The sequence below is a fragment of the Saccopteryx leptura genome, chromosome 3, assembly GCF_036850995.1.
Source record: "Saccopteryx leptura isolate mSacLep1 chromosome 3, mSacLep1_pri_phased_curated, whole genome shotgun sequence".
NCBI classification, from domain to species: Eukaryota; Metazoa; Chordata; class Mammalia; order Chiroptera; family Emballonuridae; genus Saccopteryx; species Saccopteryx leptura.
This window is the reverse complement of record NC_089505.1, coordinates 156,054,039-157,207,471: the sequence shown is the minus strand read 5'-3', so window position 1 is coordinate 157,207,471 and position 1,153,433 is coordinate 156,054,039. Positions and strand designations below refer to the sequence as shown.

At 36.9% G+C, this 1,153,433-nt stretch overlaps 1 protein-coding gene, 2 non-coding genes and 1 pseudogene across 13 annotated transcripts; 2 read left to right on the top strand and 2 right to left on the bottom strand.

Annotated features, from left to right (window-relative positions):
- Positions 1 to 181,694: 181,694 nt before the first annotated feature.
- On the top strand, positions 181,695 to 182,276 carry LOC136397719 (mitotic spindle assembly checkpoint protein MAD2A pseudogene; annotated as a pseudogene).
- A 3,945-nt stretch (positions 182,277 to 186,221) lies between these two features.
- Positions 186,222 to 186,297, bottom strand: TRNAG-GCC (transfer RNA glycine (anticodon GCC)). The gene has a single exon. It is a non-coding gene; the product is annotated as a tRNA-Gly (tRNA).
- A 1,367-nt stretch (positions 186,298 to 187,664) lies between these two features.
- Positions 187,665 to 187,740, top strand: TRNAG-GCC (transfer RNA glycine (anticodon GCC)). The gene has a single exon. It is a non-coding gene; the product is annotated as a tRNA-Gly (tRNA).
- A 278,043-nt stretch (positions 187,741 to 465,783) lies between these two features.
- Positions 465,784 to 1,021,178, bottom strand: ADGRL2 (adhesion G protein-coupled receptor L2). 11 transcript variants are annotated; one of them, XM_066376638.1, is made up of 25 exons: positions 1,021,122 to 1,021,178; positions 876,283 to 876,388; positions 698,376 to 698,417; positions 627,497 to 627,669; positions 557,229 to 557,442; positions 523,818 to 523,927; positions 516,408 to 517,208; positions 509,794 to 510,087; positions 509,149 to 509,252; positions 508,099 to 508,284; positions 507,204 to 507,242; positions 504,188 to 504,371; positions 493,052 to 493,177; positions 492,601 to 492,806; positions 490,775 to 490,948; positions 489,641 to 489,850; positions 488,294 to 488,514; positions 486,915 to 486,981; positions 478,335 to 478,426; positions 476,323 to 476,491; positions 473,506 to 473,634; positions 472,873 to 472,969; positions 471,093 to 471,221; positions 469,836 to 469,922; positions 465,784 to 467,809 (listed from the first exon to the last, which is right to left on the bottom strand). In XM_066376638.1, the coding sequence occupies exons 4-25, from the start codon at positions 627,567 to 627,569 to the stop codon at positions 467,052 to 467,054; spliced, it is 4,470 nt and encodes a 1,489-aa protein (XP_066232735.1). In that variant the 5' UTR covers positions 627,570 to 627,669; positions 698,376 to 698,417; positions 876,283 to 876,388; positions 1,021,122 to 1,021,178; the 3' UTR covers positions 465,784 to 467,051. The 11 variants fall into 11 exon arrangements, with proteins under 11 accessions (XP_066232735.1, XP_066232736.1, XP_066232738.1 ...); XM_066376644.1 differs by lacking the exons at positions 469,836 to 469,922; positions 698,376 to 698,417; positions 876,283 to 876,388; positions 1,021,122 to 1,021,178 and adding exons at positions 468,497 to 468,549; positions 661,837 to 662,619 and having other exon boundaries at positions 467,755 to 467,809; XM_066376639.1 differs by lacking the exons at positions 469,836 to 469,922; positions 698,376 to 698,417; positions 876,283 to 876,388; positions 1,021,122 to 1,021,178 and adding an exon at positions 661,837 to 662,619.
- Between the last annotated feature and the right edge of the window lie 132,255 nt (positions 1,021,179 to 1,153,433).

The following is a 1,153,433-nucleotide window of genomic DNA, read 5'->3' as shown; positions in this document are numbered from 1 at the left end:
CTCTTTCTCTAAAGTGAATAAATAAAAATCTAAAAGCAAGTCCTAGCGGGTAGTCACATCTTAACCTGGTATCTTCCTGACAAAGGTCAACCTTTACCTTAACTGAGCTTGCCTATTGTCGTTTTTGCATCTAGGATAGCATACCTTTATAATGTCCTTTGTAATTTCCACTTTCCAAACCCCTCAGGGCACGATCACTGTACCTGAGCACAGACCACAGAATCCCTCATTGTTATTGTTCTTGTGTTCATTGTTCACAGTTGGCTATCCTATACCCACCAACGTAAAAGAAGTATGAGGTGTCTATCCATTTTATCTTCTCTCCAATCTCAGAGATTTCCTTGCTTTGTTTTCTCTCACCTCCCAAATCTATTCCCAGTGTATTTCATGTGATACCCTTACATCTTCTCCTTTGATTCTGTTGTATAAAAATAAATGGTGAAACTGCCATTTCCCAAAGCATTTTTCTCAATCCATGAAGATTTTGCTTCCTGGCAATTGATATCAGCTTGACTCAAATAAACTCATAAAAATTACCTACAGGTTTGGACGTTTCCTTTTCTTTTTCTTTTCTTTTTTTTCTTTTTTTGTCTTAATTTTGTATTTATTTTTACCTTTCTGTGCATATAAATACCTAAACATTTTAAAATACAATTTAAAACACTCTTGGATGATGCAGAAGATGATGGGTTTGTTGAAGAACATGGGACTGGTGTTAGAATGTAAGGGTTTGATTCTGCTGCTGGAATCAGTTTCTTTTTTTAATTAATTTTAATTTATTATGTTAACATAAATTTAAGTGTCCCACTGAATACAACACCCTCCTCACTTCTCCCATGTCCCTATCTATACCCCCTTTGCGTCCCTCTCCCCAACTTTCACCCCCCTTCCCTCTGGGACCTGCCTTCCTGCTATCTGTATCTCTCTGTTATGTATATATAATTTCACTAATCCCTTCACCTTCTCTGATCCCATCCCCTTTCCCCCCTTCCCTCTGACAGCTGTCCCTTGGTCCCTGTGACCCAACCTCTACTTCTAATTTTTTCCTCAGTTCATTTTGTTCCTTAGATTACACATATAAGTGAAGTCATATGATATTTGTCTCTCTCTGCCTGGCTTATTTCACTTAGCATTATAGTCTCCAGGTCTGTCCATGATGTCACAAAAGGTAAGATTTCCTTCTTTTTCACTGCTGTGTAGTATTCCATTGTGTATATGTACCACTGCTTTTTAATCCACTCGTCCACTGACGAACACTTGGGCTGTTTCCAGATCTTGGCTATTGTAAACAATGCTGCAATAAACATGGGGGTTATTATCTTCTTTTGAATCAGTGATTTGTTATTCTTAGGATATATTCCTACTAGTAGGAAAGCTAGGTCAAAAAGGCAGGTTCATTTTAATTTTTTGAGGAAATGCCATACTGTTTTCCACAGTAGCTGCACAAGTCTACATTCCCACCAGCAGTGCAGGAGGGTTCCCTTTTCTCCACACCCACGCCCGCACTTACTATGTGTTGATTTGTTAATGAGCGCCATTCTGACAGGTGTGAGGTGGTATCTCATTGTGGTTTTAATTTGCATTTCTTGGATGATTAATGATCTTGAACATTTTTTCATCTGCTTATTGGCCATCTGTATGTCCTCTTTGGAGAAGTGTCTGTTCAGTTTTATTGCACATTTTTAAATTGGATTGTTTACCTTCCTGGTGTTGAGTTTCACAAATTCTTTATAAATTTTGGTTATTAACCCATTATCAGACATATTGTTGAATATGTTCTCCCACTGTGTGGGTTGTCTTTTTATTTTGTTCATATTGTCTTTAGCTGTGCAAAAGCTTTTTAGTTTCATATAGTCCCATTTGTTCATCCTGTCCTTTATTTCCTTGTTGTTGAGATAAATCAGCAAAAATATTGCTACAAGAGATATTGGAAAGTTTACTGCCTATGTTTTCTTCCAATATGTTTATGGTTTCATTGCTTACATTTAAGTCTTTTATGCATTTTGAGTTTATTTTTGTGAATGGTGTAAGTTGGTGGTCTAGTTTCAATTTTCCCAGCACCATGTATTAAAGAGACTGTCTTTATTCCATTGTATGCTCTTACCTTTTTTGTCAAATATCAGTTGTCCATAAAGGTGCAGGTTTATTTCTGGGTTCTCTGTTCTGTTCCATTGATTTGTATGCCTGTTTTTATGCCAGTACCAAGCTGTTTTGAGTACAGTGACCTTGTAGTATAACTTGATATCAGGAAGTGTGATACTTTCCATATTATTCTTCATTTTCAAGATTAATGAGGCTATTTGTGTTCTTTTTTGGTTCCATATAAAATTTTGGAATATTTTTTCCATGTCTTTGAAGTTTTTCATTTGTATTTTAATAGGAATTACATTGAATTTACAGATTGCTTTGGGTAATATAGACATTTTAATGATGTTTATTCTTCATTTCCATGAACACAGTATATGCCTCCACTTGTTTGTATCTTCCTTGATTTCTTTTATCAATGTTTTATAATTTTCCAAGTACAAGTTTGTCACCTCCTTGGTTAAATTTACTCCTAGGTACTTAATTTTTTTGTTGTTGCAATAGTGAAGAGGATTACTTTCTTAATTTCTCTTTCAGACAGTTTATTGTTGGTATATAAAATGCCATTGATTTCTGAATATTAATTTTATACCCTGACAATTTGCTAAATTGATTTATCAGGTCTAGTAGGTTTTTGACTGAGATTTTAGGGTTTTCTATGTACAGTATCATGTCATCAGCAAATAATGACAGTTTTACTTCTTCTTTTCCAATTTGGATGCCTTTTATTTCTTATTCTTGTCTGATTGCTGTGGCTAGGATTTCCAGAACTATGTTGAATAAAAGTGGTGAAAGGGGGCACTCCTGCCTGTTCCTGATCTTAAGGGGATTGCTTTTAATTTTTGCCCATTGAGTATGATGTTGGCTGTGGGTTTGTTATAGATGGCCTTTATCATGTTCAGTTATGTTCCCTATTCACTTTGCTGAGAGTTTGATCACAAATGGTGCTAAATTTTATCAAGTGCTTTATCTGCATCTATTGATATTATCATGTGATTTTTATTCTTCCTTTTGTTTTTGTGATGAATCACATTTATTGATTTGTGAATATTGTACCAGCCTTGCCTCCCCAGAATAAATCCCACTTGATCATGATGTATGATTTTTTTCATATATTGCTGGAACTGGTTTGCTAATATTTTGTTGAGAATTTTAGCATCTATGTTCATCAGGGATATTGGCCTATAGTTTTCATTCTTTCTAGTGTCTTTACCTGGATTTGGAATGAGTATTATGCTCACCTCATAAAAAGAGTTTGGAAGTCTTTTCTCCTCTTGAATTTTATGAAATAGCTTGAGAAGCATAGGTGTTGGTTATTCTTTGAATATTCGTTAAAATTCACCTGTGAAGCCATCCAGTCCAGAACTATTGTTTGCTGGGAGTTTTTTTTATAACTGTTTCAATTTTGTTTGTTGTAATCTTTCTGCTTAGGTTTTCTGAGTCTTCCAGATTGAGTTTTGGAAGATTATATGTTTCTAGGAATTTATTATTTTGCCTGCGTTGTCCAATTTTTTGGCATATATATCTTCATAGTATTTTCTTACAATCCTTTGAATTTCTGCTGTGTCAGTTGCTACTTCTCCACTTTCATTTCTATTTTTATTTATTTGAGACCTCTCTCTTTTTTTCTTGATGAGTCTGGTTAAAGGTTCCTCCATTTTGTTTACCTTTTCAAAGAACCAGCTCTTGGTTTCATTGATCTTCTGTGTTGTTTTTTGGCCTCTATGTCATTTATTTCCACTCTCGTTTTTATTATTTCCTACCTTCTACTTCCTCCGGACATTATTTGTTTTTCTTTTTCTAGTTCTTTTAGATGCAAGTTTAAATTGTTTATGTGAGCTTTTTCTTGCTTCTTAAAGTATGCTTGTAATGCTTTGAACTTCCCTCTCAGAACTGCTTTGGCTGTGTTTCATAAATTTTGAGTTGTTGTATGTTCATTTTCATTTGTTTCAAGGAAATTTTTTATTTCCTCCTTGATCTTGTTGTTAACCCATTCATTATTTAATAGCATGCTATTTAGCCTCCAAGTGTTTGAATGTTTTTCATTTTTTTAATTGTAGTTGATTTCTAGTTTTATGCCATTGTGATCAGAGAAGATGCTTGATATGATTTAAATCTTAAATTTATTGAGACTCATTTTGTGTCCTAACATGTGGTCTATCCTAGAGAGTTTATCATAAGCACTTGAAAAGAATGCATATTCTGCTGCTTTGGGGTGAAAGGTTCTGAAGATATCTGTTAATCTAGTTAACACACAGTTGATCTAGTGTGTCATTTAAGGCCTCTGGTTCCTTGTTAATTTTCTGTCCGGAGGATCTATCCATTGATGTTAGTGGGGTATTAAAATCTCCCACTATTAGAGTATTGCTGTTGTTCTTGCCCTTTATGTCCATCAAAATCTGCTTTATATATTTAGATCCTCCTATATTAGGTGCATAGATATTTACAATAATTATAACCTCCTGCTACATTGCTCCTTTTATCATTATGTAGTTACCCTCTTTATTCCTTACTATATAGCCTTTGTTTTACAGTCTATTTTTTCAGATATAGGTATTGCTACCCTAGCTTTTTTTTTTTCATTTTCATTTGCATGAAATACTTTTTTCCATTCCTCCACTTTTAGTCTATGTGTATCTTTTGTTCTGAAATGGGTCTCTTGTAGACAGCATATGTACTGGTCCTGTTTTCTGAGCTACACAGCTATGCTATGTCTTTTGATTGGAGCATTTAATCCATTTACATTTAAGGTTATTATTGGGATATAGTTGTTTATTGCCATTTTATTTTTTAAATGTACAATCCTATTTTTCTAGATGTGTTCTTCTTTGCTCTTTTTACAGCAGGCCCCTTAACATTTCTTGCAGTACTGGTTTGGTTATAATGAATTACTTGAGGGGTTTTTTTCTGTCTTTTTTTTTTTTTTTTTTGGTCTGGGAAGTTTTTTATTTCTCCTTCAATTTTAAACAATAGCCTCCTGAATAAAGAAGACTTTGTTGTAAGCTCTTGCTTTACATCAATTTGAATACTTCTTGCCAATCCCTTCTGGCCTCCAGTGTTTCTGTTGAGAAGTCAGATATCATCCTTATGGGAGCTTCCCTATAGGTAATTAACTGCTTTTCTCTTGCAGCTTTTAGTATTATTTCTTTGTCTCTTAACTTTGAAACCTTAGTTATGATGTGTCTTGGTGTAGGCCTCCTTGGGTTCCTCTTTAAGGGGACTCTCTGTGTTTCTTGAACTTGTGTGACTTTTCCTTCATCAGTTAGGGAAGTTTTCAGCTATGATTTTTTCAAACAGGTTCTCTATCCCTTGTTTGTTTTCTTCTCCTTCAGGAACCCCTATGATGTGATGTTGTTTCTCTTCATGTTGTCACAGAGCTCTCTTAGAGTTTCCTCAGACTTTTTAAGCCTCTTCTTTTTTGCTGCTCTTTGTGCTTTCATTTATCTTCTCCTCTAAATTGCTGATTTGATCCTCTGCTTCATCCAGCCACTGTTAATTCCTTCTAGTGAAGTCTTCATTTCTAATCTTGTATTTGTCATTTCTAACTGGTTCTTTTTTATGATTTCAATGTCCTTTTGGATGCTTGCTATCTATTTAGGTGCTCATTGTGTCCATCCATTGTTGCTCTAAGATCATTGAGCATCCTAAAAATTATTGTTTTAATCTCTGCATCTGGTAGTTTGGTTATGTCCATCTCATTCAGTTATTTTGGGGGGGATTTCTCTTGTTGATTCATTTAGTTCTCATTTCTTTGTCTACCCATTTTGTCTGTGTATAGCTCCTCCTTTGGGCATTCTGCTTGTGTAGCTAGCTCAGTCTAGGGTTGGTGCTGTCTGCCACCAGCTAGCAGTTGTGTTGTTTCTAGGTCTTTTTAGGTTGGCATCAGCTGTAGTTTGTAATCTGCTTTGGGTTACTTGTCTGCAGCCACTGCTCTTTTTGCTGTTTGTGTCTGCATATTCTGTGCCTGGGTATTGTGGGAGGGACCAACCTGTGTATAAGGATCAGCTTTTTCTTGCTTAAGTTGACAGCAGCTCCATAAAAGCTCCAGTCTCCATAAGATTTGCCTCCACTTTTTAGCTGCTCCACTTTTTCTTGCAGTTGTCTGGTCTTCCTACAGAGTCTTCTGCAGAAAGACCATAGTGTGGCCCAAGACTGGCTTCACCCAACCAATCTCTCTACAGGTTGCAAGCTTGTTGGTTTAGGGCAGCTGAGGTTGGGAATACAATGTTAGTGGTACCTACCACTTCAGGGGTCTCTTCAGTAGTACCTCAGTACAATGATTGTGGCTCCTACTCCAGAGCCTAATTCCTCAGCCACTGCTGGGTACTCAAATGTTATTTCTCCCCAAGGTGAACAACAGGTTCAAATCCAGTGGGGCTGACAGACCCTCTATGGAATTTCTTACACTTGATGAGAGCTTGGTCTCAGGGAGGAAGACTGAGAGATTCCTCTACTAGGTCTGACTGTGCCTCCCAGAAAATGACTATGCCCCTGAACCAGATCCAACAATAGGCTCACAGGGACCCACACATTGAATATCCATGCTCCAGGCCTCTCTCCTTTCCCCCTTTAGAGTCTATCCCAGCAGGGTTATATAACCAGCACCCAGGGCAGCTGACTATGTAGCTCCACCCTATCCAATGCACATGAGCTGCTGTGTAGGTGCTGATCACAGAGCGCAGAACTTACCTGAGCTGGGCCAGGTGTGAGGAGCCCTTCATTAGGATACCACTCTGGCAAGGGTTGTTAGGTCTTGCACTAATGCTTTCTGCAGCTGGCCACTGCTTGTGCCAGCCCTGTGCCTCCCTGGCAGAAAACTGGTGCAGACCAATGGGAGACACTACCCATGACTTGCCCTCAGCAACCTTCTTGGAGCTACAAGCAATCCAGAGTTTGTGGCTGCTTCTTCTGGGCCTACGTGCACATGGAAATACCAGCTGCATACCTAGGCTGGCATTTACCCACACTAGGCCTGGTGGAAAGTCTGTTTAAAAGACCAAGGCTCCCTGAGTCCTTCCTTCTGCAGTCTCTGTCTGCTGTCTGCTTGTTGGTCTCTAGAGTCTAGAGCCTGCAGCAATTCAGGGATTAGGAAGGGTGGTGGCTGTGGCTCTACCCTTCAGCCCCAGGTTTCAGTCTGTCCAGAGTTTTTTCACAGATCTCAGTAGGATGTGGCCACAGGAGTCCAGTGGTGTGGTCTGCTTGCACTCATTTTCAACTGAGTCTCCTGTGAGGTGGAAGCACTAGTCATAGACTCAGGAGAGTGTGAGGGTGTAACTCTGGCATTAGCACCAGAAAAGTAAGTCACTGATGTGTTCCCTGCTTCCTGGCCTCTCAAAACAACCCTTTGCCCTGACTGGAACAGGGGAAAACTCCCAGGTGTGGAGCAGTTGCTTTTCCTCAGGCTGATGCTACTCCAAAAAGATGCTCCGCCCAAGAAGAATGGTAACTGCATTACTGGAGAATGACCAAGCACAGGGGTTAGGGTGGCCATCCCCCATGCTGTCTCTCCCTGGGCCTCCAACTTTACACTCTCCTCATGCAACTCCAGTCCTGTCAGCTCCCCCCCCCCCAGAGCCCCAGGTAAATGTCTGTGAACAATATTTTTTGCACAGACCCTTTAAGATGGAGTCTGAGTCTCAGAAAGCTGTCTCTTTCTCACAGACAGAAACCTGGCTTTTTTCACTACCAAATCTCTCTGGGCACCTATTCTAGGCTCTGGGGCTCTAAGATGGGGCTCCGGGCCTGGGGTTGAGTACCCACACCTCTTAGGGTGACCATCCCACAGTGAGAGTCCATCTGGACCCTCTGCTGCCCCTCACTCCTAGGAGCAGGGCAGCCCTTTCCGCATCTCCGCCCTTCCTGCCAGTCTCAGTGTGGCTTCTTCTGTGATCCTTGGTTATAGAGTCCTCTTTGTTTAGTCCATAGTTGTTTTTTCAAATTGATTGTTCTTAAATTAATTTGTAATCCAATTTGGTCCTGAGAAGTGGCAGTTGGAATGTCCGCCTACTCAGTCACCATCTCATACCCAGGTTTGGACGTTTCTTACATTGACAAATCTCATTAAAAAAATAAATCTAGCATGATCAGGTGGTGGTGCAGTGGATAGAGCATCTGACTGGGATGCTGAGGACCCAGGTTCGAGACCCAGAGGTCACCAGCTTGAGTGCGGGCTCATCTGGTTTGAGCAAAGCTCACCAGCTTGGACCCAAGGTCGCTGGCTTGAGCAAGGGGTTACTCGGTCTGCTGAAGGCCCATGGTCAAGGCACATATGAGAAAACAATCAATGAACAACTAAGGTGTCACAACGAAAAACTGATGATTGATGCTTCTCATCTCTCTCTGTTCCTGTCTCTCTGTCCCTATCTATCCCTCTCTCTGACTCTCTCTCTGTCTCTGTAAAAAAATATAATAATAAAAAATATAAAAGTAAAATAAATAAATCTAAAATGACAGAAAATACCATGAAATTAACATCAAGAACTATAGAATTCAGAAAACATTACTTCAAAGATCAAGGCAACCATTTTGATAGGTAACATTTTTTTCCACAATACTACCTGGTTTTCACAAGAACCAATTTTTTTTAATTCTTTTACTTTTTTTTGTAATTGGTTGATTTTAGAGAGATAGTGTGAGAGAAGAAGGAAGAGGGAGAGGAAGGGAGAGAGAGAGAGAGAGAGAAGTATTCATTTATTATTTCATTCAGTTATGTACATTGGCCACTTTCTGTATGTGCCTTGACTGGGGATCAAACCCACAACTTTAATGTTTCAGGATGATGCTCTTACCAGTTGAGCTAACCGGCCAGAGCCAAGAATCAATTTTCAAAAGACACTAAAGCTCTTTGATTATAGCACATCTAGATTGATGTTCTATATTTACGTCTTTGAGATAACTCACAATAATACCTTTTTAAGTATTTCCCAGAACATTTTGGACAACTTCCAGAAATTTTATTTCCACTTAAAGTGATCAGAGTAAATCAGCTTTTATGAAAATATCCAAAATGTAAATGAATTAACATGTACACTCTCATGTTTTGCATTCTATGGTAACAGTATGATCATCATAAAAAGGAATCAGATGAAAAATCCTCAGTGGAACAAAGTGTCTCCTAAGTCTTCAGTATTCTTATGGATTAAGATGCACAATGAATTCAGCACCAAAGACTACTGAGAAACATGAAGTAACAAGCCAGCTTGATAAAACAACAACGAGTTTAGATTCCACCAAGGACATCAGATATTACAACTGTTAGATGCAGATAAAGAAACATGAGATATATGTCTAAAGAGAAAGAAAAAAAATTATAGAAACAATTAAATTTTTAGGAATGAAATATATAATCAAAATTATAAATTAAAATGTACCATCGATAAAGTTTTAGAAAGACTGGAGACACAGTGGGAAAAGAAAATTTAAAATATATAATTTACCTCAGCTGTATAAAAAATAGGAGAAATAAAATTAAAATAATAATAAAAATAGAAAGCACTGATGACAATGAGGGAATTTGAAATTTTTGCTACTGTGTTTGCTGCTGTTTGGTTTATAAACTGATATTGTTATTTTGGAAAACAATCTGGTGGTAATTAAATTAAGCATGCATATATATTAAAGCACATTAATTTAACATCTGTGTATGCACCCAAAAGACACTCACACATAGGAACACAATCAGGCATGATCATGTTTTTGTATAAAGAGGGGTTAGGAATAATACTTTGCTCTTTTGTAGATCTTTTTCCTTCTTATCTTCTTTTTTACATTATTTTTCCCTCTTTGTTCCATCCTCCTTATCTTACCTCCTTCCTTCTCTCCTTTTCCTCTCTTCAAGTCTCCCTCCCTTTAGTCTTACATTCTCTACTTTCCTTTCATTAGATCACACAGAACTGGGTCATTCTCTTTGATCACTTGCTTAGCTTTCAGCATTAGAGTATTTGTTTTATCTGCCTCCCTCCCTCAATAGATTGTAAATTTCTTGAAAACAGATTAAAACACACCATCTTTGTGTAGACATTGTCTAAGTCTAGTGTCTGTTACCTAGAGCAGTGGTCCCCAATCCCCGGGCCGCGGACCGGTACAGGTCCGTGGGCCATTTGGTACCGGTCTGCAGAGAAAGAATAAATAACTTACATTATTTCTGTTTTATTTATATTTAAGTCTGAACGATGTTTTATTTTTAAAAAATGACCAGATTCCCTCTGTTACATCCATCTAAGACTCACTCTTGCTGCTTGTCTCGGTCACGTGATACATTTATCTGCCCCACCCTAAAAGCCAGTCCGTGAAAATATTTTCTGACATTAAACTGGTCCGTGGCCCAAAAAAGGTTGGGGACCACTGACCTAGAGAGTACCAAATGAACAAATTTACAATGTACAAACACTTGAAGTTTCTTTGTATATGTTTAAATTAGTTGTTTGTTTGTTTTAAGAGAGGGAGACAGGAAGGGAGAGAGGAAGGGAGACAGGGAGGAGCATAAACTTCACATCATTGTGCATTGATTGCTTCTTGCACATGCCTTGACCAGGGATAGGACCTCAGACCCAAGCTGAGCCAGCAACCACTTGCTCAAGGTGGTGACCTTGGGGCCAAGCCAATGACCTTGGGTTTCAAGCCAGAAACCTTTGGACTCAAGCTGGTGACCTTAGAATTGTGTCCATGATCCCACACTCTAGCCAGCCACCCCATGCAGAAGTTGGCAAATCCACACTCAAGCCCACACTCAAGCTGGCAACCTTGGGGGTTTCAAACTGGCAACCTCAGCGTTCCAGGTCAACACTCAGTTCATTGCACCACCACTAGTCAGGCTAAATTCTCTTTGAATATGTGACATAGCCATACATTTATCTATGTGATTTAAAATAATTAGAAATTTTTATTTGTGAAAGGTTTTATTTTAAATATGTGATATTTGGGTTCTAAAGTCAGCCAAGGACAACTAGAAGCTACCCTTAACCTCAGACTCTGATTAAATAGTATAAACACTATTGACTTTATGAAGCGTTAATGTCGTACTTTTAAAATATGAAACACATATTTGTAAGCTGTTATAAGAATCTTGGCCTCCTTTACTAATATTGTCCTTTCTACTTAAGAAATAGAAATTCATTGTAGATGGTGGCAACATACATATGAAGAGAGCTATTCTTTTTTTACATATAGCTCAAAAAAAGTGATAGTTAAACTTTAGAATAAAAGTTATTTAAATTGAAATATCTTTTGCTTCAAATTCATCCCCTCCAAATAAAAGAAAAATCATTTAAAAATTTTATATGTTTTGGCAGTATCTAATTTCAAAGGAAAATAAATATAAAATAGTTTTCAAATCTGTAACACTGAATTAAAATAGAACAAGGCATAAAGTATATAATTATAGTCTACATATGGAAGGCTACATATGAAACCTCCTTAGATTCTTAACTAATAAGGACATTTAAAATGCACCATATTTTACAATGGTTCCTCAGCTGTAATACGGAGAACGTAATGCCTACCTCGCTCATAATTATATAATAAGAACTGAAAAAAAATATTTAAATAATTAGCACAATGTTTGGCATAGAGGTAGCCACTGATAAATAGCACATCATATTTCTCTGTCCTTCCTACTAGACAAGTAATAAATTGAGGGCATGGAATATCAGTTATTTATATTATATTTTTACAGCATTAGCATGTAGTTCCTAAGCATACAGTGTTCAATAAAATTTTGGTGATTAAATATTTTTAAATTGATATTCTGATAAATGTTATCAAAAAGCAAAAGTATCTAAAATGTCATTCGACCTTAAATGATATTCCTTTTAAATTAAATTTATTAGTATTCTAAGCGGAAGAAAAAATAGATAACATCTGAAATAATGCATTTGGATATCTTATATGCTCTCATGCAATCATTGCTATTTTGAAACCTTGAGAACTTATCACAGTGAAAAAAACAAGATTCTTCAAAATTACACTCTATTTGCTGAAAGATCTTGATTAGGTTCTTCTATTTCTCTGGGTCTCCATTTTATCCCCTTGTAATATGCATATTCCCCAGAGTACGGGGTTGATTAAATGAGATAATGTGTATAAAGTATACTAGTCCTGTACTTAACACAAAACATTTGCTCCATTCATGTTAGTAAACTCCAACTACTCTTACCACCTCCCTACTTGTCTTATAATTTGAAACCAATCCATCAGCACAAAATATAAAAACTACTTGTAATAGGATACTGGGCCTGTATATGAGAAAGTGGACAGGAAAATATCTCAATTGAGTTGAATGAATCTTTATGAAAGTAATCAGAAAATGAGTGGATATATCTTAATGACCCTCATATTTACATTTCTACCACTTAGTGATCCTGATAATATATCCAACTATTTGCCAACGCTATTTGGAGAACCCACTGGCATAGCAATTACACATAATCCATGGCCTAAACTTCAAAACCTAGTCTTTCCCCAGTGTGCTTTGTCTTCAAAGGGTAAAAACTAGTATTTTAAAATCATTATTAATCCCTACTGCCCAGTTATCCTCTCTACTGCCACCACCTTATATGACTGTTGACTTTCCCTTCTAGGTATCTCCCAAATCTGTTTACTTCTCTTCCTCTCCATCACCATGATCTTTGTTCAAGCTATTGTCATATTACACACTTGGACAAATACAATAGTTTCTATACTTTTCTGTTCATGGCCACACTGATCCCTTGACTGATTTATTCTCCAAAATTGGAGTGATCTCAAAAAAAAAAAAAAGACAACAAGAAGGAGCCCTGAAAACAAAATGAAACAAACAAAACAAAACACTGTGTGGATCTTTGTTGAAAAAACACTTAAGCTATATCCATCAGCATGGCGCACGAACCCTTGCATTTTCTACATAGGCGCTGCTTAGCTTTCTAGTAACATTTTCTACCACTTCCTGGCATCTTCCCCTCACTCTGCCCTCTACTCACACTCACATCTCCAATGGTATCATACACCCTCTTTCCTGATGGACTTGGAACATTATTTTCCCTGCCTGGAATTTTCTTCTTATTTTTCCCACATGTACCATCCACCTGATTAAATCTTACTCAGTCTTCAGGGTTTAGCCTTAACCTTATATCCCCAGAAAAGCCTCCTCTGACCTACCAGACTAGATCAGTTCTCAGCTCTGTCTTTTTCAGTTTCTCTATTTTTCTTTAGTACGCCTTATCACAATTTATATTTACATATTTGTGCACCATTTGATTAATTTTTCCTTTCCATTCCTGACCACAAGCTCTTTAAGTCTATTTGGCTCACTGCTATATTCTTGTTAGGCTCACTACAGCTAGCATATCCAAGATATTAAATAGTTACTAAATAAAATAATGGATACATGGATGAATATAACTAAGCTGGGTCCATCGCTATTTCTCATTCATCCATTCCCCATCCCTTCCTCCCAGTCCCACAAAACATGGGTGATTGTTGCTTGTTTGATATTTGTTTTTCAGAGAAGAGGAATGAGACAGAACATTGCAGAAATGAGCATATGGTGTACAATATAACCTTTGGCTAAAGTGCAATCTATAAGCATTTTCTCTGCTTTTTTATTTTACATTTGTTACTTTTTTGGGGTACTAATTGTCTGAAAATACCAAAGGGATGGTTCTCAAATCACAGGCAGAACATGAACCTTATCCTTCATTCAAGAAAAAGACAGAGATCTGCTTCCTATCATCTCAAAGTCAAGGAAGAGTCCGTCTAAGCATATATAAAATACACACACATACACACACACACACACACACACACACACACACACACACACACATGAATCTAAGATTACCGTATTTTTTGCTCCATAAGACACACTTTTCTCCCCCAAAAGTGGAGGGAAAATGCCCATGTGTTTTATAGAGTGAAAAATATGGTTTTTTATTAAATATTTTAACACAGCATTTGGTTCAGAATTTTTTTTTTCCTTCTTAAAACCTAAGCTGTGTCTTATGGTCAGGTGCGTCTTACGGAGTGAAAAATACGGTAGTTTATAAGGAGCTAGGAAGGCAGTATGTCTGTTTAGAGTTGAAATGGCAATGTTGAAATAGGTTTCTTCTCAGGAGCTGATTCTGAAATATTAAGAGCAACTTCATTTTTTTTTCTTTAAAAATTAAATTAAAGATAGTGACATTGATGAATAAGAGTACATAGGTTTCAGGTAAACATTTCTATAGCATATGAATGGTTGATTATATTTTATGCCCATAATACAAAGTCAAATATTTTTCTGTCACTATATATTTGTCCATCTTTACTCACGTCCCCTCCACCCACTCTTCCTGGTAACCACTTCACTCTTATCTATGTTCATGACTCTCAGTTTTATAACCCACCTATTTGTGAAATCATATAGTTCTTTGGTTTTGGGGGGGTTTGGGTTTTTTTTGTTGTTGTTGTTGTTTACTTATTTCACTCAGTATAATGTTCTCAAGATTGGCTTCTTAAGAAATCTATGCTGACAAGAATTCTGACACCACAGCTGAGCTAGAGCCAAGAGTGCTATGATCAATTAGTGATGTCAGTCAAGCTTTGAATGGGTACTAGAAGAATGCAAGCTAGGCATTTGTATTCACTCTTCAGAGACCAGAAAGTGGATAGGAAGATGGGGTGGGGATGAATTAGCATTCCATTCATTCCCATTATAGGATTAAAAAACACATTTCTTTGAAATAGGAGCTCAGTATCTCTTCCCTACCCAAGTCAGACATGCTATTCATCATTTCTGGGTAATAATTTGTAAATTGGCCTGAGAACTGTAGATATAGAAACGCTAAGTGGTTTCAACCAAGGTATTTATGAGAGCTCTTGATAGGGTTAGAAGAATTTTTATTCCAGTGTCTTATTTTAATCAATATAGTCTCATTCTAAATTCACAGCCTGTGATGTAAAAATACCTGAACACGTTTAATGAGATCAATTAAATATTTAGCTTGACATTGTCAACAGGAAATGGAACATCTGCATGGAAATAAGCACTACTACCTTGACTATTCTAAGTAATGCACTGCTCTGCAGATGAATTTTCTGGTCACACTTGTGTCACAGCAAATGTCTCTGGAGGTAATGTCAGGCCTGGCTACACTTACGGGAAGGTGAAGAGTGAATATATCTAGTTGACATTATTTAATTATTTTTCTTATTGTGAAATCCAAGCTCAGAGCTTCTTATCAGTGTTTGTTGAAATATACATTAAAGGCTTTACTGAAATCTATCTACTGCCAACATCAATTGTCAGTATGACCTGAAGTACGTAATGAATATCTCTAGATTCTCTGTGTCATCCCTGAAATCACACATATATTGTTTATAAGCACATTTTCTCCCATCTGCTGTTGTGTTGTCCTCTTACCTTGACTTTAAAATTCATAAGTTGATTAGACTTGTGTGGGTGGAGTAATATCTGCAGTGCCAAACCACCTACATGTTGTAATATATCACCCATATCTCTGGAGGATCAAACTCACTAATTACTTCTTCAGAAATATACAAGAGGTCACTTGCCTACTGCCTTTCATCATTATTTACGCACCAACAAGAGCATTAAAATGGCAGAAATACAAGGAGAAAATGAGGCAAGATATTTATAAAACCTGGAAGTCAACCTCATTGGTAAGAGCCCAAATCACAGTTGAAATGTATGTTGTAAATGTTGTAGGAAGCAATTTGGAAAACAAGACTATCAGAAAGAAGAGACCAATAAGGAGGAGGTGTGGTTTCTACCACCTCTTAAAAGCATATATAGATGTTGAGGGGAATACGGGGGACGGGGGATGCATTCGGAGCAACACTAGAATCAATGTAAACACAATAAGTTAAAATCAATTATAAAAAAGCATACAGAATTTGTTCTGGCTGGGTTCCTCAGTTGGTTGGAGTGTTGTCCCAACATATTGAAGTTGCAGATTCCATCCCTGGTTGGGGTATATGCAAGAATCAACCACTGAAAATGCATAAATGAGTGGGACAGCAGATCCAAGTTTCTCTCTGTCACTCTCCTTTCTCAATAAATAAAAAAAAAATTTAAGCATATAGAATTGAATTAATTAATATATATACATACATTAGATTTTTTCTTGTAAACTTTGCAGAAGTCTTACCTCTTTGAAATGTTTTAAACTGATTATTTGTATACTTTACACAAAGATTCTAAAAAAACTTTTAAATATAATCTGATAACCTGTGTTTCAAAGCTGGAAACCCTGCTTTGAATTGAAATGGGGAACAAAACTGAAGATGCCATCCTTGGTTTTCAGGTCCAAAGATCTGTCAGACAACGCAACCACCAGGCTCAAACAGTCCTTCTGCCCACCTGGTTTCAATCCCCTTGTAGTGGTTTCAGCATCTCTCTCCACACTGCCAGGCAAAACTCACTACAGAGCCCAGAATTAGCCCCTCACCAGTTGGCTTAAATGTGGGAAGATGAGGGAGAATAGTGATGGAATTGGAGATGGAATTGAGATTTATGCTATATTGAGGGATCAAGATATTAAAAATAGAAAGGGATTACAAATGATTTTGCTCCTGAAAAAGAAATCAGGCTATTTCTTATTTTAGGTCAGAAAATTAAGGCACACAGATGAATTTTTTAATATCAGTAAGTCATGACTGTGCACTTTCCCTCTTGTTCTCATATGGGAGAATTGACATGTATCCAGCTTGTATGTATGTTATGTGTAAGCATGATGTCAGGTACTTTCAAAAAGCATAACACTATATCCAGTCATTAGGAGATGAAAAAGATAGCCAGTATTTTTTGCCATTAGTTCTGGACCTGTATATGATCTCACTAGCTTCTTCAGGTCCTTACCATAACTGCCTTAAGATCTTTAAGATCAGATATATTGTGCATTAAACTGGGCTATCTCTTTGGCATATTGAATTTCCTATCATTCTCATTAACCCCATGATCACCATCATAGTAACTAATAAGTAAATACCTATTAGGTACTAGGAGACATAGAAGGCCACAGCCATCTGGTAGCTTAAAATTATCATAAAACAAATCTAGCAGAGAACATGGAGGAACCTGATGAACTTTCTAGTCTAATTTAATCATTTTAGATTCGACATTAGCAAAGAACCTCTTTACTCTCAAGAGAACACTAACTGGCAAATACATGGTCATTATTCCTTAATGTATTCATTGGTTGTCTTCCAGTGGTTTAATTTTTTTTCTTTCACACTAACTCTCCACTTTAGATAAACAAGATCATATATGAAAGAAAAAGAAGCTACTATAAAAAGAAGAATAAGAGGGTACTTTTAAGATACCTATGAATCTGAAGGGAAAGTTTATGTATTATTGATAATTTCAAAGATCTGGATAAAAACAGCATAAATAATATTCATTTTTACCATACTTTTCAGGTTCTCAAAGAATTATGACATAAAATATTTCTTTAGAAAAAAGTAGAGTACAGTATTAGTATCTCTAATATATAGATGGGTTTTATAAATAGATTTAGATAAATTGATAATATTCATATGACTAAATAATTGAACCTAGCTATTCTTAGTCAATTGTCTCTTACTTTATACATCTAAGAATGTTTTAATTTTTTTCTGTCACATAAATTTAGACAGTAATGTTATTTTTTTAATTATGAATTTATATATTAATGATATAAAATTTAATGATTTCACTGTTGAAATTATAATCTTCCTTATTAGATTATCATTATCTATATCACAGCCTAACTTCAACAGCAAGTACATCAGCATGACTTCCATGGTAGAGTTTTGGTGAAAAGAGCACAGAATGTAGGAATTACTTTGGAAACAAGCTAACATGAGCTTATAGGGGAAGGAAATCTTAATTTTCTAAGCACTAGGAGTTTAGAGTACTTTGAAAAGTTTTAGGTGGTTTTCACAAAGCAAATTTCCTGTCTTATACTTTCCCAGCAAAAACTGACAGAAAGGCTACAAATGGAAAGAAGGTATGCCATTAGTCCACAGTAATTTCCCTTGTACAGATTAATACAGGTGGACACAGAAATAGTTATCAAACTGCCTTCCTGTGGGGCTATCCGTGTGAGTCTGTGCAGATTCCCTCCATCAGTAACTGGGTGAAAACCTTAGGGGCACTACAGAACAAAGAAAGCAGATTTAAAGAACAGACTCTCCCACCCTAAAGACCAACATAAGAAAGCCACCTTTCCCAGGTCTCCCTCATTTTTTCCTTCTTATTTCTTTTAAACAACACAAGCCCTGCTTAAGGGTGCATATTGTAAACCATACGGATTGCTAAGCTTTCAGCCTCTGGCTTCATAGCTTTGTCATCCAGAATGCTAGTATATCTATAATTCACTAATATGACAAGAACAAGATATGTTCCCTCTGGCATCCTTCCTTGGGGCAGGGGGGAGGATCTGAAATCTGAACTTTATTAGTAAAAATTGCCATGAAAATAAATCCATTTGATGACCCATCACCCCCTTCCCTCAAGGCAGCACAATCATCTTGGTGTTGCAATGCGTTGTCTGTTCTAAAAGGTATAAAAAGCAAGACACAAATGTTCAGTATGTGGGTCATCACATAATCTTGAGAGGCAACTCACAGCTCAAGTGTTGAGATAATACTTTCATGCTACTATTTGGAACAATAACCCACCAGGACTGAGCCTCATATCTCTGCCTACATCTGTTTTCCTGTCTGCAAAATTTTAAAAAAAGAAGGTATTTATTTACTAATAGCTCCCTGGTAACATTGTTATAATATCTGCATCCTGTTTAGTCATGCTATATCTGAACTATTGGGCTCATTGTCTTTAACTTGTTCTTATAAATTATCTGGCATTTGAAGAATATCCACTCACAGAAAACAAAAATAAGACCTTTTTCTTTTAAGCCAAATAAAAGAAGTAAATCTCTATGGACCTAAGATTTGTGTTGTTATTTTTCTGCTTCAAGAATCTACAATAAAATATTAAAAATGCTTAGTAGAGATTTTAGCTGATAGGAAGACCTAAAGCAAAATCTTCATTCTAACACAAAAAACATTTCTTAGGGACAGAGGAAAGGAATTGTGAAATAGGGCTTTTTCACTGGAGCAATATTCAATGAATAATCCTTCTTCACTCAATTATTTATGCTTTGCATAACAAATCTGTGCATAATTATTTGGGAGAGATAAATAATGGCAGGTTTTTAGATGCCCTCAGGTAGGACCTACATTTTTTTATGATGCATTTTATAGGATACTGTCAATTGTTAGGATACTTACAAGTCAATTTTTCAAGCAATGCAAGAACCTCTTCCACAACAGTATTGCCAATAACTGTCTAGTATCTGCCTTTAAATATTAAAAACTTACTAAACACTAAGGTAAGTGGTAAGTTAAGCATGTTCAAAGATGAAAAAAAAAAACCCACAAATGCATATATCTTGCCCTCAAGATTCTCACAGTCTAGTCTAGATAAAAAGAGATACATGTAACCAATTATAGAAACAGTGCTAAGAAAAAGGTAAACGGTAATAATTCTGAGTGGTTGGATAGTAGAAGGATCACAGAAAATTTAATAAAAATATGAGATCTTACAAATGAGATTGTCACCAGATGGAGAAGGGGTTAAAAGACATTCTAAGCAAACAAACAAACAAATAAAGCAAAAAATAGTATATTGGGAAACATAAAAATTATAAAAATATTAAATTCATGTAGAAATATTTGTTTCTTCTACAGCTACATTGTTTAATATGGTGGCCATTGTTAACATGGCTGTTAAATGCATGAAGCTAGTTCCAATTGAAATATACTTCAAGTGTAAAATACATACTAGATTTAAAAATATTTTTAACTATAAAATTATTAACATATTGCTCCATTAAATTTAGCCTAAAATTTTAGTAGTTTTTATTTTTAAGTGAGAAGTGGGGAGGCAGAGAAACAGACTCCTGCATGTGCCCCAACCAGGATCCACTCAGCAAGCCCTCTTTGGGGGGGTGCTCTGCCCATCTGGAGCTGTGGCTTCATTACTTGGCAATCGAGCCACCTTTAGTGCCCAGGGCCAACTCACTTCAACTGAGCCATGGCTGTGGGAGGATAAAAGAGTGATAGATGGGATGAGGGGGAGGGTGAAGAAGAAGCAGATAGTCACTTCTCTTGGGTGCCCTGACTGGGAATCAAACCTAGGACGTCCACATGCCAGGCAGATACTCCACCAACTGAGCCAACAGGCCAGAACAAAAATTTTAGTAGTTTTAAACACTAATAATTATCTCAAGTTTAGGTTGGTCAGGAATTTGAGAATAAGTCTTGCTCAGGAAGTATCATGAGTTTTCAATAATGATGTCTGTCGGGGCTGCAGACATTAGAAGGCCTGAGGGTTCACTCCCCAGTGTATCACTCACATTTCTGTTAGCAGGAGACCTCAATTACTTATAGGATGTTGCTGGTCAGAGACCTTAATCTCTTCCCACATCAACCATCACCATAAAAAAGAGTCTTCATTATACGGCAACTGGCTTCCCACAGAGTGAGTGATTGGAGAGACTTAGTGCCCAAAATGAAACAATATCAGCTCTACCTTACTCTATCCATTAGAAACTGTTCTTTTTTTTCTTTTTTTTTTTTTCCTGTGTGTGTGTGTGTGTGTGTGTGTGTGTGTGTGTGTGTCTTTCTGAAGCTGGAAACGGAGAGGCAGTCAGACTGACTCCCGCATGCACCCGACCGGGATCCACCCGGCACGCCCACCAGGGGGCGATGTTCTGCCCACCAGGGGGCGATGCTCTGTTGCAAGCAGAGTCACTCTAGCGCCTGAGGCAAAGGCCATGGAGCCATCTCCAGCTCCCGGGCCATCTTTGCTCCAATGGAGCCCTGGCTGCGGGAGGGAAAGAGAGAGACAGAGAGGAAGGAGGGAGGGAGGGGGGGAGAAGCAGATGGGCGCTTCCCCTGTGTGCCCTGGCCGGGAATCGAACCCGGGACTTCCACACACCAGTTCCACGCTCTACCACTGAGCCAACCGGCCAGGGCCAGAAACTGTTCTTAAGTCAAGTTTATACTCAAAGGAAAAAAGGAATTGCTCTACCTCTTGAAGGGAAGAGATGTTTAAATATAGTCCACCCTTTGGCTTCAAGTTCTTTATGTTCTTGTCCAGCATGTAAAATATGTGTACACTTTCCCAAATCCCTCCAAAGTCTCATCCTATCACAGCATTGGCATGAAGTTCAGGTATAGATGCATATGGAGCTATGTGGGTATAGTTCTTTATGTACAGTTTCTGAGGTATAGTTCCTCTTTCTCAGTAGATCTGCGAACCAAAAAGACAAGTTACATGTCCTCCACACACATAACACACAATGGTGAGATAGGCATAATTTAATTCTTACAGATATTTCTGTTTCCAATAGGGGAAGAGAACTTAATAGTCAACAACATTTCTGCAATTAAACCAGGGAAATCTTGGATATCTCTTGAGTGAGTCCCATTCCTTCCAAGGAATCATCGCCCATGGCTTTCAGCCCCACTCTGCGCTCATCTGCCCTCTGACTTACCCTTTCTTTTCTAAGAAAGAAGCCTGTGTTTGCAGCTGTAATTTTTTCAGCCTTCTTCCTGCTCGTAGAATTCTGATGGTTAAAAGGTTACTTTTTATTTTGTATTATCTTATACTTTTCTGTCTAAGCTGGCACTGTTTCTGTGACTAGAATCATCTTTAAATTTTTGTGGATCGCCTGTGATTCATATTAAAGTTCATTATACTAGACAGCAGTTGCACCGACAGTTCCCTTCAGAATGAGACCTGTTCTGTATGGAGTTTCTCCTGAGATGGCTGAGGGACAAGACCTTAGACCTCCTGTTGGAGAGGCTCTGGGAGGTTTACCTTTAAATCTTTTAGAGGAACTTTTGTGTGATTGAACTGTACTGCACTCTGAGGTGATACTTATGGTCTTTCTGAAGTCTTCACAGATTTTGCATCCCATCTGCAACTTCATCTTTGAACATGTTTTCTTGACAATACCATGAATTTGCTATTTGCTCACAAAACATCTCATGTTAACATCAATCACTGAGTTTGCTAGAAATTTTTAAAACACCAGGTTCTTGTTCTTCCCCGTTCCACAGTCCATCCTTTAGTTTATTTCTCTCCCCTCTCATTTCACTATAAGAAGCAATAAGAACCCAGTTGGCATCTTCGCCACTTTGCTGGAAATCTCCTTCACTAGCTTATGTAGTTCATTGATCACATTTTCTACATTTCAACTTATTATAGGCAACAATGTTGCTAAACTTTTTGATACCACATAATAAGACTTTCCTCAATTTTCTCTGAGATTTCATTCACAGCTCCTCAAAAGGCTATCATGTTTCTAAAAACAGGTTTTAATTTTCAGTAACACTCCCCTTAAAGATCTTACAGCTCTCACCCACTGCCTAGTTCCAAAGGCACTCCTACATTTTTGGATTTTGTTAAAATTGCACTCACTGATGAGTACCCAAATCTGTGTTAGTTTAAAACTGTTACATAACAAATTACTTCAAAATGTTAATCTTAAAACAATGAATATTTATTATCTGACAGTTTCTGCGGGCCAGGAGTTTGGAAGTGGATCTGCTGGCTTGCTCCGACTTCAGGGTCTCTCAGGAGCATGCAGTAAAGATGTCAGGTGGGATTGCTGTCACCTGATGTTTGACAGTGGCGGGACAACCTGCTCTATGATGAATCATTTCTATGGCATCTAGCAGAATGCCTCAGTTCCTCTCCGGCTTGTGGCAAAACATCTCAACTCCTCTCTACATAAATAAGGCTCTGTGCAAGCCTACCTGAGTGCTCTCAGTACATGGCAGCTGGCTTCCCTAAGAATGAATGATCCAAGAGAAAGCAGGAAAAGAAGCCACAAGGCCTATTATAACCTAGCCTAAAAAGTGGCATATCATTCACTATATTCTACTGGCCACACCAACCAACCCAGACATAGTGTGGAAAGAAATCACACAAGGATATTCAAGAGCCCTTAATCTTGGCAGAGATCAGTAAGGGTCATCATCAAGCTGGCTACCATGTAATTTTCTAATCATTAATTTTTATATTGATTATATGATTTTTACCATTTGAATCATTTATTTATATAACAAACTGTATTTTAACTAAAAATATAGACACATATAAGTAGATTGTATAAATATAAAAAGTTACATCTATATACCAATATATATAAAGTATATAAATAACAGATCCTTAAATATTTAAACTGTTTATTTTTACTTTATCTTAATGTGGCTACTAAATAATTCAGTTATGTATCTGCCTTATATTATATTTCTATGGGACAACCAGAATACATTATAGAAACAAAAATAAGATTGAAGGAAAAAAGCAGAACGCAAATTATGAAACATCCTGAATCCTCTCTTGAAGCATTTTGATCCTTTTCTCTAAGCAATAAAGAAAACTGGAAGCTTTGAGCAGGGAAGTGACATTAGCTGAGATGTGTTTCACGGTGATTCCATAGAACAGCAGGGTGTTAGACGGATTAGCACAGAGGAGTCACTGAAAAGAAATCTAAGAGACGGTGAGTGAATTACACAAGGCTTGAGCCCAGAAGAAAAACTAGGATTGAGAGAATAAAAAAATTGGGAGATGCCTCCTTACAAGTCATAGCTGAAGGCTTGCAAAGGATGAGTCCACTAAAAAGAACAAGGCTGGGTTCTTTTTTTCCTTTCTTTTTTTTCTTTGTGTGTGTGTGTGTGTGTGTGTGTGTGTGTGTGTGTGACAGGGACGGGGGGGGGGGTGGGCAGATAGGGACAGACAGAGAGGAAGGGAAAGAGGTGAGAAGAATCATTTTTTTATTGCGGCACCTTAGTTGTTCATTGATCACTTTCTCATATGTGCCTTGACGGCGGGGGGGGGGGGGGAGGTGGAGGGGAGATACAGCAGATTGAGTGACCCCTTGCTCAAACCAGTGACCTTGGGCTCAAGCTGGTGAGCCTTGCTCAAACCAGATGAGCCCGCACTCAAACTGGCAACTTGGGATCTTGAACCTGGGTCCTCCACATCCCAGTCTGACGCTCTATCCACTGCACCACCACCTGGTCAGGCAGGGCTGGGTTCTTAAAGGAAATTTTCACTTAGAAAGACTAACAGAAGGAAGAACATCCAAAGGAGGAGGGATATGGGAGGATCGCGAATGGACTTCCCTGTACCCTTAGAATTGTAATTGTGGATTCTAGATTTAGTGTATGGTACTCATAGAGGCTCTAGGGAACAGAGCAGCACCCCACATCAACAGTTACAAAGGACAGTCGTTTTTCTTTCTCCATCCTGTAAACATTGCTTTTAAAACAGTACTGCTTTGTTATTCGCAGGTGGTAAACTCCTCCAGATCTAACAACTGGCACAGCTCTGATTAAGATACACGTCTTCATCTTTTGCCAGCTCCTCTCCTCTATCACACTTGTGGGAAGGAGGCAGTGGTGGATAAGCAGTTTTGGTGTCATCCTGAGCTCTGGTCTAAATGTTTATGATGTGCTGCTATAGAAGAGGAAGTGAAAAGAACAGCTGGCTTTATTCATTTGAGATTGAAAAGGCTTTTAATGAAAAGTTTAAATTGCTCTTCCATCTTTGAAAAAATGCTTTGTCAGTAGCCCTACAAATGGTGAACTCAGTAGCATTTTGCATTATGTAAAATATAATTCCTAACTTTTAGGAAACATTTTCAAGTAACTTTTCTCCTTGTACCAAACCTGTTTCCTGAATTTTTATATCAGCTCCATGGTTAGATAAACCACCATTATCCAAAAGGCAAAAAGATTTTATAAGAAGTGATGTTAACATTATTAATCACAATTGCTAATACAAAAAATGTTAGTACTACAAGAAACCCAGAACATTACAAAAAAAAAAAAAAAAAAAAAGAGGAGGGAGGAATCTGTAATGCACATGGAATTTTCTGTCTTCCAATTTGCTACTAAGTAAAAATTAACACATTATATGCTATGATTAAGGTTAAGCTTATAAATAGAACCTAAAGACAAAAGAAAGTTTCTATTTTGTTGTATTTTTTTCCTTATCCTCTCTGGTAATTTGAAAAGTATGGTTGCCAAGATTGTTTTTTCACTACCCACTAGAAATTGGAACAAGATCAACAATTCTCATAAGACCTAAACTGTGTTATTCACTGCATTGTTAAGAACCTGTTCTGTTTATTACACTTGATGGTAGGTAAATATTTATTTTTTCCATCAATGTATAAAGTTTTTTATTAAGTAATTTTTATAAGTAATTACATCCTGAAAATAAAGAAATTACAAAAGCAGTTGTCATCACAATTCCAAGAGTGATTAAGTATAAAAAAAGTTTTAATTCATTCTTTATTCTGTATATGCAGCAAGATAAGGGGAACATCTTTTAAAGACATGCCAGAATGTTTCTTTCTCTAACAGGTAGTATTGCATATTGTATTTGTTAAATGGATAAATCAAAATAAATAAATAGAAGGGAAGGGAAGAAACCTTGTACAACTAGAAATAAGCATATAATTTTTGTCTCGCTTTCCTGCTTGCATCTTCTCATACATTCAACCAATATTTGTTAAACAACTACTTTATCCTAGGCATGTTTATAGATGCTGGGAAAGACAAAATTAATTATAAAACAATTTCCTCTTTCAATGTGACTATATATTCCATCAGGGGAAAGAAACATTTATATAACTAACAAAGTCATTTACACAAAGTGATCAGTACTATAATAACTTACATCTCTGTAGCTTATACATACTATATATGCTGTAAATCATTTTCAAAGGTTTTATTTCATTTAATACTAATAACAAATGTGTTTAGTAGGTAAGTTATTATCCTTGACACCATTAATTAATAAAGCAGGAAGCTGAGACATAGGGGAAGTGCTCAACACCACATCTTTTAAGAAGAACAGAAGACAGGAAGTGAAGTTCAGTGAATTTTTTTCCTAAAAAGGACAATGGATTTTGCAAGAAAAAGGAATTTTTTTTTTAGTGAAAATGATGTTTTTATAGAAAAACTGACATGAAAGCAAATCCTCATGGGCCAATACCATGTAACTCAGGAGGAAAGAGCATTTCAGAGTAAACATTCCTTGTGTAGACCTGTTCCCACAAGTAGAAGGTTCTAGGATCAGCAGTTCTGGAGTTGTGGGCAATGATGCTGGAAGGTAGATTTTAGCTTGTATGGGAGAGACTTGAGCTATTATCTTCAATACATTGGCCTTTGTCCCAAAAGGTAAAGGAAGCCATTTAGGAGATACTTTATTCTTTAAGCAAAAGAGTGAAACAATATAGGCTTTGTGTTTTAGGGAGACAGTGTGGGTGCAAGTATACAGAACAAGTAGAGGCAGGAGAGCAGTTACTGACAGCACAGTGGTCCATGGGAAGAAAAGAAAAACGTGAAGAAAGGTCTGCATGGAATTCAAAAACATGCTAGGATTAAAAAAGAAAGAAAATGAAGGAAAAGCAAGCTGCGGTCGGGTAGCTCAGTTGGTTAGAGCGTCATCCCTACATGCCAAGATTGCAGGTTCAAACCCAGGTCAGGGCACATACAAGAATCAACCACTGAATGCATAAATAAGTGGAACAACAAAATGATGTTTCTCTCTGTCCTTCCCTTTTATTCTAAAATCTATCAATAATTTAAAAAACAAAAAGAAAAAAAGCTGGTAAAACCCTGAAGAATCTTACTCATTCTCTACTGCCAAGAGGTCCAGTATCCAGAAAAATGTGAAAGAGGCAATTAGGCTATTGTGCTGCAAATACTTACGTAAGAAGTTTAATGAGAGAAACCTTATATATCCAATGCTTGATGAGTCTGCCAGAAACCATGAGTGTGCCTGGCAAAAGGTAAAATCTAAAGATGTAACCAAATATTTCTTAACCTGTAAAGAAAACCCACAGCTGATTTCACTTTGTATAAGGGTGTATAATAAGCTATAATTACTACTACATCCCACAGGGATTTTTTGCATTCAGAACAGGTTGTTAAAGATGGTTTTGCTTCAGGTGGAGGTGGCAGATCTTGTCATCACTTTGCAGCTCTTCAAATCTGTCAGTGTTCTTTGTTACATAGACAACCTTTGTGTTCTTCAGCTAATAACACAGCAATGAAGGGCAAGGTCCCAAGGCCAGTGTTCTTCCCTCAGGGAAGGCACTGGCAGCTTAGCAGGCTATCAAACACTTGTTGGGACTCATTTCTGCTAAATAGCACTCTTACCCAAAGGCAATGAAAATACTTAGGTTTTTCTTAATAATACTGCACATTTTTGTAGCACTTTCTAATCATTAATTAGTTAATCGAAACACCATCCCTGTGAGATAGGTAAGGATAATTACCCTCATTTTACAGATGAGAAAACAAACACTAAAAGGTTAAATGACTTTGACAAGGTTATTTTTGGAGCTGGGGAGGCAAAGCCAAAAGGCAGACAACTTTTAGACCTGAAAAAATTAAAATTCTCTTTTCTTCAGTCAAGCAAATATAATTCTAATATATTTGAGCAAGTCAGATGATGTCATTGTTTTCCTTTTGATCTAGATGACTTGGGGCCTTAAACCTAGTCCATTGAATCATTATTTAGTGATGAGTAGTGACTAATAGGGCAATATATGTTGCTGTTGGCTGCTACCAAGGCTAAACTAACTACAAATGGTGAAAAACAATGTAAGAAGATTTTTTTTAAAAGGTATCATAAGTATCATAGAGAGTAACTTGGACACCGAGTTCAAGTGAAAGAAAATTATAAATTTTAATGGCCCCATATAAAAGAAATAACTTTCAGGATTTAGAAGTTCAATCAAAGCACCTATCAAAACATTAAGAACAAATCAGTGTGTTTTAAACTATGTGATCTCATTAACACTGTCAGCCAACAATGAAAAAAATTAATAAACCTACTCTAGAAATATTTGCATCAATATTAGCCAAAAATGACTAAAAAATTGGTGGATTCCATACATTTCAAAATAATTAACAGGTCAGGGACTAATTCAAGGCTAAGTATTAATTTAAAATTTAACATCTATAGCAATGACTTTCAACCTTTTTCATCTCATGGCTCACATATACCAATTACTAAAACTCTGCAGCAGAGCAAAATATATATTTTTTGCCTAGCTGACCAAAAAAGATGGGTTAATTTTGACTTATTCACACTGAAAAGCTATTGTATTATTGGCTATTGTCCTTTTTTATTTTGACACTCTAAGGGTAAAGAGGTCAGTGCCCCAACTAAATAGTTAGGTATTGCATGTTTTAAAAATTCTTGTAGGACACCAGTGTGTCCACCATGGCACACAGACAAAAAATTGTTGAATTATAGTATAGATATTTAAAATAAACAAGTTTACCAAAATCATGGGTTTTTCACACTACTATCTATATATAAAATAATGAATCTATAAAAAAGCAAACTGAACTCAGATGTTCTTTCATTCATCCTGCTATTTCCAAAATTCCATGAGTTTATTGCACTATTGAAATGATTTTAGCAGCATTTTTTTATTTGTGGTATGTCAATAAAAGAATATTCAGCCTAAGAAAAAGTTTAATAAGAGTTTATTTGAGACAAACTAATGACAATTACCAAGAAGCAAAATCTTAATCAGTTGAGAAAATGCTCTGGAAAAATGGCAGTTTTGCAGCTTATTTTATATATTAGAATCAAAGAAGGCCCTGGCCAGTTATCTCAGTCAGTTAAGAGCATTGACACAAAACAACAAAGTTGTGGGTTTGATCCCCAGGCAAGGCACACACGGGAAGCAACCAAATATTGCATGATTGAGTGGACCAACAAATGCTTCCTTTCCCCTGTGCCTCTCTTGCCCTTCCACTCTCTATCTTTCTAAAAATCAATAAAAATTAAGCCCTGGCTGGATAGCTTGGTTGATTGCAGTGTCACCCCAGAGCTCAGAGGTTGCCGGGTCAGGGCACAGACCAAAGCAGTGAAATGTTCCTGTCTCTCTCTCTCCCTGCCTCTATCAAAAATTAATGAAATAAATAAATAATTAAATATCAAGGGGAAAAAATAAAAAAAGAATCAAAGGAGGAGACATAAAGAGGATTACATAAATCCCATTGGTAGTAGATTAAGGTGGCAGGAGAGAGCAAAGAGAGGAAATCTCTGGGATTGGATGAAAAGTAAAATGGAAAAATGCATACTTCTTTGGCATTGGTGAGTACAGAACAGTTCACATTTATACATATAGACGTGGTATGTGGGCAGTGAGATAGCAATAAGGGGTTCCTTGGTCTTCTGCTCTGGTGGGAGGTTGTGCCCAGTGGGGTCTGGAAAAGAACAGTACTCTGACATTTCAGTGGAATGTTATCTTAGATGCAAAAAGACAACAGGCTCACTTAAGGTAAATAATGACCTTTGTCAAAGTAGCTACAGGCCTAGGATGTGACTACTCAACTTGACTCACTTTCATTTAGAAATTTTTATATTCAGACCATTTTATGTGGTTACTTTTGGTATCTGAATTTGTAAGGCCACCATGCAGGCCTTTTCTGAGCTTGTCAGGCCCTTTTTTCATCCACAGTCAATTGTCATATAAATTGTAAAGATGTAATTTCTTATCAACATTACTAGATATTCACTGGCTGCCTACTTGCAGGTTGGATTCTATGGGACAAACGTTTCAAAACTCCAAGTCTCCATGTTCACATAGACCCCAAGGATGCTATATGCCCAAGAATCATGAAGATTATTATTATTTGGCTAGTGTAGGTAGCAATTGTGATATTAGGTTTTTGGTTTTTGGTTTTCTTTTTTAATAATAGGATTAAAACTAATGCATATTCTAAGAATAAGCAACCTCCTGGGCAATCCTAGAAAGAAAATAAAACAAGGAAGAATTCACTATAAACAGCATAAGAGCACATCTGAAACCAATCTTCCTTATCCTTCGTTTCATTTGCATAGCATGACTTTTTCTTTAAATTATACTTTTTTCCCTATGAAAGGGGACATTTTAAACAGAAATGTAATAGAGAAAATTTCAATAGTCTTTTCAAGAAATAAGCTTACCTGAGTCCAAAGCATTAAAGAGCAACTTAAAATTTTAATGCCTTTTCATAGAATGACAGTAGAGTATACCCATTGTAACTTCAATTACAAGATTTCCTCACATCTCCTCAGACCATTTCTCCTTTTCCTCAAAGTTTCTCTGTATTGTTTGCAAATATATCTTCTTACTCTCCCACCAAAACCCTCCTCTCAACACCCTTCCTCCCTGACCTCCCTCCCTCCCCAGCCCCACCCAGGTCCACTTCATTCCCACTCTCTCTTTGTGGCTTTGGACTACCTCCAGCTTTATTTAGCCCTCCTTATACCTTTTTTATTTCTACATCATAATTCAAACTTTTTTTTACTTTTCTCACATGAATTCATCCATCTGCTCAGCTAAACATGAAATCTCCTGGTAGATGCTATTTCCTTAAAGTATTCATGAAAAAGAGAATATAAATATTTACCATTTGATATTTCCTTTGTTATAAATCAAAAGAATATAGAAAAAAGAATAAAGGACATATGACAAACTAATGGAAAATAGGAGAGACAAATGTTAACTCAGATACATGTAAAACTAACAAAGGTGAAATGACTGATAAAGGTCTCATGGACAAAGAAATTTAAAAGCAGCCTTACAGGTCTGCAGATTTGCCTCTGTGAGATCAAAATGGGAAAGGACATCGATCAGATATCCTAGCAGCCAACATGCCTCCTTCAGTGGGACATTGCTTTCCCAGCAGGGGACCTTTCTCCTGTCCTGTATTACCTTCTCAGAATCAGTGCTCACAATCAATCTCTATTGAGCAGGGGCAACTTCAGACTATGGAATGAATCTTTGAAAACCTACCAAAGAGAATCTCCAAAGAGGGACTTACTGCAGCAAAGTGACCCTGACAATGGGAAAAAAAGGTCTCAGGCCTCCCACAGGATGGTAACCCACCACCAAAACATCTGGAGTGATTTTTTTCATTTCTTCTGCTGGCCACTGAGGGCATCAAATCTGTAATGCTAGTGGTAACAATGATTTTTAAAAAAATAAAAAGACATGAGCAAATCAGGAGTAATAAAGAAATAAAGAAGGAAGTGCTAGCTGAGATTTTGCAAGTGAGATATAGCTAATGCTGTGGAATCAGCAAGATGGTCCATTACTGTCTTCTGCTGGTGAGGACAGAGGTGATGTTGAAGCTAGAGGTTGCACGTAATCATTGAACCTAAGCACACTGAAAAGAAAATCCAGCTGTCTTTAGGAAGGTCTCATCTTATTCTTCTAAATCAAAGAGAGAAGTGTGGGCTGATCATTGATAATGAAGCCACTGGCAAACTGAAGTTTGTTGAATATGGAGTTTATCATGAGGAATCTCGAGTGGGGCTGGGGGAAAGACAAGACTGAGCTCACTTCTGAAGGTCTACAGGGGTATGTGTCATGAATGAATGAAGGCGATAGGACCAGTGGGAAAGGGCAAATCACATATACATACATACAGCTGAAAACCACATCAGAAACAGACACTAATTCCTTGAGAAAAGGAACTATATTGAATATGTTTCCATGAAACTGCCAAACCCTAACAAATAATTCAGACTCTAGGGAATCTTAAATGTATTTAAAAAATATTATTAAACCTTGCCATTCACACACAAAAGAAATGTAGTAAGAAAGAGGGAAGTAAGTTAAATACATGTTAAATTAGGTCCGGTACCTCTCAAAATTTAGTGAATCTGAAATTCACCATGAGAGTGGGCAGTTCACACAGATTTCTTGGCTCCATTCCCAAGGAACTGATTTTAGTAGGTCTGGGTCAGGGCCTAAAATTTTTCCATTCCTATTACCGCCCAGGTGATGGAGATGCTTCCGATTTATGGACCACACCTTGAATAATCCAGACTTAAAATATGCAACCATATCACAGACATTTTGATTTTCTGTAAATTCAGGGTCATCACAAGCAGTCAGACACCAGAGGCTTTAATTTCAGAGTGGTTTATTGAGACACCCAACATTAATCTCTCAATCTCTATGCACCTTGGTTTTCCTTTATGTGGCATTAAGATAGCTATCCTTAATTTTCTAGTGCAGTTTGATAATTAGGTGCTTTCTTAATGGTGGGTGAGGTCCCTAATTACACAATTAAGGTTTTAAAACCTTTTGAAATCCTAATGTGGAAAGTGCTTTCACACAAGTGTCCTCATTATTATTTTTAAAACCCCTGTAATATCAAACAAATCCAGCAGAAGCAATTCTGCCATCTATAGCCAATTCACACTTGCCCTAGATAGTAATTATAGAAAACCTAGGACTTTTCTGTTTGTAAAGGCTGAAGCTTTGGAGGAAATAAGCAGTTTCCAAATGTCAAGCACTCAAGAGAGCCTCCTCTTCTGCTAAGAGGTTGCTGCAGCTGTGTCTAAGGTCACAAGAGTTTCTGATATTATAAAAGAGATTCACTCTGACCAGGCTGGCATTGACCTGTCGCACCAAGAGTCATTTGTTCCTCTGGCCTTTTCTGCAAGGAGAACATTTTGACCATATTTCTGCCAGGTGGCTTATTTTTTTAATTTTCTAGTCTGATCCCATTTTCAGACAGTTAACTATGGAAAAGCAAGTGGATAAAGACATTCCTTATTTTCTCCTCAATTGTTTCAAATAAGTGCAATGGAATCTTATGATTTCTAGAAAATATTTTCTTTGCCAAATGCATCATATGGGCTTGAAAAAAATACGCATGCTGAAATGACCGTGAAAACACTAAATTCAGTAGGACTGGTAACAAAAGAATTAATTCATCTATATGTCTCCCTCTTTACTTACCTCATTTCTCCTTCTTTCTTTACCTTCCCTTTCTACTCTCCTTGTCCTTCTCTTTACGCTTTCTTTCCGTCTATCTTCCTCCTAATAAGGGACATTACATGATTCCAGTTAAAACTCATCATCATCATCATAAATTGATTCAACATCATTAAGTACAATCATGTGGCATTATCATCATCATTATCTCAGGCTGCTGGAGATGCCGAAGCATGTTCCTCCCCTCCTCTCTTTCTTTCCCACAGCTTCCAAGATAAGAGGACCTTTATTCTCCTTGTCAACCTCCCTGGTTCTGAATACAAAAGAAAAAAGTTACTTTCTCTTCCCTTCTCCTTTTCCCCCAATACCTGCGTAATTTCTGTTGGTTCTTCACTTTAGTTGTTTTACTAGCAATTATTTGCAGCTCCTCAACTGAAAATAAATTGGCAAGGAAAGCTGGCATTGGACAGTATTTTAGATTTCACTCAGTGGTGTAAAGATGTGTAAATGACTTCCTGTGAAGTACCAATGAACTAGATTGTCCTATTAACTATTTAAGTGAGCATGCAAGATTATTACTTCAAAGCTTCATCTACTGCAATTATGTCTAATATGCCTTCACTGAGAAGATTCTGAATGTGATGTCGAAGGGTCATTTCCAAGTTAAAAGCATGCTTCTCTTTCCATAGTAAAATAAGATATCAACATAGTCACAGCTCACTGAAGGAGAGGGTGTGTGCATAGTTATCTCAGGGTTACAGATCAAGTTAAGAGATTTTCTCTTAGATAAATAACTTAATGTTGCTTCAAACATTATTTTATTTCCTAATTGGTAGTGCATACTTCTTTGCTGGATAAATGGAATAGACTAGGTATGGCATCATTCTTAATTAATTGGTGTGCTCGCTACTTAAGAGGGCACACACCACTTGTGTTATTAAACCGTGTCGTGTCAGATTTAAATGGATGTCATTACAGAGGTTCCTCAGGGATCAATCCTCGGGCCATTGTTATTTATGATCTTTATAAATGAGCTGACCAGGCAGTGCTCTGAGTGTGTGTATCTTCACGCTGACGATACGGTCCTCGGTGGATGCTCAGTCACTGAAGGAACTTGGAAGCCGTCCTGTTCAGGCATTCCTCAGAAGGAAATTAAATTGTTTTCAAGTAGGCAAAGGAGCACTCTGGCCTTTTCTGTAGAAATTCTCCCAAACTCTGTGCATGTTAAAGTAAAAGTTAAGTAATTCTATGGTCAGATGATTTGATATAAAGGGCTATTATTTGTTATTATGGACAAATATATTTAAATCATGTCAAATAAATCATATTCAGAGAAACAATTTAGAATATTTTGGTTCGAAAAATTGAGCTGTTTCTGCTATGGGATGAATGGGGAGGAAGGCACCTGACTGCTCTTAGTGTAGATATTCCCTCTTCCTGAGGGTGCTCCTAGTTCCCATCCCCTACATGCCCACCCCACCCTGGCTGTACTAGGAACTTCCTGGATATTCTCATTTGCACCTGTGTGCATTTTGCAGTCTTCTCACCAGATTTGCAGGTTTTTTGAGGGCAGGACCATGTCCTAGCTATCTCAGAGTCTAGCTCAGTGCAGAGCAAAACCTAGATACTAAGAAAATGTTAATGGAATAAGCGTGTCAGCCTAGGTTTTTGTGGGGATATAAAAGAGAAATTCTCCAGGTATTATGAAGAGAAAAGAGCTTAATATACAAAGTGGGTATAACATGGATGTGAGACGTGAATTTCTAGAGGAAATTCTGCGCCTGGAGGAGTGTAGAGACAGTCACTCGGGACTTCCTCCTGAAGCCCTGCAGTGGTGGGTGCAGATGCCGGAGCTCACGTAAAAAGTTGCAGAAGCTAAAACAACTGTGGGAAAAGCAAGGTCTTGTAAGGGAGTCTGAGAGGCTGCCATATCTGGCCACCTTTACAAAAGGAGTAAGTTTCCGAACTATTGTAGTTGGAGAAGCCACCACATCTGATAGACACAATCTTCTGAGAATAAAGTTCTCTCCTTCTCTCTACCTTTTCATTTTCAAACATTAACTTGTGACAATACAGGGAAGGGGATTAGGAGTCGTATAAAAACCGGGCTTTCCCACCGTAGGGCAGAGGAGATATTAAGAGCAGAAAAAGAGACAGAGAGGGAGTGGTGCAAAGCTGACAGGCAGCAATCCAGTGAGATACAAAAACGAAGTGCAGGCATCCCAGTGCAAAGGACTGCCTGCTTACCAACATTACCCTAGGTAGAGGAAGACTCTCAGAGACTGTTTAGATATAAGTTACATCAACAAAGGAGAGAAAGTACTTGCCAACTACTCAGCATTATCTTTCACGTTAGTCTGTGAGATAATAGGATATGGGCAAAAGAATAAAAAAGAGATATCTCTGTCAAAAAATACAAAAATTTTCTATTCTGATAGGATAGAAAAACTAACACAGGAAACAGAATTAAGGTTATTTTATTTAAAAATGATGGAATATACCGGGTCAAAAATTATTTATATTTTATGATTTAACAACTAAGTGTCATGGAAATAGTGTCAGTTGCCTCTCTTTTGGGGTCTCCTAGACACTGCTGTCATTGAATCTGCTGGAAATAGTCTTGCCTGTCCTGGTTTGGCAGACAGTGATTACACTGTGACAGGTTCAGAGCCATCCCACATGGGCCCGCTTCTAATCACTTCATTTACATCACAATCTGTCTTTACGCAATGAAAACCCACAAATAATTGTACCATAAGCAAACAGTTCTTGATTGTTATAATGAAGCACAATGTGAGCAAAACTATTGCAATTTTATATGTCAGCTAAATGTGCCATAATTTCTTTCTGGAACTAAAAATGGCAAGAATGGACTAGATGCTATGACTTCAGTAAGACAAAACCCAAAAAGTAGAATGAAAAGGATGAATTTCTCCTCTCTTTTTTTCACATGTCAAAATATCTTTTTTCTCCCTAAAGATTAGTGTTGAATATAATGTTACAGCCAAGTTCTCAACAAAGTTCTGCCTGGAAGAAATTAAAAAATGAAGAATAGTTTGCCATCATTTGTGCCTAAAGAAAATCTCTTTTTTAGGTAGAAATTCTGATAATATGACCAAAGTTACAGTTCATTCATTTACTTAATGAATAGAAGCACTTAGTTTGTATATGGCACTATGTTAAGCCCTATGCTGAATTCAAGAGATGAATAAACTTAATCCATAATACACTTAAAATCTGGTGAAGGACATAAAATAAACTCACAAGTAACTCCAATATAAATGTGAAAGATAAGTGTTAAAATATTTAAATTCACTTTTATGCATGTAGTAAGATCAGAGGAACTTTCTTGGACATGTCATTGAGAATAAAGGTCTCTCCTTCTCTCTTCCTTTTCATTTTCAAACTGTAACTTGTGAACATACAGGAAAGGGGATTATGAGACATGTAAGCTGGGCTTTTTCACTGTAGGGCAAAGGAAATATTATGAACAGAATTGTAGAATGGGTATGATTTAAATTCTCTCCAACTGGGCTTCTCATTCCTCCACCAAACTGATTTTATCAAGGTCATTCATGACCTTTAAGTTGATCAGATATTGTCTTAACCAACACATCAGCACCAGTAAGCACAATTATCTATTACTTCTGACATTTTCTTCACTTGACTTTCAAGACTTGGCAGCCTTGGTTTTCTCTGGTCTCCCTGGTTGCTCATCTTTGTCAATTTAGATGGTTCTTACTGCAGTCTAGTCACACTGGTCTCTTTGCTGTCCTTTGGATATGCAAAGTCACACTCTCACCTGAAGACTTTACTCTGGATGTTCCTCCACTTGGATCCTTCGTCCAGGTAATAGTATGGCTTACTCTTTGACTTACTCCAAATCTTTCCTCAGCTATTATAAGTGTGTTGAATGGTGGCCCCAAAAGACATATGTCTACACCCTAATCCTTAGAACCTATCAATGTACACTCATTGGAAAAAGGTTCTTTGTAGATGTAATTAAGTTAGGGAACTTGAGATAAGGACACCCTGGGTTATCTGGTTGTTCCAATATTAAATGTCCGTATAAGATACACACAGCGGAGAGATACAGAGAGGGAAGGAAAACAAACAGAGGAGAAAAACATATGAAGATGGAGACAGAAGTCACGCAGTCACAAGCCAAAGGCAGTTAGAAGCAAGAGAATTTAAAAGAGACAAATCAGGATTTTCTCCCAAACACTATAGGAATACAGCCTTGATTTTGAACTTCTAGCCATGAGAAGTTGAATAAATCATAAAAGAATAAATTCTTGTTGTAAGTCACACCATTTGTGGTGATTTGTCATAGAAGCTTTAGGAAAGTAATAATAGATGTCAAGTTTTCAATAAACCTTACCTTGATCACCATTTTAAAAATGTCTTCTCATCTCCACAATGCCCCTGGTATTTCTAGTTTTGTTATCCTGCTCCATTTTTATAGCACATAACACTTTTTAAAATACTATAAGTTTATTTTTTCCAATATATATTGTTTATTATCTATCTCTCACTAGAAAATAGAATCCACAATGGCAAGGATTTCTGTACATTTTGTTTACTGATATATCCCAAATGCCTAAAATAGTGGTTGGCATGTTAGGTACACAATACATATTTGTTAATAATGGCACAGTCACAAATTGAGGAAAGCACAGGGGATGTTAAAAGAACAATTAGATCTACAATCTTTTGTTTGCCAAAGGACTCTCATAGTATAAAACTGGAAAATAAAAGTGGAAGAAATGTGATTACAGAAGACAATGAATTTAAACTTCAGTTGTGAACCAACAGAGCTTTATTTTATGTAGGGACATTGAGTGGCCAGAGCCATGCTTTGTTATACATACTTGATGATTCTATTCTTTTTGAGAGAGTCACTGAATAATGTACATTTCCTGGCCTTTCATGGCTTCATCACTCAGTTTTCCCAATGGAAGAGATAGAACCTACTCCATGGTGAGGTTGATAAAGGAATAAACTAGACTAGCTCAGTCTACACTCTTCCTCATTCTTCTCTCTTAAGGGACTGCCCACAGGATGTCATGTGCTTTGCTTTCCCACATCATTAATTTTAAGAGGGCCTGGCACCTGTGTGAAGAAGCCTGCAGTGTTCAAAGCTGCTTGTGAAAGTATAACTGATCTGAGAGTCATAGAACAGCAATGGAATCTAATAAGAGGTCATGCTTTCTACTCTGTTGCACCATAATATTACTAGATGAAATCATCCAAATGAGCAAAGATCATTTCTCCACTGACATTAGATAATATAAGGTGAATTTTCCCCAATCTGTGATTTTCATAATCCATCTCTATTTAACATAGGTTATAAAATCAAAAGCTGTCCATGAAGACAAAAGATGTATTCTGAAGGTAGAAATGGAGTGTCACTTCTAAAAATGCAATTAGGAATATTTTAGAAACTTTGGTTAGGGCCATCAGGATATACTGATTTCTCTTCAGACAAATTGAAACCTACTGGAGTTTTTGTGAGAGAATAGAAGGAGACACTTCAACCCCAAGTCTAAGCTCTATATTTTAATACCTTTTTTGATTTGGCCAATTTTTTTTTCATTTTTTTTATTATTATTAATTTTAATGGGGTGACATTGATAAATCAAGGTGCATATGTTCAGGGAAAACAGCTCCAGGTTATTTTGACATTTGATTATGCTGCATTCCCATCACCCAAAGTCCAATTGTCTTCTGTCACCTTCTAATTGGTTTTCTTTTTGCCCCTCCCCTTCCCCAAACCCCTCCAACTCCCCCCTAACCACCACACTCTTGTTCATGTCTCTGAGTCTCATTTTTATGTCCCACCTATGTATGGAATCATATATTGAATAGTTCTTAGTTTTTTCTGATTTACTTATTTTGCTCAGTATAATGTGTCTCTTGACCTCAATGTCCCCATGTAAAATTTTGGGGGTTTTTTGTTGTTGTTTTTTTGCTTATAAGATTGTTCTGAGTGTTAAATAACTTGTGTTGCTGAGAGCCTCTACACTTCCATGAGAAGGCATTTTTGATAGAGTAACACTCCTGGATTCTCCTTTACTTACTCATTCACAGGCAGGAAAGAAGAATGACTTAGTTTGGTGGGATGTTTGAGAGAAAGAAGTGACTGTGCTCTGCTCAATCATTTCCTGTTTCTCTTTTGGAAGTACCCACTTATAGGATATACTGATTTCCAGCTACTCTCTGCAGGCCCCAGTGGGCATACGCCTGCAGCCGTCCAGCCACACCAGGACTGGGAAATAAGTTTGTCTAATTAGGAGATGAAGTAATAGCAAACCCATTGTGGCCATACATATGCTCCATGTCCTCAACTCAGCTTTCAGCAATGATAAAACTCTTAATTTTCCTTCCATCTTATGATTTTTGTTTTTCTTATAAGGTTCCAAACATAGGTAGGGAAGAGGTATATTATTAATGGCTCCCCTAAAAACCCTAACATCCTCTACAAATGTAAATTAATGCAGTTATTATGCACTATCTTTGAGGTGTGCTTATAAATAAATCACAGTGTATTTATTTTGCTTACTCTCTCTACCAGAAGCACAGAAATATATTTATCTTAGAGATCAAATTTTCTACACCAATAACAAATCAGAAAAAAAGCAGGAAGGAAATGAGATTAAATACTCAGTAAATGATAAAGATTTGTTCTGCTTTGTAATTATGCCATGTTTCACTGTACATTTCCTTAAAATTAGACAACTTCTTTCTCATCCATTAAATGGCTCTACTGGTTTTGATTTTGTGTGTGTGTGTGTGTGTGTGTGTGTGAATGTGTGTTTATTTTTTCATCAAAGGAATTGCTGTTTCTTATCTTTAGAAAAAAAATTTATCAAAGAGAAGTTTGTTCTTCCATCACGTCCCTGCACCCTTTGGCTCATTCCACTCCCCAGTTGAGATCATCATTATCCCATATGCAGGGAAAAGGAAGAAATTGGCCTTTTGTTTTCTTCTTCAGTCTTAAATGGCTAGCAGACATTGTTTCTTGAACTTAATCACTAAATAGTATAATATCCTCCAAGCATGGATTATATGGTTATTTAAAAAAAAAAAAAACAACTGTAGTTGTTTTAATATGGTTATTATAGCCATACATTTCCTTTTTATAAGTTTTTTATATAGCACTATTACTTGTGATCTTAAGGATATTGTTATAATTTGTTTTATATGTTAAGTATCATAGAGGTCTTGCTAGCACAGCTCTAGTTACAGGTCTGCAAGCATCTCATTTGATTTCAGCATATTCTCTGACTTAAACCATTTCTTGTTACCATGGACTCTGTACACAGCTTTTGCTCACAGATTTAAGACATTTGCCATTGAAAATTGTATCCCTTTTTCTTCAAACGCAAATAATCTCCAATCTCCTGTAAATGCTGCCTCTGAGAAACTGCTCATAATCTACACACTCTTTCTACACATGCAACGCTCTATAGGCTCCTATTAGCCTAATAATGACCACTCCTTTCATTCCTGTGTGCGAGCACAATGTTTTTTCCTAACCCATCCCTTCTTTCTGTTTCTCTAACTTTTCAAGCTGTACCATTAGTGCTTGTTCTATTTTAAGTTGTTTTTTTTTAATCACAGATTTTAGGTGCCATTATTACTCATATACCTTTAACCTATATTTTCTGCATGCCTTAACTTACATGAAGAAAAATTGTTCTTCTGAGAAGGCCATTCTAGAGTTGTCATGACTTTTTATTAGAAAGACTATTTCTGAGAAAGCCGTTGCTATTATTCAGGCAAAAACAATTTGCTTCTTATGCTGTAGATTATAGCATTGATGAAAACATCTGACAATGTACAAAAATAACTGGGAGCCCTGGTCAGTTTGCTAAGATGGTTAGAGTGTAATCTTGATACATCAAGGTTATGGGTTCCATCCTAAGGCCACATACAAGAATCAACCAATAAATATATAATATATAAATAGGTGGAACAACAAATCAATGTTTCTATCTATCTTCTATCTATCTATCATCTATCTATCTATCTATCTATCTATCTATCTATCTATCTATCCCTCTTCCTCTCTCTCTAGATTATTTTTAAAGGATAAATGGGAAATGGACTCCATGCTTACAGTTTATATTTTGTATTCTTAGGAATTACTCCATGCTCATTAGGAATATATATATATATCATATATATATATGATATGTTTTGAAAGTTTTTTAGTTTGAGCTACTATATAGAAACATAATTTTACATGTTAAACATTCACCAATAAGTGTACATAAATTACAGATGCCATCTAATCACCTGATTATATGTTATTTAAAATTTAAAACTCAATATCTATAGCTAGAGAATAAAAAGAAGAAATAAAATTACATTGTAAGTGTCATGGTCACGTAAAGTCTCAAATAAACCATCTGGATTTTTTAATGACATAAAAAAAGGGACCAAAAGAAAACTTTCATTTGGGTTAGGATATAGGAACTTGCAAGATACAATCTTTCCCACACTAACAATGATCCCGTTAAACTCCAAAGCAGAGATTTTTAAACCAGTATGAGAGCTGAGGAAACAAAAATAAACTAAATTCTAAAAAGTGATGAATTTTCTAGAAAAGAAACACAGCTGCTTTTAATGTTGTTAGAGTGGCAGAGAAATTGGGAAGGGTAAACCAGTCAAATTTTTAACAAATTTCGTAGTGACCACCTGTAGGCATATATGATGGATCAGAATCACTAAAAGCCATAGAACAAGTCAGATTCTATTTGACAACCCTTCCCATGATGCTTCTCCAAACACACAGATGTCACTTGCCAAAGGCTGAGGTAGGGCAGGAGTTCTGAGAGAGCCTCCGGCTTGGTTTGTAGGGCCTAGTAAGTTTAAGGTAGTGGCAAGGCTGAGTAGGAGAGCAGAGGGAAATACCTCTGGGGTACACTTAGAGCCTTCATCTAGTGAAGTCCCTGGTTGCAAAAGACTGTGAAAGATCCAGAGAAATGAATAATATTCCTCTAAAGACACTCTAAGCTTTGCTTCAGTGCGAGGCAGAGGTCTTCCAAAAGTTAGACCAGAGTAAGCAGAATGAAGAGAGTAACTTCTGAGGCAAAGAAAGTTCAGAGTATTAATTGTAGTGAACAGATAATTCACCAGTGACTTATCTGATCTTTCAGGAAGATCCTAGAATGTAATAAAATCTCTGGAGTCTTTCAAACACTTGAAGCTATGGGTGATCTGCAATTAACCAAAGCTGCAACAAAACCCTAACCCAGCTCAATTACCTGATTAGATTGACACCACTGGACACTCCAGCTCCTGATAGAAGAAATCATGACTTTTTCTAGTAAACACGTATTATTTTCTTTAGTTTCCAGTAATCATTCACTCACAATGTACAAGATAAATTTAAAAATTATGAGATGTGAAGAATCAAAAAATGCCACTGAAAATTAAGAGATAAAATAGAAATGGACCCAGAAATGACATAGATGTTGAAATTATGAGACAATAATTTTAAATTTTATGTTTTTGTATTTAAATATGTTAAAGAACCTTAGGGGAAAAGGTAGAAAACATGCATGAGCATGGAGAAAGAGACAACATAAAACAATAAAATAGAACTATGAAAAACATTATTAGAAATGAACAGTATGGTCAGTAGGCTAAACATACGACTGGAAATAGCACTATAAATAATCAGTGAACTTGAATACAGATCAGACAAATTATTACACTAGAATACAATTATATATATACAAATGAAAACCAGAACTATAAGGTCTTTGGGACAATATTAAATGGTCTAATATATAAATAATTGTAATCTAAGATGGGAAGAGAGACAAAATGAAGCAGAATATTTGACTAAGAAAGAGAGCATTTTTAAAAAAATTGATTAAAGACATGAATCCTAGGATCAAAAATGCAAAGTGAAAACCAAACAAGATCAATTTAAAGGAAAACTACTCTTATGCACTTTATTATCAAAATTCTGCAAATCAAAGAGAAAGAAACAAAAATTCAGCCAAAGAAGAAATACAGATAGATTACATACTGAGAAACAAAAATAGTGATGGTTGACTTTGCATCAGAAACCATGAGGCCAGAAGAAAGTTCAGCAACATAATAAAAGGTCAAAAGAAAAAAAAAATCATACTAAAATTATATATCAAGAAAAAAATCATCAATTATGAAGATGAAAAAGAGATGTTTTAAATATTTAAAAAGAAGTTGAGAAGATTCATTCCCAGCAAAACTGCCCTAATGGAGCTTAAAGAAGTTTTTAGGCTAAAGGAAATTAATACCAGAGGAATGAACTGATCACCAAGAAAAACTAAAAGCAACAGAAAGAGTGAATATATGGGCAATATAAAGGCTTCATTTAAAAGAGTTTTGGCCAGTTCTAGTAAAAACAACAGAGTGTACATAAGTAAACCTATGAAAGTAGAGAGAAAATAGGGGATGGGAGAAGAAAATATAGGGAATAAAGTTCTTTTGGTTTTGTTTTATTTTGGTATTTTAGGTCTTATGTTTTTTTTTAGATATAAAGTACTTATCTTGTTTGTGAAATACTAAAATATTATTCCAAAGTATTCTGTGATAAGGTACAGTGCATATTTAAATCTTCAGAGAAATACTAAAAATAACACTGATAGGGATAGTAAGCAAATCAAATAGGCAAAAAGTAGAATACTAAATAATATTTGATTTGCTGAAATAAAGGCAGAAAATGAATAACAACAACAAAGAACAGATAAGAGCAATATAGAATAAGTATTGATAGTTTTAACTGAAATCCATTGTCAATAATTAAAATAAATGAAAATAGAATGAACACTCCCATTAAATGGCAGAGACTGTTAGACTGGATTTTCAAAAAAGCAACCAGCCTTGGCCAGTTGGCTCAGTGGATAGCATATCAGCCAGGCATGCTGATGTCTCAGGTTCAATCTCTAGTCAGAGCACACAGGAGAAGTGACCATTTGCTTCTCTCCAACTCCCTCTCCCCCTTCTCTTTCTCTTACCCTCTTGCAACCAGTGGCTAGATTGGTTCAAGTGTCAACCTGGGGAGCTGAGGATAGCTTGGTTGGTCTGAGCATCGGCCCCAGACAGGGGTTGCTGGGTGGATCCTGATTAGGGTGTTAGCAGGAGTCTATCTATCTCCCCTCCTCTCACCTAAAAAATAAAATAAAATAAGGAGAAAAAGAAACAAAAAAGCAACCTGTATACTGTTTATAAGAGATAGATTTTAAATATAAAGACAAAAATTAGTTAAAAATACAAAGCATGAGAAAAGATACACTTTTCAAGCACTAAGCATAAAAAAGCTGGTGTGACTATATTTATATCAAAATAAAACTTATAAATTAAGCAACTACTGTAGACAAAATAGTGTGCCCCCCCCACACACACACACACAGACACGAGATGTCATAGTTCCTGAACCTATGGATGTGCTACTTTATATGGCAAAATGGATTTTGCAGATGTGACTAAGGATCTTAAGATGGGAAGAATTTCATGAATTATCTAGATGCTCTCAATATAATTAACAAGGGATTTTAAGTGAAAGAAGAGGGTTAAAGTCACACAAAAGTTGCTATGACAAAGAAAACAGTAAGAAAAGAGAGAGATTGAAAAATGCTGTGGGACTAGATTTTAAATAGGGAATGAGGCTTAAGAGGAATGCACGTCAAAGAATAAGGGTGGCCTATAGAAACTAGAAAAAAACAAGAAAAGAGATTGTCCTCTAGAGTGTTGAGAAAAATGCAGCCTTGAAAACTCATTTTAATACTTCTGACCCCACCCTAGAACTGAAAAACAATAAAGTTATATTGTTTGAAGCTTGAAGTGATTTGTTATAGCAACTAGAGAAACTAATACAAAATTTAGCAAAGTACCATAATAGAAGATCAATATACAAAAAATGAATTCTACTTCCATATCATTACAATGAACAATTAGGAAATACTTTTTTGAACTATTGAGAAGAACATATATAATATCATATAGAAATAAATCTAATAAAATATGTATATAGCTAAAAACTAAAAAACATTGCAATGTTAGAACCATAGATTTCACAAGAATAATTGTTAGGCAAAGATTTATTAGCAAAACCACAAAAATAGTAACCATAAGATTTTAATGTTTTTATTTATTTTATTTTTATCAATTTTTATTTTTAGTAACCAAAAATTTAACAATTTTTTTGAGACAGGCAGGGAGAGAGAGAGAGAAACATTGAGCTGCTGTTGGTCAAATAAGTTTGTAAATATGATATATATGTTTGCTCGCTTATAGTTTGCATTGAGTGTGGGGGACAGGCTGTAAGCAGGCAGGGTTGTTATAGCCTAAGGCTTAGTTTTAAGACTAAGCTTTTTCCCACACCCTTAACTGTTGCATGATGTGGGGTGGTGCAGTCTAATAAGGAATCCCATAATGCCTCAGATAAGTGACTTGTATCAGAGACTTCCTTGTTTGTATATTGGATTAAAGGTTTTCATTTCTACACTATAAAATGGGGCTGAGGAGCCCATGCAGAAGAAGAGCAGAGAAAGGCCACATGGAGGAGAGGAGAAGCAACCAAGATGGTGGAGTGCTAAAGGAGAAGCCAGTTTTTGCAGAGTTTGTACAGAGAAAAGAAGATGGGGAACAGAGGTGAATAAAGCTGGTGAGGTAGAAACCTTTGATTCTAGGAAACTCGGATAAGTCAGTGGCTTTGGGAGCCCTGAATGGAAATGAAAGTGTTTTCCCACTGTGTGTATTTCTTGCTCACCTAGTGCAAGCTAGGATTAATGGTAATGGCCCACCAGTTCTTGGCTCCATTGTTTCATTACCGTCTGTCTGAATCAAATGCGAACCTGCACAGGCCAGGCGGCTGTGATGGTGGCCACGGCTACTGGCTTTACAGCTGCTCCCCTATGTGCCTTGAATTGAACCAGCCACCTCCAGGTTCCAGGACATTGCTCCAACTGAACCATCAGCCAAAGCTTAATTGTTTCTGTTTATTGATTGATTTACAGAGGGACAGAGAGAAGAAGAGAGAGGGGAGGGAAAAGAGAAGCACTTATTTGTTGTTCCATTCAGATGTACATTCATTGTTTGCTTCCTGTGTGTGCTTTGACCCAGATTGAACCTACAACATTGTAGTTTCCATAGGATGCTCTTAACCAACTGAGCTAACCAGCCAGGGCCAAAAATTTTAAATTTAAAAAATTTGTAGGGCAGGTGGAAACTCAGGCAGGGTTTCTTATTTTCAGTCTTGAGTCAGAATTTCTTCTTTGGGAAACCTATTTTCCTCTTAAAGGTTTCAACTGACTTAATGAGGCCCATCCACATTAACAAGGGTAATATCTTTTTCCCTTTTTTTTTTCTTTTTCCGAAGCTGGAAACAGGGAGGCAGTCAGACAGACTCCCGCATGTGCCTGATCGGGATCCACCCAGCATGCCCACCAGGGGGCGATGCTCTGCCCCTCTGGGGCACCGCTCTGTTGCATCCAGAGCCATTCTAGTGCCTTAGGCAGAGACCACAGAGCCATCCTCAGCGCCTGGGCCATCTTTGCTCCAATGGAGCCTCGGCTGCAGGAGGGGAAGAGAGAGACAGAGAGGAAGGAGAGGGGGAGGGTGGAGAAGCAGATGGGCACCTCTCCTGTGTGCCCTGGCCGGGAATCGAACCGGGACTCTTGCACACCAGGCCGACGCTCTACCGCTGAGACAACCGGCCAGGGTGAGGGTAATATCTTTTTGTAAAGTAAATTGATTATAGACGTTGATCACATCTACAAAATACCACACATACACAAGTGTGTATTTGTATTCATGAACACAAACACCTAGATAAGTGTTTGATTAGCAATAGCTAACTGGTTACTATAATCAACTTGATACATAAAATTAACCACTACAGACACCAATAAAAAAATGAATAATCAAGCCACAGCTTAAGAAAAAAAAATTCATATTACATTTTTCTGAGAATCTTTTTTTTTTTTTTAATTTTAGCCTGACCAGGTGGTGGTACAATGAATAGAGCATTGGACTGGGACATGGAGGACCCAGGTTTGAAACCCTGATGTCACTAGCTTGAGTGCGGGCTCATCTGGTATGAGCAAGGCTCAGCAGCTTGAGCCCCAGGTCATTGGCTTGAGCAAGGGGTCATTCTGTGTGCTGTGGGCCCCCGGTCAAGGCACATATGAGAAAGCAATTAATGAATAACTAAGGTGCCTCAACAAAGAAATTTTTTTAGAACTTTATTCTTTTTAGAGAGGAAAGAGAGAGAGAGAGAGAAAGGGAGGAGGAGCAGGAATCATCAACTCCCATATGTGCCTTGATCAGGCAAGCCCAGAGTTTCAAACTGGTGACTTCAGCATTTCAGGTCCATACTTTATCCACTGCTCCACCACAGGTCAGGCAAAAAAGAATCTTATTAATAAAGAATTTTAAAGTCAACAAAAAAGAGAAACAACTCAATAAAAATAAGCTAAACACTAAAATAGATAATTCAAAAAGGAAATCTATAAATTAACAAATGAAATGGTGCTCTACATTATTTATTATAAGGGAAATACAAATTAAAATCATAAAAAGAAACCACTGGGTACCCATTAGAAAATCAAAGATCAAAAAAGCTGATAATAACAAGAGTTGGTGAGAATGTGGAGCAATTGGAACTTTCTTGCATGGCTGATGGAAATGAAGAATGATAAAAGCACTTTAAAAAACTGTTTCTTATTAAAATATGTATGCAGCTTATCTGTCAACTATCAATATTACTTTAGGTTTATGCCCACAAGAAATGAAACAAAATGTTTAAAAACCTTGTACAAGACTGTCCATTGCAGCTTTATTCACAATAGTCACTAGCTAGAAAACCCAAATGACCATTTATAGAAGAATGGACAAAAATCTGGATAATAATTAGGCTAATATTTGGCAATATGTAATATTATTTAATAACAAAAAACAATTCCTATTGGTACACATAGCAAGCAACATGGTTGAATATCAAAACCATGTTGAGTGAAAGAAACCAGACATAGAAAAAAACATACTGAATGATTAAAATTTATATGAAGTTCAGGAATAGGCAGATATAATCTACAGTAATATAAACTAAAATGTGATTACCTTGAAGGAATGAACTGTCTAGATGAGGCGTGAGAGACCTTTCTAGGGTAAAAAAAAAATTCTGTTTCTTGTTTGGGAGCCAGTTACAATTGTCAAATATACAATTGTCAAAATGCATCAACTTGACCTTTAAGATCTTTATATTTTAATGTTTGTTCATAGCCCTCAATGAAAAAAAAAAAGGAAGAAAAAAAGCATAACAGCTTCTTGAAAAGACTATTTTACTGCTTTATAAAAGCAGTTTCCAAAGTCTTAGATTAGAAAGAAAAAGAGAATGTGAAAAAGATGATGGCTTTTCCCCCAGAGAAAACAGCAGGCTACTTGACATCATCCTTTTACCTCTAAAGACAGAGGACAGAATAAAAAAATCATGGAAGAGTTTTGCTCTGAGACAAAACAGAGCAAGTCTAATCAATTGGTGCTGATTATAGATGAAGTAACAGAAGCTTGACATGCAAAGGGAGTCTCATGAATTTTTGCTTAAACATCTTTATGGATCTATATTTTAAAGGAGAGTTAATTGAAAATAAAGGTATTTGGGTTTGGGGTTTTTATAGGTATAAAAACTTACCTTAAATGCATAGTTAAGTCAGACACAAGCAAGACAAAAATGCATAGTTAAGTTAGACACAAGCAAGACAAAGCTTGCTAAACACACACAGATACCAGGGGAATGGTAGCAATGCTACCCGTAAGCATTAAGCACACAGCTCAAAATTATGGTAGTAGCCACACAAATACTGAGTGCTACATTGCCTAGATTACTATACACCACATGTAGAATTTTAAGAATTTATAATATTAATGTTTCACACTAAAAACTTCTTCCTTTGAAAGAATTTATGTAATACTATAATGATATCTCATATACACATGTGTAAATACAATATATATGCATATATATTTATATACATGTGTATACATACATATATGATTAATAATATGACATCTGGCATTTTGAGAAATTGAAATTGCTGGAATGTTCTACATCATTTTTCAAGGATGTCAGTAGCAAATTTTCTGACAGAGGTTGAAGAAAGAGTAATGATGTAGATGTTTATTTTGGAAGATATTTTTTAGGGAGAGGGTTTTAAGCAAAGATATATTACTTGAATCCTAGAACTGGAAGGAATTAGGGGTCATCTGGTTCATCTTCCATGCCCAAACTAGAACTCTACTACATTGACTGATGACCAACCTGTCTCTGCTTGAATTCTTTCAGCCACAGGGAAGTTTCTACTTTGGAAGTCGGCCTAATCATATTTATCTCTTGAGAAAAATGAATGTAAATACTGACTGTATTCTTTATGATTTTATGAGCTCTAGAGCTGAAAGATCTCATAGAGTCAAAACTAGAGTTGCAAATAAAGTTGGGGGAAGAACTGAGAGAGGAAAAAAGGACAGGAAGCTAAGTTACCAAAAAAGAGAATGACAGAAACAGAGATAAGAAGCCACATAGTCCTTGCTGGGGCTGTCTTGCTTCCTGATTATTTCTCTTCGTTTCCTCATCCAAGCACTTTCTAATTTTTTATGCTTATGTTTAAGTATTTCAAAATATGTGCCATTTGAGATGACAGCCTTCTGGAAACTATAAACTGATTTAAACAAATGAACAAAATTCTTTGAAATGGTGATTACACCTTATCACCCAAGCACCAATCTTGGGAGTCTCTTTTCAACATTCAAAAAGATATTTGGGTTCTGAGGACATAGAGCTTCATCAAGAGGTTGGGGAGTAGGACTTTGACAGCCTGACAGGATGAGACCCACTGAGAGGTGCGACTCATTTTTGTCAATTAAAGTATTCCTGTTCAAATAGGATTTTTTAAGTTAATAGTAACAAATATTCTCATTTAAGCAACCAGTGATTTGATAATGTTATTTTGTTTTGACAAAATCATATGAAGAAGAAAAGAAAAAAAAAATAAAGGTTGTAACAATAGGAGTTGATAATGAATGAGTATAATAATCACAAATGTGAAAAACAATCAGTCTTTATCTTTGTCCAAAAAAGTAAGTTAAAAAAAAAAAAAGTAAGTTTATTTTCCTTACTACAACTTATGGTAAATTTACTGTTTTATTATACAAACATTGTACATTAGTTTAAAAGATGGCTATTTTTTTATTTTCTTTGTTACTCATTCTTGGGTATTTGGGGGTATTTCTTATTATGCTTCTACTCTCTATACACTTACTTCCTTCCACAGTATGTTTATATCTTCATAATGGTAGACCTTTTTTTATGTTTCAACTCTAGGAAAAGAATTTTATCTCAAAAGTTACCTATTGCTGACTTAGAAATTTAATTCTAGCTTATCTATGAATATTATTAAATTATGTAAAATAGATGACCAACCTTCAGATACTTACCATAAAGTTGTATTATAATTTTTTATAAGAAAAGAAACTTAGCAATTATATATTTTTAAAAGTTTGTTAGTTCTTATAGAGTGCCAAAAAATAGAAAAGTACAGAAGTAAGATATCTGAATTCTGTTGAATCTATTCCAGCGTAGCTACATATTAACATGATTTAGAAAATAGGATTATTTATTATATTCTCACATTTAAAAGAAATCTTAATTTAAAAAAAGAAGGAAGATAAGTAAACAATTCAGTTCTTAAAAGTTCTGAAATGCCTTCTATTTTAATACCTTTTTAACTTAAGTATATGTCCCTTCTAAAAAACAAAAAAAACCCCAACATTTTCATAAAATTTTTGTGGTACTGGTACATAAATTGGCACAAGATTTTGGTAAGAAATTTGGTAATATATACTACTAGGTTAAATATATATAAAATAACAATATCTTATCTTAAAATATACCCTGAGATGACAGCTGAACAAATGCACATATACATTTATGTGTGCATGTTTGTATCAATGTTCACTGAAATAAATTTTATTTTATTATAGAAAAATTTAAAACAACTTATATATCATTCATAAGTAATCAATTAACAAAATATAGTAGATCTAATCAATGGGATGTTGTTCAACAATTAAAATGAAAATAGCATATAAAGTTCTGTGAATATATGAGGGTGCACATACACACATTCTATGTGCACAAAAATAGATGTAAAAATTAAGGTTTATAGAGATGTTAATAGTAGTCTTTAAAAATGTTCATTTATTAATTACCACAAGAATGTATAATTTTATAGTAGAAAAACTTTATAGCATTCTTATTTTTAAATAAATAAAGACTGATTTGGATGCAGTACAGCAAAATCATGACAACCTGTGTGCCTTGAACATGAAGAAATTCTATCTAAGCTAACTTATGTGAGCAGGTCACACTGTCATAATAATGATTCTGATGAAGTTAATTTCATTGAGTGTGCCGCTCTGCTTATCTGGAGTGTCTTTAAGCCACCTTCATACAAACATTTAATGTACACTTAGAATGCCTAGAATATACAATTGGGTAGAGAAGCGTATATACCTGGGTAATGATGAGGAAATAAGAATTTATTTGATCTGCTGAAAACATGTAGTAAAGCAAGAAGAATTGTAGTAATTTATTTCCTATGTACATAAGAAGTCATTATAAATTGAATTTTGAATCATATTATATTTTCTTTATTTAAACAAATAAGAATATATACTACTGTAGATAATTTTTAACTATTGATTCCATTTTAAAGTTATTAGCTAATAAACTACATTTTGCTATCCATTAAGTTATTCAAAACTAGATTTGAGGGAGAGTATATGTAATATTTTGAAAGAAATATTAAGACAGGCTGTCAGTCTGACATATTGCACAATGAGTGAGACTATTTGAAAGTAAGACTAAATAGAAAAAGCCAGAATTTACTTGAAATTATATGAGTAAAAATTTTATGAGAAGTTTGCCATATAGATATGGGATCCGTCAACATACCAAAAAGCAATTTAATTTTAATTTTATTTTTGTAGCTTAGTAGCTTAAAACAACCTTTATTTTCTCACAATTCTGTAGGTCAGGAATTCAGGCAGAGCTCCTCTGGGTGGTTCCACATGGTATTAGCTAGGGTCACTCAGGAAGTTACAGTCAGTTAGTGGTTGGGGATAAAATATCATAGATGGCTTTTCTACATGTCTGTTGCCTTGGAATGGATGAAAAACTAAGATGGATCTCTCTTTATCTCTCTCTCTCTCTCTCTCTCTCTCTCTCTCTCTCCATGTGGTCCTTTCTATGTGGCTTGCTTGGGCTTTTATGTATGTCTATTAATCCCACATAGCCAGCAGATCTGATGGTTTATGAAGTCTCTGTGGCAAATAGGAATATAGTATTGAGCCTTTGTAATGCCCGCTATAGGTGGATCACAGTTCAAAAACCTTGAATTTTGGAGAAAAGTTATGCTCTACACATTCTTATTTTCTTTGAAAAACCGCTTGGCCAATATTTCTTACTAAGACCCAATAGAAACTCAACACTTGGCCATGGCACACAAAGTTACAGTGCAGTCTGAGTTTCCCATTACAGACTCAGTGCTGTCTCACCCAACCAGCTATTTGAGCAAGCACCCCACCGCAAGTAGAAGTGTTAGATATGAGACTAAGCTTGAGCAAATCTCAAAAGCAAAATAAAATTACATGAACAAGTGGCTCAGATTTTCGCAGACCCTTTATACTACACTGCTTTTTCTCTTTCAACTCATCCCTATGACTTCATGGGGGGTTTCCTATAACCACTGAAAAAAGGAAAAAAAAATCGGCCTGGTTACAGATGGTTCTGCATGATATGCTGGCACTGCCTTAAGGTGAATGTCTACAGCACTATGGTCCCACTCAAGGGTAACTTTCAAAAAGAGTGAGAAAAGTAAATCCACCAGTCAGCAGAAGTTCAAGTAATATACCTACTTGTTAATTTTGCTTGAATGGAGATATGGCAGGAGATATAAATATATACTGACTCAGGTATAAATATATACTGACTCATGAGTAATGGCTGAGTGGCCCGGAAGTTGGAAAAAACACAACTGGAAAATTAATGGCAAGAAAGTCTGAATGATAGATATGAGCATAGATTTCTCTGACTGATCACAGAGTATTAAGATATTTATGTCTCTTACAAATGCTCACCAAAAAGCAACTTTAGCAGAAAAATTTATTAATACTCAGGTAAATAAAATTACCTGTGTATCAATCATATATCTTCCCCATCTACCTAATAGTATTATGGTGTCAAGAATGGAAGCTACTTCATGGCTCAGAAATATGAGCTGTAAGCTACTTCATGGCTCAGAAATATGAGCTCTTACTTATCAAGGCCAATCTGGATATAGCCACTGCCAAGTATCTACCTGGTGAACAGCAGAGACCAACACTAAGATCCCCCATATGGCAGCATTCCCCACACAATAGAGATCCCCAAGCTATTTACTCAGTGTCAGGCCAGTTACATGTGACCATTTCCATGAAAGAACAGGCAGAATTTTGTTCTCATTGGAACACTTGTCTGGATATAGACTTGCCTTCCCTGCCTGCAATGCTTTTGCCAAAGCCACCACTGTGTACTCACAGAATGCTTCATTCACCATCCGGGAATTCACCCAGCATTCCTCCTCAACAAGGAACTCATTCATCGCAATTGAAGTGTGGCAAGAAACGACTCAAGTCCTTGAAATTCAATGGCCTTGCCATGCATCTTATCACTTGAAGTGATTAACCAGACAGAATGGTGAAATGACTGTTTTTATTATTATTGACTTTGAGGGAGAGGGAGAGAGCTAGAGAGAGAGAGAGAGAGAGAGAGAGAGAGAGAGACATGAAGAAAGAGAAAGAGAAAAGAGAGATGAGAAGTATCAACTCATAGTAGCTTCACTTTAGTTGTTCATTGATTGCTTCTCATATGTGTGCAAGGCAGGGGTGGGTGGGTGGGCTTGAGCTTAGCCAGTGACCCCTTGCTCAAGCCATTGACCTTAAGCTCAAGCCAGCAACTTGGGCTTCAAGTCAGTGACATTTGGGCTCAAGCCAGTGAACTTGAAATCATGTTGATGATCATGTGCTCAAGCCAGGGGTTTCATACCAGGGTCCTCAGCATTCCAGGTCTCTTCTCTGAGCCTACACTGATCAGGCTGAAATTGCTTCCTGAATAATTAGTTACCACACCAAATGGATGACAACATCATAAGAGCTAGGGCAATGTTCTGTAGGATGTGGTCTATACTCTGAATTAATAACCATATTATTGGCTTCTTTTATACCTAAGATCCACAGGTCTGGAAATAAAAGAATACAAATGGACGTACTATGTACTATTAATCTTATTAATTCATTACTAAATTCTGTACTTCTCAATCTTGAAACTCTCAGCATGTTTGGTTTAGAAGTCTTAGTTCTCAAGAGTAATATACTTCTAGAGCACACACAATGGTTTCATCTAAATGGAAACTTTAGGCTCCTCATGTTAGTGAACCAAAGGCTAAAGGCTGTTGGTATACTGACTGTAGAGATTAGTTCTATTAATAGGAAATACTGTTGCTTTCACATAATGACAGAAAGAAAGGAAGATATTTGAACACAGATTATCTTCAATACCTCTATATGTTCCAATGTCCTATGATAAAAGTTAATGTAACTCCTGGTCGGGTAGCTCAGTTGGTTGAAGCAGTCAGGGCACATACAAGAATCTACTAATGAATGCATCAATAAATGAAACAACAAATCAATGTTTCCCTCTTTCTCTTTCTTTCTCTCCCTTCCTCTTTCTCTCTAAGATTAATAAATAAAAATTTTTTAAGTTAATGTAAAAATAAACAAAAATAAAGTTAATGTAAAACTTTAACAACAAGTAGGATACAGGTAAGAATACTAATGTCACAGATTCTTCAGGATTGAAATTTTGAGTCACTCAAAAAGCAAAGAACCGTTATCAATTGAAATGCCTGCTAAGGTCAAAGAAAATATGGTGTGAAATCAGAAAGGTTATAAATACCATAAACAAGGCTTTTAAGTGTTGTGATTATTTTCTATTTATTTTGATATAAATATTTTTGAAAATATAGTAACCTCTTCTTTTGTATTCTTTTGTCTCTTTTCTATTCATTCCCTTTTTATCCATAGTTTACAGATAGACTTTTTAACTATAAAATAAATTCCTTGGTCTGAAGTAATGTCGGCTAAGACACCATGATGATGAATAAGGTAAAAGATAATAGTGATAGCAACAGGATATGGGCAGCAAAGGCAAATCCATGTCCACAATGTTTTTATTCAAGTTACATGAAAGTGCTCTGTTTATGATGAAAGAGAACTAATTAAACAGCTTCCATCAGACAAAAAACTCTCCTAGGTTTGGGAGTACATAGAGGGTGCAGTGTTGGCCTTTGATAATGGCCAAGTTAGTCTCTAAACAGGGATAGTAACCCCATCAGCAGTAATAACAGAAAGTCTATGTTTTGACCCTATTCCTGTCAACAGGATCACTTTATACAAGAACCTCTTGTGCACAACCCAGGGAGAATGAGTTCTTGCCTCAGAAATTAGGATTATGGAAGTAGTTTAGCTACTTACTACTAGAAATATTGTCAGAATTGAGAGAAAAAGAGAAAGAAAGAAAGAAGAAAGAAAGAAAGAAAGAAAGAAAGAAAGAAAGAAAGAAAGAAAGAAAGAAAGAAAGAAAGAAAGAAAGAAGAAAAAGAAAGAAACAGAAAGAGGAACAACAATGGCTTCTCTCTTCTTTTTGCCTTCTGCTCTGCCACATCTGTCTCTTAATAATATGATCAAAGAATCATGGGAAATATAATTTGAAAACTCTCAGCCCCAGCATCACATAGTAGTATCAAAGGATATGTAAAAGTGGATGATTGGAAAATAATTTGCATGCCAACCATTATATACTGCTGTGAAACCCCCACAGAAATGCAGAAATACAAAGAAACTGAGATGTGGCATAGGAATCAAGAGACATTATCACTGCAATTATCACTGGAACCTTTATGACTTTAAAAATTATATCACTGAAAATTACCAGATATTTCTACTTGGTCTTTATTTTCATCATCACTATTTTCTACCCACTCAGTCATATCATCTTTTGTTTTTCAAAATTAATATTCAAATATTTAATAATAAATTTAAAAACAAATTTTATCTTCTCCCCAAAATATTACCTTAAAGAATGGGAATATATGAGCATGTAGAGAATACACTTCAGATAAGAGAGAAAAAAAGTTACCAGTTAGAATGTGACTCCATTTAAACCTGAGATTACAGAAAATTTCCAGAATGAAGAGTGAGCACATTTCAGCCCAGAAAAATATGTTCCTTTTTCTAATTTCCTGTCCACCTAAATGATACTGGATCTGTAGTCCTCTGAGATACAGCTTGATTCAAGTTTTATTGTTTCACACATATTACAGCTGTGGTTCTGACAGATGTAATAGAACAGTATTCCACTGACAACCAAATAATTCTTGTGAATGAATACTGATTAAATAAATGTGCACTGCTGGTTATCACACAATGGGTCATTTTGCCCTATTAAGTACACTACATGAAATTCAAGCTTATCAAGAATGATAGCAATATTTTGTGTTTGGACCAATGTAGCAAATTTCTAGACAGTCTTGAGTCTTCAGCTGGCTGTCACTGTCTCTGTGAGACTGGTAAGTCATTTAAACTTTAAGTGTTTTGATTCTCCATCTGTAAAATGGGATAATTAAACAGACTTTAAGAAGATCAAAAAAAAAAAAAAAAGAAGATCAGATGAAAGAGATGTTGCAAATATAAAATAATCTACTCATTGGGAAGACAAGATTATCTACTTATGAAAGTGAGAGGTAGTAGAAAAAGTATCGTCAAAGAGATATTTAACAAGAGTCTTATAAATATAGGGAGCTAATTTGACCAACTTAGTAATATAGGTATGCATTTTATTCTCTATATTATCTCTTCTGCAAGACAGAAAATACTATCTTTGTAATTTTTTAATGATGGTAGTGTCTCAAACAAGCAATTCACTGTAATTTGTAATCCAAATTTACAAAGCTCAGTATTTTCAAAGACCTAAAATGCCCTCCACAAACAAAAATAAATTAATCTATTTTGTTGTTTGCAGATAAACTATAGATAAAAAATATATGTAATTTATTAGGTTAAACACATTTAGTTTCTGAACTTGAAGCATGGCAGAAATTTTTAACTCAAGACTTAGACTCTTATTGCCTTTGGTAAACAATAGCAATTATATCAAAATCATCAATTTGAAGCAAATTCATTCTATTTAAATTTCTTTAAGCCATTCTATGCATGTAAGTTCTAACCGTTAGTTTTTTCAAATTGTACCTCAAAACGGGGTACTGATTTTAGGACTAATTAGAACAAATTTTAAATATAAAAGATACTAAAGGAGAGAAAGATGAAGAGAGAGAGAGGGAGAGAGAGAGAAGCTTGAGCTTTTATTTGTACTTCAAACCCCTGAAGCCATCTCTAAAGACTGTGCATATCTTCCAGGAGTTCTAACTTCTAAGTAAAATGTTTATGTATAAACACTACATTTTTATAGTCATTAGTTCCTTTCCACAGACTAACCATAATAAGGTTTGTATGTAATTAACAGTGACATAATTTTTAAACAGTTCCAACCTTAAAGCCACAAAGAAAATGAACTTTGAAAAACCAGGTGTGAAAAGTAGGCATCCGGGGCTGGTTTTCTGGGGCAGCAATTGGCTTCTTGCTCCAGTGAAGGGAAGTATATGATTAATGAAATCTTCACTGTTTAAAACAAAGTGATTACCTAGATAATTGCCTTGAGTCTCTAACTCAAAGGGGTAAATTTACCAATAGTTTTCCTTTACAATGTCAAGAAAAACTCTATTATCAAATGTATGTAGACACAATTAAAAAATGTTATAGAACAATGCAAATGAGAATAATAAATTAAACAAACTTAAACTAAATTCTCTCCTGGATATCTTCTAAATATTAGAAGGATGTAGATACATCCATGTGGCATTCTGGGCTTTACTGGCCGTCATGAAAGAACTTGATATATGACCTTTCCCTGTGGCCAGGGAGAAAGTTGGGGAATATTCAAAACCACCAAATTCAGGAGATATAGCTAACTGCAGAATGAGCTGAGTGAATAATGACATATAAACTCAGTGTTGTGAAAAGGAGTCAAAATCAGGGACTTAAGACAGAGAAAATTCTTGCTAAGTTATGAGACAGCCCAAGATGATTGACTTTAAAAAACAAAAAAGGACAGAGTTGGCTGGATATACATGAGCAAGGTCTAACAATCTGGAAAAGAAATGGCAAGGGCCCAGCATGTTCTATATTGTCTGTTTGCTAGGGACCAGAATTAAAATGAGAAATAGGGCCAGAGTATGGATATATAAAGTGAAAGTGAAAGTTTGATGATCATATTGATACCTTATATGTTTTCTTATTTAGGTCTTAAAATAGCCAGACAGTAGTATCCTTATAAAATGAAATATTAGCTAGAAAGAGGCAGAACCTGCATTAAAACCCTAATCTTTCTGACTTCACAGACTATGACCTTTATAAATACATTTTGTTTTATAGATTAGAAAATTGAAATTATGTGATCTTCCCAAGTTCACATAAGTATTAAATACCCATAAAAACATTAATCCTAAATACTAATGAAAATTAGCAAACTAATTACAGAACACACATGCTGTTGGAATTAAAAACCCTAATAAAATACTATATTTTACTTCAGCTATGAAAGGATTGGTAAAGGAAGAGACTTCAGGCAAAAAGAGGTTTAGACATGAAGCAGAAAAAGAAAGATAGGTATATCCACCCCTTAGAAAGATATTTAAATTTTCTTCTTAATCAAGAAAAAAATAAGACTAAGATTCATCTGACCCTCTCTATCTACAAGTCAAAGGAGCGATAATTCAAGATATATAGAAGGGCTGGCAATTCTTGGCAGGAGCTGCCTGTGAGAACTATCAATATTCCAGGTAGGAGGTCTGGAGCCACATCCCAAAGGTTGATTTTTATCAGCCATTGATATGCATGGACAAATGGACAAATGGACAAATGGGAGTGGAAGTCAGACAACACAGCCAGAAATGGAAAGTCTGGAAAATAGCCAACCCATGAATAAAAACAGAATTACTAATCTCAAATAAGCCTAGGGAATATGTGAAAGTTGGCAAATGAGACAGTATGCTAGGAGTACTAAACATATGAAATGGCCTTTTCCTCCTGGACAGCCTGTAGGCTATGCCATCACCATGGGCCAAAAACATTGAATTACTCTATTGGATCTTACAAGATCTTATAAGAAATTTATACAAATTAGCAAATATATTCTGATTACCTGCAATCTAATTGTTATACATTCAGCAATGAACAAGACAAAGGCCTGGACCTCAGATAGCTTATAAATATAAGCTAAAAATTAAATAAATAAAATAATGTTGAATAGTGGTTAATGGTAAGAAGCAAAATTGAAAATGATGGGATGGGAAGGTTAGGACATTGGAGATCCTGAAGATAGTGAACATTTCAGGGAGAATTTCCTTGAGGTAGGAACATTTTTAGCATAGACAGTAATGAATTTAAGAAACAAGCCAGGCAAAAATCAAGGGAAAAAGAAAAAAAAAAGGCAAAAAGCAATGAAAAGTAAACAAATTTTGCATTTGAGCAAAATCAAGAAGAGCAGTCTGGCTAGATAAGAATGAGCAAGGGCAATAAGGTCAAAGAGAAACACGGGGTTCAGATCATGGAAGGTCATGTAGGTAAGGAGTTTGGTCCAAGTTTGAGAAAGAAAATGACATCCTCGTTTGACATCCCCACAAGGTTTAATAGTCACAACAGAAAGACTAGTTAGCTGGGTAGACCAAGTGCAGAAGAATGGAGTTTGGACAAGAGTGGTAATATTGGAAATGGTGATCTGTGGAGGCAGTATGTATTTTGAAGGTAAGTGGAAAAGAATTTGCTCTTTAGTACCTGAGGAAAAGAGAGGAGTCAAGAACAGCTTTCTATGTGTTTTGGTCTGAGCAACTGAGTAAGTAGAAGTACCACTTATTAAATGGGGAAGGTTGGGAAAGGAGCCAATGTCAGATAGTAGAAAAGAAGGACAGTGATGGGCACATTTGATTAAGAGCTCAATATTGAAGTGCTCATTTTGATATGACCATTAGATAGTCAAGCAGGGATGTTAGTGGCAGTTGTAGATATGCTTTGGAGTTCAGAGGAATATTCCAGGCAGAAAAATAGGAAAAAAAAAGTATAGAGAAAGATTTACCAATGTAGACATGATATTTAGTCTTGGGATTGAAGAAAACTTGGGTAAATATTTAGAAAGAAAGCGCTGTTACTAGAAAAAAACTGAGTCCTGAAAAGGTTCGCTAGATACTTCATCATGGTCACCTAACTAGGAAGAGAAGGTTCCAGGATTGGAACCAAGACATCTCCAAATTTATGTTCTTATTCTATTCTTTTCCAAATCTTTTAACATATCAGTGCTGATTTAATAATTGTCATAGCAGCCTTGTGAAAAAAAATGATATCCAACATGTGAGAAAATACACACAACTAGTAAATTATAAAATACTTATATACTGTAGCATGAAAAGTTAAAGAACTTAGTATTTAAAACCACGAACTCAGAAGATAAACATTAGATTCTGGTTCCTCTACTTGCTGCATGAACTTAAACAAAGGCAAGTTAACAAAATCTTCCATACCTCTCTCTCTCTCTCTCTCTCTCTCTCTCTTTTTAATGTTTTACCTCTTTCTCTCTCTCTCTCTCTTTTTTTTTTTTTTTTTAGAATAGAGAGAATAATAGTGCCTCCCTATGAGGTTATTGTCATGATTAACTGTGGTTTTATTTGTAACTTTGAAGAGTTCCTGGCACATAGCAAGAGTTATAATGGTGCAGCCAGGCTTATTATCTAGGTCAGCAGCAGCAGAGGGGAAGTGTTAAGAATGAGTGCTCTACTACCAGATTGCCCGGCAGAAGCTGATTCTTCATTTACAGACTATGGACATTATGCAACTTAACATACTTGGATCTCAGTTTCATTATTTATATACTGGGCATAAGTAAAATACATACCTTATGATATTACTGTGATGATCCAAGACTTTAATACGCCTATAGCATTTGCACAACAAATGGCATATAATAAGTGCTCAAAGAATATAAATTTTAATATCTACTCTAGATCCATTTCAATATCCAATATGCCCAAACTGATTTCTGGGCATTAGACAATAACTATTATTAAAATAACATAACTAGCACACTTAAAAGAGCTCAAATTTTACAAAATCCACACTTTGGATGCTTCTATGAATCAAAGCTATAAATATTTAGAGGCTTGCTTGACAGTAATCACCATCAATGCTTTCATTGTAAGACAATAAATACCAGAAATTTTCATGAGAGGTATTGAGAATAAGACAGATGCTTTTGTTCATAAATCGGGTAGTGACCTCAATCATTAATAAACAAATGAGGGCTAGAGTGGCAAAAGAATGTGAAGAGTAATTTAGTATGGAATCCGCTAAATTTAGTCAACATAAATAATCAAAACAAAGAATTTATTCTTAATCCCGCCATGCTAATGGTTTCTGTTCAGATGAAAATGATTAAATCAAATTTGGTTTTAATTTGTTGAGGCTACATGCAGTTTTCCCCAATGTGATAAATTACTGTGAGAGCAAGTCAAATAACATGAAATTTACTATGAGCCTACTATTGCATGAAAATAGAATGAAACACAGAACAATCCAAGAGTTATTCAACAGATAGTTCACTGAATTCAAGAAGAGGAAAGAATTATGAAAACCTCACATACCTTTACCACTGCTGGTGACCTGTTGTTAAAGAATGCATTATTTTTAAATCAAGGCTGACCTATATCAAAATTTTTCATGCTATGTCCTACTGGGGACTTCTTGGGACAAATTATGGTTTGTGAATTGAACATTTTTTCAACTTACAAATTATCAAAGACTCAGGATGCTTCAGCAGTGAGACATGCCAGAACTGGTTTATCCCAACTTTCTCACTTTATAAACTAGGAAAGTGAGGCTTCGAAAGGTTTAATGACCTCCCCCAGTCACACTTGGGACAGAGCCAAAGTCAGATGCATTTGTGTTGTGTTCTGTTAGTTTAAATGTGAAAGAGGAATGAAAACAAGGTGGACAGAGTAAACAACTGCTAAACTCTCAACCTGCAGTTGATTTAATATCCATGAAACACAATTTTCTAAAACTCTTCTTTCTCCTATTGAGTAGGTATGAACTAACTCTTTAGCTACCCAACAGCTCTGTCCTAACTTTTATTCCCCTACTGTTTTAAAAGTTGCACTAGAATAGAGTGATTTGAATTTGTGAACTTTGAATATTTTTGAATGAATTATTTCAATAAGTTTGGCTGCTTTTCTCCTTTCAGGCTTTTAAAGAAATTAGTGAGCAATATCTGTACCTCTCTATCAGAGAAAAAGAAAAGAAAGAAAGAAAAAAGTGCTTGTGAGGGTGTGGAGAAAAGGAAACCCTCCTGCACTGCTGGTGGGAATGCAGACTGGTGCAGCCACTGTGGAAAACAGTATGGAGATTCCTCAAAAAAATTAAAAATGGAACTTCCTTTTGACCCAGCCATCCTACTTTTAGAAATATATCCTAAGAATCCAAAAACACTGATTCAAAAGAAGATATGCATCCCCATGTTTATTGCAGCATTGTTTACAATAGCCAAGATCTGGAAACAGCCCAAGTGTCCGTTAGTGGATGAGTGGATTAAAAAGCAGTGGTACATATATACAACGGAATACTACATAGCCATGAAAAAGAAGTAAATATTACCTTTTGTGACAGCATGGATAGACCTGGAGATTGTTATGCTAAGTGAAATAAGCCAAGCAGAGAAAGAAAAATATCATATGATCTCACAAATAAGTGGAATCTAATGGACAAAGTGAACTGAGGAACAAAATAGAGGCAGAGGCGAGGTCACAGGGGACAGAGAGACAGCTGTCAGAGAGAAAGGAGATGAGGGGATGGGATCAAAGAAGGTAAAGGGCAGGCCTATATGAACAAACAAGAGAGAGCCGAAGTAAGCCACTTAACTTCACACCTTAAGGAACTAGAAAAAGAAGAACAAAGACAACCCAAAACCAGCCGAAGAAAGGAGATAATAAAAATCAGAGCAGAAATAAATGAAATAGAGAACAGAAAAACTATAGAAAAAATCAATAAAACAAGGAGCTGGTTCTTTGAAAAGATCAACAAAATTGACAAACCCTTGGCAAGACTCACTAAGGAAAAAAGACGCAGGACTCAAATAAATAAAATCCAAAATGAAAGAGGAGAAATCACCACAGACATCATAGATATACAAAGAATTATTGTAGAATACTATGAAAAACTATATGCCACCAAATACAACAATCTAGAAGAAATGGATAAATTCCTAGAACAATACAACCTTCCTAAACTGAGTCATGAAGAAGCAGAAAGCCTAAACAGACCAATCAGCAGGGAGGAAATAGAAAAAACTATTAAAAACCTCCCCAAAAATAAAAGTCCAGGCCCAGACGGTTATACTAGTGAATTCTATCAAACATTCAAAGAAGACTTGGTTCCTATTCTACTCAAAGTCTTCCAAAAAATTGAAGAAGAAGCAATACTTCCAAACACATTTTATGAGGCCAACATAACCCTCATACCAAAACCAGGCAAGGATGGCACAAAGAAAGAAAACTACAGACCAATATCTCTAATGAATACAGATGCTAAAATACTAAACAAAATACTGGCAAATCGAATACAACAACATATAAAAAAAATAATACATCATGATCAAGTGGGATTCATCCCAGAATCTCAAGGATGGTTCAACATACGTAAAACGGTTAACGTAATACACCATATCAACAAAACAAAGAACAAAAACCACATGATCTTATCAATAGACGCAGAAAAGGCTTTCGATAAAATACAACACAATTTTATGTTTAAGACTCTCAACAAAATGGGTATAGAAGGAAAATATCTCAACATGATAAAGGCCATATATGATAAACCATCAGCCAACATCATATTAAATGGCGTAAAACTGAGGACTTTCCACCTTAAATCAGGAACAAGACAGGGTTGTCCACTCTCTCCACTCTTATTTAACGTGGTGCTAGAAGTTCTGGCCAGAGCAATCAGACAAGACAAAGAAATAAAAGGCATCCACATCGGAAAAGAAGAAGTAAAGGTATCACTTTTTGCTGATGATATGATCCTATACATCGAAAACCCAAAGGACTCCACAAAAAGATTACTCGAAACAATAAACCAATACAGTAAGGTCGCAGGATACAAAATCAACATACAAAAGTCCATAGCCTTTCTATATGCCAACAATGAAATATTAGAAAACGAACTCAAAAAAATAATCCCCTTCACGATTGCAACAAAAAAAATAAAATACCTAGGAATAAACATAACAAAGAATGTAAAGGACCTATATAATGAAAACTACAAGGCATTGCTAAGAGAAATAGAAAAAGACACAATGAGATGGAAAAATATTCCTTGTTCTTGGATAGGAAGAATAAATATAATTAAAATGGCCATATTACCCAAAGTAATATATAAATTTAATGCAATTCCCATCAAAATTCCTATGACATTTTTTAAAGAAATGGAACAAAAAATCATAAGATTTATATGGAACTATAAAAAACCCCGAATAGCTAAAGCAATCCTAAGGAAAAAGAATGAAGCTGGGGGCATTACAATACCTGACTTTAAACTATATTATAGAGCCACAATAATCAAAACTGTATGGTATTGGCAGAAAAATAGACACTCAGACCAATGGAACAGAATAGAAAGCCCAGAAATAAAACCACATATATATGGTCAAATAATCTTTGATAAGGGGGCCAACAACACAAAATGGAGAAAAGAAAGCCTCTTCAACAAATGGTGTTGGGAAAACTGGAAAGCCACATGCAAAAGAATGAAACTCGACTACAGCCTGTCCCCGTGTACTAAAATTAATTCAAAATGGATCAAAGACCTAAATATAAGATCTGAAACAATAAAGTACATAGAAGAAGACATAGGTACTCAACTCATGGACCTGGGTTTTAAAGAACATTTTATGAACTTGACTCCAATGGCAAGAGAAGTGAAGGCAAAGATAAATGAATGGGACTACATCAGAATAAAAAGTTTTTGCTCAGCAAGAGAAACTGATATCAAAATAAACAGAAAGCCAACTAAATGGGAACTGATATTTTCAAACAATAGCTCAGATAAGGGCCTAATATCCAAAATTTACAAAGAACTCATAAAACTCAACAACAAACAAACAAACAATCCAATAAAAAAATGGGAAGAAGACATGAACAGACACTTCTCCCAGGAAGAAATACAAATGGCCAACAGATATATGAAAAGATGCTCAGCTTCATTAGTTATTAGAGAAATGCAAATCAAAACTACAATGAGATACCACCTCACCCCTGTTAGATTAGCTATTATCAACAAGACGGACAATAGCAAATGTTGGAGAGGCTGTGGAGAAAAAGGAACCCTCATACACTGTTGGTGGGACTGTAAAGTAGTACAACCATTATGGAGGAAAGTATGGTGGTTCCTCAAAAAACTGCAAATAGAACTACCTTATGACCCAGCAATCCCTCTACTGGGTATATACCCCAAAACCTCAGAATCATTGATACGTAAAGACACATGTAGCCCCATGTTCATTGCAGCACTGTTCACAGTGGCCAAGACATGGAAACAACCAAAAAGCCCTTCAATAGAAGACTGGATAAAGAAGATGTGGCACATATACACTATGGAATACTACTCAGCCATAAGAAATGATGACATCAGATCATTTACAGCAAAATGGTGGGATCTTGATAACATTATACGGAGTGAAATAAGTAAATCAGAAAAAAACAAGAACTACATGATTCCATACATTGGTGGAACATAAAAACGAGACTAAGAGACATGGACAAGAGAGTGGTGGTTACCAGGGGTGGGGGGAGGGAGGACGCAGGAGGGAGGGAGGGAGAGTTAGGGGGAGGGGGAGGGGCACAGAGAAAACTAGACAGAGGATGACGGAGGACAATCTGACTCTGGGTGAGGGGTATGCAACATAATTTAATGACAAAATAACCTAGACATGTTTTCTTTGAATATATGTACCCTGAATTATTAATGTCATCCCATTAACATCAATAAAAATTTATTAAAAAAAAAAAAAAAAAAAAAAAAGAAGGTAAAGGGATTAGTGAAACTATATAAACATAACACAGAGATTTAGATAACAGGACAGCAAATCCTAGAGGGAAGTGGGGAGAGAGTTAAAAGGAGGGGGGCAAAAGGGGTATAAAAAGGGACACGGGAGTGAGGAGTGAGGGAGTTATACTCAGTGGGAGACTTGAATCCATGTAAACACAATAAATTAAAAATTAATAAAAATTTTAAAAAAAGAAAAAGAGTGGGAGTATAATTGAAAATTGTATGTAAAGCAAGTGGAAGCACCTGTAAATGAAACAGAAGGAAAGGCCACAGAGGGTAATGAAGGGTCACAGCAGAAAGGAGTAAGATAATCAGAGTGACTTAGAAATTTTCACCTGGTGTGGAAACAGTACATGGTAATTTAACCTGTCATGAGGATGCAGACCTACCGGCAAAGAGTAATTAAAGAATTCCTCTCCAAAGAAAACTATTTTTATTTTATTTTTATGTTTTCTAATTGATTTTAATTTATTGTGTTTACATAGATTCTAGTGTTGCCCCAACTGCATCCCCCTCCCTCGTATTTCCCTCAACATCTCCCTTGCCCCACCATAGCGCCCTCCCCCTTCCCTTCAGGTTTAACCCATCCTATCATCCCCCCTTCCCTCTGACCTCTTTTCCTCTGGTCCCTTTGATCCCTCCTCTGTCGCAAATCCGTTCCTCAGTTCACCTTTTTCATTGGATTCCTCAAATAAGTGAGGTCATATGATATATTTCTTTCTCTGCCTGGCTTATTTCACTTAATATAATAGTTTCCAAGTCCATCCATGTTTTCGCAAAAGGTAAGATTTCCTTCTTTTTCATGGCCCCATAGTATTCTATTGTATATATGTATATATGCTTTTTAATCCACTCGTCCACTGACGGACACTTGAGCTGTTTTCAGATTTTTGCTATTGTGAGCAATGCTGCCATAAACATGGGGTGCACTTCTCCTTTTGAAAGAGTGCTATGGTATTCTTGGGGTATATTCTTAAAAGTGGGATAGCTGGGTCAAAAGGCAGTTCGGTTTTTTGTTTTTTTTTTCATTTGTTTTTTTTTTTCTGAAGCTGGAAACAGGGAGAGACAGTCAGACAGTCTCCCGCATGCGCCCGACCAGGATCCACCCGGCATGCCCACCAGGGGCGACGCTCTGCCCACCAGGGGGCGATGCTCTGCCCATCCTGGGCGTCGCCATGTTGCGACCAGAGCCACTCTAGTGCCTGAGGCAGAGGCCACAGAGCCATCCCCAGCGCCCCGGCCATCTTTGCTCCAATGGAGCCTTGGCTGCGGGAGGGGAAGAGAGAGACAGAGAGGAAAGCGAGGCGGAGGGGTGAAGAAGCAAATGGGCGCTTCTCCTGTGTGCCCTGGCCGGGAATCGAACCCGGGTCCTCCGCACGCTAGGCCGACGCTCTACCGCTGAGCCAACTGGCCAGGGCTTCGGTTTTTACTTTTTAAGGAATCTTCATACTGTTTTCCACAGAGGTTGCACAAGCTGCATTCCCACCAGCAGTACAAGAGGGTTTCCTTTTCTCCACATCCTCACCAGCACTTATTCTGGGTTCTTTTGTTGATGAGTGCCATTCTGACTGGTGTGAGATAATATCTCATTGTAGTTTTAATTTGCATTTCTCTAATGATTACTGATGTTGGGCAATTTTTATATGCCTACTGGCAATCTGTATGTCCTCTTTGGAGAAGTGTTTATTCATTTCTTTTGCCCATTTTTTTTATTGGATTGTTTATCTTCCTGGCGTTGAGTTTTACAAGTTTTTTATAAATTTTTGTTATTAACCCCTTGTCAGACGTATGGTCGAATATGTTCTCCCATTGTGTAGTTTGTCTTTTTATTCTGTTCTTATTGTCTTTAGCTGTGCAAAAGCTTTTTAGTTTGATACAGTCCCATTTGTTTATCCTGTTTTTTATTTCATTTGCCCGTGGAGATAAATCAGCAAATAAATATTGCTGCAAGAGATAACAGAGAGCTTACTGCCTATGTTTTCTTCTAAGATGTTTATAGTTTCATGTCTTACATTTAAGTCTTTTATCCATTTTGAGTTTATTTTTGTGAATGGTGTAAGTTGGTAGTCTAGTTTTATTTTTTTTTTTTGCATGTATTTTTCCAATTTTCCCAACACCATTTATTGAAGAGGCTGTCTTTACTCCATTGTATGCTCTTACCTCCTTTGTCAAATATCAGTTCTCCATAAAGGTGTGGGTTTATTTCTGGGTTCTCTGTTTTGTTTCATTGATCTGTATACCTGTTATTATGCCAGTACCAAGCTGTTTTGAGTACAATGACCTAGTGGTATAACCTGATATCAGGAAGTGTGATACCTCCCACTTTATTCTTCCTTTTCAAGATTGCTAAGGCTATTTGTGTCCTTTATATAGACATTTTAATGATGTTTATTCTTCCTAACCGTGAACATGGTATATGCTTCCATTTGTTTGTCTCTTCCTTGATTTTCTTTAACAATGTTTTATAATTTTCTGAGTACAAGTCTTTAACCTCCTTGGTTAAATTTACTCCTAGATATGTTATTTTTTTGTTGTTACAGTAGTAAAGGGGATTGTTTCCTTAATTTCGCTTTCTGACGAAATTGTTGGTGTATAAAAATGCCTCTGATTCCTGAGTATTAATTTTATATCCTGCCACCTTGCTGAATTCATTTATCAGGTCCAATAGTTTTTTGAATGAGACTTTAGGGTTTTCTATATACAATATCATATCATCTGCAAATAATGATACTTTTACTTCTTCTTTTCCAATTTGGATGCCTTTTATTTCTTCTTCTTATCTGATTGCTGTGGCTAGGACTTCCAGAACTATGTTGAATAAGAGTAGTGAAAGCGGGCACCCCTGCCTTGTTTCTGATCTTAAGAGGATTGCTTTTAATTTTTGCCCATTGAGTATGATATTGGCTGTGGGTTTGTCATAGATGGCTTTTATCATGTTGAGGTATGTTCCCTGTATTCCCACTTTGCTGAGAGTTTTGATCATAAATAGGTGCTGGATTTTATCAAATGCTTTTTCTGCATCTATGAAATTATCATATGGTTTTTCTTCTTCCTTTTGTTTATATGACGAATCATATTGATTGATTTGCAAATATTGTACCAGCCTTGCCTCCCCAGAATAAATTCCACTTGATCATGGTGTATGATTTCTTTCAGATATTGCTGGATCCAGTTGGCTACTATTTTGTTGAGGATTTTAGCATCTAGATTCATCAGAGATATTGGCCTATAATTTTTTTATCTGTGTTGTCTTTGCATGGTTTTGGAATCAGAATTATGCTTGCCTCATAAAAGGAGCTTGGAAGTCTTCCTTCCTCTTGAATTTTTTGAAATAGCTTGAGAAGGGTAGTAGTTAGTTCTTCTTTGAATATTTGGTAGAATTCACTTGTGAAGCCATCCGGCCCAGGGCTTTTGTTTGTTGGGAATTTTTTGATAACTGTTTCTATCTCATTTGTTGTAATCAGTCTGTTTAGGTTTTCTGATACTTTCAGATAAATTTTTAAAAAATTATATATTTCAAGGAATTTGTCCATTTTATCTAGGTTGTCTAATTTTTTGGCATACAGTTCTTTATAGTATTTTCTTACAATCTTTTGTATTTCTATCGTGTTGGTTATTATTTCTCCACTCTCATTTCTAATTTTATTTATTGAGTCTTCTCTCTCTTTTTTATTTTTTTGGTGAGTGTAGTTAAAGGTTCATCAATCTTGTTTACCTTTTCAAAGAACCAGCTCCTGGTTTCATTGATTCTCTGTATTGTTTCTCTATCCTCTATGTCATTTATTTCCACTCTGATCTTTATTATTTTCTTTCTTCTACGACCTCTGGGCTTTAAGGTATGTCTGTATGCTATGAACTTCCCTCTCAGTACTGCTTTTATTGAGCCCATAAGTTTTGAGTTGTATGCTCATTATCATTTGTTTCTAGGAATATTTTATTTCTTCTTTGATCTCATTGCTAATTCATTATTTAATAACATGCTATTTAGTTTCCATGTGTTTGAGTATTTTTTAGTTTTGCTGTTGTGGTTGATTTCTAGTTCCATGTCATTGTGATCAGAGAAAATGCTTGGTATGATTTCAATCTTCTTAAATTTTTTAAAAATTATTTTTATTTATTTAATCATTTTAGAGAAGAGAGAGAGAGAGAGAGAGAAGAGAAGAGGAGCAGGAAGCATCAACTTCCATATGTGCCTTGACCAGGCAAGTCCAGGGTTTTGAACCAGCAACCTCAGCATTCCAGGTCAATGTTTTATCCACTGTGCCACCACAAGTCAGGCTTCTTAAATTTTTTGAGACCACTTTTAAGCCTTAATTTTGGTCTATCCTAAAGAATGTACCATGAGCACTTGAAAAGAATGTATATTCTGCTGATTTAGGGTGAAAGGTTCTAAAGATATCTATTAAATCTAGTTGATCTCATGTGTCCTTTAAATCTGCTGTTTCTTTGTTAATTTTCTTTCTTGAGAATCTATCTAGTGATGTTAGTGGGGTATTTAAATCCCCTAATTTTATAGTATTGTGGTTAATCTCACCCTTTATATCCATCAAAGTCTGTATTATATAGTTAGGTGCTCCTATATTAGGTGCATAGATATTTGTAATGGTTATATCTTCCTGTTGGATTGCTCCCTTTATCATTATGTAGTGACCTTCTTTATCTCTTACTATAGCTTTTGTTTTAAAGTCCATTTTGTCTGATATAAGTATTGTTACCCCACCTTTTTTTTCATTTCCATTTGCATAAAATATTTTTTTTTCCATCCTTTTACCTTCAGTTTATGTGCATCTTTTGTTTTAAGGTGTGTCTCTTGTAGACAGCATATGTATGGGTCCTGTTTTTTTATCCATGCAGCTACCCTATGACTTTTGATTGAATCATTTTTCCATTTACATATAATGTTATTATTGATATGTAGTTGTTTATTGCCATTTTATTTTTTAAAGCTGTATTCCTCTTTTGCTATATTCTTTTCCCCCTTTGATCTGTTTACAACAGACCCCTTAACATTTCTTGCAGCATTGGTTTGCTTGTAATTCCTTGAGTTTGTTTTTTTTGTTGTTGTTGTTGTTTATTTGTTTTTGTCTGGGAAGCTTTTTATTTCTCCTTCGATTTTAAATGATAGCCTTGCTGGATAAAGTAGTCTTGGTTGTAGGCTCTTGTTCTGCATTACTTTGAATATTTCTTGCCATTCCCTTCTGGCCTCAAGTGTTTTTGTTGAGAAGTTGGATGGCTCCTTTGTAGGTGATAGCCTTTTTTTTTCTAGCAGCTTTTAATATCTTCTCTTTATCTCTTCGCTTTGGTGTTTTAATTATGATGTGTCTTGGTGTAGATTTCTTTGGGTTTCTCCTTAATAAAATTCTCTTTGCTTCTTGAACTTGTGTGACTTTATCCTGCATCAATTTAAAGAAGTTTTCAGTTATTATTTGATTGTACAAAGTCTCTATACCTTGTTCTTTCTCTTCTTCTTCAGGAACCCGTATAATGCAGATGTTAACTCTCTTCATGTTGTCACAGAGCTCTCTATGAGTTTCCTCAGATCTTTTGAGTCTCTTTTCTTTTTTTTACTCTGCTTCCATGCCTTCATTTATTTTGTCCTCTAACTTACTGATTTGATCCTCAGCTACATCAATCCTGCTTTTAATTCCTTTAATTGTGGTCTTCATTTCTGATATTATATTTGTCATTTCTGACTGATTCTTTTTTATTATTTCAATGTCTTTTTTTTATACTTGCTATCTCTTTATTTAGGTGTTCATTATGTCCATCTATTATTGTTCTTAGATCTTTGAGCATCGTAACAACTATTATTTTAAACTCTGCATCCAGTGATTTGGTTATATCTGACTCATTCAAGTCCTTTTCTAGGGAATTCTCTTGATTCATTTTGGCTGCATTTCTCTGCCTTCCCATTTTGTCTGTGTATAAGAAGAGTGTGGCCACTGGAATCCAATGGGTGTGGCCTCTGTGTTCCATACATGTGGTCTGTCTGCAGGCCCATCACCCCCTCTGTCACTGCCTTGGGCATTCGGGTATCAGAAAACTATTTTTATAAGAGCAAGTCAGTGGGTGCATTCCCCACACCACCACTAACTGCCATTGAATTTGTGGCTTTGCATTTCACCTGAAGTGACTAATTAAATCACTCACACTTGAAGCAGAACAGAGACTTGTAATCTTTACTCTGTGCCATGCTAATCAAGCCAGCAACTGTGCAAGGGACAGCGAGACCTGAATGTCTGTATTGACAGCACTAAGTGGAGCAGAAAGAGACATATTCAGTCTCTTAAGCTACTCTGGTGCCGAGTGCTGGTTATGTTGGTCTAAAAAGAAAAACAATATAGGAGACTTGCCTAATACAGGACTTTAATAGTGACAAGAGAAGATTATTTGCTTACCTGCACCATGCCACCTGTTTTTTCTTAGCTCTTACTCAAAGTATAAACTAGGAAGAATGAGGAAAGAGCTAAGAGGAAAAGAAAAGTCCAGATTGTTAGTCTAGCACCTTGGCTGGCTTAAATATTGTTCAAGTGCATACCACTAGTAATACTGTCAAAGGCAACAGCAGAACATGGGTCCTATCTCTCAGTCCACGGTTCTTTCAACTATGGCAGAGACCCTAATCCTTACACTGGACATCTAGGGTTAGGTCATAAATAGGTCTTTCTTAAACTCGCCCAGCAACTCCACAACTCTCAAGTTCACAATGAGAATTACCCAGACATACATTTGTAAAAATTTGGTGTTCTTATCAGGGAACAGGCATCTTTGTCAACAGCAGATGCACAGTTCTCTTCATTGAATATAGTTCAGTTCCCCAGGTAGTCTTCATTATTCAAGCCTGTCCAGAATTGACTGTCCTTCACATTCATTCTGATTAGTAACCTATCTTTATATTATTTAATTCTGTGTGATATAAACATATTCCTTCCTTCCTTCCTTCCTTCCTTCCTTCCTTTCTTCATTTTCTTCCTTTCTTTTATTTCTACCATTATATACAAGGATCCATAATAAATACTATTTTAGTTCAAGCTGCTATAATAAATTATCAGTCTGGGTGGCTTATAAATAGCAAGCATTTTTTTCTCGCAGTCCTGGAGGCTGGAAACTCCAAGATCAAGGCATCAATAGAGATCTGGTCTCTGGTAAGGGCCCACTTCCTGGTTCAGAGATAGCTGTGTCTTTATATGCCATAAAGGGAAAGAAGACTCTCTCGTGTTTCTTTTTTAGGATACTAATCCCATTCATCAGGCTCATAATATAATCACTTTCTTACCTCCAAATGCCATCACATTGGGAATTAGGCTTCACTGTATGAACTCTGGGAAGAAACAAACATTTACTCCATTCTACTCCTTTTTGTTTGGGTTTAGGATCAAAAGGCACCAAGCCAAAGTTTCCATATATCAAGAACGAGTATTCACATTAATTGATGTCAATCTATTGAAATTTCATTTCTATAAATAAATCTTCAGATGACTTAGTCTATATTCTACCAAGTACTTTCTAAATGCATTGTCAAATTAACTTGATATGTAGAAGTTTCTGGCAAATTTTACATTTTATAGAATGCAAACCACAACAATCTTGAATTTAAAATTTCTGAATGACCTATTAAAAAGTCAGTCCAAAAACAGAGGATTTGCAATGAGTTTACAGTATTCTGCTTCCACATTAGAACATGATAAAAAAACAAACACATTATTGGGACATCTTTTACTCTGACACTTCAGATAAACTTTTCTGTAAAGTAGGCTTTACATTGTTATAATCAGTGTCACAACTACACAAAATAAAGGAGCAATATTATTTAAGGGTTAGCTATCGATAGCTCAGATGCCTTACTTTCTGACAAATTAGAGGAAATAATACAATATCAAGGTGTTGAACTGTGACTTTGAGTCAAGGTTAGAGCTACCATTAAGATAGAGATTGAGACTCCACTTTTAATGGATCTTAATTTGAAGAAGCAGATTCAGGGCAAATCCTTCTAGTGCTTCTCCAGGGTTGTATTTAGGTAATAGTGTTTAATAGCACTCAAGGGGTGGGGCTTGAAAGGTGGATGAGGTGCTAAATATGCAAATATTATAAACACAATCATTCTAAATTGCAAATCTAAAAGATGCCATATCTTTGCACCCCACTTATCGTCTTTTAGTGGCTCCCATTGCTCTCTAGATCAATATGAAACTCCTGAGCCCAAAGTGTGGTCCTTGTTTCTTCTCTGTTTAATCCCTCACTAGTTCTCTCTCCTCTAATCTGGAGCTACCCTGTTCTTAGCCACACTGCACCTTTCCTCCTGGTCATAGATGGAGCTTCTGGCTGGCTAGACTTTGCTGCAGCCTCACTTTGGTGTTCCTTCTTTCCTGAGCCCACTAAAATCACATTTCCAATTCTATTTTAGCCAATATTCTAGCTGTGTCTTAGGTTCTATCAAACAGATGTTCTATAAAATGAAAAAAAGAAGAAAAACAGAGGACAATAATTTATTCAAAAATAAATTCAAAAATGTATTCAGATATTCAAAAACAGTTTCAAATATTACTTTAAAAACTATTTTTAATAAGTACTTGATATCTGAAAGAAACATTAGCTTTAAAAAAAACAACAACCCTATAATTCTAAACATAATTCTGAACTATATCAACTCCTTTAATGAAAGAAAATGTTAAAGTTACTGTGTCATCATTTTATTCATTCTTTCAAGTAGATATTTGTTGGTTTTCTTCTATGGGCTTAATGAAAGCACTATAATTGATGTATACATTAGTGACCAGAGATAGGATAAGTTATACTGCAATATTAAAGAGTCTGCAAATCTCAGTGACTTATAAAACAAAGCTTTATTTCACATTCATGCTAAAATTCCACCATAACTGACAGCTCTGCTCTCTAACTCTTTGCTCTGGGATCCAGGCTGATAATATAGACTATAAACATTCCCATTAACTGAGTCAGAAAGCAAACTGTGTTCAGAAGCATTTCTCTTCTAAAAATGGTATATCTCTCTTTCGTTCACAACTGATTTGTCAGGACTAGTTATATGCCCAATGCAATCAGTGAGGAGCCAGAATGTACTCAGAGGAAAAGAAAACCTAAAATATTTAACAAATATCACCAATGTCCACTGCAATCTAAACTTTGAGATTACCAAATATTTGGTTCATCCTCCTTGCTGCTTGAAAATATGTTCACTCCAATGGAGAAGACTCCAAATTCCATACAGTCATGGTATCAAGCTCTGGACTACACATGGTAGTTTCTACATTGAGGTTATGTGAATAGTTTTCACATTAAATCTACATGGGTTCTCTTTACAACAGAGAAAATGAAACAGACAAGTTATCTACTTCTTCCACAACCAATATGAAAGATATTCAGAAAGGAGAAGAATGAAAGGCACACAATAGACCTTGCTCAACCCTGAAGTAGGTCTTAATTAGAACTAAATTATGGGAAAGATTCCTTAGCCCAGGGCTTTCTGTGGCCCTTAGATCTGATCTTTGTCAGTCATACTTTCTGGTTATTGATGAACAGGCCACCCCTGTGGTCTGAGCGGTTTCTCTAGTCCCCTTCCTGCCTGCAGTCACAAAATCTGTTCATCCAGATTCTGATTTCTTTCTAACTGGTGTCTTTTTGTTGTTGTTGTTCAGTAGCTCCATGTGCAAACAACTACATTAAAAATTTCCCTCAAGACACCTACCTCATTCTCTCTATGGTCTCAATAATAGAACCATACTCTTAATTTCATGTCTTAAGCCAATTTTTTTTTTCAAACGGAAAAGATATATTAGGTACACCTTAATCCATTTAGAAGTTTTAACAATAGATGTGGCAACCATGTCCTTGATTTTATCTTTGATTTTAGATTGAGTCTGAGTCATAATAAGTCTTTGTAGCTTAAAACATTTCTCAATTTTAGCTTTTGTTGCTTGAGGTTTAGAAAGAGTTGCCTCTTCTAATTTCTGGACTCTCTCTATACTCTTATTTCTACTTGCAAACTGACCAATTATTATCTAAGTTAGTCTTTTCCTCTTATTGTCTTATAAAATGCCACTAAAAGCAGTCAATCTATCTTACTAATATCCAATTTCTTTCCTTAAAGCTACAAATGCATTAGGTATATTTTCTTCCTTCCTTGTTACCCCAGGCAATATCCTAGCAAAGTCCCATCACCACATGTTAGTCAAATAAGTTTGTAAATATGATATATACTGTATGTTTGCTCACTTATAGTTAGCATTGCGTATAGGAGACAAGCTGTAGGCAGGCAAGGTCTTTATAACCTAAGGCTTGGTTTTAAGACTTAAGCCTTTCTCACCCTTTTCATACTAAGATCTTTTCAACATCTTTCTAATACTAAGATCTTCTCAAAACTAAGCTTTTCCCCACACTCTTGACTGTTGCATGATGTGGGGTGGTGCACTCTTATGAGGAATCCCAGTTATGCCTCAGAAAAGTGGCTTTATATCAGAGACTTCTTTATTTGTATATTGTCTTAAAGGCTTTAATTTCTACACTATAAAATGAGACAGACCAGGGACACTCTCGCTCAGATAACTGCCATCAGAATTGCAGAGGAGAGGCAGCCAAGATGGTGGAGTGCTGAAGAAGAAGCTAGTTTGTGCAGAGAGAAGGAGATGGGGAACAGAGATGAATAAGACTGGTGAGGTAGAAACCTTTGATTCTAGGAATACTCATATGAGTCACGGGCTTTGGGAGCCCTGAATGGAAACGAAAGTGTTTTCCTACTGTGTGTATTTCTTGCCCACCGAGTGCAAGCTAGGATTAAAGGTAATGGCCCACCAGTTCTTGGCTTTGTTGTTTCATTACCGTCTGTCCGAATCAAATGCTAACCTGCACAGGCCAGGCGGCTGTGATGGTGGCCGTGGCTACTGGCTTTACACCACATCAGGTAGATTGCTTTTCTTTTGGCATCCAGTATAAGTTTCCTTGATACCTGAAAACTGCCTCCCCTGTCAAACTAATTTCATGTATTATAATTGTTTTTATTTGTTTCAGTAGCTCCCCCACTCCTTATACTGATTTTTGAAGAATTAGAATGTCCTAGTTTAAAATGAGTAACAAATGACCCTAAAATCTTAATAACTGATAACAAAAGCTTTCATGTTCTTTATTGGGGGGGAATATCTTTAGAGATTGAACACCTGGAACCAATCTAGCACTTTCTCTTTATGTTTTGCTACTGCCTTTGCAAAAAAACACACGTGATTTTTTCCTGGGGTCGTTTCTAAAGTCTCCCTCTTAAGTCTTAAACTCATACACTACAAACTGTCATGAAAATGACCTATATATGATGTCAATCTAATTATGATCCCTAAATTTATATCTTTCAACTCTTCTCAATCATATTGAGGATAAAAATCCTTTTTTTGAAAGCATATAAATTATTTTATGATATAACTACTATGTTTCTAGCTCACTTCTGGCCATTTATAAACAGGTACCTATGTTCCAGTCCTACAAAAATTCTGACCATGTTTGCCTCTAGCTTTAAGCCTTTTCACTTATTTTTTCTCTCTTGTTAAATTCTATACATTTTTAAAGACTCAGATAAATATAGAAAAATCATTCCAAACCCCTTTTCAAGTTAAGTTACTTAAATTTTCTTCTTCATTAGTATACTGTGAATACTTTATTAAATTGCTCATTGCATTATATAATTTGGCTTATATCTGTTCCCTAGAGTTGAACTATTAGCTATTTTAATCAGTAACTATCTTCCTCATTTATCTCAATTTCTGAAACAGTGGCAGACATATGATAAATGTTCATTATTCATTAATTCATTCAGTGCACATTTATGGAGTATCTACTCTGTCACTGGGCACTATGTTAGACTCAGAAAAAGAGAATAATTTAAATAATTTTTTCTTCTTAAGTTCAAGATCCTTTGCTACTGAGTACAATTGATGTCATTTTTTTTTATTGCTATGAAACTCTCCTAATCCTCAAAGACATGGATAAAAACATCTGATTTTGGGGTAGGGGGTCAGATTTATACAAGCTGGTTTGTTGCTTCATAAGTTTATGCTGTCAAATCTTGACCTTGATGTGTACACAAACCAAAGGTAACTTGATTGTATCACACAGGGTTTTGTAGTATGTTTTCCTAAATCCAATGTAAGTTACAGCCAGGAATTTTAATTCTTCCTTTAGCTCTTCCTTCCTGACACTATTTTCTTTTATTAATGAAAAGTTAATTTAAGAAATTTAAAGGTACTTATTTATATATTTAAAAGTTAAGGCCCTGGCCGGTTGGCTCAGTGGTAGAGCGTCGGCCTGGCATGCGGAAGTCCCGGGTTTGATTCCCGGTCAGGGCACACAGGAGAAGCACCCATCTGCTTCTCCGCCCCTCCCCCTCTCCTTCCTCTCTGTCTCTCTCTTTTTCTCCTGCAGCCAAGGCTTCATTGGAGCAAAGATGGCCCAGGCGCTGGGGATGGCACCATGGCCTCTGCCTCAGGTGCTAGAGTGGCTCTGGTTGCAACAGAGCAACGCCCCGGATGGACAGAGCATCGCCCCCTGGTGGGCATGCCAGGTGGATCCCAGTCGGGCGCATGCGGGAGTCTGTCTGACTGCCTCCCTGTATCCAGCTTCAGAAAAATACAAAAAAAATAAAATAATTTTAAAAAAAGCTAAAAAACCTTATTTATAATGATTATACAGATTTAGGTTTTGAACAACAAGAGTCAAGATTGTAAAGTTTGAAGCCTATTTACCCTTGTGTTAGTACATAGATATTTTCATTTCTATGGATTATTCCAATACTTATTATTTTTCAACTTTCTTCATATGGCACAATCTACTTAATTCAATATTTTATCTTACCCACAGGGGTATATTTTATGTTCATAATGTTTTTAAATTATTAATTCCTTTTTATAATAATCTTTCATAGCCTGAAAGGGTTTATATTGCCTTGTGTTCACCACATTATTTTTTCTTTTTACAATTTTTTAATTTTGGAATTATTAAATACTATAAAAAGAAAGAAGGATAATTATGAATAAAAAAGGGTTTTTTAAAATGTTTTGTCTGTTGATGGTAATGAGGCAAATGGTAGAAAGCAATGTGTACATCAGCATGTCCATAACTCAGAGCACAGATGCTGGTGTCAACCTCACTCTCAGGTAATTTTGACAGAACATGAGATATGTGGAGGCTATGTGCCACAATGAATAGAGAACAAAATTTGGAGTCAGGAACACCTGAAAATAAATTGAGATTCTGGCAAATACCAGCTTTAAGCCATTACCCTTTACAAACCACTGACTCTTCAGCCTGAGTTCCTTGTCTCTAAAATTGTGGGAATAATCCTGAAACTGGCAGGATTGCTACAAGATTAGAGATGAAGTAGGTGACATGCAGTAGACACTTGCAAGCTACCAGTATGTATTTTTCTATTGTCTTTTAACAATGGTTAGTCTCTTTAAATTTTATAGTTTTATTCTAGCTATCATTTGAGAGTTTTCCTCTGTTTTTTCATAAATGATTACTTCTTTACCATAGTTATGAATAATATTATTATAAGGAACACACCAATGTGATCAGTGAAGATTAATTTTTAATAGAAAAAAAAGAAAAATGTAATATGCCAAGCATTTGGAGAACTTTAGCTGAACAGTCAGAGTCTCCATGCTTAACAAGCTGGACTGGAAAGGGTGGTGTCCTCCTGCCACTCACTGTACCTTCAACTGAAGTCTTGGATAATCACAGCATTTTGGAGAATATGAATCATGGAATAACAGATGGTAGTAACTTGACAATTTAGCAGAGAGTGTAAGGAGTGCTGGCAGCTGATCAGTGCACACCTAGACTTGGAATACAAACAATATACAAGTAAAAGTGACAAACTTGTACACATTGCTTTTAATTTATGCCACAAAACAGATTTTTTAATGAACAATAAAAACGCAATAGAATAAACTCTTGATTAACTGCAAATACAGAGCAGGAAATATGTGGATAATTAAAAAATAAATAAACAACAATAAAAGTTGCTATATGATGTTGAAAAACAGACACACTCTAAAATAGCATTATACTTCCTCAGATTCTTACATATTCTCATGTCAGACTTGAAATATGAGACAGTCATATTACTTGTTGCTCAGATTCTATATGCATATGAGGAAAAGAGTTTAAGACTATCATTTACAGAATTTTATTTCCATTTTTATCCTTCTCCAACTCTGGTTTTTTTGTCTACCAATTCATGGTTTTATATATTTTTAATATATATTTTCTCTGTGAAATGAATTACTGATTTCAAGGTTAGTTGCAATAATTACCAATAACTGGGGCCCTTAAGACCCTGAAAGCCTTAAAAGCACTTGTCAGAAGAGAGGGCTGTGCTCCTCACTCTGCCATTAAGTTGTGTGACCTCAAGAAATTTATTTAACCTCTTTAGACTTCTTTTTTATCATTAGTAAAATAAAAACTTCAAGACCTTTTGTGTAGTATAAAGATTTTTTTTTATTATAGTTCAAAGATTTTTGGTTCTATAACTTATTTAAGTATTACAAGAGAGGTAATAATGGAAGGTACTAATAATGATTTCTAATACTTAATTAGCAGTTACCATATCCAAGATCTTGTTCAATGCACTTTACATTACTAAGCAATTTAATCATCACAGAAAAACCTCTGTGTATTTCCCACTAGCCCTGCTTTGTAGGTGAAGGAATTGAAGCACTGGCACATTGAGAAACTTAAGACACTCAACGAATAAGAGACAGAGCCAGTGCAAACCATGTATCTCTCTACAGAGGCCATCTCTTTAGACCTATGTTTCCCAAAGAACAGGACAAAAGCCATAGAATGCCTTCCCCAGGCCTTGAATGCCTGAGAAAAACACAGTTGTGAAGAGATAGGGAGCCATCCATGGATGTTAAATAGCAGATATATTTTGACCCAATCTGTACCTGAGGAAACTGTCTGGAAAGAGTATGACCAATGGAAAAATATAGAAAAGAAGAGGCATCAAAGCAGTTGGAGGTGAAGTCATCTTGGTGACTCGGATTAGCAAAAGCTAGGACGTTCAAATAAAATAGAGAAAGAAGAAATGAACATGAAGGGTTAAACTTGCCCGACATTGAAAACTATGCATACTTTGTTCTTCTGGTCTGAGGAGAAAATGTCAGACACCTAACAAAGCAAAATAGTAGGAGGACTATTCACTTTCATAACACATAAAAACAAGCTCTATAAGCATTGACGTCTCTAAAAGTGGGTTATAGGTAATCCAAATAGAGGCCAAGGACACAGAATAAAGGTGCTGAGTAAGCCTTCTCTATGAATTTTCTATGTTTCCTAACCTTTAGAACTTTAGAAGTTTAAAATTCTAATGTTTCAAAAATAGAAATTTTATTATAACATTCCCACATTTAAGAGAATTCTGGATGTGTCTATCCCTTTCAAGATACTAGTCATATCTTAAATTTTGACATAACTCTTAAATTTACTGAAAAACCAAAAAGCTCTATGTAAAAATCCACAGAACAAGATTTTGATCTGCCTTTTGTTTAAGTAAAAAAAAAAAATCCATAAAACCCCAATCTTTCTTTTTATAAAGTTTGCTTGCATTTTCACACTTTTGTTTGAGTAACATGGTACCCATGGAAAGGTCAGGGTTTTTTTGTTTTGTTTTAGTTTTTGTTCTTTTTCTTCAGTGTATGGAGACTGGTGGGAAAATCAAACCTATGAATGGGAAATAACACAGTGTATGCCACTTTTTATTCATTCAACTAATATTATCACATATTGAACATCTGCTATGTGTACACTGCTATGTTGGGAAGAATAACTTGCATTATGACATGTGACATTATCTCTGCCTTTTCTGAGAATTAGAGAAAAACAGACAAAACCAAAATGCCAAGAGCACTTTAGAAATGCCTTATGTGTAGTATGAATAATATTTTAGAGAAAGAAAAGATCATTTCTGCCTAGAGCAAACTGCTTAACATACTCTTAGCATTCTGTGCTCTCTCACACATTTGTGTGTTTTATAGACTTACTGTTTTTTTTTGTATGGAAAAATCCCCAATCACCAATTACTTTTGTTTTACCTGGTAGATTTCTCCATCAGTACTATGTTTAAGAGTAACTCTTCCAGAGGGGTACCAGGCTGGATTAGATAAGCGCTATCATAGTTTCTTATTATAGTATATATTACAGTATAGAACTATTACATACCATATTAAATATTATGTATTTTATAATATAGCATATTTCTGTTTCAGTAGAGACAAGTCATGAATTTGTTTCCTCAGCACTGTGCACAGTCTGGAACATGTTAAGCATTAAAATAAGTTTGTAGAATGAATAGAAAATCTGTTTTTATTGGTTCTTCAAGAATGGATAGGACTTCTATAAGCAAAGATGACAAGGAGAGGACTCCAGAGAGGGGAGTGTGTGTAAAAACATAAGACAAATTAGAGGAACAAAAAAAAAGAAAACAAAATTTCTATAAAAGGGAAAAGGTAAAGGGCAGTAAAAGATTTGATTTAAAGGAAGGTAAATAAAGGCCTTAAAAGACTTTAAATTCAACATGAGATGTTTGACCTCCAACATCTCTTTAACTATTTTTCCCATGCATCTTCAGTCTCTGCCACATTCCACTTAATGATAGTTTAAGATAAATCACAGGAGTTTCTAAAACATACAAAGCATTTAATAGGTGTAAAAAAGAGCAAGAGAAAACTTTTAAGAATGGCCATTTGGGAAAGGGAGAAGAGGAAGACAAATCAGCAGAGGATGACAGAGGAGGAGAAGTCAGGATTAACTGAATCGTGAAATTGCAATGAAGTACAAACTAAAGAGTTTTTTTTAAAAAAGGAAAAGTGGCAAATGTACCATACTAGTAAAAGTGATGAGGAGGATGTGACCTGAGGAAAGGTTACTAAATATGGTAACTCAGAAATGTATTACTAGTTAAATATGAGACAAGTCAGTAGAACAGGAAAAGCATGAGACAGATGAGATGAACCTCAGGAAAGGGCAGGGAAAAGAAATCAGACAGAGATGTAACCCACTGGGAAATTGTCTCTACATGCCAACAAAGTGAATTTGCTGGTGTGTGCTGTATATTACGGAGGAAATTTTATAATGTACTGGGCCCATGTATTTGTTCATGAGCATATATTCTATGTGTTGTCAGGAGTTTAACATTTTGGATATGAAAAACATTCAATTAACGATCTCTTTGTTCTTTGTCTTTCATAAGAAAAAATGAGAAAAGCTGTCATAGTCACATTAATTCATTGTACAAACACATCATTTGCCATGAAAAAATAGGAAGGAAGGAAGAAAGGAAGGAAGGAAGGAAGGGAGGGAGGAAGGAAAGAAGGAAGGAAGGAAGGAAGAGCCAATGAGAAAAAAAAGAAAGAGAGAGAGAGAAACTGGTTTATTTGTTTCAGGTCATTCTATTTTTTCAAAGAGCCAGGAGCCCAAATCAATTTACAGTTAACCTTTCAATTTTCCTACAGTCTGGAAGAAGAAATGCTGTTTTGGCATGCATCTGATAGCTGATTCTGGACGCTCTCCAGACAGTCTCAATACAAACCCACTGTCTGCACACATAATCAGTTTACTACTTGATTTGATATGAAAAACCCACAAAGTAAAACTACCACTTTGGGGACCCCCTGATTGACTTCAGTAGGAAGCTTTAAGCTATAAAACAGTGCTTCGACTTTAACACTTGGATACTCACCCTGTGTGCACTGGTTTATTTCCTCCCCAAGCAACCATATCCATATTCACATTTTCTAGATAATTACTTCAGATACCCGATTCACTTTGTGTTTGGAGACGCTGATTAGAATCATGATTTTAGACTTAGAAAGAAATGCATAGAACATATGTCTCCTCAACCTCTTCATCAACAGATAAAAACCCAAGGCTCCAAAAACAAACTCAAGGTTAAAAGCTAGTGAATCTCTCAGAAAGTAGTGTTCATGTGTTCTGACATCAGTTCCAGGGCTCTGTCCCAATCACATTTTTCAGTGTGTGTTGGAAATTACCAGCCTTCTTACCACTTATCTATATTTCTAATCTTGATTTTGCCTTTAATTATCTTTTTTTCATCCATGAGCACATTACTATACTTATAGGCCTCAGTTTAGTCATATGTAAAATGAGGGACTTGAATTAGGTATCTACTGTCTGGTCTAGCAAAAAGTTACATCATTCCATGGCTATCATGAAACCAACAATCTTATTCATAGGTCTTTTGGTTTCATGTAACAGAAACCCAATTAAACAAGTGTAATTTAAAAAGTAGATTTATTATAGGGACTCTCACAGATCCCAAGATTAAGAAATACAGGGGACTTCCCCAGAAGTTGTGACTATAACAACTTTATAATTCATTTCTTCTATGTCTCTGAGGGACCTCTGCATTATTCTTGCTCATCTTTGAATATTAGATTTATTTCCCTTTAGTTCAGTTCTCACTACTTCACCAGACACAGAACAGGGCTGGCCAAAGTGGCAGCCTTCCTACTTAGCTCAAATACTACCATAGCCTAACTAGCATCTCTGAATCCCAATTCTAAGTGTTCTTCCTCTCAATCAGATCTGGTTGTTCCAGCTCAGGTCAGATGTCTACACAGCTCTATAAATTAGGGGCAGTATAGCAAGGCCAGAATCCAATTTATCTTGAGAGAAGGACAATTTGATCCAGGCAGTGTCCTCAAAGCAATGCTATATATTAAAAGCTACCAGAATCATTTGCTACTTGATTGTCATAAGGATGACAAATCAAGGATGCTATTAGCAAAAAGCACAGTACCAATCAGGTGTTCCCAAACTGAGGCCATTTATCCTGCCCCCCCGCTGCACTTCCGGAAGGGGCACCTCTTTCATTGGTGGTCAGTGAGAGGAGCACTATATGTGGTGGCCCTCCAATGGTCTGAGAGATAGTGAACTGGCCCCCTGTGTAAAAAGGATGGGGACCCCTGGATGAATGTTTGACCAAAATCTACACTAATAATATAGGTAGATATTTTCCCTACTTAGCTATTTCAGTTTGTCTTAAGGAATATTTATCCAGATCTTTCTGCAGACCCAAATGAAAAAGAAAAATAAATTCATGCTAATAATTTAGAATAAAAATTAAATGTAGAGCCGAAAAGAAAAGAAACAACAAAAGCTCTCTAGTGAGAGGAGTAAACCCATAGCAACTACAGCTAAAGGAATCACACAAGGAAAGTTATTTCCAGATAGAAGGAAGAAGTGTACTTATTCCTTTGGGAGGGACTTGGTTTAAAGGGATTAAGGTAAATATTTAGAAGAATAAAAAGAATCAACTAAGACAAGACAGCAAAGAATTCAACATGATTTCTCTTTGAACCAGAGCTGGTTTGTTATTATAATGAAACAAGCCCCCCACTGACACCTTTTCCGTGACTTCTTTCCAATCCTACTGAGATTTCCACCCTTCAAAAGAAAGGAAGTGGATTATTAGATTCTTAGCAGGGGGTACAGAAAAATCTATGTTGCTCTAGGTCAACACAGCAGTGGCGGATTAAGATGTGATTGAATGGATTGGCGATCATGGACCCCACACTCAGAGAGAACCTCCAAATTCTGTCAGGATCCTCAACAAGGAAGTTTTCCCTGGAGAATTCTGCTCTGTTGCTCTCATTTCTTCTTTAACTTTTTCTTTCATTCACCTCCTTGAATTTCACTGGTCAGTTTATCTAATCTGCACCAGCTGTGCTTCTTCAAATATCATATTTTGAAATGTTGTTAAGATGGGGAGAGAGGTATACTTTATTGCATTTGAATAAAACACGGAATCTTCTTCACCATGTTGGGGTGTCCCTATTTTTATAATTGTACATCTAGAGTGGTCTGAATTAATCTGCTTAAATTAGTTTGAATCAGGCTGTGTGCCAAAGAGCTTTTCTTATGTCAATTTAATCTTCTATTTCTTAAGACAAGAGGATAGCATGTATTTTTCTTCTGTTGCTATACACTAGAGACTTCTCAAATATTACTTTATAAGTAAAGACAACAGCAAAATTTTTTATATCTTTAATTAAAAAAATAAAAAGCTATCTTCAAGCTGATCTATATTCATGTGTGTATGTATCATATACCAGTGGTCCCCAACCCCCAGGCCATGGACTGGTACTGGTCCGTGGGCCATTTGGTACTGGTCCACAGAGAAAGAATAAATAACTTACATTATTTTCATTTTATTTATATTTAAGTCTGAATGATGTTTTAATTTTTTAAAATGACCAGATTCCCTCTGTTACATCCATCTAAGACTCACTCTTGATGCTTGTCTCAGTCACGTGATACATTTATCTGTCCCACCCTAAAGGCCGGTCCGTGAAAATATTTTCTGACAGCAATGGAATAGGCGGACATATCAACTTCCACCTCCCAGAACCAAAGTGGATTACAACCTAATTTTAAGAACCATCATCTGGAAAAACCAACTGTGGACTAAACTAAGAGGACTCTTCAATCAAGGAACACTGAAGAAGCCACACTGAGACTGGTAGGAAAAGCAGAAACGCGGAGAGGGTGACCCAGCTCCCCGGAGCAAACAGCAGCCAAGAGATACTCATGTGGCGGGAAGTGAGTTTATCAGAGAGGGGCGGGTCCTGAGTCCCAGGAACAGAGCGCCAGCTTGCAGCCCCAGAGCCTAGAAGAGGTGTATGGACAGTATTTAGCTGGAAACAAGTCAAGACACTGTTTGTGAGAGACTGATTTCTCAGACCCAGGATTCTTCCTAAAGGGACCGTGCAGAAAACCTCTCTCACAACCACTCACCCGGGGCTCCAGGGGAATGGGGAGAGAGGAGAGGACTGGAGTAGCAGGAAAAGACTGTAATCTAGGAGGCACAGGGAGAAACACTAAGAGACAGCCATCCTAACCTCTGGGATGAGTCACTCCCCAAATCTGAAGTAAATATTTCCCCTGGAAACAGCAATATCAGCAAAGGGAAGCAGGACACCAGCCAAACAAGCTCTCCCATGGCACTCAGAGCAGAGTCGCTTAGAAGGAGGGAGCTTCCAGGACTACAGTAGTGAGTCTTAGGGTCTGAGCTGCAGCGCCCCCACCCACATGACTGAGGGCTTGCCCAAGGAAGGGCAGTGGCAGGACACAGAAGTGCGGTTCCGTCAGCAAGGGCAGAAGCCGGCTGGCCACCACTGGGCCCAGGTGTGAGCTCAGTCTTGCCCAGCTGGGGAGGAGGGGATGCATGAAGGTGTCAAGCCCAGCTGTGGGCTGCTTGCAATCCAGCCTGCAGTGGAAGGGCAGGAGCCCCGGAAGGGGTGGAAACCTGCCCTTGAACAAGGGCACAGGAGCGCAGCCTTGCCCCACCAGCGGAACATCAGGCTTGTGGCCTGATGTGAGAGCTAGCTCCTCCCACGGGGGTGGAGTGAAAGCCCAGAACAGGTGGAGCCCCATGACTGAGTGGGGGCATGCAGCTCCACCCAGCCCATAAAGCTAAGACTTTCAGCTGTCCCATGAGCGGGATCCTCCTGCAGAGGTGGGGCAAAAGCCTGGAATCAGGCGAAGATCCACAGCTGAGCAAAGGTGCTCACACCTGCCCTCAGGGCCGAGAATAACCCCACCTGTGGGGGCGGGGCAAAGACCGAGGCCACCGAGGCTTGTACACCCAAGCACATGATCACAACCACTCCTGTGAAGGAGAGGCAGAAACCACAGCAACAGCCCTAGTGGGTTGGCATGGATAATGCCCATACCTGAATGCCCTAGGCAGCAGCAGCAGAGGAGGTGGCAGGCCTGCAGACAGACCACATCTAGGGAACACAGAGGCCACACCCAGTGGACTCCAGTGGCCAAAACCTTCTTTTACACAAACAAAATAAGAAGGCAGAGAAATACAACACAAATGAATCAAGAGAAATCCCCAGAAAAGGACCTGAATGAGTCAAATATAACCAAATTACCAGATGTAGAGTTTAAAATAACAATCGTTAGGATGCTTAAAGATCTTAGAACAACAATAGATGGTCATTACGAACACCTAAGTCAAGAGATAGCAAATATAAAAAATGACATTGAAATAATAAAAAAGAATCAGTCAGAAATGACAAATACAATATCAGAAATGAAGAACCAAGTGGAAGGAATTAAAAGCAGGATGGATAAGGCTGAAATTCGAATCATTGAGTTAGAGGACAAGATAAATGAAGGCACTGAAGCAGAGAAGAAAAAAGAAAAGAGACTCAAAAATTCTGAGGAAACTCTAAGAGAGCTCTGTGACAACATGAAGAGAAATAACATCTGCATCATAGGGGTTCCTGAAGAAGACAAGAAAGAACAAGGGATAGAGACTTTGTTCAATCATATCATAGCTGAAAACTTCCCTAAATTAAGGCAGGAAAACATCTCACAAATTCAAGAAGCACAGAGAACTCCATTAAGGAGAAACCCAAAGAAATTTACACCAAGACACATCATAATTAAAATACCAAAGCTAAGAGATAAAGAGCAAATATTAAAAGCTGCTAGAGAAAAAAAAGGCTATCACCTACAAAGTAGCCTCCATAACGATGACTTCCGACTTCTCAACAGAAACACTTGAGACCAGAAGGGAATGGCAAGAAATATTCAAAGTAATGCAGAACAAGAGCCTACAACCAAGACTACTTTATCCAGCAAGGCTATCGTTTAAAATTGAAGGAGAAATAAAAAGCTTTACAGACAAAAAAAAAAAAACCTCAAGGAATTTACTATAACCAAACCAATGCTACAAAAAAATGCTAAGGGATCTGTTGTAAACAGATCAAAGGGGAAAAAGAATATAGTAAAAGAGGAATAGAGTTTTGAAGAATAAAATGGCAATAAACAACTGCATATCAATAATAACCTTAAATGTAAATGGAAAAAATGATCCAATCAAAAGACATAGGGTAGCTGCAGGGATAAGAAAACAGTACCCATACATATGCTGTCTACAAGAGACACACCTTAACACAAAAGATGCACATAGACTGAAGTTAAAAGGATGGAAAAAAATATTTCACGCAAATGGAAATGAAAAAAAGCTGGGGTAGCAATACTTATATCAGACAAAATGGACTTTAAAAGAAAGACTGTAGTAAGAGATAAAGAAGGTCTCTACATAATGATAAAGGGAGCAATCCAACAGGAAGATATAACCATTATAAATATCTACACACCTAATATAGGAGCACCTAAATATATAAAGCAGACTTTGATGGATTTAAAAAGTGAGATCAACAGTGTCCATCAGTGGATGAGTGGATTAAAAAGCTTTGGTATATATATATACTATGGAATACTACTCAGCCATAAGAAATGATGATATCAGATCATTTACAACAACATGGATGGACCTTGATAACATTATACTGAGTGAAATAAGTAAATCAGAAAAAACTAAGAACTATATGATTCCATACATAGGTGGGACATAAAAATAAGACTCAGAGACATGGACAAGAGTGTGGGGGTTACGGGGTGGGGGGAAAGAGAGGGAAGGGGTTGGGGGAGGGGAGGGGAGGGGCACAAAGAAAACCAGTTTGAAGGTGACTGAAGACAATTGGTCTTTGGGTGATGGAATGCAGCATAATCAAATGTCAAAATAACCTGGAGATGTTTTCTCTGAACATATGTACCCTGATTTATCAATGACACTCCATTAAAAGTAATTTTTAAAAAATAAAATAAAATAAAAATGGAAAAAAATATTTTGTGACATTAAACCAGTTCGTGGCCCAAAAGAGGTTGGGGACCACTGTCATATACAATATATGCTATTACTGTACCTATGCTATACCAAAATTTACATCAGTTTATGCTATGTCAGAGACAAAGGCAAATGACCTCAAATTCATAGATGTTTAATAAAACATCCATATACATAGCTATTAAGCCTAATCCAGTGTTAGAATTCAGCCAGTTTGCACTGATTTGGCAGAACCAATACCTAATTTTTGTTGAGTTTGGCAAACAAGTTGTTAAAATGGCACTTGTTATCACAGTTCTCACTAAGGTGGGTGCCCGGGCAGATGCCCAATGTGGAAATTACAAATTTACATTCCTTACTCTTTTTTTTAATTAATTTTAATAGGGTTGCATTGATAAATCAGGGTACATATGTTCAGAGAAAACATCTCCAGATTACTATGACATTTGATTATGTTGCATACCCCTCACCCAAAGTCAAATTGTCTTCTGTCACCTTCTATCACATTTTCTTTGTGCCTCTCCTCTCCCCCTAACCCTCCCACTCCTCCCTCCCCCCCTCATTACCATCACATTCTTGTCCATGTCTCTGAGTCTCATTTTTATGTTCCATCTATGTATGAAATCATATAGTTCTTAGTTTTTTCTGATTTACTTATTTCACTCAATATAATGTTATCAAGTTCCATCCATGTTGTTGTAAATGATCCGATGTCATCATTTCTTTTTTTTTTTTTTTTGGTATTCTTTTTTTTTTAATAAATAATTTTTTATTAATTTTAATGGGGTGACATCAATAAATCAGGGTACATATATTCAAAGAAAACATGTCCAGGTTATCTTGTCACTCAATTCTGTTGCATATCCATCACCCAAAGTCAGATTGTCCTCCATCACCTTCTATCTAGTTTTCTTTGTGTCCCTCCCCCTCCCCCTCCCCCATCCCTCCTTCCCTCCCCTCACCCCCCCCCATAACCACCACACTCTTGTCCATGTCTCTTAGTCTCATTTTTATGTATGGAATCCTGAAGTTCTTGTTTTTTTTTCTGATTTACTTGTTTCCCTCTGTATAATGTTATCAAGATCCCACCACTTTGTTGTAAGTGATCAGATGTCATCATTTCTTATGGCTGAGTAGTATTCCATAGTATATATGTACCAAAGCTTTTTAATTCACTCATCCACTGACGGACACTTGGGCTGTTTCCAGATCTTTGTTATTGTGAACAATGTTGCCATAAACATGGGGGTGCATTTCTTCTTTTGAAACAGTGCTATGGTGTTCTTGGGGTATATTCCTAAAAGTGGGATAGCTGGGTCAAAAGGCTGTTTGATTTTTAATTTTTTGAGGAATTCCATACTGTTTTCCACAGTGGCTGCACCAGTTTGCATTCCCACCAGCAGTGCAGGAGGGTTCCCTTTTCTCCACATCCTAGCCAGCACTTATTCTGTGTTGTTTTGTTGATGAGCGCCATTCTGACTGGTGTGAGGTGATATCTCATTGTGGTTTTAATTTGCATTTCTCTAATGATTAGTGATATTGAACATTTTTTCATATGCCTATTGGCCATCTGTATGTTCTCTTTGGAGAAGTGTCTATTCATTTCTTTTGCCCATTTTGATTGGATTATTTGTCTTCCTGGTGTTGAGTTTCACAAGTTCTTTATAAATTTTGGTTATTAACCTCTTATCAGATGTATTGTTGAATATGTTCTCCAATTGTATAGTTTGTCTTTTTATTCTGTTCTTATTGTCTTTAGCTGAGCAAAAGCTTTTTAGTTTGATGTAGTCCCATTTGTTTATCATGTCTTTTATTTCACTTGCCCGTGGAGATAATTGATGTAGTCCCATTTGTTTATCATGTCTTTTATTTCACTTGCCCGTGGAGATAAATCGGCAAATATATTGCTGTGATGTTGGAGAGCTTACTGCCTATATTTTCTTCTAAGATGCTTATGGTTTCACGGCTTACATTTAAATCTTTTATCCATTTTGAGTTTATTTTTGTGAATGGTATAAGTTGGTGGTCTAGTTTCATTTTTCTGCAGGTAGATTTCCAATTTTCCCAATACCATTTATTAAAGAGGCTGTCTTTACTCCATTGTATGCTCTTATCTTCCTTGCTCTTTTTTAACGTTCATCTGCCCAACAGAGTATTCTAAGTGCCTGCAGTAATGTTCATTCCATTTATAGGGGGAAAAATTGCAAGTGAGGATGCTAATCAAGAAGCAATATGTAAATATATTAAATAACAGTTCTATTGTTTTTTTCAGGTATTATTTAATATTTTTTCATTAGTATTTTTAAACTCTTATAATCTAGTTTTTGTGCCTCTTTTATTGTTCTTATTTAAGTATCAAGTGCATAAAATAATAAACTACCTTTAGATATATCATTTTTATACTCAAAAGAGTCATTAGGGCAGAGAATTGGTTGTTAAATTATTTGAATCCCATCACTGGCCTAATCAAAACACAACTTCTCAAGTAAGCTTCTAAAGACTTTCTCCCTAATTTAGAAGGCTTTATCTTCCTTTTTTATACCTTATTACTTACCATCTGTAGATAAAAGGATATATGTTTTTGAGTGGGCACTTTTATTGTGAATGGCATTTTTAAATAGGCAAAAGAACCTTCTTAAACACTTTCCCCTAAAGAATACCAGTACAAATAGAACTTTGGTTTGTCACTTCAGTGATCATACTTCCTTCCCATGAATTGCCATTAACCATTTTCAGTGTTTCCATGCCATAACTAGTATGTACAAATGAACCCATTTTTGTTTGTGACAGAGAGAGAGAGACAGAGAGAGAAACATATAGGGACAGACAGACAGGAAGGGAGAGAGATGAGAAGCATCAACTCTTCCTTGAGGCATCCTAGTTGTTCGTTGACTGCTTTCTCAAATGTGCCTTGAAGAGAGGGCTCCAGCAGAGTGAGTGATCCTTTGCTCAAGCCAGTGACTTTGGGCTTCAAGCCAGTGACTTTTGGGCTAAAGCCAGCAACCCCTTGCTCAAGCTGGTGAGCCCACGCTCAAGCCAGCAACCTTGGGGTTTCAACCTGGGTCCTCTGCATCCCAGTCCAAAGCTCTATCCTTTGTGCCACCACCTAATTAGGCTGAACCCACTGTTGATAGCATGTTTTATGTATGCAAGAATTTGGGTGTACTTACAAAAATGTAAATACTTCCAAAACTCTTAGAATTATTTTCTGTGACTTTAGATAACCAGAGCAAAGAACCCAGCTCTACTGAAAATATAGTTGTTGCCTTTTTCTGCTTTTCTGAATTATTAAGACCATGTTTTCAAACTAGCATTAACAAAACCTAAGTAATATTTCTGAATGTCAGCTACAAAAATTTTTTTCAATAAAAACTGATTGTATCCAACCTGTTCGATTTCTCCCTAGCTTAATTAGCTGCAACCAGTAGGGCAACTCCAGAATCTCTCCATCTTCTGAGAACGGCAATCTGGTCTACATAGATCTAGTTAAGGATTAGATCTCTAGACTTCCCTCTCACTGAGATTGATTTATGTCATTCTACACGGCAGAACTTTCTTACTTCTAACACTAAAAGCAAGAATTAGAAATTTTAGAGCAGTGGATTTCATACTATTCCTTGCATCTCCACATTCCAATTTTGGAAGTGGGAGAATATAAAAGGTTCTGAGTTTTAATAAAGAATTACAGAGAAACAAAATAAAAATAAAATTGATAGCAGAACAGCAGAATGAATAAAAGTTTGAAAAGACATATCTAATTATAATTCAACTAATACATGACTACCTGAAAAGTAGCAACTTGCAAATCATCATCAAGTCAAGATGTACTGAAGAGGAAGCACCCTTCCCCACTAGAGCAGGAGTGTTGTGTACATATACAGAATAGGAGATTTCCAGAGTTGTTGAAAACTCTGTGGCCCCCATACCTCATATGAAAACATGGAATTAGGGTCTTCTATGTTCTAGGAACATGGGGATTTTGCTTAAAGATATCAAATTTTGGTATCCCTTAACAATTTAACACTTTATTAGTCAATAGCCAAACTTCTTTTGGAATAAAAGTGTATGAGATTGTAAGTAAAATGTCTAAATACCTGACTGCCTATTTTATTTTTTCATGTAGTTGGGAACATAACAGATAACTGTGGTCTAACACAAGCTCAAGCATATAAAGGAGGAAAATATTGCTAATATCATTCCTCTACCCATTGATAGGATGAAGAAAACAAGAAAGTGGAGTTCTAAATGTTTGTTGTACTTCTTTTAAAGTCTCTCCTTTCTCTCCATATTTCTTCCCTCCCCTTTGCCAAGCATGATGAATATAGAAGTAAAACAGTATGATTGTTTATGTACTGATTGTGTATATCTACCTAACTTGTCCACATGAAAGTTTGTTGGAATGGCTTTGTCTTTACATGGAGCATAGTATCCAATTTGTGTAGCTTTGCTTTTGTTTCATTTTTACTTTTAAATGCTAAATGCCATATATGTCAGGAAGTGTCTTTGCCTCAGGCTGCGGAATTGGACTACTTTTGAATATTCTAGATTTCTGTTGCTGACCAGAGATAAAATTTTCACTTCTTACACATCCTTTAAAATTAACCCTCAGTAAAGCCTCCTGAAATGTAATCAATTATCAAAAGTCGTAATACAGTCAGTGAAGGCTTCTGAAGTTCTACCAATGTCTAAACTGATGTGGATGATCTAGATCAGTGCTGTTTCCTTGAAGTATATTGATTTTGGTCTAAAGCCTTAAAAATGGAGAAAGACAAACATTTACAAATCTACCTGGAGAAAAATAATTCCTAGGAACTAAAGGAACAAAATTATTAACCAGTGATGAACTGTTCTTAAAGAAATAATTACTCATTGCATTATACAGTTATTTTACATAATATTCCAATATTCTCTGGTGTAGTTAACTTTTGCTTTTATATATCACTGTGAGAGTTGAGAAATATTCTCAGGGATTTTATCAATTAATGATCAATAACAAATAAAGATCATTCTTTAGTTATGGAGTTGTGAAATTAAAACTACAGAATTAAACCAGTGATAAATTAGAATTCTATGCAGAAAAAAATTATTTCACATGTAACTTTTCAGAAAGTAATTCATTACTTCTGCTTTAAATAGACTAGATCTTTTCGATAATGTTTGGACCATGCTATTTGAAAAGTTGCTACAGAAACAAAATTAAGTTCTCTCTCTCTCTCTCATTTACCATGTAATAGGTGTTTACTATTTGTAAGACATTGCATTTAACAGTTAATAAACTATCTAGTTTAATTGTAGTTTATTTCTCACATTACCTCTTTAGCTAATTATTGTTATCCTCACATTAAAAATTAGAAAATCAATACATAAACAGATAGGATCACAATCTTCTAGCATATGGAAAAATTGATATAAAAATACATGCCTGTCTGGCTCAAAAAATGCTTTCTTAACTATAGAACATCTTTTCTCAAGAGTGACAAAGGCAAATCCCTTACCTTTGCCAGCAGAAATGTAAAAAAAGTCTTAAAGGCTAATGACTTATGCTTTAAATTTATGTAGGGAGGAGAGCCTATATTTCTTTTCTTTTCCTTAAAGGGGGTTTGGGGGCATGACATGAAACTGACAACCAAAGAAGTAAATATTGATAATATCCCAGGGTAGTTGAATGGGCTTCTAATTTTTTATTACTATTCAGGAAGTGTCACTCAAACTAGATTCCTTTATTGCAGCGGTGCTGTGGATCACTGTCATAAATTTTCTGTTTGTACAATTTTTCCTCTCATATTGTCAAGTAGCTCATGGTTTTATTAGTGGTTTGCCTGTAATTAGATTCCAGGTACAGAATCACACTCATCTTTCTAGTCAGGAAATCAGAATGACTATCACTTGTCTTCTGCTATTCCAGTGAATTCAGTTTGGGATACAAGATACGTTAGTGGTAATTTCATTTGTGGGTTGCACAATACCCAGTAACAATGGACTTTGCCCTTCTCTTGTTTCCATAACCTTTTCTCATTTGAGATTTTGCTTCATTTGAATTCTTATGTTTTTAAATGAGCATCTCATGTTTTGGGGACTAAACAAATTAAAATTTTAAAGTAAAATAATACATGTGTTACCATTTTATCTGAGTCTTAAATATTCTCAAGTCATTTCAACATGTTCCTTATATTTTTTTATAATTCCTGGTATTGGGAGAAAGGTTTAATTTTAAATAAAGAATTCTTCTTTTATATAAGCAAAATCCCCAGAACCACGTACTAATGTAGTTTTCTGAAATACACCCTGGTTAATGACATTTGTTTATTTTCATTTGTGGCTCAACTGGCTGATCATACACTGTAAAGTGCAGTTCTCAGTGATTCCTGCTTACTTTCTTCATTATACCCAAATGAAACTTTCAAATGATATGACTTCAGTTTAGATAATTTTGAAAAAAAATCTGTCAATGAATCTGATATTGTTACATTTGTGAACACCTTGTCTCCAGGGACCGTCAAACACAAGAGAAAAGAGCCTGGATAAACATTTTATGAAAAGGTCAATAACACCAACATAACTTACTAAATCACAAAGTGACCACCTTTGACCTATGTAAGAAAGTACGGAACTTCCTTTTTTTTAATTTTGTTCAGAAACTCACAATTCATGACACATGTGCACTTCAAAACAAATTAAGGTAAAAATACGCTCAGATATTAATAAAAATCTTCCATTTTCTTTTGATTCATTAAAAGAGGTTTTAGGAGAAAACTAATAATGTTCCACAGGGAAGAGAAGGCCATTAATGTCAAGGAATATATATTAGTAATAATCCTACTTTATTGACAATGTATTTTTCTGCTAAAAACAGGAATACATAAAATACATAAACTGTCATTAAATAAACATATAAAATTCATAAAACCTGAAAAAGAATTGTCAATATAATGATAATATTAAGAATTAAAATAATTTAGTATTTTTCAGCAACCAAAATATAGGAGATGAGCTCTCAAATAATGTTAAATAAATAAAGTAGGATTGTAATTGAATGCAGCCCTAATTAGACTATTCTCATTTTGATCTTCATTTAAACATCTTCTAATTCCCACAGAGAAATGTAGATTAGACAATGGTGTAAGGCTGTAATCAAGCAGATAAGTTCTGGGTGTTTAGTATTTCATAGTGGAATAAATATCAAGATGGATTCTTGCAGGTGAACATAAGAACTGCGAACTAATAACAGTGCAGGACTGGTCTAGATTTGTTCTGGGTGCACACTGACCACTTTACTTAAAAGTAGAATAGTCCCAAAAGATCTGGATTTTCAGTACCTGACCTGGAATTTAGGTAACAATATTGAAAAATTCCTGGTTAGAGTCCCAGGGTTCCATACTAAAGCATCACAGTGTTGTACATTTGGACAGTGATATTGACTTCAGTAGGCCTAGAGGTCAAGCACAGTGTTAAATCCAAGTACATTTTTCTGAATTAAAGAACTGCTCTGATCTGAACCAAAACATACATACTAATTACCAAATATTTATTGAGCAACTTTAGTACAATGCACACTTTCTGACTATAGGGGGAAAAAAGACGTATAGGTGTATTTTAAGTTTATAAAAATAAACCATGAAAGATAAGTAGGTTTATCACTGTGAGTACATGGAACACAGAATTTATTTTTATATTACTATTTATTAATTATTGTATTATTTTTCATAAAACAACTGTAAACCTACTTTTGTTCCACCCTACTATGGGCAAGAAGAGATGAAAACTGATGTCTATATTACTAAAAATGGTATCATTTCTATTTAGAATTGACTCAGTAGCCTCTAAAAAAAAAAATTAAAGTTTTCATTTTTTCATTAAGTGGACTTAAATTAAGACAAATGATTAGCTGGATTCTAAACTGTCTAAAATTTAAGAACATATTTAAATCATCTAGGCCTGTCTAAATGTTTTGATACAAGGAACTATTTCAATATTTCACTGTTATATGTAACCTTTCTAAATACCCATATTCTATTTGTAAATTTCACATGTTAATCACTGAAAGAATATTTGTTGCTAAATATGAAAAAGTATCATGAGGTATTAGATGTAAGATATTATAAAATTTTAAAATGAACCTGAAAGGATATTTCTAAATTACAAAAGTATTACATAAAAAGGATATTAATAAACCAATTTATAAAAAATATAACAACCAAGAAAGTACATAATAAAATTCCTATCTACTAATTTAAGTAGTGGCTGTAAAAACTTGATTAAGTTAAAATGAGTTGCTAAAATGGACCCTAATCCAATCTGACTGGTGTCCTTACACGAAGTAGAAATTCGGATAGAAAGAAGATTAGGGAAATATGCATACAGTGAGAAAGCAGCCATCTCTAAGCCAAGAGCTGAGAGGACTCAGAAGAAAGCAAACATGGTGATATTATCTTAGACTCCCAGGCTCCAGAATTGTGAGAAAGTAAATTTCTGTTGTTTATGGTACCTAGTCTCTGGAACTTTGTTATGGCAATCCAAGTAGACTAAGGGCAGATGCTTATGAGATGACAGATCCGATTTGAAATTGATGTTCCTAAAGTCAAATATTCATCACAGAGGTTTTAGCAAATTAAAGACCTAAAGTACTTCTGCAATCAGAAAGACCAGCAAACTGAGAATTACCAGAGACCTGGAACACAACAATCTCTTTACATCTAATCCTGGAAAACTGTGAAATATCACCTAATTTATATATTTTATAAGTAGTTTATAGCCTAATAATATCATATGCAGAATGCAAATTTTTACAGTAACAGTAATAGTAAGGTTTTGTTAATAACAAAATGTTACATTTACTAAAACTGTATAAAACATTAATTAATTTGTACTTACCTAAAAGCATGACCTCAATATATAAAGCAAACTGACATGAATGAAAGATATCAAAATATACAATTATAAAAGGAGATTTTAATATACCTCTCTTCTTTTTTTTTTTTTTTTCCATTTTTCTGAAGCTGGAAACAGGGAGAGACAGTCAGACAGACTCCCGCATGCGCCCGACCGGGATCCACCCGGCACGCCCACCAGGGGCGGTGCTCTGCCCCCCAGGGGGCGATGCTCTGCCCATCCTGGGCGTCGCCATATTGCGACCAGAGCCACTCTAGCGCCTGGGGCAGAGGCCAAGGAGCCATCCCCCAGCGCCCGGGCCATCTTTGCTCCAATGGAGCCTTGGCTGCGGGAGGGGAAGAGAGAGACAGAGAGGAAAGCGCGGCGGAGGGGTGGAGAAGCAAATGGGCGCTTCTCCTATGTGCCCTGGCCGGGAATCGAACCCGGGTCCTCCGCACGCTAGGCCGACGCTCTACCGCTGAGCCAACCGGCCAGGGCTATACCTCTCTTAATACTTGATAAGACAAGCAAACAAAAATCAGTGAGGAAATGGAAATCTGCACAACATGATTCACAAATGATATACTTTTGTATATGGAACATTGCATCTTACAACTGCAGAGTGTTTTCAAAATTGACCATATGCCGAAACATAAGCATATTGAACAAATTTCAAAGGGTTGAAATTATACATCATTTGTTTTTGGAATGCAATAGTATTAACCTAGAAATCAAAAACAAAATGTTAACTAGAGTATTCCTAATAATTTGAAATTAAAGCACTCCACTTCTAAATAATTCACAGTTAAAGAAGAAATTTCGACAAAAATTAGAACTGTTTTTAACTATATAAAAATCAAAACTAATTTAAACATTAAACATATTAAAAAAGAAAAAGGTTGATTTAAAAGTTATATATGTATACATCTTAAGAAGTTAGGAGAAAAAACAGTTACTTAATCCCAAAGAAGTTTTCTAAAATAAGGAGATAAAGAGAAAAAGTGGAAATTAATCAAATAGAAAAAATTATTTTCAAGAGAAAACTAAGTCAAATTATACCCTTTAAAAAGACAAATAGATAGAAAATTCCTAGCAAAAAAGGAACTAAAATATAAATAAACATAAATAACATTTATTAGGAATAAAAAGAAACATCAATATAGATTTTACAGAGATTAAAAGGGTAATAAGCTATTATAATGACTATAAGCTAACATACATAAAAATTTGGATGAAAAGAGATTACTATAAAAACATAACTTACCAAAACTGATAATAAAAAATAAGAATCTGGGTAGTCTTATATGTGTTAAAGATTTTAAACTTGGAATTAAAAACTTTGCTTCATTATTCATGAGATAAGGAGAAATTAAAACCAAAATTATCACTAATCCTACCCACCAGAACTGCTAAAATTAAAAAGATAGAAAATAACCTTTGCTTTGCTATGAAGCTACTGGAACTTCCAAATGCTACTGGCTGTATAAATCTGTGCAGCCACATTGCCACATGAAAAAGAAGGATCAATCTCACACCTAAGATTCAACAAAAGATGTATGACCCAAAGCAGTTCATACTGTGATTCCATTTATGCTATGTTCAAATTAGACAAAACTAATCTACGTCACTTTTAGTTCAGAAGAGGAGGAATGCTGGTTAGGAGGGCATTTGTAAGGGACTTTTAGGATTCATGCAATGTTCAGTTTAGTAATCTGATTAGAAAGTAAATGAATATGTTCACTTTTATCAAGCTAATTTCTTATGTTGTGTAATTCAGTAAAATGTCCATAAAAATGATAACATTAGATATGATAGTTATTTCATGTATGTTGAGCTTCCTTACAAAATTCTCTGGTCTCTTTATTATACAACAGACAAGTTATAATTATCTGGAGGGAATTGGTCATTGTGAATTAATAAATAAATGAAGCAGAGAAACAGTTAGAACAACAACCAAATAACAGTTCCACATCTTATCTGAAGAAAGGTCATTTATTCCATTTTATTCCAGAATCAGAAATATATATATATTTGCTCCAGAAACAGGAGAGAAAAATCAAAACTAAGGCAAATATGGAAGAAATCACACACCACTGTAGTATAAAAATTGTGCAGAGTTCACATTCCTCTAAAATACCCAAAGAATAGAATTTGTGAATATAAAAGAATTAATGGAGGCATTTTTGTTCTTGCTAATTAACAAGAAAGTGTTAATACTGCATTTAACACTTAGATTTTAACTACTGAACAGATGAATATAAATGGGGAACGACTGGGCCCACATTGTAAAAAGGCTTCAGGAAACCTGTACACACAATAATTTATAGCACTGTCACTTTCTTCATCTAAGCAATTTAACCACCACCACTTTCAGCCAGTTCCAAGCTCTGTTCTCATTTTTCTATCTAGACTGGAAGTAAGTCTTGATTAGTCTAGTCTAATAATGAGTAGTAGCTACATCTTCCTTGTTAGTAAATAGGCATAGAAAAATTGTCCTACCTCATTTTTACCAAGGAGAGTACTTTATAGAAAGGTAGCTCTGAAAGAGAGATTAACTCCCCCTACCCCACCTCTGACTCCAAACATTACATTGTTGTGTCCCAAGGTGTCACAAACAATTTTCCCTATGCAGGGAGATAATCTATATTTCTGAGAAGAAAGAATAATATTATTGTTGAAATATAATATTAATCTGCCATTGAGCCATCCTACCATCATTTACTGCAAATAATAAATCTAATTATTAAACCCAACAAGTCTCAAAGTGTGGTCCCCAGACCAGCAGCGCCCACATCACTTGGGAACTTGTCAGAAATGTAAATTCTCAGCATTCAACCCAAACCTACTGAATCAAAAACCCTAGGCAAGTAATTTTTTAAAATATTTATTTATTTATTGATGAGAGAGAAAGAGAGAGAAACATCAATTTGTTGTTTCACTTATTCATGAATATATTGGTTGACTCTTGTATATGCTCTAACAGGGGATCAAATCCAAACCTTGGCATATAGGGACGACATTCTAACCAGCTGAACTATCTGGCCAGGGTTGGGCAAATAATCTTGATGGCTCCTTAAATTTTAAGGACCAGTAGTTTAAGTCATCTTGAGTTAGATTTTCTGTTATTTGATACAACGCCTGCTAGGAAGTAAGTTATAAGTAAATGGTGACTATTAGAAAAGCGGAATAAAGAAAAATTGTTAGAACAAAGGTTAAGATAGAGTTAGGACCTGATGGATTTTCTCATATGTAGACTATATCTCATATATAAACAAAAAACCAAGATTATTTTTCAAAGTCTCTTCTCCATACCATGAGAAATTCTGAGTCTGATGGCAGATTTATAAGTTCAAGATCTCGGTATCATCCTTATTGATTAGTTATATTAGTTAAGATTCATCATGTTTGTTGCAGTCCTACAATATGCATAAATGAAGACACAAACTACTTTTAGGTCCTCTTCTATAACCTCTTAGAAATTACTGACAGACAATGAGCATAACTGAAGAAATAGGATTACTTTTACCTTTCCAAAATTACAAAACTCTCTAACCCTAAACCTTGATATTTGCTGAAGAACTGCTAAAGGTAGTAAAAGAGCAGACAGGTATGGGAAATAGCAAATGAGAAAGCCTGCAGAGCATAATTATCCTTCAGCAAGGAGTGCATCCAAGGAGCCAAAGCAATAATCTTATTTGTAAATTGTTTTTCTGTTCAGAACAGAGGAAATGGAACACCCAGACCAGTAAGAAAATGTTATATGGTAACATGGTATGTTAGGAATTCCACAAGGAAGCACACAACATATTTGCCATGGTAGGAAAGATTGCAGACAGATTAGAGGAGAGAAACTTGGGATTTTGCTGCCTCATATAGCTATTGACCTTTATTGGCTCTAGAAAAAATAAATCTCTCACATGCCCAACATGGCATCCTGGGTTTCTCTGTATACCAAAGTGAACTCCTACCAGCCCAGAGAACTGCTGTCTTCCTTTTCTCACACAAATTTTCTGCAAAAAGCAAGGCTAGGAAGAACTCCACTAATTTAAACAACAAAACTAAACCACTACAGGATCTTCCTTAAAATACTAGAAAGCAATAAATAAAAATTAGAAACAATAATCAGAAGAACCCCAAGACAATTACAGTGTCAAACAATGTGTTAAATTAATAGAATAGCCTAAGTGTACAAAGCAAATCCATAGGGCTTAATGAAAATACATGATGGATGCAGAGAAATAGGATCAGAGAGAGCTCAGGAAACAAGTTCAGTAAAAAAAACAATTGTTGACACTTTGTAATCACAATGCCAGGAAAACATGCTACTAAAAAAAAAAAAAAAACAAGTAAAAGAAGGTCAAGATTGAGAAAAATGCACAATATATAGAAAACATGAATTTAAAAAGCTGTAGCAATAATTGGAATAAAAAATATTCAAATATATAATATAAGAATATTTACTAGAAATAAGAATAATCTACAGAATAAATAGTATATAGACTTATACACTGTCCTGGAAAACATGGATAGAGTGATCAACACTGAAATAGACATTTAAAGTTGTTATTCTTTTAAAAAACAAAACAAAAAGTGTGCTTCAAGTGAAAAAAATGGTCATGAGCAGAGTGAAAATTCAAAAATATTAACAGAGAAACTATGGGAAAATGATTAATTGGGACATTGAATTCATTCAACTGCAAGAATAAGACCAAATATCTTATAAAATTATGGTTATAAAGTCAAAGAAAAGTCACAAACCACAAAAATAAAGCAAAAATATAGTAACAAATAATTAGAAACAAAAGGAAGAAAAAAGAAAAAACGAATTATAAGTACTTTATTTCTTCTTGTTTTTTTTTTACAGGGACAGAGAGAGAGTCAGAGAGAGAAGGATAGATAGGGACAGACAGACAGGAAAGGAGAGATGACAAGCATCAATCATCAGTTTTTCGTGGCAACACCTTAGTTGTTCATTGACTACTTTCTCATATGTGCCTTGACTGTGGGGCTATAGCAGACTGAGTAAACCCTTGCTCCGGCCAGTGACCTTGGGTCCAAGCTGGTGAGCTTTACTCAAACCAGATGAGCCCCATGCTCAAGCTGGCAACCTCGGGGTCTCGAACCTGGGTCCTCCGCATACCAGTCCCACACTCTATGCACTGCGCCACCGCCTGATCAGGCTATTTCTTCATTTTTAATAGCAAAAGATTCAAATATATGTTAAAAAGCTAATTATGTGGCCTTGTTCCGTTAGCTCAGTCGGAGCATCATCCTGACACAGCAAGGTTGCAGGTTCGATCCCTGGTCAGGGCACACACGGGAGCAACTACACCAAAGAGCACACAACTGAGTTGAACAACAAATAAATGCCTCCCTTCTCTCTCTCTTCCTCTCTTCATCTTTCTAGAAATTAATCAATCAATTTTAAAAAAGAAATTAAGCCCTGACCACATAGCTCAGTTGGTTGGAGCGTCATCCTGAAGCACAGAGGTTGCCAGTTTGATCCCTGGTCAGGGCACATACAGGAACAGATTGATGTTTCTGTCTCTCTGTCTCTTTCTCTCTGCTTTGTTTTTAAAAGAAAAAAAAAAGGAAAGAAAAACAAATAAAATGTAATTGAAATACAATTGTATTTAAATATGCAAAGGTACAAAATAGACAAAGTAAGAAAAATATTATATTCATTTATAATTTCAAAATGGAAATAAAGAGAAGACTTTGAGAAATTATAAGAATTTGTGACTGCACAAAACAGTGATTCAATAGTTATTGCCTAAAGACACAGAGTAGTAAGTGTATAAAATTATGTAAAAATAAAATCACCTAAAAGAGCTGACAATAATGGTGCAACTTAACAACTTATCAAAAAAATTGTACACAGAAGACAAAGCCTAGAGGGGAAAGCTACTATATAATAATACAAAAAAGTCATAAAAAGTGAAAGCATTGCATAAAGCACTAGGAAGGAACTAAACCCAAACAAATCTGTCATTTCAAGAAATACAGATAGGCTAAGCATACCCATGAAAAGAAAAGCAGTCTCAGGTTGACCAAAGTTTATAAAAGGTACAAACCCAAAACCAAGGGTCTCAAAAAAGATTGAAAATCACGTAATAGGAACAGAAAAGGCAAATGAAAACAAAAAGAAGACAGGATTAGCAAAATTAATGCCAGACCAGGTTACATTCAGGGCAAAAAGAAAAAGAGCCAATGTAATCAGAAAACTAAAAACTATTTAAGAATAATAATAGTTGGGGGGGAAATACTATTAAATTATCAGTTTATAAATAATATAACAGAATACCTAGGAGATCAAAGACATTTGATGATAAAACTGGTTCACATAGGAAAATAATTCATTAGAATGACAGGATTAAAATTAGTATCTAAATATATATTACTATATCATATATTAATATATATGTCTATTATATATTAGTGTATGAAATAATACATAATATAGCCAATTGATGAGAAACCTCACTTACAATAACAACACTAAAACTAAATATTTAGGAGTAAACTTAACAGGAAATGAAAGATACAAAAGTAGACTTGAACAAATGGAAAAAGTTCCTCATTATTGGAAAAGAATTATTCCTCAAATTTATTTTCCAAAAATATTATAAATTTAAAATGACCTTAAATATATTAGCAGACATTTATTTTGCACTTTGGGACGATGCTCCAACCAACTGAGCTATCTGGCCAGGGCTAGACATTTATTTTGAGATAGTTTATTCTAATGTTCACTAGAGGAAAAATATGCAAGTAAAACTAGTAAAAATAAACCCTAACATAGAAAAATCCTGCTGTTACTGCATTCTCACTAGATAAAGCTAAAATGAGAAAACAGGCAACACCAAAAATTAGGCAGCTATAATTCATATCCATTAGATAAAAGAATGGCAGTTCCTTATACAACTAAACACTCACCTACCCCATTCCCCCAAATTTTACTTCTAGGTATTTAACCAAAATAAATGGAAACATATGTCCCCCAAATAGTTATACAGTGTTCATAACATCTTAACTCATAGTAGCCGAACCTGAAACAGTCCATGGGTCCACGAGTAAAAATAAAAAAATAAAAAAAATAAAGAAAGGGTGGTATATTATACCAAGGAATACTACTCAGCAATTAAAATAACTGATTTACTCATACATGCAACATGGATGACTATGAAAACATATTCCTCAGCAAAAGAAACTATACATAAAAGTTTATCTGGTATATAATTCTATTTATATGAAATCCTAGAACAAGCAAAGTTAGTTTGTGGTTGGAAGAGAATCAAAAGAGTTATTGCCTCTGGGGCAGGAGTATGAGTGTCGATTTACTGGGAAAAAGAATGAGAGAACATTACCAGATCGCAGGTGTATGGATGGTGTATAGATGCTACATTTAAAATTTGTGCATTTTATTATCATAAAAATTTCCTTCAATAAAAAGAGAGTTCTAACAAATATTTAACTCTAATGTTTTGAATGCTGAAGTATTTGGGAGGGTGATAGTGATTTCTGCAATTTACTTTTAAATGCAAAAAAGAAAAGGATGGACTGATAGATAAATAGAGGGATAGATAGATAGATAAGTATGTAATAAAGTAAGTTTAGTAGAAAATTAATGTTAGAATATGTGCAGTGGTACATCGGTGTTTACTATAAAATTATTTCAATTTTTCTGGACATTTGAAAAAAGAATTATAAGAAAAATGGGGGGGGTAGAGGGAGAAAAAAAGAGAAGTAAAGGGGCAGTAGCCCTACCAGAAATTAAAACATATTATATGCTTTTAAAATTTAACAAGTAACATGTTATTGTTACAAGACTACATATGCCAGTGGAATAGAACAGAATGTATAGAAATTGACTCAAGTACAGATAAAACTTTTATGTAGAATAAAGGTGACCTTTCAAATCACAGAAACGATGGACATTTTAATAAATTGGGTTGATACAACTAGATATTCATGTAGATAACAGATAAAATTGGATCCATACCACCATATATCATAATAAATTTCAAGTGGTAAGGTATGTATTATATATTAGTCCAGGTGGTCCAGAGAAACAGAAGCAACAGGTGATGATAGATAGATGATAGATAGATAGATAGATAGATAGATAGATAGATAGATAGATAGATAATAGATAGATATAGATAGAGATATAGAGATATAGAGATAGATATAAATATAGATATAGATAGATACAGATACACACACAACACACAAATTTATTTTAAGGAGTTGATAGGGTGAGCTGGAAGGCTGGAATCTCAGAAGAATTACAGTTTGAGGCCAAAGGCAGTTTGCTGACAGAATTCTTTCTTGTTTGAGAGAAGTCAGTAATTGTTCTATGAAGGCCCTCAAATAGTTGGACAAGGACCACCACATTATGGAGAGCAAGCTGCTTTACTCCAAGTCCATTGATTTAAATGTTAATCTTATCAAAAAACCTTCACAGAAACATCTGGAATTATGTTTTACTAACTATCTGGGCATCATGGCCCACCCAACTTAACACATAAAATTCACCATTGCAATATGTAAATGATCAAAAATTGAAATCACATAAGTACTTGAAGAAAACATAATTAACAATTTTCAAAATATAGATGCAATTCAAGTACAATACTAATACTTTTTACTATTAAAACATTTTTATGGCAAAAAGAAATTAAAAGTAAATTCAAAAGGTAAATAAGAAGGAAAGACCATTTTCAACATATATAGCAAAAAAACTGATAACCTTTCTGATATATAGACATTCCTAAAAACTGAGAAGAAAAAGCCAAATTCAAACAAAAAGAGTAAAAGGAATAAACAAAAAGTTCATAAGAAAAAGTATGAAAATTGCCCTTACATATATAAAACATATTCAAGCATAATGAGAGAAACTAAAAGATACAAAATGAGAGAAATTGTAAAGATACAGATTCTCAGACATTTGATTGATAATAATGGAGGAGGAGAAAAAAAAGGAAAAAAGAAGAAGGTAAGTAAATAGGTAGATAAGAAGAGTGATGTTATCTAGGAACCAAAGTTCTGGCTGAGAGAAAAAAGTATGAGAAAAGGATGGGAAGAACCTGGAGGTCTCTGTCAGAACACATGATTTTTATTTTGTTTTTGTTTTTGTTTGTTTGTTTTCTGGCTCTGCTCAAATAAATGGTCTAGAAATAGAATCTCAGTAATAATGAACAAAAAGGCACAAGATCTTGATGTGTAAATACCATTTGAAGAAATAATTGATCACAAATGTGGTCAAGAAATAGAATAACTTTTTATGCCTGAAAGCAAGGAATTGTCCAAAAACCATTAAAATATTTAAGAGTTTTTCACTGACTAAATTTGGGGAGATTTGAGCATATACTAATAAAATAATTTAAATAAATTATAACATTGATTTTTTTTTAATCCATGAATCCCTCCCTCTGGAAAAAAAAATGCAGAGGAGAGAAAAGGAGAAAAGGAAGGCTTCTTTTTAAAGTAGAATTCCAGCTAAAATCGAAGGAAAAACAGAAAACCACTATTTTGCAAATGACAATGTAAAAATAAATTTAGGCACAGATATTTAATGGATGCTAAAACTATTAGAGAAAGTTGGCAAGAACATAAATTCCAAAGTCTTAAAGTTTGGAGAAAAAAGTTATCAATAGATTATGTATTTATTAAAGAGTATTATATAACTTCATAGTGAAAAAGTCTGAACCAACACTATTCTTAACTAAGTCATCAACATTACAGAGAAAAGGCAAAATCACCTCATGTGATTATACGTCCGATGAAAGCCCTCAGGATGGAGGACCCAGTGGTCTCCCTCTATGGAGTACACCCATGCCTGTTCCCATTTCCTTTCCTCAGGTGCCTCTTTCTTTCTCCTAAGCTTAAAAGGCACATTTTTGGCCTCTGTATCTTGTTTTCTGAGCCCATTGCTTCTACAGCTCACATCTTTTACCTCTGTTACATTCTAAATAAACTTTCTCTTATAGTTTGAGTCGTGGCTCTAAATTTTTTCTTGGCCAAAACTCAAGTACCAAGGTTGCTGACCCAAAGTCTGGGCTGATGGTCAAACGCTTGGAGCCATTTTGTTACCAACACTACCACATTTGCCACTGTCCTAAAATGTTCTGCTTTACTCTATACATTACCCAAACAACAAAGCAAAACAAATAAAAAGCTCAAAGAAAATCAGGACCTCTTACCTTAAAGCAGGAAGGCTCATAATTACAATAAAAACTCAGCCAGGTTCATCTGACATAAAATGAGGAGCCGGTGAGGTACAAGGGACCCCTGCTGTTACCTAGAAAGGTCTTGGGTCTACAAGGGGGTCCTGGGTGGGCTTTCTTAAAATTCTCTGTCACTATGCCATGATAAGACAATCCAAGTCATGTTAAGAATAGCTGAATGCCTGACCAGGCGGTGGCGCAGTGGATAGAGCGTCGGACTGGGATGCAGAAGGACCCGGTTTCGAGACCCCGAGGTCTCCAGCTTGCGTGTGGGCTCATCTGGTTTGAGCAAAACAGCTCACCAGCTTGGACCCAAGGTCGCTGGCCCAAACAAGGGGTTGCTTGGTCTGCAGAAGGCCCATGGTCAGGGCACATATGAGAAGCAATCCATGAACAACTAAGGTGTCGCAACAAAAAACTGATGATTGATGCTTCTCATCTCTCTGCATTCCTGTCTCTCTGTCCCTGTCTATCTCTCCCTCTGACTCTCTCTGTCCCTATAAAAAAAAAAAAAAAGAATAGCTGAGTCATAGCACCATAATGGTAGTGAAATCAAGATTAGGTGTGAGACCAGTGGAATCAGATTGGACTTTGGTTCTTGAGCTCTGACTAAGAAAGAACCCAAAGCCAAGGCACAAACTGTAAGAGAAAGTTTATTTAGAAAGTCACAGAGATAGAAGTGAGCCATAGAAGAAATAGGCTCAGGAAACAAGTTACAGAGGCAAAAGAAGTGCCCTTGGAGTGTAGGAGAAAGAGAGAGGCAAGAGAATCGTGCCGGGGGGAAGGGGTGGAGAAAGGTGCAAGCTTTCCATAGAGAGAGCTGTCTGTCTGTCTGTCTGTCTATCTGTCTATCTATCTATCTATCTATCTATCTATCTATCTATCTATCTATCTATCTATCATCTCTCTGTCCCCCTTTCTCCTCCTCCATCATAATCATTTAATGCAAAGCACTTAGAAGGACACGGTATCTCATATTTAGTATCATTTTGAAAAACCTTGACTATAAATTTACCTATGAGGAAACAATCAGACAAACCCATACTATGTAATATTCTACCAAACAATTTTCCTGAACTATTAAAAAATGTCAATATCATATAATTTTAAAAAGTGGGGAAGCTATTGTAGATTAAAGAAGACTAAAGAGAAATAAAAGCAATGTATGACCCTTGATGAATTCTCAGGGGGGAAAAACAGCTATTAAAGACATTATAAAGACACTAGAAAATTAGAATGTGGATTGTATATTAGACAATTGTAGAGTATCAATGTTATATCCCTTGACAGTGAAAATATCATTATGGTTATGCAATAGAATGTCTTTAATCTTGGAAATAAATGTTGAGGTATTTCATAGTGACACATCAAAGATATATATTTGCAAAGATACACATATGTAAAGATATATATATATAACGATTAATGTGGCAAATCGGTGAATTTAAATGATGGTTATGTGGCTGTACATTGTATTTTTCCTTCATTCTTTTAAAGGCAAGTACAGATTAGAATAGCTTCAAAATTGCCTCAAGCTGGACTGAAGGGCCAGACCTCCATGTCCTTATAACCATATTAGTAGTCATCTAATGGGGGCAGCCTTGGAAAAGCACGGGCCTGAGCAGGCCACTCTCTGGCTGAGGCAATCTTGAAAGGATATTCTTGAAGGGTTTCTGTCTACACTGTATAGCACCCCCAGCAGCTGGGCCAGTAAGTGTCCTTGTATGGGCACCTGGGCAGCACATCACATTGTCCACTATGGATACTTCAAGAAACTTCAGAAGGTATTGCTAAAAGGGACATTATTTTTCCAGACAAAGAAAAATATGGGTAGGCAGATCCTCTGCACCCATGTGACCCTTGATAACACACCACATACTCTCCTAGTATTGTTATTGCTGCCAAGGATTTGTTTTTGAAGCTATCCATTTAAATCAACTTGTGTTTAGGTGACTAAAAAAAACAGCTCCTGTCACCCTGAAATTATGTGCCTGGTTTAGCTGAAAGAAATATGGTAATACATAATCTTAACTGAAACATAGTATAGCAATTTTCCTCTGAGAAGGTCAGGGTTAATCTTCAATGCCCTTACTCATATAAGAAAACATCTTTAACTACTATCAGCATATTTCATTAAGTTCACATTGCCCTTCAAGGTGCAAAAGGGCTTTCATCTTTAAGAAGGCAACAACTAATTAGAAATAAAGTTTCAAGAAAGGCACAGATTAAGCTGCAGCCGTTGCAAGGAAAGCATTTTAAAAGCACTAGAAACCACTTAGGAGTACAAAATAGAAACTGGAAACTGGGCTCTCTCACATGAGACCTTTCAAAGGTGCAATGGCCTTTTTGTTACAGTTCTAAGGTTCGTAAAGGGTGTGGGGTGGGGGCATTTTTCCTGGTGGCTCATAAAAATGGGATTAATAAATTTCAGTTTGTATATGATAGTCACAATTGCAAATGTTCAATCATTTTGTTCCCATAGCCTAAACTATTACTTCAACCTGGTAACTCCAAGTTTGGGATTCAGAACACAATGATTAAACAATATTTGTAAACTGAAAATGAATTAACTTATCATTACAGGTAATATATTGGAAACTGCAAAACTATAGAAAATGCACAAAGATCCAGTGTCAGATCATGTGTCCAGCATTTGTCTTCACTTACAAAAACAGCATAATGCCTAACACGTAATGGTTACAAACTATGTATTCATTGTATAAAGTTCAATGTCTCCCCCCTATTTCAGCCAGTATAAAAATAAGTTTACTAATTAAAATTCTCTGCCTGTTCTGAGCAATTTTAATCGTTGAATTTAATAAAGAGGACTTTGAATTAATAAAGAGGACCTATAGTTAACTATAGTTAACTATTAATGTTTTGTTCTTTCTAAGTTCCACAAAATAAAAATTTGCCTAGTTTTTTGGAAAATATTGCCCACCTTTGTTTAACAAAAAGTGATTTTTAAAAATCCACAAGCACATTGAATGTCTACTTTATATCTCAGCCAAGTGAATTTGTGTGTCATATTCTGGTCGTGTGACCCATTTCAAAGGTGCAGTATCTACAATTTTTTTCTTTGTTGTTGTTGTTTTGTTGTGTTTTTTTTTCCCCTGAAAACCCTATGGGAGGAGGGGAAGTGTTCTGGGAAATGTTATTTTTTAGCCTGATATCTAATATATATAAGACCATCCTTAGAAGTTGTCATATTGAAACAATTTTCCCAGTTTACCTTAAAGCAGCTGTTGATTAAATACATGTGTCTGCATGGGGGTAGACGGAGGGTCTAGTCAATAGATTGAACAGCTCCTGGACATACGTACATACCTTTAAACACGTTGCAAAAACTATAGGAAGGTTAATGTTTGTGAGATAGTTATAGTTTTAACCATACATTCTTGAAATACTGAGGTTGACAAAATAGCCATAGAGAAATTTGAGTTATATTTATTTACTTTCTAAATTTATTTGGTACAGCCTTGACAGGATAGGAAAAATGAATTGTTTGAATTTGAATACAAAAGTCTGTTTTCTAATGATTAAGTCTCTTCTTTTCTTCCTCACCCCCCTTAAAATGTTTCCCAATATAGCACTTGTTCTTGTACATTTGATTTTATTTTGAAATATATATTTTTTGTAGTTTCTGTTTTGTTTAGGTTTTTTTTTCTCCTTGAGATACTTATTTTGAATCTGTGTGTCAGGAAACAGAACTGTTATCTCTAAATGTGAAGCATATGCAAGAAACTCAGCCGATGTTGAATTTCAATGCACTGGTGGTTCTAATGTCATAAAACTTTGTCAAATGTTAACAGAATTACTAGATAGAATTCTTCAGGAAGCATGCAAATGACAGCCTTTTTTATCATCATTTGGTAATAACCCAACATCTCTGATCTGTCAAGGTACTGAAGCATAATGGAAAACCCCTAAGGAAAAATCATGAGATGTTTAGGCCAGTACAATAAAGGATGCATTTCCAGTTTTTGAGTATTTCTCAACTTTCTAATTGTGTTTTTTCAAGCTAATACATGGAAAATATAAAGAGTAATGAACAATAAAAACATTCATTTGGTATTTGAAAGTTTTCATTAAAGTGATTTTATGTTTACTTGCTTACTTGACAGTTCTCTCACATGGAGCAGATGGATGGCTATGAGGGGAGGTGGGGACAGGGTGAAAAAGGGTGTAGGAGTTGGCTAAAAAGATTTATACATGACACATGGATAGAAACAGCAGGGTGGCAACAGCCAGGGATGGGGTGGTGGAGATGGGGAAGGGGGCAAAGGGGCAGAGAATGGGAACAGAAGGAGATTTTGTTTGGGGTGGAGGGTACACAATGCAATGTGTAGATGGTACTGTATTGAGTTATACACTTGAAACCTATATGGTTTGGCCAACAATGTCACCCTAATAAATTAAAAATATATAATTTTTAAAAATAAAATCATATAGCCTTTATTTTATCTAAATAGAAGCCCTATAAATATAATTTAATAGTTCAACTACAGCATTAAATACATATGTTAAAAGTTTTTCCATTTTCTGTCAACACCATGATATTTCCTTAAAGACAAGTATGTAATGTACATAACATATGACAGTTTTGCTTACCTTAAGGTAGTCTGATTTACTTAAATAACAATGCAATAATGTAGAAATCAATATTTGGGGGTAATGGATGCCTAAAATTCTTATCACAATTTATAGGGTTCAAAGGGCCATTATTTTTCATTAACTAAAACTAGACTTCTTGACTATTTGAATATTCAAGTGGCTGGAAAGGTAGAGCCATGAATAGAGATTTGGAAGCCATAATGACTTAAAGAGAATCCTAGGACTATTTTTATTCCAGCCCCATTGGGCTCAGTAACAAATGGTTTCATGGCTGCTGATCCTGATCTAAACCATTTCTTACACTATTGTGAGGCAGGATCTGGAGCACAGAAGAGCTGCCTTCAACAAGCAGAGTATAAAATTTAAAAGCCAGTTACAATGCCTACTCCAGAAACTGCTGCAAGCAAAGGGCTGCACCGTCCCAGTCTTATACCATTGGAAAAATGTTGTAGAGCATTTTTTTCTCAGGCACATTCACCAAGTGCTGTAAGCTCTGAAAAAATAAGGTTCATTTAAGTTCTGATCACTTCTGTTGTTGGCATTCAGTGCACCTAGCCCAATGCTTGAAACAATTAATAGATACTCAAAGAATCAGTGTTACCAGCTGTTTGGGTCTCTTCTTCCTCTGATAGTCACACCAATTTTTTGAAACCAACCAGAGAACCATAGTAAATGTCCTCAGGTACATAAACCATTGTGTGTGTGTGTGTGTGTGTGTGTGTGTGTGTGTGTGTGTGTGTGTGTAATAACTACTATGAATGGGACACAGCAGTGATAAATAGCTGAAGCAAAAATATGAATTAGCACCTCCTGATAGTGCTGTATGATATAGCTATTAAAGTTTTACAGCTTGAAATCAAAGCACAAATAACAATGTTTAGAAAGTCAAAATTTTTTCTATATTTGCATGTATTACTGGAATTATGCAAGATTTTAAAACTGCTTTACTAGTTAATAAGGATTTAGGTTTTAATCTTAGTACTAATTGAAAAACTTAGAAAATTATTGCAACCAAAATAATGATTAGATTTTAAAAGAGCTTAAGCTGAAAATCCAACCACATGTTGAAATTCTGATATTTAAATCAAATAGAATAAAAACATGTAAAGAAAATGAAAATATATGTTTGTAATATAGTTTGATAAATCACAATACAAATATAATTTGATAATTATTTGGAGCATTGAATGAAATTTATAATTATTGGAATTATGTTCCTTATATCCACCAATAAGAAGACATTTTTCTTTGTCCTCATTTCCCAACTCATATCTTAAATGACAATGCTTCCTACTTTTCTATTTGTATTAATTCTACCATCCTATATTGTACCTCTATAGAAGTGGGGGTTTTTTGCTCTCTTCTCATCTTAATCAGGTAATTTTATTTACTCTTGTAGCTCTCTTAATTTGCCCATATTCCTAAATAATTTCAAACTAATCTCATTCAAGATCTCTTTTCTGAGAATTAGGCTTATATATTTACTTAGACATCCCTACCTTGATGTTCTACAGGTTTTAAACTCCCCATGTCAAAGCTGATCACATCAGCTCCTGCTTAAATCCCTAAATCACAATACCTTTCCTATATTTCTCATCTCATTATCTACTAAGTTACTTCAAATAGTGCAAAGTCAACATGAGCCACTTTTTCTTCCTCACTGTTAATACACAACTCAATCCTCAAGTTCTATCAATATTACCTTCTAAAGTTTTCCCTAATTTAGCCACCTCTGATTCAGGCCATCATTGTCTCTGGTGTGGCTGATTGCCACACTCTTAGCTAGTTTCTCTGCATCTGATTTTACCTCTGCCCTTGACCCTGCCTTTATTCATCCTTTACCTTACATCCAAAAGATCCTTACAAAGGGTAAATCTGATCACTGTAGCCCACAGAATTCTCCAGTGACTCCCCAGTGCCCTAAGTTTTATTAACTTAGATGCACAATCTGACATTTAAACATTTCATCATCTTTCCCATTTCCTTTCACTTCATTGAATTAATTTAGACAATACTGAACTGCTGACATAAGTCCATTACTCTCTCTTATTGACAGAATTATGCTCCCGTCCAATTCCTATGTTGAAGCCCTAACTTCTGATGTGACTATAGATAGGTCTTTTAGTAAGATAGTTAAGGTAAAATGAAGTCCTAAGGGTTGGGTCCTTATTCAATAGGACTGATGTTTTTTATAAGAAAAAGAAGCAACATGAAGAGTGCACACAAACAGAGTTAAGGTCAAGTGAGGACACACTATGAAGGTGACCATCTGCAAACTAAAGAGAGGAGCCCTATAGAAATCAACCATGATAATACCTTGAGCTTGAACTTTCAGCCTCCAGAACTGTGAAAAATAAATCCCTTTTTTTTGGTTTGTTTGTTTATAAATAATTTTTTATTAATGTTAATGGGGTGACATCAATAAATCAGGGTACATATATTCAAGAAAACATGTCCAGGTTATGTTGTCATTCAATTATGTTGCATACCCATCACCCAAAGTCAGATTGTCCTCCGTCACCTTCTATCTAGTTTTCTTTGTGCCCCTCCCCTTCCCCTCTCCATCCTTCCCTCCTGTGCCCCCCCTCCCCCCTCGGTAACCACCACACTCTTGTCCATGTCTCTTAGTCTCGTTTTTATGTCCCACCAATGTATGGAATCATGTAGTTCTTGGTTTTGTCTGATTTACTTATTTCACTCCATATAATCTTATCAAGATCCCACCATTTTATTGTAAATGATCCGATGTCATCATTTCTTATGGCTGAGTAGTATTCTATAGTGTATATGTGCCACATCTTCTTTATCCGGTCTTCTATTGAAGGGATTTTTGGTTGTTCCCATGTCCTGGCCACTGTGAACAATGCTGCAATGAGCATGGGGCAACACATTTTATGAGGCCAACATAACCCTCATACTGAAACCTGGCAAGGATGGCACAAAAAAAGAAAACTACAGACCAATATCTCTAATGAATACAGATGCTAAAATACTAAACAAAATACTGGCAAATCGAATACAACAACATATTGAAAAAAATAATACATCATGATCAAGTGGGATTCATCCCAAATCTCAAGGATGGTACAATATATGTAAAACGATTAATGTAATATACCATATCAACAAAACAAAGAACAAAAATCACATGATCTTATCAATAGACACAGAAAAAGCATTCGATAAAATTCAACACAACTTTATGTTTAAGACACTCAACAAAATGGGTATAGAGGAAAATATCTCAACAAGATAAAGGCGATATATGATAAACCATCAGCCAACATCATATTAAATGGCATAAAACTGAGGTCTTTCCACCTTAAATCAGGAACAAGACAGGGTTGTCCACTCTCTCCACTCTTATTTAACGTGGCGCTAGAAGTTCTGGCCAGAGCAATCAGACAAGATAAAGAAATAAAAGAATAAAAGGCATCCATATCGGAAAAGAAGAAGTAAAGGTATCACTTTTTGCAGATGATATGATCCTATACATCGAAAACCCCAAAGACTCCACAAAAAGATTACTAGAAACAATAAACCAATACAGTAAGGTTGCAGGATACAAAATTAACATACAAAAGTCCATAGCCTTTCTATATGCCAACAATGAAATATTAGAAAACGAACTCAAAAAAATAATCCCCTTCATGATTGCAACAAAAAAAATAAAATACCTAGGAATAAACATAACAAAGAATGTAAAGGACTTATATAATGAAAACTACAAAACATTGTTAAGGGAAATCCCTGTTGTTTAAGCCACTTAGTGTGTGGTAGTATTATGGCTGCCATAGCAAACTAATATACCCCTCTTCCATTCTAAGCTTAGGAATATCTTACTCACCCTTTTCTTCATCCTTCCTGCACTTTCCCAATGGATAGTCTAATCACTGCTGGTCTTTTCTGTCTTAGTGAAACTATTAATACATCTGACAGGCTTGACCCCTCCCGTAGGCAATACTGGATTAGTTGCTCCTCATAGGTGACAGACATTGTAGTCCATTAGTGTATTCAAATGGTTTAGACTTAAAATTCCACCAAAATGCCAAATATTTGCAAGCTGGGAATAAATTTTATACATTCTTTTATTACCAGGGCCTAAGACAGGCACACAAGTTACATTTGTTAAACAAATGAATAAATAGTGCCTAGTACATATGTGTTCAATAACTGACAAATAAAAGAAAAACAAGTTATGTCAAAAGCTTTCACTGAAATTGAGGAAAGCTTCAAGTGACTCTAACCAAAGAGCTAAGAGTAACTGCAAAAGTTCAGTATAAAAGCAAGTCAAGGGAAAAGCTAGCACTCTAGTTTGATATCTAGACATATGGGTAGCACAGGATACATAAACAATAACAAGAAAGATGGCAGAGAACAGATCAGATAGCATATTTGGAATAGATTGAGACATAAGAAACTGTTCTACATCAGATAGCTTTGTGCATTTGTACAAGAGTACAAATTTCATCTCCTTCATTTCTTTTTACTCCACATACACCTTTAGGAAAAATGGTTATAAAATAAACCTTTTAAGATTTCATGAGATAGTTCGTGTTTGGTCCTTCTAATGGTTCTATTATGTCTCTTCAAAGGGGCACTTTTCTAGCAGAGTAAACTTGAAAGAACAGAACATTTATTTCAAAGTAATTTCCTTCCCCAGTTATTTTCTGTATTCCCTTGGTGGTGTTTTTCGACAGTTTTCCTTGAATAAGAGCTTATTTGGTCACAAACCAGTTCCTCTTGCTGCTTGAACCTGTAGTCAAGTCTCAGACCTTTGTGTATGACCCTGATCTGCTACGATGGAAATGATTACAATCACACAAGTGCATATTTTATTGCAAATGAGTTCAAATGTTTATAAAAAAATTAAAGCACACTCTTAAAAAATGTATTTAAAAATACATCTTGTTTCTCCCTCATAATGCATTCAAAGAAAGTAAACAGGTTCCTATATAGAACTTTTCATTTACAGGGAAATGTTAAAAAAAGAGAGATAATAGTAGCAATGCTGATGATTCTTTATAAAAATATAATATTATAATGTTTTCAACAGGCTGGTTTACAACAACCTTGGAAAGAAAGGAGGGTTAATTTTAATATTCTTATTTTACAGCTAAGAAAAAAGTCTCAGAAAAGATAATTCGCTTAAAATCATTGTGTTTTCAATCTGGCAGCAGTTCCTTTGTTTTACAAATAAGAGATCTGAGGTAGATGACTTTACCAAGATCAACATATAGTAAGTGGTGATCCTCTCCCCTAACTGTTGTGTAGATAAAGCTGTGTGGGCAGCTAGGCTCTTCTGATACTTGAGTTCCACATCAAGTATGCCAAGAATAAAACCAGTTTCAGAAAAAGTGTGTTTATTAACGGTATTTTTTTTTTTTACCACAATTTGTAAGAGTTGAGAATAATCAAGTGAGCCCAACTAGTTCTGGGTGTTAGTAATAAAGCCTCCCTGGAAAGTTCATACAGCAACTAACAGAAATAATTTAGAGAAGATTAAATCCTTCCAGGAACTTTTGAGGTCTACTTGGGGTTACCCTACCTGGTTATCAACACAGTGTTTCCCGCTTCTCAGGCTCCTGGGCTGTCTTTGTCCAGGAGAACATGTATACAGGTAGGTTTTTCCAGTTTTCTCCCGCTTTGTATCTTCCCCTCAGAACACATCACACTCTTACTGGAGATTGAAAAATAAAAAAAGCTTGTAGACAAAGAAAACAAACTCCTTATTTTAAAAAGGTCATGGATTCATTGTGTTAGAAGGCCCTTTACATGCAAAAAAATTAGTGAGCATCATGTAATACATTTATGTAATCACAAAAGGATTTTAAACTATGCCAGTAGTAGCCTGAGAGAAATAATTTGATTTTTTAAAAATGTGTATGTATTTTCCATACAGGGAGCTATATAACAAGTTTTTTTCTGTTTTAACTGAATTCCAAACCTGTTTCTTTTTAGCCCCTTCATTTCCTCTGATCTCTGTCAAACCCTGACCACAACTCAGAACGTACCTCTCATCTTAGCAGTCCTCCCCACCACCAGGCAGTTTTCCACCCAGAGCACAAGAGCAATCATCGCAGCCCCTTTCTGGTACCGCTCTCACTATTTAGATTCCTCCGTGAGGTTTAAAAATCATTTCCCTTTCTAACCAACCACTTCTGCCAAACCAGCTTGGATCTCATCAGGTAAGGAATAATTGCCATTTTGTTCTCTAAACACACACTTCACCCATCACTCATCAGAGTCCACCTGCGTGTAGATGTGGCTTTGGGGGAGGAAATGGGCATTTCCATACTTCCGGCTCCACAGCAATACTATCTTCCTGAAATGACAACACAGGTGCTTTTGCTTTTCACTGCGAGATTCCGGATCCTCTACCACCGTTCCCCAGAGCCAGCCTCAGCTTTTGAATCTCCTTCCCCCATTCAACCTTCCTACCTCATCCTCCCTCTCCCTATTTCCTTTCTTCTTTCAAACAGTGCTGCCAGTGTTTGTGCACTGAATGGTGTTTTAACGTTGCAGTCCCAGGTGTCTCAAGCTAAAATTCCTGGGGCAGAGAACATTTATAGTTTAGCACATGTTTTCATAGTCAATGGGAAAAAATTCTTCCCCTACTCCTAATGGACCTTCCTCCATAATATGCTTCATGACACCCCTGGATGTGTGGGGAGACTGACGTTGCCAGAATATTTCTTTTTTACGGCTTTTGTTGCTTTGACAGCTTTGATTTTATGGCAACTTTAATCATGTGTGTCCTATTCCTTCACCTCTGGCATTTTGCAAATATTCCATTTTTCTATCGCTGGAACCATAACTGCCTTCAACAAACTGTGATTCATCAAACTGCTTCCCCCATGTCCTTCTAGGCTATCCGCAGGGGAAACCCCAGAGGAAACTGCATCAAGCAAACAAGGCGATGTTAAATGCTCATGAGTGAGGAAAATCTATTAATTAAAAAGGGGAGGTAAAAGGGGAGGGAAAGAAAGAAAAATTACGTGTATAAGTTAATGCAGCCCCAAGACACCACTGGCAATAACTTAGGCGCTGACACTTGAAACAGGCTTTATGAGTCTGTTTACTCTATTCACGACTATTCATGAAAAAAAATGTGCTATCAAGTATAACAACACCATGTACATGTGCTATCTTAAAGATACAGTGAGTCAATAAATCATACCTGAGCTTTAACAGTATTCTATTTCCTTTTCTTGTATATTCATGGAATAATGGAAGTGGAGATGAAAAAGAGCTGGAGATGGGAAAGATCAAATAGGGTATCCTTTCAGTCTTGCTCTGACAGAGGCTCAGTCTAGAGCAATATATATTAGGTTTTGTCATCTGGAAATTAGTGCATTCTCTGTCATAGCTTTCAACCACATTTCTTAGCAGTTTAGTTCTGAATAGCGGAGCTCTCAGACTCCAACTGTTTTCCCTTAAAACCAAAAGTAAAACTTAACTTTGCTAATTTTCTGGTCCTCTTTCTCATTCTAACTCTCTGCATACCACATAAAAGTTTCTTCTGTTATGAACACTTACACTATTTTAATGTTTCTTGGATAATTCCCTAGTTGCTAGTTATCCTTTAAGATAAAACCAGTGGCTGGTTCTCCTTCTTTCCTAAGGAAATATATTGCCTTTTTATGCTGGCCCTATGAAATATATATTGCCCCCCAAGCCAACAGTACTATTTGCACTGTCTCCCCAAGAGGAAGAGATTAGGACAATGTCCAGTACTTTGCAAAAGGAAATGCCTCTCCCCTGCCACCTTGTCTCTAGCACTCTCAAAACTGGGGAAGGATCTGCCTGTGAGCTCCTGCAGCTTTCTCTCGTCACCGTAGCAGCCATTTCTGCCAATTTAACATCTATATTTCTGATTAATTTGTCCCATGTTGCACTTAAATCTCACTTAGCTGTAAACCCTATTTCTGTTCCAAGACAGAATGGTCCATTTCCATAATTCTTCTTTTCTTGCATATATTGGCATTGTTGTCAAATTTTATTAAAGTTCTGTTTACTGAATTTTATAGATCATCAAAGATTTTTTTCCATTGTGAGTGAAGTTAATATTAGTTTACTAGCTACGTCCCCAAATTGATCAAGTTATGACCATTTTAAAACACTGTGATGCTTTGTTTACTAAAGTTAAGCCAGTTTTCAAGTTGTTGGCTTTGAGACCACCCCCCTAAAAAAGAAAATATATATGAACTACAAATTATTTTATAGAATTCATTATCATCATGAATGACTAAGAAATGTTTTAGAATTTAGAATTTGTGACATTAGTGCAAAAATATATAGATTATAAAGTTCAATAGCTTATTCATGTTTATACTCCCAGGTCTGGCATAAAGTAGATAGTCAATAAATATAGAATTAAATGTATATTTTTACATATTATTTGTTTAGATCCAAATAATTTTAAGCATGCTAATTTTGCTATACAAAACACCTAGTTTAACTTTGCAAAAGTGAAATCAAAAGTAAGAAAAGGCCTGTGTAGAGGTCCAGAAATTGTGCTGTGCGATTTACATGTACCAAGTCTAAACCTTGCAAGATCCCTGCAAGTCAAAGGAGTTGTCTAAGAGACAAGAAGGTAAGTTGTCTAAGATTTTAAAAAAGGGTTAAGGGACAGAGGCAGAATTGGAATACACATGGATCTCTCCAACATCAGGAAGGGTATACAGAATATAGATTGAAAGAAGAAAAAACTGAAACTGGAAGTCAAATGTGGGAGCTCTGTCAGTAGTCCAGGCATGCACGATGATACAGAAGCATGAAACATCATGGTAATACAGGAAGCATGAGAAATTGAAGATAGGTATGAAGAGGAGCTGCAGAAAACACTGTAGGAGTAGTACCTAGAAACCCACTCATAAAAACCTTGCTTTTTGTTTGCTGCCAAAAATGGGTTCAAGTTTATCCTATTCTATTGGGAAATTGAATCATTGTAGAGTTTTCAGCCAAAATATTCTGGGGCTCCCATTGGCTTGTAGCATCAAGAAATGATTTAAAGAGAATTCAAACAGATAAGGAAACCTGCAAAGAGGGAGTTTTCAGGGAGAGCAGAAATAATAAGCAATACTAATTTGTAAAGTAATAAGTAACTCATTTGTGGAGGAGAAATAAGAAAAGGGAGACTAGCTCACTGGTAACTGAGTATACAGTGTGCCTTCCATTGAAGTAGAAATGTAGAATCCAAAAACTAATACAGAAGAAAATATGTATATATGGGGCTCGGGACACTGAGGAAAAGAGAAGCATGAGCTAAATGAGATTGTTTGAAAATTAAGTTCAAATTGGTACACCTTGAAGTTGATGGATATATCAAGTCTAGTAGAATATTGATGGTTGTAAGATCATGAGATTGTATAGAATTGCTCAAAAATATATAAAAGTTGTGTACCCATCTGTGAAAATTTTCTAAAATATACATAGAACCTACCCCAGATAATGCAATTCAGTAGTTCTGAGGTGAATTTAAGATTAATAAAAATGGACCAACCAGCCAACCAATGAAAACACTGACCAGGTTAACAAAACACATCTGTAGGACCTCTGCTAGATGGAGAGAGCCTCAAAATATCTAGATTACCACTGTTTGATTATTTTTATAGAAAGTGTGCTATAAACTATGGGTCACATCATACTGGTTACTCATAAAATCAATTTAGTACATTGCAAAAAATGATTTGATAAATTTTAGAAAAATAGAAAATATCAGAGCTAATTGCACATAGAAGAATAAATAGTGTTTTTAATATTCTTATATCTGTTTTACATGTATGTGTTGTATAGATATATGCAAAATGTGTGTGTGTGTGCATGTACTGGTTTATAATATACAATTAAATTTTCTTCCACAGTCAAAAAATGTTAAAGTCATTGCTGTAGATGACCAAAGAAATTGAGACAAAAATCTTAGAATTTATTTTTTAATATCAAAGTGGTCAAATACTATGAAGAAACTGAGCCAGATATTAAGAGACCTGATTCTATTTCTAGCCTAAATACCTATACATTGTTGGTTACTGTGCAAGTCAAGATCTCTAAATGACTTTATTACTTCTAAACAAAGACTATAGTAGCACTTGTACACTATCTCAACAGTAATTTAATAAGACCATTTATGTCAAGGACTTGAAATCTGAGAAAATAGACTTTAAAAATTTACACGAATTTGTGTAACTCTTGAAAAAACATGACAGTTATTTGAAACCTTTTCTTCAACACATGAATTTTATTGCATAGCTCCCTTCTTCCTGTTAAGTAACAAGATTAAATTGTGTTTTATCACAATAAACTACATATATAAGAAATTTTTCTTCCAAAGGAATTCTATGAGGTAGGCAGGATAAGTTGTTATATTTACATTTTTAAAGTGAGGAAATCAGTCAGAGAGATTAAATGATTTACCCAAGGTAACCACAACATGACACCTCTCAAATATTAACATATTTCTGATAAAACTATGATGGCTTAGTTTATATTCAATATGCACATTAATTAATTTGTATAAAGCTGATGATCTCATGGTATTTTATCTCCATCACCCACTGAAGCCAATAATGTAGATGCATATTCAAAATAACCCTATTTTGCTATGAAAATCTTTTTCTTTCATGTTTCTGTTCAACTCTTGCAAGAAATCGATGGTTGCTTATTCATAATTCCCCCGTTCTTCATTGCTAATAGAACCCCAACTTTAGCTATACATCAAGAAAAACAGTTCTCAGAATTCTCAGTTCAAGAACAAGTCTGAATAATTTAACTCTATCAAAGTTAAACCATTCTCCTATGAATGATTGACTTACAGATGGGCATATGATCCATTCTGGCCAATGAGACCTAAGAAGTGGTCTCCTGAGCCTAAGGGGAGGGCTTAAAGAAAACCACAAAGAAGGTACTGCCATTTTATTCCTTTGGATGTTGACATATCTGGATGTGTCTGCTAGAACTGCAGCAGCCCTTCTGCAATCAGAAGGGAAACTGGTTTGAGGACCGGACTATTTCCAAAGTTGTGGAAATACTAAAGTGAAAAGAAGTTTAATTTTGTATCAAACTGCTGAGTTGCTAAACTACTCAACATTGGGGCCATCCATATCAGAACTATTTATACTTGCAACAATTAACTTTCTCAAAAATTAAGCATTTAAGTTATGCTTTATACTTCCAGTCAAACATATCTCAACCAATAAAAATCTCTATTACATTTGGTCTGTAGTTCAAATGTTTGAGACTATATATCTTCTTTCCACTTAACTGTTTTTTGTTTTACCACTTTATCAATAATTTAAAAAAATCTTAATTCTACTTGTTTTATTAATTAATCTATTTTATGCCTATTGTGTTTTTTTAATTGAGGAATTATTTTTAAGCTTTTAAAATATATTTGAAGAATTTAGTGTTTTTACAAACCATTCAGAAACACATTGGTTAAATAATGACATCAAATATATTTAAAATTCACATATTAATAATCTCTCTCAAGTCTTTAATTTTGAAAATATTTAGTTGACTCATTTCAAACTTTTTGACCTACTAGACACCATATGTGTATGTAACACGATAAATGTGTTAATAAGGGTATAACAACTTATCCAATGGACATGAGGGAGACATGAATGATCTTGGGTAGCATCTAATATCTTTCTAAAATTTTACTCTAAATTTATTATTTGCAAATTTTTCTGGGTAGACTATCCATAGCTTTCATTGGTCAAGAGAATTAAGAATTACTATTTATGATAAAGAAATAAAAAACCTATTCCTTTATTATTTTTTTTAATTAAATTTATTATGGTGACATTGCTTAATTAAATTACATAGGTTTCAGGTGTACCATTCTACAAGACCTCATTTATATCCTGCATTACACATTCACTACCCCAAGTCAAGTCTCTGTCTATCACCATTTATCCCTCTTTACCTTCTATGCAGCCTCCTTTCCTTCCCATAATTGCCAAGCTGATGTCTGTGTCTATGAGCTCTTTTGTTCCATTGCTTAATTCCTTCACCTTTTTTATCCAGCCTCCAACTGCTTTTCCTTCTGACAGCTGTCAGTCTTTACTATTCTTGAATCAGATTGACACAACCCAACACTTTTCATCAAATAAAGAATGATTTGCTCTCTAATATGTCACTTCATATAAACATAGTTCATGTCATTGTTTATATACAAGGTTATACCACTTGGTGGAGGTTTAAAAATACTAGCAGTATTAGATGTTTTTCTAGAAAGTGAGACATAAATTAGGCAACTGGATTTTTAGTTCTGCACCATTTCATCCGCAGCAAGATAGAGTGGTTTTATTTTCTGTCCAATACTCAATAAAATAAGCTTATGAAAAATGTGAGAAAAAACCTTAAGAATGGTACAGTATTCATGAGGTTACACCATTAAACTTTGGGAGACTAAACCTAACATATTTATCATAGTGTCTACCATTCATGGTCTATCTCTGAAAACTCCACCCCAACTTCTACTCCACCCATTCTTAGGTGCTAACTATAAGGGCAATAATCTTTTCTCTAGAATTAAAACTTTCATTTCTCTGTGCTTTTGAATGTACCATTTCCCTCTTCCAGTTTTCTCTCCTCTCACATTCACTTGTTGCCTGGCATATGTCCCATTACTCAATACCTGTTCCAGAGTCACCTCTTCTGAAAATAACCTACTAAAAAGAGTAAGATACTCCCTCCTCTTTTCTCTCAAAGGGTCCCAGGCACTCATTCAACAAAAATTTATTCAATGTCCACAACTACTTATTTAATGCATCTAAGCACTGAGTTTATAACAGTAATCAAAACAACACTCTGTTCTCATGGAGAGGGGTAAATATCTAACAAGTAAAGAAGCATATATATATATATATATGCTTTATACTTCCAGTCAAACATATCTCAACCAATAAAAATCTCCATTACATTTGGTCTGTAGTTCAAATGTTTGAGACTATATATCTTCTATATATATATATTATTCTATAGATATAATATATATAATATATATATATTCTATAGATGGGCAAGAGAGGAGAGGGATGCAGTTAGAAATCATCTCAAACATCAAGAGTTAGTTGACTATATATATATTATATATATATATAATAACTTTTCTGAAGAAAAAACATCAGAGAAAGCAATCACTGTTAGGGGTAGAAGACAACTAATACAGATGGAGTGAGGATAAAAGTCCTCTATTACAGTGTAATATTTGAACAAAACTCAAATTGAATAAGGGACATTATACTATTTGGGGAAGAATATACAAGGAAGATAAAACAGTAAATGTACAAGCTTAGAAGTAGGAAATTATTTAGAATGTTTAAAGAAAAGATGAAGAACAGAGGGAGTGGAGAAAAGATGAGAAAAAATGAAGATGGGATCAGAAAAGTAGTCTGGTGCCAACTCAGGTTCTTGTAAACTTTGGGAAGGACTTGTGGCTTTTATTTTAGTAAAACAAAAGCATTGGGAAATTATGAGCAAAATGTGACTTAACTTTATTTCTATTTCTAAAAGCTCATGCTAGCTGCTGTCAGTAGAGTATAGAGGATTGTCAGTGAGAAAACAGGGAGATATAGAAAAGACTATCATGCTACAGTGGTCCAAGTAAAAACTGGTGGTAATAGCTTGTCTTTGGATGACTACAGAGACAGGAAAGCGAAAACTACAAACACAACAACTCTTTTGGGGAAGTTTTATATACAAGAGAGCAGCAAAATGTTTAATATACTGGAGAGGGCAATAAGGTCAATAGATAATTATTACTAGGATATATTTTAGCATATGTTATGCTGATGAAAAAATAGGTGAGAGACCGTGGGATCCAGGATGCAGAAAGATAAGGCAGTTTTTGTGGACCAGGGATAGATAGTTTCACTACTCTAGTGGACATGAGTGCAGAGTACCTAGGTGCAGACATAAGTGGGGTAGTACAACGTGTACAATCTCTCTGGCATTCTATAGATGGGCAAGAGAGGAGAGGGATGCAGTTAGAAATCATCTCAAACATCAAGAGTTAGTTGACTGAACAGTGACATATTGGCTAAAGGATGCTAAGGGGCCTTTTAATATTTGGGGTTTTAAATGTAAAGTGAGATCAGTCAGCATTAACATGTGTAAGAGTGAATAAAAATCACTTTTATAATAATGGACCATAGAATAAATTAATTAAGGGGAAGTGAGTAAACAAGTGGTAGCAATGGACAGTGAAAACAATTAGACAAAGAATTTAAAGGATTTTTGAAGCTAGAGAACTTGAAAAGTGTCCTGGAGAAAAAGGTGCTGATTAAGGAATGGGACATCTAAAATTGGGACTTTGGTGGTAGCCCAATTTGATGTGGCCATGGGAGTGGATAGCTGCGGTGGTATAGAAGACAAGATCATAAGTATTCTACTAGTGTTCTAATCCTCTTAGAAGGGAAAACATACCGTGGGACAGTGTTAGGCAATTCACAAAATATTTGGGAAGGACAAAGATTCATTGGAGGTTATCCAACTAGACAATATCCAAATTAAATGAAAAATTTGCTAATAAGACACAGTTTTCCATTGTTGCTCAACACTCCAGATCCCAAGGTCCAACTGTTGGAGTCATACAACACATCAATCTTCCAGTCACTCTAACCAGAAAAATGAATTCTGCATAGTGTTTCTTCTTCCTGAAATATGTTTACTAATAAAAATCTTGCGCAGAAGTGCCTAATGGGAGAAATATAGATTAAAATCTTGAACTTAGTTGTAAAGAAAGTTTTAAATCTTGGAGATTGAGATCTCATAAGGGGAGAAAATTCTTAAACATATGAAGAACATTCAGGAGATACTGGGCAATCAACACTATAACCAATATAAACTACACGTACTTATATATTTACTGTTATATCACCAGCACATTTTGCAATACATAAAAATAAGTTTGCATTCAATTTTGTTGAATAAATGAATAAATAAGTTAATGGATAACTAGTTCTTATGAACAGCAATTTGTTATTTTTGTTTTGACACTTGGTCCCCACCTTAAATTGTACAAATACCTATATATAAACTAAACCAGACAATAGAGCATTACATTGGGGTATTTTAGAACATTAAAATGCTACTTTCAGTCTCTGGGATTGTTATATACATTAAGACCCTTGGGTGACCTGGGTCTTATTCTGAGCTCCCATTCATTTCAACACAAATGTCTTAAGAAGGTGCTAGATCTTGGGTAATTTTTGAGGTATAGAACAGTGAACATTCACTCATTAAACAGATATTTATTATGCCATTATTATGATTAGATATTTTTTTAAGTATTGGGATTATAGCAATGAACAAGAGATAAGTCTTTGCTGATGGAAATTGCAATTCTAGAATAAAGCCATGTTTTCAAAATTGCAATTATCTTTAGTGATTACAAAATTAAAACATGTATATGGTATGACAGAAAACATAAGAAAATAAAATCACCAATAATAACACAAATGCAACTCTTGTGCCTTTTGATACACATTCCTGAAGTTTTTCTAAATATATACAAACATAAATATTTTATTACAAAAACAGAATGTTACCTTAACATTTTCTATCTTGCTTTTATTCACTTGACATTATTAACATTTTCCTGTATCATTTTTACAGTTTTTATAACATTTTCAAATGTGTGTGTGTGTGTGTGTGTGTGTATATATATATATATATATATATTATTTTGTTAAATGAGAGTACCATAACCATAACTTTTGTTAACCATTTAGACAGTTTTCAATTTTTTACTATTATAAACAATGCTGCAGTGAACATCTTTGTAGTCCATATTTGCACATTTATCTGATTGGTTTTTTTAAGAATAATTTCATAAATGTGAAATTTCTAGGTCAAAGAGTAACCAAATTTTAAAATTGTTCATATATATGCCAAACTCCCCTCCAGAAAATATTTATAATTTACCATTTTCATTCTCAACTGCAGAGAGTATGAGAGAGTCTATTTCCAACACCCTAGCAGATTCTACTTTTTTGATTATTAATCAACTTCTGATGGTTCAGACAGTGATTCTCACAGTAGAGAGAGAGGTAGGTGGATGGCTGTCAGCAGATGATAAGTCAACAGATTTTTTTTGATATGTAACATTTATCCGCAAGGATTACCCAGTGCCCAGTGGGATCCCTACCTGTTTCATGCTGATAGGAATGCTTAAAAAACTTCTGAAGGAAGAAGGAAAATAGGAGAGGAAATGTGTCTGTAAAACCCACCCATGTCATTATTACTAATCCATCTTTTCATTAATAAACAATATTAATTGAAATGAAAACTATGTTTAAATAATGTTGTACTGACAAGTACAATTTAGCTTTACAGATATGTTGGTCTCTGGTACACAGAACCATCAAAGCAAATGGAAAATATAGCTTAGATTATACGTTATGCATTAAGATCCAAATAAACTGACTATGGTTATAGCTAATAAATGGTAGATTCTGAACTTGAAATCAACTTTACCTGACTTCAAAGCCCATAGCTTATGCCAAACTGTTACGTGAGATGTGGCCAATCACCACTTAACACAAAGGTTAAGAGGCAGTGCCACTGAGACAATCCCAGAAGTCACTTGCTTCTAATTCTTAATTAGTTCTCTCTCTCAATTCAGAAAACTAATACCTAAGATCCACAGAAATTTTGAGACCCAAGCTGAACCTGTGTGAACAGAGAAAACCACACAGGGTACACCTCCCTTTACTGTTATTATCAGGGCAGGCAGCACCCCATCTCTCTTTGCCCAACCTAAACCCATTAACCTTTAAATTTCCCTATCCCAGAAGTGCTGCTCATAACTAGAGCAAAGGATAGAAAGCTCTTATCCTCAATCACAAGTGATACCTCTGCATCCTATAAATCCACCGAGTAGGTGCCAGTTATGATTTGTACCCAGGCTACTAGTCAATATCTGCCTTACTGCCTGGCTTGAACTTGTACGTACTGAATAACCCTGCCTCGTTTGACTCCAAAATCTGTTTATGCTTTCCACTTTGGCCTCTGCCATTCCCATTCATCTCCCCAAGACCATACTCTCTATAGCTGGATAATCTGGTCCACTACTGGTACTCTAACTTTGACTTTATTTTAGCAGAACTAGATCTGTCTATCTTCCTTAGAAAATGGAAGTTCACTGAACTTCCTCAGGGTTCATACTGAGCTTTTTCTCAATGAGAGTATGGTATTAAATGCATTTCTATAAATTTTCTCCTTTCGCCTTCATAACAATTCTAAGGAATAAAGTGAGAAAACGAAGGCACAGGCAGATTAAGTAATTTGTCCAGTTTTTACATAACGGATGTAATATTTGAATCCAGATTTCCTAAATCTAAACCAATGTTTTTAAACCTTATAATACTGAGACAAGACCACTAAGACCAGGTCTAAACAACTTTTGAAACAGAGCGGTCCCTCTCCATATCTAGATTTAGACCTTTTCAGCTGAACAGCTGAAAAAAAAGTTCCTATGTCCTGCCCCTGTGGGTCCCCTGCCCACAGTACTGGGTCAAAATACCCATGGAGCAGACATGCAATCACCACCTTGCACATAATCTATAATGTCAGATATGAAGCATAATTAACAAATAGACACCAATGTTTAATAATAGATGGAGTAGTTAACTGACCTATGCTAAACTTAAAATGCACTGAGAATTTATAAAGTGTACAAAGTATCTTCCTGCCTGTCTTACACCCCACATGGTCCCCTCAGCAAGATATGCCATCCCAACATGAGTCTCATGCAAAGGTATCCCAATTAGTAAGAGACCTTAGGCATCTCAACATGTAAAATAGCATTCAAAAGGATTGTGATTATATAACATGCCATATTTTTTCCCAAAAAAATGAGAAAAAGAAAAATTTTGCTTTATAGTTCTCATATAATTGCCCTCATAGATTAATCAGGAAAGAGAATGATGCTATCACCAATCTCTAACCTTTTGATCTACTCCCTACCAGGACTTACTTCATTTTCTCAAAACCACAAAAAGAATAAAACAAGGTGATCAAGGCTGAAGTCAACCTCTGCAGTTTTCCCTGACTTGACACACTTTTCATTGCTAAGCTGACTCATATAAGATTTCCATTTAATAAATTACAGGATTACTGTTGCTGATTGTTACGGAATTTTTTAACAAAATGCCCCTTTGTTTAGGTTAAATGGTATTTTTCTTAAATACGTTGCAATAATTATGTTAACTGATTACAATTAGAAGTCTAGTTTGTACTAGTTGTACATACTAGGATAGTATGGCCACTATTAACAGCAAACACGTCTTAAAATTGATATAGCTGGTTTACAACAAAGAAAGAGTTTCTGAAACAATCCTTATGCTATGCAGAATATTACTGGAAATTCTGTTAGGCTTTCAATAGACACTGTGCTGCATTATGAATACCAATACTATTGGTATTTATAATGTCATGAATTATGGTATTCAAGTTTGCACAAATTGTATAATCTCTAATTTGCACAAATTGTATAATCACTCAAACCACTGCAGGGGTTACTTAGAAAGCAAATGTGACAGCATTTATTATATTGATTCATGTCTATAAACAAAGAACTTGCATCTTTTCTCTACAGCATTTTCTTAAATGTCATTCAGTATTAACCAGAGAAACAGAATAATAACATTTTCAGAATTAGGATTAGCTTTTAGGTTGTTGCTAGGTATTGTATCACGCAAACAAAGTAGGCTTTAGTCTTTGTCTAAAGGTACAGAGGTGAGGTGGACTTTACCAATGCTCATGCTAATCTTAGCCTAGGAAATGTACTATATCATACTTCTTTACTCTCTCATCAAAGAATGGTCACTTGCTTACTTGTTTTTGTTTGATTGAGTAATATTTTCTATAAGTCTGAATTAGTGGAAAGTGCTATACTTCCAGCACGATAGAATTATTTAAACATGAATAGATGTTGGGAATTAGTGAATCTACATGTGTTGAACTAAGGCTCCGTGAGGCCAAATGTGACTGATTCTACCTTTCTTTCACTATATATGTGATTTTCTTAATCTTACTAGGAGCCTATTAACAATGTCATCCAAGAAAAAAATAGAGCAATAAATCATGAACATTGTCAATTATTGTTCACTGACTTATGGTGCTTGAACATAGATACCTTAGATTAAAAAGTTCTTTTATCACTGTCATATGTTGGATGTTTTATATGACAAAAGAGAAAATATATTTTGTGCTATTTTCCCACAATTCTTTACATCAATATAGCTACCCAGGTTAAAGTATTTGTCCAATCAGAATTGGAATAGGTATACTTCATTTTGTTTTATATTTTAATCCCAAAATTAGACTGTAGGGTTTTTTTAATTTAATTTATTAGGGTGATATTGGATAACATAACTATACAAGTTTCACATGCCCAATTCTACAATACATCTCTGTTTACTTTAGTGTGTGTTCACAATAAACCCTAATCCTAACCTACCCCAATTCAAGTCTTCCTCTATCACCAAGAAATGGGTGTATTTTAAATAGCCCAAACATATATTATGGCACATGTAAATTTTTCTTCTTCTTTGATTCTACATTTGTGGTCATTATTGAAAGCTGCCAGGTGTTTCATCAAGAAGATTTTAGAATTCTCTCATGACCATGTTATAGTATAGCTTCGATCCATAATAACCAATCTTAGTGGTGTTTTCCATTCCCATATTCAGTCAGAACACTGCTTCTTTGTTATCTTGAAGAAATTCAATATCAAAGAAAGTTTTTCTCTTCCTTTCTTAATTTACTCCATTTACCTGCACTATAAAGATTATGCCTTCCCACTTTCTATGATAATTTAATCCCACAGGCCTCCTCCTAGTTTCTTCAATTAACCTTTTCACATTGGCTCTTATGCTTTCGTCTTCAAAAAGTCTCAGGTAACTATTGTTTTAAATAAATTTCTACCAATTAAGTTTTGTTAATTTAGCAATAATTCTAGTAATTCAAAATGACATTTTCTGACTGATCTTAGCCTATTCTTTTCTGGAGATTCTTTTCTGCTTTGATTTCACCAATGATAAACAATCTTAAGGGTTCATTTTTCTTTTAAATAATTTTCTCTTTGATTGAATTTATCTCATATTTCCCAGTTTGTTTCTTCAGACTCTGCCTTCAGCTCTTTATTCTTCAGTCTTTCTTCTGAGTTTTTCAATGTTTTAAATTACTATTTTCAACTATCCTTTCTATATGAATAATTCCTGTGTTATTCATGGAAGGCCAACCCCTAAATTTTTGGATTGCTCATCAATGATCCAACATTTAAGGCAGAGAAAACCTCAGGTACAAAAGTGTTGAAGCAGGAGTTTTCCTAGTGTGTTGGAGGAACTAATGATGTCAATGTGGTTAAGGAAAAGCACAGTGAGAAGGTGAGAGTCATAGCAGACAAAATCAGAAGGGGAATGAGAAGCATAAAGTACTATTTGAAGCTTTAGAACACAGGAATATTAAGGTTTTTTATTGTCATTTACACAGGTTGTTCTGACTGTGTTACTGAAAATAGTTTGAAATGAGGTAAGAAACCATTTATATGGCCTCTGCAACATATCAGATGGAAGATGTTTGTGGCTTTGGCCAGAAAGATAGTAGTGGGATGGTAAAAAGTGGTCAGATTTTAGGTTTATTTTGAAATTAGAGTCAATATATTAGATGTGGGTTGTGAGAGAAAAAAAATAAGTTAAGGATTATTCAGAACTGTAGCCTAAGCAACTGGAAAATAGAATTACAATTAAATGATATGAGAACTATTACGAGAGGAGAAGGTGCAAGAGGAAGATCAGAAATGCGTTTGGGGATGTATTAAGTGTGAAGTGCCAGTTGCCTTTTCAAGTTGAAATATAAAGTACACAATTCAGTCTAGAGTTAAAAGGGACACCCAGACTAAAATTATACACTGGGTAGTTATCAGTGACAGATAGCAATGGGAGCCACAAGAATAGATAAGATAACCTAAGAATTGAGCATAGTTTAATCAAAGAGATTGAGAGAGAGAGAGAGAACATAACCAAGGACTGATCCCTGGCATGCTCAAAGATTTACAGTAGACACTAATAACAAACATAGCAGATGGGGAAGGATCAGTGAGAGAAGTTGAAGAAAAAGGAATGAAATGTGGTGTCTTGAAAGTTGAAAGTCAAATGAATAGAGCATTCCAAGAAAGAGGAAATATTCAACGTCTCTAAGTGATCAGCCGCATCAAAGGGTCAACTTTGTCAATAGGTTAGTTAAAAAGAGATCCAGGAATTATGAGTTAGATTCAGTAGCTTAAAGGTCTTTGGTGAACCTGAAAAAGATAAGTTTCAGTGAAGTCAAGGGAGCAAAATCTTGGTATCAAGGAACAATGGAAAAATAACTAGAGAGAATTAATATAATTTTTCAAGGAGTTTTGCTAAAACAATTAATAAAATGGGGTAGTAGGTAAAGAGTTAAGTAAATAAAAAGAAGTTAAAATTTTTATGAGGAATAAAATATTTTTATGCTAATGGAAAGATCCAGTAGAGAAAAAATGATAAAACAAGAAAGCCATAATGTTTAATTCCAATCGAATCCTAGAGCACATTCTTTTCCTTTGAATTACACTTTCTGCTGTGCCACCTATTAATTTATTCAGTCATTACAAATCCAAATCTGAAGCATAGTTTTTTATGACTTTTCTACCACTGATTTTACTGGGAACCCCATTTGTTTGCCAAGAAATTTGGAAACCATGTGACTATTTTCTTAGATCATTATCTCCACCCCTTACCCTACATGGAGACTGGGTTTACCATGATAGTGTCACTTCTCCAGAAACTTATGCAAGTGGAGAATGTTCACTTTGATCAATTTGACCCCTTGATGGTCACTTTGTCATTATAAGTTAAATTCTCTTTTTCCTCCTGTTGTTTTGCCACACTTACTCCCAGGGCTACCCTGCTGATTGGCTCCATAATGAAGGTTTCCAATCTCAGCTGAACTTCAGCTTCAGTAAGAAATTATTTAATTTATTCTTATTTATGAATTTATATTCCATAGTCTGCTGTAGATGCTCAATTCTCTCAGTTTCCTATTTTCATGCCTCCCTCTCATTCTAAGATTATTTGGTTCACTCATTATACCTTGACTGAGGCCCTGTTATGTGTTTAATTCTCTGCTTGGCACTAGTTATACAAAGGTCCTTGACTGCAAGGATTTCATAGTCTCTCAAAAGGAAAAAAAACAGGATTAAAGGAATAAATCAAAGAGAAATGATGAAGCAGAGAAGGATATAAATAGAATCAGACAAAAACAGCCTTTAATACAATTTGATACATGGTTGTTTTTTAAGATTTTATTTATTGATTTTAGAGAGGGGAGAGAAAGAAAGAAAGGTTGGGTTGAGGGGAGGAGCAGGAAACAACAACTCACAGTTGCTTCTCATAAGTGCCTTGACCTGACACTTGACTAGGCAAGCCCAGGGTTTCAAACCAGTGACCTCAGCATTCCAGGTCAATGTTTTCTTCACTGTGCCACCACAGGTGAGTCCCAATTTGATACATGTTTTAACAGAGGTATTAAACAAACTAAGAAAACACAGAAGAATAATGCTGCAAGAGAGTGTCAGAAAAAGTATGACAGGAGAAGTGGTATTTGATTTGGAAATTAAAGAATAACCAGAAAATTTAGAAGTGTCATAAGAAGAGATTGGACAAAAAGGTAATGCAGAGGGACTATCTAGATCAGTGGTAGTCAACCTGGTCCCTACCGCCCACTAGTGGGCGTTCCAGCTTTCATGGTGGGTGGTAGCGGAGCAACCAAAGTATAAATAAAAAGATAGATTTAACTATAGTAAGTTGTTTTATAAAGATTTATTCCGCCAAACAGCGAAAATCCAACATAAAGTACTTGGTAAGTAATCATTATTATATGCTTTAACTTGCTGTAACTCTGCTTTATAAATTTTATAAAGTAAAGTTATTTTTCTACTTTATAAACCACCATTACTATGGAACCGGTGGGCATTTAGAAAATTTTACTACTAACTGAGATACAAAAATAGGCAGTAGGTATAAAAAGGTTGACTACCCCTGATCTAGAGCACAACAGTGAAGCATGAGATCATGGTTTCTCATGGAATAACTACTGAATTCAATGTTTCTGGAGTGTAAGTACAAGCTGAAGAGTTTAGACAACTTCCTTTGTGTGTGTGTGTGTGTGTGTGTGTGTGTGTGTGTGTGTGTGTGTGTGTGTAGCAGAGACAGAGAGAGTTAGAGAGAGGGACAGATAGGGACAGACAGACAGGAAGGGAGAGATGAGAAACATCAATTCTTTGTTGGGTTCCTTAGTTGCTCATTTATTGGTTTCTCATATGTGCCTTGACCATGGGGCTACAGCAGTCTGAGTGACCCCTTGCTCGAGCCAGAGACCTTGGGCTCAAGCTGGTGAGCCTTGCTCAAACCCAATGAGCCCACACTCAAGCTGGTGAGCTCAGGGTCTCAAACCTGGGTCCTCCATGTCCCAGTCTGACACTCTATCCACTGTGCCACCGCCTGGTCAGGCTGGACAACTTCTTTAGAGCTTGAAAATCATGAAAATTTTTTTGCAAGAAAATAGCTGGAAACATGGATATGTCTGTTTAAGAAATATTACTGGTCAGAGTAATGGCGGGGTAGGAAGCGATACCGATAAATCTCCCCCAAACCTCAACAAGATCTTCAACCAGAAACAGAAAAACCTATCCTTGGAGCCTCCAGATGTTTCGCAATACACCCAAAGGTATGATCGAGTGAAAAATTGGCTAAATATATAACCAAACCCCGAAGGAAATAGGGAGTAAGAAATGCTCCGCCTTCCTCACTAACCTAAACAGGGCGATTTTCACTGGAAACTGAGAATATAGAAACTAAGGCAGGCAAAGGGGGTGAATAGATCCAGGCCATGGCACAAACAGCCGAACCAGGCTGTGGCATGGAGATCCAAGCCAAGGAAAAACTGTTCCTGTGACAACCTGGGCAATACAGCTAACACTCGCGCCAAACCCAGACAAAGAAAGACAAGCGGGGCAGCCATTTTACCTGATCCCCTGGTGGGCGCATAGTGGGCGAGAGATTCCTTCCAAAGCCCCCGGAGGGTGCACCCGTGTTACTCCACAGAGAGGCAGAGTCAGAGGCCTTTGTGTAGGCTGAAAGCCTCCGGGCTGCCCCAGCACCCGGGGAGAGCCGCACACGGGGAGGAAGCGAGAGCTAATTCCAACACTGGAACTTTTCAGTGCGGGCGGGAGGTTTCACTCAGAGGGCGAGACTCCGGCCTCACATCCTGGTCTGCGTGCATGGAGAGTGGGAAGGAGACTCCTCCCAGCACCTCCGGAGTGGGAGCCCGTGTTGTCCCACGGAGGGGCAGAGTCGGGGGCCTTTGTGTGGGCCAAGGGTGGAGTCACGGGCTGCCCCAGCGCCTTGAAAAAGCGGCACATGGGGACAGAGCGAGAGCCAATTCCAACACTGGAACTTTTCAGTGCGGGTGGGGGGTTTCACTCAGAGGGCGAGACTTCCGGTCTAACATCCTGGTCTGCGCGCGCAGACCCGCCCGTGTTACCGGACAGAGTGACAGAGCCAGAGGTCTGTGAGTAGGCGGAAGCCCCGGCTGATTATGCTAGCGGCTCTGACTGACTGAGCCTTACCCAGAGCCCTGTGCTGAGTGGGAATAGAGTGGGGAGTTGCCAGCTCTTTGAGCCTCTTACTATCCAGGCAGAGGCAGCAGCAACCCCATAGCTGGATCCTCAGGCTGCTGGTTGAGGAAGGAAAGACTAGGAGAGAGGCTCCTGGAACACGGACTCTCTCACTGTTGGAGCCTATAAATGCTAATGAGCCTCAACTGCCAACGAGACTGAAGCACAATACATGACATCGCCATAGAGACTTATCAACTGCAAACCTCTACCTGAGCGTGCCAACGGGGCAGAACCCGGGGTACAGAGTCGCCGACCAGGAAGAGGGAGAGAAAAGAAAAAGCAATAAGATAACCTCTCAAAATCAGAATAATCGCAGACTTTATAACGTATCCCATTTTATTATATTTGTTCGTTTGTTTCTCTTATCTTCATCCTTGATTTTTTTTTCTTTTTTTTTTTTCCTCCTCCAATTTGGCCAATTAACTCCCTACCGGTCTTACTCTCTCCTCTCCTTGAACTACACTACCCATAAGTGTTACATCTCCCATTATCTTTTCTTTCCTCTTCCTTTCTCTCTATGAGGGTTGCACTCCAAAACCCTTAACTCTCTCTCTCTCTCTCTCTCTCTCCTCTTTTTTCTTTTTTCTTCTTTTAGTGGTTCCCTTTTTTTTTCTCTCTCTCTCTCTCTTTCTTTTCTCCCTCTATATTAGTTTCTCCCTTTCTCCTTTACGTCTCCTCTCATTCAAACCTCAATAACAAACAAATTATTTTATCTGGGACTCAAACTTATGTTTGTGACATTTTGGGGGGTTTTTACTTCACCTTTTTAACTCACTAGCAGTGCTCCCATCCCTGGCTCTCCATTTTATCAAGCTCTTGTTCCACTAAATACAATAGTAATTTTTTAATTTGTCCCCCCATTTTTCTGTTTCCCTCTTACTCCTCTCATCATAACTCTTAGTCAACAAACACCTAAACACAAATCATTTTATTCTTGATCCAAATTTTTTCATTATTTGCTTTTTGTGGGTCCATACCCTCCCTTTTTTTTATTTATTTTTTATTTTTTATTTTTTTTTATTATTTTTTTTTCTTGCCCCTTTATTACTTTTCCCCAATTCAGGCCCTCCATTACAGGTATTGTTTGTTCTATTAAATACAATATAATTCACAGTTCACCACAAGATTTTCTCAAGAAAGAGGGGAGAGGAGAGGAGAGAAAAAAAGGAGGGGGGGAATAATTTCCTTTTTTTAAATTTTTATTTTATTTATTTTTCTTTATTTCATTATTAATTTTTTTAAAAAAAAACCTTTTTTCAACTTTTTATTCTTTTAACTTTTTATTTTTTATTAAATCTCATCAATACTATCAACAAAACCACCCTCAGATGCCATTAAGGAAGAGAAAATCGAATATCATGGATACAAAAGAAAGAGAGGTAACAGATAGAAGAGGAAAAATCTATGGAGAAAAAATTTAATATATTGAAAACCTTGGAGTTAAATGACAGAGAATTCAAGATAGAAATCCTAAAAATACTCAGAGATATACAAGAAAACACAGAAAGGCAATTTAGGGAGCTCAGAAAACAACTCAATGAACACAAAGAATATATGTCCAAGGAAATTGAAACTATAAAAACAAATCAAACAGAGATGAAAAACTCAATTCACGAGCTGGAAAACGAGGTAACAAGCTTGGCTAATAGAACAGGCCAGATAGAAGAGAGGATTAGTGAAATAGAAGACAAGCAACTTGAAGCACAACAGAGAGAGGAAGAAAGAGACTCAAAAATTAAAAAAAATGAGATAGCCCTACAAGAATTATCTGACTCCATCAGAAAGAATAACATAAGAATAATAGGTATATCAGAGGGAGAAGAGAGAGAAAATGGAATGGAGAACATACTCAAACAAATAATAGATGAGAACTTCCCAAACCTGTGGAAAGAACTAAAGCCTCAAATTCATGAAGCAAACAGAACTCTGAGTTTTCTTAACCCCAACAAACCTACTCCACGGCACATCATAATGAAATTGGCACAAACCAATGGCAAAGAAAAAATTCTCAAGGCAGCCAGGGAAAAGAAGAATACAACATATAAAGGAAGGCCCATTAGATTATCATCGATTTCTCAGCAGAAACTCTACAAGCTAGAAGAGAGTGGACCCCAATATTTAAAGTCCTGAAAGAGAGGAACTTTCAGCCATGAATACTATACCCATCAAAGCTATCCTTCAAATATGAAGGAGAAATAAAAACATTCACAGATACAGAAAAGATGAGGGAATTTATCATCAGAAAACCCCCACTCCAGGAATTACTAAAGGGGGTTCTCCAATCAGATACAAAGAACAAAAAAAAATAAAGCCACAAGTAAAAGCTCCAAGAAGAACATAATAAAACCAAATTTAAACTGTGACAACAACAAAAAGAAAGGGGGGAGAGGATGGAGATTAACAGTAGCAAAGGACGATGGAGTGCAAAAGTACTCACAAAATAGTGTGCTACAGTGATCAGGGTAGGAACCCTTTTCATTACCTAAAGGTAAACACCATTGAAAAAACCACCACAGAAGCACATGAGATAAAAAAGATAGCAACAGTGGAAAGATGTATGGAATACAACCAAATAAAAACAAAAGATAGAAAAACAAAAGAGAAGGATCAAACAAGACACAAAACTAACAGAAAGCAAGATATAAATTGGCAATAGGGAACTCACAAGTGTCAATAATTACACTAAATGTAAACGGATTAAACTCACCAATAAAAAGACACAGGGTATCAGAATGGATTAAAAAAGAAAATCCAACTGTATGCTGCCTACAGGAAACTCATCTAAGTAACAAGGATAAAAACAAACTCAAAGTGAAAGGCTGGAAAACAATACTCCAAGCAAATAACATCCAAAAACAAACAGGCGTAGCAATACTCATATCTGATAATGCTGACTACAAGACAACAAAAGTACTCAGAGACAAAAATGGCCATTTCATAATGGCTAAGGGGACACTGAATCAAGAAGACATAACAATTCTTAATATATATGCACCAAACCAAGGAGCACCAAAATATATAACACAGCTACTTATTGACCTTAAAACAAAAACTGACAAAAATACAATCATACTTGGAGACCTCAATACACCGCTGACGGCTCTAGATCGGTCATCCAAACAGAGAATCAACAAAGATATAGTGGCCTTAAACAAAACACTAGAGCACCTGGATATGATAGACATCTACAGGACATTTCATCCCAAAGTGACTGAGTATACATTTTTCTCCAGTGCACATGGATCATTCTCAAGAATTGACCATATGTTGGGCCACAAAAACAAAATCAGCAAATTCAGAAAAATTGAAGTTGTACCAAGCATATTTTCTGATCATAAAGCCTTGAAACTAGAATTCAACTGCAAAAAGGAGGAAAAAAATTCCACAAAAATGTGGAAACTAAACAACAAACTTTTAAAAAATGAATGGGTCAAAGAAGAAATAAGTGCAGAGATCAAAAGATATATACAGACTAATGAAAATGACAATACGACATATCAGAATCTATGGGATGCAGCAAAAGCAGTGATAAGAGGGAAGTTCATATCACTTCAGGCATATATGAACAAACAAGAGAGAGCCCAAGTGAACCACTTAACTTCACACCTTAAGGAACTAGAAAAAGAAGAATAAAGACAACCCAAAACCAGCCGAAGAAAGGAGATAATAAAAATCAGAGCAGAAATAAATGAAATAGAGAACAGTAAAACTATAGAAAAAATTAATAGAACAAAGAGCTGGTTCTTTGAACAGATCAATAAAATTGACAAACCCTTGGCAAGACTTACCAAGGAAAAAAGAGAAAGAACTCATATAAACAAAATCCAAAATGAAAGAGGAGAAATCACCACGGACACCGTACATATACAAAGAATTATTGTAGAATACTATGAAAAACTTTATGCCACTAAATTCAACAATCTAGAAGAAATGGATAAATTCCTAGAACAATACAACCTTCCTAGACTGAGTCAAGAAGAAGCAGAAAGCCTAAACAAACCTATTAGTAGAGAAGAAATAGAAAAAAACCATTAAAAACCTCCCCAAAAATAAAAGTCCAGGCCCTGACGGCTATACCAGTGAATTTTATCAAACATTCAAAGAAGACTTGGTTCCTTTTCTACTCAAAGTCTTCCAAAAAATTGAAGAAGAAGCAATACTTCCAAACACATTTTATGAGGCCAACATAACCCTCATACCAAAACCAGGCAAGGATGGCACAAAAAAAGAAAACTACAGACCAATATCTCTAACGAATACAGATGCTAAAATACTAAATGAAATACTAGCAAATCAAATACAACAACATATTAAAAAAATAATACATCATGATCAAGTGGGATTCATCCCAGAATCTCAAGGATGGTTCAACATACGTAAAACAGTTAATGTAATACACCATATCAACAAAACAAAGAACAAAAACCACATGATCTTATCAATAGATGCAGAAAAGGCTTTCGATAAAATACAACACAATTTTATGTTTAAGACTCTCAACAAAATGGGTATAGAAGGAAAATATCTCAACATGATAAAGGCCATATATGATAAACCATCAGCTAACATCATATTAAATGGCACTAAACTGAAGGCTTTCCCCCTTAAATCAGGAACAAGACAGGGTTGTCTACTCTCTCCACTCTTATTTAATGTGGTACTAGAGGTTCTAGCCAGAGCAATCAGACAAGACAAAGAAATAAAAGGCATCCATATCGGAAAAGAAGAAGTAAAGGTATCACTTTTTGCAGATGATATGATCCTATACATCGAAAACCCCAAAGAATCCACAAAAAGACTACTAGAAACAATAAGCCAATACAGTAAGGTCGCAGGATACAAAATTAACATACAGAAGTCAATAGCCTTTCTATATGCCAACAATGAAACAACTGAGAAGGAACTCAAAAGAATAATCCCCTTCACGATTGCAACAAAAAAAATAAAATACTTAGGAATAAACATAACAAAGAATGTAAAGGACTTATATAATGAAAACTATAAACCATTGTTAAGGGAAATCAAAAAAGATATAATGAGATGGAAGAATATACCTTGTTCTTGGCTAGGAAGAATAAATATAATCAAGATGGCTATATTACCCAAAGCAATATACAAATTTAATGCAATTCCCATCAAAATTCCAATGACATTTTTTAAAGAAATAGAGCAAAAAATCATCAGATTTATATGGAACTATAAAAAACCCCGAATAGCCAAAGCAATCCTAAGGAAAAAGAATGAAGCTGGGGGCATTACAATACCTGACTTCAAACTATATTATAGGGCCACGACAATCAAAACAGCATGGTATTGGCAGAAAAATAGACACTCAGACCAATGGAACAGAATAGAAAGTCCAGAAATAAAACCACATATATATAGTCAAATAATTTTTGATAAAGGGGCCAACAACACACAATGGAGAAAAGAAAGCCTCTTCAATAAATGGTGCTAGGAAAACTGGAAAGCCACATGCAAAAGAATGAAACTGGACTACAGTTTGTTCCCCTGTACTAAAATTAATTCAAAATGGATCAAAGATCTAAACATAAGACCTGAAACAATAAAGTACATAGAAGAAGACATAGGTACTAAACTCATGGACCTGGGTTTTAAAGAGCATTTTATGAATTTGACTCCAAAGGCAAGAGAAGTGAAGGCAAAAATTAATGAATGGGACTACATCAGACTAAGAAGTTTTGCTCAGCAAGAGAAACTGATAACAAAATAAACAGAAAGCCAACTAAATGGGAAATGATATTTTCAAACAACAGCTCAGATAAGGGCCTAATATCCAAAATATACAAAGAACTCATAAAACTCAACAACAAACAAACAAACAATCCAATAAAAAATGGGAAGAGGACATGAACAGACACTTCTCCCAGGAGGAAGTACAAATGGCCAACAGATATATGAAAAGATGCTCATCTTCGTTAGTTATTAGAGAAATGCAAATCAAAACGGCAATGAGATACCACCTCACACCTGTTAGATTAGCTATTATTAACAAGACAGGTAATAGCAAATGTTGGAGAGGCTGTGGAGAAAAAGGAACCCTCATCCACTGTTGGTGGGAATGTAAAGTAGTACAACCATTATGGAAGAAAGTATGGTGGTTCCTCAAAAAACTGAAAATAGAACTACCTTATGACCCAGCAATCCCTCTACTAGGTATATACCCCAAAAACTCAGAAACATTGATACGTAAAGACACATGCAGCGCCATGTTCATTGCAGCATTGTTCACAGTGGCCAGCACATGGAAACAACCAAAAAGCCTGTCAATAGACGACTGCATAAAGAAGATGTGGCACATATACACTATGGAATACTACTCAGCCATAAGAAATGATGACATCGGATCATTTACAGCAAAATGGTGGGATCTTGATAACATTATACGAAGTGAAATAAGTAAATCAGAAAAAAACAGGAACTGCATTATTCCATACGTAGGTGGGACATAAAAGTGAAACTAAGAGACATTGATAAGAGTGTGGTGGTTACAGGGGGGAGGGGGGAAAGGGAGAGAGAAAGGGGGAGGGGGAGGGGCACAAAGAAAACTAGATAGAAGGTGACAGAGGACAATCTGACTTTGGGTGATGGGTATGCAACATAATTGAACGACAAGATAACCTGGACTTGTTGATCTTTGAATATATGTAACCTGATTTATTGATGTCGCCCCATTAAAAAAATAAAATTATAATAATAATAAAAAAAGAAATATTACTGGGAGTTTCATGGAACACAGACTGAAGAAGGGGAGAGATGTAATAGAGTTAAATGAAAATTATTTAGTAAATAAATGATAAAGGTATCGAGAGTCATATTGTCAGGGGGAAAAAAGAGAGGGAGTGGGCTTGCTGAATTTTTATGAAAATAAAATTGAAAGGATTTTATTAAAATATAATTGATGGATTGGATTTAGGGAGCCATAAAGGAAGAGAAGTTAAGCTTGACTTTGATACTTTTACCTGGGTAATTGTATGTTTATTAGCACATCATTTAAGATAATACACGAGAAGCTTTGAAATAGGGTTGGGGGGTGGGAAAGGAACAAACAGGCTGGGTTTGAGATGCCAGAAAAAAATCTGGATATATGTATGTGTCCAGTAAATATTTGGAAATTCAGAACTGGAGCTTTTGAGAGATATAGGGGATGGAGATATTTATTTAAATGCCATCAGGCACAAGTAAAAGCTGGAAGAGTGAACTAAATCCTCTAAGAGAGTGCCAAGTAAGAAAAAGAAAATAGCATAAAAAAGATATACATTTTGAAGTCTGTTAGGGTTGTATCCTGAGTATAGTCTCTTTACCATCTATACTTGCTATCTATTTCCTCAATCTTATTAACCAATAGAATCTGACACTGCTGAACTCCTAAACTTCAGTCTTAAAAAGTCCTAGACTCCTGCTTCTCTCTCCTGGTTTTCCTCTCCTTTTTTCCTTTTAAAAACTTATATTTTCAAAAAATGCCAGATGATTTCTTCAAGTTACTTTTCTAGAATAGCTAGAAAAGAGAATTTCTTTTAACACTGTTAATTTGAAGATTCCATGCTTTTAGTCCATTATCATCCATTTTATTTTACTTTAATGAATGTAAGTACTTTATTCTGGAAAGTTAGCTCTGGCATGTGGTGGGGATTGAAGAGTTTACATTTTAGCAAATGGTCCATCTGCATTCCAGCACACTTAACCCTCCCTGTTGTCTCACGTCTTAAATGTCCAATACATTGTGCAACATTTTTATTACACATTTCAGAATCAATTCATCCATGTCATAAGGTATATAACCACAAAATGACTCATTTTTTTTAAGGAAGACATACAAAAGTTACACCCTTGAATAAAATACACAATGGTTGCACCCAAATAGCATAGCTTGAGTTCAACAATAAATTGTGAGTAGAAGCAAAGAGAAAGCACTGCGATCTTGAATTGGGATATTTTTAGACTTTCATTTGAGCATATTTAGGTGAAAAACCATTCTTATTAATGGATTAGAAAGTTAATTGATCTGTAATATGCCTGAGAGTGGCCAGAGAAAATGGGAAATAAGGGTACTCATTCTGTGCTCCACTCATATATTCAAGCTCTCTCTATATACTTACAGCACCAGCACTTAATATACAGATAACTCATTTTCAAAATTGGAAGGTTATAGGGTTATAATTTTTATAATTTCGCCTCACTAATACTTGATGTATTACATCTAAAGCATGCAGTAAAACACATTCCAGGGATTTCTGCACCTCACAAACTTTACAGAAATTTCTTGGCCAGTGACTAAAATTCTGCCTTATTTGAAATTGAATATAATTCAACTACTGAATGAGGTAAGCAATCAAATTTTTCTTAAGTGAATGCACTTTCAAGGACTTTAAACACTTCACATCTTTTAATAATTTCAAAAATATTTTTTATATATGAAATTGGGTTCTGGGTTGTTATCCTCAAACGAAATAGATTTGTATCACTAGTATATTTGCAATTTATACCTCTCTCTCTCCATCTTTCTCTCTCTTTCTTTACCACCTTACCTGGGTCATAAATATACTGAACCACTCTACTTACAATATAGTCTTCTAGGTACCTATCTACCTTTCTTCTATGAAAAAAAAATGGCACCTAGATTCTTATTTTGTTTCATCTTCTGTATGTGGTTTTTAATTCCTAGCAGTAAAATTTTTCAAAAACACCTTGCAAGTTAGTGAAACAAAATTATTTTAGAAAAAAATTGTTCTTCCTTTCTTGTAAGTAATTAAACACGGTCACACTTAAGAACCAAATTTTACTGCTAGCATTGTGGTATTGCAAACATACCGACGAAGTGCGGGGAGAACTAATGCTGTGCTGACTACTGTAGAACACAGACTCTGTGTCGAGGTGACAGCTTCTGTACTATTTTCAGGACCAGTACGATCAGTATTATGTGATCTGAATGAAATTCCTTCCTGCCTGGATCCTGACTTCCCTTCTAGAAGATACTGTTTCTCTGCCCACACTAAACGACAACATTCTTTTCCTTTACCAACAGCTGTGTATCTTTCAATTCTTGTGTTGAATGTCACAGGCTTCTTCCTGCCTCTGCCTGGTGAATGTGGAGGAGAATGTAATTCTCTTAGCCATGTATAAGGGCTCAAATGACAAATGAATTTTTCTACCCCTGCTGCTCTCTAAACTTTGGGAAGTATCAAGTGAACCATTAGCCATTTCATGATATTCAACTTAGGCGACCATGCTGGGAATCATCGCCATTTAATGCCTTTTTAAATGTATGGTTATGGGTTATATTGTATCTGGTTTTATTACATTTTTTTACCATATTTTCATTTTATTGTGCCATTAATAATTTATTTTCTTTATTTTTATTATCACATTAAAATGTGTTATATTTCCATTATTGTTTTCTTATTTCTTTTCATAATGGTTGTAAAATTAGTAAAATTTTTGACACTGTCTTGGGAGGTCTTGGGAGGTCAGCATGCTCCCCAAAGTGCTCTGTGCAAACACATCAGCATGCATACATTGTTCAGGTCCTGTCTGGGCATTGCTTGTACATATGACAGTGGACAGTGGCTTACTCAATTAATTCATTATTTTTTAACCTATAAATTATACATAATATATACATCTTGCAATCAGATAATGGTGTTTAGAAAATGAAACCATTCTTTCTGGCAACATGAAAAGTCCATCATTTCTAGGAAACATAAATATGTGTGGAAATGAAATATTTCCAAGATATTATTTAATGACATCCAAATAAGGTTAAAACATGTAATATTGTAGTTGACAATAATATTAACAATGCAGCTGAATCTATTTTTAATATTATAAGTTAAGGATCCGAGGAAAAGAGAAGTTTAACTTTTGTAAACAGGCAAATACCATATTAATTCAAAATAGGAATGAATAGAAGCTATCCTGAGTCCTGGTTGTAAATTATTTGAGATTAGTCCTTCTAAATTTAAGAGGCATTACACTGTTTTTTAAAAAAAGGCCTTGATTAACAATAGATCTTTTACTTTTCTATTTCTGTTTTTAAATAGTCCTAAATGATTGTGTTTTCTTTTTGTAGAAAATTGCTCATACTTACAGCAAATGTTTAATTGTTGGCAATGTTCATGAAGGTAGAGACCATATTGAACTCACTGTTGTAGCTCTAGTTCCCAGAACATCAGAGATTCTCAATAAATATTTGCTGAACAAATAAATGAATAGGATATAGATGTGTGTATATCATATCTTATATATGCTATGTTAATTCAATATATAACTGATTAACACCAATATCAGATTACATATGCAGTACTATACTTTTTAAAAAAATAGCATTTGGATAACCTTTGTGGAAGGTTTCCTAAGTTTGTTATATTGATGTTATTTGGCATCACACAAGCAAGGAGGTACAGTTCTTTATACACTAGACTGTCAAATTCTGCTTTAGCTGAATATCAGGCCCCAAAATGGTCCAGGTGACAAATCTATTTATTAACACATTGTTACTCATAACATTATTTTAAAAAATTGTTTTATTTAAGAAAGAACCTCGAGAACAATAAACTCCAGTTATTTATCTCAAAAAACAATTCTGTTTTCACATTTATCTTTCCTAGAGAATACATATAGATCACAGAAATTTTTTTTAAGTAAGAATATTAGTTTTTGCTTTTTGATAGTCCATGTCAGTGTAAGTCAGATATCTTTCTGATCCATGCCTAGTGCCATATTGGCTACAAATTGAGAAACTACCAACACTAATTAGCAAATAAAATACACATCTAATAGGACTCCTACAAGATATGCTATAGTATAACACAGCACTTTAAATTTTAACAGAGCAGCCAAAGATAAAAGAAAATAGTATGTCAGTCTCATAATTGATCATTATGTCACCTACCTTTCCTTATACAAAAACCATGCTTGTAAAGTATTTGCTAAAGGCCATTTCATTTTCCTCATATATGAACACCAGATCTAATTATAGAGAAAATATAATTTCTAATAAAAATCTTTTCTTCGTATGTTTTATGTTCTTTAAGCCATTTTTACTTAGGTGTTGATTTCAGATCTTTGGAATTTTAAGTAGTAAAAAAAATTAAAACAATGGCAATTTTATTTAGATCTTACTAAAATAACCTATACTTTCCTCTAATGTTTGGTTTAGTGATATAAATATATAGTTAAACAAGTAGACACAGAATGTGACACTTCACTGTAGTTCTATCCTAAAGATACATACTTGAGAGCATCTTATTTGTAAGGTCCATTGACAATCAGCCACTATTTCCAAACAAGAGATCTTGAAAGAAAACCATTTTATATAAAATTCCAAAATATACATTATATTGTTAGCCAGATTCCAGTTTATATATTAAGACATTAAAAATGTATTTACAGATTAGAAACTCAGGCACCTAATGATTAGACCAGTGAAACCTGGAAACCAAAGCATTCTCTACTGAGATATATATTATTTAAATGTGCTTTGATTTTCTTATAAATTTGAAACTTTCTAGACGTAAGACAGGTGCTCATATTAATATAGAGAAATAAGATCAAAAGTCATAGACTCCAAGTGAACAGGCAGTGTATCCCTCCATGCATCCTACCTGTAGACAGTACATTCAAATGGGTAATTAGAGAAGAGCTTAAAAGGGAGATATTTATAAGGATCTTGGGGTAGTCACAGTGGGGAGCTACCCGTAGGCCTGATGGCATGTAGACAGATGTGTTAACCTGAAGGAGGTGACAGAACTCAAAGGAGAGGACCACCTAACCTTGTGATGGCGAACCTTTTTATAAAACCCACCCACTTTTGCAGTGCTGGTCAACCTGGTCCCTCCCGCCCACTAATGCGTGTTCCAGCTTTCATGGTAGGCCAATCGCAGTGCCATTTGGTTGCTCTGCTACCACCCACAGAAGGGAACTTAAAAGAGAATCCATGATAGAACCAAGAAAACAAAGAAAATGTACAATATCCAAGGAAAAGCAATAGTGAATCAACTAAGTGGACTAGAAAAATAACTAAGTTATCACACTGTCAACAGGAAGAAGAAATAGGTGAAGGAAATGGAATTAACAATTATAGCACAACTATAATGTTACATAATTTTTTTGTTGTTGTTTTTTTGGCGATATCTTTTAATTCTTATAACCTGCCAGTGAGAAAGTTATGATTATAACAATTTTTAAAAATATAGAAACTGCACCTCATAAGAAAACCTGCTCACCTATCACCATTATAAGTGCGTCTGTGTATTAGCACTTAGTCTCTACCAAACAGTCTAACCACCAAAGCAAAGGGATCTAAAACTCCTTTTAGGATAATCCTGGTTTGGTAATGAATCATGGCCTCATGACTTTTCTTCTGGCCAAGGAGGAATGGATGGAAACTTATGTCTCCTTTCCGTAACTTCTACAGCTCCTTTTCTCACCAGGATCTCTGGAGACGAGTATAAGATTGTGCTGCTCTGTCTGCCAAGTCACCTTCTACTAGATCTCTTTCTCCCCTTCAAATGGAGCCAGGGAAATGAAGTGAGGCATATAGTCTTACATTGCATATGAAATCCATTAGGTAAATCTACTTGGACCTAAAAAATAATAACTCTACTTTTCTTTTAACTTAAAGTTGGCTGTTACAATTTCACACTCATTCAAAGCTATTTCCAGCAAGTTTATATTGTAACCATGGTAGCATATATTTGTCTTACCAAATCCCTTTTATTGACAAAATTAATTTCATGTCCTTTTGCTTTGGTTTCACAGTTTTCTTTAAAGTCCCCCCCCCCCCAATAACCGTACCACACTCTTAAGATTTAATAACAGCTAACAATTAGGTGCATGCCTGGACTAAGGATCAGGACATGGTTTATCACAGAATCTTTTCAATAAATCTTTGAGGTAGGTACTGTCATTAGCCCCATTTCAGAACTAAGTAACTGAGATTGAGATTAAGCAGTCTGCCATTGTTCCCACAGAAGGAAGTGTTAAAGATAAATGTTTAGCTCAAGAATTCTGGTCCTATCACTTGCATGTTGCTTCACTGTTTTCAAACTCTGTTCTTCACTCCCGCTCCCTTGTCTCCCAAACAACCAACAGGAACATGTTAAAAATTGCATTCTGCTCTCTTTCTCGGGTAGTCACAATTTTTTTTTTTTCATTTTTCTGAAGCTGGAAACAGGGAGGCAGTCAGACAGACTCCCGCATGCACCTGACCGGGATCCACCCGGCATACCCACCAGGGGGCGATGCTCTGCCCCTCTGGGGCATCGCTCTGTTTCATCCAGAGCCACTCTAGCGCCTGGGGCAGAGGCCAAGGAGCCTTCCCCAGCGGGACAGAAAGGAAGGAGAGAGGGAGGGGTGGAGAAGCAGATGGGTGCCTCTCCTGTGTGCCCTGGCCGGGAATCGAACCTGGGACTCCTGCACGCCAGGCTGATGCTCTACCGCTGAGCCAACCGGCCAGGGCCACATATTTTTATTCTTCTTAATTGAGTTATTTATTACTTTCTGTCCTCCCCCTTTCTGGTTAGAGATAGAACTTTTTTTCCACCCAACTTTAGACAATATTAAAGCATCTTCCAACACAACCAAATTGTCAACAACTTCCCAACAATGCCAGTTAGGCAATGGACATTATCAGGCCACCAACTTGTGTTTAAATTAGTCACTGTAGCAAAACCACATTCAACAAAACTGTCCATGCAGAAAAATAGCTGATAAACACTACTTCGTGGAGTACTTTACCACTTTTGGTCTGGTAATTGCCAATCAGGGAAATAATGAATAACAAAATGTATGAACTTTAATGATTACCTTAGTAACATGAGATTAAAACCAAACATATTTGAATTCTAGAAGTAATAAAGAGACTTGCTTCAATATGGAAAATAAATTAAAACTTCTTTACTAGTAATTTAAAAATCCTGTGCAGAATCTGAGTTCTAACAGCTAAATAATTTTATTTTAATTTTCTGCATAAGTTTTCAATATATTGAATTGGCAAGATATTATTTTGGATTTGTAGTGTGAAATAAAACTCATTCTTTATACAAAGAATAAACTTTAATCAATTATATATTTTCCATTTTATTCAATGACCTGATGCCATCTTTCTTACAGCTTCATGATTCTGCACTCCTAGAAATTTTGGTCCTTATCAGCAAAAAACTGAACCAAGTGCAATTTAAGGTCATAATCACTTGTGAAAGTTTTACCATTCAGTTTTGCAAACTTCAAAGTAAATGGTAATCAGATGAGCCAAGTCTGGGCTATATGGGGGATGTGACATTACTTCCTAACCAAGCTCCACTAATTTCCCACAAGTTACTAAAGATGTGTGAGGCTTTGCATTATCATGGTGGAACACAATTTCTTGATGATTTGCCAATTCTGGCCATTTTTCTTTGATTACTTTGATTGTCTCATCCAGTTTCATAGTTGTTGACAGTAAACATCTGAATTGATTGTCTGGTTTCTTGGAAGCAGCTCAAAGTACACAACACCTTTGTATAATAGTCCCACCAAATTGACAGCATGACCTTATTTGATGCAATTCAGCTTTGGATGTGGATTGTGCTGGTTCATCACACTTGGACCATGATCGTTTTTGAATGAAGTTATTGTGGATGACCCATTTTTCATCACCAGTGATGATTTTTTCAAAAAAGGGTCAGTTTTATTGCATTTGAGATACATCTCGCAAATATTGATTCATTGTGTTAAGTGAATCTCTTTCAATTCATGCGGAACCCAAATATCAAGATTCTAAGCGAGTCCAAGACATTTCAAGTGATTTTCAATTGTTATCTGTGATACATTTAACCTCTCTGCAATCTCTCGAACAGTTATATGATGATTCTCTTCAATTATGGCATTGATTTGGTCATCATCAACTTCAGTTCAACCAGAACTTTGGTCATCTTTGAGTGAAAAATCTCCAGGACGAAATTTTTTAATCCAATTCTGATACATGTGTTCCGTTATGCAATCAACACCATAAACCTCACATATCTTCTTGTGAGCCTCAGCAGCTTTCTCTCCTTTACGGATATAAAAATATAGAATATGCCAAAAATGTTCATTTCTGCACTCCATGTTAAAATTGATCCTAAATTAACAGCTACAAACAAAATTATGCACAAATTGCTTCTAAAGTAACCTAAATGTGACTGATATAAAATGTCAAAAGAAAAAAACCATAACACTGACAGAAGTCCTTCAAAACAATTACAACGCTCTCTATGTGTGATAACTGAAAATACTTTCTTGCTAATACTAATGTTTGACCAAACTCAAACATTAATAGTGACAGACCAAACTTAAATGTAAGAAAAGATGGCACCAGAAATATTAGACAAAAGAAGGTGAAAGATGTTCAGCATTCTCTAGGTAAGACACTTTAGCACATAAAGCTTCTATATTTTCTTTATATCCATGATAATATAACAAGAAGGATTTTTCTCTCTATGACATTGATTAGAATTATTGTTTTTGATCCCATAGTTTTGTTTCTGCACTATGCTCTCTTTTCTCAAAGATAATATAAAATTATTGTTTTTTCTCATTTCTTATGTCTTAGCATATGTAATTGGCATAGGTACTCACAGGACTGTGGGATAGCTGGAGTCACTGTGAAGCTGGAGACATACATTTTGCAGCCAGCCTGACACTGATTTAAAATGCATTTCAGACTGATGAAAGCTGGGGGATTCACAGTCTCTGAGACTGAAGTTCTCTGGTTCTCCACTGAACAAAGAGCACCCAGGGACCTGAGTGCCCCATAAACTTGCTTCAGCTGTGAGGTGGCATTCACCATAAAGAGGCATATTGGAGAGATACAGCTGAAAGAACTGGATTATGGGAAAGCCAGACTTCACTTAGATATGAAAAGAGTAGTTGGTTTGTTCCTGTTGTTCTAATATAGTAGGCAGTTAGACAGACATGAGCAGAGTAGGAACAATAAGCCAGGTATGGAAAATCACCATGGCAGACAGCCTAGCAATGGACAATTGTAAGGTGGGACCTCACCCCCTGGGCGAAACCTTTCCTCCCTTTACACATCTCTGGTCTTGAGGTTTGAATCTTCCCCTGACTTTTCCTTCCCCTGGCATGTCACTAGTCATGTGACAGACCCCCTTAGAGTAGGAACAAGGGGAACAGAGAATAGCTTCATGTAACTCTCTTGCATGACCACTCCCTTAAGCATTAAACCCTCAGCTGTGTTTCGGCTCCAGGCCAGAAAAGCAGGAAGGGGGAGGAGTTGCCATGGCTAGCATCAGGACCAGCTGCACTGTGCTGACTAATGACCCCCACCCTGGCACTGACCAATCAGTAGAGATCATAGCCCTGAGGAGAAAACACCAGGAAAGCTGATGAATAATTCTATTGAGATCCTGCCCTAAGACTTCCAGATAACCCTCTCGCTCTCCCTTCCTTTTCCTCACAATGTGCAGACCCACACAGACTTTTCTTCCTCCTTTCTTCCCTCAAGGTGCATTCCTTTGTTTTCTTCCTCCTAAGCTACAAAAGCCTTTCTTTTGCTTCTATAACTTGTTTTCTGAACCAGTGCACTCCACCTGGCTCACTTCCTCCATGGCTAGATTCTTCTACCTCTGTGACTTTCTAAATAAACTTTTTGCTTGTATCTGAATCTTTGCTCTGAAGTCTATCTTAACCAGAATTTAAGATCCAAAGTTTAACATTCTGGTGCTATGCATTATTAACACTTAGACGAGCTATATTAGAACAGTTTGTCTTTCATTCAAAAATAATTTTACAATTTTTTCTTATGTTTTTTTAATGCCTAGATTTATCTAAAATATGAGGTTTCCTATAAATTTAAATTTGTTTTTATTTAGAACTTTTCACTAACTTGCCACACAAAATTAGGCAAGTTATTGTGTCTCTCTATGACACAGTTAACATATCTACTTTTAATTTCTTTTAGAAATTTTATTTAGAAAATTAACTTTAACAAGGTGACTGATCAATAAGACTACAAAGGTTTCAAGTGAACATTTTTATGGCATTTGAACTGTTGATTATGCTGTATACCCATTACCCAAAGTCAAATCATTTTCCATCACCTTATATTTGTCCCTCTATACACTCTTACCCCTCCCTGCTCTCCTCTCCCCATTCACTCAAGTCCTCTTCCCTCTCTCTCATGATCTCTTCCCCCTGGAAACCACTTCACTTTTATCTGCATCCATAATTCTCAGTTTTATACCCCATGTATGTGTGAAATCATATAGTTCTTAGCTTTTTCTGATTTACTTATTTCACTCAGTATAATGTTCTCAGTGTCCATCCATGTTGTCATAAATGTCACTGTGTCATCATTTCTTACAGCTGAGTAGTAGTCCATTGTATATATGTACCACATCTTCTTTATCCAATCCTCTATCAAGGGACACTTTGGTTGTTTCCATGTCTTGGCCAATGTGAATAATGCTGCAGTGAACATGAGGCTGCATGTGTCTTTACATACCAATGTTTTCAAGTTTTGGGGGTAGATACCCAGTGGAGAAATTTCTGGGTCATATGGGAATTCTATTCTTAATATTTTTAGGCACCACCATTCTTTCTTTCATAATGGTTGTGCTAATTTGCATTCCCACCAGTAGGCAATGAGGGTTCTTTTCTCTCCACAGCCTCCCCAACCCTTGTTATTACCTGTCTTGTTGAAAATAACCTGATCTAACAGGTGTGAGGTGGTATCTCGTTGTAGTTTTGATTTGCATTTCTCAAATAACTAGTGAAGATAAGCATCTTTTCACATATCTTTTGGTCATTTGTAAGTCTTCTTGGAAGAAGTGTCTGTTCAGGTCCTCTCCCCATTTTTTAATTGGATTGTTTGCTTGTTTGTTGCTGAGCTTTGTGAGATCTTTATATAATATATTTTAAATATTAACTCCTTAGAGGAGCTGTTGTTTGCAAATATCATCTCTCATTTAGTTGGCTTCCTATTTGTTTTGTGTCAGTTTCTTTTGCTGTGCAGAAGCTTTTTAGTTTGATGTTGTCCCATTCATTTATTTTTGCCTTTACATCCCTTGCCTTTGGGGTCAAATTTATAAATTGTTCTCTATGGCCAAGCTCCATGAGTTTATACCTATAACATATTTATTAAAGGAAGATTAAGCTAGATGGTTTAAGAGATATCTTTCAGCTCTACAATCCAGATACGGGAGTCCTCGAGTCACAACACAGTTCCATTCCTACAACAGTGACATAATACGAATTTTGGTGTAGTTCAAAACACACCCTAGCCTAAGTCACTTACCTATCCTAATACAGTTATAAAATCATAATCTAGAATATAAAAACACAACTAAGCCACACAAAAAGGAAAAGGACATAAATATACTGTATTGTAGTAATAGAAAAAAAATGATAAAAAAAAGAATGTAAAAGAAAATCTTTACCTTTTCTCCTGTGGTTGGCCTGCACACTGGAAGGGGCATTGCAAGGAGGGAGAGAGTGACCTATTGGTAGGAGAAAGCTGGAGAGGCAGGTGAATCAGGATTGCCTCAGAAACATGCAGGAGATAGATGCTGGAGACGGTTCTACCTGTTCTACAGGTGTTTCATCTCAAGAAGCAGCTGATATAGAAGGTACAAGACATGTTGCAGGTCTCACTACCTTCTTAAAGAATTGTTCCAGGCTAGTCTGGAAGGTTGATGACTTCTTCTCTTCCAAAATCTGCTTATAGAATTGCAAGGCATCCATAGCAGCTCTGTAGACCTTACTAAATCTGTCATCACTAGGGTCCTCTGCCTGAAATTTTGCCAACCCATCCTCTACCATAGAAAAACCTTTTGCCAAATCCTTGGTAGTAAATCTCTTGTGTTCTGGGGTTTCTATCTCTTCCTCTTCAGTCAGCTGCTTCTCCAGCTGTTGGTCAAATAAGTTTGTAAATATAATGTATATGTTTGTTCACTTATCATTTGCATTGGGTGTGGGAAACAGGCTATAAACTAGCAAAGTCCTTATAGCCTAAGGCTTAGTTTCAAGACTAAGCCTTTCCCACCCTTTTAATACTAAGATCTTTTTAACTTTCTTCTAATACTAAGATTTTTCAAAACTAAGCTTTTTCCCACATCCTTGACTGTTGCATGATGGGGGGTGGTGCACTCTTATGAGGAATCTCATTTATGCCTCAAATAAGTGGCTTTGTATCAGAGACTTCCTTATTCGTATATTAGCTTAAAGGCTTTAATTTTCTACATTATAAAATAAAGCAGACCGGGGGCTCTTGCTCTTTCAGATCCTGCCATCAGCATTGCAGAGGAGAGGCAGCCAAGATGGTAGAGTGCTAAAAGAGAGGCCAATTTGTGCAGTTTGTGCATAGAGAGGGAGATGGAGAACAGAGGTGAATAAGGCAGGTGGAGACTTTGATTCTAGGAAAACTCAGATGAGTCAGTGGCTTTGGGAGCCCTCAGTGGAAAGGGAAGTGTTTTCCTGCTGTGTGTATTTACTCACTTGCTGAGTATGAGCTAGGATTAAAAGTAATGGCCCACCAGTTCTTGGCCCCATTGGTTCATTACCATCAGTCCAAATCAAATGCAAACCTACAGGGGCCAGGCCGCTTTGATGGTGGCCCTGGCTACTGGCTTTACACCAGCTAAATGAGGTCCTCAGCAGACAGTGTCTCACCAAACAAAGCAACACAAATGAAACACTTGCACTTTTAACTGTCCAAAACAGCATAGGTAAGCTTACTGGGGAATATCAACTCCCTCTCTTATATGCTGTGTTACTGTGTATTCTTCCTCTGAGCTCAACCAAACTACCATATTTCCCCATGTATAAAATGCACCCTTTGTCAAAAAGTTTGGGGCCTAAAGTCTGGGTGCGTCTTAGATAGTAGTTGAAAATTTTTTTACTTGCATTTCCCACTTGAGAAGTTGTATAAATTTTATGATGAATAAAACTTGAGTTCAATAATTTTATGTAATTTTTTAAAATTTCAGGCCCCAAAGTTAAGGTGTGTCTTATTCATGGGAGCATTTTATACATGGGGAAATACGGTAGTTCTCCTATGTAGTCTTAAGTAAGACCCTAAGCCAAAACACGTACCTCTCAATTTTTTAAGTTTTTATGGAAGTGAGCATTGTAAATTTGGAAAGATTGTATTTTAAGATTGCTATAACCTTAGGAAACACTGTATGTGGTTACAGTGAGGCAGGATTAAAAGAAGTTAGGGAAGAAATCTCAACAAGTAAACTGAAGAAGTAGAAGCTGACAGCCTCTCACCAGAGCCCACACCTCAGGGCACCATTTAAAAGAAAAAACAGTTTATGGCAGAAAAAATCCTGCAGTAGTTGTAGAGGTCAATAGCAAGGACTGGCTAGAAACCAGATCATTCCAAGATGGCAGAAAACGTGATCAGAGCCTGACCCCAAAGCTTGTTATTCCATCAGAATAATGAAAACTGACACTACAAGTAGGAGGGGGACAAATGCCATGACATTTCTGGATTAGACCATGTTAGGAACAAGGCTCCCTCCCAACCAGAAGGCAGAGTCAGAACTTGGCACTACAAAGCTTGGAGACAACCTGCCCTTGAAAACATGTAAACCCCCAAGAACTAACTCAGCATCTGTACAATTTACTCTGAAGTTGGCCTGGGTCTACTCACACATGTACTTTCCACTTCTTTCACACAAGTACCTGCATCATGGCCTCTTTCTTCTTTTTTCTCCACCTGTGTAAAACTTGCTTTATTCTCACTCTGAATTATCCTCGAAGTCTTTCCTGGGCAAGTCAAGGACCTGTTATATGTTCCAAGACTATACACTGAGGTATCAGGGAACTTCAACCATCTCTTTGTGTCACTCAAAAGATAATTCTAGCTCTTTTTAAGTGTATAAAAACTATAGAAGAAAATCTTTATAACAACGTCACCTATAATTCCTTTAATTTGATCTATCATTAAAAAAATAGTCTATGTTTTCTTCAATCAATGCTAGTTAATTTCTATATCAAGGAAGAAAAATTCAAATGATCTTTAAATTTATTTGTATTGATACTACATGGCTATTGATGGCTAATTTTAATAGTGAGATAGAAAAATAATTTATAGTTTTACTCTCAAGGCTTATCTTTTGACTTGTTTTAGAGACACTAAAATGAACAAAAAGAAGAAAAATGCATATATTTATTAGAGAAGTCAGGTTTAACTGCTTCTCTTTCAATACAACTCTATTCAATAAAAAAAAATAGAAAAGAGAAAACAATGGGTAAGGAAATGTGATTATTTTGTCCCAAATATCAAATAGAGGAGGAAACGAGCTTTAGTACTAAGTCCTTAGTAAGAGTGTGTAGATTACTGACAACATTATATTCATTATGACCTCAACTCCATGATTACACTTTTTTTTTTTACCATTTTAATAATTTTATTTTTAATGGGGTGACATCAATAAATCAGGATACATATATTCAAAGATAACAAGTCCAGGTTATCTTGTCTTTCAATTATGTTGCATACCCATCACCCAAAGTCAGATTGTACTCTGTCTTCTTCTATCTAGTTTTCTTTGTGCCCCTCCCCCTCCCCCTTTCCCTCTCCCTTTCCCTCCTCCCCCCCCCCCCCATAACCACCACACTCTTATCAATGTCTCTTAGTTTCACTTTTATGTCCCACCTACGTATGGAATAATACAGTTCCTGGTTTTTTCTGACTTACTTATTTCGCTTCGTATAATGTTATCAAGATCCCACCATTTTGCTGTAAATGATCTGATGTCATCATTTCTTATGGCTGAGTAGTATTCCATAGTGTATATGTGCCACATCTTCTTTATCCAGTCATCTATTGACAGGCTTTTTGGTTGTTTCCATGTCCTGGCCACTGTGAACAATACTGCAATGAACATGGGGCTGCATGTGTCTTTACGTATCAATGTTTCTGAGTTTTGGGGGTATATACCCAGTAGAGGGATTGCTGGGTCATAAGGTAGTTCTATTTTCAGTTTTTTGAGAAACCACCATACTTTCTTCCATAATGGTTGTACTACTTTACATTCCCACCAACAGTGGATGAGGGTTCCTTTTTCTCCACAGCCTCTCCAACATTTGCTATTACCTGTCTTGTTGATAATAGCTAATCGAACAGGTGTGAGGTGGTATCTCATTGCCGTTTTGATTTGCATTTCTCTAATAGCTAAAGAAGATGAGCATTTTTTCATATATCTGTTGGCCATTTGTATTTCTTCCTGGGAGAAGTGTCTGTTCATATCCTCTTCCCATTTTTTTATTGGATTGTTTGTTTGTTTGTTGTTGAGTTTTATGAGTTCTTTGTATATTTTGGATATTAGGCCCTTATCTGAGCTGTTGTTTGAAAATATCATTTCCCATTTAGTTGGCTTTCTGTTTATTTTGTTATCAGTTTCTCTTGCTGAGCAAAAACTTCTTAGTCTGATGTAGTCCCATTCATTAATTTTTGCCTTCACTTCTCTTGCCATTGGAGTCAAATTCATAAAATGCTCTTTAAAACCCAGGTCCATGAGTTGAGTACCTATGTCTTCTTCTATCATGATTACACTTTTAAGACAATTCTCTGAGCGAAGAAGGACCAGGAACCAAGTAGAACAGACCTCATGTCTACTGAACAAGATTCACATATAGAAATTATGCTTCTCAGTTTTCTCCAGTATTTTTAGCAGTATGCTATGACATGATAAGTGACTAAAGATCTTCAAATCAAGAAGATATTGGCCCTAGCCAGTTTGCTCAGTGGCTAGAGCATTGGCTGGGCGTGTAGACATACCAGGTTTGATTCCAGTCAGGGCACACATGAGAGGCAACCATCTGTTTCTCTCCCCCCTCTCTCCCTCTTCCCCTCCTGCAGCCAATGGCTTAATTGTCCTGAGTGTCAGCCTCAGGCACTGAGGATAGCTCAGTTGATTCAAGCATCAGTCCCAGACAGGGGTTGCCAGGTGGATCCTGGTCACGGCAAATGTGGGAGTCTCTCTATTTCCCCTCCTCTCATTTAAAAAAAAATCAAGAAGATACCCTAAATTATGTCTCATTCATGTCTAGAAGGGTAACTGCATGGCTGAGAAGCAGCACTGAGTGGTGGAAATTATCATTGACAATCCATCAAGTACAAGGTAACCTCCACCTAACACTACGTCTAGTTTCTTCAGCTGTGAAATGATAATAATAATAATGGTTTTCCTTGTCTATTTCACTAGTTTGCTAGGAACCTCATATAAAAGTAGTAATATGAGAGCAACAATAGCATCTTCATTTATTGAGCACTTAGATGATAAACATACACACAAAATTTTACAAACATTATTGCACTTAGTCATTAAATAAACCTATACATTGAATAATATTGATACTATTTTGCAGTTGAAAATAGCTAGTCTGAGAGAATGAAAATTGTACAGGTTATAAATGGGAAAGCAGAGGGATTCCAATCCCGCGGATTTTAGGTGATAATTTGTGTAAGTGATACCAATGAGACTTTATACGTTAAATACCAATGGGCAGAGAGCTCTGTTCTCCTGGGCTCCTTGTTTTCAAATGATGATATTTAGTTATAATAATTGCACGTTTGCTGATAAAAAAAATTTTCACAGTCAAGTTCTAAATTAATAGGACACTAAATTGCCAGTTTCTTTTAAGTAGAAAACTCATGAAAATTTAGAGAAAGGAAGTTTTTCCTTTCATAGGTAAATCTCTTTTTTCACTTTCTTTTACCTTTTATTAAAAGCCTAGGAGAAGGGTCTTGATACTTTTCTTTGCCCTTGAATGTTGCTAATAATTGCCTTCTGCCCATGATATTGTCCCCTCATTTACCTAAAAAATGGAAAAAATTTAGAATTAAAATCTGTGGTGAAAAGGTGATATTAGGCCATTTAAGTTCCCCTTCTGAATTTCAGTTAAGGGCATTTAGTCTCTCTCATTTAAGAAAAGAGCAAATACCGTCTTTGACCAAAGTGCTATCTAATTAGACCAAGAGCACTAAAAAGTCACTTGCTCTCCAGTTACTCAACCCATTCAGAAAGACATCAAGGTCTTATGTTTTAGATGATTTCTCTCTTAAGTAGATAATTGAAATGATTCTAGTTTGGAGACTCCAGCACTAAAGTGTCATAGTGATGAGTATCATAGATATCAGAATAGCTTCTTACAAATATTTCTTTTTCAATCTGGTGTTGCATATGGATGCCAGGCATCAGTAATGTAAATGACCTCTTCTAATTTACATTTGAACAGGGGTTGCAAAGGATCAGGGAGCATCACTCTGCCTTGAAAAACTGTAGGCTAAAAAGAATGACAAGGATTGTCATCTGTATTATAATGATTACCAAATTCCACAGAAAAAAAGAAAGAAAGAAAAGCCCTTGTTACCTTCTTGGGAGTAGATCTGTCTCTGCAGGGGATCTTCAAGATCATGGAACGTGGATAAAATGTGAATCAAGGGCTAATGCCAAAAATCCAAATTACAATTTAAAAAGGGATGTTATATTAAAATTGTGATAAGTTGACTAATTATAGAGAATTTATTTACCTTTTCAAAATAATTAATAACATTAAACACCGAAGTCTGAAATTTAAAATCCATTTATTTTAAAGTATGCTTCTGAATTACAAATATTAGAATAAAAATATATGTGAATGGTTAGATTAATAAGTATAAATCAAACATGGATTAGATATTTATCCATTGTGAATGTTATTAAAGGAAGCAAGAATTACTTCTAATATTAAATAGATTCTAGTTAACTGTAGGGCATTCACTAAAACTAATATTAATATTATCTTAGTTAACATTTTGTATATAACAAGTATTGAGTAAATAAGCCCTGTATGAAATCTGGAATGTAATTTATAATGAATTTGTGCTAATGATATTTAATGTGCCTAGTTAAAATGGAAGCTTTATTGAGAATAAATGTTGCTCATTTACTTCAAAGGGAGTTACCAAACGTGTAATTTGATGGTAATTTAAGAAATAAAACAATGTTAGCTAATATAAGTATGATTTACAACTTTTGTTATGAAATGCAATACATGTGTTTTAATACTTTTCCTTGTTTACTAGTAAAAAACTTCTCAGATTCTATGCAATCTCCAATAATTTAAACGGACAACAATTTGAGAATACATATTTGTGGTAGGCAGAATAATGGTTCCTCAAAAAATTTCTACATCCTAATCTCTGGAATCTAAAACAGGCAACACTGTTACAAGGCAAAAGGGACTGCAGCTGATATTAAGGTTACAAATCTTAAAATAAGATTATCAGTATCTTGTTTTCCAGATGTTTTTCATCTCAACAGCCTTTAAAAGCAGAGAATGTTCTCCAAATGAAGTCTAAGATACGTGGAAGACGTTGAAGAAGAAAGGCTGAAGCGGAGGTCAGTGAGAAGCATAAAAGGACTTGAACCACCTTTGCTGGCTGTGAAGGTGAAGGGAACTGGTGAGGCCTCCAGCGCATGAGAAGGCATGCCGGCCAAAAGCTAGCAAGGAAATAGTCACTGCAGTCCTACCACTGCATGGAACTGAGTCTTCCCAAGAACGCGATGGAGCCTGGAAGCTTTTCCTGTGTGGAACGAAGCTCTATTGACGGTGAGATTGTGCTGGCCTTCCAACTACACAACTACGAGACAAGAAGTGTGTGCTGTTTTAAGCCACAAACTGTGTGATAATCTGTTAAGGTATCAATAGAAAACTAATACCATACTGATATATATATATTAATCAAAATTCCTTTTCATGATAGAACATCATGGTCTCAATATGAATAAGAGTTCTAAAATTCTAAAGTTTCAGAGATAATTTTTTTAAAAATCGGCATCTTAACGAATGATCGAAAAGAAAACAAACAATGAAAAAATACAGCTTTTAATAAACAAAAGCAGGTATTTTCATATTCAGCATAAGCACACAGTTTAGAGATTTTTTTTTATTTTTCCAAGTAAAGATTATTGTGTCATCTTGCTCCTTTTTATGTTTCCTCAAACAATTTTATCATTTTAGTAAAACTACAATTTATTACTACAGCTAGTCTTTACTCACCAATGATCTGTATTTTCAGTAAATTTTTAAAAATACAAATTTTTTTTCATTTTTGAATTTGTTTTGATTACTGTTGTTTATTTTTTTTATTCAGTCAGAGGAGGGGAAGCAGAGACAGACTCCCATATCCACCCTGACCAGGATCCACCCAGCAAGCTCACTAGGGGTGATGCTCTGCCCATCTGGAGTGTTGCTCCTTTGCTCAGCAACTGAGCTCTTCTTAGCACCTGAGGCAGAGGCCATGGAGCAATCCTTAGCACCCCTGGCGAACTCGCTCCAATCGAGTCATGAATGCAGGAGGGGGAGAGAGAGAGAAGCAAGAGGAGGAGGGATGGGGAAGCAGATGGGTGCTTCACCTGTGTGCCCTGACTGGGAATTGAACCTGGGACATCTACATGCTGGGCTGATGTTCTACTACTGAGCCAACTGGCCAGGGATGATTACTGTTTTTGTTTGCATATATCCCAAATGATTAAAGAATAGTTTTATACCAAATGCATTTGTTGCTTTATTAAAAATAAAACATGGTAACTGCAGATTTAGAAATTCATTTTCCAGAAACTTTTGTTGATTACCGGTATTTGATTTTAACTTGCTGTATCAGTCTGCTGTGTGAGGTCTGTTCATATCTGTTCTCACATTTCCGTAGATAGGGATGAAATTTTTTCTCTCCCAGAAGAGTACAGAAGAACATGGAGTGACCTCATTCTCCTTCCCTTCCCTCAGCTTAGTTCCTCCATAGAGTACAGGAGGATTCTGTCTAGTGAGATGCAACAGTCCAAGATCTATTGTGTTCTCTATCAGGAATGTTCACTTTTCTGAATTATGTTTTTGTATTTAGAAATCAGCATTAATGTATTTCAAAGTACAGTAGAGTTTGGATAAAGAGTGAAACTTAAAGATAAGCCATGCAAACAGCTATTTAAATGTTGTGCTTTTTGTTTATTGCTACTTGATTTTTCAGAGGGAGACTAAGTGAAAAAAACCCAACATTACCTTCAGTCTTTCTATTTTGATAGTAAATAAATTTAAAAAATAACAAATTCCAAAACATTATAATGGAAATTCAGGGATTCTCAGACTGTTCACAAGCATGTTCTGTTCTTTGCTCAGTTAGCTATTGTTCTTATATTGGTGAAAAGACTTACTATTCTGCATTATAACTTTTTGAACTTATGTGTATTTCCTGTCCCTCCACCTCCTCATCCCTTACAACTTTCTTTCTACTCCTAATACCATTTACCTCATTTACATTTATCTAATTTATCTCCAGTCTTATAGATTTCACTTTCTAAGCACTCTAAAGTCTGTCCCCTCATCTGCCACCACAACCAGATGTCTCCCTATATATCATATTCATCCATGTATAAGACACTCCCATGTATAAGATGCACCTTAATCTGGGGGCCTGAAATTTGAAAAAGAAATGTATTAAAGTTACTGAACTCAAGTTTCATTCATCATAAAGTCCATACAACTCCTCATCACTGTCAAAACTCCCATCCATTAGCTTGTCCTCCTCTGTGTCTGATGACAAATCACTGTCTTCAACAAGGAGCGCAAAAACAAGCGCAAAAAAGCAGGAAATGCTCGTAAAAAAATCAACGACTACTGTATAAACTCACCCAGTTTTTAGATGCTAAATTTTCCAGAAAAAATGTGTGTTTTATATATGGGGAAATATGGTAATCTTGTCTCTGAGCACTCTTTTTCTACTCTACAGACTTGGAGTTTTTTCCAAAGTAGAAATCAGATAAACTCTCATGTTCCTGGCTCCCTCTCAGCATCTTCTTGCTCTCTCTTACCCACAAAGATGGAAAATACAAATTGAACTCTTAATGGGTGCTAAACACATTGTGCTAAGCACTTTACATGTACTATTTCTTTTGGTCTGCACAGACCACTCTAAGGTTACTACATAATTTGTTTCATGCCCTTAAGCATTTAGTAAAGTTGATGCTGAATATGGTTAAATAATTTGCCCAAGGCACCACCATTCCATCATTTAGTTTTCTTTTAGTTTCTTAAATGTTTCCAGTTCCTCTTTACATTTTTTACATCTCTTTTCTTATCCTACCTGAGCCACTTCCCTCTCCATCTTTGCCTAGATCTCCACTTCTGATTCTTTAGATCAACTGAAATGTGATTTGCTTACAGAAGACTTTTCTGACTCTATAGTCAGTGCTATCACTAGACCCTTATCCCTTCCTTCATACCACTTCCTGTGTAATCAGTCACTCGTGGTTGTGTTTGTCCCATCAATGCCTACCTCCAACACTAACCTCTTCATTAACTGATGCACTCCAACAAACAAGAGCCTTGTCTGGTTCTGGTCACCATTGTGTCCTTAGTGTTTATCACCATCTAGCAAGTAGATGCTGAACAAACTTCTTTCTTCGTTTAGCCATATTCTCTCTAATTAGCAACCTGGTTCCTTTACATGGTATTGTAGGAGCTGACAGTAGTTTCTGAGCATCTCATCTTTTAGCTCCACCTTCTGGGATAGATTCAATAAAGCCCTTTCTCCTGCTTTTGTTTGAAAACTTCTAGGGATAGACCTTTATTGGCATGGACCAAATTAGGTTTTATCCCTAGTCCAATTTACTCTCATCAAAGAGGCTATATCATGACGCACTTCTGAATATCTGGACCATGCTCATAAAGGGGGATAGCATACTTGCTAAGAAGACACTTCAATTGGCATCGACCACAACAACCAAGTGGATATAAATAACTAGGTCTCAAAAACTAGTCCCACTGAACTTAATTAAAATAATGGTGATATAAGCTCTAATTACTATAAGCAAAACATGTTGCTAAATGTTTCACCTATGTTTATTCATTTTGTATTTATGATAATCCTGTGAGTATCCTACACATATCCGTATTTCATTTCACACATGAGAAATTGAGGCTTAGAGAGCTTAAGTGATTTATTTACTCAGAATCACATAACTAGAAAATGGAAGAGTGAACCCAAATTGTCTACCTCCAAAGTTTGGGCTCAGAACTGCTATAAATCCTGCCTTCTTAATAGCAAAGCTATTTGAGTATGTAGAGTAACCCGAAATTTACTAGATGATTAGCTGTATACAGATGCAAAGGAAAGGGTCTACTTAGTAATTATGCACAGAGCCTGTAGTACAAAGATGGCACATTAGAAGAAGAAATAAAAAATATGTATACAAAATACAGCACAGGTTATCTCTGTCTAATAATAGTGAAGTAGTAAATGTAAGTAAATAAGGTTATGTGAAGTTGTGTTAAACTCAGCCACGTAACAAATCAGCCAGGCATGTCAGGACTCTTCAATTCTGGGCTTGTTGTGCAGACCTATCCTGGAGGATGAATAAGTCCTTCTGCCAAGAGGAAAAAAGTACAGTAGAAGAAAGTCATGTATTGATGGGAAAGCCATGATTAAGTGCATACATTTTAATTTTCAAAGTTAATAATTTTATTAGATTTGCAAAAGTATTGTATTCTAAATCTACTAAAGGGGAATCTTTAAAAGACAAAAACAAATTAATTATCATATACTGAGACTCCTTATTTTAAAGATTCAGGAGTAAAAGATAAAAGAAACTAATTTTCTACCTGGTACATTAAATTATTTAATGATTTAACACATTATAACATTTAAAATGACATTTCTTTAAATGATTACAAAAGCACTGAATGTAATTTAATAAAACTATGTAAAATATATTACCATATGAAGTCAATCTGATCAATTTCATAATACTATATATTATGATGTAGAACACTATTAAAAATGCATTAATATAGTTCCCCTTAAACCATTTTTTCCTCTGGTAGTGGACATTTGATCAAATGCTTTGATTTATTCTCTAAACATTATCTTGACACTATTGATTTCTGAAATTGTTTTTTGGATTGTTTAACTATGAAACATTTCAAGATTACAGTTTTATAAAGTATGTAATGCACAGTTAATTGTGTTGCATTACTCTGTTAGATATCCTAGAATATTCCTGTAATTAATGAGAAAAGTAAATTGGATTTTGTTTTAATTGGCATTTATTCTAATTCTAAACTGTTTAAAAAGTGAGCTGAAAGTAGATTTTAAAATCTGAGACCCTTAAAGAACATGTATTTATCAATCAGGTTTTAAACATCTATAATGGAACATTTAAAAGAGCCATCTCTTTTAAAATAAAATAATAATGGAGTCATACATTTTTTAGCATAACAGGTCTGGTAATGACATTTTGTATTTTTAATCATTCAATCAATTAGCACACATCTATTTCTATGTATCAGAAACATTTTATATATAATGAAAGCTGAAGGAATATTCAATTTTGTGTTTGTTCAATTGACATCTCACACCATAAAAATTTCTCTAAACAAATTATATAGATTTTTTTAAAAATAATAATAAGCATTGAGGAAAAGAAAGCCACACAAGTACAGAGCAGCTGTCAGATCAGTGGACCCACTCAGTACCACTGTGCCCTCAGTCAACATTTGGGCACAACTCATCAGCCTCAGCAATGCACACAACTCTTTTCTGCATCTCCCACAGTAGAAGTTCCCTTGCCTCCCCATTCCTGAATATCCCTCCTGTCTTCCTTCTAAATAACTCAGCCCCCCACAAACATCCTAAAACCGACAAACATCACAATGAAGTTCATTCTAAGCTCTATTCTCAACCATCAGCATCCAATTTGTGTTTATATGTGCTGGTGATATGAACTGATATTATCAAGCCTACATTTTTTCTTTTATTTTCAGAACTTACCTATATAAATTCTGGCTGAATGCCAGCCCACTTGGATATTCTATAGGCACTTTTTATTTAACATCTTAAAAATAATATATGCCATCTCTAATCCCTGATCTGCTGCTGTGTCTCCACGTGTAGCCCAATTTAACAGCACCAATATCTACCCGTTGCTCAAGGCAAGAACTCAGGAGCTACTCTAGGTGCTTTATTTATGCTAAGCAATATTCCTCATCCTTCTGCACATAATCAATTGGCACATATCCATTGGCTTCATTTTAGATTCATGGCCACTAAACTCTGGTATGCTCTTAGCAATCCTACAGCCTTTTGCCAGTCAGCTCACACTCTCTCCTAAATGACTATTTCCTAAGTTTTCCTTCTCCACAAACTACCAATACCTATGCCTGGTCTTCATCCTCACCTAATGATTTTACATATTATTTCACTAATAAACAGAAGCAATCCAGAAAACCTTCTATACCTTCTGCCTCCACATTTCATTCATTGGCATCAAGACCCACCTACATTGAATCTCCTGAAGTCTCCATTCACTCAGTCTCTATTCCTTCCTCGAGAAGAGGGCTCAGTCACCTACATGCATCATCAATGCTCTCCCTCCTTATTCCTCTAAGTATACACAATTACTATTCTAAAGAATCATCCCTACGTACCTTTCCAGCTACTGCTATTTTTCTGATCCTTTTTTTAAACACTCTCCAGAAGAGTAGTCTACCTCACTGTCTCCATTTTTTTCTCCTTTATTCTCTTCCTCTCTTTCTTTTCTATTTATTTTTCATCAAAGTTTTACATAATAAGTAAAAATTTGTAAAGAAATAAACAATATACCCTATTTTTCTTCTCAGTGGAAAAACAATCTTAAATCATTTAGGTGAGTTGTTTGATATTTATTGTGGGCTGAATTGTGTCTCCCTAAAATTCATATATTGAAGTCCCAACCCCTAATATCTCACAATGTAACTGTATTAGGGAATAGGGCCTTTAAAGAAGTAATTAGATTAAAATGAGGTCCCTAGAGTGAGCTCTAATCCAATATGATTGATGACTTTATAAGAAGAGGACATTTGGATACAGACAGACAAATGGGAGACCGTGTGAACATACTGGGAGAAGACAGCCATGTACAAATCAAGGAGAGAGGCTTCAGAGAAAACCAACTTTGCTAGCACCTTCATCTTGGACTTTAGGCTCCAGAGTATGAGAAAATAAATTTCTGTTCTTAAGCTCCTCAGTCAGTTGTATTTTTCTATGACAACCCTAGCAAACCAATAAAGTAAACTTGTTTATCTCCAAATAATATACTACTTGCATTGTTGTTTCTTGGTTTTTCAGATTTAGGCAATATATATTGACTTCTTTCTAAAGCAGATGAGAATCTACTTCATTTTCACCACTCCACAATCCATACACACATATGTGGGCGGCCATGCTGCCCAATCTTCTTTCTATACAATTACTGTATTTTATTGATCTAATAGGACCTTGATTTTAAGATGCACTATCATTTTCTGTACCACTAAGAAAAATACTTCCAATTAAAGTATGACACAAACTTTCTTATCACTTATATTTTTTACAGAAAGAAATCTTTTAGAATTAACCAGACATAGATTTTATTATGTCTCATTCTTACTCAACCTGATAATACAAGTGAAATAAATTATTTCAAGTATACCTTAATTTTTTCAAATTCAGAATTTTTCTGTTGCACATCACTTATTTGACTCAGAGTCTTACTATTTTTTTTGACACTATCATTCTTTATACCAGTAACAATGCTGGTGGTGTCATTTTTATAAAAGAATTCTTAAAATACTAAAACACTTTGATGTTGGTCTCTTAACCCAGTTTTTTCTTATGTACAGCTAGCCAGGTTTTTTATTTCCTTTTGGGGAGTATCACTAAATATATCTACTTCACCACCTTACTTTATTCCCACAGCATTGGTTCTTTATATGTGTAATACTAATGTGGCCATTGCCACATCAATTACAGAACACCCCCGGTACTCCAATGCTGGCTGACACTTGATGTGCGTGCTTGCATAGGTAATGACAACCTTATTTTGTGTAGTTGCTTGGCCAACAACATTTGTAAGACATCATTTATTATAAGACGATTCAAATTTTTGGTTATGTTAAAAACTTCAAGATAAAATTAATAAAATTTAAAATAGCATTCCGGTTAGAACAATATCCAGTGTTTACTTACTAGAATCATGGAGATGTGAATCATGGAGATGTGAATCATGAACTATGAAGTTCATGAAGGGCCTCTCACTGAGATAGACATCTTTAAAGTCCCTGGGAGGGGAACTAGCAATATTTTCACACGATCTTAATATCTGTAAAAATTATAAAAGTAAGGTATTTAATTGCAACCAGTTAAGTTCACCAACCTTTCCTACTCTGACCTTATTTGTATGGTCTGTCACATTACTCCTCATGATTGTCTATAATCATATTTTTAGGGGAAGCTGATGTAAAGACACACTGAGTTTAGATTTAAAGGGCTTTCTTTTGTGGCAGGGACAGAGAGAGACAGAGAGAGGGACAGATAAGGACAGACAGACAGGAACGGAGAGAGATGAGAAACATCAATTCTCTGTTGCGCCACCTTAGTTGTTCATTGACTGCATTCTCAAATGTGTCTTGACCAGGGAGCTACAGCAGACCGAGTGATCCCTTGCTCAAGCCAGCGACCTTGAGCTCAAGCTGATGAGTTTTGCTCAAACCAGATGAACCCGCACTCAAGCTGGTGACCTTGGGGTTTCAAACCTGGGTCCTCCGCATCCCAGTCTGATACTCTATCCACTGCACCACCACCTGGTCAGGCTTAGAGAGTTTTCTTTATATAGTTTGCAGTCCCCTTCCAGGTACTGTTAAACTGTTGTTAGCAACCTTTTTCTGTTCTTATTGCTACTATTTATTGTGCCAGCTAACCAAGTACCATAACCTGAAGTGCAAGGTGAAAACTTGCTATGACAACAACAGACACCAAGAAGGCTGAGCAATGGCAACATGGAAGAGAATAAAAGTTTGAAATGTATGAAGTCTGAAGCTAATCTTTGTAAAAAAATATATGTGGGATTCAGTTCATAAAAGAGTACTTGGAATAGTGCTCTTCTTTTAGAAATATACCCGATGCAGTGCAAAACTGACATCAATAAATGCAACGTAAAATTTATAATATGCTACGACAATGAGAACATTAAATCAGTCTCTGCCTCAGAAAATTTTAAATGTCCTGAAATATTGCTGTTAATATACAGAGAATGACAGAGATTTTTCCCAATTCTAACAAAAATATCTAAAACTTCAGTGACATTAGAATTAAGAAACTGTTTAGCTGAAAGAAAATTTTCTCAGTTATCAAAAATAAAGCACAAATTTTGATCAACCGTGGTTAAAGAAAGACTAAATTATCTTTTGTAAAAGAAAATGACATTACAATATTATTTTCATAATAAGAAAAGATCATGATATGTACAGCCAAAAATGTACGGAAAATACATTACAGAGGTGTGTCAGGCAGTTAATTATTAAAAGTAATATGTAGTTTATTTCTCTGGATTTTGTAATATTTACAGTATTTTATATGTTTTTAATTTTTTCATTTTCTGTAAATTATTTTATCATTCTAAATTTTTACTCAGACCAAATTTTTGTAATTTGATTTTATTTTAAAGGCAGTCCCCATAATTGTATTTGTTTCAGTCCCAGGACACCTGAGAATTTCCCTATGATTACTTTCCCGTCCTGCACACTGGTCTCCCTGAATTCTTTGGAGCCTTTCATGCTTCTAGTTCAGGCCTCTGCCCTTGCTGTTCCATCATCAGCATGTTGTTTCCAGACATAGCAACATGGCTTGCTCTGTATTTCCTCTGGGCAATACTCAAGGTCATATATTAAGGAAGTTTCACTCACCGTTCTCTATAAATAGCACTTCCAACCACACTAGAATTATTAGATAAAAAACAGGACACTTGGTTACACTGAAATTTTAGATAAACATGAGTAATTTATTTTGAGAAAATATGTTGCCCAAAATGCATGGAATATACTAACAGTAAAAAAGTAAAGGTATTGAGCAAAAAAATATAAACTTATAAACATGAACAACAGTATGGGGATCGCAGGAGGGAAGGGGGATGGAGGAGGTGGAGGAGGGCACACGGGGTACATGGCGGAAAGGGAGCTTTGACGTGGGGGCGAACACACAACGCAGTATTCAGACGACATGTTATAGAATGTACACCTGAAGCCTGTATAATTTTATTCACTAATTTAATAAAATTTAATATATTTAATTAAAATATTTTTAATATAAAGACCAAATCATGCCAGTTGGAGTGGGTGAGAGGTCATGAGGGATGTTGCTCAGTATTGTCTAAATTTATATATACTTGAAACTCTTCATAATAAAAATTACGAAATAAAAGAAATTTTTAAAAAATTTTATTATACATTGTTTATCTTAGATTCAAATGCAACTTGCTGTCCTGTTTATTTTGCCTTTTGTTATGTTTTTGGCTAAATCTGGTGATGCTATCTCCACACTTGCTATCCCCCTATTCCACATCATAGCGCTGCTGTTTAGTACATTATACATTTACTTTTCTGTTACTGCCCATCTTTCCCACTAAAATGTTAGCTTCATGGTGGCAAAGATGCTATCTGTGTTGTTCATGGAAGTATTCAAGCACTTAGTCTGGTGCCTGGAACAAGGTAGGCACTCAGTTAATATTAATTTTAAGAAATTAATGAGAAAACAGTCTAAACCTTACAACTTTGCTTATTAATATTTCTCAAATCCTCTTTTTTTCTATCCTAATAACTCTTGCTTTAATTAAAGTCCTAGACTACAGCTATTGTGTGCTCACTGGTGTCCTTGCTTCCAGCACTACTGTTCTGAAATCCATTCACTATAAATAGCCATACTGATTGATCTAAAACACAAATCTAATGAAACCACTGCCCTGCAAAAGCTCCTCAACAGGAAACCGTAAACTAGAGAGGAAAATATTTAAGCACTCTGGCGTAGAACTTGTGGCCTTCCTCATGGCGGCCCCACCTTCTCCTCCAGCTCACCTACCACAGCCCTCCAATATATCCCCATCCATACCCCACCCCTTATACCTACATGCTAATGATTATGTTACCTCTGTCCAAAATACTCCCACCTTTTTTTTTTTTTTTTTTTTTTTTTTGGTATTTTTATGCAGTGAGAAGCAGAGAAGCAGTCAGACAGACTCCCATAAGCAACCGACCGGGACCCATCCGGCAAGCCCACTAGGGAGCGATGCTCTGCCCATCTGGGGTATTGCTCTGTTGCAACAGGAGCGATGCTAGTGCCTGAGGCGAAGGCCATGGAGCCATCCACAGTGCCCAGGCCAACTTTGCTCCAATGGGGCCTTGGCTGCTGGAGGGGAAGAGAGAAAGAGAGAGAAAGAAAAGGTGGGAGAAAGCTGGAGAAGCAGGTAGGTGCTTCTCCTGTGTGCCCTGGCTGGGAATCAAACCCGGGACTTCCACAAGCCAGGTTGACACTCTGCCACCGAGTCAACTGGCCAAGGCCTCCTACTTTTTTTATCTAACTCTTTCATATCCTTAAAGACTCATTTCAAGTAACATTTTCATCCAGAAATTTCCTTTCCCCTTTACATCCATGAGCTAAACTACATGTGTTTTAGTTGTGCTTCGATACTACTCTGTGCAAAATTCTGTCATAGTATAGCTTATGTTGTATTAAAACCATCTATATTATTAACCAATGAAAATTTAAATACTCAAATACAATAACAATGTGGTATCTATCTTTGTTTGATTCACCCCGTCTAGCATAATGCACTGCACAAATAGCCTTCCTTAGGTGTAGGTTGAACTAAGCAAATTCAACTAAGTGATCCAAAATTTTTTTAATAATTTTATTTTTTTAATGGGGCAACATCAATAAATCAGGATACATATATTCAAAGATAACATGTCCAGGTTATCTTGTCGTTCAGTTATGTTGCATACTCATCACCCAAAGTCAGATTGTCCTCTGTCACCTTCTATCTAGTTTTCTTTGTGCCTCTCCCCCTTCCCCTTTCCCTTTCCCTCGCACCCCTCCTCCCGTAACCACCACACTCTTACCAATGTCTCTTAGTCTCACTTTTATGTCCCACCTATGTATGGAATAATGCAGTTCCTGTTTTTTTCTGATTTACTTATTTCTAAGTGATCCAAATTTAAGGTGCGCAAATATATCAGATGGAGATTGCTAACCTGGTGTTATTGAAAGATCTATATATAATGCCAACAGGTTCTAATAAAGAAAAATATACATCATTGGTTTTTATCAAAATCAAGGGAAATAATTTATCAACAGGCTATGTCTATAGATAGAGGAAGGTTCCAGATTAGTGAAATGATGAAGTCCAGAATGGTCATGGCTAAACAGAAGAAAGCAGTCTTTGTAGTAGTCAATCACAAGTCAATTGTCAAGCAGACCAGAAATGGCAAATTGCTAAGATCCATAGTGGAAGATGGTTGGAGAAGAAAGGTGGGAGGCACATGCTAAAATTATTAAGCTCAAGTCCAGTGGATCCATGAAAGCAGGAGACATTCACATTTAGAATTTGGAGGTTCAGAAGTCATGCTTCAAGGGAAGAGAGGCAATGACAAGAGCTGGCTAGTGATATACAAATCTGTCAACAGAAAAAAGGGACAGACTTACCCTACCCTATGCAGGCTGAATAGGAAGGAATATGGAAATAATTACACAAAAATACATTTTGATTTTTAAACATAGGCCCACATAATGCACTTTATTCTAAAATTTTATAGTATTTCTATAATCTCTCATAGAATGAAGTTATTTTTACTATCTGTAAATATAGCCAGGATGGAGTTAGGGAGGCAAAAAGAGGGAAATTAATAAGAAGAGGAAGAGAACTCAACAAAGAAACGGTGATGGGAAAAGATAGGTAACCCTTCTTCCTCAGCGCCTGGATGAATTCTCATCTTCGAGGTGGCCCATAGCCTATCTCCTTCCTGTTGCTGAGTGAGAAAAATAGAAGATTCCCTAATGACAAAATGACAGTTCAGTCATCTACTTTGTAATTTCAAAACCTGCTTTTCATCAACATTTGCTGAGAAGCTTTTGAAAATTGCATGGATTTCTATGGCTTCCCAATGCCCCCACCTCCCTTTCCTACTGAATCTGAATTTTGCATGCAAATCTCTGGACTTCCTAGAAATCTCCCAGATCACTGTGTTACTAGGTGTGCTCTTGCAAACTACCACTCTAGTTTATGTCAATGCTGGGCAACTGGAAGGTTCTGATGACATGTTCATTCCAAATCCTGAACTTTCTTCCTCTGATTAAACTCCCTAAGACTGATAGAAGTTCTCTTGCAGACATTCTAGGAAACTAGTTTCTTGAAGAACTTTTTCAATTCATAACTCTGCAAAAATTTGTTTGAGAAAAGAAAAAAATGTAAATATACCACTATAACACACAATTTTCCTTTCTCTACTTTCCTCTTTTCTTCCATTAGAGTCAATCCACTAATAAGAACTTATGAAGTGAATTTACATCGTATTTTACCCAGCAGAAACTTTATAAGAAAAGGTTCACTGTAACATCTTATTTTCGTTCTTTACACAACTTTTTCACGTTGATAGATGCCTTGAAAGTGAAATACCTATTTCCATTTAAATAAAAAAATCTCCTGAATTAAAATAACTTCATGGAAAAACATAATCCAAAGAGGTATATCAAATGAAGGTTGTTGAGTAGAAAAAGAAAACTATAATGTCTCCAAGGAGTCTGAGACTAAGGTCTGAATATTACAAGATGGAACCTTTCATCAGGTTGCTGTTCAACTTACTTATGGTTTAAGATGTGCACATGTGAAATTAATATTTAAGATCCCGGTGATTCAAAAAGCAGCAATCCATCACCATTTGAATTCATAGCCTTGTAATCCATCTTTTCCCATGAAATAGCTAGTACAATATGATATCAGTACTCAGATATCTGAAGAGAGAAAGCAGTGGCCCTATTTTTTTAAAAAAATAATGCATATGAAACTCGAATGCAAAAGTAGGGAATAATGCTAATATCAATGGAAAATCTAAAGCCTCCATCTTTTTAGTCCCAAACCAAGTAGAAATCCTCACTTAGCTCTTTAGGTCTATTAGAAATGTCATTGCACACAGACCAATGTCATATTCTTAAAACATTCTCTGAGCCTCGGGCTATGCTCATGTCATAGCTTTGCATGGTCAGAAATGGTGATCCTAAATTAAGGATGAGGCCTAGGCTAGTTTGATGGAAACTGCACTGATAATAACCCATTTATACCTGCCACTCTTTCCCGTGGTTGTTAATAAACACTATCCAGAGACATATGCCCCAGAAAAATAAGAGAAATAATTGTTCTCTCCAAGCCTCCATTCTGATACAAAGAAGCTCTGACTCCTGATTTCTTGCCTCAGCATCTGCTTTCCACAGATGCCTAATACAGGACATGCTTCTCCAGGGTCCAACAAATTTCTGTTAGTCAGCCACCACATCCTCCTAGAACTTCCTAGCTCTTCTGTATTGGACACTTTTACATGAGATCACTCCATTTCATCCTTTGCATCTTGTCTGGTCACTGTTAGAAGAAAGCAGATTGGCAGAGTACTAACACTTCAAGCTCTGGAGTGAGATATAGACACCAAAAGCCATTCATAGCCATATGACCTTGGGTAGCTTACATCACTGCTCTGAACCCTTTCTGTTTGTTTATCTAAGAAAATGTAGGTGCATTTTACTAACCAGACTATAAATACAAAATCAGAAAAAAAAATGTAAACTAAATAGTATTGGGACAACCACATAAGACATGTTTGGAGACTAGGGTTCCTGTCACTGCCATGGAACACACTCCACCCAAGAACAAAGTTAACACTATTGAGTTTGTATTGTGCTGATGGACTCCATCAGGGCAATTGACAGAGTAGTAAGTCAAGCTGCCCCTGCTAACATGATAAGGTCTGGCTGCTTTATCCTCCTAAGCCTATTTTCAAATGCATATAACCCATGTTCACTGCCATGCTTAAGCCACACTGGCCTTCCCTGGGTTGGAACATTCTGGGCTCCTGCTTTCACCAGATTCTTGCTGATATCTTTCTACTGGCTCTTCATAGGACTATTCTTCTTCTTTAGGTCTCTCTTGAAATGTTATCTCCTTAGAGTCTTTTCTGACTATCTTTATCTAAAAAAATCCTTTCCATGTATTCTTATATCTTAACATCTACTCTCTTTTTCTAAACATACACCACAATCTGTAATGAGCTTATTTATTTGGTTGTGTCATGTCATATAATCTCCCTTAGGATCTTTGTATTCTTTGTATCCTTCATGCCCAGTAAAGTGCCTGGTATACAGTATAAATACAATACATTAGTTGATAAATAAATGAATAAACAAATAATTATCACTTCACTATTGCCTCAGTTGTTGTCTTTTTTTTAAGCTCTTTTGGCTACATTCCCATTTAGATAAAGCACTGAGAGGCTGAAACTTTTCTTAGCCTTGAATAGAGGCATTGTGAACAAGTAAGTGAAATCTTGGTACTATGATCGTCTTTTAATGAATGCTCAACATATGTTAATTATTGGTGCTGATATTTTTGTTAATTATAGAACAGTAGCTTCAATGCTATGAGAGCACAGTATCTTCATCTCCCTTTGCCTTGGTTACCTCAACTATAAAATGAGGAAACCAATCAAATGTACATCATGTGTGCTATGAAGATCAATTGAATTTATACATGTAAAGTGCTTGAAATGTTACCTGGAACACAGTCAGTGATAAATGGCATTTCCACAGCTGATACTTACTACAGTCTATGGTAAACACAACTTCAACTTAACTGATGAATTCATCTCACTGAAGCCTCCGATATGAAAAAAGGCAGAACCCATGCAATGCTGATCAACAGAGACCTGCTGACATATACAGGGTTAAAGAAAAGTATATAATGCCTATTCGTTGAGAATTAGTATAAATTAGTACTGATATTACTGGACAGGATGAAAATGTTGTTCCACTAAAATCCTTGGAGAGATTACATCCTCAAAAATTTTGGAGGTAACTGTATTTTCACCAGCAACATACAACTATCAAAAAGTTATTTTAAATCCATGCTGACCAAACTGATCAAAGATAACAAAATATTTAAGAATCTTCTGGTCAAATGGATACAAAGCTTGTTAGATAAAATCTATACTAGTTGGATTTATAGTATTACATAAGTCAGCAAGTCCCTGGATTTGTCTGTTATACTTTCTGCTATGTATTATCATGACCCATGAATAAAGATTTATTTCAGTACAATGGCTAGTATCATTTTTATATGATTCCACTACAAATACAGTTTGAACGTACAATAACTCAGTGTGTCTGTTTATAAAGATAAAAACTTTTTCCAAAACCCATATTAGTAGAAAACTAAAAATAGCAAATGGTCTCATATTTATATCTCAGTAGTCAGAATACAAATAAACATTCTTGGTGAAAACACATCAGTGCTTCCAATTAAGGCAATATAATTGCATGCTTTGAAGTGGAACAATGAAAAAATCTGACAATCCATTGTATTAATACGAGACACAGACATTAGAGACATATAAAAAATAACATTTAATCTTTGTAAGGCATCTGCTTCTATATACATTTTGCATAACATTTATGTATTGTGTGTAAACATACACATTAGATAGATAAATAGATAGCAGGATAGATAAACATATGTTAAAGAGCTAGATAAAATCTGGTGCAACCCACTGATTCACTTTAGTAAGCCATTTCAGTGTTACCACTGTAAGTTCTATTGCCTTCTACAATTTTACTATTTTCAAGAGGTGGTAGAACTTTACACATTTATATTTAGTCAATTAACTTACTGACCTGTCATAGATCTTTAATGACCTATGTGAAGGTAAAGGACAAACTCTCAAATGAACTAGAAAGTGATATAAAAGCTGACAGCAATGATTTTTATACTATGTGTGCCTTTGAGTGTTTTATTTTACTTATAAAGTAGATTGCAATATATAACCATTGAAGAAAAAAATAGTAGGTCAAGTAATATTCTTTTGTAAACAAATATTTGAAACACCCAGTTGTTTTCCCTTTTTATGACATTGCACAAGACTATCATTTAGTGATCAGTTTTCAAGTACCACTGTTCCCTTTCTTTGCTCTCCAAAACAAAATAAGTATTATTTGTAAAATTCTTTGTTAAGAATCCCGGTCTCTGAGCCACCCACTCTGCTTACAATGGCATTTAATTGTATAAGATGTAAGTAAAATTACCACTTATATTATTTCCTTATCTAGAAAGACCTAGATGATATTTCCAATAAAGGGTTAATAGCAAAATTATATTAAAAATTCATATAACTCAACAACAACCAATCAAAAATAAATCAATTTAATTTTAAAATGGATGGAGGATCTGAATAAACCTTTTTCCAATGAAGATACACAGATGGCCAACATACATATGAAAAAGTGTTCAACATCACCAGTTATTAAAAAACTGAAAATCAAAACCATAATAAAATATTGCCTCAAACCTGTTAAAATGGCTATTATCAAAAAGACAAGAAATAACAAGTGCTAGAGAGGATGTGGAGAGAAGGGAATCCTGTACACTATTGGTGGGGAATATATTGGTGCTGCCACTATGGAAAACAGCATAGAGGTCCCTTTGAAAATTAAGAGTAGAACTATCATGTGATCCAGCAATTCATTTTCTGAGTTTTTACCAGAAAGACATGAAAACATTAATTCATAAAATACATAGTACTATATACACTACAGCATTATTTATGATAAAAACACGGAAACAACCTAAATATCTATCAAAAGATGAAGAAAGATGTGAGATATATATGTGTGTATATGTATAATGCAACATATTTATATATATAGATATAGGAATACTACTCATTCATAAAAAAATAAAATATTGTCATTTATGTATGGATCTTGAGATATTATGCTAAGTAAAATCAGATGGAAATGGAAAAAGACAAAAACATATGATTTTACTCAAGTGTGTATTGTAAAACAAAAAAGTAACAAGTAAACTAACAAAACAAACTGGCAGACACAGACAAAAGAATGGTGGTCACCAGGGAGGAAGGAGGATAGTGGGTGAGTTGGGTTAAAAGGGTCAAATATACGGTAATGGAAGGAAACTAGACTTTGTGTGGTAAGAACTCAAGAAAGAATACAGATAGTGATTTATAATGTTGTACACCTGAGATTTATATAGTGTTATTTAACAATGCTACTTCAATAAATTTAATTTTAAAAAATAATTAATTTTTAAAAATAAAGAAAGATGTAGACATGGAATGAAGCCATTAATTTTGAAACCAGTGACAGGGAGCTGCTGCAGAGCCCTGCAGTCCCCACATGCGGTCGCCATGTTGGGGCGGGCCTGGGCTTGGCCATGGCGCTGTAGCTCTCCTGGGAGCAGGGCAGCCCCCTGAGCAGAAGCACCAAAATCATGGCCAGATTCTTCTCATTTGGCATCAACAGCATTTCATATCAGCCTAAAACCTTTACTTGAGTGCAGAAATATGGACTCACCTTGTTTGTAACTATGGATCCTAACCTGAGCTCATGAAATACTTACATAATGTGGTGGTACTAAAAGACTGGTTATGAAAGTGTTCCATTCAGAAAGTAGTAGTAGTCATCTGGAATATTGAAAGTGGTGAGGTTCTTTAAAGATGACAATTTGATATTGAGTGTGACAAGACTGCCAAAGATGACAGTACACCCAGAGAAAAGTCTCAGAAAGCTACCCAAGATAAAATCCACCACAGCGACAGTGACATTTCTGCCACTGTTGGAAGTTTCCTGTTCATTTGATCTGCTGATATATACAAAGAATTTGCTGTACCTGAAAATGCAAAGAGTGAGGACCACAGTTCATTACCAATTCTGAGCAAGTCTATCTGCATTCCTTCTCTCCTAAATCCACAAAGTAAAAAGCATGGTGACCTACAAAATCCCTGTCCGTGACTGAAGATGAAACAAGAACAATAATGTAATTCTCAAAAGTGTTTCCTGAAACCAAGTCAACTATAGTTCATGTTTCATTTCATTGATTAAGTTTTTTTTTTTTTTTTTGTATTTTTCTGAAGTTGAAAACGGGGAGACAGTCAGACTCCTGCATGCGCCCGACCGGGATCCACCCGGCATGCCCACCACGGGGTGATGCTCTGCCCATCTGGGGCATTGCTCTGTTGCAACCAGAGCCATTCTAGCACCTGAGACAGAGGCCATAGAGCCATCCTTAGTGCCCAGGCCAGCTTTGCTCCAATGCTCCCCCTGGCTGCGGGAGGGGAAGAGAGAGACAAAGAGGAAGGAGAGGGGGAGGGGTGGAGAAGCAGATGGGTGCCTCTCCTGTGTGCCCTGGCCGGGAATCGAACCCAGGACTCCTACACGCCAGGCCGACGCTCTACCACTGAGCCAACTGGCCAGGGCCTGATTAATTTTTTGATGGGAAAAACTTAACATTATACTTTACTGAAACATGCATAATTGTTCCATTTTTTGGTGCCTGTTTGACTTCCCATAGGGTTGACATAAATTTTTGCACACGGTTCAAAAAGGAGCCAGCAGATTGCATCAGCCCTGTATTGTCAATCTCTTTGAAGGTGGTAACTGTTGATGGAAAAACTTTTGCTATAAAGCTAAATGCCTTCTTAAATTAAACCTTTGGGTCAAGAAGCTTGACTCGGAATATAAGTAAATATAAAACACAGCAAAAGAAGTCTAAATATTCAGAATCTTTGTTAAAGTCCTAAAGTAACGGAGAACCCACAATAACAGAATGTTGCTATAAGGTTCTTTTGCCATTTATTTCATATGTATAGTTTCCATATGGAAAAAATATGCAGTTACTTTATTTTAATATATATAATTTACACCTACAAAGCTATCACTATTTCTACTCTTTAAATTCCGGTGATTACAGAACTCTTCAAATGTCTTTTTGTGTTTTATAATATCAAGGTTTAAATTACAATGATAAAGTTAAATGGGTAAGATAAAAAAAAAAAAAAGCAACCAATCCAGTGAATAAAAATGAATATTTTAATACCAATAGTTGCAATTTATAGGCCTTTAGAAGCTCCTTTGCAAAATGGATTCTAGAATAGTGGTTATACAATATAAAAAGAAACTTTATTAGAATACTTTGGTCTAGATTTGGAAATCAAGTGGGAGGAAAGGTGAAGTTCTAGAATAGGTGAAAGAATTAAGCACAGTTCCTTTTTACCTAAAAATAAAAAGCCAAAGTGAGAATCAACAAGTATTTGTTTGAAATAAAAAACTACAATTTAGAGGCATATCTTTAGGCAGAAATCCAAATCATGTTCCACCTGTACGGTGAAAGAAAGGAGTTTTTATGAGAAAGAGAAGGGAAATTTTTACATAAATAGAAGAAAAGACTCTTTTGGTGTTAACAAGCTGAATTACTCTTTAGGAATACATAGCTGGTTCCTTATTTTAAAGACTATCTTTATCAGTCCTTGTGATCAGGAGGTCTGCTTTCTTGCTAGCTTTACTGTTGCTTGTAAGACAATGTTAGTTTGGCCCAACTAAAAGCTCATTTTGTCCAGTTCAAACATTCCAAAAGTACAAGTGTAAGATGTGTGATGCAATTTCTCTGAAATGGCTGCCCTGATGCCATTTTAAAATGGCTTCACTTATGCCAACTTTACATACTTTGCACACATCACAAATAGATAAATTACAATTGGGATAGTTTTAATTCCAACTTCTCAATCTCTGTCACAATCACAACAATTCTCTCCCAAATTTCTCTGGGTTTTTTTAACATTATAAAAATCTTAAGCTATTCTGTAGTACATAGCATTAATTATTCATAATATCTATGCCATCTTCCATTAGAATTAAAAGCCCTACAATGCAAACATGTAACAATATTCCAAGTTGCAGTAACTTTTTGTAATGTAAAATATTATGACATAACATTGATTTATTCATAATCTTCACTGATTTTGTTATAAAATAATTAATGCTGTGGATGTAGATTCTTTAGTAAAATGCACTGCATTGAATCCAGAGATGTACTTAATGCAATAGTTCCTAAGGATTTTACAAATGTACCTCTGAAACTCTTCATAATGCTTCATGATTAAAGTTTCAATCTGACAGTTCCAACAAAGAAATCACAATATCCACCTCATATGCAAAGATGAGGTATGGTCATGCACACAGTTCCCACCTTGCCAGGATCACTATGGTAACTGTACACTCTGGTTAAATTGTCCCTAATGTCAACCAAGATCCTCACAGGATGCGTCTATCAGAAGAATTTTGAGCACAAGTTTTATATATTAAATCAAATATGTAATTAATAAGTAATAAGTATCCACCATCTAAGAAACTGAGTCAAGATGGAGTGTTATTAAAGGCATTAATTTAACTTCTAAATATTTTTAAAATAATATTTTTAAAAATTATTTTCAAAATATTATTTAAAAAATATAAATAAATGGCCCTGGCTGATTGGCTTAGTAGTAGAGCATCAGTCTGGCTTGTAAATGTCCCCAGATTGATTCTTGGTCAGCACACACAGGAGAAGCGAGCATCGGCTTCTCCACCCTTCCCCTTCCCCTTTCTCTCTCTTTTGCTTTCTCTTTCCCTCCCATAGCCATGGCTTGATTGGTTCAAACTCACCACTCCTGGCATTGAGAATGGCTCCATGGAACCTCTGCCTCAGGCACTAAAAATAGCTCCATTGAGAGCACAGCTCCAGATGGGCAGAGCATCGGCCCAAGACAGGGGGTTGCCGGGTGGTTCCCAGTTGGGGTGCGTGCAGGAGTCTGTTTCTCTATCTCCCCATCTATTACTTGGAAAATGAAGGGAAAAATTATAAATTTAAATATAAATAAATAATTTAAGGTTGAGCTATACTCTTTCTGCTCTGACTGTACACATATACCGCTTTTTTTATCCAGCTTTGCTTTATTGTGCTTCACACATTGTGCATTGCTTACAAAGTGAAGGCAAGACCCTCCACCAGCAAAAAGATTACCACTTACCCTACTGTGGTGACCTAGAATCAAACCCACAGTATCTCCAAGGTATGCTTCTACCTAAAGTGCTATTATATGATACTGAGCATAGATGTCTCTTTAACACGGATTTCCAGGAGGGAAAAAAAAATCATTGTTTTTTACAACTTTATTTTAAATTGGTCATTCTTTAGTGTCATACATACCTGGAAATAAGTCTTTAAAATTTAAGAAGAAACATTTAGTCCTTCATAAGAAAAAAAAAAGATAAGGAAGTTTTATTAAACTAAAATAAAATGAGGAGGTGTGCAGGTAAACTAGAAATAGTCTTAGTAGTCAAATGGCATCATCATGCCATGAAAGTTCAGCATTTACCATTGGCTTATGATTCCACTGCACAACTTTTTAGGGGCTAAAGCCTTGTATTTCAAACTCTTTAACATTGGGGAAATCATTATGCTGGCTTATTTAGAATTCTTTGTGAAGTCTGAGTGACATTTGAAGTGTTGTGGCAGGTCCAGAGGCAGATATGGGAAAGCTCCGGCACTCCTGGTTGAAGCCATCTCATAAACAAATGGAATTACAGCAAGGACCAAAGTATGAAGCATTAACTTTTTTTTTTTTTCCGAAGCTGGAAATGGGGAGACAGTCAGACAGACTCCCACATGTGCCCGACCAGGATCCACCCGGCACACCCACCAGGGGGCGATGCTCTGCCCACCAGGGGGTGATGCTCTGCCCCTCTGGGGCATCACTCTGCTGTGACCAGAGCCATTCTAGCACCTGAGGCAGAGGCCATGGAGCCATCCCCAGCGCCGGGGCCACCTTTGCTCCAATGGAGCCCTGGCTGCGGGAGGGAAAGAGAGAGACAGAGAGGAAGGAGATAGGGAGGGGTGGAAAAGCAGATGGACGTTTCTCCTGTGTGCCCTGGCCGGGAATCGAACCCAGGACTCCTGCACGGCAGGCCGACGCTCTACCACTGAGCCAACCAGCCAGGGCCTGAAGCATTAACTTTTAATTCATCATTGTCTTAGAAACTGAAGGACTCTGAGAAGTTAAACAAAAGGTCATTAAGGATAACCCACTAGAAATACATTCCAAAGAAGAAGAAAGTAAACAATGAACCTCAAACAGTTCAAGACAAGGCACCTAACAGTATGTAGGACCAAAGATAAAAGTCTGAAGAGAAAATAAAAAGCTTTGAGACTGGCCTTTAGGATGATGTATATGAGAACGGGAAGAAATTCTAGCTAAAGCCTTTCAAGATCCAACAGATTATACTTTTTGATGGCCAACAGTATCACTCTGACCTTGACTGTTGCTGTAGAAAATAGGGGGGCATTCAAATGTGGCCATGCAATTGTTCCATGTCAGTCAGACACCGAGGATAATAATAGCCAAAGAATAAAGGTCCTTTTGTAAAATTCTTTGTTCTCTGTGGGAGGAAAATCTGAGAAATATTCTCTATTATAACCCAAATGGTATTCTTTCTCACATTCCATAATAAAGGGGAAAGGGAAGAGTATTATTAAATGGAAAAAAAAAGTTTACAAAGGAAAATATATACATAAAGAAACTTTGGTTTATTGCATGTTATTATAGTCTAGAATTCTACAAGGTACTTTAACCATGTGAATTTATTTAATTCTAAAACCACTCAGAGGTATTAATTATTTTTTTATTATTTTTTTGTAAACATGAAAAGAGAGATGCCATTAGCCAAAGGCCACTTAGTGACTCAGCAATGGAGGTAAGATTTGCTCCACAATCTGATTACTCCACACCCTTAGTTTTTAACCATTATATTTCTCCACCCATTAAGAAGTCTCCAGAGTTGCAGGATCATTTCTAGTAAATTATATCTTTTCATCCAACTACTGTGAACAAATATTATCTAGCAAAAACTGAATTCCACCACATGCTACAGATAAATATCTGATCTCTAGATGGCTACTAAAAGTCCACCTATTGAGGACATTCGCTATGAAGCTACCCTTGGCCCTTCTACCCATCAAGTTCTAAAGGACCTGAGTGATGATGATTTCACTCAATGACAAGGATCCTAGTGAAAAGAATCTGACCACAGCAACTCATGTAGTATCTGAAAGGCTTCACACTCATTAAACCATAATCATGACAGAAAAACTCCACAATCCTTTGGGAGAAATATCCAATTAATGCTAATCTATCTACCTGAAAGGTTAAAATCTTTGCAGAAGTTGTTTTAATGTCAGTTAACCAAAAACAATCAAGGAAGACTCACACAAAATGATCAAGTAAAGTAGAATATTCAATTTTTCTTATTTAAGCATTATTTCAAGTGTTGATAATGAAATAATTTGCTCCCAAAATGGATTAACTCTTAGGCCCTGGCCAGTTGGCTCAGTGGTAGAGCGTTGGCCTGCCGTGCAGGAGTCCTGGGTTCGATTCCCGGCCAGGGCACACAGGAGAGGCACCCATCTGCTTCTCCATCCCTCCCCCTCTCCTTCCTCTCTGTCTCTCTCTTCCCCTCCTGCAGCTAAGGCTCCCTTGGAGCAAGGTTGGCCCAGGCACTGAGGATGGCTCTATGGCCTCTGCCTCAGGCACTAGAATGGCTCTGGTTGCAACAGAGCAGCACCCCGGATGGGCAGGGCATCGCCCCCTGTTGGGCATGTTGGGTGGACCCCAGTCGGGTGCATGCGGGAGTCTGTCTGACTGCCTCCCTGTTTCCAACTTCAGAAAAATACCAAAAAAAAAAAAAAATGGATTAACTCTTCTAGTAGAAAACCCTCCTCTAAATTCATGTGACTTTTTTAAATTGTTTTTGCCAAATGAACAAATACTGCCTTAAAAAAGTACCTCCTTTCATAATAGTATAAAAACTATAATATTATGTGATTTCTGAGAAAGTCTTCATTAGACCTCAGTAAGATTAACCATTCACAATAGGAAGCCATTTCAAATGCAGCATTTGGGAGGGATCATCCATTCATCCATCACAGAGACTAACACATTCTCCATGTTAGACTGAAGGTTAGAACTTAATGAGAAGTTACTGACAGCTTTCATCTTCACAGCTGCCCAAGAATCTGTTAGCAAGTCTGTTCTTCTAACAGACAGATACTAAAAGAAACTTACAGCCTTCCAATGAACACAGCAAAAGAAATACAACCCCCTAAAAAACTATGCCTTCAATCCATTGAACTAAGTAAAGGCACCCTTTAGTGGTTATCAACAAAGTATATTTAACAAATCTAGTTGTATATTTTTATCATCTTTAATAAAAGGATTTCTAGCAAACAAATAGTAAAAAGCATTCAATGTGTCAGAATTTTCAAATTCTTTTGCTTTTTAAACTGCAATTCTCATATTGCAGTTCTAACCAATATTCTTGTCAGCAGCACTCAATTAAAATGTATGTAGTGTAATAGCATAAACTATCTTGATTAATTTTCAAAACAATCTTCTGTGATAGGAACTATTGATCCTTTTTTTGCAGATAAGCAACTGAAGTTCTGAGAAGTTAAGGAACATGCCTAGATTACATTGTCAGGTATTAGCAGAATAACTAATTCTTTTCCACTTTAATAAAAATCTACTTTTCATAGATACAGAGAATCAGCCTTAGAACTGAAGTGAGAATAAAAATTTTTCTATCTTAATGTATATTAATAACAGCATCTTTTAAAAATTTTATGTACTAGAGTAAAAGCAAGTTGAAATTAATTTTTACAGATATTTTTAGACTAAGTCCTACATAATTTACATATATATGTAATTCTAATAAAGTTTAAATATATAAATATGTATATATTAAACAAATCAGTGCTCAGTAGATAAAGTAGGCACCCTTCTTTGTAAAAAAAAATCGTGAAAGACTGAAATAAATCCTCCATCAAAATTCTGAGAACACTGCTATCCTCACCACACTTGTCATCAGAATTTCACAGTTCCTTAAATTTCTACCATGAGTCATATTCTTGAGTTGAGGCATCAAAGACTCCTGTTAAAACTACTCTGTTATTGGGTGAGGCTGGAGGTGTATCACATTAAGTTATTATGAGCCACTAATATCATTCTACAATCCTGTTTAGCTAACTGTAATCATCTAGCAGGTCCTTGAAGAACTACATCACCCAGAACAAAAGCAGATAAGTCTGATACTAAAGGATGGAGAAGGAAAAGCATTCATAAGTTTGTTATTACTAAAATACACATTTAAATTTTTTCTGCCAGGTTTTCCTCAGGCTGAAGGAAATGGCCATTGAATACATTAATGTGCATAGCATTGTAATTAGACAGACATTTTTACATTCTAAAGCTTATAGAACAGCATGTCCCCAGCAGAGCTGTGCCTCCCAATAATGACATTAGACATTTCAGATTGTCAGGGCTCTCTCTCATGATGCTAACCATATGTGGCTCTTCAGAGCACATTTTCTGTCACCTTTTCTTCTTCCAACTTCTATTCTGTTACTTTTCTTTCTGTCAGAAGAAAACGTAGCAGGAGTGGCATCTAAGGCTACATTTTTCATTTATAAACAATAATTGCATATTTGTGGGTAAACAGTCACCTAAATATCAAAGGCAAGTCCCAGACTGGTGCCAGGCATAATAGCATAGCTCACACTAAAACAGTTCTTGGAATCACAAACTACCCATCACAGACTTTCTTAGGAAAACTCCTCCTGGTCCAACCTATACTTAAATAGAGTATGAAAAACTAAAAAATAGTTACTTGGGATATGCATTGTTTTATAATGCATTTTAATAACAATTCCAAGAGTGAGGGTTAAATTTTTCAATAGTTTCACAGTTTTCTATATCTATGTCCAGATAGTCGCATATCTCTGCATTCCAGTCTCAAAATATAACAGATTTAGTGATGATCCTAGAGGATATTCCCTCGAAGAACATGGTTGATGCCATGAAATATTCACGATGTTCATCCAGTTCTACTCAAACCATAGCAAGTCAAGTATCTACCAACTTAAAATGTCTTAACATTAGCTTTTCACTTCAAAAAAGTATAAAAGTTTTTCCCTTCATTACTCCTATCAAATAGTTAATATTCTTATTATCTAGAGATCTCATATAAAAATAACTTGAAAAATATTGAAAAATCAATAAATGAATGAATCAAGGCAAAGGACAGCTCACAAATGAAGAAGCACAACTATAATAAAAATGGTTCAGAAGGTTTCAGAAGATGGCAGCGGAGTAGGCGGATGCACAGACACCCAGCTCTCACCACCAAACTGGAATACAAATAAATTTAGGAAAAATCAATGTGAAAAACCAACTCTGGATTACCAGAACAGCTCTCAAAAACCAAGAAGCAAAGAAGAAGCCACAACAAACCTGGTAGGGAGTGCCTGAATCTCCCTTGCTTACAGGAATGGAGGGGGGGGGGTGAGGCTGAGAGCCCAGAAGGGATCTCACTCCAGGGAAAAGAGCAGAAAATACTGCTCACAGCCACTTGCCTGGTGACCAGGGAGTGAGGTGTGTTGAAAAGACCAGCTTATCTCCCAAGTGGAAAGGAGAGAGGAGGGGATAGATAGTGGGGGGCTAAGGAATGCAGGAGATGACCTAAAAAAGCTGACTCATCCATGCTGGAGGTGGCCATAGCTGGGGGAGGGACTGATTCTTCCCCACAAAACAGTACTGAATTTCTTCCAGATCAGAAATCTCCAAACATCTATCCAGCTCCAATAAGCACAACAAGACACAGCTGAAAACAAGAAGTGGGGAGGAGGGGCAGTAACTCAGGTCTCCATGGAGATATGAGATATACCTCCCCCTACTGAAGCTGAGAAAACACCCTGCCCCCAGAGAGATTAGTTGGTGGAAGAGGCTTTCAGAGTCTCAGGTTACACCCATTGCATTCCTGGATACAGTTTCAAGGAAGACCCCTGCTGAGATCAGTAACAAGACTATCACCTGTTAAGAAAATAAACAAATCAAGACTTCAAAGCTGCCCAAATCTGAAAGTGGATTACAAATAATAGCTGATACAACCCAAGAAGACCTAGAAATAACACAACTGAAAACTGGAGGCAGACAACACCAAGCCTAGACTCAACCAACTCTACAAACAAAACACCGACAATGAGAAGACAAAAATGTGCAATAAAAAAGAAACCACAAGAGAATCCTTCAGGAGATGAACTGAGTGATATGGAAATAATCAAACTTCCAGCTGCAGAGTTCAAAATAATAATTGTAAGGATGCTTAGGGATCTTAGAACAACAATGGATGGTCATTATGAACACCTAAATAAAGAAATAGCAAGTATAAAAAAGAATCAGTTGGAGATGACAAATACAATATCAGAAATAAAGACCACAATGGAAGAAATTAAAAACAGGATAGATAGAGCTGAAGATCGAATCAGTGAGTTGGAGGACAACTGGAATGAAGGCATGAAAGCAGAGAAGAAAAAAGAAAAGAGACTCAAAAAGTCTGAGGAAACTCTTAGAGAGCTCTGTGACAACATGAAGAGAAATAACATCCGCATCATAGGGGTTCCTGAAGAAGAAGAAAAAGAACAAAGGATAGAGACTTTGTTCAATCATATCATAGCTGAAAATTTCATTAATTAATGCAGAAGAAACTCTCACAAGTTCAAGAAGCACAGAGGACTCCATTAAAGAGAAACCCAAAGAAACCTACAACAAGACACATCATAATTAAAATACCAAAGTTAAGCGATAAAGAGAAAATATTAAAAGCTGCAAGAGAAAAAAAAGCTATCACCTACAAAGGAACTCCCATAAGGATGACATCCAACTTCTCAACAGGAACACTTGAGGCCAGAAGGGAATGGCAAGAGATATTCAAAGTAATGCAGAACAAGAACCTACAACCAAGAATACTTTATCCAGCAAGGCTATCGTTTAAAATCAAAGGAGAAATAAAAAGCTTCCCAGACAAAAAACAACTCAAGGAATTAATTACAACCAAATCAATGCTGCAGGAAATGTTAAGAGGCCTGTTGTAAACAGATCAAAGTGGGAAAAGAATATAGCAAAAAAGGAATACAGCTTTAAAGAATAAAATGGCAATAAACAACTACATATCAATAATAACCATAAATGTAAATGGATTAAATGATCCAATCAAAAGACATAGGTAGCTGCGTGGATAAGAAAACAGGACCCGTACATATGCTGTCTATAAGAGACACACCTTAGAACAAAAGATACACATAGATTGAAGGTAAAAGGAAAAAACCATTTCATGCAAATGCAAATGAAAAAAAAGCTGGGGTAGCAATACTTATATCAGAGAAATTGGACTTTAAAACAAAGGATATAGTAAGAGATAAAGAAGGCCACTACATAATGATAAAGGGAGTAATCCAAAAGGAAGATATAACTATTATAAATATCTATGCACCTAATATATGAGCACCTAAATATATGAAGCAGACTTTGATGGATTTAAAGGGCGAGATCAACAGCAATACTATAATAGTAGGGGATTTCAATACCCCACTAACATCACTAGATAGATCCTCAAGAAAGAAAATTAACAAAGAAACAGCAGACTTATTGGACACACTAGATCAACTCGATTTAATAGATATCTTCAGAACCTTTCACCCTAAAGCAGCAGAATATACATTCTTTTCAAGTGCTTATGGTACATTCTCTAGGATAGACCACATGTTAGGGCACAAAAGTGGTCTCAACATGTTTAAGAAGATTGAAATCATATCAAGCACTTTCTCCGATCACAATGGCATGAAACTAGAAATGAACCACAACAGAAAAACTCAAAAATTCTCAAACACATGGAAACTAAATAGCAGGTTGTTAAATAATGAATGGATTAAGAATGAGATCAAAGAAGAAATAAAAAAATTTCCAGAAACAAATGACAATGACCATACAACAACTCAAAATTTATGGGACACAGCAAAAGCAGTACTGAGAAGGAAGTTCATAGCACTACAGGCACATTTTAAGAAGCTAGAAAAAGCTCAAATAAACAACTTAAAACTGCATCTAAAAGAACTAGAAAAAGAACAGCAAGTAAAGCCCAAATGTAGTAGAAGGAAGGAAATAATAAAGATCAGAGCAGAAATAAATGACATAGAGGCTAAAGAAACAATACAGAGGATCAATGAAACTAGGAGCTGGTTCTTTGAAAAGGTAAACAAAATTAATAAACCTTTAACTAGACTCACCAAGAAAAAGAGAGAGAGGACTCAAATAAATAAAATTAGAAATGAGAGTAGAGAAATAACAACTGACACAACAGAAATATAAAATATTGTAAGAAAATACTATGAAGAACTGTATGCCAAAAAATTAGACAACCTAGATAAAATGGACAAATTCCTTGAAACATACAATCTTCAAAAATCAATCTGGAAGAGTCAGAAAACCTAAACAGACTGATTATACCAAATGAGATTGAAACAGTTATCAAAAAACTCCCAACAAAGAAAAGTCCAGGGCCTGATGGCTTCACAACTGAATTCTACCAAATATTCAAAGAAGAACTAACTCCTATCCTTCTCAAACTACTTCAAAAAATTCAAGAGGAAGGAAGACTTCCAAGCTCCTTTTATGAGGCGAGCATAATTCTGATTCCAAAACCAGGCAAAGACAACACAAAGAAAGAAAATTATAGGCCAATATCTCTGATGAATATAGATGCTAAAATCCTCAACAAAATATTAGCAAACCGGATCCAACAATATATGGAAAAAATCATACACCATGATCAAGTGAGATTTATTCTGGGGAGGCAAGGCTGGTACAATATTCATAAATCAATCAATGTGATTCATCACATAAACAAAAAGAAGGAGAAAAACCATATGATAATTTCAATAGATGCAGAAAAAGCATTTGATAAAATCCAGCACCCATTCATGATCAAAACTCTCAGCAAAGTGGAAATAAAGGGAACATACCTCAACATGATAAAAGCCATCTATGACAAACCCACAGCCAACATCATATTCAATGGGCAAAAATTAAAAGCAATACCCTTAAGATCAGGAACAAGGCAGGGGTGCCCCCTTTCACCACTCTTATTTAACATAGTTCTGGAAGTCCTAGCCATAGCAATCCGACAAGAAGAAGAAATAAAAGGTATTCAAGTTGGAAAAGAAGAAGTAAAACTATCATTATTTGCAGATGATATGATATTGTATATAGAAAACCCTAAAGTCTCAGTCAAAAAACTACTGGACCTGATAAATGAATTCAGCAAAGTGGCAGGATATAAAATCAATACTCAGAAATCAGAGGCATTTTTATATGCCAACAATGAACAATCAGAAATAGAAATTAAGGAAAAAATCCTCTTCACTATTACAACCAAAAAAATAAAGTACCTAGGAATAAATTTAACCAAGGAGACTAAAGACTTGTACTTGGAAAATTACAAAGCATTGATAAAAGAAATCAAGGAAGATACAAACAAGTGGAAGCATATACCGTGCTCATGGTTAGGAAGAATAAACATTATTAAAATGTCTATATTACCAGAAGCAATCTATAAATTCAATGCAATGCCAATTAAAATACCAATGACATACTTCAGAGATACAGATCACATATTCCAAAAATTTATATGGAACCAAAAAAGAACATGAATAGCCTCAGCAATCTTAAAAAAGAATAATAAAGTGGGAGATATCTTCCTGATATCAAGTTATACTACAAGACCATTGTACTCAAAACAGCCTGGTACTGGTATAAGAACAGGCATATACATCAATGGGACAGAACAGAGAACCCAGAAATAAACCCACAGCTCTATGGACAACTGATATTTGACAAAGGAAGTAAGGAAATACAATGAAGTAAAGACAGCCTCTTTAACAAATGGTGTTGGGAAAATTGGACAGCTACCTGCAAAAAAAAATGAAACTAGATCACCAGCTTACACCACTCACAAAAATAAACTCAAAATGGATAAAAGACTTAAATGTAGGCCATGAAACCATAAGCATCTTAGAAGAAAACATAGGCAGTGAGCTCTCGGACATCTCTCGGAGCAATATATTTGCTGATTTATCTCCACGGGGAAGTGAAATAAAAGACAGGATAAACAAATGGGACTATATCAAACTAAAAAGCTTCTGCACAGCTAAAGACAATAAGAACAGAATAAAAAGACAAACTACACAATGGGAGAACATATTTGACAATACGTCTGATAAGGGGTTAATAACCAAAATTTATAAAGAACTTGTAAATCTCAACACCAGGAAGACAAACAATCCAATCCAAAAATGGGAAAAAGAAATGAATAGACACTTCTCCAAAGAGGACATACAGATGGCCAATAGGCATATGAAAAAATGCTCAACATCACTAATCATTAGAGAAATGCAAATTAAAACCACAATGAGATATTACCTCACACCAGTCAGAATGGCGCTCATCAACAAAACAACACAGAATAAGTGCTGGCGAGGATGTGGGAAAAAGGGAACCCTCCTGCACTGCTGGTGGGAATGCAGACTGGTGCAGCCACTGTGGAAAACAGTATGGAGATTCTTCAAAAAACTGAAAATCGAACTGCCTTTTGACCCAGCTATCCCACTTTTAGGAATATACCCCAAAACACCATAGAACAGCTCCAAAAGGAGAAATGCACCCCCATGTTTGTGGCAGCATTGTTCACAATAAAGAAGATCTGGAAACAGCCCAAGTGTCCGTCAGAGGACGAGTGGATTAAACAGCTTTGGTACATATATACTATGGAATACTACTCAGCCATAAGAAATGATATCATGTGATCATTTACAATAACATAGATGGACCTTGATAACATTATATGGCATGAAATAAGTAAATCAGAAAAAACTAAGAACTATATGAATCCATACATAGATGGGACATAAAAATGAGACTCAGAGACATGAACAATAATGTGATGGCAACAGGGGTGGGGGAGTGGGGGGAGGGGGGAGGGGGCGAGGAAGGAGAGAGGGGGTGGGGGAGGGGAGGGGCACAAAGAAAACCAGATAGAAGGTGACAGAAGACAATTTGACTTTGGGGGAGGGGTATACAACACAATCAAATGTCAAAATAATCTGGAGATGTTTTCTCTCAACATTTGTATCCTGATTTATCAATGTCACTCCATTAAATTTAATTAAAAAAATAATAATAATAATAAAGACACATGCAGCCCCATGTTCATCGCAGCATTGTTCACAGTGGCCAAGACATGGAAACATCAAAAAAGCCCTTCAATAGATGACTTGATAAAGAAGATGTGGTACATATATATACACTATGGAATACTACTCAGCCATAAGAAATGATGATATATTGCCATTTATGACAACATATATAGCCCTTAAGAACATTATACGGATTGAAATAGAAAGAGCTTAGAACTATATGATTTCATACATAGGTGAGATATAAAACTGAGACTCATGGACATAGATAAAAGTGAAGTGGTTACCAGGGGAAGAGAAATGTGGGAGAGGATATGGGGGGAAGGGAAAAAAGAGGGACAAATATACGATATATGGTGACAAAATGATTTGACTTTGGGTGATAGTTATATGGTTATACAACATAATCAATGTCACTCTGCTAAATTTAATTATCTAAATAAAAATTTTAAAAATGTGAAATTTCAAGAATATTTAAGTGAAGGCAGTAGGAAAAAAGATAGAAAATAAGAACTTGTTTAAAAACATGATGATAATGACATATACTCTAAAGTACACAATGACGACACTTAGAATATTTCTAAAATAATTAAAGAATATATTCTGGATATGGATTTCTTTTTCTTTCAAAAGAATTATGCATCAAGTGATGTTACAGAAAGAGTTAGAACTTAATATAGCTTGATCTGATGGATGGTAAAAATGGGCCGTGCATAGCAGGACAATCTATGATGAGAATGACATTCTTAGAGTATTTGTTTGTTATAATATCTTTTTCTCCTCCATAAAGTTGTTTGTGGTGTGCTATCAGTTTTTTCTGTAACATTGCATTCCCTGATAATGTCGATGTCTTTTATTTCATAAATAAAACAGTTTCACTTTGGGTAAAAAAAAAAAATTAAAGGGCAGCTTGTATGCAATGTACGTAAATAAAATTTATTTTAAGTAAAAAAATGATTCAAAATTTTTCAGGGTTTTTTAATAAAATAAAAATCATGTAAACAAAAAAACATATTCAACATGCAACGTTTTAATTATGTAAAATAAAATTATGGTTGAGAACAAAAATTGGTCAAAGGTTTTGAAAGGTAATTTAGCAAAAATATGAGTCAAATGTATGAAAATAAAAGCCTTTGAACTCAAAGAAAAAAATTAAATGCAAAGGGACATATGTAAAAATTGGTTTTCCACAGAATTTGTCCTAATATGGGAAAACTAGAAATAATCTAATATTCAACAATAGGGGAACAACTATGTAAATAGTGGTAAAAAAAATGAGGAGATGTGAGAAGATTGGTCAGATGGGAGAGAACTGTTGAAGTGGAGTGATAGGTACATGAATTTATTATACTCCCCATTAAAAAGGGGGAAATTCTTAAACTATTGCACTAAACATAAGGAAATTCATGCATGTTAGGAGAAAAAACATAGAAATACCACAAAATGTTAGTAGTAAATAAGTTTTCATTTAAAGAGAACTTTTTCAGAGCAGTTTCAGGTTGATAATAAAATTGAGGGTAAAGTACAGAGATTCCCATGTTATCCTCTGCCCTCACACATGAAACCTCCCACACGATCAACATCATTCACCAGAATGGTACATAGTTTACCTAGAATGAACGGATATTATTTTTTTAAAGATCCACTTTTTTATTGAATTTATTGGGCTGACAGTAGGTAATAAAATTATATAGGTTTCAGATGTACAATTCTATAATACATCATTTGTATATTGTATTGTATATTCACCTCCCCAAGCTGTGTCTACTTCTATCACCATTAATTTTCCCTTTACCCTCTTCTACCTTTGCCCATTTCCCTTTCCTTCTTATACCCACACTGTTTTCTGTATCTATGAGGGTTTTTTATTCTCCTTTTTCAGCCAGCTCCCCAATGATAGCAATGAACTGATATCATAATCACCTAAAGTCTATACTTTACATAGGGTTTCCACTCGGTGATGTATATTTAGCAGGTTTGGATAAATGTACATTCACATGCATCTATCATTATAATATCATACAGAGTATTTTTACTGTTCCAAAAATCTATGCTGGCCCTGGCCAGTTGGCTCAGTAGTAGAGTGTCAACTTGGCATGTGGAAGTCCTAGGTTCGATTCCCAGTCAGGGCACACAGGAGAACCGACCATCTGCTTCTCCCCACTTTCCCCTCCTCCTTCTTTTTTTCACTTTCTTCACCTCCTGCAACTATGGCTCGGTTGGTCTGAGCATGTTGGCCCCAGGCACTGAGGATGGCTCCATGTTGCTTCCACCTCAGGTGCTAAAAATAGCTTGGTTGCAAGCTTGGGCTCTAGATGGCAAATCATGGGCCCCAAACAGAGTTTGCTGGGTGGATCCCAGTCTGGGCCCATGGGGTCTTTTTCTCTATCTCTCCTCCTCTCACTTAAATGAAAAAAAAATCTTCTGTGCTCTGTCCATTCATCTCTCCTCCTCCTCCTATACCCCTGGCAGCCACTGAGCTTTTTATTATCTCCATAGTGTTGCCTTTCCCAGAATGTCATATAGTTGGAATCATATAGCATGAACAAGGTTCTTAAATTTTTTTAATCAACATTTATAATTAAAAACTAATCATTTGCAATTAAGCATTACCCTCTTCACAAAACCCATGGAAACATTGATGGGTTTCCATAATAATTCTTCCATAAATGTAAAAAAGGTATTGATAAAATAAAGCCTTCAGGAAGATAAAGAAAACTGATACATTAATAATAACAGTTCAACTACAGAACACTAGAAGAAAAAACTTATTTTAAAGAAATATTATAAGAGAATAAATGGTTTCTTTATATAAACAAAATTCTTGGGAAACATATCTGCCCTTGGCAATGAAACACCTTGGCAGACTCAAGACTGGATTGTGGACAAGGAAGAGCTAGAGAACAAAAGAGAGGAAGAAGCGGATAGCTATTCAATAACTGAATGTTTTCAGGGGGGAAAAAATAAGAAGAATGCCTTATGCACAAAGTTAAAAAAGAAAAAGAAAGAAGACACAAATGTGGTTTATAAGACTTTGCTGAGATGACTTTATAATATTTCCAAACTGCAGAAACTGCAAGGACTTCTATTGTTTTCCAGCCCTTCAGTATACTTTGGAAAAGAACCATGACCTGAGGTATTGTTGTCTTTGGAGACTAAGAGAAATGCAGTTCTCTGCTATCATTACTCTGATCCTCTCCAATTATAACCCATTGCAGGCAGTTAACTGTGGCCTTTGCAGCTTGGTGACTACTAAATAATTGGAGTTGAGATGTCAAATATTTCCCTAATGAGCTCAAGGTCCAAAGTAAATCCTGGACTGCAACCACATTAGCGAAGCATTTCAATGTGTCTGCTTCCGATGGGTAAGAGCCATTATGCCTCCAAAACAAACGTGTGGATCCTTGAGGGAAAACAAAGAAAGAAAATGAGGATAAAGAAAAAACGAAACCTCTTTCTGTAATAATTAAAAGGACTCTCATTTTTAAATTCTTCTATCACTTGGGTTTAGAGACTCAGCCCTAGAATAACTGATCCTGAACACCATTAATTCTATTCAAATCTAACTAAATATAGAAACTTGGAGAAAGAAATAGTCTTTGGAAAACAAAACGTATCATAAGCCATCTTCAGAAATGATGAGTATATTGGTGAAAGCTCTGCTATTTTTGACAAAAGGGGTAGCTGGCACCTCTTAGCACAGATAAACACAGGTGTTACTTCTAAGCACAGCCAAGCCTCATCTCCCAGTGAACACTCCAGGTTCCTGCCTGTTCTGTCATGCTGAGGTGAAGGTGAACCAGAGAGTACCGTAACTCCCAGTCTGGATGACTCTGACTGCAGTAAACTTCTTGTCTAAATAAGTAGTTAGGCCTGAACAAAGATATTGATGGGGCTTGCTACCCTGAAATTTAAAGGAGCAATATGGTGATTAAGGGTTATCATTATCATAAATAAAGAAGGTAGAGTCTCATAGCTTTGGTTAAAGGTGTAATCTGAGACTCCACTAAAGTTAGTTGAAATAGTCTTCAAATAATGATACCATTACAGCAAGAATGTGGAAATTTAAAATAAGCAGATTGCACTAGAAAATAATGTTGTGCAGTCCCTCCTCCTCATTGAAACAATAATTATAAGCAACCCATGGTATTATGAACACAGCTATTTGAATTATGTTTTATTAAACACAAGCTTTCCAATCCTTTGAATCAGCATGTTGGCTTGGAAGCAGGCTTTGCCTCACTATTTGGAGTGTGGACACGTTTGTGCTTGTCTCTTTTTATTGCTTTGGGGATTTTCCCAATGTAAATCCTCTTGGAACTCAATTCTCCAGCTTTGTACAGATGTACTGTAACTGACTCTTTGTTTATGATCCTGTATCCAGTATTTTTTTAATGGGAGTAGACAGATTAGACACACTTCTAAGAGATCTATTGTGCATTGTGAGTACTGTGTGCTTAATTGCAAAAAGAAAAAAAACCCAGCTGCTTAATTTATGGATATCAGCAATAGGGCCAGCAATTTCGACATGGAAAGTGGAACTCTCATCATTCATAAAGTTGGCAAGAGTTTCTTTTAAATTTCAGACTGAACAAGAATCTCTTTGTTTTTCTCCAATTACTTTTTCAAACAACCAAATTGAGTGCTCATGGAAGGTGCTTGTTTTTCTAAGTGAAGTCCTCTATTTCACCAATGAACAGGTGCAACAGAGGGAGTGGCATTGGAGACATTACAAATGTCCCCAAATTCCACTAGCATGCTTTAAACTTAATCTAGATGTTTCGAGGGATCAATAAAGTTGAGCCTCTGTGGCCTGTCTTAGTCTATTATTTGATATTATCTATAAAACCACCAATTACAATGGTAATTTTTCAGAATCAGCTAGGCCTGGGGAAAAAACAAGCTATTTTTCAATATATTACATCACACAACTTTGACTCATTTCCTCTCTATTTGGTCCAGAGCTATCAATATCATAGGGATGCCTCAAGGGCCTCCAACTAAAACAGAGATGGTATGTTGAGGACAGGGAGGGCAAAGCCAATGCCAACAGCTCTTTTCTTGGCCTTACCTTATTTTTCTCCTGCTCTCTTTCTGATTATTTCTTTGACCAAATTCACCATTTTCCCTCCTAATAGTGAATGTTTGGGGGAATATTTTGGTGATATGAAGGAGCTCAAAATGATATCTATCTTGATTTATCAGTCACAGTTTTTTCAGACATGAGAATTCAATTGCACTCTTTTCTTCTTTTCTTTTCTTTTTTTTTTTTTATTCAGTGAGAGGAAGGAAAGCAGAGACAGACTCCTGCATGCACCTTGACCAGGATCCACCTTGCAAGCCCACTAGGAGGAATTCTCTGCCCATCTGGGGCATTGCTCCATTGCTCAGCAACTGAGCTCTTCTTAGCTCCTGAGGAGGAGGCCATGGAGCCATCCTCACAGCCCGGGGCCAACTTGCTCCAATTTAGCCATAGTTGCAGGAGGGGAAGAGAACTCCACCACTGAGCCAAACGGCCAGGGCCCAATTGCACTTTCTTATAACACTGTTTTTGCAGTCCTGAGACTTTGGAACCATCTTGAAATAAGACTGTGTGGAACAATAAATAATTACTGTCTTCAAAAAATTAAAATTTCTTAGATGAGAGTCAGAAAGAATTTGATTTAATTATGAATATATTTTCAAAGGAAAATAGTCTTAAAGTGGAGTTTCAATGTATTGTGAACAGATGACCTTTAGCGTGAAACAACGTCAGAGGAATAAGTCACGAAAAGTACCTGTTTCACAATAAGTAAACGGAATAAAAAAAGCAAATACATGCACATGGATAATATTGTTTTTAAAAATAAAAATGTCAGTTCATTAAAAAGAGGCATTCTATTCTAAATTGTTCCACCAGAGCTTCTAAAATTCCCAAATGCAGCAGATTTGGGGTTGCTAATAATTGAGTCTGGATTCATGTCCACAAATTAAAGATAACATGTTCCCATATCCCATTACTAATTCCTTTAACAAGACTTCCTCTGAATATTTTTCACTTTGTAACCCTTTTAGCTGCTACAGTTGCATTTACCAGAGTAATTTCATAGGAAGCACTTCAATCTTATTTCTGCCCAAGTATTTAGGAGGGCACTGTTAAATGAGATGTCCCAATTGTTACTGTCACATGCTTTAGCATAAAGCCAGTTTTGCAAAGCCACACTTGAAATTGTAGTGCTAGGGAAATATACTTCCATGTACATAACAATATATATAAATGACAATTTGGCTAGATAGCCAGAAACCTTCTGGAGAAATAGGCATTTTTTTACTCGGGTAATCTATAGCCTAAAGTGAAAACTTGAGTCAATGGTAGTGACTTTAATTTGAATGTATTATATATTTGGTTTCCTTAGCTACTTGACTAAGCTCCAAGTTAGGGTACCCTTATATATGTAATTTAAAATAAAATTACCATTGGGCTAATTCTTGTTTCCATTCTGTCACTAATTATCTTTAGAAGCCAAAGCAAAATGTAGCTTCTCAGGTGATTTATTCATTTCCTCCTGCACAAGATAACAGTAACTGGTTTACATTCTTCACAGGGCTAGGGTGAAGATTAAATGGTACCACACAAGGGAAAAGCACTTTAATAAAAAACATCATCTAAATATGTAAAGCCATTATTATGCCCCCAAAAAAGAAAATGTGAGTGTTGGCCCATCACCCAATGTTATGAGATTTTTTTTTTTTTTTTCGTTGTGGCACTTTAGTTGTGCATTGATTGCTTTCTCATATGTGCCTTGACCAGAGGGCCTTCAGCAGATCAAGTAACCCCTTGCTCAAGCCAGCAACCTTGGGTCCAAGCTGATGAGCTTTGCTCAAATAAGGTGAGCCTGTGCTCAAGCTGGCGACCTTGGGGTCTCAAACCTGGGTTCTCCGCTCTATCCACTGCTCCACCACCCGGTCAGGCCCAATGTTATGAGATTTAAACTGAAAAAATATAGTAGCATATTAGAAATGCAAGCTTTTTATTTAACCTCAAAAAAAAGCTAATGGGAAGCCTCATCTGGTTATGACATTTGTTCATTCCATAAATCCTTACTGAACTCTCATCACTTCTCAACTGTTTTGTTAGCTGCTAGTTACAAAGTGATGAATAAGTCATATATCCACTTACCTGCATGGAGCTTAAAGTCTAACAGTAGAGCTGAATATTAAGCAGATAATTATAATAATGACAAAGAGTTAAAAAGGAAGAGTATATTTTGTGAGTACAAATAAGGCCTAAACTATATTTGAGGATTTGATGAAATTCTCTAAGAGAAATACTAACCTGAGACGGAAAGGGCAAGGAATTACCCCAATAGGCACAATGGGTAAGACTGCAGGCACAGAATTCAGTATGGATGAGATCCTTTTAATTCTAGACTCTTTTGTCCTGGACCAATGATTTTCTTCCTTCGCTCTCTGAAATCCGAGACTTCTCCAGTGCTGCACCTGAGGTGGGCCCAGGGCAGGGAAGGCCCAGGCCAACAGCATCACAGGGCTCCTTCCTCAACCCAACCCGCCCCCTGCCCCCACCAGACCAGGTACTCTTGTTTATATAGTATTGGGCGTCCATGTTAGAATCATTGAAAAAAATTGAGGAAGGCAGGATGGCAGAGGAGGGAGAGAGAAAGGAGGGAAAAGAGAGAGAAGGGGGATCGGAGGGAGGGGGAGAAAGAGAGAGAGGGGAGCCTATCTTCCATGAGCAATAAGTTATTTATATACAGACTTCATCCACATTTTCTTCTTTTTCGCCTAGAGGAATTGGTTTTGCTTTACAAGAGCTTACCATTGTTTTCTCTGCTGACTGCTTGCCCATGGATCATCATATTCTATCAGATCATCTGTCTCTAGTCCACAGGGCCTCGGGAAATCTGCGGGGCCTCGGGAGGCAGGCTTCTGAGTATCCTCTTTTATGGAAGGCATAACCTTCTTTTTTCACTGGGTGATACTAATCTGCCTTGACTGTGGTGGCACTTCCTCAGGCTTTCCTTTCTGAGGTTTAAAACCTTTTTATTGCAGCTTCCAAGGCTTTGCTCAGGATGGTTGATGGTGTTCTGAGACCTGGGGAGAGAGGAACAGCAAACATGGTAGATATTGTACAGGAAAGAAATATGGATGCTGAGCTTCATTTCTGGACTGAAAAAAACAGTGCCAGTGACCACCTGCTGGCTCACAGGAAGCAGGAGGGACACAGCCTTGCCCTCTACCCGCCCTGTCCTTTTGTCCCTCGGGTTAGTGAAATGAAGGCTGACATGGATACAGAATGGATGCAGGCTTGGCAAGGTTGCAAAGGTAATAGAGGGAGTTAAAGTGTAAGGCTTCAGTCCCATAGGTTTCGGTCTCAGAATCTCCCGAAGGAGCCGTGCTGCTGATCCATTTATTATGTGCTCTCTGCCTTTCTCATCCCTGGTGCGATGCTAGCTTTTAGCCTCTCTCTACCCAGGCCAGAAAACTGGCGGTCCTGTGCCAAATCATACCTTTGTGAAGCTCCCAAATGTTACTATATATTTTGTGGGTCCAAGTCTTCCAAAATTATCATTTCCAGTCTTAATTTCTCAAAGGGAGAAGGCATTATAGTAAACAGAACTAGATGGCCATGTCAACATCTAACTTGGGGAAACTTTCTCATTCCAGGATCAACAGTTAAAACTAAACCAGTCCAAGGCAAGTTGTAAAGTCTAACGTGTGTGCTTTAGTTTTAAAATCTCAAAAGACAATATGACCTACTTCACTCATGTGACAGAGAAGAATATACCCACTCAATATTGTGCCTGCTTCCCGAAAATTTCTAGACTCCATGGAAGGTAGGTTTGGGCCATTTTGTCCAATGTGCTGGGAGCTGAGAAAATACTCTGGTCCGACTCACTTAGAAGTGGATGTGAATTCCACACGATCTTTCATCTGCTTCCTGAGCAATCAGAGAGCCAGCTGGCAAGACAAGCAGCTACATAAATGAAGGCTGCTCTGGTGTCACCATCCTGAAGGGACGATTGAAAGAGTCACTTTGCTGTGGTGCCCAATGGGATTTCCTAGTCTGCATGAATTCATACAAACCACAAGACTAACTTTAGGCAAATCTTTACTTACACCTACTGAATCCAAGCTTTCCATCCACTCGCTGCCATATTTCTCTCAGTGGTGAGCCTCTCGTGTTTTGGGATTAACTTGAGTCCTCTTCATTCTCCTGAGCCTGCTTTCTCCAGAATTACCACTGAGTGAGCTGGGAATAACAAACTATTTCTTCTTGCTCTTTACCTTCCCTTACTTCCCTGGGACAGTTAGCATTCTGCATTGAAAACCATCTTTTTTTTTTTTACAGAAACAGAGAGAGAGTCAGAGAGAGGGACAGATAGGGACAGACAGACAGGAATGCAAAAAGATGAGAAGCATCAATCAACAGTTTTTCATTGTGACACCTTAGTTGTTCATTGATTGCTTTCTCATATGTGCCTTGACCATGGGCCTTCAACAGATGGAGTAACCTCTTGCTTGAGCCAGAGACCTTGGGTCCAAGCTGTGAGCTTTGCTCAAACCAGATGAGCCCACGCTCAAGCTGGCGACTTTGGGGTCTTGAACCTGGGTCCTCCACATTCCAGTCCCACACTCTATCCACTGTGCCACCACCTGGTCAGACTGGACAGATCTTTTCAAGTGAGTTAGTTGCTAAATTAATCAAAATGCCTTACTTTAAGAGTTTCTCATATAGAAAGGGGATTTCAGCACAGATTTCTAAGTCACATTAGAGAGATTTCTAGTAAATTTATGATCTATTAAAATTATTTACCTTAAATAAATCTCTAGAGTCTTCTTCATCCTTTCTAACTTACATAGGTCACTAAGACTAATAGAGACCACCTACTAAGAAAGCTAAAAATTTCATTGGCTCATACTTGATTGTGTGGATAGTATCCAAAGATTTTTTCAGCCCCCCAGATTTCATAGGATTGTGAATTTATGTAAACTACCAATATTCTGAGGTTAGTGGTGCAAGGAATAAACAGCGAAAACTGAACAGATAATTCAAGCTGTGTAGCAATTTGGGGGAAAAACTAGTCTTATCTCAGATTAATAGAATGGAAATTGTACTTCTAGAATTATGTTGCTTCTTGTTCCTGCCAAATCTCTTTTGTATTTGTATAATCAAAAACTCATAATCCTCTTGAATGTGCACAGAATAGGATAATAAAGTTCTCCAAGTGTTATTGTTAGTATCTGCTCACCAATATAAAGAAAAAAATTGATTGCATATAAGATGTTACATTATAAACTTCTGAATCTTTTTAATATTTTCTTTTTTTAAAAGATTTTATTTATTCATTTTAGAGAGGAGAGAGAGAGGGAGAGGGAGAAGAGGGAGGAGCAGGAAGCATCAACTCCCATATGTGCCTTGACCAGGCAAGCCCAGAGTTTCGAACCGGCGACCTCAGCATTCCAGGTTGATGCTTTATCCACTGCGCCACCACAGGTCAGGCTAATATATTCAATATTCAAAAAAACTGTCCAAATTAAGAATTGAAATGTCATTTTCCACAGGTCAGGCTAATATATTCAATATTCAAAAAAACTGTCCAAATTAAGAATTGAAATGTCATTTTTATCAGACAGATTAAGCATATCCATCACATAAAAATGGTACTGTGATTAGTTATTGCCTATTGCCTATATGAGAAAATAGAATTGTTATAATTTGCATTCTTTGCATCAAGAACTGAAGAAAAGTTTGGCTGCAAAATGAATAGTTGCTCTGAATAGGTTTTTATTTTTCTTTTCTCTAGCAACGTTATGCATGGGCTATGAAGTAAAGCGTTCTCATGGACTACTGCCATCACAGGAGAAGGTTGTGCATGTGGGTGAGAATGTGTTAGGAAAGGAACAGAGGGCTGGTGGTGATTAACAGAAATTGATAATAAAATATTGATTCTCATTCCCTTTCTCATCCCCAAAATGCCGTAAGACAGACCACCAAAAAAAAAAAAATCCTGTAAGACAGCAAAAGTTATGAACAGAAATTCTTTCATTGAATCCAAATGCAGAAAGTTTAGAAGAATCTCAAGGGCAAATGTTTCCTTTGGAACATTAAATTGATACAATACCAAGTGTGGTTTTTTTACGAACCCTTAAAACAATATGACTCATGGAAATTCTATTTCTAGGATGTAAGTGAGGGGAGAGAACAATCTTCTCCAAATTCAGCTTTATCTAAATTTCAAAATCGTTCTTCTAGAAGAGGGGGTAAACTTGTCTAAAGAGGACTATAGTACTTCAAAAATGAGATAGCAAATTTTGTTGCATTTTTCTGTTTTGGTTATTAGGAGCAAGAATAGACCCTGAGAAGTTCCCTAGATTTCAATTGAGTACAGGGCATTGAAAGGGGGAAAGCAAGGTGGGGTGTGGGGAACAGCATGCTCTAATGTATCCCCTCTTCAAAGTTACTGAATTATTTATGTGCCAGTTGCTTGCCACATGTTTATCATATAGATTATGCATATACCTTTTACACAATGAAGAAAAACAGATATAATTTCTTTTTCATCTTGCTCTGGAGATGAAAGAAGATTTGTAAGAATTAAAGACATGTAACTGTGTCATAAAGCAGCTTAGGTAACGTTAACCCAAGGAAACCTGTATCTCTCCTGCCAGCACAGACATTATTCCGTACTTCTTTTATTTTAGTGTCTTTATTCATTTTATTTGAACCAAAAGTCACTGTCATTTTGCTTTATTATAGACACAGTATTCAGCACCCAGGTTAATTGTTTCCTCTAATTCCAACATAAAGAAAGGAAAGTTTTATATTTTATTAAATTAAGCCTATAGAAATATTCCATTTACAAAGAAAAAGGCTGAAAATTTATTTAATTTTTTTTTTAAGCACTAGATTTTCACCATAGAGCAGAAAAGAAAAAAAAAAAACAACAACAACCAGGGGATATGGGAGCAGAGCAAGTGGAAAGGACTAGAGAGAGGCCTAGAATAATATAATACGCAACAGTATCAAAGTTTTAATCTCTTGCCTGGGCGGGCAGGTAATTCCTCTCTGTCGGACAGTAACATTCTAATGCAGCTTCCCAGCATCCTGAAGACTTCGAGTGACCTACAGAGCTTTTCCTGATTATGCATAGTTTTCTAGAAATCTGGGTCCATGGTAAGAGATCACTACAGTATGGTTTCCTTGTTGCAAGCAAAGGCTAAGTAATGTTTTTTTTGTTTCCATCCCTACAGGAGTATGATCTGTCCCTTTCTCTTACTTAAAAATTATGACTTCTAACATATACACAGCTTCAAATACATATTAATTAATCAATAAAATATGTTTTATGAAAAGAGACTGATAAAAATCTATCGGGGGTTTTTTTTTAGATAAGATAAAGGAAAAGCCTCAAATATGAAATCATTTTAAAATTTATTCGAAAAAATTTACAAAATTGTATATGTTTTTTGTGTAAAACATTGAAGGGAAGGGTGCTAAAGAGTAACAAGAGATAAACTTCAAACAATAGGTAAAGGACTCGACTTATAAAAACTCTCCGTTAGTATTCAGTACCTTCCCACCCTAACCCCGCCCCGCCCCAGTTATAAGGGAATCTCCAATACAATTGAGGCTGTGGAGCTAATAATACACAAGAGCCCAGGAGAAAGTGATTAAATAACACTGTATTTTCTCTAATGCACATACAAACATTTGGCAAAGGATATGTATACTTTTCTGACATAAGAGTGTGATATTCCATAAAACTACCATACGGCTCCATTATGCGGAAGGATCCACTAGAGAACTCCTGTATGCACCAAAGCTGAAATATCTGCCTCTTTTATGCAGGCAATATTCCATTTGAAAATGTTTTCCAATCTGGCTGGGAATAACCCCCTCTGTGAACCAAATGTGTTCGTTACCAAATATTCTTCATGGTATTCCTCCAGGGACCGAGACAGCCTCCAGGTGTTAGTAATGACCTAATCATATAAAAGCCAGCATATTTAGCTACTTTACCCCCTCCACCCCCCCCCCTCCCATTCTGGATAGGCTTCCTTCATAATCTACTTTGCCTCAACAGCCTTCATACATCTGCTGATTATATATTTGTAAATGTCCCCTTTTATCTCCCCGACAGATGCACGCAGTGATGAGAGATGCCGAAGCTCACATTAGAAGCAATGATGGTTATCAGCCTAGCAGAGGCTGATGGGCTCCCTTGGATCCCGCCACGGAACCAACGGAATGCCAGGAAATGATTGGCCGGGGAGTTCTTCCACGTTGTCAGGAGCACTGGGACAAGGCTGCAAGAGAATGATGAGAAAAAACCTGGAGAATGGCAAATGCTTGCCTGAAGCCATCTGTTACATTCCTCCTTGCAGAGGGGGACGCCTGGCCGGAGATGAGAGAGCAGTAATGGGGCTGAGAGGAAGCGAAGGAAATAGAAGCCGAGGAGAGCGGGACAGAGAACAAAGATTTATAGCACGTACTGTAACCGCTCTAATATTTTGCGCTTCTCCTGAATTTAATCCAACTTTCAGGTTACTGAAAATTTATTATTTCCCTTATATATTTGTAGAAAACAGACAGAAAATGAGTAACAAAAAATGGAAAGAGACAAAAACACGAGAAGAGCAGGAGTCTAATTCCTGTTTCTCCTGCCTTTGTCAGACCAAGTACAACATTTAAAATCACAAGTGGAAATTGGCTGACCCTTAGCATATTGACAGTGGCTATTCAAACCTTTCACAGAAGGGCCTGCTCCTTGCACCAATTATTGGCCAAGGTATGACATGTAAGAATAGCACTTCAGGGACAATGGCCTTTTGATGACCATCAGATACCCAGTGCTTCTAAATTGGCCAATTTTGTGTGTCAGGAGGCCAGGAGACATACAATCATATAAGAAAAACACTATAATGTAGTCATTAGAAAGAAGGAGTGGAAGAGAGTGGCTGAGATGTTTATGGGGTAGAGTAGTCATTTCAACCTAGGTTCATTCAGTCAAGAAGATTGTTTCCAATCTACTAGAAAACACTTCTAATAAGCTTGAAATACAACCTCAATATCTTTCTCTCTTTCTTTCTTTCTTTCTTTCTTTCTTTCTTTCTTTCTTTCTTTCTTTCTTTCTTTCTTTCTTCTTTCTTTTTCAGGTCAACATGTGAAATAAAAAGATTTCCTCCATGTCATAATTACTTTTACTGCCTAAAAACTAATGAATATTTTCCTTTCTAGAAACAAATTGATTATTTCATTTTAATCCCTTAGTAATCTGGTAGTAACAAAATTGGCTCTTCATTTTTCCTTTTTGTTCACTTTTCTGCAAATGAATTACTGGCCTTAAAAAGATGAGAAGACAGACATCAGCTGCCATCTTCCTCGGTGGTTTTCATTCATTAACTTTCTTTCTCTCATCCTCTAACCCAAGGGTCCCCAAACTTTTTACACAGGGGGCCAGTTCACTGTCCCTCAGACCATTGGAGGGCCGGACTATAAAAAAAACTATGAACAGATCCCTATGCACACTGCACATATCTTATTTTAAAGTAAAAAAACAAAACGGGAACAAATACAATATTTAAAATAAAGAACAAGTAAATTTAAACCAACAAACTAACCAGTATTTCAATGGGAACTATGCTCCTCTCACTGACCACCAATGAAAGAGGTGCCCCTTCTGGAAGCGTGGCGGGGGCAGATAAATGGCCTCAGGGGGCCGCATGCGGCCTGCGGGCCATAGTTTGGGGACCCCTACTCTAACCTCTTCCTCTCCTATTACATCATCTACATCTTTTGCCACAACCTCACATAATTCCTGTCCTGTGACTTTGCAACATCTAATTTGTTATGATGTATTATTATTCATGCAAATGTAATTGCAGAGGGGGAGTTAAGCAGAATGACATGTTAAAGAGGCATCTGTCTATATATAAATATATCAGCATAAAGAAATCTGAGACAACTACATGTTGTGATGAAAACATTAGAACATCCAGATATCAAGTTAAACAATAGAACTGTCCTACTGAACCCACATCATCTGTCATAGGCAACAAAAGCCCCAAACAGATAAAGCTATATGAAATTGAGGCAATCATTTCTCCTAAAATCTGCTTTTGATTTTTACATAATGAAAAAGGTGCTTTTAGCACAATACTTTTGGGTGACAAATGTATAACCTTCTTTTTTCATACTATATAATTAGTTATTTTCAGACCACTTAGTTTGTGAAAAGTCATATTAACAAAAATACTAACCTGGAAGCTAACTGAATAAATTTTAATGGCACTAACCACAATCTTAAAAATTAAGAGATTTTACTTTGATTCTATGTCTCAATAAGAAAACCACAATTATACAAGAAACAACTTACCCTTTACAAATCAAGTATTGTAGAACATGACATAAAAAAATGGCTGAGAGGATTTGTTTCTTAAACTAAAATGTTAGAATAACCACTTCAAAATTATCAGTGTAAACTGCCAATAGGTACTCTAATATGTGATCATTTTGTACAGTCTAGTTTAACTTCAAAAACAAAAAAAATTCATTGACCTGGTGTTTACATGGTAAAAGGTGAAATGGAGTCTTATCTAAATGACTCTTGACCCAGAGCATCTTCCCTTCCAAACCAAGCCTTTCACCTTTTCAGACCCACCATCACACATGCTCATTATTTCTGGACACACAAAGAGATTTGAAGATATTCACAGGAAGGGGTTTATACATATAGGAAAAGAGTTGATAGCTGTGTATTAGCCTCTCTACTTAAGCAAGAATAGAAGTAGGAAATCGGCCTAATTGGCAACAAATACAGGGTGGGGCAAAGTAGATTTATAGTTGTTACTATGGAAAATACTGTTTCATGTTCTTACAAATGTAAGCCTGTTTTTGTCCTTCCCTGTATTTAGTTATATAGATTAATTCCATTGTCCTGAAAACACATTCCTACCCAGTCATGACTTAGACATTCATGGACAGGAGAAGACAAAGAAAAACATTTCCTCAACATGTAGCAGAAGAGGACGAGGACAATAGCAACTTAGGCTGGGTGCTAAGGCAGAAACCCAGGCCTAGAAGTGGGGCTCGACAGAATTCTAAGAAGTGGGATTCAGGCTGGAAACTTGGTTTCTTCCTTTATTTCTTTATTTCCTTTAAAAAATTATTTGTTTGTTTGTTTATGTATACTTTAGGACAAGGAGTCAGTGTTGTTTTCATGATCAGCCTTGAAGCCAGACTACCACACAAGACTATCTTTGTATTTGGGAAAATGCAGATCTTGGGAAAGATCCAGACAAGATTTGATACTGTGCTGCAGATTCTTACTGTTCATGTCCCTCCTTAGCCTGAGAAAAAGGCTCCTTCTTATACTCTTCTGAGGTGCACATGAATACACAGTAGAAACCAACAGACCTGTTTTTTCAATATTTCTGCTGACATAACCACAAAAATAGTCCACCTGGGCTTCCACTCTCAGAAATGCATTTTCAAACTCTTTCTTATTAATGGTATAAATGCTGTCCAAATACACCACAACATCAAGGAAGCCTGACTTTGCAACTCAAGACAATTCCCAATAATGTTGAAACTTGCTATATTGCTCAGATTAGTTTCAAAGAAAGGTAGTTCGGGCAGTATAGCACTGCTTTTGTGACCCTTGTCTGCAAATTAAAGCAATGATGCAATACTGAACTGCACTGGCTTGAGGGAGAGTAGAAAGAGACATTATCTATTGACTGACTTTCCTCTTGGGTTTATGTCTCAGTATGTCTATCATTCTAGTTGCAGCTAAGTCCACAGCAGCTCCTCCAGCCCTTCTGGGCCTCTAGCTTGTGAATTCTAGCATTTCTATCACAGAAAGAAAGAGTACCCAGAGATTTAATAACAAGCCAATGGTAGCATCCAAAAGCCTTCCCTTTATGCTATAAGCCCTTCCATGTTCTGACCTATACCAAGACCTTCAGGCTTATCTTCTGGATCTTCATGCTTCCTCCTCTTGACTTCAGCAACACCAAACTGATTGCTAAACACTGAGTCGAATGAGCTATTTAACAGCTTCAAAACTTTGCTTATGGTGTATTCTCTGTGGAACACCACCAACCCTTCAGCTATCCCCACCTCCTTCCTCTTGAGCAAATCAATTCCATGCTACTTTCCCTGACTCTGCAATAAGAATTACTAGGCCCATAAGTGATTTGCAGCACATGACTCCATCACAGCCTCCACCACGCTACCTTGAGACTGCTTACTCACTCCTCCTGCACTTGGACCACTCAGGAGCCCAGGATTCACTCCATTACACCAGATTTTTTTTAACTCCAAATTATGACCCCAGGATTAACATAGAGAGAGAAGAATAAAAAGGAGAAAATAGTTCAAAAGAACCCAGCTACATCTGCTTGTGGATGTGGAAAAAAGTAAAAGTAAAAAGTAGCTTTAAAAAATCCACCCTGTCAGGGCACAGATAAGTGATTTAAAGTCACAATTTTAAATCACAGTGTCTAATGTTACTATGATGTGTAAAAACAAACTTCCGCGAGAGCATTGATGGCTTCTGATATTTAACACCTATTCTAGTTAGAATGATTCTGCCACTGGTATCAGTAGGGGAAGAAAGCTTTTTCTTTTAAATAAATGGTAGTTGGACATCCATTTGAACAGTGTGAACCACCAGTAACCTTTAAGAATATTCATTACTTGCCTTGTTAGACTTAGATACCATTTTATGCCGGGAGGCAAACTTCGTGCCTTCTCTAAGTCCTTCTTAGTTCTCTGATTTTAGTTCTTTGGTTTTTTATTTATGATCTTTCTAGAGCAGAGAAAACGAGTTGATTTATTCACATTAAGTCTATTGATATGTTTTAAATAAGGAATAGAAGAGGGGTTGAGTGAGTCCTCACTCACCAGAAGGCCTGTGACCTGTGAACTGCCTCAGGGCTCTCTCTTCAACCTCGCTTTGGGATATTCCCCACCGATTCAAGCTTTTGCTTAAGCTCTCCACTCTGGATGAAGAGTTCCTTTTTAGTATTTATGTAATGAGTCTATCTCCGACCCAACATGTGTCTGCTTCTTTAATGAATAGTCATCTCTGATAAGTAAACACACAAAGTAGTAAGGACAGAGCTTCGTTAAGAATATCTCATTGGGCATTGAACATCTGTGATCTCGGTGTGTCAAGTACACAGCCCACAGGTTATACTACCCTCTGAACTGAGTTAGCTCACCTTTTTTTTTTTCCTGAGCCCATATGTAGCTGTCAGCAGTGTGATGCAAAGGGAAGGCTTTCTGCATCTTGCAGTGGACATTTCACATCTCCCATTCTAAACACTATGGACTCCAATTATCCACATGTATTTCTATTTACTCCTTAAAGAAATAGCAATTCTGCTATGATTGTAGTAATTTCTTTAGAAAGCCGATTTCTTGCAATTTGAGAAAGAGTTCTTTTTTCTTTGTCTGGGGTGCATGTTGACTTTAGAGCTCGTGGTTATGCCGCATGCAAGGTGTAATGAGTCCCTAGTGGAGGTAGTATTGTATCTACCAAATCTACCCAGAAAATAAATGCCATGAGGTAGCCCTTTTAATAATTACCAGTTAATGGGACTATAGAACTGAATGACTATATTCCGTCTGCATTCATGCAGTTTGTTTTAGTAAATACTGTAAAGAAATGACACTTAAGAGTTTCTTTAGAAATACCCACAAATTGAAATGAAATACTGCTTGCTATTCATGAAAAAAATCCTTTTACAAGATAATTTTCCACTAAAGAAGAGTATTTTGTTTGTTTTATATTTTGTTTTTGAAAACATAATTGGGAATTATATAATGGGACTTGGTCAAAAGTGTAAGGTATCTGCAAGAAACTACAAAACCTTATATGTACTCTATTTTAATAGTAATTATTTCTCTCAATCAAAATGTTATATGATTCTTATTCTTACAGATAATGGAGAAAACTGTATTGAAAAAACTACTAAAATGTATGAATTTTGTCATAAAGAAATGCTAATTGAAACAAATAAATGTATATTCTCTTTTTTTGTTGTGGCTGTATTCCAAAAATAAAAGAGACATATATAAGTCAAGAAAGTTAAAAACGATTTATTACCTGTAAATATCTACTGTGAATCTGGTACCAGAGTAACATGTAAAATAGCTCAAAAAATTATGAGGATGTTATAATAACTGAAGTCCTCAGGGGTTTACTACTCTACTGCCAGCCCACATTCCAACTTTAGTGATTTGTTAATATTTAGCTGTACATTCTTACCAACTTTTATAACAGCCAGTGGAGTCTGCCCCAGGTAAGTAAATGTTTGGATTCTACATTGCTCACAAAAATTAGGGGATCAGGGAACATGCAGATACTGCAGTACTTGAAGCCTTTTGTGTAGTGTATTTTCACCAATGAAATAATAGTTTATTTTGCATCTCATTTGCATAATAAAACAACTTTCTCTGACTTGTCGTTTGCTTTTCTGATGTTCTTGTTTAATTAAAAAAAAAATGCTTTTTTTTATCGCTTCATATTCATTTGGAAATATCCCCTAATTTTTGTGAGCAGTATATTTCTCTCCGCATGTGTTTCACTATCCACAACATTTCCCACTGTAATTCTATGAAAAATTAAAGAAAAGTCATTAATCTTCAGTTTGTCCAGCATTTTCTTGTTGCAATGTTCTTCCCAGGTCTCTCCACCTCCAAGCTGAAATTGATAACCTGGTTATATAATTTCTCCTTGACAGTTTTGTATTTTGTTTGTTTGGTTTGTTTTAAAGATGTTGCTTCACTATCTTCTCACTTACATTGTTTCAGAAGAAAACCCTGCTGCTATCCTGCTGTCCTTCCCTTTTGATCCTCTGTAGATAACATGGTTTTTTTGGGGGGGGGGTTGTTTTTTAAGTCTGGCTGGTTTTAAGATTTTCATTTTATCACTCATTTTGAGTGAATACATTATTTTGTGCTTTAGTACTGTATACTGTAGTTGCTAGTTGAGGTTCATTGAACATCTTTCACCTGAGAATTTATAGCTTTCATCAAATTTGTAAATTTTTGCCATTATTTTTCAAATATTTTCTGTTCTTCTCTCCTTTGAAACTCCAATTACTTTGCACTGGGTTTCTTGAAGTTGCTTCTGGATGATCTGGTTTTGTTGTTTTCTTTGAGTCTTTTCCTTTCTGCTTTTCATTTTGGATAACTTTATTATTAGATCTTAAAGTTCACTAGTCATTTCCTTTTAAAAATTTTTCATTGAATTTATGTGGTAATACTAGTCAACAAAATGATACAGGTTTCAGGTGCACGATTCTAAAACAAATCTTCTGTATACTGTAATCTCCATTAATCTTAGTATATTTTTTTTATCTCAGACATTGTAGTTTTCATCTCCAGAAGGGTGATTTTGGTCTTTTTTATATCTTTCATGTCTCTGTATAACATTTTCTATTTCCTCTAGCTTTTTGAATATATGGAATATACTTAACTTTTTCTAATGTCCTTGTCTGCTAATTTTCACATCTGTTTCAGAGCTCAGTAGATATCAACTCATTTTTCTCCTCATTGTGGATTATTTTCTTGCTTCTTTTCATACCTGGTAATTTGTTGATTATATGCCAGAAATTGTGAATCATAACTTGGTAGGTGCTGAATATTTTTATATTCCTCTAAAATTCTTGAGCTTTGTTCCAGAATTGAGTTGAGTAACTTGGAAACAATTTGATCTTTCGAGTCTTGCTTTTAAAATTTGTTAAACTTAAAAAGTAATCTATCTAATTTTTCCCCTCTACCAGCCCTTCTGAGTATTTACCTAAATCTGTGAATTACATGATTTTCTAGTCCAACTGGGAAATACTTTTGGCCTGGTATGTGCTCTGTGTACTGTTCTTTCTAATGTTATCAAGCAGTTTTTTCCTTGGAAAAACTTTCCAGTATTTTCTCATACAAATTTGCTAAGCAGTACTCTGCTAATTTATTCAAAGAGGACTCCCTGCAGATAACTAGAGGCAATTTTTTGTTTTTGTTTTTGTTTTGTTGTTGTTGTTGTTGCTTCATATTTGTGCACCTCAATCTTCCTAGACTCTCACTCTTTCTCCCCCCTGCCCCCCCCCCACTCAGGAAGTCTGCCAGGCACTGCGTGGGCTCTCCCTCCTTGCCTTGCTACCTGGAAATTCTCTTACAGCAATAACCTGTCCCTTCATTTTTTAATGTTCAATCTCTTGAAAACTCTAGTTTAGTTTATTTTGTCTACTTTTTCAGTTATTTCAAAGAGGATAAATCTTATGTTCTGTTACTTCATCTTGATTGCTGTTACTTGATTGAGAGTACCAGTCTTATAATATATTTGAGTCCATAAAATATGCTGAAGCTTTACAAAATGCATAGCTTCCTCATTAGAAACACCTATGGAATAAAATACTAATTATGAAATGATAACATGGAACTAGATAGTTGATTTCTTTTTCTGCTTTGTTGTCCAGCATCTATTTTCTCTTTTCTATGACATTACATCAAAATTCCTTTGAAGATCTGCCTTCTTTACTAATCCATGTGATTTATTTGGGTCTCCATTCCTAATTTGGATAATTGAAAAAAGTACTTCAATGCATTTTTACAATTTTCTTGTTATAAATGAGGGTAAGCAACTCCATATGCTTAAGAACAATTTGTATTTCCTTCTCAGTGAACTATCAGTTCATATCTTGGGTCCATGTTTTCTTTTGGGTTATTGTCCCTCTCTTTACAATTTTTACAAGCTTTCTCTGTAGCTGAGAGATTGACCCACTGTCTCATATCCTGGTTGCATTGATCATTTGTTTGCCCACTGAATTTTACCCTGCTTAAGACTTTTATTGACTTAACAGATGACTTTTATTTTTACATAGCAATTTTTTTACTTTCATATTTTTAATCATAGTTAAACCTTCCCTAATCTTATTAAGTTTTTTGATGTCTCCTTTTAGTCCTTTTATTGTTATATTTATGTGACCTTTTACAAATTTGTTTCTAACATTTCTTAATCTCCAAATATCCCAGTGACATAGCTTTTTTCTAATTTCTCTCAGCATTAATTGATCCACATCGCTTATTAGAATTACTTGCTTTCTTAATTTTTTAAGAATATTTCATGTACTCATGGTCCCTAGCTACACTATGAGCTCAGTGACAACAAAGATCACAAATTCTTTTTCTTTGTGTCCACAAAGTCCTAGTACAATGCTGAGCACAAAATACAACCTACAAAGACTAGCGGTTGATACCAAAATATAAAGGAAGGTATTGTGTTCACCTTATTAATTTTTGGCATGTTTTATTAAGTGGTATGTATGCTTCTAATGCTCAATTTATATTAAAAAATTCTCAATACATGCATAATAATTAAACTAAAGGTGTGCCTTCTTTATGCTATAAAAATAATTTGAAAAATGTTATAACATACACATAATATACATGATCTATATGAAATAATAAATATATATTTTGTAATAGCCGTACTTCTACCATAATGCAGTGGTTTTATATGGTTTCATTTCAATTTTACAATGATTTTCAAAGTCATTGAAAAATTGGATTTTTTCCAATGAGTATATTCTGGTTTCCTTAAGTTATATAGCATGATCTTAGTTCTTACCTATTGTTTAAAAATAATTTTTCTAATATTTCCTAAACTCATAATTATTCTAAATATTGTGTGTCTTGTCTTGGACAAGTTACATAACATTACTGAAACTATTTCCCTACTTGTTAATGCCAATATTAAGATCTTTGGTCAAAACTCAAGAATTTTTTTTAAAAACCCTAAAACCAAAATTATAATGCCTAGTATACAGCCTAGTATATCATCAGTGTTCATAAAATAGTATGATAATCATCATTATAATTATCTTCACCATCTTTGTTCTAAGTTGTTTCCTTTAGTTTTTACTGAATTTATTAGAGTGACTTTTTAATCTGATCATACAGGTTTTAACTGTACATTTCTTTCTTTATTACATGTTCTGTATATGACATTATGTGCCCACCACCAAAAATCAAATCATCTTTTGTCAACCATATATTTGGCCCCCTTTTCTCTTTACTACCCTCCCAGTTTTTTCCTCTGGTAACCACTATACTGTTGTCTGTGTCTATCAGTTTCAGTTTTGTATCCCACATATGAATGAAATCATATGGTTCTTAGCTTTTTCTGACTGACTTATTTCACTTAGCATAATAGTCTCAAGGTCCATCCATGTTGTCATAATGCCAGTATTTTATCTTTTTTATGGTTGAATAGTATTCCACAATGTATATGTATCACATCTTTATTTCATCCTCTATTGAAGGACACTTTGATGGTCTCCATGTCTTGATCACCATGAATAATGCTGCAATGAAAATAGAAGTGCGTATACTTTTGAGAATAAATGCTTTCAAGTTTTTCAGGGAGATACCCAAAAGAGAGGTTAATAAGTCACACGGTAATTCTATTCTTAATATTTTGAGAAACCAACCTACTGTTTTCCATAGTAGCTCTACCAGTTCACACTCCCATCAGCAGTAAATGATGGTTTCTTTGCCTCTATATCCTTTCTAACACTTGTTATTACCTGCCTTGTTGATGACAGCCATTCTACAGGTATAAGGTGTTAGCTCATTGTAGATTTGATTTATATTTCCCTAAAAGTAAAGTTGAACAGCTTTTCACATATCTGTTGGCTATGTGTACATCTTCTTGGAAGAATTGTCTATTCAGGTCCTCCACCCATTTTTAAATTGGATTGTTTGTTTGCTTGGTGTTGAGTTGTATGAGAACATTATATATTTTGGTATTAACTCCTTATCAGAGCTGCTGTTTGCAAATATTATCTCTCATTTGGTTGGTTGCCTTTTTGTTTTGCTGTCCATTTCTTTTACTGTGAAGAAGACTTTTTAGTTTGATATAATCCCATTCATTATTTTTACCTTTACTTTCTCTACAGCCTAAGTCAATAACTTTAGTACCTATGTTTTAGTCTATATAATGAATTGTTTCAGATCTTATATTTAGGTCTTTGACCTATTCTAAATTAATTTTCTTTTATATGGAGACAAACTTTAATCTAGTTGAACTCTTTCACAATGTGGCTTTCCAATTTTCACAGCACCATTTACTGATAAGCTTTTTTTCTTCCATTATGTGTTTTCAGCTCCTTTCTCAAAAATTATTTTTTATTTATTTTTATTTTTTATGTCTATAAATATGGGGTTTTACTTCTGGGCTCTCAGTTTTGTTTCATTCGTCTCTTTGTGTGTTTTTCTGCCAATATCGTGCTGTTTTGATTACCATAGTTTTATAGTATAATTTAAAGTCAGATAATATGATAACTTCACCTACATTCTTTTTTCTGAGATTGCTTTGGCTATTCAATGTCTTTTGTGGTTCCATACAAACATATTGCTTTTTGGTTCTATTTCTTTAAAAAAGGACACTGGGATTTTGATAGGGATTTCATTAAATGTGTATATTGCTTTGTTTTTGTTTTCACAAATTATCCATGTTTCTGCTGTAAGCTTTTTACAAAACTACCTTACTAGTAGTTTTTGACCTTTTATTCTTTGTTTCAGCTAGAATAACCCCCTTGAGTGTTTCCTGCAAAGGAGATCTTCTGGTGATATGTTATTCTTGGCAGGTGTAACACAGAAGGTCCAGACCTGGAAAATGGTTCTGGTGTTGTGGTGAGATCCCAAAGAAACCACAAGGAGGACCACATGGAACAGGCATAGCCTTTATTACTTATATACAGGGCAGCACTGATGGCAGCTGGTTAATGAAAATTCTGCACCCTGCTGGATGGGGTTGCAGTTTGAATAACTAAGCCCTGAGTTACAACTTTTTCTCTTCCTGCAAGTAAGCAGGTAAGCAGTGGTTAGGGAGAAGAGTATATGTTCTGTATTGTCCCTCCTTGATACATATCTGGTGACTCAGTTTCATTGTTGAAACTTCAGGGGATCTCTCACACTGCCATTCTTCCTTAGTTTGTTTTAATAACATCTTTCACTTTTGAGATTTCTTTTTTTATCTTTCCTTCCTTCTTTCTATTGTTTCTATTGCTTTTTTTTTCTTTAATAATCTCTCCTGCTCCAATATTGTATTAACTTTACTCTCCTACTCTGAACATACCCTGCCTTTCATTAGACATCTTGAAATATTTAGAAACATGATATGCTTTACTTAAATGTCTATCTTAATTTTTTTCTCTATTAAGTAAGCATTAAGTAAAAGAAGCACAGTAAATTTAGGTACCTAACATTGTTACTTGCACCTCCTGAGGCTACCATCTTGATTGATGAATTTATTTATTGAATATTTGCTCCTTACCAAGCAATATTCTGAAAATTTTATGAGTGAATCTTTGATAACAGATAGAGGTAGATACTATGCCCTATTTGTAATGAGTAAACTAGAGTTAATGATGTTAAATATCTTAAACCAAGATCACACACCTGGTAAGTGGCAAGCACAAGATCTGAATTCAACTGTGTTTGACTTAAGAATCCATGCATTCTGCCCAAAACCAATTCTATACTTTAAGAAAAAGAAGTAGAGCCTGACCAGGCTGTGGTGCAGTGAATAGAGCATCGGACTGAGACACGGAGGACCCAGGTTCGAAATCCTGAGGTTGCCAGCCTGAGCACAGGCTCATCTGGTTTGAGAAAGACTCACCAACTTGAGCCCAAGGTTGCTGGCTTGAGCAAAGGTTCACTCGGTTTGCTGTAGTCTCACCCCCACCGCCCTGATCAAGGCATATGAGAATGCAATCAATGAGCAACTAGGGTGCCACAACAAAGAATTGATGCTTCTCATCTCTCTCTCTTCCTATCTGCCTGTCCCTATCTGTCTCTCTCTCTGTCTCTGTCACACAAACACACACACAAAAAAGAAAAAGAACTACATTCACCATATCACTCAAAACAAAATCTAGCAAGAATGACAAAATGCTATAAGATTGGCTTTCAATCTAGAAAATGCTTAAGAAATAGCCCATTAAATAACGTCTAAGCACAGGAAAATATCACAAGGCAAGTTATAAAAACAAGTGCTCTATTGAAGCAAATTTCCAGAGTAGGTTTGAAAATGTTCTTTTGTTCCAGTACAATATTTTACCTAGGGTACAGTATTTTTTCCCTCAGTTTGAAAGTGGCCAAAATGTCAGCTTTCCTTTCCCATATATTTAAGTTCAGGATGGTCAAATATTGAACTTTACATCCTCTCAACTGATCAGTCTCCACTATCCCTTGAATATCTTCTATAGTATGAGCAAAATAAATTTTGATTGTCTGTTATTTGTTCTAAACTCCTCCCTGTATTTTTTCTAACTCTGTGTTTAAATGAGTACTTTTCACTACTTCATACTATCTATTAAATTACTTTATAGAGTGCTGGCTATTAATATTTTAGGTAACTTTGATATTTTACTTTATATTCTTCAATTTTATTTTACATTTCACAGGTTTCTAGTTGCAAATAATCATACACGCAATTTTCTCACACTGCAACTATTTTTTGAAAGCTATACCAATGTAGTATGACACCTGCAATACTGGGGGTTATGTTGATCACCCAAAATGAGTTGTATTACTGTCAGCAGCATATAAAGACATCCCATAGTGAATTACAAGGAAGGCTAGCTTTAAAGCGGCATTTCAAAAATACCCGAAACTAGAGATGAACAAAAATAAGCATATATTTCACAGTCTATTGAGCTAAAGAATCAAACATTTGTTATTCCTGGTCACAAAGTTACCCAGTATAAATAAAGGGATTCATCTCCTTTTCAAACTTTAATTACCAGGAAAACCCTTACAGATCACACATTCTGTCTCTGGGTGAGACAGACATTACATAGCAGTTTCTATCGTCCTCTTTGTCTGCAGAGAAAAGAAGAAATCACTACAGTATTTTGCTTTCTATTTAGCTGAACCACAGGCCAGTCCTAAAAACCTGGGGACAAAATTGCCATTCTTTGCTCCCTCTGTGAAAGTGACACCTGAGGCAGCATCGCAATCTAAACAGGACTTTCCCAGAAATCCAGGAGCCACACGTTGTACACGTGTCCATCTATTTCTTTCCACTATTCAGCTTTCACTTACACTTAAGTATGGATTAAATAGGAGACTTAAGGACCTACCAATTATGTGACCCTGTCAAATCCTTGAAATCCAAGTCACTTGTAATACTCTTTTGTATCAACCTTATAACTGAACACACACCCAGCCACAGTAATGTCTGGCCTTCAGTATTACCTTATTCTTGGGGGAGATGAACAATGCCTTCATCTCACACCCAGACATGGAGCTCCATTTTCTATAGCCTTTCATACATACGAAGCTAAGAGCAACCATCACTGCTGGCTCTGCTTCTGATTGGCAGCATCATATGTATTTCTACAGTGCTTTTCCATATAAGCAGCAGATTAAGGACTTTCAGGAAGCCTTAATCCTTCCTGTCAGAAGGGTACTTCTCAGTAGACTAGCTGCTTGGAGGCAAACTGAGGTAAGAATCTGAGCTGCATTTTAAAACAGCAGCAAGTCTGCACTTACAATGATCTAGATTTCTCATTTCTGTCTGGCAAAAATATTGAAATAAGATTTAGTTACAATGTTGTGATACGCATTTTTATGAGAAGAGAAATATATTGTGAAAAGAACTGTACTTCACTTGAAAAGATCAAGAGAGCGGGGAAGGAATAAAAGTTTAGCAGGAACATAGTATTTATTTGCCATGCATATTTGATATGAGTTCATTAAATACGCAATAGAAGTGTCAACATAAAATGCTGTTTAGATCGAGCTATGAAAACAAACTGCTCTGGTATTAGTGTTGGAATATACTAAGTTGTGGTTAAATGTAAGCCTTATTTACTATACAGTAAAGAAATATTTTACTGACATGTTAAATAATCATCTACTTAGCTTAATTGAATTTGTCCTTCGTTTATAAAGATTGATAGATTGGATGCTAGGACAAGGTGGCTGTCACTTTTATATACCATCTCTTTGCCATTACATGGATTTTTTCTTCTCACCCATTGACATTTCAATAATCAGCAATTATCACAGTCCATGCTAATTGGAGAGTATTTTCTCAGTCTCACTGGGCCATTGCCAGAGCTGCATCCAAGGAGGAGACAAAGTACATAAGCATCTCTTTGAGGAACACTTGCTGTAGAACTGGAGTGTGTCTGACTGCACCACAGCGTGAAAATCCACTCACTGGTACAAGGAAGTATTTCAGAAGACAGAGTAGACTCATTTGAGTCTATTCTGGGATTTGAGTTTAAACATAGATATTTCAAAATTAAAGCACAGATACCTCAGGCAGAAGTAGAAGGCTGGGTAGTCGTCCCTGGCACACTGCCTTCCTGATGATCATTTACATAATGCAAAAGTACAAAGATAGGAGACTACTATTACCCTCATGTCTCATGCAATATGCAGAAAAGCTAAAACTGCTGTAATTAATACTGACCCTTTCTTTACTGGTGGCTCACATAGCAATTTTTAGGGAAGACTATCAGAGGAACAAATACATAGTTAAAATGTTTTAAATCCAGGCTTTTGCCTTACAAAGGATTTCTGCCACTGCCCTGAACTTAATCCTAAGAGTAGTAGAAATAAAGGTCAGAAGTACAGATTTTGCCATTAAGATACATCAACAGTTTGCAAAAAATGAAAACATTGGGACTTATTCAAACTCATTTGTTTAAGTGCTATTTCCCTGATTAAAGTTAATGCAAAAAATGCATTTATCAAATATTTTTAATTTTAGTGTTATATATTTCAGTTGTTTGCTACTTTGTGATTCTTGAAGCACCTATAAATGGAGCTATTGACATAAAATAGAGGTATTGATTTTTAAATGATTTTAACTTAATTGCAGTGTATATCTCTCTTTTGTCTCCCTCTGTTCAATCTTTTAGATAAAAGTGTTTGAACAGATAACTATTTTTAAGGTTTAGAATTCAAAAAAAATGGGTTTAAACTTGAGAGTTAACTTCTTTGTATTGAAACAATAGTGGATATAATTTAAGCAAGTTATATAGTTTCCGTTATCTGTCATTCTTTCATTAGTTATTTTCTACAAACTCTCCATTGCCACCTAAACCAATCAAGTAAGTAATTTCATGTCATAGTTGGACTCTGATAAACATGAATATTAAAATAACAAAATTCTCTCTCTAGAGGAAGACATATGGTTTTCACATGAAAAACTAGGCAACATACAACCTTCTCCAGTGGTTTCAACCAAGCCACTGACTACTTTGTACAAATTTTTCATTAATCATCATAGAAATGCAAAGTAAAACCACAATGAGATATCACCTCACAACTGTCAGAATGGCGCTCATCAATAAATCAACAAACGACAAGTGTTCACGAGGATGTGGAGAAAAAGGAAACTCATGTATTGTTGGTGAAAAAGCAAATTGGTGCAGACACTGTGGAAAGCAGTGGGGAGTTACTTCAAAAAATTAAAAATGGAACTGCTTTATGACCCAGCACTTTCACCTCTGCAAGTATACTGGAAGGATCCTGAAACACTAATTGGAAAGAATATATGCACCCCTGCGTTCATTACAGTGTTATTTACAATCACCAAGATTTGGAAGCAGACCAAGTGCCCATCAGTAGATGAGTGGATGAAAAAGTTGTGGCATGTTAACACAATGAATTGTTACTCACTTGTAAAGAAGAAGGAAATGCTACCCTTTGCAATAATATGAACAGACCTGGAGAACATTATGCTAAGTGAAATAAGCCAGACAGAGAAAGAGAAAGACAAATAACATGATTTTTCACTTACATGTGGAACCTATTGAACAAACTAAACTAGCAAAATAGAAACAAACTCATAGATACAGAAAAGAGACTGACAGCTGTCAAAGAGGAGGGGTAGAGAGGCTGGATAAAAAAAGGTGAAGGGATTAAGAAAAAAAAAAACCAAGCCTCACAAACAGACAACAGTATGGTGATTACCAGAGGGTAAGGGTGTTGGAGGGAGGGTAAAAAAACCTTTTTGAGTAAACATATATGAAAAACACTTTATTTGCAATTTTTTCTCTTCAGTACTATCTACCACTTAAAATCATAACAAGTGATACCAATATACTAAGTTTGTCCCAATTAGTGAGTTTCTGATAAAATTTAGTTTTCTGTTTATATTTAGTTGGTGCAACAATGAATATATAAATTTATTTCACTAATGAAAAATTGGTTGTTTTACAGAACTCTCCAAAATGTTATTTGGTATATTAAGAATATCAACACTAGCCTGACCGGACGGCGGCGCAGTGGATAGAGTGTCAGACTGGGATGCGGAAGGACCCGGGTTCGAGACCCCAAGGTCACTAGCTTGAGCGCAGGCTCATCTGGCTTGAGCAAAGCTCACCAGCTTGGACCCAAGGTCAGTGGCTCGAGCAAGGGGTTACTTGGTCTGCTGAAGGCCCACAGTCAAGGCACATATGAGAAAGCAATCAATGAACAACTAAAGTGTCACAATGCGCAACGAAAAACTAATGATTGATGCTTCTCATCTCTCTCCATGCCTGTCTGTCTGTCCCTGTCTATCCCTGTCTCTGACTCTCTCTCTGTCTCTGTAGTAAAAAAAAAAAAAAAATATCAACACAAGCAGATGCCAAAGAACTGTACAAATTCATTACCACAATTCCATCGCACTCCTTTCTCTTGCCTTTCCCAACATGTAGCTCCTTTTCTGGGGGCTGCCTTTTCCTTTTAACAGCATCATCATTAATTCAGTCAACCAAGTTACAGACCCTATAGTTAACTTTAACACAGTGGTAGTCAGCCTGGTCCCTACTGCCCACTAGTGGGCATTACAGCTTTCATGGTGGGCGGTAGCGGAGTAAACAAAGTATAAATAAAAAGATAGATTTAACTATAGTAAGTTGTTTTATAAAGATTTATTCTGGCCCTGGCCGGTTGGCTCAGTGGTAGAGCGTCGGCCTGGCATGCAGAAGTCCCGGGTTCGATTCCCGGCCAGGGCACACAGGAGAAGCGCCCATCTGCTTCTCCACCCCTCCCCCTCTCCTTCCTCTCTGTCTCTCTCTTCCCCTCCCGCAGCCGAGGCTCCATTGGAGCAAAGGTGGCCCAGGTGCTGGGGATGGCTCCTTGGCCTCTGCCCCAGGTGCTAGAGTGGCTCTGGTTGCAACAGAGCGACGACCCGGAGGGGCAGAGCATCGCCCCCTGGTGGGTAGAGCGTCGCCCCCTGGTGGGCGCATGAGGGAGTCTGTCTGACTGTCTCTCCCCGTTTCCAGCTTCAGAAAAATACAAAAAAAAAAAAAAAAAAAAGATTTATTCTGTCAAACAGAGAAAATCCGACATAAAGTACTTGGTTAGTAATTATTATTATATGCTTTAACTTGCTGTAACTCTGCTTTATAAATTTTATAAAGTAAAGTTACTTCCCTACTTTATAAATCACCATTCCTGTGGAACCGGTGGGTGGTTAGAAAATTTTACTACTAACAGATACGAAAGTGGGCGGTAAGTATAAAAAGGTTGACTACCCTTGCTTTAACATCTCTTTTTCCCTTAACTCTTTTTTGCTGCCTGTAGTGCCTCTCCTCTTTAATCCATCCTTTCCTTTGTTGCCATAATTATCATTCTAAACCAAGGTTCAACTACATCTGCAAGGAAATGCAATATAGTGGAAAAAGGAGGGAATATGAGGGTGATGATATTATCGATTACTTTGTTATTTATGTCATTGAGGTTGAGTCATCTATTCTATTTAAAACAGGAATTAGTTTTGGAATCAAAGTTTTTAGTTTGTGTGTAACACAATCAGGTGTTCTTTTACAAATTACTTGACCTTATGAGGTTTTCTCATCTTCAAGATGCTCATAAATAGGAATCACTTTTAACCAAAACTAAAACTCATATAATTTCTTATCAACCAAGACTCCTAAATGAATAGCCTATATTAACTTTTCTACACTGTTTCATGTGACAATCCATTATCATTTAGCTTCCATTTTTATCCCCACATTTAAAAGTACTCATCTGCAAATTCTAATCCCAGATTCAATAAACATGTTTCAACCTACATCTTAGTGAACCTATTTTGAGGACTTAGGTTCTTCTGGTTTCTCAATAAGTAGTCAAATTTTCTAGTCCTTTTCCTGGATCTCCATATGTATTGACTGTTTCTTCTTTATATCCTTTATGGGATTCTATTTTATTTAAATCCAGATTTTCCCTCAGGGTTTCATTCTTGACAATTATTTCTTTTCACCTCTAAGTTTCAGATTTGCATAGTCACTTGACTGCTACATATATATGATGTTGGCTACCTGGCGGTCATTTTTAAATCAACATATCCTAACCAGGACTCATATTGTCACCTAAAAGTCTCACTGTCCTCTTAGATAGTAACAAAAAAGTTTCTTCTGCCTTTCAAACTCCTTGCTCTTTATCATTCCCATGTAGTTAATCATCTAATACTTAGAATTTTCTCCTGATTATAACTAATTAATACTACCTGCTTTCTATTTTTATTTTCACTGATACAGATCAGACCCTCTTGTTTTCTTTCTTTCTTTTTCATTTTACTTAGAAAATTAAATTTAATAGAATGACATTGATCAATAACAGTACATAGGTTTCAGGTAAACATTTCTATAGCATTTGAACTGTTGATTATGTTGTATACAAACAACAACCTTCTAATTCTCCTCCCTTGAGTCTTTCTTATTTTGCTCTGTAATTACCCCACAACAAATAAAGTGGTGAGTCTAAAATCAAGATTCCTTTACTTAAAATTTTTCAGTGATTTCCATTATCCATGGCTTCTTAGCATGGTATGCAAAGCTCTCAATTGCCTTGTCTTGTCCATATCTACCCCTGCAGTTTCATTTCCACCCTTGCTGCTATAAAGATTGTATATATTTATTGTATTATAAAGTATTGTTATGCAAAAAGATCATACCACACTCTAATTATTGAGCTTTGTAATTCACTGTGTCTTTGCTTTGATTGCTCTCTCTGTTTCATATATTCTTCCAACATTGCAACTTTAAGATTCATTTGTTAATACCCAGTAAAAAAAATTTTTTTCAATAAATTTCTAGTGCAATCACAAAAAGCTATTCTGTCATTGACCACAATAAATTGAAATGATAATTTTATCTTGATTTCCCCTACTGGATAGAACCTACTGAAGAATAGGATCTGTATCTTAATCAACATTGTACTCTCAGCGTCTAGCATAGTAACATACAGATAGAGATCACCCTGAACACACCCAATTTCTGTCTCAGGGAATTGATTAGATGAAGATACCATTCACTGAAGAAATAAGGGAACTATAGGTGGATGGAGCTAGATTATGTGTTTGAGATGCTAAGGGACAATCAGACAGAAATATCTAGTAGTTAATACAGATGTGAGTCTGAATCATGTTTAGAAGGGAATTGGGCTGAAGACAAAGGCTGAGAAGTCTTAATTATATAAATGAAAACAGTGCAATAAAGAAATTTGTGAATTGTATTTTGTTTAAACTTCAATTCTGAAAGCTAATTATTTAGACCCATTTTAATGAGAGGTGCTACTATATAAAATTATTTTAATTAATGCAAAATCTTGAGAATCTGGATTCTACAATGTCTGTTGGACTGGATTAAGAAACACAGTTTTGATTTTAACTAGGCTGTTAATGTTATTATTTTAGAAATTAGAATTACCCACATGAAGCTATTAAATAGTCATATAAACTTAAAGATTGAATTCAATACTACTGAGTTCTAAAGGCATGACACTAAAGAATAAGTGCTGCAGACTAACTAGGCTGTGGTGCAGCAGATAGAACATGTGACTGGGATGTAGAGGACCCAAGTTCAAAACTCTGAGGTTGCAAGCTTGAGCACAGACTCACCCAGCTTGAGCATGGGCTCACTGGCTTGTGCGCAGGGTCGCTGGCTTGAGCCCAAAGGTCACTGGCTTGAGCAAGGAGTCACTTGATCTGCTGTAGCCCCCTGAACAAGGCACATATGAGAAAGCAATCAATGAACAACTAAGGTGCTACAAAAAAGATTTGATGCTTCTCATCTCTCTTTCTTCCTATCAGTTGGTCCCTGTCTCTCTCTCTCTGACTCTCTCTATCTCTGTCAAAAAACAAAAAGAAGAGATGACGTCAGAGTAATGGCGGGGTAGGAAGCGATACCGATAAATCTCCCCCAAAACTCAACAAGATCTTCAACCAGAAACAGAAAAACCTATACTTGGAGCTTCCAGATGCTTCGCAATACACCCAAAGGTATGATTGAGTGAAAAATTGGCTAAATATATAACCAAACCCCGAAGGAAATAGGGAGTAAGAAATGCTCCGCCTTCCTCACTAACCTAAACAGGGCGGCTTTCTCTGGTAACTGTGAATATAGAAACTGAGGCGGGCAAAGGGGGTGAATACATCCAGGCCGCGAAACAAACGGCTGAACCAGGCTGTGGCACGGAGATCCAAGCAGAGGAAAATCTGATCCTGTGGCAACCCGGGCAATACAAGCTAACACTCGCGCCAAACCCAAACAAAGAAAGACAAGCGGCGCGGCCATTTTACCCGGTCTCCTGGCTGGTGCGCAGTTAGTGGGCGAGAGATTTCTTCCTAGGCCCCGGGAGTCAGTGCCCGTGTTGCCTCACGGAGAGGCAGGGTCAGAGGCCTTTCTGTGGGCCGAGGGCAGAGTCTCTGGGCAGCCCCAGCGCCCTGGGAAAGCCACGCACTGGAGGGAGTGAGAACTAATTCCAACGGTGGAGATTTTCCTTGCCGGAGGGTGTTTCACTCAGAGGGAAAGCGGCCGGCCTCATATCCTGGTTTGCGCGCGCAGATAAGGAGTGAGCGATTCCTCCGAGTGCCTCGGCAGTGCGCGCCCCTGTCATCGCACAGAGGGGCAGAGTCAGGGGCCTTTGTGTGGGCCAAAGCGGAATCTCGGGCCGCCCCAGCGCCTTGCAAAAGCCGCGCACGGGGACGGAGCGAGACTCAATTCCAACGCTGCAACTTTTCCCTGCGGTTGGGGGTTTCACTCAGAGCGTGAGACTGCTGGCCGGATATCCTGGTCTGCGCGCGCACCCGCTTGTGTTACCGGACAGAGTGGCAGAGCCAGAGGTCTTTGAATGGCCGGAAAGCCCGCCTGATTATGCTAGCAGCTCTGACTGACTGAGCCTTACCCAGAGCCCTGTGCTGAGTGGAAATAGAGTGGGGAGTTGCCAGCTCTTTGAGCCTCTTACTATCCAGGCAGAGGCAGCAGCAACCCCATAGCTGGATTATCAGGCTACTAATTGAGGAAGGAAAGATTAGGAGAAAGGCTCTAGGAACACGGACTCTCTCACTGTCGGAGCCTATAAATGCTAATAGCCTAGACTGCCAACGAGACTAAAGCACAATACATGACATTGCCATAGAGACTTATCAACTGCAAACCTCCACCTGAGCGTGGCAAAGGGGCAAAACCCGGGGTACAGAGTCACCGACCAGGAAGAGGGAGAGAAAAGAAAAAGCAAGAAGATAACCTCTCAAAATCAAGAATAATCTGCAGACTTTATAACCTATCCCATTTTATTATATTTGTTCGTTTGTTTCTCTTATCTTCATTCTTGATACTTTTTTTTTTCCTCCTCCAATTTGGCCGATTAACTCTCTACCGGTCTTACTCTCTCCTCTCCTTGAACTACACTACCCATAAGTGTTACATCTCCCATTATCTTTTCTCTTCTCTTCCTTTCTCTCTATGAGGGTTGCACTCCAAAACCCTTAACTCTCTCTCTCTCTCTCTCCTTTCTTTTTTCTTCTTTTAGTGGTTCCCTCTTTTTTTTTCTCTCTCTCTCTTTCTTTTCTCCCTCTATATTAGTTTCTTCCTTTCTCCTTTACATCTCCTCTCACTCAAACCTCAATAACAAACAAATTATCTTATCTGGGACTCAAACTTGTGTTTGTGGCATTCTGGGGGGTTTTTACTTCACCTTTTTAACTCACTAGCAGTGCTCCCATCCCTGGCTCTCCATATTATCTAGTTCTTGTTTCACTAAATACAATAGTAATTTTTTAATTTGTCCCCCCATTTTTCCGTTTTCCTCTTAATCCTCTCATCATAACTCTTAGACAACCAACACCTAAAAGCAAATCATTTTATTCTTGACCCAAATTTTTTCCTTATTTGCTTTTTGTGGGTCCATACGCTCTTTTTTTTTTTCTTTTTCTTCTTTTTTCTTTTTTTTTTTTTTTTTTTTTTTTAATTGCCCCTTTATTACTTTTCCCCAATTCAGGCCCTCCATCACAGGCATTGTTTGTTATAATTCACAGTCCACCACAAGATTTTATCAAGAAAGAGGGGAGAGGAGAGGAGAGGAAAAAAGGAGGGGGGGAATAATTTCCTTTTTTTTTTTTTTTTTTAATTTTTATTTTATTTTATTTTTCTTTATTTCATTATTAATTTTTTTTTAAAAAAAAACAACTTTTTTCGATTTTTTTTTATTTTTTTAAACTTTTTATTCTTTATTAAATCTCATTAATACTATCAACAAAACCACCCTCAGATGCCATTAAGGAAGAGAAAATCGAATATCATGGATACAAAAGAAAGAGAGGTAACACAGCTAGATGAGGAAAAATCTATGGAGAAAAAATTTAATATATTGGAAACCTTGGAGCTAAATGACAGAGAATTCAAGATAGAAATCCTAAAAATACTCAGAGATATACAAGAAAACACAGAAAGGCAATTTAGGGAGCTCAGAAAACAACTCAATGAACACAAAGAATATATGTCCAAGGAAATTGAAACTATAAAAACAAATCAAACAGAGATGAAAAACTCAATTCACGAGCTGAAAAACGAAGTAACAAGCTTAGCTAATAGAACAGGTCAGATAGAAGAGAGGATTAGTGAAATAGAAGACAAGCAACTTGAGGCACAACAGAGAGAAGAAGAAAGAGACTCAAAAATAATAAAAAATGAGATAGCCCTACAAGAATTATCTGACTCCATCAAAAAGAATAACATAAGAATAATAGGTATATCAGAGGGAGAAGAGAGAGAAAATGGAATGGAGAACATACTCAAACAAATAATAGATGAGAACTTCCCAAGCCTGTGGAAAGAACTAAAGCCTCAAGTTCAAGAAGCAAACAGAACTCCAAGTTTTCTTAACCCCAACAAACCTACTCCAAGGCATATCATAATGAAATTGACACAAACCAACAGCAAAGAAAAAATTCTCAAGGCAGCCAGGGAAAAGAAGAATACAACATATAAAGGAAGGCCCATTAGATTATCATCAGATTTCTCAGCAGAAACTCTACAAGCTAGAAGAGAATGGACCTCAATATTTAAAGTCCTGAAAGAGAGGAACTTTCAGCCACGAATACTATACCCATCAAAGCTATCCTTCAAATATGAAGGAGAAATAAAAACATTCACAGATACAGAAAAGATGAGGGAATTTATCATCAGAAAACCCCCACTCCAGGAATTACTAAAGGGGGTTCTCCAATCAGATACAAAGAACAAAAAAAAACAGAGCCACAAGTAAAAGCTCCAAGAAGAACACAATAAAACCAAATTTAAACTGTGACAACAACAAAAAGAAAGAGGGGGAGAAGATGGAGATTAACAGTAGCAAAGGACGATGGAGTGCAAAAGTACTCACAAAATAGTTCGCTACAATGAACAGGGTAGGGACCCTTTTCATTATTCAAAGGTAACCACCATTGAAAAAACCACCACAGAAGCACATGAGATAAAAAAGATAGCAACAGTGGAAAGATGTATGGAATACAACCAAATAAAAACAAAAGATAGAAAAACAAAAGAGAAGGATCAAACAAGACACAAAACTAACAGAAAGCAAGATATAAAATGGCAATAGGGAACCCACAAGTATCAATAATTACACTAAATGTAAACGGATTAAACTCACCAATAAAAAGGCACAGAGTAGCAGAATGGATTAAAAAAGAAAATCCAACTGTATGCTGCCTACAGGAAACTCATCTAAGTAACAAGGATAAAAACAAATTCAAAGTGAAAGGCTGGAAAACAATACTCCAAGCAAATAACATCCAAAAAAAAGCAGGTGTAGCAATACTCATATCGGATAATGCTGACTACAAGACAGGAAAAGTACTCAGAGACAAAAATGGCCATTTCATAATGGCTAAGGGGACACTGAATCAAGAAGACATAACAATTCTTAATATATATGCACCAAACCAAGGAGCACCAAAATATATAAGACAGCTACTTATTGATCTTAAAACAAAAACTGACAAAAACACAATCATACTTGGAGACCTCAATACACCGCTGACGGCTCTAGATCGGTCATCCAAACAGAGAATCAACAAAGACATAGTGGCCTTAAACAAAACACTAGAGCACCTGGATATGATAGACATCTACAGGACATTTCATCCCAAAGTGACTGAGTATACATTTTTCTCCAGTGTACATGGATCATTCTCAAGAATTGACCATATGTTGGGCCACAAAAACAACATCAGCAAATTCAGAAAAATTGAAGTTGTACCAAGCATATTTTCTGATCATAAAGCCTTGAAACTAGAATTCAACTGCAAAAAAGAGGAAAAAAATCCCACAAAAATGTGGAAACTAAACAACATACTTTTAAAAAATGAATGGGTCAAAGAAGAAATAAGTGCAGAGATCAAAAGATATATACAGACTAATGAAAATGACAATACGACATATCAGAATCTATGGGATGCAGCAAAAGCAGTGATAAGAGGGAAGTTCATATCACTTCAGGCATATATGAACAAACAAGAGAGAGCCCAAGTGAACCACTTAACTTCCCACCTTAAGGAACTAGAAAAAGAAGAACAAAGACAACCCAAAACCAGCCGAAGAAAGGAGATAAGAAAAATCAGAGCAGAAATAAATGAATTAGAGAACAGAAAAAACTATAGAAAAAATTAATAGAACAAGGAGCTGGTTCTTTGAAAAGATCAACAAAATTGACAAACCCTTGGCAAGACTTACCAAGGAAAAAAGAGAAAGAACTCATATAAACAAAATCCAAAATGAAAGAGGAGAAATCACCACGGACACCGTAGATATACAAAGAATTATTGTAGAATACTATGAAAAACTTTATGCCACTAAGTTCAACAACCTAGAAGAAATGGATAAATTCCTAGAAAAATACAACCTTCCTAGACTGAGTCAAGAAGAAGCAGAAAGCCTAAACAGACCTATCAGTAGAGAAGAAATAGAAAAAACCATTAAAAACCTCCCCAAAAATAAAAGTCCAGGCCCTGACGGCTATACCAGCGAATTTTATCAAAATTTCAAAGAAGACTTGGTTCCTATTCTACTCAAAGTCTTCCAAAAAATTGAAGAAGAAGCAATACTTCCAAACACATTTTACGAAGCCAACATAACCCTCATACCAAAACCAGGCAAGGATGGCACAAAAAAAGAAAACTACAGACCAATATCTCTAATGAATACAGATGCTAAAATACTAAACAAAATACTAGCAAATCGAATACAACAACATATTAAAAAAATAATACATCATGATCAAGTGGGATTCATCCCAGAATTTCAAGGATGGTTCAACATACGTAAAACGGTTAATGTAATACACCATATCAACAAAACAAAGAACAAAAACCACATGATCTTATCAATAGACGCAGAAAAGGCTTTCGATAAAATACAACACAATTTTATGTTTAAGACTCTCAACAAAATGGGTATAGAAGGAAAATATCTCAACATGATAAAGGCCATATATGATAAACCATCAGCTAACATCATATTAAATGGCACTAAACTGAAGGCTTTCCCCCTTAAATCAGGAACAAGACAGGGTTGTCCACTCTCTCCACTCTTATTTAATGTGGTACTAGACGTTCTAGCCAGAGCAATCAGACAAGACAAAGAAATAAAAGGCATCCATATCGAAAAAGAAGAAGTAAAGGTATCACTTTTTGCAGATGATATGATCCTATACATCGAAAACCCCAAAGAATCCACAAAAAGACTACTAGAAACAATAAGCCAATACAGTAAGGTCGCAGGATACAAAATTAACATACAGAAGTCAATAGCCTTTCTATATGCCAACAATGAAACTACTGAGAAGGAACTCAAAAAACAATCCCCTTCACGATTGCAACAAAAAAAATAAAATACTTAGGAATAAACATAACAAAGAATGTAAAGGACTTATATAATGAAAACTATAAACCATTGTTAAGGGAAATCGAAAAAGATATAATGAGATGGAAGAATATACCTTGTTCTTGGCTAGGAAGAATAAATATAATCAAGATGGCTATATTACCCAAAGCAATATACAAATTTAATGCAATTCCCATCAAACTTCCAATGACATTTTTTAAAGAAATAGAGCAAAAAATCATCAGATTTATATGGAACTATAAAAAACCCCGAATAGCCAAAGCAATCCTAAAGAAAAAGAATGAAGCTGGGGGCATTTCAATACCTGACTTCAAACTCTATTATAGGGCCACGACAATCAAAACAGCATGGTATTGGCAGAAAAATAGACAATCAGACCAATGGAACAGAATAGAAAGTCCAGAAATAAAACCACATATATATAGTCAAATAATTTTTGATAAAGGGGCCAACAACACACAATGGAGAAAAGAAAGCCTCTTCAATAAATGGTGCTGGGAAAACTGGAAAGCCACATGCAAAAGAATGAAACTGGACTACAGTCTCTCCCCCTGTACAAAAATTAACTCAAAATGGATCAAAGATCTAAACATAAGACCTGAAACAATTAAGTACATAGAAGAAGACATAGGTACTCAACTCAGGGACCTGGGTTTTAAAGAGCATTTTATGAATTTGACTCCAATGGCAAGAGAAGTGAAGGCAAAAATTAATGAATGGGACTACATCAGACTAAGAAGTTTTTGCTCAGCAAGAGAAACTGATAACAAAATAAACAGAAAGCCAACTAAATGGGAAATGATATTTTCAAACGACAGCTCAGATAAGGGCCTAATATCCAAAATATACAAAGAACTCATAAAACTCAACAACAAACAAACAAACAATCCAATAAAAAAAATGGGAAGAGGATATGAATAGACACTTCTCCCAGGAAGAAATACAAATGGCCAACAGATATATGAAAAGATGCTCATCTTCTTTAGCTATCAGAGAAATGCAAATCAAAACGGCAATGAGATACCACCTCACACCTGTTCGATTAGCTGTTATTAGCAAGTCAGGTAACAGCAAATGTTGGAGAGGCTGTGGAGAAAAAGGAACCCTCATACACTGTTGGTGGGAATGTAAAGTAGTACAACCATTATGGAAGAAAGTATGGTGGTTCCTCAAAAAACTGAAAATAGAACTACCTTATGACCCAGCAATCCCTCTACTGGGTATATATCCCAAAAACTCAGAAACATTGATACGTAAAGACACATGCAGCCCCATGTTTATTGCAGCATTGTTCACAGTGGCCAGGACATGGAAACAACCAAAAAGCCCATCAATAGATGACTGGATAAAGAAGATGTGGCACATATACACTATGGAATACTACTCAGCCATAAGAAATGATGACATCGGAACATTTACAGCAAAATGGTGGGATCTTGATAACATGATACGAAGCGAAATAAGTAAATCAGAAAAAAACAGGAACTGTATTATTCCATACGTAGGTGGGACATAATAGTGAAACTAAGAGACATTTATAAGAGTGTGGTGGTTACGGGGGGGGGAGGGGGGAATGGGAGAGGGATAGGGGGTGGGGAGGGGCACAAAGAAAACAAGATAGAAGGTGACAGAGGACAATCTGACTTTGGGTGGTGGGTATGCAACATAATTGAACGACAAGATAACCTGGACTTGTTATCTTTGAATATATGTATCCTGATTTATTGATGTCACCCCATTAAAAAATAAAATTATATAAAAAAAATAAATAAAAAAAAAACAAAAAGAAGTGCTGCTTTGTGATATAAAAGGTAGACAATATGTCTGTGATTCTAATGTACTCACAACTTCCAAACCCTTGTTTGTAGGAGCTATAATAACATATAAATTTATATAACATATATATATATATAAAGGCAGTATCACATTTTATCTCTAGGTAATAAAAAGATCAAGGGCATAAACCATACAAACACTTCTTTTCTAATACTAGAACTATGAACAGTATGCTGGGAACCTATAATTACATAAAATTAATTTATTCTTTAATATTTATCAAAAGTTTTTGAAGACCTACTTTATGTCATCACTGTTCTGTGAATTGCAAATAATGCAGTAAAGAAAACAGGTAAAAATTCCTATCCTCATTGAGCTGATAGTCCATTGCTAGATAGTGATGAGACCTATGAAGTAAAACCAAACAGGAAAGGATAATATGGCATGCCAGGGAGAAGGCAGTTAATTTGAAAGAAATTGGACCGCAATGTTATACATTTTAACAATGATCAGAAGAAAGTTCAAGAGTGAGTATTATGAATATCTGAGGGAAGAAAATTCCAAAAATTCCAAGCATAGGCAAAGACTATAAAGTGAAATATTCTGGAGGTGTTCAAAGAACTGCAAAAATACTTCATGTGAGAGAAAGCAAGGGAAAGTAGATAGGTAACAGGTGGCCCTATCATGTCAAACCCTTAGACCTTCTTAAGGATATTGGCTTTTATGAGCTCTTATGCTGAGTGGGAGCCACTGAAGGGAGTTGTGCAGAAAGTGTCATGATCTAACTTATATTTTACATTTCTAGAGCATCACTATGGTTTCTGTGCTAAGAATGGACTGTAAGAGGCACAAGGACTGAAGCAGGGAGGCCAGTTAAGAGACACTTGCAACAATCCAGGGAAGAGACTTAGAGTCGGGTAGCAGCAGAAGACATGGTGTAAAGTGGTCAGATTCAGGATATATTTTAGAGCTAAAATCATAACACTTGCTAATAACTTAAATGTAAATTATAGGGAAAAGTAAAGCATTGAGAATGACTATGACATTTAAGCATAATCAATTGGAATAATGAAATTGCAGCTGGGGAAGCAGGTTTGGAGCGGATGGTGGGGGAAAGCAGTTGTATCTGAGCCTGTTTGAACTGCTTGTTGAATAGCCCAGTAAGGATGGTAGATGATCTGTTAGATAAAGGAGTATGGAGTTTAGGAATGGGAACTGAGCTAGACATACAAGTATAGGAGTTATCAATATATAAGTGGTGTGTGAAAAGTAGAGAATATTTAATAATTATCTAGGAGAATCAAATAATAAATGGGCAAGAAAAGTTAGTACAATTGCCTGGTAGCACAAAGGGCCTACTTATTTACTGGATCATTAATTAGAAGTAAGACTTACAGCAATATCCAAATGTAGGTACAAAATCAGCAGAGCAATCAGTTGAACTAAGGTTGTAATTTCGCCAATTGTGTCAGATGTTGAGATGCAAAAAGTTATTGGAGAACAATTCCCTTAAAATTAAAAGGATAAAACAAGATTGGAAAGAGGAAACCAGTAGCACCTGATAAGACTGACAAACTCCAGCAGTGGAACACAAAACCCATTAGAGAAGTTCTGCACTAAGTGAAAATGGCTAGAGCTTGGTACCACTATCTTGCTCAGTCATTGGCTAGAGTCACTGAACAACTCTAAGGAGTTCACAGCAGACCCAGGAGTTAAAAGCTCGAGGCTGTCAACCATATTCTTAACTGTTGAACAATTTTTTTCTCAAAGGAGAATTTAAGCAACACAACTCCCCAAGTCTACTAGGCCAACCTTATCATAACTAAGTGAAAATAAAAAGAGATTATTTTATTAATTAAACATAAACTATCAGCTGTCTAAGAAAGAAAGTGAAAGCATGAGATGTAAAGGACAGTAAAAACAGTAGATTCAATGGATGTAGATTTCATTAGATTGTTGGAGTCAAAACACTAGAAGAATTGTACTGAAACAGACAGGAAGTGGTGGTCATTATGTAGGGTACATAAACTTGAGATTATGGAAAGGCTTTTGACATAAGAAAGTTTAAGATGTGAGAGTGGCTTCAATAGGTGAGAGACAAAATCATTGAAAGAAGAGGTGAAGGAATTGAGAAGTTGCCATATCAGAAGGATCACCTGTAAGAATATTAAAATCACCAAGAGTATGATGGCATTTGGTTGAGAAGCAAAGAGGCAGGAGTCTCTAAGTAATGAAGGGGAGTGACCCAGGAATTGGTAAGGAATGGTACAAGAAAGGTGGTGGTAAAAAGATAACATGAGATTTAAAGCTGGGAGAATTTAAAAAGAAAGGTGAATAAATGGAGTAGAAACAGTAATGTGAAACAGGGTGGACACCTACCATTCAGATATAGTATAAGTAGAGTGGGAGAAAAATTAACACCCACTGGTGAAGGATGCAGAACTAGCCACAGAGAGAGAAAGATGAGATAAGTGTTTAGAGACGATGATGAATGTTCAGAGAATTTTATGAGTAATTGCCCATGATCTCCAGAGGGCCCTGTGGCATGATTTTCTAAACTGATATAGGGTATTAGAGTGTAAGAGAAGAAGGGTGGCTGGGACTCTGGGGCTTTTTTTATGGGAGGTAAACAGACAGAAACAATACTCAAACATGGTTCAATCTGTGGATCTCAGAGCAAGTAATTGTGGCAAGGCTGGAGTGATGGAGAGATGGAGAATGGTAAGAGTCTGGGGTTTCCTCTTAACTCCTGTCAGTGGAGACATGAAACATGGGAAAAAGAACTAAAAACCCATAGTATATACATAGAATTACTCTTTGATGTTCTTGATTTGAGAATCATAGCATGTGCACTTGCAATTTTGTATGAAGATGCTTTCACACAGCAATGCATTCATAACACTGATTTTGAGAAAGAATAAAGCAAAAGTATTTTTTGAGTACTTAATCTGTCTGAGACATGGAATTAATTTTTTCACATAGTTTACCTCAACCACTGTCTCAACACATCTGTAAAGAGGGTGTTTACTATTTTTTTTATGTATGAGAGACCTGAGATTCAGAAAGGTCAAATGACTTGTCTAATATCATAACTAATTCACCAAAACACTGGAATTTTTCAATTAGTTCTCTCTGACTTGAAACCTGGACAAGGTATGTTACACTACCCCTTGAACCCATATTACGGGATGCCTCCATATCAAGGCAGCTTTAGTTATTATATTTTTCTGAAAAGAAATTTTTAGTTTTTGAGGTATATTACATATGTTTGAACTATACACATGCATATATATATATAATATATGGTTACATATAATCCCTTATAACCATTTTTAATAAATTAATTTATAATTTTACAAAAAATTTTCCAATTCCCTATGAATTTGTTTTCCAGAATGAAATCAGTTTGTCATGTTCACTTAAATTTACAGATGTAAATTTCAGATTAAATGGCATTAAATAGAGAAGTTTGAGGTGCAAAGCATTCACAGCTCAAATTTCCATCAAGAATTGAAAAGAAACTCCACATAACAAGAATCTCAGATCTGGAATCAATAAATAGTGGTAAAACCAAAGGCCCAGATTCTATACAAGTTATACATTTTTCATCCATATCAAACGAAGCTGTTAAAAATATATGTTCTTTCATACATTTATGACATTGGCTAAGAGGTAACAGTGATATTAGCTTAATTCTATATTTCATTAAAACTATAATCAACAATAGACTTTAATAGTAATATAATACTTCAAACAACTATACAACCAGCTCACTATAACCTTAAAGATTTTGTATATAAGCTATGTGTCTATTTTTATATAATATATTTTTATTAAATGTATTATCAATTATCAAAGCCATTAAAGGATATAATTATTTAATTCAATAAAATGCAGTCAGTTATATTTAATAGAACAAATTATACTGTCTTTTTTAAAAAAAATAAAATGATCTTAATGTGCTATTAAAACAGCTGCCTTAGAATTTATGTGAATTTTTTGGATTCTGCCAACAGGTCATTGAAAATATCTGTCAAGCCTGACCTGTGGTGGCACAGTGGATAAAGTGTTGACCCGGAATGCTGAAGTTGCCAGTTCAAAACCCTGCCCAGGCCTGCTCAGTCAAGGCACATATGGGAGTTATTGCTTCTAGCTCCTCCCCCCTTCTCTTGCTCTCTCTCTCTCTCTTCTCACTAAAATAAAATTTTTAAAATTAAAATATTGTCAAAACTTGTTTCCAAGACTCTCTCATTCTTGTAAGTGCCAATCAGCCCACAGGCTGGTACTGAGTAGGAAAGAGAAAACTTGAATCACAAAGCATATTCCATTCCCACAGAGAATAAATCCTTGAAGATTGATATTTACCATATTTCATGAAATCTACAATCATATTTTCTGATATCTGGATGTCTTTTTATATCAAAGGCCTCATAGATTTGATAAAAATTTTAAATTACATTAAATGTATTTTAATTTATCCAGCATGGCAGATCCAGCATCCATCCAATTCAGACTGGATGAAATTTTTTCTCTGCCGCTTTCAGACAGGTCTGCTGACTCTAACAATGGCAGAGTGGGCAGCAGAGACTCATAACACAAGAGCTCTCTGAGCAGCTATCCAAATATCCTTTTTCCAAAGCAGGTCTGTGTTCACAGAAATGACACAAGTCAAGTCTAAGTGCCAAAAAGATGAATAGCAAAGTATTTGCACACAACTAAGCACCACAGCATTCACGGGTCACTAGTAAAATCTTAGATAAAACAACTCACCAAGAGTGGACAATTCCTCTTTTTAGATTTAACTAATATTAAGTTCTTATTGATATCAAATATGGTTCTGTTCTGACCAATTTTATGTATATTACCTATTTACTTTTAAAAACAACACTGTGAAGTATTATCATTTGATCTATTGATATAAAAACTGAAGTTCTGAGATTTTAAATGACTTGTGCAAAATTCCCCATATATCAATAAGTGACTAATTAGAATGTAATCTAAGCTCAGTATTCCTTCCATTGCCCCAAAACTCTATTCTATTGCCTGCCAATGGCTTATTAGAAACTCATGAGCTAAGACAGTCTAGGAAGTCCCTGCTAACCTAAAACAAGACATGAAAAGCTAATTGTAGAATTTGAATTTAGAATCTAAAAATAAAAAAATAAAAGCACACACTTGCTCATTTTTTCTCAGAGACCACTCACATCCTTTGTAATCCAGTTACCTTTGTGTACATGCTGTGATAAATTGTGATTCCCACGTTATAACTGGAAACACCAATGCCAGAAATAAGGATTAACTATGGAATAATTTAGAATGGTAGTTATAAAACAATATATTATACTTGGAAAGTAAGATAATATTTCCAACAAAAAAAATTTCAGTTTTGGACAAAATTTTTAACATCCTTTTAGTGATTAACCAATATCTATTAATATCTTACATTTAGTGAGTGCTGATTATGTGTAATACACTTACTTATATCTCACTTAATCCTTATGGCAATGAGATTGATACTATCATTATCTTCATTTTTACAGATGACAAAATGAGGGAAGACCGACATTAAATAATTTGCCTAAGATGAAGTGACCAGCATGTCTAAATTGGTCTTTCAAACCTCAGAATCCATTTTATTAACCATTACACTATTACACTATACTCGCTCTCAGCCGTCCTGAATTGCCATAATGCGATATGAAGATGAACAGGCATTGACACTAGGAAGCCATGAATAGAGGCTGAAGGATGTGGGAATCCCTGTAATCAGCTAGCTATTTCTGATTGCTCAAAATTTTTCAATTGGCATGTGACATACACTAAAAGCAAACTGTGTGTTGGCAGAAATTAGTCCATAAAAGGCAAGAGTATTAAAAATCATTATGCAAAAGAAGATGTATTCATGTGGAGACATTAGTTTTAAAAAATAATGTAGACAACTTCATTTTTCAAGTTCATGAGTTTTATAGTGAATATTTAAATAATAAGAGGTATAACATTCAATGTTCTGAGGTTTTTAAAGAACAGAATTAATTTTTAAATTTCTTTGAAGGACATTACAGATTGCAGTGGATTAATACTTTTAATGATACTGAACAGATCTTACTAGGAAGTTGAAAGACTCCAAAGAAAATTCTCAATACCAAATTCATGGGAAAATCTCAAATTCTCCTTTCTTTGGGGTGAGTGGTGAATTCTATAATCAAAACATTTTGCAGTCAGGTGGACAGGGAGTAAATCTATACACCAAAATTAACAAAATACTGGAATCACTTGTGGGTAATATGTTCTTTTATGTGAGTCTAGGTGAAAATATAAAGATAGAAGAAAGAGAACGGCATCTTTACACAAAAATCAGTTTGGGACACACAATGATTGTTAAGCTATCTGTGGATTTCCAACATTTACACACAAACTTCAATATAAAAATACATTAGTACCTTGAGATATGAATTTCATTTGTTCTGTAACTGAGCTCATAAGTCAGTCAACTCGTATATCAAACTGTCGATACTGGACCCGTGTGCCAACACTCCAACTAGCGGCAGCTTCTTGAATCACGACTTGTATCTCAGAATTTTGCTCGGATCTCGAACAAAAATATGAACCGAGTCGCAGCTTGTATCTTAAAAAAAAAATTGTATGTTGATCTGTTCATATCTCAAGGTACTACTGTAATGTCTTGAAATAACTGAAAGCCTGACCTGTGGTGGCACAGTGGATAGAGCGTTGACCTGGAGCACTGGAGTCTCTGGTTTAAAACCTCAGGGTCGATGGAGTGACGTCACGGAAATGGCACCGTGAGCAGCGCGTCCGACAGATCTCCCCAAAATCACAACAAATTTATCAACTAGAAACAGAAAAATTTATCCTCGGAGCATTCCGGAGTTCCACACAAACTGAAAGCGAAAGGACTGTTATCACTTGAATCTGAGAGACGAGGGTGTGGAGAAAGCTAACTACCGCAGGAACGTTCATTCAAGCCGCGGAGGAAACGTGCCTGTGGTGAGTCGGCCCACACTCGGGAGCGGCGAGCAGCCGCCGGCACGCGCCCGGTCCGGTTGCAGAGCGAGCACCGCTAACGTTCCCAGCGGCCCGCGCACTGCGAGTGAGAGTACCCAGCCACCGGTGCCTGGAGCACCCCATTCACGCACGTGCCCTACTGGCCCGCACACCCAGGGTGCCCCATTATCCTGCGCCCGGTGCGCCCTACTGGCCCGCACACCCAGGGTGCCCCATTATCCTGCGCACGGTGCGCCCCAGCCGCCAGCGGCGGGGCGAGCGGGAGAGGCGCCAGGGTGGTCTTCCCTACTTGGGAGATTCTCTCTGCAGGCGGGGCACCTCACCCAGCCATTCAAGCTAACAATCAAGCGTTGGGGGAGGGGCGCGCAGGCAGCCTGAAATACCTTCGGGAGCGCAGCTGCGGACCCAATCATTGAAATTAGCTTAACCCATGAAATCTGTGCACCCATGAGCTCTAATTGATAAGATCTCTCTCAGTTCAGCGATCCAAGACAAGAGGCGTGATATTTCTTAGTACCTCTCGCTAAAGGGGCAGGGGCAACTTCTGATTGATAGAGCCTCCATATTCAGGGATAAACGCTAACAAGAGGGACTTGGCAGATAATAAGATCTTTACTACACTAGTCGCAAGCAGAGACTAGTGCCTCTTCTTCCCAGCCAAAACAGGCTACAAAGTGTGGAAAGCCTGGGTTGAGTGGTCCAACTGAATGCTAGGCGCTGAACAGTCACCTTGACAACAATTGACTCCCACCCCCGCCTGATTACACTGGAGGCTCTGACTGCCAGAGCCTTTCCCAAAGCCTTGCGCTGAGTGGGGATAGAGTGGGGATTTCCTAGCTCTTTGAGCCTCTTACACCCCAAGCAGAAGCAGTAGCAGCCTTATAGCTGGATCACCAGGCTGCTAATTCAGGAAGGGGGGACTAGGAGAGAGACTCCAGGAAAGCAAACTCTCTCATCGTTGGACCCTGCAAACACCAACAAGCCTTGACTACCAGCAAGACTAAAGCCAATTATATGACATTGCCATAGAATCCCATCAACTGCAAATCCCTACCTAAGTGTGACACATGGGCAGAGCCTGGGGTACAGAGTCACCGACCAGGAAGAGGGAGAGAAAAGAAAAAGGAAGAAGTTAACCTCTCAAAATCAAGAAAAATCCACAGACTTTACAACTAGTTCCACTAATTTTTTTTTTTTTTTGCTGTTGTTTGTTTATTCTACCTTATTGCCTTTATTATTATTATTTCTATTTCCTCCACCTCGGTCCTTCTATTCTCTGCCCATCTTATGCTTCCCTTTTCTTGAACTACACTACCCATGAGTGTTACATTTTATTTCTTATCTTCATCCTCACCCTCCTTTAAGGTTATACTCCAAAACACTTAACTCTCACTCTCTCCTCTTTTGTTTTATTTTTGTTTTGCTTTATTTTGTTTTTTTCTCTTCCTTTTTTTTTTCTTCCTTCATTTTTCTCTTTTTCTTATTTTTTCCTTTCTATTCATTTTTTCTTTTCTCGTTTTACTTTTCCTCCCATTTAATCCTCAATCACGAACAAATTAGTTAATTTGGGACTCAAGGGGTTTTTTTGGTTTTCTTTTTCTTTTTCGCTTTTGTTTTTTTTTATTTGTTTGTTTATTTTTGTGGCATTTTGGGTACTTTTTACATTGCTTTTTAACTCACTAGCATTCCTCCCAACCCAAGGTCTCCATTGTATTTAGTCTTCGCTCCACTTAATACAACAGATTTTTACATATTATTTTTATTTTTTTTTTTATTATTCTTTTTTTTCTCCTTTTTTCTGGTTCCCTTTTATCCCTCTCATTATATCTCTTAGTCGACCATCACTTACAAGCAAATCATCTTATGCTTGTCTAAGATTTTCTTCCTTTTTTTTTTTTTTTTTTTTTTTTGCATTTAGTAGGTCCCTACTCCCGTTTTTTTGCCCCTTGAACTCTTCACCCCAAATCAGGCCCTCCATTATAGGCAGTTTTTGTTCCATTTAGCATAATATAATTCACAGGTCATCACGATATTTCCCTGAGGAGGGGAGAGGAGGGAAAGAGAAGAAAGAAAAAAAGGGGAAATAATAAATTATTACTGTTTTTTTTTTTTTTGTGGGGTGTTTTACCTTTTTTTTTTTTTTTTACTCTTTATTAATTCTAATTAGTGCTATCAACAAGACCACCCTCAGATGCCAATAAGAAAGAGGAAATTGAATATTATGGATACAAAAGAAAGAGAGGTAACACAAATAGATGTGGAAAAATCTATGGAGAAAAGACTTAACATATTGGAAGCCTTGGAGCTAAATGACAGAGAATTTAAAATAGAAATCATAAAAATACTCAGAGATATACAAGAAAACACAGAAAGGCAATTTAGGGAGATCAGAAAACAACTCAATGAACACAAAGAATATATTACCAAGGAAATTGAAACTATAAAAACAAATCAAACAGAAATGAAAAACTCAATTCACGAGCTGAAAAACTAGGTAACAAGCTTAGCTAACAGAACAGCCCAGATAGAAGATAGGATTAGTGAAATAGAAGACAAACAACTTGAGGCACAACAGAGAGAAGAAGAAAGAGACTCAAAAATAATAAAAAACGAGAAAGCCCTACAGGAATTGTCTGACTCCATCAGAAAGAATAACATAAGAATAATAGGTATATCAGAGGGAGAAGAGAAAGAAAATGGAATGGAGAATATACTCAAACAAATAATAGATGAGAACTTCCCAAGCCTGTGGAAAGAACTAAAGCCTCAAATTCAAGAAGCAAATAGAACACCAAGTTTTCTTAACCCCAAAAAACTCACTCCAAGGCACATCATAATAAAGATGACACAAACCAATGACAAAGAAAAAATTCTCAAGGCAGCCAGGGAAAAGAAGAGTACAACATATAAAGGAAGGCCTATTAGATTATCATCAGATTTCTCAGCAGAAACTCTACAAGCTAGAAGGGAGTGGACGCCAATATTTAAAACCCTGAAAGAGAGGAACTTTCAGCCAAGAATACTATACCCATCAAAGCTATCCTTCAAGTACGAAGGAGATATAAAAATATTCACAAATACAGAAAAGATGAGAGAATTTATCACCAGAAAGCCCCCACTCCAGGAAATACTAAAGGGGGTTTTCCAACCAGATTCAAAGAACAAAAGAAAACAACACCACAAGTAACAGCTCCACCAAGAACACAATAAAACCAAACTTAAACTGTGACAAAAAAGGAAAAAAAGGGGGGAGAGGATGGAGATTAACAGTAGCAAAGGACGATGAAGTGCAGAAATACTCATAAGATAGGGTACTACAATGAATATGGTAGGTACCCTTTTCATTACTTAATGGTAACCACCCTTGAAAAAACCACCACAAAAACACTTGACTTAAAAAAGGTAGCAACTGAGGAAAGAAGTATGGAACACAAACAAACAAAAACAAATGATAGAAAAACAAAAAAGAAGAATCAAACAAGATACAAAATTAACAGAAAGCAATTTATAAAATGACAGTAGGGAACCCACAAGTGTCAATAATTACACTAAATGTAAATGGATTAAACTTACCAATAAAAAGACACAGAGTAGCAGAATGGATTAAAAAAGAAAATCCAACTATATGTTGCCTACAAGAAACACATCTAAGCAACAAGGATAGAAACAAATTCAAAGTGAAAGGCTGGAAAACAATACTCCAAGCAAACAACACCCAAAAAAAAAGCAGGTGTAGCAATACTCATATCTAATAATGCTGACTACAAGACAGAAAAAGTACTCAGACACAAAAATGGTCATTTCATAATGATTAAGGGGAAGTTGAATCAAGAAGACATAACAATCTTTAATATATATGCACCAAACCAAGGAGCACCAAAATATATAACACAGCTACTTATTGACCTTAAAACAAAAACTAACAAAAATACAATCATACTTGGAGACCTCAATACACCGCTGACGGCTCTAGATTGGTCATCCAAACAGAGAATCAATAAAGATATAGTGGCCTTAAATGAAATACTAGAACACCTGGATATGATAGACATCTATAGGACACTTCATCCCAAAGCGACAGAGTATACATTTTTCTCTAGTGTACATGGAACATTCTCAAGAATTGACCGTATGTTGGGCCACAAAGACAATATCAGCAAATTTAGAAAAATTGAAATTGTACCAAGCATATTTTCTGATCATAAAGCCTTGAAACTAGAATTCAACTGCAAAAAAGAGGGGGAAAAACCCACAAAAATGTGGAAACTAAACAACATACTTCTAAAAAATGAATGGGTCAAAGAAGAAATAAGCGCAGAGATCAAAAGATATATACAGACAAATGAAAATGAAAATACGACATATCAGAATCTCTGGGATGCAGCAAAAGCAGTAATAAGAGGAAAGTTCATATCACTTCAGGCCTATATAAACAAACAAGAGAGAGCCGAAGTAAACCACTTAACTTCACACCTTAAGGAACTAGAAAAAGAAGAACAAAGACAACCCAAAACCAGCCGAAGAAAGGAGATAATAAAAATCAGAGCAGAAATAAATGAAATAGAGAACAGAAAAACTATAGAAAAAATCAATAAAACAAGGAGCTTGTTCTTTGAAAAGATCAACAAAATCGACAAACCCTTGGCAAGACTCACCAAGGAAAAAAGACACAGGACTCAAATAAATAAAATCCAAAATGAAAGAGGAGAGATCACCACAGACATCATAGATATACAAAGAATTATTGTAGAATACTATGAAAAATTATATGCCACCAAATACAACAATCTAGAAGAAATGGATAAATTCCTAGAACAATACATCCTTCCTAGACTGAGTCATGAAGAAGCAGAAAGCCTAAACAGACCAATCAGCAGGGAGGAAATAGAAAAAACTATTAAAAACCTCCCCCAAAATAAAAGTCCAGGCCCAGACGGTTATACTAGTGAATTCTATCAAACATTCAAAGAAGACTTGGTTCCTATTCTACTCAAAGTCTTCCAAAAAATTGAAGAAGAAGCAATACTTCCAAACACATTTTATGAGGCCAACATAACCCTCATACCAAAACCAGGCAAGGATGGCACAAAGAAAGAAAACTACAGACCAATATCTCTAATGAATACAGATGCTAAAATACTAAACAAAATACTGGCAAACCGAATACAACAACATATTAAAAAAATAATACATCATGATCAAGTGGGATTCATCCCAGAATCTCAAGGATGGTTCAACATACGCAAAATGGTTAACGTAATACACCATATCAACAAAACAAAGAACAAAAACCACATGATCTTATCAATAGATGCAGAAAAGGCTTTTGATAAAATACAACACAATTTTATGTTTAAGACTCTCAACAAAATGGGTATAGAAGGAAAATATCTCAACATGATAAAGGCCATATATGATAAACCATCAGCCAACATCATATTAAATGGCATAAAACTGAGGACTTTCTACCTTAAATCAGGAACAAGACAGGGTTGTCAACTCTCTCCACTCTTATTTAACGTGGTGCTAGAAGTTCTGGCCAGAGCAATCAGACAAGACAAAGAAATAAAAGGCATCCATATCGGAAAAGAAGAAGTAAAGGTATCACTTTTTGCTGATGATATGATCCTATACATCGAAAACCCAAAGGACTCCACAAAAAGATTATTAGAAACAATAAACCAATACAGTAAGGTCGCAGGATACAAAATTAACATACAAAAGTCCATAGCCTTTCTATATGCCAACAATGAAATATTAGAAAACGAACTCAAAAAAATAATCCCCTTCACAATTGCAAAAAATAAAATAAAATACCTAGGAATAAACATAACAAAGAATGTAAAGGACCTATATAACGAAAACTACAAGGCATTATTAAGAGAAATAGAAAAAGACACAATGAGATGGAAAAATATTCCTTGTTCTTGGATAGGAAGAATAAATATAATTAAAATGGCCATATTACCCAAAGCAATATATAAATTTAATGCAATTCCCATCAAAATTCCTATGACATTTTTTAAAGAAATGGAACAAAAAATCATCAGATTTATATGGAACTATAAAAAACCCCGAATAGCCAAAACAATCCTAAGGAAAAAGAATGAAGCTGGGGGCATTACAATACCTGACTTTAAACTATATTATAGGGCCACGATAATCAAAACAACATGGTATTGGCAGAAAAATAGACACTCAGACCAATGGAACAGAATAGAAAGCCCAGAAATAAAACCACATATATATGGTCAAATAATCTTTGATAAAGGGGCCAACAACACACAATGGTGAAAAGAAAGCCTCTTCAATAAATGGTGTTGGGAAAACTGGAAAGCCACATGCAAAAGAATGAAACTCGACTACAGCCTGTCCCTGTGTACTAAAATTAATTCAAAATGGATCAAAGACCTAAATATAAGACCTGAAACAATAAAGTACATAGAAGAAGACATAGGTACTAAAATCATGGACCTGGGTTTTAAAGAACATTTTATGAACTTGACTCCAATGGCAAGAGAAGTGAAGGCAAAGATAAATGAATGGGACTACATCAGACTAAGAAGTTTTTGCTCAGCAAGAGAAACTGATATCAAAATAAACAGACAGCCAACTAAATGGGAAATGATATTTTCAAACAACAGCTCAGATAAGGGCCTAATATCCAAAATTTACAAAGAACTCATAAAACTCAACAACAAACAAACAAACAATCCAATAAAAAAATGGGAAGAGGACATGAACAGACACTTCTCCCAGGAAGAGATACAAATGGCCAACAGATATATAAAAAGATGCTCAGCTTCATTAGTTATTAGAGAAATGCAAATCAAAACTTCAATGAGATACCACCTCACCCCTGTTAGATTAGCTATTATCAACAAGACGGGTAATAGCAAATGTTGGAGAGGCTGCGGAGAAAAGGGAACTCTCATCTACTGTTGGTGGGATTGTAAAGTAGTACAACCATTATGGAGGAAAGTATGGTGGTTCCTCAAAAAACTGAAAATAGAACTACCTTATGACCCAGCAATCCCTCTACTGGGTATATACCCCAAAACCTCAGAAACATTGATACGTAAAGACACATGTAGCCCCATGTTCATTGCAGCACTGTTCACAGTGGCCAAGACATGGAAACAACCAAAAAGCCCTTCAATAGAAGATTGGATAAAGAAGATGTGGCACATATACACTATGGAATACTACTCAGCCATAAGAAATGATGACATCAGATCATTTACAGCAAAATGGTGGGATCTTGATAACATTATACGGAGTGAAATAAGTAAATCAGAAAAAAACAAGAACTACATGATTCCATACATTGGTGGAACATAAAAACGAGACTAAGAGACATGGACAAGAGTGTGGTGGTTACCAGGGGTGGGGGGAGGGAGGACATGGGAGGGAGGGAGGGAGAGCGTTAGGGGGAGAGGGAGGGGCACAGAGAACTAGATAGAGGGAGGCGGAGGACAATCTGACTTTGGGCGAGGGGTATGCAACATAATTTAATGACAAAATAACCTAGACATGTTTTCTTTGAATATATGTACCCTGATTTATTAATGTCATCCCATTATCATTAATAAAAATTTATTAAAAAAAAAACAAAAAACCTCAGGGTTGCCCGTTCAAGACACATATGAAAAGCAACTACTATGAGTTGATGTTTCCTGCTCCTCCCTATTCCTCTCTCTCTCTCTCTCTCTCTCTCTCTCTCTCTCTTGCTCCTTTCTCTAAAATCAATAAATAAAATCTTAAAAAAAAAACAAAAAACAAAACCTGATTTGTGGTGGCGCAGTGGATAAAATGTCGACCTGGAATGCTAAGGTCACCAGTCTGAAACCTGGGCTTGCCCAGTCAAGGCACATATGGGAGTTGATGCTTCCTACTCCTCCCCCATTCTCTCTCTTTCTCTTTCTCTCTAAAAGTCAATAAATTAAATCTAAAAGAAAAATAGAAAGTAAAATATTCTTTAAAAAAATAAATGAATCTGTAATTTTTAAATATAGTTTTGGTAGATAACTCAAAATAGCCTGAAATGTTGAAGATCAAATTTTTGTGATCTAATTATTTTATTATTAAATTAACAACCTAAACTAGTAATTTCAACAGCTAAATGTATATATTTATATATACATACCCTCTAATATATATATATATTTATATATTTTCACTAATGGTGTGTGTGTGTGTATATATACACACACACACACACACACACACACACACACACACACACACACCATTAGTGGGAAATCAGATAAAATCTAACCAAGATCAAGTCCTCAGCAAGAACTAGTCATGAGTGAACTGTTGGTTGCTTTTTCTTTTGGCCTCCAGTCGTTTTTCATACAATAAAAGTAAACAAATCTCCAAATCTACTTATTTGATTTTTTTATCATTGAAAATGTTTACAAGCAACCATAAGGTGATAACAAAAATGTTGTTCCCAGAAAAATCCATATCCACCTACCCCCATGTATAAGATGTTCCCATGTATAAAATGTACCTTAATCTTGGGGCCCAAAATTTAAAAAAAAATGTATTACATAAAGTTATTGAACTGAAGTTTTATTCATCATAAAATTCATTCAAGTCCTCATCATTGTCAAAATTCCCATCCATTAGCTTGTCCTCATCTGTGTCTGATGATGAATCACTGTCTTCAACAAGTGCAAAAAAAAAGTGGGAAGTGTGAAGAAGTGGGAAATGCAAGAAAAAAAAAATCTACAACCATTGTATAAAACGCACTCAGTTTTGGCCCTGGCCGGTTGGCTCAGCGGTAGAGCGTCGGCCTAGCGTGCGGAGGACCCGGGTTCGATTCCTGGCCAGGGCACACAGGAGAAGCGCCCATTTGCTTCTCCACCCCTCCGCCGCGCTTTCCTCTCTGTCTCTCTCTTCCCCTCCCGCAGCCAAGGCTCCATTGGAGCAAAAATGGCCCGGGCGCTGGGGATGGCTCTGTGGCCTCTGCCTCAGGCGCTAGAGTGGCTCTGGTCGCAACATGGCGACACCCAGGATGGGCAGAGCATCGCCCCCTGGTGGGCAGAGCGCCGCCCCCTGGTGGGGGCATGCCGGGTGGATCCTGGTCGGGCGCATGCGGGAGTCTGTCTGACTGTCTCTCCCCGTTTCCAGCTTCAGAAAAATGAAAAAAAAAAAAAAAAAAAACCGCACTCAGTTTTTAGACGCCAAATTTTCAAAAAATGGTGTCTTATACACGGGAAAATACGGTAAATAGAAAGGCTCTGCTAATGAAAAGTTACACTTTGCCCATCACCCTGTCTCACTCCCTGTTCAGGGGCCACTCCTTCCAGTCGGCTTTCTCTATGTCTCATCCCATTTTCTTGGAGTCATTTTGAATGGTTAGTAAAGATCTGTATAGTAGCACTCGTGTCTCACTGTTACTGCACATTTGAAAGAATTATTCTGATTCCCATTTTTGTCAAATAGACTAACTAACCTGTATATATATATATAGGATATAAGAGAGTTTATTATAATTCCAGATACTAGCTCAAACTATTGAAAAAAAATGAAGTTGAAAATAATCAGGTTTTATTCTGAACACATTATCCCAATTTCAGTTAAGAACAACAGTTGAATATAAAAAATGTCTTCCCCAACTTGTGGGAACTCTGTTACTATCTTATAACAGCCTGTTACCTGCCTCTACAAAATTGCACCTTGTAAGGGAGGAGATGGTAAAAACAAGGGGCAGGCTCTGAACTGCCTTCATGTATCTCAACTTGTTTTGTCCTGACACACAGAACAGGAGGTGGGCAGACCGCTGAAAGGGGACAGTTCAACCTCTTAGGCAAGCTGAAGGGGGAAGCCGGCTGAATAACACAAGCCCACATTGGTCCTCCCAGCTCATGTCACTGGACTTTTTCTCCACGATGTGTCCTTAATATTTTTTTTTATTAATTTTAATACAGTGACATTGATAAATCAGGGTACATATGTTCCAAGAAAACATCTCCAGATTATTTTGACATTTAATTTTATTTATTTATTTATTTATTTATTTATTTATTTATGTGTTTTTTACAGAGACAGAGAATGAGTCAGAGACAGGGATAGACAGGGACAGACAGACAGGAACGGAGAGAGATGAGAAGCATTAATCATTAGTTTTTCATTGCGCGTTGCAACACCTTAGTTGTTCATTGATTGCTTTCTCATATGTGCCTTGACCACAGGCCTTCAGCAGACCGAGTAACCCCTTGTTGGACCCAGCGACCTTGGGTTCAAGCTGATAGGCTTTTGCTCAAACCAGATGAGCCCACGCTCAAGCTGGCAACCTCGGGGTCTCAAACCTGGGTCCTCTGCATCCCAGTCCAATGCTCTATCCACTGCACCACCGCCTGGTCAGGCTTGACATTTGACTATGCTGCATACCCCTCACCCAAAGTCAAATTGTCTTCTGTCACCTTCTATCTGGTTTTCTTTGTGCCTCTCCCCTACCCCTACGCCCTCTCTCTCCTTCCTCACCCCCTTCCCACCCCCTGTTACCATCACATTCTTGTCCATGTCTCTGAGACTTAATATTTTATTTCCTATAGCAAAACTGAAGGTGGGGAGGGAAAAAGACAAAGTTGGAGATTTCATCTCCAGTAGTTTTTCTGTCCAGGAATTTAAGAATGGTTCTAAACGGAAATCCAATTCAGAGTATCTTCCCTCACTGGGAAAAAAAAAACTCTCATCTCTGCAGCCTCCTGCGCAGCAGACAACATCAGTGTCATTGTTTTATGAAGACATCACTCCACTAGCTGTAAGAGTGCTGGAGGTGACTGATAATAATTAATATATCTCTTTAATTACAGCCTCTGACAATGTTACTGATAGACATGTCGTGGGTAACATTACATAACAAAAAATATGTTGAAAGTATTTTGTTATATGACTCTTTCATCACTTACCTTTCTACCATCTGCTACTCTCCTTTCTTCTACTAGGAATGATGTAACTGCTTCCACTGGCATTTGCAAAGGTCCAGGTGTACCTCTGTGACCAAATTTTCATGAGATAGTGCTAAATTCACCTGCAGAGATTCATGTTCAGTTTCAAGAGAAGATCGATTTGACTCAAGCAAAAGAATTGACCAATGAGCCATGAGGATGTTACACTTTCTTTAGTGAGGCCTGGGATTAAAGAAGTCTGAATTATGAATCTATATTTTTTATGAGAGAAAGTCAGCTCTGTACTTTTTGAAAATTTATCTTTTAATGTACATTTGGTTCTCTAGGGGAAACTCAGGCATCATTGTGTATTTTTTAAATTAGTTCAATTATAATGATTTCTATATTTAATGATGAGTCACAAATGTTTTCAATCACTCCTTGTTCCTTATGGAACCACTTACACAATACCTTTGTGTACATGCTAAAGAATTGCATAAAACCAGCCTTGTACACTAATGGGAAACCTGGTAATGCAAGAAACTCATCCTCAATCACTCTCTCAGAGGGCAGATGCCACAGATTTAGAACCAAACTAAAGTCTGTCATATTCACGTTTTCTTGGCATTCTCTACCCAGACAACCTGGATAATTCCAACAGAAGGTATTCACCTGATGGCCTAAAATTATAGCCTTAAAATTAACAAGATAATCCCCCACATTGTATTTCTCCTTTCTTCTGAAGACACATTTTGTGGCTTCCAGGGAGAAATACTAAGAATCTGATAAAGAAGAAAAGCATCAGTGTTGGAAGTTCCTTGCATTACCTTGGGCCTCAGTGTTGGAATTGAGGACCAAGGGCCCTGCCCTGAAAAAAGCAGAAGGCATTTGATGACTCTTTTTACTTGTGATTTATATACACTTGCATAAGAATGTCCTTAGGAATGAGTTAGTATCCAGAGATGGGTGGAAATTTGTAAACTTATTTTGGTATGTTCAACAAGACGTTTGGCAAAGAGAAGCCTGGAATTACAGGGTGAGTTAAGGTGAAATCCTAGCCATGTGTGCTCATTTGGAAGTTTTGGTTCTTAAACTTTTGACTATTTTTCAAAGAGAAACATTAAAAAAAATTGTATTCGTTTCCTCGGGCTGCCATACTTAAGTACCACAATTGGGTTGGCTTAAACAACAGAAATGTATTGTCTCATAGCTGTGGAGTCTAGATGTTCACAATCAAGTTGTCAGCAGGGTTGGTTCCATTTGAGGGCTGCAAGGGAAGCTGTTCTATCCTTCTCTCTTGGCTTCTGACAGTCTTGTACAATCCTTGGCTTGTAGGTGATATATTCCCTCTCCATATCTGTCTCTGTATTGAAATTCCCCCCTTTTATATGAATACCAGTCATGTTAGATTAGTACCAACCCAACAATTACATTTTCACTTACCATCGGCAAAGACCCTATTTCCAATAAAGTCACATTCAGAGATGTTAAGGTATAGGACTTAAATATTTTTTAAGGAAACATAATGCAAACCATAACAAGGATTAAATTATTTCTAAACCTAATTATTTATTCAATAAAAAGTATGTTTTTTAGAAAAATTCTTTTTCTACTATGCAATAACACCTGGCCTTGATTGAGAAGTGTGCAGATAGATCAGTGATTCTAAACTGGTTGAGGGTTGGGGAGAGTGGGTCAGCAGATTAGGAAAGGGTTGGTGGGGGAGGAATGACTTAATATCGCGGAGAAACAACTGACACCTAATGGTCAGCATCAGAGCCAAAATCAAGTATGTTTTAAAAATTTATGTTCAACATTAGAATTTTATATTTGAAATATGAAAAAAACAATTATTTCTAATATTAAAGATAGACAGTAAAGAACGTCAAAATATTGTTAGCTAGTAGGAATAAGTGAAAGATATTTCTAGTCATCCTTCCTCATCAATGCCTTCCTCAGCCCATATCAAAGTATGAGTTGGGATTAAGAATAGGGAAAGAATGAGTAGGACCATGTTTGCCACAGGGAGCAGAGCTTTACAACACTAAAACACTATTAGTAAGAAAACAGTTGACTAATACTCAAACGTGCAAAGAGAATAGATTCTTTAGATCTTTCTCATTTATATCAACTTACTCATAAATCACTAAGTTCTCATCATTATCCCCTCCCTGCTGAGTATCAAAGGGTACAGAACAAAATCTAATGTAATCCAGTAAATTCAGCTTGATCCCATTGGGATGGCTTAGTCTGCTGAGTAACTTCTCAGTTTTTTAGATTGCCTCCTCTCTGCCAGCTTCTTGGCGGGATGATGTTTGGATATATTTTGTAGCCAAAGAGGTGACCAAGTCTAGATGATCTCTAGGTCCTCTATGTGAAAAAGATTCCACCTACCCTAGTATCTTCTGACTGCTGTTGCTATGACTAGATGCCTGCTCTGGTCTTCTGACTACTGACAACTGAGACACTCTGGTATTTTGGTGGGTTGTGTGCCACTGATTTCCAGTCACCATTCTCTAAAAACTGTAGCCTCTCTGTCTTGATCTCAGTTCTCTAGTGGCCCACCAGTTCTCATAGCAATTCTAATAACTTTCAGAAAGTCTTGCGACATGTTGAAAATATCTACTTCTGAAGTATCCACTGGAATGGGAGGTGGTGATCTATGACCTGAGAGCCAAATTCAGCCCATTATTTGATTTTATAAATGAAGTTTTATTGAAATATGGTTATAACCATCCATTTATGTATTGTCTATGTATAGTTGCTTGTATGCTATCAAAGCAGCAGAGTTGAGTAATTGTAACAGAAGTCACATGAGGAAAAAAAATCTAAATATTTTATGAGTTTTAACAAGAAAATTTTGCTCATCCCTGACTTAAAGGTTTGAAATGTTTACTTATAAGCCTAAAAAAGTTATACTGGTACAAATACACACACACACACACACACACACAAGTATACAATCACAACTATGTTTCTGTGCTCCATAATAATATGTAGATATTTCTTTGATACTCTTTGCTTGAATTTCTACTCAAAAAGAATAGCACAAGAAAACAAAGTATAAATCTTTGCTTTACCTTAGTCTTACTTTTCCCATTATTTAGGAGCACAGAAAAGAATAGGCTATGTTTTTATTATATCTTGTCTTTTTATTTACTCTTGACACATTTTTTAAAAATCCTCTACTTTGGAGTAATTCATGTCTGGATCTTGTAAATAATGACTAAAGGAATTTGGAAAATTTTCTTCTCATTTGATATTATCTGGATGTCAGTATTACTGCCTTGTTTTCAAAACAATAAACCTTGAAATTCAAAGCACATCAATGACCTATGGGTTCCAGGAAGAAATCATTCTCTCTCATTCCCTAAGGTAATGAACTTTGCCTTTCAGCCTTGGAAATGGAATGCTAAAAAGAAACATGATTTGGTTTGCTATCATGAAAGTATTATCATTATTGTACTGATGTGCATGATGATTCTTTACCTCTCCATTGGTCCTTTAAAAGTGGTCCCAGATTTACAGTGTGTATACCACACCTAAATCTGACCACAGAGTATAAACATGTACACAAATATGACTATAGAAAAATAGAAACTATGGCACTCTCCTATATTAGTACAGTTTTTACTCTAGGTATTTCTCACTTTGGCCCAAACCCAAACTTCAAGAAACTATTTCAAAAATTGTTCTATAAACCCATAACACAAGAGGTCCCAACCTGGAAAATGGATCTGGTATTATTGCAGGATTCAAAAGAAACCACAAAGAGGACGAAATGGAGCAGACATAGTCTTTATTACTAACATACAGGGCCAACACTGATGCTGGCCCATCAGTGAAAGGTCTATGCCTTGCTGGGTGGGGTTATGCTGGGCAGTTACTCAAGCAAAACTTTTTGTCTACTTGCAAGCAAGCAGGTCATCAGGGGGTGGAGGAAAGGGAATGCACCATTCTGTATTGTCCCTCCTTGATACATATCTGGTGACGAAGTTCTACTGTTCTTAGTAAAACCTTAGTTACAGTCTTACTATCCTTTACTTCATAGCCCAAGGTCAAAATCCATGGCGCCATGTGGCTGGGGAGGGGAAAGGCTATGTCCAGCGTTAACCTTACAAAACCCCCTTTACATTTTTTGTCAGGCAAATGTAGCCGCCTTCCCTTCTACATATATCTCAGCAATATTGGTGCTAGTCCTGCCACTCTAAACCTCTATGGAGGTAAATAGAGCACTGTTTCATATTTATAACATAAAAGAAAATTTTAAGCTAGATAACAAAGTAATGTAAATTCTTCCTTAAAAGTTAAGGGAACTAGCCAACCTACTGAATGAGAGAAAATATTTGCAAGTCATATCTGATAAGTAGTTATTATTCAAAATATATAAAGAAATCAAACAATTTGATTAATAAGTCTGATTTTTAAATGGACAGAGGATCTGAATAGTTTCTTTTTCCAGAGAAGACACAAATGGTCAACAAGCACATTAAAAGGTGCTTAATATCACCAATCATGAGGGAAATGCAAATCTAAACCACAATGATATACAACCTCACGCCTGTTAGAATGGTTATTAGCAAAAAGACAAGAAATAATAAGTACTGGTGAGAATGTAAAAAAAAGAGATCCCTTATGCACCACTGGTGGAAATGTAAATTGATGCACCCAATATAAAACACAACATGGTAGTTACTAAAAAAAAATTTTAGATAAAACTACCATATAAACCAGCAATTCCACTTCTGGCTGTTTATCTGAAGAAAACAAAAATGCTAGTTCAAAAGATATATGCATCCCTACATTCATTGCAATGTTTTTGTAATAGCCAGAACACAAAAGCAACCTAAGTGTCCATTAATAGATGAACAGATAAAGAAAATATGCCGAGTGTGTGTATGTAAAGTAGAATAATATTCAGTCATAAAAAAAAAGGAATGGAATCTGGTCATTTGCCACAACATGAATGAATCTTGAAGGCATCATGCTAAGTGAAAAAGGTCAGATTAAGAAAGACAAAACTGTATGATCTCACTTATATTTGGAGTCAGAAACAAACAACAGAACTCATGGATAAGAGAACTGATTGGTGGTTATCAGAGGTAGGGATGAGGGGCAACGAAATGGATAAAAGAAGTCAAAAGATAAAAACTTTCTGTTATAAAATAAGTTCAGATGTAATGCACAGCATGGTAACTATAGCTAACAATACAATTTCGTATACTGAAGAGTTGCTAAAGGGTCAATCTTAAATGTTTTCAGAACAGGAAAAAAATTGTAACTATTATGGCAGTGATTTTTTTTTTAATTACAAGGGAGATGGAGAGGCAGAGAGATAGACTATTACTAGCATCCAACTAGGATCCACCCATAAGCCCTCTATGGGATGATGCTCTGCCTATCTGGGGTTTATTCTGTTGCTTGGCAACCAAGCTATTTTAGCACCTGAGGCAGGGTCCATGGTGCCATCTTCAGTGCCCAGGGCCAACTTGCTGGAGCTATTTGAGCCATGTCTGAGGGAGGCGAAGAAAGAGAGACAGAGAAAGAAAAGGAGGGAGAGGGATGGAGAAGCAGATGGTCATTTTCCTGTGTGCCCTGACCAGGAATCAAACCCAGGACTTTCATATGCTGGGCTGATGCTCTACTGCTGAGCCAGCTAGTCAGCACAACTAAATGTTAACTAGACTTATTTGATGATTATTTCACAATATATACATATTTAATTATTATATTGTACACTGTAAACTAACATAATGTTATATGTCAATTATGGACCATTTAGAAAAAACAAGAAAAAAAAAGTTAGGGAGCAATAATAGTTAGAAATACATGTTTATATGTGTATATTTATATAAAATACTACATGAAATAATGACAGCCTCTGCCTTTTGGCTGCCAGAAATGCCATTAGATTATCTATTCTATACCATATATTATTTATTTTCTGCTTCTTTTTTGAAGTAGATACTAGTGCCATTTAACAAATGAGGAAACTAAAGCAAGTCACCTTAACAAGTGGTTCATAGTCTTACAGTAAGTAAGAAACAAAGCCAGCTTGTCCCTAAATTTTTTGACCTTAAAATGTAATCCAAGAGAATGCTCATTAAACTGAGCTCTTTAAAGCTACTGACACCTTAATAAGACATGATAAAATATGTTTTAGTGAAAGGTCTCCGGAAGGATCTATTGATAAGGGAGATAAAGGGAAGACGTCTCTAAGGGGAGCATGGATGAGGAGCCAATGGCGATGAACATTCTTCGGGAAATAGACATGCTTTATGTAAGCACAGGGTAGCATCTCCATAGGAAATGGAATAATTCAGTGGGTCTGTCCTTCAGATTTTCTTTTTCTATTATCTTTCCAAGTTAACATTTATTTCGTGCACAACGATTTGGTAAGCTCATTAGGCAATAGTGACTAGCAGATCCATAATCATATCCAGTAGATGGAAATCACTTCCCACTACTACTGTGCATCTCAATAAACAAGAAATATGCTGCTACATGTTTATCAGGCAACTCTCCCAAAAAGGGGGAAAAAAACCTAATTTGTACTGTTTACCATTTTCCACATTATAAGTACATTTCATTGTGATCAGTATTCAGCTGCCAACATGTTGACACTCAATACAGAATTAGGAAGACATATGCAGTGTTGGCCCTTGATTGCATGAGCGAGCTCCAGCATCCCAGAGACCCAAGAGATGTTCTAGCTCCACAGTTTCCTTCAACCATGTCAGCCTACATTGCTTTCTTCTTTCTCTAAATACCTGTGGGATTTAACATTAATAGCACCCTGCTTAAAAGTCTGAATTTGATGACTGTATCATATTCTATGTTTTATCAGAATCATCTTCGACTACATTCATCGTTAAGAGAGGAAACGTCTGGGCCCTGGCTGGTTGGCTCAGCGGTAGAGCATCGGCCTGGTGTGCGGGGGACCCAGGTTCGATTCCCGGCCAGGGCACATAGGAGAAGCGCCCATTTGCTTCTCCACCCCCCCCCTTCCTCTCTGTCTCTCTCTTCCCCTCCCGCAGCCAAGGCTCCACTGGAGCAAAGATGGCCCGGGCGCTGGGGATGGCTCCTTGGCCTCTGCCCCAGGCACTAGAGTGGCTCTGGTCTCGGCAGAGCAACGCCCCGGAGGGGCAGAGCATCGCCCCTGGTGGGCGTGCCGGGTGGATCCCGGTGGGGCGCATGCGGGAGTCTGTCTGACGGTCTCTCCCGGTTTCCAGCTTTAGAAAAATACAAAAAAAAAAAAAAAAAAAAAGAGAGAGAGAGAGAGGAAACGTCTGATTTATTTAATTCTAAATGGCACTTTACATATGTCTCGTGTCTCTTTATGTCTGGTACGATGAGTGACTAGTTTTGCTTTAGAGTTAATTATCAAACTTCTCAAGAATACAGAAAATACCTACTATTTCTTATTTATTTCTGATGGAATACTTAGGAATGTGCTGATAGTTAATATTTGTTGATCAATCTTTCTAGGTCCTGTTCAGAACTTGTAAACTACTACAAGCTACAAACTTCAACTACTACATATATTCTTTAGGTTACACAAGCACCTGGAAAGCTGGCAAACAATGCAGGCATACCTCATAAATATTACAGGTTCAGTTCCAGACGACAATGAAGTGAGGATCATAATAAAGGAACTCACCAACTTTTTGGTGGCAGAGGGTCTTACTTTCAATTTGTAAAAATGCAATGTCTATGAACCTCAATAAAGCAAAGTGCAACAAAACAATGCATGCTTGTATAGCTTTTGTTTTATTTATTTTCCTTCTGTCCCCACATAGAAAACCTCAGACTTTTAAGCTTAGGTTCTGAGCAACAGAAAAATGCAAATTGAAACCACAATGAGATACCACCTCACAACTGTCAGAATGGCAGTCTTCAACAAAACAACACAGAATAAGTGCTGGCAAGGATGTGGAGAAAAGGGAACCCTCCTGCACTGCTGGTGGGAATGCAGACTGGTACAGCCACTGTGGAAAACAGTATGGAGATTCCTCAAAAAATTAAAAATCAAACTGCTTTTTGACTCAGCTATCCCACTTTTAGGAATATATCCTATGAACACTATATCATTGATTCAAAAGAAGATACGCACCCTCATATTTATGGCAGCATTGTTCACAATACCCAAGATCTGGAAACAGCCCAAGTGTCCATCAGTGGAGGAGTGGATTAAAAAGCTTTGGTACATATACACAATAGAATACTATACGGCCATGAACAAAAGGAAATCTTACTTTTGCGATGGCATGGATAGACCTGGAGATTATTATGCTAAGTGAAATAAGCCAGGCAGAGAAAGACAATTATTGCATGATCTCACTTATAAGTGAAATCTAATAAACAAAGTGAACTGAGGAATGGAATAGAGACAGAGGCAGGGTCATAGGGAGCAAAGGGACAGCTGTTAGAGGGAAGGGGGATGAGGAGATAGGATCAAAGAAGGTGAAGGGATTGATGATATTATATATACATAACACAGAGATACAGATAACAGGACAGCAAATCCCAGAAGGAAAGAGGCAGAGAGAGTTAGGCGGAGAGGGGCAAAAGGGGTATAAATAGGGACATGGGGGTGGGGGTGAGGGTGTTATATTCAGTGGGACACTTAAATCCATGTAAACACAATAACTTAAAAAAATAAAATTTAAAAAACAAAATTTAAAAATATATATACACCATCAAAAAAAAAAAAAAAAGCAACTCACTCTGAACCAAAATATCCAATGCTCTCTCTGCCTTTATTCTAAAGTCATTCACTGATTAGTTCCAAACTTCTCCAGAAGGTCTGCTCCATGGCCATGTATCTCTAAAAGAGAAGAATTTGGAATCTTCCAGTTGTATCTGACTTGTTGTAGAGAAACTCGAGGAAGGGTCATAGTTTTCAAAATTTAATGGAGATTTTTTTTTCTTTTCTCCTAAGAAAACATACATTTTGTGTAATCAGAAATCTTTTTGTTTGTTTGTTTGTTTGTTTGTTCACCCTTAAATTCCCAGAATCTATAACATTGACTACCATAATAGATGGTCAATGAATATAAACAAAAGAGAGAATAGTTATGAGAGGGAAAAGAAAAATAATGAAATTAAAGAAAATGATGTCATGGGAAGACACTTCAATATTAGAAACATACAAAATATTCTAGTATAAGTTTATTTTATGTTTGGATTCATAATATTAACTCAGAAAGTAAATCCATGAAAAAATAACGTTATTAGACTGTATATGAAACTTTGAAACCAGGCATTACAATTGATGATTGTAATCTGATTTCAGCATGAATAGCCAATTTATTTCTGCATTTGTTTTGGTTGCATAGAGAAAAATCCTTATTGACACAGATAACAAAATTTTTTTAACATCTCACTTTGCAATCTCAGAAGTCTTCAATAAAACATATCCACTTCACAGAGTAGTGCCAATTTTTGTTTGTAATTTGTATAACTAACAAGATTTCAAAATTATAATGATAATTTTTTCAATAAGTTTAAATTTTTATTGTTATATATAAAATATAAATGCATGTAAGACATACATATCTTAAAATATTATGAGACAGTCAATAATGTCATTTAAAAATGCCATGTATCTCAATACCCATCTTGATCATATAGTCAGAGTATATTAAGAATCAAATTTACTTTAATTTTCATGTTGAATGCAAATTTGAAGTTTCAATTTTATTGCTAACTTCATAAGTTATAAATGAGATTAAGATGGCAGGCTAGTAATGTCAATATTGAGTTCCTTCAGCTTATTAAAGGCACAAGCAAAACACAATCATGTTTTGGGAGAGACTTTGTTGGTGGTGCTATTACATGGAAGAGAAAAAAAAAATTGTCCTGTTTGAAAGCTTTGTATCAGCACTTGGCCTTAACAGAGCCAAGTTACTTCAATTGAAAAGAAAATTTTGGAACTCAACATCTACATAATCACAAATAATGCTAAAAATTCTGAGAAGACAACTTAAATATTTGTCAGTTGCAATCATAAAGCCAAACACTGTTTTGAAAGATTTTCATTAATCTGCTTAATATCAAGTGCTTGTCTCTGCAACATGTTATAATTATTTGAACTCATTCTGGTAACTGCTCTTATATAAATGATAAATCCTACAGTTTTTCCAGCCATAAATTCTCAATGCTATTTGCAACACCAATACATTTTTGAGAACTGTTTTGATGGCATAAATTAAAAGTAAACATAAAACTTAAATACTTCTTCCTGTCACATGTGCTCTAAAGATTTTACCCAGGTATATAGATAGATATCCTTTGTATTTACTTGTATGGTCTTATCTTACCAACAAAATGGTGCAATGCCCAGTATTAGTACCTTGAAACTGTTGAATTGAAATGGTTTAACATAATTCACTTTTTGAAATAAACATTTCTTCATGAGCAGCTTCTTAGTGTTCTTTTCACACAGCATTTTAAGATAATGACAATAAGTATGTTCATTGCTTGCTCATCTACCATGACTGTTGCAAAATCAATAGCATAGGATTGAACGAGTGTTATTCTTGTGCTTTGTCCTTACAATGTGATAACTTCAAATGATGCTATAAATACTTTTTTATTGGTGGATTTACATTTTCAAGTACACTTTTTTGAAGACTGTTAAGTGGTGATTCAAATTTCACTAAAAGATGCTGGGAGGCTTACTTTTATAGTCAATCTTTTATTTCAGAACTTGTCAGAATTTGCAGAACAAAGAACTTTGCAAATTCTAATTTTACAAACACAATTATACTTTGTGTAGAGGGCACTATACTTAGAGCTGATAAACCTGATTTGTGTCATCTGATCCTGCTAATATTTATGGTATTAACCATGAAATTTTATTTTCTTTTGAAATTTCCTGTTTTTAATTAGTGACTGATTTCAAGTTTGAGCAGCGATTATTTTGACTCAATTTTAACAATTACACTTCTATGCATTTAATTTCAGCAAATAACATCTGACATTATCGTTAGTACAATATGGTCATGATGCAATGTGTAGAGTTCACCTGTTATTGCACAATTGTCTCGTTATTGCCACGATAGGAGCATGAGCTGAGCAGATGTGTCCCAGCTTTGCCTGGCATTTAATGAAGCACAGTACACATGTGCTGAACTAGTGCACTCACTTGTATAATTTCACATAAGCAGACGTGAACAGGCTTAAATTCAAAGAAAGGCCAGGGAAAACCCCCTCTTTCCTAATCAATTACATGTTTGTAGAAAGGTTAAATATATGCATAAATAAGCAAAAGAAACCGCAGCCTAAAACCTTCATGAAAACAAGTTAAACCCAGTGCACAAGGTATGTTTGACACTCTCTAACGTGCCAAAAATTGGCAAATAGCATATTTTAGTGTTTGTTGCTTTTGTTTTGTGTTTTTGCTTTGGTTATGGCTTTTTAATCAATAAAATATATTTTTTTAGTTAAATTAAATGTGAAACTATAGAAGCATCTTGTAGAAACCTGAGGTTTCACAAAAAGCAATTTAAGTGCTTATAGATCAAAAACAATGCACGGCTCAGCAGAAGACATATTCAAACTGTTTGGCTTGTCACTTCTCAACTGAAATCAGCAGCTGAGAACAAGAGTAAAGGGAATGGAAGGGAATGAAAAGGAATGGGGATTGGAGAGAAGGGAAAAGTGGGTAAGGGAGAGCATCAGACAGAAGGAAGGCAGGGACGGAAGGAGGTATAGAGGAAGGGAAGGAGGGAAGGAAGCGAAAGAATGAGTATTGAGCTGGTGCTCTGCAATCACTCATGTTGACATACTCCTAAATCTCTCCCACTATCTTTTAAGTTTCCCTCTATTAACATCTACCTTGCACCCAGGCTTGTTTACAGTCAAAATCTCTACACTGTCACTTCTCCTTATTCTTCCCCTCCCATAACTCAGTCATTTCATGAGGTACAGGGTGTCTTTACCCCAGAAACCATAACAGAAGAAAGACTGGCAATGTGTTTATTGACAGGCTGATAAGGGACTAATAAGTAATATTGGGATAGTTGTATCTCTTTATCTTTCAGAGGAAACATGGAAATGCACACATGTGCACAGCCACATGGCTGCCTGCATGTACACACACACATGCACACACAAGTATATATATACTCGTCACGTTCTGTTTTTTATTCCATCACTCAGCTTCCTACCACAAGATCCTCTCTTTCCTGCTTCTTTAATCCAGGAAGAGCTTTCTAACTGACCTCTTCACAGTAGAACACTGACAAGGTTAGCCAATTGATTCAACTAATTGCCAATATCTATACACAGCCAGCAGTTAGGGACACTGTGACTCTCTTCTTTCTTCTCAAATATTCTTCATGCAGTCATTTGCAAAAATTTCTCATTGCATGTCCTGTTAGATAGAGATTGACCTCTTGAAATTGATCAACAGACAGCCAATCCTTAAAGATGTGGTCATTAACTGAGCCTCTTCTTTAATAAAAATCATAGTATAATGATATTTGGAAAGTGGGAGAAGATTTTGTCTGACCCCCTTATTTCAGAGATGAAGAAACTGTGGCTCATTATAGCCTAGATGGGTAAATGCTAGGAACAATCAAGATTATACAGTGAAAACAGAATTAGGCCCTGTCCAGTTGGGTCAGTGGATAGAGTGTGGGCCCAACATGCAGAAGTCCCAGGTTCAATCCCTGGTCAGGGATCACATAAAAAGCAAACATCTACTTCTTTTCCCCTTCTTCTTCACCTTCCCTTTCTCTTCCCTTCTTGCTGCCAGTGGCTTGATTGGTTTGCGGGTTGGCCCTGGGTGCTGAGGATAGTTCAGTTGATTCAAGCATTGGCCCCAGACAGGGGTTGCTGGGTGGATTCTGCTCTGCGCACATGTGGGAGTCTCAGAAAGAAAGAAAGAAAGAAAGAAAGAAAGAAAGAAAGAAAGAAAGAAAGAAAGAAAGAAAGAGAGAAAGAGAGAAAGGGAAAAACAAAATAGAATTAGAATCTATGACAGGCAGAGCTAGTATATTCAAAAGTCTACTCATAAGGCTCAAATGCCATCTTTACATTAATACACATGTCTATAACCTCACCCTTATATATTAGCTCTTTCATCAGACAACCAACTGGCAGCTACTTGTCTCATTTTGTAAAATGATTTTATTCTCCCTTTATTATTCTGTAATGGATATTCTCTCACATTCATATTACTTTGGGCTGAAACACTCATGCTGTCTTATGAAAAAAATTCATACTTTTGAAGGGGCTATTATGCAATCTTGATATAACCAGTGTCGCTTCATATAATGAATGAGTTAATAAAACACAAAATGATTGCCTCTCTTTCTCACTTTGTGTATATCATAGTTGTTGGCTGCTACAAGTACATACAATACAATAATTATTATTGCATTCTATTGTCAAAATATACTGAAGTCTTAGCAACTACTGATGAGCAAATCTCAATGGAGTTTGAGTTGGAAGCACTTTAGACAAAAAAAATTGCTCACTAAGTAGACTTCTCATAAAAACCTTAGGGTTCCTTAGTCTCCACTGAGAGAGAAATTCTATCATAACATTTTTCTTTCTATTTCTGGCATATATAATTAAAATCAGAGCCTAGGCTATGAGTTATTAGCTTAAATTCTATTCTTTTCAAACCCTTATTTCTCAAATGTGTGCTTCAATCACAAGTCCTAACACTGTCTGTGGTCTTTAATACTTCAGAAGAATACGGTGTTTTTGATACTCAGGTCAATATTTTTCTGGCTTATATTCTAGTATTTTATGGTCTATGTTTCATACCTGGAGCAAATATTACATTCTACCTTTTAAAATTGTTTTCCTTAAGTCCAATAAAGACTAACCTATATTATTTTTCACAAACCACTAGTCAACATTCAGATAGAAACATTTTCTCAACTAATTAGCAGATATACAACAGGAATGGGGCATCATTTTCTAAAATATTGAATCCAGACAGTCTTGGGTTTAATTTTACTGAGTTCTTGGGTTAAATACCAAGAAGTAACAGTACTGTTTATGTCTAAGGTTGTGAAAAATGCAGCATTATAATACATCCTTAATAGTAAAGTTATTAAATACATAAAATGGACATGTTACCCAAACAAAGTTCATCTGTCTATTTTCTCTCACCCTTAGTATGTATTTCTAGGTCTTTCTCATTATTATCTCTCTCTCTCTCTACACACACACACACACACACACACACACACACACACACACTTCCCTCAGACTCAACTTGGAATCTATTCTCCCTACAAAGATAAGTATCATGGTTGCTCCCAGGGAACTCAATCACATGCTCTGGAAACTGAGCATCTGGCTCTGTTGACTAAATCTCAAGATATCTTTTGTGGTCTGGCTGTGATTCCTGTTTAAGACCTTGCCCAAGAAGTCTCCCTGAAGCACATAGAACTGCAATTCTAACCTTGCCAAGCCATCTAGAAAATCCCACCCTCCAGCACAACCTTCAGCATTCTTCAAAAAGATTGCATGAAAAATTATGTACTGTTCCACGCTACCCTCTGTCTGAGAGAAATTTTAAAGTAGTCAAATCTTATATCTGCCTAAACAAACAAAATTCTGACTCTTCTCCTGTTCTCACATCTGTATCTCCTTTGGGAATTACAAACAAGTCCTCCCTCTTTTAGATTTTTTTTTATTAGGCCTTATTGAGATTTCTATCTTCTTTCTATCTTCCCATCCCCCCTCCTATGAAGTAATGGATTCCCAAAGAACCTAAGCATTTTCTAACTCCCATCTCCTTCCCAGAAAACCTCTCCTTTGTGCAGGGTTTTAACTCTCACCCTTCCAAACTCTATTCTCATAAGCCATGAAAACTCTGATTACGTTGCAGCTTGAGTTCTATCCACCTAAGGCTTATAAAATCCTATGTTCAGACCTGCTTCAATCTGGACTATTACTGTCAAGGCCTTCTTTTCAGCTAGGATTTCACTTTGTAATTCTCCTATGTTGGATTTCTCTGTTTTCTAAATCCTATAATTTATTTTTTTATTTTATTCTATCACTGTGCTGAAATAGCCTTTAGTATATTTTTAAGAAAGAATACACAGAAAGACATTTGTTTCTGAGAATTTGCAGGTTTGAAAATGGCTTTATTTCAAACGTCATATTTGATTGTTAGTTTATTTTCCTTTGTACAGGATAGAAATTCTTTCCTGTCTATACATCAAAAGAATTACTCTATTTTACTCCAGGTTAAAGTGTTACTACTGAGGACCATTTTTTCCTAATTCTTAATATGTAAGTAGTTGGTTTATTCTTTTTTTTATTTCTTTGTGTGAGCTTCTAGGTACTTTTCTTTTTTTTTTTTTTTACAGAGACAGAGAGAGAGTCAAAGAGAGGGATAGATAGGGACAGACGGGAATGGAGAGAGATGAGAAGCATCAATCATCGGTTTTTTGTTACGACACCTTACTTGTTCATTGATTGCTTTCTCATATGTGTCTTGACCGTGGGCCTTCAGCAGACCGAGTAACCCCTTGCTTGAGCCAGCGACCTTGGGTCCAAGCTGATGAGCTTTTCTTTCTTTTTTTTGCTCAAGCCAGATGAGCCCATGCTTAAGCTGGCAACCTCGGGGTCTCGAACCTGGGTCCTCCGCATCCCAGTCCAACACTCTATCCACTGCACCACCACCTGGTCAGGCTCTAGGTCAGGGGTCTCAAACTCACGGCCCGCGGGCCGCATGTGGCCCGCTGAACAATTTTGTGCGGCCCGCAGACTAATCCACGAAGTTCAAAATATTTTGGATAAAATTAAGTAAGCCTAGGGGCCTACTTGTATTTTTCATTTCTCTAGCATCCTAGCTAGATATTAGCTTAGTTAACAGCAGTTGTGATGCGAACTACAGTTTCTGGTCGTTTTGTGACACTGAGTAAACTGCATGTACGATTGTGCTTGTTGTACTGATTTTTTTTTGTTTTCAACTGCAGTGAGAAAAGTGTTGCGTAACAGTTGCCTTTTGTAGACCTAGTGCAGCCCACCAAACGGCTGTGATCTTGCTCTGCGGCCCACATGCTGAGTTGAGTTTGAGACCCCTGCTCTAGGTACTTCTTTTTTTATCTCTGAATGTGGCAGAGACTGCTAGTTTCTCCAGTCTACCTTTCTTCATTTAGTAATAAGAGCTCTAGGATTTCACTATCACATGGCAACCCAAACTAAAGACTACAGTTCCCAGCTTCCCTTGTACTGGTGTGATCATGTGACAAATTTGGGCCAACTAGATGTGAGCAATATCTTTGGTAATTTCTCTGAGAATATTGTTATAGACTCTTTTTCAAAGTGGTTTTCTACTTTCTTTTTGCTTTGTTTCCTTAGAGTTCCATTTTACAGATTATTTTGATTTTGTCTTTTTCATGCTAGAGATTTTCTTTCATTATCTGTTGACCTTACCTGTCCAATTTTATATGTTTAAGATACTTAAAACACTCATGGGAAGTTATCTGTGTTAGGGTAGGACTTGCTAACTATTGAATATTACTATAAGGTGATTGAGTGACAAGCTAAATTTTTGTGGAAGAACTCAGTAATGTCAAGATTTAAAGATGACTTTTTCTATTAGGGCCATTATGCTTTCTTCAGAGGAAAGCCCTCTAGTTTCCTACCTGTGGTAGGAGGTGATGTCAGCCTCTCTGCCTTCTACAAGAAGTGTGTGAGAGCTGGCTCTCCCACCTTTCAATAGGCAGATGTCCATCAGTCATCCTATTTACAGCACTTATCCTGACCTTACCCCTAGCTCGGTCGGAAGTACCTAAAACCAGAGACTTTAGGTCTCTGCTTTTGGGTCTTTCCTTAAAAATTTTTAATTTTGTTTTGTTTTGTTTTGTTTTGTTTAATCCCCTTTCAAACAATATGCTCTGTGTTTTCATTTGGCTAGTCATTGGGTGACACTGTACCTTCAATTCTTCTCTTATTCAATTATATTAATTTTAATTGTACATATCTGCAACCCCATTCAGTTTACACACTCAGCTGGTTTTTAGCAGAGTGCAGAGCTATGCTGGGTTTGTCTACCTTTAGGACTTTCTTCACTTCTCTCTTCTATCCTTTCTTTCTCAAATTGGCTTCTGACTCCCTTGGAGTTCAGTCAGTTTTTTATACCAGTTGGGAAAATGACAGGATTATTACTCAGATACTTGGTTTAAAACTTCACACCTGAAAAAGAGATTTTTTTCTTTCTCCCTCTCAACTTTGTGACAGGAAATGGAACACTGAGCCTGTCCGCTGTCCGCGGCAGGAACGACAGAGGAACTAGGCCCAGTGCCACAATCATTATGTCACTTTTGATGAAGCTCAGCCTTCCACAATTCAGAAACTCTTCTAGCATATTCAGACTCCCGAATGTACCATAGACCTAAAAATCATTTATGGTCTACTCAGCTTACACGGATGAATGTCAATGACCTAGTCTTTGATTCTTCCTGCAAATAGCTCTAGATGACAAAAATGCACCAGTGCGTGTCTGCAAAGCCCAGGCATGTTAGACATCAAAAATGTATGTCAAACATTACAAGTTTTCTATGTTGGCCATTGAAACTAATGAGGTGAAAATAGCGAACAGAGGGATTAAGCACAAGGGGAGATGGTTTGGGGGGATTTTTTGGTCTTATTACAACTTAAGCTCAGTAAAGTCTCATGCTGCTTTCTCATTACCAAAATATGAATAGATTATCAAACATGGCAAGTTGTTTCTTTAAGCTCTCACACTCTGGACTCAAATGTGTCCAAATTTCCCCCTCTCCCAAGATTCTTGCCTCTGACTGTGTGAACTTGGCCAAGTTAACTTCTCTAAATATCCATTTCTTCACCTGTAAATTTTAGTAATAATAATTATTCAAAAGCTGATTTTTTTTTCTTAATTGAAAGGTGGGAAGCAGAGAGATAGACTCCCACATGCACCTGAACCAGAATCCACCCAGCAAGCCCCTTATGGGGCGATGCTCTACCCATCTGGTCGTTGCTCTGTTGCTCTGCAACAGAGCTATTTTAGTGCTTGAGGTGAAGACATGGAGCCATCCTCAGTGCCTGGGGTCAACTTGCTCCAGCAGAGCCATGGCTGCAGGAGGAAAAGAGAGAGATAGAGAGGAAGGAGAGGGTGAGGGGTGGAGAAGCAGATGGTTTCTTCTCCTGTGTGCCCTGACTAGAATCAAACCAGGGATATCCACATGCCAGGCTAATACTCTACCACTGAGCAAACCAGCCAGGGCTTTTAAAAGCTGATTTTAGGGAAATATATATATGACATAATATGCAAAGCAGAAAGCCTGATGCAACATAAGGACCCAACACTTATGACATAGAATCATAAACATAACATCATCATTTTTTAACCTTTGAAAGTGGCCAAAAATTATTCTAATTGATCATGAAAAAAATGAATCACCAAAGACAGGTTTTATAAGAAAGGGTACTACATTCTAATGCTGATCCATGACCTTATTGGTAGCATTACAAACATTTTCATGTTTTTAACATTGTATAATTATTATAAAGATAATAAGCAGAAGCCAAATATGTTTGACTTTTTTTTTACAGAGACAGCGAGAGAGTCAGAAAGAGGAATAGATAGGGACAGACAGACAGAAATGGAGAAAGATGAGAAGCATCAATCATCAGTTTTTCGTTGCGACACCTTAGTTGTTCATTGATTGCTTTCTCATATGTGCCTTGACCGTGGGGCTACAGCAGATCGAATAAACCTTTGCTGGAGACAACGACCTTGGATCCAAGCTGGTGAGCTTTGCTCAAACCAGATAAGCCCGCGTTCAAGCTGGCAACCTCGGGGTCTCAAACCTGAGTTCTCGGCATCCCAATCCAATGCTCACAGTGCCCACTGTGCCACTGCCTGGTCAGTCTGTTTGACTTTAAGGAAAAAAATATAGCAGCTCTTATAGGAGTTAGGGACTACTACTTTGTTAACTTGCTAAAATTAAATTTCTCATTCCTTACCCCTCTCACATTTACCTTGAAGTGGTAAAATGTGTAAGTCCAAAACTGACAATATTTTAAATTTCAGAGAAGAATATAAGTCATAACATCCCTTTTCCACTTGCTATTCGTTCTTCACTGACTATCCCATATACTAGCCAATGTGTCAACACTTTAATCGGGAAGGAATTCTAATGTTCTGGATATACATTTTTGTATCATAATGATTTGCTATTAGTAAATACATAATGTAAATCTCAGTCCCAGAAAAGTTAATGTCTGCCTATTTTATTTTTCAAAGTTCTTTAGGATTGGAGAAACTGTTCTCACTTTTAATGTGTATAACAATATCCTGGTATGCTTGTTTAAAACATATGTTTTCTAGCCTGATCCCAAAACTTTTTATTTAAAAAATCTGGGACAGGGCCCAGGAAGCTGCATTATAATAGCTATCCCATGTGATCCCCACATGAGTGGGTCTCAAAACTCTCTTGGAAAAAACAGGACTAAAGGATTAATTGAGAATATTTTGCTTTCATTTTATATGGAATTCCCAATATCATTACAAAAATGATTGTAGATTCCTTAAAATCTCACATCTTCTACATACATTTTTTTCCAGCTGAAAAAATTGTTGCTCCGTGTGCACATGTACAGAATGCCTTTTTATTCTTCCCATTTTAATAACAGGCTTGCTGAATTTCATCTCAATATTTTAAAAAATATATTTTAAGAAAATAAAACATAAAAAACCCACTGAAGCTAGAGAGTACATAAATCAGGATGTTCTTGGTTTTTTTGTTTGTTTATTTGTTCTGTTTCATTTTACAAGAGTATTTCTTTTCAAAAGAATGTACTCTAGAGTTATTTGAATAGTGAGTTCTAAACACGTAAGTGTGTATTCACTTAATACCACTTGATATATCATCTGTTGGGACAGACAAGTTAAAGTTAGAGTGACAAGGCCACAACCAATTAAAGATAAATCAGAAATTAAAATAAAGCAGCTCTGAAATTATGATGTAAATTTAATGTAAATATATTCATTCATTCTTTTTATTAGCTAGTATTTATTAAGCACTCACTACATGTCAAGATATCATGTTTTAATTTATTTTAAAAATACATCTATTGTATAAAGCAAAATATACTCACATGGGATAACAGAGTGACATTTTTAGGCTCTTTGGGGTATATTTAAATGTATGTCTGAGCTCCAAGAGAAGGTCTTTGAACTTAAAAAAGCAGTGGTGCTGAATTAAAATAATCACCCCAAATCATTACTGAAACCTTCACAGAGTCTACCCACCAGTTTTTTCCAGCCTTCCATGCTCTTATATTTTTTAACTTCCAAAGCATGGAGCTCGTATGTTAGTTCCTATCTCTTGTTTTGAAACTGACTCAATATATTCAGTTTTTTAACAAACCTGTGGAAAAGTACTGACTACAAGTCACTGATATTCTCCAATATTCCTCACCCACACCGACAAGTAAGAGTCATCTTCAAACCAAATTAACATTCTTCTTTTAAAACACTGCTGAGACATCTAGGGAAGAGGAAATTTTGCAATCATATTTTTAATGGCTATGTATTCAGAGTATGTATGACCTTAGGCAAGTCATAGAACTTTTCTGAGCTACAATGTCTTCATGTGTTAAACGGGAATAATAACATATCATTGTAAAATTGATGTGTAAGAGTTAGTTCATGGAGTAATGTATGTAAAACAGCAAGTATAGTACTTGGCAAGAGTAAGTGTTCTTAGAAGTTGAGTGATAAAATAATAAGAACGTGGCTGTTGCTGAATTGGTCTTTATTTCCTGTGTGCATATTTTATCTTTTCTATTAGACTGCAAAGTATTTGAGAGCAAGGGTGTTGTCCCTTTTATTCATTAGCATTAATCTGATACAGTGTTAGGTAAATAATATTTACTGTATGGATAGTCCATGGAATGAAAAATAACCATAATAATTAAAAGGAGTGTGATTTTTTTCTTTACTATAATCTCAGTTATATCTTACCTAAGAATACAACTTGAAGTATGTCCTTTTAGAATAAATGTCTCCTGAAGAAAGCTCAGCATGAGAGTAACAACAGCAAGTCACATTCCATTTTGATGCTTTCTATGTGCCACTTTTAAGGCACTTTATATATGTTAACTCAGGTAATCCTTTCAACAGCCATATAGGAAAGAAACCATTATCATTTCTGTTTAATGAATGAAGGGCCTTGGGATTTAGAGAGGTTAGATGACTTCGTAGTTCACACAGCTAGTTAGTGACAGAAGCAGGATCTGAAACCCAGAGTTTGGCCACAAAGTTCGTGCACTTAACTGCTGTTCTGTAGTTTAACTGTGGTAGATTAAGAAAAAAGGGAGGGGTTAGAAAGATTTGAGGTCTGAAATACAGATAAAGAACCAATTTGAATCTAAAGAAATGGGTTGTTGACCTTTATGTTCATCTGTTCCTTTTTAAAATCTCAGGATAGTGAAGAGATTGTAAGTGTTCACTTCCTCCCTAAGGAACAAGTTTGTGCAGAAAAATACCTTAATGAATACTAATCATGCATTTCAAGCAGAGACACATATATCAGCATGGAAGAAAGCAATTTGTTACATTTGGAATCACTTGAAAATTAGTGATGCCAAATTTACTCTCAAGATCCAAAATTTTAGTGAGTTTGGAATTCCAGTACATCTGGCAACATACATAGTCTAGTCTGCCACAGAGTTACAAGGAGGGGGCACTTAGTTCCTTATTGGTTGTTATTGTTTTATCTTTCCCTGATGTTTTTATAGAAACAGGACCAGAATTTCTCTCAAATATCAATCTCTACTTTCAATATTGTGAAATCTTCATATGATTTGGAAAGGGAAAGCCAACTACTATTTACTTAATGGGCTGATCCTTATTTTGGTTTTATCAGGGGTCAGTGAACTTTTTCTATAAAGGAATAAATAGTAAATATTTTAGGATTTGCAGGCCAAGTGGTCTCTACCACAACTACACAGTTCTGCTTTTGAATCGTGAAAGCCTCCACGGACAGTCCACAAATGAAAAGATGTTCTATGTTCTTGATAAAACTTTATTTTCAAACTTAGGCAGCAGACCAAATTTGGACACCAGATTATAGTGTGTAATCTTATGTTTATAGTAGTCCACAGTTTTAGAAGCCAAATTATTCTTAAATCATTGCAATTTGCCTGCTACTTTATATCAGTATATATATTATCTTATTTAATATTTCCAGCAGCCCTTTAAAAAATGCATAGGCATATCAAATGGACAATGGTTGAACATATAGCACATTATGGAGAAGTGAAGAAACAAAGACTCAAACCCCTATGGTTTGTTTACAAGCTCTGCATCTAACTCTGCCTGATACACAAGGTTAAAGCTCTTATGGTAGTTTTTTTTTTAAGAAGATTGAAATCATATCAAGCACTTTCTCTGATCACAATGGCATGAAACTAGAAATCAACCACAACAGAAAAACTCAAAAATTCTCAAACACATGGAAACTAAATAACAGGTTGTTAAATAATGAATGGATTAAGAATGAGATCAAAGAAGAAATAAAAAAATTCCTAGAAAGGAATGACAATGAGCATACAACAACTCAAAATTTATGGAACACTGCAAAAGCAGTACTGAGAGGGAAAGTCATAGCACTATAGGCACACTTTAAGAAGCTAAAAAAAGCTCAAATAAACAACTTAAGCCTGCATCTAAAAGAACTAGAAAAAGAACAGCAAGTAAAGCCCAAATGCAATAGAAGGAAGGAAATAATAAAGATCAGAGGAGAAATAAATGACATAGAGGCTAAAGAAACAGTACAGAGGATCAATGAAACTAGGAGCTGGTTCTTTGAAAAGGTAAACAAGATCAATAAACCTTCAACTAGATTCACCAAGAAAAAAAGAGAGAGGACTCAAATAAATAAAATTAGAAATGAGAGTGGAGAAACAACAACTGACACAACAGAAATATAAAATATTGTAAGAAAATACTATGAAGAACTGATGCTAAAAAACTAGACAACCTAGATGAAATGGACAAATTCCTTGAAACATATAATCTTCCAAAAATTTATCTGGAAGAATCAGAAAACCTAAACAGAGTAATTACAACAAATGAGATCGAAACAGTTATCAAAAAACTCCCAACAAAGAAAAGTCCTGGGCCTGATGGCTTCACAAGTGAATTCTACCAAATATTCAAAGAAGAACTAACTGCTATCCTTCTCAAGCTATTTCAAAAATTCAAGAGAAAGGAAGACTTCCAAGCTCCTTTTATGAGTTGAGCATAATTCTGATTACAAAACCAGGCAAAGACAATACAAAGAAATAAAATTATAGGCCAATATCTCTGATGAATATAGATGCTAAAATCTTCAACAAAATATTAGCAAACCGGATCCAACAATATATGGAAAAAATCATGCACCATGATCAAGTGGGATTTATTCTGGGGAGGCAAGGCTGGTACAATATTCGCAAGTAAATCAATGTGATTCATCACATAAACAAAAGAAAGGAGAAAAACCACATGATAATATCAATAAATGCAGAAAAAGCATTTGATAAAATCCAGCACCCATTCATAATCAAAACTCTCAGCAAAGTGGAAATAAAGGGAACATACCTCAACATGATAAAAGCCATCTATGACAAACCCACAGCCAACATCATACTCAATGGGCAAAAATTAAAAGCAATCCCCTTAAGATCAGAAACAAGGCAGGGGTGCCCCTTTCACCACTCTTATTTAACATAGTTCTGGAAGTCCTAGCCATAGCAATCAGACAAGAAGAAGAAATAAAAGGTATTCAAGTTGGAAAAGAAGAAGTAAAACTATCATTATTTGCAGATGATATGATATTGTACGTAGAAAACCCTAAAGTCTCAGTCAAAAAACTACTGGACCTGATAAATGAATTCAGCAAAGTGGCAGGATATAAAACTAATACTCAGAAATCAGAGGCATTTTTATACACCAACAAGGGAGAGTCAGAAATAGAAATAAAGGAATCAATCCCCTTCACTACTAAAACCAAAAAAATAAAGTACCTAGGAGTAAATTTAACCAAGGAGACTAAAGACTTGTACTCAGAAAATTACAAAGCATTGATAAAAGAAATCAAGGAAGATACAAACAAGTGGAAGCATATACCATGCTCATGATGAGGAAGAATAAACATCATTAAAATGTCTATATTACCCAAAGCAGTTTATAAATTCTATGCAATACCAATTAAAATACCAATGACATACTTTAAAGATACAGATCACATATTCCAAAAATTTATATGGAACCAAAAGAGAACACGAATAGCTTCAGCAATCTTATAAAAGAAGAATAAAGTGGGAGGTATCACACTTCCTGATATCAAGCTATACTACAAGGCCATTGTACTCAAAACAGCCTGGTACTGGCATAAGAACAGGCATATAGATCAATGGAACAGAACAGAGAACCCAGAAATAAACCCACAGCTCTATGGACAACTGATATTTGACAAAGGAGGTAAGGGCATACATTGGAGTAAAGACAGCCTCTTTAATAAATGGTGTTGGGGAAATTGGACAGCTACCTGCAAAAAAATGAAACTAGACCACCAACTTACACCATTCACAGAAATAAACTCAAAATGGATAAAAGACTTAAATGTAAGCCATGAAACCATAAGCATCTTAGAAGAAAACATAGGCAGTAAGCTCTCGGACATCTCTCACAGCAATATATTTGCTGATTTATCTCCACAGGGAAGTGAAATAATAGACAAGATAAACAAATGGAACTATATCAAACTAAAAAGCTTTTGCACAGCTAAAGACAATAAGAACAGAATAAAAAGACAAACTACACAATGGGAAAACATATTTGACAATACGTCTGATAAGGGGTTAATAACCAAAATTTATAAAGAACTTGTAAAACTCAATACGAGGAAGACAAACAATCCAATCAAAAAATGGCCAATGCAGCCACTGAGGAAAACATTATGGAGATTCCTCAAAAATTAAAAATTGAACTGTCTTTTGAACCAGCTATCCCACTTTTAGGAATATACCCTAAGAACACCATAGAACTGTTCCAAAAGGAGAAATGCACCCCCATGTTTATGGCAGCATTGTTCACAATAGCGAAGATCTGGAAACAACCCAAGTGTCCGTCAGTGGACGAGTGGATTAAAAAGCTTTGGTAGGCCCTGGCCGGTTGGCTCAGCAGTAGAGAGTCGGCCTGGCGTGCGGGGGACCGGGGTTCGATTCCTGGCCAGGGCACACAGGAGAAGCGCCCATTTGTTTCTCCACCCCTTCCCCTCCTTCCTCTCTGTTTCTCTCTTCCCCTCCCACAGCCAAGGCTCCATTGGAGCAAAGATGGCCCGGGCGCTGGGAATGGCTCCTTGGCCTCTGCCCCAGGCGCTAGAGTGGCTCTGGTCGCGACAGAGTGACGCCCCAGAGGGGCAGAGCATCGCCCCCTGGTGGGCAGAGTGTCGCCCCTGGTGGGCGTGCCGGGTGGATCCCGGTCGGGCGCATGTGGGAGTCTGTCTGACTGTCTCTCCCCATTTCCAGCTTCAGAAAAATACAAAAAATAAATAAATAAATAAATAAATAAATAAATAAATAAATAAATAAATAAATAAATAAAAAGCTTTGGTAAATATATACTATGGAATACTACTCAGCCATAAGAAATTATGACATTGGATCATTTACAATAACATGGATGGACCTTGATAACATTATACGGAGTGAAATAAGTAAATCAGAAAAAACTAAGAATTATATGAATCCATACATAGATGGGACATAAAAGTGAGACTCAGGCATGAACAAGAATGTGGTGGTAATGGGGGCAGGGGGGTAGGGGGGGTGAGGAAGAAGAGAGAGGGGGTGAGGGAAGGGGAGTGGCACAAAGAAAACCAGATAGAAGGTGACGGAAGACAATTTGACTTTGGGTGAGGGGTATGCAACGTAATCAAATGTCAAAATAATCTGGAGATGTTTTCTTTGAACATATGTACCCTGATTTATCAATGTCACTGCATTAAAATTAATAATAAAAAAATGGAATAAAAAAACCTAAACATATATTTTTTTAATTTAAGTGAGTTTTAACTAGAAATAATTGACTTCAATAAACTACCTTGGAGAGAATGAAAGACTGAATTATTGACTAAAATACGTGGAGAATAGGGAGGAACACTGGTCTACCCTTTGACATCTCATAAGGCTAGAAAAGAAGGCTGCAAAATGCATGCCAGGCTGACACATCAAAACTGAAAGGATAGAATTAATAGCAAGGCTGAGTTCAGAATCCTTTTCTGCAAATTTTATACTTAATCTATGTATTAGCATTATGAAATTAAATTCCGACCAGTATGCATATGAGACAATCCTCAGTGACACTGTGACTTCTTAAGCCACAATGTTATATCATGTTTGTCTTGATGGTATGATGTATGCTTCACTTATTTATTGAAGTAGTTTATACGTACTTGTTATATATTTGATAGATAATATTAAGTCTAACTTACTCATAGACTTTATACTAATTAACCGTCTATGTGGCTTAATTGATTTTTTTTTTTTAACAAACTAATCTGGGATGTAGAAAAATGGCTTCTTTCTCCTTTGCAGTTGTGCAAATTAAAATGGTAAAAATCTACAGTGTGGGTCACTAGACTGGAAACACAGGAAAGCCATGGTACAGTTCATCCAAACACTGGCAGGCACAGACCTAGGAAAGTCTCTGCTGCAGTTCCTCTCCAAAGGCAGTCTGCTGGAGAACTTCCTCCTACTCAGAGAGGCCAGACCCTTTGTTTCACTCAGGCTTTTCATGATTGAGTGAGGCACATCCACATGATGGAGACAATCTGCTTTACCCAAAGTTTGCTGATTCAAATAAACCCTTCAAGTTGACCTATCACACCAAGGACACCAAACATGAGGGCAAGGATGTTATGCTCACAGAATAGGTTATAGATTCCAGAGCTGAAATGCACTAGCTTAGGCAAGGCATCTGATCACCCTAAAACTCAGTGTTGTGCAGATGAAATATATTATACTCACTTTGTGGAGCAAAGATGGCACTGCCCACATAGAAGTCCATCACCCAGGTGATGGTATTGGTTGCCCTTCTTGCTTGGGATGGGCATGATTATATTAATGTGTGTTGGGGGTGGGCTGTGGGCAGGCAGGATCCTTGTAGCCTGGGGCTTGGTTTTGGGACTAAGCCTTTCCCCACCCTTTCTGATGTGGGGTGGTACACTCTCATGAGGAATCCCATTATGCTTCAGATAAGTGACTTTTATCAGAGACTTCCTTGTTTGTATATTAGAGTAAAGATTTTGGTTTCTACACTATAAAGTGGGGCAGATCTGGAGTTTGCTCTCTCTCGGTTCCTGAGATTAGCATTAGAGGAGAGAGCAGAGAGGAGAGCAGAGAGAGGCCATGTGGAGGAGGCCAGGAGAAGCAGCCAAGATGGCAGAATGTTTAAGGAGAAGCCAGTTTGTACAGAGAGAAGGAGATTGGGAACAGAGGTGAATAAGGCTAGTGAGCTAGAAACCTTTGATTCTAGGAAACTTGGATAAGTCACTAGCTTTGTGAGCACTGAATGAGTGGGTTTTGGAACCCAGTGTATGTTTTTACTTGCCCGCTGGGTGCAAGCTAGGATTAAAGCTAATGGCCCACCAGTTCTTGGCTCCGTTGTTTCATTACCATCTGTCCGAATCTAATGCGAACCTGCATGGGCCAGGCAGCAGTGATGGTGGCTGTGGCTACTGGCTTTACACTCAGTTTGTTCGTTGGTGCCTACTTCAAGGACTGGCTGTGAAGGTAAAGTAAAAAAGTAAGTGTAGGGCACTCTAAACAGTCCCTTGCTACCAATAGGGCTTCAGTACAGAATTGACTAATTCATATTACATTTAGATACATTGCTTATGTCTTTTTTTTTTTAATAAATTTTTATTTTAATGGGGTGACATCAATAAATCAGGGTATATATATTCAAAGAAAACATTTCCAGGTTATCTTGTCATTTAGTTCTGTTGCATACCCATCACCCAAAGAGAGATTGTCCTTCATCACCCTCTATCCAGTTTTCTTTGTAGCCCTCCTCCTCCCCCTCTCCCTCCTTCCCTCCCCCCACCCCCGTAACCACCACATTCCTGCCCATGTCTCTTAGTCTCGTTTTTATGTCCCACCAATGTATGGAATCCTGCAGTTCTTGTTTTTTTCTGATTCACTTATTTCACTCCGCATAATGTTATAAAGATTCCACCATTCTGCTGTAAGTGATCCGATGTCATCATTTCTTCTAGCTGAATAGTATACCATGGTGTATATGTGCCTCATCTTCTTTATCCAGTTTTCTATTTTTTTTACAGTGATTAAAAGCCTTTAAGCAAACTCTTGGCCAATACAGCAAGAATCCATAAAAGAGTAGTGTCCTTAACATGTTCACCAAGTCCAAGTTGGCCCCATCACCATGCCAAATCCCTGAAAAATGCAAGCCAACCACAGTTCAGTCTGTTAGGAGCTGTCACAGGGAGCAGGAGTCCAGGAAAAGTCCACATCCACATTGCTTATGTCTTAAAGGAAGGAGGGAATGTAACAAAAAGGATGACATTGTAATACTTTTTCTTTCTGGGCAGAAGTAATATGGATTTGCATCTCAAAACATGGTATAACTCACCTGGAATACTGCATCCACCTAAACACCACCATAATGAACGTGGAGAAGGTCAAGAGGAAGGCAGACAGAATGACTGTGAGAAGTTTACCATGTAAGAACAATGTTCAAAGCCTTCTGTCTAGAATGGTCAAGGCTTTGGTGGGAAATATATCAAAGTTTACAAAATCAAATAAACTATAAATAAAAGCAAATACACTTGAATCTGCACCTAGAAGTTGTAAAAAGATGATTTAAGGACAATTCATAGTATATATGCTCCATATCCAACATAGCAGCAAATCCTGTTGGCCTATTACCTTAAAAATATCTCAGAATCCAATCACCACCACTGTTAACATTCTTGTCTAAACCATCACTATCTCTTGCTGTGTTATTTCAGTATCTCCTAATTTGTTATTCCACTTCTAATCTTGCCTCCAAACAGTTCTCTCAAAATGGCAACTGAATTGTTTAAAACAAGTCATCTCTTTTCTTTTCCTTTTTTTAATTTTTTTTTTTTTTTTACAGAGACAGAGAAAGAGTCAGAGAGAGAAATAGACAGACAGGAACGGAGAGAGATGAGAAGCATCAATCATCAGTTTTTCATTGTGACACCTTAGCTGTTCATTAATTGCTTTCTCGTATGTGCCTTGACCGTGAGCCTTCAGCAGACTGAGTAACTAACCCCTTGCTCGAGCCAGCGACCTTGTGTCCAAGCTGGTGAGCTTTTGCTCAAACCAAATGAGCCCGCGCTCAAGCTGGTGACCTCGAGGTCTCTAACCTGGGTCCTCTGCATCCCAGGCCAATGCTCCATCCACTGCGCCACCGCCTGGTCAGGCAAGTCATCTCTTTTCTTAAAAGCTTCTAATCACTTCTTATTTCACTTAAAGCAAAAGCCAAAATCCCTATAATAGCCAACAAGATGCTACACAGGCCCCCAATTACCTTCTACTTTCTCCACTGCACTGTAGCCTCTTGGCTGCTTCCTTGAAAGCACCAGGCCTGCTCCTTCACCAGGGGCTTTGTACTTCCTCATCCTTCAGCCTGGAACTTCTTCCAAACTCTAACTGGCTTACTCCTCACCTCCTTTAGGGTGAGAAGTAAGGCCATTTTTTAAATGAGGCCTTGTCTGACCACACAGTTTAAAACTATGATCTCTCTCTCCACACACCACAAATGCGTCCCTCTCTCTCCACACACCACAAATGCATCCTTCCCTGCCTTACTTAGTTCCCCACCACTCACTTATCTTCATGTATTTTATTGTTTTTATGAAGATCATCTTCCCTTCAGAATGTAAGCATAAAGGAGAGCAGTGTTTTTAATCTGTTCTCCTCACTGCTGGATCCTCAGTGCCTAGGCAGGGGTCCCCAAACTTTTTACACAGGGGACCAGTTCACTGTCCCTCAAACCATTGGAGGACCGCCACATACAATGCTCCTCTCACTGACCACCAATGAAAGAGGTGCCCCTTCCAGAAGTGCGGCAGGGGGCCAGATAAATGGCCTCAGAGGGCCGCATGCGGTCTGCAGGCCGTAGTTTGGGGACTCCTGTACCTACACAAAGTAGGTACTTAACAAATATTTGTTAATTAAATCAATGAATATGTCCTAGTATTGTGGAGTGTGGAGCTTGGAAGAAAAAAATATAGATCCAAACAACAAAAGTGTTCATGAGTTCCTGGATCATTAATCCTCTGATGGTGTTACTTCCACCTCATTTCAAGGTTCATGTCATGCAAAACTCATGGCCTCCCAGGAAATACTTGTCTGTGCCACTCTAAGATACAAAAGAAAAAACTGAATAGGCCACTTCATCGATTCAGGACAGCAAGTCCTATGTTTTACTCTGACATCTAATATTACCAGCATTATTCATCAATACTGCTTCTGCCAAACTTTTATCTATATTTTGAAAGGTGGCATTTAAAGTAATAGGTCCCTTCATATCTGTTCTCCTCCCTCTCCAGAAAGTAATCAAGGGACACTCAATGATATGAAAACAAGCACCATGGTAAATGTGCAAATGACAAGGGAGAATGCCAGGAGGTTTCAGATTCCCTGCATCCTGACTGTTTTCTGCAGAGGAAAAAAAGAGGTTTCATAATCTAAATCCATTCCTTTTCGAAGCCTGCTGGCTGTGTAAATACTACTGAGATAAATGACTCCTTGTGCTATATCCTTTTCCCCCACAGTTGCTAGCAGTCCTCAGAGCAGTTGCTGCCTCAGTCAGGACTAGGGGCTCTCTCTCCACTTCCCAAAGTCCTCACACCCTACTTTTTGTCTCCTCTCCAGATGGCCTCCATTAAAGAGAGAAATTTTACCAACAGGTGCTTCTTGTGCCTGGAAATGCCATCCTGAAATTCAAGAAAGAGATAATCTTCTGTGTGTGTTAGTGGTGTGTGTGGTTTTAAATATGTGCAAGGCTTAGGAAGCCAGCACTCTGCTAACGTATTCATTGACACTACTAAGTTTGCTCCTCTTTCTCAGAAAAACCTATCCAAATCACAGGAAATTGCAATCTCATCATCTTAATTTCACTCCTGTAGTGCTCGATGCCATCTGAAGAAGGAAAGAGAAACTCCTGTGTAAGACCACACAAACCAGGAACCCTGATAATAGAGTTGAAACAGATTATACTATACAAGCTACTGAATATTCATTAGCTTCTTGAACCAACTACATACCCTCTCTGCCGGCTTCTCAATTGGCAAGCACAACCTTTGCCTTTTGAAATTAAAATCTGCTTTCTGTTTCTCGAATTAGGTTTGGCTAGTTCCACAGGCTGGGGGTTAATTGGTCACACTCTCTACCCGACTCCTATTTCTGTAGCCGAAGGCCTCGGCTTCACCACGTGCAAAACAACTGGCCATGGAAAAACAACAACAACAACACACTGGTGATCATTGATCTGAGGAGAAACGACTGAGAATGCGGAGGGAATTTGTTCCTGACAAGAAGAATGATTTTAAGGCCTCCGGAGAGGCAAAACTCTTTCTGTGGCACACATTAGCGATAATCAGGGCGCATTGCTACGGTTCAATAGAAGGCAGTCCTGAACTTCACAGAACTCTTTCAACCTTTCCTCTCTCACTGTGTAAACGTGAAAGTAACAATAAATCTTGTTGACAATTACGTCCGCGTCTATTGGCAGGAAGTCAGCAGCAGTTTGAGGAGTATTGTGAGCAATCTGGGCGGTGGAGCCAACACCCATTAACTATCTCCCTAGTTTCTACTGCGACTTATAGAACATGTTATTTTTCCCCAGTGAGCAACCCCTCCAAATGTTGAATTAGTAATATTAGCACCAAAACACCACTAATTTGTCAGCTAAACTGTGTTTTTCCGTAGCGCCTGCAGTGGGGTCCGATTACCCCCTTTGCAGCACAGCTGAGCAAAGATAAAAATCTGAAGATGTTTTATTTATATAATTTCGCCAAGCTTTACAAAAGTACATTAAAACAGTCACAGAGGTGATTTAGATACAGTTCAAAATCCTCACCCAGGCTACAAACAGAATCCTGGCATTTCAGCCTAAGCCTCCAATGAAGGTGGCATTTTGGCAGCATCAGGACTCTTCTTAAATTTCGAAACTAAGTTTTTAGTCCTTCGGTCACTTTTAAACGTGCAAATATTATATTCATTCTGGATTGAGAAATAACCTGGTCATTCTTCCAGAATGATCTCTTAGAGGTTTATGAAGAAGTAGGGGCAGAGAGACAGAAGGGGAAGGGAAGGAGAAAGGTGCCCCGGCTGCCCACAACTGTTTCCATCCGACACCACTGCCGGGCGCAGGAGGCCCGGGCGGGATGCGCCAGCCCAGCTGCGGTGGCAGCTGCTGCGTGCAAGGGGTGGGATGTCTCCTAGCTTGCTTGTCTCTAAGAGCACAGACGCTCCCAGAGTTTCAAATTCAAAAAAGGATTCAGTGTCGATTTTGAGGCCTGTGTAGTTCATTAGAAACTGTACTTCTAACTTCATTTAAGCAAAAGGTCCCACCTTAGTTAGGCAACAACTCCCCTGCACATCTTGGAAAGCTCAAAGGTGTGCCATTCCCTAAAGCCTTCGTATGATACATACCAACCAAAAGAGTGAGGCTCTCAGGGTGACTCCCAGAATGGCTGGAAGAGGACCCAGCGCGCAGGCGATGCAAGGACTCCATGGGTCCTTGGACACCTCTAGGCGCCTTCCCATTCTGCTCATGCTCTGTCCCACCTCCTCTTCCAGGGGCAAGACCATGGAAGGGGGAAACTCATTACCTTAAAGTAAACATTGCTTGGCCAATTTAAGTTTCTCCCTTTCTTTCCCCATACCAGTGAAAAAATACATAAATGTAAGGCGATTATACAACTTAATCAAACAAGGATACTTCTGAGTGCTAGGCAGGGGCGGATTTAATGGCGGGCGCACCAGGCACACGTCCTGGGCCCCTAATTCTGAAGGACCCTATAAAACTCCAACTTTACACTTTTTTTTATAATGTAAGAGGCCCAATATTTTCTTCTGTGCCCAGGGCCTCAACCAACCTTAATTTGCCTCTGGTGCTAGGGGATGCTACTGACAATATGGCAGAAGAATGGGTGTAAGCCAATAGTACTGAGGGCAAACAACGACACCTGGGCCACCCTGCCCAAATGAATACTTAGGCCTTTGAAGATGGGAAATATACTCTTGGATGATTGGGAATGGAAGGGGAGCTGAATTCTTTGCTCTTTGGCAGAGGACTGAGAATAGGACTAGGTTAGCCCAAATTTCTTCACTCCCTCAAGCACATATTCTCATCGAGTATAGCACATTACCAGGCTTGTGACCAGCATCCAATCCTTGTGTGTTCGGTTCAAACGTTGTCCAACTTTAAAATTTACTATCTCATAGGTACAATATCATGAGTGTACCTGCTTCTTGGGCACTCTGAGTGTGTTTCCTAGTCAGAGCACACGTATTCTGTAGCTCTGAGAACGGGTTTGTAAACTGTAGATTTAGGAAGGAAGAAGTGAGAAAGATAATGCAGGCTTTGGGTCAATATCACACTTTCTTACTCCCTATGTGACTGTAGCAAGTGATTTAACTTCTGTGAGTTTCAGTTCCCACTCCTGTAAAGTGGTAATAATAGAGCAATTTTGCAGCATTCTTAAAAGGATTAAATGAGATAACTAAGTGTATTTGATTTAGCATTGGGGCTGGTACTTAAAAATCAGTCAGTACAATGGCAGTTGCTAATAATAGTATTCTCATTTTTTATGTAAAGGTCAGTGGCCTGAAGTCTGTCTAAGTAGCCTTGAATTTCTATTGTCCAGGGTTAGCCCTTCTGGTGTTTTTGTCAGCCTGCAGTTCAGTGTGCAGTAATTATGGTTTCAAGGTGGAAGACACTACTTTACAAGTAACAAAGAATTGCTGTGTTAGAGCAGCACTTGTACTTTGCCTGCTTGTACTGTTACACAACAGATTAACTGATCAACTGTAAGAACCAGTCAGTTTCTTGAATCTTACTCATAGACTCAAGTGTTGGCAGCAGTTTCCCCCAGCTTTTCAAGTTCTGACATGAGTTTAGATATTTGCCTGGTCCCCTACTAGCATTTTTACTTGTACAATATTTCTTTGTGTAAGTCCTTAGGAAGTGCCCTAGGAGAGTTTCCGATGATCCTTTAGGCTGGATATGGAGAGGGATGGAAAAGCCCTGTAGGGGTCCCCCACTCAGAAGTGGAAGGGGAGTGAGCTAACTATGAAAAATCTAGTACAATTTTGCATGGTATGTGGTTTCAACTGGCTGCTCCGCTCCTTTCGCAGACGCTGGAAAGCCAGAGAACCAATAGATCTTTTTTCAGCTGACAGTTCTTCGCACCTTGTAATGCCCTCAGCAAAACTGTTTATACATGGTGACAACATCTACAGACAGTTTGTTCATTGTTCTCCTTCCCTGAAAAAAGTGATCTGTCCAACATAAACTTGAAATAGTAGTTGTTTCCTACATGAGTCAAGACCTGAGTGATGAGATTCAAAACGGCGAGGGAGAGTGTACGAGCCTCCAGAACAATGGTCCTCAGACCTGAGGATGACTGACTTTCACAAGAGGGCAAACAGCCCACACCTCTCTTTTCACATTTTCTCAGTAAAAATGCATATATACTGCTCACAAAAATCAGGGGATCAGGGAATATGCAGATACTCCAGTACTTTCAGCCTTTTGTACAGTGCATTTTCACCAATGAAATAAAAGTTGGTTTTGCATCTCATTTGCATAACCAAACATCTTTCTTTGACTTGTCATTTGCTTTTCTGATGTTCTTGTTTAATTAAATAAAATCAAACGCTCCTTTTTTATCACTTCATATTCATTTTTGAAATATCTCCTAATTTTTGTGAGCAGTATAGTAATACTGATTTATATGACTTCTGTTAATCTTCTTAAAAAGAGAAAGATAAAAATTTACAAGACAAATGCATGGAAAGAATAACAACAGAATACTCCTTTTCAACCAAGCTCAAAGCAAACCTTTAATTTCTAGCATCTTTTGATCTTGATGACTCTAAAGGAGGAGAGTTTCTCTAGGAAAGGGTACCATAGACCCCCAAAAGGAAGATAGAAAGATGTCTCTCACATTGAAAGTCGTAAGTTGAGTTTATACAGGGAAGCAACTCATGCCTTAGAGCAGGCGTCCCCAAACTACGGCCCACGGGCCACAATGTGGTCCCTTGAGGCCATTTATCCAGCCCCCACTGCACTTCTGGAAGAGGCACCTCTTTCATTGGTGGTCAGTAAGAGGACCACTGTATTTGGCAGCCCTCCAATGGTCTGAGGGACAGTGAACTGGCCCCCTGTGTAAAAAGTTTGGAGACCCCTGCCTTAGAGTGTGAAATCTGTTGCAGAACTAACCATGGGAACAGCTCAACTCTGAAAGGCATCTCTGCATACTTAGGCCTAAGACTGTGCTAGTCTGACAGGGACTTGTGTTGGAAAGCAGGGTCCTTAGTCTAGCCTCAGCACTGACATTTGATGTAATTTATTCTATGTAGATATTGAGCAGGATTCAAATTCTATTATAATATTTGTTTGCAAATAGTTCTTCACAAAAAAACATATTTATTGAGAAAAATTGGGGCAATATATCTAGACCTAAGAAATACTATATTATATTGAAATATTAACTATCTCTTTTATTTATACAATTAGTACAAAAATTTTGCCAGTCAACTAGGCTAGAGCATTTAGACACAAATTTAAATAAGACATATGAAGTGTTACCAAGGAAAAGATACTTTGGCTGAGAAGCCAGACATATAACAAATAAATATAATACAGTGTAATGACTTCTGCAAAAGACTAGCACAGAATGCTCTAGTAGTAGAAGAAGGCATAACAAATTCATCAGAAAGAAAAATTATGTTCTAGACTTTAAAGATGAGTAGGAATTCATTCTTGGCCCAAAGAAAACAAATACAGTAATATTGTGCAATTTTGTGTCAGGTAGTTAACTAAGGACTTTATAAATATGATTTCAATTAATCCTCACAACAATCCAATGACAGAGGTATAATATATGTATCATCTGAGGAAGCTGCAGTACAGAGAAGTCAAGCACTTTGCCCAAGATCACACAGCTATGAGGTGGAGGAACTGTCAGGAAAGTCTGGAAGCATATGCACAGCATGTTTATAAACTGGCCAAGAGTCTTGTACAGATTAATATATTATACATGGGATTAGACAGAAGAGAAGAAAGTGTGAATCACCCAAATAAGTGGAAAAGTGAATGCAGTAGAAATATATCACCGTTATGATATTATGATCTTATTTATCAACAACAGTAAAAGCCCAAAGAGATTTAAGCTGCATAAGAAAGCCAGTGAGGACATTGGTTTGGTAAGGAAACTGCAAAGTAATCATCCCAATGCATTAGAGGTCACAGTAGTGCCAGACAATCACTGAGTGGAAGGAAAGAGAGAGAGAGACCTGGAAAGACGAGAGGCTGGAAATGTGAATTATGGGGAGATGCTGTGATTGGCAATGATCAGGTCTAGCCTCTAAGAGTATAATCTCAGGAAGAAAAAGCTAAAGTAGGTGAAAATAAAGATTCCTGAAGGAGAAGTGGTCAAGAAACTGAGGAGCCTGGTGTTAGATCAACTCTGTGCATATTTTTTTAAATCACCATGAGTGAAGTCATGACTTTTCAGGTAATATTGGTGAGAGTGGCAATGAGCTAAGAGAGAGAATCATCAAATGAAGAAGGGGAACTCCCCAGAGGTCAGGAGAGGTTGGCAGCATTCGGAGAATAACTGACAAACTGAGATCTAACTTGGTATTTTTATTTATTTTTTAAACATTTGTTTATTGATTTTTAACAAGAGAAGAAAGGAGAAAGAGAGACAAGAACATCAATCTGTTCCTGTATGTGCCCTGACTGGGGATTGAACTGGCAACCCCTGTGCTTTGAGATGATGCTCTAACCAATCGAGCTATTCAGCCAGGGCCTAATTCGGCATTTTTTAGAATGGAGGGGAAAGCACCTGATCTGGAAGGGGTAAGGTGGAGCAAGAGAACCTATTTCACTCCTGGCCTGTGAGGACAGGGCTCAGAAGACACTAAAAGAGCTCCCACTGGACAAGGACACAAATAAAGTTGTCCTCAGAGCAGAGCCAGATTTCCAGTCAAATGCAACTCTGAAGGGAACATTTAGAGATAAAGTCAGGAGCACAGGCTATTTTGCTAATATTGGAACAGAATCACAGAGTCGGAGGTTGCGGGTTTACCGGTGAGTGAGTCTTGTGGGGATTAGACTACAGCAGAAAGGAGTGACCTGGACCCCAAGACTCTTGAGATAACTTACATAAACCGTGAAAAAGATGTTGGGTTCAAGGCAGAGGGCAGTGGAGAGGGAAAGGTCGGTTCTGAAGGTTCTGTTTCTAACAATAAAGATAGAAGTAGAAAGCTGTGGAAGAGTGCTCTTAGACTCATCAACATTCAAATTTATTACAATATTCCAACCTGTTTTTACTGAGCTTCTAATAAAGAGGAAACTCACCTGACTTGAAAGGTAGAACAACTCTTTAAGTTCTCTAAGCCCCCCCCCCCAAAAAAAAGCAGTAAAGATAAACATGGAAAGAGATGCCTTCTGCTCAAAGTTGAATGTCTCAGGAGCCAAAATTCCATGTGAAGTGCTCGCACCCTACAGGTGACAACTTGTATCCTTCTACACCTTATGTCACTTTTAAAACAGGAACCCCACTTGCTGTGCATCCCTTGGCCATTTCTTTTTGCCTATAAGAGGCAAGATTTTTACCAAATTACTCAGTTTGTTTTAAATCATCCAAGGGTCAGAGCTGACTCTAACAGTAAGCTAAGGGGACAGAAGAGGAAAGGTTAATCACACTTCTTAAAGAACAGCGGATCAGATTGTCATCAGAAAGACAATGCTCTTGGATATCATTAGGCCAGGAGAGAAATCTTCACAGGAAGAAAATAAAAAGAAATAATCCAGAAGAAAACAAAAGGTCACTGGATTGTCTTATTCTTTTTAATGCTCAGGGCCTCTGGTGAGCAGGGAAAATTTGAAATAGACGTTATTGTTGTCTCTTGCCTCTGCTTGTCCCATTTTGGTTGCTTTATCTCCACCTATAACTTAGAAAGAGCAATTACAAACAAATGGGGCCCAGCAGGAGCACCTCTCCCGCAGCCTCTCAGGGTCAATTGTCTCTTCCCAGCTCCTGCACCAGCACAGTGATGCATGGCCCCTTGCAGGTCGGCATGAGGAGGAGGAGCTAAGGGGGCAAGCGGTCTGTGATTTAAACCCTTGCCTGCCTTTCTGTCAGCTCCGCAAGGAATCGTATCGGGAAGGGAGCCTGGACAAAGCTTTGCTACTTTAAAATACAGGAATGGATACAGGATATAGGATGAGCATACAGAGTGATTCAAGGAGAAAAAAAAGTGACGAAAATCATTTCCCATTATAATCCCCACGAATTGCCTTACATCTCTAATATAGATCGCTTGGGAAATAATTTAAAAGCATTTAAAAATATCTTCCATTTTCTATTATGAGCCTTTGATTTCCACAGTTTGAAAGAGTGAGGAGTCTGTAGCTTAGAAAACTAATTACAAAACATAAAAATGCTCAAGTCTAATGGAACAGATCAGATTGGTGGGAGATTCCCGCCATGGCAGGCAGTTTTACCAATGTCGCCCGAATGCAAGAGCCATGTCTGAAACGGAGTCAGTGTTCCTACCTACGTGTCTTACTCTCCACATCTTTGTATTACATTTTCTTTGTTCCCGTTGGCTTACTAATTAGCTGTGATTTTTTTTAATGCCCCATACAGTAGGTTAATTTTGTCTAACTCACCAGCAGGGGTTTCTGTAATACATAATTCACAGAGCAATGTCAATGATTAAAATTCTTTCATTAACACAGCACCTTAAAGATAATAAATATGAAGCATTTAGCTCCCAATCTATTGGTGCAGAAAACCTAATTTTGCATGGAAAGAAAATGCATGCTCATATCACTTGGCACTGGAGAGCAAAATGAAATCTGTTCTAGGGTATTGCAAACCCAAAGTCAAACAAATCAAAGAGCACTATTTTGAGAACAATAGTGCAGCAGGAGAGGTTCGGAGAAGGAATTCTAATAACAAACTTGAAGAATGCAAAACATGTGTCCAGAAAGTGCTCTTTTCTGGCGTTTTTGTGGGTGGCGCTCTGCCACTGTAGACCACTGAAGAGAGGGGCAACGGGCCTTGGCTGAAAGTTGTCAGTGGTCAGGGCACAAGGCACATCTCTTTAATTTCCTCAGGATTTGAACAAATCTGACTCATCAGGATACAAGAAGAGCAATGCAATAATTAGACAGAAGGTATAAAATTTCATTTTGAAAAGTTTTAATAACTCTTAGAACATCTGTTCTTCTGAACTCTATCACTTCCTTTCCACCTACACCCAAATGATTCTTCTATTTCATTCATGAAGTGCAGGTTCTATTTGCTTCTGTGTGTTCATCCTGATACAAAAAGGATAATAATTGCACGTGCCTTAGCAACAGCAGCCAAGAAAATATAGAATCTGATCACTAAATGTGATTTTGCGTAAAGCTTTTTCCCTGATGTATTATTTTTTTCTTCTTTCTCTTCTCCAATGGTGGATCAGAATATTTTTTTGTTGGCTATTTTTGGAGGATTGGATATGCACTTTTGGGGTAGTAATAACAAGTAGCACTTCTCCAATTCAAAACATTTTCCTGCGTTAAATCTATCAATTGAGAATAACTTTGCACAGAAGCAGCGTAAAGTTCAAAGACATGAAAGTAAAATTAAAAACCACAAAATTGTCACCCAGTCCAAAGGTTATAGCTCAATTTAACAGGTGGCCCTGACATAATGCATTTTCTACTCTTAGTTATGGTTCTAATAGGTTTGTCTCCAGAACCAAAGTGCAGCATCAAAAGAAACCCTCAATTGGCATTTTGAGCTGACGAGACATGGAACCAGGTGAGAGAAGGGAGCTCTCCAATATGTCATCCATTCAAATAAATAGCCCGTCCATTCTAAAAGACAGGTCAGCAGCAGGCCAGTCCACGGAAATGTTCATGGACTTGTTTCTTCTCTGTAATTTGCCTGTGGCTAATTTCATAATTTCTATTTTTAGTGTTTGGTTGCTCCCACCGCTCTCATGAGCAAAAATAATTGCTCCCATTTTTTAAAAGAAAGAAAGCAGCAAACAGCCCCCTTAGTATGGCAAGCCACTGAGCGAGCTGCTAAAATTAATACTGAACACCACTAAGTGAAATTTGCTACTGGTCCACACATTAACGGGAAAGTTGTAACAAATGGTTCTATTTAAAAAATGATAGTAAAGCAAACTTAGTTCTTTTAGGCCAGGCAGAGTTTTTAAACTAGAAGTGTTTTAATTTCACAGATATAAACCAAAAAGAATTGATTTTTTTTTCTTGTTTCCACTTATGGATTAAAGTCTGGGTAGCTTGCCAAGCTTGGTCACCTGATTAATGTTAACGATAACAGATGAGGTAGGTGTGGAGCGGCTGATACCCGTAACTACTGGGCAATAGAAACACATGATTCATATAAATCAAGAATTTTATATGGATAGATTGAATCATACCTGAGCATCTGAATTTATAGTTCTTCAATGTCACATAAAAGAGGATGGTAAATATTAAGAGTAAAGCCTTTATGCCAAATCAATCTCCTTTCTCCTACTGAAAAGATCCAGTTTGGGATTTTTCTTATTCCTAAAGTATCCATGGCCACATCTAACCAGATTATTGGTCTTAATGTCAAAAATGAGATGACTATTTGTCAATCAAATACTCAGACCTCTGTGTCAGTACAGTCTGCCTCCTCCACCATAGACAACTGGAATATCAAGCTTGATTCTGGTTTTGAAATTAAGTTGAGAGGGACTGTGTATATAGGGCCTGTAAGTCATATCCTTCCATTTTTTTCCACCCAGTCTTTCATTCTAGATATTTGTTGAGTTCCTACTATGGGACCTTGGATTTTATTTTGAAGTGGAAAATATTTTAAATTGGAACATGACACAATCTGACTCTAGAATCTTTGCTGGGCAAAGACAGAAGTAAAGGAGACCAGTTAGAAGGTCATACAGCAGTTCAGGAGAAAGATGGAAATGGCTTGCCCTAGGTGGAAAGGAGTAAAGATATAGAAAGCGACCAGAGTTAGAAATATTATGAAAGTAGAATCAACATTTTGCTGATGGAATGATGGGGCCTGAGACAGAAATCATGATTACTAAAATACAAACTCCATTTTGAGAGGGTGTGTGTGTGTGTGCGTGTGTGTGTGTGTGTGTGTGTGAGATGGACCCCCATCATTTAAAATAGAGCCTGGAATATAACTGCCACTCAAAAATTGTTGAACAAAAGGTATGGTGACTCCAAAGACTTGAACAGAGCAATCAGATGAATGGAATTGCTATTTATCAGCAGGGCAAGGACAGGAAACAACTGCAGAGGCAGGCGGTTTGTTTCATTAGCAGGAGAGTGTGAAGTCAGTAGTTCAGCTCTGGACATGTTAAGTTTCAAATGTCTTCTAGGTATTCAAGCAGAGAGATCAAACTGGTCATGTATGTCTGGAATGTAGGAGAAAGTCAGAGGTAGAAAATAAGTTTAGCTCTTGTTAAAAAGAGATGATATTTCTGAGCACTGGCCAGTGCTTGCTCTAAGGCAATGAAAGGAGGAGACAGGGGACAGTCCACCGTCAAGTCCCTGTATTACAACTGGAATAGAAGACCCGAATGTGGGAAATCAGAGGATTCGGTAAAGAGAACATCACAACCAGCTTATTAAAAATATCATGGTTTTCCCATTTGAATATTGATATTCAAAAAAAATTTTAAGGGCACTTGAAGAGAACATTTAAATTTATCTTAAGAAGAGAGCAGAATAAAGCATCAGTAGGAAGAATGGATGAACACAAAATTCCTTCTAAGCACAACTCCAATATCCAAACCATTATTAATCACAATTAATATCAATGTAACCATATTTCATTTAGCAGATTTTAAAATACCACCCAAGGACCAAAAATTCAAAAGAAAAAAATTACAAAATAAAATCATTCCACATTGCCTTAGCATTTTCTTAAATAAAAACTGCATTAAATACAAAAAGAGAGAGAGATGATATTTAAAGCTAAGGAACAGATGAGATCATCTGTGAACCGCATAGGAAAGTTTGAGAAATTAGCTCTATATCACTTGAATATGTATAGGTTGGAGAAATATGATAAATCAGAAAAGAAAGAGCAACCAGTAAAATCAATGAAGAACCAAGAGTGAGTAATGCCTTCGATATACACAAAGAGAAGAACGTGTATATATGGATATATATACCATTGGATTTTGCAACATATAGGTTACTGGTGACCTTGGCAAAAGCATCAGTATAAACTAGTACTGAAAGAAAGGATGATCTCCACCATCCGGAACAGTGCTGAAACAACAGGTATTCAATAAATACTTAAATGAATAAAGGAGCATTACCACTTCACCTAAAGTACATTTAAAAATAATTCAAAAATAATTAACACATAGATAATAGTATTGTGAGTACCAGAGAGAAAGAGAAATGGCAGGAGGTAGAAGAGGTTAAAAGTGCATCAAATATATGGTGACAGTTGGAAACCCAACCTTGGGTAGTAAACACATAATGCAATATACAGGTGATGTATTATAGTATTGTACACTTTTTTCATAATTTTACTAATCAATGTTACTCCAATAAATTTAATAAAATTAAAAAATAATAATTTCTACTATCCCATGATGGTCATGCCTCTTTGAAATAAGTGAATATTGACCCTAAAAATGTATTTAGACAAATTTATATATATAGGAAAAAATTGACATAGCAATTATTAGAAATATACAAAGACTTAAGCTAAACATGAGGTTGCTGGTTCAATCCCTGGTCAGGGCACATACAGTAACAGATTGATGTTCCTGGCTCTCTTTCCTTTCCTCTCTCTAAAGTCAATAAAATAGATATTCAGGAAAAAAGAATATTATTTGTAATAGTGAATTTTAATAAAACCTGAATATCAAATAGTTAAGTAAATTATAGTTTATCCATGTAATGGACTATTTATGTGGCAAAGAAAAATGTTTAGAGAAAAATGGCATATTTAAGTATTCAATAGTATGTGGTGATATTATATGATATAATGGATCAAATGATATAATATTATGTGGACAAAAAGCAGGAATTCCAATTTTATATATAATTATCTGAATTATTTAACAATTCTATGCATTTAATGAGTATGTACATGCATGTATGTTTGTGTGCATTTATTTATTTTTTGTGTGTAGAGAAAGGAAATATTTATCGATTAAAGGAACATGCCAAAATGTTAGCAGAGAATTACCTCTATGTGGTTATTCTCTTTTCTTTAATATTTTTTCTCTTTTTTACACTTTATATTTCTCCATTTTCCTCAAATAGAAATATTTTGCTTATAAAAGTCAAAAGAAGAAAACTCTAAATTTTTAATAAATGTCATAACTTTTTATTATATATATATGCATATACTATACCATATATAAAATTTAGTAATTTTTAAATGTACTAAATGGTTCACTAAAACTCTGACACCAGTAGAAAACATTTATGATAACTGAACTCACCTGCATTCAGTTATGTGTCACCATAAAATCTGTTTCGGAATCTATCATCAGAAGATAATGTGATAGGATATTTATCAAAGGCCATGTGGACATTCCTTGCTGTGCATTCTTGACTACTATCTTTATTCTTAAGGCCTATGCCAGTGTACTGAACTTAAAAATGTTTGTCTCTTTTTAGACTTGTAAGTGGACAAATCAGGTCCACTTCAGAGTTAATAAAAGTGATTTTGTAGAGATAAATTATGAGACATTCTAGAAAAAAAGTAACTAAATATAGTAGATTCAGGAGCTTTTGATGACAATTTTTTTTGGTACAGTATCTACCACACTGATCCAGTGGTAACAAATAATGCTATATATCAGCTAACTCCAGATCCACACAGAGATCTTACAACTTTAGTATTATGATGGAATCTGGTTCCTAAATTCTCCAAATTATGAACTATTTTAATAGAGCTTCCTTATAACAAAGTCCACTATTACAAGATTAGTAATGGAATTAATTTTAAGTAAATACACAGCCAGTCTTTTTTTCTTTTCAGTTGTGTGACTTAATTAGTCTAAAAATGAGGCTGAAGACTGGTAAAAATAATGTTGTTCTTAGGTTATTTTATTACATTCAAAACTATATTTAAATGTTCTATTATATGTTTCTATTTTAAACTTTAGTCACATTTTAATACAAGAAGTATATAATTAATGAAAGAACAAATGAATGAGTGGATAAATTAATGCATTTTAAAGACTATTATTTTATACTGAATTCAAATTCAATAGCATGTGACCTAATAGCTTCTATGGTATCACATATACTTAATTTAAATTATAGTATCACATGTACTTAATTTTATAAATAAAAGCCATATCTATTTTTTAACACAGCTCAAAAAAATCCCTCTATGTAAATGACCAAATGAAACAAAGCATTCTATCTAAATTTTTTATGTTGAACCATTCAGAAGAGTTAATTCTAATATAAACAAAAATGTTTATGGCTATTGCAAAGTATAATATAAAAAGACCTGTTTAAACCAGAAATAAGGCAGAAATCCTCATAATATGCATTGTCAACTCCACAAATTTACCTGTTTTTCTTGAGGCATATGCAGAAATATAATCTACATAATAATAATTTTAATATTATATTTTTACTCTTAAGGAACTGTGCCATTAATTAACTATACTAGTATTTAAAGGATCTATCAAACAGATTTTTTCTAAGAATTTGATGTTATAAAATTGCCTAGCCTTATATAATCCAAGAACTACTATTGTTGAAAAATCAGCAGACATCAAAAATGACCAAAAAAATTAATAAAATCTCATACAGTATCACCCCAACCATATTAACATGTAGCTGTATTGCTTTCTGGGTTTTTTTTAAGGTTTATAATATGTTCAGTTTTAAAACTGGAATGCTGTAGTAATTTAGTTAGTCATTTTTTAAGTGACTCACTATAAATAGTCTCAGAACTTCCTACAAGATATTTTTAATGACTGCTTAGTATTACATCAAATGGATTTGCCAGTCCAATTAAGCAATCCCATATTGAACATGTAGATCATTTCTATGTAATTTTCTCCATTATAAACAAAGCTACAAGTAGCAATATTTTAGATAAATATTTGTGCAATATCGTGATTATATCCTTTGGCTACATTTTCAGATTTAGTTAATTATTGAGCCTCACTATATTGCTGAAACTATAGAAATTCATAGAAACTTTAAGTATTTGGTTCTTTCTGACACAATTGGATCCTTCTTGGCCCTGGCCGGTTGGCTCAGTGGTTGAGCGTCGGCCCAGCATGTGGAAGTTCCACGGTCAATTCCCAGTCAGGGCACACAGGAGAAGCGCCCATCTGCTTCTCCACCCTTTCTCCTCTGCTTTCTCTCCATCTTTCTCTTCCCTTCCTGCAGCCAAGGCTCCACTGGAGCAAAGTTGGCCCGGGAGCTGAGGATGGCTCTATGGCCTCTACCTCAGGCGCTGATGATGGCTCCAGCCACAGCGGAGCAACACCCCAGATGGGCAGAGCATCACCCCTGGTGGGCATGCCAGGCGGATCCTGGTCGGGTGCATGCAGGAGTCTGTCTGTCTGCCTCCCTGCTTCTCACTTCAGAAAAATACGAAAATAATAATAATAATAATAACAATAATAATAATAATTGGATCCTCCCTATTCTCTACTTTCTTCTTTGGAAGAGAATCTAACATTTCGCAGGTGTTAGTGTAAGGCGAGTTTTAACATCAAATTTTTAGAAAAATCCTGTTTAACAGATTCCATTATCTCCATTTCTCAAAAAATGGAAAGTGGGATTGCAAAAGTTTAAGTAACTTGCCCAAAGAAACATAACTGGTAACAAACAAAACTAGAATTTAAACTTAAGTTTGACTCCAAAGATCACAGGACCTTAAAGCGGGCTCCATGCTCTGTGGGTGTCATTTATTGCACTTCAGTTCCTTTCAGAACACTGAACACTTACCCTCACAAGCAGCAGAAACCGAAAAGTTAGATCATAAAGTACTTTAATTTTTAAAATGCCCACTTTAAGGAGTGGGATTTTGTTTGTTTGTAGTCAGATTGCCTCATTATTGGCTTGTTGTGATATCCTTCTTTCCTTCCGAGTGGTTATGGTATTTTCCTTTGCTTCTCTCCTGCCTCTGCCCCTTCAGGGACTTTGAAAGGAGCCTAGCACAAACAGTGCAGATTTTCCCCTACCCTTATTGTCTGGCTGGGTTGAATGTCCCAGCATCATCAAGACAACCCTGGCATTACAATTAGCCACACTTCTTTTGAACACAATCCTACTAAAATTCAAACTACCCCCACCTGACGCTGAATAGTCCCACTGGTGTGGAACAAAGCTATTAAAAATCACGACAACAGTAAAATCAGACAAAGAAAATTAATGATTCTAACTCACTATGGCTCCTTCCAATAGGTTTTTCTATAGGCATGACATCAGATAGGGAGGACCAAAAGTCCCAAGATTCCTTCTATATTATCCTGACCAAAAAGCTTTTCTTCATTCCTTCTACCAAAAAATTGTACTGAGCAACTTCTATGGCTCAAATGCCATATTAGTTCCTCAAAACATAAAGATTTATTTTGGGGAGAAGGGAGCACAAAACTATTACCGTAGGAAGTTCTCTATAAGCAATTGGAATTAATGAAATTATTTCTCCTTCAATAGTAGATATTCTGATAGGCATATTTCATGTGTCAAATTTCACTTTCCAAGCATTGTGCAAACAATTGTACATCATGTAAATATTTGGTTTCAAGTTACTTTTTTGGTTGGTGTTGGCATTTGTCTGTGTATCTTTCAATCTGTTTATGCATATGCCACTCATACTAAGCTCTTAGAGATTGAGGGATCTGTTTATATTTAACTTAGATGTGCACATACCAGCAAACATTAATACTAATCCAGATGGATGCTTCTTGAGTTATTTCAGCAATTATATTATTCTCTTAAGTTCGTAATATATAAATGACTCTATTGTATAAGTGCACTAGCAGGCAAATATTCTTCTCAACACCAGCCACAGTTCCATGATAAGTTTAAGACAGGCATTGCCTGGGAACCAAAATTTTGCTGATGATAGCTACACTTTTGCCATGGACAGTAGATGTAGTCATACGTTCATCCATATAGCCTTTCACACTGGTCCCCAGCCAGGCAGTAATAAAATAAGGAGATCCTTACCAGTTCCTGTCTGGCAAATCCATGAGCCTTAAAGGAATCTTTGGCCTAGGGTTGGATCAATAGATGCCAGAATCACCTAAAGAACTGAGAACACATGGACAACCTCCTGGGCTCTCAAGCGTGGGTTCACTGTATTTATCGACAGAACATATTTAGTGTTTTTTTTAATGTATTTTTAAAATGCTCCAATATGGTGATTTTCTTTATGGGCATGTAAAATTTAGAATGTATAGTTTTCTTTATTGATGTGTATAGTTATTAATTTTAAAAATTATGTGTACTTCATTGGAAATTGGGGTGATAGATACCTTTTAAAGTTCCAGGAAGGCTCTAAAAAATAAACTCTTTCACCAAAATTTAAATCAACAAGATCACCACTTTCTGAGATCTGAGCTATTTCTGCTTTTCACAGTTGAGTTTCTTCTTTTAGGGGGTAGGGAAGGGTGTTCGGACCTCTCCAGTATTCATCAAACATCAGATAATCTGAATAGAAAAATGATCATATATGGTATGATTTATGAAACAATAAGACAAATCTGCCAAGTCTATGTTTTTAATTGAGTAGTTATCCTTTGAAGAAATATATATATTTACACACACACACACACAAATGAGAACAAGACCATTCTACTAGGTTAAAAAATAAGAGCAATTTATCTTCTCACTGAATGATGATTCTTACTGGTTCCATTTGGAGTGCATTTTTCTTACCAACTCTCTGTGGATGAGGAATTGTATTAGCCTGTCATTCACATAATACACATGACAACACTGATACACAGGCCATCCTTCAATGGCAACATCATCTCTCAATCTATTGGTTCAGTCCCCCTGGGTGGTTACTTGGGTGGCAGTTAAATAGTTGCTGTGAGCTCCGTGCTCCAGGGTTTTGAAGAGAATTGGCCAAGGTTTTGAGTGATGACATTGAGTACCTTGTAGCAAAAGCTACTTTACAGTGAGGGCATCAAAGTCAAACATTCCTGAGCCCTGCAGTTCCTCTGAATAAAAATACTTTCTCCATTTTGGACTGTCAAAAGGAGAACACAGAGAGGGAGAAAGCCTGGAGGAACAAACTGGTAACGGTGACACAGAAGAGCAGTTTTCCTCCCTTGTAGGGAATCGCTGGAATGTACAGATAAAAGAAGAAAATACAATGTCATCAAAGTAGTTGGGGTGTCTTTTTATACACATATATTTTACCACTGCTAATAACTGCACGCCTGTTTTCAACAAGCATTTTTAATAGATAATTCTAACTTTTGTGGATTTGTTTCAAAGTCATCCTTCACCTAAAGTTTTAGATAGATGATAGATAGATAGATAGATAGATAGATAGATAGATAGATAGATAGAAATATACCTCAAAAATAAAGTTGATGAAGAAAAAGGTAAATTGGAAAAATATTTGCAATATATGTAACAAAGTGCTAATATCATTGATATAATAATTAATGGTGTGAGTGCTTTTTATGTAATGAGCACTGTCTCACTGGTTTACAGGTACTATTTCATAACAACCCCAAGGGGTGCTTTTATTATAATTATAGTTTAAGGGAAAGATAGCTAAGTAACTTGCCACTAGTCACAGTTAAGAAGTGACAGAACATGAACAGAAGTGCCCTATGTAAACCCAGGGAATTTGAATCTAGAGTCTGTCATCTCATCGGCTCTATACTCTAAATCGGTTTTACAAATCAATAGGGAAAAGATAAACTTCTCTTTAGTGGGGAAAGGCCAATCATATGAACAGGTGATTTCAGAAAGAAGAAATACAAATAGTCCAAAAACAGTGTGAGAGAGAGAGAGAAGAAAAAATCTCACCAAATCCCTATCAAATGCAAATGGATCACAGGTCTGGCCTGCGTGCAAGCTTCCTCATCTGCTTTCCTCAGTGTGGCACAGAGATATAATATTCTAGGTGTTCTATGACATGAAAATATTGAGAGGTTTTGCTTACCATCTTTGCAACTTCTTCTAGTATAAATGCAGGTGATATAGGAACTACCTAAGGACATTACTGTGAAATGTAATGAAACAATGTCTGTAAGGCACCTAGCGAAGTGCTGGACACATCAGAACCACTCAAAATTAACGGTCCCTACTTTAGGCTAAATGGGGTATACGGCCCAGTAATCCGTTAGAAACACTATCCCCCTTTTCCTACCTGCCAAATGGTGCCAGTACATGCTAACCCACTCTTCACCAGGGGATCTGTAATAACACTGGTACGAGGTAGGCATTATGAAATATGTGGGAGAGCGAGGCCAACGGCAGGCCTGTTCCAGCAGAGCTCTGAGTGGGACGCTCACTCTCGTTACTGTCTTCCAGACCATAGTGAAGTCAGTACTCTCTCACCTCATACTCTGCAAAGTAAAAATTTACACATCACATAACAAAAGTACAAAAGCTAATTACTGTAGCTTCTAATTCGTGATGCTCCAAGAAGCAGATCCTATGGTAACAGCCTTACTAGAGTATCTACATGTTGTACATGATGCCTTTTTAAGAACAGACGCGTTTGTATGATCTCCTGGATAGCTCCCTTTAAGCCTTGATCATTAATCATCCCCCACTCCCTGGAAGGAAGAAGTGAAATGATGGACAGTAACAAGGGGAGAGAAAAGGAGATGTTAAGTCATCTCCAAGAGAAACAAATATAAAATTATTTGACAGCAACAATTTGTGAGTCAACAGGGAAGCTTGGTACAGTGAAGTGCAGTGAATCAAAATGATCAAATGATTTTATTAGTTTCGTTTTATTAGTCAGATCTATTACCTTTTCTTTTTATGACCAGGGAAAATGAAATAATTATAATCAGTTTATCAAGGCAGACCCCGGTGGAAAGTATCCCCCTGATTCCCTGATTCCACTCCAGCCTCGCTGTGGCCACTACCCTTTGAGTAAGAGTACTTAGCCTCCCAATCCATTCACTCCTCCGAGGGGGGGCGCTGGATGCAGCAAACAAAGCGTTCTCACAAAATGCCTGCAAAGCATCAAGAGAAGAATCCAGTGTGTGCTTTTGTATTTAAAAAGCATTGGCGATGGACACTTTTCAAAGCTTGAGAGGGGGGGAAATATCTTAATTTATCTTCAAGCCCCAGACTGTAAATATACTGCCAGCACTCACAGCAGCCGCCTTCCTCACACCACTGCCCTCTTTCGCAAACCCCTGAACCTCACCTGGAGTAATCACATTCTCGGTGGGAGAGAGGGGATTCAGTTACCATGATAGCGAATTCCTGGGCAGCCCCTAAGCAAAGACGAAGCCTCATTATAAGCCATTCCAAATTATAGATGGGCCCTGTATGATGTAGACTATTGTAGACAGGGCTGAGACAATTACCAAATGAAAGAGATATTATTATTTTAAGAAACCTAACATTTTAATACAATGTGAAAAATGATGAGGGAATAATAAATGGAGTACATAAAAAGAGCTAATAAGAAAAAAAAGAGCTTGGTGAGAAATCCCGCTGTCATATTTGCATTTATCCTGAAACTAATGCCATGCACATTTCTGAATGCAAATAATTCACGAGAGGAAGGAAAATGAGGATGTTAATAATCATTTTTCCCTTAACGAGAAGCTGTTCTTTGATTGAAAGGTACTTTAAGATGGACTAAGCGTGGCTTAACAAAAGAGTTCCCTTTTCAGAGGAATGCATAAATGAAGGCAATTGAGATTCTTTCTGGGATTTAAAGGTAGCAACAGTAACATTATCATCACAAATATTATTTCTACATTTTTAAATAGTAAAAACTCAACTGTCAATTTACAAGTCCTCCTTGTTCTGACTTTAACTCTAAGTGATATTTCTTAAGGGATTTCCCGGTATGAAAAGCATGTTTCAGTATTACTTTCAGCCTTGCCAAACTACTACTATCAGTGGTAACAGTAACTAATGTTAAGTGACTGCTTGCTATTGGACAGGTACTGTACTAGGAGTTTGACAACAAGGGTCACCCTCACCTTAAAGCTAACGAAAACTCCCAGAGATGGAGGCAAAAATGATCCGAGGGCGCCAGTGAGTAAGCAGAATTTATTTCAACTCAGGAGGCCAAACCACCCTCTCCACCTTGGTAGCTACCATTCCTTTTAATATTATGAAGAGACCCTTGCCACCTCGGCAACAATCTATCAAGACTGACATGCTCAACAACAACAACATAAAGCCTGGAGCTGCTCTTCTCTTTAAACTGAGCTTAGAGTCTCTTCTGTTTTCTTTCTTTTTTCTTCTTTCAAGTGAGCTGCTAAGTGTGGAATCAAAATGCTTAGACAGAAGCAATTGTAGAAAATGAGCTACGATTATACATCTGTGGACCTATATACACCTCCCACAGTGTGATTCATTCCAAGAATCAATAGCCTGACTACCAATGGCATTTCAATAGCTGAAATGTATATTATTGAAATGCTTCCATTTCAATAGCAAACCATTTCAACATCATGTTTTACTGTTGGCTGAAATGCTACTGGGTCAATGTGTCTAGTGGTTAATAATATGAGTTTTCCAGTCAGAGTATGTTGAAAAACAGTTTTCCCTGGGTCTTCCACACTTCTGCATGTCTTTTGAACAGTGGCACTGATGGACTTTGTTCCGAGCTATCTTTGCAAGCATGCTTAAATAGCAAACGGCCTTGGGAGGTCGAGATAGCATTCCCCCTTCAGAAGAAAATAAAGGCAGCCATATTTAGTGCCCATTATAAAAATAATACATTGCCTCAGCTCAGGTTTTTCTCTTTTAAAACACAGCTTACCTCATGTGCCAGTGACACCTGACCCCCTTATCACCATTCTGTAGAGACCCAGGCTTAGGAAAATGCTAATATATACTATGGCACCTATTATTAATATGTGTAATAAAGTCCTTTGTCTCTAACCTGAGTCTCAAATCTTCTGCCAGCATGTATGAAACTATAGTAGGCCAACTTGTTAGCTAGCATGGAAGTTCAAGTCCCCGACACTTCATAGCTATTTATAAGACCCAACTGGAATCCTGGTTCTTTTGTTTACTATTTGTAATATTAAGAAAGTTACTTAGTCTCTCTAAGCCTCAGTTTACTCAGCTGTCAGTAAAGCTTTCCTTAATAGTTTGTGTGCTATATAATATGCACTGTTACATAACATATAATACATGCATTAGTACAATACCGGGCACATAGCATGTGCTCAATAAATTTACCTACTATGGCTCTATTATGAGGAAAAAATGACTTGAAATTAAGAATCAAATTTTAGTCCATTTTCTGTGTGGCCTCAAAAGTCATTCAACTCATCCAGGACTGGATTTTATTCTCTGTAGTATGAGACAGGTAGACGAGGTGATTTCTAAACTTCCTCTTAGTTTTCCATCCTGAGACTCTGTTTCCACTTCTCTCCACCATCTTCCTTCTCACCCCTTAAAAGCACTTTCTCTCCTAGACTGGGCCTGATTGAAAATCAAGTACAGGGCCTGATTGAAGCGAGAACCAGGCCCCAGCTCTGAGGCACAAGAGGAGAGTCTGGCTGCAACGGGAGGGGGAGTCGCATGGCTAAAGCCAGCTGAAGATGAGGCTCCTGCCAGGGTAGCTATCAGACCAAAAGCGTTACTAATTCTAGCCTTGCTCTGTAACCCACACAGAGTGGCTTTCCTGTCGCTCTGTAACCCACACAGAGTGGTTTTCCTGTCGCTCTGTAAACCACACAGGTGGCTTTCCTGTTGCAGTTAAAACAAGGGCCGAAAGAATAAAAATTTAGAGGAATGTTTGGAGACCAGAAATAATGAAGTAGAACCAATAGTTGGACTTGTTGCCTAATTTGATGTGGCATGTGAGCAGGAAGATGAGAAGAACTAATTTTTTTTAATTGTCATTGAATTTATTGGGGTGACATGGTTAATAAGAGTATATAGGTTTCAGGCATACAATTCTGTAATGCATAATCTGTATATTGTCCTGTGTGTTCCCCACCCCAAGTCTTCTTCCATCACCATTTATCCCCCTTTGTCCTCTTCTACCCCCATTCACCCTCTTTTTCTCTGGTAATTACCATACTGTTATCTGTGTCTATAAGGGCTTTTTTTTCCTTTTTTTTCTTTGCTCAACCCCTTCACCTTCTTCACCCAGCCCACAAACACCCTCCCCTGTCAGCTCTCAGTCTGTTCTCTATATCTATGAGTCTGTTTCTGTTTTGCTTGTTTGTTTGTTTTTTGTTCATTAGAGTCCACATATAAGTGAAATCATATGGTATTTGTCTTTCTCTGACTGGCTCATTTTGTTTAATATAATATTCTCCAGGTCCATCCATGCTGTCACAAAAGATAAGGTTTCCTTCTAAATCCAGCTCTGCACACAGCAGACTGTGTGCCCCAGATTAATGCACCCACTCTCCCTATGTCCGTTCCCTCACTGGCACTATGAGGACACTGCACTAGATGATTCCTGAGATCTCTTCTGACGTTACAGTCTATGATTAACTAATGTCACTAACACTTCTTATTTCCATAAATAATTTATCTGAATAAATGCCTCAATTTATCTTAACTGCAGGCAGAGAAATCAAATTAAGTGACAGGAAGTTTTAGATTATACACAGCCATAAGTGTGCAAGTAGAGAACAACTGTCATCTTGATCTAGAATTTCCTTTCCTCCCAATGACGCATCAGGTCTGGGTGATAATGGACAAGTAAGTCTATGTGCATCTGAACAGTCCATTCTTGACCTTCTTGCCCATATTGGGTGACTTCTCCAATAGCAGTGATAGCCTTGCTCATTTTCATCTCTAGAAAACTACATTTTTTTCTTGCACCCAAGATATATATACACACTTATGAGACAATGGGCAGGGTAAGTAGATTGAACAATATCAAGGAACACAACAAACCTGCTAATGATTAAGCCTCAACAATTATCTCATCAACAACCGTCTCTAAACCACCAATATCAGGGAAATACAAATACCACTTTGCAATAATTGCAATGGAAAAATATATGAGCTTTCTTCTCACAGCACAACATTGAAAATTTTATTTGAACACTTAGCGAGATATATGCTTTTTAATCTCTCTCCCATAGCTAAACTGGATTTCTTCTGGACTATATGTCATCTTTATCTTTGCATCTACCCCTGTTTTTCAATGTACAACACTTTGGATTTTAGCATACCTGGTTTTAAATTATGGCTTTGCCATTTGCTAACTGTGTGACTTTGGGCAAGTTACTTAACCTCTCAGTATTAGTTACTGCAACTGTGTATTTGACATAATAATACGTACCTCACAGAGAGGTTGTTATAATTTAAAGAGACAACTTTAAAGTGTCAAGTACATCATGACATATAATGACCTTTAATATATTGCAGTTTTTAGTGTAGCAGATCATCAATAAATATTTATTGACTAATAGTTATGATTTCCTGATTATTAACTGTGTACCAGACCCTAAGTTATTATTCCACATAACACCCTGTAATGTAGACACTATTATCGGCCTCAGTTTGAAAGACAAAGGGCCTGAGAACCGAAAAGGGAATGAAATGCTGCCATAGGCCCAACAGTCAGTAGAATAGCAGGTATTCTCTCGACAGAGCTCAAGCTCCTAATACCACACAGTACTGAATGAATGAATGATTTGGTTTCAAATAAACCTAGTGAGCCAGAAGACACTAAGAGACAGTTTATTACTTCCTTAAATCTTTATCTAGAAATAAATGCAGAATTAGATTTATTAAATTTCTATTAGCAGTTTTAAACTCTTCAAGAGTAGGACATGGTACAAAAAAACAAAACAAAAAAAAGAGCAGGACATGATAGACACATTCTGAGTAATCTGTTCCACTGATCTCCACATATTTGTGACTTCTAATGTCCATAGACAGGAAGAATAATTAGAAAGCTCATTAAACCTCTTTCAGTTTACATATCAATTTAACAGAAACATAGTTAAATATTATGCAAATAGGTTTTTCTCCATAAAAGTATTAGTTGTACTTCCATGGTAGAGAAGAATAAAATGTAAAATTCCAACTTACATTCAAATACAGCTTGCTTATGAATAACCATTAATATGCACACTAAAGAACATCTTTACATTTTTTAGCAGGGTATTTTTTAAAAATTCATTTGTAAACAATTCTTTGTAGTAAATCTTTGGCCCTTTTCTACATTTTAAAGCTTTTTTATTGTTTTTCTTTGAAATAGAGTAAAATCAGGTACAAGTCTCCATATTGTAATAAATATTTTCTAAAATAATTATTCAACCACTAAAAAATATTTTTTATATGCTTTAAGTTAAATAATAAAATGACAGTTCAAGATACAATGTCTGCCTGACCAGGCAGTGGCACAGAGGATAGAGCATCAGACTGGGGTGCCAAGGACTCAGGTTCGAGACCCCGAGGTCGCCAGCTTGAGGGCGGACTCATCTGGTTTGAGCAAGAAGCTCATCAGGTTGGACTCAAGGTCACTGGCTCGAGCAAGGGGTTACTCAGTCTGCTGAAGGCCAGCGGTCAAGGCACATATGAGAAAGCAATCAATGAACAACTAAGGTGTTGCAATACGCAATGAAAAACTAATGATTGATGTTTCTCATCTCTCTGTCCCTGTCTATCCCTCTCTCTGAATCTCTCTGTCTCTGTTTTAAAAAAAAAAGATGCAATGTCTTTTATCATTTCATATCAGCAAAATAAATAAATAAATAAAGTGAGTTTGTTATTCTTACTGTTTTGTGTAAGAGAAATCAAATCAAGGTAAAGAAAAATAGTTAATCAAGATCTGAGAATAAATAAGTACAATGAAATAGGCCTGGCTATTTCATGTCTCATTCAAGTCTGCAGAAGAAACAAATCTAAAAAATGTAAAATGATCAAATAAAACAGAAGTGTCTTTCTCATTTGCATAACATGCTAAGACAGATATTTGCACCAGGCAGGTGGCCTTCCACATGGTAACTTAGAGACTCAGACCCCTTTAAGTTTGTGGCTCAGCCATCCAGTAGGACCTCATCATGCTCATAGTGCAGCAGGCAGAAAAGGAAACAGAGCAGAGGTGGGTTTACCCGTTTTTAAAGAGACTCAGAAATGGCACATATAACATCCACTACATTCACATTCCATTAGCTAAAAATTTAAACATATTGTAACACATCAGTATAAATGAGGTTGGGAAATATAGCCTAACACAGGAAAAAGAAGAAACAAGTATTTGATGAGTAGCTAACAATCTTTCCCAAACTTTGTGTGACCTATACCATGTCACTTCAGATTTGAAAGAATTTAGACATAAAGGATTTCCAAAGGGTCTTTCATTAGATCTCTCTGAATATATGCCGTATTCTTAAAATTCCAAGTAACAATTTATTTATTGTATAATAAAACAATATAGGATAACTGAAATCAAGATACATTTTCTATTTGTTGCATACAAATAAACGGCCTTGAATTTTGAACAATATTTTTCAGCATTCTTTTATTTTACCAGAGTGACAATACTCAAGTATCAGAAAATTAGAAATGTTATTTAAAAGTTCTCTGATCTACCCTGCCAGTTGGCTCAGCAGTAGAGCATCAGCCAGCTGTGTAGATGTCTCACGTTCGATTCCCAGCCAGGGCACACAGAAGAAGTGCTCATCTGCTTCCCCAACCTTACCCCTCTCCTTCCTCTCTATCTCTCTCTTCCCCTCCACACAGCTAAGGCTCCATTGGAGCAAAGTTGGCCCAGGCACTGAAGATGGCTCCATGACCTCGCCTCAGGAGCTAGAATGGCTCCAGTTGAAATGGAGCAATGCCCCAGATGGGCAGAGCATCACCCCCTAGTGGGCTTGCTGGGTGGATCCCGGTCAGACACATGCAGGTGTCTGTGTCTCCACCTCCCTGCTTCTCACTTCAGAAAAAAAAGTTCTCTGATCTATTGTCCTACATTTAGGAAAGTCAACACCTACACCATTTTATTTTAATGAAAACACTCTTTCAAATATGTGCAAAGAGGATTTAAGCAAGTCCTGTAAGCCCAAGCATCTTCACTAGCAGGGAATTCTTTCTTGTTGCTAATTTAAATTTTTTCCTATAGCTTAAGCCTAGTTTCTTTTTTATTTTTCTTAGACATAAGAAACAGATGTTCTTTTATTCTTAGTATATTATACATTCATACTTTTCTACATTTAGCCTTATTTTTAACAAGCTGAATAATCCTAGAACCTTTTCCCCATAAGTCCCATGCCCTAACCCTTTAATTGTATTTATGACTCTCCTTAGAAATCCTTCCATCTTTCCCATGTTCCTTTTAAGTTGTTATGGTCCCAAATGATATCCTCTCAATCTACCTGATTTTTCTAAGTACCAGCTCTCTGAGTACAGAATACATGAGAGAAATGAATTTTTCATGAAAATGGTATTCTATCAACAGTAAAATGAAATATTATATTTTGTCTTTTCTAGGCAGTTTCTGCTTTTTGACACATTTGTCATCCCTTTAGACAGAAGTCTTGGCTCACAATCTAAGTTTCTAGTTACAGAGTTGGCAAAGCCACATACTCCCTTCTCAACACATTCTTATCTCAGAAAAGTCAACACTTTTACCCAGAAATGTTGGGAATCTTTCACATGTTCACAACCAAGACACTTAAAATAATTCACATTCAAATAGTCCCTTACAGTCTGCAAAATGCTGTAACATGCATGTCCTCATTAACTCTTCACAACCACCCTGTAAGGTAAATTACACCTCTTCATATGAAAGACAAGGAACCTCAGAACTGGAGTGATGTTAATTGTTTGCTTAACATCATCACATAGGAGTAGGTGGCAGTTATGGGTCACTAATTCATATCACTTAATTCCTAACCTAATGCTTTTGCAGAATGCCATACAAGGAAAGAATTTTTTTCTTTGTTTTTAGATATACTACCAATGACTCTTAACAGAAATAAATAATATAGTTCTTGCAAATAAAAAGATGGCATATGAGTTATATTAATAAAACAGCTTATTTGAACAGTTTCATCTATTATTAGAGGAGGATGTTGAAGTATAACTTCAGTGTCTTATGAATGATTTTTATACTATGATTTCATAAAATATTGACCTTGACCATGGTTCAATAAGAGTATGACTGTGTGTATTCTTAGCAGAGGGACTGTGTATTTGCTGCCTAGGAGATGCTCAATAAATGTGCGTCTGAGCGAAGCATCATTATTCATTATACTTAGGTAATTTGGGGGGAGTTTAACAGAGCACTCCAAAACTCAGTCACACTTTTCACTCATTTTTGAGAAGAAAATACCAAAGTAGGTAAAGAAAGTAAGCAGGTTAAATACATATTCCAACTTTAGTTTTTGTTCTGGATTTATAACTTTCTGATTCTGATCAAGTAATAAATGATTCCATATGCTAATAAATACTATACTAAGAATCTAAGACCAACAGTGCCTAACAAAGCCCTGCATTTTCTAAGGGGAGTACCAACTTATTAGAAGGCAGTATGCAGGGCTGGATAATGGTTTTATTACCACATTGGATCACTGATGTTCTTGGTATTTGAAGTCTGATTCCTAGATAAAAATCTACTCTGGGTTCACAGGCTAATGAGATGACAAAGAAGCAGGGAAATGACAAATGAAAATAAAGAGTTTGGCTCCTGACTAAAAAGGCAGATTAGAGATTAAAAAAAAATCAGTATCAAAACTTAATCCTAAAATTTAAGTTACTGCTGTTAAGCCTAATCCAGAGGGACCTGAAACATTGAAGACATGAACAAAGTCTATCAATTACACACCAAAGCTTTATTGTCTAACTTGGCCAAGCGGCGGCAACTCCAACAGAAATCTGAGGGAGAGCGTGCTGGCCCTTTGTTTTACTTAGTTTTTATAGTTTTGTAAGTGGGAAGTACAGAAGCAAAAATTGCAATTAGGAGCCCTTTACCACTATTGGTTATAGTCATATGTCCTTTAACATGATAGGACCATGTTCAATTTGCAAGCCATACATCATTTTGGAGAAAACAAAATTTATAAGTCAACACAATGGTAGAAAGATGTCTCTTTACATATTAAAAGGCAGTCCTATATTTTCTAGTGTTTATCTGCCATCTCTCTGTCCAGAGTCACACGTATTAACCACATGCATTTACATAGGAGAGGTAGTTTCCGTGGGGACAAATGCCTGCAAATGGCTCATTGTTATAAGAAAAGGTTTATTTTGGCTTTTCTCTTCCTGCACCTGGCTAGCCATTCACCCCTTTTCCCACAAGTATGGTGGAATGTCTGGGGATCCATGTTTCCCTCCCCTTTGCATTTACAATACAATGCCAAGGGCCATCCTGGTTATGCCAATCACACAGTACAGAGACTATTCTCACAATTTCTCTGCACACCTTAACCCAAATTAATAAAATGTTCTTCATGCCTCTTAAAATATTAATATTAATTCTGTAGTTTTTGGTACTTTACAACACCTGCGGGTGAAGTGGCACAATGGCTCCTCACTGCTATGGATATTTTCTCTCTTTTTTTTTCTTTCTTCTTTTGATGAAAAGCTGAAAACTTTAAATCACAAAGATTTGACTAGCCCAGCAAGCAGATTCACTGACTGAGTCCCTGAAATACGTCCAGGTCCCCATTTTTCTTTTACGCTAGAAGGGGCCAGACCAGAAGCAATCATTTCATGGAAGTCTCAGCTCTTTGCCATGTTACTTATATTGTGTGGGAAAAGAGCCTTGGCCAGGTAAAGGATTCTCATTAATATATAATGCTGAGAATGTTTTCTATTCAGCAAGCGAGATGTACACAAATGGCCCTGTGCTTCTTGAATTCTGCTCTACAAGACATGGAGTTTAATGCTTTCCACTGGATTCCTGGTGAGAGAGGTAGAAGCTTAAGAAGCTGAAGGGTAATGACTCAGGCAGAAGGCACTTACAGAGTTTGGGGAACACTGTGGCTGCTTCATTGTTCTTTTCACAGCAGGCCTGAGGGCAAAAGGTTATCAAAAAGGGAGAAAAAACCCGAGGGTTAAGTGGAACTGAATGAAAAATCAAATATGCTTAAATAAAATTTTCTCTTGAGCTTTAATTCTAGTCTTTGATTTGTATTCTTCTAAAAAAATATTAAATGATGTTTTTAATATGGCAGTCCTTTTGTGTTCATCATTTAATCACAAACCTTTGACTTTGGGCATTGTTAATAACATTAAATATTAGGCTCACATTGTTAGCTTTAGAGTAAGTGGAAAGAATGGCTTTGTAATTGTATGATTTTTTTCTCACTCAAGTCGTTTCTTTTAATAAGTCAGTTTAAAAATTCAAGAGACAGTCTAATATTAGGGTACTTACAAGGGAAACTACACATGCAAGGAAGAGGCAAAGCCATTTAAATTTTAGAAATTAATGAGTTCTACTAACTGAGTTTATCCTTTAAAATTACTGAAATGTCACCTAAAATTTGTGTTAATTAGGCACATAGTATCATAGGTTTCTTAAATATTGCAAGCCAGTTCTTAAATAACATTTGAAAATAAATAGAATTAATTGCCACTAACTCTTTATTGAACCTTCATCTCCTCTACCAAAAAAAATTGTAAAGTAGGTTGTTTATAAATATAGTTAACTGTGTTGAATTATCAAATTTAGCTTAGCGGCATATTATTAAAAGTTATGCAATATCTATTTTTTTATATTTTTTGATGGAGAATTTCTCTTTTTTTTCTCCCTAATAAACTGGAATCTATAGATTTTCTCTTGCATATCTGTGGATGCACAGGGAGCTGACCTAAACCCATAACTCCTTTCTTGTCTGAGCTTCTCTCTCTATCAAATCAGTTACAGCTTACAAAAAAGTACATAGAAATATACAGTGATTTGTGTGCATTATTGTACACATATTGGTATTAGAAAACCAAGTCAATATGAGAAAATTTATATCTGTACAGCTTTTCTCTTAATAAAAGGAGGAAATGTCTATATCTGTTCATTTATATTGACTAATCAATATAAATAGATAATCCAAATTGGAATGTGGTGGAAATAACTTTGAAAGACACTCAGCAAGTGAGAAATTGCGTATGACTGGATGGATATCAACAAAGTTTATGACAAATTTAACCATGGGTAATATGTATCTACTTACTCTATTTAAAAAGAATTAAAAATATCACGTTATTTGATTCTTTCATCAAAGTTTTTAAAAATCTTTCCAATTACTTATGGTGTTTCATTCAACTACTAAAACTAAAGAACAGGCCCTGGCCGGTTGGCTCAGCGGTAGAGCGTCGGCCTGGCGTGCGGGGAACCCGGGTTCGATTCCCGGCCAGGGCACACAGGAGAAGCACCCATTTGCTTCTCCATCCCCCCCTCCTTCCTCTCTGTCTCTCTCTTCCCCTCCAGCAGCCAAGGCTCCACTGGAGCAAAGATGGCACAGGTGCTGGGGATGGCTCCTTGGTCTCTGCCCCAGGCGCTAGAGTGGCTCTGGTCGCGGCAGAGCGACGCCCCGGAGGGGCAGAGCATCGCCCCCTGGTGGGCAGAGCCTCGCCCCTGGTGGGCCTGCCGGGTGGATCCCGGTCAGGCGCATGCGGGAGTCTGTCTGACTGCCTCTCCCCGTTTCCAGCTTCAGAAAAATACAAAAAACAAAAACAAAAAAAAAAACAAAAAAAAACTAAAGAACAGACCGTCTTCTTCTCTCTATCTATTCATGTCAACAGTTCTTGATATTAGTACAGGAATTGATAAACTAGAAAAAAAGGCAGGTTTCAAAGTTTCTTCACCTGTATTTTAGTTGCCCTCATATTAATTCCAAGAATAAAACATACCATGCCCTAAGTTCAGTTTACCTGACCTTACAGACTAAATTAACACACAAGTTTTCACTATCCATGTAAAAGTTTTTTAAAAATAAAAAGAGTACCATATATTCTCAAAATATAAAGTGTTATTATTATCCAGAGTTTCATCTTTTTCAAATTGTGGTAAGTATTGACCTAAAGCTTGAGAGCTAAGATAAAGATAATTATACTTTCAAAAAGTTTGAATTTAGAATTTAGGTTTTAAATGCTTTATTCTAAAAAACAAAACAACTCATAGATATGCACACATATAAGTTATTTTTAAGCTTATATAAATGAAAGCATATGGGAACAAAAATCCAAAATAAAAATTATTTGACATTAAACAATGTATATATATATTAAGACCAGTTCATTTCTTCATAGGGAGATTAGGTTTAAAAACAGTATAGCTTATAACTTTATAATCATGATTGATAGGAAATTATCTAAATATAATTGATAGTTAAGTAGAGAACTAAAATATGCATCTGGCCATTTATCTTGACTCATTCAAAATTAAAAGCAAGTTGAACTACATAGTGTTCTTTTTATTTTTTTCTATTTAAAGTAGATATTGGCAAATTAGTTTCTATAAAGAGATAGATAATCAATATATTAGGCTTTGTGAGCCACACACTCTTTATTGCAAATATGCAACCACCATTTCGGGCAAAATCAGTCACAGATGATATAGAAATGAATGAACATGTCTGTAATCTAAGATAACTACTTATATACACTGAAATTTTAATTTCTTATAATTTTCATATAAAATTTTACTCTTTTATTGATTTTTTCAAACATTTTAAAACATAAAATTAACACAAAACATTATAAAAAAGGCTGGATTCTGCCTGTAGGCCATAATTAGTTAATTCTGATTTATAATGATCACAAAATCAAATCATATATACGGAAACATATACTATATAGGATGAATTTTAAATCTCTACCTTATTTAGTTCAACTAAAAAGGTTACAAGAGGTAATTGAAATTCATTCATTCCACAAATATTAGTGAGCTCTTACTGGGTACCAAACACATAATACAGATAGAATCTCTGCCGCATGGAAGTTAGAGTCCAGTTTGTGAAAGAGGCATTGATTAATAACTCATGCAAATAAATTTATAATTCCCAGAAACTACAATGTCTGGTTTAAATAAAAATTAAATAAAACTATGGTTTTCAACATGTTTTTATTTATAAAATGAAGATTGTAATTGTCAATGAAATGTTCTGATATAGGAAGTTGAACAAGCTGAATAACAAATATTTAGATTAATAACTCAAAGGTAAAGACCAAACTAGATTCAGCCAATGGAAAAAGTACCTGATTACTCTGTTTTAATACCTTGACATTTTAATTGATTGAGTTTCAAAATGGTTTCATATTTGATCCCATAGTTCCTACAGATTACTGCAATTAAGATGCAAAGACACAGCCTCTCTAAGTCTTCTCAGGCTAGGCTAGTTTTTCTCTAAATTGGAAACTGGCAAATGACTTAGGACTCATGAAATATTTTATATGTGCAAAACACCACTGATATAAAACATGATAACAGTGTGTAGGTGTATTTACCATATTCATTGAATACTGTGATAATTGCTTGACATATATTATCACATTTAATTCTCACAGGACTGTGTGAATGAAATACTATTTTGCCTATTTCAAACTTGAGGTATAAAGTTTCAGAGGTAAAGGTGTGAACCCAGATCTTTGTAAGGCTCAAACATGAGCTCTACACCAATAATGGGTGCTTACCACATGTAAAAATAGAACAAATAATAGAGATGTTGCCTGATCAGGCAGCGGTGCAGTGGCTAGAGCATCGGACTGGGACGCAGAGAACCCAGGTTTGAAATCCTAAGGTCGACACTTAAGCATGGTTGACATCTGGTTTAAGCACAGCTCACCAGCTTGAACCGAACGTCACTGGCTTGAGCAAGGGATCACTTGCTCTGCTGTAGCCCCCAGGTCAAGGCACATATGAGAAAGCAGTCACTGAATAACTAAAGTGCCTCAACAAAGAACTGAAGCTTCTCATCTGTCTGTCCCTCTCTCTGTCTCTCTCTGTCTCTGTCACACACACACACACACACACACACACAATAATAGATATCAATTTTAATGAGAGAATAATGCTAATAGTAATAATGATATTGATAGTATGCAATATTTGCTGAACAGTGATGCTGTGCCAAACACTTTTTAAAGAGCTTTTCCCAAATTGTAAGATTTAGTCTCTAAATCTCTAATGAAGGCATTATTATTAACATCATTTTATAGACAAGAAAACTAAGGAAGACAAAAATGAAATAACTTATTAAAATATAAACAACTGATAAGTAATAGCACCAGGATTTCTTCTTTGAAAGAAGCTTCTTTCCAGGGCTAACTTACATGTGTAAGTCAGGGCCACTGCCCAGGCCACACAGGTTATACGCTGCACACTCCTGAAAATGCCATTCATTGATTGCAATGGACTTCGCATAATATGGCGAAGACAGTAGCCATTACCTATAGGTATTGAAGAGCCATTGAAGGACTCTGTGGTTTGAAAAGAATATGAGCTTCTTACCAATATCATAGTCCTAATCACCAAAAAAAAAAAGCAAAAACCTGAACTGTGGGGGTAGCAGAAGTAGAAAGAAAATGGATTTTGACTTTATTAATCTGAATCTAAATAGGCAAATGGAAAGGAATATGCAGAATCGGGTGGAAAGATGATTGATGATTATGGTGTGTCAGTTGTGAGGAGTTTGAGGTTCCACCGCACTCCAGGCTGAGGTGGTCAGTACATAGGTGCACACGTGTCTCAGGGTAAGAGTTGAGACTGGACAGACTGGTATGTTTACCCAGAAGCAGGCAGTGACAGCGTGGCTTTTGGTAAATAATCCAGAAATGGCAAACAATGAAAAATACAAGTTTGAAGGTGGAAGCATGCAGAAGAGGTACAGTTTAGATGTAAGTAAAGGACGAGTTATTTTTTTCTTTTTATTGACTTTATTAGGGTGTCACTAATTAACAAAATTATACAAGTTTTAGGTACACAATTCTAAAGCACATCATCTGTACACTACATTGTATTCACCACCCCTAATCAAGTCTCCGTTCATCATCATTTATCCCCTGTACTTCCCGTTCACCTAACCCCTCCCCCAGCAATCACCACACTGTTGTCCCTGTCTATGAGTTTTTCTCTCCTTTTTTGTTCAATCCCTCCACCCCACCACACAGTCCCACACCCCCACCAATACCTCCAACAGCTGTCAACCTGTCTCTACTTTGTTAGTTCATTTTTCTCATTAGATTTCACATATGAATGAGATTATATGGTGTTTGTCTTTCTCTGGCTGGCTTATTTCACTTGGCATAATGCTTTCTAGGTTCATTCATGCTATCTATTTTTTTACAGCCAAGTAATATTCCACTGTGTAAATGTACTATAATTTTTTATCCATTTATCTGCTCATGGAAACATGGCCTGCTTCCAAATATTGGCTATTGTAAATAACACTGAAATGAACATGGGGTGCCACAGAAATCTTGAAAATGAAGAACAAAGTTGGGAGATCATGCTATCTGATATCAAACTATACTGCAAGGCCATAGTAATCAAAACAGTATGGTACTGGCATGAAAACAGACATATAGCTCAATGGAACAGAATAGAGAGCCTGGAAATAAACCTACAACTTTACAGTCAATTAATGTTTGACAAAGAGATAACATATAACAGGATAAAGATAGTTTGTCTAGTCAGTAAATGTATTGGGAAAGTTGGATGGATACATGCAAAAAGGATGAAACTAGACCTCCTTCTTACACCATACACAAGAATAAACTCTAAATAGGTCAAAGACTTAAATGTTAGACTTGAAACCATAAAAATTCTAGAAAAAAATAGGCAGCTAAATCTCAGACATTTCTCATAGCAATATTTTTTCTGACACATCTCAGGCAAGAGAAACAAACAACAACAAAAATAAGCAAATGGGACTCCATCAAATTAAAAAGTTTTGTACAGTAAAGGAAACTATCAGCAAAATAAAAAGACAACTCACCAAATGGGAAAACAATTAGCCACTGATACACTTGATAAGGGGTTAATATTCAAAATTTATAAGGAATTTATAAAACTCAACACCAAAAAACAAACAATCCAGTTAAAAAGTGGGCAAAGGTCTTAAATAGACACCTCTTCAAAGAGGACATACAGATGGCCAATAGACATATGAAAATATGTTCAATGTCACTAGTCATCAGAAAAATGCAAGTTAAAACCACAATGTGATGTCACCTCACACCTGCCAAAATGGCTATCATCAATAAATCAACCAACAAGTGTTGTGAGGATGTGGAGAAAAGAAAAAGGTCATGCATTGTTGGTGGGAATGCAGATTGGTGCAGCCACTGTGGAAAGCAGTATAGAGTACCTAAAAAAATTAAAAATGGAATTGTTTTCTGGCTCAGTAATTCTACTTCTGGGAATTTATCCAAAGAAATATGGAACACTAATTTGAAAGAATATAGGAAAAGTTATCTTTGAAAGGACTAATAGATATAGTTATAGAGGTATAAAGAAAATCAAAACAAAATAATGACATGTAAAAATCAAAAACTGCACGGAAGGTACGTAAATCAGAGTAGAGCCACTCAAGAATGGGTCAGTGGGAGATAATTTAAGATTACAAGTCACAGAAGTTTTAGTGAAGTCAAACAATTACAGCCTAAATAGAAACATCAGTGCATTCCTTTTTTATTTTTTACTTTTTTTTTTTTAGTGAAAGAGACAGAGAGAGGAACAGATAAGGACAGACAGGAAGGGAGAAAGATGAGAAGCATCAATTCTTTGTTGCGGCACCTTAGTTCTTCATTGATTGTTTTCTCATATGTGTCTTGACCAGGGAGGGGGTTACAGCTTAGCCAGTGACCCTTGCTCAAGCAGGCAACCTTTGGCTCAAGCCACAACCTTGGGTTTCAAGCCAGCGACCTTTGGGTTCAAGCCAGTGACCATGAGGTCATGTCTATGATTTCATTCTCAAGTCAGCGACCATATACTCAAGTTGGTAAGCCTGCGCTCAAGACAACGACCTCAGGGTTTTGAACCTGGGTCCTCTGTGTTCCAGGCTAATGCTCTATCCACTGTGCCACCATCTGGTTAGGTCATCAGTGCATTCTTTAATAATGACATATATAAGATTCTCAGAGATGTCAACAAGTAGTTTTTGAGCATCCATAATCCTCCTGTCACTGTATTAGGTGTTACAGATATGACAGTAAATAAATTCACAGTCTACTAGGAAAAATGGATATGAAAAGGCATGTATTACCAGTATAAGTGCTATAGTAAGAGAAAACATGAGGTTTTTCTAGAGAATCCCATTTGAGGGGCACATATCTTAGTCTGGTGTAGTAGGGTACAGGTGAGGGAATACATTCAGGGTGTTGGTGGTGAGTAATTTATGCACTGAAGATTACATTTCAGTTTGCGAAATGTCACACCAAAGATGACCATATTCTATTAATCAGAACTGGTGAATATGTTTCCTTATATGACAAAAAAATTTTTGCAAAGATAAATTAAGAACTTTAGGATGGGAAGACTACCCTGGACTATTCAAGTTGGCCAAGTATAATCACAAGTGTCCTTATAAGAGAGGGTGGGCAGAGTAAGAAAAGTAGATCTTATGACAGTAGTTGCAGAGTCAGAGAAAGATCTGAAGACATTATTCTGCTAGCTTGAAAATAAAAAATAAAATAATGAGAGAGATCACAAGCAAAGCAGTATAAGCAGCCTCTAAAGGCTGTAACAGGTGTGAGAACAGATTCTCCCCTAGTGCCTCCAAAGAAATGCAGCTGTGATGATGCCACAATTTTAGCTCAGTAACATACATTTCAAACTTTTGACCTTCATAACCATAAGATAATAAGTGGATGTTGTTCTAAGCCAGTAAGTTTGTGATAATTTTTTATAGCAGCAATGGAAAACCAATGTACCAAAAATGAGGCAATAGGGTGAGGTAGTTCTGCACAAAGCAAATAATACCACTAAAGAACAGAGGTGTGAGTTTACATTTAACATTCTGAGCAATAATTCTAAGTTTGGTTATAACATCATGGTATTTCCCAACCTGTGGACCAACACTGCTGAAATACTGTGAATCACTTTCCCGTCTAAATCCTCCTGCAGGAATTGTCCAAACTTGGTCACCTATAAATGTTGCCCACAGACCTAAAACTGTGGTAACACTAGAAAAAAACTGCATTATTCATGTAATCTACACTTAATTACTCCTTTTTGCCACGTTATGGTCATCTCCTTTTCTCTGGATGGACCCACTGTAAACCTTCAGTACACTGTATCTTCTACTCTGAGAGAGCATGTATTATATTGTGTGACAGAAAATTGAAACAAGCATAAACCCAAGTTTTTATAAGATTATTTGAAATATATAAACACAATCTTCACTCACTACTTTTTATTGATCTAAGTTAACTCTTATTCTTAACCCAGTGGTTCTCAAACTTTTTGAAGTTGGAGCACATTTAAAATCCTACAAATAACTGTTGGCACACTATATACAAATTTCTGAGAAATATGTTATAATAATTAAGTCAAATAAATATTAAAGAAAAAATACAAAATCCAAGCGTTTTATGGTAATTAAATGAAATAAATACAACAAAATTAAATTTATTCTGAAATTAAAAACATTTTTATGTTACCGTTTTTGAGTTATGCTTTTTAGAATTTGTAAAAAATAGGGGTTAAATAATTAAAAAGTAACATAAAAGTTATCTTTTTATATATATAGCTACATTCTTAGTAAGATTTAGTAAATTTGGCAGGTCCCGACATGAATGTGTTAAGTTTTTTCATTCCTGTGTTTATGAGAAACATGAGCCTGATGTGTCCTAGCGATTTCTTCAATGTTTGGACATATATTTGAAAGGCAAACTCTCATTTCCTTGTCAACACATTGAAGAATTCCTCTCTTTTTACTCTTAATTGTGTTCAAGGTAGAAAAGCCTAATTCACATAAATAAGATGTTGAAAATTGTAGGAAAATGTTCAAAGCTTTTTAGATATTGCCACATATTCTTCTTTTATAGAAATCCAAAAGGTTTCAAGAGACAATTTGTTATGTTTAATCATCAATCCAAGATCAGTGGATAAAGCTGCCAGTTCTTCTTCTTCTGTTAATGTTAAACCAAAATCACTTGAATGGGTTTCTAATCCAATCATATTGTTCAGTGTTAAGTGGTGGAAAATGCTATAAATTAAATTTTGCCCATCAACCTTCAAGTCCTATTTTATTTACACTTAACTTTTGCTCACTTCCAGAATCAGATTCTTCAATATCACGCTTCTTTTTGAGAAATCTATCCATTTTATTTGGGTGTATTTATCTAAAAATAATAGAATGATGTGTTAATAATAAATATAATAATGATGTGTTAACAAAAAGAGCAGTATTTCCATAATGAAATGGTATAATAGAGTAACTATATATATTTTTATATCTGGATACATGCCATGAACCAGCACAGCTAGTAATTCCAGGTCCCGAGTAGGAATAGTGCGGAATTAATAAATTACAAGATCTGGAGGGCCCTGTAATTGCTGCTGGCAAGAACAAAGCACACCCAAAAACTGCATCTTGCTTTATTTATAGGGCAAAGTGAGGCCATTAGCAAATCTTAACTTTACACCAAACAAAGGATAGAAGAAACTTGCCTCTAGTCTTTCCGGAGAACATGGGGGGTAGTGTAAACAATTCAGCACCACAATTTAACAGCCTTTTGCAACCTAATCAGGCAAGTGAGGTGGGTGGTTGGGCAGACTGTCAGCTTATAGCCAATTCCCCACACCTCTGTCCCCCAAAAATCTAAACTCCAAAAACTCTGTTGGTTTTTTGGTCCCCAACAGGCACATATTTCTCTGGAATACCATAGGGCTCACCTGGAAATCTTCTAGGATACATTAGTGCACCCTGGCACACACTTAACTAAAAAACTACTGACTTAACTTAAAAAAAAAACAACACTATTATATTGAACATATTATAAATATGCATTTATTTCCTCTTTTGTAAACAATTACTTCTATATCAAGATAAGTTGTTAACTCTCAGGTTGTTCACTGTAAAAAGGATGCTATGTGCACGTTTAATTACTAAATAACAGATAATTTATACAGATTGCTTTCAAACATTTTCCAAATACAGTAGTGTGAAGGAAAAAAATAACCTTGTACTTATATAACTGTTCAATGTACATTATGTTCAGGATAAGTTTGTAATTGTTCAAAAGAAAGGGAAAGAATATTTCTTAAAAATGAGAGATTAGACATAAAAAAATCCATATTGGGATTATGTTGAAATAGTAAGAGCAAGTGCAAATTATATTAAGTTAAATAACTCTTACGATAGCTAAACTATGAAGAAAAAAGGTAACGAACTGTTCTCTCAAGCAATAAAGAGCATTTATAAGTAGAAAATTATGGAGAAAACATGTATTTGAGCATTTCTTAAAGTGTGTTTCACAGAACACATATCCCATACATAGTCCACACAACAAAGATATAAGTAGTTTTATTATAAATTTTCACTACTTAATACTTATAAATGCTCAGGTATATTATTTATAAAATACTAATATAGTATTTCCCTCTAATGTGCATTAGTACATTAATCACTCTGAAAAATCCTGCAGTAAGGAGAAAATTAAATTGGATTAACCTAGTGTTTCCTTAACTATTTGACCTTTGACTAATCCCACCCATTAAAATCCTCTTTAACTATTGTCATATGGAAATATTTAGGGAAACCTTATACTAGAGCAAGGGTGAGTGAAGTTTTTCTGTAAAGGGTCAAATAGGAATAACTTTAGGCTTTGCAGCCCATATGGTCTCTGTAAAAATGAACTCAATTCTACTTTTGCGGCATGAAAATAGACATAAATGTTATGTAAATGAAGGGGTGTAGCCATGACCCAATTTATTTACAAAAACACACCAGACTAGATTTAGTCCATAGGCTGAAGGTGGGCAATGCCTGAATTAGAGGCATAATCTTTCTCCCAGGAACAGAAGCTGAAAAGTCACCATCTTTATCTATTAGGGTTTTTCTTTTCTTTTAATATATTTTTTAAGATTTTATTTATTCATTTTAGAGAGGAGAGGAGAGATAGAAAAGGGGGGAGGTGCCTTGACCAGGCAAGCCCATGATTTCAAATTGGCAACCTCAGCGTTTCAGGTCAACGTTTTATGAACCGAGCCACCACAGGTCAGGCAGGGTTTGCTTTATTATTATTATTATTATTATTATTATCATTATTATTATCATCATCAAGTGAAAGGTGGGGAGGCAAGGAAGCAGAGAGACAGACTCCAGCATGGACCCTGACCAGGATCCAGCTGGCAAGCCTCCTATGGGGCAATGCTCTGCCCATCTTGGGCTGTTCCTCTGTTGCTTGGCAACAGAGTTATTTTTAGCACCTGAGGTGAGGCCATGGTACCATCCTCAGCATCAGGGGCCAACTTGCCTGAATGAGTCATGGCTGCAGAAGGGGAACCTTAAGGGGGGGGGGGTAAGGGGTGTGCTGGAGAAGCACATGGTCACTTCTTCGGTGTGCTCTGACTGGGAATTGAACCTGGGACTTCCATACACCGGGCTGACGCTCTACCACTGAGCCAAGCCACCAGGGCTGGGTTTGTTTTCAAGTGTCCTTCAGGGAGCAATGGTCATGAGGAATTTCTTTAATCTTTATTGTGATGTGAAAAGACATATCCAGTGATGGTCTGGTCTTAACATATAAAGGAAAGACACCTTATATTTTAAACTCAAAATGAGTAGACATTTATTAAGTAAGCTGGGATAAGTGGATGGATTTAAAACAGCTATATGCTTGCAAGCCAATGCAAAGAATTAAGCTAAATATGTAACTCAAAAATTGAATTAAGGTTAAAAGACACTTCTTAGGGTTTTGACTTTATTTGGTTAGCAATTGCAAAATGTAAAGTTATTTTCATAAAGTAATATATTATTCTAGGCAATTGACTAAATATAAGAAGCAAAATGAAATTATCTCACTACTATCTAGTGATAACTATCCTACCAAAATTCCCTTTACGACAATATTATCATCTAAATAATTTCAGGTTACTAATGCAACAAAAAGTGATGTAAACTTTCATCTTTTTTCCCATTACAGTCCTTTCCTTGCTCTCCTTCTGTTATTTAGAAGCTCAAATAACCTATCAAATTAGTAAAAATATTAGCAAGTACATCCTAGCTCCCAACATTAGTTTTGATCATTAAGCTCATTTCTTCAATTTTCTGGAGGTTCAAAAGACCTTTGGCAGTTCCATTGAATAATCTTTTATTTTCCTCCATAAATGTTATTTCCCTAATCTAGTAATTAATTTTTTTTTAAAAAAAGGTTTCTTGGTGAATGTTGCTTGCTTTCTTTTTGTGTTGTGTTTCTACCATTTGCTAATTTTTACCCCCCAAAATGAGGTTATTATTATTAATAACTAACATTTAATTAGATTATTTGATCTTTGGTTAAACAAGTTTGCAGATTTTCATTAACATACCTACAAAGATCAGCCCTACTATTTTAATGAATATTGATATCTTTATTTAATGACAAAGCTTTTATTCTCTGGCCACTGAATTACTAGGCAGTGATTACAAGAAAACATGTGATACACACTAAACAGAAATCTTTGATTTTTTACAAAAATTTAATTTCTGATAAAGGATTTAGGTCAATAGCTTGTATTGTGTGATCATAACTACATCAAGACAGAGCTTAATAAACAGAAGATTTTCTAATTACTCAGAGTTGAGGCATAAATGTTAATAGCTAAATTTATACAGAATTGATTTTTTAAGCTTTAATTTCCACAGAACTCAGTTTCCCAATGAACTGTTCATTGTCAACAGACTCTTTGTCTTGGCATGCAAGGCTTTCCTTAAAGGCCCAAATGTACCATTCTATTGCCAACCCTTCCCCTTATGCCCTCCACCCTCACCACCACTGCCAGTAAGCCATTTTATGGGAGAGTACCAACATGCCAACTAACTGATTGCTACTTACATATACCATCTGTTCATGTTTCTATGACATTGCAATGCTTTCACACTTACCTAATTGACCAACTCCACCTCATCTACAGTTAATGGCTACCCTTAATGATTCTGCCCAAGTTTTATTTCTTCTGTTCATTCATTTTTTTCAAAAGCATACTGACCATCTCCTATGTGCCAGGTATAGCTTAAGAACTGAAGAGAAAATGGTAAACAAGACAGTGCCTACTTGCAGGAAGCTTACCTCTAGAAAAGGAAGCACAATAAACTAATACATAAACAAGCAAGATAATTGTGAAAATAACCATGAAGGAAGTAAACAGGGTGATGTGAGGATGATAAAGAGTAACTTCAGCTATATAATGGTAGGGGAAGGACTCTGAAGAAGTCACATCCCAACCGAGACTTGAGGATGAGATAAGACCAGGATGTGAATCCCGGGAACCAGAAGGCTCTTGGCATGTTCATGAATTAAAAGAAGACCAATGTGACTGGAGCATAAAACCATGGGCTAAGGTGACAGTGCATGAGCTCTCACCCCCAAATTTCTCTCTCCCATCCCCTTAAAGTCAGCAGATCGGAGGCCCCTTTCATACCAGAACATATTATGATGTTATTAGTATCTGCGTCCAAATCAGCTTCAAGTTCTTTAAGGGAAGTTACCATATATTAAACATCTTTATATTCTTACCACATACACATGCCAAGTACAAAGTATGTGTTCAACAAATATTTGCTCACTATTAATGTCTGTACTTATATTCTTGATCCTCATCATTCTGAATGCCTGCAATGATTCATTTTTAGCATTTATTCATTCTTTTTTTTTAAGTGAGAAGAAGGGAGATAGTGAGGCAGACTCTTGCATGTGCCCCCACCAGGATACATTCACCAACCACATCTGGGGCCAATGCTCTAGTACCAAGCTATTTTTAGCACCTGAGACTGCCACACTCAGACCAGCCATGCTATCCTCAGTGCCTGGGACCACACTTGAACCAATCAAGCCACTGGTTGTGGGAGGGGAAGAGGCAGAAAAGGGGAGGGAGAAGCAGATGTTTGTTTCTCATGTGTGCCCTAACCAGGAATCAAACCTGGGACATCCATATGCCAGATTGATGCTCTATCCACTGAGCCACCAGCCAGGGCCCATTTATCTATACTTATTCACAGTTACCTCCTTATTAACTCAATGTATGAATCACTTCATATCTTTCCAATACTTAAAAACAAACAAACAAACAAAAACTTTCAGCCCCATCACCCCTCTAGCCAGGACCTCACAGTTTACTTTATAAAAATTCCTTAAAAGAGGTATTCACTAGTTGTTTCTACTTCTTCATTTCCCCCTCTGCTCACTGTAATTTAGCTTTATTGTTTGGTTTTTTGTTTTGTTTTGTTTTTTAGGTCTTCAGCACTGACAGAGCTGATTGATACGTGTATGAACTCGGGAGTCAAACTGTGCATTTGACTATTTTGAATATTTATTTTGTTTTATAATGTGGGGCAGGTAACTAAACCTCAGCAGTCTCCTTTGTAACAGTGGGTAATAATAACATCTGTTCCATGGGTTTGTTACATGAATTAAATGAGCAACTACATGTAAAGTAGCTGGCAAAGTTGTCTTACCCTTTCCATTCATTGTTGGATTACTCACCATGCTGAGCCTTTCACAGCTCTCCCTGGGTCTTGAAATTATTCCTACCCATGGCTTCCCTATCACCCCTGTCTCAGTTTCATGAACCCTTTTCCTACAGCCTCTTCTAATGTCAATGCCCACCAGGGCTCTCTCCCTTTTTTACTCTATACACTTAATTTAAATCTCTCAGTTTCAGTTACTATCAAAATATTAATGAACCCTAAATCATTATCTTTTTTCTAAGTTTTAAACTTCCATATACTCCTCCTTCTAAACTGTCTCCATCTAACTTTTCAGCAGCATCCCCAATTCAATAACTATACCCTTGAAATCAGTTCTTCTCTTCCACTGCACCTCCTCTACCCCTGCTGCTAGGAATGGCATGTCGGTTCTCCAGGTAGTGTACCTAGTTCAGACACATTAGATGATTCCTAGGCTTTTCTCTTCCCCCTCTCTTTTTCCCTTTAACCCATCTTCTCCGGCCCCCTTCCAGGTCTCCCTGAATGTTTTCTCTGTTGCCCATTTCCACTACAGCATCTTAGAGTAGGCTCCTAGCAATCTCTCATCTGTACCAAACCTCCTAGCTGATCTCCACACCTTCAGGCTCACAAACTTCCCTTCATCTGTACACAGCAGCCAACAAGATCTTTTTATAACGCAAATCCGATCATGCCATTGCCCTGCTTAAACCCCTGCAATGACTCCCTAAAGCTTTCAGGATTCAGTTCAAGCTCGTCAGTTTAACTCAAAGCCCTCTGCCTGAGCCAGATCAGTGCCCTTAACAGCTCCCTCCCCGCCAGTTCAGGAGGCTGCACGTGCCCTATCAAAATCCGCTGCAGCTGCATTCTGGCTGCTCAGGAAATTCTTCCAAGCTCCACATCCCACCCAGGTCACAGCTTTGAGCCTCTGTTCTCATGTGAGTTCTTGGTTTAAGTCCCTGCCTCCCATCTGAACACTACCTGGTTACCTCCTTAGTTGTCGGCTCTCCTGGCTTTCAATTTCTCATTTCCCTCCAGAATGTGGTCTTAATAGCCCCTTGTGTCCCACTGCACACTGTAGCCCATAGGCAAGGGACATTCCAGTCCCTACCTGACTCAGGCTCCACTGACACGACCCTCTAGTCCATGGGTAGTCAACCTTTTTATACCTACCACCCACTTTTGTATCTCTGTTAGTAGTAAAATTTTCTAACCACCCACCGGTTCCACAGTAATGATAATTTATAAAGTAGGGAAGTAACTTTACTTTATAAAATTTATAAAGCAGAGTTATAGCAAGTTAAAGCATATAATAATAATTACTTACTTTATGTTGGATTTTCGCTAAGTTTGGCAGAATAAATCTTTATAAAACAACTTTCTATAGTTAAATCTATCTTTTTATTTATACTTTGGTTGCTCCACTACCATCTACCATGAAAGCTGGAATGCCCTCTAGTGGGCAGTAGGGACCAGGTTGACTACCACTGCTCTAGTCTCACACAGCATTCAGATTCTACCTGCCTGGGGGAAGGCAATGGTCTGTCTCTGCAAACACATTATCCCTATAATCCATCCACATGAAATATTCACTGGTCCCTAAATAGTTCACACTGTGGCACATCTTTGACCCTTCACACAAGCTATATTACCTCTGCGTGGACTACTCCCACTACCTACCCATGTCACGTTGCCCAAAATATACACCCTCTAGCTTACTCAAGACAGCCCCCGAAGACTCAAGACCAAGAAGCCTTTGGTGATATCCACCCAGCTCTTAACTAAAAAACTCTCTTCTGGGCCTGACCTATGGTGGTGCAGTGGATGGGGTGTCGACCTGGAAATGCTGAGGTCGCCGGTTCGAGGCCCTGGGTTGCCTGGTCAAGGCACATGTGGGAGTTGATGCTTCCAGCTCCTCCCCCCTGTCTATCTCTCCTCTCTCTCTCCTTCTCTCTCTCCTCTCTAAAATGAATAAATTTAAAAAAATAATAAATAAATAAAATATTTGGCCCTGGCAGGTTGGCTCAGTGGTGGAGTGTTGGCCTGGCATGCAGAAGTCCTGGGTTCGATTCCTGGCCAGGGCACACAGGAGAAGTGCCCATCTGCTTCTCCACCCCTCCCCCTCTCCTTCCTCTCTGTCTCTCTCTTCCCCTCCCGCAGCCAAGGCTCCATTGGAGCAAAGATGGCCCAGGCGCTGGGGATGGCTCCTCGGCCTCTGCCCCAGGCGCTGGAGTGGCTTAGGTCGCAACAGAGCGATGCCCCAGGAGGGGCAGAGCATCACCCCCTGGTGGGCAGAGCGTCACCCCTGGTAGGCGTGCCGGGTGGATCCCAGTTGGGCTCATGCGGGAGTCTGTCTGACTGTCACTCCCCGTTTCCAGCTTCAGAAAAATACAAAAAAAATAACAATCAAACAAAAAAAAAACCCTCTCTTCTGTCCTCTAAATTTCTCTATACAAACCTAATAGTACCTGTTGTTTAAAAGTTCTATTTCCTTTTGTCCCCTATTAAACTGTCAGCCCCTTGAGGTCAGGGAACTGTTATCAGTCTTTGTACCTCAGTGCCTAGTATAATGCTTAATATATTTGATATCTAATAAATAACTTTTTAATGAATGAATTAGCAAATTAATATTATAGTCCTGGAATAAACCGAATAAATGTCATTTTGAAACATTTATTAAGGTGACCAACCATCCTCCTTTAGGAAGGACAGTCCTTCTTTTGTAAGTTCTGACCTCCCTCAAAATGTGTCCTCCTTTTTGATATTAGAAGACTAATCTGTAAATGTCCATATTCAATCGATGCAGAGTCGATCCATTGCGGGTGATGTGACGTATTTGTATTTGACATGACGATTAGTCAAGGATCAGTACAGTGCTGTGAGACACGATTATGAGACACATGTGGTCCACAGGAGAGACCTTGAGAGCACACGATATACCAAATGCACAAATGGCTTTGTGTACTTCTTACTGAAACATGGCACTGCACAAATGGCATTGTAGACTCATGATTATTTCTTTCTCAGTGAATATTCAATCATAAACAGGTAAGCACAATTCACATTTTATTAATTCATTATCTATTTAATAATTTTCAAATATGTATAATTTTATTTACAAGCATTTTCCCGAAATTCAAGTTTTAAAGTGGAAATTTAACCTCATACTATTCATGCATTCTGATTAAATAGTTGCATAAAACAGATAATTTTTAATTAGAAAATGATAAATACACCCCAATATCACTCCAAATTAGTGGTTTTGTTTGATATTTAGTTTTCTTAATTTAGCTTCTGGAAAATTCACCTACCATGATATAACATTTTCAGTTCCTGACGTGCTTGCATCATTCGTATAGCTCTATATTTTATTTTTAATTTTAAATTTCATTTAAGGGATGAAAAAATCAAAAAAGAGAAAATGCCATTTCAATGATAAATTGAAAAGGAATTTCTATTCCTCATATCAAAGAAAGATACCATTGTTTTCTGCAATATTCGCAGTGGAGAATTTTGTATTCAGTTGGGGGCAGAGCAGCGATAACAAAACACTTGACCACCAACAAACATAAGCAATCATTAGATGCATCAGCTTCCAGTTGTAAAGTAACAAGTTTTTTTAAAACTTCAAATTATTCTGAAGATGAAAAACAGTTAGCTGCAATGGAGGAAACATTACCATTTCATACCACAATTCACAAAGTTTTTGTAGTATGGATTGTACAACTAAATTATTGAAAGTTTCACAATGCAAAATTTTTATGTGCCAGGACAAATGTGAGGCTATTTTGAAATCAGTATTTAAAAATTACTGTCACGAAATATTTACAGAGGACTTGGAAACTGCAGCATTTGTAATAATTTTATCTGATGCATTAAATCAAAATGAAATTAAATTGTATTCAATAACAGTGAGATATTTTAATGTTACCAAGGGCATTCAAGTAAATATTTTAAATTTAGTATTCATTGAGGACAAAATTTCTGAAATTTTGTCAAACCATCTATACAGAGTAATAAATAAAAACAATTTGAAATCCAAAGTTGTTGCACTAATGGCTGATAATACAAATACAAATTTTGGTGGGCAAAGACGCAAAAGGGTGAATAATGTATATGTAAAATTACGAGTTACTCTAAAAAAAATACTATGAATAGGTTGTAATGCACATATGTTGTCAAATGCAATCAACACAGCATCATGTGCCATGCTAATTGATGTAGAAGAAATAATAACTACATTTTATTTACATTTTAGTCATTTTATTGTTCATGTTGCTATTTTAAAACAATTTTGTGACGAAGCAAATGTTGAATACAAAAAACTTTTATGATATTCAAAAGTTAGATGGCTTGCTCTAACACCTGCTATAAAGTGTGTTATACAATTATCTGAGCCTCTCCATTCATATTTTTTAAGTTTAGACAAATATCCTAAAATCCTGGAATTCTTTTTAATAATAAAATCTGAGATATTAATGTATTTTGTACATAACAAGCATCTGTTTTTCACAAAACGATTAAAAAGATTGAAGGTGAACACATTTCAGCTATGGAAGTTAGTCTTATTTTGAGTGACTTTATCCTTCAATATAAATCTCATTTTAAAGAAAATTTTCTTCCTTTAATTATAAAAAGAAAATTGTCAGACATAGAGGAATCAAATCCAGGCATAACAGAAGAGTTTATTAAAGAAGTGCAGAATTTTTACCAGACATGTTTTCAATATATCAAAGAATGGTCTGAAACAAACATCACAGGAAATAACAGTTTTCAATGGTGTTTTTTTACTTAATTGCAAGTATATTGAACAAACATTGAATCTTGTCTTGAGTTTTTAACTAAAGAAATGCCAGACATCAAAATAGACCATTGTCTCTTTGAAGAAATTAAAAAACTGAATGTATATTTAAATTCTGAAAAATTCATACAATGGGAAAAAGAACACATCAAAATTGATAAAAGATGGGTGGAAATATTCAGCCATTTCAAAAATGAACATATTTCATGTGAAAATATATTTATTCTTGTTCAATTTATATTGTGCTGCCCTGGAACTAATGCAGCAGTTGAAAGAGTTTTTTCAATTGTTAATGATTTTTGGACAAGTGAGAAATCGAGATTGAATGTTATACTCTAGCTGCAGCATTTGCCGTAAAATTTAATATGAAGGATATTTCTTTATTTTTTTATAAATCTTTATTAATTTTAATGGGGTGACATCAATAAATCAGGGTACATAAGTTCAAAGAAAACATCTCCAGGTTATCTTGCCATTCAATTATGTTGTATGCCCATCACTCAAAGTCAGATTGTCCTCCATCACCTTCTATCTGGTTTTCTTTGTGTCCCTCACCCTCCCTCTCCTCCTCTCCCTCCCTCTCCTCCCCACCCCCGTAACCACCACACTCTTGTCCATGTCTCTTAGTCTCGTTTTTATGTCCCACCTATGTATGGAATCATACAGTTCTTAGTTCTTTCAGATTTACTTATTTCACTCAGTGTGTTATCAAGATCCCACCATTTTGTTGTAAATGATCTGATGTCATCATTTCTTATGGCTGAGTAGTATTCCATAGTGTATATGTGCCACATCTTCTTTATCCAGTCATCTATTGAAGGAATTTTTGGTTGTTTCCATGTCTTGGCCACTGTGATCCAATATCATCATTTCTTATGGCTGAGTAGTATTCCATAGTGTATATGTATCACATCTTCTTTATCCAGTCATCTATTGAAGGACTTTTTGGTTGTTTCCATGTCTTGGCCACTGTGAACAATGCTGCAATGAACATGGGGCTACATGTGTCTTTACGTATCAATGTCTTTGAGTTTTGGGGGTATATACCCAGTAGAGGGATTGCTGAGTCATATGGTATTTCCATTTTCAGTTTTTTGAGGAACAATCATACTTTCTTCCATAATGGTTGTATTACTTTACATTCCCACCAACAATGAATGAGGGTTCCTTTTTTTCCACAACCTTTCCAACACTTGCTATTACCTGTCTAGTTGTTAATAGCTAATCGAACAGGTGTGAGGTGGTATCTCATTGTAGTTTTGATTTGCATTTCTCTAATAACTAATGAAGATGAGCATCTTTTCATATATCTGTTGGCCATTTGTATTTCTTCCTGGGAGAAGTGTCTGTTCATGTCCTCTTCCCATTTTTTTTATTGGATTGTTTGTTTCTTTGTTGTTGAGTTTTATGAGTTCTTTGTATATTTTGGATATTAGCCCTTATCTGAGCTGTTGTTTGAAAATATCATTTCCCATTTATTGATAGTTGGCTGTCTGTTTATTTTGTTGTCAGTTTCTCTTGCTGAGCAAAAACTTCTTAGTCTGATGTAGTCCCATTCATTTATCTTTGCCTTCACTTCTCTTGTCTTTGGAGTCAAATTCATGAAATGCTCTTTAAAATCAAGGTCCATGAGCTTAGTACCTATGTTTTCTTCTATGTACAGTGTGTCTGTAAAGTCATGGTGCACTTCTGACAGGTCACAGGAAAGCAACAAAAGATGATAGAAATGTGAAATATGCACCAAATAAAAGGAAAACTCTCCCAGTTTCATACCTATTCAGTGCAGTTCGATGTGGGCTCACACACACATTTTTTAGGGCTCCTTCGGTAGCTATCCCGTATAGCCTCTACAGACTCGTCACTGACTGATGGCCTACCAGAACGGGGTTTCTCCACCAAACTGCCAGTTTCCTTCAACTGCTTATCCCACCGAGTAATGTTATTCCTATGTGGTGGCTCTTTGTTATAAACCACCAATATTCACGTTGCACTTTGGTCACAGATTCAAATTTAGCGAGCCACAGAACAAACTGAACTTTCCTCTGTACCGTCCACATTTCGACTGGCATGGCCGTGGGCTGCTCCGCTGTTTACATAGTGTTACATCATCATCTGTGCATGCACACATGCTGCTACATCATCCTACAGAAACTGGGAGGGTTTTCCTTTTATTTGGTGCAGATTGCACATTTCTATCGTCTTTTGTTGCTTTCCTGTGACTGGGCAAAAGTGCACCATGACTTTATGGATACACTGTACTTTATTGTTTCAGGTCTTATATTTAGGTCTTTAATCCATTTTGAATTAATTTTAGTACAAGGGGACAAACTGTAGTCGAGTTTAGTTCTTTTGCATGTGCCTTTCCAGTTTTCCCAGCACCATTTGTTGAAGAGGCTTTCTTTTCTCCATTGTGTGTTTTTGGCCCCTTTATCGAAAATTCTTTGACCATGTATATGTGGTTTTATTTCTGGACTTTCTATTCTGTTCCATTGGTCTTAGTGTCTATTTTTCTGCCAATACCATGCTGTTTTGATTGTTGTGGCTCTATAATATAATTTGAAGTCAGGTATTGTAATGCCCCCAGCTTAGTTCTTTTTCCTTAGGATTGCTTTGGCTATTCAGGGTTTTATATCCATATAAATCTGATGATTTTTTTGTTCCATTTCTTTAAAAAATGTCATTGAAATTTTAATGGGAATTGCATTAAATTTGTATATTACTTTGGGTAATATGGTCATTTTGATTAAATTTATTCTTCCTAGCCAAGAACAAGGAATATTTTTCCATTTCATTGTATCTTTTTCGATTTCCCTTAACAATGCTTTGTACTTTTCGTTATACAGTGATACCTCGGTTCTCGAACATAATTCGTTCCGGGAGAACGGTCGAGAACCAAATTGTTCGAGAACCGAAACAATGAAACCCATAGGAAATAATGGAAACTGGATTAATTTGTTCCAAGCCCCAAAAATATGCCTATTTACTGGTGCTTTCTCACAAATAACAACTTCATTGATGCTGTCACCTGCTAACTCTTTTTCTTTAATGAAAATAAGAAGCAGCTTCTCCATTTCCTCCATTATCTGAAGCCTTTGCTTTGTTAACAATGTAACACCTTTGGCAACATTGGCAGCCTTTATAACAGCTTTATTCTTAAGGAAAGTTGAGATAGTAGATCTTGGCATGCCATACTCAGCAGACAGATCTGAAACACGTGTGCCCTGTTCATATTTGGCAATGATTTCTTTTTTCAGCTCAATCGTTGTTCTCACAGCTTTCCGCTTACCTTTGTCTGCATTACCACTTCTGGCTTTCTTTGGACCCATGTCTAAGGGTTAAATTCAGTGTACAAAGCGTGCACAAAGTGTGAGTCTCTCCACAAAGCGTGACTCTCACCACAAAGCGTGACTCTCACCACAAAGCGTGACTCTCTCCACAAAAACGTGATTCTCTCTCTCCACAAAGCGTGACAAAGCGTGACTCACACTGATGACGCAGGCAAGGCGCGCTCGGCCGAATGAACGCCATTCGGCTCAACTCGGCTAATCTCGGACGTTCGAGTTCCAAATATTTGTTCGGATTCCAAGACAAAATTTTCTCGAATTTCCTGGTCGAATACTGATTTGGTCGAAAGTCAAGGCGTTCGAGAACCAAGGTATCACTGTATAGGTCCCTTACATTCTTTGTAATGTTTATTCCTAGGTATTTTTGTTGCTGTTGTTGCAATCGTGAGGGGATTTTTTTTAGTTCGTTTTCTAATGTTTTGTTGTTGACATATAGAAAGGATATGGACTTTTGTATATTAATTTTGTATCCTGCGACCTTACTGTATTGGCTTATTGTTTCTAGTAGTCTTTTTGTGGAGTCTTTGGGGGTTTCAATGTATAGGATCATATCATCTGCAAAAAGTGAAACTTTTACTTCTTCTTCTCTGATTTGGATGCCTTTTATTTCTTTATCTTCTCTGATGGCTCGGCTAGAACTTCTAGCACCACGTTAAATAAGAGTGGACAACCCTGTCTTGTTCCTGATTTAAGGGGGAAAGTCCTCAGTTTTATACCATTTAATATGATGTTAGCTGATGGTTTATCATATATGGCCTTTATCACATTGAAATATTTTCCTTCTATACCCATTTTGTTGAGTGTTTTAAACATAAAGTTGTGTTGTATTTTATCGAATGCTTTTTCTGCATCTATTGATAAGATCATGTGGTTTTTGTTCTTTGTTTTGTTGATATGGTGTATTATGTTAACCGTTTTATGTATGTTAAACCATCCTTGAAATTCTGGGATAAATCCCACTTGATCATGATGTATTATTTTTTTAATATGTTGTTGTATTCGATTTGGTAGTATTTTGCTTAGTATTTTAGCATCTGTATTCATTAGAGATATTGTTATGTAGTTTTCTTTTTTTGTGCCGTCCTTGCCAGGTTTTGATATGAGGGTTATGTTGGCCTCATAAAATATGTTTGGAAGTATTGATTCTTCTTCAATTTTTTGGAATACTTTGAGTAGAATAGGAACCAAGTCTTCTTTGAATGTTTGATAGAATTCACTAGTTTAACCGTCTGGGCCTGAACTTTTATTTTGGGGGAGGTTTTTTAATAGTTTTTTCTATTTCCTCCCTGCTAATTGGTCTGTTTAGGCTTTCTGCTTCTTCATGACTCAGTCTAGGAAGGTTGTATTGTTCTAGTAATTTATCCATTTCTTCTAGATTGTTGAATTTGGTGGCATATAGTTTTTCATAGTATTCTACAATAATTCTTTGAATATCTATGGTGTCTGTGGTGATTTCTCCTCTTTCATTTTGTATTTTGTTTATATGAGTCCTTTCTCTTTTTTCCATGGTGAGTCTTGCCAAGGGTTTGTCTATTTTGTTGATCTTTTCAAAGAACCAGCTCCTTGTTTTATTAATTTTTTCTATAGTTTTTCTGTTCTCTATTTCATTTATTTTCTGCTCTGATTTTTATTATTTCTTTTCTTCGGCTGGGTTTAGGTTTTCTTTTTTCTTCTTTCTCTAGTTCCTTAAGGTGTTAAGTTAAGTGGTTTATTTGGGCTCTCTCTCTTTTTTTTTTTTTTTTTTTAATTTTATTTTTTTAATGGGGTGACATCAATAAATCAGGATACATATATTCAAAGATAACAAGTCCAGGTTATCTTGTCATTCAATTATGTTGCATACCCATCACCCAAAGTCAGATTGTCCTCTGTCACCTTCTATCTTGTTTTCTTTGTGCCCCTCCCCCTCCCCCTTTCCCTCTCCCATTCCCCCCTCCACCACCCCCCTCCCCCGTAACCACCACACTCTTATCAATGTCTCTTAGTTTCACTTTTATGTCCCACCTATGTATGGAATAATGCAGTTCCTGGTTTTTTCTGATTTACTTATTTCGCTTCGTATCATGTTATCAAGATCCCACCATTTTGCTGTAAATGTTCCGATGTCATCATTTCTTATGGCTGAGTAGTATTCCATAGTGTATATGTGCCACATCTTCTTTATCCAGTCATCTATTGACGGGCTTTTTGGTTGTTTCCATGTCCTGGCCACTGTGAACAATGCTGCAATAAACATGGGGCTGCATGTGTCTTTACGTATCAATGTTTCTGAGTTTTGGGGGTATATACCCAGTAGAGGGATTGCTGGGTCATAAGGTAGTTCTATTTTCAGTTTTTTGAGGAACAATCATACTTTCTTCCATAATGGTTGTACTACTTTACATTCCCACCAACAGTGTATGAGGGTTCCTTTTTCTCCACAGCCTCTCCAACATTTGCTATTACCTGTCTTGCTAATAATAGCTAATCGAACAGGTGTGAGGTGGTATCTCATTGCTGTTTTGATTTGCATTTCTCTAATAGCTAAAGAAAATGAGCATCTTTTCATATATCTGTTGGCCATTTGTATTTCTTCCTGGAAGAAGTGTCTGTTCATATCCTCTTTCCATTTTTTTATTGGATTGTTTGTTTGTTTATTGTTGAGTTTTATGAGTTCTTTGGATATTTTGGATATTAGGCCCTTATCTGAGCTGTTGTTTGAAAATATCATTTCCCATTTAGTTGGCTTTCTGTTTATTTTGCTATCAGTTTCTCTTGCTGAGCAAAAACTTCTTAGTCTGATGTAGTCCCATTCATTAATTTTTGCCTTCACTTCTCTTGCCTGTGGAGTCAAATTCATAAAATGCTCTTAAAACCCACGTCCATGAGTTGAGTACCTATGTCTTCTTCTATGTACTTAATTGTTTCAGGTCTTATGTTTAGATCTTTGATCCATTTTGAGTTAATTTTTGTACAGGGGGAGAGACTGTAGTCCAGTTTCATTCTTTTGCATGTGGCTTTCCAGTTTTCCCAGCACCATTTATTGAAGAGGCTTTCTTTTCTCCATTGTGTGTTGTTGGCCACTTTATCAAAAATTATTTAACTATATATATGTGGTTTTATTTCTGGACTTTCTATTCTGTTCCATTGGTCTGAGTGTCTATTTTTCTGCCAATACCATGCTGTTTTGATTGTCGTGGCCCTATAATATAGTTTGAAGTCAGGTATTGTAATGCCCCCAGCTTCATTCTTTTTCTTTAGGATTGCTTTGGCTATTCGGGGTTTTTTATAGTTCCATATAAATCTGATGATTTTTTGCTCTATTTCTTTAAAAAACGTCATTGGAAGTTTGATGGGAATTGCATTAAATTTGTATATTGCTTTGGGTAATATAGCCATCTTGATTATATTTATTCTTCCTAGCAAAGAACAAGGTATATTCTTCCATCTCATTATATCTTTTTCGATTTCCCTTAACAATGGTTTATAGTTTTCATTATATAAGTCCTTTACATTCTTTGTTATGTTTATTCCTAAGGATTTCATTTTTTTTGTTGCAATCGTGAAGGGGATTGTTCTTTTGAGTTCGTTCTCAATTGTTTCATTGTTGGCATATAGAAAGGCTATTGACTTCTGTATGTTAATTTTGTATCCTGCGACCTTACTGTATTGGCTTATTGTTTCTAGTAGTCTTTTTGTGGATTCTTTGGGGTTTTCAATGTATAGGATCATATCATCTGCAAAAAGTGATACCTTTACTTCTTCTTTTCCGATATGGATACCTTTTATTTCTTTGTCTTGTCTGATTGCTCTGACTAGAACCTCTAGTACCACATTAAATAAGAGTGGAGAGAGTGGACAACCCTGTCTTGTTCCTGATTTAAGGGGGAAAGCCTTCAGTTTAGTGCCATTTAATATGATGTTAACTGATGGTTTATCATATATGGCCTTTATCATGTTGAGATATTTTCCTTCTATACCCATTTTGTTGAGAGTCTTAAACATAAAATTGTGTTGTATTTTATCAAAAGCCTTTTCTGCGTCTATTGATAAGATCATGTGGTTTTTGTTCTTTGTTTTGTTGATATGGTGTATTACGTTAACCGTTTTACGTATGTTGAACCATCCTTGAAATTCTGGGATGAATCCCACTTGATCATGATGTATTATTTTTTTAATATGTTGTTGTATTCGATTTGCTAGTATTTTGTTTAGTATTTTAGCATCTGTATTCATTAGAGATATTGGTCTGTAGTTTTCTTTTTTTGTGCCATCCTTGCCTGGTTTTGGTATGAGGGTTATGTTGGCCTCAGAAAATGTGTTCGGAAGTATTGCTTCTTCTTCAATTTTTTTGGAAGACTTTCAGTAGAATAGGAACCAAGTCTTCTTTGAATGTTTGATAAAATTCGCTGGTATAGCCGTCAGGGCCTGGACTTTTATTTTTGGGGAGGTTTTTAATGGTTATTTCTATTTCTTCTCTACTGATAGGTCTGTTTAGGCTTTCTGCTTCTTCTTGACTGAGTCTAGGAAGGTTGTATTGTTCTAGGAATTTATCCATTTCTTCTAGGTTGTTGAATTTAGTGGTATAAAGTTTTTCATAGTATTCTACAATAATTCTTTGTATATCTACGGTGGCCATGGTGATTTCTCCTCTTTCATTTTGGATTTTGTTTATATGAGTTCTTTCTCTTTTTTCCTTGGTAAGTCTTGCCAAGGGTTTGTCAATTTTGTTGATCTTTTCAAAGAACCAGCTCCTTGTTCTATTAATTTTTTCTATAGTTTTTCTGTTCTCTAATTCATTTATTTCTGCTCTGATTTTTATTATCTCCTTTCTTCAGCTGGTTTTGGGTTGTCTTTGTTCTTCTTTTTCTAGTTCCTTAAGGTGGGAAGTTAAGTGGTTCACTTGGGCTCTCTCTTGTTTGTTCATATATGCCTGAAGTGATATGAACTTCCCTCTTATCACTGCTTTTGCTGCATCCCATAGATTCTGATATGTCGTATTGTCATTTTCATTAGTCTGTATATATCTTTTGATCTCTGCACTTATTTCTTCTTTGACCCATTCATTTTTTAAAATTATGTTGTTTAGTTTCCACATTTTTGTGGGATTTTTTTCCTCTTTTTTGCAGTTGAATTCTAGTTTCAAGGCTTTATGATCAGAAAATAATCTTGGTACAACTTCAATTTTTCTGAATTTGCTGATGTTGTTTTTGTGGCCCAACATATGGTCAATTCTTGAGAATGATCCATGTACACTGGAGAAAAATGTATACTCAGTCACTTTGGGATGAAATGTCCTGTAGATGTCTATCATATCCAGGTGCTCTAGTGTTTTGTTTAAGGCCACTATGTCTTTGTTGATTCTCTGTTCGGATGACCGATCTAGAGCCGTCAGCAGTGTATTGAGGTCTCCAAGTATGATTGTATTTTTGTCAGTTTTTGTTTTAAGATCAATAAGTAGCTGTCTTATATATTTTGGTGCTCCTTGGTTTGTTGCATATATATTAAGAATTGTTATGTCTTCTTGATTCAGTGTCCCTTTAGCCATTATGAAATGGCCATTTTTGTCTCTGAGTACTTTTCCTGTCTTGTAGTCAGCATTATCCGATATGAGTATTGCTACACCTGCTTTTTTTGGATGTTATTTGCTTGGAGTATTGTTTTCCAGCCTTTCACTTTGAATTTGTTTTTATCCTTGTTACTTAGATGAGTTTCCTGTAGGCAGCATACAGTTGGATTTTCTTTTTTAATCCATTCTGCTACTCTGTGCCTTTTTATTGGTGAGCTTAATCTGTTTACATTTAGTGTGATTATTGACACTGGTGAGTTCCCTATTGCCATTTTATATCTTGCTTTCTGTTAGTTTTGTGTCTTGTTTGATCCTTCTCTTTTGTTTTTCTATCTTTTGTTTTTATTTGGTTGTATTCCATACATCTTTCTTCTGTTGCTATCTCTTTTATCTCATGTGCTTCTGTGGTGGTTTTTTCAATGGTGGTTACATTTGAGTAATGAGAAGGGTTTGGGCTCTCTCTTGTTTGTTCATATAGGCCTGAAGTGATATGAACTTCCGTCTTATTACTGCTTTTGCTGCAACCCAGAGATTCTGATATGTCGTATTGTCAGTTTCATTTGTCTGTATATATCTTTTGATCTCTGCATTTATTTCTTCTTTGACACAATCATTTTTTAAAAGCATATTGTTTAGTTTCCACATTTTTGTAGGGGTTTTTTTCTCTTTCTTGCAGTTTAATTCTAGTTTCAAGGCCTTATGATCAGAAAATACAATTTCAATTTTTCTGAATTTGCTGAAGTTATTTTTGTGGCCCAACATATGCTCAATTTTGAGAATGTTCCATGTACACTAGAGAAAAATGTATACTCTGTCACTTTGGGATGAAATGTCCTGTAGACGTCTATCATATCCAATTGCTCTAGTGCTTTGTTTAAGGCCAATATTTCTTTATTGATTTTCTGATTGGATGAACAATCTAAAGCTGTCAGCAGTATATTGAGGTCTCCAAGTATGACTGTATATTTGTCAGTTTTTGTTTTTAGATCAATCAGTAGCTGTCTTATATATTTTGGTGCTCCTTGGTTTGGTGCATATATATTAAGAAGTATTATGTCTTCTTGATTCAGTGTCCCCTTAATCATTATAAAATGACCATTTTTGTCTCTGATTACTTTTGCTGTCTTGTAATCAGCTTTGTTAGATATGAGTATTGCTACACTTCTTTTTTTGTACGTTATTTGCTTGAAGTATTGTTTTCCAGCCTTTCACTTTGAATTTGTTTTTATCCTTGTTTAAGTGTGTTTCTTCTAGGCAGCATACAGTTGGATTTTCTTTTTTAATCCATTCTGCTACTCTGTGTCTTTTTATTGGTGAGTTTAATCCATTTACATTTAATGTAATTATTGACATTTTAGGGTTTCCTATTACCATTTTATAAGTTGCTTTCTGTTAGTTTTGTATCTTGTTTGATTCTTCTCTTTTGTTTTTCTATCATTTGTTTTTGTTTGGTTGTAATCCATACTTCTTTCCTCTGTTATTACCTTTTTTAAGTCATGTGCTTCTGTGGTTTTTTCAGGGGTGGTTACCATTAAGTAATGAAAAAGTACCTACCATGTTCATTGTAGTACACTATGTTATGAGTACTTCTGTACTCCATCATCCTTTGCTACTGCTAATCTCTGTCATCTCCCCTTTTTTTGTTGTTGTCACAGTTTAAATTTGGTTCTATTGTGTTCTTAGTGGAGATTTTACATGTGGTTTTGTTTTGTTTTATTCTTTGTACTTGATTGGAAAACCCCCTTTAGTATTTCCTGAAGTGAGGGTTTTCTAATGATAAATTTCCTCATCTTTTCTGTATCTGTGAATGTTTTTATTTCTCCTTCATATTTGAAGGATAACTTTGATGGGTATAGTATTCTTGGCTGGAAGTTTTTCTCTTTCAGAACTTTAAATATTGGGGTCCACTTTCTTCTAGCTTATAGTTTTTGCTGAGAAATCCTATAATACTCTAATAGTCCTTCCTTTATATGTTGTATTCTTTTTTCCCTGGCTGCCTTGAGAATTTTTTTCTTTGTCATTGGTTTGTGCCAATTTCATTATGATGTGCCTTCGAGTAGGTTTGTTGGGGTTAAGAAAACTTGGTGCTCTGTTTGCTTCTTGAATTTGAGGCTTTAGTTCTTTCCACAGGCTTGGGAAGTTCTCATCTATTATTTGTTTGAATATGTCCTCCATTCCATTTTCTCTCTTCTTCTTCTTCTGATATACCTATTATTATTATGTTAGTCTTTTTGATGGAGTCAGGGCTTTCTCTTTTTTTAACTTTTTGAGTCTCTTCTTCTCTCTGTTGTGCCGCAAGTTGCTTGTCTTCTATGTCTCTACTCCTATCTTCTATCTGGCCTATTCTATTATTTAAGCTTGTTACCTCATTTTTTAGTTCATGAATTGAGTTTTTCATCTCTGTTTAATTTGTTTTCATAGTTTCGATTTCCTTGGTGATATATTCTTTGTGTTCATTGAGTTGTCTTTTGAGCTCCCTAAATTGCCTTTCTGTGTTTTCTTGTATATCTTTGAATATTTTTAGGATTTCTATTTAAAATTCTCTGTCATTTAACTCCAAGGTTTCCAATCTATTAAATTTTTTTTCATAGATTTTTTTCTCATCTATCTGTGCTACATCTCTGTCTTTTGTATCCATGATATTTGATTTCCTTTTCCTTAATGGCATCTAAGGGTGGTTTTGTTAATAACACTAATGAAAATTAATAAAGAATAAAAAGTAAAAAATATATATAAAGTAAAAAAAAATTATTATTTTTTTTTCCTTTTTTCTATTCCTCTTTGAGAAAATATCGTGAAAAACTGTGAATTATATTGTGCTAAATGGAACAAAAACTACCTATAATGGAGGGCCTGAGTTGGGGAGAAGTAATAAAGGGGTAAAAAAGGAGGTAGGGACCCACAAAATGCAAAAAAGAAGAAAATTTGGATCAAGAATAAAATGACTTGCTTGTAAATGATGGTTGACTGAGAGATATAATGAAAGGGATAAGAGGGAAACAATAAAAAAAAATACTATTGTATTAAATGGAACAAAAACTAGATAGAATGGAGAGCTGGGGTTGGGGGGAATGCTATTGAGTTAAAATGAGAAGTAAAAAGCACCCAAAATGCCACAAAGAAAAAATTTGAGTCCCAAATAAAATAATTTGTCCGTGAGTGAGGATCGAGTGAGAGGAAAAGTAAAGAAAAAAAGAAGAAACTAAGAGAGAGGGAGGAAAAAGAAAAATGGAAAAAAGAAAAAGAGAGTAAGGGTTTTGGAGTGTAACCTTCATATAGAGAAAGGAAGAAGAAAAGAAAAAAAGGGAAATGTAACACTTATGGGTAATGTAGTTCAAGATGAAGAGAAAAGAATAAGAGGAGCAGAGAAGAAAAGGACCAAGGTGGAAGAAAAATAAATAAATAAATAAAGATAAAAAGATGAAGGAAACAAAAAAAGTGGAAAAAGTTATAAAGTCTATGGATTTTTCTTGATTTTGAGAGGTTATCTTCTTCCTCTTTCTTTCCTCTCCTTTTTCCTGGTTGGTGACTCTGTACCCCAGGCTCTACCCCTGTGGTATGCTTAGGTAGAGATTTGCAGTTGATGAGTCTCTACGGCAATGTCATATATTAGGCTTCAGTCTCATTGGTAGTCGGGTCTTGTTAGCATTTGCAGGCTCCAACAATGGGAGAGTCCATTTTCCCAGAGCCTTTCTCCTAGTCTCTCCTTCCTGAATTAGTAGCCTGATGATCCAGCTATGAGGTTGCTGCTGCCATTGCCTGGAGAGTAAGAGGTTCAAAGAGCTGGCAAATCCCCACTCTATCCCCACTCAGTGCAGGACTCTGTGTAAAGCTCTGTGAGTCAGAGCCGCCAGTGTAATCAGGCAGGGCTGGGAGCCAATTGCTGTGAAGGTGTCTTTCTATGAGCCTCCAGGCATTTCCAGTATGCCCCAGCACTCTGTAGGACCACTCTTCCCAGGCTTTTTGCACTTTGTAACCTGTTTTGGCTGGGAAGAAGATGCCCTAGTTGCTGCCTGTAGAACATGAGGTCTTAAAAGCTGCCAAGTCCCCCTTTATAACATGCAGGCCTGAGTATGAAAGCTCTGCTAATCAGAGCCACAAGCTCAAGCAGGTAGAGGGGCGTGTAGACTTCTGTTCAGTTCCCCAGGTATATCTAGTTAAATTTGCCTTAGCATTCATGGGATTGTTTCCTACAGGCTTCTTCCTTGTTAAAAAGCCTACAGCCTAGCCTGTCTAACTTCTGCAGTGTTATCTGAGGTTTGTTCCGTGGGAATGTGTTTTTCACCCTGTATCAGCTGATAGGAAGTTGCCCCTGCCCCTATGTGCAGAGCAAGAGGCACTAAAAAATATCACGTCTCTTGTCTTTAGATCACTGATCTGAGAGAGACCTTGTCAATTAGAGCCACGTAAGTCAGTTGGGAGGTGAGCAGACTGTGGGTTAAGCTAATTTTAGTGATTGGATCCACAGATCTGCTCCAGAGACAGACTGCAAGCTGCTTGCGTGCCCCACCCCCCAACGCTTTCATATTTTTTCTTTCCCAGGAATGTGCTTTGTTAGCCTGGCGGAGGTGCCCTGCCCGCCTGAAGAAGTTTGGGCATAGGGAAGTTTGCTTTCATGCACTCCCCCCGTGCTCTTGGGGTAGCAGGGACCACACCGAGACTCTGGTTGTAGCCTACGCAGAGGCTTCTGACCCTGCCCCTCTGTCCAGGAACACAGGCGCCCACTCCCAGGGCACTAGGAGGACCCTCTCGCACAATATCCACGCTCACCAACCAGGGTATTGGCGGCAATGGTGGCCGCCACTCGCCCGCCTTTGCCGGGGTCTAGCACGGGCATTAGCTCTCATGGGCTGAGTCGCCACAGGCACACTCTTTCCTCTGCTTGGATGTCTGTGCCCCAGCCCGGTTTTCTCTGTGCTCCCAGCCCCCACTCTCTCTCAGTTCCAAGTGAAAGCAGCCTTTGCTCAGGTTAGTGAGGAAGGTAGAGTGTTCGGTTCACTGTCTTATTTCCTTCAGGGTTGATTATATATTTAGTCAATTTTTCGCTCGATCATACCTTTATGTTCAGTGTATGGGACTTCCATATGCTCCAAGGATAGATTTTTTTCTGTCACTGGTTGTAGAACTTGTTGAAATTTTGGGGAGAGGTATCAGGAGCGCTCCTCACAGCACCATTTCTCTGACGTCACTCCATGAACAATATTTCTTTAGATATTTTCAATATATTGTTACAAGATGATACACTGACAAAACAACGTTCATTCAATGGAAAAGTTTTTCTTTTTTCTTACAATTATTATTAAAAATTAATAGGCATATAAGCACAATTACAATATAAAATATTATAAATGTTTTTATTATGCATTTATATTATAGTATATTATTGTTGCAATGAATAAAATGTTTCTTTTATTTACAATATTGTTTATTTCAATTTATTTTTGTACTCCTTTTCATTTTAAAATTTTCATCACCTTAATGTACTGGAAATTTCACATCACAATGATCTGTAAACAGTTCCAAGTTTGTGTTGATATTAGCATTTTTAAACTAGACATATTCCAAAATATCTCTAAGAGCTACGTGACAGGCTTCTACTTTTAACATAGACTTCTAATGTATTGACTCCTTTAAAAAATAGATCAGTGCCCATCAATTTCTTTCTACAGAAGGTTTGCATGATGAAGAAGGGAGTCTCAGCAGAGGTTGCCTATGTACAAAGTTATGTCGTGGATTTGATGTGGATAAATTCCCACCAGGGAATAAAATAAGATATCCTCATTCTTTCTCATTGTGCATTTGCATGGCTTTTAGGAAAGATATTTGCATTGCAACTTTCTGAGCAACTTAGCTCCTGTGGTGTTTTTAATTATGTGATTTATACCTGACACTATAATCCCTATGACTAAATGTGATATTACTAAACATAGATAGTTATTGGATATATTTTTTAAATTGATAAAGACAAATGTGTTGTTGGGCAGATAAAATATATTATGCTCACTTTGTTAAAGATGGCGCTGCCCACGAGGAGGCCGTTGCCCAGATGATATTAATGTGTGTTGGGGGGGGGGGGCTAAAGGCAGGCAGAATCCTTGTAGCCTGGAGCTTGGTTTTGGGATTAAGCCTTTCCCACCCTTTTTGATGTGGGGCAGTACAATCCAATCATGCCTCAGAGAAGTGACTTTGTATTAGAGACTTCCCTATTTTGTATATTGGATTAAAGGTTATGAAGCTACACTATAAAATGGGGGCAGAACGGGAGCTTGCTCTCTTGGTTCCCGAGATTATCATTAGAGGAGAAAGCAGAGCAGAGAGAGGCCACGTGGAAGAGGCCAGGAGAAGCAGCCAAGATAGTGGAGTGTTGAGTGAGAGGCAGTTTGTTCAGAGTTTGTGCAGGGAGAAGGAAGGAGATGGGGAACAGAGGTGAATAAGTCTGGTGAGCTAGAAACCTTTGATTCTAGAAAACTCAGATAAGTCAGTAGCATTGTGAGCACTGAATGTGAGTGGGTTTTGGAGCCCAGTGTGTTTTTTTTACTTGCCCGCTGCGTGCAAGCTAGAATTAAAGATGGTGGCCCACCAGTTTTTGGCTCCGTTGTTTCTTTACCGACTGTCCGAATCCAATGCGAACCTGCATGGGTGTAAAGACAGTAGCCACAGCCAGGGCCACCATCCCAGCAGCCCGACCCATGCAGGTTCGCATAGGATTCGGACAGTTGGTAAAGAAACAACGGAGCCAAAAACTGGTGGGCCATAGTCTTTAATTCTAGCTTGCACCCGGCGGGCAAGTAAAAATACACACTGGGCTCCAAAAGCCACTCACATTCAGTGCTCACAAAGCTACTGACTTATCCGAGTTTCCTAGAATCAAAGGTTTCTAGCTCACCAGATGTTGGGCAGATAAAATGTATTATGCTCACTTTGTTAAAGGTGGCGCTGCCCACGTGGAGGCCGTCGCACAGGTGATATTAATGTGTGTTGGGGGTGGGCTAAAGGCAGGCAGAATCCTAGTAGCCTGGGGCTTGGTTTTAGGACTAAGCCTTTCCCACCCTTTTTGATGTGGGGTGGTACAATCCAATCATGCCTCAGAGAAGTGACTTTGTATTAGAGACTTCCCTATTTTGTATATTGGATTAAGAGTTTGGATTTCTACACTATAAAATAGGGGCAGAACGAGAGCTTGCGCTCTTGGTTCCTGGGATGATTAGCATGAGAGAGCAGAAGGAGGCCACACGGAGTAGGCCAGAAGAAGCAGCCAAGATGGCAGAGTGTTGAGTGAGAGGCCAGTGTGTGCAGTTTGACGCTGGAGAAGGAAGGAGATGGGGAACTGAGGAGAATAAGGCTGGTGAGCTAGAAACTTTTGATTCTAGGAAACTCGGATAAGTCAGTAGCTTTGTGAGCACTGAATGTGAGTGGGTTTTGGAGCCCAGTGTGTGTTTTTACTTGCCCGCCGGGTGCAAGCTAGAATTAAAGAAAATGGCCTATCAGTTTTTGGCTCCGTTGTTTCTTTACCGACTGTCCGAATCCTATGCGAACCTGCATGGGCCGCCAGGCTGCTTTGATAGTAGTGGCCCTGGCCGTAACCACTGGCTTGACACCAGACTTATTCACCTCTGTTTCCCATCTCCTTCCTTATCCCAGATACAAACTCTACACAAACTGGCATTTCACTCAGCACTCCGCCATCTTGGCTGCTTCTCCTGGCCTACTCCATATGGCCTTCTTCTGCTCTCTGCTCTGCTCTCTCCTCTAATGATAATCTCAGGAACCAAGAGCAAGCTCCCGCTCTGCCCCTATTTTATAGTGTAGAAATCCAAACCTTTAATCCAATATACAAAATAGGGAAGTCTCTAATACAGGGGTCCCCAAACTACGGCCCGCGGGCCACATGCAGCCCCCTGAGGCCATTTATCCGGCCCCCACTGCACTTCCAGAAGGGGCACCTCTTTCATTGGTGGTCAATGAAAGGAGCACATTGACCATCTCATTAGCCAAAAGCAGGCCCATAGTTCCCATTGAAATACTGGTCAGTTTCTTGATTTAAATTTACTTGTTTTTTATTTTAAATATTGTATTTGTTCCCGTTTTGATTTTTACTTTAAAATAAGATATGTGCAGTGTGCATAGGGATTTGTTCATAGTTTTTTTTATAGTCCGGCCCTCCAATGGTCTGAGGGACAGTGAACTGGCCCCCTGTGTAAAAAGCTTGGGGACCCCTGCTGTAATACAAAGTCACTTATCTGAGGCATGATACGATTGTACCACCTCACATCAAAAAGTGTGGGAAAGGCTTAGTCCTAAAACTAAACCCCAGGCTACAACGATCCCCAACACACATTAATATCACCTGGGCGACAGCCTCACGTGGGCAGCACCATCTTTAACAAAGTGAGCATAATACATTTTATCTTCCCAACAATGGGCCAAGCGGCTGTGATAGTGGCTGTGGCTTCTGGCTTTACATGTGTGAAATATAGAATGCTGATATTATTTTGTGGATATAGCACTTCATTGTTCTAAGCTCTAATGTACACACATACATGCACATCTTTAACTATATTTATATAGTATGTGATGTATAACATTAATAATAGCCAACATTACGAAGTGCTCACTATGAGACAGGAATTGCTCTGAGAACTTTATGTGCATTGTAACATTTAGACTATACAACAATCTTAAGAAACAGGTAATATTATTATCCCCTTTTTTCAGCTGGGGAAACGGAAACTGAAAAGGACAAACGGCCTGAAGTCATGCAGCTAGTGAGTCCTAAAACCAGAACAGAAATCCAGGTGGTCTAATTTCAGAGCTCTGCTTTTAATCTCTTTACTATTTTGTTTTTGTACAAAACATATCATAATGTACAACAAAGGTTTGCATGATTCTACCAAGAAAAGTGTTTAAAAAATGGAAATGATCTCCTTCCCATAAATGGAACTATATGTATGAAATAAAACTAGGTAGGATTCATGTACTTTAGATCATAACTACCAATTTATCTCTTCTCTCTCTCATCAAAGTGATTAACCTTATACCTCTAACATATAGTAAAGATCCTGGTGCCCCCAAAAAATGAATAATAGAAATAAGAATATATACTATATGACCAGTAACCACCATCACGGCCATTCACATGCAGGTTCTCATTAGATTCGGGTAGATGGTAAAGAAACAGTGGAGCCAAAAAATGGTGGGCCATTCCTTTATTCAAGTCTCACACAGGCCAGAGAGCAAACACACAGGGAAAAAACTTCCCTTTCATTTAGGGCTCCCAAAGCCCCTGACACATTCTCCGGTTCCACAACCAGGAGACTCTTCTCTGGTTTCTCCTAGAATCAAAGGCCCCACCACTCTCAACAGAGCTCAGAAAAGCCCCTCAGCTCTGGTTCTACACCTTCTTTCTTCTCTTTGCACAAACTCTGCAAAAAAGTGGCTTCTCTCTCCTCCAGCAAACATTAGCAATACAATGGCTCTTCCCAAACAGGAAGGTAATTTGCAATTCCAGAGATCACATACCTGGCACTGCCCAGCACCATTTTTTTATTAATTTATTGTGTTTACATAGATTCTAGTGTCCCCCCAAATTCTTTCTCCCCTCTCCCATGTTACCCAGTACATCTTCCCTGCCCCCTTCCCACTACGCCCTCCCCCCTTCCCTCCAGGATTTGCTTTTCTGCTCTCATCCCATCCTATCAGCCTATCATCCCCTTTCCCTCTGTCCGCTTTCATTCTGGATCCTTTGATCCCGCCTCTGTCTCTATTCCGCTCCTCAGTTCATATTGTTTGTCGGATTCCTCAGATGAGTGAGGTCATATGATATTTTTCTTTCTCTGCCCGGCTTACTTCACTTAACATAATAGTTTCCAGGTCCATCCATGTTGTTTCAAAAAATAATATTTCCTTCTTTTTCATGGCCCCATAGTATTCCATAGTATATATGTACCACTGCTTTTTAATCCAATCGTCCACTGACGGGCACTTGTGCAGTTTCCAGATCTTGGCTATTGTAAACAATACTGCCATATACATAGGGGTGCATTTCTCCTTTTGACTCGTTAATGTGGTGTTCTTGGGATATATTCCCAAAAGTGGGATGGTTGGGTCAAAAGGCAGTTACATTTTTTAATTTTTTGAGGAATCTCCATACTGTTTTACACAGTGGCTGCACCAGTCTGCATTTTCACCAGCAGTGCAGGAGGGTTCCCTTTTCTCCACATCCTCACCAGCACTTATTCTGTATTGTTTTATTGATGAGCACCATTCTGACTGGTGTGAGGAAATATCTCATTGTGGCTTTAATTTGCATTTCCTAATGATTAGTGACATTGTAAAGCCAGTAGCCACGGCAACCATCGCAGCCACCTGGCCCATGCAGGTTCACATTGGATTCAGACAGACGGTAATGAAACGACAGAGACAAGATCTGATGGGCCATTACCTTTAATCCTAGCTTGCACCTGGCGGGCAAGTAAAAACACACACTGGGTTCCAAAACCCACTCATTCAGTGCTCACAAAGCTATTGACTTATCCGAGTTTCCTAGAATCAAAGTTTCTACCTCACCAGCCTTATTCACCTCTGTTCCCCATCTCCTTCTCTCTGCACAAACTCTGCACAAACTGGCTTCTTCTTCAGCACTCTGCCATCTTGGCTGCTTCTCTTGGCCTCCTCCACGTGACCTTTCTCTGCTCTCCTCCAGCATGGGCTTCTCCTAGAATGTAATCACTCTTCCCCCCAGAACAACGTGATCTCTCTTCCTTTTAAAACCTTTTGGCACAAAAGCCCTCTCCCACACATATTAACATAATCACGCCCATCCCAAGCAATCACCTGGGTGACGGGCTTCCATGTGGGCAGTGCCATCTTTAACAAAGTGAGCATAATATATTTTATCCGCACAACAGACATTGAGCATTTTTTCATATTCCTATTGGCCATCTGTATGTCCTCTTTGGAGAAGCGTCTATTCATTTCTTTTGACCATTTCTTGATTGGATTGTTTGTCGTCCTGGTGTTGAGTTTTACAAGTTATTTATAAATTTTGGTTATTAACCCCTTATCAGATGTATTGTCAAATATGTTCTCCCATTGTGTGATTTACCTTTTTATTTTGTTCATATTGTCTTTAGCTGTGCAAAAGCTTTTTAGTTTATTTGTTTATCCTGCCTTTTATTTCACTTGCCCAGCGCCATTTTTTAACACTAAAAGTGAGCAAACTCAAAAAATACAAATTTTACAAACTCATTTGCCCAACACATACCAATGAAGATAGGATTTGACCAATAAATGTTAAAACTACAGATTAAGGACTGCAATAAATGATTTATTTTCAGAATTTCATTTAAGCGTCGATAATTGCAGTATGAAGTAGAAAGTATCACTCCATTTTACCAAAGTATTCTGTGGTTCACAGAAGTGAAGTAACATCCCCAAGGTAACAGAGTTGGTAGGTGATAAACCTCACATTCAAACCCAGGTCTGCATGACTACAAATCTCAGTGCTGTTGAGGTTTTAAGCACCTTGAACTATACATCTTATTACTAAAATCAGACCAAATATTGGGTTGGATTTGCCTGTTCTGTGTTGTCTGGGCACTTTGCGTTTTTATTAATCCTCTTTTTCTAGCTGCAGGATTATGAAACATTAGCAGTGTCAACTATACATATCACCTGTACCAGGTAAACAAACTCAAGAACACTGTTTTGCTCCAAGTCCTCTTTTTTTTTTTTTTTTTAAATATTTTATTTATTGATTTTTAGAGAGAGGGGAGAGAGAGAGAGAAGGAGGAGGAGCAGGAAGCATCAACTCCCATATGTGCCTTGACCAGGCAAGCCCAAGGTTTCGAACCGGCAACCTCAGTGTTCCAGGTCGATGCTTTATCCCATTGCGCCACCATAGGTCAGGCCCCCAAGTCCTCTTTTGTACTGCCATTTTATTTCTTTTTCAATTGCTAATGGATATCCTCACACAGGACAGGATATTGAACTCTAATGTTGCTATGGAAGAAGTAATTGCGAGTTAATCAAGTTTCAAGATGACCCTTGCAGAGCCCTAACATTTCTATTTCCATATGAGCAGTGCTACATACGAACTCAATGAAACAGGTTGAGTCTAACAGAATTTTAGAGAAGCCTAGGGGTCAAATAAGTTTGCAAATATGATGTATATGTTTGCTCGCTAATAGTTTGCATTGGGTGTTGGGGACAGGCTGTAAGCAGTCCGGGTTATTATAGCCTAAGGCTTAGTTTTAAGACTAAGCTTTTCCCCACACCCTTGACTGATTGCATGATAGGGGCTGGTGCATTTTCATGAGGAATTCCATTATGCCTCCGAGAAGTGACTTTGAATCAGAGACTTCCTTGTTTGTATATTGGATTAAAGGTTTTGATTTCTACACCATAAAATGGGGCAGAGGAGCCCATGCCGGAGCAGGGCAGAAGAAGGCGACGTAGAGGAGAGGAGAGGCAGCCAAGATGGCAGAGTGCTGAGGGAGAAGCCAGTTTGTGCAGAGAGAAGGAGATAGGGAACAGAGGTGAATAAGGCTGGTGAGGTAGAAATCTTTGATTCTAGGAAACTCGAATAAGTCAGTGGCTTTGGGAGCCCTGAATGGAAAGGGAAGTGTTTTCCCACTGTCTCAAGCTAGGATTAAAGGTAATGGCTCACCAATTCATGGCTTCCTTGTTTCATTACCGTCTGTCTGAATCAAATGTGAACCTGCATGGGCCAGGCGGCTATGATGGTGGCCGTGACTACTGGCCATTCAAAGCCCAAACAAAATTAATGAATCAATACATTTTTCAAAATAAAAGTTAAAAAATGAAAAGATATTGTGAAAAAAACTCCCAAAATATCTGTATTTGATGCTAACATATAGCTAAAGACACATTTAATGAAGAGTAAGGAAAAAATATATATATTTTATATTGAGCAAAAAGTAAGGCTAGAAAGAGTAAAAAAAAAATAATCATATAACAAAGCACCTCGCCATAGTAGGCACTCAATAAATATTTATTGAATAAATGAATGAGGTTTACATTTACATCTTTAAAATAGGCTATCTTCCACTACAGATAACTCTTTTGTGAAATGTTCTCAAACTTATTATAAATAACTATAAAATTTAGCTTATATCCTTAGCACATAAATTTTTTAAAAATACAAATTTTACTATATTAACAATAACATGGAGTTAATTTGAATTTCTTTTGGTACTTAAGTTACCATAGGTATTGATTGACACTGTATGAGGAAGAAAGTGTCATTGGTCAAAATGCCTTTCCTGCAGTTCCTTAGTAGTCACTCATACAGATTCATATTGATACAAATTAACTTCCTAATGCTGAAATTTTCAATTGAAATAACTTGGCCTTATTTCCAGATCTAAATGTATCTACTTGAAATATTTTTTGAATTCCTTTGCAATAACTGTCCTAAACAGAAATCCTAGTTTATTCTGGCTCTGAGTCAATCTTCCAAAATTTCATTTCTGTTTACTTGGGTTTTTGGGAAAGTTCCAAATTTGTCTCCAGTCTTCGAAAGGAGATGAATGAGAAAAAAAGAAGAAGGAAAAAGAAAAATAAAAAAGAAAGGAGATGAATGAAACTAAAATTGCATTTACTGTTATTTTTTACTCTCATGTTCGTGCTCAAATACAACTCTAATTTCTCTGCTAATTTTCATTTAAACATTACCAAATTAATTTATTTTAGCACTTGCTAAAACAGGGTTTATTCACAGCCAACATAACATTATTCCCATCCTTTTATTAAACAATAAAATCTTTATGAAAAGATAAGATTACTATTTTCCCAGGTATAGCTATAAAAATCCTTGTGCATTCCCAAGCATTTTGGAATAACCTAAAAGTTAAATTCTTTTAAGGGTTGAAGAAATTGAGGCTGGGAACAGGTAGACTCATTCAAAAATATGTGGCTCACGAGTGCCCAACCTGGACTGAGAACCAAGTCCAGCCCCAGCTCTGACCTCTTCTCACTACTGTGAAGCCTATAAGACTTTTCAGATTATTTTACTGCTGATCAGATCAGCAAAGTTTAGATGGAATGTTGAAAAGTCAACTATTCAGCTCATTCTTTCTAATACTGTACACTATGTTATCTCAATCCTTCTCAAAAGAGAAATAGGAGCAAATAAACCTCAAAAATCATTATGTGCCGTAAATATGGTGAAAAGTACAAACTGTATATCTTGAGAAAATACATAGCAAATAGAAGATAGGATGATAAGCTCTGTAGAAGTAGATGACAGACCCCAAAAGGAATAGATAAAAATTTGCCCACTATTACATTTTCAGTACATCACACTTAACTCCTCCAAAGTTTCTGTGTTCACAAGCAAAAGGCTAAAGGCATCTGTGAATTTTTAGTAGTCTAGGCAAATACTTCACTTCAAAAATACAACATGTCAACTATTGTCCTACAAAGATATAAAATGCTTTAAATTAATTGAAAGAAGATGTTTCACACAAGACAAACTAAAGTTACAATAATTTGCTTATGCCCCCTATTCTTTCTGATTATTAGTTTATAAAGGCATGGGCATCTGCATGAGAAACAAATATGTACCTGGAGTAATGCAATAGCTATGTTTCAGAAAATTCATGAATGAAGCAAATTTTTGTAAATCATATCTTATTTTAAAACACATTGCAAGCTTCCTATTTAAAGGGACTCTGCAGTAACTCTTACAAAGAACAATACAGAGTAATCACCCTATTACAGAACTACCAAAGAGAAAAGCCATCTGGCTGTCTTAGGCAGACCCTCAGAAATAGCCAGCACTATGATGGAGTGAGCTCTCAGAGAGATCTGATCCTTATTTTGAAGGTCTAGAACAGTTCTTGGCCCGGGCTACACTTTATAATCAATTGGACAGCTTACAAAAAAATAACAGGGCTCAGGCAGGCTGTATCTCAGACTAATTAAATAAAAACCTCGGGGCATCAGTATTGATAATAGTAACGAGAGCAGTTTCACTGGAATGCAGCTACCAAGACATAAAAAAAAAAAAGTGGATTCACATAGAAAGGAAAATTAGAGCAAATACAAGCAACTCTTTCAAAGGGTTTTGTCTAAAGGGAATAAATGAAGTAATCACAAGAAGTAGATTCACAAATAAGAGACAATTTTATTTGTTCGGGTATCAGAGAAAGAAGAGGCATTGCTGGTGGGCTTGCCTCAAATAAGCAAAAGAGAATCAGAGGCAGAGCAAGGAAAGAGGAGATGGACTTACATCGGAGTGGAACAACTCATCCCAGGGGAGAGGCAGGCAGACTGTGAGAGCACAGTTGCAGAAAGAGAGCAAGTTCTGGAGGAACAAGCGCATGGAAGTTCCCTCTGATAGATTCTATTTTCCTCAGTGAAAAAGGAAATAAGGTTAACAAGTGAGAGGAAAGAATGAGGATGGAATTTTGCAGATCTGTAGTCAAGAGAGATGTAAAATAATCATGCAACTAAATGAATGAAATGCCTAGAGAAATGTCACCACATTGCTCTTTTATACCAGAAAATCAATGCCATTCAAAAATGAAATGCATTATGCTCACATGCTTTGATCTTAGTGAGTCCATATGGGGTCCTAATGACCATCACTTCCTCTTATAAAAGTGTGAAACCACCTTCCTCTGGTTCATTCTCATCTTGTCAGAGATCAATAAAACTTGCCACTCTAGTTTGCAAAACATTTCTTCCCCTTTTTAAAACTCAGAATGATATTTGCTTATCTCCAGTTTGCCGATTTCTAGTCCCTAGAATTGCTTAATAATAAAATCACTGGAAATTGCTCAGCAATTTCATTTCTGAACACTCTCAAGATCCCTCAGTATAATTCCATTTAATCAGTACATGTGAACTCATTTAAAAATACTAAGCATTCCATCTTTCCACCCTGAGCATAATTCAGCATGGTGAGAATTCCCTAACTTATTCTGTATTCTATTCTGTCGGTTTGGCCTGTTACATACCCAGTAAATTCTGTATACCCACTTATTCCTTTTTTTTTTTTTTTTTTTTTTTTTTACAGAGGCAGAGATAGACAGGGACAGACAGACAGGAGTGGAGAGAGATGAGACGCATCAATCATCAGTTTCTCATTGCGCGTTGCGACTTCTTAGTTGTTCATTGATTGCTTTCTCACATGTGCCTTGACCGCGGGCCTTCAGCAGACCGAGTAACACCCTGCTGGAGCCAGGGACCTTGGGTCTAAGCTGGTGAGCTCTTTGCTCAAGCCAGATGAGCCCGCGCTCAAGCTGGTGACCTCGGGGTCTCGAACCTGGGTCCTTCCTCATCCCAGTCCGACGCTCTATCCACTGCGCCACCACCTGGTCAGGCTACCCACTTATTTCTGATCACTTAACTTATCTGATAGTCTGCAAGCATTTGTAAGTATTTCTCAAAATTAAGTTAGACAAATGTACTCATATCAAATGAACGAAAAATAGGAGGTGACCTTTGAACTTCTGGTAAACTAGAAGCATTTTGGAGATTAAGAACCACTTAGGTTCAGGGAAAATAAAATCATATTATTCTTTTCCTCTAATAATATTGTAACTCCCTTAGTTCAGGATTCTTTTTTTTTTTTTCTTTTTTTTTTTTTTCTGAAGCTGGAAACGGGGAGAGACAGACAGACTCCAGCATGCGCCCGACCGGGATCCACCCGGCACGCCCACCAGGGGGCGACGCTCCACCCACCAGGGGTCGATGCTCAGCCCCTCCTGGGCGTCGCTCTGCCGCAACCAGAGCCACTCTAGCGCCTGGGGCAGAGGCCTAGGAGCCATCCCCAGTGCCCGGGCCATCTTTGCTCCAATGGAGCCTTGGCTGCGGGAGGGGAAGAGAGAGACAGAGAGGAAGGAGAGGGGGAGGGGTGGAGAAGCAGATGGGCGCTTCTCCTGTGTGCCCTGGCCGGGAATCGAACCCGGGACTTCTGCACGCCAGGCCGACGCTCTACCACTGAGCCAACCGGCCAGGGCCTAGTTCAGGATTCTTATTCTCAGTTCTTGATTGATTTTACTAAATTCTCAAAAATTCCCATCATTTCTTATCTCTTTACTCTTCCAACTTAAGTATTGCTTCCAAACACCAGCTTTCACAAAGTACTGTTCTATTGATTTCATGGTGATGTGAAAAGCTCATAACACTTGATCCCCCAGACCTTGGTTCGGGTCCTGCTCTGGGTTGTGGGTTAGTTGCATCTCTTTGAAGTATAATTGTCCTTAACTATAAAGTGGAGATAATAAAAGGATTGCGCACATAAAACTAGGCTGTCTCTCCCAAAGCTGAAAACATACTAAGTGTTCCAAAAATACTGTACGTAGTTTGTTTCTTTCTTTCTCTCTCCTGTTTGCAAGTGGCTTCACTTATCCAATAAGGCAAAGTTCAAATTAACATTTTTTTTCCTGGTAAATGCAAACAATGATTTATACCACTTTTGACTACTTTTCATATTCTACTCATGGGTACTTATGGGTGTACATTACTTGTTCATATCATACTCTATTTTTTTAGTTATTTTACATATTAAGTTATCATTAATTCCCAGATGAAGTTACAGAAATAGGAAAATATAAAGATAAGAGAGATAAAAATTTATAGATAAGGTTTAGGTATTTATATATATAGACACAGATATAGATATGGGTTTATATATAGGACTTTTATATACAATTTTATATCTATATCCGTACAATTTTATTTTATGTATAGCAGCTGGCTATAGAAGGCAAGAAAACAGAGTCTGTCAAACCAGACACACAGGACCTCAAGCCCTCAGTCAGGAGCTTTCTAACTTTAAATTCTGTAAACCTTCATTTCTTTGCCTGAAAAATTCCCATGCAGATTTGTATTTAAGAAGGACACTATTTGCTAAATTCTGGACTTGACCAGGCTGTGGCGCAGTGGATAGAACATTGGACTGAGATGAGGAGGACCCAGGTTTAAGACCCTGAAGTCGCCAGTTTGAGCACAGGCTCAACTGGTTTGAGAAGGCTCATCAGCTTGAGCCCAAGGTCACTGGCTTGAGCAAGGGGTCACTCTGTCTGCTGTAGCCTCCCGGTCAAGGCACATATGGGAAAGCAATCAATGAACAACTAACGTTCTGCAACAAAGAATTGATGCTTCTCATCTCTCTCCCTTCCTGTCTGTCCCTCTCTCTGACTCTCTCTGTCTCTGTCACACACATAAAAAAGTTTCCAGTAAATTCTTTTCTTATTATTATTTGCACATCTTATTTTTTCTGCAATGCCAGACATTTTGAATAGCAACAATACATAAAGGCCTGCTCAGCTGGATATTGTGATGATTCCATCTTGTTAATAATAGTGACTAAATTGGCAGAGTTGATGTTTTCTCATTTTAAAAGATGCCATCTTTTGACCAAGTTTTATAACATCTGTGGTTTGGCTGCAAAAGGATTACACCAATGAATAAAAATTTTTTCTAACTCACACATCAAGTGAAATAGTACACAATACTATATTGCTGAAATAATCCATTGGCAACCCATGCAGAGAATTTTGTTGTGGTACTCCAACACATAAGTTATTGAGAAAAGTAAGAAGACTTCTGCACATAAAATCCAGCTTCTAGGACATAGGTCTTTATATTATTCTGTTCTCTCCTTCCTTCTCTCTCTTTCCGTTCACATACTAGCTCTGATTTGATGTATGTATATTTGCTGCTTCTATTTACAATGTATTACTATTACTATATACATATGTATCTACTATTGCTCTTTAGATCATCAAATTTACCTTGAGAGACTTTCATGATAGATTTTCTTGTATTTTCTCCTTTCTTCTAAATGCAATATAGAGCAGAGCCTAATAAAAATTTAGCAACTTCTTTTCCTTACATCTTCTGCTTTATCTTTTTATCAAGAATATTTTTGCTAAACCCAAATAATAGAAGTTTATCTAATTCATGTCACTGAGGCTGACTGTGAAGGAATTTCAAGACCAGGAAAATAAAACAAAGATTATTGACCTGACAGAGAGACGAGAAGAAATAAAAGCTGCACTATCTCTAGAAAAATTACCTCTAAAATTGATTACTGGAAGTAAATCAATGCCCAAGCCTTTTTTACATGTTGGCATAATAATGGAAAGAAATCAGTTTATTTATTTATTTGAGTGATATTCAACCTAATAACATTTCAGTGAGTGAATAAAGAAAACTAAAGAAGAAAAGCCTAGCGTGTCTTAAAGGAAGTAGTTAAATTTTGGAAAAGGTGTTTTTTCCCTCTTTAGAGGAAGGTTTATATTCTCAAAATTGATAAAGAATTGTTTTCACATGTACCCTACTTACTCGCAGTTCACAATATCTTGGATCAATAAATATACTTAACCTAGAGTTTTCAGAAACTAGGAGTACATAGTTGTTGTTCTTGGTGTTTTTTCTTTTTAAAAAAAAATATTTGTGTTTTTCTTTAAATACAACTAAAAAGCCACTTTATGTAATATTTTAAAAAATCATATTTTATATAATAGATACATCCCAGAATGCATAATTTTTACTTCTTGACCTCAGAAAAGATATTTCACCTCAACCAGTCTTAATTTTCTCATCAATAAAATAATAATTATAAAACCCACATTAGAGATTATTGTAAGATTTAAAATATGTATTTTATGAAAAGCACCTGATAAAAATTTTGAGAATAGACCATTAGTTTTGCACTTGGACTCCAAAGTAGTGTATTAATTTTCTTTCTTTGTGTGTGTATGCATGAATGTTTTCAAAATTATTATTTCCAAGAGCTTTTAAAGTTTTTCTTTTAAAAAAATTTAACTCTTTCCCACCTAAGAACGTTTAAAAAGGGGCAGGAGGACTCATAATAGTTTTGCCTTTGAATAAAATGAACCATTTGCCTAATCCATGAAAATTCTAATGAAATATTGTCATATAAAGGGGAAAATGGCAACTCTGAAAATAATAATAACAACAAACATGTGCTTGCTAAACCAAATGCTTCATTTGAATTATAGCATAAATGCTAGATACCCATTAAAGAATTGCTTTTTCAACTTTTTTTGTTGCAATTTTAAAACTTGCACGGATTATGAAATATACTTAATGTTTCCTTGTTAGTGATTAGCATTTCTGGTACTGAAACCAAAGCCCTGAGTCCAGGACCGAGCTCTTGACAACAGTGCTGTCAAGATCAACATGAGGAAGGTATAAATAACTCCTAAAAGTAATACTTCAAGTGGGCACAGCAAAAAGAAAAGAAGAGGAAAGCATTTTTTCCATAAACCTTTAAAAGAGAACACTATAACTTACACCTATTCACAGATTTTTTTCTACTTGTTTATACAACTAATCATAAGTCCGCTCTGTTAACCAAAAGTCATTGGCACCAATTAAATGGCAACAATTTGGGATGCAGTGAAGAAGGAAACATTCAGTGCAAAACATCTCAACTATATATAATACAGCAAGGCTGTGAGGCGGCCCTGGGGCGAGGCCCCTCTCCAGCTACACAGTCTGCTCTGCTCCTTGCTGCTGTGCTTTGCACTGCGCTGGCCTGTTCTGCTGGGCTTTGGTCTGTTCTGTTCTGGGCCAGTCTGCTCTGACCTGTGCTGATCTGCTCCATTCTGCTCCCCTGACATACCTTCAGTGTTTCAGCTCAGCCAGGGAGTGGTAGTCTTTGGGGAAAAGGGAAAGTGCGCTCCCAAAGCCAAATGGAAAGCTGGCTTATGTGGACAGAAATCTCTGCCTCCGGGTCTCTCATTGGTCTGACCTTATCCAAATGAGAACTCTAAATCCTTGCTGTTCGATTCATCAGAATAGAGCCACTTTGGTTGGTCAGAGCTGTGCAGCTCCATTTAGATGGAGAAATTCTCAGTCCACTGGTTGAAATAAGATTTCAGGAACTCCTTCTTATGGGCTAACTCAGATGGCAGAAACACAGTGTAGGCAGGCAGTTCAATGCAGAGGCAGGTAGTTAGTACAAGCCTTTCCTAAAGTGCAGTTTGTATAAGAGATCTCTGTATAGACATGCCTGCTAGTCTCTGGTTTTTTTAAATTTGAGCCTGGTTTTTCACTGGGAGCCAATCTTAGTCAGTGTCTTCCTTCTCAGCATTCACACTTCCAACACCCATCTCTTTAACCAAAATTTTCTGCCCATGACCATGTATTCAGTCCTATGTGACCTCAGATTCAAAGAAGATATCAGATACCAAAATGACTATTTGATGATAAAAATTGGGAGAGGGATATACATTTCATATTCAATCTTTAACATAAAACTATTCCTCAGAATTTCAAATGCAATTCTATAAATGAAGATATCTAAATCTAAAATATTCTATTAAAGAGTAGTTGGGTTCAAAGGCTATTCAAACTCTATAGCCTGTGACATAAATTCAAATATAATGATTTTTCATGAATCAACACAATGATTATCAGCAAAATAAAATAAAAATTTTTATTAGTAAATAAAAAAGTATTAAATTTAGCACTATAAAATTAAAATCAAAATAAACTTGAGAAATAAGCCATAGGCACTTTGTTTATTAAAATGTAAGCAGGGTAAAGAATGTTAAATAGTAAGCCTGCTAGAAAAGTGAGTTTTTATTTTGAACAACTCTAAACTTACAAACCATGGACATTTAAGTGACATCCAGATAATATTTGAGCCTGTCTAGCTAAGCATGCAAATCAGTAAATTGTGTATATAATGGATGATTAGGTGAGTACAATTGGAGTCTGTGCTTGCAATCCAAATTTACATGCTTAATCATCATACTTGTATTGAGAATGGTTTACACACACATATCTCAATTTTAAAGGTTTCATGCATATACATTTTTATGCCTCTTGTTTCTATTTCTGATACAAATAATCCCCTTGTATATGTTCCTTTGAAGCTAATCTCATTTTCTTATAATATACATCATATAAAACCATTAAGCTGCTGGATGGACTAAGCATTCATTGTCTGTCTTTTTCTTTTTCTTTTTTTTCTCTTTTTTTGGGGGGTGGGGGTTATGTCTAAGAACCCTGCATCAGATCTGGGACAACTGTAGAGGAGAGTGAGGAACACTATCACACTTTAAACCAGTGGTTTCAAAGCTTTTGAAGTTGGGGCGCATTTAAAATCCTATGAATAATTGTAGGTACACTATATACAAATTTCTGAGAAATATGTTATAATAATTAAGTCAGATATTAAAGAAAAAATATAAAGTCCAAGCATGCTTTTATGGTAATTAAATGAAATAAATATGACAAAATTAAATTTATTCTGACATTAAAAAACATTTTAATGTTACATTTCTGAGCTATACTTTTTAGAATTTGTTAAAAAGAGGGGTTAAAAATTTTTAAAAAACAACAAAAAAGTTATCTTTTTATATATAGGTAGATACATTCTTAGTAAGATTTAGTCAAGTTGGCAGGTCCCAGAGTGAATGTGTTAAGTTTTTTCATTCTTGTGTTTATGAGAAACATAAATAATATAATGATGTGTTAATAATAAATATAATAATGATGTGTTAACAAAAAGAGTGGTATTTTCATAATGAAATGATATAATAGAGTAACTATATTTATTTTTATATCTGGGCACATGCCGCGAACCAGTGCAACTAGTAATTCCAGGTCCCGAGTGAGAACAACTGCGGACTTAAGAAAATATGTGGAATTAAGAAAATACACTGAAAGAAATAAAAGATGGGGTCGAAAGAGCCCTGTAATTGCTGCTGGCAAGAACAAAGCATGCCCAAAAACCGCATCTTGCTTATTTATAGGGCAAAGTGAGCCATTAGCAAACCAATGGTCTCTGATTATGTTTCCAAGGCAACCTAAGAATTTTACCAAATGCAGAAAACCCCCACCATACATATCATCTTAATTTTACACCAAACAAAGGATAGAAGAAACTTGCCTCTAGTATTTTCAGGGAACATGGGGGTAGTGTAAACAATCGAGCACCACAGCTTAACAGCCTTTTGCAACCTATTCAGGCAACCTAGTGGGGGGGGGGGCAGACTGTCAGCTTACAGCCAATTCCCCACACCTCTGTCCCCCAAAAATCTAAACTCCAAACACCCTGTTGGTTTTTTGGTCCACAACAGGCACATATTTCTCTGAAATACCATAGGGCACACCTGGAAATCTTCTAGGGCGCACCAGTGCATCCTGACAAACACTTTGAGAACCACTGCTTTAAACTCTTACTTCAACACAGCTAATTCCTAAATTCACACATTGCATATCTATTTCCATTTGGAACGTGGCCCATAAAAGTCATTCAACATCATTGTACAGAGGGGGAAACAGGTTCCGTAAAGCTACATGTTTTTCAAAAGCCACTGCTTTCCCACAACTTTCAGATGTACCCTATAGGAGGGAAAAAGATGATATGCTTTGTTTATTCATACAAAAGATCTAACATGGATTTCAGTTCAGCCCTTTGCAAGCTTCAACCTGACTTCCACTCCTCTTGGTTGGACATTTCTATTTGGATGCCTCTCTTGTACTCAGCAAAATGCTTCCTCTTTTTTCTTAAAACTATTCACCACTCAGGAATGACTCTTCCCTTTGATAACCTCATCTGATTATCAGCAAGCCCTTTCCATTAATTCTTCTTTGCATCTGTCCCTCTTTTTAATCGTTAGTTTCCTCCCATCATATCTAGCCCTTTGAACGTCCTATTAGATTTACTGTAAAAGCAACTCCCTAGTCTCATTGCCTCACATCCTGTCCTCTGCGATCCATCCATACAAACCACACCATATGATTCATTTGAAACTGTATTGATTATGAATCTGCATCTGTCCATTGCTTAACATACGATTAAATTAATCAAATAACAAGCATCAAGGGTCTAACATGGTGCCAGATGCTCTGCTAAGTACTTCACATCACTTGCCTCATAAAAATCAGTTGGGGATATACCCCTGCTAACTCTATTTTATAGGTGAAGACATAAGTTTTGAAACATTGATTAATTTCCCCAAGTTCACATCATTAATGGATCTAGTAGTATTCATACACAAGAGATGTGATTTTGGAACTTAAACTATTAACTACTATCCTAAAGATATGCCAGAATGTCTCCTGTGAACCTCGGGTAGCAGAAGAGAAAGCCACTGGGAAGGGACAAGGAAAAAAGTGGGTACAACATGAAAAGGCATCTTCAATCCTCCAGAGTTCACGTTTACAAGAGAAGTAACTGGAGAACCATGAGTTGTGTTAAGAGTTGTCTGTCTTTTACCTCTATATTTCCTTTCACTTAAATAAGCAATGGTTTCTAAGATCTGATATAATAGAAGCAGGATAATAGGTTTCCAAAGGAACAGCAGTTTGGCTTATGAAAAATTTAACAAAATGTTATAATTAATAAATGGAGCCATCAAAGCACATACACACAAAAAGTTTGTTTCCTCTTCTTTTGTAAAAGACATCCAAATACAATGAAACAGACTTTTAATGGCTTTCTTTCTTGAATATTTTTTGTATACTTCATTTGGTAATCAGTCAAGGAAGGAACACAATTACTTTTAACTATGGACAGAAGGATAATGTAAAAATTGCATTTCATAATTCTATTTGGAGATGTAATTTGTGTCAAAACTAAAGCCCATCACATAGACTGATAGACTTTGGAAAATCTAAAGGAAGAGTAAAAACAGCATATAGAGATGTTTTAGTTTTATACTATGTATATTTGACACCAGCCAAGAAGTTTGAAACCTATGTGGTGCATGGTGAGCCATTGCAATCCTGAAAATGTCCCTGTATCCTCTCCACAGTTCATTCAAGAAACTGGAGGGCTGGGTGATTAGGGTCAACAGTGGAATCCAAGAGCTCCCCACATAAATTTTATTGAAGGCAGGTTTAGAATCAACTCAGCATCAGTCAGGAACCAGACAGCTTTGGGCATCAAGGACACAGGACTACCTTGACCTCTTCAAGATACTGCGTAGGAGTGAGTGAACACTGTCTTCATATTCTTGTAATCCCTACACACACACACACACACACACAAATAATGTGATTGGAAAATGTCTATCGGTTGGCTATGGAAGTGTAGAGACCCTTATTCAAAGCTCCATCAAGACTGCAGAGCTGATTGAGGTCATTCTTCAAAAAGAAATCAGGCCTGACCAGGTGGTGGTGCAGTGGATAGAGCATCAGACTGGGACACGGAGGACCCAGGTTCAAAACCCCAAGGTTGCCGGCTTGAGCATGGGCTCATCCGGCCACAGCACGGGCTCACCAGCTTGAGCAAAGGGTTGCTGGCTTGAGCATGGGATCATAGACATGACCCCATGATTGCTGGCTTGAGCCCAAAGGCTCATTGGCTTGAAGCCCAAGATCGCTGGCTTGAACCCAAGGTTGCTGACTTGAGCAAGAGGTCACTCGATCTGCTGTAGCCCCCATCAAGGCACATATGAGAAAGGTGAATAGGTAAATCAACTGTGGTGCATCCAGATGACAATAGAACCATGAAAAGACACAGAGGAAACGTAAAGGCGTATTTCTAAGTCAAAAAAGCCAATTTCAGAAGGATACATATAATTCCAACTATATGATGCTTTGGAAAATGGAAAACGATAAAGACAACTATATAATCAGTGGTGGCCAGAGGTTAAGGGATGAGAAATGAATAGGCAAAGTGCAGAGGACTTTCAGGACAAAGACAACTCTCTGTATGGTGTCATAATAATGGATATATGTCATTATATTTTCCCCTAAAGCCACAGAATGTCCAAGTCCAAGAGCGAATCCCAAGGTAAATTTTGGACTTTGGGTGGTTATGATGTACCAATAGAGGTTCGTCCTTCATACAAAATTCTGGTGAGTGATGTTGATAATTGTAAGGCCAGAACTCGCCATAGTGGCCATTCACATGCAGGTTTGCATTAAATTCGGACAGACGGTAATGAAACAATGGAGCCAAGAACTGGTGGGCCATCATCTTTATCCTAGCTTGCACCCGGCAGGAAAGTAATAGACACAGTGGAAAAACACTTCGCTTTCCATTCAGAGCTCCCAAAACCACTGACTTATCCAAGTTTCCTAGAATCAAAGGTTTCTAGCTCACCAGACTTATTGATCTCTTTTCCCCATCTCCTTCCTCCTCCCTGCACAAACTCTACACAAACTGGCTTCTCCCTCAGCACTCTACCATCTTGGCTGCTTCTCCTGGCCTCCTCTACATGGCCTTTCTCTGCTCTCCTATCTAATACTAATCTCAGGAACCAAGAGAGCAAACTTCGGTCTGCTCCCAATTTATAGTGTGGAAATCAAAACCTTTAATCCAATATACAAATAGGGAAGCCTCTAATACAAAGTCACCCAACTGAGGCACAATGGGATTCCTCATAAGAGTGCACCACCCTACATCAAAAAGGGTGGGAAAGGCTTAGTCCTAAAACCAAGCCCCAGGCTACAAGGATCCTGCCTGCCCACAGCCCGCCTCCAAAACACATTAATAAATCACGCCCATCCCAAGAAGGGCAACTAATATCACCTGGGCAACAGGCTTCCACATGGGCAGCGCCATCTTTAACAAAGTGATTATAATATATTTTATCTGCCCAACAATAATGAAGGAGGCTATGCAGATATGAGAGCATGGAGCATATGAGAAATCAATGTACCTTCCTTTCAATTTCATTGTAAACCTAAAACTTCTCTAAAAATATATATTTTTTAAAAAGGGTTCAGTGAGCTACTCTCAAAAGAAACAGGTTGGAGTAGAGGTTAAAATCTTGACCTCTGTGATCAGAGAGATTGGGTTCAAATTCAAACTCTGACACTCACCACCTCTTGAGCTTGATCAAACTACTCAACTACTCTAAGCCTCACTTTTTTCATTTGTAAAATGGGGGTGATGATTGTTCTGATCTTAGGATATATATATATATATATATATATATATATATATATAGTAATATAATTCAATAATAAGGTCATAATTTTAAAGAAATATTTTAGTTTCTAGTTATTGAAAAACATTTTCACTTACTCTGATAACTGTTCTCCCTACTTGTGTTACTATTAATATTAACTAAGATAATAGGTCAAAGTACTTTAGAAATTGTGCATTACTATATGGATATGAAGAAATGTTATTGATATTATTTCTCCCCTCTTACTTTTAGAGATACTAAATAAAAACAATCCCAATAATAATGTTTTCATTCAAAATATCAAATTGAGTAATCTGAACTTAAAATAAACAAATACCCTAGCAAATTTGATTGTACAGACATTTTTCAAAAGTCTCTAAAAACCAATTTCTAAAAATAAGTACAATAATACCAGAAATGACCATTAAAATAGTAGAATGACTCATATATTTAAATTATGTTGGCCCCAAACACTATTAACTGACATGGAGCTTGTTTTCTATTTTCAGTAGTATTAAGATGAATCAAACTATTTTTATTAGGTGTAAATTTTAATCAGAGCTGCTAAATCACAGGTAAAATGATGCCAAACCAAATGAACTTAATCTCAATATCAGGAAACCTGAATTGATTAACAATGAGGGGAAATAGAGCTAAAGAAATATCCCATCTTATGATATTTGCCCCCTTTTTTCTAATGATTGAGCTTCTTTCTCCCAGTTGTCTTGTACTTATCATTCTTTTATTTTTCCTCTTCAAGCATTTAGGTAATATATACATCAGAAAAAGGGGGTGTGGTGGGGCTGGTTGTTTAGAAAACAGCACATCAAACCAAACACCTGTATGAAGCTGCTGATTTCACCAAATCTACATATTATTTGATTTGGTAATGTTTTACAGCTGCTGAAACTACCTCTTCCATGATTGAAATTTTTTTTAAGTGATTCATTACAAATAGAAATTTATTAGGACAGTTGAAAATAACTTCTTTGGTGACATTTATATTCTCAAAAATCCTGTTGATAAGGCATGAGAAAAGGAGGATTGGTAAAAATAAGTTATACTTAAGTATTTTTTTAAACTACTAAAGAAGCACTTCACAAAAATGATGTTGACCTGTCACTTATACCTCCTTTTCTCTGTGGATATGCCTCCATTTTGCAGGGGAGATATACATATTGGCATGTATTGAAACAGTCTGAATCAAATTATCATCTAGTTGAAATGGGGATATAGCAAGGGAATGTCTCCATGACTCAAAATTCCACAGAGAGGAACCGCAGTGTCAAACTTGTGATGTGGTGTCAAAATGAAATATGCTTTGAATTTTATTAAAAGTAGGGAGCATATTTCACTGCTCATTCAAGTGTCATCCTAGAACTAGGTGAGTATTGCCAATATAAGTGGATGGGGATCAACACTTTTTTGATACTCTTGCTACCAAGTGCCTATAAAATGTTTATACCTATATTGTGTCAAATTATGCTAATTGAGTACTGAGAAGACACTATAAGTTGAAGTAGTCAAAAAGTCATTCCTCAGAATCTAATGGGCTCTCATGTTAGGCACTTGGAGGACCATTTTTCTCTTTACCAAGTACCGTCAAAGTACAATGTCATAAAGTGTCATTTGCTCTTAATTTAATTTTTAAAAGTAAGTATGAGGAAAGCAAATTCATTTAAACTCTTGGTTGTACAAATATAGGGTATTAAAGGCTTTAATTTCACTGGCCCAGTATACTAGTATCCGTTAGAAATATTTCTTTTATATAGAGTGTTTTTATATAAAAGATACTTCAAATGCAGCTCGAGGTCTTTAATAACAACATCCTACTAGTTAAAACATCAGATGTGGCCCTGGCCGGTTTGCTCAGTGGTAGAGCGTCAGCCTGGCGTGCAGGAGTCCCGGGTTCAATGCCCAGCCAGGGCACACAGGAGAAGCGCCCATCTGCTTCTCCACCCCTCCCCCTCTCCTTCCTCTCTGTCTCTCTCTTCCTCTCCTGCAGCCGAGGCTCCATTGGAGCAAAGATGGCCCGGGCGCTGGGGATGGCTCCTTGGCCTCTGCCCCAGGCGCTAGAATGACTCTGGGTGCAACAGAGCGATGCCCCAGAGGGGCAGAGCATCGCCCCCTGGTGGGCATGCCAGATGGATCCCGATCGGGCGCATGCAGGAGTCTAGCTGACTGCCTCCCCGTTTCCAGCTTCGGAAAAATGCAAAAAAGAAAAAAATAATAAAAAAAACCCAAAAACATCAGATGTGATTATGCGTCAGGAAGAAAATGAAATAAAATATTGGTTCCTAGGAGAGTTCACCCTCCAGCCCCCCCCCCCCAACTCCTCTGAGGTCAAAATGAATAAGGATTTTTTCAAATGTCATTATAGGTGACACAATTTCAATGACTTCCCAATTTATTTTAGAATATTCTGCTTTCAGGAATACAGAGGACAATCCTTGAGTTCCCAAATTCTGACCATATTCTATTAAAATTGTTTTTCTACTCTTCTGTTAAACTGTATTTAATCCTTTGTGTCAATATGCTGAGGAAGATAGTACAGATACATCTGAACTTTGCCTGAAACTTCTTTAATCTTATTTTAAGCTCTCCCTCATGTAAACAGCTTCAGTAATCTGATTTTAACACCCCATCTCCCAAGGAGAAAATGCTAAGATTTCCAAGTTCAGAGACCAGTGTGAAACTGGTTCTCCTCAATTAAAATATATTTAATTCTAACTGCAGACTCTCTACAGTGCCTCCTGGAGGCCTTTCAAGTCCTTTGAATTTTAATGGTGGTAAAGAGGTCTTTTGTACTGGCTAAAGGGGTCCTAGAGCTGAGGGGATTGGTAATAGCATATGGCACAGGCGGTCACAGAGAATTTTCATCTGGTGTGGAAAACATCAACCCTCTTACAAGGCAGCGTATGCTGCAAAGAAACATTTACCCAAAACCTTTGTTCCCTGGGCTGGCTATGCGTACAACTCAGCAACCAATTTAAAATGCTGTTGTATTTCCAAGGCCCTAATGATGTGGGATTCAGCTATGGGAGAAACCTACTGACAGTGCTTGTTCTGTCATATTCCCTGCACTTTTATACAGCACAAACGGAGGAATAAATCTCTCCAGAAATGTTTGTTTGCAGGCCTGAGAAGCTATTCCTAACTCTTGTCTTTTCTCATCCAGTTCCAAGAGCACTCTCCAGTGTGAAGTAGTTCTGAACTATTCTGCCTGTAAACAAAAAACCCCACAGTTTTCCATCATTCTTCACCATTTCCATTCAGGGTCCCTACTCTCAGTTAAAATAAAAGTCACTTTATCTCAGAGCCCTTTGGTATACTCCTAATATTTGTGCATGAGAAATTATGACTTGCAACAGCAGTGATGTTTTCATGCCTAAGGAGATCTGCTGGCAGATGGAAAACAAGTTGGAGCTCTGAAGGTCTGAACTGACAATTAAAACATCTAGCCCAGACTGATGGTGATTACTGTCTACCAGCTATCCAAAGGCTTTATGACCCAAGCTGACAGTGGCAGTCCATGTTATGGCAACAAAACCAAATCACAGTTGAAGTGCATACTTGATAAAAAGTCTTTCACAGTGTGGTGGGATTCAGATAATTTAACAACCAGTGCTCGGTCCTAATGACCATTTTAAGTATAAAATATATATGCCAAAAAGTAGTTTATTATTTCATGCATTTAATACTTAAATAAGAACAATAAAAGGGGTACACAAAACTAGATTATATGAGTTTTAAATTAATGAAAAACATTACTAATATCTGACAAAAAAACAATAAAATTGTTATTTAAGATTTCCATATTGCTTCTTTATCAGCATCCTCACTAGCAATTTTTTTTTCACCTATGAATGGAATGAACATTACTACAGGCACTTAGAATACGCTGTCGCACAGATGAATGTTAAAAAGAGTAAGTAATATAAAGTTGTGATTTCTACATTGGATGGCTGCCAAGGCACCCACCTTAGAGAGAACCCTGACTACAAGTGCCATTTTAACAACCAGTTTGCCGAACTAAACAAAAAATTAAGTATCAGTTCTGCCAAATCAGTGGGAACTGGCTGAATCCCACCACTGGTCTTTCATTTATACAGAAAGCTTCAGCAATTAGTTTCTTTGTAACAAAGAGTAAGAAATTGCACTGTACTAGTATCATCTGCAAAAAAAAAAAAAAGAAAGTAGAATGATTTTTAAAATACCTTAGCCATCCAGAGCAAAAATAAAAATGATTATCATTATTATGCATAATATAGTGAATTGCTGAGGTACCCTATACAGATGCTAAATTAAAAATATATCATTCATACTATATTTTTAAAAGTCATCAATTCATTCAATGTCTCAATATACCGTATTTTTCGCTCCATAAGATGCACATGACCATAAGACACACATAGGGTTTAAAGAAGAAAAATAAGAAAAAAAAAAACAACATTCTGAACCAAATGGTGTATAAAATATTTAATAAAATACCATATTTTTTGCTCCATAAGAAGTACGGGTATTTTCCCCTCCACTTTTGGGGGGTAGAGGTGCATCTTATGGGGCAAAATATATGGTAGGTTAGGGTCCCTTTTCCTGGAAACATTCTAGACAATGGAAGAGACCATTTGGTTATCAGTCTTACAAATCCTACTACTAGAACAGAGTCTCTATAGGGCAGCAACGGCCATCCTAGCCAACCCAGCCCTTTCTGCAATGCTCATCTTTTCCCTTTTAGAACCAGGCAGCAAAATATAATTGAAATAATTGGAGTTATTTTAGCAGATGGAAAACTTTGGCTGTGAACTCATCTTTCTATAAATTAATCTTTACAGCCATCTAGAAAGTAAAGAAACACTTTTTAAAAACTTAATGATAGGGGTATTGTGTAGTACTCCAGTCTGCTGGGAACTACCAGTGTCACATGTAAAAAACCCACTCAAGACACAAACTGATGTCAAGAAGAAGAGAGAGGAAGGCCTGCCAAGGGAGGCAAAGAGAGACCTCCTGAATCTCCTTCTCCCTCAGCTTTTATTGGTCAGAAGCAGAACAGAGGTGACAGGATTACAAGGGAGGGAGGCCAGGTGACAAGGGGAAAGAATGACTAATGGACTTTTTGCTGACAGGGAGAAAAGGCTAATTTGGTCAGAACATTCTTTTTCTTTTGCTAATTAACAAGCACAAAGGAAGAGCCAATCCAGAACCTCTAGGCTAATTTTCTAAAGCCCATTCACATGCATTCCTTTGTGTCTGCACAAAGGTCACTCATTCACACTTTCTTGGTGTTTGCATTCAAGAAACACTCACTCCAGGCTTTTAACTAAAGTTCCCCAATCCAAGTCATAGAGGGTTCAAGGTTAAATGGGTGATTCCCTACAGTATTGTAATGCTGCTGGCTTCTGCCAGGCAGGTCCACATTGGATCCTTGCAGACAGTAGAGGAACTGTGGAGCCAGAAAGCATTGGGCCATTTCCATTTAATAGAGTCTTGCATTGGCTAGAAGAGAAAACAGGTAGGGAAATACCACTTCTCAGGTAAACAAATAGCAACAATGGCCCCTCACAGTGATGGACAGGCAACCCACAGTCCACCATTTGCAATCTGCCATGCCGACAGCAAGCATCCATAGCCTTACATAGACTATACGGGTCGCAGCGACCAGCATTACATCTGGCATAGTTGATAGGATGCTGCTCCTTCTTTGGAGCCCATTTTGGTTCCTGTGGTTGCTCTCAGCATGAAGCTGAATCTCGAGTTTCTGAACCTGCAGTTGTTTCTCTAACAATTGTCACTGCCAACATTCAGCTTCTAAGGCAAACTGCAACTCATGAACCCATAATTCTTTTTCCGGGAACCGTTCCAGTGCTAGGCACCACTGGTGTTCAGCATGCATCTCACACTGCAGCTCTCAAAAACAGTCAGCCTCTTTTTCCAGCAACTGTTGTAGTTCCTGCCACTGTCAGTGTTCAATCTACAGCTCATCCTGGAGGTCTTGAACTCAGGCAGCCTCTTGCATAGAGCTCTCAGTTTCTGCTCACAGGGCTGTAAAAAACACCCAGCCCAAGCCCCCAAAAGAGCAACTGCGGGGAACAGCCACTCTTTTATCCCACCTTTCAAGAGTGTCGTCAGTGGCTCCATAGTAAGCTGATTCGAATCCTGCCAACTACACCAGGTGTCATACCAGTGGCTCTGCCTCATATGGTCTATGTAAGGCTACTGGTGCTTGCCCGTGGCATTGCATTTTGCAGGTGGCAGATTGCGGATTGCCTTTATGCCACTGTGAGGGGCCATTTTTGTTGTTTGTTTACCTGAGAAGCAGTTTTCCCTGCCTGTTTGTTTGCCGGCCATTGTGAGACTCTATTAAACGAAAGTGGCCTGACACTTTCTGGCTCCACAGTTCCTCTACCATCTGCTCGAATCCAACGTGGACCTGCCTGGCTATGGCCACCAGCATTACATCTGAGATTGTACACACGTGGTGCTGCCCTACGCTCACACACTAATCAAGCAAAGTGCTTGCAGCTGGTAAACCAGTGAGCAAGCCTAACAGAGCTGTTTTCCCAACAGGTACCTAAAAAAGAACACAGGAAAACCAATGATCAAGTTAGAACAATTTGAACAACAACAAAAAATTATAAGTAACCAAAAAAAAAAAAAAAAGAAAAGGTCCAAGTCTTACTATCATCTTGCTTTGCCTAGGTCAGCAGACTGGGCCTCATCCTTCTGCTCAGCAAATCACTTCATTGTCTGCAAGGAGGTTGCAGCCACTCTAAGCTTTACCACCCCAGATGACGTGTTTCAACAGAACAAAGAAAGAGGCAGCAGTAAGACAAAGAATAGAAATACTGTAATGCTGGTGGCCAGAGGCAGATTAAGGTCAGTTGAGGCCCCAGGCACAGAAGAAAATATTGGACCGCTTGTTGTTAGAAAAATGTGTAAAGTTGAGGTTTGTGGGGCCCTTCAGAAGTCAGGGCCCAGGGTGCACACCAGGTGCTGTTAAATCCGCCTCTGCTGGTCGCCAAGGCCAGGCAGGTCCACGTTGAATTCTGGCAGACAGTAGAGAAACTGCGGAGCTGGAAAGCATTGGGCCATTTGGGCCATTCAGTTTAATAAAGCCTCACAATGGCGGACAAGCACACAGGCAGAGAAAAACCTCTTCTCAGACAAAAAAAAAACACATCAAAGATGGCCCCTCACTGTGGCAGACAGGCAATCTGCCATCTGCAATCCTCCATCCACACTCCCCTGAGCACAAGCACCTATAGCCTTATACAGGCTATAAACACATGGCACAGCCACATACGTACCACTCAGGCAAAGGGTTTGCAGCCAGCAAACCAGTGATCAAGCCTACCACAGCTGCCCACACAGTGGAAGATGTGCATATACTCCACTGTCAGCACGTTGGTGATTCACAGGTGATTTGTATACACAGATACAACCAACATCGGATTGAAAACAGCATTTTTTTTTTCAGTTACAGTTTACATACCAATATTATTTTGTATTAGTTTCAGGTGGATAGCATAGTGGCTAGACAATACTATATTTTACAAAGTTATAAAACAGTTTAATCCACAGTTAGTAATTGGAAATAGAAAAATTATGGCTGAATATGTAAAAATACAATTGATTTTTTTAAAATTTGCATATAAATGGACCTGCACACTTCAAACCTATGTTATTCAATGGTCAACTATAAATTTTTTTAATTAAAAATATACCAGATTATAACAGAAAGCATAAAATAAATATTCATTAGTTTATATTAATATAAATAAATGATTGAATAAATAAACAAACAAATAAATATGGGAGAAGACACAAATCTCCATGTAGAAAAATTCCAAATAATTTGTGTAGCAACACCACCTTCAAGGAAATGTATCTAGCGTAACTCCCCACTTTGTAAGTGTGGGCTGCTCATAGTGACTTCCTTCCAAAGGTACAGTGTGGAAAGGGTAAAAGAGAAGCTTGTAAACAGTACCTCTGCCAGGTGATCAAGGTCAACATCAACAGTGATAACCGCATGGATAGTATATACTCAATATCATGCGATGAAATGCCACTTTGCCTCCGTAGTGTTTCTCCCAAAAGCCCATAACCCCAGTCTAATCATGAGAAGACATCTGACAAATTCTTATTGAGGAGCATTCTGCAAACTACCTGATCAGTACTCCTCAAAATAGTCCAGATCATTAAAAACAAGGGAAATGTGAGAAACTGTCACAGCCAAAAGGAACCTAAGGAGACATCATGCCTAACTGTGGTGTGGCAACCTGATGGAATCCTGGAACAAAAAAAGGACATTAGGCCAAAACCTAAGAAAATATGAATCAAGTATGGACTTTAGTTAATAATGTATCAATATTTAATCATTAATTGCCATATTAAGGTAAAAGTATAATGATAGGGGCCCCTGGGTATAGGATCTATAAGAACTCTGTAATACCATCACAATTTTTCTGTATATCTAAAACAGTTCTGAAGTTTAATCTCTACATTCCATGGAATGTGTCTGTGGCTTACTTCCATCATAACTCTGACTCTGTCTTATCTAAGCCAGCCTGCTTTCTTAGCAGATTCATGCTCATACATACACATATACAGATATTACGCTCTCAGAGTCATTAGTACGGTGTACCATATTTCTCGTTCTGTCCCCTTTGAAACTAAGCATAATCCTATTACTCACTCTGTCTAGTAAAATGTGAGAGGAAGGCAAATCATCACTTTTAGGCACAAGATGTAATAGCTAGTATTAGATTCACTGCATTCCCTTCCTCCTGCCACAGTAGAAACAGTTGAGATAGAAACTCCCTAACCTGGGTTGCTGAGTGACAACAGTGAACAGAGTTTCTGCTGCCTTGCATTGGGAGAGACGTGAACTTCGGTGTATTTAGCCACTGAAAATTCGAGATTGTTACTACAGCATAGCTTGGCCATCATAGCAGATACACATATGGACATATTAGCTATCACTTGATAACCCAGCAACCCTCAAAAATTCACATCAAAAAGCTTATTCTGTTGAGTGTGTGCATTTATCACAATGTGCTTATATTATGTGAGGAAAACAGCATTTCTTTGGCAGAATTAGAAGAGTGTTAGGAATGAGTCTCTTGTTATTGGCTTGCCACCAATTTAGAATTTTTAAAACTTTTTAGTAAATTTTTTACATTGTAACCATGGAGATTGATCTTCAGTTAAGACTAGGGAAAGCTGTTCCTGTTGTAGTTGGTACTGGATTTCGCCAGTAGATTAAAGGTTAAATTCACTGTGTCTGGAGATAATTTGGGAATTTGCTCTCTTTTTCAAACCACTCTTAACCTTGGTTTTTTTTCCCTTAATAAGAAAGGACAAGTAAAGTGGCTAATATTTTCTAAGAGAAAATAAATGTTTCACAAAAAAGAAAAACGTAAAAATCTTGAAAACACATCCAGCAATAAAGCAGTGAGAAGATTCATTTTTATAACACAATTTTAAGAAAAACAATCTCACATGATTCTTATAAATAGTTACGTATTCCTTCCACAGTGAGGAACACTAAAAAACCTAAAAACTGTTGTAGGGAAACAGACTAATGATCCTCTCAAGGAGGGATAAAACCACCTTAATGCACTTGATTGTGCAGTACTCTGGGGTATCAAAAAAAGATAATTCCTTCATTTCCCCTCTCAGAGCTCAGTTTATGCAGGCGCTTTAGGGTTTTAAAACTTCAGGGCTCTTAACTATACGCCAGTCACAGCCATATGTTTTCACCTTCAATGATGTCTTCCGGTATCAAGTTCCAAAATTGAAATTTGTTTTGTTTAAAATACATTTGCTCATTTAGAGGCATTAACAGACTTCTCTGTCTTCATAAGCATACAAACATCACCAGGCCTGGGGAGTTTAATCACTGTCATGCAAACTGCACTGTCTTCAAAATAGAATATAGGGTCTGCCATAATCCTTTCTAAAAGACTATTTTTTTGTTTTTGTTTGTTTGTTTTTCAGAGACAGAGTCAGAGAGAGGGATAGATAAGGACAGACAGACAGGAACGAAGAAAGATGAGAAGCATCAATTATTAGTTTTTCATTGGGACACCTTAGTTGTTCATTGATTGCTTTCTCATATGTGCCTTGACCAGGGGGGCTACAGCAGACCGAGTCACCCCTTGCTTGAGCCAGCAACCTTGGGCTCAAGCTGGTGAGTTTTGCTCAAACCAGATGAGCCCGTGCTCAAGCTGGCGAGCTCGGGGTCTCGAACCTGGGTCCTCCGCATCCCAGTCGGACGCTCTATCCACTGCGCCATCGCCTGGTCAGGCTCTAAAAGACTATTTAAAAAGACTTAAGTTTTCATGAACATGATCTATCTCAAAGGCCAAATCAAAAGGTACTACACATATGACAGCTTTTCCACAAAAGTATGTTTTATAAAATGTTTTATACTTTATATATGTGGATTCATATATACTATTCTATATCACTCTACTTCACTCATCAACTTCATGTGAATGAGTCTTACAAGGTATTTTGGTTTGCCTCTATACCAGTAGATTTATCACCTAATATTTACTTGAAATAGTGGAAGAAACTGCGAAACTGTTTGTTTATCACAAATACTAGTTCTACCATATCATCATGTCTGATATTGGATAAAGATTGAAAATGGAACAGAAAATTTCCCAAGGGAAGAAGAAAATTTTCAATAGAGTCAGATAAAGAATTGATATCTTTAAAAAAATATATTACTTCTTAGTACATTTATATATAAACATACACAATACAAATAACTTTTAATAAAATTATAAAGAAAAGTGAACTTTGGATAGTGAGTTATGGAAATATGGTTTTTAATGCTTTAAAAAAAGTCCTCTAAGGAAGAAGGTAAGTTAATGAACAATCGTAATAGAAGGAAAACATGTTGAAAATGTAATCAAAATACTCAAAAGTTTAATCATTTACAAATAAAATTTATTTTCTTCAGTATCTCTTTTAAAATAACCAAATAGTGTTTCTGTTTCTCCACAAAAATCCATTTTAAATTAAGTGCATAACCTAGGAATCCCACTGAGCTCATCTCTGCTTTTTAAAACTGTCAAGTGTACTTTAAAGAGTTTGGGTCTTGATGCTGTCGTTCGGTTTATAATCTGCAACAACACACTTCTCTTTATTACTTACCAGAAAAGCATTTTCTGCAATGAGTCACTGACACTTATTCCTCTACTCATCATTTCTGCAGCATTCAGGTATAGAATCCATGGTGTCCTCTCCTCAGATGCCAACAGAATGGCAATGGGCCAGCCACATGAATTGATGAGAGGACTTCCAGAGAGCGGAGAGCAAGTTAACATGAAAAGATGGCTCATTGAAAATACAGGGCCACCCTGAGAAGAAATTAGAAACTAGGAAGTATCACTGTCTATAGACTCCAGATACCTAGCCTCTGGATTTTTGTAAAACAGAGCAAAACCTGTGTTAACCTGTGAGATTCATGTCGAATGAGGAAGCAAATATCTTAACATTTATTGTCTCAATAATTACTGGTGTTACGGGAACCCTGTCATGCATTTTAATGTTTTAAGAAAAAATAAAATAAAAGGCCCTGGCCAGTTAGCTCCATCAGTTCAGAGGTGTCACAAAACAGGGTGCAGGTTTAATCCCCGGTCAGGGCACACACAGGGAAGCAACCAAAGAATGCTCAAATGAGTGGAACAACAAATGAATGCTTCCCTTCCCCATTCCCTCTCTCTACCATCTTCTGCCTTTCTCTCTCTGTCTCTCTAAAAAAAAAAAAAAATTAAGCCCTGGCTGGATAGTTTGGTTGGTTGGAGCATCCTCTTCCTGGAGTGCAGAGGTTGCCGATTTGATTCCCAGTCAGGGCACATACAAGAGGAGCTCGTTGTTTCTGTCTCCCTCTCTCTCTCTCTCTCCTTGCTTCTCTCTCTCTGGGAAAAAAAAAAAAAAAAGTACCCTGAACAGACTATTGGAAATGAGTCCATAATTGTTAAAAATGTAATGCTTTCAAATACTTTAAGACTATATTGGCTAATTTTGTCAACCTGACTGGGCCTCAGACTGCCCAGGTCACTGTTCACACAGTCCTGGATGTGTCTGTGAAGGTGTTTTTGGATGAGACTAACATTTGAATTGGTAGACGGAGCAAAGCCGATTGCCCTCCCCAGTGTGGGTGGGCCACATCCATCAGTTGAAGGCCTTAGTAGAACAAACATGCTAACCTTCCCACTAGTAACAAAATTCTTTTTTGTTGCCTTCAGACTCAAACTAAACCATCAGCATTTCTTGAGTCTCAGACCTCCAACCATTGGAATAGAAGTACACCATTGGCTCTCTCACCTGAGTCACCAACATGCCAACTTACCCTGCAGATCTTGGAACTTGCCAGCATTCATAATTGTGTAAGCCAATTTCTTTCTTTTCTTTTTTTTTCCTGTATTTTTCTGAAGCTGGAAATGGGGAGAGACAGTCAGACAGACTCCCGCATGCGCCCAACTGGGATCCACCCGGCACGCCCCCCAGGGGGCGATGCTCTGCCTCTCCGGGGCTTCGCTCTGTTGTGACCAGAGGCCGAGGAGCCATCCCCAGCGCCCGGGCCATCCTTGCTCCAGTGGAGCCTCAGCTGCAGGAGGGGAAGAGAGAGACAGAGAGGAAGGAGAGGGGGAGGGGTGGAGAAGCAGATGGGTGCTTCTCCTGTGTGCCCTGGCCGGGAATCGAACCCAGGACTTCTGCACGCCAGGCCGACGCTCTACCACTGAGCCAACTGGCCAGGGCTGCCAATTTCTTATAATATGTATTACTGGTTCTGTTTCCCTGGGACTTCCTGACAGATACAGACACATTTGCATAGGAGAAAGGTTTGGCTTACTTTGTTTTGTAGATTTGTTGGGTAGTGTCTGCATGTAAATGGATATAATGTTGTTTGACTGAGTTGGCCAGGCAATTTAGAAAAAGGTAATCATCCACCACTTGGTTTTAGTCAATGGATTAGTCAGTTTAAAGGCCAAACAAGCTGTGCTCAGAGACAACCTCAGAAGATACGTTTTAATATACAAATTCTTGCAGAGACTATAACACAGATTGAAAAGTTTCCAGTTTCTCAATTTATATTTAACCAGTAATATTTATTACTGAGCTTCTTTTGTTTCACATCATGAGTTTATTAAGGGAATTTATATATGAGGCTCATCTTAGTTTCTGAGCTTGTTATTCTTTTGAATTATCTATAAATCTACAAAGAGTAACTTAGTAGCATTCCTGAGAAAAGTGGATGACCATCAAGAAGAGGAATTAAACCATCCAAGAATGACTAAAGGAGTAATTCTGTCTGGATGAATGTGTTATTCCCAACATACATATAGTTATTCTAAGCTCTAATTAAGATATTGTTTTCCTGGACTCCTTGACCAGGCACAAGGAATCTTGAATTAGGCCCAGCCTTACAAACTCTATAAGCAATAATATTAAGAAAGCACACCTGAGAAGAGAGGAGAGGATTAACCATAAATAGTGTTTAAAATTTAATATAAGAATATACATTTATCAAAAGTTTTATTGTGGAAGATCTGAAGATTTCAAAAAATAAGAAAACCATGGGGAATAAAAAGTGATCAGAAAAACTGCATGTAGAATATTGTATACTTAGTATTTATAAAATAAGGAATTTCTAATAACTGAAGTACATGGAAATATTATGTGCTGCACAAAAGGACCATGAGTGAAAGGCAACGTTTAGGTACCTAAAGTTTCCTATACAGTGGAGCTGGCAGAATATCAGAGGCAAAAACGATCTGACACTTAATCTGTTAGCTGCTTTCAGAAGAATCTTTGTTCAGTGGCTAAATGGATTTTACCGATTGTTGGCCTCTGAGGATGTGAATAGCGCCATGTCAACAAAGAATACGTACACTTGCTGCAAAACAGGAAAGACGGAGGGGGGAGTGTCTTAGTCCAAGAGGAAGAAAATCTTTTCTTATCCTGATAAATATAACTTAAATCATAATAATTATAGGATTCTACGGTTGTAACCTCCTTTGGGAATATTTCTACAAGTTTCCATAACTACCTGATGCAGGTCTTTAACATGAATATAACTTTCTCTGAATTTATGATTTCTCAGAATATTTTCTACCCTTGACCTAGGGATTATCAATTGCAATAATATTAATTTCATAATGAGCCTCCTTCAGTTCCAGATTTCTCATAGTTGCAAAGTGGCCTGTGTACTTTAAAGAGACCAACATGACTCTTGAAAACTTTACAACCTCTACAAAGAATATTTAGTGTTTTTATTGCACTCATTTATTTTTTATTTAAAAAATATGAATAAAATTATTTGATGGGCTTTTACTTTCTCAATTAATAGTCCATTTCATCTATTCATAGCGACTTTTACTTCAGTTCTGATTTGCCATTCCAAGACTTCAAAGGCTATTGTTCAATAGAAAAACAGATAATAGAGGTATATGATGGTAAGAGAAAATCAGGAAGAGAATTGGGCTAGAGCAGCAGTTCTCAACCTGTGGGTCCCAACCCCGGCGGGGGTCGAACGACCAAAACATAGGGATCGCCTAAAGCCATCGGAAATACATATTTTATTTAAAAATGTATTGTATAATAAATATGTATTTTCCAATAGCTTTAGGCGACCCCTGTGTTTTGGTCGCCTAAAGCCATCGGAAATACATAAATGTATAAATAAAAATGTATTGTATAATAAATATGTATTTTCCGATGGCTTTAGGCGACCCCTGTGTTTTGGTCGTTCTACCCCCGCCGGGGTCGCGACCCACAGGTTGAGAACCGCTGGACTAGAGGGAACTTTATCATCAGTTTTCTTTGCCGTAAGGATTAAATTAAAATTTTAAGAAGTGGGTAGGAAGGGTTAGGTTTAAAGAATAAAATTCTATCTCTGCCATCAAGTATGTAAATTACTAAGCTCTTCGATATCATAGTTTCAACATGTGAAAAATAGAGAGAATAGAACCAATCTTATATATTTTATGTAAAACACCAAGCACAAAGCTCCTACCATGTAATGATCCCTCAGAAACAAAACAGTAGAAAGAGGTCTTTGCTTCCTGGTATTATCTCCATGGCTCATAGTGTTAGTCTCCTCTATTCAGGCCCTCAGCAAATGTAGTAAACCTTCAAGATGTTTACACTCTATTTTCTGGAACCTGTGAATATGTTTACATTACATGATTAAAGGAGTATTGCAAAAGGAAAATAAGGTTATAGATCATATTGGTATGCAGTCTGCAAACTCCTGGGGTTCACAGTCTAGTGAGAGAAACAGACACATAAAAAATTATATGCATTAGTAAAATAAACAAGTGATCTCAAGAATAGAGCTCAAATTATACTTCATATTATACTCAACTTCCTGGACCAATAACATCTGCCACTGTCCAGGTTTACAATTAACTTGCCTCCTTGTGCATTCCACAAGCTTGCGTTGTTCTCATGCTACAGTATCATAGTTCTTGACATAGGATCATAGTACCCAGGATGATTTTGCACCAAGTATTTGAGAATCTTCAATACTAACTGGATTGCAAAAATGCAGGTTGTTATTTTAAATATGAAACTGAGAGGATGACTCCTCCTTGACATACACATACATACGTACACCTCCTTGCAAAGACCTTAAAATTTGGAATGTTAAAATTACTGTAGCAGGAAAAATGGTAACTTTCTGATAGAGAAACCCAGCAGACACAATCTTAACCAAGTGATCCTGGTCAGCATCACTACTAATAAGACTTAGCTGTCTCTTGTACTGTCCATATGACTTACAGATCACATTTGTGGTATTCTTGCCAAAAATGCATAACTTTCATCTAATAATAAGACAACAGCCAAACCCAATTCCAGAGACATTTTACAAAATAGCTGACCAGTACCCTGGAAAAATGTCAAGTTATTGGAAGACAAGACTGAGACTCTGTCGCAGATTGGAAATAACTAAGAAGAAATAACTAACTGCAATGTATATTCTAGGATTGGATTCTGGGGGAAAAAAACAAAAGACACCAAGGAAAAAAACTGATGAAATTTGAATACACTTGAGTTTGAGGAGATTTAAATAAACTGTAATTGATTTAATAGTATTATAGAAGTTTTAACTTCTACTTATGATAATTGTGCTAAGTTTTAATATTAAGAAAAGCTGGGTGAAATGTATGTGTGAGCTTCTGGTACAATTTTTTCAAATTTGTGTAAGTCTAAAATTGTTTCAAAATAAAATAAAAAATCATCTATCATAACAAGGGTTAGATACTCCCAGGTAGACTTCAATGCAAAGCTGTTCTCCCTTTTATCGTAATATTCATGTGAGAGCATCTTAAAAGCTTCCGTCCTAAGTGGCCAACTTGGGACAAGTGAGAAGCTCAGTCATGAGGCTGGCAAAATGTTTTGATTGAGTGGACTGGAGAAAGCTGGGAACTGAATTGAGACAGGACTACTAATTGCACTCAGACCACCTGCCTGGTTCGGATACAAGCCAGTGACCTGAACATGACGGGCCATTACCAGCCCTCCGCTGGCATTCTGAAATGACTATAGAGGAGACAAATTTTGGAGTGGCGAGATTTTCAAATGGCATGAGAACAGCAGAGGAGTAATGACTTTTCGTGAGCCTTCTGAGACACCTCACATACACACATATATAGAGTCACCAGGAGCTATGATGCATGAATTAACAGGGCCTACTGACCCAAAATAAAATTAAAAATTTCCCCCAAAAGTTGTGAGATGCAACACAATGTATTACCAAAAAAAAACCCAAACTCTAAATAGAACTTTTCATCACATTTCTTAAGAGTATAGAAGAAAAAATTTTAATACAATTATTTCTTCATTTGCTCTTTTTCTGTCAAGTATGCAACTGCTTTTCCTTTCTTCTGAAGCAATCCGTACTATGAGTGAAAGCAGAGAAATGAACAGAGCTACGAGGGTGTCAGCCACAACTGAATACACACGTTTATTAAAAGAACTCCCACCAGAAACCTTAGGAGCCTCACGAAGTATCAGTCTTTTTATACACTTACTCTATTATGAACTGAAATGTCCTTTTCTTTTATTTTAAATTATTGTCATCGTCCCCTGGGCATGTGCCAGCTGGTGATTTGCACTGGGTCAGATGATAATACACTAGTCACTAGTAAATGTGGTGTTTTAATGGCTATAATAGCTATATAATAAAAAAATTAAATCAAATGTCATATGCATAAGGTACATTTTTGGACGTGAATAATAAACTGAGTTATAGCAGGCTAAATATTATAAAGCGAAATGTATTCCTCCGCAGTTGACAGCATTTGTGGGAATCAGTCAGATCAGCAGAGGAAGCTCTGGAGGCAGCGGGGGACAAGCAACAGTGCTGGTTTCCTCCAACAAACCCGGTCCTCTTCCCAGTTCTTCCCGCTCTGGGCTTTACAATGATTCATTCTAAGTTTCATTCAGCAGATCAGCGGTTTTTACTGGGTGTGCCGCATGAACTTTTAAAACATATATTACCTTACTATTTAGTCAAGGGCACTGACTGACCTCATTTCCCTTAGATTGTAAAAAAAAAAAAAAATGACAACAGCCTACAGAAAAATAGTGGTGCAATGTGGATGAATCAAAATTATACCGATTTTTGTTGTCGGAACAGCAAACAAAACAACAAAAAAAAACCAAACAACATTTTTGGTGGGCTGCAGAATTGTAGTCATTAGTTTCTGTGCACCATGAGAGACAAAGGTTGAAAAGCGCTGCTATGGAGCCTGGTGCTGTACCATTCCCCTCCTCCGGCCCAACCAAAACCCTAGACCCCAGACCCATAATATTAATACGCATGTGACTTCACACTGCAGGCTGAATATAACACACCGTGGTAAACAGCAGGGAGGGGCTAAACGGAAAACTCATTTGTTAGTCTTCCTACTTGGAGGTTGTTATTTTTTAAATTACTGATATTGGACACTGTAGGAGTGCCCTTTTTCATACACACTGAAGCACTCCACTGGCCCCAGGAGTCACTAAGACTAGTGGATTTTAATAGTTATAGATCCTAAATGGAAGGTTAGAAATTGTTTCTTTTCATTACAATTACAACAAGGAATTAACCCCAAGGGTATCCACTTAATTTCATAATATATAGACTGGAACGCTAATGTGGCTCTTCTACAGTGTAATAAAGAGGCAACTGGCCCTTCTCTCCCCAGGGTGGGTTTTTGTAAAATGCATCACAGAAAAATGTAAAACGAAGAGGATTTGAAGTGAACAAGCTCCGTAGCGTCAGCAGCTCCCGCGCCAGCGAGCGGTCTCACAGGCACTGAGCGCGGCTTTCCGCTCCGGCTGGACCGCGGTCCCGGCCCTCGGAATCGCTTCACTGACACCAGGCAAATGGAAAAGGCGAAGAGGAATGATTTACAATTAAACCCAGAAAGTCACGAGGACGGGACAGCGCGGCGGGGGGCGGGGGGGCGGACAGTGGGGGGGAGACTTGGAGATGAACTCCGGTTCCGAGGTAGGGTGAGCCCGATTCCGGTAACGGCACTTGAACCCTCTGTTCTGCGGTGACCTCGGCTCCACTGTATGGGAACTCCCTCCCGACTTGCTGGAACCTGAAGCAACTCCAAGGGTTAGGATTTTTCATCTTCAGGCTCCAAGCATCTGAAGCCACTTCCCGGCTGAGATTTGAAATCTTGGATCCCTGCTGATTAGCCCTCGCAGTTAAAGGCAGTTTTATTCCCCCAACGTTTGCTTGTTTGCTCGTTTTATGATGTTTGACCACGGCTCTCTGAGGCGAATGGGAGGAAAACCGCTACTTCAGAAAGAAGAGCTTTAAACGGAAGTGGGACAGAGACCGTGGGAGAGGCAAATGGCAATGCAATAAAAGCACAACCCAAGAGTGGAAAATGTTCTTCTCTTATTTTATGCATTTCTGAATGTATTGTCACAGTTGGCCCACTATGGGCTTCCAGCCAGCCATAACCTGGGACTCACTTCTCCCTTTCCCACTGAAAGTGTCAACTCTGTAGAAATCTGCAAATTTGTCAGCCAACTAGACATAAAGGGATAAGCCAGAGAGAAGAAACTGCAGATCACTCAACTCATTTGTTTACATCTAGCATGCAGATCACATTTTCAGAGACAGATAAGAATGTCTAGGAAAGGGCCTCTGGTTTCAATGAAAAGCACCCCTTTACAAATCAAAATTATCTGCTTCCCTCTTGAGACAGGAAAGGGAGCTTGAAGCAGAGGTAAGAGCTGCCAGGGGAGCCCCAGTGTTGAGAAGTCACTACAGAGGACCAAGGGAGACACTGATCACAAGAGAAAGTTGAGCGACTTTGTGGCTGGCTCAGAGCTACAGAGACCATTTCTAGGCGAGTTCAGTATCATTCGAAAACCTACGAGGAGTAGAAAGAGGGAAGAGGAAGGCATGTTCCCTAGAAAGCAAACAGGGAGAATTCCACCAGAAAACCAAAGAGATAGCGTACATGGTTTCACAGGTGATTCTCAGTTGAGCCAAGCGGCCAAGACTTTGTAAATATACTGCTCACAAAAATCAGGGGATATTTCAAAATGAATATGAAGCTACAAAATATCCCCTAATTTTTCTGAGCAGTATATAAATCATGGACTCAGTGTCAAGAATGATGTGAGTAATGCATATGTTGATCAATGGTCACAAACTTTTCTATCCCCACATTTTCTCATTCTCCATTTATCTCCTTAAAACCACGTCTCTATAGGCTGTTTCCTGGATATATCAAATGTTGACTTATTAAAAGAGTGCACCTCAAAATAGTTCCTTAAGCGGTTTTCCCCAATGACTTTAATTGTGTTTGTTCTGGGCTCATAAACTTGGGGAACTTGAAGCATTTAAAAAACACACACAAGTGTGGTATTCAGATGTTTTGGTTTTTCTAAGCTCAATGCATTCTAATTGGCTCATTCCTTTTTAAAAAATATTTAATTAAAAGGAATAAGCTCACCTATGTAGAAATTTCCCATTTCTTTATTTACCTTAAATCTTTCCATGCAAGAAACTGTTAATGTTCTTTGTTTTGTTTTGTACTAGATAAAATTAGGATACAAAGCAATTCTCTAATTAGAATTACATGGGATATATGCCTTACAAGTTTGATTTTCTGAATTTCCCCTTGACATTTTCAAATTGAATATCATGTTCAATATCAATCTAACCAATAAAAAGCAATTTAATTTTTATAATGAACCAAGAGAATATCTAAATTTGGCATATCAGACAGTCTTTGTCTCTTGAACTATTTCAAGAGAGACTTTAGTTAAAATGACTTACAATAATAAATTTCACATCCTTCAAGTAATATAAGACCATTGCCTGCTGATGTATTATAACTATTTAGAGTTAAAATTTATTCACATCAAATCACACCCAGTAAAGTATCTAAAGTACCTACTATGATTTGTTCTGTTTATAACACTGTTTGCTTTATAAGTGTTATCTTCTCAAAGATTATAAGCTTTTCAATATTAAATACAGCATTGTAGTATTGATATTTCAATATCTATAACAATGTTAGTGGTGATTTTGATTGCACAAATGCTTTTTGGTAATATAATACTTTTTAAAGAATATAAATGCTTAGTATAACATAAACAAAATAGGCAAATTTATTTATAATAAATTGCCTCCCTCAACAACACAGGCTATTTCAAAAATAGAATCTAAACACACCAAAAAAGTAAGTAAAATCTTTCTTCTTGTCTATGTTTTAAAGATCACACCAGTAGATGTCCAACAGAAAACAAAAGTCATATCTCTGAAGCTGAACTGCTGTGAAAATCAGAAACATTCCCCCCAACTCTTTAATTCTGGCCCTAACCAACTTGAACTTTTTCCCAAAATGACCAATGACCCTGGAGACAGTGGTCCAAAATGGAATGCTTTCATTTCTATCGTAAAACTATTTTTTCTCCCATGTTTCCCCTTTTGATGAAAGTGGTAAATAATTTTCTCAGACCACAGGGATTTTGGGGGCATGTTAAGTTGAAATGCTATTAGGCTTGCATTTGGATGTATCAGGCAACCATATAGATAAAAGAGTTTAGGCAACCAGAATGGAGAGATAAAGTAGGAAGTCACCAATATAGAGATGGGATTTATACCATGAAATGACCTATGCAGTGAATATAGATGCAGAAGAGAAGAAGTGTGAGAGCTCAGCTGCAGAACATTCCAAAATCTAGAGAAGATGAGAGGAAGTTATCAAAGGGCATGAGAAGTTGCAAGCAGTGAGGTGGGCAGAAATCCTGACTGGTGTGGTATCCTGTATTTCTAGTGAAGCTGGCATTCCAGGAAGGAGAGCAATCAGCTCTGTCAGCTGCTACTTATGGGTCAGGACTTAGATAGTTAACCACTGACTCTGTGAACATTATGATTATCAGTGAACTGGATAGGAGCTGCTGCAGTGAATACTGAGGGTGAAAACATGATTGGAATAGCTTCAAAAGTGAAGTGGCAAAGACAAAGAGAAAAAATTGTATAAAATGTCCAGTGAAAGGGAGTGAGTAATTGAAAACGTAACTGGAAAGTATTGTTTAAGATAGACAAAATAACAATATGCTTATATATCAATATGCAATGGATCTAACCATTAGAAAGTGACATTTAGGTTTTGCAGTAGAGCAAAAAAAAAATTACGATGTGATTGCCCTGAGTAGAAAAGAGTGAAATCCAGTTGACAAGTGAGGGAGACAAGCAGGGGGAGTTCATCAATAGAACCAGGAGGGAGGGCAGAGTCCACGAGGTGGATAGATGGGTGGCGGCAGATGGAAATTTCTCATCCGGTGGTTTATGTTTTCATATTATTCTGCCACCACTCAACAAACCTTCCTTGACCACTTAATGTAAGTCACTTTCCTTTTCATAAGATCCCATACAACCTTATTTTACTATTATTATAGCACTTAACTGCTTTCATTAACATTTTTTGTTGTATAATTTGTTTACCTGATTACATTTCCCAAATAAGAACATAAACTTTATTTCTCTTTTTATTGCTATATCCTTAATTTACACAACTGAAAGGCAAAGAATACAAATAGAAGTTTAATATATAATTGCTGAATGAATAAATCAATTATAGTTACAGAAACAAGCATTTCCTATGATCCAAATGATTTCAAGTGTCATATTACTAGTCCCAAGTATTTTTTCTAGACTTATTTATCTAGGTAGCAAAGTCTGTGGATACTTGTGCCTATACTACTTGCTCTATTGAAAATGTACACTACTGAGAATTTTGCAATAATGAATTAGATCACGCATGGGCACAGTATAAGTTGCAGACTAAGAGTATTATAGAAGAGCAGGTATCTCCAGCACAAAACTTTCAGCTGGTCTCACTGAGGCACTGACTGGACATGAAAGGAGGGTGTGGAAAAGAAAAAGATTGGTCAGAAAATAGAGAAAAGCCCAGGAACTCAAAACCATTATACAGGAGAAAATTATCCCTAAATGTTTATCTAGCACTTGATATTTGCTTTCCATAATTTTTATTAGTACTCTACCAAATCACTTCAAGGTCAGTTAATATTTGTTGGACTCATTTTTATAGAGCTGTAAACTGAAACGCTGAGAGATTAAGTGCTCTGCACAAAGGAAGTTATCTGCAGTTACTGAAAAGAACTCACAAGCATGCTTCCTGCTTTTCTTAGCCCGCTTAAGTCCACTATCTGTCCGAGAGCCATAGAGTGACAGGAGTCAATGGTTGGATGATCACTTGAAGCTAGCAGCACTAGTTGACCACTATATATATATTTTTTCTGATACTGATTTTACTTCTAGCAAAGCTGACTTGCATTGACCTGAATCGAGACATTTTATGAGGAAAAAAATAGTGTACCCATAAATACCACGTCTAAATCTTGCTCAGAGTGTGCATGCTCTGGTTGAGCAATGCCAAACAAAGCATTTAGACAGGGCTCAGTAGGCCCTGGTTCAACCTGGTATTTATAATGATAAGCATAGAGAATCCATGAAATTATCCATGGCTAGGCACCTTGGATATTTTCCCAAGTTATTTTTCAAAGGTTAATTGGTCACCTTTGCCAAATAGAAATTTTAAAAGGTAGAAAAATTAAGGATTTGAGAAATAGGGACAGAGATATTCTGGGGGTGAGGGGAGAGAAAAGGAAAGTTTAATAGAACATGAGAGAGTTTTGATAAATGAAAAATGCAAGATGAAATTTAAGAGTTTGCCCTTTCTGTTTAGTTTTCTCTAATTTTTAAGAGTGGAAGAAGCTTTGTTTTGAAAAGTAGATCGTTCTTCTTCCAAAATTGTGTTTCCAAATGAGAAAGAACATTCCATTCTCTTCTAAGTCTCCAATGAAGGAGAATTTCACACCCCAGTTCCAAACCACATATTAGAATAATAACATTCTGCCTGAGGTGTAGAATGACTTCCATAATCCGCCTCTTTGTTCATCACACAGACTTTTGCAAATATAGAGTACAAAGTGATATTGTTTGATTATGTTCCCCCAAAATGAGGTAAGTGTCATTAGTTAAGCGGGAAGGAATGGAAGGCCAATATACAAAACCCATATATGTGTAAGGAAAATCCAGGGTGTGTTCATTCTTTTGTACTTTCTTCCTCTCTTCCTTCCCTCTTTCTTTTTTTTTTTTAATTAATTTTTTTATGGTATATACGACCAATCTTGAAACTTCTATAAGAATCAGATTGTGAACTGGCCGTTAATAAATGTCACCCTCCAACTATTGTAGAGAAGAATGGGGTCTTTGTTGATAAATCAATGTCTCTCCAGGCTTGGTCTCTTCTGTGGCTGTGATCATCTTAACTGCTTTCTCTTGACCTAGAAAGCTACTTCATTTTCTATTGCTCGGGTTCTATCCTAAACTAGCATCCAAATTTTAGGAAAAAGTTGTAGACAAAGCTGTATCCAGTAAGCAATAATTTTTAGAAATAATAATAAGCAAAGCCTTCCAAATTAAAAGTATCAAGTAAATTTTCACTTATATTGTTTGAAATAATATACAGCTATTTAAATTTAATTACAGAGGGTACTCAATACATGTGGGAATGCTTTGGATAGCCAACATTAAATGAAAAGAATAGGTTGCCAAATTGCATAATTATATAATTATAGTTATATAGAAATTAGAAAGTTTAAATACAATTGTTTACAAATTAATTGAAATAGTCATCTTCATTTGTTTTCTTTATATTTCAGATTTTCTGTGAATGTACACTGAATTTATATTTAAATTTTTAGCTTAAAAGAGATTTGTGATATATAAGTCCTCATATTTATTCAATTGTTTCCTTTTCTTTTAAGATATTTCTAGCTTTTTGGAATAGATATTTGTGGGTAAAAAATTGTTTTTGGATTAGGCCAAGTTTCTGTTCTCTGAGACAGTTGATAAGGGCAGGGGTTTAGGAGAAAGAGTTATATAATCAGTATTTTATTAAAACTGTCTGGGATTCTGTAGATTATCTGTTTGAAACTTCACACTTTATCATTTTAAAAACTGAGAAGAAAAAAGTTAGTAAAGTACAAAGAACAGATATGTGGGTGGGTTCCAATAAGCATGTTGTGAGTTTAATGAAACTTCTGTAGGCAAAATTATTTCAGAGGGTCTGGAAACAACTAATATAGCTAGATAGTAGAATACTTCTGTCTTTTTAACTCACTCCCCTGCTCTATTCTGTTCTAGTGACTTCTGCACTTTACATTTTAAAAAGCGTATTTCTCTGGAGACTCTGCAAAGCAATGTTTATAAAACCCAGAGATAGTGCTGAAGATATTTACTGGAACTGCCGGAGCTCTAGGAACAATGTGTATAATCAGTGCTGTGGAACCCCCTCTGTGCTGAGGCTCCTCTTCCCCTATCATCTGGGTATGAGGGCTGCTGGCTGTTTACTCCCAGTCCCGCTCTGTGAATTGCCCTTAACAAAAGCCACCCACTCAAGTTACACTCCCACCCACATATGGCAGCCTGCACCCAATGACTGGATATCAGGGTTATAAAGACGCTGTCATTTTGCCTTGATTTAAAACAATTCCAAAGGTCATTTCAGTTCCAGATCTCCCAACTGGATCAGACATGTCTCTCACAGGCGGTCACCTTCTCCCTGTCCCCAACTTGCTTCCTTCACTCCTCAGTAAACCTCCTACTGGCAAATCTCAAAGTCCGTTTTGCAGGCAACACATCTGTTCCAGCACAGTGCAACCGTGCCAGCACAGTGCAGCTCTACACACACAATACAGCTATACAAGCGCCTTAAAAGTCCATCACAAAACTTTTAGTTCGTAGTTCATTCTGACTGGAATTCTGTTGTTTGCAACTTCTTGTTGATGCTAAACAAAAACAAGGGCGTGGTTTTGGATTTAGAAACCTTCTCTTCCCAATAGCAAAATTAGGTAGAGAAATGAACAATTGTCTATTGAATTTGATCAATTTAGGCAACTTATCTTGCTTGACAACTCCATTCCTTAAATAATAAGAACTCTTTACACTGATTAATTTTCTTATTTCTCTGTAGCAATTATAAGCCTATATGATAGGTAAATTAATCTGAGGGCCATTTTTATCTTTGCTGTTCTGAGTGTGATCACTGTACCAGCAGCACGGCCTCACTGGAGGGCTCATTAGAAAGCAAAATCTTGCCTGACCTATGGTGGCACAGTGGATAAAGTGTTAACCTGGAACACTGAGGTTGCAGGTTTGAAACCCTGGGCTTGCCTGGTTAAGGCACATGTGGGAGTTGGTGCTTCCTGCTCCTATCTCCTTTTTTCTCTCTCTCCTCTCCAAAATGAATAAAGTCTTTTTTTTTTTCTTTTTTTTTTTTTTTTTTTGGTGACAGAGACAGAGTCACAGAAAGGGACAGATAAGGACAGACAAACAGGAAGGGAGAGAGATGAGAAACATCAATTCTTTGTTGTGACACCTTAGTTATTCATTGATTGCTTTTGCATATGTGCCTTGACCCCGGGTCTACAGCAGACCGAGTAACCCTTTCCTCAAGCCAGCAACCTTGGGTCCAAGCTGGTGAGCTTTGCTCAAACCAGATGAGCCCACACTCAAGCTGGTGACCTCAGGGTCTCAAACCTGGGTCCTCACATCCCAGTCTGCCGCTCTTTCCACTGCGCCACCACCGGGTCAGGCTAAAATGAATAAAATCTTTAAAAAAAAATCTCCAGTGTCACCCCGGACCTCCTGACTCAGAATCTGCATTTGCTCAGGATTGTCAAATGACTTGTGTGCACATGAAAGATTGACAGGCTGTTCTCAAATTACATGGTTCATTACAACTGGGCATAGTCAGAGGGAAAACAGGCACTGCAGTCAGAAGAATTCAGTGTGAGTTCCAGCTCTGCCTCCATCTTGCTGAGCATCTTGGGCATCTACTTGCTCTCCTTTAAAAGTCCTCCTAATAATATGTACCTTAGAGGATTTTTATTTGCTTTTACTCAAATAACTTCAACTGAGCATCTGTATAATGGGCCAAAGACTGTTTAAAAGTTTTGACTATTATGAAAAACAAGACAGATTCAAGTCCTGCCTGTTAGACATTTCACAAGCATGTATTGAGCAAAGACCACGTGCTAGAATTACAGCAATAAAAACAATAGATATTTCTGATAGCCCACAGTTGAAGACAGGACAAACACTGAATGAGTTATCACACACAAAAATTGTCAGTATTACAATGGAGAAGTATAGCTGCAGTAAGACCTTATATAAGGGGAATTCATCTAGGTTAGGAGAGAAAGTTCTCAAAATCTCTCCATCTTCAGTTTGCTTCCTGGCTAATGAGAGTGTACAGACAAATAAATATGCAATTCCAGCACCATGGTAGGAGGGAGGTCAATAGTGATGTGTGGGTATGCAGGAGCAGAAGATAGGGATGAGATGGGTGGAACTGAGGGGAGGTCTCCCAGAAAAATGTCATTTCCTGAGACAACATGTGAGTAGAATTGATTCTGAAAAACATGGAGATTAGAGTGACACAAAAAGGGAGAAGAGTGTGAACTAACTTAGGGTTTTAAAAAAGAGAAGTGCCATAATCAGCAACACATTTCTAAAATCTCTCTTTTATATTAGTGATAAATTAGATTGATATTGAACTCTGTAAATGCCTGCCACCTGTTCTTTTAAGTCTCCCACTTGTTTCCTTTCTACCTGCTTCTGACTTCATCTCAGAGCCCACTCTGGGCAAGACACTCACTTCAGTGTTAACCATGTTTTTTATCCAGGTGCTTTGACATCTGGGGCTTGGCTGACTCCACAGGAACTGCCCCTCCCAGGGACTACCAATTTCTAGAGATCATAAACAATTCCTCTTTCATGTGCAAGAAAAGCATCTAGAGCCTATACCCCCACCACCTCCTTTATTAGGCTCTTTCATTCACTGCCCTACTGCCCTAACCACCCAGGACCAGTACTACTAAAGGCAATTCCTATGCCCCAGAGCCTGCTGAAACTATTCATACGAGCCAATCCCAACCTTGCTTACCCCGTCTGGACCATTCCTTTCCACTAAGATAATAATGAAAGTTCTTGCCCACGTGTCCCCCTCATTTCCTCTGCCACCTGACTAACGCTGGTGCTTCCCAGTATAGCCCTATATGATGTGATGCACCTGCTCCTCTCAGGAACTGTGAGTGACAAACTATCTTTTCAATGACAATTGTCTCCTGATCTGTTGTCCCCATCACACATAAATACAAGTAAAACCTACATTTTAAAGGTTACCTCATTTAGTTGTTACAACATTCCTATAGGGTGGAGTCCAACTTCCCCATTTTTTTTTTAAGATGACAAAGTTGAGACCTTTATATTGGTTAAGCCAATATAATGTGGTGGGAAGAATATAAGATTTCTAGTAAAATAGATTGGCCATGATTCAAATCCCACCCAGTTTGAGTCTGGCAGTCATAAGCAACCTCAAGAATTTCAGTTGCTCTATACATAAAAGTTTATTGTCCATTCTCACAAACCCTCTGTGAATCTAGACATTCTCCAGGGCAGTGCACTTCCTAGCAGTGAATCATGGACCCATCCAGGTCCTATTTTGTAGCTCCACCACCTGAATACATGACTTTCAGGGTCTCTAAGACAAGCAAAGAGAAAGCAGAAAGAATTCATAACTAATCATGAATATCCTATCTGGAGGTGACGCATGTCACATCTACCCCCAGGCCATTGACCACAACTCATCTACAAAATATAAGGGAGTACATGGCTATTTGGTAAGTTTTACTGTCTGTGACACACACTTCCACCACTTTCAAACTTGGGCAATACCCTTACCTCCCATTAGCTTATTATGGTGTCCCAAATGCAGAGTCAATAGCTATCGTATTGAAAGATAAGTTGTGAATTATTTCTTTCATTTTAAACATGGATACAATCAGAGCTTAATATGTCATTTTCTTTATAGCCACTCAAGCACTCTAATATACTGTATTTTCATTGGTTCAATAACCTCCTTACTTTTTTATATTCACAATATAAATTAGTAAAATTAAAATGTACTTCATTCCCATTACCACTTCCAAATTTGTTTTTTTGGCTTCTTATATGCTCTTTATTTAGAATCGTAACTTTTTTTAAGGTTTATGTTCTAGGATCAGAATCACACACAGAAATTTGCCTCAATATTCAAATTGGTCTAAGGGAAAATAAAGTCTTTTTTTGGACACCACAGAAATTAAATTTACCTATTTTTTCATTTTTAACTATTTTATTTCCCTTTCTATCAGTTGCTCCTTCCTATTCCATTTTTAGAGTTTCTGTATATTTCAAGTGCCTCCTAGCAGATGATCTAATTGGCTTAGTTAATCATTTTCCAGCACTTGTTTGGGACTTAGTTGTCATATGAGTCCCTTTATAGATCACAACTAAGTCTATATATGGTTGCCGTGGTCAGACATATAGTCCTAATACAGTCTTCTATAGCTACAGATGCTGAAGGTCATATGACAGCAGGTGCTCTTTAACTCAGTATACTTCAGGAGATAACTTTGGGTGAGGCAAAGTCTCACAATTTCATGGATTCTTCTCCAAAATAGCATTATAAATAATTTTTTTCATAAACAGAGCTACATTTATTATTCTCAGTTTACACATTCTTCGTATTCTAGAGAGTAGGAAAACGTTGAACCATAGGATTAGCCACCCATGACATAGTTAACATATGGGTTCTTCAAGACAAAGAAAAATATGTGAAAAACACATCTTCTAGTCGTTCTATTTCTGTCATGCATAAGATATTTTTTAGTGGTACTGACAGCCTTCTACAGATTTTCACTGACTGTTGTAGTATTGGACTTTGTTAATTTACATTTTGAATTATTATAGAAATGGTACTGTTACCATGACAAAAATGCAAACTGAGTTGTTATCTCAAACACATAGGTCACCCAGTGAGCACAACAGAAAGCTATGATAATTGTAAATTTAAACAAGAAGAGAAAACAGATCAATCCTGAGCAAAGGGCATGACTAATCTATAAGTAACCTTTATACCATGGAGCATTATGTAAAATATTAAAGAATTTTTTACAGGGTAAAAAAGAATTGAAACAAAACTAAAATTTATCTCACAAATTCAATTTTTCATAAACATAAAAAGACCCATTAAAGAAGAAAACCTATCTCTTCATTGGGATTTGGACGCTTCCGTGCAGCATTAGTTGTGATTGGTGGGGGGAATATTGGAAGCAACCTGTGTCCATCAAGGAGAGAGTAGATAAATCAGATATACAATGTGGAGCATTTAGAAACGCACATGTGGCAATTAGAAACAACAGATGAAATTCCACCATAGCAACATGGATGTATCCTTTTAAAAAGAAAAAAGAAAAACAGAATGAGATATACATCATCTGATCATTTACATAAGTTAAAAAACAGCTATATACAGAACAATTAAACACTATATGAAAGAACATGTTGCACATCAAAATAACTGTCTGTGGTAATGGAACTAACACCCTTCAGTAAAATATCCAGGGACAAAAGAATTTTCTGAGTCTCATTCAAACCACCCCATGTGTCAGTTTTGAAGGCTCAGACCGTGGAAGGTAACGTTCTTAAACTAAGACTTTGGAACACCCACCATTCTGGCAGCCTCTGCTCTGAGGGGGAGGGGGGAGTGGACAGGGTAGAGATAAAAGGAAATATAGAGTTGAAACAAACAAATAAGAGATAATCTTCCACACTGTACTGATGCCAATTTGTCTGCCAAGAACTAAGGAGTAGGATTAAATAGCATCTGAGATCCGAGAGAGTGAGAGACAAAAATAGTACTCTCTGGTCATGACAAAATGTTTAGTTTGACTATATATTTTTAGTTTATATGAAGTTTTTGCTTTGTCTATAATAATAGCCCATCTGACCATCAATAGTTCAAAAAAATGTAGACCCAAGCACCTAGGGAAAGTACTACAGTTCAGAATCAAGCCTTAGCCATTAGCAGTTAGTTGTTTAACCCCTAGCACCAATCAATCAAAAAGCAATAGACTCAAAACTACTAAACATAGAGATGTGGATTAATCATCAACAGTACATCCATCACTTGGTTAGGTTTGGGATTCTGCAAGCCACAAATATTATGTTCCAATGAGTAAGATATGACAAGTAGGCAGGAAAATAAAAGGCAGTGATGATACTGAGTATTACAGGTGATCAAATGTCAGGTCCCAAACCTTCACACAATTGAAAATAATATTCCCTTTCATAAAGGTTCAGGGAATTAGGTGCTGGTAAGCAACTTTTCTACAACAGCTAAGGGAAAGTTGTAAGGATCTAAGTAATAGGAAATAGCCAAGACTGATTTGGAAGCTTCCCATCATGTGTAACAAAGTACATTCTATTTTGGGGGATTGTCTCCAGGTGGAGCATTGGCTTATGAAGGTAAGCTCTACTTGACATGATTTATTGAATGGCCCACTGACACAATTCTGCACAATGGAACAATGGATAAGTTGCATGGCTTTCCAAAGGAGCCATATACGTACAAGATGAGAAATGGAAACAAGTCACAGCCTTCCTACAGTCACATATCCAATATTTAATCTCTAAATTATTATAACCAACATTTGCATTCTTGCAGAAAGAGTGACACATGGTTTAATGTTCCTCTTGCTTCCTAGGAATGGAGTTTCCCCAAGAGCTCAGTGAAAGGAGGCTTAGCTAGTCATATATCTGGAAACTATCATTAATTCTGGCAGTGTTGATGTGTATTACCATCCTACAGTGAAACTAGAAAAATTATGGGAAAAAATTTAGAAGTAAACCAAAGACTATGTCTCAATATATTCTCATTGAAGTAGTTCTGTTTTGGCATCATTCTTCTAAGACCAGGAGTGACATTCAACATTATAAAACAGCCAGTGCGACACAGACACAAACTTCCTAAAAGTCAACTAGAGGTATACCACGCCCATCAGCACAGCACAGCCAAAAGCCATACTGGGGTAACCCCCAAATACTAGAGACCATTTTTCTACTTTGTACTGGAGTAGGTCTAAAAAGCTAGTTTCACCTGCCAGAAGCATCTCAAAAATGTGTTGAAGATCCCTATACAGTCCCTGCTGCAGTTCCATATTACAGGGATTCCCAAGCCTCTGCTCACCATTGGCTATCAACATGCATAAGGGCAGAGCAGTCACTCAAATAACATCTTGCCTTTGGATTTATTCAGAGAGAGAGAGATATTCACTCCACCCCACATGTGAACAAGACACATGATCCAAGTGCTCACCCCAACCTAGTGCCCTTTTCCAATGATGCTGAGAGGCACTGGGGCAGAGACAGGCAGCCCTGCACAGGAACCACCTTCATCAGGTCCTGGTTCCTTCTTCCTCCACCCAAAAGGCTCTACTCCATGAACAGAAAGCCAGGCTCTACCAGAATCATGGGAGATGTGGAAGCCCAGAGCCACTTTCCAAGTACGAGGAAGCTTACGAAAGGGATTACAGAAGCATCTCTGGCCCCTGGCTGATCTCACTAGAACTTTGTACACCTGAAAGAACCAACAAGCCAACATCAACAAGTTCCCAGTAGTACTTTTTACTGCAAAGAAATATAGATGCCATTCTTTCCACATTGCTGAGCAACTCCTGTTATTTGTTGAAACACTGAACCAATACTTAAAGTATCCATCCACATTTATGAAATCATATGTACTGTTCAGAGAATGCTATCCTGTCACTATTCACGAATATAAATTTTCTGACTACTTCTATATTTGAGGAAACTCTTATATAAGCATTTAGAGACAGATATAGTATCTAGCTGTAAACACAGGCTCATATCCTGGCTGGTCCACTTAGTGAGTCAGTTTCTTAATCTCTTCAGCATTCGGTCTCTTTATCAATAATATTAAGGTAACATTATAGGATTCTTAGGGGTATCAAATGATTTTTACATAAAAAATCCATAACAATAGAATATGTCTCCACAGTCTAACCAAATTGGTCAGACGATTCTGTTAACCAAAATCATCAGATTTTCTAGAGTTCTACAGATAGTTGGGGTTTTTTTTGTAAAATTTGCAATTTAATTTGTTATTGTGATTTATTCAACTGATATTTTTTTTGAGAGATAACTATGTGCCAGACCCCAGGCCGACAATTGAGAATACAAAATAGAATGAGATAAAGTCTCTACAATCATAAAGATTGCAAATAAGTGCAGGAGGCAAACGTACACACATAGTGCAATGCAGAGAGTGGTTTTATATGGGGAAGAAAGAAAAAAGGGATTAATCCCTATCATGGAGCCAAATTGATATATGCCCCACACACACCTCTGAATAGTGGTATTGTGGGGTCAAAACTTGTATGATATGTAACCAGACTCATCATACTTATAAGCCTTCATTCCAATGATGGCAGAAGCAAACACTGGAACTTAACCTTTCTTTTTCAATCTCATTTGGATAGTTAAATTCCAGGGTTTTGCCAATATCCTTTTCCTACCCTAAGGGACTTATGAATTGTGCTGTCATTAGAGAAGGGACATCTGGCCCTTGCTTGGTGTCTGACCAGCAACCAGCGTTCCACTGCAGTGAAGTGTGTTATGCTGATACCTGTCTAAGGTCTGATTTCTTAGCATGGAGGTGGTGGCTTTCAGATAACTCAGTCTTCTCTGCCCATAGCCTCTAGCTTTCACCTTGGCACTAACATGCACAATGACACTTTGATTCAGCACCTACTTTGGGCTATCCAATCCATGGTTCCCAAGTGAAGCTGTGGCAACCACCTAGAAGATGTGCTATTTTGTAATTCTCAAATAACATTCCATGCTCCAATTTTTAGAACTTTAGGAATTTTCCTGGATATCCTTTATGTATTTGAAGGAGACTTGGAGACTTGGGCTAGCTCAAGACTGGGTTCTTCTATAAACATAACACCATAACTTCTGCTTTATTGACAATGCCTCTTTTTAGGCAATTATCTCCAGCCAGAGTTCTAGGCAAGACATGAGAACCAAGCTCCCTATGATCAGGGTTTTCTAAAACCATCTGGGGCCCAGTTCCACCGAGGCCCGGAAACCCGCCCCAGCTCGGGCCTCAGTAATCTTGCTTTCCTCTCACTTTCTCTCCAGGCTCCTCCCCACCAATTTTCTTCTTTCCAGTATATTAGAAAATTATCTTTGTGTTACACTCTTTATGTTCTGTAGTCTGTGGCTTATAGTAAATCTTTCTTCCTTCAGCCCTCTAACTTCCTAATATTTTAAGTGAATAATTAATATTTAAAGCAAAGAGTTCTCTTTCTCTTCTAACAAATCTAGGTATTGCGAGTTAACATCTTGGTTTTTCAAAACTATTGTCTCTGAAATTAGCTTCAAGAGCATGTTTGGGAACTCTGAAACTGAACATTGTCTCCTTTGTTCTTGGCTGGGTTCTGCCCTTCTCCTGAAGGAGTAGGCGTCATGACTCAACAGGCAGGACGAGGGAGCCAATGAACTAACAAGAATAAAACTTCAGAAGAGAAAGTTTCCAAATTATGTCTTCTTTTCCCCAAATTTTAAGAAAATGAAATTAATTTCAAAAGTTTGGGTAACAATATACCATTGGGCACATCCATTCTCTAATATACCTTTGCCATCTCATGACCTACATCAAGTCCCAAAAATATAAGAGCAGAAATGTTCACAGACAGGTGAAACTGTATCAGTCTGACTCAGAGGGTGAGTGAACCTTCCAACTTCAAAAGAAAGCTTTGCTGCTGTCTGCAATAAACAAGATTGCTCTGTAGAGAGGTGAAAGGAAGGACAATGGCAAAAGCTGACATAAATGGCAGAAACCATAGATTTAAAAAAATATTCCCATATGACAATTTATGAACTGAACATCCAAAATCACACAATTACAGTTTCCACTATCAACTTTAGATGTTAAGAACCATTGTTCGAGCTCTGTACAATTAACTTGTGTTTTTCTGTTCTCTTATTTGATCCTCTCCGTAAAATAAAGTCATAGCAACCCAGTTCCAGGCACCTAAAGCTCACTGACCTACAGCCAAATTAGGGTAGTGATAAGAATTCAATTCAGACCTCCAAACTCCACTCCAGAAGGGCCATTTCCATTCTTCATCCTTATAAGAATTCCTCCTTAATTTCTTTATTTTCTTAAAATCACTTCTAATTTTTATCCCATGGTTTATGATTATTTTCTCTTTTTTTTCTTTTTTTTTTTGTATTTTTCTGAAGCTGGAAACGGGGAGAGACAGTCAGACAGATTCCGGCATGCGCCCGACCGGGATCCACCCGGCACGCCCACCAGGGGCGATGCTCTGCCCACCAGGGGGCGATGCTCTGCCCCTCCGAGGCGTCGCTCTGCTGCGACCAGAGCCACTCTAGCGCCTGGGGCAGAGGCCAAGGAGCCATCCCCAGCGCCCGGGGCCATCTTTGCTCCAATGAAGCCTTGGCTGCGGGAGAGGAAGAGAGAGACAGAGAGGAAGGTGGGGGGGGTGGAGAAGCAAATGGGCGCTTCTCCTATGTGCCCTGGCCGGGAAACGAACCCGGGTTCCCCGCAAGCCAGGCAGACGCTCTACCGCTGAGCCAACCGGCCAGGGCCTTATAATTATTTTCTTTTAATGTTTATTCTTCCCCAATATTGATAGACTACAATTATACTAACTCCTACAGGCTCCTCCCAGCATGGCTGTATATGACATGGCTTGCTCACCCTGAATGTCAAGGCACTAAGTTGTCTCACCTTTATGTTTGGTCTGTCCTCTGAGATCACTTGGAATTTTAAAGAAGCTTGCACTCTTTATAAGGTGCCTCAAGGGCTCTGCCTATTTTTTACCTAAAGGAGATTTTGCCTTTATCACTTTTCAACTCTCACTCAAAGGATCTAATGTCTCAAGTCTTCCACTGACTAGGTCATTCTTTCTAGGACACTCCTTTCTAAAGAATGCAGTATGCATGGGTCAGATCACACCACCCATCTTCTTAGCAAAATATAGTATCAGCTGTTTGAACTTAGCAAATTAATAGTAACTTATCTATAATCATTAACTTCTGCTATACAATAACCCGAAATGTAATGGTTTAAAACAACAGTTTACTTAGTGCACAATACTGCAGGTCAGCAATTTGGGCTATGCATAGGCTGGGTAGTTCTGGTCTTGGCTAGGTCTAATCAATGGACCTGTGGTCAGCTGCCAGGTCAGTTAGAAACCAGTTGGTCTAGGATGACCTCAGCTGGAATAGCTGTCTAGACTTGTTCACATAGCAATTGTTCAAAGTTTCAAGAGAGCAGAGGGAAGCTTGGAACTGGCACATTATCCTTTCTGTCACATTGTTTTGGCCAAAGCAAATTCTAAGTCCAGACAACATTCACAGGTTGGGTAAAGAAACTTCATCTCCTGATGGGAGATGCTACAAACTCACATTGCAGCAATGAGCTGATTTTTATATCAATTATCAACATATCTAAGGCTAAAATTGGTGAAACAATAAATTTTATTAAGATTTTTATTTTGTTTTGTTTTGTTTTTAGTGAGAGGAGGGGAGGCAGAGGCAGACTTCTGCATGTGCCCCAACTGGGATTCGCCCATCAAGTCCACTAGAGGGTGATGCCCTGCCCATCTGGGGCCCTTGCTCCATTGCAACTGGAGACATTTTTTAATGCCTGAGGCAGAGGCCATGGAGCCATCCTCAGTGCCCAAGGCCAACGTGTGGTAATCGAACTATGGCTGCAGGAGGGGAAGAGAGAAAGAAGCAAGAGGGGGAAGGGTGGAGAAACAGATGGTCACTTCTCGTATTTGCCCTGACCAGGAATTGAACCTGGGACTTCCACATACTGGGCCAACACTGTATGGCTGAGCCAACTGGCGAGAGCCTTATTAAGTTTTACTACATAACCCACTCTGCTAGGCACCCTTATATAAATAAATATTAAACCATTTCCCAATCAATGCATTTCCTTGGCAATATATATATATATATTATATATATATATTTAATTCAAGTTAGTTTAATTCCATTAATTTTGCCAACACTACTCAGGTGCCTAATGGTAAGCACTGATCTAGTCATGGAGCTATATAGGCACATGAAAAAATCACTAACATTAAGAAGCTTGCGGTGCAGTGGAAGAAACAAATAGATAAATATATGCAATGATAGATATAGAGGGTACCATGAAGTATCTATCACTCTGAAAAGGGTTTCCTGAAGAATCTATGGAATGTCAGGTATCAGACAAATCCAGAAGGATGAGAACTACTGCATTCTGTGTGTGTGAGCAGATAACACTGAATTCATAGCTCCCAACCTTGTCAGAAGGTGAAGAAATACTTTACTGATGGACCTGGGTTTCTATGAATAGCATGTTTTTATAGCAGGGAGTTTCAATAATGTGGCATTGAACTGGGTCAATCCACTAGTCCCCTTCCATTACTTGGCATGTAATGAGTATAGGTAAACGCTGGTCTTTTATTCTGTGCCTGATTATCAGATAGTCAACATTGTTCTCTGTCTCCCCACCACTCCTCACCCTCACCACTCAATGTATGTTTAACATTCATGTTTCTATATTTTTAGCATTTAGCATCCTAAGGCTATTTCATCCTCAATACTGAGATGTAGATTCCACTTCAGTTGCCTCAGCAGTTAAATATTTGTCTTATATTTGATGTCCATTCATACATTCATTCACACAATATGATTTACCAAGCACTGGCTATGGCCTAGAATTACTATACAATGGTCAACAAGATAATTACAGCCTCTATCCTCATAACTCTTATAATCTGTAAAGAGAGACTAATATTAAAGCAGAAATTACATAAATGATTTTCAATTATGTTTATATATCCTATAAAGAAAAATACAAGGCAGTATGAGAATAAAACAAACAAACAAAGGAAAAACCACACATTAATTAGTCACCTGACATGAGCAAGCACTGACCCCTAAAGGGGATGGAAGGGGTGCAGGAGAAATGGCCCAGGCTGAGGACACAGGGTGCGCTGGGGCTGGGTGTGACGGAGCCTGGCATGTTGGAGAAGCAGACAGAGGCCAGAGCGGCCAGACCTGAGTGAAGAGGCAGCTCACAGGCAAGCGGGCAGAGGGGAGAAGTAGCCAGTCTGCAAGAACGGGTCTGGTACTCTGCATAAAGGTACTTTTCCAAAGCTGTGTCAAAGCTAGAATAAATGTGACTTCACGGTTAACCCAAATTCACAGTTTTCTATTTTATTTGCAGTTAGTTGATCATTCAAAGAATACCTAACTTCTTAATCCACAGGTTCACCTTCAATTCTGACTAGTCTTGGTTTCTTGAATATTTATGCCAAACAGATTAGAATTAACTTTGATTCAACCATTCAGGAACTAAGTAGAGTTTCTAGGATATAAAAAGTATTATAGGCTTCTAGGGACTGAAACAGTTCCCAGAGCACAAAATAAAGGGTGGCAGAAGCACGGAGCTAGAACCTGGTTCACTCTGCTTTCTCCCTGAAGATGTTCAAGCTAAAAGTGATGCCTGACGTCCTTACCATGAGAATCTAAGGAGGTTAGGCTGGCCCTGGGCATTCCAAAGATTCCCCCCAATCCCCTTTTCCGTGTTACTTTCCAAAGCCTTTCTTTATCTCTAATATTCTGTTTTAAATTCTTCTGAAATTAGAACTTGGAATAAATGTGCTTCATATGCAAATATTTGACTGTTTCTGTGTGCAAAATGTAGTTGAAAAGCAAAGCTATAAAAAGAAAAACTTAAAAACCCAAACTATGTGCCCACATTGATTGAAAAAAACGTATGGGACTATGAGTTTGGGGCCGCAGGAGAGTTGCTCACGAAAGGCAAATCTGGAGGGGAGATTAAACTATTTCTTCTCTGAAACTCACATTTTTAAACAGCTTGAGATTTATCTCTTTTTTTTTTCCAAAGAATTAGCATGCAACCATTGTCCTTTGCTGCATTTCTCCTGAGCTGCTCCTTCCCTAAACCAGCAGTACAACTATTCCATTTTAAACTTATGGCCATTGTGGCTTTCCCTACTACCATGACACCCAACCCAATCCTTTACATCAGTGGTCCCCAACCCCCTGGGCTGTGGACTGGTACCGGTCCGTGGGCCATTTGGTACCAGTCCACAGAGAAAAAATAAATAACTTACATTATTTCCATTTTATTTATATTTAAGTCCGAATGATGTTTTATTTTTAAAAATGACCAGATTCCCTCTGTTACATCGTCTAAGACTCACTTTTGACGCTTGTCTCGGTCATGTGATACATTTATCCGTCCCACCCTAAAGGCCGGTCGGTGAAAATATTTTCTGACATTAAACAGGTCCGTGGCCCAAAAAAGGTTGGGGACCACTGCTTTACATAATTCAGCATCCTTTTTCTGTTCTTACTCAGTGTGTGACATTTTGTTCCACACTGTTCAACTCACCTGAGTTTAAAAAACACCAAACTCAACTTTGAGGTCAAAACATGTCAACACAATAAATTAAAAATTAAAAAAAAATTTTTTTAAAGGAACACCTTCTGGTCTGGTGACACCAACTACATCACGCAAAGGAAAGTCACAAACATATCATAAAAGAAAAAGTTTTTGGATCACTCTTGTTTCCAGAAAGTCCCTGTATCTGGGAGTGCGCATCAATTTTCAGAGTTGAAACATAATGTTGAATGAAAATTCTTTGCATTTTAGGAGCTCAGTTCCTACCCAGGGTTCTGTTATCTTAAAACTTTAGTTAGAAATTTCCCGGAGGTGACTGCGTTTTCTTAGTTTCCAGGGAAGCTACTGTGAATGACTTCTCAGTGCCTTTTCTGAGAGTCGCCCAGTTCATTTTTTTGCAACCTAAGTGTTGCACAGTTAAATGCATGCCAGGGGCACTCAGATTCAAAAAATAAAATAAAATTTCTAAATGGAGAGTTTTAAAATGAAGAAACAGAGAAAGTTTAACTTAAAGAGGTAAGAGTGAAAACAAAGCTTCGAGTTCCAATCTCACCCTAAACAGTGGGACACTAGGTAAACCCTTCCGGTGTCCCACGCTAATACCACTCCATGTCATTCTTTCGGAGATGAAATGAATTCGCTCTTGTTCTGATTCTGTTTAATGAACTAATGGAGATTCATTGATTTATGCAGTCAATTATAAATGTGGGCAGCAGCCAAATAGACAAGTTACTTGAAGGGGGAAAAAACTCCTCAGGTCACTGAAATGGCAATTAGCAAGTATTGTGAGGAGAAGGAGGGGAAGAGGGGAGAGGAGGAGGGAAAAATCCTGAGGAGGCAAATTGCCTTTAATTATCCTTAAACATTTTCTTCTCTTCTTTTGATGCCATAAAACCCCCTGCAGTTCCAAAATAAAATAAGCCTGAGTTTTGTTTTGCTCTGTTAAATAGGAACATAATAGCCACTGTGCAAACATGTTCTTAATCAAAGGTATTAGACTCCTGGCTGCTCTCCTCCTTTTGAAATTGCCTAGGTTCATTATTATCAAGGGGAAGAGAAGTCTAGTCACCATTTAGTTCCCATCTTAGTAAATTAAAATATTAATTACAAAATACGTTATTTTTATCTTATATCTTAAGCTATTAGTTACTGTGGCTAGGAAAAAAAAAAGAGGACTCACTTTGTGCGGGAGTAATTTTCCTAACAAAGCCTTCAATAGTTACTTTCTAGTTCCTGGAAATCAAATCAGTACATGAAATGCTGCGTTCTGAGAGCCGTCTGAATAAATTAGATAGCAATTTCATTTATTTATTTATTTTTTTGTCTCAGAGATAAGTGTGCAATTACAGTTGCCGTGTCCACACACTCAGGGCACGCTGCCGCTCAGATGAGGCCGTTTTGCGGCCAATCCCAGGCAGAGCGGAGAGGAGAAGAAAGAATGTTTCCTTTTCATTTCTGCTGCACAATGCAGCAATCGATCTTATGCCCGTAGACACAAATGCTCAATCTCTGGGAAAGAGGCAAATAAAGCCACAGAATAGACATTAGAGCCTACTAAACCCTCTTTGTCTACCTCTTCAAAGACTCAAATTATTGGCAAGGTATTGAGGTGACAGTAGAAAATCCTAAAAAACACAAGCCCGTGGCCAGCAAACCCACAAAGCGTATGCAGATTACCTGGTCCTGCAGTGCCTGAAGTCATCACAAAATAAACCAAAGCTGGGCCTCTTTTCCAGGTGAGAACTAGATACAGCATTCATGCTCTTCAGGGCTTATTTGGAGAGGATCTAAAGGCCACCATCCTCCTTGCAAAATATTTTCTCCTTTCCCTACTATCTGCATGGTTCCTGAGATTAGATTTCCCCCCTTACATTTGGGAGAATATTCAGTGTAAGAGGTCACAATTTAATTTCAGAAACAGCTGGAGAGATAAGACTTGACAGCCGATACCATTTATTAAGTGCCCACTATGTACTTAATACTTTACATATATTAGTTTCTTGAATCGTTACAATAATCTTAAATTGGAGACAATTTTTATAGCACCATGTTCCTCAAGTGAAAACTGAGGCTTAGAAAGATTAAGTCACTTGAACAATTGGCAAGTGATACAAGGAAGATCTATATGCAGGTGCCTAGTTGTAAAGCCCTTGCTCTTACTGTGCTGGCCAGCTTCTGAAAGTATGTGTTGGGGTCCAAAAAACAGAGTGCTGGGCATTGAATAGCAAAAGGGATGTAGCAAAGGGAGGTGAAGGGGCATCAGAGAGAAGAGAGAACTAGCCCTACATATGCCCATTCAAGGAAGGGAGGGCCCCTCTTTGCCAGACAGCCAGATGGAAGTGTTGATGCTCTGCCTGCTCTTCCCTCCCAATAAACAGCATCCAAACCAACCTACTTCGCGCATATGTCCCACTGAATTGCAGTAACCCACAGTCCCTTCGGGTGAGCCCAGCAGTTGTAATTCTTTCACAAATGCTTTTCTGTGTCCTTGGTCAATTTTAGTCATATGTCCCTCCTCTTGCAAAGGGGCAAGCTCACTCGTCTCAACACATCAAAGACACTGGGAAGCAGGAGAGTGAGCTCAGGACAGTGCAGGTAGTGGGGCAGGGCAGGGCTGTGTAGTTCAAGGCAACTTACTTATTTTTCTGGCCCTAGATTTTTCATCAGAAACTTGGGGTCAATAATGGTTCCTCCTTTACAGGATCGCAGGGACTAGCAGATAGAAAATGTTGAATGGATGTTAGCTATTGATTGTAGTAAGTAATAAACCATCGATTGATTTAACTGGGCAGGATAGCATTTCTCAACCGCATACTGTAAAACAATTCCTGAGTCAAATGAGTTTGGAAAATATTAACTACTTAATCGGCTCTTACAGATGCACAACGTAACTTGGCATATAAAAGACTCCCACTAAACTGCAGTCAGGAAACCTATTTCAATATGTTGAGCATGGTCATCCCTTGGAGTACACCTGAGAGATGAGCATAACAAAGGATTCTGTCTGGGAATATGAGCTTGGACAAAGTAATGTGAACACCAGTGCATTTAACTGCACTGGTTCTATTGTACTTGTTAAAGATTCATACTTGTAACCAAAACCACTTTTGGGGATTCAAAACTCTGCGTGCCACCAAGAAGAAGTCTTGATCAATTTGCTCATCTCTTTAGTTCAATTTCTACATCCGTGTTGATGAGTCTTTCTTGCCAAAGATAGGGATCAGTTTTATTTGTTTTTGAATGTCTAACATCTATTTCAAAGCCCAAAACCTTGCTGGTGCTGAGAATATTTGTAGAATAAAAGCGTGAAGGCTCAACTTGGAACCAGACAGCACAAAATGGTGGATCCAGTGAAAACTTATCACCTACTGGATTTAATCCCATAAACTTTTGTTAAGTCCAAATAGCAGAAAATCAAGCCCTAGTTTCCCCACTGGCCTTAGTCATTGGCTGGGGGCTGCCCCCAAAGAGCGGGACTTAAGGTCAAATGCTACAGCAAGGGCAAACCCCTAACAAAGTATCAGCTAACTCCTAATTCGCAGCTAAATGTTTCTTTTTTGAAGTGAAAATCAGCAGAGCACCTCTGTGGTTGCCACAATGGTCCTCTTCAATGTGCCTAACTCAGAAGGCTCAAAGATAAACAAGGCTTAAAGTTTACATTAAACTGTAATGTGATAGGGAAATAAACCATTTACTTAAATTAGTCTAAGAACAGAAGTATGTAGATAGTTCTCTAAGAGAAAGAAAATCTGCTACGGGTGATTGATTAACCGTGTCTACGGTGGACAAAGAGGAGACAGTAAGTATCCAGACACATGTATTTTCCATCTCTGGCCTACCCCATCCCTCCTGTCAACTCAAATCTCCCTCAAGGTGCAGCTGAAGTCTCATAGTTTCCATAACTATCTTGAATACATTTAAGTCCTCACTCAACATCTTCGATTGGTTCTTGGAAACAGACTTTAAGGGAATCAACATATAACAAAACCAATTTTACTATTGGCTAATTAATAGAGACAAGACTTAAAGTCCTACAACACATTTCTGGTCACAGAAACATCACCAAAAAAGACCCAAAACACTTCTAATACTAAATACTGACATAAATGTAAGCTATGTACATTTAAGAAGGCTTAATGAAAACAAGTAAGATAATTCTTTTCCAATTGGCTTATTCCAGTTCAAGGTCCTGTGTGGCCAGAGTCTATCTTGGCAGCTCGGGGCACAAGGTGGAACCCCACCTTGGACAGGCCGCCCTTCCATCACAGGCTAGAAACCCACACTCAGCTGGGACTATATAGCTAACGCCAATTCACCCCACACGCTCATGTTTGGGCTGTGGGAGGAGACCAGAGTCCTCGAAGAAAACTCACACAGAATGGCGAGTACAAACAAACTCCCACAGACAGTGGCCGTGGTTGGGCACTGATGATTTTTTTCTCTTCAATATTAAAACAAAATGACCTTGAACCAAACAATGTTATTCGAGAATGTGCTATATACTTCCACCCATTAAAGATCTGTTCTTTAATAGCCAGCTACAACATCTACAACCTTCTTATAACTTATCACAAAATTTACATTTTCTGTATTATTATCCTCCAGTTGTTTCTTTCTCCTACACAGTTTGGCATCATATTTTCTTACACTTCCCTTTTTTAATAACCCCACACTCCTTAACACACCGCAGAGAAATTAGTATTTGGTCAATGCTTATATTGGTATATGGATCAATTGGCTAGACTCACGGTTTGATAGGAAATCAGAAACCTTGTTGTACGAATCCACATGTATCATTTATTTCCTTTAGCTTTAAAGCTCCGAAGGAAAGAAGTGAGCGTCGTTCTCAGTTGGGATGTGTCTGTGTTTATATCCATATGTTTCTGCTGCATATATTCCTTTCATTGGCCCTAGCTCCCACTGGCAGATTATAGAGTGTCTAAGAGGGAAAGTGGGGGCTTCAGGAACATTTCGATAATCTCCATCAGTACCATTCCACCATCCTCTGAAGTGTCTAACTTTAATTTTATAATTTAATATAAATTTCTCTACAAGCACAACTTCAAACATCCTGGCCACCAATTCCATTTCCAGCAATGCTGCCAACCCTGAGCCTCACAAACCAAAATTCCAAAGCAGTTTCTGCTCTCTTTCCCTGAAATTCATGCAGCTAATAGAATATACCCTCAAATTCTATTTTCTCTTTCAAAATTCCCTAGGGACTGACATAGTCAGCCCTCACTCCTGTAAACTCTCCACTTCTGTTTTGGTTCCCATCTCGCGTTTCTCCAAGGGTCAACTTTCCCGTTCTCTATAGCAAGAAACAAAAAGGGAAAATACAGCATTGGGCCGAGTCACATTTTTTTCTATAAAGCAGTTTGCTTTCTACACATCTGCCTTTATTTACCAGAGTGGTGGAGGGAGATATATGATTCTAACTTTACTTGAAGTTGACTTTACTCATTCAAATTATCTTTTTTATATTTTAGGTAACACTACCAGTTTGTCAGTTCATAACATACACAACATTTAAAGTAAACAGTCGCTTTCAGGGAAATCTCTTGAAACCCCAACCAAAAATTAGTCTTCTTCACATTCCATATGTTTACATGGTCACAATGACCATCCTTACTTTAAAGCTCACTTAAAGAATGTCAGAGGTAGGTGATTTGCCGGAGGTCACAGTGAATCCGGGTGAGTCAGGAATAGAAGCCAGCTGTTTGGACTAACTGCCCTGTGCTCTAATTACCTCAAGATCATTTAGTCCCACACACCCCATTATTACAGAGACACTTTTCCCAGAGCCCTGTCCAATTCATCTTTTAAAACAAAGCTGGCGCATGCTCAAATCACCCTTATTACTTCTCAGTTTGATTCTGACTCATTGCAAAGTCCTCTTACCAAAACCAAGTATAGCCAGTTGGTTATTTTCAGATGAAATAATCTATTTAGCAAATTGAGAGGTGATTTTCCTTTTTCAATATAAAATATCACTGTAAATGTTAAAGATTCTGCAAAATTACAGGTGCAGAATTTATTTTTTTTTTTTTTTACAGAGGTAGAGATAGACAGGGACGGAGAGAGATGAGAAGCATCAATCATCAGTTTCTCGTTGCGCGTTGCGACTTCTTAGTTGTTTATTGATTGCTTTCTCACATGTGCCTTGACCGCGGGCCTTCAGCAGACCGAGTAACCCCCTGCTGGAGCCAGCGACCTTGGGTCCAAGCTGGTGAGCTCTTTGCTCAAGCCAGATGAGCCCGCGCTCAAGCTGGCGACTTCGGGGTCTCGAACCTGGGTCCTTCCGCATCCCAGTCCGACGCTCTATCCACTACGCCACCACCTGGTCAGGCCAGGTGCAGAAATTTTTCTCCACTTCATAACATGCTACTGTGAGCACAGTGAGTGTTCCCTATGTGCCAGGCACTGTGTTAACAAAAACACAGTCCCTGGCGGGAAGTTTACCATTTATTGTGGAAGACAAGCAATTAAGCAGGCAACACAGTGTAAGTCCCATCACGGGGGGAAGTACAAGTGCTAAAGAAGGTCATAGAGAGCGTGTTTCATCTCAGCCTGGAGGACCACGAGGACTGCTTCCTAGCTGAGTTCTTGGGACAGATGCTAGCCAGGTGGTACAAGTTGAATTGTGACCCCCTAAAAAAGATACGTTGAAGTCTTAACTCCCAATACCTCAAAATGTGAACTTATTTGGTAATACAGTTCTTACAGAGATAATCAAATTAAAGTGAGGTCTTTAGGGTGGACCCTTACCCAGTGTGACTTATATCCCTATCAAATGGGAAATTCAGGCACAGCATCAGACTAGCAGAGAGGGAGGGATAGAAAGTCACACAAAAAGAACACCACGTGAGGCAGACAATTTCAGTGATGCATCTAGAAACCAAGAAATGCTGAAGATGTGCAAAAAGCCACCAGAAGCCTCGAAGAGGTAAAGAATTCCCCTCCAGGTGTCAGAGGGAGCAGGGCCCTGCTAAAACCTTGTTCTCAGACTTCTAGCCTCCAGAGCTGTGAGACTTTAATACATCCTGTTTTTGTAAGCCTCCCAATTTGTAGTACTTTGTAATAGCAGCCCTACAAAACTAACACACCAGGACAAAAAGAAAACAAAGGGTCATTCTAGGTAAGGAAAATCTAGAAACAAATGCCTAGAGATAGAAACATTCCCGTGGCTGGTTTGAGCTCAGTATGGTGCAAACCCAACAGTGGGGGTGACAGGAGTCACGGACCAGCCCTTGAATACTTCATGTAAATATTTAGTCTACCCTTTGCTATCAAGGAACGTATGGAGGGAGAAGTTTTTGGATACTGTATGGTCTGTACATCTGCTGATAAGCCTTAAACCTTGCATTTCCTCTCCAGTCAGCAGCTTGAAGCATCAAAGCTTCTGTTTCAGCACCACATCAAAACTCAGGAAGCTTTAAAGTTCATCCAAACACCCAGCTCTCGCTGAAAGAAGACGCCGGGACTCTGGAGACAAGCAATGAACTGTCTCAAGGATTCCTCTGAAAATAAATATCTGTTAAGTGGACCTTTATTTACACCCTGGAATGGCTCTTCCTGTTCCAGGTCTGCTCCAGCCAGAAACACAAGAAGCTACGTCATTTTCATGGAAGGGCGGGCTGCACCCCACCCCAGGCCACATGACAAGCGGGGCAGAACCCTGGTGCTCAGGCCTCAGCCAGCCCTGCTGCCTTCTGCTCTGTAAAGAGATGTCTTAGGTCACCATCCTGGGCCATGCAAACACATTCCCTTGGGAATGGGCTAAAATTAGCAGTTTCAATTCCTCTTTGAAATATCCCCACACTAAAGGTATTTTTAGCAGACATTTCATAGAGTCTAGTTTAATGCATTTCCTGCCAGACACTTGAACAGAAAAAAGTTCATAGGATTGGGGAAGTCTGGTCAGGGAGGCAAAGCTTAGAAGTGAGACAGCTCAATGGAACTGAGAAAAGGAATGGAAAGGAGGAGACGCCTTCAGGAAGGTGTGCAAACGGTCAAGGGCTTCCTTCTCTTCTTTGATGTAGTTGAATGTCACTTTAATGAGAGGAGTTGCCTTGTGGAAACACAACAGAGAACGTATGCCAATAAAGCATCAAATGCCTGCATTTTACAATTTGGTTACCGAGTCTGTGTTTAGAGTAGAAGTGTCCCATTTCAACCTCTTTGTGCAGATTAAATTCTCATGTGAGAGGTTTGAAGGCTGGAGGAGAAAGGGGTGGGGGCAGGAAACTGAGCTTTCCTCCCTCCCACACACACGTTGGGTTTGAGTTTTGACAGGTTTTGGTTGTAGTTGGTTGTGCTTGCTTTGTTTTCTCTGCATTGACGCTAAGGAAATTTAAATGCAAGTTCATTGGTAGGTAAAGTACCCAATTGTACAACATCCAAACAACAGAGCATTTTCCTTTAAGTTTGACAATAAATTTTTAATCATAGTAACCTGCATTTACCTGCCCTAATACCTGGGAATAGGATGTTTTTTTCCTTCTTTTTATGAGTCTTTGCCCATAATTTAGTAAAGAGCTTGGCTACCCCCACATTATTATAACTTAGTGTCATATCCTCCCCCAAGCTAACAACAGTGCCTTAATCATCTTTGAATTTCCAACTCCATAGAATAAATATACCATTAATTTTTCCCAAAGTAATGAATACCTTACATCTCGGACAAGCACAACACTGCAGAGCCAAATCTACATGCCAGCTATCACTGCATGTCCTGAGAGGCGTACCACACTCTGCATGTGACTGCTGAGGGCGCGAAGGGCACAGGTATGGCACCCACAGAGCGCTCCCCTGTAGTCCAGCCCCAGGCTTCCCACCTTTCACTCTCTGTAGGTCTTCCTCATGTGGAACCACTCCTTAGAACACAGAAAATAACTCGTTAGATAGGCAGTTTAGAAGATATTATTTTAAAACATTGGAGCTATTGCTCTGGCCGGATAGCTCGGTTGGTTAGAGCATTGTCTTAAAGCACAGAGGTTGTAGGTTTGATTCCTAGTCAGGGCACCTACAAGAATAGATCTATGCTCCTGTCTCTCTCTCTCTCTCTCTCTCTCATTAAAATCAATTAAAAAACAAACAAACACGGGAGCCACAACCCTATATTATTCTATATTATACAGATGTTGTATACATACACTTATATAAACTATGCGTGTTAAACATAATTTCTACTCATTTAAATTTGTTCTTTGCAAAATGCAGTAAACTCCTTTATAATTATAGTAGCTTGATTTAAAAGTTTGTCATAAAAATTCAAAGCATTAATTGACTTTCCCATCCACCCGCTTAAAACCCTCCTCATCTCTAGGAGATGGGAGGCAAGACATTGTCCTCATTGCCTGATGAGAAAAGAGAGCACGAGTCAATGGCTGGGTTTAAAAAGTAGTGCACTGGAACCACTTGGGAGTGAATATAGCAGGTTTCAGCACAAGGCTGGTCCATCTTGACTTTCATTCAAAAAGGGTTTTATTAGGGAAGTAGAGCAATACCTCTACTAATGAAGAAGCTATGCTCAAACAACACACTTTATCGTCAAAACCTTTTCGCCATAGCTTGAAATATATGAGGCATTAGGAATATATTCTAGTATGTCTGTAGGAGATCCAGTTATGATCTGATCATGTCATCAACACTAACTGAAATGATATTACATGTCTTTGAAAATAAAATAATGATGATTAAAGAAGGGGGTAAAATTTAGGTTTGGGGAAATCTGAAAACAGAAAAGTTGTAAAATAGGCATCCAGGAATTAGAAGAAACATGCACAGAAAGTGAGTATATATATGGCCTAATACCCTATCTGAAGGCCTCCAGCCTTGACCTAGAATCTGGAAATAAGTCACCAATTCTTTCTAATGAGAGATTAGAAAGAAAGACTGAGTATATTTGATTAAGAATTAAAATAGAACTTCTATAAATTAAGAATACAACTAGTGCTAAACCTATTTATTTTTTTCCTTTAAAAGTTAGCAGTCATAGCCCTGGCTGGTTGGCTCAGTGGTAAAGCGTCGGCCTGGCGTGCAGGAGTCCCTGGTTTGATTCCCAGCCAGGGCACACAGAAGCGCCCATCTGCTTCTCCACCCCTCCCCGTCTCCTTCCTCTCTGTCTCTCTTTTCCCCTCCCACAGCCAAGGCTCCATTGGAGCAAAGTTGGCCTGGGCACTGAATATGGCTCTGTGACCTCTGCCTCAGGCATAGAATGGCCTTAGTTGCAACAGAGCAACGCCCCAGATGGGCAGAGCATCGCCCCCTGGTGGGCATGCCAGGTGGATCCCGGTCGGGTGCATGCGGGAGTCTGTCTGACTGCCTCCCCTTTTCCAATTTCAGAAAAATACACACACAAAAAAAGTTAGCAGTCATCAAAGGGGAGACGTCATGAGGCAGGTTTGTTAAGCCCAGTTATTCAACAGAGACAGTGCGGGACAGTGGAAAAGAAAGACAGGTCTGGGACCTGACGTGCCAGACTGAGAATCCCACTAACTGTGTAAACTTGGCTAAATTACCTCACCCACTAAAGTCTCAGTCATCTTCATCAATAAAATAAGTGCAATATATTTACCTAACCAGGTGGTTTGAAGATTTAAAATTATGTGAGTAAAATACTTAGCATGGTGCCAGGCACATATCAAGTGTTCAATAGAAAAGAGCTATTATTAGAGGTAAAATATTAAATTATGTTTACCATCAGCACAGCCTTGTAGAAAATGAGACTCAGTAGTATTCATGCCCAAAAGCAATTGGTCCCCTATTGAAAGAATTTCAAATGTCAGCAAACAAGAGAGGAGGAAGTCCTATTTTTATGTAACAGAAAAAGACATGTAAAGGTAAGTGACTGAAAGATTAAAACTACATTAAAATGTAATGTCATTCTATCACCAGATGTAAATATTGATACTAGACTCTTTCCAATTTTTTATTTTACAAGATAGTAAAAACAGGGAAATAATAGAAGTAAGGGAAAAAAAAATGGGAGGCAACAATTGTTACAACATTATAAAGACTGTATTCCAGTTTCTTAAAAGTTCATGATAAAACAGCCACAATGCTAGATAAAATATAAAAGAGTTTTTGAGTGTATTACTAAACAGACATGATATTAAGGTATTTGTGAAACTAAAAACAAAGTAACAGGACCCTGGAGTGAAATGGAATCCAAATTTGGCTTTTGTCGCAAGTTTCTGCCAAGCTTTGGAATTCTTAGGCTGATTGCTTGACAGATGCAGTGTGAGCAGCAGGCAGAAGATAAAATAAGAGATAGTTCAAGGTGGAAGATCTAGAAAATGATGCCTGCACTGAATCCCAATGGTCCCAATCCTCAACATAAGAGTAAACTTGAAATAAAAATATGCCATTATAAGTATTAGTTAGCAAAGAGAACTTCTTGCCATGACCTTTGTGCTGGGAGGAAACCAAAAATTTTTTCTGACAGTTTGTAAATGCAACTAGCCCACATAGAGATTACCAATCTAAATTTGTTACCTATATAATCATAAAACAAATAAATAAAAGTCAGTAATTTAATTTGATATAAAGTGATCCACAGTAGGTAGTTCCAACAGGAACAACCAGAAAAAATATATAAATTATTGCTAAAGGAATTAAAATTCAACCTGGTTCTTAAGGTATAAGGCATAAGGAAAATAGATCACTCACAGAAAACAAACAAAAGAAAAATCACAAAACATACCTGGAAAAAAGGTACCATGATTAAGAATCAGGAGAAACAACAAAAATAAGATATAATAGGCTCATAAGGGCTTCAGAGATTGACAGTCTTATACAGATATAAAATGAATAACATTGGTCCATTTGAATTTTAAAAAATGAAAATGGATTAGTGAATGAGAGATTAAAAATAATGATCAAACATATTTTAAAAAAATCAAAAAAGAATATCTATAAATAAAAAATACAAATATTTAAGTTAAAGGAACGAATGGATGGATTAAGCAAAAGAATAGAGAACACTAAAGAGAGAGTTAGTGAACTGGAAAATAAAAAAACAAATCTATCCAGAATGCACACTAAAGGAACAAAGTAATAAAAAATATAGACCCAGATGGTCAGAAATGAACATGAAACAATCTAATCAAAGGTCCAGATGGAATTAATAAAGAAAATAGGAAAGAGATCATATTTGAAGAGACAATAACTGAGAAATTTCAAGAATTGATGAAGCAACACTAATGACCAGATGCAGAAAGTTCAAAAAATCCCAAACAGAAAATTAAAAGGACATGACACCTAGATAGGTTAGAAAAACTGTACAGTACAGAGTAAAAAAGAATAGTATAAATTCAGCCAGAGAAAAATGGCAGCTCATCTTCATAAAAACAAGGCAATTCAACTCATGGCTGACTTCTTTGTGTCACCCATAGAAGCCTGAGACAGTGAAATAATATCTTCAACGTTTTGAGAGAAAATAACTTTCAACATAGAGCTTTATCTATTTTACAGTATGGAAGCAATCCTTCAGGAACTGGGGAGCAGGGAAGAAAAACGTTATTAGAAAAACAAAAACTGATGCTTTCACTAGAAAAAGACCTTCACTAAGGGAAACTGCAAAGGATCATCTTCAGGCAAAAGGAAACTAGCCAAGAAGCAAGAAAAAATAAGGACTTGAACATTTCTTATGTGCCTCTTCAAATACTCTTGGTCCTACCTTTGATTTCAGGCACAGTGGCACCAGCCCATTGTAGGCAGACTTGAATCAGTCTCACAGAGTTCAGCCTGACTACACTGCACCTTCCTGCCCTAGCAGTTCTTGCTTATAATCAACCCAGGACTAGCAAGTAATTAATGCCTCAAAGGATACCAGAACTTTCAATCCAGGGGAACTGGGAACGAATGAATAATGCCCAGATCCCTGCCCTTGCCACACAGACATACACACACTACGTCTTACCCAAAGTGGACAGTCTGAGACTCATTTAATGCTATGGTCCTAACAGATTACACACCCAATCACTTCTAATAGTGGTTAACTCAACAACCTATCTTTGTACTGACTTCCCTGTTTCACTCCACCAACCTTCAGGTAGCATATTCCCAGATAAACGACTTGCTTAAAACTTTGTCTTCCACTCTGCTTTCTAAGGAACTCAGGCTAATACAACAATATCTAAAACAATGATAACGATTAATTTGCTGGAGGTGGGGACACCAAGGGACAAAGTAGGTTGAAAATATTTCAAAACAAAAGCATGTAAATTGGAATCTAGTTGAGAGTTCATCCTTTCTAAGGTCCTTTTGTTGCATGAGCAATGGGTAAAATAACTTTAGACTTAGCTAATTATACATTTTGAAATAACTGTGAAACCACTAAAGTATTAGACATAAACCATACAATTCTCAAAGAAAGAAGAAATATTGCAGGAAGGGAAGGAGGGTTGGAAACTCAGCTAATACAAAATAAGGCAAAAAAGGAGCAAGAAAAAATAACAAGTGGATACATGTCATTATATATTTGCCCAAAACCATAGAACGTACGATACCAAGAAGGAAAGGTAATATAAACTGTGGTTCTGGGGTGATTATGTCGTGCCAATGCAGGTACATCAATTGTAGCAAATGCACCACTCGGGTCGGGGATTTTGGTAAGAAGAAGACCATGTCTGGTATATGGGGATAGAGAGTAAAGGGGAATCTTATCTTCCTTTTGATTTTGCTATGAACCTAAATTGCTCAAAAAAATAATAAATTCTTAATTATTTGAAAGGAACATAAAAAAAGGATCAAATAGAAAGCACAAAATTAAAAAGTTGAAACAATTCAAACATATCCATATAAACTGCTTGAGCTTTCAAAATAAAAGAAAAATATTAGATGGATTAAAACCAAATCCAGAGATATGTTGCTTAACAACAGATACCTTTAAAACATAAGGATACATAATGTAAACAGTTAATAAGGGAAATAAGAAAACCAAGTCTGGAATAAGCTAAATCATATGCTCAAAGTCACAGGTTTCTAGAGCTTTTTTTCTGATCCCGGCATCAAGTTGTTTTCCATTACCTCATGCCAATTACTGAGGATGCGGTCACTGTCTTACTCATCTTCATTGTAGCTACTATCGAGCATAGTAACAGAGCAACGTCTGCTGAATTCATGCAGTCAAAACTGTGCAAGTGTGAGTTTATCAGAAACATGTTGAATATTCTCAAAGAGAATGACGTTTCATGTAATGTATGAAGATTGATTTGTTCTGATACTTTTAATATAATAAATGAGCTGTATTTCTCCTTAGAGGATAAAATCAAGGCATAGCTCAACCTAGGAAACATCTACATGTGTGGTCATTTGTAAGATGACAGGCATGACCATAACATTGGGCTTTTATTTATTTATTTATTCTATGTAAATGTAGTCATCTAATCTTGCAGATACTGAGTAGGCATATGGATACAATGACAAATAAAAGGAACAAAATTCTTGCCATTCGGGAAATTTCAGGCTAGTTGTATAGCAAAACTCCAAAGGGTTTTAAATTTTAGTTAAATGGTTTAAGTTTTTTTCCTTTTAGAAATTTCTTGACTGCAAAGTATTAGTCCAGCTAATCTTATTATTTGAATAATCTTAGGCACATCATCCACATGTAGAGAGCACTTGCTGCTCTGAGGCACATGTTTCTTATCTCAAAGTTTGAGAATAGTTCCAACTTCTCACTGTGGCAAGTATCTAAGATAATGTGCCAGGCATAACGATGTTCAATAAATGCCAGTTCTCTCCAGAACCGACTCGTTACTACCATGTCCCAGTTGAATACGTACCCTGTCCTCTTTGTATATATGAAGTATCATGCAGCCCAGGAATCAGGTTTCAAAAAAAAGGGAGCCATTTAGATGCAGCAAGACTATTATTTATTAGAAACAGGTTTACTGAGACCCAAACAAGAATGTAATGTATGTATATTTATTCATACTTTGCATCTATTACACAGAAGATGGACTAGCAACACTGATTTGAATAATCTACTGGCATTTACTTGTAATAATGATCCCATTATGTTCTGATTAGTTAACACATATAATTTAAGGTATTGCCTTCCACCCCCCAAAAAAGCATATGATGTAATGAAAACTTAAAAGGCACTGTTTTTTACTGTAATCTCCAAGCTCACTCGTTAACCAAGCAGATAGAGTAATGCATTATTGGATATGCTGCATAAAGCAAAAGGCTCTGAAATTAATAGAGACCTGGTTGCCACAGAAGATGACTACACCTAATGGCCTATTAAAAAATGATTAATATACGTCCCCGTGGGCAGCAAAAAGAAGGGCCATGACTGTGCATAAAAATGAAGAATTAATTTGACCTATCATGGCGACGCAAAGGGCTAGTCCAAAGTTGCATAGCACTGACTATGGGAATAGGCTAGAAGCATTGGCTGGCTCTATGAGCTTCTAAAAAACAATATTTTATAAGGGAAAAAAGCAGAGTTTACTAGAACAAGCTTTACATTTCGTCTTGCTGCAGTGGCTCAATCTTTCAGTGTTAAGTGCTATTTTGCCTTTGATTTGCCAAGCCAGTTGCTATAAGTCACGTGCACACTAGGAGCATTAAACAGGGCCTTTGGGAAAAATACCAAACTCCTGAGGATGTTGGGATGAAAGATGCTTTGTAATTGCAAGAATTTATTATTAATTATTATTATTCAAACTCTCATTTTCCAATATTTCCCATTTTAGATGAACAACATAAAGCCCCACTTCTGTCTTCTAAAAAACAAACTAAAGATGCTTGAAATATTATAAAGCTTTGTGTCTTTATTATTCTGTATTCAGGCCATATATGAATAGATTATTTTTTTCTTCTCAGCAGCTATAAGATGAGCCATTAAATCTCTCACATCGTTTGGATGCCTTAGTTGTTGAATAAAACATTTTTTAAAACTTAGATTCTTTTTTTTTTTCACTGTTTCTCTCAAAACACTCCCACTCTAGCTCCTGCCTGAGTATTACTTATTATTTCTTCTTATTACTGTTACCTGCTAAGTACTGTCAGTCAAATAATGAACATTTCCAGAAGCCATATGCATTAGAAAAAGTTGTAGAAGTGACAAGAAAATTGATTATGACAACTGTAAAATTTAAAAACATACCTGTTAAACATCTTCTTTGAAATAAATGACTAAAGACAGTTAAATAAATTAATTTCTAACTAACCCATTTGGAGACAAATCTCATCTGTTTTAAGCATTAATGAGGTTGGGGAGGGAGAAAGAAACTTTCTTCCACCCTTAAGGTTCTTCTGGCTGGTCTAGTAATCAAATAGACATGAGATACATTAGCAAGAGAAAGAACCAAATTTAATATATATACATATGTATGGGACCTCACATATATGAGAGAATCAGAGACCCCACATTCAAGAGAGGTTCAAATATAGAAAGGGAGGTTGAGATATATGAGACATTCTGAGCTAGGGATGAGGTCACGCACCTTGGGGGCTTCACAGGGTCTTTGCAGGATAATAAGACGAGCAGATGCTTCGGAAATAATAGTTTGCCCTGCCATTGAGAGGGGAGGCGTTTGAAAAGGTTGTTGCCGATAATCTTTTATTATGGGCAGAAGTTTCTCTTGAGCCTGTGGCTTATTACCTTTAGCTCAAAACAATCTGCATACCACAGAAGCACATCTTGGGGTGGCTTATTCTGAACCCTCATGACAAAAAGTCACTAAATCCAAAGTTTATTCAATTACAAAAACATTGCACATAATCATGAGAAAATGGGAAGACTAAGACTGGGGATTTCTTGAAAAGACAAAATGCCAGGTTTGTAGATGCTTCCTTCTACTGACTGACCTTGGTGATTTCAATCTTTGTCCGGCAAACAAAATTCGCATGTTTATGTATTCACAGGGAAAAGAGGACTATACTTTACTTAGTGCTTACTATATGCTAGATACGTGATATATTTATCTAATTTAATCTTTACAACAATCTTAGAAAGCAGCTATTATTATTAGCCCCATTTCACAAATGCTCATAATAAAACTAAAAAACATTACTAGGTAATTCACCCAAAGTCACAGGGCTAATAAATGATAAAGTTGATTTCACAGACAGATGTGATTGAGGCCAACTTAAGCTCTTTCCACTACTTTTTATTCATTTATTTATTTTGTTGAACACCTACTATGCTTCTGGTTGTATGCTGGGAATGCAAATCCTTCTAAGAGAATAGTGAGTGCCTTGGAGAGTACAGAGCTCCATCCTGAGAAGTCTGCTATCAGCACGGAGTATAGAGAGGGAGGGTTGGTCAAAACAGATGTCAGAAAATGTAACACCAAACCAGGTCTTTAAACAGGAGTAGGTGAAGCCAGAGAAGCCAAGAGGTAAAGGATTTACAGAGAGATAGAGCAGCCTGGGAAAAGACAGACTAGCCTGAAAATTCTAAATTAGGAGAAATTTCTAGAATACAAGGTTCAAAGAGGGTGTAAGGAGTTGGGAGAGAGTTTACAGGTTGGGTTAAATTGGTGACCAAAAGTTATTTATTTTGTAAGATGGGAACATGAAAAAGTTCTCAATGTCTTTTCCACATAAAGAGGTAAAATTGGCAATCTGCACGAAAAAAGCAAATAAAATCAAAGAAGAAAAGACACTAACAGAAGGGTGGTTTCCAGAGAGAAAAGGGACTGGGGGCAGGATGAAGAGAGTAAAGGGGGTCAAATGTACGGAGACAGAGGGAGACCAGACTTTAGGTGGTGAGCACACAATAGAACATACAGATGACATTTTATAGAATATTGCACTTTAAACTCATATAAGGTTATTAACCAATGTCATTCTAATAACTTTAATAAATAAAATAGAGCACTATCTATACGTGGAGCATGGTGCACACTGATGTTCTCATAGTGAAACTGGGCCTACCTACTCTGCATTTACAATCTGCACCCCTATTCTTGGTACCAATGTACCCTGACATTTTAGCAAGGGTTGGGTTGTCTTTGGGGGAGTCACTTAGAACATATGACTACCTTCCTGGAACCAGGGCCTATCCATACAGATGGTGCACAGTGTAGCATTCCTAGTTCTAGCTTCTAACTCACTTCCACTAAAGGGTGCATAAAGCAATTCCATCTCAGCGTAACACTAGCTACTCTGCGATATACTCTAGAGTAGCCTGTGGGACTTCCTCCTTGTCGTTTGGTTTAACCTGTGCATTGGCAGGTGATGAGAAGAAAGGATGAGGTGAAGTATCTTAGTTAGGATGCTTTGAATGTAACCCTAGCTTGGACAAAACCACAGACAGATTGACCCAAGTTTCACCAGACTATACGGGATCTTCATGAGAAGCTTCACACATCATGACTGCCAGCCTCTGCTGAGATTCCCAGGAGCCTGACCAGGTGAGACAGGCGCTGGATAGATTTCATGTTAATGAGCTGCAGCCTCTGGTTTTTAAGTAAAGCACTGAATAGTAAGCATCATTCTGGGGCTGGGTGGCAAGAAGATAAAGAATTAGCTTTGTTTTCACTTTCCATTTTATTTTAGCATCTTCTGCTGTGCAGATAAATCCAAACGTGCAGATTAGCATCACAAATTGCCCCCACAATATAGTCATAATCATGTGACTATCAAAAATGGGACACCAGTCACATTCAATGCATGCTACCTAGGCAAGCAAGGATTGTGAAATGAAACTTGAAATAACCGTTAGACCCTCAGTGGCTCCCTGGGAAGACTTTTCCATTTCCTGTCTCTCTCCGTCTCCATCTCTACATCCTTCACCCCTCTCTGCCTACTCTCCCTTTCTCCCACACTGTCTTGTCTTTTCTCTGTCCCTTAACTCTCTCTCTCTCTCATTGTATGTCCTATTTCTCCACAGTTCTGCAACAATCCTATAAGATGTTTCAAAGTTTACATCATAGGAATAATGCCTCCATTTGCTAGATAGGTGTCAGTAGGTTCTTGATCAAATTAGGACACATGCTCTCAAAATTAAACTATTTATAACCATAGAATGAGCCTCAGACATAATTTCCTTTTAAGGCTTTCTAAGAAATCAAGGGAAATAATCTACTACAATGTATTTTGGTGTCTAAAGATAAGGATGTTGAAGACCAAATCAATTACAGAGCCTTTCCACTTCTCTCAAGAATCTTTCTTCATGCCCCATTCTCGTTTGCTTTCTTTGGAGCAGAGGAAGTTAACGAGCTGCCAAGTGCAGATACTGTTTCCCACACATGGCAGAGAACTTCCTTGAGCAGCACACATGCCATATTTAAAAAAATAATAATAAAATTTTTTTCTGAAACTTGCCTCCTAAATTTATGAATGAACCTATTATATACATCTAATCCTGTACTTTCTTAAAAACCGATTTGTAATGCACTATTTTATTCCCCTTAAATAATTTAAAATCCCAAAGATACCGTTTTCAGCAAAGCCTTAGCATACACACATCAGTATGTGCTGCATATATTAGATTGCACGTACTTTTCATATTCAGTCACAGGTACATTTTGATATTTCGATCTTTTCTACATTGGTTTAAGAGAGCTATTTGTTACCACAGAGTCATCTCACCAGTGAATACTTATAGGCAGTTTTATTTCTCATTTAGGATTTGAGCGTTGTCTCTTACAATACCTAAAAAAGGCATTGTTGATTTGCTATTTTAGCTTTTGATAGAGAGCATGTTTATGGCATGGCTGTGGGAGGTTTTTCCTTTAATAATTTACAAAATTACCTGCAGTAAAATCTTCACCTGTTCTTTGTTTTCTTAGCACCACAAAATTGGAATTGCATATAAAACCTTTCCTCCAGCAGATTTATGTCTACCACAAAAAAGAAAATCTCCACTTAAATTTTTATGAATCATCAAAATTACGGTCTCCTTTAGCAAAATAATACAAAGGAGACTTTTGCTGGGTGAAGAGAATTTCCAATATTTGAGGACATCATTCTTTATCTCTTGTTTAATCTTTATTTTCCTGTGGCAGCTTCTTCTCGGTTTCATCGATTCTCCTGTTTGTATGTGCAATGTGCTAATTTGTCTTTCATTACAGAAAGTTCCAAGTGCCAACCACAGAGGCTAACCCCAGCCAGAGGACCGGCTCCCAGGCGGCTGTGCTTTTCACAGTTTAATTTGAAGTTGTTCCATAACAGGGCTGATAGCTGGTTGTTTCTTGCTTTTTCCTGGGACTGACCACCCCCCCATCCTTGAAAAGGGCAGCAGTCCCCACCTGGTGGTCCTTGCACGTGGAAACAAGGAAGTACAAATGCTATCCTTCACTTGATTTGGACTCACATTTCTCTTTATTGAATTATGCACTTTATTAAAAGGTTTATAGATCATCTACAGAGTAGTTATCAATTAATTACCAGCAGACATTTAGGGGATGTCACACAGTGGTAGCTGTTATACCCAGGGATGAGCTATATGTCACATAAAAGAGGCAGTCTCCTTGAAATTATATTGTCAGGACTGCTTTTTTTCCTATAGAATATTATACATCTAATGCCATGGTTCTCAACCTTTCTAATGCCGTGACCCCGCAATACAGTTCCTCATGTTGTGGTGACCCCAAACCAAAAAATAATTTTGGTGGCTACTTCATAACTGTAATTTTGCTACAGATATGATTCGGAATGTAAATACCTGATATGCATTATGTATTTTCCGATAGCTTTAGGCGACCCCTCTGGGGTTGTGACCCACAGGTTGAGAACCGCTGTTCTAATGTAAAAATTGAGTTAAAAACTTATTAGGAGATAAGAATGGTATGTTCCAAATGATGGAAGGTAGGCATATCCACATTTCCAGTAAGCTCAGGAGGAATTTTTGAGAATGTTAGCAACATTTCTTAAATTCTTAGGACACTTTAGCCTTAGGTGGGTTGCGGTTTTATATTTCTGTGAGCAAATAGGTAGCTCATTTAAAGCTCTGACTCCATCTGATTCAACCCAGAGATTCATCCAGAGCCACCTGCAGGTCCTGCTCAGGCCAGGAGAGAGGATGTTTGTTCTGCCACATAGGAGCAGTCCGAAAGCAGAAAGTTTTGCACCTGCACACCTGAACACGGGGGCCAGAGAAGGCAGAGTAGAGTAGATAATGGGGAAAGATAAATGAGGACAGGGATCTAACATATGACTGATAGAGAAGAGAAGAAAGGAGATCTTCTGGGTCCCAAAACAGTATGAGCAACAATGAAGTGTGGCAGGCTGGTGGGAAAGAGAAGCAGAGAGATCACTCAGCTGGCCCTGGCGTGAGAAAGCTGCCCCCAGATTTTAAAAGATTACACCACTCTGTACTGATCCTGAGGACTGCCAAGACTCAGCCTCCAAGGAAGTGCTCTATGTCTGGCATAAGAGCATATTTTTGTTTGTTTGTCTATTTGTTTGTTTGAGAACATAAGGTGGTGGTGGTTGTTTGTTTGTCTTAACTTACCAGGGATAAGAACTATCTTCCTTCCTGGTTGAATATAATGAAGGAGTGGCAATAGCTAAAATTTTTATTGATTTTTAGAGAGAGAGGAAGGGGAAGAAAGAAGGATGTCACTTTGTTGTTCCACTTATTTATACAATCATTAGTTGATTCTTGTATGTGCCCTGATCAGGGTTCGAACCCACAATCTTGTCATATCAAGATGATGTTCATACCAACTGAGCTACCTGGCCAGGGCTACATTAGCTGTGTGTGTGTGTGTGTGAGTGTGTGTGTGTGTGTGTGTGTGTGTGTGTGTCAGGGACAGAAAGAGACAAAGAGAGGGACAGATAAGGACAGACAGACAGGAAGGGAGAGAGATGAGAAGCATCAATTCTTTGTTGCGGCACCTTAGTTGTTCATTGATTGCTTTCTCATATGTGCCTTGACCACGGGCCTTCAGCAGACAGAGTGACCCCTTGCTCGAGCCAGCGACCTTGGTATCAAGCTGGTGCTGGTGAGCCTTGCTCAAACCAGATAAGCCTGCACTCAAGCTGGCGACCTCAGGATTTCGAACCTGGGTCCTGCACGTCCCAGTCTGATGCTCTATCCACTGTGCCACTGCCTAGTCAGGCTGCATTAGCTATTTTGGGGCAATCTAAAATATCAGAAAACCGGCCCTGGCCGGTTGGCTCAGCGGTAGAGCGTCGGCCTAGCGTGAGGAGGACCCGGGTTCGATTCCCGGCCAGGGCACATAGGAGAAGCGCCCATTTGCTTCTCCACCCCTCCGCCGCGCTTTCCTCTCTGTCTCTCTCTTCCCCTCCCGCAGCCAAGGCTCCATTGGAGCAAAGATGGCCCGGGCGCTGGGGATGGCTCTGTGGCCTCTGCCTCAGGCGCTAGAGTGGCTCTGGTCGCAATATGGCGACCCCCAGGATGGGCAGAGCATCGCCCCCTGGTGGGCAGAGCGTCGCCCCATGGTGGGCGTGCTGGGTGGATCCCGGTCGGGCGCATGCGGGAGTCTGTCTGACTGTCTCTCCCTGTTTCCAGCTTCAGAAAAATGAAAAAAAAAAGAAAAAGATTTAAAATATCAGAAAACCAAAGTCATGACTTTAGGACATTATTCTACGCTGATTTTTAGAAAAATTATTTCCAAATAGCAGAAGTTAGTGAAATATTTTCATTTAGCTATTCTTTAAATAAATTTAAACAAAGCCCAAGTCAAAATTGTACCCTAATACAATGCTGCCATAAATATAGAAGTTATTCTAGTCATGCTTTCAGCATTCAGTTTTGAGTTCATCCCTGGGGAGTCACGACCAGGAAGCATAAACAGAAAGCACAGCCCCTGCACTCAGAAGCTCGAGAGGAAAGAGAGAGGCAGGAATGAAAAGGAATAATTGAGATCCAGGTGATAAGTGATCTACCCAAGCAGCATAAGAAGTGATATGAACACCAAGAGGCACCAGCGCCTAGTTCCACAAGCCAAAACTTGGCAAGGAACAGAGTGTCACCACTGAGCTTTGACAGTTTGAAATGTAGAAAGAGTAGGAACACGACACCCCAGACACACAGGTCACATAGCACAGTAAACCCCCCAGGTCTATCCTCCTTTCCTGAAACTGGGATTGTGAAAGGCACATCCAATGACGAACTGGGTTGGTCTCCTCTGGCTCACATCTGAGGATGACTGGGACACTGAGGAGGTCCAGACTTTCTCTTCTAAGGACCAAGATTTTCTCTGGAGAAAAAAAGAACAACCCTCACAGACTTTAGCTTAAGAGTAAATATTAAAAGTACTAGGGAAGTAGAAATACCATAGATTTTCCACAAAAAGCTTTTCATGCAAGGCTTAATTCGCCCTATTAGAATTTTGGTCATTTGCTGATGTCAAAAATAGTTTAAATGAAAATTCAACTAGGTACTTATGATTATTTTTTAGATATATATATATATTTTTAATTTTATTTATTCATTTTTAAAGAGGAGAGAGAGAGGGAGAGAAACAGAGAGAGAGAAGGGGGAGGAGCTGGAAGCATCAACTCCCATATGTGCCTTGACCAGGCAAGCCCAGGGTTTCGAACCAGCGACCTCAGCATTTCCAGGTCGATGCTTTATCCACTGCACCACCACAGGTCAGGCCTGATTATTTTTTAAATGAACCATGATTGACTTATTAAATACAGAAGATCAGTAAACGTGAGGATGAAGTCAATCCGCTGCACGGAGTGTTCCGAAGGTAGGGGCGGTAGGTGTGCAGTACTCGGTTACACAGTCAGGTTAGGGGTCAAATGACAATAATCCCTGATATTCAAGTTGTCACATTTATTCTAGTCTTAGGGCCTTAAAAAGTCTTGGAACCTAGGAAGATGGAAAGGTTTGATGATGTACCCAAAGCGTCTGGATCATCAGTGACAAAATTCCCAAAGCGTCCATATTCCTAAATTTATCTATCATTTGAGCCTCTTTTCTGAGGTATAGCCACTGTCAAAAGATTATGCCAAGCTTTTCCTCCTGCAAAATTTTAAATATAATATTGACCTAAGAAAATTTTTTATACTGAGCAAAGACGAAGCTTATCCACTAACCTAATTTATTTTTTCTTCTGCATACAGAGTTTGATGTTTTTGCCAATTGGATCCATAGCACAGAATTACCTGAAATAGGCCTTATTACTCAGAGCATGGCGCTGTTCTACAGGTTCCCTAGAAAAAAGCTCGTAACCGCTCACCTATAACATTAAACAAAGACTTGGAACATGGGAAGAAATTACTGCTTATGTTAGAATGGAAAAAATAATTGATCAAAGTATTAAATTAGAAGAAATCAGAAAAAGGCATAGCTCAAGTAGATAATGAATTGAAATTATTTGGGCAACCAAAATAACCCATAAGTTCTTGGCAGCATTAATTATTAAGATTTATGTCTCACTTTGAGTTTTTTGAATAATTATCAAAATTGTACTTATTTTAGTTCATATATTTATGGTTAGTATTAATTATAAATACCAAAGCTTTAATTTTAACAAATTTTAAATATAATTTTTGGTTTCAAGGTTGAAAAGTAAACACATTATCAGTACATAAACAATCCCTACTTCTTTATTCGATACTTAGAAAACATATTTATTTTAGAATTAAATTCAAAGCCACTAAAGATTATTTTTATCTCTAATATATTATAAAGGTAACATCTTGTGTAGTACTAACTAAACAATGGAATTAATCTTCATGTTTGATTATTATGACTTTTCATTCTTAATAACACATTGTATTCTTTGCACTCTTTATAATGACTATAATCTGAAGAGTTAGTTGCTATCATTGAAATTTGTGAGAGCAAATTCATTAATATGCTTTACAATATAAGGAAAATATGTAAAAAAAAATCCCTTGTACACATGTAAAGTTATATGGTCTCTGTACTAGTTCCTAAGGCTGCCATAACAAATGAACACAAACTTTGTGGCTTAAAGTAACAGAAATTTATTCTCTTACAGTTCTAAAGTGCACAAGTCTGAAATCAAGGTGTCAGAATGCATGCACCCTTTGAAGGCTCTAGAGGAGAAAGAATCCTTCCTTGCCTCTTTCAGCTTCTGGTAGCTCTAGACATTCCTTGGCTTGTGGGTGCATCACTCCAATATTTTCCCATAGCCTTTATCTCTGCACATCTCTCCTCTGTGTGCCCCTTAGAAGGACAATTATCATTGGATTTAGGGCCTATCCAGATACTCCTGGATGGTTTCATCTAGAGATCCTTTAACTTAATTATACCTGCAAAGACCCTTTTTCCAAATAAGATTACATTCACAGGTTTATGGGGTTAGAGCACAGACACGTATTTTGGGAACCACCATTCAACCTGCTACAGTCACTTTCCAAAGTTTTCTACTCATACATTCACCTCCATTAAATGGTTATTCTGCACTGTTACTGCAGGGCAGGGACAAGGACACACTGAGACACTAATCCGATGGCAAAGTCCCAATTGCAGTAACCATGTGACTGGGAGGAAAGAGCTCCAGGAAAAGCAAACTTATTGTAGAATCCAAAAAGCAATGGACAGGCGCACTTAAGGTAAAGATGGGCACGTGTCAAGGAAGCTACAGAACTAGGACATGACTACCCACCATGACTCGCTTTTACTTAGGAATTTACATGTTCAGACCCCCCAGTGTGGTTCTTTCAGTCTCTGAGTTTCTAGGGCCTGCCGTGCTGGCCTCCCCTGAGCTTGTCAGGTTTAGTATGTAACTTTTTTTTTTTAGCCTGAGAGTTCAACAGTTTTCACTCGTGTAGATTACCACTAAAAGACTTTATTAAATTTATTTTATAGCCCAGTACACTTTGAGGAAGGCACTCATCTCTAAGGACTGACGTCTAAGATGTAGAGCAGGGATGGGTAGCCCTATATGCCCACATCATGCTACCAAAGATTTTACTTGATCTCTTTCCTCCTGAGCACTGAGCCAATCCCAGCTAAAGCTGACAGATCAGCGAGCTCCCCAACTCAAGAATTCATCCTGGTTCTAAAAAAACAAGTTTCAGTGTGCGTGGGACAGGCGCCACATTGCCCCTCACCCTGTAGGCACAGCATCTGTCTCATCCTTATATCAACATAGGCTTAGTATTTATAAGAAATTTTAAACAGAGGTCCTCTGTGATAAAGAACTTGACCAGCTTTGTCTCTAGTTCCTGACAGGTTATCTCTAAATCCTTGGAATTCAGTGGTGGGCAAACTCATTAGGCAACAGAGCCAAATATCAATAGTACAAGGATTGAAATTTTTTTGAGAGCCAAATTTTTTAAACTTAAACTATTTATATATAAGTAGGTATATTCCTTATCGAGGTAGCACCTGCATGTGGTATTTTGTGGAAGAGCCACACTCAAGGGGCCAAAGAGCTGCATGTGGCTCAGGAGCTGCAGTTTGCTGACCAGGGGTCTAAGTGATAAGAGGGTCTTTGTTATTCGTATGGACCTGACTACACTGAGTTTATGCAAATAAGATAGATGATTCTTGGTGGATCCTAGATAGTTTGTGCCTACAAGATGACTCAGGATGGGGCTGGCCATACCAGAAAGACCAACCATGTGATTAGAGGATTGTGGCTTTGAACCATGTGTTATTAGCCAAACCACTGGGGAGAGGAAGGCTACTGGAGGTTGAGTTCAACCACATAACCATTGATTTTTGTGTTTTGTAATGAGGCCCTATTAGAAACTCTGGACACCAAAGTTTGAGTGACCTTCCCTGGTGGACAGTCGCTGCTATTGTCACACATGAATGTGCCAGGAGAGTAACGCACCCTGACTCTGCAGGGACAGGAGAGCAGGAGCTTCACATCTGGGGCCCTCTTAGACCTCCTGCTGTGCATCTGGCCCTTTACCTGGTCCTGATTTTCATATCCTAAAACTGCAATTGTATATGTACTGCTTTCCTGTGTTCTATGAGTTCTTCTATCAAATTATCAGAACTGAGGGGCTAGTGAGAAGCCCTTGAATTTGTAGACAGTTGGTTAGTCCTCACTCAGCTTGCAAATAGAGGGCAGTCCTATGGTGACCCATGCCCCTGACCTGTGAAGTTTGGCCCAACTCCAGGTAGTTTGTATCAGATATCATTTTTGCCCCAAATTTGCTCCTTGTAATTCAAGGCTTTCATACATTGTGTTAGCTTCCTACTGCTGCTGCAAATTACCAAAAACACATATCATCATCTTAGTTTTGGAACATAGAAGATTGTCGTGCGTCACAGTTCCTCTGGAGGCTCCACGGAGTGACCAGTTTTGCTGTCCTTTCCAGCTTGTAGAGGAGACCTGCATTCCTTGTCTCATGGCACCACATAATGTTGCCATGCCTCTTGTTCTTCCTCTGCTTCTATTGTCACTTCACCTTCTTTCACTTTGACCCTCTTACAAGACCTTGTAATTACGTTGAGTCTACCCAGCTAATCCAAACTAACCTCTCCTTCTCAGGATCCTCACCTTCATCACACCTGCAACATCTCCTTTGCTTTCATAGGTTTAGGGTATTAAGACATGGGCATATTTGGGGACCATTACTCTGTCTACTGACATAAGGCTTTTGACAACAAAAGAAGACTCAAATCAATAGCCTCTACTGTGTATTTGTTCAACGGTAAAGACACACTTTGAAATCGTTTCAAAAGGCACAGGTAAATTTTGCTGAATATAATCGGTTTCTGTCTGTCTACATGGGTCTTTCTTGTTAAAATTTAATTATTACCACCCTTAGGGTTATCTTTCTTTAATTTTCTTTTTATTTCCTCTTACATACCTATTATTATTAACCCAGATGCCTTACACTAGAATTTATATCTGAAAACGGATAATAAGATTCTAAATTCTATTGCTAAATTTATCATACTCCTTCTCAAAATGGCTTCTGACCCTAACGCTCTCATTTTTCTCAACAGCAGTATAGCAGATGAGCAATTGCAGGTTAGAGTAAGACAATGAGCAGAGGATAAATTGTGCCTGAGTTACAAGTATTAGCTTCCTCTTTAACTAGAATGTTTTTGGAGAAGGTTCTAGGTTCAGTTTCTTCATCTATATGATGGCAATAATAGCTTTGTTGAAATCATATTGGTAATTAGATTGCTGTAAAGATGGCAGATCCAGCACCATACCATGCACAAAGTAGATTTTTAACAATCAATTGCCCTTCTTCGCTTTACCTCCACCACCTTCGCACACCTGAAGTGGGGCCACTGGTTCTTATGAGACTCAATTCACATGAGATCATGACCTTCCGCCTTAGCTGTATATTCTACATACTTACTTTGCTGAACTTCGGCAAGTAGGTCTACTCCCAGTGTCAACATTGACTTTTATATGCCAGGTGTGTGTGTGTTACCTTGCTGCAGATAGGGACAGGAACTATAATATGAGAGGACAGGACTTTTCCTGACCTCCACTCTTTTCTTCCAACTTTATCTCCTCCTACTCTGCAGCCAGTATGACTTCCTGAAGGTCACCTGAAATCTCCACAAGAAAAGAAACAATGTCTGTCCTGCTGACCCATCTCCCCAGCACCGGGTGGAGAGTGGGCATATACACCTCTCTCCATAAACATCTGATAAATTAATTGAGTAAACAAATGCCCTTCCCTCTTATTTTTTCCTTTTACTCTGCCCTTCGTTCTATAGTGCTATCCCTCCTCTCTGGACTATGGTAATAACACTGGGGGACAAAATTTTTGTTGCATCCACAAAAACACTTGTTCTTACCTAATTCGAGTGTGCTGATCTCAAATCTGACATTAGATTTTCTCTGTAAGCTACAGTTTTTTGGCAATTCAATATTTTAGGTTTTTATCTTATTGTAAAATTTTCAACATTTAGTTTAACATAATGCAGTAGAATGTCTTCTTGGGCATCATCTTTGTGAAAATATAATAATTTATATAATGCAGTAAATACACTAATACACTAAAAGATATGATTGCATCAAAATTTGTCTACAATTTCTAAATAGAACATATTAAAACACTTATTTAATCATAAAATTTGTACAAAACTTATTTAAATTCTATTCAGGCAGGCAAAAATTTGCGTTTGTAGCTCTTGCGTTTGTGTACTTGTTGAGGACAATCTTGTTTGATGCTCCAGCAGTAGTCTGCTCATCACTAACAGCTCCAAGAGTTTCGGAAAACTTATCAAGGTGACTGTTCAGGAAGTGAATCTTAACACTCATGTTACATCCAATGTCACAGAAAGCCAACAGCATCCTTTGAACCAGAAGTTCATAGTCTTCTGCTTTTTTGTTGCCAAGGAAATTCTTTGTAACTGCCACAAAAGACTGCCGTGCTGCTTTCTCCTCCTTATTCATCTTCCTGGAAAATTCTTTGTCACATATGAGGGTTCGAATTTGAGGTCCATCGAACACACCTGCTTTATCTTCTCAAAAGACAAGGAAGAAAAAGCAGAAATAATATGTTGAAAACATTCACTTTCTCTATTCAAAGCCTGAATATACTGCTTCATTAAGCCAAGTTTGATGTGAAGTGGGGGAAAAATGGTCCTGTCTCAATTAACAGGTTCTTTCACAATATTTTGCATCCCTACTTCCAGAGCTTCATGTTTTGGCCACTCCTTCTGTGTCCAGTGTTTCTCCCGAGCTCGGCTGTCCCACAAACCCAGAAAGCAAGGGTACTTCGTGAAACCTCTCTGTTGTCCTAGCAGGAAATTGACCATTTTAAGATCCACACAAATGATCCAGTTATGCTCTTCATACTTCAGAAAGTCGAGGACAATTTTTATGTCGTTATAATCTCGCAGATGAGTTGAATAACCAATTGGAACCACTGCATAAACATTACCATTGTGTAGGAGAATACATTTCAGACTCCATTTAGAGCTGTCAAAGAGCCACCATTCTGATGGATTGTAAGTGGTAACACCTAGCTGGCTGAGAAGACTACTGATATCATGACAGTAAACAAAGTGCTTGTCTTTGGAAAAAAGTCCACAAAAATTTGTTCACACTTCCTGAAATAGGATACTTCAGCTGACCGGTGAAGTACATTTTTTCTTGAAGCCTGGAGGCTAATAATTCAGCTGCTTTCTCTGAGAGACCCAAATCTCTTACTAAGTCATTCAATTCACGTTCTCTAAACTGCTGAGGGGTTAATGACTGCTTGGCATCAGAAGAAGACCCTTCAGATTCTATAACTGTTTCCTCATACATCTTATCAAAATACACTTGATCACCATGTTCACTTTCTTCGTCCTTAGAAAAAATAAAACCATTGAAAATTGGAACCGGGAGTGTCACAGAGTGTGGGATAGGTCATATTGCTGAAGGAATATTAGGATATGTGATCATATGCTGTTTTTCCTTGCCAATGCCCTTCGTATGGATCAGACAGAAATAACAGTCACTGCTGTGGTCCTTAGGTTCACGCCAAATCATGGGAATACCAAAAGGCATTCCTTTGCATTTTCCTTTTGTCCAGTCATGAAGCATTTCCTCACAATTATGACACACAATATGAGGAGCCCAATTCTTGCCTTGATCGCCAAGGGGAACTTGAAAATAAGCAATATATGCACGTGTGACAAATGATGAAATATTGCGCCTTTGACATTGAAGTGTGTAACAGCCACATATATAACGGAAGGTGTCAGGACTATTCTTACATTTATGCCTACTCAAAGAAGCCATGATTCAATATAAAACAAAATAAGAGGATGTTTTTATCAGATAATAATTTTTTACATTTAAAAACAACTACAGCCTGACCAGGTGGTGACGCAGTGGATAGAGTGTTGGACTGGAATGCAGAGGACCCAGGTTAGAGACTAAGGTTGCCAGCTTGAGCATAGGCACATCTGATTTGAGCAAAGCTCACCAGCTTGGACTCAAGGTCACTGGCTCGAGCAAGGGGTTAATCGGTCTGCTGAAGGCCCATGGTCAAGGCACATATAAGAAAGCAATCAATGAACAACTAAGGTGTTGCAACGAAAAACTGATGATTGATGCTTCTCATCTCTCTCCATTCCCATCGGTCTGTCCCTATCTATCCCTCTTTCTGACTCTCTCTCTGTCTTTGTAAAAAACAAAAACAAAAAACTACAATTATGTAAAAGTAATGTTTGTAAAACATTAACTGTCTTGTGGTTATGTTCAATTCAAGAGTCATTGCCCTTTAACTCCAATTTAAAAACCAATGCATGTCATTAACTGTAACAAAAAGAAATTAAAATTGCATAAAAACTGGAGCATGAACCAAAAAAGGAATTTCAGATTTGGAATCAGCAATACAGAAATATATAGAAACAGTTCTAAAACCTCATGCAACAGAAAATGAAAAAGAAATTAGTTCCCCAGTGTCATTTAAGGACCAGCCCAACTACAGCCCAGATCTTGCTGTTGTCATAGGATTTCCTGACCACTCCACAATACCTGTTCTCACCTGCTTCTAAAGTATTCCAACATTCCCACTGATTTGGGACTTATATCTTGTACTATATTCTCCGTAACGATTTCACCTCTATTAAATATTAATCAGAAGTCCTTTGAAAAGGGGGGTGAGTAGGTAGGGCAAAATGGGTGATGGTGGTCAAAGACAAGGTGATGAATGGAAAGTACACTTTTGGTGATGAGCACGCTATAGTGTGTACAGATATTGACTTATAGTGCTGTACACCAGAAACATGCTATAATGTTATTACCCAATGTTTCCTCAAAACATAAAGAACAAAAGGTCTTTGAGGGAAAACAATGTATCCCATGCTTCTACTACTAGTCCTTAGCCTCAATAAATAATGGGCATTTGATGAGTGCTTCTGGAACTGACCTTCCCTTGCTCCAATAAAACATGCTGCTCAAGAACTTTAAGAAATATACCCATGATTATGTTTATATTTACAGCTAGTTTTAATGAAATTGCTCTTTTAATCAATGTGGGGCATTGATATGCAGAACTGACTAAATAAAATTCAATTGCAACTAACTTTTGTAGTTTGCAACCATTGAATGATAGATGTTGGGGGCCACCATAAAGGTTGCTGGGCCACTGAAAACCCTGCCACCCCTCATTTTACAGCCATTCCTGCCTTACACTTGGGGGCTTCTCATTGTTTCCTTCATATAGTAATCACTCCAAGGTGCACGCAGGGACTGGATAGTTATAGCAAACAGCGAACAGTGTTAATGGGAGTCGTGAAGGAACTTCATTATTCTCCCAATTTCCAAAGGCAAAAGTGTATTACATTAATAGTTCTCCTTTGTTTTCATGCATGCTCGTAGCTGAAAGTGAAGCACTGCCCAGTCCCCAGTGTGTCCGCTCAGGTGTCACACGACATTCCTCTACACCTTTCCTACGGAAGAGCTATTTTCCCCGAGGATGCTTGTCTGTACAGACCGTGGCCAGAATGCCATGGACTGCAAAAACAGAATAGATCATGTGTTATTTCACATTTAGTCTTTTTTTTTTTTTTTTTTTTTTTTTACTTAGAGCATTTCCCTGAATAATTTCTATTCTGCTGGGCTGGTGGCGCTTGCTGAATTTTCTAAGGGTGTGACTTTTATATTAGCATATTTTTATCAATTTTAGTAGTATTCTCAGAATTTCTGAAATTCTGAAAATAATACACCTGCAACTTTACAATACCATGACTGGGCAAATTAACATTGCATCATCAAAGAACGGAAATGGCTGGGTTGTTCGTCCTGCTAGGTGACTAGGGCCAGTGCCTCTGTGCCACTCACTACTTCTGCCGTGCGGGTAAGGAGTTGACAGCTGCACTGCTGCTTCTCACTGTATGAGCCCGTGGAACCTGCTTCTCAGGCTGTCAGGCTATGTGACCTTAGGCAAAACAAACTCTGAGTGTAGTTGGTGCAAGTGTCAAGTGGAACTCTGTTGTTAGAAATGTTTTGAGAATTACTAGAGGAAATTGCTAAAGTAATAGAAATTTGTAGAAATAAAATTTTCCCTTAAATTCAAAATACTATCAAGAGTCATAATGTTGGCCCTGGCTAGTTCAGCGGTAGAGCATCCACGTGGCGTGTGGAAGTCCCAGGTTTGATCCCCAGTCAGGGCACGCAGGAGAAGCAACCATCTGCTTCTTCACCCCTCTGCCCCCTCCATTCCCACAGCCATGGCTCAAGAATGGTTCAAGCAAAGTTGGCCCCAGGCAGAGCTTGGTCCATGGCCTGTCTCAGGCACTAAAATTGCTAGGTTGCTGAGCTACAGAGCAGAAGCCCAGAAGGGCAGAGCATCACCTGGTAGAGGGCTACCAGGTGGATCCTGGTCAAGGAGCATGCAGGAGTCTGTCTCTGCTTACTCGCCTGCCTCTAACTTAATTTAAAAAGTCATAGTTAAGTATACAAAACCAGTTAAAAGCAAAATATTTTTTATGGGAAAGAGAAAGAGAAGAAGGAAAGCTGAAAGGGAGGGAGAGGGAAGGATAAGAGAGAGGAAGAGACAAATGGAGAAATAAGAAAATTAATTTTGAGATTTTTTTTTTTCTTTTGCATTGCCCTGAAGTTGGAAATGGGGAGGCAGTCAGACAGACTCCTGCATGCGCCTGACCAGGATCCACCCAGCATGCCCACCAGGGGGCGATGCTCTGCCCATTTGGGGCATGGCTCTGCCGCAACCAGAGCCATTCTAGCGCCTGAGGCAGAGGCCATAGAGCCATCCTCAGCACTCGGGCGTACTCTGCTCCAATGGAGCCTTGGCTGCGGGAGGGGAAGAGAGAGACAGAGAGGAAGGAGAGGGGGAGGGGTGGAGAAGCAGATGGGCGCTTCTCCTGTGTGCCCTGGCCGGGAATTGAACCTGGGACTCCCGCATGCCAGACCGACACTCCACTCCGGCCAGGGCCTGAGACCTTTAAACAAAGTTAATTCTGGCTATTGAGAGTGTGTATCAATTGTTTTTATTTTTACTTCTCTCTGCTTATGTTTTTGTATAACAACATATATCTTATAAGCAAATATATATATGTATATATATAGTATTGTATACATATATATACAATGGTTGGATATAAATAATTTAACAACCAGTTCTCTGCCCTAATAACTGTTTTAAGTATAAAAAAATAATATACTGAAAGGTAGTTTATTATTTTATGCATTTAATCCTTAAATAAGAACAAGAAAAGAAGTACAACAAAACTAGAATATAAGAGTTTTAAAATATCAATGAAAAAATATTAAATAATACCTGACAAAAATAATAAAACTATTTTTTGAGATATTTCTGTATTGCCTTTTGATTGGCTTCCTCACTTGCAATTTTTTTTTCACCTATGGATGGAATGAACATTACTACCAGCGCTTAGAATATGCTGCTGTGCAAATGAACATTAAAAAAGAGTAAGGAATGTAAGTTTTTGATTTTCACATTGAGCGGCTGCCCAAGCGCCCACCTTAGAGAGTACCCTGATTCCAAGTGTCATTTTAACAACCAGCTCACCACACTCAACAAAAATTAGGTATTTTGTACCAGTTCAGCTAAAGTGGTACAAACCAACTAAACCCCACCACTGTGAGTGTGTATGTATATTATATATGAGATCCTGGCCGGTTTGCTCAGTGGATAGAGTGTCAGCCTGGCATCTGGACATCCCTGGTTCAATTCACAGTCGAGGAGCACAAGAGAAGCGACCACCTGCTTCTCCCCGTCCCTTCCTGCTTCTCTCTCTCTTCCCCTCTCACAGCCAGTGGCTCAGTTGGTTCAAGCGTCTGCCCCACACAGGGTTGCCGTTTGGATCCTGGTCAGGGTGCATGTGGGATTCTGTCTCACTATCTCCCCTCCTCTCACTTAAAAAAAAAAAAAAAGAAAAGAGAAAAAGATTCTGTCTTCTTGAAATCCTGTCCTAAGAGAGAAAGCCATCACAAAAACATAGCCCTGATGGGGAACCACAGAATTGCAGGCAAAAGGTGGTTGGGAGAGCATCACAAAAGATAAATTATATGTCAAGGAAATTTTTTCAGATCACTATTTATTTGACATAAGTAATAATTAGCATCATGTTTATGTAAGATAATATTAAAGATTGAGAATAATAGCAAACAAATCCATAAAATACCAGAATCTTTTTATAAGTTATAGCAGGCTATACTTATGTACAATAATAAGCCATTAGAAAATCTCAGTTACCTAAAATACAAATTTTTGTAGCAACCAATTTATACTTCTTATGCCTTTCACTTTTTTTACCCAGTCCCCAAACCCTCTGGCAACCATCAGTCTGTTCTCTGTATATTTAAATCTGTTTTAATTTTCTTTGTTTATTTGTTATATTCCACATGTAAGTGGAATATAAATCATATGACATTTCCTTTTGTATGACTGACTTACTTCATTTAGCATAATACCCTCTGGGTTCATCGATGCTATCACAAAAGGTAAGATTTCATTCTTTTTATGGCTGAGTAATATTCCATTGTACATATGTACTGCAGCTTTTGTATCTTCTCGTCTCTTGATGGAAACTTGGGATGTAAAGTACAGCTTAGAGAATGCAGTCAATAATACTGTAATAACTATGTATAGGGCCAGTGGGCACTGAAGATATCAGGGGGAACACTGTAAAGTATAGGATTATCTAACCACTATGCTGTACTCCTGAAACTAATGTAAAATAATACTGAATATAAACTGTATTTGAAAATAAAATTTAAAAATAAAAATCCAGAAAATAGTAAATATAATAATAAATTATTTTTTCCTTCAGATAATTCTCCTGAGCAGCCAATCATCCATGTGTTGACCAAGTGAGCTAGGCTGTTTCAATCACAGGACTTACCCATCTCAACCCATTGCCTCCACTTTCAACAAAAATGAGAGAGGGAGGAGGGAGAGAGAGCTAGAATACTCATGCAAATATTCACTGTCTCACTTCAGAAGGAACACACATGACTTTTAGTCATATGCCTTCACCCAACTGCAAGAAGCTGGTAAGAATAGTTTTCAGTGATCCTAGGAAGAGACTCTCCATTGAAAAACACTAGTAACGTCTACCTCAATCTACCATATGTATTTGTAATTTACAGACATAAGACAGCTACTGCTTGTTAATATTTTCCATTAAAAAATGTGTTTACCAGGAGTATAATAAAAGCAAAATCTGAAATGTTTACCAGAATCCATGACTGGTCCTTAAACCAGTAATCTGTCACAGGAATCAGATTTCTCAGTTTCTAAAGTTACTTAGCAAAGTCAATTCAACCTCATAGGGTTTGGTTTCTTAATTTTTAAATAGGGCATTGGAGTATATAACATCAATAAATGGACCTTCTACATCTCCATTTCATAATTTTTGCCTCAGTGGTCCTGGGAACTGTAGAAGTCCTACAAAAGAGACAGCCCAAGGACTTTGTTCTATCCTTTACTGCCATCTCGCAGTCGGTCCTGCCAGCACCGGGCGTCCAGAATTGACCTGCAGGATGCTGCTTATTCTATTCCAGGACTGAAGATGCTGAGGTCACAGCTGCCTGGGTTTCTTGCTGAGCTACAGTAAGTGATTGAATGTCAAAGAAAAAGTTAGTGCCTGACTCCTAACACAGAAAATGGTGCACTAAATTTTGTCATTTTCCCCACTGTTTTATTATCCTTACCTGTTGAGAGAAAAGTGATTAAGCAGCGAGTGTTAGCTTTACTTGCAGAGTTAGGAGAAACAGTGCATGCTGGCGGAACGGCTCCTGCTCTATGATTAGCTAATGAAGCAGAGGGGAGAGTGTATGAGAAGAAATCATGACAGCAGCCTGAACCGAGGCATAGGGAGAGCTAATACATTCTCACAGGGAGGAGGGGCAGACTTACCACGTAGAGTTTCATGAAACATGTAATTTACATATTTTTTTTCTTTCCTTTTTCTTGTTTGCAACCTCTGAACTCAAGGATCAAACCTTGCACCATGGAACACAAATACACATAGCCTGACTGTGGCCACTCTGCACACTGCCTTAGTCTGATTTCCAGTAGCAGGGTTGCAAAGTGGGACCCACTGTAGGACTTATTAATAGTGCATCCAGCCTGACCTGTGGTGACAGTGGGTAAAGCATAGACCTAGAATGCTGAGGTCACTGGTTCAAAACCCTGGGCTTGCCTGGTCAAAGCACATATGAAAGTTGATGCTTCCTGCTCCTCCCCCCTTCTCTCTCTCTCTCTCTCTCTCTCTGCCCCCCCCCCTTTCTCTCTAAAAATGCATCAATAAATTGAAAATATATATTGTAGGGCATTTAGTCTCATTGTGCTCTGCTTATGCTTTTCTAAGTGAGTTAAATAGATTCCATGTCTACATGCCGACGTTTCAGACCACACTACATTAATGTGGTCAAAATAGAATGATCCAACCTGGGTGATATTAGAGCAAAAGCAAGCCCATTCTAAATAAGTATTACATTATGTTTTGAGTTCAGCAGTTGTGGTTTCTGTGGAGTGAGCAAGCAAGCACGTTAGTATATAGGAGAGATTCAATATCACACACACTTAGTTATGATGGGCCAGAGGGAGGAAGGAAAAATGAAAGAGAGCTTTGAAGGCTATAAGGGAAAGTATTTGGCAAATCCAAGAGGGGAAACACTCTAGACATAGGAGAGGAAAGCATAAAGGCGTGCAATTAGAAGAAAATTGAGGTGTCTCCAGAATGGAGGAGAGCAGAAACTTAATGAAGGGCAGAAAATTGAATTGAGTGGTAAGAAGATTAGTATGGGAGGAGAGTGAATAATGAGTGGAGAGATCAGGATGCCAAGAATAACCAGAATGACTGCAAGAGAGTGCAGAAGAGTCTTTCTGCTTTGCTCACACGATGGTTTGTGCGGTGTTACTTCCCAGCATGCACAGTTGGAAGTACTGGTTTTCAAATTTCTTCTCTTCCTGTTCTTTCTGGGAAGTTATAAGCATCTAAACACTGTAACTAGTGTTTTGTAACAGGTATTTTTGTCATTTGAACTTCTGATTAGACTTTAACAAGTTGCCAGGAATTCCTAAACTTGAGAAGCATTTGCCATCATGATCTGGGAAAGATGGTCAGGCTACCTGCTTGATTCATTTATTCAATTATTTACTGAGCTAATCAATTTCATCAACTGCCTGGGTTGATTTGAACCTCTTTGCTTATTAGTCACAACTCCAAAATATGCTTGGCTTTGTTTATCATGTATTAAGAGACCTGGGTTTTTGGCAGGATATTTAACTTTGGAATAAACAAATAAACAACTTAAGAAAGCTAATGACCTGGATGATTAATGCATTTCTGAAAGTATGGTCAACTATGTACAGATAATATCCATGAAAAGCAACCTTACTTGTTTAATTAAATTAATAAAGAGAAAATATCTTCAACTTCTCTTTTCCTCTCTCAGAAACAGAATTAGCCAACAAGTCCTGTAATCCTTCCTCTGTAATCTCTCAAATAATCCTGTCTTTTGATTCCTACTCATCTGACTCTTACCTAAGATCCAAACCATTTCAAAATCTCAAGACGAGAGTCCTCACGTCCGGCACCCATGTGTCACTGGAATAAGGACTACACACCATGCTGGAAGCACATGTGTGGTGTGCCTCTTCTCAGAGACTCACAAAGGCCTACCTAGAATAGAACACAAGTCTTTCTCACAGTGTCCTAAGTATCCCACCATCTGCCCTCAGACTCTTCACCAAACTGATTGTCCCCAGTCCCTTCACATCTCCCTGTTTCTCTCAACCATTCTGTGCCTTAGTTTCTTCATTTGAGAAAGGAATAATTAGTACCTCTTCACAGAGTTATCAAAAGATTAAATGTCTGGCACATGGTAAGCATTATCTGTACTAATATTGTAATTATTATTACTTATAGCCGTAATGTAAGCCCAGCTTTGAATATGTGAAAATATTAATATATATAGAATACATGTATTTCTCCATCCCAATTCTCAACTACATTTTCGGCTAGTGTTCCAAGCCTCATTTGCTGAGGTGTTTCCTATGACGGGGCTCTGGTTAGGCATTTTTCACATTGTTTTCTAATTTAACCCACTTCACATAAACCCCGAGAGAATATCTAGTTTTAATCAACCCCAAAGAGAATTCTTTTGGTGGAGCAAGTAACTTGCTCCATTCGCTTGATCTTGGAACAAATCAAGTACCATGAGTAAGTGGACTCCATAGCATTGGAGGAGTATTCTAGCCTAGGAGTTAGTTTTATCAAGCAATGCAATCTATTCAAAACATGCTCTTTTAAAGTTGTATCGCATGAAGTATGGATTTGGAATCACAGCTCCAAAGGGGTCCTTGAGAAGGTTTTTAGTAGAGCTTCTAATCTAAAACAGAAGCACCTGTGTAGAGGAAAATCTCTTCTGTTTTTAAATATCATCCAAAAAGATTTCAAACCATCTCTCATAACCCACTGCACGATTTGTGTTTCAGAATATCCAACATAGCTGCACTGTATCCTTCAAGGTATACTTCCTAGTTTTCTATTTTTCATAGAAATGAAACCCTTTAGCACCCTCTGATATAATACTAATTCTATGACTATTTTAAGCCACCTGTTTTTCTTAGATTAAATAAATAACATTTTCTTTGGATTTGCCGCAATCTAACTATCTCTGTGCCTCCTCACTGAACTTGCCCAGAAATTTCTTGCCTAAATTTGTGAAAGCCAAAACAAAGAACTCTGGCTTCACTATTGATAAATTTGATAAGAATAGCAACTCAGGTTCCTTAGACATTTTACTGTGACACTGAAATTGCCTATTTTACTGAGCAGTTCTCCCTGCTAATAATTTATATATGTTTGGTATGAGTAAACTTGAATATATTTTAATAATCTAATTGGTTATTGTTTTATTCTTTTTTCATTATTTCTATGAATAGTTTTATGTTTTCACATGATCTAATAATATTTACACTGTCTTTTCCTTCATTGCTGTTCTGATAGCAAATTTTTCTATATCCAAATCTCTTACTCTACACTTTTTAACTTTAAAAATTTGTTTCTATATTTAATGCTTTAATTTTAATGATTTTGTTTTGTTTGTTTGCTTTGTTGGTTTATTGTATGTCATCTCAGAAGGGCTCAGTCTATTTCCCCCCCCCAAAAGTAAAAATATTTCCTTGAGTTTTACGACATTTCTTTTTATACATTAAAGGTATCATGCCAGGGGTCCCCAAACTTTTTACACAGGGGGCCGGTTCACTGTCCCTCAGACCGTTGGAGGGCCGGACTATAAAAAAAACTATGAACAAATCCCTATGCACACTGCACATATCTTATTTTAAAGTAAAAAAACAAAACGGGAACAAATACAATATTTAAAATAAAGAACAAGTAAATTTAAATCAACAAACTGACCAGTATTTCAGTGGGAACTATGGGCCTGCTTTTGGCTAATGAGATGATCAATGTGCTCCTCTCACTGACCACCAATGAAAGAGGTGCCTCTTCCGGAAGTGCGGCGGGGGCCGGATAAATGGCCTCAGGGGGCTGCATGCGGCCCAGGGGCCGTAGTTTGGGGACCCCTGATGTAGACCAAAGCTCAGCTTTAGGAAAACTGCTTTCACCTGGTTTCTGGGCCCATTTTATATTAGTTGTAGATAGGTTACATTAATGATTGATTTAACAAGTGATATTTTATTTGTGTTTAGTTCTCAAGAAATTTCAAAAAGTCTCATCACGTGGGGACTCTCATGAACAAATGAACTAGCAAGCAACAGAAACATACACACAGAGCAGGCTGACAGCTGGGGGAGGGTGGTGAAGGGGGACTGAAGAAGGACAGAAAGTCCTCATGGACACAGGCAACGGAGCGGGGGTGGCTGGGGTGGGCGAGGTGGAGGAGGGTGTAGGGGATAAATGGTGATGGATGAAGACTTGACTTGGGGGGGTGAACACACAATATGATGTACAGAAAATGTACTGAGGAATTGGACACCTAAAAACTGTATAATTATGTTAATCAGTGTCACATCAATGAAATTCAATTTTTTTAAAAAAAGTTCTGAGTATTAGATAATAGAACCCCTGGGTATTCTGAGTGGTCTAGGGACACAGATTTAGGACATGTCAACTTTTTACTGTTCGTTTATATAAGCAGGCCCTCTCTAAAACAGAAGCAAACTAGAGATTTCCCAATGTCATTTGAGGTGTAAACCCACATGAGAGCCAGCCTGAGGTTACGACTCCTCAGAGAGACCCCTGTGACTTGTCTTCCGGTTCCCATGCTTTTACACCATGAGAACCCAAGGTCAGATTTCCCAGGGTCAGAAAAACCTCTTTTTTTTAAAGTGAGAGGAGGGGAGATAGTGAGATAGACTCCCGCATGTGGCCCGACCGGGATCCAACCGGCAACACCCGTGTGAGGCCAATGCTCCAATCAACAGAGCTATCCTCAGTGCCCGGGCCCATGCTCAAACCAATCAAGCCACTGACTGTGAGAGGAGATGAAAGAGAGAAGGGGGAGAGAGAGGAAAGGAGAATCAGAAGGGCATCTCTCCTGAGTGCCCTGACCGAGGATTGAACCCAAGACGTCTGCATGCTGGGCCAATCTACCGGCCCAGCCAGCGCCTCAGGAAAACCTCTTGAGGAAAGAGGGAACAGTTCTTTTCAGTGTTCTGCTTACCTTAGTTGATCTCTAAAGTTTCTATCTTTCTCTTAGTTTTTAGGTTAATTTTCTGACTTTCTCATCCATGCATTTTAAAAGACATTTAAAAATATTGTGTTTAGCGTTTTTGAGTGTATTCAGTGGGAGGACCAGTCGAGATATCTAGGCCTCCATTGCCAGAAAAAGATGTTCATTACTTTATATGATCCATATATACAGATATTTAATGTGTATACATCAAGAACTGTGTATCTTGTATGTGTATGCATACTCTTAGAATGCATCAAGAACTCTGCTAGAAAGTAGGGATACTGTGAAGAAAATATCCATCAGATTGTAGATCATAGTGTCTAGAAGTCAGAGAATCTTCAGAGACAGGATGGTGGGCAGAATTCAGAGATATGAAGGCACAGGAAGGATGCGATTTAGAATGAGCCTCCGAGGGATCCCGCTGTACTAGATAGCCGAGGGAGGCAGGAGTAGGAAGCACATGGCAATAGCTTGACTTGGAGGGGCCAAATCATAGAGAACTTCGAGTGGCAAGAATGAAAATTTGATTTTGCTGTCAATGGGAAACAAAAGTATATTTAAAAAGGGAGCAAAATCTCAGAAAAAAAAATACACCTGGTCTTAATACAGTAACTACTGGAGAGTGGAGTGAGGACCAGGACATTGGACGAGCAGGTCTGGTGTCACAGAACCTATGCTAAGGCAGTGGACACAGAAATGGAGAAGACAAGCTGTACTGAAGACATGACTTCAAATAATGTGTTTAAGGACCTAGCATAGTGCCTGGTAAATAATAGACACTGAATAATCACTAGTTTTACTTTTCTTTTTCTTCATGGGAAAGGAATTAAACAAAGACTCAGTGAATTGTTTCATATAGACAGTGAAGAATGGGAAGGGCAGTGGGACCTCTGTTTCAGTTGAATTCATTTTATTGTGAGTAGTTACTTTTCTATCCATCCCCCACAAATGATCAGCTTATTAACATTTTTTACTCCTAAAATTAGAGTCCATTACACAGCAATGATTATTGATTCTGATACAAAGGATCCTAAGATTTAAAATATTTTAAAAGTGCAAAACCAAACAAGGCCAAGAGAATAATATTCTGTAAATGCCTCAAATATTTGAATGTAGAGAGATCACAAAATCTATCAACAACTGACATAACTTAAAACTTTAAAAAAAATTTTACTTATTTTAATTATACTGCTCACAAAATTAGAGGATATTTAAAAATAAATATGAAGCTATAAAATATTTCCTAATTTTTGTGAGCAGTCTAGTTTACTTCCAATATTTGTATTGGCTTCAGCTGTAAAACACAGAGGTCAGATAATTCTACACTTCATAAAGTGCCCCCCGATATCTCCAGTACCCACCTGGCACCATACGATATTCCCCATGCTGTTCTTCACCTCCCTGTGCTATTCCGTACCTACTAAACTATGCTTCTTAATCCTTTTACCTCTTTCACGCAGTCCATTCTCTGCGTCAACCTGGCTGGGCCACGATGCCAAAATGTGTTGTCAAGTATTGTGGATGTTTCTGTGAGGGTGTATTTGGATGGGATTAACAATTAAATCAGTGGACTGTGAGTAAAACAAATTGCTCTCCATGATGTAGGTGGGCCTCATCCAATCAGTTGAAGGTCTGAATAGATCCAAAGATTGACTTTCTCTGAGAGGGATCACATTCCTCAGCCTGACAGCGCTCAGACTAAATTCATTGTCAGCTCTCCTGGATTTCCGGTTGTCGGCCTACCTTGCAGGTTTGGGACTTGCCATTCTCCATAGCCATGTGAGCCATTCCTTAAAATAAATGTCTATCTATCTGTATCTGTATCTGTTTCTATATCTGTATCTGTATCTGTATCTGTATCTGTACACATCCTCTTGGCTCTGTGTCTGTGGAGAAAGTTGACTAATACAACAAATATCAAAGCGTTAAATTTATTTATGAAAAACTGCCCCTTACCTAGACCATTCATTTAGGGCAAAGTTTATACTAGTTTTCTGATGATCAAACTCAACTCTGTGATAAAACAGCCTTCTCTCAGTTTTCATGGGTGATCAAAATCCTCGAGGATATTCTACTTCATTTTCAAACACCTCTTTTTACCTCATGAAAGTAAATCCTCCTTACAGAATTCTGTTCAACCCCGGCCCAGGAACATTTAAACTGCATCAACGTGTTACTGTTAAATATTCATATTTCCACTGCCATGCGGTACTGCATTTTAATACCGATCGCATTTTTTAAAAAGAGAAGAGTTTGAACTTGCCAAAGCAGACTGCATCCTTGAAACTTCCAAACTTCTGTCAAACTCCCCTCAGCTCTTTATTTTCTCTAGCACATTCTCAACTTTCTGCTCTCAAGGGCGCTGTTTGTATATATTATATATTCGTCAAGGTGCGTCAATATGAGGTCATTCAATTTCACTTGAAGTTCAAAGACGGACTGATTAAATTTGAACTAAGTCTTTTTAAAATAGGTAACTCTCTTTTATTTCATAGAAGAAGAATTCTACTCTAGTGTTAGGAAGAATATAATTATCTTGTTCAAGATACTGGAGCTTTCAAAAACAATGCAATATTATCTTTGGTAGAAAGAGGGTAATCAGAAATTCAAAGCAGCTTTTTCTGATAGTTATTTACATTGTTAAGAAGTAACTGTACTTCCCTTGCACACAGACATTTGCCATGGCCACAGGACAGAGGACGTCCATGAAAGCTCCTGTTTGCCTCCTTCGATGGAAAAGAAACAAGGGAGAAAATATGTTGTCTCTGTGCAGATGAGGGAAGGTGATGGGCAGTCTGAGCAGTAGATGCTGCTACAATAGCACAGCAATGACAGCGGCAAGCTATTGTCTCAAGAAGCTGCAAGTGGCAGAGAAGACTGACATCAGAGTCCCTCCAGCATGTGGGTCTAGTCACTTTAGTTGGGTTGGGTCCAAAAGGAGGATGATCTTTACCCAGAATTGGGCACAGTAGATAAGGACCCCTGGACTGTCAAACCCAGCTTTGCCTATCAGTAATCTAATTCAAATTTACCTGAATTGAAGGGTTATCCAATTTCCTGTTGCACTATAACTTTAATTCGGCAGTTCCCCTTGTCTTACAGCCAGCATCGATTAAGGAATCTGAATGTGAAAGTCAAAGTTGCGTTATATGCAGAGGCCGTGCATCAGTGCTGAAGTGACATCCCTATTCTCAGTGTGAGCTCGGAGCGAGCACTAATTAAAATTATAAGCTAGAGAGAACATGCATTGAAGAAAAGAAGCCGTCCCTAACCAATAATTCCAGGGCTAAATCACACTTGATTTGCTAACATATAGAAGTGTCCAGGAACTGTGATCTACAAATGTTTTGAATATGGTTCTAATCAGTCTGCAGAACAATAATCAAGGAGGCATATAATTAGAACAGGCTCCTCCAATGAGCAGCATATAACATTGTCTCACCTTGAAACAATGCAGAGCCTCCTGTCTCAAAAGTAAAAATTCAAACAGAGAGAGGTTTCTCATTTGCATGCACCTGAACGGACTTCTTATGTTCTGGGCAGTTCTGAAGTCCTGGACTTCAGACGTGTCCCGGTAAAGTTTCATTGAGCCTCGTGCTCTTTCTGCCTTCTTCTTTTACTCTGACCCTTGTCATATCTGCTACATACATGAGCGTGGGAAGGATTCTGGCCTGAGATGGCCTTCATGATAGCTCCAAACCCCAGTGGGCGATTTGCAATCAATAATAAAAAATAGCAGACATCGGGGTAGGAATGGCATGGGAAAGCCTGAACAAAAAGAAACCCGTTTTGAACACTTGTCATTTGAGTTTTTCAATGGATCACTGCATTTATTCCAAAGAAGAGATCAATGCAGCTGACTCCAAAACAGCAATGTAGTACAAATATACCTAGTCTGTGTTGGTGATATTCCAACCTATCTCTCCATAGCTCCCAATCTGTTCCAAGCTAAGCCTTCCTTTCCCTCCACTATTCTCTTCTTTCCAACTGGAAACATGCCAAGTTCATCCCTGACCCAGAGCCCTTTTCCCTGCTGCTCTTGACGCTTGGGACATTCTCCTGCAGGTCTTCCAACAAACACCTCTTCACTATTCGGGGCTCCAACTCAGACCGCTTTCTTCATGGAGGCTTTTCCCAACTTCCTAGACCAGCCCTGTCACTGCAATATTCGGGATATTTTCCCCTTCAGCATCGGAAGTAAACTGCCTGCAGTTGGTCCCTGCTCTCTGTTTACCAACTGCAGGACAGGAGGCGGGGTACTCTGCATTTCCTCATCAATAAAACAATGATCGTGAAGACAGCTGTAGGATCTACCTCCTGGGTTTGTTCTGAGAATAACACAAAGCAATCTAAATAAAGTACTTAGCATACAGCCTGCTACAAACTCGGGACTGTTTATTACCATCTTCTTTATGGTACTTACTGGCGGCTGCAGTCACCTTTCTGTATGTATAAAGGTGTGTTAGGAGGCTGGAAATCGTGTTTCTTACTATGCCTTCAGCAGCTAAAAGGGTACCTGGCACTCCATAAATTACTGTTGACTAGAGATTGAATGATTTAAAACCTCCTATTATTAATTATACTGCCCTTTCAGCTTTAGAAGAAACTAATACTGGATGAGCCTTAGTTCTGCAACTCTCTAGCTCTGATATGAAACTAGTTATTTAACCTATGCAAGTTTTATTTGTGAGAGAGAAAAACTGCTCCAAGGCTGGATAAATAATTTATAATATAGTGAAAATGGAACATTATACAACAATGAAAAGGAATGAGTGACATTTGCCTATGCCTGCACGAATGAATTTCACAAGTATAATGTTGAAGAAAAGAAACATATAGAAAATATTACGTATTGAAACATTCCATTTTACACAGTTCAAAAATAGGCAAGGCTAAACTACAGTGTTAGAAGTCAAGTTGCGGTAGTCTTGGGGGTTTAGTGACTGGAAGAGGACACAGGGAGCTGCTGGGGTTCTAAACTTATTTCCCCATTCTGGGGACAAGTGACATTGATATGATAATTTAGTGAAAATTCGGCAAACATTACCCTTATAATTTATATACTTCAAGAAAATTATAATAAAAATAACTTCCTTGTATGGTTATAAGAATTAAATGAAATAATATAAATTAAGCACAGGCTAGTGTAAATAAGGCACTTAAGAAAAACTAAACACCAATTCCCTTTCCTTCTTCCAACATGAACTAAAAGCAGCCCGTGCTTCTAGAACACAAGGGGCACTCGAGGCCCCTCTCGGGCCTCAATCTGTCTCCCAGACTGCTGGTCCACCACACTGCAGCAGACACGCTGTTATTCCAGTCCCACTGAACTTCTCATTCACAGCACCTCCCGTCTCTTCATGCCTGTGTGCTTTTTGCAATTTTTTTTCCACCTAGATTCTGCTTCAGTACTTTGCTCTTCCAGCAAACTTCTTACCCTTCAGAACCTCACTCCAGCACTAGCTCCTCAACACAGCCACAGCGTTCCTTTCAGTCGGCCACGCTCTCCTTCGTGATCTCACAAAGGTTAAGCCTTTATCTGATCAGGCTGCAGCTATCCTTTCCAATCGGTTTTGGTTTCAAGCCATGTCCGTTTTATCGTAACAATGTTTTTAGGAACTGAGGCTCCCAGTTCCCCGCTCCCGGGAGTTTCAGCAAGTTACTTCGCCTTAAGTCTGTCTCCTGCCTCTGAAAGGCAAGTAATAATAGTTTTAATGTTATAGAATTGTTCCAAGACTTAGAATGTTTTCAATGTAATTATGTCCATGAAGGGTTTAAATACAGAACTTAGCAAATAGTAGGTAACATATGTTAGCCATTACCATTATTAAGTCAAGGGCAAGAACATCCTTTATTTCTGTGTTCCATAACCTACTTCTATATATAAAATACATAGTAGATACTCAGCCAATATTTGTTTAAGAAAGATAAACAAACAAGTAAAGCAAGAGACTTGCCCACTGCTATTTAGGAAAGAACAAACAAGAGGGCAAAGAGGAAAAAAAAAGATAAAGTAGAGAAATGAAAAAACTAAGTGACACACTTCTCTGCATAAGATAGTTTTTAATTAGCTAAATTAATATTCCAAAGGAGACTCAGAGGCCTGCTCCCCTTTGCTCTCATTAACCTAGATCGCTGCAGGAAGCCGAGCCTTCCCCAGAGTCACCCATCCCTTCGAGGGGAGCCTGGCGGCTGTGGGCACATTCTTCCTCAGAGTTACTGATATATCCTATATCCGGGCCACATGGCTTGAGGCAGATAATGACAATCCACTTGAAGTCCTGATGACTGATCATTTTTCTGCAACTTCAAGTCACGAGATGTTTATGCCACTCAAAATATCTTCCTAAAGAAAAAAAGCCACCATCCATTGAGTGCCTATCACGTGTAACGCTGTGCTAAGGCACTTTACATACATTACTTCTAATCCGCACGGCAACCCTTGGCAAGGTAGGCTGATTCCAATTTTACGGAGGAGAAAATAATTTGAGAGAGGTTAAGTAATTGTCTGCAAGAGAGCAAAGGCTTAAACCTATGTCTATATGAACCTAAAGTTTCCATAATAAAACCTCTACTTCATTAAATTATTGATATGAGTATCTTTTATGAAATGAACATTAAAGTTGGGATAAATATATAAGAATTACAAGGAGGACTTAAATACTGGAGAATCTTTTTCAAAGTCACCATCATTTCTATGGCCATAACTCTTGTTGATTGTTGAAAAGAGAAAAAAATTTTAAAAGAAACAGAGGGATTTTTTTTTTTGTTGTTTCTTAAAGCATGTGAAGGGCAGAAGGAAATTCAAAAGTGGAATTAGGAAAGATTTAAATATAAACAAGCTTATATTCCAATAAAAATGAAAAGTTAGGACTAAAAAAAATTATATGAGATATTTTTAAAAAGTGTATGAAGCCAGAAGACAATGAGATGAAAGAGGAAATCCAGGCTAAAATACAGGGTGGGGCAAAGTAGGTTTATAGTTCTGAGTGTGTGACACAGTTTATTCCCGTATTTAGTGACAATTGTATTATTTTCCATATGAACAACTGTAAGCCTACCTTTGACCTGTCCTATATATACCCTAGGAAGAAAAAAAGACTCAAATCCATGAAATAAAAAATGATGACACATTCAAGTAGATATAATTAAGACCTAAAATGTTTTTGTTTTTTTTTTTACAGAGGCAGAGATAGACAGGGACAGACAGACAGGAACGGAGAGAGATAGAAGCATCAATCATCAGTTTCTCGTTGCGCGTTGCGACTTCTTAGTTGTTCATTGATTGCTTTCTCACATGTGCCTTGACCGCGGGCCTTCAGCAGACCGAGTAACCCCCTGCTGGAGCCAGGGGCCTTGGGTCTAGGCTGGTGAGCTCTTTGCTCAAGCCAGATGAGCACACGCTCAAGCTGGCGACCTCGGGGTCTCGAACCTGGGTCCTTCCGCATCCCAGTCCTATGCTCTATCCACTGCGCCACCACCTGGTCAGGCCTAAAATGGTTTTTAAAAATCAAATAATATTTTTTAAAAAGGAGAAGTGAAAAGAAAAACAAAAAGGTTGAAGAGGGCCCTGGCCGGTTGGCTCAGTGGTAGAGCGTTGGTCTGGTGTGCAGGAGTCCCAGGTTCGATTCCCAGCCAGGGCACACAGAAGAAACACCCATCCGCTTCTCCACCCCTCCCCCTCTCCTTCCTCTCTGTCTCTCTCTTCCCCTCCCGCAGCCCAGGCTCCATTGGAGCAAAGTTGGCCCGGGCGCTGGGGATGGCTCTGTGGCTTCTGTCTCAGGCGCTAGAATGGCTCTGGATGCAACAGAGCTACGCCCCAGAGGGGCAGAGCATCACCCCCTGGTGGGCATGCCGTGTGGATCCCGGTCGGGCACATGCGGGAGTCTGTCTGACTGCCTCCCCGTTTCCAGCTTCGGAAAAATGCAAAAAAAAAAAAAAAAAAAGGTTGAAGAGGAAAGAAATGGAAGAGATGAAGAGGTTAAGGGAAGCAGGCAGGGGCCAAGACAGAGCACTTACAAGGCCAGACTCAGATAGTCCTCAGGAGTCCTCAGGTGTGTGGCCCGGAGAAGGGACGGTGTCCGTCTTGGGCAGCAGCCACCAGACAGACTCATATTCCTTATGTACTTTTCCTTTCCTCTGTGACCCCGGGGCTAGCTGCATAAAGAGCAGTTCCCTCGAAAATCAGTGCATGTGGCTTTCTGATGCTGGCTGACTGCTGCAGAGCTCTTGGGGGGGGGGGGAGGTGTTCAGGGAGGGGTCTACTGGGCAGGCTGTCCCCGGAAACAGAATTATATAGTGCTCCAGTGCTTGGGGTCCAGCATGAAGCTACGTTACAACTACCAGCCACCACTTTGTAGCTGGCTAAGTGGAAGCACTTTGGTACAGATTCCTTACAATTTTGAGAATTAACGCAATAAATCACCTAAGTCAGAATAAGGCTTGCTTTAGTAGACTACATGTACAACAACTTAGCTCACAGGGAACCCTTAACCACCTTGCCTTTCCAAGTTCGCCCTTAACTCCAGGACTCTGTAGGTCCTTTTTTTGAAAAAAAACAAAAAACAAAAAGCAATACTGTTGTAGTTAAAATCCTTGTTAATTCAAAGGAAATAGTCTCTAGACAAATGTTAAAGACAAGACTAGATTATGAACTTGAAAAGCCCTAAATACTGAAACCCACACACACATCATTTAAATTTAAAACAGTATTACCTTTTAAAGTAATTTAAGGAATCCAAATTTTTCAACTTTTCACATGACTTTTTCACTGTTCTTAGCTCAGTTGTGAAAAAACAAAAACGCACACACCAGAAAACTGTTCATTATTTTGTGATTGTTGGTCACACTGCTGACTAGGTAAACCAGTTATTTGATTGGTCAACTGACACTAGAAATTCAACATCCTGAATCAAAGCCTTTTTTTTCTCTCTCTGCTACAACTACTTCATGACAGACTACCTTTTGTTTATGTTCTTTCCAAATCAGTCACCATTAAACTTTACATTCCACTCCACCCAGCTAAATGGGCCACTTCTGCTAAGATCTGAGGTAAATAGATTAGCTTTACCAAAGGTGTCTTCTTCTGAAACAAATTGATTTCTTTAGTAACTACTTCTTGACTTGATTTTGCTTTAGAGCTCTATAGACTCAAAAACAAACAAATAAACCCTACCAGTCAAGAGCCCATGAAGTACAGTACAGGGAATATTCTTGGAACTCCAAGTAAAGCCAGAGGTGGCATATTGGTTAAATACTCAAATTCTGGAGCTAAACACACATCATGCTAGTGTGGGTTTGGCCACTCAACAGCTGTGAGACCTTGAGCAAATTATTATTTTTTGCCTGACCAGACGGTTGCACAGTGGATAGAGCGTTGGACTGGGATGCAGAGGACCTAGGTTTGAGACCCCAAGGTCGCCAGCTTGAGCACGGGCTCATCTGGTTTGAGCAAAGCTCACCAGCTTGGACCCAAGCGCACTGGCTCAAGCAAGGGGTTACTCAGTCTGCTGTAGCCCCACGGTCAAGGCACATATGAGAAAGCAAGCAATGAACAACTAAAGTGCTGCAATGAAAAACTGATGATTGATGCTTCTCATCTCTCCGTTCCTGTCTGTCTGTCCCTGTCTATCCATTTCTCTGACTCTGTCTCTGAAACACAAATTTTTTTAAACTTTTTGCAACAGTAGATGAGCACCCCGCTGAGGGTATTGTTGAGGATCATGTGTAGTAGCGAACGTAAAATGTGGTAGAGCCTGGTACATGTGAAGCACCTGCTAAATGGTAAAGACCTAGCCCTTTTATTCTTGTTGCAATACGTAAAATTAGTAAATGGGACAAAATCATCTCGTCTGCAGCATCTTTAAAGAATTACCTTGTGTAGCTCCTTTATTATAGTGTTAAAAACACTTACTGTTTGCTACTGCTATGTTTTGGTTTGAAAGCCATCTATTTATTAAGATTGATATTTCAGCAGAAAAACATTTAATGAATCTTTCATCTAATCAGTATCTCTGATACACATCATTATTGTTCCTGGGTGTAGTAGCTGTCAGCCTTTCTATGAGAGTATCAAGAGATCAGTCATTTTTTTGGCCTAATAAAATTCAACAAGAAAGCCATGGTGCTGTGACTGCCAAAATGGTTTTTAAAAGCTCAGTTGTTCTGACATATAATTTAAAAATGCTTATGTAAAAGCATTCAATAAACTATTCAAAAATTGATCATTCATCACTAGTTCCTATGTTCACTCAACACTGGTTTGCTTGAGATTATGTCTTTTAACATTTCTAAGAGATTTTGGTCATACAGTTTTGTGAGCACGTAATAGAGAAATATGTGAGAGATTCATGGGGCAGAAATTTTTTTTCTATAGCAGGTAAAAAGATATTGTTGAGCTCAACTGTATTGGGTTACCTGTTTTGTTATTTCTTATTCCAAACAATGATCTATTAAGTTAAAACCCAGTATAACCAACAATGCATTAATTCAGAAAAATTTTACCAATGAAAATGTACTTTATAAATTGAACTGACTTCTGAAGACTTTTTTTCCCTGAGAAACTGCACACTTAGTAAACAATACCGTCAGGGGGTGGAAGAAGACTCCACAGATGCCTTAAGAGATGAGGGTGGTCGGCTGCCAATTTTTGAAAAACACTTACAGTACACTTAATTAGCCTAATTATATGGTGCACTTACAGCTTATTATTAATGCCCTTTGACAGTTATGTTACCCTGGCCTTGAAGCATGATGGCCACAGTGCCTTGAACTGAACTTGGATAATGTCCAGGAGTTTCCGTCAGTCCCATACGTTTTAGAATAAAAAGCATCAGTGATATGCACAATGTGCTGTTTGGTTAAAAATGTGGTATCTTTAAACATTCACGGTTTTGTTTTGTTTTTGCTTGGTGCATTTAGTTAACATAATATGGTTCTATGATCATTGGGAGATTCAAAGTGACATAACAAAAAATTTCCACTCCCTACCATTCAAATGATAATGAAGGTAGTCACGTAGTAATCTCCACACCCAGAACCATTCACTCACCCTTCAGCTCTGCTTTCACTTGCTATTTAAAGACTGCTTAAAATCAACTGGAAGCTCACTAGCAGGAAGTGTGGGATAAGGCATTTTCACCAAAAAGCACCCTAATTTTATTATCTTGTGAAGCAATCATCATCTATATTCAGCATGTCAGTTACCTTCTCATACTGATGTTTGAGATTTAATGCAACAATTTCATGGAAAGAAATAATCTGAAACACAGGTAGTTTTATTTGTAAAACATTGCAGGAAAAACTGTCTTTAAAGAAAATTTCAGCATCAATGAAACACGAAGAGCTGTTGTCTTTACAAAAATTCAACTTGTATGCATTCTTTCAAGTTTTCTACTTAGGTTATAACCACAATAAAAGTTTTAGTGAGTAACGTTTTTTTGTTTTTGTTGTTGTTTTTTTACAAAACACTCTACCCATGAGAGCATCATAAAGATCAGTTTGAAGCCTGAGGTTCAAAGTTGATTTGATGAAAAAGTACATGTCTCCTTTTCATTTAAATACATACATAGAGTGGGCATTGTGAAAACACTGTTATAACAAGTGCACAGAAATATCTTTTGAAAGGCAATAAATTTGTGCATGATGCTTTTGTTTTGGAGGGGAGAATAGTGATGGTGATTTTCTGTCAAATAATTGTCCCTTTACTTTAAAATCAGTTGTTGGACTGGTTAAAATACTATATGTAACTACTCTCAAATAAATGTGAGTTGGAGCTTACAGTATATTTAATTCAGAAGTTTGTCTGAATTCTCTTCCACATAAATGACTTTAAAACCCATAAAATGAATACATACAGATGATGCAAAAGTATACACTATACTTATCTTTTGTAAATAGAACCAACACAAGCCCGTATGTTAAAATAAGTCAATCTGGACTAACCTGTATCAAGCTACATCTAAAACAAATGGAAATTAGCATTCCTTATTACTAACAGGCCAGTACAGTAACTGTCCCTGGGAAGAGGTACAATAAATGTGACTTTATAAAAGTTCACAGTTGTGACTATCACAAAGAGAAACAATCAAGGATGTAGGAATTGTATATTCAGGTGAGTCTGTGAAGACCCAGAGGACCTACTGGGCTAGTAAGTAGGGTAATGCATCAGTCAGTAGATTAATAATGTTAAACTTAGAAATTAACTTGTACTAGAAGGAAGCCTAGATGGAATTTAGGCAACAGTTATAGATTTTGAAAAAGAAATCCATTTTAAAAACAATTTTTTCTTCTGGTGGCAAAGATGAATTTATTCCCTAATATAAAGACTCAGAATAAATTACTTTATATAAAGAGAACATTAACCATTTAGGTACTATGTACTTGCTCGTATCACAGTTTTGAGAACTGCTTCAAGAGAAAGAACATTCATCAAAAAATCAACGCTGTTTTTTTTTTTTAACTCATTCATTACAAAACCAACCCAACACTACTTAGTTTGTATACTGGAAAGTACGTATCATGGCAACACCGTACAGTTACAGGCTTTGAAAGGGGGAAAAAAAATAAACTAGAAAATTTAAATGTTGGATTACATAATATCCCCTTCTAGCAAATAAAATTTTGTAAGTGGCTGAAGAATTTTAGTCAAAGAAATATGAATACCTTTCTCAGATAATTAAATCTGCTTAAATATGAATATAATTTCTTATAGTCAATCTCTAACTTGTTAGGTTTGAGCTACATGTGAGTACGATCCTCCATAGCTACCCTACTATTAAATACTGATACTGTAGTATCTAGTGTCTACCTTACTATATCCACATTTAGATATATAAACATATACTTGAAAATATTTTCTCATTACTTTTAAAAAATTCAACAGGGATTACTAAGTATGTCCACATAAAATAAAGTGATCTCTAACTTGGTGGAAACCACTAGGCTGAGAAGAGTTTGGTATAAACGCTTATAATGCAGACAGGAAAAATCTATTTGTTGAGATTCAATTTAATGAGTTTTGAACCTTTCCATGATAACAAATATTGTCATTTACAGCTCCCTATAGGGATACTTATAATCCTCAAACTGTAGAAGTTATGTTTGGGGAATTTCTTCTCAATATTGCTAAAAGATCAATTTTTTTAATGATGCTCATTTGACTGTAGAATTTCCAGCCCTTCTTCTTTTCATTGTTATTTTTTTAAGCTCCAGTGCAATCCAACGAACAAAAATACTTTGAATATATTTCCTTGTTGAAATTTATCTGCCAAATTTTGAGCATAGGTAATCAGAATATAAATACATGATATTCCTTTTAGCATATAAAATTATTAGGCAACTTAACTGTATTCTTTCACAAAACCATGGGTTGTATTATGAAGGACCTAAATATATCTAAGAGGGAGGATTGAAAAAGACCAGTGTGTTAAAGCCAATTATGTATCATACATAAAAGTGCACATGTTCGCTACTTGAAAAAAATTCACATTTATTTACTGTCAAACCGTGTTAAACTTTACACTGGATATTAGTGATGGGCTCATTATTAACAGGTTTACACAAAGGGATGAGGGGGAAGCAGAATTTTGCTGAAACAATTTACATTTTCATTAGAACTTTATCATAAAATAAATTAATTACTAAATATAGGCAAAAGGAATATGGAAGAGTAATATCTGTTTTATTTTATTTTAAAAAAAGAAGAGGCACCTTTTGTTCACTAGAAAGCTTGTGAGAAGTGCCCAGTGTCCTCTCTGCCCTCTGTTCAAGAATAAACAGGGGTGACACAATCTTTTCTAGATTTCACCACATTTGTGCAAGGCATGGTGTAACCGGCTTCAGAGAATTTCTCCCATCAAACATGTTCTTTTGGCAATAAGAAATTTAAATGTAAGAAAACTAACTTGTCAAAGCAGAACACTGTATGTAGTGGAAAATAAGTGAAAATGGGTAGAACTTACCATGACAAAGTGTAAGAAAACACATTTCATAACATGTGCAACCAAGAGCTTTCACAATATTTTCTTCAAACTCTTTAAAATTATTTTAAGGACAATTCTATTTCAGTTGGACACAAATGTATTTATTTTACCCTAGCAATAGAACAAAATAGAATTTCTTTAGCCATTTTTCATGAGAATAGTTCACTGTACAGTTGAGGAAACATACGAAATAAGGCCTGTGGCTTGATTGCTAGTGGTTAAACATGTTTTCAATCTTTGCCTTAATGTAAAAGATTTGCAGTGAACTGCAAACTGATGCAGAATATCTCTCCTGCTTTTCCAAGTCTTGTCAGGAACAGTAAGGTACAGTAAATTTGTCCCACAGGATTTTAAAGCCTACGTCTTGTATATAATACAATGCAGGCCTACAAAAATGGTGCAGCCATATTTACAAATTTAGTTCGCAAACTGCTGCAGTAAAATGGCTGGAAAGTTTTGTTTTGCTTGTTTCACAATTTCTCTAAACAGCAGCAGAATCTTAAAATACCTGGTTGGCATCTCTTTACTTTGTAACAAATAATTCATTTTAGTATACTCTGTGTATATACAAAGTTTTTTGTATGTTTTATAAAAATTCACAGAACTGCAAGGTTCAGTCATCTCTTGTACACTGGAGGAACCACAGGTCATCAGAGCCGTCCCTTCGAGCAGAGTGTGAGGGAGCTGCATTGGGCCAGTGGAGTCTCTCTGTATTAACACCTGCAGGCGGCCCTGGAATTCCTTAGCTGCACTATTAAAGACTTGTCACGAGCTGCATCTGTCCTTCTCTAACGTCTCCTTCAGGAATACACCCCTCTTTGTTAATGGGGATTATGTACCCGTCACTGTTCCCCCTGCTGATCTGGTAGCACATCTGAAGCTGCCGGCCAGCTCCCAGATTCGGCATGCTCTTATAGTAAATGTCCTCGTTCTCGCTTCTCCTGGAGGGAGACAGGTCTTCTTCCATGTCGGGGCTGCTCTCCTGATACGGAGAGTCTCTAAGGTTGGGCATGCTCGTGTAAAGAGAGTCTCTGTTGGGGGACTGCAGGTGGTCTACCTCGGCTGTCAGCTGGGAGACAAAGCTGTCAGTCCCCTCGGGCTTCACTTTCTTCTGGGGTTGGTACAGAAGGGAGTGAGTCCGCTGAGGAATGAGTGGGGCCTCGAGTTCTTTGTGGTGGAGCTCCAGCTCCAGCCCTGGGTTGTCACCGTGCATTAAAGATGACGCGTCAGCCACGATCGCGTCATCTTCACTGCTGCTCCCTCCGATCACAGGCTTGACTGGGAGTGTGAGCTCCAGGTTGTGAGTCTTGCTGCTGCCCCGGAGGTTGTTGTGCACTAGTTCTGAAATGATCATTTTCTCAAAAGCGGTATCATTCAGACTTAGTCCACAGTCCACGACTTGCACACTCTCGTTATAGTCCCCTTTGCGCAGTGAGTAGCTGTTGTTAAAGTTACCATTTAGCGGTAGAGTATCCATGGCACTTGTATCCCTGGCATTGTTCAGTGAATGTCCTGCAACAGAAAACGGGGTTTCCATTATTGCCTCAGTTCCTTCGGAAACAAGTCATTCATTCTTTTGCACAAAACTTTTTAATGTCGTTCAGGACAAAGTTGTATTTGAAAGCTAACACTTGGAAAGTGCCAGGCTTTCCCGCATTCCCAACTGTAAACAGTTGCAGCCCCTTTGCTAATATGAAAAAGTGTGAAAGAATCATACTGTTTTCCAGGGAGGGAAGATGGCATCGGAATATTACTTGATCAATTTTGGGGAGACTTGTAGTTAATTGATTTTGGGTCAAATCTTTGACACTCTTACCAAAAAAGACTTCACTCCATGCCCTTGCATAGTTAATGCAAAGCAATTCATTACTGACGATTACATTTTAAAGTACAAGACTATGATTTATAAAAATAAAATTAACAGAATTTGTCCTAAACAACACTAAATTAAAAAAGGAATAAGTTCACATACAAAAACCAAAGGCAAATGTATAACATAAACCCACATAAGTGGCAAGCAACTTGTTAAACAACATCTAACATTTCCTTTTTCTGGAGATGGAATAAAATAAAAGAATGAAAAAATGGACAGATACAAAGAATTCATGTTAAACAAAGACAGCCATCTCTCACACCGACTGGACCAGGGGCCACAAGCACCAGCCAACAACACGACAGACAGCAGGTGGAATGACTCACTTTGGACAACTCACATCATGTCTGTCTGCTCAGGCTATCTGGCCTAAGAGTAGCTGATATATAAAAGAAAGTAAAATGATTTATTGTAACATGATGAAGAATTTCTAAGCTTCTCAGCAAGTTAGTCAGAGCAAGGGTTCAACAAATTAGATTACCAGCAATAGCAGCCTTTTACTTTTTTTTCATTTAATGTTTTTTTGACATATTTTTTGATGCTAATACTCTCATAGCAATGGCCCCAGGCTCCTAATGGTCACAGTGTTTGCCTGCAGCCCTGCAGTCCGCATCAGTCACAGTGACAGCACTGAATGAACCAGCAGTCTACTGTATGAGACTGGCCCACAGATGCCATGGGCATGGAGGTTAAACGCAGAAATGTTAGAGATTTCTTAAGTATGGGTCACAGAAATTAAACCAAGGATAAATATTAACTATGAAATGGGAAAAGGGTGTCAGTCTTGGCTAATATATTTTTATCTCTAAAGAAATGAAAGATTGGATAAGTCTGAAGATATGAAAAGAGGTTTAGGAAGAAAAAAATATGGTAACATGCTCTCTTTGAATCACAGTTGTATTTTCTACAGACACATAAACATGTAAACTGAGACGTCACAGTGCTTTTCAAGCAAATGAAAAAAAATAAGAGAAAATTAAGTGGTCTGCACGATGGAAAGTTAGGTTATTCATTCTAAAAATCCTAGGTGGGGGGGAATCACTTGTCTACAGAGAGGTCTGGAAAAAAAAAGAATGAAATGATGTTATTGAAATGAAACTGACCACTGTGAGGCTGCTGCATTGTATGCAAGGCTTGGAGGAGTTTAGGAAAAAAATTTAATTCTTGGAAAAAAAGGAAATTTCCCTTTTTAGTGCTCACTCCACTCTTAAAACTGCAGATTATCCTAGAAAACTCAATTTCATGACCAATAAATATATGATAATTGTTTGATAAATTATCATTAGTAGAAAATGAGAAAATGAAGGGGTCATATTTGTTGGTCACTCATGTTATTTTTAAAACTCTGATCCAATGTCTACATTTGAAAAACTGACAATTCAATTAATATCATGCTCCACATATAACAAGATGAGGTGATAATCGTTATTTGTGAGGCTTCATCAATTCGTATTGCACCACAATCTCCACTTAGAAGATCCACCACCAGAACACACTTGGTGTTTTAGGTTAAGGTGACACATGGGTCACTTGCTAGCATTTGTTTCCTCTGTAGAGGTTCAATCTTGTCTCCCCCTCCCCTTTTTTGTTGTTGTTGCTTAACATCAAAATATATACTGGATAATCCAGAAGGTGTTTTCTATGATAGACTGCAGATTTAAGCACCTCTTTGACTGGTTTTGAAGAGGCAACTTTTTCTGCCCGAGTCCAGGTAATTCCCTTGAAGACTTTCCACAGCCTGTAGCAAGATTACTGTGGGAATGCAGAAATGATAAGTCAATTATTAAGCATTCTGGGTGACAGAACGTCAGGCTTTAAAGAGCAAATTATTTCAGCATTGCGTATACTTAAGTATGGACAGCCTTCGCTACAGACCTCTATCACTGACAAAAGGCAGTACGGATAGATGAACTGTTTGAATTTGGTAACATTCTAGTTGCAAATTGTGAACCACTTGCCCGCTGAGTCTACTTCATGACTGCTAGTTATGTTTTAATTGTGCCGGTTAAAAATCATGCTGAAAAAATTTACATTTGATAGGCAAAGTTAAGTTTTACTCCCATACTTGTCTCTCTGTAGGTTGCTAGAGGGAAGCATAAGGAAAGTAAGAAAAACAAGAGAATGAAAAGAGACGCTGCAGTTACATTAAAAAAGAATTTTAAGGAATAAAACACAAAGAAACAAAGTTCTGTGTTAAATTTGGTGGCAAATATCAATCACAAATATAGTTATACGCTAACAGTAATTAGGTGATAACTTTTACCAAAATCTTAAAAATTCTGCTAACTATATATGACTAAAAAAACCTAAGCTATTAGAACACAGCAATACAGGATGGGTTAGTGATAATCTCCCCCCCTCCCCCAATTAAGAAAAACAAAACTACAGGTATAAACTGACTAATATGAACTTATTTTTAAAGTTATTTTAAGAAAAGAAAACTACTATAAAAAGCTGCACTATACTATAGTTTGGTTACATTAATAATGCTTGATGCCGTTTTCTCTGCCTAGGCATCCAAATTATCTTTATTAGCTAATTCATTCCAAAAGTAAATTCTGCCAGCAAGCTTTAGAGTCAACTGAACAGTATATTACATAGATAGGATACCTCTAAATGATATAAATCTTGAAGATGGGCTCTCGGACCAGGTGATGTCAATCCTGTAATAATATATTAAGATTTATGCCACCTGTGTCAAAAACATGGATAATTATTGGTAAATACTATCATGACTGAATTTTTACTATAATATAGTGCAGTTTTAGAAGCCTGGCATGGTCAATACCATTCTTTTTTAATTGAGAGACTAAGGGTGTAATAATAAATACATGGCAACCTGAGTATTCTAGAAAAAGGGCAAAGATCAGAGCTCTGTTGAGCAGCAAAGAAAGGTAGTTTTATTGGTAAGTATAAGCACACCTGGTGAGTTAAACACAGGAGCTGAAGGGGCATTACACACAACTGTCTCAGCGAGCAATGTGTTATAGGGGTTGTTAGTGCCGTGGGGTCGGAGAAGAGGGTTTGTTAGTAGGTAATTGCCAGTCATTCCTAAAGCACAGAAGAAAAAAGAAAAAAGAAAAGAAAAGAAAAGAAGAGTCCATCAGTTATCTTATCTTAGTGTTACAGTTGCAGTACAGTACTTTTTGTATTCATCAGGGGTAGTGGACAAGTTGGCAACGGAAACTGCTGAAATTTTCTGACTGTATTTGAACTACTAATTTGAAGGAGAAAGGGTAGAGGGAAGTTAAATTTCAGTAATTCACAGGTGCTTTCTAAGTCCCCCAAGTAAACACCTGCTGAGGATGACATTTACTAATTTATACAAAATCACTGTTAAACAAAAATGGCAATTAAATGCACAGAGATCAACATTATGTTTCAAGATGACACTGCTTAATATTAAAAACCTAACCACTGAGGCCCAGAAGAGGGAATCTCAAACTTTCCAAATTTACAGGTGTGGGATTACCCCTCAAGACAACATCTGTGTTAATACCAACTTTGATACAAGCAGGAGGAAAAACAACTTCAAACAGATAAAAAGTATGACACATTGCACAAAGCTTCTCTTAGTAAATGCAAGAGCACACATGCTGAGGAAGAAAAAGCTGTCTATAATGAATTATTAGACATTCACAAATTTTACATAACAAAAATTTTATTTGCCAGGTTTCAAAAATGAATCATTGAATAATTTATTTTCTTTTTGATAATCATTGTAACAAAATTAGGTTAAACAACAGAGCGATGGAATAAACACACATATCACTTACTCTAATAGACAAATTACAAACCTTTCAATACCTATCAAACATGTTTTGCATAGCAAATGTAATCTGACTAAAAATATTTGTAAATTCAACTTGGTTTTGACCCCTTTATTCATTTTAAATCAACTCCTATCAAAATAATGTCAACAATGAAAAATGTCATTGTGATAAAATATAATGTATTACCAATCAGTACAACAAAACTGAAATTACCTGGATAAATGACCTTTCCACAGATACACACAATAACATGATTTTTCCATACCAAATTGAAATTTTAATAATCCTGCATTCAGAAATATGTGTACATGTACTTGTGTCTTTATCTTGTTAAAATATTGTATATGCCGCTTTTTGTAAGGAAGAATTATATTGATATGATAAATTTAAAGTTGTAATTGTAAAACATGAAAAACAGTAAGTAATCCAAAGAGAAAAAAATTATTTTAAAGTCTCATTTTTTTTGTTTATGAAAATTTACTATAAATGTTTTTGACACTTTAAAAGAAAAGTAAAACATTTTGCACGTAAGAATTTTCACTACAAAAGTGGCACTGTTTAAATGTGAATAATAGTTATTCTAACTGTATTAATGTTTTAAGAAGAAAACTTTCATAAATATCTGTTAAAGGATAAATTTGTACTCACTGGGAAAACATTTTAATCTGTGGCAAAGCATATTTTCAGTCATTACTTTTTCTTGCCTTAGTCTTAATGTGGCGTTTATAATTATACTTTTTTGCATTACATTATTTTAAAAAAGGAATTTATATGTACTCTAATAAAAGATAAAAGTTGACTCAATAGGTTTAAGAGCTTGTGATATAAACCCATTTGAGAGAAAAATACCCCATTTTCTCTAGAATTATTGTCAATTGGCAAAAGGTACAAAATTTATATTGTAAACTCAAATTTTCCTAGTAACTGACCTTGATTAAGTGTTGAAGTGCTATTGATGTCACCTGAGATAAAAGAAGATTCAGATTGTTTTCTCACAGTGTCATTCCACATCCTTCTTATACGACTCTATCAACATAAAATAGCAAGACATATGTTATGTTAGTTTCCCCGAGCTTACCTTATTAAAGACACACAAAGACTTACCCTAACAATCTGTGTAGGCTTATTTGTTGGGCTTTTAAAAGAAAATGTGTGCTGATTCTGATCTAAGACTAAGAAAGTCTAGACTGCTCTGTTGCTTTTCTTCTAAGGGGTATTTAATCATCTACTCTTCAAAAGTTTTCTTTTATTGCCTTTTTGTTAAATGTGGAGATGACTGATTATTCAACAAATGGTTAGAGTACTCACAATGAGTACTGTGCTGTATAAAAGTTTAGGATATAAAATGATTATGAAATACTTTTCAAAGAAGTATACTTCTCACAAATTGGACGTTCACACCTAAAAAAAAAAACCACCTTGAAGAAATATTTAAATTAAAACCAGAATACTAAAAAAGCAAGTATGTGCTATCTAGACAATTAGTGTATCTGAACAGAACCTGTCTCCATAGGCTTTCTATAAAGAAGGTTAATTAGAGATGCTGTCAGTGTCTTTGTTACCTGCGTGCCAGAAGAATACCGAGCACTGGTTCTGGTGGTCGATGCCTTCACCGAACTGTGCGGGCTCTCGGTTGGGAGGCCGCCGCAGCAATACGAATGTCTGAAGCACTTGCCATATTCTTTTCGTACCTGCATTGAACAACCAGGAGGCCAAAGAATTAATATAAACATACTTACTTCTCCCATTCTCTCACTAAATAAGCAGTGGAGACAACTGAGAAGTTTCTCATCTGTCCATGGAGAAAATAAACTGACCTTACAAAGTCAAGTTTAATTGAAACTGCTGTAATCAGAAAAATATCTCTGTCCACTGAACTGGCTAGTAAAATTTTGAAAATATGATATATTATGTAGTAATGTTTTATAACCTATTATGCAAATGTTATTAATTCATTAGTAATATTTTAAAAGCTTTGTTTTACCTCTAAACTTAGTAACCCCAATTTTTATTTCATGCTAAGAAAATAGGACAAAAATTCTCTTGCGTAATTACATTTAACCATTCGTAATTCAGTCATTAAGTTTTAAATGCTTCATGTCCTTGTAGGTAGGTCAATACACAACTTTCTTTTTCTGGTTTGCGTAATTTTGTGGGTAACCTCTTTTTAATGATAAGATTATTTTGGCACAAGAATAAAGAAAAAAGTACTTTGATAATATGCCATTAATTAGGATGGAATGTTTTCTTCATTCTCTGATGTGTCTAGCTTTAACATTTAGTGTAGAGTCTAAGATACCTATTCACTTCATTAGCACACAAGGGAACTATTTATGCAATTTTCATTCACATTAATGAGTTACCCATGTAATTTCCACTTTCCCCGAAGCTTGGATATATGAATAGACAAAAATGTTATTAGACCTAAAAGAAAGTTTCAAGTAAATGATAAAAAGTGAAGTCCAAAGACTCACAAAATAATGGAGCACCTGGTGCGGTGGTAGAAGATTTTGAGGACTGGAGGAGAGTGCTGGAATCTCTGCAACTGCATTGGCATATAACCGTGATGGTGAACCTTTTTATAAAAGCAGCCCACTTTTGCAGTGCTAGTCAACTTGGGCGGGAGGGACCAGGTAGACCAGCACTGCAAAAGTGGGCGGGTTTTTATAAAAAGGTTCGCCATCACGGGCATGTAAACATGCACTGTTGTGGCTTAGAGCCAGACTTTGAAATTACAAGACATACAAGGAGGAGATGTTGCATAAGAAATTATATTTTTGAGTAGGTGAGAAAAAACACTGAAAGGCTTCTCTTCCTCCTCCAGTTCTGTGCTCAGTACCTGCCTGCAAAGACCATGCTTTTGATATTATTCCTTAAAAAATTAGATAAAGTCACTAGATGACCTTTTAAATCTAAGTGCACTTGCATTTTCCTTCTCTTAGCTTTATTAAATTATACCTATTAGAATAAATAACAATGGGATTGATCTTCCAAAGCATTTTCTTTGCCTAATATGCTTACTGAAGTAGTTAGAACCATAATTTTAACTAAATTATTTTATACCATGTTCTTAAAATTCATCCTGACAGCACCCAATAGGATGTATCCAGATTAAGTAGAACATGTTCAAAAGAAGTGTTATATGATGTTTTAAAATGTAATTGTAATTAAAAAGCATAGCAAAATCTCTGTTCAATTAATATATAAAACTATGAGAAAATAATGGCAAAATTTAGGTTTTATGTCAAAATGATTTCGCAGAAATGTTGACCATATACAGGTATACAAAATGCTCATTTATAAAGTATGAAATATACAAAAACCAAAGTAATAGCTAAGGTTATACTGAATAATGTTTAGAAAGTTAAAATTCTGTATTTTTAAGTAACACGATACCTTACAAAAAAAAGACTGCACATTTAATGGCTATTAACAGCTCCGAAATGCTGTATGACCAAGACAACAGCAATCAGAATGGTATTTTATCCAAATAATACCCTCCGGTGTTGGTTTTGCCTAATGCCTATATTGCTGTGAATGTACATTATTTGTCAGTACCGCACATTCCACTGTCATTATCGCAAAATTACAGCTTATTCAAAACTGACGGAAGTAACAACACTATCATCTTGTCAAGGCTGAAAACATAATAGTTTTCACTTTCACAGTTCTATTTTTCTGTTCAATTTAAGTGACCAACTAGTAATAACAGAATAAAGAGACTATGTTGGGTATGCAGACAGAAAAAAGGATGATATCTAGTGAAAGGCTAGGGAATTTTAAACTTAAACGGTGCTAAACTATTCTCACTGGTTTATATAGTTAAAGTTTTTCATCTTCACACAAACATTAATTTTGAATCATTTTTGCTGACTCCACTTAATATAAAATTGGGACTAATAAAATGTGAAATATTAAATTATTAGATTTCAGATCTATTAAAATTACTCAAAAGGCAACATTAATATTAATTTTTTGTATGTCTGGTGCTTTTAAATTAAGGGCATTTTTCCTTAAACTCAATTTTATTTTGGACCACTGCATTCCTTTTTCAGGCAAATAACAAGATTATTTAACCTTTTCTTTATCTTGTATATCCTTTCTACAAAGCACTTTTATAGACTCCCCCACTAGCAAAGAAGAAATTTTAATATAAATACCTAGTTTATAACATTCCCAAAGTGAGATCCAAAAATAATTGCTATTAATATCTTTTATATGAGATGCCTGAATTTCCAGACATATATTACAATTAATTTATAAATAATAATATAATGCTCTTTAACAATATGCCAGTTGCAATTTAAAATCTTCTCTATTTTATCTATTCTTTCCAATAAAAGAACAAGCAAGCATAACCCCATAGTGCTTTCACTTACTTTCTTTTGGAGAGCACAGTGAAAGATGAAGATGAACACTCCCTGGAAAGCATTAAAGATGGTGAAGAGATAAGCCATCACAATCGTCTCCTCATTAATAAAAAGCAACCCAAATGACCAGGTGAGGCCAAGAAGACACAGAAGAGCGAAAGCACCAAGCACCCAAGACCTGAAAAAATAAAATGGATTTTATTAATAGGTTCCATGCAAAAAGAACACATTATCACACTTAATATCAACATATCAGTAGTAGCAGCTGACTTTCTCTATGTTCACATTCAAATTCAACAGCATTTTGGCTTTAACCCTTCACTGATTAAAGAAAGAATCATCGGCATTTAGTACTGCAGCCTCCAGTGAAAACAGCAACAGCAGGTAAGACCTTTTTTTTTTTTTTTTACTCCAGAATAAACAAGGTATCAAGACTATATTAAAATACAAGGTGTAAAACATTCCCAGGACTTTCTTGTCTTTTATGTGCATTCTGATATAAGAAATTAGGAGTCTTTGATTAATTTACTCCTATATTTTTATTCCTGTGGTGTCCCCATGACACTGAATAATGTGACACATATAGAAAGGTTAAATGGCAGATAATCAGCACCTCAACTTCAGATTCTGATCAACTCATCTTAGGTGAACCTAAGGTTGTATTAAACTAAAGCATGGAGAAGCTTGGCTGAAATGGGACAAAAACATGAGGACAACTTCAAAATGAAGTAATTTTGGAGAGATTTCATCATGAATAGCTTAAGGAGAAAAGAACTGTAGAAAATAAGACAGAATGAGAAGGATGTCAAGTCAGTGCATTCCATGTCTAACTAATGATCTTACTTGATAAATGGCTTATTATCTTCATAGCTAGAAAGCATTATAAGCAGAAAAGAGAAACAAAATTATTAGACAGAATTAAAATAGAAAGTAATAAGAAAGCATTTATATATTTTATAACTTAGTCAAAATTAAGAAAGTCAAAATGCAGAGGCAAGCAATTAAAAAATAAAGGCATATTATCATTTTAAAATACTATAGCAAATTAGGTATTCCAAAATAATTATAAAAATTAATGGCAATTCATGATACTGATAGATTTGTAAAAAAATATAAATCATGCCATAAATTTGTTAATGTAGGGTTCTACCTTACCCAGGTAAGTCCGTATTATAGTAGCCATCACAAACACGGTAATTACTGGTGTAGATGAGAAGACAGAAAGAGGAAAGGGAAGAAAAGAGAGAGATGCTAAAGATTAGCTCTCTCTCTTACCATGCAACATGCAATGAAGCTGACACTAACCTATCTAACATCTAATTTTTAAAAAAAATTACCCTTACTATATAGATCTGCCATTTTTTACATTAAAATTATTTTTGCAACCCCATTTTAACCAACTTGCATACCTCATTAAAATTTAAAGTAAATGCTCATATTAAAAAAATAATTGGAAATGCTTCTATAGGATGACTTATGAGTCAACAGCTATCAATTGTTTGTAAACTGGATAGCATCTGTCCATTGACAGGATATTGCAGTTTTTATTCAACATTGAAATAAAATAAAATATTTAATTATCATGAAAACAACAGGTAATTCTCCAAGTTAACAACAGAAATAGAGCATATTCTCTTAGGAGAGCAAGATTAGAAGTAGAAACAGCTCAGGATCCTTAAATCAAAAAAGTCATTTAACAAAACAAACGTAATATAATCTTATCAGCCATGCAAACAGAAACATCATTTTGAACTGCATTTTAAATTCAAATGAAACTGCTACAGTGATATGGAATTTCCATAAAGCTACTGAAGTAATTTCTTGGCTCTAGATCAAGACAGAAATTATTATCTAATTTTTGACCAATGTCTGTGACATGGTCACAGTGAGACTCAACCTTGATCAGTAAAACCTCATTCTGAATAATTTCTACAGCTGACAGAAGTTATTCATGTATTCCCTGTGGAGAATATCTTTCACTTAGTTTGTCAAGCACTAATATTAAAATATAAAATACTTACTTAATGTTTTCCAACCTGCTAGAATCGGGTTTCAAAGTATTTGAGTGCTTCACCATTTTGCACAATGTGATCACCAGGAAAATAATATTTAGCTGTTATACCAAAAAAAAAAAAAGAAAAAGAATCAGACCACTACGAGCAAAGAATAAAAGTTTTTGAAAATTTATTTAATGAGCAAATATAGTTAAATATCAATGACACTATATAGTAGGCGATAATTCAATATTAGTTTATATATGCAATGATCAAGTTAAATCTAAATAATAAAATACTCTGGCTATGTATGACAGATTTTTTAATATATCGTTTGACATGAAATTGCAACCTCATTAAATCAGTATCATGTAGTGATGATTAAATAAATTAGATACCTAAATTAGTTTCTTTAGCTAGAGGTACTCCAGGGCCTAAAAGGCAGCTAACAGAAACACTGAAGTAAATTCCTTAGAAAAGGCATTTATATCATGTGGTTTATAATGAAGGATTGCTGGATTTGAGACCCTAAGACCTAGCTGAGAGTCTAACTTTTGATTTTGGCTGAATACATGAGGTATCTGCACAATCTGTTTGTAAGGTAACTGTGAGGATCAAATGAAATAAAACATACAAAAAATGTTAGCTACCATATGTAAATTAAGGTAAACTTAAATACACACACACATATATTTGCCATTTAACTATTAAAAGCCATCAGTTTGGCCCTGGCCGGTTGGCTCAGTGGTAGAGCATCGGCCTGGCGTGCAGGAGTCCCGGGTTCGATTCCCGGCCAGGGCACGCAGGAGAGGCGCCCGTCTGCTTCTCCACCCCTCCCCCTCTCCTTCCTCTCTGTCTCTCTCTTCCCCTCCCGCAGCCGAGGCTCTATTGGAGCCAAGTTTGCCCGGGCGCTGAGGATGGCTCTGTGGCCTCTGCCTCAGGCTCTAGAATGGCTCTGATTGCGGCAGAGCATCGCCCCCTGGTGGGCGTGCCAGGTGGATCCCAGTTGGGCGCATGCGGGAGTCTGTCTGCCTCCCCGTTTCCAGCTTCAGAAAAATACAAAAATAAATAAATAAATAAATAAATGCCATCAGTTCTTTTTCCCCTAGTCTCTATGTTGTATGGAAATAAGTTACTTTCTGAAGAAAGGCTGTTCTAAGTCCCTCTAAAACATTCAGCCATGCAAAACTTCAAGGAGCAGACCAAAGCAACCTGGGGAAGATGAACGCTGACAGGACAAGGTCTGGCAGATGAACAAGAATGAACCCAGAAGAGGAGTTCATGAGGAGAGGTGAGGGTTTGTCATTTACATTTGCTTCTATAGTCAACCCGGCAGAATGCTGGATCGAGGGAAGGCAGTTCCAGTTTTAGGAAGTAAAAATAGAACTAAACTAGACTGGTCCTGGATTTTTTGACATTCTATTTGCTTCAGATTATTACTTGAAAAAAGGCAAAAACAAAATTATTTTGTGATCTTCATTTGATTTAAAGACAGTGCAAGCCCAACTGGTATATTCAGAAGACGATCCATTGAATGTGGGATGAAAGCAATGTTTCTTGATGGTAATCAACATAACTTTGTTACAATAACATGATCATTTTGACTAAGTCATAGTATCATGTGACAAAATGATAACATTGTTTAGCCATTCATGACTACTTGATTTCATATTAGAAAAATGATATAAGCCAAAAAATATGTTTTCCAAGTCCTTCCCTAATGAGTTTAGGAATGCAGCAAAGGCTTAATCTGGGCTGTTTATCAATCACTCCCATTCACTGTGCCTTACTTCTCTTAGATGTAGAATTTCTTCTTAGGGGATAAAATGAGGTTAATGGGCATAATTTGTTAATGGGCATAATAAGTGCTGGCAGAAAGAAAGCATTCTATACTAATTACTTGAAAACAAAAGAAACTCTGTTTACAACAGTACTTAAAATACTGGTGTAGACAAATAGTAAATACATTTATCAAAACACTTTTCTAGTTTTACATTCTGAGAATTACTCCATTTGGTCAAAATATAAATAAATGGTTACATTTTCCGGAATATTACACTGCGATACCTTTTATTCACAAATATTTACTTGACTTGACTGCTCCATACAAGAATGTGCTTACTGTATTGTGGGGAGGACACAATTTCTGCCTTTGAGAAACTAGAGAGATCCTTCTGGTAGGAGAGTAAATATTCAATTTGGTTTTTAAAAAAATTACAACACAGTGCACCTCTAATTTTTTTAAAGCCAAAAGCAACAGTATTCTTATTATTTATTTTGTATAACAGTAACCCTTAACTAGTAAATTTAAGGAATGGCTAAAAACAAGAATTCTAAATATCCTAAAAATGAACAAAATAAAACCCATGTCAACAGAAAAAATGACAACACTCTTAGATAAAAAAAGGCTGCTTCATAGATTCAGTGTTAAAATTCTTTAAATCTCTTCACCCTTCTCTTTGAATGTCCTAATGGAACTATTTATTCCAAATTTATGAACCTAGCGTTGCCACCTGACCCTCCTCTCTCTTAAACAATTTCCTGAAGCACAGACAGCCACAATTTGGTGTTCATTATTTTCTAAGCATATTAACTATCACCTAAGGAATAAAATAGCAATAGTAGTAGTAGTTCATCCCAGGAAAAAAAAAGTTATTATACACTACAATGTATAAACTATAACAAAACAAAGAACGTGATGCAGGCCCTGGCTGGGTGGGTCAGCTGGTTGGAGCACTGTCACGACTCGCCAAGGGCTTGATTCCCAGTCAGGACACACACAAAGAGCAGCCAGGGAATGCATGGGTAAGTGGAAAACAACTCTCTCTTCCCCTACCCACTTCCCCTCTCTTTCAAATCAGTAATTTTCTTTTTTTAAAAAAGGATGTAAATGTGAAAAAATATGTGGATGTATAAAGTATTATGCTGTGAATAGAAAATAAGTAAAAAATATAAAATTTTGGAGGTGAACCCATCCAAGCGTATTTTTCAATGAAGAAACCCAGGTAAAAATCAGGAACTCGTTTTCCAATAAAAATAAAATCTACTACATAAAAAGAGAATTAAAGTTATCAAGTATAATACAAAGACATTTCCGTCTTGAGACTGAGGACAAATCGAGTACAATGCCCCACAGAAAATGTATTTCATTTATTCTGTAAAAAGTAGACTGTTAGATATATTTTCCCTTCCTCTCTCTTTATCCTACTGAGATTAATATTATATATACGTGTTTAGTGTTTTTTTCCTAGTTATAAATACAATACAGTCACAATACATAAAGTTCAGGAATTATGAGGGGTATAGCAATAGCAACCTATAGTCTCATCTCTAGAGCGAGTAGCAAGCAGTACTTCCCCATACCCCTTCTATTCCTTTGTTGTTCTTTTAAAATATAACTGGCCTATCATTTCATTAATCTGTGATATTAAGTTATCTTGCCCAAGATTACTTAGCTACTATAATGTCAGTGCCGATATTCAGTGTACTGTGGTCTGGCTCCATAAACAATAGTCTTTCCACATAAAATTAACCAATTTATTCTGAGAGGGGGGAAAAAACAACTCAGCCTTCAAACAAAACAAAGATATACTAGTTTTATATTTTTTTAAAAAGAATTTCACTGCTATAAAGAGTAATCCAATTTACAAATCACTCAGGCGATGAATAATAAATTAGTTAATGTATAAAATACAGCCTCAAAGAAATCCTAAATAACCCAAGGTATGGTTGTCAGATGGCTTCCACCTGATGGACTTGCCGAAATAACCAATTCTCCATTTCCTTTGTCAAGCACTACCATCCCATTATCAGCTAATGGCTAGAAGGCCCACACACGTCTACTCCCACTAGCCAAATTATATGCCTAACAGTTAGCTGTGTTTTCTCAAACCATTTATGTTATATTCACATAGTTAAATATCACACAAAGCCATAAAAGCTGAGTGCAAATATAAGGGCTATTGTTTCTCACATATTTATTATCAAATCTTTCTAAAGAATATTTTAAAAGTGAGTCACTTTAAAACCAACTAAAAATAATACGAAAATAATCATAATGCCTCGGAAGGATATTTGACTCAGATGGTTTCAGTGTCTGTGAATTCTCCAATTTAAAGAAACTGTAGATAAAATTAAAGCCAATGCACTAATATTTGGGTACCAAGAAATATATAGTTAAATGCAACACTGTTAGCCTTTGAAATATGATTTAAAGATATAAAAATGTTGAGGTAATTGTATCTTTTATAGGACAAAATACCACCATTTTAAGTCAAAGTTATTATGAAAGAAGGCATGCTAAGACATATAATGTAAATAACACAAGGTGGCCCAAAAAAGGTAAGATAATTTTCCCAAACTCCACATTTAGGAAAACTTCACTAATACATTTTTGTCTTATTCAGACAAATGAAAAAATATTTATCATTTAAGTACTGAACATTTTAATATGTTACTACCAATTTATGTGACAGTAAAATATTTTCTGGAATTAAACAGAACTTATACTGAAAGTGTAAACAAAGTGTAAACACAAAGTTTAAATGTTAATTTAGAGTGCTTTTATTTTTCCAATGCTTTAAAAATATAAATGCTAATTTTTATTTTCAAAGAATAAATATTGTTGCTATGATCTTTTCAGGAGATAATATACTCTAATAAGAATGATATTTTGTAGAGTAAAATATTTCAACAGATTCTCCCCTCCCTCTCTTCTAATCCTTTCTTGTTCTCTTAAAATTCAATTAAAAATCTGAACCAACAGACAAAAAAAGACATCTCTGATTAAATCAATCATCCAAAATACCCACTTGAAGACTAAATGTGTTCATTTCAAATAAGTACTGGCTGCAATTCTGAGTTCTTTCTCCTTTGCATTTTTCCCATGACATAAAGGCTCTTTTTAGCCGTAGACTTTTGTGCTTTTGTTTTCCCCGGCTCAAGTAATTTCTTTATCCTCATTTTTATTTTGTCCAATTTATTTTCCTGCATTTGGTATGCAGTTAAAAAATAAACCACAACATCAAACAATGAATCTTCCCCGTTTCTCTTCAATGCCAGTGCAGTCACTTCTCACCCCTCTTGTTCCTTTTTTTCTTTCCAACATAAATACTACTGAGTTTAAACACAGTATTTTGGGACAGGTTGAGAGGTGTTATACATCAGTGAGAAAGGAAAAAGATGAGTTATAGCTATGTACACAAAGATTTGTCTAAACTGGGTAGGTATGTGTCATGACTCAGTCATTCGCACAGCCCCCAGTAAGTACTGGTTAATAGGACTGTGTTACATGTTGTATGTCAACTCACCAGCCTAAATGCCCACACTGGTGATGGTGATCAATTTTGGAAATGAGGCAACTCATTCAGGAATTAATCAGTTTAACTCTGCTCTGTTGTGTATATATGTGTATACGTGAACTTGCCTGTGCATGTGTACACAGATAAACAAGTATATAAACTTCTCTGCAGAAGTCTATGTAAAAGAGTGACAGCATATTCAGAAGGAAAATATTTTCTTATTTACCTAAAAAAGAGTAAATCACAAAATGGGGAATCCTTTCTCTCCCAGTGACAAACAATACTCTTTGACCTCTCCCAAAATAACAACTTTATAAATACTGCTTAATCTTCCAGTATAATTTGCTGATAAAATTCATCATTACTTAATGATATGGTACAGCTAATCATCACCCATATTCATCATGAGAAATTCAAAAACAGGAAAAGGTGCCACAGATGATAGGAATGCACAGTCTGTGTTACAGTCATCAACCTGCTCAATTGAATCACATCCGCCTGAGCTTTAGCAGCTTAAAATTTATTCCACAGCTTGCAGTGCTGACATGGATATGATAAGACAGAAGAACAGAAACACCACTCTGAAGTAACCTAACTGAACTGCACATGTTCTGACCCTTTCTGTCCTCCCTGGAGCTTTTGCTACCTGGCAAATGCAACTCTAAAACTGCACTTGTATCTCCAGATCTTTGCTGTTAGCCAAGCAGAAACCGATTTCTCCCAGGGACTCACAGCCAGAGAGGTGTTCTCTGAAGAAGACTTCTAAATGAGTGTGTGAGCTGAACTCTTACTGAACTGAATTAATTATTAACGATGCAGATGGAGCTGTCCAAATGATAAGAATAGCTCCTGAGGTGTCATGATCCAAGCTTTCATTAAACCATTTCAGGCATACTAATGGTTTCCCACTGCTCATTACTTACAAGCACTTTTCTCATCGATATAATAACTCTAGTGGCCTGTAGGCGAGACATTCAATAGAAATACAGAAGTAGGAAGTTTTATCTTCTGTAGCATGTTATTTTTCTTCATAGGACATTATTAAAGATGCACACTTATTTAATACCACCAAGTTAAACGGTTTCAATTCAGAAAATTTGGAAATGAAAAACTTGTTCTAAGAGTATTCCTTAAAAAGTGTAGTATACTATAGAATTTATATTATTGAGATTTGTATTTGATTTGACTATTAAATATCCTGTATTACCAGGAGGATATATGCAGGTAAATATATTAATATTCAACAAACATGTATTCTACAATCGTATCATACATATCTCGATTTAGGTTATATGCAAGCTGATGTCTTATACTCTATTCCACTCTTTGGCTCTGTGCTGGGACGATTAGAGGGCAAAGCAATTGCAAGAAAGGAATTACTCTCAGGATCTTTACTGTTATTGCTACCTGCTGTTTTGTTTTGTTTTAGGTTGGGAACACTGTTCCCAAAAGCCCTCCACATCTCAACTTACATGATTTGGTAGAGGATAATGATGACAGTGTAAATGGGCACTATAATACAATGTCCTTTACCCTTTTCCTACTGGAAACTGAGCATATGTGAACATTAACTTCTTCTGCCAAATGAAATGTACTTTAAAGCCAGTATTTCTCTTTAGAGATAGAAAATAAAACTTCAGTACAAAAGAAGTAAACACATGATACTTTTATAGACCAAATAGCTCTAAAACGGTCTTTATAATTTTTAAAATTTCAGTATGTTTGACCAAGGGCTGAAGGGGGAAAAAAAAGCCTCCGGCTTTAAGGATCATACCCCTATTTGCCTTATAATTTGCGAAAGGCTCAGGCTGTGTTAACATAAGTAAACCAAGAACAAAAACTGGGACAATCACCGGGACTGAATAATTGCAGTGTGGAGCAGCTTTTCTTGGAACACTTGAGAGTGTTTGACTGGTTTGATTCATACGGCATTCATCTCAAATTTTCATTTTGCTTTGTGTAAGTATGTAACAAAGTCATTTTCATGACAAACGTACATCTACTTAAAGTAGTTTTAAATTTCCTTGCACTACTGAAACCCATAATTTTATGAAACACTAGTTAACCATAGAAATATCTTAATAGGCTAATTTGTGTCTATTTTTAAAGAGAAAAGAACACTTAAATAGTAATAAAAAGATGTAGGCAATACTTAAACTTGTTTATATTTCTCTTTCAATCTTATAACAATCAGCAACACCTATTTCTAACAACTTAAAGCTATAACAAAGTGAAAAATATATAAATCCAAATATTTTAGTTAACATTTAAATTTTAACTATATTTCAAATATTTGACTAACAATTACAAAGTTTAAAAAATGACTTATTGTCACTATACTTAACTTACATCAAATTTATTTTAAAATAAGTTATTTGTTGTTTTAAGCCTTAGAAAAGTAATTTTATTCCTAATGAGACTAAATATGTATGATTTATCATTCATTTATTAATCTAAGCTTAATATACATTACTGACAATGACATAAGTGGTCCTGCCGATATTTAAAGCACGTACCTGGCACTATACATACTTATTACAATATTACTGTCTATATTCCCTGTGCTGTGATTTATATCCCTGTGACTGTTCTGTAACTACCAGTCTGTACTTCTTAATCCCTTTACCTTTTTCATCCCCAAAGCCCCTCTCCTCTGGCAATCAATTTGTTCTTTGAAACTAATATAAAAGAATACTGAATGCAAAACACAATTTGAAAAAAAAAATTTTTTTAATCTATCCTGAAAGAAACTTAGGGTATGCACATTTATTTAAAAGTACTAAATTACTGTGTGGGAATTAAGATACTAAATATTAAGTAATGTTCTTTTCACTTAATTCATAAATGCATACAGGATTGGTACAGTACTGATATTATAGATTATGGAGACATAACTTTTTGAATTAAAATTCTTAGCAAAAGAACTCAACTACTCAAAAACAAAATATGCTATACATATCAGTCATTCTGTTCTCATTATCATACTCGTTTCAAAACATGCAATCCCAACATAACATATACAAGTAGATTTTCAGAGATTATGACATGACGTTTTTATTGAACTAAATTAAAAATGAGGAAAAGTACTTTTTAGAGAAGGATTTTCAGGAACAGTACTAATTAGCAGCAAGTGTATAAACTCTCAATAATAGCATAATACTTAAAATATACCACTTAATTTTACCCCATAAGCTAGACATGTTTATAACCTTTGAATAGATAAGTTAACAATAAAACAAACTATCCCCTTTTTAATAGTACTGCTAAAGCAGCAAGCTAAAATGAAAGTAAAAAAGAGTCTGCTTACCAGAATAATGAAGGTAGCAGGTCCAATGAAACTCCATATAAAATAGTTATCAACATGAAGCCAGCAACTATTATGAAAAGAAAACAGTGTGTATTAAAGTAGCTCCAATGGAGCCTCAATATCACAAGGAAAATAGAAATTTAAAATTTTAACAAACAAAACTATATTTATGAATTTTAAAATTCATTCATCTTGGGCAAGAACAATTTTATTATTTCTGAATTGGCTTTGACTAAAAAGTAGTAATTTATTTACTTCAACATACTGGTTTTCATTTCAGGTTTTAAGTTTGATAAAAACATAGTTATGTTTGTATGAGGGAATAATAAACCGACCACATCCCAATCCTTAGTTGTTATGGTCTCAGACTTGACTAAGAAAAACGTGAAACTCAATACTCCAAAATATCTCATGATTTAAAAATTTTTATCTTCAACTTTTGCTTTTCAAATATATCTGTGAACTAAAATGGTTAACCCTATGACACATAACTAACAAAAAAAAATGTTTATGTTATGACTGTTGCCAAACTGTATAGCATAAATCTAATACCTCCACTGGGAATGGATGAATACTAGAAAAATAAAATCAAAGCAGAGACTCATACATTATTAGAGTAAATGATGCATGAACTTATTAAGACAGATTTTACTTAGTGGTTCATATAACTCTGAATCCCTGCTGAATTTCTTTTATTTGTCTTTCATCATCTGTACAGTCAAAAGCTTTCTTTAGTCCAAAGAATCTTTATATAACTAATTTTATCAAAGGAAAAAATAAACAGAATTGGATGGCAAATTCATGCCTCTAGCAAATAAAATCTTTAGAAACATGGCGGTGTCTACCTTCTGTCACTTTCCATAAATATCTGTATTTTTACAAATGAAAGACAGGGACTGATTTTAATCCTCTCAAACTGCCTGATAAAATATTATCAAAGTAAAAACATATGGGAAGGAATACACTAGTGTCACAATTCAGAATAGGAGCTAGCTAGAGGCTGGGCCTCACAAAGAGACCTAATGAAGCACTAGCTCAAAACTGAATAGTTAAACCTGTCAGATGCTTTAAGTTCAGATGAATTTTTACTTAATATCTTTCTAAGGCCAAAAAGTTATTTACTTTTTCAATTTGTTTCAGGTCAATCTTTTGTGTTAAAAAGAAAGTCCATAATTTAGAATCTGCCTCGCAGGAGTACAAATCCTCTGAACCTAGAAAATTATAAAAGACTTGATTGTAATTTGTGCATGGCATGCCCATTCTCTTACCAATAAAGCTTTCAGAGGCTATTTCAGTCTGTCAGGGAATGTCACTGACAGCTAACAAGCTTTAAAAAATTATTCACTTGAAAAACACTCAGGTCACTTGCAATTACTTACACTTTTTTGGTTCCATAGCTCTTGTAGTCAATAGCAGCTGAAACGCCAACCACTGTAGCAGGAAACAAGTAACCAGCAACATAGTAGTATTTCTTCCTTGAATATTCACTTTCAAAAACTTCAACTAACATTAGGTAGAGCTGCACACCTTCTAAGCACATCCAAGCAAAAGCAGCCAAGAAGAAGAAGTGTAGAAGTCCTGCAAATATTGGGCACGCAATCTATAAAGGAAAAAAGCAAAAAAAACCACAAAGGAGAACACATGAAATGTCAACAGCCCGCTCCAAAACTGTAAAAACAGTCACTGATAGTGCTCATTATTGTCTTTAAAACACACTGTTATTTAAATACTGCTTCTGTAAGAAATTGTTTGTTAAAAGAACTGCCGAATTTTAAGATTTTAATGCTTATAGTATAATGCCAGGTGTGGTAGAAAGTTCATCACTTTAAGACATTACTATCTGCAGTGAAATTTTTTTTTTATTTCAAGAAATAAAACATATCTTAATTTCGCTTCTAGAATTATCCATCGTGAAATATGAATATTCTACTTGCACGTGATCTGTTTCATACGTCTTTAGAACAGTTGTTTTCAAATATATTGGGTTTTTTTGTACCAGATTTTTAAAAATTTGCTTTAATGAGAAAAAACCCCCAACTCTAATTACCTAACATTATTGTCCTCTCCTACGTGGAGCATTCTTAAATTCATCACAGTGCAGATGAATACAGGGTGAAAAATGAACTAATTATTAAGTTCTGTTTCCAACACAGAAACTTCATGAATAAAGTACTCAGAATATGAAGAAATTACCATTGCTCTGAGTAACTATGTGAGAAAATTAAAATGTAAAAACAGGATCTTTCCATTTCAGTATCTCCAGCATTCTTTTTTTTTTTTTTAAATTTTTATTTATTCATTTTTAGAGAGGAGAGGGAGAGACAGAGAGAGAGGAGAGACAGAGAGAGAGAAGGGGGGAGGAGCTGGAAGCATCAACTCCCATATGTGCCTTGACCGGGCAAGCCCAGGGTTTCGAACCGGCAACCTCAGCATTTCCAGGTCGACACTTTATCCACTGCGCCACCACAGGTCAGGCCTCCAGCATTCTTCTAATCAAATTATGTGTCTGAAATAACAACTTAGAAAAATGCAACTGACCCTTAATACAAAAAATGAATTAACTCGCAATTTTACTTAATGATTGGGCTATTACAAATTAGCTTTCAATATTGCCATGCCAATTAAATTGTTAAAAGGTCAAATATTAATATCAGCATATGAGTGGATTGACACTTGTTATAATAATTTTCAGCGGTCCAAGGTCAATAAACTGAAGGGGTGCTTACCTTGTACTCTGTCTTCTCAATGCCTATTAGATAAATAAATTCAGCAATGAAAAGGTTGATACAAAGATTCTTGTGAATAGTATTACGGTCACTCTGCAGACCACGGAAAAAGCAGAAGGTGAAGATGCAGACAGCCAGGCAAACAAGGGAAATGACAATTCCCACCCAGGTGATGACTGTAAGAAGTAATTCGTGAACTCCATCTTTGTACTGAAAATAGAAAACATATAAGGGACATTAATATTCCTGCATTATATCAACTAATGATAAGACAGCTTTCATGTATGATGGTTCGTTCATCTTTTAATACTAAACTCTCTGAATCTTCATGTGTGTTCAAACAAGGCTCAATAATAAACAAATTTTGATCACAGAACAGTTCAATATCATCAATTTTTATAACCAAAGAATGAGCTATGGAAGTGGAAGATCTTACTAGAAAGTAATGCAAGAGTCCAATTATTTCAAAATGACTGAAATACCTACATAAACATACAGAAAATATATAAAAAGAATAAAGGATATTTAGTTATGATTAAAATAATTGGTATTTAAATGACTTTCCGGGCTAACACATTAGTCAAATTTTAAGTTCGAACTGTCTCTTTGGATTTTCATATTATATTTGTATAGTAAGAGTCAAGTACACAACAGATCTGAGAGCTTTCGTGCTGTTTCCTAAAATAGTTTTATGTACTGGCTACCATTTTCTGATTTACAAAAAGAAATACTAAGAAACATTCTAGAAACCATTCTGACCTTTCAAAATCTGCAGTTTTCCAGCGTGCAAAATGATTAGGCAACTTAAGGTAAAAGTTGTAAAATGAGACTTGAATATTCAAGACGAGGAGGGTATATTAAACTTCAGAGCTCTCTCTCTAGTATGACCTATTGCTAACCATCTCTGCCAAACACCTGCCCTAAAAGGAACTTAAAACAAGTCTGTATAGCTTATGATTTTGAGAAGTAACAATAAATACAGTGTCAAAGTGGCCTGAGTAGAAACAAATAGAGATCCATATTACATTGTTTGCTATTTAGTTACAATTAGCACCCAAAGAAGGGACTATTACACAAGGTGTTTTGAATCTCTGAGGTTTTTCTCTGCTACTAATTAGAAATGCAAATACTTACTGCAGTTTCCCTGTGGGCCATGAGAATTGCAAAATTGGTCAGGTGGCTGCATGCACATGTTGTACGAGTTTTGTTAGTGTCAACGAGCTTGCAGCCCTGGGTAGACCAATATCCCATCATAGTTCTCTCTGAGTAGTTCCAGAAGGAGCAGTTTGCATTGAAATAATTGTCAGGCTGGGAAATAAAATGACAAGATAAAATTAGGGTTTTACACTCTAAGATGGCAATAGCAATTGTTTAATATGTGTAAAAGGTAATTTGGATTAAACTTTGCATGTTTCGGACTATAAAGTTTTTTATCAGAAAAACTGTAGACTGTGTTAAACAAGGCAGATACCTAACTTAAAAGGGGCTTTGCAGTCCAAGACACTTTCAAGTGCACTCTAACTTACCAACAACCCATTTCACGCAATTATAATTTCCACAGCATGATTTCACATATTGATAGCACATTAGAATCATTTATTTTCCTTTCCTGACAAAATGAGACTCATGAATTTGTTCTAAGGAAATTCTACAGAGGCCAAGTGTTTTACCATCCATTTCCCAGGTTGGTTCAGTTTTGTTCTCACTGACACGTTGGCAACATCAGAGCTCTTAAAAGAGAATCAGCTGCAGCAGCTATAAGACAACACACAAATTTTGGTTTCTTTTGCCAATTCTGGAGAACCACTTGGCTATTTGTGGACCCTTAATTACTTTACGCTTAACAGCCAAACTTCTATAGTTTTCCACAACACAGTGTAAATCTTTAACTACCAAACTGCATGCTAAGTCATATCTCTAATCCCTGACATCTAAAAACACAACGCTTGATAGCAACTGTGTCAACTATGATCAGTGAAACCAAAAAAGATCCGCCACACTAAAAAGGGAGAGTCCTAACAGTTAATACTTGGCTATTCTGCTGCTAAGGTAAGGTTAATTTTCATTCTAAAACAAATTATAGTCATTTGCATTTTCCTCTTGATTACTTTATTGGCTTTCTTTAAGAATACACTTAAGTTCTGCCCCGGCCAGTTGGTTCAGCAGTAGAGCGTCAGCCCAGCGTGTGGAAGTCCCGAGTTCGATTCCTGACCAGGGCACACAGGAAAAGCACCTGTCTGCTTCTCCACTCTTGCCCCTCTCCTTTCTATCTCTCTCTTCCCCTCCCGCAGCCAAGGCTCCACAGGAACAAAGATGACCCAGGCACTGAGGATGGCTCCATGGCCTCCACCTCAGGCACTAGAATGGCTCTGGTTGCAGCAGAGCAGCGCCTCAGATGGGCAGAGCATCGCCTCCTTGTGGGCATGCCAGGTGGATCCCATTCAGGCACAGGTGGGAGTCTGTCTGTCACCCCCCACTTCTCTCTTCGGGGAAAAAAATAATAATACACTGAAGTTCTAATAATCTTCTAATAATCGCCTGGCCTGTGTCGTGCAGTGGATAAAGCGTCAACCTGGAACACTGAGGTCACCAGTTCGAAACCCTGGGCTTACCCAGTCAAGACATATATGGGAGTTGATGCTTCTTGCTCCTCTCCCTCCCCCTTCTCTCTCTCCTCTCTAAAATGAATCGATTTTTTAAAAATCTTAAAAAAATAAAATTAAATTTAAAAAGTTCTAATAATCACAACCTCACTGAATATAAAGTATGTTCAGAGTCTTAAAAACTTGTGTCTCTGACTTAGTCCAACATTTGAAATTCAAATGGAAAGATCCTTTCTTTCCATTCTGCCACCCCCATTCCCCTTTCCCTAGCCCTATCTCTAGCAAGTCAACTCTGCTTTCCTTCCTCACTGGTTTTATAACCCCCCACCACTTCATTAACACACATAACTCACTTACATCAATGTGTGGCAGGGTAAAAAGCACAGGATCTGTCAAGTATACTCGGCTGGATTCTTTATTGATTGAAACTGAAATGACATGGGAATTCACGGCAATGGTGCTATTACGACCAATAAAGTCAGCACCCAGTTTTATGGTGGCATTTTCTGTGCTGAGGAACTGTCCCAGACTCCGGTAAATGATGAATACCAACTTTGCAAGCCCTAGGAAAGTAAAAATAGTCAAATGACTTTACAGGAACTATGTGTCTGAATAAAAAGAAAGATACATTAAAATAAGAATAAGAGGAAAAAGTCCTTATGAATCTTTATTTAAATTGAGTTTATTGGGCGAAAGTCAAGTATTACTATAAATCTGCTTTTAATGTTAAGCTGTATTTATTACCTTAGGAGTCATATACTCAGCATTTTAGAACACAGGTTTAACTGAAAAAATAATTCCATCTTACCATTCCTGCTGTTCTGCTTGACAGTGTTTGCAGAGAGCTGGATTGAACTGCCTGCGCCTTTGATGCCTAGAGGAAATTTGAAGTCTTGGACCTGTCCTTCTGTACTGAGCACTGCAACTTCCAGAACTGGATGAGGCAAAGGAACAAAGGAGGAGGAATAAAAGGGCATTCATTCTTTAAACTACAAAGAGCAAATGATAATTGCATGAAAACCACTATTTCTTTTTATCTACTTAAAAAACTTAACTGTTAGATTTCAACAAAACATGAACTAAATTGCTCTAAGAAGTTCTTAAGCCTTAACCACTCTAAAAAAATTCATATAATCATTTTATATATTTCATATATACAGCATTATATAAACATTTTTTATAGCTTTATATTTTTGTCCTGAACTAATTCCAGACATTTAAACTATGTCTATGAAAGTGTATGAATTCGTAATTCAAAACTTTCAGTTTCATATAAGTCATTAAAAGAATTTCGAAATGATTTTTTTTGGCTCCTTATGTAAATAACTTTTCAGTGGCCATTTACTTGTCAATGGTAAAACTATGAAGAATAAATTTCAATGTCTTTATTGCATGTATACATCTATTTATATGTACACGATACATTTTACTATATAAGACTACAAAGGTCAGTTTTGCAAGCAATAGATTTTTCTCTAATTTCTAAAAGTAGTAAGAACAGAACAGCTTATTTATGAGTAAATGCCTGGCATAATGTTAAAACTCCCCATTAATTCTCACTAGTAACCATTAATCTTTACATATTTAAATTGGGCAAAATAGGCCCCATGTGCCAAATCTGGCCTGCCACCTGTTTTCGGAAATAAAGTTATATTGGAACACAGCCATGCTTACTTACTTACATATTGTCTTATGGCTGCTTTGGTGATATAATGCCAGTTAAATATTTGCAACTCAAACCACATGTACTGAAAAGCCTAAAGTATATAACTATTTGGGCTTTGACAGTAAAAGTTAAACAGCTAACCAAGGGTAACACATACTCAATAATTCAATGGAGTATATCCTTGAATAGTTATTTGTATACTTAAACAAATATCAATATATGTGTGTGTGTGTGTGTGTGTGTGTGTGTGTGTGTACATGCATACGCAACACAATTAATTCACCCACTTTCTTTTTACCAAAATGAGCTTATTTCATTATAGAAAAACTCTTGGATACTAACTTACTTTTTATCTTTCACAACTTTGTTTTGTAAAATAATATAAATTTTGTTGAAAATACGAAATCATAACACTGGGAGATATTTTTAAATTGATTTGAGAGAGATAGATAAACATCAATTTTTTGTTTGGTTTATTTAAACATTCACTGGTTGATGCCTGTATGTGCCCTGACCAGGAGTGGAACCCACAACCTTGGCATGTCAGGACAAAACTCTAACTAACTGAACTAACCAGCCAGACTAGTGATATTTTTATAAGCTACCAGACCACATGTCAAGCACCTAAAATACAAGTTTATAATGAAGAGTTATATAACTCCTAGAATTCCATAAGCTGCAGGCGCTGGCTGAGATACTTCTTTTATCAATCTGTGCTTAGAAAGATTAAGCTGGAGAATGCTCTCTTGTCCTCCTATCAGATTCAACGTGGGGAGGGGGAAAGAAGAGTGACAAAAATATGCATCTAATATATACCTCTCTCTTCTCTTCACTGAAAGGCACTCTAAATTATTATTAAAACAAGATGAAAGACAGGGTAAAAGAAAAAAATCCTTTGAGATTCATAAAATGTTCCAAATACAGATATACATGTACTAAGAGTTAATTTCATTCAAGACATATTTACTTATTTAGTAAAATCACATCTACTACATATATAAGAGTATTTAATAAAATATACACACTAAGTACAACATCCTAAACAAATTGAATTTAACTCAAAAAGGCTTACAGGAGTTAACAATGCATTACAAAATACACAGCTATAACTCACAAAATTAAGAAATTAAAGCAGAAAGAATTCAACAAGTTTCCATACCCATTCAATATAAGTAATAGACAAAATAATTTGAATAAAAAGAAAATTCCTTGCTCAGATAAAGGTCTAGTTAGATAAGGGTTATTTTTCCAAACTTACAGCAAAAAATAGTGAAAAACTCCAGAAGCATTCCTTGGAAAGTCAGGATGATTCCTATCATATATTTTATTTAGCATTATATTAAAAGACCAGTTAATACAGTAATTCAAGAAAAACAAAAGATATAAAGACTGGAAGGAAAAAGCAAACTGTTACTACTTGCAGAAAATATAATTAACAACACAGTGTCTTAAGGAAGACTCTATACTATGAGAAGTAAACAAATTTAGCGAGGCTACCATTAGCAAAGTCAACGGTGTTCCAATAGACCAACGAACAATTAAAATATGTAATTTTCACACGATGCAGTGTGTAGAATTACTGAGTTTCACGCCCAAACCTATACCCCAATAAATTCAATTAAAAATAAATTAAAAATTAAGACTTTATAATATAATTCAAAAGAATTAAGTTTAATAAAATTTAATTTTATTTACAATAAAAGCCAATAGTGTAAGTTATCAAGAAATAAACCTAATAAAGAAAGTACAAGCTATTATTGGGAAAAAAAACTTTACTAATAAAAGTTTTTAATTAAATGGGAAGAACTTTATTAAAAGACCTAATAACAAATGGAGGATTATATTATGGTCTTATTTGAGAGAACACAACAAGTAAGTCTGTGAGACACTTATTTTAAAATCAATCTAGAAACTCAGTCTAACTGATTAAAAATTCCAACAAGGTTTTTGAATATATTTAACTTAGTAAATAAATTTAAAAATTTATATGGGGGAAGACATGCCAAAAAACAGCCAAGGCAATTAATTCCTTAAGGAGCAGAACTGAAAGATCTCACCAGATATTATTATTACTGAAACAAAAGCAACAAGGTATAACCCATACTCCTTACATGTACATAAACTTGATACATGACAGATGTCATTATAAACCACTGAGGAAAGGAAATTATTATGTAACTAATAGTACTGAACAACTAATTATTCTTATGGAAAAGAAAAATCAAATTAGTCCCCTCCCTCACATCATAAACTAAAATAAGTTTCAGGTAGATTAAAGACATAATTTAAAAATGGCAAAGTTTTATCATTGCCGAAAAAAAGAAAGATCTTTATAACTGCAAAGTAGAGAAAATTTTCTTGGGTAGGAACCAAGGAGGAAAAATACTTAAGTAAAATACCAAAAGCACCATAAATTTTATTTCATTAGTCTACAAATCAAAAGATATTATAAACAGTAAAAGAGAGAAGGCACAAATAAAAAAAAAAAAAAAAGCAAATTATATAATCCTCAAGGATTGGTGTCCAGAATGTATTATCCATTGAGAAATACGTGAACAAGAAAAATTTGTAGACAACAAATTTACAGGAGAAAAAACTAAACACCCAATAACTATATTAAATTGTCAAAGAACTACAACTACAACAATAATGTGATCAAGTCAAACCCATTAAAATGACAAATTTATGTCAATTATAAAGTGTTAGCAAAGACAGTGACTGGAAATAATGTTATTACACGTGATACTGTAAAATGGTAAAAACAATATTAGAAAGGAATTTGGCAGTATTTAGCCAAGTTGAAGATAGGCATCCTCTGTCACTCAAAAATTCTATTTCTAAGTATGTGTGTGCATGTGTGTCAAGAAGCCATATATATATGAACAAAAACTTTCACTGCACTTTTCTTTAGGGTATCAGCAAAAAAAAAAAAGCATAAACCGCCCTGGCCGGTTGGCTCAGCGGTAGAGCGTCGGCCTAGCGTGCGGAGGACCCGGGTTCGATTCCTGGCCAGGGCACACAGGAGAAGCGCCCATTTGCTTCTCCACCCCTCCGCCGCGCTTTCCTCTCTATCTCTCTCTTCCCCTCCCGCAGCCAAGGCTCCATTGGAGCAAAGATGGCCCGGGCGCTGGGGATGGCTCTGTGGCCTTTGCCTCAGGCGCTAGAGTGGCTCTGGTCGCAACATGGCGACGCCCAGGATGGGCAGAGCATCGCCCCCTGGTGGGCAGAGCGTCGCCCCATGGTGGGCGTGCCGGGTGGATCCCGGTCGGACGCATGCGGGAGTCTGTCTGTCTGACTGTCTCTCCCTGTTTCCACCTTCAGAAAAATGCAAAAAAAAAAAAAAAAAAAAAAAAAAAAAGGCATAAACCACTAAAATAACTATCACTGGCACAAATAAGTAATTGTGAAGTCTTCTTAGATCAGATGAATGAATTGGAGATGCACAATGTATAATTATGAACATCATCATGGTAGAGAAAAATTATACAATTACAGTTGTAGTGTGAAGTCATTAACTTTACAACATAAAAATTGTTAAATGTACATTACCTGTATAACAACAAAAAAATGTTTAAGCATACTAATGCTAACAAATAATTTAAGGATGATGGCTACTCTTGTCTTGATTTGACCAGGAAGGAGTCGTCCCAGGAGATTTATGCATTATCTAAAACTATTTCTTTCCCCCCAAGTCTGAATGAATATGGTAAAATACTAAAATGAGGCTCAGCTGGGTAACTGGAACACAGATGTTTATGATATCCTCAATTTCTGTATGCTTGAAATAATGCATGCCTTGTTCAATAGATTTCCTGAGAGTGAATACACTTGATTCATAGAAGAGCCACCCAGAGCCTCAACTCACAGCCAAAGCTGTATATAGGATTTTAATATATTTCTCTGTCCTTCTATTTTTCAAATTCATCAGAGAGAACTTGCTGCAATGAGATGAAAGGGGAAGTAAAGTAATACAACATATAGGGAAAACTATAACTTTTGCCAGGAGACTCACCACATTCTAGGCTCCGTCAACTTGAGTCCCAGAGTAAAAAGAAATTGGAGTCGAGACTGTGATGACAGGAAGCAGAGCCAAAGCCAAGCCTCGATGGTGATGCAGCATGAAGAAGTTTAAATCTTTGTTGTTGTGAGTTGCTGTGACTTTGGGGTATTTGTCACTACAACATAACTAAGCTTAAATGAATAGATACAATCATGTCTGACTGCTAAGCCTACTGGGAAAATAAATGATAGGGAATTTTATACTGGATGAATTAGGCTGATAATATCTAAACCACCTAATCAATCATAAGCTCACAAAGAAAAACAACCAAACATATTCTTGAATATGATGCAATAGAAAGTTCTTAGGGGGAGAAAATGAAACCTGACCCGATCAAGCCTCCTGATCTAATTATCAGTATATATCAATCATGGTTAAATGATTATCATGACGATGAAATAAACCAAACAGAGAATGTGGGATATTCTACAATACAAATTATTCACTTAATTTCTTCAACAAAAATGAAAAAGATTTTAAAAAATAAGCTGTAGGGAGAAATAGCTTTTAATTAAGAGAGACTCAAACAATGTATCAATCAAAAGTATGACAACTTGTTTGTATCCTGCTTAGTTTTTAAAGTGTGACAATGACCTGTTTTTTTAAATATAGTATATTTATTAAAGTATTCAGTAATAATAATACAATATTAGGATTTAAAATAATACAATGGCAAGAAGAGTAAGTGAAACAGGATTAGTTTAGATGTTGAAGCTGGGAAATAACTTATCAAAGTTAAAAACTCCGCTGCTCTCAAGACATCGTTAAAAAAATTTTTTAAAAAGTTACATATTGATACAGCATCAGCCCAGTGTGTGGAAAAAGCATTTGATAAAATACAGCACCCATTTATGATCAAAACTTTCAGCAAAGTGGGAATACAGGGAACATACCTCAACATGATAAAGGTCGTCTATGACAAACCCACAGCCAACATCATACTCAATGGGCAAAAATTAAAAGCAATCCCCTTAAGATCAGGAACAAGGCAGGGGTGCCCCCTTTCACCACTCTTATTCAACATAGTTCTGGAAGTCCTAGCCACAGCAATCAGACAAGAAGAAATAAAAGGCATCCAAATTGGAAAAAAAGAAGTAAAACTCTCATTATTTGCGAATGATATGATACTGTATATAGAAAACCCTAAAGTTTCAGTCAAAAAACTACTGGACCTGATAAATTAATTCAGCAAGGTGGCAGGATATAAAATTAATACTCAGAAATCAGAGGCATTTCTATACACCAACAATGAACTGTCAGAAAGAGAAATTAAGGAAACAATCCCCTTCATTATTGCAACCAAAAAAATACAGTACCTAGGAGTAAATTTAACCAAGGAGATTAAAGATTTCTACTTGGAAAACTATAAAACATTGATAAAAGAAATCAAGGAAGATACAAACAAGTGGAAGCATATATCGTGCTCATGGTTATAGGAAGAATAAACATCATTAAAATGTCTATATTGCCCAAAGCAATTTATAAATTCAATGTAATACCAATGACTTACTTCAAAGATATAGAAAAAATATTCCAAAAATTTATATGGAACCAAAAAAGAACATGAATAGCTTCAGCAATCCTGAAAAGGAAGAATAAAGTGGGAGGTACCACTTCCTGATATCAAGTTATACTACAAGGCCATTGTACTCAAAATAGCCTGGTACTGGCATAAGAACAGGCATATAGATCAATGGAACAGAACAGAGAACCCAGAAATAAACCCACAGCTCTATGGTCAACTGATATTTGACAAAGGAGGTAACAGCATACAATGGACCAAAGACAGCCTCTTTAATAAATGGTGTTGGGAAAATTGGACAGCTACCCGCAAAAAAATGAAACTAAACCACCAACTTACACCAATCACAAAAATAAACTCAAAATGGATAAAAGACTTAAATGTAAGGCGTGAAACCATAAGCATCTTAGAAGAAACATAGGCAGTAAGCTGTTCAACATCTATCGCAGCAATATATTTGCCGATTTATCTCCATGGGGAAGTGAAACAAAAGACAGGATAAACAAATGGGACTATATCAAACTAAACTAAACTAAAAAGCTTTTGCACATCTAAAGACAATACGGACAGAATAAAGACAAACTACACAATGGGAGAACATATTCGCCAATACGTCTGATAAGGGGTTAATAACCAAAATTTATAACTTGTAAAACTCAACACCAGGAAGACAAACAATCCAATCCAAAAATGGGCAAAAGAAATGAATAGATACTTCTCCAAAGAGGACATACAGATGGCCAATAGGCATATGAAAAAATGCTCAACAATGCTCAACATCACTAATCATTAGAGAAATGTAAATTAAAACCACAATGAGATACCACCTCACACCAGTCAGAATGGCGCTCATCAACAAAACAACACAGAATAAGTGCTATTGAAGATGTGGAGAAAAGGGAACCCTCCTGCACTGCTGGTGGGAATGCAGACTGGTGCAGCCACTGTGGAAAACAGTATGGAGATTCCTCAAAAAATTAAAAATCAAACTGCCTTTTGACCCTGCCATCCCACTTTTAGGAATATACCCCAAGAACACCATAGCATTGTTTCAAAAGGAGAAATGCACCCCCATGTTTATGGCAGCATTGTTCACAATAGTGAAGATCTGGAAACAGCCCCAGTGTCCATCAAAGGACGAGTGGATTAAAAGCTTTGGTACATATATACTATGGAATACTACTCAGCCATAAGAAATGATGACATCGGATCATTTACAATAACATGGATGGACCTTGATAACATTATACTGAGTGAAATAAGTAAATCAGAAAAAACTAAGAACTGTATGATTACATACATAGGTGGGACATAAAAGTGAGACTCAGAGACAGGGACAGGAGGGTGGTGGTTACAGGGCGGGGGGGAAGGGGCACAAAGAAAACCAGATAGAAGATGATGGAAGACAATTTGACTTTGGGTGATGGGTATGCCACATAATCAAACGTCAAAATAACCTGGAGATGTTTTCTCTGAACATATGTACCCTGATTTATCAATGTCACCCCGTTAAAATTAATTAAAAAAAAGTTACATATTGATAAAGCACTGGCCCGGCGTGTGGAAGTCCCGGGTTCGATTCCTGGCCAGGGAACACAGGAGAAGTGCCCATCTGCTTCTCCCCCCTTCCCCCTCTCCTTTCTCTCTATCTCTCTCTTCCCTTCCCACAGTCAAGGCTCCACTGGAGCAAAGTTGGCCCAGGCGCTGAGGATGGCTCCACGGCCTCTGCCTCAGGTGTTAGACTGGCTCTGGCCACTATGGAGCATCGCCCAAGATGGGTAGACCATTGTCCCCTGGTGGGCACGCTGGGTGGATCCCTGTAGGGTGCATGCGGGAGTCTGTCTGACTGCCTCCCCACTTCTAACTTTGGAAAAAAGACAAGAAGTCACATCCTGAAGGAAAACAATCTGAGTACACATATTTGACAAAAGATTTTTCTCAGCAATCCTATAACTTGTAACTAAAAAGACAAACAACCCAATTAAGAATGGGCTAAATATATGAACCAGACACTTCAAAGATAGATATATGAAAAGTTAAACAGTTATCAACAAAATGTAACTTAGCAATCACACAAATGTAAAATAAAATAAAAAGATAAGCCACTATAAATCACTAGGATAAAATTAAAAAGACTTTTGAGAAGACAATTCTAAATGTTAGTGAGAATGTGGTGGAGCAACTGAAACTCTCTTTGCTGTTAGAATGTAAAATGGTACAACCACCTGGAGAAAAAATGTAGCTTTAATATCAAGTAAAAAAACGGAAACAATCTAAATGACTAATATGTGAGTTAACAGTGGTTATGTCCTTCTAATTGAATACTACTCTGCAATAAAGGGGATTAAACTACTGATGCTCACACAAATATGGATCAATTTCAAAAACATTATTCTGAGTAAAACAATCAAGATAAAAAATGTATATATTATATGATTCCATTCAACTGAAGGTCTAGAAAAACAAAATTAAACTACAGTGACAAAAAACAGACCAGTGGTTGCCTGGACCTGGGGTACAAGCAGACTGACTGCAAAGGAGTATATGGAATCTTTCTGAGGTGATAAGAGATGCTGATCATGTTATTGGTTATATGGGTGTACATTCACCAAAACTCATCAAACTGTACATTTACATCAGCTGTTCTGGCTGTACAAAAACTGTACCTCAAAGTTGATTTTTTTATGCTAAACCGGATATAATTATAGCAGATATAATTATACCATTTTTATGGTTATGCATAAGGGTAAACCATACAATAAAGGAAATTAAAGATACACGGAGAAATCACTAAAGCAAAACACCAAATTGCCCTAATAACTAAAACACATTGTAACCACATCCTAAATTTAAGTGCATCAAGAAAGTGAGGACATAAAAAAATAATGGAGCACTTTAGTTTCTCCATCTAAAATGGGAACAAGACTAGAAAAAAGTTGGTTGTATTTCTCAGACTAATCATGTATAATATATGTCACAAAATTGTTTACATCTGAGATAAAAAGATATGATCTATATTAGAATATGTAAAATAACTTTCACATTGATAATTCTTGGATAATCAGCATATGCATGTGATAAGTTCAGGGCCTTATTTTTGAGAAGTTAATAAAAATGTGTTCGTTCTACACTCTGTAAGAATCCTCACCCATAATGTTATTTTTGAAATTATAAATAAAAAAAGTTTAAAAAGTATGAAGAATAATCCTTTTGAACTCTAAAATACACAGGTATTGTGGAAAATATATTCCTGGACATTTAAAATTTCCAACTATGTCTCAAACTGAAATAAAAATATCTTGAATATATAATAAAAGTTGTTCTGCATAAAGTGAGGCTAATGGGAGCATAGACTATCAACCTGGCCTGTCAAATTTTCTTGGATTCTTGGATGGAGGATAAGAAAAAACTTTAGAGTTTTTTTGTTGTTGCTGTTATTGTTTAAAAAATAGCCTTTACCTGACTTAGATAATAAACTGAGGTCATAACATGCCACTTCAGATAACACTTTCTATGACTCATCCTCTAAGATGATCAAGTCTATACTACTTTATCCTTACAAGGCATATCACTGGAAACATGTAAGAACAGTTGTTTAAGGTCTGTCGTCTGTCTCAGGAATTTCATTAGACTACTGAGTACATTAACCTCAAAAAATAAAAGGATCAGACAGAAAGGGGAAGCTTGTTCATTTACTACTACCAAGGCTACGGTAGAGTATCATATCCCTTATAACTTATCTCCCAGATCATGACAGGCCAAATTTTTTTGACTTCATTTAATTTGAAGTTATTGAGTTATTAATCATTCTAAAACTTTACTGTAAATTAAAACATGACTTTAATAATACTTTATTTCTTTGTAAAAAATCATTTAAATAACGATTTACATTTAAATCCAAGTTTCATAATCTGATTGGCTTTTTCTTCTATATATCTTACTTTTTTATATTCTTAAATATAAAGTCCCATGATTTAAAACTTTCTTACTTTATTAAGGGATACTATAAAACTTAATCTAAACTCAAACTCATTGAATAATTTGCAATTTTAAATCAGTCAAGACTAAATTAATATAATTTTTCTGTACTTAGTGTACTTCTTTCAAATATCATCACAAGTTAATTTCTGTCTCTTGTTGCCAGCCTAAAATTCTAACTTATGCTTCAAAACTATCGGCAGCTATTTCGCAATCTATAAAGCATGGATATTCTGCATTATGAAAGATGTAGTTCACTGACCACATTTTCACCTGAAGGCAGTTGTGTCTAATATAAACATGTGGCTCAAATTCTGTGGGCCCAAAATATCTGACTGGGAGAACACATTCCAGAAAGTAATTTAAATTCATTAGGAACATATTATATCAAATGGAAAAGCATTTGCCATAGTTCAGAGCAAGCACTTTCATTACTTAAGCAATCTATATTCAGGCATTTAAGTACCCTAACGCATTTTACCTTTAATGATTTTTTAGTTGGAAAAAAAAAACACATGAAACCAACTTTAAAAGATACAGGATAGATTTTGTTTTTTGCATTAATGTTATGAAATGTGACCAATACTAACTCATTAACAAAATAATTCGACAAAAGAGAAGTTTGGCACTGGGAAATAATAGATTCAGAATGGAAACATCATTCTCTTAAACATCTATCTTTTAAATCAAAATTAAATTTGACAACAGATTCACTTACCAATATTTTCTGTGGGCATTGAGACTCTGGTTGGTTCTACCAGATTGTCAGCCAAAACAAAAGCTCCTTCTTCCAACGTATCCAATAACATTGTTGCAGTATGTGCTTGTTCCGAAGAATTCATGTGCTTCCATGATTCCAAAGCTTCAGGTCTCAGAAGGTTGTCCACTGTGTCAACAATTGCCTGCATCCATTAGAAAACCATCATTAGTTTTGACTGCTTCTAGTATCAAGGTGAATTTCAATTGCTGGTGAAAATTATGTTTATCTGTCTTAATGATTTACTCATAATTCAAGATGGAAGAACACCTGGACAACATATAGCTGGTAAATTTGTATTGTATCTGACCATTTCAAAGCAGGACTAACTGAAGGTTAGTAACTACTATATATAATTACAAAGAGTAAGTGTGAAAAGATGGCTTTCCTGCTTATCTAATCATCTCCGTTGTTGAAAAGAAATACAACCAGCTTCAGATCTTAACCTGAAGTATTACTATTCCATGCACACTCACTCCCACTTTCAATCTCAAGTCTTGAATGTTCTAAATAGGTAACACGGATGCCCAAGGAGTAGCCTAATAGTTATGTTTGAAAAGTAAAACATTCTGTTTTTTGGAAATTGAACCAAACTTTAATAACCACAATTGTGCCTTTTAACACTGTCTACTTATTACCACTGGGGAATAAAACCAAGATGATTTCAAACTTTATAAATTATCTGTGAACGTTTTCACTCTTTCAATTCCCTGTCCAGCTAAAAAGCATGTGAGAGTATACCTCAATTCATAAAGAATGTTTTTAAAGGAATCAAAAAAACAATCAAAATATTTAAAGCCTATACTAATAACTTAAAAACAAAGGCAGAATAAAGTCTTCATAAATATCCAAGTTGTAAATATTCACATATATAGGTTTAGTTTATTATTATGCAAAATAACATTAAATAAAAATACAATGCAGTCAGTTAAGCAATTGAACGCAGGCTCTTGCAATAATATGTAGATACTATAGCTGTATACTAACTATGGCTTATTAGATAGCTGAAGACACTAAGTTTATTTATTCTATCCCATTTACCTAGTCATAATGTGTCATTTCCCATGTCTAAATAAATGGTTTTGCTCCCATGTATAAATGGTAATCACAAAGAGAAGAACATACATTGTATAAAGAACAACAAAAATCGCTAGTTTGAGGTACTATATTAAAATGAGCAGGGGGGAAAAGCTGTTTGAGGCGACTGTCAGAATAAGATTAATTAGCTTAATTCATCCTAATATCCTCTTTCTGTCTACCTTGTGAGCCACCACGACCTTCCTGGCAGGTAAAGATACTTCCAAGTGGTGTTAAAGGCTTTTTTCTTTCTTTAATGGGAGACAGAATAGTCAAAATGCTCACACTGATGCTGCTGCAGCCATTAACTAGAGTGGAACAGAAAATGGTCTGTTGAGGCCAGATTCATTAGTCACCAAGAAATACAGACTGGAACCTCTAATCTAAGTAACAAATGGATCCTCTGTCACAAAGCAAGAAACCGCTTCATTTGCATAGTGCAAGCCAACTTCTGATTTTCATTTAAGGAGTTTTGTTAGTCTTATCTGAACAGAGAAACTCGTTTGTGACCTACTGAACATGACTCTGGTCAGAAATTAAGGTCATAATGAAATTTACTATGTATACACATAACTCACTAATGATATGGCTTTATTAATTTGAAACACTCCTAATTTATTACCATCTATATACTCTTCTAGTGGAATCAAAATAATCATTAGCCTAATCATATTGCTAAAGTAGTTTCTTTCCCAGCCAAAGGAAAAAAAAGGCTATTCTTTTCCCACTGAGATATATATATGTCCTGGGCAGCAAACCAATTATTACATTTCACACATTAACTATTAGCTTTAAGGTCAACTGAAAATATCAGTGTGACAAATTCTATACTCTTTGGCAGTTATTTCTTTGCCTCATTAGAAACGATAAAAAGGGTCTTTCAGAATATTACCACATAAAATCAGACTTTCGCACCACCTTTTCTTGTAAAGTTCTGAGATCCCACAATAATCTATTACTAACTAGTGAGATGCCATTCTTTTTTCTAGACCTTGCCAACCAATATTGGTAAGCCACAGCTTTCAAATAAGCTCTGTTCTATAAAATCACTAAGTTCTTTTGTGTTTTTTTTGTCACATGCATAAGAATTCTTCAAGGTCTAATTTACTAGTGAGATGGTCCCCAAATGAGTAAGATTAAAAAGTAACTAGCCCTCTAAAGAACGTTTAAAATTTAGACTGAAACAAAATGCAGTGTGGTGTTATTGTTCTGATTTAGCACACAAAACTAGCACGGCATAATTCCACTGCTAGCCTCCCTCAGCATGCTTCCTATTATTTGGATATACCAGGGAGAAAAACCAGCTGGAACACATGAGGATTCTCAGCCTAATAGTGGTTTTCTGTTCTTATCAGACTGATAAAAACCAACATATAACATGTTTCAATAAACTGTCACATTATTTACATTTCATTTCTAGTAACCCTTCTGTTTCTAGAAATGACTCCCAAAATTTTCATGAGAAAGCCTATTTTATTTAATAGTATACCACAGATAAGAAAGCAGTGACTTTTTCATGCATATACGTTATGACTATACAGTCTTTGATATGATAAACTGCCAAAGAAATATCATAGCTGTGTTACTCAAGTTGTTTTTTAATCCACATAGATGACAAGAGGAAACAAAGAGACTATAGGATTACTTTCCAATTCAGAGGATATTTCATTAAAATTCTTGTATATTTGGATAAATGGAAAAACATCAAAAATTATAAAAATAAATTATTTGCTGATTCTGAGAGTAATATACCTGTGAAAAGCCAACATTTGTACAGCTGATATGGGGCACATTATATAATTATCAAAGACTGAAATACATTGGATCATGCAGCAAGATGACAGAGCGTGGCAGGTAGCTGAAGGAGGGAGAAAGCAGGGTGACAGCACAGGAGAGATACCTTAAGGTAAGCCCTGCATGTCTTCTCTCGTTTTTGGAGCTTTTTAGTAAAAGAAAAGAAAATCAGAAGTTAGATTTCATCTGTCGAAAATGAGGAACAAAGAAATCCTCAAAAATTACACTCAGGTGTTCCTGAGCCCAGAGTTTATTAGGTATCGTACACGGTCCTCTGGATTTTCGTGGGTTTGCCCTGGCTGCCAAAATTGCGTATTTAGTTTTTAGCTCTATTTTGCTAAATATACTAATCCAAAGTACCTTGATAAAACTAAAGGCAAAAATATGGTCAAAAGGGGGGGTGCCTATTTTTTTCACTCTGTAAAAGCACATTAGCCACAGGTTTTGCATTCATGCTGAATCTCATCTGAGCATGTATTTTACAGCATGGTTAAACTAGCCAACGAGTATTCATCACAGTACAGAAACCTAACAGCAGTAATACACTACACTCCCTGAGGGGACACTTGTCCTTTTCACAAAACCTGTCATTAGAAACAGTATTTCAGTGACTGACACTCCTGTCTGCGTCAGAGTTGTGTTGAAACCCTAAGTGTTGGCTGTACTAGTGTACAAAGTATGAGCACTGCAGAACACAATCTCTACACAGAATCTCTCCAAGTGCAGATAATGCATTCTAAAGTGAGACTAATGACCAAAACAGGCAGATGACCTCTGCCACCAACTAAAGTCACTCTCAGGCTTTAAACTTTTCTGTTGTTGTTGTTGTTAAACCCATATTGCTTCTCTCCTCAACTGTAATTCTTTCTTGGGACAGGAATCCAAATAGAAGTTTTGTTTCTAAGTGTATGTCAGAGGGGCCAGAGGTTTGGCAGTCAACTGGTATTAGAAGCCAGAGCTGCTGTACAAAATGCCTCACTGAACAGAAAATTCCTACTTACCTTGTTATAACTCCGTCCAGCTGAATCCTTTTCACTAGGTTTCAGTTCCTGCAGCTGTGCATCAAGAATGTCCACCAACTGCTCCATCAATCTCACGGAAGAGCTCACGTCCCCGGCAAACACCGGCCCTTTGGTGTGCTTAGCCAGTTCATTGGCAAGACTAGCGGCGTTTTCTCCACTTCTGATCTGAAATGCCAAATTTATTATTATCTCAGTAACATTTCTTGTTCCGTTTTGTGGCATCTTGGTTTTCTCCTAAGTGTCTTTGTTGTGATGAAAAATACATTTGCAAATGTGTCAAAATCTGCAACTAATTGAGACCAGTAACTTTCTTTACATTGTAGATGATTAAAGGTTCTTAAATCCTCAACACACACAAGAAATTCTTAACCAGACATTTAAAACAAGGGGAGGGGGGGGGGGCCCAAAAATCCTTTGCAAAAGTTTTCAGACAGTTCTCTCATTCACTGTAACCATCCTAAAATGGTATTTAAAAATCCTGTTTATTTATTCCAATGATCCAGAAATTTAAATCAGAATGTAATCAGTATGATAACTGAGGGTTATTATCTACTGCTTGTACTTCAGAAAGGTAGATGAGAAAGGAGAAACCAAAATGTCACTGCATCCCACTGTACTATTAAATCTTTTTACTTGTATTCCACTGTAAATATTTTCACTTATTCTATCATAATCATATGTGATATAAACATCTGCTTGCGTTCTGTGGATTCAGTTGCAAACACAGTATTTGATTTATTAGGCCAATGCACTATTTGTCTTACAAACATCAAAAGAAACAGAACTAAATATGATTGAAATTAAGCAAGTATGTACTCATTAAAAAGCTTAACAAAGAAAACAGTATGCCCCAAAACATATGTAACTTTGAATAAATAGTTTACAGACAAAACTATGCATAATTTTTTTTTACTTTTATACTGAACAAAGAGTAATGAAGCTGGTTTTAACAAACAAAGCTGAATTATTTATGTTAGAAGTTAAAGCCCTTAATCACCAATGTGTATCACATTAAAGGTTCCAACCAACCTTCTGAGCCAGCTGATTCACCCAGTGTGAGGTACAGTTGCTGAGATCGGGGCCCTTGGGGTTCCATGTTCCAGTGGAGACCATGCAGAGATACGAGGCAGTTCCTGCAACAGATGTAGAAAACAACAGTGAAATTGAAACCGTTTTTCTGCCTGCACTCGGGAAATCAGCAATGATCATCCTAGCCTGCGTGTTAAATTTTGAATACAGGCTAATGGAAGCAGTGTGACAATCAATGACCAAAAGTAGGGTAAAATGCGTATTATGAACAGAAAATGTAAAGTCAGCACAGAAATAGCAGGCATAAAAACAAACAACAAAAGCCTTTACTGTAATTTATTCTTGGGACTCATCCAAAACCATACTTGTGATAAGAAAGAGGACTGACTGTAAGGAAGGCTTACTAGAGCCCATGGGCAAAAACCTCAGGTGGAACCTAGGTCTCTAAGAGGACCTGACCTTAAGTGATTTTTACAATCCAAAAACCTTTAAATTGTCTCCAGATGTTGTATTACTGAAGCAACAAGAATAATAAAGTTTGTTATTGTAAATATCTCCTTCCTCAAGAAAATCAGTTCACTGTAATTCAGAATCCACCTGAAGTAAAATTTCAAATGTATATATAGTTTATTTTACAGAAAATACCTCTTGTTCCCTTGGGACATGGTCGTTCAACCATCATTCCCCCTTGTGTCTGAGGCCACTTTATCTCCCTCGTCTCTAATGCTTCGCAGAATCTCTCCGGCAGGGGGAAAATATTTGTCACAGGGGGGATTCTGGTTGTAGAAACTGCTGGAGGCGGTTTTGTCCCTTTACTTCCTTCCTGTGACCCAGCTACAGTTGTGCTCAGGGGGCCTTTCTGTGAAGGAGTGCTTGTGGTTGAGACCGTGGTTTTGAACAGCTCAGCTGAAGAAGTTATTGTCACAGCTGTGGTAGGCACTATGGAGAAAAGATGAGTATGTTCATCTCAAAAACACACTCTTGTTCACACACAGGCTCACACGTGAATGGGTACATGCACGCACGCACAAAAGCCCACCCTTCCAATTATCCCAAACCAACAAAATGAGCATGACTGAGAACATCAGTAGTTGGGAGAAAAAATTAATCTCTTCAAGTATTTCATTTTATTCATATTGTTGGCTAAGCGAAGGCAATTTAGGCTTTATTATAGATTTTGCTGTATGACTTTGTGTTGGGTTTACATCTCAATGAAATAGTTGATAATATATAGTGTAAGTATAATTTCACCACAGTTTTGTGTAAAGTTTCAATGTGCAAACCGAATGCATTATGTCACTACCAAATAACTTAGAAAAATTATTTTCTTGTATAAATTCACACTCTATAAACCATCAAATTCAAAGTATCCACAATGTCTGAAGATTACATATAATTAGGACAATAGAAAATTTAAAGTCACCCACTCTGCAACCTGCAGGAAAAGATATACTGTGACATCTTTGTACCCAGCAGCCATTCTTGCCTGAGAGCTTTTCGAGCATGCCTGACTAGATCCAAACAGAAGATAAGTTGGGCATGCTTGTGCTGTTTTAGTGAGAGAACATCTGAGGCTTCAGCTTCTTTACTTTTGAAACAGAGGTATGGAAAAACAGCTAGTTCTGGTAAAAGGTTGTAATGCAATCTCTTATGAAGAGAACAGGTTAGATCAAATCATGCCTAATTCAGAAACAACCCTGACTGACCCTAAACAAAGTATAAAAGAAACTACAGTTACATATTTAAAAGTAGAAATATACAAAGAAGTGTTTAAAAGGTTACTTTCTGAATTGCAACTTTACTTTTGGCTGTTAAATCCAGAGGATTAAATAATTAACAAGCTTTGTTTCCTTCAGTAATTACCATTTAATTAGTTTAAACAACAATAAAAAGTCTGTCAGTAAAACTTGAATACTATCATTTAAAATCTATTATATGATCACGCTCAAGTTTTATCAACATTTATAGTTACTGCCTCTTAAAACTTTATACATATGATGCCTTAAATTTAAATTAAGTAAAGATAATTAAAAATAATTTTTTGAATAATTTTATAAAAATTAATTTATTTTATTCTTTATCTATACAGAAGAAACAAACTAGAACATTAAAACTTATTAGAAAACCAGTTCCTATTATTAAGCTCAGTCCATTAACAGCTGTTTATACAATTCAGACACTATTGACAGAGTATACAAAGTTTATCAGAAAAACTGGTCTCCAGACCTTTAGTAGTGACAAACTTTCTTGTTATTGGTAAGTGCACTAGAGATTTTCTACAACTCTTTCCTTCCTAAACCAAGAGAAACTTCTTAAACACGTGTTTTATTTCCAGGGCATAAATTATTGATCATATGAGAGATGCCTGTGTACATTAGTCAAACATCATGCCCAGCCAGCTGCTGCAGAAAGCTATTCAAAACCGTCTCTCTTTCCCTGTAAAGCATTCGCCTGACATCTTGTTGAACCTCTGTAATTTTCTTTTGATTACAATGCAGCCAGGCTTTCAGTGCTTTCTCAATTAACATTTGTCAAAAGCATCACAATCTTTTGCAAAAGTGTCAAATCACTGCTGCTGATTCCAGTTCTAAAGAGGAATGGAGAATTGGAGCAAAAAAAGAACAGGGCAGAGCAACGTGGTTTCGAGCTGCACTATCTTCCGCATCTCTTGACAGTGTACTGTACTAATTAGGCTGTATTTAGTCACTGAAAATTTCAGTAACAATACTACAATTAGTGATGTTAGGTAAGCATCAGTAAAGATTGATAACTGAGTGAAGGTAGGTAATAAAATGACCTCTATTAAATGTATACAATTTCATGCAACGTTCCAGCTTCCATGTGTTTTTTGATTAATTTTCATACCTTTTTACCTTTAGTTCATCAACAGTAGTTCAAAGGGAATCAACACATTATACAAAGGCAAATCACTGAAATAATGGAACGTAAGGAAAACAAACATGAAAGTAAACTTTACGTGCAAAAATTAAATCTTTCTGGAGAACAACTATGATTCCTGGGATTTTGCAAGGCCGTAAGTTTAGCAACTTCAAGGAAAGCAATATTTTGTAAGATTAAAGTTAGAAATGTGAAGGCATTTCTAAAGATTAGTATTTCTTTCCATAGATGAAGACAGGGTATCTGATAATGAGAAAAGCTGACACTTACTCAGCATTGATGTACCAGACACTATGCCAGTCAGCACTGAAGGATCATCAGATCACCTTATTTAATACATTCCACAGCCCTGGGAATTAACTCCCTTTTAAAGATGAGAAAACGGAACCATAGAGAAGGTTAAGCAATTGGTTCAAGGTCACTTGACCATACTCTTAAATGCTAAAATCTTACCTTTCTAGGTAAAAGAGTATCATAGACTCTGGAGAAGTATGGCACCCTACAAAACAACCTGCCCTTATTTTGGAGCATTTTACTGACATTGTTCTGTGTAAATGTCTAAAAGAAGAAAAGATGTGGGAAGGATAGTATAAGATACTAGAGCAATAAACTATTAAGTTTCATACTGAAATTTATGTGGCAAGAAGTTCAAAATCCTAGAATATTCTATAAATGATAATAGAAAACAAGACAATCCACAAAAGAATTATATTCCAAATGTAAATCCTACGACACAGAGCTTTATCCCAGTTATCAGCATGCCATGTCAAGCACCTAGATTAACTGATTGAGCATTCTGTCTACTGTTATCACTAGAGTACAGAGACCTAGAAACCATGCTAATAAAATGCTAATAAACATATTTAATAGAACCCATAAAGATTTTGACAGACAGAATGGTTCAATTTACTATGGTAGTGTTTACTAATGACTTGCTATTTATTACCAGCTTTTTCCTGCCTGAAGAGATTTAAGGACAACATCCATCCATTTACGCTAAGGGTAGTATTTCCATCAGGTTCAAGAACTAACCCATTATTCACTGAATGAACTCCAGCTAGATTCTCGCCTGGTAATGCAAAAGTGCATTTTTATTAAATTTATTCTTATTTAATGTTTAAAAATATTGGCCATCTATTATTGAGAGCATTCATTATTAGTGGGACAATGTTTCAAGAAATATGTATTCTATGTAAAAACACTTCCTAAAAAAATTAATCTGATTTTCATGATAAAAAACTTCCCTCATATTAGCAGAGTAACATACTTCATAATTAATTATTCAGGAGCTGTCAAAACCCAAGACACAATATTTTTTCAATAACATTTGAAATATAAATTTACAGGCAGATTATGTAAACATAAAGCAATTCAGATTAAGAAACAGAAGAGTTAAACAAGAATGAAATGGGTTTTTCCCAAACCCACTTTAGGGAGGAAGAAGGTGAAAGAAAAAACAGACCTAGTGTAGGGAATGGAGCAAATGAACTACAAAGAATCACAAAAAACTAAAATTCAAAGAAAAAAATTATTTGTAAACCATGATCAGGCAAAAAAATAATGTATTTGTGCTGCTAGAAATAAAAAGGCTTGGATTTATAAATGGGAAAAAGTATTGAAGCTAATACACTTTGAAGCAGCCCACAGTGAAAAGCAAAAGGAAAGAATAATTTTACAGCACAATGTACACCTTGGCAACACACAGTGTAGCAAATCCAGTACTTTAAGACTGTGAACTTCAGCCAACCTAGTCAATCACTGCTTTGTACGACAGGCAAAGACCTGATCTCTAACGCACTCTCCCGTCAGTTTCTTGGATCTTGCTTCAGGAAAGCTGACAGTGGCTTATTGGTTGGACCTAAATTTATGGGCCAGCACTGTTTTGCAAGGCCCTGTCTAGATATCAGTACACACCTTGGATGAGAGAAACTGGAGTCTCTCTAAAAGCACAAGAAGATAAATTTTGAGGAAAGAGACAAAGAGAATAGAATTCAAATAGCAGCAAGAAAAATTTAGGTCAGATACAACTTTTTACCATGAAAGATTTAATAAAGGGCCAATTTGAATTTTCACTTTCTGGGAATATTTAAGAATGGCTATTTTGGATTAGAAAACACAGTTGTAGGAATACAGTTACCAAATGTGTCTTAAATTTCTCATTTTCAAAGAGTAACTGCTCTTTCTAATAATCACCCAAATTATCAAAGACTTTTTCATCTGAAATGGACCAGATTATTCACTAGAATATAAGTCATATGTGGAAATAACATTACTCATCCTATATTTACTGAGTACTGCTGTGAGAAGTAGATGGAGCAATAGGTCTTTATTCATAATTCTTTGGGTACTGCCTGATGATAAATTTGCATTAAAAAAAATTTTTTTTCCTTATTTTTTAATGAAGGGGAAGAGATTTACTACCATCCAAAAGAAATGGAACAGGCGTAAGCGTAATAGAAGTTACAAAAATGTGACCACAGGTATCAATACAATGTCATCAAATGTTGGTAATTCCTGACATCTGCCTTTTATAAATCTATAAGATAAAGGAGAAGCATGGTACTAGCCTTTAGGAAAACAAATGAGATATAGAAAACATCCAAAATTGCTGGCTTCAAGGAAAAAAAAAAAAGAAATGTCTAAATTTAAAAATAAGCAATTCTTACACTATCAATAAAGACATTTATGCCCTAAAGGTAAAGACTTAATTGTTGAAAATGTAACAATAGGACATAACTGCCACAGATTTGAGCAAAAAAAATTCTAGAGGTACATGCATTAGAGAAAAAGGGGTCTTGCATTAAGACCAAGTCATTATTGCTCTTATGAACAAAAATCACATGACATTATTTTGGTGTTCTATGACTCAAATTAAAAATTCAACTACAAAAGGCTCTGACTTCTGCTTTTCATTGTGGGCTGCTTCAAAGTATATTATGAGGTTCCAATCCCAGGACAATATTCAGAGCTTAGTAACCGCGTGGTGATTGCCAGGAGGGGAAGAGGTAGAGGGGAGTAAGGGGCATACAAGATGATGGACTTGACGTGGCGAAGGGAACACACAATATGGTATACAGATGACGTGTTGTAGAATTGGGCAAGAGAAACCAGTATAATTATGTTAACTAGTGTCACCCTAATAAATTCAATAAAATACACACATACACAAAAAATATATCTTAAAACACGTGGGTACATCTAGTTATGTTTAAGTGTATGGACGTGTACTGCTTTAATAGTAGGAAAAAAATATTCACTTCTGTTCTACCTTGTTGAAGAGATTGATTTAATCACTCCAAAGAACATTCTGGTTCCTAAAATATTGAAGTCACTCAATAATGCGAGAATCCCAATTAACTCAGTAAATTGAAATATTAATTCAGATCTTTAATACACAAATATGGATCAAATAGAGAGAAGATTTATAATTAGTGCCAGCTCTATAATAACATAATAGGTATTCTTTTATCATCTGTATGAGGTAATCTTGTTTTAATAAAATATTCATTTAATTTACCCTCCACAATTATTTCCCAAAGAATTAAATTCACCTAATAAACTAAAATATATTTCCAAAGATTTAGCATTAGTTCCTCAAGCATTAGTTCCTCAAGAAATGATCTTCCATAAAGTTACTTAAAAAGAACGCATGCTAAAAGAAAGAAGAAAGGAAAGGAACAGTCCAAGCTTAACAGTCACAGAGAAAAGGGAGGAAGGGAGGGAGGGAGGGAGGGAGGAAGGGAGGGAGGAAGGGGAGGGAAGGGAGGGAGAAGAAAGAAAGATGGAAGCAGATACATCTTCATAAACCATCACTAAGAATCAATTTAGTCCATGGATGACAGTTAAAGTCACAGAAATACTAACTTAAAACCATTACTAACTTATAAGCAAATAAAAATGTGTAGTTTCATATGATGATCTAGGGAAGATGTTGGGTGACCACCTCCCGGGCACATGGAGCAGAAGCCAAAACTTCAAACTACTTATTACACCTGGTGTTAAATATCAGGCCTCGCTATTCTCCTGGGACTTCCTACCACATATTCCTCTTACCACTGGCACCAAGAAGGTAAAAGCGTGCACATGGATTGTAATCAACTCAGAAGTCAGGTAGAATAAAAAATATTTAAAAAAAAAAAAGCTAACAGGTTTGTAGCTGGTACAACAATGGTACAATTTCTGAAGCCAACATTTAAGTGAAGAAATTCAGGGGGGGAAATGGACTAACTTAAGCTAATATTATCCTTTGAGCTTTAACTATAAAAAGGGGAAGAAACTCAACAGGAAAACAAATTAGTAAGCCTTTTACAAGTATGCTGTTCACAAAAGACATAACACATTTAGCAAGCAAGCATTCTTACCTTGGGCAGGATCAGGTGGACCAAACTCCAGAGAGTACCGTAAAATGAAGTTATTGTTCCACACGTACAGCTGGTTATCTCTGGGGTTGTAATCCACTGCAGCAATATACTGGTACTTGTTGGGGAAGGGGACATCTACATATTCTCCTCGGTTTAATCGGGTATTGTAAATGTAATCAATTGTATTCTTGCCTGTTTCACTCTCATTGTCTTGATAAACTGACCTGACCACATAGAGGACTCCGCAGATCATAAAAGCATTTGATGCAGCACGTTTGTCATACACAGTCTCCCATGTTGCTTCAAATCGAAGAGTGTATGGATTCAGCTGGCTAATAACTATCATTCCATTGTTCTGCTCAGTGGCATAAATGACCCATAAGCCATTTTCATCAACTGCTAGGTCGATATCAGTCTTTCCTCCCCATCTGTACGGTGAGGTATCATGATAGTTGGCATAGTTAATTATGGCCTCTCCACTCTTAATTCTAGTCCTCAAGTCAAATTTCACAATATTCCTTGTTCTTTCTTTGTTAAAGAAGACAGCACCATCATATACCACAAATCCAGTACCATCTACTCGATTTGGAAGTTTATATGTTGTTGTTTGGCGACTGTTTTGGAAGTCTTCTAAAGAAGCATATTCTATTAAAGTATCAGTACGATAGGGAGTCCAGGGCATGAAATAAATTTTATCTGCAGCCTGAAGAGGGTCCTTGCACCAAGCACCTGCCTTTTGCTCAGCTTCATATATACATGGTGAGTCCACAATTGCTTTCAAGGTCCCAGGGCACACAAAAACTAACAGTCACAGAGAAAAAAACAAGAATTAAGCCAAGTTAAAAACAAATTACATAGGTAAACACAAGTTTTAAGGATCATAAGTCAAAAAAGAAAAAAAATCATTTTATTAACATTGTTTCACCAAAATTTATCCCTAATACTAATACTACACACTATCCCCCCATTCCTCAAGTTACCATAATCAACACACCAGCACACAAAGTGGGCTGGGGTTTTATTTTCACAAATATAAGCCTAAAAGTTTAAGATCTTTCATAATTGAGCTGAGAATTTACATCTTTGCTATGTGACTTTACCTGATAATTTGGTAATTTATGCTTTAAAACTTTGAGCATTGTGCATAACAGTGGACAAAGTATTTTCTTATAATCTAAACTTTGTAACCTCCCTTCCCTGGCCCACTTATGAGCCCCCAAAACCCAAAAGCAAAAGACCAAAATAAAGCAAAGAGAACAACAACAACAACAAAAAACCCCCAATGTGAAGGCTTATTCAGAACTTTTACAGAAGCTAGACTGAAAACAAAGGAGCTTCAATTGGAGAAAACAATCAGGAAATGCAATTAGGAGCAGAGGAAAAGTAAATACAGGAAAGCAGGGATGAGGCGGCCGGGAGACCCTGGAACCAGGGCATGCTATGGAGAGGGTTCTGGAATCCAGGCAAGAGGACACTTTCATAGTAAAATATCCAAGGGTGTCGGAAAGAAGAGATAAAGGGTGAAAAAGAAACAGAGAAAAGGATAGTTTCACCCCACCCCCTCCGCCGACTTCAGAATTTTTATCCCATCACACCAGATTTAGCAGTCATATAATTTCAATGTCAACAGTCGACTTCTTTAGGAGGTGCATTTATGAGAGCCTGCTGGTTGTTTTAATGTAAGGAGTGTTGTGGGGGAGGGGAGGGAGGAGGTAACATCCATAAGGCACAGAACAGGGAGCTGGGGTTCAGACTGAACATGTTATTTACCTTTTTGCTCCACTTCTATTTTAAGCATTGGAAGAAAAATAAAAAGAGTGCAAGGAAAAAAGAAAAAAGATTAAAATAAATTGACTATTAGTCTAGACTGAATTCGTAATAGATGCTAAAATATAGGAAGAATAAGAGTTGTACTATTTTGGATCAAGAGAAACACACAACAGGAAAACCTAGCAGGAGAAAGATTCTAAAGTTACATAAAAAAAAACATGGATCAATCATTTTAATAAATTAAGGAGGCATGCTGGCATGTTGCTTCACTTAGTGTACCTAATAAATAATGACACTCTTTACGAATGCATGGTATACATACTCTTGACTTTCCAAAGTCACTTGGCATCGTTATCTAGTTCTACGTTATTTATTTATTTATGCTCTAGACACAAGTGCATGCACAGGTGTGTACCATCCCATTTATCTTATCGTGTGAACTCATTATTACATTGACTAAAATTAGGTTAAGCATAACAGCAGCAAAATGTATTTATAAAAAGGACAACTCCGTCTTGGAGCTTAGGTTAAATTTAATGTATTAATATGGCAACATTTTAACATTTCTTCACATATGTTCATGTAACAAGAAATATATATAACTATGCATGCACATATTTCAATTGTTTTCTCTTATTTTCTATTTCTACTAAAATGCATCTTAATCATTAAAAAATACAATGCCTCCTTCACAGGAATACATATATTTCCCCCACCTACCCCAATGGGGATTTTGAAGGGTGGGGTAAGGTAGTGCCTTTCTTCCCCACTAATAATTAGTAAATTTAAGTATAAAAATTATATATACTTTATAGTATAAAATTCTTATTAAACTATGACATATCTCAAGCTTGTAATAATATGATTATTTTAAAAAGTAAGCAAAAATACATACAAGGAAAAAGCAAGCACAGTAGGCAAGGAGAAAAAGGAAGAAAGAATTATGGTTAGCTTATTATGACATTGTCAACCATCATCAATTTACACAGAAAGCAAGCTAGCATGCAACAACATTCATACCAAGCATTCAAAGCAAATACCTTGACTCCACAGACCCCCAGAAAAGGTAAATGCTTTCATAAAACAAACCTGATGAGTACAAGTTACATGTGAAAAAAATCCTCCCTCCAAGAAGTTCAAAGACATATATTATGTGGTTAAGGAAGGGTGCTACGTGAGATTCTCGCTGCTAAGTAGTATTCTAGTAATTACAAACCATAAAGCCCTATTTAAGATTGTACGTAGACTTTCAAGTATGTTGCCTGAATTTCATAGTGTCCAGATTAATGTCTATGCTGCTGCTTCTTTGCTTATTAAAATGCATTAGAGTGTGCTACTACTGTATCTCCAAACTGATTACTCAAAGATACTGTAGTTGCACATTTCATTAAAATATCTTGGCTTAATATTTTAAATTTTATAATAATTCATCAGGATTAAATACTGACCTCCTGAAATACCTTAGGGAGAAACATCACACGGATATTTTTTGCCATAAAAATAACATGTTCTTTTCACACTGAGTCACCACCTCCCCCCATCCAACTTGATGTATTTAACTACTTTCAGGAAACATACTTGCTCTATAAGGTGTAATTCTGACTGCATCCGGTAAAAAGAAGAAATTAAGTGTTACTGACATGAAATAGTTTTTATAAACCACTAGTCCTAAAATTACTCCTAGTGAAGAGCAATATTATACCTGCTTAGAATCAATAACGGAAGGGCGTGGTGGGAAAATGAGGATAAGAGAAATCATTAGTGTTGTGATTGCTCAGACTCTATACAGAGCTATGTTCTTTTAGGAAATGATGATTGTATTGAAATAAAATCAATAAAACATAAAGGATGAGAATAATATACTTTAAAAGATGTTATGTACTTAAAACAGAAATAAAAGAAATTCAATAAATGATGCAGAAAGTATATTTTGTTTTCCATTAATTGAAAGTAGCTGGGTTTTATCATTTGATAAATTAAAATGATAGTGCAGTTATTGAGCAAAATATTAAATAGGGAAGTCTTCATTTATGATTTGACTGGTGAACATACTGAAAAATAAACGGAATAAAATTGTACCTAATTTATAATATTGATGAAAACTGAGAATATCTAAATGTAAAGGTAAAAAAATAACTAAATAAAACCTTTGGTGATTAATAAATCAAATAATATATGGATATTTTAAACAAATGTCCTTACATTGTGATTTTTATGAAAACCCAAAGGATAGGTATGTCAAATCAGCCAATTATAATTCCTCAACCCAGAAGAATATAAAGGCATAATAAAACTAATGAAATTAGCATTCTTCATCACATGCCAAATATATACTGCAACTTGTCCTAAGAGATTGTATGAATTAATTCATAGCAATGTTTACAATTCCACAGACCAAACAAACATAAATGCATGACCCACTAACACCAGCAGAGGACTACACGGCTATGCAAGACAAGAAACTGACCCGAACAAATGAAAGCCTATATACTCTGTATCTGAAGTGACACACTATTTCATTTTGAATAATTTCATGTTTACTCATTAATAATGACATAATCAAACAGTAAGTTATTTTTATCAAATAACACTTGAAGCTAAAAGTATAATTTTTATAATTAAAGATAACTTAAAAAATAGAGTACAAAAATCAAAACCAAATTCTGCCCATAGAATATAAATTTTCAATCTGATTTTTCTCCTTTATCCTACCAAATCCTTATGAAATCTTTTAAACATATGTATTCAACTACTAACACTTCCATTAGTGATAAAGGATGTCCTGTGTACGTGTGTATCTATCTATCTATCTATCTATCTATCTATCTATCTATCTATCATCTATCTATATCTATCTATCTTTTTTGTACTTTTTCCTGAGAGAAGCAGGGGTTGGGGTGGGGTGGCAGGCAGACAGACTCCCGCATGAACCCGACCAGGATCCACCCGGCATGCCCACCAAGGGATGATGCTCTGTTCATCTGGGGCGTTGCTCCGCTGCAATCAGAGCCACTCTAACACCTGAGGTGGAGGCCATGGAGCCATCCTCAACACTTGGGCCAACTTTGCTCCAAAGGAGCCTTGGCTGCAGGAGAGGAAGGAGAGGGGGAAGGGTGGAGAAGCAGACGGGTGCTCCTCCTGTGTGCGTTGACCAGAAGTCAAACCTGGGACTTTAGGCCAATGCTCTATACCGCTGAGCCAACCAGCCAGGGCCATATCTATATTTTTGACACAGACATTATCTGGGCGAGAATATATGTTGGACTTAACACAAGTAAAACAAACAGCACTTCTAATGAACTTTGTTGAGTAAATTGATTATAAAATTTTTAAACATCATGAAAAATTTCTAAATATTTTTTAAAAGAGGAGAAAAGAGTTTGGGATATATAAGCTCCTAGAGAATTTGCTCTGGATAGAAACTGGCATAAAGCAAGATGGTAAGGGAAACATAGTAAGTATACTATTACCAGATGGTGACAATTTTTTATCAACTAAGTATAGTGTAAGGGGTATGCAAATATTACAAGTATAATAACACTATTAAAACAAGGGGAAAGTTAAAAGCTACGGGCTTAAAATAAAAGCAAGTGTTAAGGGATGGGTATTATTAACAGAACCATAAAAAACAAAAGAATTGGGGGAAAAAGGGAAAAGAGATAAAAAAAATACCTAGCCCTATGTAAGATCAGAACATTCTAAAAAGATTCTTTGCGTTATATTTTAACATTAATAAAAATCGTGCAACTGATAGTGTGTCACTACTGAACAGTATACAGAAATTATAATTATGTCAATTCTTTAGCAAGAAGTAGTTAAAAAAAAAAGCCAGACTTATTTCTGCCTTGTGCAAACATCTAGAAAGGTAACAGCAAATTAATTCCTGAGTTTTTTTTAAAGAACAAAAACTAAAAAGAACAAGATACTTCTCTGAGTATAGCTATTTGCAAGTTTAGTGCACAATGTACAATACTTCTGGAGAACTGAAAAAGTAAAAATTTTGAAAGTTAGACGTTCCAGAAGATATCCACATTTTCCTTTCTTAAACAGAGCAAGAAATAACTTAAGAGTCTGAAAATAATATTTGCTTAACACTGCTCTTGGTCTATAGACTAGTTACAGGAACAGGCTCCAGAAAGACACAATTCTTGGCAGCTCTGACTGATTCCACTGTTTGGGAATGGATGCTGTATTCCTTTTCTAATTTGAGGACAGAAACCATGCTACATTCAAGTTAAAAGTGACTTTATGGGACAAAATTTTGGTTAGCTCAAAAGAATACAATGTTCCTCTAGTGGCACAGGAGAATGAAAATCTAAGCCACCAACACTACACATGGGGAGAAGATATAAAGATCAGTGCACTCAGTAGGCTTCCAGTCCTACAAACGGTATAGAAAATACTGAAAACATAAAAAGCATCCATCTCACAGTAACACAGGAACACAGAGCAGGAATGAAAAAAGAAAAGATCATCTGTGTTTGGCCTTTAACTGATATCCAACACAAAGCCAATTTCTCAAACTGTGGGCAGAAAAGAGAGAGACGGCACCTGCACGCGATGTGTAAGAATGCATTACTACCGTATTGGACATAGTACATCCATTGGAATTTGGCCCTTTGGTCATTGAAATATTAATGGTTTGTGCATATGCATCTATCAGAACTAGCGATCTAGTTTTTGAGGTTCTGGAAAATGTAATTTCATTATTTAGTTTGAATCCATTCTATTTTTTTAGGAGGGAAAAGTATCAAAATTATCTCAAATCAATAAAATTGCTGCTAAAGAACTTTTCTTTTGAATGCCTACAAACTGAGGTGACAGAACACATTTTATTTTCAAGTTAAAAAGTAAAGAGACAAGAACATCACAAAACTAACTGGCTTATGAAAATTAAGTAATATTTTAGTTGTCTAAAATGTTCAGTGTAAGTACAGAATGCAGTTCAGAAGTGAGAATGTTGACATTAGGAGGGAAACGACACAAAACTTGAACAGGAGCTGAAGCCTGCTTCTGAAATTTCCAATTGAATTCTAAATAGCCCTTTATGGTTCTCACTCAAAATGGACATTAGGCCAAATTGAAAACAGAAATAAGTACAAGGTTTTGTTATGGCTATTTTATTCAGTGTTAAGATTCCATCACTGAAATCCGGTGGAGAAACAGTCCCTTGAGGACAAAGGAACAAAGGGGAGAGCCCTGGCCTCAGCTACTGCAATGGCAGCTTCTCCCAGGCACTCGAGTTACCACGGCAGCAGGTAGCCATTCAAGTAGCTCATGATCAAAACCAAAGTCAGTTCCTTCTTTACAAAACTGTGAGCCAAACCAATTTGTCAGCAACTGGTATCGGGCAAAAGTACAGATTTCTATCTGCCCTATTGAATAGCTAATTCAAGTTTGTTTTCTGGAAAAACACTAGCCTTAAAAGCCAAACACTTAAGAACACAGACAGACACTTGGCCAGCATCACACCATGGCTTCCTTCCACACTTCATGAAGCTAATCGGAGGCCCGAGTCTGTCAGTGCTCTGCATGCATAATGGTTTGTAGGCCATAAACATATGCTTCTTTCACATGTGTAGTCTTTCAGCATCAACGAGGAATGCTGGAGAGAGTGGAAAATGTCAATTTCATACTTACTGTAAGGGACACATTCATACTGGACTTCAAGATATTTGTATGTTCCAGGACATGGATCAGGAAATACATCTGACCCAGTAACTACTATACACTGTGTTCGATTGTTGCACCTGGGAAAAAAAAATCAAAATTGTATGACGTTATAATTTATTTGCATGTTCCTACTAAATAAATGTAATAGAGAACAGATTCATTTTTTTCTCAAGCAATTAGTGCCACAAAACAAAAAAATTCAACTGAATATCAGGTTGCTCTTCATTATTAAAGAGTTACAAAAGGCATATTCTCTGTTTTATTTTAGGGTTTTTTGTATTGTAGGTTATCACATTTTAATTTGAAGTAGAAAGAAAACAGCTAACATTTTTAACTGGAATTTTTAACATATTTAACATGTACTGAAAGAAAAATAAAATTTAAGAATTAAAATTACAACAAAAAAATGGTGCCATGACTGAACAGAAATATACAATCACAAATTGAATAGCCTGAATGTAAGGTTTGACAATATATTAAAACAAAGAAGGAGACGGGTTTTTAAGTTTATCCTCTAAATCTAGTTTTGTGTCAAGCTTTTTGTTGCAGGCACTTCCCATAGTCTTAAATCCCACATGCCATAGAACTTTTCCAGGCTAGGGCCTGCATAAATGATAGAACACTTGCAGACCATTTAGCACAGTGTCTGACACATATTAGCTAAACAGTGTTTTTACTCTTTTTATTTGATAGGTAAATGTGCTTATACTATTAATATGATATGACTGTGAACCGCAGTTCTTCCAAGTTAAGATTTCATGAAATACAACATTAAAAAGAATGTCACTGACATGATGCCTAGAATGTTGTATTTATCACTATTGGAAATATATTTGTGTTGTCAGTTATTAGAATTAAGTTAGAATTCTAGGTGAGATACTTGAAGTTGTATGAATTTATCCAAATGATCTTTTTTTATGCAAGCTTTGTAAAGGCAAGAACTATCCTTTATAAGTAATTTTTTCAGGCTTTTATTACATTTTCCCGACAATGTATAAATTAAGAAGGCAAAGTCAATAGAACAAGAGTATTATAACAAAAGTTATTTAACAACTTGAATACCAGATATTCTATAGTGCATAAAATAACCGGATTGTATAATAGTTAATAACAAATGAAAAAGCAGCCCGGTTTTTAGCACAGCAGTTAACTAAAGGGCAGTGGAAGGAGAGTTATGTCAGGCATCTTAGAGCCATTTCAATGAACAAGGTATAATATAAAACAAAAGTCTTAAATATTAAATGAATTATAACTAATATTGTGTAAATACTAAACTAATGATGACTTCACATGAGTAAGCTCGAATAGTCTACGACCTAATTTTTAAAAACATACCATACAGAATAATTTCAATGAGCATGGGTGATGGAAATGGTGCCCTGTCGCATTCTTATACAACATCATGTTTTACTCATTGTTTTGTGTTTCACATAAATTGGTTCAATCACTTGAGGAAATCTGCCAATGGTTCTCACTTTAGTGTAAATAAATTATTTTAACATGAGTCACAGAACCAATTTTATAAAACCTAAAATTCTGAACAGTCGAACAGACAGATTTAGGATTTCTCAGGTCAGTATCTAATGTTTCAATGAATGCTTTTCATCTTCTCCTTTGTTAAATTTTACAGCAAAAAGAGCTCATCGCTTTTTCGAAAATTTCTTTATCACCCAGGAACTCTCAACAATTAACCTGTTCCCCATAAAATACTGAAGTTCTTTTACTGTCTTCCTTGTAACTAACTATTCATACCTACAAGGATCCTCCCTTTATATCACCCTCACACCTTTCAGAAACAAAGTAATCTAAACTCATATAAGTTAGTTATTTATATATTCAGTATACATTTTATAACCCAACAATGTTAACTCTGCCATACCGAAAATGGTTTTTAAACATATCTAAAAGACATCCATGATAGAAATGCCATAAAATAATTCCATTTGTTAGTAAACTTTTCATATTCATCATCATCAGATGTGAGGGTGATCTGGCTGCGACATCTGTCTCCCCATTGACCGCCAGGATTGATTCGGCTGATGGACTGGCTAGGCGGGTGTCCCCTTCCTCCCTCACTGCTCCACCTGCGTCCCTCCCGAAGCTGCACGCTCAGTCGAAGAGGACGACCTTCCCGAAGAGAGGAGAGGACCGTTCTTTGGTCAAGAGTATACGAGTAGCTGCGCACCCCTGCTAGAACCTCCAAAGAAGTCTCATCATCACCATCCCCCTTGCCACAGAAGCCTTCTCTCAAACCATCAAACCAAGAACAAGGTGGGAGATAAAGGGAACTGTATTCAAGGTTGAAATGTACAAAAAGCATTAAGGACTTTGGACCAAGGGGAGTGTTGGGCAGATAAAATGTATTATGCTCACTTTGTTAAAAATGGCGCTGCCCATGTGAGGCCGTCGCCCAGGTGATATTAATGTGTGTTTAGAATCCTTGTAGCCTGGGGCTTGGTTTTGGGATTAAGCCTTTCCCACCCTTTTTGATGTGGGGTGGTACAATCCGATCATGCCTCAGAGAAGTGACTTTGTATTAGAGACTTCCCTATTTTGTATATTGGATTAGAGGTTGTGAAGCTACAATATAAAATGGGGGCAGAACGAGAGTTTGCCCCTCTTGGTTCCTGGGATGATTAGCATGAGAGAGCAGAGGGAGCAGAGCAGAGAGCAGAAAGAGGCCATGTGGCCAGGAGAAGCAGCCAAGATGGCGGAGTGCTGAGTGAGATGCCAGTTTGTGTAGAGTTTGTATCTGGGATAAGGAAGGAGATGGGGAACTGAGGAGAATAAGGCTGGTGAGCTAGAAACCTTTGATTCTAGGAAACCCAGATAAGTCAGTAGCTTTGTGAGCACTGAATGTGAGTGGGTTTTGGAACCCAGTGTGTATTTTTACTTGCCCGCCGGGTGCAAGCTAGAATTAAAGCTAATGGCCCACCAGTTTTTGGCTCCATTGTTTCTTTACCGACTGTCCGAATGCAATGCGAACCTGCATGAGCTGGGCTGCTCTGATGGTAGCTTTGGCTGCTGGCTTTACAGGGAGGAAGGATGCAGCTCAAAAGATATGGGAATTTATATGTTTTTTCAAAAATAAAAGGTACACTGAAGACTACCCAATTTTTTCCCACTAGAAGTTCAGAAGAGTAACTATGGCTTTAATATTTCTTTTATTTTACATTTTTCAATGTCACACTATGTTTACAAGAAGTATACAAGGAATAAGATATTCCTGCTTTCATTATATTTTAAAAGACCGACACCATTTATATGAAAAAAATAATTGCTCGTTTATTTTCTGATCTTTGCAGCATTAGTAACCTTACCAAATCACAGGTTCAAATAATGGTCAAAAGCAATTACCATAATTAATAATCACATTGCACAAAATACATTAAGACAGCAGATAATGGTAATTCTTCAATAATATTCTTAAGTAAAACTAAAGGTAAGGAAACTTACTAGGGTGGCTGCAAGTAAAATTATGTATACAGTATTTCTAGAATGCAATGCCTTTTAAGAAGTCAAAAATGTTCATTTTATATAACATAAATTTAAAAAATTGATCTTGAGGAAAACAGAAGATACTCAGGAGCTATAATAGTAAAGGGTCAGTAAGAAATGAAATACGTAAGTATATTAGATTTGATACCAGTACCTTGTACCATGGGAAAGAAAACCAAAGCATTTAGAGGACCAAATAATAGAAATAAAAAATACAGGCTATGTACATTCAATTATGAATGAAAGGAAACACCCATGTGAGCTGTAAGAAGGAAAATCTGAAAACTTCTTAACCAATACACTGTTGATAAGGTTGTTAAATTGGAAACTATCATTTAAAAAGATAGGGAAAGACCCTGGCCTGTTTGCTCAGTGGTAGAGCATCGGCCTGGTGTGTGGAAGTCCTGGGTTCGATTCCTGGGCAGGGCACACAGGAGAAGCGCCCATCTGCTTCTCCACCCTTCCCCTTCTCCTTTCTTTTTCTCTCTCTCTCTCCCGCAGCCAAGGCTCCACTGGAGCAAAGTTGGCCCAGGCACTGAAGATGGCTCCATGGCCACCGCCTCAGGTCCTAGAATTGCTCTGATTACAACTGAACAACGGCCCAGATGGGCAGAGCATCACCCCCTAGTGGGCATGCCGGGTGGATCCTGGTCAGGCTCATGCAGGAGTCTTGTCTCTCCACCTCTCCGCTTCTTACTTAGGGGTAGGGGGTGGGGGGGGGGGGAGAAAATAGGGAAAGAAAAAGCAATTACCTGCAAAAGCCAAGTAAATTCCCACCAACTGCTCTGTTTTAACTGTTCATTGTAACAAAAACAAGGAGGCACAACTAAGCCAATAAAGAAAGGCATTCATTTGTTTGTATTCTCAGCCATGGGCATAATTCCTGGCATACTTTTCTCCCTTTTCCCCCAAGAAAAAAGGTATCTTTATTAGTAAAGCTATGGTTGTACTAACAAAGTATAGGTATATTTTAGTACTATCATGTGAATTATGTTGAAATCTACACTTTTCTCAAACGTTAAGCATTAAAAGTATAAATGAGAACAAGGCAGAAGAGAAAAAAATAGTTTTAAACATAGGCAGCCCTTTTGATTAGGACTTGAAATACAATTAGTGTTTATCATAAAGAAAATGAATTCTAGATATACTTCAAACACTACAACTTTTTAAAATATTGACCCTATTTGATATCATATTTGTAAAGATGCACGGATGAGTTAGGGTACGTAAGCACTGGTTCTGGAACTGTGGTTGGTCCTCAGAGCAGGAGCAGCAGCATAACTGGGAATTTGTTGGAAATGCATTCTCAGGCCCAACTCAAGACCAACAGCCCCAGAATCGGGAGACTATACCCAGAAATCTGCCTTTTAACTATATCTGCAGATGATTCTGATGAATAAAAACCACTGGGTTAGAGAAAGGTGTAGGCACATTAGTAAAGTATAAATATGTATAGAAACTCATACTTTTGCTCTACAAATTTTAATAAAATACAAGTGAAACACAATCATTAAGTGATAGATACAACTTATGCAGCAACTACATAATTAAGTTTACAATGTTAATATGACTTCCTCTGCTATTTTAAAATCGTAAGAATCAAAGGTTTTAGTTTTTCTAATTTTGAGCAGGCAGTCTAGTTATTTATTAATTCCTAACGCAAGAGGTCTACCTATATAAGTACAATTTCTAGGGACATGCACATATCACATGCAAGTCCATTTTTTAACAACAGGGAGAAAATATAATCTTTTCCTAAAAATCTGCTGCCTAATCAAACTTTCTAACACTAAATAAACCTGGAAATAAATATTCATTGACAATCTGTAAAAATAAACTCTGTTCCCTGGGCAAACACTGTTAAAAATAACAATAACAAGAACAGATCACTATAGTCATTGCAAATTTTTCTATATTTAACTTTTGACTTATTTAATCAAATAAATTTAAATAGTGGCTCAACTATAGGAAGAAATAATATAATTATTTTTCAAAAGAACTCAAGAGAAATAAGGGCAGCCCTTATAAATAATGTCCAAGCAACTTCTAAAGTCTAATGTATTATTTAACACCTAGTAAATAAATGTGAAAGTATATACATATTTAGTCTCCAATTCTAAGTATTTAATCATTCTTATATTCTAATCACATTTCAAAAATTGCTAAAAGTTGGCATATATAGACAAAAGGCTTATCATTATTTCATATCACTGGGTTAAGAGCACTATCAAAAATATCACCTACATATTATTTCTACACATTATTTTAGATTTCAACTTTCTATCATATTAAATACTTCCTCTTTTACTAATCTGAAATATACAGAGTAAAACATTCATCCTGAGAATTCCATATGTAACTAAATTAAATCCAATAATAAATGCTTTGTGACCTTATCAAGTTAAAATACCAGAATAAAACTATTATTTCTGACATTAATATTCATAACTTACATTTTAATCATAAAACCCATCAACTACAACAAAGAAAATCCTTAATCCTGCTTTATAGGCCATAAAACTGTTTAAATAGTACAAAAAGACTGAATTTTTAAAATTACTTTTGAAATTCATTCCATAAGTCTTTCTACTCTAAATAAGAAAAAAAAAAATTTCCATCATGAAGGCAGATGTACATCTCAAAAACTGAAGAAAATATAACCAAACAATTTTGGAGATTAATAGTTACTAACTGACTTCCTATGCACAAAGGAATAGAAATATATTTACTTATTAGCAAAATTTAGAGTATGTTATTTAAAGTCAGTGATATTGTCCAGGTTTGTGCAAAATATATAAGGAAAAAGTACTTCAAGGAATATCTATGGAATCTCTCAATCAACACAATTAGGAGATGGTAAAAAGTTAAAATGTAATATTAAAATACTATACTGCAGTTTATCTTTCAGATATAATCAGTGTCCTCGGGTGTCAGTATTAACTTTTAAGAAAGGCAACCACACATTTTATGAAAATAAGATAAATATTGCCAAGAAAAACATGTAATTAATGAAGATATTTTATAAATTTATAAAATCATTAATTTACATATTCATATATGAAATTTACTTAGAAATTACCATGCATAGAGTAACAGCAGTACAGTATTTTAAAGGAACATTATTTTTATTTTGGGAACAGTAATGCTTCATCACTAATGAAATACATATTAATGCAAACAAACTTAATATGCTGCTTTTCCTTAACCTTTTAATACTCTAAATGAAAGGAACAATGCACATGTTATTATTATCTGAGAATAAATTGTACAAAAATCAACAATGTAGCATATCACTTAACTGCAGAAGCAAAACCATTTGCTAATTGGGAAGATTAGTTTTTAAAAGCAGGCTGTAGAATCAGAAAGAAATGGGCTTTAGAATCAGAAAGTTCCATCCAGCACGCTGCTTACTTAATTGTGAGTCCATAGGCAATGTATTAAACCTTTCGACCTTAGCTTTCTCATCTGTAAAACAATGCCTTCCTTCAGAAGTTTTTCGTTCAAGTTACATAGAATAATGCAGGCCAACTCTTTGCACAATCCCTTAACAGATATGAATTGTCAAAAATAAAAAATCATTAATCACAATAACTACTCCTTTGTAGAAGATGGACACAGATTTGCAAACCTTAAAGGGGCAGAGTATTTTTATTCTCCTGTGGTTCCTACACTGTGCATGATTTCCTGTGCTCAACGTTAAAAACAGGCCGAACTATTAGTGTAAATATGTTTCTTTTCCAACTTTAATCTTAAATTGTATGATACTCAACAAACTGATTTTACTTTTCTTTTGATTATCTTATGCTCATTATTACACTTTACTAAGTGCAAAGTATGGAGATGAGATTCCATGTGTAATCTTTTGTGAGAGGTGTTTTAATCAATAGTCTTGTTCTGCTGATTAAGCAGGGGCTTCTGTTCTGGCAAGATAACATTAGTTTCCCTAGTCATGCTCCGAAAACCAATGGGTATCTTCAGCAGATCATTAGATATGCTACAATAAAGCTTTGGTACATTCTCTTTTTTTCCTTAAATTACTTCTTCACTGTCCCGTCATTCCCCGTCTCGATGGCACCACATTATTATTGCATCTCCCCTAAAACTGGCACTAAAGCTATGTCTTCAGGCCATAGGATGCCATTTTCAATTGAAGCTTCTGCTTGAAAATATAAATTAAGAAAATTTCATTATCTCCTGCCAGGGGCCATTATTCACCACAGTTCTAAGGAAGATTAAAAATTCAAAATCTACCAACTTGAACAAATACTACAGCATTCAACAGAAGAGCTCAGTATATATTCATGACAGAAACTAAAAATTAATGTTTGCTGAAATTTGGATTCATCGTCTAGAATTAGTCCAATTCTTTATTGAGTCTGTATGTTCAATGAAGACAGCTTCAATCATTTTAGTGGCATCTGTTATTTTAAAAAATCAATTATAAAATGCTATCCATAATAAGTCTGTTTCTTTCCTGAGTTACGTTCTATCTTGGTTAAAACTCACTTTTTGGAGATGAAAGAAATGTTTTTCGCCCTGGCCGGTTGGCTCAGCGGTAGAGCGTCGGCCTAGCGTGTGGAGGACCCGGGTTCGATTCCCGGCCAGGGCACATAGGAGAAGCGCCCATTTGCTTCTCCACCCCTCCGCCGCGCTTTCCTCTCTGTCTCTCTCTTCCCCTCCCGCAGCCAAGGCTCCATTGGAGCAAAGATGGCCCGGGCGCTGGGCATGGCTCTGTGGCCTCTGCCTCAGGCGCTAGAGTGGCTCTGGTCGCAATATGGCGACGCCCAGGATGGGCAGAGCATCGCCCCCTGGGGGGCAGAGCACCGCCCCTGGTGGGTGTGCCGGGTGGATCCCGGTCGGGCGCATGCGGGAGTCTGTCTGACTGTCTCTCCCTGTTTCCAGCTTCAGAAAAATGAAAAAGAAAAAAAAAAAAAAAAAAAAAGAAAGAAATGTTTTTCAAGATAGTTGGTTAGGGTATCATATGATGACACTCTTCCAAAGTGCCAACAATAAGGCGGGATGGACATTGACAGGAGTGCCCTGGAAAAGTTTAAAGCACATCCACAGGGGAGTAATATCTCCTAACTGAACAGAACATGCACGGTTGAGTTACTGCACTACAAATCCATTCTTACCAATTATAGAGAAATGATATTCATTCTGAAGCCTCAACTAAAAAATTGTTATTAAAATTTCATTATTAAATAAATTGTTGTTAAAATGATAAGTAAATTTATTTTATTCAACTACACACTAAAAATGTTTAGGAACACTACCACAAAGAGTAAAAAAGAAAAAAAAAACACGGGTACTATAAATTCTTATCTAACGTGATTACATGCATGACATGTAATCGGAATTCAGTAATTATCATTTAAATAAATGAAATAATAATGAATAGTTAACTTGGTTATTTCTGCTTGTAAATAAGCACAGTTAGTAGAAAATAAATATCAGACATCCAATTCTGTTTCAATCAGCTATACTTGATTCTCAGAGAATTCTGCCAATTTGGACATAGTTTGGTATCATGAAAGTTAATAATATAACACTTGGGAGGTAGATTTACTTAAGAACAAGAAGAAAAAGTATCATTGGCTTCCAACCACTTCTTTATAAAAACATTAGTGATTCCAAATGAACTAGGATCATAGTAGTGCAGGCATCAGAACTCGTTTTTTTTTGTTGTTCAAATTAGAGTAAATTTTTATACACATAGCAGATGACGTTAAAACATGAAAGGAAAGTCCCAATCAAATTTGATTTACTTAAGCAAAGTAATCAAATAAACCAGGGGGATATGAAAATACAGGTAACAATTATCCCCACAGATTAAAGAGGAAAACTGAGTTGAATGTTAAATCAAACCTTTTTTTTATTGTTAATAAAAAAAGAGTATGGGATATTAAATGCCTTTTCTTTAAACTATCCAAACTTCTGTAGAGCTAAGGAAAGTAGAACCTGCTTCCTTTAAATATTTATTAATGATTTGTGAGTCTAACTAATTGCAAGGTAAACATAACATTAGGAAGCTAAATGATGTGTAATTAATACGGTAAAAAAAAGAAGAGTTCTATAGTAATGTTCCCATTTGTCATGTAACTATGCTCTCATAATTTATTTGAGAATGTGTATATTCTAGAAGATTTCTATCCATCATAAAGTATTTAATTCTGTAGGCATATTAGGATATTGAACTCTCTAAGCATTACAGACTATTGTGTTATTTAAAGTATTTTAAAATAACTGAAATAAAGTTGAATTATTGAAATAAAGTTACCACTTTAGTATTATCTCTAGGAAAATACTACATCTCTAGAAAAATTTGCTTGAATATGGATACATGTATGGGTGTATAATTTGGAAAATATAATTTCTATTCCATTTCCTCTATACTGGTGTTCTTTAAAAAATTTAAATATAATCTTGGTTTTTAAAAATTAAAACTGTAATTAAATCTTTGCAACTGTTTTTTTAAAAGGTATAGAAAAAGCTGATTAATTATTTAAATAACTATAAGCAAAATTACAAAATATCTTTCTGTATTATCAATATTAAACATACCCTGTATGACTGAAAAAGCGTATACGTAACAGAAATAGAAAGCCAAATAAACATAAGGTAACCTACAGCAAGTTAATAAATGTTTAAGATTATGCCCAGAAGATTGTCATTCTGTTTTTCAATGTTGAAAACAGGAATAACATAAAAGTGACACCTTCCATATCATTTGTGTCAGAATAAAATATTGTGTAAGGAATAATAACCACAAAGTGTGTATACTATAATATTTATAGCTAAATTTGCATCTTAAAACTTAAAAATAGCCTCAAAAATTCCACATTAATTACCAAAATAAGCATTTTGAAATGGCAATGCTGATCTGCTAAGGACAGTTTTCTATGTTTTAGAAACCTTTGAAATTTCTTGCCATTTTTAGTGGACCTGAGGGTCAGTTTAATGCAAATTAGGCTTAACTCACTCAGAGTCTTATTAATCCAACACAAAATCTCTTATTTGCAAAAATGCACATTCAACATAAATGCGCTTGCTTTTATTAGCAAAATAAGAACTATTTATTTACAAAGCATGCCACTGAGACTGTTTTATTTACAGGGTCATCAGGTCTAAATGCTTAATGAAAGAAAAAAATAATAATTTAAGTGGGGAAGAAACTATAAAATATTGATATACTTTAAAAATATCACTTGTGTCCAAATTTTCAAGAACTCTGCTTTTAATAATTTAAAAGAAATTATTCTGACCTGTATCAATTAGGAGCAATAATTTTAAAAAACGTTAGCCTACTATAGTTTTCACTTGCAGAAACTATCACATTTTTAACAAGGGAAATAGGAAATCGCTATGGGATGCCCTAGTTAGATTAAATTAGCAAGAAACTTGTTACCAGAACATATAAAAGACATAGTGTAATAAGACATGACCTTGCAGAGTCTTGGAGCAATCTGTGATGTTTTTTGTTCCTCTAACCCTTGCTAATTATCTGCAAAGTAACAGACCCTTTTGTCGTGGGTTATTTTTCTTCAAATTGTGAGTGGATTTTTGGTTTCTAAATATTTAATTAATCTTGTTATGATATGAGAACTGTACACGCCAAGCATTTTGATTTTCACACTCTGTTCCTTCTAATTACTCTCAGATTTAGATTGGTCATTCCACATCTTTTCCTTTTGTAATTATTTACTTCTTAAAGATCATTTAGTGAAGAAATATTTTCACCTTTCTGGCTCTTCTTTTTCACAAATGACTTTTCTGGACCGTTCATTACCCGCTCAGAGGATTAGAGTTTGAAATAATGCAAAGAAGAGCCTATAACTAAAAGGAATTTTATAGGGCAAAACGGAGTAAACTAGATTTTTGTTGCTGCTATTTTAAATTCACCTTACAGATTACTCCCTTGGTTTGGACATGACTTTGATAAACAGAAAAATTATGCCATAAATATTTTTTCTGCCCCCCAAGATGTGTAATGGGTGTCATTTCATAAGTATTATAAATCTCTGCATATTCACAACACAAATTTCTACTCTAATTGACAGCTAATATCATTTCTGCTTTTACAGACTGTACTTTGATTACAGCACTACAACCCACGTTCACAGAACTTCCTATACAAATCAAACTGAAAGCATAGAAACAAAATCACTCAGACTTCTAGTAATATAGCTTTAAATTTTTTTCATCTATAAAATAACAAGAAAAAGTTTAACTTTTTGTTGAAATATTTGACTGGAGAAATTTTTACTTTTTATTAAAATGACTAAATTCTGTGCCTGTGTTCCTTCTTTTTTTTTTAAACAAGAGGTAAATAAGCCTATTTTTTTCTTTACCCAAAGTGAATTATTCTTATTGTAAGTTTTAGTTTAAAGTATTCTATTTTCCTCCTCCAACTTGTAAAATATTTTGGTAGTAAAATGTGACACAGTTTGTAAACAAATGTATAAAGATGCCTTAGTAAAAGGAGATGCCAACAGGAAAGCAGTATTTTAATATGATGGATTAATAAGTTAATACCAGAAGACAGAGAAATGTGTACAAAATTTCTCCAAAGGCTCAAAGTGAAAACAAAGTGCTATGTAATCATTCTGAAAGTCAGAAATCTTTTGCTATTAATTATCTAGTTTTAACTTTGTGCCCTATAAAGAAGAGTTATTTATCGTTTCCGTTATTTTGTTCTTTCTAACCTAAAAAGATGCAAATGAACTAAATTCTCACAGAAATTGCTGTGTACACCTCCTGAACTACTTCTTCCTTAATATAAAGGGGCATCAGAAGGACCGTAAGTCTGAGGTGGAACACAGCAGAGGTCAGGACACTAAGGCTAACTGTGTGAGGAACGGCAGTTTCACAACTCATACTGGTGCCCCCTATGCAAGTCACAGAGAAGCAAGGCCTTGCTATGGACCTGGGTATGAGGGAAGCGGGAAGCGCACGTTTGCCAGAAGCATCAGCTAAGGAGAACGAACAGGGAAAGGCAGCACATACACTATGCTGGACAAACAGTATTAAATTCTTCCCTGGTTATCCAAACCCAAAGCGATGTTTCTGTCCTTTCTCTATGGCAGCAACTGTAGATTTCTATGCTATATACACTTATTATATAAATTACATATATAATTATTTTGACAATTACATATTGTCCTCATATATTTTACATTTTAGTTATTTCATCAAGTATTTTCCATATTTAGAAGCTGTAAACTCCCTTTTCTTTCTATTCTTTTCTAAATATCCCCAAAGAGTGCTGGTGTATGAGGATTCCTACAATGCACTTAAATCTTTTTGTAATTAAAATAATTTTTAATTTGTATTTAATTTATTGGAGTGACATTAGCTAATAAAATTATACAGGTTTCAGATGCACAATTCCACAATACAATATTCTTAGCTGTTTCTAGGACTCTAGCTTTAACACTCCAGTTGAATACTGTTAGGCTTCTTTTAAAGCTTTTGGAATGCCTGGTCCTGTTTACAGCAAAAATTACTCTCTTAGTAAATACTTTCTAAATTGGACTTCTCATTCTTCTATATTTTATTAAGGTTTTATCATTGATAAAATAATTCAAAAGGTCCTGTTGATGCATACTAGTTGCAATTTCCCTAATAAAATTGCATATATATTATATAGATGTTTACCTAACTCTTCTGTAAGATAAGAAGTGAAAAATAATAAAGGCAAAAAGCGGGAACCACAGGTCATTGGGATAGTTTTAGCAGGAAAGCAGGTGTGGAAGGCTAAAAACAATCCTTAATACCCAGAATCTGAACATAAATAATCAAATCTGTCAGACTTATAAAGAGGTGGATACTTTGTGGATCATTCCTTTCAAAATTAATGGAGTCTCACCTGACCGGAAAATATATGGCAAATTTCACTGGTTTACTTCTGATAAATCAGAACTAATCTTTAATCATGACAAAATATTCATCATCTAATCCTTTTATCAAATTGACTATCACTGCAGGAGTCTCATGTGTTTGCACAATTAAAAACCTCATGTTAGCTGTATATAATAAGGCATTACATTTGATGCAAATCCTTTTCTATTGAAATAAGTGCCAGGCTGACAGCAGGAAGTAGCTGATAAGAAAGCAACAAGGCACTGCTGATGGCATTCTTGATAACTGAACACCTTCTCATAAGCATTCAGTCTACAGCATATTACTCAAAGTGCTCTTTAAAAAAAGTATAAAGCAGATCAAGGGAAGTGTCCTCTTGCTGCATCTCAGTCACAAAGGCAAGAAAAGAAATTATCTAAAAACAGATAGATGATAGATATGGAGAAAAAGAGGGAAGGAGGGAATAATTTATTATCCCTTCTGGCACTAGAAACAGTAATATAAGACATTATCAGTAATATAAGACATATCCTCGGTGTAGAAATACCTGGTTATGAAAGCAGAGTCATATTCTAATTATACCATATACAAACAATACCTATGCAGAAAGAAAAATAAAAAATGGATATAAAACTATGTATTACTGTTCTCTGCTATAAAAAGAACTCCATATTGTTTTAGAGTTAATATAAAGGGCATAAAACCCTAGTGTTATTTTCCATATTGACATTATCCATTTAAAATCAATTTTGAACATATATTTTATAGAATTAATCCATACTTTTAAGAAATATAAATAACACAATCTTTGAAAAATCTTTTCTTCCTTAGCCTAAGTACAAGAAAAGACTTCACAATGCCCCGGCAGAAGAAGAAAGCTGATGAGATGCTATGCGCAATAAAAAGTCTCAAAGGGTGAGGACAGAAGTGGAATAATTCCCTTATCAGACCTGTGCTCAGTATTTCCTCAACATGTAGCACATTTCGCAGGAGGTCACTGCTTATCCTTTTCCCTTCTCCCATCAGTTATTGCAAATTTATTGTGTGACCTCAGAAATCCGACATCATTAGTCTGTACATATCTCATATTTTTCACCAGTTTAAAATATCTTTGAGGGGTTAGCGCCTGTTTTCAGCATCTCTGAGCCACATGCAGTGCATTATGCTGTACCTTACATAAAATGTATTAAGTCCATTAACATCAGTCTATAGACTTAAAATATTTTTTATCAGTTGTTCATAAAAGTAAGTGTAGAGTATTTGGCACATTAGTTTGTACATCATACAACTCAATAATTATTTGGTAGCACAAACCAGCGAATAAAAAATAATGATAAAGTTTTCAGAAGTTAAACAGAGTTCCATAACAATAGTATATAAATCAAATCAAAACTCTTCCGATTCATGCGGTCTGTGTGAGCTTTCTAAAAATTACAATGAAGGCAGAAAGCTTCTATTTCATATTATATTCCTAGCCTGAATTAGCTTCATATCAATAACTTGTCTGAAAGGCTCAGTTCACCATGACCTATAAAAGGTTAGACTCAAAGGCTTTAAATACCGCTAACACCATGTACAGGCTTGGGAGTGCAGGGCTTTGTGCTGTGAAGCAGCAACCCTGCTCTGCTGAAAGCTAACACGCACTCTTAGGCTACGGACATAAACAGGGTAAGCATATTAAATAATGAATGGGCTAGGAAAACATCTTTATCATTGCAGTTTAACGATACAATACACACTTGATTACATTATATTATATAATAAAATCTATTAAGCTACTTAAAAATCTTACAGGTCTAACAAAAGTCACAGCTAAATAGAGATTGTTAGAAGTGAATAAAATATTTGAAGTTACATATTTTATAGCTAGAGAGTTTTAGAAGTATTTTCATTTGCAAAAAGCATTCTATACTTCAAGTACTATACTTGCACATAAAATTACCTATTTTACGTTAGATAACACAGTAAATTTATTAACTATATTTGATAGGTCATTATGAAGAAAAAGAAACACTAGAAGATCTTGCTACCTCTTATCTCTGACCCTCAACTTTTCCATTTCAGCAACCTCATTAATGTCAAAATGCCATTAGAATGTCTGCCCACTTCTAAATCTCTACAGCTTGAGCAAAGCAAAATCTTTTTCAGGAATGCTTTCCCTTTTTTTACAGCTAAAAAGCTTATGAAGGCCACAAAGGTCAGAATATTGCCTTTATTAGAGAAAAAAGACTACGTGACAAAGATAAACTTGAGGATGTAAAATACTATTTTTAGACCTGAATTGGGCATTTCTTTTTCCTTTAAAACTAATTTAAGGGTTAAAAATGTTTAAAATTGCCAGATTCTTGTAATGTACGTAACCAATACCACTGACAGAACCCCTTTTTATATTTAATAGTACTGTGTTCCTTAGCTTGGGTAAAGCGGGAAGTGGACTTTGATGCAAAAATCTCAAAAATCTCATCCACTGCTTTCAGTACTATCCGCGAAGCCATGAGAAAGCTGGATCGGGTACAGTGAGAGAGAAGTCCAATGTGGTTGCAACAAAGGCCCAGCAAATTCCTCAGGGAGAGAGTTCTCAAATTGGGAAAGCCCTTCAGAGAAGTCTCAAAAAGCAGCAAAGGATGAGGAGGCCAAGCCTTTGTACTCAGGCATTTGATGAGGGCTGCCTCTGGGGAGCAGAGTTTAAGATCTCTTCAGCCCCTGGCAGCCCCTGGGCGGGACCCACTGCGAGCCCATTAGCAGACAACTCCCTTGGCAGTTGGGGGAATGGGGATGAGTGGCCTGATCCGATCGAACGGGGAGATCTGAAGGGTATACCCCAACATCCACTGCACAGCACTAACAGTTCTTTTAGTACTACCACGCATTTTCATGATTTTTATTGTATTTTATCTTCTCGAACACACTGACACGTCAATCCTGTTTACTAAGCGATATTCAATGGGTTTCCTATCGAGCAAGCAACCTTAACAGGCAGCTTTTAATTGGCCCACATAGGAAACCACATTACTATTAATTCCACAGCTACAGCATAAAATAAAGCCATTGCTTCTCTAACTCTAGAGCAATTAGACCTCTGGGCTATTTGGCTAACTCTGCTTCATGATACCCAATGCAGTTAATTATATTTTTTGATGTTAATAGTCTCTGTCAGTCTCAAGCATAACTTCTCTTTGATGAATATTTAAATTATATTTGAATAAAAAATAATCTTGGTTACATTTCATATTCAGTAATCATCACAGCTTAATAAAGGTCTACTTGTCAAGAGTTGAAATAAATGGCAATGCACATATAAAGGTTCTAAATCAACTTATCAGATAATATATTTGTAATTACCATTATCTCTCGAACATATATGTTTATATACATTTTAAAAGGTATCTTCTCATTCACATAAAAACTCATAATTATATTTCAAAAGTTACTTATAAACATTCTTTACAATTACATATACAGAGTTCCATGAATTAACAATGAGAACATCTTAGCACTGGGTCATAAGATAATTTAAAGTAGAAAAAAAAGTTACCAAATTATAAAATGTCCTAGAAAAATCAGCATACATTCTCTTGCCTCCTCCAACTATATTGCTTTGGCAAGCTCAAAGAGTAATAAGGAAAAAAAAACTTTGATGTACTAACAGACTTTTTTTATTTTAGATCTTTTAGAAACCAAACCCACTGATATCATTTCTAAAAAGAATTTAAAATAGTATTTTTCTCCACAAGGATGATGATTCATGGGAGTAGGGAGTGAGGCTGAAAGAAACTTCCCAAAATGGAGAATGATAAAAATGAGAGGAAAGTATAAAAGCAAAACCCATTAGTATTTCTTAAAACTTTAACACCTCATTCAGTTTAAAACTCCTTTCATCTACTATAGTATAAGAAGAAAGGTTCAAACCAAAAAATTATTTAACATAAACTGTGAAAATGGTTTGTCTAGCTCAACTATATTATTGAATAAATGTTTTATTATCTTATCTACTTAATGCCCCTTAATTATATTAAATTTTAAATCATCAATCTTTCTTCTCCAAAATCTTCTAGATTTTTAGACTACAAAGGAGACACAATGAAATAAAATTTAAAAGATGTAATGAAATGTCCTGAAATGCACACATTAACTTATGAATATCTATTAGAACACTGTGCCAAATTGCTGAAATTACTAAGTTTTCTGGGGTCAAAAACTTAAAATTTAGGGGTAATACTTTAAGGAAAAAAAAGAGAAAATTACAAGTAGAAAATCAGATCCCAAAGTGAGTATTTTTTAGAAAAAAAAAGACAAATCACAACAAACAAAACATTTTTAAAAGCCTACAACTATCACAAGAAACAAAACCCAGAAACTTGAATTAATGTTTTAATAAATTTAATTGCCTGACATTCATTATACTATGTAATTTGTTTACATTTTTTTACTCCATAATCTATGATTGTCTTTTCATCTAACAATTTTGTAGTGTCACTATCTATAATTTTGCTTTTCCTCTAGAAAATGTGTTTATCATTGATGTTTGGGATACACAAAACATGTCACAGGTGCTAATGTTTGTTGCCCTGCTGTGACAGTCATTAAACAGGGGAATGAGATGGTGCATTTATAATTCTGAGCACCACATTTGGTATGTTCTCTATGTATCTACTGAATGTACTCCACCAAGAACATACAGAAAAAAACTTCTGTTTTGATTAGTTATCTATGAGAAACAAATGGCCACTTACTGTTTTACATTTAATGACTGAATTTTTCACAGACCAGCTGCTGGCCTCATGCATTTCAAACATTATTTCTCCACATATTTCAGGTACCACAGGACACACTGATACTGTAATATGATACCTGGCCTTGCACAGTTAGGTCATGATCAGTAATGAGGTATAATGAGTAATAGGAGGATTTCTAGAGGCCATTTTTTCTTCACCAGAATAGCTAGTAATAACTAAACTGTGCATGTGTTCCTGCAAACCACATAAAAATATCCCACTAAACTCAAAATGAGTTTACTACCAGCTGAACCTCCCCTTAACAGAACCCCAAAATGCCCTTGGTAACTCCTAGTGACCGACCATAAATGAGGGGAAGTGTAACAAAATAGAGGTCAAAGAATGAAATTAAAACTTTAAAAGATTGCTCTTACATATCATAATTCAACAAATTTTACAAAAGCACCTTGTTAGGGACCTAACAATGCCTTGGATAGGGCCTGCACAAGAGAAGGGCTCAGACATTTCAGAGGTATTAGCTTCACGGAAAATCCATCTATAGAAACAGAGTAGTATTTTCACAAATTACGGTGAGTTTAATAACAATGATCCATCTGCAGTCTGGAAAAAAGAACAGGAAGACCAGTGCTGTAATCTCAAGCCAACTTACATAGAATGACTTACTTCAGACACTCTTAAAGGCCATGAGTTTAGGTGAGTTCTAAAACTATCTTTATTGGCTGCATGTAACATGTGAAGAAATACTGGGGAAAATGTGACATATATTAGTCCAATGACATACTTCATTGATTTATGTGAAATAAACAAATATTAAGATTAGAGAATCACTCCTTTGTATCTATTTTTCCTAGAAATATCTGAGAGATACTACCTCTAAAATTAACTGTAGAACAGCAAACAGTATTGAAAACTTTAACTACATGGCTATAAGATATTTTATAAAAACTACATAACAAATTAAACCAAACAGGTGTTAAAAATCTGTAAGACAGATAAATATGTATTAGTAAAATGCTATTTAAAAAACATAATTATCTACAATAATTTTATGAGGACATATAAAAATTAGAGTATCAATACTGGCGTTTTGTTATCGTTGCTGTGGTTAATATGGTATAGGGCTGCACTATCATTATGTGATATATGAAAAAAATATTAAGCCCAAAATAAATGAAAGTTTAAGTTGTTTTTAAATAATTTAATTTAATGTTTTTTTCCTTCATTTAATAAAATTAGTTAGCAGGATACATTATGAACAATACTGACTCACAATTCTGCTTTTGATGTGGCAAACAGCTTTTTTTTTTTTTTTTTTTTTTGTCTTTTTCTGAAGCTGGAAACGGGGAGAGACAGACAGACTCCCGCATGCGCCCGACCGGGATCCACCCGGCACGCCCACCAGGGGCGAATGTGGCAAACTGCTTTGCCTCTTAAATTTCATGTAAGAAAATAAAATAAGGTTTGTAATAAATCAGTGACTAAGAAATCGGTGACTAAGGATATTTTCTCCACCAAATAACATAATTTTTTAACTTAGAAACATTAATAAAATAAAATAAATAAATAAAGGTATTTTGTTAAGGGAAATAAGTCAGAGACAAATGCCATATGATTCTATATCTTTGTGGAATCTAAGTAACAAAAAAAAAATGAAGAAACAAAGCTGAAATAGACCCATAGATACAAAGAACATATTGATGTTGCCAATGGGGAGGGGGTTGGGAGGACTGCATGAAAAAAGTCAAGAGATTAAGAAATATTGATTGGTAGTTACAAAACAGTTACAAGGAGGTAAAGTACAACATAGGAAATCTAGTCAATAATACTATAATAACTCTGTATGATGCCAGGTGGGTACTTGAAATATTCGAGGATCACTATGTAAAGTATATGATTGTCTAACCATATACACTTAAAACTAATACAAGATAATACTGAATGTACACTATAACTGAGAAATTAAAATTAAAAAAGGTAAGATTGGAAAATTCTCAACTTTACTCAAAATTATATATATATATATATATATATATATATTTTTTAAATTTATTTATTTTAGGGGGCAAGGGAGAGAAAGGGGAGGAGCAGGAAGCATCAACTCCCATATGTGCCCTGACCAGGCAAGCCTGGGGTTTTGAACCGGTGACTTCAGTGTTCCAGGTTGATGCTTTATCCCACTGCACCACCACAAGTCAGGCTATTTTGTTATTATTTACTACATAGTGAAATATATTAAATAAATAGCATATTTCCAGATAGTGAGATTATTCCAAAGCTTCAATGAATACATGTATTAATATGACAATATCAAGTTGCACTACAAATGAAAAATAATCCTGAATTCTTAAATGAAGTTACAATTCATAATTTGTCCTTCATTTTTTTATACTGTCAAAAGGTATGCATTATATTATATTTCAGCAGCATTTGGTTATAAGGATTTGGGGCAGGGGGAGAGAAGCAAAATCCAAAGGAAAAATAATGATATGCTTTGATTTAAATTTCTAAAATTTCACTTCTATTCTCTACAACTGTAATTAAACATGTGTTTATATTTGTCTGAAGTAGCCCCCATCCTCTTTTAAAAACAGGATGATCGTAAGTCATATTTCTTTTCTTTATTATACAGGTTTCAGGTGCCTAATTTTAAACACATCTCTACACTGTATTGTGTGTTCAACCTCAGTTCAAGTCTTCGTCCATCACTATTCATGCCCTCCATGTCCTCCTCCATCTCTCCCCCACATGCCTCAACCCTGCCACCCAAGCATTCCCCACACTGTTGTCCGTGGAAATGAGGGGTTTTTGTCCATTTTTTGCTCAAGCCCTCCATCTGCCTTCACCCAGCCCTCTCCCCTGACAGCTGTCTGTTTGCACTCTATGTATGAGTCTATTTTGCTTGTAAAGTTCATCTTGTTCATTAGATTCCACATAGGAGTAAAATCACATGTTACTTGTCTTTCTTTGAGTGGGTATGCCCTGTTTCTACGCTGACAGTAGTGTAGTATAACATCAGAAAGCTGACGCGCACTAAAAATAAATCACGTGGGCCCAAAACAAAACACTCAAATGAATATTTGAAATGAGTTTCCTGTAAACAGGCCTAATGTGTTTCTACTTATTTAACATTTGATTGTGTAATACATTTTAGTAATAAAACACTGAATTGGACTTTATTTCTGTCAAATAACGTATTTAATTTAAATTTACTTTGTAAACAGAAAACAATATTTTGTGTGTAGTAGGGAATGTTCTAAGTGACTAAAAAACTACAAGGTATATGATAATATATGTACTATTGAAATATCATTGTTAACACTCATCTCACAAATGAGAAAGCTAGAATAAATAAGACTAGGAAAACCACTAGAAAAGATTTTATTTTCATTTAAAAAGATTTAATTCTCATTTTAAAAGGAGAAACAAAGGTCCTGTAGGGCAGAATCTTTAATGTGACCTTATTTCTTTCTTCTACATTTGCTAATTTAAGCAGGGTTGTAAAGGATATTTAGATGATTTGTCTTCTAATCCATTTTATAATTTATTAGTCTTTCTTGCACACTAAATGTGACTGTTTAATATGGTTCATGTTTATTATTGCCAGTAGGTCTCCCTTTCTATAATGAGTGCTTTATTTCAAACGTCCATCAGCAAGTGACATGCAAAGTATGTATCCAATTAGATATACTAATTAGAGCTTTAATGATCATTTATTACTGTACAAAGATTCTAGAGTCTATATCAGTGGCCTCCCAACGCTAGGCTACAGAGAAATGCTTGTAATTCCAGTTAGTAGCCTTATAACAATTCAACCAAGAGTAAAAGAATTAGTGGAAATACATCACCTAACAGAAAATAACCTAAGTACATCACACAGAGATGATGAGATAGTAACATCTGAGTTATTCATTTTTCCCAAGATAAATTTCGTCTTCATTTGCAAATGGTTGATAAACCCGACACCAAAGATAGATAAATGCATTTGGTGATATACAGCATAAAGGCAGAAATGTAGTTTCTCCGAAATAGCAGGCCTATCTCCTATGAGAATGAATAGGTACAAGAAATAAATATTCTAAACAAGAGAGACGTATCCCTGACCAGTAAGCATTTGAATAAAATACTACAAAACATCAAATCAGGTGAAAATACAGATTAGTCAAATATTTTCTGCTTTAAGAAAAAGTCATTTGTAAGAAAGGAATGCGAACATCTTAGAAAGATAGGTCTGAAGTTTACTGTAACCTATAAAAAAAAAATCAGAAAACAAAAAAGTTAATTAAATTAAAAAAAAAAAACCTCTTTCAGCTGTGACTGAAAACTCCTACAGCTCTGACTTGGATACAAAGCTTCTTTATGAAGAGTGAAAGACCAATATAAAATTTGAGAGCGCTGTATGTCAAGGAGAGCATACCCACACAGAAATCCATAATCATGAAGTCTGCCAGAAAGCACTGGCAGAACTGGGACTGCATTTTCATGGATTTTCATGGTTAAATTCTAAGAAGCTTCCAATATTCATCACTAAAAGGCTTTGTGTGTATGTATCTCCTTTCTTTAAATACTTTACATATTAATATACTTAAAAATAACAGAAGTATATTTTAAAAACCTAGACAGCAATGTTTAACAATTATTATTTAAGAATAAATTTTCATACCACTAAGATATTAATTAATTAATGAGGATATAGATATGGACTGTCTGATGTTTAAGACCCTGTGGCAAATATTTCAACCTCTTTAATAAAGGTCCACAAAATAAAAAGAGGGATATCATGTTGCCACTCTTTCCCAAAGATTTTTTTAATGAGGACAATCATACACAGTAGCCCCCACTTATATGCAGTTTCGCTTTCTGGGTTTCAGTTACCTGTTCTCAACCACAGTCCAAAAATAGTAAATGAAAAATTCCAGACATAAACAACTCTTCAGTTTTAAATTGTGTGCCATTCTGAGCAGCGTGATAAAATCTCCCACAGTCCCACTCCGCCCCATCCGGAACAAGAACCATTCCTTTGCCCGAGTATCGATGCTGTACACACCTGTTAGTCATTTAGTATCTAGGCCAACTGCCATGGTATCACAGTGCTGTGTTTAGGTAACTATTACGTTAGTTAGTAATGGCCCCAAAGCACAAGAGTAGTGATGCTGGTGATTCAGATATGCCAGAGAGAAGCCATAAAGCGTTTCCTTTAAGTGAAGAGCTAAAAGCTCTTGACTTTAATGAGAAGAGAAGGAAAAAATATCATATGCTGAGGTTGTTATGGTAAGAACAAATCTTCTATCTGTGAAATTATGAAGAAAGAAAAAAGAAATCTGTGACAGTTTTACTGTCACATCTCAAACTGCCAGAGTACAGCCACCGTGTGTGGTGAGTGCTCAGTTAAGATTAAATTTGCAGGTGGCAGACACGAACACAAAATGTATTCCAACGGATGGCAGGCAGCATGTTGCTCCAGGAAGCACTGAGCATTTATTCAGCAAGGGATCCCCTGAATGGAGCAACTGCAAGCTATTTCAAGTAAGGAGTAGGTATATACAGATTCAGGAACAGGTATGGATTTTATCATCTCACATCATCCCAAGAAGAAGGCTGCATACAGTACAGTAAGATATTTTGAGAGAGAAGACCACATTCACTTTTATTACAGTCTATTGTTATAACTGTTCTATTTTATTATTAGTTAGTTAATTTCTTATTGTGCCAAATTTATAAATTAGATGTTATCATAAGAATGTATAGGGGTAGACATGAGAAGGTTTACAGTTATTCATATGGAAAATAATAAATAATAATATAAGAATAAACTGTGTTTCACGTACTCACAACTGTAAACCAACTTCTGCCCACCCCTGTATGCAGAGGGAAAAACATACCACATACAGTACTCAGTACTATCTGCAGTTTCAGGGAACTGGGAACTCTGGAATGCATCCCTGTGGATCAGGGGAGACTACTGTATGTGCTGCAGTGTGAACAAAGTATACTAATTACAATGACAGTTGATTCCCCAAGTGTAATGAAAGGGAGTCCCAAGTTCCTCAGAAGCTTTGTTAATGTTATTTACTAATTCACTTACAACAGAAACAATTGCCTCCGTTTTCCACCCTCCCCCATAAAGGGTCCCTAGTTATGTGACTTGTCTAGGAGGGCGGCATGAAGGGAGGTGGAGACGCAGAGGGAATGTTCATTCTGCTTATTCAAAACTAAGGCATGCATGGTTCTTTCTGCCTTACTTCTAACTGCATGCTGGAGTACGCACTCCGTGTTCCAGTCTCACGCTCCGTCTACTGTAATATAAAGAACCACAGGAGAGAAGAAGTAATACACACACACCCCTATAGACAATAATGCATTTTTTCAAATTCTCGTGCACACAGGAAACTGTAACCACTTGAGCTACTATTGGGTTAACAATGTAAAATAAAATAAAATAATTATATTTGGAGACAATAGGGTAGGACGTTGATAGATTTATAGATGGGAAATTCAAGGATAGAAAAGTTACTGAATTGAGTATAGGATGAGAACAGATTAATTTGGTTCCTATATATCGGAGCTCACCTCCATCATCCCAAACTTTGCAGAAAAGATCTAGGCTCTAAAGTTTTGGCACTTACTTAGCTTAATGTAACTAAATTGTATGCGAGTTCTAGAGGCTAGCTAGATTTAAAAATCCCTGAATTGTGCCCCTACTTTATAAATCTAGATATATAATATATTTATCTATTCCCTGGTTCTGTGTGACTGTGGGACTCCCTAATTCTTCCAGTCTGTGCGAGGTTGATTGCAACTTCTTGATTTTTACCCTGAAAAATGGTGTCTTGAAAATTGGAACATATTTTTTTATTTGAGGTATCTCAGCAGAATAAAAATTTCTTCAAAATAAACAAAAGAAAAAAGAAATGTGTGTCTCTTATACTTTATTGCTGGCTTTTGAAACATTATTCTCCTGTCTATTTTCTGGATGGCAACTTCACCTTTGACCCCAAAAGCAGGTGTTCTCTAGAGCTACTGCATGCTCAAACAACATTACCTCTGTGGGTAGTATCTGCTCACCTGCAACTACCAACTCTACGTTTATGTTTGCTTCATCTATATGTCCTTCCACCACTCCTAAAGTGCTAAATCTGTAAAACAATGCCTTGATGAACTATTTTATTTTTTATATGCCACCCTATTCCCAAATACACTTAGAGGAGCTTAATGGATAGTATAGCAAACAAAAATAAATATACTCACTTTTATTAATAAGAACCCTAATATAGTTTCGCTATGAGGTTCTAGCCAGTTGCTGTCTATATGTGCGGCAAAAAAAAAAAAGTTGGATAAAAGTGTTTAAGGAGCCAGGCTAGTTCTCTAAGTCTAAGACACTCCTTTATTTACCTTGGGCTATTTCAATACCAAATAAACAAACCTATCTTCAAATCACTTACACAAAATATACCTTTCCTACCAGAGAGAAAAACTGAGGTATGTATTCTTACTGTCTTCTTGAGAGCAATACATTCTCCTTTTAGAACCTCTTTGTATTGACAGTATGAGTTAAAGCCTCTAAAACTGAAACTGCCCCTGCACATTAAACTTACACTGAATACTGAAAACAGAAATAAACATTTCCTTTCAGGTCTCTAGGCAAAAACACTAAAAACTTAAGGACACGCTATAGAGCAGTGTCTTAGACGGCAAACTACCTCGAAGAGAATGTACCTGTTCTGCAAGTGAAGAACACGAAGAAAAGGGACAGTTATAAGCAATGCCACATGAGGGGATCAGGTCCACTTCAGCACATCACTGTCGGATACTGACTACATTGTACCCAAGCGCTGCAAAGAAACAGTATTGTAGGGCAATTCCTAACTTACTTATTTATCAAGCACCTCAGAGTCGTAGTCAGGTTATTTTTGTCTTTAATAAGTTCAAGCTGGGCCCTGGCCGGTTGGCTCAGCGGTAGAGAGTCGGCCTGGCGTGCGGAGGACCCGGATTTGATTCCCGGCCAGGGCACATAGGAGAAGCGCCCATTTGCTTCTCCACCCCCCCATCCTTCCTCTCTGTCTCTCTCTTCCATTGGAGCAAAGATGGCCCGGGCGCTGAGGATGGCTCCTTGGCTTCTGCCCCAGGCGCTAGAGTGGCTCTGGTCGCGGCACAGCGACGCCCCGGAGGGGCAGAGCATCGCCCCCTGGTGGGCAGAGCATCGCCCCTGGTGGGCGTGCTGGGTGGATCCCGGTCGGGCGCATGTGGGAGTCTGTCTGACTGTCTCTCCCCGTTCCCAGCTTCAGAAAAATACAAAAAAAATAATAATAATAAGTTCAAGCTGTTACAACAGTTCATATTTTAAGTTATCCCACTACTATTATCTTCAAAGAGTGCTAAAACATTAACTCTGATGGTGATTATTTTCTAAAGTATTATCATTTTAGAAAGGAATTTCATTTCTCCCTTTTCAAATTAAGCCATTTGGTGTACTTAGAAGACAAGTACACTATCAGTTATTGGGAGAGCCTTGGTTTCATGCTTTGAATGATCAGGAAATAGAAAACGAAGAATGATTAACAATATGTGTACCATCACCACATTCAGAATTACAAGAGTATTTATTTACTTGCCTCTCAACTGTTGAAGTGATAGAAAATTCTGTGCCAATCTCCATCATTACAGGAAGAAAATGGGACTTTCAAACAATAGAAAAATTCTAGAGATTAAGCTTTCCACAGCTAAATTTCCTACATTAAAAAAAAAAGTCTCTATTGGCATAATTGAATATCACAGTTTTGATGATTACAAGTGAAAAAATTTGCCAAATTATTAGAAGTTTGGTAAACATAACACTTTATTTATACTAAAAGCTTTTTATACATTAAAAAAGGAATAAGTATTGTACACTCAAAAATTATTCAGTAATAATTCAGCTGCAAAAATATTATCTACCTATTTTTCTCATAGCTATTTGTACTATTTGATAGTCAAATATGGCAGACAGCATTAAAGGTTTATATTCTACATACACAGAATGGAGTAATTATAAGCTACCATTATGAATCTCATTTTTTAGTCATGTTAACATTACCTTCCTTGTCAACAGTGTTCATGTGTAAATTGTCACTGTGGTGATTAAATAATTACAAGCCTCCAAGTATAATACAACAATATAACAATGGTGTTTCTATAGCCAGTTTTAGAATTAACCCCTTATGTACACTAATACATAAAAATTGTCAGAAATTTTGATAACAAAGGGATAGAAAACAATGGCATGTTTTCACAGAATTTAAGTACCTCAAAATTCTGGTTCCTTTTAAAAAATTATCAAAAATGCAACCCTGCTTTTATAACATAATGAAACAACACCAAAAAAACACTTGGTGCATTGGCCTGGCATGTGAAAGTCCTGGGTTCGATACCTGGTCAGGGCACACAGGAGAAGCACCCATCTGCTTCTCCACCCCTCCCCCTCTCCTTCCTCTCTGTCTCTCTCTTCCCCTCCTGCAGCCAAGGCTTCACTGGAGCAAAGTTGGCCCAGGCACTGAGGATGGCTCCATGTCCTTTGCCTCAGGCACTACAATGGCTCCATTGCAAAGCCCTTGATGGGCAGAGCATCACCTCCATGGTGGGCATGCCGGGTGGATCCCAGTCAGGCACATGTGGGACTATGTCTCTCTGCCTCCCACTTCTCACTTCAGGAAAAAAAAATTTTTTTTTTTAAAACTTCGTATCCACCTTGCATATTTCCTATAATATATAATTATATTTATATGTACAAGTATGACAAGACTTAGGTGTTTTACTAGATACTCAAAGGTGTATTAAAACATATAACCATGCAGACAAAGGTAAATGACATACAATGTACAATTCCTCAAGGCCAACTCTTCTAAATTCATTTTTTCTTTCTACCAGCCCCCATAGCTTCTTGCTCGTTAGTCTTGTAAAAACAGGAAATTATACAGAATTCTTCAATACCTATTCTCTATGTACTACTTCTAAATGCTCAAATCCTATCACTTCCATTGAACCGTGAGATCAACATGTAAAGAATCAATAAATGGTTAATTATTAATAGTTGCCTTTATTGTCTCTCGAGCATGGGCAATTCCCAAATTTTGAAATAGTACGTGCAAATCATTCTATTATAATTTTACTGTAGGACCAAATCTATTTTCCAAAGAAGATAAGTTATGTTTTATGGTTTGCTTCTCTGGCCAGATTTCCAATTGTCCATAAGGCACTTCAGTTTTAAAATTTAAAAACCTCTATAAAGTACCACTTATAAAAATAAGGTTTAGCCTTTTGTTTATTAACTACCCTTTCGGAAATAAAAACAAAAACATTTGATGAAAATTCTTCACAAGTATTATACATGGTCTCTAGTTTCTTAAAAACACCTTGATCAGGCCCTGGCCAGTGTGCTCAGTGGTAGAGCATCAGCCTGGAGTGTGGGAAGTCCCGGGTTCAATTTCAGATCAGGGCACACAGGAGAGGACACCATCTGCTTCTCCACCCCTCCCCTCTCCCGTTTTTCTATCTCTCCCTTCTCCTGCAGCCATGGTTCAATTGGAGCAAGTTGGCCCCAGAGCAAGTTGCCCCTGGGCACTGAGGATGGCTCCTAGGGTCTTGCCTCAGGTGCTAAAAGCAACAGAGCAACTGCCAAGCAACAGAGCAACTGCTCCACATGGGTAGAACATTGCCGCATAGGGGGCTTGCCAGATGGATCATGGTAAGGGTGCATACAGGAGTCTGTCTCTCTGCCTCCCACTTATCACTTAAAAAAAAAAAAAACAACAACAACAAAAAGAAACACCCTGATCAGTATCAACATTTAAAAAGCTACTTACTATAATTGTACTATTGATAAAAAAATATGCTAATACATACTTTCTGTGAAATTAAATTTTACAGCAATTCATTACCCATTCTTTAATGGCATGGATTTTTAAAAAAATCATTTTTTCATTTTTCCTTCATTGCTTCTTAGAACCTTTTGATATTTTAGGTGTTCCCACACTGACCAGACTTGTCTGAAAATTTTACTATTCTACTTTGGGGCAGACTAGTAAATAAGCTAGAAAATTAGACAAAATATTGCATCCAGAGGGGAATAAGAAGCAGAAGAGTGAAGGCTTTCCACAGAGAGATGAAGGGTTTTCTGGTTATCTCCATCAGTTAGCACAACCTCCTGAATCATCAAAGTTGTGGGTTTGATCCGTGGTCAAACCACATACGAGTAGCAACCAATGAATGCACAACTAAGTGAAACAACAAATGAATGCTTCTCTCCCCCAACCCCAATCAATCAATCAGTAAGTAAATAAAATTTAAAAAATAATGAACGGTTTTGCTAGTATAAAAAATAAAAGGCAATAATGTATAATAAATTCTGTGATACTTCATTTTTGGGGGGTGGGTCGGGGAGGAGGAAAGAGATAGGAAGGGAAAGAGATGAGAAGCATCAACTTGCTTCTTCAGTTGTTCATTGGTTGCTTCTTATAAGTGCCTTGACTGGGGGCCTCAAACCAATCCACTGACCTTTGGGCTCAAGCCAGCAACTGTGGGATCATGTCCACAATCCTGCACTCAAGCTGGGCTCAAGCCAATGACCTCAGTCCTTTGAACCTGGGACCTCAGCATCCCAAGTTGATTCTCTATCTACTGCACCACCACCAGTCAGGCAATTTTTTAAAAATATTTTTTTTTCATATTATTATTTTTTAAAAGATTTTACTCATTCATTTTAGAGAGGAAAGAGAAAAGAGACAGGTGAAGAGAGTAGCAGGAAGCATCAACTCATAACTGCTTCTCGTCTGTGCCTTGACCGGGCAAGCCCATTGTTTAGAATTGGTGACCTCAGCATTCCAGGTCAGTGCTCTATCCACTGTGCCACCACAGGTCAGGCTGTGATACTTAAGGTTTTCTTCAGAGAGTCTCTATATTCCAAATAACTGTGACTGCAGGATATCAACTGCACTATTCAATCAGAACTAACCATGATTTTAATACATATGAGAAAATTCTAATTAAAATGATAAGAGTACAAAATTTAGGTGGGAAAAAAAGATACCAAGAGTGCCAAAATTTAGAAAAAAAAATTCAAGAGTTAGAGAGTTATATGCTCTCTGTTAAGGGAGAAGACAGACAACACCTGTTGTTGGCAGTTATTTGTATTCTCTCTCTATGAGAGACAGTTACTGTCAACTTAAGAGATATGATGTGTATAAAGTTTATTAGACACTTTCCAAAAAATGTTTAAAACACAAAATTAACTTATGGTTTATTATCGAAATAAATGTGTACACACTGTGTGTGTGTGTGTGTCTGTGTCTGTAGAGAGAATGTGCACATATTATAGGCTTTCCTTTTTTTTTTTTGCACTTTTCTGAAGCTGGAAACGGGGAGAGACAGTCAGACAGTCTCCTGTATGCGCCCGACCGGGATCCACCCGGCACGCCCACCAGGGGGCGACACTCTGCCCACCAGGGGGCGATGCTCTGCCCCTCCGGGGCGTCGCTCTGCCGCGACCAGAGCCACTCTAGCGCCTGGGGCAGAGGCCAAGGAGCCATCCCCAGCGCCTGGGCCACCTTTGCTCCAATGGAGCCTTGGCTGCGGGAGGGGAAGAGAGAGACAGAGAGGAAGGGGGGGGGGGGGGGTGGAGAAGCAAATAGGCGCTTCTCCTATGTGCCCTGGCTGGGAATCGAAGCCGGGTCCCCCGCACGCCAGGCCGATGCTCTACTGCTGAGCCAACCGGCCAGGGCATTATATGCTTTCTTAACTTGCAATGTCGTTTTAATTTTCTTTTTCTTGTTAATTTTTTTAAAGACTTTATTTATTTTTTAGATAGAGAAGATAGGGGGAGCAGGAAGCATCAACTCATAGTAGTTGCTTCTGGTATGTGCCTTGACTGAGCAAGCCCAGGCTTTAAAACCAGCAACCTCAGCATTACAGGTCAACATCTTATCCACTGTACCACCACAGGTCAGGACTCCATTTTTTTAAAGCTAAAATAAGGAGAATGAACAGACAAGCCACAGACTGGGAAGAAATATTTTCAAAACCTTACCTGATAAAGGATTGTTATCTAAAATATATAAAGAACTCTTAAAATTCAACAATAAGAAAACAAACCACCAATTAAAAATTGGGCAATAGACCTGAACAGACACCTCAACAATAAAGATATACAAATGTCACACAAGCATACAGAAAATTGCTCAACGTTGTATGACCTTAGGAGATTGGGAATTAAAACGAGATACCTTTACGCAACCATATCTGAAACACTTGCAAGAAATGCTGGTGAGGATGTGCAGTAACATAAACTCTCATTCTTTGCTAGCAGGCATGTAAACTAGGGCAGTAACTCAGAGAGGCAGTTTGGCAGTTTCTTACAAAACTAAATAAATTCTTACCATATAATCCAGTATTCATGCTCCCTGGTATTTACCCAAATGAAATGAAAATTTATGTGCACACAAAAACCTGACCAAATGTTAATGGTGGCTTTATTCATAATCACTAAAAGTTTCAAGCAACCAAGATGTTCTTCAGTGTGTGAACAGACAAACTAGTACATCCGGACTATGGAATCTCATTTAATGCTAAAAAGAAATGAGCTATTAAGCCATGAAGAGACATGGAGGAAGCTTAAATGCTTATTCCTAAACAAAAGAAGCTGATCTGAAAAGGCTTCCAAATGTATGACATTCTAGAAAACGCAAAACAATGAGACAATGTAAGTATCAGCGTCGTGGTCAGGTTAACGGGGAGGAGGGGATGAATAGGTGGGGCACAGAGAATTTTAGGCAGGAAACTATTCTACATGTGATAGTAGACCCCAACCTTGTCCACATTTCCACTTTCCACAGATTCAGTTACCTGCAGTCAACTGTGGTCCAAAAACATTAAACAAAGAATTCCAGAAACAAACAATTGGTAAGTTTTAAACAAGTTTTAAACTCCATTCCACTCTGAGTAGTGTGATGAGTCTCATGCAGTCCTGCTCCACTCCACCCAGGACATGAGTCATCCTTTCTGCTGCATATACTACCTAACTTAGCAGCCTCTCAGCTATCAGATCGACTGCCATGGCATCTCAGGGCTTATGTTCCAATAACCCTTATTTTACTTACTAAAGCACAAGAGTAGTGATACTGGCAATTCAGATACACCAAAAAAAAGGTATAAAATGCTTCCTTTAAATGAAAAGATAAAGATATATATATATATATGGAAAAACATAGTACATATAAGGTTCAGTATTGTCCAGGTTTCAGGCACCCACTGGAAATCTTGGAAGGTATCCCTCTTGAATAAGGGGAAATACTGTACAACAATGGTGAATACATGTCATAAATTTGTCAAAACCAATCCTGTACAATACCTAGAGTGAACCCTAAGGTAAACTATGGATTTTGGGTGGTAATGATATGTCACTGTGGCTTCATCTATTTTAAAAAGAAACTACTGTGGTTTTTGTGTTGACAGTTGGGGAGGTTGTACACATGTAGGGGTGGGATATGACAGTTCTGTACTCTCTGCTATTTTTGCTATAAATAATAAAGTTTACTAATTAAAAAAATTAAGGTACAATTATTATCAGACCCACACATTTAAACATTCTTGATGTTACAAAAGTATTTCAAAATTCTGAAGACCTAAAAACCAAGATCACATCTGAAGTATCAGAAGATGTTTTAAAAATCAAAAGAGATGCTGGCTGGTTGGCTCAGTGGTAGAGTGTCACAACAGCCTGTGGATGTCCCAGGTTCAATTCCTGGTCAGGGCACACAGGAGAGGTGACCATCTGCTTCTCAATCCACCCCCTTCTCTTTTCTCTCTTTCTCTCTCTTCTCCTCCCACAGTCATGGCTCGATTAAAGTGAGTTGGCCCTGGGTGCTAAGGATGGCTGTGTGGGCTCTGCCTCACGTGCTAAGAATAGCACAGTTGCTGAGCAACAGAACAACACACCAGATGGGCAGAACTAGCCCAGATGGGGCTTGCTGGATGGATCCAGGTTAAGGCGCATGTGGGAGTCTGTCTCTGACTTCCTTCCCCTCAATGAATTAAAAAAAAGATATGTTCTATATTCTCTCTGATATGTTAATTTCTATATGTGATAAATATTTAAATGCTAAAAACTTAAAGAGTAGAAATCAACATTAGTAGGTTAAACCCTAACTCAATTTAATAAACAGGCTGAAATATGGCCTGCCCCCATCCACACTGGAATAATAATTTTACCAATTTAGACATAATAGCTAAAACGGGATAGTAACACATGAATATTTACCTTTGAGTCATAATTTTGAAGGCATCTGGGAGGTAGCAGTCTGTATTCTCCATTTGAAATGGATCAGCATCACAAATCTTGTCATCTGTCCGACCATAGTTAGCGCTCTCAATCATGATGACATCACTGCCGGGACATCGCAGATCTATAGAATAACCTTCACAGGACAATTCTCGCCTAACTAACCCAAATGGTAAAGCTGCTCTGCTGAAACCTTTAGAAAAATAAAATAACATAACATAACATAAAATTAGCTTATTTATGAAGTATATTAAAGAAGGCATTTTCAAGTAGTATAATTCAGGTCTATATTCAAGAGATAGATGTCACACAAATTGTTTATTAAGTTATTGATTTAAATCCTTGGTTCTGTACTATGTGTTGAGAGTTTACTAGGTGTGTGTGTGTGTGTGTGTGTGTGTGTGTGTGTGTACCTAGCTAAAATATTCACCTTTATATGACAATTTAAAATTACTGAGCAAAATACTTTCTGGATAATCTAGTCATAATCAAAAACAAAGTGGCTCTTTTTGAGCTAATTAAAGAAAATGACAAATTTAATCAATAGACTTATAAATATGGACAAGTTGTACAAATACAGACTGTAATAACTAATCAAAAAATTTTTCATTTATGCAATGGAATACTCTGCTGTACAATGGCCTTACATTGTCATTTAATGTAGATATATTAATTCTTGTTAGTAGCATTTTATCTTAAAAATACTTTCATCCTACCAGTTTCTCCCCAAATAGCTAAGACACTATGACAGTAACACACTGTGGCAACAATAACTTATTTCAATTTATACACACTTTATTTAAAACTGACAAGAGTCAGCAGATGGGCATTCAAAGGAGCAAAAACTGTTCCAAGAAAGTCCAGCAAGATGAAACACCATGAAGGGTGAAAGTTCTCTAAAATTCAGTTCTGTCAATCTACAGAATGGAGGTTAAAAAAGAAAAACCTGTGATGTTACTTTTCCTACCTGTGTGACTCTAACATGAGATAATGTACACGTAAGTGCTTAATTTAAACTCCTTTATGAATTTATGTAGATTATGCACTAAGCAGAGTATAAAGAACCACTGTTCATGAATACTATAAAAACCGATTCCCAAATGAAATAGAAGATTAAAATTTCAAGTTTAACCATTTTTAAACCATTAAGCACAGGAGGAAAGGGCAATGGCAGAAAACGTCGAGAACAGCCAAGACGACCTTTGTGTAGGAGAAGCACACCTTCACTAGGCTGGTGTGCTTGCCTCCTCTGGGTTAGCGACCATATCCGAAACTCCTACATTGTGTCTGAAATGCCTACATTGTCTCCATTTGTTTCACTTCAGTTGCTAACCTATTGCCATCTACAGCATTCCTGATACAAATTACTAGCAATAATTTCAGGATTTTTTTTCTTATCTCTATTCTTTAATTACTCTGCATCACAGGAATTATTCCTTATATTCCTTTTCATTGGAAAACACTGACCTTCAGAAGTAAACTGTTCTAAGATATAAATTTCCAAGTTGAAGAGGTGGGTTCTATCCAGGTCAATCCAAAGCCAAACCCATGTTCTCTGTAACTTTCACTGCAGAATGCCTCTCGCTAATTCAGTGAAATAGAAAGCCACCTGGATAAACGTGCATCCTCTTGCTAAGATGCAAATAATTCTCCAAAAGGATTACTGGGTTACACATTAGTATGATTTGAAAAATAAGCAATTCTCTAACTTGGCTGACCTCTCAGTTTTATCTACCAGGGAAACTAAAGTTATAGTATAATTGGGGAAGGGGGGACACACTTTAGAGCACAAAACCTTAGGGGATTGTGGCAAACCCAGCTTTGGTAGATTTTCACTACGAAGTTTTACGTCTTCAGAGATTATTGAAAGTATGTGGGGAGGTACACCATCAGCGAAGGACAAGTACAGAAACTGAGCTGGGAAAATGTCAAGACAAACAGCGAAGAGGCCAACCTTTCAAATACATTATCGCTTTCTTCCATTTCCAGATAGTGAACTGTACTGCCTTTACAAATAATCTGCCTTAAATTAGAATTACTATATTTGCTTTGATTGAAATATTTTCAGAGTTTCAGAAAGAACACTTATTTCTGTACCAAAAGCTGTGTGGAAATTCAAGCAAGTGACCTCATAGAAAACTTTGAAGCAAAGCATAGTTTAAATAAAAATATTGCAAGTAATATTAATTTTTAAAAATCAGTATCTTCACTAAGTAAATCTTATAAAAAAGTAAAACAAATTTATTTACTCCTAAGCATTTATTTGCTCCCTTTTTGGTATACAGTAAAGATTTATAGTATACTATACTATGCTGAGTCACATGGAAGAAATCATCACAAGTATGGCTACTATTTCCTAATCACACTTTCTTCCTTTGAACATGAAGTAATTCTTAAACATTTAAATTGGGTATTTTTAAGAACACTTTTTATAAACAACTTGCCAAGACTGCATGATTGATTCTAAAAGATAAGTTTGCATCAGTCATCTGGTAAGTGCTTTCAAAAAGACACATCTTCAAGCCCTAATTCAGACCTATTCAATCAGAATCTCTGGGTTAGATGAAGCTAAGATATCTGTGTTTGGGGAGGGAAAAGTGAATTTTTTTGCAGCACACTGACATATAACAACTAAGACGTGCCAAGAATCTCCCCAAGCCCTTTATAAAATAGTTTTCATTTCTGTATTGAGATTATATATTCTATTTCCCCTTCATTCTCTAAGAGTTTTATTTTAATCTTTGGATGTATTCTTAATAGCCACTCTGAAAATTCCTCTGCTAAATCTAACATCTGCATGCACGTCAGAGGAAGTTTCTATCGAATGCTTTTTTCTCCTGAGTACGGGTCAACTTCCCTGTTTCTCGGCATATCTTCTAGTGTTTTGTTGTTTAAAACAAGACACTTGAAATAATATATTGTTAGCAACACTTGATTCAGATCCCTTTCCCCTGAGAATTGCTGCTCTTGTGATATTTCTTTTTAAGTATAATGGCTGGGTTTAAATCTGCAGAAGTGATCTCCCCCACAGTGTGCAGCTCCTGTATCTCTCCTTATTGTTATCACTGCTGTTATTTTAATTCTTATTTTCTCACGTGGCTTCTTAGGGCCCTCCCTATCTCTGCATACCATAGTGATTAGCCAATGACTGAACAGAGATTTTTCACAAAAATCATGAATGCATAATAATGTCTCTAGCCTCTGCTGACTGATCCGAGTGTTTGTTAGGGAGAGGGTTCAGAATCCAAGACATTTTCAAGTCAGCCTGGGTTATCTTTCTCCTCAACATGTGCAGCTTCCAGTTCTCAAGAAGTAGAGAGAACTCTTGGCTTTTTCATTTCCAGTGTTTCCTAGTTATGTTTCCAACTGGCACTCTGGTCTCCCGACCTGGGACCACAACCTTAGGCGGAATTCTGAGTTCTCCTCATTTGTTGTTCACAGTACTTTTTACTGATGCACTGCTGGGCATGGGTTTCCACCCTCCACTCCAAATCAAGCCAGCCTTCCCTGGCAGCAAAGTCACTGAACTTCAAGGCCAGCCTTACCCTAGTGAAAGGATCAGATGATATAAATAGCCAGAGTTGGGGTGGGAGGGGGATAAGAGCAGCTCCAGGCTAAAAGGCTTTAAACTTTCATTGTTCACACCAGAACTTCTACCAACTTTTCATAATTAAATGCTTCCCATTTCTTAGCTGATTTCCAGAGCTCTAAAATGGTGGTTGTTGACAATTCTGTCCAGTTTTATACTTGTTTGGGAAGGAGAGGATCTGCCACTGTCATCTCCCCCTTCACCAGAAATTCCTCGAAAGCCTTTACAAATAATGACTACAAATCCTCAAAACAACTGCAAGAGACAGGTATTGTTATTTCCACAATTTTACAAAGGAAGAAACTGAGGCACAGAAAAATTACACGTTCCATGATCACATATCCAATAAGAATGACATCGAGGTTTGAAACCCTGTAATTCAGTTCCTAGGTTCATGATCTTAAATGTTATTTTAATGCTTCTCCAAATGGTAATGACAATTAGCAGCAGCAGGTTTGGGGGCTCCTGTTGTAGAGCGCACAGTTAGGGTGAACTCTGTGCTTCTGGTCTGAGTGGAAGAAAGACAGACTAGAAAATAAGGTGTCCCGTGGTCAAGTGTTTCAATGAAATTGCTCTGTCAACATAATGAACATAAAGAAATTTCTGAATCAAAAAGTCTTTGAATCACACTATTACTATGACATTTGTTCTAAGCTATATTTTCAACCTAGTTCTAGTTCAACAAGGAAAAAAAATAAGCATCCCAAAGTAAAGTGTAATCCAATCCATCTTGCAACCCTGACAATCGAAGAAAAACTGGTGGGAGGCCCTGGGAGCAAAGAATCAATACTGCAGCCTTGTGCTGTGCACATGTGAATACTGTCAAATAGTGGTGCTTAGAGTAAAATGAACTGTTTTGCTCCATTTTCTCCACTCTGAACAAATGATTTTGAAAACATTATTTCCCCCCACGCTATAAAATGCCAAGCAATCCCTCTCTGTGCTTTAGGCTAGTGATTGGAATAAATCCCTCCCAGCGTCGGGGGCAGTGACTTAGGACTGCGATCATTCACATTCAGGGAATCACTCCCTAATAAACAGACGCGCTGCTACCAGATGGAAATTTGTGAGACCAGAACTGGAATGCTATCACTGGATTTTTGCATCATTTATGAGTATTTTTGTAAGGAATTGTGCAACTCGGCAATAAATAGTACATGCTGCTATTAGCTTAGACTTGTGATGCACTTTAAGCACTTGACTGGGAACATTTTGCTTTTCCAACATTATCTCCATTCAGTCTGTTTTTTGCACATTTTTGTAAAACTGTGTATTTCTACAAAAGTCTTATTAAGCTATAATGTAAAACCTTTAACTTTTCTGGCACTGCTTCTTAATTACTTTGAACTAAACCCTGTCATGGCTGCTACTGCTCATGCTATCTGGGGTTCCAGTAAGCGCCCTGACTTCTGATTACCAGGGACCTCTATGGGACTGGGGCTGCGACTTCAAGCTCTAATGAAACATTAACTCAGGCCAAAGTCTATTACCAGTGCTAGCATCTGAAATCTCTTAACTTATTCCTGTTTATATATGTTAATGAGGTTTCTTCCTAAAATGGAAATTTAAAAAATTCTTAATAAGGAGGGGACATGATTTCAAACAAGCTGAATTCTAGCTTACAAGCTTCCAGAAAACTTGTTTCCATTTCATTATAATTTAGATAAAGAAAATATGAAAACAGAACATGAAAGATAAATTATTTCACTAATAGTTCAACTATTTATCTCTGAATATTCATGAGCTCATCAAAACAAATATTCTTTTAAAAAAAATCCAGGATGTATAATAAAACTTTTCATTGTATACCAAATTTTTCTTTGTATACAGCATGTTAAAACCTTATTTCCTGTAAGTTTATAGCTGTCCCGCTCCTGTTTTACTTCCTCTGTTAGTCCATTTAAGAAATAACTTGGCCCTGGCCGGTTGGCTCAGTGGTGGAGCGTCGGCCTGGCATGCAGGAGTCCCAGGTTCGATTCCCGGCCAGGGCACACTGGAGAAGCGCCCATCTGCTTCTCCGCCCCTCCCCCTCTCCTTCCTCTCTGTCTCTCTCTTCCCCTCCCGCAGCCGGGGCTCCATTGGAGCAAAGATGGCCCGGGCACTGAGGATGGCTCTGTGGCCTCTGCTTCAGGTGCTAGGATGGCTCTGGATGCAACAGAGCAACGCCCCAGAGGGGCAGAGCATCGCCCCCTGGTGGGCATGCCGGGTGGATCCCAGTTGGGCGCATGCAGGCCCCATTTCCAGCTTCGGAAAAATGAAAAAAAAGAAATAACTTTATCAAACCTAAAACATCTAAACTTTTTTATTCATTAACATATAATCCTTTTAACCTGTCAGTATTATGTGAAGAGCCTAAATTATGGCAGTAGAGGGAGGAGCTACTTTCACCTTTGAACTTGTTTTCATACCAAGAATGAAGATAAAAGAACACGGTGTTATTTTCCAGCTTAAGCACACTGACCTTGAAAATGTAGGAGTCTGAGTGTGAGTAAACTTGGTCATGAGCATGACACACCAATCCAATACTTACAGAAATATAGAGTTCTTGTGAAAGAAAGTGTTCAATTTAAGCTCGTGTAATGACACAGTAATAAACTCACCATCTTTAAGTGATATGCTTTAGCTTCTGTGTCCTTTTGATTTTCAAGCTGTTTCTTTTTATTTTGGGATATTTTTAAAATTATGAAGCATTTCAAACAAATTGTTTTCTAAGAAGAATATTTAGCTTTAAGCAAAAGTCAATTTATATATGAAATACTGTTATTTAAATTGGAATACACAAAAAATTACTAATAAATGCTTGAAAAATGAATGCATAATTAAATCCAGTTACAGAAACAATAAGGGTTTTCTTTGAGACTCACTAGATAACAAAACACTGGACACATTTTACCACTCAAAAAGTAAAAAATTTCCTTTTAGAATGCCATTAGTAGTTAGGTTCAAATATTACTACTTCTGTAACCCTCTTACTATTTTAAGGAGAAAATATACATTATGAATCCTTCAAGACATTTTGAGATTAAATTCCTTATTAGAAAGAAATTAATCTGTCCACTATAGAACTGGTAAACTGATTAATAATTCAAAAGTGCCATTAAAATAATTTAAAAGTTATAAATACAGAATACTTAATTCCGTCAACCTAAACAGAACAGTAAATTTTATATTAACCCACATATCACCCTCACTCCTCAGTAACTATATATATGTTTAAAGTGTTCCCTCTGCCCAGAATGTTTTATGCACTTTTCTCTTACATGATAATTACTCTCCAAAATCCAGGTCAAGGTTTCCCTAATAATGTGGAAAGTAGAACCTGAGCTCAGGTTTAAGCCGTGTATTTTCTTCCAATAAATATTTCTTGAGCACCTACTATGTGGCTGGAGGTACTATTCTAGACAGAGGGCATGAAGTAATATTAAATAGATAGATAGATGGATGAGTAACTTAAGTGTAACTTAATGAACTTAAGAGTAACAAGAGTAACTTAAGTGTAACTTAATGAACTTAAGTTATTCTTAAGTTCATTAACAACTATGATCCCCTCTATCAGAAAAGACATGCTCTAACATTCTCTTCGCATATATTTCTCCCCTACTGAACTCTGAGCTGCTCAATAGAAAGAAATGAGTCCTATTTAACTTATGTATTCTTTGTTTTCAACACAATGCTTGGCACACAGTAGGTATGTAAATTTTACTTAATTTTATTTTATGCTTTATTTGATACTTTAATTATGTAGACAAGCATTCATTTGTTGTTCCAGTTAGTTGTGCATTCATTAGTTTTTTTCTCGTATGTGCCCAGACTGAGGATCAAACCTGTAACCTTGGCATTTCAGGGAGACATTCCAACCAACTGACCTAACTGGCCAGGGCAAGAATACTCTTTATATGTATTGTTTTTTATAACTAGTTAAAACCAGTTTAACCTTAAGAGGTTTCTATCAGAAATGCAATTTCTGCTTTATTCAGTTGGCTCAGTGGACCGCACTGACCTGATGTGCCAGAGGCCGTGGGTTCCACCCCTGATCAGGGCACACAGGAGAAGCAATCAATGAGTACACAATTAAATGGAACTAAATGAAACGAGTTGATGCTTTTCTTTCTCTCTCTTTCTCTCTCTCTCAAATCCATGGAAACATTTTTTAAGAAAAAAATGAGAAATTTCAATTCAGTCACATTGTACTATCAAATTAAAATTCTTAACTAATTCTGCATAATTTATTTACTGACAACAAAAAAAAAAACTAGATTTTAATCACAAAGTAACAAAACAATTTTATCCTATCCTCAGGAATAACAATTTATTTCTACCTCCATGATGATCATTTAAAATAAACTTCTCACAATTTTTTTAAGGCCCTTCTGTTACCAGACATTCCATCAGCTCTCCTGAACACACCCAACCGTTGATATTTGGCTCTGCTGACTAATGAGTTTGCCAACCACTGACCTAAACAATGCTTAAAATGTTATTCTAAATAATGCTACATATATGAAAATTTTAACCTAAATCTAGGCTGTCACTACTAACATGTAAGAGTCTTCCTTTACTGAAGGTTACTTTTTATCTCATGAACAGTTGTAAAGGTCAATTTCTAAAACATACACAGAACAACTCACCAAGTAAATAATATATTTTAAAAATTACTTTAGTGAATATTGTACTATGCTAACATTTCTCAATGGTCCTGGACCAAAAAACTGTAAAGTGACAAACTGAGTGAAACCAAATACGGTTGTGAACACATTTTGTGAATTTCACTTCAAAATAAGCAAAATCACCACCAAACAGAAAACAGTATTTCTAACGTTCTCTCTTACAAACATCTCCGGCAGCCCACCTAGATATTTACTGCTCTTTATTCATCCATTTGTATTTACATATTTAGCTCATTCTGATTTCTCCATCACTCTCTGAAGTAAGCCATGGAAACTAACAATCTTCAAGTTCAAGGCGATTCCACCACTTCCACAAACTCGAAAACCCATTCAGTGGAAAAAGCCCTCCCTGAAGCACAGTGGTGACTTATAAAAGCACTCTACTAACTGTAATACGATGAGTTAAAAACACAAACCACCTCCCAAAGTGATATAAAGGTTACCAAATAATTTCTTAAATGACAATATAGTGACTTTGACCTTTTCAAGTAGTTTTGGTGTTAACTACTTTTGTGTTCTGAGGTTTCAATATTTAATATTAAACACAAGGTTCTAAAGAACACACTCAACTATTTTCAAACCCATGTCGCCAGAACATTCAGGGAGAGAGGCAGGGAGGGATAGAGAGATCATTCAATGGAACACTGTAAAGTTATACAATGTTGCCTTATAAAAAGAAGTAATACTACTTTTCTTCAGATTTGAAATTATATCCTTTCTTGTATTTCACGTCAAGCTGAACATCAAGGGAACTAAGGATCAGCATGGTGGCAAATCCAGGTGCAAAAGCCCTACCTCACCAGAGACACCCACTGTCATTCTACTTGTTCCGTACAGACACCCAGACTGCAGAGGCCACAGAGCAGTTCCAACTTCTGGTTTCAGACATTCTAACAATGACAGCTGACCCTTGAATAATGCAGGTTTCAACTGCACAGGTCCACGTACATGCGGATGTCTTTTCAATACATGCTATAAAATATGTTTTTCTCTTCCTTATGATTGTCTTAATAACATTTTCTTTTCTCTAGCTTACTTTAAGAATACTGTATATAATATATATAGATGCAAAATACATGTTAGCTGACTGCTTATGTTATTGATAAGACTTTCAGTCAAGAGTAGGCTTTTAGTAGTTAAGTTCTGGGAGAGTTCACAAGTTATATCGACTTTAGCCTGTGTGGGGATCACACGTCTAACCCCCATGTTGTTCAAGGGTCAACTGTATAAGATGCAAGAAAAAGACTGGAAGGAACCCTATTTGAGCAGGTGTTGCAATGCCCTAGCATACTACTCTAGCGACCCTTCCCTGGTACTTCAAATTAAAATCTGCGTCAATATTTATACTGAGAAAACCAATACAATCTACATTAAAAATGTTTAAAAAATAGAGCAGAAGTAGAGAAAATTTTACCCGAAATACAAGAAACTATAATCCTGGGATTCAGTTACTATGTGATCAACTTCTTAGAGTACTCAGATGAGTTCAATTTAACTGTCATGTACCCTCAAATACTCCCCCCCCCCCAAAGTGAGAGTGGGGAGGCAGTCAGACAGACTCCTGCATGTACCCGACCAGGATCCACTTGGCATGCCCACCAGGGGGGCAATGCTCTGCCCATCTGGGCCATTGCTCTGTTGCAACCAGAGCCATTCTAGCGCCTGAGGTGAGGCCATGGAGCCATCCTCAGTGCCCAGGCCAACTTTGCTCCAGTGGATCCTTGGCTACAGGAGGGGAAGAGAGAGATAGAGAGAAAGGCGGGGGGTAAAGGTGGAAAAGCAGATGGGTGCTTCTCCTGGGTGCACTGACCAAAAATCGAATCCGGGACTTCCACACACTGGGCTGATGCTCTACCACTGAGCCAACCGATGAAGGCTCAACCTTAAATACTTTTTATCTTCACTCTTATAAAGCTGAATGTTACCAGATTTTTAAAAAAGCCTTTACTACTCAAAGCAAAATGAAATACAGAAGGATTGACAAGAGTCTCAAAAACAAGCATTTCTTACATGAGAATAAAAGTTAAGGTGAATCACATTGAAAATAACAACAGACATTTTTTAGTAAATTACATCTCCCAAAATAAATTGTCTAAACAAATAATATAAAGGTTAAGTACTTTGAGAACTGGCTACCAATCATGATAACAGTTTCAAAGTAGGTAAAGAAAAAGAACAGAAAAAGGAAATAAATATAAGTAGAAAATAAACATATACAAATTCTATTTAATTCGCAAGGACAAAAAAAAAAGCCAAAATTTAAGACTTAGTGAAATGTTCTTCTATCAAATTACCAAAGATTTGTTTGTGTACTGTAAAACAGACAGCCTTATACATTTCTGAGTCTACGAACTGGTACAATCTTTCTGAAAAGAACCTTACCAAATTCCTTTTATAAGAATATTTTTAAATAATCCAAAAATGTAAGTCTTTAATAAAAATATTAATAATTAAAAAATGAGACAAAGTGAAGGGCCAAGCTAGAAAATGTGTTTAAAAAACCAATACCACAGGATTTCACTTTTATGTGGAATTTAAAAATCAATATAAACAAATAAAACAGAAACAGAATCCTAGATATTCTGTTGATTAGCAGAGGGGAGGCAGGTTGGTGGACTAGATGAAAAAGGTGAAGGTATTAAGAAGCATAGGTTGGTTGTTACAGAACAGTCATGGAGATGTAAAAGTACAGAACAGATAACACAGTCAATAATAGCATAATAACTATGTATGGCACCAGGTATGTACTGGAAATAGCAAGGAGGACACTTTGTAAAGTATATGATCGTCTAATCACTATATATTGTATATACCTGAAACTAATACAAAGTAATATTGAATGTAAACTGTAAATGAAAAAATAAATTGGTAATAGAGTATATGACAGTAATAAAATTATATAGTAAATATAGTATTATAAACAATGTTGTAATAAATACTACTTAGTGATTTTGGTATATGTTCCCAGAAAATTATGCAAAATAATTATAAATGACTTTAATATACATATGAAAGGGGAAGGGAAGGGAAGGAAAAGGAAAAAGCCAGCCAGCTTGGAAGTGGAAACCCTTTGCGGCAGAGCAGTGGCCAGCTAATCAAAACCACTGGACTCAGAAATCAAGGATCAGGGAACTGATGAAAACTAGCCAGCATGAGTTACCTAGAGGCAGAACTTGGGTTAAAATGAGTGGTGAACAAAAAGGCACTCAACCTGGAGAATTAAGAGAAATCCTGTTCCTCTTTATACAAACAATCTAAAAATACACCATCTTTCACCCTGAGAACTGAAGTGTTTCTTTTACCTGCTTGGTTCTAAGCAACTGGACTCTATACTGATAGGGAGATCCTGGTGGTATTTCCAAAGACTGCATATATTCCTATTCCCTACACCACAATTCATTCCCTTATTGCATCTGAGATATATTTTCCTTGGATAATCTGTGCCGAAACCCATGCATTCAATAAAGAAGTATTTTGCTCAAACAGGGGTCTGTCTCCTACAAACTCAATCCAGGCTTCTTCCCAGTATATCTCATGATTGCCACTTTGCTGACATTAATGTGTTAACCCTTATATACTGAAAGGTCAATTAGTGATCTATTTTTAGGAAATTAACTATTCATATAAAAGAAGCAAATGGTACCTGTGATACCAAGGTGCTACGTAGAAAATTCCATTTATTTGTTCCCTATAATTCATTAAAATGTACCACATTAATCTGTTACACCATGGAATTGAGTCTTAAATAATTTATTCATAGTCTAAAACCTAGTATCGGCATTCCTGCCTTGGTAAATTTCTTCATGCCATTCTCCCCATTCTGAATTCTCTCCATTATGCTCTGCTCCCTGACCCCGCTTCATTTAGGGGTCATGAGCTCCCTCCTCCTCTTAAAATCTTCAGTAGCAGAAGATACAGTGTAAAACTATTAGGAAGCTAACTTAAAAGGCAGCCTTGATTCAGAGATGAGACAGTAACTTTTGCACTTCCACAACTATGTGCCTAAGACAACCAAAAGCACAATAACAAATGTTAGGTTTTCAAAGAAAAGTATTAAAAGAGGGGTCTCTGTGGGTTATGGTAGTGCCTGACATGTACTCTTACACTGACTCTAACTGAAAAGGCAAAGAGGAGACCAGCACGTCTATATTCCTAAGGATGCCCCAAGAAACAAAGAATCACTCCTATTTTTTAGTGAGATGTTCTCTCCATCTCTCTGGTCTTGAGACTTTTGGTTTCTACTTTCTGTTCTACTCTGCAACAGTTTTCTGGCAAGCTTGTCAACAAAATTAACTTGTAGAAAAGTATCCACTTACTTCCCACAGGCTGGCTAATTTGCTTGCTTGCTTCCTGTGTGCATTAAAACCTAGTTGTTGACTGCACATACATCTTGAAAGTCTTGGTCTTCTGGGACAAGAAGGCTATTTCTAGGAACTTCTGAACCATATGCTATTTTGCAAATGTACACTGTTCAGCACAGAAGATCTAGATTTGAACTTAGGTACACCTCTGATTCCCAGCTGAGTGATGTTGTTCCGAGTTAAAACTCTGAACCTTAGTTTCCCTATTTGTAAAATTGAAAAAATAATAACTTGTATATCTCATAAGAATTTGTAAGAATAAAAAACATTACTACATTGTAGTCTTCTAGGATAGTGCTTGGCAACGGTTAAGTGCTCAATTTTGTCAGCATGCTTTCCTTAACAAATGGTGCATGTGACAACTGGGTATTAGTTCTGGATTTCACGTCCAGGGAACTGAGGAAACAGCCTAACTGGTAAATGACCAACCAGATATAGCTGAATAACTCATTATATGTAGATAATGTACAGATTATGAAATCATAACTATAAGTCATTAGAAATCAGCTAGTCTCTATTGGTCCCTTCTCTCTTCCCTGTACTTTGAGGGCACAAAGTACACTTGCCAACTGTGTGTGTGTCTATGTGCAAAAGGCAGGAATAAATATTTACTCTTTGTTTTTATACCCAGCTTCTAGTACAATACCTGGTTATAGTGAGCACTTAACTTGATGCTAATTCTACAGCTCAGAAAATGAAGGCTGTGGCGACTTATACAAGATCATATTGATAACAAAGGAATCAGAAGACAGGCTCTAATGCCCCTCTATATCACGGTACCCTGTCAAGTCCTAGCCGTAGTTAAGTTTTGAGATTCCAGGCCACTTCACTTTAACCCCCTTTCAGTCTATTTTACCATGCAATCCTAGGCATCTAAATTAAATCCATCAAATGCACATTTAAAGAGACAGAAATAGTTTTTTCATAGATTTGCAATAGGTTATATTAAAACTTATTTTGTAAACTATTATTTTTGAACATATAATTTTCTCATCTAGTTACACATTTGTGTATTATAAAAGGGGCAATTTTATTTGGAATTCGGATGGGCAAAATGTCAGTCACCCAAAAGTTAATTAAAAAAAAAACAAAAAACATTTTAATGATGAAAACCTCATTACATGTAACATTATTACAATTTTTTTCTCTGAACATTCAAATGTCAATATTTTTGATTACCCAAACCAAATGACCAAAGACTATAAAAACCTCTGCACATGTCAAAGGAAATAGACTACAAGGTTCTATATCTTGGTCATTTGCCTTGGCGACCTTTGCTTTCACTGTCTAGAATAAAGTTAGTATGGTGAATAAATTAATCACCCAACTAAAATTCCATTTCATTATTTCTGACAAAAAAAGCTTGCCTACACATTATTTTGTAATTAAGCATATATTGGACGTTTATATGGGTATGGCCTCTGCGGATATCAACAAACAAAACAACAAAAAAACCACATACACATAAAAGACAGATCATTCTACACAGAGAGTCACAGATAAAGTTTTCCTAAACCGTTAAAGCTTTAGAAGGACCCGTTGGGGTGTATTTGCTGAAAATGGAAAACAGCTGAGTATATTTTTATGTGGGGGTTGTCATTTTACCAAGGTCCCTTTATCTAAGTCTCACATTTCACTAATGATTTTACCTTAACCAAAATAATCAGATGTACTCACTATTTCTAAATATTCTTACTATTCACTTTTTCACACTCAATGTGCTATATATGTTATACGGTCTGCAAAAATAAGAGACACTGTGGTATCAAAAATCTAGTAACTTCAATAACAAAAATAATGTAATTAGCGTTAATAAGCAACTCCACTATTATCTTAGGTACAACTGGGAATTCTTTTCATCATATCTTCCCATTAACTATCATGCTATAATATGAACTCACGTGCTTTCTGACAAAAGATGAAAAAGGCAATCTGCATAAGGGTACATAGAGTTCTATTCTGTTCACAACTATAATCACAGCACCTAAAAAAATTGGGTACCTAATAAGTATACATTAACACACCAATACAACTTATCATATGTCCAAATGTTATTAAATCAAATTTTAATTACCTTACTTTTATTGCATATTTCCATTGTCTAGTTCCTTTATTCTTCTCACTGAAAGATTTATTGAATAGTCACCATGTGCTAAGCAAAACAGTATAATGGAATGAATTCTACAGTTTCAACTTTTCAGCAGCTCAGTCTTAAAAGTATGAAATGAGAGCACATCATATAGTGAGAGAAAGGTGAATAATCTCACAAGAGATAGAACACTATCTTGACAGGAAAGATGTCAAGGAAGGCTTTTCAGGAAAGTCAACATTTTAAAACCTCCAGTATCGAGAATACGCAGACTCAAGCAGGTAAGGATCTGACCAGATATGAAATGACAGGATGACCTCAAGGTCATTTTTTAATCTACTGCCATTATTTCATTCTAAGAACTTACACTTTAAAAATATACTACAGCCCGGGCCAGACAGCTTGATTGGTTAGAGATCGTCCCGAAGCACAGAGGTTACCGGTTCTATCCTCAGTCAGGGCACAAACAAGAAGAGAAGTTCTGTCTCTCCCTTGCTCTTTCCTTGCCTCTCTCTAAAATCAATAAAACAAACCTTTAAAAGTATATATAAATATATACTGCATTATATAAAATGCATATTTTTGAAAGTATTCTATGAAAATTTTTTCTCACTATAGTTTTTGTTTTATCAGCAAGGATAGCCTTAATTCAGTCACTCAATATTTCACGTGTATTTCGTTGAGTACTTTGCAAAGGTATCAAAAGCTAGTCTAGTATTTCCAAAATACTAAAGTGAAATTTCATGGGCTGAGGAACTCAATGAAACTCAATTACTGAGCTATATAAAGACTGTCCAACTGCCTGACCTGTGGTGCTGCAGTGGACAAAGCACAGACCTGGAATGCTCAGGTTGCCAGTTCGAAACCCTGGGCTCACCCAGTCAAGGCACATAGGGGAGTTGATGCTTCCTGCTCCCTCCTCCTTCTTGCTTTCTCTCTCTCTCTAAAATGAATAAAGTCTTAAAAAATATATTTTCTAAAAAAGGTATCAAATTAATTTATGAAAAGATGAGTTTCTGACTCACTCTAACAGCCTCCACTCTCATAATTTTGTGAATGGCTCTTCTAGAATTCTCCCATAATTCACCATCTCCATACCTGGACTATGTCTTGTACTCGGGCTGAACAACCACTCTGTCACCTTTATCGTTCTCAAAACAGATCCAATCCTAGCAGACTTAATTAGTTCGACAGCTCTCCCTACCTAAGTATGGCAAAAAATGCCTCTTGACTTTCTAGCTACATCTAAGGTGTCCAGGCTCATTTCTCTCAATTCTGCATCCCAAATGAATCTAATCATACATAGCTCTCAGGAATATATTCTAATGTCATGAAGTATTTTCTAAGCCTGACAATCAGAATGAATCATTTGTTCTTGATGCTCTCACTACTTTTAAACAGGCCTAAATTATCACACTTAGTAATTAGAAATACTTACAATTTATATAGATACTATTCTCTCAGGATATCAAGACTTGAAGTATTCTTATTTATCTTTTTATTCCTTAAAGTACTTGTATGTGATCAATTTTTTTAATCGCAATCTAAAAGCAATCTAAGCAATTAAAATTTCATATGAAGCTACTGATGCTGGGAGAAACATGGAGCAAATCATCCTAGTATTTCTTTATATGTATTATTATATTAGGTATTTTTAACATCCCACAGGCATAATACTCTGTACCAAAACAAAGTATATCTATTATGTCCACATACAACTTTCATAAAATTATTGATATATATATTCTATTTGCTATTCTCTTTCATTTAAGTGCTGTTCATACTCACTAAATACTGTCTTCACAAACTGATACTGGGTGGCATCTACAATTTGAAAAGCACTGATCTAGTCAAAATCCTAAAATAAAGAAATGAGAATCCAGGATGATTATGGGAGTTCCCCAAAGTTCCTGAAGTAATGTCAGTCTTCATATTATAAGTCACTGGTCATACCACATAGGCAACTTATTCTGCACAGTCTCAATATGCATTTTGCATATTCTTCCAAATGGTTCAGTATGAAATCAGAAGCTTTCCATGAATACTTCAAATGCTGCCCTGGACAAAGTCATGATTCTATTTCAATAATATTTAATATAATAATAATAATCCCTATTAAATAGCAACAATATATACTCTGAATGTCTAGCTTTGGCTAATTACACTAGAGGGCACTTTTCAATATCTCTAGACTTCAACATTAAGTGCATCTTTCTCAGAAAGTGTGTCACATTCCTGGAATTTCAGAGGTATGGTCTTTTAATCCATTACCAGTTTTCTACCAAGGGATTACTGTCTTGTTTTCCTCACATTAATTATATATAGAATCCTCGGGCAGAAATTCTGACAGAAAGAATGTAAACGAGCTAAGCAGATGCTATTTTAATTAAAACGAGTACAAATAATTCATCTTGAACAGAAATTCAGTTAAGGTTTAAAATTATTTTTACTTGTCAGTTTTTGTTGTTTAAATAAAAACTCCATGTTAAAAAGCTTGTCACATTTGATTATTAATACAGAATACGTAGGCAACTTAGAGCATCATCTGCAAAGTTAAGAAATATCTAAGCCTGACCAGGCAGTGGCACAGTGGATAAAGCATCGAACTGGGACGCAGAGGGCCCAAGTTCGATACCCAAAGGTCACTGGCTTGGGCGCAGGCTCATCCAGCTTGAGCACAGGCTCACTGACATGACCCTACAGTTGCTGGCTTAAGCCCAAAGGCCACTGGCTTGAAGCCCAAGGTTGCTGGCTTAAGCCCAAGGTCTTGCCATGGAATCACAGACATCATCCCATGGTCGCTGGCTTGAGCAAGGGGTCACTTGCTTTGCTGTAGCCCCCAGGGGTAAAGCAATCAGTGGACAGCTAAGGAGCCACAACGAATAATTGATGCTTCTCATCTCTCTCCTTTACTGTCAGTCCCTCTATCTTGTCTCTCTCTTGGTCTCTGTCACAAAAACGTATCTGAGAAATAGTTGGGAAGAGAAAACAGGAAATATAAATACAAAATTATCTGATGGTTTAACTCACTCTAAAATGCTGCACTTTTGATTTCTGGTAAAGAATTATCTGATCCGTACAAAATTTAAAAGACAATGTGGGTAATATAAAAAATATAATTATGCAGATAATTGTTAAATATATGCATTTTATATCTAAAATGATACATTGTGATACAAACTTTTAAATTGCTTTCAACAAAAAAGGGGAAATGCACTTGTTGCAGCCGTGCTTCTCTGAAGATGCCCACAGGGTCAAAGCTAAGTGTTCTTACTAAGTGTTCAGTTCACTGTTACCTGAAATGACCTGCACTGACTTTCACAGAGCTAAGGGTAATCCTCACTTGTCCCTGTTTAAGCGTAACGTCTGGGTGGAATTGTTTCAGTGTACATCTCAGGGTATTCAAATGGGGGGGGGGGGGTACGGAAATCCCAATCCTTAATTAAATCACAGAATTAGGTTCTGAAGTAGTAAATAATAAATCACAATGAATCCTCAATCTGGTAGTCAAGGAAACTACTTTGCCTCTTCCATAATGGCTGTGATCCGCCATCCTGCCCTTTCTGAAACCACGCCTTCCCGCGCCTTCTAGTCAGAGACTGAGAGAGTAGCTTTTCTATTCCTCTCAGTCAATCATGTAACATGCATTGAGCTTGACTGAACAGGGCCATGCAGCCACACAAAGCTGAATTCAAGGTCTTTCTCTTTCTATCTGGAGACAGTAATTAACTAGCAAGCGGCAGTACGTTCCTATCAAGCTTCAGCTAAGAGAACCAAGGCACCTTGGCAGTCCTCAGCAGCTGTGTTTATAGGAAGTTTTTACTAATTAGAACCAGTAACCATTAACATCTCAACATAAAACCTCATTTTTAAAAAATCCCTTTTGAATATAAAGATGAAATGAAGTTTAAAAGAGATACAAAGACAAATATTTACATTAAAACATTAATTTAACATTTATAAATCAGTATTTTAAGTAAAACAGTACAATCAGTGCCAAATATATTGTTATTGGCTCCAAATGGTTTACTTAACTTTCCCCTCTTTCTTTAATTTTTTTTTATATTGGTCATTTTACAATAATAACAATTATAAAATAAAATCCTGAAACAAATTGGTGACTTTGTCTCTAGTTCCATACACTGATTTCATTATGTTTTGTTATTTTGATTTCTTTAACTATATTCCACTAAAAATAAAATTCTGCTCTTTTAATTCTATGATTTAATATATTTATTCTTTTCTGTTTTATTCACTCGAACTCAATACTGGGATACACACTGGCCACGTTTCTCTAGAACTGATGACTTACCTAGTTATATAGATAACACTGATTAATAAGAGTTTGAGTGTTGTATGAAATAACGTATACATAGTGTTTAGCTCTATTCAATACATATAGGGCAGGACAAAAGTAGGTATACAGTTTTGAGTACATAAAACAGAGTTTATTCTAGTATTACTTCTTAATTATTGTAAATTTTCTATATGAACTATAAATCTACATTACGTCCTAATAAGCCCATCATAAACTGAAAATATCCTAAGCCAACAATGCACTTCATACACATTACCTACTGAATGAACATCACAGCTTAGCCTACCCTACCTTATTCATGCTCAGAATGCTTCCATCTGCCTACAGTTGGCAGCACTAGCTCACTGCCACTGCCCAGCCTCACAAGAGTGTACTGTACCACAGAGCTAGCCCAGGAAAAGAGCAAACTCAAAGTAGTTTCTACTGAATGTGAATTCTTTTCCCACCATTGTAAAGTCAAAAATCCTAAATCAAATCATTTTAAGACATGGACTATTTTATTTTCGAAGTAATAACTGCAACGTGTCCTTGAAAATGGGATGAGCAGAAGGATATTTACATTTCTTCAAAATATCTATGTCAAAGCTTCATTACTCATACAAATAGGTGTGAAAACAACAGGATCCCAAATGTTCCTATTGGCCCCACTATGTTAATTTGACACTTCCAGTGAATATCTGTATCTAATTTTCTTGTCCAAACAATAACTCAAAAACAAAATTACCTATTGTAGTACCTTAGTAATCAAGTAGTATTAGAATGTTATACTTTTTCTTTCTTTAATTCTCTGCTTAAGTTCTCATATAAAATACACCATCGGAAAATAAAATGGGTGAGTGCTCACGCTACAGCTATAAAACCCTTTCTCTCCCAATGAAACACACTATACCTTAGCTGGGGAAGTTAATTATGTGCTTTGGTTTCACAAACCAACTGCTGTTGCCAGCTGCATTCCAAATAAGAGTAAACAGAGACAGTTTGAGCTGTCAACAGAAGACTGTAAGTAGAAAAAACGCTGTCAATAAAATATAAGTACAACATTTAAAACTCTGAAAACTAAGAGAGGTGACAAGTTTTGGACTATATTGTATGGTCAATACATCTTTGCCACTAACAAATCATGTCAAATAAGAATAATCTACAAGAAGGCAGCTCACACAAAAAAAATGTATTTGTGGAGAAGTAACGTTTTATGTGACTGAAGGTTAAAACATGTTTTCTCAACACGGATTTCACCAAAGAATATAAAGCCCTACATAAAATGGTTGAAGGTGATATCTTTCCAATTCTGTTAATCTATTCTAGATGCACTGGACAGGAGTTGAAGCATTCCATGAAATAGATGTGGTAGGTCTTAATTATCCACCAGAACTAGGTGAAAGGTACTACGCAGAGTAGAGCATTTTGTGAGCTGTAAAAACAGACTCCATATTTTTCAGTCTAAAAGATGTTATGGAAACAAAAGGCATTTAGTCTCTCCCTCAGGGTTATCTTCTAACCATAAAGTTAACCGTTTTATGTTTATAGTGTTTCTAATTTTTAAACTATGTTCACGGTTACTATGTCATTATCCATATAAACAACTCTATTTGGACATACTTAGCAGAAAGCTTGATTTTATTACTAGGAAAAAATGTTTTTTACTGTAATATTATAGAAAAAATTAACTCTCACTGTGATAAATACCAAGAGCCACAGGGGTCCCCGAACTTTTTACACAGGGGGCCAGCTCACTGTCCCTCAGGCCGTGGGAGGGCCACCACATACAGTGCTCCTCTCACTGACCACCAGTGAAAGAGGTGCCCCTTCCGCATGCAGGCCATAGTTTGGGGACGTCTGGCCCTAAAATCTATGGGGAACATTTTATTAGTAGTATATTTGGCTAAAATCCTTCAGTAAGTTTGCTAGATAGAAAGCAGTACCTCTTAGTTGAATAGTAGTTGAAAGGAGTCAACTCTAGAAACCACCAAGGGTTACTGGGGTGGGGTATCGCCCCGGCCTATTTAGCACCAACCTGGTTCCTGCATATTTAATCAACATTCTCATTCTAATTAGAACAACATGGCACAAATCATCACTTTTCCATCTTCACATTTTTCCTCAGATACCAAAATCAGAAAATACATTTTGCAAATTCTACATAACCTTGAATTGGCTTAAGCTCAGCAGTTCCTTCGAGTCAAGTTTACTTGCAAATTTTAAACAACCTAACAGCTTCTCCATCTACCTATGTATGGTGGCATACCAGAAATGCAGGGAAGTCAGTTAAAAGAAGAAAAGAGGGAGGGAGTACATCTCTAAGCAGTTTTTGCCTTCAAGGAAAGAAAATGGGTAGTGGAAAAAAAGAAACAAAAATGAGTCAAACGCTCACTGACCAGCACTTAGGTGATTTAGCAGAATCTGTGAAGCAGATATAGTACAGTACGAGATTAAGACAAAACACTGTCCACCCTGAATAGTTTTCCGGTCAGAAAAGAAAAGAAACAAGTTCATAAGAATATATGTGTGTGTGTGTGTGTGTGTGTGTGTGTGTGTGTGTGTGTGTGTGTGTGTGTGTGTTTTTATATTTAATTATGTGGCACTGATTATATGGTGTAACAAATAGTTGTAAAGAAAGACGGATGAGAAATGAAGCTGGGGAAAAAGATGTTATGAAGAAGGGAAGACCTCAGATACACAACACAAGACAACCAAGAGGAACAGGTGGGTTCCTGTTCTAAAAGGTGGTCCTTCTCTCTCTCTCTCTCCCTCTCTCTCTCTCTCTCTCTCTACTGTATTTAATAGTTTCTAAAAGCACAAGTGATTTGAGAAAAAAATTGTAAATATTAACATAGAGTTGGTTAATAATAAAATAAAGTACATAGAAATCAATGGGTTACCAAGAAAGTTCTTTCACTCATTACTTTCAGCCCTGGATCCATCAGATCCCCATACCAGTTCATTACAGTATTACAGTTTCACACTTTTAACTTATAAACCTAGTTATCCCATAAGATGCGAGTCATGGTACACTAGTATTTCAAATAAATATAAAAAAAATGGTGTCAGAGGTTTGGAGTGGGGGTTGGGCGGTAATACCACTAAAATGTGAAAGACTGTAAAATGCTATTGTATTATTGGTTAAAGTAAAAATTTGAGGGGGTAAGACTAAGGTGTCTTAAAATTGTTTTCTACAAAACACTCTAAGTTAAGAAGGACTTAAGGCTGACTTAATTTTCCATCTCTGAACAAATTAGAGAAGGTTATTTCTTGTCTTTTAAGGATACAGGGAACATCAAACTACTTAACAAGTTAACTCCCCTGGTGATATGTAATGCCTAACATGCTGGAAAACACTCCAACGAGGGTGCCCATCAAATGATCACTCTTCAAAAGGGGCAAAACATCCGAGTATCCCTTTAGACACAATGAGGTAACTTGAAGAATCGTTTTTTCCTTTGTTAAAATTAGCAACCAAACAACTCTCAGCATATTTATAGGGCTTGTTTCTGTTACCATGCTAGTAATTAAAACTGGAAATCAAATTCAATTGTTTTATATTTGAGTTTCTCTAACACTTGATATTTTTACTAGTTATGAAGAAGAGTCATTATAAGAACTCCCTTGTACTTCATTACAGATTTACGTTGGACAAATGCATTTTAAATATTTTATTCTAGCTTGAGTAATTAACCAGGTTACAAAGCTTTTAAAAAAGGATTTAGGAATATCTAATTCTCTGGATGAAGAAATGATAGCTCAGATCTAAGTGTCTGCCCAAGGATAAAACTTTGTGGCAGAGAAAGACTGAAACAAATTACTTTCAACTGTGATGACTCTTAAGTTTCTTAAAACCTTTACTCCTAAGGGTTTTTAGAATTTTCCAGTTTGCTCAATTATAACCCTGTGTTTTAAGAATAGTTCAATTTCTTCATATAGTATGTTATAATCACACTGACTCTGAATCTGTTCACCTGCATGTGCATTTCTAATCTCACATTGCCACTTTCAGTCTGGTCCTGCACTGGAAATAGTTCAATAGTCTCAAAGCCAATCAGAGGGACTGATCACTCCTTGACCGGAGGAAGGCATAGGTAAAAGAGTGAAGTACAGAAATTATTTTCATATTGACTTCATTGGTCGGCTAACATATTTGTTTTAATTAAATGGTTTTAAATGTGTCTTCTTTCAGAATGTATGTATATGTTTTCTATCTGCTAATTTTTTATATGAACTAAGTGTACCAGAATCCAATAGAATCGAAATGCTACCATGTTATATAATGTACATAGTTTTAAGAAAACAGCACTTCCTGGTGTGTTCAAAACACAGGACTATAAACCACATAGGCCTGTATTTTTTTTTTTTTTTTTTGTATTTTTCTGAAGCTGGAAACGGGGAGAGACAGTCAGACAGACTCCCACATGCGCCCGACCGGGATCCACCTGGCACGCCCACCAGGGGCAACGCTCTGCCCACCAGGGGGCGATGCTCTGCCCCGACCAGAGCCACTCTAGCGCCTGGGGCAGAGGCCAAGGAGCCATCCCCAGCGCCCGGGCCATCTTTGCTCCAATGGAGCCTTGGCTGCGGGAAGGGAAGAGAGAGACAGAGAGGAAGGGGGGGGGGGGGGTGGAGAAGCAAATGGGCGCTTCTCCTATGTGCCCTGGCCGGGAATCGAACCCGGGTCCCCCGCACGCCAGGCCGACGCTCTACCGCTGAGCCAACCGGCCAGGGCTAGGCCTGTATTTATTTCAAGTTCCCGTTATGCTATTTACTCTAGCATTTAGCCTTTTATGTGACATTGAGCTGTTTCATAATTATAAAATAGTTGAAAAGGAAAACCTGTTAACTAAAAGGGACACATTACAACATCTTTCTCTGGTACTATAAAGTTTAAATTTCGTTTTTGAAGACAAACCAGTTCGAAAGTGACTATCTGCTAGTGTGTCAGTATTATTCCAGAAAAGTAATAAATACATGTCCTTTGCTGTGAGAAAAGGACCATCATACTGAAATTCAGAAAAATAAGTATGAAGCTAACAGATTTATTTAGTGCCGTGTAAAAAAGATTTTTCATTATTTACAAATTTCCAAAAAAGCATAATTTTAAAATGCATGCTTTAATCAAAAGTATAAATCTTCTAAAAACTGTTTTTACACTAAATCAAGAAATGTTAAAACAAATCACTTAAAAAAAATCAAACTTTCTATCAATTCCTCTTGTACTTCTTCAACATCCAATCATACATAGATAGGTTATGTCCACAACATAAATATCTCCCAAACATACAATGTAAATAGCACATACATAGCAACATATTTCAAAGTTTGCTATATTTTTATCTCTTGAAACATTTTCCAAAAATTTTAAGTCATCGGTATTCAATGAATTGGGTAAAGTAATAGTTGTTTATTTACAAGTAAATTATTTTAAGAATGTCAAATAAGTTAACAAACCAGATTTCTAATCTATGTTATAGGAATTTCTACATACATATAATGTGTGACCTATAACAAGTACATAAGCTCTGTACCTAACGAGAAACTCCATCTTGTTAGGTTATATTAGGAGGAAAAGCAAGGTAGGCATCGTACTAGTCGTCATGTGCTTAAGGAATGGGCACTGAAAATAAATCTATTCACTGGGAAAACTATGACATCTCTAAATCTCTACAGAAACTTAACAGAGAATAAAACTCCCCCCAAAATTGCAGTACAATTTTAGGAACAGAAACTGAAAATGCTTTTTCATTAAATCATACAGGGCTCAAATACAGTAAACAAATGTAAAATAACAATTTTATAAATATTCTTAGTCTGTGTTTTAAATCTGTAAATATCATTTACAGAGATTTTTTCTTTCTTTCAAATATAACTGAACTGCCTTTGTCAAGCCTAACTCGTGACTAACAGCAGTTAAACATTTAAACAGCTTTGATTGCTGTTAAGCAGATAAGCCGTACTCAATAACTTTAAAAGGACAAAGCCAGCAGCAAAACTTCTTTTAAGATCTACCCTAACCTTTTTCTCAAAAATGCCAAGTGTTTTTTTTAAAAAAATGGTCTCAGTGCTTTGCAAATATTAATTTCTTTAATCTTCCAACAGTGCTATTATAATCTTCATTTTAAATAAAAGTAAAACACGGCATAAAGTGATTAAGAGACTCAAGGTCACAAACAGGAGAGCACTCTTGTTTAAGACTGAACAGGCTGAGATTCACACTCAACTTCTGACCCTAGCCTATGCTCTTAAGCACTATGTCATGCCACATTAGTCATCTCAATTGAAGCAATACATTTTGATAAAGAGAGATAACAGCAAACATTCATTTAGTTTGAAAGCCAATCCGAAGAAAATATCCCACTTTATGTCATTTCAAAGTGGGAATATCTATCATAATAAAATGTTACTTTGCTGACTCTCAAAAAAAAAAAAATAACTTACAGCAGATCTGCAAATAAACTTTCATTATAAAGTTGATGGGGGGAAAAATCAATTCCCTGCCTGGGCCACTGTCTGCGTGGAGCTCGCACGTGCTCCCCAACTCTGTGGATTCTCTCTGGGCACTCTGGGTTCCTCCGCATCTCAGAGACGTGCACGGAAGGTGGATCGGCGTGTCTACACTGTCCGGTCTGAGCGAGAGGGGGTGTAAGTGTGCCCGGCAATGGAAGGGCGTCCAGTGCAGGGTCTGTCCCTCCTACCACCCTGAGCTGCCAGTGACAGACCCCAGCCACCCACAGCCCTGAACTGGAATAAACATGTTGGAAAGTAACTACTTGCTTTTATTCATCTTTCTTAAATGTATGTTTAGCTCACATTTATTTCAATGTTCAGTATAAGTGTTTGGGGTTTTTACTGAGATGTTTGGTGATGTTTCTGTGCCGTGAAATATGCTGTAGAACTTATTCATGTTTATATCAATTATTCTATGCTAAAATTGGTTTCATTAAATGCTTTCACTTAAAGTCACAATTTCCGAGTAGCTATTGAAGACATTATTACATTCAATACTGTATTTTTAAAATTACTACATTAAAAAGAGTGATTAGGGAGGCAGAAATAGTTAAGACTCACTGCTGTAGTATGAGGTTAAGATGAGCACCCAGAGAACCTGTTTCAGAAAAGGAATCAATCTACTCTGAGTTCTATTACATAAGAGACTGAGATGTTGAGAGAGATGATAGAGATAGATAGATGATAGATAGATAGATAGATAGATAGATAGATAGATAGATAGATAGATAGATAGATCATAGATACATACATAGATACATACATAGATACATACATAGATACATCTCCAGTATCAGTCCATAGCTTGGAAACTAAGGCTGAAAGTTTTTTAAGCTTAGCTTTATTAGTCGAGTTAACCGTATTAAAAACCAAAGGCAGGGGAAAACAGTAAAAATCAAGGATTGTTCTCAGTAAGAAAATTTGAGTTACCTTTACTCTGCCACATTTAGCCTGAGCAAACATCAAGTCATGAACAATTTCTCAAGTCAGAAATGAAGGAGTTGGATTAAATCATCTCCAAAGTCCTTTTAACTTATACGGTCTTTAACTTAGTCACTCAAATTCAAGAAGCATTTATTTATACTCAGGTAACTCTACTTGTTATTACATGAATAGGTCTTAAAGACTAAATCAGGGATTTCGCTCATAGTCTGAAATGGTCTAACAGAATTAACAGGGAAAAGTAATTTTTAAAAAGTAATATTATATAGTACATTTCAATGAATGTAAAAGAGCACACATATTTTCCACTTTAGTATAATTAAGAGTTTTACAGGAAAAAAATACATACTAAATAATAAAGATAGACAACCTTAAAAATAAATGTTGGCATTCTGAAATAGTATTTCATGGTAGGATATATACAAAGTTATGATAGAAGTAAATGAAAAAGATCAATATACAAGAATTTGCTTTAAAAATATTTTAGGAACATATTCAAAGCATAAGATAAAACCAAACTGAATCTCACTTTTGGCCTGGTATTAATATTTTTTAATTGCACTTATATAGTCAGATGTGGAAAGCATTTTGATGGGTTGGCTTTTTGTCAATACAGTGACAATACAATGTCCTCGGGTTATGACAGTCTCCACAAACGATGTTCTGAGCTTATAATGCTCACTCCCATAAAAACTGAAAAAAGTTGAGACGTGTTAGTATCATACTTACAGACTACGTTGGCAAACTAGTTTGTGCACGACGGAAGAACATGCAGTACCGTGCACAGGACATTTATGTCCTTTTTCTGTGGCTTAAGTTGTGTTTTTCTCTTTTAGATTATGATTTTACAACTGTGTTAGGATAGGTAAGAGAGTTAGGCTAGGGTGTTTCAACTACACCAAATTTCAGGTTATGTCAATGGCGAAGGAACAGAACTGGGTTGTAACCAAGGACCTCCTGTATTCAAAAACTTTGCTTAAATATGCCAACTTTTTTAAAATGTCAACTTTTTAAACAACCTTAACTGTTCCATTAAAGACACTCCCAAAATGTGGAAATGTCTCAAGATCTAGATTCTTATTCAAATAAATAAAGACTATTCCATCAGAACCTAATATACAGTATTCTCCTTTATGTACTTTAAAAAGTTGAATTACTATAACAAATGCATAACTGATTTATGGAGAAAGAGTTCAAGTAAAGGACAAATTGTTAACTGTGCATTTATAAAAGGCAGGGTGGAGCCTGACCAGGTGGTGGCACAGTGAACAGAGCATGTAGGACTGGAATGCAGAAGACCCAGGTTTGAAACCCCGAGGTCACTGGCTTGAGCGCCAGCTCACCAGCTTGAGCAAGGGGTCGCCCGCTTGAGCGTGGGGTAACATGAGACATAAACCCATGTTTCCTTGCTTGAGCCCAAAGATCGCTGGCTTGAAGCCCAAGGTCTCTGGCTTGAGCAAGGGGTCACTTGCACTGCTGTAGACTCCCCCCCCCCTCCATCAAGGCACATGTGAGAAAGCAAATCAATGAAGAACTAAGGAGCCCCAACAAAGAATTGATGTTTCTCATCTCTCTCCCTTTCTGCCTCTCTGTCCCTATATGTCCCTCTCTCTGTCTCTATCACACACACACAAAAAAATTTTTTTTTAATTTAAAAAAAGGCAGGGTGGAAGAAAATGTTCCTTTAGAACTTTTTAAAAACCGTAATTTAAAATGCAAATGCCAGACACAGGCAATGCTCTCTATTTCACATCAGCAGGCAAGTCACACAACAAACCATAAGTGCCCATCCAAAAAAAAAAAAACCAAACAACAAAGGGCACGGAAGTTATATATCAAGCCACATATAAAAGGCAAACCTTGGCCCTGGCCGGTTGGCTCAGCGGTAGAGCGTCGGCCTGGCGTGCGGGGGACCCGGCTTCGATTCCCGGCCAGGGCACATAGGAGAAGCGCCCATTTGCTTCTCCACCCCCCCCTCCTTCCTCTCTGTCTCTCTCTTCCTCGCCCGAAGCCAAGGCTCCATTGGAGCAAAGATGGCCCGGGTGCTGGGGATGGCTCCTTGGCCTCTGCCCCAGGCGGCTAGAGTGGCTCTGGTCTCGGCAGAACGACGCCCGGAGGGGCAGAGCATCGCCCCCTGGTGGGCATGCCGGGTGGATCCCAGTCGGGCGCATGCGGGAGTCTGTCTGACTGTCTCTCCCCGTTTCCAGCTTCAGAAAAATACAAAAAAAAAAACAAAAAAAAACAACAACAACAACAACAAAAAGGCAAACCTTTTTCCATGTAAACATGTAAGAGGGCTCTGCACTCAAATACTACAGAATAAAATTTAACTGTTGTTCCAAGTTTACAAAGTACATCAAGAATCTAATAATACAGTGCAGTATTAAATAGATTCAAATATATCAAGGCTCAAATCCTACATAACAATGCAATTAAAAGTCTATTGAACATAACATATTCATAACATTTCCGTCACTCAAAAGCATTATAAAGGTGCTTTAATAAACTTTACTTAATAATCCTGTATTTTGAAACATTAGCCCATACCTTTATAAATAGTCACTTATGCCAGCCAGTTTTTCAAACAAACTGCAGAAGGCACGAATTATTAGGGTGGTGGGCTGGCAGTTGTACTGTTGTTCACTCTGCCTGACATATGCTTTAATGCAATTCTGATTTGCCTTTGTTCTGACAGTAGCAAACAGATGCTTGTAAATGAGCCACCTTGCCTGGGCTACCTCACCTTATTCCTCACTTTTGTTAGAGGAAGTCACTTGCTGCAGGTATTTTAGGAAGACAGGTGTGCCGCCTATTGAATTAAGAGTTTATAACATAAGACAGCCAAGTATTTTTCTTTTGGTAGCATGAGCATATCAAAACAAAAAGTTTTTTACTCATTGAGCAAGTCAGATATTTCCCCTTTAATACTAATTTTGAAAGCCTAGACTATATCACAAAAGCAAATGACTTTTCCATACAAATTCTCTTCTATAAATCTACATTGCAATTGTATAAAAGACAAGATTTAATTACAGGATAATATTTATAAGCACATATTAAATAAATATTTTATACTAAGAAGTGGCAAACTTGCTGTTCTACAATCAAGGAGTTCATATTTGGGAGACAGCAACTGGAGAAATGTTTTGGGAAAATTTAAGGATAACTTCTAGTTTTTTCTTGACTTGAAATTTCAAAAAAAATTTATTTTAGAACTAATTTCATTAAGAGTAAAAAGGCAGCCCTGGCCGGTTGGCTCAGCGGTAGAGCGTAGGCCTGGCGTGCGGGGGACCCGGGTTTGATTACCGGCCAGGGCACATAGGAGAAGCGCCCATTTGCTTCTCCACCCCCACCCCCTCCTTCCTCTCTGTCTCTCTCTTCCCCTCCCACAGCCAAGGCTCCATTGGAGCAAAGATGGCCTGGGCGCTGGGGATGGCTCCTTGGCCTCTGCCCCAGGCACTAGAGTGGCTCTGGTCGCCAGAGCGATGCCCCAGAGGGGCAGAGCATCGCCCCCTGGTGGGCATGCCAGGTAGATCCCGGTCGGGCGCATGTGGGAGTCTGTCTGACTGTCTCTCCCTGTTTCCAGCTTCAGAAAAGAAAAGAAATAAAAAAAAAAAAAGAGTAAAAAGGCAGGAATCTCCAGGATCAAAAATTGCACAATTTCATTCTATGTTGATTGTTACCTTTAATGAACCTTACCCAATATAAATCTAGACTGAAACTTATTATTAAAGTGTTTGATCAATATTCCACCATTGCACCAAAAGGTATAATTGACACTATAAAGCATGGCTCACCTTTAATTTTCAGCCTGACCTATGATCTTCAGAAGGACTTAAAGCTACATTATGACAATCTCATACAATTAAGTTGTTTCCACAGAGAGGCATGCCCAAAGTGGAATGGCAAGTTTTCAATGCCATGGATGAACACAGAGAGGGCAAGTTGGAGCAGCTGCCCTTCTAAAATGAATCAGGATTCTGCAGTTTTGAAAGTTTATAAGTGAGAAAAGATCCAGGAAACTCTTTACACATTGTTAGGACAAAACCACCTAAAGCTCAAACAGAAATCTACAGTTGATTATTCACAACTATAATTTCTCACTATATTCCATTTTTTTACCTACATCTAAAATTAGTGAGTTCTGTACATTTTTCTCATCTTCATATACAACCATAAAAGGAATGTGAGCCTATAGTAAGTTTTATTAATGGATAACTAAAGCAAAAACTGAAATTCTACTCAGTAACACTGCCACTTTCAGTGTGTTCATTGGTAAGAATTAGGTATTTCCATTATGGGGGTGGGGCAAATAATCATGATTATCTCAATTTTTCCTTCCCTACTCAAAGATTTCAATTTTAGTCATTTAATATACTATCCAAGTTTTCAAATCTTTCTAGCCTCCTTCTATCTAATATACTCAGCATATTTTACCAGGTATTGCTTTGCATGGAAGTCATTTGACTCCTCAGAATATTTTACTACTTGAAATAACCTCCTTTGTACCACTTGTAAAGGTTACTTCTCTTTTCTCTGATTTTTAGGCATAACTCTGATCTGCCATTTATGCTGTTCAATGGGTTTTTCTACATTTCAGTCTGAACAAATCAAAGCACATACACGAAGTATCACATTTAGAGACATTAACGATTAAGTAATTTACCTGATTTATATATGATTATCCAGTATTAATGGGTATTCAGATAATAAAACTAAAAGAAGGCTAATGGTAATCCTTTTTAACAGCCTTCATTTTTGCAGAGATGTAAATACTTCAGTAATTCACTATTAAGAGCACAGGACAGATGACTTTCAGCTTCATTTATATTGAGGCAAGCAAATCACTAAAACTCTTCCATCCCGCCCCTTCCCTTCCAGCAAGTTAACAGCAGGTGGCCTGTTCTTACCATCTTTGAAATAGGTAGGTGGCTTAAAATGCCTTTATGTTTCAGTCAAGACCTTGTATTAAAAATAAACATGAGCTTTAACTTCATCATTTTCTCTATAAGATGCAGTAATACAGAAGAAATATAGTACTTAGTGTGTTCTTTTTTTTAATCTACATCCCACATAATGATTTCACACCATAAATTTGCTCATTTTAATCCTGCACATTCTCAAGTATTTAAGCTAATAAAGCTGACATAATAATCTAGTAAAAATTTGTGCTTCTGATCTTACATTTTATCTATTTTTGCACAGTACAAACTTGTCAGCATTCCTTGATACGAGAAATACTAAAGCACATTTTTAACACCACCATAGTAAGAAACCCTGAGTATATTGGCTATGTACTAGCCCTAAGAAATCTAGAATATGTCTAAGTATATACGTATAAAAATATCTTAGTATCTTCAGTTGGCAATGACTTTATAGAAATAAAAGTACAAACTAAAATAATTTCCAAGGACATGTGATTCCTGTTTCTTAGTCTGACATGAGTATTACAAAAGCCAGACTGAAACACAGTTCAGTCAACACCAATATTTAATACAGTGTGAATAAAGGAGCCTTTGTGAGAGAAATATGTCAATATAAAAAGGTCAGAGAACATGCAAATAAATAGCACAGAGCTTTCAAAAGAAAAATATAAAAAAATTTTAAATCACATACTTTAAAAATAAGAATCTTTTGTGGGCAGGAAGGTGATTCTACCACTTACAGATAGCTATGGCCTAACAAGTTTTTCATTAGTATTGTGGTTTTATTCATTTCCTTTGAGGTTAGAAAATAGGTAGGGAACAAACCAATCAACATCCTCATCTTAAAAAAAAAAAAAATCACCTGACCAGTGGTAGCACAGTGAATAAAGCATCAACCTGGAACTCTGAGGTCACCAGCTCAAAATCCTGGGCTTGCCCAGTAAAGGCACATATGGGAGTTGATGCTTCCTGCTCCTCCCCCCTTCTCTCTTTCTTCTCTAAAATGAATACTTTTAAAAACAGAGATTCAAAATTTATTTTCTAAACAATTTAAATTTATCAGTTCTAGTGACAAATTAATAAAGTCAATGAAAATGATGACCTATTAAACACTGACTTGAAAAAATACAGTTGTTTCATTTTCCACCAATGACAAAGTCATTTATACATATTTCACTTAAGTTCCTAGTCCATCTGACCAGATTAAAAAAATATGTATTGTCTTAGAAAAAAAGACAGGGAAGATCATCACCTACTGATGCTTTAACTAGAATAATACTTTTAACTAGATAAAGGTGTAATTTTTCTTAAATAGTTATCAATGAGTACCAACCAATATAAATGCAAAAATTTTCATGATCAGAAAAATGGAAAAAAAAATATGTATGTCTTTGGTTGTTTTGACTATGCTAAAATATAAATAAAAAAAGTACAGCTACAAATCATTTTTTCTAAGTGAGAGTGAGCAAGAGAGAAACAGATGAAGGGAGAGAGATGAGAAACATCAATTCACAGTTGTGGTGCCTTAGTTGCTTATTGATTGCATTATCATATGTGCCTTGACTGAGGGTGGATTGGGGGCTGGACCCTTGATGAAGCCAGCAACCCTGGGCTCAAGCCAGCAACCATGGATGGAATCATGTCTATGATCCCACACTCAAGCCAGCAACCTCGCACTCAAGCCTGGTGAGCCCGCTCTAGAGCTGGATGAGCCCGCGCTCATGCCGGCGACCTCGGAGTTTTGAACCTAGGTCCTCTGCTTCCCAGGCTGAAGCTCTATCCACTGAGCCTCCACCTGGTCAGGCTACAAATCACTGTTTTAACTGTATTAACACCAATAAGAACCAGTACCTTGGTCATTTCATAATATTCATTGTATGTAAATAAATGTAAAAATCCTTTCTTAGTACCAGTTATTTTGACAAGTTAACCCTTTGAGTAGTGAGTTTTTTTCATGCTCGCTGACACCAGGAGTGAATTTTTTTCAAAAAATAAAATTAGTTCCAGTTACCGTTTTATTAACTTAAAATCATGTTTGTTTGATAACCAATTTATGTAAACAAGAAGAACATACATTTGCCTATTTTTAATGTTGCCTTACACATGTACAATCGTATTCTGGATGGCCAGGAGGCACGAGGACGTACATGAACATTGGTACTACTCAAAGGGTTAATAGGTAGTTTATATTTATATACTTGAAAATATTTTCGTGGCCCATGATTTTCAAATATGCTAAGATTACATTAGCATTATGGGTACTTTTCAAAATGTGAAGCCATTATCTGAAATAGATTAAAAGTCTCCATTTCAACCTTTGTTTTATCTGAAAACAGATTCTTTTAATTAAAAATAATACCTTATGAAGTTTTATGTTGTGTTAATATATTCCAAACATATCAATATATATTTCAAGAAAGAATAAACGAGTATTTAGTTTTTCTTTTAGAGCATTTCAAGTATAAACGAGACACAACCACTGGCTATTCCTTGTTTTCAGACAAGTAGATGTGTAAATAAAATCTAAGAAATCCAACTGTTTCAATTTAGATAATAGGTGTAAATAAAAGTTTTTGTACAAGTCTTCAGTTTCAACAAATGTTAAGTTAAGAGAAAAATGTATTTTTAATAAATTAACCACATTTCATTCTCCTTTTATAAAAAGCCTCATGAATATGTATAAAAATTTTACGTGCAGATACACACACCAATATGTATGAAATTAACTCTGAATAATTGTCTGGCAAAAGCCAAGTCTTTCATTTTATACAAATCTTATGGAGCATTACTAATTTTCTGTGGTTGTCTCATCAGGAGAAATGTGCATTTCCTGCTTGTTCAACTTTGACATGGTACAGCACCCAACAGTTTTCAAGATATGTAGCCATTAAACATAGTATTTGACAAGGTTAGATAGATCAAATTACCACCAAGTTGTCGGACAGTGATAGAGATACTTAAGTGAATATGAAAGAATTCAAAATTTAACCCAGGGGTCTCAAACTCGCGGCTCGCCCACCAATTTTTTTTTTTTTTTTTTTATTCATTTTTAGAGAGGAGAGAGAGAGACAGAGAGAGAGAAGGGGGGGAGGAGCTGGAAGCATCAACTCCCATATGTGCCTTGACCAGGCAAGCCCAGGGTTTCGAAACAGCGACCTCAGCATTTCCAGGTCGACGCTTTATCCACTGCGCCACCACAGGTCAGCCGCCCACCAATTTTGTGCGGCCCGCAGATTAATCCACGAAGTTTGATTAGTCTGCGGGCCGCACAAAATTGGTGGGTGGGCCGCACGGCCGCGAGTTTGAGACCCATTTTATCCTGACCTCATGAAGACTCAATTCAAATCTCCCTTGGGGAAAACAATCTAGATGTTTACCTGAATAAATTGCATCTGAACATTTTAATGGATGTTATCCCATTTTAAGTCACATTATTTTTACATTTTATAAACACTTAATAAATAAGTTTGATGATCAATTTGACATTTATCCATCCTCTCTACACAAAAATGAGAAATTGTACTTCTTTATAAATTACAAAGAGTGTAGCTGAAGTATTCAAACTATACCTATACGTTAGTACTTTCTTATTATGATATTTTTATATGTATACTCAGGTATATTTACCATAGCTGAAAGTCATTATACACAGTGATCTAATAACAGGGGTGGCCAATATTGTTGATTGTGTGGGAAAAGAAACAGCAAGATTATAGTCTCCATTAAAAAAAAATAAACTGCCTGACCTGTGGTGGCGCAGTGGATAAAGTGTTGACCTGGATCACTGAGGTCACCGGTTCAAAACCCTGCACTTGTCAGGTCAAGGCACATCTGAGAGTTGATGCTTCCTGCTCCTCCCCCACTCCCTCTCTCTCCTCTCTAAAGTGAATAAATTAAAAAATAAATAAATAAATAACTGATCTGTATGTATCTTTATACTGCAGTTTAAAGTAAGATAGTTCAATGATCTTCCAATTTTTTTTTTTTTTCAATCAGAAAACTCTGATCAGGTCCTGGATTTTTCCATTTATCTACTATATTTGAAAATAGATTAAAACAATAGGTGAAAAGGAAAGGGGAAAAACTGGGTACGTGGGAAAAAACGTAATCCTCTTCTATCTCAGGCAAAAACACCAACATTCATCCATGTTGTACAAACCAGAAACTCAGGACAATACCAGCTTTCCCATCTCCAAGTCTGACTGTTTTTAATGTTTTAAGTATCTCGCTAATTCATTCCCTTTTCTCTGACTACTTTTAACAAGATAATCTCCTTACTGACCCCGAATTCTACTACTCTCATAACACCCTTTGAGATCCCTCCTCATATGTTTTAGTTCTGCTCATCCCATTAGCAATCTCTTATCCTCACAGCCATCGTGACCTTTCCAAAGGAGCTTTTCAGGCCAACCTCCTGGTTACCACCAGCCCTTAGCATAAAGACGAAAATCCTGAACATAGACTACAGGGTACCATTTGCTTTGAACACAAGTTCTCTGGGCCCACCAGCTATACTTTACTTCCATTAGTCAAATATGCCAGGCACCCTTCAGATCTTTACACCAGGATATCCTAACCCATCGGGTTTGGTCCAGTATCTCCCCATTATACACTGTTATACACTCCAACTCTTCTTTTTCTTGATTCAATGAGGTGCTGGTTAAACAAAGAAAGAATTCACAGCCACCTGTAACTAACATTCTAAGGCAAATTACAGGTGCCCACCTTTTCCAAAAAAGAATGTAAAATAAACAGATTCACATTACAGCAAGTACTGAAGAGGAGATGAGAGGGAAGTTGAAGTGGTGTACGGTAGTTGTTGTGGGAGAGGGGGTTTTTAATTGGACAGGTAGCTCCTCTGAGATAAGAACATTTACATTCTAACCTAAAAAAGAAAAAAGTAACTGTGAGTAGGGGATGAAAAAATGATTCTGAGCAATGAAACTCCTGATTTAAAGGCTCTCAGATGTTCACAGGAACTAAAATAAGATGAATACGCCTGAAGCCAAGGGAGCACAGTGTGGAGTGGCTGCGCAGCACGTTGGAGGGAATCTTACCAATTGAAGCCACCGAAGGGTTTTTAATAGAACAAGAAAGTAATCCGATTTCTATTCCACAGCCTGACCTGTGGTGGCGCAGTGGGGAAAGCACTGACCTGCAACACTAAGGTCACTGGTTGGAAACACTGGGCTTTCTCATCAAGGCACATATGAGAGCTGACGCTTCCTGCTCCTCCCCCCTTCTCTCTCCCCTCTCTAAAATGAATCAATAAAGTCTTTAAAAAATTTTATATTTTGCAGAGTTCACTGTTGCTAAGCTGTGGAGAGTAAACGAAGAAAGGAGACGAGGAGACAGTGGCCACTGAAACCAATGAACATTGCAGAACCCACCTCGTGTGTAACTGACTTAGCTAGTGCATGGCTCCCCGCATTGCAACTAACTGTAAATTAGACCTTGTCTGCTTTTTCTTCAACGATTTCACCAGTGTCTGAAATACAGCAGTGACGCAAATGAATATAATCAATGAAATACTTAAAGTATAAAACAAAACAAACAAAAGCCAGTAAGCTTCTCTCTCTCTCTCTCTCTCTCTCTCTCTCATCTATCCAAAGAGAAATTTTATTTTAATAGTTTTTAAATTTTCCAATTACAGTTTAAATACAGTATTACATTAGTTGCAGGTATACAACATAGTAATTAGACATTCATAACTTCCAAAGTGAAACTCCCATAAGTTTAGTAACCCTCTGACAACATGAGTAGTTATTACAATGTTATTGACTTTATTCCCTATGCTGTCTTTTATCATCCCCATGACAATGTTTATCACTGCCGATTTGTACTTAATCCCTTCTCACCCAGTCCATCCAAACCCCTCCTGTCTAGCAACCATCAATTTGTTCTCTATCTATGAGTTTGTTTCTGTTTCACAGCTTTATTATTAAGCAAGTTTCAAGGGTATAATATTTTGTGTCTTTGTGAAATATCACGTTTATCTGGGAATTGTTACACAGCTTTTATCTGATTCTCCAAGGAAGACCACAATGCTCCAAAATTTTAAGAACCGGTAAGGCCTCCATCTGACCATAAATCTAGAAGGTAGACTGTCACAGGACATAGAGATAACAATCTAAAGTACACAGAGAATAAAAGAACCTGAATTCTTCACAGATGGATAAGTTAACTCCTAGTAGTCACTCCAATTAAATGTCATACATGTTAAAATTTTTAAAAACATTACTCATTCTTGACTTTGCAATTAAATATTTGGTTTTCCTTATAACTGTATTTCATTTAGGTACTTAGCATTTAGCAATTCCAATGGAAGAAAAGCAGTGTACCCAATCATACTTTGTTTGTTTGTGGGTAAGATTCTGCATTGATCAGATCTTGTTTTGCACAATTATTTAAATAGTTTTCAAATGTAGAATTAAATATAAAACACTCAGTAGCCTCAATGGTGATTTCTTACATGTAATAGAGCTGCCTCCTACTATCTCACTTAAGTAAGATACAAAAAAGCTTAGAGATAAAAAAAACTATCTCGCGCTGGTCGATGTGCACATAGGAAAGGAAATCAGAATACTCGAAGGAGTTTGGTTTGTTTTTATACCACCTAAAAAAGCGCTCCCTCTTTTCCTTGGGCTCAGGAAAAATGCTACCTTGTCCATCAGTAAAGCAAAACACCATTATATCCAGGCTATTTTGTTGTTGTTATTATCTTTGGAAAGTAGACATTTTAAAAAACAGTGGATCTTAGTAATCATCAACCACTAATCGTAATAGTCACTTATTGCCAAACCAAGGAAGAGACATAAGGATTTTGTCTTAAGGAGATATGAAAATACAGTAATTTGTAAAACAAAATCAACTGGCTACTACATATTAGATAACTAGAAATATTTTACAAGGTTATTTTTCTCTCCTCTATCCTCTCCAAAAGGAAGTTGCTACTTAAATTTACTTAAACAAAAAAACTACTTAAATTAATGGAGTTTTGTTGATAGCCAAAGTTTTAAAAGTAACCACTATTCTTATGTAACATCTCAATTTCTTCTGCCTAGAAACATAATGCATTTCTTAAGTAAGTTTGTATAATTTATCTGTATCCATAAACAGCAATTTATATTCTAGCAATAAAAGTATTTTCTTGTCACTTATAATTCTGTATTATAAGCTCACCCTTCATTAATGTTTTTAAGACTCAAATAAAGCATTTTCTTGCCATTTATAATTCTGTATTATGAGCTCACCCTTGGTTAATGTTTAAGATTTCATTTCATACTATACACAGGTCTTGAAAGCAACTATTTCAGGCAAAATCCCAAATATCAGTAAGTTATTATTTTCTTTTGTGTAAGATATGCAAGCAAGTTAATAATTCAATCATTAAGACATGCTTGCAGAAGTGGCACTTGAGTGGGAAAAGGATACAGGAGTACAAAATGTCATATCAATAAAGCATAGTTTTAGTAAGAATTTCTAATAATTTTCTTGAATATTAATAAGTAACCTACCATTTCTTTAAAATAACTTTTGAGTGCCATGGTAACAAGGGAAATTAAAACTGAAGTGCAGTCTTATATCTTTAAAAAATGTTTTTGAAGAAATAGTACTTGTTTATCTCTACATACTTTAAAAAAAAAAAGAGGAAGAAGCAGCAGCCAGGTATATAGTAAGTTGTATGCGTTCACTGACCCAATAGCCACTGAATACACTAACGTGTGCTGAGCGCTGTTCCATGAAACAAAACTCGAGGAAACAAAAAAAAATGACAAGTCTCTGTCTTCACAGAGCTTACAATGGAGAGACATACAAATGAAGTATTTACAGATGCTAAAACTGCTCAGAAAATAAATAGGATGATGTAACTCAGGAGGTGCTTTCCATAAGATGGTTAAGAAAAGCCTCCCTGGGGGGTGACGTTAATTAGAGCCGAGACCTAAAGGATGAGAACAAAACCAGTGATGTGACAAGCTGAGGAATGAGTTCCAGACACGAGAAAATATCTGGCATGTTCCAGAAAGAGAAAGAAGGCACGTTCATAAAGCATTAACATTTCTTTCCTATTCCTCCAAGACCAGCATGCCTCCACAATAAGAACATGGACGCAGGAGCAAGGCAGTCTGGATGGACTCTCAGCTGAACTAACGTAAACACTATGTGATCTTGGCCGGTAAGTTACTAAAACACATTAACCCCTTTTTCCTCATGTACATAGTGAGCACTACTGTAAGAAATCTTTAGCAAACAAAATATGCTCAATAAACTTACCCTTCCAAAACCAGTGTCATTTTTCTTTCTGAACTTTAATACCAACTCTTTTTCTTTTAGATTTCACAATCTATGTAGAACATTTAAATAAAATTCAAACAAAATATTCAATGTCCCTTAGAAAAATTAACTTTTCATGGAAAGGTGAGGAACTTCTCCCTGGGAGTCGTATGCAGGGCACACAGCAAAGGATGCCTACAGAGACCACCTCAGGTTCCTGGTTTCTCTTTTTTTTTTGGGGGGGGGGGGGGAACGACCAAAAAACTCTTGACCCAAAAGTAGTAGTTAAAACTACCAATCCCACAACTGAGAAAAGTTAGGAATGATCAGATTACATGCTAGACCAGGCAGGCTCCTCATGTACAGTGCTCAAAGGAAAGTGATCTCTGCACACTGGAGCGAGGAGGGAGGGAAAATCATAATCTTTAAAGTAGGAACTATATGGACATTTCATATTCCCAAACAGAAGTAACCAAAAAGCTGCAACACAGTAAAGCTGTTATAAGGCTTCCAGTTTTCATACTTCACATTTATCTTTGTATCAGTAGAAGTGTAATTAGAAAATGAGATATGGCTTACTCACCAACTCTTACTATTTCCATATATTTTTGCTAATAAAAACTAAAAGACTGGCATGGACATACCAAAAAAACTAATGTTGACAGTGTCACAACTGGTTTTGCTTTAAAGATTTTACTTATTGACTTTACAGAGAGAGGAGAGGGAGGGGAGGAGAGTGAGAAGTATCAATTTATAGCTGCTTCACTTCAGTTGTTCACTGATTGCTTGTCATCTGTGCCTTGACCAGGCAAGCCCAGGCTTGGAACCAGTGCCCTGAGCATTCTAGGTGGACGCTGTATCCACCGTGCCACCACAGGCCAGACACAACTGGTTTTGTCTATTAGTTAAAATTACATCTTACGAAAATAAATAATTTAAGGTCACGGTTTCAGAAATCTAGATGGGAAGCTGAAAGACAATGGAACACATTAGTTAACTTAGTATCCCTTTTAAATAGTGAAGGCTGTCCGCTGAGAGTGAACGGTGAACAGAGAAAAGGGGCGGGGCCGCTGGCACACAGGGCGAACCTGCTCTCTGTGAAGCAGTCCATGGGAGCTTCTACAAGTTTTAGAAATCAAGTAAAACAGAAAACCAAATCCAAGGAGATGGGAAAACCCATTTTCCTACTTATCTTTAAATATACATTTTTATAATGATTGAAAATTTCATATTAACAAAGATGCAAAGGAGGCTGTCGAATTAAACAGAAACAGAATTATAATCTGTTTCTTAATTTTACCATTAAGTCATTGGTCAATTCACTGCTCAGTTCATTCTCTGCTGCAATATTCTGCATAAGTCAATGACTGCTATTTGGAGGAAAAAGAAAAAGAATTCTTCTATGCACTGTCTCAATGCTGTAGGAAACACATTCAATTTCTTCTGAATTAGAGGAAGGTCCTCACTAAATATGTACACATTTGCCAAGTGATATGCGGCCTTCAGATACATCCTTTGGCAATTTTTTTGCATGCAACAAAATCTTCATGCTTAGACAGTTCTGAGACTCACACACAGGGTCTTATTGTTAGAAGGATATAGGCATTAAACCATCAAATATATGTGACAATTTGCTGTTTAGAAACGTTTATGACTGTTGCCATAACATTGTTAACCCATATCTAGGGAAAGTAAGTACGTGGTAAAGTATAAAATTAAAAGACCAAAATGATGAAAATGTAAGTTTCTATAGTTTTAGTGACTTATAATAAAGAAAAATTCAATACCAGCATTTTAGCTCTTCCTCCACAATATATTTTAATGTAATTATTTTTAACTTTCCTATAAATACTTAAAACTGTTGAAAAATAAAATATCTGCTGCTATCCAGATAAATTTAATTCATGGTACTAAGGAACTACAAGAGGCTAGGGGTGATTTAATACTTGTGACAGATAATTCAATATGTTTGGGACAAATGTATTGACTCCTAATCTTTTCAGACATCTTCATTATTTTATTTTACAACTGATGTACTATATATAACTCAACTACACATTTTTTTGGGTGAGAAAACATGCTCGTTGATTCTGTAGCAGGCTTGCAATGTATGTATGATACCTGGTTTCCTGGGTTTTCCCCCTTAATCACCCCAAATGTGAGCAATTAAATCTCACATGGCAATAAATCAAATTTAAATAACAGCAAGAGACTGAGGTTGCCCCCTCCCCTCCCTTAATCCATCTTTTAAGCTGCTTGCTACAACCCGCTCAGAAAATTGAGAATTGTCACAGGAGAGCGTCCTGCTGTTTAGGGCAGTGTCACATGGCTCAGACTGGGGAGGGGTGGTGTAAGACAGTGAAGGAAAAAGATTGTCAAACCTGGTTTTGGTATAATTTTTCAATTTCTAGAGGAGACTCCCTTCCAGGACCATTATTTAAAACCTGAAGTTCCTCAGACAGCAGGCAATACTTAGGAGGCAACACAAAAATGCTATGACTAAGGAACTGGGTTCCAACCAATGGTTACTGTGGTTTGGCGACTCCAAAAGCTGACAATGCAACATGAAGGCCAACGTGAGCGAATCCTTACACAGGAGAAAGATGATCAATAGTCCGGAAACCATACAAACTGATTTCTGATTTATGTTCTGACACCAGCAGCTCTAGCGGCTGATTACCAACAAATCATCTAAATCCCCTGCACTGCCTGACCAGGTAGTGGCGTGGTGGATAGAGTGTCGGAGTGAGATGTGGATGACCCAGGTTTGAGAATCTGAGGTCGCCAGCTTGAACGCGGGCTCATCTAGTTTGAGCAAAGCTCACCAGCTTGAGCCCAAGGTCACTGGCTCAAGCAAGGGGTCACTCGGTCTGCTGTAGTCGCCCCCCCCCCCAGTCAAGGCACATATGAGAAAGCAGTCAATGAACAACTAAAGTACTGCAATGAAGAATTGATGCTTCTCATCTCTCTTCCTTTCTGTCTGTCCCTATTTGTCCCTCTCTCTGACTCTGTCACAAAAAATAAGTAAATAGATAAATAAACCCCCTGCACTGCTGACCCCCAGAAAATGAAGAGTATTTTGCCTATGTAAAAGCTATACAGAATGACGTCTTTAAGAAAGTATTAACCTCACACTAAAGATCATATTCATAGCCTTCCAATGTTTACTCATTTTTCTTTGTGATTTAGTATAGTACTTAGAAACCAGCATAATTTTGTTATTTGGTTTCACGAGCAATTTTTTTTCTAAATCAATGTCTGTCATTTTTCTTTTAACAATACTGTGAATAGGGATCATTCATTTATTCATTCCTTCAATATTTATATAGTATTTCCTCTATGTCATATACACTGTTCTAGTTGCCTAAAAAACATTGGTACATGTGAAAAAGAGGTGAAACTGCTCGGTCAAATATAAGGGTTACAAGAAATTAATATTTCTCCTCTTTCTCTAGAGTTTATAAAAAGTAAATCCAGCTCTGGTCAACGCCCCCCACTCCCCAAAAAAAGGCCTACTCACTTTCCATCAATATACAGCAATTTGTTGGGAAACTCATATTAATTCATCTATTCAGCATTCATCAAATATTTATTCATTTAAAAATATAACTTGTGCCTTGTATCTTCCTGAGGTCTGGGAATAAATACTGGCAAAAAAACATGGTCCCTCCCCTCACGAAGCTACATAAAACTAGCTTTGAATCAAGATCTATTTGTTATATGAAAAGTAGTTACGGCCCTGTCCAGTTGGCTCAGTGGTAGAGTGTCGGCCTGGCATACAGGAGTCCCGGGTTCAATTCCCAGGCAGGGCACACAGGAGAAGCGCCCATCTGCTTCTCCACCCCTCCCCCTCTCCTTCCTCTCTGTCTCTCTCTTCCCCTCCCACAGCCAAGGCTCCATTGGAGCAAAGATGGCCCAGGCGCTGGGGATAGCTATATGGCTCTGGTTGCAACAGAGTAACTCCCCAGATGGGCAGAGCATCACCCCCTGGTGGGTGTGCCGGGTGGATCCCGGCCGGGCACATGCGGGAGTCTGTCTGTCTGCCTCCCCGTTTCCAACTTCAGAAAAATACAAAAAAAAAAAAAAGGGTAGTTACATAGTTACTGTCAGAAAAGACTACTGAAGTCCAGAGAAAGATAAATCAAGTGGATAGAGCACATACAAAAATTAGTGGTAACAGATTAAAAAGGACACAAGAATTGCTAAAAGGTGTTGGATCTTTAAGGTCATTTGCTTTTTTTTCCTGGCAAATTTATCAATAGAAATCATGCAAAAACAACACGTTTAATCTAGTCTTTAAAAAGATATCTACTTTTCAAAATTGAAAAAGTGCTTTTGCTCATTCATCTTAGCCTTTTTGTACTTTAAGTCTTTGATAAATAATAATATGATGAATCCACATTATTAATTTTTTCTCTTAATTTATAAAGTCTGCTAGTTTTAACTTTGGCAAGTGAAATAAAATCCAGGGTAAATACAAGAACTTTTAAAAAATAAGTTATCTTCTATACTATGATGACAAAAAGTATATATAAAATACAAATAGAAAATATACTTTTTATATTTCTGTATGTAAATATACATATAGACTGATGTAAGTCAAGCAAAAATGACTCATGATGGAAAACAATATTAAATATCAAGACATGGATGTGATACTAACAGAATCAAAAAAAATAAATTTCTCTTGGTATAATACTGCATAGTAATACCTCTTTTTTTTTGACAGAGAGAGGGACAGATAGGGACAGTCAGGAAGGGAGAGATGAGAAAGATCCATTCTTCGTTGCAGCTCCTTAGTTGTTCATTGATTGCTTTCTCATATGTGCCTTGACCGGGGTGGGGGTGCCTACAGCAGAGCAGAGTGACTCCTTGCTCAAGCCAGCGACTTTGGGCTTCAAGCCAGCGACCATGGGGTCATGTCTATGATCTCACACTCAAGCCAGTGACTCCTACACTCAAGCCAGACGAGCCCATGCTCAAGCCAGGGACCTCAGGGTTTCAAACCAGGGTCCTCTGAGTCCCAGTCCGATGCTCTGCGCCACCGTCTGGTCAGGCGCAACACCTTTAGTCAAACATACAGAACCTGCCCTGACAGTCTTACATTTATCAAGTGCTAAGTGAGTTCCTTAACCTGACTTGGTATTACTGAAAAGAAGATAATCTTGGCAAAACCTGCTATGGTACTATATACAATACTTTGACACTTTATCGTCCTACAAGTGAAATATGCACGTTTTAAAATTAATGAGGATATTTACTGAAAATGACTTCAGCAACTGGAAGACAACTGTATACTTAATAACAATCACCTATCACATGCTGAAATTGGTATTATAAGGCAAAATATAAAAATAATAGAATACAAAGTATAGTAAGGCAAGCAGATTTTTAAAGTTATAGATGAATAGTTGGCTCTCGTAAACAACTTTATTTCACAGTTTAGAATCTGCACAGAGATTGGCCCCCTTCCAATCTAATGTCTTATTTGTTAAGATGAGGAAATTGGAGCAGAAAAATTAACTCGTCCAAGATCCAAAATATTAGTTGCCTAGATTTGTCCCCAAAGCACCTTTTGCATCACATTACCATAGGAAGTTTGTCCCAGTTAACATGGACCCTAAGTGACTGAAATCATACAGTGTATGATTATAAAATTTGCTAGAGATATTGCATATTTAACACATTAATGTGTAAACCAAAAGTGTTTAAAATTAATAGCATGTTATTTGTTATTTAAAATATATAAAATCAAACAGGTGGGTGTATGTATATATATATGTATGTATCTTTAAAAAAACAATCACTTGTGATGTTCTGAGAAAATGTTACTTTCTGGATGTCAGGGTTTCAAATCCTTTTTTGTTTTCTTCTTCCTAATTTTCTCTTACATTTGCTTAAGATTCAATAGTCACTGAATTCCTCTTACTTTTTAAAAGCATTACACAGTATCAGAGCCTAAATGATCAAAATAATGTTAATTTTATTTTGTGACCATTTTATACTTATAATTGTTAATTATGCAAAGATAAAACATTTCAAAAATACATAGCAGAAACAAAAATAATCCTGTTAACTTGACATAAATAACTTAAACACATTCCTTTATAAAAATAAAAGAACATTTACACAATGATGTCAGAATTAAAGTGACAAGTGTTTTAAAATAATTTGATTCTCATTACTGAAAAACTAAAACTCAGGTCACTATATTTTACTTTACTATCTAAAATGGTGTCCATAATTTACAACTTTATTGGGAGCATTTCTCAATCCTTGCTAAAAATTTGAGTGTTTAAACATAATTGCTTCAACTTTGGAGAGTTAATTGCAGAGAAGAATATCTCAAAATTGTATTCAGTCCACATGTTCAAACATGTAGAAAGAATAAACAGTGATTCGTATCATATGACTATAATCACCATACCATGTCAAACTACAAACTCCATCCATAGCAGACTAAAAATAAGCCATATCCAATAAAATAGATGAATAAGCTCTTAATTTACAAACAGCACTTATCCATTACATTACATCTATGGGGGGGGGGGGTGTTAAATGTGTCTACAGCTTAATTTCATGTGCTTTTTAAGTTTTATAAATTATTTTTTCAAGTCTTTGTACACTTACCTATCATCTTTAAAGGGTACTAAAGTTTCACTGGCCTTTATCTAAGTAATCATCCCCAATTTTGATCATGTCAGAAATAAGAACATTAAGTCAAATACTGACCCTCTTCCCATCTACAGAGGTGAGGATGTATTATTATGCTTTGGAAGACAACAGAGATTAAGGAATATACTGTTCTATGTCTTAGCCCTAAATATATTCATAGTACATACATTTGTTACTGCACTAAGACAAAGTTTAAGAAAATAGGTTAAATGATATTTCTTCTTAAGTTTCAGTTCATCCTACCAACCACAGACAAAAAAAATTTCACATAGTAAGAACTCAGTAAATATCGCATTTGCTGAATGAAATAATGAATGACTACAAATAAATCAAGTCAAGAAGTGACTCAATGGTATTAGTTGTATGTTCTAAGTGTTATTAGGTCTGGCTTTCTCCAATCCAAAGGGTCATTATATATAATTTCAAAGTTTCTACATGAGGCCTCATTTAAACCAACATCTCTATTATCCCAGGAGCATAATGGTAAGTTTCAGTGGCTACAATAATTGCTTATTCCTCAGAAAGTTACAGTATTATCATATTTTAAGTGTCATCCCCTCTGATTTCCAGTTTCATCTCTCGAATTCCAATCTTTATCTTTATATTGCCTTATTGCCCCATCCCAAACTATTTTTTTTCTTTTTTTTTTCTTTTTTATTTTATTTTATTTTTTTAATGGGGCGACATCAATAAATCAGGATACATATATTCAAAGATAACAAGTCCAGGTTATCTTGTTGTTCAATTATGTTGCATGCCCATCACCCAGTCAGATTGTCCTCTGTCACCTTCTATCTAGTTTTCTTTGTGCCCCTCCCCCTCCCTTTCCCTCCCCCTTTCCCTCTCCCTTTCCCCCCTCCGTCCCGTAACCACCACACTCTTTTATCAATGTCTCTTAGTTTCACTTTTATGTCCCACCTATGTATGGAATAATGCAGTTCCTGGTTTTTTCTGATTTACTTATTTCGCTTCGTATCATGTTATCAAGATCCCACCATTTTGCTGTAAATGATCCGATGTCATCATTTCTTATGGCTGAGTAGTATTCCATAGTGTATATGTGCCACATCTTCTTTATCCAGTCATCTATTGACAGGCTTTTTGGTTGTTTCCATGTCCTGGCCACTGTGAACAATGCTGCAATAAACATGGGGCTGCATGTGTCTTTACGTATCAATGTTTCTGAGTTTTTGGGGTATATACCCAGTAGAGGGATTGCTGGGTCATAAGGTAGTTCTATTTTCAGCCAAACTATTTTTTAATTTCTCTTTTGAGAGAAAATGTTTTACCATTCTGATACATTTTCAAGGGCCAGTCTCAAAATAGCAGCAACAGTAAAAATTTAGATGACAACAGTGAGAATGTAACAGATTAACTGCTGTATGAACACAGAAAATTTTTTCTCTAGTCCATACATCATTAGATTACTGGTCTTCATAGCCAATGATATTCTATCTGAAAATGTCAAAAAATGGTTCTTTCAAATTTTACTCATTAATTAACTTATTTAAATGCTGTCATATACCAAGTACCCTCAAATTTAAATTTTAACAATACAGTATATTCAAATCACAATATAATCTTCCAACAGTAAGTTTATTGACCTGGGGCAAACCCTCTCTGCATTGAAGCTGTCTGTCAATGGGTGATAAATTCAAGGGAAGGTTTCCATCAGAAGGAACCATGTGTGGGATGAGAGAGGCTTTTCCACTGATTTGTGGACAAATGCTAAAACATGTAGTCAATGCAGTGAAAAAGTAAGGCTTGTAAGTTGTCTGGCACCAGACAAAAAGCATATATGGAACGCCTTATATATGGAAAGCGTATATCTTACAGTTTCTCAACAGGTTGTCTGTTGTCAAACAGACCTAGCCAAAGTGTGCATAGCGCATGTACACTTATGAACCTTTTGTAAAGCCATTATCTTTTTACAAATGTGCATTGCTTAAATTATGGTTGGTTAAATCTTAGGCACCACAGTATGTCTAGAAACATTCAAAAACTAAAAATTAAAATGGATTTTCACTACTGTACAAGTTAAAGAGCACCAATAATGCTGTATCAATCATGAGGATAAATGAACCTCATTTCTGCATTTATTATTGATTGTGCTGAAGTTTTCTCAGGTACAAATTGAGAAAATAATACAAACCCTACTGAGCTGCTGGGGGCCTCACCCAAGTTGATGAACAGAAAACCTTGAGGACAGTCCTTGATATCTAGTATGGGTCTGACAAAATGCAGCCATTGTTTTTAGATTTAAATTAAAAGGACAAATTAGGGACCGACATTAAAAACTAGTTATTTCTGTACACTTACAATAAACATCTTCCAAACTTTATTCATGTTTTTGTTTAAAGATTATAAAGCAAGCCTTGTGTTAAATGCTGAGTAAGGCCATATGGAATATGAATATTAAATATCTAATTCTTAGATTTAAGAAAAAAAACTCAGTAAGTATGCCCCAATGACAAGGTTGTCTAAGCCTAAGCTTTACTACCAGTTAACTGTTTTCAGTGATAATGACTTCATTAAATTGACCACATAATTATCCATCAAATCCATTCCTCTATTTTTCTCATCTTGGTAACCCATGATCCACTTTGACTCCCCACAGTCATTCACCATGTCTAATTACAAATCACCATTTCTGCTAGTACCAAGTTTATCCTAATTGAAAATGGTTTGCCTACACTACTGCCGAGAGGCAGAGCCAATCTGATCAGGAGCTCCTACCAGCAACCCAACTGAATGAAAGACATGGTTCTTCAAGTCAAGAGCAGCCAGTTCATGATCACGAGAGCAATGAATGATGTGACTCCACACAAAAAGAGGAGTAAGGCTTGACTTTCTTTCTCTAGAACAGTGGTTCTCAAACTTTTTGAAGTTGGGGCGCATTTAAAATCCTACAAATAATTGTAGACGCACAATATACAAACTTCTGAGAAATATGTTATAATAATTAAGTCAAATGTTGAAGAAAAAAATATAAAGTCCAAGCGTGCTTTTATGGTAATTAAATTAATGACAAAATTAAACTTATTCTGACATTTAAAAAATTTTTTTATCTTATATTTTGTTATGCTTTTTAGAATTTGTAAAAAAGAGGGGTTAAAAAAACCGACAAATATATATATATATATATATATATTTTCTTAATAAGATTTAGTAAATTTGGCAGGTCCTGGCACAAATGTGTTAAGTTTTTTCATTTTTGTGTTTATGAGAAACATGAGCCTGATGTGTGCTAGTGATTTCTTCAATGTTTGTGCATATATTTGAAAGGCAAACTCTCATTTCCTCGTCAATACATTGAAGAATTCCTATCTTTTTACTCTTTAATTGTGTTGAGGGTAGAAAATCTTAATTCAAATAAATAGGATGTTGAAAATTGTAGTAAAATGTTCAAAGCTTTTTCAGATATTACCGCATATTCTTCTTTTATAGAAATCCGAAAGGCTTCAAGAGACAATTCCTTATGTTTAATCATCAATCCAAAACCCCCACCATACATATCATCTTAACTTTACACCAAACAAAGGATAGAAGAAACTTGCCTCTAGTCTTTCTGGGAACATGGGGGGCAGTGTAAACAAACAATCCAGCACCACAGCTTAACAGCCTTTTGCAACCTAATCAGGCAAGTGAGGTGAGGGATGGGCAGACTGTCAGTTACAGCCAATTCTCTACATCTCTGTCCCCCCCCCAAATTTAAACTCCAAAACCCCTGTTGGTTTTTTGGTCCCCAACAGACACATTTCTCTGGAATACTGTAGGGCGCACCTGGAAATCTTCTAGGGTGCACACTTTGAGAACCACTGCTCTAGAATATGAATTGGGAAACATGGTGTGATTCCAGAATTAGAGCAGGAGACGAAGCAGACAGCGTGGAACAAGGTTGGGTGGTGTACACTGTAAGTCATCCTCAGATAACACTGTGTGGAACTAGAAATTCTGAGTAAGGCAAGGGGGAAAAGATAAAAAACAGAACAAACAGAGGAAAAGCCAGTTTCTTTAAGAAGAGCAGGCAGAGGAACCCATGGCAAGTACACAGAGTTCCAGAAACTCCTGCTACTCCAGATCTTGGGTCTATGCGGGATATGACCAGTTTCCCTCCATCTTCCAAACTCCACAAGGGCCAGCCAGGCACTATCACTGCCTCTGTATCCCGGGGAGAGTTCAGTTTATTGTATTCCTAAGTATTCACTCCCCTCCATTCCTCACCACCAACCAACTTGAAAATTCATTCTTTCCTTCATCAGTGATTTACCAAATTCCATCAATTCTACTTCTAAATTCTACTCCTCAAATCTCATTCATTCCTTCCTTTTTATGTAATCTCACTGCAATTTTTTCCAGTCTCATTCTTTCTTACCTAGATTACTTCAATAATCTTATTTAAGAAAAAGGGTAGAAATGGGCAAACCACAAGATTAATTCAGCTCACAGGTAATATTCCATTTGCCCCTTCAGTATTTGAATTTGTTTTCTGAATTACTTGTCACCATTTCAAATTATGGAGATATAACATTCAAAGCCAATTTCTGACTTTTCTTGGGGAAAAATACATTAGATCAAATGAAAATGTACTCACCTTAACAAAGTATCAAGATATTGACAAATTAACCCCCTGAAGTTGAGTAGCATCTGTCCACTTCAGACAGGCATGCATTTTCCAGTCCTGTTTCATTTCTTTACACTCTGCTTCATGTTTTATGCCCATCGCTTGTCCCCACAGGAACTTCTTCCATGTTCTCTCTGCATTCAACACTATACCCTCCATTCAACCCAAATAAATACCTCTAGAATAAAGAATCTCTAATCACCTTTGATTATTATTCAATGATGATCCCCTACATGATAAAACTTTAACTTTCACATGATCTGGCCCATACTCTCTAACCTGTGCTATCTCTTGTCCTTGCCTTACAAAAATACTGAACCACTTGCAATTCACATTTTCAGTGGAAATATTTTGCACACTCAAGTCTCTCTACTAGAATGCTTTGTTCTTCGTTAGCTGGCCAATCCCTTCCCACTCAGGTGTCTCTGGCAGAAAGCCTTCCTTCACATACCCAGTCTGAGCAGGGTGTGTCACTTCTGCAGCTCTCTACATTCCTTGTGTCATAAGATACTGTCATTATTGTAAATTCAGTTCATTAAAGGCAGGAACACTGGTTTTAGCACAAAGCATAATGCTGGCACACGACGTGTTCAATTATTACTGATAATTTAATCATTATTTAAATATCTCTTTTCTAAGCATCAACAGTTCTAATAGTAGGCATTTCTCCGACAGTATAAGAAAATGCAGACTCAAGTTAAATAATTCACAAAAGTTCACCTAGCTGTTATGTAAGCATCAGAATCTAAACCAATAGACATTGGACCAAAACTTGTGGCCCCTGAATATAATCCCTTTCTCGCTCCCATGATAAATTCTGGTATAAATGTAGAGTAATTTCACTACAAGCTATGTCAGTGAAAGGAAACAGAGACCAGGTCAATACAAAAGACAATAATGTCTAATCCTAAATCAAAGTAGACAGGATAAAATCCTGTGAAATGTTCAGCAATATCACTGAAATATGATTGGGGCCTGACCTGTGGTGGCGCAGTGGGTAAAGCGTCGACCTGGAAATGCTGAGGTCGCCGGTTCAAAACCCTGGGCTTGCCTGGTCAAGGCACATATGGGAGTTGATGCTTCCTGCTCCTCCCCTCCCTTCTCTGTCTCTCTCCTCTCTCTCTCTCCCCCTCTCTCTCCTTTCTAAAATGAATAAATAAATAAATAATTTAAAAAAAAAAAAAAAAAAAGAAATATGATTGGCTCTTGAAATGCCATGACAACTTTCATAGTCCTACGCAAACTAAGAGAAACACCATAAAAATCTTCATATTTTGACCACTTAACTCTCCATTATCTTAACATACTGGAAAAAAATAATTAGAAAAAAAAGAAAGAATAGAATAGAAAATTCAATGCTCACATAATAGGCAAAAGATAGATCATAATCTCTTTAAGAAAAATATTTATGTCCATGGCCATTTGGCTCAGCAGTAGAGCACTGGCCCAGCATGTAGAAAGTCCTGGGTTCGATTCCCTGGTCAGGGCACACAAGAGAAGTGCCCATCGGCTCTCTCCACCCTTTCCTCTCTCCTTCCTCTCTATCTCTTTCTTCCTCTCCCGCAACCAAGGCTCCATTGGAGTAAGGTTGGCCCGGGCGCTGAGGATGGCTCCATGGTCTCTGCCTCAGATGCTAGAATGGTTCCAGCTGCAACTGAACAACACCTCAGATGAGAAGAGCACTGCCCCCTGGTGGGCATGCTGGGTGGATCCCGGTCAGGCCTACACAGCAGTCTGTCCGACCTGCCCCCCCCCCACTTCTAACTTCAAAACAATACAAAAAAAAATTTATATGACACTCAAGGAAACATAATTAACAACTAATCAAAGAATAATTTTAATTCAAGTTACTAAATTTCAAGAAAAATAACACTATTATAAATGCTTCAAGCACAAATTAACTTAAGCGGTTCTTAACAACAGCTTGTGATATAAATTTGTAAAGCATAAAAAATTCTAAATTGTTTTCAAACATCACAGTACTGTATTACACAAGAATTTCTTTTAAAAAAATAACAAGAAAAAAACAATTATATTACATGGTGGTATATCTTTTCAGTAAGATCAAAAACCCTTTAGAAATAAAAACATTATCTTTAATATTCTTTTTTTAAATAAATTTTTATTATAATGGGGTGACATCAATAAATCAGGGTACATATATTCAAAGAAAACATTTCCAGGTTATCTTGTCATTTAGTTCTGTTGCATACCCATCACCCAAAGAGAGATCCATCCTCCGTCACCCTCTATCCAGTTTTCTTTGTACCCCTCCCCTATCTTTAATATTCTTTTAACACTTGATTAGCTTTCATTTTACATTCTTTGAAAACTTCACTGCTGATCCACATAGGTTGCAAGAGACTCAAACATAAAGCCTAATTAAATGTTCTTGCTGTCTTAAAAACACCAAACCCACTTTTTTGCCCTCAACCATTATCTCAGAGCCAACAAAATACTGACAAGTATTGTTTTCAGTACATTTGGGAGCAAAACCCTTGAGAGCAATAATCTTTTTCACACAGATGGATATAGATGTTTTCAGTGATCTGTATGGCATCTTCTTGCCACATAAGCACCTGCAGTGTTGCACTGTCCTGCTAGGCATTCCTAAAAACACTTGGGTAAGCTGTTTACTAAAAAAAACTAGACATTGGATGAGATGAGGGATAATTAACAAATAAAACTATTCCTGGCACTTTCTCGACATTAGAACAGAACCAAGCTCCAAGCAGGCACCTGGTGAAGGGAACTGCTAGATGTGATAATTCCAATTTACACATTCAGCACAACATTCTGTCTGCCTGTCAATTTGAAACAGTTTCCTATTCAGTGATAACAGATACCCCAAAAGAATGCAGTGTCAAAATGCTGACATGAATTTTTTATGCACCAACCAGACCCTCTCTCCTCTGGACCAGCTGCACCTGCCTTCTTCACTCCTGCAATGGACTGACAGCTGGGTACTTTCTCAAACTGTACCAACACCCACCAAAAAATAATCAAAATTATAGGAAAACTTAAAGTATCATATCCTCATACAGCATAAATACCAACAAAATTTTCTTAAGCACAGTTAAGGAAAGAAAAAACTAATGAACGTATAAAAAAGTTTACTGAATCAGTTGAATTTCATTTATATAGTCTGGCATTTCTCAGCTGCCAAAACCATTAGGTATACATAATTCTACTAAATACAGAATTTACTTATTTCTTTTTTCTAAATTTATAGAAATAGAGCTAGATAAAGCAAGAAAGAGAGGAATAGACACACAAACTTTAAAGCTATATTGTTTTATTATTCAGTACTTCCATATGATCATATTTTGAAGAACTGCTATAAAAAAACAATTAAGTCCTAATGTTATATTCAGGAAATTATGAATTTTCTATTTCATTCTTTTCTTCAAACTTAAATGACAAATATCTAAACCATACTTATAAAGTATTACTGTTATTTCTTCCACATATATACAAGATTATATTCATAAATATCTCTCCCTATAATAAACTATACCCTCTCTCCTTCGAAGGAGTCACCTGGATGATGATTCATTTGTTCTAATAACACAGTCATGGCTCAACCATTTCTGGAACTCTCCTCTTATATTTACTCTATGAAATTGCAATACATTCTTTTCAGTCATTTTCAGGGATGTCAAACTTTCATATCAAGAATGGACTGACTTCCTAAAATAAACATACATCATTCAGGAATGAAGTTGATGAAATAATGCTTCAATCTGAAACATCCTTGTTATAAAATGAGAGATGATGATGAACTATTAAATGTGGGGCTCAGAAACTAGCACATTTGAAACCTCAAATCAAAGCTGGGCAAGTCAAGGAAAACTTAAATATATTAGTTTTTAACTCTTTGTCCTAAGTCAAAGGCTTTCATCTTCAAACTTAATGAATGCAGGTTCCCCCCACTATCTGAAAATAGAGCAGGCTTATGAAACATTTCATAAGCCAAAATGGTGTAAAGGGAAGACACAATTATGTATTTGGATCATTTTTTTATTTTATTTTTTTTATTTTTATTTTTTTGTATTTTTCTGAAACTGGAAACAGGGAGAGACAGTCAGACAGACTCCCGCCTGCACCCCACCGGGATCCACCCGGCACGCCCACCAGGGGCGATGCTCTGCCCCTGGGGGCATAGCTCTGCAGCGACCAGAGCCACTCTAGCACCTGGGGCAGAGGCCAAGGAGCCATCCGCAGAGGCCAAGGAGCCATCCCCAGCGCCTGGGCCATCTTTGCTCCAATGGAGCCTTGGCTGCGGGAGGGGAAGAGAGAGACAGAGAGGAAGGGGGGGGGGTGGAGAAGCAAATGGGCACTTCTCCTATGTGCCCTGGCCGGGAATCGAACCCGGGTCCCCCGCACGCCAGGCCGACGCTCTACCGCTGAGCCAACCGGCCAGGGCTGGATCATTTTTTGACTGTTCCCAGACACAAAACTCACCGCACGCACAAAATCTTTATTTTGTTCATCACGATCAAAACATTTAATTATAGCCTGACCGGGCAGTGGCGCAGTGGATAGAGTGTCGGACTGGGATAAGGAGGACCCAGGTTTGAGACCCCGAGGTCGCCAGCTTGAGTGCAGGCTCATCTGGTTTGAGCAAAGCTCACCAGCTTGGACCCAAGGTCGCTGGTTTGAGCAAGGGATCACTCGGTCTGCTGAAGGCCCGCGGTGCAATCAATGAACTAAGGTGCCACAACAAAAAAATGATGATTGATGCTTCTCATCTCTCTGCATTCCTGTCTGTCTGTCCCTATCTATCCCTCTCTCTGACTCTCGCTCTGTCTCTGTAAAAAAAAAACAAAAAAAAACAAAAAACACTTAGTTATGTCCACATTATATTAAGCGTAACACCCTTATGATCTCTCTTATTCTTTCCTAATACATTAGGACACCTCTTGCTAACAGATACACAAAACAGAACAAGGTAAAGTACAGGTGCTCACAGACATATGATGCTGAGTGTAGTTCCCAGAAGGGGTCTGGTGAGGCCAGCATAAGCTGCCTGTAAATGGTGTGCTGCGAAACAAACACTAAACACTATTTTGTTTTTTCCCTTTTTTTCCAAAAAAGTGAAAATCCTTTTGGGATTTCTTTTAGTGAAAACCAGTACATACTAAGATAGGTCTTTTAGCCTGACCTGTGGTGGCACAGTGGATAAAGTGTGGACCTGGAACGCTGAGGTCACAGGTTCAAAACCCAGCACCTGTCTGGTCAAGGCACATATGGGGGTTGATGCTTCCTGCTCCTCTCCCCTTTCTTTCTCTCTCTCTCTCTCACACTCACTCTCTTCTCTCTCTTCCTCTCTTTCTCTCTCCTCTTTAGAATGAATTTTTAAGAAAAATTTAAGATAGGTCTTTTATAAAACCAAAGTGATGTAACGAGAACTTTCAAATAGCAAGGGATACCTGTATAAGAATATTTTCTCTAGTTGCACTGTGCATTTACCTTTATTTCTACTCAATATAGAATCTGTCAATACTTTTCTAAGAGAGGCAGACATAGCACGTTAAATCAGAATCCATTTGCAAATCCTAAGAAGAATAAAAAATGTTGACTGCTGGTATATACATGGACACACATATACACATAGATAAATATATATATATATGTATGTATATATATATACACACACACACATATGTGCATTCATAAATATGTATATATACAGACACATATACAATTAAAAGACATATGAAGATTCCCCAGCAAAGCCATCAATTTTTATATAAGAGCTTTGATGGGATAGCTCAATGGTAGAGCATCGGCTAGCCATGTTGATGTCCCGGGTTCGATTCCCAATCAGGGCACACAGGAGAAGCAACCATCTGCTTCTCCACCTCTACTCCTCTCCCTTCTCTCTATATATATCTCCCTTCTCCTCCTACAGTCATGGCTCAGCTGGAGCAAGTTGGCCCTGGGCGCTGAGGATGGGTTCATGGCCTCACCTCAGGTGGTTAAATAGCCTGGTTGCTGAGCTACAGAGTAATGGCCCCAGATGGGCTTGCTGGGTGGATCCAGGCAGGCGCATGCGGGAAATCTGTCTCCCTGCCTCCCTGCTTCTCACTTAAGGAAAAATAATTTATATAAGCTATAAACATTTTAATGCTAATAGTCATTAAGAATATATTAACCAAAAAAGTAATATATTTTCAAAAGTAACATAAGTCTATGTAAAATACTGTTAAAAATAAAACTCCATTATCTATTATAAGGATAAAATTTCCTCTTCTTATAGCTAAGCTACAATCAGAGAATTCTCTATTAAAATAAATTCCAAAAAATTTTCTAAATTATTAGACATGTTCATTACTCATATTTAACTAATGTCTTCATAATTACTTATCTTCTAAAATATTTCCTCAAAGCATAGAAAGCAAATGGCACCATCAACTGGGTTCATCATTGGATTTCAAAAAGGAAGCTCCATTAGGGAATAAAAGCCTACATGAGCTGACTTAGTTGTTGCCAGTTATCACTATGCAGACAATTAAAAGAACTCGAAATATCACTGCAAGAACTAGGGTTGCAGTCAGTAATTAGGGTTTGTTACCTCTAAATCTTGAAATATACTTAAAGTATACTCAGCTGTTAATCCCAGAGACTCCATTCCTATCAGGTGTATACTTCACACACAGAGTCTGTTTTTGATATTCACAAACTCATCACATTGTTTTTAGGTAATCATCAGAGAAACTGCCACACCATCAATGAATATTTAAAATATTGCTTTGGTACCAACACTCCATGAATACAATTCTCAATTAATTAATATATTTTTCTGACTGCCAACGCACTATGAAAAATACAGAAAAAAATAGAACACCATCGCTGACCACAAAGAATTCACTAACACATATAAAGAAAGTAGTAAGAGGTGATCCCTCCACCAAAAAAAAAAAAGTGTTACATGAACAAAGAAAATTAACAAACTATTTTGTCCATTATGGTAGCCACTAGCCACCTGTGAAAACTTAAATTTAAATTAACATTAAATAAAATAATGTACTTTTTCAGTCACATTAGCCATAGTTCAAGTGTTCAATAATCACTTGTGGCCAGTGATTTACTCTTTTGGATTGTGTTGCTATAAAAATGCAGAAGATTCCTGTTTATATGAGAAAAAGCCTCCTGAAAGTACTTGTTTTTGAAAAGTATACTAAAGAACAAATAGAACTGAGGTGGAATGATGAATTTTTAGAAGGAATAATTAGTAAAATTGTCCTGCTTTGGCAGGAGTTACGGGAGGAACACCCCACTTCAAAGTCAAATTTGGGGTCATAGAATTTTGAGGATTTCGTTTTACTCAGTGAACAACTGGTCATAGAATTGACAAGATTAAAGGAAATAATGCATATATAAATATATAAAGACAATGACTGACATATAACAGATGTTCAAACACTTAAGAGGAGGGGTCAAGGGAGAGAAGGGAGGGAAAGAATGAAGAGAACTGGGGAGAAGAACGGAGGGGTGCTGAGGAGATAAGACAACAGAGCTGCTGGCTCTTAACTTCTTTCACTAAACCAGACTAATATTAAACAGCTATGAGACTCCAGTAAAATGTTATGGTTAAGTCTCACAACGGTCTATGGGTGCCAGGAAATGCTTTTTATTTAATGCTTTGCTCCTATACATAGGCAAGTAAGGCACCAAGGTAGCATTTATCACTAAGTCATAAAGTCGGCTTCAGTCTGGAAAAGGAGTTCAAAATTACTATGCGCCCTTATAGTGGGGAGAAAGAATATTTAGAAAGGGCCAATTAAATACTGCATTGTTTACCGACTGTAGCACATCAACCACATCGTGTGTCCTTGCACTTCTTGGTATCTATTATTTCAAATCTCTAAATAAACCTCTAATTTGTGTTCAACTGAATGCATTCCAAAATACAAAAGAGACCCTAGTCATTCAAGTTATTTGTATTTCTCCTCTAAGCATTTGTATCTGAAGCTGTCAAACTATACATAAAGTATTCTATGAAGTGATTAAAACATTATTTAGGCAGGTTTCACTGTGATACATATCTTTATTGTTTTATTGTTTTCCTACAACATGCAATCTTAAAATACAATTCACATATTTGTATGTATCAGTAATACTATAGAAGTAATCTTTCCAAAGGACCAAAATATTATTTAAAATTAAACTTAATTTTTTTAAAAACAAAATTACTAGAGATATTTGCTTGGACCTTGTCAGAAGGGTTTCAATTTTACATCATTACATTTTAACTTGCCTAATCAGATGAACAAAGGTACTTTATGTAAAATGATTCTTTTAGTTGCCTTAGCTACAAATCCCTGCAGGATACTATAATTGAAATCTACTCACGTAAGTTAGGAATAATTAGGGCCCCAAATTAAGCCAAACACAAAGTTAATTCAAATAGTCAGCTGCTGTCATTTAAATGGTTACGGAGTTTTATTGTTGCTTAACATTTCTGAATGCTTTTAAATGTACTTTGATCTCCTCATCTGTATTTAGTACTTTAGTACAAATAGAAATGAGATCAAGAAGCAACGATTCATCAGCCTTTAGAGTCTAAAGTTTAGACTGAAGTCACACCTATATCCAGTTTTTGTCACTCTAGGTTTTCCACTCAATCTCTGCTCCTAGTCAATTAACAGCACAGTTAAAAAGAATGGAATGACAGCTCTCAAAGGCAAGCTTTCTGGTAAATAAAAGCAGGATCCCAGAACTGACACTGAGTGCCATTAATGCAACAAAAGTAAGAGCTTTTAAAAGCTAACAAGGATAGTCTCTATTTGCTTAAAGTCTAAAACAAAGCAAAGGATTAAAGGAGCTTCCCTTAGAAAGCAAACGGGGAAAGATAAGGTCTAGTTGAATTCATACCTGAAAAAGGGGCCATGAATGCATGCCTTTAGCTAATTTAATGATAGATGCTAACCAGTATGAATTGATAAAGTATCATAAAATTTAAAACTACTGTTGCAATGTTTCATTTTTCAGTGTTCTGAGAGTAAATCACGCTGAGCACTGTTTGCACTTTCAAAGAGAAATTGTAATTTTTTAAAAAATATATGCTTATGGCTGTATAATTTCTGAGTATTATTTCAAAGTTGCAGACTTAGCAAGATTGGTTTTATGTTTTATAGATTTCAAAATAAAGTCAATCTTAATATAGTCTTTAATTTTAAATATAATGATGTTAAAAACTTTAAAATAAGTGGGCTTTTTCAATCATCACCACCATTAAGTTAAACAATAATAAGCAATATATTTTAAAGCATTATCGTAAATATTCTTGTATGACAACCAGATGAGGCAGGAAAAGACACCAATGACCTGAGACTACAGATTCAGTCCTACAGAAAGAAAAACGGAGTGGCAGCAAGTTGAGCTGGACAGAGGGACAGTCTTTGCAGGCCTTAGTTTCTTGACCTGTAAATTTAAAACTTCTACATGACTAATCTTCAGGTTGTGATTCTCAGTCTAAAATTCTTCAATTCTACAAAAAATAAAAAATAATTTGACCTCTATGATATCTATACAGAATTCTCTTAACATTTTTTAAATGGGTTAAGGCTAACATAATATCCACTTTGCATTACATGATTTTATCATTTTACTTCAAAAATTAAAAAGATTGGTGTAAAATGTTATTAAAAATAATGTTTCCATGTAACACAAAATAAAAGTAGGACAGATCAATAGGGAATAGAGGAAAATATTAGGGAGAAGGGTCAGGCTGCACTGTTCCTCGGGGATTTTTCAAAACAAATCATCAGATAAATGGTCAAGAGAAAGCATATAAATTAGGATTAAGAGGGTAACAAACTATAAAAATGTTCAGTAAAGTTTCAAGGTAGCTTAGTTCCTTTTCAAAACAAATTAGAAAACTACATTTCAACTGTGTTCTTAAGGTTAGAAACAAACCTTGATTTGCAATGGTAAAAATCATTGCCATGCAACATTTAATATTCTGGACTGAACATTTTCCTAAGACAAACTCCTTGAATCAGATGTCCTCTCACAGACCAGCCACATCAGCATCACCTGGGAGCTTATTAGAAATGCGGGCTCTCAAGGCCCATCCCAGATCACTGAATCAGAATCTACACTTTAACAAGATTCCCAAGTGCATTATATGTGCATTAAATTTTAAGGAGCACTGTTCTAGATAAATAAGATTAAAAACATCCAGCATGACCTCCTATAAATTCCTTCTTCTGTACACATCTCTCCCTGAACTTCCTCTCCCAATATCCTAATTTCCATTCTCCTTTCCTCTACGTGACTTTCTCTCCTTTTACCAGATCATATTTCTTTTCTTTCTGCCTAGATACAAATTATTTGGGTATCTGACATCTCTAGTACAAAAAAAAATAAAAAAGAAAACTATAAGAAATACTTTCCTTCAACAGAATACACTGACCCTCCACCACTTGTCTCCTTCATTTTATACACCAACTTCTGAATCATCCGCCACCATCACCTCATCACAGCCTTCTGCCATATAAAAGTATGTATTTTGAAATCCAACAGTCAATTCTCACCCCACCACCACCAGCAAAGCTCCTCCATCCATCCCTTCTGTTGTGTTTGACTCAAGTTTATGAAGTCCCGAACGCTTACTAACGTAGGCCTCTAATCAAGACCTCAATTTAGCATTAGACATATCTCCCTCCCGATTTAGATTTACTACAAAGAAAAAAAGATCAGAAAGGGGAGAGAGAACTAATAATACAGACTCAACACCCACCAATTAGCTATAAACAGACAGGTACAAAGCAATGGTAAAAAATGCTCCATAAATAACCAGCGAAATAAATGTTAATCTGCTTCAGATTAAACCCATGTGCAAAACAAAACTGCTTTATCTGAATCCCTCTATTTTTCCCAGAAAATTTTTATGCCTCTCCCTCTCTAACTTCATTAAATACAAACTTTATTAAATAGAATTAATGCAAAAAACCCCACATTTAGTACAGACCACTATAACTGAAATCAGAACAATGACATGTTTATTTATCATTCAAGCTGTATAGTTACAAATTGTGTTCACATCTTTTTCTTTCATTTTCTTTGTTTTAAAGCACTGTCCACTATCCACTTTTTCTGGGGACATCATTAACTTACCTCCTTTGTTAGTTAAAATCTGACTCATACCCCAAAATTTAATATTAATCCACTTCATTTTAAATTTACTGAGACCTTCATTCTCAACTTTTAACAAAGTTAATTCACAATGGATTAAAAACATAAATGAAAACATGTTAGAGCTACAGGGAAATGCAAGTGAATAAATATTTAACAAATCTCAACATGGATTTTTAACCATAAAAATAATAAAAGATCTCACAAAAGAAAATAGCTATCCATCAAAAAGTATGGAAAGAATAAGGAGTAAATAAAGCAAATGAAAGAAAATATTGACAACTGTTAAACTTTGATTACTGTTATTTTACAAAATCCTCTTTTCTCTTTGAAATTTTCATTAAGAATTAAGCAGTATTAATGAAATTAAAAGAAAAATATATTTTGTTAATAAAAATGACCTAAGGATATCATCAGAGTTTTTAAAAGTAAGAAAAGCTATAACAACATAAACAGAAAAATTGGTAATGGTAGTTAACAAAAAATTCACATTAATATATATTACAACTGACCAAAAAATAAATCCAAAAAATTGGTTTTGGCCTCACAATTAGTCCCAAATTACAAATTTACTTTATAATCAGATACCTTTTTTCACATATAAAAGTGTCAGTTCTTTTGAAAATCAGAAATCAATGCTGGTCAAGTATACAGATTGATACTTGCACATCACACACTGGTAATCAAAATGAACATGGTCTAACCCTTCAGAAAAAACAGTTTGGAATCTGTACGTGTGCCTGATATAACTAATGAGAATTCTAGAGTTCTAGTTTCAGGAAATACCAGATATAAAACAAGAGATTTATAACACATGTTTATTCTACATATTCTTGAAAGAAATTAAGTTCACATGGCCAATGAGAGAAGATTATATCATTTTTGAAATATCAATGCCAAGTTACAATGCAGTCTTCATTAAAATCAATTATCTAAATATATAATGACATGATAATACAACTTATGATAATTAATATGAAGTAATCAGAATATAAAAGTATATGAAGATGAACAACCCGATTTTGTTTTATACATCGTAATTGTATTTTATCCTTAGTATCAAGAATGTTATGTGAGAGAAAAAAAGTTGTTGTGGTTATATCAAGGTCCTAGAATTATGAACAACTTTAAATTCTCACCTTAATTTTTCTTATTTTTTTTTTATTTTTTCTCATGAGAATGTTACACATTCAAAATCAAGGGGGGGGGGAGAGCTTTTAAGAAAAATAAGCCCTCAAAGCAAGAATAATGGCAAACATAAAAGTCAAACTCAGTCGAGTCCCATGCTGATAAGGAGGGATTATAACTGTTTTTGCTTCCTGAGCTCTGATATGGAATTCCCTTCTCAGCCTTACATTTTAGCCAAGAGATCCCAGGGCTGGAGCGAGGTATTCTCCTGGAATCACTTCTGTCAAGTTGACAAAAGGAGTTCAAGAACAGGGTTGAAAGATGTCCTGAGATATTCACTAATCCACACTGATGTCTAATACATGTAGACTGCATGGCTGTCAGATGTCATTCTCTGTCACACAGGAAGTGACAAGAAAATAAAAGAGTACCATAGGGTACCAGGCATGTGTTTCAGAACACTCCTTAATAATATGGCAGATTAGTCAGTTCTTCGAGACAAACTAGTTCAACATTAACACTCAGATGTGCTCAATCATTTGTACTACCTTATTCTCTAATACCACTACCTAAATATCTAGTACATATAAAAGAGAAAATGTGTAAGAATTCAAAAAATTAAGCATGAGATCCACCAAAACTGTAAATATTAAGTAATTAACACAATTATCGTTCAGTAAAATTAAGGTGCTTTACACATGCTTCCTACGCTTTTAATTAAGCTACTTTTATTACACTATTGATTCTTTCAAAATATAACAATGACTGTGATAAATGCCAATATAGATGTAAAATCAATATTTCAAACATTTCTCCTGTATGGACAAGTTTATACTTCTTTTAGCAAATTATTTTTCATAGCGACAGATTTATTTATTAAAGATTTGATGTAGTCTTTTCTGGCAGAAAACAAAGGTTTACAAAAATTTAACAGTCAAATACCACAACATTATTGAAGTCTGCTTGGTGACTGTGGCATGTGAGAACTCTGATTTACAACACTTTACCACCAGTCGTAAGCCTATTGGTAAATCAACTGAGATTGTGAATGAACAAACTTTTTTATCACTGGAAAAGCAGCATGAGAGGGTGAGATAAAATAGAAAGTGAAAGGAAAATGTAAAGGAAAGACACCAACAATCAGGCACTTAATCTTCATATTAAATATGGCATATTCTGACACTACATGTTGATTAAAAAAAAAAAAAAAAAGATGACCGAAGTTCCAAATTAACTTTTCAAAAAATGCCAGTATGTCCCATTTAGTCTTTTTTTTTTTTTTTCAATTTGATTCACATTCAGAAAAAATATACCTTGCTTTTGAATCCTGGTATTAGTAACACAAAGCATTTGGTATTTACAAGATAAGCAACATCATATAATTTGTAAACGGCAAATGTCATCACAACCTATGGAGAAGAAAGCTGCCGCAATCAAATGACGTGCCACTCATATAATACAATATTTAAGTGTCCTAAGAGCAACATAGTTAGGTGTTCTCTTAAAGAAACCATCTAAGGCCCTCAGCGGTAGAGCATCAGCCCAGTGTGTGGAAGTCCCGGGTTTGATTCCTAGTCAGGGCACACAGGAGAAGCGCGCCCATCAGCTTCTCCACCCCTCCCTCTCTCCTTCCTCTCTGTCTCTCTCTTCCCTCCCGCAGCCATGGCTCCATTGGAACAAAGTTGGCCCGGGCGCTGAGGATGGCTCCGTGGCCTCCGCCTCAGGTGCTAGAATGTCACAGACTGCAGTGGGGCAACACCCCAGATGAGCAGAGCATCACCCCCTGGTGGGCATGCCGGGTGGACCCCAGTCAGGCACACGCAGGAGTCTGTCTCTCTGCCTCCCAGCTTCTCACTTCGGAAAAATATAAAAATACAAAAAAAAAGAGAATATCTAACACTGATCTGCAATAAAAATATAAAGAAAATTGCTTTTTAAAAATACATTGTTTTGCCTGCCCTGTGGTGGCGCAGTGGATAAAGCGCCGACCTGGAAAGCTGAGGCCGCTGGTTCCAAACCCTGGGCCTGCCTCGTCAAGGCACATATGAGAGTTAATGCTTCCTGCTCCTGCTCCTGCCCTCACCCTTGTCTCACTCTCTTTCTTTCTCTGTTTTTTTTTTCCTTTATAAGTACACTATCGAAAAATAGTAACAAAATAATCCTTTTCTGAAGCCTAAAATTATACCCAAGGAGCTTCAACAGAGAAATAGAGCTACAGTATATGATAGTAACTCTCAGGGGACAACTTCTGAATCTCAATGAATTAAACCATATCTTTTTTCAAAACAAAAATTTTTTTTTAAATGTTGCTTTATATCCACACCCACACAACCCTAACACCCTCACCCCATCTACCCATACTCACGTGATATGGGTAGATGTTTCTTAACTACGAAGCTGAGTAACACCATTGTCATCCCAGAAATCTGTCAGAAATACAAACGCTTTGGGCCTGCCTCACACCCTCTAGGAGTCTAGGTGGTGATTCTGCTACTCCTATGGTTTGACAACCACTGTAATCGTTTAATTCATAACCATGCACTGCCATGCTCACCACTGTCTTTACTTGGCTTCTGCAGTTCCCACTGTGATTCAGTTCAAGCACCATCATCACTTCCTGACATACACCCACCCAACTCAACTACCCTCCACCCCAATACTTCTGTGAATAACATGATCACGGCACTTAACACCTTGTTTTTACAGTTGTTACTGTTCCTTCTGTAAGGACTACAACCACGACCTCCTTCAAAGATTTATGCTTTTTATATGATGAATATAGATTGAATGCTTATACAGTACAAGCCAGACATTATTCTAGAAACTTGAACACATCGATTAACCAAAAAAAAAAAAAAAAGAAAAAGAAAAAGATCCCCATGAAGCGGAAATGCTAACATACTGTGCATACTGTGTATGTGTGTAAATATGTATTTTGTATATTTCACTACATGTGTATTAATAAAAGAACAATAGAAAAAAGTATAACTGTATATAGATCTGAATTACTTTAATCCTTCTGAAGTTTAATCAGGGAGAACAAACCTATTCCTTCCACTGAATTAATACTGAAGACCACTCTGAAGAAAATATTTATATGCCAAAAAGTATTTCTAATTCATATTTAAATGCTAGATCTACTTTTTTCTGCCACATGACTAGTGAAAATACTCCCACAATCAAACATCCTTTTTTAGTAAGATATCATTTACACAAAAGTCATTGTAAAATGTGCTTAGACTTTAAAAATACATTAAAACCTGGTATGAACTATTTCTACAGCTATGTTCTAAAATTGTCTTGTACATTAAATAAATATGTATAGCTGTACCTAGAACATCTGGCATTTATACCTGGCATAATATTTTTCTTTGAAATAAGAATAAGCAAAAATGTAATTTGAGTCAATTAACTATGATTTTGACTAAAGAAATCTAATTACATACACACTCCATAAAAAATTCAACCTGAAATCCGTATCCCTGACTTTGTTGAAGAACTGCTATTATTTGTAACTTGTCACTTGAGCAAGTCTTCATATGTCTGACTTATACTTTCCAGGGCTCTATTATATACCATAATTTAATTCTCTAGGACACAAAAATTCAATTTACTTTCCTACTTACTGATACATGATTCCACAGTGGGTTAGTATGCTTATAAAAATCAGCCAAAAGAATCAAAGCACACTAGTTTCTCAACAAAACTGATTTCTTAAGGGCTTGAGGTTAGTTCTCGAGGAATAAAATCAGTCCTAAGAAAAACTTACAAAATATTTTGAAGTCTGGTCTTTTATGATTTTTATTTGAAAATCCTAAACACAATTTTGAAAAATAAATAGGGAGGAGATACTATAAGAATAAATAAAATATTGTTCCTGTTTTTAAAAAATAAGTAAATTTTAGATTCCTAAATACTAATTTAAGCCTGGCCAGGTGGTAGGACAGTGGATAGAGCATTGGCCTGGGATGCTGAGGGCCCAGGTTTGAAATCCCAAAGTCGCCAGCTTGAGTGCGGGGTTGCTGGCTTGAGTGTGGGATCAGAGACATGACCCCATGGTCGCTGGCTTGAGCCCAAAGGTCACTGGCTTGAGCAAGGGGATCACTCACTCTACTGGAGCCCCCCAGTGAAGGCACATATGAGAAAGCAATCAATGAACAACTAAGATGCCACAAGAACAATCAATTCTTCTCATCTCTCTACCTTCCAGCCTGTCTGTCCCCCTCTCTGTCTTCTATCTGTCTCTCTCACTAAAAAAAAAAAAAAAAAAAAAAAAAAATTTTTTAAAAGACAGAGAGGGAAATGAGCTAACTCTAATAATTAAACCTTTATCCATGTAATCAGCATTTACCACAGCGGAACTTATAAAAACGCTTAGTGATTTGCTCTTATCTGCACACAAACATGACATATTTCTAATGTTCAAGTGAATATAGAACAAGTAAGTCCTTCTTGAAAATGCTGAAATTTACCTCTCATGTTTAGATGTAAAACAAATCCAAAATTATGTTAAGCCTTTAAAATCATATACTGACGTAAACATGGGAAAAGAAAGCTTTAAAAAGGCAGGAGAAGTTCACGGCCAAATAAAATACAAGATTTTATTTTTTGTTTTATTTGGTAGTTTTAGAACTGACCACACTCAGAAAGCAGATAAAACTAAAGATGAAGTGAAAGAGTTGGCACAAAATACCTTCAGTTTTACTAAAATAAATTTAGTTAGTAACTGTAAAACAACCAAAATAAAGCTTTCACTTATTTCTCTCAGGACTATTTTAAATAATATTTACAAATTTATGTAAATTATAAAATCAGACCTCTAGCACTTTTTATACTATAGAGCTGGTTAATGAAAATAATTCATGATTTGATATAAAAAATCTTGATTAATAGCTATTTCTTAAAAATCTAATGTCTGCTTTGCACTGCAAAGCCAGAACACAGGCTAAACCAGGCTGAAACACATGGTAATGAGAGGTCCTCCCTGCCCGCTGCAGACCCCAACTGGCCTGTGATACACTCAAGTTACTTTGCCTGCTTGGTCACAACAGGTATCTGTGGTTTCCACCACTACACATAAGACAATGAGCTCAAGAGTGCATTTTTGAATCCTAATAAGCACCTGGCTCAACTTAGTCAATCAGTAAATAAGGAGGGAGGAAATCACCTAGAAACCTTAATCTGAGCAAACCCCTAAAGGTCTAAGCAGTGATACAAAAGTGCTCATCTCTGTAAAAGATTTGAAAAGGTAACAATCATTGTAAGGGCCCTGAAGGTATTCTAAGTGGTTGAATCATTAAATTTCTATCTTCTTTCCTGTGCTCTCACTCCTAACTTGGATTGGTTTTCTCTATAGGTGTTCACAGAGCATTACCTGCTTTCTGGCAATAAAGGGCTATCATGTCACATAAAACTTTTCTAAGACAAACCATGTGATGCCGGATCAATGTTCGAACAATGCATTAATGACGGCGCATACTCCCAAAACAACAGCATGTGTCTGTCCGTCCCAGGTTCTTTTTACCCAGAGGAGGAAATGACTTCCAAAGTGACAACTCCTGGCCTGATGAGCCAAAAATGAAATTTCTCTTAAGAGCAGATATGAATCCTGACCTGATAGGTGACACCAGAAATAAAACTGCAGTATCTCATGAGAAAGTCTCTGTTTGCTTGCCCCCTGGTAAGCTACTGTGCCAGCAAACTTGTCTCTATCTTGATTGGAAAGTGTTTCATTATGTGGACTAATGGTCAACGGGGTTCACAAAGGCAATCTTTCTTAAATGTATAAAATAACTCTGATATAACAGCAGGATTTCAGTTAGTTCCACACACACACACAAAACGAAGCAAAATTATAGATAACACAAGATTTTTATAATGATCCAAGCCAGAGTCTTATTATTCAACTCAGTTTCTGCTATTGCTTATCATTACAGTAGTATTCATTCAGACATACTATATTTTAATGTCAGACTTGATGTATTTTCAATTCTGACTCAAAGAGCAGTATCTTCTGAAAGTAAAATATTAATTCATTTGTAACTTTCTGGTGACTTAAATCCAAGTAAACATTATTTACTTTATGAATATAGAAATTCTGCTTTTAAAATATTCCTAAAATGTGTTTGTGTGAACCGTTTTATTAAGTTATGTCAGCATATTGAAAGTAGAGAACTTTGAAGGCAAGGAGGAAATAATAAAACAATTCTGGAACAAGAAATTCAAATAAAATAATTTTGGTAAATTAAAATATTAACATTTTGAAGCATGTTACAAAGACACTGGAAAAGCAAGCTTGCTTCTTTCTATTAGGTCACAATCTGCCTCCTCTTTTTCTCCACCTATAATTTATTAATAGGTATAAAGGTGGTCATTTAAAAATACATAAAACCAAATTTAAAAGTCTAAAACATTTTCTTCAAGACTGTTTTACATGCATTTCTCAGAGATTTTGTATTCTTTACTGACTTTATGAAATTAATATATTTTCATGCCAAATACAACTACCACTATTAATTAGCTATAAACAATTATTAAGCCTCAAAAGTGTGTGTAATTCTTTAAAAGTCAAGTCTGTCACCAGAAAAATATAGGTAACATTAAGATGGAAGCACTATCAAAACTGTTTCCAGAGGCTATGGAAAATTTTATCTGGTAGTTTTAGAATTATGACCACACTCAAGAAGCAGACAAAACCAAGGATGAAGTGAAACAGCTGCCACAAAATGCCTTCATTTTTACTAGAACAAATAGTAACTGTAAAACAGATAACTAAAAACAAAGCTTTTGTTTCTCTCAGTTTATTTAATCATATTTATAAATTTATATAAAATATAAATTCAGACTTCTAGCACTTTCTATAATATAGAGCTGTGAAAAGAAAATTATCCAACATTCAGAAAATCATTTTAACACCTATTTCTAAAATAATAAGATAATACTCTCCAGCCACTTCCATGTAAGATTGCATAGTTTCAGTCTCCTGAATATAAAAAAGAAAATGTAAATTGCTCCTTACCTTCTGTATTCGGTAAGAAGCTGATTATAATGATAAACCACAGACTTCGCATTCTGCAACCAGAAGACACCATTATTGATCCCTTTAAATATTTTCTTTGTATTCCTTAATGAATCTAGTTATAAATGCCCAGCTTCATCGAACCCAGGAGTCTGCGTCATTGATCCTCATATCTGAAAAACAAACAAATCCATCATTTACTCTATGGTCCTGGTACATTACAAACAAAATGCAGAAATAATAATAACAATAACTCTCCCTCCTCCCTTCTTCCCTCTCTCCCTTTCCAAAGTACAAAACATAAATTAAAAAAAGATAGATATTTTGGTTCTATGTCTGATATGGAAACTGTGCCTATACGCTGAATAAGGGAGCCTCACATCTTAAAAATGATTAAAACCCAAATTATATTTACAGATAACCATAATATATGAACTCACATCATAGTTATATAAATTCCTACTGATGAATTTTTCTTTGAAAAGCTTAGAAAAAGTCACTCTAGAATAACTAACCCGTCACTCTATGCCAAATAATAATCATTTTATCAAATTACAGTTTGACTCTTGAACAACACAGTTTTTAACTGTGACAGTCCACTTAATATCAATAAATACCAGTGCTGTTTTTGATTCAGCATTGGGAGTCCACAGATACCAAGGTCCAACCAAATGCACAGATCTACGCCATTCTATACAGGGAACCTGAGACTCTTTAATTTTGGTATCCACATGTGGTAGAGGGGAGGTGTTCTGGAACTAAATCCCACAGACACCAAAGGAGAACTTTAAGTTTTGGGGAAGTCAAAGTTACATACAAATTTTTCAACTGTGTAGGCTGGCACCCCACCCCCACACTGTGCAAGGGTCACTTGTTATACCTTTAATACAGACTATCTCTAACACAATTTTAGAAATAAATGGTCTTCTTTGGTTTGTTTCTAGTAATGGTAACAGCACATTATCTCCCATTTCAACAGAGTCGAGATATAACAAAAGTTTATTTTTTATACAAGGGTGCCCAGTTTCTAACATATGGCTGTACTTTATATAAATTATGCCATTTCATAAACACCACAATTCCAAACACCACAGATCAAATTATTATTTCTCAGATTTCTATTATTCATAGAGAAAAGCAGTTTAATATAGTCTCTTAACTATTTCATTTTAAAGTTTAAGATATTCATACATTGGTTCTTCTTACAGCAAGGTACAACTTAAGATCAAACCTACATTTTTGAGTAGGTTGGTCCCTCCACTGGACCCAAACCATGATTTTTATCTCCAAGGTTGCATCTCTTTTAAAAAAAATGGGGGGAGTGGTGGCAGAAATAAAAAACTCTGAGCCATATCTAATTTTGACCAGCACTTAAGGATCCAGTTCTTCAACTGGAGAAAACACAAAATTTCAGGCACGTGGCCCTGGCTGGTTGGCTCAGTGGTAGAGCATCAGCCTGGCGTGTGGAAGTCCTGAGTTCGATTCCCAGTCAGGCATACAGAAGAAGAGACTATTTGCTTCTCTACACCCCTCCCTCCGCTCTCCTCCTCCTGCAGCCATGACTTTTTGAGCAAGTTGGTCCCAGGCGCTGAGGATGGCTCCATGGCCTCACCTAAGGCACTAAAAAGAGCTCTGTTGCCAAAAAATAAAGCAACTGCCCCAGATGAACAGAGCATCACCCTGTAGGGAGCTGCCGGGTGGATCTCGGTCAGGGGTTACAAGAGTCTCTCAGCCTCCCTGACACCCCACTTCTCAATTAAAAAAAAATTAGGTAAAAAATTTCAGGCATATGACTTAATCAGAATTTCCCGGTTGCTAGGATCACAAGACGAGATCATTTACTGGGTTCTACTTAAGTTTACCTCTACGGTAAGCATGAGGAATCACTGAATAAATAACAGCCTTATAATACACATAAGATGCAGGCAGTTCCCAAATATGTCCAGCTTCTGAGAGTAAAGAAATCACTAATTTTTCTTGAAAGGAACATCTTAACTATTTCTTCATATTAACTTCCTATTATTTTCTTCTATGTAAATACTCTTTAGCAAGTTTTCTTAAACTGTTCTTAAACCATAGTAAATAAAAGTGTTTAAAAGTGGGGCAGTGAGGAAAATGACTCCCCATTCTAAGGGTGTGTCTATAATTCAAACAAAATGAAGTCTCACTTAACTTAGATGTTGTCACTAATGCATGAAGAAAATTTAGAAAACAAAATTTTCCCAGATAACTTTGAGTTCTCTATTTTACATCATCTGAGCTACTCTGCATTTGCTAGTTCCGTGTATCATATAATGATTCTATTAGCAGTTTAGTACATTTTACTAGTCACCTACAAGGTAACTTCAGTGGAAACGTAGTCAGTTTCTAAATGGTTTGGAACACTTACCACAATATAAGGTCACTATCTGGCTTTACCAACAAACACACAAAAAGAATGTAAGAAATTAATTTGAAGCTATTGTCTAGTGTTTAAATATAAAGATCCATAAAATCACAGATAAAACTAAGATATTTCTGTACTCAGAAGTTTGTTTTATCATGCCTATAGTTTCAGAGATGAAACTACTCCCCATATATGTCTCCATGATCAAACCATTTGTTTTTAGCTCTCTGAAACCTCTGAAGAGAACTCGGTATCATGAAGAGGACAGTCAGAATTCGTATTACCCAGTTCTGAGACCACCTCAGATGCTTCTCTATCCAAAGGAGTAAGACAAAAACAAAGGAGAGAGCATGTTTCTACCTGTGAATGCCAAAAATACAAAGAATAGAATGATACATCAGAAATCCATGTGATGGAGACACACAGCACAGAACCCTGCCCAACGGGCTAGCTCACTCTCCCTATATTTCGCTCTGAGCTTCCAAAGACTATTCAAAAGACAAAACCAACAGTAAACCTACAGTTTGCAACTGCTATGGCAAAGTCCCTGCCTTAAACCTGCAAGCTCTTTTATGGAAAGCATAAAGAGAAATGAGATAATTCCATGGCCTGTCACATCGAAGTCTCATCAGTGAACAATTTCTTATACCCTATAAACTGTTCGACGATCTGATGAAGCCAGCAGAATTATTTTAATGTGTGAATGAGGTACTTTCATTACTATATGTAAAAGAACCGGTAAGTGAGCCTTTGGAATGTGCTTGAATCAAGCAAAGAATTCTGACTGTCCAAGTTTTGGTTGTAATGGGTACTTTCATTTCAATGAACTAATGCATACAGGCTGCTGGCCCGCATGCACAACTCCTGAACACATTGCCACTTTCTTAAAGCTATCCAAGATCAGCCTGTCTTCAGTCATTTGCTCTTTGAAAGAGTCCTTGTTTGTGGGAAGAAAGGGAAGGAAGAAATCAGAGACTGATGACTGCCTTGTAGGAAACAGCTGCCAAGATAGGAAACCTCTGTTAGTGAGGGAAAAAAGGAGGAGGAAACCACACAACTAATACCTCTTTCGCAGTCCCGGGCCAGGACAGAGTATTTTATGAACAGATTTTAGCTATATTAAAATTTCAGTGTATTCTTAAGGTTTGAATGTTAAACCTAATTTTAAAAGTATGCTCCAGACGATTATAAGATAGTATAAATGATTGTTTCTGACAGACAGAAACAGGTTCTGAAATGTAAAAAAAAAAAAAAAATCATGGCTTCTTTTACACCAAGCTGAAGTCTGTCCATTACTAAAAAGGAATATCAAATTTATCTTTCTCATTCTACAACCTATATCCAATCACTTTCACATCAAATAGATTATTTTCAAAAACTCACGCTTTAAATGCAATTTTGAAAAATAAGTCAAAAGATTTTACTGCTGTGACCCAAATTAAAAACAACCTTTCATTAAAAATGTTAATGAAAATTGAAATACTTAGCAAACCACAATCAGCTAAGGATAAAATGAATAAATAACTATGGTGAAACTAATCCCCAAAAAAGCATTGCTCCTAAATCAACCTAGAGCCTAAGGACACTCCCAGGCACGGAGGCAGCTGCGCTCTCCCTTCCAACACTGCAACTACCGCAGAGAGAAATTCAGTAAAAGCTTCTCGCAATGCAAAACAAAACAAGAAACAAAACCAAAAAGGGCTATGAAATTTTCTTTCAACAAACAGAAAAGATTAATTGAGTCCCCATATTAACAACCAGGTTGTCTTTAGATTTTTAGAAAACCTCCCCCCCCCCCCCCCAAGAACTAGAAACGGGAACGGGGAGTGCGAAGACACAGTGCATGGATGGAAACCTCCTAATGTTAAATAACAGTTCATTTCTTAGTAAAAACAGAAACAGAACATTTCTACTTAAACTATAAATATGATTTTAAAAAAATCAAAGCCAATTCTAACATGCAACCTCCTCCTACATTTTCTCTTATCTTGTTTCTATAAACCACATGCCACTGTCGGTATACCAAACCTGTCAAGATTTTTTTGGGGGGTAGATATCCTATATTACTCTGGCATGTGAAAAGTCAATTAATGCATCATTACTCCTAAACCTTCCAAAGCTAAACATGATTTCCAGGAATATGCCTCAGCACTGTTTATATCCTAATAGTTTTCAATGTTTTATACACTACTTACAATGTGTAGCTAGCCGCAGTCTTTCAGACAGTAGCCTGCTTATACTGAAGTGGACAAGGGTAGGTTTATAGTTGTATGTGATGTTTCATTTTATTCTTCTACTGTTTATTATTGTATTCTTTTCCAAATGAACAACTGTATACCTATTTTTGCCCCACCCGGTGTGTATTAGTTGCATTAAACAACCTGTACCTTACACTGTGCACAAAATTAGAAAAACACCACTAACAGTCCTGTATTTATGTGACATTACCAGAAAATCACATTTCACCTTGTATGTGATGATGCCTATTTAGCAAAAACAGAAGAAAAAAAACCACGATTGCTGATAAGCATCAATGAAAGTTGAGTATAACATGTTTCAAATTAGTAGGAGGAAAAGATAATTTTAAACTGTCTAAAACTGGTTAACTAAGGTTGATACTCTATTAAGAGCAAAGCCACTGTAGATCTGTATCTTTGATTTCTACTGGTAGACACTGAACTGCTGTGAACACTGCATAGTAAACACAAAACAACTAGAAGCCTGAGGAGAGCAGGTGAGGACCATGAACCTACCACAGTCAGCCCTCCTTCCTTTATGCACTAATGCAGTGTAAAATTTAACATTAATGTTTCAGGTAGGCCTAAAATTTTGTGCACTAAATGTATGTTGACTCTAAATGAAAGCTAAAGATAGATGTACAAAGTCAGTCTTTCTGATCTTATTTGTGCTATAAAATTATAATCATTATGGGACAAAATTTACTAGCAAAAGAAAGCTTCTTTTCTGTATTTCACCAAAACGAAAACAAAAAACAATCCCACTCTACCCCTCCTCCCAAGCATTAGAAAAGTAAATATAAATGAGTTACATTTCAATTTAGCTAACCCTCATTCCCTGTTCATTTTTCAGAAATAGCTATGTGCGGTCCTAAAAGGTTAGAATTTCTCCTCCTTGTTAACACCAGAGAAAACATCAACACCCTTGGGAGTTTTCTTTCAGTAGGTTGTCTAAGTAAAACCCTTGCTATCGCTAATCAGAAAGCCTTTCTTAGCTCCAGGCGTTCCACGTACTTTCCGTTTGAGTTTATTTTCTTTCCCTCACGAGGATAAGGCTGGGGACGGAATGCTGATAGAGATTTTAAACCCACATGGCCAACCACTAGTCGCCACCCCCTTTCTCTGTTTCATTTCAGTGGACCCTGGTAACCAAATCTAGAGTAATTTTAATTAAACTAGTTATGCTGAAGTCCTCTTAACATTCATCACTGATACTATCCTTCATTGAAATTTCTTCATTCTGAAGGAAGAAATTCTCCTATGACGGGGCTTAGAGGAGGCGCAGAAGAGAGTTCAGGAATGCTCCTAGGAAATGGCACCTGCTATCTGCAGTAGTATCTCTCTAGGAGTCATGCTGAGCACGCAGAGAGGCTTGCGGCTGTGGACACTTGGAGGCTCAGTGCAGGGCAGTCTGCCACTATCTTCATTAACGTCCTTCCAGTTGAAATAATAAAAACAAATGGCTGTCATTTTCAAACCAGTGTAGGTAATATTTTATGACTGAACACAAACTTGCAAATGAAGTCTCCAAAAAAAAGAAAAAGCTACCTATGCCCCATTCAAAATATTACCTTATATATCATGAAAATTTGATGGCTTCCCCAATTTTTCTAACCAAAAAATTCATAAATATATTTGTTAAAAACACTTTATATTTATTGTTAAAATTATAACACACCCATAGCATAGAAGTTAGTCTTTCCCTGTGTGGGGGAAAGGGAGCTAAATGGCAGTTCTCTCCAACGTTAGTGCACACTGACCCTAACTCCACAGTCCAGAATTCTCAGGCAATTTTTTTAGTTGAATAGAAATTATGGGCACTATGGCAAGAAATACTTCCTCAGTACCTATTATGTGTGAAATGCTATATTAGACACATATAACTAATCCTTATTAGGTCAATATCCTAAAGGTCAGAAATATGAGGTTCAGAAACAAAAAGTAACACCACTAGTAGATGGCAGAGTTTGAATTCCAATCAAAGCTAATTATAGTAATCCCCTTTATCCAAGAGGGATATGTTCCAAGACCCCAGTGGATGCCCGACACTTGGATAGTACTGGACCCTAACAGACTACGTTTTTCCTATACAGAACATACATACCTATGATAAAACTTAATTTATAAATTATAAATTTATGTGAATGTGGTCTCTCAAAAAACTTCATTGTACTATAGTCACCCCTTTTCTTGTGATTATCTGATATGAAATAAAAATACCTTATTCATCTCAGAACTTATTTCAACTAAGCACTGATTTCACCTAATGACTGAATTAATATTGGCTTAGGCAAATTAAAAAAAAAAAAAAAAACAATGTTGTTCATGAGATGCAATCTTATGCTTGTTTCACTGCACTGAATCCTTCGTTCATAAATCATTGTTAGTAGCCATTCCCTGAATCGATATTCAGATTCCCTCTTGGTCTATATATATAACCACTAAATGAAATAATAATGACTCAGGATCTGTTGTATGTATTAGATCATCAATATGACCATCAGAGATTTCTTAGAAGTAATGAGGTAATCTGAGTAAAATGTCATACGATCTTAAAAATAAATATAAAAAATTAACTAAAAAAATAAACAGTAAGAAGTTGAAGAAATTTTAAGCATATAGCACATTGCCTTTTGTAATCAATATATGATATAATTCATATGCAAACTATGTCAACATACAATGTCATCTAAACTTGCAATTCCAACTTCTAAAATAGATAATATTAACACTACAATTACATGTATGTCAATTTAAGTCAATGATTCCATCTTAAGTAATCTTAAGGAAGTAGCCCTAAAGGGGCTACAGCAATGTATCTCACTAAGGGGCTTACCTCTTCTATCAAAATGTCTCTGTAGCCTGACCAGGCATTGGCGCAGTGGATAGAGCATCGGACTGGGATGCGGAGGACCCAGGTTCAAGACCCCGAGGTCGCCAGCTTGAGCTTGGGCTCATCTGGTTTGAGCAAAAGCTCACCAGCTTGGACCCAAGGCCCCTGGCCCAAGCAAGGGGTTACTCGGTCTGCTGAAGGCCCACGGTCAAGGCACATATGAGAAAGCAATCAATAAACTAAGGTGTCACAACGAAAAACTAATGATTGATGCTTTTCACCTCTCCATTCCTGCTTGTCTGTCCCTCTCTCTGACTCTCTCTCTCTGTCAAAAAAAAAAGAAAAAGAATGTCTCTGCAACTATTCTAATAATTCCATTTTTTAAAGTACATCTAAAGAAGTTGCTACTTACAGATTATTACATTGTAGCCATAATATAATGACCTGAGACTTGTATAGCTCACATATTTTCACTCTCTGCCTTTGTGGGAAAACTACACATGATCATCAGCAAGATGACATCCAAAAAGATGACATCTTTTTCCAGAAAAAGTAAATTCCTGTATCTTAGCCAGGGTTATTCTCCATCAAGGCCTACATTCCATATCACATATGTATCTGCATCTACAAGCAACACTTAAATAACAGCACTTTATTAAGTTGTAGAAAAGAGGAACATACAAATTATGTCTGAAAATTAGCTTAACCAACAACCTGAGAAATAAAGATGCAGCCCTGGCCGTATAGCTCTGTTGGAGCATCATCCCAAAGCACAGAGGTGGTCAGTCGACTCCCAGTCAGCGCACAGCACACACAGGAACAGACTGATGTTCCTGTTTCTCTTTCCCCCACTTCCTCTCTCTCTATAATCAATAAAATAAACAATAAAAAAGAAATAAAGATGTAGTCTAAGTGAATGGACAGAACAGACTCTACTACAAGTATTACACTGAGATTCTGTGTGTGGCTGGTGGGGCTGATTTTTCTTTTTTTTTTTTTTTTTTTTAATTTTATTTATTCATTTTTAGAGAGGAGAGAGGGAGAGAGAGAGACAGAGAGAGAGAAGGGGGGAGGAGCTGGAAGCATCAACTCCCATATGTGCCTTGACCAGGCAAGCCCAGGGATTTGAACCGGCGACCTCAGCATTTCCAGGTCGACGCTTTATCCACTGTGCCACCACAGGTCAGGCCGGGGCTGATTTTTCTAAAATGCATTAGGAGGTTTAGATTGGAAGGCAAGAGAAATATTTATGGACACAACTATAATAAATAGTAATGAACTAAGTCATTTTGAATGGCTGTTAAAAAAATTAAGAACAAAAACTTTAGTTCATTAAAAACTCAAAATATATCAAGTTTCACGTGTTAGTGCTTCTTAACAACATAATCATGGAGTAGAGAGGTATGTGGTTTTTAGGAAAGAGGTTTTCAACTTTAAATTATAATTTTATAATCTCTATTAAAATTTCAATAACATTAAAGAATAAAAAGGTGATGTTTAATAAAAAGGTAGGTTATTACAAAGCTGAGGAAAACTAACTAGAAGCTTGAATTACTTGCCAAGACTCTTATTGGTAAAAGAATAATGCATTTTTTGCAATATTTCTACTTTTTTTTTTAATTTTCCAATTCAGAAAACTGAGGAAGATTATCCCCTGTTGCTATTTTACATATAAACAAAAGCAAAAACTGTACTTTAAGAACAATAACTACCAATAATAACTCCGTGACTCTAAGTCACTTAAGCTAAAAACAATTAGTATTCCATTATGATTGGAAAGATTAGAAGCAAAGAATTATGTTGATTAGTATTACAGAGCAGTAAATATTTTTCTACCAGATAGTAAATATTTTAGGCTTTAAGCACCACACAGTCTCTGTCACAACTATACAATCTGCCATTGTAATATGAAGTCCGCCATAGACCGTGGGTAATGAATGAGCATGGCTGGGTGCCAATAAACTTTACTCCACAAACAGCCGGCCAGCCAGTTTGCCAACCCTGCTATAGATGAACAGGCACAAGATAAAGAGAAACTGAATGCAGTTCAGTCTAGTAATGAACTAACAAATAACTATCCATGTCTGCCAAAATAATCAAACCAACTTTAGTCAGTTATTTTAAGAAATTAATTTAAATGTTAATGTAAAGGTAAATTAACCATGCTGAAATGAGAAAAATAAAACAAAGCAGCATTATACTGACCAAAACAAATTAGTGTTTCAGTATGTGTGTAACAGAGAGCCATATGGACAGCGTACAGTGTTTGGGGAAAAACTCCAGAAAAGAAAATAAAGGACATTACCACAGTAACCTATCTTACTACTTTGTTTGGCAGGAGAGAATGTAAAACCAATCAAAACAGTGAGTAATGGGAGACTGAAAAGTAATGAGGTTTGGACAAGACTCCCTGAGGTATTTTACCATTAGTATGATGGTTTCAAATACCTGTTGGTAAAAGTGGCTTCAAACTCCAGAAATATCTGTCACCACTGCTACTCACCCATACGAAATACTGGATATATCCCAGTTCCACACTGTATTCAACAAAAAACCGCTGACTTCTAATTTGCTGAATTGCTCTATAAAGCTAAAAATTCTACAAGGCCCAAATCACCTAACTTATTCCAAAAATTGAAGTCACAATAAATGTACAAATTTCTTTTAGAACGAAAGTTATTTATAGAGCTTTCTAATTCTTTGTTGCTAGGCTCTCCCCAATCAAAATACTTTGTTACTATTATAGTATACATTTTTATCGTCTGAAATCTAATGTTTCTTAAAATTGAATAGTCATGCTGTAACATACCAAAGAATAACTCTTCTAAGGTATAATTTAATAGTTATCACCTTAGATTTCATGAAGGCTAAACTTTTCTGTTAATATTATACATAAGAACCAAGAGTAGAGAAGGCCACAAATTTTTAATAAGAGCATTATATTATTGTATTAATAATCTAAGTGTTTTACTGAAAGTGAAGTGGATTAGGGCAAATGAAATTTTAAAATGTCCTTTCCATTTTACAGATAACACAAAATGACTTTCTTCATGTCTCTAGAGATAAGGATAAATTTGCCACACATATTTAAATGGTGCCTTCACACACATGCACACCCCCACCCCACTCATGAATTAATATTTCAGTGACATTAATACAAGAAGATAAATGATAAAAAGGTTAAAGCATATGAGCCAACCATAAACACATCCTTCTTTCAGCACAGTTAATATTTCTCTGCCAATTATAGCTAAAACTTTTTAACAGTTTTTAACTAGCATTTTTATAATCTAAGTAGCAGCTTATGAACACACAATTTCACACAATTCAGGCTTAATAAATCTCCTACTGGTACTAAACAATCCTTCTAGAGGATTAAAGTGCAACATCTGTTAACATTAATAATATTTTATATAGCCTTATGTATTAAAGAAGACTCCACTCTATTACTAGTCTCCTAAAAAACCTTCTAGACCAATATACTGATTAAGTATAAATTATACATATATCCTTCAATTGATGACTTAGAATAACGAAGAAACACATTAGTGTGAAATGATAAAAGAAAAAAATCACATCTACTGTAAAGAAACAGATTTTCTTTGAAACACGCTTACTAAATGTGTATGAGTTTGCGTGCTGATATCAACACCCATAAATGAAATTAGCTCAGTGTCTAATAGTTTTTAAAACCAACAATCCCCTAGAACATGATTTATTGTAAGTTTGGGTAAAATATAGCCCTGTTAATATAAAAGGAACTTCATTTTAAAGTGGTACAAATTCACTCGTTTTATTGACTTTTTTCTGAAAGGTCCTAATCTTCTCATTCCTTTCATTCCCTCTCCCTTGTTTTACACTCCTGCAAAAAATCTCATGGCTAATTTCTCACCCTCCATCCAGCTTGCCAACCTCCGTTAGCCTAATCTTCCTAATTGCACTCTAAACCATAAAAATGTGTAAAACTGGAACCAATCCTAGAGATCATTTTATTTGTAAGACAAAAGAAACACTTGGGTTTGTGAGTTGAAAAAAGCAGATATCTGAACTGCTGATTTTAAAATGTTTCCCTAAGTATAATATTGTTATATCTCGCTGTAATTATCACAACAAATGTAGAACCTCTATTTTAACAATCAGGAAATTACAATGGGGGAGCTGGAGGGGTATCAGTAAATGGAAAAAGTTTTAAAATGCAGTGAAAAGTAAAACTGAGGAAAGAATCCAAATAGATCCAACTTTTCAAATATTTACTCCAACCCTCTTGCTTCTGTCAAATATATTTGCTCTGAATATGCCTTGGAGATGAACTTTTAATCCAGACTGGTGTTTTTGCCCAGCCCTTCTACCTACCGAGAGACTTTCCAGGTTTGAAACCACCCATGCTATATAAAGCTAGCCTGACCACTGAAGTGGGGACGGGGTAGGGGAAAGCCCTCTCCCTCAGCAAATTTTTATGGTCATTACCTGTATCATTTGTATGATAGTTGTTATTGGGTTATGACTCTTCAACTTAGTTTTTAAACATTTTAATTTCTTTGGTCAAAGTTGCAATATTTTTCTTCAAAACAAACAAAAAAAAACTTCCACAATACACACTCTGTTTAAGGCACTGAGGCTGGTATTACAGGAAATATAAGGATGCAGAAGACAAGGAAATGAACCAACAGCACAAATAACTTTGCATATTATTTCAAGTGACTAAGAGAACAAGTGTTCCGTATGGACTATGACTTTTGTCCTTTGCTTCAATCTGGATTTTGATGAATAATGTAACATCATCCCAGTGAATATACAATAAATCAAAATTTCTGGATGATTATTGTAATTTTTAATAAATTTTCAGATTACACCTAGACTTGAGAATGACCATTCTTTATTTCCTTTCCTTCCTCTGTACATACTCAGGTGTTTCGATATCATGACCATCAGAGGCCTCCCCTCACCTCTGTGGCTTTCTTGGCATCGTTATGCTGTTCCTTCTGCCTAAAATCCCCACTGCCACTTGTTCCTTGGCCAACTATGAATTCTTCTCCAAACCTCGTTTAGGCCCCTCACTTGACTCTCTGTCTTACCCTTTTCCCTTTCCTAAATTTCCAACACACACACTGCCATTGTTCCAAAGGACAATGTGCCTACAATCATCAAAAAGTGTCAGAAGTACCATTTTCAAATTATTGTCCGGTAAACTGAACACAGAACCCATGGCTTTCACATCCATCATCTCAGTGCCAGGCACCTCTGCTTGCTTAGCAAAACGCACACAGAAAATGTTTTTTGATAAAAAAGAAGGAAGGTTAAGTAAATAGGGAGGAGAGAGAGAGGAAAGGGTGAATGAATAGACTGAACGATGGAAAGTTACAAACATCAATAATGGAAAAATAAAGAAAAGTAAATCAAAGTCAAAAGACTGAAGTGTAAAAGTGTAAAACGGAAACAGACTTTGAGATCTCCTAAAACAGGATATTCAAGAAATTTTTTTTTGCCTATTTGGGATTACTTTTTAATTAAAAGCTTGATTAAATACAAAGAATGTCAACTTAAAAGGCAATATAAACAGCCTGGGCTGGCTGACTCAGTAGTAGAGTGTTGGCCCAGCATGCAGACGCCCCATGTTAGATTCCCAGTCAGGGCTCACAGAAGCGCCCATCTGCCTCTCCACCCAACTCCTCTTGCTTCTTCCTCCCTCCCTCCCTCTCTCCCTCTCTCTCTCTCTCTTCCCCTCCTATAGCCATGGTTCAACTGGTTGATTGGTTTGAGCAAGCTGGGCTCCATGGCCTCCACATGAGGTACTAAGAAGAGTTTGGTTGCTGAGCAACAGAGCAACACCCCAGATGGGCAGGGCATAACGCCCTAGTGGGGTCATGGTCAGGCCATGTGGGAACCTATTTCTGCCTCCCCTTCTGTCACTGAAAATGAATGAATGAATGAATATATAGAAATGGTTATTTTTTAGAAAGTTCATCAGTTTGGCATAAAATACCTTATTGTTTTTATCATTTATAGAAGTCAAATTAACTGCTCTCAAGGGAGTTTTAAAAATCACTGAGGGCCTGACCCGTGGTGGCGCAGTGGATAAAGTGTTGACCTGGAAATGCTGGGGTCGCTGGTTCGAAACCCTGGGCTTGCCTGGTCAAGGCACATATGGGATCTGCTTCTCCACCCTTCCCTTCTCCTTCCTCTCTATCTCTCTGTCTCCCGTAGCCAAGGCTCTATGGGAGCAAAATTGGCCCGGGTGCTGATGAAAGCTCCATGGCCTCCACCTCAGGCACCGGAATGGCTCCAGTTGCAGGGGAGCAATGGCCCAGATGGGTAGAGCATTGCCCCCTGGTGAGTGTGCCAGCTGGATCCCATTTGGGCATATGCGGGAATCTGCCTGCCTCCCCGCTTCTAACTTTGGAAAAATACAAAAATAAATAATAAATAAAAATCACTGTACCTCCTCAGTGTTTCTCTGTAAGAGTGAAGCAGCAGAACTGAGTGGGGAAAGCAACCACAATAACTCAAGTCCAACCAAATTCTAGTAGAATAATCCCTTGATGAAGTTCTCCTTCAAAACACTTGAAAATTTACTAGTGTCTACAAAAACAATTTATAATTTAAAATAGTGAAAATAACTTAAAACTCAAGTATTATAAAATGTGAAATTATATATAACTTTAAACCTGATAAATGTGCTTTTAAATAAAAAACATGATGGGGAAAATAAACAAATTTGGCATTTATTTTCAAAGTACACTAAAAATGCAAGACAATTTTTTAATTTTATTGAATGTACTAAAATGACAATGGTTAAAATTATATAGGCTGCAGGTGTACAATCCTAGAATACACCATCTCTATACTGCACTGCTTGTTCACCATCCGCTACAAAACCTTTGCTAAGGTAGGCTTCCACATCTACACATCTTCCTAGCAATACTCTGAATTTGCAAAAATACAATTTGCAATCATGTCATCCCTTTTACAAGTGAAATATATTAAACAGAGGGCAATATTCGGGTGTAATACCCTTTTATCACCATTCAGAACAAAGAACTAAAAAATTAAAATCCACAATTCTTTTCTCCTCCAAAATAATGGGACTGACGTTAGCATTCCAGTGCCAATCTTGAGTTTGGGTCTCACCTCTATGTTAAAAAAAAGTAAATTTCACACTAGGGACAAAACTTCATCCATCTGATATTACCAATAATGCATGCAGCAAGGTAGGTAGTTTCATGGTGGGTGGGTGGGTGTGTGTGTGTGTGTGTGTGTGTGTGTGTGTGTGTGTGTGTGTCTCTTTAGTATTTATGACTTACTGAGGCTGTTGAAAAACCATTACTACGTCTAAATCCTAACTTTACCTTTCCTCAGACCAGCATTTGCAGCAATTTAATCAACTTTAATATACAAATTAAACAATGTGGACAATGAAACTAAGCAGCTTGTCTACAGAAAGATATCTGATTATTAAGCATAAAATTTAACAGGTTTAATAATTAGACTCTGTAAATGGTATAATATATGTGTCTGTCCTAATTTTGGAAGACACACTCCTCACATAACACCTGTCAAACTAAATATAAGAAATTGTGCTAACATTTCATTAAATTAAAATCTTAAAACCCTACAGCTAGAATGTACACATTTAGATTTTATTAATACTTTAAATCAAACCATAGTTACTATTCAGTTTCACTCACTGCACTTTATAGTAGTCCTCTACTGTGAATGCAAGAACACAATTGAATTTTAATCAAATTTTAGTGTGTCACTAGAAAACATAAGGCAAATAAGTACCTCATCTCACTAAGAAAACTATCATTTCATAATTAAAAAGTAAAAATAATCCACCTGTGATATCTACCATTGAATGGCTCCTTGCATACTAGAAAGACACTACTTTTGCTACAAGTTTATATGAGATATTAAATGCTACTGTTTCAATTTGCTAAATTGACTTAGTAGTATTTGTTAAAATCTTTCACCAAAACTTGACACATTTTACCTTATGACCATTAAAAAATGTCTTTTTAAAACATTTTTACTATCTTTGTATGGTTTCAGTAACAAATAAAATAAAATTTGCACTACATCAACAACCAACCACATTTAGTTTAACCTCCCTTTATTTCCTGTTGATTACCTTATGCTAATCTATGTTTTATACATGACTGATCCACTGGGGTGGAAAAAAAGAAGTCAGCCTTCACACCAGGAAGTGTGACTGAAGTCAGTCTCTTCTACTGACTTCTTTTTAAACCTGGTAATACATGAGAAGATTCTAGTCTTTGAGATGGTTTGGGGGCAGGGATATGGAGGTGCTATTGTAGTCAGGGAGAAAAATTACAAAAAAAAATAATACTTGCATGTGTTCCATATGGTAATTCAATCAGGAATCAAACTATAAAAGTAAAATGAGGAAAACTTTTCTTTTTACTTAATCACACAGTAAAAGAGGAAGCAGAATACAGACATTTTCATGTGCACAGGTACACACCAATGTTTCCTGTTTTCAGTATCAGAGCATCATTTCTGACAAAGGCCAGTCAGGTCAGTCACTGATTTATCATCTAAAGACAGCAACAATGATAAAAAACCCTGTATTGGAAAAATAATATAGAAAATCCTTAGCATAATTGAGAACAGGAGAATAATCTCCCAATCAAAAATTATAAATAAAAATGAAGCAACCTTGAGTGAAAATGAATCACAAATGACATGTTCAGCTTAAATATGTAAACCAGTATGAGCCAAATTTAATCCACATCAGTAATGGTAAGTAAGCATGTACTGAGAGCCTTCCATACGCAGCTCTATTAAGCAATATGGTAAGTGCATATTATACAGAAGCAAGAATACTTTTGGAGTAGCATAGAAAATATCAGTACTAACTTCTATTATTACCTTTATCATTCCTACATTTACAGGAGGAATCTGAAATTGGTTCAACTCTAGCAAAAGTTATTGTGATCTTCATTATCAACAATAACTTTATTCAAAAATATACTGAGAACCTACTCTGAGTTAACCACTGATAATAGGTACTAGATAGGTGCTTTTAGTTATTCTCAGCCTTGTCACCCATAATTAACTACACAGAAAGGATCACCTGCAAAACTCAAAAGTTATGCAGGGCCTAAAGAACTGAAAAGCTGTTGAGAAATAATTTCATTATTCTTACAATGAACATGAAGTAACGAGAAAATTTCTTATTACCAACAGAATAAATATGTAAGTTCATGACAGCAAGAGAGAAAACCACCATAAATTGCAATAATTTTTTTTGTCTTTGATGGCATCGACACTCCTAAAGCTTTTCAAAAACAGGCAGGCTGGTCTCTAAAGAAGTCTAAGAATATTAATTTAGTTGGTTAAGAAGGAGCTTTTAAGAATGTTACTAAAATGACCCCAAATACAGAAAATATATCTCAACAGAACTAATCCTGACAAAGGTATTCTTTCACAAAATAAATATTTCTTCCTAACCAGAATATTATAACTGTTAGTCTTGATTAGCTTATAAGAAACTTCAGATAAAATACAAAAAAGCAAATTCAAAACCTAAATCTTACAACCTGCCATGAAGTGTAGAGAAAAGGTTGTGGAAATACAAGGTCGATAGAGTGAATTCAAAACGAGTAGTATGGGGAATAAAGGGACCCCATATATGTAAACATCAAGGCAGAGGGAGATTTTGTCAGATGAAGACTTTTTCTGGAAGACAGGATAGAGAAGACACTGGGGGAAAAAAGGCAGAAAATGGTGCTTTAAGAAGAAAGCGTGGAATAGATAGGAATTGCACCTAATAAAATTTAATCAGCATTTGGAAAAAAACATACTATTTAAACATACACAGAATATTTTTAGAAACATCTATAAAAGAAGCAAAATTATATTTTTTCCACAAATATCACATTAAAAATATCAACCTGAAGCAATTTTGGGCGCAGCTGTGTCTTCGGTTTTCTGATGTAACTAACGCATACAACTCAAAGTATGTCAGAAACACGGGCTCATCCCTCCTCTTTTCCTTTCAAGCAGGCTGAGGGCAAGACTGAAGGACTCGGCTGGAATCTGGCTTTCATTCCTAGTTCTTCTCTACCCCACACTCAGTCAGTTACTAAACTCTACCCCATCATTATAAAACCTTTCCCATCGGTTTGCTGCCAGAGTCTCTCACCTGGACCGTCCCCCAAGTCTCCTACGGAGGTTTCTATCAATATTTCCTCCAGAATTTCCCCACTCAAGTTCATTAGTGACACCACCTTGAGAGTTAGCAATGAAATACAACATTTTTTCAATAAAAAATATTAACATCTTTTAGGGCCTACATGATAAAATATAATCCTAGCAGAGCACTCTTTAATAACATATCCCAAACTAATACCCAAGTTTTATCTCCTTCGACCTTCTGTGCAATTCCTATCTTCCACGCTTTCTTCTTAAGGCACCATTTTCTGCCGTTTTTCCCCCAGTATCTTCTCTATCCTGTCTTCCAGAAAAAGTCTTCATCTGACAAAATCTCCCTCTGCCTTGATGTTTACATATATGGAGTCCCTTTATTTCCCATACTACTCGTTTTGAATTCACTCTATCGACCTTGTATTTCCACAACCTTTTCTCTACACTTCATGGCAGGTCATTCTAGTATCCCTTGTATTAAAAGTATTTGCCGAAATATCTGTTTCCCTCAGGAGATTGTAAGTACCTAGAGAGCACAGTACAATGGATGTTGATCTAAAATGACTACAATTAAAAAGCCCAGAAGTTAATGGAGAACTAGATGAAATGTGCTTCTAGATAAAACTGTTCTTGTAAAGGGTAAAACACAATATTTTAAAATACAGACTTCAATACCACCAATGCAAGCAAAGGCATACTTTTGGTCAAGCAATTTTGGCAAACTCGGTGCTTGAAGTTCTGTCAATTTTCAAAAACCATATGTGCCGCCATAATAAGCTCTGTGGCATTGTAGGAAACCAAAATTAACATCTCAAAAGTAAAACTCAAAGCATCATACTTACTGTGAATTAGAAAAGTAAATAAATCCAAGCCCTCACCTGTCATTTATGTACATGTGACATTGTTGGGAACGGCTGCTCTGAACTACAGAAGCATAATGTATTTTAAGAAGACGTACCCATGTATGAAATAACAGATTTTTTAAAAGGTAATTTGGGTATGACTTTTATTTTAATTAGACTCTCAAAAAAATTTCTTTATATATTAAAAATTCTCTAGTACTGTGCATCTTAATACAACTTAATTTATCCAAACTAGGAATGACAGGCAGGACAATGGCAAACATTGAACCCCTCTGGCTTGCTGCTAACTTCAGGCCTTGAGAAAACTACAAACTGCGCAACACAGAAGGGTGACAAGACTGCCAAAAATTAAGATTTACTTCATGCATATACACCTTTGTGGTCTTAGTTGTATCCTATAAATGTTCCTATAATGAAAAGCTGACTTGAGAAGTTTTAGTTGGGTTAATACATACTTGAATATAAGTTAAATCCAAAGATGGATCTGTCTTTCAGCTAAACAAACAAATACACCACTAATTAGCACGATATTGTGAAAGATAAAGACAAAACTCTGATTATTATATTTAGAACTAAGAAGAATTTTCTATTTTGAAAATTTGTAATGTACACACCAAAGACAGTGCTGTTCTAGATGTATTGACCAATTGATCTTCTATGCTTGGGTACACTCAATAAAATTCAAAGTCCATATAAAGACAGCTTACTACTATAAATGGAGCTTTTATCTTCCACTGAATTGTTAAATATTTTTCAATTTATCCATAAATCTTGCAGCAACAACAAAAAATGGACTGAAGTCTTACCTTTACAGCTGTTTCTATACCATCCTAACAGGTCATTTCAAAATATTTTAACCTGGATATTAAATATTTCAATTTCATCAGTTTCTGACTACATGTTAAAATATGAAAGTGAAGCTTTAATATGAAATTAACATTCAAAAAGATTAAGTGAAGCATTAAAAATTCATAGTATAGGGGTGATAGTCTAAAAATTAACCTTTATAAATAGTGTTTGTGAAAATTTGAACAAGAAAAATTTATATACTGTTTCCTGAAACCCTTCCTAATGGTTTTAGTTTGATTTTCCAAGAACTACAATTATTGATACGTTATACTTCCCTATCTATAAGCCTATTCTCATATGAGTGCTTAGTCATTTTACTTTAAAAATCTTTTGTGCAATAAAAATAAATGCAAACAAATTAGAATAAACTTACCACAAAAGTTTGTCTTAGAGTCTAAAAAAAAAAAAGGAGCTAAGAAGAAAAAAAAAAAAATCAATTGATACTTAAGTCCTATATATAATGCAGTATTTGTAAGTGTAGGCAACAGAGCCTAATCTTCCACCAGAAAACTGAAATCAAGATAATAAAAGAACTAATACAAATATTTGCCTTACCATGTTTTGGTTGAAACAAATCTAAATAAAACAAAGTAGGATGGCTGGCCAATCATAGGCATCGAGTGTTCTATGTAGTTGCCTATACAAATTATTTTTTATGTAGAAACTAGCTTTTTCTTTTAAAATCATGTTATTCATAACATCAATTTAATTATAGGATAGCAGTATATATACTATCCTCAATCTGCCATTTAAGATGCTTCAATAAAAAAATTCTACATTTTACTTGAGAAAAAAGTACATAAAATAAAGTTTCTAGTTTTTAGGTTGGACTCAGATATAAAAAGATCACTCATGCTACATGCTATAACAAATAATTGATTATATTAAACATTAAAACCATCTTTTATAAAAGTTGAATAATGCTCAACATGAAGGTATGGCAAATAACCCTTTATAAAAAAAATTATGGAGAGCTTAGTATATATTATGTCATATACAAACACTCTGAAGAACACCACCGTATGATTCCACATTCAACAAAAAACTATACATTGATAGTAAGACCTAAATTTATATCTTGGCTCCTTTTAGGTTAAACAGCAGCTTATTTGGTAAGTCAAAAAATATGGCTTAATTCTTTTTAAAAAGAGAAATAAAGCCTCAGTCAGCAATTCAGAAATGAGTAATATCAAATTATTAAAACATCTGAAGAAAACATACTATCAGAGGAAATATTAAAAATTTTTAAACAATTTACAAAATACTGAAAAGGTGTTAAGAATTGCACAAACATCTGATATTATCAATTTAATAAATACATGAATTTGTGATGACTTATTCTTTATAAACAGGCAAAATCAATTTCATAAATGTAACAAATTAAAGCTATATTTAAGTTTATTTTCAATTAAAAGTTAACGCTGTGATTTAATTACAACCTTGTGAATTTGCTCCTCTTGATTTTTACAGCATTAGCAGGCAATATAAAGCAATGAGGCTATTAAGTATATATAACCTTAAGAGGTTCTAATATCCTTAAAAGACTTAAGCAATGGTTATATTACAGGCTACTCTATTTAGTATTGTTCTAACATGTTCTAATTCTTACTCTCCAATTTCTTTAGGAGTGCCCTTAAACTATTAAGAATCAATTCTAAGTGTTTTAGAGAAGTACAACTCTAGAAAATGAGTTCTAAGATATTTAAGATGTGTTCCTGGATTTTTCAATCATGCAATAATATTAACAGACTAATAATTGTTTTAAAGGAAGCATTCTCATTTAATAAAACCAATTGTAGTTTTCCAGGCTGAAATGTCAGAAGAATATATGTACTTCCTCACATATTAATAACACAATACAAGGAAATTAGTAAAAAAAATCAAAACACATGGAGGTGTGAACAGTAACTACATTAAAATAGGCAAAGTACAGAAGTTATGTTTAACCACCAAGTTCAATATAATTCTGTCACTTTTATATTTTATAAGCAATGATCAACCCCAAATTTTTTATGAATACAAAGATAGAAAAGTGCTTTTAGAATGTATTCTTAAAATACCTTAATGTGTTGCAGCTCCTATCAATCCTACATGGCAAAGGGCTAAATTATAAATTTTCTTGAAGTGTAATTCAAATAACTTCAAATGTCCAGATATTTATATTTGCTTTAGCCAATAGGTATCGTGGGCCAGTAATTACTACAGAGAGATAATTAAGCATTTGTCATGATGTTCTGACAAGTAGTAAAATGCTTGGTGCTAAGCCATTTCCTTGAACCTAAACTAACTTTTAATTTAAGGCCAGATACATAGTAACAACCTTTTTGCTTTGACTTTTGTCAAAACAAAAATGCCCCTTGAATCAATAATGTGATTTAATAAGCATTAAATTTTTTTTTAAATATTCAATAATTAAATGGGTTCTATAACCCTTAAATTTAAATTTTAAAAAGCAGTGTTACTAATCATATTTACACTAAAATATAGAAACCATACAAATAAGATAAAACTATAAGTAGACAGCATCAGTAGTTTTATTTTCCATTTCAGATATAATTATATATAAACTATGGAAGAAATTTGTGATACCTTATAATTTATTATTTTTTTTAAATGAACAGAAATTTGTTACTCCTCAGTGCAGCTTAGAATTAGCATCATCATGTAAATGCCACAAAAATCACATTAAAATGTATGTAACAAAGTAGTCTTTTTAAACCTTTGTTGGATTTCAGTTTGAAGAATGAGACAGAAAGCTTATCTTTGAAGTATAAAAAACCCTAATATAATTTATCTATTTTTATAATGACAATGAAAACATTAGTGGTAATAAGGCCATTTAAATCCTTTATATTCTGACATGCAGATTCACACTTTTGCTTCCCAGATTCTTCATATAGGTACACAGAAATTTCTGAATAAATGTTTTCCAGGCACATGTTCTTTCATTTAAAATACCAGCATGTTAAAATATTAGACTCTTGATTCAAAGAGTATAAAATGTATCCAGTCTTTTTTATATTTTAATAGTAACTTCATTTTTATAAAATTTTTATTTAAAAAGATTATTTCAAATTTATATTCATAATACATTAACCCTATCTGAAAATAATTTTTCATATTATACTCAATTTCTTTTTTAATCTGCTCAAAGAGATGCAGGAACAACGAATGCATACGCATATACTGTTAATATAACAAATTAGTAGATATAGTTTTTCAAGAATATTCAATAAAAATTTAATTGAGAACACAAAAAATGTCAGGGATATTTTAAACTAAAAAGCAGTTGCCAATTACTTCCTTGTTATAAATATCCCCAATATAATAACAATATTTGTACAATAATTTAATTAGCTTTTCCATAACACATTTTCTTTGCAATGGATTTAGGTCTCACTAGTTTACAAACCACTCAGTAGTCCACCTTCAAATTTAAGAAAGAAGCAGCAGCACTTACCCTAGCTGTGCCTTTCCAAGAACCTCACAGAAGTTATGCACTCCGTGACAGTTCCTGTTCCTCCCTCACAACAATTTTCCTGGAATGAGCTCTCCAGTAACCCTTACCTCACTGTGAAGAAAAGTGTGGTATTTGAGGAAAAGGGCAATGAACTGGAATACTGGATCCATTTCCTGGTGCCTTTTGTATTCAGCACCAACTACAAGAAACCTCTTTTTATATTAAGACAATGAAGTCAAGTTGGCAGTACATGATGCCTATCAAAAATTCTATGGAAAAGGAGCATTTATATACTTTTGTGAAACATACCATTACAATCCTATTGAAGTATAATTGCTGTTGCAAACATTCTTATACTGATATGAAAATGCTCTGCATAAACACAGCACAGACTTATTAAGATAATATACGACCATGCTGAGAGGGTAAGACTTCTATAAAAGCCCATGCCAGCACGGTCAATCTCTCTGTTATACAAGTTTCCTTACTTAGAGGGTTATTCTGTACAACAATAACAAACTGACTGTTCACATTAGCAAAGATTAGCTAATAAAATAGAAAGTCCACAACAAATTTCATTAAGAAATAAAAGCCTTTTAAAATATAAAAAATATATATATTTTGTCATATCATTCCTCAGTAAACTAAGGGAAAAATGAATCTTTTCATATATGTATAGGTGGAAAAATCTTTTCTTCCAACAAGCAATTTCTGAAATAACATTATTATACCAATATGTAAGAACAAAAATTTAAAGATTAATTCTTATTAGAATTTAATCAAATAGTCTATCCTTAAATTTCCCAGCACAATTAAGAATATGCATTTAATGTGAAAAAAATTGCTCATTACAAAGATACAAATTCTCCTAAAGGCGTTTTTTCGTCGGTTATCAGAGCACCTGATCGCAAAACTCTCTCCAGTATTTGAGCATCCAGTTTATAATTTCTTAGAAATACAGTTGACACCGTGTTCATACACAGAATTCAGTTATTAATCAAGTACTGTCTATCATCCCTGCATTAGCCTTTTCTTCTGTTAGTCTGCAATTTTCTAAACCATTACATATTAGGTCTTTACTGGTAGTTTCCCTGTTTAAGTGTCACTGCACTGATCAGTCCATATTGCAAGTAAAAGTCATTAATCCAAAGTGATCATTTTTATTTTGAGAAAAGAACATATGCAACTCATACAATTTGATCTACTAATTAAATGTAGAGGAATATAATTTACTTACTGTTTAGTGATCATTTTATAATGTTTTACATAATCTGGAATATTATCTTTAAAATTTGGATCTCTCATAACAATTCTTAGATATTTAAGCAAGGCATGGTTCTGTGGCCACCCTCCCAGAGCTTCAGCTAATCATTAAAAAAAAGCAGAATCTTAAAATGAATCAGATTCATTACCTACCTTATCTTTCAAGTTATTTTTACTTATTAAGAAAAAAGTAAAATCCATATTTGTTAATCTGTGAATACGGGAAATGATAAATACCTGCCTTTAGTATACTGAATTTCACTTATAATTGGCTAACTGCAAAATGCTCTACATCCTTAGGATATTTTTTTCTCAAAAAAATAAAAAGTATGTTACTAAAACATTAATTTTCAAATGAGAAATTACCAATTTACACTGCCTGGATAATTTTATGTCGTATACAAGCTCCCTCTGCAGGTAATAACAAGGGTTAGCAAAAGTATCCGAAACACTCAGGCAGTTTCCTGCATAAAGTTGCAGGTCACTGTTGTATGAAAGTACTATTATCTAACACTGTCCCCTCCTCCTCACCAATTATCTGATTAAAATACCTGTGCCTGAGAAAGTGTGGTTCAAAATAACTGCTCTTGTCCTTCGTCTTGGTTCAGAATGCAGCTGCAGCCGGCAGAATACACAAACTTTTCAGTCATCCAGGAGTTATTATCACTCAAGGTGTGTTTCAAGGAAAAGAAAACATTGCCTTGCTTACACAGCAGCAACCTAAAATGATAGACCACCCAAAAAAGCTGCCCAACCCGTTCATCTGATTCGTCTTCTGACTGCAAAGTGAACCATCAAAGGTGGCGTATTAGGATTAATTTACAGTGAAAGACAAAAGACCAGTTTTAAATGAATGCAGTAACAACTTCATTTTATTATTTAGGATAATTTTAAAATTTAAAGCTAGAGATACTTATTTCTGAAAAGTATATATATTTTCATTTATTCAATAAAAAAAGAAAAATTGATTGGGTTTGCAAAACGTTCTTTACCCCACCATAATATTATTCTCAGAATCTCTTAGATTTCTGTTCACACACTCTCTAGTGTCCTATTCCCTTCCCCAAGTATACAGCTATATACTGCTCGCAAATATTAGGTGATATTTCAAAATGATTATGAAGTGATAAAAATATCTCCTAATTTTTGTGAGAAGTGTAGTATTAGGTGCATCTCTGCCAGGGAAATAAAAATAAAAATATTAAGGATGACAAGGTCTGGAGCAATGTGTAACCAAAAATTGTTGCTGACAATGTTTGATGCCCCTCTCCCTTTTTTAAGATTTCCCCTTGCAGAAATTTAAGGCATATTCAATTTGACTTACCTATAAATGAACTGAATACAAAATAAGTAAAAAAAAAACCCTAATATCCTGATTAAAAAGATGAAAATCATAAAACATACTAACTTTCATGCTAAAACAGAGAGAAACCATACAGAAATATCAGTTATATATTTTTTCACTTACAGAATAGTTAAGGGAAAAGGCAACTTAAACAAGCATTGTTCTTAGTGAGTTTTTTGCTTAGAAGAAAAAAAATGTTCACTTATATTTTTAAACAAGGCCTTCCCCTAGACCTAGTTTGAAATCAATAATATGAAAAGTGGCTTCCATCAAGAATTAGGGTTTCACACACAGTATTCACAGCAGAAAAACAAAGGGCGGGAAGCAATGCCCCTGTTACAGATCGCAAGGAGGAGCACCCAATATCCAAATAGCTAGCATCTTTCTCATGACAAACAGAACTTAGAGAAGGACAAGAACAGCGATATTTCTTTAGTAAAAGTAAGTATGTCTAGGACATCATAATTTCAGTATAGTTTTTATTTTTTGATGCATACAAAGCAAATTAAAGTTTTAGAAGTATGTCCATCATTTTAAAGCTGGGAAACAAGATATATAAAATGCATCAGTTCTGCATTTAATGCATTAAGCTGTTGTCTAATTCCATGAAAATATGTACAGTCCCTGGGATACAAATGCTTAAGCTTACATCACCACTCAAGTTAATGTTTCCCAAACAGTCTTGGATGTTAACTACCAGAAAGCCAGAGATTTTATGAATGAAAGCACACAACAAGCATCCTGAGATATATATTTTTTTAAAAAAAGAGTGGATAAAATACTATACAAAAAATATGTTCCATAACTTCTAAGCCATAAACCACAGTAATAACCAGTAAAAAATGGTAAGCTTTTAATGCAGAGGAATAAAATCTGCACGTGGATGCTACCAACGGAATCAAGAACTAATTCCTAATAGAAGTACACTGCTTCAAAGTAAAGACAAAGAATATCATTTCAATGTGATTTTTATATAAATTGTAACTGAGAACTAATTAAAGAAATATAATCTACATAAAACAAGTATCAACTAAAGACTACATCTAAAATCTTGTAATGATTCATTCATAAGAATGAGGGCTGATACCACAGTATTTAATTTTAAAAAAATGATTAAAACTAGAACTCATTATAAAACAAAACAGACCAAATTCTCTTTTGCTGTCTCTATAGATAGATACTATTTACTATATCCTCTAGGTGAGAAAGCATTAGTCAAAAGCAAGGTCACCTAGCCTGTCCCCAGCAGACAAGAGCCATTTTTGATAGTAACAAGGGTTAGATTATTTTGTCATCTAAATTCAGAGCAATATATTTGAGGTGCGGACCAATATAAAATAACTACAAAAGGATGCAAAGTGTGGGTAGAAAAGCATTTCACAGTCCAAAGGCAGGAAATACCTTTGAGAACAAAGAGTGATTAAGTCATATCATTTGCAAAATCAGGTTAGAAACAGATAGCTTAATTACACATATTTCACAGTTTAAACTTGCATTTGTACCAATTTTTAGCCAATAACTGTCAAAGATTGATACATACAAAGGAAGAGAATATAAATTGCATGCATACATATGTACATGAGTCTATACATCTAATTTGACCAGGAAAGGAGTTAAAAAACATTATGTAAAAACTTAAAAGAGGCATAACTAAACCTTATCTTAATTAGGAGCCTTATGATGCATTCTTCTTCACTACTACAATGGCTGAAGTTGTGTCCCCCCCCACCAGAAAAAGATAGAGGGTGGAATCTGGTTTTGTTCTAACAAAATAATCATGATTGAATTGATCTCATCTAAGGTTAACTGTCTTTCCAACTTCTCCCATTTCTCACAGCTAAGAATAGTTCATTATATGTTTCTTTTTTCTACTCTCAGACAAAAAACCATTTTTGAAGTTATTTAATGCACCTTCAAACAGAATTAAGATTTGGTCAGTGTTTCAGGAAGTTAACTTCTGTTTTTTAATATTAGAAAATAATTCTATATTAATTCAGGTACTGACTCTGTCCTATAAAAAAAAAAAGTCTCCCAAAGATTTTTCCAGCTGTGAAAGTAGGCTTCTTTTAAGGCAACTAATTTCACTACTGAAATTCAGAGATTAAGATGTAATCCCTGTGTGTGAATTCTAATGTTTTTAATGTTCTCCTCAGATTGGAAAAATCAATGACAAACCAACAAGGGCTCGTTTTGCTCAGCATTCGTTTTCTTGTCAGGTAGTGATTAATGCTGTGTGCTCTGTAGAGGGAGACATCACATCCGGGCTAAAACAGACCTAAATTTTACCCTCAGGCAGAAATCTGATTTAAACATCTCTATTTAAAGTGACATTTGTCCTCCAGTTTCAACAGGTTTCCCCCAGAAATTCCAGGAAGTTGACTTCATGACCTAAAAACAGCTGGGTGGCTGTGAGCAATAGTTGTGCCTGTTCTGCACTTCAGGAAATCTGGGTGCCAGGAGGAATCAAGGTGTAGGTAGTAAAACAGGTGCCCAGCTATCTGCTATGATCAATCCCATGCCACTTTACTGCCACAGGAATTTAAGATTTAGAGTTCCATATATTTCGAGAGTCAATAGTAAAAATTTTTATGCGTTTTCCTGCTGATAACCTAGCTATCCCTACGGATGGACTAGGCTTCTTTTGATTCATAAAATCACATCTAATATTTCACTACACTGATTACATATTCTAGAAATCCACAAAAGCAACTACTAGAAAACAAGCCTCTAAAACAAATGAGAATATGCAAGCGGAAATAATTTCTTCTACATCATTTCCATAAAAACAAAAATGGAAAAAGAAAAAAAATGTGCACACACCTAAAGTCATCAGTTAATAGCACACATGGCGTATATTAAAACAAGCGCCAAAATCCTTACACTGTGAATCACAGTAACTTCTGATATTATTAAGCTATTTAGAAACTGCTAGCAAGTTCTTACTAACCAAGGTAATCTCATTTCTGTTGCATTTCAACTTAAATTGATTTTTTTTCTTTTAGCCATTCTGGTAATTGATGGGATGTTCCTTCCCACTACACAATCTTCTATGAAGACAAACTCTGTGACTTCATAAAACTGCATTTTTGTTGTCATTAAACAAATTATATTTCAACTTGCTCTGTGCTTCCAAAGCAATCAATAGCATGGTGCTGTAAGCTGCACTTTGCTTGCAGGTGTTAAGCGCTTCACTCCTTCAACTGATCTACTTCTTTAAAAGATCATTTTTATTTGCAAAACATGGGAGGCTCTTTCCTAAGAAATAGCTTTTTAAAAAAAAGTTGGATAAAAATATATTGTAAAAAATCTGTAAATTATTGCCTACAGTGAGTCCATCAGATAAATGAATTAAACAAATTTTTTTAAGTATCTTTTAAACGATTAGGACCTTTTTTGACACAATGATCCACTTTTAAAAATTCCTACTTACACCAAAATAGCATTAGAAGATTTTCATAGTTTATAATATATATTTATACTGAACTCAAAATACCACACTGAAGTGCTAAATAAAATTAAGAATTACACATCCTAGTTAGTTACAGTTACTCCTTTAAAAATGATCACACTAGGGCAAGAAACATTATTTTAGGATTCTATTTCTCTAATTCCAATAATTAACTATCTTTAAGTTCAATAACCCATTTTCTTAACCTTTTTTAGAAGTATTAAAACAATAATAATCACTATTTGACCAATCCTTAGTAAAAGGATTTCAGAAAATAGTCTCAATTTTTCTGATAACATCAGATCTAATTACAGTAATCTAGGTGATTAAATACTTTTCAACCTTTCAACCTTTAATCAAGAATTATTTGAAGAGATGAATATTTGGGTGGGGCTATAGACTAATTAGTGTTATATAAGAGAAGTTAAGCTTTGGTTTTAATCTGTCTTTAAAATAGAAATGTTTTAATCTTTCTTGAAAATAGTTACAAAACAGTTATCTTTTCAGGTAATGTGAACTAATATTTATACAAATTACCTCAGGAACTGATATGACCAAAACATAAACAGGATTTCAAGTCCTGAAGATCTACTAGCAGCTAAAGATGCTATTGTTAACCCTCAATCAAAATTATCAATTTGTACAGTTTTTAGATAGGCATTTTTGCAAATAACTAAAGAAATTTTACTTTATAATTATGCATTTTATTTCTAAAATGTACTAGCCTGAAAATAACCCCCCTCTAATTTTACTTAAACCATTTCTGCAGAAAAGCAGACAGATGTTAAATGTGGACCTTTTCAAGACAAAAATCAGATCCAGTGAACATCAAGAGGCAAAGTGTACAGTCTTTAAAGAAACTTTTTATGAAAATAGCAATCCTATCACAGTAAATTCTTCAAATTTCCAAAACTATTTCATTTCTACTCCAAGTACAATTGATCTGTGCTCTAAGTATCAGAAATTTGGCAAGTGGTATGGATTCTTATTAAAATAGAAACAGATTTCTCTTAGGTACAAGTGTGTTTAGCCCACACCTTAGAATAAATTGTAATGCTCTTTATCTCACACTACACCTGTCAATAAATTGTTATTTGAACATTTATTTGTCAAAGTCAGGTCAAATAAATATTCTGAAAGAAAATAGAGCAGTCTTTTATTTCTATGATGTACAGATTGCTAACTACCTCCTGACCTTCCCAACATCTAAATCTTAGCTCCTATATTCCATATTACTTGACATTAAAATACTATATATTTTAAAGTATTTTACAAAACACAGAAAGCTTCAATAATGATAAAATAGAGATATAACAACCCTAAGTAAGCCTTGGTTTTAAAACTCTCTTCTTGCTAATTTTAAGAAAGGAAACGCCCAGAAACTTGGTGTTAATGTTTCTGCTGATTGTGAAAATTGCAGCAATAAAAACTCCAACTGCTCGTCTTAAATTAAGACTTGTAGTACTCCATGTGAGATCTGTATGTTTATATTAGTTTTTATAACATTTGGAAGTTTTGTTGTCTGCTTTGATGTTAGTCCATTAATAAAAGAGTCAAAAGCCTGGAAAAAAATAAATTTATTGGAAATTCTCAAGTCAAAACCTGAAGTAATTGGTTTGTTCCACCCCACATGATTCGATATTCTGATTTCCCCAACTACCTGCTCCCAGAGCTATCTGCATTTCTAAATTCGTTTTCTGTTGCCAACACATAGTAACCCACAGTGATTGAAAATGGCAGCTGGAGTGCTTCTAACAACACATTAATTTTTCTCTAAGTAGTCAAATTTTGTCATCTAAATGTTGAAAAACCTTCTTTTCACTGCATTTTACACCTTTAGAGATTTGCCGAACTCAGGATCACCATCATGTAAGATGAAGAACAGTGTTTTCAAGACAATTTTTAGATTATCACTAATAGCTCTGAAGGATAATGTGTTTTCTTTATAGCACTGCATTCAAAGCAAACTAATTAAACAGCAACTTAAGTGCAATAATAGCAATGACATCAATGTAAGCTTTTTTACCTCAAATAGCCTTAGACAACTGAAAGGGCCAGATAAATAAACTACCATGAAATGATTTCAGGGTAATAGTGTACAATTTGAATACCACTAAAAAAAAAAAATTTTTTTTTAATTTTCTTAATCTGAAAAATTATCATCCTATTAACCTGATGCCCCAAATTTTATGCAATTAATGTTTTTACTCAAAAATCTGTTTACTAGAGTTAACTTTCACTATTAAAATGAAAACAAGGAGTTCTGAACATTAATTTTAAGGAAGCCCTCCTCCAGTTAAGGCGTATCAATTCATGTTCGGTATCAACCATCAAAGGTAAAACTGTAAAAAATATAAACTTACAAATTTTCAAAAACTTCCTCGAGATTCATTTTCATATTAACCAGGAATTAGGAAATCTTATGCTAAATAAATAAAACCATTACTTCCCCTAAAGCTGAAGGGGAAAAAAAAGTTCTCTCTTGAACCATCTGCTCGCCATAAAATGACCCAAGTACTTGTTCGTACTTGTTTCTTCACTTATGGATATTGAGTTGTTAAAAGAAATCCAAAGAATGAATCTTTCCACAAATTTAAAAAAGCATTAGCTAACACACTATAAATATTAAGAACAATAAACTAACTGTAAGATCAGTTTTAGCACTCACTCTGAAAAGTGCAAAACTTGAGACAAAACATTCACACAGAATTCTATTAAAACAATTCACAAAATTTGAGTATTACTTAAATCCTTTTTCAAAGTTACACTTGCAATAGAAGTTGCATTACCGAAGTTCGTGTTGAGTTTATAATATTCAAAATCCTCCACTAATTTTTCCCCCATTAATTTAGTAAGTGTATTAAAAATAAAGTTTTCTAGGTGAAAAATTAGTGTTTTTATCAGAGAATTTCTATTATTTTATACATAAAAAGCCTTTCCCCATTTTATTAATATAACAAAGTGTAAGTTGGAAGGAAAAAGTTTCTCTTCCACTGAAGAAACCCCAAAAGACGGGCAACAGTGACTATCATAAAATAAAAGGTCACCCTTTTTCTAGGAACAAACCATTTATCAATAGAAAATAATTGTCTTGCCATTTGCAAGGGCTCCACAGCAATGGACGACGTTTTTCGCTCACATAATTACAAAACAGTAAAAGTTCAGAAACACAGCCTGAATCCACCTCCCTATTTTTACCCTTTACAATTTTCATTGCCCTTTGGGCCTCTGCTTGGAAGCAAATGGAAGACAGGCTGAAGTTTTCTCAATTGAGCTGAAGCTAAGAAACCTTTGATATGCTAATAGTCCCCTTCAAACGGTAAGAATTCACACTTGCATTAATTCAAACAATTTGTGCAGAATGATGTGAAATGGCACCTCTTTTAGAGGCAAGCAACAAAAGGAGAGAATCAGAATGTCTGAAGAAACTAAACAACAGAACATTTGTTCTGCAGTATTCTATCATGCATAAATTTATTGGAAGGTGGAGAAAGGGACAACAAAAAGTTCCATAACACACCTGAAGAGATGTAGATTTTCTTTCTAAAGGGTTTCTCAAGTATGAGAGAGATAGTAAATTTAAAAGTTACAAAGTTACCTTTTACCTAGGACAAAAGAGTCCCATCACATGGAACGTTGCCAAAGACACCACACAAACCAATCTATTTTTCTGCTATGGATGCATATTGTCTCCTTAGTGCCCATCTTCGAAGGGTCGCTCAAGATCAACCCTAATTTAGTAAAAGACATCCCAACAGGCAATTATTTACCAAACGGATGTGACTTTTCTTCATTGTGCAACTCGAGTTGAGCAAAGAGCACACTCGGTGGGACCCGTTCCAGACACAAACACTTACAAGGAAATGAATGAACCAACCACGTCCGTTAAAGCTACGTCTCTGGAAAGAGAAGAGAGAAGTGCACTTAGTGTAAAGACTGCAGAAGAAAATTTACGAATTTGGAGTGGGGGCGGGGAAGAGAGCGCCTCAGAACCTGGGCTTTGTAACGGGAACCATATGGTTGGTGGCTGCGGCTCAGACGCTCCCAGGCTACTTGGAGAAGCTGCTGAGCAGCCTGACACCTTTCAAGAAACAGGAGGAAAACATTTCCTCGGTCTGAATCCGAGACAACACAGTTTGCATCAGGAAAAACGGAATGAAGGGGCCAAGGGGAGCGGGAAAGGATGAGGAAGTTGGTGTCCATAAAAGATGGGAAAGAAGCTGGACACCGCAGGATCTGTCCCTCCAACTACGCTTTTAGAGGACAGTGTGAACAGAGGATGAAAAATTCACGAAAGACATACGTTCCTCAGTCTCCGCTTAGCGACACTTTGGCACAAAGTAAAACAATCAGCGATTTCTCCTAACCCAAGCCCCCGTAGTTCGACGAAAAGAACAAACTTTGCTGATCCCAAGCGAAGAAGTCTTGCAAGCGTGTCTCCCCACTGCTGGGGCGCTTTTGTCGCTACGCTTGCCCTCACCTCTCCTCCAGAAGAGGGTCCGGTTGCCCCAGCCAATCAAGAAGCCCATGCTCGGTTAGCCCCGGGGTCTCCCCTTTCCTTGCGCCCCTCCCACGCCTCCTTCTCCCCGCCGCTCCCCATCCGGTACCCCCTCCTATCAGCCAGGCTTCCCGAGGCACCCTGTCGCACAGCCGCCCCAGGAACCCGCAGCCCTTAACTTCTCCCACAGGCCCAGTGCGGCCCGCTGCTGCCCTCTCACTGCGGGTCCGGGAGGCTCTCTGCCCTCCCAAGCGCCCGCGGGTGCCCGGCCCCATCGCCCTCCCGCCCCGCGGGGCCGCCCCTAATCGTTGCCAGCTCCAGCGCCCGCCTGGCCACATCTGGCTGCGCTTTGCTGTCATCCTCGCCTCTCCACACCACCTAACCGCCAACAAGGAGAAACAACAATCCGAAACAACTCAGCACATCCCTCCCCCACCACTTCCCTGAACTCGTTCCCAGCGCTTGGCCTCCCGGCTCCACTTCCAGCCCGGGACGGGTCTCCAGGCGGGCGGGGAGGTGGGGGGCTGGGCGTGCACCCCGACCTGAGCAGCCCGACCTAGGGCGAGCCTCCTATCCCCCCGACTCTGACGCGCTTTGTAAAGGTGAACAGAACCTTTACACCCAAGCTTCCCGAAAATGAAAATATGCACAACGCAACCCTACTCCCCTCTCCCCTGGCGCCCCCAGCAACTAGACTGAAGAAGCCTCGAGAACGTTACGACAGTTCCCTGAAAAAAAGAGAAGCAGGCTGGGCCGGACTGGGAGTTCTGTGTATCGATTTCCGAGGACAGGCGGCGGGTGAATGGGGAGGAGGCGGCGAGCAGCCCAAAAGCTCGGGTCACCCCTTCGGCCCGGTGGAACATAAACAGCGGAGCCCCACTCGCCCGCGTCTCCCCCTACCTCCAGCATGCACCCCCGGGCAGGACGCGCAAAGAAAACAGGTCTCCGAGGCCCCGCACAGAGGCACATTGTTCGCTCCTGCGGCTCTTACCTCGGTTTGCGAGCGCGCCCGGGGGCGGGCCGTCTGGTGCGGGGGCCGCGCGGGGAGAGGCGCAGAGCGCAACGGCGACCCCGGCCGGCCAGGACTGAGGCCGGCCGTGAGCGGGTCGCCGGCCGCGGAGACTGCAGCGCCGCCGCGGTTCGGAGCGTCCTCCTGCTCGGCCGCCGCCTCCTCCTCCAAGCAAGCAGCCAGCGCCGGGCGGCTCCAGGGGTTAGGTCAACATTTTCCCGCAGTTTCCCACACGCCGCTTCGCGAGAGGGGTCTCTAGCACACACGCACACACCCCTAGGTCGCACGCTCCCTTGGAAAAATAAAAAATTCGGGAATCAGAGCGTAAGGGGTGGCGCAGGCGAGAGCCCGACAGAGGTGCGCAGACTTGGAAGTCCCCTCCGAGCGGCAGCCGCGGGAGGGGCGCGCAGACGCTGGCGGCGCTAGGCCAACTCAGTTTGTCCCGCGAAGCCCCTCAGCCCGCAGTCCGCGCCGGCCCCACTGGCATCCCTGGCGCCGACCCAGCGGCCTGGGGCGAGAGACAGCAGCTCCCTTTCTCACATTTCGGGTCTCCGGGCCGGGGCTGAGCAGTGGCGGCTGCCCCACGAAAGGCTGAAGGAGAGGACTTGGGCTCGGGGAAGCAGGGAGGTGCACGGAAGAGCCACGCCACGCACAGCAACGCAAGGGAGATGCCCCCCAACAATCCCAAGGAATTCTCCGGTAAGATCCCGATTTCGCTCCGGCACTCTGCGTGTGTGTAAGAGCGGAGAAAGAGTGAGAGGGAGAGAGGGAACGAGAGAGGGAGAGAGACGGGGGAGTGCGAAGTCCTGACACAGACTCTCTGCGAGGTCTGAACTGGAGTCACCTCCAGCTGCCTCCTCCTCCCCAAACCCCCACCTACACCCCCACCCCCAGTCCAGCCAGTCATATAAACATATTAGCGCGTACAGCGGCAAAGGACAAATCTCTCCCACCTGATTTTTCCAGCAAGGGGTTCAGGCAAACTCAAAAGAAGATTACAGGCAGCTAAGTACAAAACGTGGAGCAGATAATCTATAACTCATTGCCGCCCAATGGCCATTTTCCACTCCATTTGAGCAGCTGCGGCGGCGGTGCGCCCAAGCAGGGGGAGGGGAGCGAAAAGGGACACTTACGGGCTCGAGCTGTTCGGCTGGCGGTAGCCAAGCAGCCGCCCTGGAAGAGGCCGGCCCCGGCTCCGCCGGCTGGGCGGCCGCAGGGCTGTCCAGGCGGCCACGGCGGCGGCGAGGGACGCGCGAACACACGGCGGCGGTACGCGCCCCGGAGGCGGCCTGCGGTGGCCAGCGCCCCTCCCCTTTAGCTCGGCACACCCCCTACCCCCCACCTCAATCCCGGGGCGCCGCATTCAGCCTCCCCAACCCCGTCAACACACCCGATCGACCCCTGCCCCCCACCGCCACCTCCAAACTCCACTCACTGAGCGCTCGATCCTCGGCGCGCTCCGCCACCGCGCGCTCTGCATCCTGTCCACACACACGCACTTTAAACATTTATTTTATTTCTGGAATGGGGTGAAGGGTATTGGGGAGAGCACGGCAGAACCCGGCACTCTGGCTTCGGAGGCGGGACGCTGGCAGGCGGCTCACCGCCCCCTCCCCTCTTTCCTCCAGGCCAGGAGATTTCCCCTTGCCTGAACTTGGAAAAGGCACCCAGGATGCGTCTTTTACCCACCCTGTCTCCAGGTTTTCTCTTTTCTCCACGCAGCGAGCCCGAGGCCCCGAAACTTTTAGTTTCCGCAGTCCTCCTTTTGTGTAACTGCTCCGAGGAGAAAGAACGTCTGTTTGCAGCGGCTGCCTCAGTCCGGCTGCGGCGCGCGGGGGACGCTCCAGGGTTAAAGTGTCTTTGATACCTGAGATTTCCGGCGCGCTCGTTAATGAAAGTTACATTTTTTAAAATTGCGATGACTTTTTCTTTGTAGTTACAGAGAGCTAGCCATAGTTTGAATTTATTGACTATATTTCACAAGAGCGTTTTGTTTGTTTTTGATTAAACTCACCAGGATAAGCAAAGGCAGGAAAGGGGACTACAAGGCTCTGTACTCGCAAGTGCATTCACTCGTGCCGTTAGGTCTGTTTCCCTAACTTCCTCACAAGAAACTGCTTTTGCTCTTGTCCTCTGACCACACTTCCTTGCCATCTCTGTTGGTAGTGTCAGCAAGCAGCCGGGCAGCGCCAACGATGCATCCAAGGTGAAGAGAACGACGAGGCAAATAGTGCTTGAAACATATTTGAAAGCCAGTTAAGTGTCCTCTGCATCCGAGCAAAATCAAACCTGGATTTTTTTTTTAATTACAAAATTTCTGAGCTGAAAGTGACAGAGTTTTCAGATGTATTTCTAAATCACTGATAATACTAATGAAAGCAACCGTCAATTAAAAAAGCACGTTTGCACTGGTTTTCAAGAATATCTCCAAGATTTAAATCTCTAGTCAATAAGACGAAACTTGAGCTTCTTTCCTTTCAGACACAATATGTACTTTTTGTTGCTACGGCTATGTTGCAGTCATCATACTTCAGAAATCATTTCAAACAACAGTGTTATTAAAATGTCAACAGCAGATTGTTCAAAACACATGAAGACTCTAAATACCTATCAGTATTTTGTCACAAAGCCAGATACTTGTAGTGCTAAAGTAAATCCAGCTACTGGTCGAGTTTGTTCTTAACTTGTCAAAAATCATAAGTTAAAAGTACATAAGTGCAAATAACTGAAGCATATTCTTTGGGTTGATTCATTATAATTCTCAAATTAAAACGAGAATCCTTGATGATCAAATTTCTTTCTACTTAATGTATTAGCATTTTAATATTCTCACCATCTCAAATTTTAAGAGGAACCACTTAGAGTGTTTGTGCTATAAACTACATAAACACTTCCATTTGGAATTTCTTAGATAAATAATTGAAATCCTATAGATGCAGGATATAAACTAGTCTGGAAAAAAACCACACTTATGCAGAGCTGGTATGAAACATTATTATGTATTTAAGTTTTTTTACATCTGTCAAAATGTATACACACCACAGATCCACCTAGGAAAGTTAAATCAGGCTACTTCACTTGAACAAAAGGCAGAAATACAGTCTTCCCAAACCTCAGTGGTCATTTATATCATGGTCTCCTTTGGAATTTCAAATTGTTTTATTTAAGATTGTAAACAAAAATATGTCAAACTAATAATAATTTGCATTTACCAAAAGATTTTAGCCTTTCCCTTTGTTTATCTTTGAAGGTTTTTCACTCATCTGGGCGTGATACACAAGAAGCCCCAATGAGTGCATAGATCAGTCTAATCCTGCTTTCTTTGAGGAGGCAAAACTTGGTCTGAAGTTTTTATTTAGTGAGCTTAGTAAGTAATCAATAGAAATTTTTGCCTGAATTAAGCTGGCCATATGTTGGCTTATTTACTTATTTATTTAAGTCTCTCAGAAAGAATCTCTGGAAGAACCCACTGTCCACAATTCACAAGTCTGACATTTTTAATGCTCTGGACATGAGAGAGTCACTTTCCACTCTGTTTCTAAAGGGATTACATCACAAGAAAAGAAGGGTGCATGGGAGGGGGAAGAAGTTGTCAGAAGTGGGTTAAAACTATTGGGATTGGAAAATGCCTCATACAAGTTTTTAATTTTAGTTCAATGGGATGTGTATTTTTTAGAGTTCAAAAGGTTCAACACCTTTTTTCTAAGAATATAATAAGCTTGCTGAGTTTTTAAAATTACATCTAAATGTCTTCCTTCTCTAGGATAATGTTTTAAATATTAAAGAATTTTTAACTTTTTCCTTGTACTTTACACATAATAATGCTTCAACTTTCCTGTACCCACAAAGAACTGAAACAGAACTTTAATTGCATTGATATATTCAAGATTAAGCTGTTAGCCACAAACCTGCCATTACAAAGGAACACTTAAATGACATACATCCAGAAAACATAATTTGCCTGACATTTCATGACAATTCAAAACATAATTTATATCAATACAGGTGTTAAGGTAGAAAAAATAAAATGAGGAGCTTAATAATGTCTACAGATGTTAGTAAGTTAAGGGGAGTTGGAGTACATTATACATTCCCTACAATGCAATCAATTTAACTACTCAAACTATATTATTATTTAAGTAATGGTAAAATCATTGACTTATTCATAATACTTGCTAATTGTTTGTAAAAATAAATTCTATAAAGGACAAAGGAAACACCCATTTCCATTTGTTTTATGTTAAATCAACATCCAACCACTCATGGTGATTTCATTCAAAGAAAACAGAAGGAACTCATTAGTTTATGTGGTTAGAGAGATTGATGGGCTTCAAACATTTTAACCATACATGTTTTTTCCAACTGTAGTAACTCATGTTTTTAATTTAAGCAACTTTAAGAAACTGAAGATTATTTTATTCATTGGGTTCACATATTTCTGATACAGAAATTATGCTAATTTTTAAAGTTATATACCATTCAGGCATTTTTGTTTAGAGGAAAGTGATGAAGTACTTGTAAAAATCGTATATGAACAAGTTTGGTTACCAAATTAAAGAATCTGAAGAAGTATGAAAGTGAGCCTGGTTATAAGATATTGGGATTATTAGAAGTAGGTAGTCACAATGAGTAACTTCCTCACTGTCCCACTCTGGTACTGGGGTGGGCTGGAATGGGAGGGAGAGAAGATTCAGTACTTGATAGTGGGCCAGAACTTGCAAGAACTATCAGTGAAGGTAGGTTATATTTATTATGGAGGATATGTTTTAGTCTGTGATGAGAGCTCTGTGAGAGTTTAAACTAAAACAACACATGCAACTGTTCTAGCTTCTGATACAGAAATAAATATAAAATTAGCTAGATTTCACCCTAAATTTAATCAGTTGCCTCTTCTTCATCATTACTGTTCAGTGATGCTTAGTGCTGAAACTTCTTTTGCCTACTCTAGAAAATATTTTCAAGCTCTAGAGAAGATCAAAGCAATATGTGAATACCAACCTCAAGCAGAACTGGTTGAAAGTTGCTAGCTTTGTTTTTCATTTTAGTTTTGCCATGCATGTAGGCTGTAAAGAAATCAAAACTCATTTTCCACGAGAGCAGAAACATATGAAAGCATTTGGCAAAGCCAATAAGTTTTTAACTATTCTCCTGGCTCTCCTCAGGCAGACTAAATCTTTGTCCAAGAAGGACAAACTCTTGCTAAAATATAGAGATGCAATCTTCAAAAATAATGATACTTTATGGTATAAAAATGATTATGGTGTACTGTTCTTAATGATATTAATTAGAAGTCTATCATCATATATCTATTTGTAAGTAGCTATCATCTTTATGATTAATACTTTATAAAAATATTCAGCTATAGCTTTAACTGTATAGCCCAGGTGGTTAGAGCTTCATCCTGAAGCATAAAGGTTGCGGGTTCCATCACCAGTGCAGGTGCATAGAGAACAGATCAATTTTCCTCTTTCTCTCTCTCCCTTCCTGTCTCGCTAAAACCAATAAACAAAATATTTTATAAAATAAAAATATTCAGCTATATTCTGTGCATCTAAGTGTTTATATACATATATATAATACTATAATACATATATAAATATATACATGTATAAATATACATATATAAAATAAAGATATATACATATTATAAAAGATTATAAAATGTTTTAGATTATTATTATGATACTCAAAAATAAGCAAAAATTATTTTAAATCTTTATAATCATTGTTACACTGAGTCTTATGCAACTCAGAGTTCATCTTTCTTTTGCATAGATTGTTCCCATAACTCCTGTTAATCTCTATACCTTGAGGATCTTCTATAATTGGGTCTTATAGATCATCTTCTGTCAATGTTTCTGTCAAACCAAGAAGTATAACTATAATAACACTTATTAAAATACTATCTATAACTTCTTATAATAATCATTTTATTCATCATAAATGCTCAAAACCAAGTGATTTATTAAAGTTCATAGTTCATTGTAGTACAGCAAAACTTGCAAAAGGTTTTTTAGAATCAAGAAACAAACTCACAAATGTCCTCTTTGCGGGTGAGAAAGTGAGTCGAAGATACAATTATATAACACTTCTAATATTTTCATATTATAATACATAAAGTTTTTGTAATGATATACCATAAAATCATTTAATATAAAATCTTAGTGTTTTCTAAACACAAAAATTGTTTTGTTTCAGTTTTGAAAATATTTTATAGTCTAACATTGTGTAACATGAGATGTTTTACCTTAAATATAGTTCATCCTGATTATATAATATAGCTGTTACTAACATTTTTTATTCTTTTCTATAATTAATATAATAGTTATTTTAACTCCACATATATGCTTTATTTTAAAAAGGCCTATACTTGTGTATATTTTAGTAAAAATAAATTTGTCTACGCATGTGAAAAGAACAGCAATTTGCAAAGATTTTTCTTCTAAACCTAGCTCTCATCATAGTTTTCTCATAAGATAATAGAATGTTGCTATCCTTATTTTCAAGAATAATTTAAATCTTTATAATTTAGTTTGCAACATATTGTAACCCTTTATAATGCATTCTTAAGGTCACTATGAAATCAATCCCTTAGGTCCTAGACCAAACAATGATGTAATAGTGATATGTTTTTGTGATAAGTAAAAGTACTTTAGAAAAGAGTATGTTTTCTTGAAAATTAGCATATCCAAATTTAGAATCCTACTAAAATGTCATTTAAAATACAAAGAAGTACTAAAACGATTTGGTAATATAAATTTTGTTGGGTGATACCCAATAAAAACAATATTGCTTTAGGTTAAAAAATAAAAATATGTAAATAGCCTCTCCAGCTATTCTACATTAAAAAATAGTTGTAGAACCATCACCTGGATAATCTGTTCTTTGAATGATTTTGTTTAAGTGATGGCGATCTGTTGCACTGAACCGTCCACCCTTTTATCCAACTGTCCTGGTTACGACAATTACGTAACTACACTATAACTACAAAGGGTTATTAATGCATTAAAAGAGTGCTCCCCTTCATTATGGGAATGTAATTTATGATACCAATTTAATTAGTACTATATCCTTACTACCTGAATTAATGACCCACATTCAAACCACATAGATTCCATCGTTCAGACAATGTAGAACATATTGAAAGAAAAACGAATTTCCTGTTTATTATCTGATGATAATTGAAACATATTTATTATAATACTGGGTCCCTGCTATATAAAAGGTGGCATGTCTCAAAGAAAGAGGTCATGGAAATAACATGAAAAATATTTATAGTTTGTGAAAATAAAATTAGAGAAAAGTTGAATAAGAATGCTAGCTATACAATGTAAATGTTCAAGAAATCCAAGAATATAAACTATTTTTTACATAATATGGATCCTCAGTGGACTACCATTTATCATTTAAAAATATACATATGGATAATCAAATAAAGAATCTGAAAAATATTTTTAAAAGTGAACTTTGACATTTTCTATAATTACTCAATATTTACTTTTCAGTGCCCTATTGCAAAATGATTTTAAATATGATATATATAAATCAAAACTATTTCATGCAGGTATTGATTTGAGATGATAATATTGACTTATTTGTTTATATTGAATATTTCTATGTGTGGGAAATCATGTAATGTCAGAAATAGATACTAGATTGAACATTTATAAAACTATCTTTAACTAGTTAGGTATATTTATAGCTTATCAAAATCTGGAGGTAAAATATGACACCTTATAACTGAGGGAAGTCTATCTTTGCTTCAATTTTCCAGTTAATGAAAGAAGTGTTTAAATACTCTGTAGTTAGATTATTAACTTCTACAAAACTGAAACAGATGTGAGTCTTAGTATGCCATTAAATTTATGATTTACATAGAACCCTTACATAGAGCTGAGCAGAGGCCAATGATTCTAATTTGCTCTAGATTTACAATAACCTGATCTGGTTTTTGTAAGTATTGAAACACTTTAAACAAAATTAGAAAGCAGTTGTGCTTTGTGTGATTAAAGATGCAATTCCCTTTGGAGTAATGAGAAAAGTTAGAACATGTTTCTTTCTTTATGGATGTTTCTATTATAAACACGAGTGCTACACATTATATATTTTTGTTATTATGATTTCCTTGTTTTTAATTATAAAATAAACCAATTGAATTTCACTAGAGTCTCAATTTGAAACTATGCCAAAATTTAGCTAAAGAATGTGTTGAGCTCCATAAAAATCCTTAAAATTTTTCCCAGGGTCTTAAGGTCTTGTTATAAAAATACTAGTTCACCGTAATTTTCTAGAGCAAAATATCTTTCTAATTAAGACCTACACTGCACAAAAGACTTGAGTGCTAAATACATTTCAAGCCATAGAAAACAATATATATAAAATTGTTCAGGACTAATTATTATGGGTTTATATAAATTTCACATTGAAAAAAATGTTTATTTTATCTCATTACACAAATAATAACATTTACAGCACTGTTATTTAAACCTCCTTCTACTTGGTTGGTGAATTATAACCCACCAGCTTCTAAAAATCAAATCTGTAAAAAGACTTTATTTTTTTAAACACTGAATCCTGTTTCAGTGTTTAAAATCGGTTCAAAATCAGTGTTTTAATCTGACCAATTAAAAATTGGTCAGAAATGTTTATATAGATACTATTCTAAGCATGTGTGTAATTTACATATATGGAGAATAAGTACAAGCAAAAGTACTAATTCATTAAAAGTTTATCTCTCATAAAACCTTTATTAGCCCTTGAAGTCTTTGCCACTTCATATAAAATGATTTATCTTTTGAATAACAAGGTTCCATTAATCTGTTTGACAAAGGAATTTTTAAATGATTTAAATAATTTATTTGAATGAATTATTTAAATTCTGTAAAATCTATATATATGCACATGTATATGTATATATCTGTGTCTATATATTTGCATCTGGCACAATATCACAGAAGAAATACAAAATAGAACTCAGAATACATTGTCCTTGACACCACCAGCAGGACTTGGTATTGCTGCTGATGTGTTCTTTGATCACCCACTGATTGTCCGGGACTCCTGTTAGAGAGCCATTAATGCTACTTTTGGCATAACAGGATGATTTAATGTCAAAGGAACGTGCACATTATTTTCTAAACTCATTTTTAATTTTGCATTTTTACTGAGATTGTAGGCTGAGATATTTCTCAGAATGTAAGGCTAATAAAGGCAATTATTCAGCTCTCATAGGAAACCTGCTTTCCTCAATTCAGTGCTCTAGGTACTACTGGAAAATGGTAAACATATTTTCTCCCCAGATAAATAAATCATCTGTGGAAACAAAGGGCAAATACACTTGGAAAATAAAAAATATGCACAAAAATTCATAAGCAAATACACAAAACTAATTAGGACATATAGATTTATACAATATGTTTAATATGCATGGCATTTGGAATTTAACTACATATATTTATTTGCAGACTAGTTCTTTACAAAATTTTCTCTCAAGTAGGTCATATTGTTCTTCTTTTTCCCATGAAGATCCATTTTTATTTATAAAGACAATAAAAATGATTTTAAAATTCCCCAACTTTGGTGAAGTTACAGAATAAGTTTTGATTATGACAGATTGTCATCAATTTTCTTTTTAAACATGCTACATATTATATCTATGCATAGATGTGTGTGTGTGTATATATACATACATATATATTAGTTTTTACCTTCTAGTTGCCTTTCTTTTGGAAACTTGATCCTACTTTTCCTTCAGGGTACTATTTCCCTCTCCATTATATATTGTATTTAGCTTTGGTGGGTTCATTCAGGTTCCCTTTAAATTTTGAGACTCATATTTTCAACAAATTCTTTTTAGCTTTAATTTTTCCAAGAAGGGTCTAATTTTATGCATATCAAAATTTCAATTTGTTTGTGGCATTTGTATTATACCATTTTATACCCATTACCCACAATATTCAAACTTTATTAAGGATGTATGAGAGGCCCTCAGCAATCTAGTACAACTTTTAAAAGTCCTTGATATACCAAAGTAGCATCATGAACTCTTGGGAAGACAAAAGTCTTTAAAAAGATACCAAAACTCCTTTCTGGAATTTTCTTTCTGGAAGCTCCTCCCTCCCTGGACACATTCTTGTATCTAAAAGTACAAATGGCCCCCCAAATACCTATAATTTGCATAATACAAGAAGTGATATTACACTGTTCCGAATGGAATGCACCAATGAGACAGAAAATTTTTGAAATGCTTCATCTTCTCTCAAAGTTTTGAAGAACAGAGACCTCTTTAATGCCTACAAAGGGCCTGAGCTATAGTTGGTTGTTCAAAAGTATTTATGGAAAAAATAAATTAGAATCTTATCATCATGAATACTATTAAAACATAGTTCAATTATAAGGCTACCTGTTATCCAAATATTGTAACACTGTTTTGCTGGTACGGATATTACAAATCAAATAACCTAGAAATCTTATACAAATGTACTTAGCACAAGTGTACAAACACACACATAAATTGACTTATTAAATTTGTTTAGTCAAATTATTGAAATTTTTTCATAGGTTACATGTAAATATTTTAATATCCTCACAAATTAGTGATTACAATGAAACTTTGAGTGCTTTCCGAAATTAATTTATTAATAATGTTAGTGTGTGTGTTTTTAAGTAACAAGAAATACAAATATAGACGAGTTGTTCAAGGAGTTTCTAAAACTATTACTTTATTGAGAGTGTGTATGTGTGTGCGTGTCAGGGAGATGGGAAATAGCTCAAGGAAGGCAGAAATTAATTTGAGTTTTTGAATTCAGAGAAATGGAAAAGTGACTGACCCATTTTACATAGAACAGCCCTTCTCCCTTCTTCTTTTCCTACCCCAACTTACAGAAGATAAAGATGCGTCTAGGGAACCTCAGAAATTAGAATCAATGGGGCACATGAAGCGTTTCAAGGGTTATATTTTGCACCCTAGTACTTTGGTTTTATTCAAAGGCAAAACATCTGACATCTTATACATTATGGTAAAAAGTATCATACTTTTCATCTTAGCTCATTTATGATTCACTAAGCATTCAAAGACTAGAACCCTACATCCAAGAGCCAGAAAGCATTTTAACCAAGTTTTTCCTGCCACATCACCAGCAAGTTTTAATTATATTTTCTTAAAGAGTAAATTAATCAAAATTTCCAAAGGAAGATGTTCTCATTTCTTCTTGATATCTTAAATGCTTTCTTTTGTTTGTTCCTTTTGTTTTTTTTATTAAAATTTTTTTTTTACAAAATATATTAGTATAGCACTTTACTATCTAAGGAAATCATATAAATATAATTTTGATGACATGGAATTTCTCCATGTTGAAGTACTATTAAATGAACATTGGTTATTATAACACTTATTACACATCATTGTATGTATTGACTCATTCCTCCCCCACTAGACAATAAGCTCCTTAAAATCTCACTAAACATCATATGCCCTGCTCTTACCATAGGACACAACAGATGTCACAAACTGCTGGCCTGTATAAAATCTAGCCAACAAATATAATTCACTGGCCCCATAGATCTTGGGTCACACAGGGTTTGGGTTTTTTTTTTTAATTCAGTGTTTGTCAACTTTTAAAAATTAGGTTTCCATCAAAATTGAGATTTCCAGATTCTGGGGAAATAAAGGAAAGATATGCAACATTTCGCATATATCACCTCATAACATCGTTCAGCAGGAGAGACAGTTCCTTTTAAACAAAACATGCACTTTTGGACTCACCCACATTTGCCACCATGCCCTATTTATTACCTCTTCAAAACCAAGACAATTCATCTTGTGTAATGAATCATCCAATTTGTGATGTTTCATGTTCCACGAAACAGTGGCATTAATAGAAAGTGAAATATATCTTTCCCTATATCTATTTAAGTGGGAAATTGGTAAATAAGAGGACTGTGTAATTCACCCAACTCCCAATTGTCCTTCACTATTGTTTAAACCAGGCGTAGTCAACCTTTTTATACCTACTGCCCACTTTAGTATCTGTTAGTAGTAAAATATTCTAACCGCTCACCGGTTCCACAGTAATGGTGATTTATAAAGTAGGGAAGTAACTTTACTTTATAAAATTTATAAAGCAGAGTTACAGCAAGTTAAACATATAATAATAATTACTTACCAAGTACTTTATGTCGGATTTTCGCTGTTTGGCAGAATAAATCTTTATAAAACAACTTACTATAGTTAAATCTATCTTTTTATTTATACTTTGGTTGCTCCACTACCGCCCACCATGAAAGTTGGAACGCCCACTAGTGGACAGTAGGGACCAGGTTGACTACCACTGCTCTAGTGTATCTAAAAGACTCGAATATACTATTCATTTTTGCACTTACTACACAGCTCAATCATTAAGTTATAGTACCCCCCTATTCTTAAGGCTTAGTCCTGTCTCTACGAACATTCACATTTACCAGCATTCCCTTTTTTGACACCTCTTTCCACCACTCTTCCACTGACATTTACTCTTTCACTTTCTTCTCTTTCTGTCAGTTTCTCCTCATGGAAAGGAAACCTGACAGTAACAAATCATGATTTTGATTATGTATCATGTAATACATGATTTTGTATTTCTTAATACCCCATAAATATAGTTCACCAAGGCAGGACAAAGAAAGGCTCAGTTTTTTTTCAGCCTAACAAACACCTTATAAGGATTAATACATATAGTTTAAAAATATGTTAGTTAAACAAATAGTTAAGACATGCTTATGTGGCAGAAACAGCTAAACACAAAATGTTTTAAGGCAAATAAGCCTTTACTAAAAATTACTAAAAGTCTCAGATATATTCAAAAATGTTCTTTTTGTTTATTGTGGGTTTTTTGCAGGAGAGAGACAGGAAGAGAAAGAAAGGAGAAGCATCAACTGTAGTTGTGTTACTTTAGTTGTTCATTGACTACTTCTCATTAAAAATATTCTTTGTTAAGATTATACTTTTTCTAAGTGAGAGGAGGGGAGACAGTGTATCCTGACTGGGATCCACCCAGCATCCCCTGTCTGGGGCCAATGCTTGGACCAGCTGAGCTATCCCCAGTGTGTGAGGCTGAGGCTTGGACCAATGAGCTATCCTCAGTGCCCGGGGCTGATGCTCGAATGCTGAAAACAATCAAGCCACTGGCTGTGAAGGAAAAATGGGAGAGGAGGGGGAGCGAGAGGGGAGAGAAACAGATGGTCACTTCTCATGTGTGCCCTGACAAGGGACCAAACACGGGATGTCTGCGTGCCGGGCCAAGGCTCTATTAACTGAGCCAAATGGGGCAAGATTATACTTTTCAAAGGGGAATATTTACTTAGAATTGAGATTATTGACTGAAACTGAGTTAGAAACTTTTCTTTTTTTTCTTTTTATTTTATTTTTTTTACACAGACAGGGAGAGAGTCAGACAGAGGGATAGATAGGGACAGACAGACAGGAATGGAGAGAGATGAGAAGCTTCAATCATCAGTTTTTCATTGCGACACCCTAGTTGTTTATTGATTGCCCTCTCATATGTGCCTTGACCTCGGGCCTTCAGCAGACTGAGTAACCCCTTGCTTGAGCCAGCGACCTTGGGTCCAAGCTGGTGAGCTTTGCTCAAACCAGATGAGCCCGCGCTCAAGCTGGTGACCTCGGGGTCTCGAACCTGGGTCCTTCCGCATCCCAGTCCGACACCCTATCCACTGCACCACTGCCTGGTCAGGCCAGATACTTTTTTTTTTACTATCCCAAATTTATGTTACATTTCTTATTTGTATTATTATCATTATTTCCTTTATTTATTTATTTTATTCAGTGAAAGGAGGGAAGAGATAGACTCCCACTTGTGCCCGGACCGGGATCCATCTGGCAAGCCCACTAGGGGGCAATGCTCTGTCTGGGGCATTGCTCCTTTCCTCAACAACTGAGCTCTTAGCACCTGAGGCCAAGGCCATGGAGCCATCCTCAGTGCCTGGGGCCAATTTGCTCTAATTGAGCCATGGCTGTAGGAGGGTAAGAGAGAGAGAGAGAGAGAGAGAAGCAAGAGAGGGAGGGATGGAGAAGCAGATGTGTGCTTTTCCTGTGTGCTCTGATTGGGAATCTAACCTGGGACATCCACATGCTGGGCCGACGCTCTATCACTGAGCCAACTGGCCAGGGCCTTATCATTATTCTTAATTTGAGATATTTTATATTTTCATATACAAACTTTTAATATGATTATAGGTCAAAGTATTTTTTCATGGAAGAAAGTCTATTTTATATAAACATGCCAAATAGATATATGATCATAATGAATTACTCCATAAAGTGAGAATCACCTATATTAAACATGCTAGTTTAAATTTTTTTGTTATATTGTTTGAAAAATATCCTTTATATCAGTTAAAAATAATGAGTGATACATAATTTCTGAAAAGACCATTTGTGTTCATTGTAGTAGTCTTATTGAGATACTGCTCTCCTCTATTTAATAGTTTTACAAGACTTTCACTAACTGTTCTTTTCAAACACACAAATACCTGCCTACCTTTTTATTAAAGAATTATCCAAGCAGCTTTACCATTAAAACTTTATTAGCAAATTATATCTGTCAACTGTTGGGATAGATTCTATTTAACAGAAAACATCACATAATTTCCTGTATAATTTATAAACTGATATTGGCATATATGATTGAATCCCCTTCAGATTAAAAGTTTTCCCTCCCTTCCTTTCCTTCTCTCCCTCCTTCCCTCTCTTCCTTTCCTTTCCCTCCCTCCCTCCCTCCCTTCCTTCCTTCCTCCCTTCCTTCCTTCTTTTCCTTACCTCCCTCCCTCCCTCCCTCCCTCCCTCCCTCCCTTCCTTCCTTCCTTCCTCCCTTCCTTCCTTCTTTTCCTTCCTTCCCTCCCTCTCTCCCTCCCTCCCTCCCTCCCTCCCGTCCTCCCTTCCTTCCTTCCTTTTCTTTCTCCACTAAGCAAGGCTCTTCTAAATGACAAAATTAAAATTGAGATCCTAGACATCATAGTATTTATTTTTCAAAAGTAGTGCCTTTTCTTCCTTTTCACTTTTTCTGCCAAATTGTAAGATAAAAAAAAGATATATTGAATACATAAAAATGGATAATGCATTTGGCCAATTAAACTTAGTTTATGTCCATATAAAAATATGGAACATTTTTCTATTATTTTTGTCTCCTCACAGAATATATGTATATTGAGAAGTAAAATGTCTTATCTTGATGCGTAATAAGCATCCAATGAAGCTATACCTAGCTGAAATCATTTATATTCACTTCTTACTTAAAATTCTGCAATTTGGTACCGTCAAGAATTTGGTAAATACCATTTTAAATCACTTTGCTCTGCAAAAGTTTTTGAAGCACCACCATTGAAGCACTTGAAATATTCTTTCAAAAAAGCCTCAACTGTTACTTTTTAAAAATTAAAATTATATTGAAGATTAATCTTTTATTTTCCCTTACCTTGAAAAAGATCTGTTGTAAAAGACCTGAAAAGGCCCACATAAACCTGGATAAAGCATCGACCTGGAATGCTGAGCTCACCAGTTTGAAACCTCGGGCTTGCCCGGTCTAAGCTTAGACAAGAAGCAAGTACTATCTGCTCCTACCCCACCTTTCTCTCTCTCTCTCTCCTCTCTAAAATTAATAAATAAAATCATTCTAAAAATAAAAAGATTTCGAAACCCTGGGCTTGCCTGGTCAAGGCACATATGGGAGTTGATGCTTCCAGCTCCTCCCCCCTTCTCTCTGTCTCTCTCTCCTCTCTCTCCCTCTCTCTCTCCTCTCTAAAAATGAATAAATAAAAATAAAAAAAAAACTAAAAATAAAAAGATGCTTAATTTTTCCCCCCAGCATAGCAATACAACTTAAAAGCTTAGAATTTGGTCCAGACCACCTGAGTTTGGATCTAAACTCCACCATTTTTAAGCTGCGTGTCCTTAAGCAAGTTATGGAAGTTTATCTTTAAATAAACTGTTTCTTTCTTTCCTCATTTATAAAATGAGAATAATAATTACACTTATTTTAAAGTGTTGTGGTAAGGCTTATATGAACTAATACAGGTAGTAACTGGCATATAAGTCTTCAAATATTTGCTTTTATTTTGGTATCATTAATAAAACAGTTGATTGTTCAGAATGCTGTTACATAAATGCCCAATATTGCACAAGTTAATGTAGAATGATTCTGAATATTACATATTGAAATTATTCAAAATTATACCAAAGAAATTTTGAATTACATTTTGAAATATATAGCTTTATATTGACTACATAAAAATTTACTATCACACGTGTGCCAGTGTTGTTGCTGGTATTTCTTAGTGTTTTATTTTAAGTTAGCAATTGGATGAAACCATTCACTCTTAGTTATATTCATAGCTTATAATTTTCATTCTTTTTTTAGTCAAAAGTGCTTAGTTTTTCCCTGGCCAGATAACTCAGCGGTCAGAGAATCATCAAGATACACCAAGGTTGCCCTGGCCAGTTGGCTCAGCGGTAGAGCGTCGGCCTGGCGTGCAGGAGTCCCGGGTTCGATTCCCGGCCAGGGCACACAGGAGAATCGCCCATCTGCTTCTCCACCCCTCCCCCTCTCCTTCCTCTCTGTCTCTCTCTTCCTCTCCCGCAGCCGAGGCTCCATTGGAGCAAAGATGGCCCGGGCGCTGGGGGTGGCTCCTTGGCCTCTGCCCCAGGCGCTGGAGTGGCTCTGGTCCCGACAGAGTGACGCCCCAGAGGGGCAGAGCATAGCCCCCTGGTGGGCAGAGCGTCGCCCCCTGGTGGGCGTGCTGGGTGGATCCCGGTCGGGTGCATGTGGGAGTCTGTCTGGCTGTCTCTCCCCGTTTCCAGCTTCAGAAAAAAAAAAAAAAAAGATACACCAAGGTTGCAGGTTCGATCCTCTGTCAGGGCACATACAAGAGTCAACCAATGGATGCATAAATAAGTGGAACAACAAATGGATGTTTCCCTCTCTCTTTATCCTGTCCTTTCCCTCTCTCTAAAATCAATAAGTAAAATTTTTTATTAAAAGTGCTTAATTTTTCTTATGTCCATAGCATTAGAAGACTATCTGTAAAACTTATTACATTCTGAAAGAGCTAAACAATTAAAGACAGTTAACTTTTACTTATTAATTTTAACTCTTATTTAACTTTTCTTTATTATTTTTAACCCTTCATATTCCAAAGAGAATTTCAGGGGATTTACAAAAAAATGGGAATAAAAGTAATAAGAGTTACTAAGAATGGCAAGACAAAGAGAAAAGGGCTGAAAATCGAAAAGCAGGGTAAGTCCGTACTGGGAATGCATGCCAGCCTGTAGTCTGAGCGACACAAAGAGAAAGGCTATGAGGATCCCCAGTACCCAGCAAATGCATGAGCTAATGATGAGACCAGAGAGAACTCTGACTAAATAGTGAAGCTGGTCTGTTACTGTCCTCCAAGCCCTTCTCTCTTTGTGGTCTATTCTTTACCCTGTCTTCTCCGTTATTGAAGTTGATACAGTCCAGTTTTGCCTCTGGTACAAAAATATCCATCTTTCTTTTCTCAGAGGTTCTAACAACAAAACCTGCCCAAAAGCTAATTGAACATTTCTTCTAAGCTAAATGGGGGGGGGGGGGGTTCCACACATACTTCTAGTGACTCATTCTAGCAAATTCTTAATGGGAAAGAAGGCATCAAAATCTCTGGGAGGATTTGGGGTATTGTGGGGAAAGATCCAGGTGATTTTGGTAGAGTGTTCCCCATTTCCATTGCCAACTCCTAGAAAACAGTTCCTTAAAGAAAATGATACAATATAAGTCAATTTAATGAATTAACCCTTTTTGGCAGGGAAAAATATAACTTCAGAGGAGAGACAATGGCCCCCATGGGTATAATTAAGATATACTACTAGTGGCCCTGGCCGGTTGGCTCAGCGGTAGAGCGTCGGCCTGGCGTGCGGGGGACCCGGGTTCGATTCCTGGCCAGGGCACATAGGAGAAGCGCCCATTTGCTTCTCCACCCCCCACCCCCTCCTTCCTCTCTGTCTCTCTCTTCCCCTCCCGCAGCCAAGGCTCCATTGGAGCAAAGATGGCCCGGGCACTGGGGATGGCTCCTTGGCCTCTGCCCCAGGCGCTAGAGTGGCTCTGGTCACGGCAGAGCGACCCCCCGGAGGGGCAGAGCATCGCCCCCTGGTGGGCAGAGCGTCGCCCCCTGGTGAGCGTGCCGGGTGGATCCCGGTCGGGTGCATGCAGGAGTCTGTCTGGCTGTCTCTCCCTGTTTCCAGCTTCAGAAAAATACAAAAAAAATAAAAATAAAATAAAAAAAAGATATACTACTAGTTAGCTAATAGCTGGATTCCAACTCAGGAAATGGTTCACAGTTGGGTTTTTTTTTTTTTTTCATTTTTCCGAAGCTGGAAACGGGGAGGCAGTCAGACAGACTCCCGCATGCGCATGACCGGGATCCACCCGGCATGCCCACCAGGGGGCGATGTTCTGCCCCTCTGGGGCCTTGCTCTGTTGCATCCAGAGCCATTCTAGCGCCTGAGGCAGAGGCCACAGAGCCATCCCCAGCGCCCGGGCCATCTTTGCTCCAATGGAGCCTCGGCTGCAGGAGGGGAAGAGAGACAGAGAGGAAGGAGAGGGGGAGGGGTAGAGAAGCAGATGGGCGCTTCTCCTGTGTGCCCTGGCCGGGAATCGAACCCGGGACTCCTGCATGCCAGGCCGATGCTCTACCGCTGAGCCAACCGGCCAGGGCACACAATTTTTTTAACTATGGGGGTCGTCGGGTTACAACACAGTTCTATTCCTATGACAGTGACGTAACCTGAATTCTGGTGTAAGTCAAAACATGCCCTAGCCTAAGCCACTTACCTATCCTAACACAGTTGTAAAATCGTATTTTAGAACATAAAAACACAACTAAGCCACAAAAAAAGAATACTGCCTATTCTTCCACCAGGCACAAACTAATTCGCCCACATAGCCCATAAGTACGACAGTAACAGCATAAGCCGAAACACTCACGTCTCATTCTTTTAAAGTTTTTATGGGAGTGAGCGTCATAAATTCGAAACATGGTATGTGGAGCCTGTCGTTATCCAAGGACCCCCTGAATATCCTTTTTATTGTAGACCACAGGATGAATTTTAGTGTCAGGAATTATTCCTCCATTAATATATTATACCAATGAAATAATAAAGTGGACTTCTCAGGTTATTTGGGGATAGGTCTTCTTGGATTTGTGTGCATTTGTTTGTTTGTTTTTACTGGATTTTGTTCAAGAGGAAGAAGGAAGCAAGAGAGGGGATGAACACTAAGCCAGCATCATCTATGTATCAGATAGCATGAGGACATTTTAATATTACTTTATTTGAGGGTTGGCATTCAGCTGGCATGTCCTGGCAAGGCTTGCTGTTAATTTATGACCAGCATCTGTTCTGAACTATTGGTGCCCAAGCCCAACCATTTACACATTACTAAATATTTTTGTGTTACTCCTCCTATATTTTATCTTCAAAATAAACTTCCAGGGAGTTGAGAACGCTGGAAGCTGGAGGCAGAGACACTATTCAGAGACCTCTGGCCCTGACTTGGCCTGCTCCTCCTGATCCGGCCTACAGGAGGTATTTGTTTGGTTTTGTTTTGCTTGTGCTAATTTGGTTCCAGAACTGGGAAAGCCCAATGTGCATAGCATTTTTTTTTTCTTACGTGGAAGTAACCAAGCCATATGTATAAATTTACCTAGAGTTTGAGTTTAAAAAACTGTGTTTTTCAACACTGGCAGTAGTGTCCCTGGCAGCTGTGTGACCCGTAGGGAACCAGAGAAAGAGAAAAGCCAAGCCAGGGTACACGGTGTCTGTATGCACCTGCTCCTTATACAAATGTCCACCTGGATCCAGACGGAATCCACTTTGCTATTCTTGGCTAAATGCACTGGGAAATGGCAGGTGTGTGTGGAATAGCTTCCTGCCCATCTATAACCAACTGAAATGCCTTACGTAAGTCCCCTGATAAGTGAGGAAATCGTGACAAAGTCAGGTTAACTTGTGTAAGGTGCCTAATGGCACGAGAAGTATTGGAAGATGTGTCTTTGAGACTCTTAAACCTACATATCTTGTTTCAACTATCTTTTAGCTAAAACAAAACAAAACAAAACCTTAACCTCTGAAAACAATCTTAATGGCAGAACAATATATTAAAAAAGAAATGTGGCCTGACCTGTGGTGGCGCAGTGGATAAAGCATCGACCTGGAAATGCTGAGGTCGCCAGTTCGAAACCCTGGGCTTCCCTGGTCGAGGCACATATGGGAGTTGATGCTTCCAGCTCCTCCCCCCTGTCTCTCTCTCCTCTCTCTCTCTCTGTCTCTCTCTCTCTCCCCCTCTTCTCTAAAAAAAAAAAAAAAAAGAATAAATACAATAAATAAATAAAGAAAAAAAAAAGAATTAAAAAAAAAAAAAGAAATGTGTATATCTACTCTGATTACAGCAACATAAAGGCCAGGAGGAGTTCACTACTCACTACTTTAGCAGCTCCTAAAAGTACCGCCGGAAAATTCAGTGTTGTGCTCCTCAGGGTAGCTCTGGAAAACACTGACTTACAAAATGCTGCCACCCTCAGACCCATTCTGTGTTGTTCACCTTGGTAAATAATTCATTCAACAAACATTCCGCGTAGCTGCTGCGTGCCAGACTCTAGGAATACATAGATAAACAACCAGTCTCTGCCATCAAGAGGCTCTGAGTCGGGTTGGGGGGTGGGGCGCAGAAGATAAATAAATCAAACCAAAAAACCCACTGATACTGAGACTTTTTGTAACAATTCTTACAACTGTAGGAGACAGGCATGTTTAGCCCTTTAAATAGATAAGGAAACTAGAGAAGGGATGTCATGCTTCTCCTGAGTGACAGACTACGGAAAGATGAGCATCTTGGTCTCAGGGATGCCAGAGCTCAGACTCTTTCTTCTGTGAGATGCAGCCTGCAATTTGTTTAAATCTTTGACAAAGTAAGCACATTTTTACCACAGATTTCAATTTAAAATGCAAATCACTTAAACAGGAAAGGGGAAAAGCTCAGAGAAACCTACAGGTTAAATCGTTAAAATCATTATCATAATAATACCACCTTACATAGCCACTATTATTACACACCTATTATCTCTTCCCTTCTTACCACTTTGTGAGGAATTGAAGAGTAGATAGATAGTATTATTGGGATTTCACAGAAGGGAAAATATATCTTGGCTAATCATGGAAGGGGAGAAATTCATCAGCCTAAGGAAAAAAATAACCTTTTCTTGCAGTAACTATCCCTAATTAATTATGTGATACTGTGGCCAAGTCTGCTCACCTTCTCAGGCAACAATTTGCTCATTAGTAGTAGTTGAGGTTTTCAGAGCTTTTGTCCTCAAATTAAGTGTCTTGGTTTTGATGTGATCAATCTGCCAGCCAGTATATAGCTTGGTCCGGAATAGAATCTACCCGCTATGGCATAGTTTTCTAGGATTTCACGCTGCTCCTTAATAGTAAGCTGTGGGGAAACTTTCTAGTTTCATGGGCATAGAGTTCAGTCATGAAAACAAACAATTTAATTTTAAATCCAATCTATTTCTGAGTTATAATTAGGCTATGCCAATGAAAAGGTAGGTAAAGAGCCGTTGCTGGTTAGAAGCTATGAACATACACGTAGATTTGGAACCTGCAGTGGAGAAACCCTGGAGACAAAGCTGGATGGATGTGTTCTGAGAGACAAGTGAGCGCACCACATGACTGCATTACAACGTTCCTGACAGAGGACTGCTTTTCCAGAGCGGGTCACAAAATTATCAGGGCAGCAACATATCTTAGTGCTGGGGACTTTCGTGTTGGAGTACCCGCAGAAACTTTCATTCCTCAAACGCAAACCATGGACAATTCCTTGACTGGCTTTGCTGATCATTTCATTTACCAGAAGGCAGAGTAAGCAGTTAAGGGCACTCCTAACCCTGGGCCCAATTTTGACAGAAACCAGTAGGTAAAATGGTAATGATTGGAACCTGGGGGAAAAGCAACCATGCACTCTTAGAGTTTGATTTAAGCAGTGTTCTGCCTATGCAAACACAAATGATTCTAATGAGCAAGAAAATGTGGAGAAAACTAAAGAGACCAGTGTGCTGCGCAGGGACCTACCAACAGGCTCTGAATTTAAAGTGGCATGTGCGAAGGGTGGTAAAGGGGACGCACAATCAAGCTCCAATGCGGGAAGGTAGCACAGACCTAGAAAAGTAACATCAGCAAGACAAAGGCACACGCTGAGGCTTGTGAAAGATGCTAAAGAGAACTGAAAATGATTTCCTTAGCATGAAATGAGGAAGAAGATCAATACAGAAATAGTCTCATTTTTTAAAGCAGAAGACATAAAATTCATTCACGAAAAAAGAGAAAGCAAAGCATCTTTACTCCTTTATGTTTCTTCCCTGTTGGTTCATTAATATAACTGCTCACACATTATCCCTTCAGAGAAGACCCTATCCACCCTCTCTAAAGTAATTCTGACATTCTCTAACCCTTAAACTTTTCATTCTTCAAATCACTGACTGCCGTTATTTTATATACTTAAGATTTTCTTTTCCCTATATTAAGATATAAGCATTCTGAGTGCAGGGAATTTTATTTGGTAGTGCATCTCTAGACCTTGTGTGCACCAAGTGAATATTTGTTGAATGAATGAATGAAGTCAAGACCATTAGGCCTTGGTTAAAAATTGAAAGCCAAAATATGTCAATATAGGTAACAGTGAGGACCTAGTAGGTGTCATGCACTAAGTATTTATATGCATTCACTCAGTTAATCATCATAGCAACCCTATAAAGCATGCATTATTATCTGGTTGAATCATTTGTCCCAGATCATACAACTAGAGAAGTATAGAGCTAGGATTTTGGCCAGAATAGTTAAGTCCATAGTTTCAGCACTTCCCCTATATGCTAACCTGGGAGAATTGGACTGTTCTAGCTATCAATATATCTCTTGACCTCTATGAATTACTACCAGGACATTCTAAATGTGACTGAAGTATATGTCTGATTACCTTTGAAAAATGGAGAAGAGAGGATACAAGACAACGATCTATGTTAAAAAAAATAGGAGAGTCTGCAAAATCAGATCTATGAAACTGATGTTGCTTAAGGAGAAGGGGGATGCCTAATTATATTTATAAAAGACTACCTTGTGCACATTTTAAAAAATGGTTATTAGAAAAAGTATAAGAACAATAAGAATAAGCTATTCAACTCAATCTCATAGATTCTTTTCTATAAAGTTAATAAACCAGCATATCAGGGCAATAGATATGATATCTGGATTCTAGCAACTCATTTAATAAGATCTTTCTTTTTCACCTTAAGGGCCAGATGTAGAGATATAGGTTTAGGGACAATACTATTATGTGTTTTCATAACTGGCTGAATGATTGTATCTAATGGCAATTTTAATGATTCTATGTTAGCTTGGAGGAAGGTTTTTCAAGTGGCATACCACAGACCTTTGCCCTTGGCCCTGTGTGATGTGAACATATTTAGCAATGACTGATATATATTAACTCTAAGAAGGCATGCTTATCAAAATTGGTTACATGCTATAGATGAGGAAATAAATATATTGGATTGTAAGTATAAGGTTGGTGGATAATGGGGAAAGGTCACGTGGGTAACTCAGGCCCGGGAACTTTGGCTAGGATCGCCCACAACCAAGCGTGCTAAAAGAAACTTCCCAGGAACCCTTTGGAAAAGAGCGACACCTTCGTCAGCCAGTGAGATTTCACCACATCATATTAACTTGACCACCCTAGAGACCCTTTAAATATCCCCCACGTGGGTCACTCCTTGCGCCTTCTCCAACCCCTGACCCCCGGGACCAGAGAACATTGTCTGGGCAGTGGGGTACTCAATAAAGCCTTTACTATTCCACACTTTGTGGCTCCGGCCCCTTCCTTCTTTCTCACTGGGGAAAAATACCTTACATTTTGGTGCCGAAAACCCGGGAGGAGTTGAAGTCCACAAGGATTGCTCCTCTCCCTGTCCCCTCCGAGAAAGAACCAGGATCTCTGACCTTCCACCCACTTTGGCACACCGTGCAGTAAGTCCCCTGCCTCCAAACTCCCCTCAGTTCTTTCCGCTGAGACTCCCTGTCTGAAACTGTAGCTATGTCAGGGACCTCTTTCCATCCGAGTGTGTATATGCCCGTGGAGATGTCCTGAGCACATCCACTTTATCTTATCCATCTGTGGCCAGAGCTTGAGTTTTGGGATGCCAGTTCTCAACTCTGACCACTCCGAGGACTGAGGGTGGCCTTGGGGGCACAGGAATCTCCTCCCTAAAGAAGAAACTGTTCTTCTTCTACTCTGTGGCCAGGCCACAGAACCCACTGAATTAGCCTCCTGAAGGGACTTTCGATTTTAACACCCTCACCAATTTAACTATCACCAAAAAGCTGGGAACTGATTGGAGACATTCACGGCTTCTAATTATTTGCACGCCCGTCTTTAATCTCTGTGCCGCCTATTCCACCATGCAGGCCCTTTTTTTGACCAGAGAAACCTCACCTAAAACCTCCATTCCTGATCTTTCCTTCTCTGCGGACTCCCAACTCTCTCCCCCTCCTGCCTGACCCCGGGGGGCGCCCCTCTCTCAGGACTTCTCTCTAGTCCCTCTGAGGACTCCTTTCGCTCGGGTCTCTTCCCTCCAAGAGCTCCCTCCCCTCCCTTCACAAGATCCTGTTTCTCATTCACCTGCAAATACCAGTCTCTCTTTCTCCTCCCCTGCTGGCCAGGGCCCCTCCCTTCTTCACTGTGTTCTTAAGTCCCTCCTCTGTCAGGCCATTCTCCACCTACTATTGGCTGTTACACTGGTTTGCAGGATGCCCAACCTCAATTTTCTTACAGGAAGTTCTGGCCCTGTCCTGCCTCTAGCTCCAGCGTTTCCTGCTGAATCTGGGTGCTGGGCTCCCCATGAGCCCCCTACCTCTTGTTCTCAACCCCCAAACCCCTAGCCGGGACCTGTGAACACGGCATTTAAAGTTTTTAATGGTCCCAACTAGTAAAAACAGGCCAAGGCTGTTTGCCAGGACTGCATGCAGCAGAAGGTAACTCTCCAAATCCAGACTCTTGTGGCAGCCCTGAGGCTGGCAGAGCAACAGGGGCAAGACACAGGAGGTGCCCAACTCAAGTCCAAGCCACAAAAAAATATCTCCACCAGCAGCTTGCTTTAAGTGTGGCAAGTAGGACCACAGTGCCCAGCAGGGCCCTTGCCCGTGGCTGCCCACTGAGCACTGCCCTGACTGCAAACAACCCGGACACTGGCGGAGCGATTGCCCCTTTGGGCAGCAGGCTTTTCCTCAGCGCCTCTACGTGGAGGACAAGTCGCCTGAATGGAAGGCCAATCCAGCCAGGTGGGTGCATCATTCAAACTCCTAGGACACGGCCTGGACTCGGAGAACCCAGGGTATGCTGCAACGAGTGGGTAAGTCCATCTCATTTCTTGTGGACACGCGGGCTGCCTTTTCTGTTTTGCCATCACACTCTGGACCTCTAATTCCCTCACAGGTCTCGGTTATGGGAATGGATGGGACCCCTTCCTTTCCCCTTTTTACACCACTCCTGACATGCAGTTTTGCCTCAGGCTTGCCTCCTTACAGGACCACTGGAAGTCGGAACCACTGGACTCTATCCATCTCCAGCTCACCAAAAGGCTGGACCCTGCAGATTCCCCTATTACTCCTCTTTTTTAAAAAAATCTTTACAGGTCCGCATCCGTGAAGTTTCTGTAGTCACGGCCAAACAGAGAGGTTCCTCCTGACACCCCTCAAAGCCACCACCTTCCAATCTCCCCCTCCCCACGACGCCCCTAATCAGCAGGAAGTAGCCAGACAAATAAACGACGCCCCTTTTCTATTTAACACAAAAGGTCAGAATGTTGGTGGATAATGGAGAAAGGTCACGTGGGTAACTCAGGCCCGTGAACTTTGGCTAGAACCGCCCACAACCAAGCGCGCCAAAAGAAACTTCCCAATAGCCCTTTGGAAAAGAGCAACACCTCCCAGCCAGTGAGATTTCACCACATCATATTAACTCAACCACCCTAAAGACCCTTTAAATATCCCCCACGTGGGTCACCCCTTGCTACTTCTCTGACCTCTGAACCCCGGGACCAGAGAACATGGTCTGGGCAGCGCAGTACTCAATAAAGCCTTTACTATTTCACACTTTGTGGCACCGGCCCCTTCCTTCTTTCTCAGCAGGGAAAAATACGTTACAGTAAGATCGGGATCTAAAAGTACCTAAGAGTGAAACATGGACAAAATCTTAACAATATATGATTAGGTTGGAACAATTATGAGGTCCTGCCTTGGGACTGTAACACCAACTGCCTTCCTTGATTTGAGGGATGTGTGATGTAGCAACAGTACTCCTGGAAAAGATAAGTCACTTTATTTTGCAGTGAATCAGTGGTATGATATGGTTACAAGGAGGAGGAGGAGGAGGAGACGAGAAGCAGAAGAAGAATGAGGCAGAAATGTATGCAGGGATAGGAGAAGAAGGGCAGGTGAGGAAGGGAGAAGGAGCAGGGGGAGGGGGAGAAGGAGAGGGACCGGAAGAAGGCGCGAGAGAAGAAAAAATCGTTTAGGTTGCATTAATACGTTTAGAATTGCACAGAGTAATGGAGGACATAATCTGACTCTATTTTGAATTGTTGTGTTACCATGTTCAGTTCTGAGAGCAACGTTTTAAGGAAGATATGAATGGGAAGATTACAAAGCTTTCAGTATTGAGCAGCCTGCAGGAGAAGGGAACTGAACACCCTCTCATATGAGAAAAGGCTGAAAGACTTGAGGAACTTCAGCCAGAAAGTTGTTATAATGAATAGCTATATCTGAATAGTATAAACATAATAATACTAATTTTAATTATTATTCAGCATTTACTATTTGTTAACAAGGTGTTAAACATTTTACATTAATTAATACTAGCCACAAATGCAAGAAGTGGGTTCTAGAGATCAGAAAATTGATGCTGAAAGAGATTAAGTAACATGTTCAAGGCAGTAAAAGCTGGCAAGTGATAATGCTTGACTTTGGGCTCAGGCCTGTCTTCTCCAGTGCCTGCCCAGATATCCCTTACAGCAGAGTTCCCTCACTAGAAGTAAACAATTATGCTCTGTGTGTGTGTGTGTGTGTGTGTGTGTGTGTGTGTATGTTTGTTTTTAAGTGCGGTTACCTTGGGTACTGCGAATATGGCTTTTCCTTCTTTTACTTACTTCTTTCAACTTACCAAATCTTCTTGACTAAGACAATAAAAGTCTCATCTATATTTTTTGAAGTAAAAAAGAAAAACAAAACCACTATGTGGAAAAGGAATCAGCTTTATTCCCAGTGGCCCAAAGACGCTGAATTATGATGCTGCAGGGTATAAAGAGGCAGATTTCCATTTAAAAACAGAACCACTTGGAGTAGGAATTTTTCTCTCGGTAAAAGAAATATTGAGCTAGCTGTTCTGGGAGATGCTAGCCAAGTTTGGGAACACTTAAATTTTGTTGTTCTATGCGGTCAACATTATTATGTGAAGAATCCACGATGTTAGAAATATGAGCCAGGAAGAAATAACCCAAGGACTAGGTGATTGGTTAGCATATCTCTTCGAACTAGCCCTTTCAGTCTGCTTAAGGGCCTTCTTTTATAAGTAGTTTTGATAAAAATATTTGTATAAAGAATACATGAATGTATACATTTAGAACGGAAAAGGAGACCATGGATACTATTTAGTTTTTGTAACAGCCTTTGTACAAAGTAAGCACAGATAGCAAAGACTGTACTGAAAGAGGTCATGCTCATTTGTTTATTCAAGTTTCAGGGTCCTGCTGGCTGTTGATATCTGAGCACAGGATAAGTGGTCCCTCCAGGAAGTGTCATTTGGGCAAGACCTCTACTCACACACTCTGCCTCGCTGCTTCCATTCCAGGCTTGTGGAAACATCCCACATTTTTTATGAAAACTGGGAGTTCTGTTGACTAAACTGAAAACTCACAAAAAACAACAACAAAAAATCAGGAACCATGTCATCTTTTAATCTTCTTGTATTATATAATGCTTGATATAATATACACAAAACAAATATTTATTGAATCAATCAGTTTGGCAAGTTTTCTTTTGTTATCTATAGACGTAGGTTGGAAAGAGTGCCTTTGATTTCAAAGCTAACAGCTGAGTTTATCTCTAAGGATAGCTATTATTTGTTATTGTTTTTCTAGAGTTAGGTTTCCTATCTATGAGTAGATACCTACTGCTTCAGGCTTAAATTCTTTTTCATTTAAAGTAAACATGGATGGACCTGGGAAGTATTTATGCTAAGTGAAATAAGCCAGGCAGAGAAAGAAAAATATCATATATGACCCCACTCATTTGAGGAATCCAATGAACAATGTGAACTGAGGAACGGAATAGAGACTGAGGCGGGATCAAAGGGACCAGAGGGAAAGTGGACAGAGGGAAAAGGGGTAATAGGATGGGATAATCCTGAAGGAAAGGGTGGAGGGCATTGTAGGAAGCAGGTAAGGGGGATGTTGAGGGGAACACGGGGGAGGGAGGATACATTCGGGGGACACTAGAATCTATGTAAACACAATAAATTAAAATTAATAAAAAATTAAGAGCTGTATGATTTTTCTTTTCAGGGTGTAAAGACGTCAATATTTGCCAAGTGATAAGTACATAATTTGAGTTTATAATATGAAGGATTATAGTAGAATTTGAGACATTGTATCCTTCTCTTTTAAAGTGAGCTCTCAGTCCACTTTTCCCTGTGATCCTAACGCAACATGTATCAATAGGAATAGGGCCAGCCCACACGATAACTACAGGAAGTGAATGTGTCTGCCAGTCCTCTCCCCTAGTGGGAGGCAGTATGAAGGGGACACCCTGGTGCTGAAACACTTGCCAGTTACACATGTAGTGAACAAACTGGATAGGCTTCCTTCATTTTTACTATTACAGCTATTAAAGAGTCTTTATTTTTGTAGCTTCTCAGAAGACAGACATATTATAATATAAAACAGATATGGACTTTCAATAAGAAAATATTTAAAAGACATGGTCAAAGTAAAAAAATCACTTTATTTCAAAAATATATAATTAGATTTATTATTCATAAAATGCTGATATTGGACTGAAGAGTGAGAAATGAGAAATAGTGGACAAAAAGCTGAAATAAGATGTATCGGCTAAGCTGTGAAAACATGATCATTAATAAAAAAGATAGTCAAATAAAAATAAAACATGTCCATTGTTCTTAAGATCATCATAAGGACATATTAAAAATATCAACTTCAAAAAATATATATATTAACTTCTAGCCCACATTCCTGTAGATTCTTATTCAACAGATATAGCCTTGGACTTGAAAATCTGTTAATTAAAAAATGCAGCCCAAAAGTCTGACGCACAGCGTGGTTGTGGAACCATGGACTATATACTAGGGGTAAGAAGAGAGTACAGAGCAGACTTTATTGTCGACAAATTCACAGTCAAGCGGCATGACTAGGAATGCTTGATTTCGAATGATGAAAGCTGATGGTTATTGGTATATTTTAAGTAAGAAAAGCAAAACCTAAACTAAGGTAGTGATAGTGGGAACAGAGATAAAGCAGATACTTGCGAGACATTTTATGGGTAGATTTGACAGATGGTATTGTTTCCTCTGAGAACTCTCTCCCTGGCTTGTAGATGGTGCTCCTCATCCTATATCTTTACGCGGTCTTCCTCTGTGTGTCTGTCCTCATCTCTTTTCTTCTTCTTCTAAAAAGTTTTTTTTACTCCTTTTCAAATACAGTTTACATTCAGTATTATTTTGTGTTAGTTTCAGGTTGTCCTGATCTCTTCTTATGAGGTCACCAGTTATATTGGGATCACCACTATGACCTCATTTAACCTTAGTAACTTCTTTAAATACTATCTACAACTAAGTCATATTCTGAGGTTTAGGAGGTTAGACTTCAACACAGGTGGTGGGGACTCAACTCAGCCCATAACACCTAACTACTAAATAAATTAAAACGGACCAGCCAGATCCTTAACATAGCATAAAATACTCCACAATTGCTATATTCTTCCTTTAAATTTCTGTGCCTTTCTCTTTAGTTCAGGTTATGGAAAATCACAGGTAGAAAGTAACTGGAAAATAATATTACATCCAGGAAAAACTTCTTGTTAGAATCCCTCTACATACCAGAAGTTTAATTGGCTAAATACTAGTGGTTCTAAACCTTGTCATAAGAAATAATTTCAGGTAATCCTTCTTACTTTGACCTGCCTCAGAAATAAATCAGAGGGTAGAGGTACATTCTGGGTAAGGCAGGGCTTGAAAAGAACTCACCCAGGGACTCTTTCCAATTCCCTTCCCTTGTGGGTGAAAAAGGTATTAAAGCTATTATTCATCCGTTGCCTTCTATAACTATCAGCATGCAGGGAAACCATCTCAGAATTTAATTTTCTTTATAAAAGTGTACTTATCAGGACTGTTTTGGTTGCAAGTTACAGAAGCAACTCAAATAAGCAAAGGCAATTTACTGGTTCATGGACCCTTAGAAAGTTTAATAACTAGAATTAAGGCTCAGAATCAGCCTTCCTTGGGATCCATCAACCAATAAATTCTCACTTTGCCTGAGAGTCTGTTCCGTAATTCCAGTTTTAAAATGACTAGGACAGACTATAATAGAAACTATGAGGTGGTTTTATTTCACATTTACAAAATAGATTTTAAAAACCCTGGAAGTATCTGACAATATTAAGTGCTAACAAGAATGCAGCACCACTGGAACATCTATCTTTATGCTCCTGGGAGGGGTGTAAAATTGATATTTTAAAGTATCACAGTTAGGGATTATCTGATAAATTTGAAATTTTTCATACTATATGACCCAGCATTTTGATTTTCAAGCATATATTCTAGAGCAGTTTCTCAAACTTACACAACTGACATTTTAGTTCAAATAATCCTTTATTGTGGGGCTGCCCTGTGTCTTATATGATGTTCAGGACATCCCTGCCCTCTCCCAACTAGAAACCAGTAGCACTTCCCAAGTTATGAAACCAAAAACCTTTCCTCACATTGAGAAATATTTTGACCTCATTTGAGGTTAAAAACCACTTGCCCCAGAGAAACTTCTATCCATATCAACTGATACATGTTCAAAATGTTCATAGCAGCATAATATGTAATAGTAGAAAAAAAAGACAAAAGACTGGAAGCAACCCCAATATCCATCAGTGTTAAAGAAGACAAATAAATTATGTCAGAGAATGGAATACTATAAAACAGTGTAAACAAATGAATTATATTGATGTGCTGCAAATGGTTGAACTTCAGAACTTAATGTTGAATGGAAAAGTTACAAGTATATTTTCATTTACCTGTTATTGCAAACATGTAAACCAAATAATATGTGTAGAGATTCAAATACATGAGACAAAATTACAAGGAAAAGCAAGGGATAGAGAAAATTTAGGATATTTAGCTTTGATTAAAGAATGTTAAGGAATTTTAAAAGGATACACAGAGAACTTGAAGGGTCACAGGGGTTTAGGATATTTATGATTTGTCATTTCTTACTATGTATTAGCAATTTTATTTTTTAGCTACTAAATATTGAAAAGCATTTTTCCTCTAAAAATGGGAAGCAGGTATTTTAACTTTATAAATCATGTAAAGCGATTCAATAACACTTTTTATTTATTGCATCATTTTGATTTGCATATTTGAACTGATGTAAAATGGTAATAAATCATTTCAGAACCCACTTTGGATATTGCTTAGGAAAGTTTGGAGGTTAAAAAAAAACCCTATCAACCACTCTTCAAGAAAGACATCCTGTCTCTAATGCAATAGCTACTAACTGATAACATATTTGGCTGTTTTAAAAGCAGGACTTTTTTTTTAAAACAGGATAATCTATTGGCAGTAATCAGTGCATTGAGTGAACTCCCTCTTGTAAAAAGCCCATCAATTGTTTTTTGCTAATTAAGATGAATATTATTGTTGTGAAATGAACCAAAAAGTTTGTTTGAAACCAGAAATCCCAAAAGAGGTCTATAATCTATAGGCATAATTGCATGCAAATTTAATTGAAGGAAAAGAAGAGGACTGTTTTTATCTTTGCTTTTTTCAAAATCTTCAAACTAATCAATCTGTTGGCCAATTAATAATGCTTTAATATTATATATTATCATCTAACCTAAAAATTGACATTGGATATATTGAAAAATGTTGAAGAACTTTAAAAGATAAATGGCAAAATAACTATTGGTTTTTGTTAACTCCAATATGGAATTTTTGTCATTAATGAAATAAAACATTTTTATCAATGTTCTCAGAAATAAAATATAATGTTGATTGAAGACTAGATGCTGTGACTATTTATGAAAATTTGCATTCAATCTTTGTTCATTAAGTACAGCCAGAACTAGGAGTAAAATATCTATTTTGTTGAAATGCAGATTCATTACATTGAGAAATTTGCTTTATTTAAATAATTGACATTTATTACTAATCTATTTTAAAAACTTGGTAATGCTGAAAATTTATTGTTTTTAAAGTTCAGCTTTAATAGATACATGTCAAAAAGTATATATCTACATTTCAATTCAGTTCACATAGTAAATTCAAACTGGCTGCATGCTTAAATTTGCACACTTACAAATCCAAAAGGAAAAGTTTGAACGAGCAGATGTTTTATTTACCCAATAATTTGGTATATTAATCTTGCTTATGGACAGGAGGTTAACTTTGTTTATTTGCTTTCTAAACTGTCATGATATGTTAGTTTTACCAAAGATGGTATAGAGTGGATAAAAAAAATTATAAATTTTGATCCTCCAATATATCAGATTTGAATCTGGGCAGCATAAAATTATTAGAAATATACATTTTCATATACAAATACATGTAGGAATTTTGCTCCCCACTCTTTAAAAAGGCTGATGCTTGATTTTCTCTCACACATAATATACAGTATTATCTCATTAAAAGCAAAGTGAGAAAATTCAGGTTAAATTTTAAGGTACATTTAAAAAATAACAATATGGAAAGAATATTATCAAAATATACAATACATATACAATCTGTTATGCAATATAATTTGGATGAGACTCGATATAAGTGAATTTGGCAAACGAGTGAAACTTACCCTTTTATTCATTAAAACCTTTTTCATGCTAACAACTCCAAATCTCACAGTATTAACTTATTCTCTGTATGGTAAGTTTAAGGGTATATCATTTTATTGCAAAATTCTAGAGCTACAAAGGAATTTAGATCTTATCAAAAATCATCCAGTATAACTGCATGATTTAACACATCAGGAATTTTAAACCCAAGTATATGAAATAGCTTACTCAAATCATACAGCTAGTCTTTGGTCCCTCAATTTTCGCTTCTAGGGAAGAGGTGCAAATAGCTTTTAATGTTTTAGCGAATTCCTTTCTGGTTCCTCTAAGCTTTTATAGTGTCCCTTTTAGTTTGTGAGCTAGACAATCATACAACCAGTTCTGGGAGTGAAAATTTGGGAAGCATTAATATGAATAATAATAGATGCTCCACTTTTATTATAACAATACACCTTCTATCATGTGTTCAGTACTATCAAATATAGAAGGGTGCTTATTAGAGTCCGGGCCGGTATCTCAGCTACTTAGAGCATTGTCCAGATATGCCATGGTGGTCAGTGTACACAGAAGAATTATCCAATGAATGTATAAAAAAGTGGAACAACAAATCGATGTTTCTCTCTCTATTTCTCTCTTTCCCTAAAATCAATACATAAAATTAAAAAAAGAAAAGTGCTTGTTAGAGCACTTTCCCCACTCTCTGGGTATCTTCTAAAATTATCAGCTTGTTTTCCAGATTAGGTTGCTGAACATATGAGATATAAATACAATTTATACTTTTGTGATAAATCTTCACCCTTTAATAAATTATTCTTGAAAAGAAAACTTTAATCTCAAAAATGATCTATTAGTTGCACATTTATGTTTACTATTAACTTTTGGTTTATTAGCATTATTTAATGATTTGTTAACATTATTTAAGTTAAAAGCAAGTCTTGAGCTAATGTTTCTTTATACTTGTCTAGTAGCCTATTATCCTTTAATTTCTCTTAATTTTGGATCTTAAAATAATTCTGCACATTAAAGTTACAAAGATGACAATTGTTTATAGATGGGTAAATTTTACAGTAAATGTTAGATCAAAGTCTTCTGTTATTATTGAGTAGCTTGATCTATGAATTTAAAGTGTGAGTTTATTTTTAAAGTTTTACCTTCATGCGTTATATAGACTTTATCTAGCTAGACCTTTTGTTCTTCTGAAAAAAATGTTTATAAATAACATATTCTTATATATTGAAAACCAATGTGAAGTTGCAGCCTTTTTATTTTAGTTTTTAAAGGTTTTTTTCTCACAAGTATGCCCAAATTCTAGTAGTATTGGGGTAAAATTAATAAAAGTAGTTTCTTTACCCTCACTTTAAACTTTTCATTTTTTTATCCAATTTCTATTTTATATTTTTAGTTTCTTCTGAGATTAGATGAGTTTTTTTAAATTGTACAAGATCATTTTGATTATGAAATTAGTACAAAGAAGTAATTCTTCAAATTTTTTATGTACATATTTCAATAATAAATATACTGTTTTGCGGCAATGAGATACCACCTCACACCTGTTCGATTAGCTGTTATTAGCAAGTCAGGTAATAGCAAATGTTGGAGAGGCTGTGGAGAAAAAGGAACCCTCATACACTGTTGGTGGGAATGTAAAGTAGTACAACCATTATGGAAGAAAGTATGGTGGTTCCTCAAAAAACTGAAAATAGAACTACCTTATGACCCAGCAATCCCTCTACTGGGTATATATCCCAAAAACTCAGAAACATTGATACGTAAAGACACATGCAGCCCCATGTTTATTGCAGCATTGTTCACAGTGGCCAGGACATGGAAACAACCAAAAAGCCCATCAATAGATGACTGGATAAAGAAGATGTGGCACATATACACTATGGAATACTACTCAGCCATAAGAAATGATGACATCGGAACATTTACAGCAAAATGGTGGGATCTTGATAACATGATACGAAGCGAAATAAGTAAATCAGAAAAAAACAGGAACTGTATTATTCCATACGTAGGTGGGACATAATAGTGAAACTAAGAGACATTGATAAGAGTGTGGTGGTTACGGGGGGGGGGGGGAGGGGGGAATGGGAGAGAGATAGGGGGTGGGGAGGGGCACAAAGAAAACAAGATAGAAGGTGACAGAGGACAATCTGACTTTGGGTGGTGGGTATGCAACATAATTGAACGACAAGATAACCTGGACTTGTTATCTTTGAATATATGTATCCTGATTTATTGATGTCACCCCATTAAAAAAAATAAAATTATAAAAAAAAAATACTGTTTTGAAAAGCATATTACTAAAAAATGCTTTTGTTTTGATTATAAGATTAATACATATTTAGTATAAGAAATGTAGAAAGTGAAAAGGAGTGAAGGCTAGTAAATTTATTTCTAGTGTTTTTCTAAGCCCACCATATGATCCCAATACTCTCTTTCCTCAATACACAAGCACACATGCACACAACAAATGTCTGTATTCTGTGCCCTTGATTTTGCACTTAACATAGCACTTTTTGATGATTGGTTTATTTCAAAGTGATTTTTTTTTTTACAGTGAAAAATTCCTTTTTATATACGGAATACAATAACTACATAAATATCACTGGGGGGAAAGGCTTCATAGGAGACGGTGATAACTTATAAACAATATCATTTCACATTGACTTTTCCCACTCAATTAGATTTTTACTGTTATTTGAGTTGTAAAAAGGTGAAATGTTAAAAACTAAAATTAAATATTACGTTTTCAAGTCATAAAGCATAAAGACAACAAAACTATGTGTTTAGATAAAATCATACAGTATAGGTAAATTGCCTAGAACTTATGATATATGTTCCTAATAAACAAATACTTTTAAATTCACAGAGGCTGCAAAGCCTTGGCCAAATATATACCTGATAAATTACAATCAGTTTTTATGTAACAGTAAAAATTCCAAAGGACTCTTATTCATGCACTCCCTCTCAGTATATATCAGAGATGTGTTCTTTCTTTCTGCTCATAGACTGTAAACCACATTTATTTCTATATATGTGTATATTTTAAAATAAATTATCCCAGGCAACAAAATGTTGAATACACTATGTTCAACTGCAATCCACCAGAGAAAGCAAAACCTTATATTCCCTCAGAAGAGCCTCTAGCATATTTGCTGAGAATTTTGAAATGCTTATAAAATTTAAATGTAACATCTACTTATTTCAAGAGTATAAGCTACCTTGTAATTATCAGATCATTCAACACATTTAATAATGATATTCCATTTTTATTATAACAATTTACTTTTTTCTCATTTGTGTTTAGTACTATCAAATATAGAAAGAGCTCTTTACTTACCATTCTGGGAAGGATGAAATTTGTCATTGTGCCATAAATACCCTGGAAAGCAAAGAAAATATCATTTATTATACCTCCATCCACAGGGATCCCAACTGCCAAATATAATATATCAGCAGCAAAACAAAAAGGAAATAAATCTATTGCAGAAAACACAAATTAGTGTTTACAAATTCTTGAATGTGTATTATATGCCTTTGGACAGAGCAACTTCAGGATTAAGCAATTATTGTGATAAGTACTTTCAGGACTAAAACATTTTATTTTCTACAAAACAAATATTATAGAATTAAGAGAATATTGTCAATAGTTTTTTTCCCTTTTCCCCTTTAGCTCTATTGACTTTTACTTTGATACACATGGGTCAGCTGTACAGAAGCAAAAAACTCAGAAGGAAAATTGAGGGGCAGTCGACTTTCCTGAAGTCAACATAATGACAATTACATCCATTGATGTGTAAGTAAATTTTCGGCTTGAAATCTTGAACTAAAATGATGTAAAAGTTGAGAAACAAAATCAGGAGTCCAAGCTCCCACGTTACCACACTAAATAAATGATAGTAAGGAACCATTTGTTTTCTTATTATTTACTGTTAATTATAAAAGTTTTTAATTGTATCACATGATAAGAATTAGAATAAAATTGTATTTTGAAATGGGATTTGTTATTGAACTATTTGTTTAAACATTTCCTAAATTAACATTTACTTTCACACTTAATAATTAGTACAAAATAAGCTTAATAGTTCTAATATAAAGAAACATTGTCAGAATGTAAGAAAATGTACTTATATTCTGATAGTTATTAAGTATTGTTCATTTTCTGTTTCTTTATTATTTTTTATGTATCATAAATTTAATTTAGAAAAAAAACAACAATGATTTTATCTCCATCTGCCCAAATTAGATGATAGCTAACAAAATTCTAATAGATAACATATACAGAAAGGAAACTTTCTTGAATTTTTTTGGATGATATTTCAGATTCTTCAATATTATTTACAGTGAAGTATTTTGAATAAATATTATGTGTTAATATAACTTAAAATCATTATTTATAAAAAAGATAATATTTCTGCAAATGAAAAGTAGCTAAAGTTTCAAACTACAAACATTAATGTTCACAAATTTACTGACTTTTGCCTGGAGAATAAAATTAAGATTTGAAGGATCTTCTACTTAAGATTTTCACATAAAGAATGTCTTATATTTTAGACATTTTACTCTTATAAAAACATTTGAATAGTAAATATGGAAGTCAGAAGTTCTGAACTATAATAATTTAAGAAGTCTCTCCAAGAGCATAGTTTCTTTTAAGGAAACTTTTTCATAGTTAATCATAAATAGTATTATATTTTAAAATTTTGTATTTATTGAAATTTCAATGAAACATTTTAATGAAAATAATTTAAACTCTGAAATATTTTATTGTATGTGGGTTTTATTCCTAAAGAATTATTAATACAACTTTTTATATTACAACTCATATTTATAATTTCTAAATGGCTAAAAAAGTTATCAAAGTATTTTTAAGCACCAGCTCCTGAAGAGGGCAGCACGTTCTAGATATTATTGAATTCCAAGCTATAATATGACAGCTTTGGCTTTAGTATACTTTTTAAAAAAAACTTGATGGAAAAAAATTGGATATTTTTTATAGGTGTCTACTCCCATGATACAATAAATGAGCAGAAATTCTAGGCAGCTGCAGACCAAGGTCAAAACTGTATTTGATTATTAAAAGAGAACATTCAAATTAGACACCTAAAAGCAATGTATTTAGAAAGGTTACAACAAAATCCTAGTAAGACAACTTTCCATGAGGAATGTGTTTTATCTTAATACCATAGATAACTTTTCCTATTGGCAGTGCATTTACTGTCAAAACTATTAAGGGGGTAGATTTAATTATCTTACTTCTTGCACATTTCATCTCAATTGCTATGGCAACATTCAGTTGCCTCAGCAGCAATGCGCACTTTAGTCGGCTATTTCCCCCTCATTTCTCTATGAGCCAAAACTGTGTAGTCACATTTACAACCAAGTCCTGATGAATCTGATACACTTCTTATATTTTAATGGGAAATGTGCCTTCACCCACACATACAAATATTTTCAGAGAGGCTTGTAGCTATTGAACAAATGAAAGACTTGATAAGAATACGCATTTAGACTTGTCTACTTCATTGTTTTTTTCTTCCTTTGCTATTTCTGCCACCTTTCTTCTATGTTCTTCTATGAGAAGTTTTTTACTAATTCGAAACACACTCCAACAAATCATGACCATGGATCATCTGACCTCAGTTGGCAGGCCAATGAGTAAAAGAAACAACCCAGGACATTCAAATATCAACCCTCAATGAACCTAGTGAAGTTTTACCTTATATCTGAACATAGTTTGGGTTGGCACATCAAAAAGGCTTTTTCTATTTCTTGGAAGCAGTAAGAGAAAGAAGGATAATTGATATAGGAGGACTACTATAGAGTATCAAACTTAAATGGAGTGCTAGGCATGAACATAATTTGGCCACGCCTCAGTAATACAATTTTTATGAGAAAGGCACGATTCATTAAATTGTTGATGTCACTTGGGTGAATATTAACCATCTTCATTGTTGGACAAATGATCACTTTAGCATTTTTCAAAAGACCAGAGAAGCTTTTATGGGCATATAAGAAATATTTAAACTGTCTTTAGGTCTGATTTAAAATGTTAGCAAATTATATTATCATAAATGTTTGAAATTTTGCAAATAATAACTATATTTTAATTTGGTCCTATATAATAAAAATTTTTTAAATTATAAGAAGCAGTGATCTAACTAACATTATCCTAACAATTTTAGTGTATATAATAAACATTTTATCCTGAAGTTGTATAATTCTCTGGTGAGAAATTTTACACCAGTGGCTGACAAAAAATATTTTAGCATGTTCTTCCAATCATCATTTGGTAGTTCTAGTAAAATTTTCATTAATGTAGGCAGCCTAAAAGGTGCCTTCTGTAGGTGGGTTTACCAGTATGATGCTTTAATAAGCAATTTCTAGATTGCATCTTATATATTACAAATGACTAAATAGAGCATTCAATCAAAATTTAACCAAGCATAAAATCATTATTTAAAATACAAGTCATATGTATTTTTTTAACTTTAATTGAATCATGTATTATCAGACTATGTTCAAAATATGGTTATTGAGCCTTGGCTGTATAGCTCAGTTGGTTAGAGCATCATCCTGATAAATAAATGTTGTGGGTTTGATCCCTGATCAGGACACATATAAGTACAGATCAATGCTTTTTTCTCTCTCTCTCTCATACTCTCTCTCTCCCTCTTTTTCTCTATAAAATCAATCAATATTAAAAATGTGGTTATTGAAAAGCTAATTTCTCATTAATGATGATGTTTGGAAGCCATATCCTTAGGAGTATTCTTATGTAAAGGAGACAGTAGTGTTTTAGAAAACCAAGACAAATGGTAGAAGTCCAGATAAGTGGATTCCAGCTCTATGTAAAGAAAAGCTTAAAACAATTTGAAGTGCTTAAACAATGGCACAAGTTAGAAAGCAGTAAGTTCCTTGTCTAGGCATATTCCACGAACGGTTTGCATATGAACTCTTTATTTTCTGTTGCTTGCATTCTGGGACATTATAGAAAATATAGTAGAACCACTCCACAAATTTAGATCTGGAAGTTAAGATGAGTCACTTCTTAATGAATTTTTCAAGTGCTTTATGTTGGGATGGGAACTTAGCCATGATCCGCCAACATCATATTAAACAGCAAGTTTGCAAATCCTATTCTGGAGAAACAGTCTGAATGAGAAAACCAAACAGTTCTTAGTGAAGAGTTATCTAAAACCTCCAAGGAAACATGTAAATCGGTCCTAACTGGCATTCTTTCAAGAACCTCAGTAGATTCCAGGGAGTGACTAGAGGAGAGCAATGAGTTCCCCTTTCAGTCCTCACTTGGCTCTTCTGCCTGGAGCCCGGATGCGGCCAGACAGCGCATGCACCAATGCCTCTCTCTCTGGATGAAGGGAAGATTTTGGCACTATCCTCAAACTCTGTATTCACTTAAGAAATATTAATTGCTCAATTAAGAGTCCAGAGTTTTTCTTCTGTACCCAGAGAAATTAAAAGCCAAAGGGAAAATTGCACATCATGTGGGAATGCTCATCTTCAGCAAGATTGCTAAGTAAGATAAAGGAAAGTCGTAACCAATTTGAAGATTATGTATATGTGTGAAAATTGCTCATTCTTCAGGCAAAGCAGTGTGCACTTTTTGTGTTCTAGTTTATGTTAGTTGGAAATAGTTTTTTTAGTTGTATGGTTTTGAAGTTTCCTTGTGTTGTTTCACTCTCACTTTACATGGAAGGAATCAAGGGGCTCACAAAAGGTCTTGCATGATATCTACCCTTAATGTACTCCAGTGCTGTTCTGAGCATGTCTTTTGAAGAGTGGCTGTCTACCAAGAGCATCTGTTTCTATCTAAAGAACTGATGGTTTCACAATAACAGGAAAAACTAACCTTTACTTTTATTTTCAAAGAATAGGGGATGTTATATATTTCCTTAAGTATTTTATCTCCCCTGCCCCTCCAGGTTTACGTTAAATTAACCTTTACGTTAATTTATGTTGTTTAAAATTCCACCTGCTGAGATTTTGCTGGCAAATGGTCTTGAAACTTGTTTCCAAAACGCTCACCCACAAAAGCTTTTACTAGCCAGTTCCATTTGGCTGGCTGTGCTCCAACACAGTCTCTGGTGAACACAAACATTAGCTACAGAGAAACAGAAACTTCCATGGCACCCTGGAGGAACTTTTTGATCCAAAAGACACTACTAGTAAACTAAAGTGTCATTGCAAATTCATGAACGTTTCCTTATGTCATGAATAGCAGCCGTAGGAGGAAAGGGCTACATTTGTGCAATGGGTGTTCCATGTGTGCAAACCTAGTCCCCAACAAGAGATCAAAGACTGTCTTCAATCAATAAGTATTTATTCAGTGCCTACCATGTCTAAATGTAAGGAGTCAGAAAAGCACAAATAAGAACTATTTTAAAATTCTGGTATTTGTTGAATGAATGAGGAAAGTCATTGCTGATCTGTAAAAACACAATGCCTATATAATTATGAAATTGACATGAAACAAAGCACAATATATCTTGTGTTTGTCTTGCTCTATCAGTTGAAATGTGCAACCCACTTTATGCCACAAAAAGTTTTAATATGTTTTAATGTCACTTCCTTTAAGTATTTTAAAAACAACAACCAAAAAACCCCACAAAACACAAATCACATAACTTTATCCTATAATACTGTCCTGCACATCTACCCAGTTGCTCTTCTTGCCTGCTGACCTTAAGGTATCTCTACTGAAACATTGTTGCTCTGATTAGAGTTTAATGAAGGTAGGGAAAGTGCATTCTTGTTTGCATTCTGGCCAGTGCTACAGGGTCTGGTAAACAATTGTAAGCATTTGAAAATGATTATTCAATGAATATTGAATGAATAATAAATAAGAATGATATGTTATTGACCTAAATGCAAGGAGTATTCAGCAAGTTTATTGCAGCTTGGAATGGTCGTAGTTTGGTGGAAGATACGGGAATTTTCACTGAACTTGCAAGAATGAATGGGACTTAAATAGTAGGCAGGAAGGAAATATGTCTAGTGGAGTTAAGAACATGAGCAAAGTGATTGCTTTGGATGCAAAAATGTTAATGAAAAGATTTAATTCTTCTTGATAGAACTATAGTTTGCATTATGGGTGAGTGATTTTATTTGGTTTAGATTAATAGACACTGTAGAACAGTGTTTCTCAAACTTCAATTTGCATACTTGGGATCTTGTTAAACTGCAGACTCTTGAAGGTCTGGAATGAGTTGTGAGATGATCTATTTCTAATAAGTTCCCAGGTGCTGTTGGTGCTCGTGTGATACTCTGAATTGCAAGACTGTAGGATCCTTAAGGCTGGACAAAGTCATTTGACCATGATACAGCAGGCATTTGAGGAGAACTTTATGTCCTCAGGCAGTTACAGATGATGAAAACTGCATTTGGGAAGATTAGTGTGTCAACCTTATGAAAGTATATTAAAGAAGGATAATGTGGATATAGAAAAACCAGCTAGGAGGTTGTCTTACAATTTATCTGAATATTTCACCAACCTGATCTCAATTACTTGTTGATTGATTAGTTTGTGTAGACATGGTCAGTACTAAAGCACTTTCTCTGTGGAATAATTGTGGATCCAATGACTCTTTGAAAACAAGTCAAGTTTAGGTAAAACACATGGGAACCCACAAATGTTCTTCTCCTCTTTTCCATCTGGAAAAACCATATTCATTTTTTCAAAGACTTGAAATGTTAACTCTTCTGTTCTTGTCTTACTATAGAATTATAATTAGTATGTCTTCATCTCAAACTCTGATCTCATTAGATTATAATGTTAATAATACTAATAATTAGCAATAGTTGTATAACTTGTGTTTTTTGAGTGCTTATTAATAGTGCCAGGCAAATTGCTAAGTTTTATAATTAAATTCTTATAACAATGCTATGAAGAACACTGCTATTATCATTTCCATTTTCATAGATGAAAAAAAAGAATACTTGCATGCCCTAATATGGTGTCAGCTACATACCAATAAATATATTTATTCTGAGAATGATCAATCAAAATATGTTCTAAGCAATTGCTGATTTCTTAGTGTAGCTTCTATTTTTGCTTCAGATGTTGGTCTTTGTTTCTTGATTTTCCATAATTATAATAATAGCTAGGAATTATGAGTGTTTCCTATATCCCAGGTATGTACTACTTTAAGCAATTTACATGAGTTTTCTCATTTAATGCTTATGTAATCCTATGATTTGAGTGTTATTACCATTATTTTACATATAAAGAAAATAAGCCACAAAGAGATAAAATAATTTGTCTGTGTTTTTATAAGTATAGAGCAGAATGTGTTACTTGTCTATCTTATCCTTAGTAATATGGAAGTGTGAGTGTTTTCTCAAGTGGACACTATGAATTTCTTCAAATCGTATTCGTGAAAAGCTAATTTCCTTGCAAATTAAGAAAGATTCCATAAAGTGTATGAAGACTCATTGTTATTTTTTTGCTTCTGTCAGCACACCACAATGCTTGACCAGCAGGAATTCCCTGTGGACTGGCAGACATTTAGACATGAGGCAGTCTTTCCAATGAAAGGCCAGCAAAGTTCAGCTGCCTTGGGCCCCCATATGCTTCATCTCTCCAGTTACAGTCCATTTCCTTCATACCACAACTTAATTTCCTAGAAGAATAGAGTCCCCCAAATGGAAAGGCATATCCAAAAGATAGTATCCTTTGAAATGTCTTTGCCTTTAGGAAAGATGGCCAGCCTCTGTGATCTTTTGCTAGCAAGAAGAATTATAATGATGATCTTCCAGATATTTTCAGTGCCAGATATAATAAAAATTATTTCTTGATTGACCAACTAAACTGGAGATCAAATACAGGTAAAATATTTTTATTTATTCTACTCTGTCAGTTTAATATCCTAACCTAAAATTTTAATATTTAAATTCCACATTGTCAAGCTTGATATTGAAATGTTATAATTTCTGAAATTACATACATTCATATTTTGTTTTAAAAAAATTATCCAATTTTTCTAAATACACTAATATACTTTTGGACAAATCACTTTGATAGCACATTCAAGCCTCACTCCATAATATTATTTGCTGTTCTAATGTTGGCTGTCTGTTGCACACCCAGACATCTATAACATTGAATAGACTCAGTGAGATCTCTAATGCCATTCTAGGATTCTCTTAATCTTGGTCTGCATGGCCTATGCTTGCTAGAATTCACTTTAAGTTCATGCAGCCAGGGTTACACTGTAATCTATTATTTGGCATGCTATTTGAAAGTAATTTTATTATATCGATGCAAGTAAACATAAAATGTTACTTGTGCACATACCAATTTTACTAAGTTTTTTTTTGTCCTAGGGAAATACCATAATCCTCTGTTTAGATAATATTCATTGATATTTTAATACTTGTTATAGTTATTTGGCTCCTTCTTAATAAATTACATAAAAAGGCCATTAATTAAAAAAAAAAAAAAAAAACAAGCCAGAAAACTGTAGTACCAAATCTCTGAGAGGTCTTGTTTTTATTGTAACTTCCACAAAATATAATTGCTTTTTCTCATTATTATTCCACTTAATTTTAAAGGGGTTTAGGGAAGATATCTCTGCATTTTGTACCACAGATTATATTATAAAAATTCATTAAGTATCAAAACCATTTTAATAAATTAATCTGTAAACCGTTTCCAGATTATTACAAAATTTCATGGAAGATACTAATTGAAAAATGTTTAATTATTTTCTTATTTTGAAACAATTTAAATCCCAAAAATATTGCAATTACAGCAAAAATGATATTTTTCCGGAATTATTTGAGAGTAGTTTTCTAACATCATGTCCCATTACTCCTGAATATTCTAACATATTTTTCCTACAAACAAGGACATTTTTCTTTATAACTAAAGTGCAATTATCAAAATCAGAAAATTGATTAATCACTACCGTATAATGTTTAGACGACATTCAAATTTTGCTACTTGTTTCAAAAATGTCCTTTATGGCAAAAGATCTAGTTTAGAATCAAGCATTGGGTTTAGTTATGCCTCTTTTGTCTCTTTCAGTCTGAAAGATTTCCTCGGTTTTCTTGTGATTTTCATGGGTTTAACATTATTGAAGGTTACAAATTAGTTATTTTGTAAGATGTTCTTTGTTTTAGATTTGTCTTCTACTTATTCATTCTTAGATTCAGGTTATCTATCTTTGGCAGGAAAATAGTAAAAGTGATTCAGTGTTCATCTGAACGCATCCTATCTGTTGGACGTTACCTGTGATGTTAATAATGATCTCATAATCACTGTAAAATTGTTTGTTTTTTCCCTTTTTTTTATTTTTTTTATTTACTTTTCCGAAGCTGGAAACGGGGAGGCAGTCAGACGGACTCCCGCATGCGCCCGACCGGACTCCCGCATGCGCCCGACCGGGATCCACCCAGCACGCCCACCAGGGGGCGATGCTCTGCCCATCCGGGGCGTCGCTCTGTAGCGACCAGAGCCACTCGAGCGCCTGGGGCAGAGGCCAAGGAGCCATCCCCAGCGCCTGGGCCATCTTTTTGCTCCAATGGAGCCTTGGCTGCGGGAGGGGAAGAGAGAGACAGAGAGGAAGGAGGGGGGTGGTGGAGAAGCAGATGGACGCTTCTCCTGTGTGCCCTGGCTGGGAATCGAACCCAGGACTCCTGCACACCAGGCCGACGCTCTACCACTGAGCCAACCGGCCAGGGCTTTTCCCTTTTTTTATAAGCATAGTGTGGGGAAGTACATTAACTTACAACTTATTTCTTCACTTATACCAATATGGATTCATGAATATCTATTTTATCCAAAGAATACATTATTCACTTTGATGTTCAAATAGTCTCAGATATGGCCAGAGTACTCCCCTTTCATCTGACTTTTTCTTTCTTTGGCATATCCCTAGCACTGATTGAGTACTTCCATTCTTTTGGCACAATAAGATATTCTAGCTCATTTTGTATTTTTCATGCCTCAGCTCTGGAATGAGCTATTTTCCCAAGGAATCTAAGTTTTTTACTTGAGAATAGTATTTAGAAACCAAAAATTGGGAGGCTAGTGTGCCCATTTTTTGGCAGTGTGGCACTGTGCTCAAGATCTGGAACCAAGAAATACATGTATGAAAACTTCATCTACCTCTTCACCTAATCAATAAAATATATACCTCTATCTCTATCATCTTTATAGATCTCTATATACCAGGAGTTCACAGGGATATTTTTATGTCCAAATCAATGCCACAGGATCCATTGTAGTTTCTCTCTTTTCATATTTGTAACTACTTTCTCCAATAATAAAAATCTTATTTCCCAATTATCTTTAATATATTTACTTATTCGATCAATCTCCTTGGTATAACCAATGTCCTATTGCTGCTAAACACTCGAATCTCTCCACACGGATGTTCTTCTCATCCTCCTTGAACTCCATCACTACTCTATAAAGTCACCAAAGCCTTCCCATCCCACACCATCTATGGAGGCTTCCTTACTTGTTCCCACCTAATGGGTTAAGGACTAAATTGTTCAGGAAAGATAATAAATAGGAAGAGGGAAAGGAAGATTAAAAAAATAGAAGAAGAAGAGAATAAAAAGAACTTGAGATATTTTTAAAATAGCTTACTTGTCTGCTGTGTGTGGGTTTCAGTGTTTTACTGCCTTCATATTTAATTGAAAATTTCTTTTTATTTGAGAAACTAAAAGAAAATAATAAGTCTATTTTAACTAACTAGACTTCACATATTTGACAAATATTTATTGAGTGCCTAGTCTGTTCCATGTAATAAATTTTAGTAAAAACCCAATTAACTGCAGTTCTCAATTAATCAATATATTTTACTTACTTGCTTTTCAGGGAAATTGGCCAATTATAAGAAATCACATCCAAATTGAAGATTTATTCAAAACAGTGTCAGTCATAAAGCCTGCATGAATTTTACCATAACTCTCATGACTTATATATACTATATAATAAGAAATGATATTCAGAATTATGAGGCTAAAAAAGAATATAAAACTCAATTACAATAGAAATATTTCCAAGCTCACTACAGACAATTTAGAAATCTCATTAACAAATATAGTTTTATTCAGTTATCCATAAAGTTATATTCCCCAAACATTTCCAGTTTATTTGTTCAACAAATATTTAACAATCCTCTATATGTGTCAGGTATTGTTTAAGAAAATAAAAATACATCAAATGAAGCTTACCATTTACTGAGGGGGGAAAAGATACAATAAATAGGCAACATGTGGTATGCCAGATTATTATTAGCACTAATAAAAATAAAGGTGATAGTAGGTAATCTGTTTTAGACAAATAGTTTGTATATTTTCTTCTTGTCATCTATTTGTCATTTATCTAGTGAGAATCTCTTTCTCAGCATAAGAAATGTATTATTCTCATATTTTTTTTCTGTTTATTTTTTTTAGTATGTTTCGGTCAAACTAATAAAAACTCTTAGCTGCTAAATCATTTTCTAAAGACTGAAAAGATATCAACTGAGATGGTAAATTGAGGATGGGAGAAGGGGAAAAAGGAATTAGTTGGGAAAGGAGTTCAGGTAGATTTTAAAATTAAGAAAGAAACATATTGCTAGAGTCTTCTACATGAGTTACAGTAGCTTCATAATTTTTAAAACTGTTTTTATATAAACTATGTTCATAGTAGCTGAATTCTACTTCAAGCATTATGCTGATAGAACTCATATATCCTTGAACAAGAATGAATGGAAAGTGAAATGATTGAGATAGACAAAATCTATAAATCTTCCTATTGTTCATTAGCCACTTTCCAGATAAATGTTTCACTAACTCCACAAATGGTGATTCTATTTAAATAATTTAAATTGTGGATATGGTCCAAAAGTCTTCTAATATTCTCAAGCAAAATTTGGTATTTTATTCCTTAGTTCAATGGATATCTGTCTAGTCTAATGATACCATTATAAATTTAAAGAATTGATATTATCAGTTAAAAGGAAAGAAGAATAAGAATATAAAAGTGGTAAATTCTAAGATAGATTAGTCAGTAATATCCATCTGAAAAAGAGTATTGGACAGGAATTTTAAGACTTGGCTTGAAATCTTCCTATTTATTGTTATACAACTTTGGGCAAAAAACTCTTCTTTTTTATCTTCCGTCTGGTAAAATGAAGATGATGATAGTCTGTGTCTAAAGTCACCATTTAAAAACAAGATCCTAAAATTAAGCAAACAAAAAACCCAATAAAAAAAATCTACCAGCCCTGGCCAGTTTGGCTCAGTGGTAGAGCGTCGGCCTGGCGTGCAGAGGTCCCAGGTTCGATTCCCGGCCAGGGCACACAGGAGAAACGCTCATCTGCTTCTCCATCCCTCCCCCTCTCCTTCCTCTCTGTCTCTCTCTTCCCCTCCCGCAGCCGAGGCTCCATTGGAGCAAGGATGGCCCGGGCGCTGGGGATGGCTCCTTGGCCTCTGCCCCAGGCGCTAGAGTGGCTCTGGTCGCAACAGAACGAGGCCCCGGAGGGGCAGAGCATCGCCCCCTGGTGGGCAGGGCATCGCCCCCTGGTGGGCATGCCGGGTGGATCCCGGTCGGGCGCATTTCTCCTTTGATACCTATTGTTTGGAAAGTGTTCACAAAAGAGAACTACATCTTAATCATTTAGATTGTGCATTTGTTTAAAAAGAACATTTTAAGTATTGAGGGGAACACTGTGAAGTATGTGATGGTTTAGCCACTAGGCTGTACATCCAAAGCCACTACATTTTAAAAAAATGAATAAAAAGATCATTTTTATGAAGATACTGCTGGTAATTCTACATTATTTCTTAAATAAATAAGATTTAAAGTACAAATTTAAATTAGTTTACTCATTCCTAGCTAGAAGAGTAGCCAAAATAACGATTATACTTTTAAATTATTGGAAAAAATCCAACAATATCTTTTATTAACTATAATAATGCTTTTACTTTCATATAGTACATTTATTCAAGTAGAGAGGACTTTACACAATAGCATATGGTTTTTCTAGTTTATTCTCAAAGGCATTTTATAAAATATAGATTGTTTCTTTTGCTCATTTTGTCTTCATAATATTTAGCATCTTATTTATTTATTTATTTTAGGGAGAGAGAGTGAGGGATAGATAGGGACAGACAGACAGGAAGGGAGAGAGATGAGAGGCATCAATTCTTTGTTGCAGGACCTTAGTTGTTCATTGATTGCTTCCTCATATGTTCCTTGATGGGGGGGATGGGGGGTTGCAGCAGAGTGACTGACCCCATGCTCAAGCCAGTGACCTTCAAGTCAGCAAACATGTCTATAATCCCATGCTCAAGCTCAAGCCAGAGACCTTGGTGTTTTGAACCTGGGTCCTCAATGTCCCAGGCTGATGCTCTATCCACTGTGCCACTGCCTGTTTAGGCTATTTAGCATCTTATACTTTCAACTTTTAAATATGCCGTTTTAATATACATATACCAATTTAGAATACATATTATACACATACTTGCAAAGGCACAATGTCCACTTACAGTTGATATTCTAGAAATCAAAATCAAAATGAAAAACTCTCCACAACATAATCAGAATATATAACAAGTAACTCTGAACTGTAGTATCACTATGCACTATATTATTATACAATAGGTTGCATTTTATTTCATCCTTACCAAGCAGTACCTGACTCTATTAAAAATTTTCTCTGACAAACTGACATACTTTTATACCCCTCTTTTAACTGATGAGCATAGTAGTGTTCTTTTGGTCTAAGGTAAACAAAGTCACACAAATATTTATTAAAACCTCAACTACAAAACTAGCCAAGCACGCTATAGATAGCAAATTTGAATATAAACAACTCAGGTTGTTTATAAACTCCCTGATACAATATACAAACCTGGTAGCCTAGAGACCACAAGACAAAGGATATACCACAGGGGTATTTGATGCCCAAGAAGAATCATTGTTGTTCCCATCTTACAATTGAGGAGGCTGATGCTTAAGAAAGAATAAATTACTTTTCTAAAATACACAGCTTTTGCTTTTAAGAGAGAGAGATCAAGAGAGATATGAACGTACACTTTAAGTACAATACATTTGCTTTAAAATTTTCCCTTCTTGGTTTCTCCTGGCTATATAGGTTATAGGGTATGGCGGATTAAAGAATGGAGGATTTTTAAGTCAGAAGTTAAAATCTGAGCCTAAACTACAGGATATAAGAAATGCCTATTTTATAAAGTCGTAGTAGATTGCATATAAAAATCATTTTAAAAAATGGGAAAAGAGAGAGAGATATGCTTATGCACTTGGTGAATTTTATATTGCTAAAAAAGTTGAACTATTTTTGTTAGTATTATAAAATATTCTTATCCTAGCCTCACACTGTCTTTTATTGCCCAATCATCAAGGATTACCAGGAAGTGATGCCTCTAGTTATTAAAAAAAAAAAAAAGGCTTTCATATTTATTATCTTCTGCAATGCTTCTTTCCTCTCCACTCCTGGCAAAATGACTAAAGTACTGGAGTATGTTAGCTTGTTCTCAAATTATTTCCTGTGCTGTCCTTGGAACAGATGAGGTGCAATGGCTATTGGGGATAACATTTAAGAATTCATGAAATATTATCAACTCTCAAATAGCCCACAAAAATAACCTTCCACCATAATTTAATGAGCTTTGATTTGAACTAGAAGCATAGTCAGTTTATTAAGAATACACAGCGGGGGGTGGGGGTGGGGGAAGGAACCTAAATAGGGATCTTTGGTTGTCCCGCTATGCTCTTCTGCTCTAATTTTCCCATGTCGCAGATACTCCGTTGTATCAAGCTAAGCACCTTGAGACATGATCTTGGAGTGGCATTTGGTGCACTGCTGTAAGGCAAGAAGAGACCATCTTCAGCCCTGGAGTAGAGAACACTAAGCTCTTTCTTAGTTCCTTTGCATGTGCTGCCTTTTCAATAAGGTACTTAAATACAGTTGGTTTCTTCGTAAAATTTTCACCCATAATAGTAACATTTTATCTTTATGGTTCTCCTGGACAGGGAGGGTTTAGTTGTTACAAGTTTTCAGGAGTCAACTTGTTGTATTCAAAACCAGACTCAACCTGTATTTGAAATCTCTGCCACTTAACCCCTGGGACTGGGCGAACTGCTTCAGATCTCTATCAGTTTCTCATTCAGAAGGGGGCTTTATGTTAGTTCCTATTTCGCCCAATTTAGAAGTATTTTAAAGGGATAACATAAACAGTCTTTAGAATATCACCAAACATGCTCAGTACTTTAATTGATATTGATTTCTCATGAAATTTTGAGCACATCTTAAATTAAGATTTAGAAACGCAATTACTTTCATGTGTTCATAAACTGCTTAAACAGCCATCAGAATCTTAGGTTAATTTCCTTAAGAACTGATTCATCACACTCTCTTCATTGATCTTATTCCTACTTGATATCCTAAATATATCCTTAACTCCCCACTTCCTAACATGTATGTACCATCTCAGTTTTCCCAGAATAAACACACTCCATCGTCACTTACATCTATCCTTATCCTTTCCCTCCCCTCAGTGTTGTAATGTCTTTCATCATTTTCCATATCACTTACTGCTATATTACCAAATATAACTGCTATATTACCAAAACAGACAGACATCAGTTGCTAACAGAGGAGCAATGCTGGGTGCTTTTCAAAGCGCAGAGAAAGTCTGCCCTAAAATTAAAGCTGGCAAACTAGAGAGGCACAGACAAAAACATCTACACTACCACACGTACAGGGTTACAACAAAAAATTGCATGTGGATATTACACACGGAACAGGGAAATTAGTGCTAGGAGAAAAAAAGTGAAATGTGAATTATAAGTCATGGTAGGTTAATAGACTGTTAGCTCTGATTTTCACTTTTTCTCATAGAACCTTTTAATTACTGCATTTCTAATGCACTTACATTTGCCAGTGGTTCCCTTTTTATTCTTCTAATAATAGTTCCTAAGGTACATCTTATAAATTGCCCCTTTCCTTTTTCTCTGTCTCTTCTCTTTAAACAATTCTGAGGAAGAAAAAAAAGCAAACTGTAATTTTAAGTAACTCTTTTGGATTAGTTCATATGCTCCTTCAAAAAAAAAAAGAAAAGAAAAGAAAGAAAACCCTCCAACTGTCATTAGCACTGTGCTTTCCTGCCCCCATTCTTACACATGCCAATTTATCAGCAGTGGCCATTACATCTGGCTGCCTTTTTTCTATTAAGGAACCAACTCTAGACAAACAAGCCCTCTCCATTCATTCCCAACATTCTTTACTTCTTTAACTTGTTCTAATTCCAGGTTTCCTCTAAGGACCCTCGATTTCAAAACCCTTCATTAGGCTGGCCAAAGTACTTCAACCTTTCTGTTTCCTTGTACTCCATAAAAGGCTAGCATTCTCCCCAAACTCATTTGTTCAGCTTTGTCTCTTAACTTCCATCATTTTTTTTGGAAGGACAGCCTCCCGTCCTTTAAGTTCTCTAATTCCTCTCGCCCTTTTCTTTAAGTGCTTCTGGAAATCTCACCTCTAGATTAAGTAGAAGAGATGTGTTACTACGGAACTTGCCAAACAATTTCAGAGATGACTATAAGTCTTACATTTGGTAATAAAAGGCAGTAAATCATAATTCAGAAATTCTTGAAAAGTAGTTATTTTTGGGACAGACAAAAATAATCTGGTAAGAATGACTTCATGGCTAATAATTAGATGTAAGAAGAACAGATTTTTTTTTCCTGTAAAGATAGAAATATTCATTCATTCATTCATTCATTTAATATAAATTTCCTCGATCCCTCACTATGCTAAAACCTGGAATGATAATAACAATTCTTGAGGCAAAAAAATTCCTTTTGGGAAATGTTTATTTCTGAAATAGTTATATTTTGTTGCATTCTTTGCTTCTATTCTTTACATGATGCTATTTAAAGGTGAAAGGTACAAGTAAACATCAAACACTTTTTTTCTGTATTTTTTTCCCCAAAGTTAGAAGTGGGGAGGCAGACAGACTCCTGCATGCACCTGACCAGGATCCACCAGGCATGCCCACCAGGGGGTGATGCTCTGCCCATCTGGGGTGTCGCTCCTTTGCAGCCGGAGTCATTCTAGCGCCTAAGGCGGAGGCCATGGAGCCATCCTCAGCACCTGGGCCAACTTTGCTCCAATTGAGCCTTGGCTGCATGAGGGGAAGAGAGAGGGGGAAGGGTGGAGAAGCAGATGGGCACTTCTCCTGTGTGCCCTGGCTGGGAATCGAACCCAGGACTTCTACATGCCAGGCTGATGCTCTACAGCTGAGCCAACCAGCCAGGTCCAACATCAAACACTTTTAAGTGCTGAATTCAATGCTGTCTGCCTAAAGATTTTCAATCATAGTACTTTAAAGTATGATAATAAAGAGATAGACTTTAAAAGTGAGCTGTTTTCACCTCTCTATTCTGTTCCCAGCTTTTCCACTAATAGTCATGTGTTGGATAACAAACCTTTAATGAGTAATGTTGTTTATGACACTTAAGGTAACAAATTTTAAATAACTAATTATGTTTCATATGTTTTTACAGATTTGGTTAACATCAACATTTCTTTATTTTTTTTAGAGAAAGAGAGACAGACACAGATAGAAAGAGAGAGAGATGAGAAACATCAATTCATAGTTGCATCACTTTTGTTGTTCATTGATTGCTTCTCATATGTGCCTTGACTGAGGGACTCCAGCTGAACCAGTGACCCCCTGCTTAAGCCAGCAACCATGGGCTTTAAGCCAGTGACCTATGGGCTCAAGCCAGAGACCATGGGGTCATGTCTATGATCCTGTGCTTAAGCCGGATGAGCTTGAACTCAAGTCGGTGACCTTAGGTTTCAAACCTGGGTCTTCCGCGTCCCAGGTTGATGCTCTATTCACTGGGCCACCACCTAGTCAGGCAACATTTTTTTATACTCAATGAAATAGGTGGGGAAAATATTATTCCTAGTTTAATAGAAAAAATAAATAAAGAGCACAGCTGGTAGAAAAAGGGAAGAATGAAGTTAAAATACAGGTTTTCCAAATCCCAGCCCAATTTTTTTCATTATAATATATACTTTTGCCTTTGAAAAATGCACATGTTAATGTAAACCCCAAACAGTAAAATATTGGTCTTTTGTCATACGAATAGTAAAATATAAATATATACCAACCACATTCACAGCTTAGCTTATGTTTTATATATTTAATAGATAATAAAATATATGTAAACAAATTAAATTTTTATCAAAATTCTTGGCAAAATTTGCACTTTCCTTTTTTTGTGTTCAAGTAATTTGATAAAATTTTAATATATATTTTATATTACAGTAGGAAAAGCACGTATACTTATATTCCAAAGTGAAGTGAATTTTGAAATTCCGAAGCATGGCTTTGACATCAAAGATATTCAAATAATCACTACACTGATAACTTTAACTTGATTGAATATTGCAGCCCTCTTGGTTAGAAATCTAAATGTTATCTTCAGTTGCTACCTCTTACTTAGAAAAATATAGCGTCTGAGGGGAATTTAGTCGGGGACTATTAGTATGTGAGCTTTTAGAGAAAAAGCGAATGAGTTTGTATAAAATTTACATGTACCTTTAAATTTTAAGTGCTAAAGATCCCAAGTCTTGTAAGAAGTAAAGGTGATAGTGAAATTTAATTGACTATATCTAATTACGTTGTTCTGAGTAGGATTACCACTGTGTGAAAGTTGATGTCAGGGTATGGATCCTGAAATATAACAACTACATCTCCCTGAACTAAGTTTCAGTATCTCAGACCCAAAAATCTGTTTTAAGAGTAAGATGAATCTAAATTCAAAAGAAAGCATAACATTATATTTTGTATGCTTTCCTTTTCCTTATAATATACCTGGTTTTAAATTGCTGGTGCCTTTTTTCCCATTTTGGAAAGCTATTTTGGCCTCATTCTTCAACTTCATTTACTATAATTTTCTTGGCCCTTATTCTGTAACCTGTCACTTTTCTTAGAAGTCTCTTGTCTTGTCTTCACCTCAGATTAGCCTCTAGCCTATAATACACAAAAGAGGTGTAAGACTTTTCAGTGTAATAAAAACATAACACTCCAGTTTATAGTGTACACACACACACACACACACACGCACACACAGAGTTTTCCATATGAAGCTTTTCTCTCTGTGGTAATAGAAACCTTTAACCAAGTCTCTCTCCATTCTGTTCGGTAATCCATCACTCTGCTTTTCCACACTCAACGTGCAGGTTGTGACCCCCCTTCTCTGTTATTCTCTTTGAGATCTGAACTTCTTTCATCTCCTTTGTTATATTGCATCCTTCTCTCCTCTCAAAAGCTCTCTCACTTCTGTTCATAGCACCTAATCTTCTAGATGTATCATCTAGGGAGGGGATATAGAGGAGAAAGCCCATCAAATGGTTTAACTTCCAAATATTAACTGTGAATTTCCACCAAAGCTCTAAGTGGCAAGTCTGTAGAGTACAAACAGTAAGCAGTATGGGGGCTTAAAACTTTTGAGTCATGTGTGTGTGTATGCCAGACTCCATATCCATGTCTGAATAATCTTGCCCTTTTCTCCACTCTGTTAGGCTTTTTCTTCAATTCTATTGTTCAGGCCAAAAGGCATTGAAGCTGTAAGAGAAATATTGCCAAGCCAAAATGTTTGACTTAGCTTTACAAAGATAACCAAAAGTAAAAAGTTGGTTTTAAGCCATATTGGATTAATAGCTACTACTCAACAATCAAAGAGTAAGTTGCAGCCCTGGCTGGTTGGCTCAGTGGTAGAGCGTCGGCCTGGCGTGCAGAAGTCCCGGGTTTGATTCCCGGCCAGGGCACACAGGAGATGTGCCCATCTGCTTCTCCACCTCTCCCCTTCTCCTTCCTCTCTGTTTCTCTCTTCCCCTCCCGCAGCCGAGGCTCCATTGGAGCAAAGTTGGCCCGGGTACTGAGGATGGCTCTGTGGCCTCTGCTTCAGGCGCTAGAATGGCTCTGGTCTCAACAGAGCGACACCCCGGAAGGGCAGAGCATCACCCCCTGTTGGGCGTGCCGGGTGGATCCCGGTCAGGCGCATGCGGGTGTCTGTCTGACTGCCTCCCCGTTTCTGGCTTCGGAAAAAAATACAAAAAAAAAAAAAAAAGAGTAAGTTGCTACTGCAGAGATGGCTACTAAAGAGACTAGAAATCGTATCTAAGAATGCCCAAAATGCGTCGTGCTTTTTTCTAATTCAAGCAAACCTTTCAAAATGAATATAGAGCCAGTAGGGCTGTCTACTCAGCAGGCATTTAAAATCCCTGTTTAATGGATGGAAATAGAATAATAAGAATTTTGTCAGAATCAGTTGGAAGAAAAACACACGAACTACCATATTTTTCACTCCATAAGATGCACTTTCCCCCCCAGAAGTAGAGGGGAAAATACCTGTGAGTCTTATGCAGCGAATGTTCATTTTTTTAAGTTGTTGTGGGTTCCCGGACAACTAGAAGAGTATTTGAACATTAAAGTCTCTTCTCACTTGTTAATAACAGTGCTAATGGTTGTTAATACTGCTGTTGAGTTTACATTGTTGAAATTATTGTGGTATATTATATTAAATATTTTAACACACTATTTGGTTCAGAAAATTTTTTTCTTATTTTCCTCCTTAAAACCCTAGGTGCATCTTATGGTCAGGTGTGTCTTATGGAGAGAAAAATACGGTAACACTCTTTTCTTTAAAGTAACTTCATCCAAGAGTTCTCCCGTAGCATTGTAGAGATCTGTTTGGCATGCTGTAGAGTGAGCCTCAGCTTGATACCTGTAGGGCCTCTTCCATAGTGAGTATCTCTGGCTTCATTGACCTGCTTTGTTTTTCAGTCAGTCAATATGTATCAATCATCATTAACAAGTTAGGGTCATTTTCTACTTTTCTCAGCCTTCCACAGTGTAGTGCTGGGGCAGAAAAGATTAGTTTTCATTATGTCCTGATATAAATAGTTAATAAAACTTTATTCTGGCTCCTTCTCCCTGGTCCAGGTCAGGACATTTTCTTGAGTGAGTTGATGGCTTTGTATCTATGGTAGAGCAAATGGGTTGATGGGCTCTAGTAAACCATTAATAATTGATTGAGCACTTGTTACGTGCAAGCGCTATTGAGGATGCTTACATGAATGATTTCATTTTGATCCCCCTAACACATCTATCTGTTTTTCAAAGGTGAAGAAACGAAGATATTCAGTTAACTAATTTGCTTACGGTCATGTAGCAAGTGGTGGAACCAGAGGCCTCCAATTTGACTTCAGAGGCTGCGCTCTAGACAGCCAAGGTTGCTCTAGGATAACTGAGTTAATTGAGTCAAGTCTTGTTATGTGGGGTTGTGGTTTTGTTTTGTTTTGTTTTCTGTCTGCCAGGCTTGCTTCACTGGATTGGTTCATGCTGAATAGATTGCCTTGTCTACAGTTGTCAGCACAAAAGGTCTTTTTTCAAAGCTCTTTCTCTTGGCCTGATTATTCCCAAAGCAAAAGCACCAGCACTATCAGGAGGGCACCAGGCCACTGGTCCCTGGGGCAGCAGGCCTAGAGAAGCACCTGGTAGAATGAGTGACAACAGAAATGCCCAAGTCCTGCCAGCTGGTGCTCTAACACCAGGTTAATTGTTGCAAAATAGAGAAATATAGAGAAATGATCACTTAGGTCAGCAGGTTAAGGGTCCCAGGTAAAGAGCACAAAGTTTAGGGCCTAAGGTGAGGCCAAGACAGCACAAAGAAAATGAGGTCAGAAACACAGGTGTCACAATGTCAGACTGCATCAGGAAAAGACGGGTAGAAAAATCACACCACATCTCAGGCTAACTGTGTAGAATGAGGAAAACTGAAATGTCCAGATCTGTGACAGAAAGACTCCACTGAACCAGGTGGGGTGTCTTCTGAGGCTCACCCTAACCGCCATGTCAACTGCTCTGTGCCTGGCCTGTCTGCTTTTCTGTAAGGTCTTGATGGTGAATACCATGTGTTCTATCTCTCAGTTTTGGCTATAGGTGGATAAATCTCTAGACATTTGTGGAAAACTTCCATTTCCCCCTCTGCTGATTCATTGACTTTCCTTGTGTTGCGCTGTCCCTATTGATGGAGACTCAGATTGAGACTCAAGAGCTCTTCAATATTTTTTTAGTGTAATACTAGAAATTTCCATACTAGGATAGGGTTAACTCAGAGAATCTATCTCTCTTTCAGTCCTGAGAATTAGGACCCAGGTATGGGTAACCCTGGTGGCTATACTGCTTATCAGTTAGCTCAACATTCAATCTTGACCTAAATCCAGGTCCAGCCAAATTGTGTCGCACCATCAAGACATACTTGGGCAATGCTGATGCATTTTCCACACTACAGGATGCACAGAGTTTATTTTTTTACCTCATTATTTACTTAAATTTAGAGCTGGGGTTGCTGTGATCTTATTTACCAGATTGTTTCAAATTTTGCAATCTAATAGGCTTCAGTTGTTTTCAAGTCTTTAGTTATAGCCAATGTATCAAAGGATAGATTGATAATTTCAGCCATATTTTAATGGGTAAATATATATTGAATCGGGGAATTTGGATGTCTTCTAGTTGTGCAACTAGATATAGAGATAGAAACAGATATACATTGTTTTAATTTTGAAGGCCAGACCTAAAAGGTTCTTCTTGCCAGGATGACTCTAAAGGCCCTATTGGTTGTTTAGTCCAATTAGTTAACTTGTCTTTGTGTACTCAGATCACACTGACAGTATTATAAGGTTCTTGAGGAGCTGAAAAATGAGAGTATTCCATGAACTTGAAGTACATAAATATATGAATATATCTGAGCCACAGAAATATTTCCTCTTTCATGGTTCAGTTTTATAAGTTAGAAAAACTGGGCTCCATCAACAAGACAGAAGTTATCAGTTGGAGCCCTGGGGAGAGGTGAAATAGAGGGAGTCTTCCTAGGTCTATAAATATGATGAGGCAACCCTTAGAAGTGGGTGGGCAAGAATGTTCATATAAAACTCCAGCTGCTACTTCTATCTTTATTCCTGACCTACTTGTGCTCAGGGACCACTTATATAGTCTATTCATGATAACCAGAGTCCAGAATAGCAAAGAAGCAACTAGAAATCAAATTGAGGTTACATAGAAATCTGGACCTAAGAGAGTACCAAAGCTGAAAACTGAATATGGCCTGTTAGACCCATGTCAAGGAAGAGCACATTCTTGCCCAACGATGAGTTGTTGGTGCATTAGGTTCAGCAGAGCCTTGAGGAAGGAAATAAATCATAGGAATCCCAATTGATAAGAATGTTACAAGAGAAGGGAGACCTCATTCCTTTGCTGTAGTTAAGGAATGATGCTAGCGCAAAGCATTCCATACTTACTACCGAGGGAAGATAACTCTTACCTGCCTGTTGCCCTTCTCTGCAACTGCCTCCATGAGTCACTGCCTAAGTTCAATAAATTGAGCCCTTTCAGCACAAAATTTTTAATTCATCATAATCCCAAGATGCCCTTATCTGTCAATTTGGTGCTGCATAGTGGAATGACCACAACATGGCGTCAAATTGGTATCAGTTTGGATCCTGGTTTTGACACTTAGTATCTCTTGTGCTTTCTAGGGCAGTTTACTCATTTCTTTGTAAACTTCAGTGTCTTCGTTGTAAAGTGAATAAAATGGAACCAATCTCACATAGATGATTAAAGAATTTAAGAGGTAATACATACCTACTATATTGTGTCACATGTGGAAGTCATCATTACATGGTAGCTGTGTTTATTATTTTCCTGGACCAATATCTGTATTAGTCTCTTGTGGCTGTTACAACAAATTATTATGAACTAGAGAAATTTATTCTCTCACAATTCTGAAAGTGATAAATCCAAATAATGGACTTACATATAAAAAATGCAAGCTGTCAGTAGGGTCTAAAGAATCTGAAGGAGAATCTGTTTCCAGCCTCTCTCCTAGCTTCAGTAGCGCCAGCAACCTTGGTATTCCTTGATTTGTGGACGCCTAACTACAATCTCTGTCTCTGCTTCATAGCCCTTCCCTCTGTATCTCTGTTACTATTAAAAACATACATCATCAGATTTAGGGATCACCCTAATTCAGAATGATCTATCAGGAGATCTTTAACTTAATTATATGCAAAGATCTCATTCTAAATAAGGTCACATTCAGAGGTTCCAAGTAGACCTACTTACTCGGGAAACATTGTTCAATCCACTACAAACCATGTGACTAGCTAAACTGTATCCCCCAAAATTCCTGTGTTGAAAAACTCAGGCCCTGGCCGGTTGGCTCAGCGGTAGAGCATCGGCCTAGCGTGCGGAGGACCCAGGTTCGATTCCCGGCCAGGGCACATAGGAGAAGCGCCCATTTGCTTCTCCACCCCTCCGCCGCGCTTTCCTCTCTGTCTCTCTCTTCCCCTCCCGCAGCCAAGGCTCCATTGGAGCAACGATGGCCCGGGCGCTGGGGTTGGCTCTGTGGCCTCTGCCTCAGGCGCTAGAGTGGCTCTGGTCGCAATATGGCGACGCCCAGGATGGGCAGAGCATCGCCCCCTGGGGGGCAGAGCACCGCCCATGGTGGGCGTGCCGGGTGGATCCCGGTCGGGCGCATGCGGGAGTCTGTCTGACTGTCTCTCCCTGTTTCCAGCTTCAGAAAAATGAAAAAAAAAAAAAAAAAAAAAAAAAAAAAAAAAAAAAAGAAAAACTCAGAATGTTACTGTATTTAGATACAGGGTCTTTAAAGAGGTAATTAAATTAAAATAAGGCCATTAGTGTCAGCCCTAACCTAGTTTGACATGTGTGTGTGTGTGTGTGTTTAATTTTTAAAAGTGTTTATTTTATTGATTTTAGAGAGGGAAAAGGAGAGATAGGAACACTGATCTGATCCTGTCTGTGCCCTGACTGGGATTGAACTGGCAGCCTCTGTGCTTCGAGTCAATGCTCTAATCAACTGAGCTATCCAACCAGGGCACTTGTGTGATTTTTATTTTTTTTTATTTTTCTGAAGCTGGAAATGGGGAGAGACAGTCAGACAGACTCCCACATGCGCCCGACCGGGATCCACCCAGCACGCCCACCAGGGGCGACGCTCTGCCCACCAGGGGGCGATGCTCTGCCCCTCCGGGGCATCGCTCTATTGTGACCAGAGCCACTCTAGCGCCTGGGGCAGAGGCCAAGGAGCCATCCCCAGCGCCCGGGCCATCTTTGCTCCAATGGAGCTTTGGCTGTGGGAGGGGAAGAGAGAGACAGAGAGGAAGGAGGGGGGGGTGGAGAAGCAAATGGGTGCTTCTTCTATGTGCCCTGGCCGGGAATCGAACCTGGGTCCCCCGCACGCCAGGCCGATGCTCTACCGCTGAGCCAACCGGCCAGGGCCACTTGTGTGATTTTTGTAAAACTGAATTTCTTGGGGGGCCATTGGTTAATAAAATTATATAGGTTTCAAGGATATAATTCTGTAATACGTACATCATATGTATATTGTATAGTGTGTTCCCCACACCAATCAGCTTTCCCTCCATCATCATTTATCCCCCACTTTATCCTCTCCTACCTCCCCCACCCCTTTTCTCTCTGGTAATCACCACACTGTTGTCTCTGAGGTTTTCTCTTCACATTTTTTGCCCTGCCCTCCACCGTCTCCCTGTCTAGTGTTTTTCAAGGAAGAGGAAATTTAGACACAAAGAAAGACACTAGGAATGGATATACTGTGTGAGTTTATAGTGAAAAAGTGACCATCTGCAGGCCATGGAGAGAGGCCTCAGAAGAAATCAAACCTGCCGACACTTGGATCTTGGACTTGCAGCCTCCAGACCTGAGAAAAATAAGTTTTTATTGTTTAAGCCTGTGGTAGTTTGTTATGGCCATGCTAGCAAAATAATACAATGCATATTAATGACTAGCTTTGCTGTCTTTAGCTTCCTTGGGTGTTGAACAGTTGGCGCATGGCATCCGGCTTCTCAGTGTGGTCATGAACCCCTGGCTGAAAGTGACCAAATACTGTGAGGAGGTTGCACTGTCCCTCCTGCTCAGATCTGCTTAGTACACCCGCAGTGTCACTTCACCGAAACTGTTTGATTTTGTAGTTGAGTTAAGTGAAATACAGTGAAATATTAGCATGTGCCCAACAACTGAAATTCTAGTGTCTCAGACCATCATAACGAATATTATGGTTATATGACATCTAGATGGTATAGAGGATATAGCTGCACAAGCACTAGAATTTTTTTCAAATAAAAATCCTTATAATACGCTTTTCTTACGATCTACCTTTTCATTTTGCAATCTACCCCATTTGAACTTAAGATCCATTCTGTTTGTTAGCCACCTGTTTGACCACCCTCCATGAGCTAATTTTAAAAGATAGCCGTCCTAAGCATGGAACTTTGCACTTTTAATATCAGGGCTTCACAAAAACCTTAAACTCTTAAGTGTTCACTTTTTAAACTAGTTTAAGATGAGCATAGCTGTTATTTTAGTTCATTGTTTTATTGCTTTTTTTTTTTTTCTCTTTTTTTTTTTTTTTTCATTTTTCTGAAGCTGGAAACAGGGAGAGACAGTCAGACAGACTCCCGCATGCACCCGACCGGGATCCACCCGGCACGCCCACCAGGGGCGACGCTCTGCCCACCAGGGGGCGATGCTCTGCCCATCCTGGGCATCGCCATGTTGCGACCAGAGCCACTCTAGCGCCTGAGGCAGAGGCCACAGAGCCATTCCCAGCGCCCGGGCCATCTTTGCTCAAATGGAGCCTTGGCTGCGGGAGGGGAAGAGAGAGACAGAGAGGAAAGCGCGGCGGAGGGGTGGAGAAGCAAATGGGCGCTTCTCCTGTGTGCCCTGGCCGGGAATCGAACCCGAGTCCTCCTCACACTAGGCCGACGCTCTACCGCTGAGCTAACTGGCCAGGGCCTATTTTATTGCTTTTGTAAAGAGCTCTGGGATTTTTATGAAGGGGTTAAGCTTATAGTGTAGTTTTAATCACCATTTTAGTTATTATTATCTCTGTCCTTAAAAATAGTATATCTGGGAGTGACGTCAGAGAAATGGCACCGTGAGGACTGCTCCCAATAACTCTCCCCAAAATTTCAACAAGTTCTACAACCAGAGACAGAAGCGTCTGGAAGTCCAACATACTGAACAAGAAGGTATGATTGGGCGAAAAGTTGGCTAAATATATAATCAACTCTGAAGAAAATAAGATGGAGAATGGAACACTCCGCCTTCCTCACTAACCTGATCAAGGGCTGCTTTCACTTGGAACTGAGAGAGAGTGGGAGCTGCGGGCATAAAGGGAGCCGGGCTGGGCACAGCCGTTCAAGCTGAGAAAGTGTGCCAATGGCAACTCAGGCAACAAGAGCTAAGGCCCGCACTGGACCCGGCAAAGGTGGGCGAGCAGCGGCTGCCATTACCCCCCCCCCCATATTACAGATAGTGTGCGAGAGGTTCCTCCTAGCACCCCAGGCATGGGCGCCTGTGTTCCTGGACAGAGGGGCAGGGTCAGATACTTCTGTGTGGGCTGTGACCAGGGTCGCGGTGTGGTCTCTGCTCCCCCAGCAACAGCGCGCAGAGAGTGTGCGAAAGTGAACTTCCCTACACCTGGACTTCTTGGCGGGTGGGGCACCTCACCCAGCCATTCAGGCTAACATCCCGGGGAAGAAAAAAATACGAAAGTGCTAGGGAGAGGGGCATGCAGGCAGCTTGCAGAATGTCTCTGAAGCAGATCTGCAGATCCAATCGCTGAAATTAGCTTAACCCACAGTCTGATCACTGCCCAACTGGCTTACGTGGCTCTAGTTGACAAGGTCTCTCTCAGATCAGTGATCTAAGACAAGAGACATGATAATTTTTAGTGCCTCTTCCTCTGCACATAGAGGGGGGGGCAACTTTCTGTCAGCTGATACAGGGTGAAAAACACATTGCCACTGAATAAACCTCAGAGAACACTGCAGAAGTTAGACAGGCTAGGCTGTAGGCTTTTTAACAAGGAAGAAGCCTGCAGAAAGCAACCCCATGGAACACTAAGGCAAATAACTAGATATACCTGGAGAACTGAACAGAAGTTAACATGCCCCCCTACCTGCTTAAGCTGGTGGCTCTGATTGGCAGAGCTTTCATACTCAGGGCTGTGCACTAAAAAGAGGGACTTGGCAGCTTTTAAAACCTCCTGTTCTGCAGGCAGCAACTAGGGCATCTTTTCCCCAGCCAATACAAGTTACAAAGTGTGAAAAGCCTAGGGAGAGTGGTCCCACAGAGTGCTGAGGCATACTGGACACGCCTGGAGGCTCACAGAAAGACACCTTCACAGCAATTGACTCCCAGCCCTGCCTGATTACGCTGGTGGCTCTGACTGACAGAGCCTTACCCAGAGCCCTGAGCTGAATGGGGATAGAGTGGGGATCTGCCAGCTCTTTGAGCCTCTTAATCTCTAGGCAGTGGCAGCAGCAACCTCATAGCTGGATCATCAGGCTTCTAATTCAGGAAGGAGAGGCTAGGAGAGAGGCTCTGAGAAAACGGACTCTCCCATTGTTGGGAGCCTGCAAATGCTAACAAGCCCAGACTACCAACGAGACTGAAGCCTAATATATGACATCGCCATAGAGACACATCAACTGCAAATCTCTACCTAAGTGTGCCACAGGGGCAGAGCCTGGAGTACAGAGCCACCGACCAGAAAGAGAGAGAAGAAAGAAAAAGAAAGAAGAGAACCTCTCAAAATCAAGAAAAATCCACAGTCTTTAATAGTCTTTATAATTTTTTTCACTTTTTTTGTTTCTTTCATCTTATCTTTATTTATTTATTTTTTTCTTCTTCCACCTTGGTCCTTTTCTTCTCTGCTCATCTTATTCTTTTCTCTTCATCTTGAACTACATTACCCATAACTGTTACATTTCCCTTTTTTTTTCTTTTCTTTTTTCTTTCTCTCTATGAGGGTTACACTCCAAAACCCTCAACACTCTCCTTTTTTTCCCTTTTTCTTTTTTCTCCCTCTCTCTTAGTTTCTCCTTTTCTCCTTTACCTTTCCTCTCATTGGATCCTCACTCACGAACAAATTATTTTATTTTGAAGTCAAATTTTTTCTTTGTGGCATTTTGCGTGCTTTTTACTTCGCTTTTTAACTAATCAGCATTCTCCCCAACCCTGGCTCTTTATTCTATGTAGTTTCTGTTCCACTTAATACAATAGTATTTCTTTTTCTTGTTTCCCTCTTATCCCTTTCACTATATCTCTCAGTCAACTATCATTTACAAGTAAATTACTTTATTCTTGATCCAAATTTTTTCCTTTTTTGCATTTTGTGGGTCCCTACCTCTTTTGCCCCTTTATCACTTCTCCCCAACTCAGGCCCTCCATTATAAGTAATTTTTGTTCCATTTAGCACAATATAAGTCTCATTTTTTCATGGTATTTTCTCAAAGAGGGAAAGAAAAAAGGAAAAAAAAGATATAATAATTTTTAAATTATTTTTTTATTGTCTTGTATTTTTTTAACATTTTATTCTTTATTAATTCTCATTAGTCATATTAACAAAACCACCTCAGATGCCATTAAGGAAAAGAAAACAGAATATCATAGATACAAAAGACAGAGATGTAGCACAGATAGATGAGGAAAAATCTATTAAAAAAAATTTAACAGATTGGAAATCTTGGAATTAAATGACAGAGAATTTAAAATACAAATCCTAAAAATACTCAGAGATATACAAAAAAAGCACAGAAAGGCAATTTAGGAAGCTCAAAAACAACTCAATGAACACAAAGAATATATTACAAAAGAAATTGAAACTCTGAAAACAAATCAAACAGGGATGAAAAACTCAATTCATGAACTGAAAAATGAAGTGACAAGCTTATCTAATAGAACAGGCTCGATAGAAGAAAGGATTAGTGACATAGAAGACAGGCAACTTGAGGCACAACAGAGAGAAGAAGAGAGAGACTCAAGAATTAAAAAAAATGAGAAAGCCCTACAGGAATTGTCTGACTCCATCAAATAGAGTACCATAAGAATAATAGGTATATTAGAAGGAGAAGAGAGAGAAAATGGAATGGAGAACATATTCAAACAAATAATAGATGAGAACTTCCCAAGCCTGTGGAAAGAACTAAAGCCTCGAATTCAAGAAGCAAACAGAACACTAAGTTATCTTAACCTCAATAAACCTACTCCAAGGCACATCATAATAAAATTGGCACAAACCAATGACAAAGAAAAAATTCTCAAGGCAGCCAGGGAAAAGAAGAATACAACATATAAAGGAAGGCCTATTAGATTATCATTGGATTTCTCAGCAGAAACTCTATAAGGTAGAAGAGAGTGGACCCCAATATTTAAAGTTCTGAAAGAGAGGAACTTCCAGCCAAGAATACTATACCCATCAAAGCTATCCTTCAAATATGAAGGAGAAATAAAAACATTCACAGATACAGAAAAGATGAGAGAATTTATCATCAGAAAACCCCCACTTCAGGAAATACTAAAGGAGGTTTTCCAACTAGATAAAAAGAACAAAACAAAATAAAACTACAAGTAAAAGCTCCACCAAGAACACAATAAAACCGAATTTAAACTGTGACAACAAAAACAAAAAAAGGAGAGAGGATGAAGATTAACTGTAGCAAAGGACGATGGAGTGCAGAAGCACGCATAAGATAGTGTACTAAAATGAACATAGTTAGTACCCTTTTCATTACTTAATGGTAACCACCCCTGAAAAAACCACCACAGAAGCACAACTTAAAAAAAGTAGTAACAGAAGAAAGAAGTATGGATAAAAACTAAACAAAAACAAATGATAGAAAAACAAAAGAGAAGAATCAATCAAGATACAAAACTAACAGAAAGCAATATATAAAATGGCAATAGGGAACCCTCAAGTGTCAATAATTACACTAAATGTAAACAGATTAAACTCACCAATAAAAAGACACAGAGTAGAAGAATGGATTAAAAAAGAAAATCCAACTGTGTGCTGCCTACAAGAAATACATCTAAGCAACAAGGATAAAAACAAATTCAAAGTGAAAGGCTGGAAAACAATACTCCAAGCAAATAACATCCAAAAAAAGCAGGGATAGCAATACTCATATCTAACAATGCGGACTATAAGACAACAAAAGTAATCAGAGACAAAAATGGTCATTTCTTAATGATTAAGGGGACACTGAATCAAGAAGACATAACACTTCTTAATATACATGCACCAAACCAGGGAGCACCAAAATATACAAGACAGCTACTGACTGACCTAAAAACAAAAACTGACAAAAATACAATCATACTTGGAGACCTCAATACACCCCTGACGGCTCTAGATCGTTCATCCAAACAGAAAATCAGTAAAGAAATATTGGCTTTAAATGAAACACTAGAGCACCTGGATATAATAGATGTCTACAGGACACTTCATCCCAAAGCGACAGAGTATACATTTTTCTCTAGTGTACATGAACATTCTCAAGAATTGATCATATGTTGGGCCACAAAAATAACATCAGCAAATTCAGAAAAATTAAAATTATACCAAGCATATTTTCTGATCATAAAGCCTTGAAACTAGAATTCAACTGCAAAAATGAGGTAAAAAAAACCCCACAAAAATGTGGAAATTAAACAACATACTCTTAAAAAATGAGTGGGTCAAAGAAGAAATAAGCACAGAGATCAAAAGATATATACAGACAAATGAAAATGACAATACGACATATCAGAATCTCTGAGGTGCAGCAAAAGCAGTAATAAGAGGGAAGTTCATATCACTTCAGGCTTATATGAATAAACAAGAGAGAGCCCAAGTAAATGACTTAACTTCACACCTTAAGGAACTAGAAAAAGAAGAACAAAGACAACTCAAAACCAGCCGAAGAAAGGAAATAATAAAAATCAGAGCAGAAATAAATGAAATGGAGAACAGAAAAACTATAGAAAAAATTAATAAAACAAGGAGCTGGTTCTTTGAAAAGATCAACAAAATTGATGAACTCTTGTTAAGACTCACCAAGGAAAAAAGAGAAGGACTCATATAAACAAAATCCAAAATGAAAGAGGAGAAATCACCACAGATATCAAAGATATACAAAGAATTATTATAGAATACTATGAAAAACTATATGCCACCAAATTCAACAATCTAGAAGAAATGGATAAATTCCTAGAACAATATACAACCTTCCTAGACTGAATCATGAAGAAGCAGAAAACCTAAACAGACCAATAAGCAGGGAGGAAATAAGAAAAACTATTAAAAACCTCCCCAAAAATAAAAGTGCAGGCCCAGACGGCTATACTAGCAAATTCTATCAAACATTCAAAGAAGACTTCGTTCCTATTCTACTCAAAGTCTTCCAAAAAATTGAAGAAGAAGCAATACTTCCAAACACATTTTATGAGGCCAACATAACCCTCATATCGAAACCGGCAAGGACAGCACACAAAAAAAGAAAAATGCAGACCAATATCTCTAATGAATACAGATGCTAAAATACTAAACAAAATACTAGCAAATCGAATACAACAACATATTAAAAAAATAATATATCATATCAAGTGGGATTCATCCCAGAATCTCAAGGATGGTTCAACATACGTAAAACAGTCAATGTAATATACCATATCAACAAAACAAAGAATAAAAACCACATGATCCTATCAATAGATCCAGAAAAGGTATTTGATAAAATACAACACAATTATATGTTTAAAGCACTCAACATAATGGGGATAGAAGGAAAATATCTCAACATGATAAAGGCCATTTATGATAAACCATCAGCTAACATCATATTAAATGGCATAAAACTGAGGACTTTCCCCCTTAAATAAGAACAAGACAGGGTTTTCCACTCTCTCCACTCTTATTTCACATGGTGCTAGAAGTTCTAGCCTGAGCAATCAGACAAGATAAAGAAATAAAAGGCATCCATATCAGAAAAGAAGAAGTAAAGGTTTCACTTTTTGCAGATGATATGATCCTATACATTGAAAACCCCAAAGACCCCACAAAAAGATTACTAGAAACAATAAACCAATACAGTAAGGTTGCAGGATACAAAATTAATATACAAAAATTCATAGCCTTTCTATATGCCAACAACGAAACATTAGAAAACAATGTTTCTTAATCCCCCCCAAAATAATCCCCTTCACAGTTGCAACAACAACAACAAAAATACCTAGGAATAAACATAACAAAGAATGTAAAGGACCTATATAACAAAAACTACAAAGCATTGTTAAGGGAAATCGAAAAAGATACAATGAAATGGAAAAATATTCCTTGCTCTTGGATAGGAAGAATAAATATAATCAAAATGACCATATTACCCAAAGCAATATACAAATTTAATGCAATTCCCATCAAAATTCCAATGACATTTTTTTAAGAAATGAAACTAAAAGTCATCAGATTTATATGGAACTATAAAAAATCCCTAATAGCCAAAGCAATCCTAAAGAAAAAGAATGAAGCTGGGGGTATTATAATATCTGACTTCAAATTATATTATAGAGCCACAACAATCAAAACAGCATGGTATTGGCAGAAAAATAGACACTCAGACCAATGGAACAGAATAGAAAGTACAGAAATAAAACCACATATATATGGTCAAATAATTTTTGATAAAGGGGCCAACAACACACAATGGAGAAAAGAAAGCCTTTTCAACAAATGGTGCTGGGAAAACTGGAAAGCCACATTTAAAGAATAAAACTCGACTACAGTTCGTCCCCTTCTACTAAAATTAATTCACAATGGATCAAAGACCTAAATATAAGACCTGAAACAATAAAGTACATAGAAGAAAACATAGGTACTAAACTCATGGACCTTGGTTTTAAAGAGCATTTTATGAATTTGACTCCAAAGGCAAGAGAAGTGAAGGCAAAGATAAATGAATGGGACCACATCAGACTAAGAAGTTTTTGCACAGCAAGAGAAACTGACAACAAAATAAACAGAAAGCCAACTGAATGGGAAATGATATTTTCAAACAACAGCTCAGATAAGGGCCTAATATCCAAAATATACAAAGAACTCATAAAACTCAACAACAAACAAACAAACAAACAAACAATCCAATAAAAAATGGGAAGAGGACATGAACAGACACTTCTCCCAGGAAGAAATACAAATGGCCAATAGATATATGAAAGATGCTTATCTTCATTAGTTATTAGAGAAATGCAAATCAAAACTACAGTGAGATACCACCTCACATCTGTTAGATTGGCTATTATCAACAAGACAGGTTATTACCAAGTGTTGGAGAAGCTGTGGAAAAAAAGGAACCCTCATCCACTGTTGGTGGGAATGTAAAGTAATACAACCATTATGGAAGAAAGTATGGTTGTTCCTCAAAAACCTAAAAATAGAACTACCATATGACCCAGCAATCCCTCTTCTGTGTATATACCCCCAAAGCTAAAAAACATTGATACGTAATGACACATGCAGCCCCATGTTCATTGCAGCATTATTCACAGTGGCCAAGACATGGAAACAACCAAAAAACCCTTCAGTAGATGAATTGATAAAGATGTGGTACATATATACTATGGAATACTACTCAGCCATAAGAAATGATGACATTGGATCATTTACAACAAAATAGATGGATCTTGATAACATTAAATGGAGTGAAATAAGTTAATCAGAAAAAACTAAGAACTGCATGATTTTATACATAGGTGGGTCATAAAAACGAGACTAAGAGACATGGACAAGAGTGTGGTGGTTACTGAGGGCAGGGGGGAGAAGAGAGAGGGAGAGGGGCGAAGGGAGGGGCACAAAGAATACTAGATAGAAGGTGACAGAGAACAATTTGACTTTGGGTGACTGGTATGCAACATAATTGAATAACAAGATAACCTGGAGATGTTTTCTTTGAACATATGTACCCTGATTTATTAATGTCACCCCATTAAAATTAATAAAAATTTATAAAAAATTATAGTATATCTGTAAGCCTATGCTGGCATTCATGTAATATACATAAGCAATTAACAATATATATTAATAATGATATTGGCAAACTCTAAGATAGAAAGCAAGAACGATAGAGTTAAAGAGCATATATAGTTCTCTCAAACTTTTCTCTGACAAGGATTATATATTTTAAATACATTTATAGATGAGATATTTATCTGACATATTTCTTATGACTGGCATATCTAGAGATTTTAGGGCAATACATCAACTAGTGCTCTGTGGGTGGATCTCACTTTGTTCTCTCTGAACAATAGTTGGCAGCAGGTAACATTCCTTTCCTCTGTTTCTACCCTGACTGGCTCCAAGATCAAGATAATGGATATGTGATCCACCATTCACTTCTTTTTGAAAAACACATGGATTTCTCACAGTTACTGTAATGACATGTTTCTTCACTATGTTAACAGCAATAACCAGTTTACTGAGAAAAGCAAGGCACACAGAGACTGGTGATATTCTAGTCTCTAGCTAACACATGAATATTGAAACAATTCTTGGTAGCATCATGATTTAAGTGCTTTGAACAGATTGTCTTGGTCTACAGACTGTAAGCTCCACAGGGGTTGAGTCTCTCTCTATTGCCATTGTAGCACAAGTGCTCAACACAGTGCCAGCCACCCAGGAGGAGATCAGTAAATAATTTTAATGGGTAAATTAATGAATGAGCAAGCTGAATGTGTATCATTACTCTTCATTGGAAAAAATATATTTGCCGCTTAGTCGAGAGTGATAAATGGTACTGAACTCCATCTGGCAAAATTGAAACAAAACCAAAACACACATAGGTTGTTTCCTCAAGGCTCAAGCAAAGAATTATCAAGATGTAGAGAGAAAAGCAAACACACACATGCACATATCAGCAAAATAAGGAAGTAACAACAATTACTATATATATTACAAAACATAAAGCAGTTCAAATAGAATATATAAGCATGGTATATATGCTGTATAAAAAAAAAAAGGAGGATAGGATTTTTGAAATCTTACTTAGGATGTCTCTAGAGGAAATGCAAAATCAAATGGAGTTTATTGTGAAAAGTCTTTGGAGAGAATAAGATTTGAAACAGATTTTGAAGAAGCTGAGAGTTCTCGTTTAGTAAAGAGAAGTGAGAAATTGATAAATTAGAATGCCACTGTAGGAACTTGAAGAGCCTAATGGAATTAAGGGACAAAATTATGTGAAAAAAAACTTTAATGAACTCATGCAACCTAGAAACATTTAAACAGGAAAACTTGAAATAGTATATGTACAAATGTTCCAAGAATGTATTAAACATAATACTCTGGTTCATTTCAGTAAATAATATCCTTGTGTCTTAGTTGGAGGGAGGCTGGTTCATATAATGGCTTTCTGAAGTCAAATTGTTGTACTTGCCTACACAAGCCTAGTTAATAATCCTTCAAAATTAAACCACCTGTAAACGAGATGTTGAGGAAGTAGTAATGAATAAACTATTTTACTGCACCTCAGGGAAATACACTCATAATTTTACCCTACCTGAATCAAGGCAAGGTAATTGTGATACCTTTGACAGGTTTTCTATAAAATTACAGGCTTTGTCTGTATACAGTAGATGAAGTATAAAATCAAGTTGATCAATAATGTTGAGTAAAGAATAAAACAACAAAAGAAAACTTTTCCTTCAATTACCTGAATCATAAAGGTAAGAGTGGGTTTTATAAAGAGTACAATTTCTAGATCAGTGGTTCTCTTTGTGTTTGAAGCAAAATAAGCAATATCTGTTGACTAAATAAATAGCATGTTTTGCACCAATTTCTTTGAATAAGTGTTATGAATATTAGTAAAGCAAAATTTAATTTACAAATATTTCTGACCGCCAATATAGCACAAATGGCCACCTCTGTAGATGTGGGATCAGTTTTCAAAGAAAAGAGGTTGGTTAAAGCATTGCAAAACATCTCAAAAAGTGTTTGTACAATGTGCCTGATTTGGGCTATTGTATGCTTTAAAAAAACAAACTAAAAGTAGAATTCTTTAACATTTTCTGGTATATATAGCTTTTCTAACTTGAAAAATTCAGTGACCACCGAGCTAGACAATTGCTTGGATCTGTGTGGACAGTTGTAACTTTCTAGGATCACAGGATTAAAGAGCATCACAGTGGATTTGACATCTCTGGCTGTCTTTGTGATTGATGCTCGTCATGGACGCCAAAGCACGGTGATACTATTCGCATCGGTCATTAAGGATAGCTGAAATTTCACACATATTGCCACAACTGGACAACATGTCTGAATAATGGTAGTAATGAAGCAGCAGCATGGCCATTAAGTTTAATCCTGTAAATTTAGCCATTTATCATATATTACAAAATCTAGAGTATATGGCTAGTATGATGGATATTAATGATGGCGCTGGCTTGATTTAAATACTTTATTGTTCAGAAGTGTAAATTAAGTGTGATTTATTTTCTTTTACTCAAAATCACCTTAGTTAGGATAGAGAATATTAACTGTCATAAATTACTTAAGTGAGAAAAAAATTATTTAGCTTATGTCATAACATTTAAATTACAACAGAATTAAAGAGGGAAATATAAAAATTACAAATTGCAAAGAAAATAAAAATAAGAAAGAAATACACAGATCATCAACTCACTAGTTCAGATGAATCATTTTCTTAGTTAGAAAGCACAGTTAACAAGGGATCTTCTCTAAAAATGCTTGAAATGTGGCGTCGCAAGAGGTAATTCTTTTCATTTATTTGATTTTTACACAGTCAGATAATTTTGAGATAAACAGTCCTGCAGAAAATACTAAATATGCTAGATACAGCATCTAAGTTAAAAATAACTAAAAATAGAAACCTATACTTGGTAGAACAAAAAATTTGTTTCTGTGACATCAAAGATCTCTGACAGGGACAAATGGCAAAATAAGTTAAAAAATAAATACAGAGAAGCTTAGCCATAGGATTGAAACTAGTTAAAAAACAACAACAAAATTCTGATTACCATAAGTGATTTCCAAAATAATGATGATTAGAAGATTTGTAAAAATTGTACAATCCAGCTCAATTAGTGAATTATTACATTATAGAAGCCACTTTTTGCTTACATTTGTTATCCAGCATCTAACAAATACAGACGCAATGTGACATATACCTTTTGGGATATTTACCAGTCTTAACCATTTTCATCGATGATTAGTCCCATACATATAGTGGGTACTAGGTCTGGTAATTGAATGGGGTGAGCCTTCCCTATCATCATAGCAGATTAACTGAGGGCAGAAGGAGGAGAAATATTTGCCCCACAATAGATGGATATGATCCTATCTTTAGCAAATGCAGAACTGGAGTTAATTAAGTATTGGAATAGGAAGGGGATGCAAAGCCAGTGCAGGGTCATATTTGGGCATGTGCATGTGCTGAAGCAGAGAAAGTGACTTGAGACAGAAGAAATAAGAGAGAGAGAGAGGGAGGAAGGGACAGGGAGAATAAGGGGTAAGAGCAAGGAAGGGAGGAGTGACAGCAAAAGAAAAATCAATGCCCAGCAAGAGACAGCCCCCATGAAATGTTCTTGTTCTATGTGAACTGGTTATGGCTCCACGTGAGGTTTAACGGGAGTTCCCAACCTTGATATCTGTGAGTTTTCCCTCTAGTTTTTAAAATTTATTTATTTATTTTAGAGAGTGAGGAGAGAGGGGGAGAGAGAGAGAAAGAGAGAGAGAAGAGGGGAGGAGCAGGAAGCATCAACTCCCATATGTGCCTTGACCGGGCAAGCCCAGGGTTTCAAACTGGTGACCTCAGCATTCCAAGTCAACACTTTATCCACTGCCTCACCACAGGCCAGGCCCTTCTAGTTTTTATAGTACATGTTTATTGTGCTTAAATATTAGGCTGTTAAATATAGAACATGGAGTAGAGAAAAAATTCTGCAGAAATTAGGGGAAGAGTTCAATATTAAGACCCATAACATCTCTCTTCTTTTAGGTTTCTCTATTTGGTGATTTATTATAACAGGATACCTGCATTTATAGACTCTATATGTGTTGAGATGTAATAACGAGGTCAAGTGTACTCAGTAACTTCTTTTAAGTCATATGGTTTAAGAATATGATTTCCAAACACATACTCTTCCTACAGGTTTGCTTAGTCAAAACTTAAAGATTTTGAGTCATTCAGCCAAAATCAGGCTACAAATTCCTTACTCTATAAAATGTGTTTTTGCCTAATAAGCATGATTTGATATAATTTGTACTTATGGTAGAAACAAAGAAGTTAAAACAAAAACTGTAATGACATACCATATTCTGTCTACAAAACTGAAAAATCTCAGAGTTGATGAGAGTTAGAAAAATGGGCCAACTTATAATTGGCTCTCTGAATTATAACTGGAAATATACTGATATTTATTCATTTAACAAATATTTGTTGAATGTATTCTAGATGTTCAATACTATTATGGGCACTGAAATTAAGCAGTGAACAGAACAGTCAAAAATATCTGCCTATCTTGAACTTACGTTTTTCAAAATACTTAAAAATGTACATATTCTTTTAAGCTAAGTGTTGCGCTTTTTAGATATATATACATATTTTTTTCACACAATAGCATTCTATACAACCATTAAACAGAGTGTTTTTAAAGAATATGTTAGGTTAAAAATTAGTTTAGTATGACCTGTGGTAGTACAGTGGATAAGGTATCGACTTGGAATGCTGAGGTCACCATTTTGAAACCCTGGGCTTGCCTAGTCAAGGCACATACAAGAATCAACTAGTATGAGTTGATGCTTCCTGCTCCTCCCACCTACTTGCTCTCTCTCTCTCTAAAATCAATAAATAAAATCTGTTTAAAAATTAGGTTAGCCTGATGAGACGATGGCGCAGTGGATACACTGTCTGACTGGGACACAGAGGACCCAGGTTCGAAACTCTGAGGTTGCTGGCTTGAGTGTGGGCTCATCCAGCTTGAGTGTGGGCTCATCCAGCTTGAGTGTGGGCTCATCCAGCTTGAGCACGGTTTACCAGCTTGAGTGCATGGTCGCTGGCTTGAGTGTAGGATTATAGACATGACCCCATGGTTGCTGTCTTGAGCCCATGGTCGCTGGCTTGAGCAAGAGTCACTCACTCTGCAGTAGCTTCCCCCCCACCCCATCAAGGCACATATGAGAAAGCAGTCAGTGAACAACTAAAGAGCTGCAACGAAAAATTGATGCTTCTCATCTCTCTCCCTTCCTGTTTGTCCCATCTGTCCCTCTCTCTGTCTCTGTCAAAAAAAAAAAAAAAAAAAAAAAAAAAAAAAGAATTGGGATAAAAAGGAATAACTACAGTAGATTCTCATCCTCATGAAAAATGCATAAGTATCAACACACACATACAGTATATATATATATTTAAAGTCAAAAGACCTATATACTAAAACATTAAAGGTAGTTACTACTGTGTGATGGGATAATAGCTTTTTTTCTTATCTGTCTCCATATTTCTAAACTTTCTGTAATAAATCTGTATAATTTAGTATCTTTTGCTTCAAGTGTAAAATTCATGTTATTTCACATTTTCACATATTTAAAATTGAGAATTATAAGCTCAATGCATGGCAGGAACCTTGGAAACTCAGTGGAATCAGTAAATGTGTCAATGTCAAAAAGAAAATCCCCATACTTCAGGCAAAGGAGTACATTTTCGTGCAATTGTCACTCTGAATATTTGACATTAATGATGCCTATAGGATAATTAACACTTTTGTTACTTCAGCGGAGTTATTTGTGTCAAAAATCCCACATGGATTTTAACTTAAATTTGGATTTCTATGTGTTGTTTAAAATGTCCTTTGAAAAAGGGAGCACAGTGTGCATAGAAAATAGTTCTATTTATGGCAGTGGATCCCTGACAATAGTTTGAGATGCATCGACATTTAAGCCTGAATTCCTGTGTCCAAGGTTGGTACTATATGCATTTTCATTAAGGAAATAAAGTAATAAAGAATAGGAAAACTGAAAGTGTTTTGATACAGCCACACAATATGAAATTAAACTCTTAGTCCAAAAGGTGTTAATAAAAAGTTCAAGTTTTAGGGTACAGTATATTAAACTTCTATTGTCTTTACCCCGTTGGTATCTATAGTTCTCATTTCTGGTGAAACAGGACCTGCTCCTCTAAAAACATTTTTTTCTTTCTTTGAGGAACCATTTCTCAGCACATGTAATCTAAATAGGTTTGACCCACACACCAAACGCTAGAGCTTTGCTGTACAACACAGTAGTGGCTATTTATTTTAAATCTAAATTACTTAAAATAAAAGTTAGTTCCTCAGTTGCACCAGGCAGATTTCAAATGATCAAAAGCCACACACTTGACTTGTGGCTGCCATACTGGACAGTGCAGATTATAGAACATTTGCATCAGCACAAGAAGTTCCCTTGAATTGTGCAGTGGTTTTTAGGTAACTTCATAAATTACATGTGACCAGCATGATGACAAGTCCAGGGAAGGACACATGACCCAATCAGGTTAGTGAGGGCCAGACCCAGGACTTCATAAGATTTGAGGTAAAAAAAAAAAAAAAAAAAAAGAAAGAAGCCCTCACGAGTCTATTAAAATAGAAGAGAGGGTATGAAAACCAGAGCCACTGCAGTTTCTACAAGGACAGCCTGCTGTCTATGGAGACTGCACGGAGGAGGAAGTGCCCTCATATGGGGGAAACCTGATCATGGCGATGGTTTTTGAGTCCATGAACCAAGTGTGTCTGAGGACTTTACAGATTTTTAAATTAGGAAGTCAATAGTTTTCCTTTTTGCTCAGGATAAATTGGGCATGTTCTCTTGTTTAGCTGTTATAAGTACGGGGTGTTGACTGAGCTATAGAAGTGAAGGTGAATTAACTGAAAAGCAGCGTGGTTGTCTCTTTGATGCCACCACAAAGACTCAAAAGTGACATCAAGGATGTGAAAAATAAAAGATCTTGAGTCAAACTCAGCAATTCAAAGAAAAGAGTGATGTGTAATTATGTAGATAAATGAATGCTATTGTTATTTAGCAAAAAGAAATTGTGTGTGTAAATTTGATGTGGTTTATTTTCTAAAAAGCTGTTACCAAATAAGTGGGAGTATGTTGCTATAATTGATAGTCTCTTAGGATCTATGAGTATGATATATATTTATGTTAATATATAAAACTTAGGGAGGACACTAAATGCTTTCCCATGTTCATCAGCTCATACAGTCTGCAGATTTGGTTTATGGATGCATAGGTTTTATGTGATCTTTTCTTATACTACTTGAAGTGGCTTGTGGTTGATTTTGGCATAGTCTACTTCCAACTTATAACTTATAATCTTTTTATATTGAATAAAGTACTCTTGATGATGATGTAGCTGAAAATTTATATAACTTAATACTAAAATTTTGGCATGGCATATTTAATTTTATATTTCTTTTCTCTTGTTTCCCATCCTCAATTTTGTAGCTACTATCAATTGTTTGGCAGGTCAGAAAAATGACTTAAAAAGGACTAGAATGAATAGGTGAAGATAATATAGAAACCTAGCTTGTTAACATTAAATAAAAAAATATTTAGCCCTGGCTAGATAGCATGGTTGGTTAGAACACTGTCCCAAAGCACAGAAGTTGCCAGTTCTCTCCCTGGTCAGGGCACATACAGAAACAGATAGATGTTCTTCTTTCTCTCTCTCCCTTCCTCTCTCTCTAATATCAATAAAATAAACATTTAAAAATATTTAAATTTCAGTGTAGTCCCTTTCAAGTATTTTTTTAAATGTCTGTAATACAGCTAGGACAATCTGCCCTAAGTTGAGTTCAGTTGACTTCTCCACTTTCACTCTGATAGCCCTAGCAGCAATTTGTTTGCCTACTCTTCCATTTCAGTTCCTAATAAAACATAGCTAACGAGAATGAAAATGCCGACAAAATAGACGAGTTTCTAAAAATGGCAGGGGGTGGGGTGGGGTAATTGGACGGTTTTCTAACGCAGTTCACAAATCATGTTTTTGTTGTTGTTTTGCTTTATATTACATCCCTTAAATAGACTGTCTAGGAAGATAGCCTGGTTAGAAGAAGATAGCCCATTTTCAGAAAAGTTCCCTCAGGCCTCATCAGTGGGAAATGTTCAAAAAAACACTCTGAGTCAACATGCTGACAATGATCAGAAAAAAAAGGCAAACTCCACTAGCCTTTGGGCTGTATACAAGGGACCATCACATCCCAGACTTAGAGTATGATATACGCTGCACCTGGAGAAGTACATTCAGGTTGGGTAACTCAATTCCAGATATATGTGGAAGATTGGAGAGAGAGTTAAGATTTAAAAAATAATAATGAAGTGACTAGGGAGGTGAAGTTAGGATGGGGCTTGGAAAGAAAGATTAAAAGCACCTAAGTAACTTTTAAGATTTGATAGAGTAAGAGCCAGCAAATATTTAAAAATAGCAAATATAGAGACAGAGAAATTATTAGGAATGGTAAAAGACCACAGAAAAAGAAGCAAAACTGAGAAAGCCAAAATTCCGGCTATGTATATGGGAAAAGGAAAACAACCAGAAAATGGTAACTTTTGAAATATTCTCTAAAGGAGGCCATAGGGAAGCTCTAACTGATTGTAAATTTACTACTAAATGTAATGACTGCCCCGGGTGTTGGAAGAAGATGATTGTAGGAATGATGGTGAACCATATGACTGGAGATGTGCTTTTCTACTTAGTATTTATAGAAATCTATTATAATGTGAAAATCCAAATCTATGTTGAACAAGGGCATATTCCTTGTCATGCCATGAGGTTTAAACCCGACTTTTAAAGAACCCATTATTACACAGTTTGCCCCGGGATCTCTGACTATCTTAGGGGAGAAAACAGTTTTTAATCTGCAGTTTTCCCAAAGCAATTCAATTAAAAATAATAAAAAATCTGAAATCCTGCCCACAAGGGTTAATAACTACAGAGGTGTCCAACAGATATTCAATCACAAAAATTTAAATGCTCTTTTCATTAAGCCTCTTGTGTCTTTTTCCACAGCTAAACCAAGATAATTGTTTTAGGCTAATTTCTGAGGCTATTTAATAACACCTCCTGCTAGACTTCTTGTGTAAACTCAGCAAGAGGAAGCATCCAGAGTAATAGAAAAATACTTGTGTTCATTTTATAGCTCAAATTCATACTTTTCTTTACAAAAGAGATCCTGCTGTTTGAGTTAGGCAACTGCCACACCAACTGCATTGGGGAAGATTGGATTAGGAGGCAAAGCTGACTACGCAGTAAAGTCGCCACTCTCTAGCAGGATTTTTATGTAAATTCCATTACAGTTCATACTTTTGCACATAATGAAAGGGATACAAAACACTTCAAGGTTTCCAAGTCAGCAAAATAATGAACAGGATAGCTTGTAAATATCTTTAATGCATTTTTAACATTTGGTCATCCTAAAAATGGGCATTGTATTTCTTCTTTCACATAGATATGATAGTTTAAATAGAGTCCATCACAATTCAAATTTCACTAAGTGGCAACTTTTGCATTTTGTTCCCTTAAGAAAATATGGACAATCTTTTTCTCCCAAAATGCCATTCCTTCAGATCGAAAAAGGAAGCACACATACCATATAGACTAAGGGTAGTGGTAGAGGAATATGCTTTTGCAATTAGCTAGCCACAAAATTAAAATTATGTAGATCGAGATATAATTATTCCTTTTTATAATTTGTGATGACATGTATGAGTAAAAGTGTGTTTTCAAAAGGCTAGCCTCTAGAGACAATATGTTTTCAAATTTTCAAATGGATCTTTCTTAGCAATAGTCAATGACTATAACAGAAACAATTGAGAAAAATATTCTGTAGCACAGAATATAAAATGCATTCTTTATCTCCTTTCTGCTATTGTCATTTTAGTTTCACATACTATCCTGTGTTTGAAGATGGAATTCCCATTATAGTGTCAGTGGAGAATCCAGGCATCACGTAAAGGAAACCCAAGACTTTGTCAAAAATGACACAATTCTCCAAGTGAAGAAGGAATGTGAACAAAGTATGCATTTCAAATATAAATATTCTGGTGATCCATTATCTCATTAGCATAGTTGAACTTTTCAGGAAGGTATGCTCATCTTTATTCTGGATGACTAATATACATGCAATATTCCCTTTGGTATAGTTAATAATTTCTGTCAAAATAGGCAGCCTATTGACATTTCTTCTCACTGCCAAAACAAACAAAATCAGTTATATAAACTGAGTCTCACTGGTAAACGAATTTTGATGGTGAAATGTCAAACATGATGCATGACCTTTGACTTGTGTTGGCCTTTTGGAAGCTATGCAGTGAGTGCCTCTCTCCAAAGGAGAGAAGCCCAGACTTGGGTTCCTATGGACCTATGTGGAATCATGTATGACTGGCTTGTGACATATTTTAGAATACATCACTCTCATGAGCCCTCAAATGCACACAAGTGTTCTAGAAACAAGTACTCCAAGACTTTGTTTTGGAAACTTCTGATGATTTAGAGAAATAACCTGATGAAAAAATGGACATAATGTTAACGACCAATGCTAAATAGAGGCAAAAAGCTCATATGTACTACTCAGATGTAACAATATTGAGTTCTTACTCAGGCTTATACTCATTGCTTTACATGCATTATCCCATATAAACTTCACACAATCTTATGAAGTAGGTCTACTATTGTCTCCAATTCACAGATGGGAAGACTGAGAATCAAAACAATTTTTTTCTGAAGATCAGATATTATGTAGTGGAGTTGGATTTGAAACTATGTTCAGCATTCTTAACTGTTTTAAATATATCCTCCCCTTCCATCTTTCCCATCACAACCACCACCACCACTAACAGCAACAAAAAGTAATTTGCCTTCTATATAGTGATATAAATTTATATGAGATATAACTGATTTTTTACTGAGTTATAATAGACATATAACATTATATTAGTTTTAGGTACACAATATAATGATTTGATATCTCCATACTATGTGAAATGTTCATCCCAATAAATCTAGTTAACATCTATCAGCATACATAGCTATAAAATTTTTATTCTTGTAATGAGAAGCTTTAAGATCTACTCTCTGAGCAGCTTTCATTTGTGCAATACAGTATTGTTAACAATAGGCACCATGTTGTACATTACATCACCATGACATTTATTTTATAACTGTAAGTTTTTATTTTTGACCCCTTTCACCTTTTACCTACTGTCTCCCAACCCTCAACATTGATTTTTGTGGCTTTATCTTGTTATGTTGCTTTTGATGGTTTTTAACCTGGTTTAATCTAATTTTGTCATTATCGGTGGTAGTGTGCAGCTTTTTGTGTGACCTAGACAATTCACAGTTAATTATCCTGGTTTATATTCCTCTAAGAGAGTTCTCTTCAAAAATGCTGATCATCCAGGGAAGAGAAGATAGAGATTTTCCTTACTTTATAGTTCTACACTTTTTTATTCCTCAAATAGGGATTCCTATATGATTTTGACAGTTACAAAATATACTTTCTGGGAATATAATTGTACTATTAATGACAGTAATAATAGCCAACTCATGTCAGACCCTGTGCTAAATACTTCAGGCATAGGATCCCATTCAGCACTCACAACACTGTGGAGTAAGGATTACTGTGACCATTTCAAGAAGAATGGAATGGAGCCCAAATAACCTAAGAAACTTGCTTAAGGTTATGCAAAGTCTATAATAGAACTGAGCTAACACAGATCTTTCTGCTTCCCAACCTTGCTCTTTCCTTCACCACACTGCCTGCCATACCCAGGAAAATGGACTGTTTCAAGCTACTTTCTTTAAGACTAGAATAACCTTTTAAAATGTGACTGTTAGAAGATCAAGAGTGAAGATCATTAGTATTAGATACAATAGCACAAATGCTCATCTTTCTTTCTTTCTTTCTTTCTTTCTTTCTTTCTTTCTTTCTTTCTTTCTTTCTTTCTTTCTTTCTTTCTTTCTTTCTTTCTTTCCTTTTCTTTCTTTTCTTTCTTTCTTCCTCTCTTTCTTTCTTTCTTTCTTTTTTTTCTTTCTTTTTCTTTTTCTTTCTTTTCCTTTATTTTCTTTTCTTCTTTCTTTCATATTTCTTCCTATCACTTGCATCTATCTCTCTTCTGTCTGTTAATGTCCCGTTTTCATGTGAAATGGTGTTATACATTTCAATACCTTGAACAATAAACAAAGAAAAGAAACGCAATGTCTCTAACTTTAGCACTGTCACACTTACAGGCGCCTGTGGGGACAGGAAACTTTGCCTTCCCTGACTGGTTTGGCTTCATTACCTCAGCTATTAATTTTAACACCAGGTTCTACTAATGTGGACAGTGGACCAAAGAACTCTGCTTCCTTTGACTTCTGTTCCTCGTTATGTTCTGTGCTCTTGGTCTCATGAAGAGACAATGAAAGGGAAAGCAGGGAAGGGAGGAGATATTTCCCCCAGCACTTGGCAATTTGACATGTATGCAGATCTCTGTTTGTCTCCGTGTCCTTTGGAAGGTAAGCGGGTAGTAGCATGCGGAGAGTTGCATGCATGTCATGTCACATTACATGCTCAGCCTACTCTTCCTCAACGTTTAACATAACTTTCATATTCATTCAAGAGAAAAACCTTCTTTTCTTATGTCCAGCCAACTGAAAAGATTCACAAGGATGATTTTAAAAGGTTGAAAGGCAACTTTAAGCACAAGATTTTACAAGATGCACACAGAGAGAGCAATCCTCCCAGTGGTGAAACGCACTATTGGAGTTGTTGCTCTTTCTTTTGTTTAGATCTGATGTCTTGATAAAATGTTTGTTCAAAGCTCCTACATATTGTATCACTCAAGAATATATGTGTCTCTTTAGAATTAAAAAAAGAAAAACCCATCTGTTTGTGAACAAATCTGTACTTTTGAGTGGCCTGCTTGCTTGAAAATTTATAGTACTTATTTTACCAAAAAAAAAAAAAAAAAAAGATTTTACTAAATTAGCTTCCTCTAGAAAATAAATCTGGATATGATCAGGATATGATCAGGAGCAGCCAGAGCAAGAAGCAGTAAAATCCAAAAATAATATTACAAACAGCTTAAGTCACTTAACTTTATGTAAATCTACTGAGGAGGGAAAAAAAAGAGAGTTGAGAAAAATAGACTGAACAAAGCAGGTTAAAAATTGGGAGGAGAGAACTCTTGCATCAAAGAAAAGGAAACAATAGGAATTATAAGCTATTCTTCTTTTACTGGAAAGAAATGATTAAGATTTACACCTATGATACATTAAGTAGTAGCAACTAGAAAAGAAAAACAAAACCTGCTCAAACCTGCACTTGGGTGGAGGTGGAGTAGCTAGCTAGCTACCTGCCACAATTATATAAAACAATTTCAAATTATTGTTACAGGATTATTTCTGAAATAAGAAAATACTCAAGGATGTAACCTACTTCTTAGAATTTTTTCTCCTCAATCAATAAGTAATAACATTTCAGAACATAGCAATTGCCACATTCATTAACTTCTAATCTGAATTAGAATTTTCCAAAACCTCTTTGGAGTTTTATACCTGATTTCTGTTTCATACTGTATAAAAATGTAACAGAAATGATGCATATTTTTTACTCTACTATTACTTTTTAATTTCTAGGTAATAATTACTTCTCAGATCTCAAGCAAACACAAAGGTGTTTTACCCCAAAATTACAAAAATTTGCTTAAGGTGAAATGATTAGTAAATATTTAAAAACAAAGCAATATCTAAAGTCACTTATTTTTAAGAAGTTTGATACTACAGAACACTTATTTTACCTAATAATAAGTTAACCCTTTATCCCTTATTGTCTGAGATAATACCAATTTATGTCTCTTGCTCTGACACAATTATTAATAGCATCCCTTTTACTCTCTAAGGTACGCAAGCTAGGTAAAAACTATAGTTACCTCTGCCTAATATCAAGGCAGCACGGCATCAAAAGATCTGAGGCTTTTGAGAGAAGCGAGCTGGAGTCTGCATATTTCCATCACCTACTGTGTAAACGTGGGCAATTATTACCTGCTCTGGGACCAATTTTGTCAGCAGCAGCATATGGACAATAATAGCTCAAGGACTTGTTGAGATAACATGAATGCAGTCACATTATGTGTGAGTACATGCACAAACGAGGAGAATAAGATCACCTTATAAGATTGTTGTGCAGCTTACTGAAGATGATGAATTTATGCACAGTGTTGTCCAGCACACGGTAGATACATGAAAAGTCAAACTCATTATCATCATTATCATTCACCATTAGTGGCTGTTTGTAAATATTACAGTTAATTGCTTCTTTCCTGCTAGCCTCATCTGATGTCACCTCCATGGAAGATGTTGAGAACTTGGCCTTCTACCCATAATGATCAGGAATTAGAAGCACTTTGCTAGCACTTGTAGTCTGTTTTGAACACTAACTGGACAGCATTTGGTTCAGATACTGGGGAAACACACTGACTTTTTGATTTAAGAACAACTGTTTTGGACTGCATCTCCAATGTCTCCTCCACGCAGACAACTGACTCTTGAACAATCTGGGGTGATCCCAGAATGTCCCCTCCTGAGAGGAAATTTCTTTGAAATCTCCATCTGATTCTTAAGAATTCAAGCGGTTTTCATTTTATTTCATTGTATATCTGTATTTGTTTTGAATTTTAAAATGCTTTAAGGTTCTGAGATGGGTGGTGTGTGTACTGGGGCTTATCTTCCTCTCGATACCCTTCCGCCAGCTTCCAGGCCACATATACCGGCTCCACTCTGAGAAAGAGCAGAGACATTCCAGCTAGATACAGCTGGCTTAGAAGCAAGTTTTGCACTTCATGTATGTACTTTGTGACCTTTGGCATATTACTTAATGCGTCTGAACCTCAATCTTCTGGTCTTAAAAATGGAGAGACTACAAATACTACCAGATTGGTTCATAAAGTAACGTGATAATGTCTGTAAGACCACTATGTCACATATTAGGAATTTGTTCTGTGTCAGTTATTTTGCATATCATGTTAGTTGAAACCATCAGTGATATCTAGTCAGATCACATTGCTGAGGACTAGCTTGCATTTATTTCTGTTGGGACACAGAGCCCAAAAACATAAAATAGATGACATCTGGCTTACCACAAAAAATTGTCTGTGCAATGCAACACATAATCTCATGCAACTTTCCAGGTTCTCTCTTCCAGATTCCTATAGTAACTGAACCTTGAGTGACAATAGCTTATTAATGACCTGACTTGACTGGGCATACATGAGGTTTGGAATCCAATTGCCATATAGGAACCACATGGTTGAAATCTCTTTGGCCTTTTGAAAGAGCCTTAGTGAAGTGAAAACACAAATAATATTCTGAGGCACAGGATTCAATCAGTCAAAGACTTCATTCTCTAGTTGGCTGACACTTAGGTGTCCTTCAGGATGTCACTCAGACATAACTTCTTTTGGGAAATGTTCCTAAAAGACACAGTGATTTCCTCTACTACAACACTTCTTTACAAACCACAGAAAATTCACATTCATTTATATACCTGCTTCTGTAACCTTTGAATCTCTAGAGTAGCAGTTCTCAAAGTAAAATAAGCAGACCCCTCAGGGTCCCTGAGACCCGCTTGTGGGATCTGCAAAGTCAAATCTATTTTCAAAATAACGCTAAGACATTATTTGTCTTTTTCACTCTGTTGACATTTGCACGGATGACGGAAAGCATTGGCGTATAAAACCACTATCACCTTGAGTCTTGAAGGCACAGGCATAAAATCATATTGTAGTGTTGTAGTCATTATATTCTTAATCACCTCAGACTTGCAGTGAAACAAAAACAAAAAAAATACAAAACAAAGAACAAAAAATAACACCCTAATTTCAATTAAGAATGTCCTTTAGAAAACAATGAAAATTAGTATTCTTTTTATAAAATCCAAATCCCTGAATACATGTCTTTAATATTCTGTGTGACAAAATGGGATGTAATTAAAAAGCACTTCCACTGTATACTAAAGTATAATTGTCTTGAAGAAAGGCACTTGTGAGATAAATGCTTGAGTTGCAAGCTGAAATAGCTGCTCTTTTTATGGAATACCATTTTTACTTTAAAAAGCAACTGACAAACTGTGGTTACTCAGACATGAGTATTTCACAGATAGTTTCAAAAAATGAATCAAAGCAAGCAAGTCTCTTCAAGGAAAACAACCAAGAGTGTGCATTGCCAGTGGAAAAATTCAAACATTCAGGCAACATTATCACCTAAAAACTAATTTGTATCTGCCACTGTGAGCTTGGCAACTTCCAACTTTAGAAGTTTTCCTGATAAACTTGGTGGTGATATTAACAATGACAATTAAGAAAATGTGCATAATTCAGTGAAACAATATTTTCCAGATGACCAGTGCATTATGTTACAAGATCATGTAAGTAATGAAATGGAAGATTAAACTAATGTATTTTTTTTTGTATTTTTCTGAAGCTGGAAACAGGGAGGCAGTCAGACAGACTCCCGCATGCGCCCGACTGGGATCCACCCGGCACGCCCACCAGGGGGTGATGCTCTGCCTCTCTGGGGCATCGCTCTGTTGCAACCAGAGCCATTCTAGTGCCTGAGGCGGAGGCCATAGAGCCATCCTCAGCGCCTGGGCCAACTTTGCTCCAATGGAGCCTTGGCTGTGGGAGGGGAAGAGAGAGGCAGAGAGGAAGGAGAGGGGGAGGGGTGGAGAAGCAGGTGGGTGCTTCTCCTGTGTGCCCTGGCCGGGAATCGAACCTGGGAGTCCTGTACGCCAGGCCAACGCTCTACCACTGAGCTAACCGGCCAGGGCCCCAATGTATTTTAATGCAACAATTTTTAAATGTCTTTGATATGATTTCAGATTTCACTTTGCAACTAATATTTAATTAAGTATTATTTGTTAAATTTGGTTTAGTATTACAAAAGAATATCACATTTATCTAAAAAAACTATTAAAATATTTATTTTTTCAACTAATATCTATGCAAAGTTGATTTTCTTTATGCACTTCAAACAAAATTTATTGTAACATATTGATATAGAATTAGATATGAAAATTCTGCTGTCCTCTCAATCCAGACATTATAGAAATTTGCAGAAAGTGTAAATAATGTCATTTTTAAGACTATATTTTGTTTTCAAAAAATAGTTATTTTTCATAAAAATATGTTTTTAGGCTAATATACAAAGGATTTATTATTGCTATTTTTAATTAAATAAATAATATTAACATTTAAAAAAATTTTAAGGTGATAAACACTGAGAGCTATTATCCACATAGATGAAAGCTTCTGGGATCCTCAATAATTTTTGAGAATGGAAAGGGGTCCTGAGACCAAGAATTTTAAGAACCACTGCTATGAATGGCAATGCCATTTTTCCTTCTAACTAGAGTGCCTGGTACTGACTAAATGCTTCATACATGTTTATTTAATAGATTGGTGGATAGTGTGTAACTGAATATTGTATATAATATCAGAAGAATATTACGCTAGAATAGAAAATACTTTTATATGCAATATGTGAGGAATCAATTAAAATGTAATTTAATCTTTCCCCCTACCATTGTTTCTTGGTTCATAATGTCTACTCCAAATCTGAGATAAATGGGAGAACTCTTTGGTCACAATTAATCTCTCAATTAAATCACTCCAGAAAAATCTGTTGGGAACATTCAACTTGTCAGGCACTAGGTGAGGTCTCAGTGGTGATAAGGGGATCGGGAAATAGGCTATTTCTCTTAAAGTGTATTATCTGACAGCCAAATCAAATCATTTACTTGTTTAATTATCAGTTTATGTATTTTACAACAATTTGTTTGGGATAGGATAGTTTTAACACATTTTGAAGATTTTTACAGGTTTTGTTTGACTGTTTTTTCTTTTCAATCATTATGTTTAAAGGCGTATTTAGTATCCACTTCTGTTCCAGTTTTCTGTAACAAAAGTTTGAATGCCCATTAGTCACAGAGGTATGTGGAGGGGAAATTGTGATAGGCAGAAAACAGGGACCTGAGGGGACAGAGTAAGTGGAGACCGAGAGAGTCTCAGTTTAATTTATAACTTAAAGTCTCATAAAAAGAAGAATCAAGTCATAAGTTTTAAAGTATTTCTAAACCTTAAGGGTTTTTCTATCTTTTTATATTTCTATTTTGCTTCTTTGGAGACCAAGTCAACTCTGTTCTCACCAAAGGAAAAAACAAAATAGGATAAACATGTGAGTTGATGGATGTGTTAATTAACTTGGGCAGAATCCTTTCACAATGTAGATGAACCTTAAATCACCACATTAAATATCTTACAGCTTTATTTGTCAGTTATAACTCAATAAAGGTAAAGGAGACAAAGTTAACTCTTAAAAGATAGTATCCTCCATGTATAGAACTTCTCCCAGGAAGAAATACAAATGGCCAACAGATATATGAAAAGACGCTCATCTTCATTAGTTATTAGAGAAATACAAATCAAAACTGCAATGAGATACCACCTCACACCTGTTAGATTAGCTATTATTAACAAGACAGGTAATAGCAAATGTTGGAGAGGCTGTGGAGAAAAAGGAACCCTCATCCACTGTTGGTGGGAATGTAAAGTAGTACAACCATTATGGAAGAAAGTATGGTGGTTCCTCAAAAAACTGAAAATAGAACTACCTTATGATCCAGCAATCCCTCTACTGGGTATATACCCCCAAAACTCAGAAACATTGATACGTAAAGACACATGCAGCCCCATGTTCATTGCAGCATTGTTCACAGTGGCCAGGACATGGAAACAACCAAAAAGCCCATCAATAGATGACTGGATAAAGAAGATGTGGCACATATACACTATGGAATACTACTCAGCCATAAGAAATGATGACATCGGATCATTTACAACAAAATGGTGGGATCTTGATAACATTATATGAAGTGAAATAAGTAAATCAGAAAAAACCAGGAACTGCATTATTCCATACGTAGGTGGGACATAAAAGTGAAACTAAGAGACATTGATAAGAGTGTGGTGGTTACAGGGGGAGGGGGGAGAAGGAGAGGGAAAGGGGGAGGGGGAGGGGCACAAAGAAAACTAGATAGAAGGTGACAGAGGACAATCTGACTTTGGGTGATGGGTATGCAACATAATTGAACGACAAGATAACCTGGACTTGTTATCTTTGAATATATGTATCCTGATTTATTGATGTTGCCCCATTAAAAAAATAAAATTATTAAAAAAAAAAAGAATACTAACTGAATCAAAATAAAATAAAATAAAATAAAATATTATTCTAAAAAAAAAAAAGATAGTATCCTCTTGCTAACTCTGAATGAGGAAAGGTAGAAACAGTTTGGAATACATGGTACATTTTTCAGTACCACGAATGGAGGAGATAATTAATCTCTTGACAAGAAGGGAGCAGCTCTGAGTTCTGCTGATGTAGTTAACAAGCTGGACCCAAGAACTAAAGTTCCCTAAGTATCCATATATGCTGTTTTATCCATTGTAAGAGGCCTTCCCCCAATTCATTTTAACATTTTTGAAATAGGGATGGATTGTTCAATCAAAGATGTATCATAACTTCATTAACAGTTTCAAATTTTCTTTGTATTATATAAAATATTGGGGCTTCTTCTTATTAATAGTATCTTACAGTCAGTGGAATATAGTAACGGGGAAAAGAAATGAAACTTGATTCTACAGTTAGATGGTGATAACATATTCAGGACAGTGGTCTCAAAAGCCTTGACTTGAATCAGCTCTATTTTTTATTTCAGACTTCTTGGAAAATAATAGACTCATCTAATGAGAAATAAACTGATTTCGTTCAAGGCAAAGTAAGCAAGTTTAAGTTTACTTGTTTGCTAAGAACTTCAGAGTTGGTATAAAGTATAAACAAGTCCAATGAGGGGGAAACACCAGATGCTTACTTAATGTATAAATAAGGTGTGGCCACAAGACAGAGAGCTCTATATAGGGAGTGCATCCTAATTTTTATGCTTCAAAATATTAAATATTTCCTCAGTTTACAATCTAGTATCATCTATCTATCTATCTATCTATCTATCTATCTATCTATCTATTTAAATGCAAACAACAGCATGTAATTTTCCTTTGCATTACTTCTCTCTTCTGAAGTGCTAAGGAAAATAAATGTGTGTAAAAACATTTATGTCCACATCACTATCTATACCAGGGGTCCCCAAACTATGGCCCGTGGGCCGCATGCAGCCCCCTGAGGCCATTTATCCGGCCCCCGCCGCACTTCTGGAAGAAGCACCTCTTTCATTGGTGGTCATTGAGAGGAGCACATTGACCATCTCATTAGCCAAAAGCAAACCCATAGTTCCCATTGAAATACTGGTCAGTTTGTTGATTTAAATTTACTTGTTCTTTATTTTAAATATTGTATTTGTTCCCGTTTTGTTTTTTTACTTTAAAATAAGATATGTGCAGTGTGCATAGGGATTTGTTCATAGTTTTTTTTATAGTCTGGCCCTCCAACGGTCTGAGGGACAGTGAACTGGCCCCCTGTGTAAAAAGTTTGGGGACCCCTGATCTATACCTTGGTTAAACAACCAAAAGAACTTCTGCAGAGGCCCATATGAAAATTAAGAGCATCCCCACTTCTTCAGTCAAGACAGTCATGCTGTTCTGGCTGTTCATACACATAAAGGAAACAAAATTGCGTTAAATAATCAAAATACACAAAGGCACATTTTTCTGAGTGATTGGAAATAACCCTGACAAATGCTCACATTTGGTAAATTATGAGCTAGCCAAGTTATGTTTGCATAAATATAATGAAAAACATTTTTAAAAAATTTAGTAAGCATATAAAGCAAGGCATTCTCTTGGCAATGAATTTCTTTGACAGATAAACCAACAAACATGCAGGGCAAGTTTATGAGGGTGCCTTCCTGAGTGCTCGAGAAAGAAGAGAGAGAGAGAGAGAGAGAGAGAGAGAGAGAGAACTTGTGTGTATATCTGATCTATCACATACATATAGACAAATAAAAATTCTGCACAGATGGAGATGTTCTTCCAACTAAAAAAAATTAGAAAACATTAGACATATCACCTAGCTACTTATATGTTGAACATAAAGAACACAGGCTATGTGTAATTGAATGCTATGTTAATATGGCACACAAATAATTCATATTCCCCTATATAACTCTTTGGTCACACAGAGATTACTTATTAGGTAAACACATAATTATACTTTCATCCAACCATCTACCACATCTCAGCTATGCACTTAGACATCTGTATGTAGTTGGGAGAGGATTTGTGGGTGGTTCATAAATAAAGTATTTGTATACGGCAAAAAAATAATTTTTACTCACAAGCAAATATAGCACTATTGGTTACCAGATTGCTTTGAATAGGTCTGAGCACTGAGCACTACAACATGTGGATACATCAAAGCAACAGCCAAGGAAAGATAGAATTCATTTAGAATTTTCTGGAAGAGCTTGCTTCTTAAGCTCAGCATAAAGTAGGGAGACAGACTTCACTGTGTTTGCTACCTGGATAGCAAAGCTTTCTGAAAAGTCTGTAGACTTTAAAAATCACCAGCAGTTGAAGAACTCTCCTTTTACACAACAGGGATGTTTTTATTATTATTATTATTATTATTATTATTATTATTATTATTATTATTATGTTAACATCCCTCACAACAGGGATGTTAACAGGACCTTTTCAAATGGGCCTGTAGCAAAAAAAAAAAAAAAAAAAAAAAAAATCACACACATCTCTGAGGGTAAATTGTATTCAAAAAGAGAAAATAGGGCGCTGGCCGGTTGGCTCAGTGGTAGAGCGTCGGCCTGGCGTGCAGAAGTCCCGGGTTCAATTCCCGGCCAGGGCACACAGGAGAAGCGCCCATCTGCTTCTCCACCCCTCCCCCTCTCCTTCCTCTCTGTCTCTCTCTTCCCCTCCCGCAGCCAAGGCTCCATTGAGCAAGGATGGCCCAGGCGCTGGGGATGGCTCCTTGGCCTCTGCCCCAGACGCTAGAGTATGCCCCCCCGGAGGGGCAGAGCATCGCCCCCTGGTGGGCAGAGCGTGGCCCCTGGTGGGCGTGCCGGGTGGATCCCGGTCGGGCGCATGTGGGAGTCTGTCTGTCTCTCCCTTTTTCCAGCTTCAGAAAAATACAAAAAAAAAAAAAAAAAAAAGAGAGAGAGAGAGAGAAAATAGGCCAGGGACAGTGGGTCTAGTGGAGATGACTTTCCTAGGGGGAAATTCTTTTCATTTCTAAACATGAACTGTAAGAAGCACCTGACTGTCTTTTATAGCCTTAGTCATCTTTGACCATCATCAACTTTTCCCCATTGTCTGCCACCCACCTTCTCTTGACATCAGGAAGGAAGAGCTTGAAAGAAACCAGAGTTACAACAGACTTCTGGTTGAGTAAAATGGGAGAGCAGACCAAGATAAACTGGAGCCGCTTGCCTCACTCTTTGAGGGGGGTCCATATTTCTTATTTTCTCTTCTTCTAGTTTAAAGGTAAACTAAAAAGCCTAATGCTTTTCTTTAACTTCAATATTCAAATACACTAGAAATATTTAAGAACTTACTACCTAGCAATATGATTTCCCTTCCCATCTTTTTAATGATACCTGTCTCTTGAAGGTCACTGATGACTAATTAATTGTGACATCCAATGTTTTCATGTTTTTTCTTCCTTGTCTGTGACTCTTCCTTGTCATCTGAGAAGGCCCTTCTTCCAGACACCCTCCACCCTTCCTCTAAGAACATTCCCAGTTTTCTTTTTAACTCTGTGACAGTGATTTGTCTCCTTCCTCTCCATATTTCTCATACATGTGAGCTAAATATTTGTTCCTCAGCCTTCTTCCCTCCTTGTTCTCTCTTTTCCTTAACAACCTCATCTACTCTTTGGGTCTGGTCTTCAGATGCCCCCAGAACTCTATCCTTGCCCTGTCATGTCCTCACAGTGCTGGGTACGGGTTTCCACCCACAGAGGTCTGTTCTCTAAAAGAATGGGCTCTGGTACCTCAAAACACTCGTTATGTTCAAACTGAATTCTATTTCTTCCCTTTCAACTTTTCATCTCCTCCTCATGTTTCCTATTTATGTTTTAAATGTCACCATCAAGGTTTGAAACCATAAAGTCAAATATGACAGCTTCCCTGTCTGTTTCTACAATAGCTTGCAAACCCCTGTGAATACTTCCTCTGAGAAATCTCGGCCACTGGTACCCTCTTTTCATCCCCTCTCTTCTATAGACAGTCCAAGTAGCCTCCTAAATGCTCTTTAGGTTTTCTGCATCCAAACCTCTTTGTATATTGCTGCCAGAAAAATCTCTTTTAAACAGTTTGTTCATGTTTAAGTGCATTTCCATATCTAAATGCATTTGCTTCATCCATTTGCTTTGCCAATATTTTTCTTTTTCTACTGAAGAAATACCTCTCTCCTTGGTGACTCTATATCATCAAGTGTTCCAGTCTAATAGATTTTTCCCTATTTCATGGGGTGCTCCATAATTAAAAGGCCTGATATATTTATCCTTAAATTCCCTACGTACACTGAAGTGACTGACATAAAGGAGACCTTCAGGAAATCTTTGACTTTTCAGTTAGGTGGAGTATCATAACTTTGTTTAAAAACCTTCAACATTTCCTCTTTTTACATGCTAAAAATTATTTCACCAGATCAACAGGACCCTAGGATTTGTGATTCGGGAAAGGCTGGGAAGTGAAGAGCAGGATGCAGGGCAAGAGGTCCAAGCAAAAGGGGAATTGAAGGAAGCAGCAAGTGGCCAGCTGGAAGCCGTCTGAGGCGATCTTCGTCTTGACTTTTTGCTGACTGAGGGCCACCTCATCCTTGGGGGCCCAGGCATCCACTTAGCACAACCACCAATCTCTCCAGGAATCTCAGAATGCTCCGTGCCCCTGCTATCCCACACCCAGGCCTTCTGATACCAGGGACCGTCCTGTGTCCATTGGCAGCCGCGCAATTACAGATGTGCTAGGCTCTTGTCTTCTGGACAGAAAACTGAAATAGCCAGCTTAACCTAGGAATACACCTGCCCTAAAATGCTAATGGCAACTCCAAATATATTAAGCAATGGCTTAGACATTTGGGGTTTTCTCTCTCTGCCAACTGACATTTGAGCACTACATTTAACACTGGTTTTTAGGAGATGCTGCCTTGATACTGTGACTAACCCAGAGAGTATGAGCCAACAGAAATATGGGCTATGTAGAGGGAAAGCACTGTGATAAGGGAGACCTATGGCATCCCATACAGTTTTCTCTTCTGTTAAAGAAATACTTTGTCACCAGCAAAACTGTAGGTGAGCTGGGTCAAAAGAGAGCCCCAGAGGGATGGGAAGTTTTCCTCCAAAAACTAAGCTCTTTTGTGCATTAACTGTCTCCTTTACTTCATGTGTAGATGTCCTCCCCACAGTTCCTCCCTCACTGTGGAATACTAAAAGTGCTAAACAATAAACAATTACTTCAGCTGTGCAGACACTGGAGAATGTTCAACTTACCGATTGTTAGGTGTTACAAGTCCAGTCCCGTTACTCATTTGACCTTGGCATGAGTTAGTGGCTAAATGAAGCTTTTATAACAACCAGTTTCCATTTTGCCATTGTGCCTTGTTTCTTTTTTTAATTATATTTTTTATTTAGATAATTAAATTTAACAGGGTGACATTGGTCAATTTGTGCCTTTTTTCTTTACCTAATTTCATTGAAAATTATTTTGCTTTACCTTTTTTGTGTGTGTGTGTGAGAAAGTAAGGCCATTTTTTAATCTCTGTGTCATGTCTGCCTCTTCCTCTGGCCTCCAGGAGGTGACCTCACCAGTGTCTTCACTGGGATCAAAGGCATCTTGCTCAGACACTATCAACTTTCCTTATCTCCACCTTAGATTTCCCCCCACCATCCCCGTTCATCTCCTTTCTTGGAGTGTTTTTTTGTTTTTTTTAATCTCCTTAGTGATCATTGCTACCTGGAATGTCCCCAATTCCTGCCCGATTAAGATCACGTTTCCCATTACAACCTGCCATTGCTGCTGCTCCCCTAGCTTTTTTCACTCCTACAAATATGGTCAAATGTCCAGTTTTCTAAAAATGTTTTTGTATCACTTCTTCCCTTTTACTCTCCATTTCCAATTAGTCTCTCCTTCATTCTTCTGATGCCTTGAAATACATATTCTGTACTCAGGAATCTGGAAACAGTTCCTGTTGACCTAACCATCACTGAATCATTCGCCACTGCCAGCCCACCAAAGGTTCTCACTCTGGAGTATCGGGTGTAGTTGAGCATTCTGAATCACCCTTGGGTGCTGTGCTTCTGCCCTGGGATGCAAGCTTTCTCAGGTCTGTGGCTAGAGCTTTTTCAGATTTCCTAAACACTTTCTGTCTACACAGTAAATCATCCCCCCCCCCCCCGGCTCTATACATTTACTCTCTTGCCTTCCCACCCTGTAATTGTTTCAGGAAATTACTTATATTATCCGTATATCACCACAATTCCACAGTAGAAGTCCTTCACTACAGACAAAATCCTTCAAGATTTTTGCTCTCTTTGATAAATATACCGACATATCCACACACCACACAATATTTGTTTAACGTTTTGGTCCTAGCCAGATGGAGTTCTTAATGCACACAGTATTTCCCCATGGATAAGACGCACCTTAATTTTAGGGCCTGAAATTTCAAAAAAAAAAGAAAACAAGCATGAAAAAGTGGAAAAGGCAAGTAAAAAACCCCCTGCAACCACTGTATAAGATGCACCCAGTTTTTTAGACCCCAAATTTTTTGAAAAAAGTGCATCTTATACACGGGGAAATACAGTCTACATTTTGGATATTTATTTATTTATTTTCTGATCATGGGTGTCCAACCATGATAAAACTGAGAGGAAAAGTTGAGTACGGGCACCTGCAATTCATATAGTTAGCCCTGAAAAAATAAACATTCCAAATTCCTGTGTTGTATATTATGGAGATATCCTTGAGGTTTTTTTACTATTCTGGATTTTCTCCTTTCTTCTTGCATATTTTTGATGAAGGGTGAGTGAATTCTGACCCCTCTGAAAGTGAAATGGGAGCTTAGGTGGAGTGTATGAGTGTCTTTAGCTGTTACTTTCCCCCTTTGGACATACACATATCCCAATACCTATATGAAGTCTTTGGCAGATGTGTGAACAGACCTTTTAGGAAGAAGGAGTCATGCTCTCTAGCCTGCAGGCTGTCACGTCCTGAACTGATGGAGAAACTTAGGTAGAGGCTGTCTACTTTCGGTCAGACCAAATGTGTCCTATATTCATGTATGTCAAGTGTCCACCTTTTTTCCTTGAGAAATGACTATGCTTACAGATAAAGGCTTTCAGGGAATGGTATTGGCAGCCTTCCTCATCAGTGTATGCTTATAAAACTTTTGGGTTTGTCAGATGGACTGTCTCATGTATCCTTCGCAGTTTCCATTCAACCTTTGGGGCATAAGCAGCTCCCTTCACCTCACATAGGAATGGAGCTGAAGAAATCCCAGAGAGGGAATTAGTCTCCCAGAAAGGCCATGAGACTTTGTTTATGAAAGCCATAGATTCAAGTTTCTGCAGTGTGGTGATAGCAACTAACAGTATGCATTTCCCAGGGAAACCGAGTCAGGCCCCTTCAACAACTCTGGAGAGAAAAGAGATGACAAGTGTCTATTTTGCTTACTATTGTATACCCTCTGCTTTGCAGTGTCTGACAGAAATAGGGGCTCCATAAACATTTATAGAATTGAAATGCATTAAAATGCATGGAATACATTGGTAGGCTAGTACCAGATTTTTGAGACTTGGGTAAATTCCTTATTTGCTTATACCATTTTCTGAAGAAAATATCAGATATTCCTAGGCTTATGATTTAGGAAGATTTTTCCCTAGGGCATGGTCAAGGGAGTGGGGAACTTGGTTGAAGCTGATCTATGCTAAAAGATTCAGAGGCCAGACTGGAAAATCTCACCTTAGTACATTTCAAGATTAGGTGTTTTGTCAAAGAAATTGATCCTTTTATGAAGCTTCTGGACCTAGCTAGTGCTGGACACAGGAAACTAGATTTGATAGACAAGTAGGCTATTCAACTGTGACAACTGCATTATTCGTCATCAGATTAAGTTATAAATCTACCTCTATTGAAGACAGTTTCACCAATTATAAAAAAAAATGACCATTTTGGTTAATTACATGAAATGTCAAATAGAAATGTCCGATAACTAGTATAAATATTACTTACATCAAATAGTTATAAAGCTAGCATTATAACAACATTTAGTATGCCCACAACAGTTTTTAAAAACTCGAAGTATTTCATTTTAATCAAGAAAACAAGGTATGTCACAGATGAAAATGACACATGTATTTTTGTGTGTATTATTCAAAGAAAGGAGAAACATCTGAAATCTGTTTGCTAACTACAGTAAAATACAAATTAGCCTGCAGGCACCGTGTGTGCTGTACCCTGTCTGCTTGCCAGCCCTGCTAAGTCCCAACATATTAATGAGCAAGTGCAAGTATTTGAACAATCAGCATTTCTGCATTTGCATGCAAACTCTCATGCTGTGTAATTATACACAGAGCTGGCACTCAAATTAATTAAAGCTGATTTCTCTGTGACTGCAAACTGGTCATATCCTCAGCTTTGCCTTTCTATGAAGTCATCAGTCTATATTCAACGTGACACTTCTGTCCCTGGCTTTCTTACTAATGCTAATGTGCGACAATTGTTAATCCAGCAATATTTTAGATTGCAGCTGACAATGGCTGGGTATTCTGGTGCCTTTCCTCTCCTCCCTATTTCCCCCACTTCTGGTATATAGGACAGCTTTGAACACTTGCTTTGTAATTATCTCAAGTAATAATGCAAACAAACTACATATATTGTTTCAGATGATTCCCTCCCATCTTTTATGACTCCACCCACTTGATTAGTGCTTACAAACAATTCATCAAACTAAAAAGAATTAGTTTGTTTGATACTAGCAAACAATTCGTTTTGATGGTTTTAGACTTAATTTTGAAAAGGCTTTAACACATGCTGTTCTATTTTAATAGATAGGGATCTCATAATTCAAGATCAGGGAGATTAGGAGAGAAAGAAGCAGCAATGACTGCTAGATTTGATCAAGACTCTTTCTGAATCCTCATCAAACAGAGCAGTATTTCAACAGAGACTATTATTTGCCAAAAAGATCCATAAACATTAACATTTAGGGCAGAAGGCTTCCCACAGCTCTTCCACAATAAAGCCATCTCCGTTTGGTTTCTCAGTTCCTCCGAAGGAACTGTTTCTGTGACAATTCCTTTGACAAGACATCCTTAGAGCAATGAAGTTATCAGTATGATTTTCTTTTCATAAGTCCAAATCTCTGAATACAGGTGGCTACTAAACACATCATCATGTAGGACCCTGGCAGATGAGCTGCTCTGACACATCCCTCTGAAACCATTCCTCGCCACTCACCCACAGCTCACCATCTTCCTCCTTTCTCTGTATCCCATTAGCCAGAAACTGCACAGATAGATATTGCAGGGGTCAAATATCTCTTTTTCGAGTGGACACCCAACAGTTCTATTCCTCAAGTTCAAGGACCTGAAACAGACTGCCAAGAAGATTGCCTCGGGAGTCTACATTTAAAAGTGACAATCCAGAAGGGAATCTCTTTATCATCTATCTCTAGCATCAAAACGAGAGACATAATTGCCCTTACCTTATCAGCAGTACTTCTGGGTCCACACAGAATATCAGTTAGCAAGCTCCCTTCAAATTCTAATTGGCATACACATGAGAAAGGAGTAGTGAGCCTTCCCCTGAGAGGCTTCTGGGGCAATCACAGTCACAACACTAATATGATCCAAAGCTTGCTCTTCTGTCCTATCATGAATTTCCTATGCAGACAGGTGTCATATTGACATGAATTTTGTTGCCAAGTACATTTTAAGAGGTGGGCGTGGCTGTGATCATGTAGCCAGTTCCACCTGTCTCTAAACCTTTGTAACCTCCAATGCTCTCAATATTCTGCTCAGCTCCCCAGTGACTTCATGAGTTACCCACGCACTGGGCCCGACTCACAGAGGTGTGGGAACAGTATCGAGTAAAGCAGCCCAGTCATTGTAGTACACAATGCTCATCCCTGCTGGCAAATACCTAATTGCTGAATCAGGATTGGACTGCACTGAGCAGGACCAGGCAGTTCTACCGCTTTCTGTTTGTTTGTTTCCTTTTCAGAAGCCATCATCTTCTAATTAACCACTGGGGAAAAAAACCCCTTTTTTATATTCAGTATTTTAAAATAGAGCTTTTTTTCAAGCAGAGAGAATTGCTACAGTTTAACTTTTTCTTTCTTTTAAGCAAGCACTTACGAAATCAAAGGCAAAGGAAATTGGAGGTCCTCAAATAGTTAAAATGAACGGCACTGCATGTGTTGTACATTTTGGTCTTAAATTTTCTGATTGCAAACCAAATACATTTGTTAGTTCTGATCCTTTCGATTCTTCTTAAGAGAAAAGGATAACAGGACAGGTGTTTTTTTTAACTTTTTAAGAAAAAGGAATATTTTTCTTCTTAAGGAATACTAGTGGACAGCAGTCACTCAATTTTTTTTTATGGATAGTGGTATTAAAATATTTGACTGGGCCCTGGCTGGGTAGCTCAGCTGATTATTGTCCTGAGAGGCCAAGGTTGGGGGTTCAATCCCAGTGGGGGTACATATAAGAATCAACTAATGAATGCAAAAGGAAATGGAACAACAAATTGATATTTCTCTCTTTCTCTGTCTCTCTCTCCCTCCTTCTTTCTCTCTCTAAAAAGCAATCAATAAATTTTTAACAATTAAAAATAAATAAATAATTGATATTTATTAATAATTTTTTTAAAAGATTTTATTTATTCATTATAGAGAGGGAGGGAGAGAGAGAGAGAGAGAGAGAGAGAGAGAGAGAGAGAGAGAGAAGGGGGGAGGAGCAGGAAGCATCAATTCCCATATGTGCCTTGACCAGGCAAGCCCAGGGTTTTGAACCGGCAACCTCAGCGTTTCCAGGTTGACACTTTATCCACTGCGCCACCACATGTCAGGCCTATTAATTATTTATAAATAAGTTTTATTTATTTATAAATGAACTGGCTATATATTTCTTTATAGAAATATGTGTAAATAGAATTCAGGTATGGAAGAGCCAAAATAAGATTTTAGAAACATTCAAAATTTATATGTTATTTATCATTGTAAGTATAACATGCGGTTCAATAGATGTAAGTGGCATGTCTGATTTACAGTTTCTACCCACTTTACCAATATACTCTGGTAGCAGTGACCTCTTAATTTCTTAGTGATATTTAAGTCAAGCAAACTCTTTTTTTGCTTTAAGTTTTTGGATTGACTTAATCTCAAATATCAAGTTTGGTCAATATCCCACCCAAAGCAGAAGTATCATATATAATATTGCTTTTCTTCCTTCTTTTTCAAATTGGCCATCAGCTAGCACCAAATTGATACGTAATGACATTCAATAAATGTTGCTAAGTAAGTGTTCTGTGGTACATTTATAACTGTATATGTGGATGTTGTAAGTGATATAAATCAACTAACCTGAAAACTCTTGCAGGCTCCTTTCTGTACAAGGCTTGCTTATTGTGTACATAAATGTGAATAATAATCATTTTTTAAATAAACAAATTTAATAACTTTTTTTTTTGACAGAGAGAGAGAGTCAGAGAGAGGGACAGATAGGGACACATAGACAGGAAGGGAGAGAGATGAGAAGCATCAATTCTTCGTCGCAGCACTTTAGTTGTTCATTGTGCCTTGATCGTGGGGCTACAGCAGACTGAGTAACCCCTTGCTAAAACCAGCAACCTTGGGCTCAAGCTGGTGAACTTTGCTCAAACCAGGTGAGCCCGCGCTCAAGCTGGTGAGCTCTGGGTTTCGAACCTGGGTCCTCTGCGTCCCAGTCCTACGCTCTATCCACTGCACCACCTCCTGGTCAGGCTTTAATAACTTTGATGACACTATATTACAAGTTTAAAACAATCCATTCTTATTTTAGCTAGAGATATTCCTTATTTTTGACCAATATCTCCATGAATTGCTTTTTCTTTGGTATGAATTTTTTCCTGAAGCTTTGAGGATAAATTTAATCCCTATTCCACATGAAAGTTATTCAACTATTTGAAAAATGGCTATCATTTTCCCCTAAGTCTACTCTTTTTTTTTTCTTTTCCGGACTGAGCATTCCTTTAATCATTCTAATATTAGATAGCTTTTAAGGCCTCTCACCATATTGGATAGATTCCAGTTTGTCCATGTCTTTGTTAAATATGGCAACAGAACTGAATGCATTACTTGCAATGTGGTCTAATTATGCAAAGTATATGGAGCCTGGATTTTATTTCTAATAACTTAGAATTTTAAGATGGCAGGACATGCATGCTGAGGAGGGGTTAGCATCATTGTCATATTCTTAGTTCTTGAATTTTTACAAAACTAAAATGTCTAAATCTTTTCCAGACCAAATTCTGTCTAATTAAATTTCTTGCATCTTGTTCTTGTTGTATTTGATGTTTTGGATGAAAATAGTGGACTTTGTATTCACACCCCCCCCCAGCTCATCTTAGGTACTGTCCCATTGTTCTAATTATTTGTGGCAATTTTGAATCCTGATTTTGCTACCCATAATCTTGGTTATTGGTTTTCATTTTGTGCCATTCTTTTAAACATATCTGAGTGAGTCAGGCATTACATCAGACAATGATGAGACCAAATGCAAGAAGATGCAGTCTCTTTCCTGAAGGAGCTCACAGCATAGCAGAGAGACTGCCAATATAATTTATATTTTTAGATTAGCAACAATCAATCAGCTTTAGTTAACGAGAATAAAATATAACGCCTATCATTTTAATTGAGCACTTATTTAAATATAAGTAAAAAGTACTTCATGGATATTTTTTGTTTGTGTTTAGAGAGAGAGACAGAGAGACAGGAAGGGAAAGACAGAGGGAGGAGAGAAATGAGAGGCATCAATTCATAATTGCTTCACTTTAGTCGTTTATTGATTGCTTCTCATATGTGCCTTGACCAGGGGGCTCAAGCCGAGCCAGTGACCCCTGGCTCAGGCCAGTGACCTTGGGCTCATGTTGATAATCCCATACTTAAGCCAGCTACCCCAAGCTCAAGCTAGCAAGCCTGTGCTAAAGCAGGGGACCTTGGGGTTTTGAATTGGGGTCTTCAGTGTTCCAAATCGATGTTCTATCTACTGTGCCACCACTGGTCAGGCCATCATGGACATTTTGTCATTTAAGAATCACACATCTTATGACACATACATAGTTTTAAACCCTCACTATAGTTAAGGGGACTAAGTTTCAGGAAGTGTATGGAACTTTCCCAAATTTGCACAGCTGGTGAGTTGCAGAACCTCAGTTTGAACTCCCAAGGCTCTGTGATTCTGAAGTTTATCCTCAATCACTCTTATTGAAGTTATTCTGCCACTCTTGGAAACTTCTAGCCATACTATAAACTATCTTTGATTTATCTTCTAGAAATGTATGATTATATTGATTAAAAAACTTGCCAAAATTATTATACTATCTTTTGAAGAATAAAAGTAAATTAATTTGCTTGATTTTTTTTAAGTGAAGGAAGGGAACATAGAGACAGACTCCTGCATGTACCCTGGCTGGGATCCACCCAGCAACCCCCATCTGGGGCCAACGCTCATACCAATCAAGCCACTGGCTGTGAGAGGGAAAGAGGAGGGGGAGGGGAAGAGGGAGGGGGAAAGAAGCAGATGGTCACTTCTTATGTGTGCCCTGACCAGGGATCAAACCCGGGATGTCTGTACACCTGGCTGAACCTGTGTATCCATGGAGCCAACTAGCCAGGGTCCCATACTGATTCTTAATAGTCACAGCCATCTTCTAAAGATGCTCACTCATAATTTCTTAAGAACTGATGTCCAATTCATTGGTTTGCTGTTCTCAGAATCTTTCTTTTCTTCCTAATAAAATCGGGTTAGCATCAACTCATCTCCAGTTTTCTTGGCTCTGCTTCATTCTCAGTGATACCTCAAATATAACTGGTGAGGTTTCTATGAACACATCTGAACTCCTTTCTTTTCTGAAGACACTAGAACATATTGATGAATCTATCTGCTTCACCTTTTGGGGGTTCACTTACCATAATGGGAATTATTGTAAGTTAAGTGAAGACTAAATTGTTCTGCAAAAAGTCATACATATGCAACACACTTAAAAAATATTTGTTGAAAAAAATCTACACAGTGGAGAGGGGAAAAAATCCTGCTTTATAAAAAAGAAAAAGACCACTAGTTTCTGCCTTCTCTGGAGAGCAGCACATATCACACATGAATGGTTCTTTTGTTAAGGAAAATAACTAGACAAATCTGGATGAGACATTCAAGTTGAGAAAGTCAAGGTCCTGGGCATAGCCTGATGAGCAGCACTGGATAAAAAAAGGGCTAAATTTCTCTCTAATAAATTATGAACAATTTGTCAGTCTGGGAAAGAAGACTTGGACACGGGAAGAAAGGAAGAGATATGAAGTGGTGTAAGGTGTTGCCCAAGAATGTGGCAGAAAGCCCAGAACACAACAAAGGAATAGAGCCAGGGAGAAATTCTGAAGCTACTCACACTCAAATCTCAAAGCATAGCTGCCTCAGTGCTCGGCTAGCCCAAGAGATGATGCAGAAATAATAATATAAGACAGGGTCTTTTCCTTCAAGATAGAAATATAGTGGCTAACCGTACTTTTGTAAAATAAAAAAATATCTTCAGATGGTCTCTATTTGGTAACTTTTATAATTCCAGTTTGAGTGAGTATTAAAAAATAATGAAACCCATATCTTCTTGTAATATTCTATTGATATAACCTTTCTATAATAATACCTTTATTAATATATTTTTAAGAGCTACATTAATTCTTTTGATAAAATAGTATATATTTTTATGACATAAAAATGCTTCAAATTATTTATGGTAGGTAATCATAAAACAAAAGAAAAATATGTTTTCAAAAGAATTGTAGGGTCCCCTAAATGTGAAAGAATTTTTAAAATGTTACTTTATCTAGGAAAAGACTAGAGCATCAGTTTCACATGAGTTTCATAGAAACAACCAAAAAATAGTGGAAAATAAAGGTGTTATGACACAGTTTTTTTTCTGGAAGAACATTGCATATATGCACATTGATTATGTTATCATCAATATTCCTAAAATATTCTTAATAAAAACTTTGTTTATTATTAAAAATAATCAATTCTGATGGAGAATATAAAATAATTTATATGGTAAATTAAAAGAGATGCATATATACATGTATATGTGTGTGTCTCTAAAAGAAAATTTAAGATTCATGACTTTAATCAACGTTTGAAAGTAAAAATGATCCCATTACCATTAATAAAAATTTATTTAAAAAAAAAAAAAAAAGAAAGTAAAAATGTATTGCTGAGGACAGTTCCCGTTGCTAATATGCATTATTGGAAGTGTTGGCATAGTAGTCTTATGCTAACGCAGTATGGCTAGACGATGAACCTCACTGAAAAATTCAAGAAACTGAAAACTGAACAGTTTGTTGCAGAAGGGCAATTATGGGACCTGGTCTGGTTCATTATCTGAGATGAGTGAGAATAAAATGCAAAACTGAAACATAAATGATGCAAGGCATATTAGGATGAGATTTCCTTTTTGTTTTAATTATCTACGTTTTATTAATAAGTGCATTGAAATATATGATTCTTTCTTCAATGCTGACTATTTCAAAGAAAAAAGTATATATGGACTCATACTACATTATATTATAATAATTTTAACAGTTACCATTTTTATTACTATGTGCCAGGCATTATGATAAACATTATATATATATTATCTCATTTATACTACCACAATTTCATGAAATAGATAATATTATCATCTCCGTTTGACAGGAAGGGAAACTGAGATACAGGGAAGTTAAACAACTTGCCTATTGTCTACAGTCAGAATGTTAGCAAATAACTGAGCCAGGACTGAAATTCAAGTAAGCATTTGGAGACTATATTTTTACTCATTTACTTTGCATATACTGAATGCTTTCCCTATGCGTCCACTATGTTCTTAACCATTTTTTATACAATTTATGCCCTTATCAATTCACACTCTTATTAATGAAAAATCCATCTTCATAATTTATTTTGTAATGTTAAGTAGTCCTTAACATCTTATCCAAGAGTGAGTATAAAATATACTTGGACATGTTAGGACTGAGCTGAAGGGTCAATTTATTTAGGGAACTTGTTTTGATTTTCTTGGCTGAGTGTCCTCATACTCTGTACAGATGCCTAAATACGCCCATAATATCCAGGGCACCTATTTATTTACATGTGTACTTATCTTCAGAGCCTAACTTGGTGTTGGAACACAGTAGGGGTTAAAGAACGTTAGTGGAATAAATCAGTAAATGGGGCTAGTTCTTATCTTTTCTGTATCATTTTTCGACACATAATTTTTCCTGCCAGGCACCAATTTATCTCCTGCTGGGAGAAAGCACAGTATTGCCTTCTCTAAACTTTGAATTAATGTTGTTGTTTTTTTTCTGTTTACTAAGTTAAAATGGTAAAGAAACATGAGATTCTCTGCTCAAGCAAGGAGCATTTTTGATAAATACAGGGGTGGGCAAAAGTAGGTCTGCACCAAAATTGGAAATAAATAATGCAATAATTAATAAATAATAATAATACAAGAATAAACTTTGTTTTTTGTGTACTCACAACCCTAAACATCCTCTCGCTCATCGTTGTAAATATGGTAAAAATATCCTTGACTCAAGCTTTGTGTCGGATCACCTCAAAGTTGCCCAAAGTTTGCCCACATTGCCTGTGATAAATATGGCTCAATGCTATTCACCTCAAAATCTTCATTATCAAGTAATCTGACCCATTGTTTAAAAAATATGCTTTCACCCTAACATAGACCTGGGAGAAGAGTAATTCAAGTATAGACTGATATGGTGGCATGACTACTCCTTCCTTTCTTTATTCATTTACTTGACATTTATTGAATAAATGAGAGGCTGAATAAATGACAGCATGGGGAGAGGTGGGAAGCTGCAGGTGTACTCGGAGTTGGCTGCAGAGAGCTGGGAACTTTTGAGTGAAGCAGTAGGATTAAGGTTTAGTCAAGAGAGGGAAGAGTGGCAAGCCGACGGTAAGAAAAGCAGAAGGAAAAGTACCAACCATGTGGGAACATGGGAGCACATGATCTCTTAGGCAACTGTGAGAAGTTCAGAGGAGCAGGAGGTTACTGGAGTAGAGGAGAGGGGAGGAGAGGAGAGGAGAGGGGAGGGAAGGGGAGGGGAGGGGAGAGGGGAGGAGAGGAGAGGAGAGGGGAGGGGAGGGGAGGGGAGGGGAGGGGAGGGGAGAGGAGGGGAGAGGAGAGGGGAGGAAAATCAAGCCACAGTCTTCTGTGAACACTGTATGATAAAAGAACGTAGCAGCAGAACTGTTTTTTGGGTTGACCTGTTTTAATAACCTCAAAGCATGGCTTTTATGATAGTCATTTTATACCAGGGGTGCAAAAATCAAATGCCTAATAAGATCGAGGAAGTAAAGATTAATAAGTGAAGAGACTGACAAGAGATAAGGCAATAGGAGATAGTGGCACAGGAGACATGGGCCCAGTGTTATCTAGTGACATCAGAACTTGCAACTTTTCTTTGTAAGTGAAATATTCAAGTTTTAAAGTATTGACCACTATTTTAACATTTTATTAAATATATATTATGTTGGTAAGAAAAATGCCTGTTGTCACTTGATAACACTCGATTTTCACTTTCTAATCTATGAAATGACTTGATAATAGTTGCTTTGTTTTCCTCAAAAGATTACGAGAAAGATCAAATCATCTTGTAGGCAGTTAGACAATCACAATGTGCTACAGCAATTAAAATATTATTTATATTATTTAATTCCACCAATTCTCATTTTTTAACACGCTGAGTTTTGTCTCACTTATTTTTTCCATCTTTCTTTTTATCTAACAGTGATCCACAAAAGAGCATGGTGTACCACAGCATGACATCAAAAGAACTGGTCCACCTGATCTGTGGTGGCGCAGTGGATAAAGCGTCGACCTGGAACACTGAGGTCGTCGGTTCAAAACCCTGGGCTTGCCCTGTCAAGGCACATATGGGAGTTGATGCTTCCTGCTCCTCCCCCTGTTCTCTCTCTCTCTTTCCTCTCTCTCTCTCTCTCTCTCTCCAATAAAAATGGATAAATAAAATCTTTAAAAAAAAAAAAAAAAGAACTGGTCCAACGCTGCTGACTGCCGGTGAAGATTGGTTGGCACGTCTGCTTCAAGTTATGTATTAGTTCGTATGGGTATAAATGCTTTTGAAATATATACTTTATCTAATTTGATTTAAAAAGATATATATAAACCATTTTGCTTCAGCCTACATAACTCTGGATAAAAAAGTCTAACAAAGAAACTCAAAGTAGACATTACCCAAACATATTGGTATGAGCTATCAAAATACTCTCTATTTTTAAATTATTATTTCTTTTCTATGAAGTAGAGATTCTCATGTACTTATGGAGTTTTTGGCCAAAGCTGTGTTTATTCTTACCCAATTTGTAGGCTAAAATAACAAGCAGAGCTGATACCAATAAATACTAAAGACGGATCCTAGAACCAAAGATAACAATTAGATATTGGCAGAGCTCCCCAATTAAAGTTGCGGAATCTTTTTCTTTTACTTGAGGTCTTTAAACAGGGTTTATCTTATTTGTCTGAGCTGATTTTAGTGTGGTCCTGCCAAATTGTGACCTCTCAAATTTTCTATGCATTTCCTTATGCTCCCTGAGAGGTCTGTACAAGTTTCAGAGAAGGCACTCAGATTCTCTGTGGCATGTGTGCTCTTTTAAAAAACTAAAAACGCATAAGCATCCCATAAATTGTACCCTGCTGCTGACGGGAACTTCTTCAGAAGCAGCACCAGAACGACCAGTTCTTCTTTAAGTGCTTCTGTAAAGACTTATTTCAGCAGCTGTGGTGGAGGAGTCCACTGCAGGCAGCTCAATAAGGTTTAGATTAAAAACAAGAAATAATAATTCTACCTCTTGAAGTAGAATTCTGAATGTACCCACCAGCAAAAGTAAAATGAATCACATGTTTCCTGTAGGTGACATTTTACTCTATGACTTAAGGTATCTCAGCAGGAAAAGTATAGGTTTGCCTAGAGAGGAATGTAGGAAAAACTTACAAAGAAATGAAAAACCTAGAAATGAGGAAGGCAGTTTGCCAACTGTGATTTTGTTTTAAACTAGGAATATTCAGAAACTGAGCCTTTGGCAGAGAGAGTCAAAACAACCTTTTATTCTTTCTGGAAATAGGGCTGTGACGCCATTTCATCTTCTCCAAGATAGTCTTGGAATCATGATGCATAGAAGTTGGGTACTGAATTTTACATTGGGAGTGAGGAGGCTAAACGCAAAGTGAATACTGGAAAGATCAAATCTATGGTGTCTGCTATTGGTAGTCTGAGTCACAATGAGAGAGAATTGGAAGAAGTCTGTCCCTGCTCCATGTCAACTTATTTCCCTTTGTCTTTGTCCTCCTATTCCTGTGAATAAATTGAAGTCCAAATTTTGGGAGAGAGTTAGAAGAGCCTCAGATATAGGGGAAGGAAGAAACACATAGATTGCCTCCAAAGATTGGGTCTTATCAGGAGACTCAAAGGGCATTGTAATTGTCAAAACTCCAGTAGAGCTATCTTTACAATTTGCAAAATCACAATCAGATGGTGCTTCAGGAAATCTGTAAGATCGAATCAGTAAAAATAGCCTAAGTCTCAAACTGGTTCTTTCTTGCCTTTCAATGACCTTTCCTCCTATTCCACTCTTGGGAGTCACATCTAAAATTCCATCCCTCCATTCTGTCACCCACATGGGCCCCACTCTAGCCACATCTGCAGGTGGGTGGAACGGGATGACAGAACAAACAGGTTTGGGTGTGGTATCTTGTCATATTGTCAAAAGGTCACAGTCATTTGTTTTTAACTTTTACATTCATATCTCAAAATGAGGATGTGCAACATGTTTTGAAAATTTGATGCCTCACATAATGTGTTCCCCTTTTACAAATAGATCAATTAGTTGAGTTTCCTTTCCTAGTTGAGTGTGGCTCCCACAGGTGTGGGAACTTCTTAAATAAAGAGACTGTGTTGTATATTTCTGAAATCCAGAAGTACTTCAACATAAAAGGTACTTAACAAATCTAGGTTGAATAAAGTTAACAATTCTTAAAAATACACTATTCTCTTAGATGTTCATTTTAGCATAGTTACAGGTTGAAGATAATGAAAGAGTTATGAAATCCCATGGAAAGTAGGTGGAGTTACAAAGTAAACTCAATTCTAAGTCAGACTAAGATCACTCTATGATGAGGCTGACAAATACTGTATTTTAGTTAATCATTAGTCAAGGAACCTACTGTATTGCCTTTATACTAAAGATAGTATTTGAATACATTCTGTATAAGGATGCAGTTAAGATTCTGGGGGTCATAAATCCTTTGGAATCCAAGGAAAGCTATGGCCTCTCTCCTGAGGAGAAAAAAAAAAAGCACATTCACGTCTATTCAAAAACAAAACAAGACAAAAAAAAGGAAACTTTGTTCAATGAATGTGTAAAGCACATTTATGGACAAGCCTGTATCCCAGGTTAAGAACTTTCATAAAGGCAAAGCCCTTGATTGGTGACCTTCAAAGTCTAGGAGAGGGCTGTCAGAAAAAAGTTTGTTTCAAGATTCAGAGCAGTAGATTTCTATACAGCATAATCACAAATTCCATCCATTCCAAGAGACTGAATTGAAAGAAACAAAAAATGCGTGTAGAGCTGCCCCCTCTCTGTGGAGGTAATGGAATTTTCATGCACACCGCACAGGGCAGAAGAATTCAAAGGCTCTTGTTTAAGCAAGATGACATGCTGCAGTATTATGCCATATCACACTGTCTTCACTCCAAAGAGACACAGTAGGTTCACGATGATGAAACATATTAACAGAGCAAAAGGATGAGGTTTGTGCCCTGGAAGCTTAAAGGCAAGCATAAAATATTTCCTAAACCAATTAAAAGAGAAATTACTGTCATAAATCACTCTCTGATTTGTTAAAATGGTTTTTCCTCGGACCTAACATTTAAGCTGATGACCACATTCCCTAAGATTCAAAGGCCAGGGAAGAACTTGTGAGAGAAAACAATGGGCACCTCAGTTGTCTTTTCTGACCCCTCATCTCCCCTCTTACCAGCAACTGCTAATAGTTTCCTCCTTGCAAAGGCAGGAAAAAGAATATTGAACTTACTAACTGAGCCAACTTCAAATTGCCAAACTAGAAGCTGGAAGGTTGTGTTTTAAAATGCTTTTGTAGCCAACAGATGTATTTCTAAATTTTACTCCATTTCATTCACTGGTTTTTCCTCCACTATTTTTAGGATTTGTTACTCATTTTCTTATCAGTTTCCATTTCATTGCTTTTGTTTCCACATCTGAGTAACTGTAGGTCAAAGGTACTCCAGACTATTCTGTTAAAGACATGTGAAAATCAAATAGAAACTGTATGATTAATGATATGAATCATCTGTTTTTTACAAACAGGAAGGTAAACAAGTGCCTGGCAAAGCCCCACCTGCTTTGCTGCTGTTGTGGTGCTGTGTAGATCAGGAGGAAAACAATTCCCCCTTCTCAAGGCTGAACTAAAATTAGGCTCCACCTGCAAGATGTTAATGAAAACTTACACAGCTGCATTCCAGAAACTAGTTACCCAGATTGCTTTTGGAAAGCTCTGTGCAAAACCAAACGTGTTAGCTCTTTGCCTAATTCCCAAAATGTAGTATTGATTTGAATGGCAATTATTAGCATAATAACCAACTGACAAGTAATCTCAAAATAGATCCAATATTATCAAATAGGAACTGTACTGTAATTTTATCCACACATCCTGCTGTGTTTAACCCCTTACTCATAAATGCATACTTCCTGTCTCTTTCTTGGAACTTGAGTTCAAACGGAAGACGTGAGAACAAGTGAAGTCACCAGTCTAGGCTGCGTGCAGTCCCCGTGTGTGCGGGGGAACTTCCCTATCTACATGCTGAATAATGGGAAGAACGGGGAGCACATGCTTCCTCTGCCCGTGATTTCGTTTGCAGATTCCCTAGCTTTCTTTGGAAGAGAAGCCTCAACTCGAAACCAAATCCCATCAGACTCACATCCACCTTTTCCTGGCAGATTTAAGATACGTTGGCACTCCTGGATTCTCATCAGAGAAGGTGGTCTCCCCTGTTTTCATGACCTGGGCGGGTCTCCACAGCTGCATTCTGCGAGCCACAGGACTCAGTTTTGATCCCCTTCCCTTTCCAGATCATATGCCAGTGCTTATCTTTGGAGAGAAAGATGTGCTACAGCTTCATTATTTACTAAATTATGTCTGTCAAAAAAAAAATTTTAAGCTGCCATTTGGGGAGGGAGAATCGCTGCCTTTTAAAAATCTCGGCCTTGAAGAAAAAAATCCCCTTCATCATTTCCTTGACTAGCTATTTAGTCTTATCAAAAGAGCAGGAAATGTCTAGGCTGTTCTGATTTGATCTATGTTCTGATGTTGTGTGTGTTGTATAGATTTTTAATATTTTCACAATTATGCCTTCTTAAAGGCTCTTTGAAACAATTTTTTAAAAAAAAAATTGTTTCGAAGTCAAATAGGCTCAATTAGATCTCAAGCAGCAAATCCAGTCTCTGTTAGAAATTAAATAATGAAGAAAACAGCAGCACTAACTGACAAGTAGGAGGCTGCCGTTCATTACCCTCTCTGATTTCATTAACCTAATTCATGCTTATTAATTATTAGTCTGATGAGCTCATCAATGTAAGTATGCCAGCCTGATGCTGGTTGCATTTGGGGACTATTCAGTCTTTTTCAAGACTTCTACACGGCCCTCAGCTGATATTCCCATTTCTTTTCCATTTCAGGTTGCTGCCCTCCTCAGTAAAGGTATCTGAACCGTCTCTGAAAGCAACCCTGCCAGAATAAACATTTTGTTTATTACACAGCTGTGTTTGCAACTGTCAACAAAGAAATATAAAAGGAGATTTAAGTTTTCATTCCTAGATAGTGAACTCCTGTGTGTTTCTACAATGCAGGTCGTTACAGATTGGGCCGCCCCCTGAGATCGACCAGTTCCTGCGTGCGCGGTAACAAAGGGCTGCGGCTCTGGCAGCGTGGGAGTGGACTGGGCCACTTAGATAAGTTTCATTCACTGTGGGAGCCCCAGGGAACAGTGCATCAAGGCAGCTGCACTGCTTTGGTTCATGGTATAACTTTACACTATTTTCCCTTTTAAGTTGCTACTAATCCCTTGGGTTCACATGTTTTTGGGGGGCTGCATGAGAGAAAAGCAGTGTGAAATTGCCAGAAAGCCTCTCACGATATAGACCAGCTCTGTTGATGAAAAGACTGAGAGAAATGCTCTTGAGGGCCCCAAGAACCGTTTTACAGGGCCCGCCCTGTGATTTTTTTTTTTTGTCTTTATGTAATGACTGCTAAAAAAAATTATGAACTAGGTTAAAATATCACTGGCCCTAAATACAGTTGGAAATGGAGGCTTAGCATTAACATAAATCCTGTCTACATATTTACTAACCAGTATTGCTTGTTTAAATGTAATCTCTTTCTAGAAATCACCTTGCTCCTTTGACAAACAGAAGAAAGAGAAAGAAAAGAAATCTGGGACCTCAGAGACTGGAAACCTAGACCAAGATTCCCGGGACTCTGTATAGACTGTCTTGACTGTGTGTAAGACACCAGTGTGAGCCACTCCATGCTTCTTCTACGTAGGTCAGTTCTTTGAAGTATTATTATTCCATTTTAAAGGTGTGGAAACTGAGGCTAGTAAATGGCAAAACCATCCATTTAGCTTGGGAGTGCCTTAATTTAAAATATTCAAAATTTTCCTTCTTACTGCCAACCAGGGAAGCTAAGAAAGCACAAAGACATGGAGAGACAACAGAAAACCCTTGTTCCCTCCTCGTTTCCTCGGGTTCTCCATCATCACCAGAGGCTCTCTCAGGTTCACTCGTATGCTTCTGGAAATCGGCTTGACCTTCTACATTCTTCCTTTTATGAAAACACTGTTCCTCTCACACCTACCATTTCCTAACATTGTGTCCTGTCCACCTCGTTCTGTGCCCCCTTCAGTTTTCCTAGTCTGTAAACCCTCCTACAAACAGCCATTTGGAAACAATTTCGAGGTCCACCTATTTTCCTGTGCATCTGTCTTTTGTAATTTAGAGAATAGGGACTGTGTGTTTTCTACTTGTCATGTTTATGTCTCATACTCTGTGGGTACCTAATAAATGCTGAATAATAGCAGCTTTATGACAGTGCAAAACCAGAAACACAGGTTCTTACGTTTAGGATTTCATCACCAGCAAGGAACATTAATTCACTGTCAGCACTATGCTAGGCACTAAATGAAATTAATTACTGAAGCTGGGCTCCTACATTTGTCTACCAGCATACTTTACTTTTCTCTCTTACTTTCCTGACAAACACACACACAACGATATCTATACTGAATCTTCTCATTAAACTTACAGCGTTCTAAAGATAGAGGTTGGTACTTAGTTGAGGAAGGGGGTGCAGTACAGAGTGTGCTGAGAACTCTCTGTGAGTCATTCTGAAACCACATACAAAAGGCAGTTTGCTATTGCACAGTATCTAAAACTTGTGTTTTCTAAGTATAAGGAGAAAAAAAAACCTTCTATGTCCATGCTGTGTCTAAACAAGCAGAATGAATTGAGACATTTAAACTTAATAATTTAGGCCAAAGATTCAATTGCTTATAATAGCAATATAATTGATTCAAAGGGTTGTAGGTTTCTTTCTTCTGTTTTGTTTTTCAACTTTCCTAAATAATGATCTCAGTTCCATTTCTTCAGCTCCCCTACAAATATACAGGGAAAATAAAAGGCCACTTGCAAATTTGGGATATTAATTCATGAACAGACCCATTGTAATCTCATTGGTTTGTTGTTGTTGTTCTCAATCATTAATTCAGTAAATATTTATCAAATTCTACCTACCACATTCTTGGCTGCATTCTACGCAGCGAAGTTCACAGTCCAGTGTGAAGACAGACATGTAAATAGGTAATTAATAAAATGTGGTGTACTGTAAAGGAAATAAGTCTTACAGGAATGACAAATTCTTCCTGTGTGCTCTGAGAAGGCAACATGTGGGAGGTGACATTTCAGCTGTGTCTTAAAGATGAATAGTTGTTCACTGTCAGAGAGTAGGAAATACATCATAGGTGAAGGGAACAGCAAGTGCAAAAATAGAAATCCAGGGGAAAGGATAGTATAGTGTGTCCATTACCCAGGGTATATGATAAGAAATAGTAGAAGATGGAGTTGAATTATCTAGTGACAAAGGCCTTTTTGTATTACTCTAGGGAGATTAATGTATTTTATGGGCATCAGGAAGTCATGAAGAGTTTTAAGCAGAGGGATAATATGATTTTCTTTATTCACTAGAAAAAGAATTCAGCAGCATACAGAATGGTTTGGCAATAGTTGAGTTTGTAGACAGGGTGAATTACATGGCCATTACTTTAGTCAAGGCATAAGGAATGAGGGGGTTTCCTTGGAAAGTGTAAGAGGAAATGAATAGAATATGTGATTGAGAGATATGGAGGAGGTTGAACTAACAAGACTAACACAACATGGGTAGAGGCAAGTCAGCTTAAACAATTGTCTAGATGGTAGTGCTCTTAATGGGAAATAATAGTAACATTTATTTCCACTCCAAAATTTTCAAGAGGTCTATTGAGTTATTTTCATATGCTAAATTATTTATATCTCACAATAACAATGTGACCTACAGAACAGGTTGCTTGATCTCTATTTTATATGGAGCTCAGGAGTGGTGAGACTGGCTAGTTGCCCAGAGTCACAACTAGAACACAATAGGGTCGGGTTTGGAACCTGAGTTTCTCAAGTCAGTATGTTCTTCATACATTTCCACCATCTTCAGATGGCATTAATGAAATTCTGTTTTAAAACCCTGATATGGATTTTAAATGAGAGTAAATCATAAATTTGATTAATGTGTTATGACAAATATTTTTGCTGCCGAACAACAACAAAATAGAAAATAAGTTTATACTTTTGTTAACCACTTCATAGTAAAAAAAAAAAAAGAAAGATTGACATCCCTTTGTTAAGGAAAAATTTTTACCATGGAGTCTGCTGGAAATGAACAAAGCCTCCTACATGGGTGGAATGACAGACGTTTTCGCATAGCCAATCATTTGATTTCAGGCTCATTGGAGATTTGACTTTCAATTTTTCACAACAGTCCTGACTCAAAATACTTGGGAAAATATATTATTAAAGAAAAACATTTCTAAAGTTAGCTGAGCAAAAGTTTCTTTTTTTCCTAATAAGCACAGTGGGCTTTTATTACATAATCGGTTACTAGATGGGGTGGGACACAGAGAAAGCTCTGTTTTTCATGGTGAGGCCATTTAGTTTTTTGTTTGTTTGTTTGTTTTTTAATTTTTACTTCATTTAGATCATCCCCTCTTAGAATGGTGGATGCTGTGTTTCCTAGCATATTCTTTTGCCTTGTGGTGACTGGGGAACTTATTCATTTGCATGAACTACTCTTCCTGGCCTGAAATCTGTGAAAGAGAAGAGGATGGGGAAAATAGTCGCATGGCCTTTAACTCTTTCTATTTCTTTCTTTCTCGTTTTATTTGATTTTTAAATGTTTAATATGAATCGCTCTCTTGCAATGATCTTCTGTATAGAGTTGAAGAATACTTTTGCTATGTAGATCAAGCAAAATGGTAAATACACAGCATTCTCTTTTCAAACACTCCCTTATTCTATGATGTGCCTATCCTGTCACTTTCTTGGATTCCCATGAAGCCTGGGCTTGGGTTTGTATTGTAACTTGGTATCTTTCCATTGTCCCTAACCACAAAAATGCCTTTTAAGAAACAACATTCAGAATTTAATCCATCAAGCTTTAGCTGCACTTTCTCCTCCTTCCTTCTGGAAGATTTAGTGACTAACTCTTTGCTTTGATTGTCTTTCTCTGACTTGGAGGCTTCTCACTTTCTCTCCTAATTGCTACAATCTGGTGTCCCCTTTTGCCTGGGAGTAAACAAAAACAGAAACAACTGGTGAAGAGACACATGGGCTCACGAGTTCACGTGCCTGACTAGCTGATGGATGGGAAGGTCTGGGTTCAGGAATGAGGTCTTTTTACCATACCATGCAGCCTCAGTTTCAGGATGGGCTCTATGCCAGGCACTGTGGTTAGGACATTACATGCATTAGAATCCTCCAGCCAACCTAAAGGCAGGCCTTGATACCATGTCCATTGTTTCAGTTGAGGGGAACTTAGCCAAAAAAAGATGAAATGTCTTTCTCAAGGTCACTCACCTAGTGAGTGATAGGACTAGTCACTAGACCCAAGTTTTTCTGAATTCAGTACCTGAATTTAAATAATGAATTTATATTTTTTCACTTGAAAGCTTCCTAATACCACTGTAAAACAGTTCCGTGGGATGGAGAGGTATGTTATCATTATATTATTTCTTTAGTTCTAATACTGCAGAGAGTATATTTCCTCTGATGCCTGTGGACTTATTAGCAATCTAAAAAGAGGGAAAATAGAAAATTTGCTAAAGTCACTCATTAAAAGAAAAAGAAATGTGTATTTTATTGCAAAAAATTGTAAGTTAAAACTTGAGCTGGAAGATAAGCATTGTTTAATATTGACTCTGATTCTCCATTGGCCTGTCTTATTTATTTTCCTGTAACAGCAAATAGTAAACAGAAATAATCATTAGATGTGTTCTGTATTATTACTATTCATCAAAATACAAATATTATTTTGAATACTTATGGAAGTATCTTGACAGACCTGCAATACAAATCCTCTGAGCTATACATTAAGAATATATAATTAAAAAAAAACCATATAATTTTATTCATTTTCAAGGCAAGAGATGTAAATGCTACATGAAATTTTAAAAATAGGAAAAACACCACTAAAATGTAAAAGATTTCTGTATTAAAGAGAGATTCATGGCTTCTAGTCAAGATGGTGGCATAAGCAAAGGTAGTACTCACACCTTCCCACTAACATCAAAATCACAACTAAACTATGGAACACCATCATTCATAATCGCATGACTTCTAGCTGAATGGAAGTCCCACAACCAAGGATTTAAAGAGGCCACATTGAGATTGATAGGAGGGACAGAGATGCAGAACTGAGTGAGCTGGTCCCACACTACACATAGTAGTTAAAATTTGGAGGGATATCTTGGCTGCCGAGGTTCCTCCAAGGATTGAGAGGTACCAGCTCCACATCAGACTGCACAGACCAGGGTTCCAATGCCAAGAAGAGAAATCCTTTTAAGGCCCTGGCTGTGTAGCTCAGTTGGTTAGACATTGGCCCGACATGACAAGGTTGCAGGTTCCATCCCCAGTCAGGGTACATAAAAAAATCAACCAATGATGGTATGAGTAAGTAGAACAACAAATCAATGTTTCCCTCTCTGTCTCTGTCACTCTCCCTTCCTTTCTCTCTCTTAAAAAAGAAAAAAGAAGTTCCCATTACTTCTGGCTGTGAAAACCAGTAGAGATTAAGGTTGAGTGAGACAGAGGGCTGCTGAAATCCTAGGTGGTTCTTCTTAAAGGGCCCACGCCCAGAGTTACTCAGACTCACTGGCTCTGAGCTCTAGTGCTGGGTTAGCAGCTCAAAACACACCAGAGACATACAGGGAGCAACAGCGTTGTCTGGCATCAGGGCAAGAACTGGAAGGGCAGCTTTTGCCCAGATAGAAGTGCCACAGAAGCCACTATTCCTTTTCTGAGCCCCCTCTCCAACTCCCCACCACAAAGCTCACAGACAGGCACCATATCTAAGACTCTATCAACCAGGCTCATCCTGTATGCCCTACCCTGGTAATTTCTTGAGGCCTCACCCCACTCAAATTAGAGACCAACCCAAGCTGTTTCCAGTGTTTTGTTTTGTTTTTCATACGAAATGGCCTGTCTTGCCTCATACTTCAGACTTTCCTAAAATCTTTCAAATAAGCAACATCAGGCTTCAGCACACCCTGTATCTCTCACTAAGTGGCCCCAATCCCAGCACTAGAAGCAGCCAGCCTTGGTTCACAGCTTGATCTCTCCTGGGCACCTCCAAGTTCAGCACAAGTAACAACATCTGCAGATTGCTTTGTAGCTCATGTTATGTGGCCCCAAGCAGAACACAGGTGGCAGCTGACCTTGGCCTGCACCTTCTAGGGACCCTGGAGCCTGTGCACCCAATGGGCATCTTTAGACCATGTTGAAGCACAACCCAACCACCTTTACAAGTGACACACGAAAGGGGCAGACTCAGTGGGCATTGAGTTCTATTTGAATAAGTCCTATTTTGTGGGGTACGTTCCTGCACAGTGATCTTCAACAGTGGTTGGTGATCACAGCCAGTTCTTGCTGCTGATAGGCTTGGGGTAAAATCCCTCCTATTGATATGCCAACAACAATCAAGTTTCAACTACAAAAAGAGCGTTTACACAGTTCACACAGGGGTGCACTTTGAGTGTTGTCCAGCTTGGATGATCAGGGAAGCCATGCCACTGGGCCATATAGGACCTCTATTACATCATGCCATTTTTCCAAGCCTGGGAGACATAGCAGCTCTACTAAACATATAGAAACAAACACAAGGAGGCTGCCAAAATGAGGAAACAAAGAAACATGTCCCAAATGAAAGAACATAATAAAACACTAGCAAAAGAACTAAACAAAATGTAGACAAGCAATCTTCTAGATGCAGAGTTCAAAACATTGGTTACAAGGTGAGAACATCAACAGCATAAAAAAGAACTAGTCAGAAATAAAGGATACCCTAATTTAAATGAAAAATAATTTACAAAGAATGAAGAGTAGAGTAGATTAGCAAAGAATAAAGTCAGTGATTTGGAAGATAAGCAAAAAACACCCAATCAGAAAAGCTAAAAGATTCTTAAAAAAATGAAAAACTAGCCTGACCTGTGGTGGCACAGTGGATAAAACGTCAACCTAGAACACTGAGGTCACCGGTTTGAAACCCTGGGCTTGCCTGATCAAGGCACATAGGGGAGTTGATGCTTCCTGCTTCTCTACCCCTTCTCTCTCTCTTTCCTCTCTCTAAAATGAATAAAATAAAAAATAATAATAATAAAAGAAAAAACCAGAACCTATGGGACAACATCAAGCATACCAACATTAGCATCATGGTGGTGTTGGAAGTAGAAGAGAGAAAGCAAGAAATTGGAAACGTATTTTAAAAATAATGACAGAAAACTTCCCTAATTTGGTGAAGGAAATAGGCTTATAGATCCAGGAAGCACAAAGAGTACCAAATAAGATGAACTCAAAGAAGTCCATGACAAAGATACATCATAATTAAAATACAAAAGGTTAAAAACAAAGACAGAATCTTAAAAAGAGCAAGAGAAAAGCAGTTAGTTAGCTGCAAGGGAGCTCCCATAAGACTGTGCTAATTTTTCAACAGAAATTTTGCAGGCCATAAGGAATTGGCATGAACTATTCAAAGTGATAAAAAGCAAGAGCCTACTACCAAGATTACTCTATTTAGCATAAATATAATTTAGAATTGAAGGACAAATAAAGAGCTTTCTAGACAAGAAAAAGCTAAAGGAGTTTTATCATCACCATACCAGAATTATATGAAATGTTAAAGGGTCTTTTTTTAATAAGGAGAAAAAAATTGATAAAAAATATCGACAATGAAATGGCAATAGGCTTGACCATGTGATAGCACAGTGGATAGAACATCGGACTGGGATGCAGAGGACCCAGGTTCAAAACCCTGAGGTTGCCAGCTTGAGCGTGGTGTTATCCAGCTTGGGTGGAGGCTCACCAGCTTGAGCAAGGGTTCGCTGGTTTGAGCGTGGTATCATAGACATGACCCCATGGTTGCTGGCTTAAGCAAAGGGTCACTCACTCTGTTGTAGCCCCCTCCTCCGCCCCCCCTGTCAAGGCACATCTGAGAAAGCAATCAATGAATAACTAAGGTGCCACAATGAAGATTCGATGCTTCTCATCTCTCTCCCTTCCTGTCTGTCTGTCTGTCCCTATCTGTCCCTCTCTCTCACTCTGTCTCTGTCACACACAAAAAGGAAATGGCAGTAGATACATATTGAATTTATAAAGCAAAATAAATAAAATAAATGAACAAGTAGAACAGAAACAGGCTCATAGATACAAAGAACATTTTGACAGTTGCCAAGTGGGAGGGGGGTTGGGGAATGAGTGAAAGAGGTGAAGGAGTTAAGAAGTACAAACTTGCTACAGAACAGTCATGGGGATGTAAAGTACAGTAAAGGGAAGATCGTCAATAATATTCTAATAACTGTGTGTGGAGTCAGATGGGTATGAGATTTATCGAAATGATCACTTAGTAAATTTTATAATGTCCAATTACTGGGGTGTACACCTGAAAGTAATATAATATTGTATGTTAAGTATAATTGAAAAATAAAAAGTGATTTAAATAAACATTGAAAATAAGACTAGTAACAAAAAGTAAAAAAGGAGAGATTTACTAGATACAAAACATTTAAAAATGTGACTTTATTTTATCCAAATTGTATTCAATGGTAAAATTTTGAAATATTGTCAAGCCTCTAATAATTTATAAAAATCATTTACGAGGATCATGTCTTTAAAGGTCAATATGATAATTTGGTGAGCTTAATGAATAAGTGGATCACCCTATAATGCATTCATCCTCAGACACTGACAATTATATTCAATTCAAGCATTTTACACTACACCCTTATTATTAGAAAGCACTTGGTTATGCTCTTTTGGAAGAAAAATAATAAAAAACTATTTAAGTAAATGTATTTAATTTAAATTTAAATAAATTAAAAGAAAAATAACTAAACAGTAATCATTTCGGTTCCACAAGAGCTCACCTTCTAGTAGTAAGCATATCTAGTTGCCTCCCGTAAAGATTACACATGTGACATTAAATATGCATAAATTCTGTTGCCAATGTGCAGGGAGTAAGTAGAAAGTACTTGTAACTTGAAGAATACACATTTGAAGAGAAGGAATTTTACTGGGTCTTGAAAAATGGATAGGGTCTTGAGAGGTAGGTATGACTCTGAAGAAAAACATTCGTTACATTAAGACCAAATTGAAGTCCTCCGTTTACGTTTTTTTTTTTCTCATTAAAAAACAAAACAGATAACCTTTCTTGGAAAAGGTAGGTATTTGTGTCTTGAAATAAAAATGTTAAATGTGGATATTCTTTAAGTGCCAGAAGATATTATTCTTTCTCATTGTGTGAAATAAATAAGTCTAAAAGCTGAATAATTATAAAAGTCACTGACAAAATGAGGCAAGCAAATAAATGCTTTGGAAAGGTCTCAACTCAGTGTGCTCTTTCCCTGAGGCTAGTTGGAATTGGTCCGCAGTCACAATTTCTCCATCATATGGGTGGCCAGTCAATGTGGTGCCAGCAATAAAATGTGTAATCAACTTTCACATGTTTTTAGACCTTCCCAAATCACTTTGATCATGACTAACAAAAAACTGCCATTTCAATTAATAATCTATAAATTCTCGCCCTGGCCGGTTGGCTCAGCGGTAGAGCGTCGGCCTAGCGTGCGGAGGACCCGGGTTCGATTCCCGGCCAGGGCACACAGGAGAAGCGCCCATTTGCTTCTCCACCCCTCCGCTGCACTTTCCTCTCTGTCTCTCTCTTCCCCTCCTGCAGCCAAGGCTCCATTGGAGCAAAGATGGCCCGGGCGCTGGGGATGGCTCTGTGGCCTCTGACCCAGGCGCTAGAGTGGCTCTGGTCGCAATATGGCGACGCCCAGGATGGGCAGAGCATCGCCCCCTGGTGGGCAGAGCGTCGCCCCATGGTGGGCGTGCAGGGTGGATCCCGGTCGGGCGCATGCGGGAGTCTGTCTGACTGTCTCTCCCCCGTTTCCAGCTTCAGAAAAATGAAAAAAAAATAAAAAATAAAAAATATAAATTCTCAGGGGGATTGGTACAATACCCAGTAGAATATTTCACATTTTATTTTTAAAATGTAGACTAGCACAATCTAGAAATATAGTCATCCTTAAAGCATCAGTCAATTTTCCATTATGTAATCTTGGTTCAATGTTAACATTTTAAATGATCATTTCCTGCAAGTCCAGGGACCTCAATTAATTGAGATAAAATTGCTTTTGAAAACACATATCCTTTAGATTACATTTCATCTAGGTAAAATGCACAGTGGTAATACTTATGACCGCTTTCAAAACTGCTTTTAGCAGTGCCACCCATGACATCCTTGTCCTTCTTCATGTAGTTGAATTTTGCTCAATACAAGGAAAACTAGTTATTATGGCTGAGAAGAGATCAGAGCAAAATTATTCTAAGCTGAGTGCTTTTTTTAGCTAGTGAAGATGTTCTTAAATATGTATCAGTTCCATGCTACAGGACACAGTTAACATAAGTAGTTAGAAGGGCACCAACAGCAGCATCCATCCAAGCGACATATAAATGCTTGTTGAAAGCAGAAAGTGATTTAGAAAGGAAAATTTCAGAGATGACAGCTGTTTTAATTTAATCAAAACCTATTTTCTCCACCAAGAGACGTTTAGTCTTCCATTGGCTCTAATATGTATCTTAGAAATCTATGCAGTTTTAGAGGTTTGTTAAGGCAACACTTGAGAGCTTAATTCAAAGGTAAGACATGCTGACATCACTCATAACGAATTAATATGGAGGAGGAATGGGTATGAGGGGCTGTGGTCTTGGTTACCATCTGAGATGAGAATCTTAAATAATGATGAATCTAAAACCTGCGCCTGTTAAACTGATGCTACCATGTGATTTTTCTGTTTACACACAGTATTTAAATTTTCCTTCCCAAAGTAACAGCGGGTACTTATATAAACACACCCATACTCAACTTAAATCAGTAATACTCACAAAGGCCTTGCTCTTCAAAATGTGGTCTACAATCAGGCATCACATCGGAGCAGGTTAGAAACATGGATTCGGGAGCCCTCACCCCCAGATGTACTGACTCAGCATCTGCATTTCAACAACCTTCCTGGATGATTCTCCTGCCCCCAAGTTTAACAAGCAGACATAAGTACAAGTTGCACAGCCTTCTCATCTTTAAAAGCCACATATGTGAATTTTCAAACCATTATAAATTTCCCCATTGTCTAAGGCAGTAAGTTTAGTGAGTGGCAAGTTGGTAAGAGTAAATGTTCCAGAAATTCCCTATGCAAATGGCCTGAAGCCAACATTCAGAATCAACTCGTGCCTCTTGCTTGGGACAGTCCTCCTACAGGGGTGGCTGTCTGGGGTGGACAGCAGGCCAGAGATGGAGTAGGCACGCGGTTAGGCCCCTTGTCTTGCAGAATGGAACAGGGGGTGGGAAGGGGATAGTGCTTGTCCCAAGTTTAGGCCTCCATTTGTCATCTTGCCCAGGTTTTGCATATATTAGGGCATATGACAATTATTAAAAATCAACCTGTGGCTATAAAGTTGATGGTTTTATAAAATGGAGCTCTAGTCTTAAAACAAATAATGCTTGCAATTCCTTCCAGCCCTCCTTTCTACTACCCTGGTTGGGTGGGTGGGTAAAGGGTCTGGTTCAGATGCCATGCTCTTTCTTTTCATCTACTGTATTTTCTCTGCTTCCATTCACACTTTTGCTGGGGTGGCACTGCCGAGAGCAGTGTTTCCTTAGAGACTCACATCTCCACTCGGGCTTCCAGGCTCGGTGCCAGAGGAGTCTGACAGTGACAAGGAGGGCAGTGTACTCTCCTGGATACACAAGCACGTCTGCGACCGCCATCAGTGGGAGTGCTGCAATCAGACTGAGAGCAGAGTACGGTCTAGAGTTGGAAATTTGTCCTCAAGGTAAGGCAGCATAAGTGGCCTGGTTACAGAAGAGTCACATTCCACAATTAAATAGCAAATACATTGAGAATTTAGAGGAGAGTTTGTTCCCCCAATTTCTAGAAGGAGAAGCAGGTGAAATTAAGTTGAACTACAGCCAGTCATCAAAGGAATTTTTTTAAATTCCTCATGGAAATTACATAGTAAGCTGCCCATTTACTAAGGGGGCTTTTTAAATTGGCCATTTCACCTAGTTAGACGATTCTGGAAATAAAGAATAATTCTCCAAACACTACACACTTACCTTATATGCTATTTTCTTTATCTGCCCCTCTAAAGTCAACCCCTCCTCCTGGTCTCAGTTTAAATGGAAAAGTCTTCATAGATTAGTTTAGGTGCCCACTTTTAAATGTGCTTAGGGCATCCTGCATTACTTCTTCATAGCACCTACCCATCCTAATGAAATGTTTTGGTACTCATGTGTTGTATATTTGTCCCTCCAGGTAAACTGTGAACTTCATGAAGACAAGGGTCATGTCTGTCTGAAACACACTGGCCACTCTATAAGTACTTGTTCAATGAATTAACATTTAGTAGCCTAAATAGAAACTCCAAAAGTCTTTTAACAAAGCACATCCACCAATGTGAAGCCAGTACACAAATGTGAGGAGCAGAACAGAAATGTACTGGCTCCTCACCCAGACCAATTTATTATTTAGACACAATCAAGTGGATTTATTTATTTGTTTTCCCAAATCTCAACAGACTCAAACAGTAAACTGAAAAGAGGAGAAGGGGTAAGGGTAAATAGGGATGAAAAAGGCCTCCTTGATTGACAGTTTTACAGAAGGAGAAGACAGAACACCACAGATGAAAGAACTCAAAGGACCTAGCAGTGTGGAGCCATGATCAGGGGCAAAATATCGCAGAAGGTACCTTTATAAAACCAGAATCCTGCAATTAATGTTGATAATTATAAATTTCAAGTAAAAAATTATGGGCAAATTTATATTCCATATGTGCTGCTTAAGGCAAGCAAGTATATATTTTGGAAAGTTTTTATATAAATTAGTTAAAGGAAAATTTGTAGCATAATAAAAATAACAGTATCTATTATGATACATGTTAAAGTATATAAAGCACTTTCCTATACTTTATTGCACTTGATTTTCATAAAATACAGAGGAGGGCAAGCTACAATTGTCAGGAAAATTTGCTTATGTAGAGAGAGCACTTCACTCTAGGGTGAAGCTGATGAATTAGATGCTATGGCAATTTTCTCACTTAATAGTATAAGAGTCCTTAGATTGATTTTTCTCAGAGAACTGTTGGAAGATTTGATTATGACTTCAAAAAGTTTTAAAATCCAATGTTTTTTTCAATAATAATTTACTGAGAGTTAGACATTATATTTAAATAAAGTCACCCAAATCTTACAACGGTGGTGCATAAATAATGTGGAATAGATCTTATAAATGTGCAGCAGATGCAAATTTTATTATTTATGATATTTTAAAGCGGATGTGTCCTGGACATTAACTTATAATTTTACATTAATTATGCCCCTATATTTTGACAGAGCACTTTATAGAATTCTGAATTTTATAAAAAACACACATACATAGATCCTCAAACTCACGCTTACTTTAAGGTATATCAAGAATGCAATAATGTATTTTAAATTTTCAAATGTTGCTAGTATTCAGAATTGCATTTGCAATGGCAACGTTAAATGCAAAATTGCATGTAAAAAGTACAAAGTCTGTCAGAAATGATAAGGAGAACTTGTTGACAGACAAAAGACAGTCCTGGGAAAGTTGTTTAGTCAATAGCAGCTGTTGCTTCACAATATAGAACCGTCTTTATATAAAAGGTTCATTTTATGGTTCCTTCTACAGGAAATCAAAAATTAACTATATTCAGGAATATAATTAAAGGATTAATGGCCAAAGCCAATCCACAAAGGGGGAGATTCCCGGGGTGGGGGGGGGGGGAAGAAAAAGTATATATGGTGAAATGATCACCACGAAAAGTCTAGGGGACATCCATCACCATAAACAGTGACAGGGTTCCTACATCCACAGGGGTGGAACACCCAGTGTTGACTCTGGCTACTCTTTCCAGTGACAAACAGATTTATATAAAAAATGGCCTTTTAAAACTAAAGTTGGGATTACTAATGCCTTCACGAGAATTCATTGCCTACATTGCTGAATAAGAGATAAAGTACATTTCACCTTAGATATTAATTTATTTAAAGAGAATGGTCAAAAGGATAAAATATTTTATCATACATATAGAAAACACGTAAGATTTCACTAATTAAAGGAAAATACTACTTATATACTAAGACACTTCCAATTTCAAGATACTTGTGGTCTTCATGTACCTCTTCCTGGAATGGGACTTATCAGAAGCTTGTTTATTTGGCAAGCTCCACTACTTTTTAAAGATGTAGTTTATGCATCTATTGCTAAAGGTTATTTTTATTTTTTTACAATTCCATGTCAAGTTCATTTTGAATCACTTCTTCCTCTGTGTCATTGCTGTGCCTTGATCAACCATTTCTTATTGTGTGAGACACATAGTATTTACCTTATTTCTTTATATTTCTTTCCCCTCTGACTATGCTATCCTTGTGGGAAGGCACAATGTCAGATTCATTTTTTATTATATTCTCAGCATCATGTTTAGTACCAGCTACAGCATAGCGACTCGATAAATACATATAAAATAAATGACTGTGACCTAAACACCACACATATTAAATCAGTTTTAGTCTAAAGTTCTACTGAGATAAATGTAATAAATAAATGAAATGAGTTTAGGCAGAGACATATATTTATAGGTATCCCAGGACTACAGAGGAACAGAGAGAAGAAAATGATAATGTAATACTATTATTCATAGACTAAAATAAAAGTAGTTCCTTAAGTTGTCTATTATCTGTGCCCTCAGAAAGCTTTTTATATTTTTTGGAGACTTAGTGTATGTTTTTTTTTCAATCACTCTGGTAAGCAAGGCAATCAACTGAGGAATTTTTTGAATTTATGCCTGGTTAGGGAAACTCATGAGAATTGAAAGGAGCTGATTCACAAAAAAGTTTGGTACCATTAATGGAACACATATTCTAATCAGTACATGCTAGGATTTCTTTTAAACAGCACTGAGAGTTTCAGAAGAAAACACATCGGTGTTATAGTGAAACCAGAGTAGCATTATGGGTTTCTTTCCTTGGATTTTTGTTTCTGCTTTTCTGAGAGGGGTGCACATATACATGCAGATTTTAATTTACCCTTGAATTATAAGAACATGAGGAGAAATATTTTTATTAAAAATCTGGGATATAGTTTACCTTACTATATTATATACAGGTATTTTAGAAATCTTAAGATGTATGTTAAAATATAAATAAGTTATTCTTTCATTTGTTTATGTGATAAAATATTTCTTTGAATATTAGTTATAGGGCATTGTGTGGGCACTGGGGAAAATACAAAGATTTCCAAGATATAAACAATTTAGAAATGCAAACAAAAAGCTACAACGGTTAGTAAAAAGAAAAAGACATTTAACATGCAATATTTTCTTTTGACAGTTTTAAAGATATTTTATAGCGGGTAGTTATCCTTAAGGGCAGCAGGATGTCAGTGTGTAGTGATTCTTCTAGCTTTGCGAATATAGAGAACCTAAATCAAAGATGGACATGCTTCCTGCCCCCTTCAAAAATCAATACTGTACTAACCAACATTTAGTCACCATATTTATTTGCCATACTTGAAAAAAATGTATGTATTATATATAGAAGTGCTATGAGAATAAAGGAGCCAATTTTTAAAATTAAGTATAATTGATAGACAAGATTATATATTAGTTTCAGGTATTCAACATAATGATTCAATATTTGTATATATTGAAAAATGATCACCACAATAAATCTAGAGAACATTCATCACCACACAGCAATTGTTTTTTTTCTGATGATGAGAACTTTTAACATTTACTCTCTTAGCAACTTTCAAACATGCTACACAGAATTATTAACTATAATCGCCATGCTGTACTTTACAACCCCATGACTTTTTATTTTATAACTGGAAGTTTATACCTTTTGACTAAGGAGCTAATTCTTAAATATTCTCTTCCGTTATCATGCTTCTAAACTTGTATTTAACAATTAATATAGCCAGCAAATGCCTGGACCCTACAAATGGAACATTTAACAGCAAGAGCAAATGGCCAAATGTTTACCACCTGCTCATCAATCAATCAGGCCTAACTTAACAAACCAACCAAAAATACAGTGATTAGTTAAGAACTGGAGCAGTATACTATTACCAAATGACACAGACATAATTTTATCAGCAATACTTGAAGAATGTTTAAGCAGACTATGCTCTCTTTTTTCTCTACTTGTACTCTATTACAATTAAGTAATACTTGTCTGGTAGGATTCAAAATTATTTACAATGAGAATATATGCAGTGTGGAATGAGGGTGGGTTAGAGAAGAATAATCCTGTTGTTTTCAACTCATTTGACCAGACTTTGGTGAATAGCTAGGGTGGCTATTTAATTTATTGTTGAAACTGAGTGTTTTTCAAATGAAAGGATAATGGGGAGATTATGACAGACAATTGATGTAAATTGGAACTATGCCAAGCCAACCTATGATTAACCTATGAATAATTAGCCATAACTAGAAAATTTGAAAGAGTTAAGGAAGATCAGTGAAGTTAGTTGCTGTATACAAGCTGTGTAAGGCAAAAAAAAAAAAAATGTTTGGACCACATAGTTGATTATGAGTTTTTAAAAATGATGTCATGGACTCAAAACAATTTACTCCCCTTCTACGGTTTAAGTGACATGCCTTTACATACTTCTTTTCCCAGAGAATAGTTCAGGATTCTTCACCCTTATTTTTCTAAAAGCACTAATTATCTAAAATTCTTATAGTAATACAAGTTCTTGGGCAACCAAACACCTTTAATGATTAATGAACAAGATGCATAAGGCTTGAAACCAAACTAAGAAACCATCAGGAACCTGTAATATTGTTTTGACCCTAAAACTACTGCCAAGTTGGACTTCCCTTCACTCTGATTTAAGGTTTTAATTGCTACAAAGGTTATAGTAGCACTCCTTAATTTCCTTGGTAGGACTTATGGAAATACTTTAAACCCTTAAAATGTTTAAGTTTAAATATTTTATTTTCAGGACTTTTGTAGCAATAAAAAAGGTAAAAGAGGAGGCATAAAGAGTTTGAGAATACATAGAATTAAACATAGTGTTTAAAATACTAGAAAGGGAAATATGTTTAAACAAAATGAATGGGAAATGGCCTGACCAGACAGTGGCATAGTGGATGAGTATTGCTTGGGATGCTGAGGGCTCAGGTTCCAAAGCCCCAGGCTGCCGGCTTGAGTGTGGGGTCACTGGCTTGAGCATGGGATCATAGATAAGACCCCATGGTCTCTAGCTTGAGCCCAAAGGCTGCTGGCTTGAAGCCGAAGGTCACTGGCTTGAGCCCAAGGTCACTGGCCTGAGCAAGGGGTCACTGGCTCTGCTATAGCCCCACACCCCGTCAAGACACACATGAGAAAGCAATTAATAAACAGCTGAGGTGCTGCAACAACAAGGTGCTGTTTCTCACCTCTCTCTCCCTTCCTGTCTGCCTGACCCTGAGTGTGTGTGTCTCTCTCTAACTAACAAAAAAAAAAAAAAAAAAAAAAAAAAATCTGCTAATACTTTCAGAAAGTTTTCCCTGAATCTTGTAATTTCACTCTGACACTTAATCTTTATTTTTTTTATCTGTGTTCCCTCCTCAAATGCATGCCTTGTAAGACCTAAGTATGTTGTTTTAGCTATTATTAAATTGTACAATGTCTGACCCAAAGTAGATACTCAATAAATATTTTAACCACATTTATTAATGTTGATAACAAATTTAGATAAACAGAATAAGACATCTCTATTTGTTTATTAACACTCTGTATTAAGTCTTTGCCAGATTCTCTTTTCCTTTGAATTTTATGTTTGAGCTTTTTCAAAGATCCCTTTTCCACTAACACCTGGAAAAGGAAGCTTAAAGAACTCCGGAAAGGTCTATGAGTTTTCACCATAGGACACCTCTCCACTGTGACACAGGAATAAATGGTTTGAAAATTGAATGTGAATGTGGCTCTGTGCAAATAATCTATTTACTTTTCAGAGGTGTCAGCTCAGCTGACAGCACTAATAAGGGGAAGGGTGCAGGTTTTATTAGCTTCAGCCAGAGAAACACTGCCCCAGAGTCACAGAGTGTACTTCCAAGCTCAGTGAGTTACCTTGGGTCACAAAGAGAGTGCAGGCTACTCAGTACAACCTATTAACAGTTTGGAAAAACAAGCCACTGATGGCTTGTCTAACACACAAAAGACAGCACCATTATTACTTTCCAGAGTGATAAAACAAGTTGAACTCATCAAACAAGCGTAAACTTCAGAAGTTTACTTTGGTCATCTGTCCCCTTTAGATCACAGCTCCAAAATGGGAGTACTTAATGAACTTTAAATCCAAATTTTTAGAATATATCCAAATCAGTATTGGAATCTCTGCTTGGGAGGAAAAATATGTCCATGTGGTATTGGTAATAGAATGTCAAAAGGGCAAAAATAAATCTGAAAATCATCAGTAGTGATCACATTAGGCACTTGCAGGATGATAGATTCTAAAAATATTTATGTATTGAAATAATGGTTTTCTTCACAAAAAAATGTGTTTTCCTGCACACAAATAGTATTTCATTGTATGTGAAACTCTGTTTTTCCAATAAACATTGATTCATGGCTCACTACCCAAATTAATGTCAGAGAAAGAAAGTAATTTAGAAATATTTTTGATGCATTCTGTGCAATTCAGTTTTGAGACATCTGATTAGAATGTGGTAAACTAGTTGGAGCTACTAAAAAATAAATAAACAAAAAAGTGCACTAAAAAAAAAGGTGAGGGTGATGGTTACATATAATAACAATTTATAAATCATTTAGCAGTCATGAAATGACACTTATTAAGAGCCCCTCCATACATGGCAACATTCTAGTGTCATAAATGTTGCACATCCTCTATGGTCAGTCCCATTTATAAAATGAATGTACTCTCTGGGAAGGTTCATTAATAAAACCAATTACTACTTTGCCTGGGTTCTCAGATAAGAACAGAATCCAGATCTTAGAAATTGAAAACCTAGACAGGTTAATAAAACAACAACTTTTATTCAATTCTTTTGAAGATTAGTTCCCTTCTGTGCTCAAAGTATAATTCTTCCATTTCCAACAGCACGCTTTTTTGGGGACAGGTGCAACAAATATCTATTATTGCCTTCCTTCTCAAACATGTAATGAGTAGGCATTCAATAAAGCAGGTTACATACTGAAACAAGCATTTATTTTTTTAAAAGATTTTTTATTTATTGATTTTAGAGAAAGGAGAAAGAAAAAGGTTGGGGGGGGGGGCGGGAGAGGAGCAGGAAGCATCAGCCCTGGGTTTGGAACCAGTGACCTCATCATTCCAGGTAAATGCCTGATCCACTGCACCACCACAGGTCAATCAAAACAAGATTTGAAAAACAGACAATGTTGCCTGACCAGGCGGTGGCGCAGTGGATAGAGCGTCGAACTGGGATGTGGAGGACCCAGGTTCAAGACGCCAAGGTCGCCAGCTTGAGCACGGGCTCATCTGGTTTGAGCATAGCTCACCAGCTTGAGCCCAAGGTCACTGGCTCAAGCAAGGGGTTACTCGGTCTGCGGTAGCCCCCCCCCCCACGCCCCGGTCAAGGCACATATGAGAAATCAAATAACGAGCAACTAAGGAACCGAAAAAAAGAGTTGATGTTTCTCATCTCTCTCCCTTCCTGTCTGTCTCTGTCCCTCTCTCTTACTCTCTCTGTCTCTCCCACAAGAAAAAAACAAAACAAAACAAAAAACAAACAGACAATGGTATGGTATTCACCTCCTCCAATAACCACATTAAAATTACAGCAAACTACAGAACAACTGTTATTCAGAACTATCTGAAATCTGACCGAATAGAAATCTTACAACTAGGGAGTTAAAGAAGAAGTCACACTGAAGTTGGTAGGAGGGGTGCAGATGCGAAATGTGCTGGTCCCACACTGATGTGTGACAGATAAAAATCAAGAGGTTGTGACATACCCCTCTGAGGAGCAATGAGTTCTAGCCTCACACCAGACCCCTCCGTACAGGGTTCCTGTGCCAGGAAGAGAAGTGCCCATAACTTCTAGCTGTAAAAACCAGCAGGGATTGAAGCTGATTATGATGAGGCTACAAGAGTGCCAGGCAATTCTTCTTAAAGGGCCACCACATGGATTAACTCAGACTTACTTCCTCTGAGGTCCAGCATTATGGCAGCAGCTTGAAAGGCATCAGGGGTATATGGGGAAGAACTGAATTGTCAGGCATCAAAGTGAGAGCTAGGATGCAACTTTCTTCCAGATAGAAGTGCCGGCAGAAGCCATTGTCCCTTTTCTGATCCCTTCTCCCACAGAGCTAGCAGGTGGGCACATATCTGAGACTCTATCAACGTAGCTTACACTGTTCATTCCACCCTGGTGAGAACCTGAGATCCCCATCCCACCCAAATTAAGGACCTACTCAAACTGTTTCCGGTGGCTTTTCCATACAAATGACTTATCTTGGCTGATGCTTCAGACTTTCCTAAAATCTCTCAAACACAAAATAGCATCTGGCCTCAGGAACTCCATACTTTATGCTAAGTGGCCCCAGGCCTGGCACTGTAGCAGCTGGCCTTGGTTTAAAGCTTTGCCTCACTGGGGTACTTTCAAGCACAGCACAAGTAGCAGCTATCTACAGATTGCTTTATAGTTCATGCCAAGTGGCCACTGGACCCTATAGGACACATACTACATAAGGCAACTCTACCAAGCTTCAGAGATGTAACAGTTCCACCTAATACACAGAAACAAACACAGGGAGACTGCCAAAATGAGGAGACAAAGAAACATGTCTTACATAAAAAAACAACAACAAAACTCTAGGAAAAGAACTAAACAAAAAAGGAGACAGACAATCTACTAGATGCAGAGTTCAAAACACTGGTTACAAGGATGCTCAATGAACTTAGAACCTCAACAGCATAAAGGGACTAGTCAGAAGTGAAGGACACACTAATTGAAATGGAAAAAAAAATGTACAAGGGATCAATAGCAGAGTAGATGAAGCCAAGATTTGATTATGAATCAAATCAGAGATTTGAAACATAAGGAAGCAAAAAACACCCAATCAAAACAGCAAAAAGAAAAAAGAATAAAAAAATATGATAGTCGAGGAGCTTCTGGGACAACTTCAAGTGTACCAACATTCATATCATGGGGGTACTGGAAGGAGAAGAGAGAGAGCAAGGAATTGAAAACTTATTTGAAAACACAATGACAGAAACCTTGTCTAATTTGGTGAAGGACACAGACATACAAGTCCAGGAAGCAAAGAGAGTTCCAAACAAGATGAACCCAAAGAGGCCCACACCAAGATACATCATAATTAAAATGCAAAATGTTCAAGTCTAGGAGAGAATCTTAAAAGCAGCAAGACAAATGCAGTTAGTTACCTACAAGGGAGTTTCTGTAATAAGATTGTAAGCTGATTTCTCAACAGAAACTTTGCAGGCCAGAAGGGACTGGCAAGAAATATTCAAAGTGATGAAAAGCAAGTTCCTAAGCAAGATTACTGTACCAAGCAAAGCTATCATTTAGAATTGAGGACAGATAAAGAGCTTTCCACAAAAGAGAAGCTAAAGGAATTCATCACCACTAAACCAGTATTACATGAAATGTTAAAAGGGTCTTTAGAAACAAGGAGGAAACAAAAAGATAAAATATGAACTATAAAATAGAAACAAATACAGTTGTCCCTCATCATATCGTGGCTCACTTTTTCACTGTCTCCCTGTTCCGCGGATTTTTAAATTGTGTATATCTAATTTTGTATTGCGGATTTTCCGTTATATCGCGGGATTTTGAGGTATATAGGTATTTTTATATATTTATTATTTTAATTATTTTTGTGGTAAAATAAGCATTTTCTAGCCTAAAAAATTGAAAACAATATTTAAAATATAAAAAAGATTAATTAAAGCATATTAAAAGAACATTAAATTGAAATAAAGCCTTAAAATATGTATATATAAATAATAATATAAATATAAATCACTACTTCGCAGATTTTCGCCTATCGTGGGAGGTTCTGTCAGAAGGGAGGGAGATTGGGGGGGATGGATGGAAAAAGGTGAAGGAATTAAGAAGTACAAACTTGTTATAGGAGACCATGGGGCTGTAGAGTGCAGCAGAAGGAATATAGTTAATAATATAATAATTATGTATGGTGTCAGATGGGTTCAAGATTTATGAGGATGATCACTTACTAAGTTATGTAATATCTAAATCACTGGGGTGTAAACCTGAATTTAATATAATAACATCAACTATAATTGAAAATAAAAAATTATTTAAAAAAGTAAAAACAGACAATGTTTACATATCCAAACAAATAATACAACATGATGCAACATCAGTGAATGAACTATATGATAGTTGGTAAAACCACTTGGCAGTGAGTCTTCCAAGAACATTCCAGGAGCAGATAAACCTTTTGACTTGCCATTCTTTCTCTTTTAATGCTTTATAAATACCTGTCCTCACAACAGTGAAATAAGCACACACACGCACACACGCGCGCGCGCACACACACACACACACACACACACACACACACACACACACACCCCACACACACCAATGGACTCTGTTCCCCTTGGCAGGAGAAGGAGAGTTGGAGACCTAGGGCCCTGATATAAATGAGTAAAAGTGCTATTTCTCTGAGGTTCATACTGGAACCTCGAATTGCTGTCTCTCGTGATAAAAACGGCATGGCTCTCAGAACATTTTAAAATCATTTAGGGTATGGCCCTAAAGGTCTCTGAGTGCTGCTGCTCTTTAGTATCTGTTGCTAAAGAAGATACTTAGAGATTTCTCAGAAATGGTTGTGGCAGACAGTAAAATAAAAATACAATTTGCCAACATTGGTTGAAAGCCAAACATCTGGCACACAGAGTCTAATTCTAAAAACAATGTTTAGATTTATGGTTATGCCTGTTGTAAAGACGAGATTCAGGAAACTTAAAAGACCTTGCCAAGATTACAGGGCTAGTTAGAGATAGACAGGGATTTGAATCTTGGTCCATTCAAAATCAGAACCCGAGCCAGACAAATCTAGCTTTGAATTCCCCTGTTTCTCACTAGCAGTATAAACATGGGCTTACCTGACAGGTTGTCCAAAGGTTATGTATTTGAGGCAGGATATGTTCAAGTGTTGAGCACAGGGTGGCTTCCTTCTGTGGACCTGCCTTGAATGAGCAGTAAGTCTGTGAAGGCCCTGAGCTAGTTGCTGCTAGAGATAGGCGATCTATAAGACTCTCTCCTCCCACAGGTGTTGGAGAAGTAGTGGGAGAGAGAAGACAATAACTTATTATAAGATGCCTGTAGACATTTGCCCCAATAGAGAAACAGATAAAAAGGGGACACTCTGTTTGAAGGGTGTGGCTGTGTGTAAGGAGGACACAGGTCCACCCACTCTGCCTCTGGCAGTCTGGACTGAGTCCTTTGAATCCAGAGCTTTGAAAACAGTGATTAGGCAAGATAACATCTGGCAGACTTTTAAACATAAAATCCTGGTTTCTATTGTAGGTGCACAAATACCTCTAATAAAAGGCACAGATATGATAACAACCATACGTGTATGTCCACTCAGATAGAGATCACAGTTGCCTTTTCAAGGAGAAGGAAAGAAGAGGGTCAATGATGCTATCACAGAGCAGGTGGTCCTGCACAGAAATGGGTAGGGTTTTAGAGGCTGAGATCACCACTGAAAGGGTAGGAGAGGAATGAAATGCTTTTGAACAAAACTGTATCAGGTGGAAAGCAGACTGTGAAAAGAAAGAAAAAGAGAGGAAAAAATACAGAGCATCTTGGATATGTGTGCGTAACGTGACTTAACTGGAGCATCTAGTACCCACGTATAAGAAGTAGGAGAGGTGGTCAGGAAGGGCTGTGGTAAGAGCATGGATTTTGCCATGAGACATACGTGTCTGAGTTCCTGCTCTGACACCAGTTGTATGAACAGAGGCAACTGACTTAACATCTATGAGCCTCAAGGGAAATAATAATAATAATAATAATAATAATAATAATAATAATAATAATAATAGAGCATAGTAACATTTATTGAGTGGTTATTCTGTGCCAGGCATGGTTCTAAGCATTTTTAAGATGTTAACACTGTCTTCACAACAACCCTGCAAGGTGGATCCTCTCATCAGCACAAGTTTGCAGATGAGGGACTGAGACAAGAGAGTTGTTAACAAAGATGTCACGTAAGTCACTTGTCACATAGTTGATAAGAGGGATTGGAATCCTGGCATTCTGGTTTGGGAATCCCCTTCATTATTAATTCTATCCTGTACCTCATACAATATGGTGAGGATTAAATGAGATAACACCCCTAATATGCCTAGTGATGGGGTTCAGAACATGCTATCCCCAAATAAAGCATCTTGACATATTAAACACTTTAAGCCCAAGGAGTTTGAGAAAACGGCAGAAGCAGGTAGGTCAAATCCTCATGTGAGAGGAGGCTTCCCTGTGCCCAGAGGAAAGAAAAGCATTCTTATCTCAGGGGACAAAGGGATACCAAGAAGAATCCTACATGCCGGCATTGTTAAGTGTCACCCTCACCACCCTTCACTATGCTTTCCTCATTCTCCTTAACCTACCATATTTCTCCATGACTTCCTACTCTTCACCAAACCCAGCAGAAATATACTTAGGCCTAACTGTTTCTGTAGGTTTCCGTTTCCGAAGCAGTCTCCCATGTCACTTATACTTTGTGCTAAATACGTGTGTGCTTTCCCCTGTTACACATTGTCTTTTTTAGTTTCTTTTTCAGAGCCAGCCAGAGACCCTAAGAAGGTCTAAGAAAACTTTTTCATTCCCTCTAAGAGCAAAGTGCCAGGCATAGAGTAAGGATTCAACTGAATAAATCTTCACATGGAAAAGCAGAGAGTGGGGTAGAGAAAGTTGAAGCCAGATCATCTGAAGGCTGTTTATTTTGTTGTTGTTGTTTTTTTTAAATTCAGTGAGAGAAGGGGAGGCAGAGAGACAGACTATTGCAGGTGATCGGACTGGGACCCAACCCACTAGGGGGCGGTGCTCTGCCCATCTGGGGCATTGCTTCATTGCTCATCAAACAAGCACTTCTTAGCTCCTGAGGCAGAGGCCATAGAGCCATTCTCAGAGCTGGGGCCAACTCACTCCAATTGAGCAATGGCTGCAGTAAAGGAAGAGAGAGAGAGAGAGAGAGAGAGAGAGAGAGAGAAGCGAGAAGAGGAAGGGTGGAGAAGCAGATGGGTGCTTCTCCTGTGTGCCCTGACCAGGAACTGAACCTGGAACTGCTACCCACCAGGCCGACACTCTACCACTGAGCCAATAGGCCAGGGCCTGAAGGCTCTTGAACACCACACCGAGGGGGTATTTTAACATGTTTCATTGGCATATTTTAATTATATGTGGGATTACAGCAGGCTTGAGTTGTGATTTAGAAAGATTCACCTTAGAGTCTCTATCAGTTTAAAAAGAGAGATGATGAATAGAGACCAGCAAACTTTCTATTGTAATAGTTATTAAATGGGCTGGAGAAAAGGTGGTGGCAGTGGTGATGGGAAGGAGGAAACACGTAAAAGCTGTTGCAGACACTGGGGTGACAAGGGAAGCACCCAAAGGATGACTCAGGTTTCGAGGGTGGGTGCCTGGGAGAATGCTGCTGATGCTATTAATAGAAACATAGAAATCATGAGGGGGGGGAGGCTGGGCCTGGAGGGAAAAAATGATGACTGCATTTTTTCTGAGATTGAGTTTGAGATGATGACAAATCATTTAGGTGGAGACACATGGTAGGCTATCTGCTTTGCAGGAACTCTGCTCCATGTAACAAGTACACAATAATATCTATACTTTGTCAGAACAGCCTCTTGACTGAATATTTTGAGCATATACCCATTATATATACACACACACACATACATATATATTTATAAAGTGTATGTACATATAAAAGATTCACATAGAAAATAATCAGAGCCCTGGCCAGATATCTCAGTTGGTTAGAGTGTCATCCCAATAAGCCAAGGTTGCAGGTTTGATCTCCAGTCAGGTTACATACAAGAAACGACTAATGAATGCATAAATAAGTGGAATAACAAGTCAGTGTTTCTCTTTCTCTCTGTAAAATTAATTTTTAAAAGAAGAAAATAATCAGTAGAAATTCTGTTTTTTTTCCTATTCACCAGTGGATGTTTTGGAGTACTCTTGGGGAGGCACGCACCCCATTGTGGCAATGACTGCAATACTTTAGATTCCTTTCTAGTGTTAGGAAAAAGCTTAAGTGCATTCTATTGAAAAAAGTGACCTGCTAATACTTCTTCTCCTGTAAATAAACAGCTCTTCCTTTCAGAGTCTCTTAACAGGGACCATGAGAGAAAAAGGGCTAATGACTTCATGATCCTACAAACTCTTACTTGTGCACACAAAGGTCTTTATATAGGATGTTCATTATAGAATTGTTGATAAAGGTGAAAATACCCTTAAGTCTATCAAGAGGCAGAAGATAATACAAATTATAATTATAATATATATTTTATAAGTGTAAGATATAATACATGTAATAAATTATAATAATCATTTTATGGAATAAAGAATTAAGGTAAACCTACTTGTACATGTAGAACTCTCCAGGACATATTTCTAAGTAGCAAATTAAGTTGTAAAAGAGATAATATCTTGAGGAATACCCTATGATCTATGAAGTATTTTGAATAAAAACAAATTTATATTATATTATATTATATTATATTATATTATATTATATTATCATATATATGTGTGTGTGTATATATATATATATATTTATATATATATATATTTGGCATGGCATTGAATCTGAATAAGCTTCTAGATCAGCTACCAGTTTAGAAGGAGGAACAGTTGAATAACACCAAGGGAATGCAATCAATAAAATCCAAACTGATGAGATATGTTAAAGACAGATGATCAAATGATTCAGTTATTCAACAAATTGCAATAGTTATAAAAACGAGAGCCTGACCAGGTGGTGGTGCAGTGGATAAAGCATCGGACTGGGATATGGAAGACTCAGGTTCTGAAACCTGAGTTTGCTGGCTTGAGAGTGGGCTCATCTGGCTTGAGCATGGGCTCACAAGCTTGAACGCAGAGTCACTGGCTTGAGCATGGGATCATAGACATGACCCTATGGTTACTGGCTTGAGTCCAAGGTAGCTGGCTTGAGCAAGGGGTCTCTTGCTATGCTGCAGCTCCTCGGTCAAGACACATGTGAGGAAGCAATCAATGAACAACTAAGGTGCTTCTACGAAGAATTGATGCTTCTCATCTCTCTCCCTTCCGGCAGGCATGTCTGCTGTCCCTATCTGCCTGCCTCTCTCTCCCTCACTAAAAACAAAACAAAAACAATAAACCCCCCCCAAAAACCAAAAAAATGAAAAAGAGCTGGAAGGGAACCATAATTAAAAGAGACTTAAAAAATTAAAAACTGGCAAATCTATAGCATTTAAGGATGGCCACTTGAGTAATAAATTAAACCCTCTCATTTTATTCTATTTATAGTAATGTATTCAGGGGCTATTTGTATAATTAAGTATAACATTAAAAGAGAAAAGACAAAAACAGTATATATAAGGATGATTTGTTGGAATAAAAGTTCTAGGTGTACCTTAGAGTGAGAATGCCAATTATTAAAAAAGCTGAAGTTGAATTACATTTATAAGGATATTGTGCTCAGAGATACATAATTACAAAACCTTCTGATAGGAAACCTTAGAAATGTATTTTGTTGAAGAATGGGTGGAATGAATTAGTTTGTAAATCTGTTTTCTCTGAAATTTCTCAACATTCTTGCCTTCTTTCTGTTGTACTCTCAAGTAGCACAGACAATTTTTTTGTTATCTCTGACCCTTGGGGCTAGATCCTAAGATAGTGTAACAAAATGGGGGTTAGTCATGTATAGGGAAGTTATTAACTACTGAGATGAAAATCTCCTAGATGATGACAGGAGTGTTCTGTTAGTCAAATTGATGCCTAAACATGACAAACTAATGTCAAAATATAATAAACATCCTGTTCTAAACGATGATTGAGCTCAAGTGTGGAGGAACCTGACAATTATAGAGAAAACTAATACTGTACTGATATTACACACCCCCCCCCCCCCCCCCCCCCCCGCCACACACACATTTACTTCAGGTCATTTTTCCAGAATCACATCTTTATTTGGTTGCTTTGTGTAAGTCTGCAGAAAATTTTGCTTACTGAACCACCATTCTAAACTAGTGCCATTGCTTTATTAAGCTTATTGGCCATAGGAGTATTTGGTTTGTGGGTAAGTACTTGTTAATCTGTTAGCAAGATTCTGCCCTCTGTCCCAATCCACATGTTAGAGGCTCTTCTCAACATAGTTTGGATTTTATATTTAGATGCTAATAGAGATGATAGGAATTGTGCACTTTGATATTTTTCCTAATTCTTGTAACTAGTAGAGAACTCTAAACTGAAATGAGAAAGAAAAAAAACAGTGTGCATCTTTCCTTTTCCACGACCAACAATTTCCATGCTATTTTGCAAATATAGGACAGCTGCTTTATTGAGCTAAAAAAACACTACAAAAAGTAATGATAGTACTTTGGACTCTATTCTGATCTCCCTTAAACTCCACACAGCTTGGATTTTTCTGTAATTTTAATGAAAATGTGGCATGGCACATCTCTCTCATTTAAATTATGCACTGTCAGTATTTTCCTTCTTTGCAACTGAAGCACTTCGTGGGAAACATGCCAGGTAGCGGAGGGGAGGGTTAAAGCCGAATGTAGAAAATAGAGGTGGGGGTGGGGAAAGGACCTGAACTAAACAAACACACTCTCCAACATAGCCATGTTTTTAAAGACTTGCAACTCACGGGGAAATGGGGGACAGAAGTTCAAGTAGGATTAAGGCAGCTTTAGCAAGCCTAAATGCAGCTACACGTAGGTCAAAATAGGACTACAAGTCAAACCCTAAGAACCTACTGATTTGTTAAAAACTATGACAAGATTTCATTCATTTTTATATAATATCAGAGTACATCTTAGTACTACTTTGCTACTTAGGACTTGATAATCATGTGTGATAGTCAGTAGTGTTTCTTGACACGGTGACAATTTCTCAATTAACAAAACTTTCTTCCTTTTCCTGCTCCGACCCTCCTGTATATTCCAAGCCAATATCAATCATTTATTTATTTAACAAGTATTTGTTAAGAGCCTGAGTGAAGCACAAAACAGACAGAGTCCCAATTAATTGTCATTTGTGTCCATCTTTTGTAGAATTCTCGTATACACAGAACTAAAATTCCCTCGGGGAGAGGTGGCTTTTTAAAAAAAGAATAGATATTATATTTATATCAGTGAGAAATAGCCATATAGATTCAGTACCATTTTATAAATTAGTTTTCACATTTAATTCTCCCTTAGCCTGCCACAAAAAGTATTGTTATCAACCTGCTTTACTGATTAGGAAGGAATTTTAGAAAAGTTAAGGAGATTGGTGGTCATCATTGCCAAGCTGCGCGACATAAATTTGGGTCTTCTGGGAATTAGTGCTTTTCTCGTTATGGTGCAGCGGTTGAGAACATGTGTTCTGGAATCCATAGGATTTAGGTTTGACCACAGATTTGCTCCTTACCATGAGCTTGGGCAAGATACTTAATCATTCTGAGCCTGTTTTCTCTAACATGGAGAGCATGATAGAATCTCTTCCAGAGGTTTGCACGAAGGAGTCAATAATTCAAGACTTGTGCTTAGTACAAAGTCCAGACCTAGAAAGGGTTACCTAGAACAGATTAACATCCTTCAAGCAGGATCAGAAACTCCCTGTCAGTGACTTATAAGAACTCTTTAAAAATGAAGAAACTCCAGTTGGGTGAAGTAAGAGAAACAAGATGTCTAGGATGAACTCTTAGTGTATCTGACTGGTTAGGGCTAGTGTTGAAAGTAGGGAGTGTTCAAGAAAATCTAAAGCCCCAGCTCAACACAACTTTCCACATATTAAGAGATATCTTTAGGATAGATCAATAAATGCTTTAAAATGAAAATCTTTGGGGGTAGGAGGAGCAAAGTAATAGCATTTCTCAGAGATCTCCCGGTACAAAATTATTTTAGTCAAATACTATCTTAGTTGAGATCTGCACAGCAGGAAGGAAGGGGCTTCTGGTACTCTTTAGGGTAGGAGAAGACTAGGAAGATGGAATCTGGGGGAAGGGGAAATGCCTCTGGTCAACAGGGTGAAAGCCTGAGGGCCCTGCATGTTCAGGGGAGGAGAGGCAGGACATTCCACGAGAGGTCAGAAGATTCTGGAAAATATGGGAGAGCTCCAAAATAAAATTCTTTTATTTTGCAATTTTGGTTGGACTTGTTACTTGCCTGGTGCCAATAACAATCCTTTCCTGGCTCGCCTTTGGCACCACTGGCGTGGGGGTGCGCGGGCATGCCTGGTCAGGGCAAACCCCACAGGACAGCATGGCACTCTGGCTCCAAGTGCCCAAGGGCCTGAGCAGGGCCAGCACTTGTCCAGTAGGATGAGTCAGACTCCTGGGTGTGCCCAGCCTGGTTTTTTCCCTGAAAACTGCTTGCAGTTATTACTTAACATATATTTTTAAATGTCTTCTTGGAAATATTTCAAGCTAGGAAGCCCAGGAACACCTCTCACTTTTTACTACTTAAACGGTTGGTTAAAATGAAATGTGAGCCTGACCAGGCGGTGGCACAGTGGATAGAGTGTTGTTGGCCTACGACTCTGAAAGCCCAGGTTCGAGACTCCGAGGTCTCTGGCTTGAGTGCGGACTCATTATCCAGCTTGAGTCTGGGCTCACCAGCTCGAGTACGGGGTTGCCGGCTTGAACGTGGGATCATAGAGATGACCCATGGACCCTGGCTTGAACCCAAAGGTTGCTGGCTTGAGCCCAAGGTTGCTGGCTTGAGCAAGGGGTCACTGGCTTAACTGGAGCCCCCTGGGTTGAGGCACATATTAGAAAGCAATCAATGAACAGCTAAGGCTGTAACTGTAAGTTGATGTTTCTCATCTCTCTCCCTTCCTTTCTTCCTGTCTGTCTCTTGCAAAAAAAAAAAAAAAGAAACTCGAGGGAACATCACTGTGTAACATGTATCCTAAGAGCTGTGCAAAGCCCCCCAGGTAAGCCATCCTTCTTGGGAGTTCAGAAACTCAGTTGTCTTTGGAGCCTATTAACTCTCCAATCCCCTCTCTCCACCTACAGCAATCTGACCTTGTGACATTACGTTTTAATGCAATTAAAATGGCATCTGTATATGATTTTGTGCCTGATATTCTGGGAGAAGGAAGAGGTATCTTTTCTAGGTTTCTCTTCAGTAAACAGAGAGGATTTATAGTGTTAGGCTCTGACATGTGGAGGCACTCAGCAGTGAGCAGCTGCAGCTGAAGGAGGTAGGTGGCCGAAGGCAGAGATCTCTGAACGGAGCCTCGAGTTTTGAGTTTGAATCCCAGCTGTGTTTCTGTTTGGGCTGCAGTTTCCAAATCTATAAAATGAAGGAGGCAGATTTTATTGGTCTGTTGTTCCAGTCCTCTGAGTTGGCAGGATCCAGTCATCTTTGATATAAAGGTGGTTTTTAGTTTAGCTCTAAATTAGCAGCCATAGCCCCTTAGTTCTGATCTCACTGCTGGCTCCGGAATATAAGAAGCATTTGCTTTGAACTACCCTTTTTTTCAGTCACTATAAGCAGAAAGCCCCAAATACTAGGTTATCGGTTATCCTATCATCCTCACATTTGGTTTCCTTTGCATTTGCCACCTAGTGACCCACATCTAAATAGGTGGAGGTTGCATGAAAAGGAAAAAAGGCAGAAAGTTACATTAGAGCTGAACTGTAGATCAATGGCTGAAATTTTACCCCAAAGCAGGGCTGTGCTCATGGAAGGACTAAGATTTATTGGTTTCAACACATGAAGATGTAAAATGTGCTGTTATCGCATCTCCCCAGAATGTGTACTGGCACCAGCCCGGGGAAACTGCATGCAATAGCAACTTCCTTGTGGCTCTGTCAGTCCTACCGTGCATTTTGTGAATCCAGATTCCAGCACATTACCCACATTACCCGCGGATAGATGTTGTCTTGTTGGGCGTGAACTATTATACATTATGTCTTGTTGAACTATTATACATTATGAATGATATTGATATGATTGACGCTATGGCTTAGATAATTACATAGTTAAATGAAGTGAAATCTCATGGCATTCAGATTTATCCATTTCACACAGAACTGAGAAGCAATACAAATTGCTTTCTTCAGAGGCAATATATTTACTAATGAAAAAAAAAAAAAAAAAAGGACCTCCTGAGTGGTTGAAATGTCTGTCTCCTCTTATAAGCTTGGAGGAAGATATTTCTGACCAGTGATTATACAACCATGCCTCACTGGGGTTCTTGTTAATATAAATGAATTTTGTTGCAGAATTCTAGTATCTCATCTTCCCTCAACAGCCTTACCACCTTGCCTTTCAGAAGGGAGCTTGGTGTATTTGCTGTTTGAAGAATACTCTGATGTTGAGATGAACTGAGAAGCAATCAGCATAACAGGTGTTTTCCAACCAGAACATTATGATTTTCCACACGTCTATAAGTTATTCCTTGTGGATCATGACCAGGGCCTGTGACAGCGATTTTTGAAACTATGACAGTCTCTTAATCTAAGAAATAATTCTCCTTTTATATAATTCTTCAAATTGCTCTACATTCTTTTATTCTGCAATTACAGATAAAACATGAAATGTAATTGTTCATAAGAATAGTAGCAAACTGACTTATATTTGGATTAAGGCAAGTGATACCAGATTCTCTCCTGAGAAAAGATTTACTGGAAGGAAGAACAGCATGCAAACCCCTATAGAGAGTTGGGAGGGATAGAGAGCAGAAACTGTGATAAGAAGGTCTAGTACAGAAAAGAATGATTGAAATTAAGGATGAGTGTGAGGCTGGTGGCCATGGCCATGCAGGTTCACACTGGATTTGGGCAGATGGGAAAGCAGGGGTCGGGAACCTTTTTGGCTGAGAGAGCCATGAACGCCACATATTTTAAAATGTAATTCCATGAGAGCCATACGTTATGCATTATCCAATAAAAATTTGGTGTTGTCCCGGAGGACAGCTGTGATTGGCTCCAGCCACCCGCAACCATGAGCATGAGCAGTAGGAAATAAATGGATTGTAATACATGAGAATATTTTATATTTTTAATGTTATTATTATTTTTTTATTAAAGATTTGTCTGCGAGCCAGATGCTGCCATCAAAAGTGCCACATCTGGCTCGTGAGCCAATGGTTCCTGATCCCTGAGGTAAAGGAACTGTGGAACCAAAAAATGGTGGGCCATTTCATTTATTAGAATCTCGCAACAGCAGATAAGCAAGCAGGTAGGGAAAACCACTTCTCCAGCAAACAACAGCAAAAATGGTTCCTCCCAATAGCAGCAGGCAATCTGCAATTTACAATCAGCTGTCCTAAGGGCAAGCACCTACAGCCTTACATAGATTATACACACATGGTGCTGCCCTGTGTTCATGTACCAGTCAGGCAAAATACAAGCAAGCAAGCCTAACACACTTGTTTGTCTAACAGATTGTTGGTCAAATAAGTTTGTAAATAGGATATATATGTTTGCTCGCTTATAGTTTGTATTGGGTGTGGGGGACAGGCTGTAAGCAGGCCGGGTCGTTATAGCCTAAGGCTTAGTTTTAAGATTAAGCTTTTCCCCACACCCTTGACTGATTGCATGATATGGGGTGATGAACTCTCATGAGGAATCCCATTATGCCTCAGATAAGTGACTTTGTATCAGAGACTTCCTTATTTGTATATTGGATTAAAGGTTTTGACTTCTACACTATAAAATAAGGGAGACCAGAAGCTTGCCCTCTCTCGGTTCCTGAGATTAGCATTAGAGAGGAAAGCAGAGAAAGGCCACATGGAGGAGGCCAGGAGAAGCAGCCAAGATGGTGGAGAGCTGAGGGAGAAGCCAGTTTGTGCAGAGTTTGTGCAGAGAGAAGGAGATGGGGAACAGAGGTGAATAAGTCTGGTGAGGTAGAAACCTTTGATTCTAGGAAACTTGGATAAGTCAGTAGCTTTGTGAGCACTGAATGAGTGGGTTTTGGAGCCCAGTGTGTGTTTTTACTTGCCCGCCAGGTGCAAGCTAGGATTAAAGCTAATGGCCCACCAGTTCTTGGCTCCGTTGTTTCTTTACCGTCTGTCTGAATCCAATGCAAACCTGCATGGGCCAGGCGGCTGTGATGGTGGCTGTGGCTACTGGCTTTACATAGATGAGATAACATTTTTACCCCTTGGATTGACTTAAGTTGTTTGATGACGTTAAGTATTGGTTAAAGTGTAGAATTCTCTCATACTCTGCTGGTGGAAAGAGAGAATTGGTATGGTGACTTTGGAGGATAAACAGGAAGTATATTAACATTGAATTTCATGTCAATATCTAACTGAAGGAACATCATACATATGACCAAAGAGACACATGCTAGGATGTCCAGTGCATCATTCTTTATTATAAGAAAAGAGTAAAAGAAACAGTCTAAATGTTGAGCAAAGGAAGAATAATCTCACAGAATAGAGCATGCTCAGATGATGATATAATAGCTATAAATTGAAGAGAATGAAGACAATGTATATTGATATGGAAATGTAAAACACAATATAATCAGGTATCAGAAGAATGGCCTTGCATTTCTCACTTCTCAAACCTTTGGAATGTTAAAACTGGGCAAAATAACCTTTGAACTAGGCCTAAAGCATCATTGTATTCCAAACAACCGTTTGCTATGACTACTGGACTGAAAATTAAAGACATTCTTTAAAATTAGCATCACTATGTTAGCTTGTCTTCACCTATAGAAATTCCTTTCTTAGCTTTTTAACACCCACGGAAATTCCTTCCTTCTATTCATGTACTTTATTTTCTTTCTCATAAATACCCCATGCCTTCACCTCCTAATTGGAACACTATTTGGGTTTCTGCCTGAATCAGTGTTCCTCTTTTGGATCTCAAATGCTTGTTTTTTCTTATTTTTGCATTTTATTTTTAGGTTAACAGATAGTTATACATATTGTGAAATTAATAAAAATAAGTGACACATCTCCCTTAAACCCTATAGTATATTAAGATATATTTATATATGCGTGGAAAGGCATAGAAAAATTCTGGAAGGTACATACTCAAGATGGATAAAAGGATAAAAAATGATGGCCTCTAGGTCTGATATTGGGAAGTTGTAGTTGAAGGAGATCTAAGTACTATAGTGTTGGACTATTTATTGAAATGTTCTTATAAATTAAAAAAAGAGAAAGAACCCACTGTACACGTATTCATACCTAACTGACAGGTACTCTAAAAATCAAAAGTGAATCACTGAGTGTGAGAGCTGCAAGGGTCTCAAAAGGTTTTAAGCACAAGCCATCCCTCTCGTCTTAATCATGGAGAGTTTGCTGAAGGTCACAGTGCTTATTAGTGCTTCAAATGGCCTGCTATCCTTAACCTGACTTTTGCTCTCACCTTCCCTCTGAGGCAGGATAGTAAGAAGCTAGGAAAACTCCTTGGTCAGCAGAATGGGGAAACTGAGACAGGTAGCTGAACAAACTGACATCAGACCTTGCCCCCAGTGGGGCCACATCTCCTCTCGCCTATTACTGGCCATGCAGTTTAGACCCTGTGATCTTTCTTATCTCCGGTCACGCGGTTTAGAGCCCCCTGACCTTTCCTTCTGTAAAGCCAGTAGCCACGGCCACCATCACAGCCGCCTGGCCCATGCAGGTTCGCATTGGATTCAGACAGACGGTAAAGAAACAACGGAGCCAAGAACTGGTGGGCCATTAGCTTTAATCCTAGCTTGCACCTGGCGGGCAAGTAAAAACACACACTGGGCTCCAAAACCCACTCATTCAGTGCTCACAAAGCTACTGACTTATCCAAGTTTCCTAGAATCAAAGGTTTCTACCTCACCAGACTTATTCACCTCTGTTTCCTATCTCCTTCTCTCTGCACAAACTGGCTTCTCCCTCAGCTCTCCACCATTTTGGCTGCTTCTCCTGGCCTCCTCCATGTGGCCTTTCTCTGCTCTCCTCTCTGTTCTCTCCTCTAATGCTAATCTCAGAAACTAAGAGAGGACAAGCTCCCAGTCTGCCCCCATTTTATAGTATAGAAATACAAAGTCACTTATCTGAGGCATAATGGGATTCCTCATGAGAATGCACCAGCCCCTATCATGCAATCAGTCAAGGGTGTGGGGAAAAGCTTAGTCTTAAAACTAAGCCTTAGGCTATAATGACTCTGCCTGCTTACAGCCTGTCCCCCACATTGATGCAAACTATAAGCGAGCAAACATATATATCATATTTACAAACTTATTTGACCAACACCTTCCTAGAGTTAACATCTAAGTCACAGTTGTATTTTAGCTCCAGGCCGAGAAAAGCAGCAAAGCCAGGCAGGCGATGCCATGACCATCACAAATGCCTAGTGACCCCTGCCCTGGCGCTACCATTAATGGAGACCACACCCTCAAAGGGCACACCTGGAAATGTTGATGAATATTCTGTTGAGATCCTCCCTTAAGACCTTCCAAAACTTGCAGCCTTTAAAAATCCGCCAAGGGCCTGACCAGGCAGTGGCACAGTAGATAGAGCATCGGACTGGGATGTGGAGGACCCAGGTTCGAGACCCTGAGGTCGCCAGTTTGAGTGTGGGCTCATTTCGTTTGAGCAAAGCTCACCAGCTTGAGCCCATGGTCTCTGGCTTGAGCAAGGGGTCACTCTGTCTGCTGCAGGGCCTCTTCCATCAAGGCACATATGAGAAAGCAATCAATGAACAACTAAGGTGCCGCAATGAAGAATTGATGTTTCTCATCTCACTCCCTTCCTGCCTGTCTGTCCCTATCTGTCCTTCTCTCTGACTCTCTCTGTCTCTGTCACAAAAAACAAAACAAAACAAAACCCTCCAGGCCTGACCTGTGGTGGCGCAGTGGCTAAAGCTTCCACCTGAAATGCTGAGGTTGCTGGTTTGAAACCTCTGGCCTTGCCTGGTCAAGGCACATATGGGAGTTGATGCTTCCTGCTCCTCCCCCTTCTCTCTTTCTCTCTGTCTCCCTCTGTCTCTCGTCTCTCTCCCCCTCCGCCTTCTCTAAAATGAATTAAAAAAAAAAATTAAAAACCCTCCAAATGAAGGTCCCAGTGTACACTCTCCCTCCTGGGAGCACACCTCTGCCTTTTCCTTCCCACTCTCCTTCCCCTGCTGTTGTGCATCTTCTAAAACTCTAAGGGACCCCATGAGACTTGTAACCAGGGGAACAATGGGCAGGGGAACAATGGGCAGTGGCAGCTTGTCCTGGGCTTAACCCCCTGAGCCTGCCCCCAAGGTCTCCTTTTCTTCCACTCTGCAGTGAGCTAACAGCAGCTCCACATTGGCTCACTTCTTTCCCATAATGTTTCTAGAGAGCCCAAGCAGCCTCACGAAGGCTCTCTCCTGTCGTATCCCAGGTCCTTCCTTGTTTCACTGTTCCCAGCTGTAATAAATGTTCCCTCCAATTACCTGGGCTTGTGCTGTGAAATCTTTCCTGCACAAAGTCAAGAACTCACACACTACAGGCCGGACCGAGGCAGATCCACTCCCGTAACAACTCCACAATTTGGAGTTCACTCTTAGGATGCTAAAGTTCCTTGCTGTGCAAATGTAAGGTGTTATTATTCTTGTGGATGTGGGTATGGGGTTAGGACAGGGCAGCTTTTGACTTTGAGGACAAAAGACTGACTTCACTGGGTTCACATCTTACTTTGAGACTGGATAGAAGTCTATAAAAAAATTTCAACTGCAGGAGTAGAAATGACTGAGACATGTGAAAGAATGGGCAAGAGAAGGACTCTTAGATGTGCTCTTAGTGATTTTTACATTTCATAATATTCGTTGAAGCTCTGATAACAACAAAATGAAAATGGCTTTACAAAGAAAAATTATAACGTTTGTTTAATTAAACAACTAGAGGGCATTGGTTCTAGTGTAGTGGAAAGTGCGTTTCAGATAAGAAGATCTGGTTTATCCCAGTTTGCCCCACAAAAGTTGTGTGAAAAATCTGAATACAGGTTGTAAAGCCAGAAGGCATGGCCAGGGCCACCATCACAGCCGCCCGGCCCATGCAGGTTCGCATTGGATTCGGACAGTCGATAAAGAAACAACGGAGCCACAAACTAGTGGGCCATAGTCTTTAATCCTAGCTTGCACCCGGCGGGCAAGTAAAAACACAGACTGGGCTCCAAAACCCAATCACATTCAGTGCTCACAAAGCCACTGATTTATCCGAGTTTCCTAGAATCAAAAGTTTTTACCTTACCAGCCTTATTCACCTCTGTTCCCCATCTCCTTCCTTATCCCAGATACAAACTCTACACAAACTGGCATCTCACTCAGCACTCCGCCATCTTGGCTGCTTCTCCTGGCCTCCTCCACGTGGCCTCCTTCCACTGCTGGCTCTACTCTCTCATGCTAATCATCTCAGGAACCAAGAGGGCAAACTCCCGTTTTGCCCCCACTTTATACTGTAGCTTCACAACCTCTAATCCAATATACAAAGTAGGGAAGTCTCCAACCCAAAGTCACCTTCTGAGGCATGATAGGATTGTACCACCCCACATCAAAAAGGGTAGGAAAGGCTTAATCCCAAAACCAAGCCCCAGGCTACAAGGATTCCGCCTGCCTTTAGCCCACCCCAACACACATTAATATCACCTGGGCGACGGCCTCCTCATGTTATCTTTAACAAAGTGAGCATAATACATTTTATCTGCCCAACACAGGTGTACCTCATTTTATTGTGCTTTGGTTTACTGTGCTCCTAGGGTTTTAAATTTTACAAATTAATTTCAAGCCTGACCTGTGGTGGCGCAGTGGATAAAGTGTCAACCTGGAAACACTGAGGTTACCGGTTCAAAACCCTGGGCTTGCCTGGTCAAGGCACATATGGGAGTTGATGCTTCCTGCTCCTCCCCCCTCCCTTCTCTATAATAAATAAATAAAATCTCAAATTAATTTCAAGACCGTCTACTAGCAAAAAGGTTATAACTCACTTCATTGCAATACTCGTTTAATGTGGTAGTCTGGAACCAACCCGCAATATCTCTGAGGTATGCTTGTATAGTATGAGAAGAATGATACCTGCTTTTTCAGGTTGCTGGTTGTTGGTCAAATAAGTTTGTAAATATGATATATATGTTTGCTCGCTTGTGACTTATATTGGGTGTGGGGGACAGGCTATAAGCCGGCCAGGTTGTTGTAGCCTGGGGTTTGGTTTTGGGACTAAGCTTTTCCCCACACCCTTGAATGATTGTATTATCTGGGTGGTGCACTCTCATGAGGAATCCAATTATGCCTTGGATGGGTGACTTTGTATCGGAGACTTCCTTGTTTGTATATTGGATTAAGGGATTTTGGTTTTCTACACTATAAAGTGGGACAGACCAGGAGCTTGGACACACAGTTCCTGCTATCACAATTGCAGGGGCTTCCCTGATCCCTTGCCCTTCATGGGAAGAGCTGGTTTTCTGCTTTTCCCTTGTCTTCTTTTGTGGTTTGCCTGTCTTGGTGAGACACCAATAAATAGGATGGCCCCCCCGTCCTCTGACTCCGCCATTTCTTTATCGTCTGCCCAAATCCAATGGGAACCTGCATGTGAATGGCCACGATGGCGGCTCCTGGCCTTACACTGGTAAAAATAAACATGATAAAATGTGTGATAAAAGCTGCCACATTGATAAAAGTGCACAATAAATTCTTGTTGAACTGAATTCTATTTTACTATGGGGGTTCAAAATGAGCGACCCTAAAATGTGCCTCTGTGGTATACAGATTGTTTTGAGCTAAAGGCAACTTTAGCCAAAGCCTTAAGAAAAACTTGTCCCTCCTTTACCTAAAGAACTTGAGTTAGTGGCCTTGCCTATAATAAGATATTATCATTGATAACCTCTGTTGACCCACCTATAGGGCAGGACAAATTTCTGTTTACTAAGCATCTGCTCTTCTTATCATCTTGCAAAGCCTCTTTGAAGCCCCTGGGTGCATGACCTAATTTCTACCTCAGGATGTCTTATATACCTCAATTCCCCTTTCTCTCTCTTGAACCATTCCTGTGTATGGGGTCTCTGATGCGCTCGTGTATGTGGGGTTCTCATACATATGTATGTACTATAAAGGTGGTTATTCTGCTCTTGCTAATCTGTCTCATGTCTATTTGATTATTAGATTAGCCAGAAGAACCCTGAGGGTAGAGGAAAGTTAGTCCCTCCCTCACAATACTATTGGTCAGTATGCTTATTCGAGAACTTTTGCAAATCAAAAACAAAGAGGAAGATGAGATGTAAAGGGAATAACAGAGATGTAGCATATCTTGGAGAACTGAGATAAAGAATCACAAAATTTTGTAACTTTTAGAACTTTAGATACCTTTTTAGTGATTCCAACAGCCTCATTTTACAAATAAAAAAACTAAGAGACAGAGATGGTAAATGACTTGCCTAAAGTCACTCAGCAGGACAGAGCCATATTGTTGAGCAGATAAAATATATTATGCTCACTTTGTTAAAGATGGCGCTGCCCATGTGGAAGCTCGTCGTCCAGGTGATATTAATGTGTGTTGGGGGCGGGCTCTAGGCAGGCAGGATCCTTGTAGCCTGGGGCTTGCTTTTAGGACTAAGCCTTTCCCACCCTTTTTGATGTGGGGTGGTGCACTCTCATGAGGAATCCCATCATGCCTCATATAAGTGACTTTGTATTAGAGACTTCCCTATTTGTATATTGGATTAAAGGTTTGGATTTCTACACTATAAAGTGGGGCAGACCGCGGGAGCTTGCTCTCTCTCAGTTCCTGCTATCACCATTGCAGGGGCCTTCCTGATCCCTTGCCCTTCATAGGAAAACCTGGTTTTCTGCTTTTCCTTGTCTTCTCTTGTGGTTTGCCTGTCTTGGTGAGACACCAATAAACAGAATGCCCCACAATCCTCCGACTCCGCCATTTCTTTACCATCTGCCTGAATCCAATGGGAACCTGCATGTGAATGGCCACGATGGTGGCTCCTGGCTTTACACATATCTTCATAGTTTCACTCAGTTGCTTTGTTTTCAAAAAGTTTAGTGATGGTTTCTTTGGAAGTAAGAATGCAGACGTTCTATCTGCTTTCCTAAAGGCTGGAAAACAATCACCTGTGTTACGTTATGTAAATGGCTGCTCAGTGAGTGAGAGGATTGTACTGTTTATCCCAACAATGTGCTGTCAACTCCTCAGCCATTTGTTAGGTCATTAATTTGACCTATTGTTAATACAGGTGTGGGCTAGGAGTATACCTTCCTCTAGTTCTTCTGATGCAAATATATGAGTGGAAGAAAAAATTGGAAATGTGACTTTGGGCTGGTTAAGTGATGTTGCTTAACTTATTTGACCATCAGAAAACTGTTTTTTACCTTAAAATTTTTGTTTTTATTTTTCAGGTTTTTTTTCAATAAAATTATTAGATGTTCAGTAACCAGCATTAGACAATCTTCAATTTTCACTGTCTGATACAATGAAAAAATAAAACAAAACAAAACAAAATAAAATAAAGAGACATGTGAAAGTTAAAAATTGATTTAGTATTTTTTTTCTTGGTGACAGAGACAGAGAGAGACAGAGAGAGGAACAGATAGGAACAGACAGACAGGAAGGGAGAGATGAGATGCATCAATTCCTCATTGTGGCACCTTAGTTGTTAATTGATTGCTTTCTCATATGTGCCTTGACGGGGGGGGGGGGGGGGGTTACAGCAGACCAAGTGACCTTTAAGGCTCAAGCCAGCGGCCTTGGGTTCAAGCTGGTGAGCCTTGTTCAAACCAGATGAGCCCACACTCAAGCTGACAACCTCGAGGTTTCGAACTTAAGTTCTCCGCATCCCACTCCGATGCTCTATCCACTGCACCACCGCCTGGTCAGGCAAATTATTTAGGTTTTGAAAAATTGGAATAAAATATTCATATATAATGTTAGAATTTATGACAGAGATCTGAGCCAAGAAAGGAACTGAGAGGGCCTGTGGGAGAAGCTCTTAACACCCATCTCTGTTGCTAAAGCCCTACAGGAGGAGCTCTATGTTTCCAGCAGAGCTCTGTGGTAGAAACAGCCCTTCCCCTTAACTCCTCCTCCCTCTGTAAAAAGAACTTCTGGCTGCTGCTTTTTCTGTGTGTGTGTGCATGTGACCTGCCATGTCTGCACATACCAATCTGTAGTCTTTTTTTTTCTTAAGTAAATCCTTTTTGATGAGGGAAATCTAGTCAACTTTGATTTATGGTTAACAATGACAATAATAGTGTTATGTAGACAAATGTACTTTTTAAAAATATTTTTTTACAGAGACAGAGAGAGAGAGAGAGTCAGAGAGAGGGATAGACAGGGACAGACAGACAGGAATGGAGAGATGAGAAGCATCAATCATTAGTTTTTCATTGCGCGTTGCAACACCTTAGTTGTTCGTTGATTGCTTTCTCATATGTGCCTTGACCGCGGGCCTTCAGCAGACTGAGTAACCCCTTGCTCTAGCCAGTGACCTTGGGCTCAAGCTGGTGAGCTTTTGCTCAAACCAGATGAGCCTGTGCTCAAGCTGGCGACCTCGGGGTCTTGAACCTGGGTCTTCCACATCCCAGTCCGATGCTCTATCCACTGCCCCACCGCCTGGTCAGGCAGATGTGGTACTTTTTATAAGATACATTCTCAGGCCAACAAACAATGTTCAGTAGTTACAGTATATATTGGATTTTAAGTTAATATTTTCATAATTACTTAAGAAATATGAATGATTCCTCTCTTCAATGCTTCCACAAGGGGAAGGGGGAATCCATTTTTCAATGTATTAATCATGAGTGGACAGATTGTATACAATGAATTCCAACTGAAATTTGAGAGAATACTAAATAAAGCAATATTTTATAAGCAAAATATCAGCTGAAATAAGCAAAAACTGAAAAATATCACATCTCTATTCCACACACCCCCCTCCGCCATGTCCTCCACCTTGATGAGAACATCTGAAAACACTAGTATTTGGTTCAACAGAAGCTCCTTCCTGCCTCTTCTCAGCTGTGCTAAGTAGGAGAATAGGACTCTGGGAACCAAACCAACATGGTTTCAAATTCTTTCTCCACCACTTACTCTCTGGAAAACCTGGGTCAGATTATTTCATTTTTCAATTATCTCTTCAGAAATTGAAAATTCCTACCTTGATGGTCTTTTTTTTTTGAGGATTAAAGGAAATAATCCCTCTTTTGCCTTACGGGACACAGACTCCTAGGAAAAGCATCTTGCAAGATGCTTGAGCTAGAGATGTGCTCAGTATTTGGATTCCTATCCTTTTCCTCTTAGGTCAGCACAGCATTCCCAACAGAGTTCTGTTTTCACAAAACTCACAAATGGATTTCAGGGTCAAATAAGTTTGGAAGCCTGACCAGGTGGTGGGGCAGCGGATAGAGTGTCGGACTGGGACACGGAGGACCCAGGTTTGAAACCTTAGATTGCCGGCTTGACCACAGGCTCATCTGGTTTGAGCAAGGCTCACCAGTTTGATCGCTGGCTTGAGCAAGGGTTCACTCGGTCTGAGGTAGCCCCCTGGTCAAGGCACATATGAGAAAGCAATCAATGAACAGCTAAGGTGTTGCAACGAATAACTAATGATTGATGCTTCTCATCTCTCTCCATTCCTTTCTGTCTGTCCGTATCTATCCCTCTCTCTGACTCTCTCTCTGTCACACACACACACACACACACACACACACACACACACACACACACACATTTGGGAGAAGGCTACACACTCAGTTCTGCTCTTTGGTGTAAGAAAATGCACCATAGCACATTAAAGGTTCTATGGAGGCTTAATCTGGTGTTTTCTAATGTTATTTGAATACAGATTCCCTTTAATTTCTAAAGAACATAAATGAATGGTTCTGGGGAACTCAGTACAGGGAAAACTGGGCCAGAAAATTGGGGAAGTGTGGGTAATGACTTTAAGGCTCCTGAGAACAGGGAAAAAGCTTAGAAAAAAAATATTAGGGACAGCTTATGTAGCTGTCCATTCCCATTAGAGTTTCCCCCTTTTTCCAATTAGAGTATGGGTCCCTTAGAGGAAAGCGTTCAGACTTCCCTATCTAAGTATCCCTAAAGCAAGGGACACTGAAACCTTATTTTATTACAAAAGCCCATGGGACCCTCCTATATTACTCCATAAGATATGTTTGTTTAAATAGAAAAACAAAAATTTTAATTATTGAAAAGTAAATAATTGAATACTTTCCTACACACACAGACACATGCACACACACTTTTTTTCCTGATCAAATTTATGTTCTTAAAAGATATGCTATATTTGATGCTTATTGGGCATATAAAGGCAGATTCTCTGGTATGATTCTGAATGGCCACAGGAAACTAGATATATGCCAGAGTAAGAAGCAAAGCCTAAGTCAGCCAGTCAACAAATAATGGCTTCCTCCTCTAGTCTGGGTACTGTTTTAGAAGCTGAGCAAGAGGCAGAAAGAAGGTATATCCTTTAAGGAATTCTTATTATCTTGTGTCCCATAAATGTTTGTGTGTGTGTGTGTGTAGGGGGTACCCTGAGTGTGTGGAGGGAAGAAGTGAAACAGCCAGTAAACATATGAAATGATAAATAAGCTAACATTTAGCACTGACTGATGCTATGAAGAAGATATGGAAGTGACTGATGCAAGTTACTTGAACTAGAGAAAGGGTCAGGGAGGCTCTCTGAGGATAAAACAGTCAGGTTGAAGCCCACTCCAAAGGAAGACACTATGCAAAAGTTTGATTGAAGAGCTTTCTAAGTCAAAGACAGAACACCACCAGAAGGGAAATGGCCTGGCATGTGTTTTAGTTTGGATTCTCATAACAGGCCCAGAAATAAGGACTGCAAGGACGGGGTTACAGGTAGTTTATTTAGGAGGTCACTCTGTGAAGCACCAGAGGAAGAAAAATGAAGACAGTGAACAAGGAGAGAAAAAAAAACCCAATAAAAATTCTGTTATAAATGAACAATTGCTATAGATAATGAGGGCTTATTTCCTCTGGGGTGGGGCCCCGTTGAGAAACCATTTGGAACTTCCCTCAGGATCTTCCTACTGGAAGTCTGGGAAGTTGGGTCTATATCTATCATCTCCCGTATTCTACTGGCTAAGTATTATTTTGAGCATTAACTCTCCTATACTTTTAAGTTGTCTCCGTGCAGGTCAAGCAAACTCCTGAAAAACTAAAGAAAGTCCTCAGGCAAAAAAGAAGAAAGATACAGGTAGTGAAGATAGAAAACTGTCAGTATGCTGAACACTCTTCAGCTGCAGGGGGGATAACGGCAGGGCATCAACAGAGGCTGTCTTCCACAGAATGTAACTCAAAGCCAACTCAGTGGGAGCGTTCAAGGGGGAATGTGGAGGGAAATGAGTTCAGAGAGATAGGCAGAAGCCAGATGATGTGTAACTTTATCTGTTTTAGACTATTTGCAATGAGTAGCTATTGGAGGTTTTAAAGTGGGAAAATGATTTGATATGATAAAGCTTTAGAAAGATAGCTACGGTTGTTTTTGTTTGTGTGTTTGTTTTGGTAGAAGATGGTTTTAAAAAAAGACTTTTTTAATTCTATTTTTAGAGAGGAGAGAGAGAGGGGGGGAAAGAGAGGAGGGGGGAGGAACAGGGAACATCAACTCCTATATGTACCTTGACCAGGCAAGCCCAGTGTTTTGAACTGGTGACCTCAGTGTTCCAGGGTGACGCTTTATTCCACTGAGCCACCACAGGTCAGCCTAGAAGATGGCTTTGAAAGAGGCAAAAAAAAAAAAAAAGATAAGATGTTGGATTAAGAGGCTATTTGTATATTTCAGGCAAAAGATATAGTCAATTGGGTTCAGTGGTAGATTATTAGTCTTCATTTTACTTATTCTATAAGCAGTATTTGACACAATTGATCACTTCTTTTTTTTACTGCATAATATCACTTATATGTGTTATCTAATTGAAAAATGAACTCATAGATAAGAGAACAGATTAGTGGTTGCCAGTGGTGGAGTGGGAGGTGGGTGAAATGTGAAAGGCTTCAAAATGTACAAACTTGCAGTTATAAGATAATTAAGTCCTGGGGCGGCACAGCATGGTGACTGTAGTTAGTGATACTGTAAGAGAGATCTTAAAAGTTCTCATCACAAGTAAATAAAATTTGTAACTATGAGGTGATGGATGTTAACTAGACTTATTGTGTAACACTTCCTTTTGAAATATTCTTGCCTTGGCTTCAGAAACACTACCTTTTCTTGATTTTCCTAATTCTCTCATACTTTTTACTCAGTCTCCTTCTGTGGAATGCTCAAGGGCTCAGTTCTGGGATATTTTCTCTATCTTTACGCTCCTTAGATGATATCTTATAGTCTTATGGCTTTAAATACCAGTGACAGCCATACTTTCTAAATGTGTATCTCTAGCCAAGTCCTCTCTCTCTCTTGAACTCTAGAGTCATTTATGTCACTATCAAATTTATCACCATATGAAGGTCTGATTGACTTCTCAGATCTAACATGTCCAAAACTATACTCCTGGTCTCACACACTTGGGCAATGGTAGTAGGCTAGTGATAAGGATGAAGGTTGTAGCAGTAGAGATGCTGAAATTGATTGGTTCATGAGACATTTTGGAGGCAGAGCCAAGGACTTAATGATTGATTAGCTGTAAGGAACTGCAGGAATCAAAGATGGCAACTCAGTTTTGAGCTGAACAAGTGGATAAATTGTTGTGCTATTCACTGAAATAGGATTAAATTTGGCAGAGAAAAATCAATGGTTCTCTTTTGACTATATTAAGTTTGAGAGGCCTGTTATGTACCCAAATAGGATGTGTGAGGTATTTGAGTGCTTTATCTAAAGGAGAGATTCCCTCACCAATCTATATTTAAAAAGCCAAAATGAGTATTTACAAAGATGTAGCCCAGATAACAGCCCTCTGTTTCTCTCTTTGTTTTCTAACCACAGAGCTGAAGGACACTAGTCTAACCACCAAGCACTTGGCAAAGGGCAGAGGATGATATGGGCCAGTGAATAGCCCTTTGCAGGAAATTTTATATTCACTGGCAAGTTAGCAACTTTTAGGCAATCATTATCTAATATATTTTGGTATAAAAAGTCTATTTAGCCAAGTCAGCCTTTTAAAAATCCTCTGTTCAAATCCCTCCAAAAACTTCTCATTTCACTTAGGGTAAAAGTCCTGGCTATGTCTGGTTTGATTGGCTCTAATCCTGGCCCCTGCCTACTTATCTCCCTCTTCTCCTAACACAGCCCCCTTGCGTACCCAGGTCCACCCACAATGGCTCCGCACTCTACCTTAAACACTCCAAGCTGTCCATCAGAGCCTTTGCCATTGTTCTTTCCCTCTGTCTGGAACCTTCTTCCTCCAAGGTATATGTATGGCTTTTTTTAAAAAATATTTTATTTATTGATTTTTAGAGGGAGGGGAGAGAGAGAGAGAAAGGGGGAGGAGCAGGAAGCATCAACTGCCATATGTGCCTTGACCAGGCAAGCCCAAGGTTTCAAACCGGCTTCCTCAATGTTCCAGGTCGACGCTTTATCCCACTGCGCCACCACAGGTCAGGCTATGTATGGCTTTTTATGTAGCCTCATTCTGGTCTTGCTCAAATGTTTCTTACACAGGAGACCCTACTTAGACCATTCTATGTTACAGATGCTGCCACTGTTTATTCTTCATAATTTTTATCACTACTTGAGCTTTGCTTATACATTTATTTGCTTATCATCTGTATCTCTTATTAGCCTGTAAGCATCAATGGGTCAGGGCTTTGCTTGGTTTGTTTTATTTGATGCTGTATCCTCAAATCCTAGAACATTGCTGGACACACAGGTGTTGGTAAGGATTTAATTGGATAAATGAACAAACGATTCCTTTAAAATTTATATCATCAAATATTTCTTATGTGGCTATAGAATTCATAGAATGCCACACAAATATTTGTTGGGCAGGCAAAACCTGTTGTAATAGAAAAATCTCGGAGTCTAGATGCAAAGATCTAGGAAGGCAGGGCCTATTATCAACACCAAGGAAATCTCTTGAAATTTAGTGGTTCCTCCCCAGACATTGAGAGCTTTGGTGTTTCACTCAGGGGTTAGGGTTAAGGAAGGAGAAAGTTAGCAGGCAATAATCATATTGTGTAGATTATCAAGACTAGATTTGAAGCTAAATAGAATAATTTAAGGGACTAATTATTAAGACTAGGGTATATATTATACCAGTGTTTTTTAAACTTTGTTATACATTGGAATAAACAGGTGAGTTTTTAACATTTTCCACGATGGGGTTGCACTTTATACAAATAAAGTCAGAATACCTCAGAATACCTGGGGAGGGGACCCAGGTATCAGTGAGTGATTCCAAAGTGCACATAAATTGCATTGCTCAATGTGGTCCCCAGACCGGCAGAATTGCAGGCTCCATGCCCACCTATAGAATCAGAACCTGCATTTTAACAGGACCAGGGTGATTTGTATGCACATTGAAATTTGAGAAGCACTCATATGTACTACAAGGTTGGAGCGAGGTGGGAGAATAGGTCATTAATCCTCAATTCCCTGAGGTGAATTAGAGGATCATAAATCCACTATGTTCACTGTGCTTTCTGATTTAGATCAGAGTGAGATCCAGAGCCTGAGAGTGGGGGTGGAAGTAGAGGCCTTGCAAAAGGACACATGTGCTTAGCTCTGAAATTAGGTCAGTTAATGGCACAGGAAACCATGCAGGGTTTAAGTCCGGTGTATAGTAACTGGTTGGAGATAGGATTGAAATGATAGGTCAGTTCCTTGACTGTAAATGAGCCATAGATGGAGATGATGTTAGAGCAGCTGAGTCACGTGATTAAATATATACTTGGGGCTCAAATTTATAAGGTAGAAATTCTTAATACACTCCTAAAAAAATAACAAAGTGAGAATAGTGCAAGCACAGGAATAAATGGAAATTTTTTCCACTATTCTTCAATATTAATGTATGTCCACAAGTCATAAAATTAGGTTGTGTAGCTTATTATTTTAATCATCCAAATAATAAGAACATCACCTAAAATCAGGAGAGCATAAGGAAGCCAACAGATTAGAAATTGCTTTGCTTGGTTAGCTATGTTAAAATTCTTCTAAATTCTTTTCTTCAGAAATATAACTTTTTATTTCCATATCAATAGCATATTTGACATGATTTTTTTGCCACTTCATATAACTAGTCTTACAATTGCAACTTTAAAGCTCTAACACATTTTATATATTTCAAGAAAGTATTGGTATATTCAAAAATTCCTCCAGGCTGCTAATCAAACCCAATATGCATACCTTCACATCTGTGTTACCTCATTTTAAATTCATGTGCTGGTTTCACTGTGAAGTGTTAAGAAAATGTAAGAAAACTAAGTGAAAGAAACTTGAGGGTGACCCAAGGAATCTGGTTCATGATGGAAACGGCCTCTTTTCCTATTATAAAGTATCCTATCATATGTACTCTACTGCAGTTGGGCTTTGACCTACTAAACTGTAATCTTTCTGAAGCAAGGTCAGGTTCCAGGGCATAATGCCTTTCTGGCCATGGAATAGATGCTCAACCAGTATTACATGAATGAACAATTATCAGCATTTATTGTGGGAGGAGTCTGGCTTGTCACTGCCCCCCATTTCTCTGGAGAATGATTGCCCTTGGCTAATGGAAGCTGCCTTTCCTAGACAGAGCTGGGAGGTACACTTCAGAAATGACAGCTTTGTCTTGCTTTCTCTCCACAGTCTTATTTTGCTCATCTCTCTCCATAGGTGTCTCCTGAAAACACTCTCAATATATCTCTTGCACAAGAACTCCTGTCTCAGACTCAGCATCTAGGAAACCTGACCTAAGACATTATATATGCATGTATGACTATTATATATATATGCATATATGTGTATATACAAGCAAAACTTGCCAAAATTTTGTCCTACATTAAAAATTACAATTTGCACTTGATCAGTAAAAGAGTAGTAAGTATATATACACAAATATATATGTACACACACATTTATTCATTTAACAACAAATGTTTATGTATTGCATATTATGTACCAAGCACTGTTCTTTCTCTCATTGTTATATAGCAGTGAATATGGAGTTTACACTTATAATACAAAACTTAACTTTACCATGTGTCATGCAGGCTGATACTCTGTATTCTCTTCTCATATTTTCTTTTGGAATTTATTGTATTCTATTCCTTTTTTAAAAAATGCTGTTCATGACCACTAAATTGATTTATCAACATGCTTGAGAGCTGTAACAACTGTTTAAAAATATTGCTTTATGTAGAGTTGATGCTGGACTTGGCCCTCCCTCTTCTCAGCCCCATGACTCCAACCGCGGGCCAGGAGGTAAAGGGCAGTAAACCTGTAACTAAGGTTTTACTGAGAAAAATGGAACGAAGTCACCAGATTTATATCAGAGAGGGACAATACAGAACGATATGTACCCTTTTCTTCTACTTTCTGCTCACTTGCTTGCTTGCACAGGGCTTAGCTATTTAAACTGCAACTCTACCTAGTGGGGCATGGAACTTTCACCGACTGGCCGCCATTGATGCCGCCCCGTATACAAGTAATAATGGCTAAGTCCACTCCATCTGGTCCTCCTTGTGGTTTCTTCGGGATCTTACCACAACACCAGGTCCATTTTCCAGATCTGGACCTCCTGCATTACACCTTAATTAGTGTCATAACTGATTTTATGAGGTATAAGAAAGTTTCTGTTAATATTTTCAGGCATTCAATATGATATAATATTTACTGTAATACCAAGAAAAAATACCTGCACTGGCATATGAGTGATATTATTATCCTCTTCCTTGTAAGCTCATATGATTCAACCTTTATTTTTATTAATGTTTCTTTTCAAAATACCCTTTTCATCTTCTTCAACTAGAAGTCAATAAGGGATGCTTTTGCCCTATGTCTAAACTGTCAAGGCCTGTAAGAGAAAATGTGCTTTAAAGAAGTAGGAGTTAATGATCACTCCTGCACTATAAATTCTATTGGCAGATTCTCCACTAGCTGGTAGATAGAAGGATGACTTTCTCCTTGAAAACTCTAATGAGACTTGGGAATAATATACAATCTATAATTCAGGCACTATCCTCCAAATGTAAGAGCTTTTAGATAATCTTGAAACTTTACCTAAAATAAATCACATTATTTCTAGTTATCTTTTAGAGAAGTGAAGATATCTAGTAGCTTTAGAGCCTAAACATTCATTTTCTTCTTGAGAGAAAGTTATAACATATGTTTGCCATTTGAATGCTTTAGAAGTGAAGAAGTACTGTTTTCTGCTTATAAACTTTCTGGAGAAGGCCAGGGGTAAATCGGTTGTGAATTGTGGAAAGAAAGCATTCTCCTAAGCATGACCTCGTTTTAAATACTAATTTTACTAAAGAAATAGGTGCATATGGCTTGCTTATGAATTTCAGTTTTCTTTTCTGTAAAGGGAGATAATAATTTGAATTTCACAGGGTTGTTCTGAGAAAAAAAACTGTGATAATACACTGACTGACCAGTTCATTGTCACACAGTAGACATGCAGTAAATGTTCATTTATATCAGTTGAGACTCATTTAGCTAGCCTGGCAAGAGAAGCCATAGAACGTATTTTAAAAATTCTAATTGTTTAAATGCCTGTTGGACCTGTATATCCAAACAGTAGGTCTGCGTGGCCTCATATGCAGACACATTGATGATGACCTCGCTCTGAACACCTTCGAAACTCTTCTTTGGGAACTACTCTCAGAACAAACCTTACTTTATAGTCACATTTAATGATTGATATTATTCCGTATTGACCCAGCTACATTCTCCACTTTTCTCCTGAGATTTAGATCTTGATGACCCATTCCCAAAGTCCAATTCCACCTTAAAAAGTTAAGGTGGAACTTATGCAGGACATAAAGGCAACAACATCAAAAGAAGAACTCCAAAATCACTATGATTCCCAGCAACTAATGTGATTGGTAGACTATCAGCCTGCTTGCTACCAAGCCGGGAAGATACAAACTACTGATGGTGATTCTTATCACCTAGTGGAGGTTGCCTCCCAGCTGCTCAGAATCACACCTAGGCTGTGGGCCAGGAATGGGCCAGGAATCTTGTGGTGCCCTGAGGCCCAGAGCTTGGGGTCTGAGGCCTGGGAGCTTGAGAAAATCTAGAGCTTCGGGGCATCTCTCAAAACTTCATAGCTGTTTTAGCTGGGATGTGGCTGCATGTATAGATCTGATCCAGCGCAAGCTGTTTTACACCCTTGCTTCTCAAAGTCTGCTTTTGCTAAGGACCAGACCATTCCATGATGATCACAGGAAACATTATTTCACCTTTCTGAGCCTCAGACTTCTCATATGGAAAATGGAAGCAGTAATAGTATAAGGTCTACCGGAAAGTTCTGTCCATTTTTGGAATAAAACAAAATACAACTTTTTCTTACCGTCAATAAACTTTATTAAATAATATAATTGCCATTATTATTAATGATTTCTTGCCAGTGTGAGGGCAATTTGTATATCCCATTTTTGAAAAGTTTTATCTTTTGATGCGAAAAATTGAACCAGTGCTTGTTTGATATCTTCTTCATTTTTGAATTTTTTGCCCTTCAAAAAATTTTGTAAGGACAAAAACAAGTGATAGTAGGAGGGTGCTAAGTCCGGGGAATAAGGTGGATGTGACAGACATGCTTCTGTAGCATTTCTTCCTTGTTGAAATTTGTAAATATTACAGTGGCATAAATGAACTTTATCAGTAGCCATGGGTACACTATGGCTTCACACATAAGACTAACGTGAATCAACTTTGTTTTAGTTAATTTGCTACGTCAGTATGTATACGTTAAGTGATAAAAATAGAGAGGCACACATGCGCCAAATAAACATGTGCTTACGTGTCAAAACTCGTTGTGATAGAAACGGACAGAACTTTCCGGTAGACCTTATATATTCCAGTAGGGTTGTTGTGCAATTACACAAAATAATGAAAATAAAGTGCTTAATGGGGCACCTGACACACAGTAAACTCTCAGTAATTAGAGCTATTATTATTATTACTTATAGCAGCTGAATACAGCCCACCATCTACCTCTATGCCCAGCTTAATGCCTAGGAAACCCAGCTCAATTAGAGGCCTATCTGTCTTGGATTCACCGAGAGGGGATACTTGATAACAATTTTGGGGGTAGGGAATGCTTTATTAACTGTCTGGAGTTCAGATTATGGGAGAAGATAAAGCCATTCAAGGTACCAAGTTGGTTGGATAAATTGAATACACTACATTCAAATATGTGTGATTTTAAAAAAATGGTCATATACCTTTATAGTCACATTTATTATAGAAATAAAAATCCAATGTTCATGTCTTCTGAACCCATGGTGTATTTCTAAAATAATAAAAATAGTAATAATAATAATAGCTAACATTTATTAATAATTACTCAGGATGCTACAACCACCTTTGTATGTCTGGGTGGGATGTATATCTGGTTGGCATCACTATAATGAATAAAATATCCACACAGAAAGAACAGAGCTATCTCCTTCTCTCAGCTGTCCCCACCTCCCCACCCACCCATGATCTTTACCATTCGAGTGTCTACCAGTGTGTTAAGGCATTATCAAACTGTATAACTGCCGATTTTCTCTTCCCCCTGATAAAGTATAGGTACAGTTGTATTTGTTTGTATGTCAGCAAATAGGTACTAAATGCCTGCCCTGAGGCCCTGGTCAACGGACTGAAGTAGAGCATTCCCTATGGACCACCTAGTCTAGAGCCCTTGAAATGTTTCAGGTGTCCTCTCCCTCACCCAGCTCACTATGTTATAGCAAAGAATCTTTTCAACTAAATTATCTATATGCCCGTTTTAACATGTTTTAAATGATAACACTTTTACCATCTGTTTACTGATTGGTAGCAACAATGCTACCTTGGTCCTCGGTGATGTTGGTTGGTCTTTGGTATTTACCAGGTAAGAGGTGGAAAAGAATGTAGCACTTGTAGGGAAGTGCAACTAGGAATCCAAGCTTGGGAGCTATCCATCACTGCTGGGACCTTCTAGCAGAATGTGTAAGCCTCTGTGTTTTGGGTCTCAAGTTCCTGCAGCCTAACCCAATTTCCAATCATTCAGAGGGTGTGTCACTTGGGATTGTTATTGTGTCATAGATAGTAAAAATATAGCTGAGATTGCTGCAGGCTAGTCACTCTTCAAAGGCAAATGAAAGAATGAAAAGTCCTTGCTGACAACTTTTTAAACAAAGAACTTTTAATTAAATGTAGTCCACAATTCACCTGGTGCAAGGCATGCCATTATTTTCAAATATGATTGGCCCTGATGATGGTTACTGCCAACAGAAAGTATGGTTGGGGGTGGAGTGTTTGCTTTAATGCGAACTATTTGATGTTGGTTGTTGTTTTTTAACTTTTAGGTAATAGCACCCCAAAGAATGCAACTATAACATATAGAAAGGGTAAAAATTTTAATACTTTGTTAAAGCACATTGGGAATGTTTCTTTTGAAGGGGTAAGACAGCTTAAAAATTGGCTTTCTCTAAAGAACAAAATGAGACTCAACTCTCATGACATAGATTTGGCAGCTCTGTTGTTTCTTTCCCTAAGTAAAATACCACTGATAGCTGCTCCAGTCCTCAAAGACTGGAGAGAACTGACAGCTCTACTGAAAAGATAGAGTATCTAACATAACTATTCTTTATTCATTAAGCAAAAGAAAAGAAAAACACTTAAAATAACCAGAAAGAAAAATACCTATTTTCTTGATCACCCAACATGTCAATTATTTCTCTTTTGTTGAATGTCAAATATTCTGTAACCAAATCTATTTTTTACAAATAGGGCAAGGTAATTTAGAGGAGAGAGGGAGGGCAGAGGAGAGAGAGGGAGGAGCAGAAAAGGAGGAGGAAGGGAGGGAGAGTGTGAAATTGTGATGCATTTCCCACCAGTATTTCTGTGCTTTTTATGTTGTCATTAGTTTTTCTCCTGATAAGCATTCCACCTTATTCAGGCAATATATTACAGAGAAGAATCTTTTCCCTTTAACTCTCCTGTGTCTCAGTTTCTTTATCCTTTAAATGATGATAATGCCTGTTCTGTTTTATGGTAAAGGTGTTAGGATTGCTAGTATATTATAGATAAAAATATTTGAATTCCCCAGAAAGACACAATATAGAGTATTCCTATTGTCGTCATTATCACCAAAGATACTCTATACTGTCTTCTTAGCTTCCCAGCGTCTAGCCAAAAATAGTAGCTTAATGATGAATGTAAAATAATAGAGCTGCAAAAGAATGAAAAGATTGTCGAATTCAGCCTTTTCTTTTATTCAGATTAGATAATGGGGCTTAGAGACATTCAATGACTTCTTGGGTTACTTCCCTGCTCAGTTTCCACGACTGTGAGTGATTTTCAAGGCAATGCTGTCAATTCTTTTCTCTCTCTGCTTATTTTCTTAGTAGCTTAAACTATTTCCACTTGAACTACAGTCTCTAATCTAAAGTTTCTCAAATTGACACCTCGATCTCTGATAGGTGTGTTCTTCAATCTCATACTTCCATTTGTCTTCACAACTTTAACAACCAGATCCTTGTATTTGTCTCCTAAAGTTGCCATAATAAATATGAATCTAATGTGGTTTGGAGCAAAACTGATACCTACTTAATATTTCCCTAAATTGTCAGAAATCTTTACAGTCCCTTCAATCTTAGCTCTATCCAGATTGATTAAATAAATTAAATCAAATATGTAAAATGGAATATTATATGAGGAACATAAAACTAAAAATAATGTCAAAGGTCATTAAATAACTTGGAAAAATATACATAGTATATTAATTAAAAAATGCTGGTTCAAAGGATACATAGTGCCAGCTTTTGAGTACACGTTATAGAAAAGACTGCTACAATGTTGGACAATATTAACAATGGGCAATTTTTATGCTGTTGTTTTAGATGGCTCCTGTCATGATTTATTTTCTGCAATGAACACTTATTATTGGTTCTGTAAAAAAGAGTAAAGAAGGTATCATTAAAAATTTCATATCTATCAGCCTGACCTGTTTTGGTGCAGTGAATAGAGTGTCAACCGTGAATGATGCTAACTAAGGTCGCTGGTTAGAAACCCTGGGCTTGCCTAGTCAAGGCACATGTGAGAAGCAACTACAAGTTGATGCTTCCTGCTCCCTTTCCCCCTTTCTCTCTCTCTCTCTCTCAGAATTAATAAATAAAATATTTATTTTTTTTTACAGTGACAGAGAGAGTCAGATAGGGACAGACAGACAGGAATGGAGAGAGATGAGAAGCCTCAATCATCAGTTTTTCGTTGCGACACCTTAGTTGTTCGTTGATTGCTTTCTCATATGTGCCTTGACTGCGGGCCTTCAGTAGACTGGGTAACCCCTTGCTCGAGCCAGCAACCTTGGGTCCAAGCTGGTGAGCTTTTGCTCAAACCAGATGAGCCCGTGCTCAAGCTGGTGACCTCGGGGTCTCGAACCTGTGTCCTCCGCATCCCAGTCCGACGCTCTATGCACTGTGCCACTGCCTGGTCAGGCATAAATAAAATCTTAAAATATTTTCTTATCTATCTAAATTCATGTCCTTCTACTTTTGAAGGCTTATTTGCATATTGGAAATAAGGTAGGATTTAAAATGGTACTTGAAGAGGGACAGATTTTCGACCTATGATAGAACCACTCATTCCTGAAAGTCATCAAGGAAAATTGTAAATGCAAGATAAACTACAACTAGTTGCAGAGGAGAGAGTGGGGAGTCAAACTATGTCTTTGATCAGACACTAGTGCAGTTTAGCCCCTCCATTTGTGTAGGTTAAAGTCAGATGATTAGTGTCCTATTGCTGTATAACACTCTGCCACAAAGTTTAAGGCTTAAAACAGTACTGACATATATTGTTTCATGTGACTACAAATTATCTGTAGATTTGGAAGTTCCGGCATCGCGTAGTAGGGTCTCCTTCTTAGGGTCTCACTGGGCTCTGATCTGGGTGTAGGCTAAGCTAAGTTCTCATCTGGAGGCCCTACTAAAGAAGAATCTACTTCCGGATTCATTTAAGTTGTTGGAAAAAGTCATATCCTTGCAGCTCTGTGACAGAGAGCCCTGGCTCCTCACTAGCTGTCAGCTGGATACCCTCAGGCCTCAGGAGCCACCTGCAGTTCCCACCACGTGGCTCTCTCCATGGGGAGTTCATACCCTGCCTGTTTGTTTCTTCAAGCTTATAGAAGAATTTCTTTTTCCAGTCTGCTAAGAGAGAATCTTAGAGAACAGTGACCTGGCATCAGGTATACATATTTATTAGCTAGAAGCAAGTCAGAGTTCTGACAACACTCTAGGGCAGAGGCAGATCATACCACCTGGTCATGGAGATTGTGGGACCATCGTGGCATTCTGCCTACTACACAACCAAAGCACACTGAGGAGTCTCCACGGAACAGTCAGAAAAGGAGCAGGAAAGAGGGACTGGACCCCAAAGCCCAGCCTCTTTCCTCCTCTGGCCTTTTCAGGTGGGGCAGCTCTCCCAGGTAGCCAGAGAGAAAAAAGCTCTTCAGCCTCCAGAAAGCAGAAATTACCAGAGAAGGACAGCTATATATGCCACAAAATCACCAGGGTACAGGAAAAAAAATACTTAACACCCTGTCCACTCGTTCGGAGATTCTGATGTAATAGTCGGGAGTCCAAACTTGGAATTTCAAACTTCCAAGTCCCATCGCTGATTCTGATGAGCTTCTCTGTGCTTCCCAACGAATGCAAGGCCTTTCCCTTTCCATTCACATATTCAATGAAACAGAATATAAGAAAAATCAAACTAAAACCTATACAAGCCCTGTTCTCCTTTCATGTTCACATGAAGCCTTTTCTGATTTTTCCAGTGAATGCTAATTTTTTCCTGCACTGAACTTAGATAGATGAGTATTTTACTCATAACATACTACCATGTGGGGTAGTGAGTTTTTGTCCTGTAAGGACAGTTCTTATATTTTTATTAAGTAGATTTCTGAGTATATCACAGGTATATAATTTAGTTTTATTAATTGATTAAACTCAGAAAGTTGAAATGGAATACAGGTACTTACTTCATTTCCATTCAGGTACTGAGCTTGGATTCAGAAAACTATTGTTTCAGATGAGAATAGTCTAGGAAGGCAGGAGTTATGGTGGAATTTTCCCAAATGTTACATATTCATGTACAAACTACTTAACTTTTTGGCCATATTTGTATTTTTGTACTATAATTTACCTAATATTTTTCTTTAAATTACTTGATATCGACCTAAACAATACTACTTCATATACTAGTTATACATTCCTCGATTTCCCCTGAAAATATATCATAACAAAGTAATGCCTGTGTGCCGCCTCCAATTGTTTCCTGTAATGTCGATAGTGCTTATATAACTTGTTAGGACTTACCTACCCAGTGCAACAAGTTTCTAGTCTCAGAATCTGGTTCTGCTTCTTTCACACCTTGGCCCTCTGAGTCCCAAATATAGGATAAGGATAATAATAGTAACAACAAATGTTTATTATTAAGTACTATGTAGCTGGCAAATTTCAAAGTATTTCACATGTATTCATTTCTTAAACCTCCAAAACAATCCTATGTTATTATCTCCTTGCCCCCACTTTTTTTCTGACAAGGAAATTAAGGTTCAGAGAAGTGGGGCAACTGGCTCCAAGTCACACACCTGGTAAGCAAGGATCAGGGATTCTAACTCAGACAGCCTGACTCCGGAGTCTGTCCCATTAACTACTTCATACGCTGCTTTCCCTGGTTTAATCCGGTATTATGAAGACTGAATGAAAACAAAACACACACACACACACACACACACACACACACACACACACGCACGCACACCCCTCAGCTAGCACCAGACCTAATTTATAGAAAGAATTCAATACAACATAATGATCTTTCTAGAAGATATATTGCTATATTTTATTTCCTCCTCTCAGAGGGACCACATCATGGAGTTAGATGAGTCTTTAAGCCTCAGATTGGATAAATCTGATGGCTTCTCATTGAGGCGACTAAGGAAACTTCAGACAAGTTTCCAGTGGGGTTAGAGAGCGTAAGTGCATCTGATCTGAGAAATTTTACATTGATCTCTGACACAACAAAGGTGGCTCACATTGACCTTCCTGAAAGTTTGCAGGTCATGAAGACCAATTAGTTGCTATGGTGTCAATAAGTGCAAATTGCTTTAGATTGTTGGTGAATAGGGAAATCCCCACTGGGTCAGTGCCCAGGGCAATGAGGTACTAAAGGCACTGCAGGTGGTTTGAAGGCAGACATTTTAAAAAAATTCACAGCTGTGCTGGGCTTTGGCAAGGTTCACCCAGAAATGGTGATGTGTTGAGGCCTCTTTGGTGAGTGCAAATCAAGGTGCTATTCTCAGCCTATACATCATTATGTGATCTAGATTAATTTCATTTTAAGAATTGTGTTTTCTTTAGACATGGTACAGCAACTGGGATTAGACAGAGTTGCTTATTTTGCACAACTTTTGATTATCTGTAAAACATCAACATACGACTAATTAATAAGCCTCCCCCACAAAGCAGTCTTCATTTTAAGACTTCATTTATAGTTAACAGAAAATAAAATTTATAAATAAATGTCTGAGTTGAAATGTGGAAACCAAATGTTCAACCTTAAAAAAAAAAACCAATTTAGAACTCAACCTAGACAAGCCATTATGTTACAGTAACAATAAAAAACCCCTCCAAATTAATGATGCATATACTGTCACAATAAACAGAGTTAACAGAGATAATTAAAAGTATTTTTATTCAGTTAATAAGATAAAGTGTCACAGCTGAGAATGATTACTGTGAACTTCTGCAGATAGTGTGGACAGAGCACCTTGTCTTAGTAAAAACATAACTATATCCAACAATTGCAATATGTTTTATTCATATGGTGTTTATGTCTGGATATGTCCAAGTTATTTGCCAGGTGAACAGTCACACTTGATAGATCCAGGAGGGAATTTCTTGGTACAATGAACAAAAAGAGCTATTTTGTTCTTGTGCTACAACCTCAGACCAAGGGAAAAAAAACTGTCATAAAAATATGGTCACCTTTCTGCCTTTAAAACTATGCTGGTGCCTGGGGAAGAATTCTTAGAATGTAAAAAAAATTGGTGATATTACATGGGAAAATTTCTGTTCTTCTCCTTGTAATAGTCAATCTTGTTTAGACAGTAGCCTCTGAGTGGACTGGGAACAGTGCATTATGAGTGATGACATGGGATTCAGGGGCAAGGGAGCCAAGAAACTATTATACAATGACCAAGAACTGATGTTTCTATTAAAACTTTACTATTTAAGCTTTGTTTCTGATGCTCTGATATAGTGAAGTGTCTATGTTGAGCACCGTAATCCAAACTACCTATGATAAAAATAAATCACTTGATATAGCAATTTAATGTTCTTTTATTCTCCCTGCCTTGCCTAAGCTGCAAAGACAAAGATATACTCCTTATAATTGGAAGGGAAAAGAAGAAACAGTGGCCGTTAACAATAAAGCTTTTGTTATGTAGCTGTGAAAATTCAGCAGTTGAAAATAAAAGGGCTATCACCAGTGGGAAAGTCCATAACCAACTAAGGTTATGCCCTGCGGTGTTGCTCTGTCCGCATTTCAAGGGTAACATAGGTCACCAGCAGAAATAAGAGTGGGTGAATTTCTTTGTTGTTGTTGATTTTAGTTCCAATAACCCTGGCAAGGGGCTACTTGCTGAAGTATGTTTGTTTGTGGAGGTACCTCTATAGGGAATATTTTAGATTATGCTACAGGAATGGGGTACGCAATGGAAAATGTCTTTTAAAGTAACATTGACATAGGTCTGAGCTCCGCTACCTTCCCAGTACAACTAAGAAGCCAAGTTTCTTTTTGAAAAGAAAAGGGTTCCCTGAGTGGATTGTGTGCCCTTTATCAATGATGTTCTTGTAAATCTATGGTTGTTCACATTCCAGATGGAAAGGTAGTACTCAAAAGCAAAACAGAAATGAAAAAATTAGGGCTGTACCCAAAAGCCAGGAAAGAAAGCTGCTCTGCGGACGATGTGGGACATTTGCAGTAGGTATCCCAAGTGCAGGATGCCGCGAGCAGTCTGTTATCTTTTCAACAGCCTCATAGGCTGATGTTCAAGGAGCTTGTCTGTGAAAGTGAGTGCCTGGCTTCTTTGAAAACTAGAATTGGATACTAATGAGTTGAGTAGGTAGCCTCAGATGGAAAGTGAAAGGGTTCCCAGTGCTGAAGACTTGGAATCGGTACCTTTATAAAATAGAGAACATGCAGCACAGCAGCCTTTAGGAATGAACAATTAGATAAGTATGATTTCTCTGAAAACTCCTCTCCTGTCACTGAGAGGAATGTGAAGGGACATGACCTGAAAAGAGAAACTGAGCCCAAATAGGCAACATATGACCCAAATAGGCAGACTTTACAAAATTCCAAATACAGTCGAGAAGCTTGGATGATTAGACCTGCCTCTTGTTTAGGGCAACGCGGCAGCTTCCTGGGGTCCTGTGCTCGCTGTCTGGTGGAAGGGAGTGGGCTGGGGGAACATTGTACCTTATTCCCCTTTTCTGAACTTCATTAAAATTCATTTTCAAAGTTTCTGTCAGGGAGCCTGCAGGAGTTGTTAGCAGTGTGGCTTCCTCCTACATTTGAGGATTTGTGGTAGGCCCTGAACTGGTTGAGATGCTCAGGGTCCAAAGGCTTCCAGGGGCGTCTCTGACGGTGGCACTCATGAAGAAGGCTGACTCTGTTTTAGGCCTGGAGATGGCTGAGAGTGGGGAAATGTGACGTGTGGGCGTGCAGCGATGTAAGGCATGGGTCTGGTGGAGTGGTGGTGTATGCAGTCTCACGCTGTCTGCTTTTGAAACTTCCAACTTCATCAGCTGAAGACATGGCTATAACAGAACTACTCTCTGAGGTGCCATTTTGGATATGGGTGGGGGAATTAAAGTGCAAGAAAACTCAAGCTTTAGATTACTTCCTCTCTGCATTCCTTCCAACTATAGTTTAGCTTCCTGAAGATAAAGACCAACAATTCTTCATTTAGATGGGGCCTCGAAATAGGTTTGTTGAAGAGATGAATGGAAAAGCACGATCTAGGAACCAAGATAGGAATGGTCTGAGATATTCTGTGTTTATGTTTATCACTGTTTAATTTACTGACAGCTGCTTTTAGAGTTGCCTCCTGCCATGGGGACAGCCTTTCCCCTTTCTGTGCACATGCCATTCCAGAATGCCCAGGAACCCTGGTTAGGATTCCTGAAGAGCTGGGATCTGTTAGCAGAACTGGAGGTAAGTTGAGAGAGAGACAGGGGTGAGCTGACTGCTTAAGAAGGTGTCCTTGATTATTAACTTACGATTTCCAAATTTACATGAAAGATATTTGTACTACTGGCTTCTCTGTAAGGAAGACATTTTGATGCTGTGAAGTCTGGCCCTAGAAGCCCATTCTCCCCCGCCCCAAAACGCACACACACTTCCTTATGGAATGAAAATATTGACTAGGTCTATCCATTAAGACGTTTGTATCAAACATCCCATTGATTTACAGGTACCTCATCAAGTAACATCTTTTTTGGACTGCATATCTGTGCACTGGTGAAGGATTATATCAAGATGGTCAAGGCTCACAGGACCAAGCTAGAGAGCCCTGGTCTTGCCTGGTTAAAGAAAAAACGCTTGTCCATTTATCTTGTTCAGAGATATGGACTGGAGCGTACGAAGAAGTTGCAAGGAGTTTAGAGGTATTATGCCAATAGCAATTAGCATAGTGATCTAGGTGGAAGTGCTCAGGGGGGAAAGTGCCAGAGGCAGTGATGGGTCTGGTTTTATTTAGCACATTTAATAATGATCTGGAAGAAAAAGAAATACATTAAAATCACAGATTGTACCAAATTGACTGGTGGTGTAAACACAAATGGGGGCAAACAAAAGGATGAAAAGAATTTAGAACACAAATGAGTTTCCATCAGGAAAAAAAGGGCTTTCACATCTGTGCGAAGTCTCTTAAATCAGCAATGGAAATTGTTTTAAAAGTCATTTAGCTCAGAAAATGTTCACAGGCATTCCTCACATTTATAAATGCTAAAGCCTCCCCCCTCTAGCTCTTTTGATTCCAGGAGTATACTATTTGTTCTTCTTGTTTAAAAACACAAATTTGGCATGCCTCTCTGCTACGTAAAATCTCTGAAGTTCTGGGTTTCGTTCAGGATGGGGTCCAAGCTCCTTCGCCTATAGGAGAAACTCCCTTCCCTATTCATTTCCCCAGCCTCTTTCACAGGTCTGTCTGCTTAGCACTTTTCATTGCACCCAGGCTGAGTTATTTGTAGCTCCCTGATTGCGTCCCACCTTGTTGCTGACGGCACCATGTGCTCAGTACATCACTCCTTTCTCTCCTCTGGGTCATGTCCATATGACCGTCAGGGTTTGGCTTTGGCCTCACCTCCTTCCCAGGCCTTTGTACACAGAAGTCATCCTCACCTGAGATTGGTGTGGGCCCTTCTTGATACTGCTCTCCTGTCCATGGCCCACCTCTAATATAACATGTTAACAATGGTAATGGCTTTGTTTATTGAACACTTAATTATGTTCCAGACTTTGTGCTATGTGTTTTCATGCATCATCTCTGTAATCATTACAGCCAGAGGAGGCAAGTCTAATGATGTCAATTCTATATATAAGGAAATTTCAATTAGGTTAAGTAACTTATCTAAGATTGCACAGCCAGTAAGTGGCAGAGCTGTGATTCAAACTGCTTCCTGAGTACACTCTTTTAAAGTTTTACTATTAGAAGAATTTCTTTCCTTGTATGTCTCTCCTACTTATGAAAATTTCTTAATAGGGACAATGCCATGATCACCTAGTATTTATAGTACCTTGCATGATATACATAACTTAAAAATAACAACAACAAAGATAATTAATGCTTAACAAGTGCTAGTTACGTGCCAAGAAATTTGCATGTATTTTTGTGCGCATCACTCACAAAACATTGCAAAGTGGATAAAAACATTTTTTGTTTATACTGAAAAATCTGAGGCTTAAAGATTGAGAAAACTTTTCAAGATTATATAGATCTGTTTCCAAAGCCTTCACTCTTATTGATACACCATTTTGCATTCTCCTATGACAGAAAACAGGCATAAAATAGCTGTAGGATTCCACAACAAACAATTGCCAAGAACCCCCATCTAAATACATGAGAGAGACCAAATACATACATAAGTACAGGCTCTCTGTCTAGTTTTTGTTAGGCCTTCATGCTACTTTACTTGAGCCCATTCAGATTTTTGCAAGGGTCCTTGCTTATTACTGTGATTAAATTGAACCTAGATCCACATACTATTTTTGGCATCAAAGTAGCTTGACTCTTACTGTTGTTCCTTTTCAAGTCTTTTTTATTTAGAAGTATCAGTAAGACCCAGGCCCTGGTCAGGGCTCATGAAATAAAATAGAAGGTAGGTTGGTCTAGATCGGAAAGAAGGCCCTCAATCCAGTTGTGCTACTGGGTTTGATACATTTTTTTCCTGTGCATTTCAGTTTTCTCTTCTGAAAACCAGCTTTCTCGGCCCTGGCCAGTTGGCTCAGCGGTAGAGCATCGGCCTGGCGTGCGGGGGACCCGGGTTTGATTCCCGGCCAGGGCACACAGGAGAAGCGCCCATTTGCTTCTCCACCCCACCCCCTTCCTCTCTCTTCCCCTCCCGCAGCCAAGGCTCCATTGGAGCAAAGATGGCCCGGGTGCTGGGGATGGCTCCTTGGCCTCTGCCCCAGGCGCTAGAGTGGCTCTGGTCGCAGCAGAGCGATGCCCCGGAGGGGCAGAGCATCGCCCCCTGGTGGGCAGAGCGTCGCCCCTGGTGAGCGTGCCGGGTGGATCCCGGTCGGGCGCATGTGGGAGTCTGTCTGACTGTCTCTCCCCGTTTCCAGCTTCAGAAAAATACAAAAAAATAAATAAATAATAAAAAAAAATTAAAACCAGCTTTCTCGATGTTAAACTGTGGGCGAGCTACATCAACATCACTAAATATTGATTTTTGGGTTCCATTCTCGGAGATTCAGATTCTGCAGGTGTAGGGCAAGTGTTTTTGAAGTCTCCCCAGGTGATTTTTCTGCAGGAACGTTTGTATACCACCAACCTAGATGATTGTGAGCTAATAGATGATGTCATTTGTTATTCAGGCTTACTTCTTGGAAGCTCAGGAGAACATATTTTTGTTAAAATTGATAATTTATACATACCAAAGGCTGATGTAGTGAGGGCCTTGCATGCAGTAGGCTCAGTGAGTGGCTTTCTCATTTATTACATTCACAAGTGAGGCCTATGTTATCTGGATTTTTTTTTAATATAGTAGTAAAAGTAATGGCTGAGATTATATAGCCATTTAAACTTTTTCTGTCTTTATTCTGTGTTAACTTCATAGATTATTTTCCTTTTGCCAATAAGAAGACCGAGGCTTTCAGACTTGTCTAAAGTCACCGTGTGAATCAAGAGCATAGCCTGCATTTGATCTTGTGTCATCTGAACCTAAAAGCTGCAATAATGACCTCGTCCCCCATGACTCTTACAGTTGGGCTTCTAGTCTTCATGTGAGAAGAAACTACTACCTTTTATTTTTACAAAGTTTTTAGATTCTTAAGATAAGAAGAATAAGGTTTTTGATTGTAAGACTGCTGAAAGGGCTGCATGGTATAATGCTGCTAAAGGCTTTAGTGTGCCTTTAGAAATTTCTACCAATGTAAGAAAATACACTGCTCACAAAAATTAGGGGATATTTTATCGCTTCATATTCATTCTGAAATATCCCCTAATTTTTGTGAGCAGTATACAGCTGCTAGGCTTGGTGCAAGAAACTGACTTGAGAACCACTGGGTTAGCATTGATGGTCTTATAAGTAGATACTGATTAAAATAGATCTTACTCCCCAAAAGATTGTTTTTCTTTCTTAGTCCAACTCCACTTTAATAAATGGTACCACGAGCAACCTCGTTGCCCAAGCCCAAAACTAAGGTTTTGATTCCTTTTACCCTCTCTCTACTTCCTAATTCCTATTCAGTCCATTTGGCTCTATGTCCAAATATATCTTAACAGTATCAATTTCTCTCCACCTTCCTCTCTCCATCTTCTCTAATAGCATCTTAAATTAGACCACCATAATCTCTTTTAAAACTGCAATAGCCTCCTAAGTGGTCTCATAGATTCCTCTCCTGCCCCTCTGCAATCCATTCTCTCACTCAACAGAGAGACCTCTTTCAAAATATAAAATCTCATGTCATTCCCCTACTTAAATCTCTGCCTCATTTATTCCATTTCACTTGAAATAAAATCCAAACTTCTTAGCCTGACCTTCGGTGATTGAGTTTCTCTTCATCCCTGTGACCTCATCTCTCATTCTGAACAGTGTCTCATCGTGCTAGTCACAGCAGACTGGTGTCAGCACTATGAGTGTATCGGGCTTACTTTTGGATCAGAACCTTTGCATTTTCTTTTACCTCTGCCAGGAATGCAGTTCCTCAAGACGTTCTTAAGGAACGTCACTCAGACATCAGTTTGACTGTCTGCAGGTATCACCTGTCCCTGTCCTAGAGACCTTCTCAAATAAAATCCATGTCACTAACCCATTTTGTTTTCTTCATAGACCTTAGCGAGGCCACACTATAATTTACACAGACTGTATTAGAACAGACCTTGTAATGTAAGGGTGAGTTAGTTGAAGTTACATCTAAATGCAGATGGCATTCTAATTAGGAATTCACTCCCCCACAGTAAGGTGGGTGGTTGTTAGCTTATACTTAGGCCGCACTCTAGAGGAGACTACTCCAGGCATTTCAGCTATCTTTGTCTCTGATAAACATGTTATGTTAATTAGCATAGTGGATGTCAGAAGTGGATTTTTATTGGTCAAATTAGTGCCCTGTTAATTAGCAAAATGAATGCTAGAAATGGACTCCAAACTAATAATAATAATATTAAAAGTGGATGTGTCTAAAATGTTTTGGTTATATTTGGCCTGAACAAAGTATGGAAAACTAGAAAACAATTTCTTTTTAGGACTGGAATATAAGGCTTGATCTCCATATTTCCCATGTCTAGACATTGGTTTAAAAGACTTTTGATGGCCTGATGCTGACCAGGAGGGTAGCAGAATATTTGTCACATCCATCTTATGGAAGAAAAAGAGGGAGAGGGGAGTCCACCAAAAGTAGCCTCACAGAATGATCTGATCATAAATTCCTAACTGGGAAGGCCATGGTGGGTAATCATACTCCAGACATATAGTTTCATCAGTAAAAGGTTTATCTTTGCCTTAAGCAAGCCCTGTTCATTGTTTCTGTGCATCTAGGTGAACGCACTTTTGAAATGTCTCTTTACAGCTCCCCTTCTAAAGCGTAACCACCCTCAAAAGAGCACATATCTTGTTAACTGTCCTGTAATCTGATGCTTCTCTGCTTCTCTCACCTTCAGAATTCCACATGTATAAAAACAGCTGCAAACTGTCATTTCTTCTGTTGAGATCTTGCTTTCAGTTGTGTCCTTCGTTTGGTTCAAATTTTTATAAAAATTCTCTACAGGTTTGGATGTTCTTACATCAAAATCTTGGGGTAAACTTTCATGTAAGAAAGTGGGAATAGCTAAAAGAAAAGAGAGATGGCACTCCACCAAGCCATAGAACAGGTTTTATTAACTGTCTTGTACCTATTTGCTAATAAATGTTATTTAATAAAAGTTCTTATGTGTGGTAGAATTTGGTATGAGTCTTAGTTTCATGTATAACCTAAAAGCAAAGTTGTAGGGAGAAAGAAGTAGCTTACCCTCACCTATTCCAAATCTTGTGGTAGTCTGCATTGTCTACCAAAAAAGACCCCAAACTTGTGCAAAACAAATTCACTTCGGTTTACTTTACAAGAATTAGTAGATAACATGAACTTGTGTGTCTGTTTACTTGTTGAGTTCTCACCCACACCCACACTACACCTACCCCACACCCTCCCCAAAGTAAATTTCCCAAGAGCAAAGGTCTTGAGTGGTCTATTCCCAGAGCCTTGACCAGAACTGGACTGAGCAGGCATTATTTTAGTCACTCAATAGCTACTATTTTAAATTTCTGAAAGAGAATAAAGTGGGAGCAGGGAGAGAAAAAGGTAAGAAAAATAGAACTGGGAAACAAGGGTAAGGAAAACTGGGGAAAATAATAAAGAATAGATACACAAAGAAGAACAAAGAAGAGTCCTTGGTCTTTCACAGGCAATGAAGAATAGCAGTTATGCTTTCCAACATGTATTTCTTGAAATACTAGCCCTGTGAGATACTATGGAGAAAAACATATTTAGTGGTTAAATAAGATTAGTAGGAATTATATAAACTTCTCCCTTAAATGTCCACAATTCACAGACATATCAAAGGCTCTGAGAGGCATGTTAAGGGAACACACACAAAGCAAAATGCTTTGATAACTTGTGTTTCCCCAGTATTTCCTAAACTTATTGGAGTGAGAATGGGACTCAATTTTTCTCTGTAACACGTATTAACAAACTCTGAAAAAGGCTTTAGAAAAGCATAAAGGCTGTGGATAGGAAACTGGCAAAGAAAATATGAGTGCTTTCATTATCCTGTGAAGCTAGTTCTGGGGCAAGAGTTTAACCTTCTCTTCCCGTGAGCCTCGTGCACGGAGAGCAACTACAACTGGGTTCTAAAGCAGCCAGGGAATCAAGTCTCAGTCTGCTTCTACCTTCTGACCCACCCTTCACCCGGAGAAGGAAACATGGACTGAACAGCTGAACCTTCCCAAAGCAGGAATACTGAGAGATATCTAGGAGCAATCATGCACTGAAAATCGAATATGAACGTGCTACCCAGTGTGGCAGAAAAAATGAACCCATGAGAGCTGCCAGTACAGTGAAACCCACTTACGACATCCTTTTAAACATCAGCCTAATGCTCACACAAGCTCGCTGCTTTCTTTCCTTGGCCCTGGGAGAAATATTATGAAGGTGTTTCACTTTAGTAAGGTTCATGAGTTTATGGCCTTGAAAATGCCCTTGAGAACAAACTCTAGGGACTGAGAGAGAAGAAAAGAAAAGCTCCTTTTAATGGATGTTGTCTCTGTCTCTTTTCCATAATACTGCAAGTAAAACACTGGAATTCAATAGATTTTTCTAAACTCAGTAAGTGCCAACGAAAGATGACTCTTTTCCTTCTTTTATTATGGCTAGTTAACTAGAAAATCAAATCATGTTGGAGTGTTAGGTAAATGCATTTTGGAATAAATTTCTAAAATATAAATACACTAAAATATGGACAATTGCACTGCTAAATGTCTGAGTAACATAAGAGAAATATGACCATATGCAAAAGTAAAAATAATAATGAAGAGAATGTGTTCTTTCATACCTCTTGAACTTCATATGTACTTTTCTCTTTCAACTAGGAACTGTTTGGCCTCATCTTTACCTCTCTAATTGCCATTCATCCTTCAGTCCTTAGTTTGGATGGCATTTATTTTGGCAAGTGCTTCTAGAAGAAACTACTCAGGGCCCCATTGTAACTTCCTTTACCACACTTGGTTATGTATTTAATTGCCATTTACCTATTAGATAATAAACTCCAGGAGGACAAGGACCATATATATCTCATTCATTGGTTAGTCCTCAGAGCTTAACAAATTGCTGGCAGAAAACTGATGCTTAATAAATTGGTTGGTTAATATAGTTTTGGTTTAACACAGATATAATCTACATTTTGATATCCAAAAGTTGCACTTGGGGAAACTTACATCAGTATAAATATTAATTCCATGTTCATATATAACTAACAGTCATAGTCACTCAGAGAAAGATATACTCCTGGGATTGGCTCCAGTGTGATGTAACCAGAATTCAAAGAAAAAGCTTTGCATTAAGAATTATAGCCCTGGCCAGATAGTTCGATTGGTTAGAGAATTGTCCCAAAGTACAGGGGTTGCTGGTTCGATCCCTGGTCAGGGCACATACAGGAACAGATTGATGTTCCTGTCTCTCTCTCCTTCTCTCTCTAAAATTAATACAATAAACATAAAAAATTATAGAAATTGGAAATTAAAGACTTGCTCTGGGCAGTTAGCTCAGTTGGTTAAAGAATTGTTCCAGTACACCAAGGTTGCATGTTCGATTCCTGGTCAGGGCACATATGACAATCAACCCCTGAGTGCATAAATAAGTGGAACAACAAACTGATACTTCTCTCTTGCTCTGTCCACTCTCTCCCTTTCTCTCTGTCTCTAAAATCAATAAATAAAAATTTAAAAAAATAAAGACTTAAGAACTTTCTGAAGTAATCTTGAGTTTTGCTAGTTTATAGCAATGATTCACTTCATGAAAGCATTGCTTTTGTATATAGAGTCAAAGCATTTCATTGTTTAAGATGTTTGATTAATGGAAATGTACTAGTCACATGATTATAGAGGTCAAGTACTTACGTGAAAGCCATAGATAGATAAGCAAGTAGATGAAAGACTTAGGCCACACACACACACACACACACACATTATTTTTTAGAGCCACTCATTTGTATGTGTGTTTATATAGCTACATTAGGATGTATGTGTGTGATAGACAGGGATGAGAGGAAAGAGAAAGAGACAAAAGATAAAAATAAAAAAGAGAAAAAAAATAGGCAGAGAGAGAAGAAACAGAGTTACTAGCCAAATTCTTAGGTTCCTACTATATATAAACTAACCAAAGGAAAACAAACAGATATTTGATTGATATAAGCTAAAGTGAAGCGTGTGTGTGTTTGTAGGGATCATTTCTTGGTAGTCTACTGTGTTCACTGGCCTATCCAGAAGTTGTATTTAGGTGTCTATAATCTTTGATAAAATTCTCCTCTATACAAATAAAGTAAATATATATTAAAGCAATTTGTTGACAAAAGTTTGGTCACAGACTGTGGCAAGATCAAGTGAAAGGTAATGGTTTGGCATTTTTAGTGTAATTAGTTGCTGTAGGGCAAAGAAATCTTTACTGGCCAATCAAAATTATGCAAAATGGTTTCAAAATAGCAAAAAGAAAAAGTAAAATCAAGGGTACACAGGGTAGGAATTTTGAAAGATGGGCTCATATGGAACATGGATGGCGCCGGGCAGCAGAGAAGGAACCCCAACTACGCTGTGGAGGGAACAGAATGGAGGGCAGGGGGAGGACACACGGTTTGAAAGTCAAGTCTCAGCCCGTTCCATTCGAGTTCCGTACAAACTACACTTTATTCTAAAAAAAGCTGCCTGAGCGTTTGGGGAGGTACAAAGAAGGAACAGAAAGATAGAGGGGCTCACAGTGAGCTATAAATCTTGATGCTTAAATTGAGTGGGGGGAGTTGAAACAATACATACAGTGAGTACTTGTTAAAAAAAAAGTGACAAATGGTGTTTCGATTTGCGAAAGTCATGTACAGTTGGCCATTAATAAAAGGGGTGGTTTAGAGTGAGCCTTTTACAGAAATTTTAAAATTTCAGTCATCAGATTTAGTCTATTTCATTTCATTTCATTCCATTTAACAGCTTAGCATTTATTTCATTCAAATATGTATAAGGTCTCAAATGGAAAACATTTTGGTAATTTGCATGGCTATTTTCAAGACTGCAAAATCTAATTGTCACAGACAATAGAACCAGACTGTCAGCAATGGAAATAAGGGACAAAAAATGACTGATGTAAATCAGCACTTGAGAAGTTAGGTTTCTCCCAAGACAACCCAAATCAGCGCAATGGCCTTGCTCACAAAGTTCCTTTTCAGAGAAGTAGCTGATTGCACTCCGTGGACAGACTGCCAATCCTGCCAGTCTGTCTGGTGCTGCCTTCTGAGGGAAGAAAAGAAACATTTTCATCTTGATGGAGAAGGGACTCAACTTGCTTTATTACTTAGGGCTTAGTTTAAACTTCTTTCCTTTTTAATGTTGTTAGGGTGATTGCTAAGATTCCCTGCTCACTCGATAGCCTAGAGACCCACTGGGTACTATAATTATTATAATTGTGGGCCATAACTGCCTTGTTTTGGGGCCATCTGCTCTTCTTGCTTGAATAATGTAGTTTGTTGTTGGGTGCACATAAATCACAGACAGGATAGTTTTTCCTCTTCCTGACTTGACAAACACCAAGCACATTAAGAATTCAGTCTTGTAATTAAGCTGGGCCCGCTCTCCACGGGCAGGGCTGATACAAAAGGATTTGCAGCCTAGGGAAAGGGCTCTTTGTGTTGACCTTGTATGCCAGATATTATAGCATTCAAAGAAATTGCTGCCCCTATGCTGTCCTCGTCTGTGACCCTAAATCATATATCCCCAGGTTATGTGCTTAGTAGGACGCTGGACACCAAATTCGGAGTGAAACAGCCTGAGGCTCAGTTTCATCTGTAAAATTTCTCATTCTGGAGGCTGAAATGAGATTATGTGCCAGTGCTTTGTTATCTGCTCTAAGGAATAATTAATTGGTGATAAAAAATGAACAGATTGAGTCTTTCTCAAAGTGTGTGGGTGTGTCTCTGTATACCTGCTCTCTGTGTTGTGTTTTTCAACAGCAGTACCTTTTCATTGTCTCCCGCTCTTTCCCCATCAAAGAACCTAGAGATCTCCAATGTCAACCACACATGGCTCAGCGAAATCCTAATGTGCGGTGTTCTCTATGTGAAAATGTCTTTGCAACTATTCTCTCAGCATTGAAAGAAACCATTTGACTTGTGTAAAGCCAGTAACCAGGGCCAGGGCCACTATCACAGCAGCCTCCTGGCCCATGCAGGTTCACATTGGATTCGGACAGTCGGTAAAGAAACAACGGAGCCACAAACTGATGGGCTGTCATCTTTAATCCTAGCTTGCACCCGGCGGGCAAGTAAAAATACACACTGGGCTCCAAAACCCACTCACATTCAGTGCTCACAAAGCCACTGACTTATCCGAGTTTCCTAGAATCAAAGGTTTCTAGCTCACCAGCCTTATTCTCCTCAGTTTCCCATCTCCTTCCTTCTCCAGCGTCAAACTGCACAAACTGGCATCTCACTCAGCACTCCGCCATCTTGGCTGCTTCTCCTGGCCTACTCCACGTGGCCTCCTTCTGCTTTCTGCTCTGCTCTCTCCTCTAATGATAATCTCAGGAACCAAGAGCGCAAGCTCCTGCTCTGTCCCATTTTATAGTGTAGAAATCCAAACCCTTAATCCAATATACAAAATAGGGAAGTCTCTAATACAAAGTCACTTTCTGAGGCATGATTGGATTGTACCACCCCACATCAAAAAGGATAGGAAAGGCTTAATCCCAAAACCAAGCCCCAGGCTACAAGGATTCTGCCTGCCGTTAGCCCACCCCAACACACATTAATATCACCTGGGCGACGGCCTCCTCGTGTTATCTTTAACAAAGTGAGCATAATACATTTTATCTGCCCAACAATCCACCCCTATGCTCACTTTACTACCCACAATCTACATCACCGGCATCCCTGTGCAAGGAATTAGGCACATTACACAAATTACAACAACATGGCAAATCATACAATTTCAACAATTACAAGGTACATTTCACCAGTCTCTGAGCACTTTGCCCAAAGCACAAAATGTCCTCGGCCTTCTTTCTAGCCATGGGAAAAGCTTCCCGGGGACAGAGGAGTGCTTCCAGCAAAGCCACCTCCCACCCCCATCAGGGTATTTCACATTGTCCAAAGTCCATAATCCGTAAATCCATCCAACAAAGGAGCCAATGCCCACTCCTGTTGTAGTCCAGGAAATCAGTCCGAGCACATGGGGCGTCAGCCACCCGCCTCATTCTTGCCATCCTGGCAGGTCTTACAGTGTCCCAAAGAGGGGCACGTGGCAATGGCAGTCAGCATTTCCATCTTGGCTCTGGAGAGCATGATAGCGTCCATCCTATGCCCCCAAAATCGCAGACCTACCAGGGCTGTAGTAGGTGCTCCTTCCAGCTGGGCTCTCATTTTATGGAGACTGCGGATTGCAACTCCAGCCCAATTCTCCTCATCCTCCAAAGAGGAACTGGAAACATCAGCTCCCACTGCCGGGTTCGAGCCCCGGGCTGCCGCAGCCTTCTGCTCTGCAGACCTTGCAGCTCCAGCCTCATCTCCGGCCTTAGCCCTGGCCTCCCACCACTGCTGGCTCTCTGCCGCAACATCCAGGGCTAGCTGCAACTCACGAACCTCTGAACCCTCCTCCAGCGTTTGCTCCATTTCCAGGCGAATCTCGCAAACCTGGTCGGCCTCCTCCTCCAGCGCTTCCTCCAGCTCCAGGGTCAGCATCGGTTTCTCCTGCGTTTGCTCCAGCTCCTTCCACTGCTCGGTTTGCAGGTCCCGGGCAGCCTCTTCCACAGAGCTCTCCGTTTCCTCACTCATGAGTGTAAAAGTCAGCCAGCCTACAATCCCCAAAAGGACAGCCATGGGGAACCCTAACACTAGCCAGTCCTCTACTCCACCGCTCAAAGGCTCCTTGCCAATCGGTATCGAATCCTGCCACAGACTACGCCAAATGTAAAGCCAGAAGACAGGGCTGCCAGGCTCGAGCCCCGGGCTGCAAGGATTCTGCCTGCCTTTAGCCCACCCCAACACACATTAATATCACCTGGGCGACGGCCTCCTCGTGTTATCTTTAACAAAGTGAGCATAATACATTTTATCTGCCCAACAACTTGTCACCTGGACTCTTATTAGTGGGTCCCCTTGGTGGGGTGACCAAACTGTCTTAATTTGCCACTGACCCAATTTTTTAATAATTTTATTTTTAATGGGGCGACATCAATAAATCAGGATACATATATTCAAAGATAACAACTCCAGGTTATCTTGTCATTCACTTATGTTGCATACCCATCATCCAAAGTCAGATTGTCCTCTGTCACCTTCTATCTAGTTTTCTTTGTGCCCCTCCCCCTCCCCCTTTCCCTCTCCCTCTCCCCCCTCCCCCCCTAACCACCACACTCTTATCAATGTCTCTTAGTTTCACTTTTATGTCCCACCTATGTATGGAATAATGCAGTTCCTGTTTTTTTCTGATTTACTTATTTCACTTCGTATAATGTTATCAAGATCCCACCATTTTGCTGTAAATGATCCAATGTCATCATTTCTTATGACTGAGTAGTATTCCATAGTGTATATGTGTCACATCTTCTTTATCCAGTCATCTATTGACGGCCTTTTTGGTTGTTTCCATGTCCTGGCCACTGTGAACAATGCTGCAATGAACATGGGGCTGCATGTGTCTTTACGTATCAATGTTTCTGAGTTTTTGGGGTATATACCCAGTAGAGGGATTGCTGGGTCATAAGGTAATTCTATTTTCAGTTTTTTGAGGAACCACCATACTTTCTTCCATAATGGTTGTACTACTTTACATTCCCACCAACAGTGTATGAGGGTTCCTTTTTCTCCACAGCCTCTCCAACATTTGTTATTACCTGTCTTGTTAATAATAGCTAATCTAACAGGTGTGAAGTGGTATCTCATTGCAGTTTTGATTTGCATTTCTCTAATAACTAACGAAGATGAGCATCTTTTCATATATCTGTTGGCCATTTGTATTTCTTCCTGGGAGAAGTGTCTGTTCATGTCCTCTTCCCATTTTTTTTATTGGATTGTTTGTTTGTTGTTGAGTTTTATGAGTTCTTTGTATATTTTGGATATTAGACCCTTATCTGAGCTGTTGTTTGAAAATATCATTTCCCATTTAGTTGGCTTTCTGTTTATTTTGTTATCAGTTTCTCTTGCTGAGCAAAAACTTCTTAGTCTGATGTAGTCCCATTCATTAATTTTTGCCTTCACTTCTCTTGCCATTGGAGTCAAATTCATAAAATGCTCTTTAAAACCCAGGTCCATGAGTTTAGTACCTATGTCTTCTTCTATGCATTTAATTGTTTCATGTCTTATGTTTAGATCTTTGATCCATTTTGAGTTAATTTTAGTACAGGGGGGACTGTCCCAATTTTTACAATGAAAAATTATTATCCCCAAACTCCTCAGTCCTGGGCTTGATTGGTTCTCAGTTCTTAGTATTTGCTCACCAACTCAACAATTTGAAATGGTTGCTTGTTTTTGGCACTGTGCCCTGTTGCTCCATCAATTTGCTTTGACCTTTACCTATTTGTTTCTATTGGAGTGCAACTTGTGCTTCCAGTTGTGCTATGCTCTAAACCCAAGGGCTTTTAGGCTGCACCTCACTAACTTCCAGGAGTCCATGGAGAGCCCTGCAGGGGAAGTTGGCAAGTTCCAGTTCTCCTCTCACCATTTCAACCATACTAGCTCCTCCGCATTCTGCTTATGATATTGGGTTTGATGTAAGATTAATCAGTGAAAAGATGTTCCTTTGTTAAACAATGTTCAAGAACCATTGCCCTAACAAAGTTACTAACTTAATACTTTAATACATAAGCCAGACTGCATTTAAGAAAAGGGGAGGAGAAGGACTAGCCTGTTATAGAACAGCCTTTGCTTTTTCTCTTTGTGGTTGGGGATAAAAAATGCCATACTAGTTGTTGGATGTTGATAGTTGTAAAATCTTTTCCCCCAGCTTTCTCTTGGAGCTTCTTTTCCATTTTCTTTGATAGAAAGCATTACCATGTACTCGTCCACATGTGAACATTACTCAGAATGTTGGGGGTTGATTAATAGATGGAACTTTGAAATACTAGAAAACAGTGTTAAAAAGTTTGCAGTGTCAAAAATTTTCTTAGACCCTGGCCGGCTGGCTCAGCGGTAGAGTGTTGGCCTGGCACGCGGGGGACCCGGGTTCGATTCCCGGCCAGGGCACATAGGAGAAGCACCCATTTGCTTCTCCACCCCCCCCCCTTCCTCTCTGTCTCTCTCTTCCCCTCCCGCAGCCAAGGCTCCATTGGAGCAAAGATGGCCCGGGCGCTGGGGATGGCTCCTTGGCCTCTGCTCCAGGCGCTAGAGTGGCTCTGGTCGCGGCAGAGCAACGCCCCGGAGGGGCAGAGCATTGCTCCCTGGTGGGCAGAGCGTCGCCCCTGGTGGGCGTGCCGGGTGGATCCCGGTCGGGCGCATGCGGGAGTCTGTCTTACTGTCTCTCCCCGTTTCCAGCTTCAGAAAAAATACAAAAAAAAAAAATTTTTTTTTCTTAGTATATCAGAAATGTATGGTATTCTGTGGGCCAGCCTGGGCATTGGCATATGGACCTGCTGTTATTACAGGCTGATTTAGTTATGAAGGGGACTTTTTTTATAGATATGCATCTAATTTTCTGGGATAATAAAGAAAACAGTAATTACATGTTGTAATGCACATATTACACACACACACACACACACACACACACACACACACACGCACACAACCAAAACAAAACAAAACAAAAACAAAGAAACTATCTTTGGGAGTAGCAAACCTTGAGCTAGAACCCGCAAAGGAAGAAGGGCCAAGTCCCAAGTTTCAAGAACAAATGGCCAACTGAGATTGGTAAGAATTTCTTGGGTTTGGTCATGTGAGAAAGGCCTAAAATCAGGTTAGACTTGGAGAGAAGAACTAAATGTTTCAAGACAAAGGAAAAATGTTTTAATGAAAATCCAAAGTAGGGATAGCCATTGGAAACATGAAAGAGAGAAAGGGAGACCTAGTGTCAAGTCACTGATTCTGTTTATTTTCCATTCATTCATTTTCCTTCCACAATCATGTAAGATATTAACACTGGCCTTTCTGCCACCCAATTATTCCTGTACTCTCTCATTTTGCTGGTTTCTTCCTATGTCGGTCACTTCAATTTTAATCTCTGAAATTTAATGCTTTACTTTTTATCCTTTGAAACACAAAAAGAGGTAGGTCTTCATTTATATGTGTGGCTTCCAGAATAAAGCTAAAATTTGAGAATAGTGACTTGCTGATGCTCTGAGTCTCTTCAGTCCTGTCACTCTCTTTTCTCATAGCATCATCATTTCTTGAACTTTTTCCTCGCCCTGGCCAGTTGGCTCAGTGGTAGAGCATCGGCCTGGCATGCAGGAGTCTCGGATTTGATTCCCGGCCAGGGCACTCAGGAGAAGCGCCCATCTGCTTCTCCACCCCTCCCCCTCTCCTTCCTCTCTGTCTCTCTCTTCCCCTTCCGCAGCCAAGGCTCCATTGGAGCAAAGTTGTCCCAGGCACTGAGGGTGGCTCTATGGCCTCTGCCTCAGGCACTAGAATGGCTCTGGTTGCAACAGAGCATTGCCCCCTGATGGGCATGCCGGTGGATCCTGATCGAGCGCATGCGGGAGTCTGTCTGCCTCCCCATTTCCAACTTTAGAAAAATAAAAAAAATAAAAATAAATAAAAATTTAAAAAAAGAACTTTTCCTCTTCCCTTTTGTCTTATTCTGCTTTGACTTTTTTTCATGCATGTTTTTGTTTTTTGTTTTTGGGAGTTGTTTTTTTTTGTTGTTGTTCTGATGATCACTAGGGTGTTATATGGCTCTTTCTTTCTAGAGTAGAAGCACAAGTAGGACAGTGAGGAATTATTCTTGAAATACGATAGGGTCACCATTATTACGTATTTGTGGAATAATGAGATAACATCTGGGGGAATCTCTGAAGGACTTAGCTGGGAAGAGATTGGCCACCTTCCCAAATAAATCTAGAATGTTTCGGTGGCTTTCCTGGTGTTTCATTTTGTCATTTTAAAAATGTTCTCGTTCTTCTATTTTAACTTTTTTCCTAACATGCCTAAGGAGTAGTCCTTGGCAAAAATAAAATGACCTTTGTTATATTATGCTTCCAAAAGGACATGGGAACAATTGTTATATGTGCTAATATGATTCTAAGTGCTTTTAAACGTTTGGGTTTGATTCTCTCTGTGGCATGTAATTCCTGAGGGACATGCACACAATTGATCAGCTCAGTGCTAAAGTGAACTGTCTCTTCTAGTCCTCAGGAGCCTCTGACTAACCAAAGTGTCAAAATACAATTGTGCACCAGCAGTATTGCTCTCCTGTAGAAGAAACACTTCAGTACACTATTGACATCACAAGCAAATTAAAAGACTCACCAGAGTTAATATTCTCACATTATAACAACATCTCCTATAAATTATTAAAGGCCACGCAATTTATTACTCATGAGAGAAGAGGGAGAAAAAACTAGTTGAATCATGAGCCATGCTACTTAATGATTTATTTTTTTGGTCCTCAATGTGTTGAGGTTTATAAATCATCCTGCTCAGCCCCACACTGCACCACGGAGAGAGCAGTTTCTAGTCATGCCCTTCTCTCACCAATGAGCACCTATGCACAGGGTGGACGCATACTCATTATTTTAGAATATATCAGCAGCCCCTGTGTTTCAAAAGGCTGTGCCTTTTCATTACTATAATGCTTAAGCATTCATTGAGTGAATATGATTTAAGGCTTTAGATGACAGATCTAAGCCTTTTCAGAACTAAATATTAACCTCATTATTTAGGCAAGGAGGCCAAACTGACTTGTATTCTTCTCAAGGCTTCTAAGTAAATCAAGGTTTATTTCAAAATCTTGTGCTCATAAATGGTTTACCAGACTCACCACTAGTCTCTCTTGATTATGTTTCATATTTTTAAATGAATATATTTTATTCCACTCTGAGAGGTATGTTTTATCTTTAACTTTGGCATTGACTTGGGCAAATCATTTTTACTTTTCAGAGATTTGTTTCCTAATCTCTATCCAGTGAACGTATTTGTATGAAATACTCTCTAAATTTCTCTTCCAAATTTAAATTTTTGATAGTGATAGAGCATAACTGCAAACAAGGGGTGACCTCTCTGGCCGGTGGTCTTTCCAAGAGACCTTGGATATTTGCCCAGGCATCTCCCTGCATTTGACCTAAACTAGCTCTAAGAGGCGTGGGGTCTACGCAGGGTCGCTTCTTATCTCTGCTTGCTTCCTTCCCCTTCTTATCTCTGCTTGCTCTAGAGCAGGAGAAAGATTTCCAGAGGAAATGAGCTCCATTTGAAAAGAATAAGAAGTTAGAGATGGGTTAGAACCACCGAGATTCTTCTAGAAATGATGAGCAAATGTTGTAAAACTCTAAATAGATCCTTGAGTTAATTCCTAATTCAAGGCCTTTGGTGACCATTTGGTCTGACTTCTTCACTTGTTTGCAGATGAACCCTTAACAAGGAGCCTCCCGTCTTGGTCCATCCCATCCCAGGCTGGAGTTCCCTGGGATACAAACACTGATCTGTGCCATGGAACAGCCACTCGCACGTCAGATTTTGAAAACAGTGTCATGTTATATCACTGTCCTAAAGTTAGTGGTAAAATAAACACTCAAGTGTAAACTAAAAAGGCATGTAAATACAAGTTGTTTTAATACAGTTTCTCTTGTAAAGGCAATTTGATATACATACTTCTTGGAATTAAAATAATAGACATAAATAATGCATGGACTACACATTTAATTTGCTTTGCAGAAGTAAACAAACATGCCTGTACTTTCTGCATGGAGTCGCAAAGCTTGGGAAACGCAGTTTGAATCTTCAAAGTGTGCTATTTTAGATTACATTTAATGAATTTGCATCATCATCCCAGTTTCTGATGCCACCTGAATGGAATTCTGGTTTTCCTTCCACTTAAATAAACAACTTTGGGAAAATCATTTAAGCTTAGTCATTCTATTTTCTCATCTAAGAAAATGGAGACAGTAATACTTAGTCATTGCATATGGCTGTGTGACAAAAAAGAGATCATGGATCTGTGAAAGTTCTTTTTTTTAAACAAGACTGTATAGAAAGAAAAATTCTTGTTTTAATTTTAATTAATATGATTAATGAGTAAGCCCATTGGAATTCTCCAATTCTACTCCAAGTAGAAAAGTGAAATTTTACTCATTTACTATGAACACCTTTTTAGAATGACATTTACTTATTCCTTTTCTTGCTAGAAGAGATCGTGGAACAGTGGGGTGGAGGAGGGCACTCACAGTTATCTTCTGCCTCCCAGAAACTGTATCATGTTATAGAAATCTTAGAATACACAGTGGCCAAGTCTGATAGTTTTGCAACTTGCTTCTTGATTAAGTTCAATAAGCATTTATTGGTTTCCAACTATGTAGTAGGTCGCTGTTCACACAGTCAGATGGATGAGTGTAGGAAGATTTACTACACATAAGAAAATTATTTTCTCATGTAGGTATATTTCCCTCAAACATTTGAGTGCTAGTATGTGATGAGGATGGGTATACTTGGGAAAGTTAAGTTCAGGCATTGGTTGCCTAAGTTCTTTGTACAATCAGACACTTGAGTTATTGTAGAAGTTGAAGGATAATGCTCCATTGCAGAACAAAGGCTCCAGCAGCCTTTGCTAAAGTGTAAGGGCCACTCTGCTGATTAGATAGAATCATTGAACCTTATGCTACCCTATATATACAATGGAATCCATAAGCACCCTCCTAAGAAGGGAGGCATTTAGATGAGATCTTCAAGACTTAGGTATTGTGTACCATGAATGAACATGAAAGACTGGTTGGCATAAATAGCCATTCATTCTGTCAACAACATTAATTGAAAACTCAGGGGTGCATAAAGCCCCATTCTTATTTATTGAGTAAGCCACAAGAATACCTTCACATCTGTATGCAAATATTTCACAACTATGGAAACCTACTAATACTGATGATTGAGTGATGTTGACATGAAGAGGCTGTCAAGTGGTGACACATACATGTTGGCTGTGACTTTTCCACATAATATTTGCCTAACCACTTCTTTGTCATATTTTTCCACAATCTACATGTTCTTTAAATGTATTATGGCATTTGTAAATATAAAAATTTTTTCCAACGTCTTTGGCAAAATGCCTCCCATTGGACTGAAGACTTTGGCAATGTATGTATTTTGGCAGGGTATTAGTATGCTTGATTTGTACAGGACAATATATTGATATTTCTTTGCATTCTGTAAAAGCTGTAAGTTTTGAAAATTTTTATTATATGTATAAACTAAATAAATCTTTAATTACCATAAGCCCCTTTCAAAGAATACCTTTTTGTTTTAGTATATTCTCTTTTCTCTATTCTAACTTCCTAATTTATACTTAGAGCACAAGGCATGCCATCTATTTTTCCTATAACAGTGAATCTACCAAAGAATCAAGGGCCTAGTTCTCTTTCTGACCTTGACTTTGCTACCTGTATAACTGTGGATGGGGAAATTGCTTCACCTTGCTAAGCTTAGTTAGTAGAGTCTGTCTTGCCCCCACAGACATTCCTGAAGCGTTCGCCTCTAAACCCTGAAGAATGCTTACTGTGAACACCTAGGACTAAAGACTTTTTTTTTCTGGCTTTGAGAATATGCTCAGCTTACAAAAAAGGAAAACCAAAGTACCTTAGAGTGGTTATCTATGGAGGCCAACTTCAACAGAAGATGGAGGGGAAGTTCATGGATAAGTATCCCAGCTTCTTCACCCCTTGGCTGGGGTAATACCGTGCTGTGTTTTATACCAACCTTCTGAGTTCTCCAGCAGGACCAAACTCCAGGTGCCAAATTGGAAACTGCCTTGAAAGTACACTTCATGGCTTTCTTCCATTCCCTGTCTCATTTCTCACTTCCTGTCAGTATTTTCTGGGATCAGCCTCATATAAATTAGTTACACTTGAATCCCTGTCTTAAGCTTCTGGGGAAACCCAATCAAAGTAGTTAAATTTCTCTTGTGTAAAATGAAAAATATAACACCTGTCCACACAGTTATGGGGAGGATCAAATAAGACAACATGTGCAAAGTGTTCTGAAATTTGTGAAACACTAAATGAATTCACATATTTTAATCATTATTATTAGCTATCGCTATTGTGTTTTTCAAAGTCTAAGTCGGATGTAAAATATTTTCAAAGATGATTCTCTAGCTGTGAGTGAAGGAGAAAAATATCAGAAAGTAATAATGTAAGATAGAAAGTTATTGACCAAGGGTAGAGAATTAGCACCAGGAATGAGGGTAACTTTTCAAGTCCTGTTGTAATACTACCCAACATCCACATAACCCTCTCCCCAAAATGACAGATGTAAAGGCAAAGGATTAGAAAATTGACATTGTTTCTTCCCTATTGTCACTACTTTTCTGGGGAAAAATATATTTCCATTTTTTCTTTGTTTGATAAGTTTCTTTTCATTATATTATAAATTCACAGGGCAGGAACTGTATTTAAATCTTTGTGTTGTAGGATGCTTTGAAAAGTTAATCATATTATTCAAATATTCAGAAAGGTAAGGCACAACCATCCCAATGACCAAAAACAGACAGGTGGGGGACAGACAGAGAGAAGAGTTTAAGCAGCAGTAGTCTTACACAGTCTGTCAAAGGGAAAGCTGAATGCTGAGGAGGCAAATTGAAAACACTTTCACCCTGTGTTACCTCCCCATAAAAGCAAAAGTGTGGGAAATTTTCAGGGGAAAATTTTTTTTTTTGCCAAGCCAGACATTTTTGTTTCTTTAACGACCTTATTCAAAAATCTGTCTAGGAAAAAAAAAAATCTACACATTGTGGAAGTAAACTAGGAGGGTAGTTGATGGTATGTTTAGTAGCCTAAGGAGATAAGGTAGCAAATGTCAAAGCAATATATTCACATTGCAGGTTCATGTAATTATATCTTGCTGACTAAATAAGTTTGATTAACTCAATGAAGAGCTGAGCATTTCACTTCAGTTTTGTCACACCATAATTTTCTTAGATATTAATCAATTGTGACCACAATTGCCTCAGAACTGAGCATTCTACAGTGCAAATTTAGTTTTAGCATGTGGTAGATTGCCATGTTGAATAATGGTTATTTGTAATTGTTAATGATTTTAGCAGTTACAGGGATACTATTGCACAGAATGAGGTCTTTCATTAAAGTCACAACTTGGATCCCATCAAAATATTCTTGAGATGTTAAAATGGGCACATTGCTCACAATCTTGTGGTTCTCTAGAGATTTTTACTTTCATTTTTCCTAGGAAGCCACAGTTAAGAAATTTCCTCTATATTTGCTCCCATGAAGGCTTTTGCTAATCTTAATTCATATACTGACTAACTCTTTGTGATCCTTGGGTCAGAAAAAAATTCTTGTTGCATTTCTAACTTTTAAACCACATTTGGGCACTTTTTTCCCTGCTTCCACAATACTTAGCTGATGGTGCTAGTACAGCATTTGTCATACTGGATTGTAGATAGTTGCCGAGTGGCTGTTGTCTGCATTAATTAGACTATGAGTTCCCTGAAGGCAGTAACTACCAATTTGCTTTTGCATTCTTAGCATTTGTCACAGTCCCTGGCATTTAGTCAGTGCTCAATAAGTGTCCAAGGATTGAATCAAATAGACACCGTGCAGTGTGTTGATATTTAATGTGTTTTTTGATTCACATGACACCAGTTGTTCCTTATTATATTATACTTAAGTCCTTAATAAAAGAATGAGGCTTTTTAAAAAATGAGCTTTTAAATCAGAAAGGCATGATCATATTTGGGTAAAAAATAATTTAGTTCTCCAGTTTAATTATCTTTCAAAAGCTGTATGCTGTCCAATAGTTTACTGATTTTAAATATTTTCTTTCTGAAGAGCAGGACTCCCAAAGGATTTCTAATCTTATTTATTTATTTATTTATTTGAGAGAGAGAGAGAGAGAGAGAGAGAAGAGGGGAGGAGCAGAAAACATCAACTCCCATATGTGCCTTGACCAGGCAAGCCCGGGGTTTCAAATCAGCAACCTCAGCATTCTAGTTTGATGCTTTATCCACTGCACCACCACAGTGGATTAGAAGTTAGGCAACTTCTAATTTTTTAATCAGGTTTTTACATTGCCAAGGAAAAGACAAAGTTGTTGTGACCAATCTTTCACTTGATAAGTGTGAAAATCCCTACTATATTATGACCTGTTCAATTCAAGCCACTGATTTTAAATAAGAAAAAATATAGAATAAATGCTTTTAAAAGTCCCAACTGTTGAGAAGTGTGTAATATAAAATAAATATACTAACTTAACGTTTCTTTATGAAAAGGAAACTGGTAGGTTTAAATACCATCTGCAGAATAAATATTTATGGAGTATAATGACAACTTGACTTACCCAAAGCATTGGCATACATTTTCTTAGCTAGTGTTTGATGAAGCACTTCCACTGACAATTCTTCAGTGAACTAAAAGGAGAGTTTCATTAAGTATTTTTGAAAGATAATGAGGCCATGATCCCTTTCCAGATGTTTCACTCATCAAATAGTTTTAATCTTCCCTCCAAATCTCCATGGTTGCTAGGTTCCTATTTTCTGGTTTTTTGAGCAGTGATTTATAAAGATGATGAGAAGCAGTAATTTATAAAGATGAAAAGAAAAATCAGAAACACTAGACTGACAATGGGGATCCAATATATTTTATGTGGGTCCAGGTATAGAATCTTGTACTCTCAGAATTATTATAAATTCAAAAGTAATTTTATAAATTGAAAAGTAGGAGAGTTATCTCCTGAAGCATTGTATATAAATATACAACCAATAATATTCTTTATGAGTTTCCATATACATTCTTGCAAATCTATCTATAAAAACTACCGAATATTTTTGAACTCTCTAAAGATTCCTGTTTATGGTCATCCAGACTACCAAACTTCACAAAAGTAAGGCATAATTTTACTTTACCAAAAATTGGAGGCCCCCCTTTTTTTGTAGAGAGAGAGAGACAGAGAGAGGGACAGACAGGCAGGAAGAGATAGAGATGAGAAGCATCAGCTCATGGTTGCATCACTTTTGTTGTTCATTGACCGCTTTCTCCCATCCAAGTACTAACCAGGCCTGACCCTGCTTAGCTTCTGAGATCAGGCAAGATTCAGCACATTGAGGGTGGTATGCCCATAGACAATTGATTGCTTTCTCATACGTACCTGAGGGGGAGGGGTACAGGCTCCAACTGAGCCAGGGACCCCTTGCCAGTGATCTTGGGCTTCAAGCCAGCGACCTTTGGGCTCAAAACAGCAACTATGGGGTCATGTCTATGACCTCATGCTCAATCTGGCGGCCCTGCACTCGAGCAGGTGAACCTGAGCTCAACCCGGATAAGCCCGTGCTTAAACTGGCAACCTTGGGTTTTGAACCCAGGTCCTCAGAGTCCCAGGCCAGTGCTCTATCCACTGCACCATTGCCTAGTCCAGCAAAAAAATTGGAGGCTCTTAAAGTTTTATTACTAAAGGATAATTGCCTTAGATGTGGAGGAAGAAAAAAATTTCTTTCATGGTTTTTGCTTAGAAGTATATGTACACTTTCAACTCTTTCTCTATAGAAGGGGCTCAAGAATATGACTCTGCATGATTTCCCTTGGGGTCTAGGAAGGAGACTTGGATTTGTGCTTGAGAGCAAACTATTTTCTAGTATTCTGAAGTGCAGGACTAAGAGTAAATTGAGCCCATAACACACAGTGAAATTAAGGCTACTTTGTATATAACAATAAAAGTATCAAATCACTGTTTTGTATACCTGAACAAGTATAACTAATATAATATTTTATCTATAATATCCTTAAAATAAAATAAATAGGTTTACAAAGTAAAAATTGTTCCTTGGTAAAAAAAAAAGAGCATATATTTATATAAAACAATAGGTTAATGATGATAATAAATGTTAAACCAACAACAATAACAATAAAGCTTACATTTACCGAGTGTGTACTATGTACCAAGCATTGTTGTACACATTTCCATGTGTTCATTTTCCCAGCAATAACCTTCTGGAGTAGATACTAATATTAGCTCCATTTTACAGATAGGAAATGAAGACACAAAAGTTTAGGTAACTTGCTCAGGTTCCGATAGCTGGCATAAAATAGAATGGGATAGAAACAGAAGCACCAAGGCTCTGTGGTGATTCTATTATACTCTGTAATCGTGAGCACTAGATGATAGGAGAGCTTTGGGTTATTTGCTTTGCATCTTGGTACCACCCATGTTTCTGTTAATTGCTCCCCAGACTGTCATTCGATTTTATCCTCTTTAACTATGCTAATTTTAGTTATGACAAATGGACTAAGGAAAATGGTAATCAGCAACATCTATAAAGTATGTAACAAAGAATAACAGAAATTGTTTTGCATCGTTTTTGGCATCATTAATATTCTTTGTATTTTAACCACCCCATTTCTATCCCTTAGAAATGAGTGAAAATGCTTCCAGGCTCTTAACAAAAGTTTAATTGGGGTAACAGTTTCGCCCCAGGGTAGCACTAGGGAAGCACCCATACCCCAGCTGCCAGGAGCTCTGGTTAACTAACAGCTGTCCTTTGCTTCTCTGAAGGGAAACGATCTTGTTTGGAGTGTTCTCCCCTGGGGTGGCCAGCAGCTAATGAGGAACTGATAGTAAAAAGTCCTCCCCTTTCAGCACCCCACCTCTTGTGCAAGCATGGATTGACTGCTGGCGATTCAGGTCCCTTGAACACAAATCCTCGCTTAACTTCTTCCCTTGCCCTCTTGTCTACTTCCTTCCACTTCTCCCAAAAGCACTCCCTCAATAAATCACTTTTATAAAAAGCTCTTCCTTAGGTTCTGCTTTTGAGGAACCCCAACCAAGATGGATGGTACTGCAAGTGGACCTAGGAAGCAGAGCCTAAGGTGGGATTCTGGAGAAGGATGGCAATGAAGAGCCTGTCACTGGTGTTAGGTACAGAATTGTTAGACCCAGTGTTGGTCAAATAAGTTTGTAAATTTGATATATATGTTTGCTCACTTATAGTTTGCATCAGTGTGGGGGACAGGCTGTAAGCAGGCAGAATCATTATAGCCTAAGGCTTAGTTTTAAGACTAAGCTTTTCCCCACACCCTTGACTGTTGCATGATGTGGGGTGGTGCAGTCTCATGAGGAATCCTATTATGCCTCAGATAAGTGACTTTGTATCAGAGACTTCCTTATTTGCATATTGGATTAAAGGTTTTGACTTCTACACTATAAAATGGGGCAGAGGAGCCCATACAGGAGGAGAGCAGAGAAAGGCCATGTGGAGGAAAGGAGAAGCAGACAAGATGGCGGAGTGCTGAAGGAGAAGCCAGTTGTGCAGAGTTTGTGCAAAGAGAAGGAGATGGGGAACAGAGGTGAATAAGGCTGGTGAGGTAGAAACCTTTGATTCTAGGAAACTTGGATAAGTCAGTGGCTTTGGCAGTCCTGAATGGAAAGGGAATTTTTTTCCCACTGTGTGTACTTCTTGCCCGCCAGGTGCAAGCTAGGATTAAAGCTAATGGCCCACCAGTTCTTGGCTTCGTTGTTTCATTACCGTCTGTCCAAATCAAATGCGAACCTGCACTGTCCAGGTGGCTGTGATGGTGGCCATGGCTACTGGCTTTACACCCTGGCATTCCCAAACTGTGAGATTGTAAAGATCAGACATCAGTAGATTATGGCCTGTGGGCCAAATCCAGTTCACTGTTTTTTATGAATGAAGTTTTATTGGAACACATTCATTTATGTATTGTCAGACAGAGCTGAATATTTGAGACAGATACTGTTTGGCCTGCAAAGCCTAGAACAATAACTATCTGGCCTTTTACAGAAAAACTTTGCCAACTCTGGGCTAAAATATTCACCCATGGTGGTCAGCTGGGTTGAGATACAGATAGAAAGGGATAGCTTAGCTAGTGCAATGCCTCTGACTTTGAGAGAAAGGGGAAGTTTGGAATTATAAGGACTGTGGATTTGGGTGATTATAACTAAGTACCATTGATACATGGAAGAAAGAACATGACATGGTCTGTTAGTTGCTACTACTGAATTAGCACAGACTTAGCAGCTTAAACAAGTATAACTTACTCTCTTCCTGCTTCTTTGAATAAGGAATCTAAGATGGTGTAAAGCCAGTAACCATGGCCACCATCAAAGCCACCTGGTCAACGCAGGTTCAGGTTTAATTTGGACAGATGGTAAGGAATCAACAGGGCTGAAAACTGATGGTCCGTTTTCTTTTATTCTAGACTCACACTCGGCAAGCAAGTAAAAACACACACTGGGCTCCAAAACCCACTCATTCAGTGCTCACAAAGCTACGGACTAATCCAAGTTTTCCTAGAATCAAAGGCTTCTGCCTCACCAGTCTTATTCACCTCTGTCCCCCATCTCCTTCTCCTCCAGGAACTGGCTTCTCCTTCCCCATTCTGCCATTTTTGCTGCCTCCTCCACATGGCTTCCCTGCCCTGTTCCAGCCTGGACTCCTTCTCCCTACAAGAATGTGGCCACTCTCCCCGGTAACAACATGGTCTCCCTCCCCAAATGGCCTCCTAGCTCCTCTTTTTAAAACCTTTTGGTGCGAAAGCCCCTGCCACATCATGAAAGGCAATCAGCTGCCCCACGTGGGCAGGGCCATTTTTAACACAGTGAACAAAATATATCTTATCTGACCTGACAGATGGCTTAACTGAGTCCTCTGCTAGAGGGTTTTTTAGAAGGCTACAATCAAGGTCTCATCCAGTACTGGGCTTTCACCTGAGGCATGACTAGGGAAATATCCACTTTCAAGCTCATGTGATGGTTGACAAGGTTCAGTTCCTTGTGAGCTGTTGGCTAATGACCATCCTAAATTCCTTGCCACACAGGTCTCTCTCCAATGTGGCAGATTAATTCATTAAAGCCAACAAGAGAGTGATTCTGCTGGCAAGAAGGAAGTGACAATCTTATATAGCCTAATCATGAAAGTGACATCCCATCACTTTGTCATATTCTCTTGGTTAAAAGCAAATCAAGGTCCTGGCTAGTTGGCTCAGTGGTAGGGCATTGGCATGGTGTGTGGAGATCCTGAGTTTGATTCCCTGTTGGGGCACACAGAAGAAGCAACCATCTGCTTTTTCACCTTTCCCCCACTTCCTTCTCACTCTTTCTCTCTCTCTCTCTTTTCCCCTCCCGCAGCTGTGGCTTGACTGGTTCTAGCAAATCACCTCGGGCACTGAGGATGGCTCCCTGTAGCCTCCTGTCAGGCTCTAAAAATAGCTTGGTTGTGAGCATGACCCAGATGGGCAGAGCATTGGCCACAGATGGGGGTTGCCAGATGGATTGCAACCCCCATCTGTGGCCAATGTGCTCATGTGGGAGTATGGGAGTCTGTCTTTTTATCTCCCCTCCTCTCACTTGGAAAATAAGGAAAAATTAAATTAAAAGAAAAAAGTAAATCACTAAGCCAGCCCATACTCAAGACATTGGATTATACAATACTGTGAATGCTAAGGGTCATCGGGAGCTATCGAAGAGTCTGTCTGCCATGAAGGCTCAGATCCATTATTCAGAATTTAAAGCATACTGCGGGAGCCAGAAAGACTTTTTAAGAACAATTGAAGAGACACTCCTCTATTTTAGCTAGAGGGAAGACAGATTTGAAGATCAGTTTCACATCATAATTGTAAAAGTGGCAGAACTTTAAAGAGGATTAAATTCTCAGCCTATACAAGTCCAAATTCAGGGCCCTAGACAAGGAGTAGGATCCTGAGGTTTGAGATGGAACGTCTGCGTAGCTGAGAACCTTAGATCTGCATATTCTCCTAACCAGTTTTGGTGTGCAGTAGTGGCTAGTAAGGCCCTTAGCTCGTTGGAAAAGAGAGGTGTTTTCTTGAAGACTATCCAAAGTCTCAGATGTGGCAGGTTTCTTATAAAGACAGTCTTCATGGGAGTCAGACGGATAATTTGGGCCATATCTCATCCTATCAAGATTAGGAAAATAATGGCCTACTTAGGGAGGAGATAAGTGTGTACCAAAGAGAGTGCCAGGAATTGGCTGACATGCATGTCCACAGAGTTGCATGGGGAGCAATCCTGAGGGTCCTGCATCCAGGTGGGCAGAATAGAAATATAGCATGTGGGCAGCTATATATTGATATGGTAGTACTCTGTTGTAACACAGAATTTAACACCCTTCCTGGGTCTATAAGACTAGGACAGCTCTTAGTTGCTTGGAAAAAGTGATGGCCCACATGAAATTGAGGAGAGATCCTAGCACTGTAATAATAGACTGTGGAGGAAGAAAAAAACAGATTTAAAAAATGGGCATTAAAAAAATAGGCCTGTTATGTAAGACTGAAAACTCTGTATGTGACTATGTTCTTCAGGAGATCCTGGAGAACATTCTGTTTATGAACGTGATGAGGAGTCTGCTCAGGAAGGGGAGTGTCCAGCAGCACAGCAGCCTGCTGCTTTTTAGGTCAGGAATAGTGGGTGATGCTGTTACAGGCCTGGGGGTCCTGTGGCAATGGGGATGGTAGGGTTACAGACTAACAGAGGCTGCTGGGCAGCCCGTAGCGGTCAGAAGCAAAGTTGGTACAGTCACCACAAAGGGAAGTAAGGTTGAAATGTCTGTTTTGCAGGTAGGTGGAGGTTGTCCCAAAATAGCTATGGAAACGGAAAATGGCCACCTTATGTAAGAGCAAAACAGATGAGCAGCAGCCATAAAGGTTGTGTATTGGTATGCAGAATCAAGAGAGATTTAAAAACACAAAGGATGAGAATAAAGGCTGAGGCCAGCTAACGTGATGGGAGGCTTAACTCTTGCTCTGTCCTCAGACCTGAGCCAGTTTTCAGATGTAGAAGCCATTGACTGAAGGAGATGCTGGGTCCTCATGAGAAAAGAACAGCAACATTATGGCAAGTATGTGACTACCCAGTTCTCCCCAAAAGGATAAGAGCTATGTACTCAGGAAACTGTATACTAGGGAAAAGAAGTTACTTATATCTTTCTAGGACTGATAGATACAGGGTATCTATCAGATTTTATGCTAATAGTATCATTGTGGGCTCCTTGTTAGAGGTGATATTTAAATGTCAGGAAGTAAATGGAGTCCTGAATCAAATATATTTTATGATGGGTCTACTAGATTTACACACTCACCTAGTGTTCATATACCTAGTCCTTGAATGTATAATTGGAATAGACCTATTAGGAGTTGGTACTACCATTGTTTTCTTGGTTGGCTATTGTGAGTTATCAAAAGACAAATAAGAAACCTTAAAAGCATGTCCTATGCCAAGTTAGAAAATTAAAATCAGTGATCACATCCTGAGGTAAATTGCACATATTAGTATCATTCTCAGAGACTTAAAAGAGTGTATGGAGGCCCTACCCAGGTGGCTTAGAGGGTAAAGTATTCCACAGCTCCAAGGTCATGGGTTCAATCCCTAGTCACGGAACATATGAGAAGCAGTCAATGTGTGTACAACTGAATGGAACAATGAGTTGATGCTTCTTTTTCTCTTTCTTTCTCCCTCCCCCACCCATTCTCTCTCTCTCAAATAAATGAAAAAGTAAAAATAAAAATAAATAAAGGGTGTGGAGAAGGATCCTCATTATACTCTCATGTGTAGTTCTCTAGTCTAGATGATACACAAACCAAATGGATCAAGGTGGATGACAGTGGACTACAGCCAATTTAACCAAGCTGTAGTTGTGACTGCAGTTGCTATGCTCTGTGATATATGCACTAAGGCACGTTAAGTGGATATAAGGTAACAATAACATGGTTATTGTTTTGGCAAACATTTTTTTTCAATATCCATCAGGAAGAAGGATCAAGAAATAGCTTACATTCATACTATTGAACAACAGGGGTGTGGCCTTGTCTCAGTGCTACATTAATTCTCTAGCTCAGCAAAATCCAGTCTGAAGGGACTGAGACTGTCTAAACGTTCTGCAGAACATCATTTTTACACTATATGAATAACATGTTAATTGGACCAAGGAATTCACTTTATGACAAAGGAGGTATGACAGTGGGCACATGACTCTGGGTTCACCAGTCCTATCATGCTCTGGTACATGAAAAATACCAGTTTAGAGATGACACACTATGAGGATGGGTACCATAAAGTGTATAATATACACTTTAAACCAATGGATATTATCTGGTGCTCTGTTCCCAACAGGTAGAATACATGAGCCCAGGAATCAAACAGTAAATATATACATGGACTGCACTCACCATCACTTCCAGTGACCCATTCCTGCAACTTTAGGTTTGGTCAGTCTAGAAGTTCTAGGTCCCAATGGAAGGAAACTTCTACCAGGGGATAAAACCAGAGTTTCAGTAACTTTAAAGCTCTGGCTATTTCCAGATTACTTTGACTTCCTGGTATTAGTATACTAGCTGGCATAAAGAAGTTTTTTTTGGGTTTTTTTTTTTTTGTTTGTTTGTTTTTTTTGTATTTTTCTGAAGCTGGAAACGGGGAGAGACAGTCAGACAGACTCCCGCATGCGCCCGACCGGGATCCACCCGGCACGCCCACCAGGGGCGATGCTCTGCCCACCAGGGGGCGATGCTCTGCCCCTCCCAGGCGTCGCTCACCAGAACCACTCTAGCACCTGGGGCAGAGGCCAAGGAGCCATCCCCAGCGCCCGGGCCATCTTTGCTCCAATGGAGCCTTGGCTGCGGGAGGGGAAGAGAGAGACAGAGAGGAAGGAGGGGGGGGGGGTGGAGAAGCAAATGGGTGCTTCTCCTATGTGCCCTGGCCGGGAATTGAACCCGGGTCCCCCGCACGCTAGGCCGATGCTCTACTGCTGAGCCAACCAGCCAGGGCCATAAAGCAGTTACTATATGGGCAGGGAGACCGACCCGATTACCATGAAGAGAGAGCAATGCTGTCACTTATGAAGGGCAGGCAGCAATGTGTTTGTCCCTCAGGTGACCCACTGGGGCATATTTTGAATTCTCATGTGTTAACTATAAAGAGCAAGTACAGCAACCACAGCCTAATTAGGGCATTGTCATCAGATGCTCAGATGCTTTAGAGGTAATAGTTTGGTTTACCGCTCTTGGCACTATACCCAGACCTGCAGAAATGTTTGTCCCTACAGGGGAACCTCCAAAAGAAGGATGGAGGAGGGAGATGATGACTATCCTGTGTTATGTCCTTGGGACAAACAGTAACAGGGGAAGCTACAGTTTGTTCTGCTAACTCTTCTCTTACATATTCTTACATAAAGGCCAGAGAAGATGACTGACCAGCATCCTGAAGCTGGATGAAGAAAATTTAATATGAGAGCATCGCGAGGGACTGACAGCCGTGGTGCTTGTTGGCTCCTCTCCCGTTCCCTCGCTGCAGTGCTTGGCTGCTAACAACTCATGGCTGCACTCCAGTCAAAGGTTCACCTCAGCAGAACAGTACCAGTTCACTTGAGAATTACTCTCCTGGGGGAAGAGGGGCTATCCTTGTAGCATCATTTGTGTTTCAGAGTTTCCCAAAGAACCAGGCCAAGTTAAAGCCCGTTTTCACCTGAGACCACATCTTTCTTGGCTATCGTCTTTGGCCTATTGTGCTCCGCATCTGCTGAGACCTCTCCCTCAATAAATCATTTTCAGAAAAATTTCAGTCTCAGGCTCACTTTAAGAGTTCTGACTTAAGAAACTATCTTCTACTATTAACTATACAGGAAAAATGTTTTTTCCATGCATATCCCTCTGATCCATAAACTGATAGTATGCACATAAAAAGTTATATAGCTTGAGGTTGCCAATATTTAAAAAAAATTACCTCCTATATCTCTCTTTAATTTATGACTATAGGCAAGGCCCTCATTTTTAGTTCTCAGCCTCACTATAACTAATGCCATTATTCTATTCTTGTCACTTTCCAAGCCTTCTACTATTTCGATGCCAACCATCTTTGAAAACACAATTCTGATCATGTTACCCCCTGCGTAAACGTTTTGGTAACTTTTCACTGATTCCTACATGAAATCTCAACTCTTTGGCATAACATACAAGGCTTTGTTTATTGGGCTGCAACTTGAAATCTAATTACCGTAGACTCTTTCCCCGACCGTACAGCCTGTACCCCATGTAACTGCAGTCAGGCTCCGCACTTCCTCCCTGAAGGAGACGTTCTCTGGTTTGAATCCGTGCTTTCCTTCTGCTTGTGAATACCTGCTTATACTTTAAGACACAGCTTATTTATTAACTTTTCTGTGAAACTGCTATCGATCAACCCAGCACTTCCTTCCAAACTCGAGGGAGAGTTAATAATAGCCTTCTCTGTGCTCTTATAGCACTGAGGACACACCTGTGTTACAATGTTTGCCATGTTTTTCTTTCAGTGATTGTTTATTAACATGTCTTTCTCCCCCACATGACTTTAAATTTTTCAAGGACTATGTGATTCCTCTTTGTATATTTAATAATTATCCATGGCTTAGCGTATTGTTCTCAAATACAAATATATATATATATATATATATATATATATATATATGAACTTGGCTTATTTTCAGAGAGTTTCTCATCCTGACAAGTTGGTCAGTTCTATTCTAGTTCCTACATTCAATCATTTTCTTCTTGTTGGGAATTTGTGAAGGGAAGAGAGTCTTTGGACACCTGTCTGTTCACTTACGTCAAATAGCTGCACATGCCTTCAGTACCTCTTTGCATAAATTTATATAACTTTACTTCCTACACATTTACAGGCATTCATGCTCCCTGGGATTTGTAACAAACAACGGTTGAATAATAAATTTCCAAGTGGCAGTAGCAAGCCTGAAGTTTAGCAAGATAATAAAAATGCAAGCTTATATTTTCTCTTCCCTTGAAGGTGGCAGCAAGCGAGGGAGAACTGAGAGAAACTGCTTTATAAGTAGGAAAGCCCACTTACTTCATAACGTCTCTGATTTGTAGTATTCTGGAGGCCAGTTTAATTGGCCAGTGTTTCTGCCATCTAGACTTCCAGATAAGCAGAAAATAGAGCTTTTTAAAGTTGTCAGCTTTTTCTTAAATTATTTCTTTATATTTTTGAGGGGCTGGATTATGGATCTAGCCTTATGAAGTTTAGAGAAATGCGCTTAAGAAAAAAAATCCCCAGTATATTATTAGAAATCATATTAGTGATCTTGGAATAAACCAGAAAGTAAAGCAATAATAAAGGCTCTCTATTTTAGGAAGTCAATGGTTAATGTGGCATAAAGCCTGGTTATGAGAATCTGACCTGATAATAATATTCATTGTTTTTCTCCAGCCACATTCTCAGCCCTGGCTCCTCCAGCTCCCTTTGACTTCAAAGGAAACTCTGCATGAAGATGGAGGGCACACAATAGAAGAATTGGTCTGCTTATCCCTCTCTGCTTGGAAATGGATAAAGCTTATAGATATGTTTTCTTCTTTCTGTGCTTTGGACTATATAATGTCAATTACCTCAAGCAAAACCCCCTACCTAGACTAATGCACAGATTTGGATTATACCAAAATTGCATAAAATTGGAAACAAGATATTAATAATAATCCATAATGGTATAACATAATGGACTACACGTTTATTTTCATTGGCTTTAGCTGGTACAATAAAAAAAGTAAATTAGTTTAGAGATTTAAGTTTTATATTTATTATACCTTGACCTTTTTTGCTCTTCCCTCACCATTTCATAATATGAATGAGGTAATTAAAAAGAATTTACTTCTTCCCTGTTCTACTATAGCACATCATTGCCTCTTTAAATGTGTTTGTGAGTGTGTGTGTATGTATTGATTATTTTAACCAATGTTTGGAAATAAAGTTGTAATGCTAAAGGCCAGAGGAATGAATTAACTTGACCTGGTGATTAAAAGACCATACATAGAGTATTAACCAGGAACCAACGTTGGACTTTTCACCCTCAACCCAAAATGAAAAGGCAAGCATAATAATCCCACATCACCTCTGAAAATGATGTCAGGAAATGTTTTCTCCGAGTCAGCTACTGGTCAAGACTTACATCAAGTTAAACAAAATAATGAAGGACCAGGGATTCTGGAAGGGCCAAAAGTTCGACCAGAAGCCCTTCAGCCCTCTGCCTGCAATACATAATAATACTTCCTGTTTGTTTCATAAGTGCTTACCATTCCCTGAAAGCAAAATCATTTAAAACTTCAATGTTAGGGACTAAATATTCTGGTTATGCTCTTTCTTTTGAGGATTATTTCCCATAGAAATAAATCAATGCAATTTGAACTACCCAATAAAAATAACAAAATTCCCAATGAAATCTTTATTAAAGACTTACAGCTGTGCTCATTAAGCTTCCAGAATATGTGGGATTATCTGAACTACAGAAGAATTACATAAACTTGAATTTTATCAAGGTTGGTTTGCTTTTGAAATGTCTTTAATAAAGACTCCATATCCCTTATGAGAGTCTGAATTGACTATATGATTCCATATTAGCCAACCAAATCTTATAGCGATAATAATAACTGGAGAGTTGATCACAAAAATGCTTTAGTTTGAGCTGTTTCTGCTCACAAATATAGAAGATTGCAGGTAAGTAACATGAAGTGTTTTTTTCCCATTACAAAGCTAATTTAGGAATGTATAAAATATAAATAAATTTTATATGTACTGAATAGTTTAGTAAGGCCCCAGCATTAGTGATTTTTCATTTTTTAGCCAACTTTTAGGCTTCAGTTACCCATGCCCCAAGAAAACAGAGCAAGAAACTTGAATGCAAACCTTTCCACCTGGTAACTCAATAGTTTATAAGTGGCAATGAATGATGTTTCCCCAGGAAAATCTTGGAAATTACCAGTGTCGCACGTTTTCTTAATCCACGTTCCACCCGAAGCCTAGAAACTAGCTCTCCTTCTTCCTGTCTTCAAAATTTCTATTACAAACTGTACTAGGTTGAAGTTTATATGACAGGCCATTTCAACACTTTTGTTTAGTTAAATGGAAGTGCATCACTTTTAAAGAAAAGCCCTATTGCCAAAAAATATAAACAGCCCTAACTTTGATTAATATAAATATTTAAAAATCAGAACATTCTGTTACATCTTACAAAAACAATCCTGATGTAGCGGATGGGAAAGAAAAAAGTGCTTTCATACATTAGACGGATCCAACAAAATACAGCTGCAGAACAAAATTTTAAGTAAATATGAATCGTTTGCCTTTTCACAGGGCCAAGGCATTTACTTAAATGTAGTTATTTTAGAACACTTTATGTTTCATTAGTAAAAATGAAAGTTTTTTTTAACAGTTTTAGTTCCGAAGTATTTAATTTAAATTTCAAAGTCCTCTAATTAAAAAATACCATTAAAGTTACTCCTCTTGCCCAGTTTAGGGTTTTTGTTAACAAGCCACTGGACAAGAGATGTGTGAAATGAATAGATGAAGAAAAACATTGACAGCCAAAGCAGGTCTGGGGGGTGAAGTTAGTTTATTAGGCCCCGTTTGTCACGAATGGCCCTGCTGCACATATAAAAGCAAATCCCTCTACCTTAGAAGATTAATTCTGAAGGAGGCACTCTTGGGTCAAAGTATACATAAGCGTGTGCCTAATCTCAGAGAAATCAGGCTATTTTCTCACAGCAATTAAGCAGAGGTCTGGGGTTTCACCCACAGTGTATTTAAACACAGGATACAATTAAACCCCAAAGTATTAATATCTTTGCTCTGCAAAATTGCCCAGGAAATAGATTTTGCCCTATTCCAAATGAAAAGCAAGGCAAATTAAGAGAATAACTTGATTCTTAGCTAAGTTGCTTAAAATAAGAATGTTGTATTTTCTTCTAATTGCAAATGTCTTATATACATAAAGACAGTTCTTACTTTGCAATAGGGTAGGCATTATAAGCTTTCTAGTTCCTTTAATCTAAATAATAAATCTTAGAAGTTTGCATGAAAATACACTGTAATTAAATTTCTTATTCAGCATATGTTAAAGATCAACTCCTTATTAAAAACTGATAGTTCACTATTTACCACCAACAAAATGTCACAACTAGGTAACTTTGTAGCCTATGTAAAGAGTAACGTAAATTTAGAGATTAAGCAATCAAGTGTTCAGATAGATTGCTTTCTGCAGAAGTTTTCTTGAAGTCATTTTATTAATATACTAATTTCAAGCCAAAAGCTAATCTTCCAGTGAAAATATTGCCAGTTTAAAACACTGCTTCAAAAATGCTAAATATTTTTTAAAAATAACTTATATTTGTTGGTCACTGGTTTCCTAAAGACAAAGTTTTAATAGTATAAATGTTAAATTGAATGAACCACCACCTTTATACAAATCTTGAAAAAAATCTAGTATTAAAAATTTTTTGCTCATATTACAATTATTGTTAACTCTCTTTTGTCTGGAGTATCAGATTAATATTCAATTTTATTGCCAAATCTAATTCTCTTTGACTTTTTCAGGGAAGACTAGTAGAGGGAAGTTGGTCTTAGAATTGAAAATGGTAGCATAGTTTTTTGGGGTTTTCTTTTGTTATTTATATAGCTGATTTAATATTTCATTCATGTAAGAGTTTCTAATAAGATGGTCATTTGTGTATGATCTAGTGAGAAATCTTGTAATTCATGACAGGTACGCATGTTTTAGAAAGTAATAAAACTGAAAGAATGAAGCAAAATAGAATGAATCAGATGTGGGATGGTATGTATGTATGTGTGTACTAACATATTTTCTTACCTAACACCCACTGTTGCTTTTAAGAGGAGCTGGTTACTTAAGATAGAGTATACACGGCAATGTCTACTTGAAGCCACACTATAAATAGCTTAGGCAGTTTTTTGATGTGTGTTGGGATATATGAGAAGGCATGCAATCTGAATTTTACGAAGGGCTGTTTTAATAGGACCACTGACTTTAATAGTGCTTCTTGCTGACATCACTGGCAAATCGGTGTACTCTGTAACCTTTAAAAGTGCAGCATATCCCAAATTGAGTTACTTATTAAACAAATGTTCTTTTTTTTTTTTTTTTTTTAGTGCAACTGACCTTTAAATGATTATTTCTCAGCACTTGCAACAAAGAGATTCTCACCTATCACCTTTACACTTTTGATGCTCCAGGGAGTAGATCCGTAACCTTTTCACAACACTTAATGTGCAGCACAACACGGAATTACAAACGCTAATGAGCACTTTTTCTTTTAAGGAGGAAGTCCTATTACTTTATGAAACCGTTGCATTACACAGAACCTATGGAAAAGTATAACAATAAATCGTTACTTTGATCAATCTGCAACTGTTTTAGAAAATATAATTCCAAAGCATCAAAGAGTAATTTACTGCTAATGAAAGTTTCTACTGAAAATTTCCCCCCTCAACTTCTAAGGAGTGTATATGTGGGTGTGTGCATGTGGGGTGAGGGGGTTGATTTAAAGAATTGTATATGATTAGAAATAACATTGTCTTTAGGTTCAGGAACTTATACAATGTTTCCAGTCAATTTGAGCTACACCTACACTCAACCAGCCTGGTACTCCTTTTCCCTAATTGGGTGAAATAGCTTTTGAAACTACAGAATTATTGATAGAATACATTTACTGCAATGTTAGCAATTTTAAGAATGTGCTTTCCTCAGAAACACTTTTTCTTGTAAAGATGTAATGGGTATAATCAAGTCGTGGTTTTCCTTAATTAAGCAGAGATGGTAATTATAAATTTTATTCTCAGGACTCAAACTCAATACAGCACATATTAGAAAGAGTTAATGTTTTCTGGGATCACTTTACTAATAAAAGGAGATCCACCTATGTTAGGTCCCAATGGCCTTTACCTGGGCACAGAATCTAGTTAACACTTTAGTAGAGCTACTGAATGTGATAAAGGTTTCATTACCCTAAATATTTTCCCTCCTAAAGAAAAGCAATATATCAATTTTGGAAAATTCCATAAAACATTCCTTGATCTGAAAGATTCAAAGAAGCCAGTATGTCCATACTTTACATACTTTTATTGTAACATTAAAGTACGAATAACTGCTTATGTTCTCCATATATACTTTTTTCTTGCAAAGTTGATCTTATTTATAAAATGTAATTTCAGAAAGGTATTAAACTTCTAAAATTTTTATAGTATCAGACCTCTAGAGAATAAAAAATCATTTTTCACCTGTGTTTTCCCTCTCCTCTTTTTTCCATATCTCTTGTAAAGTGAATATATTGGTATGAATTATCGAGAAATCTGAGAAAAATTTATCCTAAATACTGGAAAATAACTCTTTTCAAATATTGTTCACTTACAATTCTCTTTTCGGCTCTGACTTGGTAATATTTTGCCAAACATGAGTGGCAGCCACACGCCTTCATCAGAGGAATCAAAATTAATGTCCTTTGGAAACATTGGGCTCTAAAAGAAAAAACAACAACAACCAATAATAGCAGAGATGTGATTTATTTGGCTCCCTTTAATTCTGATTTACAAAAAAGCAAATCAGTTATTTTATTGGCATGTAATCGCAAGGAAAAATACACAGACTTAAGACTAAACCGACTTATTGTCAAAACTTCCTGGGTCTTATTCATTAATTATCGTGGCTGCCGACAATCAACGGATGAAAATCAACAATGCTGGATAAAATAATCATCAAGAGCTTCTATGTCTGTAAACTATTTAAATTCTTGAAATTGAATATTTATGATGAGTGATGCTCCTTTAATGTATACCATATTTCCACCCGTTCTCAGCACTGACGGCATTCAGAAACCCCAGACGCTCCTGTACTTTTTTCACACCCACCTTTCCCCTGGCTAACAGCCCCCTCTGCTAACATCATGCCTGTTAGAAAACTGAACACCTAGTGTCACTTGCAGCTTCTCAAGTGCCCGCTCGTTTCGTGAAACCTCTCTCTGTCTTTGACAATGGTTCAGTTTCAAGACCCTCTCTGCCCTTTCAAAGGCAGCCCCCGTGAAACAGTGGTGAAAGTTTATTTTGCGCTTATCAATACAATTTAAACCAGCGTGTGCTTACCTCCTTGGGGTCAGGGAACCCACGTTGTCTGTGAGCACAGACAGCGCTTTGGCCACAGATGTGACTGGTTAACTGTACAAGCAAGGAGGATAAGTCCACATAACAATACTTCATTCACCACGGAAATCTGTACTGGATTACAGCTTCTCTATGGTTAAGTCTGGTCTTAATTTACTGCTTTTATTCAGTTTTCAACCACAAACGAGCCCCTTATGAGGCATTCACTATGCAGAATTGACAACTCTTTTTATCTACTTGAAAAATATTTTTGGATAATAATTTATGGTTACAAAATATTTTAAGCAGTTTGAATAGTTATATTATATTCTTTCAATGCTTAATGATGCAGGATCCCCTGTAAAAATGAAATGTCAGGCAATCTGGTAATTTTACATACAGTATTCATAACAACAGAGCAATTTGACCATATAGAAACACAAATTTTAAAAAACCCCTGCACATTACATAGCAAGTCATTTAAAGCTCTTAAAATGTATCTCAGGAGCAAGTCAGAGTTCAGAACTAATGGCCCTATAATATGTGGAAAAAATAATTTTGGCAAGCATTGTATTTTATTTATGGATTATTATGTTTAAAATAGCATATTTTGAACAACCTTCAGGAGGAAAAAGAAACTGCAGGTCTCTCTGAGGACACAAGGGAGAGTTCATATGCTATTTATATTTTATACATGAAACCGAAATGTGTGGGTAGCTTTGTACTTTTTCACCATCAAACGTATTCTTTTAATTTATCTTCTGAATTAATGCCATCTTCTTAAAAAATCCATCTGAAGGTGCTCATTATTATTGGGCAGAGTCATTTTCAAGGACTGATTGCCAGTAACTGGAACGGCTTTGGAAACCTCAAATAAGCTGGAAAGCATCGTATACCTTTAATAAGTGGCTAGTGCTAGTAACAGAGTTTGTCATTTTAGATGCACATCTTCTAGTATTGCCAACTAGTGACCCTGGAAACAGAACCCATGTAAATAAGATGGAATGTATTTCACAAAAGAAGACAATGGAAGTAGTGTGGTTGATGTTCTTTGAGACGATCAGAGTTCCTTTTGCTTTGCATTAGATTGATTTAAACCGTGGGTACACAAAGCTTTGTAACTTTCCTCTTGGCAGAATGTGAGCACTTTCAGACTCATTGATACTAAGGGATTCTTCACATTGCAGAGGGAACTTTTTGTAGATAAAGGAAAACATTCAACCGACGGATTTTCCTCATTAGTGGCTACACTGTCTTGAGCAGGGAATGAGCGCTTGGGGAGAAACACCTCGGCATTAATGCCGGTAATACCAACCATTACCAAAAGCAAAGGACATTGCTATTACAAGGCAGAACATCTATGGTTTTCTAAAATATCTCTCTTCAAGTGCCATATGTAAATCACCTTTTATAAAACCCCAAAGTATGTGTGTGCTGCAGGGAGAAAACTACATAAACGTGCAATAGAGAAATAATGAATGGAATCACTTTGGTTAGTTAAGCAATTATTGCTTCTTTATAGATTCAAATGTTGTTTGGTTTTCAACATGAAAACAGGTGGGGGTTGCTTTGCTTTATTGTTGTTGTTTTATAATTTTCTCAAAAGAATTTTTTATGCTTTCATTCTTGTTATTTTAGAACTTGTCATATTCTGCCTTTAATTTGGTGGCTAGGTTTCATCACCTTCATAGATGTTTTAATGAAGGTATAAAAGAAAAGGTTAGAAAGGTGATAAATTAGACACAGAAACACCAGAATTGCACGCCACTTAATATAATTCCCAAATCATTTATATTAGAATAGTTTCATTAATAATAGCACAGCTACCTTCTGTTTATTTCAAACATATTAACATATAGATGAGAGCAACTTCTGTAACAGAGTATAGAGGTTTGGAATTATGACAACAGCAATGAACTAGGCTGTTAGTCCAGGTAAAGATAGTTTCTAATCATCAGTCATGGACCAATGCACACAAGATTTCAGGGAAGATTGGTGCATTCTCTGATCCACAGGTACACAGACTCATAATGTTCTGCACCTTGTCCATTACACCCTGTGTACCCGGATGCTAGTCTCATTTCTTTCTCCTCTTATATGTGAAGTGAGAGTGGGAGGGTCATTGAACAATGAATTTTCCCATTGTATAACACTACAAAGTTATCCAGGCTAAATAACTTGTTGTTTTTTAAGTCACTGTGCAATTTCAAGGTTTTAATGGTCCTTAAAACATAATACCCTGTGTCATTTATTTCCTGAAATGAAAGCTAGTGCCAGCCTTTGGAATTCATGTAAAACAAGTGGTTCAATATGGTTTGAAGAGAGAATGAAAATTTGATAAGCAATTAATCTAACCTGAATGTGTTCCTAATGGTTTGCGCCTTTTCTTACTGATGAAAAGAAAAGTTGATATTTAATCAAAAGAAAATCAAATAAAACATATATCCATATCTTTTTATAGAGCATTGGTTAATGTGAAACCTACTTACAATGGGGCAGGAAAGGCTGAACATTTAAATGATTTAAAATAAAGGTGTTTCTGGTTGAATAGTAGAAACCATTCCTGTGCCTCAAAGTATACGAGAAGGGGAAAATTTCTAATAGTAAACTGGGTAAATGAGCATAGAGAAGGGGCTAATTTCCTAACAGCATAATCCTACAAGTGACACCTGGTTAGGAAAAAAAAAAGCTGTAGATTGACTGCTGACTTGCAGAGGCCCAAACTTAGGAATTAAGGAAGGCCAGAGATGTCACTGGCACTCAAGACTTAGCTACAAGACAGAGCTGAGTCTGGCTGATGTGTCTGGCAGCCAGTGCCTTTCCAAGGAGCCTGCCGAGAACATAGGTAAGAGTTGCCAGTAAAGTCACGTTGTCTTTGAGAGACACTTACAGCCAGAGGTTGCTGCTGTCAGAGGACCATGTGCAACATGCAGATCGAAGACCTGGAAGTCCAAGAGTAGAACAGAACGCAACTCAGTAGTTAATGTGGCCAAGAGAACTAGCACTAGGCACAAATCCATGCAGGGTGTCAATATTTGAGGGCTGCCGATGAAAAGACCATGACTTTATTCAATAAAAATTATGTGATTCTCCCTTGATGGAGTGATGCAGGGCAGAAACGGCAAATCTGAAGATAAGGAAATCAATGACCCCTGAAGAGTTACCAGAGCACAATGAACAGGAATAGCAACAAAGTCAGAGACCTTGCTCTTGAGTAAATGTCAAAGGAGTCTCAGGAGCTGCAGCAGGCTAGGATGCTTCAAGAGATATTCCTTGTAGAAAAATAATAACCATGACTGATGGGACAAGCATGGCATCCAACAAGATGAAGTGTATATCCAAGACTCCGACTGAGATGGAGACCAGGGCTCCCTATTTCTTAGTGGCGAAGAACTGGAGGTAAAATAACTTGAAATCATACTTATTGCATAAGGAGCATAATTACATATATACATATACCTAAATTAACTGCTTAGTAAACATATATAGCCTTTGCCCAAATTGTTAATCAGGAACAAGAACAGTGGTTGCCAAAGTCCCAAGGCATGGAACACTTATCCTGTTGCCAAGTAGAAACACCCGAAATGTGGGTGTGCCAAACTAAGCATTCTATCATATTTTGGCGCCTATCAAAGACCGGCCTCCATTGAATCTGTGGCACACTCTGTAACCAGATGGATACCACATGCCTATCATCTGAACGGGGTTAGTCTCTGATTGGCATATTGCCAAGTAACCCAATTTTAGAATAGCACAAATTTTAATTATATGTTTCATTTAACTGGCACCTGTCCTTGGAGGCTGTCATTAAAATCTAACAAGCTATGATGTGGGAGCTATTATTATCCATGTTTTATAGAGAGGCGAAAATAAATAAGGAAGGAAAGAAAGAAAGGCTGAGAGGTTTAGAGGAGTGGTAGAACTGGAAGACGAGAGACTCCACTGGTGAAAAAGTATACCATATCAATTCCCTAAAAATAAAACCCAGATCACTGAATTTCTGGTGTTTCAGGTATGATTTTACTAAATATCCACTTCATCCATAATTTCATGTTGTGGGTATAGTATATAGTACATCACTCTTTTCCTGGGTAAACTGGAAAAAATACTTCCTAAGTAACAGGCTTAATCCCGAATACACAGCCGTTTTAAAAGTAACTTCTACCAATTTTTAAATGTCATACTATGCATCTTCTCCATTTAGTCTGCTCAAGGGAAACAGTGTAATGAGGGAAGGGGTTGCGGTACAGATGAAACAGGATAGATAATATGTTGGTAATCACTGAATCTGGGCAGTGGGTATATGGGGGCCATTATACTATTCTGTTTACTTCAGTGTAAACTTGGAATTTTCCATAATAAAACGCTAAAAGAAATTCAATTTAAAAAAACATTTAGATACTTGTACAATTTTATTTGGGAAAACTCATACATTTTATATTGCAAAATTTGGCCATAAATAGGAGAACAGATCATCTTATATTAATTATATTACTAGGCTTATGTTAATGATCCCACTGTAACTATACCAAGTCCTCATAAAAATGCAAACCAAAAAATCTGTATATATTTTTCTAATCTCTACATTCACAAGGCATCTTTTTATAACAGCCCTAGGTTTCTGGACTGAATGCCAACTGTACTTCCCGTTTAGATCAAATTTAGCTTTAACTAAAATAATTAGCCCTCAGTCCTAATTCTAATGGAAATGTTAGGCTTTAACTATTCAGTGATAGTAGCACTATTAGATACTGCTGCTAAACATGATCTATATGAAATAATTAGCGGACTATTTCTATTATGGATACATGCAGAATTTGTCCTAAACCAAAGATGAAACAATAATAAAAACTGCCTTTTAACCTTTCCATGAATTTAAATAAAAAATGTCTACTGGAACTGCACATTAATAAGGCCTGTTAAGCATGGAAGAATATTTCACATTCATCTGTAGTTCATCAGACAGGTTCACGACCTCAGTAGAATTGCTCTAGCTCCTGCAGTTCTTAAACTGGCATGGGAGAGGACACAAAATATTACTTTTACAATCAGGAAATTTTACTAGAATTGACAGAAACAAGAAAACATATTCTGATATTGAGTATATGCTCTGAAATTAGCACGTATAAAACTAAAGATATTGGAGGGATAGACTTTTATTCCTCTAGGAACCATACAAAAAAGCAGATACAATGTTGCAGTTTTATTCTTAACAAAAGAAATTTAAGGGTTAGCCTCTACTTTGTGTCTGGAGGAACACACAAAGGGGGACCTCAGCCTCATTTCACATTTTTCTAAGTTATATGCTGATGACATACATGTATATATGTATTAATATTTCTTACTTTCGTTGTTTTTCTTTTCTCACTAAACCATATCTGGTTTGGAAGCATCCTAGCATTCATTGTTATCCCGCATTCCCCCACATTTCCTGTTGAAGGACATTGTGTGAAAGCTATTCCCCATTCAGGGTATTGCTGCTAGCAGAGGTCCCACTAAAGCGGTGAAATCAGTCTAGTTTCATCTCCATCAATCAGCCTGAGAAAATTTCATCCACAGAGCTGATTCGTGCTACTTCTTTGGATCTGCCAGTGGCAGCACAATAAGGGATGAATGAAATAAGCACTCAGCAGCTGAATGCCCTTAAAGACCACTTGGGAACTTTATTTGGTGCCAAATAAAGTGACCTGCCAGTGTCAGCTGCGGGAAGCATATTGTACTGGGCTCTGTGGTCTGTCCCCGTTGCCCATTCATTTCTGAGGAAATTTTCAGGTATTGAATTTTAATCCATGATGTCCAATTATAATTTGGGACCCTTTTACATTAGAGACTGGGCTTCACCCCATTTGGCAATTAAGTCAGAACTGCCTAATACACGATTTTAATTTCCGGAAAGCAGGTGCTTCCTTTGGTGATACCAATCTCCGATTTTCCTTCCTTTTTAGCTTAAACCATTTTCATTTTCTACCCCTCCCCCGCCCCCTGCCCCCTTCTATAAGTATTCACTGCATGTGAGATTATCTTCCTGCTCAAGCATGCAGGGATTCCCATAGGCTTCTTTTAAAAGTGCTTGTGAATTTAAAAAATATATTTGTTTCGTAGGTGTCCATTTGATCTCTGCTTTGTAATAACTTACTCTATTGTTTTTTAGAGTTATCTAAATAAAGACTTGTTTACAACATTATCTAACACCTACAATTATGAAGTAGGACTCTCCAGAAATAATTATTGTCTGCATTAACTTTCTTTGTCTTCTATTCTACCAATTCCATTAGAGACTTCTCTAACAATTCAAAAACTATTGTTTGAATTTCTTCAAGGCCATGTGCCTTGTCCAAAGTGCACTTTACTGTTCAAAGTATTTGAGAGCGCTTCTAACTCAGCTCTTATCTATCAATACAAAGAATTTCCCCTCCATGCACATGCACTAAGATGATGCAGTTTCATCTTACCAAACTCTTCTGAGTGAGATTGAGTTAGTACAGTAGAGCCAGTAGAGAGGAGATTATGAAACCGGATGTCAGTTTATGCTGACGATGACAGCTTTTTAATCCATTCAATCGCTATGAATGACCAGCCTATTTCACTATTTTTATTCCCACACATAATTATAAGATATTGTTGAAATATTGTTGCTATGATGGGCATCACTAGGGGAAAATTTTAATCTTTGGTGGCCACAGACAAGACTAAGTCATTGTTAAGGGAGGTGAGTAAAAGGAAAGGGAAGCAAAAACAAAACAAAAGCAACAACAAAACAGAGTAGAAATATGAAAGAATAAGAAGAGAAGTTGGAAGAAGGAAAAGAAAATTTGGCAACACAATTTGGTGCTACTATCAATTAGATTGAACCATTCATCCTTGTCTGACCTCTGTAAACTGAGACCACAGATGCCTCTGCTCCCCAGCTGGCTTCCAGTAAACAGTCACATAATTAGCAGGTGATTAGAAAACTTGATAGTATGCTTGCCTGTTTATTTTGGTTTGTAGATTTAATTGTTGATAGATATGTATTTATCATTTTATTGTTCATATTTTTAATTTTTTTTTCTTCTTCTTAAAGAAAACCCTTTAATATTTCATATAATACTGGTTTGGTGGTGTTGAAATCCATTAACTTTTTCTTGTCTGGGAAGCTCTTTATATGTCCTTGATTCTAAATGATAGCTTTACTGGGTAGAGTAATCTTGGTTGTAGGTCTTTGCTTTTCATCACTTTAAATATTTCTTGCCATGCCCTCTGGCCTGCAAAGTTTTTGTTAAGAAATCAGTTGACAGTATCATGGGAGCTCCCTTGTAGGTAACTAACTGCTTTTCTCTTGCTGCTTTTAAAATTTTCTCTTTGTCTTTAACCTTTTGTATTTCAATTATGATGTACCTTGGTGTGGGCCTCTTTGAGTTCATCATGTTTGGGACTCTCTGTGCTTCCTGGACTTGTATGTGTATTTGTTTCACCAAGTTAGGCAAGTTTTCTGTCATTTTAACAAACAGGTTTTCAACTTCTTCCTCTCTCTCTTCTCCTTCTGGCACTTCCTCCATGATGTAAATGTTGATATGCTTGAAGCTGTCCTAGAAGCTCCTTACACTATTCTCATTTTTTTTATATCTTTTTTCTTCTTGCTGTTCTGACTGGGTGTTTTTGCTTCCTTATGCTTCAAAACACTGATTTGATTCTTGGCTTTATCTACTCGACTGTTGATTCCTTGTAAATTGTTCTTCACTTCAGTTAGCACATCCTTCATTTCTGACTGGTCTTTTTTTTATATTGCTGTGCTGTGTGAATGTTCACTGAGCATCCTTATAATCAATGTCTTGAACTCTGCATCTAGTAGATTGCTTGTCTATATTTTGTTTAGTTCTTTTTCTGGAGTTTTGTTCTGTTCTTTCATTCGGGACATATTTCTTTGTCTCTTGATTTTGGTAGCCTCCTTGTGTTTGATTTTATGTATTAGGTAGAGCTGCTATGTCTCACAGTCTTAGTAGAGTCGCCTAATATAGTAAGTGTCCTGTAGACATCGCTCCCCCCATCACCCAAGCTGGGCACTCGAGCTGCACCCTGTCTGGACTATGTACACCTTCCTGTTGTAGTTGAACCTTGAGCCTTGATTATTGTTGGCATTATAATGGGAGGGATTAACCCCCAGGCTGAGTGGCTGCAAGGACCGCCTGCAACCACTGACCACCAACCAACCTTTGACCACTGTGGAGGATTAGCTATGCAGAGACTCACCCCACAGAGCAGGACTTACTTCAGCAGCATTCTGGTGCCAGCTGAGTGGGCTCCTTGAGTGTGTCACTTATGGTGATGGTTAAATGGTGGTGTTTGGACATGATCTGAAGCTTTCCACTGGGTACACTGGTTCTGGTGCCTCCTAGAAGGTGCAGGCCAAGGTCAGCTGCCACCAGTGTTCAGTCTGGGGCCATCCAGTGTAAGCTACAAAGTGATGTGGAGATGGTTGCTACTTGTGTGGGCCTTGGAGGTGCCCTGGTGAGGTCATGCTGTGAACTAAGGTCACCTGCTGCTAGTGCCAAGCTTGGAGCCACATAGTGAGAGGTAAAGGGCATGCTGTGGCCTGGTGCTTCTTGTTTGAGATATTTTAGGAAAATTTGAAGCATGAGCCAAGACAGACCATTCATATGGAAAAGCCACTGGAAACAACTTGGGTGGGCCTGAAAGTTGGGTGGGTTGAGGCCCCAGGGAATCACCAAGGTGGGGCAAGGAGTGTGAGTCAGATTGATGGAGTCTCAGCTACGGTGCCTGCTTGTCAGCATTGTGGGGGGAGGGCTCATCAAAGGAACAATGGCCTCTGCCAGCTCTTCTGTCTGGAGAAAGCTGCCTCCCAGCTCTTGTCCTGATGCCAGACAATTCAATTCCTCCCTGTATGTCTATGGAGACCTTCAAGTTGGTGCGGCAGCACTGCAGCTCACAGCCAGTAAATTCAAGTAAGTCTGTGCATGGCCCCTTTAAGAGCAAATACCTGGAACACCAGCAGCCCTCTATTTCCCTCAGTCACAATCTCTGCTGGTTTTTACAGCCAGAAGTCATGAGCACTTCTCTTTCTGGCACTGGAACCCTGGGTTGGGGTCCTGGTGTGTGACTAGAATCCCTTACTACTCAGGGGGAACCTCTGAAGCCAAGATATCTCTTCCAATTTTTATGCACCATAAGTAGGTGTGGGACCAGCCCGTTCTGTGACTACACCACTACTACCAGTCTTGAGGTGGCTTCTTCTTCAATTCCCTAGTCGTAGGACTTCCATTCAGCTTGATTTCAAGCAGTTCTGAATGTTAGCTTTTCTTAGTTGAGTTGTAATTTTGATGTGGTTGTGGGAGGCTCTCAGTACTGTGTTTACAACTACCATTGACAAATTTTTCCTTTAAAAAGAGCAAAGCAAAGCCCTGGCCAGTTGGCTCAGTGGTAGAGCACTGGCCTGGTGTGTAGAAGTCCAGGGCACACAGGAGAAGCACCCATCTGCTTCTCCACCCTTTCCCCTCTCCTTTCTCTCTATCTCTCTCTTCCCCTCCTGCAGCCAAGGCTCCACTGGAACAAAGTTGGCCCGAGTGCTGAGGATGGCTCCATGGCCTCTGCCTCAGGCTCTAGAATGGCTCTAGCTGCAGCAGTGCCACCCCGCAGATGGGCCGAGCATCGCCCCCTGGTGGGCATGCCGGGTGGATCCCAGTTGGGTCCATGTGGGAATCTCTCTGACTGCTGCCTCCCGCTTCTCACTTTGGAAAAATACAAAAAAAAAAAAAAAAAAAAAAAAAAAGAGAGCAAAGCAACCAAGTTCTGGATTTGAAAGATGCAAACCAGAATATTAAAGTTTAATACATCTTTTTAAATGCAGTTCATTAAGTAGATATAATATAAACCTCACACCTTATGAAGTTGTTCATCTTTACCATGCTTGTTTACTTCTTTGAATCCGCATCAGTCTCTAAGTACATTAAGGGCAGGGTCCTTGTTTTGTTTTCCATTTTATTTTTGAGAAATTGCATAGTGCTAGCATATTGTAAGTACTCAATAAATGTTTGTTTGTATGAATGAATCAACACTGTAGTAGACATCTTTTTAAGCTATAGGTACAACCACATTACAATGTGAGTTAAAAAAAATAATTGTTTTCTAAAAAAATTTATTGATTGGTTTTAGAGAGAGAGAAAAATCAATATGTTCCAGTATGTGCCCTGACTGGGAAGCAAACCCACAACCTTTGCATGTTGGGTGGATGCTCTAACCGACTGAGCTATCGGGCCAGGGCAAAAAAAAAAAGAAAAAAAATCTTAGCTTGAAGATAAAAATAACAGAAGTGAAAGTGAGAATGACTCAATTGAACTGGTCTTTAATAGTTTCATCAGAGGCCAAAAATTCCTCACCAATTATTCTATTGTCTGATGCTTAATTGCTCCTATTAGCTGATCTGTTTGAAGTCAATGTTCATCCTATTCTATAATTTTCTAATTTGTTTTTAAGTCTTTATATCTTCAATTCTCTTCCAATAGCTATTTCTTACTTGCCCTTCACTTTTTGTTGAATGACTTCTTAAAAGTAAAACTAACAGTAAATTTCATATGCTCTGACACACTTAGTGAAAGGACACAAAGAGGCAGCAAAGCCCCACGGCTGAAGAGAGTGTGGCACAGAAGAAGTAAAAGAGGTAAGATGTTTGGTTAATTCAACAAGTATTTATTGAGTGCTTATCCTATTCTGGACACAGTGCATAGACTATTCAAAGTCATCCAAATATATAAAATATTCAACAGACAGATATCAACAGAATTAAGAATTATCAAAATTTCATTCCCCCAAATCAGTTTAATACTCTAAATGAGTTAATATATTTTGAGCAATGATTATGTATAAATTGTTTGTTTTATCTATTATGCTCTGTTGCAGAGATTCATCTTTTCTATCTTTACAATGATGCCAATTTTCTTAAAGTTTAACAATATTATGTGGGCCAGGACAAAACCATGAAATAAGACTGTCACATAAAATTTAATGTAATTTTTGTTACCATAAATCAAAGTAATTACTATTTAAAGTCCACCCAAGAATGGTTTTCACCAAGAGTTGTTAAACTGTGTCCTGCCTACAGATCAAATCTAATCTACCAAGTGTTTTTGTAAATAAAGTTTTATTGGAACACAACTTTGCCCACTCCCTTCCATATTATCTATGACTGCTTTCATGCTCCAATGGCAAAGGTGAATAGTTGCAATAGTAACTATACAGTCTCCAAAGCTGGAAATGTTTGTTATCTGGCCCTCCATAAAGGTAGCATATCTGTAAGTATAGCTAAGAAAAACTGGAATATCTAAATTTTGTAGTAATATATACATACTATGTTGGGACTATAGAGCTTGTTTCAAGAGGTAGTATACTATGTAGACTACAAGATCCACTTCTTTGTGTAGTTGCATCTACACAAAAGACTGATTTGTACAATCAGTAGGACAGTGCAGAAATTATGTAGTGTGACTTCTGACTCTAGGACACAAAATACATTGGGATTTCTGTCTTTTTTTGAAAGAATCAGTTACTATGTCAAGAGGAAACTCAAGCAGCTCTTTGGAAAGGTCCATGTGAGAAGGGACTGAGCCATCTGATAATAGCTGAAGAGGTTTTGAAGCATCCTACAAACACCCATGAGTGAGCCATCTTAGCAGCACACCTTCAAGCCCCAGGCAAGCCTTTAGATGACTGGAGCTCTTTCTGACATCTTGATGATAACCTCCTTAGAGACCTGGAGCCAGAACCACCCAGCTAAGTCACTCCTGAATTCTTGACCCTCAGAATCTATGAGATGAAAAATGTTTACCATTTTAAGCCACTAATTTTTAGTGCAATTTGTTATGCAACAATAGACATGGATATGATATATGAGAGTGAGTGGGGGCTCTGGTGTCATGCAACTTGGGTTTGAATCCGGTATCTACCACTTGATAGATGTGTGAATTTGGGCTGATTACTTAAGTGTGTTATATTGTTTTCTCATCTGCAAAAAATGTGGATATAATTGCTCATATCTCATAGAAGTTTTTTGAGGATATCAGTGAGCTAACATAAGGAAAGACTGCCTGGTATGTACTAATGTTAAATAAATATGAATAATTATTTGCTTTTAATTATTATTAGATTTGATTTCAAGTATACATCTAAGAATTCCTTCAAAATTCTTTTTTTTTGTCAACTAAATGAAGCCATAGAATTTTAAATAACATATCCTACATTCTAGAGTTTGAACAATTTGAAATATCTAGGATGAATGTGGTAAGTCAGTAAAGCAAGTAGTTTAGAGAAGAGGCTATTGTCAATATCCCTGAAAGCAAGATATATATTACTACTCCATAATATTGCGTATAAACAATAGAGGATAGAGAATGAAGAACAGGCTGCTACCCAAGAACATAGGTAAAACTATATACAGTCTTAAATTTAAAAAAACAAAATGACAAATGTAAATTTTGATTTAATTTCTAAAGTCTAAAACATACACATTGGTTTTTGGTAAAAATAAAAGGTAAATTGCAAAATAATAAGATTCTTTGCAGATTGTTTGAGTTATCTAACCCTTCTTTAATCCAAGGGATTACTGAATAAAACCAATGTTCATTCAGAAACACTTACAAAATCTGTTGTGGATTACCAATATCATCAGTTAAATCTGTTTTAAATTTATTGCTTTCATTCAGGTTAAATAATAAAAGGGTCCATTTGTCCCACTACATGTATATACATGAATTTAGCTTTCATCATTCTCTACAAATTTAATCCAGTGATTTATGTTTTTTAATGTATATTCAGGGAATCTGTTGAAAAAACCCATCCAGACGGACAGAGGAGCTAGGTGGCATTAATAAAATACGTGAAGAATTTAAAACTGGTTGGTTTAGCTCAGAGTAAGTTAAAAAAAGAAAAAGAATATAACGCTGTAACCCTCCTTAAGGTTCTAATCATTTTAATGACTTTAGCAAAAGAGAGCAGGCTAAGGTCAAGAAAGTTCAGAGAGTGATCTCAGTTTTTGGAAGTACATTATATGGAAAAAAAGCCATTGCTCCTGCTTTCTTTTCTTTTTCAGCAGTGAAAAACATCACTATATTTTCTTCGAGAAAAATCTACCTTCTATTTGAATCATCATATTAATGATTTAATTTGAGATTTCAGAATTCATGATTTTCTTGGTGAAGCCATTGTATTTCACTTAACACTGGAACTAGCAGTAAAAACTAGGAAAACATGTGGTCAGCTGACTTCTTTCTTTATTTTTTAAAAAATATTTTCCAGCAATGAAATATATTAATTTGAGATCCTCAAATAGCAAGTTCTCAAATGCAAAAAACCCTATAACTTATTTTGATGACTTTGCACATTTAAACACGTTCAGTTTAAGTATTGCAAGAACAAAATATTGTAATATGTGGAGGAAGAGTGCTGTTTTCACAGGAGAGTGAAGCCCATTCTGCTCTATCAGGTATTTTATTGAAGTGATATTCTAATCATTATACACATCAAGAACTTCCTATCATAATTTGTTTTGTTTGGTGTAAAAACTATTTTAACAAATAAGCTCTTGTCCATTAACTTCTGTTCAAACACAGAGGATGAATAAAGTGTTGGAAAGCATATTTTGGTGCTTTGCTGAATCCAATATGTGATTCTAAGTATCTCTAACCCTCATTTTGTTGCAACTTCCATAGTAGAATGGAGTGGGCCAGGAAGAATTTTGTATTTGTTAACTTTTAAAGAGGAAGAGAAATGTTATCTAATTATCAGCATTTGGGACAGAATATCAATGCCTCACATATTTTTCTGATTCTACCCATGACATTAACCATGCAAATGACATGGCACATGGAGACTTCAGTGCTGTCATTAGAGGTATGTGATGATGGAAATATACTAGCCCTGTGCTGCCCTAACCTGTAAACAGTGCTACATGTGGCTATCAAACACTTGAAAAGTGGTTAATGCAACTGAGGTACTGAGTTTTTAATTTTACTTACTTTAATTTGCTTAAATTTAAATTGCCACATGTTGCTTGTAGCTACCATACTGAATAGCACAGGACTATGTAATTTATGGCCAGATTTTTCAAAAAAACCAACTTATTTCACAACAATTGGTTATCCTAATCTCTAGCTTCTGACACTCTAATTCCCACATTGATAAAGTCTAAAAGAGATCACATTTTGGGTTATTTTTAAATGTTATAGATTTAAATTTATTCAAGAAAGTCTGCCCTTAGAAGTATTTTGCATATACAGACAGTATGAGATTTATTTTACTACTTACAGCAAAAAATTGAGTTGCTTAGATGAAACTTAAATTTAGTTGTTTCAAATTTATGATTTATTAATATGATTGATACCATGATTACTTTGAATTTCTTGAAACAAGAAGTATTTTCAGAATAAATGTTATCAGATTATAATTTTCTACTTATATGAAAAAGTAAAATATTTGTCTCAGCTTTGTCTGAGGCAAAATATGCCTGCAGATATCTAATATCATATTATTTTAAATGTTGCTTATGTGATGATTTGAGTTCAAGTAACTTTATGGAGTGAAAGTGCATAATGAATGGGAAATTTTCAACAGACTCTTGCATTTTCATAATTGGCTGGGGTTTGACTTATTATGTTAATATACATTTTATCCTTATTACTTCAGTGGTGTAATTCTTAAATCATCATTTTATCTTTCTCTAGTCTCATCAGGATGTATTATAAAATTATGGGAAAGTCATTTAGATTCAGGTTTTTTGTTTGATTCCAGTTAAATGGTAATGCCATTATTATCTGTTGGTAAGTTATTTTATAACAACTTAACCAAACTAACTAAGAATAATCTTAGTTATTAATGGCAATCAATACATATCTAGGGGAATGAGAATATTTTCAAAGTTCATAGGAACACCTTGAAATCTATTTCCTCCTATAACTCTCTGTATGCAAAAAAAATTTTTTTTGAATTTATATACATTACCAAAACCACAAAGTATGCAGTATTTCAGTACTTTAAATTCATTATTTTTTTCCCTCAATTTGTATTTCCACAGAATAATGCTATCCGTATACCTCAGAAAGAGCTGCACTATAACAAATCCAGCCCCCAATCTCTTCTGCACTGCCTGTCAATCACATCACCTTCCAAGGTATTTCACTGCACACAAATCACGTTTGAGTCAAGTCTACTTCTAATCGATAGATCCTTATAGATTGTTTAGTATACCTAAATCACTTCCCAGAAAATATCTTGCCATCTCATTTCTAATGGGAAAACATTAGATGAGATTTCAATCTGGGCCACTAAAAAAGAAAGGCTAATGCACTCTTCTGGCCCATGAGAGGCCTAGACTCCATGTAGTTCTTTCATGAAATGGGAAAATGTTTCCTCTCAAGTCAAAGACACACACAATGGGAATATTTTAACTGGGGGCAGCGTGGAATGAAGGCAAACGGCGGAAGGAAGTGCACGCTGTCAGACTGCTTGAGCACTGTAGAAAGCTTACGCACTGCCTTGAAACCTCTGCAGCGGGCCAAGGCAAGCCAGTTCTGAAAACCCAAGTGTCTCTTTGAAACAAACTGCCTGAAAATCTTTGTTTTTTCTTTCATAAAAACAGCAAATGTGGCTACTAGTAGTGCTTGGAATGGCATAAAAACAGTCCATTTATTATCTTCAAAGATATTGTTCTGGTAAGATAAATAATATACTAAGCAGCTGTTTTTTAACAATATATCCTGTTCTTTAGCTAAAAGGAGTGCTGGGAAATTTTGTATTTATATGTTACACCTTCTAGTTAACAAAATACTTTCATACAGATCATCTTATTTAATCTTTATAGTAGCACGGTGAGATGATGGTTGATGTGTAAGAAGGTTACCTGTGTTCAAATTGCTGGTACCTTTGAGATATATCTTTAAACTTGGTCAGAAAACTCTAGAAGCTGCTTTCTTTTCATTATATTATACAAAAATGGGTTACTTATATCTACTATTCTGCTTTTCTGATATTTTATTTTAATTATTTTTATTTATTTATTCATTTTAGAGAAGAGAGACAGAGAGAGAGACAGAGAGAGAGAAAGAGAGAGAGAGAGAGAGAGAGAGAGAGAGAGAAGGGGGAGGAGCAGGAAGCATCAATTCCCACATGTGCCTTGACCAGGCAAGCCCAGGGTTTCAAACCTGCGACCTCAGTGTTCCAGGTCGATGCTTTATCCACTGCACCACCACAGGTCAGTCTGCTTTTCTGATATTTTAGAAGAAAATTTAGTTCTAAAAAGAAAGAAATTTTGGTCTAGGTGACTCCTGGGCATGTTAATCCTGGTTCTCAGACCATGCTGGAAGCTGGCCTGAGAACCATGCTGCACTCTGCATGATGTTAAACTCTGCCTGAATTAAGATGAAGGCTCCTGAAGGACATTCACTCAGGGGTTTTGCTAGAGACTGATATAGACCAGAGTCAGCTAAGCATCCATGCCTCAATAGCCTCTGAGAACCTTTTTTGACTGTAGTGGGCAGCTTCTAAGGTAGCTCTCAGAGTCCCTGGTTTTCATGTAAAATCCCCTCCTCTGAGTATAGGATGAACCTAGTGACTTGCTTCTCAAGAATAAAATATGGCAAATGAGGCAATGTGTTACATCTGATTAGATTACAAAAAGACTGGCTTCTGTGTTGCCCACACTCTGTTGCTTTCTTGCTTGCACAGCCTGACGGAAACCAGCTGCCATTCTCTGGTCTGCCCTACTGGGAGGCCCATGTTGCAAAGAATGGAGCGAGGCTCGAGCTAACAGCTATGACGACCGGAGGTCTTTGGTCCCACAACCCATGAGGAACTGACTTTTATCAACAACTATTTGAGTCAGTGTCAGAGTGAATTCTCTTCCCATCTAACCTTGAGGAGACTGCAGCTCTGGTGATCACTTTGAAGTCAGGTGAGGACCTCATCAAAAGGACCCAGTTAAGCTGTGTCTAAATTCCTGATCCACAGAAACTGTGAGGTAAAATAAATATTTGTTGCCTTAAACTGCTGTTTTGGAAGTAATTTGTTACACAGCAATATGTAATTAATTCATTGACTTTAACAGAATTCATTTTCCCTATCCTTTATAAACACAATATTCTACCCACTGTCCAGGCTTACTTTTGGAAAAGGATTTGTTATCAGTAATTGTAAAAACTGCATAGTAGGTAAGATCATTGCTTTGAGATTAGAAAGATTTGGGCTGTATCTGGATTTGCCATTTACTACCTCTAAGACATTGGGGAAGTTATTTCTTTTCTTTTATTTTTTTGTATTTTTTTGAAGTGAGAAGTGGGGAGGCAGAGAGACAGACTCCCACATATGCCCGACCGGGATCCACCCGGCATGCCCACCAGGGGGCGATGCTCTGCCCATCTGGGCTGTTGCTTCATTGCAACCGGGGCCATTCTAGTGCCTGAGGCAGAGGCCATGGAGCCATCCTCAGCAACCAAGCCAACCTTGCTCCAATGGAGCCATGGCTGCGGGAGGGAAAGAGAGAGATAGAGAGATAGTAGAGGAGGAGGGGTGGAGAAGCAGATGGGCGCTTCTCCTGCATGCCTTGACTGGGAATCGAACCCAGGACATCCACACCCTGGGCTGACACTCTACCGCTAAGCCAATCAGTCAGGGCTGGGGAAGTTATTTAATATCTTCAATCCCCCCTTTCGTCATCTGTAAAACAATCTACACAACCTACCTCATAAATGTGTATATGTGTATATGTTTTTTTCTTTTTTGTGTGAGATCATGAAAATAACACACCAAAAGCGGATGGTGGCTTCCCTTATTTTGACATTACTTACTGCTAGAACATATGGTCAGGTTAGTGGTGATAAAAAAAACCATATTATTTTTCATACCTTAAACTCTGCTTTATTTATTACAACTATGAGTATTTGGGTGTACTGTAATTTTTGCATATGCAAATACATTGTATAGTATGAAAAATTTGCTACTTATATTTATATATAATGTACTTATTTTGAGATTAAGTTTCTTATAGGCAGAATGAAGATTTATTAGGAGACAGAAAAATGTTAGCATTAAAGTAAAATTTATTTTCTCTTTAGTTCTTAGTTTCCTCATTGAAAGAAAATGGGAGTTTTTAGCTATAAAATTCTGTTATTTGTGTACCTTGTAAGTCACTGAAGTACCTAGAAAATAATGCTATCTATATCATGTATAACATGAATAAGACAAACAAAATAAGCCAATTATATAGTCACCATGACTTGAGCTTCTCTCTTTTTATCTACTCTCTTTCTTCTTCTTTCAGGTAATATTTTCTGACAAAAGAGTTTGGCAATTAACCCCAAACCATATTGTCCTAATCTTTAAGCAATCAAAGAATTCCCGCTAAAAAAGCAAATAACAGTGACCTGAACATCAGGAGAATGAACAGCAATAAAAACCATTCTAAAGTATTTTGTAAGACACAAAATAATCTAAGTGCATGATAATAACTGGTGTGTACTAAACTGTCTTAAAATAGAAGCCAAGTAACAATGATTTTCATTAGATTCTTCTCAAATCCTATGGGTGACATGAGCCCATTTCCTCTGTCACATTTTTGAAGAGATAATTGCAGGAAATATTGTAAACAATTTAACATTCATAGGTCATATTGAGAAATGATTATAGATATTGACAGCTAAATACAATGTATCATAGCACCCAGGACAATGTGGCATCTGCCTAACAATGAGACTCAACAAGTCAAAGTAAAAAAGTCAAGCTTTGGTTTAGTACTAAAGAATAAGAAAAATATTTGTTGAATGGGAATGAATGAATAAATGAATAAAATGCTTTACCAAATTATATGTTTGTATGAAATATTATAGAAATAATATTAATAAAAATTAATTTTTCTTTTACAATATTTAAATTAACCCCTTAGACTTAGAAATTAAGCAAAATTAACCCAAAATAAGAAAAGCAGTTTTCTAAAGACTTTACTATGAAGACAGTAAATATGAAAAAAATATTTTCTAATATTCATGGAATGTTGGTATTAAATGTTTTTTTTTAAAAAAAAACTGGAATAATTTATTTAATTTACAAAATTTAAGTTTGCTAAAATCTTAAATAATAGAAACATCTACCAGGAAATAGCAGCAAATAAACTAATTCTCTATGTAAATTATATTTTACAGCTGAAAATTCAAAATTTAATATTTGAGGATAAGTAGATACAATTTATTTATATTTATTGGGCATAAATATTTAAATGTAGACATAGAGAAATGTAGTTTGCATTAAGACAAAAGGGTCAATGTTTGTTAGTTATCAGGACATTAAACATACACAGTCTTAGTGTTATTTATTACTTCTTAGTCTTTAAATGAAAATATGTGTGGGTGGAGTGGACATATGTACACACATTTGAAAATTTATATACAGAACAAAGTTACTGGTGCTTCCAGTTGAAATACTCTTCCCATCTGCATCAAAAAGTTTTAAATTATTATGTATATTATTTGTGTACTCTCTTTGTCAAGGGCCTCTTTTCTGCACAATTTGGTTTCCCCTCTCTATTTGTATTTTCCTCTTTTCTCTTCAATATGTATTAAATTGTACTTTTCTTTACAACCAGAAATACATATTATTAATGACTGTGAATGTTGATTGAGTTCCCTGGAAAGCCATTTAAGCATTTGTTTTTGTACCTTAAAACTTACAATTTTAAAATGTTTTAGCTTCTTCAAGAAAGATTTGAATCAGGTATTTTTATATAAATGATGTAAACTTTTTAATTTTGTAATTTTCCAGGATAGGCATGAAGTTTTGGCTGAGCATAACAAAACAAAACAAAGAAAAATCTTGCACTTCTAAGCTCTGTATGGTCTGGGCTCATATTAGAACTAGGCTAAAATAGAGAATGTTAATTGTTTCATGCAAATCTTATAACCAAAGTAGTATCTGTGCAAAATGAAAACAATGTAATGGATTTACACAGAAAGAAAGAACAATGGTAAGAGAGAAAAATGATTTAAGAACTGAGAATTCTTACAACTAATATTTATTTAGCACCTACTATGGGGTCAGGTACTATACTATTCTAGGTCCTTGGGTTATATGAGTGAATAAAGTCACCAATGAACTCTACTCTCTTGAGGCTTATATTCTAGTTCAAGAAGGGGCATTTGGGTGAAGGGAGAGAGAATGTAAATAACAATCATGATAAATGAATGGATGAATTTATAATATGGATGAAGATGATATGAGGCAAAATAAAAGAATAAGTACAGTAAGGTAGGGAAAATTGAGAATGTGTGGAGATAGGGTGAGGGTATTGTTGATATACGTGGTATATAAAAGGGCAATAATAACATGTCTCACTCAGAAAGTGACACTTGAGCAAAGACTTGAAGAAAGTAAAGAAAGTATCCCAGGAAATAATTGAGGAAAAAGAATTTGAGGCAGAAGGAATAACTTCAATAAAAACCTTAAATCAAGAGAGTGTCTGGTACATTCAAGGAACAGCAAGAAGATAAATGTGGGTGGAACAGAAATAGCAAAGAGGGACTAAAGGAAGATAGGTTGGTGGATAATGTATTTAGGGCTGGAGTGGTTTTATAGATCATTTAGGGACTTTTAATCCATTGTGGAGACTTTGACTTTTGTCCTTTCTTCTTCCTTCTCTTCCTTGTCTTCCTCCACCTCCTCTTCTTTCTCCTCTTCTTTCTTTCACTCACTCTTCTTTTTCCTTCTTCACCATGGTCACCTTCATTGGTGTCTACTGAATACTTACCTTGATGTGAACAATAAGATTCTAAGGTTTTAGGAGTATTTCCATATTTTCTCATTCTTATAATTTCTGTAGAACCCCCCAAAATGTGTTAAACTACTAATATATGCAAAACTGGGTTAGGCACATTTAAAAAATAGAGACTGTAGTTTATGACACTGACTATAGAATATCTAGACAGCTCTTGGACGGGTCACAAAACTAAGTGTTTTGAATGTATTAGCTCAGTTTGTCTTCTCAAAAACCCTCTAAATTGGATGCTATTATTTTTTGTACTTTAAAGGTGAGGAAAATGAAGTACAGAAAGTTTACATAACTCATCCAAGATACACAGGCAGTAGCCATAGCACTAAAACTTGAATTCAGGTATCTTTGACTCCAGAGTTATGTCCTTGGCCATTCACAATACTGCCTTCTATCATTACATCCTTTACCCATACTCTCTGAAATATTTTGTTTATTCATTAAATATTTATTAAATCCTACTTCTCAGCTCTGTTACGCAATGTGGAAATAGGGCAGCTGCATGCTTCTATGGTTTTTTTGTTCAAATTAAAAAAAACGAGTCTCTTTCTCAGGGCATTTTGCTTTCTTCTGTTAGAAAATTACTGTAACATTCTGATCTTTTAAGAATAAGATATTTAACTACCATTGCTGGAAAACTGTCATAATAGATATACAAATGTATTGGTAGGTCAAACGTAGAATATATATAAAAGCCAAAATATCAAAGGTGTTTATGATGTAAATGATGTCCTTTAGATATGATCCCCTTGTGAAGTACACAACCTTAAGTGCTGCTCGTGATGCCCTGTACGATTCAAAGAAAAGAAAAGAAAACATTGCTCCCTAGAGATAAAAAATGAAACACCCATAGTAGATCAGAAAATGATTTCTTTTCTACAAGACCTTTTGGGGCTTTATTGGTAGACTTTATCAAAATCTTCCTGTTGGGCAAATAAGTTTGTAAAATTTGTGTTATATGATTCTGCTCACTTTTATTGTTAAAAATGGCCGCTGCCAAGGTGAATGGCTGCTGCCAGGTGAAACAGCTAATTACCTTTCTGCTTGGGAAATGGCTTTGTTATGCTAATGTGTGCTGGAGGAGGAGTTTCATGCCAAAAAGGTTTAAGGAGAAGAAGAAGGAGGAAGTGGAGGCCATGTTTTTGCAAAGAAGCAGCCAAGATGGTGGAGTGCTGAAGGAGAAGCCAGTTTGTGCAGAGATGAGAAGGGAGAAGGTGTGCAGATGGAGAAAAAGAGGTGACTGAGGCTAGTGGGGCCTTTGATTCCAGGAAAAACCAGAAAGATTCTCCAGGTTGTGGAACCGGAGAACATGAGTGGGGTTTGGTGCCTCATGTGTTTGTGTTTACTCACCAGCCGGTAGCAAGGCTAGAATAAAGGCATGGCACACCAGTTTTCCGGCTCTGCTGTTTCTCTACCATCAGCCTGAATCTAAGGGGAACCTGCATGTGCCTGGTGGCTGTGGTGGCTGCGATTACTGGGTCTACACTTCCCAAATGAATTCAGATAACTCAGCAATGTTAAATATTATTATTTGAACAGTAATAAGAGAACAAAACTTTAGGAATATATCTCTGCCATTCTCTCTAAATTGCCTCTTATTTTTGACAATTCTATTCAGTTAGAAAATTCCTGTTGAATTTTGAACAAGTGCAAAACTGTGTGGTCAATATTTTAAAAATATGGACCATAGCATATGGGCACAGATATATACCAGCATGCTATTGAACTGTACATGATACCAGGAACACCGATCTGTTCCTGTATGTGCCCTGACTGGGAAATCCAACTGGCAACCTCTACACTCAGGACAATGCTTCAACCAACCAAGCTATCAGGCCAGGGCTTAATTTTTTTGTTTTTGTTTGAGACACAGAGAGGAAGGTAGAGAGAGGGGAGGGGGAAGGGAAACATCCATTGTTCCACTCAGTTGCACATTCATTGGTTGCTTCCAGTTTGTGCCCTGACCGGAGAGGGAAACTGCAACCTTATTGCTGGGATGATTCTCTGAACTGACTGAGCTAACTGGCCAGGGTCTCTTCTTAGTATTTCTTTTTTATTTTTTTTTGTATTTTTCTGAAGCTGGAAACGGGGAGAGATAGTCAGACAGACTCCCGGCACGCCCACCAGGGGCGACGCTCTGCCCACCAGGGGGCGATGCTCTGCCCCTCCAGGGCGTCGCTCTGCCACAACCAGAGCCACTCTAGCACCTGGGGCAGAGGCCAAGGAGCCATCCCCAGCGCCCAGGCCATCTTTGCTCCAATGGAGCCTTGGCTGCGGGAGGGGAAGAGAGAGACAGAGAGGAAGGAGGGGGGGTGGAGAAGCAAATGGGCGCTTCTCCTATGTGCCCTGGCCGGGAATCGAACCCGGGTCCCCCGCATGCCAGGCCGACGCTCTACCGCTAAGCCAACCAGCCAGGGCCTCTTCTTAGTATTTTTATCCACCCTAACTAGCATTAATCAGTTACCTACGCAGAAGATACTTTTCTCTCATCAAGGTCAGAGAACACCTCTGTCATTACTTTAACAGTAATTAACACTTGTCCTTAAGAGCTTTTAAAATATGACTTGTTACTAATTAATTTAGTCTTCACAAATAAAGAAAAGAAGGTTCAGGGAGGCTAATGATGGGGCCAGGTTCAAATTCAGGAATTCCTGACCCAAACCCATCATGCTAGGCTGCCTCTCAGTACATAGTTCCTGGCTGACCAACACTCAAACCCCTTGCAGGTTGATAGACAAGTAGGAGTAAAGGTTATCGAAGAAAGAGAGAGCACACAGCCAGAATGGCTAATGAAGATCCCACCTGTGCCAGACTCCAGCTCGTGTACACCGGCCCAGACCAGGAGCAGCTCCTAGTGCTCAGTGGTCAATTCCAGTGACTGAACTTTGAGCTATAATTTTAAATGCATGAAATAGTCTCAGAATTTGCTGCCAGGTTCATTATATCACTTTTCTTCTCCATCTGTACTTTTTATGGTTTAGATACAGTGCTTTTGAAAGGGTAATTTAAAGATATCATGGGGTATGAAATGGGAATAACAAAAACATATTGAAAGTTAACTAGGGGCCAGGTACTATTATAAGCACTTTATTATGCACACTTTAACTCAGTTAAAAAGTGAGAATCAGCCTGACCTGTGGTGGCGCAGTGGATAAAGCGTCGACCTGGAAATGCTGAGGTTGCCAGTTTGAAACCCTGGGCTTGCCTGGTCAAGGCATATATGGGAGTTGATGCTTCCAGCTCCTCCCCCCTTCTCTCTTTCTGTCTCTCTCTCCTCTCTAAAAATGAATAAAAATAAATAAATAAATAAATAAATAAATAAGTGAGAATCAGGCTTTTTTTTTCTTGCTTTTTTTTCCCCAAGAATATATTTTAAGAGCTTTGGCCAAACTTGAAAACATATCTGGAGCTGAAAGGGTGGGTAAAGGAATGAATATAAAGGAGTCTTTGCACCTGAAACTCTCCCACATAGCAATGTGGCCCTGAAGGCATTGTCAACAAACCAGTGGGTGACATTTCAGCCACAGAAATGAGTAAAAACATGCTTGTGAAAGAAGTTTTGACTTAATCTAATTTCTTCATTCAAATGGCCATTTACTTTTTACTTATTTGTGTAGTCTATAAATGACTAATTTGAGAAATAATCATTTGGGGGCATTATCATGAAGAAATTAAGCCATTCTCGTATCTGCTAAAAATAATTTTTATAAAAATTTTTCTTCCTCTCTTTTTCTTAAAAAAAAAAAAAGTAATCTATGTCTTTGTTCTGGTTTCCTTACACTACTGTAAATTCCTCAAGAACAGGAGCTAAAGTTTATACCTCTTTGAGGTCTTTATTGCTTACCCTTCCACTATGCACACGAAAGACTTTATTCATTTATTTATTGGTGACTTTTTTTGTATACCTATTATGTGCCAGGCATTGGGTTGGGCAAGGGAGTACAATGGCAAATAAAACACAGTCCCTACTACAATTGTCATTGTTATATATAGAAAAGCCAGAAAATAAAAAGGCAACTTCATTAAGTGTAAATACAATGTAGGCAATATAGTGGTGCTCATCAGAATACAGGGGTACTGAACCCAATGGAAGTGATCAGGGAGGACTTCCCAGAGAAGGTGACAGATATTCTTAGATCATAAAGAAAATAATAGTTAAGCAGGGAAAGGGCAGTCAGTACAGGTGAAATGGGATTACAGGAGCCAAAGCCTTAAACTCACCAGCAAGAGCTGTCTTTTCTGGGAACTTTAAATATTTCATTATGGCTAGAGAAATAGCGAGATCTTGCTTGGTGAGACAAGACAGGCAAGCAGGAGACAGCTTACAAATGGGACGTCACCAGTATTTGTTTTTGATGTTCCCGAGGCCCATGGTAGGTGACATGATTACAGCCAGAATCCCTACAGGTGTGGCTGAAACACGGTGTCTACACAGACCAGTCATTATGACAAACACCAAGTGCCTCTCACGAAAGAGAAAACAATAGGCATCAGGGTGTTCTCTTCACAAGTAAATCCAGGGATCAGTGAAAAATGGGTGAAGAATCCTGGTGTCATCCATTTCTTGACTTGCGTGCTGTAATTGTTAGAATATTAGAAGGAAGGGAATCTGGTCATTAGATGAATACTTTTCCTAGACTTGTTTCAATATCCAGGTGTCATCTGTTTCTTAACTACTAGTATGCTATAATTGTTAGAGTACTGTGGAATCTGGTCAGTAGATGAATACTATTATATTATTTCTCAAACTTGTTTGGATATTATCTATGTGACCTTTAGATAAAGGTAACCTGAATCTTATAAACTACCTATCCATACATAAGCAAAATAACTTTTATTCTATTTGCATTTTGCAAATTAAGCATCAGCATATCCCGTGGCAAGCAGCTTTTGCTTCTCCCCATCTTTCCGGCCCTAACAGCGTTTCTCCAATACAAGCTAGGTACTGAACTTTGAAGAAGAGTCTACTGTAATAATAGTAAAGTTTAATGATGCATAACTTTGAAAGACTGACAAATTTCCAGCCAAAGTATTGATTCTTTCAGAATTTATGAAGCACATGCTGTATTCTGTGTCATTATGGTCCATTTTTGGCTGAAAGAATCATGTAAAATAGATTTTTAAATGAGTGGTAATAGCCAGACATAAAGAAGGTATTGATGTGTGTCATGAAGGGTGAAATAGCATGCCAGATTAAAGCTTATAACAAATCAAAAACAACAGCACCCTCTACTACTACAAATATAAATTTGCTTTTCCTTTTAATCACCCTTTGTATTTACCACTTTACACATTTACAATTTCCTCTCTTATAGACCTCCTCTGACGAGCATTAAAAATGTGTGAAGTTTTTGCATAGTTGCATACATGCTTTGGGGGATGCTGAGCATTCAGAAACTGGTCCCTTCAATGTGGCAAAGTCATTTGCTCTTATATGTAGATAATGCCCTTTGCAAGTAATGCTGAAATCTTATACTCTAATCTTTATTACCTGCATATAAATGGCATATTTAGGGGATCAATGTTTAAATATATTTATGACTCAACAATTTTAAAGTAATACTGGACATTTGTGTTTGTTTTTCTGAAGCATAACATTTTATTCTTCCTTTATAACTTCCAGCTAGGCTCTCTTCCGTCCCCAAATGATCTCATGGAAGATGTTTTTACATTTTACTTGTTTTTAAAAAGTATAGAATTTAGTCCTCTGGCCCTCTTCTGTGTGTTTTTGCCTTGTTCATCGAAATGCCTGTTATGAATTAGTTTCTCAAGAAACAATAGAAATGTCAGTCTTTTTTTCCCCAATCGACATTTTGTTTTGACACACTAGGGAAAAATGCAGCTTTCAAAAATAGTAATTTAAACTTTGATTTTATGCTTCACTTTGGAATACTGTACATGTTTATTATTAAATGCGTATCTCACCCACAGAGTGATCAATACAGATTCTGTAGTACATTAAGAGGAAACCATGTCTGAGATTATTTGAAAAATTAAATGCTTTTTGTTTTGCTTACTTGAGCAATATGTGAAAATTAACAGTTTTAAACCCTTCCAGGCATCTGACTAGACTTAGCCTTAGTCAGAACTCATGGTATTATGACTAGGCTCTTTTTCTCTTCTCTTTTCTCTGGTTTTCTTTTCTTTACATTCCCTTCTCCTCCCCTAAACCCTTCCTTCCCTTCTTCTGCTTCTTCCTCTCCCTCTCTTCCTCCTCTGGTCCTCCTACCTCTCTCCTCCCCTTCCTTTGCTTTCTCCTTTCCCCCACCATTCCCCTTTCTCTTCTTTCTCTCCGGAAACAGTCATTTACCCTATTTAGTTAGCATTCACCCAGTGAACACCAAATTACCTGAAATCCTAATTTTTAAAACTAACATTTATAGAGATACCCTCATTGGAATGGGAGGCAAGAAGGCAAAGGAAAATGAGTGGCTATGGCTTTCTCTGAAAAGTAGTGCTGTATTTCCATCACATTCCAGACCCCTTTGTAAAGCTAGGCAGAGAGGTCACTAGGTGTAACAGTGCAAGGGACCAAGGCATCCCAGGCACAAACCTATCTCCCCCACATGCAGAAACCCCAAGAGAACAAATTAAGTCTGTTTCGAACGGCTACTTTTCAACAATTCAGGAGTTTATCAGCCTCATAAAAAAAAATAACTTGGCAGGAAGAAAAAGGCTGAGACTCTCAATAGGCTCTTCTCGGGCCCAGGGAAGCCTGAAGAACTCTTCAAGGTCCTCGTCACCAGTGTACAGAGGAGTCTGAACTAGCATGCTCATCTACACCACTAGCGAGCTGCTGAGAGACCAGAGGGAGGTCAGTCTTTCCCAAGCTAAATGCAGGCAAATTCAAATAAAACAGGCCAAGTCCTAAATGGAACATTAGAACAAAAGCTCAGGGAACAAAAAACCCAGTCTTTATCTCCTATATATCATATGAGCAGTGCACATTTACACACTACAGTTGACCTAGGGGCATTTTAATTCATGGTGTCTTTTTTCATAGGTTTTTCAATGGAGCTTTTTTTTTAAGAACAATTTTTTTAGTTCTATTTGTGTTAGAAGAATTAAAATTTTAGAAAGTTATGAATTTTAGAAGAATTAAAATTAAATGTAGCTATATTCAAAGACATTTGAAATGCAGAGGATGTTACTCATATTTGGATCTTACTTTCCTGTGTTTTTTTTTTTCCTAACCAGACATTCATTAGACACTATGGACAGACTGTACACAATGTATACACAAGTGTACATAATTTTAGCATTTGGTTGTGACAAACTAGTTTTACTAAAGTGGAAGATTGAATAGATGAAACGAAGATATATGTCAATGTGATACGATAGCATGTTAGATTTTGCAAATGAACTCTTACTAAGGCAACATGAATTGCTTTGCTTTTATATTTCCACAATTGATTACTCATTTGAAAACTAATAATCAGAATCCACCTTTGATCTTGGAGGACTCCTACAAATCAAAGTATGATAAATCCTTGAGTTCTTGACCTGTGAAATATGCAGACCCACCACCAGACCTGCTGTGGGGTTAGCTTTGGGCACAGTTGGGGAGAGGGAGGGCCAGCTGTCTTCAGGGCGTTAAATGTTTCTTTTTTTTTTTTTTTTTTAATATTTTATTTATTGATTTTTAGAGAGAGGGGGGACAGAGAGAGAGAGAGAGAGAGAGAGAGAAGGGGGAGGAGCAGGAAGCATCAACTCCCATATGTGCCTTGACCAGACAAGCCCAAGGTTTTGAACCGGCAACCTCAGTGTTCCAGGTTGACGCGTTATCCCACTGCGCCACCACAGGTCAGGCCAGGGCGTTAAATGTTTCTTTGCAACACACTTCTGTCAAGTGTCAGGGACTCCCTCAAAATTTTAGTTATCATCTATTAACTAGAATGTATTATGTGCCATACATTTACATGTATTATTTCTGACCCTTACATCAATTCTTTTTTTTTCTCCCCATTTCAGATATAAAAATGAGTCTAAATACTTCTAAGGGGCATATCTGGGTTTCAACCCCAGGTCTGACTTCAAAGTCCCTCCTCAACTTCATGACATCATTCACTATGTCTCATCCTGAGACCTGTGGATTCCCTGTGGAGTTCACACCCAAACTTGCTGTTCTGGTTTGACTCTAGATTCCCTTTGGCTTTGAGGCTTTGGAATACTGGCAGCAATAAATAGTTTTTATGTGTCTGTGTGTGTGTGTGTGTGTGTGTGGGGGAGATAGAGAAATGGAAGGCATACATAGTTCTACTTCTATTATGTTTATTTAATTTTCATTTTACTATTTTATTTAATTTTCATTATTATAATTCTACTTACTTTCTGACATAAGCCTTTTGGAAATGATACCTTCAACCGAAGGAGTTGTAACAGGGATGAATTTAAGCAGTACGGCATGTTGTTGATCAGGCAGACAACATGACTGCCAATTTAGCGTACTGTTAAGATTAGCCATTTGTGTTGGCTCGATGCTGTTGCGAAAACTCTTGTTAGCTTCTTGGAACCACAAAGCATGTGATGAGAAATTTTTCTTATTTTGCTTTGTGAATATCTACCATGTGATTTTTCACTTTAAAACATGAACTGACATCTCTTGGGCTTGAAACAGAAAATTTCCATTGAGAATAAACCCGCTCAAACTCACTTGGTTGGTAGAGCCGCCCAATATTTGTTAAAAATCACTAGAAATCAGTATTTTTATTAAAAGCTTCTCTCTGATTCACTGCATAACTTTGTGCATCCACTTAACCTCCCCATACCTTCAAATATAAAATGGTAATCATGAGGTTCAAGTGAGCTATTATCTATACAAAAGGGCTTTACAAATTGTTAAGTATTATACAAATGTAAAGGGAATTCCTGGGCATCATTCTTAATCTGACTCATTCCTTTCTGAGAAGCCATCCCACAATGTAAGGCACTGACTTGAGCCTCCCATCTGTGATATCCTTTTGACCCTACCCTATAAACTAAAACTCCTAGATGTCTCTCTGATTTACCTCGGCTCTGCCAATAATCAATATGTCATGAGCCCTCAACATTTTCTCTTTGGATTTCCTAATCCTGACTAAATGGCAAATTCTAAAGTTATTAGGTAGCAAGGGATCATTTGTCAAATCCTTAGAAAGAAGCTTGTCTTTTTGGATATTTTCCCCTCTCCTATCAGTTAGTAGTTTATCTTTCCTAATCACTGATTGCTGTCTAAGGCTGTCCACTTGAGATAGAAGGCAGAGAGTAACAGAACCACAGGAAGAATGATAAATGAAGATATCTCCCTATCCCTCTTTTCCCACTCCTCCTTACATTTGGGGTAACAGGTACCTTGAGTCCATTAATCCGATTCTTTCTCTAAAAGTACCTCAGTGCCCCCTGCAGGTGATAGGAATTGTTCCTCCTACAATCTTGTTTACACTTTTTTTTTAACCCTTTCCTGAAACCACTAGAGCTAGGTTTTCCATAAGGGCACTGGAAAACAGAAAAATTGTTTATTCATAGTTTTCTTTGAAGTGTGCTATCTAATGCAGGTGTTGAGACAAATGACCCTGAAATGATGAGTTCCATATTATGTGCAATTTAAGGGTAATAATTGATCCCAAATATTTGGTATAACATTGATAGTTATGAGGCCATTTATAGGTGATAAGCTTAGGAGACATTAATAGGTGAGAAATAGGAACGTTAAAATGGCTAAGGAACTTCGTAAGGCTTTCCAAAACAATCGTGCCATGGTTACAGGACTACAACTTAGATCTCCTAACATCTACTCAGCACCCTCCTTTCTACTATATTTTGAACAGTTTTTCCCCCATATTTTTAAAAGCATCTATTTTGTCCTCCGGTTCCGAATCTCCAAAATCTAACTCTAAGAGCTACTGATGTCATCCATTCGGCTTCAGTAGGTAACTGACGGCTTAGGGCTTTCAGCATGCCAAAGGATCTACTTGGCAATACTAATCCAATTTGTAACTACATCCTGGTGCTATTGCAAATGTCTCAGAGGTCAATGGTGTAATTTAGTGAGAACTAGAAAGAGTGTAATAAACATGGGAGAGGGCTCATTTCTTGATTTACTTGAAAGTTGCCTAAAGCAGAGTACTTCAACACACTACCTTGTAATGACCCTTGGGCTGAAAAGGCAGAAATCTATTGGCTTTTTCTAGGTTTTTATGATCTTGATATTCTTGAACATTTTCTGAACCATCTGGTTCCTAAAATGTCACTTATTCAAAAATTATTAATTGACATAATCAATCCTGGGTTTCTCTTGCCTATTCGAATGTCCACTGATTCAAATCCCTTATAATCCAAGAATTTGGAGCTCAGGATAGCCTTTTCTTTTGAAGCTAGAAATTTAGAATACAATTTTGAAGGAAGCAATGATGTATTTTAATCTAAATCCTTGGGGAAAAATTAAAATCCTGAGATATAAGTCCTGAAGATCAAACTTGAGGGTGAACATCTCTAGATATATGTTCTCGGAGGCTACAAATGAAGACTGTGCAACGGCAAGTCTTTAAACCACAAATCTATGTTCATTCAATTTTTGGAGTTCCTCTTGCTAAGTAGCCTTAAAGCTTCTTGACAGTATTTAGGTGACATTGTACTCACTGTTTTACTTGCTTCAAGTCTTTCATACTCAGGCTCTCGTAATTGCAACTTGTGCATGAAAAATTACCTTAGGCTTATTTCCAAATGGCTAACTAGTTTGATAAACCTTCTGTTAGAATTCCATGCATGACATTGATACTGCAGGTGCTGGTGCAGTGTTTGTCAACTGTCAATTATGACCCTGTATTTAGTAGGCTGTGAAATCAATTTAGTTGGTTGTGGCCAGTATTAAAAAGGAAAAAAGAAAAAGTAATAGAATTGTATGGAATATAAGATAATAATAGATGTTAAGTATTGCTTTGTGAAACTCTTTCTCTAGTTATGTGTGTATCTGGATTCTGATGTAAATTGTATTTCTTATGTGAATTACAGTCAAACTGAGAAACAATATTCCAGACTGCAGTGGATAAAAGCAAGAGCGCCTTACTAACTGTGGGAGTCATTCTAGGTCTTGGTTTTTCTCTCTGAAAATATGTGTAATAAGATTTTCATAATTGGGTTGTTGTAAGACATGTAAAAAAATATTGTTGACACACAGTATCTGTCATACTAAAAACCAAATATTGTTATTTTAGTGGGAGTTATAATGAGAATTGTTTGAAATCTTCCTTGAAATAATATTTGAATCATTTGAAATAATAAATCAAAGTACTTACACTTCTCTCTTAAATAAAGTTCCCTTGTAAACTTTTACCTCCTGAGCATATAGCCTCAGGGAAGAAGCTGGGCATTCCCAAGGTTAAAACAAAGAAGCCATTGATCAGTTTTGGATCTCATAAGCTGACTCTTTTGAGACAATACAGTAGTTATAAAATTTAGGCTGTAAGAAAGAAAAAGATTTTGTAAATTTCATTATTTCATCTTCAACATATTGAGAAGCTGTCCAGACAAACATAACCAGAGAGGCAAAAGAGAGGGGAGCAGAGTAGGTTAGGAAGAAGATGGGAAATGCCTGGCTTCTCAGTTCCCACTGGATTCTGAATGGAAGAAGGCGAGGAGGTAGGTGAGCTCCAGTTCTCTTCTCTTCCAAACTTCCTGGAGGTGAGGGTTCAGTGGGAGAGAAGCGTAGAGATGCTGTTGTGAGCTGAGGGGAATGCTAAAGAGAGAGAGGCTTCCGCCCTCCAAGAGGATATTGGGAGTTACTGTCTTACAGGCTTCTGCTTAAACAAGGGGGATGTTACAACAAGTTAAATTCAGTGGTTTGACATGATTTTGTACAGAAAGGTCTGCGTTTAAGCCCCTCAGCATCTCCCTTAGCTTCTCGGGGAGCTATCCAGAAGTTCTTGAGCATCCTGTGGAATAAGCTAGAAGGATCTGGCTTAGTTGAACGACCTGCCTGGCAACTTTACCAAATGAGGTGCCTAAGGGGAATGAAGCCATCTAGCTTAGACCAAGGTCCAATAGGCAGTCACACATGTGTCAGGGACTATATAACGTCTGCAAAAGTGGAGATGGGAACCAGTCAGCAAGGGGAAGTGGTGCCCCAGACTCAGAGCATTGTCAGAGTGAAATGAGCAAAACACTAATCAGTAAGGGAAGTTTCTAGCAATGGGGGTATCAGAATGTCCTGGTTATGACAAGTCACTTGTGAGATGTCAACAGCTCTGGGAGTAGGCCAAACCAGGAATGCTTAGAGAACACTCATGTGCTCCAGGACTCCACCTCCCCTGAGATTACATTCACCTCACCCATCCCACGTCTTTCCGGGTGGAGAGGGAAGAACTCTGACGAGCATTTCCTTGACTCATTTAAGCAGAAATTAGGTTACATAAAGAAATGAGTTGAATTACCAAATAAGACTGAATTAACAATTTGACCAAAGTAACTTTTCTATACTACCTGGTGGGTGTAGGATTGTGAAGAAAGCCCGATCAGTTAAAAAGAAATAAAGAAACCCCATTTCTTTACCCCTCTGAACATAATGTAAATATATTTATGATGTTTCTGAATTATTATTATTGTCATAACATCATATCTATGGGAATTAAATTTTTTCAAAGTCTTTATTTACACTAGTCTTTATATCGTTGAGTATTTTGAATAATTACCATATTTTTTTGCTCCATAAGATGCACTTTTTTCCCTCAAAAGTGGAGGGGAAAATGCCCGTGAGTCTTATGGAGTGAATGTTCATTTTTTTTTTAGCTGCTGCGGGTTCCGGACAACTAGAAGAGTATTTGAACATTAAAGTCTCTTTTCATTTGTTAATAACAGTGCTAATGGTTGTTAATACTGCTGTTGAGTTTACATTGTTGAAATATTATTGTGGCATATTTTATTAAATATTTCAACACACCATTTGGTTCAGAATATTTTTTTCTTATTTTCCTCCTTAAAACTCTAGGTGCGTCTTATGGTCAGGTGTGTCTTATGAAAAGAAAAATACGGTACTCCTTTGGTTCTAATTAATAACTACCTAATTTAGATGCTTCTACTGAAAACCTCAACTACAGAATCAATGCCAGATGATTATTAAGTAAGGGCAAAAGGGAGAAGCTGGTCTCTGGTTTTCCAAATAAAATGCTGCCAACCCCCCGTGCAAACCACAGTGCTGAACAGGAAAACAATGGTAAGAATTTAAAGTTTAGAGAGGACTTTTCTGCTTTGATAGTCAGTTGAAATTCAACTATGATTTTTGTAAGTTAACTTTAGGTTTTTTCTGTTCCCCTCAATGGTAGGGAAAGGTGTTGGTGTTGGTGGTGGAAAGGATATAAAGTATTCAAATGAAACTGGAAAAGATATGATAAAAAGGACCTTTTATTTTCAGGGCACTGATCTGCTCAGAGCTGTTCCTTCTCCCCGACAAACACTGGCAGGATAAATGGCTGTTTCAGGTATGTTGACAGCCCGGAGAGCAGAGGGCTTACTGATAACCAAGGCTGACAGACCATCTTGTAGTGAAGGTCAGGGCCAGGCCAGTATGTGTCCTTGTGGCTCTTGCTTGCTCTACCACAGGAGGCAAGATGACATATTGGAAAGCACTGGAGTATGTTGATAATATGGGGTTGAAGCCTGTCACTCCAGTTGAATAAAATGGGTGCTAGTTCTAAAACTACCATATCCTAGCTGTTTGAACCCAGGCCAATTATCAATACTTAATCTTCTTAACTTGAGTCTCCTGTTCTGTAAAATGGTGATGAGAATCGAAGTTTCTCATAAGGTTTTGGAATTTAAATGAGATTATTCATGTAAAGTATTCATCTCACTATCTAGAATTTAGAATGGGATCATTACAAGTCAGCCAATCTTATTCTGTGTTTTTTTGTTTAGTTTGTTTGTTTTTGCACGAGAGAGAGAGAGAGACAAACAGAGACAGAAGACAGACAGGAAGGGAGAGAGATGAGAGGCATCAACTCATAGTTGTGGCACTTTAGTTGTTCATTGATTGCTTTCTCATATGTGCCTTGACTGGGGGACTCCAGCCAAGCCAGTGACCACTTGCTCAAGCAGCCAGCTTGGGTTTCAAGCCAGAGGGTTTCTCAAGCTAGCAACCCCAAGCTCAAGCCACTGAGCTTGCGCTCAAGCTGGCGACCATGCGCTTGACCTGTTAAGTCTGCACTCAAGCAGAATGAGCCCGTGCTCAAGCCAGTGACCTCATGGTTTTGAGCCTGGGTCCTCAGCATCTCAGGCCAACACTCTGTCCACTGTGACACCACCTGGTCAGGCCAATCTTATTCTTTTATCCTGCTGGTTGGCTTTTGGGTTGAACCTTACCACCATGTGAAATTCAGTAAAGTACACAAGCATTTATTGAACTGAGGTTCTTTCATTTAAAAAATGGCACTGACTCACATTATATGAGAGTGTTCAGAGATAGTGATAAGAAACACATGTCAAGCTCTCTCTTGCTCCCTTATGTCCCTTGTCCGTTTTCTGGTCAGGCTGGGCAAGAAGCCTGGAAAGCTGTTGGGGAGATGGGTCAAGTTTGTCTTTGAACCTGTATCTTTGTTGCAAATACAAATTGTCTTGGAGAATGAGCAGGTCTGAGATGTGAGTAGGTGGCCAAAGAGAAAGCAAATGAGAAACTGATGACAAAAGTATCACAAGAAGGGAAATCAAAAGTCAGTGCAGAAATAGGAATAAGAACCATGCTGACCTCCGGGCCATTTTCTACATCATTGTTAGAGTTATCTTTCTAAAATTTCTATTCTTGCTTAAAACAATGCAATGGCTCACCATTGCCTCCCACAGAAAGTCTAATTGCATCGATGGCCATCTACGATAAGGTTCTGGTCTCCTCTCCAGGATTATCACCAGCCATGCCCCACCATGTGCCCTTCCTAGTGAAAAAAAAAGGGAAGGAAATTAATGAGGAAGTTATTTCTCAAATAGAGTTGGCAGGGCTTGGCAACTTGACAAAACTTAATTTCAGGTCGAAGAATGGGAATGATGAAATTAGAGAAAGAAAAGACACTAATGATATTAAGATCTTTCTTTTTTATCAGATATTAAGTTAACTCTGGCAGCAGTGAGTTCAGAAAAATGCAAGTGACCCCTGTGTATATATTTCCTAGATTCTAAGACATAACTCACCATAACATACATCATAAATTCTATAAAAGGAGAAAAATAAACATATCATTTATATGACACACCTTGAGTTTAAAAACATATAAAAATATTTTCTCTTTTTTATTGTCAAAAAATATTTATTGAAAACCTAATTTATAATCAGCTCTGTCTTAGGAACTGGAGATGCAGCAAAGAAAAATAGAAGTAAAAATGACTTCTTTCTTGAAATTTACATTCTAGTAGAAGGAATCAGAATATAAACATAATAAGTTAGTTTTATAGATAATAAATGCAATGGATAAAAGTTAAAGCAGTATAAAGGGAGTTAGAATTGCCAAATGGGTGAGGGTAGTGGTTGGCATTTTAAGCAGGTTAGTGAGAATACCTATTGAGAAAGTGCCATTTGAGCAAATGACAGGGTGAGCCCTGTGGTTTTCAAGGGAGACCCTTCCAAGTAGAGGGAATAACCAGTGTCATTTATGATAACATGTGTCATTTATGATAATATATCTTTCAGGGTTCTATAGTCACAAGAATTTGGGAAATTAAGTCTTACCTATTATATCCCTTTTCTTGGAGGTCAAAATAAGCATTAGAATATCAAGGTACTATGAAAACAAACTAAAATGCTTTTTAACTTTATTCAACCCAGCATATCTCAAACTTGCTAGATAACATAAATTGTTGATGGACATCTCTTAAGATCTTTAAGGACACCCGTTTTTCATTGAACAGTGGAAGAAATGTTGAGTTAGAGAAATATGTTTTCTACAACCAGTATTATTTGCTGAGAAATGTCTGTAAAATCTAAATAATACACTGCTGAATTATAAATATCCTTTATATTTCCTTTAAGCTTTGGAGTATTATTGTGGGATTATTAACTAAGCATTAAGAAGCAATAATGTCATGATGCTATTTATTGAATTGATAATCAAAATAATAGGCCACTATATTCTTGGATTTTATGCCTCTTCCAATGTTATACACGTGTTATTGATCATACTATTTTGAAAATGTCTTGCAAATTAGGGCTTAAATGTTTAAATTATGTCCTTACCCTTACACAGATTTGAAAAGTTGGCTCTAGATGAGAACACACTTTCACTCACCGCTGAAGCAATGCGTGCTGGCTGTAACCATGCCTCGCCTAACAGCAAAAGAATGTTCAGAAGCATGTCTGGCTAATTGAAACTACAGGGTGCATTTAAGTAGGCAAAGTGTTATTACTCGGCTTAAAAGGATTCCAGGATTTCAGAATCACTGTTCCCTGCTCCTGCAAAAGGCACTCTCCGAATGGGAGTGGCTCCAAGTGTCAGGTCTCTGGCTTTTTTTATTTCCGTGATTCCATTTCTTTACACACTCAGATGACCATCCACATTACCACCCACAAGAACTGGGGTTGCTGTTACAAATGTGAAAGGCTGGCTGTTTCTAAACCCATGGTATGGAGGGAAAACCCTATGCCATCCACATGAGGCTATCACTCGAAGTTCTCCAATGTCAAATAACTTTTGAAAATCTGCCTTCGAGAGTAATTTAAGCAGCAAGAGTGCAGTCCCTTTCATCTAGAACTTTAAATCTGAGGCAAGTTACTTTCAGTGTATTCCAAGATATTGCTTTGAAAAGGTATTTTTAATACAGTTTACTTATTATTTTAAATGAGATCATTTGCTACATTTGATCTTCTTTTCTTCTTTGAAATTAAATGAGCACCTTATAATTTCTAGAAAGCATACAGCCTATGTAGGCCATCTGTGAGTTTGTCTCTATTTTAAGCAGAAGTGTTTGCAAAAGTAGATCTGTGAAGGGGCTAGAGTTCAGGATCTCTGTGGGCCGGTGTGAGTGACAGCTGGGAATATGCTGACAAAGTCTAAATCAGTGGTAGCCAACCTGGCCCCTACCGCCCACTAGTGGGCGCTCCAGCTTTCATGATGGGCGGTAGCGGAGCAACCAAAGTACAAATAAAAAGATTTAACTATAGTAAGTTGTTTTATAAAGATTTATTCTGCCAGACTTAGCGAAAATCTGACATAAAGTACTTGGTAAGTAATTATTATTATATGCTTTAACTTGCTGTAACTCTGCTTTATAAATTTTATAAAGTAAAGTTACTTCCCTACTTTATAAATCACTATTACTGTGGAACCAGTGGGCAGTTAGAAAATTTTACTACTAACAGAGATACAAAAGTGGGCGGTAGGTATAAAAAGGTTGACTACCCCTGGTCTAAACTGAGTGTTCTTTTGTCTTCCCACTACCTTGTACAATCTGCTACCTACTCCATGTCCAAGACCTGGCCTAAATAAGGAAAAGTATAATATGGGGAAAAGAATTAAATACTTGTTTGGACACTGATCAGATCTTGATTACTAGCACAGGAAAACCAGCTTATAAATAGAATAAGAAACAACAATGGTACAAAAATATTATCTTAAGATTTCTACATATTTTTCCTGTAAATCCAAAATGATGATCATTTATAAGGTATTAGAGAGGTTCTATGAGATTATTGGCACAGTTTACTATACATTAGTTGTTCTTCCTAATAAATTATAAATTCCTAGAGGTCAGAGACAATGCATCACGCATCTTTACACTCTCATGCTGGATATATGGTAGGACCAAAAAATGTGATTGTTCATTGGTTGATCTTATATGGTATTAGGTACAATTAAAACTTTAAAATTTTACTTTGCAAGGTTTTTTTTTTGTCTTTTATTGCTACCTTTCTGTCTTAACTACTACCATTTCTCCTTGGATTACTTACTGTTTTCTATTTTATTTCCTTCCACCAAATACAAAGTTGGTGTAAAACTGAAATTGATTTATATAATTCTCCCATTTGAACCATTGAAATATTAACCTTTCCCTGAAAATAAAGTAGAATATATGCAAATTTCTTACCAGGGCCTCTCAGTATCTGTATGACCTGCTCCCTGTTTATTTGTCCATTTTCTTTTTGGGTCACTTTCCCTCTCTGTCACTCCACACTGTTATCTAGCTTCACTGGTCTCTCTTCTCCTATCTGCAATCCCCCTTCTCAAGTCTTATAAACTTTCTCTAGGCTGTTCCCCTGCCTAGAATGCTCTCTCTATCCCCACAATTTGCATGACAATCTCATTCTCTTATACAAGTCTCTGGTCTTTTGTGATTGCCCTGTGTAAATGTATAAAGATATAAACAAGAGATTAGCCCGGTCACCTCTGCTAGTCTCTTGTTTAGACATTTATAATTTCCTCCATAGCACTTGCTATAAAATGCTATTGTTTTCTTTCTATTTATTTGTCTAAGGGAAGAAATTGTGCCAACATTGCTCAGAATTATATCTCCAGTACATAATTCAGTGTCTGGCATGTGGTCAGTGTTCAATACATATTTGTTTAAAAGAATTATGACAAAGACATCCTTTTTCTCATTAAGTTTTTCTTTCCACTAATCAACCTATGCATATATAGTCAATTAATTTATAACTGAGAAGCCAAGGCCAAGAATGTATAATGGGGAAGAACATTTCTTCAATAAATGGTGTCAGGAAAACTAGACAGCCACATGCAGAAGAATAAAATGGACCATTATCTTATATCATACACAAAAATTAATTCAAAATGGATTAAAGACTTAAAAGTAAGACTTGAAACTATAAAACTCCTAGAAACAAACATAGCTGGTAGGTTCCTTGGTATAGATCTTGACAATGACACCAAAAAAACAAAAGCAACTAAGTAAGTGGGCCTACATCAGACTCAAGAGCTTCTGCACAGCAAAGGCAACCATCAACAAAATGAAAAGACAACCCTCTAAATGTCAGAACATATTTGCACATATATAGCTGACAGGGGGTTAATATCCAAAATATATAAAGAACTCATACAACTCAATAGCAACAAACAAAAAAACACCTTAAACAATCAAATTTTAAAAAAGCAAAAGCTCTGGATAAACAGTTTCCAAAGAAGACACATAAATGGTCAACAGGTACACAAAAAGGTGATCAAAATTATTAGTCATTAGTGAAATAAAATTAAAACAACAATGAGCACACCTACTAGAATGTTTATAATCAAAAAGAGAAGAAATATTGTGTGGCAAGGATATGGAGAAAGGGAACTTGTGCGCCTATGGTGGGAGTGTAGATTGCTACAGCCACCATGGAAAACACCACTAAGTGTCCTCAAAAAATTAAAAACAGAGCTACCATCTGATCTAGCAATTCCACTTCTGGATATTTATACAAAGACAATTTAAACACTAGCCTAGAAGATGAACATACCCATGTTCATTGAAGCACTATTTACAATAGCCAAGGTATAGAAACCACCTAAGTGCCCATTGATGGGTGAGTGAATAATGAAATTGTGGCACACACAAACACAAACACACACTGGAATATTTTTTGTTTGTTTTGTGATAGAGACAAAGAGAGAGACAGATAGGAAGGGAGAGAGATGAGAAGCATCAACTCTTTGTTGCGGCACCTTAGTTGTTCACTGATTGTTTTCTCATATGTGCCTTAATTGGGGGCTACAGCAGATTGAGTGACCCCTTGCTCAATCCAGCGACCTTCGGCTCAAGCTGGTGGACCTTGCTCAAAACAGATGAGCCTGCACTCAAGCCTGCGACCTCGGAGTTTTGAACCTGGGTCCTCCGCGTCCCAGTCCGATGCTCCGCTGTGCCTCTGCCTGGTCAGGCCACACTAGAATATTACTCAGCCATGAACGAGGATAAAATTTTGTCATTTGTGACATGTGGATGGACCTCATTGAAACTAAGAACTAAGTTTATTGAAACAGAGAAAAAAATTGGTGGTTGCCACAGGCTGGGGAGAGTGGGGGGTGGGAAAACTGCGTGAAGGGGGTAAAAATATTTAATAAAAGATTCCGTGGCTACTTTGTGGAGTATGAATTAGAGAGGGCCAGAGGTAGTAGCAGGAAATCATGTAAGAGATTAATGCAGTAGTGCAGGAAATAGACACTGTTCATTACAACTGGTATAAATGTTGAAGAGTGAAGTGATTAGGTTTGGAAACAGGTAAAAACAAACAAATGAACCAAAAAGCAAATGGCCACCTAGTGGAAACAGATAATAATTATATGATACAAAGCTCTCAAGACATTAAAGTATATTTAGTAACCACTCCAGCATATTTACAAATCAAAATGGACTTGAGCAGTTGTCATAAAAAGAAAAATCTGTGTTTCTCATGATTTATAAAACTGGAATTACTTCTGGACATAAAAATTAATAATCTACAATTAACTGACAATTTATTTTAGAAAATAATGTTTTAAGATTAAGTCTGTCATAAGGATGTCCTAGGCATTATCATATACTCTAGAATTTGGAAATTTGAAATAACCTATTCACTGCTCTTCTGTCATTCTGCAAATTTCTAAAATCATAGAAATTAAATGACTTGCATGGAATCTTGAAGCTAGTTAGCAGCACAGCTAAAATTAGAATTTCTAGTTTGAGGTTTTAGTGTTTTCTTTTTTTTTCATTATGCCACGTTTCTGGTAGAAAGATATCTACTAGATGTTTAGTTATCAACAATGTGTAGTTTTACAACCTTGAAAATAAAAATACTAAGTTCTGGAGAAAGCAATGCAAGGGAAAGTCTGTGTAGATGTGGCCATTTGCCTTTAGAGAAAAGGATTATGCCTTTTTCTTTGACCTGTTTGTTCCCTCTTCACTGTTGAAATACAGATGTAATAGAGCTAGAGCAGCCAGTTTGGATCCATGAAATGAAAACCATACATGCTGAGAATGGCAGGACAAAAGGAAAGAAGCAGCCAGGGTCCTCAAATGATCAATCTTCCATATCAGTCCTGGGATTCCTAGAAAAACTTTTACATAAAAAGGAAATAAACATTAGAGTTGCTTTATATAGCAGTCTACACTCACAACCAGTACATGACTCAGTACCCTTAAGTGATACAGTGGCCTGAAAAAGAACCTTGAATGTGTAGCATTGGTTGGTAGGTGGCAATGCTATAGATATTAATGATTAAAAATTTGATGATGCTTCATTAGACCATTGCAAAATATTTGGTAAAATGCTTATCTGTGATGTGTTGAAAGTTAGCCAGATGCCAAAAGATATTGTAGTTCTAGAGTTGTCTATGAGTTGTACTGTTCCTGGACAACATTTTGGAAATTTGTGGGGCTCTTTTGGTTGTTATAATAATTATTTGAAAAATTTTGTGGTCAGGAACAGAGATGGTAAATGCCCTGCAAGAAAGAGGGAAGTCCCACAGAACAAAAATTTTCTATATCTCTCATGAATTTCAAACATTATTAGACATTTCTTTAAGTTAAAAACATGTTTATAATTATCCAAGATTGGAACCTAAATTCTATTTTACATGCTATACAAAATTAAAAAAAAATTTTTTTTAGAGATAGAGACAGACAGGAAGGGAGAAAAAGAAGGAGGAGAAAAGTGAAAGCATCAATTCATAGTTGCTTTACTATAATTGTTCATTGATTGCTTCTCCATCTGTGCATTGATGGAGTAGGGGGACTTAAGCCAAGCCAGTGACCCCTTGCTCAAGCCAGTGACCTTTGGCCTAAGACCAGTGACCTTGGGATCATGTTGATGATCCAATGCTCAAGCCAGTGACCCCTCTTTCAAGTTGGTGAGCCTGCACTCAAGCCAGATAAGTCTGTACTCAGGCCGGCCACCTTGGGGTTCAAACTTGAAACCTCAGCATCCTGGTTTGATGCTCTATCCTCTGTGCCACAACAGTCAGGCCATATACATGTGTGTGTGTGTGTGTGTGTGTATATTTAATCTTACATTGTTTTAACATACTCATTATTCATTAAAGCAAAGACCATGTAAATTGAAGGATGCTTTTATGTTGTCTTATTCCAAACTTTACTGAGTTATATACCACTTCAGAAAATCACCCACAGTAATGCTGCTTCTACATAACATGACAATTAAATTTACAGTGATTCTGTGTATAGGTGCAAACATCCTATTATTTCACTATGTATTCTAGTGGGCTTGGATCTGAACATCTATGGTGAATCAGTTAAAGAAGTTATGTGTGAAAGTTTCAGATTATGCTCTCAAAAGAAAGAAATATACATTCCTTTACCACCTTCCTTTTGGATTGAAAGCAAACATGATGACTGGAGCTGGAGCAGCCATTCTGGGTCAGGAGACAGAAGCTACAGTTGAGGATGGCAGAACAATTAGACAGAGGGAGCCTGTGTCCCTAACACTCTTTTGCTGCTACACACTAACAGTCCCGCCCATCTAACCTGCGAGAGAGAATAAACTTTTATCTTGTTTGAGGCTATGTGTTTCAAGGTTTCTTTGCCATAAAAGCTTAACTAGATTCCCATATAATATACAGGTGAAGAGGAAAATATAAATAAAATCTAGCACAAGTCACAGAATTCCTTGTTAAATATCTAGTCCTAAAATAATTTTCAATGATAAATGAAAAAAACAGTATAAATGTAAACCCAACAATTTGAAGGACATTTTATTTATTTATTTTATCTTTCACTATAACCAAGAAGGTGGAACTGGCAAAAAAAAAAAGTCTGAGAACACAAAAAAATAGGTCCACTTCTGATCAAAATAAAATAAATTAGAAATATTATTACTGTGAGTTCTAATTCATAATTTAAAAAGCACAGATGGGTGTGTTTCTGGCATAAGCATGATGCTTTTTTTTTCTATTTATATATATATATGTAGATATACTAAGTAAGCATATCAAATTTCCAAATGTATACAATACTGTGCCAAGTTTCCAAATGTATACAATGAACATATGCTACAAATGTAAAAACAGTAATTTGAAAACAGAATAAATACAGGTTCAGGAATTTGAAATTGTTTATGTGTTTGACAAGTATTTTTCAAAACCAAAGTATTTCTTTGTATTTAAAGTGTAAAGAAATCTTTTTAAAAAAATTATTATCCTTAATTTGTATAGTATGGCCTACTGAGAAGTTTACATTTCCACATAATGACCCTTTCATAATTATGCTGTGATTAAAGCACTCACTATAGCTGTGCAGTGCCTAGCTCAGTGCCTTGCACACAGTTAGCTCTTATTAAATGAAAACTTTGACTGCATGAATGTTGAATAATTATATTCCTGAATGGTGTGCAATTGTATTGGCTCCCATTTTATCTATATATTGTGTTTATAGCTCAGACCAATGAATTATCCCAACAAATGACCTCAAAGAATTCTTTCTATAAGTTTGATCATGTTTGTTAAAAAACAAAACAACGACCAAAGGAAACCAAGAAAGAAAGAAATGAAAACACAAGGATCATATTAATCAAGTGAGTCTCTAAGAGTCAGTGCAAAATCCTGAAGGTAAAGATGAGAGCAGAAGTCATGCCAGCTGGTTCCCCGTTTCCGCGCTTTGTTTTAGCTGACCACACTTCCTCCCTCCTTAGAGAAAATCGATGCACAATGAAATTATCTCTACGCAGCTCTGCTAAATAAATAGCAGAAATCTTTCTTGTTTCAAGACATCATTGTGAGACGAGTGTTCACATGAAGAATTTGGCTTGTTTTTCTCAACAGCTCTTTGATTTTCCATATTGCCGTTTTTTTTTTTAAAAATAAAGTAAAACATTTTCATATAATGAGCAAACAGCAACTACAGTGATGAAATACAAAATGAAAGAATTATTTAAAGGACATTTCACTCAAATATATCTTGACATGCATTCTTCAGAAACAACAAATGTTTGCATGCTTATTCAAACTTGTGGTATAAAAAGATATTTTGGAAGGAATTAAAAATGTAAGGGAGTTGAGCAGTAAAAACAGCAATTTTCAGGTAGATGCCTATATGTAACAGATAAACAAATCACCCTTAAATTGCACATGTGAGATCCATGTGCTTACATCTGTGCCCACATCAAATCTGTGTAAAAGACTATTTACAATGTTTGTATGTGCAGTTAGGAAATTTTACAAATTATGTCTGAAAGTACACTGAGAATGCCCACGATGACATTTTTACATGTGTAGAATGTTAGGCTTTTTCTGGGTGTTTTATACCCTGCCTCTCTAATTTGTATTTAGATTTCAAACCTACTCTGCAGGAACTGTATCTAATTCATTGTTCTTTGTACATCAGTTATACTATCTGTACTAAATAACTGTATGTCATCATTGAGTTCCTTAAAGTAAACACAACACAATTTCATCTGCTAGAATCCTGCTATGCATTTATATGTTGCTGTTAAAACCACATAACCCCAACTAAATCACTTAACGTGGTGTGCTATACAATTTCAGTCGGCTGTCTGTTTCTTCTTCCTTATTATTTTTCCAGTGTTACTTTTATTTCCACATCCCCGTCCATCTTTATTTCTAGATCAAATCATTTTTACAACAAATTCAATTCTTTGAAAAGATAAGAAATTCTTGTCTGTGATAAGCCTCCACCATTCAGAGAAAAGGCTGAAAGAAAAGAGCACACTCTCTCACACACATTCACACACACACACACACACACACACACACACACACAATAAAAAAGGGTCATATCATTACAGAACAACATTCCAAAGATAGCGGCATTTAACTATGGAATGGTTAACAACAGAACTTTAATTTGAAAAAGATTGGAAAGCCAAAGAGATATTTAAAATATTTTTAAATCACTCTCACATCTTTCTTTGTTGCTTCTTTTCACTTCTTTCAAAGAAACTTGACAGCTCTGAGAAAAAACCCTTGAACAATTCTTGAAGCTTAGAGTCTCCGTCCTCAGAAAGGAACTCTTTCTACACTGTACGCACTTAGACCAGACTTGGACTAAAGTACTAAACAGCAGCAATTTCAAATCACTATGATTTAACTACAGATGCCAAAAAACTTAGAACCAGCAAGCACTAATTATGAGTTTTAAAAAAGGGAGGGAGAAAGAGAAAGATGGAGAGAGACAAGAAAGCTTCTTAAATGTATGTCCTTGTTGAAATAAAAACCCTCTACAATCGTCACCCAGTATCTGAATTAATAAAGCATTTTTAAAAATAACTTACATTTGATTCTGTGACCTTTGAAAAAACTTTAAAGAACAGTGGCATTTTTCTGCTCTTAGCAGACACCAAATACTCTTAGGCATTAAACCATGTAAAATGTCTCTAAGATGGAACATAATTTTTAGAATTTTATATGAATAGAATTGGGGCAGTCAGGGGGGTGTAATCAGAAAATTAGGAGTTCAAAAACCTGAAGTCTTTCTAGGCATTTGCCTCTAACACTAAATCTAAGTTGGATAAGCTATTTAATCTCCAAGTCTCAATTCCCTCATCTGAAAAAGGGGAATATTATTATTTGTCTTGTTTTAACTCAAAGATTTTGTATAAACCAAATGAGATATTATAAGTGAAAATGCTTTGACTCTGGTAAAGCCTGCTGCAGATAAAATGTATTATCTTCTAATACAAGTCTGATCAGCAGATGGGCTAAATGAAGCACGTTATGGTTAGGTGATATGCACATTAAAATTTTTTTTGATTTAAAAATTTTTATTGAATTTATTGGGGTGACATTGGTTAATGAAATTCTATAGGTTTCAGGGTGTACAATTCTGTAACACATCATCTGTATGTTGTATTGCGTGTTCACCACCCCACGTCAAGACTCCTTCCATCACCATTTACCCCCATGCCTTCTTCTCGCTCCCTCTACTCCCTTCCTCTTTGTGATCGCCATGCTGTTGTCCATGTCTATGATTTTTTTGTTTGTTTTTGTTTTTTCTTTAACTCACATTTCCATGGACTCAAGACCAGAACTAGAACTTGGATTCACCATGGTCTGTAAAAGGAGACCTTTTTTTTCAGATTTTCATGATGAGGCTTTGCTTGAAATGGACCCATTGGTTCCCCTTCTTTTCTGAATTCATGTGATGATTTTCTCTGAGGCTAGGGAGTCACAGAAAGAGCAAAGGCAGATTCTGCTGAACTCTGAAGTGCCTAAAACAATGATTGCCAGTTGGTGGTCCTTAGGCTCCAAAGGTGAAGTTAGGGTGGGAGGAAGGATTGGACATGAAGCTATTTCCAGAAGAATGTGCATCAAGCCCTGTAATAGAATATATATTTTACATACATTTGGATTCTTATGCTTACAGTTTATGTAGCTGCTATTGAGATTTTTCAGATAAAATTTATCTGAAAGCATTATTGAGTTCAAAGTAGCACTGTAGTTTTTTGTGTGTTTAATTAAGGGATACTTTAAGCACATACAACTAGTAGGAAAAAGACCCCTGAGACCTTAAAAAATTGAAAAATTTTAGCTTAATCCATTTGTTCCTATACTAAAAAGCAAGTTAGGAAAACATTATAGGAAAACAAATTAAAGGGCAAAAATATGTGAGAGCGCCCCAACCCCTAGTGTATCACTATTTCATTGTGATCGTTGTGATACAAATTATGCTCTTTTATTCATTGATTTTCATAATTTATCTGCATATCCAGATGGTAAGAATGACCACTAAATTATTTTCTGAATTTATTTTTTTCAACCTAAAAATTTCTTGGAATAACTTTTGTGAAATGGTCATTCAGCAGGCCAGAGTAGTATTCATAAAAGTCTAGTGCTTAAATTTATACTTATACTCAATAAATGTTAAGATTATAAAAATTTTAAAAAAGAACATATATTTTTTGAATTTGGTACATAACTCTTGCATATGAACATGTCCAGAATGACTTGAAAAGTAAAGGAAAGGTTATGGTAATCTTATATAATGTTCTTCTGTGGATTTATAACAATGTCAATTATGTATAAATTTTTTTTTTTTTTTGTATTTTTCTGAAGCTGGAAACGAGGAGAGACAGTCAGACAGACTCCCGCATGCGCCCGACCAGGATCCACCCGGCACGCCCACCAGGGGCGATGCTCTGCCCACCAGGGGGCGATGCTCTGCCCCTCCGGGGCGTCGCTCTGCTGCGACTAGAGCCACTCTAGCGCCTGGAGCAGAGGCCAAGGAGCCATCCCCAGCGCCCGAGCCATCTTTGCTCCAATGAAGCCTTGGCTGTGGGAGGGGAAGAGAGAGACAGAGAGGAAGGAGGGGGTGGAGGTGGAGAAGCAAATGGGCGCTTCTCCTATGTGCCCTGGCCGGGAATCGAACCCGGGTCCCCCCGCGTGCCAGGCCGACGCTCTACCGCTGAGCCAATTGGCCAGGGCCTATGTATAAAATTTTAAATGTAAAATGGAGGAAAATGTGAATAAGAATCACTGGACTAATTAATAATAATAATAAAGCTATAATTTATTGAATTTCTATGCATATTTAAGCTTTGAAATAACCCCGAAGGGTAGTTACAGTACTAGTATTCCCATTTTGTAGAGGAAATTATAAATATCAGACAGAAGCCATGGAGCTTATAAGTGGCAAAACTGGAATTCAAACTCAATGCTAACTCAACCCAAAGTTCAGGATATAAACTTTGGTTATCTGGTATGTAAAAATGGCAGTAGAGAAATTCAAATACATACTTTTGTGCACCAGCTCGACCTAATGTATGGCTAGTGGGTCAGAGATGGGTCCAGGTTTTGTGGTGTCTAAAGCTTACAAAAATTTAAGAAATTAAAAAAAATTATATAGGTAGTGAGAAGTCCATTAACCATTCTGATAAATTTATATTGGAGTTGGTTTCAGGAATCCACCTAATACCTAACCCAGGTCCTTCATTTTAGATGTGTTAGTCCTAACTTTAAAGAAAGAATGTCACTAGGCATTTGTACTAGGCATTAAGGCAGTGATTCCCAAACTCTGTTTTTTGTGTGTATATTTGTTTTGTTTATTTTGTTTTATTTTTTTTACCTTTTCCTGCTCTAACTTATAAAATGATATAATAAAGTCCCTTCCATAACTGTGGTTCATTAAGACATGAATTTTTGGCAGTTAATGCCATTGGTCTGAGTTGAGACAGATCTTCAGGATACAAAAATTTGTTGTTGTTGTTTTTTTTTAAATAGATTGTTTCTTTAATACCCTAATTACTTATTGTCTGTCCACTATGTATTATATATTCTGCTAGTTTCTTGATTACAACAGTGAACCAGAGAGATAATTCCTACTTTAAGAAAGCTTCGAATTTTTGGAATATGACCTCATCTAAATTTATATAAAGGGTATATAAAGGTTTAAAAACTTGGTGTAGTCTATGACATTTTCTTTCCTTCTTCACATATCCAATCTATTATTTTGATCCCCCCCCCCCCGTGAATTGTCTTTTGAGTTATTCCTAATTCTCCTTTTCTATAAGCACAAGTATTCTCCTCAAACTTGCATTATTATAATACCTTCCTTGAAGTTTCTTTTTTTCAACAAATTTTTATTGAACACAGGTATACATTCGATAGAGCACCAGATGCTTATCATTCTAAACTCTGTTCTTTTTCTTCTTTAGCCTGTCCTCTATACTAAAAACATTACTCTCATGTCACACAGAGTCTCTAGAGATTTTGTGCCACTCTAATAAGACTGATGTCTATGACACTGAGTGTAATGAGGAAGAGCTCTGGGATGTTTTTGAGTTTATGCCTTCCTGAAAAAGAAGCAGCTTGAATAGGTCTGAGATAAGATGCCTGCCTGCCCGGAGTGCATCCTGGGCCTGAGCTGGTATGAAGAAAGAGCTGAATCCTCGGCAATGTGAGGGGAAGCTCCATTTATTCTGAACTCCCGGACCTACCACTACTGGAAAAAATGACAGGTGATCAGTAAGCATTAACGGACTGATTCCCATGTGTACTGAGCATCTTCTGGCCCGGATTTATACCTTCTCCCTTCTCCCCTCCATTATTCACCATCATGCTGATATCCCTAGCTTTTTGGGCACATTATATTTATTCTTCTGTGTGTAACTGCTTATGCAACTTCTTTTGTAAGACCCATCTCTTTCTTTCCTGACTTAAAACAAAATTTATGATACCATAAGTGCTGTTGCTCAATAATATTTAGTCTTTGATCATCTATTGGTGAGTTCTATACATGTCAGTCATGTATTGTATAGTGGTGAAATTGTAGATTTCGGTGTCACATGGCTGAAATTTATTTCCGGATCTACTATTAATTGGCTTTGCTACACTGAGCAAATTATTAACCACTGTAAAACTCAGTTTCTGTGTAAGTAAATGGAGAATAAATTGTAGTTCCTTCCACATAAAGTTGTTGAGAAGATTAAAGAAGACACTCTGTTAATGTAGCTGGTTACTATTATTGGCTTAATACACATTGCTCTTAGTATTCTTAATATTTATTTTAATCAATATCTTGAGGATTTCTATCACTGACTTACTTCTCTATTCTCCATTGCATCTAGTACAGACTGGACAAAGAGTAAGTATTCAATAAATAATTTTTAAAATTTTTATTGATTTGAGATAGAGAGAAATAGAAACATCAATTTGTTGTTTGACTTATTTATGCATTCATTAGTTGATTCTTTTATGTGCCCTGACCAGAAATTGAACCCACAACTTTGGCATATTGGGACAATGCTCTAACCAACTGAGCTACTTAGCCAAGATGCATTCAGTTAATTCTTAATTGTGCCTAATATATATTAGATGGTTCATTGTAACAACTAATGCAATTATTCTCAGAAGAATGCCACAGGGCATTCTGAAACATGCTGTGCAGTCTCACAACAGTCTATTATTAGCACCAACTTTATCCTATATTTTTGGCCTCTCATCCTCATGTTTCATATTGAAAGTCACTAAATGCTCTGGATTCTTACTTTAGCATTTCTCCCAGATCTTTCCCTCCCTGTTGTTTCCATTGCCCTTCACCTCTACACCAGCTGTTTCGCTGTATCGACCTCCCCTTGTGGGGCCCGCAGCTCAAACTTCCTTCTTTGGATTCTATTCCCCCCACCACTGCCAGGTTAACTCCCTAAAACAGCATTTTTCATCATGTCTTTCCTCCACTGCTCATTTTTTTTAACCTAATAAAGTCCACACTCCTCCGCTGGTTTTTAAGGCTCTTCGTAAATCTTTTTCACCTTCCCTAGCAACATTGAGATTTGGCTCCATGTGCTCTCAGTTCTAGTCTGGCAATCGTACTCATTGTCCTCTTAAAACATTCTTCTCATTTCCTCTCCAGAGGGTGGCTTCTCCTAATTTCCCCACTTTTAATATCCTTTTTCCTATTCTCATCGATACAAATCTGGCCAATCCTTTATAATGGACTTAAAATTCTATTTTATTCATTAGATTTTTTTTTTCTATATCAGCCGACAATGACCGCCTGATCAATCTAATCTTGAAATGGATGTTTATGGATTGCTCTTTTTATTCCAAACACCCTGCAAGGTGTTTAGATTACCAAGGTGAATACGGCTGTGTTTGTATTCTAAAGCAGTGGTCCCCAACCTTTTTTGGGCCACAGACTGGTTTAATGTCAGAAAATATTTTCACGGATCGTCCTTTAGGGTGGGACGATAAATGTATCACATGACCGAGACAAGTGTCAAGAGCGAGTCTTAGATGGATGTAACAGACGGAATCTGGTCACTTTTTAAAAATAAAATATCATTCAGACTTAAATATAAATAAAACGGAAATAATGTAAGTTATTTATTCCTTCTCTGTGGACCAGTACCAAATGGCCCATGGACTGTTACCGGTCTGCGGCCAGGGGTTGGGGACCACTATTCTAAAGCATCTCAGTTGCTCCCTTTCTAATTCTTGTAGCACTCATTGGATTGACAATTTTAGTACCAAATGCAAATTAGTGCTTATTGTAGTACCACTGACATCACTTTGAGATGAGGAAGCTGAAGTTTAGGAAGGCTATGTGACTTGCTCAGGTTCATACAGCTGATAAATCATCTTCATTGTCTTTCAAGTTCCTAAAGATCCATGTTGGCATTTTATTTTATTTTATTTTATTTTATTTTATTTTATTTTATTTTATTTTATTTTATTTTTTAGGGGTGCTAATAGTACCTAGCAGATTAAATGCACAATTTGAATTTATTGAATCAAAACATCTTGATTATCATATATCAATTTTACTTTTTTGCTTTTACAACTTTTACTATTTACTACTAGAATAATTTAAAGACCTTTTGGTGTTAGATATTTAATAATCGCACACAGATCCATTAACTTGATAGCCATAGAAGTGCCAGATCCAGATGTGACAAATGATCAACGTAACTCTTTCAAGTCAAGTAAATAGGTGCATTGCAACAATGTAAGTAGGTAGGTGTGCTCTGTTAGCAAACTTACTTGAGAGTTTTAATAACAAATAGACAAAAACTTTCAACTTAATTTTTAACATGGAGAGTCATTATATTTGAAATAGGCTCCCCTTTAGGCAGTACTGACACAGGTACTTAGGAGAGTGTATTTACTTAAAGAGAAGCTGTTTTTGAAGCAGAAAAAATACACTCTCCTCAAACAAAATCTTCTCCCACTTGGAAAAAGTTATTTCAGAGAAAAAAAACCTTAAGAGAGCCCTAATTGGGCCTTATAAATTAAAAAAAAATTTAATTTTATTTTAGTGAGAGGAAGGGAGACAGTGAAACATACTCCTGTATGTGTGTCGACCAAAATCCACCCAGCAAGACCACTAGGGGGCAATGCTCTGCCCATCTGGGGCCTTTGCTCCATTGCAACCAGAGCCATTTTTTAGCGCCTGAGGTGGAGGTCAACTCACTCAAGCCAATTGAGCCATGGCTGCGGGAGAGGAAGAGAGGAAGAGACAGAAAGAGAGGGGAAGAGAGAGAGAGAGAATGGGGAGGGGTGGAGAAACAGATGGTTACTTCTCTTGTGTGCTCTGACTGGGAATTGAATCTGGGACTTCCATACACCAGTTGATGCTCTACCACTGAGCCAACCAGCCAGAGCCTGAAATTTTAACATGGAATGCTGAGAAACATAACATTTCCTTTTTCACACAATCAAAGTAATTTTCCTTTGAAGATGCATCACATTTTACTTTTCCTTTCATCTTATTTATTTTTAAAAAGTTAATTTTATTTTATGGCCACATATCTATTTAGAAGTAGTTTGCTACTTATCAAGCTATTATATCTAGATGAATTTGTTGTACAAATTCCATGTGAGGGGGGGGGTATTCTTGTAAGGAAAATATCTACAGTACATAGTTAAAGTACAAAATAGCTGACCAGGGTTTTTTTTGTTGTTGTTGTTCTTTGTTTGTTTTTTGTGACAGAGACAGAGAGAGACAGAGAGAGGGACAGATAGGGACAGACAGACAGGAAGGGAGAGAGATGAGAAGCATCAATTCTTTGTTGCAGCAACTTAGTTTCTCATTGATTTCTTTCTCATATGTGCCCTGACTGGGGGACTACAACAGACTGAGTGACCCCTTTCTCTAGCCAGCGACCTTGGGCTCAAGCTGGTGAGCCTTGTTCAAACCAGATGAGCCCACGCTCAAGCTGGCAACCTCGGGGTTTCGAACCTGGGTCCTCCACATTCCAGTCTGATGCTCTATCCATTGTGCCACTGCCTGATCAGGCTGACCAGGGTTTTTATTGTCATAACTTTTATCATTTCTGGACCACTGTCACTAGACACTAGTGCGCATAGACTCAAAGTTATTCTGTATGCCTATGTGTGGTTAGGTTGCTTTCAATTATTAATAAAGCAAGCAAATATTAAATTAAATGTATTAGATGATACAAGAAAACACAATAAGCTTGCAAATATGCTTAATTTTATTTCTCTAGCTTTTATGTAATTGTTTTAAAATGAGACATAGAAAATGCAGCAAGTGGCATCTCCATGCTCATCCTTTTCAATGAGTTCCATTTGTTGTATATCAGAATGAGGATATATTTTTAATTATTAGTACTCCATTTGCATTATGCTTATCTTCCTTTATTACACATCTCTCATTAGCTTCACTGTCAGGTAAATATCAAACCATGGATTAGGAAAGGATGTCAAGCAATTTGAAAGTCTCAAAGAAAATTATGGCAAGAGTTAGAACATTTGAGCCAACACTGTTCTGAGAAATGTCTAAACACTGGCTTCCCCCTTCCCTAGCTCTAATAAAACCCTGATTTGTAGTGTTTTCTGATTTCCTTGGGGTAAATACTCCAACCAGAGTCGATTTCAAGCTACCAATACAATGTTACTGAACATAGACTGGGAAAGACGTTTTACAAATGATATTAGAAAGCACACTAAGGATGTCTACCTTGACTTTGTTTATTTATTTTATTTTTAAATTTTTTTGTATTTTTCTGAAGTTGGAAATGGGGAGGCAGTCAGACAGACTCCCGCATGCGCCCGACCGGGATCCACCCGGCATGCACACCAGGGGGCGATGCTCCATCCATCTGGGGTGTTACTCTGTTGCAACCAGAGCCATTCTAGCGCCTGGGGCAGAGGCCATAGAGCCATCCTCAGCACCCGGGCCAACTTTGCTCCAATGGAGCCTTGGCTGGGGGAGGGGAAGAGAGAGACAGAGAGGAAGGAGAGGGGGAGGGGTGGAGAAGCAGATGGGCGCTTCTCCTGTGTGTCCTGGCCGGGAATCGAACCTGGGACTCCTGCACGCCAGGCCGACGCTCTACCACTGAGCCAACTGGCCAGGGCCACTTTTTTATTTTTTAAGTGAGAAGAGGGGAGATAGACAAACTCCTGCATGTTTCTGGACTGGGACCTAGCAACCCCCATCTGGGGCCTATGTTCGGACCACCCGAGCTATCCTCAGTGCCCAGGGCCAATGCTTAAACCAATTGAGCCACTGGCTGTAAGAGGAGCAGGGAGAGAAGGGGAGGGGGGGAGAGGTAGAGAAGCAGATTTTTGCTTCTCACATGTGCCCTGACTGGGAATCAATCCTAGGATGTCAGTGACACGGGTCTGACACTCTGTCCACTAAGCCAACCAGCCAGGGCCAACATATTTATATTTGTAGAATGTTAGGCTCACTGTGGGTGGTTTTTTTTTTATTACCCTGCCTCTCTAACTTGTATTTGAATTTCAAGCCTACTTGTTTGAAGGAAGCTGGTTCCAGCACACCACTGAGCCAGTTCCCCTTTAATTAGAAAATATATGTCTGATTCTGGTCACACTTGTCAGGTATAACTGTTAGTCATAAGCTCAGGTGTTTAAAGTTTATTGTTGAACTTATTTTTTTTTCTTTTTTTTGTATTTTTCCGAAGCCGGAAACGGGGAGAGACAGTCAGACAGACTCCCGCAGGTGCCCGACCGGGATCCACCCGGCACGCCCACCAGGGGGCGACGCTCTGCCCACCAGGGGGCGATGCTCTGCCCCTCCGAGGCGTCGCTCTTTTGCGACCAGAGTCACTTTAGCGCCTGGGGCAGAGACCAAGGAGCCATCCCCAGCGCCCGGGCCATCTTTTTGCTCCAATGGAGCCTCGCTGCAGGAGGGGAAGAGAGAGACAGAGAGGAAGGAGAGGGGGAGGGGTGGAGAAGCAGATGGGCGCTTCTCCTATGTGCCCTGGCTAGGAATCGAACCCTGGACTTCTGCACGCCAGGCCGACGCTCTACCACTGAGAACTTATTTTTGATTATTAACATACTCCAAATATTCTAATACAAAGACACAAAAAATGTGAGCAATCTCCACATCACCCTTCTATTCTAGCCACAATGTTTTATTCCCTGGAGAGAGACAATGTTGTTAGTTTCTCATGTATTTATACAAAAATATTCTATGCAAATGTGTATATCTTATTCCTTCATTTTAAAAACACAGTTGGTAACATACTATACATACTGTTTTACATCTTATTTGTTATTGCTGTTAATAGATATTGACAAATTTTTTATATTTATATATGAAGAGCTTCCTCATTCTCCTTTACACCCAAAATAAATATTATATTGAATGGTTGCACCATTACGTCTTTGAACTCTCACTGATGTGAACCCATTTAGATTGTTCCCTATCTTTTGTTTTTATATACACCAAGTTCTAATTGTGGCATTCTGTATGTGTGGTTTTGCATCTATATGTATGTGTCTAGTCTTAGCTACATTCTCTAATTCCTAGAAGTATAATTTTAGTTTCAAACTTTCCTATGTTTTATGCTTTATTTTATTTTATTTTTGTTTTTGCCACATTGTTTTTCATAGAGGTAGAAGAGAAGCAGTTGCTCCATGTTTCACCAACATAGTGTATTATCAAGCTTTTGGGTCTTTGCCAATCTTATACATGAGAAAAAAACATCTCTGGATGATTTTGATTTTTAATTGTCAGATTATAGTAAGATTGACCACCTTTTGTTTTATTTAAAAGTATTTGCTTTTCTGTGAAATTTCTGTATATTTCCTTTACCCATGTTTTATTGACTATTTTTTATCTTAATCTACGATGTGGATAGATTATGAATCTGTTATTTTTTTTCATATGAGTACCCTACCTTTTTAATTTTCTTTATTAACTAATTAATCTTTTTCCCACTGATCTGATATGCTATCTTACATATTAAATTTGCTTATATTTATTTTTCTAGACTTTTTTTTAAAATTTTATTTTATTTATTCATTTTAGAGAGGAGAGAGAAATGGAGAGAGAGAGAGACAAAGAGAGAAGGTGGGGAGGAGCTGGAAGCATCAACTCCCATATGTGCCTTGACCAGGCAAACCCAGGGTTTCAAACCGGTGACCTCAGCATTTCCAGGTCGACACTTTATCCACTGCACCACCACAGGTCAGGCCTATTTTTCTAGACTTTTTAATTATCCAATTCATGTTTGTGAATGTTCATGTGTGTATATGTATGCATGTGCATACCAACATTATACTATTTTAATTATCAAAGTATTATAAGACATTTTAATAACTAGAAAGGCTAGTTCCTCACATGACCACTTTTAAAAAGAATTTTTATGGCTTTATTTGATTGTTTATGTTTTTCATATGAACTTTGGCATCAACTTATTCAAAATATACCTGGATCAATATTTTATATTAGGATCACACAATATTTTTAGGTGAAGTTAGAATAATGGGCATCCTTATGATGTGTGACTTTTTATTCAAGAAACTTGTATGCTTCTCTATCTATATAAGTCATTTTTATTTTTTAGTAGCTTTTATAGTTTCATCATATAGTTTTCTTATTTGGGGAGGAGGTTAAATTTATTCCCTGATGTTACTCTTGAGAAACCAAATGTTTTATTATATTTCAATTTACAGCTCTTGAATGTTGGGAAATTAAAAAGTAGGACATCTCAGGACATATTCAAAGATGGAATTTCTATTGAACCTTTGAATGTAAATAAAATACTAAACATGAGTTATAGACTTTTTGTTGAATAAGATTAAGATATACTCAATTTATTGGACTAAAAAATGGATACAAACCAAAAAAGAGTTAGCTTTATTATTCTTACTTACAATTTAAGAAATAAAATATAGTTTTTATCTTTTGTTATAATTACATGTTAGTGCATTGGTTTAAATTATTTTAAATGTTAAACTCTTGTTCCTTTTTCCCTTAAAAAGTCAGCAAGAAAGCAAATATAAAAGTCACCAGAAGTATAGCTTAAACTACATACACTTGTAATTTCTTAATTTATACATCACTTACATTACAGGAAAATCCCAGGATTCTGTTCCTTCCTGATATGTGCTGCTGGCCACTTCTTCTACCATTTACATAACTTATGCATGTATACTCATTGAATGGTGATGATCACTTGCACCATTACATTCATAATGTTCCTCCAATCATGTTTCTTCTGACCTCTATCTCAACTTACTCTTTAATCACAATAACAGCAATTTTTAACATTGGCGTTATTAAATTATTACATAGCTTTTGTTTTTTTAAAATAAAGTATGTATCTCTTTTGGATGCCAATGACAATGTCTTCTCAACACTCCCCACAGCAGATAGAGGTTAACATAGTAAGGGGATGGGACACTAAATTGTACTGTGTATTTTGTATACTTAGCCAAGAAAAGAATTTAATTCTTTCACATCTTTTCCCATGTCTCAGTAGCTTGACACCTTCCTCAGTCACCTAACTATGTGTGGAAAGAATAAAAACTCTTTGAGAAATCAGTGACCCAGAAAGTTACAAACCAAAAATTATAAAGCATCAAATGACATGCTATTTATCATTTTCTGCTTCATAAAATCCACCACTTGCAGACTCTGCTTAGTGCTTCTATATAGAAAGGTTCTCTCTGACTCTGTGGTTTATATAATTTTAATATAGTATATATACATAAGTGTAATATATTTTTATTATAAAATTATTACTTATTAAGGAAGCCTTAATATTGAGAAACGCAGGAACAAATTTCTGATTCATTCATGTTTCTAAATTTAAACACAACCTTGCCTTAAAATTTTATGAAGCATATTTTTGCCCATTTTTATATACAATTTTATCCTACATAGCATATTAAAATTTTTTCTTTTAATATATTAAAATTGTGAAAGGATTTAAAAATAAAATAGAGAAAACACTATAGAAGACTTCTACCATTATTATATAGCCAAATTATCTACAAGAGACAGTAGAATATAACATTAAGTTCATGGCTTTGAAATCAGACAGTTGTGGGTTCATCATCTGTATGTGTCTCCCTCTATATGTTCTTTATTGTTTTCCTACTGATTGAATTGCTGATTTTTAGCTGAGTATATAGCCTCCCAGAATCTAGATGACATTTCCTTACTTTCTTGCGACTAGCAGTACTATCCAATGGGATATGCACAAAATAATGTATAAAATTTCTTGGCTTTACTTTAAAGTGAGGAACATATTCTTCCCTGACCCTTCTTGCTTTCAGCGGGCTGGAACGCACTATGCAGACTGGAGGTCAAGCAGCCCTCATGGTCCCAGCTGCACAGACACACTTCCGGGGTGGAGCAGTGGGAAACTGGACAAGCTTGAGTTTCTGAGGACTTCATGAAACGCCGTTATCTGCCCCAGACTGCCTATCATGGGCTTTTATGAGAGAGACTTTTATATGTGTTTACTTATTTAGGTTGCTGCAGTTCTAAAGCACTTACAGCTTTATCTAATTCTAACTAATACAATTGCTTTCAGTACCAAACAATAGATAAAACAGCAGTTTACACCAAAAGGATATGTATTATTTCCGTTGAAACAAAACAAAATAAAACAAACCCCCCAAACCAAACCAACCCTCAGAAGCAGGCTATCCCAGGGTACTTTGGCAGCTCACTATGATTGTCAGGCACCTAGATTATTTTCCTGTTTCCTTCATCGTTCTCATCATATTGCTCTAATTCCTTCATGATCCCCAAATGGCTGCTTCAGCCTTCAGCATTATCTACTTACATAAAAATGTTCAAAGGTGAAAAGGGAGCAGGAAAAGAAAGAAAAGTAAAAAGGTCAGGGGAAGCTATTTTTAAAAAACCCCCAGCAAGTTTATTAAGTCTCATTGACCAGAATTATATCACACACCCATCCCTGGATTTACTACTCACAAAAGAGACTGTACATTGGTTTAAATTATTTTAAATGTTAAGCTTTTGTTCCTTTTTCCCTTAAAAAGCCAGCAAGAAAGCAAATATAAAAGTCACCAGAAATATAGCTTAAACTACATACACTTGTAGTTTCTTAATTTATATATCACTTACAGTTTAGATTATTAATCTAAACTGATAATCTAATCAGTTTAGATTATTCTCAATTCTCCTCTTGGGACTGTTTGCCTTTTTTTCTCAAACAAAACCAGTGCTCCATTAGCAATAAAAAACTGAGTGGTCAAAGATGAGTCATTAGCTATATCTGTCTTGCTAGCCATATGACCTTGGGTTTACGGTATTATTTATATAATGAGGTGACAATGATGCCCAACTTTTAGGAAGTCACAGAAATGCTATTTAGAAGGACTAAGTAAAATGCATTGCTCAGTGCATACTCAATGAATTCATAGTAGTTATTATGAATATCATTATTTCTTTCAATTTTTGTTTCTTAGTTTATTTAATTAACCTATGTCAAAGATACTTAGGTTATTTTTTGCTTTTTTGGCTATTATATATAAATCTAAATTTAATATCCTTCTTTTTCAAAAAATTTCCATTGATTTGAGAGAGAAAGGGCTAGAGAGAGAGAGAGAAAGAGAGAGAGAGAAGCATCAACTTGTTTTTCTACTGAGTTGTTCCATTTAGTTGTATACTCATTGGTTGCTTCTCATATGTGACCTGACTGGGGATCAAACCCTTGACTTTGGAGCACCAGGATGATGCTCTATCTACTGAGCAACCCTACTAGGGCTTAATATCCTTCTTATAGAATATTTTTTCTCTCTCTGTTTAGGATTATTCTTTTGGGTATACTCCTCGAAGTATAATTACTGTGTCATTCAATATTAGGAAAAGAAATTGTGACCCTTTTAGAATAGTGCAGAAATTACATAGAAATCAAAAGTCAAATACTTCTTATACCTTCCTAGGCAAGTATACTGAGTTACACATAAAGGAAGGCCGGGCTTCTATGCAAATAGAATTAATCCTGAAATATTCATCTAGCCATGGTTCTAAATCTTTTTCTTCCAAATAGAAATCAATGTAGCATAACAGAAAGTTCACTGAACTTGTCTTCAAGTTTTTGGGTTGAAATTCTTTGTCACTATCTGTGTATCCTGGGGCATGAGCATAATCTCTGACTCCATTCACTCATCTGTAAAATAGAAATAATAAAAATGTCCTATCTACCTGAAATGAGTAAATACATTGGAGAACAATTTAGAAATGGTTAAGGACTCTAGACATATAGGTGATTATTAGGTAAGGAAATTTTTGAGATGAAAAAAAACTAATGCTTTCAACTTAATAAAGCAACTATTTCTGTGTTCCAGACATAGTTCTTAGTACATAAGTTACCTGACCTCATTTACTCTTCACAGTTAATTTAAGAGATAAATACCATGATTATGGTCCTTTTACAGATGAAACTGAGGTGCAGATGAGTGCAATACCTTTCCCATGGTCACTGGATCTGAACCCAGGTAGTATGGTTCCAGAAAGCCTATTGAATCCCAACACTGTACTCTTTCTTTTGTGTTAAAGTAAATAAAAATTAAGATGCATACCTCCTTCTAATATACTGCTCACAAAAATTAGGAGATATTTTATCACTTTTATTCATTTTGAAATTATCCCCTAATTTTTTTTTTCAGAGACAGAGAGAGTCAGAGAGAGGGATAGACAGGGACAGACAGACAGGAACGGAGAGATGAGAAGCATCAATCATCAGTTTTTCGTTGCACGTTGCAACACCTTAGTTGTTCATTGATTTCTTTCTCATACGTGCCTTGACCGTGGGCCTTCAGCAGATCGAGTAACCCCTTGCTCAAGCCAGCAAACTTGGGTCCAAGCTGGTGAGCTGTTTGCTTAAACCAGATGAGCCCGCGCTCAAGCTGGCGACCTCGGGGTCTCAAACCTGGGTCCTCAGCATCCCAGTCCAACACTCTATCCACTGCGTCACCACCTGGTCAGGATACCCTAATTTTTGTGAGCAGTATACATCTCTTAACATCAAATGAGAAGACTTTCACCTGAGCAGCAGCCTGTGTAGCCAACACTTCCCGTTCCTCTGGTCAGGGGGTCCTGAGTGTAGCAACAGTGTGCACTGCTTAATGTGAAATTTGAAACAGGATCTGACAGGATATCAGACACAAATTGGGCTGATTTTTCTTTGCTTGTTTGTTTGATGTGTTTTATGTATCAATATAAATTTCTATGTATCAATACAATCAGACATTATTCACAATTGGTAAGGACCAAAGAGCAAAGAGTAATCAAGCTATTTCTTGGACAAATTGTCAAGAAGGTGGCATTTGTTATTGCTGTGCTTATCTAATATTTAATAAGACCTTCTACTGTCTGTCTTCATGTCGCCCTTCTTGTTCTTCATTTCCTGTCACCCACGTCTGTGCCTGCTGAGCTGGCGGCTGTCATTCAGAACTGAGCTCTCTGTCCTCCGTTACTCAGAACTGAGCTCTGCTTCAGCTCCCGTATAGGGATCTGATCGTCAAACTTACTGGTTATCGAAGGTGTTAACAGAAACGAAGCAATGTGCTAACTTTTCAAAGATAAAGGCATTTTAATAAAAAGAAATGGTCGCTTAATTCGCTGAAGGTAAAAATTTAGGCATTCATGAAAATAAGTGGGTGAGGAAAAATTGTTGGGTGAGATTTGAAACACCCTTCAAATCATGCCAACTGCGCCTGCTCCGTCTCAGACGGGAAGCAGGCAAGAGAAAGAGGTTCTGTTAGAGAAGGGAAAAGACTCCCGTGGCAGGCAGATGATGCCTCCGGTTTTCTTATAATCTTTTTTTTTTTTTTTAGACAGAGAGAGAGAGAGAGAGAGAGAGAGAGAGAGAGAGAGAGAGAGAGGGGAGGGGGACAGAAAGCATCAACTCCCATATGTGCCTTGATCAGGCAAGCCCGGGGTTTCGAACCGGCCACCTCAGCATTCCAGGTTGACACTTTTACCCATTGTGCCACCGCAGGTTGGGCGCCTCCGGTTTTCTTTAGGAAGTCAAGTGCCAGCTCTGCAAACCTCCCTTGCAGTGACCAGAGAGGAAGTCACAGTCTGCTCTGGATTTCTCATGTGGACCCTACAGCTCCCTCCTGGTCACTTCCTCCTTTTTTCCTAACATGTGGATGGGGTCTAAAGCAGCAGCGGCGGCGGCAGCAGCGGCAGCAGCGGCAGCAGCAGCCATGTGCTGCTGGCTGAGGGAAAAGGCTAAAATCATCCTAAGCAGCTTGGTTCCAACATCTTTAAGCCATTAATTAACAGCCCCCAGGCCTACCTCTGAGTGCAGAGGTATTATGTGAGAAAAATAAGTTCCTTATTTGTTTAAGTTACTATTTTTCTATTACTTGTAGCACAATTCTTAATCAATAGGACCTCAGGCCAAAATGGGCTAAGGGCATTTAAAATGACCTTCAGGTGCAGCCACTGTGGAAAGTATTATGAAATTTCCTCAAAAAATTAAAAATGGAATTGCCTATTCATCCAGAGATCCCACTTCTGAGAATATAGCCTAATTTGAAACACTAATTCAAAAAAATATCTGCACCTCTATTTTCATTGCAGCATAACTTACGATAGCCAAGATCTGGAAACAGCCCAAGTGCCCATCAGCAGATGAGTGGATAAAAAGGCTGTGGCACATTTAACAATGGAACATTAGGCAACTGTAAAAAAGAAGGAAAATTTTACCTTTTGTGACAACATGGTTAGGCCTAGAGATTATTATGTTAAGTGAAATAAACCAGTCAGAAGAAGACAAGCACCATGTGTTCTCATTTATATGTGGAATCTAATGAACAACATAAACTGATGAACAAAACAGAAACAGGCGTGGATATATGGAACAGACTGACAGCTGTCAGAGGGAGAGGGGCTGGAGGACTAGATGAGAGAAGGTGAAGGGATTAAGCAAAACACATACATAGACACATATATAACACAGAGACACAGACAACAGCACGGGAACAGCCAGAGGGAAAGGAGCTGGGGGGGTGGAGATGGACGAAGGGAGGAAAATAGGGACAGAAAGAGACTTTGTTTTGGGTGACGGGCAAACTTGTGTGCAGATGATGTTTTATTGAGTTGTGCATGTGAAACCCGTATGGTTTTGCGAACCAATGTCACCTCAATACATTCAATTAAAAAAATTAAAATGGCCTTCAGTGAGTATCCTGCATCTTCCCTAAGTATATCTAAAGCATCTACTATTTATTAAGCACCCATGGCATACAAGATGTTTTGCCATTACCACTGACTTCTTGTATGATGACATGAAGATGATATCATTAGTGTTTGGAAAGAGGATGCTGAAATTTAGAGAGCTTGATCCTTTTGCTTACAGTCACACAGTGAGTTAACAGAGGGTTGCATATAAATGCTGGAGCTTTTTCTGAAAGGTACTTATATATTTTTTCACTTAGTTCTCCTGTTTTCTTTTTTCCTTTGAAAGAGAGAGGAAGAGAGACAGACAGGGAGACAAGAAGGGAGAGAGATGAGAAGCATCAATTCATAGTTGCAGCACTTTAGTTGTTCATTGATTGCTTTCTCATATATGCCTTGACGGTTGTGGGAGGGGGTGCTCCAGCGAAGCCAGTGACCTTGGGCTCAAGCCAGTGACCTTGGACTGAAGCCAGCGACCTTTGGGCTCAAGCCAGTGAGCATTGGGTTATGTCTATGATCCCATGCTCAAGCCAGCAACCCCGTGCTCAAGCTGGTGAGCTTGTGCTCAAGCCAGTGACCTTGGGTTCAAACCTAGGTCCGCAGAATTCCAGGTCAATGCTCTACCCACTGTACCACTACCTGGTCAGGCTAGTTCTCCTGTCTTGTTCCCTAAGCAGGGATAGAATTACTGCATTTTCTAATCACTTCACTTCTTTTCATACACAGAATGATTATGCCCCCAAATAGAAGTTGGTTAATGCTGGACTTATAAGAACTTTCATGAATACTGCAAGCATTTCTTACAATTAAATATTATTTTATAAAACTATCAGGGTTTACTATAAAATGATCTGTATACATGGAAAACATATGGCGCTTAAGAGTAGTCTTAAAATATACCTTAGAGATCAGGTAATAACTGTGGAGGATGAAAGGGTCTTGAATAGATGCAGGAATATAATAATGCAGGAAGATGCAGGAAGGAAATATAGGAATCGAAATAGCAAGATGGGGTCTTGGAATAGCACGTGTGTTTTAGCCACTTTGGACTCTCAGTCTATGGCCATATACTACATGGTACATCCCCAACTTCCCGGCCTTCTTGCAAAGTTGGGCCATTGGTCCTGACAAGGCTCAGAGGAAGCCACGGAGAGAGAGAGCTGTACATCCATTCTCGTTTTGAAAGAAAAAAAAATATTATTAAGTGCATACTATGTTTGTAAATATCCTTTAAAAGCCTTAACATTTTGACTATTCATTTCAGTTCTGGACACTTACCTTAAGTAAATAGTTATTGACATAGGCAAAAATTTAAAGTAAAGATAATATTTGTAGTATTGTTTATGTAACCAATATATTGAAACAATCTTAAAATTAAAACTTGGAATTACTAAATTTGAATACTTATAGTTGGATATTTGGATGATTAAATAGTTCATTCCAACACTACAACACCAGACAGCTATTTAAAATGTAATCTAATATTCTATTGCTCTGTACTGCCAGTGGGTAAAGTATTTTGGGCTGTATGATCTCATTTTTAAAGAAAAATATATACAGCCTGTCCTGTAGTGGCACAGTGGATCAAGCATCAACCTGGAACTCTGAGGTCGCTGGTTCAAAACCCTGGGCTTGCCTAGTCAAGGCACATATGGGAGTTTATGCTTCCTGCTCCTACCCCTTCTCTCCCCCCCCCCCATCTAGCTCTCTTCTCTAAAATACAGAAAAGAAAAATATATACATATATATGACAAGTGCAAATGACAATTACCTTTGAGAATAGAGGTATCAGGAACTTTTAATTTTCTTCTGGTTGCATACATTTTTAATCTTTCAACATGGAAAGATTATTTTTCTACATATCATTTTTGTTCTAAGAGAAGAAACATTGAAAGTAAAACAGTAGTAAAAACTTCTAAAGAGGTTGCAGATTACACAACAAAGTCCATGGACCACTCCTACACTGTCATAAAAATGCCAGAACATCGTTACATATTTATTTTGCTACCAGAAAACATTTTTTCCCCTGATGTGCTTGGCTCCTTAGGAATATAATGCCTCTCTCTGAACTGATTCTGGTTAGAAGGACCAATTGTCATGTTCTGGGCTGAGAACAACCAATATATTAACTTTGAATAAAGAGGAGTAGTCATTTTAGAACCCCTTAAAATAGTATTAATAGCAACAGATACAGATTTTTTATACCACCCGCTCTAAAACATTAATGCTGCAGTTTAAACTATTGATTTTCATTCTTGTCTGTCCTCCTCCACTGTTATCTGTCTGCAAGGTGACGAAGAGGGACACCACTGACCAGAAAATAAATCATCTCCTGCACACACTGGCAAGAGATGAAGAGCTCAAGTGCCAACCAGAGGCTGGAGGATGTAAGAAAATTAGATATAGATTGTCACTGCACATTTCTTTCACATTAAATTATTACTGTTAATCCTTAAATCAGGAAGGAGGACCAGAATTTAAAAAAAATTAACCCTGTTTCTTTTTCATTGTCTCGTTTTCACTATGTCAGTATCAAAAGTATGTCTGTGCACACCGTATTGCCAGGAATATGTCTATCTGCAAGTGCACAGCATTGGAGCGATGGCAGGACACATGCTTTATTAAATTTTATGCCTGATACAGAATTTTAAGTTTGTTGTCTTCAACTCAAATTTAATATCTTGGGGTTTTGGTACATATAAGCTTGACAAATCAACTTTCTGTACTTGAGTTAAAGACAAATCGAAAGCGTTCAGAAAACTTCATGAACATCAAATGTCAATTGCAACACAAGATTTTGATAGAACTCAAACTAAATCTAAAACATGTGGATTGAATTTTCCTTGCAATATTCTAGTGTTTGGAAGGAAAATCTGTGCAAAAATGTGTTGTGGGTTTTCTGAAACCCCCAAAGTTGAAAAAACACTTTGATTTATTTAGATTTAGAAATGGGATAACCATTTTGCACCCCGGGAAACCTAATTACGTACTAAATTCAGTTCAGCACTGCATGGCACAGTGGTCTGAATGAGTGAATTCCCCTTTTCAGTCGAATTAAACTGTTTTAACACATTTTAATTATGGCACCTAATCAGTGGAGGAGCCAAAAGCTTTCCTCTGGGGATCTATCTACTCCATATAAATTCCATCAGCTTCCCCTCAAGTCACTCAAATAAACATATAATAAATAAACAATAAACAACACAATATGCAAACCCAAACCACCATACCACTTAAGTAAAAGCTGTGAGGTCGTTATACGAACTAAACCTCCAGACAAGCTTCCCATCCTACAGAAATTCTTGAGTCTCCACAGAGTTAAGTACATAGAAACTCTGCTGGACCTCCCTGCTTGCTTTGTTAGTTTGGATCTTATCTTATACCTTTGCCCTTTAGCTTGATTTGACTGGACTACTTCCCAACCCTCAGTAAATTCCATCAGGAAAACCCCAGTTCCAGCAGTTCGCACCTGCCTTTTACTTCTACTTTCCTGGGTTGTGGGAGTCACAAAAGATGACTGAAAGGAGGAGGAACAAGCTAAAATAACCTCAGCTGCATTACTATGGGCCATTCCACCCTTATCAGATTATGGTTGCCATCTACTGGGTTGTCCTTCAAATTTGCAGCGCACTTTAGAAATGTCTGCCCTTCTAGGTTAGGAGTTTTTTCCAAATTAGAAATTCAGTAAATAGAATTGATGCGGGGCTTTATTTTCTTGTCTTTAAAGAAATGTGAAATCATTACATATAAACACAAAAACAAAATAAGTGTAAGCTCTTGATTCAGGCAAGTTTGGGATCACGTTTTATTTAAGAGATTTATAAACTAGACTAAGTACTTAAGTTCTGAAATTTGTTTTCCTTCTTTGCAAATATGGAGACACTAGTGCCTCAATTACTGAGCCATTTCAAAAATTAAGATAGCATTGTTTGCTTGGTAATATTTTGCACATAGTAGAAGCTCAATTAATGTTACTTTATCCTCCTCATTTCTTGTAATATTCAAATAACTACATTTTTTTGTATTTTGTATAACTCATTAACAAATCATTGTTTAAAGCAAAGTAAAAATCAAACAAATAATCAAACAGTACTTATTGTTAGAAATTTCTCTAATTTTTGTAGCCCGGTAATACAGAGATGTTACAGAACATCCACTTCAAAACCATGACCAATTTTCTAAATTTGTCCTCAACAAACTGAGAAGCTGTTGAGGAGTAGTTAGAAAATGAAAAAATCTTTCTGTTTCTAAATCCAAAAAGCATTGAAAAGACTAAAAAATAAATCCAATTAGAAAATTTTAAAGTATGTAGATATCTTAATTTTTCACACACTATATATTAAAATATGTTTCCCCCAAGACCACAATAACATTACAAAATTTAAAGATTCATGCTTTTTACCTTTAGCCAGTATCAAATACTGGCTTGAAAGATATTTGCTATTAGCAGGCATTAGGGATTAACTAGGTAAAAAAAAAAAAAAAAAAAAAAAAAAAGCCAAGAGAAAGCAATGATTCTGATTAAGTAAATTCCATTGAACTCTTTCTAGTAAGCATTATTCAGGTCATGAATGCTAATTTGTCCTGCAGGGGGGCTGTGGGTAATTACCCAGAAAACTATCAGCTTTATTGAGTTGCTACGAAACTGTATTACTGAATGGTATACTGTAAAGGAAGACAACCTTGATATGTACTCACAAAAGAGGGTTTTTTTCCCCTACTGGGAAGATTTTATAGCCTAGATAGAAATGATAATAAATGGCATTTTGCTGAGAAAAATAAAGCTACGTCAGTATCACTTCCTGTTTAATAGCCAAATAAAATCCCTGACGTGAACAGACATGGATCTGAGAAGTACCGCCAATGAATGTACCCTAACAACTTGAGCTTCCTGCGTATTTTTAAATGTGTGGAATCAGAACCGTCTTAAAAAAATGAAGCAAATATGGCACACATTGGCCGCATTCCAGCAACTGTACAGAACTGCTGACATGACTAAAATCTAGATAATTTAGTCCCATATGGGAATCCATACCACAGTTATATTGTCCTGCTCTGACACAGCCCTGATTTTGCACTTCTGTAAGCCTGGCTTGTTATAATTTTAAATCCCTTCACCGATACAGCAATTTGCATTCACATAGGCCTTCTGCGTAAGAAAGAAAGAAGTCTGTTACATGACCTTGGTCTCTTTACAGCTGATTACCAGGAAACAAACTCTTCAACTAACCCGTTCTTTCATCTTTTTTTAATTGATGTGAAACATTACACTATAAACTGTTAAAAACTCTGCACAGCAGGCTAGAGGCTCGTATATGAAAATGTAGATGTGGCTAAAATCACTTGGCTTGCTCATTTAGCATGGTGAGGTAAACTACTCAGTCCACACAGACATACATCATGAACAGACACCTAGATATTAAGAAGTAGCATTTCCCTACAAAAACATGAAAAGAGCTATTACAAAATGTTGAGGTTTAAGAAGTTGTTTTTATAATTCCCCAATCCTTTACTGCAATAATTTGAAAAATGTGCTTGTTTGAGTCACTAAGGCTTAGCCTGACAATTCATAAGTTAAATAAAATATAATGATTTCCACTGCATTGTTTTCTCTGTAATTTGGTGCAAATAATGTCAAAGTCAAATATTCACATGAAATACGCCTTTCTTTTTGACTTGCCTTGCCTTAAAAGAAAAAGCAACACAGGAGAAACATGTGGAAAGTATGATCACATCAAACAATTACATTTGGATAGAAAAAGGGAGGTCGCTAATTTCAAAATCCTTTGGCCACCTTCTTCCCCATACACAAAGAAAAGAAAGGCTCAAGTCATCTATAATTATAAACGGCAATCCTTTTCGAGGACTGAAATACTAAAGAAGCAATTCGAAAGCTCCCCTGTCATCAGTGTATTGAAAAGTCTGTGGTCTTCTTTAGTTGTGGTTTTAGTTGAAAGGCAGACAACATCCCTTAAGGTACCAAGAGCATTCTGATAGTCTATGATTGCTGATTTTAGAAGAATTTTATGCCATATTCAAAGTGCTCGAGTGATAGTCTCTGACTGTAGCTACCTAAACTATTTTATATTGTTTTAGCTACAATGCAGATTTTACTTTGAGAAGAAGTAGGGACAGATTTTATTTGTTAAAATATTTGTCCAAGATTAAGAGATATTTCCATATAGTCTGCTTACCATTCACACTCAGTACTGAGATGGAGTTAAAATTTGAAGCTCTGATTGTATTCAGAGTATTAATGTGATTAAGCTTGCTGGGCATGCTTGTCATTTACTTGCCTGTGAAAACTTGTGTGAATTTGTATATGCTCGCATGTCAAGCCAAGAAAGCTATTTTTTCCTTGTCAAATAGTTTTTTAAAAGGAGCCTGAAAAAGGCACGAACTATGAAAAAAGACAAGCCAATAATGGAGAGTTCAAACTGTTCATATGTACTAATAATGAAATACACCAAAGTATTTTTCATTCTTTCTACACCTTGACAATGACAAAAAGGAGCCAACATCATTTCTCTCCCCCAGGGGATTCAAAGCAGCTCTCAGTTTTCACTGTAACTATAACCTGTGTTTAATAACCGCCTTTCAGTAGAATTTTTTTAAAAAAATCAATATTATCACCAATGCATATCTTTACTAGTTCTAGCTTTGAGAATATAAAATTGTTTTTTTAAATTTTTTTATCATGGCTCATTTTAAGGGAAAATGAGTACCATATGTATTTCGTACATAGTATTAAAGAGTTTGAATGAGTGTGTTTGTCAGGTTAACACTTCTGGTTCTAATAAGGAATTTTGTTTTTCAACCCTCTTTTCAATACTCACCTAGGACCTAATCTACCATCCTTATTCTGAAAAAAATTCCCTTCAGTCCTCAAAATTAGGCCACTTGGGTATCTGCATATTCCTGTCAAATTTGCTTTAAACAGAAGGATATGCACCTGAGAAACATTATTATATCTAGCTTTTACATTATCATTATCACTTCTAACACAGCTAGCTCTGTAAGTAATAATTATTAACATGAATGTTCGTTCGGTCTAATTTAGTTCATTAACAGGATAACCGCTCTGATTTCTAGAGAGGCAGCTTGCCCCTTTCATCAGTGGGTAGTAGCTGTTTATTACCACCGCTCATTTCACTTTTCCTCCTAAAAGTGGTGTTTGTTGGGTGAGCAGGAATGGAATATATAACAAAGCTCCACAAACTCTCTTTTCTGGACTTGACTCTATGCCAGGGGAGACCAGAAACTTCCTTCATCTGTCACCCAGGAATTCCCTCTGTCAGGCAGACTTGCAAGGATTAAGAAAGCTGTCCTGAGCATGTATTTCACTAAATCCTCACATAACATTCAGAGTGGCTGCTGCCTGAACAAGTTCCTCCTGTTTGCACACAAGAAATGTCTGGTACAAACAATTCAATAGAGAGCCTGCCTGGCACAGTGTGTCAGGGTGTCAGTTCAGCTTCGTGCCAGTTGTTAATCCATTAGCTTTACATTAAAGATGGAAAATAGGGCTTTGTTACTTGAACTAGTTCTTTGGGGTCTGTGTAAAGTGTTTTTTTTTTGTTCATTCATGTTTTTAAAACAATTTCTAACATTGCAATGCTTCTAGTTAGAATTCTGGTAATATGATTGCTACCACAATACAGGCAGGCACTAGGTTTACAGTAAATCCATATGAATTGTCTGTCAAAATGCTGTCTATTCCTCATCAGTTACAGAGCACAGATCTGAATAGGGCCGAAAGGCCAAGGCAATGCAGGATGGCAGATAGGACATCGTAGATGGTGAGAGGACAATGCTGGGAAGCAGCTTTTTGTTTCTGTACTAATCTAGGCAGATTTTTTTTTGCTGTGTCACTTACATATTTTTTTCTAAGTGGTTTCCCATGAAAGAAAGACCATGCACTTTGAGTGGAACAAGGGCAATGTTGTCCCAAAGAGAAGAAGCATAGGCCCCCAGACCCTGAGATGTAGTTAATAGGGTGTCAGACTGACTAGCATGCTTACTGGCTTCATGTGTTTTTTGTGCATTGATCTCCAGTTCATTTTGGCAGTTGAGGTACTCCGTCACTCTAGATTAATTGTTCTGAAAGACAGGGATTTGATACACAAGAAATGCGGTAATGGTTGAAAGAAAGGAGGAAGCAATGGGCAACTTTAATCAAAATGTGATTTTTTTTTAGGCCCTGGCCGGTTGGCTCAGCGGTAGAGCGTCGGCCTGGCGTGCAGGGGACCCGGGTTCGATTCCCGGCAAGGGCACATAGGAGAAGCGTCCATTTGCTTCTCCACCCCCTCCCCTCCTTCCTCTCTGTCTCTCTCTTCCCCTCCCGCAGCCAAGGCTCCATTGGAGCAAAGATGGCCCGGGCGCTGGGGGTGGCTCCTCGGCGCTAGAGTGCTTCTGGCCCGGAGGGGCAGAGCATCTCCCCCTGGTGGGCAGAGCGTCGCCCCTGGTGGGCGTGCCGGGTGGATCCCGGTCGGGCGCATGCGGGAGTCTGTCTGACTGTCTCTCCCCGTTTCCAGCTTCAGAAAAATACCAAAAAGAAAAAAAAAAAAAAGTGATTTTTTAGCTTGAGAAGTGGAAAAGAGGAGCTATGCTATTGCATACATTTAAAGATGGCTGAACAGTTTCATTAGTGGTTTAAAAGTTTCCTGAATTGAGCCTAAAGAGAAAGGGTACACGGGTTGGGTGCTTTTTGTGCTTAGTTGTTCGAACGAAGTCCTGAAGCTATTTTTAAACTTATATGTAATATACATTTTGGGGGAATATTTCATCTTTTAAAGCTCATGTCAGAGGTGTTACTGGAAAATAAATGAAGAGCATAGACGACATTCCTCGTGAGAGGGCAATGCCCGCATCTGTGGCTCCCACACTGCTGACTGGAGCGCGCCAGCTAAGGGTGGGGAGCCAGCCGATGGGTGTACAACCCGGGCGCAGGGCCCACGCCACCTGGCACCGGCTAAGGGTGGGGGGCCAGCTGATGGGTGTACAACCCGGGCGCAGGGCTCATGCCACCTGGCACCGGCTAAGGGTGGGGGTCCAGCTGGGTGTACAACCCGGGCGCAGGGCTCACTCCACCTGGCACCGGCTAAGGGTGGGGGTCCAGCTGGGTGTACAACCCGGGCGCAGGGCTCACGCCACCTGGCACTTGCTTTCATGTTCTGCTGTCACAAACTTGACATTCTTCTTTTTTTGTTATAGGGAATGCTTTATTATGTCCAGTGTAATCAGATTAATATAATATGGCATCGGTCAGTGAATGTATTATTTTGAAATAATTCGTAGAAATCAATTTTTATCCATTTCTTTAATCCTAACCTGATGCTATTAAGAATTCCATTATTTAAATTTCCTATTAATTGGAGTTGCTTTTTAGGTTCCTTCTCTAACTTTTATTTGTTCCCCAGTTTTATTGGGACAGAATTGACATAGAACATTGCTTAAGTTTAAGGTGTAAATGTGATGCTATGATACGCAAATATATTGCAAATGAGTACCACAGTAAGGTTAGTTAACACATCCATCACCTCCTATAATTACTTTTTTTTTCATAAAGAGAACATTTAAGTCCAGTCTCGCAGCAACTCCCAAGTACATAATACAGTATTGTTAACTGTACTCACTGCCCTGAATATTAGATCCCTGGGACTTATTCATCTTATAAGTGGAAGTTTATACCCTTGACTGACATTTCCCTATTTCCTTCAACCCTCAGTCCCTGGCAACAACCGTTCTACTCTCTGTTACTATAAATGGCTTAAAAAAATTTTTTTTTCACATGTAAGTGAAATCATACAGTATTTGTCTTTCTCTGCCTGACTTATTTCACTGAACATAATGCCCTCAAGGTCTATCCATGTTATCACAAACGGCAAGATTTCTTTCTTTTTCACAGCTGAATGATATTCCACAATATATAAATGTGATATAATATATATCACATCTTCTTTATCCATGGACACTTAGCTTATTTTCATGCTGTGATTGTTATAAATAATGCTGCAGTGACATAAGGGTGCCGAAATCTGTTTGAAAGAGTGCTTTTATTGCCTTTGGACCTATACCCAGAAGTGGAATTATTAGATCATACAGTGGCTCCATTTTTATTTTTTTGAGAAACCTCCTCGTTGTTTTGTATAATAAATGCACCAATTGACATTTCCATCAATAGTGTACAACAGTTCCCTTTTCTCCACATTGCAGCGAGCATGTGCTATACTTGCCTCTTCTATAATAACCATTCTAACAGGCGGGAGGTGATGTATTCTGATTTTAATTTGCATTTCCCTAATGATTAGTGATGTTGAGCATCTTTTCATGTATTTGTTGGGCATCTGTATGCTTTTTTTTGAAAAATGTCTAGTCAGGTCCTCTGCCCATTTTTAAAATCAGATTATTATTTTTGCAATGAAATTGTATGAGTTCCTTAGCTATTTTAAATATCAACCCCTTTTTATCTAGTTCTTGTTCCACTAAATACAATAGTAATTTTTTAATTTGTCCCCCCATTTTTCCGTTTTCCTCTTATTCCTCTCATCATAACTCTTAGACAACCAACACCGAAAAGCAAATCATTTTATTCTTGACCCAAATTTTTTCCTTATTTGCTTTTTGAGGGTCCATATGCTCTTTTTTTTTCTTTTTTCTTTTTTTTTCTTTTTTTTTTTTTTTTGCCCCTTTATTACTTTTCCCCAATTCAGGCCCTCCATCACAGGCATTGTTTGTTATAATTCACAGTTCACCACAAGATTTTCTCAAGAAAGAGGGGAGAGGAGAGGAGAGGAAAAAAGGAGGGGGGGAATAATTTCCTTTTTAAAAAAATTTTTATTTTATTTTATTTTTCTTTATTTCATTATTAATTTTTTTTTTAAAAAAACAACTTTTTTATTTTTTATTTTTTTATTATTTTTTTTAACTTTTTATTCTTTATTAAATCTCATTAATACTATCAACAAAACCACCCTCAGATGACATTAAGGAAGAGAAAATCGAATATCATGGATACAAAAGAAAGAGAGGTAACACAGATAGATGAGGAACAATCTATGGAGAAAAAATTTAATATATTGGAAACCTTGGAGCTAAATGACAGAGAATTCAAGATAGAAATCCTAAAAATCCTCCGAGATATACAAGAAAACACAGAAAGGCAATTTAGGGAGCTCAGAAAACAACTCAATGAACACAAAGAATATATGTCCAAGGAAATTGAAACTATAAAAACAAATCAAACAGAGATGAAAAACTCAATTCACGAGCTGAAAAACGAAGTAACAAGCTTAGCTAATAGAACAGGTCAGATAGAAGAGAGGATTAGTGAAATAGAAGACAAGCAACTTGAGGCACAACAGAGAGAAGAAGAAAGAGACTCAAAAATTAAAAAATATGAGATAGCCCTACAAGAATTATCTGACTCCATCAAAAAGAATAACATAAGAATAATAGGTATATCAGAGGGAGAAGAGAGAGAAAATGGAATGGAGAACATACTTAAACAAATAATAGATGAGAACTTCCCAAGCCTGTGGAAAGAACTAAAGCCTCAAGTTCAAGAAGCAAACAGAACTCCGAGTTTTCTTAACCCCAACAAACCTACTCCAAGGCATATCATAATGAAATTGATACAAACCAACAGCAAAGAAAAAATTCTCAAGGCAGCCAGGGAAAAGAAGAATACAACATATAAAAGAAGGCCCATTAGATTATCATCAGATTTCTCAGCAGAAACTCTACAAGCTAGAAGAGAGTGGACCCCAATATTTAAAGTCCTGAAAGAGAGGAACTTTCAGCCACGAATACTATACTCATCAAAGCTATCCTTCAAATATGAAGGAGAAATGAAAACATTCACAGATACAGAAAAGATGAGGGAATTTATCATCAGAAAACCCCCTCTCCAGGAATTACTAAAGGGGGTTCTCCAATCAGATACAAAGAATAAAAAAAAAAAACAGAGCCACAAGTAAAAGCTCCAAGAAGAACACAATAAAACCAAATTTAAACTGTGACAACAAAAAGAAAGAGGGGGAGAAGATGGAGATTAACAGTAGCAAAGGACGATGGAGTGCAAAAGTACTCACAAAATAGTTCACTACAATGAACAGGGTAGGGACCCTTTTCATTACTCAAAGGGAACCACCATTGAAAAAACCACCACAGAAGCACATGAGATAAAAAAGATAGCAACAGAGGAAAGATGTATGGAATACAACCAAATAAAAACAAAAGATAGAAAAACAAAAGAGAAGGATCAAACAAGACACAAAAATAACAGAAAGCAAGATATAAAATGGCAATAGGGAACTCACAAGTATCAATAATTACACTAAATGTAAACGGATTAAACTCACCAATAAAAAGGCACAGAGTAGCAGAATGGATTAAAAAAGAAAATCCAACTGTATGCTGCCTACAGGAAACTCATCTAAGTAACAAGGATAAAAACAAATTCAAAGTGAAAGGCTGGAAAACAATACTTCAAGCAAATAACATCCAAAAAAAAGCAGGTGTAGCAATACTCATATCGGAGAATGCTGACTACAAGACAAGAAAAGTACTCAGAGACAAAAATGGCCATTTCATAATGGCTAAGGGAACACTGAATCAAGAAGACATAACAATTCTTAATATATATGCACCAAACCAAGGAGCACCAAAATATATAAGACAGCTACGTATTGATCTTAAAACAAAAACTGACGAAAACACAATCATACTTGGAGACCTCAATACACCGCTGAGGGCTCTAGATCGCTCATCCAAACAGAGAATCAACAAAGACATAGTGGCCTTAAACAAAACACTAGAGCACCTGGATATGATAGACATCTACAGGACATTTCATCCCAAAGTGACTGAGTATACATTTTTCTCTAGTGTACTTGGATCATTCTCAAGAATTGACCATATGTTGGGCCACAAAAACAACATCAGCAAATTCAGAAAAATTGAAGTTGTACCAAGCATATTTTCTGATCATAAAGCCTTGAAACTAGAATTCAACTGCAAAAAAGAGGAAAAAAATCCCATAAAAATGTGGAAACTAAACAACATACTTTTAAAAAATGAATGGGTCAAAGAAGAAATAAGTGCAGAGATCAAAAGATATATACAGATTAATAAAAATGACAATACGACATATCAGAATCTATGGGATGCAGCAAAAGCAGTGATAAGAGGGAAGTTCATATCACTTCAGGCATATATGAACAAACAAGAGAGAGCCCAAGTGAACCACTTAACTTCCCACCTTAAGGAACTAGAAAAAGAAGAACAAAGACAACCCAAAACCAGCCAAAGAAAGGAGATAATAAAAATCAGAGCAGAAATGAATGAATTAGAGAACAGAAAAACTATAGAAAAAATTAATAGAACAAGGAGCTGGTTCTTTGAAAAGATCAACAAAATTGACAAACCCTTGGCAAGACTTACCAAGGAAAAAAGAGAAAGAACTCATATAAACAAAATCCAAAATGAAAGAGGAGAAATCACCACGGACACTGTAGATATACAAAGAATTATTGTAGAATACTATGAAAAACTTTATGCCACTAAATTCAACAACCTAGAAGAAATGGATAAATTCCTAGAACAATACAACCTTCCTAGACTGAGTCAAGAAGAAGCAGAAAGCCTAAACAGACCTATCAGTAGAGAAGAAATAGAAAAAACCATTAAAAACCTCCCCAAAAATAAAAGTCCAGGCCCTGACGGCTATACCAGCGAATTTTATCAAACAATCAAAGAAGACTTGGTTCCTATTCTACTGAAAGTCTTCCAAAAAATTGAAGAAGAAGCAATACTTCCAAACACATTTTATGAGGCCAACATAACCCTCATACCAAAACCAGGCAAGGATGGCACAAAAAAAGAAAACTACAGACCAATATCTCTAATGAATACAGATGCTAAAATACTAAACAAAATACTAGCAAATCGAATACAACAACATATTAAAAAAATAATACATCATGATCAAGTGGGATTCATCCCAGAATCTCAAGGATGGTTCAACATACGTAAAACGGTTAATGTAATACACCATATCAACAAAACAAAGAACAAAAACCACATGATCTTATCAATAGACGCAGAAAAGGCTTTCGATAAAATACAACACAATTTTATGTTTAAGACTCTCAACAAAATGGGTATAGAAAGAAAATATCTCAACATGATAAAGGCCATATATGATAAACCATCAGCTAACATCATATTAAATGGTACTAAACTGAAGGCTTTCCCCCTTAAATCAGGAACAAGACAGGGTTGTCCACTCTCTCCACTCTTATTTAATGTGGTACTAGAGGTTCTAGCCAGAGCAATCAGACAAGACAAAGAAATAAAAGGCATCCATATCGGAAAAGAAGAAGTAAAGGTATCACTTTTTGCAGATGATATGATCCTATACATCGAAAACCCCAAAGAATCCACAAAAAGACTACTAGAAACAATAAGCCAATACAGTAAGGTCGCAGGATACAAAATTAACATACAGAAGTCAATAGCCTTTCTATATGCCAACAATGAAACAATTGAGAATGAACTCAAAAGAATAATCCCCTTCACGATTGCAACAAAAAAAAATAAAATACTTAGGAATAAACATAATAAAGAATGTAAAGGACTTATATAATGAAAACTATAAACCATTGTTAAGGGAAATCGAAAAAGATATAATGAGATGGAAGAATATATCTTGTTCTTGACTAGGAAGAATAAATATAATCAAGATGGCTATATTACCCAAAGCAATATACAAATTTAATGCAATTCCCATCAAACTTCCAATGACGTTTTTTAAAGAAATAGAGCAAAAAATCATCAGATTTATATGGAACTATAAAAAACCCCGAATAGCCAAAGCAATCCTAAAGAAAAAGAATGAAGCTGGGGGCATTACAATACCTGACTTCAAACTATATTATAGGGCCAGGACAATCAAAACAGCATGGTATTGGCAGAAAAATAGACACTCAGACCAATGGAACAGAATAGAAAGTCCAGAAATAAAACCACATATATATAGTCAAATAATTTTTGATAAAGGGGCCAACAACACACAATGGAGAAAAGAAAGCCTCTTCAATAAATGGTGCTGGGAAAACTGGAAAGCCACATGCAAAAGAATGAAACTGGACTACAGTCTCTCCCCCTGTACAAAAATTAACTCAAAATGGATCAAAGATCTAAACATAAGACCTGAAACAATTAAGTACATAGAAGAAGACATAGGTACTCAACTCATGGACCTGGGTTTTAAAGAGCATTTTATGAATTTGACTCCACAGGCAAGAGAAGTGAAGGCAAAAATTAATGAATGGGACTACATCAGACTAAGACGTTTTTGCTCAGCAAGAGAAACTGATAACAAAATAAACAGACAGCCAACTAAATGGGAAATGATATTTTCAAACAACAGCTCAGATAAGGGCCTAATATCCAAAATATACAAAGAACTCATAAAACTCAACAACAAACAAACAAACAATCCAATAAAAAAATGGGAAGAGGATATGAATAGACACTTCTCCCAGGAAGAAATACAAATGGCCAACAGATATATGAAAAGATGCTCATCTTCTTTAGCTATTAGAGAAATGCAAATCAAAACGGCAATGAGATACCACCTCATACCTGTTCGATTAGCTGTCATTAGCAAGACAGGTAATAGCAAATGTTGGAGAGGCTGTGGAGAAAAAGGAACCCTCATACACTGTTGGTGGGAATGTAAAGTAGTACAACCATTATGGAAGAAAGTATGGTGGTTCCTCAAAAAACTGAAAATAGAACTACCTTATGACCCAGCAATCCCTCTACTGGGTATATATCCCAAAAACTCAGAAACATTGATACGTAAAGACACATGCAGCCCCATGTTTATTGCAGCATTGTTCACAGTGGCCAGGACATGGAAACAACCAAAAAGCCCATCAATAGATGACTGGATAAAGAAGATGTGGCACATATACACTATGGAATACTACTCAGCCATAAGAAATGATGACATCGGAACATTTACAGCAAAATGGTGGGATCTTGATAACATGATACGAAGCGAAATAAGTAAATCAGAAAAAACCAGGAACTGTATTATTCCATACGTAGGTGGGACATAATAGTGAAACTAAGAGACATTGATAAGAGTGTGGTGGTTACGGGGGGGAGGGGGGAATGGGAGAGGGAAAGGGGGTGGGGAGGGGCACAAAGAAAACAAGATAGAAGGTGACAGAGGACAATCTGACTTTGGGTGGTGGGTATGCAACATAATTGAACGACAAGATAACCTAGACTTGTTATCTTTGAATATATGTATCCTGATTTATTGATGTCACCCCATTAAAAAAATAAAATTATTAAAAAAAAAAACCAAAAAAAAACTTTATCAAAATAAAAAAAGTATTAAATATAAATATCAACCCCTTATCTGATTTATGGTTTGCAAATATTTTCTCCCATTCCATAGCCTTCTTACTCTGTTGATTTTTTTTTTTTTGCTGTGCAGAAGCTTTTTAGTTTGATGTGTGAAATTCTTAATAATTTTATCTTTGAAATCGTATTGTAAAGTGAAGTCCAATAAGACAATGGAGCGTGCACATACACAATGGAGAAATACACAATATATGTGTCTATCATCCTTTGCCTCTCCATTCACACTGAACACAAAATTTTGGTGGACCCATTATATGTGGGAATTCAGTGAGTCTCAAAATCAGTACAAGAAAAGTGTGTTGCATGTCACTGAGGTGGTGTTGATGATGATGGCGTAGAAGGGCACTAAAATGTAGGGCACTGCATAGACTGTTCTCCTGCTCCTAACTCTTCAGTAAGATAGGAGTGATGGCACAACGTGCACGTATAAAGAAGTAAAACGAAAAGAGTTGAGTTCATTTTGCATAGTGTCCCCACTTCTCTGATAAGAATTAAATGTATAGACATATCCAAGTTATAAAATATGAATAGTGTAATTTCAGCAATTCTACGTGCCTTAAAAGCTCTTAAATTTGCATTTAAAATAGGCACTGTACAATATAAAAAGTACATGATAAAGTTTATGATAATAATTTAAAATGTTAAATTAAGTAGCAAATAAACACTAGTAGAAGTCAAGAGAAGGAGACCATGGAGGAAAGAAAAAAATTTTTCCTGGTTTTTGAACAACTGGCCCTACATTTCAATTTTGCTCTGAACCTCACAAACTACTATGTTGTTGGCTCTGAAAGCAGAAAATATTTCTACCAGGGAAATAAAAAATGTTATGCGTCCCCAAGTAGCCAGAGGTAAACTTTCCTCCCTTTCTAAACTATTTTATCTTTGAAGGAATGTCATCCAATCTCGATTAGAATAGTAATTGGAACCCCTTCTTAAGGAATCAAGAATCCACTCAGGCAGCACACATATCAGTCCCCTATCATTGCTCCACTCAAGTCAGCTCAGCGACTTGAAGGCTATCTTTCTGGTTATGACAAATGATGTATGACCAATTACTCCCACGTGCAGCCTCCCTCCCAAGGAGCAAGATAAATGGCCTCCATATAATGTGAAATGAAGGACTTGAGAGTAGCATACTTCCAAAACATGCGGTCACCAAGGAAATGTCACTAATTAGAAGCCAAGGAGCAAACAATTTGGAAATGAATTAGTAAATGAACAATACCCTGGGGGTCCCGAAGACTTAATTTGCTTTGTGAAGATGTGCAATTTACTCATCCACACTGGTAAAATCAATCTCTTATTAGAATTGCGTAACGCTGGTGCGCCCATGTAGAACTTTCCTATCAATATTGTCTCCTTTTGTCAGGGAGAAGGTGCCGAGGGGGCTCCCTCCCTGAGAGAGTGTTTGTTCACAGATTTCCCTGGGGGTTCCATTGGGGCCCTGCAACTGATAAAATCAGCACATCTCACCTGTGCTTCAAGTGTCATTTTATCCCTGACCACCTTCTCAAAAACAGGAATCCTCTCCTGTTTCTATTGTTTCAAAATTTTCCTCTGTTGCACTTAACTCTTTCTGATACATTTTATACTTGATTTACTTATTATGGTCTGTCTCCTCCTAATAATGTAGTCTGTCAAGGGAAAGATTTTGCATTTCTCACTATTGTATCCCCAGGGCCTGGAGAGCAGGTCCTCCAAAGACATTTGTTAGATAAATGAATGTGTGTGAGGGGGAGGAGGAGTGGAGAAGGTGTTAAAGGTCAAGCAAGTTTGAGAAAGACTGGATTAAACAAAACTCAACTTTCTTCTTTATTGTAGGACTCAACAAAGCCTTTGATAACTCAATGTTCATTGTCAGTCGCCAACAGAGATATAGCATGCAAGCCAATTAGAGTAGGGGACTCTTCCCCCCCACCCCCACCCCTATTTAGAATAAGTATTTCTTGGAACACATTTTTTTGGAAATGTCATCTTAAGTGGCAATTTATTGACCTCACAGAGTTTTAAATGAACTTTTATCAGAATAAATCTACCCCTTTCCTTCAAGTTCTCAGTATTTTATGAGGCAGCCTTTCATGGGCTGACGAGAAAGGGGCTACCAACTAGGTCCTGCCCTTTCCAGGCTCATCATCTTCTTGGATTTAGTACAAAAATAAGCTTACTTTTGACTTATATTTGATGCAAATGTTACAGTTTTGTTTACTCTGCCCTTTCTCTCTGCATTTCCTGTAATTCTGCATGCTCCCCAATGTCTCTCTCAGAATATGAACAGAAACTCCTTCAGGACAAATAAAAGGACCCCAACTACATGTAAGGATCTTTGCACATTATTGAGGCCTATCAGGTGTATAATGTGGTGTTTTCCAAATGATTTTAGTGAAAATGGTCTAATGATATCAATCCATTTTAAAGAACAAAACCTGAGGTAGATATAAGAAAGTAAAAATCAAAGTATACCTTAGATTTTCTTAGGTTTTATAACACTGATATTTTAGTTGTTAGCCTAGGAACAAGGAGACATGCTCTGTACCTTGATAGGTGAGCCAAACTACAAACTTTATAAAGATCCAGAACACTTCCAGAAGAGTATGAACTATTATGAGAGCAGGACTTCAAGTTACAGCAGCCCGAAGCAGAAGTAACCTGCATTATACTCTCCACAAACACCGGAGCTTACCCGGAGAGCTAGGAAAGTCACAGAGCAGAAATTGTGCAGACAGCATACCTATGAGTTATTGAGAAGTACCTCTGGACCAATGTTCAGAAATTCTTGGTAAAACCATAAAAATTTACTCATAGCTTTTGCACTAAATTGTTACATTGTGTAAAGAACAAGAATGGGTTTTATAAATAAAAATACTTTCACACTTGCATTTCTCTAATATGGGCATCAAATCTATCCTTAAACAATTACCATTGCAACAGCAGTGAACTTTGCCTCTGAAACTTAGAGGGTCTTAATGAGCTCTTGTGTTCTTTAGGAGAAGGGGCTGCATCCAATATCTAGAAATGTCCAACCTAGCTTGCAAATATTATCAGTTTGAGATATACAACTTTGAGATTTCATCTTAAAGTTTCTAAATTTATATTAGTTCCCTTTCAATAGAGTTAAATTATTAGTTCAGTATATCAAATAGTTTTGAGAGGAAGGGTCCTATTTTTCTTTAAGAAGCTTATTTTTGGGGCCCTGGCCTGTTGGCTCAGTGGTAGAGCATCGGCCTGGTGTGCAGGAGTCCCGGGTTCGATTCCCGGCCAGGGCACACAGGAGAAGCGCCCATCTGCTTCTCCACCCCTCCCCCTCTCCTTCCTCTCTGTCTCTCTCTTCCCCTCCCGCAGCCAAGGCTCCACCGGAGCAAAGTTTCCCCGCCGCTGGGGATGGCTCTGTGGCCTCTGCCTCAGGCACTAGAATGGCTCTAATTGAGGCAGAGCGACGCCCCAAGATGGGCAGAGCATCGCCCCCTGGTGGGCGTGCCGGGTGGATCCCAGTTGGGCGCATGTGGGAGTCTGTCTGACTGCCTCCCCGTTTCCAGCTTCGGAAAAATAAAAAAAATTTTTTAAAAAAAGCTTATTTTTTATTGTGGCCAAAAAAATAAGTATACAGTGGTATCTTGAGATACAAACAGACCAATGTACAATTTTTTAAAGATACGAGCTGCAACTTGGGCCATATTTTTGTTCAAGATCTGAGCGAAATTCTGAGATACGCGTCGTGATTCGGGAAGCTGCCGCTAGTTGGTGTGTTGGCCCACAGGTCCAGTATCAGCAGTTTGATATACAAGTTGACTGACTTACGAGCTCAGTTACAGAACGAATTAAATTCATATCTCAAGGTACCACACACACACACTAATACTTACCATTTTAACTATTTTTAAGTGTACAGGTCAATGACATTAAGTACATTGTGCAACCATTGCCACAAACCATCTCAGGAGATTTTCATCTTCCCAAACTGAAACTCTGTACCCATTAAACAGTAATTCCTCATTCACTCCTCTCCCAAGTCTCAGGTAACCACTATTCTACTTTTTGTGTCTATGAACTTGACTATTCCAGGTACCTTATATAAGTAGAATCATGTCTGCCTTATTTCACTTAATATAATGTCTTCAAGTTTCATTGATGTTATAGTATATATAAGAATTTTATTACTTTTGTAGGTTGAATAATATTTATATATATATATAATATATACATATTTGGGGTGTATATATTTCCCAAAGGGGGGTGGAAAACAGCAGTAGAGGTGGAGATGTAGAGAAATTAAAACCTTGCACATTGCTGGTAGAAATGTAATATGGTATAACCTCTTTGGAAACAGTAAGGTGGTCCTCAAAAAGTTAAACTTACAATATATAAATACACAAACTAGAGCATTATCATATAACATACCATATATACACAAAAAAGTGGTGTATATATGCATTAAATATATATATATATATTTTGTTTACCCATTTATCCATAGATGAACATTTGGGTTGTTTCAACATTTTTGTCTATTGTAAATAATGCTAATGTGAACACTGGTGTACAAATATGTGTTCAAGTGCTTACTTTTAATTCTTTTGAGTATAATCTGAGAAGCAGAATTGCTGGATCATATGATAAGTGCAAGTTTAACTTCTGGAGGCCCATCACGGTTTCCATAGTGGCTGTACTATTTGACATTTTACATTTCTACGAGCAATATGCAAGGTTCTAATTTCTATCTTCTTTACTACTTTTTTTATTAATAGTCATTTTAGTATGGAAATTTGCTTTATTTTTATGTTTCATAAATATTTTTCCTCTTCATTTTGTGTAAAACTCTGATAATATGTTGTGTAAGTGACTGACATTAGTTTTTCTATTAGTTTTGTTCAAGAGAGCATAGAAATACTTTATTTGTTTCTAATTTAAGATTATGTATATATATGCATGTATATCTTTATCTACAGCTATATTTGTATTGTATCTATATCCTATATTTCCACCTATATATAATCTGTCATTATCACCCTATTTGTTTTTGATATATTATCAATACCTACTGCCATTAGAATAATGAAAGTGAATAGAAAACTGCTATCAGAAGTGTAAAAATGTTAGGCCAAATATTTAATTTGACACATCATTTTATACAGATTCACATCATGCTGCCTCACATAAGCTTTGTAAACACGGAGGATTCTTGCCTGCGAGGTTCTCACAAGGACAGCATAGTTTCTAGGCTCCAATGATGAAGCATTACCTTTCTTTCCTTTTTTTTTTCTTTTTCTGAAATTGGAAACGGGGAGGCAGTCAGACAGACTCCCGCATGCGCCTGACTGGGATCCACCCGGCACGCCCACCGGCACCCTCACCAGGGAACGATGCCCTGCTCATCCCAGTCGAAGCTCTGCCACAGTCAGAGCCATTCTAGCGCCCGAGGCAGAGGCCACAAAGCCATCCCCAGCGCCCAGGCAAACCCTGCTCCAATGGAGCCCTGGCTGCAGGAGGGGAAGAGAGAGACAGAGTGGAAGGAGACGGGGAGGGGTAGACAAGCAGATGGGCACTTCTCCTGTGTGCCCTGGCCGGGAATCAAACCTGGGACTCCTGCACGCCAGGCCAACGCTCTACCACTGAGCCAACTGGCCAGGGCTGAAGCGTTACCTTTCTTGAAATCAACACCAGTGAAGAAGCTCCTATTAAATAACACAAACAGGTGGTTCAATATTTTGTGAAAATTTTTACAATCTGGTTCAAGTCCCATTCCCTTGTCTAAATTAAGGACAAGGAGATCTATCACCTTGACCAATAACTTTCATGAGAGGTTGTGCAGACCTGACCATGTAGGCTCCTGAGATCATGTGTGTGAATCATAGCATTTATGCTGCCTAGGGCAGCCGCATATGAAAGCACAGCCTAGACCCAGCTGATTAAGCTGTAGCATAAAACAACACTTCAGTAGTCAGGAGCGTGACAGCCCACAATGGTTTATTGGACCAAAGAGTATAACACTGTAATTTACTTCTCTAATACATGTCATGTTCTCTCTTATTGTTTCCCCTTATGGAGTGAAATATGTAGGTAAGAGATTGCTGTACAAGCTTCATGTGTTATGCCCCTCCGAAATTAGAGGGTAACAAACTGTCTTTATTATCCTGTGCCTTTGGTAAGCTGCCACAAATCACAGAAACCAGTGCAGGTAAGCATCTAGTGGTTTAAAAAGTCAAGGCAAACTAAAAGACTTCATGTCTCTGCCTGAAGCTATTTTTGAACTACAGCACAGCTAGACACAATTATTATACTTCCTGGCCCTTACTTTTTATTGTACGTTCCTAACCATTTTTTTCTTTCGTATTGACAGGAAACTAGGCTTTATAAAGTCTGGCTCAATGCAAATATTTAAAGACTTAATTTTTTCCCTCTCTCCAAAACATAACAATATAAGTTGAATAGTGTTTCAGTGAGTTTATTTTTCTTTCTCAACTGGAATTCATGGCTGTTCAGCTGAAAATGGCACTAGTCACAGATAATTTAAAGAGAATAGCTTGCTTGTTTGTCAAGCAAACATGTGTAATCTGATGAAATTATTAATGTCATAGTGTTAACTCTCTTCTCATAAATACAGTTAACAGTGCTGACACTGCAATTATACTCAAATGTTCCGGCTCTTTGCTTATTCGCTCAGTCTGTCAGTCCAGTGCACGGGAGACAAATTGTGGTGGGCACTTGACAATGCACAGAAGAGATATAAACCTCTTCTGATTAAACCTTGATGAAAGATTAAATGGTTTTGAATGCTTGCCAGATTCTTATGATATGACATTTTCAACCAGTGGTAATAAAAAGTTCTATTCAATAGAGGTTTTTAAGAAAAAGATGATAAAGATGACATATATATATCATATATATATGATATATATATATGATATATATATATAGGCATATGTTAGCTAGAGGAAGAAGGATCACAGTCACCTCTTACCCTGAATATAAACTTTATAAACAAGATGATATCAGTCATGATACTGACCAGATTTTTTACAGTTTCATTTTTTTTTTCTGAGAAAAAACAACACATCCTTGAACATTACCAACATTATTGTCCTCTATTGCAGGGGTCCCCAAACTACGGCCCGCAGGCCACATGCGGCCCCCTGAGGCCATTTATCCGGCCCCCACCGCACTTCCGGAAGGGGCACCTCTTTCATTGGTGGTCAGTGAGAGGAGCATAGTTCCCATTGAAATACTGGTCAGTTTGTTGATTTAAATTTACTTGTTCTATATTTTAAATGTTATATTTGTTCCCGTTTTGTTTTTTTACTTTAAAATAAGATATGTGCAGTGTGCATAGGGATTTGTTCATAGTTTTTTTTATAGTCCGGCCCTCCAATGGTCTGAGGGACAGTGAACTGGCCCCCTGTGTAAAAAGTTTGGGGACCCCTGCTCTATTGTCTTCAGTCTCCCACTGAAATAGTTGTTCATAGGATCCCATTCATAACAAGTGGTCACTACTTTCATTTTGCAAAATTCTGATTTGAAGTGTTACCATACCTAGTATGTTAGCAATCATGAATGAGTACAGGTTTAGTGTATGCATGAGTCTTTTTATTTTTGGCATTAGATCAAATAAAAACAGATCAATTCCTAACAATGGCTAATAATTGCATAGCACTTACTATGTCCATATAAAATCTAGGCACTTTATATACCTCAAGTAATTTAATCCTTACACGAAGTAACTACTAGTATTTTACTCCTTTTGGAGATGAGGAAGCAGGCACAGAAATGTCAAAAAAACTTGCTTAAAGTTACACAGCTAATAACAAGTAGAGCTAGGATTTGAATCTAGATATATTACAACACAAACTTGCAATAAATCTATAGATTAAGAATCTATAACTGTCCTTTCCTTTTAGATGGATAATTATTAATATTATAAAGCTTTTCTTGTTTCACAAGATTAAATTTAGTCTCTCAAATTTCCCACCCTGAATAAAGAAATCCTTTAATGAACATCAAAAAATCATTATAGTATATATTTTAAAAACCTATAGCATCATGGACTGGTCATTATTAGTGTTCATATTAAGGAATACACTACATTGAAAAGTTTCTTTAAATAAAGAACAAAGAAACCACTTGCATTTCAGTACTCGGTGCCTGGAGCAAATGCATCCATTAAATGTGGAAAGAAATGGAGAGCCCAGATCAGGCGAACCTGGCTACCTACCTAGACCTTTTTGCTGGCTTACTTGGAGCGGATAAATTGAAATAATAAAGAAAACTGGCAGCTTTCCATACAGTGTTATTGCTGAAACCTTGTTACAAATTCAGAAGGAAGCTATACAAGTCATTCCTGGCCCTTTTCTTCTGTATATATTTGGTTACAGAAATTGTGTAGTTTTATTCTTTCTTTTCCGCTATTCACAATATTCTGCAAAACTTGAGTGAGGAAAGATCATTTTAGGATAATGGAGGGGGTTTAAAAATAGCCAATGGAGGGAAAAAAAAATCAGGGAGAAAGGTGAGAATAAAGCAAATTCACCAAAGAGGGGGAAAAATTGTTTTCTTTTTAAATTGTGTTAAACAGTTGTTTTTCACTCTGAAAGTTCTTTATTTGTCATCGAGGCAATTGATCTGCACTCATTACTAAATCTGTTGTTTGCTTTCTGATGAAAGGATTCATTAAGATCATTTTAAATCTCTGCCTTTTAAATTCAATAAGCACCATAAATTTCCTTGTATGGGAATTCGAAGATCTTTTTTTTTTCTTCAACAGCTTGAATTTCTGTATTCTGATTAAGATAGATGAAGTATTTGCATTCTATCCATATTCATAATCCTCTTTCAGAGTCAACCTAAAATATCACATTTGTTGCCCAGACAGACACAGGCAATGTGTTCAGACTCCTCTGAAGCTTTTTGTTTAGATGGATAAGGACCTACACCTTTTCAAATTCAACAGAAGAGGTGGTCACTAGGTGAAATCTGGCTGTTAAGAAACAGAACAATCACTGTGTCGTTTGCATGTGACAGAAATTGTAATTAATGATTCCCTCCTTTTTTTTGCTAAAGAAAAAAAGAAAGATGTTCAGTTGACTGACATTTTATTAATAGTTTCTGCCAAGTTGCCATGCATAAAAGGTTTTATTGGTTGCAATGCCAGTGTAAGAAAAAGTTCTTTTTAATGAAATGCTCAAGATGGTTGTTTTATGGATGAAAAATGAAGGCAATCTGTCTACCGCCACTGAAAGTTTGGGTTTCAATAATAAGATTAAAACTATTGTGACATTTCCTATTGTGTTATTTAGCGATCTGCCTCCTGCTGGTCCAATCAATGATGACATTACGTAGGTCCTCTCTATTTAACAAGAAGCCCTGCCAATATTGGGTCTCATGATTAATTTATGAGAGAGATTTATTATTGATAAAAATGTTTGCATATTTGGTGACTGCTGTTCCTCTTGTAAAGGGGGAATTCTTTCGTCTCATGCTTGAGGGTTATTCAGCTTGACAAACAACAATGAACGTTTGTATCTCCTAGAAATCTAGAAACTGTGCAAGAAAGCAATGACCAATATATACCAATGACAAGCTTTCATCAGGTGTGTAAAGTATAACTTTAAGTAAGCGTCTACTATTTTCTTTTTTAAAATTTATGTTATTAATTTATTGTGTTTACATAGATTCAAGTGTGCCACCAAATATATCTTTCCCCACCCCCATGTTCCCCTCGGCTCCCCCTTTGCCCCTTCCCCCCAATACCTTCCCCCCTTCCCTCCAGGATTTGCTGTCCTGTTCTCTATGAGCATCTACTATTTTCTTGCTTAGAGTTTAATTAAAAGCACACCTACCAAAATGCTTTCTCAATATTGGCATGCTAAATTCATAGTTACCTGAATTGGAATTTTCCCCCTTTTAAAATTGTTTTATGCAAGTTTTCTTTATAATGGATGAGTGGTTTTAATGATTTCTGCACATCAATTAAGAGGGGAGAAATGCTTTTTACCACATGTATTTGCGAGAAAGCAGTGAAGGTACTTCACTTAATCCTACAATACAAAGTGGTGAAGAGAAAAGCCATATTCAATATTTTAATAAGTCTTTGGACTCTGTGGCAGCCCAAGTGGAATTTAATTAAGAAAGGTGAAACAGAAGGTACTAAAGCATTGTAGTCATTGACAAAATTGCAAATACATATAACCAATTTATTTTGCTTATAATCATCATCATTATTAATCTAAACAACCCTCAGTATTTACCCATATCTTTTACAAACTGCAATTTTTTTTAAAGCCTTAAATAGTTCACATTGTGGGAGAAGGTAGGCAGCTGGAAACATCCTGTGCACATTGATCTTTAAGCAGTTGTTCATTTTCTCTGGGAATTTTTATGTAAGCTACCTTATTGGGAATATGCTAATGACATCCACCATGATTACCGATATTCTTTGAATCCTTTATTCCTCTGTGGGCAACACAATCAGAAAGGGAGAAGAGGAGATTTCCTTCTTTATCTGCCTTCTTCAACCATCTGCTCTATCCTGATTCATTTGAATAAGATGGGCAGTTTTGAAGTTCTTTACTCTGACATCCTAAGGTACTCAGAAGCTTAAAAGAAGTTAATAGTTATCTATGTCACTAGTATCATTCTCTCACGAGTGCTGAGTGCAACCCCTATCCAGAGTTTACATGGGCAGATGGATTTTGCTAAGGAAAAAACGGTAATGTAGGTTAGCAGCTTCATTATTTGGAATGTGTCAGTTCTGCTATTAATGGCCTTGAGCACAGGCATTGCAAAAAACAACAACAAAAAAGTAAATGATGTATTAAAAAAAGTACTTCAAGAAAATAATTATTTATTATAAATCTCCCAAGGTGTAAAAATTAAAACTGAAGCACTGGAGAGAGAGAGAATTTGTGAAGGAGAAAAAAGTTGATATATACTTTCTGGAGGGAACATTTGTATGTATTCTGAGAATACTGGACTGGGAATCAAGACTTCTGGGCGTTACCCCATAACATGCCACCAAAGGGTTGCATATACTTAAGAAAGTTAGTTCATTTCTCTGAGTTTATGTTTTCTCTGTGGTGACATGAAATGAATGTCACAGGTGATATGAAAGGTTTTCCCCACCAGTAAAAATGTGTAACTGTATCATTTATTTCCATAAAATACAGTGCAAATGATGGAAAGTTACTTTATGGTTTGGTTTTAGCATGGGCATTCAATCCTGCTCAGGGAAAAACCAATTCATAATAAACTATACATTTTTGGAAGAAGGATTCAGAGCCTTCTGCTTACACTTTTTAAAATGATGAGTATAGACTAAATTTTAAAAACGGGACACCATATCTTGCTTCAGTTCACAGAATGGATAAATTGCTAAGAATGTCGCTGATTGATAGAAGCACATCTACTTCATTGAGTGAAAATCAGCAAGATTCTGACACTCTTAGCAAGACAGAGCTAACTTAATATGCAGAATTGGCATTTAGGCAAGAGCGTTTGCAAAACTCAGAGCTATTAAGTCAGTGAACATTGTCAAAACATGAAGGAGACATAAGTTTGTGAATGTTGACACTTTTTGGGTATTCAAATAATTTAAAAGTGAAGAGAGCTATTAAAGTAAAATTGTTTTCGAAAGTGTCTTGATCTTGTCCTACTCACACAACAACTCTATTTCTCCACATAAACAGTCAGACAGAGAACAATCCAGTGGCCCCACGTATGGGAGTTTTGAACAGGTGCATAACATCTACTGACCTAAGTTTCCGATGAGGTTGCTGGCTTGTCCTGTGAATGACCAATGACCACTCCTTCCAACCTAATAAATGTAATTCTTCTGGTGTTTTCTCTGGCAACCATCCGAATTCCTGTTTGATAGTTCTGGCTTATTACAAACCAAGTGGCAGAGCCAAGACTTAAAACAGAAATTACTTCACTGTTAGTTTCAGTTGACCAGAGATAAACTTGTGCCCAAAATAACCTCCACTCCCTTCCTTCCACATATCCCAACAAAGGGAAGAAACATACAGCCTCTCTGTCTTCTTTTCTGGTATATTAGACAAACAGAATACTTTGGAGAAATATAACTAAAAATAGGAGAGCACATCATATCTTAATATATATCTCATAGGATAAAATTTCAAGGGTCTGAAATGAAAGATAAGCAGGTAGCCAGTCATACAGGGAAAGATAGACTTATTGTAATCATTGGTTTGATGGACATCGAATATTCTTTCACTAGGTATTTAGCTTTTGGCTACTGTAGTATACTGTCTTGTAATTAGATGTGCAAGGAACCCTGATACTGCACATGCTCAGCTATCATGCTATTGCATATACTTGTTTTTATAATTTTGATTTTTCATTTGCTTCTGAAATATATTTCACAGCTCTACCTGAGGTTGAAAACTTTGCCTCTTATAATGGCTACTGTTTTATAATATTTAAATGTGGGTACTGCTCACTAATATTAGGATTACACACACACACAATTTTTATTTCATTTCCTTTTATATTTGTTTATTTTGGGGTATAAAAATATACATTACATATTTGATGTCAGAAGAGGTCATAATCGAAATCATTTTTTACAACTCACATACTCTACCCCAAACAAATAAATTTCCTGTTCTGTTTCTGGATGAGAAAGAACTCCAGAAAGGAAGTATATTTATCAGTTCCTATGTAAGCAAATTTCCGAACAACGTCAGTACACACTCTGCACCAGCAAACAAGAACTGTATCTGGGTGGCAATACTAAATGCCTTGCTGTTTAAAACATTTTTCTGAACCCTTTGACGACTCAACATTCTGTGTAATTTTGAGGATGATTTTATTCACATGAAATCAGTTTTTTCGCCTGACCTGTGGTGGCGTAGGGGATAAAGCGTCGATCTGGAAATGCTGAGGTCGCCGGTTCGAAACCCTGGGTTTGCCTGGTCAAGGCACATATGGGAGTTGATGCTTCCAGCTCCTCCCCCCTTCTCTCTCTCTCCCCCTCTCTTTCCTCTCTAAAAATGAATAAATAAATAAAAAGACTGAAATCAGTTTTTTCAAGTGTTGAAATATTCTTAGTTTAAGTTTAGATTTTGCACAGTGATAATAATTTTCAATGATTAGAAACCCATTGGTAATATAACATCTCTAGGCCCACGTAGTTCTCATTTACAACACATTTTTTTTCTAGCAATCATAAAAGTATTTTGTTTTATTATATTTCTTATTCCCATGTGACCTTGGTCAATAGACTATTGTTATCAGAATAAAGTTTCTCACATTTAACTGAATTTTCAACTTATGAAACATACACAAATCTACTTGAAAACTGATATTAAAAGAGAATAGAATTTAAAGTGTTCTTCACTCCTTTGATCATTTTATAAAAATACTTAAGTAAAAGTTTCTCCTTTGTATTTACTTCTTACTTTTCTTCTTTTTTATTAATTCAAATTACATATGCAATCACAAGAATTTTCAAACATATTCAGTAAGGACAATAAAAATATGAGAGTAAAAAAAAGAGAAAGAAATATCACTAGAGATCAATTTTATTCCCCATTAGAAACAAACAAAAATTTAATTAAGTCATATACTCTTTACTATATTATATATATATATATATATATATATATATATTTTTTTTTTTTTTTTTAACAGAGACAGAGAGACAGTCAGAGAGGATAGACAGGGACAGACAGACAGGAACAGAGAGATGAGAAGCATCAATCATTAGTTTTTTGTTGCGCATTGTGACACCTTAATTGTTCATTGATTGCTTTCTCATATGTGCCTTGACCACGGACCTTCAGCAGACCGAGTAACCCCTTGCTCAAGCCAACGACCTTGGGTCTAAACGGGTGAGCTTTTTATTTTTGCTCAAGCCAGATGAGCCTGCACTCAAGCTGGCAACCTCGGGGTCTTGAATCTGGGTCCTCTGCATCTCAGTCCGACACCCTATTCACTGTGCCACCGCCTGGTCAGGCTACTCTTTACTATATTATTTCAAGGAGTTGAATAAGTATATTACTATGTGTAGCAAAGAGACCAGCAGTTTCTAAGAATTTGTGAGACAATGTATTTTAGACTGACATATACACATATTTTTCAACATCCCCTCTTCATCCTGCCTATTTTTCAAACTCTAGAACAGCAATTTTCAACCACTATGCTGCATAAATTTTAAAAACATGCAATACCTATTTAGTCAGGGCTACTGACCTCTTTTCCCTAAGATTGTCAAATAAAAAAAATGACTAGAGCCAACACATCAATAGTAGTCCAGTGTGAATACATCAAATTGATACCTAGTTTTCTTGTCAGATTGGCCAAAAATATATTTTTTCATGTCTCATAGAATTTTAGTAATTAGTATATATGTGTCATGTGAAGAAAAAATTTGAAAATTGTTGTTCTAGAGTATGGCCTTGAAGTGGTTACATAGGTTGACAGTGTTGTTTAATATACGTTAGCTCTTTTATATTTCAGCAATATCCCTCATTTTCTAAAATATTTTGAAATGTGTTTGTACTGCTTAAACTTCTGGTATGATTAGGCCTCTTTCATATATTTTTGTTTTAAATTTGTACAACAATTAGCTTGCCCATTATTTTCATCTGGTAGTCTCATAACTTCCTGCTACATTTCCTCTAGCCTTAGACACTTTCAAACAGAGGCACATTTTGCTGAAGTTACTTTTTCCCTGTTGAATTAATAATCACCAACTAGAATTAGAAGTGAAAATACTCAATCGTTTGGAAATCAGCCCAACATGATGAAGGTTGTCTGACTCATATATCTAAAGCATGGACATACATATCCCTATGCTTGGCTGAATGTACAAAGGGCACAGGGGAGTATTTCAGTAACTCTGGAAGTGAGAAATAAATTCATTATCTATTTATTGCACTCTTAGAGAAAAACAGAAATAATGATATAACTGATATAGCTTAACATAGATACCCTGAATTGATCTGTAAATAATTGGAGTTAGCTCTTAAAATCTCAGAATGTGTATTTTTTCTCTCAAATAGTTAATGCTGATTACAAAGATGATGATATTTTAACATTCTCCTTTGGATTGCTTTCAGAGACAACTTAGGAAATACAGCCTTTTTTTCAACCAGTGGGGAGTATGTTAGGAGATGAAATAAAAAGGTAACAATAGGTTAGTTTCTGTTCTTGAGGAGCTTCCAGTAGAGTGGTAAGATCAGCCTTGTAAACATGATGTCAGTAAAATTCAGCAAGAGCCTGAGAGAACGCTGCACCTACGTGGGTTTTGAACCACACTTGCATTGATTGGTCTGTTCCCTCATCTAACTCACTAAACAAAGCTACAAATAACTCTTGCCTGTTTTCAAAACCAAACTCTTCTGAGAAACTACAATCTCCTGATGAAGATGTTCAAAGGAAATATTTAGGCAAGTTTCACAAAAAACACTAGCACTATGGTTTATATATAGAAAGCATTTGAAAAGAACTGTTGAAATTATATATGCACACAAAGCGTAAGGGTGTTGTACATAAAGCAGAGGTGTTAGCTTGGTAGGTGTCTAATTATGTGAAGTTTAACTCTTAGTCTTTCACGTGCTGATGGTCTTTGATCTTCAGTCTTTTACTTGATTCATCATTTATACATGATTCATTGATAGGTGAGTCAGGCTAGACTGCTAATCAGTGTTTACTTGAGTGGGTCTAGTTCTCTTTTTCCCAAATGTTTGTGGAAGCAGGGGCAACCTTCCTGATGTAGTAGTTCACAAGATTGGTACCTGTTGATATCTGTGTGTACTCTACAGCAGTGATGTCTAAAAAGTTATTATTTCCCTAGAACATTTGTTTATTGCTCTTGTGGCATCCTAGGAACAAATCTATTAAAATAAAATATTGCATTTAAACCAAGGCACAGAAATGCCATTTAGACCATATAAAGAAACATTTTGTTGTTCATGTTTTTATTCTGCTTCACTATCAAATACACTTCAAAGTATACCATTTTAATATGTGTCAGAAAAATTTTATCATAAATGTATTCCTAACATTGTTTGAAATCTTAAAATAGGACAATGTGGAGACTCCAAGCTTTGTCTTTGAGTTAATTAGGACTTTGCAGAAAAACTCTTATAGCCCTTTACATTTTCCCCTCTGGATTCTTCTGATCTTGAAAATCTCTTAGTGATGTTGATTTCTTTTCCCAGTTTCTGATTTTTATTTTTATTTTCACTCTTCAAGCACATTTTACCCTGTTTCAGTTTCTTGGGTTTCTTCTTTAGTCTCAATTTCCCAGTCTAAGCTGAACTAATAATGTTCTATTGAAGGACATTTGAATAGTATAGTTTGTAATAGCATTCAAGGCATACTGTCTATTTATCACCATATGAAGCTTTTAGTTTTTCTTCTGAATTTGTCCCCTGGATTTAGTTTCTGGATTAATTACTAAAAAAACAAAAACAAAACTGGGTATTTCAGACATTTTATGGGTAGAATCCATCATTTCCTTATATATACTAATGTCACTCAAATTTCCCTTAAGGGAAAGCTATCTGACAAATGCAAACTTCTAGTTTTAAAGAAGAACAAAGAAATGATTTGGGGGCATTTCAAAATTGTTTTCTTAGCACAATGCATGGGAAGTGTAAAAAAAACCCCCAAACTATTGTAACAGAACACATTTCTCCTTTCCAGATGAATATTATTTCCTTTGGAGAGGTCATGCTTTGTGCCAAAGTATCCTGTTCATGAAGAAAAGAACTAAAATGCTACCAACATTGTGTACAAGATAAGCTACTATATCTAGCTCATAACTGGAATAAAATATAACTACATCATAGTTTAAGGAAGAAAACTAAAAGTGGCTCTCCCTGCTACTGGTTTTACTCAATACTAACGAGAAATTCTTGCAAGTGTTATTTACACAGTACGAAATCCTTGTAAAGTCAGAGTGGAACGAGTCTGCTATCTGACCCAGCCTTTAGGGCTCCTTAAACACCTGTGGATTTATGGAATTCAGATGTCCACAGGGTTCTGTGTAGAAGTTCATTCAGAAACCTGGAGCCCAGCTAAAATGACCCGTTGACATAGGCAAGTTGTTTTCGTCCTCTATAGTCCAATCAGATTTTTGAACTAGCAAAGAGCTGAAGACTTAAGAATGTACTCTACATAATTATCAATAGATATAATAAGAAAATATTGTACTTAAAAAAAATCTACATGTGCAATTTTGATAAATTAATCTTTGAATTTTGTTCTTAAATTTGATGTTTAAAAACCAGATCAACAGGGAATTTCTTTCCCCATATTATATATGTGTGCATGAGTCGTCTCTCACAGATACACACACATCTGGTGAGGGCAGCTGGCCCTTTTATACTGAAGTTGTACACAATTTAAAACATGAAAACTTATACCCTTTAGAAACTTATAGCCTTTAAAAATGATCAAATATAGCCACTGAGTTGTCTTAATTAACTTCATCACAATTGCTTTCTTTTGAGGATTTGATCTGATCTTTTGAAAATCAGAGACACCATGATTTAGAGAATATTCAGTCTTATACTAGAGAGTTTCAAAGGAGCTTATCTTATAATTGTTAAACACGTGTCTTCCATTTCCATCTGAAAAGTTCTATGAAAGGAAATATGCTTGAAAACACCTTGTTTTAGCTCAAACATCAAGTCACATCCAATGTAAAAAATAACCTGGCCAACATCTGTCCTATTTTTATCCTCTAATCATTTTGTGACTGACAGTATGTGTGACAATGTGGGTAAGACCTCATTATGCTTGCCTTCCTGATTCTGTTTACAGAATTGGTAGGTTTCTTTTTTGTTTCTGAAAAAGAATATATATTCCTATGGAGTTCTCAGTTTTATGTAGTGTTATCACTGAAAGAATTAATTACGCTGAAATATAAATGATGGTTTATCAGCTGACAGGCTCAGACATGCACTATTATGTTCCCCCCTTTTTTATTTACCCCATGAATATGCTGTTCTTTGACAATACATTTCTATGTTTCCAAATGCACAAAGGTGCCAGGGCATTCCATTCAGCTCGGCAGCTAGCTTCATATTCTTCTTGTCTGATTCATCTATCTTACTTTGCTAGGATATAACAACCATGAATCTGTTTTAAATGGGTTAAGAAGCAATAATAAAAGGCACTTATTACTTCTAACTTGAACTTACAAGTCTAAAGAGTAGAGGCTACATAAGACAGGCATAGTTTTACAGAAACAAACCTATGACATTCACAATAGATCTGGGTTTAGGTTTTACAAAATGCCTGATGAAGAGTTGTTTTAATGGTGAGTCCCAGTCCTGAGGATGACAGTTTTTTACCCTTTGTGTTGTCACATGGTAGTCAACTTTCTATAGTAAGTTTGGAGATCACTCAAATTAGAAAAGTAAGCCTCAAAACTTGGTAAACTCATACATAAATATATTGGTGAGAACAGGAGGAGTCAAGGTGGAGACAGTGACAAATTTAAATAAAAATAGAGTGGTGCATAAGATGTCTCCATGTGCTTAATGTAAAATGTAGGAATGTGCATAATGCAGGTGGCAGGCTTAAAATGATACTTTATAAGAAGGAATTACTTATATCACATCTACAAACAAAACTCTAGCTAATATCTACTGTGTTCATAAACATAAAATAAAGATGTATTCATGCTGCGATTTATTTTAACAGTCTTATAATTACTATTATTATACCAGCATAAAGCACTGATAGTAATGAAAACAGTTAAAACTAAAGGAAAAATATTCAGTGAATTCTTATAAAGCAAAGTGGAAATTTATGGAGACTTATCTATGTGGCTAATGTAGGCATTTTGACTTCAGCTTCAGAATCACACAGACAAAACAAAGTATAAATGGCTATTTGCCTTATTTCTTTATAATAATTTACATGTATAGTTCAGAACAAGAAAAACGATAGTGGTTATAGATATCTTTTAAATTAAAAAATTTCTTCAATATATTACTTGGGTAGTAAAAGCATAATATAAATTTTTAAGGAGATGAAGAAAATAATTTTCCATTAGCACTTTTCCAAGGGAAAACAATGCGGAAGCATATGATACTTTATTCAATCTTTTTTTTTTTGAAAGGGGGGGGGGTTCACAAACTATATTCTATTCTTTACATCAGAAATAAACAGTATATATATGTTTCTACTAAAGTTCAAATAATTGATTAACACAGTCATAGCAGTGCTAAAATATTGAACTGTTTGATATCTTAAAATAATGTAAGTAGTTGGTGGATTTCATTTTACTTTTCAAGGCAATGTTTAACATTGTGTAGATAGAGTCCTTTTCAAGCTGAAACAGAGGTGGGTGACAAGACACAGAACTGTTAAAAACAGACATTGTGGACACGTGTGTGGAGCCATCAATGAGATGCATAGATATGGGTGGGAAGGTCCTAAGGATTTGCTGGTAATTGGCTTGAAAAGATGGGAAGAGGATCTGTGTGAGATGGAGGGGAAGAAACAGGGAAGACTAATTATTTAGGAGGGAAGGATTAAAGAGTAGGAAAACAAAGACACTACATAGGTGTAGCTACAAGTGGTTGGTTGTAATCTGCCATTTTCAAAGTGTTTTCTGATCCTTTGTGAAAACCAGCCCATACTGTAAATGGGGCCAGAAGTGGGTTAGGGAACACTGTAACCTCATTTCACCTTATTTAGCTATGTGCCAGAGATCTCAGCAGGTAGTTCAATTAACTTCCACTAGTTAAATGAGAAGAAAATGAGGTTACCCACATGAACAAAACACAAATCTTGGTTTTCCTCCAAATCAGAGGGAGAAAGGCTGCCAGCTGCTCTTAGTTGGTTGAGGCCCCGGCAACTGCACATTAGCCCAAGGGCTTCTGAGCTAAGGTCCGCCATTCCTCCTTGTAGCTTCATCAGAGATGGTGGCAACAAGGTGGAAGGACACGAAAACATGAAAAGTGGTGTTTAACATTGCATTCTTCTAGTTTCTTTCTCTTGCCTTATGGAATTAATACATATCTCCAGTGGAGGAAATATTTCCCATATGATTTTACATTTGAGAGAATCTGAACAGGAAAGTTTTGTTTCTTCTTGTGCCTCAATTTTGTGGGATTATTTTATTGTCATTTAATATAGTTTATTGGGTTTTCTATTTTAGAATCTTAATTAGCTCCTCTATCATTTTCACAAATAATTTTCTAATATCTACAGTATTTTATTTTAATTTTATTTATTTTTGAGTGAGAGGAGGGGAGATAGTGAGACAGACTCTCATATGCATCCTGACTGGGACCCCCCCAGCAACTCCTGTCCGAGGCCAGTGCTTGAATCAACCAAGGTATCCTCATCACCTGGAGTGATGCTTGAACCAATGAAGTCACTGGCTGTGGGAGGGAAAGAGAGTATGGGGGGGAAAGCATCTGGTCACTTCTCATGTGTGTCTTGACCAGGAACGGAACGTGGGACATCCATATACCGGCTGACATCCTACCCACTGAGCCAACTGGCCAGGCCCTACAGTTATTTTTAATATGTTTAAAATAATTGTCACTAGACTCTATAGAAATAGCCAGAAAACACTTAATAAACAAATATTTTAGTGTTATCCAAAGTCTAAATTAAATTTCTTGAATTTATATCTATTTTTAATTTTAATGAGTAGCTTTATTGACAATGATTGATTTTAACAAGTAAAAAATGACAAACACTTAAATATGTTCATGTTTTAATTTAAAAATATGAAAATTCAGGGTATTTCCTCATGAGTATAATATACATGTTGATAAAATTATTTTTACTAGTATTAGTTAATTTATTTTAAGGCATCATAGTGATGGTTGAACATGGGTACTGTCATGAAACTGACTGGCATAAATTCCTACACTGATGTCCTTGCTTTTTGTTGCTTAGTTTCCTTATCTACAAAATAGGTTTTAAAAAAACTGTACATCAAATTAATTTTTTGTGAGGATAAAATAAGTTTATAAAAACAATGTAGTAGTTGAATAATGAATGTTGGCTATCACTATAGTCTATTATTATTATTATAAATCAAGTAAAGTTTTAAAAAATGTGTACTTCTTTTTCTTAATATGTTTACCTATACTTTCTGCTATTTAAAAAAATTTCCCCATCTGGTTTATAAGTTTTTTTTAAATCAAACATACTTGAACTATTACTCTGCTTTAGAACAAATTGTGAAAATAGACATCATGTAGTTTTTAACTGACCAATTGAAAACATTTCAGTTTTGGCACTGGCCGATTGGCTCAGTGGTGGAGCATTGGCCTAGCATGTAGATGTCTCAGGGATCAATTCTTTGTCAGGGCACACAGGAGAAGCGACCATCTGCTTCTCTATTCCTCCCTCTACCCCTTCTTTTTCTCTCTCTCTCTCCTCCTTCCACAGCCATGGCTCAATTGATTCAAGCGCATTGGCTCCAGGTGCTGAGGATGGCTCCATGCCTCAGGCGCTAGGGATAGTTAGGTTGTGAGCATGGCCCTAGATGAGCAGAGTATTGGCTCCAGAAGGGGGTTGCTGGGTATATCCCAGTCAGATTGCATGCAGGAATCTGTCTATCTCCCCTCCTCTCACTTGGAAAAGAAGAAATAAACTTAAAAAAATATAAAACGAAATATTGCAGTTTCATCTGGTAATACTAGATTAGCTAGCCACCTATAATTTTTGTATAAAAGATAAATGAAAGTAATTAATATTTACTGTACTAAATACTTGACATTATCTAGTCTTCAAAAACAGCTATGTGAGCTTTTTAAATGGTTTTGTGTATTTTACAAATGATAAAACTTGGCTTTGATAAATTCATTTGCAAAGGCTCAGTAATGTGGTTCATAATGTCTGCGGCCCTTATAATAATGCCTAAGATCTCCTAGTTGCCTTTATTTGTTGTTACTAGGTCAGAGATTCTAGTCGAAGGTAGGTAGTTCAGTCTAGCTCAGTAAGTTTGCAGCTTTGTGTTATATAACAGGAACTAGGCTTTAGATCTGCCACTCAGTCATCAGGTGATCCCAGCCAATTATTTGACTTGTCTGAATTTCAGTTTCCTTACTTATAAAACAAAGAACTGTCATGAGAACCAAATCAGACAATGCTCAGAAAACACTCTGCATACAATTTAAGGTAGTATGATGACTTATAATTACAATTTTAAAGAGTGATCTTGAAATTGAATGACCAAATGAATACATCTGGTAGATTGTTTAGAACATAACATTTAAAAAAAGTAATTTTAATGAGCTATTAATTTTCCTGTTCCAAATCTTATGTACCTGATATAGAGAAATCAAAATAATTGCAAATGTTTTAATCAACAACGCTTATCTTGGGAACAAAAGCAGTAGGCATACAAATTGATCATAAAATAGATAAAAATGTTATTAATATAACAGCTCCCAAGCACAACACACACCAAGATAATTTATAAAGAAATTAGTTAAATACTGATGGACAAAACTACAGAAAAACAGAAGACATTGTGTTCTCGCATGTAGCTCACTGTGTAGTCTTGGATGTTAGTATCTGTGTTAATGAAGAGCTGCAATAAAACGAATGCATCTAGTAAGCATCCCATTTTGTCCCACTGAAACAAGAAAGAAACCTCAAATAAATGCATGCAGATGCTGGTATTTTCCTGATAATTTGCACTGATCAGCAAGCACCACCAAAAATGCTAAAAGCAATCAACACAAACATTGAACCGTAGAGAAAGTGATGCTTGTGTAGAGACTTCTTTGGGGTGCGTATCACTAAGGAGAATCTGAATGCTGCTACTTATTAATAAAACTACAAACTGTAGCCGATCAAACAGGAAGGAACCTTGAATGTATTTGCTGGGAATTGCTTAAGGCTTAAACACCAGGGACTTGAAACAAACTGTTCTTATCACCTTTTTCCAAACAGAGATTTAAATTTACAATGAAAGTGCCAGCACCAACTGTACTTAAAGAAAGCACCACATGTCTCAATGAGATCCAAGATAATGGAATGGAGTCCAGTTCAAGCCCGAGGTGCTGGCTTGCTCTAGCCAGCTGGGTGACAACAAGGTGAAAGTGATGTAATAATTAAAGTAGATGAACAGGTTCTCATTGGAGGCACTTGTCAGGTGGCCTCTGCAGAATCAACTAGAGCCTTGCGCATCCTTCTCTGGTACCTTACATTTCAGATTTTCCCTATTATGGTATCAAGTTGGTGATGACTCTTGCCCTTTGCTCTTATTTACCCATTCTCCGGAGGAATAATTATCACATGATGCACAGCATTGAGCACAGACCCTTTCTGAAAGCAGGGATTAAAGCAACAACAAAAACAAAAACCAGACTAAAATCTATATTAAGAAAGAACAACAAATGAATAAAAAATCAAGTGGCATAAAAATGCAAAAAAATCACACACAAAAATACAAGAAATGTTCTCTTCAGTTGAGCAACAGTGTCAGATTTGTTGCATTCACACATTTCACTCCTCTTTTTATTGAAATCACACAAGATGATGCTAGAGCCAGAACTACATTATATCATATAATGACAGGTCATTTAGAGATACCTGCAGCAGTCATGGTAGCTGCTGTTCAAAACAGAGAACATGACATGACCTAAAGCAGTTGAAACATTAAAATAAAAACAACAACACTTTTTTTTTCTGTTTAAAATGGTAACTTTAGATTACCAAAGTTTTCATGACTTTAGATTGTTGAATACACAGTACATTGGTTATCCAATAGGCAGTATATTTCTTAAATGCTCATGTGCATCTGATTAGTTTTTTATGACTAGTAAGCAGACTACTGGATTGATTATCCAAATGAGGTACTGCCAGGAAATGGTATTCTGCTGTGATATTTAGGAGTGTGTGTGGTCTAAATTTCTTCTCCATCCAAAAGGTTTCCCTGCAACATTCCTGAGTTTGAAGCCATTCCTTTTCCAGGAAACTTGTTTCTTTGCTCTAGAACACCACTTCTTAAGAAGTTCCTTGATAAATTGATGGAAATCTATATTCAGTCAATGCAGAAACATAATTTTTATTCACTATTTCAGTTCTATCCTCTGTAGAAACAGAATAAACCCATCTGGCTCTATACATGTTTCCTTCAGGTTGATGTGAAAATGTTCTTATCTCTCAGAATAGTCAGATGTCATAGGAATCCCTGATCCACAGATGATTAACTTAGTGTTCTTATTTAACTAAGAACAAGTTATTTAACTCATTTAATGCCTCTATTTCTTCATCTGTAAAATGGGTATAATATCCATCTCAGGGGGTTGTGTATGCATTATATAACATGACACATGTAAGCTACACAAAAGTGCATGGTAAGTACAGAATATTGGTCAAAAATAAGTTGCCAGCAATGGTCAATCACTCTGGAGAACAACAACAAAAAAGCAGGTTTGTGAATAGAGAAGGTAACTTTTATTTTGGGCAAATTGAACTGAGGAATGTGTAAGATAAGCCTGGACTAAGCAGATAGACTCAGGCTTCACTGATATAAAAATAAACAATTAGCCTGTGGTCGTCACTAACATTTCCAGGGCAGCCACTTGAAATGAGAAAGCTGAGGACAGTGTGGAAGCGAATACTTATATTCAGAGTAGGAGGGGTCAGATGAGGAGTTTGAGAAAGAGGTAGGACATAGGGTCTTGTACGTTAAAATAACACAGTGATATCTGAAAGAAGGTATAATAAAAGATGTTTAATGATGCAGTGCAAACGGGACATTTAGCAATTTTTTGGATAGGGACTTTGTGAGATCCAAGCAGAATGAAATGGAATCTGTTACAAGGAGTTGATAGGTCAATGGCAGAAGGAAAATGGAAAGTAACTAAGCATAACATTCTTTCAATAAATCTGTCTAGTAAGAGAAAGAGGAAAGCTCTTGGCATGAGGAGAGAGAGCATAGGTGGAGATTTTCACTTTGGAATGGAGGAAGGTCATTGTTTCTATGGTAAATACAATCCATTTTTTTCTATACTTTTTGAGCATGGAAAAACTAGTTGCCTTAAACTTTTTGCACCCTTCATAATTCTTGTAATTTTACTTGGAATGGCTCATCAATCATATACTCGAGTTCTCTCCGTATTTTCTTTTTTTATTAAATGAGAAGCAGGGAGGGAGAGACAGAGTCCAGCATGTGCCCTGACTGAGATCCACCCAGCAAGCCTCCTATGGGGCGGTGCTCTGCCCATTTAGGGCCATTGCTCCATTGCTCTACAACCAAGCTATTTCCGCACTTGAGGGGAGGCAATGGAACCATGGAGCCAGCCTCTGCACCTGGGGCCAACTTGCTCCAACTGAGCCATGGCTGCGGGAGAGGAAGATGGAGAGAAAGAAAGAGAGAGAGAGAGAGATAAGGGAGGGGGGTGGAGAAGCAAATGGTCGCCTTTTCTAAGTGCCCTGACCATGGATCCCAGGGCACCCACACATCGGTCTGATGCTTCACCTCTGAGCCAACAGGTCAGGGCTCTCTTGGTAATTTAAGATATAATAATGGAGACCTCAAAGATATAAATCAGTCTGAAATAGTCAATTTTATTTTTTTTTTACTCCCTCTCTTTTTGGTTTATGTTCCTTCCAAACCATATATTTATTTTAAATTTAAATGTCCAATATGAAGAGTTTTTTTCTCAGTGGAAAAAACTTCAGAAATAGTTTTTCAATCTTGACATCGCTAAGATTCTCTGACACTGATGGTGACTGACTCCTTAGAACACTCACTGGCTCCCTTGTTGTGTCAGAGAACTTTACCTGCCTTCCTGCACTGTGATTACAACACTCTTTTCTACACAGATTGTAATAGCCTTAAATTTTTTCTAAATAACCTACTCTAGGAAAGTGACTATTAACCCGAATTGACACATGAGTTGGCAACAATTTGAAAGCTCTGCTCTGTTCCTTTTATGTTTGATTTACTTGTCCCAATCTTGGTCCCTCCCTGCTTTCCATGTTTCTTGTACTTCTCTGCCCATCTCCTCTCACAGAATGCTCCTTCACATTCATTCTTGTCTCCTTAAGGAAGGTGAAAAGGTAACATTCTTTTCCACCACCCATAAAATAATAGAAAGTAGCCTAAAATTGCCCCAATTTTTATTTTAAGAAATACAAAACTAAAGATCCCCAATTCCCTTTCATAAAATATACATAAATGATTTTAAAATCTTTTGATAAAAGTCTCATCTATATGGCCTAAAGGCTAGCTGGTGCCTTTGAACAGAGATGTCAGGCAGTGGACAGAGAGGAAGGGTTGTTGGTACATGGACCAAAGTAACGAAAACTGTGATGATTAATCTGTTCTTGGGGGACAAGCTGATTATGCTCGCATCTTTTTAGCTAAGTTCACATACCCAGATAAACTAATCATCACTGTCTTATACTTTGAAATACAATGATCATGAATATACCATGAGTATATTTTTATGCACATAAGTATATTTCTCAAAAGTATTCAGGCACAAACTTTTTTAAACCAGAAGTTTAACATTTTATCATAGTCTTATTAACTTTGAAATACAAAACTGATGTCAGTGAGTTCCAAACACTAAGGAAACAGAATATTAAAGCCTTGAAAACTAATCATGCTGACTGAATGCTTTTAGGCCCTGGATCCTCAGTGCAGCTATCACGTAGTGCCTAACAAAGTATTTTGTTAGAAAAGGTTAGAATCTGTCTAGGTGGCAGCACATATCTTTGCAAAGTTATCGTCATTCTCACTCTTACTTGAATCTACATAAAACACTGAGGCAAAGTATTCTTCACACTCAAAACCCAACCTCAGACAAAACAATCAGTAATTGAAAAAACAAAGGTAATTGGCCATGAGTGATGGAAGAAATTTCACTAAAGATTGTACTGACTGAAAGAGATTCAATAACTAAAACACTGTAAATATTTTAAGCACCACAAGCTGAATATGAAACTATTGTCAAGGAAAATTTAAGAGTTCTTGATAGAATAGCATCATGCAGTGATTTGACTGTACTCTATAATTTCTAAAGTGGACTACATTTGCTGAACTGACCAGAAATCCCTCCTTTTATCTACTAGCCACTTTACACTCATGAAGTGACATTGACATTGCTTTTCTTAACATGTGGCGAGTTTATTGAACATGCTAGGCTTTAAAGGTACAAAAGGAAGCATTTTCTACTTCAGTGACTGCATTCAACCATATTATATCAGATTCACTTATTCATCTATTCAACCAATATTTATTGCATACCTACTATGTGCCAACTAGTATTTTAGGCTCCTTAGAATATGCAAGTGAAAACTAAACAAAACCTATAAAACAATCCTGCCTTCCTGGAAGTCAAATTATAATGGGGAGACAATATATATAATAGACATTTTTCCTGCCCATGAACTCAGGCATATTCCACAGTTTTCTGTCTTTTTTATGTAATAAGTGTCACTCCTAGTTATTAAAAAGTCCTGTTCTATCAAAAAAAATGCTCATTTCCCATCCAATTCAATGCTCCTTTCTCTCCCCCAGCTGCAGCCTGACCACATTAGGTACCTCCACTAGGGAGAGGGGAAGTGGTTTTCTCGAACCCCTTGTTCTCCCTTCTTGCCTTTTCACTAACTCCTGTGTCTCACTCCCCACAACTATAAGAAGCTCAGGTCAAGTTTTTCTGAGAACTCTCTTACAACCTTCAGTTCCGTGTACCAGAAGAAGGGGTCGCCTAAGAGTTTCTCCAACCCTACCAGTATCTATATAGCATAAAGTGTCAGGCTCCTTTTTGGATCTATATCTCAACCTGAACAAATGGTTCTCACTCTCTCTTTAAACTTATTAATTTTAGAGAGAGTGGAAGGGTGAGAGCGAGACAGAACATTAATCTGTCCCTGTATGTGCCTTGACCAGGCATCTAACCGGCAACCTCTGTGCATCTGAATGACGCTTTAACCAATGAGATGTTTGGCCAGGGCACAGATGGTTCTCTTTTGAAGTTCCTCTTCCTGGGCTTGAAGTGAGCAGAAAGTACATCCTTTGTCCAACAGAAGGAAGATGCTTCAGTACTACTTTTGAGGGGCCTATACTTCTCCTTCAGAAAGCATTCCACTCTCTAATTAATCTCACAATATTAAGCTGGGGACGGGTAAGAGCATAGGAGTCACAGAACCATTTTTATTATCTGTTATCAAGGCTGATGACTTCTGGCTGGTGTAGTAAGTCCTTCCTGTCCAACAGAATTTTCATGCAATTCACATATGTACTTAAAAATCTTCTAGCAGCCACATTTAAAAAGTCAAAAGAAAAAGTAAAATTAATTTCAATAATAATTTTATTTTTATAAGTTAATCCAGAGTTTATTATTTTAAGACAGAATTAATATGAAAATATTTCATATGCTTTTTCATATTGTGTCTTTGAAAGCTGGTGTTTATTATTTAACACAGCACATCTTAGTTCAGCTAGCCACACACCGGGGGCTTGATAGGCACAGGTATCTAGTTCCTATTATGTAGGACGGCTCAGGGCTAGTCTTCCCTCTGAAGTGGGGTAACAATTACTTTTTATTCTCACCTTTTGAATCTAAACTGAAACCCTTGGATAACTGGAGTCAATATAACGTTCTAAACCTACACAAATCTTTCTTGCCTGTCATAGCATCCCCTCTGTCATTCCCATCCACCTTCCATCATCACCATCTCCTTCTTCGCCTGCCTCCCAGGTCTGACTTGCTTCCACTGGTCCATCCAGTCGCATAAGAGACATAGGAGTCCTAACGGTAAAGTGGATTTCCCGGATGACTGGAAAATTAACAAATAGGTCCTTAAATAGACACTCGTGCCCTTAGTTTCTTCTTTTATTCTCTTTCTTCCTAAAATGCTTAAAATATTAAGTTATAATCTTATATAAAACATTGGCAACTTGCAGTGTGGATGCAGAAAGATGAGAAAAGAATATAAGAAACTTTCTAATATAGTATTAAAATTTCATTTCCTGTCATAATTTTATTACAGTGTCGTTTATTTAGGGCTGAGGTCTAGCAATATAGGACACTATTATACTAGGGCACATAACAAGCGATATTCAAATTAAAGATTTCTTTTAGGTTTGTGGATTTTCCAAGTTCTTTTATTAATTTTTTTGTCTGAAATGAGCAGATAGGCTATATGACATATTCAGAGAGTTGATATTGAGGAAAAAACACATTTAATAACTTCCTTATAGGAAGTTATGATAGATAACTCACAAGATAGAAATAGTTCTTTTCTTCATTTATTTGATTTTTATTTGTTTTGAGGTCCTTTTCTCTCTATTTTACATGTATGTCATGACACCTAATGTCAAAGAAAAGTTGATTTGAATTATATTTCTCTATATCAGTATGGGGCTTCAAAAATAATACAGCTATTTTGTATGTTCAGGAAAAGGTTATGACTTGTAATTTCAGGGTTAAAGATTTAAGAGTAAATACTCAAATTTCTAAAGCTGAGTTTTGACAGGAATTTAAAGTATCTTTAGCCAGATCACTAATAAAATAGCCAGTATCTTGAAGGAAATAATTTTAGGAATACCGCATATTATTTCTTCTCTCAGTTTTAGTATTGTAAATGTGAAAAGGTAAGATGTTACTTTTTAAAAAATATAAGATGTAGGTCTTATCCAGTTATAAATAATAAAGGTGTCATGTTTTTACAAGTAAAGTACCCACCAAAATTCCTATAGGGTAATTATATATATGCTGTTTTTATATATTTTTTTCTAAGCAATTTTAATTTGATTCAGGTTTAAAACTCTGGTTTCTATTCAACAACTGTTTACACTTAGATAAGGTGAATCATTTCAGTTGTTAGTGGCATGAATTCCATGCATATTACAGTAAAATGCTTTGAACCCTTTCAATACTAAAACACCTTGCAAAGGGAATACATTATTTAATCATTAAATAGGATACTAATGAGTCATTATTAAACCTTTTAGATAAACATTGTATTGACATCTAGTGGCTATAGAGGCTGATAACAGATATGCTACATTGAAAGAACACAGAATATTTTAATATGTTTTCATTTAAAATTCTCTTGAATAAAAAATGAGTAAAGTATACAAAATACTGAATAATGCTAAGATATTGATAAGAAAGTATAAAACTTTTTGAATTAATATGTTTGATACCAGGGATAGATTTGGGGTGATCTGAAGAGAATCATATCAGAGCTGTCTAAGACATATAGGGAAAACAGCTATTTGGTAATGGGTTTACTAAGGCCTGTCAATAACAGTGTCAACTCCCATTTACTGGGTTCCTCCTATGAACCTGCCCTACCATGTACTGAACAGATCTTTTCTCATTTAAAGCTTGAAAATACCCTCAAAATGAAATACTTTTTACGCCTGTATGTTACCAATGAAGAAGCTATGCAAGGTTAAACTACTGGCTGAGGGTATGCAACTAGCAATCCGCAATCAGGATTTGAAACAGACCTGTTCAATTTCCAAGTCCAAACTCAGAGAGAAACCACTCTTCACATTATAAATGCATAAATAAGTCTAGATGTTGACTTCAGTTAAAGGTAACAAATTAAAATAACTGTATTTGTCAGTTAATTCACCTTTAAAAACTCACTTTGTGATATTTTAAACTCACTTTGTGACAGCCAAATCTTGCTTTTAGATTATGAAGCAGTTATTTTATTCTCTCCTTGCATGTTACATTGTGATCATTTCTATACCCAGGACCTGACATATATAATCACATGACACGTACGCATTAAATAGTTTATAAATTCAACACATCCAGAAAGAAGATTGGGTTCTCTCATTGGTGTCTATTTATCTGACTTGAAAACATGTTTTTTGTTTGCTGTTTGTTTCCTTTGAAAGGAGGCCAGCTTGAAAAGCTATCGTAGAAAAGTGTCATGGCAAGAAACAAATTTATAAGAGTGACTTGAAAACATTCCAGGTGATGGCCTGGTGAATGAGAATCCAGAACATAAAAGAGGTTAATGGAGACAAGGTAGAGGGAAGCTGGAAGCTGCCAGGTGTAGAAGCTGATGAGAAGGGAGATGGTAGGGGAGCATGGGGGAATGGAGTCAGGAATGGTCCTGATTCAGTGTTAGCTGGATTGTTCTGGGTGAAATAAGTCAAGGAAAGGAAATAGAACACTATAAGAACCAATACACTTCTAAAGCCTATAGTAATTCCAGGAAATCTAGAGGCTTGTGGCCGTACACGCTGTGGAACAGCGGTCGGCATGCCCCTCCTGGGTGCGTCAGCGTTTATTAAGTATTATTATCAATTCCCAGCAGACTGTCATTGGACCTATAACCCAAGTTTAGTGTGGGGCCGGGGGAGCCTCTGGGAAAGAGAATAGGGAGATGAATTGGATAGGATGAGTTTAAAAACATACTGATGGGGCGTCCATAAGAAGCAGGAGAAATGACAAGAAGTCTGACAGTAGTATTTTCTTTTTTACAGGAAAGCAATGAGTCTATTGGGAGCAGACAGGTAGAAAACTAGATCTGAAACAGAGAAGTCCACTATAATGAGATAAAAAAAAATCACTAAGGGTCTTAGCTCTTGGATGAAGATTGAAGAAAGGAATAGATTCTCTGCCTGTGGGTTTTGGATAAAAAGAAAGACATAGGTAACATTGAAAAGAAACGTTTTTCATGCTTAAACTGGCAGTGAGGTGCCAAAGATAGCTAAAGATAGGAACTCGAATAAGAGCTGAAAACTCAGAGGGATAACAGTTGATCTGTAGTAACTTAGGGGATAAGAGAGTATAAAAAGAAAAATAAGAAAGAAGTTGAGAATGGATGAGGGGCTGTAAGCAAGTTCGGCAGAGAGGCACTGAGCATGAGGATGTGATTCTTTTTAAAAAAGACAGCAGCTCAAGGAGCTGTATGTTTGAACTCACTGCAAGTGGAGAAGCATTTCTCTTTACAGATGTACATGAGAGAACACAGGTGTCTTTTTGACCAAATTAGAGAGAAATGCAGCAGAAAATGTATAGAGCCATGTTTATCAAATTTTGATGCACATTAGAAACTTCTGGAAAGCTTAGAAAAATCTCTTGAGGCCTGACCTGGCGCAGTGGATAAAGTGTTGATCTGGAACACTGAGGCCGATGGTTCGAAACCCTGGGCTTGCCTGGTCAAGGCACATATGGGAGTTGATGATTCCTGTTCCTCTCCCCCCATTCTTCCCCTTCTCTCTCTCTCTCATTCTTTCTCTCTATCCTCTCTAAAACAAATATAAAAAATCACTTGATATTCCAGTGATTCCAATTTTCTGTAAAGTGTGAGAACCACTCACAGAGCATGCCTTGAAATGTTAGAGGGAAATGGAAGGGCAGGTGATGGATAGATTGGTCAATAAAGGACAGAAATCACCTCTTGATATGGAAGTGTGGATTATTAATGACCCCATAAATGCTGACATTACCACTTACTGAGCTTGTTTTCTTGACCTCTGACTTACACGGAGGCTCCCTGACAGTTTATTTCTGTTATTGTGATGCAGTGAATTTTCTCTTACTGTCTCAGTATATTAACACACTAAGCACACAAATTACAGAATGTTGTATGTCAATTGAAAAATTAAAAAAAAAAATGCTAGGTTGAATGAAAGTTGGCATAAATTAGCCACAATATATTTTTAAAATGCAGCTTTTTTTTTAATGGTGAGCTACACACGCGATATGCATAAAAATCTGATGCGGTGATCATTTCATGTACAGGGTACTGGATTTATTCTATCATCCCTTACATATGAACAACTATGGAGGGAGTGAAAATGTTTCCATTCAAATTTGTGAGGTACTTGTAGTCACACATTTGCTCTGCTTGGCTTTTTCTTTTTTTTTAACCTTGTTTGTATGCATTGTTGTCACAGAAAACTTTTTTTCTTAGAAGTCAACTCTTACCAAAGCTTCCTGAAAAAATGATAGTGTGCATCTTATTTTTCTTCTTTGATTAGGTTTGTTTAATTCTGTATTATCTGCCTTTGCTTGGATGCCAAACAAGATTAAATTTGCAGCAGATGATGTCAGAGTAATGGCGGGGTAGGAAGCGATACCGATAAATCTCCCCCAAAACTCAACAAGATCTTCAACCAGAAACAGAAAAACCTATACTTGTAGCTTCCAGATGCTTCGCAATACACCCAAAGGTATGATTGAGTGAAAAATTGGCTAAATATATAATCAAACCCCGAAGGAAATAGGGAGTAAGAAATGCTCCGCCTTCCTCACTAACCTAAACAGGGCGGCTTTCTCTGGTAACTGTGAATATAGAAACTGAGGCGGGCAAAGGGGGTGAATACATCCAGGCCGCGACACAAACGGCCGAACCAGGCTGTGGCACGGAGATCCAAGCCAAGGAAAATCTGATCCTGTGGCAACCCGGGCAATACAAGCTAACACTCGCGCCAAACCCAAACAAAGAAAGACAAACGGCGCGGACATTTTACCCGGTCTCCTGGCTGGTGTGCAGTTAGTGGGCGAGAGATTTCTTCCTAAGCCCCGGAAGTGGGTGCCCGTGTTGCCCCACGGAGAGGCAGGGTCAGAGGCCTTTCTGTGGGCCGAGGGCAGAGTCTCTGGGCAGCCCCAGCGCCCTGGGAAAGCCACGCACGGGAGGGAGTGAGAACTAATTCCAACGGTGGAGATTTTCCGTGCTGGAGGGGGTTTCACTCAGAGGGAAACGCGGCCGGCCTCATATCCTGGTTTGCACGCGCAGATAAGGAGTGAGCGATTCCTCCGAGTGCCTCGGCAGTGCGCGCCCGTGTTATCGCACAGAGGGGCAGAGTCAGGGGCCTTTGTGTGGGCCAAAGCGGAATCTCAGGCCGCCCCAGCGCCTTGCAAAAGCCGCGCACGGGGACGGAGCGAGACTCAATTCCAACGCTGCAACTTTTCCCTGCGGTCGGGGGTTTCACTCAGAGCGTGAGACTGCTGGCCGGATATCCTGGTCTGCGCGCGCAGCCAGTGAGTGAGAGTTTCCTCCAAGCGCCCCGGAAGTGGGCACCCGCTTGTGTTACCGGACAGAGTGGCAGAGCCAGAGGTCTTTGAATGGCCGGAAAGCCCGCCTGATTATGCTAGCAGCTCTGACTGACTGAGCCTTACCCAGAGCCCTGTGCTGAGTGGAAATAGAGTGGGGAGTTGCCAGCTCTTTGAGCCTCTTACTATCCAGGCAGAGGCAGCAGCAACCCCATAGCTGGATTATCAGGCTACTAATTGAGGAAGGAAAGACTAGGAGAAAGGCTCTAGGAACACGGACTCTCTCACTGTCGGAGCCTATAAATGCTAATAGCCTAGACTGCCAACGAGACTAAAGCACAATACATGACATTGCCATAGAGACTTATCAACTGCAAACCTCCACCTGAGCGTGGCAAAGGGGCAAAACCCGGGGTACAGAGTCACCGACCAGGAAGAGGGAGAGAAAAGAAAAAGCAAGAAGATAACCTCTCAAAATCAAGAATAATCTGCAGACTTTATAACCTATCCCATTTTATTATATTTGTTCGTTTGTTTCTCTTATCTTCATTCTTGATACTTTTTTTTTTCCTCCTCCAATTTGGCCGATTAACTCTCTACCGGTCTTACTCTCTCCTCTCCTTGAACTACACTACCCATAAGTGTTACATCTCCCATTATCTTTTCTCTTCTCTTCCTTTCTCTCTATGAGGGTTGCACTCCAAAACCCTTAACTCTCTCTCTCTCTCTCCTTTGTTTTTTCTTCTTTTAGTGGTTCCCTCTTTTTTTTTTCTCTCTCTCTCTTTCTTTTCTCCCTCTATATTAGTTTCTTCCTTTCTCCTTTACATCTCCTCTCACTCAAACCTCAATAACAAACAAATTATCTTATCTGGGACTCAAACTTATGTTTGTGGCATTCTGGGGGGTTTTTACTTCACCTTTTTAACTCACTAGCAGTGCTCCCATCCCTGGCTCTCCATATTATCTAGTTCTTGTTCCACTAAATACAATAGTAATTTTTTAATTTGTCCCCCATTTTTCCGTTTTCCTCTTAATCCTCTCATCATAACTCTTAGACAACCAACACCTAAAAGCAAATCATTTTATTCTTGACCCAAATTTTTTCCTTATTTGCTTTTTGTGGGTCCATACACTCTTTTTTTTTTTCTTCTTTTTTTTTTGTTTGCCCCTTTATTACTTTTCCCCAATTCAGGCCCTCCATCACAGGCATTGTTTGTTATAATTCACAGTCCACCACAAGATTTTATCAAGAAAGAGGGGAGAGGAGAGGAGAGGAAAAAAGGAGGGGGCGAATAATTTCCTTTTTTTTTTTTTTTTTTTTTTTTTAATTTTTATTTTATTTTATTTTTCTTTATTTCATTATTAATTTTTTTTTTAAAAAAACAACTTTTTTCGATTTTTTTTTTTTTTAAACTTTTTATTATTTATTAAATCTCATTAATACTATCAACAAAACCACCCTCAGATGACATTAAGGAAGAGAAAATCGAATATCATGGATACAAAAGAAAGAGAGGTAACACAGCTAGATGAGGAAAAATCTATGGAGAAAAAATTTAATATATTGGAAACCTTGGAGCTAAATGACAGAGAATTCAAGATAGAAATCCTAAAAATCCTCCGAGATATACAAGAAAACACAGAAAGGCAATTTAGGGAGCTCAGAAAACAACTCAATGAACACAAAGAATATATGTCCAAGGAAATTGAAACTATAAAAACAAATCAAACAGAGATGAAAAACTCAATTCACGAGCTGAAAAACGAAGTAACAAGCTTAGCTAATAGAACAGGTCAGATAGAAGAGAGGATTAGTGAAATAGAAGACAAGCAACTTGAGGCACAACAGAGAGAAGAAGAAAGAGACTCAAAAATTAAAAAAAATGAGATAGCCCTACAAGAATTATCTGACTCCATCAAAAAGAATAACATAAGAATAATAGGTATATCAGAGGGAGAAGAGAGAGAAAATGGAATGGAGAACATACTCAAACAAATAATAGATGAGAACTTCCCAAGCCTGTGGAAAGAACTAAAGCCTCAAGTTCAAGAAGCAAACAGAACTCCAAGTTTTCTTAACCCCAACAAACCTACTCCAAGGCATATCATAATGAAATTGACACAAACCAACAGCAAAGAAAAAATTCTCAAGGCAGCCAGGGAAAAGAAGAATACAACATATAAAGGAAGGCCCATTAGATTATCATCAGATTTCTCAGCAGAAACTCTACAAGCTAGAAGAGAATGGACCCCAATATTTAAAGTCCTGAAAGAGAGGAACTTTCAGCCACGAATACTATACCCATCAAAGCTATCCTTCAAATATGAAGGAGAAATAAAAACATTCACAGATACAGAAAAGATGAGGGAATTTATCATCAGAAAACACCCACTCCAGGAATTACTAAAGGGGGTTCTCCAATCAGATACAAAGAACAAAAAAAAACAGAGCCACAAGTAAAAGCTCCAAGAAGAACACAATAAAACCAAATTTAAACTGTGACAACAACAAAAAGAAAGAGGGGGAGAAGATGGAGATTAACAGTAGCAAAGGACGATGGAGTGCAAAAGTACTCACAAAATAGTTCGCTACAATGAACAGGGTAGGGACCCTTTTCATTATTCAAAGGTAACCACCATTGAAAAAACCACCACAGAAGCACATGAGATAAAAAAGATAGCAACAGAGGAAAGATGTATGGAATACAACCAAATAAAAACAAAAGATAGAAAAACAAAAGAGAAGGATCAAACAAGACACAAAAATAACAGAAAGCAAGATATAAAATGGCAATAAGGAACCCACAAGTATCAATAATTACACTAAATGTAAACGGATTAAACTCACCAATAAAAAGGCACAGAGTAGCAGAATGGATTAAAAAAGAAAATCCAACTGTATGCTGCCTACAGGAAACTCATCTAAGTAACAAGGATAAAAACAAATTCAAAGTGAAAGGCTGGAAAACAATACTCCAAGCAAATAACATCCAAAAAAAAGCAGGTGTAGCAATACTCATATCGGATAATGCTGACTACAAGACAGGAAAAGTACTCAGAGACAAAAATGGCCATTTCGGCGTAAAACTGAGGACTTTCCACCTTAAATCAGGAACAAGACAGGGTTGTCCACTCTCTCCACTCTTATTTAACGTGGTGCTAGAAGTTCTGGCCAGAACAATCAGACAAGACAAAGAAATAAAAGGCATCCACATCGGAAAAGAAGAAGTAAAGGTATCACTTTTTGCTGATGATATGATCCTATACATCGAAAACCCAAAGGACTCCACAAAAAGATTATTAGAAACAATAAACCAATACAGTAAGGTCGCAGGATACAAAATCAACATACAAAAGTCCATAGCCTTTCTATATGCCAACAATGAAATATTAGAAAACGAACTCAAAAAAATAATCCCCTTCATGATTGCAACAAAAAAAATAAAATACCTAGGAATAAACATAACAAAGAATGTAAAGGACCTATATAATGAAAACTACAAGGCATTGCTAAGAGAAATAGAAAAAGACACAATGAGATGGAAAAATATTCCTTGTTCTTGGATAGGAAGAATAAATATAATTAAAATGGCCATATTACCCAAAGCAATATATAAATTTAATGCAATTCCCATCAAAATTCCTATGACATTTTTTAAAGAAATGGAACAAAAAATCATAAGATTTATATGGAACTATAAAAAACCCCGAATAGCTAAAGCAATCCTAAGGAAAAAGAATGAAGCTGGGGGCATTACAATACCTGACTTTAAACTATATTATAGAGTCACAATAATCAAAACTGTATGGTATTGGCAGAAAAATAGACACTCAGACCAATGGAACAGAATAGAAAGCCCAGAAATAAAACCACATATATATGGTCAAATAATCTTTGATAAGGGGGCCAACAACACAAAATGGAGAAAAGAAAGCCTCTTCAACAAATGGCGTTGGGAAAACTGGAAAGCCACATGCAAAAGAATGAAACTCGACTACAGCCTGTCCCCGTGTACTAAAATTAATTCAAAATGGATCAAAGACCTAAATATAAGATCTGAAACAATAAAGTACATAGAAGAAGACATAGGTACTCAACTCATGGACCTGGGTTTTAAAGAACATTTTATGAACTTGACTCCAATGGCAAGAGAAGTGAAGGCAAAGATAAATGAATGGGACTACATCAGAATAAAAAGTTTTTGCTCAGCAAGAGAAACTGATATCAAAATAAACAGACAGCCAACTAAATGGGAACTGATATTTTCAAACAATAACTCAGATAAGGGCCTAATATCCAAAATTTACAAAGAACTCATAAAACTCAACAACAAACAAACAAACAATCCAATAAAAAAATGGGAAGAAGACATGAACAGACACTTCTCCCAGGAAGAAATACAAATGGCCAACAGATATATGAAAAGATGCTCAGCTTCATTAGTTATTAGAGAAATGCAAATCAAAACTACAATGAGATACCACCTCACCCCTGTTAGATTAGCTATTATCAACAAGACGGGCAATAGCAAATGTTGGAGAGGCTGTGGAGAAAAAGGAACCCTCATACACTGTTGGTGGGACTGTAAAGTAGTACAACCATTATGGCGGAAAGTATGGTGGTTCCTCAAAAAACTGCAAATAGAACTACCTTATGACCCAGCAATCCCTCTACTGGGTATATACCCCAAAACCTCAGAATCATTGATATGTAAAGACACATGTAGCCCCATGTTCATTGCAGCACTGTTCACAGTGGCCAAGACATGGAAACAACCAAAAAGCCCTTCAATAGAAGACTGGATAAAGAAGATGTGGCACATATACACTATGGAATACTACTCAGCCATAAGAAATGATGACATCAGATCATTTACAGCAAAATGGTGGGATCTTGATAACATTATACGGAGTGAAATAAGTAAATCAGAAAAAAACAAGAACTACATGATTCCATACATTGGTGGAACATAAAAACGAGACTAAGAGACATGGACAAGAGAGTGGTGATTACCAGGGGTGGGGGGAGGGAGGACGCAGGAGGGAGGGAGGGAGAGTTAGGGGGAGGGGGAGGGGCACAGAGAAAACTAGACAGAGGATGACGGAGGACAATCTGACTCTGGGTGAGGGGTATGCAACATAATTTAATGACAAAATAACCTAGACATGTTTTCTTTGAATATATGTACCCTAAATTATTAATGTCATCCCATTAACATCAATAAAAATTTATTTAAAAAAAAAAAAAATGGCCATTTCATAATGGCTAAGGGGACACTGAATCAAGAAGACATAGCAATTCTTAATATATATGCACCAAACCAAGGAGCACCAAAATATATAAGACAGCTACTTATTGATCTTAAAACAAAAACTGACAAAAACACAATCATACTTGGAGACCTCAATACACCGCTGACGGCTCTAGATCGCTCATCCAAACAGAGAATCAACAAAGACATAGTGGCCTTAAACAAAACACTAGAGCACCTGGATATGATAGACATCTACAGGACATTTCATCCCAAAGTGACTGAGTATACATTTTTCTCCAGTGTACATGGATCATTCTCAAGAATTGACCATATGTTGGGCCACAAAAACAACATCAGCAAATTCAGAAAAATTGAAGTTGTACCAAGATTATTTTCTGATCATAAAGCCTTGAAACTAGAATTCAACTGCAAAAAAGAGGGAAAAAATCCCACAAAAATGTGGAAACTAAACAACATACTTTTAAAAAATGAATGGGTCAAAGAAGAAATAAGTGCAGAGATCAAAAGATATATACAGACTAATGAAAATGACAATACGACATATCAGAATCTATGGGATGCAGCAAAAGCAGTGATAAGCGGGAAGTTCATATCACTTCAGGCATATATGAACAAACAAGAGAGAGCCCAAGTGAACCACTTAACTTCACACCTTAAGGAACTAGAAAAAGAAGAACAAAGACAACCCAAAACCAGCCAAAGAAAGGAGATAATAAAAATCAGAGCAGAAATAAATGAATTAGAGAACAGAAAAACTATAGAAAAAATTAATAGAACAAGGAGCTGGTTCTTTGAAAAGATCAACAAAATTGACAAACCCTTGGCAAGACTTACCAAGGAAAAAAGAGAAAGAACTCATATAAACAAAATCCAAAATGAAAGAGGAGAAATCACCACGGACACCGTAGATATACAAAGAATTATTGTAGAATACTATGAAAAACTTTATGCCACTAAATTCAACAACCTAGAAGAAATAGATAAATTCCTAGAAAAATACAACCTTCCTAGACTGAGTCAAGAAGAAGCAGAAAGCCTAAACAGACCTATCAGTAGAGAAGAAATAGAAAAAACCATTAAAAACCTCCCCAAAAATAAAAGTCCAGGCCCTGACGGCTATACCAGCGAATTTTATCAAACATTCAAAGAAGACTTGGTTCCTATTCTACTCAAAGTCTTCCAAAAAATTGAAGAAGAAGCAATACTTCCAAACACATTTTACGAAGCCAACATAACCCTCATACCAAAACCAGGCAAGGATGGCACAAAAAAAGAAAACTACAGACCAATATCTCTAATGAATACAGATGCTAAAATACTAAACAAAATACTAGCAAATCGAATACAACAACATATTAAAAAAATAATACATCATGATCAAGTGGGATTCATCCCAGAATCTCAAGGATGGTTCAACATACGTAAAACGGTTAATGTAATACACCATATCAACAAAACAAAGAACAAAAACCACATGATCTTATCAATAGACGCAGAAAAGGCTTTTGATAAAATACAACACAATTTTATGTTTAAGACTCTCAACAAAATGGGTATAGAAGGAAAATATCTCAACATGATAAAGGCCATATATGATAAACCATCAGCTAACATCATATTAAATGGCACTAAACTGAAGGCTTTCCCCCTTAAATCAGTGAACAAGACAGGGTTGTCCACTCTCTCCACTCTTATTTAATGTGGTACTAGAGGTTCTAGCCAGAGCAATCAGACAAGACAAAGAAATAAAAGGCATCCATATCGGAAAAGAAGAAGTAAAGGTATCACTTTTTGCAGATGATATGATCCTATACATCGAAAACCCCAAAGAATCCACAAAAAGACTACTAGAAACAATAAGCCAATACAGTAAGGTCGCAGGATACAAAATTAACATACAGAAGTCAATAGCCTTTCTATATGCCAACAATGAAACAACTGAGAAGGAACTCAAAAGAACAATCCCCTTCACGATTGCAACAAAAAAAATAAAATACTTAGGAATAAACATAACAAAGAATGTAAAGGACTTATATAATGAAAACTATAAACCATTGTTAAGGGAAATCGAAAAAGATATAATGAGATGGAAGAATATACCTTGTTCTTGGCTAGGAAGAATAAATATAATCAAGATGGCTATATTACCCAAAGCAATATACAAATTTAATGCAATTCCCATCAAACTTCCAATGACATTTTTTAAAGAAATAGAGCAAAAAATCATCAGATTTATATGGAACTATAAAAAACCCCGAATAGCCAAAGCAATCCTAAAGAAAAAGAATGAAGCTGGGGGCATTTCAATACCTGACTTCAAACTCTATTATAGGGCCACGACAATCAAAACAGCATGGTATTGGCAGAAAAATAGACACTCAGACCAATGGAACAGAATAGAAAGTCCAGAAATAAAACCACATATATATAGTCAAATAATTTTTGATAAAGGGGCCAACAACACACAATGGAGAAAAGAAAGCCTCTTCAATAAATGGTGCTGGGAAAACTGGAAAGCCACATGCAAAAGAATGAAACTGGACTACAGTCTCTCCCCCTGTACAAAAATTAACTCAAAATGGATCAAAGATCTAAACATAAGACCTGAAACAATTAAGTACATAGAAGAAGACATAGGTACTCAACTCAGGGACCTGGGTTTTAAAGAGCATTTTATGAATTTGACTCCAATGGCAAGAGAAGTGAAGGCAAAAATTAATGAATGGGACTACATCAGACTAAGACGTTTTTGCTCAGCAAGAGAAACTGATAACAAAATAAACAGAAAGCCAACTAAATGGGAAATGATTTTTTCAAACGACAGCTCAGATAAGGGCCTAATATCCAAAATATACAAAGAACTCATAAAACTCAACAACAAACAAACAAACAATCCAATAAAAAAATGGGAAGAGGATATGAATAGACACTTCTCCCAGGAAGAAATACAAATGGCCAACAGATATATGAAAAGATGCTCATCTTCTTTAGCTATTAGAGAAATGCAAATCAAAACGGCAATGAGATACCACCTCACACCTGTTCGATTAGCTGTTATTAGCAAGTCAGGTAACAGCAAATGTTGGAGAGGCTGTGGAGAAAAAGGAACCCTCATACATTGTTGGTGGGAATGTAAAGTAGTACAACCATTATGGAAGAAAGTATGGTGGTTCCTCAAAAAACTGAAAATAGAACTACCTTATGACCCAGCAATCCCTCTACTGGGTATATATCCCCAAAACTCAGAAACATTGATACGTAAAGACACATGCAGCCCCATGTTTATTGCAGCATTGTTCACAGTGGCCAGGACATGGAAACAACCAAAAAGCCCATCAATAGATGACTGGATAAAGAAGATGTGGCACATATACACTATGGAATACTACTCAGCCATAAGAAATGATGACATCGGAACATTTACAGCAAAATGGTGGGATCTTGATAACATGATACGAAGCGAAATAAGTAAATCAGAAAAAAACAGGAACTGTATTATTCCATACGTAGGTGGGACATAATAGTGAAACTAAGAGACATTTATAAGAGTGTGGTGGTTACGGGGGGGAAGGGGGGAATGGGAGAGGGATAGGGGGTGGGGAGGGGCACAAAGAAAACAAGATAGAAGGTGACAGAGGACAATCTGACTTTGGGTGGTGGGTATGCAACATAATTGAATGACAAGATAACCTGGACTTGTTATCTTTGAATATATGTATCCTGATTTATTGATGTCACCCCATTAAAAAAATAAAATTATATAAAAAAAAAACACAAAAAAAACAAAAAAAACAAACAAACAAACAAACAAAAAGATTAAATTTGCAAATACAGTATGCTAAATTTATAATGTGAATTTAAAACAAAATTACTTATAAGAAACCAACATCAGCACCTAGAGATAAGGCTAAACTATTAGCATAATTTATACCAGTAAAGATATTCTACTCAAATTATTTGTGGCCAATTATCAATTTCTGGTCAGTGCTAGTATCAGTCAACATAATTATTTCCCTAAGGAATGTTCCTTGGATATAATGGAGAACTTCATCATATTTCTTTTCCTAGAGAAATAATACTTTTTAAAATAAGATTTTTAATCTAGGAGAATACAAAAAAATCTATGAGAAAACCAAATCTAAACCTTTACTACTAAGGATTTCTCTAAGATCTTAAATATTCAGGTCTTAAATATCCACAGCCAACATGATAAACTTCTAGAAAGAATGTCTAAAATATTGCTATCTCATCTTATTTTTGATTAATTTCAACTCTGAAAAATTTTTGGATATTGAAAAGATCAATTTATACTTCATCAGTTAACTTTTTAAGTATTAATTTCTTTTTTCTTTCATATATGTTTCTTTTCAATCAAAATCAGTTGCAAAGCCTGCAAACATTACCCTTGCATTTAAATTCCTAATGACTCCTCCCATTGTCTCATTTCTGTTTGACCTGTCAATCAGTGGTGAAAAGTGCTAATCACTCCCAGAAACTCCCATCTTGCTCACAAAAGTACCAGTCAAAGAAAAAATAATACCGATTGGTCATGGATGGGCAGGAAATCTCACTAGGGATCTAACCACACAATGGAGTTTATTAAGTCCATTTCGCTCAAGTCCTGCTTTCCCTGCATGCAAGCTTTTGGAACTTTAATTTCAAAGTCAGCTAAAACCAGCTAAGGTAACTTATATTCATTAGCCCAGCCTGACTGAAGCGCTGTGAAATCTCTTGGTTAGTGCTTTAGGTTCTCGATAATAGCAGCAACATTCATTTTTACTCGTAACTTTTTTTCTCTCTCCTTTTTAAGAGGGGAAAGACATTTAGTTAGATGCTACTTGTTTTAAATTCTTAATTGGTCCATGTTCTTTCTCAGCTGCTTATTATTTTCGAACTACATTCTTTTACGTGACTAAACATCCACAAGAAAGATCATTCTCATTAATTCTCCTGAGGCAGCAGTGCCCCCTCTCAAAGCCGTGGCCGCATTTATTACCGAAAAGCAGTTATGATGTGTCTATACAGCACAGGCCATACAGAACTGTAGCCTCAGGTCACACAAAGGGATGAAGGTCAGCTGTTTTATTGTCCACATTATGCAGAACGCCAATTTTCTTTCAGTCTTATATTCTTTTTAAACTGCAGTTTATTTGCTTTCTGCAAGGTGGCAGCTTCAGGGTGCTGGCATGAAGAAGAGGAAGATGGTACCATCATTAAAGAATAAACAGTAATTACCTTGTAGAATTCTCTAGAGTGATTGATTACCTCTCTAGCTTATAAGAACAGGCCTGGGAATATACAATAATTGATTTTTATTACTTATGTGTGTTTTCCTTTTAACTTTACAAAGAAGCAATGTAGTTTAATTGACTTTAATTTCAGATTATGTATTTTTATGACTTCTTCTGCAGTTGTCTAGGAATTAGAATAAACAGAGTTGCTAGCCCCATGAGCCATATAATACAATTGAAAGTAGGAAGATACAGTCTATGTGCATACACATATGTGTGTAAGTGACATGTTATATGTGATCACCTATCAGGACCTTATCATTGGATGGCTTTTGTCTTAATGTTGTTAGGTTTAGGTTGGTTTAGAGGAATTCCAGGGCTTATCAAATTTTGAGCATTAGCAGTGGTTCTAGCAAGGTCTGGCATAAATACAATGAGAACGAAACCTCTTCAAGACAAGCCTGGCAGGTAAGTGTTGGACAGTCCTTCAAGAAGGGTCAAGCTGGGCACCATTAGACATCACATTGTGCTGTCCCTACTGTGATGCCATGGGTCCTGTTAGGATCCTGTGGAATTGCAGGGGATTGAATTTATTTAACCTACATCTCCAGTCTATACTTTGACATAATAACAATCAGACATGTTTTGGAATAATTGTATGCCTTTAGCTGGTTGAGAAATTGAGTCATAGATTGTTACATAATGCATCCAGGAGAAAAAGAATCACATTATAGCTAGACACTTGTGCTAGATAATGCTGAGAGTGGCATGGGCTAGATAACATTTTTTGCTAGAATGTGACAAAGTAAAAAGGTCGGCATTCTCTGAAGAGTTCTGTCTCTGGCTTCCTGCATATTACATTTGGAATGCTTCTCTGTCACTCTGTAAGTTTTTGTACATTATATATTCACACACACACACACACACACCCTGATTTATAATGTTTAGACTTAAATTTTCTGGTAATAATAGTACTTCAAAATTTGAATTTTGATTGTTTTTCTCAGGCTGGTGACAGGTATGCTACCCTCTCATGATGTTGGCCAGCAAGAGACAGCCATGCAACCACGTAGGTCAACAGCCAGTATTCTATAGTGTACTGTGTTGCCAGCATTTCCGTATATTGTGTTGTGAGCACATTTAAGGTAGGCTAGGCTAAATTACAATGCTCAGTATTTTTGGTGTATTAAATGCATTTTCGACTTAATGATAGTTTCAATTTACAATGGGTTTATCTGGAGGGAACCTAGTATCCTAGTATATTTTCACATCAAGTTATAAATATTGGTTACTTGATCTTTCTTCCCATTTTTGAAAATAATTTCTCCCTTTTCAAATTTTTATTTCCATTGTTTAGCCCAGTGCCTGGTACATTTTAGATGACTGAAATGTTTTCCAAGTCTATAATAACTGATCCCTGAGGGATTGATTATATTATTCTGGCAGATGCTGCGATGTCCTGTGATTAGGATATTATTTATATACTTTGGTACTCTTAACAAAGCAATGTCACAAAATAACAAAAGATAACAGAACTAAACAATGCCTGGAACATCTCTCTAATTCCAATGATATAAAGGAGCTACAGATGCCAACACAGGGTTCTAAACTTCCCTAGGAGCTGGTGCTCTGATACTTGGGGGACCTAGAAATGTTCTTTATTTTTTTTTACAGAGACAGAGAGAGAGTCAGAGAGAGGGAAAAATAGGGACAGACAGACAGGAACAGAGAGAGATGAGAAGCATCAATTATTAGTTTTTCGTTGTGATACCTTAGTTATTCATTGATTGCTTTCTCATATGTGCCTTGACCGTGGGCCTTCAGCAGACCGAGTAACCCCTTGCTTGAGCCAGCGACCTTGGGTCCAAGCTGGTGAGCTTTTTGCTCAAACCAGATGAACCCGCGCTCAAGCTGGCGACCTTGGGGTCTTGAATCTGGGTCCTCAGCATCCCAGTCTGATGCTTTATCCACTGTGCCACTGCCTGGTTAGGCTAGAAAGGTTCTTTAGTTCTTAATTTTGTGAAGCAAAATTCCATTAATGAAAAAAAAAAATCTATAAGATTAGCAAGAATCATGTTATTAGCATGTACCAGTTAAAAGCTTGAGGATTTTTCTGAGAGAACATTTTTCTCCCTCCTAAATAAACATGGAGCAAAATTAATTTTTTAAATGCAACATATATACAAAATAGGAGTACATTTGTATCTTATTTATACTTTGTCTAATAGAAATAAAATCATGTGCCAAATATCCAAAATACTGATTACTTTCTGATATCTAATTTATGCATTTCCCTAAAAATAATATAAAAGCATTTTCAAAATTCAATTCTAAAGATCCCAGTTCAGTAAATTCTCATTGAGTTGACAACTGCTGAATAGCTTTCTGTTAAAGGAATTACTACTTTTATATTGTGTAAAATATTTGCAACTCTAGGAAATCAGATTGTATTATTTGAAGCTGTCACCTTAATAGTGAATGATTGCACAAACAATACAGTGGGTCCAAACAATGTAGCTGAAACATGTGACCACAGACATCAGGGTATCACTTGGACAATGCAACCAATAGAATGAGTGACACTTGATGGTAGAACAGTGGGCAACTGCTGCTTAGTGGTCTTGTGCTTTGTCAAGTATTCCTTTTCTTTCCTCTCCCTGTTGGCTGTTTGTCATTCTTGGAAGACTAGAGACTTCCCTTCCCCTGGACCTTTTTGAACTCTGCTGTCTTTGAACATCATGGATATTGCAAAAGAAACTATTTACTAGGCAGTAATTATATGCCACCCTTCATGGAAAGGTAAATGATAATGAGGTATGTGTGAAGAATAGGCAGCCCTGTCAAAGGGGGAAAGGGTGGCTTTTAAAACTTAGAGCCATACAAAATGCCTTATAGACTTGTTCTGGAGTAACTGTATCAATTAACCACGCTAAAAGCTCTAACTCAGATGGGCGCTGCACACAGCATGTCCACTAGTGTTTTATAATCAAGTCCATTATGATGCGTTCTTGTCCTAGACAAAAGGAGAACAGAAAAAGAATTCAGGCTGACAAATTAGTCTTGAAATCAGTTTCATTTACATAACGACTGGAAGTTCATTAATAACAGAGTTTTAATTATTCATGCTCTTGTTTCACTAGATACAGCAGTTTCCCCCATGCTGGGCGGGATGTCTGGATTAGCTAAAATGAACCTCAGCAAACTGATAGGCTGCCCGGTTCGGATCTTCAGATAATTCTCTGTTTTCACACCACTAGAGATGGGGGTGGGGGAGAGGGAGAATGGAGTGTGTGTACAGATTGGGGCTGGGTAATGAGGAGAGGAAGGGAGACAAGGGGAAGGTATTGAATAGAGAAAAAGAAGCTGGCTAACAGGATTCCTTTCAGTTTATATTACATGTTTGCAGAAAATAAAGGGAAGGAAAAAAATGCAACTGTTGGAACTTTGTTCTTGAGGGGAACTTCTACCTGAGATGCTAACACTTTGAATATCAATCATTTCAAGATTTTCTGATGGTGCATACTACTAATATGAGTGTGTGTGTGTTTGTGTGATTCTTTTTGTTGTTTGCATTTGAGAGAGAGAGAGAGACAGAGAGAGAGAGAGAGAAAGGAAAGAAGAAAAGAAACTTTCTTTTCTCAGGATATATCTGAGAAACAGCTTTAAAGTTGTCTTCAATACAATGTTCTTTATTGAGAAGAGTGGTGTTATTTCCATTCTTCCTGGTGATAAATAATGACACACTAGGAACGTATCACTAATAATGATACGTTCCTGTAAAGATCTGAAGCTGTTTCCACACACATCAGTCTCCCAAAACAACCTCAGCAACACCTCATGAGGTAAGCAGTTCAGGGCCGAGGGGGCAGAGGGTTATGGCTTTTCTGGTTCATTTGCTGTCTATATATTTTACTGACTAATTTAGGTAACTGTCTCGCAAAAAAGAGAACCTATGACAAATAAAAACAAGACTCAATTGTTTCCAACACTTTTATAGTTCAGTGAGGTGGAGAAAGAGGCCAGAGAAGCACCTTTCCTCATTTTGAAATCAGACAACAGCTGCAGGCCTGGGTTTTCCGGGCTGCCTTTAACCCAGGCCACCTTTAGAACAGCTTTGTAACAAAAGTTCTTAGTTTGAGGAATCATCCTTTAAAAAAACAATAGAAATATTTTGGCCCTGGCTGGGTGGCTCAGTTGGTTAGAGTGTCGTCCTGACATGCTGAGGTTGTGGGTTTGATCCCCAGTCAGGGCACACACAGAATCAACCAATGATGGCATGAATGAGTGTGGAACAGCGAGTTGATGTTTCTCTCTATATATATCTGCCTCCCTTCCTCGCTCTCTAAAAATACCAAAAAAATATATATATATATTTTGAAGAAAAAAAAATTTAATAAGGAGAAATGACATTTAACAAGAGCTGACCAAATACCGAATACTTTGTCTATGTTCTTCTGCTTGATTAAACTTCTCAAACATTATCATATCCGTTTTACTGAGGAGGAAGTTGAGCTTCAGAGAGACCAGAAGTGCAGCTAGTAGAGGAGAGGACTAGAATTCGGCCCAAGTCTCTCTGACACCAGCTCTCTCCCTGCTCCATACACACTTGAAGACTATATTTTTTATACAAAGTTTATACAATGTGTTTTATTTTTCTTTGTTCATTATTTTTTTACCAGCCCCCCACTGATAGTTCTTTTGTTTTTACAAAATAGACACAACGGCTTGTTTTTTTCAGAATATAGATAGCTTTCTTAGATCTTGACTAACTAGAATGTCATAGAAATCAAATATTGAAAGAGTTAATAATACAGAAGCAAGGTGTTAATACAAACAAGGCCTGTCTCTAGCAACAGAATAATTGAGTAAGAATTAGATTATGCTATCTGGAAACTTGAAGTCAAATACCACATCTGTAGATCTCCTAGGAAAAATATTCATCACCAGAAGCTACCATTTTTCATTAAGTTTGCTTCTAAGTGGACATTTTTATCCATGTACTGTGAATGACAATCATGGGCTAATAAAACTCTTTCTTTTTCTTTCCTCTCTCTTTTTTCCCTTCCTTTCTCTCTCCCTCCTTCTTATCTTTTTTTTGTTGGGTTATCAGCTATTTATATCTGCTTTAAAGGTTTCATGTTCACTGGCTAGTTCTATTTCACTCCTTTGTTCCTTCATTTCTGGCCAAATCCTTCGCCTAACCCTGTTTTGTTCTGTTTTATAAAATTACCTTTATATGATTAATTTCAGAGTGATCAGAGCTCTCAACCCATTTATAACATTTGATCTTGTTACTTATCTACAGTATATATGTATAGATAGATGTTAAAGTACAAAGAAGTTATGTGACATGCCCAAGGGGGAAAAAAGTGTTTTGAAAAGATCAGATAAGATCCTTTACTAAGGAGCTACCTCAAGCAACCCACTTGATCTCAGTGTAACACACAATAAAAGGACAGTACTATGTAAAAGTCAGAATCAGTGCAAGTGCCTGGGACATTAGTGACACTTTTCGACATCTGAGATGGCACTTTCTCAAAACATTGAGAAACATCTTAGTCAATCTGAAAATTCAGCCATGAAAGACAATCTATTAAATCTTAAACCAAAGATCACTATAAAAGTCTGATATACATATTTTAAATAATGAAAACAAAACCTTTTAAAATACTATAAGTAACTCTTTTAAAAAGCTTTAACTGCTCAATGGGTGATGTGTTTGTTCTACTTTAAAAACATATTTAAATTCTATTTCCTGGGCTCCTTTACTTCTTTGAAAACTTAGAAATATTGCCACAGGACAAAGAAAACAATGGAAAGTTGTATGGGAAAGAGCTGGAGGTGAGGAGACATCTGGATTGCGTTTGATCCGGCAGTGTTTCCCTGTCCCGTTAGGGGGACGCTGCCCTAGGCAAATATCTGCCTGTGCTGATATTTGATTTCCAGGTGCAAGTATTCACTCACCTAAATCCTGACCACATGCTGCCATACATCTGCATTAGTACTGCTGTTTCTTATCCTGGATGCATAATGTACACCTGACTGAGGCATGCGAGATAGATGGTCCTGAAGTGACAAAAATTCCAGCAATTTTTCAGGGAAGTCTTAGGGCACAGAATGTTGCCTACAGCCTGTTTCTGGAGTTTTATTTTTCCTGGTTGGAAGTGGCATTCCGAGGCAAGTCAGTCGGAGCCAGGAGATAAAAATTTTCTAATCTTGTTTCTGATCATTTTGTTTATCATTGATAAAGTACAAGGGGTGACGAAGGGTAATGCTGCTAACCCTAGTGCAATAACCAATCTGTGGGGGGAGCCATGTTTAATCCACAAATTCTACTGCCTCATTTTTAGTCATGCAAGATGAATAAATTATAGAGATCTACTGTGCAACACTACGCCTATAGTTACCCATACAATATCGTATAGTTAAAAATATGTTAAGAGGCTAGATCTTGTGCTCAGTGTTCTTCCTACAGTAAATAAAACAAAACGAAACAAAAACTTTTACTAACCATTGGCAAACTGATATTGGCCAAATGGAACAGAAAGTGTAGGTGGAATAATTATAGATTTGTACACTTGGGCAATATTGTTGTTGTTGAGTTTTTATTTTTTAATCTGATTCTCAGGTTTCCCATCTGTATAATAAAGATAATAATATTTCTCATATTGGGTCCTTCTAAGAGTTGAAGATACTACAAGTTAAAGCAGTATCGTTGTTGAAGACATGGCAGTTAATATTATCATCTGAATGAAAGTTAGGATGCCAGTTTAGTCCACTGGGCATTCAACTTGTAACCTAAAGTTACTTAAGTTCCATGGAGGCAGATTGAAAGGCCTCCATGATTTGCTTTCAAGGACAGGATCAATAATGGCCAAAGAGGTGACACCCTCTGTGGAATGCTGTGGGCATCTATCGGGAGGATTGAACAGCTCTGAGCAGAAGGAGAAAGCCTTGAAAAGAGAATGGTTTGAAAATATCAAAATTCTCATATTTCATGTCTTGGCCATTTTATATATAAACCCAATATATTTTAACAATTATTTGGTTGGGATATATCTTTTAACTCTCACTTTTATAGTTTTTACAGTTATTAAAGAGAAATTTAATAAAAAGGACAATTAAATGCATATAATTTTGTCAGTGAAATTTTAGTATACTCTACTCCTTTGCTCATTGGTCCATAATCAAATATTATTAATAGTAATATTGTACTAATAAGTAAAAACTTCATTCCCTGACAGTGGTAAAGAATAGATAATACTAAAAAAAAATAAAAAGAAAGAAAGAAAAAGTTTTCAGAAACAATAAACTGATTAGTACTAAATGTCTAACATTTTTCCTAGTGCATTGAGTCATGATTTATAATTTTTTAGTATTTTAACCTTTTCAAAAATAAAAAATTAATGTTCACATTCCATATTAACTTACTATTGAGCAAAAGTATCTTTTTCTATATTGCAAATACAGAGAACTTTAATAGTTTCTGTTATATTGGAGAATAAAAAAGGTAAAGGTTAAGGACAAAAAAAATTTTTCAGCACTTAAAAAGTTATTTTTACTATATTTTGTAGCATCTGCATTTAGTAGAAATTATGTTCCTTTTTTGTCCTAACCCTTTCTTATAATAGATGGATAATGAATTTAGTACCATACTAGGGGACTCCTTGGATTGTTATATAAAATATCCAAAGGATAAATAACATTTGACATGAATTACAATTCTTTGCATTGGGTTTCACTTTAGGTAATAACATGATAAAGATAAGAGGAAAGAATGAAGAGAGGAGACTGGAAAGTGAAAGAGAGAAAAGGCAGCAAAAACCTAGAATAGGATCCAAAAATATCAACAACAACAACAAAAAAACCCCCAAAACAACAAAAAAAAAAGGGAGGAAGAAAGCAAAGGAGAAATAATAAAATGCAGGGGAGGTGGCAGGGAAGTAGGGCAAATTCTTTGAGAAATTGTAATATCAGGACCTGTTTTGTGGGACGGCAGCTCCAAAGGTAGATAGACAATGATGGAATAAAAATAGTGAAATTGTTGAAAATGTTTTGCTCTCTGAGGTTGAAAGCTGTAATCTGTTTAGGAAAGAGGATGCAATAAAAGTCAAATTAAATTTCATCAACAAGCGGGTTTTCATAGACCAGACACATGACAAAATTCTGTGAAACAAATAACTATGCAACAGGAATAATGACTTTAATAGAAAAATAATTTGTACCATAGAGGTGTTTGCTATGTCTTTAAATATTGTACTGTAAGTAAGTTATTTGACATCCACACTTTCTTTTTGTAAATATAACCGTTTGAAGATAATCTAAGCAATAAACTCTATGAGTGCATTGATAATTAAATTAATTGGACAGACCCTTACATCTTTATTATTTTGTTTATGAAATTACATTTTAAAATGAGAAATTTTAAACTTTGCAACTATAATTTGTAGTGATTTAAAAATTATTTGAATCATAATATTTAAGTACCTAAATGCTAAATATCAAGAACTTGCCATGACCTTTATTTTATTATAGCCTCCATCCCTGATTCATCCCTTCATCTTTCCAGTCTTTCTAAAGTTTCACTCTGATTCCAAATGTCTTAAAAATTCCAAATTCTTTGCTTGACCTGTGGTGGTGCAGTAGCATTGACCTGGAATGTTGAGGTTGTAGGTTTGAAAACCTGGGCTTGCCTGGTCAAGGCACATGCAAGAAGCAACTACTAAGAGTTTGTGCTTCCCACTCTCCCCTTCACCCCTTTTCTCTCCTGTCTCTAAAAAAAAAATCAATAAATAAAGTCTTTTAAAAAAATTTCAAATTTCTTTGAGTGTTTTATGCCACATCTATAATGCTGAATTAACACATTTGTTTAGCTCTTTGTAATAAGCTTTGCCCAAAAAGCCATAATATATACATTTTTTGTTGCTTCCTCTTTACCACCTTCACTTAAAAGATATTTTCAACTTTTACAGGGAGAAAAACATACACACATATTGTTTCCTCCTTTATTGTCTTCTAATAGGGAACGACGTCTTTATGATGCATAAATAACATGTCCAATACTCAGTATTGCATGCATTGCAACATTTTATTATCACCAGGAAGAAATTTTAATTAATTAATTAATTTTTAAAGTGAGAGGCAGGAAGGCTGAGAGACAGACTCCCGCATGCGCCCTGACTGGGAACCACCTGGCAATCCTCCTTCAGGGCTGTGCTCTGCCCATTTGGGGCTGCTGTTCCATTGCTTTGCAACCGAGTTATTTTAGTGCCTGAGGTAAGCCCATGGGCCATCCTCAGCACCCAGGGCCAACTTGCTCGACCATTTGAGCCATGCTGCAGGAGGAAAAGAGAGAAAGAGAGAGAGAGAGAGAGAGATATGGGGAGGGCAAGGGGTGAAGAAGCAGATGGGCGTTTCTCCTGTGTGCCCTGACCAGGAATCAAACCTGGACTTCCACATTCCGAGCTGATGCTCTACCACTGAGCCAATCAGCTAGGACCAGGTGGAAATTTTTAAATAATACCATTTTTTTTCAGCGTGGCAGGACTCTACCAAGTGCCACCCAGCAGCTTAATGTTAGAGGTGGAAAAAATTAAGGTTCAACCTGTTAATTTTAAAATAAAAAGGTTTTTCAGAGTAAGAGGCAAAAGAAAGTGTTTATTTGTGATCATGAAGAATAGCTATTTGAGAATCATTAATTCAGGCTGAAGCCTAAATAATGTTCCAATTAGGAGACAAAGGCGATGGTATTTATGAGAAGGGGAAGGGGAATAATTGTATCCGTTTTAAGGAAAGCATTTCTACTGGTAAAGATAACAAAATAATAATGATAATTCTAAACAATGTTTTTCATTTTTAGTCCAGCAGTCATCAGTCCAGTAATCTTAATATCTGCTTTCTTGTTACCTTTGCAAACAGATTTTTGGGATACTAGGTTGCCTTAGTCTTAGTTAAAGGTTATTTTGGCCTGTTTTAACATTCCAAAGGTTCGAAGCCTAAGATAGTTCCTCTGGTATGGCAAATCTAGCTCCATTTTGAAGTGGCTCTAAATATAATATTATTTATGGGCTAATTCCAAAGCCCACATCCTCGTACATCCTGCCTTCCAGTCAGTTATCAAATATGCCCCAGTCTCCTTTCCATCTTCCATCTGTAGGCTTCTGAAAGTAAGGCTCTTCCGGGAAGGTATCAGATTATGCTCCTCTGTGCTTTGATACAGTGATTGGTACAAAGTAGATTTACAAAATTTTTTTGAAAAGGATACTCTAAGTCCAAGTTCAGACTTCATAATCAAGTTACTCTTAAACTTTGCACAAAGTATCTCATTTTCCTTTTTGGTTAGGTTTTCAATGACCTAAGGCAGATCTGCATATCCAATGAATGGGGTGCTAGAAGGAAGTTAGAATGTGATATTCCTGGTCATACACTGGGTCTCCTGACTTGCTGGTCCTACATCAGCAGTCCTAAATTTGTTGTTTAAAGTCATTTACACAAGCAGGCTGATCATTCTGTGTTTCTGCAGAGGAATCCCTTCCATTGTTAGATTGGGATTTATCAAATCCCAAGGTGGCACACGTTTTAGAATTATGGGGATTTTTCTTTCACAGTTTTGGTTCTGAAACTTATAAGCAAACCTGACTTGGTGGAGCCAGAAGTGATAGAAAGGGAAAGCAAGGGGCATTCCAGGGGTGCAGGTTCCAGATAAAAGGATTGCTCTTATTTTCTGAATGCTTGTTTAGTGACATTTGTAAGTGTGTAGTCCATGTTGCGATGTTCATGCATACTCTCACTGGGTGTTTTTCTTTACTTTTTTTCTCTCTTTTTTTTTTAAAGTGAGAGGTGGGGAGGCAGAGAGACTGGCTCCTGCATACACCCTGTCTAGGATCCACCCAGCAAGTCCTCTATGGGGTGATGCTCTGCTCATCTGGGGCCATTGCTCCATTGCTCAGCAACTGAATATTTTAGCACCTGAGGCAAGCCATTGTGCCATTCTCAGTGCCCAGGGCCAAGTTGCTCGAATGAGCCATGGCTGTGGGAGGGGAGGGGAAAGAAAGACAGAGAAAGACAGGGGAAGGGAAGGAATGGAGAAGCAGATGGTCACGTCTCTTGTGTGCCTTTACTGGGAATCGAACCTGGGACTTCCACAGCTGGGCCAATGTTCTACCACTGAGCCAACCGGCCAGGGCCTCACCAGGTGTTTTTTAATGAAACATTAAACTTTTCCTTGTCTACTCCAAGAGAAAACCTTCAGGTAGGTTTAATGCAGAAAATTAAGACTGCATTAAGATTAAGTCTGAAATGTTCTGCTACCAATTAGCCCTCTAGTATTTCTGTAAGCCTTGAATTTTTGATGCGATCAATGACACCAGTGGAGCCATCTTCTGTGGAGTGGTTATTAAAGATATAAAAATCAATACAAAGATGATACTTGGAAATCTATATCACAAGATAATGAATCACCATGAGAGCCAACTAAGAAGAATGTCAGCAAACCAAACAGAAGGTTTGTGCATAACAAAGTATTTCGTGCCAGTAGAATTTGAACTAAATTTTGCATGAGACCAGTCTTCAGGCTACACTTGTGATATATTTGCATGTCAAGGTTTAAATAAGATAAAGACACAAGCCCAGCCAGGCATAGGTCTCTTATTGCAGGTGGGAAAAAAAAGGAAAAGGAAAAAAAGGGAGAGTGAGGATTGAGATGTTCATGACTGAGCCAATAATGGCATGATTTAACTTTAATGACAAAATAGCATCAAAACTTTCTCTGTCAGTAATTCTCATTCAATTTCTTTTAAACGAAACATTATTTGTCTGCACATTAAGTCCGTAAGTACTGATTGTTATTGGTACTGTGTATTGAAGCTTCACAGAGTAGTCAAAATTTAATTTGAACTGGGGATTGATTTTATTTCCTTCAAAGGGAGATTTCTTTTTTCCTTCCAAAATTGAGCTGGCACATGACTTCGCAAGTTCATTTTGGTTTTCTCCTTGACACAATTGTAAGTGACAGGAGAACATTTCTGTGTTTTGTCCTGAAGGGATATCACCACGTTGCTAATGATGCCACAAATGAGTGGAAGCTATTCTTTGGTTTTAGAGATATGGATTCCCTATGAATTCATATCATTTGCTGCCAGGAAAAGCAAAAATCAGCAAGCCTGTCACAATCACCAGTCCCTAACCATTGCATATTTAATAGATGTAGAGTTGTATGCCTGAGATTTCCCAATTTACAACTACATAAAGTTTTATAGACAGGGATTAGATGAGGGTGTGTTTTTGTGTATATTGGGTGGTAAAAAATCATAGATGTTTCTATTTCCTTCTTTCTCTAAGCACATATATGAGTCCCTACTTGGAACTCTTAAGTGGCTGCCTTTATGGAGGGTCATGCTCATAATCACAGTGCATCAAGTTCTTAACATCAAAGCCTGGCTCTTCATTAATCAGTAAACTTAACTGATTGACAGAAAGGTCTTTGTTATTCTTGGAGTTTTTTTTCATCTACTTATCCTGGTTCCAACACAGTTTCCAGAAAATGAAACAATGACTGGTTTATGCCATTGCATATTAAGTTAGGTTTTCTCTGCGTTTTTATTGCATGTTTCAAAGGTTGACTTAATCAGCTGTGAGTTGTTATGGAGTGAGTCAGGGTGGAATTCCCACAGACTTTTTTTCTCCCAACATATCATATAACAATAAGAGAGAGCTAGACACATCTTCTGTAGTTTTAACAAGTCTTTGCAGTTTTGAGTTTCCCTCTCCTTTACCCTCTGGGGCGCCCAAAGCAAATTAACCATTTCGTAGCATAAAACATGGGGAACTAGGTTAGACTCCAATAAGACACAGACCCCTTGCTGCCACTTCACGATTGCCCTCTTGAACCCCCCCCTTGCTGGGGGAGCCTCAACACTCACAGCTGTTCAGTTGTTAGGCTCATCTTCAATGTGCTGGTATTTCAGCGCCTTTATCTTTATCTGTAAAATCTACCCTACAAATATACGAATATACTTTCCAGTAGCTCTGGACTCAGGGTTTAACTTGGATAGTCTCTGATATCTTTTTTCGGTGGTGTGTGAGAAAATAAAGCGTATGAGAAATATTCATCTGTTAGGCAAGGGGTTCTTAGGTAGCATTTAAGGACATATATTTTTGAGAAAGAAAAGGTTTTTGTGTCTCTTCTGAGCTATGAAAATCTTTGGCCCTCAGAAATTGTCATCCTGTTTGCTTGGGGATGGGTTTTGATGCCAAGAAGAAATTATTTATTCATCTACAAGTAGCCAATGATAATATGCTATGTGCTGGGTGCTGAGACCACACTGTATCAGGGGAATTGTGAGAAAGGTATTCAGGAAGACTATAAAGCTTCTCTTATAAGGTTACATTTTAATACTTTATTGGTGAAAAGTTTGTATGTTTAAAAGTTTGATTAGCAAAAAGAGCTAAACTGGATAAATGTCTAAACCTGGGTAGAATAACAATGTGTAGTAATTATCTACGAGCAAAGACCTTCCTATTAGAATAAATGATAAAGACTTGAACCCCAAATTGGTCAGAATAGTTATGAGGAGAAAGTTAAGTTTTCAGACAATGTATGTTCACCAGATAAAACTGATGAGTTCTTGATAAAATGGGCCGGGGGATAAAAGGGCGAGATATCTAAACTGTGCATGTTGAACAAGATAACTTCTCCTTCCATGCAGTTAGGATGACCTCACAAAGGGGGGAGAAAAAAAACCCAGGGAGCATTTACATTATAGGGACTTAAAATTGTTTTTTAGATATATAATTTAATTTGGAAAATAAGAAGAAAGATATATTATAATACCGTTTTATGTAACCTAATATTAATATGTGTTTCTACCTTCTCTAAAATAAAAGAGTGGTCTTAATTGATAGAAAATTAACACATGATGGAAGCAGAGAGAATTAACCAGGAGTTGTAGGAGCTAAATCTTCATAAACAAGTCCAGAAATAAGAATACTTCTAGACTTCTATGAGTCGATGCTTCACCAAGCCTATTAATGATCAACCCCTCTATTGGCTTCTTGACTTGTATAATTCTAGAAAATTGGGTGAATCTAAATCTTAGATAGTCAAATTTTAGAAAAAACAGAGCAAAATAAAAATATATTAAGGCAGGAAAAGTTTAAGTTAAAACACAACTACATGTGTTTAAAAAGAACTGGAAAAATATAACAAAATATCAACAATGCTTTTCTTAAGATGTCTTTTATTTTCTTGTTTGTTTTGATATTTATAAATCTTCTACAATAGCATTTTTTTGCTCTATCGGGAAGAAAAATCAATAAAAAGTACAATCTCACCATTAAAACTCTGCTATGTACAAAATGAATACATTTTACCACTGGTAATGCCTTTGGCTAGAAAGGAAAGATAATTTCCATAGGATTACAATGTTTTATATTTAATTAATTAGGAAAGCTTTGGGCAAAATCAGAACTACAGATTCTGGATGCTGAATACAGTGAAGATTTGATAGACATAAGGAAGAAAAGGTAAGATCAATGGAACATCTCCCAGACAGTCAGAACAGTATTACAGAGTAAGAACATAAAGAATGTGAAAACAAGGGAATGTGAAACTTACAGTAAAGTGAATAATTAATAAGAAGAGATTAGAAAGTAAACTGGCTTTTAATTTAAAAGTAAAGAGACATGACAGGATTTTATATTTTGAATGTCAAAATTAAGAAACCACTGAGAAATAAGTTTATGGAATGAACAGAACCTTAGAGTCAGACTGATTTTTACTTTAGGGGGACTCTAAGTCATTACAATTGGAACTGTTTTATTAACATTATAGCTTTAACTTTCCTTCCAAGAAAAAGCACATATAATGCTTTTACTCTTCATAATTCACTTGCTTAGTCAAATATTCATTGATTTCTTTGAATCTGTAGCCCATCTGCTTGCAAAACATTCATTGACTACATGTGACTAAATAATAACTATTGGTTGATGTTAATGTACATACATGCAATAAAACTGTCAACTCAGTCATCTTTCTGGTATACCTGACTATATAAGAAAAGTATCATTAGACAGTAGAGGCAGCACTTTCTGAAATAGTGTACATAATAGAAAAAGCATGGCCTTTGGGCTCAGAAAAACATGAGTTCAAATCCTGGACCTGGCACTTGTTACTAGTTAATTTTGATCCTCATTTATTTATCTTTAAACTGTTTAAACTGCGGACAATACCTTCTTCCTAATTTAATTCTGTAAGGATTAAATAAGATACCCATACATTAAAGTATATAACAGAAAGCCAAGTACACAATAAACTCTTAATAAATGGTAGCTATGATTATCATTGTCATTAGCATACTCACAGTTTACTGTCCATACCATGCAACTTGGAGTTTCAAGAACAATATATAATTTTAGTTTTCTTTGTGTGAGTCAAGTTTAGGATTGTTAACATAAGAATGATCTCATTTTTTTTTCCTCAGATGGGAAATGGTTAATTCATAGAACAAAGTATGGAATGGACTCATTTACATTCTCAAATTTTTCTCCATGGTACCAATTTCTCTTTCTTAACTGGTTCAGTTTTGGGCTAATCATAAACTTAAAGATGGTTGATGGGCTAGCAAAAGAGCTAAGGAGACTGAGTCCTCAGGGAGAGAATACTTATGCTTCATGAACCTCTGAGACTTTGAGTTTCTATTTCAGATACAAAGAGTTAGTAACCTTTATATCTAAACCCAACATTTGGGTCTTAACTCAGCTACAATCACTGTAATTCTCCCTAAGGGAAACGGATTCTTTCTGTCTACCCTGCAATTCTGACAGTTGCAATGTAAGGGGAGAATCTTATTCTCCAGTTGAGTTTAGGATTTTAGTGGGATTTGCACGTTCATTGGACACTGAAGAGGGAGAGGCTGGTTTGCTGAGATTTACCTAGCTTTTATGGCGAAATAGCAAACCTTTCAATTACTTCTTTGCTTTGTTGGTCAAACAGCTCATTACCTAGACCTTGGAAAATGTAAATACTTGTATAGGACAACTGGTTATTTATCTCAGAGAAGCATTATTTATCCCAAGCTCTATTCATTATTAAAATACATCTTGAATCTCACCTTTTCCATCAGAACTCCAACAAAATTCATAATTTATAATACTGAGATGAGTACATACATATATTTTTACTGATGTTAATATTTATTTTCTATACATTGACTTTGCCTCTATAAACTACAGAGAGTAGGAGCAGGAGCCAATTTTTACATTTCTTTTATACTGCTTTTTTTGTGGAGCAGTTTTGGACATAATATAAAGTCCCCAATAAAATTGTTTAAATTATATATTTTTTAAAAAGGTCTTCAAACATCTAGTTGGTGAGACTAAATATTCAAATTTCATTTGTACTTTCTTGTAATCTTACAGTTTCAAGCGACAATAAAGAGGATCCATTTAAAGCTAATCCTTTCATTCTTGAAATGGTGGGATCAATGGGGCAAAAGGAGTGGGCAGATGGGTGTCAGGAAAGATTGACACAGAAAGTACGTTTAGTGCATGCTAGGATCTGTTGCTGAAAGTTTTTCCTAAAGAATCAGCCTTCATATTTGAGGCTCCTTTACTTCTTCAGATGGATGCTAATTGCTTAAGATCACTCAGGAAATTCAGATGCAGATTTGGGACTAGAACCCAAAAATGCTATTCCAGTCATGTATTTATAACAGTGACACTTTCCTGTTACAGGAATAGGCATTACCCATTCATGTTTCTAACATTACCATGGCAAAGTTTATTTATAGTGTAAAGATACCAGAAAAATTATGCTGAGCTATTTTAACATAAAATAGCTTAAAATTTCACTAAAACGTTGTCTTAACTAGCATTTTCTTTTCCACCATAGATACTACTTGTTTTGCTTTCAATATTATAGTCGTGTGATAATCAAGATTGTACTTATGAAGACAGTATTATTGGTGTAATTATAATTCAAAATTATATTAAGATATACTATATTTACTGAATTATATTTAAAAAATAAAAATATGAAAGAATATTCATACTGAAATTTGGGTAAGAATTAATATGGAAAATGGTGAATATGAAAAACTTTCTCTTCCAATAAAAAAACTATTATAAATATCTATTCTTTAGAAGATACATCATTTTGTGTGTGTGTGTGTGTGTATTTTTCCAAAGTTGGAAACGGGGAGGCAGTCAGACAGACTCCCGCATGCGCCCTACCGGGATCCACCCGGAATGCCCACCGGGGGGCGACACTCCGCCCTTCTGGAGCGCCACTCCCCTGCGACCAGAGCCACCCCAGCGCCTGAGGCAGAGGCCATGGAGCCATCCCCAGTGCCCGGGCCATCTTTGCTCCAATGGAGCCTCAGCTGCAGGAGGGGAAGAGAGAGACAAAGAGGAAGGAGAGGGGGAGGGGTGGAGAAGCAGATGGGTGCCTCTCCTGTGTGCCCTGGGCGGGAATCGAACCCGGGACTCCTGCACGCCAGGCCGACACTCTACCACTGAGCCAACCGGCCAGGGCCAAAGATACATCGTTTTTTAATGTAGAAATTAAATTTAATGGGGTGACATTGATCAATAAGAGTACATAGGTTTCAGGTGAACATCTCTGTAGCATTTGAACTGTTGATTGCATTGTGTGCCTACCACCCAACATCAAATCATTTTCTGTCACCATACATTTCTCCCTCTTTACACCCCTCAACACCCCCCCCTTTTTTTTACTTTGCCAAATTTTGCCTCTTTTAATGTTTTTAACACTAAATATCACTGTTGACTCAATAGTATAATAGTATGATTAATTAAAAAATATTCTAACTTCAGTTTTGGTTTTACTCCTTATTCAAATTCAGTCTTTAAATGGCTTAGCAGATAACTTGTTTAAACCTTATAATACCATTTTCTGCATTTGGGTTATCCAAATAAAAATATAGCCATAATCATTGATAGCATTTCAACAAATATCTAAATTAAGTAAAATAAACAATACCCTTTAACATGTATTAAAAGATTGCTTTCATATGCTTTTATCTTAAAAGTTAACTTAGGAAATATTACAGTGACAAATTACATTTTGGAGATGAGAAAACAAAATTAGAGAGTAGTTAATGAGTTCTTCCGGACTGAACCCAGGTGATGCCGGATTCTGTGAATCCTACACTGGTGCCTGACAGGAAACAGGGGTTGGTAGATTTGAGCAATATATTTTGCTAATGGAGGAGGGGAAAATCCAATGACTTGCTCTGAGCAATGAGCACCATGGTTTTACTTTTGCAAAGTGGAGGATGGATGTGAGTGAAAATACGGACTATTTGCAAATCTACCAGAGAGATGAGAAGTCATTTTCTCTCCATATATAGGCTTATTAAGTTCTAATGGTAATCATAATCATCCGTTTGTGATTTGGAAGCATGCTGCCTCCATCCCCTTGAAAAGCTTTTTGTTTTGTAGGTTCCTTTTTACTCTGCTTCCTGAAACTCTATGCCAGTTGATGTTTGCATGTTTCTGAAATGGCGAGGAGCCTTCTAATTGCATCTCCCAGTACACTGTGCTTCGATCTGGCAGGCGCCCTGCTTTCGGGTCACTTTACCGGGCACACCACCTAGGGCTAACCAGGGGCCCATTCAAAGGGCAATGGGGTGCCAATTATTTTCCTTCCTGGCATTTACATGAAAGGTATAATATATCTCCTTTAGGAGCGAGACTGCTAAAACGGTCTTGGGAGTTTGGATCCCTTAGTAATTCCCACAACCACAGAGTTTCTGGACAAAAGAGGAGTTGAAAAACTGAAACAATGGGAAGAGGTAGAATAGAAGCACTTGAGTTATTCAGTAAATTCAGCATTTATTAGGTGCCAGGTAATGTTTAAAATGCTTTACATCTGTTCATTTGTCTCTACTGTGCCACAGCTCTTGGAAGTGGGTATTGTTATTTCTCCTACTTTGTAGATGAAAAAATTGAAGCCCACAGTGTTGCAGGTAGTAAATGGCAGAACTACAATGTGAATTTAGGTTGGCTCTGAACCTAGGTTGTTAATCATTTTGGTATGGTGATATTAAAGATCTCATACTAGTCCACCTTAATGTAGAATCAACAGCTTCAGGAATAAACAGTGATTTAACAAGCAGAAATGCAAATGATCACCACAATTCAGAGAACTAGAAATATGAAGCCATTCTCTATGAAACCCTTTATTCCATACTTCCTCATCTGACATCACCTGTGGCAGAAGTAGCCTCCATGTGATGTTTTGTACCTCTTCCTACATCTAAAGAGAAATACATCCTAATCAATTCAGGCTCCATTTATAACAGATTTATGACAGATCTAATTGCTCTCCACTTGACTGTGTGATTTGTGATGTCTTGACATAATTCACGGTAGGAGCCTCCTAAGATCACGGGAATAATTTTGTAAGAAATCTAGGTAGGTAGTCTTGTGTAACATACAAAAGACAGCCTGATGCTGAAGAGAGGGAACCCACAGGTGTAGTCTGTTCTTGCTTCAGCATTATCCAGAACTCATGATTCTCTCCTCTTCTGAAAGATTCCCGGTATCATACCTTAGAAAATCCCCAATAGGTAAAGAACAACACATTTACTCCATGCTGGAATCATACTACAGTTGAATCCATCATGCCTTATTTTGAAATTTATCATTTACCTTAGAAGCTATGTAGGCTCCATACTCTTCAGAATTAGTTGTGCCGTTTAGAGTAAGCGGTCTGCGACCTAGAGAAGACCAACAAATCCACAGTTCAAAATCAGCATGGAAAGAATACCAATAGGATTGAAAATACACTCATACATATGTTAAATATTATTTTGAATTAGACTCAAATGATAGAAGCATTTACCAGTTTGGCAGTTCAGAAAGGAGAATTTCGATGAGACAGGATATCCGTGTTTGTGCTCCTGAGCTTTAAGTATCAGCTCAGACAAAAAAGCGAAAGGGTCCAAAATGATTCCTGGAACTGAACAATGTAACTGAACCCAGGAGGGAGGAGCAGGCTGCTCCCGGGGAACTGGGTTAATAAAAAGATCAATTGAACTCTTATCTTGTTAGCCATTAGACAGCCCATTGATGCCACCTGCTTACTTTAAATGTAAACGTACAGGCCGGCATTGGAAAGCTGCCACCATCACTTCGGGACCCCTTTCTTTCTGCTCTAGTGATAGGAGGGACAAGGCCAGACTCTGACCCTTGGAAGCAGAGCATCTGTTCTCTGGTAAACGCAGATGTGAGGGCAAACCAGAAAGCAAGTCTTTACCCAGAGAGAAGGAAGGGCGTATGATTCCCTCTCCGATGAATATACCAGAAAACGAGGAGTTGATCATGTTAATATTCATGTGGACGCCTGAGACATTTTAAATGTAAAAAGTAAAATGGCTCAGAGGATTTTATTTCTTCTCAGGTAATTGTTTTTCTCAGATCTGAAGTAGCCATGTATTAAACATACAACAAATTATTACAAACATTTTGTTTGCATTAATGGTGTTTGAGAATCACTCCTTTTTAGTTGTCAACTGTTTCACCCAAAAGCGTTAAAAAAAAAAAAAAGGTTTACCTGTCTTAGTTTAGTATCAGCTGGCAATGATTAAAGGTTCAAAAGCAACATTATATATTTTCTAAAGCAAAGCAAATGCCTGCTCACCACTTGTAGACAGGAAGAAAAAAATTATTGTTAATTGGTAATATCTTTTTCCTCAGATGCTATTTTCTACTTCTCTCAGCTTCTGCAAGCTCCAGCTGTAAGTGGGCCTCTCAACTTTTTTTCTGACCCTGATGTCATCCTTAGCCCAGCATCAGATGTGTGATGGGACGACTCCTGATCATCCTACCTTTGTAACATGTAAGTGTTCACTTCTCTTCTAATCAGATTAGTATATGTAATTTATGTTGTTTATTTTTGATGGATTGCATATTTATTACTTATAGATTATGACTATTTAAGCAGCTAGTGTTTATTTGATTACCAAGGAATAGCTTTCTGTCTGTGTTGAGCAATCCTATTCCAGTCAGAAACATTTTTCAAGCAGTGAAATGCTAATTTAGGAGAGGAATGGGGAAATATAGCAGATACTTAGAATTTCTTAAAGCAGTGAGACCATGAAGCTAACTCATGACCTGTTAACTAATTACTGCTCTCTCTTCTGCTCCTGTTAGTATCTAAAAGACAAAGTATTGTAAGTAAGTTTTGAATACTTAGAACTCATTCTTACTTAAGCAGTAAGTAGATGGACAGATTTTCCATCAAGTGATTATTGTACCTGCAAGAGAACATCAAGCACTGTCTCTCATTAAAAGGGACACGAAACCTGACCAGGCACTGGTGCAGTGAATGAATGGATAGAGCATTGGCTTGGGATGCTGTGAACCCAGACTCAAAACCCTGAGGTCGCCAGCTTGAGTGCAGAGTCTCCAGCTTGAGCGTGGGATCATAGACATGACCCCATGGTCACTAGCTTGAACCCAAAGGTCTCTGCCTTGAACCCAAGGTCACTGGCTTGAGCAAGGGGTCACTGGCTCGGCTATAGCCCCTTGGTCAAGGCACACAGGAGAAAGCAATTGATGAACAACTAAGGAGCCGCAATAAGTTGATGCCTCTCATCTTTCCCTCTTATTATCTGTCCTTGCTTGTCTCTCCCCACCCTCTTAAAAAAATGAAAAAAACAAACAAACAACTAAAGTGCCACAACAACAAGTTGAAGCTTCTCATTTCTTTCCCTTCCTGGCTGTCTGTCCCTGTCTGCTCTTCTCTGTCTTAAAAAAAAAAGAAAGAAAGAAAGTCTAAAGGACATAAAGTTTATCAAGAGAGCTGACCTAAAAAATGACTGCTATTAAAAAATATTATATGTTTTTATATAATTGAATTCCAAGAAGACAATTAGGGAACATTTATACACTTTGGAGGCATAAATTAGTTGTTAGTTATTTCTTGAATTTAAAGGGGTTGGTAAATATCACTTCAATATCCTTGATGGAAGTATACTGCTCTCTTGCACTTTTACCTGTGTACATTACTGGTGACAGAGCAAGAGACTACATTTTTGGAAACCAGCTATTCTTAGTTTTTCAACATACTGTAAATTTGACATGAAATGGAGCAGCATAAAAAAGCACTTCATGAATATGAAGGCTAATATCAGACTGCTGAATGAGACCACAGAACTTGACCTTATAACGGTAGTTGAAGTGTGGACATACATCCTTCCAACATGTGACTTGGCATCAAAATGACAATCTTTGGATGCTGTCCAAACAAATCTAATACTGAATTTTGATCCCTAACACTGTGTTTTATGGTGAGAGTCTAACATTGTTGTAAAAGTTCTATGATGAGTAACAAAAACTTGTTAGACAGATTCATCTCTAGATTTCACACTGCCCCCTGGTTAAGTATAGTTATAAATGGGCATAATATACTATTGTTGAAAATACTAAAAAAATAAAGTAGCACTTAAAAGTTTTTTTCTCTGCAATTTCTTCATTTCATAGTGAAGGTAATAGATTAACATATAAATGATGGACATTTGAATATCTAATTTTTTGAAAGAGGTGTATTTTCATCTGTAATAAAAACTCATCTTTGTAGGATGAATTAACATTGGCTATCAAACTATACCATCTTTAAGAGGACAAGATACTTGATTCATTGTTGATATTTCTAATAATGAGTGTAGCTTTTAAACTAATAGCCAGGCTTCTATTTTTTAAATAGGCATTTATATTTGAAAATTCAGGATTCAAGGCATTTTCAACATTTTCTTGAGAGTTCACTGAAAAGATCCAATGAACAACATATTGGATAATTTAGATGTAACAGAAATAGAATTGATTTATATTTGTGTGTTTTGTATATACGATACATTCCAAGACACCCAGTGGATGCCTAAAACTGCAGAGTACTGAACCTTACATGTCCTATGTTTTTTCCTATACATATGTATCTATAATAAAGTTTAATTTATAAATAGGGTAAGACATTAACAATAATAATAAAATAGAACAATCACAATAACATATTGAAATAGAAGTTATGTGAATATGGTCTTTCTATCTAAAATATCTTATTGTATTGCACAGTGTAGATAAGCCAGACAGGTGATTCATGGCCAGGGTTGGGAGAACGAGGGAGCTGGACAAGCCAGATTTTATCACACTACTCAGAGCAGCACACACATTAAAAGTTATGAACTGTTTGTTTCTGAAATTTTCATTTAGTAATTTTAGACCACTACCAGCCATAGATAACAAAATTCTTCAGAAAGCAAAACTTCTAATAAGGGAGAACTGTTGTATTAATATTGTGGGTAAACTTAATGAGGGTACCATTAACCCAGTGTAGCCAAATGTACAAAAAGTGTTATTTTTACTAAAGCTTAAAATGCCCTGTTCTTCAGAACTCAGCTTACTAGTCAGATGTTTGAATAACTATTATTCCTCATGTAGTGGTAGTGACAGTATTAAAAAATGCAAACTCAGAATTTAAAAAGTCAAAAAAAAGAAAAAGTCAATTTTTTTTTTTGAGTGAGAGGAGATAGACTCCAACATGTGCCCTGACTGGGATCCGCCCCACAAGCCACATGTGGGGCCAATGCTTGTGCCAACAGAGCTATTCTCAGCTCTTGGGGTCAACACTCGAACCAACTGAGCCACTAGTTGTGAGAGGTAAAGAGAGAGAAGGGGGAGAGGGATGGGAAGAGACACAGATGGTTGCTTCTCATGTGTGCTCTGATCGGGAATCAAACCCGGGATATCTGCACACCAGGTTGTCGCTCTATCCACTGAGCCAACTGGCCAGGGCCTAAGAAATCAATTAAGAAAGTATTTTTTTTTTATTGAAGTATAATTAACTTATAATATCTCAGTTTCAGGTATATAATATAATGATTCAATATTTATATACATTATGAAGTGATCATTATAATAAGCTAGTTACCTTTGTTGCCATACAAAATTATCACTGTATTATTGACTATATAGTCTTCATACTTTTATCACATCCCCATGATTTGTTTATTTTGTAACTGGAAGTTTTTGCCCTTTAATCTCCTTCACTTATTTCACTCATCACTCCACCCCTGTCTCTCTGGCAAACTCCATTTTGTTCTCTGTATCTATGATTCTGATTCTGTTATTTTTTGCTTGTTTGTTTATTCTGTATTTTAGATTCTGCACATAAGCAAAATCCTATAGTATTTATCTTTCTCTGCCTGACTTATTTCACTAAGCATAATGCTCTTCTTGTTGATCCATGCTGTCACAAATGGCAAGATTTTATTCTTTTTTTATAACTAAGTAATATACCATTGGCTGGAATCTTATTCATTCATCTATCAGTGGGCACAAAGGTTGCTACCATATCTTGATTATGGTAAATAGTGCGGTAATGAACAACAGTGGTGCATATGTTGCTTTTTTGTTTTAGGTTAATGGTTTCATTTTCTTAAGATAAATATGCAACAGTGGACTTGCTGGGTTGTATGGTAGTTCTAGTTTTAATTTTTTGAGGAACTTTGATACTGTTTTCTGTAGTGGCTGCACCATTTTACTAAAAGCATACAAGTTTCCATTTTCTCCACATTCTTGTCAACACTTATTATTTTTTTCTCTTTTTTAACAAAAGCCGTTCTGGCAGGTATAAGATAGTATCTCATTGTAATTTTGATTTGCATTTTCTTTTTTTTTTCTTTTTTTTTTTTTTGCATTTTTCTGAAGCTGGAAACAGGGAGAGACAGTCAGACAGACTCCCGCATGCGCCCGACCGGGATCCACCCGGCACGCCCACCATGGGGCGGCGCTCTGCCCACCAGGGGGCGATGCTCTGCCCATCCTGGGTGTCGCCATGTTGCGACCCTCCTGGGCGTCGCCATGTTGCAACCAGAGCCACTCTAGCACCTGGGGCAGAGGCCACAGAGCCATCCCCAGCGCCCGGGCCATCTTTGCTCCAATGGAGCCTTGGCTGCGGGAGGGGAAGAGAGAGACAGAGAGGAAGGCGCGGCAGAGGGGTGGAGAAGCAAATGGGCGCTTCTCCTATGTGCCCTGGCCGGGAATCGAACCCGGGTCCTCCGCACGCTAGGCCGACGCTCAACCGCTGAGCCAACCGGTCAGGGCCTTGATTTGCATTTTCTTGATGATTAGTGATGCTGAGCATCTTTTCGTGTGCCTTCTGGAGAAAGAATATTCTTTAAACTGTAATTCAGGAGGAAAAATCTATGATATTCAAGAAAAAATAAGTTACAAGTAATATAAAAGCAATATTTTAATCAAGATAAAAAGGAAGGAAGTGTAATACTCAGTATATATTGAGGAAAGAGTATATAATTTAATAGGAGAAAAAGCTCAAGAATGAAAAGGAACCAGTTTAGAGAACAAGTACATTCAGAGACATCTCACCTAGAGAAAAATAAAATGAATTTAAGTACAGGCACATAACAGTATCATCTAATGTAATCTTTTACATCTACAAGAGAAGAAAAAAAATATTTTGATAAGTTTTGAGAAAACTTCACAGCCTTAATATTTTTGTTACTTAAAAATTCTCCTTTCTTTTCCCTGACTAGTATTCTCAGGCCTGAACTATGAGGATAAACTAAGTAACTGCACCTTCTAATTCAGAAGCCTATACAATTAATAAGGAAAGGTATTTCTGCTTTCCTGCATGTTATAGCCTGTGGAAGCTTTTGAAATCACAACTAATATTGTCTCTTTTCTAGTTAAAACAGCATCAACTCTGAATATTCTGAGTGGAATGGAGCTTTCACAGAGGTAAGTCTGGCCTCCAAACTGGAGCCTCATGTTACAGCACAGGAGCTCAGACAGTAGGCAATCAATTGGGAAGGGCTTATGATGTTTGAGCAGGGGAGTGAATTAACCAAAAAGTCAATTTGAGTACCTAAAGTGTGTGTATTATAGATCAGAACAGGACAGAAAATAGATTTATTCAATAATTAACCCCACAGGCCCTGGCCAATTGGCTCAGCAGTAGAGCCTCGGCCCAGTGAGTGGAAGTCCCGGGTTTGATTCCCAGCCAGGGCACACAGGAGAAGTGCCCATCTGCTTCTCCACCCTTCCCCCTTTCCTTCCTCTCTATCTCTCACTTCCCCTCCCTCAGCCAAGGCTCCATTGGAGCAAAGTTGGCCCAGGTGCTGAGGATGGCTCCATGGCCTCTGCCTCAGGTGCTAGAATGGCTCCAGCAACAATGGAGCAACGCCCCAAATGGGCAGAGCATCACCCCCTGGTGGGCATGCTGGGTGGATCCTGGTCGGGTGCATGCGGGAGTCTGTCTGACTACCTCCCCGCTTCTAATTTCAAAAAAATACACACAAAAAAAAATTTAACCCAACAAATAATTATAGCAATACTTAAAATTTAATAGCAGTATCTTAAAATAATAAACTATGTTAATAATGTAGCATACTGATATTATAGTAATATTTAATAATAACAGTACTAAATTGAACAGTAAATAGTCTTTTTTAGTACTCTCAGGTACTGAAGTTACAGTGGTGAACTAGCTGTTTCAGGCATCCACTTTCACAGACCAAAGACAGACATAAAACATCACACGCTGGATAGAGAGCAAGAGGCAGGGAGGGAGAGAAACATATATTAGAAAAGAATCTAATTCTAGAAGAATGTTTCTTGTTACGTTAAGCTGAGTCTAAAGCTGTGAAGGTTGTATATTAGGTTACTGTTATAGTCTAGACAAGAAGGAGATTAATGAGAGCCTAGACTAGGTGGGAGCAGTGGGAATTAAAAGGAAGAAAAGGATGTAAGAGGTATTTCAGAGACAATCAATAGAAATTGGCAACTGCTGAGATGCGCAGGAAGGGAGAGGAAAGAGACAGATTAGAAAAGTTAGAGCCTCATTGAGGAGACTGGGATGCTAGTAACAGACAGAAATATGGATGTCAAAAAACAAACTAGTGTGATGGGGCAGTGATGAATTCAGGTGTGGTACATTGTGTTTGGTGTGTCAAAAAGTCTCATGGAGATGAGAATAAGTAGCTGGAAGTATAGATTATAAATCAGGGAGAAATGATAGCTAGAGATTCAGGTGTCCTTCTGGTAGACAAGATAGTTCAAGCTGTGGGATTGTTTATCATCATTAAAGGTAAGGGCAAATGGGAATCGCCACAGAAGCAGGTGTTCTGAGAAATGATGTAATTAGAGGAAAGCATACCTAGAGTTAAAGCAGGTACGAATAATAGCAAACAGTTAAATACTGATGCCTACGTGATCAACTCTTGTCTAAGGACTTCACAGGAGTTAATGTCATTTTCACAACTCCTATAAAGTAGATTTTGTTATTAACTTTATACATTAAGAAATGGAGGCACAGAGAGATTGCTACGTCCATGCAGCTCATGCACAGTCAAGATTCCAACCCAGGGAACTTAGCCCAGAGCCTCTGTCCTCAACCACAAAGCTGTAGTACGTCCAGGGCAGAGTGATTTTGAAAAGTGGCTCGTTCTTATTAAAACAGAAATCTTACAGATTAAATTTAAGTAGATGGATTAGCAAAGCAGACATCCAAGGGTTTAAGGCTGAATTTGACAGTGGTAGTAACATGAATGAGAAACACAGGACAAAGAGTGGGTTTTGATACTAAGCAAATGGCCACTTATAAAATGATTTTGTTACTCTTTTGAGAAATGTTATGCAAGAAAGTTTAGGAATCTATGGAAATCTGTACTAAAGGTCTTAACACTTATATAGTGTAAAATTAAGGTGACCAATTGTCCTCCTTTAGGGAGGACAGTCTTTTTGTAAGTTCCATCCTCCCTTGGAAAGTGCCTTTCTAGTGTCCTCCTTTTTGATATTGGAAAACTAATCTGTAAATGTCCGTATTTGATCGATGCAGAGTCGATCCATTGCGTGTGATGTGGCGTATGTGTATTTGACATGACGATTCATCAAGGATCAGTACAGTGCAGTGAGACACAATTACGAGACACGTGCGTTCCACAAAGGAGACCCTGAGAGAGCACGTGATAGACGGAGTGCTCAGATGGCTTTGTGTACTTCTTACTGAAACACCACATGGCACACACGACATTGTAGACTCACGGTTATTTCTTTCTCAGTGAATATTCAATCATAGACAGGTAAGCACAATTCACGTTTTATTAATTCATTATCTATTTAATAATTTCCAAATACATATAATTTTATTTACAAGTATTTTCCTGAAATTCGAGTTTTAAAGTGGAAATCTAACCTCAAACCATATCTATTAATAACTCATTTTGATTAAATAGTTGCATAAAACAGACATTTTTAAATTAGAAAATGATAAATACACCTGAATATCACTCCAAATTAGTGGTTTTGTTTGATATTTAGTTTTGTTAATTTAGCTTCCAGAAAATTTGCCTACCATAATGTAACATTTTCAGTTCCTAATGTGCTTGCATCATTCATGCAGCTCTATATTTTATTTTTAATTTTAAATTTCATTTAAAGGATGGAAAATAAAAAAAGAGAAAATGCCATTTCAATGATAAATTTTATTTTTTTTATTTTTATTTTATTTATTCATTTTAGAGAGGAGAGAGGGAGAGAGAGAGACAGAGAGAGAGAGAGAGGAGAGAGAGACGGGGGGAGGAGCTGGAAGCATCAACTCCCATATGTGCCTTGACCAGGCAAGCCCAGGGTTTCGAACCAGCGACCTCAGCATTTCCAGGTCGACGCTTTATCCACTGCGCCACCACAGGTCAGGCCTCAATGATAAATTGAAAAAGGAATTTCCATCCCTCATATCGAAGAAAAATACCATTGTTTTCTGCAATATTTGCAGCGGAGAATTTTGTATTGCAGTTGGGGGCAGAGCAGCGATAATGAAACACTTGACCACCAACAAACATAAGCAATCATTAGATGCATAAGCTTCCAGTTGTAAAGTAACAAGTTTTTTTAAAACTTCAAATTATTCTGAAGATGAAATCCAGTTGGCTGCAATGGAGGGAACATTTGCATTTCATACCATAACTCACAAAGTTTTTGTAATATGGATTGTTTCACAATGCAAAATTTTCACGTGCCAGGACAAAATGTGAGGCTATTTTGAAATCAGTATTTAAAAATTACTGTCACAAAATACTTACAGAGGATTTGAAAACTGCAGCATTTATAACAATTTTATCTGGTGCATCAAATCATAATGAAATTAAATTGTATTCAATAATAGTAAGATATTTTAATGTTACCAAGGGCATTCAAGTAAAATTTTTTTTAAATATTTATTTATTTATTTATTTATTTTGTATTTTTCTGAAGCTGGAAACCGGGAGGCAGTCAGACAGACTCCCGCATGCGCCCGACCGGGATCCACCCGGCACGCCCACCAGGGGGCGATGCTCTGCCCATCGGGGCGTCGCTCTGTTGTGACCAGAGCCACTCTAGCGCCTGGGGCAGAGGCCAAGGAGCCATCCCCAGCGCCTGGGCCATCTTTTGCTCCAATGGAGCATCGGCTGCGGGAGGGGAAGAGAGAGACAGAGGAAAGAGAAGGGGAGGGGTGGAGAAGCAGATGGGTGCTTCTCCTGTGTGCCCTGGCCGGGAATCGAACCCGGGACTCCTGCACGCCAGGCCAACGCTCTACCACTGGCCAACTGGCCAGGGCCCAAGTAAACTTTTTAAATTTAGAATCCATGGAGGGCGAAACTTCTGAAATTTTGTCAAACCATCTATACAGAGTAATAAATGAAAACACTTTGAAATCCAAAGTTGTTGCACTAATGGTTGATAATACAACTACAAATTTGGTGGGTGAAGATGCAAAGGGGTGAATAATGTGTATGTTAAATTACAAGAGTTATTCCAAAAGAAAATACTAGGAATAGGTTGTAATGCACATATTTTGTCAGATGCAGTCAACACAGCATCATGTGCCATGTCGATTGATGTAGAAATAATAACTACAATTTATTTGCATTTTAGTCGTTTTACCATTCGTGTTGCTACTTTAAAACAATTTTGTGAAGAAGCAAATGTTGAATACGAAAAACTTTTAGGATATTCAAAAGTTAGATGACTTGCTCTAACACCTGCTATAGAGCGTGTTCTACAATTATTTGAGCCTCTCCATTCATATTTTTTATGTATAGACAAATGTCCTCAAATCCTGAAATCATTTTTTAATAGTAAAATAGCTGAGATATTAATGTATTTTGTACATAATCAAGCATCTATTTTTTAATTAATTTTAATGGGTTGACATTAATAAATCAGGGCACATATGTTTAGAGAAAACATCTCCCGGTTATTTTGACATTTAATTATGTCACATACCCATCACCCAAAGTCAAATTGTCCTCTGTCACCTTCTATCTGGTTTTCTTTGTGCCCCTCCCCCCCCTTCCTCCCTCTCCTCCCTCACCCCTCCCCGTAACCACCACACTCTTGTCCATGTCTCTTAGTCTCATTTTTATGTCCCACCTACGTATGGAATAATACAGTTCTTGGTTTTTTCTGATTTACTTATTTCACTCCATATAATGTTATCAAGATCCATCCATGTTGTTGTAAATGATCCGATGTCATTATTTTTTATGGCTGAGTAGTATTCCATAGTATATATGTACCATATCTTCTTTATCCACTCATCTATTGAAGGGCTTTTTGGTTGTTTCCATGTCTTAACCACTGTGAACAATGCTGCAATGAACATGGGGCTGCACGTGTCGTTACATACCAGTGTTTCTGAGTTTTGGGGGTATATACCTAGTAGAGGGATTGCTGAGTCATATGGTAGTTCTATTTTCAGTTTTTTGAGGAACCACTATACTTTCTTCCATAATGGTTGTACTACTTTACATTCTCACCAACAGTGGATGAGGGTTTTTATTTCTCCACAGCCTCTCCAACACTTGCTATTACCTGTCTTGTTGATAATAGCTAATCTAACAGGTATGAGGTGGTATCTCATTGTAGCTTTGATTTGCATTTCTCTAATAACTAAAGAAGATGAGCATCTTTTCATATATCTGTTGGCCATTTGTATTTCTTCTTGGGAGAAGTGTCTGTTCATGTCCTCTTCCCATTTTTTTATTGGATTGTTTGTTTGTTTGTTGTTGAGTTTTATGAATTCTTTGTATATTTTGGATATTAGGCCCTTATCTGAGCTGTTGTTTGAAAATATCATCTCCCATTTAGTTGGCTGTCTGTTTGTTTTGCTGTCAGTTTCTCTTGCTATGCAAAAGCTACTTAGTCTGATGTAGTCCCATTCATTTATCTTTGCATTCACTTCCCTTGCCTTTGGAGTCAAATTCATAAAACAAGCATCTATTTTTCACAAAACAATTCAAATGATTGAAGGTGAACACATTTCAGCTACAGAAGTTAGTCTTATTTTGAATGACTTTATCCTTTTAGAAATTAAAAATTTCTTCCTTTAATTACAAAAATAAAATTGTCAGACTTAGTGGAATCAAATCCGGGTATAACAGAAAAGTTTATCAAAAAAGTGCAGAATTATTACCAGACATGTTTTCAATATATCAAAGAATGCTCTGAAACAAACATCATGGGAAATAACAGTTTCTATGGGTGTTGACTTCATCCCAAGTATATTGAACAGATATTGAATATTGTCTTGAGTTTTTATCTAAAGAAATGCCAGACATCAAAATAGATGACAATTGTCCCTTTGAAGAAATTAGAAGACTGAATGTATATTTAAATTCTGAAAAAATTAATACAACAGGAAAAAGAACACATTAAAATTGATAAAAGATGGGTGGAAATATTCAGTCATTTCAAAAATGAACATATTGCATGTGAAAATTTATTTATTCTTGTTCAATTTACATTGTGCTGACCTGGAACTAATGCAGCAGTTGAAAAATTTTTTTCAATTGCTAATGATTTTTGAACAAATGAGAAATCGAGATTGAATGTTATACTCTAGCTGCAGCACTTGCCGTAAAATTCAATATGAAGAATATTTCTTGTTCAGATATTTTCAATATATTGTTATAAGACGATACATTGACAAAAAATATTCATTCAGTGGAAAAGTACTTTGTTCTTACAATTATTATTAAAAATTAATAGGCATATAAGCATAATTACAATATAAAATATTATAAATGTTTTTATTATGCATTTACATTATAGTGTATTATTGTTGCAATGAATAAAATGTTTATTTATGATATTGTTTTCTTCAATTTATTTTTGTCCTTTTCGTTGTAAAAAAGTTGGTCACCTTAGTAAAATCATTATTATAGGTGTATTATAGGAGGTGTACGGGGTTGCTGTCAGGGAAGACTTCCTTGAGAAAGTGACATTTCCATGGAGACCTAAATTATAGCTAGGGGTTAGCAGTACAAAGAGGGAAAGAAGAGCACTCCAGATTCAAGGGCCCTTAGGCAGAAGGAACTTCTCAGATTTAAGGAGTAGAGAAATCTGGGCAACCATGGGCAGATGGCTCAATTGGTTAGAGTGTCGTCCTGAGGTTCATGGGTTGCTGGTTCAATCTCTGGGTGGGCACGTGCAGGAGCAGAGTGATGTTCCTGTTTGTCTATTTCTCCCTTCCTCTCTCACTGAAGTACAGTAAATAAATTAAAGAAAGAAAAAAAAAAGAGAGAGAGAAAGAAAACAACGAAGGAAGACAGGAAAGAAAGAAGTAAGGAAGAAAGGAAAAGAAAGGGAAGAGAAGGAAAGGAAAGGAAAGGAAAGAAAAAAGAAAAGAAAAGAAAAGAAAAGAAAAAGGAAAGGAAAGAAATTTGGGGCAAGGATAAGGAGGAAAGGGCATTAAGGACTTTGGACTTTATCCTAAGAGTAATGGGAAGATATTTTTTTTTTTTTAATTTCTTTTTTTTTTTTTTTTAATAATTTTATTTTTTTAATGGGGTGACATCAATAAATCAGGATACATATATTCAAAGATAACAAGTCCAGGTTATCTTGTCGTTCAATTATGTTGCATACCCACCACCCAAAGTCAGATTGTCCTCTGTCACCTTCTATCTTGTTTTCTTTGTGCCCCTCCCCACCCCCTTTCCCTCTCCCATTCCCCCCTCCCCCCCGTAACCACCACACTCTTATCAATGTCTCTTAGTTTCACTATTATGTCCCACCTACGTATGGAATAATACAGTTCCTGGTTTTTTCTGATTTACTTATTTCGCTTCGTATCATGTAATCAAGATCCCACCATTTTGCTGTAAATGTTCCGATGTCATCATTTCTTATGGCTGAGTAGTATTCCATAGTGTATATGTGCCACATCTTCTTTATCCAGTCATCTATTGATGGGCTTTTTGGTTGTTTCCATGTCCTGGCCACTGTGAACAATGCTGCAATGAACACGGGGCTGCATGTGTCTTTACATATCAATGTTTCTGAGTTTTTGGGATATATACCCAGTAGAGGGATTGCTGGGTCATAAGGTAGTTCTATTTTCAGTTTTTTGAGGAACCACCATACTTTCTTCCATAATGATTGTACTACTTTACATTAATGGGAAGATATTTAAGGGAGTAAGTGAGTGACAAAATTAAGGCTCAGAGAGTTTAAGTAAATTGTCCAAGATCATACAGCTACTAATTCACTAAGCCAAAAGAAAACTGCAGTCATTGCAGCTCCAATGTCTTTTCTCCCAAAAACTATGTTACCATCCAGGGCTGCGCTGACAAATGCGTAACACTCAGCTCTCTGGGGGAGAAACAATGATTAGAAGCAGTTTCTGATATCAGTGGTGTAAATACCATTGCAGATTTCTAGCTACTGATAAGTTACCGAATGCAGAGTTGGAAGATGTTCTGTGCCACAGCAGGATGTGGTATTTCTAATACTCAGAAACAATAGGTAAAAATATCCTCAAGAACACAGAAGACAGTGCAATGTGCAGCAATAATTAGGACGTGATGAGTTCTGTGTGTTTATTACCTTTCTTTTTAATACAATGTATTCACTCACAACTTACACAATTAATTTTCACTAGCGTCTCTCTGAGAAAACAAAGAGCTTGCCAAATTGGTGAAAATTGAATAATAGAGACTCCTGAGCAGGTAACCAGGGGGCACCAGCATGCCCTGGGTACCACCTCAAAGAACCATTTCTTGGGGGCGCGTTTTTATTTTCCTGATTTATTTTGAGGAGACGGTTTCAAGAATCTTAGATAAAAGCTGGGTTACGTCTTTGCACTTATCTTATTATGTAAATCATTAGAGCATATTCAGTGTTCTTTCCCCCCAACCTGCCCGCACAAAGAGGCCAAAAGTGGAGGGAGAGGGCCCCTGGGAGGCAGGGTGTGCAATGTCCTCCCTGGGAAGCCGGTAGACTATTAACAACCATTTCCAGCTGACTCCTCACCTTTGCTTTCAGACAGTCAGGGGAGCAAGTTTCTGATTTCAAACACAAACTTGTAACTCTTGAATTGATTCTGAACTTACATTCTCTGTATTCATCATCATTCCATTTTGTTGGGCAACCTCCTCTTAGGAAAACTCTTGGGCCCTAAAATAAAATGTTCAGAAACATGCAAATGAAATAGCTTAAGCTCTGACTTTGGCAGTGTGACTTGAGTTGATGTGGCCTCAGAAGGGACAATCATAATATTTTTTCTGGCTGTCTTGTCTTGATTTATAATTTGAATCTCCATAAAGTAGAGAGGGCAATTATCAAAGAAATAGAAAGAGCAATTATCATTAAATTGAACACACATCACACATCCAACAGGATGAATGACTGAGCTAAAAACAGATTTTGTGGATCTTGTAACTGTTCCAAAAGAACTTAATGGAAGCAACTTCATCTCCCTACCTCCTCCAATTAACCAGATGAATATGGATATATTTTCTTTTTTTCTCCTTAGTTGATAAAACAAGGCTTGTTGATCTACTCTGCCTGAATACTGACACTACATAGAATATGTAAATTTATGTGAATAAACCAGTTGCTGTTTGCCCAGTGTTAAAAAATTTTTTTTTTGGTAAAAATAGTAGAGAAAAATTAGTTCTGTTGTTTGTATGTTTGTAATTTCAAGAGACTGTAGATACTTGTCTCATCTGTTCTTAATTCTAGCAATGAATCTTTTTAAGTGAGTGAACATGGTGTTTTTGTTCATGAAGTTAAATAATAGACTGGACACTGAAATTCCCCTAAAGGGCTTTTGTCTTGGTTTAATGAATTGAACGAATTAAAAGTCAAACTATAGAGCATTAGTTATTATTACTACAAATAAGGAAGTAAAAGGTAAATGTTTATAAATGCCTTTTTTGGGGAATTCTTAACATTTGGATTTGTTATTTTAAGGAATAGAATATAGACATTCTCTCAAAAGGGTAAAGTCTGGAAGGAGGAAAATCCCCAAATATGATTTTGTTAGTATATCTCTATAGTGAAAATAGCTGTGGCATCAATGTCAATACCTGCTTATATGAAGACTTATATAATCTGATCCAATGGATTCTGATAAGGAATAATAAAGATTTCCCTTTATTGTGTTAAGTGGGTGTTGGGCAGATAAAATGTATTATGCTCACTTTGTAAAAGACAATGCTGCCCACGTGGAGGTGCCCAGGTGATATTAATGTGTGTTGGGGGCAGGCAGGATCGTTGTAGCCTGGGGCTTGGTTTTGGGATTAAGCCTTTCCCACCCTTTTTGATGTGGGGTGGTACAATCCAATCATGCCTCAGATAAGTGACTTTGTATTAGAGACTTCCCTATTTTGTATATTGGATTAGAGGTTGTGAAGCTACAATATAAAATGGGGGCAGAACGAGAGTTTGCTCTCTTGGTTCCTGGGATGATTAGCATGAGAGAGCAGAGGGAGCAGAGCAGAGAGCAGAAAGAGGCCATGTGGCCAGGAGAAGCAGCCAAGATGGCGGAGTGCTGAGTGAGATGCCAGTTTGTGTAGAGAGAAGGAAGGAGATGGGGAACTGAGGAGAATAAGGCTGGTGAGCTAGAAATCTTTGATTCTAGGAAACTCGGATAAGTCAGTAGCTTTGTAAGCACTGAATGTGAGTGGGTTTTGGAGCCCAGTGTGTATTTTTACTTGCCTGCCGGGTGCAAGCTAGAATTAAAGGAAATGGCCTATCAGTTTTTGGCTCTGTTGTTTCTTTACCGACTGTCCGAATCTAATGTGAACCTGCATGGGCCGGGCTTCTGTGATAGTAGCCCTGGCTTCTGGCTTTACAGTGGGGTTCATGATGAGATAGGCTTTGTAATATATGGATCATGAAGAAATGAAATATAGAATGATGGAAATGTTCAGATGAATTTAATTTTTATTTATTTCATCTGGCCTCTGCTTTCCCCACTCTGCTCCTTGACAGAGCCACTCACCTGTCACTGGTTAATGTTTAACAAGGTTACATTTGTTTATTTGAAAATAAAGATCCGAGAACCATAAGGTGACCCCAGCATACTCTTAGTTACAGAGCACAAACAATAGAGTAATGGACTAAAAACTGAGAACAAATAATTCAAAAGAAAGAAGGAAAGGAAACTAATATTTACTAATTACCTAGTATTTTTCAGGTACATTAAATGTATGCAATGTTAATGTTGCTGCTGTCTGGCATCAAACCTGTTAGTGAGTCCTGTTTTTGTGGGTCCTCTCCTGCCCAAACAAAAACACATCAATTAAAATTTACCAACTTTTGCTGCGACCTCTGCAAGCACATTCTCCTTCCTGTCCGAGCCTGAGCTGTGCCCGCCATGTGCCAGTTCTGGTGCTTTGCTGCTTGGGGGAAAGAATAGATGTGGTACTGTCTAGGTGCCAGTGATATTCAACCTAAGTGCTGCATATTTTCCTTTTAAAGACACAGGATTCTCTATTGTGTCACCTTTTTTCCTAGCTCGCATCTTCCACATGTTCTAGAGCAATCCTGCAATGGAGAAATATTTGGCAGCTTTGTCAGTGTGACTGGGGTTCCACTCCATAAATATATGTTCTGAGGAAATAAATTGTTAGATTTATCAGTTTCATCTTGGTCAGTAAATTTATTTTGAAATACTAAGCTCTACAAAACAAGATGTGGTTTCCTTTAAACATTCCCCATAGTTCTGAGTACTTTGAATTTGTTGATATCTCAACAATCACCATCTGTTGATTAAGTAATTTACTTTTGGATATCCTCACTAAAAGGGGTTGGCGCTGGGGAAATTCCTCTTGAATTCTAGGAAGTTATTCTTTGGATATGATGTGTACTTCCTTTGATGTCACAATTTCTCTTGATAAATTTAAGGATTTATTTTTAACAGGGTTGTTAAAATTATTCTGTACTCTGTTCCAGTTTCTGTGTCAAGTACTATTGGAAAAATATGGTCAATTCATGAATCAAGATACTCATGTCTTGAATGTTGAGTTAGTAATGATGTAAACTGAATATTATTTTAATATTTTTTTAGTGTGCTTGCAAACATGAGAGGAGTTTTTGAACAAAAAAAAATTAAAAATCTATCTATGCTAATATAAAGTATAAATATAATAACTTCATGTCAATAAAGATTCCTTATCATTCATGTTTTTGAGGATGGGTACATTTTTATCAGTTGTCCAGTTCTTTTAAAACTCACAGGAATCCAATGAGGTACACCTTGTCATCCTATTTCACAGATTTTAAAACTAAGAGAAGTTAAAAACTATCATGTCAAGAACCAAGCAAACAGCAGAGCCAGAGTGAGGACTTGAAGACAGACCTGTCTGATCCTAAGGTCCGTGGGGGGCAAAATGCAGGTTTGTCTTTATGTTCCCGCCTGTGGTTAGCTACTCTGGAAGCAAAGTAGGCCTTGCTCAAAAGCTTTGTGCTTCTAGAACAGGTTTAGTTAAAAATTGCTCCAGATGAGAGATGATATCTTAATTTTATTTATTGATTTATTGTTTTTATCTTAATTTGTAATACATTTTTTTTTCTTAAGTGAGAAGTGGGGAGGCAGAGAGACAAACTGCTGCATGTGTTCCAACTGGGATCCACCCAACATGCCCCCTATAAGGGGCTCAGCACCTGAGGCAGAGGCCATGGAGCCATCCTCAGCGTCCAGGGCCAACTTGCTCCAACTGAGCCATGGCTGCAGGAGGGGAAGAGAGAGAGAGAGAGAGAGAGAGAAGACAGAAAGGGAGAGTTGGAGAAGCAGATGGTCGCTTCTCCTATGTGCCCTGACAGGGAATCGAACCTGAGACATCCACACACTGGGCCGATGCTTTACCACTGAGCCAACCGGCCAGGGCCTGTAATACATTTAAAAAAATCAGAATGTCAATCTCTTTACTCATTATCTTCTCCTAACCCCAATCACACTCCCATTTTCTTCAACCAAAAATCCAAAAATGTTTGTTTTTTTCTAGTTCTGTATTCAAGAAGTGTTCATTTACCTATTCATTCACTAATTCAACACACATTTGTGGCACCCTCATTATATAGCAAATATTTTTCTAGGCCCTGGAAATACACAAAGCCTCCAAGGCTGTGAAGTTTATATTTGGATGGGAAGCGGAGAAAATAAAGACACATATACATATATGCAAACAGAATTTAGAAGGTCAAATAATGATAAATGCAATGAAGAAAAATTAAATGGGTAAGAATCTAGAAAATACTGCTAATGATTAACTTTTATTGAAAATATTACTATTGATAGCCACTGGTCTAAATACATTATACACATTAATTCTCTTATTCTCATAAAACTTTATGTGGAAACTATTGTATTTGAGGTAAATTGAAGATGGTGACAAATTATTAACCATGCCTCACAACTGAGAGTACAGTTAAATTCATCTCCTCTTGAATCTGGATTGGCTTTAGTGACTTGCTTGATGAGTAGAATGGGTCTGAGCCTAGCATTTAAGTTGCCTTTTTCTTTTGGAGCCCTGAGTTGTCAGGTAAGAAGTCAGACTGAGGCTACCATGCTGTGAGACCACAGAAGCCACAGAGAGGTCAGGTGTAAACTTACCCTCAAGGGAGCTCCCAGTGTAAAATCAACCTATGAATGAACCATGTTAGATGGCCAGCCCTCTCATGCCTTCAAATGACCCCAATTCCTGCTGCTATCTGTCTGTACCAGAATGACAAATTCCAAGTGAGAACCACCCAGTTGTACTTAGTGAAGGGGTTCAGAATGAGCTGCAATAAAACATGCCTCTTTGGCATGTGGACTAGTTTGAGCTCAAGTCAATGAAGACCTAGCAGATGCAAGGCAAATTTTTACCTCTCCCTTAACTGCATAAATAAGTTTAGACAGAGGGCCTGGTCACTAGCAATAACTATAAAGAAAATGGGTTAGGCCTGATAAGCTGAGGGGAGCCTGGCAGGGCCTGTTTGTTCAAAGAACTTTCTGTGTTCAACTGTGTCTACATGGCATGACAAACATTTGTTCTTCCTTTCTTCCCTTAACTTGTCTTCCTTCCCTTTGGAGCTCCAGATCCCTAACCTCTTCTTCTTAACTCAGGATGGTGTATGAACCTCAACTACCAGACTGTTGGGAGCCTTCCCTGACTTAGCTGGGCTCCCATGCATACATAATTTGTTTTTCTCTCGTTAATCTGTTTTATGTCAATTTAATTATTAGACCAGCCAAAAGAACCTGGAAGGATAGTACAATTTTTTTCCCTCCCATATACTAGTTAATCCATAGGAAACAGAAAGACAATAATGGTTGTCTTTAACCACTAAGTTTTGGGCTGTTTTGTTACACAGAAATGAGTAATGGAACAATTATAATCTTTCTTTATAGATGAGAAAACCAAAGGAAAACAGGATTAAGTAATCTGCTCACCAAAAGGTGGAATCTGGATTCAAACCTGGGGAGACTGACGCCCCAAGCACTACTTCAAATCCTACCCTATATAACCTTATCCCTAGAGTGAGATCAGCATTCCCAGGGTGCCTCTGACTAAACTCGGCAGTTGCCAACTATTTTACATTTCATTTTCTTCATTGAATCACAGTGGTTAAAATGCAGGGCACACTTCCATTGGAATATGATTGCCCAGGCCAGGTACATTTGCAAAGGGACCTTGTTGTGTCCTTGGACTGGAAGTATTATGTTGTCTGTGACCTTATGTGAATTGGAATCTTAAGAAAAATTAGAAGGATAAGGAGGAGACTGACCTGTGTTAATCTATAATCTTTTCATTGTGTTGTAAAATTATGAGAATTATTCAAGTGAAATAGGAAATTGCATGGCATTTTGATTAAAGAAAAAAGACAATGAAGTAGGTTTATTAAATTAAAAGGCCAAAAACTGTCACCAAATCACATCTCCTGGCATACAAATATGTCACATCTCTTGTCTAACACACAGAACTGATACTTGGACGGGCAAGGAATAACCGGATGTCTGTAGCATGACAGCACTAACCAAGAAGTCAGTTGCTGAGCCAGAGGTTCCTTCCTGAGCCAGGAAGGACAGATCACAGTGCAATGTGCCAAGCGAGCCCATGGTAGGACTCCAAAGACATTTTCCTTAGGTCATTTACAGTTTATTTTAGCTGTTTCCACCCTGGAGACGTCACATACACACAATAGAACAGCTCCCGTGAACTCAGAGAGGAGAAATTTGTAGATTCGGCACAATCCCCCCTTCCTGGAGCTTTCCAGGGGAAACTCCTGGTTCTCTTGCAACTTTCCTGTCAGACTACTATTCAATCCAGTGCCTTTTCCCAGCAGGAAGTATGATGTTCCAAAGACAACTTGACCTCCAGATTGAAAATGGGGGAGGGGAAGTGAGGTGGGAGAGGCAAAACAGGCGAGGTCTAACTACACTTAATTCATACACCCTCTCATAAAAAAATACAAACAAGTTAATTTTGTTAAGAATGCTCAATAACATTTTACTTAAGACAAAATCCCAATCATTTATTCTCTGGAGTACTTCTTATGAATCCTTGAGTTTTTAAAAGTTCAAGTGTTGCATAAAAAAATCAACATAATTACAGAAAGCAGTCCTTACACAAGAATATCCTGTTTTGTTTCCTGCATACTCACTGGGGTGGCTCATCTGAATCCTTGACAACATCCAAATCCAAGGAGATAACATCAGGACTGCTTGCTGATCTTGGTTTTTACACACGGCTCCTCAGCAGTAGGGCTGTTGTCCCCAATGTGTAAGCTGACAATCGCCCTATTGTTTATTTTCCAGTCAGAAAAGCAACACTGCTTTTCTTCACTCTGTATGGTCTCCATAATCCTAACAGTCTTGTTCACTCAGCAGTAAGCCCAAATATATGTTTCCCAGGGGAGTTTCAAATACATGAGATACATTAGCATCTCCTTGGCTTGATGCAATCTGTGACAGATTCAACAGTAATAAACATTTTAAAGTGTGGTCAGTATTAAATGATTTGCTGAAAAACAATTTTGTTCCCTAGATAGAAAAAAGTTAGCAACGACTTTTGGGTAACAAATACACTGGTTGAGGGATAATACAACACCCTGAATCTCTTGCCCTCTTGGCATCTCATTCTGTGTAAAGAGAAGAAAAAAGCCCAATTGTGTGCTGATGAATTAGAAAACTTCATGAACATTCAAGAAATACACATGCCACTACAAATTAACCATTAGCAGGGAAAGGTATTCATCCTTTCTGTCAGAGTCTGTGGGAAGTATGCCTTATTAGCATCAAAGCCTGAAGAAGTAATATTGTCTTACCAAAAAAAAAAAAAAAAAAAAAAAAAAAAAGAAGAAGAAAGAAAGAAAGAAAGAAAGAAAGAAAGAAAGAAAGAAAGAAAGAAAGAAAGAAAAGAAAGAAAGAAAGAAAGAAAGAAGAACAGGCAATCTCAGATCTGGAAAAATCAATAACGTAGTTCTTCCCATCCCCACTTCAATCCAAAAATTGAAAATCACCAAATGATATTCTATTTCCTCTCAGCTTCCAGCTTGTCTCTCCGTTTACAATGGAATGTGGTTTTGCATTTTAAATCAGCTCCATCATAGCCCTGTAAGTGATCACAGGGCTGCTAATTCTGTCTCCAGTTTCCACCCCTCCCCCACTTTACAACTTTGAATTTGAATGGGACCAGAAGAGTCTCTGGGGGCCACATTTGTGGCCCGCGCAGCGCAGCAGCCTCTCGACTGCGTTCAGCTGGTTTCCTGGCATGTTTCATGGGGATTTGTGGTGAGTGGCAGCTCTGGAATCACTTTTCATTCTGTCAGGTTGTGGTTAGGCTTAGTGGGGTTTCTTTGTTAGACTGGCCACTACTAGTCAATTCCCTTGAAAATATCTGGTTTTCTCTTTTTCTCTTAAAAAAAAATAAAAGCTCCAGCCTCCCTCCCCACCTCACCCCTAAAACACAAACACGCACGAAACAAACATGATATAAATCCGGGGGCGGGCTGGGGGTTGGGTGAGGGGAGCCGGGGACGAGGGAGCGGTCCTGTTGCTCTCAATATCCTAATTTAATTTTAATGTCAGACTATAAAAGATCTTGGGAGGGCCCCATTTCCCGAACCCGTTCTGCTAACATGCTGTTTTATGAAAGAATCAGGGACACCTTTTACTATCAGTTTTTCATGTTAAAACAAAATAAAATAAGCCAAACTTATAAAATGTGAATTTGGGGAACACAGCGTTTCTTTTCTTTTAGACTAACCCTAGGAAATCAGAAGAAAGTACCAAAATTATTAAATCAAGAGGAACACTTCGGAGTGGGTTAAGACAGAGTTTTCCACAGACGAGAGGAGAGATTTGGCACGCCCAGCGCATGTCCTTTTAAGCCAGCGAGCGCTTAACAGGGTTTTGTATTTCATGAATTATTTTGGGGGTGGGGGGAGGCAGCGAAGAGAAAACATAAGGTTGCCAACATTTTATATTGCCAAGTCAGGCTAATACAAAAACACAACTAACACTGAACTCTTACATCATTGCTTAAAAGCAAGGCCATGTTAACATCAGTGGGGACTGGGAGGGAGGGGAAAGCCATGGAATAAAAGGCAGCCTTAGCAAGAATGAAGAGTTGGCAACTTTCACACCAACACGCCACAAAGGTCTGCTGATACAGCCAGTTTCTGCACCATGCCCAGCCCCTTTCCACCTGATCCCTTTGCACTAGTCAGTCTTCTCACTGGAAAGCTAGTCCCTGAAATCTAGCTCTGCCCTCAGATCTAACCACAAGAGGCAGGGCGTCTCTAACCACGCTGTTTACAACCCCTCTCCTCAGACCCCAGGCCGACATGCCCCCTTCCCCACTTCATTCCCCTCCATCCCCACCCCTCTTCTTATCCTTACTTTGCTTTATTTTTTCCCCCCTCAAGTACTGGGAATATTACCTGTTTGCTTATTATCTGTTTTCTCTATGTCAATACAAAGTTTATGAGGTCATGGGCCTCATTATCATCTGTTTGCCTTTTTTCCTCCAGTACCCAAAAAATTGCCTTATACTTTTGAGGTATTCAGTACATATTTGTTTCGTTTATACATGTTTATAATTTTATAGTCCTTTTTTTCACCTTTTATTGTGGACAAGAAAAAAATGTATGTGGATCCTGCACTGTTTGGTACGTGGACACCGTTGTTTTAAGAGATCGGAGAGTCCCTGGTGGCACAGGTTAGGGCAGCGCTGAAGGAAGGAGACATTCGGAGTTTGTGTTCTTTACTGCAACTGACTTTGAATAGCAGGAGTGAGAGTCATGTTTCTTAGGTCCTCTGGTAGGTTGAAATTGTGCCCAACGACTGAGTTAGGGGTAAGACATATTCCTTAGACAATGAGGCTGTATTTATTATACCCTGGTCCTTCCTCTCCAGATTACTGAATTATGTAGATTAGCCATGGCTTCTGAGCCTTCCTGGCTCTTCACACCTCCTGAATAGTGTATGCACTTAAAAAAACAAAAAACAAAAAGAGAATGTTTTCTGATTATTAGAGTGCAACCATTTATTGGATTTAAAAAAGTAATGGTAGCCTTCAGGTGACAGCACAACGAGCTATTATCTCTCACAATTATTCACTGTGAAATAGTGGAAACTGGGAAGTCAGGTTCACAGACAGGCCTCACTACCAAGAAGAATAGTCTTTGTAGAAAAAGCTATTTTTGTAACGCATTATATAATATACAGCTCACACATAGAGAGAGGAGGTTTTAAAAGTGTATATTCCAAATTTTTGTGCCATCTGGAGTTGTAGATAGTTGGTTAAAAAGTTTTCCCGAAAAAGATCACTTTTAGGCACGAGGGGCTCATTTAGGTATATTCTCACCTCCCTTGCCCACTGACAAGTGGGAAATGAACGCGAGAGTACCCAATGCAAGTTTTGCACTGATTTTTTGTCTTTAAATCTGGGCCCAATACCTGCTTTTGCATACTTTTGAGTAGCAGTAACAGTAATAACATGGTACACAAATAAGTGAAATCTGGCAATTGGTGAAGAAAAATGAAAGTTTAGAGTACATAAACACATGCATGTGTGTGTCATGTATGTGTACTCATGACTATGCATTTGTGTAGTGTACGTACATGATAGGATCAACATATACTGGTTATTATATTAATGATGATGAAATTAATGTAAAGTGAAAGTACGGATCATTTCAAGTTTCCTTCATTCTCTCTCATTCTCTGCCTTTTTCTTTCTCATTCTTTTGTGTTACAGAATTGAATAGGGCTGGGGAATTTAGAAAGCCTTTGTTGATTAATCCATCATATTTTGACAACTAAATTCCCAGAAACAGGGTATTAGACTTTTGCACAAAGTGACATTTTGACTGGAATCTTTCAAGTCCAAGCCTATGAAGTATTAATAAAGGACCGCCCTGTATTTGGTCCTCAAATCCTGGCAGCTTCCAGGATTGTAATTAATTGCTCCTACTAAAAAAAACAAGGAGTTCAATGTCCAACCAGCCAATCCCATCATCTCAATACTGCTATGTCAGAGAATATTTTGTAAGAACTAAAGGCTGATATCAGGCAGTCAGGAAAGGAAGACTCTTACACTGAATAGTAAGAATCAAAATGTTAAGTGTTTTTAAAAAAAAATCAGGGAAGTGAGATTTGGAGCCATCACCCACCTGATGAACTTGTCTTATTTTATGATTTTGTAGCATGAATATTAAAAATAAAGCCAAAGCTTAACTTTATTGCTATTTGAAATAAAAAAAAAAGTTCATGTACTTTTCAAAACTGCCTTGGGACAATAACAGAGGTAGATGTATTCGTTAAAAGTGTATTGTGAACAGAGTTGCTGGTGAAAATGCTCTTAAGTATTCACGTAGGACAATAGCCGTCCTGGCATTAAGAAGTTTCTATTGTCTTTTCAGCTGCACTGCGGTTTACTGTGTGCTTTAAATCTGCTCTAAGAGGACACTGCATACATTGTATCTGTTAGAAAATCATTACGGTGCAATTAAAAGCAATGTTGTTTTATAGATGGACATGGAATTTTCCCGTGTCTGGTGGCTGCGCATTTCTTTCGTGCCTCGATTATCTACACTTGCGATGGTCAAAAGAGACAGCTGTCAGAAAAACACTCAACAGATGGCAGTTGCGCATGATGCTTCATACTTTTCTTGGATGTTTTCTGACATCCGAGCTTGGGACTTCCATAAATGCTGGTGTGCAACTGACTTTTTTTCCAAGCAACATGGGTCTGGAATGTTCAGTGACAAAATTCATCTTCCTCCAGAAAGGAAGAGAAATTGAAGTGTCCTTAAGAAATCAAATGTGCACTGTAACCCTAAAATGTATTGTCCTTGGGAACTTTTTAACTACAGTGTTATAGATAAGAACGATGATCTATCTAGAAAGTGATGCATTGGTAGATAGATAAATCACTTTTTCTTCAGGAGGAGAGTGAGGAAAGATCAATCAGTATTTTATTTTTGTAAAAGCACTTTAAAGATTGTCTTTATATTTTTTCAAAAGAGCAATTTATTTGGGTAGTAGGCACACGATGCAATATGCTGATCATCTACCATAGAAATCTGCCCTTGAAACCTATATAATCTTAATGACCAATGTCATCTAGTTAATTTAATAAAAAATAAAATATAAAAGAAATAAAGTTTGTCTAAGAGAAGTAATTTAACCTTGGTCTTAATACCAACGTGAATTATTGAATGACATAATCTGTGATGAAATTAATCAAAGTGGATTAAGAATTAAGCAGTTTCTTTTAACATTTCTGGTAGCATTTTAACATGAAACACTTAAACTTCTATCTTTGTTATTTATACAGTACATATATGCATGTAAATTATTATGGGAATAAGAAAATAAGAGAAAGTTGTTTGACAAAAATGCAGAACAATGAATGCCTCAACAATGCTTGTAACTGTGTTGGGTTTTTCAGTATTTGGCATCAGAATTACAGATCCCATAGGGCTGATTTATGCTTCTTCCTCTGTTATGCAAACCCTTTCAGGTTGTAGAGACTCAGTTCTTTCCAGTGAGCATTCTGGGCTGTCTGGATGTATATATTTTAACAACATTGCATGACAGTATTGAATAGGCATATGTCTTGCTTCTGTGTTCTAGACAGTGTCCCTGCCATCCTGCCAGTCTGCTCAGTCTGCCCTCCAATGCGGTTAAATAATTTTCAGCTATCTTTAGTTTGACCTGAATATTAATACAGGTCTAACAGAAACTTAAAAGCAGCTAACATGGGGATAGCTATGTCATACAGAGTTAAGTTTAATTTTATCAAAATCTTTTTTATGTTAGCAAAATCATGTCCAACAGCTCACCAAAATTTATATTTCTTTTAAAACATGGCACTGTCTGGAAAAAAATAGTGAAGGAATTAAGCAAAGAAAAAATAAAAATCTAGACACAGACAAAAGTATGGTGACTCCAAGAAGAACGGAGTCACAGAGGGAGGTGGAAAATGGTAAAGGAGAGGTAAATGAGGGAGGGGGATTTGACTCTGTGTAGTGACACTCTGTACAATACACTGAAGGCACATTATGGAACTGTATACCTAAAACTTATATAACTGCATTAACCAATTGCCACCCCAATTAATTCAATAAAAAATTTAGAAACAAAACCAAAAACATGACACTCTGACATTTTCCATTTGTCTATTCATGTCCCACAAGCGGCAGCCACATGGTTTTTGATAATGTATTTGTAAATTAGTTTCGCTGGTTGATTTTTGAAAGAATAGCAATGGACAAAATACATGAAATAAGAAGCTGTAAAAAGGTGTCTTTTAGGTAAATGCATAGCAGGGCAGAGGTCAGAGCAAAGATGATAAACTATACCATAGTTTCAAAGCAGGCTATACAGAACAAGATAGCATCTTGGGACAAAAACATTTCATTTACTTTAAAAGCTTAAATATGGACCAGGAATTATGATAAGTACATTACTGTATCATTTTATTCTCACACATGTGTGAGATTGGCACTATTATTTGCCTTAGACTAATGAGGAAATGGTGGCACAAAGCTGAAAAATAATTTGCTTAAGAGTACACAGTAAGATGGTTTTTCAGATTTTGTCATTTCTTATAAGAGTATATAATTATTTCTTCCCTAAACATTAGTATGACTTTCTGCATATAAATTGTCCCATAATATTCCCACTGGATGTAGGTGCTAATTAATAAAGCAATAAAAAAATAGATTTGTTTTTCTAATAAAATGCATCTTTATAGCTTTTAAAATAATACAATTCCTTAAAAAATAAGTTGGATGATACAAAAATATGTATTTTCTTCAGAAGAAAAAGTTCTTCTGAAGAATTTGGGCTTTTTGTACTAAGTAGAGTGCCAGCGAACAATCTTTTTCTCAATATTTCATTGTTTTATCATTTATCTAAGATCATTTTATGATTTCCTTTAATAGAAATAAAAAGAAAATTCTTCATTGGTTGATTGAAATGAGCCCATAGTAAAACTAAGAAATTTTTAGAGCCCCTCTTTCATTTGTCTACAGAAGGTGATGTGTTCATAGTTGAGACAAGTGTGAGGTTGACATGACAGAATACACTTTCAAAATAAACATACCATACAAGTGATTGGTAGACCATGTTCTATGCAATTGACCTTTATGTTTTCTCCCCCAATTTTAAAGTAGCAACCTCTAAAGTCTGTCTTACACTGTAGAGAGATGACTAATTGAAAATCAAAAAGTGAATCCCAGATTTTTATTTTTATTTTTAAAATTTTTAGAACTCTATATTCAGATGAGGTAAAAAAAATAGTTGGGATGCTCTAAGTTATCTCTGGTATCTTTCTACAACACTTGCATCTAGAATGACCCCATAATGACAACTCAGATGATTATGTGGACAAAACAAACCCACAGTGGAGCAAAGCACCACACAAAGTACTCGCAGCATGAGGTGAAAGAAAGACCACTGTCTGTGGTAACAGCTTGCTGTTGTGAGTGTACTACTATCAATCTAGGTCAGGCAGGGAGTAGAATATTCAAGCTATAATCGCCATTTGAGAGTATTCTGCTGTCCAATTCAAGTAACCGAGAAGGGTCTAATTTTTGTAACAGTTCTAGAGCCTTACTTTGTGGTATCCGTTATTATCCAATTGTAGCTTGAAATCAGCATGAGCTTTACCTCCAGTTATAAGGCTCACATCCCCATATGTAAGAGGAAGATCAATAGTATAAGTAAACCAGCAAATTGTAGGCTTTACAATAAATCTAAGGTATTAGATGGACATAATTTAAACAGTTGTTTATCCTTTCCTGAAGAATAAACACATAATAGGAGAAAAAGTGAGGCTCTAAAGGGATTATGCATTCCTAAATATTCTATAGCTGTGCTAAATGCAAGGTTGCGCTTTAGTCTCACCACTGAATGTTTGTGGGTGATCATTTACTCACCAACAGAAAACCAAAAAGATGCTACTGGAGTATTTTTTGTGTGTGGTTTCAGCCTTGGCCCTCTGTCTGTGTTTCACTGCCCAATCAATTAGGAAGAGCAACTTTTTGCATGTGGGAAGGGAGATGCTAGTCATGTACGCAGGGAGATGCACCATAGTGCTTTTACTCAGCCGGTATTTAATGATTTACCATTTAATATAGTTCATCTTTCATAACCCTGAGTTCAAACAGAAGCAGCTGCTATTAGGGATGCAATAATATTGAACTTCCCACCAATGACCTAAGAGTTTTTGGTAGTTTTAGCTACTGGACCCGCTAGCCTTTCCCCTAAGCATGACTACCGAAGGAGGGAAACAGTTTACTTCTTGTCAATGGAGTCCTGCACAGAATGTATAATTATGCCAGCTAAAAATTTTCAAATCAAAACTCCATGGGTTAACATCATTCCGCAATGTTGAAGAACAAAATCGTGTACTTTATCTCATTATCAAAAGAACACTGAGAAAACTCAGTTAACAAATGGAAAATCATGCCGAGCTAAAGTCAATTAAAAGGGTAGAGGTATGCCTGGTTTCAACCTGGAAGATAAACTCATTGTCTTATATTTTCTATTTGCTTTTATTTGTGTGGGAGTTTTTTGGTAAGACATTCACAAAGGCTTTTTTTTTCTCTACTATTTGAAGATAACTACGTAGGTGTAGATAGTCAGGTAGATGGATAGATTGTTAGAAAAACAGGCAGAGACAGACAAAGTGCATCAAACAAAAAAAGCCTTTCTAAAAACTAGAGCACAAGAGCTAGACATTTAATGAGACTGAAGTCCTTTGAGGAGCCATGATATGCAATATGCTAATGAGAATTATAGTATGAATGTTAACAAATAGAATGCTTTAAATACATTTTAGTATACAAAACATTACCTACCATATTATTCACTCCATAAGATGCACTTTTTCCCCCCAAAAAGGAGGGGAAAATGCCCGTGCGTCTTGATGGAGTGAAAAATATGGTATTTTATTAAATCTTTTAACACATCATTTGGTTCAGAATATTTTTTTTCTTATTTTCCTCCTTAAAACTCTAGGTGTGTCTTATGGTCAGGTGCGTCTTATGGAGCGAAAAATGTGGTAATTTAATAATGTATTTTCACTTTGACATTATTGGTAAGCAATTGAAAAGTAGATTATAGGCTAGGCTGCCTCCCCCCCTCCCCCGTTTTTCTTTCCTTATCTGGGCAAAATTCTAACATCTGTAAATTAGGGCTTATGAGGAAAGAAAAAGATTATGAACTTTTATTACAATTACAGGTCTACCCTGACTGCTTATGGTAGACCAAGAATGTTTTCCTTTTCCAACAATGTATTCCCAAAGAGGGTTAAGCCAGTTGTCCCTTCACTGTGAGGTGTGTTCACCGTGGGAAACACGCTTCAGTGTTGTCTACTCTGATGGGATTCGATGGACTCAACTACTGTATGCCTCTTCTCTATCTCACTACTATCATTTTTATTCATAAAGCGAGTCAGCCCTTTCCTTAAGGGATTTTCCTAAAAATCTTTTTAAACTAACTTTGTCTATGGTTCAAAAGCATTTCTAGTTCAAATGCAACATTTGAAAATACTGTGTCCTAGAGATATTTACGCATTTTCCAAAGTTTGATGATGCTTAGTATTTTGGATTTGTCATTTGACAAATAAATAGATAATTTGCATAACACATAATTATGCAATAATGACATTTAAAGAAAATAAAGAAGACTTTCTGTATAAGGTTGCTGAAAAGGAAATAGTCAAAAGTGTAGATGTGCTCTACCTTATACTTTACCATTGTAAAGTTGTTGATAGAAAGTTTCTTTGTCCTTTTTTGAGGCCTGGTCTTCAGTTGGTCTAGTACACAGGCATCCTGGATTCTCAGCCTCATCATTATGTGTGGAGAAAATCTTTCAATTGCTTATTTATTTGTAGCACCTAAGAAAACTCCATGTGGGTAAGTGGATACATTAATGCAGGGAATTGGGCCAAAGTTATCATGATTTTACTTAAAAAGGAATGATCAAAGTATATTTTCTATTTTAACTTGGAACTGTTTAGATAAATTGCCACAGATTCGAAAGCAGGTATAAATGTATCAACCTCAAACAAGTTATAAAGTTTGGTTTGGAATCCTATCCAAACTCATTCTTTCAGCCTGAATACACACAGGTATTTTATGAGATTTTTATTTCCCTATTTGTTCAATTCCAAGATTTATAGGAATTCTAATTTGAACCATGGCAGAAATGCCACCACAGAAACAGTGGGAGTTTTTCCCACAAAATTTTATTATAATTGTTTCCAGGTCCCGGGACATGTTATCATGTGGAAGTATATATTTTAAACAGGTTTTCAAATTTATTTTGCCTTTTAAACTTTCAAAATAAAAATCTACTTCTTTTTTGTTTGTTTTTTAGAAGGGAAGATATTCTGGTTCATTATATTTTGGTTAGCCCTAGCATATTCACCAGATAGCTATTGTGGGACATTCTGTTTTCACAAGTAGCTACAATAGATTCCAGTCTTTAGTGAGCTGGACTATTCAGGTGAATGCAGTTAAAGCACTCACTGAAACTGAACATTTCACCATTGTCTATTACTACAAACTGTTTCCAAATAAGCCTCTTCAAATAAGTATTCTAAAAAAATTAAAAAGGAAGAAAAAAGTGATGTTGTAATGCAAAGAAAGTGTCTAAATGGTGACACATTTGACTGGATGTGGCTTTTAGAGTTAATAGCAACCAAATCTAATGCAGCTTGGGGATTGCTGACTTACTTTTTAAAAACGTCAGATCATAAAGCAACAATATTCTGGTCTTCTGAAAGAAATGATCTGTCCATCTTAAAAGCAAGAAAACCACTTGACCAGATAGTGATGAAGTGGAAAGAGCATTGACCTGGGATCCTGAGGAACCGGGTTCAAAACCCCAAGGTTGTCAGCTTGAGCGCAGGTCAGCTCAAACACAGGGTTGCCGGCTTGAGCATGGGATCATAGACATGACCCTGTGGTCACTGGCTAGAGTCCAAGGTCGCTGGCTTGAGCAAGGGGTCATTGGCTTAGCTGGATCCCCTGGTCAAGGCACATATGAGAAAGCAATCAATGAATAACTAAGATGCTGCAATTATGAGTTGATGCTTCTAATCTCTCTCCTTTCCTATCTGTCTGTCCCTCCATTTCTCCCTCTCTCTTCTCAGTCTTGAACTCAAGTTATGAAATAATAACCCAACATTTCTGTGGGAGAATGGCAGACCCTGATATAACAAGTAGAAGCTTGTCACAGATTTTTCATCTAACCTAACCTTCAATAATGTCACTGTGTTCACAACCCATGACATGATGCCACATTACTGTAGGACTTGTAGAGAGAAGTTATCCATTCAAAGAGGTTAAAGTAAGGTGTTTTTGATATAGTAAGGGAAATAGATCTCACTTATCTTATTTACTGTCTTCTGAACATAGGGAAAATGTGTAATGGAACCTAATGGAATATTTTAAGAGAAAATTAGAAAAGCATTAAAGAAAAACACCTAGTATAAACTTCTGAAAATTATGTTTTAAATTGATGGCCAAAGTCCATATTCAAAAATTTATGATTTTCATTATAATTCACTACAAGTTTAGATTTGAACATGGCAATTAAAATATTTTTCTTATCAAAATGTGAATTCTTAAAATACCACATTTACTATTCCTTATTTACATTCTTACTCCTGTTAAAGGGACAAAAAAAATTCTATAATATGCCTCCTGGGTCACAAAAGATTTCTGTCATAATTGTAAAATGCAATTTGGGAACATTAAATTGTATTTTATAGGAAAAAAATAACGAGGAAGTTAAAGAAGATGTTTGTTGTACTTAGAATAAAAAATGGCCTGAAAAGAAAAATCTCTTGAATTCTCAAGGCAGTAATTCTTAATGCATGCTCTGAGTATCACTTGTCTGAGAGTTTCCTGGGAAACTTGTTAGAAATGCTGCAGATTCCTAGGCTCTCTGCCAGATCTACTGAGCCTGACTCCAGGAGGATGACATTCAGAACCTGCTTTACTGTATACATGGTCACAGATGCTTCGTAAGGATGAACAACTTTCAGAATCACTCCCTTAAAAGCAAATCTTTAGCCTGTATGATTATTTAGGATAACTGCCTAAATGAAAGCAAACCAATGGAATTAACTCTCCAATGTGTGGAATAAAGAGAAGTGGAATACTGCTGTTGCATCCTTGCATTTGGTAGATTATCTTGCATATGGGAAGCAATCAACCAATATATGGTAGGTACATGGAAAAATGGTATTTTATCTATTACATAAAGATAGATATTTTGATATAAAATATACATGTTAGAATAGAAAGTCACAATTAGGAATTTCTAAAGGAAATTATTTTGTCTACTACATGTATGTGATAATATTTACAACAGAAAATAAATAAATAAGCTACAGAGGAGATAACAAGAAGGGCAGGGGGACAAGTTATGTATAATTGTAAACTCATTAGTAAGTCCTGCTAATATATCAGAGATGTTGAATTTGCTAGCCATTACTTTCTTTTTTTTTTAAACTTCTAATATTTTTAAGCAGTAAGGTTGTTTTGAGTAAGCACAGGATAGTTTCTGTATTAGAGATAAAATTATTACACTTAAAAAAATTAAGAACATCACTGTTCTTATTTTTATATATATATTTGCTAAAGGTAAGATTACCTCTATTTTAGCAATGAGGAAAATGGGAAACTTGTTATGCATTCATTCATTTATTCAGCAAATACATATTGACTGCCTCCTTTGTTTATAGTTAAATAAGTTATGGTGGTCCCAGCCATGAAAAACTCATAGCTTAAAATATTGAGAACAAAGGCTAATTTACATTACAAAGGGATAAAGGCAAGTGTAGGTCTATAAATATATGTATCACACTTTATCAGTGATCAGTAGTGTATCAGACTCTACAATTTTCTTTCTTAAACTTCTATCATGAGTCTGTCAGGAGACCCATATTTTAACAGGAAAATATGTACTTGAAGGTGAAGGTCAAGGACTAGCTGCAGGAATTCTTCCTCCATTGGTATTTCAGTTGTAGTCTAGAAAAAAAAATTCTCTTTTTTATCACAGATGGTTACCCACTGAAGTCAGATGCTCTGATTTGGGTCATACTCATTGGGAGTATTTGTGAGCAAAAGGCATTAGCATTTATATCTAATTCTCTCTTTGTGGAAGCGAGCTGTCATAAGATTAATAAACATGTATTCAAGTGTTTACAGACCATCATTAAGAGCAGTAGTATTTCCCTTTCCTCCTTCAAATCTTTGTTAGGACACCTCCTTCCCCACTATTGTTAAACTGGGCGGTATACATCCTGCTTCTTTTGTAATAATCTGTTGAACCTTTTTAATAGTTTTGTCTACTTAATTAATGGACTTGTCCCTAACTATTGAGGCCAAAATTGCATAATTTTAACAAAGAGATCATATAAACACAGACACTGGTGTCTCTTAATTAAGAATGTGACAGGTAGATGAAGGTATTTGGCAATAATTGAAATAAGTAAGTCATTAAAAATTTTTCCCTGTACTACTAATTTGTTTGTAATAGTCTTCTAATTGCAACATTATGCACAGACAAATGTGGATTGCACTGCATGTAAAGTATCACTCTTGTCTTTTCTGGTTAAAACACTTGTAATTTCTACTTCTGGTACAGTTAAAATAAGGATAGAAAGCTGTATCTGGTGCCTTTGGCTGACAAGCTTCTAATGTTCAGGAGCCTTTTTTGAAAGGTGGTCTTCCTTTACAAAATGTTTGTTTTCAGTTGGTAGCATTGTTTAGTCTAGGAGAAATCAGAGATGCAGGTGCCTTATGAATAACCAGATGGGAAATGAAAGATGATCAAACTTCCTCTAAGGCCCAATGAGTCAAACAGGAATGACAAAAGATTTTCCTTTGAAACAAGAGTGAAACTGAATTTTAAAATGTCTTGTACAGTTAGACAAATGACAATGTCTTATATAACTATTAAAGATACAAAACCTAGAGCTTTTCCCATCAACAAAATACAGCCAGTCTGCGATTAAACTCAGCAGCGGTTTAACAGTGCCAGAAACACCTACAAACTTCCAAAACATTTCCTTCAAACAAAATAATAACCTCCAAAGAGCACTCCCTGTTCATTCACCGCTGACTCAGAGAGAAGAGTGCCACCTATTGAGTCATAGACTCAGTATTCACAGCACTTGATAGGTCTTCTCAGGCTTCCCCCACCCCACCCTCCACCCGATAATGAGCACATCCTGTTTCCCTCAGAGAGCTGGATATAATAACATTGTGAGGTGGTCTGATGTTCACATGTAAGTGTGCTTATATCACGCTCTATAATTTGAGGAAAACACCTGAATTTTAATCAGTTTTTAAAACAACCAGGTCTCTCTTCTCATTTACTAGAATGAAAAAAAAAATCACTTTTATTACCTTAAAGATGCCAAACAGTGCCATTTTATTACTGTGGGAAGCTGGAAGTAATTTCCGAACTCTTTTGGCAAGGGTGCTATGTAGAGCATCCAATTCAGTCCTGTAACTGTCTTCTGAGAACCACTACACAAACTGTGATTTACTGTCTCCAGGAGTTGAAGGGACCCTTTCTACCCTGAAACTGCAGAAAGAAAGGTGAAGTGTGTTAAAGAAGCATCTCGCGAGACTTGCAAGAATAAGAGCCAGCACAGAGCGAGTCAGACGTTAAGAATTTTTTGATAACCCACAGTTTTCAACTTGAATTTTTAATTGTTTTCAAAGATTACAATGGGAATCTTTAAAAGTTGTGATGATTTTTGTATATTAATCGATTGGTTGCTTCTCAGGCCACTTTCACAAACTTTTTACATGTAGTGTCTATGTGGGTCTGTTTTTCTACCTTTCTGTTTGCATTCGAAATAGGTTTTGGTACTTCTGCAGTAAATACTTTATTATAGTTAAATATGAATATATATTAATATATATTTACACACACACACGCATATATATATATATATATACACTCAGTTATACATGCACACACTCACGTACTGTGGTGATATTGAATTTTATAAGCACATATTTGACTGATTAGGCAAAAATTAGAATGAGAATCAACGGAGATTTTGCATATTTTCTGTTACACAACCTGACAATGGCAAGACTCAGTCACTCTTCCTTTCATTGAGTAGCAACAAGCAATAATTTGAATTTATGTGTTCTTTAGCTGACTTACATTTCCAATAGTTTAACGTTATGCAAGCTGGGGACTACTGTAGTGATCAATTAAAATAGACACACACACACATATATATTTTGCCCCCTATGTTATTTTGTTTGGAGATTTTTACTGGCAAATTTGTGTAGTCATAGACACTAGGCCATTAGAGACAAAAACACAGTGAAAAACAAGATATTTAACCACCAGTGAGAAAATATATAATACTGTAGTGCCTCACATATGGCCAGGTCTTTACCCATATCTGAAGAAATAATGAAGGAATAAATTATACCACTGTGGGAAATAATTAATCTATCACATCCAAAATGAGAAGTTGTCTGACAGTATAAAAGGTAATCCAGTAAACTTTTTAAAAAATTTATCTATTAATTTTAGAGAGAGAGTAAGGGAGAAGGACAGAAACATTGCTCTGTTCCTGCATGTGCTCTGACCGTGAAGTGAACCAATAACCTCTGTGTATCAGGATGATGCTCTAACCAACAGAGACAAAAATCAGTCAACTACTGACTTCAAGTAAAATGCCGATCTTTACTTGCCTTGATATTTTTAAACTTTGACTAGTAATTGTTCAATGCAACTCTCAAAGTAGTGGTTATTTTTCTCTGGTTATAAACAACCTGTAGGCCCAGTAGTCGTTCGTGGCTGTCATTGCTGCCAGGCAGGTGCAGGTTCACATCAGATTTGGGCAGATGGTAAAGAAACAGTGAAGCCAAAAAATGGTGGGCCATTCCTTTATTCTAGCCTTGCAACTGGCTGGTCAGTAAACACACAGCAGAAAAACACTTCCCTTTCCATTCAGGCTTCCAAAGCCACTGACTTACCGGGTTTTTCCTTGAATCAAAGGCTTCCACTAGTCTCAGCTACCTCTGGTTCCCCATCAGCCAACATGGCTCTGTAAAACTGGCTTCTCTCACCTTCCCTTCTATTTTGGCTCTTCTTCTTTTTCTCCTTCTTCCTCCTTCTAAAAAACTACTTGGGCCCACAAAGACCCCTCCTCCAGCACACATTAGCATAACAATGGCCCTTCCCAAGCAGGAAAGTAATTAGCCATTTCAAGTGGGCAGCGCCATTCATGTGGGCAGTGCTATTGTATTTTTAACAATAAAAGTGAGCCAACTCAGAAAATACAGATTTTACAAATTCATTTACCTAATACAACCTCAAATATTTCACGGAGAAATATCTCCAGTAATTACATTCTTAACAGAGTATTATATTCATAAATTGTATCATAAAGGCAGCATCATGGTAGCCTGTGTTTTCCATGTCTTTCTTTTTTTTTTAAGGTAAAATTAATTTGTTTCCAATGTTGTGGAAATGAGGAAAAGATTATTTTTTTTTCCTGGTAGGTAAATATAATTTGATACTTGGAATGATGTAATGTTAAAATATTGAAAATACTATGTTGTCTGTTCCTTGTTAGGACCAGGATGGTATATCTGTTCTGAAAAAGAAGATTCACACTTGGCAATAGTTTTAGGATTTCACTGCTAAATCTACTAAGGGCAACAGAGGCCAAATCTTTAAGCAGTACCTGCCAGACAAATGATGGTGCGAAGTGGACGGCTTCAGCCAGACGGCTTGGGAATGCAATGCAGCTCCTCCATCCAAAAGGTATCTAGTATGTCTGACTTAAAAGGAGTAAAATCACAATTAAAAGCTTTGCTATTTACATGACAGAAAAAGTAGCGATAATATCCAAGAGTAAATTTGTCACTAACTTTGCTGAGTCTTCATTAATGGCTAATAAAGGAAACAATGGAAAAAGGAATAGTATTTAAAGATAAGGTAGAAAAATTCATCAGTTTCAGAAAATGTTTCTTATTTTTAGAAATATATTCAAGAAGCTTTGATCATTTAAAGCTGCACATATGTTGGGATGACTGATACGTTTTCTATATGTATATGTCACTTATTCTTTTATATTTCCATTCATCCATCTATCTGTCATCCATCTTTCATCCAATCATCCATCTATCCCATCTAACAAAATACTTGTTTCTTCATCCATTCACAAACCTGACCCGTTCTGGGTGCCTGCTACCTGACTAACGCTATTATTAGTAATATACAGACATAGAAGATGGTGTCTCTTTCCTCAAGGAGCTTAGAGTCCACCTGGAGAGAAAATTAAGAATCTCAACATTAGACACTGTGTCAGATGCTATGATAGCATGACTTTATGAGGATAGATTGGCTTGTAAGTCAGACTGGTGGATCTGAGAATGCTAACATTGAAGCTGAATTTTTAAACATAAGTAAGAAGAATTAGGTAGATTGCAAATAAGAAAGGTAATGCTAGACAAAAGGCATGACACGTACAAAACATGTCCTTAATAATTGGTATTCATTTATATTTACAACATACTCATTCACCAAAACTCTATTCTTTTACACACAACAAGATATAGCGATTCAATTAACTGACCTGAAGAGGCAGTAGAGCTTAATGGTTACACGTATTGGCTCTAGAATTAGACTTCCAGGAACTAAATCCTGGCTCTACTCCTTTCTAAGCTGATAACTGGGGGAAATTAATCAATAGCTCTCTGACTTAATTTCCCTTTCTTCAATTGGGGATAATATTATATTTCTTAGAGTACATTAAATTAATGTATACATTTATGTATATCTGGTATGAAATAATCTCTCAATATATGTTAGCTAGTATATTTTTCTTTTGTTCAAATCAACTTATTGATAATAATAATGATGATATCAATAGGTTGAAGGGATGTCTGAGAGCTATCATAAGCTGAGATTAACTGCATTCAAAAGCTATAAAGGTCTGACTGATATTGATGCAGTGGATAAATTGTCGACCTGGAATCTTGAGGTCGCCAGTTCAAAACCCTGGGTTTACCTGGTCAAGGCACATATGGGAGTTGATGCTTTCTAATCCTCCCTTGCTTCTCTCTCTCTCTCGCTCTCTCTCTCCCCCCTCTTAAAATGAATAAATAAAAAAAATCTTAATATATATATATATATAAATTGCTTAAAAATGCTATAAAGAGTTAAAAAAAACCTTAAAACTGCTTTCAGTAAGATAGAACAAGCACTAGAGCTTCATTTACATGCCTTGATTCAAATCTTGTCTCTTCATCCCTCCAAGTCTGAGGCCTAGGCAAAGTTGCTTAATGTTTTTGCCTGACATTAGCATCTCCCTCATAGGGCTTCTGGGAGGATTAAACGGAACGGATGACTTGTAAATGTGACTAGCATCACCCAAAGACATGTTTAGTTGCCCCCCCCCCAAAAAAAAAACACAAAAAATCACCCTTTAAAATGCTTAGAGAATACATAAAGGCTAATCTAAGGAATGTAAAAAAAATCTTTCCCAAAATACTTTCTATAATTTGAGAGATCACATCTAAATAGTCTCATCTGCATTCGCTAACTCTGGAAAACACTCTTGAATGTTATTGCTGACTTTGATAGGCTGCCTTTGTATCTTTGCCAAAACTTGCTCTGAGTTGCAGCTATTCATAGAATGCCCTTGAATAATGTGATAGGTTCAATTTGAAATTCTCCTCCAATCATTTTGGAGGCAGCAATAATGGCAACTAACATGGTCATCTAAAGAATGAACTAAGCAGGAACACTTTCTAATAAAACACATCTCCCTTTTCCTTTGTCCTTAAAAAAAAAAAAAAACCAAAAGAGGATAATTAAATGCTATTTGAGTAAATAAACATTAACCATGCTAACATAAAATGAACTTCCTCTAGATAGAAAATATATGTTTTAAAAGACCACTAATCTCAGATGGAATACAAATACAAAATGGTCTTTAAAAACCCCTTAATTATAGGAAAACAGATATTGCACTGTCTCTTTCCTGGAATTATTTTTACTTGCAAATATTTTTTAAAGGCTGAGAACCTATCCTATTTAAGCAGAATATATAGATTAGCTTGGAAGAAATTCAGCATATTATCAAGTTGCTAATACTATTAAAATCTTTGGTGTCTCAAACATCTTTTGTGCTTTTTCCCCACATACCAATTACTTAATACTGTTACATCTGAGGTCAGGGCTCCTGACTCTGCCTGGAGGAGTATGGAAGTTCCAGGCTGGCATAGCTCCTATTTTATTAAGCATTTTTTTTTCTTGCCTGCAACCTGATTTCTTCTGGGTCTGACCTAAATCCTTTGATGCCTCTGGCTTGGAGGCCTGCACTAATCTGCATCCTGGATGTGTGGAGGAAAAATGAGACAATTGAAAGAATGACAGTGGGTGAGAGTGCTCTTCAAAATCAAAATACTCATTAGAAAGCAGGACATTTTTGCTCTACCTCATCCTTTAAAGAGGAACCTGAATTCAATACATGGCTTTAAATAAATGACCTGTCTCTAATTCTTTGCTTTTTTTTTTTTAAGCTGGCTAGTAAAACGTTTTGTGGCGAGGACAGAAAAAGCAACGGGAAAATGCTAAGCAATTGTTAGCATTGTATAATAAATTCCAATGTAAAAAAAAATACCTGTTTATGAAAAATAAGTTATGTTCTAGAAGTCATAATGAGAGAAAATGTTCATGCTGCCTTTGATGTAGAGATCGTGCAATAGTCTAGGCTTTGTTACTAAGCTTTGGAACGTGCTGACTTCAGAGCTTTTCAGACCTGTTCACTAACTTATTGTTCCTCTGGGTCTGTTCCCAGTTTCTTCTTCCCTTTGGGAAGCAGGTTCTTCTTACTGCTCAAATATGCATTCAACATCTTGTAGTCATTAATATACCAAAGGCAGGAGGTAAAAGGGGCATAATTTCAAAGTGTCTCCACTTGCTCGATTTTGGAGTACAGTGAATCCTGGAGAAGTGGGTGAAATTTATCCCTTCTCTGTAACAGATCACAGCATTCTTTCTTTGAGAGATTAAGTTGTGATTTTCTTTGCAAGTATTTACCATCCATTTGTGATTTGATTAATAAAGATTCACAAACCCATCAGTACACCTGCTCCCATCAGAAGAGAGGTACTTTATGCAAAGCAAGAAAATGATCAGTACCAATACAATAATTGTTTTTAACACAGTAACATGCCTTAGTTCAGATTTTTTCAGTATTTTTCACACTGATAAAAAAAATTTGCAGTACAATGTGAACATTATTCCTAATAGAGTTGCAAAAGCCATTTTAAAACATCAAACACTTCCACATCATTTCCTAATTGATTCAAATAAACAGAAAGTCATATAGTGGTATAATAAGATGGTGCTACTTTATTTCATTGGCCCCTTCCACATAAACTAATGAACATCTAAGAGCAGAAAATCCAGCTATAATTTAAGACCCCAAATCGTGCATTATAGTTTTCCTCTGTCAGAACTATCCAAAAGAACTTCATAGTTAGTAGTTGATATTGTTCTATTTTGAAATACATCATAGTTGAGCACTGGGCAGGTAAGAGATTAATTTGCTTTTGTAAAATTGCACACCCTTGGGGGTAGCTGTATTTCACAAACAGGTAAACAAATTTTTTTTTGCAGCAAAGTTATGGAGCTCACGTTTTCAATGCCTTCTACTTTTATTTTTAAAGCACAAGTCTAAGCACATGAACAACAGATTCCCAACTTTAAACTCATCTTTTTGTTTAATGTTATAATTTATGTGGGTTATAAACCAACATTAGCTGTAAACTTTATAAAGACACACACACACATATATTCTTTCCTCAGACACAAAATTTTTTTATCAACTATAGTAAAGGATTAATTTATTTCTACTTTAATTAATACATATGACCTATTTCATAAAGGATGCTACCTATTACTCTGAAGTAAGAAGAAAAAATGAGCATTGTCACCCAGCACCTGTAGAAGAGATTGGCTATTTTCTTGCTCTATTTTTGCAAAAATGAAAAATTATGATGAATATCGATTAGACCGGCTATGTATAATATTTACTTTGTCAAAATTCCCTGGCATACAATTTTATTTTTACAAAATTCTGATGAGCAATGTGTGGTGCTGATATCCTCAAGCAAACTATACTGAACATTAATAATAACGATCACAATTACAAACACAGTAGATATACATCAGCCTCAAATGAGATCTATACTCCTTAGAAAAGGAAGACTGGGCCTCTTCCTTTTTTGCATATCTGTCTTGTGCAACAGCCACGTTGTCTATCACGAATAAACATGTAAAGAGGTGAATTTGTAATACAATATATATAATATAATGAGACAGAAACCAAATTGCTAGCATTTTACTTGCCCTGTTTATCTTTTTCTCAGTGACCTTGGCAGCTTTGCATTTCTCTAATTTTGTTAACGTCTCACAGACATAAAAATGTGCAACCCCAACCCTCAGCCTCATTCCCCTCCCTGCTTGTAGTCTTCATGTTGTTTCACCACATTTTCTTATGTGCGTACCACCAAGTCCTCTTGGACACATAATAAGATTTGGGCCAGACTATGTTTCTTGGCTTTACTGGTTAGTTAGCTTTCCAGAATACACATGCTGCTTTATACATGCTTTTATTACTGACATCATGAGAATGCATCTCTCCTATGTTTACAGTTGGGTGTTCACCCTTAAATAAAAGCAATGAGATCAGGTTGTTTAAGAGAATCTTTAAAAAGCAGAATAAAAACAGCTGTTATCTGCTTGAACCATTTCATTTTCTTTCATGATCCGAATGATAATGATGTGTAGCAGTGGGCAGCCTCCAGCTCTCATTATACCCCACACATCAGAGAGCCTCTTTCAGGTTGGAACTGGGTCTCTGTCTCAGAGTTCCAACAGGATTGTTTCAACCTCTCTTCTAACAGGTGCCAGTGTTTGCAGGAGGGGCTGAGGGAGGATAAAAACACCTTTGCTTGTTCCGCCACTAGCCTCCCTGGATTCAGCAGGCTGGTTTTCATTGGCAGCACGGGTTTGAAAGTCAAACCAGGTCCTTGCTGAAATCTCTCTCATCAGGAACAGATTACAAATATTTCCACATGTCAAACAAATGAACAATAGGGTGGTCCTTATTAATCAAAGGTCTCCTAAACCAAGTACAGATGGTAGCAATGAACTTCTCTTCCATGAAGATTTCTTGAAAACGGGAGGAAGTATATCTCACAGGAGTGCTCATGTCTTGGAGTGACACCAGACAGGGGATCAGGAGCTTAAATCAAATGTAACCAAAACACAAAACACAACAAAACAATAATTAATAAATAAACTGAAAAATCCCAGTGTTTTCACTCATCCAAACCGGAAGGCTGATTGAGCTTATTTCCATTCAACACTCCCTCCTCACAGACTGTTTCTGAAGATTCTGTGGCATTTGCCTAGAGACTGACAAGCTTAAATTGGTTTTAACCTCCAGGGTCCTGTTTCACATCGCAGATGTTGCTGACTGGGGAGCCGAATTCTGCTTTCCCTAAAGTCCGTGATTTTCAGGCTCTGGTGGCATCTACCATGGAGAACACAACTCCTCTCAGACAACAATGCCGTGTGTTATTTTTAATTAACAGAAAAATGTCTATAGGAATGGTTGAAATTGCACTGTAGTCAAAACTTGAGAGTGAGGAGAGTCAGAGAAGCAACGCTATTTAAAGAAGAGCCCAGAGGCTGGACCCATGGTTGCCTTTCGTTTCCGCAGTCGAGCGGTATTACACAAGCCTCTCGGGGAGCGGAAAACTGGGTTGGGGGATCTCCCGGGAACAAAGACTCCTTGGGACTTTCTGTATGACCAGATGTTACTATTTAGGAAGAGTATATTTCAGATGGTTTAGCAAAATTGGTTCCACTCAAGATTGGTGCTATTATAGTCCCGTGTAGTCCTTCAAGGTGAGGGATCAAAAGACGCTAAAATGTCATTCAGTTCACGCCTTATCTCAAAACAGTGTTAAACCTAAATTGTATTTGAAAGGTGAAAATTCTATTGTGAAGCCCTTAACGCAGAGGGGCTGTGATGTCCACTGATAAAAAAAATCCATGATGTAAACACTACCAGAGGCCATTTCCCTCTCAAACCTAAATCTTTTAATACTGCTACTAAAAGTTTACTATATTACCTTTTGGTCTGTTCTCAGTAAAACAGAGCAATATTCAAAATTGTTTAATGTATGGGGAAAGATTTTTAAAAGTCTCCTTTCCAACTTTTTAAAGATAATTACAGTCGAGTTGGGCAATTTTTCTGCTAATAGATTAAATATGTGTCTGAAACCTCAGATTAATTATAATATTTTTCAAGAGGACTAAAGTTTTATAACTTTTCAGGAGTAGATACCATTTTGTTGGATTTTAAAAGGAAATGAAATAAAAGTATTATATATAAGAACAATTCCCTTGTGTGCCATAATTATTTCTCTGCAATTACTTTTGTGGGGAAAGAAGAGTACCCAAATAATTAACTTATTGGAAAGTTGCAAAAATCTTATGAAAACAGCCTTTATTATTATTTTGAGAATGTGAGATATTATTTAAAGGATGACACATATAATTCTGTATCTCAAATATTTCTATAAATTTGTGGAAGTAGATTGGAATTTAGGTCTTATCTCATCCGAAATAGATCATCCAATTCTAACTTAACACAGAATCATTGGCAAAAGCCAGAGAAAGGCTTAATTCTTCCAATTTTTTCATGGTGTTGAATAAGTGATAATATGTCAGTGAAATTTAGTTTTGAGGAAGCATGTTCTCCCTCACAGATTGGGCATTCCTTAGAAAATAATTGCATATGCTTTTAGGCTTGTTACTGAACCATCATAAAAATTCAGGGCAATTTGTGTACTCTGCAGCATAAACTAACATACTGATTTCTACATTGAGAAGACAATAGCCAATTAGAAAAAGTATTGAAGTCTCAATACTATTGAGGAATGACTGAAAACTGAGAATGTAAAAATGACTTTTAGAATCTTTATTGAAATACATGTTTATATTTAATGCAGGTATTATACAAGTCTATAATTATATATTTTATAGTGTTTTTTCTACTAACTTATTATAATTTAAAATGAGAGCACATACCTGTCCATTACAGGGAATTAATTACTGAGAGTGCATAAAAGAAAGAAAAGACAGAGAGAGAATGATAATTTTGATGGAAGAATAAGAGGAAGAAATAAAGGAAAAGGAAGAAGAGATATCATTCTTCACCTAGAAAGTAGTATTTATTAGTCAAGGGAAAGTTGGAACAATTACTCATGGATATGTAGATGGTGGCACAGGGCAGTAATTAACATTTTAAAACAATATTTTAGGCATTTCATCTAGTGCTTTCTTTATGAGTATTCAGAACCTCTGAGTGAAATGGCTAAGAGTATAAATTCTGGGTTTGAATCTGAACTTGCCTCTTACTAATTTTATGACCTTGGCTGGGTCACATGTAATTACAGAGATGAGCAAAAGTAGGCTTACAGTTGTTTGTATGGGAAAAGTCATGCAGGTTAGGATTACAATAGCTTTATTAACCCAAAAGAATGTCACAATGGCACAGAACACTTGGGTACAATCTTATAAGTGCTCCAATTGGCAGCCTTCATGATTAACACATTCTTGTAGTCTACCTGATATACTCAAGCACACCTTGGCACAGAGAACCCTCCTTATAGGTTTGTTATGAGGATTAATCAAATAAATATTGGGGAATTCTTGAAGCATTGTCTGGGATACATTAAGCATTATATAAATGTTGATAAAAACATATTCTCATATAATTCTTATAATAACTCTCTATTATAAAAACCATTTTTTCATGTTAAAGCAAAGATAACTAAAGTCACAAGAGTTGATGTGATTTGCCTAAGATCACACATCTAATAGGTGGTGGTGAAGAGGATGGGATTCTGTATATCTGATTCCAGGGGTCACAGGCTTCCCTGTGCTGTAGAGTGAGCTAACAGCACATGAGGTTTGTTCATGAAGTTTTAACTACAAAAAAAGATACTATGATCTGGTATGATAAAAACCAAAGACACTGACTTTCTCTGTTTATAATCTCTGTCATTTTAGAAGGAATGGTAGATAAATGCCCAAAATATAGAAACATGTAACATACTGACAGTGTATGTAAAAGTATTTACAATTTATTTTTCTGGAAAATTTAATTTTAAGCCCATCTCCCCCTTACAAGAATACCTGCATAGTAAATGTTTTGATGATAACACCAATTTTGATATGGGAACCTACCGGTATTATCATTGAAGAAAAGTGTTATGTAGATTCCAATGCATAGTTCATTTTTTATTGTTTCTATTATAGAATTAATTGCTTGTTACCAAGGTCAACTCAACAAGGACATTTTCCCAGATTTCACTGAATAGATCAGACTTGTTGGTTAGATAATCTCTTAGCTGAACAAACCTTTCTGACACATACCTGTCATAATTTTTATTACACACTTAAAAATGATTGTTTCTAAAATGAGTGTCTTCTCCACTGAAAGCTTTGTGAACATAGCATTATTTCTGGTTTGCTCAGTCTTCTATCTCTGACACCTAGAACGGTACCCAGCATCGAGTGGGATAACTGGTCAATAATAAAATGTTTGCCAAATAAATAAACAGAAGTCATTGGCCTTGACAAGGTTGGTTGGGGGTGTGAATGGTGAGTAGTTTAAATAAAGACTGGTTGCATACCAGTGCACATTGGGAACTGTATGAATAAGAATGTTCCATGCACAATGCCATTTCATTTTTATTTCAAGAAATTGAAGTAAATATTGAAAAATAATACTAAAAAAACTGAAAAAAATAGTGAAAACAAGACTAACTTAAAAGGAAAAACATGAGTTATCATTTGTTGCAGAAGAGGATAGGGAATTTAAGAGGAAATTAAAAAAAATTTTGCTGTATTTTTTAGTTTTGAGTTAAGACCCTTTCTGTTATCTTATTAAAACAAGCCGGCTGTGGTTAGAACCTGTAGGTTAGAACAATGTATACCAGAAGGATTGATGGGAGCAGCAGTATCACCTTTATGTTGTGGATTCTCTTGCTATGTATCAAGGAATCATCACCCGGTGACCTCTGGGTGCAGGAACTCATATGTGATTAATCAAGGAAGCACTTTCTTTGTTGAACTCTGGAGAGAAATTTCAGTCCCCAGCAGGTGAAATAACACACAAGGAAGCTTGGCAGGCAGAATGGCATATTCTCTCCTGACCTCAATTTCCCAAAGACACTGTGTTGTCTATTTGTGGATGACACACTCCATAGGGAAAACCCCAGGCTGAGAAAACAGCAAGGATCCTATCATAACCCCATGGACTGGAGCGATAGTCATCTTCTCATTTAGCCAAGAAAAGAGGCTAGATTTCATTGATATTTGAGGAGAAAAAAAGATAGACTAATTTGGTTACCTGTTTTGAAAGAAGGTGTGTCATGTACTAAGTCTTTCCTTACTAAATCATATCTATTTAGTTATTAATCTTGGAATTGCAAAAAAAAAAAAAAGACACCTGCTTTCAATCCTTCAGAGGGAAAGTCTAGTTATTATTTTATTTCTTCTCTATGATTGAACCAGTCATTATCTTCAAGAGGAGGATGTTTCTAGAGATTTAAGCATTATATACATTTGGGTTGATTTTATTTTAAGTGTAAAAGTTAAAAGTGGAACGCAATTATGTGATTTTTATTCCCCTAAATAGACAATCCATTAATGCACAGTGAATTTGAGCAGGTAGCTGAAAATAATGCTACTTAATTATGTCATAGATGACTAAGACATTTCTTGAAGTTGATTAAAAAATTTTTCTCAGAAATCAAGTACTCTCATAAACACTCTCAAAATGAGGACCTTGGTAATAGCATATAAGTGTTCAATTATTAATTGGATTATTGATGTGTATGTATTATATGGGGTAGATTCCCTACTTATTTATCTTATGCATCCATTTGTTATAGCTCTACTCAATATTAACCTTTGGCTAGGTTATTGTATAAGGATCTTACATGATAAAGGTGGATAATAGGGAATATCTTCCTACCTGTTCAATCACATAAGCTTCTTATTGATATTTCTTCCTCACTGATACATAAAAAGAAATAATAACCTCAAGTAATTAAAAAGGGAGAAGCAACTTCTTGTCAAAAGTTGAACAGGTGCAGATTTCACTTAGAGAGCAATAGGAACCCGGACTGCTCAGCTGTCGAAAGCCTCACCTGTGAAAAAGTTAGTGCTTATTTTATAAATGTTCTGAACTTCAAGAGAATGCCCTTCCCGAATTTCTACATATGTATCATGATTTTTCTGGGTCATGGAGTTTTTGTGTTTTATCTGAACTTTTTGTATAACCAGGTTGTAATCACTGATCACCTCCTTACCCCAAAAGACAACTAGGAAATTTTAATTTTGTTTGCTGAGCAAATATTTCTGATTTTTTAAAATATAATTGCTAATAGAATTTTACCATACAATTTATCTTCTCTGTAAGGAGAATCTAGGGAACTAGTCATATATATATATTTTTTTTTTCTTCCTCTTTTCTTCTGTAATGTTAGATCTTCATTGGAGAGAAAAGGACTAACAGCTGGGACTTATAACTATTTGGAAACATCAACAATGTTGAAATTTACACTTCCACGTACAGATGTTATCAGACAATCAAAAAAAATGTGTACAAACAACAAAAGAGAAAAGCAATTTTATCGAAGCATGGTTTGACTGGCTAGGGCACAAAAAGCTACACTTGCCTGTTTTCAGAAAAACACTGTGAATCAATAAAATGAACTGGATTATATTAGAGCACGATTCTGCAAAGGATTTTCTAACTCAGTGACAGTTATGGTCTCTACTAGATGACTAACTTTAGAAAACATGGATGGTTTTACCCTTACCACATTATATAAGCAAGAGAAGCCGAACTAGTAAAACACTCTCTCTCTCTCTCTCTCTCTCTCTCTCTCGATCGAAACTGCCAGTTGGTACTCTTTCCCACTGGACTTCAAGATTGTGATCTAACACGTATTTCCCTAATACTATTGGGCATGGTCTCTTAGTGATATGCTTCCAGCAGAGAGATTGGACGAAGTCTTTCTTGCTAATTTATATCCTGCTTATCTAAGTGAGATTGGCTAATCCCAGTATGGCATTTTAGGATGTGGAATTAGACTACTACTACTCTAATATAGATATTTTTGCTTCCTTGGGGCTTTATCTGTCAAGCTGGCTTCTTTGTTAGCATTAGCTTGCTCTTCCAGTATAATTTTGTAGAAATTGGTAAAAATAGATGAGACTTTAGTATCCATTAAACCTTAAGGCTGCAAATTTACATGGGAAAATAGATATAAAACTTGAATATCTCAAATATATTCAAAACCTTTCTCCTGAAGAAAAATTTATTTTTACTCCTTGCATGGAGGCAGGCAGTTTCTTCTTAAGTCCAGGAAATGTTGCTTTTCTATGTGTGGGTGGGTGGGTTGGGGTGAAGGGTGAGGAATGTTTTAGGTGCTTTCACACAGGATTTAGATATATCAATACTATCCAGACTTGAAAATCACCTTTAATTATGGAGGCATTGTGCAATGGTTGGAAGCATGGACAATAACATTAGACAGATCTGGATTTAAATTTTGGCTCTGTAGTATGCAAGTTGTAGGACTCTGTGTGTTAAACTTTCCTCCTATGCCTCATGCTTCTCATGAGTAAGTTGGAAATAGTAATTGCTATGAAAATTAAATAAGATAATACATGCAAAGTGCTTAGTACAGTAACTATAGCACTTATCACAGTGGTAAGGATTGAACATATGGTAGCTATTATTATTATTGATGCATTCCAAATCTTCATTGACCAGAGTTAAATAATTGTTGCTAGATAGTCTCTATTTTTCCTTTCCAGAAAAGGAATCCAAATAGGAATTTTTTGATCAGTAAAAAGACACTAAATAGTATTCAGTGTGGCATAGATTTGGACAGAGAGTGAGGTATAAATGGCTAAATATTCAAATGTTAGTCTAATTTCCCATAGACAAATTTCTGTAAGGTTAAACCTCTGATGCATCCAAACAGCACATAAAGAAAAATAAAAAAGCAGAGGAGTTGGTAGAGAGGTAACAGTAGAAAAACAAACCCTTCCTTTATTTTAGAGAGAAAATATGTGAGCCACAGATAGGAAATGATTGCAAAGTACATAAAAACTGAAGCTTGTTTGCCATATTCACTGTTTTTCCTTTTCCTTCTGCAAAAAACATTGAACGGTTACTTAAAACGCCTGAAGAATGACTGCCTACGCACATTGGTAGGGACAGCAGAGCTCTAGTCTGTCCTTTCCTCTGTTTAGATTAAAATAGCAAAACCGCAAGGCAGCTCCTCCACGTAGCATTTACTGTACTGTATTGCAATTTATCTTAATGTGACTATCTTTGCCACAAGTGCTACAAGCAAAGCACCATTTTTTATTTAGGTACCACCAATCCTGAGCACAGAATAAGTGCTCAAAAAATGAGTTTGCTGCATCAATGAATCAATGTCAGTGAGTCCCAGATAAGGGCATTCACTTACCTCATTTGATAACAAACTTGATTGCCTGATATACTTCAAAACAACATATGCTAAACTAAGGCTTAAAATTAATTTATAACTCAGTAGTTACCAAATGATTTTAGCAGGAAGGTTTCCTTTAAGTGTCAAAAATTGTCACGAGTATTTGTACTTGAATTATCCCTTGATTGAGAAAAATACAAGGCACAGCAGCTGCCAAATGCAGCTCCCACATCTATTCAAAACTGATCATCTAAAGGATGTTTGCAGCAGCATCTGTGGGAGAACAAAACCACTGAAGATAGGTCATGAAGACATCACAATAATTGCTCACTCATAGTGGATTGGTTAATAAATTATGCTACATGCATATAATGAAATACTTCATAGTACTAAAAAAGAGGATGGTAGGTGAATATGTATTAGACAGCAAATATCTACGTATGGTGTTCCCACTATAAAGACTGCTGTCTTAGGGACAAATGCTGATAAACTATTTCAGCAGTTCCTCCTTCTTCAAAGAGTTATATGTCAACATAGAGCTCCATGTTTCATAGGACATACTCAAGCTCACTCCATGCTCCCTGGAGCTTTAGCACAAGGGAATGCCCCCCCCCCTTTTTTTTTAGTATTTTTTCTTTTATTTATTTATTTTTTGTATTTTTCTGAGGATGGGGATGGGGAGGCAGTCAGACAGACTCCTGCATGCACCTGACTGGGATCCACCTGGCATGCCTACCAGGGGGGAATGCTCTGCCCATCTGGGGTGTTGCTCTGTTACAACCAGAGCCATTCTAGCGACTGGGGTGGAGGCCATGGGGCCATCCTTAGTGCCCAGGGTGGCTTTGCTCCGGTGGAGCCTTGGCTGCGGGTGGGAGAAGAGAGACGAAGAGGAAGGAGAGGGGGAGGGGTGGAGAGGTAGATGGGTGCTTTTCCTGTGTGCTCTGGCCAGGAATCGAACCCGGGAATCCTGCACACCAGGCCAATGACTCCGACGGGTCTACCATATAATGCTTTTTACTTAAAAAAAATATATATATATATTTACATTTCTTTTGAATGCTGATGAACAGGAGACACCAAATCTTTTTCGCCTGCAAACTACTACCTTCTTTATTAGATCTAGCTAATAACACTGTTCTATCTTTTTTCCAAATAGCTCCAGATATATGGAAAAGATTTATATAGGCGGATGGGGATCCTCAAACCCCTCAGCGAGATCTTCTGAGAATGGCTTTTAAGATACCTAGAGGCAGAAAAAGCCCAATAGAGATCAGGGGAACTACCAGCTTTTAGGATACACCCTTAAAGGCTCCAACGCCCCAAAGGGGTCTCATAGGATGCCATCTGGGTCCTGCTTCAATAGTGGAAAGGAAGGTCATTGAGCTAAAGCCTGCCAGGCTTACACACCTCTGCTGTGAGGAAACAGGGACACTGGAAGGTGGGCTTCCCCCTCGCTCCTCTAAGGGAGGGTTCAGTCTCTTCCAGCCCTGCTCCAGCCACCTATGACCTAACCTACCTAACCTTGCCCAGAAAGCTGGGGTTTGCCACTGAAGGCTGAAGGTGCCCAGGGCCGTCGGCCCCATCTACGACACTGTGGACGAGCCTAGGGTATTTCTTCCAAGAAGCAGGTAAACTGATCTCAGTCGCACAAGGGCCACTTAACTATGTTTTGCCTGAATAGTCAGGTTTTTTATTCTTCCCTCAAAGATCTCTGTTGTGGGTGTTGATAGTCCTATTTTCTGCTGCTTTGCTTAATATATAGTGTTTCCTTTATCCCTCCTACCTCAATGCCCCACTCATATTTCAGGCTGGGACCTACTCCTAATTTAGAGCTCTCTTTCCTCCTTTTGCCAACTTGTATTATGAATTTACCTTTGCCACCCAGCTTAGTGTATCCCAAGGTTCTCTTTAACAGGCCACAGTCACAGAGCTCCAGGGAAAAGCAACCTGGTCTCAACTCTCCAGGCAGAGGAGAACAAAAGCTCCATATCCATGCATGCTGCAAATGGCTTTTTCCAGTCTACCTGAATCATTACCAGCTAGAAGCAGCGGTCATTGGGACTTGGACATGAGCCGCAAAGTATAGAATGGTGACAACAATTCCAGTGCCATGCGGACTTTTCCTGTGGGGAACTTTCCTGGACTCCTGCTCCCTGTGACAGCTCCTAACAGACTGAACGGTGGTTGGGTTGCATTTTTCAGGGATTTGGCATGGTGATGGGGCCAACTTGGACTTGGTGAACATGTTAAGGACACTACTCTTTTAGGGATTCTTGCTTTATTGGCCAAGAGTTTGCTTAAAGGCTTTTAATCACTGTAAAAAAAATAGAGGACTGGATGAAGAAGATGGGGCACATATACACCATGGTATACTATTCAGCTAGGAGAAATGATGACATCGGATCACTTACAGCGGAATGGTGGAGTCTTGGTAGCATTGTGCGGGGTGAAATAAGCAAATCAGAAAAAAACAGGAACTGTAGGATTCCATACATTGGTGGGACATAAAAGCGAGACTAAGAGGCATGGACAAGAGTGTGGTGGGTATGGGGGGTGGGGTGGGGGGAGGGAAGGAGGGAGAGGGGAAGGGGGAGGGGTACAGAGAGAACTGGATGGAGGGTGGCGGAGGACGATCTCTCTTCGGGTGATGGGTATGCAACAGAACTAAATGACAAGATAACCTGGAAATGTTTTCTTTGAATGTATGTACCCTGATTTATTGATGTCACCCCATTAAAATAAAAATTTATTTATAAAAAAAAATATCTAAGCTATATTAAGAGAGAACTTCAATTTGCAACACGGATTGTACATGTCTCTCTGTGTGTAAGAAAGTATACAACTCCATTGGGAGGAATATGGAAAAATGATGGAAGAAAATACAATAAATTGAAATGAGTGTGATAGGGACATCATTTACTTTAAATATTATGGCCTATTATACTGTTGGAATTTTTCCCTTATGAGCATGAATTATTTTCATTTAAGAAAAATCAAAATAGGCCTGACCAGGTGGTGGTGCAGTGGATAGATAGAGCACTGGCCTGGGTTGCTGAGTACCCAGGTTTGAAACGTTGAGGTCACTGGCTTGAGCGCAGGCTCACCAGCTTAAGCGTGGGGTCACTGGCATTAGCATGGAATCATACACATGACCCTATGGTCACTGGCTTGAGCCCAAGGTCACTGACTTGAGCAAGTGGTCACTGGATCGGCTGCAGCCCCCTGGTCAAGGCACACATGAGAAAGCAATCAATGTACAATTAAGGTGCCACAACTATGAGTTGATGCTTCTCATGTCTCTCTCATCCTGTCTGTCAGTCTCTCTCTCTCTCTTGATAAAAAAGAAAAATCAAAATAGTATATTTACTTATGTATTATCTCCTTTTCTCTATAGGTTATACACACACATATGACTATATATTATATATTAACTATATATTATATATAAGTATTATTATATTTTATATGTATGTGTGTGTGTATAATCCCCAGCCAAGGTCACTGCAGACCTACATGTTCTGCCCAATGGCTAGTGTTGGGTATTTGCTTCTATGTGAACATCCTTTGTGGTAATTTTGCAGCGCTCCCATAGCTCTTTCATCACCAAAACAGAAACCAGTCTCACAGTTTTAACTTTTATCTTTCTCAACAAACAAATAAATAATCAAACCAGCAAGTGCTCAAATGTCTGTTAACTGCACCATTCTTTGCCCATTCAAATATTGTTACAGAAGGTGTTACCGGAAAGCCTAAGGTTAGAATGGATAAAAGCAGAGGTCCTCTGATACCAGAATATAGTCTCAGATCTGCCCTGTTTCCCTATTCTGGGACAGCTGAAAGTGGGAGTGAGGGTTAGAGGAGTGAGCGGGAATCCATGGCACACTGAATGTTCCAGGGAACCCAACGTGAAAACCACTATCAGATCACTTGGCTGACTCAAGGCTAAACAATCTACAGAGTTCAGGTTAGAATCCATATTAGCAGATGTGAAATTACATACATACACTTTCTTTTTAGCCTTATATTAGCTCCATATTGCAGGAAGTATAGGAACTATGCTTTTCCCACTTTCATGTGCACTTTCTCTGACCATTCTTATCCAGTGTTGAGCAGAATGACTTGCATTTATAGATAACCAAAAAATGGTGCAGTGAATTAGTGGTTGAAGTATATATACTGAATAGGTTAGATGACTTTCCCAAGGTCACTCAGCAGGTAAATGATACAAGGGATCAATTCCTAAAACCCCATTCCCAATTTAGGTGTCTTCCTTTTATACCCAAAATCATACTTAGCCTAAGTCATTTGTCACAAGGCATTTAACTTCTATATAATCTTAAATTTCTTTCTATGTTATTGTTAATTTTTTAATTTCTTTAAATTTAAGAAAAATAATAGGCTATTATGTAATGTTACCCTCCTCTGTATTCCACCATTAATATCTATTTCAGCCCATTGTCTATTTTATCATCGTTCTTACCATAATTCACAATCACTTTGTCCTTTTACTCCTTTTTCGCACGATTCTGACTAGAATGAAATCTCTATTAGGAAAAAGACCTTGTACCTGTTATTTATAGGGCCTACCTTCTCACTAATGGCTACATTATTGAATGTTGAATGGTTCAATAAAGGTTATATTTTTCAGAGAAATCTTTTTGCTGAAAAAAAAATCTTAAAAAGATTTTTTAAAAAGCATCTGAGAGGTAACAGGATAGTAAGGTCTGCAAGACAAAACTGAAGAAACAATGGGGATCTGGAGAAGCAGGAGGAGCACAGAGTATTTAAGTTGCCTTTGTCCCTAGGGTATTTTTGTATTCTGTCTAAATAGAGCTATATTTTGGCAGCACCTTTGACAGTTTCCAAATAAGGAAGCATAAAAGCACATCTTATGAGCTGGGGCCCCCAAAGGCCCCAGTCTCAGAAAACAAGGAACTAGGAGTAACTATGTCCTTTCCTTTTCATCCTCTGTTCCTAGGGCATCTCAATGAGGGTTGACCTGGCATGTCCAGGAACAAGTGAAAGAAGGAAAGAAAAAAAACAAACTGTCCTTAAGAAGTTGTTGCCAATAGTTTTATCGGTTTTCAGTCTACACTATGCATTGCTTTGTGGTCTCTACAATCTAAGAACTTGATTTGAGATGGTTCCAGACAATTAGTGCTTGTAGGTGTCTGTCTGAAGTCAGCATATATTTGTCTGGAGGAAAATACCTTCAGGCTAGACGTCAAGGAATCCCTATGACTAAATAAAAAGGAAACAAGGCACTGTGTGAGAGTACCAAGAGAAAATCACTGAGAATGGACAGGTCTACAGACTTCAGATATTGGAATTATCTGTCAGAGTCTCAAAGTATTATTGCCACAATGAAGGAATTAAAAGACAAGTTTGAAAATAGCTCCCAAGGAACAGGAGCTATAAAAAGTGACAGAGATGATTTGAAAAATCTTCCCTTAAAATTTTTTAGAAAGGAAAACTTCAAAAACCAAGATTAAGATCCAATGGAAAGATTTAACAGGACACAAAACACTGATGATAGATCAGAAGAATTATTTAGAAAAAAAGCACGGAGATATAAGATGGAAGACACAGAAGCAAAGGTAAAGACATATAGCATAGAATGAATGATTCTAGTAGATGGGAGAGTCCCAGAGGAGAGCTGAGAGAGGATGAGACGGGCATTATTCTTAGAGAAAAGCACCGAATTTTTTTCTCAGTTGAAGACAGATAAAATCCACAGACTCAAGAAACACTCCCTGTTCTCAGGCAAGGCAAAATGGATGAAGGGCATAATACCTACATCACCGTGAAATTGCAGAGTACAAAAAACACAGTGTCTGGAATACAGCAGTTGGTTAACAAATAACTTTGGATAAATGATCTAATTTGTCCTTAAGGCTGAGGGCTTGGAGGTTAGACTGTCATATGAAGTTGTTAAGTCATCCAACATAGGCCAAGTTACTCTGTCTTTGAGCTTTGGGCTCCTCTTCTATTAAAGAAGTTAATAGTATTATATTTACTTCATATGATTATGGAACGGATTAAATAAGTATTTAAAGCTTGTGATATAGTGCTTTGTATGGAAAATGAACATAAATGTAAACTACCTTTGTCATTATAATACAAAACGTTAAATGACTATTTGCATGATTTAGAATTTATATATGAAAGATTTCTTAGTTGATTTTTATTATCCTTTAAAAGTTTATCTCAACAACAGACACAATTTGCTGGGATAATCTGCTTGTGTATGATTTTGACTTATTTTAGAAAAATATTGGTGAATCATATATTCTACAAGATTTGACACCAACTCAAAAAAGCTTAACAATAACAATTAATATTGGTATACTATTTTGCAAGTTCAAAGTACTTTAACATACACCATTCCATGACCAACTTTGCCAGTACTACCAGCATCTGGAGAATGAGTAACATTTATGGAATCTTAAATCACTAGCAGTACTAGCTGAAGTTAATTCTGACAATAAGAATCAGCTTCCATTAAAGTTAGGACTATACTAAAATCAATTTTAAAAACCCATGATTGTCTAATATTGTGACATATTGACCAACCCCTGCTCAAAGTAATGGCAAAACACTGGTCTCAGTTATCCTTATATGATATAGATTAAATATTAAGAGACATCAGAATAGAAAAAGACACTGTCAGGAGAGTAGAGATGGTGGAAGATCTAACAGTGTATAATTTAAAAGTGTACTTCTACTCATGCGAGGGTAGCAATAGCCATATTTCATCATAACCAATGACTCAATAAACATCTTTGTAGCACCAATTTTGTATACCAAACTGGTCAAAGATCTTTTAAACTCGGTCTACACATATGACATTATTTCTTTTAAGATGTTTTTATGAGCCTAGTTTATATTCTTTGCAGGGTGTGACCACCAGAACAATAGGGTACCAGCACAAAGTCAGTATATAGTTCTAGAGTGTTTCTCTGACACCAGGGAAAATCATGAGGAGTAACAGTATATATTCAGCAGGCCTTTGTTGGAGGCCTACTATCATGTGATTATTAAGAAAAACATATCTTGAGGATGTTTTGGTGCACAATGCAAAAAACACTACGAGAGAAGGCCTTATGAGGCTAGCAAACAAAAACAGTTCAATTACCACCTTCCCATACACCAAAGACTGCTGGTCACCTTTGAAACCAAGGCCAAATCAACTAAGCTAAATGAAATGTTTTCCTGCTTACTAGATTTATTCTATTAGATTCTTTAAAAAGGACCTGTGTCTGTTTTATTTCATTTAGATAGAAGAATAGTCAGACATATCATTAGATTACCTTTGAATTTGACCTTGTACTTGTCATTTTTATGGTAAAGAATAGGACTTTTTTCAGGAAAAAGAAATAAAATTTTTTCAAGTCAGAGACATGGAAACCTAATAGATTGTGCTATTTAAACAGAAAACATATTAAGATTGCTCTGGAGCCATTTCTTTTTTTGTAATTAGCCATAAGTTCCTAAAGGACATTAGACAATTATAGAAACATACTGAGCTATGTGGTCTAAGACTTCAAGTTAACACTTATTTTCCTGGTTTCTGAAGACCTTTCATTTTCTTTAGCAATTATTTTAGGGATCTTCCTTTTTGCTTCTAAGCAAATTTTTTATATTAAATTAGCAGCAAATCTAGATGAGATAAATAGAATTGTCTCTTTAAATTTCTTTCAGGGAACCACTTTGTTATAGATATTGCAGATCCTATTTAGTTTTTATTTAGTTATTGATTAAATAGAACACATATTTTGTTAACACATTTTTAACTTATTTTCTAATTATCCTAAATGATTCCATAACTTTCTTTAATTCCAGAGCAGGCATTCCAGCTTCACTGAATAGCCTTATGTATCAGAAAATACTTTTGTTTTTTATCTAAATCACTCTTGTGTTTATTTTTTCTCATTTATATAATGCTTCATCTGCCTTTCCCTTTTGATTTAATTTAGTTGGCACAAACCGGTTATTATGAGTAGATCAAATTTTCATGTTTCACCAACGTAGTAACATGACGTCTTTCAAACTCTCATTTCCTGTAGCCTTTGGAATAGATTTCAATTCAGGGAAATAAAGCCAGTTTAAAAACTGTATTTTCATGCTAGACTTATATTCACAAGGCTTGCTGATTTTTTAGTACCCATCCATGCTCCAACAGCCATATCTCACTAAAGAAAAGTAGTGGGTTTTAAAATTAATTCATAAAATCATCACTTTTATATAGTCAAATAATAAAAAACATGTGAAAATAGTATTGATAAAATTTAAGTATTCTCTTCAGGTATAGCAGAAGAACAAAGAAACAGTATATCATGTCCCCTTTTTATATACGTATCATATCAAAGACTATCTGACTTCTGCCAACATATATATAGAATTGAGTACAACATGCTATAATGTTGCACAATTGTGGAGGTTATGGTAGCAACTAGTTTATGGTGCTCAAAGTAAATAGAAGGAAAATAAAGTCATTTTGTTTCATGAGCATTACCAATTGGTAGAGAGCAGTGGTGGGATTCAGCCTGTTCGCACTGGTTTGGCAGAACTGATTTCTAATTTTTTGTTGAGTTTGGGGAGCCGGTTGTTAAAATGGCACTTGTAATCAGGGTTCTCTCTAAGGTGGGTGCCTGGACAGCTGCCCAATTAGAAACCACAAATTTATATTCCTTACTTTTAACGTTCATCTGCGCAACACATATTCTAAGCACCCATAATAATGTTCATTCCAACCATAGGTGAAAACAATTTGATGGAACTATGCTTGTAACATTTATTTATTCATTTTAAAGAACTCATCATACCTTTGATGAAATACTACATTTTAATTCTTTCACATTTGTTACTTCAATAGACATACATATAATGTAAAAAGAAAAAATGCCCAACAACCAGAGGGTGACAAGCTGTCATTGGAAATATCTTAACAGTTTTATTGTTTTTTGTCAGATATTATTTAATATTTTTTATTAATATTGTAAAACTCTTTCTTATAATATAATCTAGTTTTGTGTACCTCTTTTATTGTTCTCATTTAAGTATTAAATGAATGAAATAATAAACCATATTTCTGTATATAGTTTTTTTTAATACTTAAAATGGTCATTAAGGCAGAGAATTGGTTGTTAAATTAATTGAATCCCACCACTGGTAGAGAGTATTATATGTATGTATGTATGTATGTATGTATGTATGTATGTATCTGCCTACCATGAAAATTATTTTTAAAATCTCCTGTATTTAAAGTGAGTTTGATAAAATTGATAACTTGGCTGTTTCTTTTACCCTAATCTATTATCAGGTATATTATTAAATAGCCCTTCTAAGCCATATTTTCAAACATATTGATTATCTTTGATAAATGTCACTTAAACTGTTTTAAGTGTTCAGAAGGTATGTAGGCTGAATTATAGCTGCTCCCCTCATTCATATGTTGAAGCCCTAACCTTCTATATAACTGTATTTGGACATAGGATCTTTAAGAGGTAATTAGGGTTAAATAAGGTCATAATGGTAGGGTCCTAATTAAATAGGACAGATGTCCTTATAAGAAGAGGAGGAGGTACCAGACAGAGATCTCTCTCTTCCTGTCAGAGAGTAGAAACATCCTGTGAGCACACAGGGACAATGCAGCCACCAACAAGCCAGGAAGAGAAGTCTCAACAGAAATCAATCCTATTGGTTATTGGTACCCCGATCTTGGACTGCTGGCTGGCTGTTGTTTAAGCTACCCAGTCTGTGATATTTTGTTATGACAGGATGAGCAGATTAATAAAAAATATTCAAATGTATCAAATCACATAACAAAAAAAGTAAAAAAAAATACATAGAACTATAGTGACAGAGGCAGAAATAGTACATTCTGATTTCACATATGTTATAAACTTACTTTATATAACTCAGAAAGGAAAATGAATGATTCATTATTTAAAGATTAATTTAAAATGCTAAAAAAATTAAACAATAGAGAAAGAGGCATGAATTGCAAAGTAGTATAAGTTTCCTTTCCTACCTCCTTAGATTTACCTATCATCCCTACTTGTCAGGTAACCTGTTTTCTGGTAATTTTATATTCATTCACACACTCACACACACACACACACACACATATCTCTTTTTTCTTAAATATCTTTCTGGTTATTTTCTATTCATACACACACACACACACACACACGTCTCTTTTTCTATGTAAATGATATTGTACTATCTTTTAGCCACCTATTTTAAGTCAATTTTAAAGACATTATTTCCCAACATATAGTACATGTAAATATTTCTCATTTGCAAAGTCTCCATAATGTATCTTGGCATAAATATACTCTAATTTAGATATTAAGCAGTCACCACCTGACAGGCATTTAGATTGTTTCTATAATAAACAAGCCACAATGTACATTGTTGCCTAAATTTTTGCACACTTATATAAAATTTTTTTATAAAAAAGAATTCATAGAAATAAAATGAGTGAAAAGGTTTGTGCATTTTTAGTTTATTTTTAGTTCTGATACAGAGTGTTAAATTTCCCTTCACTAATGTTAAGCCAGATTAATTTCCCACAGAGTCCAGAAAGACTCTGCTTTCTTAAGCCTTGGTTGAGATTTAGTAACATAAAAGACTTTAGTTTTTTATAAGTGTGTTTTATAGTTGTTTTTAATTTGCATTTCTTTAATTATCATAGAAGCTGATCATCTTTGACAAATTCTTCTCTGGAGGACATTCTGTTGTTGTTAAATAATGAAGAACATATGGCCACCCGTGGTGGCTAGAGTAACTACACACACACACACACACACACACACACACACACACACACACACACACTCTTTCTCTCTCTCTCTCCCCTCTCTCACCCACTGTTATGGACACACCCAGAGTCCTTTTTACTTTAAGTGAGATTTCAATGGCATAGGATCAGGTGGATCTCTTTGATATACAACTAAATTCAATTTAAAAGAAATATTTAAAGAGGTTTTTTTTTTTTTTTAAAGTAAGAAGAGGCAAGATAGTGAGATAGACTCTTGCATGTCTCCTGACCAGAATCCAACTGGCAACCCCTGTCTGGGGCCAATGCTTGAATTAACTGAGCTATTTTTAGTGCCTGACGCTGATGCGCTTGGACCGACCAAGCTATCCTCAGAAAACAGGGCCAATGCTCTAATCAATCAAGCCACTGGCTGCAGGAAGGGAAGAAGGAGGGAAGGGAGAGAGGGAGAGAAGCAGATGGTTGCTTCTCTTGTGTGCTTTGATTGGGAATCAGCCAGTATGTCCATACACTGGGATGATGCTATATCTACTGAGCCAACTGGCCAGGACCAGAGTTCAGTTTTCAATTCAAAATAACTCTAGAGAAATAACTCTTTCCATATACCTAAGCTATTCTTTAATATAGCTCAATAAAGAAAGTTGGAGTACTGAATGGAAAAAACAGATGATATGTGAATGAGAACTACACTGGTAGCTTGAGGACTTCTCTGCACTGGTGTGTGCTGTGTTCTAGGACAGTGTCTGACTTTTACATGCTCAAGACAGATAGGCTGAATGAATATCTGGACAACTGTAAATGCCCAACACAGCCTGACCTGTGGTGGCGCACTGGATAAAGCATTGACCTGGAAATGCTGAGGTCGCCGGTTTGAAACCCTGGGCTTGCCTGGTCAAGGCACATACGGGAGTTGATGCTTCCAGCTCCTCCCCACCTTCTCTCTCTCTGTCTCTCCTCTCTCTCTCTCTGTCTCTCCCTCTCCTCTCTAAAAAAATAAATAAATAAATAAATAAAAATAAATAAATAAATGCCCAACACAAACATAAAGTAAGTAGGAAGTTACATTGGAGGAAGAATCTTAGAAATTTTCTTTGATAAATAGAAACACCCCTGGCTATATGTTAGTTGAGAACCTTAAAGAAAGATTCAAGGTTCATAATCACCAAACTAACAGAATAGGCTCTCTCAACACACTTTATAAAAATATTTCCTATTTCCTATTTCTGCAAGTAATCCTAGGATCTTAGATAAGAACAATTATTAAATATATCAACCCAATGTTTGAGTTTTCAGTGTTTCTTTAAATGCAATTTGTTTTTGATCAAATTAATTTCCTACTTGTTTTTTCTAGTGCCTCATAATTTCTCTCAATATTAAAGTAAATGTTAAAGTTGCTTTTAAAAAGCAAGTAAAAATGTCATGATACTGAAAATAGTCTATTTTTGTCTCAGGCATGTATGGGTTACTAGGCATACAGTATGCTTAACAAATAGCTCAGTGCAACTAACCCTATAGTATGTTAATCCTTAATGAACATCCAGATTGTTATTTTGTACTAAAATAGAAATAGGTAGTCTCAATAATAATGAGATATTGAAAAATCCCATATGTTAAATCTGGTGCTTTTTAAATTTTAATCAGGACAAGGAAACAAAGACTATTTATAGCTATAAATCTTGATGTGATTTGGTGTGAGAGCAGGGGAACGGCTAACTGTTGATGAACAGCAGAATAACTCCCTTAGGAAAATACTGTATAATGATGATTATATAATGTATGGCATGCTATGCTAAGACTTATTTAGAAACTTAAAGCACAGAAGGGCCCAGTGAGGCCAGTACCTGGGAAAATTATCTACAAAATTATTTTATGTCAATAATTAGTAAAACATAAAAATAAATATTAAGAGAGGAAAAATAAACTACTGTTGAACAAAGGAATCATGACCAATAAAGGGCATGACCTCCCTCAGCACAAATCAAGTCAACCAAGCTTAATTGTTTTTTTTCTTATAGGATTACCAAATTGGTGAATAAAGAAAGGCAAGTGGGGTTATAAGATCAGGACTTTAGGGAAATGTCTGATTCAACAATTATTATTTGTTTAGATTCTTGGGTTATATGTCTATTATAAGGGTGTTGTAAAGAATAATAACCAGAACCACATGAGATTTGATTTCAGGAGAGAAAGCTGATTTAGTATCATAAATTCTATTCATAAAGAATAGCAAATTGATATATAAAAAAGAAAAGATATTTTACATCAAAAGGTACTGAAAGGGAGACTGAAAGTGTCTACATTCTTCATGAAAATACTAAAAAAAATAGAATGTTTTGGGAACATGATAAAGAGTAATTATTTTAAACCAACAGTGAGTATTTATTTAATGGTAAAACCTAGGAATATGGTAAGGATTCCCACTACCATCATTATTTTTTCTATTACTTTGGGATTTCTGATCAACCAATGTAATGAAAAAGCAAAAATGGAGCATTAATCTTGAGTAGTTATACTCCACAAAGAATGATATAAAATAAATTTTGTGAACATGACTTCAAATATAATTCTATTTACTATAAATTAGAAATATGGTTAAAAGAAGTCAGTCAAAATATTAATAAAAGATATCAGTAACCCAGAATTATCTTAAAAAATTCTCTAAATCATAGATAAAAATTTACAAATATAGATGCTATCTATCTATATGAAATATATGATCAAAATTAAAAATTTTATTGAGAGCTCTAAGAATAAAACATGATTCTGAATGAAATGATTGAACCTCATTTATTTATATGTGTAATATATTTTATATATTTTTTACATATTTCATGTAAATAAAACAAAACAAGTTTTGGATAAAATTAAAACATGTTTTCTATCAATATTCATTTTAAAAGAATAAACAAGCAAAAGTTAAAGTCATGTATTTCTTTAACTCACATTTTATTCCAAAGTAAGTTCTAAATGGATTAAAGACTGTCAAAGTAAATTTTAAACTATTTCCCTACTACAACTACAAAACACATTGCAAAATTATGTTAAGTAAATCTGTGGTTTTGGCATAATAGCTAAATGAAAAAGAATAAATAGCCCAGAAATAATTCTTCCTCATGCAAATGTCTTGTATAATAAAGTGATTGTAAATCAATAAAATGAGGAAGAGAAGGCATAGTCAAAAAAGGTAAAGGATAGTTAGCAATTTGGTAAAAGTCATGTATTTCTTTAACTCACATTTTATTCCAAAGTAAGTTCTAAATGGATTAAATGTTAAAATTTAAAAAAACCGAAACCATTGTTAAGGTAAAAAAAATAGTAAATAAATCATTAGAATTTTGGATAGAAGACTATGAATTTATATATATTTAAAACATAAGGGAAAAATGCCTATAAATTTAATTTTACAAATGTAAAATATTTCATAGAAAATACCTCACTCTATATTTGATAGAGAGTTAATAACTTTGTAATTAGAAAAAAGTCCACACAAACTCGTAAGTACTGGGTAGATGACATGAACAGACAATTCACCACAAAGGAAATACAAGTAGTAAACAAACATATGGGAAAACATTCACTACATAATAGTAAAAAAATGCAAACTAAGTTAAAATTTGAAAAAACAAGTTATAATTTGTTTTTGTAGCTTAATCTCCTGAAAAAAGGGGGATAGAAGCTACTTCAGTTGGGATTTCTGTGTGTTAGGAAAAGTGTGAGATGTGGTCCAAAAGAAGAAAACTGTGTTCTAACTAGTCTCCTGTGTACTGCAGTTCTCTGACTGATTTGTCCTGGGTGAAGATGGCTGGGTGGTGGGGCAAGCGTGGATAAGGAAGTCTGGCCAGCATGACATATTTATTTGCTTTAGTTAAGTTGAAGTAAGAATTTTAATAAACATCTAAAGGTGATATTAACAGACATAAAATATGACATTACTTTTCAATGACATCAGCAAAAAACTTAAAAGAGTATTCATTGATAGGAAGGGTGTAAACCTATAATTTTGCTACCTATAACATTATTTATAATATTGCATTATTATTAAAAACCAGTTAGAGAATGTTAAAACAATAGGGACTACCTTCAAACACTAAAATGCACGTTTATTGAGTACTATATTCTGGGTCCGGCAGGAAAACCTATGTACATCATAACATAGATTTGATGTCAGTGAAAAATGGTGTTCTTCCACAGAGTTGTAAGGAAAGAACTCCAGAGACTCACATATGGTGGGAGGATAAGGATTTTGTAGTAAGATTTATTTGGAGTTGAAATAGAAGGCTGGCCACAGTTTCCCAATGTTTCATCTTTGCTTGTTGCACCCTAGAAAAAGTCTAGTCCTGTGGGTGGAGCGCAGAGCGCATTCCTAGCAGCTGTGGCTGATGCAATGCTGTGAGAATACTCCAGCTCCCAGAAACCCCCTGGGCATACCCAGGAAGGAAGCTCACCCGCAATAAGGAAGTGACTTAGTGTCAACCACGCAGCTCCTTGATCTCTTCAGCCATTGGCTTTGAGGAACACGCTGTAACAACCTATAGGCTGAACCCATGTATATAAGCTAGCTTACTTCCTGAATAAAGTGGATCTGCGTCACTGAACCTGGTCCCTGGAGTCAGGTCTTTGCGTTTCCGTTGTCCTCACCCCTGGCAGGACTTGTCCACATAGTCCAGTCACCATCGGCCCAGAAGAAAGACCAATGTCCAGACATTCCATGCCATAGTTTAGTCCATGCCAAAATTTAGTCCAGGTGCCCCGTTGCTGTATTCAGGTTACACGTAGAGCCTGCACTTGGAAGACTATGCCGAGCTGCCCACCCACGTAGCTCCAAGGGTCGCATGGCTGCTTGGAGACATGCAAACAGTGGGGCAAGCACATAGTTCCAAGTGAGAGAAGAGGAGAGAGAGCTTCTTTGTTAAACGTGGGTTTATATTATCTCAGATTAGAAAGTAATAGCTTTTCTTCAAACCAACCAATCAGCTTCTTAATCTTTCACAGACTTTTATTGGTCCCTCTTCCTAACCAAAGATCCTTTCTCCAGGCCCGACTAACAGGCCTCTATGGCCACCATCTTGGTTTCTATTGCACATGAACCCAGTGGAGGAGTCTCTCTTGCTGTTTTTATTCCTTTCCCCCATAGTCTGGAGATGGATCTGTTGTACTCTGGGGAGATTGAGAAACTGGTCCTTTCTTCCTACTTGGGGGAGGGAAGGGTATTAATTCTCTTAGCAGAGCAAGGTTGAAATCTCCTGGGGTGTCTGAAACTGTAAATGCTATAGCTTCCTAGTAAATGGTATGCTGTACCTACCTACTGGACCAGGCTTCCCAGTATTATTAATCTTAATATTTTATTCTTTCTTCCCTAGTTTATCATGCTCAATGCCTGATTGTTTCCTTGCCTTATTAATATTTAGTCACCTATGGTAACAGGTTCTAATTTAGTTCTTACACTGAGGAATATGTTGTATTGTTATTGTTATCTCCTTTTACATAAGGAGAAATTGAGTCTCAGGGAGGTTTTAAGACTTATAAAAATTACCTTGATAATAGAAAACAGAACTATAAATGAAACCTGGACAGTCTGATGACAAAATCTACTCTTAATCACTAAAATATATTTAATGTGAAACACCTTGGTATGCACATTATTGTTATGACTCTATAAAGTGCATACAAATTCAAAATGAAATACATAAAAATGCTGAGAAATGTGGTTATTAAGGTGGTAAGATGGATAATATATAATTTTCTCTTTTTTTAAAATTTTCTCTTTTTGAAGTTTTAAAAAATTAAGGCATAATACTTTAACATAAGGTATTTTCTATATGAGTAACAATTGTCAGGCAATTAAAAATATGTACACATTGCCCCATCACAAATCTGTCACACTGATGGAAAACCTAACAATCGACCTGGACATGCGGATGATGAATGGAACATGTTCCCTTTCAGGACCCTCAGAGGTATTAAAAGCCTCAATAAATTTGAGGATTTTCCAGTCTAAACTGCCTCTTGGATAATACTTTTCATGCTACCTTTGTGTGAGTATATATCAAGCAATATCCACGCAGTATCTAGATATGGTTTTAACAAAGTTGACCCTAACTTCAGGTTTTGTGATTTTTGTTACTAACAATAAGTAAAAGATGAGGAAGGTAATAATGATGATGTGAATTGTATTAAACAATATACTGAGTACTTTTCTTGCTCTCAGAGTAACCTCATAATATTATCTTTATTTTATATATTTGCCAATGAATGATTGATTATCCCCCTGAAAATACTATTTACTTCTGTGCTCTGGTTTGGTTGATTTTGATAAAAATAAAAAGACATGTGTTTATCTTCTTGACCAAGCACTATGCTGTTAGTCTTGACAATCCTGTCTGAATTCATTATACCTCCAATAGTCACAGCCCATATTCAGTCTGGTGGGGTCTCAATGAAGGTGCTGGCAAATTCGTATAGGGCTCATCTTCTGTCATGCACAAATAACATGGCCTGCATGCCAAACTGCCAAATGTCGAGTGCTGGATAATTGATAGGCGATATGGAAGAGAGAGAATAAAGAAAGAAGAGAAAGGTAGGGAAGAAAGGGAAGAGGAAGGTGGAAAGGAAAGGAAGAAGAGAGGAAGAAAAAAAAGGGAAGAAAGAAAGGAAGGAAGGAAAGAAGGAAGGAAGGAAGGAAGGGAGGGAGGGAGGGAGGGAGGGAGGGAGGGAGGGAGGAAAAAAGGAAGGAAGGAAAAAAGAAGGAAGGAAAGAAGGAAGGAAGGAAGGAAGGAAGGAAGGAAGGAAGGAAAAAGGAAGAAAGGAAGGAGAAAAGGAAGAAAGGAAAGGAAGTGGTGAGGCTCTTTATTAACAAGGTTGTAACGTAAAATTTTGTGAAATTATTATAGGCTTAGTCAACCCAGTCAGCATTTTGAGAACACTGTGGTGTTTGGGCTGCTTCCACAGAGCAGGCTGGAAAAAGTCCCAGACTACCGAGCTATTAGGCAATGTTTTCTGGTTGGCAGTATTCTGCTGTTCCCTTCTCAGTGCTGGAAAAGTGTGAGAAGTAAGTTAGCCCACAGGCAGCTGGGTAAATGCCTAATGGTTCTCTGGAATAGGTTAGCAATAAACTAGTATGTCAAACTTTAGACTTCACAATTTTGAACTGAACAAAATGGAATTTTTAAAAGTTTGTGAATTGACTTGTGAAGAAAGGCAAAGTATTATATATCTAAATTATCAATATTTAGCCTAATAAAAGGAAGAGTGAACAAGGCTAATGCCAGATGTGGCAGAGGACAGTCAACCACAGAGTAGAAGCTGGTGTTTATTGCTATCTTGATAATAAAGTTATTATAACAGAATTTTTTAAAAAATGAATTTATTTATTTTATTGATCATGGTAAGCATAGGACCCAATATGGGTCACTTTGTTTTTATGAACAGAGTCAAAGGGTATATTCCTGTTTTTAAAAACAACATGCTGTACATGAGAAGAAAGGCATTTTTGTGGTCCCAGATACTGTATGCATATTGTATTTCTTTGATGTGCTCCGTAAGTAACATTGCTAAGAAAAAAAATGCTGCCAGTCAGCTTTTGTTTGTCCTTAATGAATTTATAAGATTCTCTTGATTGAAACTTCTCTTTAGTAACATATTTTGAATCTTGCCAAGGATTTATGTGAAGTTCATTTGTTTATCATTGGGAACACCAAAGACTGAAACATTGTTTCATCCACTTAAAGGTTTTTAGCTCAGACCCAGGCTCATTCTCCTTAGCCAGTTTTTCAAAAGCTAGTATTTTGATAAGTAGGATTAGGAACCATTCATTTTTTCCTCCTCGAAGAACTAAACCAGGTACAATTATTCATTCATTTATTCAATATTTACATCATTTATTGAGAACTTCCTAAAAGGTTCTGTACAGAGGTAAGACTTGGTTACTACCATTAAGGTATTTACCAAGATAGAATAGTGGTTCTCAAAGTCAAGTTTCCAAATTAGCAGCATCAAAATCACATGGGACTTGTTTAGAAAAACAAATTCTAGACATACTGAATCAAAATTCTTGGAAGCTATGTTATAACAAACCTTGAATAATTATGATAATGCATATTAAAGTTTAAGAACTATTGGAATAAACCACACATGTAAGAAAATACAGTATTTTACTACCATCGTTGTCACCATGCTTCTGGAGAATAGAGGCATGACTGACCAGAATAACACGGGAGTGCATCATCAATCAGTGCCTTAGTCCTCCACATGGGCGGACAAGGGCCGTTTGGTTTCAAGGGTTCCCTTATGGAAACAAAACCCGTTCCCCACCTGCCTGATTATGTGTATTATTTTAACACAGGCCACGTTTATTATTAATCATCATAAAATTAGTCACCGCAAAAACATTTTTGACACAAGATGGGGTAACAAACAGCAATTTCATCAAGTAATGAATGAAAAAGCTATAAGCATAGGAAACCAAAATCTGATGAGATTATATATTGAAACTTACACTAAATTATAATCAGCCAGTACAGCAACAGATAAATTTACCAGGTTATGTGGGTGTTAGCAAATGGAGACAAGCAGGGTTCAGAGGAGAAAAGCAAGCCTGGCTGCACTGCTTGTTTCTCCCACATAACTGACCGTTTGGACCTCCTTACATAAAGTTTGGCCTCGCCAAACACCTTTATATCTTAGAGAAACATGATTGCTGAGCTCTATAATACACAAACATTCTTTGAATTTAATTTATGAAGATTTTTGCTCACTTTTTATGTCTAAACAGTTTGACTTTATTCATCTTTATTCTCAGATGATTCATTAATTTAAGTATCGCTGTAATAATTTTCCAGTCTTTTTTTGATTTTTGTTTTTTTAGTTGATTGATACAGAGTGAATAAGGTCTTACTGACACTGCAGATTTAAGAATGACCTGCGATTTCACATAAACAATAGACAGGCTGTTTGTTTCACATGGGTGTGTGTTATCTAAGATCTTTATGCTACAGCTTACTTACTGGGGGAGACAGAGGCCTCAGTGTTCCAGGTCTCCTATGCTCACCCTTCTCACATGACTGCCCTTCAGCTATACCTGCAGCACAGCTTGTTTCAGCAGCTACTCCTTTGTTCTTTATCTGTTTATATATCTGTTACCGCTATTGGAATTTGAGCACATTGGGTTTTCTGTCTTCTTCTATGTGCCCAGCAGTTAATACAGTGTTTGAGAGATGATTTGCTAGTATTTATTGAATACATGAATGAATGGTTATATGATAAAGTGCATGATTTTTCTTGTTCAAAATTATGGCACACTGTCTGAAAAATAGCCTCTATATTTCCTAGTAGGCAATTATAGTAGAAACTATCACAGAGATTGAAGGCAATACCTTTACATTGTACCAAGTATTAGGTCAATTCTTGCATATGATAGAACATTTCATGTAGAAAAAACAAAAGTGATTAATTATGGAATACATAGCTTATGTTGTGCTAGACGCTTTACATTTCTTACTATACTTTGTATTGAAAACAGGCAAATATTTACAAGTGAGAGTATCAGCAGACATTTTAAATATTTTTAATGGAAACAGTTTGGAAAATCAGGTTTAATTCATTTTAATTTTTACTTTTCCTTCAACATTATTCTACTCACCTCTTTTAAAAACCTATCTTCAGCTCTAGTTTGTTTCTCTGCCATATATTGAAATAACCTGGTATATAAAAGTAGAATTTGAGGAAATAGCTGCCCCATATTGTGCAGAACCCAAAGGTTTTATCCCCATGGCCGTCATCCAAGGAGGCATGACTGGGAGAGGTGGTTGGTTCTAGTAGCTTTTGTTCTCTTAATAGTTCTGTGAGTGGCAGAGACCCTGAAGATAGTGCCTTTTCACTCAAGGCCAATATTAACGAACTATAGAAGATGAGAACTTACTCTACTTTCCAGTAACATCTGCCTCGCTTGGGTACAAATGGCCCAAATAGATTTTTAAAAGCATTTTATTAGCATACTGAAAATTCCCATTAAATGCTAGACAAGAACTCACTAAGTCACACACTATATTGAAAACTGTCCTTCAGGAGACTTCAAAAGATAGACCTAATACATTTTTCTTATCTCTAATATCAATGATTCTGTTATACTTTGTGTAACTTAATTCTTTTGGTATTTTTAAATGAAAATTTATTACATAAAATGAAATTTGTAAAAGCACAAGGGGGTAAAATCATATTTAATGAGAAGTGAGATGATTTTAAGTGCAACCGTGTGTTCCTAAAAGGATTGGAATCATTCTGCCTTAAGTATTCTGGGTGGTAAGATGAGTTTTAACTGTCTTCAGAGCTTACTATGTAGAAACTTGTTTTACAGGGAGGGTTTTCTGAGAATGAAATCAATAAGTATCTTTAGGATGCCTATATTTAGTTGTACAAATAATGTTGTGAATATAATAATTTCCATGGAGAATCAATAGTAATTATTTAAGTGGCTTTTTAAAATATACAATAAGTTCTAAATGAGTCACCTTGTTTAAAACTTTGTCTCAGATAAAACAGACAAAAGCATTAACTCAGATAAAATTAGGATTATTTTCTATTAACAATAAGCATTGTGCTATTTTGAGAAAGGCAAAAAAGAAAAAAGAAAACCCTTTAGCAATGAATGGACAGTTTTGTCCTTCATAAAATTTTGTATTTTTTCTTTGAAATTCTGAGTCAAGGCTGAAGTTCAGTTTCTGTTATACCAGTTGTATTCCATAAAAAAGGTAAAAATCAATTAAAGTCATATACTCTAGAAAAGCACCTAAATGCATGGAAACATTATTAAGTCAAAGCCTTCTTGTTTTGTTGTTAATTCTGGCAGTTCTCCTTCACATTATGTCCCAATGACTTTGTTTCACTGTAAAACAAAGGAATCCATGTATTTGCCTTTCTTGGCTGGTGAAGGTAGGACTAACACAAAAAGGAACTTCTTTGGTCATTTGTGGGGTGCTACTAATACCAACTAACTGATGACGTCCCCTGTAGAGAAGCAGCTCTCTAGGCTATTTCACTAGCTGTGGAAATCAGTACAAGCCACTGTCCAGTTTACAGCACCTCAGTGCCAACAGCTTGGTCATAATACAAAATTAATAAGTAAAAACACTTAATCCCAATACCAAAAGAAGTCTGGTGCTTCCTGTAAGATTACAAGTGCTTCATGCAAATTAATGTTCAAGTTCAATGATGTCTTATTTTATGTGATTTGTTTTTCTGCCATAGCTTTTCTGAACCAAAGAGTTTTTGTCATATTCATGGGAAATATAAATTGATTTAGTCTAGCTTTCCTTTGCACATGGAAAAAAAGAAAGTATACATGGCCTTTCAAGTGAGCCAATCCATTCAGAATAAGGTCATCCATTCATCTGAAGCAAGATTGCTTTTAGAAGCAGAACAATAACCCTGTATAGGAAGGCATGCATTTTGCCAGAAGTAGACTACATCTGAGTGCTTTGTGCAAAATCCTTTAACCTTAACTCAAACAAAAAACAACCCTGGAAATGTTGCATTGTACCAAGAGGCTGGTTACCAGTCCCAGACAACTAGTGTGTGTGTATGTTTACATATATATATGTGTGTATTTATATATATGTAATGTATACATAGGTACACATATGAATATATATATATACACACAAACACATGTTCTTTTTAAATCTTTGATATATCTGGTTTGGTGGAAGAATAAACATACCTTTCTATCACTATATTTTAGAGGTCATTTGTCAAAAATGCATACAGTTAAACATACTGTGTAGCATTTGCTTGAAGGGGATAATATGTTTTTAAAAAGATATGCTAATTCAGCAAGACAAAAAATACATTAATATCCTTATACTACTGTTGATTAGAAATATTTAGAGATTTTTTTTGATATAAATTCTTAGGTGGAATTTTTTCCAGAGGAAGTAATAGCCTAAACTACAAATGTTTTAATTATAATTTTATTCTTGGTGCCAAATATTAAATTTATTGAGTTCCCAAATATATACTTGTGTATTTTCTCTGTCTTTCTGTCTCCATTTTTTTTGTTCTCTTTATTACTGTCTTTATTTGTCACACACATATTCACATACTCATACTCACATGTGCACATGCACACACACACATGCCTATCAACATTAGTTTTCTTTCATTATTCTTTTTCACTTTATTCAGAGCAAGGGCCAACATTTGTCATCTGGGTTCTTATAAAACACAAGCACACACAATGTAAACATGGAAATATATAGAAGATTCAGATTTGGGCAGGTGGAGGAGGAAATTGTTTTGCAAGGCTTTTTGTGATGATAGAGAAGGTTTTGTAAGGGAGTTATGCCTTGAAAGAGGCAGAATAATAAGAATGTGTTCCCCAAGTGGATGGGCATGTGGAGATGTCAATGTGTACATTTTATGTATCAGTATACAGTTTGCATATTCACCAGAATAAAGGAATGTAGAACAGTGGTGTACTGAAAAAATGGGGTATAGAAGTAGTGGAACAGACTGGTAGCAGTTTGGTACTGTAGGAACATAAAGTGTGAAGAAGAGACATTAAATGTAGATGTTGAACCATTAGGGATCAAATGATAATGGTCTTTGTATGCCATTATTGTAGTTTTGGATTTATCTTATAGCTGGCAAAGAATCATTAAAAGATTTTAAACAACAGATTGACATATGCAGCTATACATTTGGATAAATCACTCTATCAGATGTGTAGTGAATAGAGAGAAATGGGACAAGAAGAAATAAGGAGATTTAACTAAGGAACGGCCAATGGAGGTCGAGATAGTCAACCTTTTGAGAGTTTTTAAGGAGATAAAATTGAGGACTTGGCAAAGGATTATATAAGGAGAAGGGAAAAACAAGTTAAGAATACTACCTGGTTACAGATTTGTTCAAATGTATGGAAACTGGTGACACTGGGAAAAGAGATAGAAAAGAACAGACTAGGCAAGAAAGTTGCTAGGCATTTTGAATCTGTGAGCCTGTAAGGTAACAAGTTGGCTGTATGAGTCTAGAATTAGGGAGAAAGTTAATGATGGAAGAATTTATAAATTATAAGTATTCAGAGGGTCATTAAGATAATCTCAGGAAAATATGTGACATAAAAAGTATAGAATTATTGATAAACCACTGAGGGTATAACATTTAACGATAGGAAAAGAGGAGAGATAGGAATGATGAAGGACGTAGAAGAATGAAAAGAGTCTTAAGTCATAGAATTTAGTGAATGGGAAGCTTTCAATATTATGGATTTGAAAAGAAGCAACTAAAATTCATTAGAGAACCTGGAAAGATATATAGAGCTAAACTTTAAATTTTGAGGCATTTCATGTTGTTTTATTTCAAAGGAAGGTTAGTTGACTCCATAGTCCTAATGTGAATTTCAGGTTAGTACAAAATATTTTCATGTCAAATCAGAGGCCAGAGAACTTAACAGATTGACAGAGAAATATTTTCTTGGTGTATATTAAAGTATATATTCTGCACAGCAAAGGAAATCATCAACAAGACGAAAGACAGCCTACTGAATGGGAAAAAATATTTGCAAATCACATATCTGATAATGGGCTAATATCTAAATATATAAAGAATTTATATAACTCAATAGCAAAAAACCCCCACAAAACCAATCAATCTGATTACAAATGGGCAGAGGATCTATCTGAACAGACGTTTTTCCAAATTTTCAACTAACCTTCCTTTGAACGATATACAAATGGCCAACAGGTACATGAAAAGATGCTCACCATCACTAATCACCAGAGGAATGCAAATTAAAACCACAATAAGATATCCTCTCATACATTTTAGAATGGCTATATCAAAAAACACATGAAATAGCAAGCATTGCTGAATATGTGAAGGAAAGAAAACCATTGTGCACTATTGGTGAGAATGCAAACTGATGCAGCCACTATGGAAAACAGTATGGAGGTTGCTCAAAAAATTAAAAATAGGACTCTGACCCAGCAATTACACAAAAACACTAATTTGGAAATATATATGCACCACCATTTTCATTGCAGCATTACTTCCAAAGTCAAGATATGGAAACAACCTAAATGTCCACTAATGGGTGAATGCATAAAGAAGATGTGGCATACATACACAATAGAACACTATTCAGCCATAAATAAGAATGCAATTTTGCCATTTGTGATGACATGACTGAACCTCGAGGGCATTATGCTAAGTGATGTTAAGTCAGGCAGAGAAAGACAAATACACGATAGTCTCACATGTGGAATTTAAAACAAAACAAAACAAAATTACAGATACAGAGAACATATCAGTGTTTGCCAGAGGTGGGAGTTGAGTAATAGGCAAAATGAGTAAAGAGGGTCAAAAAGTACAACCTTCCATTTATAAAGTAAGTTATAAGGATATAATGAACTGTATGATGATTATAATTAATGATACTGTATTGCATATTTGAAAATTACTAAGAGTAAATCTTAAAATCCTCATTAAAAGAAAGTCTGTAATCCTGGTCTAATGAAAAGCATAAAGACAGCAACAGTAAGGTAAAAAAAAAGAAAGGAAAGAAGGAAGGAAGGAAGGAAGGAAGGAAAGAAGGAAGGAAGGAAGGAAGGAAGGGGGGAAGGAAGGAAGGAAGGAAAGAAAGAAAGAAAGAAAGAAAGAAAGAAAGAAAGAGAGAGAGAGAGAGAGAGAGAAAGAAAGAAAGAAAGAAAGAAAGAAAGAAAGAAAGAAAGAAAGAAAGAAAGAAAGAAAGAAAGAAGGAAGGAAGGAAAAAAAAAACTAAGCAGAAAACCTAGAATATGTATACAACATGTACTGCATCTCATTTTACAACCTGATTTACTACTCTTTGGTGACAGTGGTTTTGTAGGGCTTCTGGCGTGTTACTATAAATATTTGTGCATTAAACCTGCTTCTTTGAATAAATGTGATTTAAAAAAAGAACACATCTTGCTGAATTGGATTTACTATTTTTCCCCTTTTTTACATATCTAGGTGCGTTCTCTAGTGAAGAGCTCATGAAGATGAGAGGGATGCATGAGATTTGTTCTACCTATGTGACTTATTCTTAAACATTACTGCTGTAACTGCTCCCCTTGTTATTCAAAAACAGGGAAACACAGGAAATTTAGGAAAACTAAAAGAGCCAGTCTTTAAAGATTTTTATAGATTATCTTCAAGAGGAAAATGTAAGAGTATCTATTGAGACTCCAGAATACAAAGAAACTCTATTTTTTGGAACACATGGGGAATCACACCTTTCACTAATAGTGTTCATATAGGTTAATAGATGCATTCAGCCATTAAAACAGTTCTTTCAGATATTTTACCCCATTTGCCAGTGAAAAAAATTAAACCTCGGAAAAATCAAGTAATGTGTTGAAAATCAGATAGCTAGTCATCAGTAATAGAAAGGTCATTCAAAGTTAAATGACCCAAAAGTCAATGGTATTGTTTAAAATCCAACAGATTTCAACTACATTTGAATAAATGCAAAAGTTGAATCACAGTAGTAAAATATAGATGTCATTCCAATTATGTATATGGGTATTGCAGTCATCACATAAAGTTCTCCATTACTGATCCCAACCAATGTTATTAGATAATTCAATGCCATGAAGAGAGAAGTCTTTTATGTCACAAAGCAGGAGTCTTCCATTTCTTTTGTTTCAAGAAAAAATAAAAACATTTGATTTTTTTAGTCTTGATAGAAATAAACATAAAACAAGTCGGAATAATCATGATATAAAGAGGGACGGTACCATATATAACCAATCATTTATATCTAATTTGAAAAAGTGTAAGATACTTATTATATATGAATGGAAGTATAACAAAAGATTAGTGTCTATAAATTTCATTTATTACTTTCCCTATAATTTGGCAACTTTACACCTCATGTCTACTACCTTGGAACCCCCACTTCATCTTCCAATTCATGATTTGCTGCTTCCTTTCTGGCTTGACCCAGTTCGACTGGCCTCATACCAATGGACTATTTGTTAAAATTTCTTACCTTTTTCTGGTAGAATTCACCAGGTTCAGGTGGATCAGGTGTCAGATAAAATGAGGAAGTAAATAAAAGCAAAGAAATGCCAAGAACAAGTTCTTATCCCAATCCAAGTTACAGATGAGTCACAAATTTAAACTATTCATTACCAGTATCCTATTGTTCCAGAATCCTAAAAGATATTGCTGGCTGTAAAAAATTCTGGTGACTTATTACAAAAAGCACTGTTTAGAATTTTGTTGTTCTCACTATTGTTTCATTCTTCTTCCTCTTTTCTCTCTCTCTTTTTACACTAACAGATAATAGAAGGTTCAGATTTTTTTGTTTTTGTTGTTTGTTTTTTTTAAAGTGAGAGGAGGGTAGATCGTGAGACAAGACTCCCGCATGCACCCTGACCAGGATGCAACACCCATCTGGGGCTGATTCGCTGAGGCAGATGCTTGGACCAACTGAGTATCCTCAGTGCCTGGGGTCAGTGCTCAAACCAATTGAGCCACTGGGGCTGTCAGGGGGTGGGAAGAGAAAAAGAGGAGAGGAAGGGGAAGAGAAGCAGATGGTTGCTTCTTCTGTGTGCCCTGATGGGAATTGAACCTGGAATGTCCATACACTGGGCCAATGATCTATCCACTGAGAAAACCGGTCAGGGCCAAAAGCTCCAGTTATAATCTTTTGAGTACGGAATTATTTTACAAATTGGGTTCGTCAGACTAAAAATGATCAATATTCTGCTTTTTAAATATTTTTACTCCCCATATTTTAAATCATGGAGTGAATATGAAGGTTAAATTCTTGACTGCAGAGAAGACCCATGAAGAACTAACTGTATGTACTTTAACATGGGAATAGGTACAAATTCAGATGGTGGGCTTTCATTCTGGTTTCAATAAAGAAAATAAAAAGCATGACTCTGGACCAAGGCAAAATTATTAAAAAATTAAAAATAAAAAACTTCTGAGCTCATCTTTTCCTTATCCTAGGCAAACGTTCATCTCCACATATTTTTCCTCAGTCCAGCTTTCTGTAGGTGTTTAGAGTGGTAGGAAGCAAAGAATAATGCAGAGGAAAATAAGAGCTGTAATAATAGATAATTTAAAATAAAAACAGCAAGGCAAAAGCTGAGAAATGACTTAAGTTCTCTACAGATACAGAATGTAAAAATGATTCACCCTCACAAAAAAGAAGTCTGTCAATTAAATGCTCTCAGAAAAGTTGTGTGCAATGGGGTTTATTTAAAAGTATATTTCATATTAGAAATAGGAATGCATTAATAAATTATTAGATACTTACAGAAGAAAATATAATGGTATTTATAAGCTTCTATTATTGGTGATTGTTTCCTCAGTATAGTATAAAGAAAAATTAATTATCTCCCATGTGCGACTCATAAAAACTCTTAACTTGCAAGTGAGAAAGTTGCTTCTCTGAATTGGAAAAAACAAACAAACACAACCTTTTACACCGTTATTGCTACACAGAGATAACATTTAAATGAGATGATTGGTTAGCAATATACTAAATGACTTTTTTACTTCTTTGACCAAATGAACCAATTGCTTAGGTGCAGCGTAAACGTATCTTTAAGCTTTCTGATGACTACTCTTATGTGAGAATTTTACCCACTTGATAGTTCTGCTGTCCCTCCAAGGGAGGGTAATTCTGCACCAGTTTTCCTTTCCTTAATTGTCAAACTTTAGGAAAAATTTGTTATGTGTAGACATCTCTAGAGAAAAAATTATTCAGCTGGATTACCATAGGATCGACTCATTAATAGCCTAATTTGAATAATGACTAAGTTACCCTTTAGCATGCTTGACTGTAACAAGGGGATTATTGAAATATCACAGAAAGCCTCCTTTTCCAACATTAAATCAATGTTTCTTACTCTTGATCTTTAAGGCTGTCAGGAATAGCACATATTACTATATTTCATCTTCTTATTGTAATGCATATTTTTTAATGTCAGTTATTACATACAAAAACTTAAATGGCTTAATATTCATTTTGCTTAATAAATCTCTGCTAGTACACGAATACATACAGCAACTACATAAATGCTGCTAAATGAAAGAAAGTCCATTGTGGTAAATATAATAAAGTAATAGATATGTATGTCTGAAATAATCTAACAGAAAGTGATAGAAAGTCCTATGGGCTAATAATCCCAAAACATAACAGGGTTACAATGATTAAAAAACAGAAAACAGCCTGACCAGGCAGTGAGGCGGTGGATAGAGCGTCGGACTGGGATGAGGAAGGACCCAGGTTCGAGACCCCAAGGTCGCTGGCTTGAGTGCGGGCTCATCTGGTTTGAGCAAAAGCTCACCAGCTTGGACCCAAGGTCTCTGGCTTGAGCAAGGGGTTACTTGGTCTGCTGAAGGCCCCCAGTTAAGGCACATATGAGAAAGCAATCAATGAACAACTAAGGTGTCACAATGCACAACAAAAAACTAATGATTGATGCTTCTCATCTCTCTCCATTCCTGTCTGTCTGTCCCTGTCTCTCTCTCTCTCTCTCTGTCTCTGTTAAAACCAAAAACAAAAAAACAAAAACAGAAAACAACCTGCAAATTAAGGTGTTAGGATAGGTTAAGTAAATTAGATATATCCACATAATAATAATAATAATGGAATATTACTTAGTCATTTGAGAAAATATTTTAATATCATGAGAAAGGTTTTACATTTTAACAAATTATAAGAAACTATAATAAAATATTAGCCATATGTAATAATTTAAGTGGTAGTCAACCTGGTTCCTACCGCCCACTAGTGGGCGTTCCAGCTTTTATGGTGGGAGGTAGTGGAGCAACCAAAGTATAAATAAAAAGATAGATTTAACTATAGTAAGTTGTGTTTTAAAGATTTATTCTGCCAAATTTAGCAAAAATCCAACATAAAGTACTTGGTAAGTAATTATTATTAAATGCTTTAACTTGCTGTAACTTTGTTTTATAAATTTTATAAAGCAAAGTTATTTCCCTACTTTATAAATCACCATTATTGTGGAACCGGTGGGCGGTTAGAAAATTTTACTACTAACAGAGATACAAAAGTGGGCGGTAGGTACAAAAAGGTTGACTACCTCTGTTTTAAGTGATCAAGAAATGGGTGTTCCTCCCCCCTTCTCATGCTTAAAAAATGGTAAGGAAAAGTGCAAAGGAATAACACTTTAATAACAGGTGCTTTCTGGTCTATACTGATCACTTTCTCTCTATGCCCTGCAAAAAGTAAAAAAATATACCTTGTATATTTTTTAAAATTAGCTTTTATTAAATAGATTTACATATAAATTTGAAGGCCTCTATTTCCTCATCTCTTGTGGAGAAGTTAGAATAATAAATAGTGAACAATGTAATTCCATTAAGGACTAAACTTTGATTGTATTTCCAACTCTAAGCTTTCTAATAGTAAAAAAAAAAAAAAAAATCAAAAGGCAGCTGCAGAATTTATAAGATTAACCTTGAATATAATGAAACAAATTCTTTGGGAGAAGCAGGATTTATCCAGCTCTTAGTTTTGAAAAATCTTTTTATGTGACACTTCATAGAAAGAGTGGGCACAGAGTAATACAATGAAAAAAAAAACATGCTGAAAAAACTTCCCTATGCTGAATAGCGAGGTGAAATTTCTATGGTGTGTTACTGTAAGAATACCTAATGAAAACCTAGGATACCATACTGAAGTATCTTGGAGGATGCAATCTTACTGAGGACCAAAAGAGGATCATCTAATGTTTAGCTTCTTGGAATGTCTTAATACAGACACAGTGTCTATTAAAGCCTAAAGAAAGAATAGGCTCTATATTCTTAATTAAAAATAAATCAGGTCTAACCTGTGGTGGTTCAGTGGATAAAGCATCTACCTGGAATGCTGAGGCCACTGGCTCAATACCCCAGGCTTACCTGATCAAGGCACATATCGGAGTTGATGCTTCCTGCTTCTCCCTACTTTCTCTTTCTCTCCTCTCTAAAATAAATAAATAAATAAATTTTAAAAATAAAATAAATCCGGAGGGCCTGACCAGTGGTGGTACAGTGGATAGAGTGTCAACCTGGGACTACCCTGTGGTCACCAGCTTAAGAGTGGTCTCATGTGGCTTGAGCATGGGCTCATGTGGCTTGAGCATAAGCTCACCAGCTTGAGTGCAGGGTTGCCAGCTTGAGTGTGTGATCATCAACATGATCCCATGATCACTGGCTTGAGCCCAAAGTTGCTGGCTTGAGCAATGGGTCACTGGCTTAGCTGGAGTCCCCCCTTCCTCAGTCAAGGCACATATGAGATGCAATGAATGAACAACTAAAAGTGCTTCAACTATGAGTTGATGTGTGGGAATATAGTATGAAAATATGCAGAGTTAGGATGACAATCAGAGATGGTGAGCTGCTTTAGGGTGAAAGCCCTGAGCAGATGAGAGTCCAGGGGCCTCTCTGACCCATATGGGAAAAAGAGTGTTCTGGAAACAGCAAAATAGCAGGATAAGATTCAGAAACAGAAAATGTTTAGGCTCTCAGAACAGAGATTAGAAGTTAGCATGTTCCTTATCCTTTACTTTACCCCCTGAAAACTTCTGCTGTCTGCTTCCTTGAGTTATGTGTACTTGCTAATAAATATCTGAGTAAGGCTGGGGATGGGGCTTCAGTCCTTCGGTCTGATGACTGGGACTGTTGCTCCCCTTGGCTCCTTGGAGCATGCCATCCGGTCTCTGAGTAGTTCATTATTGCTGTGACAGTGATATATCTCATCTCTCTCTTTTTCTCTCTTTCTTCCTCTCTCTCACACAAAAAAAGAAAGAAAGAAGAAAAGAAAAAAAATGGAAGGAAGGAAGGAAGGAAGGAAAGAAGGAAGGAAAGAAGGAAGGAAGGAAAGAAGGAAGGAAGGAAAGAAGGAAGGAAAGAAGGAAGGAAGGAAGGAAAGAAGGAAGGAAAGAAGGAAGGAAGGAAGGAAGGAAGGAAGGAAGGAAGGAAGGAAGGAAGGAAGGAAGGAAGGAAGGAAGGAAGGAAAGAATGAAGGAAAGAAGGAAAGAAGAAGGAAGGAAAGAAGACCAAGAGCTTTTGAGGAACAAAGGGCAGATCCCATAGAGAATTTGTTTTTGAAAAAAATTGTGCACTCTACTAGAGCAGGAAATTATTGTAGGAGAAGCAGGGAAAAATTTTAAAGATAGGTATGGGTCTTCACGGGGTTGTCTTACAATAGATTTTTTTTTTTAGGGCAGATTTTTTAATTACTTTGTATTCATTCTAATGCCTTTTATACAATAAGTGGTTAATAAATACTGCATAGAAAATTTTAAAAAGTGTTTATACATTTTTGGACATCTAAAGGAAGTTTCTATTCCATTCTTAGATACCTGAAGTAGAAAATTAGATTGACAAGGCAAATTGTTCATTTTTCTTACTAAAAATGTAGACATTAACATTAATTCATTTATTCAATCATTTATTTATTCAATAAACATTTAAGTGCTTCTAATGCACCTGTCACCTTTGTGATACAGTGATTTATAACATAGAGCCCTTGTCCTTAGGGAGCACTTGCCCATGGTCTTCTTCAAGGCTTTGAGCCACCCTTTGTAGAATCAATAAAGTCTTGGGCAAGAATTCTGATATAATTTGTCAAATTTAAAGTGCTGAAAATAAAGCATAAGAGCCAGGAGAGCCATCTTTTCTCAGTAAGAATGTAGCCCAAACCTCCATCAGGGTAAGTTTAAATATTACTGAGAGACTAATTTTCTAAAAAGCACATTAGAGTATCCCAAATGGCATTATGCTATTTGCATGCAGCAGTTTTCAAAATGGCAGCTTAGAGGCTTTGAAATCAATGGAGCCCTGCACAGAGGGAATAATACACACCGTGAGAATGTAGCCCAGTGCATCATCTAATGAATGATGCCCAATAGAATAAACATGCATTTGCGTTGTCATTGTGGTGTGTTGTTTTTCTTTTTCTTTGATTAATAAAATGTAAGGGGAAATAAGATAATGCAACTGACATTGCTCAACAGTGCAAAACTAGATCTTTCTTTTTTTCTATATCTCTTATTTGCATTCCTCTTCTACCCACAGATTTACCACTAAATTTTTCCACATATTAAGTAAGTAGACTTTCTCCCCAGAGTGCATTAAACTGTTTTTGGAATGCTTTGGGGAAAATATTTTTATCCTCCTATCATATCTGGCGTGAAGAGTAAATGTGAGCAATAGGAGTGCCGACTTGTTTTTATGAACACATCAGCTGTTTATTTTCTGTGTTCCTTTTTTGTTGTCTTTGTTCCTTCTTTTTTTCTTCCTTTCTTCATTGCTTTCTCTTTTCTTTTAATAAATACTTACAGATCACTTAATAAGGTAATGGAAACATAGACATAAAAAAGATAGATATGATTCCTATTCTTACGTATTTATACTTTATTTGGAAAAGACAGAAAGTAAGCACATATATGAAAAGATAGTAAAATTAATGCAGAAAATGAAAATAGATAAAATACTAGAGAATAATTTGGATGAAAAAGATACTACATCACATCTGTGGTTGAGAAAATTATCTTTGATGAAATATATTAAAACTGAGAATCAAATGACACAGTCAAGCAAAGATCTTGGAGACAGAGAGGTTAAGCAAAGAGACTAGTAAATTCAAATGCCCTCTTTAAATTGTTCAAGAAATACTAAAACAGCCTGCGTGACTGAAGCTTATAGCAAATAAAAGAAAGCATGGTATATGATGAAGTGGGGAAATTAGGCAAAGTGTACATCATATAAAGTCTTGGGAGGCCTTGTCAAATGTCCAGATTTTATACAAACAGAAAATAATAGGAGAATTGTATGTTAAGAAGTGCACAATTTGATCATTACTGTAAGATGATCACTCTGGCTGCTGTATAGAGGCTTATTCTCTACTACAGTGGTGACAGAAGGCTGTGAAGACAGAGTCTGGATAAATTTTGGAGGTAGAGCTTAAAACACTTGCTGATGGATTAGATGTTGGAAGGAAAAGGAATCCAGGATGATTTATAAGGTTTTGGCTGGAAAAATAGAATGGCGGTTTCTCTCCTTGACTGTGGAAGACAAAGAGGAAAACAGGTTTCAAGTATGTGGTGGTGTGGGTAAATAGAAAGTTCTGCTTTGAGCTATGTCAAGTTGGAGGTGCCTACTGGATATTTAGGTAGAGATGTCAAGTATGCAGTTGGAGATACAATGCTGGAGTTCAGGGGTAAAATCAAGGCTAGCAGTATAAACTTAAGTATAAGTTCAGGAAGCTAGCTAGACACACACACCCCGCCCCCCCCACACCCTCCCCCCCCCCATCCATATGCCACTTCTGGTGGTGATATGCATGCACTCTCTTACGATTAGTGATGGAAGATTGGAGAAAGCATTTGGAATAAAACCTAAAACTTCCTTGCGAAACAATGCGATCAGCTCTTTCCAATGACAATGGCTTGATGAGTGTCATGTTATTAATAAATTGATCAAGCTATATTCAGAACAGAAATCCCTTGTGAATTTCCCAAGGAGTTCCTCTTAGACCTACTTTGAACTTATTCCCAGATCTCTATAGACAATTTTAATTTAGTAGAAAAAGAATGATCCAGGAGCAAATTTCATCTAAAACGTTGAGCTTCCTAACTCACACTGTAAGGCCAGTTGCCACCGCCATGGCCTTGTAGGTTCTCATTGGATTCAGGCCAACAGCGGATTAATGGTGGGTGCACCGGGTGCGCGCCCTGGGTCCCGACTTCTGAAGGGCCCTGCAAAACCCCAACTTTACACTTTTTTCTAATGACACCAAGTTCGGCTTCATATGTGCAATTTTAACATTAATAATACATAATATTTTTTATTTATTTAAAAATATGGTTAACACATATTTTTATTTTCCCTGTCTCTCTCTCTCTCTTTTTTTAAGGGGCCCAATATTTTCTTTTTTCCCCGGGGCCTCAACCAACCTTAATTCGACTCTGATTTGGCAGACTTTAAAGGAACAGTGGAGCCAGGAAATGATGGGCTATTCTGTTTATTAAAGTCTCCTAATGGCAGATGAGGAAACAGGCAGGGAAGACTGCTTCCCTTCCACTCAGGGCTCCCAAAGCCCTGACTCATTCTCTGACTCTCCCTCTGGACTCCTAGACCCCCGCCAGTCTCAGAACCCTCTTTCTCTCTCTCTTTCTTCCTCTGGATTCTCTCTGCATTCCTCTGCCCTGCAAAACAGGCTGGGAGAAAAAAAACCCTTCTCCAGCAAAGGACAGCAAGCAACTGCCCCTCCTAAGCAGGAAGACAACCCGCAATTTGCAATCTGCCGCCTTGAGGGCAAGCACCTGCAGCCTGCCATAGACTATACACACAGGGCCCTGCCCCAATACAAGCCAGCAAACTTAAAAATCATTTGTTTACCAAACACTCACCCTTTCTCCTACATACATACATTTGGCTAATAAAAATATACTTCAGTTAATTAGAATTTTGTTTGTGGAGCTTTTTAAAAAAAGTGTAGCCAGACAGTTTGTGAAGCTTTTTTAAAATAGTATAATCAGAATGGAGGAGACAAAATGAATGAATGAATGAATGAGATGTAATATCTAAATGTCTACTGTTGAGATTATGATTTGCCCTGGCTGAATAGCTCAGATGATTAGATCATTGTCCTGAAGCACAGAGGTTGCCAATTTAATCCCTGGTCAGGACACATAAAAGAACAGATCTATGTTCCTCTCTTTCTCTCTCTCTCTCTCTCCTTCCTCTCTCACTGAAATCAATCAATAAATTAAAAAAAAAAAGAAGTTTAACATTTAAATCAAAACTTGGATTTATTTCCTCATTTGAAGAACTATGTCACCAACGGTGGATTGAAACTATAGACTGTAAACTTTCTGTGGACAGAAACCATTTCTGTCTTGTTTACTGCTCTATTCTAGGTACCCTTGCAACATAGTGCTTCAGATGGCAGATGCTCAATAAATATACCAGAATGAAGCAATCAGGTGTAAGCATTGAACTAGTCATTTTTAAAGCCTATTTATTTATTGTTTATAGTTGAGAAAGTGTCTATACTTAAGAATGATCTGGTCTCCATTTATATACGTCATGCCCTATACCATTCCCAGGAACACAGATTTGTTTTTAATCTTTTTGGGAGAAAAGGCCTTTCCATATCAGGGCTTTTAAATATGCTATTTTTTCCCCTGAATTATTATTATTATTTTTTTTTACAGAGGCAGAGATAGACAGGGACAAACAGACAGGAATGGAGAGAGATGAGAAGCATCAATCATCAGTTTCTCGTTGCGCATTGCGACTTCTTAGTTGTTCATTGATTGCTTTCTCACATGTGCCTTGACCGTGTGCCTTCAGCAGACCGAGTAACCCCCTGCTGGAGCCAGCGACCTTGGATCCAAACTGGTGAGCTCTTTGCTCAAGCCAGATGAGCCCGCGCTCAAGCTGGCGACCTCGGGGTCTCGAACCTGGGTCCTTCCGCATCCCAGTCCGATGCTCTATCCACTGCGCCACCACCTGGTCAGGCGCCCCTGAATTATTTTTTATCTTCCTTTTCTTTTATCTTCTTTCTCGAATTAACTCCTGCCCATTTACCGAATTTTAACTCAAGTATTACTTTTTCAGGGGACTCTCTTTGATCCCACTGAGGAGATCTCTCTCTTATCACCTGATTCTCCTGTAGAGCACTTACTAAAATTCTCAACTGTTTAATTGTTTGATTAACATCTTGTTTTCCCATTATAATTTAAACTGGTATGTTTCTCTCACCATTTTATCTAGTCAAGGACACAGTAGGTGTTTAATATAATTATCTTCATGATACCCAAAGGGATGTAATTCCAAAAAGTTATGAAAACTCTAACAAAACAAAACAAAAAAATCCAAGCCTGTTTTATTTATTCTGGTTGATTTTTAACTGTACCAATGAAAATTAATAAAAATTTTAACAAAATTTTCACCAGAAAAAAATCTGTATGTAGTATATCTTTGAACTAAAGAACACAAAACAGTTTTCACTGCACACAAATCTGCTTTTGAATTGGAATTATTCAGATTCAGATGGCATTGACTATCACAAAAATCTAGGACACCATCGTCTGCGAGAAAATGTGGATTCTTTGCTTGTACTTCACTCTGAGCACACAGGGCATGCAATGGCATCTCTGACTCAGTCATCGAGGCACATTCATGTCAAAAGAGGTGAGGCCACTGCTTTCTCTCAGTGCACTTTATTCATATGATGTGGGAAAAATATTCTCATACCTGTTTATGAAAAATCTGTCTTCCCTCATTGCTTTGGAAATTCACCCTCTGTCACACAGCTTTAAAAGTGTAAAATTTACCCTGTTTCCATAAATTAGCTTTCATGATTATTTTTTAAAATTATGTTGACAAGAGAATTAGAGGTCTAATTTTCACACTGGAGGGCTTCATTCTTCTAAGTAAAAAAGGCTAATATTAATAAGTGCCTTTTAGTTTAATATGTGCAATAACTTATAAGAAAATGATTGTTACTCAGCATTTGCTAATTTACTTTATTATTACCCCATATTTCTATAACATTCTAATGTTCATCAAGCCCTTTTACTTATTTCATTTTCATAAGAGCATTTTGAACTACACAGAGATTAATATCCTCATTTTGTAAATGAATGAATTTAGGCTTAAGGAGTTTAAATAACTTGAGAGGCACAATAGTTTAGTGAAAAGGGCACACATGTTCAAGTCAGGAGAGCTTGATTTGTACGTGGATTTTATTAGCTATTGGCAGTAGGACCTTAGGCAACTTATTAACCTTTCTACCCTTTACCCTTCATCCCCACCATACCGCCTTCCAACCTTCATTTATTTGACCTGTAAAGTATTATTTATCTTATATCTCTGTTGTAAAGATTAAATAACAAGACATATCTGAATTTTTAAAAAAAAATTTTAAAATGGTAGTAAGAGTTTTTACTAAGCTCAGTATTTTTTCCATAATGTCATGCTATAAAATGATAAAGGGGTTAAAGAAATTGAGTTATCTACTAATAAAATGCTGAAAACTTTGAAAGAAACATCTGACACTGAGTGTCCTATGAGTCTGATTAAATTTAGTTCTAAATCTCAGCTATAGAAACAATCTCTCTCTCTCTCTCTCTCTCTGTCATTACCTCTCAGAGACCTAGCCATTCCCCCAATAATCAGCAACCCTCGAGGCTGCAGAAGACAGTAGCCTGGTCCTGACTAATGGTCACAGAGCCTGAACCCCTGGTGAGCCACAGGTAATGTCTTGATATGTTTCAGTTTCTGAGCCTAAGGCAAAACAACCTTCTGGCTACTTTCCCCTGAGAGCAGACAGAGGGACACCAAAAAGATCTCAGAACTGTCCTCAAGATCTGAAAAAATTATTTATTACTTTTACCTCATATCTGACTAATCAGCTTCAAGCATGACCCTAAATCCCTGACCCACGCTGTCTTATGATTTTGCCCTATATAATCTGTAACCTACACACCATTGGGGAGTTGGGGCTTTTGAGCATTAGCTTTTAGTTCTCCTGGTGGCACCATTCATCAATAAAATAGCCAATGTTTCTCCACTGCAATTCTCAGTGTTTAGGGTTTGGCTCTGCTAGCGCCGGTGGACAAACTCTTTCTGTTCTGTAAAACATCTAGTACAAGAGTTCAAATATATGACTTCAGTAAATATAGGGCTTAACAAAGTAATCAACTGAATGTAAAGGAACCTAGAATAAAAACTTACTGGCTTGGCAGAACAGGTGTTATATTTTCAAATGTAGGGTGTTTACAAACTAAAAACAAGAGAGAGGAAAGTTGAGAGCCTGATCAGAAAATATTAGTCTTCCAAAGCCTCTGAATACAAATCATGAGACAAAGGATAAGGCAAACCATGAACAATACCCAAAGACAGTGTTCTTCTTTCAGGGTTTGTCTCTGCAGGCTGAAGGGGAGGGCCAACCCAGGAAGGAACGCTCACTATGCCTATTCTCTTTCTCGGAAGGTCTTCGGGTATGAGTAGCCATTATCTAGCCATCTCTTGGACAGATGAGTTTTAAGTACATAGTACCTTAGATGAAAGGAAATCTGTGACTCTTAATGGGCTTCAAAAAGAAACCTTCTTAATGTTCCCTTGAAGACGGATAATGCTCCCCTGAAGACAGAAGCATTCCACTGAGAAGCTGTTTCGAAGGTGTCTGTCTGAAGAGACTCCAGTACACATCATTCCATAATGCTGAGAAAATAACCAGGGATTCCTTCACAAAGAACTGGATGTGACCCTCGTACTTCTTTCTTGTTACTCCTTCTCATTTTCTATATTTTAAGTCCTCCTTACAACAAAAATTAGTTTCAAGATTAGTAATGTAGCAAGGTCATGCAGTAAGCAGAGGAGACAGAAGATGAATCCATGCTTGGCAAAAATCCTATATTAGTTTCACTGATCCTCACCTTTTATGGGATGTGATTTGAGGATTTGTTTTCCTCCCTGAAAGGAGTGATATCATTTTGCAACTTAGAAGCTAAACCTCAGTGAAATGTTAGGTTGAATTTAGCATGCTTAATTTTTTTTTAACATTCCTGTTAGAGATGACACCATTTCCCTTAGTTCATTTTAAATCTAATTGAGGAGAAGAATTGTATAAATATTAGGGGTGGGAATGAGGGAGGCATTTGAGAATTGTCCTGGAGTGCTATCTTAGGTCCTTTAATTTCTACCCACTGGCAAATCATTACCCAATAGAATAATTTCATGTCAATTGGTAAGCATTTGGTTAAGATTCCTAAAGCAAACAGTATTCATATCCTACCCACAATGAAAAGAATAATAGCAGGAGGGAAAAAAATTATGTTGGCAATAAGAAAATATTTTTCTTAATTTTGCACAAGATGAGGCTCTACACAGCTCTCAGTGTTATCTGCAGTTAAATGCAGAACAATGGTTTAATCTAGGGGTTACAAAGACAGTGACACTGCCAGACTGAAAGGGAGTAGGTCACCATTAATCAGGTAATGATAAATTAAAAAGTGGCCCTTACTGGCCCCAATACATCTGTAAGAATTCAGAAACTGCTATGTGTGTGAGAACAGGCAAAGCTGTGGGCTCAGAGTGATCCTGCTTCTAATCACCTCGTCTTCCCGTGGAAGGTTCTGTATATTGATTTCTGCAGTACACTTTCTGGGTTCTAAGACTGCAATGGTTTCTTTCCCAGATGTAAGCAAACATTACATTCCCTTTATGAACAATTAGACCCCTTTGCTTTTATGTTATCCAATGAGGCACCTGAAGTACTTGGTAATTCACATTTGTGCCATATATTCAAGTAGGGTTATAGATTAAGAGAATGTATATATGGAAATATTTTAAACTCTGAAAAGTATGTGCTAAGTTTCAACTAAATATAATATAACTTGAAATGCATAAGACTTAAAAGCTATGAAAATTGGGATTTATGAAAGTATAGAAAAAGCCTGCCTGCTGTGATGATAAGTAGCAAAGAACATTACAGAGACTAACTGTGAATGTCTGGCACATAATTTTTCCCCATGCAATTGCTTTCCCTAAAATCTATTTTTTACATCCTTTAGAATTTTTCTGAAAACCGATGAGTGGAGGATCATGATATTTGTGATGCAGTCATGGGTTAAGTGACATTTAATATTCTGATTTTAACTACTTCAATCAATCAGCAAACAATAACTAAGGTCTGTCTGGTAAAAGGCATGGAGCTAGTTGACCTGAGGAATACAGAAGTACACAAATGTTCTTGCAAAGTTTGCAGCCTGATTTTGAAGCAAGGTATAAGAATCCAAAAAGGGAATTGATTATACAAAACAAGGAAGAATAAGTTTTAGGTAAGTGGTCCCGACAAAAGTATGAGCACAGGAGAAGGAAGCCAGTCTTTGGATGGAGCTTTATGATGTAAATGTGAGGCTGGTGGTGGACTGGTATTAAATAAGGTTAGTGGAAAGGCATTCTGGGAAAGGACTCCATAATAAGAGAAAAAATAATAGTTAAACTTCAACCCTTGTTCTTCCTTTCCTTCCATCAATGTTAATTAAGGAATCACTCCATTTCTGGTAGTGGATTAAGTACAAGGAAATGCAATATTCAACAAGGTATACATGCCCTTACATTTGAAGGATGGATTTACAGAGGTAGTATGGCATGTGTTTAGTTTAGGGTCTGGAGAAGAAGTAGAATCCAAGTTTCATCATTAACTAGTTAAGTGATGTTGAATATCTTCCTAACACTCTATGATTTATTTCTTCTATCAGTGAAATGAGACTGGTAATTACAGTTTACTTGTAGGGTTATTTGGGAGGATTAAATAAAATAACACATATAAAGTACTTACATAGTGCTTAGCTTATTGTAATTACCCAATAAATCTGAATAGAGGTCTGCTGGACTTCAAAGTCCATATTTGTTGCCATCATGTTACCTCACTCCCACAATCTCATACCATAGTTCTTTTATGCTATTTCTCTGCCTTTCCAACCTTACAACTTTGCCAGTACTCCTCAAATTCCTCATCTGATTCTCACCCACTGAATGACTTCTCAGGGGTTCATGCTTGATGCTCTTCTCATTTTATTCTAGAAAACACTTTGAATTGAACAGAATAGGACATGTTCCTTTTACATGGTTTCAACTAACATCATTTTACTGGTGGTTACCAACCGCTAATCTGTAACTTTACCCAAGTTGTTTTTTGTGATCTGCACAGCATCCTTGAAATGTCCACATTATCACCTCAAAGCCACCTGAAATGCAACACATTCACCTTTGTCTCCCTTTGGGTACTCTCATTTTTTGGAAGACATTGCTCTCCAATCAGCCTCCAGGCATCAATCTTGAAAACAGCCTAGACTTTTTTACTTCATCTTTCTACCTTCAGTCAAACATCATGTTCTGTCAAGTCTTCTTTACGTATTTCTCTTCAAATTCATTCCCCTTCCTCCAATATTCTTGCTGTTTCACTTATTAAAATTCTTATAATCTCTCAAATTCTTGTTTTCAGAGATGGAGTGAAGCCCCCACATCTGCATCTTTCTGAGCTCAGGTGTGTTTGGAGGCTCATATTCTAGAGACTATGGTCACTCTCCTTCCAAGTTTTCCCCTTCTCAGTTTGTCCTTGATTTGGGTAACAAGCAAATTGGATTGTGACATTCACCTGCTCAAACATCTTCAAAAGCTCCCTAATAGCTCTAGAGTAAAAGGACCCAGTTTGAACTAACATAACACGTAAGATTTTTGGTGTTTCCATCCTTCCCAGTCAGTCCAGTCTTGCTTACTGCCACTGGCAGTATGGGTGTTATCTAAGTGCCAAGATCTGGTAGCAAGATTCCCTGGGTTCAAATCCTGGCAAGTAAAGGGAGATTAATAACACCCAGCTACTGGGTTCTTGTGATGACTAACTGACTAATATATACAAAAATGCATAATATTGCCCACTATTTAGCAGGTATTCATTACATGTTAGCTATCATTACTTCTAGCCTTTCTTCTTTTTTGTGACAGAGACAGAGGGGGGGTACAGAGAGACAGGAAGAGAGAGAGAGAGATGAGAAGCATCAATTCTTTGTTGCGACACCTTAGTTGTTCATTGATTGCTTTCTCATATGTGCCTTGACCGGGGGGCTACAGCAGATCGAGTGACCCCTTGCTCAATTAGTGACCTAGGGCTCAAGTTGATGAGCCCTGCTCAAACCAGATGAGCTTGTGCTCAAGCTGGCAACCTTGGAGTTTTGAACCTGGGTCTTCTGTGCCCCGTCCAATACTCTATCCACTGTGCCACCACCTGTTCAGGCTACTTCTAGCCTTTGTTGAAACCCCTAATATTCAATCTATGTTCCAGCATTATCACCATCTGAATATTTTTAAAATATTATTTTTTATCCAATTTCTTAACCTGACTTGTTTACCTCCCTAAATCCTATTTCTATTTCATAAAAACTAGTTAAAAGTCTTATTTTTGAAGCCTTTGTTTTAAACTCAAAAAATCACATTAACACTCTTTTCCCTTTACTTCCATTGCTACTGCTTTAATTCTAATCAACTGTTTATATGTAGTTTTGCTTTTTACACTAAAAGTGTCTACATGACTAAAAAAAAAAATGGCTATGATCTAAACTGGTGCACAAGGTTCACCAAAGGAGCTTTTAAAAATACCACTTTCCTTTCTCACATGGCACATCTTAAATTGGGGGGAGGGACAAACAATATTAACATCATCGCTATTTAACCACTATTGACTTTAAGAGAACTTTGAGGTACAACGGATTTTCTCAAATTTCCCATTATGGTCTTGTTTGCCCAACTCCCACTGGGGATTCCAGTATTATTCCCGAGCAAACTGCCTCACTTATGCCTTCAGCTATTCTTTATACCATTCAAGGCTATTCAAAATCAACCTTTTATGGGTACAGCTTAAACTTGTTCGAAGCTATATTTCAATTATATTGGATTGGGGAGGAGAGATATTTACTTTCACGTAATTTTTCCAGATTTTGCGTCATTCTAATTGATATGCTGCAGGTATATGTAAATTGCAAAACGATTTTTGAAACTAAAACTCAGGTATGGTCCATCAGAATGTCCACTAGCATCTTGAGACTTTGCCCATCAAATATTTGGGATGATGCAAATTCTGCTCCATTGCCAGCAACTTCACATTGGCACCCAGGCTCAAGAACTCACATAACAATGGCAATCAGTGTGGGTAAGTTGGGGCAAGCCAGAACCTAGAACATGTGCATGCACCTAGTACAGATCGTTGTGCAGATCCCTGCGACTCTTTTGTCTGTGCAACCTATTGAGGCTGTGCCTTTAAGATCGAAGCAGCGCAGCCTTTGGGAAGCATGTGCGTATGACTGCTGCGTTCTTCAGCTTCCGTGTTTTGGCTACCTGCCACTGAAATGAGGGGCTTTCAAATTGCTTGAAAAGTGAAATGGCACTTTTGTATAATTTTAGAACAGGGGAACCACTCAATCTTTTTAAACTGACTTAGACACTTGTCAGTTATTTCAAGGGGTTTATAACTTTGTCACCTATGTGGTAATTCAAGTTTTAACAAAGCAAGTACACTTAGTAGCAGGAATATTTTTTATTGGCCAAAAAAGTAAGCACTAATCCTATTATTTAGCTTTACCTTGATTCTGAACATCCAGCATCATCCCTGTGAGACGTGCATGCAGGTTTTACGTGCTGAATAATGGACACCTAGGACTTGTCCATAATTAATCTGGAGCTATTTTTTGGGGGGGGGAAATTTGTCAAATACTTTGTCTATTCAATAGGATTTCTTAATTTAGTCTAGTATCTTCAGATTGCCTCTTTCTTATTGGTATTTGAAATTCATTTTTGTTTATTATCCTCGTCATAATAAATATAACAATCTGGACTCAGGTAGACTTTTTTCATCATGGAGTGGGGAGCAACTCCCTACATAGTATCATATTTTTAAATGAAAATATTTATACTTCTGGTACAGAAAAATAGGAAGCTTAAAGTTTTTAGTTTTAGTATCCTTTTAAAGTTACCAGCAGTTCTAGAAACAAGTTAGTGAAATAGAAAAGTAAGGGTTAAAAAAAAAATCTCACACAAATAAATAAAAAACATCTGGCCTGACAACTTGTATAAGTTCCAGACTCCTGCTACTTTAAACTGCCAGGAGTTAAACCTCTGAAAGTCGAGATTTGTAATGGAAATGCTAAGTGACCCTTAAAAGGCTTAGAAGGACACTGTCAAATAATTTAGGGTCAAATTTTGACCAAGTTTTAAATTGTAATAACCTGGTGGGAAATATGTTCCAGATTTTAAATATTTTTATTTTTATAACTTTGCATTTATTCATGAAAATCAATGAAAACATAATTGACATTGCTAATTTAGAACCAGCCTTTTGAGTTATATGTCATTAAAAATGAGCAAAATTTTTCTACGGTCAGATATGTTTATAGAAAACCATGTTATTGCTACAAAATTAACATTTAAGTCAGTTGTCTAATGCTGCATCACAGTTAAGTTACACATTTATATGTGTAAACAAATACCTACATGTGAAAAAACTAAAATTTTTAAATTGTGTTATCAAACAATAAACTTGTCAAATATCCTCATCCTGCTTTATTATTAAAATCTGCCACCGGAAGAACTTACTTTGGTAGACAGTGTCTCTGTGCTCTCTTTCTATTTCCATGCAACCCGGCCCTCAAGCTCTGTAATGAAGTCCAAACTATTTATAGTGAGGAAAGAAATTCTATATTCACATATTTTCAATTGCTTAATATACTACCTTCTTCACTCATTATTCTTGAGATTCAAATCTTGTCAATTCTTTTTAAATTGCCTCCATATAACTTTAGGTACTTTTTCCTAAAATCCCTGAAGTTCTAATTTAATCTTGGTTTATAAGACCTTTTTTTTTTTTTTAAGTGAGAGGAGGGAACATAGATAGACTGCCTCATGGACCCCTACCAGGATCTACCAGGCACCCCCCCCCCCCAATCTGGAGCTGATGCTTGAATCAACTGAGCTATCCTCAGTGTCTGAGGCTGATGCTCAAACCAATCGAGGCACTGGCTGCAAGAGGAGAGGAGGGGGAGAAGGGGGAGAGTGAGGGGGAGAGAAGCAGACGGTCACTTCTGTGTGTTCCAACTGGAGATTGAACCCAGAATGTCTGCATGCTAAGCCAATGCTCTATCCACTGAGCAAACAAGCCAGGGCCTTAAAGTTTTACAAATATTAGCTTTATAATCTCAAACCATTGCATACACTGTTCTGTGAAAAGATATGCTAGCAAGAAGCACATGAATTATTGTTAGAAAAATCTCAGGTAGGTTGAATCACTGCATCATTTAATACAACACAGTATATGGAGAAAGTGGAGTTGCATAGTCATCACTATGACTAGTGAAATCAAAGAGAATTGTCATTTAGTATTTTTTTACTTAAATTTATTTCTAAGTCACAGTAAATATTTTAATAGTGGCAAATCTCAAGAGAAATGAAAGAAAGGTAAATAATAAATTGTAAGGTTGCTAAAATATCTCACAGAATACTCCAATGGCATTTGCAGTAATTAATTTAATTTTGAATTGGTATAGGAAAGTGCAGGAGCAAACATAAAGATAAAAAAGCATGAGAACAGAAGATTGTGAAGTGCTATCCTGACTGAAGAATGACTATTTAACGCATGTGTAAAGAAAGTATTTTCTCTTTGTTTGATTTCCCTATTCTCCCCCCCAATCCTATGAAGCATTAGAAACTGGTCACTCCCAGAGACAAGGTACAGAAATAGATAAATGTGGGGTCTGATCTGATATGGCAAATTGGCTGTTCCCGTATTTTTCTTATATTTGCTTCCAGTCAAGCATGGACGTGCTGATGAGAGAATGCTGGATTTACTGAATGAATGAATGCTGATATGTGTGTGTTTGTGCACAGCTGGCAAAACAGGTCTCTCTTTGACATCTTTTTCTTTGGATTTTTGGAGATATTGGTATGAGCTGAGAGAGAGAAATAAAGAGAAAGAGAGAGAAAGAAGGAAGCTTTTCAAAGAGTTCAAAATACAGAGGACTAACACTTCCTACATTCCTGACATTCTTGTCATTAGTTACTCTTAAATTGCTATTTTTCTTCTTCTCCCATTAGCTTGTGTGCTAAGGTCTTTGGCTCCCAGGTTAAAAAGAAATGAAAGCAAACAAGGAAGTTTATGCCACAAGACATGAATAGAAAGATCGGCTTGTGACTACACACCACATAAACAAAGAAATACCCTAGTAAGAATAACCACCTGCCACTTAGCATTTGTCCAGCAGCAACTGGTTACAAGCAGACACCTCCTTAGTGGCTGTGGAGTGAGGCCTGCAGAAGGGCCCAGTGCCAAGACCCCCACTGCAGTTAATGGCTTTGCTTGCATTGATTTAAGCCTAACCCTAGCTCATGGGAGGCAGTTTTGCGCGGGTGCCATGATTCTTTCCAAAACAATCAATAGTTATGAATACACAATCATAAAACCATTTCAATGAAGAAAAAAAAGTATGGTTTAAAGTGTAATCAAAAACCAATGTGACCGTTTGAATCTCTTAGAGTATTACTGCATATTACATGCATTGGTGCAGCAAAAGGTTGTGCAGTTATATATTCTCTTAAAATCAGTGAACACATAATAGTTTCTGCTACTCCAAATAAGAATCATTAAACAAATTCATAAATCAATGAAGCATACAGCTGCATTACTTTAATTATAATTTCTGCTCAGATGGTTGTTTTATAGAATATAATTGTTTACTGTTTCCCAGTATTACACTAGAAAGGCTTGGTTGGGCCACCTCATAATTTTATACTGTACTAATTTAAACACCATTTTCATTTTTTTAATGACAGTAAGAGGAAGTGGTGTTTGAAAGCAATTCATTGCAGACTTTTTCTTGTGGTTTATTGTTGGGTTTTGTTTTCATTTACTTTTTGACATTTAAAAAATCTGGCTCTCAAATTCAATAATTTGCATCACAATGTATATTTCTTTTAGCCAGGCTTTAGAAAATCATCCCAAGTTTTTTAACAAAGTCTTCTTTGCTCCTCCTTCTCCCGCTGCAGCCCTAACATAATCATTGAGCCTTTTATCGTCAATGGAGTGAAATAGTTATAAAAGATTTGAGTGATTTTTAAGGAGTTAGATTCTGCATAGCACTCAGAAACATTACAATACCAGAGAATTGCTTTTGTCATATCGTTTTAAAACACCAGGAATAGCTGAGTTAAATTAGCGGTATGTGTGGGTTTCGTTGCGGTGCTAGCAGGGATGTGTTTAGAATTTTAGCTACAGAGGTTAAAATTCAGTAGATCTTAGGACTCCAATCCCTTTTAATTCTATGCTCTGCTCTCCAGGCCTAGTGAGGTGGCAGTGTCACCTCAAGACACCCCCTAAGATCTGTGCTGGGTGTGGCAGCCTGGATGACATCTGAATGCTTTGGGGTCATTTCTCCCTTTTCTTAAGAAATAGCACATGTTTGCAGTCAAAAAGCTCCATGGTCTGGCCTTACATATTCAAAGAAGTCCAATAGCCTTCCTTCATTCTGTCTTTTCTCTGTTCTCTTTATTTCAAACTGCAGTGTCTCTGCTGGGATGCTTTCTCTGTTCCTGGCTTCTGCTGAGAGGAACAATTAAGTCCTGACGCTACACCCATGAGCTCTTATCAAATGGTTGTTCATTCACACACTTCTTGTTCTTCAACACCAAGTGAGAAAGAACAATGAGAAAAATGAGAAAAGTGAGAAAAATGAGTACAAATTTTCTTATTTTTTGCAATATAAATAATGCTGTGAATTTTCTGTATCTCCCAAGTTCTGTTTTTTTTTTCTTATCAATTCCATCTAAAATTCATCTTTTCCTCTTGCATTGGACTACAAGCAGTAAGGAGGATCAGACTGCATCGTCAGTACTTGCTTAGCAATCTCCCCTCTGCTAAGTGTGCAATTTTATTGCTCTTAAGTTCTACCTTTCATAAAACACTAACACATAATGCAATCAAGTTATTTGCCATTTTATAACAAGGGTTGCTTTTCCAAAAACCAACAATTCAGTTTCCAGTAACCTATTCCTCATTTCCATCTGAGACCTCATGAAAATGACCTTTAATATCTATATTTCTACCAATATTCTGTTCATGATTATGTATGTACTCTCTATGAAAATGGAAGCTTCTCTCCAGTTCTCTTTTCCTTCTGAACCCTCATCAAAATCACATTTAATGTCCGTATTTCTACCAACACTTCTTTCATAGCAATCTCAACTCTTCCTGACATGCACCTCAAACTCTTTCAGCATCTTCTCATCACCCCTTTCAATGCCACTTCCATATTTGTATGTTACAACAGCACACCACTTCTCCATACCAACATCAGTCTTTTTCAGCTCAAGTTTTCATAACAGAATACCACAGACTGGGCAGCTGAAAGAACAAAAATTTCTCATAGTCTCAGAGGCTGAAAAGTCTAAGCTCAATACTAGTCATTTTGGTTTCTGGTTAGACCTCTTTCTGGCTTATAGATGACTGTCTTCTCATTATGAGCTCACAGTGGGGAATGAGAGAAAGCCATGGAGTTACAGAGAGATGGAGAAAAAGACACAGCAAGAACTATATCTTCTTATAACTGGTCATAGTCCTTTGGATTAGAATCCTTTATGACCTCATTTAACCTTAATCACCACCAAAAGACTCCATCACCTTATATGGTCACATTGGGGATTAGAGCATTAGCATATACATTTGGGAGCAGTGGGGAAAAAATTCAGTACTGAGTAGTTTTTAATGGTGCTATAATCAAATATGGAATGTGAAGTATGTAGAGTTTGAATAATGAACCATCCCTGAGTTAAAAATATATTCCCAAATTGTTCCTTCTAAATATGAGATTATAATACCAGAAAGGTAGTGTTTATATTAGTCAAAAAATTGTAACAATTTCAAAAACTATGACTGTGACCCATTTGTACATAAGAATAATGGATAACTTAACATTTTGAAAATATGTTGCAATCCTGTGTAGGAAGCTTTGTGGCCCCATCCATACCTTTTTACCTACCTTCCCCCACCCAAATACCTGTTATTAATTCTCAGCATGCAGTTTAGCTTTGGAAGAACAGACAATACTTTTATAAACTTGCTGCTGAAACTGTTATGTGAAAGCAAAGTGTTACTGTTGCTATATTATATCTTGTGACAGAAAAATCAAATGTGAAACAATAGAGACTAGAAATACAAAAAAGTTATTTATTCATAAAATTCAAAATTCAAGAACAGATCCAACAAAAGCTCAAATCTTTTGAAAAGGTACTTAAGAAAGTGAATAGAATATATAATGAATATTCCAAACTTCATCATCTCAATTGAATGTCTAGATATTTTACTAACAAATTTTAGATTATGATTTAAAAATACATTAAATACATCAGTATACATAGTTTCTTCATTCCTGTCTTCTTTTCTGCCCCTCCCCATAGCCCTACCTTGCATTTTTCATTAAATAATTCTAAATCTGGGACAGTTATGGCAGGTGAGCAAAAGTATTTCACCTGAATTTTCCAGGTGCTGTAGAAATTCTGTGGCATTACTATTTATAAAGCTAAAATTGTTCTATATATGTTTTTTTTAATCTGGATATTAACAGATTTAGTTATCACTTCTTTTTCTAACATTTTAGCAAAAATGCTATTAATCTCCAATTACTTTCAGGAAATCATTTTGTGGGAATAAGAATAGATGTGACAATAAGTATGCATGACTTTCTAAACCTATCTGATTGGTATGGTTCTGTCAAAACTATTATATATTAGAATAGTGGCAGCTGTTCTTGAGATATTCATCACTTTGGATAAGAGTAGGGGAGAGAGAGAGTGAGTTTGATTTTCCCTTCCTTGAATGTTGCCCTACCTCAGTGATTTAGTCCATTGGGGCTACTATAACAAAAATACTATAAAATGGGTACCTTATAAACAACAGAGAATTATCTTTCACACTTCTGGAAGCTAAGAAGTCCAAGGTCAAGGCACAAGGGGAACTGGCATTCCGGTAAAGCAGAGTTTCTTGGTTCATAGATGGCCATCTTCTCACTGTAACCTCAACGAGCAAGGGAACCTTTCTTATAATGCTCCATCCAGCCTGTTTGTAATATTCACTCTGACCTAAATGCTCCCAAAGGCTTACCCTCCTAATACTCTCATACTAGGGATTAGGGTTTCAACATATAATTTTGGGGGGAGACACAAACAATCAATAGTAGTGACATCTAACTAAGCATTTTTTGAGAGCAGCCTTATATCTAGATTTTGTTCAAGAAAGAGAGAAGATGCTCTGTGGGTTCTAAGGCTAAGTCGTGGAAAAGGTGTAATTTTCAACTGGCTCTTCCTCTCTTGGTTTGTTCATTCTGGGGGAAGCCCAGATGTCATGTTGAGGAGCCCTGTGGAGACGCCTGCCTGGGGAGGAACTGAAATCTCTTATCCTCAGTCAGCACCATCCTCCCAGTCCCTCTGTGAGCCACACTGGAAGGTCAGTCAGCTCACTGGCAGGCTGGTAAATGTTTTTCTGTTCTCTGAAAAAGAATGTATGTTTCCCCATATCTGCACATGCGTACACACTCACATTAGTTAGTATGCAAATTTTGTAGTGTAAATTTTACCAATAAAATATATGTATCATATTCTTAATTATAATTTCAATATACTTGTACTTCAGAGTGACTTATTTCTTGCAAAATTCATGTCAGTTTTTGTAATTTATTGTCAATAATCATCACAAAATCAGATTTTGAATAAATGCTTACTAGTCACTTCAGCAAAGAACTCATTCATGTCACTGATAAATGAGTAAAGTTTTGTGATGAGTGCTGGTTAATATTTTTTTACATTAACAAATAAAAGTGGAAAAACAAACACAAGCTGAAACTTCACTTGTTTATCAATAGCACAAATAATTTCTCTGTTGAATTGGAAAATAGTTGTAAAATACTGGAAAAATATTTCAAATTTTTATGGTATTGACAAGGTGACAGCTATGGCCATAACACACTTACAGACATGCTCTGTATTATTACCATTTTTTGCATCACTTTCTTAAGTTTAGGGAATGAACAAAACATTAAACCAAGCCCTAGTTTCTAGTGTTTGTCCATTTCTATGGTATAGTACTCTCACCATTACCACTTTTAATCTAGTATTTATGCCACCGAATGTCGAGTTGGGAAAAAATGTATAGGAGCACACAGCTCTATTTCCACTACACAGACACAAGAAAGTATTACTTCAAAGCACCGATTGCAATAAAACAGTGAAACTATTACAGTTTTGAGCATTACTTTTGATTTTAATATAATTTGTTTATATATAATTTATTATAATTTTTATATAACAATTTGAAAAATGACTATATTTAACAGCTAGCTTGTAAAATTCCTGAAAATTTAAGAATCATCTCTTGTTAGGCATGTGAGCCGGCTAGCTCTACCACAGCACTGTCATGGCCCGGCCAGGCTTTCTGATGACTATTACCTCATCTAACATCTTAAATATAAATCCATGAGACTGAGGAGTCTAGATTCCTGACTTATAAACACTGAGAGAGAAGCATGTTTATTGTTGTTTTTGTTTTGTTATTGTTGTCTTCATATAATTTGTTTTGTAGCAATAGGAAACTAATACACATATAAACTTCATATTAAGCCCCAAACACTCAGTAAAGCATGAAAGCAAAACCATTTTATTTTCTTAAAAAATAAATCAACAAATCTGATTGGATAAAAAAACAATTAATTTTCCATTTTGGGAAAAATTTACATGCAAGGAAAATGATCTTTTATAAATGAGAAAATAATTATAAACATTTTTTAGCTGTCTGAAATGAGTACAGAGTGTTAAGAAGAAGAAGACCATTAATTACATGATCTACATAGTGAATTTTACTTCAAACATAACTGTTTCTTTTGGAATAATTGCTTTATGATTTTTAAGAACTTAAAAGGCTAAACTAGCCGATCGTCATTTTGAAATGTTCCAAATTTGCTTATTTGACTCATACACAATACTTATTTTGTTTAAAATATTCTATCACCAGAGATTCATGGGGAAATTTTATGTTGTATAGGAAAGGAAAACATTAACAGTAAAAAATACTAATTGAAGTTGTAAGATAAAATATGTACCATAGTCCAGAAATTAATGTAGAGCTTAGTTGGTAAAGGCTACCAAAACTTTACTATGAGGATAATACACCATCCTTTTGTAAATCAGATGAGCCTTTGGGAAGTAATTAGATTTAGATGAGGTCATGAGGAACAGTCTCCATGATGAAATTAGCACAATGATAAGAAGAGAAAGAGATACCAGAGCTCATTCTTACCACGACATGAGGATACAGAGAGAGGGTGACATCTGCAAGCCAGGAAGAGCACCCTTATCAAGAACCCAAACTGCCAGCACCTTCATCGTTGACTTTCTAGCCTCCAGAACTGTAAAAAATTGATGTTTGTTGTTTAAGCTACCCAGTCTATGCTATTTTGTGATAGCAGCCTGAGTGGACTAAGACATGAGAAAACCATGGCTCTGATTTTGTGTTAATTTTTTATTGGCCTGAGACAATATTTTATTGTACACACTTATAAATATAACAAATAATTTACTGTTAAAGGGAGATCACTGCATATAATTATGTTAGTATATTTATTTTCTTTACATGTACATCAAAATTCTTATTTTTGAAAGAATATGTTACTTGTATTTTTTCATAGAATACTTATAAACTTCTCAACTCTAGTACAATTTGAAAAACACTGTTGTTGTGATAAAAAAACAGATTTTGAAAACATGAAAGTCTGAGCTCAAATCTAAATTCTATAACTTACTATCTATTAGAAGAAAAGTTCGCTAACATTTGTTGACCTTCCTTTTTTAGATCTATAGATAAGGGACAAAAATACTGCCCTCATTAAGCTATTATAAAGATGAAATATTAAATGTAAAATACTTAATAAGTATATTAGAGAATCAATTAAAAAAAACAAAGTTACTTAATGGAAAATTCAAATTTGTTAGTGTAAAGTTGATGCTGAACATGGCCCTTCCCTCTCTCCAGCCACATGGTACTGTGGGCATGGATCCTGACCATGGGCCATGAGATAAAGGGCAGTAAAACTTTGACTATGGTTTTAATAAAGAAAACTGGAACTGAGTCACCAGGTACATATAAAAGAGGGAAAATACAGAACAGCACATACCCTTCCCCTACTCCCTGCTTACCCGCTTGCTTGCAAGTAGACAAAAAGTTTCACTTGAGTAGCTGCCCAGAGCTTAGCTATCTAAACCACAACCCCACCCAGAGGGGTATAGAACTTGCACTGATCAGCCACCATTCAGTGCTGTCCCTGTATGTAAGTAATAAAGGCGATGTCTGCTCCATCTGGTCCTTTTTGTGGTTTCTTTGGGATCTTGCAACAACACCAGATCCATTTTCCTGGTCTGGACCTCTTGTTAGATTACATGGATTATAGTTTACCCTACTGAAATGGTTGGCCCAAGAAAATGTGAATTCCACTGACATTGACTTAAAATTATATCCAAACTGCCATATAGGATCTTTTTCCAGTTATCATTTGTTGTAAAGTGGTGAAGTGACCCATGAATCATAGTGAAGGCATATTGTGTTATCATTTAGTAGCATAGCCAAATTCAGACATGGCCAATTTCTTCCAAAATCATTATAAAATGAATAGAAAATTATCAAATATCATGTGATATAAGTGAAATACAGGTCTAATTGGGTTTGATCAATCCCAATGTAATTCTGATTCTTCAATATTTGTTTTAATTTCTCTGAATTCTTAACATAGGATCTAAAAAATATGGACATCTAAGTAAAATTTAGAATAGATTTACCAGAGTGTTTATAAATAAGGATTTTTACCAAGGGGAAAAATTCCTGCAGGAAATTTGGTTGTTACTAAAAGTCCAGCCCTGTAGCTTAGTGTAAAGCAATCTTTATTTTGCAGGTTTGATGCCCAGAAAATCTGACTGTCACTAATTTAGAAAGTCCTGCTCCACTCACAGAGACAGTCTACTACACAACTGGAATTCAACATATTTGCCTGAACAACATTAACATTTCTACTCATCTCCTATTTTTCTTCCCCAGGAAATATTTAGTTTTCATAAATTTCACATATCCTAAAAGAAAATATAAAAACTTAAAATGTGAATTTATATTTATATCAAATTTTTATCTGACATAGATAAAATTATTAACATTTACTGTAATAACTGACCCTAATTCTCCGTTAATGTTGATGGGTTTTAGCAGATAGTTACATAGATGAATACATAAATGTATATAACTCTCAGTGGGCTCCACAAACACATTTTTATGGAAATATGAAATCAATTTAGAAGTGTGATCGCATGAATGTAACATAAGTATCACTTTCATTAAAATGCTTAAGAATCAGAATAAAATAAATAATAAAGTGTTACTTGAAACTTACTTCCTTTTTGCAGTTGATTTCTCAATTCAAAGCACTGTGGTCAGAGAATATTTTTGGTATGATTACTGTTAATTGAAACTTAAGAAAAATCTGCTTTTATAAAAAGACTATAAATACTAAGTTAAGAAAACTGGTAGTTGAGTAAATTTAAGTGTTTAAATGCCAGGCAATAAAAGTATAAAATTAGGTTTATTTAAGTACAATCCTAGTTTCCTAAAAGGCAAATAGCTCAGCTGATAAATCTTTTTTTTTTTCTGTCTGCCCTGTGTGAAGAGGCCAAAGAGATGACATGTTTTTTAAATAAATCAGTATGTTTTTCTCCTTTGACCTATCTTTGCTGCTATATTTATTTCAGGAATTGAAATAGTTCCATGGCCTTTCCAAAAACATGTTTTTACTAACAATCAATTTGAGTTCCTTTTAAATCTAACATTTTAATTTTATTTCCTCTATAGGCAGAAGTTTTAGCACAATTTTAAAACCAGGCTCTATAATTTTGAAATGTCTTAAAGCATGCATTTTACCTCAACTCCGTGTTATTTGACAGGTACATTATCAAGAAATTATAATCTTTTCCACTACTCGTTGACCACCTATTACCTCAGAAAATGCACACAGGTTTCAAATATATGAGTGGGACTAGGGTAAAATAAAATTACGCCCAACAATACATGCTTATTGACAATGTGAAGAATGAGCTTGTTTTTGAGTTTTCTCCTTTAAGACATTTAGAGTTCTATTTAAAAAGACCTATGCTTCTTAAAAACTTCCCATGAGAGAATACCTGGGTGAATTGAACTTAGTGGGCACAAACCCAAATAAGGTTTGTTCCAGCATGAAGTTGTGTATAGATGATGTCACATCCGGACACACATTTCTTTCCCATCTCCCTGGTATGCCTCAGAACTCTAAAACACCACTGAGACAACCACTTACTTATCTAGGGTGCCACAGACTTTTAACATCAATTTAATTTGGTCCTCACATTTTTATTGTCATAGAAGTGCAGAAAAATTGCCCCTAGTTTCTTACTTTTAATTTTTACCAGAAATGAATGTCAGAGATGGTTTTGGCCAGAGATAATATGTGAATGCTTCTTAGAATGAGTAATTTTCTTTGACACTGCAATTTAATTCCCTTCCTATTCATCCAGGACCATGGAAATTCCAATCAGATGACCCTGCTACCCTAGTAGAGAGAAAAAATTGCTTCTGTACTACTAGAAGCATTGATGTGGACTCATGACCCAGGGCAAGTACAAGTTGGGCCAAGGATTTTTGACACTTCAAAAAGCAGAGGCTTGGATATTAGTGATAAGGTTAATGCGACCTTCTATTTTTAATCATATGTTGAAAAAGCATGAAAAAGACAGAATAAAATAAAATCTTACATTAAGTCTATATTTTGAAATAAAAGTTAACATGCTATTTGTGGCAATGTCTTCAAACTACTTTCATTATAAAATGACAGAACACTAACACAAAATTCCCAATAAAAAGGATCCTCTTGTAAATATAGTATTATTCAAAATATGTTCTTCAGATATTCTTATTCATACATTTACTAAGTCATTTTTGAGCACATTTTGTGAGATACACTCTTCCAGGCATTGAGATGCTGAAATGAAGATATCATAGTTATTTTCCATAGTCTCTTAGGGGGAAGGGATATAGGTAAACATATCACTGTCACACATGCAATTCAAAAGTCCTACTAACATAGAAACATGGATGAAAAAACACAGAAGGAAGAACACAGGAACCCAACAAAGCTTATGATTAAGCTGACTTAGAGTTGGCATGTCAGAGAAAGACATTCCAGTCAGAAGGATCAGTGTGTATAACGGTAGGGAGAAGGACACATTTCAGCAGACATCAGTACTGGTATTTTGAAAATTTTAAGTATACAGTTGGAGGTAAATACCATAGCAGTGAATCTTACCTAGAGTGAGAAGACTAAGAACAGAATGTTAGGTGAAGAACTAAAGGGGAAAAAACGGAGAGAACTCATGAAAAGAATCAGAAAAGCAGCAGTTAAAATTTCAAGCTATAGGTACTTGCTAGGTCTTGTGGTAGGAACTGGAGTAGAAATCAAGTAAATCATGGCTCTGCCTCTCAAGGTGCTGTCGGTGAAAGTGAGAAACATAATAGAGCAAGTACTACAATTATAACTGTGTGTGGGGGTTGGAGTGTGTGTCGAGTGCATGTGCAAAACATAAGGATATGGTGCTTGAAGGCAGGGCATCTGAAATCAGATTGTCTGAGTCTGTATCCTTGCTTTCTCAGTTACCATTAATTGATTAATTTTAAGTCAATTTCTTAATTATCATTATGCTTCAATATTCTTTCATTGAAATGGAGTGCTTTCCCTATAGGGTTGCTGCAAAGATAAGACAAAATAATTCATGGAAAGGCATTAATGCTCGGCACATATTAATGCTCAATAAATATTAGTTATTATATATACCTACATACACAAGGCACTATGGAAACATATAAGAGGTACATCTTTTAAATTAAATTATACTAAATATTTATAGGGTAGTTTTTGAGATTCAATAAATTGAGTTTTGTAGGATGAGTGGGAGTTAGTGCTACACACACACACACACACACACACACACACACACACACACACACACAATGATGGGGGAGGAGCATTCCTGGCATTAGAATTGTGCAATGAGTGGGAGAATAAGAAAAAATTAACACTCTCAAAACAAGTGGATGAAGAGGGCATTTTACGACCCAGAGGTCAAGAGCAGAATTCCATGGAAGGCTGTGTCATGTGCTTATTGGAAGCATGGACACTGCAGTCAGACAGTCTGTGTTCCATTTCGAGCTCTGCCATTTGGAGATTGTCTGAATTTAGTCAAGTGACAAAATCTCTCAGTGCTCAATTTCCTTATCTGCAAAAGAAGGACACCCATATTTCCTATGGGTGGCGGAAGAGGGTACTTAGAACATTATCTGACACATGGTGAATGCAATGGAATTGTTAACCACTGTTATTATATTTCCAGGTTTGTGGTAGTTAGTCTAAAGTAATATTTGCAATTGTGAAGGAACTTCTCGAAGCCCTAGCATTTTTTCCCTTTCTTAGTTAAGTCATTTAATTTTTATTAGTCTGAACTCAAAGTTAGCCAGCATGCTGTCATTGATCCTTGTACTATCAGTTAATAACTTAGCGCCTGGTCCAGCTCAGATGCCATTAAAACATTTGTTGACCATATGTTAAGAGGAGTGTTAATTGCGATACATCAACACCACCTTCAAGGTAGACAGTTTTTAAAATAATTATATAAATAAATATATACATAATTTTTCCTACTTAGAGAAGGTTATTGAAAAAAAATATGAAAATCTGAGAATCATGTTTCACAGAGCCATGTACTCTCATTCTATTTCAATCTCCATTTGCAAAATATCTGACTGAACTCTTTCACCAAATCACAGAATTCATAATGCACATAACAGAACCTCAGATGACAAGAACTAACCATTTCATACAACCCATGTTTTAAGAATCACTTTGAACAAAAAAATATGCCGATGTCTAAAAGTGTATGTTAACTCTTGCAATTTTTTTTTTTTTTTTTTTTTACTAAATCCTGTGGACTAATGGAAATCTTGAGAGAAAGTAAAACTGAGCAGTAGAATAACTTGGCGATGAATTTGAAAGATGATCATATATTAGCAGCCATGGAAACATAAGGAAGACTTGATCTCCTCTAGTTTAAAGCAAATGGTATTTCTCCGAGAGATTTCATAATATTAGGATGACACATGCAAAAGTTTATGACTATTTCAGGAGGATGATCAGATCATGCAGACACACGAAGTGAGGTGAATCATCTCCCACTCACGTGGATTATGGTATTAACATAATAACCTTGTGTATCAACAGCCATAGATATATAGGCCCAGCTGCACTTCACATTATCAGCCCTCAGGGACTTGGGCCATGAGCACAAGTAAATTACCAAGGCAATGAACAAGTATTCCCTCAGCTGGGAGTCAGGGAGATGGACACAATTACCTGGCTCCAACAAAATTTACAGTCTCACTTAGTTCTGTCTGGCTAATGTTTGAAACTACAAAGTTATATATTTCTAATCAACATGAAGAATGAAACGAGAAATTGCAATACACTACTGTAGAACTAACTATTCCCTTTTCTAATCCCTGATCAGTATCACAGTCAGTCATATTTACATTTTTATAAGTATATTTATAAAAGGCAACATTATTATATAATAGCTTGCACAAACAACTTTCAGAAATCCTGGAACTCAAAGGTGCAGGCGAGAAAGGGAGGCGAAGCAGGTCTGGAAGTCGCAGATTGGCATAGTAGAGGAGAACTCTGACAAGGCCACTCAACATTAATCAGGAATGAAAGGAGTGAGAAGTGAAGGTCATCACAATGAGACTCTGATAATAATCTCTCTTGTCTCACAAACAGCTACCCTTAAAACAGCCTTGCACTTAAAACAGGAACTTGAAGAGAGGGAAATGTTAGGAAATTTAGGGATCTGGACTCCAACTAATTTTAATATTTACTAAACAAAAAGTTTTCCACTAAGGCAGTTGGAATCACACAGGTCAATTATATTTAATACTCTATTTGCTTATCTGCACTAAGGAAAGGATCTTAGTTTTGTTTTGTTTTGCTTTTTGTGTATCCAAATTTTGTTTCTCACACTAAATTGTGTATTTTTGTAAATAAAAATCACAGTTTTTGGTTTTGGGTGAGGGATTGTATCATGTAAATTCTTCTCGATATTTTTTGTGTGTGCCATCAATTAATGAATGATACTAGTGTGGTGCACTGGAGAGACACTGGATTGAGTCAGAAATTGTGGGTTCAAGATCCAGCTCTGGATAGGAGATTTTAAATTAGCTGTACACACTGAGCTTTGAAGTTTCATCTGAAAAATGGAACAATGATATCAATATGTTTTCTTTCTTTTCTTTTCTTTTTTTTTTTTGAGAGAGTTAGATAAAATGATTCACAAATAGTATTTTCTTTTTTTAGGTGAGAGGAGTGGAGATAGAGAGACAGACTACCCCATGTGACCTGGCCTGGATCTAACCGGATACCCCATCCCGGGCCGATGCTCAAGTACCAAACTATTTTTAGCACCAGAGGCAGATAGGCTCCGAGAGAGCAGTCCTCAGCACCCAGGGTCAATGCTCAAACCAACTGAGTCACTGACTGCGGAGAGGAAGAGAGCGAGAAGGGAGAGAGAGAGGGAGAAAAAATCAGATGGTAGGTTCTCATGTGTGCCCTGGCCAGGAACCTGGGGTATCCATATGCTTGGCCAATGCTCTACCCACTGAGCCACCGGCCAGGGCCACAAATAGCTGAAAAAAAGTGGTGAATCATATGCAAATTTTTAAAAACATTTTTATCTTTTTGTTATCATGGCATTAATAAGGCTTTGGATTTAAACCAATGTGGTTTCATGTTTTAGCTCTTCCATTAATGAGACCTTGGGCAATTCATTTAATCTCCTCATTTCTAAAAGAAGGAATTTGTGATGGTTAGTCACGAGTGAGAAAGGTTTATTAGCAATACAAGAATGCACTGTAAGCCAAAGAACAAGTTAACTCCATGATGTACTCTGCTTCATTTAATCCTCACCCTAGATGTCCTTCTTTCCCTTTCCCTAGAACACTTTCTCCAGCCCCTCAGCTTCCACTTTTCTCCTCATGGCCATCCTGGGAGGATTCTCACTGTCTCTGACTGGCAACTAATCCCTCTAAGGTGCTGACTGATAATCAATGTGTGATAATAACTTTGGGCAGAGGTGAGCAACCATCTTTTACAAGTGCCAATTGTGGAAATATAAATGTGTTAATAGGCCATATAAAAATAATACAGTAAAACTCACTTGAAATCCTACTACTCTAATGAAATGATATCAAACTATTTTCTTTTTACACTTTTTTTTTTTGTTAAGGCCTTTGGAAAAAAATATATTCATGTAACATCAATATATTAGCTGGAAAATCATAACTATAAAAGTGGCATTCCTAGGAGCTACTAAAATGGGAATGTCTGTATATATTTGAGGGGGTTGCAACATGGAAATCACTTTTCAAATTTTCATCCTAAAATTAGAAAACTATTTAAAAGGAGTAAAACTTGTTTGGTAGAGCTATTCATTTATGAGTCACATAGTATTAGTTAATAATAGCTAATATTTTTGAGAATTTATTTTATGTAAAAAAACTATCACAAGATTGCTAAGATCTAGGTATTGTTTTTAGAGATAAGGAAACCAAGATACAGGGAAAATGAGCAATTTGCACAGGTTCATAGTCAACAAGTGGTGGAGCCAGATTGAAACCTTTGCTGGAAGGACCCAGGCACTGTTTTGGGAATTCTGGAAAAGGTCCCAGACCGGCTGTTTCTTCAATCCCATCCTTAAAGTTGGGTCTGGAGGCTCAGATTGCAAACCAATTTATATCCGAGCAAAATTGGATGGGGGCTACTAATAACGTATTGTGTATTCTTGTAATGACCAAATTGAAGAGAAGTGAATCATTTTTCATATTTTAATGTATAGAGATAATTAAATCATTTTGTAGTTTGGTTCAATTACCATACAAATTTTGCCTTCTTTCAGTAGAAGATAACTTAGACAGAAAGATAGAAAACTGGAACTCATCACCACTGCCACCACCACGATTATGATGGCATTGTCACAACAAGAATTATACTGATATAGTACTGTAATTGTTGAGTGTTTATTGTGTGTGAGGTGCTCTGTTAGCTCTTTACACTCAATATCTTGTTCAGCATTCACCAACTCATGAGTAATTAGTACGATTCCCATTCTACTGACTAAAATTGAAATGAAGCCTAGAAAGTTGAGTGACTTGCCCAAGGTCTCACAAATAGGAAGGAAAAGAGAAGAGATTTGAAGTGAAATGTGCTCAAATGTGGTTTGGCTCCTTTGTTAAACTGAGTTCTCCTCTTTTCTCTACCTCTCATTTACGCTTCAATTGAGCAGGCGCCCAAGTCTCTGACCTCACGGTAACACCTTCTCTCAAGTCACTGAACACTGGCCATGGGATCCTCTTTCTGTTCTCCAAGTGCTCTTTCTGTTGCTGTTCCTCTGAGTGGAAGGATTTTTCCTGAGATCTTCCTGTATCTGCTCTTCCTTGTCAATGAGATCTCAGTTCAAAATAACCTACTCCGAGAGGCTGTCCTGATCACCTGAAGTCGCCCCCCATCTTTTCTAGTCACTCCTTATCACATTACCCTTTAAACTTCTTCTTTTAAACACTATCCAATGTTAAGTGGCATATTTTTTTCCCTTTTTTATTGAATGTCTTCCCTAACTGGAATGTCTGTAAGGACAAAGTATTGTTCACTGCCCCATTGTAAATATCACAATAAATTTTTTCTGCATGAATAAAGAAATGGTGGATGAATGAATGCTGGAAACTCATGTGTTTTTCAGAGTGTGCCTATATTCCTGAGTTTATGACTGGCCAGATTCCTCACACAGCAGTGATTCTTGCCAGCCATTATGGCTAAGGAAGATAGTAAGGTCAGCTATAGCCACCCTCCTCACATGACTTGTGAGGGAAATAGGGACCTTATTCACTCACTGTCCTTACTTATATTAAATGTCTATATTGAACAAGGCACTGTGCCAGGTGCTTGCCAAGGCCAGAAATTTAACTAATATTTATTTGGTACCAAATGCATAATGCATCCCAAACCAAGATTGTATTTTCATCTACTTAAAGAAAAATAAAATGCCCTATTTCATGTAGACTTTAGGCTTTGCTTCAGGAAGTGTCAAATAAATAAAAGAAACCGTCACTTTTTTTTTATTTTTTAACAGAAATGAGGAGGAAGAATGCCACAATGGGTAGGACAGGGAACAATGTAGTGTTAAAGAATATAGATTATGGAGTCAAGTCTGCATGGCGTTATAGAAGACCTGAGAGGAAAATCTTATATGATCTGCAAGTCATAAATGGGGAAAGTGAGGCTGAGTGAAATCAAGCAGAGTTACACAGTTAATACAGGGTAAAGCAGAGACAAGAGCACAGGATGATTTTAGAGCAGTGTATGTAATTATTCTGCTCTAATTTTGAAGTGCTTAAAGAAGCCACTGAGTTGTAAATATTAAGCAACTCTTACCCATACTTACATTGCTTAAAATTGTGCTCTGGCTCACAAAGTAGACAGAAAGATTTCTTATAGGTTTCAGAGTCAAACTGATCCAAGGGAATTGACTACCACAGAACAATATCCTGTCTAGCACTTTCCATTATGATTAGAAATGACTTTTTTTTGGGGGGGGGGGTGGTGCTGGTGGTGTGTGTGTGTGAGGTGACATGGAAAACCCTTAGCTTTGGACGGCTTAAGAAGGTAAGAGAGGTGCCTGGGGTCAAGGCAGCTAAAGCACTGGGTCCTCTGCCTTGATGCTGGCTTAGGCACTAAAAATAAAACAAGAAACGTACTCTTGCATTCTTGTTTTCTCTTTTTTTTCGGCCTACTTTCTCTAAGTAGGAAAGCAGACTCAGGAGAGGAGCTCTGGTTGGTAATAAAAACTATGCATTTGGACTAGCTGTCTTTGAGTCCTCTGCTGGTAGATGCTAAGCAAAAGCCTGACATAGTAAATGCCTTACATGATCTATTCTAACTTCCTCTCTTTATAACATCATGAGCAATGTCTACAAGGTCTAGAGAGGTTTCATGACTTGCCCAAAGCTATACAATTGAATGATGGTAGAGTTTACTTCAGAAATTAGTTTCTTAATTCTCAGGCCACAGTTCTTTCCAATGTATGACCTCTAAGCTCACTTGATGGTGAAATATTACAATCTCCTGATGATTAATTTTTCTCTGCTGAAAACAAAACAAAGCAATACTAGAGACAGTTTTTAAAAAAGAAATAAAAACTATTCAACTCAGTGGTCAAATGTAATAGAAAATCTATTTTCCCACCCTCTTTTTAAAACCAGCTTTTTTGCTTTGATGTATTACTAGAGAAAACAATGTAAATGACACATATGTTACAGATATTTGGTTCAATTTCATATAAAGTATTATTGCTATACATTTAAATAAATATTTCCTCAGAGGAGTCCAACATTCTGGGTATATTTCAAGCTTGTGTGAGATTCAAAGGCCATGTAATCACTCAGGTAATGGCAAACAAGAACATTTACATGGAATTAAACTGAATTTCCATAGTGAGATCTGAATTTAACATTTCTGAGACTCTTGGAACATGGAAATCACTAAATCTGATGACTATAAATCAATTTGGCCCCATGAGGCACTTATCCAACTGTCCTATGAAAGACTACAAAAACAAAAACTCTTGTTTATTTTTAAATTTCCCAACCTTTGCAAAATTATTTCTTTTACTGATCAAACATACTAATAATTAAATGGAAGATAATTAAGGCATGAATTGTGTTGTTTATCAGAATAAAAAATGAAGTTGCAAGAGCAATTATTCTAGAACTTTGAATGCATATATTTATTTGACTTCTCACATGATAGTTCTGAATATAAAATCTACAGTGTGATTTTTCATTTAAATGAAAGGTGTGGGGTTGGACAAATTTTTTTCTTTTCATTTCAGCTAAAAAGCTACCGCCACAATATATATAGTAGTTAGCACCCTTGTGAACTGTAGAATTTCATCTGTCACCTCAAAGTATCTAGTACAACTTAGGCCCATGGAACATTTATGTTGGTGTACATGTGGATATAATATGGATTTAACTTGTACCTAGGTCAACATATACAACTACTCTGACAGAAATGACTTAATTGATTTATTTTTGTGTATTTTCTGAAACTGAATATCCTGTTTAACTTATATTCCAAACTGATGTCCAGTCAATTGGTGAATTTACTCTGGTTAAAAATGTTCTCATATAATCTTCAGGGAGGTAATATTAGGTTTTTCATCATAATGCATACTAAGCACGTGTACTTTCAACTCTTTTTTATATTCAGTAAATGTCAATAAATCTATGGCATGTAAAAGGGCACTGCTAACATGGCCGCTATTTGATTTCTATACTTTGTCAAATATATGTACCTCTTAATTCAATAATCCTTAAAGGCAATGCTCATTGTGGTTTCCCATTCATGATACCTGACCTTTCCTTAATGTCAAACATCATTTTCCACTGGCAAGGGAATAAAGTGTATTATTTATATAAAGCTAATAATTATTTGGGGAAAATAAATATAACATAGAGGTAATCATTGTGAAAAAGTTGAGCACTTATTCATTGATCTATCTTGTCTGTGACTTCATATATTATTGTCTATATTTCTACTGCCTGAATACCACAGTTCCAAAATATAAAGAAAAAATAATATACCCACAAAAGGTCAAAATTTACCTAATCATTATTTCTTAGCCTAAGTACTATCATAAATTAATTCCCAAATCATTCATTTTACTTGAAAATGTGAAATCTCTCTAAATTATCTATTGTCTTCAGCCTTCTTGCACATTTCTTGTTTCAGGGCAGTCCCATGTTACTTGATTGATTTTTTTCAAGAAAGAAATGAAATAGGTATGAGTATAAGGCAGTAAAGGGATCTAAATGTCAAAAAAACTCCACTTTTTATTTAATATTTTAGTTTGATGTAGATGTAAAAGTAAAACATTTATTGACATCAAATATATACTGAGAACATACAATTTACCAGGTGTTATGCCAGGCACGACAGGACAGGCAAATAAGTTTAAGACTTGGTTCAAGTGCTCATAAAACATATGAATAAATCATGCATGTACTTACTAACCAGACTTATCTAGGTTGCTAAACTTTAAAATATTCACATCAATAGTTACTAATATGTGTTCTGAGTTCCTGAAGAATATCCTCTGAGCAATCCTTATATGTTTTCTCAAAAGCACATAACAGGCAACAATAAATGCAAACCTTAAACCCTTTTTTGCACTTCTACATGGTGTAGATGTCAGCCTCCAAAGGTGTGAAACAGTTCTTTCCAGGACACTATTAGAATACATTTGTTGTGACTGATACATCTGTTGGTAGTCGGTAGTGATGATGATCAGGTGTGTCATGTGTTAACAGCTTTTGTGTACTTAGATGATAACGGCATGGCATAATACAAAAGATCCATTAATTTGACTGAATTTTAACTATATTCTAGTGTAAACTAATAATTTCTAACCTAAGCACATCCAAACTCTCCAGATAACTAACCCCTGCAGTGTTCTTTGATCAAGTGAGATACCTTAGGTATTTTTACATTGAAACTAGATAAACTGGCCCTGGCTGGTTGGCTCAGTGGTAGAGCGTCAGCCTGGCGTGCGGAAGTCCTGGGTTCGACTCCCGGCCAGGGCACACAGGAGAAGGGCCCATCTGCTTCTCCACCCCTCCCCCTTTCCTCCCTCTCTGTCTCTCTCTTCCCCTCCCGCAGCCGTGGCTCCATTGGAGCAGGGATGGCCCGGGCGCTGGGGATGGCTCCTTGGCCACTGCCCCAGGCGCTAGAGTGGCTCTGGTCGCAACAGAGCGACGCCCCGGAGGGGCAGAGCATCGCCCCCTGGTGGGCAGAGCATCGCCCCTGGTGGGCGTGCCGGGTGGATCCCGGTTGGGCGCATGCGGGAGTCTGTCTGACTGTCTCTCCCGTTTCCAGCTTCAGAAAAAAAAAAAATACAAAAAAAAAAAAAAGAAACTAGATAAACTAAAGTTGCATTCTCTGTATGTCACCCAGCAGTAGAATATTCTCCAAGGAAGTGTGTGCACATGTTAATATGAAAATGTGTGACCTCTTATTGCTTTAATCAGCTATAACCTACAGATGTCATGAACCAGGCAGTGTATCACATGTGCTCCATTCAGTGGCATGTGACAGTTTTGAAAATCTGTTTGAATTAATCCCCATTGGGTCAGTATTTGAGATTATCTTCTGACCCTATTTTTCTGTAAAACATTAGCATATTTCAGATATTTTTGGTCATCCTCATCATGATGATGAGATGCTAAACAGGGTCTGGAAAACTCATATTTTAATAATCCTTAATCTCATGATGTTGAGGTTTATTACCTTATGGCAAATACCAGCCAGAAACTAAAAAGCTTCTTAGATAACCAAAAATGTTGCCATTTACTTAAGAGCAATTTAATCAAAATGACAATTTTCTTTCTATATCACCTTGACTCAAATTAAAAACTGATTATCAGAAATGGGAAAGCAAAAGAAGAAAACTACACTAGCAGAATTTTCAGATGACAATTCATCTGTAAAGATCACAGGTTCTACAGCAATATAGTAATGACAACGTTTCAGGCAAAACAGAACAGGAATATTTTATAGTGTGAAAGTCAACAATATTTCTCTCTTAATCTCAAACTTTGAAATAACAGTTGCTTAAAACATAGATTCCTATCACTTCAGAGTTTCAGAAGTTAACAAGTTGGCACCTAAAAAAAGTAGGTGGTTTGAGCAATTTTAATTATGTGAAATTATTTTAAAATTCCACTTTACATCTAGAGCGTTTACTTTGAAAATATGATGCTGGCATGTGAAGCCAAAAAGATCTTTGCTAATAGAATTTCCATTTAGCTTTTGAAGAAATATTTTGCATTAAAGTTGAGGGTACAGGTTCTCCAAATAAGCCATCTTGGAAACATATTTAAGCAGAAAATATAAATATTGAATGGCAGAGACTATTAACTGCCCATCTGACACATATTTCCCTTCCTCTGAAAGTAAGAGTAGCCCTATATTGCTGCAAACAATATGTCTGTCTATAAAAATCTCTCTCAGTCTCTTTTCAAAACAAGAGGTGGATTTTGAGATATAAATATGAGTGTGGAAATGCAGCAGTGGTAGTATTTGGAGAAGAATGAAATAGGATCATTCTGCAGAGCCTTTTCCCCTTTTCCTCTCTGATGTTTGGAAAAATAACATAATCACTAGAATGTTACTACTATCTTGCAAACATGAGAGAAACTTAAAAGAAAATAAAGCCAGGACTCAGTATGGCTGAGCAGAAAGACAGCCGGAGCATAGCTGACTCCTAACCATGGAGTCACCATACTACTCCTCTGCAGGTGACCTTCAGACTTCTTTTGCAGGGAAAAAAAATTGCTGTTTTAAGCAACTGGGTTTAACACAAGCAACTAGACCCCATTCTAATATAGATCGATAGATCTTCCATAGATCATGTAACATATAATTTACTAGCAGATCAAAGTAAATGAAACCTTATTTAAGTAGTCCAGATAAAGGGCAGATTATAAAATGATAATTAAATACAATGTGCTTTCTGATATTTTGAGTCAATGTCGTGTCAAATCACATTTTTCTGTGTGTGTGAGGGAGGGAGGGGACAGAAGCTAGAGATGGCTTGTTGTTGAATTGAATGGGTGTAGATATTAGAATTAAGTTATTCCTGGGTAGTTAGCCATGTTAAAAAATTAGAATATTTTCTCTGTATTTTATTCAAGTGGAAGGATGCTATGTTTACTCTGGCTAGCTACTCAATTATCTTTTAAGGTATGCCCAATCAGTAGTTTCAATATTATGAATTCATTTCATAATAAGTTTTTTAGAATAGTTGAGAAACATTTTTTTTTTTTTTTTTGTATTTTACTGAAGCTGGAAACGGGGAGAGACAGTCAGACAGACTCCCGCATGCGCCGACTGGGATCCACCCGGCACGCCCACCAGGGGCGACGCTCTGCCCACCAGGGGGCGATGCTCTGCCCCTCCGGGGCGTCGCTCTGTTGCGACCAGAGCCACTCTAGCGCCTGGGGCAGAGGCCAAGGAGCCATCCCCAGCACCCGGGCCATCTTTGCTCCAATGGAGCCTTGGCTGCGGAGGGGAAGAGAGAGACAGAGAGGAAGGGGGTGGGGGGTGGAGAAGCAAATGGGCGCTTCTCCTATGTGCCCTGGCCGGGAATCGAACCCGGGCCCCCCCCATGCCAGGCCTACGCTCTACCGCTGAGCCAACCGGCCAGGGCCGAGAAACATTTTTTACATAGAAACTATTATTCAAGAAACTGGGCATTACGAGGGTGGAGTAGAGACAGAAAAGGAGACTTATCCATTGCTTTCAATCTAGCACTGAGGATTCATTTTTTGACATTTTTTTTGGAGGGGATGGGAAATTGGCTTGACTTTTATGTTTACAAATGTCTGAGATTTAGGATGAAATCAGGTTTCTTTTTTAGGGGATAACAAAATTTGATGTTTCTTTCATGCTCTACTGATAGAATTCTCTCGGCATCAATAAAGATCTTAACTTTTGACTTTCTCAGAAGTCTTTCTTCCAATTAACAATATAAATTTCCTTCTCTTTGGATTAAGATTATAGCCACCTAAAAGGAATTCATTAGAGGTGTATTTGGTAGGAGTCTTCTTTTTGAAGCTAGCTATAAAGAAATGTTTGTGCTAGGTCTCTTCTGAAAAAGAAAGGTTTAAAATTCATGGTATCCTATAAATGCTCCTTAGTGTATTTGCAATGAAACGTAGTAGTCTTGTTCTTCTCTGGGGCACAACTTCCTAAAAGCCTTTTTGTTTTTTTTATAAAGCCTGTAGATTGCTTTGAAAAAGTTATTTTAATCACTATGGTGCAGGGTTAGCTGGGGGTTGTCAAACCACTTCCCTAGGTTGTTCAAATCTAACACTGAGCAAGATAATAGCTCCTGAAGCAAGTAATGGGCTATGTCCACAGCACCAAGATCATGTATCAAGATGACCCTTACATTTTAAACAGTCTTTGTATTGATTCACAACTCTTTCAAAGTTTAAAATAGGGCTAGGTTGTATACAAGAGCAAACTCATAGAACAATGATTGTTTAACGTACAGACGGGATGGTATTTGATTATACCTAAGCTTCTTCAAATGCCAAGAAGAATACAGAGAAAGAGATTTGATATTGACTTTTAAAAAGTCTACATAGATAAAATTAATAAATCTTATTAAAGTTTATTTTAGGGATATTGATTTTAAAGTAGAAATGCACCCACAAAGATGGTCCCATGATAAAGGCTAATGTGTAAATTCCTTTAAAACCCATAGTTACTGTAATTGTACGGAGCATTTTACAAGCAACTGGGGACTTTTTTGGATAGATGACTGAAATTTAATCAGTTTCTGGCACAGGCTGCCTTTCTTTCCCACCTCACATATCCAAAGCACTATTTCTAGGGCAGACCTGTTCAGATAGTGAACCTTTATTATCACATCTGATTTGTCTTTGAGCACTTTCCAAAAGGAGAGCTCCCACAGATCTCCTGGAAGATAAAGGAAAGGGCTGATTTTTCTCAACAGACATGTTCTCCCTCCCGTCCCGTTCCATTCTCAGCGAAGTTAATTCAGCTCCACAGTCTGGATTTTATAATCACATGGAACATTATGTATGAAATGCATAAAACATGGATGTGCTAATGCTGCCACTGGAGACTATCAGATAAGAAGTAGGCATATCCCTTGTACTCTCAGGACATAACTCTTTGCCCTAAACCTTAAAAACACACACACACACAAAAAAAAAACCTCATTTTATTTCTAAGTGTGTTGGGTTTTATTTGTATTAAGTGGCCTGGCCTACCCGTGTTGGAAGGGAAATCTGAGTTTGATCTAGTTTTTTAGGCAAGAAAGAACGGGAAAAATAATCACAAATGAGGAGTGTGAAAATAAAGCAACATTTAGAGTTTGTTTTACATGGATGAAATCGATCAGTTTATCTCTCAGCTGAGTTAAAACCTATTTGATTATTTTTGATGGTTCAAGATGTAATGGTCTGAAAGTCTAAATAGAATTCTTAGACATACCTTTATTAAAGCTTGAAGATCTGAAGATATAACAGGATTGATTACTATATTTCTGTTATGGAGAAAAATAACAGCCCGAGTCACTGCTTGTTGTTCACATCTTCATTAATGTGCTTAATATATTTCTATCCCTCGAGCAAATTTACGGGTTTTTTTTTCCACTTCTTTTGTATTGTAGTTCCCTTTGTAGAGCCTTTGAACAGAGCTGGATTGCAGTGTGACATTTGAGTCTTAGAGATCAATTGATAGTCGTTAAAGATCATGAAGAATGGCCCATTAAAACAGTTAGTATATGACAAATAACAACGTTTGTGTTTAGTGTGGAAATTTATCAACTAGACAGAGCACTTATTCCTTAGACCTGAATGAAAGTCTACTTGAACCAACTTATTAATCAGTCAGTGCCCTAGTCTTAACAGAGTGTCTTATTAAAAAGCTCTAGATACATTAAAATTGAACTCTAATGTGATAGGTGCTGTCCTGGAACCACAATCACAAAGCATACAATTATAACTGAAGACTTAATCTATGAGAAAGAAAAATAAACTCCCCCGCGTCCCTGCGGACTGGGGTATTTAGCCTCCAATCTCTGGTTCTGATTAGGTACAGTGTCTGCCATGGGATGCCTGGCTGTTTTTCTCCTACTTTCCATTCAAGGTAGGGTTGCACACCAAGATATTCTAACAAACTTAAAGACACAGTAATCTTCCCACCTACACATATTTATATAGACCACACTGCAGAATCTTCTCCAATTTACAAAGCTTTTTTAGAGGAAGAACATTAAACACTATCACGGAGGAAAAAAATACAATGTTTTAGCTGACAAGTGGTATTAATTCTCAGTAAGATCCTCTGGGCATGGGAGAAATCATCATAGCTTCTCATCCCCTGTGGAGTCTGGGAGGGTAGACACCCCTAAGCGCTGTGAGTCATGGGGTTGAGCACTTATGACAACTGGCTTGAATATCATCTCAAATGACAATGCCAATCAGTGTGTACTGATAGTCTGGGAGTGCTGGTTTAAGCACAGCAAGAAAGCAAGCTGTAATAAATTAGTGACATTCATAAGAGGAGAGTTTGGGGTCATAACGGAAGAGAACTCTCAGCTTCTAAACTTTGCAGCCCAATTCTGGCATGGTGATCATCTTCACTTACCCAGAGAGGGTAAGTGTGCACATTTCAGTAAACAGCCAATAGCTGCTTGATGCAATCAATAACCTTTCTGGTGGAAAGCTACCAGGTATCTGCCCAGTAGCAATAGGCAGTTAAATAGTTTACCAAACACTTGTGGTGACTTATTTGTTTTCTCATTAAGGTTTTAAAATATGACATCTGAAATTGAACATGAAAGTACTGAAAGAGATTCAAGTCTGGTCTTCCACAATCTGCGAAATCTTTTATAAAACATCTCCTGTAGCTTTTGGTCTCTGATGACATAACTTCTGTGAGGGGAAACTTACCCCCTTTTAGAGAAGTCCTCATTTTCTGAATAGTCTAGTTCTTAAAAATAGGTCTTCTGTGTACTGAGTTGAAATTGACCTTCTAGCAAATTTGATACTGTGGTCGTGGATCTGTTCTTTTGAAGAAAGCAAAAACAATTTGGCACTCACTTCTCTCTGACAATTCAACAAATATTCACCCAAATAATATAAAAACTGTCTTTACACGGGTTTTTTTTGTTTGTTTGTTTTTGTAATGGTGGTTGTTTTAAACAATTGATCTTGTTCTTCCAACTTGTTGTGGCCAAAACAAGGCAGTTGAATTTCTGATTTAACTTTTTAACTCTTTCTCAGTAATTCATCTAGTTATTCAAGCTAGAAAGTGGGGGTTTTGCATGGAACCATAGTTTCATCCTCACAACCACAATTCATCATCAAATGCTCTTGATAGTACTTCTACCATGTCTTTGGGTCTCTCTTTTTTATTCAGTCTCTATCTTCTCCTCTTGAGGCCAAATGGCCTCTTATCTTCTGCCTCTTCTGCAGTGGCCTCTGAAATAGATCCTTCAACACTTCTAGTCCCTTCCGAAAACATTAGTCACAAAGCCAGAGTGATCACTGTAAAAGCAAACCCCCTTTCTTACTCAGGTGCTTAAATTCTTCCATAGCTTTTCCTGGCACTTAGAATACAAGGCTTAAAGTGGCTCCAAAGGGCTACAACAATCTGGCCCCAATCTCCTCTCACACCATTCGTCCTTACTCATTGATATCCACTAATCATCCTCTCTTCCCTTTTTTCAAATTAAACTCTTTCCCACCATAAAGGCCTTGATTGTGAGACTTTACATATGCTGTTATCATTGCTTGATAATGCTTGCCCTCATCTTTATTTATATAATTTGAATATTGACTCTTCAGAGAGTCTTCTCTGACAATACAGCTTTTCATTTCCTCTTTAACACTACTTGTTATCAAATGTTAATTTTATAATTATTTAAAGTCTCATCTCCTCTTTTTGACTTTAAAGTTTTTAACAAAGGAGTAATTTTTTTATGTTATTTATTAATTTTAGAGAGAGAGAGAGAGAGAGAAACATCTATCTGTTCCTGTATGTGCCCCGACTGGGGATAGAACGCGCAACTTTTGTTTTATCGGGACAATGGTCTAATGCAGTGGTTCTCAACCTGTGGGTTGCGACCCCGGTGGGGGTCGAACGACCAAAACACAGGGGTGGCTTAAAGCCATTGGAAAATAGATATTTATTATACAATACATTTTTATTTATACATTTATGTATTTCCGATGGCTTTAGGCGACCCCTGTGTTTTGGTTGTTTGACCCCCACCGGGGTCGTGACCCACAGGTTGAGAACCGCTGGTCTAATGGTTAGAGTCTGACCAACTGAGCTATCCGGCCAGGGTGACAAAGGAATTCAAGATCAGTTTCTTTCTTATTTTCTTTTATTTTCTCTCTTTATCTCATACTTAAGCACAATGCTTGCCACAGGGTGTCAATAAATATTTCTTGAAAGATAGCCATATCAATTATTTATTTTATCTCCCCTTAGTCTTTTTTTTTTTTCTCTAGGCCAAACACTTTGATTCCTTTACTATCCCTCATATGACATAGTTTTTAACCCCTTTTCAACTTGGCCACATATTTTTTGACACACTCTATTTCAATGTTCTCCTTTAAATATAGAGCTAATCTTAACATGCTAAATGGGATCTAATAATTAAACACTCTAATGGGACTGTTCTTTCCAATGTCCTTCTAACAATGTCTTTTAATTTTGCCTAAGGTGATGGCATGCTTTTGTAGCTGCTGGATCTCACCACTGGTGCATATTAAACTTATGATTAACTAAAACCTATAAATCTTTTTCTCTCTCAGTTTCCTAGCCAGAAAGCCCCATTCCCACATAAAGTTGTGAATGTAATGTTTTTAACTGATCTATAGAATTATTTAAGTTATGTTTATTAGCTAAGATATATTTTTTATTGCTTATTGTCATATAGGTTATTTATAATCTTTTTCAGGTTTCTTTTATGTGCAGTTTAGATAAGCGTATTTTCTTTGTTCACATTTAATGTAGAAAATGCAAAGGCCAAAGATAGAGCTCTATATTTTCCCCTTATTCAATCTCAGGTAGGTGTTCAGGATCCACACTATTTGGTCGATAATATGAAATAATTATATAATTCATGTATATTTTAATAAGCTGATTTTATATTTCTAAAAATTTTCAGCATTTTCAAATATGTTGGTAAAAGCTGCAGCACTATGTTGGTTGAGCTGCAGCTCTATGATCACCATTGCTGAAATGCTATTCTCTTGCCCTGGCCAGAAAGCTCAGTTGGTTAGAATGGCGTCTTGATATGCCAAAGTTGTGGGTTCAATCCCAGTCAGGGCAAATACAAGACTCAACCAGTGAATGCATATACAAGTAGAACAACAAATCAATGTTTCTCTTTCTCCTTTCCTCTCTCTCTAAAATCAAACAATTAAGAAAAATTTATAATTATTAATAATAAAAAAAAGAACTGTTATTCTCAAAGGTACATCAGCACATTGGCCTGTTGAGATCAGTGGAGGAGAAATAGGTGAGAGTTTACCAGTCTGATGAAAAATTTATATATTTCACAGTCTTTGCTATTTATATGTATTCTGATTAAAAAATAATAATAATTTGTTTTTTTTAGCCCTGGCCAGCTGGCTCAGCAGTAGAGCATTGGTCCAGCATGTGGAAGTCCTGGGTTCTATTCCTGGCCAGGGCACACAGGAGAAACACCCATCTGCTTCTCCACCCTTCCTGCTCTCTTTTCTCTCTTTCTCTCCTCTCCTGCAGCCAAGGCTCCATTGGAGCAAAGTTGGCCCAAGCGCTGAGGATGGCTACATGGCCTCTGTCTCAGGCGCTACAATGGCTCTGGTTGCAACGAAGCAAGGCCGCAGATGAGCAAAGCATCGCCCTCTAGTGGGCATGCTGGGTTCATCCTGGTCGGGTGCATGTAGGAGTCTGTGTCTCTGCCTCCTCACTTCTCACTTCAGAAAAATACAAAAAAAAAAAAAATTCTGGTTTTTGTGTTTATGATTACGTTGTTTTGGTGAGCTATGGCAGGACATGGCAGAAAACCACTGCTGGGTTTACTAAAGAGTATCTTTCAAATGAGCTTGCAAACAACATCATAAAATTGATGGGGTAAATGAATGTTACATGTAACAGAAAAATGGAAGTAGGACAAAAAAGACAGGATTAGAGTAGTTAAATGCAGGAGTGCTGCTGAACATTATGATTTCAGTATGAAGAAAACATATAAGAGAATTTCTTCTGTAAAAATTTTTCCAATATAAATCCAACTTTAAGTTACAGGAATGTTATTAGGTAGATTTCTCAGATTATAGAAACCCTGGATTGATATTGTCCTTCTACTGTTATTGCTCCTAATATGGTAACTTCTGCAACCACTATATTATTAATAGACACCACTTATTGCACTAACTTTTGTGTCTATGAGTGCATAAAACATTCTTTTTTATATCATTTTATTTATCTCTACAACAACCATGTGAAGTAGGTGTTAGTAGATGTTAGTGCCGTACCCATTTTATAGATTAATGTGAGGCTTAGGGATTAATTTGCATGAAGTCTTTTGGCTTCAAAATAGCACAGAGAGAAATGGAATATAAATCTTTTTTTAAGCTCTATTGAAGTCAAGTTTTTGTTATTTAGCCAAATTAGCCACTTACACTGATATTTACTCAGAAACATGCCAGATTTTGACTTTACTCTTTCTCTTTCTGTAATTATTAGTAACTCTGTATTGCCAAAATGCAGAGTTAACAATATTATTGTTGAAATGTATAACAATTAATGGAAAAGGGAGTCTTGAGCCATCACTGATTAATACCAATTAGTAAGTTAACTAATCACTTATTATTCAATTATGAAAATCTGATACCATTATTGACCATTTTCATAACCTAAAACACAGAGATCAAGAAAATATAGAATATACAAATAACAGTGATTTCATTAAAGGAATCCATGTTCTTTAGAGGTGGAGTGTATTTCCTTATTTTATTGCATATTACATATAAAGAATCATTAGAGTTTGGAAAACTCAATGATGTAAATGTGAAAATATGCTTCATTTAGGTATGTGTATATATTCATGATATTATCTTGGAGTGTCTTCATTAAAACATATACCTTATTGGAAAATATATATAGAAACATGCAATCATTTCATAAACACATGATTATGTCTTAAAACACATCCAGCTATACAGACATAAATAAATATGCAGGCAGACCCCCTACTCACAAGTGGCTATGTCTTAACTTTTTTTTGTTGTTGTTATAAAACAGCTGTGCTTTTAGGCCAGCAACTACAATTTATATTAAATTCATAATGCCTGAAGTAGTATCATAAGTATTATTTAAGCTAAACCCAAACATCCTTCTAGAGATAAGCTTGATTTTATTCAACAACAAATCTCAATAGGATAGTTATATTCTACAAACTATGTTATATGTTAGTAATACAATTGTTCATATGGAAAATAATATAATAAATAATAATACAATAAACCCTATTTTGTATACTCACAACTGTAAGTTTATTATTGTCACATCCTGTACAAAGTACAATATTCAGGAGATTTCAAGTTTAGTATGGGATATAGAGAAAGCAGATTAGAATGCAGAGGGATACAGTGGTGTGGTAACACAAAGGGGTGTCATCCTAATCAGATGCCAAACCAGCAGTTCTCAGAATGAGATGACAAGTGCCCTGATGGTTCTGAGGCACGACAAGAAATTAGCCAGATGCAGGTCAGGATGATGTGGAACTGGGGTGTGGGAAGAGTGGTACTATTGACTTGAGACACAAAATGAAAAAAACATTTCCTCTTTTTTGTAAGAGAGGATTTGTTATCTTCTGAGCTACTGACATTTGGGGCAGGAAAGCTCCTTGTTGTGGAGGCTGTCTTGTGTGTTTAGCGATATTCCTGACCTCTACCCACTAGATGTCAGTAGTACCAACACCCGTTATGCCCCCCCATCCTCAACCAAAAATGTGTCCAGATATTACCAAATGTCCTTTGAAAAGCAAAATCAACTTTAATTGACAGTTACTTCTGTAAGGAACAACAACAACAACAAAGATAGCTATCTTCCGGCACTAGATTAACTTGCTAATTGCACATTAACAACAAAAACATGGTACAACTAAATCATAGTTGCATTCTCCCAAGTTTGTGTTCTCTCCAAGTTTCTCCCTACATGTCCTAAATGGGGTGGGTGAGAGATAGTCATGTGGTTTCCTTATGCACTACCCAACTATCTGGGATCTAGTATTTGTAATTTAGTGATTGTCTATTTATAGGTACGAATATTGCCACACACACATACGTACACTACAGAAATGTAAATCAGAACTTCTTTAATTTGGCCATAATATTTAATGACTACCTAGCTTTTTTATTCTTATGTCTTGTCAGGAAAAATATCATGAACTTACCAGACAGAATATAATGTATGTCTTCTAGCAGAAATAAGACATGAATCAACCATATAAATACCATGATACAGCATGAATTCCAAGAGTCTCCTTAAATGGTACATCTGTTTAGTGAAATTTCATTAAACAAAGAATAAACTATGGAAATGATAAAATATGATTGGCTCAAAACACAATATATCCAACTTTAATCATTTTCTAAATCCAAAGTTATTTTTAGATGAAAGCAAAGGAGGTCATTTCCAAATCACTTTGTGAAACTTAAGCCTACCCAGAGGAAAGGTAATTTTGTTTGATCCTGAACATCAAGTGAATTTGTTCACCAAACCACTTATTCCAAAAGGTAATTAAAATAATGTAAAATTGATCCAATATATGTTTAACAAAATTAACTAATTATAATCTGCTTAAACCATTTAACCTTTATAGTTCCTGTAAAAATGTTTGATTTTCTATGGAAAAATAAACAATGCACTTTAAAAAGGTGGTGCCCCCTTGCCTATTTTTCCTTTCCTTCCCCCCCTCCCCTTTTTTGGTGGGTGATCCTAAGCTATGATGCCAACAGAGTAGACAAACGATCAAGGGGAGAAAGTAAGATTTCCCCTTAAGTCAAGAGCATATGTAAAAAGGAAAAGAAATATTGTAAGATGAAGGAATAAGACTCTCTGCCTGACCAGGCAGTGGCACAGTAGATAGAGTGTTGGCCTGGGATGCCAAAGTCCCAAGCTTGAAACCCCAAGGTCTCTGGCTTGAGCCCAAAGGTTGCTGCCTTGACCCAAGGTCACTGGCTTCAGCAAGGGATCACTGGCTTGGCTGGAGTCCCCAGGTCAAGGCACATATGAGAAAGCAATCAATGAACAGCTCAGGGGCTGCAATGAAGAACTGATGCTTCTCCTCTCTCTCCCTTCCTCTCTGTCTGTCCCTGTCTGCCCCTCTGCTTTCTATCTTGCTAAAAGAAAAAGAAAAAAGAAAGAAAGAAAGACATAAGGCTATACTTTTGGTAGTAACAGTGATTTCTGTTACAGTAAGCATTTGTTAACACCTCAGGACTTACCTCAGACCTTTGAACAAAAATAAAAGGTGTCAGAATTATCTTCTTTCAGGTGTTTAGACTGATTTATGAACAAAAGAAATATACACTGAAACTTAGCATTTATTTGTTCCCAACTGCTTTCCATTTACTCAAGTCACTGTCAAATATACCTTGAAAGTTCAACAAATCAAAAAAGCCTAATTGTCTGCCCCACATTACATTTCTTTTATTTAATCCTAATCACAGACAGCAATACTGAGCATACGTCAAGATTTGGAAGGGTTTACAAGGGCTCTTAAGTGTCCGTGATTGGTATGAAATAGTTATATAAGAGAAGAAATGTGCAGTGACAGTTCCATTCTTTAAAAAGAGTAGAAGAGCTAGGAACTACCTCAGGGAAAAAAACAGTAGAAATAACTGTTGTTCCTCGGGGACTTTCTATTCCACGTCAGTCTATTATTAAGTCATTATAACTTACTACATTATTTTGGAGATAAAATTGTCATTTATGTCACTCCTAAAACCAAATGACATTATAAAAGACACATAGTGGTATAAGTATTAACCAAAGTAACTGTCACTACTACATAGAGACAAACAAGTTATACATTGGGGGAAAAAAATCTGAATATTTTCAATCACTGTGAAGCAATTCACCCATTATACTGAGGTTAGTTTGTTGACTCATGATTTCCACTTATCCAATGATACTGAATCATATGAACAAACCTCTACATCTAATCAGATTTTTTTTTATTGAATTGTGACCTTTAATCCACCTTCTTCTTGATTATGAATGACAGTGACCTTTATCTAATTTAAAACAGACACTCTGATGCAAAAATATGCAAACTACACATGTAAATTCTGAATCAAACTGAAGATGTGCATAATCTACTGGGGAGAAATTATTTTCAGAAGTCATTTATATTAAGGCCGAATGAGGTATTTGAGAGTAAGTGAATTAGTCAGCAAACGAACGGTTGGTCAGAGAGTTGCAAAGACCAAATGCTGCTTATATTTCTCAGTTTCTATTTAGAAAACTGATATGTCGATGTGCATACTGATTTTTATTACTCTACTCAGCACTCCGTGGCATTCAGGAAATGATCACAATGTAATAAAGCTAGACAAAATTATTTTTCAGAAGGGTTGGCAAACTGTGCCTGAATATTCATTTTCACTTGGATTCATTTTCTGCTGCACAAAATCCAGGTGAGATGCAGCCACTGCACGTGTAGGTTGCATGGTGACTTCCTGATAACTGTTTTATTTCATTAAAGAGGAACTTCTTGCCCAATAGCAGCTGGCAGTCAGTTGTGCTTCTAAGATATATTTAGCTACTACTAGCTCAAAGAGTAAAGGAATAAAAAGAGCCTGTCTGCACTGAGAATGGATGAACGAACATCCTGTACCAGACCTACCTCTCCTGATTCCTCTTCTTTGCACTAGCTCTTTCTTTTTTCTGTGGATTAATACAAATGGTTCTGAGTTTACATTAGTGAGGAAAACCCCTGCTCCAGGCTCAAACCCAAATGCATCCTAATCCTGTAATCCACTCTCCTCTTTTTTTCAGGTCATTCCATTCAATGCAGAGCTACTAATGCAAACTGGACATTGGTACTTCTTACATTACACTGTTTTCTATATGTACAAAACCTCCAAAGTATAAGTATACAATGTATGCCTAAAACACGAGTCACATGCCTGCATTTTATTATATACACATGTATATGGGTCTATATATGATAATGATCATGTCATAGCAGGAGGCCATTTAGAGCATTTCGCTGTCAGAGCCCCACCAAACTGTACTTGGCACAAGCTTGTACTTTTCAGATTAGCACCAGGGGGTTGTCAGATTGCTATCTCTGAAATAAACAGATTTACCCTGACAGATAATCAGCATTTCGCACTACCTAATACATGTTTATCTCCCACTATTGACGTAATTACACTAAAAGTGCACTTAATATAATCTTTCATAGGAAATTAAATAGGTTTTAATGATATACTTATAATGGATTGGGGACAGAGTTGAGGGAGAAAAATATCACTACTAGACGTTTTGGGAGAACACATACATGAGCAATGACGACGGAATCAATGAACATAAAAAAAATCAATTGCAGTCTGTGTTTAAGAAATTCATTTACATAGCTTCCAGAAAAATCAGGAAAATCCTACAAAGCTGTGAACAGCCCCCGATTTCTTCATGTCCTGATTCTTCTTTTCTTCTGACGAAAAAGCTAAAAACAAAAGAATCCTCTTAGATCTAAGGACTTCATATTTGACTGACTTATAGTCCACTCCTCTAAAAGTTCTTAGTCTGGTTTCTGAACTTGGATTTTGGAAACCCACAGTGGCCTGAACAGATCCTCCCAGGAAAAATATTCAGCAAACTCTGTAACTAGCACCTGTCACCTGTCTGTGCCTGGGAGCACTGACAGGCATGCCACCTTAAGAGCCACAGAAATGAACACATGTTGGTTATTAGGCATCAGACCTTAAGGATATTAATTCAAGGCCTGATAAGAAGAGGTAGGTAAGAATGTTAACTTCAGTCAAAATTATAATCCTGGCATAGGAAACATTTTTTTTAAAGGATTTAAAATTCACAGCTATGATCTGCTTCACTGCCGTGTGAGAAGACCTAACAATCTTAAGTCTGACTGTCCTCAGACGCAATGTTGGTAACAGGATCAGTGCCTTGTTGTCCCATGAATCTCTTTTCTTTTCTTAGCTACAGATTAAAATTAAGTCATGGAACATTTAAGTACATATGTCTATGAGTGGGATCCAGGGTAATGTAAATTTGATTTTGAACAGAAAACAAAGTGAATATGGGGAAGTACTGTGAAGCATCTTTTATGAGCTCAGTTCAGCCTTATAACAGATATTATTTCATTTTTTATTATAAAACTAAGAATTGGGCATT

Bases quoted from the DNA above. Each gene is read 5' to 3' on its own strand.
- ADGRL2 (XM_066376638.1), bottom strand. From the start codon at position 627,569: ATGGTGTCTTCTGGTTGCAGAATGCGAAGTCTGTGGTTTATCATTATA. The intron at 557,443-627,496 runs GTAAGGAGCAAT...ATTTTTCTAAAG, and splicing joins CTTCTTACCGAATACAGAAG to GTTTCAGCAGAGCAGCTTTA. The intron at 467,810-469,835 runs GTGCTTAAATCT...TTTCTGTTGCAG, and splicing joins CTTCAAAACCAGTCAAAGAG to GACATTCACTGAACAATGCC.